General features: G+C 43.4%; 2 protein-coding genes, 3 non-coding genes and 2 pseudogenes across 5 annotated transcripts; 3 read left to right on the top strand and 4 right to left on the bottom strand.

The window, feature by feature from the left end:
• Positions 1 to 177351: 177351 nt before the first annotated feature.
• Positions 177352 to 177425, bottom strand: Trnai-uau (transfer RNA isoleucine (anticodon UAU)). Its single transcript has one exon. It is a non-coding gene; the product is annotated as a tRNA-Ile (tRNA).
• Positions 177426 to 211439: 34014 nt separating this feature from the next.
• LOC126092751 (two pore potassium channel protein sup-9) lies at positions 211440 to 361264 on the top strand. The gene is made up of 4 exons (XM_049908477.1): positions 211440 to 211566; positions 242489 to 242644; positions 343490 to 343995; positions 360971 to 361264. The coding sequence occupies exons 1-4, from the start codon at positions 211440 to 211442 to the stop codon at positions 361262 to 361264; spliced, it is 1083 nt and encodes a 360-aa protein (XP_049764434.1).
• Positions 279237 to 279311, bottom strand: Trnat-ugu (transfer RNA threonine (anticodon UGU)). The gene has a single exon. It is a non-coding gene; the product is annotated as a tRNA-Thr (tRNA).
• On the bottom strand, positions 309252 to 309369 carry LOC126093784 (5S ribosomal RNA; annotated as a pseudogene).
• Trnat-agu (transfer RNA threonine (anticodon AGU)) lies at positions 352697 to 352771 on the bottom strand. The gene has a single exon. It is a non-coding gene; the product is annotated as a tRNA-Thr (tRNA).
• Positions 361265 to 451373: 90109 nt separating the features above from the next.
• Positions 451374 to 1013925, top strand: LOC126092058 (histone acetyltransferase KAT7). Its single transcript, XM_049907464.1, has 11 exons — positions 451374 to 451507; positions 472333 to 473122; positions 486429 to 486689; positions 489853 to 490124; positions 492454 to 492735; positions 493402 to 493628; positions 494292 to 494478; positions 832827 to 832920; positions 996547 to 996693; positions 1008677 to 1008783; positions 1011066 to 1013925. Exons 1-11 carry the CDS (start codon positions 451490 to 451492, stop codon positions 1011189 to 1011191), a joined length of 2511 nt encoding a protein of 836 aa, XP_049763421.1. The 5' UTR covers positions 451374 to 451489; the 3' UTR covers positions 1011192 to 1013925.
• Positions 1013926 to 1086190: 72265 nt separating this feature from the next.
• Positions 1086191 to 1152503, top strand: LOC126092750 (probable ATP-dependent RNA helicase DDX17; annotated as a pseudogene).
• The last annotated feature ends 930 nt before the right edge of the window (positions 1152504 to 1153433 follow it).

Below are 1153433 nucleotides of genomic sequence, written 5' to 3'. Positions count from 1 at the left end.
GGCTCGAAAAACAATGTAATTATGTGTTCCACGTCAAAGAAAATGTCCGTTTCTTCTCGTTTTCCAAACACGTTTTACAGTGAAAATTATTTGTCCATTTTGTAGAGCAGACCCAAATAAGTCTAATGCTATATTCAGTATAACTACACAAAATGTTTCAATCCTATTTGTTCAAATGAATACAGGAGGTGGAGACCATCAAAACAAATATGTGATCCCTGACGGCAAATTCCGTTGCTAGGGAGATTTTACACAGAAGGTAGCTTAGCATTATAATTACAAGCGTGGCATTCACAGGACCTGCTCGAAGGCGCTGGCATTGGCCCTATGCATGCAGTACATGGTCGGGACCATTTATTCTCGTGCCCGATATCTGGCACGTCCGCAACGGTACCAGCAGCGACGGCGCTTCTGTCGACGAGATCATTCTCTGTTCCCGCAACAGTTTCGTACATCAGCTGATCTGGGCAGCCGAGCCACAGGGCCATCACGACGGATCCATCGATTCCCGGAGCCCCGTCGAGCTGGAAGTACATCCTTTGTCTAACATTCAGAAGCACATTCAACCAGTGCAGTCAACCATCCGCACACAGGGCAGTTTTGAATGTCAGTACGACAAGACGATGCAGAAGGCAATGGAAACCACTGTACGAGGTGCATTCAAGTTCTAAGGCCTCCGATTTTTTTCTCCGGACTGGAAACAGATAGAAACATGCACATTGTTTTAAATTGAGGCCGCGTTCATTGTCAATACGTCCCAGAGATGGCAGCACCGTACGCCAGATGGAATTTTACCGCCAGCGGCGAGAATGAGAACTGTTTTAAATACTTAAAATGGCGACGTTTTCCTTACTTGAACAGTGTGCAATCATTCGTTTTCTGAATTTGCGTGGTGTGGAACCAATTAAAATTCATCGACAGTTGGAGACATGTGGTGATGAAGTTATGGATGTGTCGAAAGTTCGTTCGTGGGTGCGACAGTTTAATGAAGGCAGAACATCGTGTGACAACAAACCGAAACAACCTCGGGCTCGCACAAGCCGATCTGACGACATGATCGAGAAAGTGGCGAGAATTGTTTTGGGGGATCGCTGAATGACTGTTGAACAGATCGCCTCCAGAGTTGGCATTCCTGTGGGTTCTGTGCACACAATCCTGCATTACGACCTGAAAATGCGAAAAGTGTCATCCAGGTGGGTGCCACGAATGCTGACGGACGATCACATGGCTGCCTGTGTGGCATGTTGGCTAGCAATGTTGACGCGCAACGACAGCATGAATGGGACTTTCTTTTTGTCGGTTGTGACAATGGATGAGACGTGGATGCCATTTTTCAATCCAGAAACAAAGCGCCAGTCAGCTCAATGGAAGCACACAGATTCACCGCCACCAAAAAAAACTTCTGGTAACCGCCAGTGCTAAAAAAATTTTGGAATCCATGTTCTGGAACAGCGAGGGCGTAATCCTTACCCATTGCATTCCAAAAGGCACTACGGTAACAGGTGCATCCTACGAAAATGTTTTGAAGAACAAATTCCTTCCTGCACTGCAACAAAAACGTCCGGGAAGGGCTGCGCGTGTGCTGTTTCACCAAGACAACACACCCGCACATCGAGCTAACGTTACGCAACAGTTTCTCCGTGATAACAACTTTGAAGTGATTCCTCATGCTCCCTACTCACCTGACCTGGCTCCTAGTGACTTTTGGCTATTTCCAACAATGAAAGACACTCTCCGTGGCCGCACATTCACCAGCCGTGCTGGTATTGCCTCAGCGATTTTCCAGTGGTCAAAACAGACTCCTAAAGAAGCCATCGCCGCTGCCATGTAATCATGGCGTCAGCGTTGTGAAAAATGTGTACGTCTACAGGGCGATTATGTCGAGAAGTAACGCCAGTTTCATCGATTTCGGGTGAGTAGTTAATTAGAAAAAAAAATCGGAGGCCTTAGTACTTGAATGCACCTCGTATTAGACACGTAACGTGTATCCACAAAACATGTGGCCTGTAATTGAAAAATTGTCATGATGATCTCTCCATTGGCAAAACATTCCGGAATAGTCCCCCATTCTGATCTCCGGGAGGGGACTGCCAAGGGGGAGGTTACCATGAGAAAAAGATTGAATAATGTACGAAAGGATAACGTTCTACGAGTCGGGGTGTGGAATGTCAGAAGCTTGAACGTGGTAGGGAAACTAGAAAATCTGAAAAGGGAAATGCAAAGGCTCAATCTAGATATAGTACGGGTCAGTGAAGTGAAGTGAAAAGAAGACAAGGATTTCTGTTCAGATGTGTGTAGGGTAATAACAACTGCAGCAGAAAATGGTATAACAGGAGTAGGATTCGTTATGAATAGGACGGTAGGGCAGAGAGTGTGTTACTGGTAACAGTTCTGAGGTAGGGTCGTTCTTATGAGAATCGACAGCAATCCAACACCGACAACGATGGTTTAGGTTTACATGCCGACGTCGCAAGTTGAAGATGAAGAGATATAGAAAGTGTATGAGGATATTGAAAGGGTAGCACAATATGTGAAGGGAGATGAAAATCTAATAGTCATTGGGGACTGGAATGCAGTTGTATGGGAAGGAGTAGAAGAAAAGGTTGCAGGAGAATATGGGCTTGGGACTAGGAATCAGAGAGAAGAGAGACTAATTGAGTTCAGCTAGTAATTTCAGATACTCTGTTCAAGAATCATAAGAGGAGGAGGTATACTTAGAAAAGGCCGGGTGATATGGCAAGATTTCAGTTAGATTACATCATGGTCAGGTAGAGATTCCGAAATCAGATACTGGATTCTAAGGCGTACCCAGGAGCAGATAAAGACTCAGATCACAATATAGTAGTGATTAAGAGTAGGCTGAAGTTCAAGACATTAGTCAGGAAGAATCGATAAGCAAAGAAGTGGGGTACAGAAGTGCTAAGGAATGACGAGATACGGCTGAAGTTCTCTAAGGCTAAAGATACAGCAATACGGAATAGCTCAGTAGGCAATACAGTTGAAGAGGAATGGACTCTCTAAAAACGGCCATCACAGAACTTCGGAAGGAAAATGTAGGTACAAAGAAGGTAACTGCAAGGAAACCATGTGTAACAGAAGAAATACTTCAATTGATCGATGAAAGGAGGAAATACAAAAATGTTCCGGGAAACTCAGGAATACAGAAATACAAGTCGCTGAGGAATGAAATAAATATGACTTGCAGGGAAGCTAAGACGAAATGGCTGCAGGAAATATGTGAAGACATCATAAAGAAATGATTCTCGGAAGGACAGACTCAGCATGCAGGAAAGTCAAAACAACCTTCGGTGAAATTAAAATCAAGTAGTCCAACGGGAATTCCACTGTTAAATGCAAAGCAGAGAGCGGTTAAGTAGAAAGAATAGCGAACATCGCTGCGTGTGGGGATCCACAGCAGGCACCTTGTTCATGGTCACATTATGACTGCTGTACATCGGCAACAAAGCCTGGAATCTGCACGCCAATACCGCAATTAGACGTCCTCTGAGGGACGACAATTGGCCTTTCCAGATGAATCACGTTTTACGCTCTACTGAACAGATGACCGTCGGGGTGTACAGCGTGAAACATGTGAAAGCAAACAGCCCGCAACAATAGCAGAAGGGTACAGGCCAGAGGGCTTTCCCCGGGTCACGTCCTCATTTTGGAAGACACAGTGCCTTGGCGACCCCGTCCATCCCTACATGCAGTTTGTTTTCCCTCGGCACAATGACATCCACTAGCACTACACTGCAACGTGTCACGCAGCTCGCAGTGTACGTGGATGATTCGAGGAGAACCAGGGTGAGATAACCGTCTCCCCTTGCCACCAAACTCCCCAGAGACAAACCCAGTCGAGAATCTGTGGGACCACCTCGATCGGGCTTTTCACGCATTGGATTCTCTAGCAAGAAACTTGTGGTGTGCGTACTGTAAGACTTTCGGTACGCACACTATCAGATTATTTGACTCGTCGCTCTAACGAAGTAGGCGAGTGTCAGCAATATACCTCGTGGTCTTGTCGTGGCACGTTTATCTTCTGCCGTTAGGTCAGACGATAGAAATGCCACTTGCACGCTTAGAGTAGCAGATTGACGGTGACCAACCTTAGACAGAACTTGATTGATTTTAACACATTTATTAAAATAAAAAAAAAGCATAGACATCACGTAACTTGATTCTGGATGCTATTTACAATTGACAGTCTGAAGTCCCTTTGGTCTTGGTACGTTAATATTATTCTCACATATCTCTGATACTTTACAAAGTGTCTATACATTTATCTTCATGGCTATGTACAGGAATATGATAATCTTATTAGGTGCAGACTGAAACTTGACTAAAGACTGGTACAGACAAATGCAGACTCATACAGAGTGGTGCAAACAAATGCAGACTGACTAATCGAAGGTCTGTACACTCGTTATAATACCTCGCGCATTCAGGTATCACTGCGCGAGTGTGATCCGCGAGGGGAAAAGGTTCTACGTTAGCAGCAATCTCATTGACTGAGTTACATATTAATACGCGGATCGGCGGAAGCAGAATTTGGTCCGTCTCTAAGGCAGCGCCATCTCGTAGTGCGGAGACAGACGAGCGCGTCGTCTGCGCTGTTGTGCTTAGCGGGGCGCGCTCTAGTGGGAAAGTTGTGTACGCACTGACTACGCGGAACTATGTACACAACAAAACTCATCGCAGCTAGTGACAGCGCTGGAATCACCATAGCTCCACATCCCTGTCGGTCCCTTCCAGAACTTCGTTGACTCTGTTCCTCCGCGTCTGGCAACAGTCCCCCCTGTAAACGGTGGATATTCAGGATTTCGACAGGTGGTGACTGGCCAGTGCATATTTTACCTTCCGCAGTTTTAAAAATAACAACGTTCAAAGAAAATTATTTTTCATTGTAAAATTATGTTAGGCGCTCGTGTTGATGATGGTGGGGAAAGTGGGTAGCAGCTAATATCTGATTACAAGAACGGATTATGAGTCCAGGAAGGTTTGAAACCATTATTCTATGAATGTACTGAAACTCAAATCTATGAAAGTAACGTCATGGATCGATTGACCAGTACAGCTTGTTACGACCGTGAGTGTTAATGCCTGCAAACGAGACTTTCCTCCAGCTATAGAAGTTGAGCGAGATAGCCTGTGTGGCAGGCTGAGAGAGTCCTCAGCAAATTTCATCGCTTACTATAGAAGTAGTGAGGCAACTGAGTACCATGTCAAGCACCACGCGGTACAAACAGTTCAGAGGTTGGTATCACTGCATTCCAGGACTATTTTCCGCGCTCTGCAGCTTAGCTGGCTGAATAGGATATCCAGTTTCAGTTGCAGTTTGTACTCATCACGACCCAACTGTCCGAAAAAGAAACCGCCACACTCACCGAAGCCGAGGCTGACTCGAGATCAACCTCCCAACTTCAAAGCACCACACCAGTTCTGAGCAGGATCCATAGTAGTGCTCACCATTCTGAACATGCTGGCACTGGATAGGATTGTTCCACAAGCATGTCGTGAAGCTAAGTATATGTATTATTTAATAATGAATATTTTGTCGTCATTTCAGTAGCTGTACTTTTTACGAATGCGTTCTTGATGCTGTTCATCATTTGCATCTGCATAAATACTGTGCAAGCCACCCTGCGGTATGTGGCGGATGGTATTTTGTGTACCGTTGTCATTTCTCTCTTTCCTGTTCTAGTGTCAAATAGTTCGCAGAAAAACAGTTACTGGTTAGCTTCCGTGTGGCCTCGACTCTACCTAATTCCTTTTCTCCAGATATATGTAGGAGGAAGTGTTATATTGGTTAACTCTTCTAGGAGAGCATGTTCTCGGAACTTTAACAGCAGACCATACTGTGATACAAAACGCCTCTTTTTGTAGAGTCTGACACTGTAGTCGTCTGAGCATCTCCGTGACGATTTCGCTCTTAGTAAATGAACCAGTAGTGAAACGTGCTGTTCTTCTTTGGATCTTCTCAGATTCCTCTGTCAATTATATCTGGAACAGATCCCCTACTGATGATCAATATTCGAGTACTGGTCGGACAAGAGTTTTGCAAGCTATCTCCTTTGTAGACGGAACGCATCGCATGAGGTTTCTTCCAATGAATCTCAGTCTGGCATCTACCTTTCCTGCGATTAGTTTCATGAGATCGCACCACTTTAATACGCTGGGCACACTTGCTACTTGGTATTTTATGGAAGCAGCTGCTTCTAGTACTCTTCTGCATGCAATAATGTATATTTCTGTCTATGTACACCCAATAAGTTACTGAAGCGTTGGAGAGATGGTTGGGGGAATGCATAAGTACTGAGATCACAAATAAGTACATTTGCCACCAGTTTATTACACTCAATAATGAGAAAAATACGCAGATGAGGAAGTGATGGTAAAATATTTTAAAAACTTGCAGCACAAGCAGTGAACAAGTCGTGAAAGATAAAAAACAGTCACATCCAAAAAAATGGCTTAACGCGGAATGACAAGCGTCTCCCAAGGTGACACCAAAATGGCTTGAGTTTCGAACAGTTGCCGAACAAATAAGTTATAAATCAAGGCCACTTACATCACGATTGCTTAGCAATCACTGCTAACTAGTCGACACAACTGCAAAATTGGCCTAAGACCAAATAAAAGATACGTTTCATCAGTAAGTCTTGAAACGTCACCTTAGAAAAATTATACATGACTGTGATTAAACTGACACACAAATTTTTGGCGCAAGGCAATCTGACTTTCAAAAATCCCTACAAAAGAATGGCCCTGACTAACATTAACCTATACGTTTCACAAATCACTTACCTCACATAAGTCTTCGTTACTCGAACTACTGCAATACAGCGAGTGCCACTACTGTCAGCTAAATAAAAGATTCAAACTACTGAAGGCACTAACTACTGATAGGCATAGTTAGCAAATGAAAGATTTTGATAGAGGACAAACAATGTATTTACCTTAATAGTGTTCAAAAGTCATAATATATATAGCAGTTCATGACATTCAGTCTTACAAATTACAAAACTCCGCCATTTCTCTCCCCACATCCACCACTGCTGACGGCTCACCTCCAACTGTGCAACGCTACGTGCTGTTAACAGCCAACTGCCCAACACTACAATTGCAAATTCCAACAATGCCACCCAGCCACAGACTGCACACAGCACAGCCAGTGATTTTCATATAGCGCGCTACATGGCGTTACCAACATAAAAACCTAAACAGCCTACTTACAGTCTAAATAATTTAAGGTTTCAAGTAGACACCGTATAAACAGTTCTGATCATTCATCACAGTAAAACTGCCGTTTCTTTTCTCAAAGTCTGAGCAGTAAAAGACAATGCACACGGAAGTAGTGGATTTCCATGCAGTCTTGTAGAAGTAGTGTTGTCCTTCCAACGGAAAGACTGTGCTGACTCTTGACATGCTGACAGGTAATGGGCCACAACAGAGCAAACCCACAGCAGAGTCAGTCGAAGTTTTGAAGAATAGTGGTAGGTAGGCCATCACAGAGCAGACCCACTGTAATCCTGGTAGAGAGTATGGTATTGGTGGGCCACCAGAGCTGCAGACCCACTGCAGTCCTTGTAGAAATAATGGTATTGGTGAGTCATCAAAGGTGTAGACCCACTGTAGTCCTTGTAGAGATGGCCAGCAGCCATCTGCTGTGACTGTGCAGGTGCAAAATCACCATCAAAGTGTCTTACGGACAATATAGCAAGTCCATAAACCACCACTTGTGCACTCACAAAGTTTTTGGAATTGTCCTTAGAACCAGCAATGCTGTTATCCAGTCCCTTGCTGAATTATCAACACACGTGCAAGCACTAACAGTCCCAACTTCTCACATACTGTGCATATACTATGACCAACAGAAACGTGTGCAGTGAAATGTAACTTACAAGTTACTTAATTTGATGAACTGGTGTCAATTACAATTTTATAACATAAAAATACAATAACAAAGGTACAAAATACATCATTAAAAACATAATAATACAGATAACATTTGTAGTAATAGAGGCTTTACAAAAGAATAGAAATAAACATATACATCAGTGTTACAGGAATTATGACATAAGTAAATACATAAAAGATCAGAATAACTTTCGTAACATCAACTTCACACATAATCATTAAAACAGAACAGAATAAATAATGACTAAACATCTTTACAAAGAATATAACATATTATCAGAAAAATTCTACAACATAACTCTTATTAGCTAAACACATTAAGACAGGAAAAACACAAATTCACATAGTGTAATAACACAAAAATACAGGACAGGGTTTGTTTTCAGTGTAATATTTGGTACTGCAGTCCACCCCAAAACTTCATTCCATATATCTTTCCTCTTATTTCAACTTTTGTTTCCACGAAAAAAATTCTATCCAAGCATGCTTTCTGTATTTATATGTTCACACATTTCTTACCTCATTATTTATTTTCCATTATCTTACCTCATCATTTATTTCCAAGAAAATCCTACCTAAACCTGTTGTCCCTAAACCCTACTTTTTTGGTTCATATCCTCTTTCAAAATACTTTTTTGGCCAAACCATTTTCTTATAGCTTCTCAATGCACTCTTTCCCTATTGTCCATAGTCAGTTTCTTATATAGTCTACCCCCTCTTAAGCTAACTTAAATCTACTGAGCTCAGATGCATAAACTAAGGGACAAGGCAATGCAGCAGCACAAAACAATTAATACAAACAGCAATGACAAAAAAATGGAAATTGGCGAAGCAACCAGCATTATAGAAATTAGCAAAGGAATTGCAATATTACAACTAATATAAGGCAATGTGCAGCAAACAATAAAAATAAATCTGTAGTAAATCTGGCTTAACAGCGTAATACAAAGTCAAATTTAGTAACATTATGCCTGGCAAACAGAAGCAGCAAATGCAATAACTTATATCTAAACATGACAAAGCTCAACCAGAAAAAATATTACAGTAAAAATGGCCATGTTTAATACCTATGTCACATCTTAACACTAGAGTGATGCATCACTGTAACTTGCTCTAGCAGACAAGTTACCAAGTCACTGACAAAAATTATGTATGCAATTCCTGTGAACTAGAAATGTCTTTTTGTGCTCCCTCATTTTTTTTGGAGTATATCCATCATAAAGTTATTTTTACTGGATCTGTAGGCATAAAATATTTATATTAGTACATCTATAAAATTTTATTTTAACCAATGCTGCAGTACAGCTTGAAACTAGATATTAAACAAAATAGGCAAAGCAAGGTGTGAAACGTCATTCACTAGCCATATGGCATTTCATAATGCAGTAAACAATATTTCAACTAGCAAGACAATAGACATGAAATGTTTTTCATCATTTCACTTCAGTAAATATCATAAATTAAGAACTCTACAGTGTAATCATGTTTGCAAGTTTGAGGGTGTCATATTTACGATGCTTTCTACAAAGGAATCTCAATAGCGAGGATAATGGCCTCTTTTTTTTCTACCTGTGCCTCTCAAAAGGCACACACTAATGGCTTTTTCTCCAGGCATCTGACACAGCTGGGTGCCCACGACGCATTACGTGCAGGTGGTCACTTAACTTTCTTACGGAAATATTTACGACAGCAGTTTCCGCTACAGTGACAGTCTCATATAAAAATTTCACAGGTCGAAAATTTGCGTTGCAAATGTGTAGCAACAGTATCCTATGAATATAACAGTGTTCAAAAAGTTTTCGTCGGCATTGTGATACATTCACGCATTTGCACACATTTCATAACTCTTAAAGTACGATTCTTGGTTTCCAACATCCTTTTTCACAAACCAGAGTCCCTAACCACTACTCATTATTCCTTACCTTATTCTTCGACACTTCATCAATATTTCATCATAACAGATATCTAGCATACTCAAATAACTCGTATAGCATCAGCTTATTGATACCTCAACAACATAATACACATTGTCGTCGTAAAAATAACATCATAACACATCAGTCAAATCTCAAAAACGTCATAGCTTTCTGCAATATCTTAAAACCTACAAAAAATTCTCTGCTCGTTTCAAAAGTGTCATCTACCTCAAACGTACTTTAAAAATCATGCTCCCTTACCAAATACATCATTCAAAGCTCTTATAGTATCACAATGGTTCCGAAAAAATATGAAGAGTTCACACAGTACAGACAAAATACAATTTCGTAAGTGTGAAGTTACCCAACTGTGTAATTGCGTAAACATCTGTCACTGACATAGTAAAAAAAGTTTATCTCTCAGTTAAATGATCAGATAGCTGTGTAATTTATGTGTTAGAGGAATATGGTACCGATGTGTAAAGTTGTATAAGCAAATACCATATCAGCTAGGGCTCCTTGTGCTTGCCAAACACATGGTACACAAAGTAGGCGTGTACCCCCTGAGGATTAATGTAATTATACCCTCAGGTGTTACAGATTACAGCAATGGAATGAACTGTATCACAGAAAACTTTCTTTGTAATTCAAAAATCTTTAAAAATAAATGTTTTAAGTACAACATTAATCACTCAAATACGTGTACTGTAGCGCTAAACTGTGCGTCTTGTTGTAAGATAATCTCTGTCATTACTTAAGGGTAAAAAATGTGCCAAGTGTTGTAGTTATCGTCGTCCGTAAGCAAAGTTCTGTGGAAGTCAATGTGCTTACCTCGTAATAAACAAAAGCGAAATGCTATGCGTATAGATATCATAGTTATTACGTTCAGTACCGTATCACGAAAGTACTATACTGTAATGTATTGTTGTGCTACGAAAAAGACTGTCTTACTGTAGCTATACCACAAAAGGTACTACTAAAACATGTTTTACTTTCCAGAAGAATTCCGAAAAACTGTGCAGATATAAAACAGATAGAGCACGAAAGCCATAATTTAGATTGTGTCACTCATTTCTAGCGTCGTGATATAATCGTGTAGCTGTCAATTAAACGAACCACTATGTCATCTGATATATCTCAGAAAGTACTTTAAATCCAGAATGTATTTTCAAGTAAACCAAACTGTTGCATTAAAATCTCATTAGCAGTACCGGTACATGTTCTAATTATGTCAGCCTTATAGTCGTTACGTAATCGTGCAACTAACAAGCAAGAATGTACACACACAATAACACTGTGTCATCTGTTCACTATAACAATGCACTCGGAAATACTGACTAAATATGATCCCTAGGTTCTAGACTGGATAGTTAACTTCAAAACAATGTTTCATGTTAACAGTTTCTCAGTGTGACAAATTGTACTAGTAGCATGAAGTGAAAAATTTTATGGCAAAGACTAAGTTAAATAGCAGATTATCTCTCAATAAACGGTTTTACATACGAAATGTGGTGCAATCCTTTACTCTTCCTACTATGCAGAGCTCCAGCTTCAATGGAATTATCATGTGATGTATGGTACATCGGTAAAGAATGCTCAAATTTTTCTCAAGGTTAGTGTCTATGTTATTTTTCTCTGAGCCAGCCGGCGCACGTGGCTGCCTGCGGTGCGAGTCATTGTCTGCATCTCTTTGTTGGCGTGCATCGTTATTGGGATTAGGAGACCTAACTTCTACAAATTCACCTTGCCGAGAGGGCCCTGCCCTGTTTGAATCCCGCCAGTTCTGATGAAATTCAGGTCTGTCGTTATGATTATATCGTCTGTCATCATGTCGGTAGTTCGTGTAGTTTCTTTCTTGTTGGTTAAAAGGTGGAGAATTTCTCCCTGAATTATCACTGCACGGTGGATCGTTGCGTCTGAAGTTATTCTGTCTCCCGTGATAATAATAGTTCTGGTTGCCATATTGTCTGTTTCTATGATTGTCTCTGTCATATTCATTACTACGGAAATGCCATCTTTCTCTGTAACTATTACTCTGCCACTGGTTGTCATATGGGTGATGTCTGTTTTGTTCACGATTTGCGTTGTAAGAATAGCCTTGTCGTGTCCACTTATTATTTCTTTCATCGCGGAAATGTGACGGATGTGACCTGTAACTGTTGTGTTCCTGTTTTCGAGTTCCGCGATTGTCAGTGTCAATTTCTAATTCTTGTAAGAGTCTCTGAAAAGCTTCAATGTCGTCTTTCCAACGTCCTGCTAAAATAATATGTTGTAAATGTTCAGGCAGTTTTATTAAGCAGATTTGGATGAGTTCTGAGGGGCTGTATGGGTTTGAAAGATACTGATTCTTATGCAACATGTCTTCAAAATATTTCATAAGACGAAAATTCAGATTGTTCGAAACGTTTCATCATTATGATGCTATGTTTTACTCGGTCTTGTGTAGCTTGAGACCAATACACTGAGAGGAAGGCATGATAAAATTCTCCTTCACTGTGACAATCGTGAATGACCGATCGCATTCTTACAGCTGGTTCATTCTCCAAGTAGCTACACATAAATTCTAACCTGTGCTCCAATGACCAGTTGGGAGGAAAACAATGAGAGAATTGATAAAGCCATGCTTGTGGATGAATGTCGTTGTCAGAATTCTTAAATGTTTTGAATTTACATGTAGTAATGAACAGCTTATAGTCGAAATCATCGTGTCGGCGAGTCGCACATCGCTCATTGTTACTTCGTTTCGGCGGTCCCATCTCAAAATTCAATGCGCCTTGCCAATTTCTTTTATAATTTCCGAAGTGCCCTGTGTTATTGTTTTGTGGTTGTTCCGTATTTCTATGTCCCTCTTCCCGTACTGGAGCGCGAGTGTCCTCTGAAATATGTAATTCTTGTATTACCTGCGTCAACTGATCTTGTACTTCCCGGATTTCTCTTTTGTACTGTGTATTGATTTGATTTTGATTTTGTTTGAATTTTCTAATTTGTTCGTACTCTTCTGTGTCAGTGAAGGCTACGGGTCTTGTGTCATTCAGGTCATCTTCTAACTTTTTAGATAAGTTAGTGAACTGATCCGAAAGTTCGGCTACTTTCTCCGATAGTGAACACATTTCCTCAGTGTGTTTTCCTAAACCAAGTTTCAGAGTGTCCATTTGTGTTGAAATCGAATATACTGTGTCCTTTAAGTTTTCCTGAGTTTTTGCAAGTTGCGTAACCGAATCGGTAGATGCAACTGAGTCAATTTTAGCTAACAAGGTCTCATGACTTTCATGAACAATGGTTTGCAGTTCTTTTATGGCTGCTTCGTGATTCTGTAATGCATTTTCATGCCGCGAGAAAATAGGTTGAAAATGCTCACAAATTTGTGTTTTTACGTCATTACAGACTTTTTGACATTTCGATTCAATGTTATGTAACTCAGTAGTTAAATCTTCACGTGTTTGTTCTAGTGTGGTGTCTAACTTCAGAAGATTTTGTTCCATTGTGTCTAACTTTTGAAGATTTTGTTCCCTTGCGTCTAACTTTTGAAGCTTTTGCTGTGTTTGTCTCTGATTTTGTTCCGTTGTGTCTAACTTTTGAAGCATTTGCTGTGTTTGTCTCTGATTTTGTTCCATTTGTTGCATTAATTGCAATAATAATGTATTAGTGTCTGGAATCTGTTTCACTATGCTTTTTGGCAGTGCATTTTCACCGGCAACATTCACATTTTGACAAGCAGAAAATGTGTCTTGACTCGTTTTGAGAAAACGGTGAGGACCCAAAACCTATGTCTACAGTATTTGCAATATTGTGTTCTGTCATTCCCCATTCCTGAGGCGAGCTGTTGCCGACCGATCGATCGATAATGCTTCCCTGTTCACTACCTGTTTCAGTGTCTACACCACTATTTGCAGCCCGCTCCATTTCCCTATGCACAATTACCAAATTACTATTTTAAATTTCTGTTAATTCATTACACAGTGGTGCTGATAAGCTACACTTGTCGTCACTGTTATTTCTCAGCTTACTTTGGAGCCTAGTGTTACGTTTTTCACACGCCATTATTGTCACAATATTTCACACGATAACACAGAAAAGCACAATTTGAAGAGCAAAAATAAGAGAACACATTAACATAGCACTGAAAACAATATCTAGTTAATTGCAAGCGCAGCTGCGAAATACTTGGTGCAAATCTACATGCATGCCACAACTGTTTTACAGTACAACAAAGAAAGACTGCAACTACAAAGGAGAGTCGCTCTACAATTACGCGCTAGCAGTAAACAAAATCTACACTAATTACACAAACTACAAGAAAAAATCAGAAGATTCCAGTGAGGTATCCTGGCAGGGTCGCCATGAAACGTCCCCTTAGAAAAATTATACATGACTGTGCTTAAACTGACACACAAATTTTTGGCGCAACGCAATCTGACTTTCAAAAATCCCTACAAAAGAATGGCCCTGACTAACATTAACCTATACATTTCACAAGTCACTTACCTCACAAAAGTCTTCGTTACTCGAGTGCCACTACTGCCAGCTAAATAAAAGATTCAAACTACTGAAGGCACTAACTACTGATAGGCATAGTTAGCAAATGAAAGATTTTGATAGAGGACAAACAATGTATTTACCTTAATAGTGTTCAAAAGTCATAATATATATAGCAGTTCATGACATCCAGTCTTACAAATTTCAAAACTCCGCCATTTCTCTCCACACATCCACCACTGCTGGCGGCTCACCTCCAACTATGCAACGCTACGTGCTGTTAACAGCCAACTGCCCAACACTACAATTGCAAATTCCAACAATGCCACCCAGCCACAGACTGCACACAGCACAGCCAGTGTTTTTCATACAGCGCGCTACATGGCGTTACCAACATAAAAACCTAAACAGCCTACTTACACTCTAAATAATTTAATGTTTCAAGTAGACACCGTATAAACAGTCAACAAAAGCTCGGAAAAGGGAAATTGCCGTAAAGCCCAATTCACGTATGTTTCATCGGTAAGTCAAAATATCTAACGTTACAGCTAGCTACAGTACAATCAGTAAACAAATTGTGGTTCCTCAGTTTCTCTCGGCGTATTTGTTGCTCGAACAGTCCACAGGTATACTGCCAGTTCATAGTGTCCAACGGGCACAATATTTCGGCGATCAGACATGTCGCCATCGTCACTGAGCTCAGTTCGTTAGCGCATCTGACGATGGCGACATGTCTGATCGCCGAAATATTGTGCCCGTTGGACACTATGAACTGGCAGTATACCCGTGGACTGTTCGAGCAATAAACAAATTATTCAATGCGACTTCATTAACGGCTAGAGCTCAAAGGTAAAAGCCTACCACAGTGAGGTAAGCGACTGCAGCGAGAATACCAAGGAGAGTCAGAGATTAAGAACACAAATGCTAGAACTGAAATTATAGGCCGAAAAAAATTTAAAATATTACTTACAAGGAATTATAAAATATTTGGAAACAAGTGCTGAATTAACGGTATGCGGAAGCTTAAGAAAGCCTTACAAGCGACGGAGGTACCTTAGTATTTACTTCAAAATTTGGTGGAAACACAAGAAGTCCCTAAACAATTATACACAAGTACGTAGGGCCCAGTGACCAAAGGAAGTAGTAGGCTAAGCTTTAACTAAAGGACTCGTTTAGACGGGACCAAGATTGAACCTCAGGGGCAGCGAACAACGACATTGAGCGGTTCTAGGCGCTTCAGTCCGGAACGGCGCTGATGCTACGGTCGCAGGTTCGAATCCTGCCTCGGGCATGGATGTGTGCGATGCCCTTAGTTAGGTTTATGTAGTTCTAAGTCTATGGGACTGATGACCACAGACGTTAAGCCCCATAGTGCTTAGAGCCAATTGAACCATTTTTTGAACAACGACATTAGCCGCTTAAATACACAGAGGGAGTAGGCAAGGATCAGCGAGCAGCATGACAAGATAAACAATTGATAAATAATTATCAGACAGAGGGCTAGTTCAAAAAATAATAAATGGTAAGTAATACGATTTAATCTACTCAGCAGGCCAGCTGTCTTATCAAAATATCTCTTTTAACGAGCTTATTATCATACCTGTTTGCTGACTGTCACAGAACTGCCTAAGGCACACAGTGATTTCCTCCATAATAAAGCCATAAGTAATGGTTAATGTGTCCTGCAACATACACAAAGGATTAAACACTATTAAATTTAAAGCCGCTGCGTAAAATTGTTTAACAAGCACTAAAAGCACCATTAAAACAGACTGAAAAAATACTACTACATTCATAAAACCCAGGACACTGGGCAACATATGAGGCAGGCAAATTACAGGTAACCTTAACAGCAGGTGCATAGAACATTGTTTTAACAAAGTAGCAAACACCGTAAGACAGAAGAACGGGACCGATAATCTACAAAGGGATATAACAGAAATCGCCTTTTACACACAGTGAAGCAGTCACTTTCCTCAGTAATGTGGCGAAGAGATAGTTGTACAAACAAAATTTTTAATGCACGTTCGCCACAAATCGCGAAGATGTGCTTGGTATCAAATACATACAAGCGCTTTTGGCCCACAATGCCAGATCAGAGCAATGACACATACATCAAGAAAGCACGGGAGGAAAAAGGACGTATAAAATTAACGCCTGTTATCAAAAGATCTCAGCGTAGTCCGCACAATATGAGCAGACAAAATGGCTCTGAGCACTATGCGACTTAACTTCTGAGGTCATCAGTCGCCTAGAACTTAGAACTAATTAAACCTAACTAACCTAAGGACATCACATACATCCATGCCCGAGGCAGGATTCGAACCTGCGACCGTAGCGGTCGCTCGGCTCCAGACTGTAGTGGCTAGAACCGCACGGCCACTCCGGTCGGCTATGAGCAGACAACAGTTCACCAAGCAGGATCACTTTCTTCAGCGGTCAGACAGAAGAAGATCGTCAAGTTCCCAACCAGTGTGATGGCGCTAATAACTCTTCACAGGCGAGGGCGCCGCCTTCCCGTAATGTTCGCCCAATACGGAACGCTCTAATGTCTTCAATCAACACAGACCTCCAACTGCCACTGCTGCGACCCAATCACTCTCATTAGCTAGCCGAGGACGGGCTTTTATCGTGGCCGCTGTTATTTACGTGTGAACTCTTGCGGCAAAGCGTTCTCTTGTCTCCCATCAACAAGCCAGACGCATATCTAGCGTAGAACTATGGATACTAGCTGCGCACCCGACATAGTTGCATTTGTTTATGCTGTGGGTCAATTGCGACTCCCTGCACCAAGCTCCGATCCTCTGCTGGTCTTACTGCGTTTGGATAAAATTTTCTAGAAGTGCAACTTTTCTGTATACAACAGCATCATCTGCGAAAAGTGTCATGGAGCTTCCGATGTTGGCTACTGTGTTAACTATATATATTGTGAAAACTAACGGATCTATAACACTCCCTTTAGGTACACCCGAAGTCACTTTAACGTCTTAAAACTTCTCGCCATTGAGAATTACGGGCTGTGTTCAGTTTTTTAGAAATTCTCAAACACGCTGTTGGTCTTATGCTCTGTACAGTCGTATTTTGTTCAATAGGCGGCAGTGCGGGATTGTACTGAATAGCTTACGGAAGTCAAGGAACACGGCACCTATCTGGGTACCGGTAATTACCGCCTTCTTGGTCTCGTTCTCGAATCTGGGCTTCACAAGATCGTTCTTTCCGGAACCCATGTTGACTCTTACAGAGGGGATTTTGGGTCTACAGAAGTCTCATAATACATGAGCATAAAACATTTTCCAGTATTATACAACTCACATCAGAGATATAGACATATAGTTTTGTGCGACTGTTTGACGACTCTTCTTGAAAACAGGAATTACCTGTGCTTTTCTCCATACATCAGGAACACTTCACTCCGCCAAAGATCTAGGGTACACTGCGCCTAGAAGAGAGACACGTTCTTTCACATATAATATGTAGAATAGTATTGGTTAGGTCCAGTGGCCCTTCTCTTGTTAGTGATTTAAGTTGCTTTTGTATCCCATGCTCACTCATTTCGATTTCAAACATTTTGTCGGTTGGAAGTAACGCACCTCTTACACTGACATAACAGCAACACCACAGGGTTTGTTGTCAATGTACAGATGAAGATACAATACAGATATCATTGACAAATTGCCTATCGGCTTCTGTCTCGTGTTCTTCGGCCGTCGTTCGTCTGATGATTTTACTGACGTTTCGCCAGGACGAATGGCTAGTATTGTCAAAGCTTCACCCTCCATTGCCGGTGGTGAACTGGAGCCAAGCTCGCCGCCGCAGACTATCTGTACGTGGCGCGCCAATGTCCGAGGGCTTCTCCGCGGTCATTTCCGGTGCGGTTCCCCTCTCGCTACCTGCGACGGTCGTTCGCTGCAGTATGGGAAGCCAGGGTCCTTTTTCCTTAAGGCTTTCTTCTTTCTTGTTGAAGCTATTCTAACCACCACCCGAGCCAGAAAAGAAGTATGATTAATACGCTCGTAACGCGAGCAGGACGAATATGTGAGCCGCAGCACCTCAGACGCGAAATGCAACACCTGGAAGGTGTTCTGAGGAGCAATGAGTACTCCACAAATTACATTAGAAGTGTAACAGAGCCAAACACTCGGCGAAGTAAGAAATCAGAAAAATAAATGTCGAGTACGGACTTTCTGCCATACATTTCCAGAGTGACGGACAGAATCGGCCGTATATTGCACAAACTCGACGAAAGACAATTTTCAAACCGACAAGGAAGATCAAAGAACGTCTTAGATCGGCAAAGGAGAAAAGTAGCCCACTTGTAATGTCAGGAATATACCGCATACCATTCACATGCGTAAAACTTTATGTCGGAGTGGCTGGGCGATCAATCAACACCAGGATCAAAGAACATCAGCGACATTGCAGATTGGGGCAGGTGGAGGCAGGTCAGTTTGCCTCTTCCTTATTCTGAATTTCCCCTTGCTCGGTTCAGTCTACGGTAGTGGTGATAGCATGGTGGTAATTCCATTCGCTTGTAAAAAATGCTAGCCTAACTATTTAGTTACAGCGTACAGACTCCTTATTGTTCTTACCGCATTCTTTTGTTCTTCGGCAACGTCGAGAGGGCAGACTGCTGAATGAGGAATGAGTCTTTGCTGGTCCCCCCCGTAATGTTATGTACAGTAGTATCTGAATGGGCGGTGATAACGATCTTGTTTTCTTTGTTTTTATGCAAGATTTCGTTTACGCTCTTTTTGTAATAAAGATAGATAGTAGTATAACTGCATTCATCAATTCAGTGAAACTCCCAATCTATATAAGAGCAGTTTGCAACCCTCAATTAATCCTGGAGATCATCAAATTAACTAATCAGTAAATGGGTTGCATAGTCGGTCTCCATAAGGTCGTGCAGATCTCACGCTTTTGTTTGTTGGGTCTAAGTTTCTTCTCGCAGACAGGTTGCGATCATTGCACTTAAGGAACCGCCTAAAATTTAATAAAATTCTTCCCTCTCGGATCAGGGACGAGTCATGGCTCATTGCAAGTCATGAACATAATTCCACTTGATGTGGTGAAAGTTGGTTGCCTTATCCTGAATAGGTGATAATTTGGTTTAAATAATCAATTTATTTGTTGAGGAATCCTTCACCTACTCCGACAGAGAAGTAATTTATACAAGCAAAGCACCCCTGTTAACATATATGATAATAATTTTAATGGAACCAACAAAAGATGTATAATTGCATTTCAGTAATCCACAGTTGGTTCAGGCAGTCGTATTTAAGTAGGCTGGTGTGTACTGTTCCCAAATTTTTGATGTTCTAAATCAGTGAGACATTCGATTTATGAGCATCGGTTTGTGACATAAAAACTTGACCCGAAGTTTTCGGCATAATTTGCAATATCTTTGTACAGGTCATTATTCGCGAGTTTCTGTATTTTCCTGCAGCGTCCGCAAGTGAACTACAAGCGAGTTCCCACCGCAATTCCACTTTCATGCATTGAGTAACTGGAGGATGCTCGCGAAATATTTCAGGGGGCTGTGAGAGCACGCTAACCACGCAATGGACTAGGGAAGTAAGCCTAAACTCCTGATGGACCACAGTTCTGTTCCCCGCTGCTGGAGCTCCCCGCTGCAGACCTAAACGTGAGCAACGCAACGTAAATAGCTGCATGCATAATCTACTAGTACACTGCTGCCCTTACTCGCGCAAACGGCAGTACTGGGATCTTGCGCAAACATGGGCGCCGCAGAAATTCATCCGAGAGGGTGCCAGGTTCTAATACTGTCGTTGCTGATTTGGTGAGTTTGAAGAAGTCTGAAGTAAATTTTACTTAAGATACACGTATCTTGTACCTTAAAGAAGCGAAAAAACTGCTTCATCCTGGGTCAGTCACAAATTTTTATGGCATCAAAGACGCGTTTCCATAGTCAGATGGCCGGCCGTTGTGGCCGAGCGGTTCTGGGCGCTTCAGTCTGGAACCGCGCGACCGCTACGGTCGCAGGTTCGAATCCTGCCTCGGACTCGGATGTGTGTGATGTCCTCAGGTTAGTTAGGTTTGTGTAGCTCGAAGTCCTAGGGGACTTGTCACTTCACATTTTAAGTCCCATAGTGCTCAGAGCCATTTGAACCATAATCAGGTGGAAGGCATGTTTTATAAGGCTGTTCTTATTGGGTAGTATTGGCGATATCGTGCAGCAGCGTGTGAGGTGGCCGAGAATTGGGTTGTGGCTTGCACTGTTTATAATTAAATTAATTAGCCACAGCACTTACAGATGTGAAGTAGCAGATCGCTTGAAGACATTATAGTTACAGTAGCAGGAGATCCGTGCGTGTGCTGCATTCTGCAGTTGAAATTCGCACATGCTTTTCACTGTACATCAGCCACACACAACGCTTTTGTTCTGATGCAATGCAGTTAAATTTTTCGCTAAACAGTTTACATAACAGAATCGTACATCAGAAGACCAGATCGGATAGAAGGAAGACACAGAAACAATTCAGGGGCGGGCTGCCAGATTTGCTACCGGTAGGTTCGAACAACTCGTGTTACGGAGATGCTTCGGGAACTCAAATGGGACTCCATGGAGAAATGGCGATGTTCTTTTCAAGGAACACAACATACAATGGAGGTAAGAACCACGAAGATAAATAAGAGAAATTAGGGCTCATACGGAGGCATATAGGCAGTAGTTTTTTCCTCGCTCTATTTGCAAGTGAAACAGGAAAGGAAATGACTAGTAGTTGTACCCTCCGCCACGCACCTTACGATGTAGATGTAGGTTGATTCCTTGTGTTGCGGTGGCACAGTGGTAACGAGTATACTTAATATTATCATCTAAAATGGTTAAACTAGCTCTGTATGTCGCACAATTTCACTGTTAAAAATTTCTAACAGCGTAATGGGAATGTAATACAGCTAAGTAAATAGCGAAAAAGGTGCACGAAATAGGCTCTATATAAGTTATTGATATTATAACGTATGTAATTACAAGATAATAGAAGTTTATTTAAACTACCAATCGGAGTACTCATAACATAGTCCATAAAGGAAATAACTGGTAAGTTACAGTGCCACGTAAAACCTAAGGATGTTTTATTAGGGCATGCAAAGTACATCAGTTATTTATATGATTGTGGGTACCATATTTTCTCTATTATTAATTCCAAATTACATCTGTGTGTGATTAAACCAGCGTATCCAATGAATCAGGAAATAAAGCTAGAAAATATTCCCAAAAGATTTTAATACTTTTACTTGTAATGTTATGGTGACATGAAAATTAAAATCTGAAACTGAAAATATAAACAGAACTGCAAAAATTCTGTTAGATGTAAATAACCAGCGAGTATATAATTTGATGAATGCTCCTTGAAGAGGAGATACAGATGATCAACTTCTTTAAAAAAATAAAAAAAGAACCTTATTCAACTTTGTTTCCACCTGCCTGCTGTAACAACTTGTTTGCTTACAGAACTACATGTCTGGTCATGTTACTGGATCTCTTGCATTTTTCATGCTTTCTCTGTTTAATGCCTGCTGCCTTAATTAAAATGTAACTAAATGTGGTTTCGAAGCTACATTTTTAATAGTTCGTGTAAAATTCACTACAGGGCCAAACTTCGACTAAATGAATCCCTACCTCCCAAACGTGCCACTAAACTTAGATGTTAAACCGGTTCTTAACAGCATGAATAAAACTCCTTAATTTAGTATGTGTTCTTAAGTCTGGCATTAATTACCTGGTAATAAATATAGATAGCAGGGGATCACATGATTATAATTTTAAACGTTAGTTTTACTGATAAATATTGTAACTATTAATGTATCTCGTGTATTAAAAAGCTTATGACAAATGGTTATTAAAAAAATAGTTGCGGATAAGCAATTAAAACATCAGGTTTTATCACGGTAAAGAGTGAAAAATTGCTTGCAGAGAACAAATTCACATCTAGTCGTACAGTGATCCTCTGTTTTTGCTTTTATACAATGCTTTGGTAAACATCGTTGTACCGAGCAGTGGTTAAACACTGGACTCGAATTGGGGAGGACGACGGTTCAATCCCGCGTCTGGCCATCCTGATTTAGGTTTTCTGTAATTTCCCTAAACCGCTCCAGGCAAATGCCGGGATGGTTCCTTTCAAAGGGCACGGCCAACTTCCTTCCCCGCCCTTCCCTAATCCGATGAGACCGATGACCTCGCTGTCTGGTCTCCTTCCCCAAAACGACCCAACCAAATATCGTTGTAGCTAACTTCACCAACAACACTATCAGAAGCTATGACTTTTGGTGACATGCGAACTTTCGTTCTTTTCATTCTTTTGTGCAGCGCCATTTCCGGAAAAAGCTTAGGTGTTTTTTTTTCTGTTGCAGAAGAAGCTGATAGGTGGTGTGGTAGTTCTATAATTCATATGAGAAACAAACGTCAGTTTCTCGTGATTGACTGTCTGCCAATACCAAATACCATTTGAGGTATGAAAAAAGAAATAAAGTACCTTCATCCATCAAGGTCACGTTGTAGTCAATGCCACTGGAATAGTCTAAAGTTACATTATAACCAAAATATATAAACAAGGACATGTTTAACAAATTTGTCTCCGATCAAGATTTTTGATCTTGTCAATTTTTTCCTGGTGAAAGTTTATATCTTAGTTTGATGCACAGAATTTCAAAATTACGTTTTTACCGTTAAGTACATTTCGTGGACTGACTTTTGCAAATCATCTTTTGGTATTTGTGTAAGTACTTGGTGATCTACAGCCAACGAGTTCGTGTTTGTTGGCTCTTTATTACTCTTTTACTTGTACGATAAAGGGTTATAACAGCATTTAGCAGATGAGCTGAGACTCATTTCCCATAATTTATGCATTAGTACTCTGTTAAAAGCTGTGACATTATATCTCAAGAATACAAATGTAAGTTTTTGAATTCTTTTCTTTTTCAATTATCTGCGGCCCACTAAACACTAGCTGTACAGAGCCATCTCCTTATAAAGTACTATCGGTCATTTAATAGAATGTTATGTGACATAACATTCAGCCTTTTTCTTAATATTTTGGCAGAGATTTTATATCCAGGGTAAGTAAGCTAATTACTAGGAATTTTCGCAGTTCTTTCTATTTCCTTTGTTAAGTAATGATATAAAATAATTTTATTCTAATAAACGGATATTGTCCAACAAGTGCTGACAGAGTCCCAAAGCCTTTAAGGAAGAGGCTAGACGAATATGTTATCATTTCCATGTTAACAGAGTCTATACCTAATGAGTTTTTGTTCTGAAATATTTCAAATGTCCACAGTTATCAAATCATCATTATCCATAATAGCAATATTTTGTTTTTATTATTAATAAACTACAGAAATGCACATCATATTATTCTAATCCTGTCTATGAAGAAACGTTTTGACATGTGCTGAGCGGAGGAATATTCAGCCAACTAAGAAAACTGCAGTTACAATGAAACATCGTATATTTAACACGTTCAGGCTAGCGCTGCGAATCGCGGTTCTTGCTGCTTGGCGGCGGTCATATTCCTTCTTTCCTGCAGCTGGCAGCACTGCTTTTCCTTTTCCTCGCCTTGGGGCGGCGGTCGTATTCAGAAGCCCTAGGCTACTATTTCCGTATATTGACATTTTATTTTTAAGACAATGAGGGATACAAAATGATTTTACGCTAAATTAATCAAATATTATTTGGTACCTCAGAAATCTCTCTTGTTGAACTCCACAAAATTAAATTCAGAGCTGTTAATAGCGCATAGATCATGGGTAATACATCACACATTATTGTATTGCTAGTAGCATAATCTTAGTAATGTTACTTAAAATCCGTCTTGATTGCAAATTTTTTATTCATATGGCCGGTTTCGGTTCATTCAGAACCATCTTCCTGATATTTCAGTTACAGGAGTAACCCGTCCAAATCCAGCAACTTTCACATGCTACGTCACATGTGGATTTGGACGGGTTACTCCTGTAACTGAAATATCAGGTCTGAAGATGGTTCTGAATGAACCGAAACCGGTCATATGAATAAAAAATTTGCAATCAAGACGGATTTTAAGTAACATTATAAAATCACTGATTGCTGTTATCCCATAAGACATTATGTCTGTTTTTGCATAATCTTAGAGTCGACTGTGAACCACCAACAGTACACGCCGTCCAACGAAAGGTTCAGGTGTGAGGTACTCGTAGTACACGACAACCAGTGAGAGTGTCTAGCGTGAGCCACTCGTGGTAAGCACTGTCCAGTGGGACTGCTAGCTAGAGCCACTCATGGAACATGCTGTCCGATGGAAGGTTCTTCAGTGAACAACTGGTGGTACATGCCTTCCAATGGGAGGTTCCCGTGTGAACCACCAGTGATACATGCTGTCCAATGGGAGGATTCACCCATTGGGAAGTTCTAATGTGAGTCACTCATGGTGCATGCCACCTGATGGAGGTACTAGTGTGAGCCATTCGTGGTACACACCGTCTGATGGAAGTTTCTAGCATGGGCCACTTATAGTAAACATCATCCAATGGGAAGTTCAAGTGTGAGCCACTCACGGTAAACACTATCCAGTGGGAGTTTCTAGCATGACCCACTCATGGTACACACTACCCAAAGGAAGGCTCTAGCCTGATGTACACAAGGTCCAATTGAAGGTTCTAGCATGATTCACCTATGGCACATGTCATCCAAAGGGAGATTGTAGTGCTAGCCATTCATGGTATGTTTCACACAGTTGAAGGTTCTAGTGTGAGCCACTCATTATACAGGCTGCCCGATGGCAGGTTCTAGCAACAGCAACTAGTGGTACACATTGTCTACTCATGGTACATGCCTCTCAACAGGAGGTCCTAACTTGAGACACTCAAGGTGCAGGCCACCTGATGGGGGGTTCTACTAAAGCCACTCACGGTACACACCACCTAGTGGGAGGTTCTAGCATGAATCACAGTTGGTACACACCGTCAGATGGGAGCGAATAGCGTGAGCCAACCGTGGTACAGGCGGCGCAATGGAAGGTTCTGGACTGGGCTACGGTGGTAATCGCAGGTGTGAACATGTTAAGCCATCCTCAGATGGGACGTGTTTCTCATTGCAAAGCACAGCAGAGGTCATGTCCGTCATGGTTGCTGCACGCTCTGAAACTACCTGCTACATCTCTTTGTGATATACGACCAACGCGCTCTCCAGCATTAGTTCTCAGCTGCATCTGACGCTCAAATCTCACAGTTTATTTATGAAAACAGTCTACTGACTGACAGAGACCGCCGACAGTTGAAGAGGGTCGTAATGTGTAACAGGCAGACATCAATCCAGATCATCACACAGGAAGCCCAAACTTCATCAGGATACACTGGAAGTACTATGACAGTTAGACGGGAGGTGAGAAAACTTGGATTTCATGGTTGAGCGCCTCCTCATAAGCCACACATCACGCCAGTAAATGCCAAACGATGCCTTGCATTGTGTAAGGAGCGTAAACGTTGGACGATTGAACAGTGGAAAAACGTTGTGTGGAGTGGCGAATCACGGCACATAATGAGGCGATCCGATGGCAGGTTGTGGATGTAGCGAATGCCCGATAAATGTCATATGCCATCGTGTGTAGTGTCAACAGTAAAATTCGGAGGCGGTGGTGTTATGGTGTGGTCATGTTTTCCATGAAGGGCGCTTGCACCCCTTGATTTTTTGCGTGGCACTATGACAGCACAGGCCTACATTGATGTTTTAAGCACCATCTTTCTTCTCACTGTTGAAGAGCAATTCGGGGATGGCGACTGCATATTTCAACACCATCGAGAGCCTGTTCATAATGCACGGCCTGTGGCGGAATGGTTACGTGACAATAACATCCTTGTAATGGACTTACCTGTACAGAGTCCTGACCTGAATCCTAGGGAACACCTCTGGGATGTTTTGGAACGCCGACTTCGTGCCAGGCCTCACCGACCGACGCCGACACCTCTCCTCAGCGCAGCACTCCGTGAATAATGGGCTGCCATTCCCCAAGAAACCTTCCAGCACCTGAATGAACGTATGCCTCGGAGAGTGGAAGCTAAGGGTGGGTCAACGCCAAATTTAATTCCATTATAACCGATGGAGGGTGCCACGAACTTGTAAGCCATTTTCAGCCAGGTGTCCGGATACTTTTGATCACATAGCGTTTGTGATGTTATTTGGGCGATTGCAAAATCGAGTCAAATTTACAAAGAACTTGGCTCTATAATGCTACTTACTAGTTTGACGTTGCACCACGTCTGGCCTGGATTCAAGCCCCGATTCGGTTGGAAATGGTGCCATAAAGCCGTTGTATTCTCTCCTGAGTCAAGCTGGCCTGCAAGGGTTGTATCTGTTCCTTGATATCTGGGATACTGGTACTGGGAAGAACGTCCTAGATGGACTTAAACATGTTCCATAAGGGACAGATCTGGACGTCTTACTGGCTATGTGACACCGCAACATCACGGAGACAGTTCATTGAGTCACGTGTGACGTGTGAATCAGCACTGTCCTGCTGAAAAATGGAACCAATTTACTGTTGTATGAGAGGAAATACATGAGGATCCTGAGTGACTCCGAGGTACAGCTGTGCCGCCAGAGTTCTCTCAGTGTTTACGAATTGTGACATCAAGTCATACCTAGTGGCTTCCACACCACAATGCTACAAGTGGAACACCTGTCGCTCCAAAGCATTGGAAGAACGGGACTTTCGGAAAGAGTAGGACGACAATATTACTTCCTCCTGTATGCACCTCGCGCAATGACCACGAGAGGAAATTCGAGAAATTAGAGCCAATACAGAGGCTTATCAACAATCATTCTTCCCACGCACCGTTCGCGATTTAACCAGGTAGTGGTACCAGAAGTACCCTCCGTTCACACCATAACGAGATTTTCAGCGTACAATGTAGACTCTGCCCAGACTGCTGCCGCACTCGCCAATGATGGTCGTACGCAGTGGCGTAGCACAATGCCGGCCGGTGTGGCCGAGCGGTTCTAGGCGCTACAGTCTGGAACCGAGCGACCGCTACGGTCGCAGGTTCGAATCGTGCCTCGGGCATGGATGTAGGTGTCGTCCTTAGGTTAGTTAGGTTTAAGTAGTTCTAAGTTCTAGGCGACTGATGACCTCAGAAGTTAAGTCCCATAGTGCTCAGAGCCATTTGAACCATTTTTTCGTAGCATAGTGTTTCCACGCTGAACACAACGTATCGCCTTTCATCAGCAGTTCATGCTAGCCACTCACGGGTCCACCTCAAACACAGCCGTTTGTGTTACGGTGTTAACGCTAGCCTACGGGACGTGACAGTAATTTCCTATACCCGGGCCGCTGAAACATTGCACTTGACGTTTGCGTATGAAGTTGGCAGCGTAACAGAGTAACAAGTGAAGAACGATAGGCGCTAGGCGTTCAGCGTGGGGCGCCAGCCAATCACAGCGCAGTGTGCACTGCTGTTACTCACGTGCTGTGACGTCAAAGTTCCCGCGTTGCCGACTTTTACCGCGTGTTTTCGTTGTTCTGTGTGCTATATCGTTGTGACTTTTGTTACGCTGTGAGTTTACATACTTGGAAAATGCCACCGAAAAGACTTCGTTCACCTAGTGACAATCCTTTGCGTCGAGGGGTGCCGTTAAACAGCCAGGCACTGGAGTTACTACGCAGAACTCGTGAGTTTTACGAGCAGGAGAAAAACTACGTAAACATTCATGGACACCCATCAATTCCTGCCGACAAAGGGGTGGAACGTACGTCGAAAACTCTTGGTATCAGTGCAAGAACCGTAGTAAGTAAGGGAGTATTACAACAAAACTTGGAAGATACTGAAGTGAGCCGTAATGATTCCGAGCTGTCTGGATCAAATAATACATTTTTATCAACCCCGGGAAAGAAGAAAAAGCGGTCTAGTCCTATCACAGATTTAGATTCTTTCCAGACTGATGCAGTTCGTAAGCATGTTTATGCTTACTACAGCAGAAAAGAGTATCCGACTATAGCTGAGTTATTAATCTCTTTAAAAGAAAGTGAACTCTTCAGGGGTGGTAAAACATCACTAAAAATTGTGCTAAAAATATGGGTTTCCGTTTCAAAACGCTAGACGAACGCAAAGTACTGTTAGAGAGGGCACATATTGTTATCGCTCGTAGCATTTTCTTGCACAAAATTGTGGGCAGAGACATTCATTCCATAATCTGGATAGACGAAACGTGGGTTAATGCCGGGGAAGCTGTCAGTAAATGTTGGACGGATAACACACCCAGCAGTAGCGGCCATCAGCCGACGGGAAGAGGAGCTAGATTAATTGTGGTCCATGCAGGTTCCTCCAGTGGTTTTGTCCCTGACGCTCTTTTAGTTTTTAGATCAAAAAAGACTGGTGATTACCATGAAGATATGGATCACACACGATTTGTTGAGTGGTTCAGGAACCTTTTAAAACAATTTCCTGTCCCTACAACAATTGTAATGGACAATGCTCCATATCATTCGGTGATAGAGAACAAAGCCCCAACCACAAATGATCGGAAAGAAGTTATGGTGCAGTGTTTACAGGCTCGATATATTGCAGCGGATATGAGTATGACAAAGGTTCTGTTATATTCTCTTGTTAAAGAAAATAAGCCTACAACACCTACATATGTAGTAGACAAAATTGCCAAGGAGCAGGGTCATACTGTAATAAGGCTGCCACCATGTCACTGCCATTTCAACCCTATTGAGTTAATATGGAGTGATGTAAAAATGTATGTAAGGAACAACAACAAGTCCTTTACAATAACAGAGGTGGAAAAGTTGTTGCGTGAAGCTCTTGTGACTGTGGATGCAGCCTCATGGAGAAAAAAAGTAGAGCACGTCGAGAAGCTTATACGAGCAGCACAGACAATAGAAGGCATAACCAGTGGCCATGAACAATTAATGATTTGTCTTGCTGATGACGACGATGAAGACGGTTTTGGCGATGAATCGAACAACAGTGATGATGACGAGCTGGATGGAATTGCGCCATTATCGCTGTAAATTGGTGAGTGAAAAATTACTAATATTGGTTATTTATTGCAATCTCGGTTATTATTTATTTTGTAAACTACGTACATTATTGATTTTAAAGTACCAGTCGTCAGATGCTTGTTTTTTGTATTTCTTTGCTCCGTTATCGAAAGGGTGCGCATTGTTATGCTTTTACATGCATTATTATACGGTTGTTTACATCCTGTCATTGTAGTACAACTAAAAACGAGTTTTTATATACACTGTAATTTCTCAATCGCTTGCATTTACGAGACGGGACGGAAAACTGTATCGTCTGCTGTGTGTATAGAGGCTGCTGTTGCAACATCGCTATTACAGTATAGCCAACCTAACTAGACAAAAAGCGAACTGTCAAGTGCAATGTTTCGCCGGCGGGGGTATAGTCTGGATTTACCTAGTCTCCGACCACTGGCACGTGATGACCTGGAATGTTACAGGGCGTCCGTTACTTGTTCTCGGATGGCAGCCGCAGATGTGAAGTGGCTATGATGTGCCTTGTGCACAAATGTTAATCACCTCTTCCGGTTGTCAGGCGTTGTCTGTCGGAACGGCCGGCCGGTGTGGCCGTGCGGTTCTAAGCGCGTCAGTTTGGAACCGCGTGACCGCTACGGTCGCAGGTTCGAATCCTGCCTCGGGCATGGATGTGTGTGATGTCCTTAGGTTAGTTAGGTTTAAGTAGTTCTAAGTTCTAGGGGACTGATGACCTCAGTAGTTAAGTCCCATAGTGCTCAGAGCCATTTTTGATCTGTCGGAACTTTGGCGTCGAGAATGCCTGCTGTCACGTTCGCATGCAGTCCAAAATCGGGCCACTGGCACATCCGAATGCCCCAGAAATCAGGAAATTTTATGGTTCGATCAGCTGTCCAAATGGAAACGCATAACGAGAGCTCATTAAAACTCTGTTTCAGGCGAATACGCGGCACTCCATGTTTTTCACAGTGGCCATTAAATATCTTGTGTGTGTAGGCTGAAGCGGCGAGTGAAAATTTGTTCCAAGGCTGAGAATCGAACCAGGACCTCCTGCTTGCCAGGTAGGAGGTGACCACTAAAGTCTCTGAAGTTGTGTTATTCTCATTTCATGCAATATCTAACGCATTTCACGCCAACTGTATACTCTGCCCAGCCTAGTAACAACACCAACAACACAAAACAGAAACAAAACCGAGGCACTCTTATGACCTTTCTACCTGTCACAGAGAAATTTAGCTCTAATCATTTACACGTCCGTCGATAGTTCTTCACTTTTTTTTAAAAAAAAAGCGTGGTAGCACGCAGATTTGAAAACTGGTATACGTAAAAACTGAAACGAAAAATTCGGTGAGAGTAGGAGTCGATCACCTAGCGTCCTGTACAAATTAAATTATGTACGTAGATAGTTGATACAAGGGTGATTCAAAATGTAACATTAAACTATTTTTTGTAAAGCACATATTGGACTTACAGATAAGAACAAGACACTATTTTTCAAAATAACTACGCTTCTATTCCATACACTTCTCTTACCTTTGCACCAACTTTTCTATTCTGTTCGAATAAAAGGTTTTCCATGGTGGACAAGAGTGCACCGCGTCTTTAAACTCATCGTGACTTTCAAGGCGTCGTCCTCTGAGAGTGTCCTTCAGGGGTCCAAACACATGGCAATCTGGAGCGAGACCAGGACTGAATGGCGGAGGGTGGGGGAGGGGGCACTGTTTTCTGTTTCACCCCTTTGCTGAGACTGCTCCAAAATCGGCCCATTCGTATTCCAGTTTAGGGTGAAAAGGACCTTTCCGGGCAGAGAACTGGAACTTGAATTTCTTCTTGGATGGAGAAGATGTGTATCGCCATTCTGAAGACTTTCCTTTGCTTTTTGGTTCATAGTGATGCACCCAGGTTTCGTCTCCTGCGATGATACTTGTCAGAAAGTCGTGTCCTTCGGCCAGAAATGGTGTGGCTGCCTGAACACGCGACATTATATTTTCTCCAGTGAGCATCGGAGGCATCCATCATACACACAGAAAACGGAACTTGAGAACCTCACTAATATTGGTATGAGCGGATCCGACACTGATACTCAGTTCCCTGCCAATGCATCTACAAAAAATACGCCGGTTCTATCGAAACGGAGAGTCAACGTGTTCCACATTCTCGTCAGTAACGGTCGTGCTGGGACGACCAGAGCGTTGCTCATCTGCGACTGACGTACGTCCCTCTTACAGGTATCTGTGCACTAGTACACTATTCTCTCACTAATGCATTGGCCTCCTTACCTTCCCAACTTCATTCTCTGGATCTGCTGATGTTTTACGCCCACTGACCACAAAAATCCAATTATTGTTCACTGTTCTTCTATGGTGCACACAGCTGGGGTTGCGGCCATTTTGTTTCACCCGCCTTTCTTTTTCAGCTTGTCATGCCATATGTCGGCATATGCCAGAACATTCTCAAAGCATGCAGACCTTGGCAAGTGACATAAATTGGAACCTGATACGTCTGTCCGTTCCTGAGAAGAAAAAGGCCTTAACAGATGGAGAGACAGCGAGTCAGATTGCAAATGAGAACAAAGTCATGTCGTTAATGTAACAAGAAATAAACATTTTCGCACTTTGTCCTTTAGTTGTACCATCAAACACTGTTTCTTGCCGAATTTCATGATTCTACATGGAATGTAAATACCCTATTGCTTTTCATGAATGAGTTCGCAGCTGTCAAAATAAGTGGCATAAATGGCTTATCGCTCGATTCCTTTGATTTAGAAGCTTATTTTTTTAATTTCCTTTTTTTACACAGCCAAGGGACAATAGATCTTATTATGTCACATAAAATGGAAGTTGATACAGCCATTCGTTCCTGAGACAAAGGGGTCTTAGTAGATGGACGGATAGACAGACAGACAGACAGACAGACAGACGAAAAACATATTCACAGTTTTTTCGTTGAGTTGTACTCTGAAACTTTCCTTCTTTACAAATTTGATGATTTTAGGTCAACAGGAAGAATGCTAAATGTTTTGATGAGTGAGTTTGCAAGAACCAAAATGTCTGACATAAATGGACTTAGCATTTGATTGCACTGACAGGAGCTTTCATTTATTACACTGTTCTTTGTATGTGACATCAATTAACTTTGCACATCTTCGTGTTCCTGAGAAAATGGGCTTTTAACAGTCTGACAGACAGAGAGAGGCAACAAAGTGATCCTGTGAGGGTTTTGCTTCTACTGATTGGGGTATTGAACCATAAAAATAGCTTTTATAGCAATTTTCTTTAGGAGGGGGGGGGGGAGGGGAGGGGACAGTGTTATGATCTGTTTGATGCTAATACCATCCAACCCCTTCAACAGACCCCATGCCACCCAACTCCACACCACCACACCCCACTCCTCTAAACCCCACCTCCACCACTTCAAGCCAGCTACAGTGGCTGGCAGTTCTAGGCACTTCAGGCTGGAACCGCACGACCGCTATGGTCGCAGGTTCGAATCCTGCCTTGGGCATGGATGTGTGTGATGTCCTTAGTTTAGCTGGATTTAAGTAGTTCTAATTCTAGAGGACTGATGACGTCAGATGTTAAGTCCCATAGTGCTCAGAGCCATTTTCCACCACTTCAACACCTCATACCCCCTTCCCCCTCAACACACCCCATTCCCCTCCCCCTCAACATATCCCGTGTGTTTATAGGGGAATGGGTCCCCTCATCAACACACCCCTCTCCCCCCCCCCCCAAAACACCACACATTTCGTGGCTCTGCATTCTTATTTTAGTCGCCTGTCCGTTGGTTCTCACTGTGCACAACGATGCGTAGACAAATCAGGAAACAAATTTTACTGAACTGGATATTTAGATGTGGAGAAATAATTGCTCATACTGGCACAGCCGGCGCTCAGCGAGAAAACATTGCTGAGTCCGGGCAGAAGACAGGGACAGGCAGGCGGTGTGAGCACGGCGCCACGTCCGAACAGCGCCAGCGCCGCCGCGGAAATGACCCGAAGCCAGGCCATTGTGCAAGTTCCCCCTCCCTAACACCCCCCTCACTCCTGCAGCCGCTCCGTTATCCACGTCACGCCTCGCGGAACTCTCACATCCTCCCCCCCCTCCCCCCACAACGCTACCTTCGCTATCCACGACGGGGAGCGCTGTGTTCGCTTGACAACGCTTTCGTCTCACAGACAGTCGCTGTAAGCCCCATCTGCTCGTCACTACATATTCTGAAAGAGTCTTTCGTCAGCACCACAACGTCACTAATTTATGCACTTTCTAATTAAATGTTTCCAGAAAGTCAACCTAGTGGAGAAACAAAAAAAAGTTAAAAAATTAAAAAGAGTTAGATTTTTTGTGAATTGATTTGTCTAAATATACGAAATACATGCTCTGGACATCAATGTGGCCACTGCCTATGTTCGAGGTCGACGTGCAGCACTTACAGTGGAGGTTATATAAACTGTAATGGTAGGATGCAGGAAGCAGTGCAGTTGTTTTCCTGATGCGGAAATGGAACGCTTTATCTGACGTCCAAAAGGGCATGATCATTGCCGTCCATGCAAAAGGTGGAAGAATTTTCGAAAGGCTAAGTTTTATAAACTGTTCGCATATCACTGTGGTTAAAGTATACCGTTCAACTGGTGCCATCCAAAACCGGCGCCTAGGTAACTGTGGTGCACCATGGGCCATAGACAACAGGGCTGAAGGATGGCTGCGGAGAAGTATACAGGCGAACCGCTGTGCAACTGTTAAGGGAACTGAAACCCGAGATGAAACAAGGGGCTACCAACAGTGTCTCATCGACAACTTTTGAACAGACGTTTGTGTGTATGGGCCTCCTCAGCAGGCTCCTGTTCCATGCACCCATGCTGATTGCTGTTCATCGGAGACAAAGGTAGGAATTATCACGCCGGTACCAGAATAGGACGTCCACCGAATGGTGACAAAAAGCCAGTGGCCTGTATGGCGTTAAATGTCAGAAAGTAAACCCCCAGCAACAATCGTCGGAAGTGTCCAAACCGAACGAGGGAGCATATGGTCTGGGTGACGTTTTCGTTACATTCCCTGGGTGATATCCTCATAATGGATTAACAAAAGTATGCATCTATTCTTGGGGACCATGTCCACACCTACATGCTGTTAGTTTTTTTCTTCGGCACTAGGGCATCTACCAGAAGGACATGCTACATGTTATCAACCTCGCAGTATATGTACAGGGTGCGACGTGAACCAGGACGCCTTTATCGTAATCCACTGGTCACCAAACTCCCTAGTCTAGAATCTGTGAGATCACTTCGATCCTGCTGTTCGCGCCATGGATCCTCAGTCGAGGAGCATAGATCTGTGGGCACGTGACTGGAGTTTGCATAGCTCCACATCTCTGTCGGTATCTTCCAGAACCTCAACGAATCCCTTCCTCCACGACTCGCAGCGGTAAGTACTGCAGAAGGTGGTTGTATAGGTTTTTCATGGGTGGTCACATTAATGTGACTGAATCGTGTGACACTCGCAACGATGTACACGGCGTAGGAAAACAATGATGGTGAAAAGATCATGATGAGCAGGAGAATCCCCTACAGTTCTGGATGTGCATATCCATGAAAACTTAAACTGGGAGAATCATATTACTGAGCATCTAGCCTCGGGGTCTAAGGCGTTGCAGTCATCGACTGTGGGGCTGGTCCCAGGGGAGGTCCGAGTCCTCCCTCGGGCATGGGTGTGCGTGTTTGTCCTCAGGATAATTTAGGATAAGTAGTGTGTAAGCTTAGGGACTGATGACCTTAGCAGTTAAGTCCTATAAGATTTCACACACACACACACACACACACACACACACACTGGACATCTGAAACCATTAATTTCAGCTACTTTTGCTCTTCGTATAAATGCTAATCTCGGAAGCAAACGAATAAACCTCCTGACATACTTAGCATATTTCCACTCAATAATATCTTATGGAATGTTTTCTTCAGGTAACTCATCACTTAGAAAGGAACTATTCGCTGCACAAAAGCGAACAGTCAATTTGTGATCGCCCACGCACGTCATGTAGGTACCTGTCAAGTAGCTAGACATTTGAGCTGCTCCGTCACAATACACATATTCGCTAATGAAATTCGTCTTAAGGCCCGTCCACACACAACGATCTGTCTGCGCAAACGTCTGCGCACATCATATCTGCGCAGACAGATCGTTGCGTGTGGACAGGAGATTTGCACCAACCTGAGGTGTGTGCAAACCTGCAAGTTGGAGTTGGAGGTTTGAGCGAAACCTCTCAAATCTGTGGGTTCAAACTACATCTGCGCAGACAAGTTGGAGCGTGTGGACAGGAGATCGCCGCAAATCTGGCGCGAAACAGCTGTTTGCTCAGTCTAGTGTTTGTATTTGTGCGCACAGGGCATTAAAATGGCTTATACTCGTAGTGTTCTCGAGAGTTTGTTAGTGAATTCATTGAAATATATAGAAACCACCATGTTTGTCGAAGATTAAAAGTAAAGAATACAGTGAGCGAGACAAAAATACAGCACCATACAATGCTCTAATTGAAAAATTGCGGGCCGTTGACGTCTCGGTAAACAGAATTTAAAAAAAAATTCGTTGCGAACTGTTTACCGAAAAGAGTTATCCAAAGTTCAGAAATCTAGAAGATCTGATGTAGGAGTAGATCAAGTATACCAGCCAACGTTATGGTATTTTGATCTGCTTGGCTTTCTTAAGGTTCGCCCTGCAAATCTCGCAGTAAATTTACGTGAGAAAACTGCTTTCGCTTTAGCAGCCACTGTCTACACCATTTTGACCGCTTTCTCTGTTTCCCACGGTTGGTCTGAACGTTTTTTGTAACACAAGTTGCGAACACAGACCACAGTAGAACTTCCTCCATTTCTATATTTCAAATTCAAAATAACTGAATTAAATTTTTGACGTTTACGGGGAGCGTAGTCGCTTGCCACTGATGTCTCTCTTCTACACCGACAGATGGCGGGCCAGTAGTAGATTGGGGTTTGTGTCGTGTGAAGACACCACATTTGCAGCGATCTTTTGCATGTACAGACATCTGCGCCGATGTCTGCGCAGACAGATCGTTGTGTGTGGACAGGGCTTTAGTGCATCACAATTTCATATGAACAGTTATATTCATACCCAGGGGGGAACATGACCTATATTATTAAACATATCAGTGGCTAAGAGTTCAATAAGCAGCAAGAAAAATGTTTGACCATTGCCAAAAATGTCTGGCAGGTAGCAAAGCAAGTAGTAACTCCAGTTTAAAACCATTTCTCCCAGACAACTCCTTCAATTCCATTGACGAATTTCTATTTGAAAAGTCTTAGTAAATGTAGCTGCAGGAATATGACTAAAATAACAATGTTTTCATTAATGTTAATACGGTGTCATCCACACAATGGTGTCTCACGTGAAAGCTGGTACCTTAAGATGGCATCATAAGTAAATTCAGTTGCTGCAGGACGCAGCAACGAATCGGTGACGTCGGCGTAGATACGGCTGGAAGCGTTTTCAGACGACGCCGCATTATGAGTATGAACACAGTGCCACTCAGCCCACACTCTATATAATCGGCGCTCAGTTGTAATTATCGCTCCGGCCGCTGTGGCTGAGCGGTTCTAGGCGCTTCAGTCTGGAACCGCGCGACCGCTACTGTCGCAGGTTCGAATCCTGCCTCGTGCATGGATGTGTGTGATGTCCTTAGGTTAGTTAGGTTTAAGTAGTTCAAAGTTGTAGGGGACTGATGACCTCAGATGTTAATCCCATAGTGCTCAGAGCCATTTAAACCATTTGTAATTATCGCCAGCGACGACGGCATCGTCATAGCACAGATCGGGCTGCGTGCGAATACACTCCTGGAAATTGAAATAAGAACACCGTGAATTCATTGTCCCAGGAAGGGGAAACTTTATTGACACATTCCTGGGGTCAGATACATCACATGATCACACTGACAGAACCACAGGCACGTAGACACAGGCAACAGAGCATGCACAATGTCGGCACTAGTACAGTGTATATCCACCTTTCGCAGCAATGCAGGCTGCTATTCTCCCATGGAGACGATCGTAGAGATGCTGGATGTAGTCCTGTGGAACGGCTTGCCATGCCATTTCCACCTGGCGCCTCAGTTGGACCAGCGTTCGTGCTGGACGTGCAGACCGCGTGAGACGACGCTTCATCCAGTCCCAAACATGCTCAATGGGGGACAGATCCGGAGATCTTGCTGGCCAGGGTAGTTGACTTACACCTTCTAGAGCACGTTGGGTGGCACGGGCTACATGCGGACGTGCATTGTCCTGTTGGAACAGCAAGTTCCCTTGCCGGTCTAGGAATGGTAGAACGATGGGTTCGATGACGGTTTGGATGTACCGTGCACTATTCAGTGTCCCTTCAACGATCACCAGTGGTGTACGGCCAGTGTAGGAGATCGCTCCCCACACCATGGTGCCGGGTGTTGGCCCTGTGTGCCTCGGTCGTATGCAGTCCTGATTGTGGCGCTCACCTGCACGGCGCCAAACACGCATACGACCATCATTGGCACCAAGGCAGAAGCGACTCTCATCGCTGAAGACGACACGTCTCCATTCGTCCCTCCATTCACGCCTGTCGCGACACCACTGGAGGCGGGCTGCACGATGTTGGGGCGTGAGCGGAAGACGGCCTAACGGTGTGCGGGACCGTAGCCCAGCTTTATGGAGACGGTTGCGGATGGTCCTCGCCGATATTCCAGGAGCAACAGTGTCCCTAATTTGCTGGGAAGTGGCGGTGCGGTCCCCTACGGCACTGCGTAGGATCCTACGGTCTTGGCGTGCATCCGTGCGTCGCTGCGGTCCGGTCCCAGGTCGACGGGCACGTGCACCTTCCACCGACCACTGGCGACAACATCGATGTACTGTGGAGACCTCACGCCCCACGTGTTGAGCAATTCGGCGGTACGTCCACCCGGCCTCCCGCATGCCCACTATACGCCCTCGCTCAAAGTCCGTCAACTGCACATACGGTTCACGTCCACGCTGTCGCGGCATGCTGCCAGTGTTAAAGACTGCGATGGAGCTCCGTATGCCACGGCAAACTGGCTGACACTGACGGCGGCGGTGCACAAATGCTGCGCAGCTAGCGCCATTCGACGGCCAAAACCGCGGTTCCTGGTGTGTCCGCTGTGCCGTGCGTGTGATCATTGCTTGTACAGCCCTCTCGCAGTGTCCGGAGCAAGTATGGTGGGTCTGACACACCGGTGTCAATGTGTACTTTTTTCCATTTCCAGGAGTGTAGAACAGTTACTCAAAGCTTTTTATCAGTTAAAGTCTACAGAGTGATTTTTTTCCACTGTGTATAAGCTCTACGGATTGATCGATGAGTGGATACGAAACACAAAAGATATAATGATGTCTGGAAATGCATGGTTTACGACCGCTACGGTCGCAGGACTGATGACCTCAGACGACGCATAGTGCTCAGAGCCATTTGAACCATTTTGCGTAGTTTCCATGCTGGAGACCACTTATTCAATCATACATTGCTACAGAGACTGCCATCTAAAACGCGCTGTACCATGCAGCGACAGTTACAGTATGTGTTCGAAATGGTTTTCATGTGCCTCAACATCCACTACAAGTCGGGTCAGCAAGAGAACGGAAACAGACACAACATTACCAATTACTATGGCAGGAGAGGGCACCAGTGCATGACGATGAGGAACAGTACCACCCTCTTGGAGGAAAGAACGCATACTATGACTGTGGCTGTATGGTTGGGCCTATTAGACTGCAGGCTCTGTAACAAAGTATGATTGAATAAATGGTGCCTAGCGTGGAAACCATGCATTTCTGGATATGAGTTCATTAGTCCTTTTTTGTTCTGTACCCTCTCATCAATCAATTCCTAGAGTCTGTACAGGGTAGAAAAAAACTCTCTGCATACAAACAAATGTGCTTAATTGATAAATGGTTCTTTCGTTATGTTTCCATCCGAACTGTTACCTAATAATTGTACTGCGTCACGCCTGATTCAGTTACTCAAGCAGAAGTGGATGAGTTAAAGATCTGAATTGAAACCGTCGTTGAACGGGATCGGTTCCGAACATGGATGGATTCCTGTTCAAAATATCACGTACTATTTCCCTTCTGCAATTCCTAAAAGTTTGTAACGGGAATTTCTGAAAATCGTGTATGGAAAATAGTAGCGGTGCTACCACACTTCCCTGAGGCACTCCTGACGATACCATTGTGTGAACACTCGCCGTCGACCACAACATACTGGGATCTGCTATATAATAAGGTTTCCAGCCGCTCACGTATTTGGGAGCCTTTACTATGCACTTGTACCATTGTTAACAATCCTCAGTGACGCACCGCGTCAAATTCGTCTAGGAAATCTAGGAATTTAGAATCTGTCTGTTGCCCTTCAGCCATAGTTAGCAAGATATCATGTGAGCTGAGCTTCGCATGAGTGATGCTTTCTAAAACCGAGCTGATTCGTGGACAGAAGCTTTTCTGTCTCAAGGGAATTTATTACAATAGAACTGAGAATATGTTCAAGATGTCTGCAGCAAGCCGATGTTAACGATATTTGTCTGTAATTTTACGCAATCGCTTATAATACTACCGTCTGCTACTGCTATACCATAACCTTAAAGTTGGAGGCAGGTCGTGAAATAAAACTATCTTGTTAAAGCAATTATGGTATAAAGCAACAGAGGAGTGTTACCCTCTGAGAGGAACTTTGTTATGTTGACCTTATTGTACCTAACGGAAGTGGCTTATCGGAAATGAAAGTCAGAATTACGTAAATATTTGAACAGTAACAAGCAATATTTTTGCCTAGCTATACTGTTTAAAGAATAAGGAAAACGGTCGCCAGCCTAATTAGGCAAGAGAAAGATTAACGTTCTCGTTTAAGAAAGTAGATATGAGTAACTTTAACGGACAAACACAACCTAGACTTGGCCACACGCGAGTTCAATGAACTCTGACACATACATATGCTTACGGTAAGATTGAAGCTAACAGCTAGAGCAGCACAAACTATTTGCAAAAATATAATAGATACCGAAACACACTATTACTTTCAGGGCTTGTTCTAACTGAATGGTCTTTATAACATTACTATTAACATTCACTGCAGGATCATAAATAGGACATAGGTTAAGTCTCTCTCAATTAAATATATTACTATTTAAAATAAAAGTTAATTGGAATCCACTAACAGGATGCTTCTCACTATCTTTTGAACAAGGAAATTATTGTTTTCATAAATAGTGGTAAAGGATAACCTGTGGATTTTATTACACTATTAACATGCACTTTCAGTACCCAAAAGAAACAAGTGCTTAGCAAGCATGAGTATATAACTTTCCATAAATGCAGTTCACAACTTATACTACAGCGAGACACAACGTTGACAAATCTACAAGAAATTGACTCACCTTTTAAAATTTACTACAGGCAGCACTATGATCATTTACTAAGCAAAACTTTATAAGCCTCAGTTTTAAGAGCTTTTAATCTTTAGAAGAAACTGCAAATTGTCTTTATTACAACAGTCTTCTACTTGCAAGTAAATGATTAAATAGGAGGCTCTGAAACTCCACAAAACTTTAAATTAGACTGTTTCCATCACTGGGAGGCTTTCACAAGACTACATTTACTACCTCCCACAATTTCATTAAATTCACGGTAAATCTGAATACTCCCTTCTTACCAAAGATCAAACAACATTATTTAATGTTCTGAGGCTTTCATTTTTTCCACAAACTAGGACACTCGGTAATCATAGTTTAAATGGAGAGGAACCTGAAAGGTGTTGTGATAGGGAAAAATCAAGGTAAGTACATGAATTCAATTATAAGTTACCTTATATTTGTGCACACTAAATCACCCAATAAGCTGATCCTTCACTGTACATTATTATAGTACTCCTTTACAGTGATTGCGCAATGTGGTGGCAACTGCATGTTGGTAGGCAGATTTGTAGCCAGAATTGCTGAACTCTGTCCCTTCCTGGTGCCGATGATGGATACCAATTCCAGAATCGTTACAGCTATTTATCCATCCATCCGAGGCATTAGAAAGTAGCAGAAAAAGCCTCTCTCGGAATCAGCACAATACGCAACTTTTACATGGCACTGCACAGTTCGGTAGCTCGTCCCCGAATAACTCTTGTTCCACCTTTTCTACCTAGGCCAACCACAATTTGCGCGCGCTACACAGTTCCGTTCCCGAGGGGAACCACCACACCTTTTACATACAAACTAACTAAGAACCCTAAGTTAGGATCAGCAGTTTACATAACAGCAACCAAACACATTAAATGAAATAGAACATTTGCACATACTGACATTTCTACAAAACATTATTCACACAGAAATTACAATTATATATATATAGTAAGTTTTATTCCCTCCAAATGGAACAAAGAATTTAAATGACAGATATACTACATTGCATAGAATCAAACCATGACATCAAGGTTTTTTACAAAAAAGGAGTATACAATTTTATGTTATCGATTCAAACACACTTACAGATACTCAATGTTATAACATTAAACAAAAGCAATAGGCAAAATAAATCCGTACAGCATTAGAGCTATGGTGTTACACGCTCTTTCATGCTTCTTATACACAGGAGTCACCTTCCGCTGTCTAACAGCCGCTTGCGACTTGGGCGAGAGATTCGTGATGGCATTTCGACCACTTTTGCGCCGATGATGAAATAACGACGATGACAAAGCGCACGCACCCAGTCTCGAAAGGAGAAAATCATCGGCGCTGCCGGCAATCGAACCTGGGGCCTCGTTATCGAGAATTAGCAACTCAAACCGTAAGATAGCGAGCTGCTGACATCCACAATAGTAGCTGCAACATCACGACTTCTATTTAGTAGTAATACCCAGTCCCAAGAGAAATTAAAAATTAGTTGTAGTCGGTTCATCCCGTGGAGCGGTGTAACCATCCGGACGAAATTGAATCACATCATACTGAGGGCACGGTACAGAAAACCACCTCTTTTCCAGCTCTCACTGACTTCCCGGCCTCATCGGAGACTTTCTCCGCTCGAGGACTGGGTGTTGCACTGCCCTTACTCTCGTATCGACAGAAATGACAGTCCACTGTTGAGATGGTTGAATGGCCACGTCCCGAAAGCCAAAAAACTGAAAAAATCAGTGTCATTGGAGTCCTCGAAACGACATAAGGTGTCGAGGAAAATCCCTTGACTGCAGATTATAGAGTCTACATCTACATCTACATTTATACTCCGCAAGCCACCCAACGGTGTGTGGCGGAGGGCACTTTACGTGCCACTGTCATTACCTCCCTTTTCTGTTCCAGTCGCGTATGTTTCGCGGGAAGAATGACTGCCGGAAAGCCTCCGTGCGCGCTCGAATCTCTCTAATTTTACATTCGTGATCTCCTCGGGAGATATAAGTAGGGGGAAGCAATATATTCGATACCTCATCCAGAAACGCACCCTCTCGAAACCTGGCGAGCAAGCTACACCGCGATGCAGAGCGCCTCTCTTGCAGAGTCTGCCACTTGAGTTTCCTAAACATCTCCGTAACGCTATCACGCTTACCAAATAACCCTGCGACGAAACGCGCCGCTCTTCTTTGGATCTTCTCTATCTCCTCTGTCAACCTGATATGGTACGGATCCCATACTGATGAGCGATACTCAAGAATAGGTCGAACGAGTGTTTTGTAAGCCACCTCCTTTGTTGATGGACTACATTTTCTAAGGACTCTCCCAATGAATCTCAACCTGGTACCCGCCTTACCAACAATTAATTTTATATGATCATTCCACTTCAAATCGTTCCGCACGCATACTCCCAGATATTTTACAGAAGTAACTGCTACCAATGTTTGTTCCGCTATCATATAATCATACTATAAAGTATCCTTCTTTCTATGTATTCGCGATACATTACATTTGTCTATGTTAAGGGTCAGTTGCCACTCCCCTGCACCATGTGCCTATCCGCTGCAGATCTTCCTGCATTTCGCTACAATTTTCTAATGGTGCAACTTCTCTGTATACTGCAGCATCATCCGTGAAAAGCCGCATGGAACTTCCGACACTATATACTAGGTCATTTATATACAGGGTTATTACAAATGATTGAAGCGATTTCACAGCTCTACAATAACTTTATTATTTGAGATATTTTCACAATGCTTTGTACACACACACAAAAACTCAAAAAGTTTTTTTAGGCATTCACAAATGTTCGATATGTGCCCCTTTAGTGATTCGGCAGACATCAAGCCGATAATCAAGTTCCTCCCACACTCGGCGCAGCATGTCCCCATCAATGAGTTCGAAAGCATCGTTGATGCGAGCTCGCAGTTCTGGCATGGTTCTTGGTAGAGGAGGTTTAAACACTGAATCTTTCACAGAACCCCACAGAAAGAAATCGCACGGGGTTAAATCGGGAGAGCGTGGAGGCCATGACATAAATTGCTGATCATGATCTCCACCACGACCGATCCATCGGTTTTCCAATCTCCTGTTTAAGAAATGCCGAACATCATGATGGAAGTGCGGTGGAGCACCATCCTGTTGAAAGATGAAGTCGGCGCTGTCGGTCTCCAGTTGTGGAATGAGCCAATTTTCTTTATTCGTCGACTTCCGCGGGCTACGCGTGAAACTTGCCCGCACGCGTTCAACTGTTTCTTCGCTCACTGCAGGCCGACCCGTTGATTTCCCCTTACAGAGGCATCCAGAAGCTTTAAACTGCGCATACCATCGCCGAAAGCAGTTAGCAGTTGGTGGATCTTTGTTGAACTTCGTCCTGAAGTGTCATTGCACTGTTATGACTGACTGATGTGAGTGCATTTCAAGCACGACATACGCTTTCTCGGCTCCTGTCGCCACTTTGTCTCACTGCGCTCTCGAGCGCTCTGGCGGCAGGAACCTGAAGTGCGGCTTCAGCCGAACAAAACTTTGAGTTTTTCTACGTATCTGTAGTGTGTCGTGACCATATGTCAATGAATGGAGCTACAGTGAATTTATGAAATCGCTTCAATCATTTGTAATAGCCCTGTATATTGTGAAAAGTAATGGTCCCATAACACTCCCCTGTGGCACGTCAGAGGTTACTTTAACGTCTGTAGACGTCTCTCCATTGATAACAACATGCTGTGTTCTGTTTGCTAAAAATTCTTCAATCCAGCCACACAGCTGGTCTGATATTCCGTAGGCTCTTACTTTGTTTATCAGGCGACAGTGCGGAACTGTATCGAACGCCTTCCGGAAGTCAAGGAAAATAGCATCTACCTGGGAGCCTGTATCTAATATTTTCTGGGTCTCATGAACAAATAAAGCGAGTTGGGTCTCACACGATCGCTGTTTCCGGAATCCATGTTGATTCCTACAGAGTAGATTCTGGGTTTCCAAAAACGACATGATACTCGAGCAAAAAACATGTTCCAAAATTCTACAACAGCTCGATGTCAGAGATATAGGTCTATAGTCTAGAGTCCAGTAACTGCACTTTGTATTACGCAGCTATGCTATATTTTTAGTACAGACAGATTTCTTCGAATTCGGCCATCTAAGAATCAAATGGTTCAAATGGCTCTGAGCACTATGGGACTCAACATCTTAGGTCATAAGTCCCCTAGAACTTAGAACTACTTAAACCTAACTAACCTAAGGACATCACACACACCCATGCCCGAGGCAGGATTCGAACCTGCGACCGTAGCAGTCCCGCGGTTCCGGACTGCAGCGCCAGAACCGCACGGCCACCGCGGCCGTAAGAATCACAGTTATCCAAAAAATAAGAAACTCTACATAAACAGAAGTGTTCTTCAGAAAGGTTATGTACATAGCACAGAAAATATTTCTGCCAAGGTGCGTATTATTCATGTTTGAATTACATGTTTAGTTACTTTTCTACTTAATAACAACTAATATAAAACCATTTTTGGAAACTTGCGTATGAGCTGTTTTATTCCGTTGTTTTAAAAATATTCCTTTGGTTCTCTCAACCGACTTATCATCGCCTTCTGAATTTGAATGCATAGGCAGGATTTTCATGCACTATCATATCGTAAAATATTCACAGATTAATGCACTATTGTATCACAAAACATGCACAGTAAGGCAGCAAAACAAAATATGCAGTTTCAAAATTGGATTCTATGTTCTTATTTTCTTCTAAATCAATACACAACAACCAATTTCTGTAAATTTTCTTCACGTAGGTTCACGCATGTATCTAAAAGAGCATTTTCGTTCAGTGTAAGAAGTGACAATTACACACTTAAGTACAGAAATTTTGTACTAAGTAAGATAAAGTTTAAACTCATTTGCATTTTCGAAATAGCGGTGCATCTCTTATGAAGATGTACTATGCAATGCTCCTTTGGTCATAGACGCATGTCCGAAGGAATACTGCATCGTACATCTTAATAGCAGAGGCGTTGCCGTTTCATATTTATTCGCCAATACGAGGGCCTCGAGTCTCAATACATGTGTCCTTCCTGGACGGTAATATACGTTACGTAAGAGTGTGATCTGTTACTCGAGAAAGACAACATATGGAAGTTTATGTAGTAAACATGCTTGAGTCCATCGTTGTCGGCCAGGAGTCCATCATCTGGCCACTTACTAGTGCAGTGCACTTACCAGTGCAGTCGTCGCCAGATTTCACAATACACTGTGTTTAGAGCAATATGTAAGCCTTGGCTGCACATCTGTAATAGCTTTCTCTTTTTTTCCGTTGTTGCTTATATTCTTCCTTTATTGCAGTTGTCTTCGCCATATACTCCAGTTTTCCCTCCTTCGGTTTCGATCCTTTACATTTCCAGTTTTGTTTTTCATACTACATCACAGTAAATGCACTTTAAGGCGTAATTTCTGCAATGTGGAGTGGTTTGTCTGTGTGATGCATTTACTCTATTTCTTAGGGCTTATGGGATATAATTGTTTGTGGGTGCCAGTCCCAATTCACCGGTATCTATATCTGAGGATATTATGGAGAACAATGCCCTGGATTGATAGAAATATGTTTTATGTTTTAACATAGCATTTCTGCCTTATGCTGTCTTTGTACTAGTCAGTATTAAGAACCGCCACGTATTTTACACATACATAATTAAAACTTTATGCAGACAAAACTTAATTTATAAGCTTTTCTCTCTCTTGAGAGTAGTACGAGGTGCATTCAAGTTCTAAGGCCTCCGATTTTTTGTCTCCGGTGTGGAAAGAGAGAGAAACATGCGCATTGTTTTAAAATGAGGCCGCGTTCATTGTCAATATGTCCCAGAGATGGCAGCACCGTACGGCAGATGGAATTTTACTGCCAGCAACGAGAATGAGAACTGTTTTTAATACTTAAAATGGCGACGTTTTCCTTACTTGAACAGCGTACAATCATTCATTTTCTGAATTTGCGTGGTGAGAAACCAATTGAAATTCATCGACAGTTGTAGGAGACATGTGGTGATGGAGTTATGGATGTGTCGAAAGTGCGTTCGTGGGTGCGACAGTTTAATGAAGGCAGAACATCGTGTGACAACAAACCAAAACAACCTCGGGCTCGCACAAGCTGGTCTGACGACATGATAGAGAAAGTGGAGACAAATGTCTTGGGGGATCGCCGAATGACTGTTGAACAGATCGCCTCCAGAGTTGGCATTTCTGTGGGTTCTGTGCACACAATCCTGCATGAAGACCTGAAAATGCGAAAAGTGTCATCCAGGTGGGTGCCACGAATGCTGACGGACGACCACATGGCTGCCCGTGTGGCATGTTGCCAAGCAATGTTGACGCGCAACGACAGCATGAATGGGACTTTCTTTTCGTCGGTTGTGACAATGGATGAGACGTGGATGCCATTTTTCAATCCAGAAACAAAGCGCCAGTCAGCTCAATGGAAGGACACAGATTCACCGCCACCAAAAAAATTTCGGGTAACCGCCAGTGCTGAAAAAATGATGGTGTCCATGTTCTGGGACAGCGAGGGCGTAATCCTTACCCATTGCGTTCCAAAGGGCACTACGGTAACAGGTGCATCCCACGAAAATGTTTTGAAGAACAAATTCCTTCCTGCACTGCAACAAAAACGTCCGGGAAGGGCTGCGCGTGTGCTGTTTCACCAAGACAACGCACCCGCACATCGAGCTAACGTTACGCAACAGTTTCTTCGTGATAACAACTTTGAAGTGATTCCTCATGCTCCTAGTGACTTTTGGTTTTTTACAACAATGAAAGACACTCTCCGTGGCCGCACGTTCACCAGCCGTGCTGCTATTGCCTCAGCGATTTTCCAGTGGTGAAAACAGACTCCTAAAGAAGCCTTCGCCGCTGGCATGGAATCATGTCGTCAGCGTTGTGAAAAATATGTACGTCTGCAGGGCGATTACGTCGAGAAGTAACGCCAGTTTCATCGATTTCGGGTGAGTAGTTAATTAGAAAAAAAATCGGAGGCCTTAGATCTTGAATGCACCTCGTAAGAAGGGTTATTTGTACATCGATCAGTTTTCGTATTGTCTGATTACCCCAACAGACAAATTACAGAGCGTTGTTAAACACCACACAGCAGTTGTTCTGCAAGTTATTTGTTAACTAACACAACATGGACGTGATTGGACAGAGAACAGAGAAGCGCATTGTAAACACTTTTGATTATAGTCTGAAACACTTAAACAGTCATGCACGGGGTCAAACACGTGATCCATTTTGTAGCTGTACATTGCGGCATCCAAAATCGTGATATCATTTTTTTGTCACTGGTGGAAGTAAAAGTTCTATGTAGTCGCTTGTCCGAACATGTTGTGGGGGCGCTTTGACACCCGAGTAGCAGGAAAGTAGCTTCACCTTGATATCATTCTCACAGTGACGAAGTTGGAGGATTTACTATGTAGATAATAGTTGAATGAACCACACACCTCCTTGTTTCACATTAAAGACCGCTTTTCTCTATTCGCTCCTGACAGTATACTTGATCACAGGTTTCAAAAACCATAACATTATCGCAAAACGGTTCCATAAAACCACGTTTAAATTCTTCCAGCTGAGGAGCGTGCCGATTTTTTGTAATTCATCCTACAAATACCAATAACAATATTGTATAGGTACTCCAGTAACAGCCACAAACCCATTCATTTGTCGGTTGGTCTCGTCTTCCTACTTAATAGCAATGGATGTTTAGCACATTGTAGGAAGAAATGTTGATACTTTCCCAACTATTCAGTTGCGCCTATCAAGCCTCTTCTTGCACTTAAAGATAAAGATCAAAGATAGTGGCACTTCAGATCACATGATATTCCGCTCATTCCTTCTAAATATGCTTGAACTTGTAATTTAATTGTAAACTCCTAGCTCAGTTGCACTGCTGTGTTTGCGTGTGTGTCAGCTCCTCACAGCGTTGGGCGTCAAGCATTGGACGTCAATCGTCAGGCGTCAGATGTCAGACATTAAGCGTCGGGTGTCAGGCAGCAGGCATTAGGCGTCAGGGGCGGCGGTGTTCTGTTAATGATAGACTGTAATGCAATACTGCATTCTGACGTGCTGGCACAGCACATTATAATCAATGGTGCAGGAACTTAGGTGTAAAGTAGGCAGACAAGCAAGGCATTCGGTGTCATTCACAAGTAGGTAGAACCCCTAGGGAATTTCAAGTTTATGATCATGCAAGAAATGCAGTAGTAGATACGTTGCTGTTTGTAAGGCTTGAGATAAGGGTGCAGGCATCTGTCTGTAACATATGTTTATACCGGAATACCCTTACAGTCTGTAGTTTTCTCGACGAGTATGGAGGTGGGAGTGCTTTGACATCCTGCCCTTCGTGTCAAAGCTACCTTTATGTATAACTGCCCTTTGTGTCAAAGCACCCCCACCTCCATACTCACTGAGAAAACTACGGTCTGTATAGGTGCTGCAATACAAACTTACGTTACAGATGACTGCAACTACATCTCGAATCTTGCAAATTGCAATGTATCTGTTCTTATGTTGATCACATGATTGAAACTTTGCGATGCAACCCTAAGCGCTGGATAGCTGGGTGACCCATATATACTAAGATCCAAAGAAATTGGTACACCTGCCTAACATAGTGTATGGCCCCCCACCAGATCGCAGGTGTCGCAACATGTCTTGGCATGGGCTCAACTAATGTTTGAAGTAGTGGCACCATGAATCCTGCACAGCTGTAAATAAATCCGTAAGCGTACGAGGGGTTGGAGATCTCTTCTTAACAGCACGTTGAAAGGCATCCCATCAATAATGTTCATGTCTGGGGAGATTGGTGCCCAGCAGAAGTATTTAAACTCAAAAGAGTGTTCCCGGAGCCACTCTGTAGCAATTCTGGACGTGTGGCGTGTCGCATTGTCCTGCTGGAATTGCCCAAGTCCGTTGGACAGCACAATGGACATGAATGGATGCAGGTGATCAGACAGGACCCTTAAGTACATGTCACCTGTGAGAGTCGTGTCTAGACGTATCAAGAGACCCATATGACCGCAACTGCACACACCCCACACCATTACAGAACCTCCACCAGCTTGAGGTGCCCCCTACTGGCATGCAGAGTCCATGGATTCATGAGTTTGTCTCGATACCTGTACTCATCCATCCGCTCGATACAACTCGTCCGATCAGGCAACATTTTTCCACTCATCAACAGTCCAATGTCGGTGCTGATGGGCGAGGCGTGAAGCTCTGTGTTGTGCACTCATCAAGATTGCACGAGTGGCCCTTTGGTTCCGAAAGCCCATAGCGATGATGTTTCGTTGAGTGGTTCGTACGTTACCACTTGTTGATGGCCCAGAATTGAAACCTGCAGCAATTTCCGGAAGGGTTGCACTTCTATCACGTTGAACACTTCTCTTCAGTCGTCGTTGATCCCGTTCTTCCAGGATCTTTTGCTGGCCGCAGCGATGTTTTACCGGATTCGTGATATTCACGGTACACTCGTGAAATGGTCGTACGGGAAAATCCCTAGTTTATCGCTACCTCGGAGATGCTCTGTCCCATCGCTCGTGCGCCGACTGTGACACCACGTTCAAGCTCACTTAAATCTTGATGACCTGCCATTTTAGCAGCACTAACCTAACTAGCAACTGCGCCACACACTTGTTGTCTTATATAGGCTTTGCCGAACGCAGCGCCGTATTCTGCCTGTTTCTACATCTATATATCTGAATGCGCATATCTATACCAGTTTCTTTTGCGCATCAGTGTACATTAATATATTGATGTATAGCGGCTCTTTATATCACACTCGTTGAGAAAACCACAGACTGCAAGGGTATCCTGGTATGTGGTATGAATATATGTTACAGATAGATGCCTGCATCTATATCTTGAGCCTTAAAAACTGCAATGTGCCTACTACTTCTTTGATCACATGATCATTAACCTGAACTCCCCTTGGTGGTTCTGTCTACATGTGAGTGACATTGTCTGCTTGTTTTACATCTATGTTACTGCACTATCGGTTATAAGGTATTGTACCAGCAAGCCACGATGAGGTGTTGCCTTACTGTATACCTTTAACGGAACATCACCGTCCCTTACGCCTGATACCCAACAGCCGGCGCCCGATGCCCGATGCCCGACACCCAACACTTGACAGCACTGTGAGAAACTGACACACACGAACACACAGTATTACAATTGAGCTTGGAGTTTACAATTAGAATGAAGTACAGGTAAGTTTCGAAGGAATGAGTGGAAGATACGTGGTCGTAAGTACCGCCATCTTTAATCTTTTGAGCGTATGAACAGGCTAGATAAACGCTGCTAAATAGTTTTCTGTGGGAGAGGAAAGTATCACCACATGCCCCTCCGATGTGCTAAACATCCCTCAGCTACTAGGGAGGAAGAACTGATCAATTGACAGTTGATGGTTTGTCATTATTACTGGATAACCTAGAAAATCTTTTTACTGATACCTGTAGTAAAGAATTACACCAAAAATGGCACATTCCTTAGCAGGAAGAATTAAAGTGTGCTTACACGCATTGCAGAACATTATGGTAGTTAAAATCTGTGTTCAAATGTACTGTAAGGAGCAGTTGGAGAAGGGGTGGTCTATAATGTTAAAGAAGGAAATGTGTGGGTTATACAACCTTTATCTGCGCAGTAAAATCTCCTAAGTTCGTCATTATGGGATGAAGTGATAAAGCGAAACTACGTTTTCTCCCTCATGGGTTTCGATGTTCCTCCATAACATGTTAATAAAAGCGACTAAAAGAAACTTTTTAACCTTTTACGCTCTTCTTGGCTAAAGAACATGGTATTACTAGACTGGAGGCTACAATTCTCTGAATCCTGGACACTGTTCTTCACAATAACGTCAGATACAGATATCGCTGGATTGGCACTGGTACGCACAAACAATGTTATCCCACAGGACCTAAGATAAAGAGTAAATGAATCACAAAAACTTAAATCATTCCCCATTATAGAAATTACACCTTTATGTGCTATTACTGTGGTGTGTCTACGAGATAGAAAGCTGTAGGTGGATGAGATCGAAGCCAAAAAACGAAAACTAGAGTATGTGGAGAAGACAACTACCGTAAATGAAGAACACGAAGCGTGTGATCAAAGGAATGAGGCTGACAACAATGCGAGAGATCTACCAACGCTGTGTTGTTCTACTTGCGTAGACCGGTGTGTTCTTCCCTTACAGATTGTCGGTCTGAGTTTCAGCTCCGTGCAGCAAACACGTGAATTTTGAGAGCGCCATCAGAGAAGTTACGTTTTTGTTGTATGCTACGAAAATGGAACAGTGAAATTTAGAGCAACGTACTATACCATCAAGATTTCTGTTACACTTGAGGAATCGGCGAGTATGACCTTTGAAAAGATGAAACAGGCCTGTGTGAAACATACCTGATCAAAAGCACAGCTTTTTCGCTGGCACAAGTCGTTTTTGGAAGGCCGATAATACGTTGAAGATGAAACTCGCTCAGGGAGACCTCTAACTTAAAAAACCAGTAAAAACGTCGAACATGTGCGTGTTCTTGTGAGAGCAGACGTACAGGACAAACTGTCACCCAGTGTCTTACAAATATGTCCTTGAAAGGCTCACAAAAAGGACGAATAGAGTGGGGCAAGATACTGCAGGCAAGTGGTTACTGCAACATGACACTGTCCTATGTTACACGGTCACTTCCATTACGGAATTTGTAACCTTAAAAGACATTTCTGTTCTTCCACAGCCTCCTATCTGAGTCCTTGTGAATTTTCTCTTTACCCGAAATTGAAAGATGTCTTAAAAGGACGTTTCGGTACTCCGGAGAACATTCAGGAAAATGTGATCGACATGTTAAAGACCTTGCCTGATGAAGCCTTTCAGCGCTGCTACCAAGACTGTGTATAGCTGCCAAATGGAACTTCTTTGAAGGATACAATATTTTTGTTCGGAAAAAAAAATAACTTTCTTAGACAAAAAATGTCACATTACTTTTCTGACACCCCTTGTACACTCCTGGAAATGGAAAAAAGAACACATTGACACCGGTGTGTCAGACCCACCATACTTGCTCCGGACACTGCGACAGGGCTGTACAAGCAATGATCACACGCACGGCACAGCGGACACACCAGGAACCGCGGTGTTGGCCGTCGAATGGCGCTAGCTGCGCAGCATTTGTGCACCGCCGCCGTCAGTGTCAGCCAGTTTGCCGTGGCATACGGAGCTCCATCGCAGTCTTTAACACTGGCAGCATGCCGCGACAGCGTGGACGTGAACCGTATGTGCAGTTGACGGACTTTGAGCGAGGGCGTATAGTGGGCATGCGGGAGGCCGGGTGGACGTACCGCCGAATTGCTCAACACGTGGGGCGTGAGGTCTCCACAGTACATCGATGTTGTCGCCAGTGGTCGGCGGAAGGTGCACGTGCCCGTCGACCTGGGACCGGACCGCAGCGACGCACGGATGAACGCCAAGACCGTAGGATTCTACGCAGTGCCGTAGGGGACCGCACCGCCACTTCCCAGCAAATTAGGGACACTGTTGCTCCTGGGGTATCGGCGAGGACCATTCGCAACCGTCTCCATGAAGCTGGGCTACGGTCCCGCACACCGTTAGGCCGTCTTCCGCTCACGCCCCAACATCGTGCAGCCCGCCTCCAGTGGTGTCGCGACAGGCGTGAATGGAGGGACGAATGGAGACGTGTCGTCTTCAGCGATGAGAGTCGCTTCTGCCTTGGTGCCAATGATGGTCGTATGCGTGTTTGGCACCGTGCAGGTCAGCGCCACAATCAGGACTGCATACGACCGAGGCACACACGGCCAACACCCGGCATCATGGTGTGGGGAGCGATCTCCTACACTGGCCGTACACCACTGGTGATCGTCGAGGGGACACTGAATAGTGCACGGTACATCCAAACCGTCATCGAACCCATCGTTCTACCATTCCTAGACCGGCAAGGGAACTTGCTGTTCCAACAGGACAATGCACGTCCGCATGTATCCCGTGCCACCCAACGTGCTCTAGAAGGTGTAAGTCAACTACCCTGGCCAGCAAGATCTCCGGATCTGTCCCCCATTGAGCATGTTTGGGACTGGATGAAGCGTCGTCTCACGCGGTCTGCACGTCCAGCACGAACGCTGGTCCAACTGAGGCGCCAGGTGGAAATGGCATGGCAAGCCGTTCCACAGGACTACATCCAGCATCTCTACGATCGTCTCCATGGGAGAATAGCAGCCTGCATTGCTGCGAAAGGTGGATATACACTGTACTAGTGCCGACATTGTACATGCTCTGTTGCCTGTGTCTATGTGCCTGTGGTTCTGTCAGTGTGATCATGAGATGTATCTGACCCCAGGAATGTGTCAATAAAGTTTCCCCTTCCTGGGACAATGAATTCACGGTGTTCTTATTTCAATTTCCAGGAGTGTATAAACTGCAACTGGAAAAAGAGAAAGCTATTGCAGATGTGCAAAATCTGTACACAACTGGGGAATATAAAATACCAGTGGAGGAGGAGGGCATGATTAGTGTGTAATGTTCTGTCGACAACGAAGTCATTAGAGACGGAGTACAAGCTCAGATTATGGTAGTATGGAGAGGGAAAGTGGTCGAGCCGTTTCGAAGGAACCATCCCGGTATTTGCCGTAAGCGATTTAGGTAAATCACGGAAAACCTCTATCAGGATAGCCGGACACGGGTTTGAACCGTCGCCCCCCCCCCCCCCCCGAATGTGAATCCTATGTCCTAACCACTGCGCTACTCCGCTCTGTAAAAATATCTGCTCTTACTATTAGTAGCACTGGTAAGTGGTCATATGTTCTAGTCGAAAAGATGGACTGGAGCATGTTTACTACATTACGGGGCGCACGATGAAAAATCTCTTTACAAATCTCCATTCCCACATAGATCGGCTTACAAAGGACGATAGGGTGTATATAAATCTACTGGACTGGATACTGTGCACGTGGCAACAGAACAACCGTTTGCAGAGCTTAAAACCAATGGAATAACAACATTTAGTGGCCACTCGCTTAAAAAAAGTTGTAAACATAAAATTCTGTACGGAAATTGAGCAAGAATTTGCAGTATAAGAGCTGGTAACTTACATCCAGTAAGATGTGGAATGTTATAACAATAGTGTTAGGCAGGAAATAAGAGTCCCCCGCCGGCCGGTGTGGCCGAGCGGTTCTAGGCGCTTCAGTCTGGAACCGCGTGACCGCTATGGTCGCAGGTTCGAATCGTGCCTCGGGCATGGATGTGTGTGATGTCTTTAGGTTAGTTAGGTTTAAGTAGTTCTAGGGAACTGATGACCTCAGATGTTAAGTCCCATTGTGCTCAGAGCCATTTGAACAATTTTTTTTTAAAGTCCCCGAATGTTCTCGTTAAATAAGTGGTGGAAGGAACAGAGATAATTGTCAATTTTCAGGAAAAAAATTAGATACGTGTTGGAATTCGACCACATACGTTCTTTGTACATATCAGATTACAGGGCGAAGAAAGAATTACAGGTGTTCAGTGTAGATTTAAATCGTAAGTTAAAAATGAAGCTCGTGTTATTAAAATTACGCGAAGTGAAAATAAAGAAAGAGTTGTTTTCTAAGTGTAAATGCACACACAAGAATTAATAATTTTTGACAATATATTATGCTTTCTTATTCACGGTCCTGGCAAAAATCCTAAAAAGTCTCTCATTTACGACGATCTACGTTATGTGGAATGTGATTAGTTTGATGACCCTGAAAATTAGCTGGAACCAATTAGTTGGTAGCATGACTTTGAGGTCCTCTATTCCTGGTTTCCTTTTGTATATGTCACACACTAACTGTGTTTAGAACTGTGGAATACAACACAGATTGATATTTTTTTCTGTTTTCAGATAGGCTCACCACTAGAATACGGTACCAGTCTCATGTGGGGCTCTTCCTCATTACCATTGCTACTTGTTGTTCCATCAGTTTTAAACTCTGCAAATGATTGATATGTTGTTGTTGGCAGAACTTTACCTGAAAGTCGCGTGTATTGCTGTAGAATGTCACTGTATTTGCACTCCAAATAAATGGTACAATAGAATCTTATACCTGGGAGGAGTGTGGATCGTATACTTCGACCCAGTACGAGGCTCCTTAAGTGTATGAAACACCATCTAACAGTATTTACAATGTGCTCCACTCTGTGCCAGTTGCTCCCATGTGGTGTCAATTAATGAATAACTTACAGAACGGTTGCTGTGTGGTGTTTGTAAACATTTCTGCTGTTTGTATACCGGTATACACACCATTGGCTATTTTCTGTCTGCGTACGGCTGTAATAAGCTGCTGTGACTACGACAGAAGTGCTGTATTAAAATAGGGGGTATGAGTACATTGTTTTCCACAATATGAACAGTGACACAATACGTTCATCGCCATTTGGTTCTCTGCCACACAAAAATAATTTATGGTCGCTTGGAGGTGATATTTCGCATATACAGCGACAACTAGGGCTATATTATACGATAAGACAGTTGGGGTTGACTGTTCAACGTGGCTGGCCTCTATTCCAGAGTGAAACTTACCGTATATGTTATACATGTGAAATCACAAGCCTAGAATTGTGTGCCATTATTGGTAACCATGTTATAGATCTCATAAATTATCCAAACATGTGACTACAGGAAACATTTTACGTCTTTCTTGGCTAAAGAACATGATATTACCAGGCTACAAAGTAGATCAAGTATTTCACCCCTGTGTAACACTGTTCAGGAATGTACATGCCATACCTTTCTTCTCAACTGTTACGTTATGAAACATAACTAAGTCACTTCGCAAATCCTGGTAATTCAACACTGCTGTTGCTATTGTGATCACATCATTTTGTCTCTGTTTTCAGTGTATCATGACACTGATATTCGTCTCTGCAAGCCGGCGCGGTCACGCTGTTACACTGCAATGTTGAGGTACCATACTAGTAATATGTACAGACATTTTGTTTGCGCTTTGATTGTTGGAAGACCTAACATGACTGATGTGGTTGAGGGCTTGACATTAAGCGCATATTCCAGCTGAGGCGGCAGCATCTTGGGTTGGCAGAACCTCTAACATTATTTCTGGTGGTTTCCTACCAAATTTTATCACACTACAATTTCCACATCTGCATATACTTATCTGTACCTTATAGAGAATAGCATCTGCTTCTACATATTTATATCTTATAGAGAATATCATCACTTTATTACGTCCAGCATTTATAGCAATGGAGAGTGGTCATACAAACTTTTGCATTAGGTGTTAGGTGTATTTTGATAGTTCATCACTGTTACGTGCTGCACAAAATCGAGTATTTGTTTAGGTTACTATAAACATGCATTTTAATTAGTTATACAGACAATTTATATGCAGTAATATTTAATTTGTGCTTGCTAAGTTTGAGACATTCCACAATCTGTGAGAAGTAGTTATTCCCATACATCGATTCTGACATTGAAAAAAATTGTTTTTCTTTGGTAATGTCACATTTCTCATTTTTACCATTTATGGTCATATGTTTACAAGCATTCCAAGCCTTTCTGCAGTTTAAGTGACATTTGGTAACAAAATCATCTAATTTCTTCCTTCCCTAATAAGACAGTTGTGTTTTGCTTGTTTGTGGTGATGTAGCTGGTTACAGGTTTTTGTTTTCTTAAGCAATAGTTTCCAGAAATGCGAATGTACAGATTGAAAATACGATCCACGTATTTAGATGCCGCTAAAACATGAACATCGCACTTTTCACGTTTCAGACGTATTTTTAGAATATTGTGAGCCATAATATCAGTGAAATACAGTTTATAAATCTTTTAGAGAGCCTTTCTGATTGCAAACTGCTGTTATTTACGTAGCCTCCAGTATGCCTGACTTATTTGTATTTACAGCAATAATTGGCAATCAGTAGTATCGTTTATATTGTTTCTAGTGAATAAGTCGTGGCGTTATCTTTGTCCCTCCTAAACTGATGTTTGAGAACAATTTAAGTGTGCAGATATTTAATATGAGGGTGCTTCGTGGCTTACATCGATAGTGGGCCTAATCAGTTACATTCATTCTGTCTATTTGCCTGCTTAGGGCAGTATTTTTTTAGCTAACACATATTATTCTGCTGCTACAATACTGGTCAGGTTAGTTTTTACGAAACTGAATTATTATGCTTAACATCTTAAAATGTCAACTGTTCTTAGACATGGAAATTTAACTGAAGTACTCACTCTAGAACTACAGGTAATAGTTTGATGAATATCTGCGTATGTGGAAACAAACTTGCACTTTCTTTTACACTGCAAACTTTTTTTCTTGCAATATGATATCACATTAATCGATTTGAGTTCTACACCATTTTTCATGTACGAACCTTAATTAGTAATGTAAACATCGCACTTTTTACACCACTGATATATTTTTGAGACATTAGAAATTTTCAAACACAGTAGATGTGGAAAATAATTCTTTTATAACTCTTGTGTCTTTTAATACATTAAAAATTGAACCGTGATTTATTTTCAAAGAATATTCTTAAGAATTTATTTTATTTACTAGCGATTCATCAAGAACATTAACACATTTAATCACGGTATGTAAACATGGAAGTAGTTGCCAGGGAGTAACTGTTGAAATCATAACCAAATTCCTTTTAACAAATGGGAATTTTATTCACTTTAATAGTGCCTAAAATCATTTTTTTAAAATAAACAGATTTAAAATTATTATCAGAAAGCACCCTCTAAATATCAAAGGTTACAATTTATTCAGAGGCAGAAAGAAACAAGTTTTGACTGTATGAGCTTTCGGGCAGAGAACCTTGCCGCTCCCTTTTGACACGGCCGTAGTTACGACCACTCACAACAGCCTCTGAAAGACACACTGGTGCAAATCTGCAACACACCAGATACCTTTAAACTAAAAGTTTTAACAATTTACACAAGCACACAACTATGCACACCCCGTAGGAGGGATGGAAATGGTACAAACACTAACAATTAAAATATTAACCTTGCCACCGAAGGTACAACTTCATTTTAAGTGGCTCTGAGCACTATGGGACTTAACATCTTAGGTCATCAGTCCCCTAGAACTTGGAACTACTTAGACCTAACTAACCTAAGGACATCACACACATCCATGCCTGAGGCAGGATTCGAACCTGCGACTGTAGCAGTCCCGCGGTTCCGGACTGAAGCGCCTAGAACCGCACAGCCACGGCGGCCGGCAACTTGATTTTAACTTCTAAGAAAGTCTTACGGTGAAAGAGTGGCAACTTTATATACTAAAATGATCATTTAAGTAAAAGCTCATGAAATGCAATGTTATATAAAATTCTACAAGGTTTGCCAAACAATAGTTCGGATGCTCTACAGTACAGTACAGTACCGCCTCTCAAGATCATAGGCAATAATATCAAAGTTCCCAAAGATCAAAACATGTTTTAGGTATTAGGCAGTTACTCTCCAAACAATAAATGCCGGCACGGTAGCTCAGCGTGTTCGGTCAGAGGATTACGTGCCCTCTGTAACAAAAAAAATGAGTTAATCGATCAACAACGAACTTCACTGGACGTCTTACGACGTCCGCCCCGAGCAGATGCAACGAACAAAAGCGAACAAAATGAGATTAAAAAAAAATAAAAATAAGAATAATAAATTCGTTAACACACCAAATCCGACAAACATGACAGAGGCAGCTACCAACGTACGGTAGGTTAATAGGGAGATTACCGAACAACCCGAACCGCAGGTTGCTCTAACCCGCCTCTACTCCACAAGGGAGAAACGGACCACCCAATTTATACACAACCACCTTCCAGCGGGTGGGCAAACGGAGAAGAACGGTGGGACGACCCCAAAGCAAAACGGCTGGTGACCTCACCCAGAAAACAAGTAGAATTTAACAAGAGTAAATCACATATCACCAATCACTTAACTTCTAGTAAACTCCGATTTCTCGAGAAGACCTGGCGCAGCACCCCGAAATCGCTCTCCCGAACCGTTCGCTGCCAGCCGCTTCAACGGACGCAGGAAGGCGCACAAACTCCCGTGTCACGGCGTCGCAGCTCGGACCGGCCAGACTGATATCGTGGGTTGATTCCTGTTGCTCTCGTGTCGACCGCGAACTCACTACCCCTCGCTGTACGCCGCGGCCCACTGGATTCACGTGGCGACCTCACATGCGCCGACGCTCAAGACGGACAAGTCATCTTGTGTCTGTGCGCGTCCGACCAACCGATCGATCCAACCAACAATGACCATTGCCTGAGCAAACTCGAGCAGACTCAGATGCAGGAACTAAGCCCCAACCGGGCGACCACTCGCTGAGTTCTCTTACTGGCGGAGTGGAAAGACTCTCATTTTGCCAGCTTTAAAGGTTGATCCGAAGGACAGATATACTAGCACTCCAAACGACAGACAGACTAGCAGACTGACCCATACTGACCGAATGGCGAGCTCATAGCGCCTCTTAAATGCACCTGAACAGGCAACTTTTCCCCCTTCCCACCAGAGGGAGACACCAAAGCTGCGATTGCCACAGCGGCGCCACCGCCAGAAACGAAGGGCGACTGCTTCACGCTATGCGCTGGGGCGCGCTCTTCAAAACAGCAATTTTTACCACGGCTCAACAATCTTTTGGTTGCAGAACGAAATCGTGTATAAAGATCGATCTTCCCTCGATTTTACAGTATTATATGCAAATGTTAATTTTTAATTATGTAGAGAAATATCCTGGTCACGCATTCCAGTATTCCATGTCAAATGATTTATAGCTTTTTCAAATGAAATTTACTAATGTGACTGGTGAGCCCGGTCTCAAACGAATTTGGAACTCAATAACGCAAACATAGTTGACAAAATATTCGGCAGTTCAGATATTTTGTCGTATTTGGCTACTGAGCAGGGGTGTGGGGCATGGGGTTCTCCCACTCCACTCCCTCTCCATGCCCTGTGCATACGGACGATTGCAATTATGCTGATGTCAAGATTCCCAGAATGGCCTTGAAGATAAAATCGCGGTATAAAGATATGACTTCCATCGATTTTACAGTGCAGCCATCTGCTAGGGCCGTTAATGACTCGTTTTTTACGGTACAGTCATTTGCTGGAGACAGAAGTATCAGGATGGGGAAAAAGACTACCATTTGCATTTTCAAGATTTGTGTAATGATATTTTAGGTAAACACATTTTCAACAAACACGAATTCCTAATTTGTTATTTATATTTTATGTGCAAATGATGATTACTAATTATGTATGTTGATGCTGATGTGACATGATACCCAGTCTCCAACCCCTTCCCTCTCCTCCGTTACCCTACCATCCCCTCCATTCCCTTCCATTCCGTTCGTCTCTCCTCGCCTCCTTGGCCTTGGTACTTCTCACTTGGCGAGATGTCACGAGTCCTGGAATGGCCTTGGAGATAAGGAAGTGCTGATGCTGCTGTCAGCAAAATGCAATGTGCACAATAATCTCACCAGAATATGACAACACTGATCTCAGTGCTTTCCGCCCAGAATGCCCACTGCCACACTACCCGTGCATATGACATGAATCATCTGAAAGCAAACACTGTACAACAATCATTAGAAAGGTTCAGACCAGAGGGCACTCCCTGGCTGATTTTGTCTTTCTGGAAGGCACAGTGGATCGATACAAGTATGTATCAGTCCTTTGGGACCATCACCATTCCTACCTATAGTTTGTATTTCCTCGTCATGATGGCATCTACCAGCAGAACATTGCAATGTGTCACACAGTTCACAGTGTACATGCATGGTTCAAAGAGCACTGGGATGTGTTTAATGTATTCCCCTGCTCACTAGACTCGCCGGATTTAAAACAATCGAGAATCTGAGGGACTACCTCAATTGGGCTGTTCATACCATGGAAATTAGCTGAAAATCCTGGCACAGTTTGCTGCACTGGAGCTGGCATGGCTCCACATCTCTGTCGGTACCTCCAAGATCCTCACTGGCTTTCTTCCCGCACGTTTTGAAGTGGTCCATACTGAGAAAAGCGGTTGTTCACGCTTTTGACCAAGCCTAAGTCATCAAGGTTGTTTACCAAGCTGGGGTCTTCCGATACCCACATGATTTTTTTCTTAGTTTCTCAAAACAGTGTAGAAGGTCGTATTCTTTGGTTTTCTATATTTAAATAAATAAGCATTGTTGAGGTTTTAGTTTGTCGTAAAACCCCATAAACTGAAAAATGTACGCAAATCTATTCTGTGCCATGGCAGTAGTAAAAACTGCAAAACGAGTATTTTCGTTTGTTTTCCACATTTCAGAAAGTGATTCCTTTTGGCAACGAAGAACTCCAGTAATCTATAGCACACTAAAAAAAACTCAGTTTGTCAGAGTCTGCGTCTGATCTAATTATCATTCTGTTCAGAGCAGCGTACAGTATTTACAATCCGGTCATCAAAGAACATGGTGAAAACTTTGGTCATTGTGGGTACAAAATCACTTCATTATTTTGTAGATCGTGGTGGATCAGTAGATACTGTTGTATTTACTACAGCGTGTCACAGGGACACTAGACTTGTTAATTTTCATCTTGACTTGCAGTAAACTCATCCCCTTCATTGGAATCTCCATCAGAATTTTTACTGGCAGTATCACTTTCTTCTGAATTCCCTTCGGGTTTATGTTCTGATTCTGACGTATCTTGTTCTGGAATAAAGTCCTCATTACGTTCGCTCCAGATTTCTTCTGCGTCACATTACTCCAGTATCCGAAGAATGTCATCATCTGTGATTGCTGATGGGCATTTTTGGAAATTTATACCGTTAATATTATGAAAAATAGTCCATTAAAATACGTAATGTAATGGGCATTTTTTGAAATTTAAACCGTTCACATTATGAAAAATAATCCGTTAAAATTCGTAATGTAGTATACCAAATGGAATCATGCATTAATGAATGCATCATAGATCAACATATATATATATACATATAGTTGAACGGAATGGACAGTGTCTTGAAAGGAGGATATAAGATGAAAATCAAAAAAAGCAAGACGAGGATAATGGAATGTAGTCGAATTAAGTCGGATGATGCTGAGGGAATTAGATTAGGAAATGAGACACTTAAAGTAGTAAAGGAGTTTTGCTATTTGGGGAGCAAAATAACTGATGATGGTCGAAGTAGAGAGGATATAAAATGTAGACTGGCAATGGCAAGGAAATCGTTTCTGAAGAAGAGGAATTTGATAACATCGAGTATAGATTTAAGTGTCAGGAATTCGTTTCTGAAAGTATTTGTATGGAGTGTAGCCATGTATGGAAGTGAAACATGGACGATAAATAGTTTGGACAAGAAGGGAATAGAAGCTTTCGAAATGTGGTGCTACAGAAGAATGCTGAAGATTAGATGGGTAGATCACATAACTAATGAGGAAGTACTGTATAGGGTTGGGGAGAAGAGGAGTTTGTGGCACAACTTGACTAGAAGAAGGGACCGGATGGTAGGACATGTTCTGAGGCATCAAGGGATCACCAAGTTAGTATTGGAGGGCAGCGTGGAGGGTAAAAATCGTAGAGGGAGACTAAGAGATGAATACACTAAGCAGATTCACAAGGATGTAGGCTGCAGTACGTAAAAAATTGCTTCTTCTAGCTGCAGCAGTATCACCAAAATCCATCTCTCGGGTCGCTAGAAGAGTGTAATTGGTGGGTGACCTGGCCAGGCTTTATACAAGTAGCAATAAGTATCTCTGGCTGCACGACTTGTTTATAATAAACAGTAATCTACACATGGCTTTCTCGTGAATCAGTCTATCAGTGAGAACCGTATCAAAACCCCTATGTAATTTTTCAAACTAGCCCGAACATATAGACAGGAAAACGCGGCTGGGGATTTTCCTACAACAGGGCAGAAGTTGTCCACTTTGCTCTCTTAAACAAAATTATCCTTCACTAAGCAATAAGCTGTGAAATAGTAACATTATCTTAATGCACGAAAGACCTACTTTGTCATGTGATTATCTGCTTTAACGTGAAATCCACAGTTTGACAATAAAAAAGATTCGTCAAACTTAATTTAAAAATTGTTTTTCGCTCTATGAACATCATTAGTGTATGTCTGAAATCCCCCAAAATAAGCGGATCGCTAGATACATTAATCAAAACCTATGTTGAAAAGAAAAGAAGAGGAGATTTCCAGTTGGCTGGAGAATGTAATTAAGCTCGTGCTGGAGACAAAAGTGCTCTGGACACCACAAAGGAGTAAACTGAAAATGAATTTAAAATAGAAAGAAAAAATAATGGAATCCCAGGAAGCAAGAGCAGGTGAAGATGTTATCAGTTTATTTTGTATATTAAATCAAGAATTACAGTCTTGCATACAATTAGTTCCAGCTGGATTTCGTATCGTAGGAAACCTTGACATTTGCAGCATTCTCTTAGTAACTACTATGAATTTGCTTCTGGTTATCCGGCCCATGTATAGTTCGTCTAGGAACACGGCACCTAAATTGCATCGTGCACTTGATCCTTAACACTCCTAATCAAGGACGAAATACTTCAGAACACTTAGTAGGTGAAAAATTAGGGGCAGAGTTATCAAACACGAATATTATCCTATTAAATGTAAGCTACAGAACGTTTGGATTAATTGAAATCAAAAGTACCAGTGGTAGAAATAATAGTGCACGTTATTGTATTCTACGTTCCGATATGCAACGTTTCCAATTTTGACTGTTCTCCTCTACCTTCATATCTTTGTAGTTATGGTGCATATTCCTTTCCAATAACAAAATATTACTGTCTTCGAGAAATGATCTTCCAACGCGTACTCACGTAAACGTCCTTAAATTTTTCCTAGAAATATATTTTCTGTCGCTGTGTTCTCTTACTATCTAACCAAGTGGTGTTTGATATTTCAGTTCCACACAAAGACGTTCTTTGATACAGAGTCGTATTTACATATTAAAACGAGAAAATAAATTTGCATTCATTAACGGAAGGATCCTTAAACAAATTCAGTAATTGCTTTCGAAGTCTTAACGTAAGAGTCTGAACTAGGTCATTACGATAAGGGTTACGCCTCGGATCAGCTTAATTGCTCAGATTTTAATTGTAGATTTACCAGAGCAGACAGCATAGCTACCCAGTTTCAGCAAAACAACTGAAACAGCGCAACTGTACAGTAGCGAAATGCTTAGCGCTTCCACTTAAACTCGATTTCCTCGTCGTGGAGCTCAGTGGAAAAACAAAAGTATCTGTACAACTTCGGTTTAAATTCACTGCTCAAGACTCGTTACAAGAAATAACATTAACATCAAACTGAACTGTCCTCGGGACTACCGACTTTCCAGTTCTACATTAACGATGACCAGTGATTTGATCCTGCAACAAGATCGCTTCGTTTAGACTGTTCATCGTATTACATGGTTCGAACAGAGTGGTTCAGAGGAAGAATGGTGGGGAAAATGCAGTAAGTCTAGAAAAGAAACAATTCACAAATCACTTTTGCGTCTCATAATCATGTTCAAATGTGTGGTAATTAACACGGGAAAATGAACGCATACAGAGAGTTACACGGTTTCTTTGACGGACGGGACGGCGTCACGGAACTGTTAAAGGACCTCAGTGGACAGGCTTCAAAGATAGACGCAAATCACACCGTGAAAGCCTACTTATAAAGTTTCAAGAACCTGTAGGAAACATGTAGAAACCTTTAAGAGGAGACTCAACTAATTACTGTATGCACAGAGGCGTTTAAGGTGTCGTTCTTCCAACTATCTATACGCAACAGGAACGGGATAAAGTCCTAACATGTGCTGCTCCGCTAAGTATGCTCTCCCTTGCACTTCAGAGCGTTTTTCAGATTATGTATGTATACTAACGTTCAGAAAAAAACAGAACGCCTTGAACCTCTAGAGACAGGACTTTCATATTCACAGGACACATTCGTATGTTCTGCAGAAATGATCCGCATTTGAAGAATATCGGCCCTCGGGTTCAAGGTCAACATCGATACCGCGGCGCGGTTCCTGCTTCGGGCATGGATGTGTGTGATGTCCTTAGGTTAGTTAGGTTTAAGTAGTTCTAAGTCTAGGGGACTGATGACCTCAGATGTTAAAGTCCCATAGTGCTCAGAGCCGTTTTTTAGATACTGCGGCGCAAGACCACGTACCGGTAAAATGTGCCTGCGGCTCTCGCTATCGCCATAAACCGAAGGTAATGGATCAGTGAGAGTTGAGCAGACGTGCGAGAAGCCTCGCAGACATATGCACCAACCGTCAAGTCAGTGAGTTTGGCATCAGAGTATGTGATGCATGTATTCGGGAAACTTGTGCTCGTGTTATAACACTGCCGTCTGCTACTGCTGTACCATAACCTTAAAGTTGGAGGAAGTTAGTGAAATAAAACTATCTTATTAAAGCAATTATGGTATAACGAAACGGAGCCTGTAACAACAACAACGCTGTACTATTGTGCGACTAAGTAATTTTTTTTTCCATCTGATTTTTCGATAAACTAGTGTCACTGATGTTCTGATTTCATTTGTTTTTTGTTTCATGTCATTGTGTTAAGAAAACTGTAAACAAGTTTCAATGTGAATATTAATGTTTATGTCAAATGTCAAGCAATAATGTAATAGAATTGAAATGTAACAAATGTTGAGACTGTTGTAAGATGTTTAAAATTGTAACAGTGCGTTTGGTCCATACGTAGGCAATGTGTTAGGATATGTAGAATGCTAAACCTCGGGTGAATACCCGGCCTGTAAGGGAGCGGTAAAAGGTGGATGGCAGGCGAGCGCGGGGAAATACACGCGGGCACTGCACGGCACAACGGGCTCAGCAGTAGTAGTTGGAGTTTGGCATTGGTCTAAGCAACACCTTCTGGAGCGAGGAGGCTCTCCTGGAAGACATAGTTTCACTGAGCCTCGGGTATGCTGTTCCGACGTCCACACAGCATGGCAATATTCCATAGGCACTAAATGGAAAAGTATTGCGGCGCTAAGAAGAATTAAAGTGCCAATACGTCAAGAGCCATAGCTGTGGTTGTATGTGTGCTCTGTGCCTCGCCATCTCGCCGCCCGCCAACCGCCGCATCGATACAAACAGGTTGAAACTTTTAGTACTGTATGCGTGTGGACCATAGAGTGAACTGTTCAATAATAACCTAAATTTTACCAGAATTTTCCCTTCATTTAATTATCCTCACAACTAACCTAGACAGGGTCCTTTCCAAATGTTGTGCCATCCGAGTGTCCCGAAATGAAAAATTAAATGTTGTGTTAATAATAATTACTTGCAGACCTAGTTATGTTAGAATGATGTTTAAAGAATTGTTTTGTTAATGAACCAGTAAATGAATAACGAAGGTCTAACGAAGTTGAAAGATAACTTTAATATTGATATAGTAATGAAGTTTAATTATTTCGAGACAGATATAAAGGTATTTAAATGAGAAGTAAATAAGATAAAAAGAGTAGTAACTCATATACTGGAAATCTTGAACGCATGATAATTTCAGTAATCAATTTTTTTAATATAGTGATCATAACAGTTTCAGGGTCCCCCCCCCCCCCCTTTTATTCATTTGAATTCTGAAGTGTTCCATATTGCTTTGACCAGCAAAAGTTAAAGTCAATATATAAATCAAAATTTATCAGTGTTTTATCTTCATCAAAATTGACATTTTGTGTGTGTCTCGAAAGTGCTATTTCTACGGTAACCTATGCCCCATTTTAATCAGATCAATAGACAGTATAAAGTTTTGTAGTATACATTATAGTGTGGTGTTATGTATTCATGGTTTTTCCATATCAGTACAGAACGTGAAACTGTCAGTTCAATACATTTTTTGGTTCTAAAATTTTACTATATTATGCAGTGTTACTACGTGTTGTTTTGCATGAATATACATCAACTTGTACAGGGAAGAAACTCAGTTAATGCCTAATTGGGCTGGCGACCATATTATTATCAAATTGGTAGCATCTTCAGTGTTGCTTTTGGTACATACTGACGTGTAATTGCATTTTGAACTTACTTGACGGATCATTGTTATTACAGAGTGGGTGTAAGTCTGATTTGCCACCATTCAGGTACACGCGGTCGATATCTATATGAAAATCCTGTCTCATAAGGTGAACCCCGCTCACCTACCATAGTACAGGCTTTAATGAGTATTGTGTGCCCCACGCGCACGTTACAAGCCGTGTTACCCTCTGAGAGGAATTTTGTTTTGTTGACCGGGTTATACCTAACGGAGGTGGCGTATCGGAAGCGAAAGTCAGAAGTACGTAAATATTTAAACAGCAGTAAATAATATTTAACCTATCCACACTGTTTAAAGGATAAAGATTACGGTCGCCAGTCTAATTAGGCAAGAGAATATTTAAGATTCTTGTCCAAGAAAATAGTTATTAGTAACTTTAACGGACAAACACAACCTATATTTAACCACACGCGAGTGCAATGAACTATGACAGCTGCATATGTTCACGGTTAAGACTGGAAGCTGACAGAGCAGGACAGACTATTTGCATAAATATAACAGATAACCTTACACAGTATTACTTTTCACACATTTTCCTAGCTGACATAAAATCGTAAATGTAGTTCACTGCAAATTTATGTTCTGATCACAGGCTAAGTCTCTCTCAACTAAATACTTTTGTATTGAGAATAAAGGTTAAATGGAATTCATTAACAGGTTACTTTTATATGCAAACTATGGATCCTGTTATACTGTTAATATGCACTTCCAATACACAAGAGAGACAAACACTTAGCAAACATGAGTATGGTACTTTCCATAAATGCAGTTCACGGCTTTTACTGCAGTGAGAGCCAATGTTGACAAATTTACAAGAAACTGACTCACCTTTTAAAATTTACTACGGGCAGCACTATGATCATTAACTAAGCAAAACTTTATAAGCCTCAGTTTTAAGAACTTTTAATCTTTAAAGGGGACAGCAAATTGTCTTTATTACCACAGTCTTCTACTTTCAAGTAAATGATTAAATAGGTGACTTTGACACTCCAAAAAAACTTTAAATTGGACTGTTTCCATCACTGGGAGGCTTTCATTTTTTCCACAAACCAGGACATTCGGTAATCATAGTTCAAATGCAGAGGAACCTGAGAGGTGTTGTGATAGGGAAGTACATGAATTCAATTATAAGTTACCTTATATTTGAGCACACTAACACATCCAATAAGCTGATCCTTAACTGTACATTATTATAGTATTCTGTTACAATGCTTGCGCAATGTGGTGGCAACTGCATGTTGGTAGGTGGATTTGCAGGCAGAATTGCTGGCCTCTGTCCCTTCTTGGTGGCAATGATGGATACCAATTCCAGAATCGTTCCAGCTATTTATCCATCCATGGCATTGGAAAGTGGCAGAAAAAGCCTCTCTCGGAACCAGCACAATATACAGCTTTTACATGGCAGTGCACAGTTTGGTAGCTCGTCCCCGACTGACTCTTGTTCCACCTTTTCCACCTAGACCAACCACAACTTGCGCGCGCTACTATGTTCCGTTCCCGAAGGGAACCACACTATCCCTTGCACACAAAATAACTAAGAATCCGAAGTGAATGCCAGCAGTTTACATAACAGTAACCACACATATTAATTAAAACAGAACGACGCACATGTTGACATTTCTATAAAAAATTGTTTAAATTATGACTACATTTTGGTTCGCTGCAGACACTGATTTTGTATTCGTAGTCTTTTTGCGAAATGCACGTTCTTGATAGGAATAGATTGGTTAAATCTTCCAGGAACATACGTTCTCGGAACTTTAACATTAAACCGCACTGTGATGCAGAGTTCCTCTTTTGCAGTATCTGTCTCTATTACTAAATAATCCTGTAACGAAACGTGCTGCTCTTCTTTGGATCTTCTCTACTTCCTCTAATAGTCCTATCTGGTACAACCCCGTACTGATCATCAGTATCCGAGCATTGGTCGAATTACTGTTTTGTAAGGTCCTTTCTTTGCTGATGGACTACGTTTCCTGAGGATTTTTCCTATGAATCTCAGTCTGGCATCTGCCCTACCAGCTGGTCTGATGTTTCGTACACTCGTATTTTGTTCTTTAGGCAGTAGTGCTGAACTGTACAGAAACTCTTCCGAAAATCAAAGAACACAGTGTCAACATGTGTATCTACATCTACATATATACTCCGCTAGCCACCAAGCGGTGTGTGGCGTATCTGTTGCTTTCTGTATCTCGCTAGGTCTCACACTGTCGTTGATTCCTAGAGAGGAGATTATGCTTGTAGAGAACAACAGAACGAAGTGCCAATTTTGTAAAAACTTCAGAGCTGTTGTTCCACGTAATTGGACTGAGATTTCGCTTTAAAATTTGCTAGAATAAACGAGTCATAAAGTAGATGACTAAATCTCGAATAAGGCATTAAACGCATGTTTTGCAAAAGCAACAAGTCACTGATCGCAAATACTTATTTATTCGGTTACCGGTTGCGATCATCTTTCGATTGAACTAAATATAAAAATCAGTATATAAATGCATAACGGTGGCCTATCAACTGTAGTAAGCAGTATTGTGATAAACATAGATTGGAAAGTTATGAAACATACCTGCCTTGATGAAGTTAACAGAGAAAGCAATTAAAATATACAGCTATGGCCATACCCATAGCAATGGTTGCATAGAGTAAAGACATGATAAACAGAGACCCCACATGTCCCGTAATGTCAGGACACCATTAGCGTAATGTGCTTACAACCCCGGTGCAAACAGCTGAGGGGGCGTGGCCGGTAGACGTCGTTGGCCGCCTACAGTTTTCAATGGCGTAATACAAAGATAGAGGTGTAATCTTTGACTACTGATAAATCCTGTCCCAGCAGAAATACCACACAAAAATATATCAGACGTACCATTAAAACTTGTATTGTAAAAAAAGGTATACACTGATCAGACAGAACGTTATGACTACCTACCTAATATCCGGCGTGTCTGCCTTTGGCACGGATAACAGCGCAGCGGCGTCACGTCATGGTAAGGAAGCAATGAGGACTTGGTAGGTCGCTGGAGGGAGTTCGCACCGCATCTGCGCGTGCGCACACACACACACACACACACACACACACACACACACACACACTTCACCTAATTTTCATAAATCCTGGGGAAAGGGAGAGGGGGGGGGGGGCGTGCGATGAGCCCTGACGCCACGTTGAATCACATCCCAGATATGTTCGATCGGGTTCAGATCTGGCGAGTTGGAGGGGCCAGAACATCAATTGGAACTCGCCACTGTGTACCTCGAACCACTGCCTGGCCTTGCGGTATGGTGCATTATTTTGTTGAAAAATGCCACTGCTGTCGGGAAACATGATCTTTATGAAGGAACGTACGTGGTCTGCAACCTGTGTACGATACTCCCTGGCCATCATGGTGCCTTGCACGAGCTCGACTGAACCCATGGATACCCAAGTGGATGTTCCCCAGAGCAGAGTGGAGCAGCCGCCAGTTTGTCCCGCAATACAGGTGTCAAGGAGCTGTTCCCTTGGAAGACGATAGATTCGAGCAGCCCCCCTCCCCCCAATTGGCATAACACAACACCCAGTCCCTGAGCGGAGAAAATCTCCGACCCAGCCGGGAATCGAACCCGTGCCCTTAGTATTGACATTCTGTCACGCTGACCCCTCAGCTACCGGAGTCGGACCCCATTGAAGATAGTATCGGGATTCATTAGACCACGGAACGCTCTGCCTCTGCGCCAACGTCCAGAGCAGATGGTCACATGCCCATTTCAGTCCTAGGTGCCGATGTCGTGGCTTTAACATTGGCACATGCATGGGTCGTCGCCTGTAGAGTCCGATCGCGGTGTGTTCGCTTTAGTATGTGTTCAGATACACTCGCACTCTACCCAGCATAAAAGTCTGATGTTAGTTCCACCACAGTTCGCCTCATGTCCTGTTTTACCACTCTGCCCAGCCTATAGTCTCCGACAACTGTAATGAAGGGTAGCACCCAACCCGTCGACTTCTGGACGTGGCTTCACCTTGGATTCACCACGTGTTGAAGACACTTACCACAGCACTCCTCGATCACCCGACAAGTTGTGCAGTTTCCGAAATGCTCGAGCCTCAAGGCCATCACAATCTGCCCTCGGTCAAACTCAGATAGATTGCGCGCCTTCCCCATTCTACACAATAACGGCAGGCTCATAGATACTACGTGCACCGTGCACGTGCCTGGCTGTCAATCATTCCTCGTCAGGTGACTCTGCTATTGCATGGACGGGTTTATATCGGTAGTAAGTCGGTGGTCATAATGTTCTGGCTGATCAGTGTATGTATACGGCTCTACCGTAGCACAATCAGTAACTTGAAGAAACAAACTTGGGTCTTCGTGAAGCGAGTGATCAACAAGAGTTACACCGAGTTAAAGTTCATAAGTCCGACCAAATTAAAGTGTGAAGTATATAGTTGCCCACTTACTTGACCAATTTAAGTTCTGAAATTGGAACAAAAAATTCAAGTCCGGAGTCTTAAGCAGACGTTAAGGCACAAAAGCAGCAGCAGCAGAATCACAACACTTGAAATTTCTTAGGATCGTACTTCAGTAAAGAAGTCCCGACGAGAGAGCCGGAGAAATTGCCTGAGATTGTGCAAATACTACCAGCACTAAGTCCGGCACTGTCAAAGCGGCGAAGAAGTAGTGAAGCAGAGTATACCGAGCGCCCCGGGACGGCACCGTTACAGTGTAGAAGTCCGGTCCTCCGGTGGCGTGCAGAGTGGAGAAACAACCGCGTTGCAGCGAGTGATGTGGCGAAGTCTTTCCAGGGTTGCTCGCTGCGCTGGAAGTGACTTTTGGAGGCGGAGCGCGAGCATAAATTACTTCGTAATGAAATTGTTGACCGCCTTGCTAAGAGGAGTGTTACAGAACGCCAGTTACGATCAACACTAATCCCTTATACGGATCTCACACTGAAAATACGGAGGCTGCTTATCGCCCTTGGAACTGCGAATGGCATGTCGCTCAGCACTCTAAAGGCGGCTAACCATCTCCTCTCGACCACGCTTCGCCACGGTGCAGCTTCGTAGAGATCATGTGACTTCTGTCATTCGCACGACAATAGGACACGGTGTTACCCCACGCACTTATATCGTTCGATGATGATGTTTGATTTGTGGGACGTTCAACTGCGCGGTCATCAGCGTCCGTAAAAAGTCCCCATTTTTAACAGTCCAATTTTTACACAATGCAATCTAGCCACTACTACAAGTAATGATGATGATGATGATGATGATGATGATGAAATGATAAGGACAACACAAACACCCAGTCTCCAGGCAGAGAAAATCCCAAACAAGGCCGGGAATCGAACCCGGGACCCCGTGATCCAGAGCATCAACGCTAGTCATTAGACCACGAGCTGCGGACCCCCTATATCATTCGAAGATTATCCCGTCTGGACACTGGGATAAGAACACAACGGCAGTAGCGGATCTTCACATCACATGGGCGTCTTCCAAGTACACGACTGCACATTTAGACTTGTATAAGAAATTGGTTGCGAGAAGTTACCCCCTCCTCCACAGTGTTTCTGTTTTACTTTGTTACTTTGATAAATATAGCCCGCTCACAGATTATCTGAAAGCCACAGACATCGAAATTTAATGTATACGTTGTTGAGGTCTTAATTTCCAGTGGCATCAGCCTGGTTCGTAATCAGGTGCGTAATTATGTGTTTTAATACATGCATTTATTTGTACATTGCATTTTCATTGCTGTTCCCTTGTGCGTTTTATGTCACTGTCTACTGCCACTATTGCAAATACTGTTGGTTGTATTGTGTCTGTCATTTTGGGTTGTTCTCTTATCTGTCTGTCTGAATGCTACACTTCACATATTGTTCTATAATGTTAACTGCAGTTTTGTTCATCAGCTATTTTTGTACTTATATATGTTGTACGGTGTTTGCCCTTTCACGTTTTCTCCTTCACTGTAAGAGCATAAGCATGTTTGTCATTTCTCTGCCTCGTGATGACTGGGTGTTGTGTGATGTCCTTAGGTTAGTTAGGTTTAAGTAGTTCTAAGTTCTAGGGGACTGATGACCATAGATGTTAAGTCCCATAGTGCTCAGAGCCATTTGAACCATTTGTTTGTCATAATGTTGCTATATAGTGCTGGTTGTAATTATACTCCAAAATCATTGTCATCTTTGCCGCCGGCTGTCTGGAGTTTGTCTAATTGCGTTTTTATTTTACTTTGAGAGTCTGATTGTATGCTAATTTCTTTTTAGCTTTTTTGTGCTGTTTCGCTTTTTGCTATTATATTTTTCTGGCATTTTATAGTCGTTGATTGCTGTACGGCCCTTGTAACTCAAAGCCAAAATAAAGAAATTTAAAAAGAATTGCCTCGCAGAGTGATACACCATGAGTGATTAGCTCCAGTAGATTTCCGCTGAGTAAGGAAGTTCGGTCTGTGCGCGCCGATCGTAGCTGCGGGCCTGTGTGGGTATGCTGACCTGGCCACTGAAGACACACTCTGTTAGTCTGACGGTGCGGCTCGTCGGTTTCAGTTGCCTCGGCCTCTTGACCGTCGGACGTGCCTTTATTTCTATGTACGTTTCGGTAGGTACAGTGGCTGCGCTCCTTTAAAAGATATACTTTGACTTTCTCGATGACATCGGTAGATGTCTCTGTTGTCAAGATATCACCGTGACAGCGGCAGCCACTCTAGCAGACGAATTAAATCAGCAGTTCTTTTTATGTTCAGCTTGTTTATTCGTTGCAAATATGGCCACGATTGCTGTGTTTCCTTTTGTTGAAAGTGACAACCTGCTCACTTCACAATCGTTGTTTACGTAGCAGTATGTAGTACGAAAAGTACTGATAAATAAATGTGCTGGTTGTGTGAAGCATGTTCTAATTTGGGCGAAAAGTTACAATTCACTACCAATGAAAGTAATCTTCTTCCTTTGCTCTTGACAGTAACTAAAACTACTAGATAAACTCCAGTTGAAATCTGCCTGCACCATTACAAGAATATATTTCTTCTGCATATCTGCTTAATTTGAAGACGTTCTTGTTTGGAAAAGAAGTCTCCTACAGTAACCAACATGTAAATTTTCTTTTGTACTATTTTGTAGGTGGGTGACAGGTACACTAAGTCACCTTTAAATTGTCTCACACATGCGTTAGTCTTTTCTTGGTGTTTTTTGTTCGGACGACAAGTGGTAGTTTGTCTTTACTAGATAATTAATGTGTTTTGAATATTCACTCGCATTTCCGTATTTCAGGCTTAATTTGTAAATGACTGACAAGCTCTCAGAAACGTGAAGGTGAAAAATTAAATTTTTCGAGATGGCAGGACGCAAATCAAAATTACCACAGTGGCAACATCACACCACAGTAATGCTATATAATATGTAACTTTGTTTTGTCTCATACGCCTTCTGAAGTCTTTAAACCCCAACAACTCATTATTTGAAATTTAATATCAATAAACTGTGCCTTTTCCAGAGAGCCTCAATATGCGAGTGTTTTGGAACAGCAATTTGTTTATAGGATAGATGTAAGTTATAATGTGGTTATAATACAAAACAAACCAAATACGAATTTGACGAAATCCAATGCGGCCTCGCGCAGATACTTCAGCTAAAGTATATCTTTGAGAGGAGTACAGCCACAATACCTTTCATAACGGATATGTAAACACAGCTCCGCGTCCGTCGGCGTGTAGCCCGTGGTACTGCCATCGGGATATGTGTTGTGCGGGTAGCTCTTGGCGCCTGCAGTTCGTATCGCCGAAGAAATTACGTAGGAGAACACGGCAAGTGTTATAACACGATTTCTTAGAAACTTCATTCAATGGAAGAGGAGTCAAAATAAGCGAAAATGTGTCTCGGCTTATCTGTGGACACCACAGTTTCTGAGAAAATGACGGTACTTCATGTATTGGATGTTTCAAAAAGAATGTACGTATTACAAAGAATTATTTTCTGCAAACTATCGATCGCTGCGTCTCGGCTCGGCTAGGCTATTGGACAAACGAATACATAGTCTAGTTTATATTAATAGCCGCTAGATCTCAGTTGCCTTGTGTTTTGCTTGGTAGCCGCCACATGTTTAAAATGGCTACTCCGTAGCAGGAATCATTTTGAGTTCTAGAGTTTGAGAAGTGCAATTCTGTGATTACAGTGCGAAGACGTTTCAGGCTGAGGTACCAAATTGATCCTCTGAATGGGTGGAACGTTTGCCGATGGTATCGAAAGTTCCTAGATGCAGGATGTGTATGTAAAGGAAAGAATCCTGGCGTGCCTCGTGTTCCTGAACAAAATGTTGCACAAATTCGAACTGCTTTCCGACGTAGCACTTCAAAATCAACTCGTCGTGCCAGTCGGTAGTTCCAGCTGCCTACAACAACAATTTGGCGTGTTTTCATACGTCGGTTGATAATAAAGCCATACAAATTACAGCTGTTACAAATTCTGAGTCCTAATGACAAACGCAAACATGTGCCATTTCGTAAAGAGATTCTTGATGCTATTGGTAATGTTAACACTTTCGCACAACGCGTCGTGTTCCGCGATGAAGCCACTTTCCATGTTAGTGGTCAGGTAAACAAACACAATGTTCGAATTTGGGGCCTACAGAACACACATGCAGTCATTGAACATCTACGAGATTCGACCAAAGTCAATACGTTTTGTGCGATATCCCGATCATTGTTTACGAATCAGTCTTCTTTGATGGAAACACGGTTAACGGTCAGCAGTGTCTCGCTCTGTTACAAGACTGGTTGTTTTCGAGACTGCACGAAGACAACTTCATTTTTCAACAAGGATTCGCTAAGTGCATTAATATCTGAATGAAACTCTACCGAACCGTTTGATTGGTCGTCAAGGAGCTGGCGACTTAACATGTCTCACCTGGGCTCCACGGTCACCGGATTTGACTCCCTCTGACTTCATCTTGTGGGGTTTCGTTAAAGATAACGTTTAGGTAGCACCACTCCCACAAAACCCGGAAGAGTTGAAGAACCGGATCCGTACTGCCTGTAACGTTCCCTGGCAGCACACACACTATTAATAAACTAAAATGACATTTAATTGTACTATGTACGCCTCTATGAAGCAATTCGTATATACTGTAATTGTTTAACAAAAAATATTATTTAATGTTGTATAAAGGACGTTGGTTATTATTGTAATATTTTCTGTAATAATATTCTCGATATATTTATCATTGTAATATTTCTATACTCATAATGTAATTACGAAATATGTTAATATCTGTGATGAAAAAATGTAAAATATAGCCACAGAGGAAAATAATGTTGTAAGATTACAAAGAGATATTCATAATCAGCAATAGTATAAATAGCACTACATAATGTGCATTCTTTGTCGTCTCCCTCGAGAGCTGAGAGAGAGAGGAACCTGTGACGTAGCATTATATGAATGAGTAGACTTCTTTTGTCTGTATCTATCTTTAGCCGCCATTAGAGGAGAAATTATAAAGGTGTGTAATTTTAATTATTGTTATGGTCTAAATACATTATAATTTATCAAAATTGTGCATTACTAATGTAAATTAGCTTGCCCATATCATCTATAATATTTCTTTAAAGAATTTTCAGCACTTTTACCGATTATCGTTGGTGTTGTGGGCTGTGCCGCGACCGAACGATTTGCAGCGGCGGCACATTTAAAAAATTGTTCCGCTATAAAATTAACCAAACCTGTAAATCGGGAGCAGGAAAATTAGCAGGGAATTACGAAATATTTTTCTTTTACAGCGATCCTGAGGCTGACTGAATTTATTACTGGTTTTACATTTGTGCATTCATAGGCGGATAATTAACGTTGAAGTTGTTAATCTGTTGGTTCTTTCAATTTCTAAAGCAAATAACTAAAACGTTTACTGAAGTGTGTTTCGTCAATGATAATTCAACGTTTAGGAATCATGAAAGAAGGTTGTATACTTGGAAGAACCCTGGACATACTAAAACGTATCAGATAGATTATATAATGGCAAGACAGAGATTTAGGAACCAGGTTTTAAATTGTAAGACATTTCCAGGGGCAGATGTGGACTCTGACCACAATCTATTGGTTATGAACTGTAGATTAAAACTGAAGAAACTGCAAAAAGGTGGGAACTCAAGGAGATGAGACCTGGATAAACTGAAAGAACCAGAGGTTGTACAGAGTTTCAGGGAGAGCATAAGGGAACAATTGACAGGAATGGGGGAAAGAAATACAGTAGAAGAAGAATGGGTAGCTTTGAGGGATGAAGTAGTGCAGGCAGCAAAGGATCAAGTAGGTAAAAAGACGAGGGCTAGTAAAAATCCTTGGGTAACAGAAGAAATATTGAATTTAATTCATGAAACGAGAAAATATAAAAATGCAGTGAAATGAAGCAGGCAAAAAGGAATACAAACGTCTTAAAAATGAGATGGACAGGAAGTGCAAAATGGCTAAGCAGGGAGGGCTAGAGGACAAATGTAAGGATGTAGAGGCTTATCTCACAAGGGGTTAGATAGATAATGCCTACAGGAAAATTAAAGAGACCTTTGGAGATAAGAGAACCACGTGTATGAATATTAAGAGCTCAGATGGAAACCCAGTTCTAAGCAAAGAAGGGAAAGCAGAAAGGTGGAAGGAGTATATAGAGGGTCTATACAAGGGCAATGTACTTGAGGACAATATTATGGAAATGGAAGAGGATGTAGATGAAGATGAAATGGGAGATACGATACTGCGTGAAGAGTTTGACAGAGCACTGAAAGACCTGAGTCGAAACAAGGCCCTCGGAGTAGACAGCATTCCATTGGAACTACTGAGAGCCTTGGGAGAGCCAGTCCTGACAAAACTCTACCATCTGGTGAGCAAAATGTATGAGACAGGCGAAATACCCTCAGGCTTCAAGAAGAATATAATAATTCCAATCCCAAAGAAAGTAGGTGTTGACAGATGTGAAAATTACCGAACTGTCAGTTTAATAAGCCACAACTGCAAAATACTAACACGAATTCTCTACAGACGAATGGAAAAACTAGTAGAAGCCGACCTAGGGGAAGATCAGTTTGGATTCCGTAGAAATGCTGGAACACGTGAGGCAATACTGACCTTACGACTTATCTTAGAAGAAAGACTAAGGAAAGGCAAACCTACGTTCCTAGCATTTGCAGACATAGAGAAAGCTTTTGACAATGTTGACTGGAATACTCTGTTTCAAATTCTAAAGGTGGCAGGGGTAAAATACAGGGAGCGAAAGGCTATTCATAATTTGTACAGAAACCAGATGGCAGTTATAAGAGTCGAGGGACATGAAAGGGAAGTAGTGGTTGGGAAGGGAGTGAGACAGGGTTGCAGTCTATCCCAGATGTTATTCAATCTATATATTGAGCAAGCAGTAAAGGAAACAAAAGAAAAATTCGGAGTAGCAATTAAAATCCATGGAGAAGAAATAAAAAATTTGAAGCTAGCTGATGGCATCGTAATTCTGTCAGAGACAGCAAAGGACCTGGAAGAGCAGTTGAATGGAATGGAAAGTGTCTTGAACGGAGAATATAAGATGAACATTAACAAAAGCAAAATGAGGATAATGGAATGTAATCGAATTAAATCGGAAGATGCTGAGGGAATTAGATTAGGAAATGAGACACTTAAAGTAGTAAAGGAGTTTTGCTATTTGGGGAACAAAATAACTGATGAGGGTCGAAGTAGAGAGGAAATAAAATGTAAACAGGTAATGACAAGGAGGGCGTTTCTGAAGAAGAGAAATTTGTTAATATTGAGTATAGATTTAAGTACCAGGAAGTCGTTTCTGAAAGTATTTGTATGGGGTGTAGCCATGAATGGAAGTGAAACGTGGACGATAAATAGTTTAGACAAGAAGAGAAGATTTCGAAATGTGGTGCTGCAGAAGAATGCTGAAGATTAGATGGGTAGATCAAATAACTAGTGAGGAGGTATTGAATAGAATTGGGGAGAAGAGGAGTTTGTGGCACAACTTGACTAGAAGAAGGGATCGGTTGGTAGGACATGTTCTGAGGCATCAAGGGATCACCAGTTTAGTATTGGAAAGCAGCGTGGAGGGTAATAATCGTAGAGGGAGACCAAGAGATGAATACACTAAACAGATTCAGAAGAATGTAGGTTGCAGTATGTACTGGGAGATGAAGAAGCTTGCACAGGATAGAGTAACATGGAGAGCTGCATCAAACCAGTCTCTGGACTGAAGATCACAACAGCAACAACAACTTGTTATCTTCTTTGGAATAATAAAAGTGTATTTGTAGAAATGCAGTATATTTATGTTTGAAATTGTTTGACTCGCTTTATAAATGTGCTGAAAAATGGAAAGAGTATATATGCACACAAACATGTTTACTTAAACAGTACCTCAAAACCATGTGTGCCGTACTGTAGGCCGGAGTGGCCGTGCAGTTCTAGGCGCTACAGTCTGGAGCCGAGCGACCGCTACGGTCGCAGGTTCGAATCCTGCCTCGGGCATGGATGTGTGTGATGTCCTTAGGTTAGTTACGTTTAATTAGTTCTGAGTTCTAGGCGACTGATGACCTCAGAAGTTAAGTCGCATAGGGCTCAGAGCCATTTGAAACATTTTGCAGTACTGTAAATAGTAATTTATTTTTTGATCCGTCTTAGTCTTGTAGACTTATATTCACAATGTGCCACTTTGCAACATATCAGCCTAATCTTACCACAACTATAATCAACCTTATTTTTTAAATAAAACGAATAGAGACTGTCAAATTATCTAAAGATACATTGTGCATTAAAATAAAATCGCAATTGTGACTGAAAGCGGCTGTTTTTTCGTTTACGAAAGTAATACAATCACGGAAGAAACACTGACATCAATAGATAAAATTAAGAAGCAAATTTTATTTTTTAAGTAATACTGCCACATCGTTTCCACTTGATGCCCGTTTTTACCATATTACATCAGTATCATCATAAGCAGCGTTGTCCATTACGCTAATTTTTTATGGAATTTCCGCTTAGCGGAACATGGTACATCTTGTTTTGCTTTCGTTGAGCCGTTGTTTATGAGACTTTTTCTTTTCGTTACCCGGTACTCTAGATAAATACGTCATCCACTCAATCCCGGAGATAGTGTAACTTCTCGTGGGTAGAAATAGCAAGTGGCGATGCCACCAAGACTGCCTTGTTCAGTCCCAAAAATGTATTAGAGAGAGAGAGAACATTTAACTAAAATCCGATTACAGATTCACACTGCCGGTGAGACAACGAGTTGATTGATACCGATCAAAGGCCTATCAATTGAGTAATTAAAATTTCCTTAATTAAATCATCCATTTTTTGTATCAAAGGTAATTTTCTCCCATCAGCGAACCATACCGTTGTTATGCCCGAAAGGCGGACTGTCGGAGGGAGGGGACTAAACATTAGTTAATATTAAAAGCCCTCGAGATGGCGGGTTGACTTAAAATCTGGAGCCGTTGCTCTTAAATATGATCAGAGGGCAGGCGGTGGTGTAGGGGCACCTACTCGTCGAGCGCTTCAGAGTGTTGGCACACAAATAGGCCCGGTAACCTAACCTTTAAACGACCGAGGAGTGCGTTCAGTGTAGCACACAGGGACTGTTAGCACATCCCCCTCCAGTTAAGTTGGCTACGGGTGCCTTTTCACCTGTCACGGAAGTGCATTGTGTCCGTGGTAACGCCAGTCCTGGAAAACCCAGCTCCAGTCGGATACAGTTGCTTGAAGTTGCTAGACGCCTCGCTTTGTGAGTAGTCATCTTAGTTCAAGGCTGACTTTCCCTCACTTTGGAAGCAGCACGGTGTAAGTACCGATTAAAGACTTGCAGTAACTACGATGGTTCCTCAAGCGCCGTAAAGTGAAATGCCATGATCGCTTCCGTCACGGGGCCTACGGGAAATACGGTTCCCGCAACGAACTTCTGATGTCACACTAGTTGCCTTGCTTGACATACATCGCGAACGCTCGGTACGTCCGGGGCCAGGTGGGAAATCTGAACGTCAATGAAAAGATCCTTTGTTATATGTTATCGAGACCGTGAGCCGATTTAAACTCACAGCCAGTAAGTATTAAAGTATCTCAAACAGTAACTCGCTCCCCGTTGGAGGCGGTCGCTGCAAATCGTAAGACTTGTCTCGTCACGGTATCCGTAAACATCGTTGGCATCTTGTCACGGTTCGCGCGGCTTCCTTCGTCGGAGGTTCGAGTCCTCCCTCGGGTATGGGTGTGTGTTTTGTCCTTAGCGTAAGCTAGTCTAAGTTATATTAAATAGTGTGTAAGCTTAGGGGTCGATGATCTCAGCAGTTTGGTCCCATAAGACCTTACCACAAATTTCCAAATTTTTCCATCGTTGACACCGGTGCGTCAGCAGTGCCATAGCTTTCGCACTTCAACTCCTGTTGCTTTTTGTGTCTTCGAGGTGTGCGGTCATTTATTAATCTTCGATTTCAGTCCCCGCAGATCCGTTCATTGGTTTGATAAAATTATCTCCCTGTTACGTTCAAGAGATTAACAACTCTCCATCTGTTATAATCGCAATGGTCTAGTCGCTACAATAGCAAGGGCAGGTAAGTGAGAAAACTATCACACAATCAGCATAATGGCTAATGCGTTCAAGTTTCTGACACGAATAATACGTAGAATATAAGAATATTGTACAAAATAATGCAAAAGAAACTTAGGGATAGGTCAGATGACGAACAGTTTGGTTTCAGTTCAGGAAAGGGAAGGAAACGGGAGATGCAGTTCTGATGTTGTGATTAATAATGGAATCAAGATTTAAAAAATGGTTCAAATGGCTCTGAGCGCTATGGGACTCAACATCTTAGGTCATAAGTCCCCTAGAACTTAGAACTACTTAAACCTAACTAACCTAAGGACATCATACACACCCATGCCCGAGGCAGGATTCGAACCTGCGACCGTAGCAGTCAATCAAGATTTAAGAAAAATAAAAACAACCCTTGCAGCATTTGTCTACCTGGGATAAGCGTTAGACAATGTAAACTGGTGCAAGATGGAGCTTCTGAGAAAAATAATAGTTAACTATAGGGAAAGGCTGATAATACAGAATATTAGTTCAATAATCAAGACGTAACAATAAGAATGGAAGACCAAAAATGAAAATCGTGTCACCATCATCGTCACTTTCTTGGGTCTTTGTCCCACTTCAACGTGTGGTCGGCCCTGTTGCTATGGATTTGACAATGTTAGTGTCAGAGGGTGGTCGGATGTCCTTCCCGTGGACACCCCGTACCCCCTGGACGGAATTAGTGTACCCTAGATGTCTGCGTCTTGTGTAAGCCATGGAAGAGTGCAAACTTCAAATGTCTGCGAGTCGTGTAACTCAGGCGGGACATAGGGACCATCCCAGGATTAACCTAGTGGGATGTGGAAAACCGCCTAAAAACGACATCAAGTCTGGCCCATACACGGCCTTCGTCGTCAGTCCGCCACGCGGATTCGATCTGGGGCCGGCGCGCCTACCAGAGCCCAGGTATCACCGCATTAGCGCACTCGGCTAACCTGGTGGGTAAGAATGAAAAGATAGGGATATACACTAAGTGATCAAAGGTATCCAGACAGCTCCAAACACACATGTTTAGCATATTAGGTGCATTATGCTGCCACCTACTGCCAGGTACTCCCTATCAGCGATCGCAGTATACATTAGACATCTTGAGAGAGCAGAACGGGCCGCCCCACGGAACTCACGGACTTCGAATGTGGTCTTGTGATTGAGAGTCACTTGTGTCATACGGCTGTACGTAAGATTTCCACACTTATAAACATCCCTAGGTCCACTGTTTCCGATGTGATAGTGAAGTGGAGACATAAAGGGACACGTACAGCACAAAAGTGTACAGGCCGACCTCGTCTATTGACTGAGGGGACCGCCGACAGTTGAAGAGAGTCGTAATGTGTAATAGGCAGACATCTATCCAGACCATCACACAGGAATTCCAAACTGCATCAGGATCCACTGCAAGTACTACGACAGGCGGGAGGTGAGAAAACTTGGATTTCATGATCGAGCGGCTGCTCATAAGACACACATCATGGTGGTAAATGCCAAACGACGCCTCCCTTGGTGTAAGGAGCGCAAGCATTGGATGAATGAACAGTGGAAAAACGTTGTGTGAAGTGACGAATCACGCTACACAATGCGGCGATCCGATGGCAGGGTGTGGGTATGGCAAATGCTCGGTGAACGTCATCTGCCAGCGTGTGTAGTGCCAACATTAATATTCGGAGGCGGTGTTGTTATGGTGTGGCGGTGTTTATCATGAAGGGCCTTGCACCCCTTGTTGTTTCGGGTGGCACTATCACAGCACGGACCTACCTTGATGTCCTTGATGTTTTAAGCACCTTCTTGCTTCCCAGTGTTGAAGAACAATTCGGAGGTGGCGATTGCATCTTTCAACACGATCGAGCACCTGTTCATAATGCACGGCCTGTGGCGGAATGGTTACACGACAATAACATCCCTGTAATACTGACCTGCACAGACCTGAATCCTATAGAACACCTTTGGGATGTTGCTGTCATCAAGGCTAAGGGTGGGCCAACACCATATTGAATTCTAACATTACCGATGGAGGGCGCCACGAACTTTTAAGTCATTTTCATCAGATGTCCGTATACTTTTGATCACATGGTGTAGCCTTTCGTCCCTGCTGTTCAATCTACTTATCGAAGAAGCAGTGACGAAAATATGGCTCTGAGCACTATGCGACTTAACTTCTGAGGTCATCAGTCGCCCAGAACTTAGAACTAATTAAACGTAACTAACCTAAGGACATTACACACATCCATGCCCGAGGCAGGATTCGAACCTGCGACCGTAGCGGTCGCTCGGTTCCAGACTGTAGCGCCTAGAACCGCATGGCCACTCCGGCCGGCCTGACGAAAATAAAACAAAGATTCGACAGTGAGATTACAATAACAAGATCCACTGATGATGGTGCTACGCTTCTCGAATTACAGGTCGTGTTGAATGGAATGAACAGTGTAATTAGAGCAGAAAATGGATTGAGAGTAAACCGAAGAAATATGAAAGTAATCAGAAATATCAATAATGGGAATATTGAGGAGCTTAATATGAAGAGTGGTGGCCACGAAGCGTACGAAATTAAGGAATTTTTCTACCTTGGAAGGAAAACAACATGTGACGGGACAAAGCAAAGAGCACATAAAAAACATGCAGAGAGGGCATTCCTGGACAAGAGAAGAATGCTAGTGTCGAACTCAGGAATACATTTCTTAGCTGTTAAAATAAACGTTAGGAGCACAGCATTGTGTTGCAGTGAATTACAGACGGTCGGAGAATCAGGAAAGATGAGAACCGAAGAATTTGACGTGTGGTCATATACAGTGTTCTTAAAAATTAGGGGACTTTATAAGCTAAAAAATGAGGAGTTCCCCAAAAACAGATGAAGAAAGAAAGATACAGAAAACACGGATAACAAAAAGGGACAGGATGATAGCACATGTGTTAAGAGATCAGGGAACAACTTTCGTGGTACTAAAGGGAGCTGTAGAGGGTAAAACTGAAATTGGAATACATCCAACAGATAACTGAGGACATAGGGGTAAGTGCTGCTCTGAAATTGGGAGAATGGCAAATAAAACGAATTCCTGATGTACTACATCGAACCACTCAGAAGACTGATTGTAAACATAGTGGTAATGATTTAAATTAAATGAACGTGGACTGATGATTGAGAATCGGGCGTCTAATTAATTCGGCCACTGATTCTCTATTAGCTGAAGTAATTGATATCACCTGCCAGTCTTCCGCTGCGTGTACTGTGCTACTGTAATGACACAGGACTCAATCTTGTCTAGCAGGGGTTTCTGGAAGTAATTAAATCTTTTTAATGTGAGGCGACAGCTCTGTTAAAATTCATGTATGTTGACCTTAATACACGTGAAATGCGTGTTAGTCTGCTACATTCCATTTGCTGTTAATCCACACACAATTTGTGTAACAAGCTGGTGCAAGTCCAGACAAAAAAATAGGAATCACTGGACACATTAAATAAAGTATGATTAACACGTCCAACCCGTTTTTAGAGAGAGAGGGGGGTGGGGGGATGGGGGAGGGGAGGGGGGAAGAGAGTGCAAACTGATAGTCACGCTGTAAATGCTTAATAGACAAGAAATTTGAGTCTGAATGATGAAGCTTAGGGAACTAATATATCACAGAATATGGATAGCTTCGTCATACTATTGATTAAAATGCTAGTGGGAGCATTGCAAGGAAATCATGACGAACTTACCACAATGGTTCTAACGAGCAGTTGAACTGCTATACGCTAAAAGGATCTTAATCATTCCAAACTAGTTACGAGAAAACTAATAAGAATGTAATTACTCTTAAATTATTTGTTCTTTTCTCCTAAAAATATGTAGGTAATGCATAACATTTGTCTGAATACCAGGGTTCGTTTCATTTCGTGAAAAATAAAGATTTTTGCGCACAAGAGAAGTTAGGTGAATGGGGTCGTTTTAGCACATTCTGGGACTTCAGACCTTCACATGTGCAGCAGCAGTCTATTTGAGGGCGTCCGAAATGCAAATTGAAATTTTCCTTGATAAATGTTGGATAAGATGACCTTTATCGGTCGGTCTTTCTCCTTACACAAGTATAATGGAATCGTTAAGCTACCATGCATCATGGAAAAATGTCAGGTATATAGACTGGCTCTTCAAATGGCTCTGAGCACTATGGGACTTAACATCTGTGATCATCAGTCCCCTAGAACTTAGAACTACTTAAACCTAACCAACCTAAGGACATGACACACATCCATGCCCGAGGCAGGATTCGAACCTGCGACCGTAGCAGTCGCGCGGTTCCGGACTGAGCGCCTAGAACCGCTAGACCACCGCGGCCGGCGTATATAGACTAAAAGGAAGTCAAAGAATTAGACAACTACGAAACAACATCGTCTTTCAGAAATTTTACATTGACCAAGCGCCCATAACAAGCAACAAAAATAAAGGGCCTGCCGACGAGCCATCATATAATGTCTTCTGCTCGTGACGGAAGCGGTGCACTTGTCCGGACACGGGAAGCGTGTTGTAAACGGCCGGCTAGGGGCCGAGGCGCGGGGTATCCATCACCGCGTACGTTGAGCCCTGAGCTCTCGGCGCCAGCTGATGGGCAGTGAAAGGCCGTACCTCCGGCGCTCCGATGGCCCTGCGGCTGCAGACAAAAAGGGGCTTTGCTGCCCCATCCCCTACCCGCGCCCCTCACAGCGCGTCAGCTGTCGCCCCGGTCTGCGCCAATGGCCGTTGTCACACCAGGCCCTCTCGTCCGCCGGCTCTGCGGAAGGCCACCACGTCGCGTCTGTACAACGCACGTGCAGACAGACTCCGTTCTCAAAATTAGGCTGCGTATGTCTCTTGCCACACAACACATACACTGGTGTCCAAAATTAAAGCAGCAAGCGGAAAATTTGCAATGTTGCGTTTATTTTGCCACAAAGCAGTATAAACAGGTGACAGTAAAGTAGAAACAATGTACGAGGTGCATTCAAGTTCTAAGGCCTCCGATTTTTTTCTCCGGACTGGAAAGAGATAGAAATATGTGCATTGTTTTAAAATGAGGCCGCGTTCATTGTCAATATGTCCCAGAGATGGCAGCACCGTACGGCAGATGGAACTTTACCACCAGTGGCGAGAATGAGAACTGTTTTAAATACTTAAAATGGCGACGTTTTCCTTACTTGAACAGCGTGCAATCATTCGTTTTCTGAATTTGCGAGGTGTGAAACCAATTGAAATTCATCGACAGTTGAAGGAGACATGTGGTGATGGAGTTATGGATGTGTCGAAAGTGCGTTCGTGGGTGCGACAGTTTAATGAAGGCAGAACATCGTGTAACAACAAACCGAAACAACCTCGGGCTCGCACAAGCCGGTCTGACGACATGATCGAGAAAGTGGAGAGAATTGTTTTGGGGGATCGCCGAATGACTGTTGAACAGATCGCCTCCAGAGTTGGCATTTCTGTGGGTTCTGTGCACACAATCCTGAATGACGACCAGAAAATGCGAAAAGTGTCATCCAGGTGGGTGCCACGAATGCTGACGGATGACCACATGGCTGCCCATGTGGCATGTTGCCAAGCAATGTTGACACGCAATGGCAGCACGAATGGGACTTTCGTCGGTTGTGACAATGGATGAGACGAGGATGTCATTTTTCAATCCAGAAACAAAGCGCCAGTCAGGTCAATGGAAGCACACAGATTCACCGCCACCAAAAAAATTTCGGGTAACCGCCAGTGCTGAAAAAATGATGGTGTCCATATTCTGGGACAGGAGGGCGTAATCCTTACCCACTGCGTTCAAAAAGGCACTACGGTAACAGGTGCATCCTACGAAAATGTTTTGAAGAACAAATCCGTTCCTGCACTGCAACAAAAACGTCCGGGAAGGGCTGCGCGTGTGCTGTTTCACCAAGACAACGCACCCGCACATCGAGCTAACGTTACGCAACAGTTTCTCCGTGATAACAACTTTGAAGTGATTCCTCATGCTCCCTACTCACCTGACCTGGTTCCTAGTGACTTTTGGCTTTTTCCAACAATGAAAGACACTCTCCGTGGCCGCACATTCACCAGCCGTGCTGCTATTGCCTCAGCGATTTTCCAGTGGTCAAAACAGACTCCTAAAGAAGCCTTCGCCGCTGCCATGGAATCATGGCGTCAGCGTTGTGAAAAATGTGTACGTCTGCAGGGCGATTACGTCGAGAAGTAACGCCAGTTTATCGATTTCGGGTGAGTAGTTAATTAGAAAAAAAAATTGGAGGCCTTAGAACTTGAATACACCTCGTAAAGAATAGAGAACGTAATCAACTGCAACATGTATAACGATAGACAAAAATGTTCTTCGGTTTTTTCCAACTTACTGCTTTTGCACACACACATTGACAATCGGTTAATGTGCTCAGTATCCTTTGGAACCAACACAGGCCTGACAACGACTGGACATGCTGTGAATGATGTCATCACCGCCCATTCTTCCTGCACAGCTGTTCACAAGTCTTGGGGAGTGATTGGTGGACGCTGACGTGATGCAGCCCGCCTTCCTAGTGCATACTACAAACGCTCTATAGGATTCAAATCGAGAGAGGGAGCAAGCCACGCCATGCGTGAAATATCTTCTGCTTCCAAAAAAACATCAACCACTCGTGCTCTATTAGGTTGAGCATTATCGTTCATCATTACGAATTCTGGGCCCACAGCACCTCGCAACAAACACGCGTGATATCCCAAGGTCTCCACACGGTACCTAATAGCAGCTAAATCTTGCTGATCCACCCGCACAGTTTCATGAGTCGTCGACATAATTCCTGCCCACATAATTAGGGATCTCCCTCGATATCGGTCTCTGTGTTTGTCCTGAAATCGTGTCCCACGTGCCCTCCAGATGCGAATTCGTCTACAATCACTCTCCAGACCAAATCGGACTCATCTGTGAAAAGAATATTGGCCCACCATTCGACGGTCCAGGTGGCATGTTGACGGTGTCACTCTAGACGTTCCCTCCTGTGAAGACAGGCCAGACGGCAGGTCTCGGCGGCGCGGATTGGTCGTGAGGTTTGAGCCGCCATGTCACGGGTTGCGCGGCCCCTCCCTCCGGAGGTTCGAGTCTTCCCTCGGGCATGTGTGTGTTTGTGTGTGTGTGTGTGTGTGTGTGTGTGTGTGTGTGTGTGTGTGTGTGTTGTTCTTAGCATACCTTAGTTTAATTTAAGTAGTGTGTAAGTCTAGGGACCAATGACCTCAGCAGTTTGGTACCTTAAGAATTCACACACATCTGAACAGCAGGTCTCCAACAACAACAAAAAATCCTTCTGCTGAAGCCTTCTGTACGCCGTTTGCCTCGATACAACACGTCCAGGGGATGCTGCGAGGTCAGACGCCGTTGCAGTGCAATAGTAAGGCGGTACGGTCGTGCCCTTACAGCCAAGTAACGGTCCACTGTTTCTGATGTCATACGTGGTTGGCCTTGGCCTTGTCCTGGTCTTCGGGACACAGTTTTGGTCTTTTTTTTTAAACTGTCACCTCATCCGAGGAACAACAGAAAGATTCACATTAAGCCATCGGGCCACATCAGTTTGCGACTCTTCTGCTTCCATTCTTCCTGTGGCCCTGCACAGCAGTGTGTCTGGTAGGTGTCTTCTCCGTGCCATACTGCACCGTCTGTGACTGCGTACGAATGGATTGTGGATGTGGGACTACCCTGCAAACACTATCCCGCTTGACTGATGCCCTGCCGTGACACTGTCGTGGTTTTCCGTTCATCTGCTTGCCATCTTCCGTGCAGAACACGATAGTTCAAATGGTTCAAATGGCTCTGAGCACTATGGGACTTAACATCTGAGGTCATCAGTCCCCTAGAACGTAGAACGACTTATACCTAACTAAACTAAGGACATCACACACACCCATGCCCGAGGCAGGATTCGAACCTGCGACCGTAGCGGTCGCGCGGTTCCAGACTGTAGCGCCTAGAACCACTCGGCCACCCCGGCCGGCGTCACGATCGTAACGACATCTGTTGCACGGTAATATCGTGAATTAGACACAAGACGGGGAGATAGCAGTTTTTTGCTTTAATTTTGGATACAAGTGTACATGGAGTGGACACCAAAACACAACACATTACAACGCCTAATACGGTTCAGGAAACCCCTTGCAATCAAAACAGCTTCCAGACTCCTCGGAACGGATAGATACGGATCCTGTATGCTTTTCATACGATATTACACCACGCTCCTGGAAAATTGCACTGTAGTAAGTTCAAGATAACCAGATGGATCTGGATAGCTATGACGCGCCCTTCCCTCCATACTAAATCACAAATGCTTAGTTGCATTTAGATTTGGTAACTGAGGTGGCCAGGGGAGGTGCAACAATTCAACCTCGTGCTTATAAAACCAGACCTTGACGATTCGAGCTCTGCGGACAGGGACCCGTAGTCTTCGACCCCAGCACCGCCGTCAAGGAGCAAACATGTTACCACGTGATGGACCAGATCAGCTAAAATGGTCACGTAATCCCTGGCAGTAATGAGACCTTGCATAGTAGACATAAGGCTCATGGATGTACCACGATATGATTGCCCAAATTGTCACCGAACCCGCAATCTGTTTCACTGTTAAGACGTAAACTCGGCCAGAAGTTGGAAACTATGTGAAACAAGGCACATGTTACCAAATGAGTTTCTTCCATTGCTGCATAGCCCAGCTTTTATGGCTTCGGCATCACGTTTTCCTGTTACAGTCATATGCACCACTGATGAGGATCCGCAAATCCAGCTCGCCCTGCCGCGCCCAGTTATGCAGCTTCCTTGGTGTTATTTGGTGTTGACAGGATTCACGAGTGCGAGATTGAGTTTTGCAGTGATTTTTACAACTGCCGTCCCGTGATTCTTCGTAACAATCCTCATCAATTACCGTCTGTCACGATCACTCAACACACTTTCGTCCGCTTTGTTACTTAGCGGATGATGTTTTCCCGCGTTTTCTGTGTGCGTTAGGAATCTTCGATACATTGTCTCTCCAAACACCAAACACTTCGTCTACCTTGGTTACAGCAGCAGCCATCATACGAGCGCCAACAATTTACCAACGTTCGAATTCGTTTAACTCCAACATGGTGCTTTCACGACTACATAGAACAGTGTTCTGCACATGTCTTACACTTGCAACGCGTTGTGGACATTGTACAGATGTCGCTCGTGGTCAGTTACAACAGCATCACCTGCGGGCTTGGCTAGCACCTACATTTATGTACATGCATGCACTTCTCGCTGTGTGCCCAGATTTCTGTCCAATATCTGTACAGGTTTCCCTAACGTTATTGTCGGCTGCGTCTCCAGAAGACTACATAGAAGAGAGCCGACGTGTCCAAAAGTCAGGCGCGACGTAGTGAATGTTAGTCTCTGGAGAGGGTGCACCCTACGAGCAGTATGTTACACATGCGCCTTACGCCGCACAAATACTTCACAGGCTGACAGTGACCCGTAAAACGTGAATATCAGCAACACACGGCTGCAATCACAAGACTGTACCTGACGTCAGTGCCAAGACACTACTGAGCAAGTGTCTCAGGACTTACCTACAGTCATATTATGTTAACCTGGGACCTATAAACGACGGAGAGGCTCCGTCTCCCCTGCAGCCGCAGTGGTCGGCAACCCCACGACGACTACCGCAGTCCACTTCACCCCTCCGCCGCCCCACACCGAACCCAGGGTTATTGTGCGGTTCGGCCCACGGTGGACCCCCCAAGAAACGTCTCACACCAGACGAGTGTAGCCCCTATGTTTGCAAGGTAGAGTAATGGTGGTGTACCCGTACGTGGAGCCCGCATCTCGTGGTCGTGCGGTAGCGTTCTCGCTTCCCACGCCCGGGTTCCCGGGTTCGATTCCCGGCGGGGTCAGGGATTTTCTCTGCCTCGTGATGGCTGGGTGTTGTGTGCTGTCCTTAGGTTAGTTAGGTTTAAGTAGTTCTGAGTTCTAGGGGACTAATGACCATAGCTGTTAAGTCCCATAGTGCTCAGAGCCAACCCGTACGTGGAGAACTTGTTTGCGCAGCAATCGCCGACATAGTGTAACTGAGGCGTAGTAAGGGGAACCAGCTCGCATTTGCCGAGGCAGATGGAAAACCGCCTAAAAACCATCCACAGACTGGCCGGCTCACCGCCGGGCGGATTCGTGCCGGGGACCAGGCGCTCCTTCCCGCCCGGAAAGCCGTGCGTTAGACCGCACGGTCAACCGGTCGGGCTTACGTACAGTTACTGCCTAAAAGGACATTATACAAGTGATGTTAGTCATCTTTCATTGGGTTTACCAGCGTTTAAAGACAGATCGGTGCAATTGAACATTGGCGTTTATTGCCACAAACAATCTTCATACTCCAGTTATGTACTGTAAAACTTATCTCAATAAATCAGTGTGAACTGTTACTAATCTATTTTTCCATCTTTTCCTCCCACAGCTGCCGCCTAGGCCTGTTTGGCCCTTAACGAATTTTTATAGTTTCTGTAATTCCATCTTGTATGAACAGAAGAATGGGACTGCAGCTGGTCGAAGACTTACAGAAAACAGATGTCCAACAGCCATTTAACGACTCTGAGTTCTGGTTAGATGTGTCATTTGTCCACATCTGTTTTGAAGATATCTACGTAAACCAGTTTAATGTAGTGGTCCCTTTAGGAAGCACAACCGACTGCATGGTATCTCTCTTTTCGTGTAAAGGGGCCTGAAGATAGTGCGAATAGTGCACCGAAACGGGTAGCGAAGTAAAATTATTCCATAGTTCACGGCTATGTGATGTATGTTTTCTGAAAATCTGTGTAGCTGCCGTGTGCAAGCAAGCCACTTCATAACAACAACTATTCAACAACTACTTTGAGGGTAGAGGGTTCTCTTCCAGTTGTATTTATATGCTTGACACCACGTGCAACTGGTAAAACAGCATAAGACCCCATCGACGAGAAGAGGGATTATGAACTTCACAACGAGAAAAAACTAATACAGTCGACTCTCGATAATTTGAAACTCAATGGAGTAGGAGAAAAGTTCAAACTGCAGAGTAATCAAAATAATAGGAGTTCAGATAATTGTGACAGACGGAGAAAAATGGTTCAAATGTCTCTAAGCACTATTGGACTTAACATCTGAGGTCATCATTCCCCTAGACTAAGAACTGATTTAACCTAACTAACCTAAGGACATTCACACACATCCATGCCCGAGGCAGGATTCGAACCTGCGACCGTAGCAGCAGCGCGGTTCCGGACTGAAGCGCCCAGAACCGCTAGGCCACAGCGGCCGGCGACAGACGAAAAAAAAATCAAATGAACAAGAATTTGAGTGAAAGTAATTTGTAATACATACATACTACATTAATATGTACATTCATCCTTATTTTAACAATGTTTATATTAATACATGTACATATGGTGCGTACATACAGTATGAAAAACATACCAATAGATCCTTTTTCAAAATAGTTGGTTGATACTATTTTGACACAGCGACCTCTAACTAGTATCGTGCAGCAAATTTCCGATAATGGTGAGAACTCAGAAGAAATAATCACTCGTTTCCACTACGGGGGCGTAGGAGCTTTAGGTAGCGACAGATGATCTTGTCTCGCTCAATGCAGTTGGAGTTAGTGGTTATTCCTCGTTATCTTTCTCGTCTTTATCCTGACTGGCCAACAGTGCAGCACCGTTTACAACATTAAGAACACCGGCGTTATATCAACGTGAATGAAATCTTCGGAGGTTAACTTCCCACAACTGGGTAGAAATTACCACCCTGAGTCTGGCGATGTTGCATTCGTTAAGCCGGTCGTTGTGACCGAGCGGCTCTAGGCGCTTCAGTACAGAACCGCGCTGCTGCTACGGTCACAGGTTCGAATCCTGCTTCGGGCATGGATGTGTGTGATGTCATTAGGTTGGTTAGGTTTAAGTAGTTCTAAGTCTAGGGGACTGATGACCTCAGCTGTTAAGTCCCATAGTGCTCAGAGCCATTTGAACCATTTTTGCATTTGTTAATTCTCGGGATACTTCAGTAAAAACCGGCACTTCTTGACGCAGTTATGCAGAGTAGTGGGGCTGACATGTTTCCAGGTGTTATCGATCATTGTTTTGGCGGTCACAGCTATCATGCTCGGCTTCTCAAGTTTCGCAGTGCTATACAGCACAAGTGAAACAATTCCTCTGCGATAGGGAGTTTTAAAATTTTCTATTATTCAATAGGTGCAATCTTGACATTGTATTGGATGGAGAAAAATTCAACTTCATGTGGTGTAATCGTGGTGGATTGCTGCGTACGGTACAGTTGTCCAAAAGCAGTACAATTTGGGTCTCTTCTTCTCCATTTCTCTATTAACCAGGACGGCCATTCATTAAACAATTTTGTTGTCATCCACAATTATCAAAACCAGAAACAGAAAAGATATATGTGAGAGACAATTTAAATATGCCTCCACCGCCACTTCTGGCCTTTTTTAAGTGGAAAATAGAATCGTGGCTTAACTGTGTATGAAGATTAGGACAATATTATCACACAAAAACCATCAGGTGAAGTTGAACACAAAGCTTTTCTTCTTGCAAACGCTGAAGCGGAAATTTTTAAATTAATTCAAAAGCTAATACCTGCAGTGTCAAAATTACGCAGGAAAGACAAGAGGGAAGCTGAGTTCTTTGAAGTATGGGACCAAATCTTGTAGATGTATATTTCAGGCAGTGCGAGTTCTTGAATGTGCAACTGTGACTGTATCAATTTTTGCCTGGCAAAGAGAACTCAGCAGGACATTGCTTACCCTTGAGAAACAGGGAGGGGAAGAAGTAACAGCGCTGAGTATACACAAAACAACTAGGTGCACAGCTGCATAGGGGTTGCAGTAGGGGAGGGGACGCCGTTTGAGGGGAGGGGGAAGGGGGAAGCTCCGCTCTGAACGGCCACTGTGCAATAGGGATGTGCAGACCGACAGTTGAAGCCTTTGTACAAGCGTATACCTCACATCCCTTTCAAGCCACAGCTAGCGAGTCAGAATCAATGGCTTCTGTGTCTTTTTTTTTTTTTTTTTTGGAGTCATCGTGTAGCACAGAGACGTTTCTCTAACCTATAAGAGGCGTGCAGATGCAGTAATTACAGTCCTGTCTAGCCTCGTAACAAAGAAAGAGATAGAAAATAAAATTAATTTACATTTTCAATCGCAGACTCGCACTGCGCGAAAAATATCAAATCTAATAATATTAGTTGCAGGTTGTTCAAATTATCAGTTCAAGAGTCGGTATAATTCATTGCTGAATAAGTGCTATTAAACGAGTATTCCTCAGTAATCAGAGACCACTGATGGCTTGCACAAACTGAGCACTGTCTCCTTGTGGAGGTGGAGAAATTTTGCAGATCGCAGATTAATTAATCCTAACCGTTTGCAAGCTGGCGAAATTCTGAGGGGCTTCCGAGCCGTTACTTTGACGAGCGAGGATACCACACCTTCTCACTTTCGCAGAATTGGTGCCACTTGGGTGCCCCCAACTTCTGAGATGGGAAGCCAGGCTGCTCGCTGAAACACACTGTAACCGACACACTCGTTACGTTGGCTAAAGCGCTTGCTTTCTGTTGGTGGACGCCTACTGTGGTCTAGCCTCCAAATCGACAAACGTGACGAAAGACCCTCTCGCCTCCCGAGTCGGTTGCAGTTCTTAATCGGAGTTATATTGTGACAGCGCTTGAGTGGATGTCGCCGCCATTTTCATGTCTGGATCCATGCCTCCTGGACTTGCTAACAGCCGTGGACTGAACTGTCCGTACTAGTACTACAACGGAATCGCCATATGCTACGACGGTCGATCAATAAGTAATGCCCCACATCTTTTTTTCTCACAACATATTTATTGTTAAGAGTCAGAATTTGGTGACAATATACATCAACATGTCTTGTCCATGTTCTATTTTTGTACGTAGTCTCCATCGCGTTCTATGGCCGTACGCCAACGTTGTGGAAGAGCATGTGTTCCCTCAAATTCTTGTCGGGTTTCCGGCCGGATCAAACTGTCATCTGAGCACAATGTTTCAGCGGTCCACCTGGCCGCCAACATCAGGTGAGAAAAGCTACGCTGATCTCGCCGATAACTGACTCCTCTCGCAAATGACTGCACCTTTGTATGCGTCGGAAGTACAACAGCGCATGCTCTAGATACAGTGCGCAAGCGCTCAATCATTCCTGCTGCCCCCTGGCACAAAAAGAGTTGCAGCACCTCCGGTGGTGAATGCTGTTGAAAACGATATATCGTTACAAATGATTATCCATAGCCGGCCGGTTCAGATGCCGTTGTTTCTTCATGTCTGATGAAACAGGATTCCACGTTTTACTTGGCGGGTTTCTATTATCACGATTAATATTATTTGCTGGAGGAAGGCAATGGCAAACCACCTCCACTAGGACCTTGCCTAGTAAGGCGGCGCGGTTCTCCCGCGCCGCTCCCCTACGCTCTGTAAAGAAGTATGGGACTCATCATCATCAGTCTGATTTCAACAGATTCATTCAAAACACAATCCAAGTACCGCGAATCATCTGCAACTACTTGCGTTTCATCGTATAGCATCCTGTGTCCCTCTGAAAGGCAATGCTCAGCACCGCAGATTTATCTGGTTGTAACAATAGCGTATGGCGATGATGTTCAATACACCTGTCGCTCACGGTACGAATAGTTTGGCCAATGTACATTTTCCCGCCCTCACACGGTTGGTTCAAATGGGTCTGAGCACTATGGGACTCAACTGCTGTGGTCATAAGTCCCCTAGAACTTAGAACTACTTAAACCTAACTAACCTAAGGACATCACAAACATTCATGCCCGAGGCAGGATTCGAACCTGCGACCGTAGCGGTCGTGCGGTTCCAGACTGTAGCGCCCTCACAAGGTATTTTTAAAAACGCCAGACGTCCTCAAACCTAAATCATCTTTGACAGAACCAAGAAGTATTTGAATATTAGCTGGGGGACGAAAAACACATCTGATCTCATATTTCTTCAAAAGTCTACCTATCTTGGCGGACACATTCCCAGCCGTTATTATTGAAGACGTCCTTAAGATACTGCAGCTCATGTGGTAAATTTTCAGCGTCCGAGACTTGGTTAAACGAGCATATGCTGTCTCGGATGCTGAAAATTCACCACAGGAGCTGCAACATCTCAAGGACGTGTTCAATAATAACGGCTATACGAACCGTTAAATTCGACGTGCTTTTGAGTTTGGACCTCTACCTAAACCTTCTGAAGACAACTTTATGTCTGTGGTTTTCTTCCGTATGCTGGGAATGTGTCTGACAAGACAGGTTAACTTTTGAAGAAATATGAGCTCAGATGCGATTTTCGTCCCCCAGCTCAGATTCGAGCACTTCTTGGCTCTGACAAAGATGATCTCGGTTTGAGGAATTCTGGCGTTTACAAAATACCGTGTGAGTGCGCGATAATTTACATAGGCCAAACTATTCGTACCGTGAACGACAGGTGTATTGAACATCATCGCCATACGCGATTATTACAGCCGGATAAATCTGCGGTGGCTGAGCATTGCCTTTCAGAGGGACACAGGATGCTATAGAATGAGATGCAAGTAGTTCAAAAAATGTGTATGAAATCTTATGGGACTTAACTGCTAAGGTCATCAGTTCCTAAGCTTACACACCACTTAACCTAAATTATCCTAAGGACAAACACACACACCCATGCCCAAGTGAGGACTCGAACCCCCGCCGGGACCAGCCTCACAGTGCAAGTAGTTGCAAATGCTTCTCGGTATTGGGATTGTGTTTTAAAAGAATCTGTTGAAATCAGACTAGCAGATAATATTAATCGTCATAATGGAAACCCGCTAAGTAAAACGTGGCATCCTGTTTCATCAGACATGAAGAAACAACGGCATCTGAATCGGCCGGCTATGAATAACAGTTTGTAACGATATATCGTTTTCAACAGCATTCACCACCGGAGGCGCTGCAACTCTTTTTGCGCCAGGGGGCAGCAGGAACGATTGAGCGCTTGCGCACTGTATCTAGAGCATGCGCTGTTGTACTTCCGATGCATATAAAGGCGCAGTCATTTGCGAGTGGAATCAGTTATCGGCGAGAGCAGCGTAGTTTTTCTCACCAGAAGATGGCGGCCAGGTGGACCGCTGAAACATTGTGCTCAGATGACAGTTTGATCCGGCTGGAAACCGGACAAGAATTTGATATACTAATACGCCGGGAAAGTCTACAAAGCAACATGTATTCCCTGCTGGTAAAAGCACTTGTCCTATAGGAGTAGCCATGTTTTCACTGCATGACTGACACTCTCGACATCTTCAAAGTGTGTTCCCCGTAGAGAATCTTTAAGCGGCCTAAAGAGGTGGAAGTCCGAGGGTGCCAGGTCTGGAATGTAGGGTGGATGAGGTAATGATGCCCAACCCAATTTGGCGATGTGTTCCCGGGTTCTCAGGCTTCTGTGTGGGGGTGCATTATCGAGTTGGAACAACTGCTGGATTCTTGCCCGATCGAACACGTCGGAAACTGTTTTTGAGTTTTATTCAGAGTCTTCACGTACGCCTCTGAATTGATGGTTGACCCTCTTGGCATCACATCCACGAGGATAATGCCATCACAATCCCAGAAGACTGTCACCATGACTGTTCCGGCAGATGGGATCTTCTTTTGTGGTGAATGGGGATGATGCCACTCCATGGACGGCCTTTTTGTTTCCAGCGCAAAGTGGTGCACCCAGCTTTCGTCTTCCGTAATGATCCGTGACAGAAACGCCTCTCCATCGGTCTCGAAAGGCTCCAACAATTCAGATGAATGGCCTTTCTTTGAATCTTGTCGTACGCTGTGAGAATTCGTAGAACCTATCTTCAGCATCTCTTTCAGTATCCAAGAGCCTCGATCATTTCAGACGCACTTCCAATGTTGATCGACAGGTGTAGAGCCAATTGTCGAGTTGTGATGCGCCGGTCGGCACGAATAATGGCATCCGCACGATTCAGCATATCTGGAGCAGTGGCTGTGACAGGACATCCCGAGCGTGGCTGATGATGGAGCTCTGTTTCTGCATTTTCTGAGGCTATATGTTCTTTACCCATCTCCCAACTGTACTCCTATGAACTGTAGCATCGCCATACACTGCACACAAACGTTTATGGATGTTCACCACGGTTACTTTTTCTGCGCACAAAAATTCAATAACAGCACGCTGCTTGTAACGTGAGTCGTATACAGATGCCATTTTGACGCTTTACTATGGCTCTGCCATCTGCCACAACGGTTCGAAGCTTCACCAGCGCACAGAACGAACATCAAATGTGAAGCACGAACAGGGACGTTTGTCTATGTATATTAATGACTTTTTAAAAAGTGTGGGACATATTGAACATCCCTCGTAACAGGACCTCAGTCAGGAAATATCCGAAATCTAGTTAAATACATCGACCTGTTGCTGAAGAACACCTGCTCTCAGCCAGATGCTTGGTTATGGAAGGAAAGACGCTGCAGAAATCTTGTTCTTTGCTGTAAAGCCTTCAGGTAGTGACTGAAGCTCTTCTAGTATTTCAAGGAAGCCCTTTCAGCAGAAACAAGAGAAGCTATCAGGCAACGCATTGAAAATTTTTCACTAAAGAAAAGTCATTATGCCAGAGAGGATAAAAAGATTTAGACGCCACACTTAACATTCTGGTGATTGGAAAGATTTGAAACGAGACACATCCCACCAAATGACTTACTTCCATTGCTCCATAGTCCAGATTTTATTCCTCCGACACCACGTTTTCCTATTACGGCCAGCGGCAACACTGATGATTGGTTTCGCGATTCTAGCTCTCCCTGCAATGCCCAACTTAGGCAGGTCCCTTTAGAAATAAGGTTATACAATGACTTTTGCAGCTGTCGTCCTCTTATTTTTCGTCAGACTCCTCTTCAATGCATGACCCACTCAAGTGTCGGAACATCGATGCTGTCGATGACCTCCTGAATGGCTTTCAGCTCAGCAATGGTTTTGGGGTTATTGCTGTACACCTTGTCTTCAATATATCCCCTGAAAATGGAGTCTCATGTGTTCAGATCCGCAGAATAAGGTGGCCAATCAAGGCTCATGCCAGTGGTCTCTGGATGCCCCAGAACCAGAACGCGGTCCCCACAGTGCTCTTCCAGGACATCAACCACTCTCCTTCTTCGATGGGGTCGAGCACCGTCTAGCATGAACCATACCTTGTCCAAATAAGGGTCACTTTGGGTAATGCGGATGAAATCATCTTCCATAACCTTCACGTACCGTTTTGTAATCACCGTGCCATCAAGGACTATCACACCGTTTATTCCGTGACTGGAGATTGCACACCACACAATCACCTGTCGAAAATGAAGAGACTTCTCGATCGCGAAATACCGATTCTCAGTCCCTCACAAGCACCAATTTAGATTATTGACGAACCCATCCAAATGCAAGTGAGCTTCGTCGCTATACCAAACAATATTCACATACTATTCCCATCATATCCCGCGGCCAACCGGGCACTTTTAACGTCCTAACGCAAGCCGTTTAGAGGTTATTGAGACGCCCTGCTAAAGTCGCAGGACAGTACAGGTAGTTTAAGTTGTGGAAAGTGGCCAAAATAAGCGGCTGTCAGTTACACTCGAACATACAACCTTTTATTTGATCAAACATTACGAGAGCTAAGAAAAATTTCCTTTAAAAAAAACACAGCTTTAGTTTTGGAACAAAATTATCGGCTGAATGTGCCGCACAATCTCATGCCTTAAGGACAAGACCACTTTCATTTAAAAACGGCTAATAGCCAATAACCTAAGGCTCAACCAAAATCAGAAATTTAAAAGGCAAAGCCTTATCTTAAAACAGTTTCTTAATTAGGCTAAAGGCCCAAACATCGACGCCTTAAAGGTAAAACAACCTTAATTTCAAAATCGGCTCGATGCCATTCAAGTAAAAACAACAAGAACAAAAAATAACAGTACACCCAAGGGTGCTCAGAAATTCCGAGGATCGGCCTGGAATTGAAATACTAAAGCTCGCTTAGGTGAGACAGGCAGTCGGCCCAACCATTGTCGATCCGACGACAACCCAACCGACAGACAGTCAACGAAACCACCGACAAGATAACCCCCACTTCACCCGACCAGCATGCAACAGGGAGTTCAATGGAACAATGTAGAAGGTATTGGCACCCACAACCAATGATAAATTGAGCTGTCAAACTACACACCATGCTGGAGAACGACAACACGATAAGGAAAATAGACTGCCTGAATTTACACCAACGGACAAGGCAGGTAAACGGAACGTTAACGGCCACAAGGCAGAAGATACCGCTGATGCATTTCAATTCAAATAACCAGGTACAGTTAAACTCCACCGGAGGGTGGCTACAATTTGCCAACTTGAAAACACACGTTGTTGCTCGCGGGTATATCCCAACAACCGACAACAAACGCCAAACGACTCAATGTGAACAGTCGTGATATGCTGGTAGATTAAGTCAAAACTCAACTTTCATGTCTAGGATCGGTGAGCCACGAACATCGTAGCAATGCGAACAGCACCACACACTCGGACACCACATAGAGGCCACCAGCAGGCCCGGCCAAACTGCGCGCCGTGGAGATTTCCTCGCTGCTCCACGCCAGCCAACCAACTGCCTGCACACAGCCCAGCCAGAAACTATAAGCACCAGGCCAAAGATAGTCCAAGGTGCGAATATCGATACACACCGCTGCTGCCACCTGCAGGAGGATAACAGCATAATCGCGATAACCGCAGGAGACTAAACACAGAATAGCAACCAAGGTTTGCCAGCCAGAGTGGCCGAGCGGTTCTGGGGGCTACAGTCTGGAACCGCACGACCACTGCGGTCGCAGGTTCGAGTCCTGCCTCGGGCATGGGTGTGTGTAGTGTCCTTGTGTTGGTTGGGTTTGGGTGGTTCTAAGTTCTAGGGTACTGATGACCTCAGAAGTTGTCCCATAGTGCTCAGCGCCCATTTGAACCATTTTAAGTAACCAAGGTTTAATCCAACGCATAGCATGGGCCAGCCACGGCTCACTTATTACGATTTTATTTCATTCAGTTCAATAAAAGTCACCGTGTAAGAGCTAAAATGAACCAGGAGCAAAACTTAAGCAATAAGTCGTTATCTCTGCGAACTCTTTAAATTTTCGTGCCATGTTCTTCTTAATTTGATCTACGGCAGTAGGTATGACAGATAAGGAAAAGAAATTCAGTTCTTTGTGGAATTAAGGTATCAGATGGCAACAATAAAATTTTTTCACCTAATACTTTATGAAAACTCGGATGATGAGGGTTTCTTATTAACATCTTTCAGTACAGGCATCAGCATTTGGCGAGCAGTACAGCCGTAACAAAAACTGCCTCAGTACGGAATGCAAATAGCACGTCTGTAGTAGGGAAAGGGTTAAGAAATAGGCCGTCTGCACTAAGGTATCCGTACTATTTCATCCGAGAGCTGCAGAGGAAGAGGGGCTAACGAGAGGCGCTTCCTTTGCCGCAGGAAGTGGTTGTGGCATTAGCGGAGAGCTGGGGAGGGGGAGGGGGAGGTAAGGGTGGAGCAGACAATGGCAGGTGTCGCCCGAGGCGAGGCTAGGCGCCAGGCGCCCGGGGACAGCTGCCCAGCGGGCCGCAATAAATCAATCAGCGCAGCACGGCCCGGCTCTCGGCTCGCCGCCCTTGACGCGCCCCCCCCCCCCACCTGCTGCGCCGCGACACCCCTCCAACCCCAGGCGCGAGCGACGCTGGCGGCTGCCGCTCCAGAGCCAGTGCTGAGACAACGCACCAGGCGCCGTGGACACACAAGTCCCAAACTGCACGGCGACGGACCCACTGATCTGGAATATTACAACGAAAAGGAGGGAGAATCTGTTGAAAGACCTAATCGTAACTCGAAAGTTACCAGGCACTGTGCTGTTGTTCTATGTATTAGCCAGAAGACTGGTTTGATGCAACTATCCACGTTAGTCTATTTTGTAAGAGTTCTACACTACTGGCCATTACAATGTCTACATCACGAAGGTGACGTGCTACAGACGCGAAATTTAACCGACATGAAGACGATGCTGTCATATGCAAATGATTAGCTTTTCAGAGCATTCACACAATGTTGGCGCCAGTAGAGACACCTACAACGTTCTGACATGAGGAAGGTTTCCAACCGATTTCTCAGCAGTTGACCGGCGTTGCCTGGTGAAACGTTGTTGTGATGCCTCGTGTGAGGAGGAGAAATGCGTACCATCACGTTTCCGACTTTGATAAAGGTCGGATTGTAGCCTATCGCGATTGCGGTTTATCGTATCGCGCCAATGCTGCTCGCGTTGGTCGAGATCCAATGACTGTTAGCAGAAATGGAATCGGTGGGTTCAGGAGGGTAATACGGAACGCCGTGCTGGATCTCAACGGCCTTGTATCACTAGCAGTCGAGATGACAGGCATCTTATCGGCATGGCTGTAACGGATCGATCCCTGAGTCAGCAGATGGGGACGTTTGCAAGAAAACAACCATCTGCACGAACAGTTCGATGACATTTTCAGCACCATGGACTATCAGCTCGGAGACCATGGCTGCAGTTACCCTTGAAGCTGCATCACAGACAGGAGCGCCTGCGATGGTTTACTCAACGACGAACCTGGGTGCACGAATGACAAAACGTCATTTTTTCGGATGAATCCAGGTTCTGTTTACAGCATCACGATGGTCGCATCCGTGTTTGGCGACATTGCGGTGAACGCACATTGGAAGCGTGTATTCGTCATCGCCATACTGGCGTATCACCCGGCGTGATGGTATGGGGTGCCATTGGTTACACGTCTCTGTTATTTCTTGTTCGCATTGACGGCACCTTGTACAGCGGCCGTTACATTTCAGACGTGTTACGACCCGTGGCTCTACCCTTCATTCCATCCCTGCGAAACCCTACAGTTTAGCAGGATAATGCACGACTGCATGTTGCAGGTCCTGTACGGGCCTTTCTGGATATAGAAAATGTAAGACTGCTGCCCTGGCCAGCACATTCTCCAGATCTCTCACCAATTAAAAACGTCTGGTCAATGGTGGCAGAGCAACTGGCTTCTCGCAATACGCCAGTCACTACTCTTGATGAACTGTGATATCGTGTTCAAGCTGCATGGGTAGCTGTACCTGAACACGCCATCCAAGCTCTGTTTGACTCAATGTCCAGGCTTATGAAGGCCGTTATTACGGCCAGAGGTGGTTGTTCGGGGTACTGATTTCTCAGGATCTATGCACCCAAATTGCGTGAAAATGTAATCACGTGTCAGTTTTAGTATAATATATTTGTCAAATGAATATCCATTTATCATCGGCAATTGTTCTTGGTGTACCAATTTTAATGGCCAGTAGTGTAGATCACTGTTCAGCGTCACTTCACTACACTCACAAGTGATCCATATCTCTCAAACTGTAATAGAGGGCCGAATGGAGACAGCTCTTCATGAAGACGGGATAGCTGTTGATAACCTGTGAAGCGTTTTCAATACTAGTAAAATATTATTAAGAGTTGAGTTAATTATTCACAATGTTTCCGAGTGGTTATTCATCCACACCAGCCTCGGCTGTTGAATTCAGCTGTGTGTTGGATTCTAGTTGACGTCCACCGAATCGGCTCAGCAATTGCTAGCCCAGGAGAAGATGTCATCGACACTAATGCTGTGGCGGACTGGCGCAGAGCAGGTGCTGCCATTTCGGGCTGGCTGCTGGAGTGTACTTGGCCCCATTCCGAATTCCGCGATAACCTTCTATCGCTCATCCGTGCTGTACTTGTTGTCGGCAGTAGTGTGATCGGTTCCTTCTTAATCCTGTTACGTGTCATCGTCCGGAGGCATCTGGATGTTGAACAGGAACGTGGATCCTAACAGACCTGTTGCTGGCTTCCACATTATCGTCCACCATTGGACCCACACTGTCATGTGGTGTTGTCGGAAGACAGTTAGTTTCTCCATCAGTAGATGACAGGCGGGAACCAGTATGAAGTTCATCAGTGAAGGGCATCATCTTGAGTTCATCTTCGGCCAACTCATAGACTGTGCTGGAGCATCTAAGACACAGACTCATTACAGTATTGTAATCCTGGAGTACTGTTACTGTGAATGCCATCGACCCCAATGATCAACTCATTACGCGAGCTGGAGTCCTATAATGCAAGACTTGGTTCGTAATGACCCAATATGTCCTCCTTATTCTGCAGTATTCACTTAACAAGCTGTTACCTGTTCTGTCGGTACCTCGCTATGTGCTCTTATGCAAGAGCTAGAGTCTCTTGTAAAGTGGTTCAAGTAGGTCTAAGCACTACGGGACTTAAAATTTGAGATCATCAGTCCCCTCGACTTACAACTACTTAAACCTAACTAACCTAAGGACATCACACACATCCATGCCCGAGGCATGCTGCGACCTTAGCAGCAGCGCAATTCTGGACTGAAGCGCTTAGAACCGCTCGGTCACAGTGGCCTCCCCTTGTAACATGTATCACGAGCTAACGTACATGCTTGTCTCACTTCCTTTGGTTTTCTAGCGCAGTTTACTTTCTGCTGAATTTGTATCTTTACTCGTCAAATATTGTCATCGACCTGACCGACTTGCGACATACTGGCTTGTTTTCTGTTTCCACCTCTGGCACGACTTGATTTTCCCTGTGGCAATTAAAGTGAGTTTTAATAACTTTTTTGTAATTTATACCCCATACTATTCCGTGTCATAACAATATACACTCCTGGAAATGGAAAAAAGAACACATTGACACCGGTGTGTCAGACCCACCATACTTGCTCCGGACACTGCGAGAGGGCTGTACAAGCAATGATCACACGCACGGCACAGCGGACACACCAGGAACCGCGGTGTTGGCCGTCGAATGGCGCTAGCTGCGCAGCATTTGTGCACCGCCGCCGTCAGTGTCAGCCAGTTTGCCGTGGCATACGGAGCTCCATCGCAGTCTTTAACACTGGTAGCACGCCGCGACAGCGTGGACTTGAACCGTATGTGCAGTTGACGGACTTTGAGCGACGGCGTATAGTGGGCATGCGGGAGGCCGGGTGGACGTACCGCCGAATTGCTCAACACGTGGGGCGTGGGAGTCTCCACAGTACATCGATGTTGTCGCCAGTGGTCGGCGGAAGGTGCACGTGCCCGTCGACCTGGGACCGGACCGCAGCGACGCACGGATGCACGCCAAGACAGTAGGATCCTACGCAGTGCCGTAGGGGACCGCACCGCCACTTCCCAGCAAATTAGGGATACTGTTGCTCCTGGGGTATCGGCGAGGACCATTCGCAACCGTCTCCATGAAGCTGGGCTACGGTCCCGCACACCGTTAGGCCGTCTTCCGCTCACGCCCCAACATCGTGCAGCCCGCCTCCAGTGGTGTCGCGACAGGCGTGAATGGAGGGACGAATGGAGACGTGTCGTCTTTAGCGATGAGAGTCGCTTCTGCCTTGGTGCCAATGATGGTCGTATGCGTGTTTGGCGCCGTGCAGGTGAGCGCCACAATCAGGACTGCATACGACCGAGGCACACAGGGCCAACACCCGGCATCATGGTGTGGGGAGCGATCTCCTACACTGGCCGTACACCACTGGTGATCGTCGAGGGGACACTGAATAGTGCACGGTACATCCAAACCGTCATCGAACCCATCGTTCTACCATTCCTAGACCGGCAAGGGAACTCGCTGTTCCAACAGGACAATGCACGTCCGCATGTATCCCGTGCCACCCAACGTGCTCTAGAAGGTGTAAGTCAACTACCCTGGCCAGCAAGATCTCCGGATCTGTCCCCCATTGAGCATGTTTGGGACTGGATGAAGCGTCGTCTCACGCGGTCTGCACGTCCAGCACGAACGCTGGTCCAACTGAGGCGCCAGGTGGAAATGGCATGGCAAGCCGTTCCACAGGACTACATCCAGCATCTCTACGATAGTCTCCATGGGAGAATAGCAGCCTGCATTGATGCGAAACGTGGATATACACTGTACTAGTGCCGACATTGTGCATGCTCTGTTGCCTGTGTCTATGTGCCTGTGGTTCTGTCAGTGTGATCATGTGATGTATCTGACCCCAGGAATGTGTCAATAAAGTTTCCCCTTCCTGGGACAATGAATTCACGGTGTTCTTATTTCAATTTCCAGGAGTGTATTTACTTCAGAAAGTCTTTTGAAAAGGCTATTTTCTTTAGTTTCTTGAACTCACATGAAAACAATGAAAATAAGTTATGTCTAAAATTAAATCGACAAAGTTTCATACGTTTTAGAAAAGCTTCAAAAATGTCCTGAAAAAGCTCACTTGAAATTAGTAAATAAAAATACCACAAAAAATCTTCGCATGCATCAGTGTACTACAAATATTGTAAAATAGGAATAGCATAAAATAGCTAAAATTAGTTAACTTGCTAAGAAAACTTCATGAATACATTTTCCAGTGTTTACATTTTTCAATCACTAGAGTGCTATCGAAACAAATATATCATTTTACAGCTTTGAAGGTCTTTTATTAATGCTCTTAAAATATCTTTCAGGTACGTCAAATTAATAACTTTCAGCTAAAATACAGTTAACTTTGTTCACATGATTGGTTTCAACAATATCAAAACCAGTATCCTAATACTTCTTATTGATCTTATTAACATAAAGAAATCACAATACTTTCAGCTGTCCCAGTTAAAACTATTTCCCATTTTCATAATTTCACGCCATTTTCCTCTTATTTTAACAATTTTAATATTTTACTTTCCTTGCAGTTTTATTTCCTTAAATAAACGGAAGATGCAGGAAAAAAATTTCAACTACTTCTACAACAGAATTTGTTGAAAATAAAACTAAACCAATAATGGAATGATTTTGATCGGGTAACTTAAAGAAAATTTAGAGAAATTAATCTATCAACAACTATTCGACGTAAGAATTACAGAGACGGAGAAGAAAGATTATAGAACGTACACAATTACAGAAATATTTGTTGATAATGTTAGGGTTGTTAAAATTACAGATTACAGACTACCAAGGAGAGTTGATAAATGCCGGATTTAAGGTTAAGATACAATTATGAGACTCATTTAATAGTCATATAAGACGAACACGTTCTAGATGTAAGTTACATGAGCATACAGTAAAATTACCTTATTCGTTTGACTCTAATATTAGGAACGCTTAGGTCTTTCAGAAAGTAAAGGGAAAGATATAAAAATTATTAAAGAAAGTATAAAAATTCAGTTTTCTGTTCGAGTACTGCTTATATATGCCGTCCGTAAACTGCTTTGAAGGTTCAGTACGAACTTAATTGTGTGTGTAGATAGTCCATTTATAGGTGCTGATGAATGAGTTCCCGACTATCAAAATATGTGACATAAAAGGTCGTACCTTTTGATTGCACTGACTTATAAGCTTAATTTTTTACATGGCCGAGAGATGGTGGACCATGGTGTTTGACATAAATTTAACTTGATACTTCCACCCGTTCCTCAAGAGAAGAGGTGAGACGAACAGGCATATGAACAACAAAGTGATCCTATAAGGGTTCCGTTTCTACCGACCGAGCTACTGAACCCTAAAAAAAAGTATTTGACAACACGTAGTACAACCGAAATTTATAGTAGTGAAGTGTTGGGTATCTCCCATTATTGTTCTTGGTCCTTTGTTAATTTTTGTACACAACTTAAGGGCTTCAAATACCCAGTTTCAACTCAATGAATTATTTATGATCTTTACATTTGCAACATTTGTATTACTTATTTGCTTATATTTGTCGTTGCATTAGCTCCAGCTAGAAATTCTATTTTCTCTCTCCTACTGAAGCTACACTCGAACCTGAACTTGCAAGAGACATAGTATTGTCAAAGATGCCACATTAGATAAGGATATATTTACCACAAATGGAAATTAAATGTTTTTAAAACAGTCACAGTGTACATATCTCTTTTCTTTTTGAATATGATTATTGCAGTCGTCCCGATCATATACATCGTACTACAAAATGAGGAATTTTTTAAACTAATTAATACTTCACAAAATTAAAAAAACTGATTCATATCTAATTTGGATCTGACAGAATCACACACGATTCGTAAGGATATATTTATGACAGATGGAAATTAAAGCCGGCCGAAGTGGCCGAGCGGTTCTAGGCTCTACAGTCTAGAACCGCGCGACCGCTACGGTCGCAGGTTCGAATACTGCCTGGGGCATGGATGTGTATGATGTCCTTAGGTTAGTTAGGTTTAAGTAGTTCTAAGTTCTAGGGGACTAATGACCTCTGAAGTTAAGTCCCATAGTGCTCAAAGCCATTTGAACCATTTTTTTGGGAAATTAAATATTTTAAAAACAGTTACATTGTACATATCTCGCTTCCTTTTGAATATGATTATTGCAGTCGTCCAGATCATATACATCGTACTATCAAATGAGTTATTTTTTAAACTAATCAATACTTCCGAAAATGAAAAAACAACTAATTCGTATCTGATTTGGATATGAGAGAATCACACACGTATTCGTTATCTGTGTGAAATTTAATTTTAAGAAAATATAATTGGCCTAACAGAAAGCCTGTGACACAAAATTGCAAAATGAATTTACCGATACCGCATCACTACAAGAAGTGTAGATCCCAATAGCAACTGAGGAAAATCATATACCTCTAAAACACAGGTTCAGCTTTAAAAGTTTTGCACAGTCCAACACCATCTGGACTGCCGAACAAAAGATAGACTGCCTGCCCAGAGAGAGATAGAGAGAGAGGGAGGGAGGAAGCGGAACAAGAACGAAAGAAAGAGCTGAAACATGTCCTTGGAATCCTCTCCGTACAGAGAGCCAAACGACTGAGGATTTTATTAAGTACGCGCTCGTCTTCTGCCTCATAAACAAAAGAGAAACAAAAGAAAGAGCTGAAACATATCCTTGGAAACGTCTCGCGTAGAGTGAACCCAACGACTCAGAATTTTTTTTAAGTACGCGCTCGCCTTCTGGCTAATAAACAAAGAATTTGCATTTGAAAACGAAGAGAGAAGGCGCTACGCGCACAGCGTAGCCATTCATCGTGTCCCTTTCGCCTTGGACGTGGCGGACTGCTGCCGTCCGCTAGAAGCTTAGTCGCTCCTCAGCGTCGAGCTTTCCGGAAGGCCGTAATTTTCACTTCGGGCCAGCATGCGCCTGAGGAGCCCATCTCGTGTTCTGGAAGTTCCGTAAGGCACAGTTTAGCCCTCGTCCCTAGGGCAGTGAATTTTGCTTAGCCTCGCTGTTTTTTGTGGGAATGTAATGAAGATGGTTAAACAAGATGCATATAAAGATTTTCATTATTATGGGATCTGCAGCATGTATTATGTGACAGTAGGACACTACGCGGGGAATTAATAGACAGTACGTTGCTTGGTATTTTATTTTTGTATATAAGCTCATTTAGGCTTAATTGTCTTCATCAGTACAATCGCATTTTGTTATATTTTACGTAATCGGTGCTAACTATATGTGCAATCAACTAGCAGTAGCATACAAAATTTGAGGTTTGAAGATTAATTACCAAAAAACAGAATACTTAACTAATGATTCAGATGAGCTATACATTGAAGGAAAGAAAATCAAAAAGATAAACACTTCCTGTTATTTGGGATCCATTTTAGAAATCGAGGGAAAATCAGAGTCAGAAATCAATCAAGAATTCGTAGCGGACGGAAGGTCATTGGGATGCTTAACTCAGTATCATGGAGCAGGAATGTAATGAGCAGAACTAAAAAATTAATACACAAATTCATATTAGAGAGTGTGGTTCTGTATGGAACGGAGACCTGGACAGTTAACATGAAGCTCATTAAAGAATTACAAGCTCTAGAGATGAACTTCTGGAGAAGATCTGCAAGAATCTCCAGGAAAGAAAAGATAAGGAACACCGAAATAATAAGGAGAATGGAAATGAAATAAAGAACATATGACGTAGTGGATAGGAAGAAATTACAGTGGTACGGGCATGTACGACGAATGGAGAAAGACAGAATACCAAAATTGATACTGGAGTGGGAACCGGAGGGCAGAAGAAGAAGAGGACGACCAGTGACCACCTGGCTCCAAAATGTACAGCACACAATGAGGAGAATGGGCGCAGAGGAAGAGGACACACAAGATCGAAACACCTGGAAGAATATTTTGAAAATACAGTTTAAGAACGTTTATTACTTGTATTTTAATTTCCGAGTAAATTATTATGTTGGAGATAAGTCTCTGTAATGAGAAAAAGCTCAAAATAATAAAATAAAAAAATAATACAATTTATAAAGGTTTTTTTTTTACATTGGATATTGTACTCAAGTCCTGACGTTGTAGACGGACATATGTCAACATGAGTAAACTGTTACTACTGACCGGAATTGGTGGAGGTAATATTTCTTCAGTAACGTTTTAAAGTTGATAGATGATTTGATGTTGCACGTACATTATGATAGGCTTTTTACTATTTTGGCGGTCGAAAAATTCAAGTTTAACAGCTAGTTGCTTACACAAAGATATTTATATTGTTGCGGGTCGTGTATCTATCAGAACATTATTGATATGTCTGTAAGATATTTATATTGTTGCGGGTCGTGTATCTATGGAACAGTTACTGATATGTCTCTAATTTCTGCTGTTCTGGTTATCCGTTATCCCAATATAAAATTTCAATCATTGTTTTTAAACTGTATGTGCCTGAAACCGGTTTGTTCACTTAGTATACAGTCAGAATAATTTCAAGGGTGCATGTATATTTCCAGTTCCTCCAAAATATTCATGACTTCAACTTTTGGAATTTTTTGCAGGATTTGTAGTGTGTTTTTAATGTTGTCAACGTGTTTTCATTTATGAGATGTGTAAAAAAGGTGGATTGGTTGTTATTTGTTTCTCTTGCGTATTCTTTGAAACTGACGATGGAAGTTCTCCCGTCTGTCTTATATAAAATTTTGTGCAGTTATTGCAGTTACTTTTGTAAATTCCAGGGTTTAACTGTTTCCACAGAGTGGCTTTTCCTGAACATAGTTTTGTGCTAACACTGTTTTGAACGCTAATTTCACGTTTGTATTGTTTAGTAGGGTGTTTATTTTATCGGATAGTTTTTCCGTGTAGTATGTTGGTATGTAGAAAGTTGTTTTTTAAAGTAGTTTCTCTCGTTACTGTTGTTCTATGATTACTGGGGTATTGTTTAGGGTGTGTTTTTTGTTGTGTAGCGGCAGAACTATACTACAGTAAAATTGTTTCTTGCATGCGACATATTATAGTGTACATATTTCTTTACGTATGGCCTCCAATTGCAGTGGCAGATTTAAGATTCTGTTAACCATGGAATGAAAGAACGCATATTTGTTAGATTTTGGATGTGAAGAAGAGTGGTTGGTTTTCTGTTCATTTCAAAAATTGTCATATTTCCGTCTGCAACGTCAGGACGTGAGTGTAATACCCAATGTAAAAAAAAAACCTTCATAGATTGCATATTATGTGAAATATAAATAAATACGATTGTTTGCATATGTACTGATGATGATAACAAAGCCGAAATAAACGTATACACAAAAGTAAAGGACTAAGTAGCATACTGTCTACTAATTTCTGTATGGAAAGAGTTAGATGACAGTAGTAAAAAGCAAAAGAAACAGAAATTACAATCAATGTACTGGCCGTCTGAAATAAATGGTTTTTCATGCACAATGCAAACGCAGCCCCTGGCATCGTGGTCCTACCGGTACCGCCGTAGAACGGCTCCGATTGACGCATACGCCCCCTACCGTTGCTCCGGTATATTGAGAAACGGCGTATCGGTTTTTTTGAAACTTTGTAAGTTAATCCAAGACCTTAATCGTTAATGATTCTATGTTGGACTGTTGAGGTACTGAATATGTGTTCTGTCACCCTAAAACACACAAAAGAAACTTAACTACGCAACGGAAGACGTGCTACGCTCTGTAACAGCAGGGGAGAGTGTCGCGTCTTGGAACGCGTTTCAGTGTTTCTTCTCTAGCCAGCCCTGTAAAAGAAGTTTTATATATTTTCTTACTGCTTTTATAAATGATGGCAGACACTTTTTGTGTGTTGCAGTCTTTTTCTGAAATTACATAAATTACTACGGAATAGTAAGGTTTTTCAGAATGAGAAGAAATGCTCCAAGATATGAGAGGGCTATTCGTTTATTAAGGTACGATCTGTAGCGAAATGCAAGTCACAGTGAAAATCAAAAATGTTTTATTTGAAACAGTTAGTTACGTTTTCCAACTACCTCTCCGCACAGTCGCCACTCCATTTATCTTAATGCTGTACAAACTTTGCGGCAACGGCTTTGCCGCAGTGGGTACACCGGTTCCCGTGAGATCACCGAAGTTCAGCAATGTCGGGCGTGGCCGGCACTTGGATGGGTGACCATCCAGCCGCCATGCGCTGTTGCCATTTTTCGGGGTGCACTCAGCCTCGTGATGCCAATTGAGGAGCTACTCGACCGAATAGTAGCGGCTCCGGTCAAAGACAACCATCATAACGACCGGGAGAGCGGTGTGCTGACCACACGCCCCTCCTATCCGCATCCTCATCTGAGGATGACACGGCGGCCGGATGGTCCCGATGGGCCACTTGTGGCCTGAAGACGGAGTGCTGTACAAACTTTGCAATACCGTCCGTGCTTTCCTCGTATTCTCTATGCTGGTCTGCAGATCCCTGTTTGTGCCAGCGGTTCATGCGAGCAGAGATGAAAATCAGAGGCAGCCAAGTCCGGGCCCTGTGGTGGGTGATCAAACATTTCCCATCGAAAAAGCTGCAGGAGCGTCTTCATTGACGAGAATTGTCATAAACATGAAAATGTATGACAGTTACGCTGTCAGGCGAAAGCTCTCAGCAGGCACTCACACTTGGCGGAAGACACAAAGTTTTAGGCATCTTTACGTGCTCCACTGTGAGCTCACAGCCGAAAAGAGCGATCGACAGGCATGCTAGAGATACCGCCTAACACATCTGTGCAAAGCTTCATCGGATTTTCACTGTGGTTTTCATTTGGGGACCGAGCGGATATTGATGAACGAATAGCCCTCACAGCATAGTCATTCGCCTAAGAACAAATATTCTTTTGAAATTTAAAGGTGTTGTAGTCCAGAAAGCCTTATCAGCACTGTATTTAGTAGTCTATCTGTTACATTATTATTCTACTACACACCAACAATCAGTAAGTGTAATGAAATTAATGAAAAGAATCATGAAAAACCATTTATAAATTAAATACATTTTGAAATAGAGGCTAAGGGAACTCCCACAATTGTCAGTTTTCAAGACAGTTAAAATGGTTAAGACAATAAAGTAAGTCAGTTAATCTGCAGGTGTCGTATGTTCTGTTGTATAACACATTCGTCCGTTTCAACATACAGGATGATGCACGACCGACGAAGTTTGGCTTACAGTGCACACATTATACGACTAGTATTAAAAATATATAAAATTATGTTTACAGTAAAAATTTCTAATTGAAGAATTAAAAATATCTTGTCGGACGTCCTTTTGCCGGTTAGTGCAGCATCACGAAGTTGTATGCACTCAACGAGTCGTTGGAAGTCCACTCCATGAATGCTGAGCCATGCTGCCGTCACAGCCGTCCATAATTGCGAAGGTGTTACCACGTACAAGTTTGTCCACGCACTGACCTCTCGATTATGTCGAATAAATGTTCTATGGGATTCATGTCGAGTGGCCAAATTATTTCCTCGAGTCATCCAGAAAGTTCTTCAAACCAATCGCGAACAGTTGTGGCCCAGTGACATGGTGCAAGCTCACCCATAAAAAATCCGTAGTTTTTCGGAAACTGCAACTCGTCTCCACGTAGTGGAACATAAATAGGACGCAGTCCATTCCATGTAAACACAAACCGGAACCACCACCAGCTTGCCCAGTGCCTTGTTGACACGTTGGGTCCATCGCTTCGTGGGTATGAGCCACACTCGTCCCCTACCATCATCTCTGAAAACTGAAATCGGACTCATCTGACCATGTCCGTGTTTTCCAGTTGTCCAGGATCCCACCTATACGCTCATAAGCCAAGCAGGGGAGCTGCAGACGATGTCACGCTGTTAGCAAAGGCACCAGCGTAGATCGTCTGCTGGCATAGACCATTAGCGCCAGATTTCGCCGCACTATCCTAACAGATATATTCGTCGTACGTCCCACATTGGCATCTGCGAGTGCTGCTCATCTGTTGGCACTGACAACTCTATGCAGATGCCGCTGCTCTCGGTCGTTAAGTCAAGGCCGTCAGCCACTGCGTTGCCTGTGGTCAGAGGTAATGCCGGAAATCTGGTGGCTTCGGCAGACTTTTGACCCTGTGGATCTCGTAATATTGAAGTCCCTAACTATTTCCGAATGCCCCATGCGCCTAGTTCCAACTACCATCCCGCGTTCAAAGTGCTTTAGTTCCCGTCGTGCGGCTTCAATCACGTCGGAAACCTTTCCAAGTAAGTCGCTTGAGCACAAATTACACCTCCGCCAATGCACTCCTCTTTTATGCCTTTGTACACAATACTACTGTCATCTGTATATGCGTATTTCGCTATCCCACGACTTTCGTCACCTCAGTGTATACCACACTTAAATCTGAGATTTTAAATATTTACAGACCCTGCACAAAACAAATCATTATGTCTCAAAAAGAAAACTGCACAAAATCCTCAAAAAGGGCTTACGTTCGTAGGTGCACTCTTCTCAAGGTACAATACTCTCGCCTAAAAGAAATATAATCATCTGCATCTCCACCAGAAATAAATCATACAGACACACAACGGGAAAGCATTTATTTGTACAAGGAAGATTTCTGATAGTAAATGGGCAGTGTGGAGTCGTAAAAAACTATGAATCAAAAATTTACATCAGTAGGAGCTTTTGTATTGAAACTAGAAAAAGAAATACATTGTTAAAGGGAGCCCGCCTGTTTGGAGAAACTAGTAAGTTACGGCCACGTGGAGGACAGCATAGGATACTGAAACGATGCTTATACATCATCGCACATATTCGTCAAAATATTTCAATATGAAATGTGTTTACATTCTCAGAAGGGGCCGGCTGGGGTGGCCGAGCGGTTCTAGGCGCTACAGTCTGGAACCGCGCGACCGCTACGGTCGCAGGTTCGAATCCTGCCTCGGGCATGGATGTGTGTGATGTCCTTAGGTTAGTTAGGTTTAATTAGTTCTAAGTTCTAGGAGACTGATGACCTTAGAAGTTAAGTCCCATAGTGCTTCGATCCATTTGAACCATTTTTTTTTTCTCAGAAGGAAGGGAACGAGACAACAACATCCTGAGCTCATGACTGAAAAGAACTCATTAACCACCCGTTAATTTATTCGGCGTTAAGTACACAGCACATGTCTACCATTTGAATACAACAAGAAACCTAAATCGATGCTTAGTATTAAAGTCCGACTCTACGAAATACTTGTTATGATAAACTCTGATATGAGACCGATCTACAGGCCCAAGTAGACTTATCCACGTAGCTAGCGTGAATCGACTACCAAGCCAATGATTTTCTAATCATGAATCTGTACAGAGGAATAACCCGCAACGGTATTATTCTACCCTTACAATACGAGATCTGTTCAAAATCCTCGGAACATTCGTAACTTCGCGGCGATGGTGTGTTGGAGCGAAATGCGGTTGGCATCCCTACACGTCTGGGTTTAAAGTGCAACTGTCGGAATTTTCAGTATTGTATGTCCGTTACTTATAGCTCAGTGCTGTACTGAGTAAAACGTTGTGTCGCACAATTTGCGAATTTTGAGATGGCAGAGTTAGAGAAGCAGCGCGTCTGCATTAAATTCAAGGAAACCTTTACAGGGACATACCAGAAGATGCTGGAAGTCTACGACGATGAATGTTTAAGCCGTGCTCGGTGCTTGTAATGGTTCACATAGTTTAAAAATGGCCGGACGGAAGTTAAAGATGACCCCCGTTCCCTACGCCCTTCGACGCACATGTCAGGAACGTCAACAAAATTATCCGTGCCAATCGAAGACTGAGTGTCCGAGACATTTCAGTTTCATCGTGTAATGAAATCCTGCCACAGCATATTGGAATGCATCGTGCTTCAAGTTCCTCCCACGGCTCATGAGTCAAGATCAAAGAGACCTACGCCTCGCAATCTATGAAGAGCTTTTGGATCGTGCAAATCAGAAGGAAGTGTTCTATAAAGGATTCATAACTGCTGATGTGATTCTACCATTATGATGTTGAGACCAAGGTGCAACCTTCACAATGGGTCGGAAAAGGTTCTCCAAGACCAAAAAAGCTCGTCGGTCGGGTCAAATGTCAAAACCATGCTGATAGTATTTTTGACTTTGAAGTATCAGTTCATCTTGAATACGTGCCACAGGGACAAACTCTTAATCGATGGTACTATCGGGACGTGATGCGTCGTCTGCTAGGAAATGTGGGAAGGAAACTGCCTGAAATGTATAGAGACAATTCATAGCTCTTGCATCGAGATAACCCACCCGCCCATTCAGCACTATTGGTGCGTGACTATTGCACAAAAAAACGAAATCACTGGGCTGCCTTATCATCCCGTACTCTTGAGGCCTAGCCCCCTCGAACTTTTTTTATTTCCAGAGTTGGAAGTCCCATTTAAAGGACGAAGATTTGCAACGGTAAACGGGATGAAATAAAATCCGCAGATGGCGCTTCGCGCGATTCAGCAAGAGCCGTACAAAGACTGCTTCCGGAAGTGGACACGGCGTTGGGAGCGGTGAATCAGTTGTGGAGGAGACCATAAATGATAAGTAAAAGGTAAGGGTAGAAAAATATTGTGGACACCGTAACGTCTTAAAGTCCACACTTCCATGATCACTTGCACCAACGCAATGTAGGTTCTTGAAAAACTATTGCATTCGCTGGTCGCCGACCTCAGTTGTCTTTTCTGCGTCTGCAGAGCATCTTGTCCAGCCGGGATGGCAGCCCGTTGAAGTGTGGTCGTATGTCTCACGAAGTAACCCTTGCCCTTCCTGGATACTGCGAGTGCAGCATCGTCGAAGATGCGCCATGTCGATTCGCTCCTTATTGCTTCTTTGGGACGCAACATCCTTAATGCTTGATGGCCATTACCCGCCGCCTGTTTGTAGAGCGCGCTGTCCCACAATGAGTGTTCTCGTGTGTTCACACTAATGCAAGCGCAGTTATCATTCTAAGGTATCAGGTTCGAATCCTGCCTCGGACATGGATGTGTGTGATGTCCTTAGGCTAGTTAGGTTTAAGTAGTTCGAAGTTCTAGGGGACTGATGACCTCAGATGTTAAGTCCCACAGTGCTCAGAGCCATTTGAGCATTTATCATTCATCTGTCATTCGACTTTGTATAGAAACGTAGCGTACGGGCCATGGCCAGCCAGATAATGTACCATGCAACTGGACAGGTTAAGAAATCTAATTTTTAGTCTCTGCCTGATGTTAGGGAAAAGTTCCTCTGTTCTCCTGCCTATGCCTGAAGTATCCCATTCATTCTGTTAAAGCTCTAATATGGGCTATCTTTATTACCTTCTACGTTTTGGCCTCAGTTCCAACGTTTCTTCGTTCTTCCCTCTGGTTACCTTTCTTTAATCAGTAAGGGTGCCCCTTTTCTTAAAAGCTAGTGTGAGCCTCAGTACACTAAGAATATGCTCCATACTATGTAGGTATTGACTGTTTTGTGCTGAGCAGACTGGGCGTACTACTGAATAGCGCCGTAATGAACATGACAGATGTTCCCGACCACAGTATTCAGCAGTAGCAGTGCACGCTCTGGAAAAAGACCGAATGGGATTCGACAAAACATCTAGTATTAAAAAGACAAATCGTTTAGCATCGGAAAAGAAACGATTGAGATCAAAATTGCAGATAACGATCTTAATAAAGACGGCGGTTTGCAGTTAAACGCAGCTTGGAACACGGCGTCTTAAACGCTAAATTGAACACGATGTGAGCGTGCAAGCTGCAGCGAGAGTTTAGAGATGCAGTTTCTCGCCGCAGAGCACGTGGCTGGCGGTTGATACGGCCGTGGGGAGCGGTTAGCGTTTACGCGGGCTTGGAAAACGCCAACGGACGCTTGGCTGGGGCGCATATGGCCGTGTTTGCGCGCTTGGATAAATTTATATGCCAGAGAAAAGTTGATAAAAACAGAACTAAGAGTGACATGGAGTTGCGAGTTGACGCTCAGGCACAGAAAAATATGTAAAACTAAATTATCTAGACGCGCCACAAAAATATATAATATTTTAAAAGCTATTATTGTCTTAGAAATAGTAAATCTATGAAAGTTCAAAAGCTAATATCTCGGCAGTGCTTTCGTCGATTAATATGAACAAAGTGTTTACGGATGCAGTTAGTATAGCTGCACCGAGAAATCATAGCCAATTTAGCTGAGTATGTACCATTTTTGAATGAGAGATCGGAATATGGGAGTCGACTGAGAGAAAATGTGTTTTTGGTAACAAATAAATTTAAAGAGACGAAACTAGCGGTAGCATTCTAAAGTTTAAAGAGGTAAATGAGTAATTAAATATGTATTTTTATTTGTTTATTTATGTTTAGTATCAAAAATCCGGGAAAAGCAATATCACGCCATAAGAACATTATTTGTGAAAAAACGGTGGCAGATACATAAAATCGGGCCTTAAATTGTTATTGCCCAGAAATTTTCCATATTTTTCAATGTATCATATATGTTTCTGTTTTTAGTTTTACAATATTCGTAAATCTTTTTGTCAAACATTGTTGTGAGTTAGGCAGTCGTTTCGAGAGCGAATAGGGCGGCCATCTTTCATGACAGGTGGGTTGGTTTTGAACGACACTAAGAGCCGGACGTACCGCCCATTTGGGGGTAGTAGTGGGTTGGTAGCCACGTTCAGGGACAAGTATGTATGTAGCGGCGTTCGAAAACGATCAAGCTGAGTGCAATATAATGGTTAAGGCAGCAGACAACAGTGTATCTTGTGAACTGTGAACAGACTGTCGAGTGCCGTAATCGCGACACATGAGTTTTATAGTAAAATGTTGTAGAATCAGTTATTAATGGCCGTTCTTACGTAAAAGCCCCTCAGACTGCATTTTAAGTGTTTACTCAATATATTAAAGGCTTTCGTGGACAAACAGAAATAAACTATTGGCTTCTGTCTCGGGTTCTTCGGCCGACGTTCATCCAATGATTTTTCTGACGTTTCGCCAGCACGAGTAGCTGGCATTGTCAAAGCTTCACCCTTCATTGCCGGTGGTGAACGGCAATGGAGGGTGAAGCTTTGACAATACCAGCCACTCGTGCTGGCGAAACGTCAGAAAAATCATTAGATGAACGTCGGCCGGAGAACCCGAGACAGAAGCCAATGGGCAGTTTGTCAACAAGTGGCCACGAAAGCCTTAACAATTTTGTAGAAATAAACTACTTGTTCAAATTAGAAATGAACGTGAGTGACTCAATATTTTTTTAACACCGCAATACCTACCTGCATTGATTTTTTTAATATATTTTTATTTCCGCTTGAAAGTTTAGTTTACGACAGATGTGAGCTGGCACCCTATGACTAAAAACGTAGCCAAACATTGAGACCAGCCACATCTCTAGGCCGCTCAATTAAGCCGAATGGTGGGTGTAGCAAATATATATATTTTCGTGCCATACCACATGGGGATCGAGCTAATTATCCAGTGCGTAGTGGGTAGTACCCAGTACCGTCGTAACGGCCATTGCAAGATTTTTGCATGTGCATGGGCCTTGCAACCATAGCATACACTGAGATGACAAAAGTCGTGGGATACCTCCTAAAATATCTCTCACCCATTTTTGGCTGGCGTAGCGCAACAACTCGACGTGGCATCGACTCAAGAAGTCGTAGGAAATCCGCTTAAAAAATATTAAGGCATGCTGCCTCTATTGTCGTCCATAATATCGAAAGTGTTGCCCGGTGCAAGATTTTATGCACGAACTGCACGCGTGATTAATAATATTAAATGTAGAGTGCAACTGCATATTTCCATTTAAAGTTTTCCCAGTATACACGAGCGTATTTCCGAGTCCGTAAAACATGATTCGGAACTCTCCTTTGTACTTGCATACCTAACGGTTTCAAGCACGATGTGTTGTAGATGCGGTAAACAGTTGTAGCCTATGAACTTTCGAAAGATGAGTGATTGATATAAACAGAGTCATGCTTTGATTTGACATCAGTGCACAATGCATATTCTATTCCCTAATGCGTCATGTATAGGCAGAGCGAACACAGGCAAATACTACAATGAAGCGCCAAAGGAACTGGTATAGGGATGCGTATTCAGATACAGAGAGATATCTAAACAGGCAGAATACGGCGCTGCCTTCGACAATGCCTATATATAAGACAACAAGTGTCTGGCGCAGTTGTTGGATCGGTTACTGCCGCTACAATTGCAGGTTATTAAGATTTAAGTAAGTTTGAACGTGGCGCCATAGTCGGCGCATGAGACATGGGGCACAGCATCTCCGAGATAGCGATGAAGTGGGGATTTTCCCGTACTACCATTTCACGAGTGCAGCGTGAACTTCAGAAATCCGATAAAACATCTAATCTCCGACATCGCTGCGGCCGGAAAAAGATCCTGCAAGAACGGGACCAACGACGAATCAAGAGAATCGTTCAACGTGACAGAAGTGCAACCCTTCCGCAAATGGCTGCAGAGTTTAATGCTGGGCCATCAACAAGTGTCAGCGGGCGAACCATTCAACGAAACATAATCGACATTGGCTTTCGGAGTCGAAGGCCTACTCGTGTACCCTTGATGACTGCACGACGCGAAGTTTATGCCTCGCCTGGGACTTGGGTTGGGTTGGGTTGGGTTGTTTTGGGGAAGGAGACCAAACAGCGTGGTCATCGGTCTCATCGGATTAGGGAAGGACGGGGAAGGAAGTCGGCCGTGCCCTTTGATAGGAACCATCCCGGCATTTGCCTGGAGCGATTTAGGGAAATCACGGAAAACCTAAATCAGGATGGCCGGACGCGGGATTGAACCGTCGTCCTCCCGAATGCGAGTCCAGTGTCTAACCACTGCGCCATCTCGCTCGGTCGCCTGGGACTGCTGACTGGAAACATGTTGCCTGGTCGGACGAGTCTCGTTTCAAATTGTATCGCGTGGATGGACGTGTACGGTTTTGGAGACAACCTCATGAATCCATGGACCCTGCATGTCAGCAGGCTCTAAAATGGTGTAGTGTGTGCGTGCAGCTGGAGTGATATGGGCCACCTGATACGTCTAGATACGACTGACAACTGACATGTACGTAAGCATATTGCCTGATCACCTGCATGAATTCATGTCCATTGTGCATTCCAACGGATTCCAGGAGGACAATACGACACCCCACACGTCTAGAATTGCTACAGAGTGGTTCCAGAAACACTCTTCTGAGTTCAAACACTTCCGCTGGCCACCAGACTCTCCAGACATGAACATTATTTAGCACATCTGCGATGCCCTGCAACGTCCTGTTCAGAAGAAATCTCCTACTGATTTATGGATAGCCCTGCACGATTCATGGTGTCAATTCACTCCAGCTATACTTCAGTTATTAGTCGAGTCCATGCCGCGTCGTGATGCGGCACTTCTGCGTGATCGCGGGAGTCCTACACGATATTAGGCAGGTGTACCAATTTCTTTGGCTCTTCAGTGTAATTGAATAGAAAAATAAACGCATCTTTAATACATTATTATTTCAGTAGGCCTGTTACTTGTTTAAAAAATTAGTTTTGTTGTAATTACTATGCAGGCTAATCATTGCTGATGAAAAACTAGATACCACGTTTAAATTTGTGTGTACAGCGATACGTGTTCGAGACGACCAGGTACACTGTTTCTAGATTATTGATTTGCACATGTATGATGTGCATAACAGAACAAATGGTTCAAATGGCTCTGAGCACTATGGGACTCAGCTGCTGTGGTCATAAGTACCCTAGAACTTAGAACTACTTAAACCTAACTAACCTAAGGACATCACACACATCCATGCCCGAGGCAGGATTCGAACCTGCGACCGTAGCGGTCGTGCGGTTCCAGACTGTAGCGCCTTTAACCGCTCGGCCACTCCGGCCGGCATATAACAGAACATAAATTCAAATAACTTTAAGAAATGTGCAAATATTATATGAAGGATTTCTTTATTACATTTTAATGCCCTGTCTACAGGTTAGTTTGCGTGTACTAGATACACAGTTCGCACCGTGTGTAGATTTACACATGAGCAATACAACATACAAATTCGACTGTATATGCGAGCGAAGCAGCTGGCGCTAAGCTGGCTTTTATATACGATCTGTTCATAAATGTTTATTTAAACTTCACCAATCGTAAGATCGAAGCGGTTCTTACGTCAGATACACAGGGGATGTCCCATAAAACCGTATGCCTACAACCATATTTTCCTCTGTGTCCAATAATTTTAGGGGCCTGTAACTTACGACTGCTTAATTATAATAAAAGTAATTCAAATAAAACACTCTTTCTTTTATGTAGATTATTTATATGAGTCCTAATTAGTCTCAGTTCAAAAAGATACTTGCCGTTGCTTGAGGCTGACCCGATGAACTAGCTATCAATATGGTTCTCAAACAAGATTTTGGATGTCGTTGTGAAAACTCCACAATATTTCGTCGACGCAACTGACCGGACTCTTCTTGTGCGGCGAACACACTGCTAAGGATGTGACCGAAACCTCCTATTTACGCCAATCTGAGAAGAAACTGCGCAGGCGTGATCGCTCCAAATTCGTTCACCAACAATGCAGATACAGCGAGAGAGGCAGCTAAGCCACTTGTGGGACGAGTAACAAACAGCTTCGACGAATGCGTAGAGGCGTTTCAGTCATACTGTGCGCTGCCCTCGGCCGTCCCTGCAGGATAGAGCGTCTGAGATGTAAGCATGAGATCCTGGATTCGAGACCCGGTCGGGGCACACATTTTCAAAATGTCCCCAATGAAGTACATCAACGCCTGTTTGCAGCTAGGGTGTCCATTTAATTATCATTTCATTTCTAGAAAAGCTGCATGGTCATCTACGGTAACTGTTCTTTAGGGAACATATACTACCGTCATACATATGATCTAAGGACATTACACACATCCACGCCCGAGGCAGGATTCAGACTTGCGACCGTAGCGGTCGTGCGGTTCCAGACTGAAGTGCCTAGAACACCTCGGCCATAGCGGCCGGCTACACAATTCAATAACAGATCCAAATCTGTAGCTTTCATTGCAAAAAAATTATGAACTATCCCATATCCCAGTCAGTTTAAATGTCAGCTATTGATTTTGTTCCACCACAGTGCCCCCTACTATTTTTAAAACATAGTTCGTCCACCTCCGTCGTTTCTTCTTCCTCTTTGCACATGTGACGAGCATTAAAAGCCTCTTCTTCCCTCATAATGTCAGCATATGAAACTGTAATTAAAGCACTACTTAAAAACTGTAACAAAATGGGAGCAATCTCGACAAGTTATCAGAACCAATTGCGATTCCACATGGCTGACTCTCTTGACCTCAAACCTTTGATTTGGTGAGTATGACAGGCCGAAGGCCAATGCGTCGGCGACCAACGTTCGGCCCAGTCCAGTGGCTGTCGTTCGCCGGCCTTCTTTGTCCTAGTGTGTACGCGCCTTAAATGACAGATAAATCAATGCACGCTACGCAGGGGAATAACAGCCTTTCTGGCGCAAAGTAAATACTTTTGTGTAATAAATATTTGCTAATAAAAGTAACTGCAGGTATTAGAAGCCTACAGGTCATAACCGTTTTCTTACACCAACGTAACTACACAAGACATCAGCCGTTTCAGTAAACAAATAAATAATGTGTAAGCTAACGAAGTTCTACGAACAGCTACGATGTTTCACGATTGTTAAGTTCGAAATCTCGACTGCGTGCCATACTCGCCAGTCACCGACAGGGTGCCTTCCGAGCGAGTTCTGTCGTAAGACCGTGCTCTCGAAAAGTGCTAGATTTTAAGTTAATAAGTGACATATTCTTTCATCAGTATCACTTTACGGTCTTTCGCAAATAAACACATCATAACAGCATCCACAGACGTGTTACAGGTAATATAATAATGCATCGTCACTTAAAATTACAGGGCGTAGAATTGTATGTTCCAGATAACTCGGTAGCGCTGCTGCAACTTCTGCGAAGGACATGAGAGGTTCACGGCAAAACAGGTGGGAGGAAATCCTACGCGACGACTCAGTAAGATAATCCAAGGATTTATTGCCTTAATCTCTGCAAATGTCGGGTGGAAAAACAGGTCAGTCGTACTGTGTGGCTCTTTACCATCTTGTACGGAGTCCCTAGCTAGACTGTGACGCTTTGAATGATACCTGCTCGTGCTTCAACTACACATCCACTTCGAATGGCCAGCTTGAAAGGATGCCTAATTCTCATTTTCACGAAGTAAGTCTCAGTCAATTAATTTAAGAACTGAATAACAGTCAAAGCAGTGATTTTTGCACTGAATTACTGGGACGTTGTCACCCTGACTAGTATTAGATTATTTATCAGTAAAATTCTCGTATACGTATCAATTAACATACGAAAAATCAATTAATAATACCAGACGATTCTGAGAGAGCCACACTAAAAGTCAGGTGGGTTACACAAGTAATGTTACAGATACAATTTGGTTTCCAGTTAACATTTGTTTGAACAATCAAATCGTAGGAACAGAAAACTACAAACAATAAAGGTCACTATGGGAACGCATGACAGAGAAGCTGTCATATGACTGTTTCTGAAGACACATTTTTTAACATTGACATAGGAAAGGCTTCGGTTTGTTATCAGGAATGATTCGTTTGGCCTACATGGGCAGGAACAGTCATTCCCCAGTACACAGAGAAAGAAAAGAACATAAATATCAATTCGTGTACCAGACTGAAACACGCCGCGCCAGAGAAACGTTTACTGGTTCAAATGGCTCTGAGCACTATGGGACTTAACTGCTGTGGTCATCAGTCCCCTAGAACTTAGAACTACTTGAACCTAACTAACCTAAGGACATCACACACATCCATGCCCGAGGCAGGATTCGAACCTGCGACTGTAGCGGTCACGCGGTTCCAGACTGCAGCGCCTAGAACGGCTCGGCCACTCCTGCCGGCTATTATCTCTACTGATCAAGCACGTAGTCGGTAGTTTGCATAGAATGCCTCCATCTCGGATGCACAAAACATGCAGAAATCTATAGAATGAAATCAGATTCTCATTCGATTCTAACTCAATTGAAGCAGCTCGCTTGACTGAATAATAACGTTGAGATGAAGGCTTTCCACGTGGCGGAAGGTCGCGTGGCCCGGTTTGTCTGGCCAACACAAAGAGAAATACGGAACCTCACGAAATGAATTGAAAATTGAAAACACGGAAAAGGGATTCCATCATGGCAAACGGATAACACACAAACACACACACACACACACACACACACACACCTCAACTCATTCACACTTGGAAATTCACACTAACTGAAACAAGACATGGGTTGAACAAAGCGCTCTTCCATCATTAAGTAGTGGTGGCATAAGGAATTGCGTTGATTAACTGAAATATCAATATGCATCGCCGTATTAGCTAACTAAATAGTTACTCCGGTGTAATTCATCATTACTCCAAAGAAACGTATTAGGATCTCAAGTTCAACAAACTCCTTACAGATTCCTAATACCAAACTTACAATATAGGCGACGACTAGAGTAGGAGCCTCACCTTCCGAGGTTCCAGCGACCAGTGCTGTTCAACGCTACCATACGGAAGTCCCCCGGGAGCAGCGGAAGTGAACAGAGACAACATGTTCTAGCTACCTGCACCAACTGTACAATAGCTGCTGATCAGTACCCCCTAATGCTTCTTTACCCCAGCAGAAGCTACTGAGTCTCTATAAAGAAGAAGAGCGATGCGCGAAGCATTCAACCACTACCACCGTCATACCTTAGCAAAAGATCTTGCTGAAAACCCAAGGAAATTCTGGTCTTATGTAAAATCGGTAAGCGGGTCGAAGGCTTCCATCCAGTCACTCACTGATCAGTCTGGCCTGGCAACGGAAGACAGCGAAACGAAAGCTGAAATTTTAAATTTAGCATCGAGTATCGTACAAACATACCGCCGTTTGAGTCTCGTACAGATTTCCGTATGGAGGACATAATGATAGACATCCCTGGGGTTGTGAAAAAGCTGAATGGGTTGAAAATAAATAAATTGCCAGGTCCTGATGGGATTCCATTTCGGTTTTACAGAGAGTACTCTACTGCATTGGCTCCTTACTTAGCTTGCATTTATCGCGAATCTCTTGCCCAACGTAAAGTCCCGAGCGATTGGAAAAAAGCGCAGGTTACGCCTGTATATAAGAAGGGTACAAAGACAGATCCTCAAAATTACAGACCAATATCCTTAACATCGGTTTGTTGCAGGATTCTCGAACATATTCTCAGTTCGAATATAATGAATTTCCTTGAGACAGAGAAGTTTCTGTCCATGCATCAGCGCGGCTTTAGAAAGCATCGCTCCTGCGAAACGCAACTAGCCCTTTTTTCACATGATATCTTGCGAACCATGGATGAAGGGTATCAGACGGATGCCATATTCCTTGAGTTCCGGAAAGCATTTGACTCGGTGCCCCACTGCAGACTCCTAACTACGGTACGAGCATATGGGACTGATTCCCAAGTATGTGAGTGACTCGAAGACTTCTTAAGTAATAGAACCCAGTACGTTGTCTTCGATGGTGAGTGTTCATCGGAGGAGAGGGTATCATCTGGAGTGCCCCAGGGAAGTGTGGTAGGTCCGCTATTGTTTTCTATCTATATAAATGATCTTTTGGATAGAGTGGATAGCAATGTGCTGCTGTTTGCTGATGATGCTGTGGTGTACGGGAAGGTGTCGTCGTTGAGTTACTGTAGGAGGATACAAGATGAATTGAACAGGATTTGTGATTGGTGTAAAGAATGGCAGCTAACTCTAAATATAGATAAGTGTAAATTAATGCAGATGAATAGGAAAAAGAATCCCGTAATGTTTGAATACTCCATTAGTAGTGTAGCACTTGACACAGTCTCGTCGATTAAACATTTGGGCGTAACATTGCAGAGCGATATGAAGTGGGACAAGCATGTAATGGGAGTTGTGGGGAAGGCGGATAGTCGTCTTCGGTTCGTTGGTAGAATTTTGGGAAGATGTGGTTCATCTGTAAAGGAGACCGCTTATAAAACACTAATACGACCTATTTTTGAGTACTGCTCGAGCGTTTGGGATCCCTATCAGGTCGGATTGAGGGAGGACATAGAAGCAATTCAGAGGCGGGCTGCTAGATTTGTTACTAGTAGGTTTGATCATCACGCGAGTGTTACGGAAATGCTTCAGGAACTCGGGTGGGAATCGCTACTGAGGAAATTTAGAGAACCAGCATTTGAGGCTGACTGCAGTACAATTTTACTGCCGCCAACTTACATTTCGCGGAAAGACCACAAAGATAAGAGAGATTAGGGCTCGTACAGAGGCATATAGGCAGTCATTTTTCCCTCGTACTGTTTGGGAGTGGAACAGGGACAGAAGATGCAAGTTGTGGTACGAGGCACCCTCCGCCACCTGGATAGTGGATTGCATAGTGGATTGCAGAGTATGTATGTAGATGTAGATGTTGTCTAAACAGTCTCTGTCGTTCAGAGAATCCCCGCCCAAGAACCAAAGTACATGGAAGCAACACACACAGATATTCCCAGACATTCTCTAGCAGACGAGACAAGGAATGATAAATGTAAACACAGATATACAACATGGAAACGTAATAGACGAAATAGAAAAGAAATCATAGGACACTTAGAAATGCAGAGCGTAAATTGATAAATGTTACTATTAGTGCGACTACTGCTGTCTAACGAAACGCTCTGCTGCACATCCTTCTCCCCAGATTTTACGACCAACAGAGGTGCAAAGAAGTATACAAAGGCTGAAGGCAGCTCAATAGAGCCGATGAAACTGCTCGAATTGAGATGTTTCAACTTCTGGAGGTTTAGTAAAGTGAGTGAATCTTGCAGACTTTCCACTCAAATCTTGCAAAAAGCATCATTACGTTTCATAACATTGGTTCGGGTTTCAAACAGTCTCTCTGCATTGGCCAGCAGCGACCGCAACGCACCGTGTCTGGTGACGCGGGCGTTACTTCGGAACGGATAGTCCGTAACTTGTGAGGGAAGCAACGAACATCCTCACACCAGGGAAGCGCCGGTGGGCGGCCTCCTCTTTGATGTGCGAGCAGAAAGGCAAATTTCACGCCCAAGCACCCTCACGGGAAAGCTGTGGCGACGGGCGGCATCCGTGCCTGTGGCAAGAGCCAGGAAGTGCCCACAAATTCGGGAAGCAGGGAGCATTTCCGCGAAAACTGGCTGCCGCCCAGAAGGTGCTCGTTCCCTGCTCTTGAGACACCGTGCGTGGAGAGCCTTCCTGCGACCTTACAGCACTGACGAGTACTCCGGACCCCTCCCTTCTGGAGAGAAATCGAATACTTGCCACTCCCAGCAAAAACGTACTAAGCTCATATAGTTAATTACGGCGTAATCGTGACGGAGCTGAAACAGAATCGCAAAGCGATACGTGACGGTCATGTCACAACATGTAATCGTATAAACAAAATCTGAATTACGTAGCTTTAGTTTTTTAAATGATAATTAGAACTTCAGTTAACCATGTATATAGTTCTAGGTACTTGCCGTCGTCACACGGGAGGAGGCAGCTAAGGTTGACGTGCACGCAGACAGGATTTTTCACGTCACGAGACACAGCGCTGTCAGCACAAAGGTCGAGTTAGTTAACGTGGTTTTGCACTCTCTGCGCTCTACAGCGGCAGTTGTCGGCTTTATTTGATTCACAAACCATGCAGTCTGTACACGAAAATGGACGGGTGTAAAATTTCTTCTTTAGCTCTGTTAAAATGCACGTTACGTCCCTTGTCCAACTGCCAGTCATATTATTCACTCTATGGTAAACATAAACAAAAACTACATTTTTTGTGAACATGTAATAAGACAAAAAGGACATATACATTTCCAGACAGTCCACTGCTTTATTTCTTAAATTTTAAGTGTCGGAACGCACCTCTTCAACCATACAACTCCGACACCTCCCCAGACACGCCCCACCCCACATCCACCAAGCCATAAAAATCACTTATCGATTTTTGAAACCTTATAGAAAAATTACAACGAGATATCATTTTTACACAATATTGTTCTGAAATTCAAATTTTTAAATATATTTTACATAATGACAACAATTAAACCGCAACATTTAATACAGACAGGTGCTGTCACCACAGCTCCCTAGTTCTCGATGCGAAATGGCACAGGTCTGTAGTTCGGTAGTTATTTTTACGCTGCCAGCCTCAACGTTCAAACAGTTGCATTGTAGCTGCTCAATAACACACACACACACACAGTGCCTCTCTCCATGCCCTTGCCTATTCGCTTCACGTCGGTCACCCATTGTCACGTTTACTGGTACTGGTGCAGCGGCAAATTTTACTTACGTTGCGATTTAGTACATATTCACTATTTTGAATTCCACTGAGCTCAAAAAACATTCCCCATCGGGAGCCGGAATGGCGTTCATCGCGTTGCCGCTGAAATTATGCCCTGAGTTACTAAGGACATCAGCTTATAAAAGTATGAATGGGCGACGTCTGTTGTTTCGGAACAGTCACCACGCACTCATACAACTGACCGATGGGTAATGGATCAACCACCTTCGGTGCGGATGCACATTTACGTCGGACCTTCATCGGCAATCAAAAATTAGCGAGCACGGAGGAATTAGGCAGGGGACTGCTCATATGTGATGCTGTGTCGGAATGTGAGTCGGGCGGGCAGAGCACCGAGATATACAGCGAGTGTCCGGATTTTCACGCGTCGTTGCTGATTCCTCATAGAGTCTCGATGTAGCTGATATCTCCAGCTTACCATTCGTTTCTCCTCCCTCCACCTTTAATTTACATCAGCTTATAAAAGTTCCCTAGATCGAACAAACTCACACGAGACAGAGAGCACACTTATATTTTCGTAATATCGAATATTACAGAAATGTCCTTCTAAAAGACGCGAAATTGAAAAAAAAATAAATAAATAAGAGAATACCAGGGAGCGATGCGAAACCCGCGCCGTTTACCCTCAGTCCCGTAACGCGCCGCATCTGCTAACTTCGCTACAGTGAAAAATTATAATTAGCGATCTTGTATCTAATGTTATGTCTTCTTCAGGTACTAATCGCTGAAATGTTATTGACATTTAACTATAACAAATCCTAACAAGAACGACAGGTTTCCCATGAATCGTCTATATGCCATTGGCCTTAAACGTCTTAACTACATAGCATGCGATTTGTAACGTGAAAAATAAGTAAATACGAAAATTCTTTAGCTAGCAATGTGTCGTTTCCCTTCATTTTATTATAGCAAATTGTGCCAATAACGATTCGTTCTGGTGCTTATAAACAACATTTATTCATAGGTTGTAACATAAAACACACCGAACATGGATCCTGTTTTACACGAGGTACACTCTGGTGACAAAAATCATGGGATAAGTACGTATACAGATAGTGGCAGTATCGCGTACACAAGGTATAAAATGGCAGTGCTCTGGTGGAGCTGTCATTTGTACTCGGGTGATGATTCATGTGAAAATGTTTCCGACATGATTATGGACGCACGGCGGGAATTAACAGACTTCTCACGCGGAGTGGTAGCTGGAGCTAGACGGTCGGGCCATTCCTTTTCGGAAATCGTCAGGGAATTCAATATTCCGAGACCCACAGCGTCAAGAGTGTGCCGAGATTACCAAATTTCAGGCATCACTTGTCACCACCGACAACGCAGTGACCGACGGGCTGCACTTAACTATCGAGAGCAGTGGCATTTGCGTAGAGTCCTCAGTGCTAACAGACAAGCAACACTGCGTCCAATAACCACAGAAATCAATGTCGGACGTACGACGAAATTATCCGTTAGGATAACGCGGTGAAATTTTGTGTTAAGGGGCTATGGCAGCAGACAACCGAAGAGAGTGCCTTTGTTAACAGGATGACATGTCCTGCAGCGCCACTCCTGGGCTTTTAGCCATATCGGCTGGACCCTAGACGACTGGAAAACTGTGAACTGATCAGATGAGTCCTCATTTCAGTTGATAAGAGCTGATAGCAGGGTTCGAGTGTGGCGCAGACTCCGCGGAGTCTTGGTCCCAAGTTGTCAACAATGCACTACGGAAGGTGGTGGTGGCTTCATAATGGTGTGGCCTGTGTCTCCTGGTCCAACTGAACCGACCAGTGGGGGGATTTGCAGCCATTAGTTGACTTCATGTTCACAGACACCAATGGAATTTTTATGGATATCGATACGCCATGTCACCGGTCCTGGGCTATTTGCGATTGGTTTTAAGAACGTTCTGGACGATTCGAGCGAATGATTTTGGTCACCCATCGAACATTTATGGTTTTTAACATTTTTATGCAGCGACAGCAACTGATATTGTTTATATAAGAATACACAGCCTACAGTTGCAGGTTAACTTTATCGTTTACCTAGGTTTCAACGTTAATAATATTTTTTTTCCTTTATTGCTTTTCAATTCCCCCCGAAGGGGGCGGGCTGGCAGCAGCTTAGTACGCTGCTCTACAGCCTACAGACTTTTATTTTAAAAAAACGGAAGAAGAAAAGAAACAACAAAAACAGGCGATAAAACGGTGACGTCAAGTGTAAAATGGAGGAAAAATGCGGAAAGTTAAAACAGAAAGCAAAAGGGGTTGGCAACTTTAATAAAAGACACAGGAATCAGACAAGTAACATAGTACACACACAATTAAAAAAACACGGCGACAGTCTGGTTTCTGTTCGCAAGAGATAAAAGGCACACCCAGCGACAGTATGATGGCCGTTCGCAACACTTCCCAAAAAACACAACACGGAACACTCACTGTAAAACACTCACTGTAGAACACTCAATGTAGAACACTGCACGAAAGTGGCGGCACAAAGATGACACTCCCGAGCCAAAGGCAGATGGGGGCCGGGGGACCTGGAGGAGGGGGAAGAACAAGGAGGGAGGAAGGAAAAAAACGAAAAAGGGGGGGGGACCAAGGAGGGAGAGGACTAATATAGGGGGAGAAGGGCAGGCGCGAGAGGGAATGAGAGGAGGCAGAGGAGGGAAATGTAAAAGGACTCGGGGGAGAGAAGGGGGCAAAGAGAGGGGAGGTGGGGAAGAAAGAGAATGGAAGGGGGGTGAGGGAGCCCGGGAAAAGGACAGAGGAAAGGAGGGGGAGTGAGGATCAGAGTTGATAGGAGGGATAAATGGAGGGAGAGAGGGCTTCATCCGGGAGGGGGAGTTGATGGAAGCCACCTTGGGAAAGGAGATGTAGGGTGTAGATATGGAGTGTAGGGGGCCACAACAGTGAAGACGTGGCAGGGGCGGGGATGGGAGAGGAGAGGAGCAACCAGGGGGTGAGGGGGTTCAAGGCGGCGGGATGTGTAGAGGATGCGGATATGTTCGAGGAATAGGAGCAGATGGGGGAAAGGAATGAGATCATAGAGGATCCACGTGGGGGACGGGAGGCGTATACGGAAGGCGAGGCGGAGTGCATGACGCTCAAGGATAGGGGGGGGGGGGGCTTCTTCTTCAGAATCTGCAAAAAGTTAATATTATAATGTGCTAGCGAATTATATTAGATATGGTCATCCTACAGGATGCAGCGTGTAGTACTTACATAAAATATTATTTAAATGTTTGCCTAAAACAAGCCGTGTCCTAAGTCAACTTTATAAAACTTGATCCATAAGCATAAGGTTTTGTCACTTCTATTAAACAAGCTGTAGCAAATTCTCTTTAAGCCCGTTGTATGGGCCTCGTCGTGTGACTAGAGACTGCGGACCGCAAGGGCTTCGCGGTCTGCCTCACAGAGGGCGGCGAGCATGCGCGAGACGTATAGAACGTATAGAACTCTTATTACGCACGCGTCAAATAACATTTTTGCTATGAATTAATTTTATACTCTACTATTGTAAGTTACTTACAGTATCCAGCATGACTACGTTTTACATTCTACTACAGAGCCTTATAAACTGACCAACAAATCTCGTATGAACATCTGTAGAAAAGATTCTATTATTACGGAAACTGTAATGGTCACATGCATTATGAATTATTTTAAACCTAATATAGGCTGGAAGCCTTCGAAGTATGCCCTATTTTTTAGATACAGTTGATCGTTCAGTAAATTGCCTCATCTGTAAGTAGGTGCGCATAAATTAGTAGTTCCTCAAGCGTGTCAAGCCTATATCCCTTAACTTCATGATGTAGCAGCTCTATGTCACGTAAAGGTTTAGGTGTACGAGCCATTTGCACCAGATGTTCCGCAAAGGCTGACCCCCGTGTTCCTACGCCCTTTATTGGAAGATGTTCTTTAAACCTTAGTGCTATAGCTCTGCCTGTTTGACCTATGTAATAACATGGGCAATCATCACACATAATCTAATATACGCCTGATTTCGCTCACTTATCACAGTCTTTCTCAAGGATATGAACCAAATTTTGCTTTAAACTATTACTCTTCGAGGAGGAAATTTTAAAACCTGAATTTTTCAACAGGCGCCCTATCTTGTAGGAGACATTACCTATATAAGGAACCGACAACCATTTCTTGGTCTGATCTTGGGTTTGAGTATTTGTGTTTACTAAACTCGTTGTCCTTTTTCGCATTTTCTTATGATATAACTGCCTCACTATCTTTGGATCATAGCCATTATTCTGTGCAATACTCTCGAGAATTTGTAATTCTTTTTCGAGGTTGACATCTGACAACGGGATAGAAATCGCCCGATGGATACTAGAATAGAAAAACGCCATTTTATGCGCTTGGGGGTGGGTTGAATCGGCCAGGATGATGATGTCTGAATAAGTTGCCTTCCGGAATATATTGAACTCCATTTTAGCATCTTTAATAGTCAAGGTTAAATCAAGATAATTTAGTGATCCATCAGCTGATTCCAATTCTTGTGTGAATTTTATTTTTTCATGTGGACTGTTAAACGTTGCGAAAATTTGCTTTAATCCTTCTGGAGAGTTATTAACCAATAGAAGAATGTCATCCACGTATCTCCCATAAAAGATGATGTTGTTCACTAATTCCGGGTAATTTCGGAAAAAACCAATTCCAGAGAATTTATAAAAATTTCAGACATGATACAAGCAAGTAGACTCCCCATAGCTAGGCCACGTGGCTGTGAATATAATTTTTTATTGAATGAAAAATGATTGTATTTAAAAGTCGTTCTAAGAAGTGACATTAGCTCATCAATTGCTATGGTGGATACTTTTTTGTGATACCTTAAGTTTTGTTCTATAATGTTCAAGGTCTGACCCACTGGTACGTTTGTGTACAAGCTAATGATGTCAAATGACACCAATTTGGTGTTTTCGGAACATGTTACGGTTTTAAGTCTGTTGGCTAGGTCCGCTGAATTTTTAATCGAAAAATTATTTTGAAACACGAAATATTCTTTAATTTTATAACGTAAGTGTCTCGCTAATTTATGATAAGCACTATTGGTGCTATCCACAATTGAAGACGTTATTACTAACGTTGAAACCTAGGTAAACGATAAAGTTAGCCTGCAACTGTAGGCTGTAAATTCTTATAAGAACTTTTATGGGACATAATCGAGAGGTCAATTCGTGCACAAAATCCTGCAATGGCAACATTTCGCAGTTATGGACGTCTTTGGTGGCTGTATGGCTCAATATTTCTGCAGGAGACTTCCAGCGACTTGAGTCTATGCCAGGTCGAGTTGCTGGTCCGACATGATTTTACGAGTGAAATGATAATTAAATCAAGACCCTAAGCTGTCGACAGGCGTCGATATACATCAACGGGGACCGTTGAAAATGTGTGCCACGACCGGGATTCGAACCCGGGATCTCCTGCTTACGTGGCAGACCCTCTATCCATCCGAGCTACCGAGGGTACAAAGGATAGTGCGACTGCAGGGATTTATCCTTTTTATGCTACCCGTGACACCCACATTCCCAACTTAGTGTCCACACACTACGTTAGTAGTGCCCCTGCCCATTAAACTTCCTATAATGATATTGCGATGTATCCCATGACTTTTGTAACCTCATTGTATACAATATGGCTTCTCGGTTTCTGCTTGTAACATAGGCAGCCTTCTTGCTTCCCATTGATTTGCTTTATGTAGCATGTTGCCGAAAGATCGTAGAGCTCATTTTGTGTTTCATGCTTGCAGGTGTAATAAGGGAAGATGGTGCTAAAAACATATTGTTTACGTTGCTTTGAAGCCGGATCCGCCATATTAGATGCCCCAAAAAATTAGCTGAAAACTGTTTACCATGGCTTCTTGTTCTTAATTTCTGTGATATGCTCACAACAGTTGTTTAAAGTAGTAAATGTTACAGTGTTTTTGTGAATAACACAGCTTCGGGAAGGAATTTTCGAGCTCCCTTTTGGCTGAAATACATGTTTGATCCAATAATACGATGCATTTGGTCTCGTTAATGTAACTTTGTTTTTGTTGCATGTTTATAATATCTGAGAAGATGGGTATTTGATGTAAAAAAGCTGCTCACGTAATTCGGCAGTTTTTAATAACGACTGACGAAACTGAAGTTCGGTCTGTGTTCTCTTCGGAAAATTCTGAGAACACGTCCTTTTAAGTTTGATCAGTTTCCAATTTTTTTTCTTCACACGCACAGAGCTTTTCTAGTTGGACTAATAGGAAATTTAAAGTCAGATGACAGAAATCAAACGAAAACAATAAAAGAAAATAGCGGAACCAAACTTCTTGTACATAGAAGAAAATATTGCCTGAACAAGTCCACCTTTTTTGAAATATGATTCCTTTAATATTTGACTATATTCAGAATGATATGTTCTCCCGTAAATGACGGAAGCTGGTTTTTTTTTTTTTAATCAGAAAACATCCGCCAGCGACTAACATGCCAGGCGGTTGGCTTCAAATCTCCATTATTTGATGTAGAAATACTTCCATGGCAGAGGCAGGGGACGATTCAGATATGACACAACTTTGAAATATAGAAAGGGCTTGATGGCACAGTTGTTTATTAAGCGCTACGAGTTTCAAAATTTCGTCGTCACACTGAAGCTGTGGAATGAAGTGTACAAGAAATTAATTGGGTATACATAAGTGTTCATCTAAGCCTTCCAGTATACAGAAATTTCAAGTAGTGTACTTACATAAAAATTAAACTTTAGTGCAAAGCTCACGAAAGTGAGCATCTAAACTGAATACAATACAAATCTCATCTCATGTAGGTGTATTTGACAGTGCCGTCATCTGTTCAAATACAACCAGTGCCAAACTGAGGGTGTCGATTGAACTATCAAAGAGGTTTCCGCAATGAGATTTTCATTCCGCAGCAGAGTGTGCGCTGATATGAAACTTCCTGGCAGATTTAAACTGTGTGCCGGACCGAGACTCGAACTCGGGACCTTTGCCTTTCGCGGGCAAGGTTCGCAGGAGAGCTTCTGTAGAGTTTGGAAGGTAGGAGACGAGATACTGGCAGAAGTAAAGCTGTGAGGACTGGGCGTGAGTCGTGCTTGGGTTGCTCAGTTGGTAGAGCACTTGCCGGCGAAAGGCAAAGGTCCCGAGTTCGAGTCTCGGTCCGCCACACAGTTTTAATCTACCAGGAAGTTTCATATCAGCGCACACTCCGCTGCAGAGTGAAAATCTCATTCTGGAAACATCTCCAAGGCTGTGGCTAAGCCATATCTCCGCAATATCATTTCTTTCAGGAGTGCAAGGTTCGCAGGAGAGCTCCTGTAAAGTTTGGAAGGTAGGAGACGAGGTACTGGCAGAAGTAAGGCTGTGAGGACGGGGCTTGAGTCGTGCTTGGGTAGCTCAGTTGATAGAGCACTTGCCGGCGAAAGGCAAAGATCCCGAGTTCGAGTCTCGGTCCGGCACACAGTTTTAATCTGCTAGGAAGTTTCATATCAAAGAGGTAAACGGAGGCCAGTAGGTGGCACTAGCATTGACCATAGAGAGCAAATCAAAGAATAACTTTACAAACTTCATACACTGCGATAAAGTACATGTCAGCACCTCGTGGGCAAATTTGACAAAAGCATTTATGCTAGTTTTATGGATGAGAAACTCATACTAGCAGCATGAAAGTTACAGAGGTAGTCTTTAGTCAATAATCAAAACAGAAAACAATTGCAACCAATAACTGGTATGGTGCAATATAAACAAAAAAAACATGAGCAATAAGTAAAATATGACCATCGGAAAATAAAACGTACATAAATATCAGAATACGTATTCAAATTACAATAGGAGAACATGTAATAAATGACATAACAGAAAGAATCGTTTAGATGCGCCCAGATTGGTGGCAAGAACTTGAAACAACTATTATACGATAAAACGAGCATTTCTTATATATACTCTGTAACTAATTATTAGATCGCGTAACTGACCAGCTGTCATCAATTTACAACCATCACAAAAAGAAATGTTAAATCAGTATGACCAACTGTAATCATTATACTAGTTGGACAAACAATGGATGAGATACAGTATAACTTTTTAGATAAGCCTAGATCAGTGTCAACAATTTAAAATAAAATATTACAATTTTTCTTAATTTCATATTAAAAACGTAAAGGTATGAAGCACTACTTGACACTTCTGTATATTGGAATACTGAGATGCACACTTAGGTATATCTCTATCACTAATTTCTTGTACACTTCATTCTATAGCTTCAGTCTGATGATGAAATTTGGAACACGTATCGCTTAGTAAAGGCATCAAATCTGTGACGTCTTGACCCCTTATTATATCTCCATGTTTTCGTGTAACGAAATGGCTCCTGGAAGTGAGACACCACGAAGTGACGTCACAAAACTCGCCGAGCGCCACGTGCACGTTGGCCAACTTGTGCCGTGTGACGGCGGTTTAACTGTCCTTTCCTCATTTAAAGTTCGCATCTTCAAGTATGGGGTCGGAGTGCCTTGTGGGGTTGTGTTGGTGGCGGTGCGTGCGGCGGGGGCTGCCCGGTGCGTGGTGTGCGTGGCGTGCGGGGGCGGCGCGGGGGCGTCGCCCGCATTGCGGCACCGCCGCACGGCTCGACCACTGCGGACCTCCGGCTGCCGCGTTACGATCAAACTTCCGCCGCTGCCGCCGCCGCCGCCGCCGCCGCCGTTTATACGCTCCCGCGCTGCTGCCACTGCCTCTTATTGCCGACTCGCGCAGATACAGAACCCACTTCAATCTCCAGCGGCCACCGCTCGAGCCACATCGTTTCTTGGGCTGAAGAAGTTACACTCATTGTTTTTAAAGCCTACGGCGCTACCGCCCCCTCTTTAAACGCTTTCCAGCAGTGGACGTCGGGGCAGTGTGTGTTCTCGAGCGAAAACTTTGGTCCGATCTGTCTTACGAGTTACCACTCACGCGTGTAGAACTTCACTGCATTGTGGAACAAATAAGTCTTACGAGTGACCACTCACACGTGTAGAACTTCACTGCATTGTGGAACAAATAACAGTTTCAAAACACTGACTGGTTTCAGTTTTCTGTGTTTATACTGAATAAACAGCCACGAGTTCTTAAGCATCCATAATAGTTAAGCTTCATTTAAAGTAAAATTTGGGGAACTTAATGGATATATCCGTCTGCTGTCCATATAACATTTTTACTACTTTATGAGCTTTATCATCAGGGCTTCTGTTGTGTAAGGGCCTTCATTGCAGTGTCAACACGCCAGAAACGCTTATCAGTCATTTACTTTTGAATACATTACGGGAGTGGCAGTGAGCAATGTGTTACAAGTATTTACTATTAAAAACAGTCTTGAAGAAGATTTATTTATCAAGGTGACCGGTTTCGACCACTGCTGTTGTCATCTTCAGACCATTGAGTAGGAACCTTTTTCTGTTGGAGAATCACTAGTGATAAATAAATCGTCATCAAGACTGTTTTTAATAGTAAATGCTTATCAATCAGTTTTGCACCAGTGCATATTGTCCCCATGAGGATGTTTTAACGCCTTGAGTCCCAAGAATACAAAAAAAATACAATTTTAAAATTTTTCACAAAATTAACCTTTATTATCATTGTAAGCAAAGAATACAACAACCGATTGCTTACTTTGGAACCACTGGGACATACAGTTATTTCCTATAGAAACAAGCTCAGAAAAATTTCCACGGGATATTCACAGCTTGCACCAACATTTTGTCCAACCTCTTCAGAGAAGTCATGCATAGATGCCAATTTGTACGATATAAACAATGCAATTTGTGAGTTTGTCGTAGCATCCTCAGTTTCACTCTCGTCAACAGCATCGTCGTGAACTGTAAACGGGCACCAGCCAGGGTGGCCGAGTGGTTCTAGGCGCTACAGTCTGGAACCGCGCGACCACTACGGTCGCAGGTTCGAATCCTGCTTCGGGCATGGATGTGTGTGATGTCCTTAGGTTAGTTAGGTTTAAGTAGTTCTAAGTCTAGGGGACTAATGACCTTAGAAGTTAAGTCCCGCAGTGCTCACAGCCATTTGAACCATTTTTTTGCAAACGGGATGAAGTTCCGGATGTCCTTGCCTGATGCAGAGTACTCGTAGAAGCATACTGATTAGATTAGATGGCTCTGAGCACTATGGGACTTAACATCTGAGGTCGTCAGTCCCCTAGAACTTAGAACTACTTAAACCTAACTAACCTAAGGACACCGCACACATCCATGCCCGAGGCAAGATTCGAAGCAGCGAACGTAGCAGCAGCACGTTTCCGGACCTAAGTGCCTAGAAGCGTACTCAGGTCACTTCATGCGTCAGATGTCTGTCAGACGTTTAGATCATGGGTGACCTCTCGAAACTTCCATGACCTCATAACGCTTAAAACAAATTCTAGTCCTAAATAAAAAGCTAAAAACGGGCCTAAAATTTAATAAACTTACGTCCAGTTACAAAATTAATTAGAAAACTACGTAAACTACGTACTGCTCCAGTGGTTTTATGTCGAAAGTAGTACAAGCTGTGGTACAAATTCCTATTCATGTTACAGGAAACTTTAGATTTGCTTACTTTCACTGTCAATGATCTCCTCAAAAATGGTTCAAATGGCTCTGAGCACTATGGGACTTAACTTCTGAGGTCATCAGTCCCCTAGAACTTAAAACTACTTAAACCTAACTAACCTAAGGACATCACACACATCCATGCCCGAGGCAGGATTCGAACCTGCGACCGTAGCGTGATCTCCTCAATAGCATCACTATGCAAAAACCACATGTCAAGTTAGTTATGTAACAAAAATTAACAGGCACAAATCTTCTACAGCCACCTAGCAAACATTCCTGTTGTCTTGAATCCCCTAAGCGACTGTTGCATTACAAGACTTTCGTAAAAGTTCTCAGTGTACTTCTTGGAGTCTCTGCCTTGCAGTAGCATCTGTGCTCTCACGCGAAAGTCAGCAGTACGTACAAAAAACGGTAATAAGATGCTGGTTTGAGGCAGAAACCACTGGGGCTTGAAACACCACCGTTATTCCCTTTACTGGGTTTTGTGTGATTTACCGAAGTCGCCAAACAGTTAATTATTATGAATATATGAGCGTCTGCTTAATGGATGAAAGACCATCGGTTTCTGCTGTGGTTTCGGTGGTATTTCAACAGAGTGCGGCTGTTCGGAGACGGAATAATTATTGATCGAAAGTTTTTACATTATTAAAGACCACAAAGGTAGCGATATACAAACTGATATGTATTTTCTATTAACACACAAATTCTGAGGCAGTTGCTACCTTCGCCTTACACGTTTAATTACGGTTATATCATTTATTGGTTGCTGATTTTAAGTGCTTCGTCACACTCAATGATGGTGGTTACCATTCACAACAATCCTCACTGCAATCCATGGTTGTTGATGGCCGACGCGGTTGACGCGAAACGCGTAACTCGGCACTTGTCGCTTTTGGTTTCATATCACTCGCGAGTAGGTATTGTTGAGGGTCAACTCCACGACGATAAGGGGACGCGCTCATTTGTCACACTCCGGTGAATTTACAGTTTACTCCTCACTCGGCACATCCGCCACTGACACCGTACCCAGCTCGACCGCCATTTTTTTTATTTTTCGCCAGTCTTCCCAGTACTGCTTCCACTCGACGCTAACCTCACTACCTCTGCAGCGCTCGACCATCGACTCATGTCTGCGATCGCCCTGGCTGTTGGATACTAATATCTATGTTCGTGGGATCACGGGTCCCTTACAGGCTCCCACGCGGTTCTAAGCGCTTCAGTCTGGAGCCGCACGACTGCTACGTTCGCAGATTCGAATCCTGCCTCGGGCATGGATGTGTGTGGTGTCCTTAGGTTAGTTAGGTTTAAGTAGTTCTAAGTCTAGGGGACTAATGACCTTAGAAGTTAAGTCCCATAGTGCTCAGAGCCATTTGAGCGCTTACAGGCTCAAAGGGCTAAAGAATCGAACTTCCACGTATAAAACATCTCCAAACGTCCCATCACTTTACGGATGAGTTAATGAGTTAAATATTTGACATTAAGTAGGTAGAACCTTGATAGTTGAAAACGCACAACCCTAATTGAAGACACTGGTGCAATAATCAGATTGGCCACTATCGGCAGAAAATTAGATTTTGCTAGTCTGAAAATTGCTCGATCTTATGGTGCAAGAATGTGACTTGCCCATGGGACCAATTCAGAATAATATAGGGAATGAATCTGACGACGTCGGCTATTTGGTGCCAGAACCAGACCTGTCTGAGATTTGCCTTCTCATGGAGTAGAACATAACACAGCTGTCGTGAAATCTCGGCGTACGAAAGACCATGCTTAAGCAAAAAGTCATATATTTATTTCATTAAATTAAAGTAATACAGCTGTGGTTGATGTTACGCATGATCAATTTATAGACTTCTCGTTCCACTTAAAAAAGTTTTTCGCTCTAACATTAAGAATGCTGATAATAATTGAAAGTACAGGGTCTTTGAATACTCCACTGCACATAGGCGCGTTGTTCACATTAGAGCATCACTATCACAGCTTCAACTAGATTGACTTTTCCTGCCAGTTAAAGACGTCATGAAGCTCGCCAAGAAGTATGTGCCAGCCTTAGACATGGAACTTAATAACGAGGTGGTCTGTGACAGAACTGTTATGGGTGCCACATCCAGTTTACCAGAACGGAGGCGGCTGGCCGCTGTGACCGAGTGGTTATAGGCGCTTTAGAACAAGAACCGAGCTGCTGCTACGATCGCAGGTTCGAATCGTGCCTCGGGCATGGATGTGTGTGATGTCCTTAGGTCAATTAGGTTTAAGTAGTTCTAAGTCTAGGGGACTGATGATCTCAGATGTTAAGTCCCATAGTGCTTACAGCCATTTGAGTCATTTTTTAGAAGGAAGACACAATGAACTTATTTCTCGTGTAAAGTGCTTATAGTTGTTTCTCTAATTGCTTCTTTAAGATTTTTCCATCATTTCTTGTTGTTCCTATAGTTGCTTCTTTATGCATTTTACATCATATTCATAAAACAAAGTCATTTGGTGCAATAAAGAAACCGCTCCTTTTGAAACGTCCCCTTTCAACAATTATACATAACTGTGCTTAAACTGACACACAATATTTTTTTTAGCGCAACGCAATCTGACTTTCAGAAATCCGTACAAAGGAATGGCCCTGACTAACATTAACCTGTACCTTTCACAAATCACTTACCTCACAAAAATCTTCGTTACTCAAGCTACTGCAATACAGCGAGCGCCACTACTGCCAGCTAAATAAAAGATTCAAACTACTGAAGACACTAACTACTGATAGGCATAGTTAGTAAATGAAAGATTTTAATCAAGAACAAACAATGTATTTACCTTAATAATCATAATATATATGCCATCCAGTCTTAAAAATTTCAAATCTCCGCCATTTCTCTCACCACATCCACCACTGCTGGTGGCTCACCTCCAACTGCGCAACGCTACGCGCTGTTCACATCCAGCTGCCGCTGCCCAACACTACAATGGCAGACAACAATGCAAACTAGCCACAAACTGCACACAGCACAGCCAGTGATTTTCATACAGAGAGCGCTACGTGGCGGCGGCGTTACCAATATAAGAACCTAAACAGCCTACTTACATAGCCTACTTACACTTTTTATATCCAATAATCATCTTAATAAATATTTGCGATAGTTCAAAATGGTTCAAATGGCTCTGAGCACTATGGGACCTAACATCTGAGGTCACCAGTCCCCTAGAATTTGGAAATACTTAAACCTAACTGACCTAAGGACATCACACACATCCATGCCCGAGGCAGGATTCGAACCTGCGACCGTAGTGGTCGCGCGGTTCCAGACTGTAGCGCCTAGAACCGCACGGCCACCGCGGCCGGCTGTGTAGTAGTGAGTGCACTGTGTTGGAGCTGTGGACAGATTATTTGTGCTCGTGTGGTGAGTGCTCCCATAACAGAGGTAGTCGAAGGTACCGTATCGAAAATTTATATCGCTTACAAGAAAAACGGGAAAACATCCTGCGCTACGTCATAGGCAGACGAAATTCTCTGTTGAATGAGGCCATATCTGATATACGCTTACACAGTTGTTTTCAGATGATGCTGTCATTTACAGTCTAGTAAATCCATAAGAAGATCAAAACCAATTGTAAAATTATTTAGCCAAGATATCTGTATGGAGCAAAAAGTGAGGTTATCAACAGGAGCATTAAAAGAAATTCGTTAAATTTCGGTTATGCTGTAAGCCAAACAAATTTAAAGGCTGTCAGTTCAACTAAATATTTAGGGATTACAAATACGAACAACTTAAAAGCTAATGACTATTCTTTCACGGACCAGGAGTTTAGATTAGGTGTCTATTGACAGTTTTCGTCTTCGCGGTGCTTAATGGGGCTTCTGAGGCCTCCTTGTTTCCAGATCTCTCCAACGAAATATTTCACGCAGCCATAGAGTGACTACAGTCACTTCATGCTGTAAAATTACGCGCCTCAGCCTGCACGAAAGCTGCCGTCTTTTTGGGCTGTTGCGCGAACACTACTTCGAAAAAAGCTGGTTTTTCACCGACGAGCCTCGCAACAAAAGCGGGAAAAGCAGCGTATCCATTGTTATAATTAGCGACGACGAGTTTTGCTATACACTCGCTTGTTTCGCAGTGTAAGTAATCTGCAGGCAGCTGGCTTTGCGAGAGGCATCCACGATCATTACTCCCCATCCACACCACGACAGTGTAGCCGACGGCAAATATATCTCGCATGCAGTGTGCGGCTTGGCTGTCACTAGCGTTCTACGCACTCTGGCTGCGCCCTTGTGTATCTCGCAACACCTAGCTCCGGACGTGCAGAAGAAAGAGTTATTTTCTCCACATTCTGTACTGTGTGACGCTATAACAGGAGCGTGTACTACTCAGAGCACAGGAAAATTTAGACAGTATGTAACCACGTTATAGCCTTTTGCTTGGTAGAAAGCGAGGGGATGGGAGTGTGTCCTATCCGCGGGAAATTTAATTATGATTTCAGGTCTCAGTCGCGACCGCGTCACGTAATCAAGTTTGTCGCTACTTAAACTGAATAAATGAGAGACTGAGGTGGACAGGGATTACAATACGCAAAGAAAAGAGTTATCATTAAAATGTTCATACATTAGGAACATCATCTCTCACTATGTCGACTACAGCCTTTACAGAAGTACACCTACACCCAAGAATTCACTGCAGACACCATTAAGTGAAATGCATGGTCCAGTCACATTAACATGACCTCCGCCCATGTTCGACGTCAATGTGCAATGGTCACTCACCGACAGCAGGTGTCGCCATTGGCAGTGCAAAGTATGTAAAATGTGTTAGGGGTGGGGCCAGGGAAGGAAGGGGGGAAGCGGAAAATAGCAGTACGGTCGTAATGCGGAAACAAGAGTGATTTATCTTATGTCCAAAAAGGTGGAATCCAAAATTTTCGGGACTGGTGCTGCCATCTGGAAAGTTGGGGTAGTAGATCTTTGCACCGCTAGGTGGCGAGAGCTGCGTATCTGATGAGTCAGTGTGCGGAGTGGCATTCAGATTGGACGACGTGTTGCGTATCCACAGTGATTTCCGTAATACTCCGTGCTTGGTGTGTGGAGATTTTACGATGGATCGGTGAACAGAATAGCGCGTGTGTATCAAATTCTGTGAGGATATCGGAAAAGTGCTACGGAGACCCTTGCAATGGTTCAACAAGTGTTTAGCGGACAGAGCATGAGCCGTGCGCGTATGTTTGAACGGCATGCTCGGTTCAGGGCCGGCTGTACAGACGTCGAAAATAATGCTCACGCTGGAAGGCAAAGTGAAGAGCATGATCATAGTTTTCTTTGACACCAAGGGAATTGTGCACAAAGAATTTGTCCCACCCAGCCAAACAGTGAATTCCGCGTACTACTGTGACGTTTTGCGACGGCTCCGTGAAAACGTGCGGCGACGACGGCCCGAACTTTGGCGTCAATGGAACTGGCTGCTGCATCACGACAGCGCGCCCTGTCACACGTCCCTGTTTGGCAAAAAACAACATGGAGGTTGTACCCCACTCACCGTACTCGCCAGATTTCGCACCTTGCGACTTCGCGCTATTCCCAAATCTGAAACTCAAGTTGAAAGGACGTCGGTTTGACACGCTAGAGAGGATACAAGAAGCATCGCTGACGGTGATAAACATCCTCAAAGAACAGGACTTCCAGAAAACGTTTGACCTGTAGCAGACGCGCGTGGACCGGTGTGTACGTGCGTATGGGAACTACTTAGAGGGTGATGGTGACTATTAGTCCAAAGGTAAGGTTTTCAACAGATGGCAGCACCAGTCCCGAAAATTTTGGATAGCACCTCATATGTTCATTGGCTTCGCGGCAAGGATGGAAGCATTTCCGAAACGCCGCCATGGTTTACGTTTACCGAGCATTGCAAAACGGCGCTATGCAAAATCGACGCCGAGGAAACTGTGGTGCACCACAGGCCATCGATGACAGGGGTGAACAACGACTGTGGTGATATGTATGGGCGAAAGGACGCGCAACTGTTCAGCAACTGACAGCTAGATGAACCAAGGGCCTACCAACAGTATCACCTCCACGACCGTCAGCGAACGTTGTTTTATATGGGCCTCTGCAGCAGGCCTCTGTTTCATGCTACCATGCTGACCGCTGTTCATTGGGGTCTGATTTTGCACCCCAATACCGTACCGCAAGCAGAAGTCCATTGGGTGGCGACAAGTGTCTTTTTCAGATGAATAACACTGTATGCCCCATCGGACAGATGGCCGTTGAAGTGTATAGTGCTATACCTCTTAAAACAAGCATCCTTCAACAATTCTAATCCGGGAGAAGTCTTCATGTGTTCCCTGGGTGATCTCTTCAGTCTGCAAAGCACATTGGATGAACACAAGTATCCATCTATCCTTGGGAAGCATGTCCACCCCTACATGCAGTCTGGTTTTTCCTCGGCATGATAGCGTCTACCAGCAGGACAGTGCAACCTGTCTCGAAGCTCACAGTGTACGTGAGTGGTTCGAAGAGCACGAGGAAGCGTTTAAAAAAATGTGTGTGAAATCTTATGGGACTTAACTGCTAAGGTCATCAGTCCCTAAGCTTACACACTACTTAACCTAAATTATCCTAAGGACAAACACACACACCCATGCCTGAGGGAGGACTCGAACCTCCGCCGGGACCAGCCGCACAGTCCCTAACTGCAGCACCTCAGACCGGAAAGAGTTTTCTGTACTCCTCTGGCCAACAAACACCCCAGCCCGTCGCCTCTGGCAGGGGATGGCTGCAAATCCACCTTTCAGATTGTGCGTCATAAGCTTACTTCCCGAGGCATAGCCCGACAGACACAATCGACGGATGTGGTCAGTCATCGTCACCTTCCCTACATAAAAAGGGGTACCCAAAAAACGGGAATTGTTTTTTTGAAACTACATATTCTCAATTTTTTTATAAAACAGCCTTATCCTCTTCAAAATACTCTGCATTGCAACTAATACATCTGTCCCACTGGGGTTCCACTGTTCGGAATGGCTGATAGCTCCTTCCTCGTTTTCTTCTTGACTTCTTCAGTGTTGTCAAATCCGTATACTTCCATGCCCCTTTTCATGCGTGGAAATAAGAAACAGTCGCACAGAACCAGGCCAAGCGAGTAAGGTGTGTGGGGCAGCGGAACCATGTAATTTTTAGCCAATAACAGAGGTGGCTGTGTGTACAGGTGCGTTGTCGTGGTGAAAGAACCAGTTTCTTGTCTGCCAGAAAATGGGTCTTTTTTGACGAACACTATTGCGCAATCTTAAAACATTCAAATAAAAGGTTTTACTGACGGTCTGACCTGTGGAACAAACTCTGAACCAACTGTGCCCTTGGCATCAAAGCAGCAAATCAGCGTTGATTTGATGTTTGATTTGACGACATTTTTTGGATGGGGTGACGTCTTCCACGGGCTCGACTGTTGCTTTGTTTCCAGTTCGCAAACATAGCGCCATGACTCATCACCAGCAATGACCCTTGACAGAAAATCTGGGTTAGTTTGAAGCTGGTGTCCAAACAAAGACATGTTTCAACACGATGTTCCTCTCGATTGTCAGTCAGAACCCTAGGAACAAACGTGGCAGCATTCCTTCTCATTCTCAAATATTCCGTTAAAATTCGCTGAACCGAGCTCCAAGATAATTAGCTAAGCTCTGAGAGTTGATCAATTGTCTGTCGACAGTCTGTGAGCGCAAAGTCTTGAATTATTTTTTTTTTTATAGTTTCGTCTGTTCGGGTAGTCGATGGACGTCGAGAACGACGTTTGTCATCAATCGACTTGTTGCCATTTTTAAGTCAAGTAAAGCACTCGTACTCTTGAGTTTTCCCCACAGCGTCATCTTCGTAGGCTGTTTTCAACATTAAAACAGTTTGGACAGTATTTTTACCAAGTAGAAAACAAAATTTCACAGTCGCACGTTGTTCTCTTAAACTTGCCATCATAAAAAACGAAACAAGAACAAAACAGCACTAGCATAAACAGTCACTGCAGATGAACAGAACAAGCTAGGTCGACTATACAGGCGGCATTGAACTGGCGATGAGTTGCGCTATACGCGCACAGTGTCAGAAGTGCGTACTACACAAGCTCTGTCCACGGCAGTGTTATTCCGGTTTTTTTTTTTTTTTTTTTTTGGGTACCCCCTCGTATATCTCCACTGGAGGTCCAAAACACCCGCCTGCCGCAACAGGCCCACGGATTCTCAAGAAAGCCCTCGCCATAGCAACTGATTATGAATCTTTACTGGAATGTAATTACTCAGTCTTAGTACTTTATACATCCTGAAACCAAAACAGATTCTTTCTCCCAGATAGTACATCAGAATCTCTCTGCGTTAAACATTGGCAGTTGAATGTAGCAACGCGCGATAGATTTCACAGATCATAAAATGTCACTGCACATAAGTATTGTCTTTGGTTAACAGGTGTTCACTTCATTAACTTATAAGTAACAGTTCATTCACATGATTTTTTTTTTTTTTGTCATCAGTCTACTGACTGGTTTGATGCGGCCCGCCACGAATTCCTTTCCTGTGCTAACCTCTTCATCTCAGAGTAGCACTTGAAACCTACGTCCTCAATTATTTGCTTGACGTATTCCAATCTCTGTCTTCCTCTACAGTTTTTGCCCTCTACAGCTCCCTCTAGTACCATGGAAGTCATTCCCTCATGTCTTAGCAGATGTCCTATCATCCTGTCCCTTCTCCTTATCAGTGTTTTCCACATATTCCTTTCCTCTCCGATTCTGCGTAGAACCTCCTCATTCCTTACCTTATCAGTCCACCTAATTCACTTGATACAGATGTCATAAAATGGTGAATGATACCTGTCTACTTTTACTACTGCAAGGTACTGGTAGGATAAGCTTCGCAAAAAATATCTTTTGTGATTTCCTAAATCCCTACAATGACTATGTCTACGGTTCGCTTGCCTCGAACAAGTACCAAACTTAAAATTTCTCAATAGTGGGCCAAATTTATTTGAATATTAATTAATTAAACTGATAAAAATGTGCCACCTCACAGAGCATTTGATGATTTAATAAAATATCAATCCATATATTGGATATACAATAATCATGATACGTTTCATTGAAACATTACTAATGGGAGGTGCAAACTGACTGAGTTTAAAGATCCTGACTAGGGAGGGGAACGGCGTTGTGACGTGTAACAGAAACGAATTATCAATGTTGTTGTTGTTGTGGTCTTCAGTCCTGAGACTGGTTTGATGCAGCTCTCCATGCTACTCTATCCTGTGCAAGCTTCTACATCACCCAGTACCTACTGCAACCTACATCCTTCTGAATCTGCTTAGTCTTCTCTTGGTCTCCTCCTACGATTTTTACCCTCCACGCTGCCCTCCAATACTAAACTGGTGATCCCTTGATGCCTCAGAATATTTCCTACCAACCGATCCCTTCGTCTGGTCAAGTTGTGCCACAAACTTCTCTTCTCCCCAATCCTATTCAATACTTCCTCATTAGTTATGTGACCTACCCATCTAATCTTCAGCATTCTTCTGTAGCACCACATTTCGAAAGCTTCTATTATCTTCTTGTCCAAACTATTTACCGTCCATGTTTCACTTCCATACATGGCTACACTCCATACAAATACTTTCAGAAATGACTTCCTGACACTTAAATCTATACCCGATGTTAACAAATTTCTCTTCTTCAGTAACGCTTTCCTTGCCATTGACAGTCTACATTTTATATCCTCTCTACTTCGTCCATCATCAGTTATTTTGCTCCCCAAATAGCAAAACTCCATTACTACTTTAAGTGTCTCATTTCCTAATCTAATACACTCAACATCACCCGACTTAATTCGACTACATTCTATTATCCTCGTTTTGCTTTTGTTGATGTTCATCTTATATCCTCCTTTCAAGATACTGTGCATTCCGTTCAACTGCTCTTCCAATTTCTTTGCTGTCTCTGACAGAATTACAATGTCATCGGCGAACCTCAAAGTTTTTATTTCTTCTCCATGGATTTTAATACCTACTCCGAATTTTTCTTTTGTTTCCTTTACTGCTTGCTCAATATACAGATTGAATAACATCGGGGAGAGGCTACAACCCTGTCTTACTCCCTTCCCAACCACTGCTTCCCTTTCATGTCCCTCGACTCTTATAACTGCCATCTGGTTTCTGTACAAATTGTAAATAGCCTTTCGCTCCCTGTATTTTACCCCTGCCACCTTTAGAATTTGAAAAAGAGTATTCCAGTCAACATTGTCAAAAGCTTTCTCTAAGTCTACAAATGATAGAAACGTTACGTTTGCCTTTCCTTAATCTTTCTTCTAAGATAAGCCGTAAGGTCAGTATTGCCTCACGTGTTCCAGTATTTCTACGGAATCCAAACTGATCTTCCCCGAGGTCGGCTTCTACTAGTTTTTCCATTCGTCTGTAAAGAATTCGTGTTAGTATTTTGCAGCTGTGGCTTGTTAAACTGATTGTTCGGTAATTTTCACATCTGTCAACACCTGCTTTCTTTGGGATTGGAATTACTATATTCTTCTTGAAGTCTGAGGGTATTTCGCCTGTTTCATACATCTTGCTCACCAGATGGTAGAGTTTTGTCAGGACTGGCTCTCCCAAGGCCGTCAGTAGTTCCAATGGAATGTTGTCTACTCCGGGAGCCTTGTTTCGACTCAGATCTTTCAGTGCTCTGTCAAACTCTTCACGCAGTATCGTATCTCCCATTTCATCTTCATATACATCCTCTTCCATTTCCATAATATTGTCCTCAAGTACATCGCCCTTGTATAGACCCTCTATATACTCCTTCCACCTTTCTGCTTTCCCTTCTTTGCTTAGAACTGGGTTTCCATCTGAGCTCTTGATGTTCATAGAAGTGGTTCTCTTATCTCCGAAGGTCTCTTTAATTTTCCTGTAGGCAGTATCTATCTTACCCCTAGTGAGATTAGCCTCTACATCCTTACATTTGTCCTCTAGCCATCCGTGCTTAGCCATTTTGCACTTCCTGTCGATCTCGTTTTTGAGACGTTTGTATTCCTTTTTGCCTGCTTCATTTACTGCATTTTTGTATTTATCAATAATTAACATTTATTTCCCCATTAAAAGTAACACACATCCACAGATGTTAAGCTAAATCACAGTTACCTGGAATGCTGGCGCGTGAATCTCGACATAAGGTACACTATGCAACACAACAAATAGACCTACACGCGTGGGGCAAGTCTCTTAAATTAATGGTTCCGATTTACCAAGATTACAAACACCACGTTCACACTGATCACTCACGCAAAGGAGCTTCCCTACGCCACGTGTAAGCTCACTGGGTCAGAGCGCGACTGGCTTTAGCGGTCAATTTCAGAGAACAAAGCCCACTTCTGAAATTCCGCACAACTCAGTAATTTTGTAAATAGATTTACCAAACATGAGCACATCCACTCTTCCATGAAACTGACGCTTCAGTTCGAACACGAGGGGTGTTTACGTCGAATTGAAGCACGGTTCTCAGACGACCGCATGTATTGCATCATAGTACGGGCTACAAAGTCCGTAGGGATGAAACACAAATTGGACAATAAAATAAGTAAAATTTAATACAATCATGCCACAAAGCACGCGACATATTCACACATGATACATGAAAATAACTAAAACCGTGCATCACACAGCGGCACCGCTAGTCCACGCCGAGTTTCAGTTGCAAAAAAGATCTCATTGAATAAATGAAATAGCAACGAAATTAATACCGTTCCCTCACTGAAATAATTGTTGCGGCATGATTATCAAAACCACACACCGGAGTGACTAACGAAAACTCAAACAAACATAACTCTTAGACACTTAGAAATACTACTCAGAGCATCCTTACTCACCAGCGTCCTAAGGAAGGGTAAAATTAGCCTACACTGCAACCCGAAAGGACTGAGAGTGTTAGAGGTTTCCACCCGTACCAACCTCACAATGCATGATGACCAGTCGCCATTAAGGCCTCTGTGACCCAGCGTAGCCGTATTTCAAGCTCTACACAGTGGTTGACTAAACTGCTCTTAACATTCAAGGAAACCTCCTGGAAGCTAAGGGAATCTGAAGAGTCAGCTACAGACAAGCCACACATTCATACAAGCTGACGACATTGGGGAGAGGAAAGATACGAGATGAATACGTGATAATGGATTACACAGATACATACAGAACACAGTTGTGAATTTGAAAATGGAAAAGACATTCTCCTTTGGCATTGAAATGCCACTGTAACATCACGCCTCGCCCATCTTCCACTCCACGCAAAGTCATACCGAACATTTTGAGTCATTAAGAACAGTAGCAAAGCCGAAGGTTTCTTTCCAAAATCAATTTAACGCCCACATGGAGACGTTTCAGTAGTATTATAGAATTGTGGTAATACAAGTTGTAAAGGTGGTTGAGCTGTGCGTGGCTCATGTTCGTGCCATATCTCACTTGACACCCTATTTTTACTGTACTACCACGTCGTTATGTTAATTTCAATTACTGGTGTCACTGCGTTGCCGCCTTGCCTGCCCATGAGCGGCAGCAGCGGCGCTTATCGATATAAGCCCTGGCGTATTATCTTTGCTGACTGTTGTTACTGCCCGGTTGTCGTGAGTTCGGAGTTAGTTCGGATCTGCCAGTGAGTTGGGAGGCGCTAGCAGTGCAGTTCGAACCTGGCAGTGTTTGACTTAGCATACGGCAGAAGTTCAGTCGAGGCGCAGCTGCACTGAGGTTCAGACAGCCATTACTCGCCTGACAGTTGCCGATACATATCACTTGACTGCCGACCACCCTAGCTGGTCGTCGGTCGGTCGTCTTGTCGGACGACGTGTATGTTGGCCGGCGTTCGCTTCTTGGTTGCCTGCGTGTGCCGACTCGTGATTCGTCCTTGTTATTGCACAGTCACTGCCATTAATACTAATCCTTTGTGCAAGTGTTCGTGAAACTGTGTGTAGCTTGTGATGTCGACTGCTCAGTTATTTTAGTGCTATCTCTGTGCTGATGTGTGGGAGTCGGTCGGTTGGCGTGGAGCAGAGAGGAAATCTCCACGGGGAATAGTTTGTCTGGGCCCGCTGGTGGTCTCTACGTAGTGTTGGAGTGTGTGGCCGTGTCCCCATTGAAACTTCCTGCCAGATTAAAACTGTGTGCCCGACCGAGACTCGAACTCGGGACCTTTACCTTTCGCGGGCAAGTGCTCTACCATCTGAGCTACCGAAGCACGACACACGCCCGGTACTCACAGCTTTACTTCTGCCAGTATCTCGTCTCCTACCTTCCAAACTTTACAGAAGCTCTCCTGCGAACCGGGAGAAGAAGTTTCATATCAGCGCACACTCCGCTGCAGAGTGAAAATCTCATTCTGGAAACTGTCCCCATTGCTACGAGGGCTGGTCACGAAAGTTGAGTTTGGATTTAATTTACCAGCAAGTCAAGACTGTTCACATTGTGCCGTTTGGTTCTCGTTGTTGGCTGTTGAGACACTCCCATGGGCAACAACATGTGTGTTCAAGTTGGCGAAGGTCTAACTGTATTTGTGGTTATTTGCAATTGAAGTGTACCAGCGGAATTTTCTGCCTTGTGGCCGTTAACGTTCCGGTTACCTGCCCTGGTCGTTGACGTAAATTTAGGCAGTGTCCTTTCCTCACCGTGCCGGCCGGAGTGGCCGAGCGGTTCTAGGCGCTACAGTCTGGAACCGCGCGACCGCTACGGTCGCAGGTTCGAATCCTGCCTCGGGCATGGATGTGTGTGTTGTCCTTAGGTTAGTTAGGTTTAAGTAGTTCTAAGTCTAGGGGACTGATGACCACAGACGTTAAGTCCCACAGTGCTTAGAGCCATTTGAACCATTTGCCATTTTCCTCACCGTGTTGTCGCTGTCCAGCATGGTGTGTAGTTCGACAGCTTAATGTAGGCCTGGTTGTGGGCGTCCATGCCTTTTACGTTTACATTGAACTCCCGGTTGTGTGCTGGTCGAGTGGAGCGCAAGTTACCATGTCAGTGGGTACGTTGACTGTCTGTTGGTTGGGTTGTCGTCGGATCAGAATGATTGAGCCGACTGCCTGTCTCACCTAAGTGAACGTTAGTATTTCAAGTGATGGCCGACCCCCGAAACTTCTGAGTGCCGTTAGCTACACTACCTTTTCTTATTTTCTGTTGTGTGTATTTGTATGTCTCATAGCCGATGGTTTTGAATTAAAGTTGAATTGTTTTAGTGGTGTTTTAAGTCATGGGCCTTCAGCCGCTTTAAAATTGAAGTTCCTTGCTTTTCAGGTCTTACATTGTTTGGGCCTTCAGCCTGATTAAAATATTGTTTAAAGATAGAACATTGGGCCTTCTGCTTCCTAGAAATTATTTTAGTTGTGTTTTGAGTCATGGGCCTTCAGCCAGTTTCTGTATTTACATTGACAACTGTCTCTTCTTTTTTAATTGGTTGTGTATCACTCTCCATGTTTCATACCTCTTGATGCAGCCTTGCCTAGCACTAATTTTATCTTATTTCAATAGTTTTGTTTATCAATAGAAACTGTTATGTAGGCATGCTATTCTTATTTTGTGCTAAAGGTTTTCCTGTCAAATCCATTGTTATTTATGTACTGTTCAGTTTTTACTATTTCATTGCAAAGATGTTACACACGGTATGTTTCTACTTCACTCTAGAAGTGTTACTTCTCTTCCAATGTTGTCTGCTAACATTTAACTTCTTTGGTGATAATACTCAGTAAATGCCTGAAGATGGCCTTGTAAGCCGAAAACCGGTTAGCAATAAAAATAATATTGTATAACAAAAGCAAACTGGTGCTTTTCATTTATTATTATAATGTTGTTCTATCAAGAACCGACGGAAGATTCTGTTAATATGACAAATTATAGAACTTACGTAACGTGAGGCCTTCTTCCTTCTAAATATTCTTTTTGGGGTCTGAATTGTGAGGTAGTGGCTTTTAGCCGATTTATTTTTTATTTATTTTTTATTTTTTTATTTTTTTTTTTTTTAGTGGTTGTGCCCTTAACGCATAAGATAGTGTGGCTTATTCAGCCGATAACAAAGTTCAAGAAATTGTGCTGTAATATTTGGTCAAATAAATAAAGTTATATGTGTTCGAATGTAACTGACAGCCGCTCATTTTGGCCCCTTTCCACAATTCCAACTACCAGTCCTGTCCTGCGGGTTTAGCAGGGCGTTTCAGGCTCACATGGAGACGTTCTAGTAGTATTATAGAATTGTGGTAACACAAGCTGTAATGGTGCTTTCGATTACTACCACAGGTGTTGTGTCTAGGAATCCTTCATACTCGGTTCGATAAACAATCAAACAACTCGAAAAAAATGGTTCAAATGGCTCTGAGCACTATGGGACTTAACATCTGATGTCATCAGTCCCCTAGAACATAGAACTACTTAAACCTAACTAACCTAAGGACATCACGCACATCCATGCCCGAGGCAGGATTCGAACCTGCGACCGTAGCAGACGCGTGGTTCCGGACCGAAGTGCCTAGAACCGCTTGGCCACCGCGGCCGGCCAAACAACTCGTATTAATGAGGTTTATTACAATAACAGAAGATACAATTACTTGACTTTGATGTGTGATGCAAGCAAAGGGCGACAATGAAAATAATCAGTCTTTTTCAGAATAGACAAACACAAGTCTGTGCTAGACAGAGAATCCTAACGAAATGGCTAACGTTGACGCTGCAATCGATGTGGGCTCCCACCAATCGAGCGCGGCGCTTATGTCGTCTCCACGTAGGGACGGCTGCTGTCACATTGTCGTCCTGGCGGGAGATCGATCAGCGTGCGATTGGCTGATCTCTTCTCACAGCCTTCTTTTCCCTGTCGTTCCCGTCTGGCGTGCCGGCGCTGACTTTACACAGTAACAATAGGTCCCATGAAAACTCAGGTACATGTCTTCAAAAAAAAAAATGGTTCAAATGGCTCTGAGCACTATGGGACTCAACATCTGAGGTCATCAGTCCCCTAGAACTTAAAACTACTTAAATCTAACTAACCTAAGGACATCACACACATCCATGCCCGAGGCAGGATTCGAACCTGCGACCGTAGCAGTCATGCGGTTCCCGACTGAAGTGCCTAGAACCGCACGGCCACCGCGGCCGGCGGTACATGTCTTCCATAGCGTAATGCTACCACCATCGACGTCCGTGGCGCGATGCAAGTTCCGAGCAGCCAGTCGCCTGCATGACGGCGAATAAGGACACGAACATAGACCTGGTGTGACAACAACGGGATTTATCGGACCAGGCAAAACGTGTCCACTGACACGCGCTTCAATCGCGAAGATCCCATGTCACATTGTAACATTTTTGACGACATCGTTAGATCGCTATGGGATCACGGAACTGTTGCCTGTTGCAGACTCCTATGTTCGACAATGTGCCCTGAACAGTGTGCCCACAAACACTTGGGCGTGCTCCAGCATTGCACTCTGTCGTTACCCCTGCCAGAGATGCCGCCTATCCCAATTTACAGATCGAGCAAGCCTTCGACCTCCACGTTCGGTGTTGAAGCATGGACGTCCTACGAACTTGTCGCCTACTTGTGCGTTCATAATTTTTCACCACCTTCTATAGATGCTCGCTGCCGACAGCTGACCAGCTTTGACGTTTCCTAGATGCTCTTTCCCAGGTGCTGCGTCATGGCAACCTGCTCTTTGTCAAAGACGTCTGTGTCATTGAATACTCCCATTTGCGATCCGTATCGCCACTATAATACTTCCTCTTTCATTTCTCTTCACTTACACTCTGTACTTACCACGCCACATGCTCGAAACACTACTAGACAGCTGAGACGTGGCACTTCGGGAAAGCAGGAAAGGTGTGGACGGGGCCTAATCAGTTACTGTTGGTTGCACAGAAAACACACACACTTTATTTTTAAAAAACAAAACTCTCAACAGTCATTACTAAAGATTTTACTACACTGGCGGCTGAATGCCTTATTAGAGGAATTGCAAGTTATTATTGGCTGAAGGCCACAAGCAATGTTACACACAATCAACGGCTGAAGGTCTGATTAAGAAGACTCAAAATTATTCGTCAACTGAAGGCCAGAAGCAATTTCAAAAATACACAACGGCTGAAGACCTGAATTACCAATAAGGTGGACAATAACACGTTAAAAATGCCAAAACCCTTTTAACAATGTTAATAACTGTAACAAGTTTTAGTGACGGCTGAAGGCCTTATCAAACAGAACGGAAACTATTTGTCGGCTGAAAGCCACAAGCAATGTTACAAACAATTAACGTCTGAAGGCCTGATTAAGAAAGGATTCAAAATTATTGTGGGCTGAAGGCCACAAGCAATTTTCAGGATACTCATTGGCTCAAGGCCTTAATTATTAGTATGGAAGGCAGTTGCATGTTAAAATACTAAAACCTTTTTAAAACAATCTTAACGAAGTGTAACAGGCTATAGTGACGGCTGCAGGCATTATTAATAGAAAATTGAAAATAATTTGTCGGCTGACGGCCACAAGCAGTGTTACAAACAATTAACGGCTGAAGGCCGGAATTACAAGTGGGGAAGGCAATAACATGTTAAAACACTAGAGGAAATTTTAAACAATTATGACAACTTGTCCAAATACGACGGGGTGATCCAGAGACAGTTCTCCCTGAATCGACCTGAGGAAGGGGACTACAGCTGTGTAAGTGGTGAGACAGGCAGCCCAGAGTTGTACTCACATAACATGATGGCAACTCACACTAGGGTTAGCTTAAGTGCCGACCGACTAACCAATCCGCCTAACGTCCGATCACCGGTACAACGACGGAATGTTTTTAAGCACGGGCGAAGAGATGGACAGCACCACATCTTCAGAAACACACGCAAGGCCGAAGGAAACACTAGAACCACGGTAGACCTCCCAAACACATATGCACAGTACAATTCAAGAGGCTGTCGAACTGCAAGCCGTGTCGGACAGCATCGACACGACGAGGAAAGGTACACTGCCGGAAAAGTACGCTAACCTCCAGGCCAGGTAACAGGGGCGTTAGAGGCCACAAGGCAGAAAGTACCGCTGGTTGCACATAATACTAAATACAAACTAACATCAAGGAGTAGAAGGCGGCTAATAGCTTCCGCCAACCTGACAGACTCCACTTGCTGCAGTTGGTCTCACCGACCCTAGGAGCAGCAACACGCAAACAACAGCGAGATCTCAAACACTGGAGGTTTCAGTACTGGACAGTCAACTTCAAACGTGCTGGGTTCTGTCGCCGGCTACAGCCCCTCAGTCCGACAGTGCCTGCACGCCGCCAGCGGTCCCGGCATCCCCCCGTGCTGCGGACCTCCTCGCTGCTCCACCCGAAGCCGCACTGTCTAACACACACGACGACCCGGAAATACTAGCCGTGGCACCAAAGATAGTACCATAGTACTGGCTATGGATGACCGCTTCGCAGCTCGTGGTCGTGCGGTAGCGTTCTCGCTTCCCACGCCCGGGTTCCCGGGTTCGATTCCCGGCGGGGTCAGGGATTTTCTCTGCCTCGTGATGACTGGGTGTTGTGTGATGTCCTTAGGTTAGTTAGGTTTAAGTAGTTCTAAGTTCTAGGGGACTGATGACCATAGATGTTAAGTCCCATAGTGCTCAGAGCCATTTGAATAACCGCTTCTGCTGCCACTCGCGGACAAATAATTCTAGCAAACTCAGTGGTGACATTAACACAAGAAGGAAACAAGACGCCACTACTGCTATTACAAGACGCCAAGTAATGAACGGCTAGAACGCGAGCCACACACATCTCAGCAGCACTCAGTTTCACGGTGGGCAGTAGTTATAATGTTTGATGTAATCTCCGTAGACGAGTATAAAAGGAAATGTCCTGACTGACGGACTGGCTCAATGTCGCCCAGCACAAACCACCAAGGATAGAAACTTGACGCTTGGGGAGGGTGTTAATCTTATACTGTAGACATCGTTCAGAAATCGTTCGTTGAAATTCCACCCATAATGGCGTGAAATAGGAGATGAAAGACTCGTTCAACAAGTAATGTAACACATTTTTCTTTTATTTTGACTAAAAAACCATTTTTTCAACATAATCTCCGTTCAATACTAGGGACTTACCCGATCTTACGAGGTGCATTCAAGTTCTAAGGCCCACGATTTTTTTCTAATTAACTACTCACCCGAAATCGATGAAACTGGCGTTACTTCTCGAAGTAATCGCCCTGCAGACGTACACATTTTTCACAACGCTGACGCCATGATTCCACGGCAGCGGCGAAGGCTTCTTTAGGAGTCTCTTTTGACCACTGGAAAATCGCTGAGGCAATAGCAGTACGGCTGGTGAATGTGCGGCCACTGAGAGTGTCTTTCATTGTTGGAAAAAGCCAAAAGTCACTAGGAGCCAGGTCAGGTGAGTAGGGAGCATGAGGAATCACTTCAAAGTTGTTATCACGAAGAAACTGTTGCGTAACGTTAGCTCGATGTGCGGGTGCGTTGTCTTGGTGAAACAGCACACGCGCAGCCCTTCCTGGACGTTTTTGTTGCAGTGCAGGAAGGAATTTGTTCTTCAAAACATTTTCGTAGGATGCACCTGTTACCGTAGTGCCCTTTGGAACGCAATGGGTAAGGATTACGCCCTCGCTGTCCCAGAACATGAACACCATCATTTTTTCAGCACTGGCGCTTATCCGAAATTTTTTTGGTGGCGGTGAATCTGTGTGCTTCCATTGAGCTGACTGGCGCTTTGTTTCTGGATTGAAAAATGGCATCCACGTCTCATCAATTGTCACAACCGACGAAAAGAAAGTCCCATTCATGCTGTCGTTGCGCGTCAACATTGCTTGGCAACATGCCACACGGGCAGCCGTGTGGTCGTCCGTCAGCATTCGTGGCACCCACCTGGATGACACTTTTCGCATTTTCAGGTCGTCATGCAGGATTGTGTGCACAGAACCCACAGAAATGCCAACTCTGGAGGCGATCTGTTCAACAGTCATTCGGCGATCCCCCAAAACAATTCTCTTCACTTTCTCGATCATGTCGTCAGACCGGCTTGTGCGAGCCCGAGGTTGTTTCGGTTTGTTGTTACACGATGTTCTGCCTTCATTAAACTGTCGCGCCCACGAACGCACTTTCGACACATCCATAACTCCATCAGCACATGTCTCCTTCAACTATCGTTGAATTTCAATTGGTTTCACACCACGCAAATTCAGAAAACGAATGATTGCACGCTGTTCAAGTAAGGAAAACGTCGCCATTTTAAGTATTTAAAACAGTTCTCATTCTCGCCGCTGGCGGTAAAATTCCATCTGCCGTACGGTGCTGCCATCTCTGGGACGTATTGAGAATGAACGCGGCCTCATTTTAAAACAATGCGCATATTTCTATCTCTTTCCAGTCCGGAGAAAAAAATCGGAGGCCTTAGAACTTGAATGCACCTCGTACTGGGAGCACCTGTCTTCCCTCATGGTAACACACTACTGGTCGACGTCGGAGCCAACGTTTTGCTGCGTCAATAACCTCCCCATCACATACGTCCTACTTCCCATGGAGTGCATCCTTCATAGGCCAAACAGATGGAATTCGGAAGGTGCAAGATCAGGGCTGTAGGAACAGTCCAATGAAGTTTTGTGACTTTCACTTGGGTGCGCAGAGTTGTGTGAGGCTCTGGGTCGTCTTGGAGGAGATGTTCATTCGCATTTTTGTGGCGTGGAACACATTGAATTCGCATCTTCAGTGTCCTTGATACAGAGCTGGTCGTTGCACCGTGATGGAGGACATAAATCTGAATAACCCTTTCAGAGTCACAGAAGACCATCGCCAGCACTTTACCGGCAGAGGGTGCGGTTTTGAATTTTTTCTTCAGATGACAGGAGGTGTGGCACCACTCTGTGGCTTACGTACAAAATGATGAACCTATATTCCATCGCCTGTGACGATGTTCGACAAAAAGTTGTCACAACCAGCCTCGTAACATGCAAGCAATTCCGCTCAGATGGTCGTTCTGCACTTTATGGTATTTCGTTAGGCGGCGAGGAACCAAATGGGCACACACATTTGAGTACCCCAACTAGTGGACTAGTTTGTCAGCAGTACCAACAGAGAGGTCTAGCTGTGCAGGTAGGTGTTTGTTTCCGATCCGCCGATCATCTCGAATGAGAGTGTCCGCACGTTCCAATACTGCAGGATTCACAGCTGCGTGTGGTCGGTCGGCACGCGGGAAAGCGGGAAGATTTGAACGATGTTGTTGTGATGATAACAGACGCCTCGCCTCAACGACTCACCTGGCTTTTATTAACTGTCAGATCATCGTAGACATTCTGAAAGCAGCTGTAAATATCTACGATGCTCTGACTTTCCGTCAAAAGGAACTCAACGACAGCCGGGCTGAGTGGCGGTGCGGTTAGAGGCGCCAAGTCACTGATTGCGCGGCCCTTCCCGCCAGAGGTTCGAGTCCTCCCTCGGGCATGGGGGTGTGTGTTTTTCTTAGCATAAGTTAGTTTAAGTAGTGCGTAAGTGTAGGGACCGATGACCTCTGCAGTTTGGTCCCTTAGGAATCCACACACATTTGAACCATTTATCAACTCAATGACAGTTCTCGGCATGGAACGTACATCTATTACAGACGCCATTTTAAAGGCTACAAGGCTACGTATAGTGCTGCCACATATATGAACTTCGTGTAACTACAGAGGTTTTAGCGGAAATATTCCACGATGCTCCATAACAAATTCCGCATTTTTTAAACCGACTTTGCTCGAGAAAAAAAGAGATTAATTTATTGCAAGCCTCTCGTATGTCACCATCAAGGCAGTTTTGAAGCTAGAACTACGAACATTGCTATTTGAGTCGTCTATTAGAAATAAAAAAAAACGTCTTTCAGCGGTTTTGGAAAATTCAACCCCTAAGGTGGTGTGATAATGGATGAATGTTTTTGTTAAAAAATTTCGTTACAAAAGCTAATCTATGAGAATTTGCATCTGGCTTTTCGGTTAGAAATAAAAAGCTAAGTATTTCAGTGCTTCTGGAAATTCAGTCCCTAAGAGAGTGAAATAGGGAATGAAAAATTTTATGAAATTACTTCATTATTAAATCATTTTAGAAGTTAATCTAAGAAAATTTGTATTCGACAGCTCAGACAGAAATTTAAAAAATTTCATTTCAGTGTTTTTTTGGAAATTCAATACCTAACGAAGTGAAATATGGGAATAAATTTATATGAAAATGTTTAGTTATATTAAAACTGCATTAATCTAAAGCTTTGAAAATTGATGTCTGCAAAGAACTATGTGTAAGGGGATGAACGTTTCTATGTAAATATCACTATAAAAACTCAAAAGGGACGATTAACAAAGATTCCATGTCCCAGAACTGCTTTTTGGCCAGAAGTACTTTCGGAAAATGCCATGCATCTTATTTATCACGAAAAGTTTAGAAGATGTTGCAATTTGTAACGAAAATTGAATTAAAGAAAAATAAAAAAATCTGTGCAGAGCACATTGTCTACACGAGTGAAGTAACTGACTCTAAGATAGTCACCGTATATTCCTCAAAAGCCCTCAGTGGCTGTAACTGGTATCATCTGTAATCTCAGCTTTGAACACTAATAGCGCTGGCTATCGCTCTAAGTTGGTGGCGTCATGTTTTTTATTCGACTTTTTTGTGGGTACGGGGAGGTGCTGGGAGGGGGTTCTCGCTCTCTGTACAGCCAGAGAGCGGTGGAAGTGCGGGTAATCCTGCTCGGGCAAGTTTATCGCCGTCTGCGCCAATTTCCGCCGGTCAGATAATGTGAATAAGTAAACGCCGCGGCTTGGCTGCCGCACGCCACTTCCCTCCCACTACCACTCCCAACTGCCCCTCCCCTCCCCTCCCCCCCCCCCACCCTCCCCACACCCCCTTAACCGATATACCGACCACGGTGTCAGGTCTCCCATACGCCACTGCTTCACAAATGCAGCGATAGATCTCTTCGCGAGTGGGAACTCACCTTTCGCTATAGCCAGTCTTGTGACCGCAGGGACTGTGCATCACATGCAGGCCTTGCTGCGAGCGGTAACATCTACGTGCTGTAAGATTCACGCTGAAAATATACGTTGCTGTAGATCCCAAGGCAGCAACACCTGTACTGGACTCGGGTTATTGGGGAAATTTACGGGGAAAGAAAACTCCCAAGGAACAAGCACTGAATTTCAGTCTTGTTGTTCTTCATGTTTTAGCCGTATTGCCTGTTACAGTGCTCCGTCTCTTCTAGTGTTGCGCTCGACCAAAACTCGGTACAGTAGTTTTGCATCAGTGACGTAGTAAGTTGAAGGATTACTAGTAATACAGGTGGCGTTAACAGGAAAAAATACAAATCAATTTGTAAGAGAGAAATGACTTTTCTTTGTTTTTTTGTTTGTTTTGCACATAATTAGAACCGCACATCATTCAGTGATAGTACATTGGGTATTTTATATATAATTACAGAACATAAATTGCATTTTTATCAATAATAAAACTTATTTGATCGCACAATTTATAAACTTCAATGTAATCAAAGCAATTAATTTTGATTCAAGAACAGTTTACGTGCAAAAACATAAAACATACACATAATTATTGTTGTCATTTTGTATTCAATAGAACGTTCTTTATCATGACCAAAGGCAAGAGTTTCCTGTTATGATTGATAGCTGCGACGTAGTATAAGAATAACGTAAAATAACGACGAAGGATTAAAGCGATGTTTGATATATTAGAGTTTTCTTACTTTACCTTTTGTAGAGGAAATTGCGTTTTCTAGCGCTGTATGATAAATCTGCATTCTTCTATTCAATTTTACTACAACATCCCTCTATTTCATGTTACAAATCAATGTTTTTCGAATGAAATGTGAATTAAACGTCGACAATTTCAGTTCCGCTATGCTGTTTACTTTTAAGTTCAAAATGGTTCAAATGGCTCTGAGGACTATGGGACAACTTCTGAGGTCATCAATCCCCTAGAACTTCGAACTACTTAAACCTAACTAACCTCAGGACATCACACACATGCATGCCCGAGGCAGGATTGGAACCTGCGACCGTTGCGGTCGCGCGGTTCCAGACTGTAGCGCCTAGAACCGCTCGGCCACTCCGGCAGGCTTACTTTTAAGTAACAGACAGGAAAATAGCTATGGAAAACAAAAATGTTCTGTTGGTTACCCTACCATTCGGTTCACTGCTTCCAGTTTTTAGATGAATCTAGTAAAACATTGATAGCATATGTAAAGGATGCGATCGTTATGAAGTAACACCGAGTGGGTATGCAACACACCTAACTATAGGTAACACAGGTACGACGTTGACTGACCAGAGATGCTAAGAAAACTACCGCAGTTAAGCTTACTTATGATTGTATTGTATTGTATGTTAACTGGGGGGCCTAGAAACGACGGAGAGGCTCCGTCCCCGCCGCAGCCGCAGTGGTCCACAACCCCGCGACGACTACCGCAGTCCACGTCACCCCTTCGCCGCCCCACACCGAACCCAGGGTTATTGTGCGGTTCGGCCCCCGGTGGACCCCCCAGGGAACGTCTCACACCAGACGAGTGTAACCCCTATGTTTGCGTGGTAGAGTAATGGTGGTGTACGCGTACGTGGATAACTTGTTTGCGCAGCAATCGCCGAGTGTAGCTGAGGCGGAATAAGGGAAACCAGCCCGCAAATGCCGTGGCAGATGGAAAACAGCCTAAAAACCATCCACAGACTGGCCGGCTCACCGGAACTCGACACAGGTCCGCCGGGGGGATTCGTGCCGGGGACCAGGCGCTCCTTCCCGCCCGGAAAGCTGTGCGTTAGACCGCGTGGCCAACCGGGCGGGCTTACTTATGATAGTCTAGGTTACTGTAGTTTTTACAGCTTTAGTCCCTCGTGTGGCTTCTGCCAGTGCATTTATAATTGAGGACCTTTACTGGGAATCCTTCACCACACGGTCTACATTACGAGTGGGCAACCGGCGGCCTGCAGGCCTCATCTGTCACGTGATTGGCTTCAATGCGACCAGCGGAAGAAATTCGTGGGAGTGAGTGTGAGGCACTCGCTTTATACTCCGCCCCGAGCGCATTTTTCGGATATTTTCGCCGACGGCTGACTCGCCTCAGGTTTGCAGTCATGTCGCAGCCCAGTAAAAATTTTGCTTATTATACACATGGCAATGCCATTTCGCTACCGCTAGATTTGAACCACAAAGAAAAACTCATTTTTAGTCTGAGATCTTAATTTATCAGGTGTAAGAGAAATAACGCAAGCCTACGCCGTCTGCCATGAGAATTATTTTTGGACAAATATTTAAAAATGCTTGCTAATACTGTTTGTGGGTGAGTAAACACCAAATCTCAAACACTTGAATAATCTTGCTATGGCCAAAATTCGCGGTTACTCCTAATGGTTTGTCGAGTGGGATTTTGTATCTCTTTGCCATATTTTGTTTTCGTATACTTTCTCGTAGTAACATTAGTACATAATTTATCGTTCGTTCAGGACGTATTAGAACACCACTACCGTTGAAATAGAAGGTGATTCATAAATAGAAGAAAAATGCTATTATCGGAACATAAAAGACTAGAATATGTTCCTGTTTATTTAAAAAACTCGGACTCAGAATTAGGATGCTAGTACACCACTTTTATATTTGTTAGCAAGATTAAAAAATTCCCAAAAAATTTTGGAATGTAAACGTATTGGCGCACCTTTTTAAAATGCAGCTCATCTCAAACTCCCACAAGCTCCTCTACCTGTAACTCACACCCGTTGGTCCATCGCTGTAAATCGTTCATACCCACCCACTGTCAGTTTAGGGTGTAGGAAAATTCCCGCTACCAGTCACAATAATTGTGACTGGTAGCGGAATTGTTTCTACATCTTATAAAGGAACAGTCACGGAGTTCAACAGCATCCACTATGGATGAAATTCGCAACCAGTTTCCCTTTCTCACTCACTCATCAAGTCCAGCTCATTATCACTATCTCTTTGTACCTCTCTGTCACTTTGTCACAACCTCACAGCCATAGTTTCCTCCGTTGTCCTACTACTGCAGTCTCCTCTCTCTCTCTCTCTCTCTCTCTCTCTCTCTCTCACTGCTAGTATCTCAACCCTTCCCTCCTACTGCTGCCGTCTCTTCTCATTCACACTATCTCTCTCTCCCTCCCTCGTTGATATCGTCATATACCCTGTCTCTCATTACCACTGGCTTTCACCCATTCCAGTTTCGTTTCCTGTTTCTCTTTATTCCTCCCTCTCGCACTGTTTCCTTCACTCTTTTCCTAGCACTGTTCTGTCACAGTCAATTAACTTCCACTTCCACTGTGTCCCTCTCTTTTTCTCACACTGCCGTTGTCTCCTTCCCTCTTTCCGTAATACAACCTCTGTCCGCTGTCTTCCAGTATATATTACTATTCCGTCTATTTGCACTGCCACTGTCGTCTTCTCTTCCAGCATAAGAAAGTGCGAATGTATTCTATGCCAAAATTTTTGGGAAAGCTTTTAAAGGCCCCAAGGAATGTAGAATGAGACAGCTGCTACCCCCATTTTCAGTGAGTCTTTTAAAGTAAGAGGAGCAAACCCGCATTTTTTGTGCTCCGATAGTAGCTTTTTTCCTTCAGTTCCCAGCTGCACGAGGCCATATAGCTCAAATGAAAAGAAATGTATTTACAAAATATTCCTGAGATCCAGATCACGAGCAACAGTGGAAATTTTCTTCATATCTTTATCCTTTTCTAAGATAAATTTTATCTCTCAGACTGGATTTCAGCCGCGCGGGATTAGCCGAGCGCACTAGGGCGCTGCAGTCATGGACTGTGCGGCTGGTCCCGGCGGAGGTTCGAGCCTTCCCTCGGGTGTGTGTGTCTGTCCTTAGGGTAACTTAGCTTAAGCAGTGTGTAAGCTTAGGGACTTATGACCTTAGCAGTTAAGTCCCATAAGATTTCACACACATTTGAACTGGATTTTATGTGCCAAAAAATTTGCATGTGCGCCAGTACTACAACATGTGGTTTCAAGATGATAGTGCAGACACTTTACAGTGTATTTCTCCGTGCTATGTCGCTTCATAAACTACGATTTCGCATCACACCGGAATTTACTGGTATTTTACGCGTAAAAGTAGGGTGACTGAACCACTGTATCTTCGAAACGGATAAAGATATAAAAAAGGTTTGAAGTTTGTTCAAGTTCGGACTTCTAGAAATACATCGTAAAAGTCACAGCCTTTTTCAGTGAATAGGGGTCTTGGAATATGCGGCTGGGTTTTGGTACGCATAAAACAATTTTCCGGGATGTTTCTCGATAACAGATAAAGATATTTTAAAAGGGAGAGATGCTCTTCTAGTTAAATGCTTAGAGAATACGCTGTTAAAATTTGAGCAAGTTCCTGTGGTTATTTATCATTTACATTTCGCCTCATAGCAGACTTTACGTGTAGAAGGAGGGTAACTTTGAATCTCTGTATCTTAGAAAAGGATAAAGATATGTAGAAAAGTTTCAGTGTTGCTCGTGATCTGGATCTCAAGAATATTTTTTAAATATTTCAGCCTTTTGCTGTGCATAGCCATCTTGAAATCCTCGCTGGGTTTTGGTCCGCTGATGTAGTCCAAAATTTAGTAAAACGGCCCCTTTTGGGGTGTTTTCCGTGGTACCGCTTTCGCTTGCATACCGATGAACTAGCTGCAACCAGTTACTTTTATAGGCATTTATTTCATCATGATGACGTTTCAGGATGCCTGGCGTCCCATCCTGAGATGTTTACATTAATTTAAGTGTCGTGAGCATTTGTTTGTTTCCTAACGGCGCTGCAACACTTCACAACGAAAGTTTTTAAGAAAGTTATTTCAAAACGTCGAAAGTAAAGAAAATATGTTCACAAAACGTAAAAATCTGAACATGGGGCGAACATGAAATAAATGTACATTCAAAAACGCGTGCTTTGAGGCATAATTACTTGGAGTGAGAAGTGGGGAAGGGGTTAAATTTAATATCGGTACTTCACGACATGAATATTGAGGTCACGGACGCTACAATTTCATGCGCTAGGAGCGCAACTGCCGTGTTACTTGGCGAGGCGGCCCGCGAGATAAGTATGTGAATCAGGTCCGCGGGTCACCAGTGGTTGCCCATGCCCGGTCTACACGTTCCTTCCTATTCTCTTTTATTTTTCGTTTAAATTGTAAATTTGTAAATCTTTACGTTCCTTGTACCTCATTTCTTCCAAGGGAACCTCCCCATCGCACCCCCCTCAGATTTAGTTATAAGTTGGCACAGTGGATAGGCCTTGAAAAACTGAACACAGATCAATCGAGAAAATAGGAAGAAGTTGTGTGGAACTATGAAAAAAATAAGAAAAATATACAAACTGAGTAGTCCATGTGCAAGATAGGCAACATCAAGGAGAATCTGAGCTCAGGAGCGCCGTGATCCCGCGGTTAGCGTGAGCAGCTATGGAACGAGAGGTCATTGTTTCAAGTCTTCCCTCGAGCAAAACGCTTAATTTTTTTTATTTTCAGACAATTATCAAAGTTCAGGCACTTACACATAATCAACTTCGCTCTCAAAAATTCCAGGACATGTTCAGATTTGCTTGGACATCTGCAGGATTTGACCGTCTACATACGGAAAAATTTGAAAAAGTTAAAAATATATGTTTTGACAGAGCACAGGGAAAACTGTGCGACTGTGAAACTGTTGCATTCATTTGTTGCAGTTTACGTGACAAACTCATGTTTTCATCACTTTTATGGGAGTAGTTATCACATCCACAAGAAAACCTAAATCGGGCAAGGTAGAAGAATCTTTTTAGCCATTCGCCAAGTGTACAAGTTAGGTGGGTCGACAATATATTCCTGTCATGTGACGCACATGCCGTCACCAGTGTCGTATAGAATATATCAGACGTGTTTCCTGTGGAGGAATCGGTTGACCTATAACCTTGCGATCAAATGTTTTCGGTTCCCGTTGGAGAGCCACGTCCTTTCGTCTACTAATCGCACGGTTTTGCGGTGCGGTCGCAAAACATAAACACTAAACTTATTACAGTGAACAGAGACGTCAATGAACGAACGGACAGATCATAACTTTGCGAAAATAAAGACAAAACTTTTCACTCGAGGGGAGACTTGAACCAGGGACCTCTCGTTCCGCAGCTGCTCACGCTAACCACGGGACCATGGCGCTCCTGAGCTCAGATTCTCCTTGATGTTGCCTATCTTGCACATGGACTACTCAGTTTTTGTATTCTGCTTATTTTTTCATAGTTCCACACAACTTCTTCCTGTTTTGTCGATTGATCTATGTTCAGTTTTTCAAGGCCTATCCACTGTGCCAACTTATAACTAAACCTGAGGGGTGTGCGATGGGGAGGTTCCCTTGTTAGGACTGTATTCTACTTTTTTGCAGTGTTGTTGTCAGCCGTGCTTGACTTCCGCAAGTATGGACTGATACGGCAATGGTGTTGTAAAACTTCAGCTGGGTTCTTTTTCGGCTTTATCCTGCAAATTTTTTAGTGTCGTTCCACATACTGGAAGTAAAGTTATTTAATTTTTGGTACAATTCATGGTTTTATTGACATGTGATATCAAATGATAAATATTTATGATAACTTTGCTCCAAGAATTTATTCTTCAAGACCGTTTTTGATCTTTCTGGTGGTATGCCTAGAAATGCCATCACCCTCGTTTTATCTGTAGACAGTTGTAGGCTGTATTCTGAGGTTACATGCTGTAACTTATAATGTCCCATCTGTAGATTATCTTCGTTCTTACAATCAGTAGCAGGTTATCTGCATATAGGATTGCATTTAGTCTAATCATGATCTCAAAGTTCTCATTTTATACTCACAATTTTCCATTTATTGACCACTTCCTCTATGTGTATACTGAAGATTGTCGGATAAATACAGTATACGTCCAGAATGAGATTTTCACCCCGCAGTGGAGAGTGCGTGAGAGAGTTTCTCTACCAACTGAGCTACCCAAGCACTTGCCTGTGAAAGGCAAAGGTCCCGAGTTCGAGCCTCGGTCAAGTACACAGTTTTAATCTGCCAGGAAGTTTCATATCAGCGCACACTCCGCTGTAGAGTGAAAATTTCATTCTAGAAACATCCCCCAGGCTGTGGCTAAGCCATGTCTCTGCAACATCCTTTCTTCCAGAAGTGCTAGTTCTGCAAGGTTCGCAGGAGAGCTTCTGTGAAGTTTGGAAGGTAGGAGACGAGGTACTGGCGGAATTAAAGCTGTGAGGACGGGGCGTGAGTCGTGCTTGGGTAGCTCAGTTGGTAGAGCACTTACCCGCGAAAGGCAAAGGTCCCGAGTTCGAGTGTCGGTCCGGCACACAGTTTTAATCTGCCAGGAAGTTTCACAGAAGCTCTTCTGCTCTTCAGACAATGTATTTCCATGGCGGGATGATGGGATGGGGTGTACTCAGCCTCGCGGTGTCAATTGAGGAGCTACTTGACCGAACAGTAGCCGCTCCAGGTCAAAAAACTGACAACAGCTGGGAGAGTGGCGTGCAGTCGCCAAGTCCCACCGTGTCACATCCAGTGACGCCATTGTCCGAGGATGACAAGGCGGTCGGTTGGTTCCGATAAGTCACCCAGAGACTGTGGACGGAGTTTGTGTTTACATTTGGTGCTATTTACCTCCAGAAATGCACCGAGGACTTGTCAGATCCAAGCCAGGCAGTATTACTGCTGCATTACTTTCCGTATATGGACCAACGCGGTATTAAGCAAGTGGTCATAATCTTTTGGATCATTAGTGCTTATTTTTGAAGTACACACGCAGATTTTCCCCAAACAGAACTTCATTTCTGACTGTTGTGAATCTGCTGGCCGTAATTGTCAGTTCCATCGTCATGGGTAGTCAATGACTTCAGTCTTTACGTAGTCCATCCACCTCGGGAGTTGCGGGGTCTGTGTGACTGGGTGCGAACCGAAGGGGCTCGGGTCCGACTCTCGCCCAGGCCGAGGATTTTCTCTGCTCGGCGACTAACCGTTGTGTGGTCCTCATCGTCATTTTAACATCGCTAACTAACAAGTCGCCTTTGTAGAGTCAACTAAGAGAACTTACACCCGGCAGCGGAGAGCCGCCACAAGCTAGAGAGAGAATCTTTAGATTCTTTAACCTCCAAACATTGTAAAAGTGGTTCAAATGGCTCTGAGCACTATGGGACTTAGCATCTGAGGTCATCAGTTCCCTAGAACGTAGAACTACTTAAACCTAACTAACCTAAGGACATCACCCGCATCCATACCCGAGGCAGGATTCGAATCTGCGACCGTAGCAGTCACGCGGTTCCGGACTGAAGCGCCTAGAACCGCTCGGCCACCGCGGCCGGCACCAAACATTATACACTAATACAGATTTCTACACGTAAATGACCTGATGAGCTACAGAAAAAATATATATCCATTTTTAATATCATTTTCATTCCATTTAAGGGGGGACGCTCACGAAAAACACACTCTACAGTGTCCGCCGCTCGTGGTCTCGCGGTAGCGTTCTCGCTTCCCGAGCACGGGGTCCCGGGTTCGATTCCCGGCGGGGTCAGGGATTTTCACCTGCCTCGAGATGACTGGGTGTTTGTGTTGTCCTCATCATTTCTTCATCATCCAGGAAAGTGGCGAAATTGGACTGAGCAAAAGATTGGGTAATTGTACGGGCGCTGATAACCACGCAGTTGAGCGCCCCACAAACCAAACATCATCATCATCATCACACTCTACAGTATTTAAGAGATGCATCAAATCCACAATTTTGAATATATTGCAATGATACCACGCTTCATATTACATTCAGACGCTTAATGTTACGTTCCTTGGACTGTATGTATTTAACATATTTTATTGGAATTTAAAAATTTTAGCCGGCCGCGGTGGCTAAGTGGTTAAAGGCGCTACAGTCTGGAACCGCGCGGCCGCTACGGTCGCAGGTTCGAATCCTGCCTCGGGCATGGATGTGTGTGATGTCCTTAGGTTAGTTAGGTTTAAGTAGTTCTAAGTTCTAGGGGACTGATGACCTTAGAAGTTAAGTCCCATAGTGCTCGGAGCCATTTGAATTTAAAAATTTAATTTTCAAAAAATTATAAACGGACCCTTTTCTCACAAACTTTTCAAGAGATTTCTATAAAATTTCCTCCGACCTCCTTGCATACAGCAAGCTTCTCTCGTGATTCTTTTTGAATATATCGAATAGGAAAACTTTAATAATTTTTTAATTATAGTTTTGTAAGTATAATGTAAAGTTCATACAAAATTCCCAAACACTTTTCCCATATCTCAGATTACACTGAGTATTCAAAATATACTCTTGAGACAACATGTATTTGGTATAAAGAAATAAGTGGGCAAAATTTGATAATTCTAGTTTTCATAGATTTTGAGGAAAAAGTTACATAAACTTTATAAAACATAATTTCCAGAAAATGCAATTTAAATCTCAACTTAACGTTTTTTCTCATATGTACTTAGGGTCCTCTTTGCATACAAGACCTCTTCTGGTTCCCTGTTTTCTGCCTTCTTTGCTACACCAGCTGCTAAAGTGACTTTTTAACTCAAGATGTCTTGAGCGAAATTTCCTACCTTGAAGCCAATTCTCTCCAATACCTTCATCCTCCCTACGTCCTCACCAATAAATACAAGAATTGCATCATCAGTTGGAATGCTGACAACTGTATCGGATGAAAATGTGCATTTAGGGCATCGTTTCCAATTGAATGAATTTAGAGACTCATATGGATTCTGGGTTTTGTCGTAAACAAACCTCTTTAGAAGTTCAAGATCGTCCAGAAACCTGTAATTTGGTTTGACAACATCCAGGGTACAAGTTGGAAGTCTCTCCTCGTGAATGTTGGCCTTAATCCCTCTGAACCTGTAGGTATTCAAGTTTTGCTTAGAAAATTGGGCGTGGCAGAAGGGTCGCGCTACACTTTTAGTTACTTTTTAGGCACTTCGGGCTCTATTTCATCAATGAGGTTTTGAGAATATATTGTCCATGAGTTCCACTAATAAATAAAATGTAAATTTATAACTGACGTTGTGGTATCGATAGTAACGATGTTTCTCAAGTTGCCACTACGAGAGACACAGACGACAGCGCCCTCTAGCTGGTGCTGTCGAGGTCTACGAGCTCCGCGACTGCTTCAGCCCATTTTTATCAGGTGCAGCCAGGCAGGAAACTTCGCTTCAGCTTCGCACATCATTCCAAGTTATGTTTTCTTATTGCTTGAATAAAGGGAATTTAAATTCATACAGCAGTACCGACGTGTTCTACGTTTTCCTGATCCAACCCACGCGCCGCCTTCCAGGCGGGATACAAAAGACATTTTCTGTCCACGAACGTCCCCCTTAAGCCTCTCAACCTGGCGAACGTGTCGTGTTAGAGGACTGTGTTTCACTGTGCAGCACTTCTTTTCAACGCCCACGAGCCTGAGAGCAACGTGTCCGCTGTTTTGCGACTGCAGCGACTGTGCCTCGCTCTTCTGAGAGGATAGCCTCCAACGCAAACCAGTCCCCACTTCGCTGAATTCTGAATGCGCCAGTAAACGCGCTCAACCGGCGCCCGAAGCGTCAGGATTACGACCGAGTGCTGTCTGAATAGTTGGCGAATGGCGGAAGCAGCTCCCGGCGGGACTCGATTATACACGTGCCGATGGCCGGCCCTCATCCCTTCGCAACTTGGCGACCGCTCGAGCTGCGTAATTTTCCACTTCCGCTTAAGCGCCCCAATCCGGCCATTAGCTGCCCATTCCGACTAAGGGCGTGTTCATCAGAGACAAGAACTGTTCCCCTCCACGCGATGAGTTCGCGTCAGTTTCGCTCGAAGCGACTTCGATATTAACAGCCCAAACAGGCTACAAGCTACCCGCTTTGCGGTATCACGTATAATCCCAGCAGCTTGACTGTGAACGTTAAATCCCTAACTTCTCCGGCAACTGTATTTCGTGAATTTCGTTACTGTTGCTACGTTACTTACAAATCCCAGTATAAACTGGACGAGGACAACACGGTAACTACTAGAACCGATTTCGCAGAAACTTCGCTCAGTGGAAGAGCAGCCAAAATAAGCGAACACGTCTCTCGGCTTATCAGTAGATACTCGAACGTTCCGGAGAAAACGATAGAATGTTTCGACGTAATAGATATGCGTTTTAGAGAGCGATTATCTCAAACCAACTAGTGGTATAGTGGCTACAGTCGCGGCCACTCAGTTTTGCGTCCCATGTTCGAAACTCGACCATTGTATTGATTTATTTTATTTCGCTTTTTTTGTCTTTCTACCATTTCCATAGAAAGTTACTACACAATGTTTCTTATCAAGTTAGGAGATACAAGGGCGTTATATTAATTGTCTAATAACCGCTGGATTTCACAGTAAGTGTCATTCATTTATTATATAATACACGTGTTTATAAGATTTTAAATTCTTGTAATTTTCTAGTTTATTCTTATATCATTTTTATATTCTATTCTCATTTTTGTTCTTCAGGAAGATTTGGTGCATTCCCTTGAATGATACCGATCGTAGAAACGTTCGAAACCTAGAAATTCCTAACACCACGAGCATCGCGCGAAGGCACGTTTGCCACACAGTCATTTCTTCGTGTGAATCCCACTCGGGACACAAATGTCGTTAACATTGCTGAAGATTTCACACGTTGTCAGTGGCTTCGTGGCAAACCAAGCGTAACGGATCACTTTTCCGAAAACTGGCGCTTGCAGTTGATTATGAATCAAGATACAGTACAGGAATTTCAGTAATTTCACCGAAAACAATTTCAAATAAATTTTCCATTCAGATATAGCTTTTTTAATTTACCAGATATACAATTAGTACACCAAAGACAACTTTTTTCAGTATGCACTGAAAAACACTTGCGTAATATTTTTTGGTAGGCAAAGGAAAAGCAATAATAATAATAATAATAATAATAATAATCGGATTTCGAACACGGAGTACAAAAGTCTGAAGCCACTGTGCTCCGCTCCTGTAGATAAATTACTTCGAAACCTTTGAGCGTCATTTTCTCGGAAACGGTTGAATATCTACGATTAAGCCGAGACATGTGTTAGATTATTTTCACCCTTCTTCCGCTGAACTAAGTTTCTCGAAAGTCGGGTTATAGCACTTGCCGTTTTCCCCTCGTTAGACTTTTCCTGGATATGTTGCAACACACACACGTACAGAAGCCTCAGTGAACGTTTTGTCTTGCGCTGACAAAAAAATACCGAATTATTCAATCAAAATAAAGGCCAACTGCAGATTCGTATAGAACGGGGACATAATGAATCCAGTGACCGCAACCACGGGTCGATTACATCATATCAAATGAGTTAGTAACTTAAACATAAAAATTTTTCCAGTAAAATCAATTTCACTCTTGATTCTGGACTCACCGATACGTTACTGTAGCACCATTGAAAGATAACATCAGATAATGTTGATACTCGCAAAGCGTAAAATTTAAAAAAAAGTCCAAGTTGGTGTGGAACGTTCAATGGAAAAGTGCCGTTTAATTTGAATTGGCCATGCTGGTGCAGGAATTCTGATTCTCAAATAAATCACCGCACGGGAAGGCAGCCCGCAGGGCAGCCGAAAAGGTGAGTGCTGGTTTGGGTGTCGGAGCTCAGTTGAGAAGAACCTTACTCGTTAATCATGAGCCTAGCCCTTCCCATTGGTTGAAGCTCAAATGCACAGATTTTATTTGGAGCAGAGATGAAGTGTAGAATTTTCAGGACATTCTTGCTAAAGGTGTGGGAGGATTTTCAATAGAGATGCAGAGGCAGAATTGTTCTCTACGTAGAGACATCTCCAAAAGAACAGACACCACGCGGGATCCTCAGCTGTGTTGCATATTATGAAAATTAAAGGCGGAGGGGGGAGAAAGGGGAGGGAAGGGAGGGAACTAAAGATATCACCTGCATCAGGACTTTACACAGAATCAGCGACGACGTGTGAAAAGGTGTGTTGGACCGGGATTTGAACCCGGGATCTCCTGCTTATAAGGCAGTTGCGTTAGCCACTGCGCCACCCAGACACAGAGTTTATTGTAAATGCGCTGTTATTTCGGGACGCTGCTCATGAGGACATGAACGAGGACTGCGCATACATGTACATCTACCATCCACATGGACACTTTGCAAATCACATTTAAGTGCCTGGCAGAGGGTTCATCGAACCACCTTCACGATTCTCTATTATTCCAGTCTCGTATAGCGTGCGGAAAGAATGAACACCTATATCTTTCCGTGCGACCTCTGATTTCCCTTATTTTATCGTGGTGATCGTTCCTCCCTATGTACGTCGGTGTCAACAAAATATTCTCGCAGTCGGAGGAGAAAGTTGGTGATTGGAATTTCGTGAGAAGATCCCGTCACAACGAAAAACGCATTTCTTTTAATGATGCCCAGCCCTAATCCTGTACCATTTCTGTGACACTCTCTCCCCTATTTCACTATAATACAAAACGTGCTGCCTTTCTCTGAACTTTTTCGATGTATTCCGTCATTCCTATATGGTCAGAATCCCACACCGCGCAGCAGTATTCTAAAAGAGGACGGACAAGCGTAGCGTAGGCAGTTTCCTTAGCAGGTCTGTTACATTTTCTAAGTGTCCTGCCAATAAAACGCAGCCTTTGGCTAGCCTTCCCCACAACATTTTCTGTGTGTTCTTTCCAATTTAAGTTGTTCGTAATTGTAATACCTAGGTATTTAGTTGAATTTAAGGCTTTTAGATTAGACTGATTTATCGTGTAACCGAAGTTTAACGGGTTCCTTTTAGCACTCATGTGGGTGACCTCACACCTTTAGTTACTTAGGGTCAAATTCCACTTTTCGCACCATTCAGATATCTTTTCTGAATCGTTTTGCAGTTTGTTTTGAGCTTCTGATCACTTTATTAGCCGATAAACGACAGCGTCATCTGAAAACAACCGAATACGGCTGCTCAGATTGTCTCCCAAATCGTTTATATGGATAAGGAAGCAATGGGCCTACAACACTACCTTGGGGAACGCCAGAAATCACTTCTGTTTTACTGTATGACTTTCCGTCATTTACTACGAACTGTGACCTCTCTGAGAGGAAATCACAAATCCAGTCGCATAACTGAGACGATATTCCATAAGCATGCAATTTCACTATGAGCCGCTTGTGTGGTACAATGTCAAAAGCCTTCCGGGAATCCATAAATACGGAATCGATCTGAAGTCCCTTGTCAATAGCATTCAACACTTCATGTGAATAAAGAGCTAGTTGTGTTTCACAGGAACGATGATTTCTAAACCCATGTTGACTGTGTCTCAATAGACCGTTTTCTTCGAGGTAATTCATAATGTACGAATACAATATATGTTCCAGAATCCTGCTGAATATCGACGTTAACGATATGGGCCTTTAATTTAGTGGATTACTCCTACTACCTTTCTTGAATATTGGTGTGACCTGTGCAACTTTCCAGTCTTCGGGTACGGATCTTTCGTCGAGCGTTGTTAAGTATGGAGCTAATGCATCAGGGATACTCGGAGAGGAACCTAATTGGTATACAGTCTGGACCAGAAGACTTCCTTTCATTTAGTGATTTAAGTTGCTTTACTACTCCGAGGATACTTACTTCTACGTTACTCATGTTGGCAGCTGTTCTCGATACGAATTCTGGAATATTTACTTCGTCTTCTTTTGCGAAGGTATTTCGGAAGGCTGTGTGTGGTAACTCTGCTTTGGCAGCACTGTCTTCGATAGTATCTCCATTGCTAGCGTGCAGAGAAGGTATTGATTGTTTCTTGCCGCTAACATACATCACATACGACCAGAGTCTCTTTGGCTTTTCTGCAAGGTTTCCAGACAAAGTTTCGTTGTGGAAACTATTATAGGTATCTCGCATTGAAGTCCGCGCTAAATTTCGAGCTTCTGTAAAAGATCGCCAATCTTGGGGATTTTGCGTCTGTTTAAATTTGGCATGTTTGTTTCGTTGTTTCTGCAACAGTGTTCTAACCCGTTTTGTGTACCAATTAGGATCAGCTCCGTCGTTTGTTAGTTTATTTGGTATAAATCTCTCAATTGCTGCCGATACTATTTCTTTGAATCCAAGCCACATGTGATCTATACTTATATTATTAATTTGGAATGAGTGTCACTCAGGAAGACGTTAAGTGAATTTTTATCTGCTTTTTTGAATAGATATATTTTTAGCTTATTTTTCAAGGATTTGTGGATTACAATATCCAATCTCGCTACGACAACCCTGTGTTCACTAATCCCTGAATCGGTTTTGATGCTCGTTATTAACTCAGGATTATTTGATGCTAAGAGGTTTTACTAGATTGCGCTAACTGAGAGCTTGGGTCGGCCAGGGAGGGTGCAGAGATGTAAACGCATTTGCAACAAACACCGTACACACAGGAGATCTCAGGTTCGAGTAGCTGTCCGGCATACATTTTCACTCGTCGCCGCTGATTCTGCGTAAAGTTCCGATGTAGCTGATATCATCATTTCCTTTCCTACCATTCCCTTTCCTTTCCTTTCTCCCCTTTCCACCTCCAATTTAAGTAATATGCATCACGGCTCCAGATTCAGAATGGTGTCCGTTCTTTCGCACATGTTCGACACCACACATTCATATAACTGATTTGTCTCAAAGGAGAATTAATCTGAAACTAGCGAGCTTTTAGGACATGGCCATGGACAGGGACTGTGGATAAAGAGCGCAAACTGACAGTGCGGATCGGGTTCAGCGGCAGTAAGCAACTCGTTCACGTGGCGCAGTAGTTAACGCAAATCCGTAGCAAGAAGGAGACCCTGGGTTCGAGTACCAGTCAGACACACATTTTCACTCATCGCCGGTGGATCTGCATAAAGTCGCTATACAGTTGACATCATTAATTCCTTTCCATTCCTTTCCAAAAAAATGGCTCTGAGCACTATGGGACTTAACTACGGAGGTCATCAGTCCCCTAGAACTTAGAACTACTTAAACCTAACTAACCTAAGGACATCAAACACATCCATGCCCGAGGCAGGATTCGAACCTGCGACCGTAGCGGCCGCGCGGTTCCAGACTGTAGCGCCTAGAAACGCTCAGCCACTTCGGCCGGCCCCATTCCTTTCCACCTTGACTTTACATACTGGTGTGAGTTATCGCGAGAGAATCGTGTTTAGGAGTTTCTGATCAATTTTACACAAAACATGGTTGAGTTATCACGTGATAATCATAGTTAGGCGCTTCTGATCCATTTAATACTAAACATGGTTACGCAACGCGACTCAGTTTCTTGTCTCGTACTAGTTAAGGGCCCATTATTGAACTAGCAGCTTTAGACATTTGCTAGTGGAGTCTACGCCCAACCACGGTTATGCTTTTTAGAGAACTATGTGTTGAAATTGGGTCACTTATATCTTACTATTGCTGTCGGATCTCGTCATCCTTATGTTGTACTCCGGTAAATAATTTCAGTGTTCGGTATTTGTCATGTTCGGTATTTGTCATCCCTTTTTGTTTTTTCCATATATCCTTGTTATCCATGTATCCTTGTTATCCATGTTCATGTACAGTTTTTCCTTTTTATATTTGTGCTGGGGAAGGGCAAAATAAAATCGTGGTTAATTTGAACCAAGGCTTCCAATTCAGTAGGTAGTTAACCCTCTCCAAATATTAATCGTTAAGAGGGAACGTTTGTGGCATCCAATGAAAATGTTGATTTTCAATTTATTTTTTATTTATTAACAGAAGAACTCATGGACAATAAGTTCCCAGAGTTCTAATGGTGAAACCGTATCCAAGGTGCCTGAGAAACTATTCAATGTGTCACGCGACCTTCCTGCCACGCCCACCTTTTGAAGCAAGACTTCAATACTGTCTCGGTAAACGATGACTCCGTGGCTTACTTTCAAGCAAAGTTGCACGAGATACGTCTAAAAGGCTGTGATATATTCTCCTTGATTTTATGTATCATTTTTATCTCTGTCTCGTATCTTAGAAGCAGTAAAAATCTAGCTGTTTTGTTTATGAGGAAGCAATTCTCGTTTTGCCTTGAGCTACTAACGAAGTGACCTTCATGATTCAATATGCCATGCTGACAAAGTGTGATATGGGATACATATTTTCACATGTTGTCAACAGATTAACATCCCGTTCATCATACGTGCCACATTAGCTATTTTAAATACATACAGGTTCAAAGGGATAACAACACCTACATTCACAAGGAGAGGCTTCCAAATTGTATCCTGAACGTTGTCAACCCCACTTACAGTTTTCTGGCCGATCCTGAGCTTCTAAAAATACGTGTTCGTAACAAAACCCAGACTCCAAATAAGTCTATAAATTCACTCACAAGTTAACTATGCCGTAAAACCAAATTCAAATCCTTACAGTTGTTAGAATTGCAAATTATGATGCAGTCCTTGAACGTAGAAGGATGAAGAAATTAAGGAGTATAAGCTTCAAGATAGGAAAATTCATTCAAGACATCTTCAGAAAAATCGATTTACAGCACTTCTCTGTAGCTGCAAAGTCGACTGAAAACCTGGTAAAGAAAAGAAGGCAGAAAACAAGAAACCCGAAGAGAGGCCTTGAAGGTAAAGGGGACCCTGTGTACAAACCTGAGGCCTTCAGAAGAGGTGACATAAGAAAAAACGTTAGGCTGAACTTTGAATTGTATTTCCTGAAAACTGTAGTTTTGGAAGTGTATGAAACTTTCTCTCAAAATCTATGAAGGCTAGGATTATGATATTTTGTACACTTCTTTCTACAAAATCAGTAACTGTTGTCTCAAGTATAAACTTTAAAATTCTGACTGTAAGTTGAGATATGAGGCAAAGTGCTTGAAAGTTTTCATAAATGTTATTTTCCACTTACAGAATTGTAATTAAAAATGTTAAAATTTCTCCTTTTCGGTATATTCAAAAAACATCATGAGACATATCTACTATATGCAAGGAGATTAAACAAAGAAAATTCTGTAGAAATCTCTTGAATAGGTTCTGATAAACATTTTATATATATATATATATATATATATATATATATATATATATATATATATATATAGGATGGTCCATTGATAGTGACCGGGCCAAATATCTCATGAAATAAGCGAGAAAGAGAAAAACGAAAAAACTACAAAGAACGAAACTTGTCTAGCTTGAAGGTGGAAACCAGATGGCGATATGGTTGGCCCGCTAGATGGCACTGAAATAGGTCAAACGGATATCAGCTGCGTTTTTTTTAAAATTGGAACCCCCATTTTTTATTACATATTCGTGTATCTACCATCTGGTGAGCAAGATGTATGAAACAGGCGAAATACCCTCAGACTTCAAGAAGAATATAATAATTCCAATCCCAAAGAAAGCAGGTGTTGACAGATGTGAAAATTACCGAACAATCAGTTTAATAAGCCACAGCTGCAAAATACTAACACGAATTCCTTACAGACAAATGGAAAAACTAGTAGAAGCTGACCTCGGGGATGATTAGTTTGGATTCCGTAGAAATGTTGGAACACGTGAGGCAATACTGACCTTACGACTTATCTTAGAAGAAAGATTAAGGAAAGGCAAACCTACGTTTCTAGCATTTGTAGACTTAGAAAAAGCTTTTGACAATGTTGACTGGAATACTCTCTTTCAAATTCTAAAGGTGGCAGGGGTAAAATACAGGGAGCGAAAGGCTATTTACAATTTGTACAGAAACCAGATGGCAGTTATAAGAGTCGAGGGACATGAAAGGGAAGCAGTGGTTGGGAAGGGAGTAAGACAGGGTTGTAGCCTATCCCCGATGTTATTCAATCTGTATATTGAGCAAGCAGTAAAGGAAAGGAAAGAAAAGTTCGGAGTAGGTATTAAAAACCATGGAGAAGAAATAAAAATTTTGAGGTTCGCCGATGACATTGTAATTCTATCAGAGACAGCAAAGGACTTGGAAGAGCAGTTGAACGGAATGGATGGTGTCTTGAAGGGAGGATATAAGATGAACATCAACAAAAGCAAACCGAGGATAATGGAATGTAGTCGAATTAAGTCGGGTGATGTTGAGGGTATTAGATTAGGAAATGAGACACTGAAAGTAGTAAAGGAGTTTTGCTATTTGGGGAGCAAAATAACTGATGATGGTCGAAGTAGAGAAGATATAAAATGTAGACTGGCAATGGCAAGGAAAGGGTTTCTGAAGAAGAGAAATTTGCTAACATCGAGTATAGATTTAAGTGTCAGGAAGTCGTTTCTTAAAGTATTTGTATGGAGTGTAGCCATGTATGGAAGTGAAACATGGACGATAAATAGTTTGGACAAGAAGAGAATAGAAGCTTTCGAAATGCGGTGCTACAGAAGAATGCTGAAGATTAGATGGGTAGACCACATAACTAATGAGGAAGTATTGAATAGGATTGGGGAGAAGAGAAGTTTGTGGCACAACTTGACCAGAAGAAGGGATCGGTTGGTAGGACATGTTCTGAGGCATCAAGGGATCACCAATTTAGTATTGGAGGGCAGCGTGGAGGGTAAAAATCGTAGGGGGAGACCAAGAGATGAATACACTAAGCAGATTCAGGAGGATGTAGGTTGCAGTAGGTACTGGGAGATGAAGAATCTTGCACAGGATAGAATAGCATGGAGAGCTGCATCAAACCAGTCTCAGGACTGAAGACCACAACAACAACATTCGTGTAGTACGTAAAGAAATATGAATGTTTTAGTTGGACCACCTTTTTTTGCTTTGTGACAGATGGCGCTGTAATAGTCACAAACATATGGCTCACAATTTTAGACGAACAGTTGGTAACAGGTAGGTTTTTAAATTAAAATACAGAACGTAGGTAGGTTTGAACATTTTATTTCGGTTGTTCTAATGTGATATATGTACCTTTGTGAACTTATCATTTCTGAGAGCGCATACTGTTACAGCGTGATTACCTGTAAATACCACATTAATGCGATAAATGCTCAAAATGATGTCCGTCAACCTCAATGCATTTGGCAATACGTGTAACGACATTCCTCTCAACAGCGAGTAGTTCGCCTTCCGTAATGTTCGCACATGCATTAACAATGCGCTGACCATGTTCTCAGGCTTTGTCGGTGGATTATGATAACAAATATCCTTCAAATTTCCCCACAGAAAGAAATCCGGGGACGTCAGATCCGGTGAACGTGCGGGCCATGGTTTGGTGCTTCGACGATCAATTCACCTGTCATGAAATATTCTTCTCAATACCGCTCTAACCGCACGCGAGCTATGTGCTGGACATCCATCATGTTGGAAGTACATCGCCATTCTGTCATGCAGTGAAACATCTTGTAGTAACATCGGTAACACTACGTAGGAAATCAGCATACATTGCACCATTCAGGTTGCCATCGATAAAATGGGGGCCAATTAGCCTTCCTCGCATAATGCCGCACCATACATTAACCCGCCAAGGTCACTGATTTTCCACTTGTCGCACCCATCGTGGATTTCCGTTGCCAAATAGTGCAAATCATGCCGCTTTACGTTAGCGCTGTTGGTGAATGACGCTTCGTCGCTAAACAGAACGCGTGCAAAAAATCTGTCATCGTCCCGTATTTTCCCTTGTGCCCAGTGGCAGAACTGTACACGACGTTCAGAGTCGTCGCCAAGCAAATCCTGTAGCTTAGAAATATGGTACGGGTGCAATTGATGTTGATGGAGCATTCTCAACACCGACGTTTTTGAGATTCCCGATTCTCGCGCAGTTTGTCTGCTACTGATGTGCGGATTGGCCGCGACAGCAGCTAAAACACCTACTTGGGCATCATCATTTGTTGCAGGTCGTGGTTGACGTTTCAAATGTGGCTGAACTCTTCCTGTTTCCTTAAATAACGTAACTATCCGGCGAACGGTCCAGACACTTGGATAATGTCGTCAAGGATACCGAGCAGCATACATAGCACACGCCCGCTGGGCATTTTGATCACAATAGCCATGCATCAACACGATATAGACCTTTTCCACAATTGGCAAATGGTCTATTCTAACACGGGTAATGTATCACGAAGCAAATACCATCCGGACTGGCGGAATGTTACGTGATACCACGTACTTATACGATTGTGACTATTACGGCGCCATCTATTACAAAGGGAAAAAAAGTGATCGAACTAAAACATTCATATTTCTTTACGTACTAGACGAATATGTAATAAAAAATTGGGGTTCCTATTTAAATAAAGGCAGTTCACATCCGTTTGAACTGTAGCAGTGCCATCTAGCGGGCCAACCATAGCGCCATCTGGTTTCCCCCTTCGAGCTAGACTAGTTTCGTTCTTTGTAGTTTTATGGTTTGATACTTATTTCGTGAGATATTTGGCCCGGTCACTATCAACGGACCACCCTAATTTATATATCTGATGCATCTTTTTTAAAAATGCATGTTTTTCATGAACATCCCCCCCTTTATTACTTTGTGGTAACTGCCACCCAGGACCCTTTTACAAGAGGCCAACTATTTTTTCCATTGTACGACTGGTTGTCTCAAAGTTTCCTTTCCAATTTTGAGTTCATTCAGTCGATGCGGAACATATTAAAAACACCGAGAGCCTGGTTAGTTCCAGTCGGCGTCTTGCAACTTGAAACACAAGTTTCAGTGACATTTACGAGAACGCTCCAGTAAGTACTGTGGCCACAAATTCCATCTAAGTAGATTAATAACCTGGTTTCTAAATAAGCAAAATGATCACACACACATTCTCATGTTGGTCGACTATAAATTGAAGCCAACATTTAACAAGAACTCAACACATCGAGGGAAGGTCTAGCTTAATTTTAACCAGCGTCCGAAGTAGCCAGTCTCATTATTTTCTGTCTCTAGGGCAGCACGAACTGACCCCTCGATTATGTCCCATAAACGTTAGATGGGATTCATACCTGTCAATGTGGGTGGTCAAACCATTCACTCGAATTGTCCAAAATGTTCTTCAAACTAATCGCGAACAATGGCGCAGTGAGAAGGCACGTTGTCATCCACAAAAATTCCATCGTTATTTGATAACATGAAGTCAATGGATAGTTGCAAATGATGTCCAGGGAGGCGAATATAATCATTTGCAGTCACTGATCGGTTCAGTTGAACCAGAAGACCCAGTCCTTTCCATTTCAATACAGCCCACAACATTATGGAGTCATTACCAGCTTCTGTAGTGCATTGTTCACAACTTGGGACCATGGCTTCGCGGAGTCTGCGCCACACTCGAACCCTACCATCAGCTCTTACCAACTGAAATGGGGACTCATCTGACCTGGACACAGGTTTCAAGTCGTCTAGGGTCCAGCCGATATGTCCACAAGCCCACTAGAGGCGCTGCAGGCGATGTGATGTTAGCAAAGGCACTCGCGTCGGTCGTCTACTGCCATAGCCGACAAATTGAGTCGCACTGTGCTATCGGATACGTTCGTCCCAAATTGATTACTAGGCGTTGTTTGTCTGTTAGCACTGACACACAAATGTCGCTGCTCTCGGTCGTTAAGTGAAAGCTATCGGCCACTGCATCGTCCGTGATGAAAGCTAACGCCTGGAATTTGGTATTCTCGGTACCTCGGACTGTTGAATTCCCTAACGATTTTCGAAATGGAATGTTCTGTATGTCTAGCTCCAACTACCATTCTCCTTTCAGAGCCTGTTAATTCCCGTCTTGCGCCCACAGTCACGTCGGAAACCTTGTAACTAATCTGTTTCTACGGGTTATCACGTTATTATTGGGTCAGCACCAACTCCGTGTAACTCATTTGGTTACTTCTTACTTTTGAACTTTAGCATGTGCAAATGGTCGCTGCTGGCAGTCGTCGTGCGGCACCTGGGAATAAATCGTGTAAGACAGCCGTGTACTTGTCGCGTTCTGTGTAAGTGGCGTGAAGCGCCTTTGAGTCAACAGAACGATGCGCTCGGAACTGTGTCCGAATATTTAAATGAACCAGATGCAAATGGAAATGCTTATTGATTGCTAAACTAACGTGAGAAGATTAGGGTCGCAACCGACTCTAACCGTACCCAGTCTGATGCCACCTGTTTCAGTATACACAAGCAGCCCTTAGCGGCAACCTTTAATTTTTAACTAGAAATGACAGTAAAACTTTCACGTAGGATGTTTTATTATGTGACTTGGCCTTTTTGGCGTTAAAATTGTATGACGAGAACTGTTATGCTCAACTTCTTACGTATGGTAGTATAACTCCCTTAGTTTAGGAGTCGAAACCATGGTCAATTCGACTATAAAATCGATTGCAACCAGTGGGCTGTCTTTACTATAAAAATATTTTCACAGTTGCTGCACACAGCTATGTTTAAAGTTGTAAGAACTAATCAAAGGTTTGGCCGAGTCGGAAAATAAATTAATCTGATCATGGACCAAAAACTCATAGAAGTGCATATGTTGTGATATCGCTCATAGGGGATGCGATGTAATTAATAGTATTGCCCGTGCACTGTTCACGAGAACCAAACATTTAAAATAAAATAGAAAGTGCATGAACACTGTGCATAAGATCAGCTCCCAGCAACACACCTGAAATAAGACTTAATCTAAAGCATTTGTCTTAAAATAAAAGGGGAAACTAATCACTGGACCTGTGCGTAAGGAAACACGTTGGATGTGCTAACGGGAAAGCTACGAGGTGAATGGCTTAGGTGCAAAAACGTAACCACGGAATACAAGAGAAAATTGTGGATAAAATCATTTATTCCTAAGACATGGATGTGAAGCATGTACACAATTCCTGATAACATTAATTCCTAAAACATTAAAGAAAAGCATCGATACATTCACTATCTACACCTAAAATCATTGGTGTGAATCATTCATACAACTGCGGTTGCCTGATAACTGGTTGCAACGGCTCGTGAAACAGTACACGTTTCGCAGTACAACCGCGTGCCCACGTGGTTTGTGGACACGCAATTCCTAGGTATCGTGGCCAAGTTGGAACTATATCACATCACACAATCATGAACAGTCAACATTCTTTAAAACACACATGAGATCGGACAGTTAGTGATGACGGTAGCCCAACAAACTCAGAATGTTCATCCATGTGATTGGCTGCCCACGGATGAAAGATACACAAAGCAAGGAAAACTTACGAGAAGGCAAAGCTATTAATATTTAGAAAAATAAAAGCGTATACAGGCACAGCTGAAGGCAAACAGACATTCATACAGAAGCGAGGGCTCACTTCTTATAGATGCGTTACTGTGTGGTGCTCTTCCGGCGGATCCAAGTCTGCTATAGAAATTTACTAAAAGAAAAATCTGCCGAAGTTCTGTATACCTTGCTGCGACAAGGTAAAGCAATCTTTCGGAGTTGAAAAGCGAGACCAAAAGCTAACAGCTCTCCTCTTGCCAAGTAACAACGGGCCACGAGGTCAATCTAACTCACCCTTCGAGTGGAGCACAGCTGTGGACGCTCCCGTACCGGCGGCAGACTGCCCCGCTTTTTCTCCTCCAGCCTCTTCCACGTTCCGCGTGGCCCGGAAAACCCAAAGATGCCATTTTCGCCACCAACCTAACACAGATAGATTTCTCACAAGTAGCACAAACCTCTTTGCCTACTTGACCACTATGAGACTTGGCTTATTCTGTACAACTGCTGCTGAATCTGTATGACTATCGCAGACTTTCTGCAGCAGACTACGCCACACCGTCTAGCAACGTGACACACGACCACATTCATTCAATCAGTTATGAAAAAAGAGAAACAAGGAAAAGAAAGAGAAATGCTACTGAAAGTGAGGTACTGGAGTAATGACAGGTGGCTACAGGAACCTTTCAACGTGTCACATGAATCAGCTGAGGTCAAATGACAACTCCGGCAATGCACTGCCCTTTTATACTTTGTGTACGCGGTATGACTGCAATCTGTAAATATGCATAGCGCTATGCCACTGCACATCAGTGTACATCAGCGCTGAAAGGTGATGGGGCCGCTGGGACCAGTTCACACACCAACTTCAGCGCTCCAAAGCAAACATTGCGCTCTTTTAACGTAGTGACTCTATTTCCGGTGAGTGTATTTCCTTCCCTCTTTTTCTGACAGTTCATTTGCTGAGCAAGCTGGTGCTTAGATAGAAAAATAAGTGAATCCGCTCTCTGGTTTTTTAAATGCCAACATAGGCCGCAGGAGTTCTGACATTGGGGCGGCAGTTCTCTGGCGTCTTTCTGCAGTTACGGCGGTCAATCACTGTGAGTGCTGTAACGCCGCCGTCTTCCGAGCGCTTTAGTACGTGTTCTGCGCTATTTCAGGAGGCTAGAAGTGTACTGGCTGCTGCAGCACTGCCATAAAAGGACACTCGGGAAGCTTCCAGTGGCCGTCACAACAGCTACGGACGGGCGCATCCAAAGCTGTTACTCGCCAAGCTAGATTTTACTATCTGGAACTTCACACTCAGTTCGTCATGCGTAAACTACTTCTGCAAGGGTTAAAGGTTTAGCTATCACCTCGGATACTTTAGCTGCGACAATTAAACTTACACATCCTTCACCTTCAGTACGATTCATTTTTCCCAATGCTAGATGACTTTGGCGGAATCCAAGGAAGTAGAACTCTGCATTTTGGCTTTTCAGGAAACTTTCAGCCTCGAAAGTCATCTCGTCGTCAATCTCAAAATGCTTGTCACGCAATCTTCGTCCTAGAACATCTGCTTCGTACCACTAGAAAATTGCTGCACTGACGTGACAGAAATCACGAGAAATCGGTAAGCACATACACACATTGAAATAGTATCATATTTACAAGGTATAAAAGGGCATTGCATTGGCGAAGCTGTCATTTGTACTCAGGTGATTCATTACAAAAGATGTCCGACACTATTACGCCCACACCACGAGAAATAACAGACTTTGAACGTGGAATGGTAAACAGAGCTAGACGCATGAGCCATTCCTTTCTGGAAATCGTTATAGAATTCAATATTCCAAAATCCGCAGCGTCACGAGTGTGCCGAGAATACCATATTTCAGGCGTTACCTCTCGCCACGGACAGTGCAGCGGCCGACGGCCTTCACTTAACGACCGGAGCAGCGGCGTTTGCGTAGAGTTTGTCATTGCTATCAGACAAGCAACACTGCTTTGATTAACGGCAGAAGTCATTGTGGAACATACGACGAACATTCCCTCGACGAATGGAAAACTGTGACCTGGTCAGATGAGTCCCGATTTCAGCTGGTAAGAGCCGATGGTAAGGTTCGAGTGTAGCGCAGGCGCCACGAAGCAATCAGCGCAAGTTGTCAACAAAGCACTCTGCAAGCCGGTGTTGGCTCCATAACGGTTGGGCTGTGTTTACATGGTATTGACTGGGTCCTCTGATGCAACTGAACCGATTATTCTAGGCGCTTCAGTCTGGAACCGCGCGACCGCTACGGTTGCAGGTTCGAATCCTGCCTCGCGCATGGATGTGTGTGATGTCCTTAGGTTAGTTAGGTTTAAGTAGTTCTAAGTTCTGGGGGACTGATGACCACAGCAGTTAAGTCCCATAGTGCTCAGAGCCATTTGAACCAATTGAACCGATTATTGACTGGAAATTGTTATGTTCGTCTACTTGGAGAACGTTTGCAGCCATTTATTGATTTCATGTCATCAAACAACGATGGGATTTTTATGGATGACAATACGCCAAGTCACCCGGGAATTGTTCACGATTGGGTTGAAGAACATTCTGGACAATTCAAGCGAATGATTTGGCCATCCAGATCGCCCGACATGAATAGAGTCGAATATTTATGGGATATAATCTAGAGATCATTTCGTGCACAAAATCCTATACCGGCAACACTTCCTCAATTATGCTATAGAGGCAGCATGACTCAGTATTCCTGCAGGGGACTTCCAACGACTTGTTGAATACATGCCATCTCGAAGTTCTGCACTACGCCTGCTAAAATGAGCTCGGGTACGGTATTAGGAGGTACTCTGCGACTTTCTCAACTCGATGTATTGACCCCTTAACACATTGTGGATGGTGCCACCGCAGTCGCAGTTAGTCAAGCGGACGGCGCCCGAGTCTTACTCGCACTGTGAGCAAAAATTCGTAGCTAACTTTGCGCATTCTACCCTTTATTCGTAGCTATGTAGACAGCACAACAAACGGCCTCTGCATTGCCCTGCAAAGAAGTTTACGATTTCTGAACTGTGTGAACTCCGCCAAGGCGCTGCGCTTTGCGGTGGCCGAGTGCTTCTAGGCGCTTCAGTCGGGAACCACGCGGCTGCTACGCTCGCAGGTACGAATCCTGCCTCGGGCATGGATGTGTGTGATGTCCTTAGGTTAGTTAGGTTTAAGTAGTTCTAAGTTCTAGGGGACTGATGACCACAGCAGTTAAGTCCCATAGTGCTCAGAGCCATTTGAACCATTTGATTAATAGAGTGGATAAATAGAGTGGTACTATGCGGGAATAAAGGCGCGCCCAGTAAGATGACGTAAGGTCGTCGTATTAAAAGCGGATAACGTTGAAAAAAATTTTGTAGCCAAAAGAGTGCGAATAATGTTGGGTCTTGCCCACTCGTCTCCTGTAGGCTGCCTACGGGATGCTGCGTCCACGGAATGCTATACAACAATTCAATCACATAACAGTAGTTGTTTTATTTCTATAAAGCAGATTGACAATACTTAACTTTAATGTACAAAAGTGTCGCAAGCGATGGGCAACATGCAAACAGTAAATGATCTTCGCCATAGACAAAGTCCAAATAATCACTTGATACGGATCACTACTAACAGATCTACTAGCATTCTGTGCTAGGCCGTGCTATGCTCCGCGAATACGTTCCACTAATGTCCGGCCGAGGCTGGCAGCAGCGGCGCTTATATTCATTTCTTGCTGGTGTCGCTCTTGTCGTGACGCGGTCCTAATCAACGCACCATTGGCCAACGTTGTTTCACCGCCTTCTCTGGTCTTGCGTTCTTCGTTTTCTTCGTTTTCGTTCCGGCGCTTGTGGTTACGCCAGAACAAATAACATAATCTATTGTAATCCTAAAACTTACTGGCAGATTAAAACTGTGCGCCCGACCGACACTCGAACTTGGGACCTTTTCCTTTCGCGGGCATGCGATCTACCATCTGAGCTACCCAAGCAAGACTCACGACCCGTCCTCATGGCTTCAATTCTGCCAGTACCTCGTCTCCTACCTTCCAGACTTCACAGACGTTCTTCTGCGAACCTCGCAGAATTAGCACTCCTGGAAGAAAGGACATTGCGGCGACATGGCTTAGCCACAACGTGGGCGTGAGTCGTGCTTGGGTAGCTCATACTGTAATCATGATTAAAAAGAAACTGCTTTCAGAAAAGATGTGTTGTTATACTTATTGAACGCCCCTCATATATTTTGAGACTAAAGCTGTTAGAAACGAACAAAAATTCTCATTTTCAATAGAGTTGAAATTTTTGATACATTAACGGAATTTAGTTAATTTGTTTCAAGGTACAAGATGATGCAGGACCAACGAAGCGTAACCACACTGAAGCGCCAAAGAAACTGGTACAGGCATGCGTATTCAGATACAAAGATATGTAAACATGCAGAATACGACCTTATGGTCGGCAACGCCTGTATATGACAAGTGTCTGACGCAGCTGTTACATCAGTTACTGCTGCTACAATGTCAGGTTATCAAGATTTACGTGAGTTTGAACGTGGTGTTATAGTTGCGCACGAGTGATGGGACACAGCATCTGCAAGGTGGCAATGAAGTGGGGATTTTCCCGTACGACCATTTCACGAGTGTACCGTGAATATCAGGAATCCGGCAAAACATCAAATCTCCGACATTTCTGCTGCCGGAAAAAGATCCTGCGAGAACGAGACCAACGACGGCTGAAGACAATCTTTCAACGTAACAGAAGTGCAACCTCTCCGAAAATTGAAACTTCCTGGCAGATTAAAACTGTGTGCCCGACCGAGACTCGAACTCGGGACCTTTGCCTTTCGCGGGCAAGTGCTCTACCAACTGAGCTACCGAAGCACGACTCACGCCCGGTACTCACAGCTTTACTTCTGCCAGTACCTCGTCTCCTACCTTCCAAACTTTACAGAAGCTCTCCTGCGAAACTTGCAGAACTAGCACTCCTGAAAGAAAGGATATTGCGGAGACATGGCTTAGCCACAGCCTGGGGGATGTTTCCAGAATGAGATTTTCACTCTGCAGCGGAGTGTGCGCTGATATGAAACTTCCTGGCAGATTAAAACTGTGTGCCCGACCGAGACTCGAACTCGGGACCTTTGCCTTTCGCGGGCAAGTGCTCTACCAACTGAGCTACCGAAGCATGACTCACGCCCGGTACTCACAGCTTTACTTCTGCCAGTACCTCGTCTCCTACCTTCCAAACTTTACAGAAGCTCTCCTGCGAAACTTGCAGAACTAGCACTCCTGAAAGAAAGGATATTGCGGAGACATGGCTTAGCCACAGCCTGGGGGATGTTTCCAGAATGAGATTTTCACTCTGCAGCGGAGTGTGCGCTGATATGAAACTTCCTGGCAGATTAAAACTGTGTGCCCGACCGAGACTCGAACTCGGGACCTTTGCCTTTCGCGGGCAAGTGCTCTACCAACTGAGCTACCGAAGCACGACTCACGCCCGGTACTCACAGCTTTACTTCTGCCAGTACCTCGTCTCCTACCTTCCAAACTTTACAGAAGCTCTCCTGCGAAACTTGCAGAACTAGCACTCCTGAAAGAAAGGATATTGCGGAGACATGGCTTAGCCACAGCCTGGGGGATGTTTCCAGAATGAGATTTTCACTCTGCAGCGGAGTGTGCGCTGATATGAAACTTCCTGGCAGATTAAAACTGTGTGCCCGACCGAGACTCGAACTCGGGACCTTTGCCTTTCGCGGGCAAGTGCTCTACCAACTGAGCTACCGAAGCACGACTCACGCCCGGTACTCACAGCTTTACTTCTGCCAGTACCTCGTCTCCTACCTTCCAAACTTTACAGAAGCTCTCCTGCGAAACTTGCAGAACTAGCACTCCTGAAAGAAAGGATATTGCGGAGACATGGCTTAGCCACAGCCTGGGGGATGTTTCCAGAATGAGATTTTCACTCTGCAGCGGAGTGTGCGCTGATATGAAACTTCCTGGCAGATTAAAACTGTGTGCCCGACCGAGACTCGAACTCGGGACCTTTGCCTTTCGCGGGCAAGTGCTCTACCAACTGAGCTACCGAAGCACGACTCTGCTGCACATTTCAATGCTGGACCATCAACAAGTGTCAGGGTGCAAACCGTTCGACGAAACATCATAGATATATGCTCCCGGAGCCGAAGGCCCACTTGTGTTCCCTCGATGGCTGCAAGACACAAAGCTTTACGCCTTGCCTGGGTCCGTCAACACCGGCAAGGGATTGTTGATGACTGGAAACATGTTGCCTGGTCGGACGAGTCCTGTTTCAAATTGTATCGAGCGGATGGACGCGTATGGGTATGGAGAAAACGTCATGAATCAATGGACCCTACATGTCAGCAGGGGAATGTTCAAGCTGGTGGAGGCTCTGAAATGGTGTGGGGCGTGTGCAGTTGCAGTGATATGAGACCCATGATACGTCTCTGACAGGTGACACATACGTAATCATCCTGACTGATCACCTGCATCCATTCGCGTCCATTGTGCATTCCGAGGGACTTGGGCAATTCCAGCAGGACAATACGACATCCCACATGTCCAGAATTACTACAGAGTGGCTCCAGAAACACTCTTCTGAGTTTAAACACTTCCGCTGACCACCAAACTCCACAAACATGTACATTATTGAGGATATGTGGGATACCTTGCAACGGAATGGTCAGAAGATATCTCCACCCCGTCCACACCCTCGTACAGAGTTATGGACAGCCCTCCCAGATTCATGGTGTCAATACCCTCCAGCACTACTTCAGACATTAGTGAAGTCCATGCCACGTCGTTTTGCAGTACTTCTGCGTGGTCGTGGGCACCCTACACGATATTAGGCTGGTGTACCAGTTTCTTTGGCTCTTCGGTGTATTTACATGCTATAAAAATTGTAATAAAAATATACATTAACTCTCGATAAAATGTTGTGCCTGTAGATTTAAGAATGTGTTCCAAACAGCTTAAAATATGCTACATTATATAAATGTATAGAACGCGAAAATTTTTCAAAGGCTGCGCAAAAAAATAACCTCACGTCTAACGACAACCAAAACTGTAGATGATGACAGAAGCTGCTTATGGAGGTCTCTAGTGCACATACTTTCGTGTGCTACTCAGTCACTGGACTCAAGTACCGATGCGAAGACATCAAGTATTCCTTGGTACATTATCGTCTAGGCACAACACCTTCCCAAACTAAAAAGTACAGCCCATATCGGGTCGTTTACTAATCGGGAATCGGACTACTCAATTATAATCCCGTACCGGCAGTTACGTCTCACCAGCCGGAAATGTGGGCGAAGTATAATGACAAAGAAAAAGATGTGAAGATACCGAGAAAGTACACAGAGCGCTGCGGTAATTGAACACCAAAGTTATCCCATTACTTAAACTGGAACGTCGTCGCTACGTAACTCCGAAAACATTTTAACACGCCTTAATGAAGTACAGTCGACGGGCAGAGTATCGCGAACAAATTGTGTTACGAAACACTAGAGCTCATCGGGAAGTTTTCCGGGCCAGGGCGCTAGTCTTGAATTCGGTTCGGGTGAAGTTGCCCGGGAATGCGTCATTGTTCCCTGGAGAGGAGCGCTCCGCATTCAGATCTCGGGTATCAACCGCAGTTCGCCCGCAACAGGTGTATCTCAGCCATCTCCTGGCTGTGAGAGCCTACGAGGAGCCCCTTTCAAACTAACCAGATACTCCTAACCTATCGCAGCCAGGTAACGAAGCTCCCTTACCAACTAGCAGCTTGTAACACGTCCGTCTTACCAAACTTCATTAAAATATTATATTCGCAAGAAGAGTAGCACTGTTAATCCGAAACAAGAGCACCCGGAAAGGAAAGACCACGACATCGAGCGGAGTTTTAATCTGTCAGGAAATTTCATACTCAATATAAATGTGAGTTTCGAAAGGGCCTCCCCACAGATCGTGCAATATTTAAGTTCACGAATCAGATTATAAAAAATTTAAATATCAAAGTATGGCGACCTGATTTTTTTCTGTGACTTATCGAAAGCATTTGATTCTTCAGTTGACAGTATTCTCTTCTAGAAGTGTAAATGTTACGGTATTTGAGATCATGCTGGTGGCTGGCCTTAATCATAATTAACTAAAAGGCTGAAGACTGTCATGTTAACTAAACCAGTAGTTTACTCAATAAAAACAAAGTTCCGAATGAGGAAAAGCCACCACAAGGGTACCACAGGCTCGATGTTAGGTCCACTCTTATTCTTATGACGGAAAAGAAATTAATGTAGAGTAATGAAGTTTCGGAAATACAGGTGTCTAGTATATATGTGTAAGTGATTACCATTTCAAGATCAGAGATTAATGTAAATGTGAAATAAGCCATTGCGAATGTGAAACGCTGGTACATTTATAACCTGTGTGATGCAATCATGCAAATGTGCATGCATTGTGTTATGCAGGTGCCGGATGTCAGTTTGTGGGATACAGGTACAGTCGTGGACAAAACGAGCGAGACCCCTCGCCTTTTCGTTATGCTGACCCGCACAGCTTTAAAGTCTGCTACATAGCATAACAGCCAAGGCGACGAAGTGCTACCAACATACTATTCACAGGCGTGAAATTGAAAAACTACCCGAACTTTGTCAGACTGTTTTCAATCATGTCTAAGGCTATATTAATACTGATTAGTGTGTTAAACGTCCACAGCTCGTGGTCTTGCTGTAGCCTTCTCGCTTCCTGCGCACGGGGTCCCGTGTTCGATTCCAGGCGGGGTCAGGGTTTTTCTCTGCCTCGTGATGACTGTGTGTTGTGTGTCTTTCATCATCATTTCATCCCCATCGACACACAAGTCGCCGAAGTGGCGTCAACTCGAAAGACTTGCACCAGGCGAACTATCTACCCGACAGCAGGCCCTAGCCACACGGCATTTCCAGTGAGTTAAACACAACACGTAATTATAAGATATAAATGAAAGATTAAACGCCCTGTGGATGTCAATAGGAAACTTTTGTATAATTTCATACTGAATGATTTTTAACTGAATTTCGTTTCCGTAGAAAGGTTGGAACACGTGAGGCAATACTGACCTTACGCCTTATCTTAGAAGCTAGATTAAGGAAAGACAAACCTACGTTTCTAGCATTTGTAGACTTAGAGAAAGCTTTTGACAATGTTGACTGGAATACTCTCTTTCAAATTCTAAAGGTGGCAAGGGTAAAATACAGGGAGCGAAAGGCTATTTAAAATTTGTACAGAAACCAGATGGCAGTTATAAGAGTCGAGGGGCATGAAAGAGAAGCAGTGGTTGGGAAGGGAGTGAGACAGGGTTGTAGCCTCTCCCCGATGTTATTCAATCTGTATATTGAGGAAGCAGTAAAGGAAACAAAAGAAAAATTCAGAGTATGTATTGAAATCCACGGAGAAGAAATAAAAACTTTGAGGTTTGCCGATGACACTGTAATTCTGTCAGAGACAGCAAAGGACTTGGAAGAGCAGTTGAATGGAATGGACAGTTTCTTGAAAGGAGGATATAAGATGAACATCAACAAAAGCAAAACGAGGATCATGGAATATAGTCGAATTAAGTCTGGTGATGCTGAGGGAATTAGATTAGGAAATGAGACACTTAAAGTAGTAAAGGAGTTTTGCTATTTGGGGAGCAAAATGACTGACGATGGTCGAAGTAGAGAGGATATAAAATGTAGACTGGCAATGACAAGGAAAGCGCTTCTGAAGAAGAGGAATTTGTTAATATCGAGTATAGATTTAAATGTCAGGAAGTCGTTTCTGAAAGTATTTGTATGGAGTGTAGCCATGTATGGAAGTGAAACATGGACGATAAATAGTTTGGACAAGAAGAGAATAGACGCTTTCGAAATGTGGTAGTACAGAAGAATGCTGAAGATTAGATGGGTAGATCACGTAACTAATGAGGAGGTATTGAACAGAATAGGGGAGAAGAGGAGTTTATGGCACAACTTGACAAGGAGAAGGGACCGGTTGGTAGGGCATGTTGTGAGGCATCAAGAGATCACAAATTTAGCATTGGAGGGCATCATGGAGGGTAAAAATCGTAGAGGGAGACCATGAGATGAATACACTAAGCAGATTCAGAAGGATGTATGTTGCAGTAAGTACTGGGAGATGAAGAAGCTTGCACAGGATAGCTTGCATGGAGAGTTGTATCAAACCAGTCTCAGGACTGAAGGCCACAACAACAACATTCGTTTTGAACCTTCACACATTGCTAAATTTGCACACTTTCATGGTAGGTCGGCAACGGTAATCCAGTATGACTGCCCTGAACGTTGACACAGACCGTTTCGTGGCCGAATGCGCATAATATTTTGCTAATTTGTAACGATCTGGGGTACTTTGTCTTACTAAGAACAGTTGTGTTATCTCGATAAGCTGAAATTCGTTTTTATTAGTACATTCTAATTAGCGTTTCTTTTTTCATGTGTATCTTAAATTACGTGTTGTGTTTATCACACTAATCCGCATTAATATAGTCTTAGACACGATTGAAAACAGTCTGACAAAGTTTGGATGGTTTCTCAATTTCACGCCTGTGAATAGTATGTTGATAGCACTTAGTCACCTTGCCTGTTATGCTGTGTAGCAGACTTTAAATAGCCGGCCGGTGTGGCCGTGCGGTTCTAGGCGCTTCAGTCTGGAACCGCGTGACCGCTACGGTCGCAGGGTGTGTGTGATTACCTTAGGTTAGTTACGTTTAAATAGTTCTAAGTTCTAGGGGACTGATGACCACAGATGTTAAGTCCCATAGTACTCAGAGCCATTTGAACGTTTAAATCTGTGCGGATCCGCATAACGAAAAGGCGAGGGGTCTTGCTCGTTTTGTTCACGACTGTACATGCTTGTTGCCCTTGGTCGGTCAATACAGAGACGAATAACGCTGTTTGTGGATGACGCTGTAGTTTTTGAAAATGGTTCAAATGGCTCTGAGCACTACGGGACTTAACATCTGAGGTCATCAGTCCCCTAGACTACTTAAACCTAACTAAGCTAAGGACATCACACACATCCATGCCCGAGGCAAGATTCGAACCTGCGACCGTAGTGGTCGCGCGGTTCCAGACTAAAGCACCTAGAACCGCTCGGACACACCGGCCGGCGCTGGAGCTCTCGTCCGATGATGTCCCATACGTGCTCGATTGAAGACGGATCTAGCGACTGGCATACCAAGGCAACATGTCGACACTTAGAGCATGTTGGGCTGTAACAGCGATATGTGGGCGAGTATTATCATGTCGGATAACACTCCTAGGAATGCTGTTCGTGAGTGGCAGCACAACAGGTCGATTCACCTGATCGACGTACAGATTTGCAGTCAGGGTGCGTGGGATAACCACGAGAGTGCTCCCGCTGTCATACGAAATCGCATCGCAGACTACAGCTCCAGGTGTTGGTGCAGCATGTCCAGCACGCAAATAAATTGTCTACGGGCCCTCGACTGGCCTCCTTACCAACACAGCACTATCACTGGCACAGATCAAACCTCCACACGGATCTTTAATAAACTCTCGCTGACATGGCTTAAGTCGCAAACGGCGGTGTGTTGCGGCAACACCGACTCGAAGGAAGGCCTCGGCGCTTGTTCGTGACGTCACGTCAGCTAGGTAGGGTGAACGCCAGGTCTGTTGCAGGCAGAAACGCCTGGGCGTGCTTATCACTATAAATCTCTTATTTTTGGACAAAATGTTTCTTATTGTTTTTGATTCTGCAGTTTTATTTAGATGAAAGATTTCCTTACTATCGTAAAGCTACAAATGAAGATCATAGTTCTGTATTACTGAATCCTGTCGAAACAAACGTAGATCAATATGAGAAGACGCTTTGCCCCATTGCAAGCTTCGGAAATTTTACATTGAAGAAGTATATTTACTTGATCCATTTTGTTATCGAAACTTACCCCAACCCCCTTACAATGAACTCGTTTCTTTTATTTATTTATTTATTTATTTTCGTTTGACATTGTCACCGGAAATGTGAACTAATTTACACGTGTAAATATCCAACTGTTGCCAGTCATTAGATTACAGTCGTTTTCAACGAAAGGAATTCTAAACAAGAAACAAAATAAACGGATATATCGAAAATACTGCTGAGCTTAAACTTTAATAAGCATGCACATTAGAAAAGATAAATATTCCCCTCCTGCAACTGAAAGGAGAAACTTAATAAGATAAAAAAAATTTATTTGATAAAACAAGTATCTCTCTTTTGCCTCTTCTTCTGTCCCCCCCCCCCCCCCCCCCACCCAACGTGTACAATCGCAAGATATTTCATTAACATTCAGTGCTCCTCACCCCATAGTCAACCAAGATACCTAAAGAAGAGCACCAATATGTTCACAGTTTCTTGTGAAAGCAACCCAGTACAAACGTAACTTCCTCAGATTTAGAAATAAGGTAAAGAAGCACGAATTCTGTTGCTGCTGGACCATGAAGTTGTTTTTGTATGTCAATCCTTAAAACAGGTGGAAATTTAAGTTCAGGAGTACACTATTTGCTAAGAAGTGTAATGAATTGCACAGTTAGTTGATTGCAGAAATCTCTCAGAATAATGTGTGTTGGTCAACTACCGCCAATAGTTTCACATTTTCCTGTGTCAGGGAGGGAAACACCACCATTATGAGTACGCCTGCAACAGACCTGGCGTTCGCCGTGCCTAGCTGACGTGACGTCACGAACAAGCGCCGAGGCCTTCCTTTGAGTCGGTGTTGCTTGCGGTCAATGGAAGGCACGCTACAGTGTATCTGGCTCGGAGTTGCCCTCGAAGTAACCGATTTGTAGCAGTTCGTTGAGTCACTGTGGTGACAACTGCTGCTCAGATTGCTGCCTCAGATGCTGCACGATGCGCCAGAGCCATACGCCAAACACCTTGGTCCTCACTCTCGGTAGTGCCACGTGACCGGTGCACTTGCGCCCGTACAATCTTGTGACCACCGGAGCCAGCAGTCATGTATGGTGGCTACATTCCTGCCACATCCTTCTGAATAGTGTAGAAGTAATACCCAGCTTGTCGTAGCTTTATACTGAAACTCAGTGAGGTGTTGATAACGGCGTCTTGGTCGTCTTAAAGACATTCTTGACTAACATCAACGTCCTATCTCCAAGACAATTAACGCTCACCACCATTGCAGTTGTTAACTGCTTCTCTGCAGACTGTCATACAAATTCGATAAAATACGATATATGCAATTCGGTACTACAACTGCACAAGACCTGACCACGCTGTCAGAAGGAATGCTCGACGAAAATTCGGCAATTGAAACAGAATATTCTAAATTAATGGATGTTACATGTCTTCTCAAAACGTCAAAGTTGTACAGTTTTTTTGTTTATGTGTAATAGCAGACTCAGAAGACAAAAATGTAATTACACTGAATTATTTTTGCTATTTTCTCACAGTATTATTTAGTTGCAACAGATTCTAGGTCAAGTCATAATTGAGGCAGAAACTGTTCATCACACAGAAGCCAGTGATAAGGAAAGTATGCGCTATCCACTTAACAACATAATGTAGAGGCTCTTTTAATAGCTGTGCATGCCGGGAACGGCCCCAGATGCGTTTTCTCTCTTAAGGCATTTTTTGCAACGATGAATCAAATTTCAAAAACAACAGTTCTATAACACAATATAACACAACAAGAATAAATGACTTTCACCACAAATTACTCAGGAAGGAGTTATGTGTTCAGCCATAAAAATCTTTGAACATTTACCCAATCATGTCAAGAAACAAATCAATAAAATAATTACTTTGAAAAACACAAAGAACACATATTTGTTCGACACCTCCTTTCACTCATTTTTCATCTATGGGGGGGGGGGGGGGGAGGGAGGAGAACATCTACATCTACGTGATTACTCTGCTATTCACAGGCAGAGGGTTCAGTGAACCACCTTCAAGCTGTCTCTCTACCGTTCCACTCTCGAACCTGGGTGACAATCTGAGCAGTTCTCTTAGGTTGTTCGCAGATGATGCTCTAATGTACCGTCTAGTAAGGTCATCCGAAGACCAGTATCAGTTGCAAAGCGATTTAGAAAAGATTGCTGTATGGTGTGGCAGGTGGCACTTGACGCTAAATAACTAAAAGTGTTAGGTGATCCACATGAGTTCCAAAAGAAATCCGCTGGAATTCGATTACTCGATAAATAGCACAATTCTCAAGGCTGTCAATTCAACTAAGTACCTAGGTGTATAAATTACGAACAACTTCAGTTGTAAAGACCACATAGATAATATTGTGGGGAAGGCGAGCCAAAGGTTGCGTTTCATTAGCAGGACACTTAGAAGATGCAACAAGTCCACTAAAGAGACAACTTACACCACACTCGTTGTCCTCTGTTAGAATATTACTGCACGGTGTGGGATCCTTACCAGGTGTGATTGACGGAGGACAACGAAAGGGTACAAAAAAGGGCAGCTCGTTTTGTATTATCACGTAATAGGGGAGAGAGTGTGGCAGATATGATACGCGAGTTGGGATGGAAGCTGTTAAAGCAAAGACGTTTTTCGTCGCGGCGAGATCTATTTACTAAATTTCAGTCACCAACTTTCTCTTCCGAATGCGAAAATATTTTGTTGAGCCCAACCTACATAGGTAGGAATGATCATCAAAACAAAATAAGAGAAATCAGAGCTCGAGCAGAAAGGTTTACGTGTTCGTTTTTCCCGCGCGCTGTTCGGGAGTGGAATGGGAGGGAGATAGTACGATTGTGGTTCGATGAGCCCTCTGCCAAGCACTTAAATGTGAATTGTAGAGTAATCATGTAGATGTAGAACGGCACGCAGGAAAAACGAGCACTTAAAATTTTTCTGTGCGAGCCCAGATTTCTCTTATTTTATCGTGATGATCATTTCTCGTTATGTAGGTGGGTGGCAACAGAATGTTTTCGCAATCGGAGGAAAAAACTGGTGATTGAAATTTCATGAGAAGATCCCGTCGCAACGAAAAACGCCTTTGTTTTAATGATTGCCACTCCAATTCAAGTATCGTGTCTGTGACACTATCTCCCCTATTTTGCGATAATACAAAACGAGCTGCCCTTCTGTGTACTACTTCGATGTCATCCGTCAGTCCCACCTGATGCGTATCCCACACCGCACAGCAATACTCCAGAAAAGGACGTACAAGCGTGGTGTAAGCATTCTCTTTATTAGACCTGTTGCACTTCTAAGTGTTCTGCCAATGAAATGCAGTCTTCGGTTTGCTCTACCCGCAGTATTATCTATGTGATCGTTCCAATTTAGGTTATTTCTAATTGTAATGCCTAAGTATTTAGCTGAATTTACAGCCTTCAGATTTGTGTGACTTATCGCGTACTCGAAATATAGCTGATTTCTTTTAGTACTCATGTGAATGACTTCACACATTTCTTTATTCAGGGTCAATTGCCACTTTTCGCACCATACAGAAATCTTATCTAAATCATTTTGCAAGTCGTTTTGATCATCTGATGACTTTACAAGACGACAAATGACAGCATCATCTGCAAGCAATCTAAGACGGCTACTCAGATTGTCTCCTATGTCGTTAATATAGATCAGGAACAACAGAGAGCCTCTAACACTTCCTTGGGAAACGCCGGATATTACTTCTGTTTTACTCGATGACTTTCCGTCTGTTACTACGAACTGAGACCTCTCTGACAGGAAATCACGAATTCAGTCACACAACTGAGGCGATACTCCGTAGGCACGCAGTTTGGTTAGAAGACGTTTGTTAAAAACGGTGTCGAAAGCCTTCTGGAAATCTAAAAATATGGAATCAATTTGACATCTCCTGTCGATAGCAATTATTACTTCATGAGCAAAGGAAGAAAGAGAGAGAGAGAGCACATACTCCTATGTATATCACCGTTTAGAAAAGATTAGAGTTCTCGCAAACAACGTAGGACCTGTGTAGAAGCATACTCTCGTCCTGAGTGCTGGGTGAGTACATGGCATCGTAGGCCTTCCACATCATAGCTGCAGCGATAGTTCTTCAATATCAGGCACAGGATATACAATGCTACACTACTGGCCATTAAAATTGCTACACCGCGAAGATAACGTGCTACAGACGTGAAATTTAACCGACAGGGAGAAGATCTTGTAATATACAAATGATTAGTTTTTTCAGAGCATTCACACAAGGTTGGTGCCGGTGGCGACACCTACAACGTGCTGACACCCCAACGTGCTGACATGAGGAAAGTTTCCAACTGATTTCTCATACACAAACAGCAGCTGACCGGCGTTGCCTGGTGAAACGCTGTTGTGATGCCTCGTGCAAAGAGGAGAAATGCGTACCATCACGTTTCCGACTTTGATAAAGGTCGGTTTGTAGCCTATCTCGATTGCGGTTTATCGTATCGCGACATTGCTGCTCGCGTTGGTCGAGATCCAATGACTGTTAGCAGAATATGGAATCGGTGGGTTCAGGAGGGTAATACGAAACGCCGTGCTGGATCCCAGTGGCCCCGTATCACTGGCAGTCGAGATGACAGGCATCTTATCCGCATGGCTGGAACGGATCGTGCAGCCACGTCTCCATCCCTGAGTCAACAGATGGGGACGTTTGCAAGACAACAACCACCTGCACGAAGAGTTCGACGACTTTTGCAGCAGCATGGACTATCAGCTCGGAGACCACGGCTGCGGTTACCCTCGACGCTGCACCACAGGCAGGAGCGCCTGCGATGGTGTACTCAACGACGAATCTGGGTACACGAATAGCAAAATGTCATTTTTTCGGATGAATCCAGGTTCTGTTTACAGCATCATGATGGTCGCATTCGTGTTTGGCGACATCGCGGCGAACGCACATTGGAAGCGTGTAGTCGTCATCGCCAAGCTGGCGTATCACCCGGCGTGATGGTATGGGGTGCCATTGGTTACACGTCTCGGACACCTCTTGTTTACACTGACGGCACTTTGAACAGTGGACGTTACATTTCAGATGTGTTGTGACCGGTGCCTCTACCCTTCATTCGATCCCTGCGAAACCCTACATTTCAGCAGGATAATGCACGACCGCATGTTGCAGGTCCTGTACTGGCCTTTCTGGATACAGAAAATGTTCAACTGCTGCCCCGGCCAGTACATTCTCCAGACCCCTCACCAATTGCAAACGTCTGGTGAATGGTTGCCGAGCAACTGTCTCGTCACAATACGACAGTCACTACTCTTGATGTACTGTGGTATCATGTTGAAGCTGCATGGGCAGCTGTACCTGTACACACCATCCAAGCTCAATACCCAGGCGTATCAAGGCCGTTATTAGAGCCAGAGGTGGTTGTTCTGGGTACTGATTTTTCAGGATCTATGCACCCAAATTGCGTGAAAATGTAATCACATGTCAGTTCTAGTATAATATACTTGTTCAATATAATATACGTTCATCATGTGCATTTCTTATTGATGTAACCATTTTAATGGCCAGTAGTGTATTAAATTCTTGTCTTTCTTACAGAAATATGTGCTCGAACGGCTGAAGGAACCTTCAGCTATTCAACAGCACAGTATGTAGAATAAAGGGGGGGGGGGGAATAAGTAGTTTCCAATGCTTCAGTGCTGCAGAAAAGATACGGAAAAAGAAGATAGTTCCAAATTTAGGTAATATTGAGGAACCCGTTTTCAGGGAACTGACGTAACACATATGACCTCTCCACAAAAAGCGGAATTGACAACCAGATGTTATGAGAGACGGACCCGACAGTATAAAGGATGGCGAGAAGTGTGATGACATCAATACAAAAGCAGTATCAGCATCATAGTTCTGTTGCGAGAGCTGAGTGACTTACAACATGCACTAGCCATTGGCTGTCAGTTGAGTAACAAATTCATTAGGAACAGTTCAGCAGCTCTAAAGCTGCCTAAGCCGACTGATGTTGATGCGAAGTGATGCGATGTGAAAACGTTAAGGAATAACCACACCTAAACCAAGACCGATGTACTGACGAACAGAGAGTGTCGAGTATTGCAGCGTACGGTTCTAACAGTCGCGTGAAATCAGCGGAAGGTAAAACTCATGAGAACTGTAGGGCTGCCATGACTCCAGCTAACACAGTGACTTAGCGTAACGAATTAAAAAGAATGGGGTACAGTGGCCAAATAGCTCCTCATAAGCCACACATTTCCACTGTCAATGCTAAGCGACGCTTGAGAAGTAAAGAGCGACGCCACTACGCAGTGGATGACTAGAAACGAGTGATTTGGAGTAATGACTCACGCTCTGTCAATCCGTTCGAAGGGTTTTAGTTTAGCGATTTATTTGTTTTTTTTTTTTTATTTGAGCCTTCTGACTGGTTTGATGCGGCCCGCCACGAATTCCTCTCCTGTGCCAACCTCTTCATCTCAGAGTCGCACTTGCAACCGACGTCCTCAATTATTTGCTAGATGTATTCCAATATCTGTCTTTCTCTACAGTTTTTTTCCCTCTACACCTCCCTCTAGTACTATGGAAATCATTCGCTGATGTCTTGACAGATGTCCTCCCAGTACCTTCTCCTTGTCAGTGTTTTCCACATATTCCTTTCCGCTCCGATTCTGTGCAGAACCACCTCATTCCGTACGTCATCAATCTAAGTAATTTTTGACATTCGTCTGTAGCGCCACATCTTAAATGCTTCGATTCCCTACTGTTCCGGTTTTCCCACAGTCCTTGTTTCACTACCACACAATGCTGTACTCCAAATCTACATTCTCAGAAATGTATTTTTCAGATTAAGGCCTATATTTAATAGTGGTAGACTTTGGCTGGGAATGCCTTTTTTTACCGGTGCTAATCTACTTTTGATGTCCTCCTTGCTCCGTCCGTCATTTCGCTGCCTAGGTAGTAAAATTACTTGACCTCATCTACTTCGTGACCATCAATCCTGATGTTAAGTTTCTATCTGTTTTCATTTCTGCTACGTCTCATTACTTTCTTTTTTCTTTGATTTGCTCTCATCACATTTTCAGTACTCATAGACTGTTCATTTCATTCAGCAGATCATGTAATTCTTCTTCACTTTCACTCAGGATAGCAATTCCAATAGCGAATCGTATCATTGATATCTTATCACCTTGAATTTTAAATCCACTCCTGAATCTTTCTTTTTTTTCCCATCATTGTTTCTTCTCTGTACAGATTGAACAGTAGGGGCGAAAGACTACAAGATAAAACTTGTGACTTCGGTTTTATATATCTGATGGAACAGAATGGCCATGAGGGCAGTTGTTTTTTAGTTTTTATTTCTGCGACAATGATTTTATATCTGCTGGTCTGCCTCGTGTATCGTTATATCCAAACTACTTATATATGTCAAGCTACACTCAAGTGTGTGGTGCTGTACAAATAGTAGTGTATATAGTGCAACTCATGTAAGCCCTCCCTCAAACCTGTCCAGTTATATCTTCACAGATCCGATGATGGCACCTTTAGTGTGTTGAAACCGGTCATCTGGTAAACAGTGTTTACCCGATCTTGGCTTTTGAATTATTTATACAAATGTGTAAGAGTTTATAAAGGAGGGTGGGGGAACAGACATGTGAGTAATATAAGCTCAATGTCTCCATGCCCTGTCCCATGGTATATACAGGGTGAGTCACCTAACATTACCGCTGGATATATTTCGTAAACCACATCAAATACTGACGAATCGATTCCACAGACCGAACGTGAGGAGAGGGGCTAGTGTAATTGGTTAATTGTTGTTGCTGTTGTGGTCTTCAGTCCTGAGACTGGTTTGATGCAGCTCTCCATGCTACTCTATCCTGTGCAAGCTTCTTCATCTCCCAATACAAACCATAAAAAAATGCACGGAGGTATGCTTTTTAACACAAACCTACGTTTTTTTTTTAAATGGAACCCCGTTAGTTTTGTTAGCACATCTGAACATATAAATAAATACGTGATCAGTGTCGTTTGTTGCATTGTAAAATGTTAATTACATCCGGAGATATTGTAACCTAAAGTTGACGCTTGAGTACCACTCCTCCGCTGTTCGATCGTGTGTATCGGAGAGCACCGAATTACGTAGGGATCCAAAGGGAACGGTGATGGACCTTAGGTACAGAAGAGACTGGAACAGCACTTTACGTCCACATGCTAACACCTTTTTATTGGTCTTTTTCACTGACGCACATGTACATTACCATGAGCGGTGAGGTACACGTTCGACGGGCGTTTCGTAGGACGTGGAGGACGCATAAATTGGCCAGCCCGTTCTCCTGATCTTACACCCTTGGACTTCTTTCTGTGGTGTACGTTAAAGGAGAATGTGTACCGTGAAGTGCCTACAACCGCCGAGGATATGAAACAACGTATTGTGGCAGCCTGCGGCGACATTACACCAGATGTACTGCGGCGTGCACGACATTCATTACGCCAGAGATTGCAATTGTGTGCGGCAAATGATGGCCACCACATTGAACATCTATTGGCCTGACATGTCGGGACACACTCTATTCCACTCCGTAATTGAAAACGGAAACCACGTGTGTACGTGTACCTCACCCCTCATGGTAATTTACATGTGCGTCAGTGAAAAAGACCAATAAAAAGGTGTTAGCATGTGGACGTAATGTGCTGTTCCAGTCTCTTCTGTACCTAAGGTCCATCACCGTTCCCTTTGGATCCCTACGTAATTCGGTGCTCTCCGATACACACGATCGAACAGCGGAGGAGTGGTACTCAAGCGTCAACTTTAGGTTACAATATCTCCGGATGTAAATAACATTTTACAATGCAACAAACGGCACTGATTACGTATTTGTTTATATGTTCTGATGTGCTAACAAAACTAACGGGGTTCCATTTAAAAAAACGGAGATTTGTGTTAAAAAACATACTTCCGTGCATTTTTTTATGGTTTGTATTAACCAATTACACTAGACCCTCTCCTCACGTTCGGTCTGTGGAATCGATTCGTCAGTATTTGATGTGGTTTACGAAATATATCCAGCGGTAACGTTAGGTGACTCACCCTGTATATTATTTAATATTTTTACCATATGTACTGATTTATTATAGTATTAGGTCTAATGACAATGCAAGATATGTATTAAAATAGTTAAAAACATTCCTACATGCCGGCTGGAGTGGCCGAGCGGTTCTAGACACTACAGTCTGGAACCGGGCGACAGCTACGGTCGAAGGTTCGAATCCTGCCGCGGGCATGGATGTGTGTGATGTCCTTAGGTTAGTTAGGTTTAAGTAGTTCTAAGTTCTAGGGGACTGATGACCTCAGATGTTAAGTCCCATAGTGCTCAGAGCCATTTGAACCATTCCTACATCATGGAAATGTATAAGTTTAAAAAGAGGGGGGAGGGGGTAGAGATGTGCGTAAAATAAACTCATGATATTCAAGGCATAACTAATGGTCTATGTACTATTAAACATTTAGAACAGGCCTGCAGAACCATTCTAGTATCAGATTCCTAATAACAGTACAGGTACACATTTAATGTAATGTAGTATCTCAACCTGAATAAGATACAGTAAACAAACTCTTTCATAACACATTATCTAGATACCAGTGGAAGCAATAATGTGGCTAAATGTTGATACCAGCTTCCACCTAGATATTTTTGGACATTTAGACACGTTTTAATAATACTGAAATGGTCACATAGAATTCTATATTACTGATAAAATGAAACCCATACTTTGTTGAATAAATATCACATCATCTGAGATTCCCAAATTCTTGGTAAAGTCAGGTGCAGAAGTCGTGTTTGGAAAGCAGTGCAATGTAACAGATGATTTGCATAATACTAGCAATGATAATAAGACCGTGTAAAAAGAAAATTTGACTGCAGACTCGTATGGTGAATATGTGATGAAGTACAAACACAACATCACCAAACCGACCACTTCCAATTGTTTAATTAGCTGTAAACGTATAAATGGCTCACAGATAGTAGGACAGGATTACAGTAATTATGATAACGATTACCAGTTACTGCCGCGCGGTTAAAGATGCCATGTCACCGACTCCACGGCCCCTCCTGCCGGAGGTTGGAGTCCTCCTTCGGGCATGGGTGTGTTTGTGTTGTACTTAGCATTAGTTAGTTTAAGTAGTGTGTAAATGGTTCAAATGGCTCTGAGCACTATGGGACTCAACATCTTAGGTCATAAGTCCCCTAGAACTTAGAACTACTTAAACCTAACTAACCTAAGGACATCACACACACCCATGCCCGAGGCAGGAATCGAACCTGCGACCGTAGCAGTCCCGCGGTTCCGGACTGCAGCGCCAGAACCGCTAAACCACCGCGGCCGGCAGTGTGTAAATATAGGTACCGATGACCTCAGCAGTTTGGTCCCTTAAGAATTCACACACATTTGAACATTTATTTACCAGTTATTAAGTATATCACAAATTAAATACAGAACCTCTTTCTCTGCACATCTATTTGAGAGAGTGAACAAGGAGCGAAAGACAGTAGTTGAAGCAAGATTAAATCATGCTTCACTGTTTTTAAACAGATGATTCATGTATCTCACTCTGTTTTTATCATGTACACTAGTGATGTACTCTCTGGACATCATTTATGTCCTTGACTTTAAACAATGAATCTTTATATAGCATGAGTGGATAGGTTTTGACTACTGGAGCAGCCAGCCTGATAGCTGTGGCAGCAGCAGCAGCCACTCAACAGCAGCAGCAACCACTCTGGCAGAGCAGTGTCTCTTGTCATGTTGGCAGGATGGTGGTAGTGTGAGCAGACAAATAGTGGGCAGTGAAGTGGCCAGCATGACAGCCATGATAGCCACAGCAGTGGCAGCAGCAGCAGCAGCAGCGCCGACCTAGCCGCCTTGCTACTAGCAGAGCCGTGTGCTGTCGTGTTGGCAGGATGGTGGTAGCGCGAGCGGACGGGTGGCGGGCGCCGGAGCGGCCGGCCTGATAGCCATGGCAGCAGCAGCAGCAGCAGCAGCAGCCGCCGCTCAGCCGCCAGCATGGTGCGCCCCGGACGATGAAGAAGCAAAACGTCCGGACACTCTCGCTGATCGTCTGCACGTTCACCTACCTCCTCGTCGGAGCTGCTGTCTTTGACGCCCTTGAGTCGGAGACTGAGAAGAAGCGTTGGGAAACTCTTGAAGGTTAGTGCCCGACCACTTCTTGGCACTTCCCACCTCGTACAGTTAAAGTTCGCTCAACTACTTTATATACCTAAATACATCTTTTCACATCGCTGGTTTTTCAAGATGAAGACGTAAAAAAAATTATCCACTTCCATAGCTGTGTGGTCAGCATGTCTGACTGCCATTCGGAAGACCCAACTTCAATTCCCAATACCGCTAAGGTATCCCACGGCGATGTAATTCATTTGATCTACACTCGTGCTCATAAATTAAGGATAATTGCAGAATATGGTGCAACACAACGTGGCACTACACAAAACTTGCACTAATAGCATAGGCACATAGGGAACACACACGACACAGATCTGTAAGTCCACGGTATTGGTGATAAGTTGAGAAAACCGTCCCGAAGCACATGTGCTACAAAACGCCACTGTTTCCTGCGCATGTACCCCTACATCAATGTGGTATATGATCACCAAGCACACGTACACAGGCTGCACAACGGGTTGGCATACTCTGGATCAGGTGGTCGAGCAGCTGCTGGGGTATAGCCTCCCATTCTTGCACCAGTGCCTGCCGGAGCTCCTGAAGTGTCCTAGGCGTTTGAAAACGTGCAGCGATACGTCGACCGACAGCATCCCAGACGTACTCGATGGGGTTTAGGTGTGGAGAACAGGCAGGCCACTCCATTCGCCTGATATCTTCTTTTTCAAGGTACTCCACCACGATGGCAGTTCGGTGCGGCCGTGCGTTATCATCCATCACGAGGAAGGTGGGACCCACTGCACCCCTGAAAAGGCGGACATACTGGTGCAAAATTACGTCTCGATACACCTGACCTGTTACAGTTCCTCTGTCAAAGACATGCAGGGGTGTACGTGCACTAATCATAATCCCACCCAACACCATCAAACCACGACCTCCATACGGGTCCCTTTCAAGGACAATTATTGGTCGGTATCTGGTACCTGGTTCACGCCAGATGAAAACCCGGCGAGAATCACTGTTCAGATTATACCAGGACTCGTCTGTGAACATAACCTGGGACCACTGTTCCAATGACCATGTACTGTGTTCTTGACACCAGGCTTTACGGGCTCTCCTGTGACCAGAGTCAGTGGAATGCACCTTGAACGTCTCTGGGCGAATAAGCCATGTCTGTTCAGTCGTCTGTCGACTGTGTGTCTTGAGACAACGGTTCCAGTGTCTGCGGTCAGGTCCCGAGAAAGGCTACTGGCAGTAATGCGTGGCCGTCTGCAGGCACTGATGATGAGATATCGGTTATCTTGTGGTGTTGTACATTGTGGATGTCCCGTACTGTAGCGCCTAGACACGTTTCCTGTCTGCTGGAATCGTTGCCATAATCTTGAGATCACAGTTTGTTGCACACGGAGGACACCTGCAACGACCTACTGTGTTTGACCAGCCTCCAGTCGCCCTAGCATTCTACCCCTCATAACGTCATCAATATGTGTTCTTTGAGCCATTTTCAACACGCAGTCACCATTAGCTCGTCTGAAAACGTCTGCACACTTACTCGCTGCATCGTCCTCTTACGAGGTGCATTCAAGTTCTATGCCTCCGATTTTTTTTCTAATTAACTACTCACCCGAAATCGATGAAACTGGCGTTACTTCTCGACGTAATCGCCCTGCAGAAGTACACATTTTTCACAACGCTGACCCCATGATTCCATGGCAGCGGCGAAGGATTCTTTAGGAGTCTGTTTTGACCACTGGAAAATCGCTGAGGCAATAGCAGCACGGCTGGTGAATGTGCGGCCACGGAGAGTGTCTTTCATTGTTGGAAAAAGCCAGAAGTCACTAGGAGCCAGGTCAGGTGAGTAGGGAGCATGAGGAATCACTTCAAAGTTGTTATCACGAAGAAACTGTTGCGTAACGTTAGCTCGATTTGCGGGTGCGTTGTCTTGGTGAAACAGCACACGCGCAGCCCTTCCCGGACGTTTTTGTTGCAGTGCAGGAAGGAATTTGTTCTTCAAAACATTTTCGTAGGATGCACCTGTTACCGTAGTGCCCTTTGGAACGCAATGGGTAAGGATTACGCCCTCGCTGTCCCAGAACATGGACACCGTAATTTTTTCAGCACTGCCGGTTACCCTAAATTTTTTTGGTGACGGTGAATCTGTGTGCTTCCATTGAGCTGACTGGCGCTTTGTTTCTCGATTGAAAAATGGCATCCACGTCTCATCCATTGTCACAACCGACGAAAAGAAAGTCCCATTCATGCTGTCGTTGCGCGTCAACATTGCTTGGCAACATGCCACACGGGCGGCCATGTGGTCGTCCGTCAGCATTCGTGGCACCCACCTGGATGAAACTTTTCGCATTTTCAGGTCGTCATGCAGGATTGTGTGCACAGATCCCACAGAAATGCCAACTCTGGAGGCGATCTGTTCAACAGTCATTCGGCGATCCCCCAAAAGAATTCTCTCCACTTTCTCGATCATGTCGTCAGACCGGCTTGTGCGAGCCCGAGGTTGTTTCGGTTTGTTGTCACACGATGTTCTGCGTTTATGAAACTGTCGCACCCACGAACGCACTTTCGACACATCCATAACTCCATCACCACGTGTCTCCAAGCGTCGATGAATTTCAATTGGTTTCACACCACGTAAATTCAGAAAACGAATGATTGCACGCTGTTGAATAAGGAAAACGTCGCCATTTTAAGTATTTAAAACAGTTCTCATTCTCGCCGCTGGCGGTAAAATTCCATCTACCGTACGGTGCTGCCATCTCTGGCGCGTATTGACAATGAACGCGGCCTCATTTTAAAATAATGCGCATGTTTCTATCTCTTTCCAGTCCGGAGAAAAAAATTGGAGGCCTTAGAAGTTGAATGCACCTCGTACATGATCCAACACACCTCTGCGTATGCAGACTGCTGCCAGCGCCACCGTGCGACCGCATGGTCATACCCCGATGTGATTTAAACCCGCAAACCGCCCACCAGAGCGTTATTCCACCATGTATCGGCATTATCCTTCATTTATGAGCATGAGTGTAGTAATGTGCTCAATTAGTACCTGAAACTTTGCACATTTATTTCCCCTAATATCGATTACACCAATCACTGGATATTATGCAATATAGGTTCGTGTCAGAAACGTGAAACTCAATTACAGCCGTCAAATATTTCACCTATGTAACAGCATTTATGATGTTTTTGTTGAAAGGATGTACACTGGAGTACTGCAAGCAACAAGCACAAACTCCAACTAACGGATTGATTTATAAGGTATAAGTTTTGATAACTTGCAGCAGTTTGTACAATATAAGTAACGGTGAAAAATCAATCCTTAACCGTTGAACGGGCGCGCCTATGTATAAAGTGGGCCAACCACAAATAACATTGTCTTGTACCATTCCACTGTTGTTTCACAGTTGCAAGCCGGTATCTATTACTCCATCACTGTTTCAGCTAATACAGAGATAAGCTACACTGTCATACGTCCATGAGCAGAAGTAATATAAAATAACACAGAGCTAGGCGAGAAAAAATTTACGATGTGTGAAAGAAAATGACCCAGATTCCGAGCGAGCAGCTCGGTTCTACAATGAGGCAGTTAGCTAAGAGACAATTAGTAATTGAATAAGCCTTTAGAAGGGATCTGATGCAATTACGATGTTTTAATGCTCCGAGGGACTTATTATTGTGAGGCAACAGTGTGATACAATGAAAGTTTATTTTATTATTGTTTAATTAATCAGTGAATTAGCTTTGTAAATAACATATTTCAGCTACCAGTCGTCCTTTGGAATTTTTGTTGGCAGATCTAGATTTAAGCTAGCAACTAGCCATTCTCAATTCACTATCCTTTTTTGGTCAATGCATGTAATGCCTGTTGGTCTGGCTTTGTACACAGTCCATGAACTGTGTACAAAGCCAGATCAACAGGCATTACATGCATTGACCAAAAAAGGATAGTGAATTGAGAATGGCTAGTTACTAGCTTAAATCTAGATCTGCCAACAAAAATTCCAAAGGACGACTGGTAGCTGAAATCTATTATTTATAAATCACAATAACGGTCACTGCGTGCAACAGCCTCTGAATAGAGGGTAACCTGAGTAATTTAGCTCATAAAATATAAGTTTATATTATTGTTTATTTTAATTGAACTAAGATTAAACAGTGATTTTGGTCATAAATGTTTACCTTTGTAACATAAAGAGAGCTAATCTTTATATGGGTACAAAGTACATCGCACACCCGCTCGTGTTACGAAAGCAGGCACGCGCGCACGAGTGTTAAATAAGTGTGTGTGTGTGTGTGTGTGTGTGTGTGTGTGTGTGTGAGTGAGTGAGTGAGTGACCGTCAGTACCACATGCTCCATGCCGGGGTACGGGCAGTATTGTCACATGGTTTAAATGGCTCTGAGCACTATGGGACTTAACATCTGTGGTCATCAGTCCCCTAGAACTTAGAACTACTTAAACCTAACTAACCTAAGGACATCACACAACACCCAGTCATCACGAGGCGGAGAAAATCTCTGACCCCGCCGGGAATCGAACCCGGGAACCCGGGCGTAGGAAGCGAGAACGCTACCGCACGGCCACGAGCTGCGGACTTGTCACATGGGTTTACCATTTCTACGGCAGACTGTCTCTGATAAGATCAGCCTGTATCTTTGTGTCTGAAAAGTAGCAGGCTCTTCGGCTCATCTCCCTTCATTTTATGTTACAACAAATAATTTGACTGGAGGGGAATTAAATAGGCTCTGAAAATATAAGAGTTTTGATGGATTAGTGAGATTACAGTAATTGTACACTTATGTTCATAAAAAACACATCACCTTCAATGATGAGAGATAGGACGTCCATATTCACCGGACATGTACATTAGCATTTGAACCACGTCAGCCCACAGGTTAAAGGTCAACATCGATATCGCTGCGCAACACCACTTAACGGTAAAATGTGCCTGCGGCTCTCTTTGTCGCTATAATCCGAAGGTACTGTATCAGTGTGATTTGAGCAGATGTGCAGGATCCCAGGCAGACGTATGCGCGAATCGTACCGTCAGGTCAGTGAGTTTGAAAGGGGGCGTTTTTTTGGCATGAGAGAATGCTATGTGTCCATTCGAGAAATTGCTGATCGTGTGGGGCGAAGTGTTTCGGCAGTGCAACGGGTGTGTGGGGAATGGCACACGGAAGGCTGTAGAACACAATCGGATGGGTCAGGTCGCTCCACCCAGGCCACCCCCCTCCCCCGACGTGATCGACACCTCATCAGAATGGCATTACAGGACTGATACGAGGCCTTCTCGGCTCTGGCGCAACGGTGGAATAAGTGTAACACGTCTTACACTATTAGGGGTGTCAATCCGTCGCCGTTTACTACGGCATAGGTTATGTGTACTCCGTTCACTTCTCCGCCTACCTTTGACAAATGTGCAGAAACATGCTTCAGGACAATGGTGTTTGAAACGAAGTCATTGGGGACAGGAATGGGATCAGATAGTGTTTCCGGACGAATCCAGGTGCCGTTAATTTGAAAATGATGGCCACATTTTGGTTCGGTGCTACAAGGCCGCGCAGTGTGGCCGCGAGGTTTGAGGCGCCATGTCACTGATTGCGCGGCCCCTCCCGCCGGAGGTTCGAGTTCTCCCTCGGGCATGGATGTGTGTGTTGTTTCTAGCATAAGTTAGTTTAAGTAGTGTGTTAAGTCTAGGGACTGATGACCTCAGCAGTTTGGTCCCTTAGTAATTCACACACATTTTTTGCAGCAGGGTGTGGGGTTGGGGTTGGGGGGGAGGGGGGAGCGGCATCACAGTGACTGCATTGGCACAAGACATACAGTGCCAACCAAAAATCACTGTTGATGTGTGTCCAGGGCATTGTGACCAATGTGACGTGTGAATGACATCCTGCGACTCGTAGCCAAATGTGTGGAATATGGTGAAACGACTTGTGCAGCACTCTGACCCAGTGCCAACCACCACAGGCGAACTTTGGAACCAGATGAATGCAGCTGTTCCTGCCTTATACTCATCGATGGCATCACGCATGGAACAAGTATTCAGGGCCCATGGCGGACCATGTGCATACTAGGCAACAGGGCACTTGCTGAACCGAGGTGACCGAAATGCTAATCATTTCTGCAGAACATACTAGTGTAAATGTCCTGCGAATATGAATATCCTATCTCTAGTCGTTCAAGGTGCTCTGCTTTTCTGAACATGAGTATATGTGCTGTCTTTATGTCTCTTTTAACATTCCTTAATATATCCTGGTGATGGTTATATTCATTGCTTTTCTCGGTGAGCTTTACAATCATTAAGTGCTGAGATATGGGATAGATGTCACAGGCATGACAAACAACGCTTCCCAATGAGCAGAGGGAACACAGCCTTTTGCAGAAATGCGGACTGGGTAAGCGTCAGGTATGTTCAAATGTTCAAATGGCTCTGAGCACTATGGGACTTAACATCTATGGTCATCAGTCCCCTAGAACTTAGAACTATTTAAACCTAACTAACCTAAGGACATCACACAACACCCAGTCATCACGAGGCAGAGAAAATCCCTGACCCCGCCGGGAATCGAACCCGGGAACCCGGGCGCGGGAAGCGAGAACGCTACCGCACGACCACGAGCTGCGGACGCGTCAGGTATAGACGGCTTCCAAGCGAGCATCACGCCATCTTCCCGCCTGTTGTTTTGTTTACGGCTTATTTCCACACTAGACGACCAACCTGAAAGCATTCGTTCCAGAACTCTGTCTGCAGGAAGTTTTGCGCAAGGAGCATGTTAACAAAAGTGAGCTATCCAAAAAAATGGCAAAACTGTTCTGACATAATTAGGTTCAGAGGTTGCCGCCAAATTGTTGGTTAGCCTCGAGAACTGTTTTTAGCTTTTCCTAGGGAATGTGATAAGGGGCTAGCTGCTGTGTGAGGACAAAAATTGGTGAAATTGATATGGGGGTCATAAGGTCGTAACACATAGAGGGAAGGAAACTGAGATCGTTTGGTTTTAACGTTTTGCCTCTTCTTGACAGGATATTTTGTTAAGGAAACAATTACGCCACGCCACCAGCGGACAGATTTAAGTTTTAAGAGGATTGTTGGTCGAGCTTTCTTTGGTAGGGAGAAAGGGGCAGGCAGTTCCTTACTGACTTAGGAGGAAGTTCATCGCAGGGCATAGTGCTGAACACATCGACTCTCCGCAGGCTGCGTTCTTGACGACAACAGCCGAATAGTGGCCAATGTCAGAGTCCTAAGAACGAGTCTAGCATCGTATTTCATGGCAGCCAGATACGGTGACAAATCTCTGCTCGTTTTACACCGGGATTATCGTGAGCAGAGCTAACATCTCCGGCATGTTATGACACTCCCAAGTTCATAGCGCAGATTCAGGGTATGATTTACTGTCCCGCTTTCATCAGTGCATCATCAGATGCCTGGGCTTCTTCCGTTTTCTTTTCAGTCATTGTAATCAGTGTCTATGCAGAACGAAATTTTCGCTATACAGCGCTGTGTACGCTGATACGAAAATTCCTGGCAGATTAAAACTGTGTGCACGACCGAGACTCGAACTCATGGTGTTTGCCTTCTATCCAAGCAAAACTCACGCCTCTTGAGTCATGCTTGGATACCTCAGATGGTAGAGCACTTGCCCACGCAAGGCAAAGGTCCCGAGTTCGAGTCTCGGTCCGGCACACAGTTTTAATCTGCCAGGAAAGTTTCAATGTTAATGATGTTTCTCAGTGACACAGCCGCAGATATGTTGATAATAATTCATGTTAGTGCATATATTAACACTACTAGCTAAAACACTTCCCACATCTTAGCGGATGCAGTACACACCTACAAGGAAGCCAGTAAAGCAGAGACTTTTTAAAGGCATACAACATACGTGGCGGAGCCACAACGGATGTCCAGTCCAGTCACCGACACAAATGTCCGCGGCGGAATGCCACGCCATGGGACCCGGGTTCGAGTCCCGGCTGGGGCAGGAGATTTTCTCCGCTCAGGGACTGAGTGTTGTGTTATCATCGTTTCATCCCCATCTCCGACGCACAAGTCGCCCAATGTGGCGTCAAATGCAATAAGTACTTGCACTCGGCTGCCCAACTTCCCCTAATGGGGGACTCCCGGGGCCGGCCAGTGTGGCCGAGCGGTTCTAGGCGCTTCAGTCTGGAACCGCGCTACCGCTGCGGTCGCAGGTTCGAATCCTGCCTCGGGCATGGATGTGTGTGATGTCCTTAGGTTAGTTAGGTTTAAGTAGTTCTAAGTTCTAGGGGACTGATGACCTCAGATGTTAAGTCCCATAGTGCTCAGAGCCATTTGAACCATTTGACTCTCGGCCCATAATACCGTACGCTCATTTCATTTCCATTACCGTCACAAATAAAGAGAACCGAATAGAGTGGATTTTGTAATTTAAATCACAGATTTTTGTTACTTCTATAATTCCGAGTTCATTGAAAGTAGTCGTAGATTTGTCTGCTAATTAATTAAAGCCATTCAACTAAATCAGCGATTATGGTTCCGTTCGGCAATCGAAAAAACGGAACCCTTGTAGGATTAATATAAAACGGGACACACGCTGTGATATGGCACCCCAGTTTACAAAGGCACAGAGAGACACTCGCCGAGCCAATTTTGTTACTGATCCTGGATGTCTCCTCGTAGCGGATAGTAGTAGTGTGGAAGTTACTGCCATTTTGATGCACAAACTATGTCTTCCATTACCCTGGAAGCAGCCGCGTGCAAAGTCAGTCCGGTTTCATTAACATGTTTCGTAATAAGACCCTTACAGCAACTACGTTGGTTGTTACCTGGCAATCATCGAGCATCACGACTCCACCATTAAAAATACAGTAAACTTCATCGTACTGCCCCAAGTCGAATTCATGGCTGAAATCTTCCCTTTTCTTAGTTCATCTCGGTTAAGCAATTTTCACACTTTTTAGGCACTGAGTGCATTCTTGTTTAGTTTCTATTGTGTCTTGATGTATCTTCTACTTCATTACTTATCGTACAGCAAGTTGGCAGATTGCCAGGTCACTAAGGATTCTGAGTCGACATGGTAAAACACTGTAGCAGGAACACCTCACATTTCTGTCTTATTTATCAATATATTCAGAGTTACACCACTGGCTAGTGTAGTGGTTAATAAAGTGCAAATGTCTGATCTTTCTTACTTCTGTTCAGTGTAAAGATTGGTCGATCGAAGTGAATCACATTCTTGGACGCCAAACTTCCTTAATTCGACTCTTTTACATATTTTTTTTTCTAGAGCCAACGTGAAGAGTCCTCTTTAAGGACACACTGCACACTGTTTGTATGACAACGCGTGGATGAAGCACGACAGCATTGGTACTGCAGCAATTTACAGATGAAACAGGTGCTTAGGTGTGACTACTTAGTGATTGTTGCCGTTTAATAAACAATTCAAAAACAAGTTTCCCTCTCGGATTCTTCTTATTTACTACTGCTCTTTGCAATTGTGTCATATGCGGAGCAGCCAAATGAAGTAAGTAAACTGTTTATGGCCGCCCGGTTAGCCGTGCGGTCTAATACACTGGTTCCCGGGCGGGAAGGCGTGCCTGTCCCCGGCACGAATCCCCCGGCGGATTAGTGTCGAGGTCCGGTGTGCCAGCTAGTCTGTGAAAGGTTTTTTAGGCGATCTGCCTCGGCGAATGTCTGCTGGTTCCCCTTATTCAGCCTTAGTTACACTCTGTCGGCGATTGATGCGCAAACACTGCCTCCACGTACGCGTACACCACCATTACTCTACCACGCAAACATTGAGGTTACACTCGTCTGGTGTGAGACGTTCCCTGAGCGTCCACTGGGGCGCGGAACCTCACAGTAACCCTGGGTTCGGTGTGGGGCGGCGGTGGGGTGAGTGGACTGCTGTAGCCTGTTGTGGGGTTGTGAACCACTGAGGGCTACGGCGTGCTCGAAGCCTCTGCATCGTTTATAGGTCCCCAGTTCAATATGATACAATACAATACAAACTGTTTATTATTCGAAAAGTAATCGGCATAACTGTTAATACACTCCTGGAAATTGAAATAAGAACACCGTGAATTCATTGTCCCAGGAAGGGGAAACTTTATTGACACATTCCTGGGGTCAGATACATCACATGATCACACTGACAGAACCACAGGCACGTAGACACAGGCAACAGAGCATGCACAATGTCGGCACTATTACAGTGTATATCCACCTTTCGCAGCAATGCAGGCTGCTATTCTCCCATGGAGACGATCGTAGAGATGCTGGATGTAGTCCTGTGGAACGGCTTGCCATGCCATTTCCACCTGGCGCCTCAGTTGGACCAGCGTTCGTGCTGGACGTGCAGACCGCGTGAGACGACGCTTCATCCAGTCCCAAACATGCTCAATGGGGGACAGATCCGGAGATCTTGCTGGCCAGGGTAGTTGACTTACACCTTCTAGAGCACGTTGGGTGGAACGGGATACATGCGGACGTGCATTGTCCTGTTGGAACAGCAAGTTCCCTTGCCGGTCTAGGAATGGTAGAACGATGGGTTCGATGACGGTTTGGATGTACCGTGCACTATTCAGTGTCCCCTCGACGATCACCAGTGGTGTACGGCCAGTGTAGGTGATCGCTCCCCACACCATGATGCCGGGTGTTGGCCCTGTGTGCCTCGGTCGTATACAGTCCTGATTGTGGCGCTCACCTGCACGGCGCCAAACACGCATACGACCATCATTGGCACCAAGGCAGAAGCGACTCTCATCGCTGAAGACGACACGTCTCCATTCGTCCCTCCATTCACGCCTGTCGCGACACCACTGGAGGCGGGCTGCACGATGTTGGGGCGTGAGCGGAAGACGGCTTAACGGTGTGCGGGACCGTAGCCCAGCTTCATGGAGACGGTTGCGAATGGTCCTCGCCGATACCCCAGGAGCAACAGTGTCCCTAATTTGCTGGGAAGTGGCGGTGCGGTCCCCTACGGCACTGCGTAGGATCCTACGGTCTTGGCGTGCATCCGTGCGTCGCTGCGGTCCGGTCCCAGGTCGACGGGCACGTGCACCTTCCGCCGACCACTGGCGACAACATCGATGTACTGTGGAGACCTCACGCCCCACGTGTTGAGCAATTCGGCGGTACGTCCACCCGGCCTCCCGCATGCCCACTATACGCCCTCGCTCAAAGTCCGTCAACTGCACATACAGTTCACGTCCACGCGGTCGCGGCATGCTACCAGTGTTAAAGACTGCGATGGAGCTCCGTATGCCACGGCAAACTGGCTGACACTGACGGCGGCGGTGCACAAATGCTGCGCAGCTAGCGCCATTCGACGGCCAACACCGCGGTTCCTGGTGTGTCCGCTGTGCCGTGCGTGTGATCATTGCTTGTACAGCCCTCTCGCAGTGTCCGGGGCTAGTATGGTGGGTCTGACACACCGGTGTCAATGTGTTCTTTTTTCCATTTCCAGGAGTGTATATACTCCAGACAACCTCAGGGACACGTGGCCCGCTTTCTTCTGCTTCAGATTAATGCCTGCTCCAATTTACTATCGTGGTCGATGTTCCCGAATGTGGGTTCCTGTCTTCAATTTATCACCAAATGGCTAATACAATTACCCAGTCACCCAAATTCAACGGCAGGTTGCCTACCTACTGACTTCCAAGGGGAAAAGAGTCTGATTTTAATAATTTCGTATAATTATTGACGTAATTTAAAAATTTAGAATATCATAATCTAGCCATTAAGAGGAATAATGTTACGCTCACCGTTGACATAATAAGTCAAGTATTATAGTTACACTGTGTATATGTCTTGAGGCAGTAGCTCACAGTGTGCAAACTGCCCAGACCATAAAGGCACAAGAGAGGCAACTCGACGTTGCAGTTGATGATGAGAGCAGGACTACAGAAAAATCAAGACTCGTTCTAGGATTTGTCGACCTGAAACAAACGTTCGAGAATGTAAAATGGTACAAGATGTTCGAAATCCTTAGAAAAACAGGGGTATGTTGTAGGGAGACACGCATAATATACACTATGTAGAAGAACCAAGAGGGAATAATAAGAGTGGACAACCAAGAACGAAGTGCTCGGTTTAATAAGGGTGTAATGCAGGGATGTAGTCTTTCAAACCTACTGTTCAATCTATACAGCGAAGAAGCTATGCCGGAAATGAAAGAAAGTTAAGGAGCGGAATTAAAATTCAAGGTGAAAGGATCTCAGTGATAAGATTCGCTGACGACATTGCTATATGAGTGAAAGTAAAGAAGAATTACATGTTCTGTTGAATGGAATGAACAGTCCAATGAGAACTGAATATGGGTTGAGAGTAAATCGAAGAAAGACGAAAATAATGTGAAGTAGCAGAAATGAGAATAGCGAGAAACTTAATATCAGGATCGATCGTCACGAAGTAGATGAAGTTAAGGAATTCTGCTACCTAGGCAGCAAACTAACTAATGATGGACGGAGCAAGGAGGACATCAAAAGCAGACTAGCACTCGCAAAAAGGGCTTTCCTGGCCAAGAGAAGTCTGCTTTTATTAAGCGTAGGTCTTAATTTGAGGAAAAAAATTTCTGATAATGTACGTTTGGACCACATAATTGTATCGTAGTGAAACATGGACTGTGGGAAAAGACGAACCGAAGAGAATCGAAGCATCTGAGATGTCGTGCTACAGATGAATGTTCAAAATTAGATGGACTGATAAGGTAAGGAATGAGGAGTTTCTGCGCAGTAACGGAGAGGAAAGGAATATGTGGAAAACACTGACAAGGAGAAGGGACAGGATGATAGGAAATCTCTTAAAACATCAGGGGATAACTTCCATGATACTAGAGGGAGCTGTAGAGGGCAAAAACTGTAGAGCAACACAGAGACTGCAGCACATCCAGCAAACAGTTGAGGGTGTAAAACTTCCGAGACTAGAACTCGGGACCTTTGCCTTTACGGGCAAGTGCTCTACCACCTGAGCTACCCAAGCACGTCTCACGACCAGTCCTCACAGCTTCAATTCTGCCAGTACCTCGTCTCCTACCTTCCAAACTTCGCACAAGCTCTTCTGCGAACGTTGCAGAACTATCACTGCTGGAAGAAAGCAGATGAAGAGCTTGACCCAGGAGAGGAATTCGTTGCGGGCCGTTTCAAACTAGTCAGAAGACCGATAACATAGAAAAAAAAGGATAACAACTATCTCTATTCGCTACCCAGTTTTCAGACAGCATCCAATGTTAATTTTTTCATATGACCATACCACACAGGCCTACGATTACCGAATTAAAAAAAATAGACGAGAGCCTCTTGTAATTGACATTGGACTTCGTAAAGAAATATGAAATACTATTGATGCATTTAGCAAAGAATTTACACAACTTATCGTTTGTAGCGGAACTGTTGTTAGTATTTCTGAATAATTCAGCGTCCATCGAATATTATTTATTGTAAGGGATATTCTGTTACTACTTCCGATTACTTCATCCTCCCGAATATCGATAGCGACTAATCGTAATAACTAACACCCACATCGGTTCAAAAAAATGTTCAAATATGTGTGAAATATTATGGGACTTAACTGCTAAGGACATCAGTCACTAAGCTTACACAGTACTTAACCTAAATTATCCTACGGACGAACACACACGCCCATGCCCGAGGGAGGACCTCCGCCGAGACCAGCCGCACAGTCCGTGACTGCAGCGCCTGAGACCGCTCGGCTAATCCCGCGCGGCTCACATCGGTTCCTCACGATCATGAAAATCATATTAAAACCCATGTAATTAGAGTTTCGCGTCTTCAGCCATACTTTACACAAAAAGTCGTCTGTAAAGTAATCAGACGACTGGGGCTTTGGAGCTGTTTTATGAGATTTAGATTTGTTAAAGAATCAGGTTGGTGGGGGGAGGGGGCTGGGGGAGGAGTAGGATGTTACCGGTGGTCAACTATTCTTTCAAACCTGATTCACTATTTCTCTACCTGGGCTTTCCTAGATGCAAATGTTTTGAGACCCTCTACGAGATTTCTTACCTCCATACTTCCCTGCATGTAGAAAAGAGAATTATGAAACCCCCAAAATATTGCTGAAATGTGTTGGAGTGTCAGTATATCGTGAGTATAATATCGATTTACGATTATTAACAGCGTTTCTACAAAATATAAACATTTCCGATAGAATCGTCGCTAATAGGCATTTCTACTGCCACCTCCGGTAGGAAGTGTCCAGTCTTTCCACGGGCAGCATGTGACACTAACTGGCTAGAGTAGCGGTACTGTGCCACTAGTTGGTTGGTAATCGCATCGGATTACGGAAGCATGGGGAAGTCGCCTATGTGCCTTCAAAGGAACCATCCCGGCATTTGCTTGAAGCTATTTCGGTAAATCACGGAAAACTTAAATTGGTATGGCCGGACACGGGTTTGAACCGTCGTCCTGCCGAATGCGAGTGCAGTGTGCTAACCACTGCGCCACAGCGCTCGGTCGCCACTAGTGGGAGCAGCACAGTGCTTTTGGACCGAAGTGGGAGCACTGCACTAGCGCGGGTCGCCGGCATGCAGGGCTCTGGCACGGGCAGCTTTTCCATTCGTGTAGCGTTAGCAGCCCTGCTGGCGGACAGCCGCTATCGCCCTTTACACGACAGCAAAGCGTGCGGACGTCGTCCCTTCAGAGGGCCGGCCGGCGCCTTTTCCTGATAGTGGGGGCCGGGCTACATACGCCGCTTGCCGGATACAGGCCGCCTTTCTCGGCAGCAGCGATCCGTCCAGCAACAGGTGGAGGTGCGGGTGCGGGGGAGGAACAGAGCAGCGACCGGCTGCCGGGTACATTCCCAACGCAGGCCACGTAATCGAGCAGGCCCGCTGTCGGCTGGAGTCTGCGCTACTGTACGTCTTCCTCCGGCGGTCGGCAGCTCACTCCAGGCGACGAGCCAGGCTGCTTTACTCGTCTCCAACAAAACACGCAGCATAGGAATCTAAACAGTTTCAAGATGCTGTCTTCACAATAAATATAACGCAACTGGACAGTGGTTATAATGTTCTTTTATTTGTTTCACCTGGTAAGGTTCAGGCTTTCAGATCCTTATTTCTAACCAGACGTCCTTAGGGAATCAACTTTGCAGTATCCTAAGCACATAGTAGTACATACTACTACTACTACTACTACTACTACTACTACTACGGCCGCCACCACTACCACCAGCACCAGCACCAGCAATAATAATAATAATAATAATAATAATAATAATAACACAATAATAATAATAACACAAAGCAATCACTCATATAAATACATCAGCTACACCATTGCAATTACATAACCACTTCTACAACCCTTTAGATCACATAACATCAACAGATACAAAGAAAGTAAATTGGAAAAAGAAAACACTACATGGCAAGCACCCGTATCATCTAACACAGCCACACATCGATCAAGACGCATCCAACACATGGCTAAGAAAAGGCAATATATACAGTGAGACGGAAGGATTCATGATTGCAATACAGGATCAAACAATAAACACCAGATATTACAGCAAGCATATTATTGAAAATCACAATACCACAACAGATAAATGCAGACTTTGCAAACAACAAATAGAAACAGTAGATCACATCACAAGCGGATGTACAATACTAGCAAATACAGAATACCCCAGGAGACATGACAATGTAGCAAAAATAATACATCAACAACTTGCCATAAAACATAAACTAATAAAACAACACGTTCCCACATACAAGTACACACCACAAAATGTACTGGAGAATGATGAATACAAATTATACTGGAACAGAACGATTATAACAGATAAAACAACACCACATAACAAACCTGACATCATACTCACCAATAAAAAGAAGAAATTAACACAACTAATTGAAATATCCATACCCAACACAACAAATATACAGAAGAAAACAGGAGAAAAAATTGAAAAGTACATCCAACTGGCTGAGGAAGTCAAGGACATGTGGCATCAGGATAAAGTTGACATTATACCAATTATACTATCAACTACAGGAGTCATACCTCACAATATCCACCAGTACATCAATGCAATACAGCTACATCCAAACATATATATACAATTACAAAAATCTGTAATTATTGATACATGTTCAATTACCCGAAAGTTCCTAAATGCAATATAACATATACCATACAGTTACAAGGAAGTCACGCTTGATCAAGGTCCGCGTCACGTTCCATTTTTAACCAGACTTAACAGTCTGAGAAAGTAAAGAATAATAATAATAATAATTTTAAACATAGCTGCACAACAGCAACGGTTCCACGTAATAAAATTATACACAGCCGACCAGTTGCAATGGATAAAGAATTCTTTACCTAGGTTTCAACAAATTTAAATTTGTCTTCTTCAAAAGGTGGCAATTTTACATTAGTATGGACTAATGTACCATCGCCGTTTTTACAAATAATAATAATAATGACAGCCCCAGGAGAAGATGGAATTATTGCAGAACTATGGAAGCTAAATGATGAAAGATTAACAGGAAAAATCCACAAAATCATATTAAACATTTGGGAAACAGAACAAATATGCACTCATCTATCCACTCCACAAGAAACGGGACAAAACTGAACCAAATAATTACAGGGGTATCTCACTCGTGCCGGTCACAATAAAATCCTATCAAATGTTCTCATCAATAGATTAGAAGAACAAGCTGACCCACAAATAGGAGAATACCAGGGTGGTTTTTGCAATGGACGATCATGCATAGAACAGATCTGGAATCTGAAAATGATTCTCCAGATGAGAAACACCCGAAACACAGTGGTCACTTTTGTAGATTTTAAAAAGGCCTAAGACTCAATAGACAGAGTAGCGCTCTGCAACGCGCTGGAAGAATGCAGCATTGACAGAAAGACAAGAGCAATCATTCGGCAAACATTAACTGACACAGTCTCCAAGGTTAAATTTATGGGGGATATCTCTGAACCATTTGAAATCCAAACTGGAGTGCGACAGGGTGACAGACTTTCACCATTACTCTTTAATGTTATTCTTGAAAAAATTATCAGGACACGGGAAAAGATGTCAAAGGAATCCAAATTGGCATTAGAAAAGATAATAGATTCAATGTGAAGTGTTTAGCTTTTGCAGATGACAGAGAAGTTACACGGAATTGCACAAAGAACTAGCCTGCAAATCTCGTATGAGAAAACACAGTACATAGAAAGAGTGCAAGACAAATTGCCTATTGTGACAACCCATGGGAAAATCGTACAAGTACCACATTTTAAGCACCTGGGAGAAATCATCCAGCCATCAGGGATCAACCTAAAGGCCAATGAGGAAAGAATAAAAAAACTACAGAAAGCATATAAACTCACGTGGAACTATTATAACAAAAAGTCCATATCCATTAACGCAAAATTGAGGCACTACAACACTGTCGTACTTCCGGAGGTACTATATGCACCTGAAACAACACAAACAGGTGGGCAAACTAAAATCACAGAAATAGAGAAACAAGAAAGGAAAATTCTCAGGAAAAGTTTTGGCCCGATACAACAGCAAGGAATCTGGAAAAAGAGATCAACATCAGAATTATATAAATACACAGACAAGATTACGGATACAATAAGGAAAAGAAGAATGCAGTTCTGCGGACATATCCGCAGGATGAATGAAAACAGAATTTCAAAGCGAATTCTTAAAGTCATCAATACTCAGGCAGGGGAAAAACAAAATGGATAAAAGAAGTTGGAGAGGACCTCAGACAACCACACATAACAGTAAACGATGCAGAAAATAGAACTGAATTCAGGAACATCATCAAAAAACAAATTTGACACCACAACACAGAAGAGACCAGGATGCGAATGGACAGCGGAGCGAAAGAAACAACACAGTGAACACATGAAGAAAATTTGAGCTCAGAAAAAACATAAACAATCATCATAAAGGAATTCAAGTTCAAACGCTCTCTTTAAATGGAATAATCGAAAATAATAATAATAATAATAATAATAATAATAATAATAATAATAATAATAAAACAATAATAACATGACAGCCTTTTTACCCCACCTACGATAGGACATAAATAACGAACAACTCGATTATTGTTGTCCACTGGGGATGAGGCTGACCTCCTAGATCGACCGGCGTCTTGTATCCAATCGCAACCAGCACGGAGCTAGCAGCACCATTCTGCAATGGTCCTTTTTCGACAGACGTGCCGCCCTACACACGTTCTTCATTCTCAGATGGATATCTACCGATGTTTTTCCTTCGGCAACCAATAAAAGAATAACACCACGATAGTTGTGGCTAGGATACATTTAGTAGTAACTTCGCCGTAGTTCACGTTTCCGCATAATTTTTACATACTCTTGTACGCTCTTGACATCGTTCCTCACGAGAGACTTCTAATCAAATTGCGTGCTTATGGAGTATTGCTTCAGTCGTGTGGCTGTATCCGTGATTTCCTCTCAGAAAGGTTACAATACCTACTAACCGACGGAAAATCATCGAATAAAATCAAAATGGTATCCGCCGTTTCCCGAAGAAATGTTATACCCCTCTGCTGTTCCTAATCTACCTAAACGGTTTATGAGATGATATAAGCAGGCCTCTTAGATTGTTTGCAAATAATGCTGCCACTTGCCGTCTAATAAAGTCATCACAAGATCAAAACCAATTACAAAATGTCTTAGACACGATATCTGAATGGTGTGAAAAGTGGCTATTGTATCTCAGTAAAGTAAAGTGTGAGGGCATTCAGACGAGTACTAACAGGAATCCGTTAAATTTCGGTTACACAACAGATCACAAAAATCTAAAGCCTGTCAGTTCAACTAAATGCCTTGGGACTAAAATTACGAGCAACTTGAATTGGAAAGATAACGTAGAAAATGTTGCAGAGAAGGCGAACCAAAGACTGTGTTTTAACGGCAGAACGCTTTTAGAAAATGATACAGATGTACCAAAGAGGCTGCTTGTCCGTCCTCTGCTAGAGTAGTTCCGTACGGTATGAGATCCTTACTATATAGGTTTTGACGGAAGACATCAGAAAAGTACAAAAAAGCACATGAAGCATGTGCAAATAATTATCTCCTGTTGCGGTTTCTTCTAAAAATATGGTCCTCGCGCACCAAATGATAGTAGAGCCCCCCCCCCCCCCCGCAATACTCACAACAGGTTGATTTAGTCTTATTCTAACAAAAGATTTTGATTGTCAGTATACCATAAAGTGCAGTTATGTCGGTTAACTTTCTCCGCTTGACTTAAAATTGGCCTCGTCGGACCATACAGTTTTATTCAGTAGTTTAGGATCATGTTTCTGTTGGTCAAAAATCAATTTACAGAACTGTTTTGGGTCACGAGTATTCTTAATGGTTCGATGCTACCCATCGCGAGTTCTTCTACTGTGCCAATCTCTTCAACTCGGAGTAGGACTTGCAATCTACGTCCTCATTTATTTGCTGAATGTATTCCAATCCACAGTTTTCTCCCTCTACAGCTCCCTCTCGTATCATGGAAGTTATGCCTTGACGTCTTAACAGATGGCCTATCATCCTATGCCTTCCTCTTAACAGTATTTTCCATACAATCATTTCCTCGCCAATTCTGCTCTGTAGCACTACACCTGAACTGGTTCGAGTCTCTTCTGTTCCGGTTTTCCCACAGACCACGATTCACTGCTGCCATGATGAGCTCCAAATGTATACTCTCAGAAATTTCAGTCTCAGATTAAGGCCTATGTTTGCCTTTGCCAATCTTCTTTTTTGTTATCTCCTTGCTTTATCTTCATGTGTTATTTCACTACCAAAATAGCAGAATTCTGTAACTTCTCCTACTTTGTAGACCCCACTTGTTATTTTACGTTTATCGCTAATTTCATTTCTGCTGCTCCTCTTTACTTTCGTTTTTCTTCGGTTTATAGTCGCTCCATACTCCATACAAGTAAGACTGTTCATTCCATTCAACATGCACTGCAATTCACTTTCACTGAGGATGTTGTTGTTGTTGTGGTCTTCAGTCCTGAGACTGGTTTGATGCAGGTCTCATGGCTAATCTATCCTGTGCAAGCACCTTCATCTCCCAGTACCTACTGCAACCTACATCCTTCTGAATCTGCTTAGTGTATTCATCTCTTGGTCTCCCTCTACGATTTTTACCCTCCACGCTGCCCTCCAATACTAAATTTGTGATCCCTTGATGCCTCAGAACATCTCCTACCAACCGATCCCTTCGTCTGGTCAAGTTGTGCCACAAACTTCTCTTCTCCCCAATCCTATTCAATACTTCCTCATTAGTTATGTGATCTACCCATCTAATCTTCAGCATTCTTCTGTAGCACCAAATTTCGAAAGCTTCTATTCTCTTCTTGTCCAAACTATTTATCGTCCATGTTTCACTTCCATACATGGCTACACTCCATACAAATACTTTCAGAAAAGACTTCCTGACACTTATATGAAAGGTCGCATAATATACAATACGTACAAGGAACAAGAGAGAACGATGATAATGAAATACCAAGGATATGAAATGTTCAGATTAAGATGGGATGTAGTCTTTCGACACTACTGTTCAGTCTATACATCGATGAAACAAAGACGGGAATAAAGGAAAGATGTTAACAAATTTCTCTTCTTCAGAAACGCTTTCCTTGCCATTGCCAGTCTACATTTTATATCCTCTCTACTTCGACCATCATCAGTTATTTTGCTCCCCAAATAGCAAAACTCCTTTACTACTTTAAGTGTCTCATTTCCTAATCTAATTCCGTCAGCATCACCCGACTTAATTATACTACATTCCATTATCCTCGTTTTGCTTTTGTGCGAATATCGATACACGCTACTGCTGCCACTCGCGGAGAGAGAGGATAACAGCATAATCGTGATAACAGCTGGAGAATAATCACAGAATAACAACCAAAGTTTAAAGCAAAGCATAACACGAGTCAGCCACGGCTCACGGTGTGGTCCCTTCATTGCACTTACGAAAATGCTAAATGCGGAAGGATATAACACATTTTAAAGCACTGTGTTCTGTGTATAGTAGAGTAACAGTTCGAATGGTGACTGCTCTTCCAAGTCCTTTGACGTCTCTGACAGAATTACAATGTCATCGGCAAACCTCAAAGTTTTTGTTTCTTCTCCATGGATTTTAATACCTACTCCGAATTTTTCTTTTGTTTCCTTTACTGCTTGCTCAATATACAGATTGAATAACATCGCGGAGAGGCTACAACCCTGTCTTACTCCCTTCCCAACCACTGCTTCCCTTTCATGTCCCTCGACTCTTATAACTGCCATCTGCTTTCTGTACAAATTGTAAATAGCCTTTCGCTCCCAGTATTTTACCCCTGCCACCTTCAGAATTTGAAAGAGAGTATTCCAGTCAACATTCTCAAAAGCTTTCTCTAATTCTACAAATGCTAGAAACGTAGGTTTGCCTTTCCTTAATCTTTCTTCTAAGATAAGTCGTAAGGTCAGTATTGCCTCACGTGTTCCAGTATTTCTACGGAATCCAAACTGATCTTCCCCGAGGTCGGCTTCTTCTAGTTTTTCCAATCGTCTGTAAAGAATTCGTGTTAGTATTTTGCAGCTGTGGCTTATTAAACTGATTGTTCGGTAATTTTCACATCTGTCAACACCTGCTTTCTTTGGGATTGGAATTATTATATTCTTCTTGAAGTCTGAGGGTATTTCGCCTGTTTCATACATCTTGCTCACCAGATGGTAGAGTTTTGTCAGGACTGGCTCTCCCAAGACCGTCAGTAGTTCCAATGGAATGTTGTCTACTCCGGGGGCCTTGTTTCGACTCAGGTCTTTCAGTGCTCTGTCAAACTCTTCACGCAGTATCGTATCTCCCATTTCATCTTCATCTACATCCTCTTCCATTTCCATAATATTGTCCTCAAGTACATCGCCCTTGTATAGATCCTCTATATACTCCTTCCACCTTTCTGCTTTCCCTTCTTTGCTTAGAACTGGGTTTCCATCTGAGCTCTCGATGTTCATACAAGTGGTTCTCTTATCTCCAAAGGCCTCTTTAATTTTCCTCTAGGCAGTATCTATATTACCCCTTGTGAGATAAGCCTCTACATCCTTACATTTGTCCTCTAGCCATCCCTGCTTAGCCATTTTCCACTTCCTGTTGATCTCATTTTTGAGACGTTTGTATTCCTTTTTGCCTGCTTCAGTTATTGCATTTTTATATTTTCTCCTTTCATCAATTAAATTCAATATTTCTCCTGTCACCCAAGGATTTCTGCTAGCCCTCGTCTTTTTACCTACTTGATTCTCTGCTGCCTTCACTACTTCATTCCTCAAAGCTACCCATTCTTCTTCACTGTATTTCTTTCCCCCATTCCTGTCAATTGTTCCCTTATGCTCTCCCTGAAACTCTCTACAACCTCTGGTTCTTTCAGTTTATCCATGTCCCATCTCCTTAAATTCCCACCTTTTTGCAATTTCTTCAGTTTTAATCTACAGGTCATAACCAATAGATTGTGGTCAGAGTCCACATCTGCCCCTGGAAATGTCTTACAATTTAAAACCTCGTTCCTAAATCTCTGTCTTACCATTATATAATCTATCTGATACCTTTTAGTATCACTGAGGATAGCAATGTCATTATCGAATCTATCGTTGGTATCCTTTCACCCTAAATTTTAAACTTACTCTTGAATCTTTCCTTTATTCCCGTCTTTGTTTCATCGATGTATAGACTGAACAGTAGTGTCGAAAGACTACATCCCATCTTAATCTGAACATTTCATATCCTTGGTATTTCATTATCATCGTTCTCTCTTGTTCCTTGTACGTATTGTATATTATGCGACCTTTCATATAACACTCCCATTTGTCTCAGATTTCGAACATTATGCATCATTTTACATCATCGAAGGCTTTTTACAGGTCGACAAATCGTTTGAACGTGTCTTGTTTCTATTATAATCGCAATGTCAAAATTGCTTACCTTTTCCGAAATTCGAACTGATCGTCATCTGCCAGTTCCTCAGTTTTCTTTTTCATTATGTTTCTATATCATTCGACGTACCAGCTTTCATGTCTCCTCTGCAAATAAACTTCCGCCAGTCTGTCCCAGCCCCTAATGGCAGAGCGCAGCGGTTTCTTTCTTGCGGCGAAACGTCGTTCGCCCAATCACTTCCTCATCTCCGGTAAAGGGTGGAAGTCGCTCGGGCCCATATTTGGCCTGTGGGAAGGTAGCAAAGTGATCGATTGCCTCCCATCTGCATCGACGTTGTTGAGTTGTTGAAGCATCGTGTTGTCTGGCACTGTCGTTCAGAAAGCAACAACTGGCAGCAGCACGCATTTTCGTTTGCTTGCAGTTGGACCAGCTGCTGTGATGGGAGGGCTTCCTCATCAGTCACGCGTACCACATGTTCAACCAGTACACCACGATGTTTTGAACTTTCGTATTATAGCACAAGTTGTCTATTTTTCGTCGTGTTACTTTATGTTTCTTTCCCTAATCGTTGTATGTTCCCTTTAAAGTTTATAAATGTGATAAGATGGATTGAAATTGTAGTTAAACAAGTCCCATTTGTTCACTGCCTTATTTGCGAGAAAGACTATGTGTTCATCTTTTGAAATGTTTTGGTGCGTTGTTATGCAGAGTAAGCTCCATATCGTTGCAGCTCAGACAAATTTTAGCCTGATAGTACCAGTATCAGAATAATAAATGCAGTGAAATATACGAACATAATAGGACTCCTTTTTACAAAAATTACGTTCACCGTTGAGTTTAAAAAATTAATTATTTCACTTCACTATTGCGATTTCAGTCTTTGGGCCATTACAAGTGACACTGCAAATGCTAAAGAGTATACAGAAAATGAAGAACTGGGTGTATATACAGAGCCACACAAACAAACCGTTAGACAGTAGCATCTCACAAAAAATTATGAAAATAACATCACTTACGTCTTACCTCAGCACATATCAGACTTTTAAAATTTTCCTACATGTATGCATGTCATCGTCAAAGCAGTAATATCAAACAAGTCCGAAGCTCTGTGCATCGTGAAATGACGTAAATTACGTAAGCTGTTACCGATGTTAACTAACATCCTTAACACAAGTCGCCACAAATCAATGTTCTAACACACTGCTTACATGATTTGTGTGAAGGATATTAACATTGATAATAGTTTACGTAATTTACATCGTTTCACGATGCACAGAAATTCGTGCTCGTTTGATATTACTGTATTCCTGCAATGAAAAGGCTTAGCTTTGGCGATGGCGGTGCACACGAGTCGGAAGATTTAAAAGTGTGATGTATGTTGCATCAAAATATAAGTGGTGTTATTTTCATAATTTTTTTGTACAGCGCTGCTGTCTAAGAGCATGGGCCAAGCGGTTCTAGGCGCTACAGTCTGAAACTGTGCGACCTCTACGGTAGCAGGTTCGAATCCTACCTCGGGCATGGATGTGTGTGCTGTCCTTAGGTTAGTTAGGTTTAAGTAGTTCTAAGTTCTAGGGGACTGATGACCTCAGAAGTAAAGTCCCATAGTGCTCAGAACCATTTTCTAAGGGCATGTTTATGCAGCTCTGTACCTACACCCTGTGCTTCAATTTTTGTAATTTTTTAGCTTTTTGATCACCACTTCACAATGGCCCAAGGGTCGAAATTGCAATACTGGAGTGAAATAAATCATTTTCTACAGTCAACTCCGAACATGATGTATTTCAAAAAATTTTACATGACCGTAAGTCCCGGTCATGAAAAGTTAATCATAGTAGCGCCCGTTTCCGTGCAATCCCCTTCAGTTCTGCACAACTGCTGCAACGTACGTCCACTGGCACATGGTTGCAGTAGTCAACAGTTGGTGATTATCTTCCCCTCCCCCCTTTTCCGCAGTCACACAATTCCCTTCATCATCACAGTGACAGTTCCGTGATGTCTCAGGATGTGTCACATGAAGTTACTCCTTATTTTAGTCGAACTGAGCCACAATTTTCTTTTCACCCCTGATAGTTTCAGAATTTCTTTCCAATTCGGTTCAGAACCTCTCCGTTACGACTGTAGCCGATCGGTTGCCGGCACGGTAGCTCAGAGTGTACGGTCAGAGTCCTGTGCCATAAAAACTGTGTGAAGGAAAAAAAAGTTTGCGTCGCTGCCTGTAGTACAGAAGGACCCGGGTTTGAGTCCTAGTATATCATCAGATTTTTCTTGTACAGGGCCCACAGAGACATTGTGAGGCCAAATGGTACTTAGAACTGGAGGCATTGTCGACATGCTGACCACCTGCCCCACGATCATAGATCGCTCCTCGTACTTCCTTGTAGGTAACAGTTGGCCAGTCCGAACAGGCCTAACCAGTGAGTGGTGAGTGGTGTTTACGCTTCACTTCTGTTTTACTAACCCGATCAAGCCCTCTAATCTTTAGCACTCTTCCGTAGCAGCACATTTCAAAAGTTTTTATTCTAGTTGTTCAAAAGTTTGATTGGCGTTATCCACATATGGCCATTGAAATGTATCAACGATAACAGCGTAAAATTATCATGTCATTTTGATTTTTGCATGTTATCGATGTTTTCTTTATTCTTTTCTTTATACGTTTTTATTTCTTTGATTATCAATGCAGTGACCCTTTCATGATATTAGCCACCAGGGATTGACAGTACCGCTTCAGAATGACATACCCAAAACAGTCATCGAAGTTCAGTATGACTAGATACCCAGTTGGGTATCTGAGGTGATTGCATTAGCATATGGCACTAAGGATAGTTTTACTAATTGGGCAGAAAAATAACTGATAGAAAGGATATAAGAAACAGACTACCTATAGTAACAAAAGCATTTTTGAAAAAGAGGAATTCCTCAATATTAATATAAATACATTAGTAAATCTTTACTGAAGATATTAGCCTTGAGTATAGTCTTGTACGGAAGTGACACATGGACGGTAAGCAGTTGAGAAAAGATGAGAGTAGAAGTTTTAAAATGTGGTGCTACAGAAAAATTAGATGGGGAGATAAAATAATTAATGAGGAGGCACTGAGTCGAACTGAGGAGGAAGGAAATTTGTGGCACGACTAAAAGAAGGATCAGTTGATAGGACGCATACCGAGGCACAAGGAATAGTCAGTTTAGTAATGCGCGGAAGTTGAGTGGTAAATATTGTAGAACTAGGCATGAATACAGTCCGCAGGTTCAGATGGATGTAGCGTGCAGTAGTTATTCAGAAATGAAGAGGCTTGCACAGGATAGGCAAGCGTAGAGATGGGTCAAACCAGCCTTCAGACTGAAGACCATAACAGCTGGGTCGCTATCGGTGCCATCACCCTGTACGCAAATCAACGTCCCGTTATTTACGCCAACTGCGTTACCCGTTCGTAGACATCGAAAGCCTACCAACAAACTGTCGGACCACTGATACGCAGAATCAGCGTTGTATTTCGTTCCAAAGACTGACAAACAAACTGTTAAGCACGTGACCATCAGGTTTTGGCTTATCGGTCTAATTATGCACCATTTCTGGACTCAGTTCACCGTGCAAGGGGGAAATCCCTTACTTTGATTAGCTGGTTTCATTAGACGCGGCCCAAATTAGGTATGACATATACAGAAAAAAATACTATTACTGATCAGTCACAATGATACGAACCATCCCCATTCTTGTAAGCCGGCTACCTTCAGGTCGATACTGCGTCGCGTTCCTTCTAGCCATGAAGCCTTCGTTAGGGAATCACAAGTCATTCAGTACACTGGCCATAACAATAGTTACAAAGCCATTCTCGCAACGTACTGGAAAAAAACTTTGTGTTCTGCCGTCTTGACATGGGGGAAGTCTCGTCAGAGAGGTCCACAGCATGAGCGTCTAGGGAAGTGATTCCAGTGGTGGTTTCCCGTTGCCTTCCACTGGTGACGATGAAATAATAATGAGGACAACACAACACCCAGTCCCTGAGCGGAGAAAATCTCCGACCCAGCCGGGAATCGAACCTGGGCCCCTTGGCGTAACAGACCGCTGCGCTGACCACTCAGCTATCGGGGTGGACCAACATACTGGAGATCACTCAGATTTCTTTCAACAATGTTACATAAGTCCTTTTATCACCACAATCAGAAGCGAGGCTTGTCACTGAACACCACAGAATGTCACTGATCTGGTTCTACATCGTGCTGTTTTCTGTGGTATGGCGCCAGAGATAAATGACGTCCGGCAACAAAAAAGCTCAACAAAAGTTCCGGCAATCTGTTCCCGTCTTCGTGGTGACTCTCCACCTGTTACTTCCACCGGTTTTTCAGCCTTTGTCGTCAGTCTATCCGTCAGAAATAGTCGAGCAATCCTACGACATTCTCATAGTGCTTCCTTCTAGAAAGCCAATGTCTACTCCTCTTGTTAGCCTGATTCCATCACACCACCACTCATTCTGCAGTCGTTGCATTACTGTCTGTATGATCTGTTGGTATGATTAGCTGAAGATCATCATCTCAATGACTCGATCCTGAGTACGAAAGAAGGAAAAAACTATTGACTGTCTGAGGGCGGTATTTATGGCTTGCACAAGGTATTGAAAAATCTGCAGAGCTTAAAAATTATAGTCGCTCGATCAGTATATTGTAAACGCCGCTTATGTTTGAAACTGTGAACCTGGCTCAGAAATTTAATTAGGAGACGGACACACCTTTAAGATTAAATATGAAATGCTGTGCACAAACGGATTAACTAACGCAATAATGGTTAACACCCTAGCTGTGGATCATATGTGGAGAACTGCGTGATATTGAAAATGAGATTAATGGAAGGCGTCAACAGATACAACTTTTGAATGAATACATTAATTTATTCAAATAAAACATCAACATGAAACGCGTCTGACCATTTGACAATACCAAGTTAATATTACGAAACTACTCTATATGGTCTGTACCACTCGGAGCCGCTGGCTTCCATAGTTACTTTAATGATGTGAGAACATGCCATAAAAACGCAACTGATGTTCTGAAATAGAAAAGGAGTATCTATCTGAAGGAATACAGTGACTGTGTCCCTGACTGTTAGATTGAAAAATGCATGCATCTATGAATGAACTGGTAGACACGGGACAGATAACAGCAGTGATCTGACTAAATTCTGACCAAGGACAGTCCTAACGTGCCGGTGCTGCTAATGATTTTCATTGTAAATTATTACCAAGGGACGTGCAGTGTGTCGCCATCTCGACTCGCCCTTTGAAGTACAGGGCGAAGGTCATGCTTCCGCTGACACCAACTCTGGATCCCCAACCAGCTGCTAGAGTGGAGAGCGCAGTCCACAGACATGCCTTCAACAGCAAGACCTGCATCAGAGTCCCAGTTATCTAATCTGAATCGTAATTCCTGCTATTTCCTTCCAAACAAGCAATACATGACTGCCAATCGTTGTTTAAGAACTCTCTGACTGCCAATGACATAACTGCATCTTCTGCAAAAATCTCACCAAACAAGACTTATCACGTTATAACTTCAATGACTCGTCGATTTACCCCTCTTTCCCAAAAAACTTCTCCCTATGATTCATCCTCCTGACGTCAAAGGCATTTTTACCAATAATGCCTTTAGCACCCAACAGCTAGCCTCGCATCACAGGTCCCAAGAAAGTAAAAAACTGCACTCAGAGCTTGGTTCTTATTTTTCAGCATCCCATGCTTCTTTTGGAAAGCACGAGGTTATCTCCTGAAAGCACTATTCTGAAAACGGGTGAGGGCAGGTTTCGTATTGCTAAAATTATTTCCCTCGACACTGCACGGCTGCTAGGCTGAAGACGTGTCGTAAATGAAAAATTGAAAAATAGCCCCGCCCCCGAGGACTCGCCCAGCAACGCAGCTTTCACACAGACAACACCCAACGCTACCTGCCCTGCTTTCTGAGTCCAGAGTCCGCACTGGTTACTCAGGCCATTTATTTACATCAGACATTGCTTTGCCTGTCCCAAATGCAGTGTATGCTCTGTTACCAGGCACTCTCATAAAGCAAAAGAAAAGAAGACCTACACCATGTTAAATGTAGTTAAGACACGAAGTTAGTTAGACGTCAGTACATACAGTCACTGCAGCCCAATTTGCTTTTTTAAACCTTTATTCTACCTCCTTATTTTCCTCGTAAGTGGATGTAATTGTCATGTTAAATGAAAAGCGACACTCCATAAGAGTAGTATTGCGAAATAAACAGCAGTTCCTGTAAAGACAGAAATTCAATTCGCTCTGAAAGCATTTCCGCAAAGAACCAAAAAAAGTTAATGAAAGAACATCATGTGACATTTTGAGAAATGAAATTTCTGTAAGGAAACGCCAGATACCTCGTTCTGTACAACAGCAGAGCATACAGAAATATCATGGTGTGATGACTAAACAGGAATGTTCATTTTATTTGTAGCAAAATGGTTCAAATGGCTCTGAGCACTATGGGACTTAATTTCTGAGGTTATCAGTCACCTAGAAATTAGAACTACTTAAACCTAACTAACCTAAGGACAACACACACATCCATGCCCGAGGCAGGATTCGAACCTGCGACCGTAGCAGTCGCGCAGTTCCGGACTGAAGCGCCTAGAACCGCTCGGCCACCGCGGCCGGCTTATTTGTAGCAGTTTGAAAAATTGGCAAATAAGGTCAGCTGTCCAGTGGCATATATTTCTTTTTTGTTACTTTCAACAGTTGTCAGTAATCAATAAATATTTTTTTTATTTCGTTTGGAACAATTGCTACAGTAAAGATGTACACAGAAAAGAGCAAATGTAGACTATAAATTACACAGTTCACTTGTTTACTTTGTAATTAGTTGTTGAGGTCTACGAATCTGTGCTACAGTGAATGAGGCCTCAGTCCACTGAAATCCTACCTGGAAGCTTTTCAGACTTGTTCTGCACATTCTTCACAGTTTCTGTTTTGTAAGGCAAGTATATCACTCACAGTACATACAGTACATTTGCTTCAGAGGCAGAGCTCTAACTGATGTGTTCGAGGCTTAATATTGCACAATAATATTGTGCTGTTCTTCACCTCACACTTTAGTGCAATATATTGCTAAAATTAGCCCTTTCGTATTGGCTTCAGCGGCATATACGTTCAACACATATATTGAACACACTTCCTCCTCTGTGTTCACCTCTTCCTCCCTCTGTCTGTCCACGTCATCCTCTCACCTCTCTCTGTCTCCTCTTTGACACACTCTCTGTCTCTTCATTTTTTCTACCCCTCTCTTTGCTCATTTCCTCCTCCCCTTGATCTGTCCATCCCCTCCTCACTCTGTCTCAACCTTTTCCCAGCAATATTCATTGGCACTCCATAGCCCCTGCAATACAGTTGTAGGCTGATACTACCACCACAACACACCTATCATCCAAGGCAGGTTACGCAAATCAGGGACTTGAAAATCATTTATTTGCCCTTGATATATAGGCCGCCATCTACAGCAGGTTGATAAAGCAGACTGATTCTCCGCAGTGTAACACACCTGTCATGCAGTGCAGCCTACATGTCAGGGTATGAAAAACCGTTTCCTGCCCACAGCATCTCAGCTGCCTTGCAAAGCAGGATGATTCGATACTGTTTCTACACAAAATGCCTCTCATTCAGGGGATGGAAAAACACATTTTTGGCCATATCTCTGATCCTATTGGAGCTGTTATAAGCCCCAATGTGCTGATATTCATAAAGCTTGCTGTTTCTCTGCCATGCAGATATATATATATATATATATATATATATATATATATATATATATATATATATATTGTGCAGTAAATATTGAGTTGTGAAAGCCTCTTAAGAAAAGAAATATGGAGGTACAGCGAGGACAGGCGATAGGAACTGTGAAAATATTCAATCAGACTTGCAGCTCTTGGATGCTCAGGGCCTGGCTTGATGAACTAACCTGAGAACTAACCGAGTGCTACCAGAAAATGCAGCGTCCATACACTTGTGATTGCCAGCTGTGTGACGTCAGTGCCTGATTGTTTCAGATATGGAGCAGAAGGTGATCCGCAAGTACAACATCAGTGCGGACGACTTCCGCATCATGGAGGCGGTGGTGCTCAAGACAGAGCCCCACAAGGCCGGGAAGCAGTGGAAATTCGCCGGGGCCTTCTACTACGCCACCACCGTCCTCACCACTATTGGTCAGTGTTCTCATATTTAATCTTCTCACTTTTACCAGCGTAGTAGACTAGAGGTTATGAAATCATGGTCGTTTGTCATTAATGAGAAATAAAAACTTGTGACACATGTAGTGACATTAATGTCATTAACCATGATGTGAATCCATCTAACCCGATCTGAAACTTTGGTGAGGGTTCTGCAGGTTTATTAAGATCAGGGACGGGGTAAACCAGTTGTCACAGAGGCGAGCTCAACTGGAAAAAAAATCCCATACTGCGACCTTAAATCCCTGTTCACTCATTGCTTGCTTGCGAGCATGAGGGCGAGGAACTGATTGCACGATGATTTTCGTTAGTCTGTGCTCCATTTATCTATCGCACATCACTGCAAAGCAGTTCCAATGCAATACATAGTTGATAAAGTTCACTACAGAATACAGACAGCATAAAAGTATGAAATTATATTTTGTGTCGGGGTTCGTAGCGACAAATACTTCGCTGTAGAAACGGGTTACGAAGTCACCGCCACACTTTTAATAGCGGGCCGATCGGTCCGCTGGAACAGTGAACAGAAAGATGAAAACCCAAACACTCTGATTAAATAAAAGTCGGTACGTATCTTTATTAACGAAGATACAGAAACACAGTAGTGAACTCCGTGTCTACAGAAATCTGTCTAGTTCGAGTCGGAGCGGCTAGGTCAGCGTCGGCTGACGACAAACAACAACTCTGCTGCGATGAACACACAACTGACTAGCAAGTACACAAATCGGTGGCGAGTATACAACTGAGCGGCGAATACAGAACTGTCCTAGCGCTTGCGACTCCAGCGCTTAAGAAGCCAGAAGCCAGCGGTGTCGCGCGCAGACTTGCGGCGATTTCCTGTATCGCTGGCGCTGCTTATGCGGACGGCGTCCGGACTTTGATGCTGCCAACCTTTTGGCAGCGGGCTCGGTTGGCATTACTGGCTAGGATATAACATTATAGATGAAGGATTTTGGACTGATAACTACGCAATAACCACAAGCAACAAAATAACTGGGTTCTACAACCAGTAAGTGAGAGCTCAGTTACTGTCTTATTATAACTCAGAATTGATGCCTATTCCTAAGCCACTATACAGTCCTATTAGCAAGGTAGCTAACTAAGACCATAACTGTGCTTCATTCGCAGAATTTCTTCGCATCGCAGATGTGTACACTTGCGACTTTATGCCGCCCAGAAAAAGTAACAATAAGTCCAACATATCTTCAACGTACCGTGACCGTAACGATGCTTCTCCGACAAGGCATCTGAAACGCAACTCCCTACACTACACCCAGCCAAACATTGTCTCCGTGCTCTCGCTTCTCATCGGTTGTAACTTCCACCGCTCCCCTCCTTAGCACTACAATCATCAGTGACGCTAGTCAATATAAATTATGTGCAATTCACAGCTTTAAACATTATATCACTTTAAAATAATAAAGTGACGTTAGGTGTACGAACATTTGATGTAAAACATGACATAGTTATCTTAATTCTTATTCTTGACGATAAATTTAATATTTACAATTTTGTGCATATTGAGTCGTCGAAGATAACGTCCACAAAAACGATCCCACAAATACACACAACTTTTATTTTACATTTATTCTTCACTCTGTTTCGTTTGATGCTAGAAAAGTTCCATCATTTTGGACCATTCGCTTCTTACTCATTAAATTAAGTTATTTGTATTACACAACCAACCAGTTGCAACAAGATTTAACTTGACCTGATTTCGACATCGACAGTGGGTGTCTTCATCAAAAAATTTTCTGGTGAAGACACCCCTACTCCGTGTCTAGATCAGATAAATTTTGTTGCAAGCGGTTGGCTGTGTTATAAAAATTATATTCTTGTGCAGTTTCTGGCTCACAGCCATGTTTAAAATTGTTAATTAAGTTAATTAGATTAACTTCTAACATGGAATAGTCATTGGATGTCGCCTGAGTAGCGAATACACCTGGAATATTTCAACCCTTCTGATGCTACCCAAGCCAACTGTTGGTGATGTGACTGTACAATAAAACCAAGAGCAGACAGACCTCACGTACAGACGGACAGCGAGAGCCGAGCATTGCAGCGGGTGGTTGCAAAAAATCGCGTGAAATCAGCGAAAGAAATCACTAGTGAGTCCAAAAGTGCCATCAGGAGTCCAGCCAGTACAATAACTACGCGTATGGATTTTTTTTTTAAAAAAGGCAGGTTACAATGGTCCAGCAAATCCTCATCAGTCATACATTTCTGCAGCCAGTGCTAAGCGACGCTTGATGTGGTGCAATGAGTGACCCCACTGGACGTGGGGTGAATGTAAAGAGAGATCTCTTGTGATGAATCACGCTATACTGTGTAGCAAAGGCATGGAATCGTTTGGGTCTGCTGAAAACTTGGAAAGCATTGTCTTGTATCACGTGCAGTGCCAACAATGAAGCATGGAGGAGGTGGTGCTATGGTATAGGACTGTTTTCGTGGTTACGGAATGAGATCCCCTGCTATACCCGCACGACAGGACACTTGGTTTAATTTGTGGAAAGGGGCCAAAATGAGTGGCTGTCAGTTGCACTCGAACGTACTGCTGTATTCATTTGACAAACATTACAAGAGTAAAGAAAACATTAAAAACAAAGCAAGCCAGACATTAATTTTAGAACTTACTTCCCGGCTAAATGCGCCATTAAATCTCACGCCTCAAGGGCAAAACAGCTTTAATTTAAAATCGGCTGAAGGTCAATAACTTAAGACTTAAAAACAGGAATTTGAATTTAAAAGGCAGAAGGCCTTATCGTAAAACATTTCTCTAAATTAGGCTAAAGGCCCAAACAGTCTCACGCCTTAAGGGCAAAACAACTTTAATTTAAAATCGGATAGAAGCCATACATAAACAAACAACAAGGACAAATAAGAAAAGGCAGGACATCAAACGGCGCTCAGGAGTTTCCAGGGGTCGGCCTGGAATTCAAACACTAACGCCCGCTTAGTTGAGACAGGCAGTCGGCCCAACAATTCTCAATCCGACAGCAACCCAACCGAAAGACAGTCAACGGACCAAGCGACAGGATAACTTTCGCTCCACCCGACCAGCACACAACAGGGAGATCAATGGAGAAACACAGAAGGTATCGGCGCCCACAACGAATTACACATTCAGCCGCCAAACTACATGCTGTGCTGGACAGCCACATACGATGTGGAAAATACACTGCCTGAATTTACGTCAACGGCCAGGGCAGGTAACCGGAACGTTAACGGACACAAGCCAGAAGATTCCACTGGCGCACTTCAATTCTAAAATAATCGAGTTAAGTTAAACTCCACAGGAGGGCCTCTAGAATTTCGCCAACTTGAAAACACACGTTGTTGCTCGCGGGAATCTGCCAACAGCCCACAACGATTTTCAAACTACACAGTGTGAACAGTTGGAGCTGGCTGGTAGTTTAAGTAAAGACTGGCCCCGGCCAGAAACGCGCCTTGGAGACTTACTCGCTGCTCCACGCCAACCGACCAACTGCCCACGCGTGGCACAGCCGGAAACTATAAGCGCGAGGCCAAAGATAATACAAGGGTGCGAATATCGATACACGCTGCTGCTGCCACTCGCGACGAGAGAGGATAACAGCATAATCGTGATAACCGCTGGAGAATAATCACAGAATAGCAACCAAGGTTTAAAGCAAAGCATAGCACGAGTCAGCCACGGCTCACGGTGTGGTCCCTTCATTGCACTTACGAAAATGCAAAATGCGGAAGGATATAACACATTTTAAAGCACTGTGTTCTGCGTATAGTAGAGTAACAGTTCGAATGGTGACTGTATCAGCATTACAGTACACCCTAACACAGAGTAGCATCTGTAAGGCAACAGTTTCAGTACAGTAATGAACTGGTCTCCCACAGTCTCAATCCAGAAAATTGGGCATGAGGTAGAACGTAGACGCTGTCGCACCTGTGGCATAGGCGTAGCGTCTCTGATTAGTTATGTAAATAGCGAGGGTCCACGTTCGAACACAGCCACTCCTTATGTGGCGGCCGAACACGTTCAGCATAAGACATATCAAACTGCAGTGCCTGTGTTAATCTGATTATGATGCAAAGTTCCTTTGGACATGTATGCATGTCCAACGGAACAGGCATCGCGGCGACTGCAGCCGTTATGAAATACATTAAATGAGTTAGCAATTGCTAATAAGGACAATCAGCAGATGTAGAATGGAATGGCGACAATGAAAATTTGTGCTGGACTTGGACTCGAACCCAGATTTCCCGCTTTCGCGAGCGGTCGCCTTACCATTTGGCTATCTGTGTACAACCCACTGCCAGAACCAAACTCCAGTCCAGTTCGTAGACATTTGGATATGCATGCCTTGCATCGTAACCAGATCAACACAGGCACTGCAGTATCGGATATCTCTGCCGACTTTCAAGTACACCGTCTGACTTGTAAGGGAATAAAAATTACCGAGCGAGGTGGCGCAGTGGTTAGCACACTGGACTCGCATTCGGGAGGACGACGGTTCAATCCCGCGTCCGGCCATCCTGATTTAGGTTTTTCGTGATTTCCCTCGATCACTCCAGGCAAATGCCAGGATGGTTCATTTGAAAGGGCACGGCCGCCTTCCTTCCCCATCCTTCCCTAATCCGAGCTTGTGCTCCGTCTATAATGACCTCGTTGTCGACGGGACGTTACACACCAATATCCTCCTCCTCCTCCTCTTTGTTGTAAGGGAATATACATAATGGATGTACAATTCCACGTCGTAGACGCATGGTTGACGACATGTGAAAGTTTGGGTCTGGCAATGGGTCGTGCACGGATAGCCAAATGGTAAGGCGACCGCTCGCGAAAGCGGGAAATCTGGGTTCGAGTCCAAGTCCAGCACAAATTTTCATTGTCGCCATTCCATTTTACATCTGCTGATTGTCCTTATTAGCAATTGCGAACTCATTTAATGTATTCCACCATAAGAAGTTACCCTCGCTCGGCCTACGGCCTTGACAAAGCGGAGGAGCAAACAGAGGTTCATAGCACTATCTTGCTCTTGGGGTGTAAACCTGTTTCTCAAAGGCGGAAGAATCAGCAATTATCAACGGCATAAGTATGCAGATGGCAATGGAAACCACTACATTAAACACACATAATATGTATCCATAGGACATCTGACTTGTAATTGAAAATGATCTTTCTATTACAAAAAATTCCTAGTTAGTTTCCCGTTCAGATCTCCTGGAGGGAACTGCCAAAGAGGAGATGACCATGAGAAAAAGATTGAATGACTAACGAAGGGATAGCAGTCTACGCGTCGGAGCGTGGAATGTCAGAAGTTTAGAAGTTTGAACGTAGTAGGAGAGCTAGAAAACCTACAATGAAAAATGCAAAGGCACAATCTAGACACAGAGGAGATCGATAAAGGGAAATAGAAAAAAGATAAGATATTTAGGGTAATATCAACAATAGTAGTAGAAAATGGTATAACAAAAATAGGATTTGTTATGAGTAGGAAGGTATGACATAGCCTGAATTACTGTGAGCAGTTGCGTGATAGAGTTGTTCTCATTAGAGGTCATTGCTATTAGGGTTATTGCAAATTTTGGTGATAAACGTATCAGTAAATTAGCCTACTATGCCTATTTTCATTCACTGCTTTCATATGGCACCATATTTTGGGGCAATTTGTCATTAAGAGAGAAAGTATTCATTTCACAAAAAGCGTGTAATCAGAATAACAGCTGGAGCCCACCTTGCAGACATTTATTTAAGGAACTCGGGATATTCACAGTACCCTCGTAATACATATATTCACTTATGAAATTTGTCATTAATAACCCATCCCATTTCAAAAATAACAGCGAAGTGCATAGCTACAACACTAGAAGAAAGGATGATGTTCACTATTCTGGATTAAATCTCACTTTGGTACAGAAAGGGGTGAATTATGCTGCCACAAAAATCTATGGTCATTTGCCAAATAATATTAAGTCTGACAGATAGCCAACCAACATTTAAAAGCAAATTAAAAGCATTTCTGAATGACAACTCCTACTTAGTAGATGAATTCTTAGATATGAAGTAGTAACTGTAAAAAAATTAATTAATTAATTAATTAATTTGTGTAAAGAAAACTTACGTTAAAGTGACACGTTCCACATCATTACGGAATGTCGTATTCATGATCTATGGGACAAGGATTAATGTATGTATGTATGTATGTATGTATGTCAATAGTAAACCAGTGCCGATAACAATATCTCAATTATAAATGCCGACGCCGCGAGCAGAAGAAGAAGAGGTAAAGTATATGGGGATACCTAATGAATAACTCAATATGTAAAAGGAGATGAAAAACTAATAATCATAAGGAATTGAAAAACGACGGTAGGGGAATGAACAGAAGGAATAATTACGGGAGTATACGGGCTAGGCAGTGGGAATGAGATAGGAGAAGGACTGAGTTCTGCAATAAATTTAGGATGGTAATAGCGAATATTCTGTTCAAGAAACATAAAAGGTGGAGGTATATTTGGAAAGGCCTGGAAACATGGGAAGATTGCAGCTGGATACATCACAGCCACACAGAGATCCCGAAAAGAGATATTGGATTGTATGGCATACGCCGGAGCAGACAGCCTTAGGTCAATTTTTTTGAGTCATCAGTCTTGTGACTGACGCCAACCTTTTCATCTCAGAGTAGCACTTGCAACCTACCTCCTCAATTATTTGTTGAGTGTATCCATAATATATATCTCAGTCGTCTTCTACAGCTCCCTCTAGTAACATGGAAGTCATTCCCAGGTATCTTAACAGATGTCCTATTATCCTGTCCCTTCTCCTTGTCAGTGTTTTCCACATATTTCTTTCCTCTCCGATTCTACGGAGAACCTCCTCATTCCTTACTCTATCTGTCCACTTAATTTTCAAGATTCGTCTGTAGCACTACATCACAAATGCTCCGATTCTCTTCTAGGGCGCAAAATCATGTTTTCTCGAGCATCAAACCTGCTTTCAGAGTAATATACAGACAAGAAAAGAAAACTGAAGATCTGTTACATGACAGTTTGGCTTTAGGAAACATAAAGGTAACAGAGGAAGCTATGATTTGCGCTTGATAATGAAAGCAAGGCTGAAGGAAAATTAGCATACGCTCATAGGATCTGTAGACCTAGAAAGCTCGTTCGACAGTGTGAGATGGTGGAAGAGGTTGGAAATTCTGAGAAAAATATAGGTAAACCTTAAGGAAAGATGGGTGATATAGAATTTGTACAAGAACCAAGCGGGAACAATAAGATTGGAAGACCAAGAACAAAGTGCTCGGTTTAAAAATGATGTAAGACAGGGATGCAGTTTTTCATCCCTACTGTTCAATCTGTACATCGAAGATGCAATGACGTAAATAAAACAATGGTTGAAGAGTAAGATTAAAATTCGAGGTGAAAGAATATCAGCGATAAGGTTCGCTGATGCCATTGCTATCCCAGAATATGGATTGAGAGGGGACGAAGCAAGGAGGACATAAAAAACAGACTAGCATAGTAAAGAGGGCGTTGCTGATCAGAAGTAGTCTTCTGTTATCAATTTGAGAGAGAAATTTCTGAGAACGTACGTTTGGAGCACAGCACTGTATGGTAGTGAATCATGGACAGTGGAAAAACTGGAACAGAAGACAATCGAGGCGTTTAAGATGTGGTGCTACAGAAAAATTTTGATAATTAGGTGGACTGATAACTTAACGATTGCGGAGGCGAAGAAAGGGATATATGAAAAACAATGTCAAGAATAAGGGACAGGATGGTAGGACTTGTGCTAAGGCATCAGGGAATAAACGCCGTGGTGTTAGTGGGAGTTGCAGAGGGTAAAAACTGTAGAGAGAGACTGGAATACATCCAGCAAATAATTGAAGACATAGTTCCAAGTGCTACTCTGAGATGTTGACATAGGAGAGGAAATCGAGACGAGCTGCATCAAATCGGGCAGTAGACTGATGACTGAAAGAGCCTCGATTTCGCCCCACACCACAGCTTTCCATATCACTGACTTCTCTGGTTTTTGCTGTTGGGAAAGAGTGGGTTTCGATTCCTCCTGAGACAGTCAGACACCTCATTAAAAATGTCCACAACAGAGATCAAGCCGGCATAAAGGTGAATAATATGGGTAGACGTATCCCATATTAATGTCAACTAAGAGGTGCCTTCAAACTTTTAATCATATAGTGTAGCTGTAAATGTAGTCTGTTGTATACTGTTTAAAGTAGCTACTATGAATGACATAAGATTTCTACAGAATTAAGAGGCATATCTGCAGGTGTATATAAGGAGAATCTGAAGACGTGTTCATTGTGTAATTTCATAGTTTGGAGTATAAACCACATGTTTTATTCTTTTCCTGGCATGAGATCTGCATATTTTCCGTTCTGATGAGATATTTTATTTCTTCGTAAACATGAGTTTCCTCTACTTCCGCCAACAGAATCGATATAACACGCTGATAAAACAACGTACAGCGATCGGAAGCACCGCTAGGTCATCATTGCTGGCGCGTAGGCAGTTAGAGATAGGAATCTACTCAGCCCGGAAATAATTTCAGGTACAGCGGCTGCAATTCAAAACAGCGTAATTATCTGCCGGATTATATATAGAACGCGGTAGTAGATGTTCCAAAGCTGAACTGACGATAAACAAGCAATTGCCATTACGATAATTGGATGTACATTCGATGCTTGCATTTCTGTATTTTTAATTACTAATGGAACACAAAAAACGTGGATTTTCTGTTGAAAAACATGCAAGTTATTTCTTCTACCAGCATAAATACCCTTTTAAACACGATTTTTTTTTATATTTCTGTAAATAAATTACAGTGTAACGCCAGTTACGTGGAATTTCTAGCTGATACTGGCGTCCATCTTCATGAAAGTAGACGAATCTGTTTGTGTGTTGTCATTATTTTGTAAATAAACTGACATGAAGCATTAACTATTAAATGGTTGAAGGTAGTTGAAATCCGTCTTAGCAACTACAAGAAAATGCTTGTTTTTGTCACCAAATGCGTTTTGTTTTATTTCAGTCAAATTATTTTGCAAATACGGATCCAAAGTACCTTCAATAATTACACAGTCGGGAAAAAAACAACACCCTCAAGGACTGGGTTCAGTGACACCGGAGTATAATATGTGCGCAATGAGGAGTTACGGACTCAGTTGACACGGTTAACAGTCAGATAGCGCTCGGGAGGCCTGTCTCTGCACCCTCTGCTTTGACCCTGCAGGCAGCCACTGTGCCGCGTTTAGAGGTCAAGAGTGTTTGCAATATCACTGTGTGGCACAATCACACCCTTCCGACGAGTTTGTATTCCTGTTGAAAAGCCTCAGCCATTTGAATGGGCTCGCATTGTGGGTCTGCAGGAAACTGGATAGACGTATCGACGGATTTCTGAACGGGATGGGCACAATGCATGGGGTGATGCATCGCTGCTTTTAGCTGTGGTCTGTCGAACGTTTCCATACCAGTAGACCAGATACCGGACGTCCGTTTAGTAGTACACCAATACATCAAATTTTGGAAATTTGTGGTAAGGTCTTATGGGACCAAACTGCTGAGGTATCGGTCCCAGAGCTTACACACTATTTATCTAACTTAAAATAACTTACGCTAAGGACGACGAGGGGGGACTCGAACCTCCGACGGAGGGAGCCGCGTGGACCGTGACAAGACGCCTGAGACTGCGCGGCTACCCCGCGCGGCAAACATGTCAAGATCGACGTATTGTGCTAGCAGTGGTGCTCGGTCGAACTTCATCCGGGGACGAAATCCGGTGATATATTACAGTTGCTATGTTCTCAGGGAATATTGGGAACCTACTGTTTGCAGCAGAATTAAAATCACATGTGCTTCTGGTTAGGGGACCACCGGCATCACGACTCCACCGAGCACGGGAACTGTGCTGCCGTGCAAGAGATGAGAGTAGGTTGTCTCTCTGTCCGAGTGATGGACGTGTACTCATATGGAAAAAACCCTGGTGATCTGCCTTTTCCGGAATGCTTTCACGCATAACACCCTGGTTCCATTCCACACTTCCTGTTGTGGAGGGGACCCATCAGTTAGAAACCGCGGTCACGTTAGGCGTTTCTGAAGGGTGAAATAACAAGTGCTCGCCAAATTTGGGCAGATTGTTATCTCCTTGCTACTGCCATTTCTTGGACAGGAGGGCCATGTGTTTTTCAGCAGGACAATGCAACTACGCATACGACTGCTGCGACGCAACGCGATCTCAGCCGTGTACAACAACTGACCTGGCAAGGAGCATTACCAGATATCTCGCCAATTCCATACGTATGGGCCATGATAAAGCGGGAACTTACTCGTTCTCCTCGAACTATAAAAACCATTGGCGAATTGCCACAGAATGCGCAAGATTCTTGGGGCAATCTTCAGTTTGATGCCGTTCGACACTTTTATGATCATTTCCATGTGGGGATACAAGCCTACATTGCCACTAGAGGAGGATGCACTATGTGCTGATATGATTGTTTGGGAACTCTTTCTCGTGACATGTATCTTTCTTTTGGTGTGTATTTGTCATAGACTCTTACAATGATGAACTATCTGTCACATCACTTGTCAATAAAATTACCTTGCCATTGAAGGTGTAAAAAGTGTAAAAAGCGATTGCGGACAATATGGCCACACGAGTGAAGAACTATTAAATGAGTTTACTTCTGCAATTTGTCGTATGGTACCTATGTCGAAGCAAAAAGTTATTTTAAGCTATCTAGATAACATTTTGACTGACTCTTTATGAAAAAGGTGACCACAACACAAATTATTTTTTGTTCTTCTTTTCCATTCTACATCAGTTTCCAATTCTTATTTTTGCGTAGACGTAATTCGTGTACGGTGATCTTACTCTTTCGTATATTGTCGATAGTCATGTGCAAAGTATGTACGCCAGTAATACATACACATCAAAAAAAGTTTTGCAACACCCCGGTTCCCAGGGGTCCTGAGGACAAACGTTGACTGTGGATATTCTGTCACAGGCACAGTCCCTTTGAGTCTTGAAAGATGTCACTAAACCAGCCCAGATGTGTAAACAACCATTCTTGAGCAGCGCCTATTAGACGGAGAGGGTCAGACAGCCGATTAGTTCCAGCATTCCACCAGGAAGGAAGTACACGGCTCGTGTTGTCTGTAGCTCAACCATGCCTAGACGGTCAGGACCGCGGTTCTATCGCGTCCACATTGTTACTTTGTGCCAGGAACGACTCTCTACAAGGTAAGTGTCCAGGCGTCTCGGAGTGAACCAAAGCGATGATCTTCGGACATGTAGGAGATACAGAGAGACAGGAACTGTCTATCACATGCCTTGCTCAGACCGCCCAAGGGCTACTACTGCAGTGGATGACCGCTACTTACGGATCATGGGTCGGAGCAATCCTGACAGCACCGCCACAATATTGAATAATGGTTTTCGTGCAGCCACAGGACGTCGCGTTACGACTCAAACTGTGCACAATAGGCAGCATGATGCGCAACTTCACTCCCGACGTCCATGGCGAGGTCCATTGTGCAACCACGACACCATGCAGCGCGGTACAGATGAGCGCAACAACATTTCGAATGGACCACTCAGTATTGGCATCACGTTCTCTTCACCGATAAGTGTCGCATATGGCTTTGACCAGACAGTCATCGGAGACTTGTTTGGAGGCAACCCGGTCAGGCTGCACGCCTTAGACACACTGTCCAGCGAGTGCTGCTGTTTTGGAGTGGCGTTATGTGGGGCCGACGTATGACGCTGGCGTTCAAGGAAGGCGCCGTAACGGCTGTACGATACTTGAATACCATCCTCCGACCGACGGTGCAACAATATCGGCAGCATATTGGCGAGGCATTCGTCTTCATGGACGACAGTTCGCGCCCCCATCGTGCACATCTTGTGAATGACTTCTTTCAGGATATCGAGATCGCTCGACTAGAGTTTCTTTCAGGATAACGAGATCGCTCGACTAGAGTGGCCAGCTTGTTCTCCAGACATGAACCCCATCGAACATGCCTGGGATCGATTGAAAAGGGCTGTTTATGGACGACGAGACCCACCAACCACTCTGAGAGATCTATACCGAATCGTCGTTGAAGAGTGGAACAGTCTGGACCAACAATGCCCTGGTGAACTTGTACATAGCATGCCACGACGAATACAGGCATGCGTCATTGCAAGAGGATGTACTACTGGGTATTAGAGGTACCGATGTGTAAAGCAATCTGGACCACCACCTCTGAAGGTCTCGCCGTCTGGTGGTACAACATGCAATGTGTGGTTTTCATGAGCAATAAAAAGGGCGGAAATAATGTTTATGTTCATCTCTATTCGATTTTCTGTACAGGTTCCGGAACTCTCAGAAACGAGGTGATGCAAAATTTTTTTTTTTATGTTTGTAAATTGTTAGATGTTCATTACTATCAAAGAGAGCCAGGAAATAAATTTCCCCCAAAACGAAGTCCACAGATGACTACTAAGAAAAATGATACTACACAGTTAGAATTATGATAAAGTAATCAATAACTAAAAAATTTAACTACGAGCTCATAGATGTGAAACACACGAACGTGGTTAATAGATCATAATTCCAGTGACATTAATGTGACCACCACCTTTCTACGACGTCAAAGTGGGAAGCCCACTCACCGACGGCAGGTGGTAGCACTAGCTGTGGAGAGTACGTAAAGCCGGCCGGAGTGGCCGAGCGGTTCTAGGCGTTACAGTCTGGAACCGCGCGACCGCTACGGTCGTAGGTTTGAATCCTGCTTCGGGCATGGATGTGTGTGTTGTCCTTAGGTTAGTTAGGTTTAAGTAGTTCTGAGTTCTAGGGGACTGATGATCTCAGAAGTTAAGTCCCATAGTGCTCAGAACCATTTGGAACATTTTTTGAGTACGTAAAGCTTGTCGGGGGGGGGGGGGGGGGGACGCGGAAAACAGTCAAGTTGCCGTCGTAAAGCGGAAATGAGCGATTTATCGGACGTCCAAAAGGGCAAGATCATTGACTTTCGGACCAAGGGTGGAAGCATTTACGAAATGGCTACGTTTCTAAACGGTTCATGTGCCGCCTTGGTTAAAGCATACCGTGTGTGGCAAAATGTTGTTGTTGTTGTGGTCTTCAGTCCTGAGACTGGTTTCATGCTGCTCTCCATGCTACTCTATCCTGTGCAAGCCTCTTCATCTCCCAGTACCTACTGCAGCCTACATCCTTCTGAATCCACCTAGTATATTCATCTCTCGGTCTCCCTCTACGATTTTTACCCTCCATGCTGCCCTCCAGTACTAAATTGGTGATCCCTTGATGCCTCAGAACATGTCCTACCAACCGATCCCTTCTTCTCGTCAAGTTGTGCCACAAACTCCTCTTCTCCCCAATTCTATTCAATACCTCCTCATTAGTTATGTGATCTACCCATCTAATCTTCAGCATTCTTCTGTTGCATCACATTTCGAAACCTTCTATTCTCTTCTTGTCTAAACTATTTATTGTCCATGGCTACACTCCACACAAATACTATCAGAAACGACTTCCTGACACTTAAATCAGTACTCGATGTTAACAAATTTCTCTTCTTCGGAAATGCTTTCCTTGCCATTACCAGTCTACATTTTATATCCTCTCTACTTCGACCATCATCAGTTATTTTGCTCCCCAAATAGAAAAACTCCTTTACTACTTTAAGTGTTTATTTTCTAATCTAATTCCCTCAGCATCACCTGACTTAATTCGACTACATTCCATTATCCTTGTTTTGCTTTTGTTGATGTTCATCTTATATCCTCCCTTCAAGACCCTGTCCATTCCGTTCAACTGCTCTTCCAAGTCCTTTGCTGTCTCTGACAGAATTACAATGTCATCGGCGAACCTCAACATTTTTATTTCTTCTCCATGGATTTTAATACCTACTCCGAACTTTTATTTCGTATTCTTTACTGCTTGCTCAATATACAGATTGAATAACATCGGGGAGAGGCTACAACCCTGTCTCACTCCCTTCCCAACCACTGCTTCCCTTTCATGCCCCTCGACTCTTATAACTGCCATCTGGTGTCTGTACAATTTGTAAATAGCCTTTCGCTCCCTGTATTTTACCCCTGCCACCTTCAGAATTTGAAAGAGAGTACTCCAGTCAACATTGTCAAAAGCTTTCTCTAAGTCTACAAATGCTAGAAACGTAGGTTTGCCTTTCCTTAATCTTTCTTCTAAGGTAATTCGTAGGGTCAGTATTGCCTCAAGTGTTCCAACATTTCTACGGAATCCAAACTGATCTTCCCCGAGGTCGGCTTCTACCAGTTTTTCCATTCGTCTGTAAAGAATACGCGTTAGTATTTTGCAGCCGTGATATTATTAAATTGGTAGTTCGGTAATTTTCACACCTTCTACACCTGCGTTCTTTGGGATTGGAATTATTATATTCTTCCTTAAGGCAGAGGGAATTTCGCCTGTCTCATAAATCTTGATCACCAGATGGTAGAGTTTTGTCAGAACTGGCTCTCCCAAGGCTGTCAGTAGTTCTAATGGAATGTTGTCTACTCCCCGGGCCTTGTTTCGACTCAGGTCTTTCAGTGCTCTGTCAAACTCTTCACGCAGTATCGTATCTCCCATTTCATCTTCATCTACCTCCTCTTCCATTTCCATAATATTGTCCTCAAGAACAACGCCCCTGTATAGACTCTCTATATACTCCTTCCACCTTTCTGCTTTCCCTTCTTTGCTTAGAACTGGGTTTCCATTTGAACTCTTGATATTCTTGAAAGTGGTTCTCTTTTCTCCAAAGGTCTCTCTAATTTTCCTGTAGGCAGTTATCTATCCTACCCCTCATGAGATAAGCCTCTACATCCTTACATTTGTCCTCTAGCCATCCCTGCTTATCAATTTTTAACTTCCTGTAGATCTCATTTTTGAGACGTTTGTACTCCTTTTTGCCTGCTTCACTTGCTGCATTTTTGTATTTTCTCCTTCCATCAATTAAATTCAGTATCTCTTCTGTTACCCAAGGATTTCTACTAGCCCTTGAATTATTTCTAAAGTTTTCTGTGGTACTTTTTAATCAATTCTTCAACTTCAACTTTTAACCACTGTTTGTTTTCAGCCATATTCACTTGACACTTACTGCTCAGTGCCAGAAAAATAGACGAACAGCCATCTTGGGCTATATCTGTCGGACGTGTTTTATCTTGCAAGTAAATAGTGTTTACATCTGTTGGTATAGATGTGAAACAAATATCGCTGGCGGCAGAAATATATATCTCTGACACAAATTCTTCACTGTTTACATTACACGCAATTGACTTCTGACATAAATATCGATGGAGGTATAGTAAGAGGAGGTGGCGCTACAGACTTACGCTGTACAGTGCATTGAAGTCGGCGCCTCCATATCAGCAGCCCCTAAGCATTAGCAGACCACTGCAATAGCTTCTTGTAGTTAATTTCTGTTGTTTCCACGTAACAGCGGGCTAGTTTTAAACAGTAAACATTACAGCGCTTTCGTGAATAACATAGTGTCAAGAAGGCATTTTCAGACGTTTTTCTGGTATTAAAGGCATATTTGATCCAGTAATACAACGCATTTGGCATTGTTAATGAAGCTTTCTTTTTGTGACACTTTTCGAAAAACCAAGAAGCGTAGATTGTGATGTGAAAAGACTGCTTCCGTAATCCAGCATTTTCTTTAACACTGAATGGCGAAACTGATGTTCCTTCCATGTCCCTCTCCCTACAACGCTGAGAATATATTGAGCTATGTTTGGAGGATATGTTATATTTCCTTCTCACATCGTTCAACTAGAGCGCTCGTCGAGTTGTGTCGATAGGAAATCTAAAGTCGAACTACAGAAGTATAGGCACCACAGTGGAAGTAACCAGCTCAGTAAAATTCATATAGGAAAGAATATGTTGCTTCAACGAGTCCACTTACGAATGAAATGTGATTCCTTTACACTTTAGGTTATAATCAGAACGACCAGTACAACTGTACATAAAGCAAGCTGGCATTATTTTATCGAACACTTCCACCAGAAACTAATGTTTGTGGCTACTAACATGGCGGACGTCGACTTCAAGTTTGTCACGTCGTGACAACTTCCCGTATTATACCTCCATCTAAATATGATGCAACAACTATCAGACGTAAACGTAACTTACGAGCCATGCGCACTGGCTCCGCGGCCAGAGTAGTGCTTCTCTGGTTATCGATGGTCGTCCGTGGTTTAGTCGTCCGATCAGAAACGCTGGTCTGTGGGTCTTTGGCTGGAAGACTATTTAAGCGCGCACAGCCTGTCGGTTGCTGATGATGATTTTTGGTTTGTGGGGCTCTCAACAGCGTGGTTATCAGCGCCCGTACAAATTCCCAATCTTTGCACTTTCCAGTTCCGCCAATTTCAGAGCGATGATGAAGTGATCAGAACAACACATATTACCAGGCCGGAAATCGATTCCGGGACCCCGTGATCCAGAGGCAGCAACACTAACCACTACACGACGAGCTGCGGACTGTCGGTTGCTCTCGAGTCCTTCAGGTTTGGTACTACGGTGATCCGAAGATACTCCTCTATGATTGTGAGGGAGCCGGCGTGGTCGCTGAGTATGTGACGAGAGTACTGTACTCGAGTCTGAGGGTCCAATTTGCAAATGGTTCAAATGGCTCTGAGCACTATGGGAGTTAACATCTGAGGTCATCAGTCCCCTAGAACTTAGAACTACTTAAACCTAAATAACCTAAGGACATCACACACATCCATGCCCGAGGCAGGATTCGAACCTGCAACCGTAGCGGTAGCGCGGTTCCGGAATGAAGCGCCTAGAACCACTCGGCGCCAATTTGCACTGGTGTTCACAAACAGTGGTAACTGTTTATTGGTTTGATGGCTAAAGGCTGTTTAAATCAATACTGTGTCTCACAGCCCGATTACAGTAGAAATACGAGTACAGTTACGCTATTATATACCATTCCGTGACCGGATTGCACTACCGAGCGTATATGTTATGAAGCAGCTGGTTGATCTAAGTGATTTGATATTAGTTACTTGCCACATTGCGCTGTTTAACTATCTTTCTCCCGTTAAGAAATGTCTTAACTTCTGTTGGCTGTAACTTAGTACGATGTTCGTATCTAAAGAGCTATCATGTGCTGCTGTTGTCTTACAGTACTTCAGATGTTTTGTGCCAGGAAGTTCCTTCCACTCGATCATTATGTTAAAATTAGCTGGGTGGATGATCACTGAATTGTTTATAATTCTAATGCAATTACGTGGGATGAAACTGTTGTTTCTCGTAAACCGAGGAGGTGTTTCCGAAATAGCTGTTGATTTACTGAGTGCGTGTGGAATACTAGTGACTGGCTTAAACCGTTTACACTGCTGTTGATCCGGAATTGTTTCATAAAGTCAAGTGATCTTGTTTGCATTGGTCAAACAGTTACTTCTTATTGGTATGAGAGGGAGCAATAATCTTTTGGGTTGATCCACAGACGGCTAAATTAAAAGGCTAAAATTAAATAGGTTTGTGGTGTTTAATGCCAAGCGATAATTATAATACTTGTAATTGCTTTTCATTGTAAATTTTGTATGCGTGTGTGTGTCGGGGGGAGGGGGGCAGGGTTACGTACGTTCTTTGCCGTTATTAAACATCTTAACTGAGCGCTGTGACTTTTTGCCTATGCCTGGCGCTAATAGCTTTATTTTACAGGTCTCATTAACTTATTCCAAGCAGAAGGACCAAGAAGCGGACTATTGTAAAGAGAAAGTCCAGCGAATTCACGGCCATAATCCGCCCCCCTTTTCCCAAGACAGTACTGTCGTTTACCCCTTGCTTGTCACTGATTTCGCAAGTATTGTATCTGTTGTTTAATTGACTGTCCAGACTGGCTTTTCGAGCCAGCCATTTGTTAAATTGTGAGTTGTAATTATTTGTTTTAAGAAGAAGAATTCATACTTGAAGATTCTTGGAATTCTTTGTACATATTATTTATTGTCAATATTCTTTCACTGTCATCAATCAGAGTTGTAAAGCAAATAATCTTCTTTAATGCTGTTTATCAGGCTTTGTTTAAAGTTTTCTGAACTGACCACCTGTGTTCAAGTGTTTAAAAGATCTGAAGAGACTACCAATAAATTTGTTTTTAAGACGTGTTTGTAAAGTGGCATGGCACCTTGCCGCTCCCCTCGCGCTCCTGCCATTTCACCTGAAGCGAATGGAGTACGTTCTGCATGAAACAAAGATTAAGTACTCAGACATGTAGGCAAGGTATAGGTGGTAGAATTCATGAACAAAGGGAGAGGGCCGAGTGGAGACACCTTTGTGTGAAGTCAGGATAGCTTTTGGGAACCTGTGAAACGTCAACGACACTAATTATACATTATTAGAGGTAGGTCAGTCATTTATTCACGATGTTCGCAAGCCGTCGTTCTTTCGCACCAGCCTCGGTTGTTGCTCCTACAGCTGCGACCGTCGACTCAGCTCAGCGGTTGGACGCCCTGGAGATGGTGTCAGCGACCCTGGAGCCACGGCGGGCTGACGGAACAGAGCGGCCGTTACCTAGCGCCAAGTGATTCTCGTGCTGACTGCTAGACCGTGTTTGCTCACACTCCGAATTCTATGATGACTTTCGATGACCCATCCCTGAGTTCCTGCTGTCGATGGTCCTGTGGTCGGTAGATCTCCCTACCCCTACTAGGTGTCCGCACCCGAAGGCGCCTGTGTGTTGGAATGTGGACTCCCAAGACGCCCTATTGCTGGCTTTAGTGTTGAAATCCACAAATAGCAACACACTGGGGTAATGTTGTCGGAAGACACTCAGTTTTTCCATCAGCAGATAGCAGGCAGCGAGCAGCACGACGTTCATCAGGTGAAGGCCATCGTCTAGAGTACATCTTCAGCTAGTTCATAAAATGTACTGGAGCTTCTAGAACAAACACTCACTACAATATGGTAATCATGGAATCTAGCGCTATTACTGTGAATCCATCAATCCCAATGATCAACTCACGACGAGAACTAAATACACTACTGGCCATTAAAATTGCTACACCACGAAGATGACGTGGTACAGGCGCGAAATTTAGCCGACAGGAAGAGGAAGCTGTTATATGCAAATGATTAAATTTTCAGAGCATCCACACAAGGTTGGCGCCGGTGGCGACACCTACAACGTGCTGACATGAGGAAAGTTTCCAACCGATTTCTCATACACAAACAGCAGTTGACCGGCGTTGCCTGGTGAAACGTTGTTGTGATGCATCGTGTAAGGAGGAGAAATGCGTACCATTACATTTACGGCTTTAGAAAAGGTCGGGTTGTAGCCTATCGCGATTGCGGTTTATCGTATCGCGACATTGCTGCTCGCGTTGGTCGAGATTCAATGACTGTTAGCAGAATATGGAATCGGTGGGTTCAGGATGGTAATACGGAACGCCATGCTGGATCCCTACGGCCTCGTATCACTAGCAGTCGAGATGACAGGCATCTTATCCGCATGGCTGTAACGGATCGTGCAGCCAGGTCTCGATCCTTGAGTCAACAGATGGGGACGTTAGCAAGACAACAACCATCTGCACGAACAGTTCGACGACTTTTGCAGCAGCATGGACTACCAGCTCGGAGACCACGGCTGCGGTTACCCTTGATGCTGCACCACAGACAGGAGCGCCTGCGATGGTGTACTCGACGACGAACCTGAGTGCACGAATGGCAAAACGTCATTTTTACGGATGAATGCAAGTTTTGTTTACAGCATCATGATGGTCGCATCCGTGTATGGCGACATCGCGGTGAACGCACATTGGAAGCGTGTATTCGTCATAGCCATACTGGCGTATCACCCGGTGTGATGGTATGGGGTGCCATTGGTTACACGTCTCGATCACCTCTTGTTCGCATTGACGGCACTTTGAACAGTGGACGTTACATTTCAGATGTGTTGCGACCCGTGCCTCTACCCTTCATTCGATCCCTGTGAAACCCTACATTTCAGCAGGATAATGCACGGCCGCATGTTGCAGGTCCTGTACGGGCCTTTCTGGATACAGAAAATGTTCGACTGCTGCCCCGGCCAGCACATTCTCCAGATCTCTCACCAATTGAAAACGTGTGTTGAATGGTGGCCGAGCAACTGGCTCGTCACAATACGCCATCACTACTTTTGATGAACTGTGGTATCGTGTTGATGCTGCATGGGCAGCTGTACCTGTACACGCCATCGAAGCTCTGTTTGACTCAATGCCCAGGCGTATCACGGCCGTTATTACGGCCATAGGTGGTTGTTCTGGGTTTTGATTTCTTAGGATCTATGCACTCAAATTGCGTGAAAATGTAATCTCATGTCAGTTCTAGTATAATACATTTGACAATGAATACCCGTTTATCATCTGCATTTCTTCTTGTGTAGCAATTTTAATGGCCAGTAGTGTATTTAAAGGGAGCTAGCCGTGAGGCTATGACGCAAGCCTCGGTTCATAATGTCAGAACGTTTCCTCCTTATTCTGCTATATTCATTTAACAGGCTGTTAACTTCTCTGTCGGTCTCTTGCTATGTGCTCGTATGAAAGAGACAGTCTCTTGCAAGATTTCACGAGCTAACGAATGTACTTGTCTCGCTTCCTTCGGTCCTCTGCCACAGTCTACTTTCTGCTGAATGCGTATCGTTACATGGTAGACGGTGTCGTAATGAGTTGTTGACCTGACCCACTTGCGGCTTGCTGCCTCGCGTCCTGCTTCCGCCTCGCTCCCTGACATGACAATTTTTTTCTAATTTCTACCCGTTACTATTCTCTGCCGTAACAGGTGTGTGTGTGTGTGTGTGTGTGAGAGAGAGAGAGAGAGAGAGAGAGAGAGAGAGAGTTCTTAAGGGACAAAACTGCTGAGGTCATCGGTCCCTAGACTGACGCACAACTTAAACTAACTTAAACGAACCTGTGCTAAGAACAACGCATGCAACCATCCCCGAGGGAGGCCCGAACTTCCGGCGGGAGGGGCCAAGCAGTCAGTGAGATGGAGCCTTTAACCGCGCGGTCACTCCGCTCGGCTAGTAGCTGTAAGGTAATGAATTTTCTATGCCCAAATGTGAGCCGTTCGGGAAAGGACTGGTTGCCGACTCCTAGGAAGTGTCGCTACAGGTGCTGTTGATGCAGAGGGTTCTCTTTGGACAACGAGGAAATGGACGGCACCTTGCCTGGTACTTAGTGTCGGCTGTGGGTCAGGTGGTTGACGAGAACGCCAGAGGTGCAACCGCGCAGCGAGGCGAGAAAACAGCAGGGGCAGTCAGCAAGTGGCAGCCATCCAGCGTTGCCTCCCCCCCCCCTCCCCCTCGTCTCACTCTCTCTCTCTCTCTCTCTCTCTCTCTTTCGCTGCTGTGTTCGGCGGACGGTGCGCTGCTGGTGCAAGCAAATAGCTAGCGTGAGTTTCAGTTGGGCTTGCCAACGGAATTAGCCTGCAAGGAGCTGCGCAGTGGAATTTATTTGCTAGTTGGCGGTGTTCAACAATATTTGTATTACTGGTAAAGGCCATTCGCTATGTTTGTTACTCCAGTGAGAGCACAGCAGTGCGACTGGAACGCTACGTTGTGCCTGATCGGGATTTGGGCGGTGTTTATGTTCAAGGACGTGATTACTTCGCGGCGTTGTTTTTCTTAGTTGTGGCTGGGTGGTGTCGTTTTTCCGTCTGGTATGAGACTGCCTCTTGCAGGAAAATAGTGTATCCTCAAGCTGTACAGTTTAGTGTATTTGTGTTTATTATAAGTTGAGAGGTTTTCTGGCTTAAGTAAAACTCAAGAATCTTCCTCATCCCCCTGTGCATATCAATTAGTATTAATCTTAGTGTTTTTGCAATAGCTACTTGTGTTGCTACTGTGTAATATTGAAATAGTGTAATATTTTCCAAAAACATCGTTTATTTGAAGTGTTTTTGAATATTCAGTGCTCTGTTCGCGCCAACATACTATTTTATAAGGCACTTCAAGTGAAAATAAGTCAGACTAGAAAAAATGAGTAAATAGTCTATTATTTCAAAACTAAATGTTGACACATTTATCCCACTGTCAGACAGGAGGCTCGATGCCTTCATGGTAAAATGCTTGCTGTTGCCTATGGAATCGTGATAATACCCAGTCATCGTCTTTTAAATGCTTCTGTTTCGAATTTTCTGGAGCAGCTATTGGAGACCAGCCCGTTATTCCCTTAAACGAGTGTGGAAAAACGCCTAAAAACCAAGGACTTGTCTATGTACTAGGCCAGTGGTAGTTAATCCGCCATGTGGATTCTTTGTTTGTGGCTGACTTCCTTACATCTATATTCATTCCCTGGAAAACACCGTGAAGTTCATGGTAGAGGGTTCTTCCTATTGTACCAGTTATCCCGGCTTCAGCTATAGAACGCGGGAATAATGATCGCTTAAACGCGTCTGTGCGCACTGTAATTATTCTAACCTTCTCTTCACAGTAGCTACATAAGTTATACATACGGAATTGTAGCGTATTCAAATGGTTCAAATGGCTCTGAGCACTATGGGACTTAACATCCGTGGTCATCAGTCCCCTAGAACTTAGAACTACTTAAACCTAACTAACCTAAGGACATCACACACATCCATGCCCGAGGCAGGATTCGAACCTGTGACCGTAGCAGTCGCGCGGTTCCGGACGGAGCGCCTAGAACCGCTAGACCACGGCGGCCGGCTGTAGCGTATTCCTCGATTCATTTCTTAAGGTTGGTTCTTGAAACTTACTAATAGGCTTTCACACGATAGGTTATGCCTTTTTTCAAGTCTTTAAGTTCAGTTCTTTCAGCAAGTCAGCGACGCTCTCCCAGACGTTAGGCAGTCCTGTGAACTGAAATACTCTATCCACTGACGAACGGTAAAATTATAAAAATGCAACAAATAAAGCAGGCAGTAGGGAATACACATGCCTAAAAATGACATACACACAAGGTGTAAATGGCCTAAGCAGCTTTGGCTAGAGGACAAACGAAAGGATGTAAAATCACGCGTAACTACGGGAAAGATATGTACTGCCCATAATTAAAGAGACCTTTGGAGGAAAACCGTATGTACGAACATCAATAGCTCAGATGGGAGGTCAGGTCAGTACAGTAGAACTCGAATTATCCGAACTTCTCAGGACCGGACCTGATTAATAAACAAATATCTAAACTCCGCCCGAAGAGGCCATGAAGAACAAATGGATACCGACCGACCGCCGCGTCATCCTCATCCCACAGGAATTACTGGATGCTGATGGGAGAGGCATGTGGTCAGCACACCGCTCTCCCGGCCGTGTGTTAGTTTACGAGACCAGAGCCGCTACTTCTCAATCAAATAGCTCCTCAGTTTGCCTCACAAGGTCTGAGTGCATCCCGCTTTCCAGCAGTGGTCTGCAGACCAGATGGTCACCCATCCAAGTGCCAGCCCAGCCCGACCACGCTTAACTTCGGTGATCTGACGGGAACCGGTGTTACCACTGCGGCAAGGCCGTTGGCTACAACAATCGGAATAACTGAATAAAACAAGTCATTTACTTTTTTTAAAGAAAAGCTAAATTTGTGGATACATACTACTGTAATATTATTTTAATGACTACTGAATTTAGAATTCGTACAGTACTGTACTTCCACACAGCGTCAGTTCTTGAACATATCGGTCACAGCCAGTTGTTTTGCTTTCTCCAATCGTTTTCGTGCTGCCAAGTCTTGCCTCCGCTTGAGGGTGAGTATCTGCATATAGTCACAGGCTGCTGCTCCATACACGTTAGCGTAGTGTCAAGGCAAGCAAACGTCTCACTAGCTGACGGTCCCACATCTGGTTCAGCGACAATCTCATCAACCTGGCCATTAGTTTCTTCTCTCATACTGTGAATGATTTCATCGTCACTGAGAATTTGGCCTCGAGGTCCGAAGAATCAGAAGCAAGCCACTCACCTATATCCTTAGTCTGAACTTCCATGATATTTCAGAAGGATTTTTCTTATCTCTTCAAGTGCTATTTCGTCCTCTGCTACTTCTCTTTCTTCCTCTTCCTTTTCACGCTGTTTATTTTCTTCTTCATCTTTCTGTTCCTCATCTTTAGTTGGAATGTCTTTCAGTTTATATCAAGCTCTTTTTAATATGACTGTCTTCACGAAATCTCATGCTTCAGCCACCAAGTAAGAAATGTCTTTTAAATTCAGTGTCTGCTGGTGAGCCATAGTGCCTTTTTCCTTCCATCTTCTATCAAATGTTCCTCAACAGTTTTTTTGGAAAGTCGCTACATAATTTTGATAACCGATTGGTCCTCCGGCTGCAGCGAACTCGTTGCGTTTAGTGCCAGGAATAGTGTTTAGAAAGGTCCATCTTCCCTATCAAGAAGACTTTCTGTGGTGTGGGTGGGTGCACAGTCCAAAATTAACATCCCCTTACTATCTTTTTACCGACGGCCTTTTGGCACTTCCTTATTTCAGGTATGAAAATTGAAACAAACCATTCACAAACCAAAGTAGCAGTCATCCAGGCCATTGACTGATTCTTGATGGGAAGTTCTTTCACATTTTTGATAGCCTGGGTGTTTTTCGATTTTCCTATCAATAGAAGGGGTATTTTGTGGTCTCCGGTAGAATTAGCCCAGTTCAGAATGGTAACACGGTCTTTGCAAACCTTATGGCCAGGAGCACTAATTTTCATTTTTGAAGCCAAAGTTGTTTCAGACAGAGCCTTCCAAATGACGCCTGTCCCGTCTTTGTCGTATAAAAATCCAGTGTCACAAGATTCTGCTCAATTTTGAATGTTTTAGTAAAATTTTCTGCTGCTTTTGGGTCTGCTAATAGTTTTTGACCACTTACGTCCTCCTCATGAATACTATTCCTTGTCTTTAAATTCCGTAGACAGCCAATGCTCGCTTTAAATGAAGACAAACTGTCTATTTTTCTCGGCTAACAGTTCTGCTTTTCGCGAACAATCGGCCCTGAAAAAGGGTATCCTAATGCTAGCTGCTGCAAAAATCACTTGAATGCAGCCTCTTCGAGGTCTTTGTTTTCTGCTATTTTCAGCGCTTTTCTCAATGAACTCCCATCTTCATCCTCGAGGACAGACTCAAAGTTTAAAACTGATGACTCCTTTTTCTTTATTTGTGATATTGTTGACGTCCTCATGCTAAACATCTCAGCTCAGTGCTTACCACTCACGCCTTTGTCTGATTGTTAAAGGACCATTATTTTGTCTCCCGACATAAGGCAACGCAGTTCCTATTAGAAGACATAAAGCAAACACCTTCCGAAAAGGCCACCGTGTCATCTTTAGCCATTAAGGCGTCACTGGATGCGGATGAGCATGTTGTCAGCACATCGCAATCCCGGCCGTAGTCAGTTTTCGTGACCTGTGTCGTTGCTTCTCACTCTAGTAGCTCCTCATTTGGCCTCACAAGGGCTGAGTTCACCCCACTTTCCAACAGCACTCTGCAAACCCAGACGGTTACCCACCCAACTGCTAGCCAAGCCCGACTTCGATGATACGACGGGAAGCGGTGTTACCGCTGGCTTCTTACAAGACATATGCCGCATAGCAAATTAAAACAATCGCGCTAAACGAAACAAAAGTCATGGAAGGCGGAACGTAGCGCGACAAATCAGTGTATTTGTAAAGGTCACGACACAGACTGATGTAGGTTGCTCTGAATTGCGGGCACCACACACAACAATGAGAGTATTGCGCATACGACAATGCGCGTACTGTATTCATTGTTCATGGGAGGATTTTGTCTTTTAATACATTCACTGTTGATTGATTTTAGAAGGCTAGAGAAACGTGTACTATAGTAACTCTCGAACAAAACCAACAATTTTAGTCATATAGTGCAAATTTCCTTTTCCTTGAATCCGTATAGTTGGTGATACGTGATCAATATTACGGAAAGGGAAAAGGATATAGATAAAGTTGAGATAGGGGAACGACACTACGAGAAGAATTCAACAGAGAACGGAAAGACTTAGTGGAAACAAGACCCACAGAATTAGATCCTTGAGATAGCCAACTACGGACAGAGCCAATCCACCTGCTAAACAGGGTGGCTCTCCTAAGAGTCTCAGGCGCATTTCCTCTAGTGTTTCAGAGATATTTGCAATTCTGATCTTGCGTTATGTAGGTGCAGTCACTCCAAATAGTGCTCATCAAGCATTTCATGTGGCACCTATTGCCGATGGAAGGCATCAGTTTCTTTGCAGTTACAAACAAAATTATTTCAAGCGTAATTTTACGTGCCAATTCGATAGAGCGGTCTCAGATTAGTCAAGTGGGATATTGGTTTCATTTGTACCTCATTAACAGAAACAGTAAAACAGAAGAATAGCCAGCGCTCCAGCAGCAATACCTGACTGCTGCAGCCAAGCATGCAGAGTAGAACTGCTGATATTTTTTTAAAATATCGGGAATCCGATGTGTAGATATTTAGAGAAGTATTATTGTCAGCAATCAACATATCGAAAAACTATCGATATACCGACGGAAAAAATATCGACGTGCTGGCCAAAAAAATCGGTTGCACAATCTAAATATACTGCCAGTTTTAAAGCTGTATATTTAAGTATTGATTTATTATTGTATATATTTTGTACATCAACGAGCTAGCAGCTAGTTTAACCCCCTTAGACCAAGAACTGATAGGAATACAATGCGCGTTCATGCTTGGTGATAACCACTTTGCTAACAATGGTAAGTGCATTTAAGTAACACAATAAAAGATGTCCGACGGGTCTGTCGTTGATTTTCGTCACGTATCGATTTGTCTGGAAGGCTTCGTGTCGTTTTTCCTGTTTTCATTTCTGCAAACGCCAGAGAATTAGCAGTCGTAGTGTCAAAACTGTAGTGAAGTTAAGCCGTTGCAGTTTCTTATGGTAGCGCCGAGCGCCGATTACGTTAGCAGTTCCCCTCAAACGTCTCCGCCAACTGCAAAAACCAATCTTGTTATTCAGATTTTTGTTTATCAGTTTCAGCAACTGTTATTGAAGAATACCGATGTGAAGAAATAGCACACTCGTTTGCCATCTATATTTGTTTCACACAGTCAAAGAGAAACACTGGACGCAATGTAACCTCAAGAAGTAGTAAGACTATCTAATACAATGAAAGTAAAATTATGTTCTTCTACATTTTCAAATATTTACCAAAAATTGGGAAAAATATAATGTAAATAAAAATATCGGCACTTGATATCCCCATTTTGATATCGATATCTCGGTGGAATAAGTACAACCGATATACAACGATATCTTTTGGTGTATACCGATTTACCGATATTGTATAACAGCCCTAATGGAGAGCTACTGTGTTCTGCTGGATTGCTGTTTATTCTTAGCGATTTTCTCTCCCTGCCATACATGTCAACAAAACAAATATCGAACTACACTAATTTTGGAGCGCTCTATCGATTGGGCACGAAAAATTTCGATTTAAAAATAATCTTGTTTGTAATGGGAAACCAACAGACGATTTCTTTTGTCGCTGGGCGTCGTAAGAAATACGTGAGCAGCAGTAATTGTTTGGGATGACTACAGGTAGGCAATGCAAAAACGAAATTGCAAATAGCTGCCGAAACACCAGAGAAAATGTGCCTGACAACTGTTAGGAGAGACCCCTGGTATCATAAATAGGCGAAATAAACTCAGACTTAAAGAAGATTTCAGTTGTTCCCTATCCAAAGGAGACCGCTGCCACCATGTGTGAAAATTAGCGAACAATCAGTTTAATAAGTCACAGCTGCAAAATATTGACATGAATTATGAATATTGGAAAAACGTATTTGAGCTCAGAGAAGATCAGTTTGGATTCGGGAGGACTGTCAGAACACGCACGGAAATACTGACCCTACTAATTAGAAGATACGTTGAGGAGGGGAAACCTATATTGATAGCCTCTTTAGGTTTAGAGAAAGTTTTTCACAATATTCACTAGAATACATTCTTTGAAATGGTGACGCAAGCAGGGACGATATACAAGTTACTCACAATCAGTACGGAAAACATACAGCGGTTATAAAAGTCTAAGGACATGAAAAGTTAGCAGTGATTGAGAAGGGAATGAGACTGGGTTGTAGGCTATCCGTGTTGGTTTTCAGTTTATCCATTGAGCGAACAGTAAACAGAAACCATGAAGATATTTGGAAAGGGAATTAAAATGCAAAGAGAAGAAATCTTTCGGTTTGGCAATGACACTGTAATTCTCTGAAACAGTAAGTGACTAGGAAGAGCAGTTGAATAGAATGCAGTGTGTCTTGAAAGACGAACATAAAAAAAATAAAAGAACGACAATGGAGTGCAGCCGAGTCAGATCAAGTTATGCTGAAGGACCTACGTTAGGAAATGAGAGGCTCAAAGAAGGAATTATGTTTTGTTATTTGGGCAGAAAAATAACTAATGACGACCATAGTAATGAGAATGCAAAGTACAACCTGGTTGCAGCAAGAGAAGCATTTTTCAGAAAAAGGAATTTGTTAACATCTGATATGAATTTAAGTGTTAGGTGGTGGTTTCTGAAGTTATATGTCTGAACTGTAGCTTTGTACTGATATCAAACGTGAATGACAAGCAGTTCAGACAAGAAGAGAAAAGATATCTGCGGATATTATTCCAATAGAAATAGGAGAATAAAGGTAGGATAACACTCGTGAGAGAAGCATCACCAAAGCTAAAAGTTACATGAATTCATGATTCCATTAATAGATGTGTAAAATTGAGAGAAAACTGGCATTACCAGTGCTCCTATGCCATCAGGAAATATCAACAACTAGGGAAGTCGAACGTAAAAATAGAAGTTATGTATCTGAAAAATGGTCATGTAGGAGATTATAGTGAGTAATTAAAGCTTCAATACTAAAGCCCTTACATGTAAAACGAGGTTCACCACAACGTAGTACCAGAAATCCTCAAATTCCTTGAAAACATAGTTCCAAGGCAAGAACTCAACTTAGGAAAGACTATCAATCATGGCCCAACACCACGAGTTAGACGTCGTGGAAGATGGATAGACCAAATTGAAAAGAAAACCAAATCAGCTATAGGATAACTGATTCGAGAGGAGCAATCTGTGATCGTTGGAGAGAAAATTAAAACTCCTTAATGTGGTGCGCGACTTTTAATATAGAAAGGACGGATTGAAATAAATTTCGTTTAAGTGTTTAAGTATTAGATTAATGGACAAAACCAATTCAGTCTGTTCTTGTGTTCGTTATTGCTTCAAGTTATTACAGTTTTAGTTTCGGCTTTCAAGATTACCTATTATGTTGTACGGCAACTGCAATTTCGAGGATCATTCAACTGTTGTACCTTTTGTTAATTAAGCGCTACCGAGTTAATCTGTTTGAAGAGGCGTCGAACTTTTAATCCGCGCGGGGAATAACAGGATTTATGCAACGCGCTGTGGCGGGCTTAATTAGTTTCGGATGCAAGCACGGCCTAGGTAACGGGTAATTACGGAACAGAGCCCCAGAAACGTTACTGGGGTAAGAGTTTCAAATGGTATCGTGCATCTAAATTAAATTTGTAGTTCTTATTTGCACTAACGATTCAAAACTGTGCACACCGTGTTGTAAATAAAATCTCAGTACAATAAAGAAATCAGAAAGACTGAATTTTCAGACTGGTATGACCATCAGACCGTTAAATCAGTTTTTCAGAAGCGTCAACTAACTGTACTTATTTGTGCACAGTTATGAATCAGTCTTATTTGACATGTTCCTGCTGCATCGTTCCACATCCTTTTAATCGTTGCTTTTTATGTTTAGATAACGGTTCCGCTAGGGAGGTAATATTAACCCACAAACTGAATTACAGTTCAGTATCTGAGGCATCTCCGTGTATTTTGAGATGTCAAAAGTTATGGGATAGCGATATGCGCATAAACAGATGGCGGTAGTATCGCACACACAAGGTGTAAAAGGACAGTGAATTGGCAGAGCGGTAATTTCCAAGAATGATTACCTATCGAAGTCACGGAGTACAAACGATACGTATCGAACGTGTGATTGTAAGTCGATCATGCGACTCAGGCGGCGGGCGTTATGAGTGTGTTACGGTAGGCACTACAGCAACAATAAAAGAAGAGCGTTACAAAAATACTTGTAATTACAAAGGAGACGACTTACCTTACTCGTCGTCGGTGTTGTCGTCATGTGAGAGTCCATGTGATGTGTACGCTTCAGGGAAATTCCTTTTTGCCGTAGTCTGGGTAAACTCTGGCAATATCACGCAAGAATATTGGCAGTCACATACGTTAACTTTTCCCTGAAAACGCAAGTTGTGGAAGTAGAGGTACTGAAATGAGTACAGTTCGTCTCTTTGTCATGGACGTCCTTCTCTTTTAATGGAAGATTTCACAGATTTCCATAGCCGCTCGATGTTCTGCGTGTGCACACTGGGGTCATCCGAAGACACGAACTCTACACAGTGGTTGACGAACTCGTGGTCGAATCCTTCAGCTTTCAGAGTCTTGTAGGACTGAAATCTGTCTGTAATGACGTTAGTACCAGGCAGCATGAACTGCTTTATCAGACCCACTGAAATGACCTTGTCTCTGGACAACACTCTCACAATGAAACACTTCCGGGACTCTCTATTCCAACGAGTACCCAAATATGATCGATTTCACTCTTTGAAGGTCGTCCTCTCTGGTTCTTCCATCTAGCTATTGAGATTCGTCCACTTCCACAATTTTACTCTGTCCATCAATTGGTACACTGTCATTTCTCACTACCACATAACAAACTTCTGCGCTAAACCCGAAATAGTCACACACGGTATTAGCAGAGAAGTCAGGTTCCGATGCTGTTGCTTGCAAGGTCTCGAATCCAGCAAGATAGAAGAATTACGCTGGTGTGGATGGATAATTTGGAAGAGTCGAACCTCGTATTCTTCCTGATACTCGTTCGTTCACCCCACTGTCCGCAATGCAATTGTAACGGTAATTCAGCATCGAAACTCCTCTTACGAAGTTTTACACACTTCACACCACCACAATATACATATTCCCTCCTTTCCTTGTCCGGTAGTACTCCATATTTGTGACAAAAAGTTAAACAAAAAATGGTTCAATTGGCTCTGAGCCTTCACAGCGGAGGTCATCAGTCCCCTAGAACTTAGAACTACTTAAACCTAACTAACCTAGGGACATCACACACATCCATGCCCGAGGCAGGATTCGAACCTGCGGCCGTAGCAGTCGCGTGGTTCCAGACTGAAGCGCCCAGTACCACTCGGCCACTCCGGCCGGCAAAAGTAAACCATTTTCTATGTTGTTTAAGCACGGAACATATTTTCCACGTGTGAGAATGCGCCGAAGAAATGTAAGGAACACCAGACATCCCACTCACTATTTGGTTTCCCAAGCAACCCACTAATAACTCGCGGAGATATGTAATTTAAAGCAACTAAAGGAACGACGGAAACCAGATAAAAATGACGATCACAAATAATTGATCATAACACCCGCCACCAGTGACATATGATCGATTTACAATCGCATGATCGATATGTACCGTTTGGACCACGCGACTTCGATAGCCAATCACTTTTGCCGTGTTTACAATGGAATTGACTAGGTTCTCTTGTCCAACTACACCTATTATTGACTAGAACAGGTTATGTTTGGTTACACGGAGGCCACTTCCAGACTTCATCGACTTCGTGTTCCCATAACAATGCGACATGTTACTGGGCCACAATTGTTCGCGATTGGTTTCAAAAACATTCTGGACAATTCGAGCTAATGATTTGGTCACCCAGATTGACCGACATTAATCCCATTGAACATTTATTGGACATAATGGAGAGGTCAGCTTGTACACAAAATCCTGCAGCGGCAACACTTTCGCTATTATAGACGGCTCTATAGGCAGTACGGCTCAATATTTGTGCAGGGCACTTCCATCGTCTAGTTGAGTCCTTGCCAAGTCGCGTTGCTGCACTACGCCGGGAAAAAGGAGGTCCGACACGATGACTTTTGTCGTGTCAATGTATATAGAAGTTTTGGTTTTATATTAAATCAGTCCAAAGATCAACCCTATCTGTGAGGACGCTCTGGCCGTAATAGGATAACAGCATAACACTATCTAGTGTTTCGGCCCCCTCTCTGTCATATTCCTTTTTCCAAAAGAGATTCAGTAAAGAAGATCTATTACACTCATGCTCATAAAATAAGGATACATAGTGAAACAACGCTCTGGTGGGCGGTTTGGGGATTTAAATCAACTCGGGGTATGACCATGCGGTGCATTTGACCTGCGGTCGTCGAACGGTGGCGCTGGGAGCAGTCCACATATGCAGAGCCGTGTTGGTCCATGTCAGAGTACGGTGCAGCGAGTAAGTGTGCAGGCGTTTTCAGACGTGCTAATGGTGACTGTGTGTTGAAAATGGCTCAAAGAACACATATTGATGATGTTATGAAGGGTAGAAAACTAGGGCGACTGGAGGCTGGTCAAACACAGCAGGTCGTAGCACAGGCCCTCCGTGTGCCACAAAGTGAAATCTCAAGGTTATGGCAACGATTCCAGCAGACAGGAAACGTGTCCAGGCGCTACAGTACTGGACGTCCACAGTGTACAACACCACAAGAAGGCCGATATCTCACGATCAGTGCACACAGATGGCCACAGAGTACTGCCAGTAGCCTTGCTTGGGACCTTACCACAGCCACTGGAACACTTGTCTCCAGATACAAAGTCCACAGACGACTGGAGGCATGGTTTATTCGCCCAGAGACCTGCAAGGTGCGTCCAACTGACTCCCGGTCACAGGAGAGCCCGTAAAGCCTGGTGTCAGGAACACAGTACATAGTTATTGGAAAAGTGGTCCCAGGTTATGTTCACGGACGAGTCCAGTATAGTCTCAACAGTGATTCTCGCCGGGTTTTCATCTAGCGTGAACCAGGAACCAGATACCAACCCCTTAATGTCCTTGAAAGAGACCTGTATGTAGGTCGTGGTTTGATGATATGGGGTGGGATTATGATTGGCGCACGTACACCCCTGCACGTCTTTGACAGAACTACTGTAACAGGTCAGGTGCATCGGAACGTCATTTCTCACCAGTATGTCTACCTTTTCAGAGGTTCAGTGGGTCCCACCCTGCACTTGACGGATGATAACGCACGGCCCAACCGAGCTGCCATCGTGGAGGAGTACCTTGAAACAGAAGATATCAGGCGAATGGAGTGGCCTGCCTGTTCTCTAGACTTAAACCCCATCCAGAACGTCTGGGATGCTCTCGGTCGACATACCGCTGCACGTCTTCAAACGCTAGGACACTTCAGGAGCTCCGACAGGCACTGGTGCAAGAATGGGAGGCTATACCCCAGCAGCTGCTCGACCAACTGATCCAGAGTATGCCACTCTGTTGTGCGGCTTGTGGCCCAGAGCCAGAATGAGATCTCAAAGTGCTCCTCCAGGGCATCTAAAACTCCCCTGCTTACATGGTATCGAGCTCCGTTTTATGTGAACTACATGTAAGGATGAGCCAGACAGTAGGGGATTTTACCTTATTTTATTAACTTTCAAAAGGTAACTTTATTTTTCTTGTCACGAACAAGCCTCTTCCGGCAGTGTCGGCTGCCTGTAAATTTTCTCGTCCCACAGTCTGGCAACAGAAAAGCCAGCACCAAGGAAGGCTACTTCGATCACGTGCCTCTCTCATGTGCTGACGAACTAACACCGTGTGTGTGACGTTGACCAGGTCACGTTCTGGAAATTTCCATGAAACCCCCACGGGTTCGTCTCCTTCTGACCAATCACGGCGGAGGAAGCCACGTGGCCGTATTGGATGTACCCTGCCGCCCGCCTCCGGGCCTCTCTCTCTTGGACGCACGCTCTGTAGCAGTGAAGATCTCCCGCTTCTCCAACTGCTGCGGCACTGTGGACTTTGTTTCGCAGCCGGCATGCCACTCGAACTTGCCCGATTGGCAGACGCAACTTTCGTTAGCTTTGCGAACTATGTTTCGCCAAACTCTACACTCTGGCTCACCCTCGCCTCCCTAGGTCTAACTATGTGACCCTTTATAAGGTAAAAGTGGTCAATGAAAGACCTATTACTTGAACTCTTTCAATGAATCCTTCACGCCCACCACCTTCCCATCCGACCATTTGCACACTCATCTTGTCGAAATCAGGCTCACTTTGGATGATGGGGATGAAACCTCTTCCAAAACCTTCACGTATCGTTCAGTTATCACTGTGCCATCAAGGAATATCGCACCTATTAATCCGTGACTGGACATTGCATAACAGACAGTCACTCCTTGAAGGTGAAGAGACTCTCCATCGTGAAACGCGGATTCTCAGTATCCCTAAATGAGCCAGTTTTGCTTATTGACGAACGTATCCATATAAAAGTGGGCTTTGTCGCTAAACCAAACGATACAGCGCATACTAATTCCCAGCATGCCCCACGGCCAACCGTGCAGTTTGAACGTCGTAACGCAAACCGTTTGGAAGTTATCACGAATTTATTTCATATAGTCCAGCCTGTATCATACTACATACCCTCCGCTGCTAGCGCAGTCCACTGCCGTCTGTGAATGATTATTGCACAGGCACTTTTCTTGACGTGTAACGGTTGTGTGTGGAGTCTAATGATTCGGTCTTTCTTACTCTCCACTCGTCTTTCTAATAAGCGAATATTTTTTTGCAAATGTAATTCCTTTAGCTCCAAAAGCGAATGTACTGAAGAATCTTGCCGTTTGTGGCTCAGACGTAACAACAGATGTGAAACTGGTTTCTCCTGCGTTAACAAACAGTCTTCTTGCTTCTGAGTTTTACTATTACGTCTGTGTGGCTTTCCTTTCTGCTATAGTTGTTGTGGCTTACTTGGGACATTAAATAACGCAGGTTCTGCGTCCACACAAGCTTCCTACGTTCCACATTCACTAATTTGACTGAAGGTTCAAATGGCTCTGAGCACTATGGGACTCAACATCTTAGGTCATAAGTCCCCTAGAACTTAGAACTACTTAAACCTAACTAACCTAAGGACATCACACACACCCATGCCCGAGGCAGGATTCGAATCTGCGACCGTAGCAGTCCCGTGGTTCCGGACTGCAGCGCCAGAACCGCTAGACCACCGCGGCCGGCTGACTGAAGGTGTACACTAGTTAAGAAAACTTCATTTTTTTAGCAGATACGCAACGTCTTTCAGCAAAAGTCAGTTCTTCTGCTGTTCACTAGCCGTCTTTTTTTTTTTTTTGTCTTAAAAGAAAATGACATTCTTCAGTAATTATCTGTATATTACGAGAGAATCGTAAATAATTTTTCGTGTAATGTATCGCTTCGTACCTTCCAGGGTGCTTAGGAAACTACATAAAGACACATGTAGTGTCACTTTTTTAGTTTGTGCCAATTTTTATGGCACTACATACGCTTCCTATTGTAAAAAGAATGTCACGAATCAAAATAAGCGCTACTACTCGCGCTCATCCGATTTCGTATTCAGAATAGTAGCATTCTGTCCGCTTAGAACGCTGCTGTTACAATGTAGAACAATACTGTCGTGACTGTATGAGTTAGACTGTGTTTTTACATGTTGAGTTCAGCTATTTTGCCCGTAGAGGTGGGACGTTTTTTTAATGCAGGCAGATGATAAATCTAGAGCCTCGGGTATATTTTACACTGGAAAATTAAATTTTCCAGGGATTTTATTATTTTACCCACCGCATTGAGGTGGTTCACCTGAGATAAACAATAAGAACTAAATTATTACTGATCTTCAGTTTTTGGGATCTGAGCCACAACTACAAAGTTTTATACGCAATTATGTTTTGCGAAGCCGTAAAACGCTCATTACGGATTTTTTTTTAAAGAATTTGAACATGGCTGCGTTTCAGCAAGTGTGCACGCAAGAGCTACAATAGATTTGAAATAACAACCAACCAGTTGCAAAATACAGGTTTTTTAAACCTTGACTATGGTCTCGACCGTTTTAAAACCGTCTTCTTCAGAAGATGTTGTTTATTTAATCATATTATCTATAGCCAATGTGGGAGTCGTTGACTCTGTCTAGTCATATCGTCCTCTTAATCACTATTTAAAATACATAAATAAAAGTAGTAGCCGTCTACTGTAGGGCTTCTTGTCTTAAAACTTTTTAAAATATCGCATATTTGTCACGCTGGATGAAACAACATATAGTACGTCACTTGAAAGATTTGAATAGAAACTGACATTTAAATATGAAACGTGTAATCGGATCCTATAGAGCATAATTTAGAGGGTTGCCTAGAAAGTAATACACCGCATTTTTTCTCAGACCAAAACAATGCGAAAAACAAATTACTTGAAGTCTCCTGAGTGAGCGCGCCAAGTTTCCGTCACTTCCGACAGGCAGCGTAGCTGCAGGACAGTTTCAGAATAGCGTCTGTAGGTGATGTAAGTTACAAGCAACGTGCCGTAATTGAATTTCTCACTGTGGAGAAAGAAACTGTGGGGAATATTCACAAACGCTCGTGCGAAGTCTGTGGAGGATCTGCTATCGACAGAAGTACAGTTATGAAATGACAATTAAATCAAGACCCTAAGTTGTCGACAGACGTTGATATACATCAACGGGGACAGTTGAAAATGTGTGCCCCAACCGGGACTCGAACCCGGGATCTCCAGCTTACATGGCAGACGCCCTATCCATCTGAGCCACTGAGGGCAGAAATGATAGTCCGACTGCAGGGATTTATCCCTTGCATGCTCCCCGTGAGACCCACACTCCCAACTTAATGTCCACACACTACATTCGTAGTACCCCTGCCCATTACACTCATTACTCGCGGCAGACAATCTTACCGAGTTCCGTAAGAGTTCGAGCTATGCATGTGCATCCAGCACAGAAGAACAAGGTCGATGCCCGGTTAGTCCTAACTACATGAAGATGGTATCTGTTCTTTCGGACATGTCCGAAGAACAGATACCATCTTCATATATGAAGTACAGTTAGTTGCTGGGCAAGGAGCGTGAGGCCATAAGAAGGCATTTTGGCGGAGCTCCACGATTTGCAGCGGCCGGGAGACCAGCCACGACTGTCATGCCTCACACACCTCACCTAGCCCCCTCGGAGTTCCACTTGTTTGGGCCATTAAAGGGTGCCATTCGTGGAAGACATTTTGAGGATGATGAGGAGGTGATTCGCACAGTAAAGCAATAGCTCCGCCACTAGGACAAGGATTGGTACCGACAAGGCACACACGCCCTCGTTTCACGCTGGAGGAAGGCCGTAGAACTGGATGGATATTGCGTGGAAAAATAGGGTGTGTGTATAAAACACCATTCTTTCGTGTGTATGATTCTCATTATGTTCAGTAAAGAGCCGTTGAAGAAAAAATGTGATGCATTACTTTCTGGGCAACCCTCGTATGTCTACATCTACATCTACATCCATACTCCGCAAGCCACCTGACGGTGTGTGGCGGAGGGTACCCTGAGTACCTCTATCAGTTCTCCCTTCTATTCCAGTCTCGTATTTTTCGTGGAAAGAAGGATTGTCGGTATGCTTCTGTATGGGCTCTAATATCTCTGATTTTATCATCATGGTCTCTTCGCGAGATGTACGTAGGAGGGAGCAATATACTGCTTGACTCCTCGGTGAAGGTATGTTCTCGAAACTTTAACAAAAGCCCGTGCAGAGCTACTGAGCGTCTCTCCTGCAGAGTCTTCCACTGGAGTTTATCTATCATCTCCGTAACGCTTTCGCGATTACTAAATGATCCTGTAACGAAGCGCGCTGCTCTCCGTTGGATCTTCTCTATCTCTTCTATCAACCCTATATGGTACGGATCCCACACTGCTGAGCAGTATTCAAGCAGTAGGCGAACAAGCGTACTGTAACATACTTCCTTTGTTTTCGGATTGCATTTCTTTAGGATTCTTCCAATGAATCACAGTCTGGCATCTGCTTTACCGACGATCAACTTTATATGATCATTCCATTTTAAATCACTCCTAATGCGTACTCCCAGATAATTTATGGAATTAACTGCTTCGAGTTGCTGACCTGCTATTTTGTAGCTAAATGATAAGGGATCTATCTTTCTATGTATTCGCAGCAAATTACACTTGTCTACATTGAGATTCAATTGCCATTCCCTGCACCATGCGTCAATTCGCTGCAGATCCTCCTGCATTTCAGTACAATTTTCCATTGTTACAACCTCTTGATACACCACAGCATCATCTGCAAAAAGCCTCAGTGAACTTCCGATGTCATCCACAAGGTCATTTATGTACACTCCTGGAAATGGAAAAAAGAACACATTGACACCGGTGTGTCAGACCCACCATACTTGCTCCGGACACTGCGAGAGGGCTGTACAAGCAATGATCACACGCACGGCACAGCGGACACACCAGGAACCGCGGTGTTGGCCGTCGAATGGCGCTAGCTGCGCAGCATTTGTGCACCGCCGCCGTCAGTGTCAGCCAGTTTGCCGTGGCATACGGAGCTCCATCGCAGTCTTTAACACTGGTAGCATGCCGCGACAGCGTGGACGTGAACCGTATGTGCAGTTGGACTTTGAGCGAGGGCGTATAGTGGGCATGCGGGAGGCCGGGTGGACGTACCGCCGAATTGCTCAACACGTGGGGCGTGAGGTCTCCACAGTACATCGATGTTGTCGCCAGTGGTCGGCGGAAGGTACACGTGCCCGTCGACCTGGGACCGGACCGCAGCGACGCACGGATGCACGCCAAGACCGTAGGATCCTACGCAGTGCCGTAGGGGACCGCACCGCCACTTCCCAGCAAATTAGGGACACTGTTGCTCCTGGGGTATCGGCGACGACCATTCGCAACCGTCTCCATGAAGCTGGGCTACGGTCCCGCACACCGTTAGGCCGTCTTCCGCTCACGCCCCAACATCGTGCAGCCCGCCTCCAGTGGTGTCGCGACAGGCGTGAATGGAGGGACGAATGGAGACGTGTCGTCTTCAGCGATGAGAGTCGCTTCTGCCTTGGTGCCAATGATGGTCGTATGCGTGTTTGGCGCCGTGCAGGTGAGCGCCACAATCAGGACTGCATACGACCGAGGCACACAGGGCCAACACCCGGCATCATGGTGTGGGGAGCGATCTCCTACACTGGCCGTACACCACTGGTGATCGTCGAGGGGACACTGAATAGTGCACGGTACATCCAAACCGTCATCGAACCCATCGTTCTACCATTCCTAGACCGGCAAGGAAACTTGCTGTTCCAACAGGACAATGCACGTCCGCATGTATCCCGTGCCACCCAACGTGCTCTAGAAGGTGTAAGTCAACTACCCTGTCCAGCAAGATCTCCGGATCTGTCCCCCTTTGAGCATGTTTGGGACTGGATGAAGCGTCGTCTCACGCGGTCTGCACGTCCAGCACGAACGCTGGTCCAACTGAGGCGCCAGGTGGAAATGGCATGGCAAGCCGTTCCACAGCACTACATCCAGCATCTCTACTATCGTCTCCATGGGAGAATTGCAGCCTGCATTGCTGCGAAAGGTGGATATACACTGTACTAGTGCCGACATTGTGCATGCTCTGTTGCCTGTGTCTATGTGCCTGTGGTTCTGTCAGTGTGATCATGTGATGTATCTGACCCCAGGAATGTGTCAATAAAGTTTCCCCTTCCTGGGACAATGAATTCACGGTGTTCTTATTTCAATTTCCAGGAGTGTATATTGTGAATAGCAACGGTCCTATGACACTCCCCTGCGGCACACCTGAAATCACTCTTACTTCGGAAGACTTCTCTCCATTGAGAATGACATGCTGCGTCCTGTTATCTAGGAACTCCTCAATCCAATCACACAATTGGTCTGATAGTCCATATGCTCTTACTTTGTTCATTAAACGACTGTGGGGAACTGTATCGAACGCCTTGCGGAAGTCAAGAAACACGGCATCTACCTGTGAACCCGTGTCTATGGCCCTCTGAGTCTCGTGGACGAATAGCGCGAGCTGGGTTTCACACGACCGTCTTTTTCTAAACCCAAGCTGATTCCTACAGAGTAGTTTTCTAGTCTCCAGAAAAGTCATTATACTCGAACATAATACGTGTTCCAAAATTCTATATAGGTCTATAATTCTGCACCTCTGGTCGACGTCCCTTCTTCAAAACGGGGATGACCTGTGCCCTTTTCCAATCCTTTGGAAAGCTACGCTCTTCTAGAGATCTACGGTACACCGCTGCAAGAAGGGGGGCAAGTTCCTTCGCGTACTCTGTGAAAAATCGAACTGGTATCCCATCAGATGCAGCGGCCTTTCCTCTTTTGAGCGATTTTAATTGTTTCTCTATCCCTCTGTCGTCTATTTCGATATCTACCATTTTGTCATCTGTGCGACAATCTAGAGAAGGAACTACAGTGCAGTCTTCCTCTGTGAAACAGCTTTGGAAAAAGACATTTAGTATTTCGGCCTTTAGTCTGCCATCCTCCGATTCAGTACCATTTTGGTCACAGAGTGTCTGGACATTTTGTTTTGATCCACCTACCGCTTTGACATAAGACCAAAATTTCTTAGGATTTTCTGCCAAGTCAGTACACAGAACTTTACTTTCGAATTCATTGAACGCTTCTCGCATAGCCCTCCTCACACTACAATTAGCTTCACTTAATTTTTGTTTGTCAGCAAGGCTTTGGCTAATTTTATGTTTGCTGTGAAGTTCCCTTTGCTTCCGCAGCAGTTTTCTAACTCGGTTGTTTTACCACGGTGGCTCTTTTCCATCTCTTACGATCTTGCTTGGCACATACTCATCTAACGCATATTGTACGATGGTTTTGAACTTTGTCCACTGATCCTCAACACTATCTGTACTTGAGACAAAACATTTGTGTTGAGCCATCAGGTACCCTGTAATCTGCTTTTTGTCACTTTTGCTAAAAATCTTCCTACCTTTTTTAATATTTCTATTTACGGCTGAAATCATCGATGCAGTAACCGCTTTATGATCGCTGATTCCCTGTTCTGCGTTAACTGTTTCAAATAGTTCGGGTCTGTTTGTCACCAGAAGGTCTAATATGTTATCGCCACGAGTCGTTTCTCTGTTTAACTGCTCAAAGTAGTTTTCAGATAAAGCACTTAAAAAAAATTCACTGGATTCTTTGTCCGTGCCACCCGTTATGAACGTTTGAGTCTCCCAGTCTATGTCCGGCAAATTAAAATCTCCACCCAGAACTATAACATGGTGGGGAATCTACTCGAAATATTTTCCAAATTATCACCAGCTCTGAACGTGGCATATTTACGAGCGGTAGGATCCAATGCCATGTTTTATATTTAAGTGTCAGCTCTTAAAAAATCTTTCAAGTGGCATACTATATATTGTTTCATCCAGCATTACATATGTGATATTTTAAAAGTATTTGGACAAAGACAACAGTAGACAGCTAGTACTTTTGTAATAATGATAAAGTGGATGTCATGTACTAGACAACGTCTACGACTTTCTTCTCAAGAAGACAGTTTAAAAAGGGTCGAAACCATTGTCTAGGTTAGTAAACCTGTATCTTGCAACTGGTTGGCTGTTATTGCCAGTCCACTGAAAAATGTATTTCTCTCGTTGTTTTTGTGATAACTCAAACGCGGCCCTGGGAGCAAGTGGTCTGTAAGTTTCCGCGTACATCAGCTGTGCGCCACGTGGCCTGTTGGAGCGGCTCAGGCGCCGGAGGTGAAGCAGTAGCAGTGCTAAGACATCGCCGGCGGCGAACCACTGCCAAAATCTGGGTCGCCTCGCCTGCGCTCACACAGATGACGCCGCTCTGAAGATTACTCCACCTTGCTTCTTCCTATCTACAGCCGTGGATGAAGATATTTTTGGTCTTCCAAAGAGCCCACAAAAGCAACTAAGAGTTGACGTAACGCAGTTATACATTCCTTGCACGTATGACATTTACATCTACGAGAATCGTAATAAAAATCACGACAGCTGTATTTCAATACAGTCGGCGAGTCACATTGCGGTACGTGCCAGAGAGTACTTCAGGTACAGCTGCCTTTCCATCACTCCTAACCCGCCCTCCCCACAACAGCAACCCCCATCTCCCCCCCCCCCCCCACCCACCCCCAGTCGTCACCAGTCGCAAATGGTATGAGGTAAGAACGACTCTCATTTCTGTGACTTTTCTCGTCGTGCTCATTTCTCGAGACATATCGAAGAAGCAGTGAAGGAAATGAGACGAAAGTAATGAGGAGTACCACGAAGCAGACACAGTTAAATAATTATGCTGCCATAGAAGTAAATTAAAACACGACGGATGAAGCAGGAAGAACACAAAAAGCAGATTAGTACAGGCAAAAAGAGCATTTCTACCCAAGAGAAGACTGTTAGCACGGCGTTGTATGGTACTAAATCACGGATTGTTGGACAACTGGAACAGAAGAGAATCGAAGCGTTTGAGATCTGACGCTATTTACGGAGGCTGAAAATTACGTGGACTCATTAGATAAGGAATGAGGTTCTCCGCAGAATCGGAGAGGTAAGTGCATTTTGAAAACAGTGACAAGAAGAAGGGAGGAGATATAGGACTTACGACATCATGCAATAAAACGCATGGTACTAGAGGGAGCTATAGATGGTTAAAACTGCAAGGGAACATCGGTTAGAGTATATCCAACAAATAATTGAGATCGAACGGTCCAAGTGCTTCTCTGAGATGAGGAGAGGAATTCGTGACGGTGCGCATCAAGCCTTGGATTTTAACCCTCTCCGTGACGCAGGACGCCTCTCTTGTAGTGTATGCCACTGGAGTACACTGAGCATCTACGTAACGGTCTCGTAACAAATCGAGCTGCTCTTCGGTGGGTCTTCTCCAAACTAGTAATGATCCCAGACTGATGTACAATGCTCCAGAATCAGAGTCACAAAAATTTTGCAAAACATTTCTTTCGAGGATGAACCACATTTCCTTAAGGTTATTCCAGTGACTTTCAGTCTAGCATCTGCTTTTCGTAGAATTAGTTTATGTGGTCATCTGACTTAGGTCGCTCAGGACGTTTACTCCGAGGCATTTTACGATTGTTTCTGTTGCAGTGATTTATCGCCAGTGGCGCAATCGAAGAGTAATGGATCTAATAGAAAAATACATTGTTCATTGTAGGCGGTATTGTGCTTCATTAAAATAGTGCTATTAGCTGATTTCGACTGTGAGCCATTATCAGGCACATCTGGTATTTCATATATTACATATCGTGCTCGATAATAGCTCACGGCCGAAATTAGCAAATAGCACGATTTTAATAAGCACAATAAGGCCTACGACAGACACTGTATTACACTACTGGCCATTAAAATTGCTACACCAAGAAGAAACGCAGATGATAAACGGGTATTCATTGGACAAATATATTATACTAGAACTGACATGTGATTACATTATCACGCAGTTTGGGTGCATAGATCCTGAGAAATCAGTACCCACAACAACCATTTCTGGCCGTAATAACGGCCTTGATACGCCTGGGCATTGAGTCAAACAGAGCTTGGATGGCGTGTACAGGTACAGCTGCCCATGCAGCTTCAGCACTATACCATAGTTCATCAAGCGTAGTGACTGGCGTTTTGTGACGAGCCAGTTGCTCGGCCACCATTGACCAGACGTTTTCAGTTGGTGAGAGATCTGGAGAATGTGCTGGCCAGGGCAGCAGTCGAACATTTTCTGTATCCAGAAAGGCCCGTACAGGACCTGCAACATGCGGTCGTGCATTATCCTGCTGAAATGTAGGGTTTCACAGGGATCGAATGAAGGGTAGAGCCACGGGTCGTAACACATCTGAAATGCAACATCCACTGTTCAAAGTGCCGTCAATACGAACAAGAGGTGACCGAGTTTGCTCGAGTATCATTTCGTTTTTGGAAACCCAGAATCTACTCTGTAGGAATCAACATGGATTGCGGAAACAGCGATCGTGTGAGACCCAACTCGCTTTATTTGTTCATGAAACCCAGAAAATATTAGATACAGGCTCCCAGGTAGATACTATTTTCCTTGACTTCCGGAAGGCGTTCGATACAGTTCCGCACTGTCGCCTGATAAAGAAAGTAAGAGCCTACGGAATATCAGACCAGCTGTGTTGCTGGATTGAAGAGTTTTTAGGAAACAGAACACAGCATGTTATCAATGGAGAGACGTCTACAGACGTTAAAGTAACCTCTGGCGTGCCACAGGGGAGTGTTATGGGACCATTGCTTTTCACAATATATATAAATGACCTAGTAGATAGTGTCGGAAGTTCCATGCGGCTTTTCGCGGATGATGCTGTAGTATACAGAGAAGTTGCAGCATTAGAAAATTGTAGCGAAATGCAGGAAGATCTGCAGCGGATAGGCACTTGGTGCATGGAGTGGCAACTGACCCTTAACATAGACAAATGTAATGTATTGCGAATACATAGAAAGAAGGATCCTTTATTGTATGATTATATGATAGCGGAACAAACACTGGTAGCAGTTACTTCTGTAAAATATCTGGGAGTATGCGTGCGGAACTATTTGAAGTGGAATGATCATATAAAATTAATTGCTGATAAGGTGGGTACCAGGTTGAGACTCATTGGGAGAGTCCTTAGAAAATGTAGTCCATCAACAAAGGAGGTGGTTTACATAACACTCGTTCGACCTATACTTGAGTATTGCCCATCAGTGTGGGATCCGTACCAGATCGGGTTGACGGAGGAGATAGAGCAGATCCAAAGAAGAGCGGCGTGTTTTGTCATAGGGTTATCTGGTAACCGTGATAGCGTTACGGAGATGTTTACCAAACTCGAGCGGCAGACTCTGCAAGAGAGGCGCTCTGCATCGCGGTGTAGCTTGCTCGCCAGGTTTCGAGAGGGTGCGTTTCTGGATGAGGTATCGAATATATTGCTTCCCCCTACTTATACCTCCCGAGGAGATCACGAATGTAAAATTAGAGAGATTCGAGCACGCACGGAGGCTTTCAGACAGTCGTTCTTCCCGCGAACCATACGCGACTGGAACAGAAAAGGGAGGTAATGACAGTGGCACGTAAAGTGCCCTCCGCCACACACCGTTGGGTGGCTTGCGGAGTATAAATGTAGATGTAGACGTGTAACCAATGGCACCCCATACCATCACGCCGGATTATACGCCAGTATGGTGATGACAAATACACGCTTCCAATGTGCGTTCACCGCGATGTCGCCAAACACGGATGCGACAATCATGATGCTGTAAACAGAACCTGGATTTATCCGAAAAAATGACGTTTTGTCATTCGTGCACCCAGTTCGTCATTGAGTACACCATCGCAGGCACTCCTGTCTGTGATGCAGCGTGAAGGGTAACCGCAGCCATGGTTCCGAGCTGATAGTTCATGCTGCTGCAAACGTCGTCGAACTGTTCGTGCAGATGGTTGTTGTCTTGCAAACGTCCCCATCTGTTGACTCAGGCATCGAGACTTGGCTGCACGATCTCTTACACCCATGCGGATAAGATGCCTGTCATCTCGACTGCTAGTGATACGAGGCCGTTGGGATCCAGCACGGCGTTCCGTATTACCCTCCTGAACCCATCGATTCCATATTCTACTAACAGTCATTGGATCTCGACCAACGCGAGCAGCAATGTCGCGATACGATAAACCACAATCGCGATAGGCTACAATCCGATTTTTATCAAAGTCGGAAACGTGATGGTACGCATTTCTCCTCCTTACACGAGGCATCACAACAACGTTTCATCAGGCAACGCCGGTCAACTGCTGTTTGTGTACGAGAAATCGGTTGGAAACTCTCCTCATGTCAGCACGTTGTAGGTGTCGCCACCGGCGCCAACCTTGTGTGAATGCTCTGAAAAGCTAATCATTTGCATATCACAGCGTCTTCTTCCTGTCGGTTAAATTTCGCGTCTGTAGCACGTCATCTTCGAGGTGGAGCAATTTTAATGGGCAGTAGTGTATATTCTTTTATTGTACGCTTGGATCTGTCGATTCCCACAGAGGCAAAAAGTAATGGATCTCTTCCCTTATTTATGCGCAATAGGGTAAGTTTATTGCCAACGTCTTTCTCGCCAGATCACAGTAGTTAAGCGCTGTCGGGCTTGGCTAGCACTTGGATAGGTCACCGTTCGGGTCTGCCGAGTGATGTCGGCAAGGTGCTGCACTCAGACCTTGGGAGGCCAATTGAGAAGCTACTTGATTGAGAAGTAGCGGAACCGATCACTAAAGCCGATATAGTCTGCGAGAGCAGTGTGCAGACCACATGCCCCTCTGTATCCGCGTACAGTAACGCCTGTCGACTGAGGATGACATGGCGACTGGTCGGTACCGGGATTTTTTCTTTTGTAGGTTAAGTTTATTTACATTCAAGGTTAACAGACAGTTACTGCACCAATCTTCGATACCACACGCATATTCACTACTTTTGCTGCTGTTTTTTGGCGTTATTCCATTGCTGTGGGCAACAGCAAACATCCTCATGCCTTCCGGGTAACCAAAAACTCGATACCAACCTGACAGGAGAAGGAGAAGGAGAAGGAGAAGGAGAAGGAGGAGGAGGAGGAGGAGGAAGAGGAAGAGGAAGAGTAGGAGTAGGAGGAGGAGGAGGAGATTAGTGTTCAAACTCTGTCGTCAACGAGGCCATAAGAGAGAAATACAAGCTCGGATTTGGGAAGGATGGGGAAGGAAATCGGGCACGCCCTTCGAAGGAGCCATCCCGACATTTTCCTTAAGCGATTTAGGGATACCAAGGAAACCCTAAAGCAGGATGGCCGGACGTGGGTTTGAATCGTCGTCCTCCCAAATGCGAGTCCAGTGTGCTAACCACTGCGGTACTCCGCTCGGTCAACCTGGATGTTTTTGCCCGAGCTCAGCTCCGTAATATCTCAGTTGACGGAATCTATGCTGATTTTTCTTAGAGAAGATTTTCATTCCCCGAAAACGGCGTAATACGTGAACGTAAAACATGCAACGTAGTTCTGCAGCAGATTGATGTCAACGAGGAACGACATAGGTCTATAGTTATGTACATCTGTCTATCGATCCTTCTTGAAAATGGGAATGACCGGGGTTTTTTTTCCAGTCGCTTTGCACGGTGTGTTGCTCCAGCGACCTCTGATACTCTGCCGCTGGAAGTTCTCTCGCATAATTTCTGTAGAATGTCACAGCTAATTCACCTGGTTCAGATGCCTTTCCGCTGCTGACTGACTTATTTGATTGATTTTCTATTCGCGATGGCTTATCCCAGTATCTGTCCTTTCTACGTTTGAGAAATGATTGAAAGGAGGAACCGCATTACGATCCTCTGAAGGGGAACGAAATCGGAAGATCAATTACAAAATTTCGAATTTCACTCTACCATCTTCTGCTTCGGTGCCAGTACGGCGAGTGAGCGAATGAATAGATGATTTCGATCCACTTACTATCTTTTATATGGACGAAACTTCTTAGGATTTTTAGTCAGAGCGTTTGGCAAAATTTTACTTCCAGTTTCATTGACAGATTCTCTCATAGACCTTATTACCGATTTTCTGCCTTCGTTCCGCTTTTGTTTATCAACAACTTGGAAGAACTTGTGAAGCTGAATACTAATTTACCCATTTTATTGGTTATTGAGCTCCGTGGCTGTAGGTTGCATTACTTTAAGAAATAAGGCAAATATTCATTTTTTATATAACGTCATCTGGACGAAAAAATTTTCACCTCACTGTTCACGCACAAATGAATAGTTGGTTCAAATGGCTCTGAGCACTATGGAACTTAACATCTGAGGTCACAGTCCCCTAGAACTTAGAACTACTTAAGCCTAACTAACCTAAGGACATCACACACGTCCATGTCCGAGGCAGGATTCGAACCTGCGACCGTAGCCGTCGCACGGTTCCGGACTGAAGCGCCTAGAACCGCTCGGACACCGCGGCCGGCCAAATGTATAGTTAAGCTTCTACAAATGGTGCAGTTAACGAACCATGTGATCAGCCACGCGCTCACTGCCTCTACATGACCACCAGCAAGTAGTGATCAGTGGGACATTAGCGTTTCACGCGGACATTGTACGTAAACGTGGGGAAAATGCAAGGACGTGACCGAGTGGCAAAAAGGGGCAATCGTGTATGGCCGTGCCGGTGCCCGTAATGCGTGTAAAGATTCTAGATTTGCTGGTGGTTCGCTGCGGACCGTTCAACGTCACTACAAACATTGGTGTAACACACGTGGGCACGAAACACGACGTCAGAACTGTAGTCGAAGAAAGATCGAGGAAAGCGTTTCACGGCTTGTGAATCGAAATCGCTCCCAAACACGACAGGAATTGTTGCAGGCACTGAACGGAGGGCCTTCTCAACCTATTAGCGAGAGAAAACTGTGACGGGAAGTGCATGTAATGAACATTTGGAGTCGGTCACCTCGCAAGAGGTCATTGATACCCCTATTTTTCATTATGCCAACAGCAAGGTTTCAAAATTGAAATTTGTGGTAAGGTCTTATTGGATCAAACTGCTGAGGTCATCAGCCCTTAAACCTACACACTACTTAATCTAACTTAAGCTAACTTACGCTATGAACAAGACACACTCCCCCTCCGACGGGGGAGCCTCACGGACCGTGACAAGGCGCCCAAGACAGCGCGGCTACTCCGAGCGGCACAGCAACGTTCATCGGGCTGGGTCAATATATAGCTCTGAACAGTTGCCCTCCCTATTACATCTCGACTGGCTTCGAAAATCACCTGACTTGATCCCCATACAAAACCTGTGACACTTGTTGGCACAACGGGTAAAACGCCAACATTAGTATCACCGCAATCTGATTGAACTGCGCGATAAAATCCTCAGCGGCTAATCTGGTTGCGACGTAACCATACTGCCATATCGACTCACTACCTAACCGAATCCAGGCGGTTATCAAGTCCAGGAGCGGAATTACACAATATTAAAGTATGCTCGTAATGATTTTGTAGGGGTGACTAATTTTTTGTCTGGTGGGCTTATTTTTTTTTATACCAATAGGCGTTTCGAGCCTTCACCAATCTTCAAGTGCCGCATTACATATGCAAATCTTCAGTAGTTAGCACATCGTTAAAAATTTCGACTCCAGTTAGGATGCCGCCGCTGCCTTACTGGAAATGACAATTTTGTTTAACTACTGCACTTCACGAGTTGTATATTTACAATATATTACTCGCTAGATGCGCTTACTTTCTATTCTGCTTATTATTGCTTCAATTTTATGCATTTATAAGCTTTACACAGAGACATTTTCTTTTGTCCGCCATGTTGCCGAATGACGTGTTTGTCTATATCGGGCCGGCCGCTGTGACCGAGCGGTTATAAGAGCTTCAGTCCGGAACCGCGCTGCTGCTACGGTGGCAGGTTCGAATCCTGCCTCGGGCATGGATGTGTGTGATGTTCTTAGGTTAGTTATGTTTAAGTAGTTGTAAGTCTAGGGGACTGATGACCTCAGATGTTAAGTCCCATAGAGCCATTTGAACCATTTTTTGTCTATATCGGACAATTATACCTGCTATCAAAGCTACACTTTCCCCTTTAAACAAACAAATAAATGGTTCAAATGGCTCTGAGCACTATGGGACTCAACATCTTAGGTCATAAGTCCCGTAGAACTCAGAACTATTGAAACCCAAGTAACCTAAGGACATCACGCACATTCATGCCCGAGGCAGGATTCGAACCTGCGACCGTAGCGGTCGCGCGGTTCCAGACTGTAGCGCCTAGGACCGCTCGGCCACCATTGCAGATACTTCGCTGTTTTTGTGCAACACACAAAGAAAAACTATTTGTGTCACGCTTCTAAATGCGGAAAATTGGAGGAATAACAAGCAGAACAAAAAGTGTATAAAACGGGTAATATATTGAAATCAGCCTACGTTTTTAATTGAAGTTTTAAATATGTACACTGACGTGCAAAACTTAAGAACGAAAGTAACTTTCACACTGGTTGTCACTGCGAAGTAACGCAACTCGATGAAATTTGGACCACACATAGAAAGAACTCCTACAGTATAGTACAGAAGGTAGTGGAAAGAAACACGCAATGAGACTTACAGAAATGACACTTTCATCCAAAGACAATAATTACACTGAAATTACCACAATTTTTGATGGTCCTCTGGACTTTGCAAAAGGTTGTGTGATCACCAAGGACGGCATTATATGTCCCGCAACGTGTGTCCATGGTGACCACAAGGTTGGTAAGGAGTTCTGTTGGTAGAGTGTTCCGTCACAGTAATTGACAACTGCTGGATCGTCATTGGCACTTGCGGACGCGACGCAGAACGCCTCCTGAACACATACCACATGTGCTCCACTTTACACATCGGTGGGAATGGGCACTCCATATGCCAAATATCCTCTTATTGCAAGAGCTGCTACGAAGAACCGCCACACTCCTTATCTCCTCAACACCTCTCAAACGCTTCGATCCTCTTCTGTTCCGGTTTTCTCAATGTTCGCGATTCACTGCCATATTATTCTGTACTCCAAACGTAGTAGTATCAAATTTCTTCTTCAAATCAAAGCCTATGTATGACACGAGTAAACTTCTCTTGCTCAGGAATGCTCTCTTTTTGTGTGCTAGTCTGGTTCTTTGTCCTTCTTGCTTCGTCCATTCTTCCAAGAGAGTAGAATTCCTTAGCTTCATCTACTTCGTGACGACCAGTTTTGATGTTAAGTTCCTCGTTATCCCATTTCTGCTACTTCTCATTGCTTTCATAATAATTTCCTTGATTTACTCTCAATCCATACCCTGTACTCATTAGAGTCCATTCAACAGATCTTGTGATTCTTCTTCACCCTAGATGAGAATAGTAACGTCATCAGCGAATATTGATACCCCTTCACTCTGAAATTTAATCCCATTCTTCCAACTTTCTTTTATTTCCGTCGTTACTTCTTCTACGTATAGACTGGAAGTTAAGGGCGGAGGACTGAATCACTGCCTTATACCATTTTTACTCTGAGCACTTCGTTCTTTGTCTTCCAGTCTTATTGTTTCCTCTTGGTTCTCCTACATATTCTACGTTATTTGGCTTTCCCTAAGACTTACTCCAATTTTTCTCAGGATTTCGAACACCGCGCTCCATTATACATTGTTGAAGACTTTTTCTAGCTCGACAGATCTTATAAGTTTATGTTGATTTTTCTGCAGGCTTGCTACCGTTATCAAGAGAAAAGCCATAACTGACTCTCTGGTGCCTTTACTTTTCCAAGAGTCAATCCGATTGTAGTCTAACTGATCCTTAATTTTCTTTTCCGTCGTTCTGCATATTATTCTTGTCAGCAGTTTGGATCCATGAAATATTAAGCTGATTATGCGATAGTTTTCACACCTACCTGCCAGTTCTAGGGAGTATGTGAACGTATTGTGAAAGCCCTGCATGGCTTCATGTTTGACATCATCCACAACGGCCTTGGGATCTTCCAGGGTAACTGCAACACAAGGCTAGATCCAGATAAATTTGTTTGCAGGGCGCGATTGTCCGCTTGTGTTAATATTTTGGAAATTTATGGTAAGTTCCTAAGGGACCACACTGCTGATGTGATCTGTCCATAGGCTTACACACTGCTTAATCTAACTTAAACCAACTTACTCTAAGGATAACACACAAACCCATGCCCGAGGGAGGACCCGAACCTCCGACAGGGGGAGCCACGAGAACTGTGACAAGATGCCTTAGACTGCATGGCTACCCCACGTGGCTCATGTTAATATCTCTGCACCCAGATGCACATGGTCTGCAGCTGATGCAGCACATGTGGGATGCTATTGGGAGCCTGTTCTGCATCCACAATTCACCAGCTATCGTTACAGGAAATGGGTGATTTCCACATATAAATCCAGTACCATATACCTTTGCAGACCAATCAAGGGCCTATCGAATCCATGGCTTGTAGAATCGCTAATTGCTAATCACTAATCCCTACTGGTTTTCTTTTACTTGCAACCTACATCCTCAATTATTTGCTATGTGTATTCTAATCTCCGTCTTCTGTTGCAGTTTTTACCCTCTACAGCTCTATCTAGGACCATAGGAGATATTCTGTGATGTCTTAACTGATGTCCTACCGTCCTGTCCCTTTTTCTTGATTTTTTTTTCCTACTGAGAACCTCCTCATTTCTTACATTATCAGTCCACCTAATTTTTAACATTTTTCTGTAGCACCACATCTCTTCTTTTCCAGTTTTTTCACAGCCCACTACCATAGAATGCTGTGCTCCAAATGTACTATATCATGAAACAAAAGTGGCGCAATATGCTGTTATGCACACATGTCGGGGCCTGGGAAATCCTTTCTTGCCCCTGACATGTAGGCTGCTTTGCAACACAGATTGACATGGCACAGTGATACTGTTCCATCACAACATGCTTGCCGTGCAGGGAAGCCTATATCCCAACGTTATAATATTTTGGAGCAGAGTATATGTCAAGTTTGTGTCTTTAGCAGCTGGGCGTTCGCCAGAGTGTGGCAGACAGAAGTTGGCAGCCCACAGTGGGCACCTCGATGCGGCGCAGCGCAGGTTTCATTACAGCCTTTCACAGGGCGCGGCGCTGCCAGAATGAGGCCCCGCCGGCATTAGCTGCGGGACTACAATTAGCGGCGCTTCATCGCAGCCGACCCTCCGAGGAGTGGAGCGGCCAGAAAAAGACGGCTCGTTACCGATTCTCGGCGCGGCCAGACTGCGCTTCTAGCACCTGTCCTACCGCAGAACCGCCTCCGGACCAGCCACATAGCTCTGCACTCGAAAAAACTCTCTCACACACCACCGCAATACCGCCTCCGCACCGTGAGTGGAAGGTCAACACTCTGTTATGCTCCACGAGGCCAAATGTGGTCCCCACCCTATACTGTCATGTCACATTATTAGGAGGGGACAGAGTGTGCACAAAACCGGCGCAGTCAGGAGCACGGACAATAATAGTTTCGGCGAATACGCCGTGAACGGTTACCACACAGCAGGGGACGTGCAGTTCGACAGCTGAGACCTATGCACAAACGTAGGACAGGCGTTCAATTTTTTTTCTCTGCCAGCTTTGGTCTAAAAAAATGCCGAATTTGCTGTGGGGTATCGTGGAATATTCCTGCTTCAGCTCTTATAGCTTCATGATTTTTTCGATAGGTGTGGCGCTATTGTGTGTCTAACGGAGTTTCATTGCAGAGATCTGTCAATGAGTTTCCTTTGGTAGAAAACTAGACCATCGCAGATATTCATAAGCGCTAGCCGAATATCTGTGGAGAGATGGCAATGAACAAAAGCACAGTGAGTCGTTGGGCTAGATGTCTGTCTTTATCACAGCCATGTCGTAAAAACCTGTCTGATCACCCGTGTGCCAGTCAGCCACACACAGCTGTGACTCCTGCAATGTTGGAACGTGCGGACACTCTCATTTCAGGTGAACAATGGGTCACAATCTAACACATCGCTGCCCAAATGGACGTCTCTCTTGGTGCTGCTGACATACTCGTCCACCAGTTGTGGTACTCAAAGGAGTATGCCCACTGCATTCGTCGCCTCCTAACAGAATGCCATAAAGAGCAACTAAGGACCATCTATGCTGGACTGTTTACGGGTTACGAGGCTGATTGTGACAATTTTATGTCGAACATCATCACAGGTAATGAACATGGGTTCGTCGCTTCGAACCAGAAACAAAACAGCAGTCCACAGAGTGTCGTCATACCACTACTCTTAGGAAGAAAAAGTTCAAAGCTGCACTCACAGCCAGTTCAGTCAGGGCGGCGGTCTTTTGGGACCCTGAACGGGTTATTCTTTTGATGGCCTCCCTCATGCGGCAACGATCAACTCAGAAGAGTATTCTGATACCCTCAGGAAACTGAAGAAACGACTTCAGCATGTTCGTCGCCACGAAAATGCAAACGAAATTCTTCCTCGTGACAATACAAGGCCTCACACAAGTCTGCGCACCCAAGAGGAGCTCACAAAACATCATTGGACAGTTCTTCTCCCCCTACAGCTCGGATCTCGCATCTGTCGACTTCCATCTGTTTGGCCCAGCGAAGGACGCATTCCGCAGTAAGCAGTACGTGGATGATGGGGTGGTTATTGATGCAGCGAGACTTTGGCTCTGACGTCGACCAGTACAGTGGTACCGTGCGAGCAAACAGGCCCTCCCAGATAGGTGGACTAAGGCCGTCGCATTGAACGGAGATTATGTTGAAAAACAGGACTTTGTATCCAAAATAATGGGCAATAATATGGTGAACTGGAATGCTGCATAGAACCAACTTGCTTTCAGAAAAAGAATGTGTTGCATTACTTACTGAACGCTCCTCGTGTATCTCGCATCTTCCAAGCCACAGCCAGCTAGTCTTCAAACCATCGGTTTGACAGGTTATACCAGTAGGACGAATATGGTGGCGTTGCTGTCACGGTTCCTCCGAGCCATAATCCGCAGGTAGCGGTCATACACTGCAGTAGTAGCCCTTGGGTGGCCTGAGCGAGGCGTGTCATCGACAGTTCCTGTCACTCTGTCTCTCCTCCATGTCCGAACAACATTGCTTATGTGCACTCCGAGACGCCTGGACACTTCCCTTGTTCAGAGCCCTTCCTGGCACAAAGTAACAATGCGGACGCGAATGAACGGCGGTATTGACGGTCTAGGCATGGTTGAACTACAGACAACACGAGCCATGTAGCTCCTTCCTAGTGGAATGACTGGAACTGATCGGCTGTCGGACCCCCTCCGTCTAATAAGCGCTGCTCATGCATGGTTGTTTACATCTTTGGGTGGATATAGTGACATCACTGAACAGTCAAAGGGACGGTGTTCGTGATACAATATCCACAGTCAACGTCTATCTTCAGGAGTTCTGGGAACCGGGGTCATGCAAAACTTTTTTTGATGTGTATATTTGTGGCGGCTTCGAACAAACTTCACACATAATTTGAAATCATTTCGGAGCTACTTCTCTCTGACGCCCCCTCAAAACAAAAGGCAAGTTTATCGCTTACTACATTTTCGCTGTTTATACAGTAAAACTTTCAGATATAGGCATGACGGTTTAGTTTATCATTTCTTTAGTACTATCTCTACTCAAATAATTAACATATTTAGTAATTTGTAATCAGGCATTTGAAGCTGTTTTATATAAGGGAGTTCGATTGTTTAAAGAGTTGGTGAAGGGGGATGGGAGGGGAGATTTTAGCATAACAAGAGAGCCAGTTAAAGAGATTCCTTCTTTCAACTGTTTCCTGTCAAATTTTACAGTCTTAGACAGACAACTTTCGATCTTTGATATCAGTACCACACGTATTCTTCACGTACGTTATCTCCCAAAGATTTCAGAGGGTCTACTGAGAAAAATCTCTAGTAAAATATTTCCAAGCATTAATTACATTGGAGACGTGCACGTAAAACTTAAAAGAATACTTTTTCTTGTAGTTTCGAAAGGATACGATGTAAAGGTGAGAGTATGGAGTCCACAGAAAAAAAAGTTAAGGAAGTTTTTGTTTCCGTCTTTGGAGGTGTATTGTAACTCTGCCGACAGTAAGCTCTTGCAGCCTGTTTCCCCTGCAGGCGAGATTGGGTTATACTGTATTCACTGAAGCCTGGCAGAAGAAAGCTGTCCCGGCGGCACAAAGGCCAGGACGACTGCAGTACAGGAGTGCGGGCCACATACGGGAACGAAATAAATTGCCGACTTCAAGGGACGGAAAATAAGCTGTATCAGGTTGCTAACACAGAACAAAGAGAAAAAGCGAGTGAATAAAACTCCAGAGCCCTATTGCCGGCTTACAGTGCAGATCCACTGAAGCTACGGCTGTATGGCAGTCGCGTTTTTCCCACATATCGAACCGTACTACACTCACAGTATTGCCCCGAATCAATAGGGAACTACAGTGAGGTGTTCAGGCGACGTACCGCCCAGCGTTCTAAAGAAAATAACATTTTAAAGAAACATTCGAATGTGTCTCTCTGTTTGAGATTTACCTGTGTTCATTTGAATACGTGCCCCCCCCCCCCCCTCCCCCATTAATAATTTAGAATTCCAAATCCACAACTCCCTTGGATATGAAGTTTTTGACATTGTCAACGAGGATATCCGCTGTCTGTCTGCAAATTTTTTATTTTTGTTAGGGATTGAAAACCTATAAACTCAAGATCGCACATGAAATATTCTTTATTTGGGATGATTACTAGTTTCGGCTAACAGACATTCTTGATTAGTGTTGGCAGCCTTACGGCTTCACACATTGTTCAAATCTTTTTTAAAATGACACCGTCCATACATGACATTATTAAAAACAGCTTTTTATCGTTCATGGCCACTGTAATCAGTGGCGGATTTACGTATAAGCCCACTAGGCACAGTCCTAAGGAAGGTAGCTTAAGGGGGACGGCATTTTCTGCTCTGTACTCATTTTAACTTTTTATGTTTTAAAATAACTGCTCTTACAAACGACAAAAATTTTTAATATTGTTAAACAACTTGCTAGTTTAAATAAGCCTTAAGAACGAAATTCGACAATACAAGCTTGGAAATATACATAGTTAACTTGGTGACTGATTAGAAATTTAACATTGGGTTTCTGTCTGGTATCATCTTCATGATTGTTCAAAATATTTTGATGTAAGCTGTCAGGACGGCAATCTACAATACAATGTTTGAAACGTTATTATTCCGAGAATGTTGTCGGCTTCTACTTAACCCTACCATATTTTCCCCGTGAAAATACCGGGACCCCTGAAAAGCTTTGATAAACTAATCAGCAGTTTTTTAAATGCTGTAACATGTGTGGGCCTCAGTATGTAAAACCGGACTATACTTAAGTTTCTTGTAGAAATTACGGGTAAGTATCAGTCAACCCTCCATTACCGCGATTAACGTGGAAGCTCTGTGGTCTTCAATATCTGAGCTTTGATTTAATGAACCCGTTTAATAAAACATGTTGATACCGGGAATTTACGTTTTTAAACATATGTTTATACGAAAATAACATAAGTAGAATATCTAATAATGTGTGAAATACACTTCACAACAGTTTAAAAATTTCATTTAGTAATTTACTTATCTACGTTTTTGGCGAAATAAGAAGAAGATAGCAAGCCTGCACGGTATCAAAGTTCTCACTCTGTGCAATCGAATAGTACTTGGCATTGCAAATTTTATAATTAAACTTCTTAACTAAGCTTTTTTTCTTCGAGGAAAGGTTATTTTTATTTTATATTGGAACAAAAGAGGCTTTTGCGTATAGAAACAACAGCAGTATTCGCACAAATGACAACACACCACATCAACTGCTAACAAGACTAGTTAAAGTTTGTAGTCTGTCTTCTCTACCCACAGAAATCGCTAAAATGTTATAAGAATAATAAGTGGGATAAGAGTCGATCCAGCACACCTCACTGCAAGAAATTGCAAAAATTATTCGCTTTTAAAATTAGAAAGACAGTGTCAAGAATATTCAGAACATATTTGCATCCCAACTAAAATTCTGGCGACGTGGAAAACAGAAGCCAAAAAAGGGACTGTCCCGTTTTCTTTACGAGACGAATTCCAGCCGGCAGAAGTGCTTCTACTGTTCACTGACAACAGAGAAACAGGCGACAATGAAATTAAATTATTCTGCATTGCCGTTCTTTCAAAACTGTTACGTCGAGTAATCCGAACTGGTCAGTTCATCGATCCGTATTTAAAGGAAAAATCTTTGTGCTCGTGTGCCGTGTTTAAAGTAAAAAGATTTGTGCGATGTAGCGCGATTGGAACTGGATACAGTCTTTCTTTATATCCTTTTACAATTTTTTTCTTTTGTTTTGACTGTTGGTTGACAATTTTGTAAGTGTCTTAACATGCAGAACAGCGAAAAAAGCAAACGTGCAAAATTAAGAGGGGCGGCATTTCGAAAATTATCGAAGGAAGGGCGAGAACAAGAAGCCAATGTTCTAAAAACGCTTAGTAGAGTAGATAAATTTTTCGCAAAAAAATGTTGCTGGTTCGACTTCAAGTTAAAGTAGTACAGATGATGTTTCTGGCACTGCAGCTGTTGTAAAAGAAGTAAATACAAGCGCAACAAAAGTTAAAAATGAAGAAAAGCAAATTGTACCTGATTTCGGGTTTCACGAAAAACTAAGTGTAGAGTCAGACATTACAAAAAGTAATAACCTCGTTAGTGATGATCTTGCAGAATGGTGTGTCAATGAATCAACAATCGACATTCTCTTACAACATGGCATTAACCAAAATGTAACGGTGATTTTTCTAATTCAAGTATCAATAGGCGATAAAACCAGATATTTGAACAAAATGTATTTTGCCGTAAACTTTTAAATGGTGAATCAACGTTGCGAGATTTTCTAGTATACCCTTGTAGCACCGGTGTTTTTTTGCACCTAGTACATTGTTCGGAGATAAGGCTGCGATCGCTACTAATGGGCCGGCCGCGGTGGTCTTGCGGTTCTAGGCGCTCAGTCCGGAACCGCGCGACTCCTACGGTCGCGGGTTCGAATCCTGCCTCGGGCATGGATGTGTGTGATGTCCTTAGGTTAGTTAGGTTTAAGTAGTTCTAAGTTCTAGGGGACTGATGACCACAGATGTTAGCCATTTGAACCATTTTTGCTACTAATGGTATTGCAGATTGGAAAAATATTTCTAATATTTTATCTCATCATGAGAATTCACTTGAACACAAAAATTCTGAATTATCACTCTTAAAAGAAAAAAGTCACTTGTAACAATAGATAACCATTTCGAGTCATATGCTGAGACAGAAAAAATGTACTGTCGCAGTGTGTTGAAAAGGGTGTTTGCAGTAGTGAAGAAGCTAATAAGTCGTGGATTTCCCCTACGTGGCCAGGTTGAAAGCTTTCATTCATTACATAATGGTCAATTTATAGCCGAATCTGATCCTTTTCTCGCCGAGCTCATTGAACGATATGGAAATCCAGGGCAGGGACACAGAAATTATTTTCGACAACCTGTTATGAAAGAATAGAGCTTCTTTCTGAACGAATAAAAAGAATTATCATAAGTGAAATAAGACAGGCCAAATATTTCTCTATAATAGTAGACTCTACTGCGGATATTTCACATATTGATCAATTATCTTTCACATTAAGCTATATGAACGAGAGTGTTGAACTGCTGAACGTTTCCTTCTGTTTTTACCAAACTCAGGACACAAGTCAGAAAACTTAGGTGAGGTCTTACTAAAAGTCCTGTCTATACATTCCATCGATATTACTGACTGTAGAGGCCAGTCATATGACAACACAAGCAATATGTCAGGCCGGCCGGAGTGGCCGTGCGGTTCTAAGCGCTACAGTCTGGAGCCGAGCGACCACTACGGTCGCAGGTTCGAATCCTGCCTCGGGAATGGATGTGTGTGATGTCCTTAGGTTAGTTAGGTTTAATTAGTTCTAAGTTCTAGGCGACTGATGACCTCAGAAGTTAAGTCGCATAGTGCTCAGAGCCATTTTGAACCAATATGTCAGGAAGTTACACTGGTTTGCAGGCACGCATTAAATAACGAAATCCGAAAGCGCATTATGTTCCGTGTGCAGCACATTCTTTGAATTTAGTCGGCACTAGTGCTGTAAGCTGTTTTCGGGAAACATGTTCATTTTTCAATGTAGTGCAAAACCTTTATAATTTTTTCTCTGCTTCTACACAACGCTGGGATAAACTTATTTCTTTCATGAAACCAGGAAGCAAAACGCTAAAAGGTTTATCAAAAACACGTTGGTCAGAAAGGGAGGAAGTGTGCGTAAGTCTGTATGGAAACTGGGAGGGCATTATCAATGCCCTCACACGTATTGCCAATAATCCGTTTGAAAAACCACTTGTGCGAAATGAGGCTCCAGCTTTATTGAATCAACTCAGCAGAGCATAAACAGTATTCATGATGACAGTTTGGAAGGACATACTCCAGAGATTTAACTGTGTAAATCTGAAATTGCAAAGTGTAAATATTATTACTAAAATAGTGCATGAATTAAATGAATCACTTGTAGGATTTATTGCATCTATTCGTGGCATGTTCGATTATTATGAAAGTAAATCCATGAAAATTGTGGCTTAGACTATGAATCAGCCTATAAAAGATCACGAAAACGCCCACTTCATGATGACGAGGAAGCAGACTCTGAAGAAGTTTTTCTGACTGGAAGGGAAACACTTAGAGTCGAAGCATTTCTCCCAACACTCGACAACTTGTACGCCGAATTAGTGAGGAGGAAGGAAAGCTATAGAACACTGTTGAACTCCTTCACAGTTTTCACCAACCTTAAGAGCGGTTCACCTGACGATATTGCTGAACGTGCAGCAAAACTCCAAGACACAGATTTAGAGCCTTCCTTCCCTATCTTCTGAGATTAGTGATATACCAGTCGGAATGAGTAAATTTTTACGAAAAGAGAGGTTATAGTCCGTGTTTCCAAATGTTGACATTGCTCTTAGAATATTCCTATATGTGGCACTTACAAATTGTTCAGCAGAACGCTTGTTTTCGGCTCTTAAAAGACTGAAATCGTACCTTCGTTCTACGTTGTCTGAGGAGAGATTGAACGGCTTGTCCATTCTTCACATCGAAGCCGATCTCCTAACTGATAACCGTCTGAACTACGAAGATATGGTCAACGAGTTTTCTGCCATCAAAGCCAGACGCAAACTTTGCTGACTGGTGAGTTTGTTTATTTATTCATATTACTTTTGAAAATTTAAGATTATAATGTGATTTTCATTATAACTTGGAGCACATTCATTGGATTTACAAACTACGTATAATCTGTTTATTTTACAATTGACGATGGCAGAACGCGAACTAAGCCTCGTTTACGTGCAGACGTGATCGAAGGCGCCCGACAACACTAAACAATACCCGAATGACCCAGGCCGCCCGCCGCTGTACAGTCAGGTCATACTGATACTGTAGTATATGATGACTCATGCGTATTCTTGGCGTTTGCTGAAATGTATAGCTATAGAGGAATTATACGTTATCGGAAAGTACGCTCAGATGAAAAAGTGTTAATAAATAACGTAGTTCAGTTCAGTCGATAAATATGTAAAAGTTTTGCTAATACCGTTAGAAAGAGCTACGGTGAGAGCAGTAGCTGCAGTACAGAACCGTTCAGCCCTAATATGGATTAAAGGTATTGTGTACACTTATTATGCACCATCTAGCTACGCAGACCCTAATGCTTTACACGTTAGCTATTAGGTTATAAAACAAATTTGATTTTTCCTCACTAGTCTGTGAAATTATGCAATAGTAAATCCAGTTCTGCGTTTGTTCGTCTGTATTTAGTTATTAGTTCGTGCATCGAAATCTCTACTTCATTTTCATTTCTTACGCTTTCCTATAGATTCACGTATTAATACCGAACGTGTTTTTTTATCTGCTACACATTCAAGTTATTAGATCGTAAAACGACAGTTTAATTTTGATTTTGAACGCGTCTCTGTAAAAGTACGTATTAATTTCTAATGTATAACACCTTCGCTTCAGTTGTTAGATCGTAACACAACTTTTTTATTTTCATTTTCAACGGTTTCGTGTAGAAGAACATATTAAAAGTGAATGTATAACAAAAATACGTTGTCTCCTACACGCTCTGCTGAATTTTTAGGCCATAAAAGAAAACTTATTTTCCTTGTGTTCGTTTCTGTTGTCTTTGAACAGGAGAATGTGTTAACACAATTCAGTTTTAAGTTTGTTTGATCCACTGCCGTACACCAAATACAAGTCAGGAACCATATTACATTTTGATTTAGCGCGACTAGACCGCTGACGCGTCCTTCAGAACAACGAATAGCAGAGTACGGGGAACAGCTCACTGCGCTCCCACCCACAACGGCAGTTGTGAACTGATATGGTAACATTTTTTTTTGGGGGGGGGGGGAGGAGCATATAATATGGTTTTCCTAGGGGCGCAAAATTTTTTAATCCGCCACTGAGTGTAATTGAACGATAGTCATAAAACAAATGTGTTATGTCGGTACACCTTAGTAACTGATGCAATCAGTAGTTATACCATTCCGTAATGTATATACATGCCTCTACAGTTGTAGGTCCACAGATCTAAAGGGTGTGCAGCGAAGGAGCCCCTGACTTCGAAATTAATATATTTTTTTACGTGTGTTAAATCTTTTTTTTAATAAGCGCCTGAGAGAAGGGACGGAGGTAAAGAGGACAAGGGTCGTCTTCCTAGGCCTGGCCTCAATGACCTGTTCTCGCTCTCCCAGCGCCAAGGAAAAGAAAGGGGTTCGATAGGGTCTAGAGAATTTTATTGGATCAAATTCACTTTCTTATAAGTATACATCAATATATTTTTCCCGTGTATTTCTTTAGTTTTATATAACGGGATCCTATTACTACAACCAGAAGCTTCCGAGTCGTCTTCACATAATGAATGTAAGGCGAGACTCCCTCTAAACCGTTTGCTCTGAGGATCAAACTTGTGCCGTGAATCGTTTTTAAGTGTGCTTTCTAGTACTCGGAACGCCCCAATGGGCAGGAGTATCCTCGAATAATGCACCTAAATAGTTTGATAGTCGCGTGCGGTATAATGCATGGTGGCAGAACGCCTCATGCGTTGTTGTCAGGTGGACCCACAAGTCCAGAGCGTTTCCTGCAGCGGCTTGCAAAATGTAATACAGCACCATGCCCTTCAGCCAGTTGACGGCGTTCGTTCTTGTAGTGGGAAAGTAAGTGGCATCTGAGTGTAGGAGTTTGTCTGGGATGACAGGCTCTGGCTGTCGTCGCAACAGGAGCGCCAGCATATGTTGTACAAGATACCAGCATCTGCCTGTCACAGCACATGTCAGGCGGTGCGCATCAGAATCGACGACGGCACAGTGCGGACACAAAGGGTCGTCGGTGAGATGGAGGGAATGGAGGCGCTAGCGTGTGGTTAATATGCAGTTCACCGAAACTTAGATCGATAGACGAGTGTAACAAAAGGTATGTTTACTGTGAAAGCTGTAAGAATTTCATACAGAACTTCAGAGCTAACTCAAAAAACTGCTAACAGATCACCCTGTACGGTGGTCAGGTGGTACAGCATCAGCGTGCATAATCAAACTCGGCCGGCCGCGGTGGCCGTGCGGTTCTAGGCGCTCCAGTCCGGAGCCGCACTGCTGCTACGCTCGCAGGTTCGAATCCTACCTCGGGCATGGGTGTGTGTGATGTCCTTAGGTTAGTTCGGTTTAAGTAGTTCTAAGTTCTAGGGGACTGATGACCACAGCAGTTGACTCCCATAGTGCTCAGAGCCATTTGAACCATTTGAACCATAATCAAACTCGACCTCTGCAAGCAGACATTGCAGCCACGTAAAAGTCTTTTCGAAATGTCCACCACTCGCAGTATGGAGGTGGCGTAAACCAACAATGAACTTTTCCGTCACATCCTGGAGTGTCGCAACGGAAATGAATTCAGATATCACACATATCGCCGATTCAAGCTCGTCCATGGTGGTGGGATGGTTCTGGTATGCAGTGTCTTTCAATGTGCCTCACAGAAAATAGTCACAAGGAGTCTTATTGGGCGAATATAGAGACCAACCCATCCCTGCGCCTGTAAAATAACCCAACGGAAATTTGTAAATTTGTGGTAAACTGCTGAGGTCATCGGTCCCTAAGCCTACACACTGCTGAATCTAACGAACTTATGCTATGGACAACACACACACCCATACGCGAGGGAGGACTCGAACCTCCGACGGGGGTAGCCGCACGGACCGTGATAAGGCGCCCTAGACTGCACGGCTACAACGCGTGGCAATAATCCAACGAATTGACTCTTTTTCCCGAAGTATTCCTCAAGAAAGCGAAACACCTGTTCGGTCTGGCTCCATCTTACATGATCCACTCGGTACCTGGTGGATCATCCAAAGCCGCAAGGCAACAGTTTGTTTCAAAATTACAACCTAACGTTCAATAATGATCGTTTGTCGCATAAAAAGGGCCAATAATGCCTCTGTTGCATACCGCAGCCCAAATAGTAAGTTTGGGAGAATACAGTGGTTTTACTTCACACAAATGGGGATTTTCGCGACCCCAAAATCGCCAATTTCGTTTATTCATGCGGCCAACATCAAATCCGTTATTATTAATCATTGTGATAATCTGCTTCGCTAAGTCAGGTCTCTGTTGCACAGCTCGTGGGCGTGGAATTTGAATGGAAACAAGCGTAGAATCTGTCTCACAAGGGAATCTCCCCATCGCATTCCCCTCTGATTTAGTAGTAATATAGCCCAGTGGATAGCCCGTCAAAAACTGAACACAGGTCAAGCACGAAAACAGGAAGAAGGTGTACTGAACTGTGAAAAAAGAAGCAAAATAGAAACAGTAAACAGTCCAAGCTCAAGGTGTGCAACATCGGACGAATTTGAATATCCATGGTTCCGTGGTCATATGGTCACGGTGTTGACTGCGAAGGGGGAGATCCGGGTCCAAATCTCCCTAAAATCGGGTCATTGACGTGTCTGTTTGCTGTATTCAAAGTTGTGTCTGTGTCGTGGTGTAACGTCCGTTTTCAACGGAAGGAACTTCCAGACGTACGTACCTTCTATTTGTTCTGCACGAGTACCACATGTTATGACTCTCGGGTTTTGTTTTGTAAGTTATGACTCTGGAATTCCTTTGTTGTAACATAGTTAACACCCGTTTGTTTGTTGTTTTCATTTCTGTGAGAGCTGTATGTGGCACCTCACCTGCTCTCACTATTCATCACATTTATTTACTTCGATAATATCTTCTTACCACATAACTCATATTCTATAGCCAGTGTATGGTATGACAATTGCCAAGAATACAGAAGGCGAAGACACGTCAGTGACCGGACGGACATTTCATACATTTGTGAAAAAAATGGAGCACGAGGAAGATTTGAACACGCCTTGCAGTCCATCGCCATGACCACACAACCACGACGTCGTGGTTCTGGCAATTAGCTCGATGCATTTCTTGAGCTTACATCGTTCACTGTTTCTATTTTGCTTCTTTCTTTAAAGTTCAGTACACCTTCCTCTTGTTTCCATGCTTGATGTGCGTTCGGTTTTTGACAGGATATCCGCTGCGCCATTTTACCACTAAATAAGAAGGGGGGGAGGGGGGGGATGCGATGGAAACCTAGGAAAGTTTCCCTTGTCGGTATTTTCTGCGTGCTGAAACACGTGAAATCTGCTGCAATTCTTCGGACATAATCCGTTGAATTTTGGCGAATAAGTCTAGAACCGTGGTGACACTTTCAGGACTAACTATGGTTTGCCTGGGATCAACATTCCCAGCTAGGTCATTAGAAACGTTGCCTGTCCGTTGGAAGTTGGCGACGAGCTTGCGAATGGTCTTCGCATCAGTTCCTTTTGGAACATCAAATCACGTTTGAAAACTGCGCCTTGTTGCAGTAGGACTGTGTTCTAATTTCTGGTGTTCCAGCATCAGAAAAAGACGTTGTTCAACCAAACACATGATTTCAACCTCTTCCTTTGGTACGCTAACCTCCTTTTACGTTTCAGCAGTGGAGATAATCGCCCTTGGCTTCGGAGTACTATCTACAAGCACTAAGTACTGCGATGACAGCGCCAGCTGTTCACAGCTGTTGCTTCGAAATTTCTGTATAAAATTCTTATTGCATTCACAATTAACGTACCATTTGGTGCAATCGTCTATCGCTCTTTGTTTTCAAAATATTTTATTTTTAAATCAGGAATCACTTTCGTGGATACCCTGTATTTGTTCTTTGACCTGATTTTATCTACATAAATAACGAACTTTGACTAACAGTTGTGTATCGCTGTTCAGTACAATAAAAATACCACAAGTCAGATCCAACTTCACAAAAGGCAAAAACAATGAAGTGGCATCTTCTAAAATGTGTATGTTTGCAACGGAAAAAAGCGTCTACCTGATAATCCTGTCGATATCATGCCACCAACTACGTCACAGCGCCCACCATTAGCTGAGTCCGCTTCTTTTATTCTGCTGGCCAGTAATATATTCCCACTGCGTCAAACAAGCCCTACGTCAGAATTACGAAGTATCTCATGAATGCGCTGATAGTTAATTATAAGGATAATCAGAGCATCTAACGACATTCTCAATCCGTTACAGATTTCGGTAATTTCTGTTAAGTTCGCATTCAAATCATACTTATATTGGGTGAAATGGGCTGAAAGGTTGTTGGAAATGCTGAAAACATACAACAACAAAAATCACTAGATAAATTCCAAAATAAAATTCAAACAGAATGTTACCACAGGGAAAATGCTGCTGTCTGAGCAACAAAAGGCCAATGTATTCCTTTTTAAAATACAGAACAGTGGGGAAGCAGCTGCCACAATCCTCATTTCGCTTTCCTCGCCAAACATTTTGTCATGTGAACATATTCGCACACTATTAAGACAGAACATTCTAAATCTTCTTAACCAGTCTCTCTTTGCAGTTAAGCCATCATACTCAGCATCTCCCACTCAGTGACACTGTCTATATTTGTCTCTGCACGTCTCCTTTCTCCCACTGATGTACAGTATTTCCCCTTGCCACCGTCTCCTCTCTCACGTACACTGCCTCCTTTTATCTTTCTTTCCCACTATCACTATCTCCACCATACCTCGGCAGACCAAAACTTCTTGGTGTCCGCACTTCTTAGTCAAGTGGCTTCACAACTGGCCTCAGAAGGGCTGAGTGCAGCCCGCTTGCCAACAGCTCTCGGCACATCAGTACGTCACCCATCCAAGTGCTCGTCAAGCCAAACAGTGCTTAACTTCGGTGATCTGACGGGAACCGGTGTTGCCACTGCGGCAAGGCCGTTGGCACGCGTAATAAAAGGTTAACACACAATCGTTTAGTTTACATTTTTTCTGGATACTTTGCTCATCGATTGCAATTCATCGACATCGCACGGCTTATGATTGTCTAAATGAACAAAAATTTTATTGCAAATACTTTACCGAATTTGCGGTCTTTCGGTTTTAATGGTTTTGGGAAATCACTTTAAGTTCTTTCACGCATGTTAAGACCCTTTCCAGCCAATTTTTGGTCACTGCAGTACCACTTTGGACATATTTGTATGGGGGTGAAGTGTCCATATACACAGACAGCGCTTCATAGCGTTTTATAGGTGAAAAAATGCTGACTAAAAACGTAGCAGGTGATCTCAGAACACTTTCAATTGCCCTAGACCCTTGCCATGTGTTCACTACGTCAATTAAAAATTGGGCATGTTTTACGTGCATAATTATGGTAACTTTGAGTCTCGGTAACGGATAATGATAATGAAGAAAGTTTCAAGGTTCCTCAAGATCGTCATCTTAAATTTTGATTATTTACCTTGATCGGAAATTACAGAAGTGACAATTCCCACAATAAGTACTTTTCGAACCCAAAAATCATGGTTTTTCGGGGTTTTCTCAGGAATAACCCGTGAGCAAATGGTGCTCACCTAAGGCCCACCCTAAAGGACGTCTAATGCAAAAGAACTAACCGACTTGCTTAATTTTCCAGGGCTAGAGGAAGTGTGTAATGTTTAAATTTTGATCCGGTATTGAGGGATACCTACAGTATCCACGTTTTTTTTCCGATAGGTATGCAAATGATCGCTAGGCCAAGGGATATGCAGAACACTTGACCAGTTATCTCTATGAGCGACAGAACCCAAAATATGACCCCATAATAAATCGTATTTTAGCGAACGCCCTTTTGGAACGTATTGGTCGCCCAGGGACTGTTTTTGATGTAACTTACATCAAACGATTGCACTTCAGCAGAGGATTATGAGGGTGTAACTGAATACTGTCTATGTAAGATATTACGAGACTTACCGAAGTTCCTTTATGAATGATTTTATTAATTGATAGCTGTTAAAACATTGACTTTTAAGTAAAACTAGTTATCAGAATCTAGATAGTGCTGGCCTCGTACTTCGGCTGAAATACATCAACTTCTTTAAAAGGCTTTTCTTTTTAAAACAGGTGTCAAAATTAATATGGAAAGCGCTCTTCTGTCAGACTCTGCAAGATTAGTTCGTGGAAGCTATCTCCTACAATACCGATAGTGTTTATACGAATAAGAGGTGCTTCTGACATCCAACACATGTTAGTAAATCAGGGAATAATTTCTAAAAGATAAAATCAAATATGAAACCTTGAACTACGCAAAGGAAGGTGTTAAAGTGAAACAATCCGTATGGAAAGTGACGGATAATTTCAAGCAACTTTATGTACGAGTAGTGGAGGAAAACGTCTGTTTTGTTAAATTGGACTGGACTTTTATTACGTAAAGTTGTAGGCTATACTTTACAAAGGAGATCTCATCTGAAATAATAGATATGTAATAGATCAAGTGGTTACAAAAGATCCCAGATATATAAAAACAGAGGCGATTCAATACGGTTATTGGGTGCCGCGTATATTTAGTGTCCTAATGTGTACATGGTGACTCATTGCCCCGACCACTGGGTTTATGCAACCTGCAATGCCTTCAAATACCACATGCGAGAGTTTCAACTCCCTCGTTCATTGTGTAGAAACTATTAGTCCTACAGAAAAAAATTAGTAGGACGTTTTTGTAGGAAATTTACTGCAGCTAAATTTTTTACTGACATAAATTTTGTATGGAGGCAAAAGTTTTCGAGTTACTCAAGAAAATCGCGTTTGGAGATCACTTTTGTATGTGTCTCTGGAATAATTCGAAAACTATGTCCTCTAGCGAAAACGAATCCAGTACAAAATTTAACTACATTAAATTTCCTTCAGAATGGTCCAGTTCATTTACACTACTGGCCATTACATTTGCTACACCACGAAGATGAAGTGCTACAGACGCGAAATTTAACCAACAGGAAGAAGATGCTGTGATATGCAAATGATTAGCTTTTCAGAGCATTCACACAAGGTTGGCGCCGGTGGTGACACCTACAACATGCAGACATGAGGAAAGTATCAAACCGGTTTCTCATACACAAACAGCAGTTGACCGGCGTTGCCTGGTGAAACGTTGTTGTGATGCCTCGTGTGAGGAGGAGAAATGCGTACCATCACGTTTCCGACTTTGATAAAGGTCGGATTGTAACCTATCGCGATTACGGTTTATCGTGCCGCGATATTGCTGCTCGCGTTGGTCGAGATCCAATGCCTGTTAGCAGAATATGGAATCGGTGGGTTCAGGAGAGTAATACGGAACGCCGTGCTGGATCCCAACGGCCTTGTATCACTAGCAGTCGAGATGACAGGCATCTTATCCGCATGGCTGTAACGGATCGTGCAGCCGCGTCTAGATCCCTGAATCAACAGATAAGGACGTTTGCAAGATAACAACCATCTGCGCGAACAGTTCGATGTTTGCAGCAGCGTGGACGATCAGCTCGGAGACCATGGCTGCGGTTACCCTTGACGCTGCATCACAGCGAGGAGCGCCTGCGATGGTGTACTCAACGACGAACCTGGGTGCACGAATGGCAAACCGTCAGTTTTTCGGATGAATCCAGGTTCTATTTACAGCATCATGTTGGTCTCATGCGTGTTTGGTGACATCGCGGTGAACGCACAATGGAAGTGTGTATTCGCCATCGCCATACTGGTGTATCACCCGGCGTGGTAGTATGGGGCGCCATTGGTTACACGTCTCGGTCACCTCTTGTTCGCATTGACGGCACTTTGAACAGTGGACGTTACTCACCAATTGAAAACGTCTGGTCAATGGTGGCCGAGCAACTCTCTCGTCACAATACGCCAGTCACTACTCTTGATGAACTGTGGTATTGTGTTGAAGCTGTATGGGCAGCTGTACCTGTACACGCCATCCAAGTTTTGTTTGACTCAATGCCCAGGCGTATCAAGGCCGTTATTAAGACCAGAGGTGGTTGTTCTGGGTACTAATTTCTCAGTATCTATGCACCCAAATTGCGTGAAAATGTAATCACATGTCAGTTCTAGTATAATATACACTATTTGTCCAATTAATACCAGTTTATCATCTGTCTTTCTTCTTCGTGTAGCAATTTTAATGGCCAGTAGTGTATCTGCATTACTAATAGTTTGCACATAGCGAGTGTTGCAGGTTGCAGGTTGCATAAAATCCAGATGTTGGGGCAGGTGAATCATCCTGCATATCTAGCACTGTTCATTAAGTCGCAGTATGGGGTGTGAAGGAGTGTGTACGCAAAATGTGGGGTGGGAGGGAGATGGGGAGGGGGATGGGGAGGGCAATAGCGAGCACCTGTACTCTCTTGGACAATGGAAACACAGATATTTTATTTGTTGCAAAATACTCCTTTATTTCTGTAAAAGACTGTCTGTGGGCAGAAAAGATCAAACAAGTAGAAAGACGTAATCTTGATGTTATTACTAACCACCACTTACACACTTTGTTCAATATGAGCACTGGAGACGTGAACGAGATGCTGTACAGCGCCAGATTTGCAAATGGGGTCAAAATTGGAACTGATTTTGTTGCCAATGTAAATCAGTTCTGCATTAACGCATTATAATATCTACCAAGTTTCATTGCCATACCATGATTACAGCTCAACTAAACCTCTACACGAGCCGCACTTTAATTAGAACTACCTGCTATATACGAAGGTTTGTGTTTTTTCAACCTGTCTCGTAGAATAAGTCAAAGGTTCAGAACTGCCTCGCGTGTTCCTACATTTCTTCGGGCACTATTATAAAATTATCACGTGTGATAACACTAAAAGTTTTTGTTGGCTGTTCTAAGCGTCACAAATCATTGCTGGCCTAATCATTCACATATCCACTGATACTACAAAGAATGAACTCCCAAATTGCAAATATGGTTGATCATTAGCTGTAGAATATATCAGAACAAATGAAAATTTGTGCCAGATCGAATTTCCCGCGAGTGGAAACCTTAACCACTTCGGCTGTCCGAGCACACTTCCAGTAGCGGCCCGTACCTCAACTTATGATGGGTACACTCTCTTGTGCTCGCACTATTGTAAATGTACGTGACATGACCGTTTGACGTCAATGGCCGGGAGGCCCCTTCCAGGGCAGGTCCGGCCGCCTTGGTGCAGGTCTTACTGCATTCGACGCCACATTGGACGTCCTGCGCGCCGAATGGGGATGAATTGATGGTGAAGACAACACAACACACAGTCCCTGAGCGGAGAAAAACCCCGACCCAGCCGGGAATTGAACCTGGACCCGTAGGACGGCAATCCGTCACACTGACCACTCAGCTATTGGGTATATGACACCAATTCTGGTACCAATAGTAAAAGTATAGAGGTTTGGGAAAGGGGGGAGGCGGTCGTTACATATGCCTCGTGACGACAGGGTGCAGGAGGTCACTATTAGAGAGTGGGCATCCAGGGCTGCCGTTAAATGACAAAACAGGAAATTAGGTACAATGAAGAGGATCTATTTGAATGTACCGTGTACAAGGGTCGCGCCTAGGGTCGGAAGTTATCAGGTTTTGACCAGTCTAGGAGGTCAGACAATTAATTGAAATGGGCAACGAAAGGGGAAGCGGTTCATGTTAACTTACGTTGGTGGCCGGTCGTGAAACCAGAGCCAGAGGTTCTGCCATCCAAAAAAAGTCTGTTCTGCTCGAGGTATGGATTACGAGAGAGAGAAGCCAGTGTGTTCTGCTCCACAGGACGCTCCGGCGTCCACACACGTGATCGGTATCCCGCGCACGCTATTGGCTAAACCCAATGGCGTGAATTCTCTAACAGTTTCAGCAGAGGGCTCAGGGAGTCTCTTGTCAGCAGCTTTAACTGGACAGAGCTGCCTCTGTTTTGAAGGACAAGCGACTTGAGTCATGTAGGCACGGCGTCAGTTACTCGGGGAGAACACTTGTAAAGATTTGACTGGGCCTTTGAAATAAATTTTTTAAACCAGTTCCCTAAAATATTCCTGGACTGGCTGCCACCATGAACACTATATTCACGATACCCGCACAGGTTGAGACATTGTTTTCTCTCGTTATATTCCCTTGCCATTGCATGAAATACTTTAGAGCAGTGTATTCTATTACACAGTGCGAATCAATGGTTCTTCAGACATGCATGCATCTTCAAAAGACCAGACACCGCAGTGACGATCAACAGCCGGATTTCATCGAGAACAAACTAGCAAATTTTGATTATGGTTCAGCATTAGCTGTATAATAATTAAGGTGGCAAACGAAAGTTTGAATACGGGTCCAGTTGTTCTGGATATTCTACAGCTGATGGTGAACCACAATCGAATTTTGCAAGTTCATCCTTGACTGAATGCGGCAGTTTATCCTCGACGCGGTGTCTGGTCTTTTGGCCATACATGCATGTCCGAAGGAACACTGCTTCGCACTACAATGAGCTGACAAAATTCATGGGGGAGCGATACGCTCATATACAGACTGAGGCAGTATCGCGTACACAAGGTACAAAAGTCCGCCCCGATAGCTGAACCAGCGTGCCGGATTGCCGTCCTAAGGGCCTGGGTGTGCGTTGTCTTCATCATCATTTCATCCCCATCCGGCGCGCAGGTCGCCCAGTGTGGCGTCGAATGTAAACTACTGACCATTAAAATTGCTACACTAAGAAGAAATGCACATGATAAACGGGTATTCATTGGACAAATATGTTATACTAGAACTGACATGTGGTTACATTTTCACGCAATTTGGGTGCACAGATCCTGAGAAATCAGTACCCAGAACAACCACCTTTGGCCATAATAACGGCCTTGTTACTCCTGGGCATTGAGTCAAACAGATGGCGTGTACAGGTACAGCTGCCCATGCAGCTTCAACACGATACCACAGTTCATCAAGAGTAGTGACTGGCGTATTGTGACGAACCAGTTGCTCGGCCACCATTGACCAGACGTTTTCAATTGGTGAGAGATCTGGAGAATGTGCTGGCCAGGGCAGCAATCCAACATTTTCTGTATCCAGAAAGGCCCTTACAGGACCTGCAACATGCGGTCGTGCATTATCCAGCTGAAATGTAGGGTTTCACAGGGATCGAATGAAGAGTAGAGCCACGGGTCGTAACACACGTGAAATGTAACGTACACTGTTCAAAGTGCCGTCAATGCGAACAAGAGGTGACCGAGATGTGTAACCAATGGCACCCAATACCATCATGTCGGGTGATACGCCAGTATGGTGATGACGAATACACGCTTCCAATGTACGTTCACCGCGATGTCGCCAGACAAGGATGCGACCGTCATGATGCTGTAAACAGAACCTGCATTCATCCGAAAAAATGACGTTTTGCCATTCGTGCACCCAGTTTCGTCGTTGAGTACACCATCGCAGGCGCTCCTGTCTGTGATGCAGCGTCAAGGGTAACCGCAGCCATGGTCTCCGAGCTGATAGTCCATGCTGCTGCAAAAGTCGTCGAACTGTTCGTGCAGATGGTTGTTGTCTTGTAAACGTCCCCATCTGTTGACTCAGGGATCGAGACGTGGCTGCTCGATCCGTTACAGCCATGCGGATAAGATGCCTGTCATATTGACTGCTAGTGATACGAGGTCGTTGGGATCCAGCACGGCGTTCCGTATTACCCTCCTGAACCCACCGATTCCGTATTCTGCTAACAGTCATTGGATCTCGACCAACGCGAGCAGCAATATCGCGATACGATAAACCGCAAACGCGATGGGCTACAATCCGACCTTTATCAAAGTCGGAAACGTGATGGTACGCATTTCTCCTCCTTACACGAGGCATCACAATAACGTTTCACCAGGCAACGCCGGTCAACAGCTGTTTGTGTACGAGAAACCGGTTGGAAACTTTCCTCATGTCAGCAAGTTGTAGGTGTCGCCACCGGCGCCAACCTTGTGTGAAAGCTCTGAAAAGCTAATCATTTGCATATCGCAGCATCGTCTTCCTGTCGGTTAAGTTTCGCGTCTGTAGCACGTCATCTTCGTGGTGTAGCAATTTTAATGGCCAGTACTGTAATAAGACATGCACCAAGGCGGCTGTACCTGCCCCGTGAGGGGCCTCCTGGCCAATGACGCCAAACGCTCATTTCCATTTCAAGGTATAAAAGAGCAGTGCATTGGCGAAGCTTTCATTTCTATTTAGGTTATTAATGTAAGGAGGTTCCCGGCGTGATTATGGCCGCACGACGCGATTTAACAGACTTTGAACGCAGAATGGTAGTTAGAACTAGACGCATGGGAGCTTTCGTTTCGGAAATCGTTACGGAATTTGATATTCCGAGATCCACAGTGTCAGGCATTACCTCTCACCACGGACAACACAGTGGCCCACAGCCATCACTTAACGACCGAGAGCAACGGCATTCGCGTAGAGTGTCAGTACTAACAGCCAAGCAACACTGTGTGAATAAACAGCGGAAAACAACGTGGGACATCTTATGAACATATCCGTTAGGACAATGTGGCGAAATTAAGCGCTGATGGGCTATGGCAGCAGACGATCGACGAGAGTACCTTTGCTAACACCACGATATCGACTGCAGCGCCTCTGCCGGCCGCTGTGGCCAAGCGGTTCTAGGCTCTTCAGTGCGGAACCGCGCAGCTGCTACGGTCGCAGGTTCGAATCCTGCCTCGGACATGGATGTGTGTGATTTCCTTAGGTTTAAGTAGTTCTAAGTCTAGGGGACTGATGACCTCAGAAGTCAAGTCCCACAGTGCTCAGAGCCATTTGAACCATTTGCAGCGCCTCTCCTGGGCTCGTGGCCATGTCGGTTGAGCCCTAGACGACTGGAAAACCGTGGTATGGTCAGATAAGTGCGATTTCAGTTGGTAAGAGCTGATGGTAGGATTCGACTGTGGCTCAGACCCTACGAAGCCATGGACCCAAGCTGTCAACCAGGCACTGTGCAAGGCGGTGGTGGCTCCATAATGGTGTGTGCTGTTTTTACATGGATCATTGACTGGAAATTATTATAGTCGGATTTTTGGAGATCATATGCGGCCATTCATGGACTTCGTGTTTCGAAACAACGCTGGAATTTTTATGAATGGCAATGTGCCACTGCATCGCGCCACAATTGTTAGCCGTTGGCTAGATTCTCATTCTCGACAATTCGAGCAAATGATTTGGCCACCCATCGAGGATTTTATAGGACATAACTGAGAGGACAGTTCGTGCACAGAATGCTGCACCTGCAGCACTTTCGCATTTATGGCAGGCTAAAGAGGCAGCATGGCTCAATTTTTCAGCAGGGACTTCCAACGACTTGTTAAGTCCAAGCCACAACGAGATGCTCCATTGTGTCGGGAAAAAGGAGGTCCGACACGAATTTATGAGGTATTCCATGAGTTTTGTCACCTCAGCGTGTGTAGTGCAGCATAGACACTGTACTACGGCACTGATAGTATGTACAGCCACGAAGCAATATCTACATCCGACGAATCCGTCCAGATACTTAGCCTTTTTTGTCAGTGAGTGCATTTCTTTCGCCCGATCTCACACACAGCCGACATCGCGAGTATGCCGATACGCGTAAGGCGAGAGTACCTGAAGCCGCTGGCTCCGTGGGGGACTCTCTTCGTCGATCGGTGGAGGGTTAGCCGCTGATGGCTGGCCGCCAACCTCCGGCTTCATTTGAATAGGCCCACAGTTTAAATTGCGGCGCTCATGAATTGTAAATGTCCCCGAAGCGCAGTCGTCTTCCATTAGTGCCTCGTTAGTGAGGAACTTCTATAATGACGGCTGTACTGCTGCAGAAGACTGTCTATGACGAGCATCGGAGGTTTTGAATAATGCGGCAAGACACTAAGGAGCCCAAACTGAGGGTGCGGTGAAAATTCGAAAAAAAAAAATCAAACCTGATCCATGTTTTCGAGGTTTTAACATGGCATCATTAGCGGTTCGTTCCTCCTGTCAGAGGCATACGAGGAAGGCTTTCTAAGTTTTTACGAAAATATTGAAAGAAAATCATGTTTCGTACAAATCGTTGGGTCTCCACTCATCTGTTTTCATTTCCACTGTCTTCTTTCCTGCTCCCACTGCTTCCGTCTCCAGATACCACTCTTTCATCTTCACTTTTTCTCTTCCGCCGGCCGCTGTGGGCGAGCGGTTCAAGGCACTTCAGTCTGGAAACGCTCTGCTGCTACGGTCGCAGGTTCGAATATTACGTCGGGCATGAATGTGTGTGATGAACTTAGGTTAGTTAGGTTTAAGTAGTTCTAAGTCTAGGGGACTGATGACCTCAGATGTTAAGTCCCATAATACTTAGAGCCATTTGAACAATTTTTCTTTTCCACGGTCATTACTGCCTCTCTCCTTCTCTTCTACTTGCACTTTCTCCTCTCTCTTTCACCGTCGTTATCTCTCTGTTACTCTCTCTCTCAGCACAAAAAATCGTGAATGTGTTCGAATGCCAAAATTTAAAGAGGATCATATTCATCTTTTTGCGCTCAGGTTGGGGCAGTTTTCAGCAGGTCCCCTTCTTTTCTCTGCTGCAGCAGGACGTAATGCTTATATAAAACGAATTCTGTAGGTTAGCAGAGTTTTGACTGTTTATATACTTTGACACATTTTCATACTTTGACACATATAAACTACAAGTAAGTATAGATAATACAAGGCTAACACAAAATCGTCATTCCCTCCAACTCAAGTTCACTTTATACTACTTTACATAACTTATATAACATACATAACACAACAACGTATACGTTATATTTTTTGGATCCTCATCGATCGCATATCATCGACGCCTGGCATGCAATTTGTATCTTAAAAGAGTTAAAATGTTATTAGAAATAGTTTACTGACTTATTAGTCTTTCCAGTTTTACATAAATTTTGGTAGTCATTTTAAATTCTTTTCAAGAATGTTAAGACCCTTTTTAGCCCATATTTTTCCACTTCGGTACTCCTCTGGGTATATTTGAATAGGCGCGCCAATTATAAAGAGATCTCACGCCATAAACATTCATCAGTAAAAAATGCTGTCTAAAGACATAGTTTGGTGCCCTGAGAACACTTGCCATATCCGTACATCCCTTGTCATGTATTCACGACGACTGTTCAAGCTACATTTATGCCTCAGATAGTACACTCCTGGAAATTGAAATAAGAACACCGTGAATTCATTGTCCCAGGAAGGGGAAACTTTATTGACACATTCCTGGGGTCAGATACATCACATGATCACACTGACAGAACCACAGGCACATAGACACAGGCAACAGAGCATGCACAATGTCGGCACTAGTACAGTGTATATCCACCTTTCGCAGCAATGCAGGCTGCTATTCTCCCATGGAGACAATCGTAGAGATGCTGGATGTAGTCCTGTGGAACGGCTTGCCATGCCATTTCCACCTGGCGCCTCAATTGAACCAGCGTTCGTGCTGGACTTGCAGACCGCGTGAGACGACGCTTCATCCAGTCCCAAACATGCTCAATGGGGGACAGATCCGGAGGTCTTGCTGGCCAGGGTAGTTGACTTACACCTTCTAGAGCACGTTGGGTGGCACGGGATACATGCGGACGTGCATTGTCCTGTTGGAACAGCAAGTTCCCTTGCCGGTCTAGGAATGGTAGAACGATGGGTTCGATGACGGTTTGGATGTACCGGGCACTATTCAGTGTCCCCTCGACGATCACCAGTGGTGTACGGCCAGTGTAGGAGATCGCTCCCCACACCATGATGCCGGGTGTTGGCCCTGTGTGCCTCGGTCGTATGCAGTCTTGATTGTGGCGCTCACCTGCACGGCGCCAAACACGCATACGACCATCATTGGCACCAAGGCAGAAGCGACTCTCATCGCTGAAGACGACACGTCTCCATTCGTCCCTCCATTCACGCCTGTCGCGACACCACTGGAGGCGGGCTGCACGATGTTGGGGCGTGAGCGGAAGACGGCCTAACGGTGTGCGGGACCGTAGCCCAGCTTCATGGAGACGGTTGCGAATGGTCCTCGCCGATACCCCAGGAGCAACAGTGTCCCTAATTTGCTGGGAAGTGGCGGTGCGGTCCCCTACGGCACTGCGTAGGATCCTACGGTCTTGGCGTGCATCCGTGCGTCGCTGCGGTCCGGTCCCAGGTCGACGGGCACGTGCACCTTCCGCCGACCACTGGCGACAACATCGATGTACTGTGGAGACCTCACGCCCCACGTGTTGAGCAATTCGGCGGTACGTCCACCCGGCCTCCCGCATGCCCACTATACGCCCTCGCTCAAAGTCCGTCAACTGCACATACGGTTCACGTCCACGCTGTCGCGGCATGCTACCAGTGTTAAAGACTGCGATGGAGCTCCGTATGCCACGGCAAACTGGCTGACACTGAGGGCGGCGGTGCACAAATGCTGCGCAGCTAGCGCCATTCGACGGCCAACACCGCGGTTCCTGGTGTGTCCGCTGTGCCGTGCGTGTGATCATTGCTTGTACAGCCCTCTCGCAGTGTCCGGAGCAAGTATGGTGGGTCTGACACACCGGTATCAATGTGTTCTTTTTTCCATTTCCAGGAGTGTATATTACATGCAACTACTACGTGCGTAGTTACGGTGTCTTTAAACTTCTGGATCTCGCTAACGGATAATGATTTTTCGAAAAAAGTTTCGAAGTTCCTCGAGAATATCACCTTAAGATCACATGATAAAAATTTCGGTTACCTGCCCTGAACAGAAATTGTAGAAGTGGAGAATCCCACAACTGGTATTCGTCACAAAGAAAAATCATGCTGCAACCATTTGCGTTCTGCGAGGCTCCTTTCCTGGAGCTGAGGTGCTAGCCATGTTTGTAACATGTGCAAATAATCTGCGGCATTCAAAAAAAGTACGGTTCAAGCTAATGTGATGTCGTCACTGCGCATATTATTACGTGAGACGGGTTCCTTTTTAACCCGAATGTCCATTTTTTACGAAGTATAAGGCGCAGCGGACTGTAAAACACACCTTAATTATTATGCAATTTTTTTAAAAATGTTTTTACTATTTTTATTATTTAACTGCAAAGCTAGACTAAACAAAATACTTAGCTTACTGACTAAATCCCTGAAAATCGTCATCTGAACTTACTTCCTCTTCTTCTTGCCGGCCGCGGTGGCCGTTCGGTTCTAGGCACTTCAATCCGGAACCGCGTTACTTGTACGGTCGCGGGTTCGAATCCTGCCTCGGGCATGGATGTGTGTGATGAACATTGGTTAGTTAGGTTTAAGTAGTTCTAAGTTCTAGGGACCTCAGATGTTGAGTCCCATAGTGCTCAGAGCCATTTGAACCATTTGAACCTCCTCTTCTTCTTTCTCTTCCTCTTTGTCTTCGTCATCATTGTTATCCTCTTCATATACAAGTTGGTCTTCACTCCCACCTAGAGTTTTACTTACGTCGCACTTCTCGAAAGATGTAACAACAATATCCTCTCCCACTCTAGATCACTACTGATTTATTCACTGACACGCTTACGGTGTCATTTTAAAGCTCCCTTCGGCGTGAATTCACGTTGGATTTCATCCGACATCCGATAATTCCATTCCTCTCTCATACACTCTTTAAATGATCTATTTATCGAGACATCAAGAGGCTGCAATTTTGAATTAAGTCCTCCAGGAATAACAGAAAGCTCTGCATTTCCCTGTGCCAGTTTCTCTTTGAAGGAATTTTTCAAATGACTACTAAACTGATCTAGCACAAGAAGAGAACTCTTCTGCAATAAAGCACCTTTCCTTCTCTCCAACACTCTGTTAAACCATAATTTCATGCCAGCCTCGTCCATCCAAGATTTGTCATGCACGTGAACAACAAAACCTGGCAGTATTTCTGAACGTTTCGACATTGTTGAAAATGATCATTTGATTTACCAACGTTAGCATAACATGAAAGGACAACTGTGTAGTGCATTTTTTCATGTCCACTTGTTTTTGAATTTAGAGTCTTTCATGGCAACTGTTCTGTTACTCGGCGCATCAAATGTCAAAGGAGTTTCGTCCATATTCGTTATTTGGCACAGTTCCACACTGGTTTTCTTTCGACGTTGAATGATAAAGCGATGGAAACATAATATTTTCTCTTCATACTCTTGTGACATTTTCTGAGACATTTCCCGTTACGTTTCATGGCGCTTCATAAACCTGCAGCACCAATCAATTCTATCCTTAAAGTGTATAAAGTTTTTCTGTAGCGTTAGCTTTAAGTGTGTGTATTTGAAACTGCAAAAATGTGGGAATTTGAGGAGATGGGACCTGGATAAACTGAAAGAACGAGAGCTTAAAGAGAGTTTCAGGAAGAGCATAAAGGAACAATTGACTAGAATGGGGGAAAGAAATACAGTAGAAGAAGAATGGATAGCTTTGAGGGATGAAGTGGTGAATGCAGCAGAGGATCAAGTAGGTAAAAAGACGAGGGCTAGTAGAAATCCTTGGGTGACAGACGAAATACTGAATTTAATTGATGAAAGGAGACAATATAAAAATGCAGTAAATGAAGCAGGCAAAAAGGAATACAAACGTCTCAAAAATGAGATTGACAGGAAGTGCAAAATGGCTAAGCAGGCATGGCTAGAGGGCAAATGTAAGGATGTAGAGGCTTACCTCACTAGGGGTAAGATAGATACCGCCTACAGGAAAATTAAAGAGACCTTTGGAGAAAAGAGAACCACTTTCATGAATATCAAGGGCTCAGATGGAAACCCAGTTCTAAGCAAAGAAGGGAAAGCAGAAAGGTGGAAGGAGTATATAGACGGACTATACAAGGGCGGTGTTCTTGAGGACAATATTATAGAAATGGAAGAGGATGTAGATGAAGATGAAATGGGAGATATGATACAGCGTGAAGAATTTGATAGAGCACTGAAAGACCTAAGTCGAAACAAGGCCCCGGGAGTAGACAACATTCCATTAGAACTACTGACGGCCTAGGGAGAGCCAGTCCTGACAAAACTCTACCATCTGGTGAGCAAGATGTATGAGACAGGCGAAATACCCTCAGACTTCAAGAAGAATATAATAATTCCAATCCCAAAGAAAGCAGGCGTTGACAGATGTGAAAATCACCGAACTGTCAGTTCAATAAGTCACGGCTGCAAAATACTAACGCGAATTCTGTACAGAAGAATGGAAAAACTGGTAGAAGCCGACCTCGGGGAAGATCAATTTGGATTCCGTAGAAATATGGGAACACGTGACGCAATACTGACCCTACGACTTATCTTAGAAGCTAGATTAAGAAAAGGCAAACCTACGTTTCTAGCATTTGTAGACTTGGAGAAAGCTTTTGACAATGTTGACTGGAATAATCTCTTTCAAATTCTGAAGGTGGCAGGGGTAAAATATAGGGAGCGAAAGGCTATTTACAATTTGTACAGAAACCAGATGGCAGTTATAAGAGTCGAGAGGCATGAAAGGGAAGCAGTGGTTGGGAAGGGAGTGAGACAGGGTTGTAGCCTCTCTCCCATGTTATTCAATCTGTATATTGAGCAAGCAGTAAAGGAAACAAAAGAAAAATTCGGAGTAGGTATTAAAATCCATGGAGAAGAAATAAAAATGTTGAGGTTCGCCGATGACATTGTAATTCTGGCAGAGACAGCAAAGGACTTGGAAGAGCAGTTGAACGTAATGGACAGGGTCTTGAAGGGAGGATATAAGATGAACATCAACAAAAGCAAAACAAGGATAATGGAATGTAGTCGAATTAAGTCAGGTGATGCTGAGGGAATTAGATTAGAAAATGAAACACTTAAAGTAGTAAAGGAGTTTTGCTATTTGGGGAGCAAAATAACCTATGATGGTCGAAGTAGAGAGGATATAAAATGTAGACTGGCAATGGCAAGGAAAGCGTATCTGAAGAAGAGAAATTTGTTAACATCAAGTATAGATTTAAATGTCAGGAAGTCGTTTCTGAAAGTATTTGTATGGAGTGTAGCCATGTTTGGAAGTGAAGCATGGACGATAAATAGTTGGGACAAGAAGAGAATAGAGGCCTTTGAAATGTGGTGCTACAGAAGAATGCTGAAGATTAGATGGGTAGATCACGTAACTAATGAGGAAGTATTGAATAGGATTGGGGAGAAGAGGAGTTTGTGGCACAACTTGACAAGAAGAAGGGATCGGTTGGTAGGACATGTTCTGAGGCATCAAGGGATCACCAATTTAGTATTGGAGGGCAGCGTGGAGGGTAAAAATCGTAGAGGGAGACCAAGAGATGAATGCACTAAACAGATTCAGAAGGATGTAGGCTGCAGTACATATTGGGAGATGAAGAAGCTTGCACAGGATAGATTAGCATGGAGAGCTGCATCAAACCAGTCTCAGGACTGAAGACCCCAACAACAACAACATTTGAACCATTTTTGTATTAATTCCAGTGCCATTTTGGCGGTGTTCTTTAATCCATTTCAACACGTCATCCTTTACTTTTGGTCAGTCTGCGTTCAGTGCTCTATTTGCACATTTAGTCTTCCTCATTCTTTTCAGTTTTTCTTTGCTAGCTAGCGAATGGTTTTTTTCTGTTAGTGGAGGGCCGAAATGCCGCTCAACTGCACTTTTTCTATGTTCTTCAGCGTATGCCATTACTTTCCATTTATAGCTCGGATCATATAAATAACTTTTATTTTTCTATTACGAAAATTTCCTGTTACCGATAACACAAATCACTTTCAATTCAAATTCACTGTCACCGTGCACTGTAATGACGCATCATAGGGTAGACAGTGTTCTGGGTATGCGATAGTAGAGCGGGAGGGAGACAGTGCTTGAGAATCCCCGCAACTCATTGAAACGTCTCTGTGAAGTCGTTTCATAAGACGCTTGTCGAATTCGGTACAACCTATTCAGTTTACTATCTGATTTTAGCTCAATTCATGAACTCTTCCAGAAAGACTGAGCACTCAAATAAGGCCTATTGAATATTATATGTGTGTTTTAATGTGGGGTTTCGGTTTTGTTTTGTGGGATACGCTGAGTTGGTCATCGTCTGCTGGGAGCAGACGATGTTGCTTCTTGTTCGAAGGAGAGCACAGGATAACCAACTTAGGTTTCCAATATCTGAACAGAGAGGTTTACCCATCTTAGTCGAAGGCTGTTTTTGTGTGTGGGGTTGGTGAGGGAGGGCTACCCCTCTGGTAGCTTCCGCTGCACGGGGAGCTAGGTAATCTCGAAAGAGAAAGGGACACTCTTCGGTGAATGCTTGGTGAGTACGGATCGTAGCTCTTAAGGGGGGTTTCAGGTGATAGGAAGCAGGTTGAGTTAGGACTTCGTTAAATTTAACTCGCTTCACACGCTTCAGTTAACCCGAAGTTCTTAAGTATTTCACCAGTTAAGCATAACGAAGTCCTAACTCAACCTGCTTCGGTGCAATGCTGCTGCCAGCTGAATCCATTGTTGCCAGATAGCGGTAGGTATCCCGCAGCATCGAATATATGACCATTTTTAAGACTGTCGGGAATTTTAAAACAAACACAAGGCATTTTTATATTAATTTCGAGTATAAGACGTACCTGAATTTTGGAAGCATTTTTTCGAAGAAAAAAGTGCGTCTTACAGTCCGTAATATACGGTAATGATGATTCTCTTTGGCACAGACGACAATATTTCTAGGACGTTAACTGCGATATATGGCACATTCATCTGAAAACATATTCGTCTGAAAACGTGTTTGAAACGGTTCACCGCATTTGAAAACTGATTAAACGAAGAACGGAATACTAAAATGCGCTCATTCCGGTCTGTATCCGATAAGTCTTTTACGGACGCCTGTCGAAAAGTCTTACTTTAAGGACTTTCTTCATGTGATCTCGCATTGTTTTCCTCCGTACACCGAGTTCCGAAGCATGTTTACGTGTCGGCTTCATAGCAGATTGTTCAGTCAAAGCAGAGACTCCGACTCATGTTTCTTCTCGTATCGTCTTCCCTCCACTCTGCGGCTTGTCTTTAACACTGCCAAAATCAAAACCACGTTTTTCCCATTCCAGAAGAGCTGCGTTTCACGATGGAGCCCTATTAAATCTTTCTTGGAATGCTCCCATAATCTGTCACAGTGCTTGTCCTGTGTGTTGTGGTTAGTGCACCCACACTCTTTTCACTAAGCGCTTCTCAATAGTAGAGCTACGAGCGCTCACATCTGTCATCGCTACAAGTTAAAACTCGACTGCGACTACGATTGCGAGAACACGTAAACATTAATTTCAACAACTGATTCCAGAATTTGAAAAGAAGCAATGTAGCGACCAACCTGCTTAGCAACATTTGATACTGAACAGGGATATGGGGGTACGGGGACGTCTCGGCCACTCTGTAGTAAGCAAAAAACCATTTTCCTTTCATGATTTTATGGGTAGTCTCAGCGAGAAAAACTTTCATAAACATCTGAAGTTATGCCTAGAGTTTGCTAGAAATCGCTAATTTTTTCCTTCTGGAATACTGGATGAATATAGCCTGGATATTTTCGTGCCTTGAGTTAGTTTGCCTCAATACATTAACGCAATTTCTAACTTCAATACTTGTCTCATTGTGTTAAACCTTTGACACAATGTCCAGATTATGTCAGAACTTTTAATTTTTTAAACTCCCAAGTGACGTCTAATTGGAAGTGACGACCATATTGCATCGACACTAAATTTCTTTCTGTCATGTCTTGATAAGTACATTACTTTTTGTAGTTACGAAACGTAAATCTACGTTTTTGCCAGATATTTTGACAGTTCAGTTTTGATAAAACATTCCACTCTTGTCACAGCCTGGATTCTCGCTGACGATGAATTCAAAGCCATTGACGAATGGAAACGCTGTTAGCAATAAAACTGTCCTCCACAATGCCTGAAAACATCCTGGAGAAACTCCTTGGATATGACCAACTTCGGGCAGTTTGGACTACTGTGAATCGCATACGAAGTGTCATGGAAGACGTGCAGATACTCTCCACATGTTGGTCTAATTTTTATCACTCTCTTCTGACTGCGGTGCGGAACGACGGACAGTTTCTCATGCTGTATCATGTCTCCCCCCGCCCCTCAGCCTCACCCCTCAGGCACAAGTCGTCGACCCGAAGGTTCTTGTGACTCAAAAACTCTTAATGTATGCCATACAATAAGTAAATAAAAATTTGTTTCAGAGCGCTGGTTAATACTTGTCCCTCAGTGATGAACGGAACTTCAGATAGCTAGTAGTGGCAGGTTAGCAACTCCGAGAGAATTTGTGAAGTCTGTGAAATTCTGTTTTAAAAGGTGTGGAAATAAACTAGTCATTTTTTGGAAAAAAAAGGCATGTTATCGGCATACCTTCGACTTCAGGAGGAGGAAATTGTATTATAAGAAAGAAAAAATACTTTCCTGAATAAAAAAGCATTACTCCAGTCTCCTCCTCCCACTTTCTCTCCTGTTTCTCCATCTCCCTAAAAACTGGAAACGCTATCAAATGTGGTTCTCCTTGGTTTCAACCATTTAAACTCGTGGCTCGGAGGGAAGGGGAAGGACCTAGAAATGTGGGAAGGAGCATGGTTTGAATGCTACACTTCTATGCTGTGATTAGAGGAGCCTAATACAATTTGTTTCATTTTTAATTTTCTTTCGTTTTCATATAACGTAATTTTCTTAAATTTCTTGAATTTTATTCCACTATTTTTAAGCGAAAGCGACAAGAATATTGCTAACATATTATTACGTCATGTGACGTGATTGGCAATAAAATCGTTTAACAAAGGACGAAATATTTTGGAAACTTTTCTCGCTGGATACAAAGCCTAGACTCTTCAACAGAAAGAGGAAATCGAGGAGTTTGCCAAAGTCTCCATTGATTTCGTGTTGCCTACATTAAAGAATACAGTACTTTCTAATTTATTCCTGTTTGCAGTCTGCTGATGTTCCCCCATGTTCCTTGATACGCCTGTTTTGGTTGAAATATTCTAAATTAGACAACTAGTCATTTCATAATTCTTCCTCTGTAGGCGTTTATCCCTACGATGCATTTTATTTCACATAAAAAAATTTTTAACGACTGTGATCCAGCGCTGAAGGATTGAAGGAGCAGCACTTGCGCTACATTGCTGTAGAACTGAGAACGAACATTAAAAAAAACTGAGTGAAGCGCGGAACAAACTCAAAAGAGACCCAGCAGAAGCAGTTAAGGAAGTGTTAATGGCAGCCTGCTAATGGTTTTACGACTTTGAGAATGACTCTGAGACCCTCTTTTCAAGTAAGAACCGTTAGCACTTACATTGATAGTGGTAACTAATTTCCCGTCTCATTGGCAGAAAAGAACACGCAGTCGAGCCGAAATCTTGCATACTAAACACCATTTTAATTCCCAAAAACTAACTATACAACAGAATCAATAAACAAAAATGGTACGCCTGTATATCATATTCCTCGACCGTAATATATACCTTATATTAATGAGAGGAATGAAAGTGAATTATTTTTTAATAGCAAAGACTAGAGCCAGTTATTAGCAGACAGTAGGGTATACAAAATCATCTGTTCTGATTGTGACAAATTTTACATTGGTCAGTCAGGCAGAGACATATCAACTAGGCTGGCTGAACATGAACGCAGCTGTAAGTTGCAGAATTCAGACTCGGCATTTGCTGAGCATGTACTGAGTGAGGGTCAGAACTACCAGCCACTGTCCTATGTATTTCACTTAGCAAACAACGGTCATAAACTCAACCTGCTGGAAGCCCTGGAAATTAACAGACATCTTGCTCACAGTCTAGATCTCATCCTAAATGACCAGACACAGCTCAACACTTCCCATCTCCTAAACTTCATATAACCATCTTTGTTGTTCATTACTTCCCACACTCTCTCTTCTAACATATTCCCATTTCCTGTATTCATTAAGTTGTTTTGTTTTGTTGAAGTTGTCTTTGTATTCCACATAGACTGTAGTTTCAATATTTAAGGCTTTCTTTTTCTTTTAACTGTTACTTGTATTACTGTCTATGTTTAACACCCCTTGTAGTTGTTTCATCAAATACTGTTCATATTTTACTTTGCTCATTTATTAAATAAAAACTGTTACACAACCACTGCTTTGATTACAATGTTAATGTTAAAATGCAGTACCACCACACTCTCAAACTGTAGGTTCCTTCAAACACCTCCATTTTCCTACATTTATTTATTTCTGTTTATCTTATTGATATTGCTTAAGTTCCTTATGTATTGTGTAGTTACATTGATAACTGTCTCTTTAATTGGTTGTGTATCACTCTCCATGCTCCATACCTCCTGATGCAGCCTTGTCTAGTACTAATTTTATTTTATTTTATTAGTTTTGTTTATTAATAGAAACTGTTATGTAGGCATGCTATTCCTATTTTGTGGTAAAGGTTTTCTGTCTACTCCATTGTTATTTGTGTACTGTTCAGTTTTTACTTTTTCATTTCAAAGATGTTACTTACTGTATGTTTCTACTTCAGTCTAGATGTGTTACTTCTCTTCCAATGTTGTTTGCTAACATTTAACTTCTTTGGTGATAATACTCAGTAAATGTCTGAAGATGGCCTAGTAAGCCGAAAACCGGTTAACAATAAAAGTAATGTTGTAGAGCAAAAGCAAACTGGTGCTTTTCATTCATTATAATTTTGTTCTACCAAGAACCGACGGAAGATTCTGTTAATATTCCAAATGCCAAGTTTTGTAGCTACATTTATGCTCCGCAAATACCTTTCGGCTTTGTAGCTGAGAGTAATTTACGGTTCAATTAAGCTTAACTCCCTTGCGTTGTTCCACTCGTGAATGGCATCATTCACGCACTCGAGATGAATATCTGTCGATATGCCTCATACGAACTAGCATTTCTTTGATTTTTTCGACAAGATAATTTCGCTAGATATATGTATGACAGGAAGTAATAATTTGGACCGTGATTCTTCTTGGAACGTCCGCTCTCGGAATTTTAACAGCAAACCTCTTCATGACAGCTAACGCTTTCCTGAAGCGTCTGCCACTGGAGTTTCATATCCGTGTCCACTACGCTCTCTCACTCACTATATGTAATATAGTTGCAGCTCACGAATAATACTCAAGAATCAATCGAATTAAGGATGAATTACATGTCCTTATGGTTCTTCCAAAGCATCTGTGTGTCAGTGGCATTTCATTTCTATGTGTCCGTTCGGTTCCAGGTCGCTCCCAAATGTTTTACGGTTGTTACTGTTTGCAGAGACTTATTGCTAATCGTGTATCTGAACAATTATAGGCCTCTCCGCCAGTTATGCTCAATATGTTATACAGGCTGGTCAAAAACAGTCTCAAAAGCTTGCAAAGTTGTTGCAGTGTATGCTGAGTGGGAAATAACTGTTAAGAAATAAATTTGATACATAACGCAAATTTAAGAGGCCCGTCACAGACGGTGTCGCCAAATGTGCACTCCGATTCGTTTCCTGAAGCTAAATTGGACATAAGACGGTAGCAAGAGTCGAACACGAGCGAAAGACGGAGCAGTCTCGTGCGCCATCATCTACGCTATGAGAACACTGTAGGGAAGCAGCATACTCACACCTTATAAAATTCACATCAGTCTTTCCATTGTGTGCCAGCCTAGTCCGCTGTAACTAGCTCTGACGTCATAAATATTGCTCAATACTTTAAAATGAAGTAAATAACCTGAAACGTTTCTAGCATGTCAGGAGTAATACAAAATCAATATGTGTTGGATATCAGTTCAATAACTTTAACCATTTTCGAAATTTGGAAGTTTTTGTGTAAAAGTCATTGGCGCACCAGAAAAGAACTAGAAACTTAAAAATTTGTGTTTAGATTCCTTTTGCATAATAATTTAGTAGAAACAGTATTCTGGATCTCACAAATTAAAATTTTAGTTGAAATTCACGATTTTCTGGTTTTTGTCTTAGAAATTAAGGAAGCAAGATAGATTAAGTAGGCGAATAAATAAAGCTAGGATCTTTAAATTTAAGTAGAAGGGAGATCCGCTATAATCATAAATATGTGAGAAATTTCTACAGAATAACTATAAAACTATAGCTATAGCGTAACTCCAAAGAGCAAGTTCAGACTTCTGAAATTTTCCCGGCGTATTTCTTCTTCTAATAATTTCCGGGTATGCAGCCGGATCCCGTCGACATTCTGCAGAATGTCGACGGGATCCGGCTGCATACCCGGAAATTATTAGAAGAGCAAGTTCAGAGCTCGTCTACTGCGTGTAGTGTAACTAAATTAATTCTCCCGCCCAAAATATTTGACTTAGCCACGTCAGACTTTTATTATGATTACTTACTTGTGTGCTGATTGCACAATTAAATTGAAAGCTTCATCGGCCATCAGCAAAGGAGGCAATGATTTATTCGATAACTTAAAATGGTGCATTACTAGCCCAGCGGCTAGCCGGGAGAGCAGATTTGATCAGGTGTTCCCTTAGCCGTCCGCACCGCGGCTTTATATGTAAGAACGCTGCACGAGAGGAGGAAGGCCCCAGTTCTCTCCAGACGCTGATTAGCGCACCACCTGTGCCGGGAGTCGCGTCGCGTCGGTATCGTTGATATAAACAGCCTCAGATGCAGTAACAAGTTACTCAGGATACGCATAACCATGAAATCGTTTTCGAGTGAAGTGTTAATTTTGGGACGCCGTTAATGATCTATCTTTAGTTTGCGTACGTCGTATTTCCATGTGCCGCCACAGGACATTATTAGCGTGGCGTTTGACGAACATTATCATCAAATTATGGCGAGCATTCACTTAAACATTTAATTTGAACAGTTATAGTTGCATCAGTGCATTACTCTGAACTGCTCTGGTAGTTGGATTGTGTGGATGCTTTTTGGTCTGTGACTTTCAGAATATAGTGAACATTTTAGAGAGAATGGTTTTTGATTATGAATCCCAGACAATCTCCTAATTCCTCAGAGCTATAAGCTGTAACTATAAATGCATTTCTCAGATGAAGTGGGCACTAGGAATTCTAATTACAGGCTTCACGTTTTGCTAATCACTTTCTGGTTGCCAATATTGTAGTTAGCCAGTGTTGAGAACGGCAAACAACAGCACTAAATAAGTAATAGCAACATTAACAATAATAGGAACATTAACAATTATTCCACCCGCCGCCCCATAACACCTAACACTAATTTTATCACAGCCTGCTTGAATTTGCGTATGCAACAGCCTGATTGGTTTAACTTCTATGTCAATTAACTCGGAAACGGCGTGAAAGGCTTGTTTTTCGCGCATCTCAATATTTATGACGCTATATCTTCAAAATCAAATAGGGGTAATGCAGGAGTAGGTTTAATAATGAATAAAAAATAGGAGTGCGGGTAAGCTACTACAAACAGCATAGTGAACGCATTATTGTGGCCAAGACAGACACGAAGCCCATGCCTACTACAGTAGTACAAGTTTATATGCCAACTGGCTCTGCAGAAGATGAAGAAATTGATGAAATGTATGATGAGATAAAAGAAATTATTCAGGTAGTGATGGGAGACGAAAATTTAATAGTCATGGGTAACTGGAATTCGAGAGTAGGAAAACGGAGAGAAGGAAACATAGTGGGTGAATATGGGTCGGGGGAGAGAAATGAAAGAGGAAGCCGTCTGGTAGAATTTTGCACAGAGCATAACTTAATCATAGCTAACACTTGGTTCAAGAATCATAAAAGAAGGTTGTATACATGGAAGAATCCTGGAGATACTAGTAGGTATCAGATAGATTATATAATGGTAAGACAGAGATTTAGGAACCAGGTTTTAAATTGTAAGACATTTCCAGGGCAGATGTGGACTCTGACCACAATCTACTGGTTATGAACTGTAGATTAAAACTGAAGAAACTGCAAAAAGGTGGGAATTTAAGGAGATGGGACCTGGATAAACTGACTTAACCAGAGGTTGTACAGAGTTTGAGGGAGAGCATAAGGGAACAATTGACAGGAATGCGGGAAAGAAATACAGTAGAAGAAGAATGGGGATGACGTAGTGAAGGTGGTAGAGGATCAAGTAGGTAAAAAGACGAGGGCTAGTAGAAATCCTTGGGTAACAGAAGAAATATTGAATTTAATTGATGAAAGGAGAAAATATAAAAGCGCAGTAAATGAAGCAGGCAAAAAAGGAATACAAACGTCTCAAAAATGAGATTGACAGGAAGTGCAAAATGGCTAAACAGTGATTGCTAGAGGACAAATGTAAGGGTGCAGAGGCTTATCTCACTAGGGGTAAGATAGCTACTGCCTACAGGAAAATTAAAGAGACCTTTGGAGAAAAGAGAACCACTTTCATGAATATCAAGAGCTCAGATGGAAACCCAGTTCTAAGCAAAGAAGGGAAAGCAGAAAGGTGGAAGGAGTATATAGAGGGTCTATACAAGGGCAATGTACTTGAGGACAATATTATGGAAATGGAAGAGGATGTAGATCAAGATGAAATGGGAGATATGATACTGCGTGAAGAGTTTGATAGAGCACTGAAAGACCTGAGTCGAAACAAGGCCCCGCGAGTAGACAACATTCCATTAGAACTACTGACGGCCTTGGGAGAGCCAGTCCTGACAAAACTCTACCATCTGGTGAGCAAGATGTATGAGATTGGCGAAATACCCTCAGACTTCAAGAAGAATATAATAATTCCAATCCCAAAGAAAGCAGGTGTTGACAGATGTGAAAATTACCGAACTATCAGTTTAATAAGTCACTGCTGCAAAATACTAACGCGAATTCTTTACAGACGAATGGAAAAACTGGTAGAAGCCGACCTCGGGGAAGATCACTTTGGATTCCGCAGAAATGTTGGAAGACGTGAGGCAACACTGACCCTACGATTTACCTTAGAAAATCATTAAGGAAAGGCAAACCTACATTTCTAGCATCTGTAGTCTTAGAGAAAGCTTTTGACAATGTTGACTGGAATACTCTCTTTCAAATTCTAAAGATGGCAGGGGTGGAATACAGGAGGCGAAAGGCTATTTACAATATGTACAGAAACTAGATGGCAGTTATAAGAGTCGAGGGGCATGAAAGGGAAGCAGCGGATGGGAAGGGAGTGAGACAGGGTTGTAGCCTGTCCCCGATGTTATTCAATCAGTATATTGAGCAAGCAGAAAGGAAGCGAAAGAAAAATTCGGAGTAGGTATTAAAATCCATGGAGAAGAAATAAAAATGTTGAGGTTCGCCGATGACATTGTAATTCTGTCAGAGACAGCAAAGGACTTGGAAGAGCAGTTGAGCGGAATGGTCAGTGTCTTGAAAGGAGGATATAAGATGAACATCAACAAAAGCAAAACGAGGATAATGGAATGTAGTTGAATTAAGTCGGGTGATGCTGAGGGAATTAGATTAGGAAATGAGACACTTAAAGTAGTAAAGGAGTTTTGCTATTTGGGGAGCAAAATAACTTATGATGGTCGGAGAGGATATGAAATGTAGACTGGCAATCGCAAGGAAAGCGTATCTGAAGAAGAGAAATTTGTTAACATCGAGTATAGATTTAAGTGTCAGGAAGTCATTTCTGAAAGTATTTGTATGGAGTGTAGCCATGTATGGAAGTGAAACATGGACGATGAATATTTTGGTCAAGAAGAGAATAGAAGTTTTTGAAATGTGGTGCTACAGAAGAATGCTGAAGATTAGATGGATAGATCACGTAACTAATGAGGTGGTATTGAATAGAATTGGGGAGAAGAGGAGTTTGTGGCACAACTTACCTAGAAGAAGGGACTGGTTGGTAAGACATGTTCTGAGGCATCAAGGGATCATAAATCTAGCATTGGAGGGCAGCGTGGTGGGTAAAAATCGTAGAGGGAGACCAAGAGATGAATACACTAAGCAGATTCAGAAGGATGTAGGCTGCAGTAGGTACTGGGAGATGAAGAAGCTTGCACAGGATAGAGTAGCATGGAGAGCTGCATCAAACCACTCTCAAGACTGAAGACAACAACAACAACAACATATCTTCTGAATTATATTCCGCAAAGTTATGTGGTTTTGTAAGTGTAAATGGTATATGTGGATACCCTGTTTCAAATATGTTGTGAACTGAGGTAGGTGTAAAGAAGTGATACACAGTCCAGTCACATTAATGTGATCACCGCCTATGTTCGACGGCAATGTGCAATAACCACTCACAGACGACAAGTGGCAGCACTGCCAGTGGAGGGCACATAAAGCGTGATGGGGGGACGTGGGAAACAGTGCAGTGCAGTTCAGTCGTTGTTGTAATGCGGATACGTAGCCATTTATCTGATACCCAAAAGGACATGCTCACTGGCTTTTGGGCCGAGGAGGGAAACATTTCAGAAACGGCTATGTTTGTAAACTGTTCGCATGCCATCATGGTTAAAGCATACCGTGCATGGAAAAATGACGCGATCCAAAAACGGCGTCGAGGCAACTGTGGCACCCCATGGGCTGTACAGATGATGGGTTCGAACGGCGGCTGTGGAGATGTTACAGGCAAATAAACGTGCAGCTGTTGATTGTTGATCAACTGACTGCTCTGATGTACCAAAGGGTTCAAAATGGTTCAAATGGCTCCAAGTACTATGGGACTTAACATCTGAGGTCATCAGTCCCGCTCACCGTTTTGGCCGAGCGGTTCTAGGAGCTTCAGTCTGGAACCGCGGGACCGCTACTGTCGCAGATTCGAATCCTGCCTCGTGCATGGATGTGTGTAATGTCCTTAGGTTAGTTAGGTTTAGGTAGTTCTAAGTTCTGAGGGACTGATGACCTCAGGTGTTAAGTCCCATAGTGCTCAGAGCCATCTGCACCACCATCAGTCCCCTATAGAACTACTTAAACCTAACTAACCCAGGACATCACACACACCCATGCCCCAGGCAGGATTCGAACCTGGGATCGTAGAAGCAGCGCGGTTCCGGACTGAAGAGCCTAGAACCGCTCGGCCACAGCGGCCGGTATACCAAAGGGTTTTGTGTGTGTGTAAAATCTTATGGGACTTAACTGCTAAGGTCATCAGTCCCTAAGCTTACACACTACTTAACCTACGTTATCCTAAGGACAAACACACACACCCATGCCCGAGGGAGGACTCGAACCTCCACCGGGACCAGCCGCACCGTCCATGACTGCAGTGCGGCAGACCGTTCGGCTAATCCCACGCGGCGCCAAAGGGTTACCGACAGTGTCTCCTCAACGACAGTTCAGCGAATGTTGCTGCTTAGAGGTCTCCAATTCAGGCGCCTGGTTCATGCACCCAAGCTATCTTCTGTTCATCGGAAACAAAGACTGAAATTTACACGCCAATACCGCAACCGGACGTCCACTGAGTGGCGACGACTGACCTTCTCAGATGAATCATTTTTTATGTTCCGTCGAACAGATTGCCAATGGCGTTTACAGCCCTGCAACAATCTTCAAAAGGGTCCAGGCCGCAGGAGGGAGGTTTATGGTCTGGGGAATGTTGTCGTTTGATTCCCTGGATGGCCTCATCAATCTAGGAGGCACAATGGATCAATACAATAGTCGTCTATCCCTGGGGACCGTGACCACCCCTAAATGCACTTTGTTCAGCTCGGCATAATGGCATGTCGCAGTACTGCAATGCGAATTGTCACACAGCCCGCAGTGAACGTCCGTCGTTGGAAGGACAGCAGCCGGCATTTGTGGCCGAGCGGTTCTAGGCGCTTCAGTCTGGAACCGCGCGACCGCTACGGTCGCAGGTTCGAATCCTGCCTCGGGCATGGATGTGTATGATGTCCTTAGGTTCGTTAGGTTTAACTAGTTCTAAGTTCTAGGGGACTGATGGTCTCAATGTTAAGTCCCATAGTTCTCGTAGCCATTTGAACCATTTGAAGGACAGCAGAATGAGTCTACCGCACTCCATTCGCCACCAACCTCCTCAAACTTAAACCGCATCGAGAATATACAGGACTATGGTAGAGCCCGTTGTTTCGCTCGCGTAGACTGTATGCCCTGCACAGAATTTTTTGTTTTTCTATAATTGAAGTTTTATGTTATTCACAAATTTCAACACCTTCTAAACTTTTCACGTTAATAAAGCCCGTGGAAGAGTGGTCTTTTCCCAATGTACTTCTGATCAAAAAGCTATTCTATTAGCTAGAGTCCAAAATGTTTGTTCATCATGTCTCTTGTGTTGTTGTGGAGATATTTCCACAGAAACTGTCATCCCATAATACATATTTCTTTACATCTAACCGGAAAGTGAAATACCAATTTTGACATATTTAGATTCAAAATTTGTAGTATAAAATAATATTTTCATAAACATTTTCATCCCAAATTTCACCCCTTCAGGCGTTGAATTTCCAAAAGTGGTCAAACAAATATTTATTTAATTCTAACAGAGAATCCAAAGACAAATTTTCATTGATTTGGCTTTGAAAGTGCTTTCGTAATGAAATAATTTCGTAAGACTTTTCATCCGCTACTTCACACCCTTATGTGGATGAACTTCCAAAAACACTGAAATACATGTTTTTTTTTATTTCTAACCGAGAAATCAGATACTAATTTTTATAGATGTAACTTTAAAATTATTTATTTTAAACTTATTTTCAAAAAAACTTTCACCCACTATTTTATCCCCTTACATCTACATCTATATCTACATCCATACTCCGCAACCCACCCGACGGTGCGTGGCGGAGGGTACTTTGAGTACCACTATCGCTTCTCCCTTCTATTCCAGTCTCGTATTGTTCGTGGAAAGAAAGATTGTCGGTATGTCTCCGTGTGGGCTCTAATCTCTCTGATTTTATCCTCATGGTCTCTTCGCGAGATATACGTAGGAGGGAGCAATATACTGCTTGACTCCTCGGTGAAGGTATGTTCTCGAAACTTCAACGAAAGCTACTGAGCGCCTCTCCTGCAAAGTCTTCCACTGGAGTTTATCTATCATCTCCGTAACGCTTTCGCGATTACTAAATGATCCTGTAACGAAGCGCGCTGCTCTCCGTTGGATCTTCTCTATCTCTTCTATCAACCTTATCTGGTACTGATCCCACACTGCTGAGCAATATTCAAGCAGTGGACGAACAAGTGTACTGTAACCTACTTCCTTTGTTTTCGGATTGCATTTGCTTAGGATTCGTCCAATGAATCTCACTCTGGCATCTGCTTTACTGACGATCAACTTTATATGCTCATTCCATTTTAAATCACTCCTAATGCCTACTCCCAGATAATTTATGCAATTAACTGCTTCCAGTTGCTGGCCTGCTATATTCTAACTAACCTTAGTGGTTGAATCTCCAAAAATTCTGAAACACGTGTTTTATTATTTCTGATTGAGAAACCAAATACCAGTTTTCACAGTTCTGGTTTCAAAATTGCCTTAACAACGACATATTTTCAAAAAGCTGTTCATCCACTATTCCATTCTCATAGGAATGGAAATTCGAAGAATCCCTTCATAAACTGTGCCTACAGATCCGCACCCTCTCCATATTTCAAATTTTTATCTTTAGCGGTTTGGACTGGGCTACGGTGAGTCAGTGAATCAGTATGGCCCCATTTAACCCCATTGAGGGTTTACTTTTCCAAAAACAGTGAAACTCTTTTTTTCCAGCTGAGAAAGCAAACAATAACTGTCGAATATTTAGCTTTAAAAATGCTTTCACAATGAAACATTTTCATAAAACGTTTCACCCGTGTTTTACCCCCTTAGGAACTGAATTTCCAAAAGAAGTGAAATGGTAATTTTTTTATTTCTAACAGAGAAGTCATATACAAACATTTATAATTTAGCTTCAAAACTGATTGCATAATGAAACATTTCCATAAAAACTTCCATCCCCTATTTCACCAGCTTATAAGTTGAATTTCCAAAAACAGTAAAACTTTTTTTTATTTCTGACTGAGAAGACAACTCATATTTTCATTACCTTTAGTTTTAAAAATAGTTTCATAATGAAATTCTTTCATTAACTATTTCATCCTTATTTCACCTCTTAGGGGTCGAATTTCCAAAACCATTGCAGCATATTATTTTTATTTGTAACCGAGAAGTCAAATACTAATTTTCATATATGTAGCTTTAAAATACTTTAGTAGTTCTGTAACAATGATTTATTTTCTCAAAAAATCTTCCATTCACTATTTCACCTCCGTAAGGGCTAAATTTCTAAAAACTGCTGAATGCGCAATTCTTTATCTCTGACCGAGAAACCAGATACCAACTTTCGTAGGTTCAAATGGTTCAAATGGCTCTGAGCACTATGGGACTTAACATCTGTGGTCATCAGTCCCCTAGAACTTAGAACTACTTAATCCTAACTAACCTAAGGACATCACACACATCAATGCCCGAGGCAGGATTCGAACCTGCGACCGTAGCTGTCACGCAGTTTCAGACTGAAGCGCCTAGAACCGCACGGCCACACCGGCCGGCACTTTCGTAGGTGTAGCTTCAAAATTGACATAATAGCGACATATTTTCAAAAACACCTATCATGCTCTATTTCACTCCCTTAGCGGTGGAATTTCGAAAACTCCCTTCTTAAACGACGCCTAAGTATATGATTCAAACTATCTTCAAATTGCAAGTTTCTGTCCTTAGCGGTTTGGGCTGGGCCATGATGAGTCAGTGAATCAGTCAGTCGGGACGTCGCCTTTTAAATACAAAGAGTGCACCTGAAGACGCAGCTGTAAGCACTGTAAAACCGGCAGCGCCTGAGAATAAAAGAATGTTACCCCTGAAGCGCTTTTATTTCTTAACATGACTCTAACGTACCTCCACTTCTTCTACTGGCTATTGATGGCGGAGACTTGCCATGAGTACGTAAAAGTGATAATTTGCGCAATGGATATTTTAACGCTACTGAAGTCGCCCTGACACTTACACGTCCCCCAGTAGGAGTACGTTATTCTCATTAATTATGTAAATTGTCATGTGATAACCTACCCGCTTCTTAATCTTATCCTGGGGATACGATACAATGTCAGGATAAGCCGACAAAATCCAGTACCCCTTTTAACGAATAAGTTATAAAATGTACACAAGAGACATGATTAATTGGTAAAATGATTATTACAAATCTCAGTTTCTCCATGTATTAATACTGGCCCTTAAACTGTCTGGCTCTGCCCTATAATGTACTCGCGATCTGTGATTAGGCGCGGAGTAACTGACATCGCCCGTTGTACTAAATGGCAAGAAGGAACTACTACCCCAATGCGCAGTGTGAAACCTCAGTGCAGAACGGAGTGGAACACGTGATTCACCAACGTAAATTCTCTTTCTTACACGCCGGTGTATAAGCAAATTCAGCGTAATGACCAGAAGCTATAACCGCAGAATGTCTCGCCTCACCGACATAATAGCAAAATTGTATTTCACCAAAACTACAGCCGAAGACGTCCGTCGACTGCCGTGGAGCTCCAAGACGACTCTCCTGCTCCACGACCCCGCAACGATTCCACTTTTTACTTCTCTCCTCTTTTCACTGCTCAAAGTCTTTTCCCCCCTTAAATTTCGGTGGCGAATCATCTATCCGGAAGGCGCCCGTTTTTGTATGCCGACCAATCGCAGCTTACAACCCAGATCGGAGTTCCTGGAAGTTGTTTCTATGTCCGTAGGAAAGTACGCGAATACCTGCTGCCACGTGTTTTCGGCTGACCAGGCCGTTTTGTCACGCCTGCATGCCGGTCACGTGATCCCGTTTTGCAGGTGGTCCAGCTCACGGGCGGTCCCGGGATCAGCGCCGGAAGCGGCTGTGCCCTCCTGTTGTCCGAAGGAATGTGAGAGCTTCCTGTGTCCTTCCGTTCTACCACGAGTTTCACAGCTCTGCTTGTTCCCTACTCACCCAACATACAGACATTATACAATAAATTAAGTGTACTTGACGATGTCAGTAACATACATAATGAACGAGCACAAACCTGTCTTTTCCATCATTGAAGGGGCTTACTTATGTCGTATTGGACGTAAACGCGGTTTGTAAGTTGTAAAATAACGGCACCTTACATGATGTATCGTGGCTGTGATTGACCAGACTATAAAGCTTTTGGATTCTCTTCTTTGAGTTGAAAGCTACTTAGGTTGATTAAATATGTTATTATATCAAAATAAAAGGAAAAGGAAAAAGAAGGCGTATCCAAAATGGTTACATACTAGAACTCAGGTAGACAGAGAAAGTTATGTTGAAGAAAGAAACAAAGCCAAACAGATAATTGCAGCATCCAAGAATAAATCGTGGGAAGACTTTGGAATCAGGTTGGAGACTATGGGTCAAGCTGCTGGAAAACCATTCTGGAGTGTAATTAGCAGTCTTCGAAAGGGAGGTAAGAAGGAAATGACAAGCATTTTGGACGGGTCAGGAAAACTGCTGGTGAATCCGGTGGATGCCTTGGGCAGATGGAGGGAATATTTTAAAGAGTTGCTCAATGTAGGTGAAAATGCGATCAGTAATGTTTCAGAGTTCGAGGTAGAATGGGATAGGAATGATGATGGAAATAGGATCACATTTGAGGAAGTGGAGAAAATGGTCAATAGATTGCAGTGCAATAAAGCGGCTGGGGTGGATGAAATTAAGTCGGAACTCAAATACAGTGGAATGTCAGGTCTTAAATGGCTACACAGGATAATTGAAATGGCCTGGGAGTCGGGACAGGTTCCATCAGACTGGATAAAAGCAGTAATCACACCAATCTTTAAACATGGAAACAGAAAAGATTGTAACAACTACAGAGGTATCTCTTTAATCAGCGCTGTGGGTAAAATCTTCTCAGGTATTGTTGAAAGGAAAGTGCGAGTATTAGTTGAGGACAAATTGGATGAAAATCAGTGTGGGTTTAGGCCTCTTAGAGGTTGTCAGGACCAGATCTTTAGCTTACGGCAAATAATGGAGAAGTGTGAAGAGTATAACAGGGAACTGTACCTATGATTTATAGATCTAGGAAAGGCATATGACCGGGTTCCTAGGAGGAAGTTATTGTCTGTTCTACGAGATTATGGAATAGGAGACAAACTTTTGCAAGTAATTAAAGGTCTTTACATAGATAGTCAGGCAACAGTTAGAGTTGATGATAAATTGAGTTCATCGTTCAGAGTAACTTCAGGGGTAAGACAAGGCTGCAACCTGTATCCACTGTTGTTCATATTATTTATGGATCATATGTTGAAAACAATAGACTGGCTGGGTGAGATTAAGATATGTGAACACACAATAAGCAGTCTCGCATATGCGGATGACTTAGTTGTGATGGCAGATTCGATTGAAAGTTTACAAAGTAATATTTCAGAGCTAGATCAGAAACGTAAGGACTATCGTATGAAGATTAACATCTCCAAAACGAAAGTAATGGCAGTGGGAAAGATATATAAACGGACTGAGTGCCAAATAGGAGGAACAAAGTTAGAACAGGTGGACGGTTTAAAGTACTTAGGATGCATATTCTCACAGGATGGCAATATAGTGAAAGAGCTGGAAGCGAGGTGTAGCAAAGCTAATGCAGTGAGCGCTCAGCTGCGATCTACTCTCTTCTGCAAGAAGGAAGTCAGTACCTAGACTAAGTTATCTGTGCACCGTTCAATCTTTCGACCAACTTTGTTGTACGGGAGCGAAAGCTGGGTGGATTCAGGTTAACTTATCAATAAGGTTGAGGTTACGGATATGAAAGTAGCTAGGATGATTGCAAGTACTAGTAGATGGGAACAATGGCAGGAGGGTGTCCACAACGAAGAAATCAAAGAAAAACTGGGAATGAACTCTATAGATGTAGCAGTCAGGGCGAACAGGCTTAGATGGTGGGGTCATGTTACACGCATGGGAGAAGCAAGGTTACCCAAGAGACTCATGGGTTCAGCAGTAGAGGGTAGGAGGAGTGGGGGTAGACCAAAGAGAAGGTACCTGGTTTCGGTTAAGAATGATTTTGAAGTAATAGGCTTAACATCAGAAGAGGCACCGATGTTAGCACTGAATAGGAGATCATGGAGGAATTTAATAAGGAGGACTGTGCTCCAGACTGAACACTGAAAGGCATAATCAGGCTTAAATGATGACGATGATGATGATGATGATGATGATGATGATAAAAATAATCACTTTAGAGTATTCTTTGTGTTTAGAGTTTCAGAGCCAGCCTCCAGATGTCTCACAACTTGTTTGGTCGCGTTCTGTTGACAGGTTACGGCCACTCGACGCCCAACACGGTGGGCGGCAAACTGTTCACCATGTGCTACGCCATCGTCGGCATCCCGCTGGGACTCGTCATGTTCCAGAGCATCGGCGAGCGCCTCAACAAGTTCTCTTCGGTGGTGATCCGCAACGTGAAGCGGATGCTGCACTGCAAGAACGAGGAGGCGTCCGAGATCAACCTGATCTTCGTGGTGACGACGCTGAGCAGCCTGACGATCGCGGGCGGCGCGGCCGCCTTCAGCCGCTACGAGGGCTGGACGTACTTCGACTCCGTGTACTACTGCTTCATCACGCTCACCACCATCGGCTTCGGCGACATGGTGGCGCTGCAGAAGGACAAGGCGCTCGAGCGCAAACCCGAGTACGTCGCGTTCGCGCTCATCTTCATCCTGTTCGGGCTCGCCATTGTGGCCGCCTCGCTCAACCTGCTCGTGCTGCGGTTCGTCACGATGAACACCGAGGACGAGCGGCGCGACGAGGCGGAAGCTCTGCAGGTAAGGTCCTGCGGCGTTGGTAACGCTGCCGTCTCCACTTACTACGAGGGGCAGTCAAATGAAAACCAGGTACCCATCACAACGGGACCGTGAAACTGTTCCATTTAGAAGTAGTCACCACATTTTAAGGCATTTATTCCACTGGGAGACGGGACGATCAGCTCCTCTTTCATAGAACGTGGTCGTCCACTGACGGATCCACAACCGCACCCATTCTTGCGCTTCCTCATCCGACTGAAAGTGACGTCCAAACATGTCTTTCATGAAGTCGCCAAATGTGTGAAAGTCACATGGTGCAAGATCCGGTCTGAAAGGAGGATGTTGAAGTGTTTCCCAACCAAATCCTTGAAGTGTAGCCTTCGTCCGATTGGCAGTATAGGGGCAGGCGTTATTGGCAACAGGATGATTCCGTCCGACAGCATTCCTGGGCGTTTCGACTTTGTCATATCTTCACAGCATTGCGCACTTATTGCGATTTCACGCTCTAGGAACTGACTCAAAACACTTGCACCAGGCGACCGGTCTGGCCGACGGGAGGCGCTAGGCACACGTCATTTCCATTGTTGCCAATATTGTTAGCATACCTTAAGAGCTAAGGGCACTTGTTCAGCGACAGAGATGTGTTTTACAATATCGAAGGTGAACAAGTGCTCATAGCTCTTAAGGTATGCACTTTACATCTCATATTCACTACACTTTTTTTCTTGTTTTAATCCATAATTCAACATCTGAAAGTTTGATAGCTGAAGCTGTAGTCACCAGTATTCTGCTTTGTTTCATATGGCCGCCAAAATGCCTTCGGCTGCACCTGTCTCTTCATCTTATCAATATTGCGAATATTCAGCCCAGCTGTCAATCGTGTAATTATTGCCAGAACATGTTTCGGAGCAACAGTATCCCATTTTCAAGTGTTAAAAACAAGGATACCAGATAAAACAGTCCTTCTCATACCGACAGACATATAAGGATTACAGACCTGAGTTAAAACGTAAAAAAAATGGTTCAAATGGCTCTGAACACTATGCGACTTAACGTCTAAGGTCATCAGTCCCCTAGAACTTAGAACTACTTAAACCTAACTAACATCCATGCCCGAGGCAGGATTCGAACCTGTGACCGTAGTGGTCGCGTGGTTCCAGACTGTAGCGCCTAGAACCGCTCGGTCACCGAGGCCGGCGTTAAAACCGACCTTTAAAAAACTTTTATGCTATTAGGCCTCGTCTGAGCTTAAAAAACAAACTGCAAATGTGCATTGTCAACTCAAACCATAAAACATCACCGTTCCCGAGGTACAGTTGCAAATTGAAAGCCGCTGCCATCACCTACAAACGATAATGTTTACTTAAAGCCTAACGCTGAGCCCCAACGATACTACTGTCTCTGTCATAAAATCTTTGAGAAATGTCTGTCTGGTCCTAGCCAATTCTAACATAAAACTACCTCTACACTGTAATCTAAACGGAAATAAAATGGGTAAATCCTCCTATAACGACGACTGTTTCAGCAAGTTTCCTTGTTTTTAGCGCTTGAAAATGGGATTATGTTGTCTCGAAAAATGTTGTGGCAATAGTTACACGATTGACAATTGGACTGAACGCCTTCAGTATTGCTTGAATAACAGTTGTGTGATGGCTTCATATCAGTTATCTTTATCTTAGAGTAAAACCTGCGCCCACTGTCCTCAATTAGGCGTAGTTGCTGTATATTTTACAATCCTGTCTTCCTCTACAATTCTTTCACTCCAGGACACCCTGTAGTACCAAGTAAGCTACAACGTGATGTCCTAACACATCTTTCCTTTCTTCCATACTTGTCTTTTACTACATTTCCTTTCCCTACTGATTCTAATGAGAACCTTCCTATCACCCTCAGTCTTAATATTCATTATCTTTCTCTAACACCACATCGTAAACCACTCGAGTCTCCACTCTTTCCTCAAAATCCACCAGCCACTTTCAAAGAATACTATGGTCCAGATATACATCATCAGAATTTTATCTCTCAGATTGAGGCCTATGTTTGATACTAGTAGAGTTATTCTGGCGATAAGTACTCTCTTTGCCTGTGTTAGACAGCATCTTCTGCCCTCCTCGCTTTGCTCATCGTGCATTATTTTGCTTCCAAGGTAGCCGAGCGGTCTAAGGCGCTGCAGTCATAGACTGTGCGCCTGATCCCGGCGGAGGTTCGAGTCCTCCCTCGGGCATGGGTGTGTGTGTTTGTCCTTAGGATAAGTAGTGTGTAAGCTTAGGGGCTGATGACCTTAGCAGTTAAGTCCCATAAGACTTCACACACATTTGAACTTTTTTTTCCGAGGCACAGCAGAATTTCTACACTACATCTGCTACTTCGTTGCCGATTTTTCCGTTACGTGCGCCACAAATTTCATTTATGCTGTCAGTCCAAAAAGACTTGTGCCTTCACAAGCATAAAGTTTCAGTGTCCTGTACCTGTAGAAGCGAGTCTGAAGAAGTTTAATAGATATAAAAGGCGTGTTTTTAGGGTTCCATACCACAGCCGCTGAAAACAGAAACCTTAAAGGATCACTTTGTTGTCTACCTTTCTGTCAGATCTCTCTTTCTCAGGAATGAGTAGAGGTATGAGATTGAAAGTTATGTCGATACTAATGCCTACGATCCCTTGGCGGTGTGAAATTTAAGCTTCTAAGTCAGAGGAATCAAAAGATACGGCCAGAAGAAGCAGAGTTTCACAATACAAGTAAGTGAAAAATTCCTGGAACTGTTTATTTGTAACTATCTCAAATAAAAATATTTTTTGCTCTTTGTTGTCCGTCTATCTCTCTGTCAAAACTCCCTTTTCTCAGGAATGGGTATAGGTATCAAGATGAAATTTATATCTGGTACTACGGTCTACAGTTTTTTGTCAGTGGAAAAATTTAAGATTCTAAGTCACTGCACTCAAAAGATACGGCCATTTATGTCACATATTTTGATACTCGTAAACTCAGTCAGCAAAGCCAATGGCGGTCCAACAATGCCGGCACGGTAGCTCAGCGTATATGGTCAGAGAGCTGTCTGCCATGGGTAAAACAAAGAAAAACTGACTGTGAGTGATCAACTTTAACAGGTGTCGTGTAACGTAAGCCCCGATCAATGCAGAGAGAAATAATGATCAAAATGAAGAAATGAACATAGTAAAGCGCGAGCCTGGAAACCGAGAGGTCGCGAGATCGAATCTCGATCCGACTATGGGTTTTTCAGTCTTCTTTTAACCTAGCCTTCACTTCTAAACAATGTGAGGAGTCGCCGGAAACACTACCTTGCTCGGATTCCACGTGAAACTGTAGGTCTGCTTTCGCCGGTTGGATAACTGGGGGTCGGTAAAAGTCACGGAAGTCGCGTGGTGTCTAAAGAGAGTATTACACGACAATCCGCGGCGAAAAGTACTGGTCTAGCGGGACAGCCATCTAACGGTGGAATGGGTGAAACTACGAAAATTAGCAGACACATTATCCGCACGCCGGAATAGAGAGCGGTCCTAAACTGCCGTCAATCCGCGCATGTGCAGTAGGCAGCGATAACTCGTGCATGCGCAGAAAGGTGTAACATAGTGCTTTCTGCTTGTTGTTTGGTTGTTGTAAGACGGCTAGTGGCTAATTTCAGATTTTCGTGTTGGGGATTTTTCGCATTGGGAATCTTCCGCATTTTTTTCAGTAAGCAGGTTTCATAAATGCAGAAAAGAAACTTTTTTGTAGTAGATTCTTTTAAAATAACTTTGTGAAAGGATTTTTTCTGTTGATAGCTTCGTATTCTAGAAATGAAATGGAGCAAAGAGGCGTTAAGCGTCTTAATTCAGGCATACAGCGAGGAAAGGTGTACATGTGACTCGCTTTATCAAGGTATGATGCATTGGCGATCGTTTCTTTCTGAGTGATAGGCATATAACGCCACACGATGATTTTCGATTTGAATCGTAATGCCTTAGCTTACGAAAGTTCGTGTTTGTTTTGACTGCATCTCTTGTTTATTTCAGCACGCCAGAAAAGAGAAACTGGCAGTGATTGGCGACAATGTCCGTGCAGTTTCGATTCAAATGGCTCTAAGCACCATGGGACTTAACATCTGAGGTCATCAGTCCCATAATCTTAGAACTACTTAATCCTAACTAACCTAAGGACATCACACACATCCATGCCCGAGGCAGGATTCGTTCCTGCGACCGTAGCAGCACCGCGGTTCCGGACTGACGAGCCTAGAACCGCTCGACCACAGCGGCCGGTCGTGCAGTTTCGCCCAGTGCGATAGACGAGAACTGAAAAACTCTGAGTGGCACTTATATACCGTATATTCAAAACTTGGAAAAATAGCACAAGTACACGTTTAAGTATTGGTCCTTTCAAGTGGTGCAAATTGCAGTGCATACATCCACAACAACTTTTGAAATGATGGCCTGTGCCAGACTCTTAAAAGATTCCCCATTCGCCAGGAAACGTAATGTTACAACCAGCCTGCAACATAACAGGGCGTTTACCGGCTGGTATGATCACAAAACGTATAAACATATAATTCTTACCTTCAAGAAGGTGAGATAGCCTCCCTTATGACTGTGTCACACTTTCTGATTCCATCTTCTATCATAGACAGCAGCTTCTCGAAAAAGGCCATGTCCATCTTAGCGATGTTCCGAAATTCTTGCGGTACTTCGGGTCTCAGTTCTTTCATTAACAGTAAATATATTCCCCTGCCTTTGTCCCTTCTTTGCCAGGATCGAACCCAACTTTTCGTCGCCGGTCTGCCCTAATCCGAAGATTTACTGTCACTGCCAGGGCAATAGCTCCAAAAACAAGTGGATCCTCCATGTGCAATATGCTGTATAAATATAAATTTCTATATACATATACCTGTGTAACCAAGTGTCGTAATAGTAAACTGTTGAGTCTGTGATTCAGAACAGTACTAACCTATATAAAAGAAAAACCAATTGCTTAACAAATAACGGTAAAAAACAATTTCTTATTAAATAGGAACTTTGAGCTCACATAAATAATTTGGACGTATGACGATCCAGAATATCGTACTGTCGCCCTTGAGTTGAGCGCTGTAGAACGAACGACTTTACAAGACATCAGACAGATCTATTTTCTTTTCTCTCGTATCGTCTGCTGCTGCGCAAGCGCGTTAGGTATATACCGCGTGGATGGTGTAAAATAGGTCGCAAGTGAAACAGTCAGTAGTTACAGGTATGCACGTGGGGGGCGCTGGTGCATAGGTGTACGGTTTAGGCGCATCGTGTAATACGGGCTTAATAGAACCAGGGTCCGCCCCCGGTAGCTGAGTTGTGCCGGCACGGTAGCTCAGCGTGTTCAGTCGGAGGGTTGCTCGCCCTTTGTAAAAAAAAAACTGAGTAAAGGATTCAACGATCAACTTGAACGGATGTCTTGTGACGTCCGCCCAGACCAAACGCAACGGAAATAAAAAAGTGGCCAGCGCGACAGAATGTCAATCCTAAGGGCCCGGGTTCGATTCCCGGCTGGGTCGGAGATTTTCTCTGCTCAGGGACTGGGTGTTGTGTTGTCCTAATCATCATCATTTCATCCCCATCGACGCAAAAGTCGCCGACGTGGCGTCAGATCGAAAGACTTGCACCCGGCGAACGGTCTACCCGACTGGAGACCCTAGTCACACGACACTCGAATAGAATCAGGGCTCTGAGCCATAAGAAATTATTGTTATTGTCTGGATAATGATGATGTTTGGTTTGTGGGGCGCTCAACTGCGCGGTCATCAGCGCCCGTACAAAGTCTCAATTTTTACACAGTCCAATTTTTTTACACGATCCAATCTAGCCACTGTCACGAATGATGATGATGAGGATGAAATGATGAGGACAACTCATACAACCAGTCCCCAGTCAGAGAAAATCCCTAAACCCGATTGGGAATCGAACCCGGAACCCCGTGATCCAGAAGTAAAAACGCTAGCCACTAGGCCACGAGCTGTGGACTTTACTGCCTGGAGAAGTACTTAAGTTTTTACGGTACATTCCGAGTGCGAGACCTATTCGCATTTGTCCGGCTTTTTAAGAAAGTCTCGTTTTTATAATAAACTAACGCTCTCGCATTTTGACACAAATTTATGACATGAAAACCTATAACTTAATGTATTTTTCAACACACTTTCCATCAATATTAAGTTTCTCGAACAAGTTCTTATCAGCGCTTTTAGGCCGCTGATATCAAAAGCCGAAAAGCGTTGAGTACGAAGCGCTCGGTATTCACATAATGGTCGCAGAACCCAGCGCAGACCAAAATAACTTAAGACACATAACGAACAATCAGTGTCTGAATTCTATTCACGCAAATATCTACTGCCCGAATTGGGCCATTTGCACGAGGTGCCGACCGATGTGGCCGAGCGGTTCTAGGCGCTTCAGTCTGGAACCGCGCGACCGCTACGGTCGCAGGTTCGCATCCTGCCTCGGGCATGGATGTGTGTGATGTCTTTAGGTTAGTTTCGTTTAAGTAGTTCTAAGTTGTAGGGGACTGATGATCTCAGCAGTTAAGTCCCATTTTTTTTTTTTTTTCACGAGGTGCTGACCTCTGAATTGCTATTTCGTCTTGAGTTAACTCGTTAGATAAGAACGAAATCTTCAAATGTCTGCTTTCTTGAGCTTATGCATAGATTTCGTGCACCAAATCTTCAGAGATGGCCAGATGGACGCTCACTCTGCACTTCACCATAACCATTAAAAAATGGTTCAAATGGCTCTGAGCACTATAGGACTTAACTTCTGAGGTCATCAGTCCCCTAGAACTTAGAACTACTTAAACCTAACTAACCTAAGGACATCACACACATCCATGCCCGAGGCAGGATTCGGTCCTGTGACCGTAGCGGTCGCGCTGTTCCAGACTGTAGCGCCTAGAACCGCTCGCCACCTCGGCCGGCCATAACCATTAATACTGCTATCTTTAAATGTTGTAACCCATTATCTTAGCATTCTATCAACCACAGAATTTTTTTTCCAAAAAGTTCGCTAACCTACTTATTAATTTCAAACGCATTCAAGTCTTTTACACACAGCAAACGAATCACTGAGTGTATTTTGCGCTCGGTGGGATTTTCAATTAACTGAGGCGTTTTAAATAAGAAAATGTAAACTCAGACGAATGAACCCGTTATGGTATTGTATTGCATTGTATGTTAACCGGGCACCTAGAAACGACGCAGAGGCTCCGTCCCCGCCGCAGCCGCAGTGGTTCACAACCCCACGACGACTACCGCAGTCCACTTCACCCCTCCGCTGTCCCACACCGAACCCAGGGTTATTGCGCGGTTCGGCCCCCGGTGGACCCCCCCAGGGAACGTATGACACCAGACGGGTGTAAACCCTATGTTTGCGTGGTAGAGTAACGGTGGTGTACGCCTGCATTGAGAACATGTTTGCGCAGCAATCGCCGACTTAGTGTAACTGAGGCCGACTAAGGGGAACCAGCCCGCATTCGCCGACGCAGATGGAAAACCGCCTAAAAACCATCCACAGACTGGCCGGTTCACCGGACCTCGACACGAGCCCGCCGGGCGGATTCGTGCTGGGGACCAGGCGCTCGTTCCCACTCCGGAAAGCCGTGCGTTAGACAGCACGGCCAACCGCGCGGGCCATCCGTTATGGTACTTGTGGGTAACCACAGGCACGCGCATGCGAGAATAAACGCGACAGGAATGGGGCAGCGAATCGTTTGTGCATTGTGCTCTGCTCCGTAGCGGAATACTACGCACTATTCAACACATTGTTTCATGTCTGCAATTACTTCAACATTGCAAGTGTGACTGACGCGATTAGGGGGAGCCATGTAAATTACTCCACCTTTTAGCCGTACTGATACTCCATCTACATCTGCGTCCATTTTCTGCAAGCAAATGTGAAGGTATGGCAGAAGGAACTGCTCATTGTATCATTTATTATGACTTCTTGTTCCAGTCATGAATTGAGAGTGGGAAGAATGACTGTTTAAATGCCTTTGTGTGCCCTGTGATTAATTTAATCTTGTCCTCACTATCTCTACTGAAGAGATACATAGGGACTTACAGTATATTCCTACATACATCATTTAAAGTTGTTTTCTGAAACTTTGTAAATGGGCTATCTCGGGACAGTAAGCGTCTATCTTTAAGTGCCTGCCAGTTCATTTTCTTCAGCATCTCTGGAACACTCTCCCATAGATCAAACGAACCTGTGATCTTTAGTGCTACCTTTCTCTGTATATGTTCAATGTCCTCCCACACTCTTGAGTGATATTCTACGGTGGGTCGCACGAGTGTTTTGCAAGCAATGCCCTTCGTAACCGGAGTGCATTTTACCCAATACTCTACCAGCAAACCGAAGTCAGCCACCTACTTTATCTACGGCTGAGCCTATGTGATCGTTTCCTTTCATATTCCTACAAACTGACACAGCACAGTATTTATACAGCTGACAGATTCCAGTTATGACTCGTTGATAATGTAGTCATAGCGTACTAAGTTGTTTTCTTTCTGAATATTTAAACCAGCTGTCGATCTTTACATCACTTTGAAAGCTTATCAAGATCCGAGTGATTATTTATGCAGCTTCTTCAGAATATACTTCATTATAAAGACTCTGTCGTCTGGGAGAATTGTGAGGTTAAATGTAAATTGAAGGGGATCACTGCTGTCAGCTGCAGTGGGACATTACGCGGGATCAGCGGCGACGAGTGAAAATGTGTGCCGAACCGGGATTCGAACCCACGGCCTCCTGCTTACTAGGCAGGCGCGTTAATCACTGCGCCATCCGGGACCGCGTTATCACAGCTGCGCGGACTTTCTCAACACACCTTAACATCACTCCACACTCCCACCGAGTGCCACACATACGCAGTCCCTGTCCATTGACTCCTGTATCGGATAAACACTCTCCAGGAAGAAACTTGAATAAAGTTCTGAAAACAACAGTTATCACAAGCAGTCCATACAAACAGAGACTGGAAGAATCGGAAAACAAAAAAGCGTAAAAACGAAACAACACTTAGGCCTCTAAGACGTATACAGAATCATGCAACCTAGAAGTCAACTACAGCTCAACTCGTGTTTCCTTTAGAAGTTTCAGAAGTGTCTAGGACTTGGTCTTGGTAGGAGCCTTGGTTCTGTGGCAGTGATATAAAAGACGACATGACTCACTGTTTGTTATGTAAAAAGTGGGTTCATGACAAATATGCTACCGTCAGAAAATGTTCCGTTGTGAAAACTTTAATTATAGTCCGTGTGACGAAAGTCAAAAAGTGTAGGACTGTCCAAGTTTTGCTGTGTGTAAACATAGGCTTAAGTAGGCGACTACGAATAAAATTTCAGTAATGGTTTTCATTATATGTTTTCGAATACTTTGTATGTGGCCGGCCGAAGTGGCCGTGCGGTTCTACGGTCGCAGGTTCGAATCCTGCCTCGGGCATGGATGTGTGTGATGTCCTTAGGTTAGTTAGGTTTAAGTAGTTCTAGGGGACTGATGACCACAGCAGTTAAGTCCCATAGTGCTCAGAGCCATTTGTATGTGTCCTGATTTTTTTTATTTACCTAGTTTCTACTTTTAGCCTGCTACAGTTTGAATACATGTCATTTAGTTTCAGCTCCGAACTGTTAAAAATAGTATGAAATGTAATTGACAGATCGAGATGTTTATTGCAGTTTACAGCTATTGCACAGTATCCCATTCATAGAAATTACTTGGCCCAATCAAGGAAACAATTCTGTCTACTGTAGTGACATGGAAGAGATAATAACTGCTTAGGCTTCGGCGGTCAGTGTCATAATGTTTAAAATTCTTGTGGCTGTTGTACCGCGTCACTGTATAAAATACTATAACTAAAGAAATTAAAACCATCGTTTCGATCATATTACAGCGGCCTTCTTCAGGATAAGACTGGTTCTGATGGCGAAGATGTGGCTCTATTTACTGCAGATAATCGATGTCAGTACGTCATTTTTGAAACTTTATTGACCTTAGAATGTAGCGAGCTAATCATGATGGAAGCGGGAGTGTAGGGAAGAAGTTATTCGTGCGCTAGCCGGCTTGTCAGTGATTTGTGACAGTCTGCAAATCGTTGTTTGGCTTTGCTTCTGGCAGACGTGTGCACATTCCGCTCTTAATCTGCCCATGCTTGCGTGTTAGCCAGGCACATTATCAGCAGAACGGGCCGGCTGCTTTTCTCGCATCCAATGCCAGCTGTGCCCAACCCCTGTAGGATACAGAAATGTTGCTTTCCTGGTCCTCTTCCCGCTGTGCTGCGATACGTGGCAGTTTATTCTGTATGCTTTCATTGTAGTGTTATAATAGGGTTCGGAAGTTGATGTAAATACCCGAGTATTACAAGACAAGGCTCAATGAAACATACATCATTTTGGATCGTTGTAGACTAGAAATTGGTGGGCTTTATTTGCTCTTTTTTTTCTTTTCGGCGTATTTAGGGCTTATTTTTATTTCGATACGAACAGTTTTCTCTGCAATTTCTCTCTCTTTCGAATAGTACTGGCTGTTCTCAATTCAAACCATCATCAGGTCACCTGCAATACATGTTTCCTATAGTAATGAGTACCATTTCTGAAGCTAGAGAATCTTGTACCTAAGAACCTGAACATGCCTATTATACTGCAACACCAATTAAAGTAATGTATTGGGAGTCTAATTTCTATAACTTTAGGGAGTTCCAGTCAAATATGACCCCAGTTACACCAGTTTTAATTACTTTTCCAGAATGTGTATTGCGGGTTTGTTGAATTCATTCTAGCAAAAACGAACGCCGTTTTTCATATTATGATAATCTAAAAAGAACATGTTTGAAAGAAGAAGCTTTTCTTTCGTACTAAGCTTTTTTCGAACTACGTTGCATACCACCAGAATGTGGTTTTTAATATCCACTGAGCCAAATTTGATTCCAATTTAAATCAATGTTTGGCCTAAATGTAGAAAGCCTAATACAATTAAATGTCTTCAACTCCTTAGCAAACATTTCCATACACTTGTCAGCCAATACGACTTTGTTCCCTTTCAAAACATTTATGGAGTGAGGAAACTGTTGGTCAAATTCACAAAAATGTCGACATACTCGAAGTACCCTAAAAAAGTACAGAATTTGCTTTGCGAGACGCCTATATATTTCTTTGAAGCTGCCTCATAAATACACGACAACTTTTCCCCTGCTGGATTTGCGCTCTGCTTCGTGACTGGTACAGTATATGTTCCTCAATTATTAATTTCTCCTCAATCTCCTTTATGTTTGGTTTGTTCATTTTGCTGCGCCCACTATTATGATAAATGAGCAGCAGTGAAAGTCCCTAGGCAAACATATACCTGACTAGTGACATTGAATGACGAAAATATTGCTCAAATTCAGGATTTTTTCTCCGTACTGGAATGTAGACAAAAGGAATTTGCTGAAATGAATAAAGCATACATTGAAGTTTTCACTGGCATTTTTTATTGAGAAATATTAATATCTTCACTGAGTATTGGGATCAGATAGGAGGTAGATCCACAGTTGTCACTGCAACTCCGGTTGCGGTTATCTGAAACATGAAATTGACATACCACCCTCATCCTTACAGACGTAATTTTAGCTCACCGTAGCGATTTTTTGGCGCAGTTATAGATATTTGAAACAACTGCCCATTTTTGGCCCCCTCATTTTTGGCCGAAAAAAATACTAAATACCAACATAAAAAAATTGGCAACGATAACTGAAGAGAATTCAATTTGCTTTAAGGGAGACCAAAAATCATTTAAATCGGATGAAAAATTGTAGCGTGGGTGACGACAACTATGCCGAAACACATGGTTTTGAGAAAAACGCGTGTAAACTTTGACAAGTATTTATGGTACAAAAAAAAGGAACAAGGTTTGAAACTTACGGAATATCGTCGATACCTGGTCCTATCTCTCCGATTAGTGGATGGCCGCTTTCTGCCACTTTGATCTAATAAGCCATCATTCCCATCCTGAAAGCCCTTTTCGTCGCTGAGCGCACCGCTTCTGGCGTCTCTATCTTCACAGAATCGGCGCATTTCATCGCCGATTTTCATATGAAGGTCATCTGCCACGTGCATAAATGCACTATGCCCTACACTAAATAGCCATACGGCGAAATTTGAAACAATGTTGACAATTTCGCTTCTGCTGGATCTTATTTTTGAAGCGTATCTCCAAATTAGACTATTGAAACTTTCGATCACATTCTGAGTAAAACTGCCGAAGAACGCTCCAGTAAATCAGATTTACTCAGAAGTGGTATACATAGGGGTGGCGGCATGGATAACGAATTGTGGCAACCGGTTCTCTAGGGCTGAGGGGCGCCATGCACGCTTCGCTTCAGACGCTCACAGAATCGTCGCGCATAATATTTTGGAGAATAATTCTTCAATTTATATACGAGAGTGAGTCAAATGAAAACCTTAAATATTTTTTAAATATTATTTATTGTGCAAAAGTGGTACAAAGCTGTATCACTTTTCAACATAATCTCCCCCCACGCTCAATTCAAGTCCTCCAGCGCTTACAAAGTGCATAAATTCCTTTAGAAAAAAATTCATTTGATAGTCCGCGCAACCACTCGTGCACTGCGTGGCGTACCTCTTCACCGGAACGGAACTTCTTTCCTCCCATTGCGTCTTTGAGTGGTCCAAACATATGGAAATTACTTGGGGCAAGGTCTGGTGAGTATGGTGGATGAGGAAGATACTCAAAATGCAGGTCTGTGATTGTTGCAACTGTTGTACGGGCAGTGTGGGGCTTTGCATTGTCTTGTTAGAAAAGTACGCCTACTGACATCAATCCACGTCGCTTTGATTTGATTACTGGCCGCACATGATTTTTTAGGAGGTCTGTGTATGACGCACTGGTGACAGTGGTCCCTCTAGGCATGTAATGCTCCAAAATGAAGCCTTTTTCGTCCCAAAGGAGAGTCAGCATAACCTTCCCTGCTGATGGTTTCTGTTCGAAACTTCTTTGGTTTCGGTGGTGTAAGTGAACCCAGGTTTCGTCACCAGTAACGATTCTTGCAAGGAAGCCATCACCTTCTCGTTCAAAGCACCGAAGCAGTTCTTCACAAGCATCAACACGTCGTTCTCTGATTTCAGGAGTCAGCTGCCGTGGCACCCATCTTGCAGACACTTTGCGAAACTGGAGCACATCATGCACAATGTGGAGTGCTGACCCATGACTAATCTGTAAACATGCTGCAATGTCATTCAGTGTCACTTGGCGGTTTTCCTTCACTATGGCTTCAACTGTTGCAATGTTGTGCGGAGTCGCAACTCGTTGTGCCTGACCTGGACGAGGAGCATCTTCCACTGAAGTCACACCATTTGCGACCTTCCTACTCCATTCATAGACTTGCTGCTGTGACAAACACGCATCACCGTACTGAACCTTCATTCGTCGATGAATTTCAATAGGTTTCACACCTTCACTACGCAAAAACCGAATAACAGAACGCTGTTCTTCCTTGGTGCAAGCCGCAAGTGGGGCAGCCATCTTTATACTGATACTGCGACGGTATGTGTGCATCTGCACTATGCTGCCACCTACATGCTACACGCTCTTTATAGCATGCTTACCAACTTACAGGATAACGGCGCGAATTTCGATTTGTTGTTACAGATTTAAGGTTTTCATTTGACTCACCCTCGTAGATTCGAACTCTGCCCGTCTCGGGCGGGGAGCAAGTAACTATTTCAGACGATTTTAGTAATGCTTGACTGCTTTTTCAAATAGTTGGAAGTTCTCAATAGCACACCACAAAATTAAGACCTTCATTTAGCACCTTTCCAATCAAATATTGATTTCCCGTGGGCCTTGCACTAGCCGAGCAGTCACGAAGTGTGGCGGACAAGCCGACTAGTGTGACGTCACAAGTTCGTTGCAGGGCCCGTATATCTCATAGGCCCTATTCTGCACTCACAACATATTTCTATACTCATGCAGTGAGATACGGTCGAAATGTTGGTAGGATTTTAATTGAAGCTTTTATACAATGACACCCAAGTAATTTTAACCATCAAGAAAGAATGTTCAACTTACACTCAAAATACGCTACTGGCCATTAAAATTGCTACTCCAAGAAGAAATGCAGATGATAAACGGGTATTCATTGGACAATTATATTATACTATAACTGACATGTGATTACATTTTCACGCAATTTGGGTGCATAGATCCTGAAAAATCAGTACTCACAACAACTACCTCTGGCCGTAATAATGGCCTTGATACACCTGGGCATTGAGTCAAACAGAGCTTGTAAGGCGTGTACAGGTACAGCTGCCCATGCAGCTTCAACATGATACCACAGTTCATCAAGAGTAGTGACTGGCGTATTGTGGCGAGCCAGTTGCTCGGCCACCATTGGCCAGACGTTTTCAATTCGTGAGGGGTCTGGAGAATGTGCTGGCTAGGGCAGCAGTCGAACATTTTCTGTATCTATAAAGGCCAGTACAGGACCTGCAACATGCGGTCGTGCATTATCCTGCTGAAATGTAGGGTTTCGCAGGGATCTAATGATGGGTAGAGCCACGGGTCGTAACACATGTGAAATGTAACGTCCACTGTTCAAAGCGCCGTCAATGCCAACAAGAGGTGACCGAGACGTATAACCAATGACAACCCATACCATCACGCCGGCTGATATGCCAGTAATGCAATGACGAATACACTTTTCCAATGTGCATTCACCGCGATGTCGCCAAACACGGATGCGACCATCATGATGCTGCAAACAGAACCTGGATTCATCCGAAAAAATGACGTTTGCCATTCGTGCACCCCGGTTCATCGTTGAGTACACCATCGCAGGCGCTCCTGTCTGTGATGCAGCGTCAAGGGTAACCGCAGTCATGGTCTCCGAGCTGATAGTCCATGCTGCTGCAAACGTCGTCGAACCGTTCATGCAGATGGTTGCCTTGCAAACGTCCCCATCTGTTGACTCAGGGATCGAGATGTGGCTGTACCATCCGTTACAGCCCTGCGGATAAGATGCCTGTCATCTCGACTGCTGGGGATCGAGGCCATTGGGATCCAGCACGGCGTTCCGTATTACCCTCCTGAACCTACCGATTGCATATTCTGCTAACAGTCATTGGATCTCGACCGACGCGAGCAGCAATGCCGCGATACGATAAACCGCAATCGCAATAGGCTACAATCCGACCTTTATCTAAGTCGGAAACGTGATGGTACGCATTTCTCCTCCTTACACGAGGCATCAGAACATTTCACCAGGCAACGCCGGTCAGCTGCTGCTTGTGTATGAGAAATCGGTTGGAAACTTTCCTCATGTCAGCACGTTGTAGGTGTCGCCACCGGCGCCAACCTTGTGTGAATGCTCTGAAAAGCTAATCATTTGCATATCACAGAATCTTCTTCCTGTCAACTAAATTTCGCGTCTGTAGCACGTCATCTTCGTGGTGTAGCAATTTTAAAGGCCAGTAGTGTAAAATATTTCGTACAAAATCCGAGGATTTTGTTATACATTTTGTTCATGTGCCCCATCTACATCTACGTGATTACTCTACAATTCACATTTAAGTGCTTGGCAGAGGGTTCATCGAACCACAGTCATACCATCTCTCTACCATTCCACTCCCGAACAGCGCGCGGGAAAAACCAACACGTAAACCTTTCTGTTCGAGCTCTTATTTCTCTTATTTTGTTTTGATGATCATTCCTACCTATGTAGGTTGGGCTCAACAAAATAGTTTCGCATTCGGAAGAGAAAGTTGGTGACTGAAATTTCGTAAATAGATCTCGCCGCGACGAAAAACGTCTTTGCTTTAATGACTTCCATCCCAACTCGCGTATCGTATCTGCCACACTCTCTCCCCTATTACGTGATAATACAAAACGAGCTGCCCTTTTTTGCATCCTTTTGATGTCTTCCGTCAATCCCAACTGGTAAGGATCCCACACCGCGCAGCAATATTCTAACAGAGGACGAACGAGTGTAGTGTAAACTGTCTCTTCAGTGGACTTGTTGCATCTTCTAAGTGTCCTGCCAATGAAACGCAACCTTTGGCTCGCCTTCCCCACAATATTATCTGTGTGGTCTTTCCAACTGAAGTTGTGCGTAGTTTTAACACCCAGGTACTTAGTTGAATTGACAGCCTTGAGAATTGTGCTATTTATCGAGTAATCGAATTCCAACGGATTTCTTTTGGAACTCATGTGGATCACCTCGCACTTTTCGTTATTTAGCGTCAACTGCCACCTACCACACCATACAGCAATCTTTTCTGAAAAGCTTTGCAACTGATGCTGGTCTTCGGATGACCTTACTAGACGGTAAATTACAGCATCATCTGCGAACAACCTAAGAGAACTGCCAGATTTTCACCCAGGTTATTTATACAGATCAGGAACAGCAGAGGTCCCAGGACGCTTCCCTGGGGAACACCCGATATCACTTCAGTTTTACTCGATGATTTGCCGTCTATTACGACAAACTGCGACCTTCATGACAGGAAATCATGAATCCAGTCGCACAACTGAGACGATACCGCATAGGCCCGCAGCTTGATTAGAAGTCGCTTGTGAGGAACGGTGTCAAAAGCTTTCCGGAAATCTAGAAACACGGAATCAACTTGAGATCCCCTGTCGATAGTGGCCATTACTTTGTGCGAATAAAGAGGTAGCTGCGTTGCACAAGAACGATGTATTCTGAAACCATGCTGATTACGTATCAATAGATCGTTCCCTTTGAGGTGATTCATAATGTTTGAATACAGTATATGCTCCAAAACCCTATTGCAAACCGACGTCAATGATATAGGTCTGTAGCGCGTATCTTCGTGGTGTAGCAATTTTAATGGCCAATAGTGTAAAATATTTCGTACAGAATCAGAGGATTTTGTCACACATTTTGTTCAGGTGCCCGATCGATAGGCACCTTCCCCTAACTTTGGTCACTTACGTCGTCAGATCAGCATTTTGACGGCAACCTCGCTCGGTGACTGTGCAGGCGGCGCAAGGCGCGGTGCGGCTGGAGGGCGACGTCATCACGGCGAACGGGTCTATCCTGAGCGGGCAGCTGGGCGGCGGCGGCGACGACTCGAGCTCGGGCGGCGGCGACGCGGCGTCCGTGTGCAGCTGCTCGTGCTACCCGCGCGCCTCGGCGGCGCAGCCCCGCTACACGGTGCGGCGCGCGCCCGGCCGCATCCAGCACCTGCTGCCGCTGCAGCCGCTGGCGCTGGCCACGGGCGCCGTGACGCGCGGGGACCTGCCGCCGCTGCACCCGCACCGCGCCTCTATCTGACGGCCGCCCGCCGACGCCGGCTCCTGGTGCTACCAGCGCGTCAAGAGCCTGTCGCGCCGACGCTGGAACTCGGTGCGCTAGCGCAGCCTGCGGCTTCCGTCGGACTCTGGACTGCGCCACTGTCGCTGCGGTTCCGAAGCGAGCGAATACGGCGAAATAGGGTACATCTGCTCTCTGTTCGATACCGACAAACCTCAGCAGTTCCGTTGACGTGGGACCGTACCCGTACGTCTCGACTGCGGAGTGGGATGACACCACTTCCGTAAATGGCAACCACAGTTCGGCCAGAATGAAAGAACACTGTTGCCAGGCTTATACTGAATAGCTTTACACGAGAGCTTACCCACAAGATCTGAGATATTCGGGAGGATCTCTCATTAATTTCACAGGGAACGGCAAAACGGTTTCGGTATTTCGTGACAATTAGTTCTGCGAACACTCGCTATTAGTCAGTAAGTGTTACACGTTCCACTTTTCTTCCAACTGATACCGAATAGTGATTCTTGAAATTTTCCCGGCATAAAGAGTATTCCGTGAAGTTTCGGGACTGTAGCTGTACTTCTTGTCGCAGTATTTTCGCTGACAACCGTCCGGCCATCTTCCGGTGCATATTTTGCACTGGAGATTGCTAGTTCACATCAGTAACCTTATAACAAAATTTCGCGCGGAGACATATGTGCAGATGCAGCTGCCGGACGAGTGACCTGTCTAGTTTCCTACCCTCTTCGAATATTGCTCCATCTACGGCATGCAGGCACGTGCGTAACGGTGCTACTTTGTGCGCCCTCTCCGTCAGAATGCAGGTTTGTGGAACTGTAATTCAGATACAAAATTGCTAAGGCTTTTGTGGCCACTTGTTGACAAACTGCCTATTGGCTTCTGTCTAGGGTTCTTCGCCCGACGTTCGTCTAATGATTTTTCTGACGTTTCGCCAGCACGAGTGGCTGGCATTGTGAAAGCTTCACCTTCCATTGCCAGTGGTTCAATGGAGGGTGAAGCGTTGACAATGCCAGCCACTCGTGCTGGCGAAACGTCAGAAAAATCATTAGATGAACGTCAGCCGAAGAACCCGAGACAGAAGCCAATAGGCAGTTTGTAATTCAGATGTCGGATTAATAAATTTAAATATCACTGCATTGGTCACTAGTCATAAAATGTTTTCTTTCTGTAGATATTAAAGAAGTCACTCAGTCCTATGCCTTATCCATCTGAAAACTGCCACCACAATTAATATCATCTTCCGCTAAACGTATTTCCACCAATTCCTTAATAGCTGAGCATTGCATTTTTGCAGGACATTCACATTATTCTGCCACAGAAATCTTGGACTCGACAAGGTCCTTTTCGGATTCGGTGGAAAAATGTTTGAATGAAGATTTTATTAATAGTGATGGCAGCTTTCAAGTTGGTTAAGATATATGACCCAGTCATTTCTTTAATATCTACAGAAAGAACACATTTTGTGACCACTGAGCTATCTAATGACAATTAATTTCGTGAACTTGACATCTAACTTTTAACTCAGCAAGCCTGCATGTCAGCACGGAGTATCCATGCAGTACCAGCACCATTCATGTGCCTAGCGCCATAGATGGAGCAATATCTGAAGAGGGCACAAAACTCAACAGAGGTTGCCCATGTAGCAGCTGCCTTCACACATGTGTCTCCGCACCAAGTTTTGGTACAAAGTAAACTAGCAATCTCCAGTGCAAAACACTCTCCTTAAGATGACTGAATGGTTGTCAACCAAAAAATAATCACAAGAAGTCAACAACATCCAGGTGCAATCCTGTAACTTCATGTTATGTCCAGCTGTATGGTGGTGGAGGATTTGAGCTTTATTTGTGAATATCATTTTTCCACAGGGGCAGGTAGGGGGAGGGGGGATGGCAGATTCTCCATGGCTTTATGTCATCATCTGTAATCTGATCTAAATTGCTTGTTACTTCATTAGTTTACACTGTCCACAGCAGCAGCTGAGCAGTCAGTGCATCTGGCTGCCGTGTGGAGGATAATTTGGGATCAGTTCCTGGTACTTCCACAGATTTTTTGCTTGTTCATTGGTGGGAGGACTGGACTCAAATGTACACAGCCTTATCAGGCCAATTAGTATACAGCAAGCTCCTGATGCCCATACATCTCTCAAACATTTTCTGAAAAAAATAAAAAAATGAAGTCTGAAATGTAATCAGAATGAATATTTTCATTTAGATTACACTAATCTCCCATGTGACTCACATTTCACTTCCGGAATATGTTGCAAGATCCAGAAACATTTTTCCATTGTTTCTCATTTCTTTTTCTGTTAAATCAGGTTACTCTACCCTTATAACATATTTCCAGCTAATTTTCTGTCTGAATGATTGCCTAACACTTCCCATAGAAACTGAAAGTTGATAATTTCCAACCTGTTGTTTCTGGCAAGTAACACATAACCACTACAGTGTACTTTCAACTGTGACATATGGCTTGTTTTGTAAAAACATTAAACAGCAGTTTCTGACAAAAACATGTGTAAATTGGATTATCCAGGTTTCTAGGCTAACCTGCAGTCTTGGGTCCGTATTAACATGTAACCTGACGTACTTGAATTATAAGTAGTGGCCCCAAGGTCTGGAGAGCTTACAGTGGATGGGGAGTAGTGTGCTGACACGATACCTCTCCACACCACAGCTAAATAATGCTTTGTAGCAAGGGATGACACAACAGCCAATCAGCATCGCATGGTCTGTTGTGCCTGACCATAGAGTCACTTTTTTTGGTTGTCACTGGTTCCTCCAATCAGAGCTCTCAGCATGACACACAACCTGTTCACCATTGCCAGTTCACCTTACCAGAGCATCAGTTCACTTGCGATGTTTAAGTAATACTATCTAAACACATAATTCACTATCTGGTATTACCTGCACACACGTTTGCTTTTTCACACTCTGTACAATTATGTATAAGAACCTACAGCTCAATCATTACTGGTTTCCTCATATTTTATGTGTGTTGGCACTTTGGTCCACATTACGCCATAGCTGACAGACTCGGCAAAAATTGCAGAACCAGTTATACCTCCTTCTAAACCATATTCACCATGACTCAACACCTGACAAACTGTTGTCTTTCAGGTAGGATGGGACCATTTCCACATGAGTCAACTACTACAGTTTGAGAATACATTGAATGTGATGCTAGTCTCTAAATGAACACTCAATACTACCTCTGTCCTCTATACCATGTTCAACATTAGTTTATAATCAACATGTCGTTACCATTCAGATGCAATGATACCATTTCCATACATGTCAATGAAGTTGCTAGAACAGAAAAGATGTTACGTTTAACTTGTCTGTCTATCTCAAAGTAACCCTAGCAAGTTGCAAATAAGATGTGGAACAGAAGTGTGATAATGTCAGCACCGTACAGTGTATTAGCTGTTATCTATCTACACCGCCAAAAAAGTCTGAAATAATGCCTATGAGCTTCTGACTGCAGAACACAATTTTTGCACCTTTGTTTACTGAAAAAATATGTTTGTGAAAGATGGTACCCAAAATTAATTTTAATTTATTTCAAACTGTAAGAATTGGTATTTTCTTCTGAACTTTCACATTTTTATTTTTATTCTCTCCTTTATAATAAATTACTTACTGACAGATAAACTAAAATATTACGGAATAGGCAATAAAAGCATGCATCAGTCATATAATGGACACAGTTACTACAACACAAATATCTTGCATTCACATACACTTATTGTTTGGAAGCAGTAGTAGAATCTTAAAAGTATTTTTTCATAAGTTTTCACTTCTTCCTGTTGTGCTTCTAGCTGTTCCATATGCTATTAGCTGGTCTTTATCATTTAAGGAAGTACTTATTGAGCATTTTGCAGGTAGAGTGAGAAGTTGATTTTGTAAGCGAACATGCAGGACTGATAAAACAAAGCTCACCATTTGTCCAAAATAAAAGTTATTAGTTTAACTTTCACACAGTCTCCTATTAATAAATCTCCAAAACTAATCTTTAATAAAGCTTTTGGTTATTATTTCTACCTTTTTTTAAAAAATATTGTCTTCAAGTACAATGGTCATATGACAGTTTGAAATGAAACCATTTTAAGAATGCCATCCATTAGGAAAATTCCAACAACTGATACTGTGAAGACAACATTTTACTTCCTATTCACTCACTACTAGTAATGTATTTTTTTCCAAACATAGTTTTCTTCAGTGATGAAAGACCATTAATATTCGTAACTAAAAACCCTTTTATGCCATTGCAGAATTTTCATTTATTCTTCTCTAAATTGAATCTATGCTCCACTGCTGATTCATTTAAAGTGTAGCTGGAACATCTCTCCAGCAGAATACAACATCACAGTAAGTTACAATATTACCCACACTGAACCCAGAGAATAAGCCATAAGGGGATAGCATGTAAAAGTAATTCCTTCTTCTAGATGACTCAAATGTAATGAGTACCTTGTGCTCTTGACAGTATTTATAACTACTCTTATGGTTTGAAAACCAGTACTTACAAGTAACAGATAAAAATCAAGGCTTTTTACTGTCCTTAAAATTATAACACTGATTTACCTCAGACATTATAAATAACAGGAAGATAGTCAATTTAATGAAAATTTCCACTTTTGAGCACCTAATACGCAAAAGTGATAAGCATCAATATCACTTTTAAGAAATGTTGAGAGTATTACAAATCTGCATTTATCTGAACCAGCAGCTTCTCATCTCTTGAAATGAATATTTAAGCTTTTGATTTGGGAGAACAAATCATCTTGTCACCACAAAACATAGTTCAGGACACAGACATTAAACTCAGTCATCCCACAAGAAAAAAAAATCTTCTCACTTTCTCTTAATGAACACCATAACAGGTGTTCTGGATTGCCGTAGCTGTGCCTAGGATAAGATTTGCATGTATCACATTTCACAATATTTTCAGTCTTTTGTGATGCAATATCAATTCTTCAATGGGCCAATGTATATTAATTTCTGAGAGAGTTTTGTCTGATGTTTCTCAGTTGCTGCATAAGTACTTTCTCACCAACAGTGAAGAAGTGTAAAAATAAATCATTCTTACCATAATGTTGTAAACTGGTCCTTAGATACTATGAATAACACATTGTTGAAAACCAATTTATGCTGGTGCAAAAGTATGTGGACATTCTTCTGCTAATATCTATTTAGTAACTCAAAAGCTCCCTGCTATTATCATTACATAGATACTGCTGTGACATGCACATCCACAGCGAACATGTTTTATCTGTTTTAAGCCCAGTATAAAACACTGAAATTATAAATACAGTCAACTACTTTCATTGTACTGTCTACATATTTTTCTTTCTTTTCTTGTATTATTTTTCCTGAGATACAGAGAAGAGTGTAAAGCTTCCTGAACAAATGTAAATTTCTTTAGCTTATTGTTTTCCCTAATACCTGGGTAGCTCACAGTAACATTTCAAACACAATCAGATTACTGGAAATTCATTTGCCCTGTGTAAAAGATAAACTAGGCTTAACAGTTTATTCATTTCTAATCAGTGACAATAAACATAAAGAACATGAATGGATTTGTGGAATCAATAATACTAAATGTGTAACATAATAAGTGTTTTACTTCTGTTGTGATACAAGTTTAAAGTGGAGTGATAACTTTGACCAGTGTTTAATGACTCAGAGCCAGTCTCTGTTTCTGACAGATAATTAACTCTATCATTATGAGTAACATTGAGAGTGAAGTTGATTGTGATTCTTTTTATTGTGAAACTAGGGACTAATTTCTTTATATACGCATCAAACACAACATGCAGGAAGTGTCAGTAGATGTATTTTTTGAGGCTGTGTTGTAAATGAGGTACAACTACTGGTGGCCTTTAATTTGGTGGCATCTGTGACTTTAAATAAAGTGGTGTGTGTGTGTGTGTGTGTGTGTGTGTGTGTCCTTCTTTGTAATGAAGACTTGTCTGTCTGTGGGAATTTTCAGCTATGATTACTCTTCTTTTTTTCTTTTTGAGGGGTGATGCTGCTTGCATTTGTAAATAAGAATTGTTCCACTGACTCTCTACTCTTGTAATTTTAATATAGACAATTACTTGTTTAATATTTCATATAAATCACTACCTTACTTATTTCTAAGTAAATACTCCATTTAATTTAAATTAATTTCTAATGTTTTACATGGCCCTGACCAGTAACAGAATCTGTACCTGCCTAGGAATGCAAAATCTCAATACATAAATAAATCACAACTGTTGTGATAACAGAGTACAGTGATGATTAACATTCATCATCTAATACCTGAATAGATAACAGTAGCTGACAAGATTTGCAATTTTAAACATTGTGTACACAGGTACACTTTTTTAAGACCATATTTTTCAAAAACAGATACAGTTGATGCTACATGTTAGTGAATTTGTGGCAAGTTTGAGAAATCTTTTCATACAGCTCATGTTTTTGACAATATTTACAATTTCTCAATCAGGAAACACCTGCCAATATAGAGTATAAATGTAGGTGCTCTGGCTTCACATCAATCCCAAAATATCACTAGTATTTTTCAGCAATTAAAAGATGTAAAGCCATGTTCATTAATAAACACTTTTACTGGTGTTCCACCTGAAATTGTGGCACAATCTGTTAATCCTTTCTTCAGTTCTTAAAACTATCACTTTATTCTATGATTAATACAGTTACTGAAATTTATTTTAATTGTAACCAGTTGTTTTTAATATAGCACTTGTAAAAAGAAAATACAACCAGCACCACTTCTGTGTGATTACTGCCTCAGATTTTTCTTTCCTAATGAACCATCAATGACAAAGTAAGTTATTTTATTGGAGATAATTGTCTTAAATTGATTTTTAAAATCATTAAAAAAATTAATTTAATAAACATTGTACTATAACATAAATGAATGTATAAAGACTAAGTGGTCAGCAGGTTTCTTTCAGTTTATTTTTTGAAAAAAAAAATATAAAGTCTTGTCACTTTGGATAAGCTAAATGAGTAATTATTAATAACAGTGTTTCCCCTACTCTTTAATTTAGTTCTTTCACTTTAAAAAATTCACATTGTGTTTGTCCTCTTTGATTGTGTGCTATGTATTTACATTGATAAATGAAATGAGACTAGAAATTTTGTGATGATACATACTCCCATCCAAAATCACAAAAGTTAAAGGTAAAGATAAGATTTTTAACAATGCACTTAAGACATCAACAGCCCTCCCTTTCTGTTGGAAACATCTTGCTCCTATTCAAGCATCTATTGATGGACAACCAGTGAGAAGATGAAGCAGTGAGCTAAAAACACAAAGAAAGTACCGGTGTTGAGCATCTGACTCCACAGCATCAGATAAAAATGTCACAGATCCACTGACTAATGAATTTGCTATTATAGGAAGAAATAGCAGAATATTTTATAACTAACTCTAACGTTCTGTTCAAATAGTCACTGCACACTGCTTCACTATCTTCTCCCTGAAGTGTTTTGAATTTTGCATTGTAGGTCAGCTATGTAATTTAAAACTGTTCTCTGTGAAGTTGTGCAGACCCATCTTCACAAAAAATTGAGTATTTCTTTCTCCTAGCCTCTCAGCATTTTTGTTCCATCTGTGGCTGGAAATTTGACTTGAGAAAAGAAAAACATTTCATCGTAACAATAAAATACACATGTTATTCTCACAAAATATTCATTCATACAGTCCATAGAACATGTGTGTCACAAAAATTCAACACATTTGAGTCCTGCTTGCTCATTTAATAGTAATTTGTTACTATTTTTATTGAGGCTTTTGTAAAGTGCAAGAGGTGTTAATATACTTTATCAATGGAATGGAAATTAAATTAAAATGGAAAATAATTCCTGTTTTTCATGGTGATAGAACTTTGTTACATTTTCATTACATGCAATGAATAACAGATATTTCCACAATTCTTTATTTTTCAGACATTAATTTTGTATCACTGCACATACAGTACTTAAGAATATTTTCTCAGAAATTCATTCTAAGATCTAAGGAATTTTCACAAGGCATTCTACATAATGCTTAAGTGATGCTCTACATCAAAGTGTTACTTGAAGCTAAGGAAATAAAAATCTTACAAAGTTTCATATCCTACATTTAATTTTTCTGTTATGTTGTGAATTGTGTTTCCCCTTTTTCCATCAAATTCAGCTTTGTTTAAACCTAACTGTTGACTGTCTTTTTGGTGTGCTTCTATGAGTCTGTCAATATATGAGCTTTAAATCATTGAATGACAACTACTTGAACATTCCAATAGCAGCAAACAAGAAATATAAAATATGCTGGCAGAACATAAGCATATTGTTTCTTCACAATAATTTCCATTGTTGCTGAGGTATAACATGAAGAAAACAATTCTACAATTGTCACAAGGGAGAAGCTCAGGGACAGAGAAAATAACAATTTAATTTAAAAACAATATGCTCAACAAAGAACTGAAAATGTAAAACTCGTATAGTTGTTAGAATGTTTCTGGCAGTGGAGTTACTTTTTATGAATTGAGAAGAGTCTCACCTCTAGCATGTTTCAACAGTTGTGCATCATTATGCTTTCATATTGCTACTGCTCCAACAAAAAATTGTAGAAGCACTACCTTATGCTTCAAATTGCTGATTGTCCCTTCATTTAGCTTATTATTCTAGAGGGCAACATTTTATCATTTGCCTATGAAGGATTTTGTGGCATGTTAATGCAATAATATCTTCACAGATTTCTTATTTGATATGATTGTAGTGAGTGGATGGTTGTATGGTGATGGCCAAATGCCAATTTTTTTTAAAAAAAATGACTACAGTGAGGCTACTATCTCTCTCTCTCTCTCTCTCTCTCTCTCTCTCTCTCTCTCTCTGTGTGTGTGTGTGTGTGTGTGTGTGTGTGTGTGTGTGTGTCTTTCCATCATCTGATGAAGTGCATGTGTCACAATTTGTCAGTTTGTTTTCCTTATATATGTTACATGTCAGCAGTTGGCATTTAAATCTCACAATGGCCAGTCCACAACAATGTAAGCTCTTCAAATTCTTCCATGTAAAAGTTCAATACAATTGGTGATAGAGGTGAGCCAATCAAAGCCCCACCAGGCATTAATTATGATCCTTAACAGTACACCATCCTAATGCTCTTTAGGGATGCTATGCAAATGACATGGTGAAGGTGCTTCTGTTTTCAATCACTTCATGATGATTTGTGGCAACCTCATGGCACCCAGATTTGTAGCTGTCTTCCTTCTGATGGCATATGTTTGATGCTTTCCAATTGTCCTGTAAGTTGGATCATTTGGAGGTTGAGTGGTAGCAAAAATGTGGAATGTTGCCCAACAGATTTCCTCAGCTGCTTCATGTGAAAGTTATCTGATGGCCTGTTCTACTGCACTGATGTTGTCTCATTTTGGCAGTGTCCTAGGTGTTCAAACAATGTTTATACCTTCGGCAAGAATCAAAGTTGTTGCTGCATTAATTTCTCTTGCATTCAAGTTGACAAAAGGTCCTGATAATTATGATCCTATGGTGCATTGCTTCATAGGGTGCAACATCTGAAACATTCCAAAATGTCAAGCCATTGCTCTCCTCCATTACAGATGGCTTTGTGACATGGTCATTGCACCTACACTGTCCCATAAACACAGCACCAGAATGCTGTAGAGGAGTGGATGGTTAGATAGGAAGTGCCTAGTCGTTTTAGCCACTTCTCTGCAAGTATCTCAGATACATCTCCTAAAGTGAGCTTCACTGGTATGGTAGAAGATGCACTGAGAAGCAGTGGTGTTTTCTGCATGGTGGATCTCAGCAAAGCATCAAATGATATCCTGTCCATGGAAACACTGAAGCAAAGCCACTGTGGAAGGCAATATGGCTTCCTTTACCTGCAGTATCTCCAGATGACGTAACAAGTGGATGGTGTCCTCCCTATGGAGGTGATTGATGTGTCTCTGAAGATTTTTGAGAGGTGTCAATGCAATAAAATCTTCTAAAGTTTCTTGCCTCACAAGATCACAGTGTGAGTGCAATGTTTAGGGAACACTAATCTCTCTTTCCATCTTCTGGCAAAGTGCCAGTGTGTCAGAGTCCATCAGGTTCCACTGAGGAGCCAAAACATTATGACCATCTGCTTACCGTATTTACTCGAATCTAAGCCGCACTTGAATCTAAGCCGCACCTGAAAAATGAGACTCAAAATCAAGGAAAAAAATTTTCCCGAATCTAAGCCGCACCTGAAGTTTGAGATTCGAAATTCAAGAGGTGAGAAAAGTTTTAGGCCACACCTCCAAATCGAAACAAAGTTGGTCCATTGTAATATGAGACACAATTTAGGTCGAATAAATGACGATACAGCTACAGTAGTTTGGTTTGAGTCGTAAGCTTAGCAGTTAAGCTTTACCAGGTAGCCATTGCTATGCATCAGGCGCTTTGTCCATATTTATACGGGTACCCTTACTTTTTCACGTGCTTCGTCTGGTTTGAATCGATTGCTTATTTTGCTTTGATCTGATAAGTGCCGTTTTCTTTGTTATATGTGTTTATGTCACTCTATGCTGCAATGCATTACTGTACTGTAGCATGCATTGTTTGTCGCATTCTGATAATGAGTGTTTACGGCCTGTCACAGTTCGCGGCATGGCTTGCTTTTGTGCGCGCTACCGCCGCTTACAATTTTTTTAAAAAAAGAGAGAGGAATCGTCTCATTATCGAAACAATGGCAAGAGACTGCTATTTGTTGTTACTTACACTGCTGCTTTCTTTGGTAATGATCAACAAGAACCAAATAATAAGCTGCGTATGATAGATGTTCTGAACGAGAGTTTAGCGAAAATTTTGCTCCGTTTGAAAATCTTTGCAGACGCCTCTTTAGTACATCATATTCTGCACAGAAATTAGTCATCTTAGATTTAAAAATCTAGTCAATTGCCGTGCTTCAATTCTGACTGTATCACTATTAGGCATAAAAATAATACGAATATAAACATTACATGATATGTATATTCTTCCTCGTTTGTTGTTGCCTCACTCTAGTTTCGTAGTTTATTAGGCATACAGGATTTAAATGCGATAGCAGCAAATATGAAAGAATGCATGGCAAAATGTTTATATTCATATTATTCTTATGGTGAAGAAAATACTGCGTGTGATTCACAATTCATAAAAGTTCCTATTAGCAACCATCTCTTCTGACAGGTAGGAAAAAATTCAGAACGTAGAGTTGGCCATATTGACAAACATCCCTAACAGTCTTGCCAGTCGGATTTTCGTAGTACATTGAAATGCTGCTACATTCGAAGATGAACAACACGGAATTTGTATTTACTTCGTTGGATTATGTACGAAAATGCAGTGGTTCGAAACTCGGGGCGGAGAAAAAAGCTCGTCTTCCACCCTTTTTTTAAATTTTTTTTACTGATGCAGAGGTTTTGGCGCTAGTATTTATCTTTGTGCCTGCAAAGCATGCCCATGTAGCGCTACACGTATTCGAAGGCAGAAGTTAGGTGTGGCAGCACCTACCAACATTTTTCAGAACTTCCACTTACTTTGCACTCGATTCTAAGCCACAGGCGGTTTTTTGGATTACAGAAACTGGAAAAAAACTGCGGCTTAGATTCGAGTAAATACAGTAATAGCTCGTTTCTCCATCTTTGGAATGAAATACATCACTAATTCTGTGATCAGGGCTCTGACAGTTTGTTCGTAGATTTTTGGGGTATATGGCATTAGAAGTCTACACACAGGCCATATAATTCACATAAACCATGGGCCACTGATTTACATACATGATGATGCCACCAAATAGTGACCCAGATGGGTTCCATAGGATTTACATCAGGCAAATTTGGTTGTCAAGACATGAACATGAGTTTACTATAAGCTCCTCAAACCACTATAGCATGGTTAGCATTGTTCTGGCTCTAAGACATGGACAATTATACTGCTGGAAGATGACACTGACGTAGGGGAAGACATAAAGCATGAAGGGGTGCAAGTCGTTTGCAGCTGTAAGTGTGAGTCTGAGTTCTACCACAGGTCCTATGCAAGTGCAGGAAAATGTCTCCCACAGCATAATACTGCTCCCACCAGCCTGCATCCCTGGCAAACTGCAAGTTTTGAGCCACTGTTCACCTTGATGACAGCATTTGTGGAGATGACCATCAACCTTGTGTAGCAAAAATGAGATACACCTGAAGAGCCAACATATTTCCATAGATCAATGGTCAAATCCCAATGGTCTCATGTCCACTGCAACAGTTGATGATGACACTAGGTCAACATGTGAACATATAGGTGTGGCTTGCTGTGGAGCTCTGTGTTCAACAATGTAAGATGAAAGGTATGCTTCAAAACACTTGTGGTTGCACCATTCTCTTTTGACAGAGATGCCAAATTTTATCCCAATTTGCAGAGCAGACAAGTCTCCAAGTCCTACGTTCTGTGAAGAGCCATGGGCATCCAACCACTCAGTGCCCAGTGGTAGTTCCACTGCCCTCCTACCTCTTTCTGTAGATGCTCTTGACAGTAGCACATGAACATTCAACCAGCTTCATTATCTTCAAGATACTCACTCACAGGCTCTGTGCAACAATAATCTGCCCTTTGTCAAAGTCACTTATCTCAATGGATTTCCTCATTTGCAGCACATATCTTCGCTAGGGTGACCCCTGTCCATGTTTGCTACCCTTACATACTTTTGGTACCCTGTTGAGTGTCCACAAGCAACCAGGTGACATCCAACATCATGGTGGTCAGTTATGATGTTTTGGATTATCACTGTATATGCCATAGGTTACCAGTTACATAAACAGTTGGTCGGGCCACAGTTAAAATGTTGTACAAGGCTATTGTGTGATTCAAATGTCCACCGCTGATACCAAATGCATATAAGGAGATGAAATGTGACACATCAGCATTGCACCATAAGATGAAAGGGTGAGAGTAGTCTTTTCAAAACATCATGCTCACAGTGTGATCTTGTGTAGTTAACTACCCATGAAGATTTTAGAGATTATCATCTGATTGTCATCTGTGTTAATGCATCAACACTGCTAGATATTATTTTCAGTCAAATGTAGATTGAAATATGTCTCACCTCAATGTCAATAGAGATTATAATCATCTTGGACAGTTTCCAGCCTCTGGCCGGGTCTGTTTGGAACATAGGCCTCTCCATCATCTTCTGTCTTGCCACCATCTCTCTGTCTTCACCTTGAACTAATCTTCTCCTTTCTTTTGGATGTATTCCTCCACTTCTTTCAGCCAGCTGTCTCTTGGTCTTCCTCTTGGTCTTTTTCCTTCCAGTTTCATGTCGTGTATCCTCCTGGGTATCCTCTTCTCCTCCATTCGCTTAACATGCCCGCACCATCTCAGCCTTGATTTCTCTATCTCCTTCTGCAATGGTTCCACCTTCATTAACTCTCTGATCCTCTCAATCCTTAACCTGTCTATCTTTGTCACTCCAATACTGTTCCTCAAGAATTTCATCTCACCAGCTTGTACTTTGCTTTTCTCTCTTCCTTTCATAACCCAGGTTTTGGATGCGTATGTCAGGATTGGGACATAGTGTGACCAGTATATAAGCTTTTTACTAATTTGGGGTACATTCTTGGTCCATATCAGGCTTCTGACACTCTTCTGAAATGCTTCTGCTTTTCTCCCCTGCACATTTATTTCTCTGTCGTTTTTCCCATCTTCCTGTATCAGGCTTCCTAGGCACTTGAAACTCTTGCTCAGTCATTCCCCACAGTTGTTCCTCTCTCCTTAGTTCTTGTTGTGATAATCATCTCACTCTTACTTATACTAAATTTCATCCCATATTCTTGTATTGTTGTTCCCATACGTCCAACTGCTCTTGTACTTCCTCCTCCTTATTCCCCCAAATCATCAGATCATCTGCAAGCACCATAGCTTTTATCTTTCCTTCACCAATTACTTGTGCTACTGCATTCATTATATCATCCATCACTACAATGAAGAGTCATGGTGAAACTGCGCTTCCCTGCCTCAAGCCATTCTTCTGTTCAATCTAAGCCGAGCTCTCTGCTCCCACTTTCACACAGCTCACACTTCCATGGCATATTTCCCTTATCTTCCAAATAATCTGTTTTGCTACTCCTCTGTTCTCCAGGGCTTTCCACACTTTGCTTCTACATACACTATCATACACTCTTTCAGTGTGCAGGAAGGTCATTAGTAGATCTATTCTATATCCATAGTGCTGTTCTTGCAGTTGTCTTACAGCAAAAATTACATTCTTCATGGACCTTTATGTTCTGAAACCATGTTGCTCTTCACTCATCCCTCCTAATTTTGCCCATATTCTTGCTTCCAAAATTTTCTCAAAAATCTTTGCACAGTGGTTCATTAATGTTATTCACTCTTTTCTATTGCCCTTCTTAGAGAGCGGGACAATTATTCCCTTCTTCCGGTCTTCTGAGATCATCTTCTGTCTCCACACAATTTTCATTACTCGATATAGCCATTGTAACCCCACCTCTCCTGCTGCTCTTGCCATCTGCACACTTAGCTCATCCAGATCTGGAGACTTCCGTCCCTTCATCTTGCCCAATGCCTCTTCCACTTCTCCCTGTGTAAGGTCTTTTTCTATTTTCTGTTCCTCCTCTTTTTTTCTCCGTGGCTTGTCCCTCCTCATCCAGGTCTCCATTTGGGTTCAGGGGTTCTTTAAAATGCTCCTTCCACATATTCTTGAGTTCCTCCTTATTCTCAACATCTTGGCCACTTTTGTTCACCATTCAGGCATAACCAGTCACACCATTCTTCCTCTTACTTTACATAACAAAAAATGGTTCAAATGACTCTGAGCACTATGGGACTCAACTGCTGAGATCATTAGTCCCCTAGAACTTTGAACTAGTTAAACCTAACTAACCTAAGGACATCACACACATCCATGCCAGAGGCAGGATTCAAACCTGCGACCGTAGCGGTCTCGCGGTTCCAGACTGCAGCGCCAGAACCGCGCAGCCGCTTCGGCCGGCCCCACATAACACCTTTTTTGAACCTTCACTATCCTCCTCCATCATTCTGGTCCGCAGTTCCATCCACATTCTTCTCTCCTCCACCACCACTCTTTTTGCTTCTTTCTTTCTTGCTTTATACTCTTCTCTTGTCTCAACTGTTCTCTCCTGGAACCATACCCTAAAGGCTCTATTCTTCTGTACCACATCCTTTGTTTTATCATACAACCAGGGTATTTCTTTCTATCTTTTTTTGTTGCTTGTCCTCCCACATACTGCTTACACTGCACTTACTAAAGTCCCCTTGAATCTAGCCCATTCCTCTTCTACCATTTTTGGTTTGTCCTTTGGGATGCTTTCCTTTACTACTTGTGGGTACTGTAGCCTCCTTTTGTCCTGATTCAATTTCCATACCCTTATAAGTCTTTCCTGGTTTTCTGTCCCTTTATTATCCTTAGTCCCTCTCAGGTTCATTACGAGCAAATGGTGGTCACTATCCAAGACATCTGATGGTAATACCTTAATGTCAATGATGTTCCTGTTCATTTCACTATCGAACAGGAAGTGGTCAGCTATCAACTTTCTCTTTAAGTCTTGACTGTACCAGGTAATCTTGTGGCTTTCTCTTTTCCTGAACCAAGAGTTCCCAACCAGCAACCATTCCTTTGACAGAACTCCAATAGTCTTTCACCTTCCTCATTTTGGCAGCCCCAACCCTCTGGTCGAAGCACACTTTCACAGCCTTGTCTTTCTCTTCCAACATGCACCTTTAAATCCTCCATTACTATTATATTTGACGAAAAATATTATTTTAAAGGCAAGAAAACATTTTATTAACTTTATAATTACACCCTGGATACAAAAAAACACATCTACTGAAATAAATACAGAAGTTGCACAAAAGCAAAGAATAAAGATATTGACAGCAGAGTCATGGAGCACCACATAAACATAGACCTCAAGGATTTTTTTTTCTTTTCTTTTAACAATATTCTTCCTTCCCAACTGCTTTTGCATTTCCTCCTCAAACTCTTGCTTCTCCTCAGAAGTGCCACCCACTCATGATGCATACACTTGTATTACCTGTATGGTCATCCCCTTGAGCGATATTTTTATCTTCATCATCCTATAACTTATTCTCCTCACTTCCTCTTTTAACCCATCCCTTACTACAATTTCCACTCCATTCCTCCTTCCCTCCTCATTTCCACTCCAGTACAGTTGGTAGCCTTTCCTCAGTTCTCTCCTTCCTTCTCCTTTCCATCTCGTTTCAGCTAACCCCAATAGGCCTAACTTCCTTCTTTCCATCACGTCTACCATCTCCTCCACCTTTCCAGTCAATGTTTGTATATTTAATGCTCCAAATCTTAGTCCTTGTTTGTAGCCAGTTCGTCGTCAATTAAATCCATCCTTTCTGAGGCCTGTTCTATTTTTGAAAGCAGAAATCACAATCCACTACTGGCTTGCTGGGCCTATCATAGTTTCACCAGAACCCCACTAGCCATCACTTTTCAGGGTTCCTGTAGGAACTTCACAGCTACCGTAGCGGTCCCAGGGCACACACAGTCACCACTGTACCTTATCTCGATAGAGATAAGGTGCTGCATTATTTGAGTGTATCCCCTTCAGTCACTGTACTGAATTAATTGCTGTCACCCAGCACAGGTTATATCCACATACAAAGAATATTTTATGAGAACATGTTTTTGCAACACAGATATGGTAAAGATCATTGAAATTTTGAAGGACTTCTAAACTTTGATACTTCAGGGACAATATAGCAGCTGTAGAAGTAATACCTAATTCTAATTTTAATTTTAGAGAATTTACAGCTGCAGAAGTGTCATAATGCACATTTTACCAGTAATTAAGTGTCAAATAGTTACACTGAATATTGTTACCAAAGACAAACATTTTAAGTACTATAGAGGTATGATGAAACAGCCAGCATTTTTAAAGAACAGTTACCAATTTTTCATCAATTTATAGGATACAAAATAGTCAAATATGTTCCTTTATTTTACTTCAAAATTTCTGTTCTCGTTATGTAACAAAGTGAAATATGTATGATAAACAGTTCGGCTTAGAAGAGAATAACAGTTACAGAACAGGACAGCTATACTAGGAGAATGCTGAAAATTAGAGGGGTAGATAAGATAAGTAATAAAAAGCTACTGGTGTGAATGGGGGAGAAAAGAAATTCATAGTACAATCTGGTTAAAAGAAGGGATCAAATAACAGAACATATCCATGCTGCATTAAGGAACCATCAGTTTGGTAATGGATTGACCTGTGTTCAGTAAAAAATTGTGAGAGGAGACCAAGACATGAATACAGTAAACAGTTTCAAGTGGATGTAGATTACAATAGTTGTGCAGAGATGATGAGGCTCACACAGGACAAACTAATGTGGAGAGCTGCAGCAAATCAGTCTTTGGACTGAAGGGCACAACAACAAGACATGACACTTAACCTTATTTCAGTATCTATTGTAGTACCAGTTACATAGAGCACAGAGAAAAAACCTTTTATAGAAAAAATTATAGTTCTCAAATATTTAGTTAACTAAGTAATTTTTATAACTCATATGAAGAACATACTGAAAGCTGTGTCAACCCATAGTTACAAATATTAATTTTTATTTTTGACAAACTCAATCAATATACCTCTACTGTGTTGTCACTTTACATTGTAGTCTCCATTTCTTTCCATATATTTTTCTTTCTATTCTATAAATGTCCTGTAATGTCTCACATTGTTGACATCACATCTTTTCTTTTACAGAAACTAAAAGACTGTAGATTAAGGGAGCCAAAATAACCTATTTTATCCCAAAGCGACACAACAACTGGTAAGCCAAATGTTATTTTGCTATAGGATGAATTTCTTCCCAGGGTGGTGCAATACACTACATAGCTTCAAAAGTGTCTTCAGGATTTGGAAAGGATTTGTGATTTTTCAAGGCTAAAGAAACTCAACCATAATACAAGCCTCTCCATCCCACCAAATGTGATCTTTGGTCAAAAAACATGGGCCAAATAAGCACAAACATTTTAATAACCCAAGCTTTAAATCTTTTTTATGCAGTGATGTATTTTTTATTGCAAGTTTTGTCATGATTTCATTTACAGGGACATGCCTGTATCCTTTAATGAAATCATAAGATTTTTCCTTGTTATGTACCATATTTGAGTGCAGTTACTACAAGGCATATCTTGAATGTGCACACTCCCATCTTTAATGTGTTTCACCTACCACCTAGCACATATGGTGCCCATGCTCACATCTCTATACAACAGTGAAGTCTGACATGAATTTCAGCAGATTTTTCTTTTTTAACAAAGAATTAAAGAGGCTGCATACTGTCAAAACAAAACATCAGTGACAGCCAGTTTGTAAGGATAGCCTGCGATCAAATAATGGAATTTAATGAAGACACAATGAGTCAGCACATATTTCAAGACATGTAGATTATGATAATGCAATCATATGATCACACTGCTTGAATTTCAGTTGTTACAAAGGACTGCTCATAACTTTCAGTACCTCATACACATGTTTCTCCCAATTAGTATCACAAGTCAGCCATTTTTGGTTACATAAAATGGCAAGATGTCACTAAATTGCAATTTTCCATTGAACAGCTATCATTAAACAACCTACCTAGGTTTAATAGCCAGCTGCTGTGGCTGAGCAGTTCTAGGTGCTTCAGTCCGGAACCGCATGCCTGCTACGGTTGCAGGTTCGAATCCTGCCTCGGGCATGGATGTGTGTGATGTCCTTAGGTTAATTAGGTTTAAGTAGTTCTAAGACTAGGGGGCTGATGACCTCAGATGTTAAGTCCCATAGTGCATGAGCCATTTAGGCTTAATAAACATGGACATGTGTGGGAACTGCTGCAGAGCACTGAAAAATAGTCGAGAGCATATAGACAGCCAACACTTGTTCAGGCAGGTTGCTGTGAAGCAACTTTCTTGCAAAGAGATGTGGTCTGCCTTTGGTACTATAGTAGTTGTGCTTACAGAAGATTCTCCTACTGGATGTAAGTTCCAGTAATGAAGACAAGACGTTGTGAATAAAAATTACTTTATGATCTAATGATACAAAGGCATGACTTCACAGTCTTTGTTTATTGCACAAGATATTCATGTTCAGCATCTCTGCTCTCTTTGCCCAGTGACACCTGTGCCTCCAAGCAGTGCAACTGAAGTTGATATCCCCACATGCATGTCTTATTATTAAGAAGGAACAGTGAATCTTTAAAAGTTTCTGTGTCAGTAGCACAAGCACAATTAAAATAGTTAAAAGCTGCAGTTGAAGCAGTAAGGTAAGGAATAAAGTAATGACTGGACTGCTGACAAACTTGTCAAAGTGCCAGCTGGTTCTAGGCGCTTCAGTCTGGAACAGCAAAACCACTATGGTCGCAGGTTCGAATCCTGCCTCGGGCATGGATGTGTGTGATGTCCTTAGGTTAGTTAGGTTTAAGTAGTTCTAAGTTCTAGGGGACTGATGACCTCAGATGTTAAGTCCCATAGTGCTCAGAGCGATTTGATTTTTTCGAAACTTGTCAAATGAGACAAGTGGTTTAAAAACTGCTGCAAATCTGCTAGCCTCATTCTATACATCTCCAACAGATTCACTGAACTAGAGACTGTGAACGGAAGTGTGCAGGCAACCTAGGTATACAGGGACATTACTACAGGTCAAGTGAAAACAGTGTACATTCAGGCAACTAGTAGTCAGAGGATTAAAGTGACCAAGAAGGTCCTTCTGCTAGGCAGCTACGGAGTAGTCATGGGAGGGAAATGTCAAATTAGTTAGAACTCCCTGGGAAGCAGGTACTTGTAACTAGTACTTTTCAGTGAAGAGTGGGGCTCAGTGAAGTCACTGACGATTTAGGTTCTTCAGTTAAAGGTCTGCTTGTACATCTATACCATGATAATGAAGTGCATTACAGAGAGTACATTTTATTCTATAATGTATTACAGTTTCTCCTCATTCCATTCATAGATGAAGCATGGGAAAAATGATAGCCTGTATGCCTCTGCAAAAGTCGTTATTCATGCAATTTCATCTGCATGATCTCTATAGTGTAGACAGTATATGGCTGAAAAATACTGACAGATGGTTCTTGATGTTTTCCCAGAAGGTTATTGTATAGTATATGGCATTTTCCTTCATGTGTTTATCAATGAAGATTTTTCAACATTCCTGTTACATTCTCTTGTCAAGCATGCCTGTGACTATTAACACCACTCTTCCTTACACATACTCAATATCTCCCTTTAATCTGACCTGACAGTGGTCCAATACAATTGAACATGATTTAAGTATTAGCTACACAAGTGTTTTTGATACAATTTCTTTTGTAGACAAATTGCAGTTCCCAATGAATCATAGGCTACCAATTGCTTTAGCTATAACTGAGCTTTTGTAGCCATTCTCCTTCATATCTCTACATTGCTACTCTCAAATATTTGTCTGGACTTGGCAGCCAGAGACTGTGGTCATGTGTCTGTGAGTTTCGTGTGTGTGTGTGTGTGTGTGTGTGTGTGTGTGTGTGTGTGTGTGTTTGGTTGAAAGCTTATTTGTTTGACAGCCTTTTTGTTGTGCATGTCTGTGACTCAGCATCTCCACTCAATAGAGAATGCTAATCTATCAATGTCATAACATTGTCAAATGTTTGTATGAGATGTCTACCTGCAGTGAAAGGATATCACGGTTTTACGTTTCATGAAGTGGACAACACTGCATTTCTCTGCATTAAGGCACAGGTTCCAGAGTTTTCAGTGGACTGATATTTTGTTGGCATCTAACTGGATGTTAGTGAATTTTTTACCAGATAGAATTTCATCATAGATAACTATATCATCTTTGAAAAGCCTGGAATTACAACTAATGCTATCCATTAGGTCATTAATTTGTAATATGAACAGATGCAGTCCCATACATTTCCTTGGGGTTACCAGATACTACTTCAATGTCTGTAGATGACTCAGAATCCAGGACAATGTGATGCTTCCTGGCTGTTTGATTTAGTCCTAGTAAGACTAGTTAAATATTCTATAGAAAAGTATTTTCCTTTGAGTATCTCACTATGGTACTGAATAAAATGTGTTTCAAAAATCTAGTAACACCAAAGCAGCTAGGGCATTCAGAATATTCTGTGTGACAAGCCTGAGTTCACTTTCTCACAATCAATGTTTTTGAAACCCACGCTGATTTTCATGGAGATGGTTAGTATCTCCTAGATACATCAAAATGTTTGAACTCGCAATGTGTCCTAACACACTGCTACAAATAGATGCAAGTGATATAGGATGGTAGTTATGTGAATAAGTTCAATTTCCCTTTTTATAAAGTATATTACTTGCACTCTTTTCCTATCATAGCAATATCTGCTCAAATGATCTGCAGTAAATTACAGTCAAGATTGGAATTAATTCACTTGGAAAATTTTTACAAAACCTAACATAGTCTCCATTGGGTCCTAATGTTTCATTGGAGTTTAGTAAACTTAACATGCATTTTAACACCACCAGTACTAATCATTATGTCACACTTTTTAACAGAGATACGACTATGAAATGTAGGAAAAATTCCTTTTTTTTTTCTTTGTGGAGAAGCATTTGCAGACTGAATTCAACATTTTGGGTTTTGTTTTGCTAGCCTATTATAGTTGCTGCCTTATCATACATGTCTGAATATTGATTTTCATGCCACTGACAACCTAGAATTTCTTGGAGTTTTTACACAGGCCTTGTGATAATATTTTTCTGTAGTAGTTACTGAAGGCACACTTATAGCCTCCCAGGAGTCTTCACCAGACTGATGACCAGCTACATAATAGGATGCACTTTTATGGTTCAACAGGTAGACAATAAAGCAGGATTAGGATTACCACAGGTATCAGTTATGGGAACTGTCCCCTACAGTACATACACTGTGGACCTGTCTGCAACATCATGGATATGTCTTGCTACATATATAGATGACACTGCACTCATCTCAAGAAGTTGATGGTGTGAAATATTACAAAGAAGGCTACAAGAATTCTGCACTGAGCTGGAGAAGTAGAGAATGCCACCAAATATCAGATATACTCCTGTCCAAGAGGTAAGCTTAACATCACCGCAGTCAACTCTTCAACATAAACATAGCTAAATATTAGGAGTCGACAAATGAAAAAAAGACAAATGAAAAAGAAGAAAGTAAACTTTATTATTTAAAAAGTAATCACCAAAACTGTTAATTCACTTATCCCAGTGTGAGACAAGATAGTCCATACCTTCATGGAAAAACGTGTGCAGTTGCCTATAGAACCATGATTGTACCAAGATGTACACCTCTTCATCCGAAGCAAATCAACAGCCACAAATGCCTTTCTTCAGGGATCCAAAAATATGGAAATCATGTGGGAAGAGATCAGGACTGATGCGTAGAGGCTTCCATGTGAAACTTCTGTTGGTAACATGTGGGCCCACCCAATTATCAATCTGTCTTTTGAACAGCGATGCTGTCCTTGTGTGGAAGTCAGACCAAATGAAGCTCATGATTCAGAATAAAATCTGAGCTCTATTTGGAACACATTTACACCCTAGAGAACTGGTTCCAGTCAAACATGTTGAAACTGAACATTGGCAAAGCCCATGTGGTACATTTCAAAACTAAACATTCAAAATATGTGGAGCTTGAAGTACAACACAACAATCAATTTATGGAAGAAGTTAACATGACTAAATTACTTGAAATAAACAGGGACAATAACTTAAGGTGGAATACAAATACTGGCATCATATCAATTAAATTAAGCAGTTTTGCATTTTGAGTTCAAATACTCATTCATCCTACTGACATGACACACAAAAATAGCATATCATAGTTAATTTGAATATGTTATTAGGTATAGTATAATTATCTGAGGGAGTTCAAATAGCATATCTTGGCTACTGAAACTGTAGAAGAAAATAATCAGTTACACATGCACTGCACAGCTAAAAGAATCTTGTTGTCCATTATTTGAGAAACTACAAGCCCTAAGTGTTCCTTCCCTATACATTCACAAAATAATAATCTTCTTACACAGGAGACAAATATTATTTGAGAAGAATTATTTTAGACACACACACACACACACACACACACACACACACACACACACACAATGTGTCTCACACACCATTTGACATTATAAACAAAGACTCCACTGTATATGGGGAAGAAAATATATAATGACTTAATAGGCAAATATGTACCTAATATGAAGCTAGATACTTAAAAATACAGATGCAGCAAATTCTGTGGGAGAAATGCTACTATTCATTAGCAGAATTGGGAGAATAAAATGATAATTTAAGCAAGAGGTAATGGAGTATTATATTTATTTATTGTTTTTAATGATGTTTTACTTCAAATTTTTTTGTGTCTTCTGTAATCTTAATAAAATCATTTAGATTATGCATGTTATGAAACTAATAAATCAAAACATAGAAAACATCTTACTCTATGAAAGATTCCATATCATCAGATGCAAATCATGCCTCCTCCACTGCAAGTTTCATTTACACCTCCTGAAGTCAGTGTGTCAGCTGACCAGGCACAGTTACTAACACAGACTATGCTGCCCACCAACCTGACCTCGATGAGTAGTAGCACTCAGCAATCTGAGGTGGCATGGTACACATTTTGATGTAGGTAAAATTGATTGTTGCAAACCTAGGCTGGTTGCTTATAGTTGTTTCTAATGTAAAAGGTTTGAGTACAAAGAAAATGGAAAAAACCTCTTGAGTCAAGATTACAAACTCTGAGAATATTGCCTGTCATTAATGTAGTTCAGTTATTTGCATGTTCCATGGTTCATAACTGCATCACTCACTATGTTGTGGAATGACTCAGTTTACACTCATAACACATTTTCTCAGTAAAATACATGGCCACATGCTGCCAATTTAATTGGTTGTCTTTTACTTTAATGTTCAGTAACTTTTTTTCATGTGTTATGTTGATTTATACTTAACTCTACAACCAATCTCTTCCCTTCGCCCCCCTCCCCCCTCCTCCCTCCCTCTCTCCCCCTCCCCCTCTCCTCCCCACTCTCTCTCCCCCTCCCCCTCTCCTCCCCACTCTCTCTCCCCCTCCCTCTCCCCTCTCTCCCCCTCTCTGCCCCCTCTCTCTCCCCCCCACCCCTCTCCCTCTCCTTCTCTTCCCCCACAGTCGAACACACACAAACAAAACATATTCAAGAATTCTGCTGTGGAGCAAGAGTTCTGAACCAGATATTATTTCAGTTTGATTTTGAAGTAAATGGATTCCACAAAAAACTGACTGAAAACCAACTAAATGTAATAGATGCTTTCCTTCACAAAAATTTAGATGGTGGAAGATGAAGAAATTTTCTTTTTGCAAATATTCTATTGGGATCATACAGAAGAGGTAAGATAAAAATATATTGTTTACAGAACCATCAGAAGCTAGGGATTTAATTTATGATGACGTTGTTTACAATTTTAGCATTAAATGGGATATAGGGGATGGTTGAATAATTTCTAAGTCAATATTTTTTACAAAACTTGTGAAAAGATTTGGTCTGAATGAATGTGAGCCAATAATCACTCCTACGAAATTCAATTTTTAAAAAGCTGACAATGATAACAGACTGCATGGTAAAATGCCTTGCAGAGAATTAATAGTATGCCTGTTTTATGTGACACAAAATACACACCCTAAGCCAGCAATAGATGATAATCAATAGTTGTTTATAGCTTAAATTTTGCTAGTGTGGGCCCACTGAATGAAACTATATCAAAAGCTATGCAGACTCAACTAATACTATGCACAATATTATACTATGCACAATACCTTATAGATTTGATAACCCTGGAGAAAACCACAAGATATTTGGGAGGAACAAATATTTAATGAAAGGAGTTATAGTGACAAACCACATCAAAGTAATCAATGTAAACAGGTTTCTTCAATAAAGAGATTTTTCAAGACATGGATTTCACATGGAAAAGATAGAAAAAACTAAGCTCTGTGCAAATTTATTGAAGGTGCTAGCAAACAACAGACCTACTATCAAATGTCTGATCCCTTCCCATCAACATATTCTGTCTCCATGTGCCAATAAATAGAACCATAATCAAAAAAAGATGGGAGCCTCAACAGTTGCTGCAAAACCAAGAGAAGCTGCAGAAGCAGAAATACAGCTGCACTCTCCAAGAAGACATGACTACCACATGCAGAAAAGAAGGAAGTAGTCACAGTAAGTATAGAATCTACATCATCTCTTGCTTAAGTGATACCAAGTGCTTCAAAACCATGTAGTCACGTAAATCCTGCAGAATGTCATGCAAAGCACACTGCTATCTGAGTCTCCGACAGGCCCAAAAAAATGCCGCAGAGAAGTGACGGTTTTTTTTAAAGGGTGCTTCAAGGAAGCCCAATCGCAAACTAACTTAGGATCCAGTGCCACACAAACAACTCTGTGTTCTTACAAATTGCCCCATAGCATACTAAATCTTCCTCCTTTTAATAAGTACTTCATTTCATTTTTACACTTAAATATCAGGTTCCTAAAATATAAGACTGATGAACTTCGTATTCTTTTGAAAGGTAATAGAAGAATGATATTATGCTGAAATGAACATAAGCTAAAAGAAGATGACATAAAACTGTATGTTCCACCAGGTTTTCATCTAATTACAAGTTACTGTAGACACAATGAAGGTTATGGGGGTTATGTATAGAAATATACCAAATACAACATACTAATTTTTGGAAATTTAAACACTGATGTTAGAAAAAATACAATTAAAAATAATAACTCAGCAAATAAGTTAATGCTTTGATAACTTCATAACAAATTTACATAAAAGTGATTTGGAACTAGGACATTTAATATTGGTCACTTATCAGACCATAAATGTGTACTAGGGAAATTAATTACTGAGAAATTAAATGTAGACCAAGAACAAATTCAGTACTGGGATGTTAGATTATTAACTGATAAGAATGTTAACACTTACAGAGAGGAAGACTTCAACAGAGTCATAAACATTATCTCTAAAAGTTTTAATATCTGTTGCCCAAAGATCTAAAAACGATATAGTAATAAAGTCAGAAGACTCAAGCACCTGACACAAAACAAATCATATATGTCTGACTTAACAGAAACTAAAGCTGCTTCTTCTAGTCTCTCTGAAATTGAATGTGAAGAAAGATTACCTTCCTTTGATACTGAAGTTTATATATTTACTGGCAGGGATAAACAAACAAAATGAATGAATACTGATACACATAAAAAGGCATCACAAGTACCAGCAAAAAATATTTTCAAGATTTCTCCAGGCCCTAATATGGTACCAGAAGGTACCGCAGAGGAAATTGAATTGTTCCATAAAATCATCAGTACTGATGTGATAAATGAAACTGTGCATTTTACAAATGTATACATTCACAGAAAAAGCAAGAAGAAACTGCTCCTAGAGGTAAGGATGCTAAGTTGATAGAACGTAATGACATATGTACAGTATTAGGTATTCTTTATTTGATTGGCCTCACAGATGGATACAGTATAAATGTATATGAACTTTGGTCAAATTATGGAACAGGAGTGACTGTTTCAAGATGCTACCTGAGTTATAAGAGATTTTTATTCCTTTTCAGGTGTATTAGATTTGATGGTAAAGAAACTAGAATATGAGATGTGAAACAGATAAGTTTGCTACTATTAGGAGCTTAAGGAGTGAATTTATGAAAAACTGCACGAATTGTTACAATCTTGGAAAATTTGTTACTATTAATGAGAAACTAGACACATTCAGAAGTCTTTGCAGCTTCACACAATACATTCCCAACAAACCAGCTAAATATGGCATCAAAATATTTGTTCTGTGTGATGCTAAGTTATTCTATACTAGCTTGTTGGAAATGTATTGTGACAAACAGGCAGAAGGATTGTTTTGTGTTTCTAATAAGCCATTTCATGTTGTGTGTAGCCAAGGAACAAACAGAAATTTGACAACAGATAACTAATATAATACTCATAGTTATCCAATGGCTCTCTCTCTCTCTCTCTCTCTCTCTCTCTCTCTCTCTCTGCTGCAAAACAAAATCACTTGTATAGGAACCCTAAGTAACGATAAAAAAATTTCTACCAAAAAGGAACAGAGAAATTGGTTTGGCAGATTTTGCATACTCGAAAGACATTACCATGTTATCGTATGTAAGTAAACGTAACAAATCTGTCATACTCATTTTGCCAATGCACAACAAAGGAGCCATACATGAGGCCACTAAGAAACCTCACATTATACTACATTATAATAAGACAAATGACAGGGTTGATACTGTTGAGCAAATGCACAATAAATAAATATTCAGCAACCCGAATGACAAGAAGATGGACAATGGCTATATGGCACACATTGTTCAGTGTGGCTGTGTGGCTATGTGTTATTTCAAGCAAATGAAAAGAGTAAAAAACATAAACATCATGTTTTTCTATATAACCTTTCATTTCAACTTATGAAATCATATCAAATGAAGTGTGAAACTAAGTTTACCAGCTGATGTTAGCATGTAGCTGTGACATTACAAGTTCAAGAGATGTATGTACAAGCAGGACTAATTAAGAAGAGAGGTGAGTTGGAGAAGGGCAAAAAATAGCTCCACAACAATAAGATGTAGCTCTTATAATAATTTTGTCCGCAACAGTCATTCTCAAACAACAGTTCTCTATGAAAAATGCAGAGTTTGTTCACCAGAGATTGAAGGCAATTAATTTGCAAGCAATTTTTTCCACTGTAACAAAGTAGCATCTGTAACATGTATGGAATTATTGTTAAGCATAAGTTTAAATATCACCTACAATTGCTGATGATGTAATGTAAATTACTGCATTAAATGATAAAGCAAAGGCCACTTATCGTCATTGTGTACATAATACACCACAAGCCTGTTCCTGTAATGTAAATCTATAAAAAATAAGCCAGGCTGGCACTGTGTGGTACTGATATTGAGTTAGAAGGAGATTTTTTTTTTAGCCTGATACTGTGTTTGTGAATATCACAGTTTCTTTGTAGTCTTCTCCTTCATCAGTGTAATACGCTTTAAAAAATAGGGATGTTTCTCTGATACATTAACATGGTGAAGGAAGCACATTAAATAATTTGGAAACAGCTTTGATGATTCCCTTATTTCAAGTGCTTTCATTTATTTACATGACACTGTTACATTCTAAAAATGCTGTATGAATTTGTTCAGAATTTGTTTGGTAAGCAATACAGATGCTAAATAATTTGCTATATAGAAAACAGATAACTGATACCTTTACAAAAAAGGTCCCCAAACAAAAGTTTTAATTATCCTCTAAAAAGATTAGGAATGTGCAAAACTACAACAAGGTTATGATTTATGGACATGGGGCTGAGTGTTCTGAGTGTTTGAAGTAATAATTCTGTATTATGCATGTTAATGATGTGAGTCAGTAACCATTATTGAGCCATGTTGCAGCTCATGTTGGTGCCGTTAGTAGGGTGGCATCGTGTAATAGGGATAGTGGCGTCTCGTTTTCTTCTTGTGTTCGCTGGCACCACTACGTTTGCTAGCGTTGTCTGTCCACAAGTGGCAGCAGCAACAGTTAACGATATCTAGTATGGTGGTACTATCTTTGGAAGGATGTCAAGTGGGTTTTCCGGGTTGGAGTGTGTCAGGGAATTCAGTTGGGACGGAGCAGCAGTGAGGCTTGGCAGCATGTGGGCATGCCGGGACCGCTGGCAACACACAAGCACTGCTGGATCTAGGAGCTGTATTTGCGAGGGCCACATCCTCGTTGTCCACTGGATCCAGGACATTTGAGTTGAGTGAACATTAACGCAGTAGTGAAACCTCCACTATTTTGAGATCACGCCATTTGTTCGCAAGTTGCTGCTTGCAGGGTCGCTGAGATGAAGAGCAGTGAGTGGAGTGTTTGGAGTTGTGAAATTAATTAGCCATTCTCCACTTCTTATTATTAATCATTGAATTTCTTGTGTTATTTTGGTGAAGTTCAACCAGCGGTATTTTTGTGCCTGGTGGCCACTAACGCCCCAGTTATGTGCCCTGGAGGTTAGCGTATTTTCGCGGCAGCGTACCTTTCCTCGCCTTGCCGCTGCTGTCTGGTAAGGCATGTAGTTAGACAGCCTCCTTGATTGTGGTTTGGATATTTATTTCTTTTGGACTACTTTTGTCATAGTGGTCCCTTCTGTTTCTGGATGTTCTAAACACCAGATTCTGAAGATGCAGTGCTGCCTGCCTGTTCTGCCTTGCCTGGGTTATTTCATCATTGCATTGGTTATCAGACGTTAGGAAGATTCTGCAAGAGTTTTGGTCTGCATATAAATTGTCACTAGTTTGAGTTGTCATCCAGTTAAGTGAATACAACTCTTGGCTGCTTGTCTCATAGTTTACAAAGTTGAGAAACTTTCCCAGGTCGATCCTTGGAGCACTGTCTGAGGGCCACTTCTCTCTTGATTTGGTCAGATTGTGATGTGTTTTTTTTTAATTAACTTTGAATTATTACTGTATGGGCTTTCAGCTGACAAAAAGTTTGAATTTCTTGTTAATAATGCCTTCATCCTGTGTGTAACTTGTCTTAACAAAATATAAGACAAAATATCTTAACATTGAAATGTTGATGATTGTTCTTTGAGTATCTCTCTAAGAAGTTTAATTGCTTCTCAAAAATTTGCTATCCAGGCCTTCAGCCATCAAACTGTTTTTTTTTTTTTTTTTTGGAGTTATTACTATTGGGGCCTTCAGCTGACAAATAATTTGAATTTCTTGTCAATGAGGCCTTCGCCTATGAATGCAATTGGTCTTAAGAATTCTTAATTGGATATTGTCTCTTAATAGGCAAATTTCAATGATTGTCTTTTTTAAGAAATATTTTAGTATCTCTTGAAGAATGTGCGATGCAGGCCCTCAGCCATCAAATTGTTTTTTGAGTTATTACTATTGGGGCCTTCAGCTGACAAATAATTTGAATTTCTGGTCAATAAGGCCTTCAGCTGTGAGTGCAATTTGCTTAAGATTTTTTTAGACATTGTGTCTTAACAGTCAAATTGAATAATTGTTCCTTATTGTCAACTTTATTTGCAATTGTTTCCAAACAAAGTGTACATGACTAAAAAAAAAGATAAAAAAGAAAAACCGAGTAACCAATGGTAACTGATTACAGCCCTGCCCACACTGAATCCTGCCTTTCTCTAAGTACCAGGTCTTATTGGTAGCAGAGCATGGTTACGATTGTAATATTGCCATTACAGTTACCGTTGGTTCGAATTGTAGCTCTGTCAGTGTTACACGATATTCGTCTTTGCTATTTTGTTGTTTCAGGTGACCAACTCTAATGGCAGTCAGGTAGTGCCCCGGGATTGGTCTGTTGAGGAAGGACCACCTCATTTATGAGCTGGCAGTAAGGCGCCAGCCTATTGAGGGTAGTCTCCCGGACTTAGCTGCCCATTTGCATGCTACCATTCTTCAGCCGGTTGACGTCATGCCAGATGTTGTGGGTGAGACAGGAGCAGCCACTGAGTTTTTGTTTGAGGCTGTTAGGGGTCTTGAGGACTCCATGTGCTTTTTAGAGGGCACTCAACCTAGTGGCATTCAGTTAGACAGGGTGCGGGCACAGTTAAAACATTTAACCAACCGCATAGCAGATTTAAGGACATTGGTCTGCAGCTCATGGTCTTGTGGTATCATTCTCATTTCCCGCACAGAGGGTCCCAGTTTTGATTCCTGGCGGGGTTAGGGACTTTTCCTGCCTCGAGATGACTGGGTGTTGTTGTGTCATCTTCACCATCATCATTCATTCCCATTACGGTTGGAGGAAAGCAATGACAAACCACCTCCGCTAGGACTTTGCCTAGTACGGCGGTGTGGGTCTCTTGCATCGTCCCCTATGCTCCTTGGATTATGGGACCTCATCATCATCATCATCAAAGTTAGAGGATCGTTATAGTTGCAAGGAATCAACCGCTGAATTGGGGTCCTTGATTAATGAATTGCAGTTTAAGATTACATGTTTAGAGCTTGATGGGAAGAGGACTGGGGAGCAAGACTTGCTGTCTTCAGGGTGGTGCGCAAGCCAGCCCGGGAATAATGCACTTATATCTCCTCAGAGGTTAGATGCAGCGTTTGCTAAATTGCCTAATCCTCTGGTGCATTTCTTTCAGGACATCACAGAATTAGTTATAGACCAACTCAAGCAAACTGAAAGGTTATTATGGTTGTTGGTTCACCTTGAGCAATACGCTGATTCCTTTGGCATTTCGTATCAAGTAGTTTTGTCACTATTGTATCCATTAGCTAGAGGCCAATTGAGGACCCTTGTATCCAGAGCCATGGCAGAGGGGTTTTCCTTGCAGTGGTTGGGGAAGATTGACCATGAGAGTTCGCAAACAGCTTGAGTGACACTACATTTTGCAGGTGCAGCAAGGTAAAGAGGAGTTACATTAATATGTGGATAGAGGCAAGAAGGTCTGCTTGGCCTTGTTAGTTGATTTGTGAGAATGGGAGTTAGTTTCTATTGTCCTGCAGGGAATGCGAGTGGTGGATAAGTCGTACTTCGTTTTTCGTGGTCATCCCTCCATCTGGGAAGAACTTTGTGCCACCACTGTAGCGATAACTGCGTTGCCACTCGCAGACGATCCATGCTGTGAAGTTACGGTTCAGCCCGCAGGCATTATCAAGGAGAACTCTGGATTATCTACATCGGCTGGGTCTGCTAGAAGGGAACTGCGGTGTTGCTTCAGGTGCGGTTGGACAGGTCATTTAGTTTGTTCTTGCATTCTGTCGTGCCAATAAGTGATGCACGACTGGGCAGCGACCTTGGGATCAAGCCTTTAAACCTTGTGTGCCTGTGTCACTGCTCAATCATCACCTCCCCTGCCTTATATTTGTTCTTGAGTAGGTGGTGAACCTATCTGTGCCCTTTTGGATTCTGGTAGCTCCTTTTCATCATTGAGCTCGGAATGGTTTCTTGAATTTGGTCATCTTATGAGACTTAGGTCAGTCCCTTTTCAGTGCAGAGATGTCGGGATGCCAATGGGCAGGTGTTGCCTCCGCATGGTTGGATCCGAGGGAGTATCTTGGTTGGGGATTTCTCCTGGCCCTTGTGTTTGGCCTTGGTTAAGAAGCTGCCGGTCAATTTGATTTTGGGATGTGATTTTTATCGGTAAAACTGGTCTTGCCTTGGATTATTCTGGGTACACCTTCTTCTTTAAGTTCACTTCTGCTCAGAAGTTTGGGTTCTGTGACTGTGCTAAGCATAAGGAGCATCGAATTGCTGGCATGCTGGCTGTTGATATTAAGGTTAATGAGTTTTATCTCACCCATCTGTCTTCACAGCAGGCCTCTGAACTTGGGGATTTGTTGCAGAGGTTCCCCGAGCTTCTCTGTGATAGACTGGTGGGTTACTAATGTTCTTGACTACCATATTCGCCTATCTGACCATATTCCCATCAGGCAGGCTCCATATCGTCTCTCACCACCTAAGATGAAGATACTAAGAGGAAAGATCTCTAAAATGCTCACGCAAGGGGCTATTAGGCCTTCTACATCTGCTTATATTTCCCCCATATTCCTTCTTCCTAAGGATCAGGGGCGGGATTTTCAGCCTGTTGTTGACTACTGGTGCCTGATAACCAAAGCTGTCTTCAAATCAGTTCCTTTACCTGATCTTCATAACTCTTTTATTTGGTTTGCCGGCGCTAATTGGTTCACTGTGCTTGATCTGAATCAAGCCTGTTATCAGATTACCTTAGCCGAAGAAAGAAAACATGTTACAGCATTTTGTACTGATTGGAATCTGGTTGAGTTTAACAGGATTCCCTTTGGTTTGGCTACTGGAGCAGCCATTCTTACTCATTTGGTGGATAATATTCTTGGAGACTTGAAATTAGTCTGTGTTTATAATTGCTTGAACAACTTGTTGATTTATAGCCGTTTGTTTCAGGAGCATTTGGAACATATCCAGCAAGTTTTTGCTAGGTTGCAGGGGGGCAGTTTGACTGTTAAGCCCAGTAAGATGACATTAGCCAGGCAGCAGGTATCCTTCTTATGTCACCTAGTATCAGGCGAGAGCATTCGCATTGACCAGGAGTGGACTAAGACACTGAGAGCTCTCCCACCACCTGCTGATAAATGTAGGATTGCCAGGTTCATAGGCACGGCGAATTATTTTAGGCATTTTGTCCTTAATTTTGCTAAGTTGGCGGCTCCTTTAAATGAATTGCGTCAAAAAGGGGTGCGTTTTGAATGGATACCTGCCCAGGGAGCCACGTTTGAGCACATTGAGGCAGCTATAGCCAACCCTCCGGTTCTTGGAGTGCCTGATTTTAATAAAAAATTTAGGAATGGAGCAGCCAATAGTACGGCTCCATCCACACCAAATCCTACCTTTCCCTAATACCAGGCCTCAATTATATTCCAAGGAGCCAAATGTTACCTCCTTGCTGCTAGCAATAAATGGGTGGAATGTGGCCAAAGGATCTGTCACCAAGTAATCTGGACAGGCAAGCAAAAGATTAGTTGCCGTCAGTGTGCTTTAAATAAATATAAATTATTCAACTTGTGCAAAATAATTGCTACACTGTTGACAACTTGTGCTAGCAGAGGCCCAACATGGGCATGCATCTACACTATGTGATCAAAAGTATCCGGACACTTGGCTGAAAATGACTTACAACTTCACGGTGCCCTCCATCGGTAATGCTGGAAATCAATATGGAGTTGGCCCATCCATAGCCTTGATGACAGCTTCCTCTCTCACAGGCATATATGTTCAATCAGGTGCTGGAAGATTTCTTGGGGAATGGCAGCCCATTGTTGACAAGGTGTTGCACTGATGAGAGGTATCAATGTCAGTCAGTGAGGCCTGGTATGAAGTCGGCATTCCCCGAAACATCCCAAAGGTGTTCTGTAGGGTTCAGGTCAGGACTCTGTGCAGGCAGGTCCATTATAGGGATGTTATTGTCATGGAACCACCCTAACACAGGCCGTGCATTATGAACAGGTGCTCAATCATGTTGAAAGATGTAATCGCCATCCCTGAATTACTCCTCAACAGTGGGAAGCAACAAGGTGCTTAAAACATCAATGTATGCCTATGCTGTGATAGTGCCATGCAAATCAACAAGGGGTGCAAGCTTCCTCCATGAAAAACACAATCACACCATAACACCACCACCTCCAAATTTTACTGTTGGCACTACACACGCTGGCAGATGATTTTCACTGAGCATTCACGCATACCCACACCTTGCCATCAGATTGCCACATTGTGTACCATGATTTGTCACTCCACACATTGTTTTTCCACTGTTCAATCATCTAATGTTTATGCTCCTTACACCAAGCAAGGCATTGTTTGGCATTTACCGGCATGATGTTTGAATTATGAGCAGCTGCTCGACCATCCAAGTTTTCTCACCTCCTGTCTAACTGTCATAGTACTTGGTGTGGATCATGATAAAGTTTGGAATTAATCTGTGATGGTCTGGATAGATGTCTGTCTATTATACATTACTTCCTCTTCAACAGTCAGCGGTCTCTGTCAGTCAACAGACAAGGTCGGCCTGAACGCTTTTGTGCTGTACGTGTCCCTTCACATTTCCACTTCACCATCACATCAGAAACAGTGGACCTAGGGATGTAAAGGAGCGTGGAAATCTCACGTACAGATGTATGACTCTAGTGACATCCAATCACCAGACCATGTTTGAAGTCCATGAGTTCCATAGAGCACACCATTCTGCTCTTTAACGATGTCTAATGACTACTGAGGTCACTGATATGGAGAACCTGACAGTAGGTGGCAGCACAATGCACCTGATACGAGAAACATACGATTTTGGGGTGTCCAAATACTTTTGATCACATAGTGTATGTACAATGGATGTTTGCTGGTAGAGCTATCTATCAACAACTTGGTTTAAATTTACCAACTAGTGACACAAAAGTAATCCTGACTAGAAGAGTGGTGTCCAGGTGTCTGCCACACTGGCACGCTTCATTGGCCAGTGGTCTGGAGGCTCTTCATTGGTGACAGTGTTCACTGCCCCACTCACAGCACCCACAGGAATCTTCAAGGCACCAGCTCAAGCAGTTTAATGAGCTACCACATTACTCTCCTCCCCCTGCCCCCCCCCCCCTCTTCCCAAAACTCCTCACGATGATTGTATAGTGATAATTGCTGCAATGATGGTGGGGAGGACATATGGATGCAGGAAGTGATGAAGGACAGGAGTCAAAGCTGTAGCTGGTGACAAGCCTCAGCCAAAGCTGTAGCTGGTGTCCATGCCTCAGAATTTGCGTTGACACCATTCCGGGACACCAGCTCCTATATCCAGCAATGGTGTGAAGGCTTCTCGTGATTGAACCACCACAGCATCTTAAAGTGTTGTGGTGGCCCCTGGCTGGCTGCAGAGTGCAGGGGACCAACACCTGTGGAAACATGCTGTCTACTTGGCGACAGATGAGGTGTGTAGCGTCCAGGTCCATTGATTGAGGGCCAGGTGCTGGCAACACAGGCCTCCAGTAGGCTGCATCATATGGTCAGGCAACTAATCTTGGAACAATGAATCAGTGGGAGTGTCATGCAATTTATAGATGTGAATTTGATTCAGGTGCCATCACTACAACCCATCTGGGCCTTGTATCAAAAACATGCATTTACCAAGCAACTTAATGACAATGCCACATTCCAAGCACTTCAAACCACTATACATTCTGAAAAAAAAAAAACAGGCTCATTAATCTAATACATTGGCTGAGTGGGTAGAATAGGCACCAGCCACCGTGGTGGGTGCAGCTGCTGGAGCAATGTGTAGCGGTGCCGTCCGTGAAGTAACTCTGCCAGACAATGTGCTGTTGCAAGACTGGGAGTGGTATGATGACAAGAGAGCAGTAAAGTTTGGGCCCACATGTGGTGAGTGCATAGTTTATCCATTTGCAGCTATAAAGTGCAAGTGAAGCATTCCCCTTCTCTGTTAGACAGTGGATGAAAAGGCGTACTGTTGGTGTGATGAATCCTGTTGGGTCTACAAAAGTACTTGAATTCTGCTGACACAAATTGAGGTTGTCACTCACAAGTAACTCTGGTAATTCCTCAAGGCAAAATATGGATTGCAAAGCTTGAAGGATGCAATGTGTCATCACTGAGGGCGTGGGAACAACAAAAGGAATCTTGTTATATGTGACAACGACAATCAGTCAACGAATTTTGCAGTAGACTCCAGCAAAATTCAGAATCAAATGCTGCCAAGGCGCTTCAGGCTTTGGGCAATCAAAGAAATATTGAATAGGGACTGCCTGGTGTTCCACACAAGCATGCCACTGAGCCATCGTCTACTGTATTTACAAGTCCATGCCAAACCATGTGCAATGTCAGCAAGATGGTTGTTTAGTGAAGGCCACACCCCAATGTCCCTGATGAAGCAAACTAAGAACATGTCCCTAGACAACCTTTGAAATCACTGCACACAATTCTTTAGATTCAGTGCATAGCAACAGGACACCTTGTAGCACAGACAAGCCAGGCCAACATGCAAAGTATTGGCAAACCACTGGGCTAACAATCTGTTTCACAGTGCATGGCCAACCAGAACAGGCATAGCACACCAGAATCCGCTAGTCTGGATCCACTGCTGTGGCCTGGGTGATCTTCTGTTGATCTAATGGAAGCTTGTCCAGTGTGTCTGAGTCCTGTGCATCAATGTGGCAACAAGATGCTTCTGATGCATCAAAGTCTGCATCCACTCCCAAGGGAAGACATGAAAGCATGTCTGCAATGGAATGCTTGGATGTGGACCTGTACATTACCTCATATTGGTAGTGCAATACGATAAGAGCCCAATGTTGCAATTCCTGTGCAGTGCAATTTGGAATGGATTTGGCTAGATTCAAAAGTGACTCCAAGGAGTTGTTGTTTGGTGAACAATTACTTTCTACCATACAAATACTGATGAAATTTAGTCAATCCATAGATGATGGTAAGAGCTTCCATCTCTATCTGTAAATAGCTAGGCTCTTTGGTGGTGGAGGTCATTGGTTTATCAGCAGAACCAGCCCTGTTCAAGAGTACAGCATCAATGCTGTACAGAGATGACAGGTTTGGAAGGAACAAAATGAACTATACAATGATCACTGAGCAAAGTGTCTTTGAGTCATTGAAAAGCAATGTCACATTCCTGGTGCTACAAAAAAGGTACATTCTTGTAGCAAAGGCAGTGCAACAGTGTTGCAATCTGAGCTGCATTTGGAATGAAGTAGATATAATACATCAGCTTCTCCAGCACTGACTGTAATTCAGTAATATCCCTTGAAGGTTTGAGATCACAAATGACCTGCAAGTCTGACTGCATCAGATGAACACCCTGAGAATTAACCACATCTATTACTCGGTCTTGGGACCACATACTTGTCTCTGTTGCATTTAAGGCCTGCCTCTGATAACACTTGGAACAGGGTGCACAAGTACTGAGGTCCGCTTTGTGACATGATACCATTGTATCATCTACATAATTTGTACATGAAGGCACAGATGCAGCTAATAGTTCCAAATATCACTGGAAAATTGCTGGTGTGGATGCACTACCAAATGGCAAACAAAAAATTTGAAGAGATTCCTATATGTATTAATGAAAAACACTTTCTGTGGCTGTTCATCTAAAGGGGTCTGGAGATAGGCATCGCATCAGTCAGTCTTAGAGGAGTAATGACCAGCTCCCAAACTGTCGATATGTTTATCAAGTCAAGGCAAAGGAAATTAATCAATCACTGTTTGGGAGTTCACTGTTGCCTTAAAGTCTGCACAAATACACAATTTGCCTGGAGGCTTCTTGATGAGTACTAATGGAGATGCCTACTGACTGGCCATGGTGGGTGCAATAATGCCAATGTTCTGCCACTGTGAAAAGTCCTGAGCAACCTGTTCACAGAGCACATGCGGTACAAAATGAGCCTGAAGAAGTGAGGCTGTGCATTGTCTTTCATGAACACATGAACAAAAAAATTAGAAGCTTTGCCTAAGCCATCAGCAAATGTCTTGGAATTCAGCACACTGTCCTTCAAATCAAAAGGAGTAAATTGTAACAATACAAGTATCATTACCCACTTGTATAAACTGTTTCATTTCCACAATAAAACAATTTTTTGTATCTTGTTATTATTATTATTAGCCATGCATAGATGAATAACAATATACAGAAGGTAGTGAGGTACACTTATGCCATCTAGCAGAAACAGTGACAAAATGAACTCACCTATTACCACACAGCACTGCTACTAGACAGATAAAGTGTAGATATGTTGTTTTGAACTTTACTGTTTAAATGATGACTTTTATACTGTTACATGGAAGTGTTTTAGCAGCAGCATTGCTGCATTTTTACTCACTAGAGCATTCTCTAATTAGAAGTGGAACATAGTCTCAGGTTACATGTGAAATGGTAAAGACATAAATTATGTTGTGGTGGAAAAAATTGAGCGTAATTATTATATAAGCCTCAGATGAATGAGATAAAGTTGGTACTATTAATTATGCAGTGTTTTAAGCAGCTTTTTCCCAAGAAAGAGCAGGTGGCTATATATTTTTGTGGGCCAGTTTGAAGTTGTGGTACGCTGGCTGATGGCATGCATTACTTTGCAGCAAGATCCATTGTGCTGGCTGAGTACAATGATGGAAAGTACTGCAACATCTAAGCCACAATTAAAAGTTACAAATTCATCATACTGTAGCAATTCTCTTAATAGGCTGTAAGCAGTGCTCACCACCTATGAAAAGCCTAAAGTATATTTTTTATTGGTGCAGTTCTCTATAATGTAAAAGTCATGACCTCATCTCTTTGTTTGTAAGAATATATGAGCTGGTGATAAATATACCATGTTCTAAATTTCTATTACTGACATCATTGAGTAAAACATTGTAGCATTATCGAAGAATTTTACAAGTTATGTTATTATAAAGAATGCTACAAACTGGAAACAGTGTTGCGGAAGAAGACACCAAAATGCACTTACATTAAACAGAAAATTATTGTGGTGGCATTTCAGTCTACATGATTTTATAAATTTGTTTGTATGTGACTAAAGTAACTTCCAGCTTGTTAAAGTGCAGGATACAGTGTTTCTTTGTTTAATGAAAGTTTAATCACATCATTATAGGCTTGTTTCAACATAAAGTGTAATTAAATGTAAATTGAAGGTGGAGAGGGGAAGAATAGAAAGGAAAGGAAAGGAAAGGAAAGGAAAGGAAAGGAAAGGAAAGGGGAGAGATCATTGTTGTCAGCTGCACTAGGACATTACGTGGAATTGGTGGCGATGAGTGAAAATGTGTACCAGACCAGGATTCGAACCCGGGACCTTCTGCTTACTAGACAGGTGCAGTAACCCCTGCGCCATCTGGGATACAGTGTTATCGCAACTGCATGGATTATCTCAGCTCACCTCATAGCTGATCCACACTCCCATCGAGCGCCACCTATCCACAGCACCTGTCCATTTCCTCCATATTCGCTCTTCTGAGATCCCCAAAAGATGTTGGACATATTTGTGCATCAGCATTCAAGAAGATGGATTCATCGTCCAGCTAGGCCTGTCTACAAGTTTGTCTTGACTGCTTTTTACCCTGAAAATGTTAAACCTGGCAGCTGGAACATGTACTTTTCCATTGTAGTATTTGTTCAAAGCACGAATTAATTGTTCATAGTTCACAAATTCTGGCTGCAAAGTGGGGAACAATTTGCAGCACATCCTGTATACTGACACACCAGCTGCTGATAAGAAAAAAGTTTGTTAACAGTATTTGGTACTTGTGTGCAGATAGATGAGCTTCAAGATCAGCCAAGTACTTAACCCAGCCCTCTTTGTCCTCTTCCTATAGGCGAAACACAGGCACTAATGATGGCTGTATAAGTTGTGGCAGTGCCATACTTAGTGATGTCTAATAGTGATTCTCACTGCTTGCCATCTACAGTTGAATGGTGCCCATCACCATCTCAGTAAGCTGCATCATTTGTTGCATCTGTAACTGAAGAATTGGTATTATATCAACTGTTGGTGCCAAGGGCAATTGCAATTGTGTTGCTGATAAGTATGAGGCACACATTTATGGGGCTTAGGGCTGTGGGATAGACATAGAAAAGCAAATAATTCTAAAGATAAATGAATATGTAGCAGCATAATCAAGTAAACTGAACAAAAAAGGCAAACACAGATCTGAAACAGAAATATCTGCAAGCACAACTGGTAAAAGCACACACAAAAATGTTCAGAAAACAATAAAAAATAGGCAAGAAAGGCAGTAAAATGGTGTGGTGGTGTAGATGCAACAAGGTTCATGATGTTATGATGTGAGTCGGCTGCCTCTGTGTTCTAAGGAGCCAAATCATATTTCCTTGTTGCTAAGGATAAATGGGTGGAAGGTGGCCAAAGGGATCTGTTGCTGTAGGAATCTGGACAGGCAAGCAAAAGACTAGTTGACATAATTGCGCTTAAATAAATATGTTGTACTCAACTTGTGCAAAAGAACTGCTACACTGTTGACAACTTGTGGCAGCTATGGCTAACTATAAGCAGAGGCCTGACAAGGGTGTACATCTACGTACAATGAATGCTTGGCAGCAGAGCTAACTATCAACAATTTCGAGTAATGTCCAGCACTAACAAGGAACTAGAAGTAATCTCAACTAGAAGCAATCTTGAACTGGAAGTCTAGTGCCTAGGTACCCAATGCTTATAGCACCATCCTGGTGGTCTTCATTGGTCAGTGGCCTGGAGAGTCTTCATTTGTGGCAATGTTCAATATGTTGCTTGTGGGCCTGCAGAAATCCTCTATGCAACAGCTCCAGCAGTATCAACAGGATACGGTACTACAAATAGCATTGATTATCTGACAGGCCTTAGCTTCTTTTTCACATTGACTCCAATTTTCAAAATTTTAAACAGATTTTGGTGTTAAAAATGCAAATTTGTGACTTCAGATCATTTCACTTTCTCTAGTTTGATAGTAATATAATAGCATATTTACAAAGTTATCACACAGGATTTAGATTGCATTCCTAGTCTTTGTGTTTCCATAGAACATACTCATATGAAGTTTTACTTGACACTTCCTAACTTGCACAGAGAGAAAATATTCATTTTTAACAAACTTGTATCACATTTTAAGAAAAAATGCAATTAGTATTCATTTTAACTTGCCCAAGATAATATAAATAAAACTTATAAGTTTACAAAATGTGCCATAAGTATTTTCCTCCCATACCTTACATCACACTTTGATCCTAAGTCCAGATAGATTCCAGAAACAAATGCTTCATAAATAATACTGTTTGTACACAATTCTTAAAATTTTTGTTATTCAATCATCCTCTTTTTTTTTGTCCACTTGATATACATAACACTAGTGACCTTCACTTGACTTGCATTGGTTTCCTTCATTTCTGTTCCATACTCTTAGGTGTGCTGTCCTCAACTCATCTCTGTCTGCAGTTTTATCATTTCAGTAGACTCAGACATCAGTTTCTGAAATTAGATTCATCCTAAGATTAGTTTAGTAGAAAGGTATGACATAAGAAAAGAAAAAAATGTTCATAAAAAGAGTGATTTTAAAGAAGATGTGAATTCCAGCAATTATAAAATTAATTACAAATAATTGAGGAAAAGTCTCTGCATGTAAAAAGTATTTTCTTTACACAGAGCATATTATTTGTCGACATCTCAAAGTGAAGACAATAGAATTTTCTGTTAACTATAAAACTCGTATCATGTTCAAAGGATCCAGACAATTTCATTTTTGCATTAGTGGTTCACAGGCATTGCACTGGATAAAGTTGTGAAAGTTCCACAACATTTCAACAAGACATGATGTGTTACTGTTACTGCAGTGGCTCACCGATGTACATCCTGGCTCACTAGAAAAATGCAGGTTCCTGGGTGTCGAGCTATAACATCATCATAGACAAATCATAGAGAAGGATGAAAGACAGTGCCCCCTGCGGAACAGTCAGGCCATGTCTTCACACGCACAATGTGGGAAGAGTGTGGCCACAAATCACAGCCCAGTGTGCACTGGGGCAGCATGTTGGCATCCAGTTTAAGTGTGCATACCCTATCTGAGTTGACTCTGATTTGTTCATCTGTGGCCAACAATGCCTTAGTACCACAAACACAGGTTCTCTGTTTGCTACATTGGAATCCTAGTTCTTGATTAATCAGGTAATTACTTATATGTATTTCAACTGCTTCTTTGGAGTTCCAGTACATGGCAACAGATGAGAGAGTCATTGTCTCTTCATAGTTCTGCTATGTTCCATGTCAAGACAGCATTCAGCAACAGAAGACTATTGTGACATCTTATGTTCAGAGCATCTATCTCTGAGAGTGCAACACATCTGGCCAATATATAATTTCCCATGCTGGCACAGGATTTTATGTATCCCCTATCTCCTCAGTCCTTGGTTTTAACTAACTGAACAAAAAATCATTGTTTTAATGCAATTTTTACAAATTCTAACCATCCCCCCTCCCCCAATCTGATGTACACCAGTGTACAGTGTTGCCATGGTACATAAAAATAATGAAAAAAATGGATACCAAGAAATCCTAAATATGAAACATCTGTTTGTGGCAATCTGCTTTGGCACTACAAAGCAGTGATTTCAATCCTTACATCAAAAATGCTTATTACAAAACATACAAGTATATTTATATAGAATGCTCTCTCTCTCTCTCTCTCTCTCTCTCTCTCTCTCTCAATATGCATTTATGCTTAAGATTCACTTAATTATCCAAGTATACTGACAAATCATACATGGAGTTTTGTTAAGACAATAAGAAAATTTCTTCAACCTTCCCAGGGTAGAAATGATTTTCAGTAATGTAATTATGCACACAAATCTCAAATTCAAAGGAATTAGCTTAATCCTCTAGCCTATATCAAATGGATATACTCTACAGACTACAAAATATTCTTAAACTAAATCGAAAAAAAAGTAATCTCACTGTGTTGTACCGATATTTTACCATGCATATAGTGCCATATTAATTATCTTGTAATCATGAATAATTATTATTGGTTTTTCTTCAGTTACAATTCCTTGTTTTTGTTAGAGCTCAATGTTGTAATTAATGAGTCAGTCAGTTCCCAATATTTATGCTCTGGTGTTAATTATTCATAATCTGCTACACTGTTATAATCATCATTTCATCTGTATCATTCTAGTTGTTTTAATAATTACATCCTTATATCATTCCTGCAATATGTTTAACTGCTGCACAGGATAGCTGCACAGTCTGAGATACCTTGCCATGGCGCGTGACTGATGACCTCAGCAGTTTGGTCCCATAGGATTACCACAAATTTTCAAATCTATTCAACCACAATCTACATATCGCAAATATGTTAGACTATCAGCAGAGAGTAAATGCTGAAAGAAAATCCTCACCTGTGTTAGGCCTAGTAAATCAGCAGCTGAGCAAATATAAACTGCTTTCAAATCTAAACCAAGCCTCAGATGGAAGAATGAATTAAACAGAAGACATGACAGTTCTTCTAGTACCACTTGAAGTAATGATGGACAAATGCCTGATGCTTATCAAAAATACTATAAGACACAAAACCCTCCCAAAAAGGAACAGCTGAAAATTGGAACACTCAATATCCTCACTTTCACCAACAAATGTGAAGAACTATTAGAGCTTATGGACAGGCGTCAGCTCAGGATATTGGGGTTGAATGAGACAAAGTGGGAAAGCTGTGGGAAGAAACCACTGAGAAATGGATATGTGCTATACTAGACTGGTAACAGCACTGAATCCAAAAATGGAGTTGGCCTTATCCTCCATAAAGATAAGGACGTACAGATAGACGTCAAATACGTGAGTGATGGGCTCTTCCAGATGAGACTAAGGGCTTGTAATATAAAGCATACTGTTTTGCAAGTATATACACCACAGACAGACTGGAGGAGAAGGAGCATTTCCTTAATGAACTTGAAGAACAAATAACAGAGGAGAACACAATCTTTATGGATGATCTGAATGCTCAAGTTCGTAAAGAAAGACTATGGTGTGAAAACATCACGAATTATTACTGCGACAAATGAAACAAATAAAGGAGAATGTACACGTGCCACATAATTTTATTAGCTTAATGTATGCCTCTACATTCGTATGAATTTGTGAACTGTTACACAATAGCCAGCCGCGGTGGCCGTGTGGTTCTGGCGCTGCAGTCCGAAACCGCGAGACTGCTACGGTCGCAGGTTCGAATCCTGCCTTGGGCATGGGTGTGTGTGATGTCCTTAGGTAAGTTAGGTTTAAGTAGTTCTAAGTTCTAGGGGACTTATGACCTAAGATCTTGAGTCCCATAGTGCTCAGAGCCATTTGAACCATTTTTGTTACACAATAAAAGATGTCACTGAAGTGTGGGATTCTCGGTTATCTTGTACCTTTTGCTCTTTACAATTGCATCTATGTTCGGAGTAATTGTTCTTGTGCATTGTAGGCGCAGTGTGCACTTTAAATTTCGATCAGACAATGCGTTTCTCAGGTGCGTCTTGTTACATTTCTTTGCAGAGAACAGTTGTTCACAAACATACGTCGAACCGAACATTGATATTATTGTAGCCGCCAATTTGTGCAAACGAGGAAATCTATCCTGAGGGAAGTGTCTGTATAATTCCAAAATGTTTTTCTTGTTCTGAAATTTGTCTCTGTATTCTCTGTCACACTGGAGGTCAATAATTTCTAGTTGCAGCTCAGGACGAATCTCTTCAATATTCGCTGAATATGGAGAGGATAACAGATCAAAATCACTGTCTAGTGCTGTCAGATCTTGACTTCCTTAAGGGCAACTAAACTATGTGAATAACGTTCACAGTCTTTGTGAACATCTTGCACGGATGATACTTTAGGAAAATTAGCTAGATTTCCTGTTTCCAGTTGACTCACCCAAAGCGTCAATTTCATTTTAAAAGCTCGTGTTCGATCTATGAAATGAGTAATTAGCAGATCTTTACCTTGTAGTGAAATGTTCAAAGCATTCAGATGGCTAGTTAAATCTGCTAAGAATGCGAGATCACATTTCCATGAAGGCTCTTTCAATTCAGGAACACACATGTTATTTATTTCCATGAACATATTTATCCCATCTAATAGGCAAAAAAATCGATTTAATAATTCGCCACGACTAAGCCAGCGGACCTCACTGTAATAAGGCAGGCTACCATACTGGCTTTCATGCTCAAGAAAGCTTTTAAATTGCCTGTGTTGTAGCCCATGCTTCCTTATATAATTGGTTGTACGAACAACAACACTCATCACATTTTTTAGAGTGATACTCTTTGCACATAAGTTTTCCTGGTGGATCACAAAGTGAACGCCCCTTATTTCATTCGGCACGGTCAGTTTTTGCATTTTCTCCTTCAACAGTGCAACGAAACCTGACTTTTTCCCTGTCATCGCTGGTGCACCATCTGTAGACATTGAAACTAAAGAATTCCATGACAATCCTATATTTTCAACACTTTCTTCAACACTACTTAAAATATCACCTCTGGTTGTAGTGTTCTTCATGGCTACTACACCGAGGAGCTCCTCCTTCACCTGAAGATCTCTATTAACACTTCTAATAAATATGGCAAGCTGCACTGTTCCAGTGATATCAACACTTTCGTCCAGAGCTAGACAATACGCCATAAAATCTTTACAGATATTTGCAAGCTGGCTCTGGACGTCGTCTGCCATGTCCTGTATGCGACGCATAATGGTCATGTTAGATAATGGCACAATCCGAAACTGTTCAACTTGAGATGGACTCAAATGTTCCGCTGCAACTACCAAACATACTTTTATTAAATCGCTATAGTGAAGGGGCACAGGGATTTTGCTAAAAACAAAGCAATTTTGTAACTCACTCTGAGAGCTGCCTCAGTTGATTGTTCTTCGTCGTCCAGATCTTCTTCGGATAGCTTTCTTTTAAGTTTAATAACTTCCTGTGCACGATCTGGTCCATCACATTTTCCACTTCTGTAGTCTTTCACGTGGTACGACGTATAATGTCGCTGAAAATTAAATTTCCTAAAAGAATTCAGCGTTTTGTGACATACTAAACATTTTGCAACACCATCTTTTTCTGTAAACAGATACAATTCCTCGCAATGGGGGTTGAACTGCGAAAGCATGGTTGGGGTTACACAACGGCGACTTGACATGATTCTTAACCAGCGAAGTGACTGTTAGAGCTGATAGTAGTACTTTAAACGTTACACAGTCGGCGCAAATTCAATAGGCACACGCCTGAGCAGACGCAAGTACTCACGCTCAAAACCGGCCAGTTGTTAAGCCCTGGTTTACACCATTAAATATTTGCAATTACGTTACGACAGAAACAAGTGCTAGCACAGCACAATAGCTTGCGTACCTTATTCCAGCTAACACCAGAACGAACAGAGCAAAACAGACTAGACAGAAGAATGAGCATTGCATTGTATTTTATACTCTTACAAAGATAATCACATTTTAATCTTATACAATAAAAATAATGTCTTTTCTGCATTTATCGAACTATATTGTATATTTTTACAGTTAGTGTTATTTATTACCTTTCGCAGATAAATCAATGTTTGTAATTCATTTTGAGTCACATACAGTCTTTTTTATTTATGTTTCACCTCGATAATGGTGAATATTGCAAAAGGGACACTACAAGCAACAAGAACTGTATATACGTTGAAAACTATGTCGATGACAGTTTAGTTGTGGGCAGCAACAGAGTAGACACTGCAGAGTTCATGAAAATGTTGAAGCTGGAGTTCCATAGAACTAGCAGGTCTCTCAGCAACTTTTTATGTTTGAAGATACAGCAAAACGAAGATGGGTCAATAGCAGTGAACCAAGAAGACTACACAAAGAAAATTCTGAAAAGATTTGCAATGGCCAAGTCTAATGGAGTTTCTGCTCCAATTGGATGCGAAGAAAATAATGTCAAAGAGAAGATCACAGCCAAAGTTCCATATCGTGATGCAGTGGGCTGTCTGATGTATTTGACTTCAGTCTCACGTTTGAACATTGCTTTCGCAGTGAACAAAACAGCTACAACGATGGAAAATCCTATAGTTCAAGACTAGAATCAAGTAAAACAAATTTTTAGGTACTTGAAGAATACAGTGGACTACAGAATTAAGTACAACAACAAAAAGAGGTTGAAAGTCTACAGTGATACTGATTATGCTGGTGACACGAACACGAGACATTCAACGATAGGTGTCATCACAGCTATCAGTTATGGAGCTGTATCATGGACCACTCAGTTTCAAAAGACAGTGGCAACATCTACTATGGAAGCAGAAATAAAATCAGCCAGTGAAGAAGCAAAGGAGCTGATCTGGTTAAAAAGGTTGTTGTATGAACTGATTGGAACTTCCAAACAAGTGAAACCTTCTACACTGTATGTTGACAATGCAAGTACAGTAAAACTGTCCAAAAATCCAACATATCGTCGAAAATCAAATGACACAGAAGTCCATCACTTCTACATTACGGGGAAGATTCTTGAATGGGGATCCTGAATTAGAACACAATGATGGGTCTAATCAGTTAGCTGATCTACTAACCAAGCCACTCGAAAGGGTTAGACTCGAGATGCTGCGTGAAAGAATTGGAGTGCAGAACATTAAATCCATGTGAAAATCAGTACTCCCCTTTTTTTTTCTTTGGAGGAAGTGTCAATATTAAAAGAAAAATGAAATGTGTTGTAATATCTGTGTAATGGGAGTTTTTCATATCTTTATCAGACATGTACAATTGAATCTTTGGACAGTATAACCGATGGTGTTTGTCTTTGTCACAAAACTGAACCTATTATATATGTGTGTGTGTGTGTGTGTGTGTGTGTGTGTGTGTGTGTGTAATCGTGTTTCTATGAGGAAACATGTTCTTTTTTTTAATCTTTTACACTTTGTAGCCTGTTTTAAATAAGTAATCTTAACAAGAATATGTCTTATTAATTTACAGGGTGTATATAGGCCCCAGGAAATCTGGGAAAAACCTGGGGATTTTTTCATCCAAGAGAAAACTGAGAAAAATCAGAGAATTTTTTAGAATTCCGGGAATTTTTCATTGTTTTACTATCCAGTTAAATTTTTGTAATTTTGACTGGTAAGAACTGATACTCTAACAAAGAATTCTACAGTATCTCACCACTGCAGAATAATACTGCAGCAATAAAATATAAACTAGAACAAAAAACCAAAGTAAAACTTAAGTTCCAAAGAAAACGAGCACTTAACAACAACAAAACATAGTGCACACCCCAGCATCTGCCAACAGTAAAATGTGTCAAAGGTTTTACAACGAAGACTGCAATACTTCATAACAACACATAGCCTCCGATGAGTGTGATGTCACAACTGTTCACGTTAGGTTCATTTCAACAGCTGCCACTGGGCTCATGCGTACATGCAGTTGAGTTGTGTGGAAGCAGTACCTTCACCCTTTCAGGCTACATGTGTGACTTGTGACTGTTAACTGTATCAGCAGTAGCAACAAGCAACCCAGTGCTATCTAGAAATTTTTCATGGTGCATCCAAGCTGTCAAATTCGCATATGTGCAGAGGAATTTGAGGCGTAGTGTGGACGGGAGTTATCTCCATGTGACCTGTGATTATAAAACAATTTTATTGACCCAAGAAATTTCAATACAAAGTTAAATTCATGACTAAATTCTATGGTCTAACATTTTGTGGCGTTTTTGACCAACAAAAAATCAATAAAAAGTCTTGCTCCCCACCACATTTCACCTAATTCCTACTCTAGGCATCAGCCTTCTCGCCTTCATTCATTCGAAAATCCTGTATGATGAACAATGTGACGGCCGGACTCTGGCACTCAATACCATGAACTCTTGGGGACTGATGCCCAGGTCAATGAGGTCGTATGCCGACGCAGGAGACCAGCCCCCACCAGTTTACTAGTTCAATGTTGCTGTGGAAACCGTTAGCTCATGGATGCCTGGACACAGGTTGGCGACAGTACGCCGGATGGATGGTGTGACATAGTAGGCTGCCTTCTCATTGTGACACCAATCGAATCAAAGATCACCGCTGACTACCTGGGCGTCAATCACGCAAGTGATGCCGTCTTTGACTGCCACAATGTCCGGCTTGCACAGTCCCCCAGGTGTGTGGAGGTGGGGCTCCATGGTGACATCAAAGCCCCTTTGTATGAGTCCACGGGCGACATACTTCACGATGGCATCGTGGCTCTTCATGTGGGATCCATGTGTCTGGTAGCAAGCCTGGAAAATATGGTTGGCGGTTTCGACAGCTCTTCAACCCGCACAGCATCTGGTGTCTGCCTCCTGGTCCGACTGCGCCACACCTTCGTGGGGAAGGCATTGATGTGGGCATGGATGGCACTGAAGAAATCTCACCCAGATAGTAACCAAACGGTCTCACGACCCACTGGTGCTGCCCCTGGACAGCGCCAGACAGAGAGAGAGAGAGAGAGAGAGAGAGAGAGAGAGAGAGAGAGAGAGAGAGAGAGAGAGATGACTTCCTGTCTGTGTGGATAACTGGAAGTAGTAGATCCTGAGCCGTAAACCTTCCAAAGGGAATTCAGAGTAACTTCAGTAAAAGAGAGCTACTACAGATTTGATGCTGATTTGATTAATCCTTTCAGGGGGTGGAGGGTTTGATTTATAATTAAAAAAATAATTCAGAGGCATTGGTCATCATAAATAGTATCCTGATTGTATTGCCTGTATATGACTAGCTTACCTTGTTCACTTACAAAAAAACATTCTGTTAAATTGGTGATTATAAAGATCTCATCTGTTAACATAACAGGGTAAAATTTCAGCACATTTCTTTATCTTTTTAAAAGTAATTCTGGTAAATTTGTGATAGTAAGAAGTGTCAATATTAAAAGAAAAATTAAATATATTGTAATATCTGTGGAGTCTGGGCTTTTCATATCTTAGTCATGTGTGTGCAATTGAATCTTTGGACAGTAGAACAGAGGGTGCTCATTTTTGTCACCTATTTGTGTGTGTGTGTGTGCGTGTGTGTGTGTGTGTGTGTTAGAGAGAGAGAGAGAGAGAGAGAGAGAGAGAGAGAGAGAGAGAGAGTGAGTGAGAGAGTGTGTGTGCGTTGGAGCTTATGGGCACTCAATGCCAAGGTTATCAGTGCCCTTGACACACAGTAAAAGAACGAATGTGAACAACATTTGTAAAATGGGAGCATACACGCAAACAAAGCAGGAAATGACGAAAAATGTTGTACAAGAGAATAAAACTTAAATTAAACGAGAAAGGAGCTTCAAGGACACCACAGGAAATTGTCACTGGCTGGCCACTTACGTAAAATATGGGTGAGCCAGTCACCCTGTGAACAAATTAACACCCTCTCCCTGAAATCTTGGTAAAAACATTCGACAAGTCACAGAACTTGAAAATTCTAACCACATTGGTCTGATTTTTACCTAAAAGAGATGGCAGATCTGCTGGCAAGTCAGCCATGGCCTGCTAGTCAGAAAATAAAACACAATCCAATAAAACTTGGTGCACAGTGACCTGGATTCCACAAGCACCACACGTTGGAGGGTCCTCTCGCCGGAGCAAGAAGCCATGTGTCACAGGACTGTGGCCTACCCGAAGACAAATGAAGAGAACCTCATCCTGTCTACGTGTCTCGAAGGAAGTAGACCACAAATGCATTGTGGGTTTGACTAAACGGAGCTTATTGTCAGACCCTTCCAGCCACTCATCCTGCCAATGACACAAGAATCTTGGGCTCAACAGCGACGTGAGAGCATGAAGGGGGATGGAACACTGAAATACTTGCGGATCGAGACATGCCTCCTTGGCTGCGAGTCTGCCCTTTCATTCGCAGCAATACGTGCCCTGGAACCCAGCTGAAAGCCACCTCCTTCGCCTGTTGTCGTAGATGGAGGAGGGCATCCTGGATGGTCTGGACCATTTTAACTGCTGGATATGAACGTTGCAACGAGTGAAGGGCACTGAGTGAATCAGAACAGACAAGAAATTTAGGATAGGAAGAGCATCTCATCTGCTCCAGTGCCCGCAAGATCGCAGAGAATTCTGCATCAAAGACAGTAAATGCTGGAGGCAGCCGGACCTTGAGGACAGGATCTGGAAAAACAACAGAGCAACCAACACCATCATCCTGTTTCGACCCATCCATAAAAACTGCTACATAGTCGTGGAGCTCAGATAAAATGGCAGAAAATGTTGCATTAAAAATGGGAGCAGGAGTGCAATCTATCTTGTACCACACCAAATCTAAAATCACTCTGGGCCTCTCCAATGACCAGGGTGGCAGGTGGTGAAAATCCTGGATTTGGGGCTGTACAGGCTCCATACCGAGGGACTCCAGCACATGTTGCATGTGGATCCCAACCAGCATCATGGCTCGGGGACGGTGAGAAAAAAGACTGTCCAGAGGTGGATGAGCAAAAATATGGGGAGTGGGCGAACTTGGAGCTGCGAGAAACTTACACGCTTGGCGCACCAGGAGCAGCTGCTGGCAGATATTAAGTGGTGGTTCCCCTGCCTCAGTATAGAGGCTGGGTATGGGACTGTTCTGATAAGCACCCGTGGACAGCCGAAGACCCTCATGGTGGACAGCATCAATGATCTTCAAATAGGAAGACCCAGCTGATCCATACACTGTGCACCCGTAGTCAAGCCATGAACACACAAAAGCTCTATAAAACTGGAGGAGACGTGCCCTGTCCACTCCCCAAGACCTGTTACTAAGGCACTCTAAGATATTCAGTGCTTGCAGGGTTCTGGGTTTCGGGTCTCGCAGATGCAGCAACCACGACAATCAGGAGTCAAAAATGAGGCCCAGAAACCGCACTGAATCTCTAAAACTTAGGATGGTGTCCCTCATACGCAAGGCAGGTAAATGAAAAATACTACGAGAATGATTAAAACGAACACACATACACTAATCCACAGAAAATTGGAAACTCATATTTGCAGCCCACTCCTCTAACCGCCGCACAGTAAGTTGCAACTGACGGCTTGCTGACGCAACACTGGAAGAGAAACAGAAAACAGCAAAACCATCTACAAATAAGCTGCACTCTACTGGACTCCATACTGTAGACGTGATACTATTGATGGCTATGGTAAAGAGGGTAACACTTAAAATACTGCCCTGAGGGACATCATTCTCCTGCGCAAAACGAACTGACGAGTCGCCAAATCAGGTCCTAAAATAGCACTGAGACAGGAAGGACCAAATGAAGATGGGGAGATGGCCACGAAAGCCCCACTGATGCAGCTGTGTGAGAATACAGTGTAGCCAAGTACACTACTGGCCATTAAAATTGCTACACCAAGAAGAAATGCAGATGATAAATGGGTATTCATTGGACAAATATATTATACTAAAACTGACATGCAATTACATTTTCACGCAATTTGGTGCATAGATGCTGAGAACTCAGTACCCAGAACAACCACCTCTGGCCGTGATAACGGCCTTGATACGCCTGAGCATTGAGTCAAACAGAGCTTGGATGTCATGTACAGGTACAGCTGCCCATGTAGCTTCAACACGATACCACAGTTCATCAAGAGTAGTGACACGTATTGTGACGAGCCAGTTGCCAGTTGCTCGGCCACTGTCCAGACGTTTTCAATTGTTGAGAGATCTGGAGAATGTGCTGGCCAGGGCAGCAGTCGAACATTTTCTGTATCCAGAAAGGCCCATACACGACCTGCAACATGCAGTGGTGCATTATCCTGATGAAATGTAGGGTTCCGCAGGGATCGAATGAAGGGTAGAGCCACGGGTCGCAACACATCTGAAATGTAACGTCCATTGTTCAAAGTGCCGTCAGTGAAAACGAGGTGACCGAGACGTGTAACCAATGGCACCCAATACCATCATGACGGGTGATATGCCAGTATGGCGATGATGAATACATGCTTCCAATGTGCGTTCACCGCGATGTCGCCGAACACAGATGCAACCATCATGATGCTGTAAACAGAACCTGGATTCATCCAAAAAAATGACGTTTTGCCATTCATGCACCCAGGTTCGTCGTTGAGTACACCATCGCAGGCGCTCCTGTCTGTGATGTAGCGTCAAGGGTAACAGCAGTCATGGTCTCCGAGCTGATAGTCCATGCTGCTGTAAACGTTGTCGAACTGTTCGTGCAGATGGTTGTTGTCATGCAAACGTCCCCACCTGCTGACTCAGGGATCGAGACGTGGCTGCACGATCCATTACAACCATGAGGATAAGATGCTTGTCATCTCGACTATTAGTGATACGAGGCCGTTGGGATCCAGCACAGTGTTCCATATTATCCTCCTGATCCCATCGATTCCATATTCTGCTAACAGTCATTGAAACTCGACCAACTCGAGCAGCAATGTCGCGATACGATAAACCGCAATCACGATAGGCTACAATCCGACCTTTATCAAAGTCGGAAACGTGATGGTATGCATTTCTCCTCCTTATACGAGGCATCACAACAGCATTTCACCAGGCAACGCCGGTCAACTGCTGTTTGTGTATGAGAAATCGGTTGGAAACTTTCCTCATGTCAGCATGTTGTAGGTGTCGCCACCGGCGCCAACCTTGTGTGAATGCTCTGAAAAGCTAATCATTTGCATATCGCAGCATCTTCGTCCTGTCGGTTAAATTTCGCGTCTGTGGCACGTCACCTTCGTGGTGTTGCAATTTTAATGGCCAGTAGTGTAGTATCATGTGTCTTACTGATATCAAAGAATATTCCAATGCAGTGATGTCTATGTAGGAAAGACTGCTGAATAGCTGCCTTGAGCAGGGTCAGTTCGTCAACAGTGGACCAAAATCTTCGGATTCCACACTGAGAGTGGCTAAGGAGTTGCCTGGTCTCTAATAGCCAGACCAGACGCAGGGTAACCATTCACTCCAGGGTCTTACTTAAGCAGCTCATTAAGGCAATAGTCTGATAACTACTGGGAGACGTGCGGTCCTTTCCTGGTTTGAGAAAAGGTATCAAAACTGCCTGTCTCCATGAGTTGGGGAAGTGACCTGTCTGCCATATAAGATTAAAACATTCGAGGAGGATTGTTTTCGATGCTGCTGGCAAATGTCTAAGCATGCAGTACCGGATCCGGTGACCAGGTGCCATATCATGAGTCTCAGACAGGGCTGATTCCATCTCCTACATGGAGAAGGGAGAGTTGTAACTTCCGGAATCGTTGGAACCAAAGTCCAATTTACTCTTCTCTGCAGTCACACAGTAGCAACAAAACGCCAGATCCTGACTGGCATTTGCAGTCGTTTGTGCGAAGGTCTCCGCCAGCATCTGAGCAATGTCTCCAGGTGCTGTTTGGAGACATTCTCGTGTCAGCACTGCAGCTATTTGTGAACAACTGCACTAACCAGAAATCCTCCTGATGGCTTCCCATACTTTCGTATGAACAAGTGCAATGGTTGATGGACTCCAGGAACACTTGCCACTATTGTTTCTTGCTCTCCTTAATCATGCATCAGGCATTCGTTCTTGCTACTCGAAAGCCTATAAGGTAGTCTGTCATAGGGCAGCGTTTAAATCATTGAAGAGCCGCATGCCTGTTCCGAATGGCAGAACGGCACTCATCCATCCACCAAGGTACAGGTCGCCTCCAGGGATGACCTGCGGACTTTGGGGAGAGTAAGTCAGCTGCATGATAGACCACTTGTGTGATATGGTCCACCCATTCCTGGATGCTTTCGCAATGGTTCAAACACAGACAACTGGCTGAACATCTACATACATACCCCGCAATCCACCATATGGTGCATGGTGGAGGGTATTTCATACCACAACTAGCATCTTCTCTCCCTGTTCCACTCCCAAACAGAACGAGGGAAAAATGACTGTCTATATGCCTCTGTGTGAGCCCTAATCTCTCTTATCTTATCTTTGTGGTATTTCCGCGAAATGTAAGTTGGTAGCAGTAAAATTGTACTGCAGTCAGCCTCAAATGCTGGTTCTCTAAATTTCCTCCGTAGCGATTCATGAAAGGAATGCCTCCTTTCCTCTAGAGCTTCCAACCTAAGTTCCTGAAGCATTCCCGTAACAAGCGTGTGATGATCAAACCTACCAGTAACAAATCTAGCAGCCCGCCTCTGAATTGCTTCTATGTCCTCCCTCAATCCGACCTGATAGGGATCCCAAACGCTCGAGCAGTACTCAAGAATAGGTCGCACCAGCGTTCTATAAGCGGTCTCCTTTACAGATGAACCACATCTTCCCAAAATTCTACCAATGAACCGAAGATGACTATCCGCCTTCCCCACAACTGCCATTACATGCTTGCCCCACTTCATATCACTCTGCAATGTTACGCCCAAATATTTAATCGATGTGACTGTGTCAAGCGCTACACTACTAATGGAGTATTCAAACATTACGGGATTCTTTTTCCTATTCATCTGCATTAATTTACATTTATCTATATTTAGAGTTAGCTGCCATTCTTTACACCAATCACAAATCCTGTCCAAGTCATCTTGTATTCTCCTACAGTCACTCAACGATGACACCTTCCCATACACCACAGCATCATCAGCAAACAGCCGCACATTGCTATCCACCCTATCCAAAAGATCACTTATGTAGATAGAAAACAACAGCGGACCTACCACACTTCCCTGGGGCACTCCAGATGATCCCTCACCTCCGATGAATACTCGTCATCAAGGACAACTTACTGGATTCTATTACTTAAGAAGTCTTCGAGCCACTCACATATTTGGGAACCCATCCCATACGCTCGTACCTTAGTTAGGAGTCTGCAGTGGGGCACCGAGTCAAACGCTTTCCAGAAGTCAAGGAATATGGCATCCGTCTGATACCCTTCATCCATGATTCGCAAGATATTATGTGAACAAAGGGCGAGTTGCGTTTTGCAGGAGCGATGCTTTCTAAAGCCGTGCTGATGTATGGACAGCAAATTCTCTGTCTCATTGAAATTCATTATATTCGAACTGAGAATATGTTCGAGAGTCCTGCAACAAACCGATGTTAAGGATATTGGTCTGTAATTTTGAGGATCTGTCCTTCTACCCTTCTTGTATACAGGCGTCACCTGCGCTTTTTTCCAGTCACTCGGGACTTTATGTTGGGCAAGAGATTCGTGATAAATGCAAGCTAAGTAAGGAGCCACTGCAGTAGAGTACTCTCTGTGAAACCGAATTGGAATCCCATCAGGACCTGGCGATTTATTTATTTTCAACCATTCAGCTGCTTTAGAACCCCAGGGATGTCTATCACTATGTCCTCCATGCGGGAATATGTACAAGACTCCTGCATGGAAGATTTCTGAAATGCTAAATTTAAAATTTCAGCTTTCGTTTTGCTGTCTTCCATTGCCAGGCCAGACTGATCAGTGAATGACTGAATGGAAGCCTTCGACCCGCTTACCAATTTTACGTTAAGACCAGAATTTCCTTAGGTTTTCAGCAAGATCTTTTGCTAAAGTATGACGGTGGTAGTGGTTGAATGCTTCGTGCATCGCTCTTTTTACAGCAGCACGAATCTCTACCAACTTTTGCCTGTCCTCATTCTCCCGATCTTTCTTGTAGCGCAACTGCAACTGTCTTTACTTCCTGAGCATTCTCCGAATTGCGCTGTTAAACCACGGTGGGTCTTTTGCATCCATAACCCACTTTTTCGGCACATACTTGTCCAATGCGTGATTTACAATGTGTTTAAAATTTGCCCATAATTCTTCCACGTCCATCGTACCAGAAGTAAATGAAGTCGATTCATTTACTAAGTGGGATGCTAACAACTGCTTATCTATTCTTTCTAGTAAGAATACTTTCGTAGCCTTCTTGACCGACTTTTAACTTTCGTAACCATAGTCGTATTGACAACATCATGACCACTAATCCCTGTCTCAACACTGACACCATCGATGAGGTCTGGTCTGTTCATGGCTGCCAGATCTAAAATATTTCAATTACGCATTGGCTGTCGATTTAGCTGCTCAAGACAGTTTTCGTATAATGTGTTCAAAAGTAATTCACATGACGGCTTGTATGTACCACCTGTAATGAATCCATAGACATCCCAGTCTATACTAGTTATGTTGAAGTCGCCTCCGACTAATATAGAATGATCCGGGTACTTCTGCGATACAGAATATAGACTCCCTTTGAATGTTTCTAGAACTGCCACAGTGGAACCTGGTGGTCGGTAATAGCACCCAACAATTAACTTCATTTCCCCTAGTCCTGTTAAACGTATCCAGATAACTTCACGATCACACTCTACTTCGACCAGCGTCCAGTTAGCCCTGCTGACCAACCATTTCGGTGGCTGCTCTTCACGTATGGCTCAGTAAAATAAGTGAATGCAGAGCGGGAAGTGGTCACTGGATTGGAGGTCGGCAATAACTGGCCACTGAACAGAGTCTTCGAGGGCTGGCGAACAGAAAGAGAGGTCGATGGTGGAGAAGAACTCAGTAGCAGTACAAAAATGAGTGTGTGTACCAGTGTTTAGAATTCACAACTCGTGAGATGTCATGAGGCTCTAGCAAAACTCGACCAAGAGGGCGAGTAGAGGTCGAGCCCCACAAAACATGGTGAGCATTGAAATCTCCCAGGAGAAGAAAAGGTCGAGGGAGTTGTTCCACGAGAGCTGTAAGAGCCCCAGAGTCAATCACATCTTGTGGAGGGAGATACAATGGGCAAACAGTGATCGTCCGACACCTATACATTTCGACAGCAACTGCTCACAGGTTGGTAGCCAGGAGGAGAGCAGAGGAGTGATGCACATCATTGACAAACACAGCAACACCACCCTCTGCCCTGTCGTCGGTCAGGTCATCCTTCCGGTAAAGGGTATAGCCATGTAGCACAGGGGAGTCAGTGGCTTTAAAATGTGTTTCTTGGAAACACAGGCACAGGGGCGCTCCTCTTCTAGGATTTTCAGTTCCTCCACATGTGTCCTGAGCCCATTAATGTTACACTGTAACATGGAAGCCATCTATCATGGGGGTTCTCCTTTCACCCTGTCTTTGCGAAGGGGCAGGGAGCACATAATGGGTGGGGGCTCAGTCTTTAGGCAAGATGATTGCCCCTGTCCGACATCAAGCTCCATTATTTCTACTGATGAGTCAAGAGAGAAGTCAGAGAGGAAGACATCCACATCAGAGGACTGTTTACATGCAGGCTCCGGCAGTGGTGGACGCTTGTCTTTTGATTTTTTGCCCTGGGTACGCTTTGGGCCCAAAATAGTGGCGAGGGTAGTGGCAGCACTGGACGGTAGCCCAGACTGAGCCTTTGAGGGAGTAGGGAGGTCTGCAATGTCAGCAACAACAGACTTGTCCAATGTTTCGGGAGTGGACTTTGAGGGAATTGCAGCAGCACAAGTACACTGGCAAATGCAGGTGCTAGTGTTGACACTAGCAACCTCCGTTTGTTGATTGGCGACTCCATGGAGTGTTCTGTGCACCACGACCAGATAATGGATATAATTGGAAGGAGAAACAGCATTGGTCGTATTTTTTTGTTGTTTTATTATCCGTAAAATCGATTTTTGGTCACTTAGTGACCATCCTCAGTGCTGTAATATACAATTAAAATTTGTAGGCACACATATCGCTCTAAGCTTGTTGATACCAGTGCCTACAAATTTTAATTGTATATTACAGCACTGAGGATGGTCTCTAAGTGACCAAAAATCGATTTTATGGATAATAAAACAACAAAAAAATACGACCAATGCTGTTTCTCCTTCCAACCTCCGTTTGGGTAACAGCTTCAGTCTTCAGATCTGGTTGTTTCAGAGCAGACGCAAAGGGAGTAACAAATGCTGGGGGCTGCATGGCCTTCTAGATCTTTAAGGCCTCTCCATATGAAATATGTGAAGTCGTTTTGATTTCCTGTATCTTCCTTTCTTCAAGGAAGACACAGCAGTCCCTACTCCAGACACAGTGATCACCAGAGCAGTTGACACACTTTGGAGGAGATGCACAACCAACACCATCATGGGTGGCCTAACCACATTTGCCACATGTGGCAGCCCCCTTATAACATGAGGCGGTGTACCCAAAGCGTTGGCAGGTAAAACAGCGCATCGGGCTAGGGAAATAAGGCCACACACCGAGATGGGAGAAACCAGCCGTAATGCACTCATGAAGTTTTGTGCTGCTGAAAGTTAGTATAAATGAGTCCGACTTCACAAGGTCACCATCCACCCATTTCATAATGTCCTGGACATCAACGATTCCTTCCTGAGACCAATCAGCTTTCAGTTCTTCTCGGGGAATGTCAACCAGATCCCTGCAAGTCACAAGACCTTTGCTGTAGTGTTGTGCAGTTCACTTTCGATTGCATACTCCCCAAGGCACTGAGCTTTCTGGACGTTTTTGACCCATTGAGAATTGGACATTTCGATCAACAGGGTCCCATTCCACAAGTGCTTGACAGTTTTCAGAGTGCCAGCGATTCCCTCTAACCCTTTTTGAATGTAAAAATGTGAAATTTTCTGAAAGCTCCCCTCTTTCCGTTTAGTTATAAGGAACACATTCTGGCCACCAGCAATAGTTCTGTTACTCATGCCTGAAAGTCTGGCTAAACAAGCCCTCTTGTTCGTTTGGGTATTTGTACCTACCAGCAGCCCCTCTCTTTCCGCTGGGAAGAGGAAGAGAAGATTTCGAAGGTTCCATCTCGGTCCCACGGGCAGCTAGGGAACTACAAGTCCACCTAGACAGAGCCCTGTGTGCCTAGGTAATCCTTATACAACTGAGGTGAGGCAGGTTCCCCAGAGGTTGCCCGCTAATGACTGTTCCACCTCAACAGCCATGCATCCCATCAGTGTGCAGCACATTTTGAGACTGAGGGATTTTTATAGTTTATTCCATCCTCATGATCCGGGTGGTCAAGCCAAGATCCCCGTTCGCTGAGACGCACAACGTTCCACCACTGCACCGCATGGTGGTCGCTGAAGCATGCCCACAGCTTACGGTGACAAAGGACTGGCAGCACTTACCAGTCCCTAGCTCAGGAACCTCGAGATCACCAAGCCTGTACCCAGCAAATCAATGCTGAGCCCCTGAGGCGTGGCAGACAAACAGAGAGCTGCCCCATCGATGGCGATGTGTAGGCATACCACCCACATCTCCCCAACCTGCGTCGATGTCCTTAGGAGGTAACCACTCCAACACCACGGTCTTGCAGTGCACCTTGTCCAGGCCTCCATTGTCAATGGCTGGCCCCATCTTCCTCAGCGCCAGGAGATGAGAGTGTCGAGAGGATTGGCCCCATCCAGTGGCACAATGGAATGTCAAGTCCTCCCTGGCCCAAAGGAGCTGAAAGTAGCCCAGAGAAGTGTCCACTAGGAGGCGGAACCATCTGCTGATGGCAGTTTGGATGACGATGTCCGCCCACCTCAGAGCACCAACCCAGGGGCAGCTGAGGGCCAGCTCATGGTACAGGCTAAGCAGAAGCACATTGACACGCACAGAGAGGCACTGTTGCGGCTTCAGTGGAGCTCAGAAGATGATGTCCAGCTACTCCTCCAGATGTCATCGAGGGTTTAACAGGCACTGACCCAACATTGATAACTGCAGCCCCAGATAGTGGAAGGTCTCACCTACACGTAAGGGCGGATGGTGGTGTTGACAGCCTTGAAGATGACGTCACCAACCACATTCACTTTCTTGTTGTGGCCCAAAGCAACCGAAACATTTGTGCAGATTGATATGCAAGCCCCAGATGTGTGAGGGCTGTCACAGCTGCTGCAATGAGGGACAGCTGGCCCCTCTTGGTCAATGAAAACAGCAGAATGTCATCTGCAAAGGCCGCTGCATTGACTCTCCGGCTCAGGATCTGTGATCCGATGTGGCAGAGAAGTTGTTCTAGAACTGGAGGGAGAAAGGGTCCCCATTTCGAAGGTTCCATCTCGGTCCCACGGGCAGCTAGGGAACTACAAGTCCACCTAGACAGAGCCCTGTGTGCCTACGTAATCCTTATACAACTGAGGTGAGGCAGGTTCCCCAGAGGTTGCCCGCTAATGATGGCTGTACAACTACACTCATGCCAGCACTGCCCGTTAGTCGTGCTGTGCCTGTAGCATCTCTCCAAGTAATCTGTAAATTTATCTGGCAGACCATGCGCCCTCAGCACAGGACAGAGGGCAGCACGATCTACTGAATCAAACGCCTTAGAAACGTCGATCAAGGCAACAAAGACAGAGAGTACAGTGTCAAAGAGAGATTGATCAAGGATGAAAGTGTTTTCCAACATCACATCCCAAGGATTAACACCCGCTGATGTTCGTCCACCACACACCACACATCAAGCGTGAGGCGAGAACCTTGTGAAAGGTTCATGCCAACACAAAGCAACAGTGAAGGGGGAAAAATCTGCAGGGGATGTTGGTGCAACCGTCTTAAGAAGAAGAGAGGTGCATGCACAAAGGAGGTGTTCAGGAAGGGTCCTTGCCAGGAGGAGAAGATTAAGCAGTTTCACTAGAACCTCATGCGGCAGGCACTGCAGCTCAATGGGAGTTAGGCCATCAGGGTCCGCTGCCAAAACCTAGGGCAGCAAAACAGCTGCGATCTCCTCGGCAGTGACCTGCCCCCACAAGCACTCCAGAGCGACAGGCTGCAAGTGCGGCAGGAGGCAGTCACGGAAAGCCCGTGGTGGAGATGGACTTCCTCATGGAGATATCAGCATAGAAGTTCAGCAGGCGTTGGCTGATGACTGCAGGAAGGTGCCGTCCAGGAGGCAACACACGCAATGCACGCACAACCGCTGGAAGGCTTTCTATGTCCGTGTGTACATCCATTGGTGTGTTTGTGCTGCTGCTGCGGTGGCCCTGCAGGCAGCCACTTTGGTGGCAGGCGCAGTTTCTGCTTCCTCAGTTCCTTCTCCTCTCTGGAACCAGCCGATACATACCAAAGGTGACATCGGGCTGTGTCCCTGGCCCCAGACTGATGATGTGGTCCAGGGCTGAGAACTGCTTGGCAGAAGTGAGTAGCCCCACCAGGTGTTCCCAGATGGCGCCGTTGAACAGCTCTCCTGGCAGCAACTCGGTGTTGGTAGTCGTGCTGTCACTCCCACTTAGTCGACCTGGGTGGCAGTGCCGCCCACACTGAGCAGGGGTCTTTTTGCCCCCCAAGTCAGACACCGGCTCTTTTCCCCGACTCTTGTTAAGTGCCTCCATGAATTCACAGGCCCTCTGTTGGCGGACAGGTTTCCGTCTCTGGAACTTAATTGCTTCGAGTGTGATCGGGGATCATCCTAATTAGTTCTTGATTAACAAAAAAGAACTTGGTGTCCCTCTTGAGGAACAGTTCGGCCTCCACGTGGGCAAGCAACAGGACTTCCTCCTCTGTCCACCCGATGCAATGTGTATATGCGACAATCTCTTCATTTGCAGCCACAAGGTGTTGGCGACGGCTGTGGACCCCGAGACAGTTCTTCATAGTGAAAGTGCAGTCGCACTCACTGCAGGTGGATGCTGCCCCCCCCCCCCCCCCAAACAGGATCCTCGACTAGGCTGGTTGGCCGAGTAGGTGTTGGGGTGGTGCCTTCAGTGGAAGGGTTGTGCTGCTCCCAACTATCTATGTCTATAATGCGGGTACTGTGACGTCATACACTCAAAGATTCTGAACGATGCGCAACATGAAGACATCACTCTGGACCAGATGATTGCGAGGTGCTACACCTTGAAGCCCAGATTCAGGAGGTCATTCGCAGACTGTGAGGACCACGTTCCACTCCAGTTCAATGTGGTCAATGAATAGCAGACGCTCTGGATGCTGGGATACAGGTCGAGGACGGCATGCCTGATGGACGGCGTGTTTTATTTCATCACCTTCTGCTGGTGACACCAGTCGAGCCAAAAGTGGTTACCGACTATCTGGGAATTGACTATGTGGGCTGAGCCAACTTTGACCGTAACGATGTCAGGCTTGTGGAGTCTTTCTGGTGTTCAAAGGTAGGACTCAACAGAGACAAAAAGCCCCTTTGCGTGAGTCCACACGCAAGATACTTCACATGGGACTTGTGCATTTTTCTGCAAGGCGGGTTGACGTGGTTGTCAGTTTCGACAGCACTGCAGCCTGCGCAGCATCACTTTGTCGCCCATTCCTGACTGCACCACACCTCGGAGGGCACGGCATTTACCCGGGTGCAGAGGGCATTGATGTAGTTGTGCCCAGACAGGAGTCGAATGGTGTCGGTGACCCACTGTTGCTGTCCCCAGATGGCGGTAGACTCCGAGAGGGCTGCACCATCAAAGGTGACATGTAGGCGAGCCACCCACATTTCCCCAAGCTGCTCCAACATCGTAAGGAGGCGGCCTTCCCACGTCAAGTGCCACTTAAGCACCACAACCTCATGCTGCACCTTGCACATGTCCGCATCATTCACAGCTGGCCCCATCCTATGCAGCATCAGGAGTCAGGCCCACCATAGGGTAGAGCCCATAAAGAGGGCAGATGACTGCCGAATCATCCATGAGTGGAGGAGAGTGGATGTAGCCCAAGGGGGTGTCCACCAGGAGGCGGAACCACCTCCTGAAACCTGCTTGCACCACCATATCTGCGGCATTCAGGACACCCATCTGGGTGTGACTGAGGGCCAGCCCATGGAACAGACCCGGCAGCAGCACATGCACGAGGGCACAGAGGTGCCACTGTGGCTTCAGGGGAGCCCAGTTGATGATGTCCAGCTGCGTCTGCGGATGCTGGCGAGGATGGAACAGGCGCCGACCAGAAGAGTAGAACTGCAGCCCCAGGTAGCAGAAGGCGTTTCCGGCTGTGAAGGTGATCGAGCCGTCCACCTTCACCTCCTCCTCGCAACCAGAGGCCACTAAGGCAAGAGTGAAACACTTCCGAGCATTGATTGCAACCCCAGATGGGCGAGGGCTACCATGGCTGTATCGATGAGGAACTGCAGGCCCATCTTCATCGATGCAACAGCAGAACATCATCAGTGAAGGTTGCTCCATTGACTCTGCGACCTAGAATCCAGGCTCCTATGTGGGAAGGCAAGCTGTTCAGCACAATGTCCATGGCCATGTTGAAAAGGAGGGGAGAGAGATGATCCTCTTGATGGACACCCCTCGATGGTTGCACAGCCACACTCACGCCGCCTCCCGCTACCACCATCGTGCTGACTCTATAGGATCTATCAACGTAATCGGAAAATTCGCTTGGGAGGCCATGTGCTTTCAGCACGGAGCATAGAGCAGCATGGTGTAGTGAGTCGAAAGACTTGTTGAGAGACACAACAAAGATAGAATGGCACGAGTGGACTGCGTCAACGAGGGCCTGGGCTAAGATGAATGCGTTTTCCAGTATCCCATCCCGAGGGATGACTGCCCACTAATATTCGTCCACAGCACACAGACGGAACGGGCACAAGGCCAGAACCTTGTGGAAGGTCCTCGCAAGTACCGAGCATACAGTGATGGGACGAGTCAGTGGGGGATGATGATGCAGCCATTTTGGGGAGCAAAGTGGTCTGGGCACAGAGGAGGCGACCAGGGAGTGATCACGCAAGGAGGAGGAGATTCATAATCTTGACCATGACATTGCACGGTAGGCACTGCACCACAGCAGAACTGGCCGTTTGGGCTGGAGCAGAGCTCCTGTGCAGCAGGGAAACAGTGACCTCTTTAGCTGTGACCGGCCTCCACAAGCACTCAAACTCAATAGGCTGCGAGTGCAGCAACAGGCAGTCACTAATGTTGCCAATGGTGGACAGCGGCTGCTGCTGCTGGAAGTGGTCAACCAAGAAGTTGTGCAGGCCAGAGACGTCAGGTGGCAGCTGTAGCAAGGTGCCATCCAGGAGACCCCACATACAATGCACACGGGACCATGGGTTGAATCTTCCCCTCCCTGGAGCCGACAGCTATGAGGGCATCCATGAGCATGCCTAAGATGGTGGCCGGTTGTGTCCCAGGCTCCAAAACCAATGAGGTGGTCCAGGGCCAAGAATTGCTGTGCAGATGCAGGAAGCCCCATGAAATGCTTTCACATGGCTGCGCCAACATCGGCATCTGGCGGCAGTGGCCCCAGCGGTGTCGTGCTGTTTTCTTCCCCATCCAGTGGCAGCAAATTCGCCAGCCGTGGGCTAGACCCCAGTCCCTCCTCATCCTTCTCCCTCAGGATGGCCAGAAAATCCTGCACACGCTGACGGTGTGCAGGCTTACACCTCTGGCCCTCAATGTCGATGAGTGTCCTGTCAGAGGAGCTCCTGGTTGGCGAAGAAGAACTGCGCATCTGGTTATGAGCTCCCTAATAAGGAACTGGAGGAGATGGAAACGGCTCCATATACTCTTATTACAGGGTGCCCAAGTACCCCGTGTGCCAACAACAGGTGGCATAATATTTGGCGGGCAGCTTGGATTCTACTTCCGCTGCAGAATGTTGAGAACACTTGGCTGTTCATATTTCTGTCTTTTAAAAACTTCAGCACGATTGAGGCTCCCAGTTTATTCATATGCTATAGTTGTCTCTAGCACTGTCCCTTTCCCAGTTCCCGACTTGCCCTGTGTCGTGTATAACAAGGTCTGGGTGACGGATGGATTGTAATAACCTTGTAATAGCCACTATCCTCTATTTCCTTTCTGACAGCACTACCTACTTGATTGTGCCTATCTATTCTGTACATGCTGTAGACTCTCCTGCAAGAAACCCCTGCTCTGCTATTGGCAGCAGAACCTGCAAGATCCTCTCACTTCTAAACTGATACTGTTATTACTCAACTTAGCCGAGAGTCCGTAGAGGGTGGTGTATGTGATGTACAGTATAACTGGTCAGCATTTCCACCCGGAATTTGCGAGTATAAGTCGGACATTCCTTGATCCGCCTTGGTGGGTCATGTCGTCGGATTTCCTCCTACCTGTGTGCGGTGCAGCTCTTGTAAATGTTATCCCGTGCAAAGTCTTCATTGGCGCATTGGATGTCTTTGTCGGTGGAAGCTAATTATCTGAAGTTGCTGTCGATCAACTTTGGGGTATCTATTTACTCGAAATTAACATTCAGAATGCCGTAATATCACATTTATTCCTATTAGATCAATAATGAAACACTCATGTCACAAAGTACTCGTAAACGAGAGCATGGCTGCCATCAAACAAGATAGGAAGAGCTCTTAACGCCAACTGCCGACTTTACTCTTACTAGTTTCGTCACAGTTCGTGGATTTACGATCAAGTTCGTACTTACTAAGATATGCATTTGTTAATGAAAGGGTGTGAATTTTAATGACGCAAAATTTAGATAAATAGTTTTAAACATCCAGACGCCCCTCCTAATATTCTGTTGTCATAAATGACTTTAATTAATAAATACACTCCTGGAAATTGAAATAAGAACACCGTGAATTCATTGTCCCACGAAGGGGAAACTTTATTCACACATTCCTGGGGTCAGATACATCACATGATCACACTGACAGAACCACAGGCACATAGACACAGGCAACAGAGCATGCACAATGTCGGCACTAGTACAGTGTATATCCACCTTTCGCAGCAATGCAGGCTGCTATTCTCCCATGGAGACGATCGTAGAGATGCTGGATGTAGTCCTGTGGAACGGCTTGCCATGCCATTTCCACCTGGCGCCTCAGTTGGACCAGCGTTCGTGCTGGACGTGCAGACCGCGTGAGACGACGCTTCATCCAGTCCCAAACATGCTCAATGGGGGACAGATCCGGAGATCTTGCTGGCCAGGGTAGTTGACTTACACCTTCTAGAGCACGTTGGGTGGCACGGGATACATGCGGACGTGCATTGTCCTGTTGGAACAGCAAGTTCCCTTGCCGGTCTAGGGATGGTAGAACGATGGGTTCGATGACGGTTTGGATGTACCGTGCACTATTCAGTGTCCCCTCGACGATCACCAGTGGTGTACGGCCAGTGTAGGAGATCGCTCCCCACACCATGATGCCGGGTGTTGGCCCTGTGTGCCTCGGTTGTATGCAGTCCTGATTGTGGCGCTCACCTGAACGGCACCAAACACGCATACGACCATCATTGGCACCAAGGCAGAAGCGACTCTCATCGCTGAAGACGACACGTCTCCATTCGTCCCTCCATTCACGCCTGTCGCGACACCACGGGAGGCGGGCTGCACGATGTTGGGGCGTGAGCGGAAGACGGCCTAACGGTGTGCGGGACCGTAGCCCAGCTTCATGGAGACGGTTGCGAATGGTCCTCGCCGATACCCCAGGAGCAACAGTGTCCCTAATTTGCTGGGAAGTGGCGGTGCGGTCCCCTACGGCACTGAGTAGGATCCTACGGTCTTGGCGAGCATGCGTGCGTCGCTGCGGTCCGGTCCCAGGTCGACGGGCACGTGCACCTTCCGCCGACCACTGGCGACAATATCAATGTACTGTAGAGACCTCACGCCCCACGTGTTGAGCAATACGGCGGTACGTCCACCCAGCCTCCCGCATGCCCACTATACTCCCTCGCTCAAAGTCCGTCAACTGCACATACGGTTCACGTCCACGCTGTCGCGGCATGCTACCAGTGTTAAAGACTGCGATGGAGCTCCGTACGCCACGGCAAACTGGCTGACACTGACGGCAGCGGTGCACAAATGCTGCGCAGCTAGCGCCATTCGACGGCCAACACCGCGGTTCCTGGTGTGTCCGCTGTGCCGTGCGTGTGATCATTGCTTGTACAGCCCTCTCGCAGTGTCCGGAGCAAGTATGGTGGGTCTGACACACCGGTGTCAATGTGTTCTTTTTTCCATTTCCAGGAGTGTATAAATAAACAAAATCGGTGACTTTGGCGCCAAGATGGCGGTACTTCCCGTCATGTATATTTCCCAGGCTGACTCTCGTAGCTACGGTCCAGTACCGAGCCCCACCCCACTACATGCAACATATGGTCGCTTCATCACCTAGCCAGCCAGTGTGAGAAATGCTCTCTGACTCATGACCGACTATGGACTACAGCACTTCCTGACTATCGTGAATACATCAGTAAGAGACAATAATTTATTAAAACTGGTAAAAATGCCTCCCTCACGTAAGAGGCACCTTACAAACCTCATATATTTATTACACTTGGAGGCACGCTGACAATACTCCAAGCCGTGGCCTAGTGCAGTATTGTGAAACTGTGTCCACCAATAGCTTGTAACGCAGTCAATTGCTGGGATGACCTCTCCACCTTTCACCCTTAAGATTTTCTTAAGCCTGGCTACAAGCTTGGCCACGGTTCTTGTTTTAGTTATGGCTTGCTGATGTGTATCATTAATAGAAGGTAGCTGCTGAATTCTTCTGTAGAACACTGAACCAATCAGCAGCCTTAACACAAGTACTCCCAAGCCACCACCGCACTGTTTAGCATGGAGGAATGGCATTGGAGTTGTCCTAGGCAGATGGAGAGTTGCCTTGACAAACTGAATGATCAGGCAATCCAAGTAACCCAGCTTCTTGGCTGTACTATTGCTATTCTGAAGAACATGAATAATCCTATGTATTAAGTATGTGTGGAGAACGGTTGTTTTATGCCATGGAGAAGGAGTCTGAATTACTTCTTGCTCAAACATGTAGCCAAGGTAGTGCAGCTGCTCCTGCACATTCAAGGCAGGTATTTTTACACCTCGTAACTTAAACTCCTTGTTTCGACTGCACATCACCTGGAGTGTGCCACACTAATAAATTAGAAAGCCTTGCTTTTTGAAGGGTTTAATTCATGCACCGTACTCTTTGTAAATCTCTCAACACAGCATACATTTTGCTGCATACCCTCTTAAGTTGACAAGAGAAGAACAATATCATTGGCGAAGCCAAGAAATGCAAATTTTTCAAAGTTAACCTACACCCCACAGGACTAGTTGACAAGATCCCATAAGCCCATCCTTCACCATATTAAAGATAACAGGGCTTAGTGGATCCCCTTGCTTGACTCCCCTATGAAATTCAGCTTCACCAAAGCTGTCTTTACCCAGCTGGTAGTTTGTCCTTTATAAGACGATAATATGTAATCCACAGTCAACTCATCCAATCCATGCAACCACAGTGCATGAAGGACGGCACTCCAAGATACCTGGTCAAAGGCTTTTGTTAAGTCAAGGGCTACAACAAAAATCGGCTTTCCATGGGCCCTATGCTCTTTGATTATAACACTGAGAGACAGTGAGTCACGCCATCAGGACCAGCTGCTGTTCACTTTAACTAATGCATCCATCTCCTCGATTCACTCAAGGAGACAGGCATGCTCATCTCCCTGATGGAGTTGGGATTCCTGGGCATCAGTGCTGTCTTCAGGCCATGTTCCTCCTTTGCATAGCAGCTCCTGAAATAATCTACAAGCAGGCTTATATCAGGTCTCATGGTTGTTACATTGCCTTCAACGCCGTTGAGAATTTCTTTAATTAAATTAGTCCTGCAATTTAACCACTGATACTGGGCATCACGAGACCTATCCTGCTGCCTCACCTTCCACTGTTCATTCTTGCCACCCTTCCGTGGCATATTGGCAGCTGGCCGTCTCCACACTCTCTTAGGTCTTGAATGTGGTGATGTACTCAATCCTTGAATAATTTCCATGGCCTGCTCATCAATGGAGGACAAAGATGATGCACTGTCAAGAACTAAAACAACCATCCTTCGATAGGGAGGTGAGCACTTATCTTTAATTTCCTGTAAGTGGGAAAAAAATGTACTCATTGTTTATCCAGCATCGTTGTTCTACTGGAGTGGCAGAAGTAGCAGATTCTATATCCACATCAGGTACCTCAGCAAGGACATCCTCCAACTTGCTTCTCAGATTTCCCAGGATCTGCTTATATTCTGGCAATGCCCTCTGTTTCTTAATACCTTCAGCTGTTCTTCCTAACTGTCTACCAAGATATGAATTTAATTGTACTTGAGTAGACCACTTGCCCTCATATTCCACTTCTAACACCACCATTTCCTCCACCTCAGGGCTACTCCAATTCCCTTTCTGTTTCCCAGGGGCTTGCACTAGGTCAGCAGCATTAAACTGAACAGGATGTGCTTGTTTCTCATGCAACCGATGGGCAGTCAAGGTCGTAAATTCTTGTTCACGGAAGGCACATTGTGCAAGGTATCCTTTTTGGGTGCATGTATCATGCTGTTATACCTACAGATGTTCTGTTTCTGGAGGGCCCATGTTCGCCTACTAATATCCAATCCCCATTTAGGACATGTTACGCTATCTGAACTTGGCGAATTAACATTCCTGTCAAGTCTTGTGCCTGAGGTAGCCACATTTGAAAGTTGAGCATCCTGTACATTAGGACCCTCCATACAAGACACCATTGAATTTGATGTCACAATTAAGGCTCTCCCTAGGGAAGAGGGGAGGTAGGCTACGAACCCGACTCTCCTGCAGCCAATAGGCTTATGAAACCAAGGACTCGTCTCGGATACTAGGACAGAGAAATCTGCCCTGACACCTCAAATGACAGCCCTGGTACAGGGACTCATCTCGGATACTAGAACAGAAAGACATGCCCCGATACCTCAAACGATGGCCCTGTGGCCCTGGCCCATTAGCTGCAAACAGGTGTCCCCTTGACTTGCCTCGGCTCCCCAGGAAGCAGCCCATTTGCACCAGACTCACGCCCCAATTAGGCTAGTGCTTGGACTTCAATGCAGAAAGGCTTAAGGCACCACACACCGATCGCAGCCACACGGACATGGGGCACAGTGGGGCTACCTTATATTTTGTGTCATGCGGGCAAGAGAGTCATAGTTGTTCTCACCATTAAGAGTGTCACAGTTACTCTCGCCATCCAAGCTGTCAAATTCACACATGTGCAGAGTAGTCTGAGGTGTAGTGGGAAGAGGGTTGTCTCCACATGACCCGTGTTTATGTTTAGTGATTTTTGCAATTTCCTCTTCGTTCACAGCTCTCACGTCAAATAAAACGAAAACTGATTTCTGTGGTCAGGAGCTATCAAGTGAATTAAAACTACATAATTATGAAAGGCTAAAATATGTTATTAGTTTCAGTTTTCTAATTTTATGTTATTTTCGTGTTTTTGGCAGTTCTAGTCTTTTTGTTGGTTTGCTAAAGAAATTTGGTTTACATTAATCATTTCCGCAGAGGCAATCAATATACTTGAAACAAAGTGTTTCATTCCACACTATTGGTTGGTTCCAACTGTTTGCTGAATTTCAAGTAGACGTTTTCATCTTCTGGCACATATGGCATTATGTCATAATAAAGAACCAAACATGAAATAATACAGTACCGATACTCCAAGAAAATTTACATCCCAAAAACCACACTGAAAAGCTTAATATCAGGTACGGGTGTACTTCATTGTGAATCTGGACATATGAATGTGCACTTTTTAGTATTGTTTATGAAATTCCAATGCTCTTGGAGTATCCTCTGATGTCCTGTTTCTTTAATGAGGTAATGTAAGATCTCTCAACACCATATACATACAAACATTAATGCTTCCTACATCACAGCTGCAGACGTGCAGTAACCTCTGTTCTCTGGCACTCTCGTAATTGCTGAAATGAACCTGCTTCTAATAGGTTGTGGGAAAATATTACAAATGGTGGCTTGACAAAGGTTACTTTGAAAGTAAATTTCCTTTTATGCAAGATGAACTATATTATATCTGAGAATGTGCAATGAATCACAGAGTGTTTTACTGTCATTTCTTTAAAACTTAAACTTTGAGGACCAGTCACTTACACAAATACACCACACATTTACATCATTATTTAAAATTTTACTGGCATATTTGTGATGTAGCACAACAAAAAAGAACCAATATTATATGTGAAAGCTTAGCTTTTTCTGTAGCCGAGTATGTAACTTTTTCTATTTGTCTGTTCATGCTACTGAAGAGTGATGTTGCTATTGGCTGACTACATCACATGTCCTATGCTCTGAATATCTACTGTCATCGGCTGCTGAGATCACATGACATGAACTCTAATCAGCTTATAAAAGCACATCGTAATCTCAATTACAATGCTTCAGAAAGTAATGTGCTGTGTTTGGTGGAATTCAAATTTATACTTTTGTAATATGAAAATGTGCAGCATATATGCTGCACATCAAATATTTTTCCAAAATACTGTCACTTAGCAACGGAAAAGTATATTTTCATCGGGGAATTTTTTTTTTTTTACTGCTGAGTTCATTGGTCCCAAGGCTAACACACTAATTAAAGTAACTTACGCTAAGGACAACACACACACCCATGCTTGAGGGAGGACTCGAACCTCTGGCGGGGGGAGCCGCACAAACCATGACAAGGCGCCTCACACCGCACGGCTACCCCACGTGGCAGAGTATTTTTAATCGGGAAATCTGGGAATCCTTTTCCCTTGTCTGCATATTCACCCTGCTAATGCAAAAAATACTTGGAACTGGTTAAGTTGCCGCAATAAATTACAGCACAAGTTAATGTATTTCAAAAGAATAAATGAAAATTGTTTTAAACTAAGTTCAATGAGACATTAGCTGTTATGTCCATATTTTACCTTAATCAGCTACTGCCAATAAGGTTTGGTTTCTTGATCTCCACACCAAATTGATCTCTTCCAGAACTGAAATCATGATTGAGGTACTACACTATTTAACTAACATGTTTGTTATTCATAATTGATGCTATGTCATAGGAACCATGACCCTTTTGTTATAATGAGTAAACAAACACTGTCTGGATCAAAACTGTGTATTTACCAACTATGTTTTCAACCTGTGTTGCAGATTATGTTCAAGCCTAAGTCAGGAAAAAAGGCAATAATAATAATGATTTTACAGAAGTATGATATTACAAACACTTGTCGTATGATCTGTAAAAATGGCAACAAAATATTCAAATATACCCTTGCAGTGCAGTGCAGTGCAGTTGTCAACAGTTGTATGAAACTGACACAAAAAATGAGGATATGGTGGTGGGAAATAAATTTTGCCCAACCACTTAACAAGACCGCAAGTCATGTATAAGTACATTAAAACAATGAAAAGAAATTATGCCATACATAATTAAAGAAAAAATTGTTATTAATTCATACTGTTTAGGTCAAGTTAATTGAGAGTATTACCTTCCTTTGTTTCTAAAGTAAACTGTATTTTAGGATATATGGTACACATTTCAGTAGGTACTTGCTTCATGTCTTTTCTCATTCCCATAAAAAAATTATTGCCTCATTGACATACCTTTTATAGCAAAGAATTTGATGTTTAACCATTCATGTTTTTGGAAAAAGTTAATTTCAACGTCACTGGAAAAAAAAAAAAAAAAAGAAAAAAAGAAAGAAAAGAGAAAAAAAAAAGAGTCTGCAAATTGCCTGCCAGACTGTTGCCCACAGTCAGACCCTCAATTTCCTGGTATATATTATCATTAAACATGAAAAAATGGAAGAAAACTCTACCATTTCGGTAATTTCACTTCGGTTGGCTTTTTTAGATTTTAATTAGTGAAATAATTTCATTAATTGATACATTTTTTACACAAATTTTTATCATCAAGTTAAGGTAGCATTGTATCTTGAGGTACATCAAGGTGTTTTAAGTTGATTAAAGAGTTCAACGCTGTTCTTAATGCAAAATGTTTCAGGGAAACTGTACAAAGCTCTAAGTTTTTTTGTTCAGCTTTTTATTGAGGAAGTAACAGAGGAATATTACTGAATGTAGGGCAGATACTCTTTTCCATTTTGTGTGATGTAACTTAGAGCTTATAATTTCAGAATGGCAGGATTCATAACTTTGAAGTGCTTCTTTTCTATGTCTCAGAAGAGAAACAAAGTCATCTATTTTCTTTCTTCTTTCAGTTTGAAATTCTTTTTGCGGGTCCTTACCTCTGCAACAATATTTTCTGCAAAGAACTTCTCTCTTTTTTCTATGTAATCCCCATCACGGATCAGGACAGCTGTAGTTTCCTTATCAGCTTTGTCCGCAATAGCTTGTTGCTCTATAAGTATGTTATTTAAGGGTGTTTTTTTTTTTTTTTTTTTTTTTTTTTTTAAATAGCCTGATTCATTGGGTCTACATTTGTCGATGTTCTTTCAAGTTCTAAGAATTTTTAATTTCTACAGCACCAATGAATCATTCAAGCCTGCTACATTTAGCACTGCTACATGCAACTTTTACTTGAGCAATTGTTTCATTTTCCTGCTTATTGTGCAGCATAGGTTTTAATAATAAATGAGAAGCATCAGTTTGCTTTTGTTCTACAATATTACTTCTATTGTGTTAACCGGTTTTCGGCTTACAAGGCCATAGTCAGACATTTACTGAGTGTTGTCACCAAAGAAGTTACAATGTTTGCAAACAACACTGGAAGAGAAGTAACACATCTAGACTGAAGGAGAAACATACAGTAACAAATATCTTTGACAGTGTGGTGGTAATGCAATGAAAAAGTAAAAAATTGAACAGTAAATAAATAAAAATGGAATAGACGGAAAAACGTTAACACAAAATAGGAACAGCATGCCTACATGACAGTTTCTAATAATAAACAAATCTAATAAAATAAAGTAAAATCAGTTGAAACTAGTCTATATGGAATACACAGACAACTTCAATAAAACAAAAGAACTAAATGAATACAGGAAAATGGGAACATGTAGAAACAGACAGTGTGGGAAGTAATGAACAACAGAGATGATTATATGAAGTTTAGGAGAGGGGAAGTGTTGATCTGTGTCTGGTCATTTAGGATTAGATCTGGACAAAAGCAAACTGGTGCTTTTCATTTATTATAATGTTGTTCTACCAAGAACCAATGGAAGAGTCTGTTAATAGGTTTTAAATTATTTTATGAGCAGGAAAGTTGCTACTCTCCATATAGCAGAGATGCTGAGTTGCAGACTGGCACCACAAAAAGACTCCTGCAGTTAAAGCTTTTGGCCATTAAAGCCTCCATCATCAACACACACACACACACACACACACACACACACACACACACACAAATGCAACTCACACACACATGACTGCAGTCTCAGGCAACTGAACTGAAACTACACTGCAAGCAGCTGGACCAGTGCACGATGGGAGTGGTGATTGGGTGGGGTTAGGATGAGGCTGGGGCGGGGAGGGGGAGGGATAGTGTGGTGGGGGTGGCGGAAACTGAAGTGCTGCAGGTTAGATGGAAGGCAAACGAGAGGTGGGAAGGGATGCAGGAAGTAGTGTAAAAAAGAGAGAAATAAAAAGACTGGGTGTGGTCGTGGAATGATGGCTGTGTAGTGCTGTATATTAATACACAATGTAAAGAACATTTTAAAACAGAGTTAAGCATTTCAGCTTTTGCTTTGCTACAGTCAATTTTAATTCCTGTCTCATTCGCTAGGGACTGAACACTAACTTGGGTGCCACTGACAGCCTTTACATATGACCAGAATTTTTTTGGGTTTTGTGAAAGATCATTTGACAATGTCCTGCTTATTCTGCTAGGGTAGTCATTGAAGGTTTTATACATTGCTCTATCGATAGCCAAATGCATTTCATTCAGCAACATTCTATGTATATTCATATCTTTGTTTTACACCTATTGTGCAATAATCTTTGTTTCCTTAGAAATTTCTTTAAATTGACTGTATAGCACAGATGGTCCCTCCCATTATGAACTGTTCTACTGGGTACGTCTGCCCAGCGCATTGTCAGCTATTCTTTTCAACTTGAGCCATAGTTCCTCTATACGCTCCTGCCATGTGCTGAAAGTTTCAAGTTCCTTACTGAGATATGACACTAGTGATTTTTTTTATATTTATTTTTAATGAACATTGTTCATTTTTAATTAACATTGAGCTTGTTTTAGTTACCCTTTGTAGTTTGGCAATCACTGTTGCCACAGTCGCATCATGATCACTAATACCAATATTGATGTGGACACTCTCAAATAGGTCAGGTCTATTTGCTGCCATTAGATGTAACATATTTCCATCATGAGTGGGAGTCGAAACTATTTGTTCTAGGTAGTTTTCAGAGAAGACATTTAGTTATGTTTCACAGGATGTCTTGCCATGCCCACCACTAACAAAACTGTAATTTCCCTAATTGATTATTCTATAATTACGGTCTCCACCAATGATTACAGTATGACTGGGGAACTTATGTACAAGCAAAACGAGGTTCTCTCTAAAGTTTTCAGTTACATCAGGAGATGAGTCTGGTGGACAATAGAAGGATCCAATTACAGTTTTATGGCCATCTGTGGTACTGGAGTCTTGCCCAAGCAATTTCCCATGCAACTTCACTTTCTATATCAGCAGATTTGAGTTTCTTGTCTACTGCGACATACATACTGCCTCCAGTTCCCATTCTTTTGATATGCACTTACATGGTCTCCAAAAAAACTCACTGCTATCAATTCCATGTTTCAACCAGCTCCTGCACCTAGTATTATGTGAGCTTCACTGCTTTTCTGGAGCACTTCAAACTCTGGGACTTTGTTTAAAATGCTTTGGTAGTTAATCACTAGGATTTTAATACTCTCATCTGTGGAAGGCATTTCTTTTGATCTTACACGGATACTTCTGGGTTTGCTACAAATGTTGGTATCTGGATTGGATGGAGAGTTGTCTAATCTACACAGTACACTACCTGGACAGCAGCCTCTGATGTGTAGTGTACACCTGACCCAAGAAGGGGCAAACTACAATTCTCAACCCTGTGGTGCAAGTCCAGGAAGCCACAGCCTCTCTTGTCACAGAACTTGCGAATTCTCTGGCTCAGTCCTTCCACTTTGTTTAAAACCATGAGGCCATGTCCAATTCTGGCGACAATGCTACAACTTGCAAGCTTCATTGAAACTCTGGCACGGAAGGTGGAGAAGACCAGTCTTGTGCCCAGCCCCAGGAATAATTCCAAGTATGACCTTGGAGCCCAGATAACATGCATCATTTGTTCCAATGTGCACCACAATCAGCAGTTGCTTGCACCCTGTTCCCTCAATGGCTGCCAAAATAGACTGTTCTACATGCTGAATGAGGCCCCCAGGCACACACACTGAGTGCACCTGGTGACTTTTCCTGTCTCTTGGTGCCATTTTTCTGATGGATTTCATCATTTGCTCTATGTTTGAGCTGCCAGTGATTAGTAGACTCCTACTTTTTTGCATTTGTCTCTTCCTGACACTGGAAAAAACAGGTTTCCCCAAAACAGGTGAAGTGAGTCTCACTGGCTCAGTTTTAGTTTAAGTGAAAGACCGCACTTGGGGCATCGGTATAATACCCTGAGGCCTTCCTGGCCCCGAACACAATGTACAGGATGCCTAGATCTACCACTGAAACGCCACTTGCCCTCAGGTGGACAAGTAATGATAGATCCTGTACTTTCTGCAGAGGAGACAGGATCCACAGGAGAGGATAGTACTTGAGGTACCTTTGGCACCGGTACTACAGGTACATGACTTTTGGAAGCTTTTTCAACTCATCAATTTCCAGCAGCTGTCAATCATTTGATAGTAATCAGGGCAAGAACAGCATTCCCAGGTTACACATTGCCGTAATGATAATAATAAACAGTGAGGTAAAAGTTCTGTATCATTCTGCTACAATAATATCTGCATTTGTAAAATACTTCATTTCAAAATATTCAATTTTAAGTGTTACACAAATTACTGATTTTTACATGTACTAATGCACAATTGATAGTAGTACAAATGCAATAACTTGATAAGATCAAATTTTCTTATCTCATAAAGGATGTCAATTTATTTTTTACATTACGTTAAAAGATGGGCTCCACATCATAACTGATTCTCCTTGCTTCTTAATTCCCTTAACAATCTAATGGTTTAAAGTTGTGAAAACTTCTGGTTCTAGGAAGTGCTTTAAGTTCTGCAAAGTGTTCTGCAAGGTCAGAATGCATATGATTTACAGACACTTCAGAAATAAAACTTAACTTCATTGATGTTAATATGATAAAACTGAAAAAAAAAAAAAAAAAACTGATGCCGGTTACATTTAATTTCATTACTTTGTAAACTCTCCTTTCATGCTTATCCTTACTTGTTCCACCTATCTGTCATACAGAGTTTTCCCATGGCAAGTCCCAAAAAAGGAATTGTTCTGATGTGAACAAGGGATTATACAATAAAATTTATTTTGTTTTGGCCTCCACAGCTAAAAAATAATGAACCTCTTTTAATACTGTATGTAAATATGTTTCTTTGCTGGATTCCATTACAGTTTCTTGAATTATGTGGACCATACAAACATTATGTCTCATGTGATCAGATATAACACAAGGAATTTTATTATTATTCCACTTAAGTAAATTCATACAGAGAAAACTTTACATCAGATGTTTCTCTACGTATCTTACATTTTGATTGTGAGTGTGAAAGTATTTCTTTCCAATTTTGATGAAAGGTCCTCATTGAAGTAAGCAACATTTGCAATAGAAGTGATCATTTTTATTTTGGCAGTTGAAATATTTATGAAAAAGAAGGTTTTATATTCATTACAGTTTTCAATTTTTTTTATTCTAAGAAACATTATACAGGTAGTTTCATTTTGGAGGGCATTCCTTGTAGTGTCACAGCACACATGCAGAGCAACAGGTTTTCACATATTAGCATTTTTGTGAGATCTTTATAGTTTTATTCACATGGTACTGTGTCATTGGTAAAATTATGTTCTAATGAATTGTGCAATACCAAATGGGTTCTATTAGCACTTACTGAAACAGTACTGAAAATACTTTAGAAAAACTTACTTTTGCTTCTTGATATTTGCTTTTAAAAATTAAATAAATTTCATGTAAATAGACCTAATTTTTTTAGTTGAGTGACTACGAATTTACATCTAAAAATTCATCTACTGAATAGAAAGGCTTTTAATTTGTTTTTAACTGCTGGTTGGCTACATGTCAGACTTTCGATGCTATTCGGCACGTAACCAAAGATTTTTGTGGCAGCATAATTCACACTCTTCTGTGCCAAAGTTAGATTTAAGCCAGAACAGTGAAGATCAACTTTACTCCTAGTGTTAAGGTGAAGCACATTGCTATTACTTTTGAAGTGGGATGGGTTATTAATAACAAATTTCACAATGGAATATATGTATTGTGAAGCTACTGGGAATACCCCTGGTTCCTTAAACAGACTGTTCATCACTTTTTTTAAAAAAATTTATTACTAATGCAATTACCTCAAGTTTTAGTTCCTTCCCTCAGGTTCGGCACTGCCAAGAAACCTTGCTATGTTGAGTATGTGCGAACTTTGAAAATATTTATACTTTTTTACTGAGACCAGCTCAATGATGCACGATTAGTCAGCAACTGAATTTGTTGCTTCTTTATAGCTTGCTGTGTAAACTGCTCCTATTATTATCAATTAGCAAATCCATATCAGCAGATTTTCATTCTACTGTCTTTTCCAATGTACTTTCTGACACTTCAACATCTAAATCAATTTTCTTTCACAGACTTACCCCTAATATTTGAAGATAAACTTCTGTATACTCCCTTTTGAAGTTCTCACTACAACTAGGTCTGTGAAACTAGTATTTACAGACTTCTTTGCTGTTTCTTTTTATAATTCTGTTATTTCTGTGTTCACTCAGTTAGAAGTATTTATTAATAACATCACTGTCATCACTGGTATTAAACCATGTTTTATGATCGAATGCACATAACTTTTCTCTTGGTTTAATTTTAATCTTTCTGAAAGACACACATAAAAAAAAAAGTTTTGAATCACCCCCATTCCCAGAACTCCCGAAGATTGACATTAAGTGTGGATACTGTATCACAGGCTCAATCCCTCTGACTATTCAGAGATGTAAACAATCGTGCATGAGCAGCGCCTATCAGATGGAAGGGGTCGACAGCTGTTCAGTTCCACTCATTCCACCAGGTGTTGTCCGTAGTTCAGCCATGCCTAGACGGTCAATACTGCTGTTTGATCGTGTCCACATTGTCACTTTGTGCCTGGAAGGGCTCTCAACAAGGGAAGTGTCCAGGCATCTCGGAGTGAAACAAAGTGATGTTGTTCGGACATGGAGGAAATAGAGAGAGACAGGAACTATTGATGACATGCCTCGCTCTTGCTGCCCAAGGGCTACTAAAGCAGTGGATGACCGCTACCTAATGATTATGGCTCGGAGGAAACCTGGCAGCAATGCCACATGTTGAATAATGTTTTCGTGCAGCCACAGAACATCGTGTTACAACTAAAACTGTGCGCAATATGCGGCATGATGCGCAGCTTCACTCCCGACGTCCACGGCGAGGTCCATCTTTGCAACCAGGACGTCATGCAGCGTGGTACAGATGGACCCAAAATATGCCGAACGGTCTGCTTAGCACTGGCATCATGTTCTCTTCACCGACAAGTGTCGCATATGCCTTCAACCAGACAATCGTTGGAGACGTGTTTTGAAGTGACCCGGTCAGGCTGAATGCCTCATACACACTGTTCAGTGAATGCAGCAAAGTGGAGGTTTTGGGGTGGCATTATGTGGGGCTGACATACGCCGCTGGTGGTCATGGAAGGCACCATAACGGCTGTACGATATATGAATGCAACCCTCCGACTGATAGTGCAGCCATATCAGCAGCATATTGGCAAGGCATTTGTCTTCATGGACGACAATTCATGCCCCCATTGTGTACATCTTGTGAAAGACTTCCTTCAGGATAATGACATCACTCAACTAGAGTGGCCAGCATGTTCTCCAGACATGAACCCTATCGAACATGCCTGGGATAGATTGGAAGGGCTGTTTATGGATGATGTGACCCACCAACCACTCTGAGGGATCTACGCCGAATCGCCGTTGAGAAGTGGAACAATCTGAATCAACAGTGCCTTGATGAACTTGTGGATAGTATGCCACGACGAATATAGGCATGCATCAACGCAAGGGGACATACTACTGGGTATTAGAGGTACCAATGTGTACAGCAATCTGGACCATGACCTCTGAAGGTCTCGCAGTATGGTGGTACAATATGCAATGTGTGGTCTTCATAAGCAATTAAAAAGGCAGAAATGATCATGTTGATCCCTTCTCGGGTAATGTGTCACACTCTAAGGTCAAGATGAAGACACTGGTGGCAACCTGATCATCCCTCGGACCCTGGTGAATGCACTGGATGAAATGGACATCTCGCTGCTCTAAACTGGCGCATGGCTCATTGTCAGACCACAAAAGAAGGTCCCTGTGAAATATGATACCCTGGACCATATTTAAGCTCTTAAGGGGTGTGATGGAAACAGAAACATCCCCCAGCTTCTCACAGGCGAGTAACGCTCGTGATTGGGCAGAGGATGCTGTTTTGATCAAGACCGACCTTGGCTGCATTTTGGACAAGCCCTCCACCTTCCCAAACTTGTCCTCTAAATGCTCCACAAAAAACCGAGGTTTCATTGACATACGAGGTACCAGGGTGAATAAGCTTCACAGCCATCCTTAGCCTGGCGTTCCTCCCATTGTGAGGCTGAGAGGGGGGGCAGGGGGGGGGGTGTTCTCGGGTCGTATTTCTTAGCATTGTGCATTGAAGTTATACCTTGACCGCTTAGAGATGATGTACTACGTACTATGCTTCATGGTGTGTCATCTACGCTGATACCACTCACTCCAACCAGGGGCCCTCCCCACAGGCGGCACCCTGCTGCGACAAAGGCTACCTGGCAGGATGGCCATTACCGGGGGTCCCGATGCCCCAGGCTGACGGGCATTAACTCCTTGGCATACATGGGGAGTTAACAGTTCAGGCATCAGCAGAGAGATCCCTGTGTGGTTGGGAGGCTACGACCAACAGGATACATTGTGGCCCCACCATAACGGACTGGCTACCGTGCTGGATATCAGGCACAAATGAGCTAAGAAGTCCATTAGCGTTGACAGTGCAGAAAGTGATATTGCACAGAGGATGGATGAAAATGCACCCAGGAGTGTGACCTCGCCCAACAGCTGGAGTATGAGCGAAAGTGCAGATCCATGTCGACGAAGGATGCGAGAGGTCTCAGCGCATGACGGACACTATGCACCATGTAAGGCGCCCTTCCCCAATTGGCTCACGCTTCGGGAAAATTTTGAAAAATGGAGGTCAAACCCTACAGAGGACCATCAAATAAAGGCCAAAACATGTGAGACTCCAATTAGTCACCTCTTACGACACGCAGGAATACCTCGGGCCTATTCTAACCCCCAGATCTGCAGGGGGGGTTCTATTTTTAATGATAATTTATTTTCAAAACGTTATCAAGTGTCATTTGGTCACACTGTTAAAAATAACAAAACTTGAAAACTTTGAAGAGCCATGAAATGGAAACAGAGAGAGATAAAATCTTAAAATTTATTATGGTTACTTATGCCAATAGCGAAAAAAAGTCGGTCTAAAAAAATTTTCATCAACAATCTCAGATGGTGGAGGGTGGATGACTTAACAAGGTATGATGAGCTGCTCCAATTTGTTTTGTTAGCTTTTTGGTATGTAGTGACCAAGAATATTGATGTTTTACAAAACATAAATATGGGTTATCCTTTCATAACCAGATGGCTGTGTCAATAGTGTGGAAGAGGCTGGCTGAACAAGAGGAGCTGACAAATGCAAACCTTCGACCACAGATGTTTAGTAGACTGAGCAAGCAACACAGCAGCTATACAACTGCCCTTGTTGTGACATAGAACAATGTGACTGTTGGCAAATCATCAGCAGGTATAAACAACACTTCAGCAGTTTTCAATAAATGCCATTAAATTAAACTAATAATACTTCAAATTAATCATGCCCTGTCTACCAGTACCTATGGCTGGAGGTTAGCAATTCGAATAAACAGTGCTGTCAGCCTGACACAACATGAAGTCTGGGAACATTGCTGAATTGGTGACTATCAGGTCACCTTCCACTAGTCTATTGTACTCTGATTCCCAATTGTTTTCATAGTTTCTGGAGCTTTGGAATACAATCATTTTGCTGAAATACAGACTTGGGTTATTTAGTGCAGCAAGTACATAATGAGCTTTCTAAAAGCTCATAACATTGTGTGATGTGGACAAGTACTGTAAGTATGTGCATTCAACGGGTTACACCATCTAATTTCTCTTTTTATCCTTTCGACTAAACAATGAACGGCTGTGTCACGGCTTTATTTTAACTATGTACTAATGATATGTACTGCATGCACTTGAGAATCACTACATGGCTAAAACTACGTAGCTGTGAATGATATGAAATAAAAGGATAGTTTAATCCTAAAAATAACAACAAACGCAGCAAACTAATATAATTCAAGAAACACACCGATAAGTTCGTGAATGCTCAAGTGTAGGGAATGGTTTTAAGTTGACCAATACATATATCAGCTATGTAGGCATATACACAGTGAACATAAAATGACTGGCAAGAAAGCCAAGCTTCAGGCTGACCTCACTTATGTTGTATTATAAGATGATGATATGCTGATACCATTGCAGTTATTATTTTTGGTTCTGGTCATGCTGCAACTTACTTTCCAAATAAGCTAATCAAAAGGGCACTAAACAGAAATGTAGAAAGCCACGGAACACTCGAGGGATCGAAGCATATTGTGAAAGGACAAGAACTGTGACTGATGCCCGAAGAACAGGGAACTAACGTGCATCAAGATTAAAAAATAATGCATTTATAGTGGCTAGGCACTAACCGAAATCTGGGTTTGTGTAATAAAACCTGCAAAAAAGAAAGGACAACTGATTCCTGTGCTCTATAATTTATAAATCACATAACAGTTGCTGAGTGCACTCACTTTCCTAATGGAAAAAGGGATATGTATCTTTTGGCAAGAACAAGTACAGATCCTGCAGTAACTGCACATTATAAAAACTACTCAAAATTATTAAGGAAGGTTATTAAAATATCAAATAACATGCACATAATGTCAGAAATTAGTACTTCCAATGACAGATTGAGGCTATATGCAATGTAATGAAACAAGAGACTGGACAACCAGCCACAAAACAAGATAAAATCACTAAAGAACAAACAGGAAGGACAATAAATGATGAGTCATGTGGAGCAAATGCATTTTATAATCATTTCTAAAATATGATAAAAAGCATAGGGACACAAAATTGCAGTAGTATGTTGAAAAAGTAACTTTCATAAAATTCAGTCATATGAATGTATCACCCCCTCCCAGGGGACGCCGCCTAATCGGAGGCACCTTCAGTGCCAGGCGGGAGGGTTTGCACGCTCCGATAAAGTCAAGACCTGCATCGGCGGTAACGTAGCCACTGGCAGGGTCACCAAGCCGGAGTGGTCTTGACAAAGGAGCCACACAAAGTGTGTCCCACAACAAAGAGCAGGGAGGGCTCTATAGGCGTAGTGAAGCCAGCTTCCCTACAGGAGTAAACTTCATACAAATCCTGCTCCCCCAAGTTGGGAGTCGGGCAAGTGGCTAACAACCCCTCCCTGTAAAAAAAAAAAAATAAATCTTGTTCAGAAGCCTCAAAGTAAAGAAGCCAGACGATGACATGGCACTGTCAAAGGCAAATGAAAATGAAAAAATGATGTGTTTATTGGAACCTGGAACATACAATCGCTAAAGGTCACTGCTAGATCAACTCGATAAAACCAACTGCCCTACAGGAAATGCAATGGACTGGACATGGAGTGCTTGATATGGGAAGCTGTATAATTTTCTACCATGGTTCAGAGAGCCACCATGAATTTGGTACAGGGTTCATGGTAAGACAAAATTTAAGCACCTAGTGAGTGGATTCACTGGAATAACATCTAGAATCTCACATATGAGATGGAAAACCTGATTCTCAAACTACTCATTGATCAATGTACGTGCATGCACAGAAGTATCAGATGACCAGGATAAAGACACTTTCTGTGAGAATCTCGAGAGAACTTGACAGATGCCCTGTGTATGACATTAAAATAATTACTGGAGACCTCAATGCACAGATTGGTAAAGAAGACCATTACCTCCCAGCAATAGGAAAGCACAGCCTCCTTGAATACACAAATGACAATGGCCACAGAGTCATAACATGGCTGTAGGTAGAACCATGTTCCCACACAAAAGGATTCATAAAGCAATACGGTGCAGCCCTGACAAATGTACCTTCAACCAAATTGATGGCAGGCATTCCTCAAACTTACTAGATGTACATACTTAGATAGAAATTAATGTAGATTCAGACCAGTACCGTGTAATTGTGAAACTAGGAGCTCAAATATCCAATGCAAGAAAGTCAAAGGAATACTTCAACATAAGTGTATGGTATTGAAGCTAAGAAATGAAGACATCTCCAAAATGCACTCTGAGAAGGTTGCTGAGAATCTTGCATTATACACCCCAAGTGTAAGTGATAATCTGGATCAGGAATGGATTGCTTGCAGGGATGCAGTCATTAAGGCAGCAGAACAAGTGCTAGGTAAAGAAGGAAGACAACTGAGGAATTCCTTGTTTGATGTGAATGTAAGAGAATAAGTCAGGAGAAAAATCTGGCATACAGGAAAATGCTTGAGAAATCATATACTCATCTAGTAGTAATAAATTATCAAGATAAAAGGAAAGAAGGGAAGAAACTACATCGGAGAAAGAGAAGGGAATGGGAAAGAAAGCAGATTTGAAGAATTGGAGACAATGGGAAAAACAAATGATGTTAGAAAATTAATAGTGAAAGAATCAACCTATGTGAAAGTAAAAATGGCACACTACTAGCCAATGATCAAGAGGTAATGGAGTGCTGGGTAGAGCATTTCAGTGAACTGTTGGATGCTTCAGAGTCCTCTATTGAAGATATCCCAGTCTCGTCAGAAGATGATGTCATAGTACCTCCCCCTTCCCAAGGGGAACGAACAAAACAATTGCCCGACTGAAGAACAATAAAGCACCAGGGACTGACAATATAACATCTGAACAATTGAAAGCTGGAGGAGTTAAGCTAAAGCTTAGTATCTACAAGACTGTGGGCCTCATCGGGGAAAAGGTAGAGTAGCCAGAAAAATGGAATGTAGGGATAGTGTGTCTGGTGCATAAGAGAGGAGATCTATTTGAATACAGCGATTACAGAGGCATAACACTCTTAAATATTATGTATAAAGTACTATCAAATATCCTGTTTAGTAGACTTTCACCTATAGCAGGAGGCATTGTTGGAAGCTATCAATGCGGGTTCAGACCAACTGTAAACCAGATATTTACTATCCGACAAATAATAGAAAAGTCCAATGGATTCAATGTTGGTGTGCACCATCTTTTCTCGACTTTAAATCTGCATATGACGCAATACACTGGGCCAAACTTTATGAGGCAATGCAGGAATTTCGAGTGCCTGGAAAACGTGCGTTTAATAGGTCACCCCGAAGTACCCCCAGTGTGCCATTCGAGCGCAGTCCAGGCTATCACCTCAATTTCCCACTTGAACTGGGCTAAGGCAAGAAGATGGGCTTTCCTGCCTACTTTTCAACCTGGCACTTGAAAAAGTGGTACGCAAATTGGATATTCAGACAAGAGGTACTATCTAATATAGGTCTGTACAATTGCTGGGACATGCAGATAACTTGGATTTAATGAGCAGAACATATAGAGATCTACAAGGCACAAGTTCAGCTCTACAGAGTGTAGAGAAGATGGGCCTGAAAACTAATGAAGGAAAGATGAAGTATATGTATAATGGCACTATCCAACCTTTACAGGCCACAATAACCCTTGATGGAATGACATTTGAGAGAGTGAAATGTTTCACCTGTCTGGGCTCAAAGATATCTATATCTACATCTACATCCATACTCCGCAAGCCACCTGACGGTGTGTGGCGGAGGGTACCTTGAGTACCTCTATCGGTTCTCCCTTCTATTCCAGAATTAATGTAGATTCAGACCACTACCGTGTAATTGTGAAACTAGGAGCTCGAATATCCAATGCAAGAAAGTCAAAGGAATACCTCAACATAAGTGTATGGTATTGAAGCTAAGAAATGAAGACATCTCCAAAATGCACTCTTGAGAAGGTTGCTGAGAATCTTGCATTATACACCCCTAGTGTAAGTGATAATCTGGATCAGGAATGGCACACTAAAAGCAAATGGCACCACCTTTAACAAAATTATGGCTCGCAGAAGTGCTTCTAACAAATGCTACTTTGGAGTGTTGTGACATTTTAAATCCAAGCTTCTATCATGAGGGACTAAGTGCCAACTTTACAAAACACTGATATACCCAGTACTTACTTATGGATCAGAAACATGAACAATTACAATGCAGGGCAAAAAGAAACTGAGATCACATGAAAGTAGTATATTGAGGAGGATTTTTGAACCTGTATATGAAAATGGGACCAGGAGAAGGCGAAGGAATCAAGAACTTTATGACTACTATAAGGAGGATGATGTGGTCAAGTTCCTAAAGCTGTGTAGACTGAGATGGGTTGGAAATATAATGCAACTTGATTAGACAGAGCCCGCAAGGAAAGCCTGAAACCAGTGAACCTAGAGGAAGAAGAGCAAGAGGATGACCTCAGTTGAGAAGGAGCGATGAGGTTGGACAGGATGCTGCCCGAGTCTGTTACCGTAACTGGAGGTCCACAGCAAAGTCCAGAAAGTAATGGCAGAAAATTATTCAGAACGCCAAGTCCCACCCCGGGATGTAGTGCCAATGGAATAAAAGAAGAATGTATCACCAGCTTCTCCTTCTGAAATTAAGAAAATTATACATTCTCTTGAATGGCTGGCTGCGGCTAAGCCATGTTTCCGCAATATCCTTTCTTTCAGGAGTGCTAGTTCTCCAAGGTTCGCAGGAGAGCTTCTGCAAAGTTTGGAGGGTAGGAGACGAGGTACTGGCAGAAGTAAAGCTGTGAGTACCGGGCGTGAGTCGTGCTTCGGTAGCTCAGATGGTAGAGCACTTGTCCGTGAAAGGCAAAGGTCCCGAGTTCGAGTCTCGGTCGGGCACACAGTTTTAATCTGCCAGGAAGTTTCAATCTTCTGCCTGTTATACAACAACCAGAATATTTTGCAGATGATACTAGTATTGTAATCAATCCAAACATATGTACAGAAACAGAAGACATGATAAATAAAGTTCTTAAAAGTATCATTAACTAGTTTTCTGCAAAAGGTCTTGCCCTCAATTTTAAAAAGACACAAACATGTTCAGTTCTGCACTTCTAGAGGTACCATAACAATGAATGTGTAATACATGGCGAGGAAATGATAAATAGGTTAAAAACTTCAAAATTCCTAGGAGTCCATACTGATGACAAATAAAAAAAATAATAAAAAAAATTGAAACTTAGTTCAGCAACATTTGCACTTAGAATCATTGCAACTCTTGGGGAGAGGCACATCAGTAAGCTAACATATGTTGCGTATTTTCATTCAGTAATATCGTATGGAATAATGTTCAGGGGTAACTCATCTGTAAGACAGAAAGACTTCATTGTGCAAATGTGCTTTAAGAATAATACGTGGTGCTCACCCACAGTAACCTTGTAGACATATGTTAAAGAGATTCGGCATTCTGGCTGCTGCTTCACAGTGTATTTATTCCTTAGGCAGCCTGTTGTAAATAAACCACTGCAGTTCAAAAGGAACAATGAAGTTCATAATTACAATACCAGACGAAAAAGTGACATTCATTACTCCATATTAAGGTTGTCTTTGGCACAAGAAAGGCTGCACAATGCCGCTACAAAAAATTTTTATCCCTTACATAGTGACATAAAATGTCCGACAGATGGAAAGGTAAAATTTGATAACAAACTGAGAAACTTTCTCTTTGAGAACTAGCCTATGAGTAAAAAAATTTAAAAAGGTTCAGAATGTAACTGTATGTACAAATTAATTTGCAATGTGAATGTACGATGACTCGTTCACATCGCTGTGATCCATGGCACTTGTAACTAACTAGTAACAGCCTATTGGAATTGGGTCAATAATAATCAAAACAATCAATGTTATCAGCTATCAGTATTTGTAATTGTTAAAATATATTTCTGCTTTATCAATAAAGGTGAAATGTGTGTGCTGAACCTTCCAGACAGGCAAAAATCAAAACAACACACCAACCTGAGTACAGGGTGTACAGTTTTTATGCACCGCCTGTTGTCGGCACAGTTTCCCTTAACATAGTTCTTGACAGTTTCGTACTACTGACGTCTCTGAGCTATCAGAATAGTTGGCAGCAAACAGTGGTACGTTAAATTCACTTCTACCACTGACTGAAAATAGCTCAGTCGACGACATTAATTCTTATTTCATTTCATCTGCTGACGATACACAGAATCAAACGCCTTGACTTCTGCTGCTGTCTCGTGCAATCCACAAAGTTAATGTGGGCAAACAGAGGAAATTCATCTTCTTGGCAGCACGTTGCTCACAATAATAATTAGACAAATAACGCAATCATGGAGAGCACGACTCTTTATAAAAATCTGCTGTAAAGTGCTGTAATTATCCAGATTTTGCTCATCCTTTTGTTGTTGGCAGCAAGATTACAACAAATACATTATTTGTGCTATTTAAAGACATGCTCAGCAGCGTGTAAGTAATATTATCACCTCAGTCGTGGCATCTCGCGTGCATGTTTCTGAGTATCGCGTTGAGGAAGAACTACAGCTCAGAATGAATTGAAAGTTAGTTTTCCTGAACTGAAAATAATATTCGAACAACACGGTTTCATTGGTGTGTTTGATGCCCCAAATGTTTCCATGATAAATGCCTTCTTGTACGTAATATTTTTGGGAGCGTTTTCTTTCCGTTGACATTTCTGTACACTCTTCAGCTAATTGCACTGCTAGAATTAACGACATACAACTTACGTCAGTTGTCGCCATGTTGAATAAACAAACAAAACACCGGAAATTCCGGCCATGCATGCGCATTTGTTTACGTTTACTGGACTCCAAAGGCGATGGTTGGTGGATGTATGTATTAACTTCTCACTGCGTGTGGAAACCCAGTTAAAAAGTTTTTTGACGTTTCTGACTTTCACCTCAATATGCCAACAGAAGGTTTCCACAGGCAAATTGGTTCACATGAGAATTTCTATACGTATGCATGTGCAGGCTTTCGGCGTATATGGGAACTCACATATTAATCGTTTCGTTTGAAAGAAATGATTTTGGAACATCGACTGTCAATATATCGATAGTCAAAATGGATTCCGTAGAATGGAGTATCTTTGACGAGTAGGTGTTTGCGCGGTTTAATGTGTTGATTGTAGATGTTTTAATGTTTTGACAGATACGCGCTGTTATTGATCATTTGGTGTCGGGTAGGCTGTGGTGAGACATGATTTCAAAAGAAAAGGTAATGTTATGCTGAGCTTGAATACTAATAGAAAATACGCTGACTTAATCATAACTATGTGTTTATTGACTGTTGTAACGAGCACAGCATCAGTATAAGCTTTAATTTTCAGTCAAAAGTGTAACTTTCAGTAAATCCTTAAGCGAAATATAACGGTTCATGAGCTGCACAGTACAACTAGACATCGAATTTTATACAAAACAATGACTGCCAATCCGGATTTGCTTACAGCTGACTATCTATGCTTCCTGTTTTGTGAAAGTTTGTGTGTTTCTAAATGACGTTGCTACATTTAGTGGATTAGTTTACGTTTATTGTCGATGCAATATAAAGTGTTTCTTATTAATGTTACTGTGCGTGTAAAATGTAGCTAATACTAAGTATGCTTGCCTTTGTTTACGTATTACGAGGGACTATGGAAGTAAACATTTGTAGCTTACTGACACACTGTAGTTCGCTCATTAAAGCGTGCTGTTATTGCTTTTGGCACATTCATCGTGTTATTGTTTTTGTTTACCCCTCATATTTAGGATTCGATTTGCTATTATCAATAGTAAAACATCGAAGGTAAAGTGCGTTGTGTTTTATCTTACTTGTTTACTATCCGAAATCGTGGTTAACTGGTAGCTGGCTTCTAGCTCCTCAAACTACATTGAAGTTAGTTGGCACTAACCATACGAAACTCGAAATGTGCCAATCATTTTACAAGTTCGTGGTAAACGCGCGTTCAATAATTTTGAATCATTGGATTATCTTTTTCCTAGAATTAGCAAACACTTTCATCAGTTTCATTTCGATAACTGCTGAAGTATCCTGTGTTATGTTATATAGCTTCGATGGCATTTTTATCGGCAAAGGCATGTATCACACTGTTGCACAGTTACGTACGATATAATCTGAGACTTGCCCTATGCATTATGAAGTATTCATCGGTAATACTTCGTTCTTTTGCCCTGTTAGTGAAGGTGTTAATGCATTTGTGCTTGGAAAACTTTAGGGGTAGTGTATTATGTAAATCCAGAGCAAAGGATGATTCTCGATCTCTAAGCAGAGTCAAAATGAACCCATACTCAGGAAGTGAGTGCTGTGGAGCAGATGCAGGAAGTCTGCATTGCCTTTCCGCAAGGTCCTAATGGATGTGGTTTTGCTATTGTCCTCCTCCGATCTGTTACGAAGTGTCATGTGGATAACTGTGATGATTGCATGTGCAGCATAATGTTGGATTTTTTATGGATGAAACCTAGTCCCAACAGGTAGCCAATGTCTCTTGAATAGCACCAAGGCCGTCACTGAGCTTATCATCCCCATCTTACAGGCCTATCATCATCAGCAGTGTCACATACCTTCAGTTCATGATATACTCTGGAGAGGTTTGGAATTTAATCTAGAATGTGCCACTACTTTTCCCCCTTTTGCTGGACAAATACTGGCAGTGAAAATTTTCCTCCATGAGGATTTGGTCCAGCTTACCTCAAGTTGAGTGCTACTGTGTATGCTTGTGTTAGTGACTTTCTCTACAGAGGCAGTTGAGCCTAGGTATAGAGGTTCATTTTATACAATGTCATCAGTTTGTTTGTGTATTGTGGTAGATGTTTTATATGAAATGTGAAAACTCTATGATAATGATGATCATCTAAAAGGCTTGTGCCAATACCATGGCAAGTGACATTTAAAAAGGATTCGAAAGTTTCACTTCTTTGTCAGATTTAGTATCTATGCAGCTCAAATGACTTCACAGTATTGATTGAACATGAAACAGTTATAATAAAAAAATAACAATACAGTTACAACTCAAGATCTCTTTTGTTATGTGTGCCTAACATACAGATAAGCCCCACAGCACCCACCATCCCCCAAAATATAATATTCACAAATAAACCAAATGACACATCAGTGATATGAATGTAAAAGAAATCCCTAATATCAACTAAACACACATTAGTACATTCACAGTAAAAGCCAAAAACAGGATAAATGCATATTAACAACATGCTTACTACTCAAAAAACAAAATTGTACAAAAATAACTGCTATAGTCTATTGAAAAACAAAACACTGTAATACACTCTTCTTTATCATACGAACCAAGAAATGAATATAACTAAATAATTTCTACCACACCCCCTGTCCTCTGTCAATCCCGTCTGCATACCCCTATGAAATACTCCATGAGAAATAAGCCGTTGCAAACAGAAAGAAGCATATGAAAGATAAGTAAATAAGCAAGCTTTCAGAGCCAGTGGCCCCTTCTTCTGGCAGAAGGGTTGAAGGGGAAGGAAGAGGGATGAAGGAAGAGAACGGACATGGTTTATGAAATGGGGAGTGTTTGGAAAAGTCATGTGGAATGTTGGGTCACGGGAGGACAGACTGATTCTTGAGGACTGCACTTGTCCTGTAAGTCTCCCCTGACATGGGACTTTCCTGAACTCTCCCGAACTCTCATTTCCTAAACTTTGCCAGTCCTTTTCCTTCATTCCTTTTCCTTCTCCAACAACCCTTCTACCAGAGGACAGAGCCACTGGCTCAAAAAGCTTGCACATTTACTTAATGTTTCTGTACATTTTCTTCTGCTGCTTGGCGAGTAGATTTTTTTGTCTAACCAATTACATTATATTTTAAAGAATTGATTATTTTTGTTGAAGAAACTTTAAAATATACAGCTCCCCACTCTCGTTTCTGCAAACAATCAATAAATAAATAATTACTCATGGGCATAAATACATACAGCTGATTGACACCAAACGTAATAAATAAAATGTATGATATTGTAGGTCACCGTGCTAGATTTTATGAACCAAGTCCCTGTTGAATCAGATTTCACCCAACAGCTCCCCATAAAAATGGGTTGAAATCATTTTGATAGGCTTTCCACGGTTATGGGATTTTATATGACCCACCAACGGGCCTGTACCAGACTCCGAAGGAAGTCTATAATGCTTGAAATATCGTACAATTCTTCTGTCAATGTATGCATGTTGAACTTCACAGTTGAATCCATCACACACAACAAACTCATCCACTTCGCTGCAAGAGAATGCCATATCAAGCAGCCTACCTATTTCATAAAGCTCTCTTCTCACATGCCGACTTTCAAATATACTGTCCATGTTTGACATTGCTACGTCTAAGTTCAAAAGCCAACAACCAGTCCTAAATGCTTCCGTTGATCCCTGCTCAATGTGCTTGGTGCATTTACTTTACTTTTCATCTCCAGAAAATCTGTTTTATAAAGTTTTGCAGCTCAATATTGAGCTACGTCCAGTGTTTCTTGTTGAGCCATATGTCATTAGGGGAACACCTCATGGGGCAGTTGGAACATTGTAATTTTTCCATATCCTGGACTTCACCTCGGTCATGTTTGTTGTCTGCTTCAACTTTGAAGCCTCATTTAATGACATATGTTTTTACTGGTGCTACACCGTTCTGTTGTGATTCAATGTTCTCCAAATCTTCCAGCATGATGTTTTGCCTCGGGGCATCTCTTGTGAGGCAGGATTGGCTTTTGGGGGCTTATTTAGCTCATTGCTAAAGAATCTCTTGTGTGAAAAAAGTCTTTCATGTCCATATGAAGCAACTTGTAGACCATTTATGTTAAAATGAATGGTCGAGATTGCAATAATATTTGTTTATTTACTGGTTTTGGCTTATGTTAAACTCATCTTCAGAATTTTTGGCTCTCTAGTGCTGGCAGCTCTGTGGTTTTCGGAAATACAAAAGCGTCCGATCTTACCCGTCGGCTTTGACCCATGACGTCACAAATATGGCGGAAACGACCATAAACGACAATTCCAATATGGTGGATATAAAAACATCGCATACGTATCATAAACACTGAAATACACAGGTTTCACAAAAAGCCTAATGACTCTAACGGGACAAGCGTGGGAAATTGGGGGTTTTTGGGTGGGGAGAAACTAAATATACACAAATGTAGCCACCGACCGCCATACAAAACCGCGCAAAACGACAAAAAAAATCAACATCACGAAACTGACCAAATACCAAAAAAACACATTCTTATCCGGAATCAGACACTTCCCTGACCTATATACATCTACAGTAACTCCCGATCCCATAAATTAGGATCGAACACTTCCCTTGACCTATATAGCTCAACAGAACCTCCCGATCACATCCCCCAATACAAAACTCAAAAAACACTTCCCTTAAACCTACATACATCTACAACAGCTCCCGATCCCATAAATTAGGATCGAACACTTCCCTTGACCTATATAGCTCAACAGAATCTCCCGATCCCATCCACCAATACAAAAATTAAAAAAAAACACAAACCATAGCAAACAAACATTTCCCTTAAACCTACATACATCTACAGCAGCCCACGATCCCATAAATTGGGATCGAACACTTTCCTTGACCTATATACCTCAACAGCAACTCCCGATCCCATCTCCAATTACAAAAATCGACATACTCCACCAAACATTGAGATTAACACCTCCCTCCAGCTATATTGCTCAACACCAGTTACCAATCCCATATCGACCACTACCCATACCCATGACCTACGATCTCAAACACATCTTCCAATACGAATACCAATACCAAGCTTCACAGCCGCAAATCTCAATGAAACACTTCCCTATACCCAATACACAACACATACACCAAAAACAAAAAAAAAGGGAACTTACCACAAAAAAGTTCCAGCCCCAGAAACTAGATTGGCCACCACAATATCACACACACACACACACACACACACACACACACACACACACACACACGAAAAAATACTGAACTAAAATAAAAACCCAACCCACCCAAACGTCAACCCCCTCCCCCACAACCCCAAAATAAAAAAACCCGCAAACATAAACCAAATACAACATAAAAAACATCTCAATCACACACTACAACTCAACAAAAACTTCAACAAAATAGATCCTCCACAACGAAAAGAAAACACACACACACTCCCCCTCCCCCCCACCTTAACAAACACTATACAACAAAATAAACCGCCCACCCCACCCTGAACCACAGCCACCCACCCACCTACCCAGCCCACCCTAACTAACCACTTTCGGCCTATACATTTTACCCACAGCCCTTAAAAAAACCCGAACAATGCAATAGCCCTCTGGGACACTCTTCCGCCAACAGTACTCATCTAAATGAGACTGAAGGTTGGAAGAGCGCCTCTTCCCCCTCCCAAGAACTGACTTAACCGCCCCCCACATCCCCTCAATTGTGTTAGTGCAAGCCCCTGTATCATAATTCTTAAACTCTAAACTGTGGTTCACTACTAAATGATTAAATCCCCTCTCACCCAACCCCCTATAAGAAGAAAAAGCATCGGAAACTACTGTGGACCCCGGCTCTACATACTCCTCAATTAACCCCACTAATTCAGCCTTCGACCTCCCCTCCACAACCCTAAAAACACATTCGGAACCCCCACCCCCCGGAACAACAGCCCCCCACACCCAAAGACCAGCCACAGACTTCCCCCTCCCATACTTCCTTTTCCCAAACTGCGACTCGTCCACCTCCACAACCACCCCATGCCCCCCCAACTTACCCCTGTACTTAATAAATTCCGGACACACTTCACGACAAAAGGAATACCAGTCCAAAACAGTCCTCTCACTCACACCAGTCTCAAACGCGCAAAAACTCTGTGGGGACCTATAACAAAAATAATATGTAACAAGCACAATCTCACGCATGCCCAATCTAGACTTCTCGAACCAGGTACCGCGCCTTATGGAACGCCATACGCCATCTTTCCTGCAGCACCACATGTACTCGTCCCTGGTCTGACAGGCCGGAACTTTAACCAATTTCATCGCCTCACGGCAAAGAGAGCACTTTACAACTTCGGCAATTAATCCGAATAGCTGTATAAACTTGATCAGGTCTAACGGTGTCTCGCCCATCATCGCCCTCAACTATTCATGCGGTCTTTCATATCCATTCCTGAGCAAAAAACCACAACCGAATACACTCAATAACAAACTCACCCGACGTACAGCAATTACCATTACATTAACCATCACACAAAACCGTTAACTCACTAATACAAATTCCGCTTCAAAACCACGAACACAGCACTCACCACTGAGCAACAGCAAACTGACCCCAACACACCAAACAAACGAAAACCATGAACACACCACCAGAGGGCACGACAAACACCCACACGACATCTACAAACACGCCACAATCACAAACCAAACTCCGCGCTGTAATGACGTCACACACCACAACACGCTTACGTCACGCTTGTGATACCACAATTGTACACCATGCATGATCATGTTATCACGAGAAAACCAAGGAGCTGCCAGTACCTGCCATAGGGGATCAAAAATTCTGAAGATAGTTTTAACGGGAGCTCAAACTGGTAAATAAACAAATATTATTGCAATCTCGACTGATAATTTTAATATAAATATAGCATCAGGTTGCTGCTCCCCATAGACAGTGTTGTCTAAGTTTATGATGTAGAGCATGGCACTCTTCGAAAGTCTGTTGAAATATTTGTGTGTGCTCATATACAATTGTTTGGAATGCGGGTCTAAAAATCTGGCCAGTTTGTATAGCTTCCCAAGTGGTGTAGGTTTCATGCATCCTGTTCTAACCTGCTTGTGTCATTTAGGCTTGTATTGCTACAGTTGTGAAAAGATACTTGATATTAGGTGATTTAAATAAAAACGATACGATATATTCAGTATTATTTGTCTACTTACTACCACATCTTTCATATTGTAACAGTAAGTTTTGTTAAATATTAGTATATCTTATGGTTGCAGGGGCCAGTACTATTGGTAGGTATGTGTAAATTGCAAAAGATAAAAATATTCATAATCCAATCTAAACACCATAACAGCAGCTTATCTCTACATTTCTGGATTAAATTGCAGTTGTCTAGCCTCTATAGTGATTTAAGGTGGATAATACTAGCTCAGAGAAAGGCAGAGACCAGATTAGATCATTGGAAGAATGCTAATGAAGTGTAATTCAGCCACCAATGCATTTAGAAACATTTTTATGATTTTTCCGAATGTAAACACTGAAATTAATAAAGATACCAAATCGCCATACAAGGTATCCTAAAAACATTGCAACAATGCTTGAGGGGCTGTATAGGATGTCTTCAGGAGCAAATTAAGTATAGGAACCCATGTCTATAAACATCGTCCAATGTTGCTACCGAGCATCGAAGTTGATGCCAGGCCATGCCACTAGGCCCACCCCTTTCGCAGCAAATATTATTTCGTACCCTGACTGACTGTGGGTAGAATGTTTCACAATGTTGTTTGTTATTCAGTGATTGCAGCTGATTGTCACGATCGCCAATAGAGAAGATTGAGCTAGCAGCTACATAGAAAAAAAGCCTTGTCTCCCTTGAATGAGATGATCTGTTACCTCGGATGATGGTTTTGGACATGGGTTTCCATCTACAGTTTATTTTTCTTCTGAAACCCTCTAAAATCTGCAGTGATTTCCCTAAATCGCTTCAGGCAAATGCCAGGATGGTTCCTTTGAAAGGGCACGGCCGATTTCCTTCCCCATCCTTCCCTCACCCGAGCTTTCGCTCCATCTCTAATGACCTCGTTGTCGACGGGACATTAAACACTACTCTGCTCCTCCTCCTAAAATCTGCAATATTTTTTGGAGTAAAGGAGGAAACTGCAGATGGAAACCTGTATCAGAAACCATCATCCACCAAGGCAACAGAGCATCGCATTCGTAGGAGATGAGGCTTGTGTATGCAGCAGCTAGCTCCATCTTCTGCACTGGCGATCATGGCAATCAGTAATGATCACTGAATAACAAACAACATTGTGGGATGTTCTGCCTCCAATCTGTCAGCATACAAAGTCACATTTCTTGCCAAAGGCTGGACTAGTAGCAGGTACCGGCATCTATAATGTCAACACTCAGTAGCGTTATTGGATGATGTTTCCAGAAATAGGTTCCTAGCCTCGATTTGTTCCTCGAGACAACCTCTACAAACCCTCAAAGTTTGTCGCAACATTTCTGGGCCACCCTGTACAGTGTCAGTCACATAACTGAGAGCTGAAATCACATAGCTGAGCGTACAAACTTGCTTTCTTGTTAAGAGCCCGCACAGAGCTACTGTGTCTTGGCTCTGTAGCCAGTGTGATAGTCACTTGTCATCCGTCTTACGTGCTTGAAGCAAAAACAATGTCAATTTGAAGAGAGCTAGTGTTCAGAGATGGGAAAATAAAACTTTAATACAAACAGTAATTAAACATATGCAGTATGTGGCGTACTTCAGACTTCTGTAGGTAGTTATTAACAATAATTAAAAAGTTTCATACATATTATTTGCCATGGACATCCGTCTCCCTATTCAGGGTTATTACAAATGATTGAAGTGATTTCACAGCTCTACAATAACTCTATTATTTGAGATATTTTCACAATGCTTTGCACACACATCCAAAAACTCAAAAAGTTTTTTTAGGCATTCACAAATGTTCGATATGTGCCCCTTTAGTGATTCGGCAGACATCAAGCCGATAATCAAGTTCCTCCCACACTCGGCGCAGCATGTCCCCATCAATGAGTTCGAAAGCATCGTTGCGAGCTCGCAGTTCTGGCACGTTTCTTGGTAGAGGAGATTTAAACACTGAATCTTTCACATAACCCCACAGAAAGAAATTGCATGGGGTTAAGTCGGGAGAGCGTGGAGGCCATGACATGAATTGCTGATCATGATCTCCACCACGACCGATCCATCGGTTTTCCAATCTTCTGTTTAAGAAATGCTGAACATCATGATGGAAGTGCGGTGGAGCACCATCCTGTTGAAAGATGAAGTCGGCGCTGTCGGTCTCCAGTTGTGGCATGAGCCAATTTTCCAGCACGTCCAGATACACGTGTCCTGTAACGTTTTTTTCGCAGAAGAAAAAGAGGCCGTAAGCTTTAAACCATAAGATTGCACAAAACACGTTAACTTTTGGTGAATTGCGAATTTGCTGCACGAATGCGTGAGGATTCTCTACCGCCCAGATTCGCACATTGTGTCTGTTCACTTCACCATTAAGAAAAAATGTTGCGTCAACAATGAAAACAAGTTTCGCACTGAACGCATCCTCTTCCATGAGCTGTTGCAACCGCGCCGAAAATTCAAAGCGTTTGACTTTGTCATCGGGTGTCAGGGCTTGTAGCAATTGTAAACAGTAAGGCTTCTGCTTTAGCCTTTTCCGTAAGATTTTCCAAACCGTCGGCTGTGGTACGTTTATCTCCCTGCTTGCTTTATTCGTCAACTTCTGCGGGCTACGCGTGAAACTTGCCCGCACGCGTTCAACCGTTTCTTCGCTCACTGTAGGCCGACCCGTTGATTTCCCCTTACAGAGGCATCCAGAAGCTTTAAACTGCGCATACCATCGCCGAATGGAGTTAGCAGTTGGTGGATCTTTGTTGAACTTCATCCAGAAGTGTCGTTGCACTGTTATGACTGACTGATGTGAGTGCATTTCAAGCACGACATACGCTTTTTCGGCTCCTGTCGCCATTTTGTCTCACTGCGCTCTGGCGGCAGAAACCTGAAGTGCGGCTTCAGCCGAACAAAACTTTGAGTTTTTCTACGTATTTGTAGTGTGTCATGACCATATGACAATGAATGGAGCTACAGTGAATTTATGAAATCGCTTCAATCATTTGTAATAGCCCTGTATTTGCCAAGAACAGTTAGGCACCATTGTACTTCAGAAACAGATTAAGTGATACCATCTTGTCTCATGTGGCTGTTTGTTGATTTGATGAGTCTAAATACTCATTTTGACATACTTTGTTTAAGTATTTAACAGCAAACATTTTACTTCCCTTTGAAAATGATTGTTCTCTCCACTTTGTGCATTGGACACAGAAGTACCATTTCTTGCATTGTCTGTACTGAATGCCTCAATGACAATTATTTCTCAAGTGCGAAAATCTAATAACCATTGGCAGCTTTTTACATTCAGCAGAGTAATTGTTGCTTACCATTTGAGCAGTAGGAGCATTGTACAAGCTGCACTAGGTGAGTCTCTGCATCATCTCAGTGAATCTACATCTATACTCTGCAAACCACCATGAGTTGCATGGCAGAGGGTACATTCCATTGTACCTCATATTAGATTTTCTTCCTGTTCCATTCACGTATGGAGTGTGGGAAGAATGATTGTTTGAATGCCTCTGTGTGCGCAGTAATTATCCTAATCTTATCCTCACAATCCCTATGTTAGCGGTTGTAGGTGGTTGTAGTATTTCCCTAGAGTAATCATTTAAAGCTGGTTCTTGAATCTTTGTTAATAGACGTTCTTGGGATAGTTTACGTATGTCTTCAAGAGTCTGCCATTTCAGTTCCTTTAGTATCTCAGCAACACACCCCCATAGATTAAGCAAACCTGTGACCATTCATGCTGCTGCCCTTCTCTGCATACTTTCAATATCCCCTGTTAGTCCTGTGTGATACGGGTCCCAAATACCTGAGCAATATTCTAGAACTGGTTGCCCAAGTGATTTGCAAGCAACCTCTTTTGTAGACTGATTGCACTTACCCAGTATTCTACCAGTAAACTGAAGTCTACCACCTGCTTTACCCATGACTTGAACCTATGTGGTCATTCCATTTCATGTACCTACAAAGTGTTACACCCAGGTATTTGTATGAGTTGGCTGATTCCAACAGCCACTCATTGATATTATAGTAATAGGATACTATGTTTTTTCGTTTTGTGGCGTACACAATTTCACATTTATGAGCATATGGAGCAAGTTGGCAATCTCTGCACCATGTTGAAATCTTATCAAGATCTGACTGAATATTTATGCAGCTTCCCTCAGATAGTACTTCATTATAGATAACTGTATCATCTGCAAAAAGCCTAATTTTACTATTATTACTATCTGCAAGGTCATTAATATACAACATGAACAACAAGGGTCCCAACACATTTCTCTGGGGCACACCCAAAGTTACGTCTTCATCTGATGCTCATTCTCCATACAAGATAACATGCTGTGTCCTCCCTGCCAAAAAGTCCTCGATCCAGTCACAAATTTCACTTGATATCCCATACGACTGTACTTTTGAGAATAAGTGTAGGTGCAGTACTGAGTCAGATGTTTTTTAGGAAATCAAGGAACACTGCATCTACCTGGTGGCCTTGATCCAATGCTTCCTGTATGTCATATGAGAAAAGTGCAAGTTGGGTTTCACATGATCGATGTTTTCGGACTCCGTGTTAGTTGGCATTGAGTAGGTCATTCTGTTCAAGATACCTCATTATGTTTGAGCTCAGAATATGTTCTAAGATTCTACAACAAATCAGTGTCATGGATATTGGACAGTAGTTTTATGGATCACTTTTACTACTCCTCTTGTAGATGGCTGTGACCTGTGCTTTTTTCAAGAACTGGGCACACTTTATTGTTCTAGGATCTACGATAGAATATAGCAAGAAGCAGGGCTAACGCCACAAATTTGAGTGTAGAATCTGACAGGGATTCCATCAGGGCCAGCAGCTTTGTTAAATTTTTTAACGATTTCAGCTGTTTCTCTATGCCACTGGTGCTAATAATTATTTCATTCCTCTTTTCAGTCATACAAGGATTAAATTGGGGCAATTCTCCTATGTTTTCTTTTGTTAAAGGAACATTTTAAAACAGAGTTAAGCATTTCAGCTTTTGCTTCATTACCCTCAACTTCAGTTCCTGGCTCATTCGCTAGGGCCCGGACACTATCTTTGGTGTCACAAACAGCCACTACATACGACAATAATTTCACTGGATTTTGTGAAATGTCATTTGACAATATTCTGCTACAGTAGTTATTGAAGGCATCGCGCATTACTCTTTTGGCAGCCAAGCGTGTTTCATTCAGCGTCTCTCTATCTATAGCCATACACTTTGTTTTACGTGTATTATGCAGTAATCTCTGTTTCTTTAGAAGCTTCTTTACTGTGAATATATACCATGGAGGTTCCCTACCATTATGAACTGTTCTGTCCAGTGCATATTCGACTATTCTTTTAAACTCGAGCCAAAGTTCCTCCACACTGATTTTTTTTATCTAGTTTTTTGAATATATATCTCTTTCTGCTTGTTTTAGTTGTCCATTGTACTTTAGTAATCATTGTTGTCTCAACTGCATCATGGTTACTGATACCAGTTTCAAAGTGTACATCCTCAAAGAGGTCAGATCTATTTGTTGCCATTAGATCCAATATATTTCCATCATCCTCTGTGCACCTGACCTATTTAGGGGGACTGTACAGTTCTCAACCCTGTTGTGCAAGTCCAGGAAGTCGCAGCCTATCTTGTCAGAGAACTTTCAATGTCTCTGGTTCAGTCCTTCCACTCAACTTAGAACCATAGGACCATGATCAGTTCTGGCAACAATTCTGCAAATTGTGAGCTTCATTGAAACTCCACACTCAAAGCTGACCTCCTCCATCTTCTCTGCCAGTTGCTGGAATGAACAAAGAATGACCCTGGACCCCAGACGACAGGCGTCATTTGTTCGAGCTTGCGCCACAGTCTGCAGTTGGTTGCACCCTGTTCCCTCAATGTCTGCCGGGATAGCTCCCAGGCATATACACAGAGTGCACACTTTCCTGTCCCTTCCTTCCATTTCCCTAAAGGGTACTATCATTCGCCATACGTTTGAACTGCCAACAATTAATAGACCTCTACCCTTTTGCATTTGCTTCCTTCTGACACCGGACAGAACAGGTTCCCCCACAACAGGTGAAGTGAGTACCATTGGGTCAGTTTCAGTGAAAGACAGCATCTCAAACTTGTTGGTTAGGTGGATCGGTACAAAATGCTGAGTCCTCCCTAATCCCCATCCACTCTGTACAGGATACCTAGGTCTACCATTGACACACCACTCACAGTCAAGTGAGCGGGTAATGACAGATCCTATACTTTCTGCAAAGGAGACAGGATCCACAGGAGAGGATAGTACTTGAGGCACCTCTGGTATCGGTATCACAGGTTCACAACTGTAGTGAAATAGCTGTACAAGGTCTGTGAGCAAATGTTCTGTACATTCTGGGTGACGCTCACAATATTGTTCTAATGATCTGACATCTTACAGAAATAAAAGCACAATTAATCCTGTAATCTTCGACTCAAATTAAATGAATCAAATCAGAAACCAGCAGACTGATCTGTGATTGTGTGGTTGATTTGTGTTTGCCTCCCAAAATACCACGATTAGTGAGTGGGCGATAAAAAGCCTTTCACAGCTAATTCCAGCAAATGCTAGTGATGGTGGCTTGTCATTGCTTGTCTTTTGCTGTAGCGTCATCTTAAAAACAAATTGCACTGGATGCATAAGTTATCTGGATGGAGGCAAAGTTCAGTAAAAGTGAGTGCATGTGGTGTACGATTTAAATAGGCTTCACTTCTTATAACTCTTGTGTGCAGAAAAAAGTAAGAGACAGTTTAGATTCCAGACCAATTGCTGGTTGAGACAATTACGGCCCTGTATAAAGAAAAATGTGTGCCATATCTACTAGAGCAGACATTATTAAAGAAGTGTACTTGCAACCAGTGTTCCCATTGAGACCTAATTTACTGCTACTACGTTTTTCCCCCCCCCCCTTCTTCTTCTTTATTTTTTCATTTGCTCTTGTTTCTTTCCTTATTTTCTCACTGAACCAAATTAGAGCAGCTAATATAATAGTACCTTTTGCCATTGCATTTGGTACTTGCTTTAGCGATGGTATTCACAGTTTCCTTATTAAACCTTGCTACTGTGGGAATTTTTCTTGTGGGACCTGCAAAATACCAGACTAATATGTGACAGTTGTAAAACAAAACTGGTTTATGCAAACATGATGAGGTACTGGGTAGCATACATTACTGAAAATATCTGCCGATATCTCTGCACCAGTTTTTAGTTGGCATTGTTAATTGTGATTTAGTTTCTGATTGTTGTTGTTGATGATGACAGTGATGATGATGATGATGATGATGATGATGATGATGATGATGGGCTAGAGGTAGTTTTCAAAAGTTGAAGTGCCATCTTTGGTTCCATACAACTGTTAATATTTTGCACCATGTAGGTCTACAACCTAGTAAATCTTCCTAACAAGTCATCATTGTATAACACACATTTTAACTCCTCTATTTGCCATTGTGACACATAAATATTATCATTTATTGCTTTGAAACTTTTATTAAAAATGTCAGCTGAAAATTTGTATTAATTAGTGTAGCTGTCAACTTATTATTTATTTATTGAACCTGTAATGTAAATGTGAAGTACTATGTTAATACAAATTGCTGTTAAAACACATCTGTCTTTGGCTAAATTATCTTGTTACTTAATGTAGTATTTTACACCATTCATTTTTATGTCCTTGAGAATAAGAAATTTGTATTTTTTGTAATGTACTTGTTGCAGTAATGCCAAATGATGATGTGGGTGTGTGTGGTGTCCTGTTTTGCATCTTGTCATATCTACTCTCCTTAACTTGTTGTTGCCTACTGTAATTGCATCTGTGAGATGTTAGAGCAGTTGGTAGGAAAATATAGGGTCAACATTAATAAGACTGACAACCTGCAGGAATGATTTCCTGACTGGAAAGGAAAGAAAAAAAAGGTCCAATATACATGTGTCTGGAAATGTATCTTTGCCACATTAGATGGCGGTGATAAGTGAAAGTTCCTCTAACCATGTGCCGTGTTTTCCTTGTGTGTTGCAGGCTGTGTGATCGATGCAGCGCACTGTAAGAAGCAGAATGGTCCAGTATTAAGTCGGAAACAAGCCAAGATTGTGTTTGTGGATAGCCAAGCAGATGGAAATGGTCATGAGGCAACAAAACAAATATACTCATAGACATCAACCACATCACACAACATTTCAAGGCCTTTTCTCCTGTAGGACACACATAATCGTATTTTAGTTTACGGCATGTTGGCGGGCCACTTGTCTGCATATTGTATTAAGGTTCGTCTCAGTATCCTGTAGAACCTGGTCCTCGAAATCTGGTTTATGCACAGTCTGCCACTTCTCTTCATATCCATTTGTCTAAAAGGACCCATAACCACAGAAATACCCAAAAATGGCTTGGAATATTGTGTGATGTGATTGGAGCCTTTAAGAGTACTTCTTTTGGTATAACCGTGCTGTCTCTTGACCATTTCCATCTGCTCGGGCACACAAAAACACCACCATTTCAGCTTTTCCTCCATTTCCAGTCAGGAATCAGTCCCTGCAGTTTTTTGGTTTTGTTAATATTCACCCTGTATAAGCTGGTACAACTTGATAGCATTAACTTTTCACTTGTGTTATCTATTGAAGATAGTTTTGTGGAAGAATCATTGTTAAACATTTTGACACTCTTGTCGTCAATACAGAAAATAAGAATGCTTTCATTTCCTCAAAAATAATTTCTCCAAAACCATTCTTGGCTTTAAGATAAGATGTAAGTTATATTGGGGGGTGGGGGGTGGAAAGCTGTGAATGAATGAATAATTGACATCATATTACTACACTGTAGTATTTTGTGTTGCCTTTGCTCTTCTAAGTATTTGACATACACACCAACATATTAGATTCCAAATCTAAATTATTTGAGGTAAGTGTGTATTTGAGAAGGCACTCCATATTTTCATGTCGTTGTCAATTGGCAGGGTTGTGGTATTCAACCATTTTAGACACCAAAGAATTCATTCAGCATTTGCCTGTTTGCCCACATCCACAATTTGCATTATATCATGTGTGAAAAAAAAAAATACCCTGTTTGATATGAGTCATGCTTCCTAAATCCACTCTGATTTTTGGAGATACGTTTTTGTCTCTCTAGAAACGACATTGTATTCAAGACCCGAATGGGATCAGTAGTAGCAAGGCAGTATATTTTGTGAAATCAAAGGTTTTCTGTGACATATCTCCTTTGTGCATATTCAGCAATTCATTCTAAGCAGTGAAACAACTGTGTCTGATTTCTTATGAACTACTTGATTAAATAGAGTATTGTGAATTTAATATTTTATTTGGCCATACACAGTGAGCCATTGGATTAGAAGCCGGTGCTATGTGGTGTGAGAGATGTGCTACTGCTGTGGAGGATAGAATTATGCAGCATGTCTCATGATTAGAGTAATCTTAAACCTTATGTTGTCCATTAGTATATCAGTCAAGCACTCAGGTAGGCAATACACATGGTGTCAGTGCATTTAGTCGAGGCTGTGTCATGAATGAATGCCCAATAAATGGGTTCCTCCACCTCCAAGGTTGTGCTACAACTGGTATTTTCAAATGCCATTGTGTCAGGAGTTTACTATGAATACCTTGATTCAGGGAAAAATACTGCTGCCAGAGAAAACATTGTGTTGGGGACATGCATTTCTCTTGACTGTCTTAGATTGTTGAGGGTGTGATTCTTCAACACACTAAGCAATCTTCACCAATGAGAGACTGCTTGATGCAGTGTACTTTTATTTCCTTTCCCTGAAGCTATTAAGAACCAATGTTCATATTGAAAGTTATGTAATGATGATAGCATTGATATGCTCGGTACTTCCTCAGTTTACACTTCTTGGGGGGGGGGGGGGGAAAAAAAAAAAAGAGAGGAGTTGCTGCCGTCTGGTAGATGATAAATCACTCTGGTATCAAAATTTTGTACAGTTGTAAAAACAGTTACATGACAGAACTACTGGCTATTATTCACATTCAGAATGTGAAATATTCAGTACTGCAGAGAGCCACATATAAAAATACACTCTATGCTATCTTTCAGAAGAAAGCGAGGATGGTATATGTCCTTTTATGTGTGTCTATTGGCAGTACGTAATGTTTCACTCCATGAAGGGCTGTCTCATAACCATTTTTCCTACAGATGAATTTTCCTTTTGTGCAATTCTTTCATATGTGTATTTCACCATAAATATCAAACACACACATTTTTGTGAGATACTATTAGACCCTCTTGGCAGAGGAATTGTAAAACATTAGGTGAACCCACAATGAAGAATTAAGTACAGCAAAGAGCAAATCTATCAGAATTGATTTGTAGATCATTTTAATGTTCATCTTAAAGGCTTATAACTAATTTCTGTAAGTTAAAATTTAAACGATGATGATTCTCTTTATTTGTCTCTTTTCTGTCACAGGCTGCTTTTGTACACAAGTGTAAATGTAAGTAAGCCCATTTTACTATGGTGTTTAAAAATTAAGATCTCGGCTAGATGAAGGGTCTCTGTTGTAGTTTAGTACTTTTTCTTTTCTAAAACCTGCTGCAATGTCAGAGGCTCCACTGCTCCTTTTGCTATAACTTGGAATGCTGTCAGAGCAGTACTGGCCAATAGTCTGATGTGTGATGATAAAATAAGTTAGTTTTAACATAATATTTTGCTTTGTTTTTCTTAAGTGAGTTTATCCAACTACTTCAACATAATCAATTAAATATTATATTTAATTCTATATTCTTCCTGTAATAAAATTTCTTGTATACAACATGATTTGTTAGGTCACAGTTGTTTATGTGCCCTTATCCACATTTTTCAGTTATATAGATTTATTTGCAACCAGGTTTGAAGATAGTTTGTGTCATCGTGAATTTTTTCTTTAAGCTCTAAAATGTGCAAGTCAGCCCCCTTCAATATCACATCAGATATTATGAGAAAAGTGTAAATTGTGACTTGGACATGGATAATGTGCCAAAGACTTTTTTTAATATTTGTCCTATAGCAATGTAACAAAGCCAATACACAGTTTTTTTTTCTTAAAAATACAATCAGCATTAATTTTATAAGACCCTATGATGAAAGACTGTTGTAAGATCCCAATATAATATATTTGGTAGTGTCGCCCATTGGAAAGCACATCTTTATGTAACATTGATGTGTCACTTGTAATTTTTACACATGTAGATGAACATCTTATTTTTGTATGAATGCTTTCAGTGAACATGATATCAAAATTTTGACTTATTAGTGTGAAATGTTGATAGAAATGGCACCGTTAACAGTTTTATTATTGTATGCTCAGTTTTCATATTTCACACTGCTGGTTTCTGTTTGCAGATACACCAGTTTTGAAGTATTAACTGTCTTATCCAGTTTGGTTTCATTGTTAAGTTGATATTTACACACACACTTTAATTACTGTTGAGTTCATCTTTCTTGTAGTAGTATAGACAAAGATTATATGGCTATCAGTCACGACACTCTGGGTATTATCCAGTTGCAAAGCTATCCCACCTGTAAATATGAGTGAATTAGCAGCTCAAAACACATACAAGGCGAGTGGGGTAATTTTTAATGGAGTATGTGTCCATTTCCATTAAGTTTAATGCAAGAGGCCAAAGAAATCTGTTAATACCTTCTGGATTCGTTTATGTGGCCCTAGACAGGATAGGGTACATATTTTATTGTTTTCCCAATTGTGTTAGTCATTCAGTACCAGTATACTTATAACCCAAACTTGTGTGTGTGTGTGTGTGTGTGTGTGTGTGTGTGTGTGTGTGTGTGGAATAAGGAACAAATATGACCCAAACATAAATCACAAATAATTCCAAAATGTAATACTGTCATTTCAAGAACACTTGTTACTGATTAGGTTATGAATTACATTCTTATTTGTAGTGAGGTGCCAATACAAAATGTTTCTTACAAATTCTCTCAAGAGGAAATGAATATGAGTTTTAGCTGAATGATTTTTTTGTTACTTAAATGCCTATGTTTAGCCGCTTATTATTTCAAGTTGACACTGATAACTAATGCACAAGTCAAGTACTTAGACCCTTACGTAATGAAACATTGCAAGCATTTGAAACTTCCTGGCAGATCAAAACTGTGTGCCGGAATGGTACTTGAACCCAGGGCCTTTACCTTTATTACGAAGCCATCCTCATGGCCTTATTTCCGCCAGTACCCCATCACCTACCTTCAAGACTCTAATTGAAATTATATGTTTTAGAAAATCTTGTGCTCGGTAAAAAAACATATTTACAACTCTATACATGCACTATACTGAAAAGTTAATAATTTTAATCACATGTTAAAATTATGGACTGAATATCAGTCCTTGGTACTACCAATAAACAGTACTCATTCTCAGTTCTATTCATCCTTATTTTTATTGACCTGGCACAGTCTTTTCACTATTTCTCACTCTGCACCTGCATTTATTCTTTTAACTAGTTAACATACAAATTTGTAAAATCGTTGATGTACAAGTAAAATAAGTCACTGAGGAGAAACTTTTGCGATGTGTGTTTGATCGAATCTATTTTCTTAGTAACTTGTAGTGCTTTCTATTTTTTTGTCAGAAGGTTGATATAGAAATCTTTAAAAACAATGTTTTACAACTTAAATCATTGTTCTGTAAACTGCATAGAGAATTTCTGAATGTATTATTAGCAACTTAACCAACTGAAGTATGGTTAACAACATGGTAACAGTATTTTATGATGACATAATAGTTTTATTTTCATTCATTTTGAATCTGAAACCCTAATTTCTACTTTTACCAGATACACTTAACAGTTGTACATGCTGCTGTGAAATACCTTGTTGACTGAGTCAGTATTATGTTTCAAATATAAGTATGTATTCACCCAGAATGATTTTTTTATGAATACTGACAAAAAGAATTTTTACAAAAGTTAAATGTGGTGGTCATTTCTGCATTTTCCTTCTTTCAAGAGCTCATAAACTTACTATTTTAATGTCTCTCTGTTGCAAAGAAAAATACTGTCGTAACCCAGTGACTCATTTTATCATATCTCAATTTATTTACACCAAGTGTTGGAACATTCCGGTATTTGCCCTGCTTGCAAGCCATCTGAGAAAGTTTAGCCTTGTAGTGGAATCACTGCAACTATGAGTGTAAACTCAAACAGTTTGTTAGCTGTTGCTTGCCACATATTTGCCTTGCAAACAAATTTTTTTCTTCACTCTTTATGACAACTGTAGATATTAAGAGTTTTGCAGTATTATACACTTACCAAGAAGAAATATTTCCTGAGATCTCTAGGCTGGCAACATTTCACACCACTTTGCTTACATACTGCATAATCAGTTTTAGTGAATGTGACTCTATTTATCACATAATTAATGTTGTAGCATTAATTTTCAGCTTGACTCTAATTAACATCTGAAAATTGCTTTTAAATTGCATTGCTAGAATTCAGAACTGAGGCCTCCCATTATGTACACATTCTGTCTTAAACTCAGTAGAAGAGCAGTATTTCTGTACTCATTACTCATTAATCTAGTGGTGATACGAACTTAGATAACAAAGAGAGAAATCCCATGTAAAGCATTTTACTTTATGTAGGACTCAAAAAAAATTTACCCTTTCCTAGCTTAGTTATTTTTCACATTTACAACAGCTAAGTACATTCAATATTTCTTTCCTTTTCAGCATGCTCTCTAACCAGAGAATAACCCATAAAACTAACAGTTCCAATGAACCTCCGATGTTTTCATTGTAAATGGTAAAAACTTACAAAACAAATTAGAGACATGCTTCATAATGTCAGGTCAGCGTTTGGGTTATTACGGTCTACTGTTATAACAAAACTAATTTTATCAGTCCTGTAAGGTATGTTATTAAGTGTTACTAGTGTGTATTGCTTTTGCATGGCAACACTCGTGTTTGTATAAAACTTCATTTTCTTATCAGCGTTGTTTATGTGAGTTTGTTTGTTTCTTTTCTATGTGTATCTGCTTTCAAGACAGTTTACAAATGTCTGTGTAAGTCAGATTTTTGTTTGTATATCTTTCACACACTTCTGTTGTTTATATTACATTTTTGATAATTTGTGATTGTGATTGTGTCTTTGTGCATAAACCTGATTATGTCTTGCTTTCAGGAAGCAGCATCAAGCTCTGAGGCGTCTAGTTCAAGTAACAGCTCCTCCTCATCTTCGAGTTCATCTTCTTCTAGTGGTTCTGATTCAAGTTCTTCAGACACGGAGAATACGTCGACATCACAGGGTAGTGCGGAGAAGAGTGCAAATGGGTCGACCGATTCGGACACTAGAAAAGTGGCAAAAAAGAAAAACTCACCTGTCAAGAGTAGTAAAAGTACAACAGTTTCAAATGATACCGAGACTGCAAAACCTAAAGAGAAGTCGCAGGTTTCAAATTCAAAAACTAGGCAATCTAAAGCTAACGCCACGGCTGCAGGTTCATCAGAATCTGAAGATTCACCTGTGAAGCCAACTGTGAAGCGGAAAGCTTCAACAAAACCAAAAGCAACTGCCACTGTTACTCCAATTCAGAAGCCTTCTAGAGTTAACACAACAAAAAACAATGCTGGATCAGGACAAAGGGGAGTAAAAGAATCTGGCTCAAATGCCAATGCTAAGTCGACAGCCGAAAAACCCACTACAAAGTCTGCTGCTGCAAGTAAACAGGCAGATTCCACAACACAGAGGAAACTAAAAACTAAAAGCATATTTAGTCCTGAGAACAGTAGTGAAAGTGATGATCAAGCAACACAGCCACCAAAGTTAAGCCCAGTGAAGAATTCTGCATCAAAAGCAATTGCCCAGACAAGAACTAGGAAAGCTGTTGCTAAACCAGAACCCCTGCAGTCACCACCAAGCAAATCTGGTGCAAGCACAGAGACCTCAACTACAGCATCCTCAGCTTCCTCAGGTAAATCAGTAGCATTTTTCTAATATGTGAGCTATTGTCTGTTTTCCTGTCTTACCAGTAGGGAGTTCCTCTTTTTTTCCTTTAAAAATGGGAGGGGGGGGGGGGGGGGGAGGGGAGAATGTGACTACCATAAGACAATGAATTTCAGGCTCTGAGAAAAATTTCAATTTTGAATCTCAGTGATGTTAACATATATATAGATATCTTTCTTGTTGTATATACTCATGAGGTTCTGGTATTTTCTGTGTGCAACACAGAAACATGCTTGTAGCAAAGCAAAGGGTGCCATCATATCAAGGAAACATGCAACAGGAGGTTGTTCTCTAGGGTCAGCAGCAGCTGAAATTTTTACTCTATAAGTTGCCTGAAGCAAGGGAAGTGGTGGCGTGTGCATAACGGAATATTATGTTCATTATGCACTGATTCTCTTCATATACATATAATCAGACTGTTACTAGACAGAATAAAAACAAGAACTGCTATCTACAGGTGATGTTTGTGGCTTTGTGAAAAATTTGAATGAGTTAGTGGAGTAAGTCATGTAAGTTATGTGACTTGCAGAATGCGCATTCTCTCTAAACATCAATAAAACACAGTGCATACAATGTCTGGCAGAGAATTGTCATTAAAGTGACATAATCAAATACACAGTAAAATCAAACATTATAAATACCTGGGACTGAAAGTAGGTAATTATCCACATTATGAATCTTGTGCAGAAACGGAGTGGTTCCAGCTTTTTCATCAGGCCACTTTCCACTATTACTAATAAAATTACAGAATTCAGTTGATACCATTATAAGAAAAGCAGTTTGAAGTTTGATATAGTTTCATTAGCTATTTGGGCAAAAAGATGTGTACTGCACCTAAATTTTGTTTTGATATGACTTCCATAAGAAACAGACGAATTGAGCAGTAATACTCAGATTTCTGATCTGAGCCAAAAGAATTCTTTGCAGAGCACTCCTTTTATTTTACCCAGTGCTCCCTTGCAATAGTTTAGGGTTTCACTGTAATATAGTTCTTGTATGTGTACACCATGATTTTTGAAGAAAAGTAAAATAGTTTTCATGTATGATAATTTGATGAGATAGCCGTGTAACAGCACATCTTAGTGCTGAGAACAATACATACAATAAAAATGATGTTACAAATAATCCTTTTACAGGTCTAATGTGTCACAGACTTTGAGGGGACTACAGGAAACTTTCAATCTTTATGTTGGTTTCCCTGTTGATCAGCCCTGTGTGATGAATTAATTAATATCTGTAACAGCAGTATCTCACACATGCCATTTCCTTTCCTCAGTCTTATCTTTCCATTATTATCCACAATTAATTAATATCTGTAACATCTGCATCTCACATATGCCATTTTCTTTCCTCAGTCTTATCTTTCCATTATTATCCCCAACACCTTTTCCATTCCTCTGTCTCCTTGGCCTATAACTAGTAGACTATAGCTGTGTGGTTTAGCATTCTTGGATTTTTCTGTTCAACAAATAGCAGTTGCTTGCATAATAATAATAACAATGTTTGAGAGTTTCATATTCATAAGTGTTTGCAATTTTTAATTACTACTATAACAAAGCTTTCACCAACCATCGGTGAGAGCAGATTGGCTATAGTGGCAGAAAACAGTATATTTTATGAAGCTGAACATCAAAACAGTATAGTTCTTGTAGTTCACTTAGCTCTATCTACACTCCTGGAAATTGAAATAAGAACACCGTGAATTCATTGTCCCAGGAAGGGGAAACTTTATTGACACATTCCTGGGGTCAGATACATCACATGATCACACTGACAGAACCACAGGCACATAGACACAGGCAACAGAGCATGCACAATGTTGGCACTAGTACAGTGTATATCTACCTTTCGCAGCAATGCAGGCTGCTATTCTCCCATGGAGACGATCATAGAGATGCTGGATATAGTCCTGTGGAACGGCTTGCCATGCCATTTCCACCTGGCACCTCAGTTGGACCAGCGTTCGTGCTGGACGTGCAGACCGCGTGAGACGACGCTTCATCCAGTCCCAAACATGCTCAATGGGGGACAGATCCGGAGATCTTGCTGGCCAGGGTAGTTGACTTACACCTTCTAGAGCACGTTGGGTGGCACGGGATACATGCGGACGTGCATTGTCCTGTTGGAACAGCAAGTTCCCTTGCCGGTCTAGAAATGGTAGAACGATGGGTTCGATGACGGTTTGGATGTACCGTGCACTATTCAGTGTCCCCTCGACGATCACCAGTGGTGTACGGCCAGTGTAGGAGATCCCTCCCCACACCATGATGCCGGGTGTTGGCCCTGTGTGCCTCGGTCATATGCAGTCCTGATTGTGGCGCTCACCTGCACGGCGCCAAACACACATACGACCATCATTGGCACCAAGGCAGAAGCGACTCTCATTGCTGAAGACGACACGTCTCCATTCGTCCCTCCATTCACGCCTGTCGCGACACCACTGGAGGCGGGCTGCACGATGTTGGGGCGTGAGCGGAAGACGGCCTAACGGTGTGCGGGACCGTAGCCCAGCTTCATGGAGACGGTTGCGAATGGTCCTCGCCGATACCCCAGGAGCAACAGTGTCCCTAATTTGCTGGGAAGTGGCGGTGCGGTCCCCTATGGCACTGCGTAGGATCCTATGGTCTTGGCGTGCATCCGTGCGTCGCTGCGGTCCGGTCCCAGGTCGACGGGCACGTGCACCTTCCGCCGACCACTGGCGACAACATCGATGTACTGTGGAGACCTCACGCCCCACGTGTTGAGCAATTCGGCGGTACGTCCACCCGGCCTCCCGCATGCCCACTATACGCCCTCGCTCAAAGTCCGTCAACTGCACATACGGTTCACGTCCACGCTGTCGCGGCATGCTACCAGTGTTAAAGACTGCGATGGAGCTCCGTATGCCACGGCAAACTGGCTGACACTGACGGCGGCGGTGCACAAATGCTGCGCAGCTAGCGCCATTCGACGGCCAACACCGCGGTTCCTGGTGTGTCCGGTGTGCCGTGCGTGTGATCTTTGCTTGTACAGCCCTCTCGCAGTGTCCGGAGCAAGTATGGTGGGTCTGACACACCGGTGTCAATGTGTTCTTTTTTCCATTTCAGGAGTGTATTTCCACTGAGAGCATGGGAGTCTTCTTACATGCCATGTGGAACTTTGGAGTAAAAGTTTTATGATAAACTCTTACATATCACTCTTCATATACTCAAATCTCTGCCCCTCCCCCTCCCACCAACCCACTTTTCTCTGGTGTTGTTGTATTTGTGTATACATTCAGGTTCACTATTCTCAACATTTGCTCTATCAGTGACAGACAGTAGTCTTCTCATTCAATTGCATATTTTTGTTGCTGTTACAGTATATTACATTTTCTGTCTGACACTGATACAATGCTTAACTGAAGTCACTGAAGCCACCACAAACTACACTGGGCTTAATTTTGTTAGGGAACTAAGGTAGTAAGGTTGTTTTGGGTGTTTGTGGGTGCTTGTGTGTGTCTGCAGATCTTATCCAGTATCTGCTGTTGGGCACTGATGAACCATTTAAGACAATGTCCTTGTACTAGATCGTGAATGGGTAAATAATGGAAGTTGTTGAAAAGCACATTACATGAAAGTAAGTCAGTATCTTCATTCTAGTTGCATGTAAGTTGGCAGGGTGGCTAAGACCATTCTCTAGCCATTTGATGGTACCATTCTCTTTACTAGTGGCATCTTTTGGCCTATCACATCAGTTCACTTTAAATTCTTCCAAAGTGCATATGGCTGCACCATTCTCTGTTTCAACAGTAAAGAATGGTATTCTATAATCAGTTTTTGTGATCTGAAGGTGTGCCAGTGGTTCAAATCCACAGAAAGCTTTCAGCATACTACAGGGAGGGTATTTTATCATGACAGTGGTTACTGCTTGATCGGACTAGTCAAAAGTAGCTGAACAATAAAGAAGAACGAGGAAAGAGTTGGATGTCCAGTCACACCTATTACTGATGCTAACACTGGAAAAGTCTGTGACCTGATTTTGAATAACTAAGGAGCAATTTTTGATGAAGTGGCAAACCATAAGCACATTAATCATGTGGTTCTGCATATGATGTCATCCGTAACACATCCAACTTTCGCAGTTTGTATGAGATGGAGCTCAACAAAACACATTGAAGAGCACAAGCACAATGTGTGAGAATCTGTTAGCAGCTGCTGGACTGTCAGGCTAATGAAGAGGAAATTATTTCGAAATGACACATCACCACACATGAAAAAATGTTCATGAAGAGTGATACATAAGAGGTTGTCATAAAATTTTGGAGTGAAAGTTTCCACGTGGTATGTAAGAAGACTCCCAGTCTCAGTGGAAGTAAGTAGAGCTAAGTGAATTGCAAGAACTATAATGTTTTGATGTACAGCTTCATAAAATGTACTGTTGTTTTAATAAATCTGAAAAATGTAGTGCAGGCACGTTCTGATGTACCATCATTTACTCCAAGCCAAAAAGGTTATGCTCACAGGACACTGCTAATGGTTTATAACTTTTAGGAAGTGACTGTTTCTGGGACATTTACAGTTTACAGCAGTTGAGTTTGTCACAAATGTCTCTGCTCAATCACATTCATCATTTTTCAATTAAAACATATTGAAATGTATATTGCCTCATTCCTTCAAATCACTGATGATGCTGCAGTCTGAAATGTACTTACGGTCTTCATCTGGATTGGTAACGCATTGGTTTTGTTAGCAAGTACTCATTTGTGAGGATAATAGTGATGGTGCTGGTATTATAGTACACATTTATGACCATTGATGGACAGAAAGTGTGTATAGTATTGACGATCTCAAGACATATGAGCTATGGACACTTACAGTAAGAACTGGTATGGCAGGGACATTGCCATCTACAATGTCAAAACTTGTCTAGTAATAGGCTGTACACGAATGGGAATGAGCACTTGTTTGTCTTATCACTAACAATTTGTTACAGTAATAACTGCTATCCTTTTAAGAAAGCTCAGACTATCAGAAATAATACAGGGTTAATGCTGTATTATTTCTGATATTCTGAGCTTTCTTAAAAGGATAACTGTTATTACTGTAATAAATTGTTAATGATAAGACAAACAAGTGCTGCTGATACCTTGTCTGTAGTGCTGGTGCTCACATGCACATTAGTGTAAGGTATATCTGAAAGAAAGATGATGAGACTTACCAAACAAAAGCGCTGGCAGGTCAATAGACACACAAACAAACACAAACATACACACAAAATTCAAGCTTTCGCAACCAACGGTTGCCTCATAAGGAAAGAGGGAAGGAGAGGGAAAGACGAAAGGATTTGGGTTTTAAGGGAGAGGGTAAGGAGTCATTCCAATCCCGGGAGTGTAAGGTATTTCATATAGCCTTTATCATGTACACTATCAGTCATCCATTGAACAAAGCTGGACACTTTTGTTGCATACTGGCATCGAATTGTTTCACAATTATGCATTATCTAATTGATTTGCATTTGTGTACAAACAAGGGTATACATTGTGTCACTGTAAACATAATGCTGCATTGTTTTCAGACTTGAGGAATTTATAGTGTCATTTCTGTGCAAGAACATACACACTAATCATCACTTACACGGTTTGCTGTGCATACAAAACCAGAAACAACTGAATAAATAAAAGTTATGACTGATAGTCAGTGTTTCAGTTTTAAAATATTGTTTCCTCTGTCTTGTTTTTATTTTATGTATTTTTACAATTGTAATGGATAGTGTAGAATTTCTCCCTTCTGTTGTGTTTATTTCCCTTTCACTTCTACTCAGAGATGTGAGATCATGTGTAATTCTGCCTGCAATCACTAGCTTGTATCTCTGTCCTTTGCTGTGTTATTGTGTTATGCTTGTATTTTTGGATGTTGAATAGGCTTGTGGTATGTATCTAATAGTATATTTATGTTGTAGATTGAAATTGGAATTTTGCACACAATTTGTAGTAATTGTTAGAATGTGACTGTGACTATTATTAGTATTGTGTTCTGTGTTAAAATATAAGTTACTACAAAGTGACTGAATATGATGTAATATTACAGAATTAAGCTATCTTAGCACGAGGCTCACATTAAAGAGTCAGGTTTCACACTTAATCTCTAGGTTGTACAAGAAAGTCTTTTGCTGAGCAGGAAGGTATTTCAGATAAGTGGTACAATCCATATTCTCTCCCCTTGGTATTTGTGGATTTTGTGAATCTTAAATACATTATAAATGACAATAAGCACACTCATAGCATTACTATATCTTTAAATTACATGTTTCACTATTACTGAGAAGGAAGGTTTAGTAACATTTTCTAAAGTCTTGGATATCAGAAATTGACTTCTGTGAGAAACTGCTGCCGCCTTACATGTTATTTCTGCTTTAAAGTGAATTTCTTGCTGATTGGTGAGCAATTCCCCATATAATTTTAACTTTTGTGTGAAGGAAGACGCTTGGGCATTTAGGTGTTTTGAGTTTGGCAGAATGGTGTTCTCTTTTAATACTTTCACTATCTCACTTAATGTTGACACAGAAAGTGCATACAAACAGTTACCATATGTATTAATGTTTTCATTTGTTATCATGATGTTGAATAATGGGCTCAACTCTGAAGCTAGTCACATAGTTTTATTCAGAAACAAAAAATCTGATTGTTTCTCAAGATTACTACATGAATCTAATATTCATAATACTATTTGTTACAAACCCCGCAAGACTGCCAAGTGCTGTGACATGCACATGGGCACAAGACCGAAAACTATAACAGAGGCTGAATTGGGTTGTAATCCATAAGTAATAAATCTGGTGACAGACTCAGGAGACCTTGATGATTAACAACTGACCTGTCTCATACATACAATTTTACAGTCACAAATTAAACCACTGAAAAGAGTTCAGGGAGAAAGGAAGATTTGTGATAATGATTCCTGACATACTGAGGAAGCAAAATCTGGAAACGGAGTTAATTTATTCAAGTTGGCATCAACCACTGACAATGCTTAAAGTTTTAAACAAGAGTTCCTTGCTCATGTGGCATGTGTCAGAAAAACCCATCATTTAGACAGCTGACACTGCACTTGTTTAGGGGATGAAAAGAAAATGCTTAGTTTCTATGTCCCAGCAGGCAAACTCCAGCCACTTTCCATCCCGCAAAGGTGATAATAACACTATATTTTTAAGTCGGAGGCTTGCCAGAATGAAGCACCAGTCAGTCCGTAAGTGGTCTGCGTGCCGTCACATCTGGCCCATCCTGAACTCGGACACTGATCAGCAGCTGCAGCCTCATTGTTCTTCACGTTTATTCTTAGATTGTGTAACTCCGTTTTTATTACTTCAGAACCTTTTTCCTATATTACAAATTTGCGCCACCTTTCTCCAGTATCCAAATGGATCGGGGACCCCCTTTGCTGGTGGGAATGTTATTGATGCCTCACACAGTCAGATAATGGATAGGAAACCAAATTAAAATCCCAGTGGCCAGTTTATGTTTCTCTAGCCAGAAAACTGTGGGAAGTTCTTTTCATTTATATCACCTGGGATTATGAGGTCTGTGCCATAAGCCTAGGGTATGGTAGTTCATACTATTTCCATTTACAACAGTATTATGAAAAAGATGGATTCCTAATCGCCGTGTAGAGATGATGTTGAGTCATAGACAGGCACAATGAAAAGACTGCTATGTATTTAAGCTTTCGACCAAAAGGCTGCTTCTCGCTGTACAGAGAAGACGTTGAGTCGTAGACAGGCACAATGAAAAGACTGCTATATATTTAAGCTTTCATCCAAAAGGTCTTCTTCTGAAATAGAAAATGCACACACATTTGGACAGCTACAACTTTACACACTTGACAACTGTCTGAGGACATTGTGCCTGGACTGCAGATTGCAACTGGAACTGCACCTGATGGGAGCAGCAAATTGGCGTGGATAGTGGGAGTGAGGAAGAGGCATAGGCATAGGGTGCGGAGGGAGAGGGATAGCAGGGTAGGGGTGTGGAAAGAGGTAGTCCTGCTTGTGGAATACTAAGGAGAAAAGGTACAGCAGCTAGGTGCAGTTGGGAAGCTTGAGAAGGGGAGGGGGGGGGGGGGGGAGAGAAATGTAGAGAAGGGGAAATGAATGTGGGTGTGTTGGTGGAATACAAGTGTCTAGTGGAAGGGAAGGAAATAGGTAGGCGCAGGACAGGGACTAGGGAAGTTTTTGTATGTCCATCCTTGTGATTGGAGGTCTGATGAACTTCAGCTGTTCCCTTATGTAATAAAATGGAACATCTACAACTGTCCTTGCGATGCCATTTATTATATGGCTACCAGTTTCAGTTATTCTTTGCACCCTCTTCAGGCTTTAACTGACACTGAAGGGGTCAATACCATTCGTATACACGGTTCATCAGTGGCCAAAGTTTATAACTGGTTTCTGCAGATTGTAACAGCAGTGTTGTCTCTCCAACCATCAGCTATCAACTAGGAAAGGTGGAGCCCAAAAATGTTACAGGAACATAGGATACAGTATATTGCAGGGAGAGCTCCCACCTACGCAATTCAGAAAACCTGGAGTTCCTTGAAAGGGCCCAGGTGGCACAAGCCTTGAAGCTGTCGTTAGAATGAAGCACATCATGTTGGGCAGCATTTTCAGCAGGTGGGTGATCCAGCTGTCTCTTGACCACAGTTTGGCAGTAGCCATCCAGGTGGACATCAGCTCATTTGTTGTCATGCCCGCATAATATGCAGCACAGCAGTTGCAGCTTAGTTTGTAGATCACATGGCTTCTTTGAAAGGTATCCCTGCCTTTGACGGGATAAGAGATGACTGTGACCAGACTGGAATAGGTGGTGGAAGGAGGATTCATGGGACAGGTCTTGTAGGTCTGTTGCAGGGATAATGACCATGAAGCACGGGATTGGGAGCGGGAGTGGAGTAGGAATGGACAAGGATATTGCCTAAGTTCGGTGGGCGGCAGAGTATCATTGTGAGAGGTGTGGGAAGCACAGTGTGTAGGATATTCCTGATTTCAGAGCATGGTGAGAGGTAGTCAGAGCCTTGGTGGAGAATATGATTCAGTTGCTCCAGTTCTGGGTGGTACTGAGTCACACGAGGAGTGCTGTTTTGTGGCTGGAGAGTGGATTTGTGGTAGGTAGTAGAGGGAAGGTGACTGGAGAGACAAAGCACGCAAGATCTGTTTCTGTACAACGTTGGTAGGGTAATTTCAGTCTGTGAAGTTCTCAGTGAGGCGCTTGGTACATTGGTTGCTCATCACTACACATGTGATGACCCCAAGCGTATAAGTTGTATGGAGAAGGACTTCTTAGCATGGAATGACTGGCAGCTTTTGAAATGCAGGAATTTCTGGTGGTCAGCAGGTTTTATATGGATGGAGGTACCAATGTAATCATCCCAGAGATAGTCTCTGTCCTCTATCTATTTGTCCCCTTCCCAGCTCCAACTCCAGCACTTCTCTTCTCTTCTCTTCTCTTCTCTCTCTCTCTTTCCTAGCTTTTCTAACAATTATTTTCTCGGCAAGGAAAGAGGGATAGGGGGGTAAATGTATAGAATGGAGCAATAGGTCATACAGACTTTAGAGTGACAGGAACCTACAGGTTATGAAAATGACAGGAAACAAAAATATTTGTAGTTTTATGTGTGCCTTTCATCAGTCCACAGAATCTGGCTTCCCAAATGTAAATAGTGGCCAGCTATTCTGTCTCCTTGTAATATTCTAGTTTTCTCAAGTGAGTTGTACGTCAGAGGATCTAAATACCATTTTATTTAATTAAAGACAAAAGAAACTATCTTCTTCTTCTTCTTCTTCTTCTTCTTCTGTGGCTCTACAGCTCACTGTGAACCTTGACCTCTTTGGGTTTCACGAGGCATGGCCTGCACCTAGATAGGTCTGGGAAGGGGAAGCTGGCAAAAGCTTATGGGTAGCAGTGTAGTGGGTGGTGGTGGGATCACTCATGGAAAAATCCCTGTAGTAGTTGGTGTTACAGCTGCACCTTTTTTGAAGGAATCAGCATATTTCACCAAAATATAAGAGGTATTAGAGACAAAGTTAGTGAACTTCTTATAGATGTTGACTCTGAAATTATTGATATATCAGAGCACCATTTAAATAATTTGACAATTCATAGGCTTCCTTTACCAGGATGCAGATTAGCTGGCTGTTTTGCAAGGAGTTCCTTGCAGTGAGGGGGAGTGGCTATGTACGTAAAAACAGTATTCCATTTGAGCCCATAAACATATCATGGCACTGCACTGAACATATATTTGAATGTTGTGCAGGGGCAGTTGAATTTAGTGAATCGAAACTTCTAATTGTTGTTGTTTATAGTTCCTGTAACTCTTGACTTCAGAGCATTTCTGCTCAAGCTAGAGAGGGTTCTTGATTCACTTTGTAGGAAGTACCAGAAATTAGTTATATGTGGTGACTTCAATATAAATTTTGTATATGATGGTTCAAGAAAAAGGATCCTGGTAGATCTCCTAAATTCATATAATCTGAAGCAGACTGTGTTTTTTTTCCAATCAGGGTGAAGGGAAAAGTAGCACAGCCATAGACAATATTTTTATTCATTCTTCATTATTAGATGGGCATTCTGTTAGTAAAAGGGTGAATGGCCTTTCAGACCGTGATGCACAAATTTTAACACTAAAAGGCTTTTGTCCTAAAATAAATGTCATGTATAATTACTGACTATGTAGGAAGGTTAATCCAACAGCAATAAAGAGATTTTTAAACCTTGTCAAGGAACAAGAGTGCAGGATGTTTATAGTGCTGATAACAAAGATGACAAATACAGGGTGTTTGTCAATGAAAATCAGTATTTTAACACTTTATAATTTTATTACATTAAACTTACAGTTATAAATGATATGTCAAATGAAAGAGCAGCTCAAACAGTTTTACCAAGAACCTTATAAATGTTCAATGCGAGCACCATTTGTCACACGACACACAAAGTCTATAGCCAAGTGCTGGATTGGCCGCAAGGGGCCTAATGACAGGGCTTGCTTTGCATGGCCTCCAAGTTCAGCCGACCTAACGCCATGTGATTTTTCCTGTGGGGCTTCATCAAGGATCGTGTGTACATGTCTCCGCTACCAGCAGACCTCCCTGAATTAAGAAATTGGATTGAAGCACCTGTTGCTACAATCACTGAAGACACACTTATCAATGTTTGGGAAGAACTCGGTTATAGACTTGATGTGTGCCTTGTGACAAATGGTGCTCACATTGAACATTTATAAGGTTCTTGGTAATACTGTTTGAGTTGCTCTTTCATTTGACATTTCATTTATAAAAGTTAACATAGTAAGTATTCTAAAGCATTAAAACCTCAATATTCATTTATAAACACCCTGTATAATGCTTTCCTTAACACATTTCTCATGCTCTCCGATAGTTGCTTTCCATTAGAACATTCCGAACGGGTTATTAGCAGTAATAGCCAGCCCAGATGGCTGACTACTGGGATAAGGATATTATGTAGAATAAAGTGGGAATTATATCAAAATGTTAGAATTAGTCACAAACTGCAGTAGCCCATTACAAACAGTATTGTAAGGTGCTGAAGAATGCTATTAGGAAGGCGAAGAGTATGTGGTATGTAAATAGAATAGCTAATTCACAGAATAAAATTAAAACCATATGGTCAGTTGTGAAAGAAGTGTCTGGTCAGCAGCGCAAGGTCAACGATATAAAGTCAGTTCGTAGTAAAAATATTTCTGTTACTGATACATTAGATATATGTACTGTATTTAACAATCATTTTCTGAGCATTGCTGTTGAATTAAATAAAAATTTAGTTTCCACATGGAATCATATAACTTTCATGGCAAATGCCTTTCCAAGATTGATGTCTGAAATACTCCTCTGTGATACAGACAAGAGGGAGATTGAGTCAATAATCAAATCATTGAAGACTAAGGACTCTCATGGATATGATGGAGTGCCTAGCAGAATATTAAAGTACTGTGCTGCACATGTTAGCCCTGTATTTAGCCATATTTGTAATTTTTCCTTTAGGAATGGTCAGTTTCCTGTACAATTAAAGTATTTAGTAGTAAAGCTGCTTTATAAAAAGGGAGGAAGGAATAATGTAGACAATTTTAGACCTATTTCTATACCATCAGTGTTTGCTGAAGTTATTGGAAAGGCTGTTTAGAAGTCAACAGCTGAAAATGCTATATTCTCTTTTCTCTGTGAGGTGCTGGATGGGTCAAACAAAAGGTTTCAAACGCTAGGCATATTTTTTTTATTTAGCTAAGGCATTTGATTGCATTGATCACAAACTATTGCTCCAGAAGTTGGACCATTACGCAATACGGGAAGTAGCTCACAATTGGTTCACCTCTTACTTTAGCAACAGACAGCAAAAGGTCATTATTCACAATGTTTATAATGACTGTTATGTGGTGTCTGAGTGGGGTACAGTCAAGTGGGGGGTGCCCGAGAAATCTGTGTTGGGGCCACTCCTGTTCCTTATTTATATAAATGATATGCCCTTATTTATATAAATGATATGCCCTCCAGTATTACGGGTAACTCTAAAATATTTCTGTTTGTTGGTGACACTAGCTTAGCAGTAAAGGATGTTGCGTGCAACATTGGCCCAGTTTCAAATAGTGCAGTTCTTGACCTAAGTTCACGGCTTGTAGAAAATAAACTAGCGCTAAATCACAGTTAGACTCAGTTTTTACAGATTTTCTGCCTTGTGGTTGTCTTTAACAACAACATTGAGAAAAGAATATTGAATTTTATGTTGAGATAGTTCAGTGAAAAGTTTTGAACTTATTTAAAATTTATATTGTACAACTGATTCACCTAGCCACAGTAACCCTTCAATGTATTTTCTTAAATAAAGATATTTATGTATAATAGTGGAGGATAGCTTGAGCCCTTGTTGCATATGAAACCTGTTTCCACACTAAAACATTTTGCCGTGTGTATCCAATTAGCAGGCCTTTATCCCAATCATTTAAAACATCTCTGTATTTCATTTTACTTGATTCTTAACTAATAAAATATACTCTTGTCTACATTTCTGATTAGTATATAGCACTTCATACTAAAGGGGAGATAGGATAGGGCGTAATTCAGAAACACACAGAAATGAAATGAACCTTCATTAGACCTCAAAATTATAAATTGCTGGCTTCTGTCAAAATTATATACAAGAAAATTGAGGAAACATACAGTCAGTTTATTTTCTTAATTTTTAATGTGCCCTTTCATTAGTCACAATCCTTAAGTTGTTTGTACCTTTTAAACCAGTAATGTTTTCCATACAGATAGCAGTTCAGACAGTGAGTCTTCAGCTGATTCCTCAGCTGCACCAGCTAAAGCTCCACAGAAACGTGGGAATGCTGCAAAGAAGAGAGTAAGACCTCGGCCTCGGGGTCCAACACCTTCTCAGACAAAACCAGCCCAGTCTGAAAGTGATGGAGAGGGGCCAAAGCCAAGTGTAGTCACTCGCAAACAGACTAGGTCGTCTAGTGCCCGGCGAAGTAAACATGTTGTTGCAAAAGCAACTGATACAGAGTCAGAAGCAGGTAAGTATTTTATTCCTGACGTTTGCTAAATACTAAATATGGTGGCTACTTACCTTAATTTTTCAGTGTAACATCTTATAACGGTCATCCATTGCTTTGACAGAATACCCGTCCCCTTTGAGGTCAGCAGGCAATTAATATCATGCACTGATCATTCAACTACAGATTAACCAAATTGTTTACATACAGGATTGCCACATACTACTTGTATTTCATGTGTCTGATGTTGTAGTTATTTAACTGATGTAGTACGTTAATGCCTGCATTGAGGAAAATATGAATTGGAATTGCTTTTGGGTCTGAATGTTATCTGATTTGAGTATTCTATTGTATTGTTTCTGAGGGATTTAAAACTAGACAGAATAGTGTGAGTTGTCATCTTGATCACAGATCATGTTGCTTACACAGCAGCCATAGCAGGAGTTGCATGATGGTTATTATGTGAACTGTGTCTATCAGTGTCCTCCTTACAGCTGTGTTTATCACTTGCCTCCATATTTGGTAGTTAAATTTCATCCAATGGAGCAGTTAAATTTAAACATTGTATATCATTTTACTGTATGTACGTATTTTATTTTAGTTGTTTGTGTTTGGAATGTAATCTGTGAATGTATTCTAAGTCATTTAGCATATGCCATAATGCCATGCACTTTAATTTAGATACAGTAGAAACACAATTAATAATGCTTTATTAAATGCATGTTTGTGATTATTATTGATATTATGAGAACAGACTATTCTGTTTCCTGATGAGTGTGTGTATATGCTCTGTTACATTGTTTAAACTGTGTTTGGTGTTTGAAACACAGTCATCATCAGTTTCAGTAGGTATATTAAATTTTTCAGTAATGGTAAACTATCCTATGATTTGTATAATTATATATTCTTTATTACTGATTGGAAGGTGGTGTTATATACTGATGAGCCCAAACATAACGACAACTGAACATTGCAATTTTAGTTGTAAATGTCAGCGACGGAATTCATGCAAACAGCCCATCTCACAGAATGTGGCTGTGGAAACAGATGGGAGAATGGTACAGTTATGCCCTGAGGAATTAAACCATTAAGAAACATCTATTCAGTGATCAGGAGATGTAAAAAGCAAAGATATTTACTCTGCCTGACAAAAGAAGTGAAGCACACAGAAAGGAAGGAAGAAACAAAATGAAATTTCACAAATTCAGAGGGTATGTGATGTTATGTTAGTGATAACATGATTGAGTCAAATGTACAAAACACATTTCAATATGAACCATTGCGCTCCCTCTGGCCTGGATGCACACACTGATTCAGTTGGCAGGGGAGGTTATAAACAGGTTGCATCATCTCCTTAGGCAAGCTGGCTCACAACAGTTGTAGGTAGTCCATGATATCATGGGTGCTGGCACTAAGATGGAGCTGATGTCCTAGCTGGGCCCACACATTTTATCAGTCATAGATCTGCGGATATTGCTGGTCACAGGAGTATCTTGACATAACACAGACAGTTCATAGAGGGATGTATCCTGTGTGAGTGATCATTCTCCTGTTGGAAAATGTCGCCACAACACTCTTATAAGAGGGATAACACAGGACATGACATTGAAGTTCCCTTAGTCACCACCAGCCATGACCTGAAGTCATACCTGATAGCTCCCCACACCACAACAGCGGAAGTAACATCACTCTATCTCTGCAAAACATTGGAAGAATGGGATCTTTCCCTAGATGACACCATACTCGCCAACAATGGTCATCCAGGGTAGTATTGTATCACAATTCATCAATGGCAGTTATCAACAGGCTATACTTCCCAATTACAGCACCACTATACATGCAGCCATTTGTGTTGCGATGTTAAGGGCAGCTCACTCATGGGACGGTAATTCCCTAGTCTGGCTGCTGCTAGTCTCTAACCAATGATGCAAAATCATATAGAATGTTGCAGGGAGTCCATCACTAGTTCTCGAATGACAGGCACAAATGTGACGCCATTACAAAGCGTTTGACATGCAATATGGTGATCCTCCCTTGTAATTGTAAGGCATGATCAACCAGAACCTTGATGATGAGTGTGCCTGCCCTGATGTCCCCATGCAATCCGACATCGAGCCACTGTCAATTCCAAATGCCACACAAGTCTGGATATTACTCAATTCAATTAGCCACCAAAATGGAGATCCCCAATGAGGCTCCTTTCAGATTGTGTCAGGTGCTGAAAATGCTGTCTCATATGTATGTGACATCTCCATGTTCTTCACAGTTATCACTCAATATCTGGCGATGTTCACACCCCTTGTAGACGTACCAGGCCAGGCAACAGCACTACACATGAACATTGCAAACATCTCTTTTGGCCATTCCACCTGTCTCGATGAATTCCAGTTGTGTCAGGCAGTGTGTATTCCATAAGAAACAAAACCATTAAGAGAACTGTTTTCAGTGATCAGAGTATGTAAAAAGCAAAGCTATATTCTTACGGAACCTGTTTCATTTATTTGATTGTTGCGAACTTTATACGTACAGTGTCAACAGAGTAGTTGAGAATCCCGAGTTCTGGGGAATATCACTGGTGCAATATTTTGAGGTTATAGTTGTGTCATTTTGAAATAATGTTCCATCAAGTTTCCACTTGTTCAAACATTGCTTCAAAGCTCACTGCTACTTGGTTGCTAACTCAGGAGGCTTTTAGTGACAGAAAAATTACAGTGGGTGGACAAAAGTATGGAAACACCAGAAATGCCTAATATGGCATAGGACAATTGTTTGCATCCAAAACAGCTTCCAGTAGTCTTGCAGAGGTACCGTTCATGGTCAAAAGTGCCACATACTGGCTTGGCTAGAATCTGCTTTTATTCGTGAGCAAACATTTCTCATAGTGTTCTCGTATTTTAATCCAACCCCTCCATTTGTCAGTTAGTCCTCTATAATAATACCGTCTGCAACAACATAACTAGTTCTGCATTGTTTCTACATACAAAGGAACATCTGGATCTCCTTTGACAGAACATACAATACTCGCACACAGTACTAATGACCAACTTAAAGAGTTGGTTCTTACAGCTGTGGTATTGTTTTCTGTAGTGAGCACATCTGTTTAGACAATCTAAATAAATAATGAAACTGGTTTTTATTTGTTTAATTTCTACCTAATGTACAAAGTGTCTTTTGTATCTTGCAGAGAGTAAAATGAGCACTGCCAGTAGCAAGTCTCCTGTGAAGAAGCCAGCAGGACCGAAAGCCCCACCAGCTCAACAGCGCAACAAGTCTAAACCGCGAGGCTCTGGAGGCAGTGGTCGTGGGGATGGGGAAACTGGCTCCTTGCAGGAGGAAGAGCGGCAGTGTCCCCTAGAGGGCTGCGACTCTGTGGGTCACCTGGGCGGTCGTCTCGAGAGACATTTTACGATTGAGGCCTGTCCGATGTATCACAATAAGACTGTGCAAGAATGCAAGGTATGTTGTTAACCACGATTTGTAAACAACTTATATATATGTATATATATTTGTCAAGTATTTAACAGACTATTACTGTTTGAGGACATTGTAGCACCCCAGTGAATCTGGGCCATGCATCAGACATTTTTGATATGAAACTAAGATTTTTTTATGATACATAGCTTGGTTATAATTAAATTTTTGCTACTTGAGCCATTGTAGACAGAAAACTGTTTACCTTGTGGGACCTTAATGTATAGGGATGATGTTGAGGTTGTGTGCTGCAGCATTTGCTTTGTTATTAGTATTAGTGTCACAACTTGCCTTTAGGCACCAGTACTCATACGACAACGTAGGGTTAAACACAAGCATCAGTGTGGACTACAGTTGCAGACAATCAATACGGATCTAGAAAGGTGAGTAGGATTTTACTTGCAAAGCTGTTTTATCAAACTGAGATCAATTGTGCTGCTGCTCATTGCAAGTATTGACACACTAAAGAAATCCACACTGATGATGGACATGATTTGAAAGTTCAAATTAACTGGCATTTTGGGAATTGCTCGTGATAGAGGCCGACAGCCAATTGTACCACAAATTGTTGAAAAAGTTACTGTTGCTGTGGCTGAGGGTGCTGTATGCAGTGTGCAATTTTCAAGCTGTGCACGAGCTGTGTCACGGCACTGAACATTCCATGGTCCACGTGCCACAGGAGATGTTTCGGACTTCATTAGAGTTATCTATAGTGTGGTTCCAGGCTCTTGTGGATGCAGATGGTCATCACATATGTAATCTGGAACGTAAACATGGTATGCAATTAACAAATATTACCTTCCCATGTGGAAATTAAAATATGTTGCTTCAGTGGTTTATTCAGTATTTCTCTTCTGGAAACGCTTACAAATGTTTCCACAATGTTTCATTGTGCTATTTTTCATAGGGGCCCTCTCAAGTAATGAAAGTTTGGTTATAACACCATCTGTTAAACTCCATTTAATACTATCAAAGCTGTAGACTTCACTGTGATGAACTGAATGAATTGTCAGGTTTAAAGATAGATGATTATTTAGTTATCAGATGTATTGGCTGAATGCGCACTGTCATTGTGCAGCAGTGCAAATGTGGACAGCACAAACACACACACAAAATTACAACTGTATGTGGAATAAGACAGATACTATTGTTGTGAAGCTATGACAAATTTTAAAGCACAGTATTCTGTATATGGCAGTGATGCTCTATTAGAAAAAGTGTTGTTGAGCAGTTATTCTGTCATGCATAGAGAATTGTGCAGCTTATTTGTTTACTGTTAGTAAAATCATTGCTTAGCCTCAAGAACAGCTGGAACAAGCTGCAGCAACTAATTTAATAAGTTTGCATTATGAATTGGTTAATATTGTTTTTTGTTTAAGGCCTGGAAGATTATCAGTATCTTTTAGTGAAGTCAAAGTAAGCACTTCCAGTTTAAAGTCATTGTATAATTAAATTTCAAAGTAATATATCACTTTGTTTTGGCGGTGAAAGTTTTTTCATAGTTCTCTTATTAACAACAAACATCACATGTAAGATATTTAACTCATTTTTTTATCAGGCTTCCATGTTCAGGAAAAATATTGTTATGTGGTTTGATCTTAGAAGCCCCACAGTAAATAAATAATCAGCTTTAGATTCCCCTCAGAGTATCTTAGCAGTCTCTTAACCCAGTGTTTGTAAACAAATTAGTGATAACTTCATCACTAGAGTTTGTGGAAAGGTATCACCTGTACTTGTGTTGGTGTTTCCTTGTTAATCTGTGCAGTGCTATAAAGTATTCCCTTAATTCAGCTCTGATGTCCAGAACCAAACATTTCCTGTGTTAATAATCTCTATAGTGTCCATCACTTGTTAGTAATGGGTATAGAATAAGTTACAGTATTAAGTATGGTGTCTATAGTTATTGCAGTTTTCTCATCCAAAGCTTAAGTCTTAATGTCACGAAGGTAATGTTATAGAATTTTAATCACTTCTATAACCAAATTTCTGTTTGTCACAAATGCTGCTTTAATCAAGCTAACATTTAATGTATGTGAGTTTTGCGAATGACATCCAAAAAATGATAATACGTCTCTAGTATTATCATTTTTTGGATGTCATTCGCAAAACTCACACATTTCATCATCACATTTTATGGAAAAATCATCTAACCTGTTTCTGACATTTCATTTTGGCTGTCCAAAAATAATTATCTTCACCAGATTTTGGTACCCCTACTTTTTATTCTTAGCGACAGAATACACCCACCAGTTTGGGAGAAGCATGCATTTTATTTTGTGCATTCAGTATCTGTTTCTCTTGGGTCTCAATGCAGGAAGCATATTTGGAACACCGTAAACGGGAAGAAGAACGGCGCAAGGCACTCGCAGTTCTAGCACGTCGCCCATCGAAAGCACCACCCACGGCAGAGCAGCGACAGTATCAGATGAAAATTCGAGAAATGCGTCGCTCTGGAGAAAAGGATGATGACAAAGGACCCTCAGCCAATAGTAATGGGACTGCAGATGAAAAAGAAAGAGAACCACGTCTCACAGGGGTTCCTGAATATGACTTGCGTCTTTTCCATGAGGCCCAAGCCATTGCCAGTGAAAAAATTGTGAGTGTCAGCTTTCTGTAGCAAAAAATGTAAATTTATAACAGAAGTAGCTGTGGATGTATTAAGTAAAACTACCAAACTATGGACTGACTTAGTAAATCAATTACCGTTACATATGTAACTTAATTACATATGTAGATATTTAAAGAGTGTAATAACCACTCAAAGCTTTGCTTCTTCTGCATATGCCAAAACTTACTTTATCATTCTCATACAGTGTTGAGGTTCCTGCTGATACAGATTGTTTGATGTGCACGACATGCAGACACAAAATCTTCTTTCTTCAGGTGTTTTCAGAATATCACTTGTACTTGTAGCTATAAACCCACGTAGAATATGGACAGTTGTCATGTACATACCTTAAACATATTATTTTGTATTTAAAATTTTCATTCCATTTCTTTCAGTTTTAATGCAGAAGTTCACTACAACTAAATGAACAAATGCCTTACTTCTAAAATAGGCAGTGTACAGAGCAGTCGAGTTTAATATGTTTCAGACAGCTGTTCTGAAAGAATGTGGCATTCTTTTATTTGATTATTTAAGCTTCTTTGTCAAATAACACCCGGTTACATCCATATGTGAGCAACATTATGACATGACATATTCATAATTTTGTCAAACGAATGTACTATTTATGTAACAAAAAAAAAACATTTTTGGCAGGAAGAAGAATTGAGCAACCTCCCTCATGTGAAGGGTACAAAGTATGTAGAAATGGGTAAACATGAAATGGAAGTGTGGTACCAAAGTCCGTACCCTGATGATTATGCTAGAGTACCCAAGCTATACCTTTGTGAATACTGTTTGCGTTATATGAAGACTCGAACGATACTTAAAAGACACATGGTGAAGTGTGTGTGGAGGCATCCACCAGGTGAAGAAGTCTATAGGTATGTCAACAAATGAGCTCTTTCTGTTTGTTTGGATACACAACATTTCCATTAGGCCTACTGACATGTAAATTTCAGGTCTGAGGCTAATGAATGTAGGAGTAAAATGACTAATCTTTCCGCAGCTACCTTAAATTATTTACATTAAATGAAGAAATAAACTCATTCTAGTACACTTCTGGTTTGAAAGCCTAGCCTTTATGGAGATTTATTAGTAGTTTATATACACTAAGCATTGAATAATTATTCTTGTGCCATTTACCAAAAAGTCATGGCCACACATGATCTCATTGAAATAATAGACATTTGAGCTACAGTCACTGAAAAGAAATGAATGAATGGATGGTGGAGTTAGTCTCAGTCTGGTGCACATTTTGATTAGTCACTACAAAAATAAATAACCATAATATTATCATAAGATACCATGAGTGCCCTATCACCAATTATCAACAGGCATCTGTATACATGCCTTTGCCAGTAATATGTATTTAGTTTCCAGCAATTCTGTGTCCCCCACCCCTTCTCCTCCTCCACACTGTAGGCCATGTGTGTTTTTTCATTCACTGTATCATTACATTGAATACTTGTGTGAACTATATATTTATTGCAATTGCTTTGAAAACAAGTTCTTATGTACTCCACTTATTACTTTTTCATGCACAGGAAGGACAGACTCTCAGTGTGGGAAGTGGACGGCAAGAGATACAAACAGTATTGTCAAAATCTCTGTTTATTGGCAAAGTTTTTTCTTGACCATAAAACACTGTATTATGATGTAGAGCCATTTCTGTTTTATGTTATGACCATCTGTGACTCTGAAGGCTGCCATACAGTTGGTTACTTCAGTAAGGTAAGTCTTTTATCACTTTATATGTTATTTATTGCCTGTATTACAATGCTACAGGACTTGGGTAAATTTCTTATAGTTGTTAGTATATTACATGTTTTACAAATTTAAATAGGAAATCTCTGAATATAAAAATTAATGATGTGTTGTGTTGCACCGAACACAAAATGCAAAATTCTGTAAACATTAACTAACTACATTGGCCTTCTAACAATTTTATTGATGTGCAGTCTTTTGCTGAATACTTACATATGTTCACACATTACTGTGAGGAAGAAGAATGCAAAATGTAGTTGCTATTTTAATTTTTTGCTTACATAAAATAAGGAAGTAAAATATGCTGTGAAATATTGTTATACAAATCATTACAAAGGTAAGCAGTAGTAGCCTTAATGTTTCATTGTTATACCTATGTATAGGTAAGCAGTAGTAGCCTTAATGTTTCATTGTTATACCTATGTATTAATCAAGAATGATGTGCCATTCATTAATAAAATTAAAACAAAATCATTTCAGTTATTATCCTAGAACATCAGAGACTTAAGCAGCAATGTACTGCCAAACCTTGAAATATAAAATTGTCAGAAATGCAGCTGTATTAACAAGTGCTACATTCCATTTAAAACTGTTATAACCAATTTAATGGAAAGGAGACCATGAGGTGTGCCTATATAGCTTGCTTGGCATGTGCACTGCTCACAAAAGTAAAGGATTGCAAATTGAGTTGTATTTCAGTGTACACCTTCAGTCTGTCAAGAAATTTCATTGTGGCACACTCTGCTGCGGAGTAAAGATTCATTCTGGAACCATGCAGCTGATCAAATCATTCGATTGTTTGGTCAGTTTACAGCCACTTTGTTTTTCATGTAACTTGGTCCATGTAAAAATTTTTCAGGTTGTTAAATGTTTTCCTGTAGTGCTACCCAGGAGATTGCGAGCTATGTGCACTTATCCTTCACAATTGTAAAATGTTTATAGATTTTTATCTATGCTGTACTAAGCATATTTCCATATATTTAGAAGCTAATCGCTTCAGATGCATTTTAAATGCATTTGCATGTTTACGGAGAGTACTGTATTTTGGCTAATGTTCCAGAAGTGATGGGGTGTCTTGCCATATTTTGTAGACCCTTAACAGTTCAGTCTGTTGTTTAATGTGTAACAAGATGCTGCAGTACAGATTTCAGAATAGATTATTTGTTTGGAAGAAATTACTAGTTAGCAGCTCTATACAATATTTTCATTTGTGATTTACTGTGTTCAACAAAGTTTGTAGTGATTAATAATACATTATTCTTCACTTTGATTACGGCAGAATGTCCTTGTAACACAGTTTAGGCTTGTTCTTCGCATCTATATCACATACTCTCTGACAGCCAATGAGCTCTGCTGTGAATGCCGCAGTTAATGCAAGCATTAAACATGATCATAGTGAGTTGTTCAGAGAATTTCTAAACCATTTGTTGGGAGTTATCACTGGTGGTAAGTGATAAATTCTACATGAGCACCCGAGAGACATGATTTGAAGAAAATATGTTTTCTTCAAGCAAAAAGCACGACCGTCCGTGTACCGCCATTGTTCGTGGATCGGACTATAATGAATCCCTTTTTGAACTTAAGCAGGTGCCTTTAAGTCTTTATGTGAATTGTTCTTGTTTCTATAACTGATTTTTTTTTTAACTGAGCTTTTTGTTGGAAAAAGGCATACATTATTTACAACAAACTTCACTAAGCAACAAATATGCTGAGAAGCAATAGTTAGTATACCCACTTCCATAAACAGGCCTCTGTAGGATATCTGTGAATTCACACCACAAATAATGCATATTACATGATTTTGGATTCTGAAACCACGTGTTTCACTTCAAAATATCATAGCATGTGACATTATGAATGAAAGCAAGCAAAGTATGTCAGCCTTTTTATTTTTGTGTCACCTATGTCTGATAACATGCACATTGCAAGTAAACATTTGTTTAGGCATTTCAGTAGTTCCGTGGTATACGTTTACCAACTGAATGTATTAACAAGTTGTAATTCCAGAAATTTAATGCTCTGAACCTCTTCTATCTTCAGTTCTTCATGCTGTATGCATTTGCTGAATGGAAACATCTTACATGTTCTGAATTGTATTGGTGAGTTTTTTCAAAGTTTATTGACTGTGAGCTGGCTGTGAACCATTTATTAATGTACATGAAAATGTCATTAGCAGTTTGTAAAACTGTGGCCAACTTGCTGTTATCAATGCTTATACCATCTACAAGCAAAATAAACTCTGCATCTGTCAATGTAATTTACAAGAGCTCATTCATGTACACAAAAGAAGCATTGGCCCTAAGATGGATCCTTGTGGAACACTACACATAATTACTTCCAAATCTGGTGATGACTGACAGCTTAATTCTCTAGTCACCACTTGTTTCTTGCTTGAGATTTGACTTGAACCATATTGTTGTATTGCCAGTAACACCATAATATTTCAAATTAACTTAAAATGATGTGGTTCACACAGTCAAATGTCTTCGACAAATCACAGAAAATACCTCGTAGCTTATGGAACTGTTTTAACCCTCAAGTGAACATGCTGTTTTTTCATAAGATGAGCGGGCACGCAGTGTGTTTTGTGCAGAAGCAAATAATAGCTGCCTTTTTGTTACCAAGGTAAATATGTATGACAAAGGGCACATCAGTAGTGTGTGGATAAATTGAGAATTTGGGGCTGATGGGAGGCGTACTTGGGTAGTCGGTGCAGCTGCGATTACCACTGTGTCCAGATGGCACAGTGGCAGTGCATCTGTTTCATAACCAGGAGGACAGGGTTTGAATCCCAGTGTCGCACAAATTTTCGATTTTCTCCATTGATTCAAATAAGTGCCTACAGCTGATGTCAGTCATTTCTTTGTTTCTTCATCACATTGTACATCCTCAAATACACTGACATTGATCATTGTGGATTAATTTGTTTAAACAGTCGTCATCAAACCACGTCATGAATGTGATGAATCACTAATGTCAAAATACTCCTCCTTAAAACAAGAAAACCATTTTCTTGCCATGCTCCTACCAAAGGTATTATCCCCATACATGGCGCAAGTCTTTGTGGCTGCCTCTGCTGCTGTCGCCCCCTCTGTTGAACTCAAACAGAAGAATATATTGGAAATGTTCTGATTTCTCCACATGGCACTCCATTTTCTAGTGTCTACAATTCCACTTACTATATCAAAATAACAATATGTAAACTCAGATAGTAACATGAGCTACAGATAAAAAATGACAATTGATAAATAAACCCTTAGTAATCAGATTACTAATATGAAAAACAAAAACACTGTGAATGCCTGCACTAACTTAATAATTCAGTCAGCATCACATGATTTTAATTGACTGTATTGCATAAGTCTTTTCACTGTTTCGCTTTTGTTGATGTTAATACTACTTTGATGTCTCTGACAAAGAGTTGCATTGTCACTGGAAAAAATCAGTTTTAATTTCTTCTCCTGTGATTTTCTACACAGTTTTCTCACTTTACAGATTAAAAAGTTTTATAGGTAGGGTACAACTCTGTCTCACTCCCTTTTCAACTACATCTTCACTTCCATGTCCACTGTTTGTTAAAACTGCAATCGGGTTTCTGTTTAAATTGTAGATAACCATATTTGCTCTACTGCTTTCAGAATTCTGAAGTGTGTGTTTCAATCAACATTCTCTAAAGCTGTCTCTAAATCTATTAAGGCTATAAATTTAGGTATACCTGTCTTGAATCTGTCTTCAGAGCTAAGTCATATGGTCAGTAGCTTCTACCAGTCGTTCCATTCTTTTGTAAATAATTCATGTCAGTATGTTCATTCTAAAAATTAAAAAATCTGATGGGACAAAGGACTCGAATTGACAGTGATAGCACAGTCTAACATACAGTTATGACAGTCGCTGCTGTGAAAGTTGTTACCATCTCACAGTTGGTACGACAGTAGTGCTCCGAGCAGTGAGAAAGCAGCACTAATATTAATGTTAGTTTATAATTACTTTCCTACATAATTAACAAAATTACCTGAATCTCGCAGATTTGGCAACATAAGCTACAACTTATTCATGAACAAAATATGTATAACTATGCATATAATTGGAGCTTACTCCACTGAAAGCAAAAGAATAAAAAACATACTTCATGCTCGAGCAGCATGTATTGCTTTAGTCCATTTATATTGTGATAGCCACTATCCTTGACACACAACAGTTCTGTATGAAGTGTAATGACTCATACATTTTACACTTCACTCAACTTTCTAACACATGAATATTTTGTAAGTTTAATTACTTTTGCTTCTAAAATGAATGTTTTGAAAATACTTGCCATTGTATTCGGTGCAACGCAGGCGTCGCGTTCAGTACAAGTTTCCTACATTCCACATTCACTGATTTGGCAGAAAGAGTAGTGAAGAAAACTTCTTGTTACTGAGTATATATACGACGTCGTCCAGCAAAATGTCAAATCTTCCGCCATTTACTAGCAATGTTTTTGCCCGTCAGAGAACAGAACATTCTTCAGAAAATATATTTACAAGAAAATCGTAAATTCTGTAATGTAGAGATTTACGCCTCCCGAGGCCCGAGGAAATGTAAAAAAAATGGCAAATTGGGTGTCTTCTTCTTATTGTCGTTGCAATTTATTGCACTGCTGATACTCCTGTTCGTAAATAATAATAATAATTAACCCGTTTTCCGCCGTCGTGTTTACAAGTGAAGGTCTAAATCAGATTTGGTGCCCCAGTTAAATATGGCGCCTGGAAAACAGCTGTGCCAGTTTCGGATTTAGTCGGTCTTTATTTACTCTTAAATGCTAGAGGTAGACAGTTTTATGCTGATTGTAATATTTTTGCTTCTCGTTCACTGCACAATAAGTAATCCCGCCCATAAGAGGCGAATATTTTGAAACCATGACGCAAGCTGATAATCCAGACACGTTTCAAAAACTGTTGTGCGTGTACATGTGAGCGAAAATCGATTGGGAAGCGGAAACGAATTTTCAGAATCGATTTTGGAGAGTTTATGTGACCATCCTGAAACAGTATTGTGAAATCGATTTAGGAAACTCGGTTTTGAGAGATGATGTAAACATAACGACTGTTACGTTAGACGTAGAGTATTGTAGTGGTTCGATCTTTTCCCGCGCAGCCGGCTGAAAGGAAATAGCGCCGCTTTGCGTGAGCGGCCCGCAGTTGACGTGTTGGGTTGTGTTGGGCTGGGGCAGGTGAGGTGGCGTAATTAGGCAGACCCGCCGCCCGGCAGATGTTTATCGCGGCAGTTGAGGGGGTCAGGAGCCGCGGGCGTGAGTCATGGCACCCGCGCAGGTCAGTTTGCCCAAACTGCGCCTTCCTGGCGAATAGGGTTTGGCCGCCCTCAAACGGGTCACGAAAGCGAGCGTGGGCGTGGTGGTGGACGAGTTGTCACCTCGGGACGCAGAAGGGTGGGAGGGGAGGGGACGCGAAGGCAACGCTGACTCCTTCCCGCAGTGTTGGCACAGTTAGCCATGTTTTGTGCTTATGCGAAAGCAGAGATGACACGCGAGGAAATACTAGGAGCGCACGGAACCAAATGAATATCTTACAAAAAGTGCTGCGGATTTTCACTGTTGCTGGCAGTGCCAGTACAAGGAAACATCACCAACTCTATCTCACATTTTAAGGAGGAAAAAAAAGCACACTTGCAAGATATTAGCCTCAGAAATCCGTCCGCTCAAAAAACTGGGCCATAATGCTGAAAGTACGCAGTTATGGCATTTGAATGTATAGCTTTTAAATTCCGCGTCACTAGCTCCGCCCTTTGCAGCCGGGGGTATTTATTGATTTCCGAAAAGTATTTGACTCAGTACCGCACCTGTGGTTATTGTCAGTAGTACGATCATATGGGGTATTAAGTGAAATTTGTGACTGGGTTGAGGACTTCTTGGTAGAGAGGGCGCAGCATGTCGTCTTGCATGAAGAGTCATTGTCAGATGGTAGAAGTTACTTTGGGCGTGCCCCAGGGAAGTATGTTGGAACCCTTCCTGTTCATGTTATATATTAATGAGCATGTAGGCAATATTAGTAGTAACCTCAGACTTTTTGCAAATGATGCAGTTGTCTATAATGAACTACTGTCTGAAAATACGGAATAAATATTCAGTCAGATCTCGACAAGTGGTACAAAGATTGGCAACTTACTGTAAATGTTCGAAAATGTAAAACTGTGCACGTCACAAAACGAAAAAACACAGTATCCTATGACTATCACATTAGTTAGTCACTGTTGGAATCGGCCAACCCATACAAATACCTGAGTGTAACTCTTTGTAGGGATATGAAAGGGAATAATCATGTAAGTTCAGTCGTGGGTAAAGCGGGAGGTAGACTTCGCTTTATTTGCAGAATACTGGGGATGTGCCGTCAGTCTACAAATGAGATTACTTACATGCTTACACGTCATTCACGTGACCGGTTGTAGAATATTACTCAAGTGTTTGGGACTCATATCAAATAGGACTAACAGGGGATATTGAACGTTTGCAGAGAAGGGCAACACGAATGGCCACAGGTTTGTTTGATCTCTGAGAGTGTGTCACTGAGATGTTGAAAGGACTGAACTGGCGGACTTGAAGATAGACGTAAGCTGTTCCCATAAAGTCTTCTAAAAAGTTTCAAGAACCGTCTTTAATTGATGATTCTAGGAACATACTGCAACTCCCTACGTATCAGTCACATGGGGATCGTGAGGATAAGATTAGAATAATTACAGAATGCACAGAGACATTCGAACAATCATTCTTCCTGCACTCCATACATGAGTAGAACAGGAAGAAACCCTAAAAAGTGGAACAGTGGGACGTACTCTCTGCCATGCACTTCACGGCGGCTTGCTGAGTATAGACGTAGATGTAATGCCCGAGCGCGAAGTACTCTACAAAGGACTAAGTAAGAGGTTCGTGTACATAATGTCGATGAACAAACAAGCGATAGTTCTGTGTTTATTGTGTCAAAGTGCGTGAGTTCTAACCTGGTGCCAGATATATCATTGCTTTAAACACTCTTATGTTGCGATTATGTAAATTAAGAAAATCAATGAGTGTATTATTTGGCGTCGCTGTCGCGCTTTTTTTTTTTTTTTTTTTTTTTTGCATGATTAAATTGTAAAACGAAAATCGGTAACTCCATTTAGTAATAATTCTTCGGTTGCTTAGAATTATTAATTTTGATGTTCAGGCCTATACAAGGTGATTCAGGAGGAATGTTATGTAATTTGTGAGGTGATTCTACATGCCGGCCGCGGTGGCCGAGCGGCTCTAGGCGCTTCAGTCCGGAACCGCGCGACTGCTACGGCCGCAGGTTCGAACCCTGCCTCGGGCATGGATGTGTGTGATGCCCTTAGGTTAGTTAGGTTTAAGTAGTTCTAAGTTCTAGGGGACCGATGACCTCAAATGTTGAGTCCTATAGTGCTCAGAGCCATTTGATTCTACATGTGAAAATAAATAAAAATTTTCTGTATACATGTGTGCGATTTTGGATCGTACGGAACTGCAGCGATTTGAAGTCTACACACATCTCTGAATGGATATGAAGACAAGTGTGAATATTACTCGCCGAAATGCCGTGACAAGTGCTGTAGTTGATTGAATAAGGGTGGGACAGATGACCGAACCATCCACAAGAGATGCCGGCCGCGGTGGTCTAGCGGTTCTGGCGCTGCAGTCCGGAACCGCGGGACTGCTACGGTCGCAGGTTCGAATCCTGCCTCGGGCATGGGTGTGTGTGATGTCCTTAGGTTAGTTAGGTTTAAGTAGTTCTAAGTTCTAGGGGACTTATGACATAAGATGTTGAGTCCCATAGTGCTCAGAGCCATTTGAACCATCCACAAGAGGTGTTCAGTTAAGTCCCCTACCCATTTCAATGCACTTGCCAACGAGTTGTTGTGTTTCACATCGATCTTCATCTCGCCAGGCTTTAATGTGGGCAACAGTATCGATGATGCCTCGTTAAAAGTTCTTCACGTGTATCCACCGTCGTAGCGTTCACATCCCCCTCTAACCAGCCCCATATAAGGACCGATGATCTCAGCAGTTTGGTCCCATAGGAACTTACAACCACCAGCCCCATATACAGAAGTGTAATGGGGTTTCTATAAGGAAATATGCGCATGCTGTCGCTGTCACGCGGTTTGGCAGAAACACGGGCCCTATCACCTGGTCATCAGTCATATCACACCAGACGTTCCCTGAGAACCAAATTTGGAATCTTGTTTCCTTAGTGTTATGTGGGGGGTCGCCATCGCCCATGTATGATAATTGCAGATGTTCGTGATATCATTGCGTGTAAATGTAGCCTCTTCTGTAAATAAAATGTGTTGCACGACCTCTCTTTGTACAGCCAACCATTCGCAAAATTGCTGTCTGCTTACTGAATCACGTGGATGCTGATGTTACATTACCAAAGAAGACGAAGCAAATATTTCAGAATTCAAATCAAGAACAAGTGCCAACATGAGTAACTCAGAAGTATACAAGGTGGACAGAAACAGCCTGAAAAGCTTGCAAGGGCGTAGCAGGTTAGTGGACGTGTGGCGGTGGTAAGGATCGACCTCGTGCCAAAGGCAGACCAGCCTCGTGTGCCATCATTTGCGCTATGATAACTAAGTGTTCTCGGACAAGATTTCAGTACACGTTCTGGAGAAGTGACGCCCTCTTCTTACCACGCCGTCAACATGCCGCTGTTGGCGCTCAGGCGCTAGCCGGCTGCAGTGGGGGAGAGCGAGTGACAACCGGTATGCGCAAAGTTTGAAATCTATACGTTTAGAAGGTCGTAATTGCGTACTGTTACAACTATGGCCTAAATTTTCGCCCAAAATCCATTGCTGGTGCTGATATCTTAAATTGTGCCGTTTTCTCATTCAAATACGAGGTCGAGGTAGTGATGTTTCATTTTAACCAAGTCTGCTAGTTGTCTGATAGTGATTCGTCTGTACTGCATTACCAGTATTCTTACGCAATCAGCCTCACCTGCGAGTGCTGAGGGCCTGCCTGTACGTGCTTCGCTCTCCATTGTTGAGCCGCCATCTTTGAGGCGGTTGTGCCACTGCTTTATCTGCTTCGTCCCCAAAGATTTGTCGAATCTTGCGAGTTGTTTCAACTTGAGAATCGCCAAGCTTAAAACAAAATTCGATGCAATAACTTTTTCTGTCATTCTGCCCACAACACAAAATCCGATGACTACCACTTACACGTATTCACTTGTCAACTGCTAGGCAGTGACGGATTGTTACTGCAGTCGTGAAAACAATCAGGCATACGCACTACTAATGATCTTGTGGTGTTGCAGTTCTTCTTATGTCCGTGCTTGCTATGAAAATAGGATTCTGTGGGTTATTTTATTTTCTTACTTGCGTGTAGCTGTTGGGTTACCTATGTTGGTAGCTAGTCTGCTACACAATCTACAACTTGTCATGGCTTTGATGTTGTAGTGTTTTCTCATATGTTTTGGCGAACAGATTACGCTGCTTTCTGTGACTTATGGTCTGCCCATTTTTGAAAATCCACAGAAAGTGCGTTGTCAAACGACCGTAAGTCACAGAAATCAGCGTATTCACCTCGCCAAAACATGTGAGAAAACACTACAACATCAAAGCCAAGACAAGCTGTAGATTGTATAACAGACTAACTACCAACATAAATATCCAATAGCTTCAAGTAAGCAAGAAAATAAAATAACGCACTGAAGATTGGCACAAAAAGTGCTGAAACATGTCTGGGTAAAACGAAACTGAAAATGTGTCTTGCATAAGTCGGAATTCCTCGTCCTACGTACGCACTACGTATGCCTGCAGACATAGAGAGAGAGAGAGAGAGAACCAATACCATTTTTGGTTTCAACAATAAAAAATAAGAGATACTTTTAGAAGAGCTAAAAAGGGTAATATAAGTCGATGTAATTTGTACGAGCCATCTTATAGGGCAAAGATTAATGGGTGGCATCGGACTCGGCTGTTGATAAGACGGAAAAAATCGCTTGCCATTGTCGACAGCCAGAATCCCAAACGTCCATATTAGAGATACGGCCTTGCATTGTAGAAATGGATTTATGACACCTCAGCCTCCTTGACTATAATTCCGGTGTTAATGAAAGACTCTTCCTAGTATCCAAACAATTAGGCAATACGAGTACCGACTCAGATTCTTCATGCAAAACTTAGCGTGTGCCGGATCGGGACTCGCCGAGCAGAAGAGAACAGTCAAAAGCGCATGCTTCCCCATGCGCCACGCAGTGTTGGGACGTTTACAGAGTGCGCTTTGCATAGCGTGCATTGAAAATGCATGAACGGGTTGCTGAAGCAGCTCGACCAAACATGCTTTTGAAGAACTTCGTGGAACTGACTCCGGATCCAAACGGAAAGACAGTTAGTGAACCGTTTCCTGATAAACTCAGATATCAAAGCGAATTCACCATGAGTTTCTTTTTCTTGGTCGCGTATCCGGTTTTTCATTCTCATCTCTTCCATTCTGTTGTGTCATATAATTGCTTCAGCATGTCAGTTTCCTCATCAGAATGCGACTCTGAACTGAGATCCGTGAGTCCAAAAAGAAATACTGGGCGCTACAGGCTAACAGACAGTGGTCCAGTGCGCGCTCATACGTGCAGGTAGCTTTTCCTGCGCTGCGTCTCGGAGAAAATTGCGATTCACTGCTACATGTTGCCTTTGATTCACAAAATCGAACAAACTCTCCCTTGGACGGAAAGTTCTTTTATTTGAACATAAAATTAAATATTCCTTTATGTTAATAAGAAACACCCAGGACCTTTTAGAAAACATGAAACTGGTAAACAAAAATCGTAGAAAGCAGCACGCTAACCAGCAACCTTTCAGTTAAAAATCCCTGTCTCTATCCATACCAGAACAATAGACAGACGTTATGCGGTAAAGTGCCACACTTTTCATTCTTTTTTTTACGTTAGTTATAATACGAGGGACGTTCAATAAGTAATGCAACACTTGTTTTCTTGGTCGAATTCGTTGAAAAGATGCGAATTTTGTGTGGAACATCATGGAATGCCCCTGCTTCAGCCCGTACAGTTTCATTAAGTTCTGATAGGTGGCAGAGATATACTAGCCTTCAAACTGGCGTGTGTACCGCAAGTGCGTTCCATACAGAGATCCGGCAATGAGTGTCTTTTGGCGGAAAACCAGAGCATCGCAGATATTCGTAGGCGCTTGCAGTACGTCTACGGACACCTGGCAGTGAACAAAAAAAACGGTGAATCGTAGGGCTGGAGGTATGTCATCATCGCAACAAGGTCGCGCAAACTTGCCCGATCTCCAGCGTGCCGACAAGCTGCATACACATGTGACTGCTGCAACATTGGAACGTGAGGACACTCTCATTCGAGGTGACCGAGGGATCACAGACAAACATCTCGCTGCTCAACTGGGCGTCTCAGTCGATAGTGATGACACACCATCTGCGCACCCGGGAAGAGCTTACAGAACTTCATTGGATTGTTCTTCCTCATCCAACCTACACCTCGGATCTCACACCTGCCAACTTCCATCTTTTTGGCCCAATGAAGGATGCCTCCGCAGGAAGCAGTACGTGGATGACGGGGAGGTTATTGATGCAACAACCTGGGCTCCCACGTCGACCAATAGAGTGGTCCCGTGCAGGCAAACAGGCTATCCCAGTAAGGTGACGTAAGGCTATCGTATTGTGCGGAGATTATGTTTAAAAATAGAGTTTTGTTGCCAAAACTGTGAAGAATAATATGGTGTATTGAAATCCAGAATGAAACGAATCAGCTTTCAGAAAAAAATGTTGCATTACTTATTGAACGCCTCCCGTATAAAAATCATAAAATATTGGCTTCAACTTCATACGACGTAATCCAGTATGATCTATAATAAGGAACCATTCGATCCATTAATTCCATTTTAACGGAACATTTTGACCTCAGGAGGATCTCAGCAAAATTTGCTAGCATCTGAGAAGAAGCAACTTCGTTCGGAGATCGTAAAAGACATGCTTGGACTCTGTGAACAGTAATCCCAACTTTCTTAACACAGTGATCACCGGTGATGAGTCCTGGGTTCACGGGTACGACCCGGAATCAAAGTTCCAGTCATCGCAATGGAAGCATCCATCGTCCCCAATACCCAAAAGAGCGAGGCACGATCGCGGAAGTACGAAAGTCAAGCGGACCGTCTTTTTTGGCTCCAGTGGCGTGGTCCATCAGGAGTGCGTCCCAGAATGTAGTAATGTCAATAAGGAGTACTACCAACAGCTTCTGCGTCGCCTTCGTCGAGAGTGAGGCGCAAACGGCCGACTTGTGGGCAGCGTGTAGTTGGCAGATTCCTCACGTTCACGCACCCGCACATCGTTCTCAGTTAATTCAGTTTTTATGGCCAAACGCAATACGGCTGTGGTTTGTCAGCCTTCCTGTTCCCCTGACCTAACACCGAGTGACTTCTGGCTTTTACATAAATTGAAAAGGGCTCTGAAAGGGAACAAATTTCAAATCAGGGAAGACATAATACAGAATTCGATGGAGCAACAGCACACCGTACCAAAAGAGGCTTAGCGATGCTGCAGTAATGGCAGCAGCGTTGGGAGAGGTGCGTAGAAGTTAGTCTGCTTTGAAGGTGACTGGTGTCAAACAGTTATTGTATGTGAAAGAAGATTGATTTGATAAATAAAAGTAGGGTATTTTTTTGAACAGCCTTGTATTGGCGAAGAAGTTGTTTAAAAAAATCGACGACCTGCGATTACCGTGCGCTACAACATCCGACGCATCCAGTAGTGTACAAGATGACGTCCCACATTGGTCGATGAATTGGGACAATGTGCGTAGTAAATGCTCCATGGTAATTACTGAAACTGCCTCCAAGAATGAGAAAACACGCTAGATCAACTTCTGACCAAGGCTATATTGTGAACATCCCCATCGAATCAATAGTAGGTTTCTGTGCAAAAGGCAAATAATCACGTGGAACTGGACAAGTAAGAAACTGGTGCTCATGAATCGTACGGCATCACGTACGTTCGGAATAATGCACATTTTAAAGCTGAGCTGGTGACATTTCCCAAAACGGACAGCCTTTAACTACGTGAGGCGGTGTGCACTCGGTGTGCTTGCCGGGGGGTCTCGTCCGTAATGTGGAGGAGGCCCTTCCGGCAGCTATTGAACGCACTGGGTGTGACCGGCTGCAGATAGTAGCACATGTCGGAACGAATGACGCCTGCCGCTTGGGTTCTGAGGCCATCCTTGGTTCCTTCCGGCGGCTGGCTGATTTGGTGAAGACAACCAGCATCGCACGCGGAGTGCAAGCTGAGCTTAATATCTGCAGCATAGTGCCCAGAGTCGATCGCGGTCCTCTGGTTTGGAGCCGTGTGGAGGGTCTAAACCAGAGGCTCAGACGACTCTGCGACTATAATGGTTGCAAATTCATCGACCTCCGTTATTGGGTGGAGAACTGTAGGGCCCCCCTAGACAGGTCAGGCGTGCACTACACACCGGAAGCTGCTACTAGGGTAGCAGAGTACGTGTGGCGTGCACACGGGGGTTTTTTAGGTTAGAGGGACCCCCCCTTGGGCGAAACGATAAAATACCTGACGGCTTACCAGAGAGGACATTATCATCGTTGATAAAGAACGTCCGTCCTCAGAGACCAAAAACAGGAAAAGTTAACGTAATATTGGTAAACTGCAGGAGTATCCAGGGCAAGGTTCCTGAATTAGTATCTCTTATTGAAGGAAATAGTGCGCATATAGTATTAGGAACGGAAAGTTGGTTAAAACCGGAAGTGAACAGTAACGAAATCCTAGACACAGAATGGAATATATACCGCAAGGATAGGATAAACGCCAATGGTGGAGGAGTATTTATAGCAGTAAAGAATTCAATAATATCCAGTGAAGTTATTAGCAAATGCGAATGTGAAATAATCTGGGTTAAGCTAAGTATCAAAGGTGGGTCAGATATGATAGTCGGATGCTTCTATAGACCACCTGCATCAGCAACCGTAGTAGTTGAGCGCCTCAGAGAGAACCTGCAGAACGTCGTGAAGAAGTTTCGTGATCATACTATTGTAATAGGGGGAGACTTCAATCTACCAGGTATAGAATGGGATAGTCACACAATCAGAACTGGAGCCAGGGACAGAGACTCTTGTGACATTATCCTGACTGCCTTGTCCGAGAATTACTTCGAGCAGATAGTTAGAGAACCAACTCGTGAAGCTAACGTTTTAGACCTCATAGCAACAAATAGACCGGAACTTTTCGACTCCGTGAATGTAGAAGAGGGTATCAGTGATCATAAGTCAGTGGTTGCATCAATGACTACAAGTGTAATAAGAAATGCCAAGAAAGGAAGAAAAATATATTTGCTTAACAAGAGTGATAGGGCACAAATCGCAGAATATCTGAGTGACCACCATCAAACGTTCATTTCTGAGGAAGAGGATGTGGAACAAAAATGGAAAAAATTCAGAAACATCGTCCAGTACGCCTTAGATAAGTTCGTACCGACTAAGGTCCAAAGCGAGGGGAAAGATCCACCGTGGTATAACAATCATGTACGAAAGGTACTACGGAAACAAAGAAAGCTTCATCATAGGTTTAAGAGTAGTCGAATCATAGCTGAGAAGGAAAAGCTGAACGAAGCGAAAAAGAGCGTAAAGAGAGCAATGAGAGAAGCATTCAACGAATTCGAACATAAAACATTGGCAAACAATCTAAACAAGAACCCTAAAAAGTTTTGGTCATATGTAAAATCGGTAAGCGGATCTAAATCCCCTATTCAGTCACTCGTTGACCACGATGGCACCGAAACAGAGGACGACCGAAGAAAGGCAGAAATACTGAATTCAGTGTTCCGAAACTGTTTCACGGCGGAAAATCGTAACACGGTCCCTGACTTCAGCCGTCGCACGGACGCCAAAATGGAAAATATTGAAATAAACGATATCGGAATTGAAAAACAACTGCTATCACTTAGTAGCGGAAAAGCATCCGGACCAGACGAGATACCCTTAAGATTCGACAGTGATTATGCTAAAGAACTTGCCCCCTTTCTATCAGCAATTTATCGTAGATCGCTGGAAGAACGTAAAGTACCTAGCGACTGGAAGAAAGCGCAGGTCGTTCCCATTTTCAAGAAGGGTCATAAATCAGATGCGAATAATTATAGGCCTATTTCGCTTACGTCAATCTGTTGTAGAATAATGGAACATGTTTTGTGTTCTCGTATTATGACGTTCTTAGATAATACAAATTTCCTTCATCATAACCAACATGGATTCCGCAAACAGAGATCATGTGAAACTCAGCTCGCCCTATTTGCCCAAGAAATTCACAGTGCCGTAGACACTGGCGAGCAGATTGATGCCGTATTCCTGGACTTCAGGAAGGCATTTGATACGGTTCCGCACTTACGTTTAGTGAAAAAAATACGAGCTTACGGAATATCGGACCAGGTTTGTGATTGGATTCAGGATTTCCTAGAAGAAAGAACACAACATGTCATTCTTAACGGTTCAAAATCTGCAGATGTAGAGGTAATTTCGGGAGTACCGCAAGGAAGCGTGATAGGACCTTTATTGTTTACAATATACATAAATGACTTAGTTGACAACATCGGTAGCTCCGTGAGGCTATTTGCAGATGACACGGTTGTCTACAAGAAAGTAGCAACATCAGAAGACTCGTACGTACTCCAGGAAGACCTGCAGAGGATTAATGCATGGTGCGACAGCTGGCAGCTTTCCCTAAACGTAGATAAATGTAATATAATGCACATACATAGGGGCAGAAATCCATTCCAGTACGATTATGCCATAGGTGGTAAATCATTGGAAGCGGTAACGGCCGTAAAATACTTAGGAGTTACTATCCGGAGCGATCTGAAGTGGAATGATCACATAAAACAAATAGTGGGAAAAGCAGGCGCCAGGTTGAGATTCATAGGAAGAATTCTAAGAAAATGTGAGTCATCGACGAAAGAAGTAGCTTACAAAACGCTTGTTCGTCCGATTCTTGAGTATTGCTCATCAGTATGGGACCCTTACCAGGTTGGATTAATAGAAGAGATAGACATGATCCAGCGAAAAGCAGCGCGATTCGTCATGGGGACATTTAGTCAGCGCGAGAGCGTTACGGAGATGCTGAACAAGCTCCAGTGGCGGACACTTCAAGAAAGGCGTTACGCAATACGGAGAGGTTTATTATCGAAATTACGAGAGAGCACATTCCGGGAAGAGATGGGCAACATATTACTACCGCCCACATATATCTCGCGTAATGATCACAACGAAAAGATCCGAGAAATTAGAGCAAATACGGAGACTTACAAGCAGTCGTTCTTCCCACGCACAATTCGTGAATGGAACAGGGAAGGGGGGATCAGATAGTGGTACAATAAGTACCCTCCGCCACACACCGTAAGGTGGCTCGCGGAGTATAGATGTAGATGTAGATGTATCCTTAAAATTTGAACCGACTCCTGATCCCAATTGGTGAGATGTGATGGGGACTCCCCCCCCCCCCCCCCTCACGTGAGATGTAACCTGTAGTCGGATAAAGATACGTAAAAATGAAAAAATAATTTGTCTTGTTGTTGTTGTTGTTGTGGTGGTCTTCAGTCCTGAGACTGGTTTGATGCAGCTCTCCATGCTACTCTATCCTGTGCAAGCTTCTTCATCTCCCAGTACCTACTGCAACCTACATCCTTCTGAATCTGCTTAGTGTATTCATCTCTTGGTCTCCCCCTACGATTTTTACCCTCCACGCTGCCCTCCAATACTAAATTGGTGATCCCTTGATGCCTCAGAACATGTCCTACCAACCGATCCCTTCTTCTGGTCAAGTTGTGCCACAAACTTCTCTTCTCCCCAATCCTATTCAATACTTCCTCATTAGTTATGTGATCTACCCATCTAATCTTCAGCATTCTTCTGTAGCACCACATTTCGAAAGCTTCTATTCTCTTCTTGTCCAAACTATTTACTGTCCATGTTTCACTTCCATACATGGCTACACTCCATACAAATACTTTCAGAAATGACTTCCTGACGCTTAAATCTATACTCGATGTTAACAAATTTCTCTTCTTCAGAAACGCTTTCCTTGCCATTGCCAGTCTACATTTTATATCCTCTCGACTTCGACCATCATCAGTTATTTTGCTCCCCAAATAGCAAAACTCCTTTACTACTTTAAGTGTCTCATTTCCGAATCTAATACCCTCAACATCACCCGACTTAACTCGACTACATTCCATTATCCTCGTTTTTCTTTTGTTGATGTTCATCTTATATCCTCCCTTCAAGACACCATCCATTCCGTTCAACTGCTCTTCCAAGTCCTTTGCTGTCTCCGACAGAATTACAATGTCATCGGCGAACCTCAACGTTTTTATTTCTTCTCCATGTATTTTAATACCTATTCCGAATTTTTCTTTTGTTTCCTTTACTGCTTGCTCAGTATACAGATTGAATAACATCGGGGAGAGGCTACAACCCTGTCTTACTCCCTTCCTAACCACTGCTTCCCTTTCATGTCCCTCAATTCTTATAACTGCCATCTGGTTTCTGTACAAATTGTAAATAGCCTTTCGCTCCCTGTATTTTACCCCTGCCACCTTCAGAATTTGAAAGAGAGTATTCCAGTCAACATTGTCAAAAGCTTTCTCTAAGTCTACGAATGCTAGAAACGTAGGTTTGCCTTTCCTTAATCTTTCTTCTAAGATAAGTCGTAAGGTCAGTATTGCCTCACGTGTTCCAGTATTTCTACGGAATCCAAACTGATCTTCCCCGAGGTCAGCTTCTACCAGTTTTTCCATTCGTCTGTAAAGAATTCGTGTTAGTATTTTGCAGCTGTGGCTTATTAAACTGATAGTTCGGTAATTTTCACATCTGTCAACACCTGCTTTCTTTGGGATTGGAATTATTATATTCTTCTTGAAGTCTGAGGGTATTTCTCCTGTTTCATACATCTTGCTCACCAGATGGTAGAGTTTTGTCAGGACTGGCTCTCCCAAGGCCGTCAGTAGTTCCAATGGAATGTTGTCTACTCCGGGGGCCTTGTTTCGACTCAGGTCTTTCAGTGCTCTGTCAAACTCTTCACGCAGTATCGTATCTCCCATTTCATCTTCATCTACATCCTCTTCCATTTCCATAATATTGTCCTCAAGTGCATCGCCCTTGTATAGACCCTCTATATACTCCTTCCACCTTTCTGCTTTCCCTTCTTTGCTTAGAACTGGGTTTCCATCTGAGCTCTTGATGTTCATACAAGTGGTTCTCTTATCTCCAAAGGTCTCTTTAATTTTCCTGTAGGCAGTATCCATCTTACCCCTCGTGAGATAAGCCTCTACATCCTTACATTTGTCCTCTAGCCATGTCTGCTTCGCCATTTTGCACTTCCTGTCGATCTCATTTTTGAGACGTTTGTATTCCTTTTTGCCTGCTTCATTTACTGCATTTTTATATTTTCTCTTTTCATCAATTAAATTCAATATTTCTTCTGTTACCCAAGGATTTCTACTAGCCCTAGTCTTTTTACCTACATGATCCTCTGCTGCCTTCACTACTTCATCCCTCAAAGCTACCCATTCTTCTTCTACTGTATTTCTTTCCCCCATTCCTGTCAATTGTTCCCTTATGCTCTCCCTGAAACTCTGTACAACCTCTGTAAACATCTGTTAAAACACTTTAATAAAATCGAGATTTATTTATAAAGTGTATTAAATTGTGTTTTTAACACGTGACTAGTGACACTGTACGTAAAACATGACAACCCTAAGTACTGTTCGGCTGGACAGACAGAGGGAAACGGACAAAAAGGCTCGATGAAAATAATAATAACTGTTTTGACGGATCCCCAAAAATTTGAACAATTATTGGTAATTATGCACAAGAACTAAACATTGTACAGACGTCATGCATATTGCATTTTGAAGAGAAACTCTGAAAGTTTTTTTTTTTTTTTTTTTTTTTTTTTTTACTAACGTTCGATATGCGAACCATGAATGACCCGGCAGACGTCAATACGATAATCGAATTCTTGCCGTACCCGTCCCAGCATGGCATCGTCGACTGTGAGAGTCACTTCCCGTATTCTTGTCCGGAGCTCTTCTACGTCACGTGGTAGAGGCGGTGCATACACCACATCTTTTAATGTGTCCCCACAGAAAAAGGTCATACAGAGTGAGATCCGGTGATCGGGGAGGCCATTTCATGAAACAGCTGTCCCCTTTCGTAGCACGGCCATGTTTGCAATTAGCGCTGACTATCGGCAAATTACTAAACTACGCTGTGGCTGTATACATGAAAAAAACGTAACAGGGTTTCTCTTCAAAGTGACATATGCAAGGTATCTCTACAGTGTTTGGTTTTTGTGCATTAAATAGTTGAACGTGTTCCCGGACTTCATGTACGCCCTGTATGTATATATTCCCCTCACCACTGCCAACCCACACATCCAAGATTTTGTTTTATACATTTCTCGATATAGCGTTGGCAAATCATGGCATTTCAGATAGATTTTAGAATTTGTGTGTTCGTTTTTCGGTAGTTCGGCCACGGAAGTTCCTGAAACTGACGCTAGTGTGTTACAAAGATTGCACGTGGCTCAAAGTGCTGGAGCAGTCGTGGAAAAGGAGGAGGCGCCGTAGTCAGGGCGCGGCCGTACGGCAAGATGGCGGCGGTCGCTGCAGCAGGCGGTCAATGGGGGCGCAGCGTACGGCGGGTCGACGACCTCCACGGCTGCTGGCCGCGGCGCCGGCGTCGCGTCGGCGTCGCGAGAGTAGTACGGGGGACAGGGAGGGGGGTGCCGGCAGCGGCGCCGCCGCGATCGATGTGCGGCGTCTGCGTCTGCGGCGAGCGGGCCGCCGGGCGCTGCCATTCATCTGCTGCGCGGGCACCGCACTCGCGCCGATATTGCGGCACGGCCGGCGCACGCACCTCCCCCACCCCCTGCGCCGCCCCTCCACCACGGCCCTGCCACCCAGCCCCATCACGCCGCAGCATCTCGGCGCTGTCTGCACCTGCCGCGGGCGCGTCAGCTGCTAAGCGCTGCGGTTCGCCGTGCCTGGCCCTCCGAGCGCAACCGCACCGCTCTACGACAGGGTGACCAGTCGTCCCGTATTTCAGTGGTCGTTCCTTATGTAGCTTAGCCCTGCAGTAGCCGCGTGAATTTCTGTTAGATTATTGGTCGCGTGGGTGACAGCTGTCACCAACCATTGTTTTCGCTGTTATTTTAACAATGATCTCGAATCTAATTAAATACTCCACTCCGCACGCTATACTGGGTTCGGCGCTTAAATGTGGACAAATTTCAGTTTGGATTTCCCGCCATATCATAGTTCTGCCGGAGGTCGCGATTGGCGTTCTTGAAATCCCTAGGCATCTAGTAAACAGTCAGAACCTCAAAATGTTACGGACTAGTGCAGAGTACAACCGAAGAGCCACGATAATCGAAAATCTTCCCGCGGGACGTTCGCCCAATAAAATACTTCGGATAATCGAGATCAACTGTTTACGTTATTGTGGCCAAGTAAAATGCTTCGGAGACTTCTGGGTAAGGTTCCGCTAACCCTGCGAGGAAACCTCATTCGAGAAAACGAGTGTCACGAACTGCAGCAGCCATCGAAGAGGCTCAGGCGCCGATTTGGGAGGACCTAGGGCAGTCGCTGAGGAAATTGGCGACAGTATTGAATGTCAGCGAGCGGGCAATGCGTCAGATGGAAGAACAGGACGTCATACGAGCCATTTAGTCCAAAACTGGCTCTCGGATAACGTTGACATATTCTGGTCAAAGGAGCTCTGGCCCCCGAATACCCCGGATTTGAACCCTCTTGACTACTATGTGTACCGAAGCAGCATTCGCGAATATGGGCAGCATTGTTTTAAAGAGTGCGTGCGATCGCAGCAGGACAAGATTGGAGGCGGTCATTGCGGGTGATGGAGTTACATCGAGTAATGTTACTCTTGAAAGATACCACTACTTATATGTCAAAGGATTTTCATTTGTATTTTCTTTTAATAAATTTGCTTTTAATAAAAGTTTCATTGCCCTGATGTCAGCGCCACACTCTGCATGTATCATAAATCCACACGTAACCTATTTTAATGAAAACAAACAAAAGTGAACTAATGTTGCAGTATAAATGAATAAGTGTAGTATGTTAACCATACGCGTACGTGTAGGGTAAGGTCGGCCAATAGTATGCGTCTGGTAAGAGTTCGCAGTAGCATTTTCTCTACATTGGCAACACTGACACATAACGGAGAACTACATTTAGTTGTTGGTTCTATAGCGACATCATCGCATGTAATGTTGAAGAGGTCCGGCAGATTTACTGGTTATAGCAGGTAAATATAATTTTTGTCGTAAATTATGTAATCTTTAAGTTGTATATCGTAAGCAACAAGCAGTATCTATGTAGGCACTAGAAAAAATTGCCGTTCTGTGAGGAACAAACCACTGCGCCAACTTTGTTTTTAACTGTGTGGCGCATCGGCTAAGAATACGCTGTTAGATAGCAGGAAAGACTACGCGCGTACCGTACTCTTAATTATCCCCGCCTCCCACCCCACCCATTCTCCCATTTCGTTTCTAACGTTTACTAATTCAGAAAGACCAATGAGGAAGGGAGATGTGAGTGATTCATTTCGAGCTTCATATTCTAAAGTAGCTGCAATCCAAAAAGCTCAGAAATTCTTCGAGTCAATGGGAATATTCCCGTTCAGTCTGCATGTCTTCACAGCAGCAGGCTTTGTTTTATCAGAAACCACTGAGAGAGCCGAATTTCCAACAGCCGAAGAAAGCAAAGGAGTTCAAGAGGAGCCCACGGACAGATGCTGCTCCTCACTGACAATCACTAGACAAGACAAAGAACGTGACACAAACGAAGTTAAGAGTGCTGATGTACGAGCAGGTGTAGGCCTGTCCAGTATTTACACACTGCCAAAACGTGATCGACCCACGGCAAAGAAGAACACGGCAAAAAAATCAATTTTATCTAGGTCTCCGTAAAAAAAATTCATTGTTAGAAAAAACAAGCTAAACCAGACAAACCCTAGAAGAGAAAAAATACGAGTAATGAACAACGCAGAATCTCTAGGGCTAATCTGGACTTGACAGTGCCATCGTCTTCAGGAACAACCAGGCCCAAATCCGATGTGGGATCTGATGTTTTGAATTGCCCAGGTTGTGGTGAAGTCTACAAGAAGCCTACCACGGAATACTGGATTAAGCGTGTTAATTGCTCCCAATGGTGGCATGAAGAATCCTCAGGTTATGAAGAACATGGTAAATTTTCTTATGATTTATGTTCGTATGTGTGTGCGTACTCTTTGATTACATGTAGTGTACTCTCTACGATGCGGCTAAGTGTGCGAACGAGCAGTGTCTTACGTATATTAACATTTAAAGCTTGTGTTAAAAGTTACGCAGCTGCAACTGATACATGTTGTTCCTAAATAGACCAGCAATATTTTATTAAAAGAGAAGTTTTTTAACCCTGTCATCTACTAGATATTAGCGGTTAAATATTGCTCATTTTCCTTTCTTTTCTCTTGCGGCCTATTTACAGTCTCATCCATTCCATGCAGTAGAAATCCACGCTTCCTGATCACGTTTGGTGCTTGGCATCTTCTTTCTATTTGGGGCTTTGTAAGTTCCCATGCATTATTGTTTGGGAAAGTAGTTGTTATCAGCGCTTTACCTTCATTTATTGAATTAAAACCTGAAAAATAAATAACTTATCGATCGAAATGGAAACGTAAATGGCGACACCAATCGTCGCGTGGATGACAGTAGTCAACCAGAACACACAATGTGGATAAACTTACTTTCTTCGCTCCCTAACGATAGCGACGTTCAAATAACAATGATGAAATACTGACCTTTAAAGTGGACCTCGAAGCTATACAAATTCACGTTTGTGGACAACATAGCAAAAAGAAAATCGCTGTGTGACATGTCCCCCGCGCGACTGCTCAAGGCTTAGCTCTTGACGCGTATCATAGGATTGTGTAACTTAACTGATATCATAGTATCTGTCACACTCTAGATGTTTTGTACAATTTGTACAATATTATCTTATTGTTTATTGACCTCAACTAGCGACAACATGTGTTTTTCAACATATGACAGTGAAATAATACAAAACATATTAATAACCAAGGAGAAAATACGGAGGAAAGAGCAAGTGATGTCCCGAAAAAGAGGACTCTTCTACTTTTCTTTTCTCAAATATCTGGAAATAAAACTCCTAGTTATTAATCCTATTTTATGCCAGTCATTCTTAAACGACCAAGCATCAGAAACAGTTGATGGAAAATTTCAAGGGTAAATTCACATTTTAATTTTAACGTTCGAATTAGAGGCCACATTGCAGCGTTTGTAAGTACAATCTTTAACCCATATTCCGCCGGTTTTGTTGACAGGTACATCGGAAATAGACATCAGCCGTGGAAACGCACAAGCATTTCATCAGCGCACATAGTGCAACCTGGAGACTGTAGCCCCGACATTCCACAATAAATCTGTAAAATATGTTTGACATAGCGACAGTTGTATCTTTTTATCCCTTTCTCCTCTGTTATCTGGGTTCTGAATTGAGGAGCTGGCCGGCCGTTGTGGACGAACAGTTCTAGGCGCTTCAGTCCGGAACCGAGGTGTTTTAAACATCGAATTTCAGTCTTCTCCGACGCTAAATAAAGAAGATACATTTGACTGATCATACATTTATTTTTTCATATTAAAATTAATCCGTATTAGCATTTTCTATGAAGAAAACTTTTTCAATTTCAATGTCACTGCCAATGAATGTGATGGGGAACCTGCAGCTGATATCCGGCCATGGTGGCCGAGCGGTTGTAGGCGCTACAGTCTGGAACCGCGCTGCTGCTACGGTCGCAGGTTCGAATCCTGCCTCGGGCATGGATGTGTGTGATGTCCTTAGGTTAGTTAGGTTTAAGTAGTTGTAAGTTCTAGGGGACTGATGACCTCAGAAGTCCCATAATGCTCAGAGCCATTTGAACCATTTTTCAGAAGAGCTGTCGTTATGAACAAAAGCTACTTCATATATTACTGCGAAAAATAACCATTGAGAAAAGATTATCTATGGATTTACGTCATGAGTTTGCAGGGGCCCTTGTTATGCGTTCAGTACATAAAAAAAGAGCCCAACAGACCAGACTTGTATATACGAGGTGTGAGAAAAGTAATGAGAATAAATTTTATCTACCAAAGCTTCCTTTTTTTTAACAACTATATTGTCCCCTTCAAAGTATTTCCCTTCGGTAGCTGTACACCGGCGGTGTCGTCGTTCCCAGTCTTGGTAGCAGCGCTGAAAGGCTACAATCTTCTCAGTGTTCTCCAGAGTCCCAAAATGATGTCCTTTTAGAATATTTTTCAATTTCGGGAAAAGAAAGATGTCACAAGGACTCAGGTCAGATGAATAGGGGGGTTGTGGAACAACAGGACTGCCTTTTTAGTTCAAACATTCCGTGATGGAAGTGGCCGGATGCCATGGGGCGTTGTCATGATGCAACAGTCACTTGGCTGCAATGTCCGGTCTCACTCGGTCCACCATTTTCATGAGCCTTTCGAGGACGTCTTTGTAAATCGCTTGGTTGACAGTTTGTCGTGGAGAAACAATCTCACAAGAGCACGCACACGTTAGGCGATTCTGCCGGATTTTGAATTTGAAGGTCTCCGTGGACGAAATTTATCTTGAACGTGTTCTCGGCCTTCCAAAAAATAACTTTTGCCAGGGAAAAACTTATGCTCATAACAAGGAAGGCTCCCCATAAGCTTGTTTCAAGTTTTTCAGAGGTCACACTTACGGATTTCTAAAGTTTAACACAAAACCTGATGGCATACCGTTGCTCTGAATACCGTTGTTCCAGTTTCGTAACACACAACAAAAAACAACTTCACTGATGGCGCTCACAAAAATCACTTGATGACTGTACGGTCCTGAAACTCTGACTGAGCACCTGGAAGAGATGAAAACACCGGTCTACACAAGCAGAACGACCCATTACTTTCAGATCGTCGGCAATGTTGTCAGTCTAATAACTTCTCTCACACACCTCATATTTGGCCGCAAACAACCGTAAAAACTGGACACCTGCAATCCTAGCCAGACATGCAACGCCAATAAACCGCAGCTAAATTGGTGTTCCCACCATTCCCCTGCGGGCAAAACTGTGACAACCGCAAAGTGTTTGTACAACATGCTCACAAAAAAATTTGCTGAGGAATAATAACGACAGGCTGTTACCATTTCACCTGCACTTCTGCTGGGTTTCAGCATTCGCAGACGGTGACGACGACAAGAATAGCGTACCCGCATGTGTTCGAAATCTGTTTTTCCACAATTCCGAGAACAGGCCGAAAATTTCCTTTTCAACAGGACGGTGTACCTGCGTGAGCATTTCTTGACAATGAGCAACGTCAGCGATATATGGGCTGTAAGGGACGTACGGACCTCGCATTGCACAAATAGCCTCTCAACGTCGCACGATCCCCCGTTATTTGATTTTTTGAGGGAAGTTCGTGCAATATTCTGGTTTTTTCTTTCTTTCTTTCTTCTTCTTTTTTTCCAACAACGTTGGCTTCCCGACACCGCATAGCAGCAGGAGTGAAAACAGTAGCGTCAGAAAATCTCCCTGGAGTGTGGAACGGTTTCGGCTACCATCTGGGTGTTTCTCGTGCGTTCGGTGAAGTTACATTGAACGCTTGTGACAGATATATGATAACTTTGGTCCTAAACGTAATTGTAAAAAGTAGATCATGGCTGTAAGTGCAAATGTGTAAAAGATATAGGCTTGTAAAATTGGATGGTTCTTTCACAGATAAAAACTTCGTAGCCCTGTGCGTAAATTAAATGTACACCAAGAAGATATATTCATGTGAAATCGGATAAATCTTTTTGAAACACCCTGAGCAGGTGGGGGAGGGGCGGAGGTCTTACTCGTTCCCCATAGCGTTTCGTGTAAAGTGCGTTCCTTCTATTTTCGCTTTTCACCTGCCTATTTTTCCACGATGAAGGCTGTTTCCAGCTGCCAATATATTTATTAACGACGACTGCAATTTCTATGGTTCGTCATTTACAAGCATACATATCGAAAGTCGTGGCAACCAAAATACACACGGTCCAGTCACATTAATACGACGACCGCGTATGTTAGACTCACGGAAGGCACTTGACAACGTTAACAGTTGAGGAAGGGGGGGGGGGGGGGACGTGGACAGCAATGCAGTCGTAATGCGGATCTGACGCGCAAAAGTGCATGATTATTGGATTTCCGGCCAAGGGTGGAAGCATTTCGGGTGTTGTGTGATGTCGTTAGGTTTAAGTAGTTCTAAGTTCTAGGGGACTGATGACCATAGATGTTAAGTCCCATAGTGCTCAGAACCATTTGAACCATTTGGAAGCATTTCAGAAACGGCGAATTTTGTAAACGGTTCGCGTGCCGCCTTACAAGGGGATTCTCCATACTGTAAATCATGGATTTTGATGTGCTTCAAATATGTTGTAGAGGCCTTTACTCTGTGTACCTGGCTACCCGGTATTTTTGGCGACGGGCCTTGGTTTTTGAGAAAATCGATTTTGAATTTCATTGCGTGCTTTGTATACCCGAAACATTACACATATTCCTAGCAACTGAGCGTAGCGCAGCGATAAAGGTTCACGGCTACCGTACTGGAGGTACCGTGTTCGAATCCTGCTGGTGTGCTTTTTTTTTTCAAAATCGACCAAATTTTTCAATTTTATTTGAAAGAATATCAACAAACAATGTAAGGTGTGTGAAATTATAAAGATATATTCAGTTATTAATTTTTTTCTGTCATACAATATTACAAAATCTTATTTTTCATCGTCCACATTGCTTGATGTGCCAGAACAATATTGTGGGTGATACTTATAGAAATAACCGAAGCACACATTTTCGCAGCACCACACGCATTTTATGAAAGCAACCGTCTTGTAGGCGCACGGTTTCTTAATGAGCGATACCGGCAAACACAATTCTTTTGCATTCAAAAAGATTTATCTTTCATCCGCTAATTTCGAAGCGAACCATGTGTATCTAATCATGCTTTCAAAATTAGGTGCGCTGAATAGATGTAGGATTAGTGAATGTAATTTTATCGAATCTTCCCTAGAAGCGATCTCTCTATTGTCTTTCATCAAGTCGGCAGCATTCTGAATAATTTTCGTCACGATTTTCACCCGTCGGTAAAAATAAACATAGCAGGGCTGGAAATAAGGAGTGCACTTTGGTGTGACCACTTTGAGGGTGCAGATGCTCGCTTTTCCTTTCATCAGTGAAGAGATGATAGTATAAAGTTTAATCGATTTGCCCTCCCTTCGAATTGATAATGTAGAAACATTTTTTTTTCTGTCCCACGTACGGAAGGATTAACGCGAAAATCCTTCGTACACCAGTTTCGTGAACTTCCCGGATTTCGTGCAGGACACTACTACATTTCTGTATTACCCAGTTAATTCGTCTACTCGTTTTTGAACGTTTGGACCAAATTTTCCTGAATGTTCTTGCATACATAAAAAAAACCTATGGGAGCAGGATTCGAACACGGTACCTCTAGCGCGGTAGCCGTGAACCTTCCACCACTGCGCTACGCTGACTTGCTCGGAATATATGTAATGTTACGGGTATACTAAGCGCGCAATGAACTTCAAAATCGATTTTCTGAAAAACAAAGGCCCGTCGCTAAAAAAACCGGATAGCCAGGTACAAAGGGCAAGTGCCTCTACAACATATTTGAAGCGCATCAAAATCCGTGATTTACAATTGTATGGTCCCCTTGTTAGTTAAAATATACCACGAATGACGAAAATTGTGCCGTCCAAAACCGACGGCGAGGCAACTCTAGTGCACCCAGGGCTATAGATGACACGAGCGAACGACATGGCGGTTGCGGAGATACGTATGGGCGAATAGACAAGGAACTGTTGAGCAGCTGACCACCCAGACGATCGACGGGTATACCAACAGTGTCTCCTCAAAGGCCGTTGCTTTGTTTGTGCTTTGTTTGGACCTCCGCAGCAGGCACTTGGTTCATGCACTCAAGGTGACTGCTGTTCATCGGCGACGAAGACCGGAACTTGCACGCCAGTACAAAAATGTTCAAATGTGTGTGAAATCTTATGGGACTTAACTACTAAGGTCATCAGTCCCTAAGCGTACACACTACTTAATCTAAATTATCCTAAGGACAAACACACACACCCATGACCGAGGGAGGACTCGAACCTCCACCAGGACGAGCCGCACAGTCCATGACCGCAGCGCCTTTCTCGGCTAATCCAGCGCGGCGCACGCCAGTACCAAAACTGAACGTCCACTGAGGGGTGGAACGTGACTTTTTCATTCTCTATCGGAAAGATGGCCGTTGGCGTGAATGGCCTGAAAGCAAACACCTTGCAACAATCATCGGAAGGATCCAGGCCGCAGGATAGAGCGTTATGGTCTGGGGAATGGTTTCATGGCATTCCAAGGGTGATCACGTCATTCTGGGAGCCGCAGTGGATCAATACAAGTATGACCCTATCCTTGGGGACCGTGTCCACCCCTATATGCAGTTTGTTTTTCCTCGGCAATGTGGCATCGACCAGCAGGACAATGTAACGTGTCGCACAGTTCACCTCGTACGTGCCTGTTCCGAAGAGCACCAGGATGAGTTTACCGTACTCCCGGGCCACCAAACTCCTCGGATTTAAACCCAGTTGAGAATCTGTGGGACCATCTCGGTTGGGGTGTACGCGCCATCGGTCCTCAACCGAGAATCATCGCAGCTGGCCGCTGCACTGCAGTCTGCATAGCTCCGCAGCCCTTTCTGTACCTTCCAGAGCCTCACTCACTCTCTCTCCCTGCACGTCCCGCAGCGGTCCACACTGCAAAAGGTGATTATTCAGGTTTTTGATAGGTTGTCACATTAATGTGAATGTGCAATGTATTACAAACGAACAAAATCTACCGGCCCCTTTTCCAACATGATAAAGATAGCGAGGGCAAGTCAAAAAGTGTATTCAAGTTTCTTTTCGAAAGAAAATATTTATTCGACAAACACCATTTCAAGTACCGTAACGTCGTTTCTCTACATAATGTCCTCCTGCTTCTGTGCACTTGGTGTGTCTCGTTGACAAGATACCTAATATCGTACTGGAAGAATCTTTGCGGCATTATGTAGATACGTTCCTGCACCGACTGCACAGCCTTGTAATCAGATAGGGGATTACACGTATTAATGAGTACATTATAACAGCATTTTTTAAAATTTTTACATTTCTTCAGTAATCATCTGAAATCGTGAAAATCAAAGTTTTGTTTGCTATAGAAGCCCTATCGAGGCATTCCACAACTGGGACTTAGTGCTCGCTAGCCATTTAGTGATATTATAGATACCCTTTCTTCCAGGAGTGCATATCCTGCAAGGACTCCTGCGATGTTCGGAAGCTGAAGATAAAGTGTAAGCTGTGAGGACGAGCCCTGTATCGTGATTGAATAAGCCACTCGGTAGAGCACTTGCCCGCGAAAGTAAAAGGTCGCACGTTCGACTCGCTGTTCCGCACGCAGTTTTGAACTGCCAGCGAGTTTCAAGAAAACCGTGTTTGTTCAACGCTGAACTCGTGTACGAGGGTCACTCCAAAAGAGATGCACACTATTTTTTTTAAAATCCATCTATTATTCCAGATGTTTGAAAGTTTTACAGTGTGTAGGTACATCCTTAGGAACGATATTTTCATTTCTCCACATGATTTCCATCCCTCTCAACTGACTTACGCCATCTTGGAACCAGCGCCTGCATACCCGCACGGTACAATTCTGCACCAACATGTTGCCACTGTTTGGCAGCGCGCACAAGGGAGTCATCGTCTTCAAACCTTGTTCCACGAAGAGAGTCTTCCAGTTTCCCTAAGAGATGATAGTCACATGGAGCCAGATCAGGACTGTAAGGAGGATGTTTCAGTGTTGTCCATCCGAGTTTTGTGATCGCCTCCATGGTTGTTTGACTGACATGTGGCCGTGCATCGCGTGCAACAGCAAAAATCCTGCTTTTGCCGATGTGGTCGAACACGACTCAGTCGAGCTTGAAGTTTCTTCAGTGTCATCACATATGCATCAGAATTTATGGTGGTTCAACTTGGCATGATGTCCACCAGCAAGAGTCCTTCGGAATCGAAAAACACCGTAGCCATAACTTTTCCAGCAGAAAGTGTGGTTCTGATTTTTTTTTTATTTTTCCTTTGGTGAGTTTGCATGATGCCACTCCATTGATTGCCTCTTCGTCTCTGGTGAAAAATGATGGAGCCATGTTTCATCACCTGTCGCAATTCTTCCAAGAAATTCATCTCCACCATTCTCTTACTGTTCCAAAAGTTCGCTGCATACCGTTTTTCTTGTTTCTTTGTGAGCCACTGTCACCATCCTGGGAACCCACATGACACAAACCTTTTTCAATACTTTCAGTATTCTGCAAACACTTCCTTCCCCTATCCCAACGTAGCGTGACAATTCGTTCACTGTGATGCGTCTGTCGGCAGTCACCAATTCGTTAACTCTCCGCACATTGCCCGGAGTGTGTGCAGTACGAGGCCTGCCGCTGCGAGGACAATCCTCAATATTGCCGTCTCCGCTTTCATCGCCCACCGACTAACTGTACTGCGATCGACAGCAGCATCTCCGTATACCTTTTTCAACCTCTTGTGGATGTTTCCCACTGTCTCGTATTCACAACACAGGAATTCTATGACAGCACGTTGCTTCTGACGAACGTCAAGTGTAGCAGCCATCTCGAAGACATGGCGCCACTCACGGGAACAGGTTGAACTAAGTTTGAAAACAAGCGGGAAGGATTTATGTACACATTGTAAAACTTTCACACATGCAGAATGAAAAATGTATTTTTACAAAAATAGTGTGCCTTTCTTTTGGAGTGACCCTCGTAGTAGAAAATCGCAGGTCCGCTGCTAGTTGCCGATTTGGCATACTGCCGGTAAAGAACAGGTCTGGGCAAGTTAGGGTGTTGAGCAGGTAAGAGTTTGGGAGTCGGTGCGAGTCTGCCGCTGGTTCCAGGGGAATACCCTCGCGGCCAGCGACGTCCCGACGTGGTGGCGAATTGTGCGAGACGCGCACACCTGTCCCTCGGCAGTGGCGGCAGCTGCCTGCGATTATGCGCCGCTGCGCGGGCCTCCTTGGGCCCCGGATTGAATTGTAAAGCCAGCCGACCAAAGCCGGCAGCTGCGCGCCCAGCCGCCTTGTGTAGCGGCGTTTTTATAACTTTCCTAGGCCGCGCCGCGAGTCGGGCCATTGTGCACGCCTGCTACTGGCCCCAGATAGGTAGGGGCGCAGCGCCTTCGCCCAACCAGCGGTACAGCCGAAGTTGGCAGTGTAAACTACAGGGATTCGACAAAAATATGGAAGCACCGCAATAAATGCATGCTTGAACATAAATACAGGTGCTAGCCAAGGATGGCAGGTTGCGCTGGTGTATTTGACCACGAACGGCAGCTATGCAATATCCTCAATGCGTAGCAAGTGTCACTAGTGATCAAACAGAGTTCTGTGTAGTTGTGAGTGCATTATGTCGGAGCTAAGTGAATTCGAACGTGGGCGAATTGTTGGTGCTGGTATGGTTGCTACTTCCATAACCAAGGGAGCCGTAGAGTTTGGTGTTTCAAGAGGCAACATAAAGATAATTTATACCACATACAGGGAAAGCTACCGACCGAGTTGGCGAAGTGATAAGCACACTGGAGTCGTATTCGGGAAGCCGGCCGCTGTGGCCGTGCGGCTCTAGGCACTTGAGTTTGGAACCGCGTGACCGCTACGGTCGCAGGTTCGAATCCTGCCTCGGCATGGATGTGTGTGATGTCCTTATGTTAGTTAGGTTTAAGTAGTTCCAAGTTCTAAGGGACTGATGACCTCAGATGTTAAGTCCCATAGTGCTCAGAGCCATTTGAACCATTTGAACCAAAGTGTTTGTTCTGTGATCGTGACAGGTTGTGACGATAAATAAGGGGACGACGGCTGCAAACGACGTTCCACAACTGATTGTCGCACATGCGAACTATGTCACCTCCAAAAACAAGAAGAGAGCAACAGAAGTAGGCAACTGCAGGGCGAGCTGGAATTATAAAACCGCTCATCAGTGATGCAAATGGCCGTAACAGGAAAACATGGTGCCGAGTGTCATTTGCTCGGATGAGTCTTGTTGCACACTATTTCCACCTTCTGGCCGAGTTTACGTGCCAACAGTGAAACGCGGCCGGGGTTCGGTGACCATTTGGGCGACCATATCGTGGTCCTCGTGGGTATTCCGGAAGAGCCCACTACAGCCAAAAACTATGTGCCCAATTACTGGTTGATCAGGTTTATCCCATGGTCCAATGTTTGTTCCCCAGTAGTATTGCAGTGTACCAAGACGAGAGGGCCCTTTCTTTCACAGCTTGCATCGTCCAGGACTGGCTTTGTGAGCAGGAGGATAAATTGTCATACCTCCCATGGTCACCTCACCCACTAGGTCTTTACTACTGAGCGGTTTGTTTTGGAGAGACGGTAGCGCGAGCACTGTTCGCCTCCTTCATCGTTACGTGAACTATGCACTACTTTGCAGGAAGCATGGTATAAGATTCCCGTCAAAACCGTACTGACCTCTGTTTACCCATTCAGAGACGGCTGGAAGCTGTTTTGAATGGCAATGGTTTTCCTACACCGTATGAGGTATGGCAGTTTGTTGTGTTTTTGGTGTTCCATATTTTTGTCCACTCCCATTTTCGCAGTTCTGGGCCAAAAAGTGACCTTTTCACCATTCTCCATCGGACGGATCGTAAAAGCCAAATACAATTGGAACAGACCGCAACGATGACAGGCACACACTTTATTGACATGGAGCTGTTGTTCAGCGTCTTGGCAGCAAGAAAAGCTTCATCTCAACCACCGCTCCCCTAGTGAAGCCAGAGGCAAAAAGGAGACTTCAGCGCTGGCAAGGCAGTGTTAAACATTATTGGATATAAGCAAGCGAGGAACTGCACCCCACGAAACAGCCTGCCTTGGCCGACATGGAGATACCTACACCGTCTTCGTTTCGGAATTGGCCAATTCCGAAATAGAACTACCATTTTAAAATCGCGACTGAATAATAACCAAGATGTGTCATGTACGTGTGCTTAGCAGACGGTGCTCCATCTTCTTCACTGTAGCATTTATGTCATCTCCTCAACATCGTAACTCATCTACATTATACTCCGCACACCACCCAACGGTATGTAGCAGTGGCTGGTGCCACTAACTGATCACCGCTACCCAGTGTCATCCCCGTTACCCAGTGTCATTGGCGAATGATGCGTAGGAATGATAATTCCTGAATTTTCCCGTCGTGGTCATTTCAGGAGATGTATGTGAGAGGAAGTAATCAATTGTCTGACTCTTCCCGAAAAAGTACTCACTCGTAATTTCAACAGTAAACCTCTCCGTGATGTTTAACGCCTGTCTTGGAACGTCTTACACTGGAGTTTTTTGAGCGTCTCTGTAACACTCTTGCGCTGACTAAATAATCCCGTGACGAAACACGCCGCTCTTCGCTGGATCTTCTCTGTCTATCGAACTGAGACCATGACCACATGGTTCCAGAAAAAAGTTAAAATTAGTTTAGACTTACCGGTTCTGATCAAGGTTGTCAAGGCGTTTCACTTGGTCATGCGAATGCCGGTAGTGGCAATCCCGTTCAAAGTATCCACTATTAGAAACACTCTTGTCCCAGTCGCCACTTTTTAATATTTGGTTGAAAAGAACGCTGATTCAATTGAAAATTAAAAAAGTGTGTGTGTGTGTGTGTGTGTGTGTGTGTGTGTGTGTGTGTGTGTGTGTGTCTACGACTACCATATATATCAGACCGGTATTTTCGGAAAGCGAGGCATTAAAATGAGTAACGCGTATTATAGTGAGACATATCTTCTTCCTTCTAATGACAGGTAATAATTTGGAACGAAGGCACTTGCCATCGATATTGCGCTATTACTTGCGGTGCGCCAAACGCCAGCTAAGTTCTATATTTCTTTGCTCATACTGTATTCTACCATTGCACTGGGACACTGTTTAAATAAGTTACACTTTAATTATTTGTACATGCGCGTAAGTTATTACATTTCGCGCGCCCTGTCCCAGCACAACAAAGTTTTCAGTTAGAAGACTACGTATATATTCGTATAGTACAACATCGGCGCCTTTCCACGCGTGCTGTGTAATACTAGTCTACCTCCTAGCCCCGAGCACCGAGATTTTGCATCTGGTGAGGAGAAAGATACGACAAATGCTGTATAAGATCTTGCGGTAGCCGCCAGCATTCCACAGGAAGAGGAGTCTGCGGTTACGATTTTTTTTTCTGAGAATATGTTAGTCTGCCTTTAGCATTTCACACCAGGCTCCATTTGCTATCGCAATCTGTCGCGTCGCTTGGAACGAAAACAAATATCAGAGGACTCCACAACAGTTCTTCAGAGAATGCGGATGTAATGTTGTTTGCCATGCGACGAGAAGCACCGAACTGCGTCTTTAGACTACCTTCTATTACGTGATATTGTTGCAACCTTGTTGCAAAATGTTCACTTTCGTAGTTTAAGGTAAATAACCAAAGCCACACCGTACCTCGGGCGTGGTGTGGGAAATTAAACCATTGATGAACTCCTCGATCAGTCGTAAAAATCATCAGATAATATTTCCACCATGATGATCGATAGTTGAATAATGTGCTGATCATTCCCGGACAATACTTTGTCATATTAAGTATGTGAATGAATTCAACAAGAGTAAGTTCACCTAAAAAGCGTTTACGGTGTATACAAATGAGCTAGTAGGAAGCGACAAAACTCTTCAAGACCACATAAAATAAGCAGCATGAAAAGTAGGTGCCAGACAAGATATTTTTTTAAAGATGTTGTTGTTGTTGTTGTTGTTGTTGTGGTCTTCAGTCCTGAGACTGGCCCGATGCAGCTCTCCATGCTACTCTATCCTGTGCAAGGTTCTTCAGCTCCCAGTACCTACTGCAACCTACTTCCTTCCGAATCTGTTAAGTGTATTCATCCCTACTATTTTTACCCTCCACGCTGCCCTCCAATACTAAATTGGAGATCCCTTGATGCCTCAGAATATGCCCTACTAACCGATCCCTTCTTCTAGTCAAGTTGTGCCACAAATTTCTCTTCTCTCCAATTCTATTCAATACCTCATTAGTTATGTGATCTACCCATCTAATCTTCAGCATTCTTCTGCAGCACCACATTTCGAAAGCTTCTATTCTCTTCTTGTCCAAACTATTTATCGTCCACGTTTCACTTCCATACATGGCTACACTCCATACAAATACTTTCAGAAACGACTTCCTGACACTTAAATCTATACTCTTCAAAAACGCTTTCCTTGCCATTGACCATGATCAGTTATTTTGCTCCCCAAATAGCAATACTTATTTACTACTTTAAGTGTCTCATTTTCCTAATCTAATTCTCGCAGCATCACCTGATTCAATTCCGCTACATTGCATTATCCTCGTTTTGCTTTTGGTGATCATCTTATATCCTCCTTTCAAGACACTGTCCATTCCGTTCAGCTGCTCTTCCAGGTCCTTTGCTTGCTGTCTCTGACAGAATTGCAATGTCGTCGGCGAACCTCAAAGTTTTTTTATTTCTTCTGCATGGATATAACTCCAAGTCCGAATTTTTCTTTTGTTTCCTTTACTGCTTGCTCAATATACAGATTGAATAACATCGGGGCCGGCCGCGGTGGCCGTGCGGTTCTGGCGCTGCAGTCCGGAACCGCAGGACTGCTACGGTCGCAGGTTCGAATCCTGCGTCGGGCATGGGTGTGTGTGATGTCCTTAGGTTAGTTAGGTTTAAGTAGTTCTAAGTTCTAGGGGACTGATGACCTGAGAAGTTGAGTCCCATAGTGCTCAGAGCCATTTGAACCAATAACATCGGGGAGAGGCTACAACCCTGTCTCACTCCTTTCCCAACCACTGCTTCCCTTTCGTGCCCCTCGACTCTTATAACTGCTCTCAGGTTTCTGTACAAATTGTAAATAGCCTTTCGCTCCCTGTATTTTACCCCTGCCACCTTCAGAAATTGAAAGAGAGAAAGATCTTAAGGAAATGTAATTCATCCACTAAAGACGTGGCTTATAAGGCGCCTGTTCGTCGGGTACTTGAGTATTGTTCATCAATCTTGTATCCGTAACATGAAGCGCGTTTCGTCACTGGATCGTTTGAGAATCACAAAACACCCCAGTGGCAGACGTTACAAGAGAAGCGGTTTACGTCACGGAGAGGTTTACTGTTGAAATTTCAAGAGAGAACTTTCCTGGAAGAGTCGGACAACGTATTACTTCCTCCCACATACATCTCTCGAAATGACCAAGACGAGAAAATAGAGCTGATACAAAGGCTTACCCATAATCATTTTTCCCACGCACTATTCGCGAATGGAGCAGGAAAAGGGGAATCAATTAGTGGCACCAGAAGTTCTCCCCGCCACACGCCCTTAGATGGCGAGCGGAGTGTGGTGTATTGGAGATGTTTACAGTCATCTGTGAGATTAGGGACAAGTCGTCGGCATTAAGATCTTGCAAGTAGTTAGTTGCCATTTCCCCGTTCTCCCCTCTGACGCGAAAAGCTGCAGATAATTGTAATCAGTTTAATACGTTGAGTATGATGGTCCGATTTTTAGGAGTCAGGAAATGAAATGAAAAAGATTAAACCCAGAGTAGACACACGGTCTGCTCGTGAGTATTGTCGGTTTATCTGAGACACACACTAGTTCATCTACTAGAAGAGATGGGTAACATTCCGGAACAGTTGCTTATTTCTCTGTATTGGCATAAAATAACTGTCTGAAAATAGAATTTCTGGCAGTAAAAAAAGACTTGAAACACTGAAAAATGGTCTGTATTGTGCATCAGATTTTATTTCTTTATTTTTTAAGGCACATGTCAATGTAGGAATCTGTTTCTCTGTCTCGTATAGAGTCTGTACGCCATAACAGTGAACCACGTTGTATTCGTTTTCTTGAGACTCGGCATTCGAAACTCTCTCAGATCGTACGTATTTCACCGAAGTTTAATTTATGTTAGGTGCTATGGGCATTCTTCCTGAAACACTGCAGTCAATTTCTCCCTTTCTCTATGACAACAGGCTAGAGAGATCACCCGTATGAGTTTAACTTTTAGGGAATTTGAAGATTAAAAATTCGCCGTTTCCTTCGTGTGTAGATACTATTACTGGAAAAGTACCAAGAGGTAACGTAGTATGTAAAATTGAAAAATGTAACCGGTGGATTCACAGCCTACCAAAATAAGTTCACATTACAATTTCTGAACGAGGGACACTGTACGAGGTGTGGCTATAAAATAACGGGACTGATTCTGTCACAGAGTAGAGGTACGCAAGCGCCAAAGATGAACAAGCCTTCTCAGTTGAATGCGGCATCTCTAGTGTCTAGACAAATTAGTGTGGTCGTCGCCTTCGTTTGTGTTAGAGCTGCTATTTTGTCGAAAAAATGGTAAGTGTAATAACAGAGCAACGAACTGTCGTGAAGTTTCCTACGAAACTGAGAAAAACTACTACTGAAACCTATCTGTTACTAAAATAAGTGTATGACGAAGACTATTTATCACGTACGCGAGTTTTTGAGTGGTTCAAGCGTTTCCAATATGGCCGAGAAGGCTACCTACTTTATGTAAAACTGGCGAAAATACTGAAAAAGTAAGTAATCCGATTCGATCAGACAGACGGTTGAGTATTCGATCTATTGCTGAAACTGTAGGAGCTGACAAAGAAAGCGTAAGGCAAATTTTACATAACCATTTTAAGGTGAGAAAGGTATGTGCGAAATTAGTGAGGTGAGAAAAGTATATGCGAAATTAGTGTCGAAAATTCTCACAATCGAATAGAAAGAAATTCGTTAAAATATTTGTACTCACAGGTTGAATACCATTGAAACCGATCGTAATTTCTTGGACAGAGTATTAGCATGTGACAAATCTTGCTTTCTCACTTGAGTCCTGAAACAAATTGCCAATCCTTGCACTGCAACGGCCCAACTTCGTCCCAACTACATCAATAGCGACAAAAAGCTGGAATGAGCAAATCAATATTCAAAGCGAATGCGCTTGTTTTTTCGATATTCATGGAATTATGTATCTTCACTGGTTCCTAAAGGTCAGACTATTAATCAACATTACTGCTTGAAGGTACTCGCTCAATTTCGTGAGAAAATAAGAAAAAAACTACCGGAGTTGTGGAAGAAAAAGTCACGGGCTCTGCATCAAGACAACGCACCCGCCCATGCCGCATTGTCTGTTAAGATGTTTCTAGCGAAGTGTGGCATACCAGTGGCAGACCACCCACATTATTCGCCTGACCTATCGTCGTGTGTCTTATCTATTTCCCAAGGCCAAATCTGCATTAAAAGGAACAAGATTTCAGTCCGATGAAGCGGTGAAAGGAAAAGTGGCACGCGTCTCTAGGAGCTCACAGAGGAAAACTTCCAGCTCTGTATCAATCATTGAAGCGTTTTAGGTATAGAGGAGGAGAGTGTATTGAGGATGACAATAAATATGTATGTTTTTGAAAGAAAATGTTTACGGTTATATTCCCGTTATCTTTTAGACATACATCGTGTGCAATGCGTATTGCTGTTCTTGTTGTTATTTTAAATGTGCAGATTAGTGTGATGCAGTTGTCCATACATGTTAATCCCGTGCAATCCTCTCCATTACCAATCTCACGATTCCTTGGTGCCTCAGGAAGTGCCCCAAGTTGAGCCAGCAGTTTTACTGCTCTGCGACGACTGAAGAACTCTCTCTCGGTTCAACTGTGACGCATGACAGAACAGAGGTTCAACCACGTAGCTCTAAACAGTTCAAGTGGCTGTAAGCGCTATGAGACTTAACATCTGAGGTCATCAGTCCCCTAGAACTTAGAACTACTTAAACCTAACTAACCTAAGGACAACACACACATCCATGCCCGAGGCAGGATTCGAAGCTGCGACCGCAGCAGCAGCGCGGTTATGGACTGAAGCTCCTAGAATCGCTCGGCCACAGTGGTGGGCTCAACCACGTAGCAGTTTGCAGTGTGCACAAGTTACTGTTGGACCAAATATGCTTCAGAAATGTTGGTGAAATATTTGTATTCAATTTTGACAACAGGATAAATGTATGGGATCACTACAGGGTTCTTATCTTGTGTTTTTGACACCGTATTTAATTTCCGTTTTCGTCCTTAAATACTTACATTTTTATTACTAGTTTTCCGTTTGTTTCTAAATGTATTTTTAACGTTTTAAAAATAAGCTAAATAAAATCGTATGTGGAATGGGCTATTTATTTACATCTCCAATAAAAACCAAGCAGATTTTATTTTGAAAAACTATTCAGTTTGAAGTATATTCCAGTGGTGTTAAGGACAAGCTGCGTAGTAGACACACACTCTCGATAAATTAAAATGCTAATATCATAAAACTTTTTAATACTTGGTAATCGCAAATACGTTTTATTCCAGGCATTGAAATATATTGTGTGTGGCATCCAGAATAACTGCAATCCAGAAAGCCCCAAAAAGCTGTTTTAGATCGTAGTTTTCTGTTCTAACCCGCTTGTGATCTATAACATATCTCGAATCCCCCCTTCCCTCCAATTGCCTCTTACATTTCAGTTTCACCGCGTGAAAATTTGTCCCTTTTCAGATGTAAATTGATCGCGAAGTAGAAAGCGCAGAATTTTCCCAGCGTCATCGCCATTCCGCAAGTTCCACGAACTGCGAGGGTCGATGTCGCACGTAGTTGCGCCGTTGCCGCTAGATGGCAGGAGCGGCTGCACCGTAGACAGCCGCCGTCCGGCCGCAGTATCCAGCCGCGGAGCCCGACAGATATAGTGACGTAAAAACCAGACAAGGCGGGGAAGGACCGCGCTGCCCCAGACGCCTTGCAGCAGCCGTGAAGCTCTGTCTGTTCCATCCGCACGCTGATTATGCTTTCTCTTTCTCTCTCTCTCTCTCTCTCTCTCTCTCTCTCTCTGCCTGCCTATTGCGGAGTGCTTACGGGCTATATAGTCACGTATTTCATCGAAATCGTATTCGATAGAACAGCAGGACGCTGTTTATTTCTACAATAACGGTCTATGATTTATTCCACTTCTGTGAGTGTCACCAACTTCCATCGTCGTTGCAATCTAGAATGAGTCATCTTTGAATGTTATCGCTATACGATTTCCACAGTTTTCGCGACACTCCTTTGTTTTGTCAACAGTGCGTAACTCACCACAGTATGCAAGTCGGCTGTAAAAATTTCGCAAAAGAAGCGAATTATTGAGCCCGTGAAATGTTTAGTGAAAAAAATTGGCTGTAACGAAAGGTTTCGAGATTTCGTCATACACACTGTCGACAGTGCTGAAGCAGAAAGATAGGTTGCTGAAAAGTATCGTTCCGAGGCGGTAAACGGACACTGCGAGGTGAGTGTTCGCTTCGAATGCTTGCATATTCAGTGTCTAGGACAAATCGTACCTATGAGAAGCAATATCCTTTTTTATTCATTTCATCGGCCTTCTGTCTGGTTTGATGCGGCCCATCACGAATTCCTTATCTGTGCCAACCTCTGCATTTCAGAGGATAACTTAACCGAACGTCGTCTATTATTTGTTGGATATATTCCACTCTCTGCCGTACCTGCAGCTTTTTACCCTTTACAGCTGCCTCACATTCCATGAAAATTATTTCCTGCTGTATTAACACACGTCCTATCTTTTATTATTTTATCAGCCCACAAAATTTTTTATATCTTTAAAAAGCACTACATTACACACGCTTCGTTTTCTGTTTTTCTCACGGTCTATGTGTCATTTCTATGCAATGTTGTGCACCAACTGCCAGTTCTCAGAAATTTGTCCCTTGAATTAAGACCGATAGTTGATACTTGTATTCTGCTTTCGGCCAGGAATATATGCTTAAGCAAAAACCTTAATCATTCACTGTTGGTCTGCACTTTGGAGGATTCGCAGCAAGTAAAGAGTGGCTTACTGACTTTGAAACTTCGGTTATAAGGTGATTTGTGTGGGAAATGCGAGCGTCAATGACATCGTCTGTCCACCGTGGGAAAGTGAACGAAACTGAAGTGTTCTTGTGTTGCCTTTCGGTGGAAATATTAAAATAAATAAAAATTAATGAAACTAGTAAAGAATAAATTATTTTGAGTTCTAGTTCTTATTCTCTGTCTCCCTTTGTAAAGAAATATACGGTGTATTGTACTGAGACTACAGTACTGTTTTTTTTAAACTTAAATTCTTATTTCGACAACTACCTGATCTAACATTGAGATGTCATATTTGCTTTAAATCTTCTTCTTCTGCTGCTGCTGCTGCTGCTGCTGCTTGCGACCAGGGTTTCCCCTCTGCGTCATTCCGTAGATGTTAGTGGTCGTCCGGGTAATTGTTTCTGCTGCCTTAACTGGGGTTTTTCGTTCCAGCTCTAGTTTCTGCTGGATATGCCCCAACAGGACGCATCATTTTTACATATTTTTATTTTCCCCTCAGTTGTCATAAATTTGTTTCTCCATACTTTATTTTGCAGGCATCCGGATACACTTACTGCCTTCTCACTTCGTTCTTCACTTCACAGATCGGTCTTCATAGCTGGTGATAACAGTCCCTAAATAATAAAGCTCATCACTTGTTCAGTTGACACCATCTACTTCTAATTTACGTCGTGCAGATGTTGTTGTTATTATCGTACTCTTCGATCTTTAGACGAGATTTCCATGTTATATTGCTTAACTCTTATATTAAATTGGTGAAGTAACCTTTTGTAAATTATTCTGATTATTTGCTATCAGTACAGAATTATCAGCATAACATGGAGTATTTATCACTTTATTTCCAATTTTATATCCTGGTTGCTTTGTAATGGCATCAGTGATGTGGTCCATTATTAAGATGAACAGGAATGCACTTCATGAGTCTAATTCCTTTACCTATTATAATTTCATTTGTGAATCCTTCGTGTGCTGTAACTCTTTTTATTACGTGTATATATAACTAGTATGATTTTCAATAAATCCATTAGCACTCTCTTGTCGATTAAGGTTCGCGTTATATCGTTTTATCTAATCTTGTAAAAGGCTCTTGAGAAGTCAACGAAGCACAGATGGGCTGGGTTATTAAATTCTACGAACTGTCAAATAGTCATATTTTTCTTTAGATCCCTTGAACTTCGAATTATCGAGAATCAAATGTATTTCATTAACTCGTTTTCCCCATTTAAGCACTTGGAAAATCTGTGTAGCAGCGCCAAGAATAGTTGCGGTGAAACGGAATCTCGTTGGCCATCTCCTATATCAGTCCTGAATTTCTAACTGGCTTGATGAAGCGTAACGGGAGATCTTTCACTGACGCATGTGATCTACAGGACGCTAACCTATGTTGTATGAGTGCTTTTTTTTTTCTCAGTGGCTGTAGGTAAAGTTTTGGTTTGATTGAGAAGAACGTTTCTCAAAATCTGCGGAATCCGCTTCAATCATAATTGTAGGCGTAGCTCAGTGGTCAGCGTATTTGGCTGCTGTCTGGAGCACACTGATTCAGTTCCCGACACTGCCAGGAGAGGGGGGTGCGGATCTGGACCGGACTACACTCAGCCTCGTGATGCCAGCGGAGTAGCTAAATACGTGATGCCAACTGAGTAGCTACTAGATTGAGAATTAGCGGCTCCCACATCAAGAAGCTGATAATGGCCGGTAGAACAGTATGTTGACCCAACGCCACTCCATATTGGAACCGAATTACGCCAGTGGCAGAGGATGAAACGGCGGTCGGTCGGCCCCGGTTAGCTCCAATGGGGCAGAACGTGGATCTGTGGTTTGCTTTTGAAAATTCTTACTCATTACTTAAGTCTATAATTTTCTTCGCGATTTGCAAATTGTCTGTTGTGCTATATCCAGTTCTAGAAATCTAGCGGGATAGTGCAACGGTTAGCACACTGGGTTCGCGTTAGGGAGGAAAGCAGTTCAAACCCTCGTCAGGCCATTCTGATTTAGGTTTTCCGCGATTTCCGTAAATCGCTTAAGGCAAGTGTCGGAACGGTTTCTTTGAAAGGGCCGGCCTTTGTGACCGAACGGTTCTAGGCGCTTCAGTGTAGAACCGCGCTGCTGTTACGATCGCAGGTTCGAATCGTGCCTCGGGCACGGATGTGTGTGCTGTCCTTAGGTTAGTTAGGTTTAAGTAGTTCTAAGTCTAGGGGACTGATGGCCTCAGATGGCCGTAGTGCTCAGAGCCATTTGAACCATTTTTCTTTGAAAGGGCACGGCCACTTCTTCTCTTCTCCATCTTTTCCTAATCCAGGTTTGTGCTCTGTCTCTAATGACCTAGTTACCGACGGGATGTTAAACGTTAATCTCCTCGTCTCCTCCAGTTCTAGAACTAGATTGTTCTTTTGCTTTACTAAAATTCAGTCCGTCTTTCCAGCGTCCCGGACCTCGATCGGTAAAAACTGAATCATTGGATCACTTTATTGTCTGTCTGTCTGTACGACTATTAAGAAGCCATTTTCTCAGGAATGGGTCGGGTGGCCATATCTAGTTGAAATTTAAGTCAGTTGTTGAGGTTTACGGTCTCTTGGCGGAATGAAATATTTAAGCTTCCATGTCGATGCAGTTAAAAGATACTGCCTTTTATCTAACATATTTTGATACCCACAAACACATTCATCAAAACCTGTAGAGTACTTGTTGTTGACAAAGAATCATGAAATTCGCCATGAAGCAAGGTTTCGTAGCACAAGCAAAGGAAAAAATTCCGAAAATTATGAGATTGTGATTATATCACATAAAAAACGAAGGATGATTCACAGTTTGCTCCATATCGTCTGACTCAATAGGTAAACTGTGTAACTTGAAAATATCAGAAAATAAAATCAAAGTTATGGCTTTTAAAGGAAAATATCCAGTACATACTAAAATAATGCTAAATGGAAAACCAGTTGAACAGGTGTCTCAATTTCAGCTATTGGTATATTATGTAAGTTATGAATGGGATAATGGCATCTCCAACAAGTTAAATAAGTTTCAAATGATAGGTGGCATCGTGCAACATTAACCAATAAAAAAAACCTCGAAGACAAAACTATAAAGCTATGGCTACAACTGGTCTCATATACGAAAGTCAGAGCTGGACAGTAACTAAGAAAGACCACAGAAGGATAAAGTCAGCTGAAAAAAAAATTTTTGAGGAAAGTAAAAGTATGTACTCTCAGAGATCAAATTAAGAATTCTGAAATAAGGAAAGAATTAAATACATTTTGCGTGAATAAAAGAATGGAAAACAAGGTAACAGTTCAGGAGAAGCATGTTGAAAGAATGGGAACAGAAAGAATAGTCGGACATGAAGTAGAGTATGGACCTGTTGCAAAGACAGGTACAAGACGACACGGCAAAAGGTGGCTTTTGAGAAGACGGAACAGGCTATATGCCTACCCTTTGAAGAGAAGAGGAAGAAATTTACTGCCATTAGTAAATAAATAAAAGTATTTTATTAACACACTCTCTCTCTCTCTCTCTCTCTCTCTCTCTCTCTCTCTCTCTCTCTCTCTCTCTCTCTCATCTTATAGAAACTGAAGTCCCCCACTCCTTTGTGTTTGTATATCAGGGCTGGTCTCTGGAAGTGTTATAGAGATAATGATACTGTCTTAATTCTTGGGAGGTGTTTTTTTTGTGAGGTACCTTGTACATTACGGATAGGTACGAGGAGGGTTGCTGTGTGATATTATACAGTGGGTAACAGTTTCGTGAAGTGCTACTGATTCGGCGCAGTAATTGGCATGCTGGATTGTTTTGTGGTGTGAGAAGATACCTGGGACGGACAGAAAGGAGTTGGTCATGCTGCCTAGTATGGCGTGATGGGCGGATAGGGTGGGGAGGGGGAGGGGTTGGACGACATCGCCAGCGTCGGCGACGGCGGAAGGAAGCTGTGCTGAGCTGGCGAGCACATTCCTACATGCACGGGCAGCGCGCCAGCAGCTAGAGCCTGCCGCGAAAGCTGAGGAGGGCAGAGCAGGTTACCGAGTATCAGGCGGTGGCCTAGGTCTAGGCGCCGCCGACAGGCTGCCGGCAAGCATTAATCGAACGATTATCTGGCAGATTTCACTATGTTTGCCAAATATCTGGCTGCGTTCGGTGTTGCTTGACGCGTTTGTCAAACGTAGTGTTACTGACGTGTCTGATAGAAATTTTGACACACGGAAAATTTGACCAGATGGCGGACGTTGTTTATATTGACGTTTCGCTTCAAGTGCGTAGTAAAAAGAGTTTGAGCACAGTTTATCTCGGTGTATCGTGGGTTTCCACAACTATGGAAACTCCGATCGCGGATAAAAACGAAATAACACTGGCAGTTATGGAAATGGTGGAGGTCTGTCATCTTTCCCAGCTGTATATTACGCAGGAAGAAGTTAAGAAGCAAATCAATGTTCTACGAACACCACACAAGCGGAGTCCAATTAAAAAAAAAAAAAGTTCTCCGGTTCTTTCACGGACGATTCATTAGAGGATCAAGTAGAACAGAATAAATTTTCGCGTACCTATGTCTTCTGTTTGAATTGATCAAGTAGAACAGAATAAATTTCCGCGTACCTATGTCTTCTGTTTGAATATAAGGGCAAAGTAACTCTAAACGGGTTATTGGTTCAAATGGCTCTGAGTACTATGGGACTCAACATCTGAGGTCATCAGTCCCCTAGAACTTAGAACTACTTAAACCTAACTAACCTAAGGACATCACACACACATCCATGCCCGAGGCAGGATTCGAACCTGCGACCCTAGCAGTCACGCGGTTCCGGACTGCAGTGCCTAGAACCGCACGGCCACCGCGGCCGGCGAACGGGTTATTAAAAATTTTACTGTCGATTAGGAGAAATGTGATGTAATCGTCAGCTTCTCGGTGTAGCACTTCATTTAAGCACGTTTTCATATGTATACTTCTCTCGTTTCACTCATACTTTATAAGGGGCAATCAGAAACTTAGGTTTGAGAGCGTTGCTGCAGCGTATTTGCAACGTAGCGACTTCGATGCGGGTATATAAGCTCCGACGTGTAGGCAACAGATTAGTATGGCATTTGTTCCTTTCTGACACCTGTGCGGTAAATGCGGAAACATGAACTATGGGGACGTTATTAGCAAATCTATCCAAGCAGGACCAACCTGCTGTTTTTCATTTCTTGGCTGGCGAAGGACAGTAGACATCCATTGGAGACTGAAGAATGTGTATGGGGCAGCATGTCTGAAAAAACCATCTGTGCGCGACAGCGGTGCTGCTACTTCATGGTGACGCACGTCCCCAAGTTGCCAGTGTCGTAAAGGAGAAGTTCTGCCAACTCAAGTGGGAAAGACACTCGAGCACTCGCCCTTTACTCCTCATCTGCCCCCCCCCCCCCAATCCGAATATCACGCCTTCGGTCCCTTAAAAAAAATTTAAAAAAAAAAACCTTAAAGAGTCAACGATTCCTGTCGGACGAGGATGTGCATCAGACAGTTACGGACTTCGTCACGCACCAGGACACGGCGTTTTTCAAACGAGTGTCTTCAAACTGGTGTTTCAGTGGGGAGATTGCCTCAGTGCTCACGCTGGTTGTACCTAATTGGCATACTGATACCGGAATGCACGTCCTTCGAACGGAAACTTTTTGATCGCCCCTTATAAACCGTTCCCTGAAACAGTGACTTCTTCTTCTTCATCTTCGTGAAACACATTGCTAGAGTCAGTGTTAGAAACGCTGTATCCGTATTTGTAGTCATTCTCAACAGCGTCAAATACAGCTTACACGAACAGCGTGTGCTCCGAAAGTGAGGTTAAGTTGACAAATTTGTTGAATCTTGTGCGGACTTGTTTGACAAATCCGTGTGCACATGAGAACGAATTTGACAAATAAGTCTCATGCAAGCGGCATGCCACACGAAGACTGTCCGAAAGAGTATCGCAACTTCCTTATTTTTCGATTAAATTGTTGTTTTGTGAGGGTATGTCTGTGTCTGGTATCCCTGGCATCGTTTTAGCTACATAGGTAGAGGGTACTCTGCGATTCTACTTGATTCTGCTTTTTCCTGGACGAATGTGTGTTGTGTGTTGTTTTTCGAATATGTCGTTGTTTGCTGGTGTTGTGCCTGGTAGTTTGATCTGTATAGGTGAAGCGAAAAATTCTATCCCAATAGTGCGAATTTTGTGGTTTTGTTGTTCGGTTTATTGTAGAGCAATTCGTGTGCTTGATATTTCAATTTGTTGACTCATTTGGAATGATCTTAGCTTTATTAATCCATTTTGAGTCTCTCCCCCCCCCCCCCCCTAAAATCACTCATTCCCGCAGTTGTCGCGTTAATTTCATTTTAATAGCTGACTGAAACTATTCGCGTGTTTTGTATGTTTACTTTCGATCTTAATGATCTATCTTGTGGCCGCCATATTGAAGAACGTAATAGGCTTATTATTAAATGTTATATGTGGTGGTCTTAGCAACTCTTGTCAGCTACCCTCTTTCCGCGAAATATGACTTGCTACGCCATAAAACCAGTGATCGTAGAAACATCGTAACCGATAGCGACCGGAGGCGAGTGTCACTCGTCAACAGTGGCAGTTTGTTTCAAGCGCTACAGGGACCGTTGCTGTCAGTGGGTTCAGATTTGTCTCTACAGTTTCCGAGCGAAGATAACGAAAGGCACTGCTCGCAGTAGACATTTGGGGTCGAGTTCTCGGCAAAAGCCCATTGCTCGTAGCAGCAAAAGAAGACGCACGTATCTAGTGGGCCGAAACAACATGAAAGCCTGAACAGTAGCTCACCAGAGGCGTGTAATGTGGTCACATTTCGCCTCTTGCCAAATGATTTAAGGTGTCCAGTTTGTCGAAGGCCCAATGGGACGTTCAACCTGCAGTCTGAGGAAGGTTTACTCAGGGCTGGACGTGGTTCTGTGGTGTTTTTGGGGGATGTTTTTCGTGTTATTACTCGGGCTTACTAATTCAGGTTACTGTGAACTTGAACCACGCTGTCAATTTCAACATACTCGGTGTCAAATTTGTTGCCCTTTCTTCTACATCTTCATAATGAATATGCTGTGGATGCTCCCGCTAGCGCAGCGGAAACGGTACAGACCGTTAATCCGAGGAGTGTGGGGTCCGATAATTATGTACGTCTTCCGGCCACGAGTGGCCTACTGGGACCATTCGACCGTCGTGGAGGATGTGAATAGGAGGGGCGTGGGGTCAGCACACCGCTCTCTCGGTCGTTATGATGGTATTCTTGACCGAAGCCGCTACTATTCGTTCGAGTAGCTCCTCAATTGGCATCACGTGGCTGAGTGCACCCCGAAAAATGGCAACAGCGCATGGCGGCCTGGATGGTCACCCATCTAAGTGCCGACCACGCCCGACAGCGCTTAACAGATGATCTCACGGGAACCGGTGTAGTCACTGCGGCAAGGCCATTGCCTGCCGATAATTATGTGCAATCCTTTTTTTTTTAATTTTCTTATTTTCAGCTTTTAAGCTTCTTACGGTGCGAATACACCGAAATAATGCTCTCTATGCTGTACCGTATGTATTAAAATTTTCACGGAAGATATGACAAGGAAAGACACTGGTGAATTTGGGATTACAAATAAATTTTGAAGAAAGGATTGTATTTACGGCGTACACGAGAACTCTGTAAATATATTTCCAAGAACCGATTGCAATTGAAGCGTGCAGAATTTCGTATTCCGTTAGTTTCATTTTGACCTTCGAACAGTCCGCGGCAGCTGCACGCGAACAATACATTCTCGGTACAGGCAAATACTGCCCATCGCCTGTTGGGGACAACACTAGATACGGCTGCAGGGCTGCTTCGGTTACTAGCTCTCGACCGAGTAACGTGAATTTTACGGAAAAATTGTGAGAACGCAGTGAGAATATTATGAAAAATATCGAGTTTACCGAAAGTGTCTGATAATACTAGGGCTGCCAAATGTTACAGATTTATCAACCTAGTTACGGAGTTTTGGGAAGTTACTGAAAACTACGGAAATAGACATATTACAGTTTGATTTTTTTTGAAATCCAGAAGTTACATTTCGATAATCATACGATACTAAAATGTTTTATAGATTGTAATGATTTCCTTCCTGAGTGTGCAATAATCTGCCTGCTTATGATGTAGTCCCCACGGTTTACTAAAGGCGTGTTTACACTGCGTTCGCGGAGTACTGCACTACCGACGTACGGAGCAGGTTGTCAACATCTTGCCAACATAAAGCCAGTGTTCCACGGCTGTGTCTGTACAGATTGAAGGAACATTGTTCCTGGCCTGCTACCACTCAGTGCCGCTACGCAGCCCTAGCGTTAGTTTTTCCTCTGTCTGTAGTGTTACGTGTTGGCTTCACGTGCCTGTGAGGCAGAGTAGTGCCTCTAGAACGTTCGGCTTCATAGTTATCAAAATATTGACCCTTTCAGACCGTCTTGCTACAATTGTGGACATCAATTTTTGCTGAGTACCATTATTAGCTGCAACAGAAATACTTTTCCTCAATGGAAATCTCATGTACACATTTTTGAATGTTCAATCTTTTCACCGTACAAAAGTGCTGCTACCTGTTGGCATAACTATAAAAATATCAACACCTGACTGTAGCAGAACGGAGCAGCTTGTGGCCGCGAGAATACAAGGAAATGGTTGGTTAGTTATATTCCAATGTATAAATGAAATTGTTATTTTGCAGGGTAATTGCTGACTGATCAGATTAGCTCTTACGACGGTGAATATTTCAAAATTAATTATTTTAGTCTATAGAAATAAGCCAAGTGTACGAAGTATGTTTTGAAAACGGGTACATATATGTACATAAATCTTGCATCTAAAATCATTAAAAGAAATCACCTGCGAACATTATAGCATAACGAAAAATTGTCCTGTCTCAAGAAGAAATTCAGGTCCGAAAGGGTTAATCAGAAAAGTGAGTCACTGCAAGCAAATGCTGCGTTGTTATGCGCCAGCGGCAATGACTTAAATATATAAAAAAGGTCTCATTTCCCAAATGGGCAGCAACAACAGGATTATTATCTGATTTTGGGAAAATTTGTGATCAGCAAGTTATGTGAGCGGGCGCCATTCCAAAGGGCGGTGAAGATGGAAAAAAAGAAAAGCGTCGCTTTTTCTTAAATAGGAGGCAGTAATAAACGTAGATGTGGCAGGGGGATTATCAGCTGCAGGTTCCCCATCACATTCATTGGAAGTGTGACATTAAAATTGAAAAAGTTTTCTTCATAGAAAATGCTGATACGGATTAATTTTAATATGAAAAAATAAATATATATCATTTAAATGTATCTTCTTTATTTAGCGTCGGAGAAGTCTGAAATTCAGCGTTTAAAACACCTAAATCAGGCTTCTAATTATTAAAATTATTGACAGCCTCTTCTCAAGGTTGGCAGCTATGTAGTTTAACAACAGCAGGAACCACACGATTATAACATCAACAGCGAGGTGTCGAAGCACCGATTGAAGACGGTGATGTATTATAGCGTACTTTTTTTTGGCCCACAACGATTTGATCACGTGAGAAAGTTCCGCGGTAGTAACTGAAGGACACAATCAGATTTGAAGTAAAATACACAAGAAGACAATGAAACTTTATCGTTGTATACGTTTGTGTGCGACTATGAGTCGATGATCGAGGAGATAATGAAGAAATGGAAAATGACTCTTCGTGTAAAGTAATAATTAAAAAAAAAAGTTTCCCCATGGCAGCTCGATCCCACAATACTCGGATTACCGTTCTGTACTCCTTCCGTGGCGCCAGCCGCTGTCTGGGAACTACACCAACATAAAAAAAAAACTAATGCCTCGCCCTACCTGCGCCAAAAATGCTATTTTTCCTAAGCACTTGGCCGTCTGTAGCTGCCAGTTCTGTCACTTTAATTTCTGGCCAAGTCCGGCATATACCATAAATTTGAACGTAATCGATGTTGATGAGTGTACGTGGACCCTTGTAAATAAAAAACAGTTATAAAATTGATACGGGAATTTAGAAGCTAAACACCTAGCAGCCAGACTCGTATGCTAAAGATTACTCAGGTTTCCGTAGAGACGCTGGGGCGAATATTACGTCACTAACACGGATGAACCTCTCTGAATATTCTGTACCCTCCATTCGTGTTTCCACGTACTGATACTGCTTTCATTTTCCGTTAAATACAACTGAACGTAAACAGCGCTTATAAAATCTGAAACACATTCTCATTGCACGCAGATATAATTGGGTTAATTTCGTGGCGCCTGCTATCTGTTTAATAATGAAGCTTTCTCGGAAATGAGTTGCAAGCACAAAATACGGCCCGCTGTACTTCAAAAGAGCAATCGGATCTCCGTCAGCAATATATCATGCATGACCTGTAACTTCCCTGTGGGAAATGTCTAGCAGTGGTTGTTCACACCGGATGACGCGAAACAGCTCCCCACCAAAATTGGCAAAGCCGGACACAAAAAATGACGAGAACCATGTTGTGACTTCTAGTGATGCGCTAGAGAACAACGAAAGTGGCCGCTCAAGTTGCAAGTGTAGAAGGTATCCTCACCACCATCTGCGCTCACTAATAATAATGTCGTGTGACTAGGGCCTCCCGTCGGGTAGACCGCTCGCCTCGTGCAAGTCTTTCGATTTGACGCCACTTCGGCGACTTGATCTGCGCTCACTACTCCCACTACTGTCTCTTAGTCCTCACGAGTCCAAAGCCTTTGGCTCGCACGGTTCGAGCCGAACCCGGCGAACTAGGGGTTGACATATTTCTGCGGAGCCACGTGATACTGCTGGAAAAGCGGCTTTTTGCAGGTATCGTGCAGGCACACTGATACGTGTTACAAACCGGACACAATTGGAAGGACCAGGCCCCTTTGCTTTTTTCTTTTATCACTCGTTTATTACATAATAGAAATACACATTTTAAGACAAAATTTAACTTCATGAAATATTGCTCCCAGTAAAGGTTAACATAAGCAGTGACAAAACTTAGTTGTCTTAAGGGTTTCTGCTGGCAACAAATTTTAAAGAGGCAATGTAATGTTTATATCAATTTAGCTCAAACACGTAGCTGGTGATTGAATCACGACACAGACACTTCAATTTCGGTAACAAATAAATAGCGTGAATTTGTACTCACAGTAACCAACTAATCAATAGCCTTGCCATTGAATAAGTAGAAGGCCATTTGGAACGAATTAGCAACACCCAGCAAATAGGGGAGTTAATAACAACAGTCTTTAAATGTCTTGCTCCCCATTAAATAAACATACGTACACTAATTAAATGAATAACAAATCAAACACACTACGCTCCACTCACTCTTCAGTGGAAGCCAAGCCAAAATGAAGATTCCATTAACTGACTAGCACTGAAGTCACACTAAAGCTCATCTCTGTGTTCCCAGACACACATGGGGCAAACTTACACAAGACAAGATTTTGAAGGGAGCACATCAGTAAATCCGGTAGTGGAGCTAACTCGTGCCACTGAAAATTAAGGTACTAGACCAGGGCACAAGGTGGTATACAATGAGGTTGCCTTAGTGCTATACTGCGCTCCAAAATATTAATTCAAATGGCCAATTCAAAATTAAGTATACATAAACCAGCATTAATTAACGAGGAGTGACACCAGATCGCTCGAAGGGATGACAACACTTAATTGAAAAGACAAATGCCGGAAGCGGTAGTAACATCAAACACCTTCTCCGAGTTTTAACCAGGAGTCACTTCCCGCTATACAAGTAAACATTTAACCAAGCACAAGGAAGGAACCCCAAAGAGAAAATTAAAATAAAACCCCCAAAACATTATAAAGGACAGCGAACCCCAACTATTGAAATTTAAAAGGATTAGCTCTTCTCAAAGGCAGTGTAAACGCGAAGGCCACACTTAAGAGGCCACCAAAATTGGCTACAAAAGGTCTTATACATTTGCTCCTTTCCTTTAAAGAAACACAAGGCTGCTTAACTTCAGCTTGTCGTCCGTTATGGCTCGTGTAGGATACACCAGGCAGCAACCCAAGCTAGGCGGTCGCAAGACACTGCGAGAAAAATCAGGAGAGCAGACAGGCAGGCAGCCAAGACATATCCTCCATCCTGAATCGGCAGACCGCGTGCAACCAACTCCACATATACGTGGTTGCTTCCCACCTCCTACCTCGCGGCGTCTCAGCAGGTAGTCCGAGCAAACGTCAACTGCCACTCGCCCCGCGAATACCGAAAACAACAAGGCAAGCAAAGATAAGAAACATCGAAGGATCGATAGTGGACATCCAAGAGACTGGCGCGCCAGTAACGAGCGCCACGGCTCACACACTAAGAATTTGTTTCCTGTCCGGAAGTGTAGCTCAGCCTAGTTACACAAGTTACTAGGAATTAGTTTTAAAACCTGTTGGAAAAATATAACAAGTCACATTTTTATTATGATTTACAGGATATGGACAATTATATGTACACGCCACCAACACAATACACTACCATGCCTAATACGGTGCAGGAAAACTTCAAAACCGCTTCCTGTCATCTCGGAGTGGATATATACAAGTCCTGTGTGGTTCTTAAGGGAATCTTGTACTATTCTTCGTGCAGAATGTTAATGTGTGTGAATTTCTAAGGACCAAACTGCTGAGGTCATCGGTCCCTAGACTTACACACTACTTAAACTGACTTATGCTACGAACAACACACATATGCCCGAGGGATTGGAAGACGGGCTAGAGGTTTGCGTGCCCGTAGTCTCTCAGCTAATACCGGGTTCGCAACAGTTCATACTGACACGCCTGGGCTCACAATCCTGCTGGCCTTACAGGCACTACGTCTGCATGTGGCACATCTTTCGAAAGACGTAAACCGAATTTCGGACATTGTTTTTCGCAGTCGTGTTTATACCGGGTGATCATAAAGTCAGTATAAATTTGAAAGCTTTATAAGCCACGGAATAATGTAGATAGAGAGGTAAAAGCCCGCATCTCGTGGTCGTGCGGTAGCGTTCTCGCTTCCCACGCCCGGGTTCCCGGGTTCGATTCCCGGCGGGGTCAGGGATTTTCTCTGCCTCATGATGGCTGGGTGTTGTGTGCTGTCCTTAGGTTAGTTAGGTTTAAGTAGTTCTAAGTTCTAGGGGACTGATGACCATAGATGTTAAGTCCCATAGTGCTCAGAGCCAGAGAGGTAAAAATTGACACACATGCTTGGAATGACATGGGGTTTTATTAGAACAAAAAAAGTTCACAAAATGTCCGACAGATGGCGCTCGACAGCAAAACGTCAGTGAGTGCGCATGACAATCGTGTATGAAAGGAGCTACAATGAGAGAGAGAATCAGATGCGCCAGCAGTCGCAGCATGTTGACGTTACCTGAAAAGGCGCTTTTAGTGAAGCTTTATTGTCAGAATGGGGAACGTGCTAGTTCAGCGTTAAGATCCTATCACCATAGGAAGGGAATTCGAACGGGTAAAGGTCCGTTGACAAATGTAGCTGTGTCGAGAATGATTTCGAAGTTCGAAGCCACGGGTTGTTTAGACGATAGGCCCCGTAGTGGCTGACCGAGCACAAGGCGTAATGCTGCTGAGGCAGTTCAGGATTAAATGGAGGCTGTAGCGGGTTCGTCTATGCACGGGCAAGTCAGCGTTCGTGCAGTCTCACGTCGCACCGGCATTCCATACACTACTGTTTGGTTGGCACTGAGGCGTACCCTCCGATGCTATCCGTACAAAATACATCGGCATCATGAACTGTTACCCGGCGATTTAGTGAAGCGGAGGGCATTTGCGGTTTGGTCGTTTCAAAAGATGGCGGAAGATGACGATTGGTTGAGTAACGTATTGTGGACTGACAAAGCTCATTTCAAGCTCCGAGGGTCTGTCAACGCCCACAACTGCAGAATTTGGGCTACCGAAAATCCTAGAACTGTCGTGGAAACTCCATTGCACGACGAGAAAGTCACGGTATGGGTTGGATTTACCACATCTACCATTATCGGGCCTTTTTTCTCGAGGAAATGCGTGACTCTGCTTTTGTAACTGCTACCGTGAAGGGTGAGAGGTACGCCGATACGTTACAGAATCGCACCATCCCCAGCCTGGCTGATAAACACCTGCTGGAAAGTACGATGTTTTTATGCAGGATGGCGCTCTACCCCATGTTGCTAAACGCGTGAAAGATCTTTTGCGCGCGTCGTTTGGTGATGATCGTGTGCTCAGCCGCCGTTTTCGTCATGCTTGGCCTCCCAGGTCTCCAGACCTCAGTCCGTGCGATTATTGTCTTTGGGGTTACCTGAAGTCGCAAGTGTATCGTGATCGACCGACATCTCTAGGGATCCTGAAAGACAACATCCGACTCCAATGCCTCACCATAACTCCGGACATGCTTTACAGTGCTGTTCACAACATTATTCCTCGACTACAGCTATTGTTGAGGAATGATGGTGGACGTATTGAGCATTTCCTGTAAAGAACATCATCTTTGCTTTGTCTTACTTTGTTATGCTAATTATTGCTGTTCTGATCAGATGAAGCGCCATCTGTCGGACATTTTTTGAACTTTTATATTTTTTTTTTTTTTTTTTTTTTTTTTTTTTTGCTCTAATAAAACCCCATGTCATTCCAAGAATGTGTGTCAATTTGTACCTCTCTATCTACATTATTCCGTGATTTATTCAGTTTTCAAATTTTGTACTAACTTTTTAATCACCCGGTACATGTAAAGGTTGTACGGATTGGCTAGCCCAGTTAGATGTGGCGTCAGGAAAACAGCTGATCCAGTTTCTCGTTTAGTCAACACAATCGTTATTTCTGTTCATTTAAATATTACAGGTAGACTCCTTTATGCCAGTTCCCGCCATTCAGATGGCCACAGTTTGACCCTTTCCAAACCGACTCAGCTTGCTGTAGCGAGCTCGAGTGCGTCTCCGTAGCATAGTTGCCTGCTTGCTTCAGACTTTTGCACCACACTGAATCTTCTGGTCGTGAGCATTCCTTATTTAAATGGTAGACACAGGTGGCGCTCTGGCAACTATGCCACTGCATTGAAACGATTATCAGTATATCTACTATCTGCACCGAGCGAGGTGGCGCAGTGGTTAGCACACTGGAATCGCATTCGGAAGGACGACGGTTCAATCCCGCGTCCGGCCATCCTGATTTAGGTTTTCCGTGATTTCCCTAAATCGCTCCAGGCAAATGCCGGGATGGTTCCTATGAAAGGGCACGGCCGACGTCCTTCCCCATTATTCCCTAATCCTATGAGACCACTAACCTCGCTGTTTGGTCTCTTCTCCCAAACAACCAACCAATCTGCTATCCGCCAGGTGGAATGTGCCGTCATCGTATGAAGATCGTCTTCCTGGTACACTAATTTGTCCTGGCAGTGTGGTCAGGTCTGTACTTTCTTTCGTTGTATCTGATAGAAACAGCGAGGAAAGTCGACGCATTCGCACCCGCTAGAATATCCCTGCGCCTGTGGGCAGTTTCGGCGTTATCAGTATGTAGTCCCGGCGGAGAGAAGAGACCGGGGCGGCAGCAAGTAGGCGAGTAGACGGTGTGGCGCGAAGGAGTTGTGTAGTGGGAGCGAGCGCGGGCTAAGTGCTCTGCCATTAGCATTTATATTGGGCCTGGCCTGCACGAGAGCGGCGGGCGGACTGCTCGCGCCCCCTCGGACCCCGGGCCCACCCGCCGCTGCCGCTGCCGCCGACGCGTTATTGCTCTGTTGCTCTGCCGTGATATTGGACCGGCAGCGTGCTGACGCTGCGGACAGCATACTGTACAGCGCCGCACAGCACAGCACACATCCCGCCCACAAATCCCCGCAGAGCCGGACCGAGGGCCGGCGCTGCCACACACAAACCTCTCGCGGCTCACCGGCCTACAGCGGTGGGGCAGTCATAAGAACACGCCGCAAAACACACCGCCCTTCTGCAGCTTGGTCCGAACTTAGCCGTAAAGCCGTCATCAGACGGAACGTGTTTCTCTCCGTGAAGCACGCAAGGTGGGGTGTCCGTCGTCATTGGCTCTGAGCACTATTGGCCTTAACATCTAAGATCATCAGTCCCCTAGAACTTAGAACTACTTAAACCTAACTAACCTAAGGACATCACACACATCCATGCCCGAGGCAGGATTCGAACCTGCGACCGCAGCGGTCGCGCGATTCCAGACTGTAGCGCCTAGAACCGCTTGGCCACCAAAGCCGGCTCGTGATTGCTGCGCGCTATGAAACGACCTGCTACATCTCACGGGACGTGCTCCTCGTCGTGACTTGAGACCGCAGCGCTCTCCAGCGGCAGTTCTCGGCTGCATCCGGTCCACAAATGACACAGTTTCTCTAAGAAAACAGACGTGCCTAAAATAGCTGGGTTAATTCCGTCACCGATTGTCGAAGAAGAGCAGAGAAAATCGCGGAGTAGATTTTGGACTCGTCGATGGTTTGAACAGCGAATTGCTGGTACAGGAAAATTGCCGGCCGCAGTGGGCGAGCGATTCTGGCTACGGTCGCCGGTTCGAATCCTGCCTCAGGCATGGATGTGTGTGATGTCCTTAGGTTTAAGTAGTTCTAAGTTCTAGGGGACTGATGACCTCAGATCTTAAGTCCCATAGTGCTCAGAGCCATTGAACAGGAACATGAGATGCATTGTCTAAACTATCTCCTGGTACAGGAACGTTCATAATGCTACACAGCTATCTTTGATACCTACTAGTCGAAGTTCGCCTTCCACTCACCAAATTCTCGATGTCGTATTGACTACCATGACTCTCAAGTAATACACACTGAGGCGACAAAACTCATGAGGTACCTCTTAATATCGTGTCGAACCTACTGTTGGCTGGCATAGTGCAGCTGTTCGACTTAGCATGGATTGAACAATCGTTGGAAGTCCCCTGTGGAAATACTGAGTAATGCTGTCTCTATGGCCGCCCATGAGTTCGAAACTGTTGCCGGTGCAGAACTTTCTGCACGAACTGACCTCTCGTTTATGTTTCATAGACGTTCGATGGGTTTCATGTCGTGCGATCTGGCGGGCCAGGCCATTCGCTCGAATGGTCCTGAATGTTCTACAAACCAAAGGCGAACTATTGCGGCACGCTGACATGGCGCACCGTCGTTATTTTGGAGTGGCTACAAATAGTCTCCAGGTAGCCAAACATAACCATTTTCAGTCAATTATCGGTTCAGTTGGACCAGAGGATTCAGTCCGTTTCATGTAAACACAGCCCACACCATGATGTAGCCACCACCAGCTTGCACACTGCCTTGTTGACGACTTGGGTCGATGGCTTCATGGACTCTGCACCACGCTCGAACTCTACCGTCAGCTCTTACCAGTTGAAATCGGGATTCATCTGACCACGTCACGATTTTCCAGTCGTCTAATGTCCAACCGATATGGTCACGGGTACAGGAGAGGCGCTGCAGGCGACGATGTGCTGTTAGCACAGGGAGTCGCGTCGGTCGTCTGCTGCCATAGCCCGGTAACACCTCATTTCACGACACTGTCCTAACGGATACGCACATCCCACATCGATTTCTGCGGTTATTTCACGCAGCGTTGCTTGTCTGTTATCGCTGACGACTCTACACAAACTCCGCTGCCCTTGGTCGTTAGTGCAGGTCGTCGGCCACTGCGTTATCCGTTGTGGCGGATCATGCTTGCAATTTGGTGTTCTCGGCGCTCTCTTGACACTGGATCGCGAAATATTGAATTCCCTAAGGATTTCCAAAATGGAATGTCCTGTGCGTCTAACTCCAGTCACCATTGCTTGTTCAAAGTCTGTTAATTCCCGTCGTGCTGCCATAATCGTTCGGCAAACTTTCCACATGAATCACCTGAGTACAAATAACAGCTCCGCCAGTGCACTGCTCTTCTATACCGTGTGTATACGATACTCCCACCATCTGCGTATGTTCATATCCCTATCCCAAGACATTTGTCTCCTCAGTGTACTTCATCACAGAGATTTCAAGATCGACATTTGTTCCGTAATTTCATTAAAATGGAAACGAAGATACGTGTACGTATTTCAAAAATGGTTCAAATGGTTCTGAGCACTATGGGACTTAACTGCTGTGTTCATCAGTCCCCTAGAACTTAGAACTACTTAAACCTAACTAACCTAAGGACATCACACACATCCATGCCCGAGGTAGGATTCGAACCTGCGACCGTAGCGGTCACGCGGTTCCAGGCTGAAGCGCCTAGAACCGCACGGCCACTCCGGCCGGCTGTACGTATTTGTTGAGTTCCTTAATTCACTTTGCTACTCGAAGTACCATCTAGTGGCATCTTGCAAACAGGACAATTCAGAATGTCCAGTATAACCTGTTCCCTGACGGGAAATGTATCTTTGGTGTGCGTACCTGGACCTTTCGGGTCCTTTGTGCACACAGAGATTGGTTAGCCTCCAATGAGAGAGGATTCGCCAGATAGCGTGGCGACTTGGTAGTTAGCAGACATACGTATGGACCATCGAAGGGCCGCAGCTCGGGGACACCTTGTTAGTTTCTACAGAATAAAATATTTTTGCATAATAAGTTGTGTTCCGTCTAATCTTTGTGGAGCGGAAATTCGAGGCCAGTGAGTCTTCTTGCGCTATACGCTCAAAACTTAAATGTACCAGTGCAGGACCACAGTCTGCATGTGAACTACGTACAGTATTTTACACAAAGTTTCATAATTGTAAAAACTTATAGTGTGCTAACTTGCATTTTCTTTCTAACGTAGACTGGCCCACGTTAGTATTTCTTGTCAGTGGCGAAACGTTACAATGGTTGGTTTATTCAACACCAATTGAAGCAAATACATTATTTATAATAAGTAACATGGACTGTTGCAGATAATACTTCTATTAATAAGAAAGACCGAGATTATTGTAGGAAACAAAAGGTGAAAAAATTGGATGTAGGCAGATGCGAACCTACTATCAACTGCATTGTATAATAGCTTTATCTACAAATGTCATTATTTGATATTTGTCTGTGACAAAATGAACCAAAAACGACGCGCTTCTGATAGATCATCATTGATTCGTAGCATAAAAACGGAATAGTTTCATAGCACACAAGTTACAACACTAAAAGCGTCAAATACTGGAACCATTTAACTAACAGTATTTAGTTTCCTGCCATTTTTTTATGACTAATCGTACCTAAAACGACACGTTTTCGAGATATTCTCAGTGTGCTGATGCTTTAAAATGGCTTATTTTTCTGTCACGTACTGTATTGTTCAAATGTGTGTGAAATCTTATGGGACTTAACCTTAGCAGTTATCAGTCCCTAAGCTTACACACTACTTAACCTAAATTATCCTAAGGACAAACACACACCCCCATGCCCAAGGGAGGACTCGAACCTCCGCCGGGAGCAGCCGCACAGTCCATGACTGCGTACTGTATTATTATATTACCAAATGATGACTTTAACTCCATAGAATGTGGACGTCTCGTAAGTTCCACTTGTGACGTAAAACCTGTGCCACATGTCGTTGGCTATGTTCCTTTCCACCACGGAAAATTGTGATACGCCGTGTCCCATATTCCACGCCTCGCAGTCTAGTGGAAAGTGAAATACCACGCCTTGACGTCAACAGTTCCTCGCCCACGTACGTTTCCGCATCCCGTGAGAGGACGGCTTAACACACTTCGTCCACTGGCGCAACGCAACCGCAGCCGAAGTGCGACGAGACCGCAGCGCAACTTGGCTACAGCTGAATGAAAGACGCGTTTCTCGTTATTCGTCCTTTTATTCACTCTTTTTGTGACTGCCCATAAACTCTTTTTTTTTTCTTTTTTCTTTTTTTTTTTTCCTTCTTCACAGTAGCAAGCCATGCGGCGGCTTTCCGAACTGGTACTCGAGGAAGCTTCAAAGAAATAGCAAATTTTCGGTTGATCCTTTGAGTCGTGATAAACAACCACTTTTAGCTTTCCTATTAGCGCGAGCACTAAAAAGAGACGAAGGTATAGTTCAAAGGAATTCATAGGATGTCGAAGAAACTACTCGGGGAGCTGCCTGGAAATCTTCTTCCTAGCATACGAAAAGGAAACAGAGGAAAAGTATATCAATTCAAGAAAGTTTGCTACATACTTCAAGATAAGATGCATTTTTTGATAATCATAAACAACAAAATAAATGGGAAATACAGAAAAAAATACACTGTCCCATGTAGACTCATGGAACAGTCCGCAGTGATACACCAATCAATCGGGGAAAAGTCCTGGTACACCGTAAGCGTCCCGGCGGTTATAAACATGCTGGGTGGGTTATCCTGCGCCGACAGATCAGAGTCTGACACGCAGTTAATGACAAAACCACGTGACTCGGAATATTTAACGACTATGTGGCCAGAGCGCACATATTTCTATTTCTCCTCGTTTCCTATCTTCTCACTGCTGCGACAACCGACAACAGTTTAATCGTGTAATCGTTTGTTTAATTAGCTGTAGGTTGGAAAAGCATGCACATAATGAGGACCATAAATACATGGTAAAGACTGATGTATGACACATTAATGTGCATACACTGTTTGAATCATACAATAGACCACAGCCACAGTGGTCTATTTGCGATGCAGTACAACCGGCTGTAGGCTGTTCGGTCACATTGTTCGTTTACTAGCGTCTCGTGACTGAGCAGTTATTTAGATCCGCTTTTTGTGGTCGGCATAGTTTCTAGTAATTAACATAAGTTAATTCCAGTGACGCTACCAGTTACTTTATCGAGCGTACGCGTGACAGTTCAGCGAGAGCGGCTGGCTCTTGATCTCACGACACAATATGCGAACGAATGTATCCACACTCCTGAATTACAATTACACACTTTGCGTTTCTCTCAAGTGGAATTTTCACAGTATTGTGATCAAATCCGTGTTCGTTGATTCCTTAATTGCTGCGTCGTGGCTGATTTTTACCTCGATGACACAACACACGAATGCGGAAAATTCATTTTTCATAATAATTGCAGGTACGTTTGCTGTTGAACATTGATATATACTAATAATAATAATCGTGTCTGTTTGAACACGCTAATCTCCAAAACTACTGCACGAATTTTCGTGCAGTTTTCACAGGTAACTTGAGCATAAGTTGGGGCACTGTATAGGCTTTATTCCGTCGAAATCGGATCACGGACGAAAAGATAACGTAATTGAAAATTTGTCGATACTAAGGTTACAAATGCGAAAGTAATTTTGCCTGTTACGTTCTCACTACTAACCCGCTAAACCAATTTCGATGACATTTCATATGGAGATAGCTTGAACTCTGTGGAAGAACATAGGCTGCGTTAAAAGGATGTAGTACAAAATAATTATTGATTTGTAGAATATTACGCGAACTAGGGGAAAATAATCTCTGTTTGAAAAAGCAATTCACTCGATGACTTTTGACCATTATTATATTTGTGAAGATGTTTTCATTGGTTGATATTGCTAAGCGAAACGGTTAAAAGGAATGAATTTGATGCTTATTCAAGCCTCACTGTGTTTAGTCCACGCTTCCACACTATTTGTTGCGTAATGTACCCTGTGTATAATGTCCGCAGCTCGTGGTCTCGCGGTCGCGTTCTCGCTTCCTGAGCACAGGGTCCGGGGTTCGATTCCCGGCGGGGTCAGGGATTTTCACCTGCCTCGAGATGGCTGGGTGTTTGTGTTGTCCTCATCATTTCATCATCATCATGGAAGTGGCGAGATTGGACGAGCAAAGGTTCGGAATTTGTACGGGCGAATAACCGCGCAGTAGAACGCCGCACAAACCAAACATCATCATCATCTTTGTGTAATGTATACCTAGTTTAGTAGCACGTGGATAGAGATGCGCTCCAATCCACGTCTTTTGTACACGCTGCGCTGCATCGACGCGAATCGTTCGCTCGGACAGCTTGGGAGTGGGAAGAGCGGGACACACATCACGCGCTATGCTTACCTGAACAGATAGACACGTGAGGACAGCTGATGTTGTTACACGTACAGTTGCTTACTTACTCACCAACGCACATCGTAACGAAACTACTGCTACACGAGCGCAGACACGGGTAATACCCAGTATAAAATACACTCCTGCAAATGTAAAAAAGAACACATTGACACCGGTGTGTCAGACCCACCATACTTGCTCCGGACACTGCGAGAGGGCTGTACAAGCAATGATCACACGCACGGCACAGCGGACACACCAGGAACCGCGGTGTTGGCCGTCGAATGGCGCTAGCTGCGCAGCATTTGTGCACCGCCGCCGTCAGTGTCAGCCAGTTTGCAGTGGCATACGGAGCTCCATCGCAGTCTTTAACACTGGTAGCATGCCGCGACAGCGTGGACGTGAACCGTATGTGCAGTTGACGGACTTTGAGCGAGGGCGTATAGTGGGCATGCGGGAGGCCGGGTGGACGTACCGCCGAATTGCTCAACACGTGGGGCGTGAGGTCTCCACAGTACATCGATGTTGTCGCCAGTGGTCGGCGGAAGGTGCACGTGCCCGTCGACCTGGGACCGGACCGCAGCGACGCACGGATGCACGCCAAGACCGTAGGATCCTACGCAGTGCCGTAGGGGACCGCACCGCCACTTCCCAGCAAATTAGGGACACTGTTGCTCCTGGGGTATCGGCGAGGACCATTCGCAACCGTCTCCATGAAGCTGGGCTACGGTCCCGCACACCGTTAGGCCGTCTTCCGCTCACGCCCCAACATCGTGCAGCCCGCCTCCAGTGGTGTCGCGACAGGCGTGAATGGAGGGACGAATGGAGACGTGTCGTCTTCAGCGATGAGAGTCGCTTCTGCCTTGGTGCCAATGATGGTCGTATGCGTGTTTGGCGCCGTGCAGGTGAGCGCCACAATCAGGACTGCATACGACGGGGGCACACAGGGCCAACACCCGGCATCATGGTGTGGGGAGCGATCTCCTACACTGGCCGTACACCACTGGTGATCTTCAAGGGGACACTGAATAGTGCACGGTACATCCAAACCATCATCGAACCCATCGTTCTACCATTCCTAGACCGGCAAGGGAACTTGCTGTTCCAACAGGACAATGCACGTCCGCATGTATCCCGTGCCACCCAACGTGCTCTAGAAGGTGTAAGTCAACTACCCTGGCCAGCAAGATCTCCGGATCTGCCCCCCATTGAGCATGTTTGGGACTGTATGAAGCGTCGTCTCATGCGGTCTGCACGTCCAACACGAACGCTGGTCCAACTGAGGCGCCAGGTGGAAATGGCATGGCAAGCCGTTCCACAGGACTACATCCAGCATCTCTACGATCGTCTCCATGGGAGAATAGCAGCCTGCATTGCTGCGAAAGGTGGATATACACTGTACTAGTGCCGACATTGTGCATGCTCTGTTGCCTGTGTCTATGTGCCTGTGGTTCTGTCAGTGTGATCATGTGATGTATCTGACCCCAGGAATGTGTCAATAAAGTTTCCCCTTCCTGGGACAATGAATTCACGGTGTTCTTATTTCAATTTCCAGGAGTGTATAAACCTATGGTGAAGGTTTTAATCGTTTTTGGCACCGCAACTGTCGGCATTTCTAGTAGGCCACACGTCCCGCCACGCAAACATCTATGACTCCGGTTCGACTCACTACCAGACGCCGCCCTCTCGAGATAGGCACCTATCGAGTTTGAGACGCTCACGTATCCTATAGAAACCTTACAACACATCCAAGTGCGACGGCTCCTTCGTGCCATTCTGTCGCCCCTCCAGGCGACCCACATTTCTGGTACAAACCACTCCAATTTCACTGACATGACCTACACTAGATGTGCAGAGTCACATGACTGCCTGCCACTAGTTCTGTACCGTGGGCGGATGACTTTTACAGTGGAGTGTAATACACTACTGGCCATTAAAATTGCTACACCACGAAGATGACGTGCTACAGACGCGAAATTTAACTGACAGGAAGAAGATGCTACGATATGCAAATTATTAGCTTTCCAGAGCATTCACACAAGGTTGGCGCCGGTGGCGACACCTACAACGTGCTAACATTAGGAAAGTTTCCAACCGATTTGTCATACACAAACAGCAGTTGACCGGCGTTGCCTGGTGAAACGTTGTTGTGATGCCTCGTGTAAGGAGGAGAAATGCGTACCATCACGTTTCCGACTTTGATAAAGGTCGGATTGTAGCGTATCGCGATTGCGGTTTACCGCATCGCGACATTGCTGCTCACGTTGGTCGAGATCCAATGACTGTTAGCAGAATATGGAATCATTGGGTTCAGGAGGGTAATACGGAACGCCGTGCTGGATTCCGACGATCTCATATCACTAGCAGTCGAGATGACAGGCACCTTATCCGCATGGCTCTAACGGATCGCGCAGCCACGTCTCGATCCCCTAGTCGACAGACGGGGACGTTTGCAAGACAACAACCACCTGCACGAACAGTTCGACGACGTTTGCAGCAGCATGGTCTATCAGCTCGGAGACCATAGCTGCGGTTACCCTGGACGCTGCATCACAGACAGGAGCGCCTGCGATGGTGTACACAACGACGAACCTGGGTGCACGAATGGCAAAACGTCAATTTTTCGGATGAATTCAGGTTCTGTTTACAGCATCATGATGGTCGCATCCGTGTTTGGCGATATCGCGGTGAACGCACATTGGAAGCGTGTATTCGTCATCGCCATACTGGCGTATCACCCGGCGTGATGGTATGGGGTGCTACTGGTTACACGTCTCGGTCACCTCTTCTTTGCATTGGCGGTCCTTTGAACATTGGACGTTAGTTACATTTCAGATGTGTTACGACTCGTGGCTCTACCCTTCATTCGATCCCTGCGAAACCCTACATTTCAGCAGGATAATGCACGACCGCATGTTGCAGGTCCTGTACGGGCCTTTCTGGATACAGAACATTTTCGACTGCTGCCCTGGCCAGCACATTCTCCGGATCTCTCACCAATTGAAAACGTCTGGTCAATGGTGGCCGAGCAACTGGCTCGTCACAATACGTCAGTCACTACTATTGATGAACTGTGGTATCGTGTTGAAGCTGCATGGGCAGCTGTACCTGTACACGCCATCCAAGCTTTGTTTGACTCAATTTCCAGGCGTATGAATGCCGTTATTACGGCCAGAGGTGGTTGTTCTGGGTACTGATTATCCAAATTGCGTGAAAATGTAATAACATGTCAGCTCTAGTATAATATATTTGTCCTATGAATATCCGTTTATCAGCTGCATTTCTTCCTGGTGTAGCAATTGTAATGGCCAGTAGTGTATTTTGTCCGCGTAGCTTACTTGGAAGGACCTTTCAGGTCTGACATACCCCTGATGACCAAAGAAAACTTCCATAAATCCATCGTGTGGAACTGGCAGATTGGAATTATTGTAATTTATTTCTGGGACAATATTCCTCGCTGCCCTTGCGTGTGTGTGTGTGTGTGTGTGTGTGTGTGTGTGTGTGTGTGTGTGTGTGTGTGAGAGAGAGAGAGAGAGAGAGAGTGCGCGCGTGGGGGGGGGGGGGGGGGGGGGTTGGCGGGGAAGGATGGATCACAACTGCAAATGCTGTGGCAAGACGCAGCAGTAGCGGTGCTACCAGCGGCAGTGGCCTGGCTGCGCCGTGAGCAATTACGCCGTTGTGGCGCGGCGCCTCTTTACGGCTGTGTTAACAGCGACGCCGTGGCCTCCCTAAATAACCTTCACAGTCCGCTGCCAATGCACTGCTCTCCTGCCTTTCCGTCAGCATTCTCGCGCTCTCGAACCGCAAGATTACAACTCGGACGGACTACCATAGCAAAACTGATTGCTGAGATTTGCAGAACTGTACCTACCGAAGCAATGTGCATTCTAACCTGACTTACACTATTAAGCTGAAAAAACGCACGACGAAGGAAATATCCCACGAATGAGACGGAAATTGGTAGCTGTGACGTACGTCTAGAGACAAATGATTTGAGGAAAATTGGACGACATATACTGTAGGTTTGTGCAGGAAGAACACACTGTTCGAAAACAACCTTTTTTAAGTCTGTTGGCACATTAGATATAAAAACTGTTTCATTTCTTCCATTAACTTCCTAACTTATCGTAATTTGGGAAAAATTTCGGGTTGTAAGTCTTTTCGTTGTTGTTGTTGTTGTTTTTGTTGTTGTAGTAGTCTTCAGTCCAGAGACTGGTTTGATGCAGCTCTCCATGCTACTCTATCCTGTGCAACCTTCTTCATCTCCCACTACGTACTGCAACCTGCATCCTTCTGAATCTGCTTAGTGTATTCATCTCTTGGTCTCCCTATACGATTTTTACCCTCCACGCTGCCCTCCAGTACTAAATTGGTGATCCCTTGATGCCTCAGAATATGTCCTACCAGCCGATCCCTTCTTGTAGCCAAGTTGTGCCACAAATTTCTCTTCTCCCCAATTCTGTTCAATACCTCCTCATTAGTTATGTGATCTACCCATCTAATCTTAATCATTCTTCTGTAGCGCCACATTTCGAAAGCTTCCATTCTCTTCTTGTCTAAACTATTTATCGTCCAGTGTTAATTAATTGCCCCAGATAAATGTATTCGTTAACATTTTTATATAGGTTTTTTTCAGTGTTATTTGACCTGCAGGGTGCGTCGCTTAAATCCGGACAAACTTCTTTTCGAATTTCCCTCCATATCGTAGTCCCGCCGTAGGTCACGATTGGCGCTCTTGAAAGCCATAGGCATCTAATAAACAGTCAGAACTTCAAAATGGCCGAGATGTTACGGACAAGTGTGGAGTACAACCGAAGAGCCGCGATTATCGGAAGTCTTCGCGCTGGGCGGTTGCCTAATAAAATAGTTCGATTCTTCGGGTACCAGAGATCAACTGTTTATGATACTGTGGCCAATGCTTCGGAGAAGTCCGGGGAAGGTTCCGCTAACCCGGCAGGAAACCCAAATCACTAACTGCGGCAGCCTTCGAGAAGCCTCAGGCTCTGATTTCAAAGGACCCGGGGCAACCGCTGAGGAAACTGGCGTCAGTACTGAATCTCAGCGAGCAAACAGTGCGTCGGTTGCCAGAGGAGGACCTCACAAGAACCATTTGGTCCAAAACTGGCTCTCTGATAACGATGACATGTTCTGGTCAAAGAAGTTCTGCCCCGGAATAGCACAGATTTTAACCCCCTCGATTGCTATATTTGGAGCGTAGTAGGAAGATTTACGCACCGCTATCGAAAAGGCGTTGCTTTAAAGAATGCGTTCGTTCGCCTCAGAACAACATTGGAGGCGGTCATTGTGGCTGAAGGGGATTACATCGAGTAATGTTACTCTTGAAAGATACCACTGCTTATATGTAAAAGGATTTTCATTTGTATTTTGTTTTAATGAATTTGCTTTTTAAAAAAAGTTTCATTTATCTGGATTTAAATGCCGCACCCCGTACACTTACCTATTTGTTGTGCATAGTTTTTGTTTCGGGCATATTTATCTGAAGACCCCCTTCTTCGCAGTCATCTGATAAATCCCTTACAGAAGATTTCAGTTGTACCGTATTGTTGGCTAGGACTGCCATAGCCTCTGCAAATCGCACGGTAGAGTGTCTTTTTTCATTATTCTAATTTCCCTTCCTTTCCATTCAATTTCACACGTGGCCAACTGAAGATCTGATGTAAATTATTAAACTCCAGGAAATACCCGAAGAACATGGTTGTTGTTGTTGGTGGTGGTGATGGTTGTTGTTGTTGTTGTTTTTTTTCAGTTCGAAGACTATTTGCCTGATGCCTCAGCATGTGTCGTACCACTCAATCCCTTCTTTTATTCCTCTTACGCCACAAATCTGTTTTCTTCCCAGCTCTGTTCGTTGAGTCCCCTCTAGTTACCCAATTTACTCAGCTAATATTCCGAACAGATTATCGTCAGCGTTTCACTTAAATACAAGGCTACAGTCCGTTCAAATACCTAACGCTTAAATTTATATTCGATGCCAACAACTTCTCTTTCTCAGAAACGATTTTCTTGTTTCTTCCAGTCTCCTTTTTACATCCTCTCTACTTCGCCCATTGCCTGTCATTTTGATGTCCAAATAGGAAAACTCAGGTGATACTTTCAGTGCCTCACCACCTGATTTAACTAGAATGCACTGCCTCGCTCTTCTTTTACCTGCGTTGATTTTCATGTTACAACGTCTTTCCAAGGCATTATCCATTCTGTTCATGTGATCTTCCAAGTTCTTTTTAACGCGTTTTTATTACGTTGCTTTCTTGTCTCTTTGTTCGGTACAAATTTTGCGATTGATTTTAAACTAACTTCCCGATGAGCTAGAGACTTGAAACTTTCAACGCAGCCCAGAATCCGATGACAATCCAACATTAACCCGCTTTCATGTCTGGTGTGTGGCGGAGGGTGCTTTGTGTACCGCGGTTATTCCATACTTTTCCTGATGCACTAGGAATGTTTCGTGGTAAAAACCTTTTGTTGATAAGCGCGCGTTTGAGCGCGATTCTCTCTCATCTTCAACTTCGAAGTGTTCGCGTGAGATACCTGAAGGAGGAAGCAGCGTATTGGTTGACTCAGGTGAAGAGAAACTGAAATAATCCTGAAATTTACCACATGTCTCTGTTACGGTCTCATCTAAATGTTTGAAATCGATCGAAAAATTTAACTCGCACAAGACTAAACGCTAGGAAGTAATTATTTAAATAAATAAGATTTTAGTCCCTTTTTAAGAACGTATAATATTAAAAAGTATAAAATAACAATCTCCTAGCCCCATATAGATAGTTTTGTAATTTTTTCCTTGTGAGGTTTTGATAACTGTGAATATACTTCTGGAATTTGAAACGAAGAACGTCGGGCGCATGCAATACATAATTGATGCATGAACAGTTCACCTGCTTACTGATATCTATTGCATCCGCATCACGGTTTTCTTTTTAAATTCGACATGTTTTTTCATAGCTGTTAAAAATTCACAAGCACAAATTATAGGAGTGTCTGTCTGACGTCGGGAATCTGTATGGGGCTATGAGAAGTTGTTTTATACCTTTTAGTCCCTTGTAAAAAGTAATACAGGGTGTATCAAAAAGTATCATCCGATTTTTAAAAAACATCAGCAGAGTGTGCCCACTGCAGTTGTAGTACAAATGGTGTCGGGACAACAGAAAGCGTTTTGTGTTCCAAATTTTGCGCATTGCGGGTCGGTAGTAACTCTTCAGTGTCACTTTCGTACTAGGGATGGTGGGGGTCCTCCTAAAGCACAGAGCATTAGACGACGACATGAACAATTCCGAGAAACCGGTTGTTTGTGTGAAGGCAAATCGACGGGCCGTCACCGAATGTCTGACACAGACGTCGAACGCTTCCGTCAGAGTTTCACAGGAAGTTCGCAGAAATGCGTTAGCCGTGCAGCTTGACAGCTGGATATGCCCACGATGTCCGCCTGACGTGTGTTGCGTCGACGTTTACACATTAAACCACACACAGCCGGCCGGTGTGGCCTTGCGGTTCTAGGCGCTTGAGTCTGGAACCGCATGACCGCTACGGTCGCAGGTTCGAATCCTGCCTCGGGCATGGATGTGTGTGATGTCCTTAGGTTAGATAGGTTTAAGTAGTTCTAAGTTCTAGGGGACTGATGACCACAGATGTTAAGTCCCATAGTGCTCAGAGCCATTTGAACCATTAAACCACACAAAATGCAGCCACTGCAGGCTCTTCGTGAAGGTGACAAACAATAACGTGTGGAGTTCTGTAATTACATTCTTGTCAAGATGGAGGATGACAGTTTTCCTCCACGCTTAGTGTTTGGTGACGAGGCAACATTCTATTTAAAGGAAAAGGTGAACCGTCATATTGTGAGAATATGGGGTACGGAACAACTACATGAAGTTGTACAACATGAAAGGGAGTGTCCAAAATATGTGTTTTGTGCAGGTTTACGGGAATAGGTGTATGGTCCATTTTTCTCTTCCGAAACTGCTGTTACAGGTATCACATATCTCGGTAAGCTTGAGAACTTCCTTTTCCCATAGTTGGAGACTGATTCGAAAGACTTCATTATCAATAGGATGGGGCATCGCCACACTGGCATCTGGAACTGCGGCAATTTTTAAATAAAAGGATAAGTGAACGAGGGATCGGTAGCACTGGACCCAATGATTCAGCCTTACATTACTGGCCTCCAAGGTAGCCGGACCTGACTGTATGTGATTATTTCTTGCGGGGGTTTATAAAAGACCCTGTTTATGTGCCTCCGTTACCAACAATAATGAATGAACTGAGACATCGCAAATAGCAGATATGGAAGCTGTAATTCAAGACATGGTGGTCACAGTGTGGGAACATTTCCGATACCGCACTGACATTCGCCGTGCCTCTCAAGAGGGGTATATTCAACACTTATGAAAATGCATGAAAAAATCTTTTTGAGTTTCCCGTTCATCAAAAAACAAAATTCATCGTATATGTTTATTAGTTTCAGAAATATAGACGTGCCAAATCGGATGGTTCTTTTTGATACACCCTTTATATTCAAAAGTTTTTTACTTAAATTACTTTCTAGAGTACTTGTAAATAGAAAGCAGTCAGGATGGAACGTTGATTTTTGGCGTTATTGTGTTCGTGGGCTCAATTGAGAATTTCACGTTCTTTGCTGACAAAACTTTCCAACTTCACGCACTTTGAAACTTCCTGGCAGATTAAAACTGTGTGCCGGACCGAGACTCGAACTAGGGACCTTTGCCTTTCGCGGGCAAGTGTTCTACCAACTGAGCTACCCAAGCACGTCTCACGCCCCGTCCTCACAGCTTTACTTCTGCCAGTATCTCGTCTCCTACCTTCCAAACTTTACAGAAGCTCTCCTGCGAACCCTGCAGAACTAGCACTATTGGCAGAAGTAAAGCTGTGAGGAAGGGTCGTGGGTCGTGCTTGGGTAGCTCAGTTGGCAGAGCACTTGCTCGCGAAAGGCAAAGGTCCCGAGTTCGAGTCTCGGTCCGGCATACAGTTTTAATCTGCCAGGAAGTTTCAAATGAGCGCACACTCCGCTGCAGAGTGAAAATCTCGTTCTGGTTCACGCACTTTGAAAAAATTTTGTAAAAAAAGAAAATAAAAACCTTATCGACTCTTGTAGTGGAAAGGGGGCGAGGTTGTGGCAGTAATCCCGTAAATAATGTCTGGCTGGGCCCAAAAAGAATCCAGTTCTATATTTTGTGGATGACAGTCGTAAATGACGGCGAGGAACAGGAAGGCTTGGAAATAAGTCAGAAAGGATTTGGATACCGCGAAAGCCTCGCACGCTTTATGGGGGTCAGTTTCTGGCGAAGCAGTTAACCTCGGCACAAACGGCTGCGACCACCGGCGTCCTGGGAACGGGTTTCCCTGCGGCACAAAGGCGGCCCCTGCGACGTGCGTGATCTTGTCGGGGACCGGACCGGACTGGACGCGTCGGGACAGCGCCGGGCTATTTGGACAGAGGGGGCGTCAGAGCTCATTACGGGGGTGTGGGCGCGCGCGCGCATTCCGGGCTGGGGCGACGGGGCGCGGGTTATGTGGGACAGAGCGTGATTTACTGGCTAGAACGGGAGGCTAGGCGCAGAGCGCGCCGTGTTCAGAGTGTTTACGGCGACCCGCCGGCCGGCGCTCATCATGCGACGTCTAATTGGAAACGCGGCGTGCCGTGTTGCTGTAAATTACGCGTTTGTTCCGCTTACGGCGCGTTAAGGCAATTGGGACAGTAAAACGGTGATTTATGCGCCCGCGCCGTCGCGGAATTGTCGGGCCATCGTTCTCATCGGCTGGTGCGCGCTTTGTCCTCGCACTCGTTCGCGCCGCCGCGACGCTCCGCTTCCAGTGTCAGCGTGCGGGCGTAAAAGAAAAAGAATAGCCTCCGGCGCGCCACCCGCCCGCCGTCGGCCACGAGAGAGCGGACTGCGAAACCACGCGTTGCCGCTCCGAGGCGGAACAGCCCTTTCGTTGCTGTGGGCGTGGACACACGCCCTGCTGTACCGCTTTGCTGAGCTGTGGACGTGTATACGCGAGCCACTTTGGTTTGTCTACATACAGTGGTTCCCAACAGGTGGTCCGCGGGCCCCCAGGGGTCCGCGAGCTATGTCAGAGGGGTCCGCAAGATGCTATTAGAATAAAAAATATATTAAATATATTTCGTATTATAACAGATTTTTTGTTTTGGCCGCTTCCTGCATTAGCAGAGCTTTAGCGAACGCTAACTTTTGCGTCTAGCGTCTTCCTAGAGCCAACTGACTCTAGCACACTCTAGCGAAAAACTAGAATTAGATAGAGGCAAATACTTAATAACAATGACAGCTAAATTGAAAAAGTTTTAAGCTCAATATTTTTTTCAATAATATGTCAATGTTTTTTCTAAGTACCAAAAATAGAAAACGTATAAAAAGACTCTTAATTTGGCTTTTTTAGGTACTTGTTACTGTCGTATGACAAGGTACCAATCATGCTCGATTAGGGGTTCCTCGAGAAAATTTTGTTGGGAAACCCTGGTCTACAGTGCTATGGATTTGTGTACACGTCCTGAACCGCCCAACTCTCCTCTTCGCGAACGAGTTAATTCTTTGTCTCGGTCAGTAAAAAAACTTTCGAATATTTATCATACAACATATGTGCCTCATTGCCTGGTATCATTTGCAAAAAATCTCGTTCCGATATCTTGAATCGTTTATGAGATATGACGATTGTTATATCCACATGATTCGCGATGCGCAAGGACGGGAATCTGCACGGCACGCGCTACCGTACGTTGGATATCAAATCCAATAAAGCGAGAACGAAGTGAGATGTCGTTCTGCTCGCAATTTTAAATAATTATTAGATATCTTTTCCACATATTATTCACTGCAGCGTATGAGCTAAAATCAACCACAAGCAAAGTCTGCGCACTGTAACGAAAAAGAAATTCGTTTCTGTGTCGAGTGAAGGTATCGGACTGTAAGATGTGCAAAGAAATCAATTTTTTCACCTAATAGTCTTCGGAAAAACGGGTGAAAACATTTCATATCGGTCGGAACGCTGTCTCGGCAGACGCAACAGCATCTGACGAACAGTACAGCCATAACAATAGCCGCACTCAGCAGGAAATGCGGAGAGCACGTCTGCAGCAGTGAAAAGGATAATAGTGCGGAGGTAACTCAGGCACTGTTCAGTCTCAATGCCGGCCCATGTGGTCGAGCGGTTCTAGGCGCTTCAGTCTGGAACCGCACGGCCGCTACGGTCGCAGGTTCGAATCCTGCCTCGGGCTTGGATGTGTGTGATGTCCTTAGGTTAGTTAGGTTTAAGTAGTTATAAGTCCTAGGGGACTGATGACCTCAGATGTTGTCCCATAGTGCTCATAGCCATTTGAACCATTTTCAGTCAATTTAGTCTGACTGCATGACAAAAGGCAGAATAACCACCTTTTTCAGCGTCGACCTCTAAGAGACGTTCAGGAAGAGTGTCAGTGAGACTATTGAAGGTCCTGTCAGGGACGTGGAGCCATGACGACTCCACTTCCGTGGCCAGCTGCTCTAGGTTTCTCGGTTGAGCATCCATAGTGTGAACAGCGCGATCGAGGTGATCCCGTCAGGTGCTTGATTGCCTTCAAATCCGTGGAGTTTGCTGTCCAGAACAGTACGGTAAACTCACCCTGATGACAGGGATGGGAAAAACCGACCTGTATTTTAGTACCCCATAATCGATATTTTTCTGTATTTGATTTGTAACAGTTCTTTTTTTAAATTTTTTCCACTAACTTGAAAAAACCGGTGTATGAGTTTGCCATAGCAGAAATGCTAGTTCTTTGGCTTTTAAAGAAAACATTTTTTTTTGTTACAAACGAGTAATGTTTATTTGAACTTCGTAAAATTTTCACTGCTCTGAATTACTGCGTTATTATAGAAAATGGAAAATGCGATCAGTGCTATTTTAATAATAGTGCCAACAGTTGGAAACTGGCAACAAACACATTACGTAAAAATCGGGACAGCATTGCTGAGACAATAATGTACCTGAAACTTCCTGGCAGATTAAAACTGTGTGCCGAACCGAGACTCGAACTTGTGACGTTTGCCTTTCGCGGGCAAGTGCTCTAGCGAATGAAATACCCCAGCATGACTCACAGCTTTAATTTCGCCAGTACCTTACCTGCTACCTTCCAAACTTCACAAAAGCTCTCTTGGGAAAGTTGGTAGACTAGCACACCTGGAAGAAAGGATATTTTCTCTCCACCGTTGTGTCCGCCGATTTGAAACTTCCTGGCAGATGAAAACTGTGTCGCAAGTTTCGCAGGAGAGCATCTGTGAAGTTCGGAAGGCAGAAGACGAGGTACTGGCGGAAGTAAAGCTGTGAAGGCGGATCGTGCGTCGCGCTTGGATAGCTCCGTCGGTAGGGCATTTCTCCGCGAAAGGCAAAGTACTCGAGTTCGTGTGTCGGTCCGGCACACAGTTTTTTAATCTTCCAGGAATCAGCGCACACGTCGCTGCAGAATGAAAATTTCATTCTGGAGTAATACACCTGGTGCCCTTTGGTATAGCCGATTAGATGGTACGTGTGGACTTGCAGTGTGCAAAACTTACCCCCACCAGTTCTATACGGCAGTTTATCGCTGTCGTCCTCGGAAATCGGTTGTATTGCAGAATGGCACTATGCGGGAGAAGATATAATAAACTTGCGACATCCTGCAAGGATAAAACACTGTGTCCCTTAGAAGAGATGGTAAATTTGATTGATTGACCTATAATTTTACTGACGTGCTATAAACTTGGTAGAATACCTGAACTCGTGATTCAGGGTATAAAATTGATACCATCCAAAACTGGCGATGCAGGAAAGCCAACACCATGCGACCTTTCCTTCTCACTGTCGCTGCGTCCGTCTCCTTCGCCTTCGCCATCGCCATCTTTACTGGAGAAAGTGAAGCCGATGTCTGACACAGCTTCAACCTTATACCGATTGAGATCTGCTACAACTTCATCTTCATTAGAATTTTTCAACCTTTGTTCGAATTCTATGTACATTGCTAGAAATAATAGCAATAAAAAAATCCGAAACTCTTGTTATTTCAGATGCCGATCATTTGGAGTGGTTTTAACAATCAGATCCCGGTTAGCCGAGCGGTCTAACACACGGCTTTCCGGAGTGGGAAAGAGCGCCTGGTCCCCGGCACGGATCCGCCCGGCGGACTTGTGTTGAGGTCCGGTGAGACGGCCAGTCTGTGGATGGTTTTTAGGCAGTTTTCCACCTGCCTCGGCGAATGCGGGCTGGTTCCCCTTACTCCGACTCAGCTACACTATGTCGGCGATTGCTGCGCAAACACATTCTCCATGTACGCGTACACCACCATTACTCTACCACGCAAACATACGGGTTACAGTCGTCTGGTGTGAGACGTTCTCTGGAGGGGTCCACCGGGGGCCGTACCGCATAATAAGCCTGGGTTCGGTGTGGGGCGGCGGAGGGCTGAAGTGGACTGCGGTGGTCGTCGTGGGGTTGTGGACCACTGCGGCTGCGGCGGGGACGGAGCCTCTCCGTTGTTTCCAGGTTCCCGGTTAGCATACAACAGTCAGATTAAACCAGAGACACCAAAACTCAATGTAACCGAACAGCGGTGCTCTTCAAACGACGCACGTACTCTGCGAGCTGTGCGACGTGTTGCGTTGTCCTGCTGGAAGATGCAGTCGTGCCGAGAAGAAACGAAAGTCAGTAGGGATGGGCATGATCCACAAGGATACACGCATACTTTTGTTGATCCATTGTGCCTTGCAGAATAAAGAGTTCATCCAGGGAATGCACCGAAAACAATCCCCACGTCATGACGCTCCCTCCTCAGCCCTGGATTCTTCAGATGATTGTTGCAGGGTGTCGTTTTCAGACGTTTCACGCCCAACACGCCAACAGCCATTTGTCTCGTGGCGAACGTCGCGGGTGGTCACGTTAATGTTACTATACCGTGTAATTGCCAGCTGCAAAAGAATGGTGTTCTATGGTTGAGGATAGTGTGAAAAGTCGTGACATAAAAGCATTACTCAGGTATGTTTGGAGCAATTTCGACGAAGTCTGGAATATAGATGTCTTTTACAATTAGGCCTGAACTCATGTTCTTGCGAAGAAAGTTAAAAAGTAATAAAGAATTCGCTTGAACGTAAAAAATGGATGAAATACTTACCCCATCACAGATGTAAAATGTGTTTGTTCCAGCTTCGTACCTAAAAAGTTTAAACATTGTCCACAACTTTTTGGGTACTTCTTATCCAGGCAGTCCGCAGCTCGTGGTGTCGCGGTAGCGTTCTCGCTTCCCGAGCAGGGGGTCCCAGTTTCGATTCCCAGCGGGCTCAGGGATTTTCACCTGCTTCGATATGACTGGGCGGTGTTGTGTCGTCGTCGTCGTCGTCGTCGTCGTCGTCGTCGTCATCATCATCATCATCGTTCATCCCCATTACGAACGGAGGAAGGCAATGGCAAACCACCTCCACTAGGACCTTGCCTAGTACGGCGGTGCGGGCTACCCGCATCGTTCCCCTACGCTCTGTCAAGGAGTGTGGGACTTCATCATCATTATCCAGGCAGAATTACTTATTACCTCAGTAATCAGATGAAACTGCGAAATTGGCTACACATATCAAATGCGTGTACTAATATGTGTAAAAGTGTCAAGATAATTCAGACATGCACAGAACCTTTACCAACAACCAAATGTGGATTTAATTTCGAAACACGTGCTGTAGTGGTTGATTATTCTAAGCCATTAAACAAAGAGAGGCAAGTTAGGCTGTGAGGAAAGCTTGGATATAACAATTTACCAGGACGTCCGATGCTAGTTTTGAAATGATATACAAATAGGTCTCTGTTTTCTTATCTAATTTCAAGGACTGGTTTCTAAGGTATTGAATAGCCAGTCAAGGCGCTAGAAACAAATGTCACAAGCCACCCGCCGCATAGATGTATTCATCTTGTATTAGGCAACATGGGATGCTCTAGACGTAAGAATCGTTCAGAGTCAACAACATACAGCAGTCTTTGCGTTAACAGCATGTTATCGGCTCCTCCGAAGATAACTTACGAAAAACAGTTCTACTGTTGCGCAACGTAGAAAGAAAATTGTGAAATCGCGGAAAACGGGACTAAACTAATGGTCTGTAAGGGAACAGTAATGGTATAAAAAAATTTCCACTGTCTGCCTGCCTCAGATAAATACCAAGCCATAATTTCTGGAGCTTTATTGCCATGTATAAATGTAAAATCGAGAGCAAGTTACCTAACTTCTCAAAGTCGTGTGGCACAGTCTTAGAATTCTGCCAGAAGGCCACCATATGTATGATCAGTCGCTCTTTGTTTATACACATCCGCAGTGTTTTATGGAAGACTTGTGTCGTATCCGGCGCATTACAAAACTGTGTTCCATGTAATACAGCCTAACCCTGTCCAAGACATGACTGGTACGAGATATATTCGCTGGTGAGCTCAGGCTTCGTGGTCACACGTACACCTATTTCAAAATCGCAGCTCCAGGGCATTGGGTGATGCTTTTACTTCCATTGGCGACGTATACAAAGGTGAGGCTCACATCCCACAGTCCTAAACCTCCGTGAGTCTGGTAAAGCAGAAGGGGTCATTTTAAACTTGAAATAATATATCGTCAAACAAATCACACTTTTCCAGATTTCAACTTATTTGGGATTGGTTTCGGTACAGGTACTGCGTATGCCACACATCGTATTTTAACAGAATTATGATTTTCTAGAATTTCGGAAGGTAGAAGTTGAGGTACTGGCGGAAGTGAAGCTGTGAGGTCAGATGGTCAAATTTGTGTGAATTCCTAAGGAACCAAACTGCTGAGGTCATCGCTCCCTAGACTTACGCACTACTTAAACTTACTTATACTAAGAACCACACACACACACACACACACACACACACACACACACACACACACACACACACACACACACACACACACACGCGCGCGCGCGCGCGCCCGAGGGAGGACTGGAACCTCCGGCGGGAGGGGCCGCGCAATCCGTGACATGGCGCCCTAAACCACGCGGGCACTACACACGGAAAGCTGTGAAGACAGGTCGTGAATCGTGCTTGGGTAGCTCTGATGATAGAGCACTTGGCCGCCAAAGGCAAAGGTTCCGAGTTCGAGTCTCGGTCCAGCGCACAGTTTTAATCTGCCAGGAAGTTTCAAAATGATGATTGTTAACAACTTTAAACTTTTGCAAAGGCTTCCATTTAGAAGTTGTTGTACATGTCTTTTTTTTTTTTCATCAGTCTACTGGCTGGTTTGATGCGGCCCGCCACGAATTCCTTTCCTGTGCTAACCTCTTCATCTCAGAGTAGCACTTGCAACCTACGTCCTCAATTATTTGCTTGACGTATTCCAATCTCTGTCTTCCTCTACAGGTTTTGCCCTCTACAGCTCCCTCTAGTACCATGGAAGTAATTCCCTCATGTCTTAGCAGATGACCTATCATCCTGTCCCTTCTCCTTATCAGTGTTTTCCACATATTCCTTTCCTCTCCGATTCTGCGTAGAACCTCCTCATTCCTTACCTTATCAGTCCACCTAATTTTCAACATTCGTCTATAGCACCACATCTCAAATGCTTCGATTCTCTTCTGTTCCGGTTTTCCCACAGTCCATGTTTCACTACCATACAATGCTGTACTCCAGACGTACATCCTCAGAAATTTCTTCCTCAAATTAAGGCCAGTATTTGATATTAGTAGACTTCTCTTGGCCAGAAATGCCTTTTTTGCCATAGCGAGTCTGCTTTTGATGTCCTCCTTGCTCCGTCCGTCATTGGTTATTTTACTGCCTAGGTGGCAGAATTCCTTAACTTCATTGACTTCGTGACCATCAATCCAGATGTTAAGTTTCTCGCTGTTCTCATTTCTACTACTTCTCATTACCTTCGTCTTTCTCCGATTTGCTCTCGAACCATACTGTGTACTCATTAGACTGCTCATTCCGTTCAGCAAATCATTTAATTCTTCTTCACTTTCACTCAGGATAGCAATGTCATCAGCGAATCGTATCATTGATATCCTTTCACCTTGTATTTTAATTCCACTCCTGAACCTTTCTTTTATTTCCATCATTGCTTCCTCGATGTACAGATTGAAGAGTAGGGGCGAAAGGCTACAGCCTTGTCTTACACCCTTCTTAATACGAGCACTTGGGACCGATGACCGTCGCAGTCTGGTCCCTTTAATCCCACAAACCAACCAATACGAGCACTTCGTTCTTGATCGTCCACTCTTATTACTCCCTCTTGGTTATTGTACATATTGTACATGACCCGTCTCTCCCTATAGCTTACCCCTACTTTTTTTCAGAATCTCGATCAGCTTGCACCATTTTATATTGTCTAACGCTTTTTCCAGGTCGACAAATCATATGAAAGTATCTTGATTTTTCTTTAGCCTTGCTTCCATTATTAGCCGTAACGTCAGAATTGCCTCTCTCGTCCCTTTACTTTTCCTAAAGCCAAACTGATCGTCACCTAGCGCATTCTCAATTTTCTTTTCCATTCTTCTGTATATTATTCTTGTAAGCAGCTTCGATGCATGTGCTGTTAAGCTGATTGTGCGATAATTCTCGCACGTGTCAGCTCTTGCCGTCTTCGGAACTGTGTGGATGCTGCTTTTCCGAAAGTCAGATGGTATATCGCCAGACTCATATATTCTACACACCAACGTGAATAGTCGTTTTGTTGCCACTTCCCCCAATGATTTTAGAAATTCTGATGGAATGTTATCTATCCCTTCTGCCTTATTTGACCGTAAGTCCTCCAAAGCTCTTTTAAATTCCGATTCTAATACTGGATCCCCTATCTCTTCTAAATCGACTCCTGTTTCTTCGTCTACCACATCAGACAAATCTTCACCCTCATAGAGGCTTTCAATGTATTCTTTCCACCTATCTGCTCTCTCCTCTGCATTTAACAGTGGAATTCCCGTTGTACTCTTAATGTTACCACCGTTGCTTTTAATGTCACCAAAGGTTGTTTTGACTTTCCTGTATGCTGAGTCTGTCGGTGATGCGAACAAATCTACATTTTCAGCCCACATCGCTGAAGGAATCCGTTCCGTGAGAGACATTGAGGTCAGTTTGGAAATACTTAATTTAGCAGAAAGAGGATCGACTTGAACCCTTTAGAAAAAAAGATGAATACATACACAAAAACACTAGTATCCTTAATCAGCAGACTGAGTAAACTAACACTCCTTTCCTGAAAAACTGACAGAAAGCATTTTCGACTCTCGAATGTAAATGATGTTTATACATTTGTATGAAGATGAAGTAACTAATCGTATAATATTGCGTGTATCTACAATAGTCATTATTATTCATTGTATTAAATATGAATGGATTTTAATTTACTGTCACCACCACTGTTCGAATAGCACTTAAGGATTTAAGATACTCTCTCATCCTCATTTGTTCCACCATCGTTTTGTAAGGTAAATTTGTGACGCTGTAATTCCCCAAAACCCATTTACTACATTTAATGTAAAATACTTTTTTAGTTTGGCGCAACAGTAATTTACGCTTCCTTTCCGAATGCCATATCTTTGTATCATTGTAAATTCTGTCTTTGCGATCGTATGTTGAGTCAAAATACCTGATGGGCATTAGAAATTCTTTTTGTGGCCAAACAAATGAGTTTAATAATGCAAGACGACGTTTGTGATGGTGAAAATACAACAAATATTGCGGATATGACTCGCTGGAAGAAAACTGAAAACAAATGCTCCAGGCGGCCATTCCACTTAAGTTGCATTCTAACACAAGTCTGTAGCACAACCATCTTTATTAAACGTTTGTAACTGTGGATTGTTGTTTAGCCTAAGGCGAGTCGCCAGTAAAGCAATAAATCGTATGTTTTGACAAAATCTGTCGGTTGATCAACTGTATAAATTCAAAACCGGTAACGGTACTTCTTGAATAAAACAACCTACAGCCAAATTGTGGCTGGTTGCTGTACACCATCATCAATTTATAGATCTGAAACGTACACTGAAGCGCCTAAGAAGCTGGTATAGGCATGCTTACTCAAATACAGATATATGTAAACAGGCAGAATACGACGCTGCGGTCTGCAACTTCTATGTAAGTCTGGCACAGTAGTTAGATCTATTACTACTGCTACAATGGCAGGTTATGAAGATTTAAGTGAGTTTGAACGTGGTGTTGTAATCGGCGCACAAGCGATGGGACGCAGCATCTCCGAGGTGGTGGGGATTTCCCGTACGACAATTTCACGAGTTTATCGTGAATATCAGGAATTCGGTAAAACATCAAATCTCCGACGTCGCCGCGGCCAGAAAAAGATCCTTCAAGAACGGGACCAACGACGACTGAAGAGAATCGTTCAACGTGACGGAAGTGCAATCCTTTCGCAAATTGCTGCAGAGTTCAATGCTGGGCCATGAACAAGTATCAGCGTGCGAACCAATCAGCGAAACATCGTGGAAAAGGGGTTTCAGAACCGAATGCCCACTCGTGTATCCTTGATGACTGCACGACACAAAGCTTTACGCCTCGCCTGAGCCCGTCATCATCAACACTGGACTGTTGATGACTGGAAACATGTTGCCTGGTCGGACAAGTCTCGTTTCGAATTGTATCGAGCAGATGGACTTGTGCGAGTATGGAGACAACCTCATGAATCCATGGACCCTGCATGTCAGCAGGGGACTGTTAAAGCTGGTGGAGGCACTGCAATGGTGTGGGATGTGTGCATTTGGTGTGGTGTGGGACCCCTGATACGTCTAGATAAGTCGCTGACAGGTAACACGTACGTAAGCAGCGTGTCTGATCACCTTCATTCCATTGTGCGTTGGGCAATTCCAGCCGGACAATGCGACATCCCACATGTCCTGAATTGCTACAGAGTTTCTCCAGGAACACTCTTCTGAGTTTGGCTCTAAGCAGTATGGGACTTAACAGCTGAGGTCATCAGACCCCTAGACTTAGAACTACTTAAACCTAACTAACCTAAGGACATTAAACACATCAGTGCCCCAGATAGGACTCGAACCTGCGACCGTAGCAGCCGCGTGGTTTCGGACCGAAGCGCCTGGATCCGCTCGGTCACAGCGGACGGCCTCTTCTGAGTTTAAACACTCTCGCTGCCCACCAAACTCCACAGACATGAAAATTATTGAGCATATCTGGGATGCCCTGCAACGTGCTGTTGAGAAGAGATCTCCTCCCCCCTTACTCTTACGGATTTATGGATAGCCCTGCAGGATTGATGGTGTCAGTTCCCTCCAGCACCACATCAGACATTAATCGAGTCCATGCCACGTCGTGTTGTGGCACTTAAGCGTGCTCGTTGGGGCCCTAGACGATATTAGGCGTGTGTACCAGTGTCTTTAGCTCTTCAGTGTATCAGAGGCAAACTGCATTCTTGTCGTAAGGCTAAGTTTGTTGATGCCTTAACATTTTCTTTTGTGGCGCTGGCGATGTTGTAGTCTTCATAGATTTGTGGGGTTACTGTTGGAAAGTGTAGTGGTATTCTTCCCCTTTCTAGTAATTCTCGCTGTACTCTCGCAAGTTTAGCAGCGGGACAAATTTAGCAGTGGAGTACCAGTAGCTGTCGAGAGATAAGAAGCAAACACTTAAGTCGGTGGGGAGTACACGTGGTGCCAGAGCGAACGATCGCGCTGTGGAGACAGCGGTGGTTGGTGGGTGTCGGGCGGCGCGTTGCGTCGCCGGTGCCGGAAGCTGCGAGCAGGCCGCTTCCGGGCCACGCCCTGCCGCCGCCGGCTTCCTGGTGAGTGGCGTGGACGCTGCGGCGACACTGGCGGCCAAGTTGGTAAGCCTGCTCCCGGGGCAATCGATAGCCGCCGCTGGCGCGCCACCCAGACACACGTGTCCTGCCCAAGGGCACCACGCAGCGCCTTGCGGCCCGCCACGTGGAGACCACCCCGGCCCCCACCCCCACCCCTTCCCCCACTGCAGATAACGGAGCAGACCTCTCGGCGCGTCCGCCGGGGCACAGCTAGCCGCGCCGCGACGCAGACCGACTGTGCAGTGGCCGCCACGGCGGCGCTTGAGGAGCCTGCACACGTACAGTATTTACTGACAAATAGTAGTCTGTCAAACCTTCAGTATATTGCAGCTGCCTCACACTATCAATAACACTGAGTAAAACTGTCAGTTAGCAACGCGATTTTATAGGGTTAAGATGTCGAAAACCCAAAAGAAAGCGTGTGCTATAGCTTGCAAGCAACAGAAAACAACGAAAAAGAAAATACGGGTCAGAGATTGGTTGGAAAAACGGAGCAACTAATCACATGTTAATTTACTGACTGAATTCAGAATCACGAACACAAAAGATTATTTCCTATGAGTTCTGCATCGTACAAGTTACTACTATTGATACGATATCGAATGGAGAAACAAAATACTTTAGTGAGGGTGGAAATCGCATTAGATAAGAGACGAGGAGCAACTTCGAGATGTCTGGAAACAGAACGGTCATTCTAGTGCTCGAAGTTTAGTTCTTATATCAGCAAGCACAATTAGTAAAATACTATGGAAACCTGTGAAGTAATCATTTTTTTCGCAAAGACTTGTTCAGCCAATTAACGTAAAAACTTTTTTTGCGCTTTGTGATAATGTGGTGAAGTTCACACTCGTTTGGAAACCTCTTTTTAACAATCCTTATATAACGTATTTTTCGAAATGGGGTCGTTTTTCAAAAATACGATGTAACACAACAATCTATACTATATTTTCAAATTAATAAGCAGACGGTGCCATAGAGAATCCTCCGTTAGTGGTCCTGAAGTGGCATATCCGATGATTACCCTTGCATAAGACTGTTAAAATTCTTTTGAGTTAAAACACTCCTTAAAAATCGAACCTGAGATATGATTTATACAACGGCGAATTAAACAACAGTGAGCACTAAACACCGCGTGGACTCGTTCCTGTAGCTCTGTCAACATCCGAATGGAGAATATTGTCAAACCGTTAGTATATCATCTCACACGTTCAGTACGTATTTACAATACTGAGAATATTTTGAGGTCCATCAATACTGCTCATCAATATTTCTGGAGACGGCCGGTGTGGCCGTGCGGTTCTAGGCGCTTCAGTCTGGAACTGCGTGACCGCTACGGTCGCAGGTTCGAATCCTGCCTCGGGCATGGATGTGTGTGATGTTCTTAGGTTAGTTAGGTTTAAGTAGTTCTAAGTTCTAGGGGACTGATGACCACAGATGTTAAGTCCCATAGTGCTCAGAGCTATTTTTGAATATTTCTGGTATTAACTGTACGTCAATACGCGCCCTCAGATGGTCAACATATTGACAGTTTCACAGTATTACTGAACGTGCGAGGGCCCTTTTTAAGGCCTTATTACACTGTCAGCTCTTTGGTCTAAGATTTCGGTCGAAGACTTCTTCAAATTTCTTTGACCAAGTACGTCACTGTAGCCATTACCTGCTTGTTGGGGAATTGATGCTCCCAGTTAATCGTCCATGAGGGAACATTACCGTTCGCGTCGACTGCATTGCAGAGGAAGAAAAAGAAACGGAAGCGATTTTGGGTGAAACGGTGGATAGCGAGAAGGGAAGCTCGAAGTGTTCTCCAGAATTTGCTTCATCAGCTTCAGTACGAGAACATTAAGAGCCACAAAATTTTTATTTGAGAACGCGGTAACACGCATTTCAATTTGAAATCATCCACAGCGCAGCCCCTTCGAAAAGCTTAGGAACTGTTGCAGTTCGTGAACAACATAAAAATTCGACTAAATAAATATGAAAAAAATCCCTGCAGGTCGTACAGTCTACGCGTTGCATAGTTGGTAGAGGCGCCGAGTTAAGCTGCGAGGGGCTTTCAATAAGTAATGCAACGCTTTCCAGAAAGCGGGATGTCACAATATAGGATATTACACCCCACTCTTTTGGCTGCAAAACTTTATTTTCAACATAATTTCCCTTGAATGCGACGGCTTTACGCCACCTTCCTGGGAAGGTCTTCATGACCGCACTGGTACCAGGTAGTGGTCGACGTCAGAGGCAGCGTTTAGCCACATCAATCTACTCATCATCCATGTACTGCTTCACGTGGATTGCGTCCTTTATTCGGCCAAACTCATGGAGGAAAGGCCGTATGGCGCCACTCCGTGGACTGCTGTTATCTTTCCGAATTGAAGTGATGAACCCATTTTTCGTCGTCCGTGACGATGTTCGATTAAAAGTTGATACGATCAGCGGGAATATTCCACGATCTCGCACAAAATATTAAGTACTTTTTAACCGAAATTGGACGAGAAAAAAGTGTTGCATTACTTACTGAACTCCCGTGGAACAATATGTAGCGAGTACGCATCTTCCTTCACGTTTTCTAAAAAGTCTGTGGTACTTCCTTATTAAATTTATCGCTCTATATTCTGTAGTTTTCGATGTTACGTAAATATATGTGTATTCCGTCTCTCAGGAGCTAGTTTGTCCGATTTTGGGAAGTTTTATAGGCTGATGTCCTTGCTGACTGGACATACTGCTTCGAAGTTTTGTGTGTATACTACAGACCGAACAACGTGACTAGCATATGGACAAAGAAAGAACCGTGCGTTGTAATAGAGGTAGCATAGGAATTTCACATGCTTTCAGTTTCGTTTGACAGCCAGGTACAGGCGACAACTGCTTCTTTAGAACGCTGCGTTCCCAAATGACGTTAACTAACACGTGCATTGTGATGAGTGTGCTGTGTCTGGTGTGGCTGGATTTCGCGTCCGCGTTCACGTCAACGTTAGCTTCGTCGCTTGAGGCAACGGCTTTATAGTCTGATCCACGAAAGGTGGCGGGTCGCGCAGGTCGAGAACCGGACAGAGATGATGTTGCCTCCAGTCGACAGTTGGGGTACGCGCATAGACTTGGTTTGCGGTTGATACAAGCTTGTATCCTGCAAATTATGGCTCTTAATTCACAAAATAAGTTGCTACACTCAAGTTTAATGCTCGCATTGGGTACGACATTTGCTGCAGAGCTCTCAGAACACTATTAAACGCTGATCGGGTGTCGGAAAATGCGTTATGTAGGTTCGCACAAGGACCGTAAATACGACCGCCATCGTTTCTGGCTCCAACTATAGTGTGGTAAGTGGGCCAATGTCGGAAGTCTGGGCTGTATCATAGGTGCGGCGGCGACTTGGCGGGGATAGCAGTTACCGTGCGGTCGCGCGGTGATGCGCCAGCGCCGCAGCTGGCCGAAGAGGCGCAGAAATGCGGGGTCGCTGGGTGGTCCGACCTTGACACGTGCGAAGGACGCCCCGCAAGTGCGGCCGCACGGCTCGATACTCGGGCCAGCTGCACCCTGCGCGGCCCCTACACCCTCCCCCACCTCCACCCCTAAAAAGGAATACTCACCCCACGCTGCAAAGCTGACCTCCAGTCCTAAGCCGACACCTGCGATCCAGAGCTGCACCCATGGCGGTTGTGTGAAAGTGCAATTGGTGGATGGAAGGTCACCTAGGAACACAACAAGGAACAGACTTTAAAAAAATCAAGGGAGACTCATTTACAAAGAGTTGAAAACTATGAAAGGCGGACAGTATCTTCGAAGGAGCTGAGATCGTCTTGTAACCTATCCCTACCAGGTTACCTCTAAGACAAAAGAAACGACGCACCACGAAGGAATCACCGGAATGTGACGGAAAGCGGTAGATGCGATGTACATGTACAGCAAACAAATCACCACAATTCGGGAAAAATTGGATGATTTATTCAGGAGAAAGAACTTCACAAATTGAGCAAGTCAATAACGTGTTGGTCTACTTCTGACTGTTATGCAAGCCGTTCGTCGGTTTTTCATTGATTAGCAGATGTGTTGGACGTCCTCATGAGGGATATTCTCTCAAATTTTATCCAACCGGTCCGTTAAATCGTCAGAGTCCCGAGATGGTTGGAGAATCCTGTCCATAATGCTCCAAACGTTCTCAGATTGGGAGAGATCCGGCGACAAAGGTATGGTTTAGCAAGCAGTATAATCTCTCGTCATATGCGATCGGGCATTATCTTGCTAAAATGTAGGCCCCGGATGGCTTGCCATGATGGACAACAAAATGGGGTGTAGAAAATCGTGTTGTAAGAGTGGCATGGATGGCAACCAAAGTGGTCCTGCGAAGAAGAGAAATGGCACCCAAGACTATGACTACTGGCTGTCGGGCCGCATGGCGGATGAAAGTCTGGTTTGTATCCCACCGCTGTCCAGGGCGTCTTCAGACCTGCAGTCTCATTGAGTGGAATGGAATTATCTTCAGCGATGAGTACCGCTTCGATTTGAGACACAGTGACCAGCGAAGACGTTTCTGGAGACGACCCCGACGGTTTTGGGATACCATCTGACTGTCAGCCGCTGTACAACACGACAACCAGGAGTAGTGGCCTCGGTTGCCATTTCTTTTCATAGCAGCGACCCATTGGTTGCCATTCACTTCACCCTCAAGCACAGCGGTACCTCGACGATATTCTACATCCTGTTTTGTTCTCCTTCGTGGCACGCCATCATGGGTTGACATTTTAGCAAGATAATGTCCGCCTGCACACGATGAGAGTTTCTACTGCTTGTCTTCCTGCTTGCGTAACCCTACCTTGGCCAGTAAGGTCGCGGATCTCTCTCTCTCTCTCTCTCTCTCTCTCTCTCTCTCTCTCTCTCTCTCTCTCCCCGATTGAGATAGTTTGGAGTATTTCTCCAATTGAGAGCGACTGGAGCATTATGGGCAGGGTCCTCCAACCATTTCGGGATTGTGATGATCTAACGCACCAGTTGGGCAGAATTTGGGACGATATAGCTCAGCAGGACATACAGTCAATGCCAAATTAAATAACTCCTTGCATAAGAATCAGAGGTGGACCAACGCGTTATTGGCTTGCTCAGTTTGTGTTGCTCTTCCTCTTGAATAAATCATCCAATTCTTCTGCAATTGTAATCATTCGTTTATGTGTACATTTACATCGCATCTACCTATTTTTGTCGGTAATTTCTTCGTGGCGTGTCTTTTAAATTTGTACTCAGCGTATACATAGAGGAACCAATACAGGAATCCAAGAGAAATTTAGAAAGGGAATTAGATTTAATGAGAATAAATAAAAACTTAGAGGTTCGAAGATGACTTTTAGTGCCACTGCCGAAATTTGTTTTATGTCTGTGCTGTCAGTGATTTGTTCATCGTGTTGTAGGTGGCCCATCGGGCGTACAGCTGCCAGCGACAGTCCAAACTTCAGATTCATCTGTTCTGTATTTGCTCTCAGTAACCATTGCATTGAAGAGATTGGTAATTAAATTACAAATTGGCACGATACACTTGTTATGATTTTATCGCATGTTTCCACGAAACAGTGTGCCGCTCACCCAAACGACACACAGAGAACTTTTTTACTTTGCGAGGACCGCCGTTAATGACATTCAGAATCGAAAATAACGGTAAGGAGTAGTTGATAACGGGTATGTGCTTCTAGAAAAGCGAATAAATACTGTGTAAAATTCAGTCGTTACTGATACAGCCCCAGTCAGTAAAGTCTCCTTGTGAGGTTGAGACAGCCGGGAACGGCGACTGCACTGCTGGAACAACAGACGAGCGCGCATTGTTTTGCGTTGCGCTGCGCCTAGGCGGCGTGCAGTCGGCCCTCTCCCGTCGCGTCGGTGCGAGGCCGGCGCCGTAAATGCGGGCCGTAACTGCGCCGGCGGAGAAAAGTGTGACCCTGGCACGTGTGCGCTCGCGCCTTCTCCGGCGTCCCTGCCGACCGCAGCCTCAGCACGTGCAACCCGACCAGCTGCTGAGCGAGTGGTCCGCCGCCGTCTCTCAGTCCCGTAGTCGAGTCCCGCCTGTGGCGCAGCAGTCGTCGTCCTCAGGGCCGGCAGAGTCCACACAAAATTAACTGGACCTGGACCTACGCAGACGGCACGGCACGGCAGGGCACGGGCAACCGTGCTACTGGCGACGCCGTTGTGAGAACGGTTTTCTACTATCAAATTTCATCGACAAAGTTGCGTCGTCAAAAAAACTCAAAAAATAGGAAAAGAACCACGCATCACGAACGAATCATCCGAATTGGACGAAAATCGGTAGATATGGTATACATGTACACACAAACGAATGATTACATATTCAGAAAAATTGGATGAAGTATTCTAGAGAAAAAGCTTCAGAAATTGAGCAAATCAGTAACGCATTGGTCCACTTCCGATCCGTATGCGAGCTTGCCATTGATTGGTAGAGTAGTTGGATGTCTCCCTGAGGGATATCGTGACAAATTCTGCCCAATTGGCGCGTTAGATCGTCAGTATCCCGAGTTAGTTGTAGGGCCCTGCCCATGATGCTTCAAACGTTCTCTGTTGGGAAGAGATCCGGCGACCTTCCTGGCCAAGGTATGGTTTGGCGAGGACGAAGACAAGCAGATGCCTTTTCATAGAGGCCAACAAAACGGAGCGTAGAATATCGTCAATGGACCGCTGTGCTGTAAGGGTGCTGCAGATGACAGCCAAAGGCGACGGTCAGGTTGGTATCCCACCACTGTCTGGCGTGTCTCCAGACACGTCTTCGGCCTGGAACCTCAACTGGAGTAGAATTCTCTTCAGTGAAGTGTTCCGATTCGAACTGACTCTCGATCGCCAGCCAAGACGTGTCTGCAGACTCCGCGATCAGCGGTGGGATCCTGAACTGACTGTTTTTCACTGTACGGACGAATAACCCAGAGTGTTGATCTGGGGTGCCATTTCTTTCCACACCAAAACCCTCTTGTTTTGTCAACCGGAGCACCCTTACAGCACAGCGGCGTTACCTCTACGATATTCTAAGTGCGGTTTTGTTCCGCTCTATGACAAGCCATCCTGGTCTTATATTTCAGCAAAATAACTTCCGTCCGCACACAACGAGAGATTATACTGCTTGTCTTCGTGCTTGCCAAACCATATCATGGCCAGCGAGATCGCCGGATCCCTCTCCATTTGGGAACGTACGGATCATTATGGGCAACCAGTACGGTGTTAAGACGATCTAACGCACTAGTTGGACAGAATTTGGCACCATCATACTTAGGAGGACGTCCAAAAACTCTATCAACCAGCCGGCAGAATTTGGGATTTTCCCTGCCCGGCGACTGCGTGTTTGCGTCGTCCTCATCATTCCATCATCATTTCGTGAAAGTGGCTAGATTGGACTGTGTACAAATTGGGAATTTGTACGGGCGCTGATGAGCGCCCCCCCACAAACCAAACATCGTCATCATCATCATCTATCAGCCAATGCTAAACAGACTAACTGCTTCCCGAAGTGGCAGAGGTAGACGTACACGTTGCGGTTTTGCTCAATTTCTCAGGCTCTTTCCTTAGAATAAAACAATTTCTTTGAGATTGTAATCAACTGTTTGTACATGTTCGTCACATCTATCAATTTCCTCACCATTCGTATGATTCCTGCGTGTGTGTCGTTTTCTTTGTCGTGGAGCTTATAACAATTTTGCACTATGTTCGTGAAATTTCAGTCACTTAACTCGGCCATTCGGTGATAATATTCCCACCTAAAACTTGCCAATATGCCCAAAATTTCTATGGAATTTCGTGTACGCCTCTCCTCTGCTACTATTAACTGACTGGAGCTGCACGTTGGGTGGCACGGGATACATGCGGACGTGCATTGTCCTGTTGGAACAGCAAGTTCCCTTGCCGGTCTAGGAATGGTAGAACGATGGGTTCGATGACGGTTTGGATGTACCGTGCACTATTCAGTGTCCCCTCGACGATCACCAGTGGTGTACGGCCAGTGTAGGAGATCGCTCCCCACACCATGATGCCGGGTGTTGGCCCTGTGTGCCTCGGTCGTATGCAGTCCTGATTGTGGCGCTCACCTGCACGGCGCCAAACACGCATACGACCACCATTGGCACCAAGGCAGAAGCGACATCGCTGAAGACGACACGTCTCCATTCGTCCCTCCATTCACGCCTGTCGCGACACCACTGGGGGCGGGCTGCACGATGTTGGGGCGTGAGCGGAAGACGGCCTAACGGTGTGCGGGACCGTAGCCCAGCTTCATGGAGACAGTTGGGAATGATCCTCGCCGATACCCCAGGAGCAACAGTGTCCCTAATTTGCTGGGAAGTGGCGGTGCGATCCCCTACGGCACTGCGTAGGATCCTACGGTCTTGGCGTGCATCCGTGCGTCGCTGCGGTCCGGTCCCAGGTCGACGGGCACGTGCACCTTCCGCCGACCACTGGCGACAACATCGATGTACTGTGGAGACCTCACGCCCCACGTGTTGAGCAATTCGGCGGTACGTCCACCCGGCCTCCCGCATGCCCACTATACGCCCTCGCTCAAAGTCCGTCAACTGCACATACGGTTCACGTCCACGCTGTCGCGGCATGCTACCAGTGTTAAAGACTGCGATGGAGCTCCGTATGCCACGGCAGACTGGCTGACACTGACGGCGGCGGTGCACAAATGCTGCGCAGCTAGCGCCATTCGACGGCCAACACCGCGGTTCCTGGTGTGTCCGCTGTGCCGTGCGTGTGATCATTGCTTGTACAGCCCTCTCGCAGTGTCCGGAGCAAGTATGTTGGGTCTGACACACCGGTGTCAATGTGTTCTTTTTTCCATTTCCAGGAGTGTATAATGTCAATCAACAGCTCCGCCATTACACCAGTGATCCAAGTGAAGCAGCAAGACGATGAAATCGTAAGTGATCAGATGTCATATAAAAGCCTTTCACGCTATTTTTGTAATACGTAACTGATGCAAATCCATCTGCATCCTATACAGGCTGTGATATCATACATAGTCAACCATAAGGAAGAAATCCAGCAGAAGACACCACTGATTTCGATTTCTAGCCATGCACAGCCCCTCCTCCCCCTCCCCCCTCCAAATGCCACACCAGCCGCTACAGTAACTAACAATGGACAAAGAGTTCTAGACTAATGTAGTTTAAGACTGTTTATTTTTTAAGTAACATTTATCTGTATGTATGTATAAACGCCTGAAGAGAACACAGCATGTCCGAAACGCGTTGTATTACGCTAGATTACACATAAAATAACGTAAGTGACTAGTAGCATGAATTAGAAATAAATAATTATCCCACACAGTCACGGTTCACAAAAATAGCCATTATGGCCGAGAATAATGTTTGTTTGTGACTGAGTGGACAGCCGGATCCGAATATCGGGACGGTCCTTCTTTGAGAGAGTTCAACGCACGCACTCGCACGCGCGCGCGCGCGCGCGCACACACACACACACACACACACACACACACACACACACACACACACTTATGTTCTCATGTAGTCTGTTACGCTTTTCACCGAGATTTAATGGTGGTGGTTCGTGGTTTATCGTGAATGCAGGGTTCAGCGAAGTGGACGTGACGCGACAGATATCGTACCGTCGCCTTTAGTTCCCGCGTATAATGCCGTAAGATGGCCTGCGAGGCAGTTTTTGGCCGTAATCGAGATACGGGCCGCAGTTAGGCGCGGGGTTTTCTGTGAAGTGCTGTTCCGCCGGCAGCCATAAAGGTTCGGAATCGCCATCCCGCGCTAGGCGGCACGCCGCGGCTGTCTGCAGTTTTCCGCTCGGCTGGCTTTAATCATAAGCGCCGGCGAATATTTAATTAAACGTGAATGTATCACCGGCGGTGCTCCCTTTGACGCCGCTGTCGCCGGCTGCTCTGCCAAACTCTCTGAGCTGTCGCGCCACAGATGTGTAGTCGGGCCAGTCGCTCCACTGGTCTGCCTGTAATCTACAAAACAGTACTACGTAAAAGGACCTGTTACTACGTAGCTGGCTGTTTTTTTTTCTCTCATTTTAAAAGGTTTTTGGTTGGTTCGTACCGGTCTGCATCTGGACTCTGAACAACCCGTTGTCAAAAAGTGTCTGGCAGTTGGCAGTCAGGTGTGGCGAAAACTATACTTAGGTCGTCATAAGAACAAACCTGATGTAAATAAACACAAACATGTTGCTTGGTCGGGAGTCGTAGCATAGACGTACACTTCCGTTATTATGCTCTTGGAAGAAGGCCATACTTATGCATTGGTTATCGTGGTACTGTAAATGAACTTCAAGATATTCTAATGTGTTAACAGCCTTCGAAACTATCCGTAATGACACTTTAGCAATCAATTTTGTGTTTCAAAAATCGTGTACAGTCACAGTCTCTATACTGTTGTACTCTGATTGTCGAGCTGTTAATAGGTGTGTAAAAACAGCTAACACTGCCTCCTGCTCCGTAGTGAAACAAGCTCGTGGAACACTGTTAAAATGGCGAAAAACAGGTTGTGCTTAATGTGTTTCACAAGTTTAGAGAGAAAAATCAGCTTTGAAGTTTTCCGAGCAACTGTGTTCACTAAAGTTAAGGAATCTTTGTTATTGAAACTCGTAGCGTTCGAAGATGATAATCAGCTGTTCTGAGGTTCAGGCCGGCCGGAGTGGCCAAGCGGTTCTAGGCGCTACAGTCTGGAACTGCGCGACCGCTACGGTCGCAGTTTCGAGTCCTGCCTCGGGCATGGATGTCTGTGATGTCCTTAGGTTAGTTAGGTTTAAGTAGTTCTAAGTTCTAGCGGACTGATGACCTCAGAAGTTAGGTCCCATAGTGATCAGAGCCATTTGAACCATTTATTTTTTTCTGAGCTTCACGGGTCGAATCTCTCTGTATACCATAATTTTTTATATTTTTTCGTTCAGTTACATTACGTACATCATTTAAATATGAAATCCATCAAATATAGGCCTATGCTAATTAACATATACCTAGTAATCATTTTTATGAAAAATGCTATTCTTCTTGTGCTTGATTATATATCGCACACAAAATTCCAGATAAATTCTGAACTATTGATGTTTTATAAACGATTGTTTAAATTAAGATAACATTATAAATTACGTTTTTGATACAAAATGAAGAATCAAACACTCCTTATTTGGACTAGTCCATTATTTTATACCACATATATGGTCTCACACGAGTTAGAATGATAAGCGTCGTAGAAACGTGGATAACAGTAATTTTTGCGGCATCGAGCGCGCCATACAACAAATGCTGCATTTTCACATTTGCTGCCGTCCCACTGAACCCAATACGATTTATCTGGAGCCAAATTAAGGGATTTGTCGCGAAAATTAACAACAGATGTAAGCTGCCAGACGTACTGGAACTAACTCACGAAGCTTTGTTACACGTCACCGCCGAACGCTGGCCGGATACAGAATAGCACGTCATAAAAGAAGACGAGAAAACGTGACGCTTCGTAGAGTCTGTTGTTGATCGCCCCGTTGTCAGTGTCGCAAATGCCAGTTCCAATACTGAAGTGTATTCTTCGGAATAGGATATGGAAGAAGTTCAGACATTACCAGACGACGAATTGTAAGTAATACTTCACTGGCTTCAGTATTTAACTCGGCGGTGAAATCCCTGCAATACGCTTTTATGTCACACATAGCTCACATAGAGAAATTACGCTGTGTTTAAGTTAAGAATTTTCATCACTCTTGTTTTTAATTACAATACTGTGTTAACTCGGAACGAGAGCATGGTATGTCTTACGTGTGGTCCTGTAAGAAGTTTATTATCAGAATTTCGCCGTAGATTATTTCATTCTGTTTACGGTTTAAATGTCCAGGCTACATTGTTTCTCTGCTCGTCTCTTTCTTTTTACGTCTTCGCTGCGACCGTTCACGTCACAGCAGCTTATGCAGACCAAATGGCTGTCCAGTGCTGTCCAAGTTAAAAGCGCCGGTAAACCTGCTGTTACGCATTATCGCTGAGTCGATGTGCCAGTAACACGCAGCATAAAACGTATCCTTATTGTCGTGCATGACTGTACTCAAGACAGCTTGGCTTCCGCTCCACGTGTAACGAAATCCTATAAGGTTCCAGCAAACGTGGAAGAATAAGTGTTGTAATAGTTAAATTAGGTTTACTCTTATGTGGTGTGCGCTTAATGCAAGGAAGGCGCCCACTGGAATGACGTGGCAAGTGATACGGCGTGCGTCTTGTAGCAGACTTGCACCGAGATTGCACTTCAGATGGAACAAACAGTCTTAACGGTTCAGCACCTACCGACTTACGTAACACAACTGAGTCGTATGAAACGCCACGTCACTGTTAGATGAATGCGGCGTGCTCCACTTTTGCCAAATGCCACGTCTGTGGTAGTGACAGTTTACGAAAGTTTCTGCTTTGGTTGTGCTATACTCACTGTACTCAACAAAATGATAGACGATCCTGAGTACAACATTCATTTGGTTGTTGTGGAGAAATATCGATGTATTTACGAACGCAGCAATGCTGAATACAGCAACAGGCGCACTCAAGATAAAGCGTCGGAAAGGATTTCATGTGAAATGTCACGGAGAAGTGCAATAATGGAAATTCGTTTAATTAATCTGCCCCACAAAAAGAAATCAGTAGGATGTTAGTCACACACCAGTTTGTGAACACTCATCTCTGTGCATCACTAAAGTCAAACTCTCATAAAATCCTAGCGGGGAAATGGTAAAATTGTGGTATTGTGTCAGGAAAAGTGTTGTTTCTTTTTATTAATCCAAACACTCCATAATTTTGTGTACATAGCTTTTACACCCTGTATTAATTGCAAATGAAGAGTGTAAAGCTGTAAATGTATGCATATTTGAATGCCATTAACAATACTAAGTTAGAAGGAGAGGTAAATATCATTGAAGGGGAAAAAACTTTAAAGGAAACATTAAATGCTGTAACAAGTTTGCAAGGAAGTTTTAATCGTAGGGTATCCCTTGGGGTAAGGAATATCCACTAAGGCATTAAGCGGAGAGAATAAATATCATGCAGTGGACTTCATGGACTAAACAGCGTGCTAAGAAGTTTATTGATTTTTAAAATTTTTCGAAATTACGTGCCTGAGTAAGTATTAACATTGCAAAATGACTTTCTGCATGGGGCAGATTTTAAGAATGGAAAATACAACATGGAAGAATTTTGCCTCAGTGACTTAAATAAGTCATTACATTGGGACAGACCAACCGCTTACATAAATTTAGCTTGAAGAGGAGACTTCCAGAAGCATTGCAATGGGATCTTATCCACAGTCTTGCAGATTCTGTGCAAGAACTTCTAAATTTTATTATGAAGAACAGGACTCTTTGTTATAGAGAAAGATTTGAAAAACGTAGAGAAAATAGATGGAATGAGGACAGAGTAATAATAATAGCTTTAATGGGAATCAACGTAAAAGATGGAGAGATGATAAGAATGGGAACAGTAACCAGAACTCGGGCTGGAGAAACAGGCAGCAAATAAAAAATAGAAATTGTGGGGAAAGAAGAGATAATTTTGAACCGAGAAACGATGATGATAGGGAATGGCCGAGGCAAGAAGGTCCATAAAGCCGAAGTTTTCAAGACAAACAGTCGGGAAACTAACTGGTGTCACTTAAGGTCTGGAGGGAGAGAGAAAGCTGATTTATTGGAAGAAACTGAGTTACAGGAGTTCAGCTATTGAAAAGGTTCAGCCACTTACATTAATGTAAAAGTGGGGAACGTAGAGAACTTTATAATATTAGATTCTGTGCCTATTGTTTCAGCTGTATCTAAATCACTTTTTGACATGTGCGACTTTTCCATTACTGTGTACAGCATGTGTAAGTACAAGATTATCTTTACTTTTTAACACGCCCCCTGCTCTACGATTGGTATTTACTCGGCCCAGTCACATTGTGTCCAACTGTCAAAAGACTGAATAACCACCATTTGCAGCGCAGTCGTGCACGAAGGGTCATTGAGGTTCTGGAAGGTGCCGGCAGGGACATGCCAAGTCTAGAGCCGTGGACATCTCCTCAGTTTAGGATCCATGGCGCAAACAGTCCGATCGAGTTGGCCCCTCAAATTGTCCATTTCGTTTAAATCCGGGGAGTTGGATGGCCAGGGTCGTAGGATATACTAACTCTGGTGGTCTGCGTACCACGCAGCTACACTGCGAGCTGTGTTGTTCTATCGGTAGATGCCCTCGTGTCGAGGAAAAACAGCTTGTAGGGATGGACAGGATACCCAAGTATAGAGGCGGACTTGTGCTGATCCATTGTGCCGTCGACAATGACGAGACATCCAGGGAAGGCCACGAAAACATTCCCCAGACCGTAACACTCCCTCCTACGGCCGGGACACTTCCGGCGATTGCTGCGGGGACATACACGCCAACGATCATCTGTCCGATGGAGGAGGAAATGTGATTCATCGGCCACCTGTTTCGCGTCAGTTGACTTTCACTTGTACTGGCGTGCAAATTCCAACCTTCGTCACCGATGAACAGTAGTCAACATGGGAGCATGAACCAGGCGCTTGCAGCGGACGCCCATACGCAGCCCCGTTTGCAGAACGGTCGTCGAGGAGACTTTTGGTAGGCCCTTAGCCCATCTGGGCTGTCAGCTCCTCAACAATTGCACATCTGTTCGCCCGTACACATTTCCCCAGTGTCCCCCGTCATGTGACCCGTAGTGCATCACAGTCGGCTTCGTCGCTAGTTTCGGATAGTGTATTTCCCAAGAAAGGTATACCTTAATCACGGCGGCAGGCGAACACTTAACAAACATAGCCGTTTCGGAAATGGATCCACCTTTGTCCCCATGACCTTGTAGACGTCAGATCGCTCCGTTCCCGGATTACGTCAACAAGTGCACCCCGTTCCATGTCTCCCACACACTTTATGCACTCCCACTGCTAGTGCTGCCACCTGCTGTCTGTGAGCGGTTGTCGCATGTTGACGTCGGGGATACGTGGTGGCCACATTAATGTGACTGGACCGTGTAGACAGTTCAGGTGGTATTTCTTGGAGTTTATATTTTATGAAATTTTCTTACGTTGAGCTTTTTTCCTTTCTTCAGATGTAATCGCGCTGGTACTGTCTGAAGGTCTTCCGCGACGGCATGGCTGAGTGAAATTCTGTCCTTTTCGAGCAGCGTCAGGTGGAATCAAGTCCTGAAACTTCGGATAGGAGTCGGGACTGGGAGCGAGTCAGTGATCTGTTTTTGCGGCTGTGGTAGCCGTGTCGGGCTGCCGCTTCTGCGGTCTGCGTAATTGATGCCGGAATGTGTCGGACAGACCACACGCGCCACGTTCGCCGCCCGCCGTCCGCTTACTGGCATCCCGCGTCCCGCCCTGTATCCGCCTCGTCTCGGACGGCTTCCCCACCACCGCCGTCTGAACGTATCCAATCTCAGTGAAAACGCGTGTGATAAAAAAAAATAAAAAAAATTGGTAAGGGGTGACTTGAACTCGTGCTGTGAGGATTCCGTACAAACTTAATTATGTATACATCGAGACTCTCGACAATTTTTGCTTGTTATTGACCTTGAGACTGGCAAGGTATCGGTCGTAGGATTTCCGAGACTTTGGGGAGCGTTTTAATTTAATTATGAAGTCGTATAAAAAATGACAGAAGACATATATCGTATTTTTGTGTGATGTAATTACCAACTTTCTGTTTCCCTTCACTTGTACGGTTAAAAAATGTTTCTGTGTCCAAATTTAATGATTCTAGGTCTACGGGAAGTACTCTACAGGTTATGATGATTGAGTTCGCGTGCATCAAAATATATGACATAAATGGCCGTGTCTTTCTATTGGATCGACTTACAAGATTATTTTATTTTATTATTTTTTTTACATCGCCAAAGGATCAGACCTTAGTATGTCACATAAATGTCAACGCCATACGTCCACCCGTTTTTGAGAAAATGGGATATTAACAGACGGACGGTCGGACAGACAAGAGGGCAGCAAAGTGATCCTACAATTGTTGCGATTTGCCAATTGTGGTACAGAACCCTAAAAACGCGAAATTACATGCTAAGTAGCGAAGACGTATTATGCTATACGTTTGATTATGTGACGCATTATTGACAGCAGTCACTAATTATTGATGGTTGCATTTTGCTAAATGAGACTTTGCTGCATGGCTGTCAGAATTACTCTCTCAATCTGGCGCATATATTTCAAGCTTATTGCTGTATGCAAATTTCAGGAAGCACTACAAATCTCTGTACGTTACGTATGTTCTCGTGCTTGTGGTCCACCTCCAAGATGAATGTTTCTTGAAGTGTATTGTAGTTCCGTCGTTGATTGTAATGTTTCATTTTTCAGTGCTCGACAGCAATTTCGGCACTTAGGTTATTGTCATGTTCTTCTGCAACGTAAAGATAATTCTTAATTCTTTCATAATATGTTAAATTGAATACGTCCTTCGTAATGCTCCAACCAACATGTCAGTATTAACAAATCAGTGCCTTAGCATAAGTCAAAAAATTCAGCCATTGTACACACATCGAGACATTCGAGGCCGTTTTCAAGAGAGCGTGGGTGGCATCTGCATATAAATGCCAAGATGCAGCAACCGTAAAAAAATTTATTGTTAGACAATTACATTGGAAGTCTTTCCTTACCATAATCTGACTGTAAATGAAAATCTTACCTAACAGGTTTCTCTGCGTTTGATCACCACCATATCAGAACATAAAATACGCAATCGGCGGGATCAGTTTTCTCAACGATCCTTCTTTACTAGCTACAGATGACATATTGCACCGCCTGGCAAGAACAGTAAAGGAACCCAGAACACATTATTAGACATTAATATACGTTCATACACGTATACACCATCGGCGGGTATGTAAATGATCAAGTTACAGTTACAGTTTCGTGTGACATGTAGGACGACTACCAGAGTGCGTTAATGTTGCTCGTGTTCAGAGCTATTACCATGTCTGGTAGGGAATATAAAAGTCGTGAAAAGCGTCAGATGTTGAGTGATCATTGTGAAGAAGACTGAGATATCGCATATCGTGTGAGACAGCGTTATCAGTACCTGTCAGAGTTTCAAAGGAGGCTCCCTGTGGGTCTCCATTTGGCCGGTTGATCGACTCGTATAATATCCAGAACGCGCGGGGCATTCGGATGTGACAGTGGCCTGACGGTGGACTTCATGGGAATGTAAAGGCAGACATACTTGACGTCAAGGTTCTGGTCGACCACATCTGTCTACTACAAGGGAAAATCGCCTTATTGCGCACCAAGCACATCGTAAGCGCTGCATATGTACGCCTGCCATCCGTGAACAAGTAATGGACTCCGCCTCGCACCATTGACCAGAGCCAATGAGCAGCCGGACTAGGGAATTACCGTCACATACGTAGGCTGCCGTTAGCACCACAACACAAACGGCTGCGTTTGGAATGGTGTCATGAATGGGTATCAAGGACTGCTGATTAATGACTTCGCATTGTGTTCAGCGATGAAACGCGGTCCTGCGCTACTCCGGATGATAATCGTCGGTGGGTGTCGCGATGACCTTGGCAGAGTTCTCATTGTTTGCAGAGCCACGGCGATGTTATTTCTGGCGTCATTGCGTGGGGAGCCATTGGGTATTACTTCAAGTCACAGCTAGCAGTGAGTGATGAAACTGTGACGACACAACTGTTCGTTCTCATGTGTTACCCCTCATGTGACTGCATTTTGGTGTTATTATTCAATAGGACAATGCACGTCCACACATTGTGCGTCTCTCTGTGAACTGTACGCAGGACGATGAGGTACTCGTGCGGCCAGCAAGATCCCCAGATACGTCTCCGATTGAACCTGCGTGGGATCAGTTCCGACGTCAACTCCGTCTCGCTGCCAGTATCCAGGAAATCAGCGACCAGTTACGCCAGCTTGTCGCAGGGAAGGATGCAACGGTTTTATGACACCCTTCCCACCGGAATCAGTGCATCGATGGAGGCCATAAGGGGTGCTACGCCGTACTGATAATTAGGCTCATACTGACAAGCTCTTTATAAATTTGACTTGATTTTGTAATCACTAAAATACTCGTAACATAACCTAACCTCTTATCCTCTGAAGATACATATCGTTGCCTCTACCCTTCTGGGCATTTCGTTTGTTTTGTCAGGCAGTAACCAAAGGTGGTACTCTTAAGGTAACTTTACACTTAGAACCGGGTATAAGGGAAGCAAGCGTGCATTTTGTTCTTTATTGCCAAATTACACGTTAAAGTTACGAATAACATCTGTATACCGCGTAATCTACACGAAGTGATCAACAGTATCTGGACACCTGGTTGAAAATGACTTAAAAGTTCGTGGTGCTCTCCATCGGTAATGCTGGAATTAAATATGGTGTTGGCCCACCTTGGCCTTAATGACAGCTTCCTCTTTCGCAGTCACCCGTTCAATCAGGTGCTGGAAGGTTTCATGTGGAATGGCAGCCCATTCTTTACCGAGTGACGCACTGAGGAGAGCTATCAATGTCGGTCGGTGAGGCCTGGCACGAAGTTGGCGTTCCAAAACATCCCAAAGGTGTTCTATAGGATTCAGGTCAGGACTCTGTGCAGGCCAGTCCATTACAGGGATGTTATTGTCGTGTAACCACTCCGCCATAGGCCGTGCGTTGTGAACAGGTGCTCGATCTTGTTGAAGGATGCAATCGCCATCCCCGAATTGCTCTTCAACAGTGGGAAGCAAGAAGGTGCTTAAAATATAAATGTAGGCCTGTGCTGTGATAGTGTCACGCAAAAAACAAGGAGTGCAAGCCCCCTACATGAAAAATACCACCACACCGTAACACCACCGCCTCCAAATTTTACTGTTGGCACTAAACATGCTGACAGATGACATTCACCGGGCATTCGCCATTCCCACACCCTGCCATCGGATCGCCACATCGTGTACCGTGATTCGTCACTCCACACAACGTTTTTCCACTGTTCAGTCGTCCAGTGTTTACGCTCCTTACACCAAGCGAGGCGTCGTTTGCATTTACCGTCGTGATGTGCTGGTTATGAGCAGCCGCTCGAGCACCCGCCTAACTGTCGTAGTACTTGGAGTGGATCCTGTGTGATGGTCTGGATAGATGTCTGCCTATTACACATTTCGACCCTTTTCAACTGTCGGCGGTCTCTATCAGTCAACAGACGAGGTCGGCCTGTATGCTTTTGTACTGTACGTGTCCCTTCACGTTTCCACTTCACTATCGCATCGGAAACTGTGGACCTAGGGATGTTCAGGCGTTTGGAAATCTCGCGTACAGACGTATGACACAAGTGACACCCAATCACCTGACCACGTTCGAAGTCCGTGAGTTCCGCGGAGCGCTCCATTCTGCTCGCTTACGATGTCTACTGACTACTGAGGGCGATGATGTGGAGTACCTGACAGTAGATGGCAGCACAATGCACCTAATATGAAAAAATTATGTTTTTGGGGGTGTCCGGATACTTTTGATCACATAGTGTTATGTACAGTAGTTACCAGTGTAAAACATATATTCTTCAGCTATCCACATTTGCGATAATCTACATCTACATCCATACTCCGCAAGCCACCTGACGGTGTGTGGCGGAGGGTACCTTGAGTACCTCTATCGGTTCTCCCTTCTGTTCAGTCAAGTATTATTCGTGGAAAGGAGGATTGTCGGTATGCTTCTGTGTGGGCTCTAATCTCTCTGATTTTATCATCATGGTCTCTTCGCGAGATATACGTTGGAGGGAGCAATATACTGCTTGACTCTTCAGTGAAGGTATGTTCTCGAAACTTCAACAAAAGCCCGTACCGATGCATATGTCGACTTCGCCATCATAGACTGACAATAATTTCTCACAGTTGTAAGGATGGTCGCACACCAACGGTACACCGTAATTTGTCTTGCAGCCTCAGTAGCACACAAAGCATTTCAACTTCAGGCCACAAGTGGCCCATCGGGACCATCCGACCGTCGTGGCATCCTCGGTTGAGGATGCGGATAGGAGGGGCGTGTGGTCAGCACACCGCTCTCCCGGTCGTTATGATGGTTTTCTTTGACCGGAGCCGCTACTATTCCGTCGAGTAGCTCATCAATTGGCATCATGAGGCTGAGTGTAACAGCGCATGGAGGCTGGATGGTCACCCATCCAAGTGCCGGCCACGCCCGTCAGCGCTTAACTTCGGTGATCTCACTGGAACCGGTGTATCCACTGCGGCAAGGCCGTTGCCCTTGCAGCCTCAGTAGCGAAACTAAATTGCCAAGAACTTTTCTGTTAACCAAGTGTGTGTGTGTGTGTGTGTGTGTGTGTGTGTGTGTGTGTGTGTGTGTGTGTGTTCGTTCCGAATACCGTCAGACTGGCTTTTGAGGTGACTGTATATTTCCAATTTCTCGAGTATATTCATTTTCTTCTCCTTTTACAATAATGTGCTGATTCATAGTCTGCTACTTCGTTTTTGTCTACTGTTATGTTGAAGCGTTATCAAGCGACCTAGTGTGTTCTTTAAAACTGGTCTCGAATACCCGCCCAATCTGCCCAATCGGATATTGAACAATGAAACATTACAATCAAGGGCGGTAAGATTTTCTCCTATAAGTAATCTCAGTTGATGAATCTATAGTCCTAAGGTGTCGCAGCAATGAAAGATTGCAAACACTAATTTTCCACGGTTTTATTTCGTCTCACCACCTCTTTTCCGAGTGTGCCACCCATAATACTCAGTTCGTTTTATATTTTTAGATCCTTGGAAACGTGAAGCGATGATCTATAGTGGTTCTTGCGTGTTGCTACAATGTGTACACACGCTTAGCATGCGTAATATTCTGATAATTATTGTGTACTGGATGTAAAAATTGGCTTCAAACATACCTTTCTGCGCCGTACACTTGTGAGTGCCATAAGATCTTATATTTCCTTGCCACATAAATGCAGTGAACTCGAAATGTTAGATGATGATCGGGATATCGTTACTGGAAATGAGACACTAAAAGAAGAAGATGAGTTTCATTATATGAGCAGCAAAATAACTCAATATGGCTGATGTAAGAATGATATAAAATGCAAACTGGCGGTACCAAGACAATTTTTTAGGGTGATCAAAAAGTTTGCGTTCGAAGGGCGTACAGTGCAGAAATGGTATTCAACCTGACAAAATCTCTCTGAGCATTGAGGCAATCTTCCCACCAACGCACAAGGTTGAAGATACCCGTTTGGTGAAACACAGTGTGCTACTGCGTGACAAAATCCGTAAATGTCTGTTGCACGTCCTTGTCCGACAGGAATCGTCGACCCTTCAAGGCCTCCTCCGAGGGACCGAAGGAGTGATAATCGGATGGAGAGAGATCAGGACAATGCGGGCGGGGGGCACTCGACTGTTCCCCACTTTAGTTGCGTTGACGGCTTTGTTAAGAGTAGCTATATGAGGACGTGCATTATAATGAATCAGGAGCACGCCTTGTGAAGCACCATTCCGCAGAGTTGGTTTTCGGCGTAAGTGCTGTCCGATACATTCTTCATTCTCCCTTGGATGTCTAAGAGCGTTTGCCATTCGTTAGCCAAGAAAAGAGTAACAGCCCTGTTTGGAGGCATTTGGTAATAATGTCGCCATAGTTCACGTTTCCGCGTTTACTGCACTCACGTCGGAAAGAGACGAATGCGACACTAATCGCTTGCCTACATGTATGTGCTTATACGTATACCTGCATCGGAGGCGCGCTATGTTGCATATACGCTGCAGCATGTCCCGCAAACGGAAACTTTTTGATCGCTCCTTACATGTTAATAAGGAATACAAATTGAAACTTTTGGCAGTCTTTTATCAAAGTATTCGTCAGGAGTGAAGAAATATAAGGAAGTGAAACGTGGGCAATAAGTAGTATAAGGAAGAATAGAAGCGGTTTAAATGTCGTGCCACAGAAGATTGCTTAAGGTTAGATGGGTAAATAGCCTAACTAGTGAAGATATGCTGAAGTGTGGAGGCTAAAAACTGTAAAGGGAGCCCAAGGCGACATCTATGAAAAAAAGGATTATTCCTAGGGAACACTCAACAGGACGAGGAAAGAATTTAGTGGGACACATACTAAGGGCAGTCAAGATTTTTCATCTCCTAATGGAAGAAACAGTTTGGGTATTTACATTTTACAGTGGGTAATATTGAGTGCATTGTTTCGTTTGTTGTATAGAGAGGTGAGCCAGACGAAAAGACGTTTGTAGTTATTTATGTGTTAGTATCGCTGTTGAACTGCGCGCAAGTCGCAGAAAAATTGGATATTGTTGTTCAAACCTTCAATACACAAGAAACATTTTATTGATACAAAACTCCCACACAATTGAGAAACATGTCCAGGTATCATCAGTATACGTTTTTTAAGAGTGACACGAAAAGTTACTTAGTGCAGGCCTTCACAGTGAAGATAACGGGGGAACTAGAAAAAATGACCAACTGTGAAACAAAACAACTGCATTAAATTATATAAAATCCAGGAAATCCATAACATATGGTAACAACAAGATAACATATAACCCACTGATGATGCTGTAACTTCAGCGCAACCTGTCTTTGAAGGGGGGGAGGGGAGGGGAGGATAAAAAGAAAAGTAAGAGATTGTGTTTTGCTCAAGGCGGACTCTCTCCAAAAACAAACATGTCCAATTCCGCTTCTTGGCTTGGAATCATCAGCAAGAAGAGTGATGCAATGTTGTTATAGCTGCAGACACCGAGAGATACCTTTGTTTTCGGTTGGCTGCAGATAGGTGATCACAGCACAAAGCTGTGTGGAGCATCAGGTTGTATACGGACACTTGCAAAATACCAGATGGTCCACATTATCTCGCCCTGTCGCATTACAGAACCGCACACGATCAGGAGTTCTTGGAAGTGGGTCCCAGCCGATAACAAACGTGTTATTTTCAGCCGGTTGACAGATGCCACATTTAAATTTTAATACTGGGAACAGGTGACATCTCCAAGGATAAGCTGCAGTGGGTGTTACTGCGTCTCTCCGTAGAGGTGACTTCGGTTTGCCCCGGAAACTGTTCTTTCGAGAAAGTATGAGTTCACGGCGAGAACGTGTGTAAGTAAGAGTATTAGCGGTAAGAGGATTTGCGCTCTTAATAACGTTCTGGCTGGCACATAATGAAATGAAATACTGTCGCTGTAAGAAAAACAATCAGTGTAAACCAAAGTTTCCGCAGAATTTGACAAACTTACACACACATATTGCAACGACAGGTAATAACGTTAGTCATAGTCAGAGAGTAATGTTTTGACTGAAAGAGATGTGCTGTTCAAGACCTCGGACTCTTAATCTGAGGGAAAGTTGTCCGCACTATCATTTGATCATTCTCATTTATGTTTTCCGTGGTGTCTATTCATAACCTCAGTGGAATTCTAGGCTGATTCCTATACAAGTCTACGGCCTGTTTGATTGTACAATTGTACCTGCCCTCCGTCTTCGATGGTCTGTATGTCATTAGGACGCTGAACTGTAAGCACCTTCAGTAACATTATCAGCTACCGAATATATAGGATTAAGATGAGTAATGCGCAGTACTTGAGTAACAATGTCACACAGCTGCATACATGTCAGAATAGTAGGCTCGCTGATACGCCACGCTCATGCCTGGATCGTTATTTAGAACCCAGAAGTTATGAAACTGGATCCTCTCGTATAACAGGAAAGACTGCCAACGAATTTAACGTCTACATTTTCATGTGGTGTACTGAATGGCAAGCCTCTTTAAACAAATGCGAGATAGTCCCTATAACAAAGAAAAACAATCCGATATTGTTATACTACAAGGTTAGAGGTGAACATCTGTTGCCCCTCACAGTGTTTAAATATTACGGGATAACACTGAAACATCGTATGAAATGGGAAGAACTTGTAATATTTGTAACAGTAACACCCCGTGTTCGACTTTTGGCTACTTTCGGGCTGTACGATGGCTCTGAGCACTATGGGACTTAACATCTATGGTCATCAGTCCCCTAGAACTTAGAACTACTTAAACCTAACTAACCTAAGGACAGCACACAACACCCAGTCATCACGAGGCAGAGAAAATCCCTGACCCCGCCGGGAATCGAACCCGGGAACCCGGGCGTGGGAAGCGAGAACGCTACCGCACGACCACGAGCTGCGGACCGGGCTGTACGACCACTGTAGCTACATTAGAGAGTGATACAGCATTATGTGGTCAGTTCCAGACACGCCGTTCGAACTGAAACAGAAGGAACCATTCATGGAGCGGTACGGCAGCCCGCTGTTCGCCGGTGAAATGTCGTGACGAAAGTTGACCCGGTGAATGTGGATCGAGTTCCGTCGTTGAAAAGTTGTCCCCACTGGCGACCCACTCACCATGACGAAGGCGTCGGATTCAATAGCCAGTGAGATCAGTCGTCACCTTCTCCTCCCCCCCCCCCCCTCTTCTCTCTCTCTCTCTCTCTCTCTCTCTCTCTCTCTCTCTCGGCGCTTTTCCTATTTGGCCCATCGATAATTGGGTTTCCTTAAAGAGAGCAATTAGGACTGCACAGGGTGTTGATACATTTCCGTAATAGTGCTGAGCTGACGGGCTATTAATCTGTACAGGATATTAATCTGTAGTTGTGGGTATAGGAGAAGAAACATCAAACGATTTATGTGACCAGCACATAGGCCCTAGACTGCGTGATTTTTTAAACGAGTACGAATACAAGAAGTATTTACGTCAGCCCTGGCTTTACAGTTACGTACAGTCTACCGCTACATCGCGCACTGTTTGTATTCGACGCTTGCTTCGCATTAAACGTATCCAGGTTCAGTTCAATCCATTTGTATTTCATTGTAACATCAGACACAGCGTGAGTCTTTGTGAATAAGCTGATTCGGAGGCTCCTCATCGAACTGTATGCGGCGCCCGCGGTGACGCTTATCTTACGGGTCGAAACTGCCGGATTTGAATCGTTTAAACCAAACTGTGAGCCATCCTAAGAGGCAGCGCTTTTTCACCACACACTTCACATATCTCTCGAGCAGCTTCTATCAATTTGTCACCTTGATTAAACGCAAAAACCAGAAGGTGTCGATAACGCTTTTTTGTAGACTCGACACTCCACTCAGTGACCTGAAAAGAATAGAAAGTATATCAAAATAAAAAAAAACTGAACACAATATTTTATAGAGCACATAATTCTGTGTCGAATAATATAAAACGCATTGCCAAAATTATTTCACTTTTCGCGGAAAATTTTCACTTAAAAAAACCGCCAGGAGTTACGGGCCATCCTTATATAGTTAGAACCTTTTCGCTCATGGTACCACGGCAGGTCGTCACGGAATCGTTTAGTAAGCGCGAGAGCTTTACAAGAGTGCTGAATAAACTCTAACGGCAGGCGCTACAAGAGAGGCGGTGTGCCCCACCGAAAAGTTAACAAATAAAATTCTGAAGAGTGTACGTTTCTAGAAGAGCCTGCAACGTATTACTTCCCGTCATATTCATTTCGTGAAATTGCCACGCCGAAAAAAATCAGAAATTCGAGCTCGTACTGAGGCCTGACGACAGCCTTCCTTCCCACTTGCCATTCGCAAATCTTACAGGGAAGGGGCGAAATGATAGTGGATCCTGGAAGTACCTCAGCCACACACCATGAGGTGCTTTGCAGAGTGGAGACGTACAACAGCTGAAGTTAGACTTCCAGCCAGCAGCTGTCGCTCGGTTTATGCTTCACAGGTGGAATATGAACTGGCACTGTTCTGTTAGTCGTACGTGTTTTGATTAGTTGCAAACCTACTGGTGCATAATTATTGTTGTGCACTGAAAAAAAAAAGAGCGGCGCTCTCCAGGGCTGTTTGAGTGGGTGAAAGCTAGAACGGCGCCGCAAGATCACATTAATATCTGTAGAATGGGACCAACTTCGGGACGACGCAAAAATTACGACCTCATTTTGCAGTTGGTAAGCGCTACGCATGTTGCATGAAGGCTGCACGGCGCTCCTAGTGTGCTTGAAGAGGGATATGTGCTTCAGTGCTTCGGGTAACCACTATGTCAAGCACTTACGGCGACAGGAAACAGCCTGATTTTGAACTCTCATCCGCATTCGCATTCTGCAAACCGTGGGGTCCTGCTACGTAGTTTACATACAGCTTCTCTCTCTCTCTCTCTCTCTCTCTCTCTCTCTCTCTCTCACACACACACACACACACACACACACACACACACACACATTCCTTCGTCCTTACCAATAGCACAACGCATTCATTCGTTGATTCATCTTAATGAAGTATGTGAAAGGGAATTGTAACTTGTCTACACAGGCACGCCGTGCATGACTTCAGTCATTGCACGGCGACGCTATTCACACACAGGCGGCAGCCACGTCACAGTACTTTTTCATCTGTCTGAAGGTTTTTACATTACCTCGTGCTTTGTGTTATGCGTTTTGATGACTGCATGTGTTACAGGCTTTCCAATGTAGTGAAGGTTGTTCGCAGACACAAAGCCATTTGTGATAACGAAGTAAGTTGTAACTGCATTATTTCTCTGTAACGACCCATCAGGGACCAAAATATTCAGAAAGTATCGCAGAACAAGATCCGAAATTTTCTCTTTGGAGTTCTGGTTCACTCTGTGTATGTAGTCGAAGTAACCGCCTTGTAACAGTTCCTTGCGGTACATTGGAAATTAATTTCACTTTTTCCTTTTTGTTCCGTATTACGACTGGCTTGCTCAGTTTTGTATGGTAGGATGTGCTCAGTTCAACCACAGAATTGGCCCAGTAGTCCTCAAATTTACATTTTTAAAGTGCGTGTCAGACCCTACCTTATGCCTTTCAGTTCACAAATGGGTGCAACGCTTTGTAATTTCCCCTGACCACTAGCAACAAACCTATCTTCAGTCGCCTTTCGTAATGATTGCTTCACATATTTGTCCCATTTCCCATTTCATAACTCCTTTTAACTACTCGCTATTCCTGGATATTCAAATGATATAACAAGTCTCTGCGTGTGTCCAACTAATACGGTAGCCTGATACAATCGGTTCTTTGTCTTTCCTTTGGGCATTAATGCTGACTGGGTGTAGCAAGGAAAGTATTTATTTAAAAAAATTCGTTAACATCTAATGTAAATTTAAGTGTTTGACAGTTGGTGTGTTCAGTGGTTCAGTGGGTTAAAAAATGTTAGTAGACTACCAATCCAAATTTCTATCACCAATCAGTCCAAGAATTTTTTCTGTGACTTATCGCTCTTTCTCCTATCTTATGATCCAGTTATTGTCAGAAACATCAAATGTGGTTCAGAATCCACGTTAAATAATAGGTGCCTTTATAATTGGCTGATGAGTCAGTTGAAAGCTTGGAGAAAGGCAAGAGTAGACCACATCCAATAGGAGAAGACCTAGTAAAGCACACCAAGGTATGCGATATTCAATCCAGAATTTTTGATTGTAAGTGATGACCTGCATATATGTGATATTCTGCGTAAGAGAGGAGTCACAATACCTTCTAACCGCAAAAAGACGCAAGAGAGGCGGGAAATCACACGGAAAAGCAATCACCAAACATATTCATGTAAACAAATGCACTTGAAAATGAGAATAAATTCTCGAAACGCATCGTGCTAAGCATCAAAACATAAGTAACTCGTGCAGTTCTCATTATTTAAATCCCTGAAACATTATATGATAAACGGAAAAAAATTAAGCTCTGTTTATCTGGCAGTTGACCACATTTATAGAGCGCTTCAGTTGAGTGCAGTCTATCATCTTGAGCATCTCATCTAATTTTTGTTAACATTCATAAAACAACGAGTTGTATCAATACAGAATGAATGTTAGGGCCAGTTTAGTTCAAAGAACATCACGTTACACGCAGTTAACTAAAGCAAGAATTAGGCTAAAAGCTACAAATAAGTCTTCATAAACAAGCCTCACAGATTTCTGTCAATATTATGACTTACAGACTTAGGACTACATAAGACAAATTCTGGAACATGGCATTTCTGCTCCTGTCCAGCTTTACTACGACGACAGTTGCCGCACCACCGTGTAATCCACCTCTCGTTCCCGTTGTGTGCTTCCTACAAAAGAAGGTGCGTTTGAAAAGTTCGGTGAATGATGTCCAAACGTAAGGGAAACAAACCTTCGAAGTAATCAACATTCGCTACAACTGACTTCTGACTTAGGTTAAAAAGCTGTTGGAGACTGACAGCGCCGGCCATTGTGGCCGTGCGGCTCTAGGCGCTTCCGTCTGGAACCGCGTGACCGCTACGGTCGCAGGTTCTAATCCTGCCTCGGGCATGGATGTGTGTGATGTCCTTAGGTTAGTTAGGTTTAAGCAGTTCTAGGGGGAGGGGGGGGGCCTGATGACCACAGATGTTAAGTCCCATAGTGCTCAGAGCCATATGAGACTGACAGCAAACGCTACTTGCGGAATCGCTCGAAGCACCATGGTCACACATTGTTGGATATCCGTATCATAAAAGCAGATGACACCTGCAGCTATTTGTACGATCCGGTAACCAATCGGCTGCCATTGCATGGTGTCATCGTCTTCCCCGCCTTCGTAAAAAAGTCGGTTGACACAATCCAAAATAAGGACGATGTTGATAGCCTTCATCAACAGCAAGTGCTCGATCCATCATGAAATTTTATTCGAGGATATAGGGTTGACGGTAGACACTATGCCACTGACTGCCTCTTGGTCACCGGATCGTATTGATAACATAAGGTCTCATCTCCTGTAATGATGCGGATATCTCACAACGCGTTACCGTAGTGCTTCGAGCAATTACAAAAATGGTTCAACTGGCTCTGAGCACTATGGGACTTAACATCTGAGGTCATCAGTCCTCTAGAACTTAGGACTATTTAAACCTAACAAACCTAAGGACATCACACACATCCATGCCCGAGGCAGGATTCGTACCTGCGACCGTAGCGGTCGCGCGGTTCCAGACTGTAACGCCTAGAACCGCTCGGCCACACCGGCCAGCGAGCAGCTACACAAGAACCGTATGCTGACAGATCCCAGCAGCTTTACAACCGATGTCACAAATGTATTCTAGCGAATGTTGATTACTTCAAAGGCCAGTAAAAGTATTTTTGTTACAATTGTTGATTCCTTTATTCTCTGACACCATTCACCGAAATTTTCAGACGCACCTTGTATAGACACTCCGTCGACCACCTGGAAGAAACACGACGAGCAGTGAGCGAAAACAAAATGGCATGCTGCGTACTGGACTGCCCAGACATGACCGCTCTACGAGAGATGTAAAGACATAAACATAGTGGCCTCTATCGAGTGCGGTTTATCGACTATGGAATATCATTATCATTACAAATAAAGATACTACCTTAACTGCGGCACGTCTTATCATTTAAAAATGGCCGGTGACGACGGAACCGCGTAATTGCTTATTGAAATCATGTGTGAATGTGCCGGAAAATAAGCCATTTTCAAAACAAACTATTATGCGCTCTTTACCTATGTGCATGCAAGGGGCGACCAAAAAGTTTCCATTGGAAGGAAGTACAGTCCAGAATCGCTATGCTAATCAGGAAAAATTGCCGTGGGCATGCAGGTAGTCATCTCAACGACACACCAGGATTAAGATAGTCGTTTGGTAAAACACCATAACTGCCTGCTGCGCATCCTCGTTCGACAGGAACCGTCGACCGTTCAAAGCCTCTTTCAAGGAACTGAAGGTGTGATAATCGCATGGGGAGAGATCACGACCATACGATAGGTGCTCGAGTGTCTCCTAGTCGAGTAGGCGTAGCTTCTGCGTTACGACATTTGTGATATGAGGAGGTGCATTATCATGAAGCAGCAACAACCTTTGTCGCATTTGGTGGTTTTCGACAGAGATGCTGCGCCACATACATTCGCTATTATCCGGTGGATATCTACCACTGTTTGTACTTCGCTAGCCAAGATAAGAATAACTGTATGTTGGCCGTTTTTGGAGCTTTTTGGTGACCTGAATACCAAGCTAATCACTTGCGTACATGGCGGTGCTTATGTATATACCGGCATCAGACTCGCGCTGCGCTGCATATACGCTGTAGCAACGCCCTTAAACGGAAACATTTGATCGCTCCTTATATTTTCTCTAACAAATAAATTTCGATGTTTCGAAATGTCTGGACGACGATTAACGTATTGTGTCACTTCTTAGCAAGTTTTCCACATATTTGTCAAGAACATCCTTTATGAGATCTAGGCCAAGCAAGCGAGGTGCCACAGTTCTGACACTGGACGCGCGTTTCTTAGTTGCTACAATAGTTGCTTTGAAAAGGTCACCGTTGATTTCGTTTCCCTTCCGTCGTCAGACCTAGCTTGTGCGCAGTCTTTAATCACATGCTTTCCGCTGATAAAATGTATCATTGACAGTTTCTACATTCCTGCTTCTTGTATCGCCGACGTTGTCCATAATCTCACTTTCACCGTACAGTACTGAGCTTAGCAAAATGAGTTCTGTACGCGTTGCGTCTAGCGGGAGCAAAGGAAAGCAATGTTCGATGCCGACGCGGTACCGTTGCTTTGTCGCCCAGTGTGACTCGGCGTCAAGTCTTTAACCATTTCCTTACATGGTGCCGGCGTTCTGCCGACTGCACGTGTACTTTGGCTGACGTCACCAGGTTCGGTAGCCCTGTGCGGGCAGCGGTCGTTTCGAGACGGAGGAGGCGTTACGTAAGTGTCGGCGCGCAAACAGGTCAGCCGGCGGCGGAAACCCAGATTACTGGCCGCGGCTGTTTGCATAACAGGCACTCGGAGCCGCGCAGCGAGGAATGCTTCACGGGATCGCCGCTCAAAATATGAACACAAACCGTTTACGGCAGCCGCACGGGGCTTCGCCGACGCCGCCTATGTCGACGGGTTACCTGTTGCCGACACGCCAAATCTGGAACGCACACTGCCGACTGGGCGATCCTCTGTCGCTGCCTCGATTACCAAAAGGTGACCTGCGTACATACTGCATGCTTTAATAGAGGCACTCGCAGATTGGTAGCTCAGACATTAGAGACTGGCCCTTTTCGAATTTCTTCATACAGAAGTTGAAGCCAAGTGCCAGGAGGTAAATCACCGGAAGCTGTACAATTCGAACTCGCAAAAACTCGAAAAAATGGCCTTTGAAGATCAGATTATTTCCTAGTTAAGTAAGCCCACCGGACAAAAAATTAATCACCCCTAGAAAAGTCATTATGATCATTATTTAATACCCTGAAATTCCACCCGTGTACTTGATAACCGCTTGAATTCGGTTAGGAAGTGAGTCCAGAAGGTTGTGCAGGTACGTTCCAGGTGAAGCACTCGCTAAGAATTTGATCGTGCAATTCCACCACTGCAGATCATTCTGTGGTTTCTCCTTTCATCGTCGCACGAACGATAAAATGATAAATATCGACGTAAGTGACCGAAGGAGAGAGAAGTAACTGAAATCGTTCAACAGAAGAAAGCAAAGCGACCCGACGGGATACCAATTCGATTCTCCACAGAGTATGCGAAAGAATTTGGCCCCCTCCTGACAGCATTGTACCGCAGGTCTCTTGAGAGGTGAAGCGTTCGTAATGAATGGAAAAAAGCCGGGTCATTCCGGCGTTGAGGAACGTTCGTTGAACAGCATTCAAAACTGAAGACCATATCACTGGCGTCGATCTTCTGTAGAATTTTTGAACCTGTTTTATGCTCGCCTGATTATGTTTCTGGAGACCCAAAATCTGCTATGTAAGAACTAACATGGGTTCCGGAAACAACGATTGTGTGAACCCCAACTCTCTCTGTTCGTCCAAGAGACATAGAAAGCAATAGATAGAGGCGCCCAGGTAGATGCCGTGATACTTGACTTCCGTAAGGCATACGATACAGTTTCGCACGGCCGCCCGATGAACAAAATACGAGCATATGGGATAGCAGACAAATGCGTCACTGGACTGAAGCGTTCCTAGCTAACACGACGGAGCGTCAGTCTTCAGACGTAAAAGTAACTTCAGACGTCCACCAGGGGATTGTCATAGACCTATTACTTTCCACAGTATATTCGTATATAAATAGCCTAATAGAAATTCTATGAGGTTTTGCGCTGGAAATGCCGTTACATACACAGAAATTACGACGCTAGAAAATGGTAGCGAAATGGAAGAGGACCTGTAGAGGATCAATGCTTGGTGCAGGACTTGGCAATTGAACCTCAACATCAACAAATATAAAGTATTGGGATTACATAGAGCCGGCTGGGATGGCCGAGCGGTTCTAGGCGCTACAGTCTGGAACCGCGCGACCGCTACGGTCGCGGGTTCGAATCCTGCCTCGGGCATGGATGTGTGTGATGTCCTTAGGTTAGGTAGGTTTAAGTAGTTCTAAGTTATAGGGGACTGATGACCTCAGATGTTAAGTCCCATAGTGCTCAGAGCCATTTGAACCATTTGATTACATAGACAGAAAAACGTTTATTGTATGATAAGCAAACTGCAGAACACTCACTGGAAGCAGTTCCTCCCATAAAATGTGTAGCAGTATGCATACGGAGCGATTTGAAGTGGAACGACCAAATAAAATTAATCGCGAGTTGGGCAGATGCCAGATTTATATTCATCGTAAGAATCCTTAGGAAAAGTAGTCCATCAACAAAGAAAGTAGCTTACAAAAAAACTCTTTCGACCAATACTTGAACATTGCTGGTCAGTTTGGGATCCGTGCCAGATAGGACTAATAGAGCAGATACAGAAGATCCAAACAAGTGCAGCGTTTACAGGTTCATTTAGTAACTTAACAGCAGCACGGAGGTGCTCAGCCATCTCCAGTCGCAGACGCTCAAGAGAGGCGTTCATCATCACGTTAGGGTCGACTGTCAAAATTCCGAGTGCGTACATTCCTAGAAGAGTCACCAGTACATTGCTTCCCCCTGCATATATATCGTTAAAATACCACGAAGGTAATGTTAAAGATTCGAGCCCACACGAAGGCCTACTAGCAATCTAATGTATGAACTAGAAGCGACTGGAACAGGAAAAGGCTGAATTGACTCTGGTACACAAAGTACCTCTCGCCACACACCGTAAGTTGGCTTGCGGAGTCGGCGTTTTACCTGCTATACCAACGTGTCACACAGATCTTTTATGACCTTCAAGTCAGACGATTTTGAAGACCAGTTGACATGTAATAAGGTGGAGGAGCGTTCAGAAAACCATTGTCTTCAACCTGAAGAGCTTTGCTGTTGTCTTGAGAAATAGGGGTATCAATAGCACACTGATCATGCAGATATGACTGAAAGGTAGCATCTGACCAATTAGAATGTTTAAATAGAAATGGTGATTCTTGTTAGTTGTCAACTCAGTGAGCGGGCCCAATCCCGAGTAAGAAAGACACCCCCAAAACATCACCGCCCCACTTCTGGCTTCAACTTGACCCTGCACACATTCAGGATGAAATGCTTTATTTGGCCTTTGGCGCGCTCGACGACGCGCTTCATTTGCATATAGGCAAAAAAAACATGATTGGTCAGACCACATTCCGTTCCGCCAGGCAGCTGCTGTCCACGTTCGATGATTTGCAGGCCATTGAAGACGGGCAGCGTGGTCTGCCTGTGTGGGTAATGGCCTCTTCCGAGGTGACGGATTCCAAATGTTTATTACATGCAGTTCCCGTCGCAATCTTCTTTCGCTGACAGACGGGGATGGACCTTCATTCACTGCCTGCAGCAATTCCTGTCGGGATTGGCAGCGATTTTGAGTCACGAGACGTGGAACGCATCTCTGTTCCCTCTGGGTCATGATCTTTTCGCGACCACAGATCTGATATAGTGTTAGGTGGCCACGTATATTACACCTCTACGTGTAGACGTGTTGAACCGTCCGACGTATCGTATGACCATGGGCACGGCCAAACACGATTGCCCCTTTGTGCCATTCTGTCACGTCCTTACATTTAGCCATCTTAACGTATAATGTTCGCATGAAACATAGATGTCTCACTGATTGCTACTACCTTATGCTCACGTAGAAGCAGTACGCACGCGCTCGAGTACGTGACTCTGTCGCTGCGCCATCTGCAAAGGCTTAACAATTTATCTGTGCGTGTTCACTGGGATGACTAATTTTTTGTCCGGTAGGCTTAGAAAACATTTACAGCTAACTAGCATAATCGCTGTTAATGGCTGGTAGTATTACATTTTAAACTGGTTAATCAGTGGTGCCGGAAACTTCTGTTAACTTTACCTCGTCACTTGCGGCATCTGTCGGCTATAGTTCGTGTTGCATAAGTGTAGGATGCCCACAGACCATCGCCATTAATTCTCTATGTACCTGCATGTACAAAACATGTTGACACTCTTAATGATAGGTTATAGCTGTCAGGCATGTTATCCTTATTATGTACTCTTAGATTCTTTTTCTGTAGGCTTGACCTTTAGCTGATAGAACCTGTTAGTGTTACATTAGAGTTCCTTCAATTTTCTTTTAACGCATCTGATGATTACACTAAACCGGTCTTAGTATGAATTGTACATTAAAGTGGGATCGAGATGGCCAGCTAAGAATAATGTAACGTAACTGTTACAATAACGAGTTGTTAATAATTCACTGTTACCTGTATAACAAGTTATCAGAATCTGGCTGTGATTTCGGTAATGGCCAAAAGTGCGTGCAGTCTCTTTGCGGTATTCATAGTGCCACGGTAGTGAGGCGTTATATCCAATGTTCTCCGGAACAGTATAAAAGTTAACAGCAACATCAAAACATCGAAAGCTGTGCGCCATCTGTTCGACGAAGTTCGCACTTCTAAGAGCCTTGAGTCTCACACAATCAGCGTGTAAGCTATCTAAAGCTGAAGAAGTGGACCGCTGCCGCCTGCGTCATAGGAGACGGTGAATGAGCGCACTGTCCATACGTCATTTGGGACTCACCAGGGTATTTCAAAATGCAAGGAATGAAAGAGAGTTTGAAACATTTTGTCCTTTCCGGTTGTCCGGCGGTTGATTTCTTGTTGCTGTCGACATGAAGCGACAGCCAACGAACGACGTGTTGTATTGTTCCGCGATTCTTGATAAACGCTGTGCGAAATGCAGTTTGTGCGGATAAGAAGTTTTCGTACAGTTCAGGGTCGAAGAACTTGAGAATTCAAAGGTCGCGCCTATCGGAGAACTTTGCGACAAATTAGATACCAAGATATATGGATGTCCCTGCTGCCAGAGCCACAAGTATTTATTTTTGGTTTCTACACCCACTTTTAAAACAGCGGTAGATATGCCAAAGGAACAGCATGCCAAGCAGTATGATGTATCGCGAAGTCAATATGGCAAAATTTATTATTAAGTCCGGGATTGTCGTTTTATTCATTTTCTCTCTGTCCAGTCTGCGTTCCAAATTGCAAGACTACCATCGGGCTACACTGAACGAGGGTTTCCCACCGCCCGTGACACCTGAGTTTTGCACGCCACTGCTATGTTGGTAATTCCACGTGACAGCCAATGAGAATCCGACGTGGACGCCGGCAGCAGCCGTTACCAACGTGCGAGCACGAACTTCGGGTGACCGACTCGTGGAAATCCTCGTTCAGTCATTCGACATGGTAACAGAGCACTTGTAGCTCGAATATTTATAAAACATTAATTGTTTCACAAAGAGATCGCGCCTACTCGTCACCACCGATTCCGTCCAGATTTATGGTATATGCAAGGCTTGGCCAGAAATGCTACTGACAGAAGTGGAAGATTCAGATTGCCGAGCGTTTAGGAAAAAAGAAAAAGAAAAACACCAATTTTGGCGCGGGTCGGGCGAGAGTTGAGCGATGTACGTTAGCATAATTTTCAGGCAGCTACTGGTGCTGCAGAAGGAATACAGAATGGTAATCCGAGGATCATGGGTTCGAATTTCTGTGCGAAGACCCTTTTATCTTCAATTTTGTATGTTACTCACACAGCAAATAAACAGAAATAATGCTCAGTATATTGTATTGATTGATTTTTCGTAATAGGCATGAAAAGGAAGAGCAAAGGAAAATCTGGGATTACAAATAAACTTACAGGAAGGGATTGTAAGGCGGTCACGAGAACTTAGTATATAAGATTAGATACTTTTATTATTTTACAGTTGATTTACACATGGTAGGGTGATATTCATCGTAAAAACAGGGGAAGCAGTAATTTTTTCGGCGTCTAGCACAGGTCATAAATGACACCTTCTTACAGTTGCTTGTTTGTAAAGTTTCTATATAAAAAACAAATGTGGCTTTCTTTCATAAAAGTTTCTCTCTCATCGCAGTTTGGCGACTAACCACGCGTAATGAAGTCTTTTACACTTGAGTTACAATCCCTTCTTGGAAAGTTATTTGCACAGTCCTCATGGACCTTGTTAAGTACAATTCCTTCCCGGAAATTTATTTGCAATGTCAAGCCCGCATCTCGTGGTCGTGCGGTAGCGTTCTCGCTTCCCACGCCCGGGTTCCCGGGTTCGATTCCCGGCGGGGTCAGGGATTTTCTCTGCCTCGTGATGGCTGGGTGTTGTGTGCTGTCCTTAGGTTAGTTAGGTTTAAGTAGTTCTAAGTTCTAGGGGACTTATGACCACAGCAGTTGAGTCCCATAGTGCTCAGAGCCATTTGAACCATTTTTTTTGCAATGCCAAATTTCGCTTTGTTTTTCCTTTTCATGCCTTTTACGAAAGTAATAATAAATATAATATATTGAGCATTACTTCCGTCTGTATGCGGTGCAGGTAACGTAAAAACTGAACATAAAAAATTAGAAGAAAAGAAACGTTTCCACACAAAAGGACTCGACCCCACGACCTCAGATTATAATCTGAGGGTTCTGCAATCTTTCAGCTGTGCCAACCGCTATCTGGAAACTACACTGACATAAATGACTCAAGCCTCGCCCGATCGGCGCCAAAATGGTATTTTTTTCTGAACGCTTGGCCATCTCGCGCTCTCTCTGCTGTCACTTTCATTTCTGGCCAAGCTCTGCATATTCTATTAGTTAGAATGGAATCGTTGATAACGAGTAGCAGCAGTCCCCTTGTCAGTTGTCGTAGAGATCTCAGTTACTGTAGGGAGCAGTAAATAAAAGTAGCACGGACGAGTGGATACGATTGGACGTGAATGTATCCATACAACTTCACCCCAAGACACGCACATCACGCGTACGCCGGTTCGGAGCGTAGTGCGGGTGGTATCAGTGTGAATGGTGTAATGCAAAGGGGAGAGGGTACTCACAATGGAGCAGCGGGTGTTCGTTGTGAAAAGTTACGTGACAACTAAGTCGTGGAAGCGGTGTGGTCAGTTGTTTGCTGAGATGTTAAATGGTGTCAAAGTGCCAGCAAAGAGTGCCATACCACGTTTAGTCCTACAGTGGCGTCAGACGGATCTGTTCTGAACAAGTTAAAAGACATTCCGGAACGTGCCCGCAAACCAGAAAATGTGGCTGCAGTTCACCAGAAAATCCTTCAAGCCCTACCAAATCAACCCGACGCCTGTCGCGGGAGACCGGCATATCACGAATACTCCACCTGGACCTGCACATGCGTCCATACGGAGTGTCTGTTGTTCATGCATTAAAACTAGCAGATGTTCCTAAGCACCTCCTGTTGTGTGAGTAGCTGTTCAGTGAAATAACAATGAATGTTTTGAACATAGATTTGTTCTTGATGTGTGATGAAGCCTGCTTCCACCTCAGTGATTATGTCAACTCACAGAATCACAGATTCTGGGCAATGGATAATCCGCATAACTGCTACGAAACACCATTGCATGATCAGAAGGTTGAGGTTTGGTATGCAGTTTCTGCACGCCTCTTTATTGGTCCCATCTTATTCCATCAGTCGCTGACTTCGGCTCGTTACATTGCAACATTTTGAAACCATTTATGGCAGATTAACAGAGGGGGAAAAGACCTACAGTTCGTTCCAACACGATGGAGCAATTGCCCATACACCCGCCGAACCTTGGAGCACATTTTCACAATCTTCACGCGTGAAAGAATTATTAGCAGAGGGCAGTCTGATCGCGGCCCTCGCTGGCCACCCAGATGACCTTATCTGTCAGTGTGCAGTTACTCTGTGTGAGGAGCCCTCAGGTCTGAGGCCTTCAAAACTGCAGCAGACCATTTCGGATGAGACTGCAGAAATTCCAGCAGTCTAGCTTCGACCCACCATCGACAGGTTGCTGACGAGGGCCCAAAAGTACCAAGAGATGAATGGTCACTTTTAGCATCTGCTATAGCCAGGTTAGTACTGTATTTCCATTGCTGTGTTTCTTTGTACTCTGGAACTGTGTTCTCCAGGCCACTTTTGTTTACCCCGGCCTGTACTTTCATCTGCATGTATAACATTTGACGAACAGTATATGTGTCCAATCACATTGTCACATGATAACAACAGGGACAGTAATAACATTGGTTATTACAAGTGTGGAAGAATACAGGTTGTGAATATGGAGGATACTGTAGGATTTAAAACTGTTGTAAATCACAGCCAGAACTGCCAGGTACCGAAAAGCAACTTCAACCCATACACGCCCAACACATTTTTTAACATGTAGTTCTATGACTTTCTCATACGTCATTTATTAGTGACCACAGACAACACCTGTAATAGTAATTGTAGCTGTGAGTTTTGAAAGAAGTTTTTATTTATTTATTTATTTATTTTCAGTACGGTATGAATGGCACAACGGGCACATGAGGTCGTACACTACTGTATAACAGGAGTAATAAAAATAAAAACGTTTTTCGTTAATTAGTGTTTATTATCAGGAATTTGATAATCAGTCTTTATTATTACGAGTTATAAACTATTAAGTAATCATATCACATAGGTAAGAAACATAAAACATAATACCATTATGCATAATTTCTGTAAACTATTGCCCGCATCTCGTGGTCGTGCGGTAGCGTTCTCGCTTCCCACGCCCGGGTTCCCGGGTTCGATTCCCGGCGGGGTCAGGGATTTTCTCTGCCTCGTGATGGCTGGGTGTTGTGTGCTGTCCTTAGGTTAGTTAGGTTTAAGTAGTTCTAAGTTCTAGGGGACTGATGACCATAGCTGTTAAGTCCCATAGTGCTCAGAGCCATTTTTGTAAACTATTTTTCATGCAAGTCTACTTCATATTTGCGGCACATTCTGATAGCCTTACTTTTACAAAGCGCACATCTGGTTCTGATCTGACCACTGACAATAATATGTTGATCTTGTCGGGTCGCTGCGGGGTCGTTATCGATCCTGTGGGCATGGATAGTCTAACCGCGATAACTATTATCGGGCAGTAACAACTGAGAGTCGCTAGCCCCAACTTCGTCGGGTACTGTTACCGAACTGCATCCATTTGCATAAAGCCGGCTCGTTTCGAGCACTTTGGCCCGCGTGTACGGGAGGCGGTCGCTTCCGGTCTGGGACACGGCGTTTGGGAAAAGGGGTGGGGGCGGCGGAGGGGGGGGGGGAGGGAGAGAGACGTGTGCGCCTGCGTGGAGCGCCGGAAGCGCGTGGTGGGGGTGGCCTCGTCTGGGTCACGCGCCGTCTGGGTCAGGGCGTCCCGCCGCCCCAAACTGCTGGGCCCGCAGCGCCGCCAATCATTAGCGTCGCGACGCCGACGCCTCTAGCATCGCAGTCTCCTAGCACCCCCCCCCCCCCCCCCCCCATGTTGTTGTTTGAAGTACGTGGCACCTGACGCCATCAATACAGTGCAGTGGGTACAGATCTGCGCGTCTTTTAACACAGCTTGCTTCATTCATAAACGACGTCTTAACCCACGGATAAACAGAAGTCGACAACATCAGCATGAATGTGGCGGATATAGGTAAATAACAGAGGCCGGTGAACAGGTAGACTGCATCTTCCTAGATTTCCGCAAGATGTCCGATTCTGTACCACATCGTCGACTGCAAACAACAGTTCGATCATACGAGGATGTGATTGGCTGAAGGAATATTTAGCTAATAGAAACCACTGCGTCATACTGGACGGAAAATGTTCAAAGAAACTTCGCGTCTATATAAAGGAAACCTCATAATACGACTAGTGTTTTTAATGTTCAGTGATGTGCGAAACATAACGACAAAAGTAACCTTCAACAAGATACGCCACTACTAACTAAGGAACCTCCCCATCGCATCCCCCTCAGATTTAGTTATAAGTTGGCATAGTGGATAGGCCTTGAAAAACTGAACACAGATCAATCGAGAAGACAGGAAGAAGTTGTGTGAAACTATGAACAAATAAGCAAAATATACAAACTGAGTAGTCCATGCGCAAGATAGGCAACATCAATGATGGTGTGAGCTCAGGAGCGCCGTGGTCCCGTGGTTAGCGTGAGCAGCTGCGGAACGAGAGGTCCTTGGTTTAAGTCTTCCCTCGAGTGAGAAGTTTACTTTCTTTATTTTCGCGAAGTTACAATCTGTCCGTTCGTTCATTGACGTCTTTGTTCACTGTAATAAGTTTAATGTCTGTGTTTTGCGACCGCACCGCAAAAAATCGGAAGATATTCATTGACCTTGTTATTGAAGTCGCGAGCTATATTTGCTGGATTCATATTGCCCACGGAATACATCTCACGTATTTAATGCACTCTCGTCCAAAGTAGCGAACAGTCAACTGCCAGCCAGGGAGCCACGTTAGCAGGAATACTCTCTCTTCCGTGCGCTGTAGTCGACTGACGTGTGTTTCGATGTTTGTTTAGGTGTAGCGTCCCCATACTACGGCGCAGTTACCTCGCATCGGACGGACGGACGGGCAGATAATAATTGTCTGAAAATAAAAAATTAAACTCTTCACTCGAGGGAAGACTTGAACCGAGGACCTCTCGTTCCGCAGCTGCTCACGCTAACCACGGGACCACGGCGGGTCCTGAGCTCACACTATCCTTGATGTTGCCTATCTTACGGATGGACTACTCAGTTTGTATATATTGCTTATTTTTTTTTCATAGTTCCACACAACTTCTTCCTGTTTTCTCGATTGATCTGTGTTCAGTTTTTCAAGGCCTATCCACTGTGCCAACATATAACTAAATCTTAGAGGGGTGCGATGGGGAGGTTCCCTTGTAAGTAACATAGCTCGATGAAAATTTGTGTCATACATAAGAAGAACTGCTGCGGTATAGTACAAAGGAAATTTGTGGTAAGCTTCTGTGGTACGAAACTGCGTAGGCCATCGGTTCCTATACTTACTCACTACTTAATCTAACTTAAGCTAACTTAGGCTAATAACGACCCGTGCCCGAGGGAGGATTCGAACCTTCGACTGGGGGCGCCGTGCGAACCGTGACAAGGCGCCTAAGACCGCGTGGCTAGTATAGTACAGAAGGAAACTGAAAGAAAAATTGAATAAGACGAACATAAATGACACTTTCATTCAAAAATATTTATTATACTGAAGTCGCCGCGGTTTATGCTTCTCCGCTGACATTACAGACGGCGAGACATGGTTCTTAATAGCGTGTGTGACGACCACAGACGGCAATGCATGGTCTGCAACGTGCACCCATGCTGGCCACAAGGTTGGTAAGGCGTTCTTATGGTAGGGCGGTCCATTCCTCCATCAGCGCTGGATGGTCATGGCGCAAGTGGACGTGCCGCAGTACCTCTCCCCAACGAATCCCAACGTGCTCGACGGGGTTTTTAGCTCTGGAACGGGCAGGCCAGTTCATTCGCCAAATATCGTTTCGTTCCAAGAGCTCCTGCTCCTACGGAGTGCGATGATATCGCGCATTGTTGTCCATAAAAATGAAGCCGCGGCCAAATGAACGCATATGGAGGAGTGCGGTACCACAATAATTTTAACTGATCAGTGTACCGTGTTCAAAGATTTGCGGTCAGTACGCCCAAAAAACATTGTGCCTCCCTACACGCCGGCCGGAGTGGCCGAGCGGTTCTAGGCGCTACAGTCTGGAACCGCTACGGTCGCAGGTTCGAATCCTGCTTCGGGCATGGATGTGTGTGATGTCCTTAGGTTAGTTACGTTTAAGTAGTGCTAAGTTCTAGAGGACTGATGACCTCAGAAGTTAAGTCCCATAGTGCTCAGAGCCATTTGAACCATTTTGAACCTCCCTACAACATAACATAGCGACCATCTAAACGATCATGTTACTGGTTGCATATGTTCCCACCTCACTCCATATCAGGGCGAACCCAGCATTGTCGAACATGATTCTTCTGTTGATCATGTTACTGGTTGCATATGTTCCCACCTCACTCCATATCAGGGCGAACCCAGCATTGTCGAACATGGTACTTCTGTTGATCATGTTATGCGACTGCATCGAACATCGCAGGTGGAGTATCTCTTGGAATGAGGTGATATTTGGCGAATTGACCAGTTTCCTCGACTTAAATGCCATGGAGCACGTGTGGTATGCCTTGGGAAGTCTTACACTGCAGTACGTCAACAGGCACCATTGAGCATCCAGCAACCGCGCTGGTGGAGGAATGAAAGGAAGAGCACAAAAACTCTTGTGGCCAGCATGGGAGCACGTTGAGGGACATGCATCGCAGTCCGTGGTGGTCTCACGCCTTACTAAGAACAAAATCTCGCCTTTAATAATGTCGAGAGGACCATCATGATACCGGTGACTTCATTGCATTTACTGTCTTCGAATTAAAGCGTCATTTCTGCTCGTCTCATTGCGTATTCATAATGAAGTCTGTAAACATTTACTTAGGTTCAAAACCAACAAGACATCTGAGGAAGACGGCATCATCGCAGGATTATTGAAGCACATAGAGACACACACTCCAAGAACGTACACAAACCATCGCAGATATTTGGCACACAGAAAAACAGTCTGAAGATTGGGCGTGAGCACTCATCCACACACTCCAGAAGATAGGTGACAAAACGGACGGAAATAACTACAGGGTGATCTGTCCGCTCCTAGCCACGTACGAGATCTTCTCATTATGTTTACTTCAGAGAACAAGAGCGCACCTTGAGCATGAAATCGACAAATACCAAGTGGAGTTTCGACCAGGGCACTGTTGCGCAGAATAAATCTTGAATCTCAAAACAATATTTACCTGTAATGCAATACGAAACAGGCCAGTACGACGACCGAACGCTCTACCTTCTCACCCACGCACGACCTACACAACAGTCACTCAGAGATACGCCTTTCCTGTGCTCCGTAGCCCTCTTAATACATTTAATTACCGTTTACCCATGTTCTGTCGGATGACAGCACACAGCACGAACTAAATCGGTGTTTTGGTTCATGCTCTACCGACATACAACGTTTGGTACCGATCTGAGTGTCTAACATCTGGAGGTTTGGGTGTAAGTAGTAGTTTTCATACCAATTTTTCCAACTCGTTTAATGCGCACGCAATCGACTCGTGATTGCGGTCATTGGATTCGTCACTGCCACTTCGAACCTGTGGCTGGAGTTTATATCAGTTGAAATTTCGGTCCTCTTTCTTCGTAACAGCTGAACCAAGCATTTGCTAAGGCCGCCCTGTGTGTAATGTCTACGAAAAGTCTCGGGTTCGCGAAATACAAAGATAAATGGGAAATAAAGGGAATGGACAACAATATGGAAACACTGAAAACAACACATTGCGATGCAGGAAATTCGTTGGCTTTCAAAACAGCTTCCAATCCTTTCTGGATGGATAAATAAAGGTCCAGTGTGTTTTTCAGGAGAATCTTGTACCATTCTTCCTGCAAAACAATGGCAAGTTGAGATAACGATGATGTAGGTGGACAGCAGTCATGTATCCTTCTCCCCAAAGTAGACCACAAAGCCTCAGTAATATTGAGATCTCTGGAATTTGTGGTAGGCAGGAAAGATGCAGCAATTCAAACTCGTGTCCCCAAAACCAGTACTGGACGATGCAATCGGTGTGAACAGTGAAGCTGTCGCTTTGAAACATATTATCGTTATTGGGGACCAAACGTTTTACCACGGAATGGACACGATCAGTCAAAACAGATACATAATTTGTGGCATTGATGCGAGGTTGCACGGTAATCATGAGGCCCTTGTAATACCGCGGTATGGCTGCCCAAATCATCCCCGAATGCCTACCATATTTCATTCTTGGGACGTAATGTCGGTGAAGTTAGAAACAGTGTGCAACGAGAGTGATACGACCAGATCACATGCTTCCAATGCTCTACAGTTCAGATTTTATGGCTGCGGATACACTCTTTCCTGATACGGGCACTTGCATCACTGACGATCGGTATTGGAATTAGGTTAGTTAGGTTTAATTAGTTCTAAGTTCTAGGCGACTGATGACTTCAGAAGTTAAGTCGCATCGTGCTCAGAGCCATTTGAACCATTTTTTGTGTTGCTTCACTGGTGACAGGGTTCACGACTGCGCCATTCAGTTGTGAAGTGACTTTTGAAGGTGTCGTCTTCTTGATAGTCGGCGCAATCCTCTTTATTGACGGTCTGCTACAATTACACAAAACACACATTCGTCCGCGTTGTGAATTAGCGGACGATATTTTTCCGCTTTCGCAGTACGCTTTATAAATCTTCTTTGTGCTGTCTCTTGAAACACCAAACCTTTTAGTTACCTTGGTTACGGAAGCACTCCCCATATGAGCCTCTACAATTTGCTCACATTTCAATGCACTGAGCTCCGATATAATGCACCCATAGCTACACAGAACGCTGTTGTGACCACTATTGACACTTACATCGCTTTGAAGACAATACAGCGGTGCCGTTCGTAGTCAGATACAACGGCAGAACCTGCAGATGTGGCTGGCATCTGTATTTATGTTCAAGCATTCTTTTCTCGCAATATTTCCATATTTTTGTCCAACTGCGCATAAATGTACTCTACTGGCCATTAAAATTGCTACACCACGAAGATGACATCCTCCAGACGCGAAATTTAACCGACAGGAAGAAGATACTGTGATATGTGAATGATTAGCTTTTCAGAGAATTCACAGAAGGTTGGCGCAGGTGGCGACACCTACATCGTTCTGACATGAGGAAAGTTTCCAACCGATTTCTCATACACACACAGCAGTTCACCGGCGTTGCCTGGTGAAACGTTGTTGTGATGCCTCGTGTAAGGAGGAGAAATCCGTACCATCACGTTTCCGACTTTGATAAAGGTCAGATTGTAGTCCATTGCGATTGCGGTTTATCGTATCGCGACATTGCTCCTCGTGTTGGTCGAGATCCAATGACTGTTAGCAGAATATGGAATCGGTGTGTTCAGGAGGGTAATACGGAACGCCGTGCCGAATCCCAACGGCCTCGTATCACTAGCAGTCGAGATGACAGGCATCTTATCCGCATAGCTGTAACGAATCATGCTGCCACGTCTCGATCCCTGACTCAACAGATGGGGACTTTGCAATATAACAATCATCTGCAAGAACAGTTCGACGACGATTGCAGCGCCGGCCACGGTGGTCTCGCGGTTAAGGCGCTCAGTCCGGAACCGCGCGACTGCTACAGTCGCAGGTTCGAATCCTGCCTCGGGCATGGATGTGTGTGATGTCCTTAGGTTAGTTAGGTTTAAGTAGTTCTAAGTTCTAGCGGACTGATGACCACAGATGTTAAGTCCCATAGTGCTCAGAGTCATTTGAACCACTTTTTTTGACGTTTGCAGCAGCATGGACTGTCAGCTCGGAGACCATGGCTGCGGTTACCCTTGACGCTGCATCACAGACAGGAGTGCCTGCGATGGTGTACTCAACGACGAACCTGGGTGCACAAATGGCAAAACGTCATTTTTTCGGATGAATCCAGTTCCTGTTTACAGCATCATGATGGTCGCATCCGTGTTTGGTGACATCGCGGTGAACGTACATTGGAAGCGTGTATTCGTCAGTACAGTACTGGCGTATCACCCGGTGAGATGGTATGGGGTGCCATTGGTTACACGTCTCGGTCACCTCTTGTTCGCATTGACGGCACTTTGAACAGTGGACGCTACAGTTCAGATGTGTTACGACCCGTGGCTCTACCCTCCATTCGATCATTGCGAAAAGCTACATTTCAGCAGGATAATATACGACCGCATGTTGCAGGTCCTGTACCGGCCTTTCTGGATACAGAAAACGTTCTACCGCTGTCCTGGCCAGCACATTCTCCAGATATCTCACCAATTGTAAACGTCTGGTCACTGGTGGCCGAACAACTGGCTCGTCACAATACGCCAGTCACTGCTCTTGACGAATCGTGTTGAAGCTGCGTGAGCAGCTGTACCTGTACACGCCATCCAAGCTGTGTTTGACTCAATGCCCAGGCGTATCAAGGCCGTTATTACGGCCAGAGGTGGTTGTTCTGGGTACTGATTTCTCAGGATCTATGCGTGAAAATGTAATCACATGTCAGTTCTAGGATAATACATTAGTCCAATGAATACCCGTTTATCATCTGCATTTCTTCTTGGTGTAGCAATTTAATGGCCAGTAGTGTATAACGAGTCACGAGACACCCTCGTACGAAAATACTCCGCAAATATTCCGGAACAATATCGGAAAGTTTTTCTGCGGCGCCGGGGCTCACCTTGTACAGCGCCGGCCCACAGGAGCAGTTCGGCCGCTGGCGCAGGCGGCGACCTATCGACCCGGAGGCTGTACCGCGCCAGAGCCTGCTGCTGCAGCGCCGATAGCGCCTGGCCCGTCACACCACGGACCACACCTTGCTTCTTCCTGGCCGCACTGCCTGCCGGCTCCACGTCGCTGCCAAATAATACGCCACCGTGTGCGGCGCTATGACTGTTGCTTTTCTCCCAGGAAACTCTTTGAAAGAGAAGGAGTGTTACAGGGGCGCCACTGTCTAACTCTACACTGAGGTGACAAGGGTCATCGGATAACGATACGGCCGGCTAGTGTGGCCACGCGGTTAAAGGCGCTGCAGTCTGGAACCGCGCGACCGCTACGGTCGCAGGTTCGAATCCTGCCTCGGGCATGGATGTGTGTGATGTCCTTAGGTTAGTTAGGTTTAAGTAGTTCTAAGTTCTAGGGGACTCATGACCTCAGATGTTAAGTCCCATAGTGCTCAGAGCCAGCCATAACGATACGCACATAAACGATGGCCGTAGTACCGCGCACGCGAGGTATAAAGGGCAGTGAATTGGCGGGCTGTCATGTTTACTCAGATACTCGTGACACTTCGTCTTTCTTCCAGTTCCCTGATATTCTTGTGAAAAGGTTCCCGAGTGATTATAACAACACGGCGGGAATCATCAAACATTTAATGCAGAATGGTAGGTGGAGCTAGACGCATGGGACATTCCATTTCGGAAATCGTTATGAAATTCACTATCCCGAGATCTACAGTGTCAATTGTGTTCAGAGAATACGCAATTTCAGGCATTACCTCTCACCACGAACAACGCAGTTCACTTAACGACCGAGAGCAGCGGCGTTTGCATAGAGTTGTCGGTGGTAATAGACAAGCAACACTGTGTGGAGTAACCGCAAGGATCAATGTGGGACAGTGCGGCGAAAGTTGGCATTAATGGGCTGTGGCAGCCCACGACCGGTGCGAGTGCCTTTGCTAACAGCAGATCGCATGCAGTGTCTCTTTTGAGCTGGTGACGATATCAGTCGGGCTGAAAAACCGTGGCATGGTCAGGTGAGTCCTGATTTCTGTTGGTAAGAGTTCATGGTAGGATTGCAGTGAGGTGCAAATTCCACGAAGCCATGGACCCAAGTTGTAAACAAGAAACTGCGAAAGCTGTTGGTGGTTCCATAATGGTGTGGGCTTTGTTTAGATCGAATGGAGTGGGTCCTCTGGTTAAACTGAATCGATCATTGACTGGAAATTGTTAAGTTCGACTACTTAGAGACCATTCGTATCCATTCGTGGACTACCTGTTCCCAAACAGCGATGGAGCTTTTATGCATGACAATGCGCCATGTCACCGGGCCGCAACTGTTCGTGATTGGTTTCGAGAACATTCTAGACAGTTCAAGCGAATAGTTTGAACGTTCTGTTGGCCCGATATGAATCGCATCGAACGTTTAATAGACATCCACAAAATCGTCCACGGCCAACACTTTCGTAGTTATGGACCGCCATAGGAGCAGCATGGCTCAATATTTATGCAGGTGACTTCCAACGAAGTGTTGAGTACATGCCAAATCGAGTGGATGCACTACGTCGGGCATAAAGAGATCCAACACTATACTAGGAGTTATCCCATGACTTTTGTCATCTCAGTGTATACGAGGGTTGGAACTTAAATAGTGACAACTATTTATTCACAACCGATACAAAAGAGTTGCTTGTTTGCACCTGTTACTGTCCTTCAAAGTAGTCACCAGCGTTGTGTAGAACCCGTTGCCAGTGATGTGGAAGGCGTAGTATACCGTTAGCAGAGCCTGTTCTGTTGATGGTGCGAATGGAGCGGTCTACTGCCTGTCCAATCTCTAGACCAGTTCTGAAGCGAACGCGACGAAGTGATTCGTTCATCTTCGGAATCAAGGACTTAAGTCGTAATACTGTTCGTTTTTGGAGCATCACCTGCGGCCAGCTTCGCGAAAGAAGCGGCGACACTTTCTGCGCAACCCACCCATCATTTTTCACGACAATGCGCGGGCGCATACAGCGCAAGCCGTGGCTGCTTTGTTCGGTCGATGGAACTGGAAGTACAGTACCATCCACCATACTTAAGTCATTGTGATTCTGATTTAATTCCGAGGTTGAAGGAACCACTTCGTGGCATTCGCTTCAGAACTGTTCTAGAGATTCGACAGGCAGTAGACCGCTCCATTCGCACCATCAACAGTACAGGCTCTGCTAACGGTATACTTCGCCTTCCACATCGCTGGCAACGGGTTCTACACAACGCTGGTGATTACTTTGAAGGACAGTAGCAGGTGCAAACATGTAGCTCTTTCCTATCGGTTGTGAATAAATAGTTGTCACTATTTAAGTTCCAATCCTCGTATACATTATTCCGCAAAACTTACGGACGAGACAGATAATACAACATATTTTTGAAAATGAATGAAAATGCGGAAACATGTTCCCGGAGGTGTCCCAGTTGTGCACAGAAAGATGGACATCACGTGGCGTGACATGGGGGTGACTAGAACCAAATGGGGCTGGCACTGCAACACGAGGCGGTTGAAGGAACAGGAAAAGGAAGTGTGTGTCACTCGGCGAGTACTTACGGTGCACTGTGGTTGTGGTCTTCGTTACAGCACGGCCGGGAGACAAAATTTGGATGACTTCTCACGGGGAAGAATCATCAGGGACTGGAAGGAGGACGAAGTGTGACGAGAGTAGCCTAAGAGTTTGGTAGTGCTCACAGCACTGTTTCACGTGTTGTGGAGCCTTCAGAACCACAGGCACCGCTGCCCGGAGGAAGTTGGTCGACCACGGTCAGCTACAGCAGCAGGTGACCGTTACATTGCACAATAAGTAAATTTTCGTTATTTGCTATGAATCCTTGCGTTTCAGTGTTCTTACGAAACACTTCTTTTGTCTTAGATTGCTGTTATCATCCGTACTTCGTGTTAGTTCATCTTGCAAATCACGAGCTATGAGTTTGTTTAAAATAAAATGACGTATTTCATTGTTCACGTCATGACTGAACGGTGGCTTATGTCCTGGCGTAAGTTCGTCGTTGCGGCACCTCCCAGGGATTTTTTGTTAACTCAGCGGATCATGTCGGCTGCAGAGATTTAAAACAGTACACGTATATTAAATCGAAAACGTAACTAAAATTTTCCGGTGTAGTGAACAGTGCAGAGGGCCACGTATACACTCACTACAGAGCGACACTACTCTGAGGCAGGCGGTAACTGTTGTTTTTATTAAATCTTGCGTTATTATTGTTTCGATTATAAGAAATTATGTTTTAAAAACCTGTTTTTCAGAACAGTATTCCATGTAAGAGTGTAGGCTATCAGTAAATGATCTTGCGATATAGCTGAAGGCGAAGACCTCCGCATGCGACGCCACTCAAACGTGATACGGCGAAGGCTGAGTGCCTCTCTGTTTGTGTTGGACTCGGCGGAGATTTCGTCAAGTTTGTGGAAGGGACCGAAAACAAGCGGCTCTCGGAATCTCCGGGATTTTCGAAGGATTGGAACCCTAAGCCATAGCAAGGGAGGAGTTCACAGAATGGCCAGAGGCTACTAGGGAAGCGTTCTTGTAGATGCACAACACTATTGGCTTGGGCTACTAGGGAAGCGTACTTGTAGATGCACAACATTATAAGCTTTATCATACTCGTATCTCGCTTTTGTATTGTGAGTTGAGAAGTATTATTAACGCCCCACCTCTTCAGATTAAAAATTGCTACCTATTTTCTATTTATATGTAACAGTGTCTTGTTTGATAATTTCTCGGACGATTCCTGTGCTCTTTATGACACGTCCCGTCCGGCCAAAGGTGCTGTGTAATCGGAGAATTGCGACGATTAGGAAGTTGACGTGTCTTAAAGCGCAGACGATATTCATTATCTGCAGGAGCACCGCCATTGAAGAGCTCATGAACGTACATCACATCCAGCACATTCTGTGTAATGAAAACGTATCGCACATTTAACCGCCACTTGTGCAATTATAGAGTTGCCTAATGCTTCACTTTTATGCATTTGCAATCACTCGCCCTCATACAGTCGCAACAAACAGCCAACGCGAATTAACGATGCAGCTGCTTCACAATCAAGACATTAAGGCCAAAGATGTTCTGAGCAAGAACGTAGATGGCGAAGATAGAGAAAATGGCGTTGATTTACGGTGTGAACCAGAATTCCACCGACAGACTTCCAGAAGCGGTAGTATGGACCGAAACAAGCAAAAAAGTCAAGTGATCATGGGAAGAATTACAGGATTTGTTGAATGGAATGGACAGTCTAATGAGACTACAATATGGACTGAGAGTAAACTGATGAAAGACGAAAGAAATGAGGAGTAGCAGAAATGAGAACAGCGAGAAGCTTAACATCATGGTTCCAATGGCTCTGAGCACTATGGGACTTAACTTCTGAGGTCATCAGTCCCCTAGAACTTAGAAATACTTAAACCTAACTAATCTAAGGACAGCACACACATCCATGCCCGAGGCAGCATTCGAACCTGCGCCGTAGCGGTTCGCGCGGTTCCAGACTGTAGCGCCTAGAACCCCTCGGCCACCCCGGTCGGCTTCAGAATTAGGGATCACAAAGTAGATGAAGTTACAGAATTCTGCTACCGAGACAGCAAAGTAACCCATGATGGACGCAGCAGGTAGAACATAAAAAGCAGAACAGCACTGGCAGAAACTGCATTCCTGACCAAGAGAAGTGTACTAGACTCAAACATACGACTCAATTTGAGAAACAAATTTCTGAGAATGTACGTTTGGAGCACAGCTTGTGTGGTAGTGAACCATGGACTGTGGGAAAAACAGGTGCGGGAGAGAATCGAAGCATTTGAGATGTGGTGATACAGAAGCATGTTAAAGTTAGATGGCTTGGTAAAGTAAGAAATGGGGACGTTCTCTGCGGAAGCGTTGAGGAAAGGAGTGGAAAACACTGAATGTTGCCAGTAGCAGAAATAGTGTGTCAAAGTAACTGAAGTTGAGCCCAAGCCCTAGGGCTCTAAATGCATCATGCATTAAAATAAAATCACGATTGTGACTAGAAGCGGTTGTTCTTTATTTTACCGAAGTAGTACAGTCACGGAAGTAACGTTGCAGTAATGGATTAAATAAAAAAATATAAAAACAAAACTTTCTCTTATTCTCATTATTGCTTCTTCGGTGTATAAATTGAACAGCTGGGATGAAAGACTACAACCCTGCCTTACACCCTTTCTAATTCCAGCACTTCGCTCTTTGTCTACCATTTTTATTTAATCCCTCTTGTTTCTTCTTTCTGTAGGACTATGACAGTTCAGTTACGAAGTATGCGCCAACCAGCATCATTTCTTTTCTTAGTTTTCGTAATAATTTTTCGATGCACTGTTCTTGTTTGTTTGGCAAGTGAACAGTTAAAAGCTGTTCATCTAATTGCGATAGTAAGAGCCAATTGAAAAACGAGAACTAACCAGTAGCTTTTAGGAGACGAACTAACAAGCGTTCTTGTTGTGATTACGAATGCTGCAGATTTGAGCTGAGGTGCAACGTAAAACGTATGTGATATTGGAATACCAGGGTTGTTCTTAACTACCTCAGGAGTTCCAGAAGACGACTGCACTATAAGTACAAGACACAGGAAAATGACGTGTGTCAGTGGATAGAGCTTCCATCCAAGTTTTTAACTCTTATTACAGTTGCTCAATATGGGTAACGATTGTGACGTGGCAGACATGAATACTTGTGTGGAATTTTTTCATGTCGCTGACATAAATTACGCAGGAAGCCTCAACGACAGCAGCCCGATTTTGAAAGCTGGTCATTGGGTTGCCTATCTGCAGGCGGGAACTAATTCGGTGCGACGATACGCAGCGGGTTATTTTTGTCCGTGCATGTTCGGACACGCCTGCCCCTTAGTCGAACTATACCACAGGGCATATTACCAATCCTAACTTTCAGAAATACTCTGTGCACTGGTACGTATTTATTTTGCACATATCTTTAGAGTTTTCGTGCTGTAGTCTGGTGATATCTCGGGAGTACTTCGGAATAACCCCATACTCTAGAATCGAAATAGTTACTAGTTACTATATGTATTATTGAACATTTGAATGATTTTTCTGTGGAACTTATGTATAACGAGTCAATTTGCAGAATATCTATACATGATTAGTGTTATCATTAACGAACACATTATTATTTTAATCTTACTCATGCAACCATACTTCAAAAAGCTTTTTTATTTTTCATTTATTCTTTTATTGTTTACTGGGTACCATCTTTTCAGTAGAAATTCGTCAGTGAAGTAGGAGGAGTTGTACAAGAGAAATAATTTTGAGTTATATTTAAAATTTGCATCGTTACGTGTCAGACATTTTATATTATTTGGCAATGACCGAAGATGTTTGTTGCTGAATATTGAGCTCCCTTCTGAGCCACTGACAGGTTTAAAAATTGATAATAAAGGGCAATTTTCTCCTCTAATGTTGGAGGTGTGGATATCATCGTTCTTCTCAAATTGTGATGCATTATTTATAACGAATTTCATTAGCGAATATGTCCGTGGGTGAACACATGTTAGTCTTACTGCGCGCTTTTGTGCAGTCGGGACTTTCTTTCTAAGTGATGAGTTACTCCAACAAACAATTCCACAAGACCTTATTGAGTGAAAATATGCAAAATATGTGAGGAGATTGATTCGTTTGTTGCCAAGATTAGCAATAATCGGAAGAGCAAACATAGCTGAACGTAATTGTTTGAGGAGCTCAGTAATATGCTTCTTCCATTCAAGTTTTCATCAGTATGTCCCCCCCCCCCCCCAAAAAAAAAAAAAAATTGGAGCATTGTGCCCTCTGTACTGATTCCTGCTCATGATGTGTTGTACCAATTGTTTGTATGACTCCATATGTTGTACGGAATTGAATATAGTGGGTTTTTTTTTCTTCAAAGTAGGAAGAGTCCATTTTCTGACAACCATTTTACAATTATTTGCAAAATATCATTTATCATCTCTTCTGTTGCTTCTTCTCCACTGGTCTTTTATATAACCCTCGTGTCATCTGCAAAAACTACGAATTCTGTTTGTTGAATCTCAACATGTCATATATATATATAATATTGTGTGTGTGTGTATGAGTAGGAATGGACCCACTCCTCGTGTGATTCCTCCCCACTCACTCTTCCGACAAATTGTGAGGTTTTCTAAAGGAGTAACATGATCTACACAGTCAGAGCCTTGAAAAGATCACAAAAAATACTAGCTGTCGAAATTTTATTATTTAAGGCTTGTATTATGTGACGAGTGAACGTATAAATAGCATTCTCAGTCCAGCAACACTTCTGGAATCCAAACTGTGATATGCTAGTAAATTATTTCAACTTAAGGATGAGACTGCTCATGTGAAAACCTCGGTTTTGGATTCCCGGAATGCACAGGCCTTGTGATGGCCATTGTGAGACATTGTCGAACGGCAGACTTCTCGGAGGGAAGTGTAATGGCGAGAGGCCAGCAAGCTACCGCAAATTGGCCGCGTCCTGTTGCGCACATCCGCCTGCGTCCGGACTCAGCCGCTTCTGCTTCTGGCTCCGGCTCTGGTGCAGCGCCCTCCGTCTTTGCTCCAGTGAGATGCGTTGTCGCATCCGCGTGAAGTGCTCGGAAATAAGAAGAGGCACTCAGGGTCATCTGTCACCATGGAATTAGCTGGAAGTACCTACCACCGTTAGCGACTTGGTGAGGAATCTAGTGGAAACGTATGATTGGCCCCGCCAAGAAGTGCTCGAGGAAGGCGCTTGATAGCTCTCGTGAACGAAGAGACCCTAAACGCCACTTTGATGGAAATAAATTTAAGATTGAGAAAGTGATACGACGTTGATGCTAAACCTCTTGCTAAATGGTGACACACGGGTAACTATTCCATGTGACCGAGAAACAGCAACTAGGAAGGATCTTGCCAAGGAGTTCCGACTGACACGAAAAAAATTTATCCATTAGGTAAAAGACCCAGAATTGGATCTGTTCTGCGGTTAACGTCCCGAAAGAAATTTCGCCGTTGTTTCAAACAACGCTCTCAAAAGCAAATACACAGCATCACGAACTGTAGGCCTACATCTTGCACTATTTTTTGACATAGTCGCACCAACATGGAGACATTTATCGTAGCGTGCAATCAGTTTGAAGCAACCACTGTTCTAAAACGGTGTCCTGCGATGCAAGGAATTGTCACGCATCCTGCTCCACCGCAGCTTTGGTTTGCAAGTGACGTTCCGAGAGTGTGGCTCTCATGCAGGGAACAGGTGGCAGTCTGATGAGGCAAGATCGGTGCTGTAGAATGCTCCAATCTTTCCAATCCGAAGCAACGATCTGAACCTGTGTGGATCACCCGGCCTACAGTCCCTATCTTCCCCAGTCGAACTTTCACCTGCATTGAAAGCCGCACAGTCGGGACACCACTTCCAAAGCAATGCTGACATAGCGCATTCTGTACGACACTTCCTTGCGTCGCAGGGCAATTGCAGACTGATTGCACACTACGACAGATGTCTCAATATCGGTGTCGACTACGTAGAAAAATAGTGCTAAGTGTATAGTTCATGACGCCATGTCGTAGTTGTTCCTGGCACTAAGTTCCTGTGTGAAAAACAGTGACGAAACTTACTTTTGGAACTTCCCTCGTATTTCAGCAGGACGTCAAACCACGACACTTGTGGAAGAGAGCAGTGGTGGAAGAGGTTCGGCTTGGCAAAGGCAACAGAATAAAGCTGGGTATACACGTGACAATTTTCAACTCTCAGAGGGCTTTTGCGACTAATAAGTGCCGTGTAAACTGCACGGAGAGTTAACTCATAGAGTTCGCCGGCAGGGTGCTAGAGGGGAACCAAGATCTCAGTCGCGCTCTGCAAGTTTAGACCTGTCGTGCAGACGGCAACCCCCATCTGCCGAGAGCTGCTCGGCTTAGCTCTCCGGAAAAAAAAAAAAAAAAAAAAAAAAAAACGGGCACGTCGAGAGAGCTGGGTCCACTCGGAGTCTGCTGAGCGCCCATATTAAATCCAGGGTTTGTACCGTAATTCGCAGTTTTTATGCTACCACGTCACCACGTCTCGGAAATATATTTTGCATACACGCATTAAATTAAAGGACTGACGAATATGCGTGTTTTGAACCATTAATTCGTGACTGTGAAGCGTTTCTGAGCAGAGAAATCGCCAGTTTTATCTCCTACACATACATTACGAGTAGGAAGCCTTTTAGAAAGTTACAGAGTTAAACAGCGCAGTGCAACAAGGAATTTATAAAACCATCATGGACGTATAATACAGTATAACACAAATAAACGAAAAAATTCACTCTCCAATCCTACACGAACGCGGCCGTTTACGTTTTTTTCTTTCCCACAAAAAGTATTAAAAGTGCAACTGAAGACCAACGCTCTTCCATTGCAACTTCTTCCTTCACGCACGGAACTGCGAAGGAGTCAAAGGAAGATGGCAGGGGTGCTATGAGTGTGTAACCGAGTAGAACAACACGGTTGTTGTGAGCCTGAGGACTGTCCGCAGAACAAGTCCATAGCGCAATTGTTGCTGTATATGGTTAGAACTTTATTTCGTGAAAATTTTTGTTCAGTAGGATACAGGAATTCGTGAAAGGACAAAAAAAATCATTAACAAGGATCGTCCTGACATCCTCCCCCCTCTCCGTTCCCCCAAGGCACATCGGTTTTATGAGTTGCAGCAATATAAGGAACCAAATATACTTAATTTATCCCGAGAGGTCGCTCATTAAAAGCGAACGCTGCCACAAGGATTCTATGCTGCAGGCTTTTAACGCTTTTTAAAGTGATGGGATAAGTGTTTAAGTTCACAAGGTGAGTATGTTCAAAAGGTATATAAATTTAAAGCTGCTACAGGCGACTTCGACGTCTCTCTCCCAGTTTGTTACTTTTTTATTGACGACTGAAAAGTCTCGCCGATAGTGATCTCTCAGCTCTCACACGCACTCTCAGCGTGCTATGTGTAAACGATTTCGGCATCTATTCTCGCAAGACTCTTACAGAAAGTAACTGTCAGCGAAAATTCGCCCCTAGAATAAGCAATTCTGCGAGTACTATCTTAAAGTACCCTACTGTCTAACCCGCCCGGCTAGCCGCGCGGTCTAACGCGCTGCTTCCCTAGCGGGAAGGTTTGCCGGTCCCCGACACGAATCCGGCCGGCGGATTAGTGTCGAGGTCCGGTGAGCCGGCCAGCCTGTGGATGGTTTTTAAGGCGGTTTTCCATCTGTGTCGGCGAATGCGGGCTGGTTCCCCTTATTCCTCCTCAGTTACACTACGTCAGCGATTGCTGCGCAAACAATCTCCACTTAGAATGAGATTTTCACTCTGCAGCGGAGTGTGCGCTGATATGAAACTTCCTGGCAGATTAAAACTGTGTGCCCGACCGAGACTCGAACTCGGGACCTTTGCCTTTCGCGGGCAAGTGCTCTACCAACTGAGCTACCGAAGCACGACTCACGCCCGGTCTCACAGCTTTACTTCTGCCAGTATCTCGTCTCCTACCTTCCAAACTTTACAGAAGCTCTTCTGCGAACCTTCTCGGTCGGGCACACAGTTTTAATCTGCCAGGAAGTTTCAATCTCCACTTACGCGTACACCATAATTACTCTACCACGCAAACACTCGTCTGGTATGAAACGTTCATCAGTCCGCTAGAACTTAGAATGCTTAAACCTAACTAACCTAAGTACATCACACACATCCATGCCCGAGGCAGGATTCGAACCTGCAACCGTAGCTGTCGCGCGGTTCCAGACTGAAGCACCTAGAACTGCTCGTCCACAACGACCGGCCCCGAATCTACGAAAACTAACCTGTGAAAAAAATTGTTGTTTGCACAGCCTACTGTCTGATACCTTCGCTCGATAAACGACTGAATTTGTTTTCGTTACTCGCCATAGTTACTGTGCTGCATCAAATTAAGTAAAGCACTGCACGAAATTTTAGAGTTTGCACAGGTAAAAACGCATTACGTAAACTTAGCGCATGGTTGATTTTAACTCGTACATTGCTGTGTATGAAATGTTGATAAGATATCGAAATTTTATTTAAAACTAAGGGCAGGGCGTTATCTGATTTCGTTCGGGGTTGTTTTTATGTTCGACGGATGTTCGGGCTCAGCGCGCCCAGTTCCGTGCTTATGCCTAGGGGAATTATGTGGTCGTAACAATCGACATTATGATAAACAGCTGAAGCGACGTATCTGATGAACAGCTCAAGATATCGAAACTAGTTTTTTTTTTTTTTTTTTTTTTTTTTTTTTTTTTTTTTTTTTTTGCAAGTGATAGCAAGCGCATGTTAAACGATAAATACCTGAAACTTTTTTATTCACTGAGATACGGAACTTTTTCGTCTGCAACAGCGAGAGGATCGGCGGAACGGGACGCGTGACCCCGTCAGTAGAGCTTAATGTGAACCCAGAGGTCACGTTTAAACACATCTTCAGTACGTGGGGCGCGGAGGAGGATGACTGTAGTTCGATCCTCGAACGATGGCAGTTTGCGTAGGTTGAGAAACGGACGGGGATCGCATTGCTGCCGGTTCCAAGTGACAGTCGCGATACGCGCTTGACGGAATGATGTATCGTGCAAATTGTGTCTCATTTATATAGAATTTGTCGCTTACCACCACAATTAGCCACGACAACTCGCAACAAGTGAAACACAAATGTACTAAATAACTCGTTACTATCAGTTTAATGCTCGCAGAAGAGCGCTCAGAACACTACTCAACGCTCATTGGCTGTCGGAGAACGCGTGACGTGGTTGCACAGAAAGAGCTTAAACTTGACCACTATCATTTGTGGCTTTAACTATAGTTAGTTTGTCCACAGCAGTCACAGGGTTAATCTGACTGCACTCCAGTACCTTCCTTTCCGTACTGTTTTGCTGATGTTATGAGCCATTTTCAAGATACTATCTACTCCGCTCAGTCGCACTGCCAAGTCCTTTGCCGTCTTTGACAAAATTTCAATGTCGGCAGAAAACGTTGAAAATTTTTATTTCGATCTCTGAACTTCAGATCTGTTTCCAAGTTTCTCCTAGATTTCCTTAACCCTTTAGTGACCAGTGGGAACTATAGTTCCCACTTACTTGTTTTCGCTGTAAGTTCAGTGGTAATCCGTGTTCCCACTTCTAACTTGTGCTACCATCTCTGTTAGAGTGTGCTAACTATGTGTAGATTGTCAACGGTTAGGCGAAAGCTGTTGTATTTCTACTTTGTGAGTCAATCCATGCAGAAGCGCAGTTCGACCGCTGCAGCGTTTTTTGGATAGTGTGCTTTCCTTTTGCGTGTGAAGTGAGTTGTGTTGTATTTATCTACTTTTAAATTTATGAGGGAGATAGTATTCGTATATATTTGCTGGATTTGACTGAAAATTGCGTAAATGTTACAAGGTAATTTAGTGGAAGCAGAAGTGAAGTATTCTGCCCATTGGCTGTGGCACAGTATAATAAAATAATGGGAGGAGTGGATAGATTTGATCAGCTGCGTGAACGGTATGCTGTAGGCCGTCGTTCATGGAAGTGGCGGCACAAACTGTTTTTCTTTCTTGCGTATTTGGCAATTGTCAATTCCTACGTTATGTGGAAGCTACAGAAGACAGAAGCAGACCAGCTAACATTTAGATTGCACATGGCAAGGCAGCTCATCTCTGGCTTCTCAAGTCGTAAGAGAGGAGGAAGGCCTGTTCATTTTCAAACACCAAAAAGAGGTGTGTCTGGAGTACCAGATGAAGTTTGTCTGGAGAAATTTGGAACTCATTTCCCTACAAAAGGTACAACAAACAGAAGATGCCGCCAATCTAGCACCAAGACCAAAGAAAAGAGAACTAAAATAATGTGTAGCAACTGTCGTGTACCTTTGTGTGTAGCAATATGCTTCTCTAAGTTCCATAGTACATCACCTTAGCGAACTCAAAGGACAGTATGAACTAATACAAATATAAATGTAATGTTTAACATGTTTTTGTGCTAAAAAATAAAGGAAATACATTTTTTTTTACTTAGCAAGTGAAGTTACCCCAGAGTTCGATGGGAACGATGGTTCCCACTAATTTTTTTATACTCGTAGGCTAAACTCTCACTTTCAAGATGTAAACTATGATTTTATATTTTTCCTAGCCCAATAAAGTATTCATAAAAAGTCTACAACTTCCGGAAATAATTTGGTGACTAAAGGGTTAACTGCGTACTGTATTACAGACCAAGTGACAGAGGGAACAGACAACAGTACTGCCGCGCTCCTTTCTTAACTCTGCCCCCCTTCCACGCCCTTGGACTCGTGTAAACAACAAAACTAGCTACAACACGCGGGCTTCTGACGTATTACAGGTCGCCGGGCGAGGAGAGGTCAGGCCCCAACACGAAGGCGAACCGTTCAAGCAGTCCGGGAAACTAATGGGATCCGGGACGCGGCGTGCCTTCATATCGGTCTCGCCTGCCGAGGCATCCATTCCCCGGCAGGCGACGCTTATAAAACACGTGGGGCGGGTGACATTTAAGCGCTCGCTCGACCTCTGACTTACGCACCATAAATTTCCCGCCGAGCCGGTGACTCCAATCCTTCGGGGTCGACCGACTGGCGACTGGCCGGCACACAGCGAGGGCCATCCTGCGACGGCAAACAGAAAGGAGAGGAAGAAAAAGGGGCGGAGGGGGGCAGAGCGGGACCGGACGGAACCGAGACCGATTCAGAGGAGTGGCTTTTATTTACGGGCCCATTTATCCTTTGTCGCGCAGTAACAGATATTGAATATGAGCGCCGGCCTTTGACGCGGCGACAAAGACTCTCGGGGGGAGCGTAAAGTGGCGGCGGTGGCGTGATGCGACGCCCGAGGTCGCGACGGGACCCGACCTAGCAACCCGTCCAGCGCTCCGAACTGCCGGCCGACGCCGCCTTGCGTCGCAGAAAAAGAGTTACGTCCATTCCAGATATGAGATTTTTGTGCTTGCGGCGTTATGGACAGTGCGCCCGAGGCGATCGCCCGAACACGTGCTTTTCGCAGATGACGAAAACGACGATCGTGAGAAGTCCAGGTTGTTTAAATTGTGAGCTGGGGCGGGACTCGAACCCGGACCCTTTGCTTTCGCGTGTAATGCTGTTACAGACTGAACAACGCAAGTTCACCTTACTGATCTTCCTTTCCAATATCTGTCTTCCACACGACGCAAAAGAAATTCTCACGTGAGCTGCAATAGCACACTGAAATAAATCCAATGGCGACAAATGAAAATTTGTGCCTGAACGATACTCGAAACTGGATTTCCCGCTTATCGCGAGCGATCCGGGAGAACGTTCAACAAAAAGACGCTATTTAAAAGATGCATCAAATCCACAATTCCGAAAATAAGGCAATAAAATTTTGTATCACACTTTACATTAAATTAACTTATTTACTGATAACTTCATTGGATTACACACTATGCTATCAAAAGGAGTTGCGACGGGTAGCCTTTTCATATGAATCCAGTTTTATGCTTCGTGGGGCTGATACCTTGCAGCACTCGTCGGGCGGGTCCAGGACGAAAGAGGAAGCGTTATGGTGTGGGGAATGTGTGTGTTCTCGTCATTCTGGAAAGCATAATGCGTAAAGACAAGTGTGCATCTACACTTCTGGAAATTGAAATAAGAACTCCGCGAATTCATTGTCGCAGGAAGGGGAAACTTTATTGACACATTCCTGGGGTCAGATACATCACATGATCACACTGACAGAACCACAGGCACATAGACACAGGCAACAGAGCATGCACAATGTCGGCACTAGTACAGTGTATATCCACCTTTCGCAGCAATGCAGGCTGCTATTCTCCCATGGAGACGATCGTAGAGATGCTGGATGTAGTCCTGTGGAACGGCTTGCCATGCCATTTCCACCTGGCGCCTCAGTTGGACCAGCGTTCGTGCTGGACGTGCAGACCGCGTGAGACGACGCTTCATCCAGTCCCAAACATGCTCAATGGGGGACAGATCCTGAGATCTTGCTGGCCAGAGTAGTTGACTTACACCTTCTAGAGCACGTTGGGTGGCACGGGATACATGCGGACGTGCATTGTCCTGTTGGAACAGCAAGTTCCCTTGCCGGTCTAGGAGTGGTAGAACGATGGGTTCGATGACGGTTTGGATGTACCGTGCACTATTCAGTATCCCCTCGACGATCACCAGTGGTGTACGGCCAGTGTAGGAGATCGCTCCCCACACCATGATGCCGGGTGTTGGCCCTGTGTGCCTCGGTCGTATGCAGTCCTGATTGTGGCGCTCACCTGCACGGCGCCAAACACGCATACGACCATCATTGGCACCAAGGCAGAAGCGACTCTCATCGCTGAAGACGACACGTCTCCATTCGTCCCTCCATTCACGCCTGTCGCGACACCACTGGAGGCGGGCTGCACGATGTTGGGGCGTGAGCGGAAGACGGCCTAACGGTGTGCGGGACCGTAGCCCAGCTTCATGGAGACGGTTGCGAATGGTCCTCGCCGATACCCCAGGAGCAACAGTGTCCCTAATTTGCTGGGAAGTGGCGGTGCGGTCCCCTACGGCACTGCGTAGGATCCTACGGTCTTGGCGTGCATCCGTGCGTCGCTGCGGTCCGGTCCCAGGTCGACGGGCACGTGCACCTTCCGCCGACCACTGGCGATAACATCGATGTACTGTGGAGACCTCACGCCCCACGTGTTAAGCAATTCGGCGGTACGTCCACCCGGCCTCCCGCATGCCCACTATACGCCCTCGCTCAAAGTCCGTCAACTGCACATACGGTTCACGTCCACGCTGTCGCGGCATGCTACCAGTGTTGAAGACTGCGATGGAGCTCCGTATGCCACGGCAAACTGGCTGACACTGACGGCGGCGGTGCACAAATGCTGCGCAGCTAGCGCCATTCGACGGCCAACACCGCGGTTCCTGGTGTGTCCGCTGTGCCGTGCGTGTGATCATTGCTTGTACAGCCCTCTCGCAGTGCCCGGAGCAAGTATGGTGGGTCTGACACACCGGTGTCAATGTGTTCTTTTTTCCATTTCCAGGAGTGTATATGCGGGGACCATGTTAACCCCTACGTGCATTTTTTTTTTTTTCCCTCAGCACGATGACGTCTACCAGCAGAACAATCGAACGTGTCACGCATCTTGCAGTGGACTCGTACGTGCGTGGTTCGAAGAGCGTCAAAATGAGTTTACCGTACTGCCCTGCCCACCGAAGACCCCAGCTTAAAACCCAAGCCAGTATCTGTGGACAACCTCGATCGGGCTGGTCGTGCCGTGGACCCTCAACCGTGAAGCGTAGGGCAGTTGGCCACGGCACTAGAGTCGGCATCGTTCCACATCCCCGTCGGTACTATCCAGAACATAATTGAATCTCTTCCTGCACGTCTCGCAGCGGTCCACACTGAGAAAGATGGTTATTGAGGCTTATGGAAGGTGGTCACATTAATGTGACTGGACAGTATGTATGTAGCTGCAGTCTGTTTTATGTATACTACTGGCCATTAAAATTACTACACCACGAACATGACGTGCTACAGACGCGAAATGTAACTGACAGGAAGAAGATGCTGTGATATGCAAATGATTAGCTTTTCAGAGCATTCATACAAGGTTGGCGCCAGTGGCGACACCTACAACGTGCTGACATGAGGAAAGTTTCCAACCGATTTCTCATACAAAAACAGCAGTTGACCGGCGTTTCCTCATGAAGCGTTGTTGTGATGCCTCGTGTAAGGAGGAGAAACGCGCACCATCACGTTTCCGACTTTGATAAAGGTCGGATTGTAGCCTATCGCGATTGCAGTTTATCGTATCGCGACATTGCTGCTCGCGTTGGTCGAGATCCAATGTCTGTTAGCAGAATATGGAATCGGTGGGTTCAGGAGGGTAATACGGAACGCCGTGCTGGATCCCAACGGCCTCATATCACTAGCAGTCGAGATGACAGACATGTTATCCGCGTGGCTCTAACGGATCGTGCAGCCACGTCTCGATCCCTGAGTCAACAGATGGGGTGGTTTGCAAAACAACCACCATCTGCACGAACAGTCCGACGACGTTTGCAGCAGCATGGACTATCAGTTCTGAGACCATGGCTGCGGTTACCATTGATGCTGCAGCACAGACAGGACCACCTGCGGTGGTGTACTCAACGACGAACCTGGGTGCACGAATGGCAAGACGTCATTTTCTCGGATGAATCCAGGTTCTGTTTACAGCATCACGATGGTCGCATCCGTGTTTGGCGACATCGCGGTGAACGCACATGAGAAGCGTGTATTCGTCTTTGCCATACTGGTGTATCACCCAGTGCGATGGTATGCGGTGCCATCGGTTACACGTCTCGGTCACCTCTTGTTCGCATTGACGGCACTTTGAACAGTGGACGTTACATTTCAGATGTCTTACAACCCGTGGCTCTAACCTTAATTCGATCCCTGCGAAACCCTACATTTCAGCAGAATAATGCACGACCGCATGTTGCAAGTCCTGTACGGATCTTTCTGGATACAGAAAATGTTCGACTGCTGCCCTGGCCAGCACCTTCTCCAGATGTCTCACCAATTGAAAACGTCTGGTCAATGGTGGCCGAGCAACTGGCTCGTCACAATACGCCAGTCACTATTCTTGATGAACTGTTGTATCAGTTTGAAGCTGCATGGGCAGCTGTACCTGTACACGCCCTCCAAGCTCTGTTTGACTCAATGCCCAGGAGTATCAAGGCCGTTATTACGGCCAGAGGTGGTTGTTCTGGGTACTGATTGCGTGAAAATGTAATCACATGTCAGTTCTAGTATAATATATTTCTCCAATGAATATCCGTTTATCATCTGCATTTCTTCGTGGTGTAGCAATTGTAATGGCCAGTAGTGTACGTGTTGTAGTAACCTTTCGCTCTCAATATTTTATCCCTGTTACTTTCAGGATTTCAACGAGTTTATTGTAATCAGCGTTGTCAAAAACTTTTGCTGACTCTACAAGTGCTATTAACGTAAGGTCGCCTTTCTGTAACTTTTCTGTCTGTGGTAACTGTAGCCTCGTTTGTGCTCAGTTGCTACGAGCTGTGAGTGATCTCGGGTTGATAACACCGAGATAGTCTGCCTGAACTAACGACCGAGGTCTGTATTTCCTGCTCTCCGGCAGCAGCCAGTGAAGAGCCCGAAGAGCGGCGCTGCCCCCGTGTCGTGCATTCCTCTAGCTGCCCGTGCCCAAAGAAGGCGCCTCGGCGTGACGTGGCGCGCGCTTCTGCGCTGATTCACCGCGCGGTGGAACGGAGCACAGCCGAGCGCGGCGTCGCCAGGAATGCGAGCGGCCGCGCGGTTTCCGGCCGGCAGCGGCGGCGGCACCGTGACGTCACGGCCGGCGTGGGCGCCGCCGAGTGGTTGGCTACTCGGAAAGGAAACACCGGCACCTGCGTCGCCTCTCGCAGCTGCGTCCGCCCGGCAGGTGTAATCTCGCGAGTCAGTGCAGACGCAGGGGAACACAGTCGTGCCCAGTACGTTTTAGGAAATTCGTTGGCGTTTAAAAACAGCTTCCAATCGTCTCGGGATGGATAAATAAGGGTCCTGTTTGGTTTTAAAGGGAATCTTGTGCCCTTTTTTCTGCAAAAAAGTCGAGTTCAGGTAACAATGATAGAAGTGGATAGCGATCACTGACGCTTCTTTCCAAAGTAGACCTCAAGACCTCGATAATATTAAAGATGTGTAATTTTTCCTCCTATCTATGTAATTATGTAGGTCTCAATTCGTTCGACCAATCAATCATTCATAATAGGAAACACAGTCATAACTCAATCACTCAAAATGATTCAGAAATTTTACTTGTTAGAATGAAATCAGGCGATGATTCTTCTTCTCTGCAGGCTCGTGCTTTGCTGCAGTCTGCTAATCTGTACAAATAAAATGCCTTGTATTTTTGAGAGCGTTGTATAATCAGTCGGGAAACCTCAGATCAAGCGGATATTTGGTTTTGATGAAGTTTTAACCTTCCGAAGAAGTAATGGAGCTCTTGGATTATTAAATGCAGGTTCGTATCCAGTCTTTCGGAAGTTCCCTTCTGATTAACAACTACGCAATATATCGATGAATATCATTAATTTTCAAATGTCAAATAATGTAAATTGTTACACACCTTTTGTATGAAGGAGCAATAAATAAATAAATAAATAAATAAATATATATATATATATATATATATATATATATATATATATATATATATTTCCCTTTTAATCGTACAATTTCGTATCTGTTATCTTTTGTCATAAATCTCAATATTCAGATTACAATTCTTCAAACAATGCTCAGATTAATCGGCACGAAGACAATCCCGGAAGATATTTTTTGCAACCACCAGAGAGAGTACTACGAAGAATAATTATGCACTCATGGCATAGCTATTGTATGAAACTACTTTGCGCATGGATTCTGCGAGTATGAAGATAGAAAATTAGTAAACGTCATTCAAAGGTAGAATTGTATCAGAATAATTCATCGAATATAAAGAGATATTATAGATGTGGTGACTATGGTAGCCAGGGGAGACGCGGCAATTCACTCTAGTGCTCACAGATCCAATCCCGGTGAATGCGAGTTGCGTGAACAGGGGCCCGTAGTAATTGAACACAGACAGCATCACGATTGCGGAACAAACATTTTTCCATGCCATGGATCTGATGAGTCAAAATAATACGAACTTGCAGAGTAACCATTGGACGCATGGAATAAGACGATATGTTGCCCAAATCACCACCAACCATCGCCATGTCTCACTCTTTGGACGTAATCCGATGATGGCTCCCTATTCCACGTGTTTGTTATCGCTTCAGCACTATGTTTCCTTGTTACGAGGGGCGATTGAAAAGTCCGTGCAAAAATAAAAACTACTTACGTGTTTAGGGTAAACCTTTTTTATTTTTCGACATAGTATCCTTTGTTGATCCATTCCGAATAATAGGAATTATCCAAGTCTGCAAAATAGCTATTAGTTGCTGCAATCAACTCCTCGTGTGAATAAAATCTTAGTTCCGCCAGCCATTTCTTCAAATTGGGGAATAAATAGTAGTCCGAGGGAACCAAGTCTGGAGAATAAGGGGGGATGTGAAACGAGTTGGAATCCTATTTCCACAATCGCCGGCGTTTTTCTTGCAGCTCGTTTTTCAAACGGTCCAAAAACGATTAATAATATTCACGTGTAATAGTTTTACTCTTTTCCAGATAGTTGATGAGGATTATCCCTTGCGAATCCCAAAAGACGGTCACCATAACCTTTCCGGCCGAAGGAACTGTCTTTGCCTTTTTTGGTGCAGATTCTCCCTTGGTAACCCATTGTTTATATTGTAGTTTGGTCTCAGGAGTATAGTAATGTATCCATGTTTCATCCACAGTGACGAAACGACGCTTAAAGTCCTGCGGATTCTTCCTGGACAGCTGCAAATCATCCTTGCAACATTTCACACGATTCCGTTTTTGGTCAAGCGTGAGCAATCGCGGAACCCATCTTGCGGATAGCTTTCTCATGTCCAAATGTTTATGCAAAATATTATGTAAGCGTTCATTCGAGATACCCACACCACTAGCAATCTCACGCACCTTAACTCTTCTGTCATCCATCACCATATCGTGGATTTTATCAATTATTTCTGGAGTCGTAACCTCCACAGGGCGTCCAGAACTTTCAGCATCACTTGTGCCCATATGGCCACTCCGAAAATTTTGAATCCACTTATAAACTGTTCTAATCGAAGGTGCAGAGTCAAGCTTCTCTTTAGTCTCCCGAGGCGTTTTGCCTTTCATAAAGTAATGTTTAATCACCATACGAAATTCTTTTTCGTCCATTTTTTGACAATCACTCGACTTCCTTGATTCACACGAATGCCAAACACAAAGAAATAGACCAATATGGCGGAAACTTGGTGTGCGCACTTTCCAAAGATGCTACTAATTACAGATGACCTCGATACGCGCCGGAGGTGCCATCTCTCGGACTTTGCGCGGACTTTTCAAACGCCCCTCGTACGTGCGTTTGCCTCTCTGATGTGTGATTTTGATGTTATTTTGAAACTCCAGCTAGCCCGGCAATTCCCTGTGTATGGAGCTCCTTTCATTCTGAGAGTGTTAGCTAGTACGACATTCAGTTCTGCAGTTAATTTTGCAGCCGTCGAAATCTTCTTCAATGACTACCTGTCACGATCACTCAACTCACACTCCCGTCCGCGTGGTGACTTAGCTGATAATTTCCGATTTCCTTCTTTGCGGTATAAATTTTCGCTAAGCTATCCCTTGAAGCACCAAACACTTTGTCTACCTTGGTTACGGAAGCACTTACCTCACGTGCGCCAACAACTTGCCCACGTTCGAAGTCACTTTACGATCACAACAGAACACTGTTCTGGCCACGGCTGATATTTGCAACGTATTGAAAACTTTGCACAGGTGCCGTTCGTGCCCAAATTCAACAGCATAACCTTCAGTCTCGGATAGGATCTGCATTTAAATTCAAGGGTACATGTTTCCATATTTTGCTATAACCCTTGTAAGTCAGTACCAGTACATTTCTCTCATCATGTGGACACGTGTACGGCGTGGCACACGGGAAGTGTAGATTTTCATTTGCTTAATATGGAGTTTAGCGTATATTTACATTAATCTTAACTTACAGGTTACGCGTTGCTATTACTGAAGAGCCAAACACACATTTATTTCTTAAGAAGTACATGTCACGAACGGTTTCTATCATTAGCGATGCATTGGTGAAGACGTTCACAGTAACAGGTTATCGCATTCTCAGGGAATGGCCTCCATCTCTTCTGATTCTTGCTACCAATTCTTCATTATTGTGAAACAGCTGTGAATCCCTTTGGTCTTGACGACTCCACAGAAATAAATCGGGGACTCAAACATCTGGTGATCTCGCTTACTGAGGGGTATCACCAAATCGCGGGAGTAATCGGCGTGGATACTGGTACCTTAAGCGTTGTCCCTGAATAACGCACTGTACGGATCATAGCCCGATCTTGCTAAAGCCATATCGCATTTAGAAGGTGTTGTGTTCGTCAGTGGTAAATGTCCAGCATGAAAGTAGCAAGATCCGAGCCACCAGCTACAAAATTCAGTGGCTTGCAAGAAAGTTGTCTACTGCACGCTTACCAAATGGTTCAAATGGCTCTGAGCACTATGGGGCTTAACTTCTGAGGTCATCAGTCCCCTAGAACTTAGAACTACTTAAACCTGACTAACCTAAGGACATTACACACACCCATGCCCGAGGCAGAATTCGAACCTGCGACCGTAGCGGTCGCGCGGTTCCAGACTGTAGCGCCTAGAACCGCTTGGCCACCCCGGCCGGCGCACGCTTATCACAATTACGCCATAGAGTAAAATATCTTTAACAGAATAAGTATGGCAGCACTTGAGTAAGAAGAACAATCATTTATTTAAAAAATCTACATCAATAAAATCTTCAGCTTTTGCGTGCAGAGTGCACTCGGCGGATCGGACGTACTATAGGCCATTCTTAAAAGATTTTCGTAAATGGCAGTTATGTCAGCTTTGTACCTGTGACTGGCTTGAAGAGAATGGAGCGATGTATACTGGCGCAGATTCGCTGGATGGACGGAGGTAGGGGTGTAGGGAGAGGGGGAGGCTTGACTCATCAAAAACATTTTAGTATAAGCAATGCCTTCAAAAACCCTGCATAAAATTTCCATATTCTTCCGTCTGCTACGAGCAGACGATTAGTCCTACAGAAAAAAATAATGGGACATTTTTTCTAGAAAACTTAATGAAGTTGAATTTTGTACTGGGATACGATTTCGCTGGAGGCCACAATTTTTAAGGAATCGCGATTGAAGGTCACTTTTGTACATTTTTCGTGGATAATTCGAAAGCTACAGCTTGTAGTGAAAACGTATCCCAGTAGGAAATATAACTACATTAAATTCCCTACAAAAAGGTCTTATTCATTTTTTTCTGTAGGACTAACAGTTGGCGTGTCAGGAACTCGTTTCTGAAAGTATTTGTACGGAGTGTAGTCATGTATGTAAGTGAAACATCGACGATAAATAGTTTGGACAATAAGAGAATAGAAGCTTTCGAAATATGGTGCTAAAGAAGAATGCTGAATATTAAATGGGTAGATCACATAACTAATGAGGAGGTATTGAACAGAATTGGGAAGAGAGGAGTTTGTGGCACAACTTGACTAGAAGAAGGGACCGTTTGGTAGGACATGTTCTGAGGCATCAAGAGATCACCAATTTAGTATTTGAGGGCAGCGTGGAGGGTAATCGTAGAGGGGACCAAGAGATGAATACACTAAGCAGATTCAGAAGGATGTAGGTTGCAGTACGTACTGGGAGATGAAGCAGCTTACACAGGATAGAGTGGCATGGAGAGCTGCATCAAACCACAACAACAACAACAACAGTTTGCGTATAGCGAGTGAGAGAACACGAAAATTTGGACGTGGTACTTGAAGGCGTTGCGGGTTGCATAAAACTCATAGGCAGTGGCAGCTGAATGAATTTCCAAGTTTCGCCAACTGACTCTAGGAGAATAAAGCAGCATGAAAACTAAGCTTCTCGAAAATGGCAAGGTATTCCACAAAATTAATAGCGACGTTAACAAAGGATACTCGACCAATGTGGTCGTCAAATGACGGCAGAAATATCGCGTCGTAGTGCAGGTGCGCTGAGGTGTAGAGTGCGTTACGGAGCAGCAGGGAGAACCGCAGCGTGCCGGTCGGTCGCGCCGGCGGCGATTGCAGGCAGGAGTCTGCCCGCGTGCATTATAGATGAGGCGGCGCTGCGGCCACAATGTCTGCCCCTGCAGTATTGAGCGCGCCGAATTCCGGCCCGGCCCTCGCTCCGCTCCACTCCACCAGGCGGAAAGACGAGTCAGGCCGATGTTGGCCAAACCACGTCTGCATGTGCGGTCTGCTGCTGCGGCTCACGGCATATTGATGGTTGAGGTGATACGAGACCGGCGCACTTCTTGCCGGGCATATCCCCGCTATCTTTACGTCGACTGACCGATTTACTTGGCCGCTCCGCTCCAGTAGTCTATTGTGCCCGTCATGAGCCCTCGTGTGCACATGCATACTGCAAGGGGGCGAACGAGTGTTTCAAATACAGCGATCGCATTACAGCGCTATGAAGCGCCCTACGCAGCCTCTGTGATACGAGACGGTGAAACAAGACAGCGTACTATCCAGCTTCTAGACAAAGTCAAATATGCTCAGAATGAATCTTTCACTCTGGCGCAGACACATTAAAACTTTGTGCCGCACTGGGACTCGAACCCAGGACCTTGTGTTACGCACGTGCAGTGGTCGTGCTGAGTGAGCTGACCAGACGTGACAGTCGACCTGCTGTTACAGTTCTATTGGAACAATCCTTTCGCCCGTGCCTCGGGGATGACACAGCGAAAAGCGAAATTACCCTCGCCGCCGCGACCAGAAACCACATTCCTCCAGTTTCTCTGAAGTAGTTAAAGTTTTCGGAGAGGCGATTCAGTTGAATTAATTATGTGCTATCACTGGTAGGTACCACCCCACGGGCATTCTACATTTGGCAGCAGAATAGCAAGTTTCGGTCTGACGCCAATAGCGGTCACGCGGGGTCTGGAGAATCCAGTGGTGCGCACATGCTGAGCCATACCTCCAGGAGCTATGGACTACGAGCGCCCTCTGCTGCCACGATATAGCACGGCCGGCGACAACCACTCTCCCCATTTACACTTGGAGCCTCTTCCCTGTGACTTCGTCATGCGTGCTTAGTACGGCGAGCCTCATCTTAGTTGACATTGTAACAGTTGAACTTTGTTTCTAGCTGCATTTTTTGTAATGAGTCTTTGTACGCTTGGAGAGATATATAGGTTAAGTAAATCTTCTGTGTCGTGTGGTAGATTTCTCGTTAATCATTTTTGCTTCTGTCCAGCTTTGCTACGACAACAGCTGCCACACCAACCCGTAACCCATCTCTCTTTGCCGTTGTGTGACAGAATCGTACACGACAAATTAAATTAATTGGCACGTATGTAATACATGCAGACAACAATCGCCTCGAGATAACAACAGTTCATTTGATGGTGGTAAGCGATTCTGTTATTGTATGATGTTAGTGCTTCGAACAGAAACTACGTCAGTTCAGTACAGAGTGATGTATGAGAACACTAAACCTTTTCTTACAGCCATTGTTTAAAAACGGTACATCGGGGCCTGTGTCTGACTGGTATTCAGGATCGACAATGAGACTAATGACGAAAAGATTTTTTCATATTTTTTCATAAGTATCTAATATACCCCCTTGAGATGCACGTCATATGTCAATGCGGTATTCAAATTGTTCCCACACTCCAGCGAGAATGTCTTGCGTTACAGCTTCCACAGCTGTTATGCGATGTCTCAGTTCATTCATCGTCGTTGGTAACGGAGGCACATAAACAGAATCTTTTATAAACCCCCACAATAAATAATCACATACAGTCAGGTCCGGTGACCTTGGAGGCCAGTATGTAATGCTGAATCATTTGGTGCTCCCCTACAAAGCCGGCCGGAGTGGCCATGCGGTTCTAGGCGCTACAGTCTGGAGCCGAGCGACCGCTACGGTCGCAGGTTCGAATCCTGCCTCGGGCATGAATGTGTGTGATGTCCTTAGGTTAGTTAGGTTTAATTAGTTCCAAGTTCTAGGCGACTGATCACCTCAGCAGTTGAGTCGCATAGTGCTCAGAGCCATTTGAACCATTTTCCCCTACAAAGCCCTCGTTCAGTAATCCTTTGATTTAAAAATTCCTTCACTTCCAGATACCAGTGTGGCGGTACGCCATCCTGTTGGTAAATGAAGTCGTTCGAATCAGTCTCCAACTGTGGGAAAAGGAAGTTCTCAAGCATACCAAGATATGTGCTTCCTGTAACTGTGTTCTCACCAAAGAAAAATGGACCATAGACCTTTAGTCCCTCTCATGTTGTACAACTTCATGTGGTTGTTCCGTACCCGATATTATCAAATTATGACGCTTCACAAATTCCATTTAAATGGAATATTGCCTCGCACTAAATACTAAGCGTAGAGAAAAACTGTCGTGCTCCATCTTGCCAAGAATGCAATTACAGAACTCCACACGTTGTTGTTCGTCACCTTCACTAAGAGCTTGCAGTGGGGATTTTGTATGTTTTCATGTGTAATCATCGACGCAACACACGCCAGGCGGATGTTGGGATATGTTGAGCTATCGGGCTGTACGGCGAACGGATTTCTGCGGTCTCCTTGTGAAACCATGGCGCATGGGTTCGACATATGTGTCAGGCACTGGGGAACGGCCCGTCGATTTGCCTTTACACAAACAACCTTTTTTCTCGGAATTGTTCATGCGATCGTCTAATGCTCTGTGCTGTCGGAGGATCCACACCATAGCTAGTTCGAAAGTCAAGTTGAACAGTTACTACTGGCCCGCACTGCGCAAAATGTAGAACACAAAACGCTTTTTTTGTTCTGACACCATTTTTACTAGACACTGCCGCTGCCTAGCGGGAACCATGTAAAACTCGAGAGTTTGCTCTTTCCAACAGTACGTGATGTCCGCACATATCTCAAAAAAAGTAATGGTTACGATTTTTCTTAAATCGGATGATTCATTTGGTACACCCTGTATTTTATTCGAAGAGAAATTAATGGCTGAACACCGTGCACTAAAGTATGTCATTCACAAGTTTGATCTTATTAAAACCCAGATAGAAAAACGCTCATACGTACTAGCTCTAGGCTCTACCCTTTATATTAATAAGGAAATTATGTACGTTTTACAAAGAAACATCTCAACGCACTCTCGGCGGCGTCCGGTTTGCGACACAAAGAACACGTTGCACTGCTCCGCGGATTAAATTGGATACATGTGATGCCGGACACGCATTAGTTCTCTGGTATGCTGCACTGACATTGTAATTCTGTCAGAGACAGCAAAGGACTTGGAAGAGCAGTTGAGCGGAATGGACAGTGTCTTGAAAGGAGGATATAAGTGAACATCAACAAAAGCAAAACGAGGATAATGGAATGTAGTCGAATTAAATCAGATGATTCTAAGGGAATTAGATTTGGAAATGAGACACTTAAAGTAGTAGATGAGTTTTGCTCTTTGGAGAGCAAAATAACTGATGATGGTCGAAGTAGAAAGGACATAAAATGCCAATGGCAAGGAAAGCGTTTCTGAAGAAGAAAATTTTTTTAACATCGAGTATAGATTTGTCAGGAAGCCTTTCCTGAAAGTATTTTAATGCAGTGTAGCCATGTATCGAAGTGAAACATGGACGATAAATAATTTAGACAAGAAGAGAGTAGAAGCTTTCGAAATGTCGTGCTGCACAAGAATGCTGAAGATTATATGGGTAGATCATGTAACTAATGACGAGATACTAAATAGAGTTGAGGAGAAGTGGAATTTGTGTCACAACTTGACTAGAAGAAGGGATCGGTTGGTAGGACATGTTCTGAGGCATCAAGGGATCACCAATTTAGTATTGGAGGGCAGCGTGGGAGGGTGAAAATCGTAGAGGGAGAGCAAAAGATGTATACACTAAGCAGATTCGGAAGAAAGTAGGTTGCAGTTGGACAAGGTGCTTAGAGATGAAGAAGCTTGCACAGGATAGAGTAGCATGGAGAGCTGCATCAAACCAGTCTCTGGACTGAAGACCACCACAACAACGTGCTGCACTACCAGTCTTAGTACGTAAAGGCCGCCAACATCGGTTTGACACACGAGCCAGGATTAATATTCTCGCAACTGTAAAGCCTTGTAGCTGTGTAACTACTTTCAGGAAAAATTCCGAGATCCGACGACAGCACTGGAATGTTTTCGCTGCTAACTGTTCAGTGTAACCGCCTCCAGCTGTATACTAGCAACTCCCGCCGATAATTATCACAACCGCGAACGGCTAATTCAGTTGTAGGTCAACGGGGAAAAATCCGACGCAAAAACGCCACACTCAAATTAGCACGAAACAAATGAAATGTATTGATACCTATGAACCGCATACAAGTCCGCCAATTTTATCCAACACCCCCTCCACATAGCAGCCAGCTAATGGCGCGACACTCTGCCCTGCGGCCTCGCTTGACCGAACTATTCGGCGCTCACTAAACCCCAAACACTTGCTGTGATAAACAGGAAAGCACCTAACCCTAAATTGACTCCCGCGCGTGGAAACGCACTTCCGATTGCTGTGTAAGCTTTCCGTATCTGAAAAGTAGTGTCGATGCTCACGGAGGGTTGCTCACACCAGAAATCCGAAACGGTAACGACTTTAAAACACCAACACCGTACCCTGAGGGTCCACGATGTGCCACCTTAACCCCACACGGGCTGTCGGCTGACTCCACGATTTGGTGGGTTCCAAACTGTTTGGCGAAATTATTTAACAAATGGGTGTTTCAGCCAGTCAGAATCAGGAGCACAATTGTTCCGGGCATTTCTTTTTCCTGCTTAAAGCGATTCTGCAAGACGATACTTCGTTGTAGGGCTTTGAGGCCATTTCTGCAATGGAGGTTGTAAAGACTGGCCGTCATCGGGAAACTACTCGCCCTTAAAAACCGTGTAGTCGGCTAAGCCCACCACCCACACGATCCTGTCACACTGTGTGACCACCGCCTATGTTCGACGTCAACGTGCAATAACCACTCTCAGACAGCAGGTGGCAGCACTAATAGTGGAAGACAACAGCGATATGCAAACACACAGGTTGCGGTAGTATCCCGTACACAAGGTATAAAAGGGTAGTGCATTGGCGGAGCTATCATTTATACTCCGGTGATTCATGTGAAAAGGTTTCCGACGAGATTATGCCTGCACGACGGGAATTAACAGACGTTAAACGCGGAATGGTAGTTGGAGCTAAACGCATGGGACATTCCATTTCGGGAGTCGTTAGGGAATTCAATATTGCGAGATCTACAGCGTCAAGAGCGTACCAGGAATACCAAATTACAGGCATTAGCTCTCACAACGGACAACGCAGTGGCGGACGTCGTTCACTGAACGGCCGAGGACAGCGGCGTTTGCGTAGAGTTTCCAGTCCTAACAGACAAGCAGCACTCCGTGAAATAAAAGAAATCAATGTGGGACGCAAGACGAACGTATCCATTAAGACTGTGAGGCGAAATTTGGCGTCAATGAGCTTGGCAGCGGACCACCGATGCGAGTGCCTTCGACAGCAGCACGACATCGCCCGCAGCGCCTCTCCTGGGCTTGTGACCATATCGGTTGGGCGCTAGACGAGTGGAAAAACGTAGCCTGGTCTGGTGAGTCACGATTTCAGTTGGTAAGAGCTTGATGGTAGGGTTCGAGTGTGGCGCAGACCCCACTAAGCCATGTGAGCCGTGGTAAAAATTGCTGTTTTGAAGAGCGCGTCGCAGCGCGTAGTGCGAAGCAGTCGCCCTCCGTTTCTGGCGGTGGCGCCACTGTGGCAATCGCACCTTTGGTGTCTCCCTCTGGTGGGAAAGGGGAAAGGTTGCCTGTTCACGTGCATTTAAGGGGCGTTACGAGCTCGCCAGTGGGTCAATCTGGGTCAATCTCTCGTCCCCAGCTTGCTAGTCTGTCTCTCGTCCGCATTTGTTAGGCAGTTAGTGTGTCTATCTGTCGTTCGGAGTGCTAGTATGTCTGTCGTTCGGATCAACCTTTAAAGCCGGCAAAATGAGAGTCTTTCCACTCCGCCAGTAAGAGAACTCAGCGAGTGGTCGCACGGTCGGGGCTTAGTTTCTGCATATGAGTCTGCGCGTTAGGCCGCCAGTCTGCTCTAGTTTGCTCAGGCAATGGTCATTGGCGGTTGGATCGATCGGTTGGTCGGTCGCGCACTGAGACACAAGATGACTTGTCCGTCTTGAGCGTCGGCGCATGTGAGGTCGCCACGTGAGTCCAGTGGGCCGCGGCGTATATCGCGGGGTAGTGACTTCGCGGTCGACAGGAGAGCAACAGGAGTCAACCAACGACATCAGTCTGGCGGGTGCGGGCTGGTATGCCATGAGACGGGAGATCGGCGCGCCTTTCTGCGCCCGTCGAAGCGGCTGGCAGCGGACGGTTCGGAAGAGCGATTTGGTGGTGCTGCGCCAGGTCTTCTCGAGAAATCGCAGTTTGTTGTAAGTTAAGTGATTGGTGATATGTTGTTTGATTTACTCTTGTTAAATTCTACTTGTTTTCTGGGTGAGGTCACCAGCCGTTTTGCTTTGGTGTCGTCCCACCATTCTTCTCCGTTTGCCCACCCGCTGGAAGGTGGTTGTTTATAAATTGGGTGGTCCGTTTTTCCCTTGTGGAGTAGAGGCGGGTTAGAGCAACCTGCGGTTCGGGTTGTTCGAATCACCCTATCAATCTACCGTACGTTAGTAGCTGCCTCTGTCAGGTTTGTCGGATTTGGTGTGTTAACGAATTATTGCTTGGAGTGTAACGGCCTAATACCTGAAATATGTTTTGATCTTTGGAAACTTTGATATTATTGCCTATGATATTGAGAGGCGGTATCTGTGTACTGTAAAACATCACCGGCACTATATTAGGAGGTAGCCTATGACCTTTGTCACCTCGGTGTACATCTGATATTAAGTTACCATTTGCAAACCATATCCTTTCATTAAAGTTGGGAGATTCTCATTTTCAAAGAAAGAAAAGACACGAGTATCTTGCAAGATTCAAATGAATATCTCAGTTGGAGATGTAATGAGCTGTTCGTGTAATTCAACAAGAATGGGTATCGCAGATCAGCGTGTCGAATGGTTACAAAAGTCTATATACGGCTTCTTCGATGCATGGTGTAAAATCGTAATGAGGCCACGCTTGACTTTATCGATGTGCAGACAGACTAGCCCAACTTGGCCGACTGTATCCTCACTACCGTCCATCAGATTAGCACAGATCCTACGGGTTTCAGAATCACATCCTGTGTTTTGCCGTCGATAACTTGCGAGAAAATCTGCGAACCTATAGTCGAAATGGAGGAGAGAGGATTTGGAGAGGCCGTAGCCTTGGACGCAGGACGGGAGCTAGAGCCGCGCCGGCCGGCGAGCGGTCGCAGCGGCGGCGCGTTGCTGGGAGGCGAGACGGCGAGGCGCCGTGGGAGCGGCGACACTTGCACATCCGGCTGCCGCGGCGTGCAGGCGGCGGAGGCTGTCCGCGGCCGCGGCCGTCTGGAGGCTCACCTTGGACGCAATTGGCCAGCCGGCCCAACTCGGGGCCCCGGACCGGGGTCTACGGTTTGCGGCTGGGGCACCGGCCGGTGACGGAACCTGGCGCTCCATTCGCTCGCCAACTCTCTCTCTCTCTCTCTCTCTCTCTCTCTCTCTCTCTCTCTCTCTGCAGCAGCTTCTAGGTACGAACCATACGTGTATTTAATGACAAGGCATCTGAGCGGTGGCGTGGCTAGGGTATGGCAGTCGTAGGGCATGCCCTTGGCGGCGTTTCCTTGGGGGCGCGGTTTTGTGATGGCCGAAAACAATGAGGGAGCAGGAGGAGATCAACATCAACAATAACAGCAACAACAATGGAATCGCCATTAAAATTGTTACACCAAAAAGAAATGCAGATGATAAACGGTTATTCATTGGACAAATATATTATACTATAACTGACACGTGATTACATTTTCACGCAATTTGGGTGCATAGATCCTGATAAATCAGTACCCAGAACAACCACCTCTGGCCGCAATAAAGGCCTTGATACGCCTGGGCATTGTGTCAGACAGAGCTCGGATGGCGTGTACAGGTACAGATGCCCATGCGGCTTCAACACGATACCACAGTTCATCGAGAGTAGTGACTGGCGTATTGTGACGAGGCAGTTGCTCGCCCACCACTGACCAGACGTTTTCAATCGGTGAGAGATCTGGAGAATGTGCTGACCAGGGCAGCAGTAGAACATTTTCTCTATTCAGAAAGGCCCGTACAGGACCTGCAACATGCGGTTGTGCATTATCCTGCTGAAATGTAGGGTTTCGCAGGGATCGAAGGAAGGTTGGAGCCACAGGTCGTAACACATCTGAAATGTAACGTCCACTGTTCAAAGTGCCGTCAATGCCAACAAGAGGTAACAGAGACGTGTAACCAATGGCACCCCATACCGTCACGACGGGTGATACGCCAGTATGGCGATGACGAATACACGCTTCCAATGTGTCGCCAAACACGCATGCGACCATCATGATGCTGTAAACAGAACCTGGATTTATCCGAAAAAATGACGATTTGCCATTCGTGCAATCAGGTTCTTCGTTGAGTACACCATCGCAGGCGCTCCTGTCTGTGATGCAGCGTCAAGGGTAACCGCAGCCGTGGTCTCCGAGCTGATAGTCCGTGCTGTTGCAAACGTCGTCGAACTGTTCGTGCAGATAGTTGTAGTCCTGCAAACGTCCCCATCTGTTGACTCAGGGATCGAGACGTGGCTGCACGATCCGCTACAGCCATGCGAATAAGATGCCTGTCATTTCAACTGCTAGTGATACGAGGCCTTTGGGATCCAGCACAGCGTTCTGTATTACCCTCGTGAACCCACCGAGTCCATATTCTGCTAACAGTCATTGGATGTCGACCAACGCGAGCAGCAATGTCGCGATACGATAAACCGCAATCGCGATAGACTGCAATCCGACTTTTATCAAAGTCGGAAACGTGATGGTACGCATCTCTCCTCCTTGCACGAGGCATCACAACAATGTTTCACCAGGCAACGGCGGTCAACTGCTGTTTGTGTATGACAAAACGGTTGGATACTTTCCTCATGGCAGCACGTTGTAGGTGTGGCCACCGGCGCCAACCTTGTGTGAATGCTCTGAAAAGCTAATCATTTGCATATCACAGCATCTCTTTCCTGTCGGTTAAATTTCGTCGCATGGAATCAGCCAGTCGTTGGAAGTCCCATGCAGAAATAGTCAGCCATGCTACCTCTATAGCAGTCCATAATTGTGAACGGATTTTGTGCACGAGCTGACCTCTCGAGTATGTCCCATAAATGTTGATGGGATTCATGTCGGGCGATGTGGATGGCCAAATCATTCAAACTGTCCACTTCAAACCAGTTGCGAATAAGTGTAGTCTGGTGACACGATATCATTGTTTGGAAGCATGAAGTCCACGAACGGTTGCAAATGGTCTCCCAGTAGTGGAACATAACTGTTTTCAATCAGTGATCGGTTCAGTTGAAGCAGAGACCAATCCCATTCCGAAAAATACAGATCATAGCATTATGTATCCACCACGAGGTCACACAGTGCCTTGTTGAGACCTTGGGTCCACGGCTTCGTGAGGTCTGAGCCTCACTCGAACCCTACCATCAGCTCTTACTAAGTGAAATCGCGACTCATCTCACCTGGCCATGGTTTTCCAGTCATCTAGGATCCAACCGATACGGTCACGATCCCAGGAGCGGGGCCGCAGACGATGTCGCGCGTTAGCTAAGGCGCTCGTGTCCGTCGTCTGCTGCCCTAGCGCACTAACGCCAAAATGCGCCGTACTGTCGTTACGGATACGTTCGTCGTGCGTCGCATTTCTGCCGTTACTTCACGCATTGCTGCTTGTCTGTTGGCGGTGACAACTCTATTCAAACGCCGCTGCACTCGGCGTTAAGTGAAGGCCGCCGGCCACAGCGTTGTCCATTGTGAGAGGTAATCCTTGAAATTTGGTATTCTCGGCACAGTCTTGACGTTGTTTATATCGTAATTTTGAATTCCGTAACGAGTTCCGAAATGGTGGTTCCTATACGTGTATCTCCAACTACCATTTGGCGTTCAAAGACTGTTGACTCCCACCGTGCGGCCATAATCACGTCGGAAACCATTCCACATGAATCACTTCGTCATCGAGTAAAACAGAAGTGATTGCTGCTGTTCCCCAAGGTAGTGTTGTAGGCCCTTTGCTGTCCCTGATCTACACTCCTGGAAATGGAAAAAAGAACACATTGACACCGGTGTGTCAGACCCACCATACTTGCTCCGGACACTGCGAGAGGGCTGTACAAGCAATGATCACACGCACGGCACAGCGGACACACCAGGAACCGCGGTGTTGGCCGTCGAATGACGCTAGCTGCGCAGCATTTGTGCACCGCCGCCGTCAGTGTCAGCCAGTTTGCCGTGGCATACGGAGCTCCATCGCAGTCTTTAACACTGGTAGCATGCCGCGACAGCGTGGACGTGAACCGTGTGTGCAGTTGACGGACTTTGAGCGAGGGCGTATAGTGGGCATGCGGGAGGCCGGGTGGACGTACCGCCGAATTGCTCAACACGTGGGGCGTGAGGTCTCCACAGTACATCGATGTTGTCGCCAGTGGTCGGCGGAAGGTGCTCGTGCCTGTCGACCTGGGACCGGACCGCAGCGACGCACGGATGCACGCCAAGACCGTAGGATCCTACGCAGTGCCGTAGGGGACCGCACCGCCATTTCCCAGCAAATTAGGGACACTGTTGCTCCTGGGGTATCGGCGAGGACCATTCGCAACCGTCTCCATGAAGCTGGGCTACGATCCCGCACACCGTTACGCCGTCTTCCGCTCACGCCCCAACATCGTGCAGCCCGCCTCCAGTGGTGTCGCGACAGGCGTGAATGGAGGGACGAATGGAGACGTGTCGTCTTCAGCGATGAGAGTCGCTTCTGCCTTGGTGCCAATGATGGTCGTATCCGTGTTTGGCGCCGTGCAGGTGAGCGCCACAATCAGGACTGCATACGACCGAGGCACACAGGGCCAACACCCGGCATCATGGTGTGGGGAGCGATCTCCTACACTGGCCGTACACCACTGGTGATCGTCGAGGGGACACTGAATAGTGCACGGTACATCCAAACCGTCATCGAACCCATCGTTCTACCATTCCTAGACCGGCAAGGGAACTTGCTGTTCCAACAGGACAATGCACGTCCGCATGTATCCCGTGCCACCCAACGTGCTCTAGAAGGTGTAAGTCAACTACCCTGGCCAGCAAGATCTCCGGATCTGTCCCCCACTGAGCATGTTTGGGACTGGATGAAGCGTCGTCTCACGCGGTCTGCACATCCAGCACGAACGCTGGTCCAACTGAGGTGCCAGGTGGAAATGGCATGGCAAGCCGTTCCACAGGACTACATCCAGCATCTCTACGATCGTCTCCATGGGAGAATAGCAGCCTGCATTGCTGCGAAAGGTGGATATACACTGTACTAGTGCCGACATTGTGCATGCTCTGTTGCCTGTGTCTATGTGCCTGTGGTTCTGTCAGTGTGATCATGTGATGTATCTGACCCCAGGAATGTGTCAATAAAGTTTCCCCTTCCTGGGACAATGAATTCACGGTGTTCTTATTTCAATTTCCAGGAGTGTATATAAACGATTTGGGAGACAATCTGAGCAGCCGTCTTCGTTTGTCTGCAAATGACGCTGTTGTTTATCGACTAATAAAGTTATTAGAAGATCAAGACAAACTGCAAAACGATTTAGAAGAAATATCGGAATGGTGCGAAAAGTGGCAGTTGACCCTAAATAACGAAAAGGGTGAGGTCATCCACATGAGTGCTAAAAGGAACGCGTTAAACTTTAGTCTGATCTAAAAGCCGTAAATTCAACTAAATACCGAGGTATTACAATCACGAACAGTTTAAATTGGAAGGAACACACAGAAAATATTGTGGGGAAGGCTAACCAAACACTGCGTTTTATTGGCAGGACACTTAGAAAATGTAACAGACCTACTAATGAGAGTGCCTACACTACGCTAGTCCGTCCTATTTTAGTATACTGTGGTATCCTTACCGAATAGGACTGACGGAGTTCATCGAAAAAGTTCAAAGAAACGCAGCCCGTTTTGTATTATCGCGAAGTATGGGAGAGAGCGTCACTGAAATGATACAGGATTTGGGCTCGAAATCATTAAAAGAAAGGCAATTTTCATTGCGACGGAGTCTTCTCACGAAATTCCAATCACCAACTTGCGAAAATATTTTGTCGACACCGACCTACATAGGGAAGAACCATTACCACGGTAAAATAAGGGAAATCAGAGCTCGTACGGAAAGATATAGGTGTTCATTCTTTCCGCGCGCTATACGAGATTGGAAGAATAGAGAATTGTGAAAGTGGTTCAGTGAACCTCTGCTAGGCACTTAAATGTGATTTGCAGAGTATACATGTAGACGTAGACCTGCGAACGAATGACAGCTCCGACAATGCATTGCCTTTTATAACCTGTGTACGCGATACTACCGCTATATGTGTATGTGCATGTAGCTATCCCGCGACCTTTGTCACCTCAGTGCGTGCGAGTGCTTCGACATGCGAGCCAGCTACTGCCTCTCCATCATAGCTAACACCCAACGCGCCACCTGACTAATTTTATTCCGTGTGAGACGGCTTCAACGCCTTTTTCCGTCGGTCTATAACGAAAATATCGGGTAGTAAAATAATAGCTAGACCTTCTCGCATAAAACAAGCGTCCCTTGTCTAGCACCGCTCGGGGCACGGCCGCAGTGACAGCGTCCCGTTGCCCGATGTGCCCGGGATGTGGTGGCGCCGGTGGCGAGGCGCGGCGACGGCGGAGACCTCGTTCGTGGCCCGCCGGCGGCATTGAGCGGCGCGCCGCTCGCCGTGACCTAGATACCGGCGTCGAAATAGACGCCGACGCCCCGGCGCCGCCGTTCGCCACGCTCGCCAATCGCGGCGCCGCCAGGGGCGTCCGGGGTGCGCCCAAGCAGCCCGCGGACGCGTCGCTACAGTTGGTAAACACTGGGTGTGCACTGGGACTGTTGTTACTCGTCGCCTGTATTCACTACCGAGTAACGGTTATTCCACAAGCCTCAAAGTACCCTTCCGTTAATACCGGATGCGTTTCGTTAATCGGATGTTTTCCCGCGCACGCGTTTCGTTCCCGACTCTGTATTTATATGCTGTTTCATTTTAGTATTCTATCTACAAGGCGGTATCAAAAAGTTTCCGTTTCAGGGCGTTGCAGCAACGTATACACAAGCAATATAGCGCGACTCTTATGCAGGTACGTAAGCACATACACTACTGGCCATTAAAATTGCTACACCACGAAGATGACGTACTACAGACGCGAAATTTAACCGACAGGAAGAAGAAGCTGTCATATGCAAATGATTAGCTTTGCAGAGTATTCACCCAAGGTTGGCGCCGGTGGCGACACCTACAACGTGCTGATATGATGAAAGTTTCCAACCAGGCCGGCCGGTGTGGCCGAGCGGTTCTAGGCGCTACAGTCTGGAACCGCGTGACCGCTACGGTCGCAGGTTCGAATCCTGCCTCGGGCATGGATGTGTGTGATGTCCTTAGGTTAGTTAGGTTTAAGTAGTTCTAACTTCTAGGGGACTGATGACCTTAGAAGTTCAGTCCCATAGTGCTCAGAGCCATTTGAACCAAAGTTTCCAACCGATTTCTCATACACAAACAGCAGTTGACCCGCGTTGCCTGGTGAAACGTTGTTGTGATGCCTCGTGTAAGGAGGAGAAATGCGTACCAACACGTTTTCGACTTTGGTAAAGGTCGGATTGTAGCCTATCGCGATTGCGGTTTATCGTATCGCGACATTGCTGCTCGCGTTGGTCGAGATCCAATGACTGTTAGCAGAATATGGAATCGGTGGGATCAGAAGGGTAATACGGAACGCCGTGCTGGATTCCAACGGCCTCCTATCACTAGCAGTCGAGATGACAGGCATCTTATCCGCATGGCTGTAACGGATCGTGCAGCCACGTCTCGATTCCTGAGTACGAACACTTCGACGACGTTTGCAGCAGCGTGGACTATCAGCTCGGAGACCATGGCTGCGGTTATCCGTGACGCTGAATCACAGAGAGGAGCGCCTGCGATGGTGTACTCGTCGCCGAACCTGACTGCACGAATGGCAAAATGTCATTTTTTCGGATGAATCCACGTTCTGTTTACAGCATCATGATGGTCGCGATGAACGCAGATTGGAAGCGTGTATTCGTCATCGCCATACTGGCGTGATGGTAGGGGGTGCCATTGGTTACACGTCTTTGTCACCTCTTGTTCGCATTGACGGCACTTTGAACAGCGGACGTCAGATTTCGGATGTGTTACGACCCGTGGCTCTACCCTTCATTCGATCCCTGCGAAACGCTACATTTCAACAGGATAATGCACAACCCCATGTTGCAGGTCCTGTACGGGCCTTTCTGGATACAGAAAATGTTCGACTGCTGCCCTGGCCTGCACATTCTCCTGGTCTCTCACCAACTGAAAACGTCTGGTCAATGGTGGCTGAGCAACTGGCTCGTCACAATACGCCAGTCACTACTCGTAATAAACTGTGGTATCGTGTTGAAGCTGCATGGGCAGCTGTACCTGTACACGCCATCAAAGCTCTGTTTGTCTCAATGCCCAGGCGTATCAAGGCCGTTATTACGGCCAGAGGTGGTTGTTCTGGGTATTGATTTGTCTATGCCCCCAAATTGCGTGAAAATGTAATCACATGTCAGTTCTAGTATAATATATTTTGCCAATGGTTCAAATGGTTCAAATGGCTCTGAGCACTATGGGACTCAACTGCTGAGGTCATTAGTCCCCTAGAACTTAGAACTAGTTAAACCTAACTAACGTAAGGACATCACAAATATCCATGCCCGAGGTAGGATTCGAACCTGCGACCGTAGCGGTCTTGCGGTTCCAGACTGCAGCGCCTTTAACCGCACGGCCACTTCGGCCGGCTATTTTGCCAATGAATACCCGTTTATCATCTGCATTTCTTCTTGGTGTAGCAATTTCAATGGCCAGTGGTGTACATGTACGTTAGGGATTAATGTGGCATTCGTGTATTTGCCACCAGCGTGTGGTAAATGCGGAAACGTGAACTCCGGCGACGTCATTACCAAATGCGTCCAAACTGGACCAACATGCTGTTACTCTTATCTTGGCTGCCGAAGGACAAGCACTGGTAGACATCCAATGCAGAATTAATAATATGTATGGCGGCGCGGCATGTCTGTCGAAAGCCACCGTTGTGGATTGGTGCGCCAGAGGGTGCTGATGCTTCGAGATAACGCAGTCCCCATACAGCAAATGTCCTACAGCAGAAGCGACGCCAGCTAAAGTGCTTGTCGCTCGTGCACCCGCTCTATAGTCCTAGTCTCTTCCCATCCGATTATCACGCCTTCGGTCCCTTAAAAAAGTCCTTGAAGGCCGACGATTCCTGTCAGACGGGGATGTGCAGCAGGCAGTTAGGGACTTCTTCAAGCAGCAGGACACTCTGTTTCACCAAACGGGTATCTTCAACCGGGGTGCCTCAATTACGACGACGATTTTTCCTAATTGGCTTACCGTTTCTGGACTTGACTGCGTTCGAACGGATATATTTTTTGATCACCAGTTATAGATAGGAGGACACACCAAATGTTGTACATAAATTGGCATAGACTACAACACACGCTATTTTAACTTAAAATTTCAAATATGTTACTCTAACACAGCATTATGGTGTCTGAGGAAAAAATTGTACATGAAACAATTGCTTAAAATAAAAAGAAAATTAAAAATCTACATACTAACCTGCAGCCTTCTCGCGCACACGTATACACCAGTGTGCAAAACGTAAGGGCTGAGCTAACTTTTGCATAATGCATCACTGCCAAGTAAAATAGCTTGGGCCATACCTAGAAAGAACTGCTACACTATCCTACTTAAGGTAACTGAATAATAGTGTCATTTCTATTTGCCTGTCTGCGTACCTCCTTGTTCTTTCCTTATATGGTCCATGTTTCATCAGGCTATGTTATTTGGCAGTGATTCATCATTCAAAAGTTACTCTGTTCCTTGACGTTGCTCACCAGATGTATTCGATGGCTGTCATAGTCGTCCAGTTCGTTATTGACAGAGGAGCAAGACGTTAGTGACACATAGTACAAAAAACATTTTGTCACTTGCTTTGTCTTCTTACCCGCGTCCATTTCTTGGTTCACTCGGGCGGAGTCGGCAGTTTTCGCAGTACTTCAATACCTTCGTTTCACGGGCAACGGTTTCCGTCGTATGGCAGATGGCTGCCTTATCGATAACAACGCGCCGCCGTGGCATGACATTGCAGAGGCCTGTCGGCGAACGCAGAATTGCTGTGTCTTTCTGCAGAAGCGACCTATGCGAGGCAGTGGATAGGCGGTCGGATCTGCAATTGTTTCATGTGACCTGTTACTCTTGCAATTCCAGCTTTTACTAATAACACTATAGCCATGGCGAATGCCTGTCAGTATGTGGAAGTAAAAAAACATGTTAGCAGAAAAGTAAGTAGTTACAATAGCGCGCCCCCTGTATATATATATATATATATATATATATATATATATATATATATATATATATATATGTGTGTGTGTGTGTGTGTGTGTGTGTGTGTGTGTGTGTGTGTGTGTGTGTGTGTGTTTTGACATAGCCTACTTTCTTTCCTGATAGCAGACATTCTTTGTCTTTAAGTAAGATGGGTCTTCTACACAGATCCAACCGTACGTAACAAATGGCAGGAATGTCTTCACACGAAAAAGACATTCTATTCAGGAATGAACGCGGTGTGCAGAACATGTAGTTTGTTGTGTGGAGGGAAATACATTGTTTGGTGCGCTCATACTGAAATAAAATTACATTAAGGTAAGTGCTTCACGTAATTAGCCAGACACCTAGGCCTATATGCAGTTGTATCAGCAGCGGAAAATACTTAGTCAACATAAGTGGCTTGAAATGTCTTATTACTGAATCGTTCGTTTGGGAAAACGACAAAAGCTCTAAAGTTTTGCGCCCATTTCAAAAGCAGTGGCTCCATTTCTAAGCAAATGTGCGAAGAACGAGAAGTAAAAAATGGTTTATGTGAGTTAGAGAAGACAGGCCCTATTCAACTGAACTCGTGAACAATTTCAGGAGGTTTCGGAAGAAATGTGCTAGATATACAAAACGGCTAAATATTTCTCCATTTGATGGAGTACTTTCTACGACTATATTGACCGCAATGATGGTGACAAAGACAATATGATCATTGGCAAAATTAATAGACCGTTTGCCATTCCGAGTGAACAGGAAGTTAGTTAATTTCACAATACAAACACAGGAAATAGTGTTTGGCCTGAACATTAACCGAGTACTACTCTGAAATCTGATCCAAATATATGCTGTATGTCCACACATTATATTGTTTAAGCAATCCACTTGTTGGCACATCTGTTACACGAATAAGACGGAAGATGTAAATACGAGACAAAAGAAATGACACCTACACCACTTGTAAATGGGTTAGTAGAGCTGTGTACTGGTCTCTTATCATGTAAAATATACAATTTCTAGATTGAACATTTGTTTTGTTTTCTTCAAATGGCTCTGAGCACTATGGGACTTAAATTCTGCGATCATCGGTCCCCTAGAACTGAGAACTTCTTAAACCTAACGAAACTAAGGACATCACACACATCCATGCCCTAGGCAGGATTCGGACCTGCGACCGTAGGGGTCGCGCGGTTCGAGACTGTAGCGCCGAGAACCGCTCGACCACTCCGGCCGGTTTTGCTTTTTTCATCTATAGTACTTAACATCACAAAGTTAGGTAGGTTTAGCCTGTAAGTAAAGGAAAAACGGGGTTTGAGGTCCAGTAGATGAGCTTATCGATGCCGGGGCACAAGCTCCATTTGGTATGGATGGTGAAGAAAATCTGATGCAGATATATGTTATAATGTCGGCACTTTGCCTCAGTGTTCAAGCAATCCACTTGTTGGTACATCTGTTGCACCGATAAAACGGAAGATGTAAACACAATGGCAAGTTCACATTCATCCATTTCTTCATTCACATACCACATTCCGTACACTCCATCACAAAAGAAAGCAGTGAAGCAGTGGCGGCTTGTGCAAAATTTTATCAGTGTGCTTCAATATGGTGGCCCATTACCTTTTGGCTTAAAATGGTAGTTATCGTAACTAATACATTAACTTTACATACATAAATTCAACTGTTTAATTGTGCAGGGTGTATCAAAAAGAATCATCCGATCTGACACGTCTATATTTCTGAAATTAATAAATAAACATCAATTTTTTATGAACGCGAAACTCAAGTTTTTTATACCTTTTCATGTGTGTTCAGTATGCCCCCCTTGAGATGCACGGCATATGTCAATGCGGTATTGAAATTCTTCCCACAGTGCAGCGATCATTTCTTGAGTTACAGCTTCCACAGTTGCTGTTATGCGATGTCTCAGTTCATTCATTGTTGGTGGTATCGGAGGCACATAAACAGAGTCTTTTATATACCCCCACAAGAAATAATCACATACAGATACGTCCGGTGACCTTGGAGGCCGGTATTGTAAGGCTGAATCATTTGGTCCAATGCGATCATCCATCGTTCAGTAATCATTTTATTTAAAAATTTTCGCACTTCAAAATGCCAGTGTAGCGGTGCCCCATCCTGTTGGTAAATGAAGTCTTTCGAATGAGTATCCAACTGTGGGAAAATAAAGTTCTCAAGCATATCGATATATGTGCTTCCTGTAACTGTGTTCTCGGCTAAGAAAAATGGACCATACACCTTTTCCCGTGTAACTGCACAAAGCACATTAAATATTGGATAGTCCCTCTCATGTTGTAGAACTTCATATGTTTGTTCCGTACCCAATATTCTCACATTATGACGGTTCCACCGTTCCATTTAAATGGAATATTGCCTCGTCACTAAACACTAAGAGTGGAAGGAAACTGTCATCCTCCGTCTTGCCAAAAACGAAATTACAGAACTCCACACGTTGTTGTTTGCCACTTGCACGAAGAGCTTCCAGTAGCTGAATTTTGTATGGTTTCATGTGTAAACGTCGACGCAACAAACGCCACACGGACATCGGGAGCATATTGAGCTGTCGAGCTGCACGGCGAACGGATTCCTTGTCAGGCGGATGCGTTCCACGTCTGTCAGACATCGGGGACGGTCCTGGCGATTAGCCTTTACACAAACAACCTGTTTCTCGGAACTGTTCATGCCATCGTCTAATGCCCTGTGAAATAGGATGTTCTCACACCATACCTAGTACGAAAGTCACGCTGAACAGTCATTACTGACCTGCACTGCGCAAAACATGAAACACCAAACGCTTTCTGTTGTCCCGACACCATTTTTACTAGAACTGAAGTGAGCGCACACTGCTGCTACCTAGCGGGAACCATATAAAACTCTAGAGTTTGCTCTTTCCAACAGCACGTTGTTCACGCACCTACTCAAATAATAGTATGATTTTTTTTTATATAATCGGATGATCCTTTTTGATACACTCTGTATTTAAGTTTCATAACTAGAAGTTTAACATTACAAGGACTAAAATACAACTTTAAAAATTGTGGTAGCAGCAGTAATGGAACATGAGCCAATGAATTGTCATTTTGCATGCTGACGTCGGCCACGAGGCTGTTTGGTTAGCTGCTCATCAAAAATCCCTCATACTTCGCGCTTGTACAGTACATTACACGCATTTTTAGAGAAATTACTGATCTGGTACTGTGAGCAACGTAGCACCCACGGTACCGAAAGGGCTGACGTCACATCAGAGCATGCGCAATGGGAAAAACACCGTAGGGAAGCAGCATACTCACACCTTATAAAATTCGCATCAGTCTTTCCATTGTGTGCCAGCCTAGTCCACTGTAACTAGCTCTGACGTCATAAATATTGCGCAATACTTTAAAATGAAGTAAATAACCTGAAACGTTTATAGCATGTCAGGAGTAATACTAAATCAATATGTGTTGAATATCAGTTCAATAACTTTAACAATTTTCGAAATTTGGATGTTTTTCTGTAAAAATCATTGGCGCAACAGAAAAGAGCTAGAAACTTAAAAATTTATATTTAGATTCCTTTCGCATAATAATTTAGCAGAAACAGTATTCTGGATCTCACAAATTAAAATTTTAGTTGAAATTCATGATTTTCTGGTTTTTGTCTTAGAAATTAAGGAAGCAAGATAGATTAAGTAGGCGAATAAATAAAGCTAGAATGTTTAAATTTAAGTAGAAGGGAGATCCGCTATAATCATAAAAATGTGAGAAGTTTCAACAGAATAACTATAAAACTATAGCTATAGCGTATCTCCAAAGAGCAAGTTCAGAGCTCGTCTACTGCGTGTAGTGTAATTAAATTAATTCTCTCGCCCAAAATATTTGACTTAGCCACGTCAGACTTTTATTATGATTACTTACTTGTGTGCTGATTGCACAATTAAATTGAAAGCTTCATCGGCCATCAGCAAAGGAAGCAATGATTTATTCGATAACTTAAAGTGGTGCATTACTAGCCCAGCGGCTAGTCGGGAGAGCAGATTTGATCAGGCGCTCCCTTAGCCGTCCGCACCGCGGCTTTATATGTAAGAACGCTGCGCGAGAGAGGAAGGCCCCAGTTCTCTCCAGACGCTGATTAGCGCACCACCTGTGCCGGGAGTCGCGTCGCGTCGGTATCGTTGATATAAACAGCCTCGGATGCAGTAATAAGTTACTCGGGATACACGTAACCATGAAATCGTTTTCGAGTGAAGTGATAATTTTGGGATGACGTTAATGATCTATCTTTAGTTTGCGTATGTCGTATTTTCACGTGCCGCCGCAGGACAGACATTCTACCATTATTAGCGTGGCGTTTGATGAACATTATCATCAAATTATGGCGAGAATTCACTTAAACATTTAATTTTAACAGTTATAGTTGCATCAGCGCATTAGACTCTGAACTGCTCTGGTAGTTTGATTGTGTGGATTCTTTTTGGTCTGTGACTTTCAGAATATAGTGAACATTGTAGAGAGAATGGTTTTTGATTATGAATCGCAGACAATCTCCTAATTCCTCAGAGCTATAAGCTGTAGCTATAAATATATTTCTCAGATGAAGTGGGGACTAGGAATTCTTATTACAGGCTTCACGTTTTGCTAATCACTTTCTGGTTGCCAATATTGTAGTTAAAGAGCCAGTGTTGAGAACGGCAAACAACAGCATTAAATAAATAATAGGAACATTAACAATTATTCCACCCACCGCCCCACAACACAGTGCGTCCCTTCTCTCAGTTGATCGTAGCGCGGCTGACCATCATTTGAGCATTCGACCCTGGTTTCTCGTTATCGCAGAGAGAGCTCTACAGAACATGATTTCGTCCGTTTTATTTGCATATCAGCACGCATTCGAAGAAAAGTGGCGTGATTTTAGTGCGATTTCCGGCTCTCATTCCAAGAGAAATTGTATATTTCTAGTGTGATATTTTACAGTGTGCTGTTTCAGTTTGGCACATTAGCACATTATAACCTGCCGCCGCTGTCGTCAAGGATGGCGGTACGAGTAAAGTACCGGTCACGGCAGTCTTTTTTTTGTACAGTGTAACGACAGCAAATTGTGACTGGTGCCGGTCTGTTCATACTAATAATCACAGATTGCTTCCAGACTAAAACGTCGGCGTGTTTTTTTCAAATAGTTCTCATTGCACCTTTCACATTGATTCTTTACAGAAATTCGAACTATCGGCAACAATCGCCACTGTCTTCACCTGGAAAGCAACCGGCTGTCACTTCGTCTACAACACAGTTGCTTTCCTGGCAAACACAGTGGCGATTATTGTCGAAAGATCGAGTTTCCTTAGCGATTCAACGCGACTAGTGCACCAGGAACAGTTCACGCGTCCACGTTTATTATACATGTGTATCAGGAGGAAAGCAACTGCTCAGGAAAAAGAAGGGATAGCGCTGCTTCTCCTCATAGACTACTCGGCGGCTGTTTGAACTATTAAATAAAAACTACCTGTTTATGTAATTTACATGGTTAACATAGTTATTCCATACCTAGGAAATACAGGGAGGGGGGGAAGTAGGTTGCCCTGCTACGACAGGTAAAAAGTGCTGTCGAATATCGATTTTCAGATCAGACAAGAATACTTTGGATATTCCGTTTAGAAACATAAGAATGTTCATTCGTATATGGTAAAGCCGTCCTCACTTGGGACGTGTTTCTCACCGCGAAGCACGCCAGACGTGATGTCCGATGTGGTTGTTCATTGCTCTGAAACGGCCTGCTACATCTCACAGAACGTGCTCCTGATCGTGATTTGCGACTTCAGCGCTCTCCAGCGGCAGTCTGGGGCATTTGGCGCGTAAATCAGTCAGTTCCTTTACGAAATTGGGCACTGCGTTAACTCTGTTATTTGTTTTCCAAGAAAAGTGGAGAAAATCGCGAACAAAATTCTGGGCTCGCCGATGCCTTGAACAGTGAATAATGATGTACAGTGATCTGACATAGATACTAGTAGAAGTTAATCGTTAATGGAATGTTCATCCCGTGTTTCGGTTTTAAATTGATCGTAGTTCACAGTGAATCGTTTAATGTCAGTTTCCGCATGCACAATATCCGTATTCTGGATGTTGCATTGAGTACCAACACTCTGAAGGAACGTACTTCATCGCATAGATTTCAAGACCGAGATTCTTTTCATAATTTCTTTTGAACGAAAGACGAGATTTTTTCGAAGCTGCTCACCATCGTAGAAAAATATATTGACGAACATCAGACAAATGCGAGGCATTCCATAAAGCCAAGATATAGTTACATATATTTTACACAAGTTTCATAATAACAAAAACTTCTAGTGTGTTACTTGTATTTACACTCTATCATAGACTGGCAGTCACGTTAAGATTTCTGACAACTGTGCAAACATTCCAGTCGCCGGTCTGTGCAACAAGAATTGCATGCAAATACTTTATTTATAATAAATAACATCGACTACTGCAGTAAATACGACTGTTAAATATATAAGAAAGACTCAGAAAGCAAAAGGTAAAAACAATGGAGGAAGTGAACACAAACCTCCTATCCTTCTCTTCACACGTAATCTACTGCCTTAACACGGCAGCCAGACCTCCATCTAAGACTGTATCTACAAATGGCATTATTTGATATTTAACTATGACAAATTGCATAAGAACGACGCTCTTTTGATAGATCATGTTTTTTCATAGCATTGCAGTGGTATCCTTTCATACACAGAAGATATAACACTAAAAATATCGAATACAGGAAGCCTTTATCCACCGGTGTGTGGTTTTCTGTCGCAGCTAAAATGACGCGTTTTCAAGAGATCCTCAATTTTCTGGTGCTTTGAAAAAGCTTAGATTAATACCACGTACTCTGTGGTAAAGGAAACCCACTATTTACTTAGTTTAACCTAAGTTCTGCTTGAGATGTAAAAATGATGTCGCATCTCACTGATCACATTCCTCTCCACGAGGCAAAAATCTGACATGCCGAATTCTTCATCTCGACTTCCGCAGAGTAATGGAACTTGGAATTCCCCTCTGTGACGTCTCTAGCTCCTCGTCCACTTGCGTTTTCACGTCTCGTCAGAGGACGGTCTTAATGAAGAATGCAGTAACTGCTAAGATACGGTCGCAATAACATTCCTACACGTAGCTACTCACGTCCGCAGTCCAGCTGTTGACGGAACTGTTTCAGAAGAAGCCATTTCTGTGATTTTTCCTGAAACTGAAGAATAGATAAGGGACATTTCTGCTGACTACGCGAGAGTACTTACATTTTGTTACTCTTCTTCTTCCTTGGCTCTACAGCTCATGGTGAGCCTTGGCCTCTTCTACAATTTCCTTCCATCTCTCTCGGTCCTTTGCCAATACTCTCCAGTTTCTATAGCCCATCTTCCTAAGATGTTCAATTACTCCATCTTCCCATCTGGCTCTTGGTCGACCACGTCCTGTCTACCCTCCTGGCTTTCCTTGTAATATTCTTTTTGGTACTTCTGTATCATTCATGCGGGCCACATGTCCCGCCCACCTCAGTCTGGATGATTTCACTATCCTGCTGATGGGTTGGTCTTTGTATATGGTATACAACTCATGGTTGTATCTCCTCCTCCATCTTCCTCTTTCACAAATTGGACCGATAATTCGTCCAAGTACCTTTCTTTCAAACGCATCCAGTGTTTCAATATCTTTAGTTGTTAATGTCCAGGTTTCAGAGGCATATGTAAGCACTGGTCGTATAAGTGATTTATACATACTACATTTTGTTACGGTCACGGGGAAAACATGCAGGCCATGAGCGCATGCCAAGTTCAACATGGACATAGCTTGGGGGGGGGGGGGGGGCGGCAAGGAGTCGTCGCAGTTTGTTACTTTCTCATCCCCTCCCTCCATGTACCATTCTCTCCCCTTCACTTATAACGAGTCTCAGTTCGTTAGGATCTTAATAATTACGTCGATTTACCATACCTTGCAAGAAATTGTAACTCAGAAAAATAAATAGTGTGAAAACCGTACGTTAGTAAAATTTGAGAATCTCATCTGTCGTGTAATTGATACAAGAACTGTAATAGGCACAAACTCTCACAATTATGACAACGACCTAATTTACGCGATTTATAACGGATTTGTGCACTCAGCATTGTCAGTATTTCCCTGAACAGTCCGACTGGTCTTCACGCTGAGGGTGTGCGGACGTGTAAATGGGGAGGATTTTGCTGCTTTCAGTCTCCAATGGCCCCATACCCCTCTGCATCCTCACCTCGTGCTGTGCGCAGGTAGGAATTCACAGATACTTGGCAGCAGAAAAAAAATGCAGGATATTGTACGCCAGCTTTCTGTACTATGATTGCTGTTGCCCGCATTCTGTTACTAGTAAAGGCAGGATCCCAACTTTAGAACAATGTGAGATTTATAGGCTTTCCAGCAGTTTGTGTGGCAAATTCTACGAGCATGTAGGTCATCACCTGTGCTGAACACGCTCTGAATGAATCTCATACCGTTGACATAAAATGTGCTGTTGTCATCATCATCATCATCATCATCATTTAAGACTGATTATGCCTTTCAGCGTTCAGTCTGGAGCATAGCCCCCCTTATACAGTTCCTCCATGATCCCCTATTCAGTGCTAACATTGGTGCCTCTTCTGATGTTAAACCTATTACTTCAAAATCATTCTTAACCGAATCCAGGTACCTTCTCCTCGGTCTGCCCCGACTCCTCCTACCCTCTACTGCTGAATCCATTAGTCTCTTGGGTAACCTTGCTTCTCCCATGCTTGTAACATGACCCCACCATCTAAGCCTGTTCGCCCAGACTGCTACATCTATAGAGTTCATTCTCAGTTTTTCTTTGATTTCCTCATTGTGGACACCCTCCTGCCATTGTTCCCATCTACTAGTACCTGCAATCATCCTAGCTACTTTCATATCCGTAACCTCAACCTTGTTGATAAGGTAACCTGAATCCACCCAGCTTTCGCTCCCATACAACAAAGTTGGTCGAAAGATTGAACGGTGCACAGATAACTTAGTCTTGGTACTGACTTCCTTCTTGCAGAAGAGAGTAGATCGTAGCTGAGCGCTCACTGCATTAGCTTTGCTACACCTCGCTTCCAGTTCTTTCACTATGTTGCCATCCTGTGAGAATATGCATCCTAAGTACTTGAAACCGTCCACCTGTTCTAACTGTGTTCCTCCTACTTGGCACTCAATCCGTTTATATTTCTTTCCCACTGACATTACTTTCGTTTTGGAGATGCTAATCTTCATACCATAGTCCTTACATTTCTGATCTAGCTCTGAAATATTACTTTGCAAACTTTCAATCGAATCTGCCATCACAACTAAGTCATCCGCATATGCAAGACTGCTTATTTTGTGTTCACATATCTTAATCTCACCCAGCCAGTCTATTGTTTTCAACATATGATCCATAAATAATATGAATAACAGTGGAGACAGGTTGCAGCCTTGTCTTACCCCTGAAACTATTCTGAACCATGAACTCAATTTACCGTCAACTCTAACTGCTGCCTGACTATCCATGTAAAGACCTTTAATTGCTTGCAAAAGTTTGCCTCCTATTCCATAATCTTGTAGAACAGACAGTAACTTCCTCCTAGGAACCCGGTCATATGCCTTTTCTAGATCTATAAAGCATAGATACAATTCCCTGTTCCACTCATAACACTTCTCCATTATTTGCCGTAAGCTAAAGATCTGGTCCTGACAACCTCTAAGAGGCCTAAACCCACAGTGATTTTCATTCAATTGGTCCTCAACTAATACTCGCACTTTCCTTTCAACAGTACCTGAGAAGATTTTACCCACAGCGCTGATTAAAGAGATACCTCTGTAGTTGTTACAATCTTTTCTGTTTCCATGTTTAAAGATTGGTGTGATTACTGCTTTTGTCCAGTCTGATGGAACCTGTCCCGACTCCCAGGCCGTTTCAGTTATCCTGTGTAGCCATTTAAGACCTGACATTCCACTGTATTTGATGAGTTCCGACTTAATTTCATCCACCCCAGCCGCTTTATTGCACTGCAATCTATTGACCATTTTTTCCACTTCCTCAAATGTGATTCTATTTCCATCATCATTCCTATCCCATTCTACCTCGAAATCTGAAACATTACTGATCGCATTTTCACCTACATTGAGCAACTCTTCAAAATATTCCCTCCATCTGCCCAAGGCATCCACAGGATTCACCAGCAGTTTTCCAGACCTGTCCAAAATACTTGTCATTTCCTTCTTACCTCCATTTCGAAGACTGCTAATTACACTCCAGAATGGTTTTCCAGCAGCGTGACCCATAGTCTCCAACCTGTTTCCAAAGTCTTCCCACGATTTGTCCATATAATAAAATAAAGTCAGAAAACTTAACGATATTTGAACTTGTGCCTAAAACACCAATCAGAGAATGCTGATTTAATACTTAATCGCTAAATAATACCGTTTGTACCTTCTGAGTAGACATGTATCTTGCTTTCTATAAGATAAGTGTAATAGAGTAACATGAGACCAAGACTTGGACTTCCATAATTTAATCCTTAATTGTCACATATAGCTCCATTATTCACCTTTGCTAAAGTAGCAGCAGCTTGTTTGTATTTTCTTCACCATGGTATAGTATGCTTGTGAGAAATAGTTTAACTGTGCTCGACGCATATTCCAATAAGCCATTCGTTCTCTCCTCCTTTTTCCCCGTTTATCACCTTCAACAGTTGTTTTGTCCATGTGACATAGCATTCTCAGCCAGTACTCACATGCATAGTGTTTTAGCTTTCACGTTCTTATACTTTTAATATTTGAGTATAATGTAATATAATGTTTATTTATTCTTAGCTTCTTGGTGTATTTGAATATGCTTGTACTTTTCGTGTGTAAATATATATTCTCTTGAACCCTCTGATTATATGTCACCATCATATGCACAGCTGTCCTGGCTGCGTCCAGACAAGCGCAGAGACTTCCACAACCCCTGTTTTCTCTAAAGTCTTACCAAAGTACACTGTTCTCCGTATCTTTCTTCGACCTTAACGCCTCGTGTGGACACCAAGGCAGAATCACTCGTTCCCGTAATGGCAAAGTCCTTTCTGTCCCACTTCACCATTCAGCCACTTTCGCGAAGTCCTTCCGAGCAACAATAATCCGACTCTGGAATAATCGCCCGTATTATATTAGAGAACTGAATAACATCTACAGCTTCAGAAGAGAGTTAATAACATGTCTACTAAAGCAACAGTAATGATTACCATTGTCCCAGAACGCACACGTTACCCTTGAACATCCTTCTTTCCAGCCAGATCTTTTCCAACCAGGTCATCATCATTTCCCAGTATTCTTAGCTGGTGCAGTCTCCTCAAATTTCCTTTCCCCACAACTCGCAGTATTAGGATACATCTATTTTGTACATCTATAAATTCTTTTTTTACCTGCCACTATAATTATTTTTCTAACTGTCATTATCATTACTAGTATTATCATTTGTGGCAGCAGCAGTAGTAGTAGTAGTAGTAGTAGTAGTAGTAGTTCTTCCAGTATTAACTTTATTAGTTCGTAGCCAGTATTATTTATTCACATTGTCACTGTAGACACTTGGATAATTTTAATACTATTTGTCATATTAAAATTGTAATTTGTTTGGTAACTATGATGTGAAAAGGGTACTGTGCATGTGAAACCCCGATCTGACGCAAGAGAAGGCCTAATGGGCCTAATCAGATGAGGTTAAATAAATAACGAAATCAAAATAGAAGGTCACATATCTTTGGAAAAACAGTGTTTGTAAAGCCATAGTCTCTCGCTGATGCGTGAACTATCAATATAGTCTTAAGTTGTCTAAGAGTGGCCTAGAGCTGCGTTTCTCAACTTTTTTCTATATTATTTTCTTTTCTTTATTTCTTTTTTCTTTAGGTCAAACTTTCGCGACACCTCTACTTACGATTTCTTTTTGCCTGGATGCAAAAAAAAAACACCAAAAAAACACACAGCACATAAAACACATTTTCTCAGTATTATGCGTATACTCACGTATAATGATGGACGATTTCTCGCAAATTGGGCTACTCAAAGAAACAATTTGGTGATAATTCTTTTACATTCCAGATATTTTATTGGAAAATCAGGACGCATTAAAAATCTCGCGACGCACTTGACATGTACTCGCAGTAGACCAGAGTCTCGAGACACGGCGGTTTAGAAACTCTGGCTTAGAAAGCCGAAAGCCGCTTCACATCGAACTACAAAATAAATATTACTGTGGGAAATCAGTATTGTGAATTTTAGTTCTTTTTGTGAGAAGTGCGCTTATTGGTGATATGTAGGCCTATTGATGTTTCAGCGGTAACGTTACTTTATGTCTGAACTACACAGAGGAGCATTACAGCTAGGAGGTAGTTTGCAAGATACGTAGATAACAGTAAGCACCCAGCAAGACTAAAGTGCGAAGGAGCTCGGTGTGTGTGACACAATTTGCGAGGAATGCTATAGTCCTCCCGACACGAATAGCCCGTGACTCACCGGCTGGCGCACTGCTGTACCCCGGAACAATGTCACGCAACTATAAATGAATCCGTCGGTACACGAGTACATGGCAGGGACAGACGAGTCGCCGTAATTTAATTGTTAGCATGGCGCGCGTAGGCGTCAGGTCCGCCTACACAAGTGTTCGCGCCAAGGCACTATTATAAAATACATTTTTCACCAGAAGTGCAGTAGTAGTGAGTTAATATGTTAAAGAGAGACATAAATGCTGCGATTTCCCCGTAATAAAATTTTGTGTTCTTAATTTTGTTCTTTTTTGTTCCTTTCAGGTAAGTGTGAAGATAGGCAGTAGTTAATTGCAAGCGGCTACCTCTTCCAAACGGTAAGAATTCAACTTTCTTCTTTGCACCCTTTACCTTCTTCTCTTTCGACTTCTTAGTATGTATTGTATTATTATTTACTGGCCCACTCACTTTTATGCGGTATTGATACAATGATAAAGATTTATGATCAAGATTTTAACAGCAAAGTATCAGAAGGTGTTTCTCAGAGAAAGCGAGTAACTGTCTTGCGGATGTTTAGCACAACTGCCTAGTGGATTAGAAACCAATGGCGTTGGCTTCTGTTAGTTGTTGCTGTGGAGATACAGCTTGTTGTGTTCAAAAATGGTTCAAATGGCTCTGAGCACTATGGGAATTAACATCTAAGGCCATCAGTCCTCTAGAACTTAAAACTACTTAAACCTAACTAACCTAAGGACATCACACACATCCAAGCCCGAGACAGGATTCGAACCTACGACCGTAGCAGTCGCGCGGTTCCGGACTGAAGCGCTTAGAACCGCTCGCAGCTTGTTGTGTAGATTAACATATTGTGTAGACTGCGTTCCCATCCCCCCCCCCCCCCCACCTCCCCCACCCCCACCCGTTTGCTGTTTGAAGAGACCACTATTGTTACCGGCAGACGTGATAGCTGACGGTGGTTGAGAACCGATTCAAGCAGCGTACGGGAATGCGACCGGGTAATGTAGATAGTGTTACAAACAGAATTGGTCGTACTCTGAGGAAACGCGGATGAAGTGTGTATTTCAACCATTCTCTAAGATACGATTCTTTTAGAGCAGTAGTGTCCAACTTTTTAGCGTTATTGGACCACAAGAAAGAGAGAGAGAGAGAGAGAGAGAGAGAGAGAGAGAGAGAGAGAGAAAGTTAAATAAAGGGGCGGTTGGAGGTGTGGCGGGGGTGTGGCTGGAGTTTGAAATTGAAAATATTCATTTTATTATAACTTTATTCAAACGGAGTTTAATGGAATTTTTTATATCGATTGTGTGATAGCCGCTCACTTCATGGGCCGCATTTATATTTGCTTTGGGCCGCGTGCGGGTTGTTTTAAGAGTGTGTAAATTCTGTACATTGAGCAAGCAGTAAAGGTAACTAAAGAAAAATTTGGAGAAGAAATTAAAGTTCTGGAAGAAAAATGAAAACTTTGAGGTTTGCCGATGGCATTGGAATTCTGTCAGACACAGAAAAGGACTTTGTGGAGCAGTTGCACGGTATTGATGGTGTCTTGAAAAGGGGTTGTAAGGTGAGCGTCAACGATAATGGAATGTGGTCGAATTAAATCGGACGTGCTGAGGTGCAGGGGTTGAACAGAAATATGAAAAGACCGGCAGAAATGCACGCTTCAAGGTACATGCAGATGCTAGCCGAGTCTGCAGGCTGGGTGTTGTATTTGACCACGATCGGCACTTGTGCAATCTCCTCAACACGTTGCAAGTGTCACTTGTGGTCATAACAGTGTTCTGTGCAGTTGTGAGTGAATGATGTCGGAGCTGAGTGAAATCGAACGCGGACAAATCATTGGTGTTCGCATGGCGAGTGCTTCCGTAACCTTTACCTGCTCATCTCCTCCCTATTGTTCTGCGAAAGTGACTCGTTTCGCTTGGTCTCGCTGCAAGTCGCCTGTTTCATATTAACAGTACTCCTCACTTCAAAAGCTCGCCGATAAAGCAACATAGTAAAAAAAGAAATAAAGGCTAATATATCCCTTGGGCAGAGTTAGGGGTGTACGTCAAAGAAGGGAACTAGCTTATCGAAATATCTGACAGCATCAGAGGCTTTTAAATCAGACCATCTTGACATATTCGCGCTTTTTTACTTGTTACTGTTAATACGTAACATAATGCATCGTGTCAAGTAAAGTAACATGATAAGTTTCATGATGTCATGTCGTTTTACATGACACACGTCAACCAACATATCATCTGTCATGTCGTGCAATATGACACATCGTGTCACTGAAGTTTAGGTTACATGCTTCCTCACTTTGGGGTACTTCCTATGTATCCCCATTCTCAACTACTTTCTATTGTAGATGCATCCCACATTCTAGAAATACATAAATTTGTGTCTATTTTTTGCTCCACTTCTCACCGCGCGTGTAACAAGGTGTGAGACTAAAAGAGCTCACTGCGCTGCGGAAGTAGGTTTAAATCGTAAAATAAGCGCGAATAGCTCAATATGTTTTGATTTGAATGTATTTGAAGCTACCAGATAAGACGAAAAGCTTGTACCTTTCTTTTACATCCCTGACTCTACCCAGGACATTTTCGCCTCTTTTGGTGTTGCGACATAAGTTTTTATTCTGGTTCACAACTTTTGCTCTACTATTAGCTTGACATTTGACTGCCATAGATTAGCAAAAGACGCAGATTTTTGTTGACTTAGGCGACGAAAAGACAACGACTCATCCGGTATATATTTTTTTGTCTCCCGAACCATGTTTTTTATATCGTGGCAGTGGAAAAAGCGTTCACAAAAAATAGGAGGCCGTTAAATACATGTAGCCTATTTGTTAACCGATTAACACAAGTTCGAAATATAGAAGTGGCACGCTTCAGAAACCGCCCAGAAGAATTCAAATGAAGCACGATTTTCTTTTCATATGGTTAAAACTTATCTTAGACCAAAGCCCAGTACACCGCTGGACCAAATTTGAACCAACAGTCTCGCTCCAGTCCCGAGTTATTTAAGGGTGACTGTTTTTGCACTATAATCCGAACGGCGCGTATGCAAATGGTGCCATGAGCTGAGCATTAAATTCAGCCCAGTTAACATCTTTTGCAAAAGGAATTAATCTATTCGTAAATTTTTTGTGGAGGCCAGCTCCGATTCCTCGTTCAAACGTTGTTTTGTTTACTGTAATACAGTTACGGTAAGGCAGATGTTCGAATGGCTATACAAATGTCTTAGCTCAAATAGGAACCGAGCCCCCAAACAGCGTTTCTGCGCGGGACTTTCTCAGGCAAAATTGTTACAGCGCGGAAGCACTGTACATGTTAGTACATGTTAGGTTAGAGAAGGTTAAAAAGAGGAAATGAAATCAGCTCGTACATTCACTGTGATCTCATGACTCCCGTTAAACTAATTCAACTACCCTTCAATTGCGTCATTAAAGATAAATGGATGAAAAGATACGAAAAGAAGGGCTTGTCGCCTTTCAGTTTTTAATAAATTTTCGTACGCCTGTGCCTTTGAAGACGAAATTTCATATCACAGAATTTATACTATTAAAACGACCAAATACGAAAAACATTTTACAACCAGTACGTAGTTTCCCGTCATTTTATTGTAACATCGTATCATGGTGGTTTTCGCACGCCCCTCCCCAGAGATCAGAAATCGGGAATGTGCCCGTGCTTTGAAACAACGTATGTTAGTAAAACGTGAGTTGTCCGCAGCTCGTGGTCGTGCGGTAGCGTTCTCGCTTCCCACACCCGGGTTCCCGGGTTCGATTCCCAGCGGGTGTCAGGGATTTTCTCTGCTTCGTGATGACTGGGTGTTGTGTGATGTCCTTAGGTTAGTTAGGTTTAAGTAGTTCTAAGTTCTAGGGGACTGATGACCATAGATGTTAAGTCCCATAGTGCTCAGAGCCATTTGAACAAAAAACGTGAGTTATGATACGAACTCTATAAATTAAGGGATTGTACTACAAAAGACATAATACTAAATTCTGCATGTGACGAAAAGGCGACTTCGCACCTCATTGGCCACGATCCTCGCCACGAAGCAAAGATCTGATGTGACTGATCCTACGTTTTGGGCCTGAAAAACCTCCGGAACGAGAAATTGCACATCCTGGTGTCACGAAGCTCGACGAGCTCCTCGTCCACGCTGCCTTTCACGTGGCGTGTGAGGACGGCATCGGAGCGGTGCGCTGGCTCGCCCTCGGTGTATTTTTGGCCCGGGCGTCGTGGGTGGTCAGCGTTTCCCGTTTTTCGGCGCCCAGGCTGCGGCGCCGTAGTTGGCGCACGCCGCTGCAAACCGCTGCGCCCCTAATTACCAGTTAGCGGGCGCCACAGGTGCTGCTCGGCCGCCTGCACGCCCAAGAACTCGCCGAGGATCCCCGCGCACCGAGACCACCATTCCGCCGGTGCTAATAGTCGCGTTAATGGCGCGTTAATCGTTAACCTGCCCCTCGTCGTCCTCAATTCTACTCTGCCTCTACAGCGCCCGTCTTTTGGTGCTTGATGGTAATATCGAGCAAACAAAACATTCAAAACAGATAGTCGCGGCGTTTCAGTGAAGAGTATTGAGTCAAGGAATCATCTTGCTAGCGTTGCAACCACCTCTCGGCATCATTGCATGTTTCCGGATTAATTTCTCATTTTTTGTTCCTTACTGAAATGTTTTCGTCATGTGTGTCTTATATCAAATTGTTCTCATTTTATTTCTGTGAAATACTACACAAAACTCATGCACGTCATCTGCAAATAAGTCCGAAGAATACCTTGTTTTGTTCAAAGAATAGTTAGTTTTGTATACTTTTACCGAGCGTAACAATGGTCAATGTCGTGGTTTTTTTCCGTTTTTTGGCTCTGAGCACTATGAGACTTAACATCTGAGGTCATCAGTCCTCTAGAACTTAGAACTACTTAAACCTAACTAACCTAAGGACATCACACACATCCTTGCCCGAGGCAGGATTCGAACCTGTGACCGTAGTAGTCGCGCGGTTCCAAACTGAAGCACCTAGAACCGCTCAGGTCACCGCGGCCGGCTTTTCCGTTTTTCATCTCACCATACGGGTGCAGACTGATTCTTACTAACGTTTAAAAACCACCGAAGCGATGTAGATGACGCTGAGACAAGTTATTTAATATAACACACATGGGGCCGAAAATGTCCGGAATCATCCCAAAAGTGGATGAAAAGGTGGCGGCGGCGGCAGTGGTGGTGGTGGTGGTGGTGGTGGTGGTGGTGGTAATTTCGTATGGGACCAAATTGCTGAGGTGATCGGTCCCTAGGCTTACACACTACTTAATCTAACTTAAACTGACTTACGGTAAAGACAACACACACACACACACACACACACACACACACACGCCCGAGGGAGGACTCGAACCTCGACCTGTCCACGTTGTACCCTAGCAAAAGCTGTTATTAGTTTGTGCTCCTTTTCCTTTTGTTTCCTTTTTCTTTTTTCTGCTAACAAACTTTATTTAGCAAAGAACACGTCGGTCTTTTACTTGTAGTGGTGCAATTCGGAAGTTTATACTTTTTTTAAAATTTGTGACAATGTGCGATAGGTTTGTGCAATTAACCGGTGGAGACCGCGAGATCAGTAAATAAAATAATAAAAAAATGGTTCAAATGGCTCTGAGCACTATGGGACTTAACTTCTGAGGTCATCAGTCCCGTAAAACTTAGAACTACTTAAACCTAACTAACCTAAGGACATCACACACATCCATGCCTGGGGCAGGATTCGAACCTGCGACCGTAGCGGTCGCGCGGTTCCAGAGTGTAGCGTCTAGAACCGCTCGGCCACCCCGGCCGGCCAAATAAAATAATAATTCTTATCTCAGTATAAGCACACAACTCTCAGACACTACGGGAAAAAAAATGTCTGCCAGACGCAAGAATCGAACTCTGAGCTCCACGCGGTAAAGTCGCGCACATAGGCCCAGAGCCACACCTATGTGAATTCTTTAGTTAGGTATGGATGATCAGGTGCGACACAGTGATAGGCACCACCGCTGGGCGTGCGTCAAGGTACGTCGTCTGGTGACGTCACATGTTCAACATTTGTCATTCAGTTGAGAGGTATTTCTCGACATTTGCGGCCCCATGCGTCTTATATTATGTAACTTGTCTTATCGTCATCTACGTCACCTCTCGGTTTTTTTAACCGTAATACAATAACCCAGTATACGTGGCGATCACAAAGTTTCCGTTCGAAGGCCGTAAAGTCCACGATCAGTATGCAGATCAGGCAAAATCGCGGTGAGCATTGAGGCAATCATCCCATCCACGCAGCAGATTTTAACATTTCGTAAAACAGCGTACCTGCTGCGTCAAGAACTCCGTAGTTGCCTGGCGCTCGTCTTCGTCTTGAAAGGAATCGTAGACCCTTCAAGGTGTTTTTTTTTTAAAGGGGGCTCAAGGCGTGGTAATCGCATGGGGAGAGGTGAGGGTGCACGAGCATCTCGCACTTAAGCTGGCGTTGCTTCTGCTGTAGAACATTTGCTGTACGGGGTCGTATCATGAATCATCAGCACCCTCTGGCGCAGGATTCGTCAGCGGTAGTTTTCGTCAGACATGCCGCGACAAACGTGTTCTTCATTCTGCGATGGATGTCTACCGGTGTTTTTCCTTCGGCAGCCAAGGAAAGAAGACCAGCATTTGGACTAATTTCCTAATGACGTCAACGTAGTTCGTTTCCGCATTTACCGTACGCAACTCATAAAAGATAAAATTGCCCAAGTAATCCCTTGTGTAGATATCGGTGCTCATATACCGGCATTGGAATCGCGGTGCACTGCATATACGCCGCCGTAACGCCCTCAAACGCAAACTTGTTGATCGTCTGTTATGTCTTTTCTATATATCTCGAATATATGTACGCTGTCTATTGTGTATAAGGCAGAGCCCTCATTTCAGGTAGTGTGTGTGTGTGTGTGTGTATGTGTGTGTGTGTAATTTTATCCCCTATTCCGGAAATAAGTGCGGTCCCTAATAAGAGGCGAAATGATGCAGTAAAGCGACAGTTCAGGTAAAGCGTTAGTTTCCTTAACTTGCTTAGGATGGCGATATGGGCAGCACTACGTTCAAAACAGCAACATCCATTGTGTTATCTCTTTGAGCATAACCGGCTTCGGCCCAAGTAGCTACATTATCAAACGCACAACTTTAGGTTTGAAGTAGCCAAAAGAAAAATGGAGCCAAATGACAATGTTAGTCTAGATTCATAGGCCATCGCCGTGTCGGCATTTATTGCATCCGTGTTGTAAGGTACGATATGCAACTTGCGTAACAATATTAACAGTCCATCTTTCAGGGTGTATCAAAACGAATCATCGGATTTGGCACGTCTATATTTCTGAAACTAATTGACATATACAATGAATTTTGTTTTTCTGATGAACGGGAACCACAAAAGCTTTTTTTCCGTTCATAGGTGTTCAGTACTCCCCCCTTGAGATGCACGGTATATGTAATTGCGGTTTTGAAATTGTCCCCAGACTTGCAGCGAGCGTATCTTGAGTTAGAGCTTCCACAACTGCTGTTATGCGATGTTTCAGTTAATTCTTTGTTGTTGGTAACGGAGGCACATAAATAGTCTTTTATAAACCCCATAAGAAATAATCAAATACAGTCAGGTCCGGTGACCTTGGAGGCCTTGGCGGATGCGTTCTAAGTCCGTGTCGAAAACTCGGGGACGGCCCGGCGATTTGCCTTTACACAAACAACCTGTTTCTCGGCATTGTTCATGCCATCGTCTAATGCTCCGTGAAGCAGGATCCACATTGTACATAGTACGAAAGTCACGCTGAAGAGTTATTACTGACCCGCACTGTGCAAAACGTAGAACACAGAACGCTTTCTGTTGTCACGACACCATTTTTACTAGAACTGAAGTCGGCCCACACTGCTGCTACCTAGCGGGAACCATGTAAAACTCGAGAGTTTGCTCTCTCCAACAGCAGATAGTTCACGCACGTATCTCAAATAATACACTCCTGGAAATGGAAAAAAGAACACATTGACACCGGTGTGTCAGACCCACCATACTTGCTCCGGACACTGCGAGAGGGCTGTACAAGCAATGATCACACGCACGGCACAGCGGACACACCAGGAACCGCGGTGTTGGCCGTCGAATGGCGCTAGCTGCGCAGTATTTGTGCACCGCCGCCGTCAGTGTCAGCCAGTTTGCCGTGGCATACGGAGCTCCATCGCAGTCTTTAACACTGGTAGCATGCCGCGACAGCGTGGACGTGAACCGTATGTGCAGTTGACGGACTTTGAGCGAGGGCGTATAGTGGGCATGCGGGAGGCCGGGTGGACGTACCGCCGAATTGCTCAACACGTGGGGCGTGAGGTCTCCACAGTACATCGATGTTGTCGCCAGTGGTCGGCGGAAGGTGCACGTGCCCGTCGACCTGGGACCGGACCGCAGCGACGCACGGATGCACGCCAAGACCGTAGGATCCTACGCAGTGCCGTAGGGGACCGCACCGCCACTTCCCAGCAAATTAGGGACACTGTTGCTCCTGGGGTATCGGCGAGGACCATTCGCAACCGTCTCCATGAAGCTGGGCTACGGTCCCGCACACCGTTAGGCCGTCTTCCGCTCACGCCCCAACATCGTGCAGCCCGCCTCCAGTGGTGTCGCGACAGGCGTGAATGGAGGGAGGAATGGAGACGTGTCGTCTTCAGCGATGAGAGTCGCTTCTGCCTAGGTGCCAATGATGGTCGTATGCGTGTTTGGCGCCGTGCAGGTGAGCGCCACAATCAGGACTGCATACGACCGAGGCACACAGGGCCAACACCCGGCATCATGGTGTGGGGAGTGATCTCCTACACTGGCCGTACACCACTGGTGATCGTCGAGGGGACACTGAATAGTGCACGGTACATCCAAACCGTCATCGAACCCATCCTAGACCGGCAAGGGAACTTGCTGTTCCAGCAGGACAATGCACGTCCGCATGTATCCCGTGCCACCCAACGTGCTCTAGAAGGTGTAAGTCAACTACCATGGCCAGCAAGATCTCCGGATCTGTCCCCCATTGAGCATGTTTGGGACTGGATGAAGCGTCGTCGCACGCGGTCTGCACGTCCAGCACGAACGCTGGTCCAACTGAGGCGCCAGGTGGAAATGGCATGACAAGCCGTTCCACAGGACTACATCCAGCATCTCTACGATCGTCTCCATGGGAGAATAGCAGCCTGCATTGCTGCGAAAGGTGGATATACACTGTACTAGTGCCGACATTGTGCATGCTCTGTTGCCTGTGTCTGTGTGTCTGTGGTTCTGTCAGTGTGATCATGTGATGTATCTGACCCCAGGAATGTGTCAATAAAGTTTCCCCTTCCTGGGACAATGAATTCACGGTGTTCTTATTTCAATTTCCAGGAGTGTAGTTCTGATTTTTTTTTTTTTAAATCGGATGATTCTTTTTGATACATCTTGTATAACACAGTCTCTCTGATGGTTACGTAAGCATTCTTGAGACGTTGCTGTCAACATCGCTTTTAGCACACTGTGATTGCATAGCGTTAATAATGCGCCTCCAGAAACGCGGGAAGAAGGTATCGTGTGCTAACAGAAAGTTTACTAGCGCTGGTTTCACTCCATCATACTGTAATACTGGGTTTTGTGCGCCTGTGATTCTTAATCCTTATTGTATTGTTTCTTTGTACTTGTGGCAGATTGCGAAGATTGCACGAGAACTGGACATTTCTGCTGCGAGTGTTCTCCCACAAGAGAGACTAAATATCTGAAGGCAAAAATTTGTTTAGTTAATAAAATACTTGGAGAAAGAAAAAGCCTACACTGTGCATAAATAAGAACGTAAACAGATCTTAAAAAGTTATTAAATGGAAACTGTTTCAGATGGTGGTGAAAAATTCAGGTCTGTTGAAGGAGGAAAGTAGTTTATAATGTTATCTGATACTTGGGAAAAAACTAGATATAAAGCATGAAGTAGCAAAGCGCTGCCTACTGCCTGGTGTTTTGACGTTTCTGGTGGACATTTTCTTATAGCTTCAGTCAGCTTGTAGGCAATTCACCGTAAGACCTTTTGAGGAACATCCACTGTGAATTTTGCTTTGGTCATTAATGAACTCTGGTATTGTTGCTAGTTCCTTAATGCTATTACTATATTCCACTTTTTGTGAGCTTGACAGTACCTCATATCCTTACACCACTGCCGGCCGGAGTGTCCGAGCGGTTTTAGGAGCTACTCTCTGGAACCGCGCGACCGCTACGGTCGCAGGTTCGAATCCTGTCTCGGGCATGGATGTGTCTGATGTCCTTAGGTTAGTTAGGTTTAAGTAGTTCTAAGTTCTAGGGGACTGATGACCTCAGAAGTTAAGTCCCATAGTGCTCAAAGCCATTTGAACCATCCTTACACCGCTGCTGATAATACACAAGTTATTTATCACTCGTGGAAAAAAAAATAACGAGTCTCAGATCTTGAATAACACACCAGTGGTGCCACGAGTGGTCAAGGGTAATTAGAAAGTCGCTCAGGGCCTTAGGTCTTCTACCGTCTGTATGATGTTGCCCCTAAAGGTCTGAGACACGTTGTATAAAACATGAGAAAGCGGCGCTCTTCGCAAGGCTTTCCTCGTGAACGAGATGTGTTCCAAAACTAACGTGAATTTTTGTGGAAAGAAAGTTATATGTTTTTATGTCTACATCAGCGTCATCCCTTCATAATCCTCCCTATTAGATGCTATATACCTACCCCAGCGCTTTGCCAATCACCGAAATAGTTCTGGAACTCGATCTTAGGGATAGCTTTGAGCTCTGTCTTTGATGTGTTTTTAGTCTGACATATACTTGTAAAACGATGGCCTTTTAAGATCTTCTTTACTTTTTGGGAATAGAAAAGTCAGATAGGCCCATGTCTGACAAATTGGATGCTGGGCCGTAATTAAGTCATTGATTTTAGTCGAAAATTCAGGAATATGTAATGAACTGTGAGCAAGGTCATTATAGTGTTTATGAAGCTGTGCGCAGTTTCGCAAAAATCCAGGCGATTTTCTTTTTTTTTTCTTTTTTTTTCTCCATATTGCTTCACTCATACTGCGTTGAAAGTGTATGTAGTACTGACTATTGATCGTTCGACCTTGTGGCTTGAACTCGTTCTCTCATTCTGTACTATTCCCTTAAAATGGAAGAACACAGTGAGCCCATCCTTGGCATTTAAACGCATTTGAGCTTTTCTCGCTCTTGGCGATCCGGGGGTTTCCACGGGGTCAACTGAACTTAAATAGTTTCGACGTCATATCCGTAAAATTGTGTTCTATATCCCGTTGTGGCACGTTTGAGTACCTATATTGCTGTTGACCTCATCTAGCGACTCCCGAGCATTTCGCGTTTGCAGCTGTTATTTTTCGAAATTTAAAAATTTTGAAACTTCGGCTGTCACACGTGTCATACGCAAAACATCCGAAACAGAATTCCTGGCACGACTCAAATGATGTGCTAACATGACCGATGACCTCTCTGATTGTGATTCGAAAATGATTCATAATCATTTCTTTCACTTTTTCTGTGATTTCATCGGTTGATGTGCAGGGCCGTCCGAGGCGGTCGACGTCACCTACGTCTTAATGGACTCCTTCGAAATGCGTGTACCATTCGTAAACCCTTGTTGCATTCATAGCAATATGTAACAATTCGAAAAATTCGCTGCCTTACAGCAAAAAATAATACAAATTGTCCGTTTTTACATCACAAAACAGTCGCCAATACTGCAAAAAAATGCAAACTTTCTGAAAGCTGACAACAGTCTGAATATCCGACATGGCTAGTACTGTGCCGATACTTTGCAAAAATCTGCACACATCAACAAAAGTTTTGCATCACTCCTTTATTTCGAAATTAATGGCACACGTATATATTCATTTGCAATCTGTGTACATCACCACACCGGAAAAACAAACATGTACGCAGCGACCAAATCCTCTGTGGGGAAGGGGAGGGAGGGGGGAGGAGTGTTCACAGCACTCCTGAGCAACATCAGTACGTGGTGCAACGTCTCCTTGCTCTTTATGCAGGCTTGAATCCATGTTCCAAATCGTCCCATTATTCAGTGGTAATTCTGCGTAAGTCGCGCGGACTACGTGGTCATTGTTGACGTCCAAAAACAGCTCGTGTCAATCGATCCCGCACAGTTCGATTGGGCTCATGTCCGGGAAACAGGCATCCCACTGCAATCTGGTGATCCTAGCATGCTGAAGGAACGTGTTCACGAGAGCAACACGATGAGCACACGAGTTACCATCCATAAAAATGGACTTGTTACCAAAATGTTGGCGACATCGTCCCACTATCGACTACAAAATCTCGTCCCTGTACTATAGAACATTGAGATTGTACCATCATGTAGTGCCATCCCACAGCATCACTTCACCACCACCACCTTGTCGCATATGTAAAACCCAGTGTTGGACGCATTCAGTATTACTGCGTTTCCTCCAAACACGTTGCCTGCGATTATCAGGGTGCAAACAGATCGAAGTTTCTTGCGTAAACAGCACCCAAGGCTAATCCTGGGGCGCCCATTCTGCATGGTTTCTTGCCCATCTGTAAAGGAGTTCATGGTGGTGGTGTGTAAGACGCAGTGCTCGCCCTGGTCGTCGGGAATGGAGACTAAAAAAAATACAGTCTCCTTCTAAGAATATGATCGATAGATCGTACAGTACATTTTCGCTGTTCTTGTCGCAAAACTTCAGCATCAGGTTCATATATTACTACTTTACTACCGACCCTATTTGCAAGACAGTTTGCAGACAGTTTTTATGTGCAAAATTTTATCATTTGTACTCAGATGTTTGAAGTTGTATTATGCATGGGAGCATGATTGCATAAAATGCAGGGGAAGGGATGATTACCAGTGTTTATTATTATTATTATTATTGTTATTATTATTATTTTATGGCCTTCATTGAACCACTCTAGTGAGCTACTCAAATGTTTACACAAGTTGATGTTATTAAATAATACAATTCAGTTCAGTAATAATGCGCTTGGACAATTCAGTAACAGGATTATGCAGTTTATTATTATGTGAAGGGTGTTTTGTTCTTCTGTCTGCCCAGTATTTCTTCATTCTTTCCGATGTTTCCTTTCATTCCTGGTCTGAGGCCACCCTTCCTGTAGCCCTTTTATTGATCTTTACCTGCAGTCTGGTTTCTGTGTTTTGAAGTACCCTCATTTTCTCCGTTTTGTTTCTAACGTCATCTACTGCAGTTTGGAGTTCTCTTGAATCTTCCTTATTTCTGTGGTCTATTTAATATTGTTGTTAGTATTCCACAGTTTTTCCTTTATTCTCTTACTAATTATTTTTTCTGGTGTTCTCATCAGATGTCCAAAGAAAAAGATGCGTTTCTTACTAATGGCGCTCATCATTACTGGTTCTATTTTGTTGTATACTGTTTCATGTGAACCTATTCTCCAATGCCCATTTACTTGATATTGTTCATTTATGAATGTCCTATTATTTTTCTTTCTATCTTTAATATTTTTATCAATTTCTGCTGCATTAGTTGTTTTGAGGATGGCTTCAGCTGTGTATGTGTTTTGTTCAGTTTTTATTCTTTTTGCCGTGTTGGATTCTCATTTAGAATTTATGTTACGATTTCACCTAAGAATTTAAATTTATCTATAGTTGTAATTTCCTGTCCTATTGTAATTTTTTAAAGTGCTTGGTCATTTATCGTAATCATTGTTGTTTTTTTCTTCAAGCCAATTTTCTGTGCTATTTCTTGCAGTGATTTAACTTGTAGTCTGGTTTCGTGAACATTGTTGGTCAGGAGAGAAATATCGACATCAGATCTCAAGAAGTTTAAACTTACATCATTATACAGACTTAAAATTCTTACGTTCCTTTTACCATTCTCTCATTGTGTATTCGAGTGCACAATGGACGGTCTTAACTCTGTTCTTATGAGGAATGGTTCAGAAATTTCTTCTCTAAACCTCGCCTTAGGTTTGGTGTTGGTTAGAGTAAGCTACATTAGTCAGTTAGTCTTGGACGCATTCCCAGATTGCTTAAAATGTTTACCGAGCGAGGTGGCGCAGTGGTTAGCACACTGGACTCGCATTCGGGAGGACGACGGTTCAATCCCGCGTCGGGCCATCCTGATTTAGGTTTTCCGTGATTTCGCTAGATCACTTCAGGCTAATGCCGGGATGGTTCCTTCGAAAGGGCATGGCCGACTTCCTTCCCCATCCTTCCAATATAGAATCTTGTTTGTGCGGTCCAGGAGAGAAATTCCGCTGCAGTTGTCAGGAATGCTCTTATCCCGCTTCTTGTGCAGTGAGAGGGTACCGGCCCTGGTCCAGTGTTCAGGGAATTGTTGTGTTATCCTCATTTTTTTAGAGCCGTGCGTAACGAGGTCTTGACTGTGTCACTTGAATATTTCCACATTTCAACAAAAACCTAATCTTCCCCATATGCCTTATAATTTTTATCCTTTTTGCCCTTTCACTGTTTTTTTTCTACTTCGTGAAAAGTTGTAGGGTCTAATTGTTTATTTTTACTAGCACAACAACAAAGAGATCGCGTGAATCGGGTGTAATAGAGTGCCGCTACTTTATGAATACACCTCGCATATCTCTGTTGCTCGGCATCAGGTCTCCGGTTCAGATGGTCTGGCACGTGTTGTCAGCGTGCAGGGGCGGTTGCCCTGTCCTCGGGGCTGCAGTGCGTCGTGGCGGGCCGCGTAGAAAGTGGACGTAGCCGCGCCGCCACGTTGTGTAAGAACGGGTTTCTCCTCGCGCGAGAAACCCAAGCCGCGCCACCGCGCCGCCGTCTGCTCTCCATCCGGCGGCCCAGGGAGGCCCTCTGCTGCGAATCAACAACGGCGCCGAGCGAGCTGCCGCTGCATCTCCTCTGATTACAAAAAGCTACCACTATTACCAATATTAGTACTACGAAGCAGCGTCTACCAGAATACTGACAGTACGAGACCTGACCTGTTACTAACACGAACCTTCCACAGAACGATAATGTGGAGAAATTCACGAGTAGGGTCAACGCTTCGACGACGTAACAGACATCCGAGGAGCCACAATGACGCGTGAATTGAACATCACAAAGAAGGACGTTACAGAGGGTTTCACATGGTTCTGTGAACGTTTTCTGCGATCACTCAAGTGGAGTTGAGGGGGGCGGGGGAGTATCCAGGCAATTATAATATTTAAAAAAAACTCAGTGTTATTGATGATTCTGAACAAAAAAAAGTCATATGAACATACGACCTATTTCGAATGGTTTGCGAGATAGAACTCATTTAACGTACACTGTTATTTGTTTTCTGTATTATTCAGAACTGGTTAAACTAGTAGAAGCCGACCTCAGGGAGGATCAGTTTCGATTCCGTAGAAATGTTGGATCACGTGAGGCAATACTGACCCTACGACTTAAGGCAAGGCAAATCTACGTTTCCAGCATTTGCAGTCTTACAGAAAGCTTTTGACAATGTTGATTGGAATACTCTCTTTCAAATTCTGAAGGTGGCAGGGGTAAAATACAGGGAGCGAAAGGCTATTTACAATTTGTACAGAAACCAGATGGCAGTTATAAGAGTCGAGGGACATGAAAGGGAAGCAGTGGTTGGGAAGGGAGTGAGACAGGATTGTACCCTATCTCGACGTTATTCAGTCTGTATATTGAGCAAGCAGTAAAGGAAACAAAAGAAAAATTCGGAGTAGGAATTAAAATCCAGGTAGAAGAAATAAAAACTTTGCGGTTTGACGATGGCATTGTAATTCCGTCAGAGACAGCAAAGGACCTGGAAGAGCAGTTGAACGGAATGGACAGTGTCCTGAAAGGAGGATATAAGACAGCAACAGAACCAAACGAGGATAATAGAATGTAGTCTAATAAAATCAGAAGATGCTGAGGGAAGTAGATCAGAAAATGAGACACTTAAAATAGTAGATGACTTTTGCTGTTTGGCGAGCAAAACAACTGCTGATGGTCGAACTAGAGAGGATATAAAATGTAGACTGGCAATGGCAAGGAAAGCTGTTTTGAAGAAGAGAAATTTGTTAACATTGAGAATAGGTTTAAGTGCCAGGATGTCTTTTCTGAAAGTATTTGTACGGAGCGTAGCCATGTATCGAAGTGAACATGGACGATAACTAGTTCAGACAAGAAGAGAATAGAAGCTTTCGAAATGAGGTGCTACAGAATAATGCTGAACATTAGTTCGGTAGATCACGTAACTAATGAGGAGTTACTGAATAGAATTGGGGAGAAGTGGAATTTGTGACACAACTTGACTAGAAGAAGGGATCGGTTGGTAGGACATGTTTTGAGGCATCAAGGGATCGCCAATTTAGTACTAGAGGGCAGCGCGGAGGGTAAAAATCGTAGAGTGAGACCAAGAGATGAATACACTAAGCAGATTAAGAAGGATGTAGGCTGCAATAGTTACTTGAAGATGAAGAAGCTTGCGCAGGATAGAGTAGTATGGAGGGCAGCATCAAACAAGTCTTTGGACTGAAGACCACAATACACGTTATTCAGACATTGTCATTGTTTACAGCGTACCACAGTTGTGTAGAGGAAGTTGAGAGTACCAATTTGGTACAGGACAATTTTGATCCATCACGTTGGGAAACTATCTCACATTGGCCTACAAAAAGTACCTAAGGTATAGCGCATGCGTGATGCGCGAGATTTTCACTATTCTATCACTCTCTTCGCGCAAACTATTAGTCGTAGAGGAAAATGAATCAGAGCTTTCTGTAGAATATTTAATTTAGTTTAATTTTGAACTGTGACATATTTCCGCTGGAGAGTCCATTTTTCGAGTTATTAAAGAAAAACGCACAAAAGTGATCGTAAACGTGTTCTATTTAAGAAAACCATTGGAAATAGGGTACATGTCCCCATGAAGTTTTTGACTTGTAAAAATAAAAACAAGAAAAGTTACAGTACTGTGATCTTCCTGTTATTTTTCTTTTTAATTTAAACGATTTGAAATGTTATTTTAACGCGTTTTATTCGTCAAGGATGGGTACAGCGTACCGTTACAAATCAAGCGCTGGTACAGACTACTACAACTCGTCAAAGCATGGATCTTCCCTACTGAGTCACCCTGTATTTTTTGAATGTGAAAGGTAGAGAAGCCATTTGCTACAGGGCTAGTGCAGGTACGTACGTGAGACAGAAGTGTCACTTAAGTAACAAATGAAAGAAAACAACGCTTCCCCTGGAGGAAGGAAGAAAAACCGAAAAGAAAACTAGGGAAGCGCTGCGGATAATGACCAGTCATACCATTGTGGAAATACCGGCTCCGGAATGCGCAAAGGACCGGGCTGGAGGGGTGCTCCTCCATACGGCAGTCAGGCTGTTGATTGATGATGCCTGGTCGGCATCGCGGAGTTAATCTTCTCTTTATTCCAATTTGCTTTACCTTATCTCTTAACGGTTCAAAAAACGCCTTCTAGCGAATTAACAATTGGGCTGAAACAGTTAAATTCAGCCACTTTTGCACCTCGTGTAATTGCCACCCTTTGAAAAACAAACGAAGCAATCTCGTAACAGACTTTGCATATTTGCTCTCAATATCTTACAAGAATAATTTTCTTGCAAACTTGTCACTTACATAGTATTGATTGCATAAAAGCGAGCAGTAAGAATAATATGTAGAGTAATCTTGTAGCTACCTCTTCAACGGGAAACGCATCTTAACAGCTCATTTGCAATACACGATACATAACACTAGAAGAAAAAATAACCTTTGTTGCTCATTATTCAAGCTTACAACAGCTCGGGAGAAGTATTCCATGTGGACCAACAAAAATTTTTGATCAGACGTCCAACAACATAACTTCGGACAGGTAGTAACGCAAGTTTTATATCGAATCTGAAATCATTCCTTATCCTAATTTTCATTTAAAAGCTGGTCACCGGTATAAAAAGGAGGACCTAGTTTTTAGTTATCTGTATGCACTGTAAATGTTCATTGCACATTTTAGACATATTTGGAAATGCCGTTTTCGACTATGTTATGATTTGAAAATGGGGCTCGGCCCGAAACTAGTCATCGAATGAATAAAAAGTAAAAATTTGCAACTTCTGGTTTTTCGTTCTACTGATTAACCAAAGTTGGTGGCCCAACGTACTCCAGCATGCTTGAAGTTCGTAGTTCTTAGGGTTCCATGACTCAGTCGGTAAAATCAGAACCGTTGCAAGAACATTTTTTGTCCGTCTGTCTCTGTTTGTCAGACTGTTAAAAATCCGTTTTCTCAGGAACGGGTAGGCGCATCAAGTTGAAATATACTGAGTTGTATGGTCGCTTGGTGGTGTGAAACACAAGCTTCTAAGTCAGTGCAATCGAAAGATACGGCCATTTATGTCACATAGTTCAGTATTCGCAGACTCACGCATCAAAACGTGTAGGGTAGTTCCCGTTAACCTAGGATCGTTAAATTTAGCAAGAATCAAATTTTACAGTACTGTGCAAGTAAAGAAAAAAATTCGAAAACTGTTAATTTGTAATTATATCAGCAGATGAAATATTTCTTTTGTTGTTCGTTATCCGACGTCGAAGTTGATATAAAGTCAGTAGTTCTGCATGCAAGGTGAGTGGGTCGCAGTGATCAAACATCACACAAGGAATGACTTTATTGTTCCTGTGACAGCGTTTCAGACTTTTTCCATAATCAGATATACAGGATGTGGCGTTTCAAATTGTACGTGAAACAAAAATTCGTAAACTGACCCGTTCGACACCATTCCGATAAAATAATCCTTCAAATGGTCTGTGGAACATGGAACATGGAACTCACAACTACCCAATTATTTTCACATGTTAATGAAGTTAGATCTCCACTATGTTGTCGGCTAGATAGTAAAGTAGAAAACAGCAAATCGGTGTAACTACTGCTTGGTGTAACTCGGGAAGGAAAATATTTAGCGTTGGAAGGAAAATATTTAGCGGATACTAGCGTCGTATGTAGATTTACCCCTCCTGTTGAAGCTGAGGTGGTTCGGAATGTGCGTTCCATCTGTGATTTAGGATGGTAGCAGGGGTACCCAGTTGATTTTGCTGTACAGGCAATGCAGTGCGGCTCGGAGGGATGGTTTATTGAGGCGCAGTGCAGGCCGGCAAACAGGCAGTGTCGAGTGCTCTTTGCGAACAGAAGCGCGAGAGATCGATAAGGCCGGCAGGCGGCGTTCGCTGACAGGAGATGAGTCCACTGCGACGGCGGCAGCGACCGGGCACCGTGTAACGAGCTTTGTCGGCGAGGCGGGCCTAGCAGTTAAGCTTTTTATCCTATTAACGCGCAGGCAACCCGCGCGCGGCTAGGCGAAGGGGCCCGCGCGGCGGCGCGGCGAGCTGTACAGAGTGTGGCGGCGGGGGGGCGGGGGGGGGGGGGGCGGCAGTAGAAGCGGCTGCGGAACGGGGCCGCCAGACGGTGTGACCTACATCTGCCGCCGGCGTCTGGCGCGCGCCGCGCATGCGCCCGCGGCACCGCCGGCGCCGGGCAGCGACCGCTGCGCGTTAATTACGACACGGCGCCGGTGGCCAAGAAGCGCCGGCCAGTTCTTCGTCCTCCTGTGTGGTTTTGGGTGTATGAGCGTGTTGGCAGGGCCGTTTTAAGACCCAGGCGCTCGTGGCGCCAAGCTGGGAGTAAAGATTAGAACCGGCCGCTTGGAGTACCAAGCCCAGAGCGGCACCCACGTTCAATATTTGTTCACAATGAGTATCACAATAGTTGCGAAAATTGACACAGGTGAAGCTGTAGAAGGGCCAAAAGGGTGGAGGGGAGTGCGGGCAAATAAGAAGTCGCTTGTGTGGAAAAATACCGACCCTCAGTATGGGGACCCCTGCTGTTCACGTTGCATATCAACTCATTATCAAAGTTGCCAGATCTTTCTCTCAACGAAATTTGGATTTTTTGCGAAACCTACACAAATCACACACGGGAGTAAAATACAAAATACAGTACAGAAAAAGACTGCGTTTTACGTCATTGATATTTCCGCCAGCTCCTTATTAGGACTTTCTTTTCGTCACCATCGAGAAAACGACAAAACTGTAGGTACGTAGACGAGTAATTCATCATCACTATTAATTCAGCTTCTCGCGTACCATTGGCAAACGGTTTCTCTCAACCCTTCAAGTGTTAGTCATGGCCGGCCGCGGTGGCCGAGCGGTTCTAGGCGCTACAGTCTGGAACCGCGCGACCGCTACGGTCGCAGGTTCGAATCCTGCTTCGGGCATGGATGTGTCTGATGTCCTTGGCTTAGTTAGGTTTAAGTAGTTCTACGTTCTAGGGGACTGATGACCTCAGAAGTTAAGTCCCATAGTCCTCAGAGCCATTTGAACCATTCCTCGTAACACTGCAAATTATTTCTGGAGCATCATTTGAGTGGGGTACTGAAAACTCGAAACAGACAACTTAGAACAAGTTTTCAACTTTTTCATAACGACGAAAAAATTTCATCCTCTTATCACCAAACTTCAGATTAAAAAATTTCTCGTCCTCTTCATTGCACACAATCTTCGAACATCAAAGCCTCGTCTACCCAAAGCTCGTATCGAGAACTCACTTGTATGAATTCTAAAGTGGAGCACTGTTCGCCTGCTACCGCTGTGGCCGAGCGGTTCTAGGCGCTTCAGTCCGGGACCACGTGACTGCTACGGTCGCAGGTTCGAATCCTGTCTCGGGCATGGATGTGTGTGATGTCCTTATGTTAGTTAGGTTTAAGTAGTTCTAAGTCTAGGGGACTGATCACCTCAGATGTTACGTCCCATAGTGCTTAGAGCCATTTGAATTGTTCGCCTATTAATGAAAACGGTTTGATAGCTTTGTACACGTTCTCGTCAATGTCAAATAGTTTGTCAAGGTAGTAGTACCACGCTGCACGTAATCGATCGCTTCTGTTTTGAATGATTAAACACGATCATCATTTACTGATGACTGAGGATGTCACACAGGAAGGAAACCGCACAACACTACTTAGTTGTTCTTGCAGAGAATGATTAAGCAGTGTTCCGATCGACTTCTAACTTGCTACTTGAAAACAAAGGCTGTTGACTCTCGTTTGCCAACTTAATGGTTCAAATGGCTCTGAACACTATGGCACTTACTTCCGAGGTCATCAGTCCCGTAGAACATAGAACTAATTAAACCTAACTAACCTAAGGACATCACACACATCCATGCCCGAGGCAGGATTCGAACCTGCGACCGTAGCGGTCGCGCGGTTCCAGACTGTAGTGCCTACAACCGCTCGGCCACCACGGCCGGCGCCATCTTAATGCCTCCGTTCTTGTTCTTGCAGAGAATGATTAAGCAGTGTTCCGATCGACTTCTAACTTGCTACTTGAAAACAAAGGCTGTTGACTCTCGTTTGCCAACTTAATGGTTCAAATGGCTCTGAACACTATGGCACTTACTTCCGAGGTCATCAGTCCCGTAGAACATAGAACTAATTAAACCTAACTAACCTAACTAACCTAAGGCTGTCCGAGCACGTTTCCAGGAGCGGCCCAAACCTCCATTTGTCTGGTGTATGCTCTCCCTTATAATCGAAACATATTGCCGTGATTCCCGCACAGGGTAAGACCTAACTAACCTAAGGACATCACACACATCCATGCCCGAGGCAGGATTCGAACCTGCGACCGTAGCGGTCGCGCGGTTCCAGACTGTAGTGCCTACAACCGCTCGGCCACCACGGCCGGCGCCATCTTAATGCCTCCGACTGAAACTAAAAGCGGAATTTTAAATTTGAGTAACTTTCACAAGACTGTCCCTCAGTTTTTAACCCACAATGAATTATTTATAGTAGTGACCATATTGTTATGTGAAATATTGTCCGTTTTCTGGTAATTGGGATTTTCACCTATCTCTACAATTTTTAATCGGAAGTCGGGTTTTCAGCTGGAATAAATCGAGATAGCTGGCAACACACCATTATTACCCAGCGTTACGTTAATGGTTCATGTGACAGGACTGGACTTTCATTGAGGTTTTAAACCACTATGAATTTTCTTAGTATTATCAATGCATGGTAAGTATTGTGAACATATGCTCTTTCGTTCCTATGTTGGTACTTTCGACAAGCAATCCATTACTGAGAACAATTGGCATTTCTTCTACAGCCTGAGACTCGTCACACTATGTAACTAGTAAAATAATTTTTCATTCAGGTCCAAAAATGTAAATAGTTTTTAAATAAACCATCGGTTAAATATCATTTATTTAAATTTATGCAACATTATTTGTATCTCAGGGACACGTGTTAAGTTTTCAGCATTACATAATAATATCGCTAAGCACTAATGAGAGCATTTTCATAATTTTTGTACAGTGGTTTATTACCACAGTGCAGGGTCTCAGACGACTGCGTTGTCGATCAGCAGCCGCATTTAGTTTAGAATGAACTCTCACAAATTGTGGCTGTTGATAGTTAACTCAGCGTCTTAAGATACTGCGCTCTGACAGATCATGCCATAGCAAGGCTATGACGAGAGAAAAAAAAAAAGTCTTACCCTGTGCGGGAATCACGGCAATATGTTTCGATTATAAGGGAGAGCATACACCAGACAAATGGAGGTTTGGGCCGCTCCTGGAAACGTGCTCGGACAGCCAAATTGTAAGGCCATCGCTCGTGACAAGCGGGAAATCGGAGTTCAAGTCCCGGTCCGGCACAAATTTTCATTTGTTCCGAAATAACCCACGACTGATACGGAACCATAATTGCAGTTTCCCAGTTCATTCTTAATCACTGCATGACACTGATAGCTGTTCTAGTTTTTCTTAAAGAACAATGTTTTGAGTGCACTAAGACTGCCGGAGAAAATTGTATCCCCCAAAATTTTCTTTCCAAAGGAGAAGGAAATAGATAAAGATGAAAGAAGTACTACTAATTCTTCCATACAAACAGAAAATGGTCTATTTCTGTTGAAACGGCATGACAGCTTTATTGTTTCTGAAGCATGAAGTACAATCTACCAAGAACCGACGGAAGATTCTATTAACACAACTGGTGTTCACAAATTAATCTTAACGATATTCTCAGTAATCAGTGAAACGGATCGAAGTTCCTCGACCCTCCATTCCGATAGAATACGAGAAGCACATGGATGGAACTAATCGAATGGATCGAGTGAATGAGTAAGAGATAAATGTCCATAACATCAAATGGTACTGTGTTCGTTTCAATTGATAATCGGATGTCGCAGTACACACTGCCTGGATACTCTACCGCAAAAATGGAAATATGATGGGTCATGAAAATTTTCGAAGATAAGTTGTGTCGATATACATGAAAAGGTATGCGAAACCACCAAAAGGACCTGGATAAATCCTGCACTCCATTACTGTAGTAGCCTATGTGATGTGGAATTTGATGGGGTGAACCACGTGACTGTGAAAATAGAGGAACTCAAAAGAAGACGATGTCTCCGAATAAACAGCAGTCCATTAGCATGTACCCAATGCAAGAAATCTAACGTGGGCCCGTGTGTTGAATCTTTTGCTGCTTATCATACCAAAGAATTTGTTGTTTTTGTTATTACTTTTAGTGCTTAGAGTTACATATGTGATTCGTTATATTACATTAAAGCTTATTAGGTAAAAATTACTTTTTAACTTTAAGTGCTTCGTGTTTATTACGAACAAGGTGAAACTAATAAATGCATAAAAATTAACAGTGCAAACAATCTGTTAACCCGAAAACAGGTATGGTGGGGTCATGCAGATGTCAGTATATTTATTTACTTTTTATTTATGTTATTTTTTAATGTCAGTGACTCTCTAAATGGTTCAAATGGCTCTGAGCACTATGGGACTCAACTGCTGTGGTCATAAGTCCCCTAGAACTTAGAACTACTTAAACCTAACTAACCTAAGGACAGCTCACAACACCCAGCCATCACGAGGCAGAGAAAATCCCTGACCCCGCCGGGAATCGAACCCGGGCGTGGGAAGCGAGAACGCTACCGCACGACCACGAGATGCGGGCAGTGACTTTCTAGCGCTGCAAGTCTCATTACATTTCAGAAGGTGTGCTCTGAACTGTTGACTGGAGTCGTTGTGTTGACGACAGGTAAATGTGTAGATGAATACTAATTTTTCTTTCATTTGGAGACTGACCCCACCACAGCGAGTACGATATCTTTTCCGTCGAAATATTTTCTGCTATCGTAGACAGAAATGGCATAGAAAGTGATAAATTCGATGAGTGGCTACAAAAAATTAACGAAAAGTGAGGGATTAACGTGCCATCGACTTCGCCGTCATTAGAGACGGAGCGCAAGCTCGGATTGTTTCAAGGAAGAGAAAACGAAGTTGCCTGGTGCGATTTAGGGAAATCACGGGAAACCTAAATCTGGCTGGTCGGACAAGGATTTGAACCGTCGTCCTCCTGAATGAGAGTCCAGTGTGCTAACACTGCGCCAGCTCGCTCGGTGTGAATGAAATACTGACACTGACTACAGCTGCAACGATAATTTAGATCTGGACTCGATTTATAGAAGGTCAATGTGAAGTCCTGATTCAGCTTTTTAAAAGTATGTTCAGCTTGAAATATTAATGACTATTCAGATTAAGTTGGTTATATGAGTGTGTTTCAGTTTCATTCCTCAGTTTATAAATAAAAAGAAACTAGATTCTAATGACGATATCATACCACTAGTGCATCAATAACTTTACCACACTAGTTATGGGCTAATGATATTGCAGTTAGTATTAGTAGTAACGTCAGACGTTTACAGCTAATGGATCAGATTTCAAAGATGTATAAGGACTGGTAACTTGCTTGTTGCGTTCCTAAATATAAAATTGCGCACTTCACACAAAGACAACAAAGCACTGTCTTATGATTATAATATCAACGAGTCACCTTTGGAATCGGTCAGCTCGTACAAACAATTTGTAGGGATATCAGATGCAACCATCACGTAGAGTCATAGTTAAAGTAGGTGGCACAGTTCGATTTATTCGTAGAATACTACGGAGATGCGAACATTGTGCAAAGGAAACTGTTCACACGACACTGGTGCGACCAATCCTAGAATATTGGTCAAGTGTGTGGGACCCACACACTAACACAGGATGTTGAGCATACACAGAGAAGGGCAACATGAATAGTAACAAATTTGTTTGCCTCATGAGACAGTGTCACGGAGATGTTGAACAAAATGACGTGGCAGACACCTGAAGACGACGCAAATTATTACGCAAAAGACAACTGAGAAAGTTTCAGGAACCAGCTTTGAAAGATGAATCTACCCTACGTATAGGGTTGTTCTCTGCTGGTTCGCGATTTGCGACATTCAGTTGTGCGATGATTTTTGTGGCTGTCATCATCTTGTTTTTCGTCACAATCGTCTTCGGTGACCGTCAGCACTATCAATCAAAAACACTTTCGACCGCGTTTTTATTTAATAGGTGACATTTTTTCGCTTTTCTCTATGCAGTATAAATCTTTGATACGATGCGTCTTGGAACACCAAAGACTTGTGTTATCTTGCTTACGGAAGCACTCACTATACAAGCAAGCACGAACGAATGTGAATGATGGGACTAATAGCTACATTCAAGACATGTGGTTGTTGGATAAGAGAGCCCGGGACGCAGGATCGGCAGCCTGATTGGAAAGGCATTTTTTTTTTCGCGGGTAATGGCATTTTTGCTTCCCAAAGTGCGAAATTGTGCCTTAAATGAGTCTGCTGACCATGGGTGGCAAACTGCGTATGTGCGTGCATAGCAGTGTGTGTGTGTGTGTGTGTGTGTGTGTGTGTGTGTGTGTGTGTGTGTGTGTACTTCAACTCACTTGCTCCATGTGACATCTATTATGCTCAACCACCGAGATACTAATAGGGGATGGGCTGTCGTGTTATGGTCTTATCTCCACAACGTCCACATATACAACGTTTGGTAGTTCCGAAACTACTGTTTTCTTCGACTTCCACCAACAACCGCTGAACGTATTTGTGGTAGCTTTCTTCCTCCATGTCTGAGGTTCGTGTCGTCCTGGAGCACGGGTGTGTGTGATTCCTTAGTGTAAATTAGTTCAAGTTGTGTGTAACCTTAGGGAGCGATGACTTCAGCAGTTTGGTCCCATAAGATCTTTACCACATATTTCCTCCATGTCGTGTGATTCAAATGGCTCTGAGCACTATGGGACTTAACTTCTAAGGTCATCAGTCCCCTAGAACTACTTAAACGTAACTAACCTAAGGACATCACACACATCCATGCCCGAGCCAGGATTCGAACCTGCGACCGTAGCGGTCGCGCGGTTCCAGCATGTAGCGCCTAGAACCGCTTGGCCGGCTCCATGTCGTGAGGTCTAGTCGTATGTTTGCGTTGTACGTCGAAAGAGCTGACAGGGAGAAATCTGGTGCAGGCACTTAGCCTACCCTATTGCTCTCGAACAGCGGGGGGCACCGAGCTTAACATGTCACCCCAAGGCCCGCTCTCCTCAGTGTCATATGCTCTCACTCCATAAGACACTGCGATGGAGTGGGATATTTAATACATGCCACTGACGCGAAGTCTTGTGATCAGTGATTATACTACCACCTCTCTTCCAATTGCCGTCCGAATAATGGCGATCTACCATTAGTACTCGAAGCGACTACAGCCGAGTCGTCCGCCGCCATACAAGAGCGCGTCAGTAGTTCGGGAACAGAGGCAGATTCGGAATGAGAAAACGAACCAGCGGGCCTCCGCAGGTACGGAGAAGCCTGGATTCGTGACGAATGGGAAGAGCCCCGCCGCCGTGTTCCATCGATCCCCGCCGACGACCTCTGTCTCTGTTGGGATCGCGTGTCTCGAGCACTGCTTGCTGCACGGTCACCTCCGCCTTTTCGTGCCGCCTTTTCCTGAGAGACCGTGTCTATCCCACAAGCGTTGACATCTGAGAAACCTAACTCCTACTTCGCCACGGAAACTTTCCTTCTGCTGGTGTCAGCTAATATCTGCGTGTGAGAAGTCCATGACGTGGCCATGTGCCGTTCTGATACTGAGTGTAGCTGTAAAGTTTTAATTACCACCTTTAAAAAAGTGAAGACGTCATCTTGTAACTTGGGTATCGCGACAGTACTCCTGTACATATTCAGCCTTCAGTGAGACAATTTTTTTACAACAATGCATGAGTAGGCGGAGACCGTGGTTGTACAAAATTGATTTTTGTCTGTCCAGGGAACTTTCCACCTCGAAAACCACGACGTCGTGCTTCTGGAGATGCTTCCCGTGCAGTAGTGTCTTCATCCGTGTTAAGAGAAAGAGGTCACTGTGGGCCAGATAAGAAGAATACTGGAATGAGTCAAAATTGGTTGGTTGGTTGATTTGGGGGAGGGGACCAAACAGCGAGGTCATCTACCCTTCGAATTAGGGAAGGGTGGGGAAGGAAGGCGGCTGTGCCCTTTCAATGGAATCATCCTGGTATTTGCCCGAAGCGATTTAGGGAAATGACGGAGGACCTATATCAGGATGGCCACACGAGAGTTTGAACCGACGTCCTTCCCGTGAATACGAGTCCAGTGAGCTAACTACTGCGCCAGCCCGCTCGGTGATGAGGGAAAATCTGATTGGCCAAATAACCAGCATGTGTGAATGCGTCACCAAGTGAACTGTTGCCAGACATTTTGCTTCAAGTGCACAGTGCACTAACAGTGACCTCTTACAGTCAGCTGTCTGTGTATTGGCAATACGTTCATTTGTCTATGTTGAAGGTCAATTGCCGTTCCGTGCACAAAGTGTGGATCCTCCGCAAGTCTTCTGCACTTTTCCACAATTTTCCAGCGCTATGGCTTCTCCGTATACAACAGCATCATCCGCGAAAAGCCTCATTTTCTACTAGGTTCATGTATATATAACGGGTGATCAAAAGCTTACATCCGAGAGCCGTATCGTCCTGAAAGGGATGCCGATCAAGCAAAATCACCGTGAACATTGAGGCAATCACACCACCGATGCACATCCTGGTTGAAGATTCAGTGATTGGTAAAACACAGTGTCCGGTTGCGTGAAGGAGCCCGTAACTGACAGCTGCATATCCTCTTCCGACACTTCAAAGCCTTTTTTAAGGAACCCAAGACTTGACAGTCGCATTTTGAGAGATCAGAGCTACAGGGCGGGTATCCGAGGGTCTCACATTTGAACTGGCATAACTTATGCGTTTTGACATGTTCGGTATGAGGCCGTGTGTTATCGTGAACGTGGTGCACCATTCTGGTTTTCGACAGACATGCCGCCCCAGTACACGATGTTCATTCTCCGATGGATGTCTACCAGTGTTTGTTCTTCGGTAGCCAAGAAAAGAATAGCCGTACGTTGGTCTCGTTTGGACGCATTTGGTAATAACGACGCGATAGTTGACGTTGCCGCATTTACCGCACCCACGTAGGAAACACTAATCCCTTGCCTACATGTCGGTGCTTATATACCCGCATTGGAGTCGCCCTACTTCGCGTATAAGCTGCAGCATCGCCCTCAAACGGAAACGTTTTGATCGCCCCATATATATCATGAAGTCATGTTTCCATAAAACTCCCCTGGGGTACACTTAAAGTTTCTTTTAGTTCTGAAGAATTCTCCCTGGAATGACATTCTGTGTCCTGTTTGCTAGAAACTCTTCATTTCAGTCGCACAGTTCATCTGATATTCTGTACGCTCGTATTTTTGTTCATTAGGCAGCTCTGCGGAAGTGTATCGGACGCTTCGGAAATCGAGGAAAGAGGCATCTACATGGATCTCGTGGACGAACAGAACGAGCAGGTTTCACACGGTCTTTGTTTTCGAAACGAAGGTTGATTCCTGTAGAGGAGGTTTTCGGTGTCCACAAATTTCATAGTAAAACATGTTCAAAAATTCTACAACAGACCGAAGTCAGACATATAGGACTGTAATTTCGTGCATCTGTACGACGACCCTTCTTGAAAACGAGAGTGACCTGTGCTTTTTTCAAACCTCGATAAGGATGTGAGGCTGTGGGTCACGAAGCGGCATAGCGCGGCGGTGTTCGGACAGGGACGGAGCGAGCTAAACGGTAGGCGCCGCGATTCGCTGAACACGAGAATCACGCGATTTAATGCAGGCCCGCAGCGCAGCGCAGCGCCTGCAGCCGTTAATTGGCTGCCACAGCGAACAGGGCCCTAATTGGCCACAGCGGGCGACCTTACGGCGGCGAGCGGCGGCGGCCAAGCCGACTGTGAAGGGCGGAAGGGGAAGAAAAGGCCTACCTGCTGCCTCTTCTCTCGCGGAGGCGCATGTGCCCCAGGAACCTGTTGCTCACCTGCCTAGCTACACCTGAAACGGGCAGACGGCTCATGGCGTCGCATTCGAGGTGTAGCTCGAAGCCGTCGTCACACGGCGCGTGGATTCTAACGTCAACGTTGAGCGTTGTTTCTAACGTCACTGCGCGGGAGAAGCTCGATAGGGAATTTTCCCGAATGTTTAAAGCAATATCAAGCAGTATCAAAAAATGACTCTAAGCACTATGAGACTTAGCATCTGCCGTCATCAGTCCCCTAGCCTTAGAACTACTTAAACCTAACTAACGACATCACACACATCCATGCCCGAGGCAGGATTCGAATCTGCGACCACAGCAGCAGCACGGTTCCGGACTGAAGCACCTAGAACCGCTCGGCCACAGCGGCCAGCAAGCAGTAGTAGTAGTACGCCGGGAAAGATTTAACCATCAGTAGTAATAGTATTAATCCGGAGTTCTCTTCTACGAAGATACTGGTCATGGAACTTCCTTCTCTCTCTCTCTCTCTCTCTTTTTTTTTTTTTAATAATACAACAGAAAGTACTGGAGATCTGAAATTAATTCTATTTTCTTTACATACGGGTAAATTTAACGATTTACTTCATTAGGTTTTGTTCAAAAATGTGTGTCAAATCTTATGGGACTTAACTGCTAAGGTCATCAGTCCCTAAGCTTACACACTACTTAATCTAAATTATCCTAAGGACAAACACACACACTCATGCCCGAGGGAGGACGCGAACCTCCGCCGGGACCAGCCGCACAGCCCATGACTGCAGCGCTTTAAACCGCTCTGCTAATCCCGCGCGTCTCAATAGGTTTTGAAAATGTTATCGTGAAGGTAGCTTCCCGTCTCCTCAGTGCATTTGCAGAGTCGAAATCCGAAGCTTGGGTACACTTTGTCCAGCACGTCTCTCCCTATATTGGCAATAGCAGCACAAATATAGTTCCGCATCTCACCGAGGGTCCATCGATGATTGGTATACACCAAAGATTTTAGGTAGTCCCATAATAAAAAGTCACAGATGCCTAAATCTTCTGCTAGCCGCTGAAGATCGCCCCCTCGAAGAGATGAGTCGGCCGGGAAAGTGTTCGCGGAAGAGCGTCATTGACGTCCGTGCCGTGTGAGCCGTGGGGCGGTCTTTTTGGAACCAGAGGTCCCCCACACTTATTTCTTAGAGTTCAAGAAGAAAATATCTCCTCAGTCATCTGGATATAACACTCAGAAGTGACCGTAACTGCCCTGTAGCTGTCTTCACACACAAATATGAATGTGCCTCGTCGCTGAAGAACAAAAGGGCACCATGAACCAGAGTTTCGATCAGGCTTTAACATACATTTTTTCGTGAAACACAGATGGGTACATCACTGCCAGGTTGTATAGACGAAATTTCCAGCCCTCGCTAAGAATTCGTCTTACTGTGCGGTCAGAAATTGCAGAAATAGCTCCATGTTTGCGCGCAGATCGCTTGGTAACAATCGATATTCGACCAGGAACCCGACCTGCAGGCGTTGATATTAAACTGATCCCAGGATGCACGCTGGCTTCCGACGATCGAACGGCCACTGGAAAAATAAGTCGCAATGCCGGAAGCGCGCTCCTCTCTCGTCCACTGCATGATCGTTACTAAACTAACCATAAAAAAAACACTAGGTCCAACTCTTTCGAATGCGCTGAGCCCCACACACAACAGTGAGTGACGGCCGCACCTTGTACAAACATTTAGAGACTTATAGCCATTGTACAACTATGGGGACAGGTAGTCGGCCGTAGCCTTTTAGTAGGAACCATCCCGGAATTTGGCTGAAATAATTCAGGAAAACCACGGAAATCCTAAATCAGGATGACTGGGTAAAGATAGGAGACTCACTGTTTAAAACAATGGTACATCATTCGGTTTACCCCTAGTGTATGATACTCTTTTAAAGATATGTTATTTAGTAATGAAAAGGCTAATGCCACACAGTTCATTCATCTCTCGCTTCCAGTAAAAAAATGTCGTTGATTGACTTTCTTGTCCCAGTTGCAGAGCAGATGATTGCGTTGGGAAAGAAAGATGCGATTGCGGAAAAAAAAGAGATGCTGGACGTCCAAGTGTTCCGTACAAGTCTGTGCTGAATGTTGGGGACCTTCCAGCAACTGAAGGTGGAACTAAAATTAGGTTCACGGGACGTCCTAATAGGAAGACGGGAAGCAGAACAAAGATCTTAATATGTACCACGGGTCATATTGTTTTGAGCAAAAACTGTTACACACCGCGTCACAATTAGGAGAAGCGATGGGATTGCTCCACGGGTCACGCGAATTTGTATGTAATAATAAGATACCACTGGGATATATAGGTCCTATATCAAAATACGAGTACGACACACGCAGTGGCTGTATTATTTCGAAAATGAGGGTATATGAACGTTTGGGTGTGCCCATGTGTCGTGGTCGGATACGCTAGTGGTAAGGCGTACGCTAACGATAAGCGAAAATCTGGGTTCGAGTCCAGGTGTGGCACAAATTTTCATTGTTGTCATTCCACTACACAGCTTATGGTTGTCCATAGTCGCAACTGCGAATGCATTTCATGTGTTTATAATTATGTTTCATCCCAAAAAAATTTCTAGTGAGTGGATTAAAAAACCGTTAAGTGGAAAACTGCCGCATTGAGGACACAACAAGGTTGACAATGAAGTCCATAATAAGCTCACCGGACAAACAATTAGTAAGCACGTCCAGATGAATCGTTAAGCCTTCACAGAAGGCACAGTAATCGGGTCACCTGCTGAACCTCGCTCGTACTGCCTCTACGTGAGCATAAGGAAGTAGTGATCAGTGAGACATTTATGTTTCAAGTGGACATTTTACGTCAACGTGGGTAAATGTGTGGACGTGACAGAATGACGAAAAGGGGCACTCGTATTTGGCCGTGTCTATAGCCATACGGCGTGTGACGTTGTTGGATTTGTTGGTGTTTCACAGCGGACTGATAAGCGCGTGCGTAAGCAATGGGGTAACACACGTGGCCACGAAACAGACGTTAGAATCGTGGACGGAGGAAGATACTGAGAGGAAGCGGAGACGCATTTCACGGCTTGTGAATCAAAATCGCTTCCAAACACGGCGGGAATTGCAGCTGTTTCCGTGAGAACCTTGCGACGGGATCTGCATTCATTCAATATGTCTGCAGATCCCGACACTTCATCGCTCTGGAAGAATGTGTCTCTCGTTTTTTGAACGCTCCCCTACCCTATTACATCTCGATTGGCCAGCAAAACCATATGGCTTGAATCTTACAGAGAACCTGTGGGACGTGTTGAATCAGCGGGTAAAACACCGACATCAGCATCCCCTCAATTTGATGAATTGCGCTATCACATTCTTGGAGAATGGCTTAAACTAGGTACGAATTACCTCGGTTATCAAGTGCAGGAGCGGGACTACACGGTATGAAATGAAGCTCGTAATAATTTCTCTGGAGGTGACTAATATTTTGTCGGCTGGGGTTATTTTACGACTGTACAATAACCGCGACCACGGAGATTTTCGGAGCGGAAGGGAGTGAAGGGAAGACTGTTTCCCCGCTCCCCCTTCAGCCCTCACAGGTATTCTTCTGGACTGTCTAATATATTTGGAGTACGAAGATCCACAGACAAGCAAGTCGTGTTACTGACAGCTAATGGGCACCGTTGGTGGAAACGAGCGAGAGTGAAGCAAGCGAGGCGCGGCCGCGTGCGTAATCAGGACGGGGCGATGAGAGCACGCTGCTGCTCGGGGGTCGAACCCAGGACCGCCGGTTGGCCCCTATTGATTTATGGCGGCGCTACGCTAGCCGCTGCCACCGCCCCACGCAGCGTACTCTCCGCGCGCTCTCCCTGCCGCGCGTGCGCACGAGGCGGGCGATCCACCAGATACGCCACAGTGCGCACGCCGCGCCGCCCGCGTAATCTCTTACGCGCGAGTGTCGACTGCACAAGTGAGCTCGCGAGACGTTTCCCATCCTTGACGCCTCACACGCTGCAGTGTCAGACTGGGAGAAGAGCGAGGGCCGGTACTGGTAGCCCAGCACCTCCAGGCGTCGTTTCGAGCGTTGAGAGAAAACCGACCCAGGAACTGAGAGGAATAATACTTCACAACGCATTTTGTCCTTAACTGCAGCGACGAGCCGAACCATTTCGACCACCACTTTAATGTCGCATTGGTTCTTTTCAATGTCATGTTCACACCCAGGGGGTTCCAGCACCTCCGAACGTTTTGTAACTCACTGGAACATGTCAGCACCGGAGCTTTAAAATGGTACACGTGTATTAAATCGTGAGAAAATTATAATTCGCTCGGCCGTCAACTGTCTTTTGTTTACGACTGCCAGGAACCTCAGAGATCTCCAGTATAATCAAACCAAGACGACAGCTTAGTTCCGAGGTTCTGATCGGCGCCATTTGTGTCCGCCTGCCAGCAACCTCAGCGATCTAGTAGCACATGTGTGTCCATAAGAAATAAATAACGTAAGGATTATTTGAACATGAGCGTCGGTATAATGTGCTTTCACGAAATTTTATTTCCTCCATATTGCAAATTATGACTTACCTGCTGACAAAGTGCGCGCGCATGGTTAAAAGTTGGCAGCCTTTCGTGTAACGCTTCTACGGGGCAGACGACAGCACCCGTTGGTTATATTAAATGTTTTCTTTTTTTTGTTCTAATTACTAGGAAGTGGTATTTTGAACGTGTCCGAAAGAACATGCACTATTTTGATCCTGCAGCCAGTATGAATCAAGACGCAAAAGAATTAAAGGCATCAGCGCCGTAGTGGTCAGCGCATCCGCCTAGCAAGCAGGAAACCTCTGTTCGATTCCTGATCCGGCACAGATTTTCAAGTTGCCCTATTGATATAAATAAGTGCCCAGTAGCAGCTAATGTCTTCAATAACTTCGCGACAAGAAATTATGTTTTAGAAACCTGAATTTCAGAACAGTATTTTGTAAAAAAATGAATTTTTGTAAGTTTTCTCACAAGTTCTAAAAAATCGAAACGTATGATTTTTAGGGTGGAGGGGGGTGGGGGTCGATAGAGGTGAGAGGTGCGATATGGCAACTAAAATTTTAAGCACTGTTCACAACTACGGTCTTTTCAGAAATGTTTTGCGACTACAGTTACCTGACAAATTGTGGTTAACCCTGTAAAAAATATTCTGGGTTGCGATCAGTCTGTTATCATTCATACTTAGCAATGTATACTGATAACGTGGGAGCAAGGAAAAGTACGCACGAACAAATTTCTTAATGTATGTAATATAATACCGAAAAATCCTGGTTAATTGTAAATGACAAATTGTAGTAAAATATCAGGTGTACTGCAAATTACAGATGGCCACATGAGCATCAGTATTTATTTTAAAGGTATATGTTTTGTTAATAATGTTGTGAAAATAAATACGATAAACGCAAAACCGCGTATGTTATCATGCAAATAGTTACATGTTTCGGAGAAAATAAACCCACCGACGGTGGTGAAACACATATGGATGTTAAAGAAGAAAACTGCATTTGGTTAAGGCAAGAGACCGTTCCTTTCCGCTGACTGCTATAAGTGTAAACGAAAGGGGCGGGGGAGTAGACGACAGTGAAACATGCAAATAAGTCCAATAAATATAGGCCCAGAAACCAGTGAGTTACCAGATACGGCGTATGTACAAGCTAATCGAATAGTTGGGTGATGTTCCTAATGAAGAAAGGATGCCTACGTGGTACACGTATGAGGGTGCACCGGCACACTTTCACGTGGCTCTTCAGGAATACCTAGCACGAATCTAGATAACAAGTGTATCGGTCCTGGTTCGCCAATGCCATAGCTTCGCAGGTCCCCAGCTTGAACCTGCTAGACTTTTTTGTGTGAGGATATTTAAAAGCTTTTGTCTATTCGAGCCCAGCTGATAATGTCGATGAACTCCGGGAACGCGTTTTGCATGATTGTGGATGCATGTGGAAAACCCCTGGGAGTTTTGAACCTGTACGGGCTTCGATAAGGAGATGTACTGAACATCGTTTTTGTCTGTTTTCCGTCTTTCCCTTAGTAACTTTACATTCGTGGAGTTATGTACTGAAGCTTGCCTTCGGGTGGCAGTGTGAAACACCTGTTGTTATGTGTTTGTCCTCAAGTGCATAGCGTCGGGGAATCTGTTAATAAGGAGTTCGTGTATTCAGTCGTAATACTTGGTATAGGGGAAGTCATTGATTTCCGGGCGTACGTTTATTAGCACTACTTTCTTGTTTCATAGTCCTGTTCTTTGCCCATTTCGTTCGTTATTTACAGCGGTAAAATACGACAGGACACGTGTTTTGAAAATAATTAAATTTACAATCGGATGGCAACAAAAGTCAATAATCAGTGCAACTAATGTCACGTGTATTCCGTACTCTGTGTGTTCAGAACGTACGAGGGGCCCACTTTTCCCCCTCCGCATAAACGCAGGAGTTTTTGAGATTGTCTACCTACCTGGTGTCTTCTACAAATGACTCTGAAGCAGCATACGGACGGAGTTCATGGTTTCGTGTTTCTTAATTGGAGGCTATAAGAGACTTTCAGCGAGTAGGTGCTACTTAATGAGAAGTCATATATCAAAGAGGGACGCCAAAGGATTTTTTTTCTTTGTAAATGAACCGCGTAACAGACGAAACCGTGAACTGCTAACGAATGATATAATCAATACTCGACTACAGCGTGACACGTAATACAGTTCCAATAAGTAATAATGATAATCTTCGGTAATAAAATATTTTTACGTGATTTACAGTCACACATAAGAATAAACTTCCTCTTTACACCGTCCACTCTGCATTGCTCGCAGAGACGCGATTCGTTACAATATTTAGAAACACAGCGCGCAAATGGAATGTTAAAATGTACAGCCTCAGGGCCCACACGCGCACTGTGCAGCTACTCGATCCATTGGCTCTCCAAAGTCGAATGCTGTCGTCCCTAATGATGTCGGGCGGACATTAAACCGTGATCTTCCTTCCTTTCTTTCTTGGACTGGCCAGTACGAAATACCTCGCTCGGAGCGTACTGTTGGCGCGAGCCGAAGGCTCTCAGAAGTGCTTCATCTGCGTTTTGTAATACTAAGGTTATTAAAGAAAAAATAATGACTATGAAAAGAATGTGGATATTGCGTATGACAACTTACTACTTACGCAATCACGATTGTTAGTAAAATCAGAATTAATGGAAACATTAATCAGTAAAAACGTGTGGTCGGCATTGTCATAGCTTCAACCCACATTACCAGCCAGCGACGAAAGCCTTAACAATTTTGAATAACTACTTCGTCATTTGTCCACGTATTGTCCGCAGCTCGTGGTCGTGCGGTAGCGTTCTCGCTTCCTGCGCCCGGGTTCCCGGGTTGGATTCCCGGCAGGGTCAGGGATTTTCTCTGCCTCGTGATGACTGGATGTTGTGTGATGTCCTTAGGTTAGTTAGGTTTAAGTAGTTCTAAGTTCTAGGGGACTGATGACCATAGATGTGAAGTCCCATAGTGCTCAGAGTCATTTGAACCATTTTTTTTTCCACGTATTGTGAGAGTACAGATCGACATTCATTTTTTCTGATGGTTTCACAAACGTTTCTTTATACACCGAAGAGCCAAAGAAGGTGGTACACCTGCCTAATATCGTGAACTCGCAGAAGTGCCGCAACACGACGTGTCATGAACTCAGACTAATGTCTGAAGTAGTGCCGTAGGGAACTGACACCATGAATCCTGCAGGGCTGCCCAGAAATCCGTAAGAGTACGAGGAGGTGGAGGTATCTTCTGAACAGCGCGTTGCATTGCATCCCATTTCCGCTCAATAACGTTCATGTCTGGAGAGTTTGGGGCCAGCGGAAATGTTTAAACTCAGAGGAGTGTTCCTGGAGCTACTCTGTAGCCACTCTGGACGTGTGAGGTGCCGCATTGTCCTGCTGGAATTGGCAAAGTCCATTGAAAAGCACAAGGGACATGAATGGATGCAGGTGATCAGAGAAGATGCTTACGTACGTGTCACATGTCAGAGTCGTACCTAAAAGTATCAGGGGTCCCATATCACTCCAGCTGCACACGCTCCGCACCATTACAGCGGCTCCACCAGTTTGAACAGTTCCCTGCTGACATGCAGGCTCCATGGATTCATAAGGTTGTCTCCATACCGGTACATGCCCATTCGCTCGATCCGATTTGAAACGAGACTAGTACGACCAGGGATCATGCTCCGAGGCATGAACAGTGTTGGTGTTCATGGAGCCAGGCGAGGCGTAAAGCCTTGTGTCGTGCAGTCATCAAAGGTACACGAATGGGCCTTCGGCTCCGAAAGCCCATTCGATGATGAGGTTTCGTTGAATGTTTCTTACGCTGACACTTGTTGACGGCCCAGCATCGAAATCTGCAGCAATTTGTGGAAGGGTTGCTCTTCTGTCACACTGAACGATTCTCTTCAGTCGTCGTTGGTCCCGTTTTTGCAGGATCTTTTTCCTGCCGCAGCGATGTCGGGAGATTTGACGTTTTACCGGATTCGTTGATATTAACGGTACACTCGTGAAATGGTCATAAGGGAAAATCCCAACTTCATCGCTACCTCGGAGGTGCTGTGTCCCATTGTTCGTGCGCCAACAATAACACCACGTTCAAACTCACTTAAATCTTGAAGTTTCATATCAGCGCACACTCCGCTGCAGAGTGAAAATCTCATTCTGGAAACATCCCCCAGGCTGTGGCTAAGCCATGTTTCCGCAGTATGCTTTCTTTCAGGAGTGCTACTTCTGCAAGGTTCGCAGAAGAGCTTCTGTAAAGTTTGGAAGGTAGGAGACGAGGTACTGGCAGAAGTAAAGCTGTGAGGACCGGGCGTGAGTCGTGCTTGGGTAGCTCAGTTGGTAGAGCACTTGCCCGTGAAAGGCAAAGGTCCCGAGTAGAGTCTCGGCCCGGCACACAGTTTTAATCTGCCAGGAAGTTGCACTTAAATCTCGATAACCTGTCATCGTAGCAGAAGTAACCGATGTAACAATTGCGCCAAACACATTTTGTCGTATACAGGGTGTTACAAAAAGGTACGGCCAAACTTTCAGGAAACATTCCTCACACACAAAGAAAGAAAATATGTTTTGTGGACATGTGTCCGGAAAAGCTTACTTTCCATGTTAGAGCTCAGTTTATTACTTCTCTTCAAATCATATTAATCATAGAATGGAAACACACAGCAACAGAACGTACCAGCGTGACTTCAAACACTTTGTTACAGGAAATGTTCAAATGTCCTCCGTTAGCGAGGATACATGCGTCCACCCTCCGTCGCATGGAATCCCTTATGCACTGATGCAGCCCTGGAGAATGGCGTATTGTATCACAGCCGTCCACAATACGAGCTCGAAAAGTCTCTACATTTGGTACCGGGGTTGCGTAGACAAGAGCTTTCAAATGGCCCCATAAATGAAAGTCAAGAGGGTTGAGGTCGGGAGAGCGTGGAGGCCATGGAATTGGTCCGCCTCTACCAATCCATCGGTCACCGAATCTGTTGTTGAGAAGCGTACGAACACTTCGACTGAAATGTGCAGGAGCTCCATCGTGCATGAACCACATGTTGTGTCGTACTTGTAAAGGCCCATGTTCTAGCAGCACAGGTAGAGTATCCCGTATGAAATCATGGCGGTGAATCGAGGAAGTACAGTACATACTGACGAAACTAAAATGAGCTCTAACATGGAAATTAAGCGTTTCGGGACACATGTCCACATAACATCTTTTCTTTATTTTTGTGTGAGGAATGTTTCCTGAAAGTTTGACCTTACCATTTTGTAACACCCTGTATAGTCGTTGCCGATCGCAGCACCGGATTCTGCCTATTTAGGTATATCTGTATTTGAATACGCATGCCTATACCAGTTTCTTTGGCGCTTCGGTGGTAAGAAAACAGGCAGAAGAACAGGCAGTTGCAAAGTTGTCCCAGTTTGCGGTACTTCGTGTAACGTGGCCGGCCGGGTAAGGGTAACGGGGGGCCTTGGAACTCGCCGTTCCAGAGTATAACTGGCGCGGGGGGTGGCGGTGCGGGTGTGACGGGCAGGCAGTGCGGTGTGGCGTGGCGTGGTGACGAGCGTGTGACGGGCCGCTTTTAGGCGGGCAGCCCGCCTGCGTGAGCGCCGCGTGGATCGGAGCGGCCGCTGGCGGAGCGGCCCCGCGGAGTCACCTTCACGGTCTGTGTGTCGGCTGGCTGCTGGCGGCTGCTGGCCTGGCTCTCGCCGCCGTGCCGCGGTTCGCACGCCGCGCCGCTGTTGGCAGCCGCAGACGGCGCCACCCGACGCCACACTCTCTCTCCCACGCCGTCTTTCCACGTACACGCACAAGTCTCGGCCACATCCAGAAATCATACGTTGACCGCCCCAGTACCGTATGAAAGCACCAGTTCCTTCCTCAGAAGCACCGAGAGCAGTAGCAACGTCGTCCGCTTGTAAATTCACTCCGAGGTGACAAAAGTCATGGGATTGCCATGTGCACATGTACAGATGTCGGTAGTGTCGCGCACACAATGTATAAAAGGGCAGCGCATTAGCGGCGCTGTCGTTTGTAATGACGTGATAATGGCCGCACGACAGGAACTAGCAGACTTTGAACTTGGGATGGCAGTTGGACCTAGACGCATGGGGCATTCCATTTCGGAAATCGTTACGGAGTACAATATTCGGAGATCCACAGAAACATGAGTGTGTCGAGAATTCGAAATTTCAGGCATTACCCTTCACCACGGACATCGCAGTGGCCGACGGCCTTCCCTAAAGACCGAGAGCAGCGGCATTTTCGTAGAGTTGCCAGTGCTAACAGACAAGTAAAAGTTGGTGAATACCCGCAGAAATCAATATGGGACGTACCACGGACGTATCCGTTACGACAGTACGGCGTGATTTGGCGTTAATGGGCTATGGCAGCAGACGACCAATGCGAGTGCCTTTGCTAACAGAACGATATTGCCTGCAGCGCCTTTCCTGGGCTCGTCAGCATATCGGCTGGACCGCAGACCACTGGAAAACAGTGGCCTTGGCAGATGAGCCCCAGTTTCAGTTGGTAAAAGGTTTCGAGTGTGACTCCACGAAGCCGTTGGCCCAAGTTGCCAACAAGGTACTGTGCATTCTGGTGTTGGCTCCATAATGATGTGGAATGTATTTACGTGGATTAGACCTATTAATCTGGTCCAACTAAACCAAACATTGGTTGGAAATGGTCATGTTCCCGCTACTCGGAGGCCATGTACTTCATGTTCCGAAACAACGATGGAATTTTTATGGATGACTATGCGCCATGTCACCGGGTAACAGTATTCGCGATCGCTCCAAAGTACTTTCTGGACAATTCGAGCGCCGGCCGCGGTGGCCGTGCGGCTCTGGCGCTGCAGTCCGGAACCGCAGGACTGCTACGGTCGCAGGTTCGAATCCTGCCTCGGGCATGGGTGTGTGTGATGTCCTTAGGTTAGTTAGGTTTAAGTAATTGTAAGTTCTAGGGGCCTGATGACCTAAGATGTTGAGTCCCATAGTGCTCAGAGCCATTTGAACCATTTGAACAATTCGAGCGATTGATCTGGCCACCCAGATCGCCCGACATGAATCGTATTGAACATTTATTGGACATAATCGAGAGGTCAATTCATGACAAAATCCTGCAATTGTGGACGGCTATAGAGGCTGCGTGGCTCGGTATTCTGCATGGGACTTCAGCAACTCGAGTTCATGCCACGTCGAGTTGCTGCACTAAGCCCGGCATAAAAGGGCCCGACACGATACTGTAAGGTATCCCATGACTTTCGTCGCCTCACTGTAAATACCAGCAGCGAGCAGTCACTTTCTGAAATATTTTTTGACAGCCGGTGCTTCCAACAGCTGTCGTGAAGAAACTTCTAAAGGTCCTAGCGGGCAGCTGTACCTCACCCAAGCGCTCTCAGTATGAGCAGCAACGCCCACTGAAAACGAAAACTTTCTGCGTCTGATTTGCTCCAGAGTTAAATCTATACGAATATACATGCTGTAACAAAAACTTAAGACCAATCTTTCAGGAAACATCCCACACAAATAGAAGAATAAACTCTCTTGTATGAACATGGTTCCGGAAACGCTTTGTTTCCATGTTAGACCTCGGTTTCTGCATTTTTGATGATCTACTTTCAAACGAAGCCTCGTCCGTAAACAGCACATTTGCAGTAAGGTGAGGGATGAGGCATTGTGGAATGCACTATAAACTATTCGCAGAAGTGTACCTGTGCAGGAAATTCAGATGCTGATATTAACACAGCACCGATGCCGCAAGTTCTCATGTAGCACTCTTGTGACACTCATGTGGTTAACATTACTTATCGCTGCTAATTGCCGTGTGCTGATGTTAGGGTTGTAGTCGGCTGCATGGAGATGTTGCTCGTCTGATTGAGATGCCGTCCTCCTAGGCCGCCCCCCGTCACGAGTCGTAGCCTTAAACTTCCAATACTCTCTGAAGACGACGATCAGTTGCCTGTAACGTCTTCCTGTGGGGGAACCACTGTTCTCGAAATGTCTCCCGATGCAAGCGTCGACCGCCATGGCTATTACCGTTGGCTTATCCGTACAGCAAATGGTTATCTGCCAACTCTTCATCTGAGCACACTTCCGTTGTGGTGTACTGCAAACCAAGACCTTGACGAACATTAAACAGTTGATTACCAGATGCTACTAGATCAGTGAAGTGAGTCATTTGTCAACATTACCTTCAACCAATTTGAACAACAAACACTCCCGGTGAACCTAAGAATTACAACACATTGTAACACACTGTCCGTCCCCGGTAGCTGGGTGGTTAGCGCGACGGATATTGAATCCTAAGGGCCCGGGTTCGATTTCCCAGCTGGGTCGAAGATTTTCTCCTCTCAGGGACTGGGTGTTGTGTTGCCCTAATCATCATCATTTCATCCCCATCGACGCGCAAGTCGCCGAAGTGGCGTCAAATAGAAAGACTTGCACCAGGCGAGCGGTCTACCCCACGGGAGGCCCTCGTCACACGCCATTCTATTCTATTGTACACACTAACCAAGCGTACCTATAAGGATACTTCAGCGTTTCATGTAAGAAAATGTTAGTAAAGCTAGTATTCCCTGTTTCTGTTTGTTTCCCATTATTGATGTGATTATCAAGGGAAATAGAAAATGAGCTCTAACATGAAAATAAAGCGTTTCATGACCCATATCCACACAACACATTTTGTTCCACTATGTGTGAGAATTGTTTGCTAAAAGTTTGGCAGTAAGTTTTTGTTATACCCAGTGTAACGGGGAAACGTTGTTTCCCCAAGTTTACTTCAAATGTCTACATTATACTCGCTAATACATATTCGCACGAACGTACACTATGTTTTTCTTTGAACAACAATGTCCAAGTTTTGTATTGAAACCGACTGCGACAAAGAAAATGCTGTGCCGTGCTGTCAAAATGTGCGATTTCGTTTTCTTTCTCGCAGTTTAAGTGTGATAGCAGGACATTTAACCTTTAAACAGATTGTTTTTCCCATGTATGTTGTTTGTCTGTAAATGTAATTTTAAACCAAAATTGCATACAAAACAAGGAATGATAAATGAAAAGCACCAGTTTGCTTACCAAGAATCCGACGGGAGATTCTGTTAAAACAAGGAATGGTCAGTATTCAGCCACGTGATGGGAATGATCGTTCGAAGCAAAAACGGCTGCTAAACATGGGCCCTGAAATGCATACCCTAAGAGAGTGATCATCAAACGTTTTTTTTGTTAAAGATCCAATACTGATTCTTTGGGGCAGCACCTCGGGCCACATGTGTTAGGATCTTGTTTTTAGTTGCTAACCTACGTAAGTCAGCATGTTATAAGTCTCCTGTACACTAGCTATAGTAAGGGTGCAGTACATTGTTCGCCCGTTCCCAAGTTGTTAAACGTGTGGAGCAGTTTGAGTAGACTTTTCTCTGTTTCAGACTTTCACCGATCCCACAATTGTGACTGTATTGGCGTGACCATGTTTTGTTGTGTTGTCTGTGAGAACGGATGATAAATTGATTAATAACAGTAAGACTATACAATAAAACTTGATTTATATGTTTCTCTCACTTATAAGTTTTTCTCGCTTACACCTTTTTTTTTTTCGTGCCCCGGCGAAATATCTACAGTGTGCACAAGTTATGATGCAGTGTTTCAGAGTGGGTTGCCGGGAAGAGGATTGGTAAGGCCGATATTAGAGTATAATAAAATTTGGTAGTGTAATAAGGAACTTTGTCAGAGTTAGGCATTGGTCATATTTTCTTTGATCAAATCTGGCGCCTCGCCTTAGATTTGATCAAAGGAAGCGTTCGTCTTACGTTTACTGCATTGAGTAATCACTCGCTTGGAGCGCTAGCATCGCTGCAGCTGTCTGACACACAATGTTTATCAATATGACTCCCAAATTTACATGGTACGTCACGTATATAACGAAATTGATAGAAATATTCTAGACAGATAAAGCACTGTGTTGCTTAAGACATCCCGAATACAAAAATAAAATAAGAAGCATACCTTCGTGACGTTTAACAATGCAATAAATGCGTTAGAAATAATTAAACAATTTGTGACGCGCCACAATGTTTCTGACGAAACAATGACAGATTTATCCCGTTTTGAGGGTACAGTGTACGCTATTGCCGCATCAAAGAAGAAACAAGCAAAAATTACGGACTTTTTTTTACGAAATGGCGATTTCTTCTATGTAGAGGTTTACATTTTTCCTTATGTCTTTGTTAAGTGTGGTACCTAGTAAGCGTATATAGTGTTTTGTAGAATGTAATTTTTTATTTGCTGGATTTTTCATTTGTGTTTACCAATTAATTTGATAGTATGGTGCTATATTTCATACATACATTTTTCACACTTATACCTTTTTTTTCTGTAGTCCGTTGAAAAACGTATAAACGAAGTTTTACTGTATTTAAATCCGTGAGACAAGATCACAATATTTACTAAAAGTTCTGAATGTCATTTTTCGTCAACTTACTGCATTGTGTTACAGCATCTGTATTTCAATTTCCTGTTTCCTGCCACGTATGTACGGCGTTTGAAGATCGTCCTCTCTATAATACGCAGTCACGAATCCATGTTACTTCGGTGTCAAAATGTATGCCATAGCGGCTACTCGATATAAGTTGTCAGTGCGGGAAGACAAACAATAAAGCCTTCCCCCTCTAACATCCAGTGACCGTGGCACTTAACCCTGTACCCCTGAGGTAAGCGGTCAGTTGTACTAAGCTCACGGACGAATTCATCTACATTAAGTAAAATTAAGCCCAGCTTAAAATATTATTGTTTCTGCAATTGCATTTGTTCGTTACCGAGCAGGAAAACTACTGTGAAGAAGCTCTTAACGTTAGATGACGTTTCTGGATTCGGCTGTTAGTTATTAGACGCATATTACTATAAAATACCGCAGAGGCTCGCGGGCCGCAGTTTGACACGAAGCTGTTAACAGCATGTTCACATTCACTACTGTGAAACACACATCTTCTATTGAACAAGTGTGTAATTTTTGTGTTTACGTGAATAATAACGCCTGTCTCCATGAAATTTCTGTAGTCTGATTATTCTTTCCCCCCTCCCCCCCCCCCCCCCCAAATCCAGACACTCCGGACTTTCGGTAATCCGGATGACCTATGATCACATATAGTCCGGATAAACGCACTGCAGTGCGTCATAGGAAGAAAATAACGAGATGGCTGCTTTACAAGATTACCTCCGAGAAGTGGTGCGTGTCATACAACGTTGAAACCACTTCTCAGATGTATGTAATTACCCATTACCGTTTAAGCTCGATGATTTCAACGACCAGACGTCAAAACTCCTTCCTCCAGAACATTGCTAACAGCAAAACTGTTACCTCAACGCGCGTTGTGTAATGTTTCACCGTTTCAAAGAAAATTAGGTCAGCCATCCCGACTGGTATGGTGACTTCGGCAGTATTTCTGAGCCGTTAGCAGCAGTGAACAAATATTTTTCGTTTGTCAGACTCCGGAGAAGTCATCTGGCGTGGAATGCGCGGTCGTGAACGACCGGGACTGCTGTTACGAGCTTCCTTATGCTTATCGCCAACCTGTTTGTGTGCTTTCAAACTTTATGACGTTCGTATTGGGTAGGGGGCCGCGGCCTTATCTCCGGACATTGTTCTTAAGATTGAGAGAGCTGGGTAGGTGGATGGTTGGGGGGTGGGTGGGGGGGGGGGGGAGGCGGAGTGCAACTGACGAAGAGCCGACGGCCCGTCTGTTTGTGTTTTATCTGGCGTCTTCGAGCGCTCACATGCCGACGAGTTGAGTGTAAATGTCTTTCTTCGCCCAGCACGTCGGAAACAGTGGCGTGTAAGAATGTTAGTTTCACAGAGCGAGATAAGTGGCATCTGCTGATGGACTTGTCGGGAATTCAGAGGCGGAACACAGCCAGGTATATCTGAATGGCTGTAGAGCTCGTGGCCTTTAGTCGTTAGCGCAGGAAATTTGCCACTGGTGTGTGTGTGTGTGTGTGTGTGTGTGTGTGTGTGTGTGTGTGTGTGTGTGTGTGTGTAAGCGCGCAAAAACACGTGGATACAAGCTGCATTGGTAACGTATGGAGCGGTAGAAGCCGACCTCGGGAACCTCCAGAAAAATGTAGGAACACGCTAGGAAATACTGACATTATCTCTTACCTTAGAAAATAGGCTGAAAAAAGGCATGCCTACGTCTACAGTATTTGTAGATTTAGAGGAAAGTTTTGACAACGTCTCATTTAATACACTGACATTCTGGAAGTAGCAAAAGTAAAATACGGATTGCTAAAGGCTACCGACCACTTGCACAGAAACCAGATGGCAGTTCTACGAGTCGAAGGACATCTGAGGGAAGCAGCAGTTGAGACGCGAGTGAGATCACGGAATGGATAGTGGCTTGAAACGAGGATATAAAATTAACAGCTGCCAAAATCAAAACCCGAAATAACATTCTCCAGAAACTCGAGGGCACATCGTGAGGTTCCTCTTAATTGATACTCTGTACGTCGGCTCTGGGATTGCTCTACCCTGTTGCGGAACATTGCTCCTCATTGTGGATGAATAGTACCCACACAAAATTTGGTTACGCACAGGCCAACTATGCCATGCATCTTGTAACTGTCACAGATTTACACCTACTTTCTGGCTACCCATAGTTACTCACTTCCGTAACTGCGGCGGGAGTACGAAAAAAGCTATAGAATAATTGTCACCTCCCTATTCACGCGGTCTTTCCAGCCACCAATACAGGAATGTTTCACTCTCGGCCAACACACCTCGAAACTGCAAGAATGATTGTTGGCAACGGTGTTACTTTTTTTTTTTTTTAGGTAAGATTCCGTGCGTTCCGACCAAACCGCCTGGCTTCGAATTTCCACCCAAGATATGGTCGGGTTTTACAGGATGAGAAGAGACACTGGCTGACGTACCGATTCTCTACGCAAGTGGAAGAAAATAACTTTTCCAAGTTGTGACTGTGGCGCTTAAAGGTAGAATGTTCACCGTGTGGTTCAATAATGTCCTCGATAGCTTTCCCCGGCGAGCCAGCAAAGTTCCTGGTGATAACAGAAGCATCTCAGGCCAATAATCGCGGTCTAGATGGTAGTTTATAATCTAAGATAATTATAAATCATAATTTTTACTGATTTAGTGAAATGTAATCGAATGAAATCAGATTATGCTGATAGAATTAGATTAGAAAATGAAACACTAAAAGTAATCGACGAGTTTTTCTATTTGGGCAGCAAAATAGCTGATGAACGCGAAGTAGATAATATAAAATCCAGACTGGCAATAATGAGGAAAATGTTTCTGAAGAAGCGAAATGTATTAACATCAAATATAAATTTAGACGGTAGGAAGTATTTTCCGAAGATATTTGTATGGAGTGTTGCCTTATATGGAAGCAAAATGTAAGCAGTAAGCACTTCAGACGAGAAGAGAATAGAATCATTAAAAAATGGTGAAGATTAGATGACTAAATCGAATAGGTAATGAAGAGGTACTGAATAGAATTGGATGCGGGTAAATAAGCACCGACTTGTAAACGAGGGATTAATGTGGTGGTATTTGTGTCTTCCCAAAGCGCTTGCGGTAAATGTGGTGACTTGAACTGGGCGACGTTACTACCAAATGTGTCCAAATAGAAGCACCGTGCCGTTATTAGCTTCCTGGCTGCCGAAAGACGAATACCGGTGGATATTCATCGGAGAGTGAAAGATGTGTATGGGTCAACGTCTGTCGAAAATTACCGTTGTGGATTGGTGCGTAGTTCCGTGCTGTTGCTTCGTGATGACGCACGTACCGATATCGCAAATGTCGTAACGCAGAAGCTACGCTTTCAAGACGCTTGAACACCCGCAGGAGACAGGTACGGACTTCATCACGAAGCAGAAAACAATGTTTTACCAAACGGGTATCTTCAACCTAGTTGGACGTTGGACGGTAGCATCACGGGCGATCTTACCTGACTGGCACACCGATTCTGCAGTGTACGGCCTTGGACGGAATCTTTTTATCGCTCCTTATCAGTTTATCGCTAATCTGAATATTTCTGCTTTGGATCTTGAGACTTCAGACTGGTCTGGTGTAGTCGGCCACGTCTATGTCTGCTGTTCCAAACGCTTCATCTCAGAGTTGCAGTTACACTCAACGTGCTCGAGTATTTCTTGGATATATAGTGCAGTCTCTGTATTTCCATATAGCTTCTGCGGTCTGCGACTCCCTCTAGTACTCGTACACTAGAAGCTATTCCCTGACGTTCGAACGCACATCGTATAGTATGAAGTTTAATACGAGGGTTGGAGCTTTAATAGTGGCAATTATTATTTTGCAGCTCGTACAAAGTAGATACGTGTTTGAAAGTTTTACTGGCGTTCAAAGTAGTCACCAGCATTGTGTGCTGACAGTTCGAGCGGCGCAGTCTATTGCCCGACGAATTTGTAGCAGTTCTGAAGCAAATGCCGTGAAGTGTTTCCTTCAGTTCAGAAATCGAGTTGAACTTAAGTCAGGGGAGTGCAGTAGGTGGTATAGCACTTAGCAGCCCCATCAGCCAAACAAATCAGTAACAGCTTGGACTGTACGTGCTTGAGCATTGTCCAGCAAAATGATGGCCAGTCCTGCAGGAAGTCTCATCACTTCTAAGCTGGTCGTAGGTTGTGTACCAAAAATGAACATCATAGAAACAGAAGTGATGACACTTTCTGCAAGACCTGCCGATCATTTTGCAGGACAATGCTCAAGCACGCACAGTACAGGCTGTTAATTTGTTTGACTGATGGGGCTGCTAAGTGCTATACCACCTACTGCACTCCCCTGACTTAAGTTCAACTCGATTTCTGAACTGAAGGAAACACTTCACGGCATTTGCTTCAGAACTGCTACAAATTCGTCGGACAATATACCGCGCCGCTCGAACTGTCAACACACAATGCTGGTGACTACTTTGAACGCCAGTAATACTAAGTACTATCCCAGCTACTGCACTCTCCTGACTTAAGCTCTTTGTTAGTTCAACTCGATTTGTAACCCGAAGGAAACACTTCACGGCATTCGCCTCAGAACTGCTACAAATCCGTCGGGCAATAGACCGCGCCGCTCGAACTGTCAACTCAACTGGCACAGCTAAGAGTATCCTACGACTTCCACATCGCTGGCAACGGGTTATACACTATGCTGGTTACTACTTTGAAGGTCAGTAAAACTTTGAAACACGTATCTATTTTGTACAAATTGTAAATAAATAGTTGCCACTATTAAAGTTCCAACCCTCTTAGAAAAGGACGCAGCACAGAAGTGGCAGGAACTAGTAGGCATGTCAGCTTTTTTTGGCGCTACTGTCTGAACTACCAAACTACCAACATTGTCCCAAGCTAACACAGAGACATTTACAGATTGCCGCCAGGACTTGCCTAGTCGTGTTGTGCAAGCGCACGGGGCACTTTCCTCTTACCGTTCCCGCGCGACGGCGGACATCTCACGGCGTGACCGTAGCGGGATTCGAACCGGCCAGCTCGAAGTGGGGCGGCACCGACACAGTCGTGTATTAGCGAGCTCGGCTGCAGGGAGTGGTGGCCGTCGGTGCGTGGGAGTGTCGTCGGTGGGAAAGCGGACAAGGCCCGGGGGCCGAGAGCGCGTGGGCGGCCGTATCTAGGCTAGGCAGGGGCGGAGTAGGGCGGGGGCCTCGCCTAGGCGACGCGACACACTTGGCATCTCGTGGCGCGGCGCGGCGCGAGCCCAACAGCCGCCGGTAAAACCCGTGTGGCGGAGGGCGTCGACACGTCGGTAAGAGTCTGGATTTCAAAAACATCCGCCACGTGATACTCGACTCGAGCTTTTTCCAAATGACAGTCTTAAAACCATGTGTGTAGGCAGTATTTCTGGACTTTCGAAAGGCATGTGACTCAGTACCACACATGCACTAGTTATCGAAAGTAATGGTTTGCTGTATCAAGCGGAGTTTGTGAGTATGTTGGGAGTATGTTGGTAAGAACGTACTATGTTATCCTGGATGGAGAGTTACTAATGGATGTGGAAATAACTTAAGATGTGTCGCAGGAAACTGTGTTGGGGCCCTTCCTGTTCATGTCGTACTAGGGGGAGTCAAATGAAAACCATAAAAATGAAATTAAAAATCTTAATTTCTCGCCGTTGTGCTGTTAGTTGACGGTTTCATTGCCAGTGATGCAAAGGCAGCAGCATATTACAGACAAACCAATCGCTGTCACAGTGGCAGTTCAAAATGGCTACCATTGTTAGCATATTATGGAAATAATTTATTGTCCTGCACATTCACAACAATTTCAATCCAAAATTACTGGTCTCGGTCGTCACCAGTCACCGTCATAACTACAAATCAGTAACTTTTAAAGTTAATAGAGGAGTTATACAGATTACGTCAAAATTAAAATTCAGGAGCTAGAAAAATATTATCTTAACAATCTAAAATTGAATTGTGCCCAGCTACAGAGACGTGTCAGTTCAGTATCTGTATGGAGGTAGGTGGAGGAAGTAGTGGATAGTGACTGGTAGCAGGTATATCCTGAACTGTTCGTTGTGAAATCAGAAAACAGTTTCGCCATTCACCATAAAACAAGTGCAAGTTGTCCCCCCTCTGCCACCCTCTATTCCCCCACCTACACACACACACACACACACACACACACACACACACACACACACTACCATCAGAATCCAACAGCTGAGTCCCCCTGAAAAGGACCGCTCCAGAGGCGACCAAAATGTCAGTTTTGTTTTAAAGCTGTTTATAGTGTTACAAAATGCCACGGTTTTATACCCGAAATAATTTCTCAAAAAACGCGGTAGTTACCTAGCGACTCTTAGTCGTAAATTTATAATGGAGAAAGCATCGCGCTGTGTATTTGGTGGGCCGCTGGTAAGTCGTACACGCCTTTCCTGATTAGAACTGCCCACCGGATATTAAAAATTGCCTGCCGAGCTCTCAGCTGCTCATAAATCAAACGGTGGACGCTGAAGAAGGCGACTGTTTGGGTACAGTGGGGCTTTGTTCTGCGCCCGCATCGAGTTCAGCAGCCTGGCTGGCTTTGTTGCCGGTTAAGCGGCTTGTATGGGACCGCCGCCAGTGGAGCGAGTCGGTGCGTGAGAAAGTGTCGCTCGCCTATTGTCCACCGGTCCAGAGTTCATTGCCTCCGGCACTGTGTCACAATCTTCCAAGGTGGTCTTTTTTCCTCATTTTATTGATATTAAACTTAGTCTTGTCCGTAAAACTACGCTTTACAGATTATACGCAGCTTGCTAGAAGAAATGCGCAATTATTTTCAGGTTTTTAAATGCTTTCAGCAAGGACTGCAACCAGTCGTCAGACGTTTGGCAGAGCTTCTAGCTTCCCATAGCGTTTTCAAGGAACCGAGCGATTCATCGCCAGATGGTGCCGTTCTTAGTGATACTTCATTGCACAGTCGGGGTTCGTTGTGTACAGTTATTTGATTGCTTTGGATTACCCCTGGCGCAAAGTCACTTTCAGAAACGTTATACATCTTCTCCAGTTCTGTTAATTACACAATACCACACGCACTTTGCCACAGGTACTGGTACCGATGACCTCGCTGTTTGGTCCCCTCCCACAAATCAACCAACCACAGGTATCAACTCTAAAGTACTTTACAGGAGATAAACAAACCAGAGTATGTGTAACCAACTGTTCTATTATTATCCCAGCTACGTAGTCTATAGAAGAAATATAACATTTATTCAGCCTCTTTTGAACTTAAACTGTACCTCGTGCTTCGCTACAGATCAGTATGCCACAACATCTTACACGATGTATTCAAAATCTCTGGTTTCGCCAACTAACAACCACAAGTGTCATTTTTCAGCATAACGTAGATTTCGGACTCCGCTACAATCAAGCTGTTAACTTCCGTCCTAACTTAGAATTTGAACTCCGCTACAGATCAGTAAGCCACCTCAATCTACATTTCACAAACTAATACAGACGCGAAATAAATATTTACAGCGTTCTGTTCTCTTTCTGTTGAAGCACTTGTGGTTCATTACGGACGAAGTCCTCCTTCGTATTGGTAGGTTCAGATCACCAGCCACACGTGTTTATAGGCGAAGACCACATGGAACAAGACATCTGGCAAGACACTAATTTCGATGGCAAGACGGAGTGAGGAATGTACGTCAGCTGGAAGCGGAGGAAGACAAAGGAAGGTGGAGGAAACTGGAGAGTGGACCTATGAACCGCCTTAGATTCGAACGGCCCAATAAGTAGGTGTTGTAATGTGTACGTGGAGTCAGGTCGAACAAAAAATGTTCATAAACTGTTTCCGGGAATATGCTCTGGAGCAGCATTTCTTAACCTATCAGTATTTGCGACCCAATTTTGATCGCAACCCTCCCCCTTCCATCTCTTACTCATACCATAATGTGAATATTTCTACGCCAAAGCTGCAAGTGTTAGAAACCGTACAAATTAACTAGAATAAGTAAATTTATTGCCATTCGCTACACCAAGGAACAAATACACATATGCTGGAAACGAGTGCTAAAGTAATGCTCTTTGTAGAAAACTGGAATTTTGAAGCAGAAATTTAAAGTAAAAAAAACTAGATATTTTCGCAAATGAAGACGATTGTATTAGAACAGTTTTGTAAGCACTGAAAACCATTTAACGATACTGCAAAATAATTTGCAATATTTACTCTCTGACAAAAACTTGGTAGTGGGTTACGAGTGGGTTAGAAATCCATATCAAAATACCATACTCCCCAAGGTCTCTCAACTGCTGAAGAAGAAATCATCATAGAGTTAACGGCACGTGGTGAAATCAAACGACGACCTATTAATAGTCTGATGATGAGTTTTCTCCGCTGAAAAAGATGATTTCGTATAATGTTACCATTTTCAACATTCCTACCTCCGCTAAACGGTATTTTCTGAGTTGGTTGCTTTGAAGAGAAAACACTGATCTCAGCTAAACACAGAAAAAGAACATGGTGGGTATTTTTACAATTTTAACTTCCTTCGAAAAACTTTGCCCAGCAGTCCAGGCCCCAGGGAGTCAGTAATAATTACGAAATTAGCTTTTCGGTGTGGCTGAGCGGTTCTAGGCGCTTCAGTCTGGAACCGCGCGACCGCTACGGTCGCATGTTCGAATCCTGCCTGGGGCATGGATGTGTGTGATGTCCTTAAGTTTAAGTAGATCTAAGTTCTAGGGGACTGATGACCTCAGAAGTCCCATAGTGCTCAGAGCCTTTTTTTATTTTATTTTTGAAATTTGCTTTCGATGTATATTGAAAAGTTAATTACGAAATGCATTACGCAGTACCTGTGCAATCCTAATTGTAAGTTTATCACGTTACTATAATTGTGAATTTTTATTTTTCGTGATGTCAGAATGTATTCTGCTTTGCTGTCCCTTCAGTAAGTTGATCAGTTTTTGAATTTTTTCAATAAGCTCGCGCGCCACACTTTGTATTGTCACGGCCGCCTAGGCGGGTACGCCCCATAGCTTGAGAATCGCTTCTCTAGAGAAATGGCACAGGGCAACTGTAAAACTTAGTACGAGGGCCTACTGATGTTAGGCACGAAAGCGGGTTACACCAAAGTGCAGCGGTAGGAATAAAACAAAGAAATGTAGAGGAAAACTAAATAAAGCTCGTGCTAGCGGCGCAGTCGGAGTCCGCGCCGCTCGACAAGGCGCTTCATTAGTGAGCTGTGAAAGTGCGCTCCATTATGTGCTGGTGGGGCTGTGGGCGGTAGCCAGCTGCACTGTCGGGGCACAAAACCCCGGCCAGCCGCCCGCTATCTCCGTAGCCGTTATGCGCCGAGGATCCGTCTGCCACCCCCACCCGTCGAACCAACCAACCAACCAACCTCGCACCGACAAGCAGCTCCAAAAAACCCCGCGCCAGGTAGGCTGGAAGAAACGAAAGCTAATGTCCGTTAATGAGCCTGTTTCCCTGCACCGCACCGCTTCGTAATTGGGTGCCGGGATGCGGCGACACGCCTTTTGGCTTTTAGCGCTGACAGATGTTACACACGTGGCCGCCGCAGCCGACACACAAGCAGACGCGCGCTGTGCGTGTGCGTGTGCGTGGCAGCTGGCACGTGCTGGCCACGGCAGCTGCGTGCCGCCCGGGGCCGCTGCTCTTCAGATTGTTTCTTGCACCAACCGCCCTCCGACTCTCACTGGGCTCGTGACACGATTACGTCTCATTTCACGCCTAGTGCTGTCTGTGCCACGCTCGCTTACGAAAAGTAATTTCGAAATTTTAATTACGCACTTCAGTCTTTCTCTGCCTAACACTAATTCGACGCGTTTTCCCCAACAATGAAGGTCCTGCCGGAGACAATCCTTTCGTGGTTGATGGGACACAAATCTTGCACTAAAGTTGACCCAGTTTTGGGCGTTGTGACGTCTACACTGAGCTGAAAAACGTTATGGGGTAGTGGTATGCACATACACAGACCGTTGTAGTATCGCGAACGCAAGGTATAAAACGGCAGTGCATTGGCGGAGCTGTCATTTGTACTCAGATGAATGGTTCAAATGGCTCTGAGCACTATGGGACTTCCAACAGCTGAGGTCATTGGTCCCCTAGACTTAGAACTACTTAAAACTAACCAACCTAAGGACATCACACACACTCATGCCCGAGGCAGGATTCGAACCTGCGACCGTAGCAGCCGCGTAGTTCCGGACTGAAGTGTCTAGAACCGATCGACCACAGCTACTCAGATGATACATGTGATAAGGTTTCCGACGTGATTCTAGGCGCGCGACGAGGATTATCAGACTTTGAGCGCCGAATGCTAGGTGGAGCTAGACGCATGGTAAATTGCTAGGGAATTCAATATTCCGAGATCCACAGTATCAAGTGTGTGCCGCGAATACCAAACTTCAGACATTACCTCTCGCCACGGACAACGCTGTAGCTGGTGCCATTCACTTGACGACCGAGAGCAGCGCCGTTGGCCTATGGTCGTCAGTCCTAACAGACAAGCAACACTGCGAGAAATATACGCAGGTATGAATGCGGGACGTACGACGAACGAATCCGTTCGGACAGCGCTGCGAAATTTGGCGTTAATGGGCTATGGCAGCAGACTATGGTTGCTAGTGCCCTTCCTAACAGGACGACGTCGCCTGCAGCGCCGCTCCTCGGCTCGTAACCATATCGGCTGGACCCTAGACAGTTAGGAAAACCTTGGTCTGGTCAGACGAACCCTGATTACAGTTTGGTACGACCTGATGGTAGGGTTCGAGTTTGACACGGACCCCACGAAGCCGTGGATCCAAGTTGCCAACAAGGCTCTGTGCAAGTTGATGGTGGCTCCATAATGGTGTGGGCCGTGTTTACATAGAATGGACTGGGTCCTCTGGTCCAATTAAATCGATCATAGACTGGAATTGGTTATCGTGGGCTACTAGGAGAACATTTGCAGCCATTCATGGAGTTCATGTTCCCAAACAAGGTGGAATGTTTATGGAACACAGTGTGCCGTGTCACCGGGCCACAGTTGTTCGCTGTTGGGTTGAAGAACATTCTGGATAGTTCGAGCCGGCCGTCGTGACCGAGAGGTTCTAGGCGCTTCAGTCCGGAACCACGCGCCTGCTACGGTCGCAGGTTCGAATCCTGCCTCGGGCATGGATGTGTGTGATGTCCTTAGGTTAATTAGGTTTACGTAGTTGTAAGTCTAGGGGACTGATGACCCCAGATGTTAAGTCTCATAGTCGTTAGATCCATTTGAACCATTTTTGATAGGTGAAGCGAATGATTTGGGCACCCAGATCGCACGACGTGAATGCCATCGAATATTTATGGGACGTAATCGAGAGGTCAGTTTGTGTACAAAATTCTGCAGCAGTAACTCTTTCGCAATTTTGGACAGCTGTAGAGGCGGCGTAGCGTAATATTTATGCAGGGGACTCCCAACGACTTGTTCAGGCCATGTCACGTCGAGTTGCTGTACTATGGCGGGCAAAAGGAGGTCCAACACCATTTTAGGAGGTGCCCCACTACTTGTATTACCCCATTTGTATATCTCATATCCGTGTAATGCTAGCATGTAGAGAGGTTCTTGCAAAAATACTGCTGACCACAGGATGGCTGTATAGAATGGTGTGAGCGATGAGGTGGGGCGGTACACGGTGCGTCTGTTTCACGAAAGTCAGATCAATAACCATCTTGTCCCTTTCAAGAATGTGTGATGTAACTGACTGTGTTTTCTTATACATCATAGACAATATATTGAATCTTAACTACGTACCTCAGTAGTTGTGTTGGTTTTTAGACAATTTGTTTGTATGAGGACCTACTTGCCGTAAAAAACTTGATGCAATGTAGAAAACATTGGAGTGGCGTATGTCAAAGCCATCTTCAAATGTTATGTTGACAGCTTGTGTGCGATATTTCATGTTCCTCATTGTCAGGAGAATAAATGTGTGTTGGTACTGGTTTGTTACGCTTCTCTCTATAATTGCCAACCTGATAAATATTTAATTTTTGAATAATTTTAACTCGGAAAATCCTAGGTTCACCAATTTTCAAAATAGGTCAGCTTAAATTTTTTGGTAGTGAAAGTGTATTATTTATCATAAAAGGATACAGTTTCCGACCTTTTATTTTTCAAATACATGCAAAATATATTTTAACGATGAATATGTTAGTGGCAGAAGTCTACATCCTGGCTGATCTAGGAAACATGTTACCCCGAAAATCACCTCTGAAAAGGCCTACCACTCACTGGTATCTTTATCCGAGGAAGCAGGAAGAAGTCATTGGGTGCTATAATAAGAGATTATCGGTAGGCGAGGCAAAAAATGCTTTGTGCTATCCATTATCGGCGACGGTGGAATTTTGACAACGCACGATATAGCCATCAGATTGCAGTGTGTGCCTGTAGTGGGCAATTTAAAATTGCTCCTGAAAATAACTGGTGCGTCAGTGAAACGGACAATTTTAAAACCTCCACCAGCCGTACAAATTTATTCCCAGTGATTTTAATGAAATACAACATGAATTTAGCAGTTTAGAGTGCCCATCACTTGGAAATGGCATCACGTACGTGGCCGCCATTTTCCTTCACACACATTTCAAATTATTTGCGGGAGTTAGACATCACATCGTGCGAGAATGGCATTGGAATTCGATTAACTTCCTCCCGAGTTAGGCCCGCAGTTCCTGGATGATATGTGGTGGGTCACATCGGAAGATCTGAAATTTCAAATGACATAAAGGAAGAAATCATACGCTGAAAGATTAGGGGATTTTGGAGGCCAAGAAACGTCCTCGTTTTTGGAGATGATATGACCATCAAAGATGTTCAGCTGTGCGTGACCCGAATGCCGCGAGGTATGGCATATGGCCCCGTCTTGTTGGAAGAACGTGTTTGCAGTTATAGGAAGATCAGTAAGCTAACGCACTAGGAAATGGTTCATCCTGTTAATATGAGTTACGTATTCACAATATCAGCATTGCCGCGATCTTCGCAGTGAGATGCTTGCCACTTCGTTTGTCATCCAGACTTCGTTGACCACACTGGAAATGTCTGCGCCACCTTACTTGTGTTTCGTACAATGATGTATTGTTGGGGTGTACGTTCAACACCTTAGCGTGGATTGTTGCAACGAATTACCGCACGACACTCCTGTTTATGAACAGGCTGCAACCATTTTGCGTTGGTCGCCCTAGCGGCATGCTGTGGTTCTCTGGCCCGGGGATCTGAGCGTGGACCAAGATTGCTGACGTGTATCTACAAACAGACAAAAAGGTAACTTTATTTTTGACACATCATACGTATATACTACTATCCTATTGTACGAGTACAATCCGGAAACTTAACTACTAATAGAGATACAAAAGTTGGTGGTAGGTAAAAAAGGTTGATTACCACTATTTTAGGCTATAAATAAAATTCTGTTGTTAGAGCAACGACTTTCCTCTCTCACGCTAGGCTGACAGTTATTTTGGCCACAGAAAAGACATCGAACCACAAAAAAAAATGAAAAACAAAAGTACCAAATCATGAAAATGGCAGAATGTTTACGAGGGGATAAATGCTGGGGAGAGTGGGAGAGTGAGGGGGGCGGGGAGGGAGAGGTATCTGCGATATGAAGAAATAGAATTCTGTCGCTGCGACTTGTATAGCACTTTACATCTGCTGCCTGAGTTTGTAAATCCAGAGTTTGGTAATTGATGTAGGAAGGTTCCTACGCTGCCGTGCAAACTAACTGCCCGTTTTTACTTATGAATGACCGACACACGCTGTGAAAGTTCCACTGAGTTTATTTTTTCTTGTTAACCAGTTTTCGGCTTCAAGGCCATCATCCATCAACAGCTGTTATCTGACGATGGCCTTGTAGCGAAAACCGGTTTACGTGAAAAATAAACGACTTCCAACATTCAGAGGGTCTGTTTTCATTGGCAGGAGTGGAATTGCTCTGCCAACAAGCGACGGAAAAGTCATTAATACAAAGAAGAAACATTATAATGACTCATTAAGAACTGAAAAAGTAAGGAAGTCTAACTAGGAGATGCTGGGAGAATTTGTTTCACTGTTTAACTGAGGGCAAACTAGTTAATGTTGATAACGTTGATTTACAGGGAAACGTTATGGGGATAACAGAATGAAAAACTTCAGCTTCTTCTTAAAAGCAAGAGAGCGTATCATTGCACGCAGAGTGTAGGGTAGCTTGTCCCTGGGGCGGGTAGCTTCAAAAGAGTGTCTGCGATTGCTTGTGTTATATGGATGGACACAGCTGGCGTACTACGTCAGTGGGACCTTGTATTTAAGATACGACTTTGCATATTGTTAACCTCTGAAAGGAGGTACGGGGGGGGGGGGGGGGCGAATTGGATGCGCACTGAGGAGTCGATAAAGTAGACGTAGGTTATGGCAGTCACATAATTCCTGTGGTTGCAAACATTCTAACTAGATATATGAGGAACTAACATTTTCGCATAGACGGATTTTACGGATCTAACGCTCACACGATTACTTGTACATCCACATCAATCTTCCGCAAGCCACCATTAACTGATCCCGCTTTCAGTGGTCCACTCGCGAATGGGGCGTGGGAAGAACGACTTTCGGTAAGCCTCTGTATTTGCTTTAACTTCTCGAACTTTCGCGAAATGTATGTGGGAGAAAGTAACGTGATATCCGACTCTTTCCGAAAAGTAATCTTCCTAAACTTCTATAGTAAGCCTTTCGTTAAGCAAACCGCCTCTCTTTTGGCATCTGCCACCGCAGTTCGTCGAGATCTCTATGACGCTCTCGCGCCGACTAAACGATCTTGTGACGAAACGCGCCTCTCTGCGTTAGATCTTCTGTCTCTCTGTCTCTCTTTCTTCCTCTTCCTCTCCCTCTCTCCCTCCTTCCCTCCCCTATCAGTCCTACCTGGTAAGGGTCCAATATTGATAAACAGGATTCAAGAATCGGTAGAAGAAGCGCCTTTAAACGATTTCTTTCATGGATGAATTACATGAAGTAAGATTCCTGTTATGAATCGCAGTCTGGCATCTGCTTTTCCTACTGTTTGTTTATGTGATCAGTCTACTTAACGTTGCTCCGGCTTTATACTTTTAGATATTTTACGGCAGTCACTGTTTCCAGCAAGTTGTCATCAATGGTGCAGTTGTAGTGTAGTGTAGTGTGTTTCTTTTCCTGTGTATGCGCAGTATGCTACATTTATTAACCAATCCGTGCACCATTCATCAATCCTCTATAAGTCCTCCTTCCGGCGTTGCTACCTTCTTATAGACAACTGCATCATCTGCGTATAGCGTTAAGAGGGGGGAGGACGTCAAACCGGCCGACTGGGAGCGGTGCGGCACCACAGGACATTTCAGTTTCCACTGCCAGTACTTTTCCAAATAAATCATAAAACTTTTTCGGCGCGACCAGGAAGGATTCAGGATTCACACTCGTAATAGTGGAAGCTCCACAACATAACACAATAATTTTTGTGTGTGCAAAATCTCTTCATTTTTCACTTACGTTTAGAAGCACCAGTTGATGTAGGTACACTATTCTTCATAATTAAAAGAGATTCTTCGATGAATTTTGCAGAGCATACTAGCAGATGTTTGAAACTCTGGAATTTATTTAAATAATGAAAAAAAATGAATGAGCACTTCACGTTTCGAAAAAAATCTAAATTTGTGGTTAATTATCTTATTTCTGCCACATTTTTAATAGATTTGGAATAACTATTTGCAGTAAGGAAGTTGTGTTTTATAAACATACCATGTTTGAAAGTAATAGACTTCTACTTTACGTATTATATATATCTGTGTAAACGAATTTGTGTTGTGTGGAAAATGTCCATTAACGTTCCTGCTTGTATTTAGAATTGTCCAGCACCATAAGCAGGTTATTTTTGACGTTCTTTATCAGTTTGATTCCTTTTCACATTCCTGTGATGCACCCTTCTTGCTTTTGTCACTTCCGAAAACGGTTTATCTGCTTTCACAACACGGCTTTGTCTATCGCATACAAAGCTTTCATACAGTTCACTCCGGGCTTAGTTTCTCTAAAACATATTTCCTGCTTTTCATTCCATCATTAAAACATGAAACTGCCTCATAAACACCGATAGCTAGTGCATTTCTTCCCATAAATGTGGCTTTTCGCAATTTGTCAGATACACATTGGTTAAAACTCTCATATTGGATTTGGGTACCGCCATGAAGAGTTTTCTTCAGTACCTTCACTTGAAACGTCCCCTTAGAACAATTATACATGACTGTGTTTAAACTGACACACAATGTTTTTAGCGCAACGCAATCTGACTTTCAAAAATCCCTACAAAAGAATGACCCTGACTAACATTAACCTATTACCTTTCACAAATCACTTACCTCACCAAAAATCTTCGTTACTCGAACTACTGCAGTACAGCGAGCGCCACTACTGCCAGCTAAATAAAAGATTCAAACTACTGAAGGCACTAACTACTAATAGGCATAGTTAGCAAATGAAAGATTTTGATAGAGAACAAACAATGTATTTACCTTACTAGTGTTCAAAAGTCATAATATATATATCAGTTCATGACATACAGTCTTACAAATTTCAAAACTCCGCCATCTCTCTCCCCACATCCACCAATGCTGGCAGCCCACCTCCAACTGCTCAACGCTACGCGCTGTTCACATCCATCTGCCCAACACTACAATGGCAGACAACAATGTAACCTAGCCACAGACTGCACACAGCACAGCCAGTGATTTTTCATACAGAGCGCTACGTGGCGTTACCAATAAGAAAACCTAAACAGCCTACTTACACACTAATATCCATAGCCCTTTGTTTCAGGTATGACAATCCCTGGCGAAAATATGTACGTTGGAATTCCACAGAGCGAAATACAGTCAAGTACAACAGAAGAATGCCGTGCGAAGAGGCGTGGCGTTGCACTTTGGTACACTGAAGACCATACAACTTGTCTTATATTTCCTCAAACATATACATTTTATTTATCAAACCATTCATGTAGGTGCGCGCTACAAAAGGAGCATATTTTCAAAAAATCGATTTTTATTTTTGACTCTCTACCTCCATTAAAGAGCCTTCCACACATTCTACTAGGTCATTTATATACATTGCAAACAGTAACGATCCTTTCACACTTTTTTGTGGTACTCTCGAAATGACCTGTCCATCTGTAGATCCTGTTTCGTTAAGAGCAACGTACTGAGTTGTATCTGCAAGGAAGTCTTGAATCCAGTTGTAAATGTGGTCCGGTACTCGATAAGCTCCTTTTATTGTTTTAGTTCTCTAACATGCAGTGCGGGATGGTGTAAGATGGTTTCTTGAAGTCTAGGAACACAGCATGTACCTGAGCGCCGATGTGTACAGCGTTGTAGATCTCGTGAAGGAACAGAGCGAACTCAGTTTTGTAAAATTTCTGTTTGCGGAATCTACGTTGATTTTTTATAGGAAATTTTCGTTCTCCAAAACGTCATGATAATTCTAAACGTGCAGAGTCTTCACTACTCGCACAGTGTTGGATGACGTCACAATAGTTTCGGCAGGACGTGTGATTCGTCGAGTTTACGTTTCACTTCCTTCATAAATATGTTTCGGAACTTGTGGAGAGCATATAAGCAAGCGGAAGTCCTTCTGCATGTGGCGACAGTATTGAGAGAGAGAGAGAGAGAGAGAGAGAGAGAGCGAGAGCGAGTAGTGGAACGAGAGGTAAGTTAAAGGCAGATCCCGAAGAGTTCGACTTCATCGACATAATGATGCTGTAGAAGCGTTAGGCAACATGTTAATGAACTAGTGCCTGGAAATGAACTTTTTAAAGCCATATGTGAGACAGTTATTGGTTGCGGCGTTCTTTGTGCCACTTGCGATCACGGGGGAAAAAAACGTGTTTCAGATGTGATATTTACTGTATCTCTACGTTGCGTCATTTTACCTTCCATGCTGTCTCATCACGAGTCAAATAACACCGAAATGTACGCTGCAGTATTCGCTTATGCGAAGCCACATCTGATAAAATATCTGTGAACCAGTAACTGTACTGCAGTAATTGAAAGATGATATCCCAGACGCATTATGCAAATGGATATTGCTTCTCATTTGCATACAAATTTCGGCTCTGGCGCAGGTGGGAGGTTTTATGAGGGCCAGCGCCAAGTGTTCAACTCCGATACGACGTTGTACTCTGATAAAAAGAAAGGAAAACAAGGATTTTGGTGGGGGGAGGGCAATTTCTTTTCTTCTACAACCTCTCGACAGCTCCGCTCCAATACTGCGGGTTTATTGGTATAATGATCGTGGAGGTGCGGTAGATTCATAAGATTCCGAAACATGTTAATCGACCAAAAAGCGAAATAAAAAAATCAGCGTTACTGTCAAGCGGCTGTAAAAGCAGACAGCTCGAATCTGATATGAACGTGCAGAATTGGGTACTTCTTACTCTTCTCTACAGCGTCGTGTACGCTTCAAAACACACGGTAGTAACTGCAAAAGGCCTCAAGGATCTCGTGTAACGACATTAGAAGACACTAAACTGGTCTGTCCGCCTCAAATCATTATTGCTTTTTCACTAGGTTAGCTCCAATTTGATAAGGTTACCAAATAATTTTATAGGATGGATTTTTGATTGTGAATTTAAATTAAGTCAGATTTGAAACAACCTGTTTTTTTTCGATATCCCTGAGTAGGACAAACACTCACGAAACAGCAATAACTTCAGAAAAGAAAGAGAATCTGTCATAGTGCAACATCCCAGCACAGGACAAAGAAAACGTTGGAATGATGTTTACTATCCAAGCTATAGTCCAGTGTCCAAAAGCAGATACTGTCAGCTACTGTTTCGTGTCGAAATCTGTAATGGAATTAAATACTTGATGCATATTTGTGTCGAGCCTTCTGTGTGACAACGTGTGTTCGCTCCAGCGGATAAGAGTATAGTAGTAATGGCGCAACATGTTCGTCAACGGTAGTTAATCATTAATGGCAGTTACGTAAATTCGTTTTTACGTTTCATTTGCAACAAAAGGTGACAAAATGTACCTATTAACTGGCAAGGAAAACGTCTGTAGATTTGAAAACATTAAATTTGGGTGTTATGAGTTATTGCTACAGTAGTAGTAGTACTGCAGTAATTGAGTACAGTATAAAATATGGCTGTCATTATTACATCAGTTTTTTTTATAGCTGCCCACCTGTAATGACAGTGAAAGAACCCAGCCACCACTATTATAAGCAGACCTTCATCTTCTTAAATTAGTGAGCGGTGGATACAACAAAATAGGGTGCTTTTCCCAACAATTCTTTTTTCACTCCTGAACGCTAGCGTTAGGGGAGCCGATCCCCATTTCCCCATCGACTCTACCACTGTCATAGGACTCCTTTACAATTTGGTTGGCTCGATTCTCATTGCTTCCTCAGTCTGTCCCTATTCTTTGCTAGCTTAATTTCTCACACGACTATGCTTGCTCAGTCTATCCCCACACCTTCGATTGTTCTGCCTGTACCCATCCCTTTGCCTACCTGCTCAGTTCGTGCCTACCCCTTTTCTTATCGTTCCATCTGTATCTATCCCGTTTACTGGCACGGCGAGGTGGCGCCGTGTTTAGGACACTGGACGGGAAGATGATGGTTCATATCCTCGTCTGGCCATCTAGATTTACGTTTTCCGCGATTTCCGTAAATCGCAAATGCTGAGATGGTGGCTTTGAAAAGGGCGCTAAAGATTGTCGTCTCCATCGCCCTTAATCGTAGCTTGTGCTCAATATCTAATGACCTCTTCGTCGAAAAGACGTTAAACTCCTTCCATCAGCCCTTTCCCATTTATTGCTTGCTTGGTCATACCCCACTCCTTTTCTTTTATCTTGGTAAGTCCCCACCACTTTTTCTTCTGGCATGAACAATCGCCAGTCGTTTGGCTGCTTGCAAGGTGGACCTCCTTCACCCATCCACTCTCCCTTATCTTGCTTGCTGGTCGATCCCCACCCATTAGCTTGCCTGTTCCAGCAACCTCCAACCCTGAGCTTCGTTGACCACTCTTCCTGCTCCTCCTCCTCCCCCCCTCCCCCCCCCCCCCCGCAGCGTATTATTGTGCTTATTCAGTGTCGACTCCCACCTCTTAGCTTGCTTGCTCAAGGGATTCCCCCCCCCCCCCCAGCCAACCCCCGTTCGTCCCTGGCTCTCAGCTAGGCTGCTGTGTCCATTCCCATCCCTTAGCTTTCTCGATCATTCTGTCAAACCATTGGTTGGTTCGCCCCACTCCTGTTGCGTTGCCCTATGGGATGCATCGGTTTGCTTCTCAGCGTGTTCCCCCTCTGTCCGTCATATTGTTTTGGCCAATCTTAGTGAAGACGCTGCCAGAGCGGCTGAACGCTTTTGCCAGCCCGCTGAACATGTTTACTACGAGCCCAGGTCCTGTCGGCTGTGGGTGGGGGGGCACGCTAAGAGGATTTTCCGTCGCTAATGGTGTAATTAACGCCGCGGCACTGCTCGCTACCGGGTGGCAACGTACTCGCTGGCTCTCCGCCAGGACCCACTGCAGTAGCGGTCTGCGTCTCAGCTGACTGGCCCCCATCCCTTCCGTATGCGCTGCCCAGTCCATAAAGGCTGTTGTCACAATTGCATAAATATCGGTAGATTCCGCCGCCGACCGACATCGGCCGAACCTTTCAAACGCGTGTCCCAGTACGTGCGCCATCACTGTGTAGCTGATCTAATCGTCCGAACTTACAGGCTTCGGACGACAATCGGCAAAATTCAGATCAGTTTGTATTCTTCGCTCAAGTCGGCCGATATCTCACACGAAATATTGAATGTGGGAAGCTGATAAACTTAATCTAAGAAATAATGAGTTCGTGGCGTCCTGAGGATGAAAGTATCGTAAACAGGGTGTAGTTCGAAATCTATGGACTGTGATTGTGATTTTTATTGTTCCCACAAAATACTTTTTGTACAGGTATGTACATGTGGCGCAGAAAGCATCGTTATGCTTACAGTGTAGACAATATACATATCGAAATCGCAGGTTTATTGGGAACCACAAGTAGGCAAAATCTTTATCGGAAATTTTAAGCGTAAATTATAATCTCAGGAAAATAGTTTGTTCAAGTGAGAAGGATGGCGTATCTTATGCTTATAGTTACTGTAGTTGATCTTTTTTGGGTTGTGATAGATTGGTATTAGCTGCCTACAAACTATTATTACTGCTTATTGGTGTTTTTACGCCAGTAGTCTGGTGATTCTGTTTTATAAAGTAGCTAGAAAATGTAATTTACGGCATGTATTTCCACCTTTCAGTACTTCAGGTTTGCAGAATCCTGCCTCGGGTATGGATGTGTGTGATGTCCTTAGGTTAGTTAGGTTTAAGTAGTTCTAAGTTGTAGGGGATTGATGACCTAAGATGACAAGTCCCATAGTGCTCAGAGCCACACACACACACACACACACACACACACACACACACACACACACACACACACACGAGGGGGAGGGGCCGCTCAATACGCGACATGACACCTGAGACCCCGCGGCCACTCCGGGCGGATGATAGCAGTGATCTCCCTTCAGTTTACAAATAAAGTCGACATTTGTTTAGCGCGGCACAGAATGCCAGTCGTCGGAGAACGCTATCCGTCGTAGCGCAGGCACGCAAATGCAGATGCTAGGCAAGCGGACAGGTTGCACTGTTGAATGTAACCGCTTGCAATGTCATCAGTAGGTTGCAGGTGAGAGTGAATTATGTCGGAGCTAAGTGAATTTGAACTGGGCAAATTGTTGCTGCTCCGTAATCAGGATAGCAGAAGTGTTTAGCAATACAGTGTAAGTTTTCACGGGTGATACTGACCACTTAAAACTTCCGGGTAAATAGGCCGTGGTCGATGTGTAAAACTTTCTCCTACACGTTTCATTTCCGAATGCGGGAGACATCTTCAGAGGTAGTTTGCCACTTTACCCCTTAAGATGTCTCCCGCAGTCGGAGAGGAAACGTTTAGGAGAATGTTTTATTTATCGACTACGGTCAATTAGTCGGGAAGTTTAAAGTGATAGAAGTGTTTGGTGCCTCAAGAGGCATCGATCGAAGATTTATACCTCATGTAGGGAAAACGGACAAACGTCTTCCAGTTAGTCACAGGGTAGTCGAAAGTATGTATTGACTGAAGGTGACAGGCGGTCATTGAAAAGGCTAGTGACGAAAAATAGAGGGCTACAGCTGCATACGTTACTGCAGAAATGAATGCCGCACTGGAGAACACTGTCAGCACCAAAACAACACGAAGGGAGCTCCATAAGCAGGTAAGTGCAGGGCGAGCTGGAATTGAAAATCCACACATCAGTGATGCAAATTCCCGTAAGAGGAAAACATGGTGCGGAATCTATACAACCTGGACATTGGAGCAGGAGAAGAATTTAATTTCGTCGAATGAGTCTTACTTCACACAATGTACAACTTTTGGCCGAATTTACAACCCAGGAGTGCCGTGAGTTCGGATATGATGTGAGCAGTCATATCGTTGTATTCCACGGGCACCATGGTTACTGATTGGCGACTCCATGGAGTGCTGTCTGCACAACGACCATATACGTGAAATTAGAAGGAAGGTCAGCGTTGGCCGTAATATTCATGGTTTATTGACAGCAAAATCGATTTTTAGTCACATAGTGATCATCTTCAGTGCTGTGGTGTACAAATAAAGCTCATAGGCACATATTGTGACCGTTTCTTAGCTTTGGTTACTGATAATAACTTGACACCAGTGCCTGCGAGTTTAATTTGTACACGACAGCACTGAAGATGATCACTATGTGATTGAAAATCGATTTTGCTATCAATAAACCCTCAATATTACGGCTAACGCTGACGTTCCTTCTAATTTCACCGTGGTTACTCCTCTGCACGGTTGCATTACGGCCAAGTTTTATGTTACCATTGTGGTTTATCAGATTCATCTCATGGTACAGTGTTTGTTCCTGAGGGACGATGCTGTATTTTGTGAGCTCAGATTTTGACCAGGATGAATTTCCACATCTTCCTTGGCCCTCACAGTGACCATATACCATAGTGTTGAGCCTGTGTGGTGTGTTTTGGAGAGAAGGATGCGTGATCGTTATCTCATCTCCATCATCGTTACATGAGCTTACCAATGTTTTTCGGGAAGAATGCTAGAGAGTGCCTTAAAAACCATACTAGTATATAATGCCAGAATGTTTCCTACGCCGTATTATTGTTGTTGTAGTCTTCAGTCCTGAGAATGGTTTGATGCAGCTCTCCATGCTACTCTATCCAGTGCAAGCCTCTTCATCTCCCAGTACCTACTGCAGTCTACATCCTTCTGAATCTGCTTAGTGTATTCATCTCTTGGTCTCCGTCTAAGTTTTTTACCCTCCACGTTGCCCTCCAGTACTAAATTGGTGATCCCTTGATGCCTCAGAACATGTCCTACCAACCGATCCCTTCTTCTTGTCAAGTTGTGTCCAAACTCCTCTTCTCCCCAATTCTATTCAATACCTCCTCATTAGTTATGAGATCTACCCATCTAATATTCAGCATTCTTCTGTAGCATCATATTTCGGAAGCTTCTATTCTCTTCTTGTCCAAACTTTTTATCGTCTATGTTTCACTTCCATCATGGCTACACCCCATACAAATACTTTCAGAAACGACATCCTGATACTTAAATCAATACTCGATGTTAACAAATTTCTCTTCTTCATAAACGCTTTCCTTGCCATTGCCAGTTTACATTTTATATCCTCTCTACTTCGACCATCATCAGTTATTTAGCTCCCCAAATAGCAAATCTCCTTTACTACTTTGTCTCATTTCCTAATCTAAATCCCGCAGCATCACCCGACTTAATTCGTCTATATTCCATTATCCTCGTTTTGCTTTTGTTGATGTTCATCTTATACCCTCCTTTCAAGACATTGTCCATTCCGTTCAACTGCTCTTCCAAGTCCTTCGCTGTCTCCGACAGAATTACAATGTCATCGGCGAACTTCAAAGTTTTTATTTCTTCTCCATGGATTTTAATACCTACCCCGAATTTTTCTTTAAAAACCTTACTAGTATATAATTCCAGTGTGTTTCCTATGCCGTATTAGACATGATAATGTGTTTTTCGTGTTTCCATATTTTTGCCGACCCGCTGTACATCCATCTGCTTCGGAAGCTAGACCGCAAAAAGGAATGTTTTCAGGGCCATCAGTACTGCTTTCTGGGAATGACAATACGTCAATGCGCGCCCTCAAACGGTCGGCATATTTACTGTTTGGCAGTATTATTGAACACGCGAGGGCCGCTTTGTATCTGTTGAACAAAAGTCACAGGAGACTGCGGAGGGTCCCACCCTCTGTGGGTACACATACAGTATATTCAGTGCGTAGTGATTACACATGAAGAATACGAGCAGGTAGATAAACCAGTATGCGGAACGACAAGAAGTGGTGTTTGACGTCGGTGACGATGAGTTCAGCAGAAGTAGGAAAGTGGTGTGTCGCAAGGTTGCGTTGCGGGCAGCCGAGATGCCGGGAGCAGCGGAGCCTGCAGGTGGTGTGACGGGACCCAGCGCTAGCGGCTAGCCGCTACCTGCAGCAGCAGAGCCGGCCCCTGCCCGGCTATTCCGAGAAACGGCGTTCGCATGCCGCGGGCACAGCCTGCCCCGCAAATGGCGCGCCAATCTCCGCTACCTGCAAGCGCGCCGCGCATAACCAACTACTCACAGCCTGGTACCTACATGTTCATTTGGTCAGTTTTTATCGAAATGGTGTGGCACGAGTGTTTGCAGGCTGCTTGTGCGTGGCTAGTTATGAGTGTGACTACATGTTGTCTGTTTACAGATAAGTAAGGAGTCAACGATTTTTGCTATCTCGAAAGTAGAATAGATAAAGACATAAGAAAGATGTAGTGAAGCAGCCCATAGGAAGTCAGTATTATTGCCGTTCTCCGTAGAATGTTCCATAAAAATGCGCAGGTTCGAAATTCAAGACGCTACTGCTGTGAGAATTGCTCTACATTCTTTCAACAAGAAAAAAAGATGGACGAGAAGTCGTTATTCCTAACGGCTACCACAGGCCACGATCCCACTTGCAGCTTGCCCATCAAACGGCTTCGAGTGGCGCCAAAAATTTAATTTGTAAAATTTCATACAGTGACGAGCGGGAAAATGTTGCTGTCAGAGCACAAAAGAGGCAAATATGCCCCTGTTTACAAAAGACTCTGACTGAAAAGTGGAGTACTAGCTGCCTCATTATACTCGTACGGCCGGCCGAAGTGGCCGTGCGGTTAAAGGCGCTGCAGTCTGGAACCGCAAGTCGCTACGGTCGCAGGTTCGAATCCTGCCTCGGGCATTGATGTTTGTGATGTCCTTAGGTTAGTTGGGTTTAACTAGTTCTAAGTTCTAGGGGACTAATGACCTCAGCAGTTGAGTCCCATAGTGCTCAGAGCCATTTGAACCACATACTCGTACGTTCCTCAGTACCCTTAACAATTTTCGTACAAATTTTGGCATACTCTTATTAACAAGAAACTCGCCTCTCACACCCAAAAGCTCCACTAAATGTAACTTACTCACACTCAGTAGTCAATTCACTCATCCTTTCAGCCCAGCTCACTGTCGTTATCTCTTTGAGTCTCTCGAAATGTCAGTGCCCTATTACTGTCTCACTGTTATTGTCTCCCTCTTGCTCTGTCTCATTCATTCCTTTCCACTTCTGCTGTCTCTCCTCACTGGCACACTCTCTCTCTCTGTCTCTGTCTCTCTGTCTCTCTCTCTCTCTCTCTCTCTCTCTCTCTCTCTCTCTCCCTCTCCCTCGCTGTCATTGTCATAGGCTCTGCGTCTCATTATCATTGGCTCTCACCCACTCCCATTTTCTGTTTTTCTGTATTCCTCCTCCCTCGCGACCCCCCCCCCCCCCTCAATTCCTTGCACTGTCTCCTTCATTCTTTTTCGCAGCACTGTTCACTGTCAACTATGTACCATTGCCCTTGTCTCCCTCTCTTTCACCACACTGCCTTTGTCTCCTTCACTCTTTCTATGCCACAACCACGTCTCCTGTCTTCCAGTATGTGTTGCTTTTCCATCTCTTTGCCGCTCCCACTGTATCCTTGTCGTTCAACATTAAAAAGCAGGAACATGTTCCCATGCCAAAATTTTTAAAGACGATAGAGTGTGGAGCTGGTACCCCACTTTTCAGTCAGTCTTTTAAATTAAACAGGAGCATATTCGCATTTTCCCGCTGGTTCACTTCTTTTCCCTGTTCCAACATGGCATGTCACTCATATGAAAATAACTTTGTCAGTAAAATTTTGTCAGTTTACGTACACGAAATTGAAATCACGCAAAAATATAAAAGTTTACAGCTCAGATCGGATTTTATTTACACAAAACTTTTGCTTGTGCTTCAATGCTACAACGGGGGTTCACAGATTCTTTCTGATGGTCATGGAGAAACTATACAGAACATTTCTCCACGCTACATCACTTCATAAACTGCGTTTTCGCTTCACGGCGGGTATTACGCGCGTATAGAAGTAGGGTAATTCTGAACATCTGCTGATGTGCATCTCGGAAACGGATGAAGATATCAAGAAAACTTTCCAGGTGTTTTGAATATCAATCTTAGGAATATATCGTAAAAATTTCAGCTGCTTTGCCGTGCTTAGCCGTCTTCTAATACGCGGCTCGATTTCGTTACCCGAAAACCATATTTTTCTGATTTCCTCAGAAAACGCCCATGAAGTAATTGGCGCCTCCATAAGCCCCTTAAGGCGCAGTATAGACGATATCTAATGCAAAAAGAACTAACGGACTTGCCCCACTTGCCTAAGTTGGTGGAAGCGTGAACATTCAGTCTTTGACTTTGTGTTGTAGGGTAGTCACAATGAGACGATCGTTCTGTTTGGTATACAAGTAGTCTGTAGCCCCAAGGCTATCTGACCATACGTTTGTATTGGTGTAGAAATCGGGTTATGAGCTCCGGAAAAATGCGGACTTTTGGAGCGTATTAGGTGGCGCATGCTGTCTGAAGCGTATCGATTGACCACCTTGATGCAAAACACTTCTGTTAATTTTTTATTTATTTATTTATTCCCCAACTTTTTTCACCGACAAATATTGACGTCGACGAGTGGGTTCTTTGATTCTAAAACATGAAGAAATAGCATACTTATTGCATGTGTACTGCTTGGTCCCAGATATTGTTTTCTGTGAATAATTTCATGATACCATAATTAATATACGTCACAGCATGGTTTTACGATGGTCATCACTGTTTCCGGTATATTTTCTGTAGCAGCAGCAGCAGCACTCTGTCTTCAGGCCACAAGTGGCCCATCGGGACCATCCGACCACCGTGTCATCCTCACTGAGGATGCGGATAGGATGGGCGTGTGGTCAGCGTGTGCAACCGTATGACTGACTGTTAGTAAACAAATACGAAAAGGTGAACTTATGTATGTCAGCGTTATACACTTAGAATTGCGGTAGTGTTTTGGATACAGCATTGTTGTGTTGTTGGCTGTTACGCAGTTTGTCATGTACTCACGTGTTTTGGACAGCTTGCGGCCACTTTTAGACACAGAAAAATGTGATGTTTTTCAGACCATTTCTGGGCCGCGACGTTCGGCTAGTCTCTTAACCCGGCTAGCGGGTGTTCGTCTGGTCCGACTGGGTGGTCTTCAAAGGCGAGTGTTTTTTTTTTTTTTGTTTTTTTTTTTTTTTTAAATTCAAAACAATGGTAGCGTCCCCCTTGGGAACAAACTACCGAAAGCATCGGCGGGCAGCGACACTACACAGCAGTGTTGTGAGCGTTTGCGGGAAATGGCCAATCAAAGTGCAACCTTCTGCTCCGGAGCCTGATTGGCCGAAACGTCTGCCTCTGAAGAGAATGTCGTGGAACTGTGGATGAAATCGAGGAGTCTGTGGGTTGCCCTGATAGAGCACAGGAGGCAAGTTTGAACCCTCTGGTGTGGAGGCCTACTTCAGGAGTTTGTAGCCTGAGGCCATGTATGGAAGATTCGGAAAGTGTTCGGAAGTGCGTGGGAAACGTCTTAACCTATTGCTAGGTTACGTGGGTGTTGATATTAGTAAGCGTACACCGACTGTTTAAGTAATAAGTAAGAAGCCACCTAACAGTGTGTGGAGGAATTGTGTAACGAACGAAGCGTGACTGGCGAGGGCTGTTAGAAAAAGAATTAGTTGAGTTTTGCTCCGATAAAAATTTGAAGTGTGGAGTTGTTTATGTCCTTGTACCGCCTTTGACTTTAGACTGTGCACCTGTGTCGTTTACAGAAATATTCGAAGCCGGTTGGTGACGTTGAGGTGATTGCGGTGTTTGTCCAGTCCAGTGGTCAGATTATACAGCTCTTGAAGGTAGTCAGATGGCTTCAGAGCACTGAATAATAGTATAGTGGCAGTGTCTGTTTTAACCCTGTGTCGCAGGTCTGAGTGAGGCTACCGATCTTTACTTGGCTCTGTAGCGTAGCTATACAAACGTTTGGGAGATAGTCTACGGAGCAATACGTGTTGTGATATGTCTTACCCAACGCGTCGCACTGCAAGGTGCTAAGAGTTCGTAGACGGTGGTCGCGCCGCAACACGACTTCACCGGAAGCTACAGGAGCTCCAAGACGACGGACGGGGATGAACACTTCAAACATCAACACTGATGTGCAGAAGAAAAATATTTACGCAACAAATAGTAATTAGAAGGCTGTGATTTTCGTGTTATTTCTTTGTCTTTTGCATCTTATTTTCCTTCTAATTATAATAACGGTAACAACAAAAAAGAAAAAAAAATCTTGTTCTCTGACAGTGCAGCAGACTCTTTTACTGTCAAGTTTCCATTGAAAAGAAAACATTTTTTTCTATGTTCCTTCTTATTTATACACAGTGTAGCATTTTCCGTTGTCCAGTTACTGTAGAACTTTCATAACTTTTCGCTGTCAGATACTAGCTTTTATTTGTATAAGAACACTCGAAGGAAACATACCATCATCCGCAAAATATCACGACACTAAGGGAAACTGTGAAATAAAGACACACAATATTAGATGCACCTCTGTAGTGTGGGCGGGTGCGGTATTTTAACTAGCGATACTGCAGCCTAGGTCGATGTCAAAACTTTCCTCCTGAGAATACTTGGCGGTGACGTTTCGCGCCGTTGACGATCTGTTCGAATGCCGCCATTTAAAATTCAATGTGGAACGGAACGACGATTTTACCGTAGCGGTAAAAACTGTAAGCAGGTTTCCCGTACCAGTGTTTATGCTGTAGCGTCGCTCTGAGCAACGCTGTGTTACTGAGCAGCTGTAACGGTGGACGTGTTATCTGTATGGGTTTTCTCACTGTTGTCGAGGACATATGATGCTTTGTTAGTAAAGTATTTATCAGGCTTGCATCGCCGGATCAGGAAGACAGACTAATCATAATTGAAGGGATCGCCAGAAAAAAGTGCTAATCCTGAATTTAATAAAGATATCTGTGATCACCCAATTCCACCACATTCTGGCAACAGGTAATTCCACGTCTACTGCTAAAAAATGCTGTCTGCTATATAAATTGTTTTGTTCTATTGCATGTATATTCTTGGCCGGCCGGTGTGGCCGAGCGGTTCTACGCGCTTCAGTTTGGAACCGCGCGACCGCTACGGTCGCAGGTTCGAAGCCTGCCTCGGGCTCAGATGTTAAGTCCCATAGTGCTCAGAGCCATGTATATTCTTGTATTTGCCGGCCGAAGTGGCCGTGCGGTTCTAGGCGATGCAGTCTGGAACTGCGAGACGGCTACGATCGCAGGTTCGAATCCTGCCTCGGGCATGGATGTGTGTGATGTCCTTAGGTTAGATAGGTTTAACTAGTTCTAAGTTCTAGGGGACTAATGACTTCAGAAGTTGAGTCCCATAGTGCTCAGAGCCTTTTGAACCATTCTTGTATTTGAATGTAACCAAACATAGACAGTCTGACCAAAATTTCCTTGGTTTTATTCTTGGCGTATAAATGACGACAGCGCAGTAACTGCGATGGCAGGTTAAACTAACATTTGTAAAAGACAGGTACGCAGTCGACCAGTCAGTTGTGAGCAGGCATTGTTAAGTAGGGGACATGCCGCCGTAGAATGTCAACGTTGTTGGGTGTCAAACCACAGTGGAGCAACGAAGTGAACATCTCTAAATCAGCTGTGCCAGACATGGTCCAGAATGTTTCAAAGACAGAAAAGTATGTGCGAAATTTCTCCCACACACCTTCAATTCTGAACTAATGTTGCAGCAATGTTGACGGCAGCGCTATTGGGGCCAAATATTCCCGTAAAATGTGGCCCATGTGAATGCATCTTTAGGTGATGGTGTTCTGTGCGCTTGTGTGGGGGGGTGGGGGGAGAGAGGGGCGCTTGAGGCCGTTGTTGGTGCTCATTGGCAGTCAGGCGGCGCGACATAAGGCCCGCGTGCAGCGCGGCCGTGTAGCGGAGCCGCTGCTGTCTGCTGCAGGCTGCAGCTGCAGCGGCGGCGACATTCCAGTGTGTACGTCGAACCCTGGCCGCCGCCGCCGCCGCCCCCGTTGCCCCCGCCTACCACCAGCTTAGGCCGTCAGCGGCTCCCACAGATGCACCTCTAGCGCTGGCCTCCGAGCCACGACGCACGGGAGTAGAAAATCCTCGCCACTGGCTTCGTCCCTCATTCTGGTTGCAGGGATCTAATCATTGAGGTTTCACTATAACCTGGAATAAAAATATAGCTGCGACTATAAAACTGTAATGACGTTAGTTCTTTCCACATGCTGTAACGCATCTGGTCGATGACCCTATTTCTGCCACGAACAGGAACACGTCATGTACACATCTACATCTACATACATACTCCACAATCCACCATACGGTTCGTGGCGGAGGGTACCTCGTTCCACAACTAGCATCTTCTCTCCCTGTTCCACTCCCAAACAGAACGAGGGAAAAATGACTGCCTATATGCCCCTGTACGAGCCCTAATCTCTCTTATCTTATCTTTGTGGTCTTTCCGCGAAATATAGTTCGGTGGCTGTAAAATTGTAATGCAGTCAGCCTCAAATGCTGGTTCTCTAAATTTCCTCAGTAGCGATTCACAAAAAGAACGCCTCTTTTCCTGTAGAGACTCCCATCCGAGTTCCTGAAGCATTTCCGTAACATTCGCGTGATGATCAAACCTACCAGTAACAAATCTAGCAACCCGCCTCTGAATTGCTTCTATGTCCTCCCTCAATCCGACCTGATAGGGATCCCAAACGCTCGAGCAGTACTCAAGAATAGGTCGTAATAGTGTTTTATGAACGGCCTCCTTTACAGATGAACCACATCTTCCCAAAATTCTAGCAATGAACCGGAGACGACTATCCGCCTTCCCCACAACTACCATTGCGTGCTTGTCCCACTTCATATCGCTCTGCAATGTTACGCCCAAATATTTAATCGACGTGACTGTGTCAAGCGCTACACTACTAATGGAGTATTCAAACATTACGGGATTCTTTTTCCTATTCATCTGCATTAATTTACATTTATCTATATTTAGACTTAGCTGCCATTCTTTACACCAATTACAAATCCTGTCCAAGTAATCTTGTATCCTCCTACACTCACTCCACGATGACCCACTCCCATACACCACAACATCATCAGCAAACAGCCGCACACACTCGGCGTGCCCAATACACTCTGACAACCATATTATATGAATGCCTGGTTTTTCGGAAGTGTCCGAAAGAACAGACAGCACGCATTTATATAGATGATTCGCCTAGATGGGTAATGCATCCACCTTCTCCAGTGCCGATGCACAATTACGTCCGACACGCCGGCAATCTCAGACTAGCGAGCATGGATAGGTGGCGCTAGGTGGGAATGTAGGTCGGCCGTAAGGCGTGCCGCGATAGTCCGTGCGATGAACACTGTGTCTGGGTGGCTCAGTGTTTAACGCAACTTTCAGGTAATCAGGAAATCCCGGGTTCGAATCCCGGTCCGGCACACACTTTCGCTCGTTGGTTGTGATGCTGCACAAAGTTCTGTTGCAAAAAAAATGATTCAAATGGCTCTGACCACTATGGGACTTAACTTCTGAGGTCATAAGTCCCCTAGGACTTAGAACTACTTAAACCTAACTAACCTAAGGACATCACACACATCCATGCCCGAGGCACGATTCGAACCTGCGACCGTAGCGGTCGCGCGGTTCCAGACTGTAGCGCCTAGAGCCACACGGCAACGTGTACATACCGCTTTCTTATCGTCTTTGTGTAGAATCTCATTCAAGTTAAACATGATACACGGTTTCCTGTACGCTGTAAAAAAAGTAGAGCAAAATGTTATAAGAAATGGAGATATATTCACATTAAAGAAAATATGAATAAAAAAATAAACGAAGAACTTGAAAGCGAATCTAGGAATTGCTTGATATGCTTCGACAGTATACTCAATAAAAATAGTAACACTTAGGAGTAAGCTCCATTGAAAATAGATATAGGCAATTTATGGCCCAGGTTGTTAACATAAGTACCCTCTGTACGCAAGTATATCAAACTCTGTGGAAGACATGTAACATCATCTCTGTTGACTATATCTAAAAACATCCTTGTAACCGATTGTTTATATAAGTTTGTTATTCTTGATGTGTGCTGTCGACATAAAACTGCGTGTAATGTTTAATATGTGTGAGACTGCACAGATGCACCCCATGAAAACTGCAAGTACAACTTCCTCAAAATTTCACCACTAAGTGTATGTAAAGCCTGATAACTAGGTAAAAATTGCGCTTTTCATATATTGCAGTAAAGTCAATAGAATAATGCAAAATCTCACACATCAAAAACATCACGCAGAAATGGGACACTAAACAGAAAAAATGCATTTGAAAATGGTAATCACTTCCCGAAACTCGTCGTGTCAGAGACAAATAAAAGACAATCGTGACTGGTAGTGTAACGAATTTGCGTGGTAGACTGGAATTGTAGCAAAAATAATCATTGAAAGATTATTTGATTAAACAGAGCAGTTGAAAAGTTTGTTGTTATACTTTTGTTCCAGTTTCATCAAGAACGTGTGATCATGGGTGTTACTAATCACTGCCCTCCAGCACTCAAAGATAACTTTGAGACAAAGACGTATGTTTACTGCTAGAACAGTTTCCAAACATTACACTTTAGTAATTAGTTCTGCAGCAAGTTTAGTTCATTGCTTATGCATACCCTAGTTCGGTGTAACTCGGAGTAATTTGCTTCCTGCCGCTGCTGCTGAAGTCGTCATCTCGGTCCATTTCATCTGCAAACTGGATCTAGTTACGTGAATTCCATGAAATAATCCAGGTACCAAGTCTTTTTATAATGGTTTATTAATGCAAGCTGCGCAACGTCTTCTTGGTAACCAAACCATTGTAGTACAACAGTTACATTATTACACTAACGTGCAACACAGTGCTCACGTCTGTGAACTGTCTCCAACTGAGCCTCCTGCTCCCCCTATTTATAAGTTCTTAACAATGGAGTTAACAAATCTATAGTGTAAATTTATAAAATAAACAATTAAAAGTTCGAAGTTATTATGAATGATTATACACAAAACCTTTCGTATTTTATGCCCAATCTGGCGTATACGACATAACAGATTTTTACATAAGATATATATCGCATTATACAAAATAGTGAAAAACAACAATGCCAACCTAATTTTTCTTAATTATGGCTTAATTAGTGAATGCAAAATAATGCTAGCACATATTGGACGAACATGACATACAAGTAAACAAATGAAATAATAAATTTTATAAAATTTAATGTATTATATGAAATCACTTATTTTGTGCAGGTATACTAAATACAATTGGAAGTACGAAACTTTCAATAAATTGCCTCTTCGGAGAGTATTTCGTTAGGGTATCGAAAGATGAATGTAAAACAAGGGGTTGTTTTATTTCGGTAGCCGAAAAGTTATTTATAAACGTACACATCATTGAAATCTATTGTTATTGCTATTTAAATAAATATTCGATTCTAATTTGAAGAAATTCTTCAGTGTAAATATCATAAAATAATATTGAGCTATAACTTGTATCATTGTATCTGAAAAGTCGACGTGTAGTTGCACTTCTTTGAATTACGATGAGACGTGAGTGTCGCTGGTCACCTCGTATTTGAATTTGCTTGAGGCGCGAAGCAACGTCGGCCAGTAGCTTGGACTGTGTCCTGTTCGGGTGTAAAAAGACACCATGTTATTGTTTCACTTACGAATGTATGGATGAAAATAAACGCATGTGGAATATCTGACTTTTAATCAAAATACTAATATCCAGCACAGAAAATAAACCTGTTTAGCCCTACTGCAACCAATACCGAAGAATTATAATTGTTTATCTTAGACCATCGAGGCAACGTGTGGAAGAGACTACATTGGTTTACGACATAAAAGATAACTGGGTCTTAACAGACTTGCCAGTTATTATCTGATTGGTATATAAACAATAATGTTGCCAGAATTTTGTTTTTGTGGGATCCACAACCTTCTTGTGTTTTAAGAAAAAAAGGCCTGAAAAGGCTGTAATAGAGTCATTGCTGTTAGCAGTATTTAATGCTATTAAATAGTTTCGACTACTAGTCATTTTCAAACAGTTATTACAAGTCTCAAGCCATTAATATGTTAACTGTAGAATGTTCTCAAACACATTCCATCTGAACTCGAGAATATTTGCAACTACTGTTATTCATTACGTCTGTCTCAGATACCTTCACGTCACAAGTAGCACAATACTGCACATAAAATATTCAGTTCATATAGCTATTATGTACAAAGATATGACATATCTCGTTGTAATCTACATCAGACGAAGCGTCATTTCCGGCAATATATTTCTGTAGAAAAATTCAGCTTTCATTCGGATAAAATATTGGGGAAAAAACTTCCAACACAGTTCCATCCTTTTTCAACAACAGCTCTCCCAAATTACTTTATTGCATAGCAGTCGTACGCCATTACATATGAACTCTGATATACATAGTTGTTGTATTCATGACCGGCCGGAGTGGCCGAGCGGTTCTAGACGCTACAGTCTGGAACCGCGCGACCGCTACGCTCGCAGGTTCGAATCCTGCCTCGGGCATGGATGTGTTTGATGTCCTTGGGTTGGTTAGGTTTAAGTAGTTGTAAGTTCTAGGGGACTGATGACCTCAGAAGTGCCATAGTGCTCAGAGCCATTTGAACCATTTGTTGTATTCATGTCAAGGTACAAACATGACCTGTCATGAACCATACATAATATAGGGTGATTCAAAAAGAATACCACAACTTTAAAAATGTGTATTTAATGAAAGAAACATAATATAACCTTCTGTTATACATCATTACAAAGAGTATTTAAAAAGGTTTTTTTTCACTCAAAAACAAGTTCAGAGATGTTCAATATGGCCCCCTCCAGACACTCGAGCAATATCAACCCGATACTCCAACTCGTTCCACACTCTCTGTAGCATATCAGGCGTAACAGTTTGGATAGCTGCTGTTATTTCTCGTTTCAAATCATCAATGGTGGCTGGGAGAGGTGGCCGAAACACATATCCTTAACATACCCCCATAAGAAAAAATCGCAGGGGGTAAGATCAGGGCTTCTTGGAGGCCAGTGATGAAGTGCTCTGTCACGGGCTGCCTGGCGGCCGATCCATCGCCTCGGGTGGTGGCGCTCTATCCTGACGGACAGATAAGTGCCAATGTGGTGGCGCTCCATCCTGCTGAAATATGAATTGTTGTGCTTCTTGTTCGAACTTTCTGTTGAGCGGTCGCCATCTTAGCATCAACTGACGCTGTCGCCTAGTCAACAGACGCTGACGCCTAGTCAACAGCGCCTCAAGCGAACAAATGTACAACTAAATGAAACTTTATAGCTCCCTTAATTCGCCGACAGATAGTGCTTAGCTCTGCCTTTTGTCGTTGCAGAGTTTTAAATTCCTAAAGTTGTGGTATTCTTTTTGAATCACCCTGTATTTTATACTCTTACAAAGATAATCATATTATAATCTTATACAATAAAAATAATGTCTTTTCTGCATTTATCGATCTATATTGTATATTTTTACAGTTAGTGTTATTTATCCAATGTTGTCTATGGTTGCCTTTGACAAGTGTAAACTATGCTGTATATTCCAGATATGTCGCAGTGACGGAGGGTGTGATTAGAAAAAACAGATAAGAGGAAAACTTAAATTGCTGTGAGTTAAACGGGTAGCGATCATATTTATAATCTTTATTCTCACAAGTATTTGGCTGTTTCTTTTCGAATGTGGCACTATTTTCGATGAAGAGGTTAGGAAGGAACCTAAGCGGGCATGTAGATACCAAAACTGAAAATCCTAAAATAAAGCGCACTGAAAATTCTAAAACAAAGCACAATACTTTCGAAACGTGAAACATAATACGTCTTGGAATCGAGAACTAGAATGACATATATCGTGAATTCTACTTGCAGATTCTACGCTTCATTATTTTTCGTGAATTTTCGTTACGTTTTTTGCAGAGTGTTTCCTTTTGAGATGGGCCTTAAATGTTGTCTGTGGTGCTTTTACATATTCGCGTAAAGTATGACTATACTTTATTTCACGAATGTGTAATTTCACTTTTCTCTTTATATTAACTCGTTTATTACGATATAATTCGTGGCTAAGTAGATAATCACAAGAACTATGACTGCAGTTTTTGGTACATATGCGTATTAGTTTTTCTGTGCTACATTAGTTTGTTTAGGAGTAAGCGTCATTATTTTAAGATAGGAGTATAGCTCTGCAGCATTATTGAGGTTGGCATGACGTCATTGGTCAAATTGTGCCGCGGTGGTGTGGCGCACGGATTTCAGTGTATATCAGGACTCGGATCATGTATCTGCAAACAAACAAAAAATTAAATATGTAATCTTATTTTTTCCGAAGTAGTAATTGAAACATTATGACTACCCTGCGTAAGTAGCGTCTTACGTAGATATACGCAAAATTCTATAGTGAAAACACAGTTACGTTCTTGTGAAAATTTGGACGCATGAGAGGCATATCATTTAACGAAGAAAAACAATTGCAATTTTCACGAGAATTACCTCGAAAAAAAAACAAAAAATTGCCAGCTTCATTCAACTACAAAGGAGTAGAAACAGACCAAATGAAACGTCGCGATCGCTTGACTATACGCAGACTTGTGCAAGTTAACAACGAAGGAGTGAGGTCGTGACTAAAGAGAGAAAGGTTCCGAGGAGATCGACGGTCTATAAACATGGAAAAACTGTTCCAATTCAGCAGTGATGGGGAGAGATCCACTCATGACATTTCACCTGGAGCAGACCCATTATTCACCACGAATGATTTAGAACAACTACACAAGACCGGAATCGGCATTGCGGACGGGAGGTGATTCCAACTGCGCTAGTCTAGAGTGTCATTGTCCTCAGCGGCAATCCTGCGGACAACCCAGAAAGGATAAAAATAACGCTCTCCAACTCGCACTCGGTAAATGTGAGAGCCTGTGGCGCTACGCCGTCCGCACTTGAATCAACGGAGGGACAGGGTCTATTTTTAATTAGGCCGGCCGCGAGAGAGAAATCGGCGGCGTGGAGTGAAGCGGTGCATTGTAACGGAGTTGCCCAGCTGAAGAATGCGGGACCCGTACACTGCTAACGGTAGCAGTGGAATGAAACGAGAAGACTGCCTGCAGCTGGCTTCGTTAGCGTGTGCAGGCTGCGTGTATGCGGGGGCCCTACGAACTATCTGAATGACCTTCGAGGGTTTACGATTACACTTCTATGTGAAACGTAGCGCACCAAACCGGAAGTTACTCATCCTCAGAAGACATAACACTAATACCGTGTAAAACCGCCTTTAGATAATCATCTTTTCTTCCTCTTCTTCTTGTTCTCCCTGAAATGTTTCTCCTTATGCAGGTCGTTCATCTAGCCTAGGTAATGGTCATAAGTTGGTGAAGAAGAGATTCAAAGTTTTCTTCAGATACGGCCGTTTTGAAAAATGGCGAATGACAAGACGCAACTAGGAAAGTATTTTGCCATAGAATCACTATGTGAAACTTCCCTATCTAGCGCGATGTTGAAACGACTACTGGGTTTTTTTATATAATTTTTAAAGACCATTGGAAACTGGTCAAATGAGAATTGCTGTTGCAATGTATGTGGAACAATGTATGTGAAGAAATTACACTTTATTTTTATAACGAGAATGGATATGTTCATAATCTGTTGACTTGTCTTTCGCTCGTTTGCTAGTTTGGTAAAACACCGTTTCAGGATTCTGTCGCTGGAATGTTAGTGAGGTGACTATAAACTTTGCTGTCTTTTGCCAAAAGAGGCAGGTTTTAGTGTGGAAACAAAGAAACTTAAGTATTACTCAAAACTCGATACTGATGACGTTTCTTTGAAGAAAGAACTCTCGGCAAAATTAATCGCTACGTTTTTAATGGCGAATGATGTGGATTGAAAGTGGCCAATGGACTTTTTCCTTAATACGTACGCAAACAGTTAAAATATGATGAACTTTTCATGATCGTGATTCACAACCGTCTAGAATATTTTAAAGGAATTATATTCGCCGCTGACTGTGGAAATTATTTAATTCACAATTGCAGTCTCGGCCTTTGAGCCATTTTCAAGTGGTAATGCAAAAAGATTTTGCTTCAGCACGTGTCAGACTTCATCGTCCAACATGTATACATGTCAGTGGACTTGAAAATAGCCCAGAAGCCGAAATTGCAATTGTGAATTAAATAATTTCACAGTCAGCGGCGAATATAACGTCATTTTGAAAAGAAAAAGTTTAAGCACGATCACACACGCAATAAAGTTTACGCGATTCACAGACGCGGCGTGCTCGACTTTAAGGTTGTCTTGACGACTGCGCTGGCTGGAGAGACACGGAGTTAAATAATAAAATAAAATCAGACAAATCCTGAGAAAGCGGACCCCGTACTGTACGGGGTAAACGCTTCAGGAAAGAAGAAGAAGAAGAAGAAGAATGAAATTCGCTCACGTCTCTCGTAGCCGCCAATAATTGGCAGTTGCCAATTATGGCCACTGGAAAGCAATGCGGTCGCAAACGGCCGCGCCGCGGTGCACACGTACCGGTACCGTGTAAACAAACAGGATCGTTTGTGACCGTGTAGCAGCATGGCGAAGACAACGTGAGCGCATTGCACGAGTGCCACGTTCCGTGTCAAAGCGACTTGACGGAGGGAAGCCCTGTGCACCGTCGGTTCGTGAATCCTGCATCTGTGTTCACTGCGGGACCAGCCGAGCATTTGCGTAAAGGAGCTTGGAAAACTGCCGAAAAACCACACGATGGCTTCCCATTCCTTGTGTCCTGCCTGGCAGGCTAGTGGCAGCGCGATAAGCTAAGCGACCAAATGCCACAAATTTCACTTATAAAATTTGTCTTCGTTTATAATTTTTCTCATTTTGCTACCAATTTTATGAAGTAACAGGAAAGCACTATTGTTCATTTTGTCAAAATTTGCAACCATTATTATTAATCCTTTGGTCTATAAATCCTCATATAAATAATTATTTTCAGAAAAATAGTATAAAAATTAAATCTAAAAACAGTTTCAGTTAAGCCAGTCGTGTTAATGCTGGTTTGGTCTATATCCTATTTTAGAAGGAAGCTGAACTCGTAGTATATGTCATTCAACAGTTTTGGCGACCGCTACGGGCGCAGATTCGAATCCCGCCTCGGGCATGGATGTGTGTGATGTCCTTAGTTAGGTTTAAGTAGTCCTACGTTCTAGGGGACTGATGACCTCAGATGTTAAGTCCCATAGTGCTCAGAGCCATTTTTTAATAGTTTTAGCGCCAAGTGCATCAGAGCTGCTTTAGATGCCGTCAACACAGCGTCAGACTGCGTTTAGCATCTATTGAGTTTGGTACAATTTGTTCTCTGATCGATTACGTTCTTTGTATGGTTCAAGCAAGTGGCACAATGTATATTTGAGAAATGTCAAATATGTGATGATAAATTATGTTTTAAAAACATGTAAATAAAAGAATAAAATGGTTAAACATAATGTTTAAGCGACTTATTATTTAAATGACCCTGGACTAAATCTTTTGACTATGTTGTACAAGAACGAACGACCCAGCCCTGACACTGAGACCACCTCTGCAATGTAATTGCCATTTATCTGTAAATTTAGTGCGTTTCCTCTTACTCTGTATATTATAACGTTGTTTAATCTATGAGAGAGTTATTACAACACAATAATTATACTTCGTAATACATGGACAATATGTAAAGGGGTGTATTAAAAAGGCAAAGGGAGCTTTTAACGATTATGCTTAAAAGCGACGGCTGTCTTGTAGTGTATTACGAGTGAAAGGGAAGATCACCTAAACTTTTCTGTACTGGGTGTTGCCTTCGCTCAGAGACGTAATGACGTCATGGCCTTTGACGTCATACATTCTTAATCAGTAAGAGGACAGAGCAATGACAATTTTCTTTGCGTCTGTATAGCAGAAGTGTGTGCTCTAAGAATAAGGCAGTAATCTGACTAAATAAGACAATTTCAACATCTTTTGAACCATGTAAAGGAGTTACACAGATGCGCAGTCTATGACCAGTTCTATTTAGAATCTATGGAGAATATGGTATGTGATCTGGTAATACCCGAATTTGAATTAGAGGACGTAAAAGAAGTAATTCATAATTCCCTGATGAAACTGTGCTCTACACAGAATCACTAAAGAAAATTAAGGAACTACAAGATAGAGATAATAGAGGTGAGTCACTACCAGCTACTGGTGTATGTGCTTTCAGAATATGTAGAAGTTGATTTATTTGTGTATCTGTGCCCTGTGGTTCAGAAAGAGAGTGGCTCTATACGCATAATGCGGCACAGAATTGTTCTGGGGTGTAATGCTGCATCGAAGCTGATACTACTTCAGAAAGACCGAACCCTAACCAGACTTGGTAAATTCAAGAGTGCTGAAATCTCTGTTGTTTCCAGTTTTGCTGTAAGTGGATGAATGTAATAACTGAAGGGGGCTACAGAAAAATAGGTTTTGAGATTCGGACAAAACAGGTAGTTGCTGAGAATAACGTGGCCGAGAAACGAACAAAAATAAGCCCTTCAAGAATTCAGAATGGAGAAGAGGTTGTTTAGTGTATGTTTATAACGTATCCTACAGTTCTCTGGTCACGTAACTCGAAGACTGGTAATAACTTGGAAATATCATCCAACTCAAAGTGAAGGGAAAAGATTGCAGGGAAGACCACCGAGACCACAGACAAATCAGATAAAGAATAAGATTAAAAAAGTGTTCGGCCAGTTACTCCAAGACGCAGGAGACTGGGTAGTTGAAATAGATTGTTCGGAGGATAAAGTGGTGAATCACCTACTTTCAAATATGAAAGACGGATTATTGATGACTATGGTAGAGGTGGTGATTTTTCTTACAGCAGTTGGACAATAATATGCAAAAACTGCGAAAATGCATGCCTGAACATAAATGCAGATGCTAGCCAGGTGGTACAGATGCATTTGACCGCGTACGGCACCTGTGCAGTGTTTTTAATCCATTCCAAGTGTCAGTCGTGGTGAGTGCATTACGTCGGAGCTAAGTGAATTCGGACGTGGGCAAACTGCTGGTGCTCATATGGTGGGTGTTCCCGTAACCAAGGGAGCCGAAATGTTTGGTGTTTCAAGAGGCACCGTATCGAAGATTTATAACGCATACAGGGAAAGCGGTGAACATCATCCACTAAGTTACAAAGCGGACGAAGGTCTGTGTTGAGTGATCCTGACAGGCGGCCATTGAAAAAGGTTGTAACGGAAAATACGAAGACGAGAGCCTCAAAAGTCACTGCAAAACTCAAAGTCGCACTCGCGGACCGTGTCAGCAGAGCACGAAAGGAGGTCCATAAGCAAGTAACTGCTGGCGAGCTGGAATTTCAGAACCACCCAACAATTGATGCAAATGGCCATAACAGGAAAACGGTGTGCCGAAGCCATAAGACCTGAGATATGGCGGGTGTACGGCGATGATTTGAGCAACCATATCGTGGTATTCCACGGGCTCCATGGACACATTGCTGCCAAAGGTTATGTGAACAGTTTGGCAGATAAGACCATCTCGTGGTCCAATGTTTGTTTCCCAAAGGTGATGCCGTGTTCCGAGGCGACAGGGCGCCTGTTCACTCAACTCGCGTAGTCCAGGACTGGTTTTGTGACCACAAGGATGAATTGTGGCATTTCCTCCAGGCTCCACAGTCGCCAGATCTCTGTCGTTCAGACTTTGTGATGTACTTTGGAGACAAGGGTCCGCGTCGCTGTCCATCTCCATCGTCGTTACCTGAACTTGCCACTACTTTGCTGGAAGAATAGTATAAGAGTCCCTTAAAAACCACACAGGACCAGTAATTATCCATTTGGAGACGACTAGATGCTGTTGTGAATGCCATCAGGTTTCCTACACAGTGTTAGACATGGCAAAGTGTTTTTGGTGTTTCCACAGTTTTGAGCACCCCCTCTATGTTAAGCTGTGGTGACAGTCTGATCCGTAGCGTAGCACGAGGTACAGGTTGGACTGAAAGGTAACAATTTGGTTGTCAGTTGAGGAAGCCAACGAATTCGAATACGAAATCTTAGTTGTGTTGGCGTGCCGATTTGTAACTTAGCCCGAGGATTAGGTTAAGTTGAAAGCTGACAACGTGGTTGAGAGTTGGCGAAGCGGTATCGAGAGCTTCAGTTTTTGCGGGAAACGACCCCGAAGAGGAGCCTGGCGCTCGGCGTCCACTAATTTCGCCGGAGCTGCCGGACGGCGGCAGCGTGGGCAGGAACCCTGAGTCACGGCAGGTGGCGGCGCCGAGTTGGGCCGTGTTGGCTCTGCCGCTGCCTCTGCGGTCGCCGTGACTCACCGGCCGCGGGCTTCAGCTCCAACACGCCGCCGTTTTCCTTTTGCCCAAACAAGTAGCCGTAGCGGCCGCTGCGGAGGCGCCTCTCCACTCCGCCAACACAGTCCCTGCAAGCGAAAGTTTCTTGCTGTGAAGGAAACCACTACTCTATCGACATCCCACATGACCTACTCGGTGGCAACCGCCAGGCCGCCTGAAAAATACCTATTGTGCTAAACTCTCTTCCCGCGACTGTGGATAAAATATCGACATAGATATTTTCGAAAAGCATCGATATACCGGGTGATCAAAAAGTCAGTATAAATTTGAAAACTGAATAAATCTCGAATAATGTAGATAGAGAGGTACAAATTGACACACCTGCTTGGAATGACATGGGGTTTTATTAGAACAAAAAAAAAATTAAAAAAATATCTGACACATGGCGCTTCATCTGATCAGAATAGCAATAATTAGCATAACAAAGTAAGACAAAGCAAAGATGATGATCTTTACAGGAAATGCTCAATATGTCCACCATCATTCCTCAACAATAGCTTTAGTCGAGGAATAATGTTGTGAACAGCACTGTAAAGCATGTCCGGAGTTATGGTGAGGCATTGGCGTCGGATGTTGTCTTTCAGCATCCCTAGAAATGTCGATCGATCACGATACACTTGCGACTTCAGGTAACTCCAAAGCCAATAATCGCACGGACTGAGGTCTGGGGACATGGGAGGCCAAGCATGACAAAAGTGGCGGCTGAGCACACGATCGTTACCAAACGACGCGCGCAAGAGATCTTTCACGCTTCTAGCAATATAGGGTGGTTCTAATAAAACCCCACGTCATTCCAAGCATGTGTGTCAATTTTTACCTCTCTATCTACATTATTCAAGATTTATTCAGTTTTCAAATTTATACTGACTTTTTGATCACCCTGTATACCGACGATGTTCCTTAACCCTATATATTGATATAGCGCTATGAATGTGGCAATATCGAGTGCCTAAATTTTTATTTTGTTATTTTTTTCACAATTTTCGGTACATATTTGAAGTTGTTCTTTCTAAATTGTAGTAGAACATAATTTTACTTACACTGTGTGAGATAGTCTTAGTACTTTTTGAGTTTTTATCAAGTCCAGAGCGAGTATATGTGGCACAAAAAAAGAACCACCTCGATTCCACGGGGGGCGATGTGAATCGAATAACAAGATTTCCGTTGTGAAGAAATAGTACACCAGTTGCCGAAAATGGTGAAAAAAGATCTAAATGACAAGATGGGTCCTTCCGGTGGGCGGACACGTGTGAGGGGAAATGCAGACGTAATGGGCTACGAATGGAAACTGCCAAGTTTAGCTTCACCATGCAAGTCTGGCACTACAACTGCTTGATCGTTGGCGTTGGCAGAAATAAAAAAAAAAACACGGAAGTCGACATGAAGTGTTCCAGACAAATCCGATATGTGACGAAACTGAACGGCAGACCCATGGGAAGCCACCCTTTTTTGCCACTTACATGCCGTTGCTATTGTTAACAAAGCGGCTATCGCGAAGCGCGAATGTGCGTCATTTTCCATTCAGTTCTTGCTCCAAGGGAGATAAGCAGGCTGTCACTCTGTAGATGTACAGAATATCTAATAATAATACTTACACATAGCCGGCCTGTGTGGCCGAGCGGTTCTAGGCGCTTCAGTCTGGAACCGTGCGACCTCTACAGTCGCAGGTTCGAATCCTGCCTCGGGCGTGGATGTTTGTGATGTCCTTAGGTTAGTTAAGTTTAAGTAGTTCTAAGTTCTAGGGGACTGATGACCTCAGATGTTAAGTCCCATAGTGCTCAGAGCCATTAAAAATGGTACAGACGCATTTTTACTGTAGCGGGCTCATAAGCCTGGCAGCAAAAGAGGTCATGACACAGCAATAGTTGTTTGGGTGGACCTCGATGTTCCGTGTGGGGTACGTTGGCCGAGAACGCCTCGTATCTCACACGTTTGCGGATCAGATCAGTGCGTTGTCCTTGTGTAACTCGGTACGCATTGGGGAAGGATGCGCGTACGCAGAGCTTCCCAAATGCAGTGTCCTGGCGAGCAAGGCCGAGCGCGGGTATCGATCGGACTGCGTGTCTCTCTCGTTCCCTCCTCCCCCCAACCCCTCTCTCTCCTCTTCCGTCTCCTTGCCTGCCGTCTGCAGACTCCTGCCGTTTGTAGATTCCCACCAGTCACGGCGTTTCGTGTCTACCTCCACCAGACCAGTCTAGGGATGGTGGTTACAGCTGAAACAATTGGTTTTCGGTTATACCGATTTTATTTGCCTCCAGTTTAACCTGACTATTAAAAATGCTCACAATTATTGGTTTCTGAAATAACCGATATTTTTTATTTTTACTTACTTACTTTTTTGTATTATTTCCAGCAATAAACGGGACTTCTAACGAAAGATTGAAAAGTTCTAATGAAGGTGACGGAGAACAAGATCTCGACCGATATGAAGTTAAGGCTACGGCAGAAATCGGTTTCAGTGTCTCCAGTAAAGACAGCAAATATGAGGGAGACGGGCGCAGCGAGAACGAAAGTTCACAAGGTGACGACTTTCCTGCATCATCATTTTTGGATGGTACATATTTTTCACCCTGAAGCAACCACAAAATTAAGGTTTCAGTAATTATCTCAAATTCATTGGATATAAATCAAATCATAGGTACAAAATTACGTTCTCTTCTGAGGGACACTGTCTCTCCTTACACGATGCTGCAAGTTTGTTGTGCCTCCTACCGTTTTTGATCTTTTAAGGCATATGGAGTATTTCACTTTATTCGTACCGCAATTCGTAAAATGCTTCGAAACTATAGACGGTGTATTCTGCTCTGCAACCGATGCCTGAGGAGGACAAGGGGAAATTACCGTATTCGGCTGATTGGTGGCAATTCTTGTACTCGCTACCGTCTACTCTAAATGGGCCATGCCACATGGTAAACAGGTACATTACTGTCTCAGCCTTGCTGTACCGATTCTGATGTCATGCGTCTGTTGCTGGTTTCCAGCTGTTGGTGGTAGTATTAAAATGGCAATGGTGGATTTTCCGTTTTCTTATAATAACCCAACATTTCAAAGCAGTGGACGTTTTACGAGTAAACAAAAATTAAAAAACTGTCATAACCATGACCAAACCAATACCGAGAAGTACCGGTTATTCGGAACTAAAATATAGGTATCGGTTTTAACCGTCGGTTTTTCCCGTCTCTAGAATAGTAGCGAACCTGAACCTGTCGCGTACGCTACGTCTTCCAAGTACATCTACACCCGTGTTTATTGCGAACATCTTTCCGAAAGTAATGCCTCTTCTTACTTTGTGTTGGCTTTAAGCGTCGGACCCATATTATGTTGGTGTGGTAGTAATTTTTAATCTTCCCACGAGTGTCCACTTACTTTAGTTGTCAGAGCAATCAGCAGCAACAGCAGGGGAGCATTTCATAATGGCGTCTGAGGCCGAGGAGAGTATAAAACAGGAATGTGTAATTGAACCTCTGAATGCTGAACAAATTCCGCTAGCTGAAATTCATCGATCTTACTAAATGTGTATGAAGGCAATAAAGTTGACGTGAGTAATGTGACGTTGTTGTACTCCGTTTAAATAATGGTGAAAAGAAAGTGCACGACAAGACATGTCTTTGGCCACCCTGCTTAGTTGCCATTCCTCATAATGGACCGAATTCGCATTAGCTCATCTTTGATAATCGGAAATCATAACCAAGGTGTTGTATACACACTCCAATCTTTTAAATAATCGAACAGCTTCAAATGTCTGATTACTTTAGAAACAAGTTAATGTGTTAATGATACTAACAAGGGAACCTCCCCATCGCACCCCCCTCAGATTTAGTTATAAGTTGGCACAGTGGATAGACTTTGAAAAAGTGAACACAGATCAATCGAGAAAACAGGAAGAAGTTGTGTGGAACTACGAAAAAAATTAGTAAAATATACAAATGAGTAGTCCATGAGCAACATAGGCAACATCAAGGAGAATTTGAGCTCAGGAACGACGTGGTCCCGTGGTTAGCGTGAGTAGCTGCGGAAGGAGAGGTCCTCGGTTCACGTCTTCCCTCGACTGAAAATTTTACTTTCTTTATTTTCGCAAAGTTATAATCTGTCCGTTCGTTCATTGTCGTCTGTTCACTGTAATAAGTTTAGTGTCTGTGTTTTGCGACCGCACCGCAAAACCGTGCGATTAGTAGACGAAAGGACGTGTCTCTCCAATGGGAACCGAAAACATTTGATCGCAAGGTCATAGGTCAACCGATTCCTCCACAGGAAAACACGTCTGATATATTCCATACGACACTGGTGACGGGATGTGCGTCACATGACAGGAATGGGTAAAAAGATTCTTCTACTTTGCCCGATTTAGGTTTTCTTGTGGATGTGATAATTACTCCCGAAAAAGTGATGAAAACATAAGAATTTGTTACATAAACTGAAAATAAAAAATTAAACTTTTCACTCGATGGAATACCTGAACCTAGGACCTCTCGTTCCGTAGCTGCTCTCACTAACCACGGGACCACGGCGCTCCTTGACTCCCATTGTCCTTCGCATGAACTACTCAGTTTGTATATTTTACTAATTTTTTTCATAGTTCCACACAACTTCTTCCGGTTTTCTCGATTGATCTGTGTTCAGTTTTTCAAGGCCTATCCACTGTGCCAACTTATAACTAAATCTGAGGGGGGTGCGATGGGGAGGTTCCCTTGTAAGCGTGTAATAGAATACATCGGTAGATCGGATAACTAACGAACAGTGAACTGGACTGGGGAGAAGACCAAAAGAAGGTGTCGGTTGGTAGGACTGATACTGAAGTATCAAGGAACCGTCAGTTTGGCAATAGAGGGAGTGTAAACGGGTGTAGGTTGCAAAAGTTATGCGAAATGGAAAATCTTGCACAGGATAGACAATAGTGCATCCAACCAGTCACTGGACAGAATTCTACTCTAAAAGCATGGGAACACCGTCATATATGGATTTCAATATACGTAAAATCTCATCTGGATGTTTGCTGCACAAAGTGACAAGTAGAAGAAGACAGTATGGGATGAGACTGCTGGACATTTGGCTGATACCTGGAGTAAAGATACATCTCTTCTGTAAACCGTCATGACTTTTGATGAATCATATTAGCACACTACGACTATGTCTGGAGAAGATTAGGCCTGTAAGCCGGCCGAGGTGGCCGAGCGCTTCTAGGCGCTACAGTCTGGAACGGCGCGAGCGCTACGGTCGCAGGTTCGAATCCTGCTTCGGGCATGGATGTGTGTGACGTCGTTAGGTTAGTTAGGTTTAAGTAGTTCTAAGTTCTAGGGGACTGATGACCTCAGAAGTTAAGTCCCATAGTGCTCAGAGCTAATTGAACCATTTGAATCATTAGGCGTGTATGTTGGTGGCAGTGCATTGCTGTCAGCTCTACTTGTCGGTGGAACTTGTTAATGCTTCGATCTACTTCAGAAGTCTTCGCAGGCAGTTTTCAACAGCTTTTTAAACATTGTCAAAAATGTATTGTGCCCATTGAATATTACTTTGAAAACATATACACAAGTAGGTAATTTGTTCATAACTGCTTTTTTTCCTTCTGGTGTATAAACACAAGCGATTTTTTAACTGTGATTTGATCCCCATACCGTTATCATGATTTCCAACGACGTAATTAGTATCGATGCAGAAACCATGTTCAGGCGCAAAAATTATCTGTGTAAGAAAATACATAGATGCCTTCATGCTCGACTAGTGGATTCACGACAGCACTAGAATGATTCAGCGTCGATGACTTGCCATACAGTCAGTAAGGCTACTACTGCAGCCAGGGATAAGACGTTGGAGAGCTACTACTTTTATTAATTGGTGTACGCATCTAATTGGCTAATTAATTCTGCCCGTAACGTGAGGCGTTCTGTAAAGATCCTAGGCGGTCTCGATAGCCACCAGCACCCAATTAGCAGCCACGATTATTGCGGGTATCCAATTACAGAACTCGTACCACTTCCGCTTTAGCTACTCGACTCCACAACCCACTCCCAAACCCTCTTGTGATTTGCATGAAATTCTTTCTAGTGGTCTAGTCTTTGCAGGTGTTGGTTCGTAGTTGCCTTTCCCCATAATTGAAGTGAATGCCGCAACGAATCCAACAGTTCGTGCCAATACTAGTTATCCTTGTTCATCTGGACCAGTTTCGCTACGTTCGTTGTTGTGTTGTTAATTTCCAGGTCACGATAGCTTGTTGATCATATTATATATGGCACCAGTCACCGCAACTACTCTATGAAGGGGACATTCTTCTCTGTGGTGCTGCTCCGCTGGTTTCGCTCTTTCTGTGGGACCTTGTACGTTCCTGTAAATTCAAATAATCTCTCACAGGGAGTCCAACAAGTTTTGTAAACTCATTCCCTGTGTTTTCGAGATTATATTGTCATCACTTTCTTCACCTCTTGGGGCTCTTATCTTTTTAAACGGATGTTCTTACTTTCAGTTTCCTTTCTGTATGGGCCCATTTTCTTTTATTTTCGTTCCTGTTATTGTTGTTGCTTTCATCCTCCCTGAAGTTGTTACGAAAATCCTTTACATAAGTGGGCAGTTATCTAATTGAGACTTTAATTAAATGACCTGCACTTACGTAATTAGTTCACGACTTCATCTGTGTTACATAACACTCAAAATACGTTCGGTACAGTTTATACTTTACAGTTCCAAAATTAATTTTTGCCCTTTGCTCTTTAATCAGTGCTTTATCTTTAAACCCTCTTTCTAAATCTTCATAGTTCTTAAATTTGTGAGCATGGAATACATCCCTTTCTCCACCCTCTCCTACGATATTTGATCAACTCATGTGTGTTAACCTACTGCGTCTTGTGCCTGAGCAGTGGTGATGTACACTTACTTCTCTTACATGTTTTCATGTTTTCAACGTTGTTTTCTGCTTGGTTAAGCCTGTATTGCGGCGTTACGTATCAGTTTTCTCACATTTTTAAGACAGCAGTGGCGTATACCTTGCAGGTTAAATAGCATTTATACCGTGTGAAGTTGTTACAATAGATGTTTTCCGTAAGTACACTTACTGTTTCCGACGAAAAATTCTCATGAAAATGTAATGTGTTTGAGATTCACGGTTTTGATCTTGTTTCCATTTTTGTGCTAGCACTGTGAAGATGGTCCATGATCGAAACCGGTAGAGAATAAAAGTGCTGTAAGACATTACAGAGTGTATAATTCATTTATCTAAGTATATCGATTCTGTTGACAGTTGCCTGAAAAAAAAAAAAAAAAAAAAAAACTTGTTGTGGAGCTGCTGAAGAGCGTTTCGAACAGTTTGCGATGGTAGGATGTCGCGGTCAGGAGTATAACTCCGCCCCCCTGCTGGACGAAAACAGCTAGGCTGCCGGGGCAGGTAACTTGTAGGTCTGCGTTGTGCATGCGCCGGGCTGCGAAGCTCAGCCCGGTCTTTACGTAACGGCCGGTACATTTCCAGGCGGAGCGGGTTGCTGGGGCAAAGGCCTGCGCGCCACCATTACACAAGCTGTCCTCCCAAACATATTTCAGCAGCAACCGGTCATCCGTACGTCACGTGTCGCACCGTTTGTCTTACACGAAAACGCGCTACACGGACGTTTACCAACAAAAGCACTCTTTGTTATATACGGTACCAAACTCATATGTGACTGGCTTGAGGATTTCTTGGTAGAGAAAGTACAGTCATTTATCTTTGATTGAGAGTCAGCGACGAATGTAGAAGTGACCTGGCAGTTTGCGTAGGTATAATATGCAGCCAGTCGCGTTTTAAATTTGATACAATGTATTGTACCATGAAGGCAACGCAGACGCATCGTCATATGGAGGTGTTACATCAAAATTATTTTCTGGACGACGTATAACTGAAAGTTACGTTCGTGATGCTGGCGGAAACGTTGAGATAGTAAAAACGGGATTATTATCCTGTCGGACCCGAATATTTTCTAGAGTAAGGAAAATTTTTATTTACTCGTATTTGATAATTCTCTTAGGTGAATTTTTAATGATTTTAGATGTAAGATTTATCCAAAAATATATATCCGATTTCAAAACATTTTGTACGCTTCGCTTCATTTTGCGAACTAAAATAATTACGAAATAATAAATAGTATAATGATCATTCAATAATTATCATGCAAAATAACTATAACAATATTCAATTCTACAATAGAATATAGCGAACCAACCACATACGTGCATTCTGGTGGTCATGAGTTGCTGTGCACTGCTACGCTCGCTGATATTTTCGTAGTGATGCACAACACTTGGCAGCAATTGCACATAATGAAATGATCGGACATTCACAAATGCGTACCTTAGTTTTTATTGAGAAAAAATACTTGTATTTTTGTAGATAAGACACAGTAAAAGTTAAAGTACACAGTTGTAGTCAGAGGAACTGAAAGGGTTAAAGGGGGCGATCAAAAAGTTTCCTTTCGAATGCCGCACAGTCCAGAATCGCCGTAAGCAGTGAGACAACCATCCCACCGACACACCAGGTTTCAGATACTCGTTTGGTACAACGCTGTGTCATGCTGCCTGAAGAATTCCGTGACTGACTGCTGTACATCCTAATCCGAGAGGAATCGGCGACCCTTCAAGGCCTTTTTTAAGGGACTGAAGGCGTGCTAATTCTACAAGGAGAGAGCAGGGCGTGAAAGAGTCCCACTTGAGTTGACGTAACTTCTGTGTTACGACATTTGCGATATGGGGACGTGCGTTTATCATAAACAACAGCACCCGTTGTCGCAGTTTCCGTTGCACAACAGTCGTTTTCCAAAGACATGCTGCCGTACATACATTCTTCATCCTCCCATGAATATCTACCGGTGTTTGCCCTTCGGCAACCAAGAAAAGACAGCGCGTTCGTCCTGTTAGGGCACATTTGACAGTAACGTCGCTGTAGTTCATCTCCCCTTATTCACTGCACGCACGTAGCTAAGACACACACACACACACACACACACACACACACACACACACACACACTATTTAGCTACATTTGGATTGACATCAAACAAACACTGACCGTAAGTCCAAAAAGTATGAAGATGCTGCGTATCACAGTTCTTCCTATTGTGATGTTTGGCTGGAGATGCGTTACAGAATAAAATATTTAGATGCGTAGATAATGCACGCAAGTGGACGCGGAAAACTCAAAGTGTTTACGTACGTGGACAGTACTCGCATAATATGGACGAAAACGTTTCAGATAAACAAATAGAGTGAGATATTTACTACATATTAAAGTGTGATTGATCATGGAAACATGTAGACGTGCACACGTGTGAGGCTAATTTTTGTGGAACCATGACAATATAAAATAATACAAAAGAAAATAGTTGTAATTGAACTACGAGAATGAAATGTCTGTTGTATAAATAAATGACGGAAATAGTGACAAACATACACGACAGATAGAAATGAACATACAAATGAACATTGTATATCTACATCATTCGCCACAAGCGACCACTCGGTTATGGCACATGGGCAGAGTGACTGGTGGTAAGTCTCTGTAATGGCTCTAAATTCTTGAATTTCGCCTTCGCGATATGTATATGAGCGGAAGTAATATGTTGTCCGACTCTTCATGGAAAGGGTTGTCTCGAAATTTCAAAAGTACACCTCTCCGTGATGCACAACGCACCTCTTCTAGCATCTGCCACTGGAGATTTTGACCAGTACTCAAGAACCTGTCGAACAAGCGCCTTGTAAACTACTTCCTTCGTGGATGAGTTACTTTTCCTTAAGATTATAGCTATGAATCACAATCGGCATATACTTCCCCTACTACTTGTTTTTTGTTGTCATGCCAGTTAAGATCGCTGTGAATGGCTACTCCTAGATATTTCACTGTAGTTAGTGTTTCCAGCAATTTGTCACCAACGTTGTAGTTGTACAGAGTCAATTTCTTTTCCTATGTATGCGCAATATGTTAAATTTATTTACGTTCAGCGTCAACTGGCAGAGTCTGCACCATTCATCAATCTCTTGCAGGTCATGAGTTGATTTATTGGTTGTGTACTAGTAACAACATGGGGCGAGCCGCAGTGTGGCCTGTCGGGATACGTGTTGTCCACGTTGTATATTTACCACATGGCGGACAATATCAATAGCAAGTCCGACTGCAGGATTTGAAGACGGTTGTGAGAAAATAAAGTTTTGTAGGCTGTTAGACGGCGTCATATTGCTCTGCAGTTTTTATATTGGCAATCGACGTTTCGATCCCTTTGCTGGGATCTTCTTCAGGGTCTTCTGGTGTCCCGGGTTAGCAGTATAAACTGAAGAAAATATTCTTTGTCCGCCGCTCGTGGTCTCGCGGTAGCGTTCTCGCTTCCCGAGCACGGGGTCCCGGGTTCGATTCCCGGCGGGGTTAGGTATTTTCACCTGCCTCGAGATGACTGGGTGTTTGTGTTGTCCTCATCATTTCATCATCATCCAGGAAAGTGGCGAAATTGGGCTGAGCAAAGATTGGATAATTGTACGGGCGCTGATAACCACGCAGTTGAGCGCCCCACAAACCAAACATCATCATCTCATCACAAAAATATTCTTCAGGCTCATACGTATCGTTCCCGCGGGGATCGGGAAACATGGTTAGACTAATTACAGCACACATACATCCGATAAAGCAGTCACTCCGGTCTCACTCAGTTTACGATTGGCACCGAACGAAACCTTGAGATGTAGTGCCGTGCTAAATACCATCTGCCGCGCACTTCACAGTGCTTTGTAGAATATGTATGTAGATGTAGATAAAAAATCATCAAATCTTTCCAACTGGTACAGCCATACCGTTGTAACTTGTTACTTTTGTTAGTTGTGAACGTTAGAAATATTTGGTGTGTCACACCCGTATAATAAGTCCACCAGATAAAAAATTATTCACCCTTAGAGTAACCGTTACAGGCACCACTTAACTCCGTGTAATTCCGCCCTTGGACTTGGTAAACGCGTGGATTTAGGAAGTGAGTCCGCGAGGCGGCCGTGCAGGTGCCTCACATCCAGATTAAACTACTCGCTGAGGATCTGATCGCGCAGCTCCACCAAATTTCGGGGATGCCAATGTCGGCGTTTTACGCCCGTGCTAACATGTACCACTGATTTTCTATAACGCGTAATATGATTTTGCAGGCCAGTCGAGCTGTAATATAGCACGAGAATATTGAAGAAAACCAAACCAGCCTCATGAACCTTGCTGTTGTCGTCTGTATGTGCCTGTGGTGAGCAATGGGCTCTTGTGAGACGACCGACTCCAAATGTTCACTGTATGCAGTTCCCATCGCAGTAATCTCTCGCTAACCGATTGGGATGCACCTTCATTCACTGCCTGCAGCAGTTCCTGTCGTGTTTGAGAGCGATTTCATTCACAAGGCGTGAAATGCATCTCCGGTCCCTCTCCTTCAGGATCTTTTTCTGACAATAATGGGTTAGGCCACTGCACGTAGAAAGATTGGGCAGTCCGCCGCGAAACACCGACAAATCTCGCTAATTCACACACTGTATGGCCATAGGCACTGCCAAACACGATTGCCTCTTTTTGCCACCCTGTCACGTCCTTACGTTTACTCATGTTTACGTACAATGTCCGCTTGAAACATAGGTGCCTCACTGATCACTACTGCCTTATTCTCACGTAGAGGCAGCACGCACGCGATCGAACGCTTGACTCGATCGCTGCGCCATCTCTAAAGGCTTACCGATTCATCTGTGTGTGCGCATTGGGATGACATTTTTCATACCGTGAGGTTCTGTAGTGTGTAGCGTACATAACGCTAAGAAATCCTTTTGAATCGCATTTATTAATAGTGTGTAATGAAGGGAATGGAAGGTGCAGAGTAGTTACCTATTTAATCAAGAGCATAGGGGCAGAAACTCTTGATAGGAACTATGGCTGGCGCGTCTCAATCCAGGGAGTTGATTACAGGTGTTCCTGGAGCTAACGCAACAGATACCACATTTAGGCTACCACGCCAGAGGCTGAAAATCTTGCAGTGATATTCCAGCAGCATTCTTTCACACGATGATGGCAAATAAAATGAGGATGATCTATGGAGAATTTAGTTGTACAATACCGTGACATTTGCCTCATAATTTCGAGAACAGTAGGTATAAGACATGAGAAAAAGCCACACATTGTGCGGGAAAGGAACAAACAAATGTCACCAACAGATAGGACTGCCACACTTTTAGCTAATGTTCGACGTGACGTAATTTTCTTGCCTGCTCGGCTGCTGTAAAATTATCGACTTTGTCATTAATGCTGTCAGGTGAACAATCTCTAATCTTAAATTGTGTCTCTTATATACTCAGTGACAAAGCAATTTGAATGAAAAGTCCAACATAGACAGTGATATTGGTCCAATGTTGGACTGAATGGATTCATGAGGTCAACAAGGTATAACCACACAAAGAGTGTGCATCGAACTTATTGTAACCGCCACACATCCGGAAACAAGGAACGGACTAACTAGATAACACCCCATCTATCACGCATAACTTTGGTTGGATAGTATCGGAAGCTGCCTACAGAAGATGCAACATTGTACTGTATTCATGTTGCTCTTCATTTAACCTGTGTTTGCCACCACTGACAAAAAGCAACACAACCTCTCAATGCATAAAGTTTCATTTTGCTTCCACGTCTCCTAGGTGTTAATATGTCTTTTTGTGAGCGCAGTATCCGCACTGTATCTGCCTGTTTTGTTCATAAATACCACGCAGTCTACCTCCGGACACGCATGCATGTCCGAGGGACCAGGCGCTGCGGCTATTACAGCCATTACGAAACATGGAATATTTTGGCAGTTATGAATAGCAACCATCAGCTGTATAATGGAATGGCGACAGTGAAAACTTGTGCAGGTCCGAGAATCGAACCCGGATCTGCCGCTTAACACGAGCGGTCGCCTTACAATTAGGCTCTCCGAGCCAAACTTCCGTATGTCGTCAACCATGTGTCCACAACTTGCACTCGAACATTCGTTATGGTTATTCCAGTACAGGGCAGGTTGTAGACACATGGTTGAAGACATATGGAAGTTTGGGTCTAGCCGTGTACCGCGCTCGTATAGCCAGATGATAAGGTGACCGCTCACGATCAGCGCGAAATCCGGGTTCGAGTCCCAGCCTGGCACAAATTTTCACTGTCGTCATTCCATTATACAGCAGATGGTTGTCCATATTCAAGAATGCGAAAACATTTCATCTAATAAAATGTATCCAAGAAGCAAAAATACTTACGTGTGAAATCTTAAGCGCAATTGTGATTCGTACCTCTTGGTCGATCTCCATAGCACTGGAGTATGATTATTATTTTTCCCCCTTCTCCTGTGGAGTCGAGTTCTTTGGGTAACTGCAACAATGTGGGTTTAACGTACGAATATCCTGATGGAAATTTGATGCTGACTTAGAAACCGATCTCGAATTAGGTCTTCAGTACTAATTCTATGATGTCCCTTGAACCGTCATTCCTCGGGAAACGTTTCACCACTGTCGACGAATATAAATATGACAGAGGAAGCTGTCATAAAGGCAACAGGTACTAGATGCCAGTTACAGACTAAGCCTTGGGAACGTTCGATTACAGAGTACAGAGCTGTGGACCGGAGGCGTGGTTGCGCCGTGGCTCCTCTGGAGACGGCCGAGGTGGCGACTGGCGGGCGGAGCGCCGCCACTCCTCGGCGGTGCTGCCCGCTCAATACCGCCCTTGTTGCCGGCGACTCTGCCGGACTCTAAATAATGCAGCGCCCTCTGCAGCTCCGCCGCACCCCGCCACTGCTGCTCCTGCGGCCAGACCACCACCTCCTCCTCCTCCTCCTCCTCCTCAGGCGTTGGTGCGCCTCTCCCACTTGCTTTCCTCAATTCTCAAGCTGTCTGCCGTTTCCAGCCTCTGATATCTAAGCTTGCAGGATAAAATACATAATTTTTGAGTCTGATTATCTTAGAAGCCTTTTCCATAATCTTTGCTCTCTAGATTGTTTTCACACCACTTTTCACTTTTTGACCCTTTTGTGTAGCTCTTCATACCATTTTCTCTGTTTTTTTGCCCCCATTTTCTTCTCACTCTTCACCCTCTTTATTGATCTGTTTCGGCCCCTTCCGCCCTGTCTTTGGCCCCTTTCCGCCCTGTCTTTGGCCCCTTTCCGCCCTGTCTTTGGCCCCTTTCCGCCCTGTCTTTGGCCCCTTTCCGCCCTGTCTTTGGCCCCTTTCCGCACTGTCTTTGGCCCCTTTCCGCCCTGTCTTTGGCCCCTTTCCGCCCTGTCTTTGGCCCCTTTTCGCCCTTTCCACCCTGTCTTCAATCTTTATTTTCTATCTTAGGCTCTTTCTCTCTCTACGGCTCTTTCTCTCTCTACGGCTCTTTCTCTCTCTACGGCTCTTTCTCTCTCTACGGCTCTTTCTCTCTCTACGGCTCTTTCTCTCTCTACGGCTCTTTCTCTCTCTACGGCTCTTTCTCTCTCTACGGCTCTTTCTCTCTCTACGGCTCTTTCTCTCTCTACGGCTCTTTCTCTCTCTACGGCTCTTTCTCTCTCTACGGCTCTTTTTTGCCCTGAATCTTTGGCCCCTTTTCCCCTCTATCTTTCGCCCTTTTTCCCCTCTATCTATGCCCCTTTCTTCCCAAGAACTCCAACCCTTTCTTTCCTCGAACTTCTTTATTTTCAGTTATTCCCTCTCTTGTTAGCCTCTTTTTCTCTATCTTCAACCTTTTTTATCTGTCTTCAGCCTCTTTTGTGTCTGTTGCCAACTAATATAATTGCGTAGGCTTTTGCGGCCAGTTTCAATCGACATAAAAGATTTCTGGGTATGGTACTGCATCATAATGCATAAAACTACCGCTGCTGGAGAAAAAACCAATGCCTGGGACTAACCCAGAAGAAGGCTGCTGCAACCATGTCCGAAACGTAGGTTTTTCTCCAGCAGCAGTAGTAGTTCTATGTATTATGACGTGGTACCATACCCAGAAAACGTTTATGTCGATTGTTGTCAACTAGTTCTTTTTTTATCTTACCTGTTAATGTCTTCACTCTTAGCATCCAAATTCTTCACTCTTAGCCTCCAAATTCTTCGCTGTTATCCCCCATTTCTTCGCTCCAAGTCCCCAATTTCTTTCCTTTCGGGATCTGGTTTCTGTTCTCTTAGTTTCTTTCTGACTGTTTGTCTCTGTTTCACCTCACTGTTTGTCTCTGTTTCTTCCTCACTGTTTGTCTCCATTTATCCTCACTGTTTGTCCCTTGTTTCATCACTGTTCCTCTTTTCTTACCGTTTCTGCCTCTTTTCTTACTGTTTGCCCTTTTTTGCACTATTTGTCCCCTTTTTCTCATGTCTTTGTGTCTATTTTTTTTCCTTTTGGGTCTCTTCTTGGTTCATTTCAATCATCTTTGCTCTCTTTCTTTCACTTCCATTGTCTTTCCTCGATTTGCCACTCTCCGCCCCCCCCCCCCCCTCTCTCTCTCTCTCTCTCTCTCTCTCTCTCTCTCTCTGCGCTGCCGTCCACCTGCGCCCACGGCGGTGGCCGTGCGCTGCGCGGCTGAGCCGTGGAGTGCTGTATGTAGGCCAGCAGCGGCTGTGGCTGTGGCTGCGGCTGCGGCAGGCGGGGGCCGGAGCGGTGACTCACCGTCTGGCCACGCCGAGGCTGACCTCGCGCCCGCCGCCTCGCGGACAGTGGCTGGGCTGGCCCACCTCGCTCCCACACCGCGCTAATTACCCTCAGCGCTCGCCATAGGTAACGCCAGCCCGCCTCTTCCCTCGCTCGTTGTCCCCTGCCGTGCCGCGTTTCATTCATTGAAACAGGAGCAACGCATGGAGCGTGCCGTCTTTGACTTGCGTCGTAAGACGAGCTTATCTCATTTTCTCAGGACTGTCTGCTGCCTCAGTCTTTGCCACCGAAAAGATAGCTTGGCTGTCTCATATACGGAGGCAGCACAATTATGAGCAAAGAACTCGGTGGTCAGAATGACATTTTGACTCTGCAGCGGACTGTGCGCTGATATGAAACTTCCTGGCAGATAAAAACTGTGCCCGACTTGGGTAGCTCAGATGGTAGAGTACTTGTCCGCGAAAGGCGAAGGTCCCGGGTTCGAGTCTTGGTCCGCCACACAGTTTTAATCTGCCAGGAAGTTTCAACTCAGTGGTCAGGTGGCCACTCCACAGGTGAAAAGCGGAAGGCTGTACACGCAAATAAGCAGTCTCATGCCGATCGTTGTCGATCGTGTCCTCTGTGTAATAATGCGTCGGATGACTGACTAAAGCAAATTTACAAACATTTATTCGGTGTAATGACTGACAAGTGAGGAAAGTGCTTCTGCCACCTGGATTAGCCCTTCGAGTTCCAGTGGATTCTGCCGCAACCCACCATTTTATTCATTTGGTTTTGAAGTACGAGTGCCTTTAGCATGAAACGACCGAAAACCCTTAATAGGCTAAAATGTCGGGAAGCATCACAACGAAGCAATATGATTTGAGACAAACACGTGAGATCCAGTGAAGGGGGAAGTTACGTTCTCAATAGATTTCCTGATTACCTCCGTCGCTGATTTGCTACTCCAAAGAGATATTCCGAACTTCGTTACAGTATCGGGCCTCGAATCGGGAACCGCTTTTGAGAGTAGTTCCTATGTTGTGGCTGAGCCATTTCTTAGTTCCTGGCTAAGTAAATTTGTTCATGTGTTCTAGATTGCTTAGTCATAAACCGCATAATTTGGGTTTCATCAGAGTTTAGTTTTAAGCCATTTGTATCAAACCAATTACCTAAATTACTTAGTGTGAGGGTGTTGTTTGGTGGGACTAGCTCCATGCTATCTGTTTCTATCAGCAATGTGCATCACATGCAAATATTGGACTGGTGCATAAGTTCGTAGCGTTTTCCCATAATTTAAACATAACAGAGAGTTTACTCGTCAATAATATATTCTCCTTCGCTATTAATAACAGGCTGCTATCCCTGGGGTAACGTATCGATTCCACGGCTAAAAATCACATGGTTTTGAGGCGAGTCATGTTCGAAGCGTATTTTCATCCTAAAAGGAAGCTCCTTGAATGTTGTTAGATGTCGTTGTTATTATGGTCTTCAGTCCAGAGACTGGTTTGATGCAGCTCTCCGTGCTGCTCTATCCTGTGCAAGCCTCTTCATCTCCCAGTACCTACTGCAACGTACATCCTTCTTAATCTGCTTAGTGTATTCATCTCTTGGTCTCCCTCTACAGCCGCGCGGGAGTAGCCGAGCGGTCTTGGGCGCCGCAGTCATGGACTGTGCGGCTGATCCCGGCGGAGGTTCGAGTCCTCCCTCGGGCATGGGTGCGTGTGTTTGTCCTTAGGATAATTTAGGTTAAGTAGTGTGTAAGCTTAGGGACTGATGACCTTAGCAGTTAAGTCCCATAAGATTTCACACACATTTTCTCCCTCTACAATTTTTACCCTTCACGCTGCCCTCCATTACTAAATTGGTGATTCCTTCATGCCTCAGAACATGTCCTACCAACCGATCCCTTCTAGTCTCTTCTCCCCAATTCTATTCAATACCTTCTCATTAGTTAAGTGATGTACCCATCTAATCTTCAGCATTCTTCTGTAGCACCACATTTCGAAAGCTTCTATTCTCTTCTTGTCCAAACTATTTATCGTCCATGTTTCATTTCCATACATGGCTACACTCCATACAAATACTTATAGAAACGACTTCCTGACACACAAATCTATACTCGATGTTAACAAATTTCTCTTCTTGAGAAACGCTTTCCTTGCCAATGCCAGTCTACATTTTATATCCTATCTACTTCGACCATCATTAGTTATTTTTCTCCCCAAATAGCAAAACTCATTTACTACTTTAAGTGTCTCATTTCCTAATCTAATTCCCTCAGCATCACCCGAGTTAACTTGACTACATTCCATTATCCTCGTTTTGCTTTTGTTGATGTTCATCTTATATCCTCCTTTTAAGACACTGCCCATTCCATTCAACTGCTCTTCCAGGTCCTTTGCTGTCTCTGACGTAATTACAATGCCATCGGCGAACCTCAAAGTTTTTACTTCTTCTCCATGGATTTTAATTCCTACCCCAAATTTTTCTTTTGTTTCCTTTACCGCTTGCTCAATATACAGATTGAATAACATCGGGGAGAGGCTACAACCCTGTTTCACTCCCTTCCCATTGTTAGAGAACGGAAAAGGTGAAAATCTGCTGATCGCAAGATCATTTGAATAGGGTGAGTGCGGAATGACTTCTGAACTCAACTCCAGTATAGGTTTTATGTGGACTTAGCAGAATGCCGACGGTTGTCATCGTGGAGTAGCATCACTTCACGCAGTCTTCTTACTCGTTGTGCTTGGCTCGCGTCCGCAGAACGTCTCAGTTACTGACAATAAATGACAGTAGTGGTTGTTACACTTCGAGGAAGCAATTATTAGTACACCACACAGCCACTCTTCTACCAGATGCTTAACATGATGTTTTGCGGATGCGCGCAGCTATTTGTACGGGGAGTTGCTGCTTTGTTTGTGTTCAGCGCAGTGTGCGATTTGCAGGGGGGGATTTCCCCCCCTCTGCATCAGACCATCCCCTCCTCTGGTTTTAGTTAATGCATCCCAACCTGGGATGTTTATTTCCCACGCACTGGAGTAAAACTTTACATATAATTTAAATTTGTGGAACCGAACACTGAAAGTTATTAATACAGTCTTACTATTAATACTATAAATATGTTTGCTTATTAATTTTGAAAAAGTGTTATGTAGTCGGTAAGCATTTCAAACCGATAAACGTATTTTCTGATGAAATAAAAAAAACTCGTAAAACGTTGGGAAAACTGCATTGAAGTCCAGGGGGGTTACGTAAAAAAATAACGCATGTTTCAGTTTTCTATCATCAGAATAAGTACAGCTTTTCACAAATGTGCCTTTACTTTTTGAATTCCCATCGTATACATGTATGTAGATGATTTTGTAAATAAGCTTTACCAATAATGTACTTTTAAAGATATAACAAGGGATGGCTTTTCTCATAGCGCTTACGCGTGAATAGTGAGTTTCGGCACTAACATCTATTTATAAATAACTGTTTAACCATGGGTACCGCCACGGTCCAAGCTAGTAATATATATAATTATACTAACCCCCTAAGACATCCCCCCCCCCCCCCCCCACTGGTAAAAGCACAAATCGAACACTGGTTCAGCGATCCCTTTTCTTTCTTTCTGCTCCGATAAAGACACAATTTCTCGTCACCAGTAAAGATACAGGATAGGAATGGTCGGTGTTCTTCATGAGTCAATTGATGAAGAGCAAGCTGAGATGTACATACGGCTACCCGCCGATTTTTGTGATTTCTGACTTAGAGCATGAGTTACCAATCTTCCCTGTTCCAAGAAAATGGCACACGATAGTGAAATGGTTACAGTTAATCACATTTGCCTGTCGCGAATACACTGACGTGGATCAATGTGGATTAATGCGTGTAAAAGATCTTCATCAAATCCCGACGGTCTTCCCGAGGGTGGAGAGCCACTAAGGTCGAAACGATCCTCCTCAAAACCAGAAACCCATTTTCCTGCCGTCCTCTCTCCAGTGGCATTATCCCCATACACGTAGTAAATGTTTCTGGCTTCCTATGCTGCTGTCGCCCCCTCTGTCTCTATCGGAAGAATATGTCTTCCGATTTCTCCACTTGATACTCCTTTCTCTAGCGTTCACAGCTCCAGTCAGTGTCTCCAAATGGTAAAATGATAGTATGTAAACTCAGATAGCAACAGTGAACACAAGTAAAAAATAACACTCGATAAATAAACCCGTAGCAAATGGAATACCAACATGCAAAACAAAAACGCTACGAAGTTATGCATCAACCTGATAGTATTGCATGACAATTTAAATTTCCACGTAAATTATATCCACAAAGGAAAAAAAGAATGAGACTCAAAACTGAACCTTGGGGAATGCTGTGTGAAGTTGTTTTCCATTGTGACAAATGATTCATGAATTCTGTAACCTATGGCAACCCTTTGTTTTCTTTTGGAAGGATATGACCTGATTCTCCAAAGCATTTTCTCTGGTCGCATGTGTCCTAGTTTAAGGCGATTTCGTTTTTGTTTCTACGATACTGTTGTTGGTGTAGGGAGTTTCGGTGCAAGGAGAGGTGTGCTACTTCGTCCTGTGTCGGACTGTAGCGGGAACAGATTTGGCTGCGCGCCGATGGCCCACTCGGAGAGTGTAAACGACGGCGAAGGACGCCGGGTAGGTTAGCGTGAGGCCGGAAGTCCCCGGCAGCGGTTGAGGTCTTTGTTCGGTCGGAGACCCGCGCTGGCGGCTGCTCCACGGGCGACCTTCTTGCCTGTGGCTCCTCAGCCCACTCATACGTCTGCTCCGTATCGTTCTTCTTCCGTAAATCAGTAATTTTTTCTCTCAGAAATGTAAGGACTATGGTATGAAGATTAGCATCTCCAAAACGAAAGTAATGTCAGTGGGAAAGAAATATAAACGGATTGAGTGCCAAATAGGAGGAACAAAGTTAGAACAGGTGGACGGTTTCAAGTACTTAGGATGCATATTCTCACAGGATGGCAACATAGTGAAAGAACTGGAAGCGAGGTGTAGCAAAGCTAATGCAGTGAGCGCTCAGCTACGATCTACTCTCTTCTGCAAGAAGGAAGTCAGTACCAAGACTAAGTTATCTGTGCACCGTTCAATCTTTCGACCAACTTTGTTGTATGGGACCAACTTTGTTGTATGGGAGCGAAAACTGGGTAGATTCAGGTTACCTTATCAACAAGGTTGAGGTTACGGATATGAAAGTAGATAGGATGATTGCAGGTACTAGTAGATGGGAACAATGGCAGGAGGGTGTCCAAAATGAGGAAATCAAAGAAAAACTGGGAATGAACTCTATAGATGTAGCAGTCAGGGCGAACAGGCTTAGATGGTGGGGTCATGTTACACGCATGGGAGAAGCAAGGTTACCCAAGAGACTCATGGATTCAGCAGTAGAGGGTAGGAGGAGTCGGGCCAGACCGAGGAGAAGGTACCTGGATTCGGTTAAGAATGATTTTGAAGTAATAGGTTTAACATCAGAAGAGGCACCAATGTTAGCACTGAATAGGGGATCATGGAGGAACTGTATAAGGGGGGCTATGCTCCAGACTGAACGCTGAAAGGCATAATCAGTCTTAACTGAACGCTGAAAGGCATAATCAGTCTTAAATGATGATGATGATTTTTTTTTTATTGGTGGTCAACGAGAAAAAGTTTTATAAAGGTTTGAAATTACATGTAAAGTTTGTTGCAAGTGACAAAATGAACTCATTCTCAAATCGTGGATGAATAAAGTATGGGTATTTTAGCGTCGACGTGAATGCGGGGCTCAAAATCCGTTGTTCCCAGTGCTTGTATACGTCCTTTATGATACAGGTATAATACCTGTTCCACCAGTACTCTGCACACTGTATCGTTCGAACTGTGCGTTTCACGGGCAAGTTGAAGGGTGATTATTGTTGGGTGGTCGGCCGCATGATCCAACTCCATCTCCTCAAACTCTGGTGTTCGGACATGTCTTTCCCGAGTACCTGGGCTGATTAAACACCCCGTTTCTTGAAGATGGTATCCACGAAGATAAAATTCTTCCAGTTAGTACGACGCCTGTCGGGAAAGCTTTCTCTGTACATTTGTGTTGCTTTAAAGGCACTACACCGTGCCGCACCGTACTTTAAACGCACGTCTGCCAACCTCGTGACGAGAAAAGTCCCGTGCTGGAATACGCGTCATGCACTGTACACAGTAACACACCTCGCAAGCTATCTGATACAATGAACAACTGACACCAGGAATAGTGGTGTGCACGCCGCACAGGTCAGTAAGTCGGCACGATGCATGCGGTCGTCATGTGACAAACGTACTACATGCTAAGCTGTGTACAGTATGTCTGTTTGGTGTTCACGGGTGTACGCTGTTTATCACCCGCTGCCTGTTCCAGTGTATGGCAGACACCCATGATCTTTGCGAGAGTGCGACATAAATGCATGCGCCATTGCAATACATGCATTGAGGCTGGTGATCGTCGATTTGAATAATTGCTGTGACCTATGTTGTTTGAAAGCAGTGTATGCTGTATGTGCCCATAACAGGAAAAAATATGCATTTCCGACTATTGGTTCCATATCTCAATATAATAGCATGTGGACACGCTATCACCTGTTTCAACTTGACCCAAAAGGTTTGGGACACACTATATGTACTAAGTTTGATTCAGATCGAGCCAGTAGTTTAGACGGCGATGTGGAACATGAATACATATATACATACATACAAACATCAAAAAAGGGTTTGCATCACCTCGGTTCCGATAGTTCCGGAACCTGTACAGAAAATTGGAATAGAGATCAACATAAACATCATTTCCACCATTTTTATTGCTCATGAAAACTACACATTGCATGTCGTACCGCCACACAGCGAGACCTTCAGAGATGGTGGTCCAGATTGCTGTACACACCGGTACCTCTAATACCCAGTAGCACGTCCTCCTGCATTGATGCATGCCTGTATTCGTCGTGGCATACTATCCACGAGTTCATCAAGCTATCTCAGGCACGTTCGATAGGGTTCATGTCTGGAGAACATGCTGGCCACTCTAGTCGAGCGATGTCGTTATCCTGATAGACGTCATTCACAAGATATCCACGACGGGCGCGCGAATTGTCGTCCATGAAGACGAATGCCTCGCCAATTTGCCTTCGATATGGTTGCACTATCTACATCTACATGGATACTCTGCAAATCACTTTTAAGTGCCTGGCACTATCTGTCGGAGGATGGCATTCACGTATCGTACAGCCGTTGCAGCGCCTTCCATGACCACCAGCGGCGTACGTCGACTCCACACGATGCCACCACAAAACATCAGGGAACCTCCACCTTGCTGCACTCGCTGGGCTGTGTGTCGTCTAAGGATTTCAGCCTGACAGGGTTGCCTCCAAACACGTCTCCGACGATTGTCTGGTTGAAGGTATATGCGACACTCATCGGTGAAGAGAACGTTTGGTCCCTTAGGAATTCACACACATTTGAACATTTGATCTTATATCCTTGTTTCAAGACACTGTCCTTTCCATTCAACTGCTCTCCCAAGTCCTTTGCTGTCTCTGACAGAATTTCAGTATCGTGATCAAACAGCAAAGTTTTCATTTCTTCTTCGTGAACTTCTATAATTTTATTGAAAATTTTTCTTTGGTTTCCTTTACTACTCGGTCACAGTACAGATTGAATAACATCGGCGATAGGCTACAACCCTCTCGCTCTCCCTCTCAACCACTGCTCCCCTTTCATGCCCCTCGACACTTACAAGTGCCGTCTGCTTTCTCGACAAATACACTCCTGGAAATTGAAATAAGAACACCGTGAATTCATTGTCCCAGGAAGGGGAAACTTTATTGACACATTCCTGGGGTCAGATACATCACATGATCACACTGACAGAACCACAGGCACATAGACACAGGCAACAGAGCATGCACAATGTCGGCACTAGTACAGTGTATATCCACCTTTCGCAGCAATGCAGGCTGCTATTCTCCCATGGAGACGATCGTAGAGATGCTGGATGTAGTCCTGTGGAACGGCTTGCCATGCCATTTCCACCTGGCGCCTCAGTTGGACCAGCGTTCGTGCTGGACGGGCAGACCGCGTGAGACGACGCTTCATCCAGTCCCAAACATGCTCAATGGGGGACAGATCCGGAGATCTTGCTGGCCAGGGTAGTTGACTTACACCTTCTAGAGCACGTTGGATGGCACGGGATACATGCGGACGTGCCTTGTCCTGTTGGAACAGCAAGTTCCCTTGCCGGTCTAGGAATGGTAGAACGATGGGTTCGATGACGGTTTGGATGTACCGTGCACTATTCAGTGTCCCCTCGACGATCACCAGTGGTGTACGGCCAGTGTAGGAGATCGCTCCCCACACCATGATGCCGGGTGTTGGCCCTGTGTGCCTCGGTCGTATGCAGTCCTGATTGTGGCGCTCACCCGCACGGCGCCAAACACGCATACGACCATCATTGGCACCAAGGCAGAAGCGACTCTCATCGCTGAAGACGACACGTCTCCATTCGTCCCTCCATTCACGCCTGTCGCGACACCACTGGAGGCGGGCTGCACGATGTTGGGGCGTGAGCGGAAGACGGCCTAACGGTGTGCGGGACCGTAGCCCAGCTTCATGGAGACGGTTGCGAATGGTCGTCGCCGATACCCCTGGAGCAACAGTGTCCCTAATTTGCTGGGAAGTGGCGGTGTGGTCCCCTACGGCACTGCGTAGGATCCTACGGTCTTGGCGTGCATCCGTGCGTCGCTGCGGTCCGGTCCCAGGTCGACGGGCACGTGCACCTTCCGCCGACCACTGGCGACAACATCGATGTACTGTGGAGACCTCACGCCCCACGTGTTGAGCAATTCGGCGGTACGTCCACCCGGCCTCCCGCATGCCCACTATACGCCCTCGCTCGAAGTCCGTCAACTGCACATACGGTTCACGTCCACGCTGTCGCGGCATGCTACCAGTGTTAAAGACTGCGATGGAGCTCCGTATGCCACGGCAAACTGGCTGACACTGACGGCGGCGGTGCACAAATTCTGCGCAGCTAGCGCCATTCGACGGCCAACACCGCGGTTCCTGGTGTGTCCGCTGTGCCGTGCGTGTGATCATTGCTTGTACAGCCCTCTCGCAGTGTCCGGAGCAAGTATGGTGGGTCTGACACACCGGTGTCAATGTGTTCTTTTTTCCATTTCCAGGAGTGTAGTAAACAGCTTTTGGCTCCGTGTATTTTACTCTTGCTACCTTCAGAAGTTCCAAAAAGTATTCCAGTCAACACTGTCAAAAACTTTTTCTAAGTCCACAAGTGGTATAAAAGTAGATTTGTCTTTCCGTAAGCTGTCTTCAAAGAGAAGTCATAGGGTCGGTATTGGCTCACGTGTTCCTACATTGCTGCGGAATTCAAACTGCTCTTCCCCGAGGTCGGCTTCTGCTACTTTTTTAATTCTTCTGTAAAGAATGTATAGGATTTTACAACCATTTCGTATTAAATTGATATTTCGGTTCGTCTACATGTACCTCTGTACTCCGCAAACCACCTTACGATGTGTGAGGGTACTCTGTGAACCTATATCCTGCCCCTTTCTCCTGTTCCAGTCTCTTACGGGGAAAAACGAATCCTGGTAAACTTCCGTTTGGGCGCGAATCTGTCTTATTTTATCTTCATGGTCTTTTCACGAGATATACGTAGAAGGAAGCAATATATTGGTTGACTTTTCTAGGAATGTACTCTATCGGAAGTTTAACTGTACACCGTAACGTGATGCATACCCTCTGTCTTGCAGCGTCTGCCACTGTAGTTGACTGAGCATCTCTGTAATGCTTTCGCGCTTACGAAACGTGCTGCTCTTCTTTGGATATTCTTCATTTTTCATTCCTGTCTGGTATGGATTCCATACTGACAAGAGACATTGTAATCTAGAATAAAGAGTCTGTCTGTCTATATATTCGCAATACCGTACATTTATTTACGTTGGGGGTCATTTGACACTTCTTGAACCAAGCGTCGATTCTTTGCAGGTGTGCCTACATTTCACTAAAATTTTATAGCATCACGACTTCCCTGCATCATCCGCGAAACACCTCACGGATGGTTCAAATGGCTCTGAGCACTATGCGACTTAACTTCTGAGGTCATCAGTCGCCTACAACTTAGAACTAATTAAACCTAACTAACCTAAGGACATCACACACATCCATGCCCGAGGCAGGATTCGAACCTGCGACCGTAGCGATCGCTCGGCTCCAGACTGTAGCGCCCAGAACCGCACGGCCACTGCGGCCGGCTCACCTCACGGAACTTGATATTTTTTATCACTGATAAGCTAAAACATAATGACCACTGCCCACCGCGACGTTATATGCCGCCTAGTGGTAGTGCGGGCACGTGAAGCGGTAGCAAAAATATGTAAGCGGAGAAAGACCAGAGACGGAAGGGTGTCACCGTAGCGAACATATTGGCTAAAAATTGGGAAATCCACAGAGATAAGTGACTTTCAACACTAGGTCGATGGTCGTCTCCACAAAAGCCGTCATTGAGTGAATGGCGGCTCGAACGCAGGCTGGTGGGAGCAGTATTATGGTATGGGAGACATTCTCTTGCTCTTGAACGGGACTTTTGATCGTAATCGAAGACACGCTGACAGCTGCGAACCTCCTGCATCCCTTCATGCGTGATGTCTTCCCCGACGGCGATGTCATTTTTCAGCATTATAATTGCCCTTTGCTCTGAACTATAACCGTGCCACAGTGGTTTGAGGAGCATTATTGTGAACTCACGTTGATGTCTCTGCGACCAAATTCACGTGATATAAATCCTATGGAACCCATCCCGGTCGCTATCGGGCGCCATTACCGCATTCGCAAGCCTGCGGCCGGTTATTTACACGAATTACATGATGTGTGCATAGACATCTAATGCCACATACCTCCACTAGCAGACTGTCGGATCCCTGATACGCAGGGAATCACTGATGTATTTCGTTCCAAAGATGGACAAACAAGCTGTTAAGCAGGTGGTCATAATGTTTTGGCTCATCATTATATACAAGGTGATTCAGCTGCCCTTACAAATGGGTTTTATGCAACCTGCAACGTCTTCAGATGTTGTCTCGCTTGCAACGTCAAACTGTTAGTCCCATAGAAAAAATAAACAGGACATTTTTGTAGCAAATTTTATGTAGTTAAATTTTGTACTGGATACGTTTTCGCTGGAGGCCACGGTCTTAGATTCATTCAAGAAACACCGATTTGAACGTCAATTCTGTTCGTTTTTGTTGAATAACTACAACCTCTAACGAAAACATATCCCATTACAAAAATTAACTACTTTAAATTTCCTAGAAACAGGTCCTGCTCACTTTTTTTTGTAGGACAATTAATTTTCAGGTAGCGAGCGAGAGAATATGGAAACCTCGGGCGTGGTTTTTGATAACGTGGCTTGCATAAAACTCGTCGGTAGGTGCAGCTGAATGACCCAGTATATTGTGAAAAGTAGTGGTCTTATAACACTGCCCTGGGACACGCCCAGTGTTACTTTCATTCAAGCCAGTCAGCACCTGCTTTCTTTGTGCTCTAGATTATTACATTCTTCTTGAAGCTTTGGAGTATTTTGCCTGTGGTGCTGAGTGGAATTGTTTTCGGAAGTGCACAAATACCTCATCTACGTGACTGCCTTCATCTGTCGATTAACGCGAACCGCAGTGCACCGGACGTACGAATAAAGGCGGCGCGTTCTGCGGCGGGCGGAGTTACTGGCTGAGCCTGCGGTTCTGCGATGCAGAGGCGGCGGCATTTCCGGAGCTGGACGACCACCGGAAACGGCCGGGCTGCACGCCGCACGAGCTTCCCAGAAGGCGGCTCCACTGATACACGTCACGGCCGCGGCCCGGCTGCCGCCCTCAGCTTCCCCTTATCTGCTCTCGTCGCGTCCACAACCTGGCCCGAAAGGCAGGCATATCAGTCGTGTTTCTCGTCAGTTGCTAGTCACGACTTCCGGTACACTGCGCGACGTTTTCTAAACATACACTACTGGCCATTAAAATTGCTACACCACGAAGATGACGTGCTACAGACGTTAAACTTAACCGACAGGAAGAAGATACTGTGGTATGCAAATGATTAGCTTTTCAGAGCATTCACACAAGGTTAGCGCCGGTGGCGACACCTACAACGTGCTGACATGAGGAAACTTTCCAACCGATTTCTCATTCACAAACAGCAGTTGACCGGCGTTGCCTGATGAAACGTTGTTGTGATGCCTCGTGTAAGGAGGAGAAATGCGTACCATCACGTTTCCGACTTTGATAAAGGTCGGATTGTAGCCTATCGCGGTTGCGGTTTAGCGTATCGCGACATTGCTGCTCGCGTTGGTCGAGATCCAATGACTGTTAGCAGAATATGGAATAGGTGGGTTGAGGAGGGTAATACGGAACGCCGTGCTGGATCCCAACAGCCTTGTATCACTAGCAGTCGAGATGACAGGCATCTTATCCGCACGGCTTTAACGAATCGTGCAGCCACGTCTCGATCCCTAAGTCAACAGATGGGGAGGTTTGCAAGACGACAACCAACTGCACGAACAGGTCGACGACGTTTGCAGCAGCACGGACTATCAGCTCGGAGACCATGGCTGCGGTTACCCTTGACGCTGCATCACAGACAGGAGCGCCTGCGATGGTGTACTCAACGACGGACCTGGGTGCACGAGTAGCAAAACGTCATTTTTTCGGATGAATCCAGGTTCTGTTTACAGCATCCGTGTTTGGCGACATCGCGGTGAACGCACATTGGAAGAATACTGGGTATCACCCGGCGTGATGGTACGGTGTGCCATTGGGTACACGTCTCTTGTTCGCGTTGACGGCACTTTGAACAGTGGACGTTACATTTCAGACATGTTACGACCCGTGGCTCTACCCTTCATTCGATCCCTGCTAAACCTTACATTTCAATAGGTTAACGTACGACCGCATGTTGCAGGTCCTGTACGGGGCTTTCTGGATACAGAAAATGTTCGACTGCTGCCCTGGCCAGCACATTCTCCAGATCTCTCACCAATTGAAAAAGTCTGGTCAATGATGGCAAAGCAACTAGCTCGTCACAATACGCGTCACCACTATTGATGAACTGTGGTATCGTGTTGAAGCTGTATGGGGAGCTGTACCTGTACACGCCATCCAAGCTCTGTTTGACTCAATGCCCAGGCGTATCAAGGCCGTTATTACAGCCAGAGGTGGTTGTTCTGGGTACTGATTTCTCAGGATCTATGCACCTAAATTGCGTGAAAATGTAATCACATGTTAGTTCTAGTATAATATATTTGTCCAATCAGTACCCGTTTATCATCTGCATTTCTTCTTGGTGTAGCAATTTTAATGGCCATTTGTGTGTATGTTACTAACAAAAGCGACTATCTCGGGGCACAGAACCCGGATCGAGCTGCAGCTTTCCCATGCAACGACTTTCAGTATGTTTATGTATAAAAATTCACCCGCATATGTTTGGGTTCGGATTGACTTGAATTCTTCACACACAGTTGCATTCAAATGCGTGAGCGTTTTATATACCTGTTTTTAATGTATGTAGTATATTAATAAATACGTAATATATCAAGGGAAAACGTTACTACCAAAAACCTCTAAAAGGTCTTGGCCTATTTACTTCAAGTTTTACGCGGTACTCCAATGAACATCCGGACGGACGTAGGCTATCTATTTTAATATAAATAATATGTAACTGCAGGCGCGGATTCGTGACTGGAAATGGAACATAATGTGTCCTGAAATAGGAACATAATGCAGAGGTGCATCGTATCCACGTCACGACATAAGTTAACACGGGCCTCCATGGGATTGCAAGTGTTAGAGATAGTAGCGGTTATCATTTAGCATACACATAATCATATACTTTTGTTTAAGCTATGTTGACTGTCACTCGCCTGGAGCTTGTACTAGGTTCGTCTCAATATCCTGTAGAACCCGGTCTTGCAAAAGGGGCGTACGCATAGTCCGCCGCTTCGCACCACTTTCGTCTGTCTGAAAGGATATGATCACACAGACGGCCGTTTCCATTTGCTTGGCCATACACAAACACCATCACGGCTTATTCTCGTCATGGATACCGGGCCATTCTACTGCTTACAATACACTGCGTCGATCACACAGCCTGCAACACACAAGCCGGCCGGGGTGGCCGAGTGATTATAGGCGCTACAGTCTGGAACGGCGCTACCGCTACGGTCGCAGGTTCGAATCCTGCCTCGGGCATGGATGTGTGTGATGTCCTTAGTTAGGTTTAAGTAGTTCTAAGTTCTAGGGGACTGATGACCTCAGATGGTAAGTCCCATAGTGCTCAGAGCCAATTTTGTTTGCAACACACAAGGAACACACGGCACGTCGTCAGATGAACTGTCATTCGTCAGCGCCATCTACCGTGGCAACGATGCATTTCCGTACACAGGTTTATAGGACGGCTTTTCCTCCTTTTCCAGTCAGCAATTCGTCGCTGAAAAAAAATGGCTCTTGAGCACTATGGGACTTAACATCTGAGGTCATCAGTCCCCTAGAACTTAGAACTACTTAAACATAACTAACCTAAGGACAGCACACACATGCATGGCCGAGGCAGGAGTCGAACCTGCGACCGTAGCGGTCGCGCCGTTCCAGACTGAAGCGCCTAGAACAGCTCGGCCACTCCGGCCGGCCCGTCGCTGCAGTTTGTCAGTTGTATTAAAGTTCACTCTGTATATCTTTAATACATAGTGAACTTTAATTATATACGGTGAGTCACGAACTATTGCCACGAAGAATAACTCCGAAATTATGATAGGAGCTGAATAGTTCGTCGGACAAAAGTTGCATGGGACAACGGGACCATAATATGACGTTGGTTTCTTGTTGCTAGGTGGGGTCGCTTCAGAGATATGAAGGTCAACTTTGTTTTTAAAATGGGATGCTGTAGTTTGCTACTTATTTTCTGATAGCGGCTGTCGAGACGATTCCAGTGATGTGTAACAGTAAGCTCTCTGAAGGTCAGCGAAGGTCAAAAAGGCGGCATGAACGTCCATTTACAGAAGGTGCTAGAAGTGATTACCATTGGTATCAATTCAGTGCTGCAATCTTCTTATGATGGATTGAGTGGTATTCCTTATCGCATCGGCACTTATCGAAGCACATGCTCTGACAATTCTCTAAACTTTTTTATTCACCGAGACTTGGAAGTTACTCGCCGGCAGCAGTGAGAGGTAAGTTGCACAGAAGGCATACAGACGTCCAAAGGACTATGGGAAGGCACAAGCAACACACGTGGAAACGGCGGAACAGGACGTGTATACACGTCCACAGCAGGGAACGGGTTGATCGAACTACCACGTATTCTTTCTTTGTAAGGAATTGGATGTCACAGCGCTGAAGCGTCTCCACGTGTAGGTGATACATTGCGGTTAAGTCTCTGGTCTTCGAGTGTAACATAACTGCCAACAACCGAAATCCATATCGGGTAATTGTTCTTGCGAACACTGGTCGAGCCAGTACAAGTGGCGCCGCTGTGTCGCTGGCTGGCGTTGCAGCAGCTGCCGCCCCCGCCGCGGTCTATTTCTGCGAGTGCGTGAGCAGCAGTGTCCGTAGCGGCGCCACGTGGCCGGACTGCAGTAAAACTGCACGCGCCGCGCCGGCCTTGGTCGCTGCAGACAGTAATAGACGCCGCCGCCGCCGCCGCCACGACCACCACCACCACCGCCTGTCGCAAGCGCCGCTCCGCTTTCCCTGGCCGCCGCCTCCTCCGCCCCCGCCGCCTCCTCCGCCCCCGCCCCCACGTCTTGCCGCCGAGCCACCAGTGCCCGCCAGCGCACTGGTGCATTGCGTGCTGGGGGTCAGCTCGTGTTGCCACCGTACACCTGCAGTGGCGCGACGCTCTTCCTATTCCATCACGAGATCCCGAAAGCCACGAGCTGGATGCAGTGCTTTCTCTCTTTTCCAGCCACTTTCCTGTATCGTTTCCCAGGCTTAGGTAAGATACACTGCTGACCACTGGAACTGCCTCAAGAACGAAAGCGACTTCCGCATGTATGTCACTGCCAAGTAAGACAGCTCGATGAAACGTGACCCATACATGGAAAGAAATCCTACAGTATAATACGAAAGGTAACTCGGAAAAATATGCAACGAGGCGAACGGAAATGGCACTTTTATTTAAAGTCAATAATGATACTCAAGTCACCACGATTTGTGATGGTTTCGTGGACATTAAAAAAGGCAGGACATGGTTCTTAACACTATGCAGACCACAGTGGTGTCGTCTGCATAGTATCGCGCAGTGGCAGGCGCCAGCACGTTACTATCTTTTGAATTCTGTTGGTGTTTTGTTTAGCTAAAAATAAGTTACACACGTCAACAAGTGTTTTGTTTTTATAAGTACTTGTGCCCTTTCATCATGACGGACGAAAGAGACAATAGGAGTATTTACGATGAATGCGCGGACGTCTTGTCTGACGTTCTGGACGACTTGACCGATTGGGAAGAAGACATTGGATATGAAAAAAATTAAAGTGAAGCAGGATCGTACGAAGAAAGTGAAATACGTCCCAGAAGAATTCAGCGAACGCTAAGGTTGACAACTGATTCGGCTCAATCAGACGAAGAAGACGGTGCACAGTGGTCAGACTTTGATTTAACGAGGACCAATAATAAATTTGAAAGATCCCCGGGTCCAAACATATTTCCCAAAGATACGCAGAGCGTCGAGGATATCGTACAGTTATATATTGGGAACAATCTTTTTGAATATATTAGCGACGAAACCAAAAAGTACTAGAGTCAAAATTGCAATAGAAGGAAACTTGATTAAAAAATGCCAAATTTGTCGACGTTACGGGACCCGAACTTGGGCTTGCTATCCTTATAGGAATTGTAAGAAAAGCAAGGATCAATGACTATTGGTCAACGAGTCCGTTGATAGACACACCGATATTTCGGAAAACGATGCCTCGCAACCGATTCAGACAAATATTATCATTTTTACTTTTTTCCGACAGCAACCATTACCAGGATAATGCCGACCGGCTTATCAAAGTGCAATTCGTAATTGATTATTTTTCCAAAAAGTTTCAAGAAACGTTTAATCTAAGTCAAAACATCTCAATTGATGAAGGAATGATACCGTAGCATGGACGGTTAAATTTTAAAGTTTACAATCCGTCGAAAATTAACGAAATACGGCATACTCATTCGAATGCTGTGTGATTCGAGTACGGGATACATTTTCCCATTCAAGATATATTCCGGCTCTGGACAGCCTTTAGCAAAAACAGTGATGGAACTACTGACACCTTCTGATGGAAAGTGGCATCACCTCTGCATGGATAATTATTATAACAGTGTAGAACTTGCAGAGAAGTTACTTGAAAAGAAAATTCGAGTTTGTGGAACGATACGGCAAAATAGAGGATTTCCGGAAAATAAAAGCGCGCAAAAGTCAATGTGTTTGAAGCTTGTCATCAACGGAAAGGTGACAAGCGGCCGGCGACACGCCAAGTAATCCGACTTAGCGCTGCCGGCGCCAAGCGAATAAATTTGTACGAGACGTGCGGACGGCAAAGTCTTAATAGCGTGCGTGACCACTACGGAGGACAGTGTATGTTCTGCGATGTGGTCCACAGGTTTGGTATGGAGTTTTCGTGGTAGCGGTCCATTCCTCGGCAATCGCAGTTGACGACTTCTCGATGGTCCTTGGTGCACGTGGACGTGTTGGAGTACATCTCCCCAACGGAACCCACACGTGCTGGATGAGGTTTAAGCTGAGGTGGGAGGAAAGGCAGTCCAGTCAATTCGCTGAATATCCGAGAGTTCCTACACGTGCGTTTTTCGGTGTGGTCGCGCTTTGCCATCCATAAAAATGAAATCAGAGGCGAATGCACTCCTGAAGAGACGCACGTGGGGAAGCAGTACAGTGTTACAAAAACGTTGACCGATGAGAGTATTGTTTTCAAAGATTTCGAGATCCATTACACTCGTGCAACATTATGACTCGTCAAACCATAATAGCTGGACCACCAAAACGATCATGTTCGACAACCCTGCACGTACTCTCATATGGTGAGAGGTGGAACACCTCGTACAACCAAGAACATTGTCGCACATGATCGTTTTGGTGGTCCATGTATTCGGCATGGGCGTACTGACCTCCAAATCTTTGAACACGATACACTCACACGTCGGTGTTGTTGTGACGGTGCTCCTCTTCCCTATGTCCGTGTTTTCAGGATAGTATTCGGCTCCCTGGCCAGTACAATCACCGGACCTCAACATCGCTGAACAATTATGGAGAGTTTCAGAGCAGAGTGTGAGGTGCGGATGTCGATCTCCAACATCGCTCAAGCAGTTAGTGGATGTTTTGGGACAAGAATGGGATAACATTCCGTTGGAAAGAGTTGAATTCTCTACGAATCTGTTCGGCGAATAACTGCAGCTGTTTTGTAAGCCCTTAGCGACCCAACTCCCTAGATGTAAATATTGTGTATTTGTCAGGTATTCATATTATTTTCTCCCCCCCCCCTCTCCCCACCGAGCTATATTTGTAGAGCAGACTAGCAAGTACAGCCTGAAAGTTGGAGTGGAGGCGGAGGTTGCCGTGAGGGTTGCACTGTCTAGAGGCCAGCGGATACGGCAGCAGCTGCAACGCAATAGCTCCTCGCCTGGCCGGTGCAACCACGGTACGGGAAGGCACCGGAAGTGCAACAGACGCTGCGGCGCCTATCGCTCCTCCATCGCGGCCCGCGCCCTCATGAATGAACACCAGCCGGCCTCGGGACGGCCGCACGTGTAGGCCAGGCCGAAATGGACCAGTCGGCGGGCTCCCACTGCACCTGCCGCGGGCGGCAACGTAAATCGCACGTCCGTTGCTCCACTGTGGTCCTGAGATACTCAGTCGAGCATCTTTTCACTGGAGCGGACACAAGCGAACGAGTATACTCGTATGTTCTCTGGTCTAAACGGCAAAAGTGACGACTAAATTTTGCATGGTATGTAGTTCAAATGGCTCTGAGCACTATGGGACTTAACTTCTCAGGTCATCAGTCCCCTAGAACTTAGAACTACTTAAACCTAACTAACCTACGGACATCACACACATCCATGCCTAAGGCAGGATTCGAACCTGCGACCGTAGCGGTCGGGCGGTTCCAGACTGTAGCGCCTAGAACCGCTCGGCCACTCTGGCCGGCTGGTATGTAGTCATCACCAGCGACACACACACACACACACACACACACACACACACACACACACACACACACACACACGTTACATGTATTTCTTGCCATGTTTCCATATTTCCCTCCAACCCTCACCAGACAGTTAGTCCTAGGTATTTCACAATTCTTAAGGTGTACATTTTCCAGTGATTTATCCAGAATAGTGCCGGCGAGCAGTAATAGGGCCATTCTGTTGTTTATCAACAATACATTACGTCTATTTAAGTTTAGAGTCAGCTGGCAGTCTCTACACAAATACAGGGTGATCAAAAACTCAGTATAAATTTGAAAACTTAATAAACCACGGAATAATGTAGATAGAGAGGTAAAAATTGTCACACATGCTCGGAATGACATGAGGTTTTATTAGAACAAAAAAAGTATTGCTAGACGCGTGAAAGATCTCTTGCGCTCGTCGTTTGGTGATGATCGTGTGCTCAGCCGCCACTTTCGTCATGCTTGGCCTCTCAGATCCCCAGACCTCAGTCCGTGCGATTATTGGCTTTGGGGTTACCTGAAGTCGCAAGTCTATCGTGATCGACCGACATCTCTAGGGATGCTGAAAGACAACATCCGACGCCAATGCCTCACCATAACTTCGGACATGCTTTACAGTACAATTTTGGTAAACATTTTTTGGAAAGCAGTGATCAATTAATTGTTATATTTTGACTAAAGTTCAGTCTTGATCACTCATGTATGTTTTAATGATATGATGATATATCATTAAAACATACATGAGTGATCAAGACTGAACTTTAGTCAAAATATAATGCTTTACAGTGCTGTTCACAACATTATTCCTCGACTATAGCTATTGTTGACGAGTGATGGTGGACATATTGAGCATTTCCGGTAAAGAACATCATCTTTGCTTTGTCTTACTTTGTTTTGCTAATAATTGCTATTCTGATCAGATGAAGCGCCATCTGTCGGAAATTTTTTGAACGTTTGTATTTTTTTGGTTCTAATAAAACCCCATGTCATTCCAAGCATGTGTGTCAATTTGTACCTCTCTATCTACATTATTCCGTGATTTATTCAGTTTTCAAATTTATACTGACTTTTTGATCACCCGATAGTTCGCTACAGCCTTCTGCTGTTGCAGCCCTGTTGCTTAGAAAGGGGGATCGAAAAGTTTCCGTTTGACGGTGTTCCTACAGGTTAAACGTAACATACCTCGACTCCACTGCAGGTTATAAGCACCATCACAAATGCAAGGGATTAATGTGGCATTCGTGTCTTTCCAACGTGTGTGACGTAAAGTGCGGCAACGCCAACTACGGCGGCGTTATTACCAGGCAGCATAGCTGTCGAAAACACCGTTGTGGAATGCTGCGCCAAGGGGTGCTGCTGCTTCACGATGACGCACGTCCCCATATCGCAAATGTCGTAACGTGGAAGTTACAACAACTCAAGTGAGAGACACTCGAGCAACCGTCCTGTAGTTCAAAATGGTTCGGATGGCACTGAGCACTATGGGACTTAACATCTGAGGTCATCAGGCCCCGTAGCGGTCGCGCTGTTCCAGACTGAAGCGCCTAGAACCATTCGGCCACAGCGGCCGACGTCCTGTAGTCCTGATCGTCCCCCATGCGATTGTCACGCCTTCGGTCCCGCTTAAAATGTCCTTAAATGGCCGACGATACCTGTCGGACGAGGATGGGCAGCAGGCAGTTACCGACTCCTTCACTGAGTAGGACGCAGTGCTTTCCGAAACGGGTACCTTCAACGTTGTGCGTGGATGGGATGATTTTCTCATTGCTGACGCTGATTTTGCCTGATTGGCGTACCGATTCTGGGCTGTGCGGCCTTCGAACGGAAACTGTTTGATTGCCTCTCATACATAAGAAATTGAGTACGATGTATTGTATGAAAATCCATATTTTAATGTTATTTAAAATCATTGTCTGTGTTCTGTGTGGTCCGCTCGTGTTATGGTAGTCAAATTCGATCCATACACATTCGTGCACGACCCTGACGCGCGGACTAGGGCTTCTTGTCACGGTCCGCGCGGCTGCCCCCGTCGGAGGTTCGAGTCCTCCCTCGGGCATAGATGTGTGTGTCGTCCTCAGCGTAAGTTAGTTTAAGTCAGATTAAGTAGTGTGTAAGCTTAGGGACCGATGACCTCAGCAGTATGGTCCCATGAGACCATACCACAAATTTCCAATTTGCACGACGCTATTCACCAGCGCAACACTGATGCGATACTGCAGTTCATGTTGTGGGCAAAGATGGTACGTCAACATTCTTTCACGTCTCTCCAAAGAGAGAAGAATCACAAGCCGCATGGTCAGAAGACTTTCGGGTCGCCTAAAGAATCCTGAGCGCAGCGCCCAATCCACCGGTTTTGAAACTGCACGCTCTTTTCTCGACCCATTTTCGATCTTAATTTTCATCACGTCTCCCCCCATCCGCCTCCTCTCCTCCCCACTTCTTCCTCATACGATATATATACATATTAAATCGAGGGTCGTCTGTTGCTTTCTACCATGCATACAGCGCGAAAAAGTTTATGGATTACCTCAGAGGAGTATCGGGTGCAGAGGGAAAGTAACACGACCGCTGCATTCGAGAAACTTTCCTCCGTAAGCCAGGCTATTGGGAATCAGTAATAATTACTAATGTTGTTTTTAACTTAGCATTGAAAAGTTAATCAGTAAGTGCATTATATGAGTGTAAGTGTGAATTTTAATCTTTTATTACGTCAAAATGTATTTCGCGCTTTGATTTCCTTTCAGTAAATCAGTCAATATTTGTCCTCTTTTTTTTCTGTAAGCTCGTGCACCCATTTGGTTTCGTAGCGCTCCGCAGGTTGAGAACCGCGCCTCTGTGCAAATGACACGGAGCTCCGTGTTGTTGGAATAAGAAGTTTGGGATATGATCTATCACTTTAGGACGCGACCACCTCTATAAAAGTGGGTTTTGTCATGTCCCGAACAAGAACTTTGACGATTCACGTGACAGCTTATGTGGAACATGGCCTCATCACTCAACACGTGTCGGTGGGGTGAAGGGGGGGGGGGGGGGGTAAAATTGCCATCTTCCATTGCTTCCTGAAAAAATAAACAAAATCTGCTAATGATGTTGCGGGCGCTCGGCCGTAAAGCAGCAGCAGTATGCAGTGTGGTTTCTGATGTAATCGCTTGCACAGAATCTTCCGCACAGTTGGCCACCCTCCAATGTTTGAACTTCAGCCGCGCGGGTTCAGGCGCCATGTCACGGATTGCGCGGCCCCTCCCGCCGGAGGTTCGAGTGCTTCCTCAGGCATGGGTGTGTGTGTTGCTTAGTGCAAGTTAGTTTAAGTAGTAAGCCTAGGGACCCACGATTTCAGCAGTTTGGTCCCTTAGGCATTTTTTGAACTGCAACACCTCGTCGTCTAGAGCTTTTGCCTTGTAATCACCCGGTACTTTTTACTAGTTTATCATGGTGTGTGTGTGTGTGTGTGTGTGTGTGTGTGTGTGTGTGTGTGTGTACAGCTGTGCCCGTAAACGCGCCATTTGTGTGGTTTTTTCTTTCCTGAACCGATTTTCCCCTCTGTATACTGACAGTCACCATGGCTATGCTGGCGTTAATGGTAACAGCTTAAGTTGCAATGATTGAACTATTTGTGATATAAAAATAATTTCAAACTGACTCGCCTCACCACTGCCTCGCGTGAACACTAATCCAGAGAGATCATTTGTGCAGTAACACTGTGTGTCGCTGGACGACTGTAGTGTGTACCGATCACTTGACGTAGCCCTATAAAAATCTTCGTTTAAAACGCCGTTGACTGTCAAATGGCCGGCGATGGGAACACGGTGCAAAACGAAGGATTACGACAGGCGTTCGCAAACTTTCCATCTGACGAGGCACCTCATAATCTAGTTACTTGAATGGACCATTCTGTTTATTTTTATGGTTAATAAAATTAATAACATTTTTAAAAATGTGAAAACTTCTTTTTTCGCTGTTTACTTCAGTTTTAAGTCATAACTAATGACACATTTTTTTTTAAAAAAAAAAAGGAAGAAGAAATGCTGGAAAAGACCACCAAGTCATTGTTTTTCGCGGAGCACTTATTCACATCCTGCGGAAACATAGTTTGTGGAAAACCCTGGATTATTAAAACTGTCGATTCCGCCCATCGCAGACAAGAATTGCATGTGTGGAAAGGAAACATCGCGAGTAGCAAATGCGGCACTTCGTGTCAATAACGACTTGCTCCCCTAAGAATAAGAAATCAAAGAAATACGAAAACTACCGATTCGGGCAAGAAGTGCGTACGGGGAAGAAAACACGCGAGTAACGAAAGGTGTGAGACATTAACGAAACGGTACTTCTAGTCTGTCGGAATTCTTGTTGCTCAGTAACGAATACATACGTTGTGAAACAGCCGAACGCGAGCAAACAGCACTCGATCGTGTTTTGTTCGCATTCGCGGGTGTTCGCTCGTGTTCCGCTGGTTGTCTGCAACGGAGAGTGCGCTGATAGGCAACTTTGTGGCAGATTAAAACTGTGAACCAGGCCGAGACTCAAACTTGGGACCTTTGCTTTTCGCGGGCAAATGCTCTACCGACTGAGCTATCCAAGCACATCTTACGATGCGTCGTCGTAACTTTACTTCCGCCACTTCCTTATCTCCTTCCTTCTAATCTTCACACTAGTTCTCCTGCGAAACATGCAGGACTAGCACTCATGGAAAATGGATATTGTGGAGATATGGGTTAACCATAGCCTGGGAATGTTTCCAGTTTGAAATTTTCATTCTACTGCGGACTGTGCGCTAATATGAAAGTTCCTGGCAGTCTAAAAGTCTGTGTCGGATCGGGACTTTAACTCGGGACTTTTGCCTTTAGCAGATTTGGAAGGAAGGAAATAAGATGCTGGTCGAAGTAAAGATGTGAGGACTGGTCGTGGGTATGGCTTGGGTAGCTCAATTGGTAGAGCACTTGCCCGCGAAATGTAAACGTCCCGAGTTCGCGTCTCGGTCGGCCGCACAGTTTTGATCTGGGAGACCCATCGGTATCACTCGAAGTGCGGCCGATGGCAAACGACATAAGCGCTGTCTCTTGGAATTACTCCGAAATCATTACCATAGCAAAGAAAGGGACGAGGGCGAAGACTTGAAGAGTGTGGCGGAGCTGAGACGGGCATGTGCTGGGGAAGCGGCTCCGTTATCTCGCGACAAACATGTTTACTGCCGCATAGCTGCCCGCTCCCTGTCCTTCCTTCCACCCCGCCAGCTGCCACCATGAAGTGCAGCGCCGACCAGTACCATTCGCAGGGCTGCGGTACAAAAGCAAAGGGTTACGATATCACCCCTTTTACAGGTGAATATAACGGAACTCCGCTATTCACCGCGTCTCCGTGTTCTTAAACTTCAGTGAGTATATTTTGTATTCAACCATCTTATAATTCATGTGTACGCTATTAGTGTTTATTACACAAACCGTCTGTGTAGTTAGATTGATATTGGCCAATAAATAAACATCCTGAGTGTTGGGCAAAGGTGCTTGTAACGAGACTACTCCGCCTTTGGCACGGTTTCGATCCTTACTCCATATCCAATTTTTGTATCGCTCTCTTGTTCGATTTTTGGAAACCAAACGAAGAACGCATTTGGCGACACTTTCTCTTGAATCTGCGTACGGAACAACGCGTTTGGCTAACTTCAATGCTAATTAACACAGAAACGGTGCAACGTATCGAATTTTTTTCTTAGCATTTATTTCTTAGTACTATTCGTATCTACCCTCCAACACCGTTACAAGCCAGACTGTTCCTGACGCTGACCAAGCTATATACACGGTGGTCCATTGATCGTGAGCGGGTCAAATATCTCACGAGATAAGCGTCAAACGAAAAGACTACAAAGAACGAAACTTGCCTACCTTGCAGGGGGGAAACCAGATGGTGCTATGGTTGGCCCGCTAGATGGCGCTGCCATAGGACAAACGGATATCAACTGGTTTTTTTTGTTTTTTTTTTAATAATAGGAACCCCCATTTTTGATTACATATTCGTGTAGTACGGTACGTAAAGAAATATGAATGTTTTAGTTGGACCACTTATTTCGTTTTGTGATAGATGGCGCTGTAATAGTCACAAACATATGGCTCACAATTTTAGACGAACAGTTGGTAACAGGTACGTCTTTTAAATTAAAATACAGAACGTAGGTAGGTTTGAACATTTTATCTCGGTTGTTCCAATGTGATACACGTACCTTTGTGAACTTATCATTTCTGAGAACGCATGCTGTTACAGCGTGATTACCTATAAATACCACATTAATGCAATAAATGCTCAAAATTATGTCCGTCAATCTCAATGCATTTGGCAATACGTGTAACGACATTCCTCTCAACAGCGAGTATTTCGCTTTCCGTAATGTTCGCACATGCATTGACAATGCGCTGACGCATGTTGTCAGGCGTTGTCGGTGGATCACGATAGCAAATATCCTTCAACTTTCCCCACAGAAAGAAATCCGGGGACGTCAGATCCGGTGAACGTGCGGACCATGGTATCGTACTTCGATGACCAATCCATCTGTCATGAAATATGCTATTCAATACTGCTTCAACCGCGAGCGAACTATGTGCCGGACATCCATCATGTTGGAAGTACATCGCCATTCTGTCATGCAGTGAAATATCGTGTAGTAACATCGGTACATCATTACGTAGGAAATCAGCATACATTGCATCATTTAGATTGCCATCGATAAAATGGGGGCCAATTATCCTTCCTCCCATGATGCCTCACCACACATTAACCCCCCAAGGTCGCTGATGTTCCACTTGTCGCAGTCATCGTGGATTTTCCGTTGCCCGATAGTGCGTATTATGCCGGTTTACGTTAGCGCTGTTGGTGAATGACGCTTCGTCGCTAAATAGAACGCGTGCAAGTTAATGTGTCATCGTCCCGTAATTTCTCTTGTGCCCAGTGGCAGAACTGTACACGACGTTCAAGGTCGTCGCCATGCTATTCCTGATGCATAGCAATATGGTATGGGTGCAATCGATGTTGGTTTAGCATTCTCAACACCGACGTTTTTCAGATTCCCGATTCTCGCGCAATTTGTCTACATGTACATCTACATCTATACTCCGCGAGCCACCTTACGGTGTGTGGCGGAGGGTACTTATTGTACCACTATCTGATCCCCCCTTCCCTGTTCCATTCACGAATTGTGCGTGGGAAGAACGACTGCTTGTAAGTCTCCGTATTTGCTCTAATTTCTCGGATCTTTTCGTTGTGATCATTACGCGAGATATATGTGGGCGGTAGTAATATGTTGCCCATCTCTTCCCGGAATGTGCTCTCTCGTAATTTCGATAATAAACCTCTCCGTATTGCGTAACGCCTTTCTTGAAGTGTCCGCCACTGGAGCTTGTTCAGCATCTCCGTAACGCTCTCGCGCTGACTAAATGTCCCCATGACGAATCGCGCTGCTTTTCGCTGGATCATGTCTATCTCTTCTATTAATCCAACCTGGTAAGGGTCCCATACTGATGAGCAATACTCAAGAATCGGACGAACAAGCGTTTTGTAAGCTACTTCTTTCGTCGATGAGTCACATTTTCTTAGAATTCTTCCTATGAATCTCAACCTGGCGCCTGCTTTTCCCACTATTTGTTTTATGTGATCATTCCACTTCAGATCGCTCCGGATAGTAACTCCTAAGTATTTTACGGTCGTTACCGCTTCCAATGATTGACCACCTATGGCATAATCGTACTGGAATGGATTTCTGCCCCTATGTATGCGCATTATATTACATTTATCTACGTTTAGGGAAAGCTGCCAGCTGTCGCACCATGCATTAATCCTCTGCAGGTCTTCCTGGAGTACGTACGAGTCTTCTGATGTTGCTACTGATATGCGGATTAGTCGCGACAGCAGCTAAAACACCTACTTGGGCATCATCATTTGTTGCAGGTCGTGGTTGACGTTTCACATGTGGCCGAACACTTCCTGTTTCTTTAAGCAACGTAAATATCCGGCGAACGGTCCGGACACTTGGATGATGTCGTCAAGGATACCGAGCAGCATACATAGCACACGCCCGTTGGGCATTTTGATCACAATAGCCATACATCAACACGATATCGACCTTTTCCGCAATTGGTAAACGGTCCATTTTAACACGGGTAATATATCACGAAGCAAATACCGTCCGCACTGCCAGAGTGATATGTGATACCACGTACTTATACGTTTGTGACTATTACAGTGCCATCTATCATGAAGCGAAAAAAGTGGTTCAACTAAAACATTCATATTTCTTTACGTACTACATGAATAGGTGATAAAAAAATGGGGGTTCCTATTTTTAAAAAATGCATTTGATATCCGTTTGACCTATGGCAGCGCCATCCTGCGGGCCAACCATAGCGCCATCTGGTTTCCCCCTTCAAGCTAGAGGAGTTTCGTTTCTTCGTAGTTTTTTCTTTTTATGCTCATTTCGTGAGATATTTGGCCCGGTCACTATCAATGCGCCACCCTGTATATAGGAGAAAAGTACACGCCGATTGCACAAAAGTGTAATCCAGAAGATAAAGACAGTAACATTTCGGAAACTTCAATGAGAAATGTGAAAAAATAATCATATACGGGGTGATCCAGCTGCCTCTACCTGCAGTGCCTTTAGAAACCACATACGAGATCTTCGTATTCTCTCACTTACTACGTGAAAACTATTATTCCTAAAGAAAAAGATGAACAGAAGTTTTTGTAGGAAATTTAATGTAGTTAATTTTGTCCTGGAATACGTTTTCACCAGAGGCTGTCGTTTTCGAATTATTAAAGACAAACATTCAAAAGCGACCTTCAAACGCGTTTTTATTGAATAACTGGAGAACTGACTTCCAGCGAAAACGTATTTCAGTACAAAATCTAACTACATTAAATTTTCTACAAAGCGGTCCTGTGCATCTTTTTCTGTAGTACTCATTGTGTTTACCGAGGAAGAGAATATGAAAAATCTTGCTGATGCTATATGTAGATGTAGATGGTTTGGATTGCATAAAACCTGAATCAGCCTGTATGTTGGTATAAAAGTACAGAAATTAAAACTATGGAGGGCATGAGTAGCAACATTACGTGATGTTACACTTAAACTACTGTCCATACATGCAGACATACATACAGACATACGTTGGTGAATAATCGTATTACCGTTCGTTTTGGTGTGAGTACTGCTAAGTGGAGGGGGCTAAACTGTCTCGTCAAATATAAAAATACGTGATATATATGTTACGCTAATATATAAAAAATTAAAATTGTCACGGTGTCTTATCTAAAGTGTAATATGCAGTATCTAGCACAGTTGTGGGTTGGAGCCGAGATGTACTTGCAAATACAATAGAACGGTGTTGGCAACTGTCATGTGTTAAACATGTCGAACATCAAGCCCTGTAGCAGGCTAGAGCCATGATGCAAGTAAATATAGATAGCTGTGCCTAATGTGCTACCTAAAAATGAAAAAAAAAGATGAGATAGTTAGTGGGAAACACGACTCCGGCAGAACTGACACATCCCCCCGCCGTTCAGGATATAACTTAGCCGCCGCGGCTGATTCACGTACACAAATCTGAGCTCATTAGCCTTGGACCGGTAGGCACGGCTGCGGAGCAGTTTGTCTCTGGCGTGACGTGGTTGCAGGCCAACCTGTAGGGTGACGTCACGGTGACGCACAAAAGCCTGAACGACTACGTGCGAAATCATGAAAAACTGCACAATCAGTCCGCGTAACAGCTAACGTCATATCGCTTTGGCGCAGTGTAACATCCCGACTCGTTAGAACCCAGACTTTAGATAAGTGAAATGGTTTCCACGAGTCTACAACTACGTCTATACTCTGCAAACCACTGTGAAAAGTGCATGGCAGAGGGTACGTCTCACTTTACCGGTTGTCAGGGCTTGGTCCCGTTCCAGTTACGTACGGGGCGCGGGAAGAATGTTTGTGTGTCTCTGTGCGTGCTGTAATTAATCTAATCCTGCCCTCGCTATCGCTATGGGGCCGATACATGGGGGATTGTAGTATTTTCCTAGAGTCGTAATTCAAAGCCGGTTTCTGAGACTTTGTATGTAGGCCTTCTCGGGATAGCTGTCCGCAGATCGTGGTTTAGTGGTTAGCGTTGATGCCTCTGGATTACAGGATCCCGGGTTCGATTCTCGGCCGCGTTGGGGATTTTCTCTGCCCGGAGACTGGGTGTTTTTGTTGTCCTCATCATTCTATCATCATCATTCGTGACATTGGCTAAGATTGGTTTGTGTAAAAAATCGACTCTGTAAAACTCAGGACATCGTACGGGCACTGATGACCGTGTAGTTGAGCGCCTCACAAACAATCCTCAAGCTTTAGTCTATCATCATAAGTCTGCCTGTTCAGTTTCTTCAGAAGCAGTGTGACACTCTCCTACAAGTCAAACAAAACTGTGACAATTTGTGCTGCCCTTCTCTGTATATCTCCCGTTAATCCTATTCACTACGGGCCAAACACACTCCATAAGGTGTTCACGTACTGCGTCTCCTTTCCAGACTGGTTCTACTTCCCCAGTATTCTATCAACAAACCGAAATCTGCCACCTACTTTACCCAAGACTGAGCCTATGCGATCATTCCATTTCATATCCCTACACAGTGTTACCCCCAGGCATTTGTATGAGGTGACCGATTCCAGCTGTGACTCATTGATGAAATGGGATACCGTGTATTTTTTTTCGTTTTATGAAGTGCACAGTTTTACGTTTCTGAACATTTAAATCAAGTTGCCAATCATTGCACCACTTTGAAATCTTCCCAAAATCTGCCTGAATATTTATGGAGCTTCTTTCAGGCAGTTCTTCGTTATAGATGACTGCGTCAGCTCCAAAAATTTTTAGGTTACTATTAATATTGTTCGCAAGGTCACAAATATACAACATGAACTGCAAGAGTTCAACACTCTTTCCTGTGACCCACCCGAAGTTGCTTCCACACCAACAAATCGGCAATCCAGTCACAAATTTGTTTGATGCCCCCACATGACCGTACTTTTGACAATAATCGTAAATGTGCTACTTAGTCAAATGATTTTCGGAAATCAAGAAATACAAATGAAAGAAAAACATAAAAATAACAATAACTTTAAGAAGTTTTAGTATGTCCACTGCGTTTACAATCGGATAACGTATAGGGAAACTTTAATTCTTGATCAGATAAACCGTTCTTATTTTCTCCCTCACTCACTGAAGCGAGCTAAGCCCTGCAAGTTATACAAATTGCATTTTCCTTTTTTTTCTTTTTTTTCTTCTTTTTTGTGCATTTAGTCAACGTCTCTCATGTCGTAAATATCTTAAGATAGCGATGAACAATGGTTGAGACGGCGTTACCGAGAGCAGCTGCGTCGCAGCAGCGTCCGCTGCTTTTGTTGTCGGTTAGCACCGCAGTAAACATGCAACCGCGCGAGATGCATTTGCACGTGTCGGCTGTGACTCGCTCCGCCTGATAACACTCGCGCCAGCCGTCCGTTATTCTGCTTGTATATATCTTCATAGGTGGCGCCCACCGAGTGCAGAAAGCTGTGGCGGTGCGTGCAGTAAGAGTGACAACGCACTTCTCATCTCGTCGTCCCCCGACAGCTGCGTCGGCTGTTTTGTGCCCGTCAGTCACTACCGCTAACGTAACTTGCATCGCCTCACGTGCGCGCAGCAGTACAACTTACTCTCGGTGCATGAGTTGTCACGATCCTCATAAATTATTTAACTCCGTCGAAAAGTTACGTTATAGAAGGTGAATCAGCAGGCTTTTGGGCACCTTAAGGGGTAACCCTAGTATAACGGTCTAAAAAAACGTTTTTTGACAATTTTTTGGGCAGAAAGAAAAGTGATAGAGAAATAATACTTGCGTTATTTATTGAACATATATTTATGTATATTACAACAAAATTTTGACGGAAAATATTACAGAACGGCGACACTGCAGCAGTTCTCCCGAGGCGTGTTGAATTTGAAGCGATCTCCAGCATTCACTGTGATCGGTAGCAATTTGAATCTGGAAAAAGAAAAAAAAAGTACATACTCTACATGAGTGTAACTAGTGAATCACTTAGGGGATTTTAAAAAAAATTATTTTTGTATAATTGGCGAGTCTTTGAATAAAGTCGATCAGTTCTCACCAAAAAAGGACAGCAATTTGTTAATAAATGGTGTTCAAATCAAGTAATCGGAAAGCCCTTTCGTGGTTCACTTTGAAATATTAAAATTCCAAACAAAAAGATTAAAAATTGTTAGAGCTTTGCTACGTGTCGTTTTGAAAAATCATATTGCGAGAGAAACGCGTTTGAAGTTTCGAAATGAATTATATATATGAAAAATTTAAAAAATTCTATTTTTTTAGAACTCTTACTATTAACCTAGAGACATATTCAAATTGTTAGACCAAACGATTATTTTTGATACTCTTTAAGTTTTCTTGTGTAAAAATAGGAGAGAAATGGGTAATAATTGATTTGTTTCAATGGTTTGGGGTTGGGTTGTTTTGGGGAAAGAGACTAAACAGCAAGGTCATCGGTCTCATCGAATTAGGGAACGACGGGTAAGGAAGTCGGCCGTGCCCTTTCAAAGGAACCATCCCGGCATTTGCCCGGAGCGATTTAGGGAAATGACGGAAAACCTAAATCGGGATGGCCGGACCCGGGATTGAACCGTCGTCCTCCCGAATGCGAGTCCAGTGTTTCAATGGTTTGATTGATACCACGAAATTTCCCTTCCAAGCAACTCACAGATCACTAAATTTTTCACAGTTGGTAACATTTGTCATTTTCCTTCCAAATGGTGTTAGTTGTTTGTGTACATGCTTTGAAACCGTGTTTACAGTAATGTTTTACGTTTCTGTGATGTGCTTCAGCTTATAATTTATTCTGTCAACTTCTTGCTACATTAACAAGACATTATTTAGAATTCGAACGTCGCATGCTTTTAGGTATAGGAATAAATCGTGGAGTTTCCAAAGAAAGTGTGGTTATGGGGAAGACAAAAGATGTTTTACCTCGGAAAGTTTCGGTTGTGGTAGCACTTCCTGCTGAAAATCGTTATACACAGCAAGAAATTGCTCAGAGAATATCACAGAAAACTTTCAGTAGAATCAAACTTTCAGTGCGGTAAGGTGGGGAATACAGGCCAAACAGGAAAGGAAAATGTAGACGTAAAAGAAATGGTTCAAATGGCTCTGAGCGCTATGGGACTTAACTTCTGAGGTCATCAGTCCCCTAGAACTTAGTACTACTTAAACCTAACTAACCTAAGAACATCACACACATTCATGCCCGAGGCAGGATTCGAACCTGCGGCCGTAGCGGTCGCGCGGTTCCAGACAAGCGCCTAGGCCCCGCTCGGCCACCTCGGCCGCCGGACGTAAAAGAAAAATCAGTCGTAGAACAGTGAGAAGACATGGCAACAATGAGCCGTAAACTTACTTCTACAGACATGAGCCATCATCTGACGAGCTTCACCATTTCTAGGCACCCAATCTCCCTTTTGTCATAGTCGCTTTTGTCAGTGAAGTTTCCCATTTGCGGCCTGTATCGTCGTTAATGAATGTCGTCTCTCATTACCGCGTCACGCGCTCGTAACGCCACATGTCGGCAATGATTCTCGCGATTTGCAGTTGTCATAATGTCTCTATTTATGTTCAGATTTTGTGCAGGTGGACGTAATGGAATTGAGACGTCATTCAGTAGTTAGAATAAAGATTTAAACTATGGTCCATAGATTCTGGTGTATTATATTAACAACGAGTAATTCCGCCCTGCTGTCTCACCCCCAGTTAAACTATTATTTATTAAAAATGCCTGCCTATGTATTTATTCCAATCTACTATTGTCCATCTCATGTGTCCACCTCTCTGTCGATCTTCTCCACCACCCTTTGTCCTCCTCCACCAGCCCCCCCCTCTCCCCCACTCGCTGTCGATCTACTCCTCTCCCATCTCCCTGCCCTTTTCATCCTCCCCTCTCCTCCCTCTGTGCATCTCCTCGTCTGTCCTTTATCCATCCACCTGCACATCTCCCCCCTCTCCCTGCCCATCTCCCCCCTGTCCCTGTCCATCTTCTTCCCTATCTCTTTCTGTTCACATTTTCCTCCTCCTCCCACTCTCTGTGATCTCCTCCTCTGACTCCATCTCATCCTCTTCTCTTTCTCAGTCCATTACCTTATCCCCTCTCTCTCTTTCCGCATCCTCCTCTCCCCTGTGTGCTTTAGTTCACTCCGAGACACCTGGACACTTCCCTTGTTGTGAGCCCTTCCTGTCACAAAGTAACAATGCGGACGCGATCGAACCGCGGTATTGACCGTCTAGGCGGGGTTGAACTACAGACAACACAATCTGTGTACCTCCTTCCTAGTAGAATGACTGTAACTGACCGGCTGTTTGACCCCACCCGTCTAATAGGCGCTGCTCATGCATGGTTGTTAACGTCTTTTGGGCCTGTTAAAAAAAAAAAAAAAAAAAAATGGTTCAAATTGCTCTGAGCACTAGCGGACTTAAACATCTCAGGTCATCAGTCCCCTAGAACTTAGAACTGCTGAAATCTAACTAACCTAAGGACATCACACACATCCATGCCCGAGGCAGGATTAGAACCTGCGACCGTAGTGGTCGCGCGGTTCCAGACTGAAGCGCCTAGAACCGCTCGGCCACCAGCTGCCGACTTGGGCGTGTTTAGTGACATCTCTGAACAGTGAAAGGGTCTGTGGTTGTGATAGAATATCCACAGTCAAGGTCTATTTTCAGGAGTCCTGTGAACGGGGGTGATGCAAAACTTTGTTTGATGTGTGTATTTCACGTGTGTTTAACATATTTCCGCGTATTTGTACACATATCTCACCTGCATCTTTAGCGAATTTCGTCTTGTGGATTGATTTTACGCAGTCCCATGTTTATGACATCGTATGTGCTGAACCGTGTGTCGTGCAATGGGATAATTTTACTGGTACATTCGGCGATGTGTGTGAATACTGACTGCAAAATGTGTCGCGAATACAGTTTGTAATAAAGAAGTTCAAATGACTCTGAGCACTATTTGACCTAGCTTCTGAGGTCATTAGTCGCCTAGAACTTAGGACTAATCAAACCTGACTAACCTAAGGACATCACACACATCCATGCCAGAGGCAGGACTCGAACCTGCGACCGGAGCGGTCGCTCGGTTCCAGACTGTAGCGCTTAGAACCGCACGGCCACTCCGGCCGGCAATAAAGAAGTAATAAATTAAAAACGTCATGCCTGATGCGGTTATTTTATTGAATGAACATCGAAAATACAGGAAGCACAGTACTTTTTTCTTTAATTTTTTGTGGGAGTTGTTAGCGAGAAAAAATTACCATGAATGTTTGATGTTACGTGTAAAGTTTGTTGCAAGTAACTAAAGGTTGTCATTCTCAAAAACTGGATGAATGAAGCACGGGTATTCTCTCGTCATGGGCTGCACTTCTTTTTCATCGCCACCCCTTTCATAGGTAGGTGTATACAACGTAATCTGTGTGATACTTCAGGGTATGCGCTATCTCCATTCTGAATTTCATCCGAATCCGTCCAGTAGTTTCAGCGTGAATTTTTATTGCATGAATAACGTATTAAGTATAATATATATATCACACACACACAAACTTTCTTATTGGTAATACGAGTATATGTAAGATATAAATAAGACATCCTGCTATCTTCTCTCGTCGTAATTGATTTTTTTAAAAATCGTGGCAGCCTCGGCGCTTAATAAACATGTGCACTGGAAAAATCGTTGAGATTTAGCATACAACATTTTCGTGAAACTGCAGACAGGGAATCTAGAGATTAAGCATTCTTTATAAAGCACACCCGTTCGTACCCAAATCTTGATGATGGCAGCAGGTAGCCGCCATTGGTGGACAGGAGCAGCAACAAGAAGTAGAGAGAGAATCTCAGATTTTGCGGGGAAGCGTGCGTCTGCCGCCGCTGCTGCGTAGCACGGACTGCCGCTTTCTAAATGGGTATTGGGATCCAGCCGCAGCTACCAAACTCCTGACTCAGAGCCGGCGTCGATACTTGTGCGGCGTCCAGCTGGCGCGCTGGTCGGCCGATTAAAGCCGCCTGTCGCAAGTGAGTTCGCCGTCTCGCTGTTGTCACGTGCCCCGCAGTCCTGCAGGACGATTGCCGTTGGCTCGGCTTCCTTAGCGCCATACTTCTACGATTTCATTATCGGCATCTGTACGGGTTGCGACATATGGTCGCAAAAAATGAGATTTAATCAAAATAGCGACGTATTTAACCTATTAACTCCTTCCATACGTAACGAAAAATGAACTTCGGCTCTGTGACTCAGTAAACACTGACAAAGGAACGTTTTCTGACTGGGAAGAAATCAGGAATGGGGTTCCACGTGGTTCACTTTTGGGCACAACATTGTTTTTTTGTTTTATATATATATATATATATATATATATATATATATATATAATCTCAGAAAACGTTTCACCCTCTATTTTATCTCCGTAAGGGTTGAATTTCCAAAAACAGTGACATGCGTATGTTCTATTTCTAACAGAGAAGCCAAATACAAATTTCCATAGATTTAGCTTCCATAAAAACTTTATATATACCTTCTTTCCATTTCAAAGACATCGATCAGAATTATTTCTTTTTCGGCTGACATAGCAGTGATGATCAATTGGCATCGACAAACTACTGCTACAGTTTGTCTCAAAGAGTTACCGACTGCTATTAAAAGTTAATAAGGATCTTACAACGTTCGGAATTTTTTGTGGGACTTGAATTCAGCGACGCTTGTTGAAGACTCATTTAAGTACTTTTTGTAGTTGGCTGCCATATTCACTCGTGAAAAAAAAATCCTACAAGTTAACATTGGTTAGCTATAGGATTATATTCTGCCATACCCCATATCATCCTGTATACGACCGTTTAATGACTGAAATACTTTAACTACATCGTGCCAGTTCATTTACTCCCTCATGAAGTTTATGGTAGATAATCGAAAATAGCTCAGAACGAGCAACATTTTGCGGGGTTGACTTAATAGAATAAACCTTCTTTATGTTTCCTTTTAATTGACTTTAGTTCTCAAAAAAAAAAAAAAAATGGTCACTCACCTAATGACATAAAATGCGCGATATATGGCGTAGCTGAATTGGAAAGCGAGCTGAAAACCTTCTTTCTGTTCAACGCTATCAATTGCAAAGATGAATTTTAATCTAGAAACATAGAAGTAAACACAGTAATACCTCTTCTCTCACGACGTCTCGTTTTATGTATATAATTTGAAACTCCTGCTTTTTTTTCTACGAGTATTTAACTATAGTATTCTGACATACTGGTTTTCAAAACTAACGTTGATATCTATTTCAACGGACATGGGAATCCCATTAATGAATAACGTACTGCGGTACTCAATCTAGTAACTACCAAGTTGACATACGACCTGTAGTGGAATATAGAAAACTGCCTATGAATGGAATAAAACTGGTTGATTGAGGCAAATTGTTCATCTACTTATTTTGTAGTCCATCTTCAGTTACTTTTATTATCTTGGCTAATATATGTTTACTAGGTTAGCTCCCGCTGTTTCGCTCGCGTTGACTGTATGGTCTGCAGATATATTATTTAATCGAATTTTTATATTGTCCACAAATTGCAACGCCTTCTAAGCTTTTCTCGCTAATTAAGGCCATATAAGTATGGTCTTTTCCGGATGTACCCCTGGCCAGAAAGCTTTGTGGTAGCTGGAGACCAAAGTTTTTATTAATCAATGTCTTTTGCGTTCTTGCGAGGATACTTCCATAGCAACTTTCATCTCCTAAAATACATCTCTTTATATCCAACGGAGAAGCGAAATACCTTTTTTTATAAATTTAGCTTTAAAATTTTTTGTGATGTAACGAAATATTTTCTTAAAAATTTTCATCCCCTATTGCACTCCCTTAGGGGTTGAATTTCCAAAAAAAAAAAAAAAAAAAAAAAAAAATTGAAACAGGTACTTTTTCATCTCTTCAACAAGCCAAACATCAGTATTCAGAGATCTAGCTTTAAAGATGCTTTCGCAATGATATACTATCAGAAAACGTTTCACCCTCTATTTTATCTTCGTAAGGGTTGAATTTCCAAAAACAGTGAAACACGTAGGCTGTTTTTTTATTTGTAATTGAGAAGCGAAATGTTTATGTTTATAGATTGAGCTTTAAAAATGCTTTCACAATAAAATGTTTTCATAAAAAATTTCATCCGCTATTTCACACCCTTAGGGGCTCAATTTCGAAAAACACACACATTTTTTTATTTATAACCGAGAAGTTAAATACCAGTGTTCATAGACGTAGCTTTAAAAATACGTTAGTAGTTCTTTAATAATGACATGTTTTCAAAAAAAAGCTTTCACCCTCTGTTTCACCCATATAGGGTTACATTTCCAAAAATGCTGAAACACGAATTTCCTTATTTTTGACGAAGAATCCAAATACCAATTTTCATATGTCCAGCTTCAAAATTGCGTTGTAGTGAATTGTTTTTAATGCCCTTCATCCCATATTTCACCCACTTAGGGTTGGAATTTCGAAGAATCTCTTCAGAAACGTCGCCTACAGTATTAGATTCACACCTTCTCCAAATTTCAAGTTTCTATTCTTAGTAGTTTCGCGTAGGCGACGATGAGTCAGTAAGTCTGTCAGGACATTGCTTTTTATTTAAAGAGATTACGCAAGTTTCATCTCCCAAACGGAACATGACGCGACGATATTGTAAGTGCTCCGAAAGTGCAAAGCTCGATGGCAGACGGTGGCGCTCTGTCCTTGAACTTAGGCCTGTTTGCTGGTAATGAACGCACTGTAGGTCAGACTTGCAAGATCAGGGTTGCAGGAAACCATGCTCGACATTGATTACGCGAATAGCAAACAGCTCGTGTCGTCGATATCTTAACTGACTTGCATAATACACAAAGGAATGTGTTTCGTAATGAATCAGGACATTGCAGTCTGGCAGCATAAAAAACACCACTAGTATTTTTTCAGCTGCTTGTAGGTGTAGAAACGAAAATTCATTTTTTTTCTGGTGTTTTTCTGTGCGTCTAGTCGCTGGTGTGTCACGGAGCAATGCTCTAGAATGTTGTCGTACATGCATTTAAAATACACTGAGAATAGTTTTTCTGTAGCTCCATAGCAAATCTTCCAGGTATAAATATAGAGAATTTACTTAATCCAAGAAATTCTGGTATGAGTTAATGACTCGCATCTATGAAACGCGGGATGTCTGAGTTCAGATCCTGCCCCATGTCGTCTACAGTGCTGGCTTTTCGAAGTCAGCGAGAGATTTGTTTCCCAGCACATATTTCACGAATAGCGTTGCAACAAAGTAAGCGCGTCTCCCATAGAACGCTACCGAGCGTAATGACGCCGGTGTCAATCACTAGTATTCTTTTGGAGTAGATCTGGCTACAGCCAAATGTGATGGGTTCTTTGAAAAGAACACTGCTGATTGTCTCCCACAATCAGAACTTGTTCCCAATCTTTAATGAATTCCTTTTTGACGGGACATAAAACCATTATCTTGGTTTTTTTGTAAAAAGATAAGAGGACCATTTCAGTATGTTGCAAATGCAAGCAACCTACATGTGTGACATAGCGAGGAATGCCTGTAAGCCTCTAGATGTTGCAGAGTATATTGTGCTGCGAAATAATTGTTAAGAGAAAAGATCGATACTGTGCGCCGTTTCCGAGTTAATTAGCAGGGAAGTTGGCCGATCAGGCCGTCGCGAGCGCAAATCCAAGCGGCACGCCAGAGACGTTGTTCCCAAACGCGTTCGCCTTTTGGTTTACCAAAACCAAACGAGAGAGCGATACAGATGTTGAACATCAGATAGTGGTAAGGATCGAACCCGAGCCAAAGGCTGAGCAGTGTCGTGCGCCATTATCAACGTCGTGAGAACAACTGACGCTAATTACATCTGGCTTGAATTCGTGCGCGCGACGATCTGATTGACAGTCAGTAATAGTCAACTCTGAAACGACGCAACGTATCGAATTTTTCTTCTTAACAATTATTTCCCAGTACAACCTACCTTTCAACACCATTACAAGATTTTCAGGCTGTTTCCGCCTTGTACACGTCCACAACATTGTCACACGTCGCAGGGACGTACGTTGTCGGAATTTGGACAGAAATATATACCGTAATGCTCAACGCCTTTCTTGTAGCGTGTGGCACAGGAATTGGATGTTAGTGACCGTCACGTTTTTGCAGTCACTACATGAAGCTGTGGAGAAACACGTCTTTGGATCTTCCCTGTTTCATCTATCATCCTTTCTGACAATGATACCAGACTGACAAACGGTATTAAAGCACTGGTCGGAAGAGGGGTTTGTAAATTACCTTCTTCTGGCTGGCCAAATCTCACTCCTAGTTTACTTCTTTCTGCTGCTATTAATATTATTGTATACTCGTCTGATAAGAAATCCGTTTCTTCTTTCTATTTCGCTTCACTGACCCCGAATATATCTAGATTGAGCCTTTGTATTTTCGTTATGACAGCTTCCCTTCCACATCCCAACTTCTGACATTCCACGCTCCGTCTCGTTCAGTGTCACCCTTTTCTTTGTTATTCAATCTTTCACTCATGGTTATTCGTCCTTTGGCAGTGTCCTCAAGAGATCTTAATTAGGGACTAGTCTGGAATCTTTTACCAAGGGAGAGATCATCGTGACACTTTTTCAGTTAAAGGCCACATGTCCTTTAGGTACACATTGGGAGTCATTAATGCAATGGTTTCTATTGCCTTCTGCACCCTCATGCTGCTCGTCATGACTGATTTTCCGCCTTTGAGGGCTTGTTTCCCGTTCCAAGGGCAACAGGATGACCTGAACCCCTGTCCGCTTTCCGCCCACTTTGACGAGGCGGTCGGTAGAATGAGGGTGACTGCGTATACCAGGAAGCTTCGATCGCCACTAATGATAATTTTTTATTCGACTTTAAACTGTGGCTGGTATCGAACCCGAAACCAGGATGGTTAGGTCAGTAGTCAAAGACACTTCTCAAAACCACGTGTATTGCGATAAAATGGCAGAAATACTCATTACTGTATGATCAAACGATTGCAAAGCAGTCAGCGGAAGCAATAACAAGCAAGTATCTGGGAGTAAGCGTAAGTAGCGATTTAAGGTGGAACGACCACATAAAAGTAATCACACGTAAAGACGGATGTCGGACTGAGATTCAAAGGAGGTAGCTTACAAAACCCTCATTCGACAAATAACTGATTATAAATCAGTGAAGCGATTTCATAAATTCACTGTAGTGACCTTAATTGTCATATTCTCACAAAACTCAGCACGCCTACTGAAAAAAATTTTATATTGTTGTGGCCATATTTCAGATTTATGCCACGAGACCGCAGCTGTGAGCAGTTAGGCAAGATGGCGACAGGTGCCGAGAAAGCTTTATGTTGTGCTTGAAATGCATTCATATGTCTGCTGTAACAGGGGACGACACTTCAGAACGAAGTCCAGCAATGAACTACTAACTTCCAACTCTATTTGGCGACGACATGAGCAGTTTAAAGTTTCAGTGGTCGGCCTGCACTTAGTGTTGAAACGGTTGACCGAACCCGGGCGAATGTCTCACGTTGCCCATAGAAGTACACTAACGGAGCTAGAAGAGAGCTGAACACAGCCGACCCATTGGAACATCTTACGGACACGACTGAAGTTTAAGCCTTACCGCTTGCAACTGCTACAAGCGTTTCCTCCCTATGAGAGACTCAGACACTGAATTTCTGGCGCAGTTGCAACCTCGCAACATTTTTTTTTTGTGAAAGGTACAGTGAACAGGCACAATGTATAAACCTGGTGGACAGAGAATCCCCACGCTATCGTGCAGCACATTGAATGTACACAAAAAGTTAATGCGTTTTTTGCAGTTTCACGATTTAAAGTTTACGGTCCCTTTCTTTTCTGCGAAAAGAACGTTACAGAACAAGTATATCTGAACATGTTACAAAATTCAATCTTCGGACCGAGCGAGGTGGCGCAGTGGTTAGACACTGGACTCGCATTCGGGAGGACGACGGTTCAATCCCGCGTCCGGCCATCCTGATTTAGGTTTTCCGTGATTTCCCTAAATCCCTCAAGGCAAATGCCGGGATGGTTCCTCTGAAAGGGCACGGCCGACTTCCTTCCCAATCCTTCCCTAATCCGATGAGACCGATGACCACGCTGTCTGGTCTCCTTCCCCAAACCAACCAACCAACCAAAATTCAATCTTCGTTGATCCATTATGGACCATGGGACAACGGCTGGCATGTATTTCTTGATGCAATAATTTACCAATGTATGTATTGTAGAAATCTATTTTATGAACGTCTTATGTGTCGCCTGGCCACCTGTTGCATAACGATTTGATCCACGGATCCAGTTATATGGCTACTTCCGTATATAGCGATTTTACGACTATGACGAGTGGGGCCTGAAGGCGGCATCAATGTAATGCCGAAACTGGTAGCACAAAGAAGTTCATAAAATAAATGTCTGCAGTACATACGGCTGTTGGTAAATTATTGCATCAAGAAATGTTAGAAAAATGGTTCATGCTGCAACTGGAAACCGACAGTGTGGACTTTATCTACCAATAGGTTAATGCTCCATCGTTTCGTCAATTCTCAAACAGGAAGTTGAGAATCCGATGAATCGGTCGTGGTGGAGTTGATGACCAGCAGCTCATGTCGTGGCCTCCACGATCTGCCGACCTAACCCCATGCGATTGTTTTATGTGGGGTGGTGAGAAAGATTCAGTGTTTACGCCTCCTCCACCAACAGAACTGCCACACCTGCGAGCTCGCATCAACAGTGCTTTTGAACAGAATGATAAGGGCATGCTGCGCCGAACGCGGTAAGAATTTGATTATCGGCTCGATATCTGCAAAATCACTCGCGGAGCACTTATGGAATAGCTGCAATATGTTTTAAAAATTTCCCAGATGCGAGTAGGACTTGTTCTTTGAGGGTTCCGTGCAAACTGAATTATGTATTATATAGACAGCGCATCCATTCTATGAATCGAAACTTGCCACGATTTTTTGCCTATTATCAGCATTGAGACTGGCAAAACATCGGTCCTGGAAATACCAAGACTTTCGAGAATATTTTAAGTTTAAAGTCGGATAACAAGTAAAAAAATTTGTCTGTGTGATATAATGAATCATTTTCAAGTTTTTTTTTTCTTTTCTTGTGCTGTAAGACTTTGCTTGCTTCTCGCCAAATTTCATGATTCTAGGTCAACGGGAAGCACCCTATGAGTTTTGATGAGTGAGTTTGCGAATATGATAATATATGACATAAATGATCGTATCTTTTGATTGCATCAACTCAGAAGGTTACATTTACTACACTGTCAAGGAATCGTAAATCTTACTATCGTGTATAAATTTCAACATGATACGCGTACCCGTTGCAAAGAAAAAGTGTTTCTAACAGTCGGACAAGCAAACGGACGGACGAACGAAAGAGTCACCCTGTAAGGATTCCGTTTTTACCGATTGCGGTACGGAACCCTAAACATTTGTTTTGAGATTGTGTGTGTGTGTGTGTGTGTGTGTGTGTGTGTGTGTGTGTGTGTGTGTGCGTGCGCGTGCGTGCGTGCGCAAAGCCCCGTGACAATATGTCAAATAATATAGCTACAGCAAACCTGTAAAATCGCTTCAGTCGTTTATAATAATCTAGTACTTGAATATTGCTGGTCAGTCTTTCATTGCCGGCCGCGGTGGTCTAGCGGTTCGGGCGCTGCAGTCCGGAACCGCAGGACTGCTACGGTCGCAGGTTCGAATCCTGCCTCGGGCATGGGTGTGTGTGATGTCCTTAGGTTAGTTAGGTTTAAGTAGTTCTAAGTTCTAGGGGACTTATGACCTAAGATGTTGAGTCCCATAGTGCTCAGAGTCAAATTAGTCTTTCATTCCTAGTAGACAGGACTGACTGACAGATCGAGAAGGTACAAAAAACAACAACGCGTTTTGTCATAGGTTTATTTACTAATCTGGAAAGCGTGAAGGAAATGCTCAGCCAACTACAGTGGCAGACGCTGCAAGAGAGGCGTTGTGAATTACGGTGCGATTTATTGTTAAAATTCCGGGACTGCACGTTGTAGAAGAGTCGACCAGCTATAATGCTTTTTTTTTTTTCCTAAGTGTATCTCGCGGAAACACCGTATAGGGAAAACTGGAGAGAGATTCGAGCTCACTCGATTGAGGGGGAGGGGGGGGGGCGACGACTTACCAACAACGGCTCTTCCCCCGGACCCTTCGTGACTGCTGGAAAGGGAGAAGTGGAAGAGATGGTGAAGGTATCCTCCGCCACACACCGTGAAGTGACTCGCAGAGTGTAGGTGTAGGTATGAAGGTGCCCTTTAGTGCCCTGCGCTGTGTCGGCGGGGTGCCACCCCGGTCGCGGTCGTGCCCTGTGGCAGGCAGGGTATTTCGGGCAGGAGCAGTTGCCACCCGGATGCCCCGATGCTCGCCGCCTGCTCGAGTGTTTGCACTCGTGTCGATAAGCGCCAGACTTTGAATGTCAACAGCGCGCCTGTTGGTAGATCCCAAGTTCACGGATAGTGCTCGCCTCCCGCATTTTGTGCCGCGTATCGCGTGCCTTCCTCGCTTTTCCTGCTGGCAGCCTATGCCTTCCGTAAACATTAGAGCTCACCACCCTGTCTAAACACTGCCTGTGTCTGTGCTCTACAGTTAAGCATTCAGTGCTAGCGCTCGAAAACTTCATTGAAAACTGAAATTTCCTGGCCTTCAGCCAATATAGTGTATCCTAACGTCTAAAATTAAAATTTTGCAGGCTTAGTTGGATTCTTACGTGAGCACGCTGAGATGGGAAAAAAATGTGCTGCTGTTCTAGTCACCAAAAGACTGATATGATCTAGCTTCTTACTCATGTCTATACTGTGCAAGCCTCACCATCTCGGAGCAACTGCTGAAACTGGCATTTGAACCTTCTGGCCTTGCTTTACGTTTTTCCACTACTTCGCCCCCCCCCCCCCCGTCCCCCAGCCTCTCCCCCCCATTACCAAATGAATTATTATTTCAGTATGCACTGTATCAATAGATAGTGAAAATATGCCTTAAAGTTGTATTCTTCGCAGTTATGTTCAGAACCTTTCCATTATTTACTCGAATTTATCCGTATAATTTTCAGCCTACGGCTGCAATACATTTCAAAAATATCGACTGCCTTCTTGTCTGTGCTGTTTCTCTGTCGTCTACGTTTCACTCCAGACCAGGGTGTCCCAAGAGGATGGTCAAGGATATGAGAGGAGGAAACCCTCAAACCAAGAAATTGTAGTAACACGGATTCTAAAGTGCATATTTTAAGAGATACGGAAATTCATCTTCGCTGCTGTAAGCCACGTCTCTTCTACTGAACACGAGCTTATAGACCTTAAGGTAGTCATTTTACAGATCATGTTTACTAGATGTTTTTGCTTCGAATGATGGTTACTCTCATCTCACTGAATTGAATAATTATCATTCCTCCAGGTACACAGTGTACAAGACTATACTCCAAACATAAACTTTCAGAAAGGACTTCGTAACACTTACATTTAAATTTGATATCAACATATTTATGTTTGTCAGGGAAGTTTTTAATGCTATTATTCCTGCATTATACAGTAGTGCACAAAACTGATGGACGAAAACAATTTACACAAGATGTATCACTGTCGAGTAACGTATGTCGATGAAACTTGGACGTTACATAGAAAGAATTGCGGTAGTATAGTGTATAATGTAACTGAAAGAAATACGCAGTGAGACGAACAGATATGATACTTTCATTTGAAGTAACCGCGATTTATGATGCGCCCCTGGACATTAAAAACCCCGGGACATGATGCTTACTTAATAGGATGTGTGATGCCCACGGACAGCAGTACACGCTCTGCAGCGTGTTACCACGGTGGTCACAAGGTTGGTGAAGAGTTCTGGTCGTAACACGTTCCATTCCTTCACCGAGCGTGGTGGCGCAGTGGCTAGCACAGTGGACTCGCATTAGGGAGGACGACGGTTCAATCCCGCGTCCGGCCATCCTGATTTAGGTTTTCCATGATTTCCCGAAATCGCTCCAGGCAAATGCCGGTATGGATCCTTTCAAAGGGCACGGCCGACTTTCTTCCCCGTCCTTCCCTAATCCGATGAGACCGATGACCTCGCTGTCTGGTCTCCTCCTCCAAACAACCCAGCCCTCCATTCCTTCACCAGTGCAGCTAACAATTGCTGGGCGATCATTGGTGAATGTGAGACATGCGGCAGTTTGTCTCCAAAAGCATCCCACGTATGATTGGTGGGATTTAAATGGGGAGGGGGGGGGGAGGGGGAGGACTGGCAGGCCGGTCCATTCGCCGAACAACCTCTCGTTGCAAGTGTTCTTCCACCTTCGTTGTTGCCGGCCAGAGTGGCCGTGCGGTTCTAGGCGCTACAGTATGGAGCCGAGCGACCGCTCCGGTCGCAGATTCGAATCCTGCCTCGGGCATGGATGTGTGTGATGTCCTTACGTTAGTTAGGTTTAATTAGTTCTAAGTTCTAGGCGACTGATGACCTCAGAAGGTAAGTCACATACTGCTCAGAGCCATTTTGAACCTGCGTTGTTACATGCGGTCGCCCACTGTCATCCACAAAATGAAGTCAGAACCGTCCAATGTATCCCTGAAAAGACGCAGATGAGGAAGGAATCCATTGTCGAGTAACGTTGACCAGTGAGTTTATCGTGTTCAAGGACTTATAACACCTGGACCACCAAACGCCTGCCTCACCAAAGCGATCATGTTCGACAGTGCTGGACGTACCCTCATATGGCGAGATGTGGAACACGCAGTACACCTAGATACACATTCCTCTCTCTCTCTCTCTCTCTCTCTCTCTCTCTCTCCCTCCCCCCCCCTCTCTCTCTCTCTCTCTCTCTCTCTCTCTCTCTCTCACACACACACACACACACACACACACACACACACACACACACGCACGCACGCACACTCCCTCCCTCCCTCCCTCCATCCCTCCACCTTTTTTTCCCACAAAGGCATCCTTACGATTGCGTTGCGACGGTAAGTTCACTATTATTGAGGGAAGGAATTTTCTCGCAGCAGAGTTTATTACAGCTGTTTCCATGTAACTGCGCATCAGATCCCGTACATTTCACACATGTTTCAAAGCCAGCACTTGAGCCGTCACAGTTGTGACCTTCAGAACAGTTCCTGTGTTTGAACTTCTGCTCCGGAAATATGTGGGGCTTGTCTGGTGCTAAAAGGGATCGCCTCAGTGCCCGTAGTGTGCCACATACCGCGCTACTTCCGGCTTGCCGGAGGTCCATTCCCACCTTTCTTTCCAAAAATGAGGGCGTCTGGTGGTGACACTACACGAGGCGAGCGGCAATCGTGCGTCGCTGCAGACTGCTTTCCCTGTAAATGTTGCAACCTACATAGTGAGTAACAGCCGCATGCCGCCTCCTTACGGTGAGTGGAGATTTATTTCATCGTGGAAGCAGCGTGCGCATAAATGGCTGATAATGACACAGCCACGACACATACACCGTCATAATGATCCCACGATACGACTTGAGGTAAACTTAGGTCATGTGTTAAATTTGTGTACTTTCGTCTATGAAGCGAAATCCATTCACTTTGAAAACATCCTGAGTTATAATCGAATACGTACGCGTCCTTTTGGTTTCGTAGGCTATCGAACATTGTAACTGGCGGTTAACTTACAGAGTAAAGGTTTCGAGACTTCACCATCTTGCTCAGTGCTGACAATACATGTACGGATTTTGCGTCGTGCTGATCAACTACTATGTATGGTAGAAACGTTTCACACACAAATAATAGATTCGTGGAAGCACTTTTTACTGTCACTCATACTCACAGATGGTGGGTCTACTTATTTGTAGCAAATAGTGTGAAATTAAATAGGGCCGTTCTGATAAAAATATTCGATGTGTAAAAGAAGAATGACTTTTAAAATATTTATCAAACTTTTATATCACAAGTAATAGAAATCACTTCTGCAAAAGGGTAATAAACTGAACGTGGAATATGATGAGTTAGTCAAACAACAAAAAGCACAAGAAAATAACTTTATTTGTATCAGTGCGTGTTTTGTTTACTTGTACACCTACCACCTCAAATGTCCTTTAGTACCATCCTCTGGGAACCCATGTTCTCGAGGAAGGACAAATAGGATGAGAATTACTTCGCTTCGCTGGGTATTTCATAATATGAGAAGAGTCCTTTCAGGAACAGGCGAAACAAATTTTAACCCATTATAAGTCCGTGCTCTACTACATCGCCTTTAAGTACATCCTGTGGAATGGGTGGATGGATAGCTTCCGTTGGGTTGGCAGTTGGATTAGTAGGAAGAATGTGCTGTGAATTGAACCGAGGAGTTGGATAGAAATTACGGTGTGTGGCATGGTCATATCTATCTCTCTCTCTCTCTCTCTCTCTCTCTCTCTCTCTCTCTCTCATATGTATATCAAAGTTTCTCCCATGAAAGTCTTTTGGAAGATAAGAATATATACTTGTGTGACGCCCACATAGTAGATAGGCCAAAGGATGGTTTGTGTTGCGTGGAGTACTGGGCACACATCCGATCCGTTCATAGTCCACAGGTCATAGGTTGAACAGACGCAGTCCACTCATTGTGCTGCTTCTGCGAAGTTAAGCGCCGTGCGTACAAAGAAAACAAAGAAAGGTCCAGGTTTCTGCATTCTTGGTCCTTGGATTCGCACTTAGTTCCATATTTCTCGTGCGTAAAGTAAACACAATTTAATTTTTCTTAGTGTCTCTGAATCTTGTAATTGGGTATATGGGCCAGTGGCCGAACCCAATCGAAATAAAATGAATATATAAATTTCATAAATACGGCAACACTACTTTTCTCTAAATACAGCCAACGCTGATTATTTCCGTTATACAATTCTTATTCTGTGATACATGTCAGTCCTCAGTTACAAAACCCTGTAAAACATTTTGTGCGCATCTCATGACTAAAAAACCGTTACCTTCCAATATACGCCCACTTGGTCTGTCTTAAGCACGGGGGAACCCATGGCTGCACCGATATTGTAGCAGTTTCATTCTACCTTTAACACTCAGTGAATGAAAATTTATGAAACGCTGTTAGCCTTGATCAACTTATGCATGCCTATATTTGTTGTGAATGTACTTCGTGATTATTAGAATGGCGGATAGGGAAGCGTCGTCTGTCCACAGAGTATTTTTCAAAGCCAGACTCTGTATTGACAGACACCATCGCAGACCCTACTCCATACAGGTCCGACACAGAGGTAAAACGAAAAAAAGTGGTCACTCAGCTGATAATAAGTTCTTGGAATACGATGATTTGCTTGTTTGAATACTTCTTGGAAGATTGAATCTTTGCGCTCACCAGGAATCGAGTACAGAAACTCGCTTTTTGAATCTGGAAACTAGGGGACAGGTAGCGGGCGAAATAAAGCTTTGAGGGCGTTTCGAGAGTCTTTCTGGGTAGCTCAGTCTGTGGAGCATTGTCCACCAAAGGGAAGGTTCCGGTTTTGAGTCCCGATCCGGCATCCACATCCAGCCTGCCAGGACGTTTCAAAATAGCGTCCACTCCACGGCTGAGTGTGGGATTCATTCTGGACTGACGCGATGTCTGTGATCCGGAACTCTTAAGAGTCGAACAATTGGTGTACACTGCATGGTGTCCAGCGAAGGAGTCCCTGATGTCAAAATTAAATATTTCGAAAACTAAGACTGACAGATGAATGCGACAAAAGGTAGGTTTATTGTGAAAGCCGTAAGAATTGTGCCGAAGTTCCGAAATGGTTCGAAAAATTACTAACAATTGGCGCTTTACGCTGTGCAGCTCGTACAGTATCAGCGTGCAACATTAAACTCGTCCTATGTAATCAGTCTTTGCAATCTCATCACAATGTTTTCGAAATACGCAATGACTCCGTTCCCGAAGTATTCATCAAGAAAGCGAAACACCTGTTCTGTACGATGTGGTCTGGCCTCATCTTGCATGAACCACTCGGTGCCTGATCGATCCTCCAATGCTAACTGTGTGGCAACAAATGGATCCAAAACTACAACGTAACGTTCACAAGTGATCTTTTCTCGGTTGAAAAAAGAGCAATAATGTCTCTGCTACATACCAAAGCCCAAACAGTACCTTTGGGAAAATACAGTGGTCTCGCTTCACGCAGATAGAGATTTTCGGAACCCTTAAATTGGCGTTTTGTTTAATCACAACCCCATTCGGGTGGGAGTGTGCTTCATCGGTGAATCACTTGCAGCCAAAATGAAACTCTTCATTATGAGTCATTGTGAGAATCTCATTCGGAAAGTCAACCGTTTGTCGCACAGCTCGTATAGGTATGGTTTTGTGGCTTTGGATTTTAAAGGGAAACATGTGTAGGCTTTGTCTCAGTATGTTCTGCGTGCTGGAACGCTTCAAACCTGTCTCTGCTTTAATTTTTCTGACGGATTTACCTGGATTTTGCTGAATAATTTCAGGAACCGTGGCGACATTTTCAGGAGTAACTACAGTTTGCCTGGGACCAAGATTCCGTCCTAGATCATAAGCACCGCTGCCTGTCCGTTGAAATTTGGCTAAGAGCTTGCAAGTGGTTTTCGCATCGTACCCTTTTGGAACATTATATCATGTTTGTGAACAGCGCCTTATTGCCTTGGGACTGTAGTCTAACGTGGGGTATTGGAGTATCAGAGAAACACGTTGCTCGATGGGATACGCGATTTCGACCTTTTCCTTCGGTATGCTACCCTCCTTTCGCGTTTCAGCAGTGGAACTATTGAACTGTGGCGCATTATTTAAAGGCACTACGTGTTGCAATTACAGCGTCACCTATTAGCAGTTTTTCGAATCATTTCGAAACTTCTGCATAACTTCCGTATAAAATTCTTAAGCATTCACAATAAACATACCGTTTATTGCCCTCGTCTATCGATCGTTGTTTTCGTGCTTTTTATCTTTGAAATCAGGGACTCCTTTCCTGGACACACTGTATCTACATCCATGCTCAGTAAATCATTGTGAACTGAGCGGCAGAAAATACCTCCCATTGTACCAAGAGTAAGAGCTTCATCCCGGTCGAGTTACTATATTGTGCGGGATGCATGAGAAGGCCATAATTATCGGACTATTTGCGAAAGTAAAAAATAAGTAGATGCTTATTGCAATGACCATGTGGATCAGCCACTATGATCCACATCATCACAGCAATGCACTGCATACTTGTACTCATTTCTGACTCTCGCAAAATAATGCGATAATTATAACCTTCTGAAGAAAGGGACCAAGTGCCTGGAAGCGGTAAAGGAGTAAAATTTCTTTTCTGCAACTGGTTGCTGATTATTTCAACAAATTGAAATACAAGGTTCAAATGGCTCTGAGCACTATGGGACTTAACATCTGAGGTCATCAGTCCCCTAGAACTTAGAACTACTTAAACCTAACTAACCTAAGGACATCACACACATCCATGCCCGAGGCAGGATTCGAACCTGCGACCGTAGCGGTCGCGCGGTTCCTGACTGAAGCGCCTAGACCCCGCTCGGCCACACCTGCCGGCGAAATACAAGGACATCATACATTACACTATGAGACCAAGACCCAGATGAGTACAAATAGAAATACTGTTGCTGAAGGTAGATAAACTGAAAAATTTCTGCAATTGACGCAGACGGATTTACTGTTCAATAAATTTGATAGATAAATTTCAGAGCCCAATCACACGTACCTTCTATGTAGGTTCGTAAGCAACTTTCGAAGTTACCTACAGGAAGAGGGAGGCCACGCTGCCGAATCTTTTGTTTTACAAAAAGTTAAGTGAAGTTTAGAGATTTCCTTTAACATTTCTCGTATACACTGTTGTAACGAAACTTCTTTGTTACGTTACGTGGGGAGGCAGTGAAATTTTGCTGGGGCGAAATTTTTAACATCGAAAAGAGATTATTTGATTTAACCACTAGAACCTGAAAAATTATTTCTGTGTTCCATAGACATTCAAGAAACGTGTGATCATGGGGGTGTTTCTTACTGATCACATTGACCTCCACCACTCAAGGACTTACTTTGAGACAAATGTAAATGTTTACTGCTAGATCAGTTTCCAAAACATTACAATTAAGTAATTAGTTCTGCAGTGACACATATATAGTTCAGTTGATTTCTTATACGTATCTTAGTTCGGTGTAACTCGGAGTAATCTGCTTCCTGCCGCCGCTGCTGTTGTTGCTGCTGAAATAGTCGTTGCCTCGGTCCATTTCATCCGCTAACTGGATCAAGTTGTGCGAATTCCATGAAATAATTCAGGCACCAAATCGTTTTAAATTCGTTAATTTATGACAAACTACACCACTACTTCTTAGTGGGAGCCCACTCCACATAACAGGCTACATAGTCACAATACTGTAATACAACAATTAGATTATTGCACAGACGTACAATACAGTGGTTGCGTCTCAAAACTGTGTACAACTGACCCCTCTTCAGCCTTTTGCTCCTACTATTTATATGTTTCTTAACAATCAAGTCAACAAAGCTACAGTGCAAATTTATTAAAGTAACAATTAAAGTTTAACAATTTTATGAGTAACTATTCACAAAACCTTGCTTATTTTATGCTGACACTGGCATATACAATAAAAAAAAGACTTTTACATAGGATATACATCATATTATATAAAATACTGAAAGATAACAATCCTAACCCAAATTTTCTTAATTATGGCGTCATTTGTAAATGCAAAATATTGCGAACATATATTGGACAAGCTTGACCTACTAGTACACAAATGGAATCATAAATTTTATGACATTTAATATATTACACGAAATCACGTATTAGATACCATTGGAATTACAAGACTTTCAAAACAGAAATGTAAAACAAAAATGGCTGTTTTATTCCACTGTTCGGGAATTACAACAAATTTTCTTTCTCTAGTCCTTGGCGTTATAGATACATTTCGTGACTGATTCGATTGCAGATTAATTATTTCACCCTAAGAATTTAAGAAAATGAAAAATAAAACTTTTTTTTTACAAGGGATGTTTCATTGGTTTTCCATCCGATGCGGGAGTAGTTTCATAAATTTACTCTTATTCACAAGGAAAGAAATTGAAATTGTTTTCCTGTGTGCTAATGACATATATGAGGCACTATAAGAGCCCCTTTCTTTCCTCGTTGTTGCAGGAGAAGAATTCGTTCCTGAATTACAACGTGTCCTGCATCCTGACGCTGCCGCCTTACCAACGACAGGGTTACGGCCGCCTGCTGATCGACTTCAGTGAGTACCGCACCGCAAGATTACTGTGCTGTCTGCCCTTTGATCGTATATTAACAGGTATTGACCCGCTGCTCAAATCCGCCCGCTGAAAAATAATGCAAGGACTGCTTCTGAGGGGCGGGATGGCGTGCCTCGCCGGAAACCGCTGACAAGATACATTTACCTTCAGGCAATATAAACTGTTCTCGTGGCGGTCACGTGTCAGCTCGAAAGCAGCCGATCAATTGTGTGTATACATATCCATAGATTGTGCAGAAAGAGGACATCAACATATTTAGACTGCGGCGGTAGCACGCTTTGGATATCCGTCTTTATCGTTCTCTGGAATACATAATTTGGAGTTTTGAAGTTACCGGGGATAGAATGCAGGATACGATATGGAGCGTCCCCCGCGCTGCGAGTTTCTAGTGTAGAGCGCGTGGCGTGAGACAGAGATAAGGGCGACCTTTGACGACGTCGCAATGTTCTGAGTGCTTCGAAAAGATTCTTTCTGTTTTCTAACAAATTTCTCCCGTTCATGAAAGCTTCCGTGCCATTCCCAGTCTCTGTATTATTAGTCTCCTCTACCTCGGAAATGGTCACTTATTTGCTACTCAAATAGCAAAACTTATTTACTATTTTGCAGTGAACACATGGCGTGTCGTGGGGCGAACACTCTGTTTTTAAAATAATTGAAAAGCCACGATCGCTTCAATCGGTTATTAGATGATGGTTTCAGCACTCTGAAGTTGCCATCATCAGATCTGTGAAGGTATAACACAACAGGTTTGAGGGAGGGCTTACATGAGTTAACTATATACATTACAATTACTACTGAACCACATACCTGAAACGTGGATTAACATTTATAAAACCATATGGACATCATGGCATATGAGGCAGACCATCTGATAAAATTGTCACAACCAATAAAAAATAATAAAAAACTGCTCTCATGGTCGTTCTTTCCATAAAATAAGGAATAGGGCAGTGATGATGCCGACCGGTGTTAGGCGAGCAGTGGTAGTTTCATCTGGTGATTTCAGTTTTACATTTTATGGAAAGAACGACCATGAGAGCCGTTTTTTATTATCTTTTATTGGTTGTGACAATGATTTTATCTGATGGTCTGCCTCATATGCCATGATGTCAATATGGTTTTATAAATGTTAATCCACGTTTCAGGTATGTGGTTCTGTAATAATAGTACTGTATATAGTTAACTCATGTAAGCCCTCCCTTAAACCTGTTGTGTTATACCTTCACAGATCTGATGATGGCACCTTCAAAGTGCTGAAACCATCATCTAATAAACGATTGAAGCGATCGTGGCTTTTCAGTTATTTTAAAATCATTTACTATTATTACTGTCTCATTTCTTGATCTAATTTCCTGAGCATCACCTGATACCATTTGAATGTATTCCATTTGTCGTTACCCGACATCTATCGCAACATACTGTGTCAGAAGCTCACGCTCAGATCAAAAGTAATGCAGGATTTTAGATCATCCGTTTCTTGATACACAAGCGGCTGCGTACAGGAGTGTAAAGGCGACGGGATGAAGCTGACAGTTTTCAGGTGTTTCTGGTTGGAAACAGTACAGAATGACTCGGTTGTTACGGTAAGGAGGCAAAGATGCTGATGATAGGGAAATGCAATTCTGGGTTGACTTTCTGACCTTCATTTTATTGCTTATTCGCGTATTTGCAAGAAGAGCACAGCCACTAGATGCGCCTTACTAGAACCTCCAGTTCATTACCAGAACAAACAGTTACCCCGGCCTGTAACTTTTAAGATTCGGGTATGTATAGTAACTTACGGCATTACAGACCAAGAACATGGAAGCGTCAGATTTTGTTGTCTAATCGAACCCGTAGGTTCAACTACGCGTCACAATGAAAGTGACGTACAGGTAGAGAGAGGTGCGACGGAAACCAATAACCCTAGTCCAGAGCCATATACAGGCAAGCTTTGTAAGTCCTTAATAGTGTACAGGCTTAATTGAAGATTATGATCACGTACATACGATTTGCTGTATGCTGTTGGTCATCCGAGGCTGATCGTTCTGGAATTTCGCTGTTCGGTTGAACTTTGCCTTGTTTTACGTTTGAAGGCATGTATATGTGGCATATAGGACTGCTTCGTTACAGATGGGACGTGATGCGTCGTTTCTTACGACCCAATCGGTTTCTCAGTGCGTAGGACCACTTGTTGGACAGATGAAGACGCCTTGCACTCTACGTCTCTACCTAAGACTAATACTCATACTAACATGTTTCTTCTATTCCTCTGGCAACCCTTCAAGTTTCGGTTATTGCGCATTACCCTTGCATTACTTTTGTAGATATTCATGTGGTGTGTGTTCTTTTGGACATGACCGAAAGAACAGACACAATTTTATTCCTGCATCCGCTATGAATCAGGACACAGAGAAATTAAAGTCATTAGCTGCCAGTGACCATTGATTTATATTAATGTATCGAGTTACAAATTTGTGCCGGATCGGGATTATAACCCGTGTCTCCGGGTTATTAGGCTGGCGCGCTGACCACTACACCATCTGGTCACAGTAGTGACCCCAACCTCACGGACTACACTAGCATCCCTCCCATCAGACGCAACTTCTCAGCTTCAGCCAAACACTACTGATGTAGTGCCCGCGCTCATTAGCCTCATTACGCACTGCATATCTCCGATTCCCGTACGAGTTCGAGCGTAGTGCGCATCTGCACTGAAGGATTCAGTGGCTGCCATCACCATAATTACGAGAATCGACGAGATGTCGCAAGTAATGAGGCTAATGTGCAGGGGCACTGCATCAGTAGTGTTTGGTTTAAGCTGAGAAGTTGCGTGTGATGGGAGGGATGCTAGTGTAGTCCGTGAGGGAGGGGTGACCTCTGTGCCCAGATGGCGTAATGGTCAGCGCATCTGCCTAGTAACCAGGAGAGTGTGAAATGTGTGAAAATGAAACTGCAGGGGTAAAATTCACCAGAAATACGGCAAAATATGAGTACAGATACGTGTGAAATGTGGTTAACATGTGTGAAACATATATCCATGTGTGTAAGCAGGTAAAGCCACAGGTAAAATGCACCATTTAAACCCGGGAATCTATTTCAAGGAACATTATTTATAGTCTGGAAACAAATACTGTGGGAGTAAGAACGACCAGTTCCTATTGGGGCATAGGTGGTAACGTGGAGAGAGAAGCAGGAAGGAGGAGATGGACACAGAGAGGGGGAATTAGGAGATGGGCACAGGTAGAAAGATAAGGAGATTGACAGGTGGAGGAAAGAGATGGATAGTGTCAGGGGGAAGAAGAGAGAGAAAGAAGGTGAGGGGGGGGGGGTAGGAGATGAACAGAGAGAGGAGGAGGAAATTGACAAAGAAAGGAGCAGGAGATGGTCAGAGATGGGCGTGGAGGAAATGGAAAGAGTGGGGGATGGAGGAGGTGGACAGGGAGGGGGATGGAGGAGATGGACAGAGAGATGAGTGGAGGCGATGGACAGGGAGACGAGTGGAGGAGATGGACAGAGAGACGAGTGGAGGAGATGGACAGAGAGACGAGTGGAGGAGATGGACAGAGAGACGAGTGGAGGAGATGGACAGAGAGACGAGTGGAGGAGATGGACAGAGAGACGAGTGGAGGAGATGGACAGAGAGACGAGTGGAGGAGATGGACAGAGAGACGAGTGGAGGAGATGGACAGAGAGGGGGTAAAGGAGGAGATGAACTAATAGAAGATTAGAACATGTACACACATACATACATGGGCAAAACTGGGTAATTACCTAGTGTGTAATAATACAGAAGAGGCAGTTTTCATTAATCTCTAAAATTCACTTGTGTTGGTTAGTATGACCACGATTACTAACTGCAGTTGTAATCATATAGATACATGCCGGTGTTGTGTACGTGTTCCAAGTTAAGTTTGTCATCCGACTGCGCCTTGTGAGTGCTTCATGTTTTTTGTCAGGCAAGTGTATTGCTTCTAGTGTAGGTCATAGGTCGCAGGAGCATTCCTGTCGCTCAGATTTTCCTGGGTTGCGCGCAGTAAACGTATCCTAATCAGTTTCCTTCGGAACTGGCCTTCCGGAAACTATAGGCTGGGCGTATCTGCGGCTTGCCGGAGCTGACAATGAGGAGGGCCGAGGGAGGAGGACCAGTGTGGGCTGGCTGTATTTGCGGGGCCATTAGCCGCGGCCGGGTGGGGAGGCGGGCGGCGACGTCGCTTTGATCTCGGGCGGCTTCTGGCCGCGACAGGCGCTGCCTGCTGCGCTGCGAGTGCTGCGTGCGCGCGCGGCAGTGGCGGGGAGGGGAGGGAACCCATTCTGGCCGCGCCGGCCGATGGTGCGTGGCGCCGCTCCTAAACAAGGTACGCCACACACGTCCAAGTGCGCGGCAGGCCACTTCCGTCGCCCCCTCGTTACCATTCACATTTGTTTATTTGGAAGAGCCCCGCGTGCGGACGCGCGCGCTTGCGTGTGTTTCTGGTCGTGTAGGAGGACCCGGAGGGGCACGGGACTGGAATCTCTAACCCTGCCCCTTACCCCCCCCCCCCCCCACGGCCCACCTCCCCCACACACACGCACGCACGTACTGGCGCCGTTACTCAGACAGTCCCCTCCCTTTTTCCGTCTCCCCCCTCCCGCTATCGTCTTGTCCCCCCCTCCCGCCCCTATCTCTCACCCATCTTCATATCTCTCTCTCTCTCTCTCTCTCTCTCTCTCTCTCTCTCTCTCTCTCCCCCTCTCCTCTCTCTCCCCCGTGTGTGTGTGTGTGTGTGTGTGTGTGTGTCTCCCTCTTATAGTGTGTGACTTTTTCTTTCACACGACACGATATAAACATGCACCACGTTTTTGTAGCCTTTGGACCCGTTTGACCCACCTTCCGTTTCCTGATCTTCCGTGGCTGTCAGTGCAACTCCTTAAGGCCAATAATTATAATAATAAATTAAAAATGTATTATTATAATTATTGGCCTTTATCTTTCAGAGGCATTCAAGATTAAAATCGGAATGAGACAGGAAAACGTACTCTACCCCCTTCGGTCTTCAACTCTGTACCTGATACGGTGACCTGGGAGTGGTGACGAGAAATGAAAGGCATGAAATTATTTGCAGTTGCAAATGTGAGCTTCCATCAGCTGCATATTTGAATGACGCCAGTGAAAATTTGTGCCGAACCGACACTCGGTCACCTTACCGTTACGTCATCCATCTGTCTACTCATGCATGCATTATGTACCGGGTGATGAAAAAGTCAGTATAGATTTGAAAACTGAATAAATCACGGAATAATGTAGGTAGAGAAGTACAAATTGACACACATGCTCGGAATGAAATGGGTTTTTATTAGAACCGAAAAAATACAAACGTTCAAAAAATGTCCGACATATGGCGCTTCATCTAATCAGAATAGCAATAATTAGCATAACAAAGTAAGACAAAGCAAAGATGATGTTCTTTACAGGAAATGCTCAATATGTCCACCATCACTCGTCAACAATAGCTGTAGTCGAGGAATAATGTTCTGAACAGCACTGTAAAGCATCTCCGGAGTTATGGTGAGGCATTGGCGTCGGATGTTGTCTTTCAGCATCCCTAGAAATGTCGATCACGATACACTTGCGACTTCAGGTAACCCCAAAGCCAATAATCGCACGGACTGAGGTCTGGGGACCTGAGAGGCCAAGCATGAGGAAAGTGGCGGCTGAGCACACGATCATCACCAAACGACGAGCGCAAGAGATCTTTCACGTGTCTAGCAATATTTTTTTTCTAATATAACCCCATGTCATTCCAAGCATGTGTGTCAATTTTTACCTCTCTATCTACATTATTCAGTGGTTTATTAAGTTTTCAAATTTATACTGACTTTTTGATCACCCGGTATATTCCCGTACAGGGGAGACATTTTAAATAATTGAAGGTCATTTGCCCGGTGTCGCGCGGATAAATCCGATATTGCAGTGCCTGTATTGTTTAGAAGTACTGCGTAGTGTTCCCCGCCGACACGGGCAATCGAATTCCAAGTAAAATGTCTCCCGTGTACGGGAATATACATAACCGATCTACGACTACACGTTGTAGACACATGGCTGACACATTCGTGCACGGATAGCCCACGCGGTTAAGTCGACGGCGCGCATAAAGCGGTTCGAATCCCGTCCGGCACAGTTTTCACTGTCGCCATTCCAAATATGGCCGATGGTGGTTCATGTCGTAACTGTGAATACATTTCGTGTTTTTCTTGAAGGCGGCAGTCGCTGCGTTGCCACGGACGAATGTCCGAAGGAACATTCCGCCGTACTTCTTACTAACACGAGCACTGGTATTTCGTATTCCTTCCTTCATTTTTTGTGCAGTTGCGGAAATGTGGCCCGTACAAGTGTTGTATGTAGTTTCTTCAGTTTCCCAGTATCGCAGCAGTGAATGCCTTTTTCTCGACGTGCACGACTGGGCCAGTGCGGCCGTTCCGCCGTCCGCTCAGGATGAGGAGCCCGCCGCCTGGAGAGGCGGCTAGGCGGCTAGTGCGGCGGCGCATGGTAACTAGCATCTAGCCTGGCTGTCCCTGCGAGCGTGGCCGCATTCCGCAGCACTCCCAGCTTCCGGGGCCGTGACTCATGGCCTGCTCGCCCGTAGCTGGTACCGCCACCCACACGCCTAGGCAGCGCGGCCGCGCGCACCAGCATCCGTGCCATCTCAGTACTCCTTGTGACCAGCTATGCACGAGGTGCATTCAAGTTCTAAGGCCTCCGATTTTTTTTTCTAATCAACTACTCACCCGAAATCGATGAAACTGGCGTTACTTCTCGACCTAATCGCCCTGCAGACTTACACATTTTTCACAACGCTGGCGCCATGATTCCATGGCTGCGGCGAAGGCTTCTTTAGAAGTCTGTTTTGACCACTGGAAAATCGCTGAGGCAATAGCAGCAATGCTGGTGAATGTGCGGCCACGGAGAGTGTCTTTCATTGTTGGAAAAAGCCAAAAGTCACCAGGAGCCAGGTCAGGTGAGTAGGGAGCATGAGGAATCACTTCAAAGTTGTTATCACGAAGAAACTGTTGCGTAACGTTAGCCCGATGTGCGTGTGCGTTGTCTTGGTGAAACAGCACACGCGCAGCCCTTCTCGGACGTTTTTGTTGCAGTGCAGGAAGGAATTTGTTCTTGAAAACATTTTCGTAGGATGCACCTGTCACCGTAGTGCCCTTTGTAACGCAATGGGTAAGGATTACGCCCTAGCTGTCCCAGAACATGGACACCATCATTTTTTCAGCACTAGCGGTTACCCAAAATTTTTTTGGTGGCGGTGAATCTGTGTGCTTCCATTGAGCTGACTGGCGCTTTGTTTCCGGATTGAAAAATGGCATCCACGTCTCATCCATTGTCACAACCGACGAAAAGAAAGTCCCATTCATGCTGTCGTTGCGCGTCAACATTGCTTGGCAACATGCCACACGGGCAGCCATGTGGTCGTCCGTCAGCATTCGTGGCACCCACCTGGATGACACTTTTCGCATTTTCAGGTCTTCATGCAGGATTGTGTGCACAGAACCCACAGAAATGCCAACTCTGGAGGCGATCTGTTCAACAGTCATTCGGCGATCCACCAAAACAATTCTCTCCACTTTCTCGATCGTGTCGTCAGACCGGCTTGTGCGAGCCCGAGGTTGTTTCGGTTTGTTGTCACACGATGTTCTGCCTTCATTAAACTGTCGCACCCACGAACGCACTTTCGACACATCCATAACTCCATCACCACTTGTCTCCTTCAACTGTCGATGAATTTCAATTGGTTTCACACCACGCAAATTCAGAAAACGAATGATTGCACGCTGCTCAAGTAAGGAAAACGTCGCCATTTTAAGTATTTAAAACAGTTCTCATTCTCGCCACTGGCGGTAAAATTCCATCTGCCGTACGGTGCTGCCATCTCTGGGACGTATTGACAATGAATGCGGCCTCATTTTAAAACAATGCGCATGTTTCTATCTCTTTCCAGTCCGGAGAAAAAAAATCAGAGGCTTCAGAACTTGAATGCACCTCGTACACGTGAGGCGTTTATTACCAGCCAGATACAACTCTATGTTGACCTCTTCCAAAAATGACTGTTTCTGTAATTTTTTCTCACATCAGAAACATACATATTATATACAGTTGTGAATGTACCAGGTGATCAAAAAGTCAGTATAAATTTGAAAACTTAATAAACCACGGAATAATGTAGATAGAGAGGTAAATATTGAAACACATGCTTGGAATGACATGGGGTCTTATTAGAACGAAAAAAAAGTATTGCTAGAAGCGTGAAAGATCTCTTGCGCGCGTCGTTTGGTAATGTTCGTGTGCTCAGCCGCCACTTTCGTCATGCTTGGCCTCCCAGGTCCCCAGACCTCAGTCCGTGCGATTATTGTCTTTGCGGTTACCTGAAGTCGCAAGTGAACCGTGATCGACCGACATCTCTAGGGATGCTGAAAGACAACATCCGACGCCAATGCCTCACCATAACTCCGGACATGCTTTACAGTGCTGTTCACAACATTATTCCTCGACTACAGCTATTATTGAACAATGATGGTGGACATATCGAGCATTTCCTGTAAAGAACATCATCTTTGCTTTGTCTTACTTTGTTATGCTAATTATTGCTATTCTGATCAGATGAAGCGCCATCTGTCGGACATTTTTTGAACTTTTGTATTTTTTTGGTTCTAATAAAACCCCATGTCATTCCAAGCATGTGTGTCAATTTGTACCTCTCTATCTACATTATTCCGTGGTTTATTAAGTTTTCAAATTTACACTGACTTTTTGAACACCCGGTATTATCCTTGCCCAAAACTTGGCGACTTCCAGTGCATTTTCTGTTCCTTGATGTTCATCTTTTGTGCAGGAGGCTGGATGCCGTCGACATTGAAGCATATGATGCTCCGCAGTCACATTTAATATCTTCATCACTGTAGCCTTCCCCACCTCGGAGACGCTACTTCTGACTGAAATGGCACCACATCTGGCATCACAAGGCTAGTGCAACCCGTTCCAGACCTCCCACAGGGGAAAAATTCCTGGCAGAGTCGGGAACTGAACCTGAGTCCTTTGTATGGCAGTCAGACAGTGACCACTCACCAACGCACCTGGAGTTTTGTCGATTAGCTAATATGAAATTATTTACTTATATATGTAAGTTGGGAGTGTTGCCACTAAAAATAACATTTGCAGCAGGGTCGTCAGGTTTCTCTGAACAAAATCGGGATTTGTAAACATAGGCTTCCGCGACCGTTGGCACAGTCAATAAAATTCTTCTGGGTTTGAGGCTGTATTGTCATCTGTAAAATTCCGACGTTTCGGCAACTGTTTCAAGGCTCCTTCCTCGGGGTGTATTGCTAAGTGAAAGTCGTGATTTTTTTTTACGAAACTTACACCAACACACACAAGCCTAAAATTCAAAATACAGTATAACAAAGTACTGCATTTTACCATGTTATTATTTCTGATCGCTTTTGAATCTGCTTAGTAAGACCTTCCCTTCTTCCCCGTTGTTTTCGACGAAACTGCACGTAAATGATTCATTCATCTTTACCGTTAATTCAGCTTCTAATGTAGCCATTGTTAAACAGTTTGTCTCAGCTCACCAAGTTTTTCTCTGGAGGCTAAAAACCCCTTCTGCAGCAGCGTTGAAATGAGTTATATAAAACACGAAACAGACGACTTTGAACAGCGTGTAACTGTCACTATGACGATGCACGCAAGGTGGAAGCGCAGTTGCACCACTTTGTCGACCGAAGTTGCACGGCATCACGTCATCCGTACTTATGTGGATCGCATCGTGCTAGATTTTAGAGTTAAAAGGGTACCACGCCTACCCGTCATCACCAGTTTCGTCCAGATTTATACAGAGTGTTACAAAAAAGGTACGACCAAACTTTCAGGAATCATTCCTCACACACAAATAAAGAAAAGATGTTATGTGGACATGTGTCCGGAAACGCTTAATTTCCATGTTAGAGCTCATTTTAGTTTCGTCAGTATGTACTGTACTTCCTCGATTCACCGCCATGATTTCATACGGGATAATCTACCTGTGCTGCTAGAACATGTGCCTTTACAAGTACGACACAACATGTGGTTCATGCACGATGGAGCTACTGCACATTTCAGTCGAAGTGTTCGTACGCTTCTCAACATGACTTTCATTTATGGGGGCATTTGAAAGCTCTTGCCTACGCAACCCCGGTACCAAATGTAGAGACTCTTCGTGCTCGTATTGTGGACGGCTGTGATACAATACGCCATTCTCCAGGGCTGCATCAGTGCATCAGGGATTCCATGCGACGGAGGGTGGATGCATGTATCCTCGCTAACGGAGGACATTTTGAACATTTCCTGTAACAAAGTGTTTGAAGTCACGCTGGTACGTTCTGTTGCTGCGTGTTTCCATTCCATGATTAATGTGATTTGAAGAGAAGTAATAAAATGAGCTCTAACATGGAAGGTAAGCGTTTCCGGACACATGTCCACTAACATATTTTCTTTCTTTGTGTGTGAGGAATGTTTCCTGAAAGTTTGGCCGTACCTTTTTGTAACACACTGTATAACGTGCAAGGCTTGGGCAGATATAAAAATGACAGAAGTGGTAATTGCAGGTGGGAAAGCGTTTAGGGAAAAAGCCTTTTTGGCACGGGTCAGGCGAGGTGTGAGCCATTTATGATATCGTAGTTTCCAGGCAGCGGTTGTCGCAGCGGAAAGAGTACAGAACGGTAATGCGAGGGTGGCGTGATACATTCCCAGTGTTCCTTTTCACAACTAGCGCTACGTATCGATCCTCTTCCCGTGTGATGGACCAGTCTGCGACCACCGACATTCTTTGACATAGAATTTACACCTTCAGCTGCCATTTTTAATCGTGAGATGACACTTTTGGTCACATGCATTGCTGTGGCCACAGTAGTGACACTTTGACCGGTTTCGAGCGGTCGAACTGCTCGTGAAGGAGGAGCAAGAAGAGGAAATGATTAGTGTTTAAAGATCCGCCGACAACGAGGTAATTAGAGACGGAGCACAAGCTCGGATTAAGGAAGGATGGAGGAGGAAAGCGATCGTGTCCTTTCGAAGGAACCATCCCGCATTTGGCTTAAGCGATTTAGGGAAGTCACCGACAAATCTCGATAGCTGCTTTCAAGTTTATTTGATGGCAAGCCGCGGTTTCGAACCGTCGTCCTCACGGATGCGAGTCCAGTGTGCTAACCACTCGGTTCGAAATGCTCGTCCACGATCGTAAGCACTCAAATAATGTGTTGAAGACATGTTGCCGTACCACAGGGAATGTCGCACTAATAAATTGCATAACAACCTTAGTCAGATACTGTATTGGACGAACTGTCGAACGCAAGTAGAGCCTTCGAGGACAGGCTTCGCTGCAGTTTACACGTCCCGCCCTCTACATTTTCTTGTGTTATCATTGATCGGTTGTTCCTTAGCAATAGGCAGTTGTAAAGTAGCGACTGTCAGTGGTTCCTTAGCAGTTGTCGAGCAGTGTACTTCACATCTACCCATTTCTTGCCGGCCAGTGTGGCCGAGCGGTTCTAGGCGCTTCAGTCTGGAACCGCGCGACCGCTACGGTCGCAGGTTCGAATCCTGCCTCGGGCATGGATGTGTGTGACGTCCTTAGGTTAGTTAGGTTTAAGTAGTTCTAAGTTCTAGGTGACTGATGACCTCAGATGTTAAGTCCCATACTGGTCAGGGCCATTTTGAGCCATTTCTTCCTCCGTTTGCGCTGCCTTTGTCTTCGCCTCAGGAAAATTCACAACGTCAAGTGCTAAGCATGCAGCAGTCTGACGAATACGTGAGTAGCGTGCTAGCTTAGGATACACGGCTCAGGTCGTACGAAGTCGTGCGATGGTTTAGTGATGATACTTCGCTTCGAGTGTGTTCGCACCGTAAAGTTTCTGCTTCACTTTATGAATAAAGCAGACAAAACACTGGTATAATATTCTGTAATTTTGATTCGGAATGTATAAAATATTCCACCAAGAACTGACGGAACAGCCACTGAACGCAGTTTCTGCTCTAGTTACAGTTTTGGGACTGCGGGCCTAATGGGAGATTGTGTGTCAAGTAACTCTAATTTGGGAGCGTCTGTTGCGAAATTATTTCTTCTCTCTCTTACGCCGTGCTTCAGTTTTACTTACAACTGGAGTGAAATGTGTGGGGCAGTGGAGAGCGCGATGGTGGCGGGCGGGTTATTGGATGGCGCGGCGAGCGCTGACCGCGAGGAATTCGCGGGAGAGCGACGTCCGCCGAAGTGCTGACGGCGCGGCGCAAAGGCGGTCGCATTACTTGCTGCACTTGCATTCCCGGCGCTGTTGCCGGACCGGCGAGTGCCAGAAGGGCCGTTGCAGCGATACAGGGACTACCCAGCACGGAGTGCACAGCGTGACGGGCTTCTCATTCACAGGCAGTGGGCGGCTGGTACCAGGTAGAGGACTCGCCTCCCGCCTTAAATACATTGATAAGCCGAAACACTACGATCACCTGATAAAAAGCATGTTCTGTGTCTACGTTTGTAATTCGCAAGCCATCTTGCGGTGTGTACCATTGTCTCGTCCCCCTTTTCCAGTTCCAGGAGACACTGTCGGTAGCCCCTTGGTTCCCGTGAACGGTCAGCTGCGCAACAGTAGCACGTCTATTCGCCCGTACACGTCTTCAGAGCCGTCATTCACCCCTGTCATATGTGGCCCGTGGTGCACCACAGTTGCTTCGGCGCCGGTTTTGCACCGTACCGATATACACTGAAGAGCCAAAGGAAACTGTTACAACTGCCTAACATCGTGTAGGGCCCCCGCGAGCACGCAGAAGTGCCGCAACACGTCGTTGCATGCACTCTACTAATGTTTGAAGTACTGCTGGAGGCAATCAACATCATGAATCCTGCAGTGCTGTCCATAAATCCGTAAGATATACGACGGGGTGGAGATCTCTTCTGAACAGCACGTTGTAAGACATCCAAGGTATGCTCAATAATGTTCATATCTGGGGAGTTTGGTGGGCAGCGGAACTGTTTAAACTCAGAAGAGTGTTCCTAGAGTCACTCTGTAGTAATTCTGGATATGTAGGGTGTCGCATTGCCCTGCTGGAATTTACCAAGTCCGTTGAAACGCACAATGGACATGAGTGGATGCAGCCAATGAGACAGGATGCTTACGTATGTGTCTCCAGTTCAAATGGCTCTGAGCACTATGGTACTTAACATCTGAGGTCAACAGTCCCCTAGAACTTAGAAGTACTTAAACCTAACTAACCTAAGGACATCACACACATCCATGCCCGAGGCAAGATTCGAACCTACGACCGTAGCGGTCGCGCCGTTCCAGGCTGAAGTGTCACCAGTCAGAGTCGTATGTAGACGTATTAGGAATCCCATATCACTCCAACTGCACACACCCCACTCCAGTACAAAGCCTCCACCAGCTTGAACAGTCCCCTGCTGACATGCATGGACCATAGATACAATTTAAAACGAGACCCGTACGTCCAGGCAACATTTTCCCAATCATCAACAGTCCTATGTCGTTGAGAGACCCTCGCCGCGCGGGATTAGCCGAGCAGTCTTCGGGCGATGCAGTCATGGACTGTGAGGCTGGTGCCGGCGGAGGTTCGAGTCCTCCCTCGGGCATGGGTATGTGTGTTTGTCCTTAGGATAATTTCGGTTAAGTAGTGTGTAAGCTAAGGGACTGATGACCTTAGCAGTTTAAGTCCCATAAGATTTCACACACATTTGAACATTTGATAGGCCCAGGCGAAGCGTAAAGCTTTGTGTCATGCAGTCATCAAGGGTACACGAGTGGGCCTTCGGCTCTGAAAGCCCACATCATGTTTAGTTGAATGGTTCCCACGCTGACACTTGTTGGTAACACAGCATTGAAATATGCAGGATTTTGCGGAAGGATTGCACTTCTGTCACGTTGAACGATTCTCTTCAGTCGTCGTTGGTCCCGTTCTTGCAGGATCTTTTTCCGGCCGCAGCGTGCCGGGGATTTGATGTTTTACAGGCTTCCTGATATTCACGGTACACTCGTGAAATGGTCGTACGGGAAAATCCCCATTTCATCGCTATCTCGGAGATTCTGTGTCCCATCGCTCGTGCGCCGACTAGAACACCACGTTCAGACTCACTTAAATCTTGATAACCTGCCATTGTAGCATTAGTAACCGATCGAACAACTGCGCCAGAACTTGTTGTCTTGTATAGGCGTTGCCGACCGCAGCGCCACATTCTGCCGGTTTAATATCTCTGTGTTTGAATACACATGTCTATACCAGTTTCTGTGGCACTTCAGTGTATTATCAGTGCTAGATTCTTTGCTGGGGGATAGTAATTCATATTTGTGACATTTGTATTTAAACATGTTAGGCATTCCCGATTTTCGAGCTAACCTGTTTAGGACCGCATGGGTTTTGGTTGGATTGAGCTTTAACCCTGTATTCTGTCCCTATTGTGATAGTACAAACATACCATTATTGAAATTCTGGATAGCTGTTTTGAAGTTTATTGGTTTTGCACGAGGGTACAACTGAAGGTCGGCAGTAGACATATATTATGTACAATAGGACGACATTGATGAAACATGTCCTGACAAAACGACCAGCACCATGATGCACTTTAATAATAGAAATAGGAAACTACAACTCTTTATGAACGCCAAACGCTTCAGGCACGAGGAGCAGAGAGCATACTTCGCAGTGAAATTAGATAGCACTCTAACGCACAGCTCACAGCTAGAAGTTACAAAATAGAAACTAAAATGTCGTAATGCTGTCCTGCCGAAACTATCTGGAACGACATTGGACTGTGAACAGAGCACACTGAGGTCTTCAGCACTAGCCCTTGTCTACAGCTTGGTTGTACACTGTTCGTCAGTCTGGATGAGAACTATACACGTAGCTAAAGTGGACGTCCAAGTGAGGGATACAATGCGGATACTCTTTGGAACACCCAGGTCCACCCCATGTGTCAGGCTACCCATCCTAACAGACATGGAGTACCCTGAAGTTCGGCGATCACGGGTAGCCAGAAGATCATGCAGAAAAATCCTAGGCAACTCGTAACTCGCTATACCCCAAGACCTAGCACCTGCAAACAGTCTTAAAATCGGGTAATCTTTATGGAAAATGTGCGCAGAACTGCTAGGATTCGAATGGCAGATAGCTTGGATAGAGAGATGGGTTGTAAGTGGACATAAGAACCGGAACTTGGTGAACGACACCAGCAGGAAGCTCGATGGATTCAACTTCTTCAGGAATGTTTGAACAACTCTGAACCGTGTCAGGACGAGTGTAGGTAGATTTAAACAACTTATGAATAAATGAGGCATATTGGACAATCCTGAAAGTGACTACGGAAAAATCCAGTCAGTGTACCATTTATTTATGTGTGAAATGAAAGGCTATGAGGGTGATCTGAAGGACCTAGAATGGCTGAAGAATATTTGTAATTTTGTGAAGTATTAAAAGAGCTTGTAATATGACCTTCAGTTTAAAGACTGGTTTGATACAGCTCTTCTTGCTACTCTATCTTGTGCAAGCCTCATCATCTCCGAATAACTACGGCAACCTACATCCTTCGAAATCTGGATACTGTACCCCCCCCCCCTCTCTCTCTCTCTCTCTCTCTCTCTCATCTCCTCTCCTCTCCTCTCCTCTCCTCTCCTCTCCAGTACTAAACTGGTGATCCCTAGGTGTCTCAAAATGTGTTCTGTCAACCGTAATCTTCTTTTAGTTAGGTTGTGGCACAAATTTCTTTTCTCCCCCATTCTATTCAGTACCACCTCATTAGTGACGTGATCTACCCATATAATCTTCAGCATTCTTCTGTAACACCACATTTGAAAAGCTTCTTTTCGCTTGTTGTCTAAACTGTTTGTCGCCCATGTTTCACTCCCATAGATGGCTACACCACAGAAAAATACATTCAGAAAAGACTTCCCAACACTTAAGTCTATATTCGATGTTAACAAATTTCTTTTCTTGCCACTGCCGATCTACATTTTATATCCTCTCTACTTCAGCTATCATCAGTTGCTGTGCCGCCCAAATAGCAAAATTCATCTGCTATTTTTAGTGTCTCGTTTCCTAATCTAATTCCCTCATCATAATCTGATTTAATTCTACTACATTCCATTATCGATGATTTGCTTCCATTGATGGTCATATCATACCCTCCTTTCAAGACGCTGTCAATTCCGTTCAAACTGCTCTTCCAAGTCCTTTCACGTCTCTGACAGATTTACAATGTCATCGGTAAACTTCAAAGTTTTTACTTCTTCTCCCTGAACATTAATTCCCAGTTCAAATTTTGTTTTTGTTTCCTTTACTACTTGCTCAGTGCACAAATTGAATAACATCGAGGATCGGCTACAATCCTGCCTCACTTCCTTCTCAACTACTGTTTTCATTTCATGCCCATCGACTCTTATAAGTGCTGTCTGCTTTCTGTACAAATTGTAAACAGCCTTTCGCTCCTTGTATTTTACTCCTGCTATCTTAAGAAGTTCAAAGAAAGCATTCCAGTCAACGCTGTCGAAAGCTTCCTCTAAGTCTGCAAATGCTATATACGTAGGTTTGTCTTCCCTTATGCTCTCTTCTAAGATAGTTCGTAGGGTCAGTATTGCTTCGCCTATTCCCACATTTCTCCGAAATCCAAACTGATCGTCCCGCTGTATTAAAAAAATAAACAAAGAAAGAAATTGGTATCAGTATTTTGCAATCATGACTTAATAAACTGATTGTTCGGTAATTTTCGCACCTGTGAGCAACTGCATTTCTTGGAATTGGGATTATTACATTCTGCTTGACGTCTGAAAGTATTTCGCCCGTCTCATACATCTTCCACACGAGATGGAGGGTTTTGTCATGGCTGGCTCTCCCAAAGCTATCAATAATTCTGATACAATGTCGTCTACTCCCTGGGCCTTGTTTCGACTTAGGTCTTTCAATGCTCTGTCAAACTCTCCATACAGTATCATATCTCCCATTTCATTTACATGCTCTTCCATTCCCATAATATGGTCCTCAAGTACATCGCCCTTGTATAGACCCTCTACATACTCCTTCCACCTTTCAGCTTTCTCTTCTTTGCTTAGTGCTGGTTCCATACGTGAAAAATATTGTTACCGAGTATAACGCTGTCAGAATATATTAGCTAATACATTACTGTTATGAATGCCCTTGCAAATGCCGAACCAGTAAGTAAATAAATGATTGACGAGCTATGAAAAGTATATAGGATCTATATCGTGCCACTACTGATTCTGAGGAGGCTATGACGGAGGGGCCGCCGGCGAGAGTCGTAATTTTAAGGGCTGCGGATGATTCCGGGTGTGGTGTTCCGGTCAAGGTTGGAGCCCTCTGAATTCCAGGCGGTTGCATCACGGCTATAAAGCCGGCCGGCATGAATGGCGCGGCGCGTGTCGGGTCTTTACTGCGCCTGCGTGTGAGTCGCCGCCCGAAGCGGCTGTGACTTCATTGCGTGTGCCTCTACTGGACCCATCCCCCCACCTCAGCCAGCTTCCGTATCCGCCCGCACCTGCGTCCACTGGCCGCGAGTGGGCTGTCCCATCCTCTCGAGGTTCGTTCGAGTAACCGTCACACCAGTCACGATCACGCGAATGCGTGTGGTCCAAACACTCTCACGCTTACAGTGGGCTACGACTGGCCGAAAGGTGTTCGAGCGCTGGCCAATAGATGGCCGTTACTAGTCTGGACTCGCCACAAGAATTTCTTCTGGCGATTCAACCTTCCTTCAAAGAGAGAATCCTGCGCATGCGTATAGACTTATTCGTTAATTGCCCTAGCCTTCTCGTTGAAGAAAGAACTACTACGTCACGTTGTAGGAAATATGCAACCAGCCACAAGTTTTTTTGAAATGATTTTATTGTACCATTACTAATTTCGGGCCTGGGCCCTTCATCAGATGGTAGCGTTGACTTCTTTGCAAGCTTTACAATTTTGCCTTCCAAAGAAGTCAATTCTTACAGTGTAATTTACGAAAATAGTTGCAGTGTTCTCTAACCAAACTGGATAAAATAACAACTACTAGATTCCTGCTAGCTCTTCTTTAAACAGACGGTACATCCCAGGCTTTCCCCGCGCGGTATAGGGCGCCTTGCCACGGTTCGCGCGGCTCCCTCCGTCGGAGGTTCGAGTCCTCCCTCGGGCATGTGTGTGTGCGTTGTCCTTAGCGTAAGTTAGATTAAGTAGTGTGTAAGTCTAGGGACCGATGACCTCAGCAGTTTGGTTCCATAGAACTTACCACAATTTTCCAAATTTTTCCAGGCTTTCCCTCTTCCACGCAAGGGTGGGATTGCGAGATCAGACATCTGTCACATACTATAGTCGTTATAAATGGGTTGCACATATTAAAATGGTTCACTTTAGAGGGGAACTGGCATAGGTAGCAATAAGCATGCGATGCTGTTACATATATATTGGTGAAATTAAGCTGCAAACCAGATTCAGAACCACTGATGGTAGTGACCCCACAAAGCATTATCTGCTCAATATATTCGGAACCGTAAATGTGTACGTTTAATATCCACTTCGTAAAGAAAAAAATGCGCACAAAAACGAAATACGTGCTAAATGTTTTGCTCAGATTTATAATCATACTGTTTTTGATTTTCCTGCTGTAAAAGACCTATCATATAAGACTACATCCCACAAAAAACATTCCAGAAAACTGGTAGTGGCAGCCAATATATTTCATTTTTAGGAACGCTTTTCATCCCATTGCCTATCTACTTCTTGTATTCTCTTTACTTCAGGCATTCAGTTCAAATTGGTTCAAATGGCTCTGAGCACTACGGACTTAACATCTATGGTCATCAGTCCCCTAGAACTTAGAACTACTTAAACCTAACTAACCTAAGGACATCACACAACACCCAGTCATCACGAGGCAGAGAAAATCCCTGACCCCGCCGGGAATCGAACCCGGGAACCCGGGCGTGGGAAGCGAGAACGCTACCGGACGACCACGAGCTGCGGACGGCATTCAGTTATTTTCGTACACAAATAGCAAAATTCTTTTAAGCCTCATTTACTTATCTAACTGCGTCTGCATAGCTTGATTTAATTTAACTACACACCAAGCCCTCTGCCGTACTCTTATTGATGTTCGTCTTATAGTTCGTTTTCAACACACTGTCGATTCCGTTCACCTGATCTTGCAAGTCGTTTGCCTTGTGTAACAGAATTACCATGTCGTCATCAAGCCTCAAAATTTTTAATTCTTCTCCCGGCATTTTAACTCACTTTCCAAATTTCTCCTCAGTTTCCACCGCTGTTTCCTCTGCGCTCATGATGAATAGCACGGGAAACGGCATAATATCGTGTTCCATTCCCTTCTCAACTACTGCCGCCCGTTCGTGTCGTTTGACTCAGCGCAGCCTGGTTTCTGTAGGTACCTTTTCACTCGCTGTACTGCATCCCTGATTATTTCAGAACAGATTGAAACAGGTGTTCTCAACTTTCGTGAGACCATTACCTCTGAGTGCAATCAGATAGTAGTAAGATGCCCCCCTCCCCCACCACGATCACTACCACCACCACCATTATCAATATTAGCGCGTAACAAAACTTCAGAGTGAAAAGAATTTTCTTTAAACAGTTTCGTTTTTAAAATAACGAAAGATAAATGATATTTAGTTTTGTGTGTGTTTTATTAAGTCATTAACTAATGAGTCAGCCAATTGGTTCTGCTTATTTCTAACAACCTTTTGTTATACCATGATGAAGCCATTTTCAGTGCATTACTAGTGCTCCGTACAACTCCATCTCACTAAAGAAAGCCAAGTACACAGTGAGGTAAGACACTTGTTACAGGTTCCTCTGTAGTACTCCTCTCTCTCTAGCGACACTTCCTTCACTCACACCCTGCACCCATATATAAAATCAATTAAATTAAAATGCCTGTCCTATACTTGGGCCTCCTCGTGATAAACCACATGATGGCCGTACTCGTCACTGCCGAAGTTTCAGAAATTGTAAGAGTTCAGGCTGCCAATTCATTGCCTGATCACTGCCAGTAATTATAATAATAATCGTAAAATGAAGAACATACCGCCTTCTGTCACAAGTTGCGTTTATTTACTGCACTGCGTTTCGAACCCTGGAGGCTTATCTTCAGGTGCTTTTTAGTGATTTACATCAGGTTTTTTAGTTGTTTGCAGTTTAACATTGTATTATGTCTGCTTTTGTTGTGCAGTTGGTATGCACAATACACATATTTAATTTTGCAGTATATACTGGGATATATACATTGTCACACACTTTTTCACTCATTGTAGTAGCAGAACATAAACATGTTTACAATGTATATATATCCCAACTGCAAAATTAAAGATGTGTACTGTGCATACCAACTGCCCAACAGAAGCAGACATCTACAATGTTAAACTGCAAACAACTAAAAAACCTGATGTAACTCATTAAAAAGCACCTGAAGATGAGCCGCCAGGGCTCGAAATGCATAGTGCAGTAAACAAACGCAACTTGTGACTGAAGGCGGTTTGTTCTTCATTTTACGAAAGTAAAACACTCGCGGACGAAACACTGAAAAACAATGGATAAAATTAAGTTATAATAATAATAATAATAATAATAATACGGTGTAGGCCTTACAGCTGCATAGTAGCCATTACACGGTTACTGTTCTGTGTTGCTGTGGTATCAGTTAGTTAGTTTAATGTTACAAAATGAGTAACGAAGCTGTTTATGGTCTATTGTTGGACGTAGCTATAACTCTTTGAAGGCATTTTCATAAGGTATTTCGACATATGTGATGCGTAAGTCTCAGTTCTATTGTTTCAGCTGCCTAATACAAAGTACGCGTATTGTGGGTACAAAAATGGTTCAAATGGCTCTGAGCATTATGGGACTTAACATCTGAGGTCATCAGTCTCCTAGAACTTAGAACTACTTAAACCTAACTAAACTAAGCACATCGCACACATCCATGCCCGAGGCAGGATTCAAACCTACGACCGTAGCGGTCGCGCAGTTCCAGTCTGAAGCGCCTAGAACCACTCGGCCACACCGGCCGGCTTGTGGGTACACCATGTAAGGTAGATGATTATCGTAATTTATTTTCCCAAGCTGTAACCGCCACCAAGTTATGACATAATGACGCTAGTATCTGAAATAAAAATAATTTTGTAATTATTGGTAATTTATGTAATCAGTGTTACAGTCTTACGAATTCTCATAAGACTAATGCTCTTTTAAGAATATACAGGAGAGTGGGAAAGAAAATTTCAGACCAGTGTGGCTTTGGGAAGGGTGAAGGCCCCAGAGAGGCAATTCTGACGTTGTGGTTGATAATGGAAGAAAGACAAATTCATAGGATTTATCGACCAGAAAAAAGCGTTCGACAGTGTAAAGTGGTGCAAGGTGTTCGAAATTCTGTGAAAAATAGGGGTAAGCTGTAGGGACAGACTGGTATTATACAATATGTGCAAGAATCAAGAGGGAACATAAGACCAGAAGACCAAGAAAGAAGTGATCGGTTTAAAAAGGGTGTAAGGCAGGGATGTAGTCTTTCGCTCTTGCTGTCCAATTTACACGTCGAAGAAGCAATGAGGGAAATAAAAGCAAAGTTCAAGAGTGGAATTAAAATTCAAGGTAAACTGGCATCAGTGCTAAGTTTCCCTGATTATATTGCTATATTCTGTGAAAATGAAGAAGAATTACAGGACCTGTTGAATGGAATGAACAATATGATTTACTACAAAATATAGATTGAGAGTAAACCGAGGAAAGATGAAAGTAATTAGGAGTGGCAGAAATGAGAACAGCAAGCAAGTTAACATCAGGATTAGTGATCACGAAGTAGATGAAATTAAGAAATTAGAATTATATTAATACCTTCAGCTACTAAGGGGCGTTGACATATATATCAACGGGGACAGGTGAAAATGTGTGTCCCGACCGGCATTCGAACCCGGGATCTCCTGGTTACATAGCAGACGCTCTATCCATGTGAGCCACTGAGGGCACGGAGGATAGCGCGACTGCAGGGACTATCTCGCGCACGCCTCCGGCGAGACCCACATTCTCGCCCTGTATGTCCACACACTACATTCGTAGTGTCCCACCGCAAGACACTCATTACCCGTGGAAGACATTCTTACCAAGTCCCGTAAGAGTTCGGGGAATTTGTGTGCTTACGGGCAGAAGAAGAAGAAGAAGAAGAAGAAGGTCATGGCCGGTGTTGCCAGAACTATATACTTATATGGATATGGTGTCTGTTCTTTCGGACATGTCCGTCCGAAAGAACAGACACCATATCCATATAAGTATATGAAATTAAGAAATTATGCTAACGAAGCAGTAAAGTGACCCAAGACGGGCGGGGCAAGGATGGCATAAAAAGCAGACTAACGCTGGCAAAAAAGTATCAAACATAGGCCTTAATATGAGGAAGAAATTTCTGAGAATGTCCGTTTTGAGCTGAGCATTGTATGGTACTGGCAGTGAATGTGGGAAAACGGGAACAGATGAGAATCGAAGCACTTGAGATGTGGTGCGACAGAAGAACGTTGAAAATTAGGTGGACTGACAGGGTAAGGAATGAGGAGGTGCTTCACAGAATCGGAGAAGAAGAAGGGACTCGATGATAGGACATCTGTTAAGACATCTGGGAATGACCTCCATGGTAGTAGAGGAAGAATGAGATTTGGAATACATCCAGCAAATAATTGAGGATGTAGGTTGCAGTTGCAGTTGAAAAGTTTGATACAGGAGAGGAATTCGTAGCCGGCCACATCAAAACAGTGGGAAGACTGAGGACTCGAGGTAAGATGATTGATAGCAGGTATTGCCTTTCAGAACAAGCAGGATAGAAGATGGGGACGACCCTTCTGCAGCGATATTTGTTCCCTCACCTGTTAGCCCGCCCTCCGCCGCGTGCTGGAGATAGACGGGAGCGCTCCCTGGAGCGGTAGCGCCAGTGCTGGCGCCATTGTGGGTCTGGGAGGCCATTAATGGCATTTCCGCCCGGCCACCCGTGGCGCTGTCTGCGCAACCTTTCTTAACCCCCGGTCTGGCTGGCTGCGGCCACGAGTCTGCCCTGTTACCAGGCGGGGGAGGAAGCGGCACGCCGCTTCCAGCTTGGCTTTCTTCACAAAGCCCGCAGTACACGCCGCCTTGCAAACCGTAGTCTCAATCGAGATGCTAGCTGCCAACTTCCTAGATCTCCAGAACACATTCCAGAATTACCATAGCGTCGGCTAACAACTAAGAGACGATCATACGGACCATCTTCACACACATGTTTGTGGCTCGGTGAATATTTGACGACTGAATGTTCAGCAGAAAGTAACTTCGCGTATGCGTGAAGGAAGCATAGCAGGAACTCTTATCCTTTTACTGCTGTGGACTAATTAACTCGTCGTGATCTGCCGGTCCGCAGATGCTGAGGACTTAACCCTTAGCTACTATGGATGTTGACAGGAACATTATTACTATTGGAGGTGTCTCTCAGAGAGCTTTTTTATTTTTTATGTACCCTACTGGCCATTGAAATTGCTACACCAAGAAGAAATGCAGATGATAAACGGGTATTCATTGAACAAATATGTTATACTAGAACTGAGATGTAATTACATTTTCACGCAATTTGGGTGCATAGATCCTGAGAAATCAGTACCCAGAACAACCACCTCTGGCTGTAATAAAGGCCTTGATACGCCTGGGCATTGAGTCAAACAGAGCTTGGATGGCGTGTACAGGTACAGCTGCCCATGCAGCTTCAACACGATACCAAAGTTCGTCAAGAGTAGTGACGCGCATTGTGACGAGCCAGTTGCTTTGCCATCATTGACCAGACGTTTTCAATTGGTGAGAGATCTGGAGAATGTGCTGGCCAGGGCAGCAGTCGAACATTTTCTGTATCCAGAAAGGCCCGTACAGGACCTGCAACATGCGGTCGTACATTATCCTGCTGAAATGTAGTGTTTCGCAGGGATCGATGGCACCCCATACCCCGTCCCAGTATGGCGATGACGAATACAGGCTTCCAATGTGCGCTCACCGCGATGTCGCCAAACACGGATGCGACCATCATGATGCTGTAAACAGAACCTGAATTCATCCGAAAAAAATGACGCTTTTCCATTCGTGCACCCAGGTTCGTCGTTGAGTACACCGTCGCAGGCGCTCCTGTCTGTGATGCTGCGTCAAGGGTAACCATGGTCTCCGAGCTGATAGTCCATGCTGCTGCAACGTCGTCGAACTGTTCGTGCAGATGGTTGTTGTCTTGCAAACATCCCCATCTGTTGAGTCAGGGATCGAGACGTGGCTGCACGATCCATTACAGCCATGCGGATAAGATTACTGTCCTCTCGACTGCTAGTGATACGAGGCCGTTGGGATCCAGCACGGCGTTCCGTATTACTCTCTTGAACCCACCGATTCCATATTCTGCTAACAGTCATTGGATCTCGACCAACGCGAGTAGCAATGTCGCGACACGATATCAAAGTCGGAAACGTGATGGTACGCATTCCTCCTCCTTACACGAGGCTTCACAACAACGTTTCACAAGGCAACGCCGGTCAACTGCTGTTTGTGTATTTGAAATCGGTTGGAAAGTTTCCTCACGTCAGCACGTTGTAGGTGTCGCCACCGGCGCCAACACTGTGTGAATGCTCCGAAAAGCCTAATCATTCACATATCATAGCATCTTCTTCCTGTCGGTTAAATTTCGCGTCTGTAGCACGTCATCTTGGTGGTGTAGCAATTTTAATGGCCAGTAGTGTATAAAAGCACTGTTTTGGTGAATATATATTTCCATGAATTCCTGTTATTAGTTACACTTCTCGGGAAGAGTGTAATGGAAATTTACTTTTTAAAAATAAAACAAGAATTTTAAACAGTTTGGAAACTAAAACGCAGCAAAATTTGCTGTTTATTTTTATTATGTATTACTAAAGCAACAGGACATAGTTACCCCTCTCTCGCAGATTATCATCAGGGAGATGGTATTACAGATTCGTAATATAACTGTATGGAAATACATATTTCAGACCTGACAAACTGTATTTGGAGTCAGATTTCAGTTTACTACTCGTCGTTTCAGCCTTAGAGCTATTGTTTCACCCCATGATTCTATCAATGGAGAAATTTCGCCAAATTATTATTTTAAAAATTAAGAAGAAAGTAATTGCCTTACGCATTCTTCTGAGTCCTGAAAAAAAATTTAATTGCTGCCAGCCTGCGTGCGTTTCACACAGAGCCACCAAATCGGAATACCACACTGTTGGCACAGATCTTGTTTTCCGCTTCAAACAAGGACAAGAAAGCCTGATTTTATTCGTTTTTCAAAAAACTGTTTCTGTAATTGAGGCTCTTACCTCCAAACCAGCAAGTTTTCTCCGAGACTTTTCGGAATCTGTTGCAGTCCAGTCAGCTGCAAGACAATGTTGAGTTGCCTTGTTCTTACGTTAGTTAGCAGCTTCTGTTTCCTCCACCGAAAACATCTTTCCGTTCTTGCCGAAGAAATACGCTTCTCCATCGTCATTACCTGTTACATCTTCATCACTTTCAGTTTCCATCTCCGAATTAGTATAGTGATCACTAAATACTCGAAATCCGGGTCATTATCACTGTCACGAAAGTCTTCATCTAAGAATCCATTGAGTCGCTCTTGAACACCCACATCAGTCACGCATAGAAAACGTTGCATAGAAGATCAAGCCTTCCCCACTAGGAGAAACGCAACGTTAAACCAAAACGTCACACGCAGAGACTATGGTACGGCTGTGAGACCTCTCAAAGCCCAATGTAAGGAACAAATTGCAGCAACAGCAACGCCAGATTTTTGGCACGTGTAGCATGCCGTCCAGTAGTAAGGTGCACAGAAGAGCCTACTTCACCTAACAGGGGTAGACCATCCATAGTAGTTAAGGTTTAAAAACGCGGCCTCTGGATTTTCCTTAAGCGCTGTTGACGTGTTTGTGCGCCCTGTTCTGCCGATCCTCCCGGTGCTGCAGGCGAGTTACTTCCATATCTCGCTGTATAAAAAAGTTTTGAGTATTTATCATAAAACAGTCGTGACTCATTCATTGCCTGTGACCATTTGCAAGAAACCTCGTTTCGATATCTTGAACTCTTTATGAAATACTACGAATGCTATAACCACACGATTCACGATGCGCGATGCGCATTGATGTAATTAGGCTGCGATCGCAGTGGCTCCGATGTCTGTGGATTCCGCCGATAACAGCTGCAGAGTGAAAATTTAATTCTGGAAACATCACCCAGGCTGTGGCAAAACCATGTCTCCGCAATATCGCCGGCCGGAGTCGCCGTGCGGTTCCAGGCGCTACAGTCTGGAGCCGAGCGACCACTACGGTCGCAGGTTCGAATCCTGCCTCGGGCATGGATGTGTGTGATGTCCTTAGGTTAGTTAGGTTTAATTAGTTCTAAGTGACTGATGACCTCAGAAGTTAAGTCGCATTAGTGCTCAGAGCCATTTGAACCCATTTCTCCGCAATATCCTTTTTCCAGGAATGCTAGCCCTGCAAGTTTCGCATGAGAGCTTCTGTGAGGTTTGGAAAGTAGGGAACAAGGTCCTGCGGAAGTAAAGCTGTGGGGACGGGTCGTGAGTCGTGCTTGGGTAGGTCATTTGGTAGAGTACCTTCCCGCGAAAGGCAAAGCTTCCGAGTTCGAGTCCCGGCCCGGCACACAGTTTTAATCAGCCAGGAAGTTTCATATCAGCGTACACTCCGCTGCAGAGTGAAAATTTCATTCAGGAATGCGTCTTTACCTGTGCAAACTCTATAAAATTTCGTGCAGTGTCTTACGTAATTTTGTGTAGTACAGTAACAATGACAAGTAAGGAAAAGAATTTCAGTACTTTATTGAGCGAAGATATCGGACAGTAAGTTGTGCAGAAACAATTTTTTTTTCATCAAACAGATTCCTTAAAATAGGATGGTAAGTATCTCGTAGCGGCCGGAGCAGTGTGTGTCAGCGCAGGTAGCAGTACAGAGGCGACAAAGCCGCGCCCAGCATGAAACGCAGAAAGCATGTCTGTTCCAGTCACAGGACTAATGTTCTCAGTACGCATGTAAACAATTTTCTGCGAAACTCACAGTAAAGCTAAAATTCAGACAGTAAGATGGATCTGTGCTCAAAAAGAAGGCGTGAAGGAAGCAGAAATAACACAACTTGATAAACGAGACGCAAAAGTTTTAGACAGAAAATTAACTACTTGCCACCTGGCTTGGCAGAAAAACCCAAGAAGACAGGAACAGTTGCATCTGACAGACAAAAAACACCCCATTCTGATACACCCGCCTCCCTTCGATCCGCCACTGTCGACACTTTAAAAGGGCGGAACTCTCTAGTATGAAACAGCTTCAAACCTTTTCTAAATTGGGAAGCATTATTTATAAAGTTTTTTAGGAGTCACTAAGTACTCCCATTATCAGACCCGGGATGGGTACAGTCTAAATAATTTTCGCACCATTTGAAGAAGGGTTAGATTTATTCTCGCATCTCAATGTTTATGACATATCTTCTGAACTGTGTGTCGTACGGATATATGTGCACATTGTTTCCAATATGAGTGCAAATACATTGATTAGTGAAGAAGTAAGAAATTAAACAGTTATGCCTGATGCTAAAATATAGAAAGCCATGAACTTTTTTTTTTATTTCATTATTTTGTCTATGTTGCGGGGAAGGCAGTCAGCGAGAAACAGTTTCAGTAAGGTTTCAAATTACGTGTAAAGTTTGTTGGAAGTCGCTAAGTGGTGTCATTCTCAAACACTGGATAAATATACTCTGGGTAATTTGCCCGCCGTGTGTGACGCTGACGCGAGAGATATAGTGTGTACCTAACTTTAGTGCTTGATTCATTGTGTGAAACCTTCAACACTGTATTATTACTTTGGTCAAGTAAAATATGGCAACGTTTTAAATGTTTAAATCGCGGCAATAATTATATTAAGAAATGTAGAAAATGAAAATTTTGTTGGCCCAGTAAGCCGGTAGATAGGCAACTTGTAATTGGGACCAGATGACCGTTTTACTTATTTAGTGATATAAGATTTCTTCAACGTTTGCATTCCTTACGAAATAGTGAAGACAGCAGATACCGAATGGATTCACTGACAGACTGCTATGTTTGTAGCATGTCGGATTTACCTCTTCCGAAAGCGTAACGGAGGTGTTCGGGTAACTTACGGGGAAATAACGTTTTTCGACGACAGGTGTCCTTGCGAAATCCAGCTGGCGAAATTTATTGAATCGGTATGAAGGAATACTGTGCGACAGTGGTGTTAGCACCGTCATGTATTTCTTGAAAGAATCACGAGAATAAGAAAAGAAGAGAGCTCAGGGTGCATGCAGACGCACATAGTTCGTCACTTTCCGTCGCTGAGAAACGCTCATGGAGAGTGACAGAAAATCAGTAGTATTGGTACGGAATATCTCCACAAAATGGGCGTACGATGGCTTGCTGAGTATACAGGTTGGTCAGAAACAGTCTGAAAAGCTTCTAAGGGTGTTGCAGGGAAGGATGTGCTGAGGAATTACTCTTAAGGAGAAAAAAAAATACAATACGTTCTGACTATTCAGTGTTAATTACCACTGAAAATCAGGCCGTAGCGTGCGCAAATTCAAGCAGCCCCCCAGAGGTGGAGTCGCCAAACGTGTTCTTCCTTTGTTTCCGTAAAGCCGAACAAGAATCGATGCAAAAACTGGACTTGCGACAGTAATCCGAGTAAGGCTCGAACCCCAGCGAAAGACCGAGCAGTCGCTTGCGCTATCATCTGCGCTATGAGAACAGTTGACACTAATTTTATCCGTCGGGCCGTTTGAATTTTCTCGCGCAAAGGCCTGATTGGCCAACTTTTGCGGGGTCAGGGATTTTCTCTGCCTCGTGATGACTGGGTGTTGTGTGCTGTCCTTAGGTTAGTTAGGTTTAAGTAGTTCTAAGTTCTAGGGGAATGATGACCATAGATGATAAGTCCCATAGTGCTCAGAGCCATTTGAACCATTTAAAGCCAACTTCTGTGCTAATTAACAGGGAAACGGCGCAACACTTCGTGCTTTTTTCTTAACAATTATTTTTTGGCACAACCTACCCTACAACACCCTTGCAAGCTTTTCGGACTGCTTCAGACCGCCCTGTAGATGTCCACAACGTTGTCACACGTTGCAGGAACGTACGCTCTTGGAATGTTAACAGTAAAATACACCGTAACGCCCAACGTCTGATTTGTAGCGTGTGCCACTCGTGTTGGATGTTCGTCTATGTGACGTTTTTGCACTTACCAAATGAAGTTGTAATGAAACACACTGCTCCTCTTTAGACCTTCTCTGTTTCGTCCTTTCTGGCACTGATCCCACACTGACAATCAGTATTCAAATATTGGCCGAAGCAGGGATTTGTAAACTACCTCCTTGGTGGATGCACTAAAGCTACTTCCTTGATACTCTTTTCTGCTGTTATTGAGAAATCGTTCTTTCGATTTCGCTTCGCTGACCCCGACTGTATCGAGATTGAGCTTTGTATTGCCCTTATCAGATTTCCTACCTTCCCTACAACATCCTAACTTCCGACATTACACATTCCGACATTCGTAGAATTCACTCTTTCCTTCGTTATTCAATCTTTCACTCGTGGTTACTGACCTCCTGGCAGTGTCTCCCCCGAGATCTGACTGGGGTGCTAGTCCGGAATCTTTTGTCAGTGGAGAGATCATCATAACATTCTCCAGATCACATGTATGGGAATACATTGTGTGTCTTTAATGCTATGGTTTCGATTGCCTGCTGCATCCTCGTGCTGTCGATCATATTTGATTACATATATGAAGATGGTATCTGTTCTTTCGGACATGTCCGAAAGAACAGATACCGTGCAGCTCGTTAGAATGAAATTGCAATGAAATGAATGCCCCTAGTTGCTTACGGGCGTTGATGTAAGTCAACGGGGACAGTTGAAAATGTGTGCCCCGACCGGGACTCGAACCCGGATCTCCTGCTTACATGGCAAACGCTCTATCCATCTTTTTTGTTAAACAAAAAAATTGAACGGAAAAAGTGATAATGGGGAGATTTGAACCAACGCACGAATGACATCTGAGCCACCGAGTACACAGAGGAGTAGTGCGACTGCAGGGACTTATCTCTGGCACGCCTCTCGTGAGACCCACATTCGCAACTTATTGTCCCGCACTATATTCATAGTGCCCCTGCCCATTATACTCATTACTCGCGGCTTTACTGCCGATTCCCGTAAGACATGTCCGAAAGAACAGATACCATCTTCATATATATCTTCTTCAGAAACGCTTTCCTTGCCATTGCCGTTCTACATTTTATATCCTCTCTATTTCGACCACCATCAGTTATTGTGCTCCCGAAATAGCAAACCTCCTTTACTACTTTAAGCGTATCATTTCCTAATCTAATTCCCTCAGCATCACCCGACTTAATTCGACTACATTCCATTATCGTCGTTTTGCTTTTGTTGATGTTCATCTTATACCCTCCTTTCAAGACACTGTCCATTCCGTTCAACTGCTCTTTCAAGTCCTTTGCTGTCTCTGACAGAATTACAATGTCATCGGCGAACCTCAAAGTTTTTATTTCTTCTCCATGGATTTTAATACCTACTCCGAACTTTTGTTTTGTTTCCTTTATTGCTTGCTCAATATACAGATTGAATAACATCGGGGATAGGCTACAACCCTGTCTCACTCCCTTCCCAACCACTGCTTCCCTTTCATGTCCCTCGACTCTTATAACTGCCATCTGGTTTCTGAACAAATTGTAAATAGCCTTTCGCTCCCTGTATTTTACCCCTGCCACCTTTAGAATTGGAGGGAGTATTCCAGTCAACATTGTCAAAAGCTTTCTCTAGGTCTACAAATGCTAGAAATGTAGGTTTGCCTTTCCTTAATCTAGCTTCTAAGATAAGGCGTAAGGTCAGTATTACCTCACGTGTTCCAATATTTCTACGGAATCCAAGCTGATCTTAACCGAGGTCGGCTTCTACTAATTTTTCCATTCGTCTGTAAAGAATTCGCGTTAGTATTTGCTGTGAGTTATTAAACTGATAGTTCGGTAATTTTCACATCTGTCAATGCATGCTTTCTTTGGGATTGGAATCATTATATTCTTCTTGAAGTCTGAGGGTATTTCGCCTGTCTCATACATTTTGCTCAGCAGATGGTAGAGTTTTGTCAGGACTGACTCTCCTAAGGCTGTCAGTAGTTCTAATGGAATGTTGTCTACTCCCAGGGCCTTGTTTCGACTTAGGTCTTTCAGTGATCTATCAAACTCTTCACTCAATATGATATTTCCCATTTCATCTTCATCTACATCCTCTTCCATTTCTATAACATTGCCCTCAAGTACATCGCCCTTGTATAGACCCTCTATATACTCCTTCCACTTTTATGCTTTCCCTTCTTTGCTTAGAACTGTGTAAGTAGGTGCGCAATTTGGCGAGATTTTTCGCACCTGCGGCGTGGTCCGGGGCAGGAGGTTGCAGTTTTTCGAGGTTGGCAGCAGCGCGGCGTCGGGTACCTGTTCCGCTAGCCATTGTTCGCAGCGCGCTGGGATTTCCGTTAGTGCGGTGGCGGCGCTGGCGGCCGCGGAGCTATAGGCGAGGAGGAGCAGGTTGGCCCCGACCCTCGGCCGGCGGGGCGGCGCGCAGGTGGTGTGGTGTAGGGCGGACGCCGCCGCCGCTTGCGCGCTGCCCACGAGGGACAGATGGCAGGCAGCACGCCGCGCTGTATCCACCACGTCGCGCCTCGCACTTCTCACACTCCCCCTACCTCGGCGTTTTATGCCTCGTCTGCTCTTGGAATGGCTCATCGGGTACGAGGATAGACGGCAACTGTAGTCCGATTACAACTGCTTGTTGCTCCGCACATTGGACCTGTTTTCCTCCAATCGCAGCGCTCAGCTTTGCGGCCGAACTGTTTCGTCGTTGCCAATATGCACGACAACTGGTCACTGGTCCATCCACTTCCAATTACTCGCCCGGCTTTCTTTCTCGATGACTTTCTTATTTTCGATCCCGATTCCTGGACCTTCCACTTTTATTCCTCATTCCATCAGACACGATCACACACACACACACACACACACACACACACACACACACACACACACACACAGCAGTGCTAACGAAATACGTTGCTTTCATACACAACACTAACCCGGTCGCGTTCTAGCTTCCCGAGCACGGGGTCCCTGGTTCGATTCGCGGTGGGGTCAGGGGTTTTCACCTGCCTCGAGATGACTGGGTGTTTGTGATGTCATCATTTCATCATCATTCCTGAAAGTGGCCAGATTGGGCTGAGCATGGGTTGGGAATTTGTACGGACGCTGATAACCGCGCAGTTGAGCGCCCCACAAATCAAACATTATCCTCATCATCAACAACACTAACCAAGCACTACTGAATCTTTTCGCACAAGAATGGTGCACAGGGGAGCGCTACAGAAGCGATGTGCGACGATTTGGGTTGGAAGTCAAGCGCGTTCGGATAGCTAAACGGAAGCGATTACGGCCACCGCTCGTCTAAAACGGGAAAGCTTAGTTCTAATTCCGGTGCCGGCACAAATTTTCTCTTGCCACTGTTGAACTATTTCAGTATCCTCATGCGACTGACATCGGTACTATATACGGCCGTGGAATCATGAATATGTGGTGTCTGTTCTTTCGGACATGACCGGAACAGGTACTATACATATAATACGAGGGTTGACTGAAAAGTAATGTCTCTACTTTCGTAACTCTTCAACAGTTGGTAGCGTTCGTATGCGGCAGGTACTGGCTTGTTCCGTAGCCTCTTCTCTACAGCTCCAGCTGACGGGAAGTCTTAGCCATGAACGTTTATGTTGTTACAAAACCCTGCGCAGAGGGTCGGCCAATGCGAATTAAGAAACGTATAGTCAGATACTGGATGACATGATGGACGGTACAACATACAGCAGCCTTAAGAAGGAAGCAATGGCTCGCAGAAAATGGAGAGGCAAAGGACCCGCTAATATAGCAGATAACTGATGATGATGATAGTCATTGAATTCTTGACAGCAGAAGGTGTACCCCAAAGGAGATGAATCGGAGAATAAAAGCAGTTTATGGTCACTATATTGTTGTGAGAACTGTGTGTCGTTCGGCGAGTAAGTTTAAAGATGTTGAGGCGGAACATCTGACCTGCGTGAAAAACAGAGTTGGACGTCCTGTAACAGCAACCACCGAGTTTCACAAGCAAAATTTTGACAGATTGATTCAGAGAGAAACTGCAAGCACAATCGGCATTTCACAAGAGCGTGTGGCTCACATTATTGCTTGGCTTGGCTATCGGAAGATCTGTGCGCGATGGGTACCCCGGATGCTGACTCCTGAAATGAAAGCGCACAGACTAAATTTACCAGGAACTCCTCTCGCATTCCGAGAATGAAGGTGACGCCTTTCTCCATTCAATTATGACAAGAGACGAAACGTGGGTACACCATTACGACCCAGAGACGTTGAGAGAACTGTGAGACTGTGGTTGCGGAAACGAAGTGTCGACTTCTTCCGTGACGGCTTCAGAAAAGTTGCTCATCGTTTGCAGAAATGTATCCAGTTGGCTGGTGATTACGTGAAAAAAGTGAATATCGATAATTAAAGATCAGATTCTAAGGATTATTTCCCCGTTTGATTTATTAAAATATTCCCATCCTAACCCAATTAACGAAGGTGGAGGGATTACTTTTCATTCAACCCTCGTGGTAATATATGCACTGACGAGCCAAAACGTTATGACTACCAACTTAAAAGCTCGTTGGTCCACTTCTGGAACGCAATTTAGCAGTGATTCTGCGCGCCATAGATTCGACAAGTACTGATAGGTTACCTTCCATTCGGAAAGTGAGTATTCAAAGAACTTCGACTGACGCCCGAACAACAGGGACTTACATGCATTGAGAATAGAAAATAGTCCATTGAGAATGGCTAGCTACTAGCCGAAATCTGGATTTGGGTAATAAAATCTAAAAAAAGGACGACTGATTGCTGCACTCTATAATTTATAAGTACTTTATAGGTTTCCAGAGGTTTGTGGCACCAGATGCTACGCGCAAGTCACACACTTCGCGAAATTTACTGATGGTTGGTTTGTTGGCGCGGAGCTGGCGCCTGTACCTTCACAGTTGGGTTCCATCGGATTCAGAGAAGCCGAAATTGATGGTTGAGACATCAGCGTGAGTTCACTATCACTCCGCTCATGTATTTCTCCTACTGCGTCACTTGCCTTCAGCGCCACCGGGCATCGTACAACTTCACAGTGGGCAGGTGGGCAGTGGTCATGTTTTGGCTCATGAATGTACTCCTGAAAAGCATAAAGCATTTCATGAAATCTTCAGTGTAGATTCACCCTAGGTCCGACCTCTTGCGGGAACCATGGCTGCGATAATACGGATGGTGGACAGCGGCGATGGGGGGGGGGGGGGGGGGGGGTCGCTACGGATGTAGTGTGCGGCAAGTTTGGGTTGGACGGTAAGCGTGCTCGGATAATCGATACGAAAAGGGTTAAAGTCAGTGCTCGTGTAAAGCGGAAAAGTAGAGTTCCAATCCCGATCCAGCCCTCATCCGGCTGACGTCGGTATTTTCCTTTCATCACACAAATGTCATTTTTACCATCACAGAGATCGCCTTACATTAGATAAGCCTCATACGCGAAGCCTGACTTTTTTAAGGTAACAAATCATCTTTGCGACTAGCACTGGAAAGTCAAATATAACGTCTGACTCGGGGCGGTGGTGTAGCGTTGTGGTTAATATACATTCCTGACGTGAAGAAGGTCGTGGGGCCGAATCTCGACACATGCTCCGAATTTTTTTATTTCCAAGTGTTATCAGTCGGACTTTAATATTTTTATTTAGCAAGTTTCTTTAAATGTAGTTTTTTTTTTATTTCTAACAGTTTCCCGAGTCACTTTTATCATCGTTTATTTCTTCCCGTCATCCTTTTTCGTTTGGATTCTACCTGTGTTGTCTATAACCTGTAACCAGGACTGCTCATCGATTGGTAACGTGGAACCTCATGTACCCAGTGTGAGGATAATTTCAGGTAACCCATGAATACGAGAAATTACAGTTTGTTTTTACAGCTACAACAAAAATTTTTTCGTCTTGAGTTTGCTCGTAGAGGTTACCTTTAAGCGATCTTGTTTAACACACTGTGTTACAAAATAAAAGGATCAGTTTTCCGAAAACCCGCAGTTGTCTCCCATTCCTATCCATAAGTTTGAAATTTGACTCGGGGTTCCTACAGCCTTCCTCTGTAACGGTGTAAAAGCGTGACACCCTGAAATGTCACCCTCGGGTTCGTCGACGCTTCAGACAGCTAAGTGTCGACACATGAAAAGAAAGAAAGGAAAAAAAAGAAGAAAACGTTCACAGTTCAGAAGTTCGTGTGAGCTGTAAGGCGGGCTAATGGTGTTACATTGCACCAAATTTTACTACAGTTGTCCCCAAATCCACCGCAGAGATATTGCATGATGGGAAGGTCGTCAGAACCCCCGTTACCCACATTTCAATCCTTCTTTTTAAGCTTCTGAAATGGGGGTCAGAATCACGACACGGAGCGTTGTAATCACGCGGTTTCTTTTAATGGTTGCCCGAGGAAAACATTTCAGACACATCGCCGCTCAGAATAAACACGCAAAGGACTTAAGCATGGCATAAAGGGTGTTACTGAAACCACTCCTTCTCTTGAGACTTTGATTCCCACGAATTTCTCGCTCGAAAACGACATTTCACAGCAACAAGACGACGTTCTTGAAAACTTTGGGCCGGCCGCGGTGGCCGTGCGGTTCTAGGCACTTCAGTCCGGAACCGCGAGACTGCTACGGTCGTGGGTTCGAATCCTGCCTCGGGCATGGATGTGTGTGATGTCCTTAGGTTAGTTAGGTTTAAGTAGTTCTAGGGGACTGATGACCTCAGATGTCAAGTCCATAGTGCTCAGAGCCATTTGAAAACTTTCGAGACAGCCGCCAGGCGTTTCCGTCCCACTCTGAGGACTGCAACGCTATTGAATATGGTTGACAGCTTTGGAATGCAGGGCGATCCCTATTTTTGCTCTAGTATACACCGTGGAACCTCTAGTGATCGGTCGGACCCCCCCCCCCCCCTCCAGTTTGGCAACAACCCTCGATGCCACTTTTGTTGAGCACGTTACAGATGTACCTGTCAGAAATTTTAAAGTATTTCAGCCTCGCGGCTGTTCTAGCGGTAAAGGGTTAAGCAACTCCTTCGACACCCCTTAGGTGGTGTTTGCCTTTCTTTTGTTGCGGGAATCACACTACTGTTCGTCCATCAGTCCGATTGTCAAGTCCTCTCTCTCTCTCTCTCTCTCATGAACCAGTAAACGTATGAGTTTGAAATTTATGTGAAATATCATAGGTTGCGATCTCTCGGCTCCTAATTTTTCTTATCCATTCACTAATACAAACACGTCTCTTATTCAAGCCCTTATGCGGCATTTTCATGCTGGCTCTCGTTAACCGTGTGACTACTCGCGGAGCTGCCGAAACAAAACGATGAAACTGAAGTGTGCACTTGTGTCGCTGTGTCTACAGTCATATGCGAAAAGATTTTCTCGAAAGCGGTTTCAGGAGAGTCTTTCGCAACCTAATGTCGTCGTATGAACAAGCTATAACCTGCAGTATCAAACACGGCAGCTGGTGGGCGTCGTGGAGTGGTGGCTGGCGCATGGGATGCAGCGACTGTCGTGGGCGACGCATTTAAAAATACGGGCCTCGCGGCTCGGCGCCTGCGCGCACATAATCGCCCCGCGGAGGCAGAATTCCCAGAATAGCGCCACATCCGGCCGGGCGCCGCGCGTGCCACCATCTTGCCGGAAGCGGCCGTCTGGCGCGGCGTGACGTCACGCGGCCCCAGCCGCCAAAATGGCCGCGGCGCGCCGCTCAAAGCATTTCCGTTTCTTTGTAGCCTGCGTCTCCGGCGGGGCGGCGAGTCCAAAGGCGCGCGCGGCAAGTGGCTGTCAGATTGTCTGGTGGCCCTGGCAGTGGCCGGTGCGCCCGATTTCTGTCCTGTCATTCGAGCACTATTTCGAACGATTAGTAAAGCCATCTATATTACTAAGTGACTATCCCGGAACCCGATACCAGTTGCAGGTTGCCTATCTAACGGCCGTCAGTGACAACAAAAATCTGAGTTCCGATATTTCGCCTAAAATTATTGATCGAATTAAAAAATTAAACCTGCCGTCATAATCTACTCATTAAGGGGTATAGTCTTACGTTCAAAGATGGACACAATAAGACAAGTACTATAGCGGAAAACTGTTCATTAGTCTTGACACTCCGTAACTGACGACGTTCAAATTCCCTGACTTTATTCATCCAATATTTGAGAATGAGAGCACTTAGCCACATCCAACAAACTGTGCACCTACTGTCAAATATTTTCTCGGTAACATCTGCAGAAAATCTTGAAAGGAAAAAAGTTGATCGCTTATTTTATTTTTCGCTTCATACAGTAAAACATCAGCATCAGACGTTACGTTTTAATTTATTACTTCTTTACTAGTGATTGTATTCGTAATACAGTTTCCATACGAGTATAATACCCATATATACCTCTGATGTACGTGCATAATTATGTTACTGTACGAAACTTAATTCGCGCGATATGACGTCATTAACATTCAGATACGTGAAAAACTTGCTTTTGCTGTAATGGAGCGCAATCTACCGGGACTATATTTATCCAGTGTTTCGTAATGAAAATACTTAGCGATTTCCAACGAAGTTTAAGTGTATTTTCAAACCTTTTCTAAACTTTTTATCGCGTTTTCGTGCTCAAAGTCAAATATTTAATAGGTAACTCAGTTGTGAAGTAATAAGACGTTTGAAGCCGTTTTACTCGTGGTATTTCGATTCCTTAAAGAATATGTCGTTGATCGGTAGTTTCCTCAAACTCTACTCTGATACAGCAAGCTCCAGATTATCTAGGTTAAAGCAGACCCGAGACTGCACGTATAAGCGAAACACGTGGATGATGCAAAATACACGTATTTTTACCGGAAGCTCCTATTCGCTATGTTGACAAAGCATGCTGCATGTCATATTTGAAAGCCCACACCATTACTTACGCATTACTCTACGTCTGTACTCCACAAGCCAATTTGCGGTGTGTGGCGGAGGGTACCTCTTCTGCCACTACTGGTTCCTCTGCACTGGTCCCTTCGCGAATGGTGCATGAAAGCAATGAGTGTCGGAAATTTGCGTATTAGGTGTAATTTCTCGGAATTTCTTGTTGTGCCCATTTCATGAGACGTTCGTGGGAGGTCTGTAGATATTCTTCCAATCAATATCTGGCATACAGCAAACCAGTGCTTAACAGTATTGGTTACAGCAATCTTGGTTGCTATTTTAGTTTTTTGTATTTTTCAGCGAAGCGTTTCGCCTTATTTAGGCATCTTCAGGTTATCTTTTCTAGATGGACGCGAGAGGCACCAAGATCTGCATAACGCGTTCCCGTTCACAGAAAAGATAACCTGAAGATGCCTAAATAAGGCGAAACGCGTCGTTGAAAAATAAAGAAACAAAAATTGCAACCAAGACAGTTTTCAACCAATACTGTAGTGTTGTGTTCTTTCGGAAAGAATAGACATCATCCGTGATCCAACAGCGGTACATACAGCATACATGATAAAATGAAATAAATTCTAAAAAATGATTCAAATGGCTCTGAGCACTATGGGACTTAACATCTGAGGTCATCAGTCCCCTAGACTTAGAACTACTTAAACCTAACTAACCTAAGGACATCACACACATCCATGCCCGAGGCAGGATTCGAACCCGCGACCGTAGCAGCAGCGCGATTCCGGTCTAAAGCGCGTAGAACCGCTCGGCCACAATGGCCGGCGTTCTATTTATAAGCATCGATAAAACAAATATCGCGCTAGACTAGTTTGGGACCGCTCTGTTGAGTGGGCACGTAAAATTCCCCTTTAAAAATGATTTTTTCTGTAACAAGAGACAAACCGTCGCTTTCTGTCGATACTGTGTATCGCATGTAAGACTTGATGGGCAGACTTCAGCTCCATATTCCAAAGACAACATTGCAAAAATCTGGTGAAACACCAGAGAAAATGCGCCTGAGAGGTACACCATGCATATCGTACTTGAATGTCAGTGGCGCAGCTGCCCCGGATTACCATTTTGGTCTAACCGCTTGACGAAACCGAGAGGTCACGGGATCGAATCCCAGTCGAGCCAATATGTTTTGCGTTCTTCGTTTGACCTAGCCTCCATCTGTCAAAAACGTGAAGATTGATCATGAACGACACGTTCTCATTTAAACTTTAGATCCCCTTGCTCCGCAAGGGTTACTGGGGTGGGACGTGGCTATTGAAACGTATGCATTAGTCCGTTGACACATGTCAACACACTCGGGGCATTGGTTGCGGCCGCTAGAGAACATTGTGAGAGGCGGGAAGGGCTCCGCACGCCTGCGTGTGGTACCTCGTCAGCTGGCGGACGTAATGAGTCTCCTGTGTAATGACGCCAACAGTTTAGGGGCCCTAAAAGTTTAACCGCCGCGCCGCGCTCTAACAGCCGCCGGAACAAAGGGCGGTCATTGATACCTGTCGAAGATAGCAAGTGCGGAAGCAGATTCCTGCCACGCTCGTTAGCCCTGCATTTTTCAGGCGGCTGTCGTTTCAAACTAAACTGGGGGAGGCGTCGGCCGACCGTGACCACGCGACCTACGTCCAGGGCGGCATAGGCTGTGTTGTGCTGGCTGGCAATTGTGCGAGACAGGTCAGTAGAAACTCATTGCAACCTGCTTCCACGATGAAAAGTAGCTTGGCAGTGTTGTGTGCCACTGGCAAGTCGCTAAACCTGGTTTTCCTGTCCGCTTCCTGCTTTTAGGAATTACTTGAGGTTTTTTTAATTATTTTTTTAAAATTTATATGACTTCTCCGCCCCCCTCCCCTCCGTGGTATTTCCTGAAATGTGATGGGAACACTCTCCCCCTCACGTGACATTTATACTATAGTTTTTAAATAATTAATTTTATTTGTTATGTTTATGTTTTTGCTTTATACCATTAAAATGTCTAAATCATATCTTCTATGTGTTAAGGTAAGTCCGGGAGAGTTGTACCACTTTTTTTCCTTCACCGTAAAATTTCTGAGTTTTCAACTTCCTTTGACTTCTGGCAGAGAGTATATTATAAACTTAAATATGCTATATTACTGAGGCACTACCACTTAAAATACAAGATAGATGTTAAAATGAAAATATACAGGAGTGGTCCATCTCACCCGTAGCTGCACTGGGAGAGAGGGACCGTATAAAAATGATTATACATGTTGAAAAGAGTAAATTAAAATTTCATCCTTTTATTTGGAAAGTTAAGCTATTAAATATTTTAGTCCAAAACAAATTTATTAGTTTATTATAAATCTTGATTCAACATTGGCTATTCTAAGGAGTTGTGGATTTTGTTCAAGCGTCAGCCTATCTGTCCCTAACCGCAGGAGTTACCCTTATTACCAAATGTTGAACAACCTCCGTGTGACCATCATGAGCAGGAAACACATGAATCTAATGGTCTTTTTTATTATTTTCGTGATAGATTTGATAGATTTCACCACACCCAACACATTCATCTTCATCCCAATCATGAAAGTTACTTCAGTGTTGTAGCTTTCTGATATTTGATATTTTTTGTGCGTTTTGTATATTTCATTTCCTTTCGTGTACCTATTTCCGTTCACAGTTTCACTAATTTCAGCAGAATTTAGCGCTTCGGATACAGTTGATGCTTTCCTCTTACAATTCATGTTTTCATTAATAGAAGTAACAGGTAATATGCTTCCAAAGTTTTTGTCTGTGTTGGCTAGGGAGCAGTCAGTTTTGAAGTGGCTATCTTGGAACTCTTAGGTCTAGTAGCAGTGAAATCCGAAGTTGTGTCACTGAAAGAACTCGACATGTGCAGATAATTCTGCTCAATTGATGTGCTTGGGATCAGTGGGTCTTTCTATGAGCTTTGATGTGGTTGGTTGGCATGTTGTGAGATTCTGTTCTTCCATTTGTTGGCAGAGACGTATCTTCCAACAAATAAGCATAGTCTGGGGCTGTGGCCTTGTTGAGTGGCATTATTCCAATTTCCTTGAAGCTAAATTTAGTTGTGGTCCCTGTCTCCCACATTAAAACATGCGGTCCATCTCTTCCAAATAACACTGATCCATCTCTCCATATTGGCAGCGAGAGATGGACTACCCCAACTTATACTTGCAGATAGCGAACTCGGAGGCCGTTTTAGGTTTGTTTCATATCTACAAATTTATCAATATTGTGCAAACTAAGCCTTAATACTAAGCTTATGTAACTACACGATAAAACTGTGGTTTTGCCTAGAACTGAGACGAAAACAACAGCAGCACGTTTGCAACATATTTGTTCATCAAAGAGCTTCCTTGCAAGTAGTGGGAGCTGCTCTATAGCGGCTCATTTGTGAAATACGCCACTCACACAGTGTTGAAATTCTCCCGAAGTTACCATGAAATTCGAGGTGAAAATGGCGACTACGTTTAAGGTGCACTGTAATGATTTTAATTGGATTAACTGTCGTGAATGCTGCCAAACGGCTCTCTACATGTCGTGGTTTTTACAGATAATTTTCGAAAATAAGCAAATATAAAATAGGCTGCGACGCCACCTTCCCAAATTCTTCACTCACTCAGGAGTGTCCGCAGCTCGTGGTCTAGCGGCTAGCGTTGCTGCCTCTGGATCACAGGGTCCCGAGTTCGATTCCCGGCCGGGTTGGGGATTTTCTCTGCCCGGGGACTGGGTGTTTGTGTTTTCCTCATCATTTTATCATCATTATCATTTATGGCAATGACTAGATTGGATTGTGAAAACAAAATGGACGGTGTACAAATTGGGACTTTGTACGGGCGCTGATGACCGCGCAGTTGAGCGCCCCGCAAATCAAACATCATCATCATCACTTATGGGCCTCACGTGTTTCCTCTATTGTATTGTACAAGGAAGACAGCCACCAGATGTATTTCACGCTCTCCGTGCAGCCACCCTAGTCTAGGCGCACAGCATCTGCTCAGTCCGAGGGGTGACCGCAAGCTCCGGTCAGACCACGACGATGTTCCATGCAGCGCCTACCTGTGTTTCTCCGCCTTCAAACACTAAACAAAGCAGATATTTCATGACTCGCAGTGTCTGTCATAGATCATTGATCATTTATCAAAAGAGATGGGCAGTTGTAATCACACGGCATTTGGGAATAGCCTACAGAGACAGACGGACAAAATTGTTTCGTAAAAATAGTATTAAATGTTTTATATGAATGAGGACAGACGACTCGCATGCAGATAACCTAAAATTAGCAAGCATGGGAGCATAGACGGGGACGCTGGGTGGCGCTAGGTGGGAATGTGGGTCGGCCTAGAGGCGGACCGAAGGAGTCTGCACGTTTGCGATTAACATAGTGTTCGGGTGGCGCAATGGTTAACGCAGTTGCCTAGTAAGCAGAAGATCGCAGGTTCAAGAGCGTTCTGTCACACATTTTCGCTCGTTGCATCTGGTTTCACATAAAGTCCTGATGCAGCGGACGTCAATAGCTCCTTCCGTTTCATTTCCTTTCTCCCCCCTCCACCGTCAATTTACATAATATTAAACGTTTTGACAGATCCCTGAAAAAACTGACCTTTTGTTGATATATTATTTACATTAACTGCAAGTGAACCTTCACATGCTTTGCAGATGAAAGCTTTTCAGCCGTTTGATTTATACTCGTATGACCACTGTTGTTGTTGTGGTCTTCAGTCCTGAGACTGGTTTGACGCAGCTCTCCATGCTACACTATCCTGTGCAAGCTTCTTCATCTCCCGGTACCTACTGCAGCCTACATCCTTCTGAATCTGCTTAGTGTATTCATCTCTTGGTCTCCCTCTACGATTTTTACCCTCCATGCTGCCCTCCAGTACTAAATTTGTGATCCCTTGATGCCTCAGAACATGTCCAACCAACCGATCCCTTCTTCTAGTCAACTTGTGCCACAAACTCCTCTTCTCCCCAATTCTATTCAGTACCTCCTCATTATTTATGTGATCTACCCATCTAATCTTCAGCATTCTTCTGTAGCATCACATTTCGAAAGCTTCTATTCTCTCCTTGTCCAAACTATTTATATTCTATGTTTCACTTCCACACATGGCTACACTCCATACAAATACTTTCAGAAACGACTTCCTGACAAATTTATGCTCGATGTTAGCAAATTTCTCTTCTTCAGAAAGGTTTTCTTTGCCATTGCCAGTCTACATTTTATATCCTCTCTACTTCGACCATCATCAGTTATTTTGCTCCCCAAATAGCAAAACTCCTTTACTACTTTAAGTGTCTCATTTCCTAATCTAATTCCCTCAGCATCACCAGATTTAATTCGACTGCATTCCACTAAGAGAACACTTATCGCCGAGTGTCGGCACGTTTGTTTCGACTTGTCCGCATGCTGCTTAACACACGAAATATAAAAGTTTTGATGCAAACCATATTGAACACCATAATATCGGCTTTAAATGTATTCGAGAATATCACGACTGACTCACTGCCTGTCAGGCAGTGCTTTCGACCGAAAGGGCAGGGAACTCCCCGAATTAAATCTGTCACTTCTACGGCACGTGTTTCCAGTCAAGGAATCGCGGGCATGCACATGTGTAAACGATTCACTCCAGTTCAGAATGGCGAAAATGATTGTTGGGCACTCAAATATTGTCTGCGTATCAGAACCAATTTGCACGAGGTGCAGCTAGCCACTGATGGCGTTCCTCGCTGCAAGCGGTTCCTTAGTCGTTCCTATGTTTACATATCTAATAGTGTATGAATACTTTTTTCCCTACTGTGTGAAGCCAGCTGTCACACAATTTTTATTTACTTTTTGCAGAAGGCTAATTGAGTTAATTTTTTTACATGTACACATTAGGGAGGAAAGCCCGAACTGTTAATTTACTAAATAACATCTGTGGTTGTGATCCTTAGTTCTAATAAATATTCTGCATGAACCGTGGCGTATGAATACTTCTTTGCATGACTATACATGGTGTTACAAAAAGATACGGCCAAACTTTCAGGAAACATTCCTCACACACAAGTAAAGAAAAGATGTTATGTGGACATGTGTCCGGAAACTCTTAATTTCGATGTTAGAGCTCATTTTAGTTTCGTCAGTATGTACTGTGCTTCCTCGATTCACCGCCAGTTGGCCCAATTGAAGGAAGGTAATGTTGACTTTGGTGCTTGTGTTGACATGCGACTCATTGCTCTACAGTACTAGCATCAAGCACATCAGTACGTAGCATCAACAGGTTAGTGTTCATCACGAACGTGGTATTGCAGTCAGTGCAATGTTTACAAATGCGGAGTTGGCAGATGCCCATTTGATGATGTATGGATTAGCACGGGGCAATAGCCGTGGCGCGGTACGTTTGTATCGAGACAGATTTCCAGGACGAAGGTGTCCCGACAGGAAGACGTTCGAAGCAATTGATCGACGCATTAGAAAGCACGGAACATTCCAGCCTATGACTCGCGACTGGAGAAGACCTAGAACGACGAGGACACCTGCAATGGACGAGGCAATTCTTCGTGCAGTTGACGATAACCCTAATGTCAGCGTCAGAGAAGTTGCTGCTGTACAAGATAACGTTGACCACGTCACTGTATGGAGAGTGCTACGGGAGAACCAGTTCTTTCCGTACCATGTACAGCGTGTGCAGGCACTATCAGCAGCTGGTTGGCCTCCACGGGTACACTTCTGCGAATGGTTCATCCAACAATGTGTCAATCCTCATTTCAGTGCAAATGTTCTCTTTACGGATGAGGCGTCCGCCCCTGGTTGCTGAGTGGTCAGCGCGACAGAATGCCAATCCTAAGGGCCCGGGTTCGATTCCCGGCTGGGTCGGAGATTTTCTCCGCTCAGGGACTGGGTGTTGTGTTGTCCTAATAATCACCATTTCATCCCCATCGACGCGCATGTCGCCGAAGTGGCGTCAACTTGAAAGACTTGCACCAGGCGAACGGTCTAATCGACGGGAGGCCCTAGCCACACGACATTTCCATTTTTACAGATGAGGCTTCATTCCAGCGTGATCAAATTGTAAATTTTCACAATTAACTTGTGTGGGCTAACGAGAATCCGCACGCAATTGTGCAATCACGTCATCAACACAGATTTTCTGTAAACGTTTGGACAGGCATTGTTGGTGATATCTTGATTGGGCCCCATGTTCTTCCACATACGCTCAATGGAGCACGTTATCATGATTTCATACGGGATACTCTACCTGCGCTGCTAGAACATGTGCCTTTACAAATACGACACAACATGTGGTTCATGCACGATGGAGCTACTGCACATTTCAGTCGAAGTGTTCGTACGCTTCTCAACAACAGATTCGGTGACCAATGGATTGGTAGAGGCGGACCAATTCCATGGCCTCCACGCTCTCCTGACCTCAACGCTCTTGACTTTCATTTATAGGGGCATTTGAAAGCTCTTGCCTACGCAACCCCGGTACCAAATGTAGAGACTCTTCGTGCTCGTATTGTGGACGGCTGTGATACAGTACGCCATTCTCCAGGGCTGCATCAGCGCATCAGGGATTCCATGCGACGGAGGGTGGATGAATGTATCTTCGCTAACGGAGGACATTTTGAACATTTCCTGCAACAAAGTGTTTGAAGTCACGCTGGTACGCTCTGTTGCTGTGTGTTTCCATTTCATGATTAATGTGATTTGAAGAGAAGTAATAAAATGCGCTCTAACATGGAAATTAAGCGTTTCCGGACACATGTCCACATAACATATTTTCTTTCTTTGTGTGTGAGGAATGTTTCCTGAAAGTTTGGATGTACCTTTTTGTAACAGCCTCTATGTCAGCTAGCTCCGCAGATGATGAGACTGAAACAATGCATGCCATGATAATTTTCAGAAAGGTACTGAATGAAACTGACTGAAGATAGCGTAGAAATAGCTCAGATGTGTTTTGGCATAACAGAACTAGTGAAACAGTGTCTTGTGTGAAGGAGAATTTGTCTCAATTTAGTTTGTAATATTTGGCGCGAGGGATTTAGCTGGTTCCCGCGCATGAGCTTTCGCGAAAGTAGACGGAGGGGGGTGCGCATTGTGCGAAACGGGCGGTTGAGCGGGTCGGCGCCGCCGGCTTCCGGCCGGCTTCCAGGAAACAATTAGAGGGCATTATTCGCGGAGCCAGCTGGCGTTTTGGCACACGCTGTGCGTCGCGCGGCCGCTGCCGTCCCGGTACTCCGGCGGCGAGTTTAGCCGGCGCCGCCGCTCGGGTCGTACGTCGCCACGTCACCGAACTGCCGCGAAACGGTTCACTCGTGTCTGGAAGCTTGCCGCCGTCGTAGAGTAACGGCTGTCAAAGTTGCAACACCCGCATGGACACTTGCAACTCAAAGTACAGAACAATACACACAAGATCGGTTTGTCAAAACTGCACACGACCTCTTCTGACTGATATTTCAGTACGCTGGCTTATTTTTCGTATAGCAAATTAAGATCTGCATGAATATTTTGGGGGCGAAAGGAATTTAAGTGAAACGAGATGGGGAAGAGAGAGGAAGGAAATAATGACTTCCAGTCGGACGGGGCATTGCGGCAAAGCAACGGCGAGAGTTAAAAATTTGTGCCGGGTCGGGACTCTATCCAGGATTCTCTGCTTCTCTAGAATGGTTGCCTTGACCGCCTCGGCCATCCGGACACGCTTTGCGTCGCACCCAAATCCCCAACTTCTCGTCCGCCGCACAACAGCGGCCTCCGCCCATTAACCTCGTACTGACAGATACCTGCTATCCGCAGGAGTTTGGACTTTGGTTGTGCGTCTGCACTCAAACTTTTTCATCAAACGGCCATCACGCCCGTAGAATTTTAGAAATAAGTGATATCTCTGATGTCGGACGTGTCCGACAGAACTGACTCCACTCATATCTGTTGATTAAGATCTGCTGTTGTGGTCTTCAGACTGGTTTCATACAACTGTCCAAACTAGTCTACCATGGAGAAGTCGGTTCACCTCAGCATTAAGCCCTGCAGCCTGCATCCATTCGAGCCTGCTTAATGCATTCAATCATTGGTCCCGTCTACAATTTTTACCCCCCCCCCCCTCCCACCATACTTTCTTCCGTTACTAGATTCGCGATTGCTTCATCCTCAGACTGTATTCTATCAATCGATTCCTTCATGTACTCGAATCACGCCATAAATATTTACCCCATTGGATTCACTATCTCTTCATTCTCCTCCGAATGGGAAAATATAAGGGGCGATCGAAAAGTATCCGTTCGGAGGCCGTGCAGTCCAGAAACGTTATGCCAGTCAGGCAACATCGATGTGAGCATTGAGGCAGGCGTCCCACTGAAGCGCCACGTTTATCATAACTGTTTCGTAAAATACCGTGTCCTGTTGCGCGAAGAAGTCCGGAACTGCCTGCTGCACATCCTCGTTCTACGTGAAAAGTCAACCCTTCACTGCCTTTTTTAAGGGACTGAAGGCGTGATAATCGCATGGGGAGAGATCAGGACTATAGGACGGATGCTCAAATGTCTCCAATTTGGGGCGGCGCGACTTCTGTTTTTAGGATATTTGCCATATGGGAACGTGCATGGTCATGGAGGAGCAGCAGCCCTTGTTGCAGTTTTCCCAGACGTTTCACCTTAACTGCACTCCGTAATTTCTTCAGCGTTGCACGCTACCCTTCCCCAGTGAAGGAAGCACTGGGTCCCTAGAAATCAGTGAGCAGTGGATGAGGGTGGCCTCCCAGATCAACCGGCGTCTTGTGTCGAATAGCGACCAGCACGGATCGTCGCATACCATTCCACAAAGATGGTTTTTCACAGACATGTTGCCGATACACATTCTTCATTCTCCGATGTATGACTACCTGTATGTATTTCGGCAACCAAGAAAAGAACAACAGCGCGTTGGTCTAGTTTGGACGTTACTTGGTAATAACGTCGCCATAGTTGACTTTTTCGCATTTACCTCACACACGTCGGAATGACGCGAATCCCACACAAATCGCTTACGTACATCTGAATCCTCGTTAATCCGCCTCATAGTCGTGCGCATTTGTATATATGCTGCAGCAACGATCTCAAACGGACATTTTTGACTGCTCATCATATTTTGTCAATTCCCACCTGTATAGAGAGACACGAATGTCGTAATAAAAGAAGAAAAATCACAGCTGTCACAGGAAGATTTCATTTTTGGTGATTGAGAGTGAAACGGTCGAAAAACTGACTGAATCTGGGACTGTCAACCCTCTGGCAGCTACCTAATTGTCAATTCCACAGCATTAATGTGGATGTAGATTAGTTGTTCCATGTAACTAGTTACTCTCCAGCGTTCTTCTGCAGCATCACATTTCAAATGGTTCTATTTTCCTCTTATTTCAACTGTTCACAATCCGTGTTTCACTTCTGTGCAAGTTTTCCCTCCAGACTAATAATTCTAGAAAAGGCGTCCTAACACGTTAGATTTTAGTAAATTACTAAAATTTCTATTTTGGAAGTACGCTTCTCGTTTGCATTTTTTCTTCTCTCTGCTTCGGCCGCCGTCCTTTTTTGCTGTCCAAATAGGACATCTGTTACGCACTTTTAGTGCCTCATTTCCAAACCTAATACCCTCAGCATCGCCTGATTATTTCGACTACATTCCGTCTCTATTGTTTTACTCCTGCTGATGTTCATTTTATAACGTCTTTGAGACACTGTCCATTGCGTTTAACTGCTTTTACAAATCCTGCCGTCTCTGACAGAACTATGTCATCGGCAGACCTAAGACTTTTAATTTCCTTTCGCTTATTACCCTTCCGATATATCTGCGTGGTTTTCTTCACAGTTTTATTAATGTACACACTGAATAATATCGGGAAGAATTTACAACCTTTCACTTACTTCCGACTCCCTGCAACCGCACACTGCTTTCTGTCCAAGTTGTAAATCACGTGTCGATACCATACGCCATATCCACTTCCTTCAGAATTACGAAAAGTGTGTATCAGTCAAAGTTGTAAAAGTTTCTTCTAACTCCATAAATGCTATAAACGTAGCTTTGTCTTTCGTCAACCTATCTTGTAAGGTAAGCAGGCGCGGATCAAGAGTTCGTTTGGGGTTGGTGGAAGTGTTACTGTCCATCCCCAACCCCTCCACCCGAATATATCTTGCTGTTAGGTCAGTTTTTAATGTACCACAGATGCCTATTATTGTTATTGTTATTATTATTATTATTATTGGTTTACGTTAGTGTCTAGTACACCGATTAAACATAACTGAAATTGCAATTAAGAGAAAAAAAATTCTTTGTGGGGTTGGGAAGTCGTCATGACCTTCATGAACACGCTCTTCCTCCGCCTCCTCCTCCTCCTCCTCCTCCCGCCCCCCTTCCCCTCCCCCCACTCCTGGCAACAAGTTGCTAAAAAAATTTTTGCAAAATCAAACTACGAAAACAAATGTATGAAAAATTTGTGGCTCACAGGGTTCGTGTTCCGATCTGGTACGACTTCGGAGTTGTCACTACATACTCGGAATGTCTAGTGTCTGGTATGATTCCATACAATTGCCTGTTAGTTGTTACATCCCCAACGATCTTTTCATTTCATTTCAGTTGAGTGGATTCGGTGCACTTATGTAGCTGATTTCCTTCCCGTATCCTTTGCTGCGCCTCCTATCCTGGCGCTGTGTTAGGCGTTAAACCCAAACCTTCTTTCGTAACTGGTCAGTTCTTTAGAAATCCGTATTATATAATTGTAGACTTGCCACAACATTTACGATGGTTACTGTTAAATTATGTACTGGTTATAACATATATGAAAAATTTCGATAGTTATTTCTTAAGCGAATAGAACCATAAAATACGCCAGCAGCGTCTTACATAGGTTTGGAACTAAAATCTAAGAAGGAAGAAAGTGGACCGTTTTCCCCATGTGTGACACGAGGTGCTTGATAACCATGGAAGCACGAGACATGTCCGGAAAGTAAGTACCATTTAGTTCTGCTGCCACAGTAGCGCCTAGTGTCGCAGTTCCGCACATTCGCACTCGTCTCTGTGGTTCATTGTCTTTCCACTGACGCCATTACAGCCGAATTGCGAAGTGTTTACATTTGTTAGTGGTCATTAAAATGTTTAAGACAATAATTGGACCCGCCGACTGTGAAGTGCGTTCTAATACGGTTTTTGAACGCAAGGAATGTTAAGCCAGTTGAAACTGATAGTCAACTTGTGGAGGTTTATGGTGAAAATGTAATGACTGACGAAATGGTGAGAAAGCGGGTCAGACAATTCAATGAGAGACGAACCAGTGTTCATGATGAAGCGTGCAGTGCACAGCCCTCTTTTGTCAATGATGGTTTGGTTGAGATAGTGAATGAGAAAATTCGTAAACACAGGTGGTTCAGAATAAGAATGGTTTGCGATGACTTTCCACAAACTTCAAACACTTCAGTGCCTGAGATTGTCAAACATCGCTTAAATTTTCGCAAACTGTGTTTCCATTTGGTTCGGAAAGTACTTACGGATGTCCACAAAACTGAGCGACTTGGCAGTGCTTTGACTTTTCTTACGCGTACAGTTATGGGTGATGAAACTTCGCCCCAACAGGCTTGCCACAGTGGTAACAACGGTTCCCTTCAGATCACGGAATTTACGCGCTGTCGGGCTTGGCTAGCACTTGGATGGGTCACCGTCCGGGTTGGCCGAGTGCTGTTGGCAAGTGGGGTGCATTCAGCAATTCTGAGGCCAATTGATTGAGAAGTAGCGGGACTGGTCATGAAAACTGACAACAATTGGGAGAACGGTGTGCTGACCACATGTCCCTCCGAATCGGCATTGAGGATGACACGGCGGTCGGTCGGGACCTTTGGGCTTTCAAGGCATGTTCGGACAGTGGAGTCGATGGAGTGGAGGCACTCACAACCCCCAGAAAAATGAAAATCCAACGTTCTCAGCATAAAAAAAAAACCATGCGCATTGTGTTCTGTGACAGACGGGGCGTTTCGCTTATTGAGATCCGACCCAGAGGTGAAACTGCCAGTGCGGTACGATACTGTGAAACATTTAGAAAACTTCGGCGCGCTATTCAAAACAAAAGGCGTGGAATGCTCAAAGAGGGTATTGTGTTGCTTCAACGCATGTCCCCATCCATCTGGTGTCACACAAAACCTTACTCTGCAGTTCGGTTGCGAGCAACTCGACCAGCCGCGGAAAGCCTTGATGTTGCACCTCGATGACGACGCAAAAAGAACATCGTTCAGCCGTGGCTGTCTTCAATGACGGCATCCTTCAGTGAAGAGGGTGTAGAAAAGTTGGTTTCCCTTAGTAACAAATATCTGAACAGTGATGACAACTATGTAGAAAAATGATTCAACAGGTGCTCCGTGTTGTAAAAGTAAACATGAGCTTGAAAATAATAATTTTATAATTTTTTTTTTTCAAAACGGTATTTAGTTTCCGAACATGTCTTTTACATCGGTCAGATCATTAATTACACCACCTATCCGACGAAATATAATTGTGAAATTTTTTCGACAGTTGCCGAAATGTCACGCGGCATTGGACGAACGCAGTAGCTACCGGCCCGCTTACTCTCTCGTACAAAGGTTTTGTATTCAATACCGTGAACCGATACCTGTAATTTTAAAATGTTAAGCCACAAATTATTCTACCGCAACTGGCTTTTCGTGCGCTGTCATGTTAAGTGACAAGCTATTCGCTCCAACATATGTGAAAGCCTTCTGGGAAACGCCAGGTGGTCAGAGAGGAGGCCGTTTCCACGAATTTGACACACACTGATCGCCTGTACCCATTCTAGTGGTCACGAAGGCCCACCACAACAGACCTTGTAGCACTTGTGTGTGTGTGTGTGTGTGTGTGTGTGTGTGTGTGTGTGTGTGTTTGTGCGGATTTAGAGCATTCAACGACGAAGTTCTTAGCACGCTCTGTAGCCATATACATCTATATTCCGTAAGCCACGTCACAGTGTGTGGCGGAGGGTACTTCTGGCACCACCGTCTGATCCCCCCCCTTCCACGTTGCTTTCGCAACTGGCGTATGAGAACAATAGTTATCGGCGAATCTACGTACTAGCTCTAATTTCTCGAATTTCACGAGTTGTATGTTGGATGAAGTAATTTGTTTTCTCGTCTCTCCCCGGAACGTAATCTCACGGAGATTCGACAGTAAGCTTTGCCGCTCTTGTTGCGTTCGTTGAACATCGCCGTAATTCCCTCGCACCGACTAAACGAACTCGTGAAAAAACTTGCCATTCATCCCATCCATCATCTCTTCTATTAATCCAAACCGGTAAATCTGTTCTCTCACGGGACGTGCAAACGTACGTGGACGAGAAAATGGTGACTTTACAGCATGGAATTCCACGTTCCACTACACTGCGGAGCATCAAACGAAGAATCTGGCTTGTTAGATTTTTGTGTCGTGGAGAGAAACGTGTTCGTGGCCTCACGTAGGCGTACATCGATCTTAGATACATGTGAGCTGTTTTCCCATGCAGGGGATCAGTATTTAACAGCTGAATACACAACTGAAAGTACGGCATTACATAGCGCATCTGCGCTTGCTCCCCAGCTGTTTCCGATTATGTTGTGTAGATTTTCTCTTGAGCCAACCTTCTTTGACAAGTCTGTACCATGCTGCAAGAAAGGGACCGTGTGGACCTAACCAGGACACAGAATGGCAGCAGTGACGATAGAGAAATTAAAACGGTATACATTGATACAGGAACAGAAGATGCGACAAAGATAAATGAACCCAAAACACAAAAGTAGCTACAAAACTACGTAAATATACATAAAAATTTTGAGATAGAAATAAATACAAATACAGCTACATCGAAACTTTCAAATAAAGAAAATACTGATCGGAAATGCATAACTCGATGACCCCATTCCGACATCTGAGTTCCTGACAGGCGCCATAAGACATTGACAGTAATAACTGCTAAAATAATTTTTCCTTGAAGTTTCTTTCGTAATAGTCTGTGAACATTGACTGGCTGTTGTTGCGTAAGGGGCGCTTAATAAATATAATTAATTCAGGAGACTAACTGTTAATATACAGTCAAATTATAATTAAAACGTGTAATATCTAATCTATACGAAAAGGCTCGATGCAATTTCGAGGCTTTCCCTTCCGGTCGTTGACGGTAGCGGGCAAACGTCTTATATACCCTTTCTTCTTTCTCTTATTGTCTTGAAAATTGCTAATATTTTTCTTCCTTGCATTTCCTATTTTGCTGAATTTTCTTTGTAACTCATTATTATTACCGCGATTCTTCCTTACCAGTATTAAAAACAAGATTTTCTTGTAATATGGAAAAGTTTATGTTATTACGTGATGAAAATTCTAAAATCTTCAAACTATTTTAAAATACTAGGTAGAAGGTCTTTAGATAAGCGGTAAACAGACGGAAACAAAAAGTGCTACTGAAATAACAGTGTCCAATCCAGGATGACACCTAGATATTTAGGGATGTAGTTACAGGAAGCTTCGATTCTATCAAATAACACATCCAACATTATCTGAGTTTTTATTATGAAGATGGGACGCTGTGCCCGCTATTTTATTTGGGTTTGGTTGGAGTCCCCATGGTCAAAAGTGCTCTATTCGTTTGGTGAGGTCGCCGGAATGTGTAGTTTCAACAATGCTTGATGTGTTTGTCCTCACACGCTACCGCCGTATAATCGGCATACTGGATTTTCTTGGAATTAGTTGCTGGAATGTCGTCAACATATATTTAAATAGAATAGGAGCCGCGACTGATCCTTGAAGCAATCTCTATCTGCAGACTTTTCCATTTAGAAAAACTGAAGACCTTCGGTCATAGAGCAGGTCGTCGAGTAAACGTGATAACTCTGACATGGAAATGCGTCGACCACATCAAACCGTACTCTCGATTGTCGTAAACTGCCGTCAGGTCGACGGAAACTGCTGCCGATTTGAGGCCTCTCAGCAAGATCTTTGAAAGAGTCGTATTCAAACGCATACAACAGCCGGCGACGGAGAAAGGTACTATTCGCCACCTAGCAGTTTGGATTCCACCGGAAACTGTCGGGGGAAATACAGTTGCAGAGCACACCACCAGGCACTTGTGTCTAACGCCACCGCTACGGCCTTCCTGTTCTCGGACTGGACATATGTGACCGAGTATGGCATGCGATAATGGTTCATAAGCTGCCAACTGCTATGTACGGCAGATTGATGACTATTTAACAGATCGCCGAATCATGGTCATACTCGGAGGACAGGTGTGCAGCCTAAATGCCACTGCCACCGGGGTCGATTCTGTCTCCGACGTTATTTAACATATTCCTAAACGATCTCCCCAGAGCAGACGATGTCCACCTGACACAGTTCGCCGCCGACACGCCGCTATTCACGTGCGGCCGTCAGCACTTCGGCAGTTCAGGCGCCTGCAACGACAGGTGGACAGGATGGTTGGTGTCTTGGTGTCGTGTTAATAGATTTTCCCTGAACGCTGACAAGACAAAGATGGTCTCCTTCTGCGAGCCGACGGTGGAAGCCGTGCGAGTACCAGGGCGCAGCCTTCTTCCGTGGGCTCCCAACATCCGGTATTTCGGAGCAGAACTGAACATCAGCCATTCCTCCGCAAAAACATCCAGGGGAAGAAGCGGAAATGTCTTCAGATGGCCAAAGCACTGACACTGTTCTTCTGTGACGGGTCATAGCCTATATTTATACACTGGCGGGAAAAAAATCGCAACACCAAGAAGGTCTGAAATAAACGAATGTTGGTAGTCGAATTTCTACAGCTGAAAGATGTCTATTCATATTTCGCGCCAGACGCATAATAGTTGCTCTGATAGCGCCACTTTGAGGATGCAAATCAGGTTTGCTTTAAGTATACGGTTTAACGGTCGTGAGCGTTAATTACGTTTGTGGTTGGACGTGGTGAGTTGATGATAGTCAAGAATGCCATTAAGGCGACGCAGACGCCACTATTAGCACCTCACTGAGTTTGAACGAGGTCCTGTAGTAGGGCTACGGGAAGCTGGATGTATCTTCTGCGATATTGCAGAAACATTTGGCTGGAATGTAGCCACTGAACGTGATCGCTGGCTGCTGTGGTCACGAGAATGTACGGACGCAAGAAGACCGGGCTGCAGACGGCCACACGAGGCGAAAACTATCGTGTTCCGCGTATGGCTCTGGCGCATCGTACTAATTATACGAGGCTCAAAGTGTCTAAAAGAAATGCACACTATTTTTGTAAAAATACAGTTTTCATTGTGCATGTGTGAAAGTTTTACAGTGTGTAGATACATCCTTCCCGCTCGTTTTCAAACTTAGTTCAACCTGTTTCCGTGAGTGGCACCGTCACAGCATGTCTTCAAGATGGCTGCTACACTTGACGTTCGTCAGAAGCAACGTGCTGTCATAGAATTCCTGCGCTGTGAAAACGAGACAGTGGGAAACATCCACAAGTGTTCGAAAAAGGTGTATGGAGATGCTGCTGTCGATCGCAGTACAGTTGGTGGGCAAGCAGGTTACGTGATGAAAGCGGGCACGGCAATATTGAGGATTGTCCTCGCAGCGGCAGGCCTCGTACTGCACACACTACAGACAATGTGCAGAGAGTTAACGAATTGGTGACTGCTGACAGACGCATCACAGTGAACGAATTGTCACGCTACGTTGGGATAGGGGAAGGAAGTGTTTGCAGAATACTGAAAGTGTTGGCGTTAAAAAAGGTTTGTGCCAGGTGGGTTCCCAGGATGTTGACAGTGGCTCACAAAGAAACAAGAAAAACCGTATGCAGCGAACTTTTGGGAAACTGAAAGACTCTCTTCGTGGAACAACGTTTGAAGATGATGACTCCCTTGTGCACGCTGCCAAAGAGCGGCTCCAACAGGTTGGTCCAGAATTTTACCGTGCGGGTATACAGGCCGTAAGGCAGTTGGATGGAAATTGTGTGGAGAAATTAAAATATTGTTGCTAAAGGATGTATCTACACACTGTAAAACTTTCAAACATGTAGAATAAAAGATGGATTTTTAAAAAAATAGTGTGCGTTTCTTTTGGAGTGACCCTCGTACAACAGCAATGTGAGCAGCAGTTGGCACCACTGTGACACAACGAAGTGTTACAAATCGTTTACTTCAAGGACAGCTCTGAGCCAGACGGCGTGCATTCCACTGACCCCAAACCACAGTCATCTGCGACTTCATTGGTGTCAAGCGAGAGCTCGCTCGAGGGCAGGGTGAGGCATGTTGTGTTTTCTGGTGGCAGCTGGTTCTGCCTCGCTGCCAGGGATGGCCCTGTGTTGGTTAGGAGGAGGCCAGGTGAAACTGGAAATTTTTGGTAAGGTGTTACGGGACCAAACTGCTGATCCGATCGGTCCCTAAGCTTACACACTATTTTAATCTAATTTAAACTAATTTACGCTAAGGACGACACACGCACACACACTCATCCCCCGAGGGAGGACTCAAACCTTAGACGGGGGGAGCCGCGCGCACCGTGACAACATGCCCCAGACCCAGCGGCTACTCCGCGCGGCACGAGGCCAGGTGAGGACCTACAACCAACCTCTGTGCGTGCTAGACACACTGGACCAACTCTTGTGGTTATCCCACACAGTCTGACTGCAAATTTGTACGTCAGGCTGGTGGTTACAACTGTTGTGTTGCCTTTCATGAACAGAGTTCCAGGAAGTGTTTTCCAGCAGCTAACACTCGCCTACATGCTGCTGCTGTAACCCAATATGTTCCACAGTATGCCGAGATATCGCCCATGCCTGCTCCATCACCAAATCTATATCCACTCGAGCACAATGGAACACCATCGGACGACAACTCCAGCGTCCTCCTTCCTGTATTGACCGACCAGGAGGAAGATGCATGGAATTCCATCCCATAAACTGACATCCGGCTTCTGTACAATATAATGCTTTCAGGGTTACATGCCTGCATTTAACAGTCTGATGATTACATCATTATTAACATACCAACATTTTCACATTTGCAGTGGCTTCTCTTGCGCTTACATTAATCAGTGATCGTGCGATGTTTATCGCTAAATATGTTACTTAAGCAAATGCATTCGAAAAATTTTATTACGTTAATCATTTTTTCGTGTTGCAATTTGCCGGCCGCTGTGGCCGAGCGGTTCTAGGCGATTCAGTCCGGAACTGCGCTGCTGCTAGGTCGCAGCTTCGAATCCTGCCTCGGGCATGGATGTGTGTGCTGTCCTTAAGTTAGTTAGTGTAAGTAGTTCGAAGTCTAGGGGACTGATGACCTCAGATGTTAAGTCCCATAGTGCTTACAGCCATTCATAAAGAGGACGAGTGCACTGATGAGCCAAAAAATTAGACCACCTACTTAGTGCTTAGTGCTTAGGCCGGTATTGCACTACCAAATTTCTATGTCAAAGATTTGATCAAAGATGTGATCAAATATTCCGTCAATTATATTTGACAAAGATCTTTGACGTAGCGCTAGAAAGGGTATTACACTGTCATCATATTTTTCGTCAAAGTTCAAGATGGCTGACAACAACAACTTGTTATGAACCGCAGCAGTTGCATGTACCACAACTGCACTGTGTGCACATGCGGAAGAGAAGCGGGGAAAAAAAAGTAAACATATCTGGGTGAAGCCGTGGGTTATACGACGACGCGATAAAACCATTCAACAAAACTTGTTACGTTAGCTTATAGTGGAGGACGTCATGTCGTACATCAATTACTTAAGAATGGATGAGCATACATTTCTGTATGTGCTCAATGAAGTGTCTCCTCATATCACAAAGCACAATATTCACTTAAGAACTGCTACATTTGCAGAAGACCGTCTCACTGTAACATTCCGATTCCTTGCTACAGGAGAGGGTTAGGTTAGGTTAGGTTAGGTTAGGTTAGGTTAGGTTAGGTCTGGTCTGGTCAGGTCAGGTCAGGCCTCCAATCTTCTTAATCTATTTTTGTATTCACCGTGCCTCACGTTGTAAAGCGCCTCATCAGCTTCATACATCTCTATTAATTTTGTAGTTGTCGGCACACACCAATTGTATTTACCGGCAATCATTATTAAAACACTACAGACGACAGAATGCTGCACGATGCTAGCGCTCCATGTGGTAACATGTCACATTGCAGTGAACAGAAGACAAGCGACTTCTTTGATCAAATCTGCAGCGAGGCCCTAGATTTGATCAAATATGGGACGACATTTGACAAAGTTCCCTATTACACCATCAAATATCTTTGACAAAGTTATTGGACAAAGATATTTGACAAAGAAATTTGATAGTGCAATACCGGCCTTAAAGCCATTTGAACCACTTTTTGTTGCGATTTTTTTCCGTCATCGTAGATTCAGGTCGGTGATTTTGGGCTGCAGTTGGTCGATTACTGCAGACCGGGCGGCAGCTCGGCGGTTGCGGCGGCGAAGGAGGTGAGAGATGGAATGTGACGGTGTAGGCAGCAGGAGCCTCAGAGCGCACGCCCACGGTGACGTGACGCGTCCCGCGGATGCCGGGCGCCTGCGCGCTGATTGCAGACACGGAAATAGCCGCGGCCGGTCGCCGTCCCTGGAAGACCTACTTCCAAGAGCCTTGCTCAGCCCGCCCTTCGCGTTTCACTTATTTGTCGCCCGTTCCGCCGACAGTTACGCGCCGCATTCCCAGAGGCGGCCGTTCGCCGAACGGGACCTCAATGTGACACCCCCGCTGGCGTATCGCGAGGGACGACACTGGCGTTTCGGACGCGTCAAATTCCATCCCCGGTAAATGCTGTATGCAGAGAGAACGCAGTTCGTTTCCCTTCTTCTCTCTTTACCCATACATACTATGATGATTGCTGTGAAACAAGAGCTAATGTTGGACAAGAACACGTACAAGCTAGCATTGAAGTCGTGTTATCCACACAAACTGTTTTGATATTAATGTTTAGAGCACAATAACACTTTCAGTGCGTCCTCATTCAGTTATAGGTAGACTGCTTCAGTCACATTTATCATAGGAACACTACGCGTTCTGAAGGTGGCAGGGGTAAAATACAGGGAGCGAAGGGCCATTTACAATTTGTTCAGAAACCAGATGGCAGTTATAAGAGTCGAGGGGCATGAAAGGGAAGCAGTGGTTGGGAAGGGAGTGAAACAGGGTTGTAGCCTATCCCGTTGTAGCCTATCCCCGATGTTATTCAATCTGCATATTGAGCAAGCAGTAAAGGAAACAAAAGGAAAATTCGGAGTAGGAATTAAAATCCATAGAGAAGAAATTAAAACTTTGAGGTTCGCCGACGACATTGTAATTCTGTCAGAGACACCAAAGGACCTGGAAGAGCAGCTGAACGGAATGGACAGCGTCTTGAAAGGAGGATATAAGATGAACATCAACAAAAGCAAAACGAGGATAATGGAATGTAGTCGAATTACATCGGGTGATGCTGAGGGTATTAGAATAGGAAATGAGACGCTTAAAGTAGTAAATGAGTTTTGCTATTGGGAGAGCAAAATAACTAATGATGGTCGAAGCAGATAGGATATAAAATGTAGACTGGTAATGGCAAGGAAAGCGTTTCTGAAGAACAGAAATTTGTTAACATCGAGTATAAATTTGTCAGGAAGTCGTTTCTGAAAGTATTTGTATGGAGTGTAGCCATGTATGGAAGTGAAACGCGGACGATAAATAGTTTAGACAAAAAGAGAATAGAAGCTTTCGAGATGTGGTGCTACAGAAGGATGCTGAAAATTAGATGGGTAGATCACATAACTAATGAGGAGGTATTGAATAGAATTGGGGAGAAGAGAAGTTTCTGACACAACTTGACTAGAAGGAGGGATCGGTTGGTATGACATATTCTGAGGCACCAAGGGATCACCAATTTAGTACTAGAGGGCAGCGTGGAGGGTAAAAATCTTAGAGGGAGACCGAGAAATGAATACACTAAGCAGATTCAGAAGGATGTAGATTGCAGTAGGTACTGGGAGATGAAGAAGCTTGCACTGCATAGAGTAGCATGGAGAGCTGCATCAAACGACTCTCACAAGAAGAGAACTGATTGTGATTAGCGAAACTGTCCCTGAACACCACATAACCTAAAACTACCTGCAACTGTAGTTCCGTACCGTAGAAGTTAGAACGCTCCGAAACTGAATTATTTTGTCAATTACTTTCGTCGCTGCGGTCCGGCATTGCGCAGTGGCTAGCAGCACGCTTACGAAACGTAGAATTAGTTTCATAACGTGTCCTCGTGTAAACTAGGTTTTACAGACTGATTTGTAATTTCATTTTCAGTGGCCACATCATCGCAACCGCGTTTATAGCACGCAGTAACGAGGTCCCGATTTGCTTACCACTGTGTTCTGAATGTTGCAGCGTGCCGCGAGGTTGCCGATGCCCAGCGAAACAGGTATAGTGCGCCCGACGCGGCCGCCGTCACTGGCTGGCGGCGTATGCGCACTCGTAAACGTCGCGTTTAATTGCGACCGTAAAGAACGGGCCGCACGTGTCGGCGCCGTCGTCCGCGTGTCAGAGCCGCGCACAACACATGTACGCTCTCATAAAAATTCATGGCCACTCTGACGCGGCGCAGCGCGGCGCGGCGCGGACCTAAAAAGCGCGCCTCGTGCGGAACCGAGCAGTGTGTGTACGGAAGTCACGCACCGCGCATGCGCCAGCACTGGCCGACAGGGCGCCGTCACGTGTGTGATGGCTCAGGGGAGGGGTACACAAGAGCGAGGACATGCCACGTCCACAGGGGATACACAGGAGCGCCAACAAAAGACCACTCACTTTGCGGCGTCTGTTAGCACATTGTTCACCTTCAGTTCATTCTCATCTGGCAAAGAAGATCGCAGTTTAGTGTCACCTCGGCGACGGGGTTGTTACAGAAGTTGGAAGAGGATGGAAAAATAAATTAGTAGTGCGGTATTCAAAAATATTGCCCATTCTCATCAATGCGACCAACTGTCAAAAGCCTACATAACCACCTTTTTCTGGGAGACGTGCCGGAAGAATGTCACTGAGCTTCTGTAAGGTACTGATGAGGAACTATGCTGACTCCAATGCCGTGACCAGCTGCGCTATGTTTCTCAATTGAGGATCCATGGCGAACAGCTGGGTCGAGGTGGCCACAATTCTCGATTGGGTGTTCGGTGGCCAGGAGAGTACGGTAAACTCATCCTGGTGCTCTTCGAACCAGGCGCACACAGTCCCAACTGCGTGGAACGTTGAATTGAGCTGCCATAGATGCTTTTGTACCAAAAGAAACAAAACAGCATGTAGGGGTGGACATGGTCCCCAACGATAGATGCATACTTGTGTTGATAAATTGTACCTTCCAGAGTGACGACATCATCCAGGGAATGCCACGAAAACACCTCCCAGACCAAAATGCTCCCTCCTCCGTCCGACCTGGCCCCTTCCGGCGATTGTTGTAGGTTGTTTGCTTTGAGATGTTTCACGCTTACACGCCAACTGCCATCCGTCCGATGGAACATGAAACATGATTCATCTGGAAAGACACTCATTGGACGTCCACTTGCGGTACTGGAGTGCAAATTCCAGACTTCGTCGCGGATGAACAGCGTAGCTGCGTGAATTAGGCACCTGTTGCGGAGGCCCTTATTGCAGCAGCATTCGCTGAACGGTCGTTGAGAAGACAATGTTGGTAGCCCCTCGGTTTATCTGGGCGTTCAGTTACTCAACAATTGCACGTCTGTTCGGGCACACACCTCCGCAGCTGTCGTTCACCCCTGCTACCTATGGCCCGTGTTGAACCACAGTTGCCGTGGCGCCGGTTTTTGATAGGTCCCACCGAGCAAGGTGGCGCAGTGGTTAGCACACTGGACTCGCATTCGGGAGGACGACGATTCAGACCCGTCTCCGGCCATCCTGATTTAGGTTTTCTGTCATTTCCCTAAATCGTTTGAGGCAAATGCCGGAATGGTTCCTTTGAATGGGCACTGCCGATTTCCTTCCCTAATCCGAGCCTGTGCCCCGTCTCTAATGCCCTCGTTGTCGACGGGACGTTAAATACTAATCTCCTCCTCCTCCTCCTCCTTGACTGCTCCATTTTGCAATACACTACATTTTCAGCACGGTGGCACACGAGGTTTACCAACTTGGCTGTTTTAGAAATGCTTCCGGCCTTGACTCGAAAGCTAATGATCATGTCCATTCGCACGTGAGATAAATCGCTCCGTTTCCGCAGTACGACTGCACTGTTTTCCTCTTCCCCCCCCCTCCCCTCGACACATCGTATATTCTCTACACTCCTAGAGGGGTGCTTCCCTTTGCAGTTATTTCTTCCACCAGTCGTCCGGGCATAGAGGTACGTTTACTGTCACAGAGGACGGAATTTTGTCCCATTCTTCTCAAGAACGTGTTTTAAATCATTCTTGTTTGAAATTTGCCTTCTTCTGATGTTATCTTCCACCACTTTCCGAAGATATATCTGGGTTCTGAGGAGGGCACTGAGCTTTTTTATTGCTGAATGCTTCGTGTCCTTGCCCTGTCGAAAGATGTAATTTCCTTGGAGATCTAATTTTTCAGCATTAGCATTTAAATTTTCCCTGAAGATGTTGATACACATTGTTTGATCTGTCGTACTCGTTGTTAAATATAGTTTTCCAACACCAACAGCACTCACGCACCGCCACACTATCGGGAGACACAAGTCGTGTTTCTCCGTGTGCGGAAGGTTCCGCAGCACGCTTTTCGCCTGCCACCCGAGCCGAATATGTTACATGTACTTTCATCAGAAAATAGAATTCTATTCCAGAAGTGTTCCGTCTTGAATCTACGTTCTTTGGCAGAATCAAAACGTGTCTTCCAATGAACCCAGATTTCTTGCGTGGCATCCCGCCATTGCATCCATACTCCTTACACGTATTTCTGTGTTGGCACATATCTGCTCTCCCCTCGACTCGTCTACATCACCCAACTTAGATAGCGCTGATTTTAGTATTTTTCTTGATTTTCTTCACGAAAACCATCATGTCTGAATCGTCAATGAACGGACCGAGGGCAGCTGGTTTTTCAATGCTTTGGTTACGCAAAAGCGATCTATTATCGACTGAATTGTCGATATAGCTGTGCCGACCACTTTAGTAATAGGATCTCGACTGACTATGGAAGCGTAGACTAAGGTGTCTGAGAGAGCGTCCTCTCATTGCCGTTACGGCCCATCATGCAGAGTGCACCCATCAAAAGAGCAGATGGTTGACTGGTTGCGGACGGTTGACGCTACAATGTGGGTGGGTCAGCATTAAAGTTTCGTCCCTTGAAGCGAATTTTAGGCATATTTAGGTGGTGGACCACGTATACTTTATGAAGTCGTTTTTTACGAAATTTTCGATTTTGTTAATCCTGTTATCGCTGTGAATGTTTTTTCTTGTTTTTCAATAAAAATGATTTACTGAAGTATTTTCCACAGGATTGGCTCTTCACATCCTGTATAGGCTTCTTTTAACATGCCACAGACTTTGTTTTTTTTGAAAATACACGGCTACACGAATACGTTTTGGACTCACTGTACATGCATATGAAGTTGTGCTCTTAGCACTCGCTACGTCTTGTGTTGGCTGAGGGCTAGGCAGCGACGCGTCGGTGCCGAAGAAGGGGATGTGCGGCTGGCTGGAGCAGCAGCGGCAGCAGGTGTGTGCAGCTGCAGCTGCCTCCGCAGCAGGCGCAAGGCGCCCAGCACAGCGCAGCGCAGCGGCGGCTGGCCAAGGTGAGGCGCCGGCGGCCGGCGGCGGGCGGCCGCTTCTGGGAAGTGCGCGGACGTCAGCCCCTGCCCTGCCCCCTGGCTGCCCTGCGCGGCCTTGTTGGGCGTTTCGCGAAGCCCGACAGCGGCTGCTAGCGCTGCTGCTCGCCGTCGTCTCCTGCTCCTCACACACAACTCCCTAACTGATAATTTTTAAACGTGGCTCTGAATTCTCTAGCTGTAAGACTGTAAACTGGCAGAGGTTGAAAGAATCAGCGAACCAGCTACATACGTGGTCTGTTGGGAGGGGGGGGGGGGGAGATACATAGAGAGAGAGAGAGAGAGAGAGAGAGAGAGAGAGATTGATACGGGTGTAAAACACCACATATTTATAGTTTTCAAAACCAACAGAAGTAGTTTATTATGCGCTTCCTGTTGCAAGAAAATGGTATCGTTGCACCAGTTGGAAAATAATGCTTTCTGAATCTAGTGACATATACACTACTGGCCATTAAAATTACTACACCAAGAAGAAACGCAGATTGATAAACGGGTATTCATTGGGCAAATGTATTATACTAGAAATGACATGTGATTATATTTTCACGCAATTTGGGTGCATAGATCCTGGGAAATCAGTACCCAGAACAACCAGCTCTGGCCGTAATAACGGCCTTGATACGCCTGGACATTGAGTCAAACAGAGCTAGGATGGCGTGTACAGGTACAGCTGCCTATGCAGCTTCAACACGATACCACAATTCATCAAGAGTAGTGACTGGCGTATTGTGACGAGCCAGTTCCTCGGCCACCATTTACCAGATGTTTTCAATTGGTGAGAGATATGGAGAATGTGCTGGCCAGGGCAGGAGTCTAACACTTTCTGTATCCTGAAAGGCCCATACAGGACCTGCAACATGCGCGGTTGGGGTCGTGCATTATCCTGCTGAAATGTAGGGTTTCGCAGGGATCGCATGAAGGATAGAGCCACGGGTCGTAACACGTCTGAAATGTAACGTCCATTGTTCAAAGTGCCGTCAATGCGAACAAGAGGTGACGGAGACGTGTAACCAATGGCACCCCATACCATCACGCCGGGTGATACGCCAATATGGCGATGACGAATACACGCTTCCAATGTGCGTTCACCGCGATGTCGCCAAACACGGATGCGACTATCATGATGTTGTAAACAGAATCTGGATTCATCCGAAAAAATGACGTTTTTCCATTTGTGCACCCAGGTTCGTCGTCGAGTACACCGTCGCAGGCGCTCCTGTCTGTGATGCAGCGTCAAGGATAACCGCAACTATGGTCTCCGAGCTGATAGTCCGTGCTGCTGCAAACGTCGTCGAACTGTTCGTGCAGATGGTTGTTGTCTTGCAAACGTCCCCATCTGTTGACTCAGGCATCGAGACGTGGCTGCACGATCCGTTAAAGCTGTGTGGATAAGATGCCTGTCATCTCGACTGCTAGTGATACGACGCCGTTGGGATCCAGCACGGCGTTCCGTATTACCCTCCTGAACCCATCGATTCCATATTCTGCTAACAGTTATTGGATCTCGACCAACGCGAGCAGCAATGTCGCGATACGATAAACCGCATTCGCGATAGGCTACAATCCGACCTTTATCAAAGTCGGAAACGTGATGGTTCGCTTTTCTCCTCATTACACGAGGGATCACAACAACGTTTCACCAGGCAATGCCGGTTAACTGCTGTTTCTGTATGAGAAATCGGTTGGAAACTTTCCTCATGTCAACGCATTGTAGGTGTCGCCAACCTTGTATGAATGCTCTGAAAAGCTAATCATTTGCATATGACAGTATCTTCTTCCTGTCGGTTAAATTTCGCGTCTGTAGCACGTCATCTTCGTGCTGTAGCTATTTTTGTGGCCAGTAGTGTATATACACTTACACACATACTCTGTAGAAGTGTATGGCTGAGGGTATTCAGTGCGTATCGTATTTTAGCGTTTCTTGCTGCACCAAACGTGGTTGGAACTAAGGAAGAATGACTGCTTAATTCCTTTGTGCTTGTTGTAACTAAGCTAATCGTAATTGCGTAGGCTTCCTCGACCAGTCAGTCGACATAAAATTTCTCTTGGTAGGGTAACGCGTCATATTGTATAAAACTACTACTGGAGAAAACTAACGTTTCGGCCACGGTTGCAGCGGCCTTTTTCCTGGTCTGCTGGTAAATTCTTATACAATATGACGCGGTACCGTACCCAGAAAACTTTTACGTAGTCTAATTGTGTCCTCACTGTCCCTGTGGCATCTGTCGCCATTACCGTCGCGCTTCGAAAGTACAGTATAAACGCGGTCGTAAGTCGAAGATGTAAGACACTTTGGCAATGTTGGTGCAACTTAGCGTTGTGGAGTTTGGAGGTACATCATCGCATAGCGGATTTGTAACGGTATTGCTCCCGTTGTACACGTTTGGTGACGTCTTCGGCCTACCCGTTAGTCGACGTGGTGTGTGCGACAACAATCTTACACAATGTTAATTAGAGTATCTTCCGGGCTGTAGACCCGTATTTCGCTACTCAGAGATAACATAATTAGTGAAGAAATGTTCGTAGATTGTCGAAGTGCAGCTGCCTGAACAGTGCTAGACTCTTTACGCCATGTATACTCGCGAACAAAAGCACACTACATGTCTTGAGCGCAACAGGCATGCAAGTCTGTCCACCTGGAAAAAATGACTGTTTCACCTCCATTACTAGGAGGACGATGTCTGATCATTGCGTCGTTTACCTGACATTTTTGAACGTAAAGCGATTTCGCAGTATGTTGTCACTTGGGTATTTGTTAACTTAAAGCACCCAGTTGATTTCTGAGGTTCTCTGAACGCTCTCATTTCAGTCAGTAGTGTGAATTAATCTTGGGAATTACTTGACGCCTAACTAGTACTGATTCTATGCTGCCTATAGTGCTCATCACGTCTTTCATGCGACGCCCTCTATCGACGGAAAGCGTCGGTTTGTTTCCCATTACAAACGAAATGATCTTTTAAGCGGAATTGTACGTGTACATTGGCTAGAGCGGTCCCAAATTAGTCTAGTGTGACATTTGCTTTATCAATATGTATTAACAGAGACAGTAAAACACGAAGAATAACCTGTACTACAGCAGCGACTGAGCGGCGCCGCTGTTCGGCGGTAGCAGTCAGCGCCAGCCGGGACGCTGCTGCACTGGTTATTCTTCTTCTTTTGCTGTCCCTGCTTATAGATATCTGTAAAACGAATGTTGCACTTAACTAATCCGGGAGCACTCTTTCGAATGGGCGCGTAAAATTTCGCTTTAAAAATCAGTTTGTCCGTAACGGGAAACAAACGGAGCTTTCCGTCTACACCATGCGTTCGATAGAACAGACACCATTTTGACACTACAGCCATAATCAATCAAGACACCAAGGAATTACGATGAACAGGGGCACTACCTCAGTAGTGTGCGGGTAAGTTGAGAACCTGCGTGTGACGGTAGGCTTGCTCGGGTATTTCGTGCGGTTACAATGAGCACTTTGTCCGTATGGTTCAGTGGTCAGAATATCTGCCTCGTGAGCAGGAGACCCGGGTTCGGATCCTGGCCCGGCACAGATTTTTCAACTTTCCCCGTTGATGTAAATCAGTTCCCACTAGCAGCGATGTGTCGTAATTCCTTTTGTCCAGATTATAAATACCTGGCGAAACACATGAGAAAATGCGCCTTACAACTGTTAGGAGCGACTCTCTGTCTGTGCAAACGATTAGGTGCTAGTGTAGCGGAGGCTCAGCTGTAATTCGATGTACTGGACGAGTTGGTCATGTTGTCTCTGGGTATTGCTACGAGTAGGGAGATTAAGATAACAGAGTGTAGGAGAAACATACAGACCGTCATTTTCTTCTCACTCAGGATGCGAATGTAGGAAGACAGAAAATCGTTAATATTGTTGCGATGAACCCTCCGCCATGCACTGTACAGTGGCTAACATAGTTTACAGGAGAGCGAGTCAAATGAAGAACTTAATTTTTTTTTTACAAATGGCTTATTCAGTAAAAAAATGAATACAAGTGTATCATTTTTCGACATAACCTTGACGTTCAACATGCTTCCTGCCATACACAATAATTGCACGGAAATAAGCTAGTGTGGCAGCGTGTGCAGCCACTCACAAACCGCCTGGCGCACCTCTTCATCGGATCGAAATTTGTTTTTCTCGTTGCCTCATTGAGTGGTCCAAACGCGTGATAATCCCTTGGGGACGATGTCTGGACACTAAGGCGGACGTGGAAGAGTACCTATAAAAGTGAAGGTCAGTGATGGCTGCAAGTGTTGCACTAGCAGTATGAGGTCGAACATTGTCACATTGGTAATTACCGCGCACAGGCAGGCTGATGACTCCAGCGAGCGACCAAATGGTGTAAAAATGACCCCATCATAGGTTGCAACCGGTTGGCGGCTAAATAAATAATGCGATTGTGACTGTCATTTTGAATTATTGAACACAGTATGTAATTGAACCAAGAAGGAACAGTAAGAATATAAGACCCAGGACGATTAGTGGCCACATTAAAAGAGAGTGTAAAGCAGGGATGGAATCCTTATCTCCTGCTGTTCGGTCTGTACATAGAAGAAGCAATCACGGAAATAAAAGGTAGGTGCAGGGATCGGATTAACGTTCATGGTGAAAGAATATGAATTAGAAGATTCCCTGACGACATTGCTATCCTCAGTAGAAGCGACAAAGAACTACAGGGCTTACTGCACGGAATGAGCTATCTTCTGAGCACAGAATATGGACTGGGAGTAAACCGAAGAAAATAGCAGAAATTAATATCGAAATTGGGGACCATGAAGTGAAGGAATTCCGCTCCCTTGGAATCAAATAAAGTACAACGTACGTAGGAAGGAGGACATAAAAACAGGCTAGGGAATAGGGAGCGTTCCTGGCCGTAAATAGTCTTAGTAGTATGAAACATTGGCATCGATTCTAGCAAAAAATTTCCGGGAACGTTCGTGTGGAGCACAGCGTTGTATGGAGCTGAAATGAATCGGAAGGGTAGAGGGCGGGGGAGGGGGGGGGGGATGAGAAGAGAAAAAGCGAAGCGTTTGCGACGTGGCGGTATAGAATGATGTTGAAACTTAGGTGGACTGATCAGAAACTGAACAGGTTCTCCGCAGAAGTTCCGAGGATGAAATACGTGGAAGGCTCTGACAGGGATTAGGGACAAGATCAGAGATCAGGGTTGAGAAAAACATGGGTATTATGGGAAGATACCGGTGATATTTCATCCCCATTGCAAAAAGAAATCGCGGGGTGTTGAAAATTTATTTCATCACTATCGAATTTTTGAGTTAAAAAAATCATTATTTTTTTCAAATCCATATGTGGAGTAGTTGGTTTCATGTGGAGTAGTTGGTTTCATGAAATGTATTCACAAAAATGTTTTGAGCCAAAAATGTTTTAAATTGACAGACGAGTAGCATTTTTTCGTTTCGACCATTTTGATTTTTTCAGAGGAATTGAAGTATAGTTACCTTTTGAGCATTAGACACATTTATACGAAAAGTGTAAATCAATTACAAAAATTTTGTATTCATAATATTTGACAAGAATTTAGCGTGAAATAGGATTACTACGACATTGTACAATGTTTGACCTAGTATGAAGAAAGAATAAATAAAAGACCGCTCGATAAGTTTCAGAATTGTATTCTTTACTTTCAGTTTACATCTTACATTACGCATTCCCGCCTCCGCTGCTTCCGCATGGGCACGACGTCGGTCGGCCCCGGATATAGCTGGCCACGTAGAATGAAAATGGGTCGTTTCTGGCCGCCAGGCGTCGAGCTGTCATCAATCTAATGGTTCAAATGGCTCTGAGCACTATGGGACTTAACGTCTGAGGTCATCAGTCCCCTAGAACTTAGAACTACTTAAACCTAACTAACCTAAGGACATCACACACATCCATGCCCGAGGCAGGATTCGAACCTGCGACCGTAGCGGTTGCGTGGTTCCAGACTGGAGCGCCTAGAACCGCTCGGCCACACCGGCAGACCCACTGTCATCAATCGCCGTGCGTCCGTGTCGCGCTAGAGTCTGTAGACTGCAGGGGCATTACGGCTAGAGTGTGTGCATGTATCGTGGTATGAATGAAATTATATAAACTAACTAGACTGTGTTCGAACGTTGATCAGCTCCTCAACCTAGGAACATCACCATCGTCGTGGACCGTAAACCTTTATATATAATTGCTTTGCAGTTCACAACTGACTCCGGCGCGAACGTAAATCCGCATGTCTGGAAAATGAAAAAAATATTAACTATCGTTACGTATTTATTTACGTTTATTTCGGATGTACGTATAAATTAGCCGCATATACACACTCGATTACTGGTATTATACACATATACAGGCATACTTATGTAAAATTAGCGTTTCAATTAAATTTCTGCACTTCACATACCTATCTAGTGATAGAAGACTAAATATACTTCGCCATTTGTTAAAAAAGTCCAAATGGCCACAATAAAAAATTTCAACCCCTCCCTCAGTTTTAAACAGTTTTGGTTCAAACTTTTTTTGTCAATACATTGCTTGATAAGCAACAACTCCACTTACGGGTTTGAATAAATAATTATTTTTTTCAAAACTCAAAAATTCAAAAATGATGACAGAAAATTTATGTAGCAACTTGGATCTGTCGACTGAATTCAACATGCCAAGACAAGCTACAAAACAAATTTTCAGCCACCTGCGATTTTTTTATGATCGGAATTAAATCTCATCGACACGTCCCCTTAAAAAGAAAAGTTGGTAAAATTGGGTTTTGTGAGTTTTATTGTTGTCAAATTTTTTGTATTGACTGTTCAATAGTTCAGTTTAAACTCCTATGATTAATTTATTCGAAACACTAGTCCATTCTTACAACTCTGTTATTACTACCCCTTTTCTTGGGTTGCCCCCACTGTATCCATTGAGAGAATCTTCTCCACCAACGGGCTTGTTTGGTCAAAATTAAGAAATACTTTAGGAGAGACAAGTCCCGAGAAATTATTGAAGATCTGTTAAGCTTTTGCATGCTTCCAAAAAGTAGTAAATTGTGCTTTACAGTCATTACTATTGTACATCAAATTAGTTTCTTTTCTGGAAGTGCAGATGTTATTTAACTGCACTCATCGGCACCTCCCCTTAAAAAGAAAAGTCGGTAAAATTGGGTTTTATGAGTTTGTTTTCTAATTTTTTCGTATTGACTGTTGAATAGTTGAATTTAAACTGCAATGATTAATTTATTTGTTCCCGGCGGAGGTTCGAGTCCTCCGTCGGGCATGGGTGTGTGTGTTTGCCTTTAGGATAATTTACGTTAAGTAGTGTGTAAGCTTAGTGACTGATGACCGCAGTTAAGTCCCATAAGATTTCACACACATTTGAACATTTGATTAATTTATTCAAAACACTAACCCATTCTTACAACTGTTTTATTACTGCCTCTTTTCTTGCGTTGTCAGCACTTCATCTATTGAGAGAATCTTCTCCACGGACGGGCTTGTTTGGTCAAAATTAATTATACTGCAAGAAATGTTAAAAGCATAATAATAATAAAATAAATTCTTGTAAGAATAAATAGTACCCTTCAATAAATATGATGGCTCTGTTTAATTTGTGAAAGGCCAAGTATTCATAATTACGTATAGTTTTACTTCATTGGATATTTTGGCTGTTTTTAAAAAATAACGCATGTTTTTCTGGATCGGGTTAAATTACAACCATGCACAGGATGGTAAGATATTCTTTAGGACATAAGGCAATAACTTCCCTGATTTTGAGTTGCGGGCAACCGCAGCCAAAGGTTCACAATTTTCGGAGAACGAAGCATACATAGATTTCAGGTATCGGGTAAACACATCTCTTGTCAGTACTATTACGCCAAATATACAGGCCACACAAGCAGGCGTTTTTCGACTAGGTTTAAAGAGCGTACCAACCAATTGAGCGAATTCGGGTTCAGCACTGAATGCGCGTTTACGCGACACAGGACATGAGATCACGAGCGTACACCTTAAAATGGAGATCATATATTTGGAGAAGAACGTTAACATTTCAGAAGAGAGAGCGATTTTCCGAGCAGTACGGATATCTCCTGAGCTCACCTTAATCACCCAGAAGACAGAACTGAGACGAACAAATATTTTAGAAAATTGTGACTGCGTAACTTTAGAGCCCATTCTTATTTTCCGACAACGTATTTTGCTGCATGTAGAAACTTGTAACTATGTACAAATTCTGCATTGGTGTTCAGACTGAGTTGCATAATATCCACTATAAATCTTAGTAGCCTGCAACATACAGGGATCACCGCGTTTGTTTTCTGTCCACTTGTTTCGCTGTTCGGTGCTCTAGCGCCATTTTCTCTAGCGCCATTTCGCTGGGTTTTCGGATACCACGGCCAACGCAGTTTTTCTCGTGGCAGCTTCGATGGAACTCCGTCTAGTTCAGTGTTCCTTAAGGCTGTGCCCGCATCGCCTGCAACTGACACTTTTTTTTATTTTTTAAATGTGTGGTTATATACATTTTCGCACGCTCCGCAGGGCCAGCTTTATTCACTGCGCACCAAATACTCGTTTCATTTTGTTTTAGGGAGATCGCTTTTTATCAGGTTGACAAACGCGTCTAGTAGATTTTAATTGACCAGTGGCTTGAAGGACGGGGAAAGGCTTCAGGAGAGCGTCAAATAATGTTGTAGTGATCATTTCTCTAAGTACCTAATGTACAGCACTATTCTACTCCATATGATAATATTTACTAAGCTAGTGTAAAAGGGAAAAACCGTGAAATACTTCCTTTATAATCCGTGTTTAGATCAGGTGAGGATGTGAAACTGATCGTAGTTTTAATAAAAAGCTGTCTACAGGCAGAGCGGTGTTTTTCGCTATCTTGTAAAACTTCCACGGTGCTAGAGCGTTCCTTGTAGTATGTAGTAGATGGGCTAACTGCCATCTTGCAAGGGACGAGGAAAGTGCTCGGAGCGCTGGTTGTTGCACACGCGGGCGGCTGTGCCAGTCTGTAGGTGCAGCGAGGCTTCGACAAGAAGTGCACGGCGGGCGGAGTCGCGGCGAAGGCCGCGCAGACGGTGCGCGCCGCGGGAACTGACCTTCGACAAGTAGCGGCTACGTCACCGGCGCTGGCCGAGGGCACTCCCTTTTTCTTCTTTTCTGGGAGCTTGCTCTGACTAAATATAGACGGCAGCAGCAGCGGCGGCGGCGGCGGCGGCGGCGGGCCACCGCGCCGCCCTCCGGGGTCCGGGACGCTCAGCTGAAACACTCTGTATCTGCTCCCCGCTGGCCGTTGTGCAACGTCCATCTGCCGACTGGCGCCGCCACAGATAAAACCCGGCGCCCGACGCCTCTCCACCATCGCCAGAAGATACGAATACGGAGAAAACTCGAGTACGCTCATTCCCAGAACGACAGATCCTACCTAGGCGACGGAATTTCTGTCCCTCGAAAATTCTGCTCCCCTCCGCTTCGTCGATAGAGCCCGACGCATGACATCGGTGCCTTGGCACGGCCATGTGCGACACACGCCGTTCCACGACACCAGTGAAGGCCGACTCACACCGAACGTCAGATGACGTCACCGTCAAAGGGCGCAATGCAACTAGAGTTTCTGCCGCCGAGTAAAATGTTCAAATAACATGTGTGAATGCACCCGTGTGACGTCTTCTACGAGGGTCATACAATAATTAAAGAGACGAATTGGCCTGGGAAAAAAATGTTAGTAGGGCAAGTTTGGTATTTTTATGGCTTTAAGTTGGCATCACTGGGATGAGCCCTGTTCCGTTGATGTATGAACATTGTTTGTTTGTTGTTGTTGTTGTTCTTTTTTTTAATAATAGTTGGACAACGTTCTGTTATTCGTTTTTTACTTGCCGAAGGCGATAAACCAATGAATATATACTGCAAAAAATCTAAAGCTTATGGTGAAGGTTGTATGAACCGTGCAAATTTCTACAAGTGGATAGAGCAGTTCAAAAATGGTCGCGACTCAGTGAGGCGAACGCCATTCTGGCCGACCAGTTGCAATTTCAACTCCCCCACTTAGAAGTCGAATTGATGACGTTATTCGTGCCGTACTGTGCAAATGATAGTTGATAAGCTTCGAGTTAGTACTGGTACAGTTCATTATATTATCTGTAACAAGCTGAAGTACCGCAAAACATGTGCAACATGGGTCCCAAAGGAGATGACGCGGCTACACAAGGGAAGAAGGCTTAGTGTGTGCACAGAGCTAAAGGAACGTTATGAAACAGAAGGTGAGCACTTCCTCAACAAAATTTTAACTTGTGGTGAAATTTGGTTTCACTATTATGAGCCAGAATCAAAAAGACAAAGCATGGAGTGGAAGCACACCAACTCACCAGTCAAGAAAAAATTCAGAACCCAAGCATCAGCAGTAAAAGCCATGTTGGCGATGTTTTGGAATGCTGAAGCTCCAGTTTTTTGTAATTATCTCGAAGAGCAGGGTACACTGAACAGCCAACACTACTCAGATTTGCTTTTAAACGAGGTGAAGCCAGCCATGAGAGAGAGGGGTCTCGTGGATCTCAGGGGTGAAGTGTAATTCTCCAGCAAGACAACGCTCGTCCTCATATTGCTCGACAAACCCGTGAAACCATCGACAAAATGGGCTGGGAAGTACTGCCTCATCCCCCTTAAAGTCCTGATTTAGCGCTTAGTGATTTCCATTTGTTTGGTACACTGAAGGAGGCATTACATGGGAAGACGTACCAGGACAACGAGGACATGAAAAAGTTTGTAGGAAATTGGTTCAAACATCAAGATAAAGAGTCCTTTGCAGCAGGAATACAAAAGCTTGCAGCGTGGAGGGTAAACGTTTGACAATTCTAGCTGACGAAAAATCACTAAACGAACATCTGCCGAAGATATCGAGATGTCAAAAGGTGCCCACGAAGGCCTTTTGTAGACAATTTTATGATTCTGATAAAATTTAGTAGTAAGTGTTTGCTGTGAGACTTCTGATGGACATATTATTCATTAATCACCGATGAACCGTGTGCAGTAAGAGCAGCTTCCCGTTTGCACTGTCATGATGCGCAAGGAATTTCATTGCATTTCAGGAAGTACTCTTATGTGAGTGAGGAAAAGCCAGTATTTTTTAATTTTTTGTGTTGGTGATGCAAAACAGATGAGGTCAACTTTATGCTGCATGTAACATTCTCAGTCAGCTGCTGGCGCTTTTACGCGCGCTCTACTCGCAGCTTATTAATTAAAGTAATGGATTCTCTCCAAACATTCACATATAGTATGTACGCGATCCTTTTTTAGCAGTGTGTTGAAGCTACTGCTGTGGCGCCGGCGATTAAAAATTGAATGGAAAAGAGGTGGGCCATTTTTTGCGGGTAAGAGTTTTTTTAATTTGTTGGAGCACTCACAAGGGACGCAGCACGCTACCAAATCCACTCGATGGCGTAGCTCATTGCGGCTCGTCGCAGAAAATAGTACTGGCAACTGATATTGCCGCCATACGCAGTTATTTGGCGCTCAAACGAAGTGCTTCGTTAATTACTTATTGTAGTGGAAAAGATTAGCTTAACAGTTCGTTGAAATCTTATGTAGACGCGTGGATGAAAGAGCCGTATTCATACGAAAAATTCTTAGCGTGCAGTTTACTGAGCCTCAGTTGAATAACGCGTTTCATAAACCCGCAACACAATGGTTCGAACTGCTTGCTTTGTGCGGTGTACGCGGAACTCAAGACTGCGGTGTTTGAAAGCTATTACTTCCTCACACCACGTGTACAAGTATTCTTACGTGCGACGCGTTACGAGGTAGTAGTTAGTTGATTTGCGCACAGACCTATTCGACGTTCATAGCATACGTAGATTTGTGGATTTGTTTACAGAGGAACAGAAATGGGACAAACGATAACTGAGAAGACAGCAGGGGAAAGGAAAATTATGTTGCTGTTGAGTGAAAGCAGGAAATGTATTTAGAAAAATGCGAAAGTAGTCGGTAGGTTCGTTTCATTGTTGCAGACAACGTAAACAGCCAACAGTTAGTGGTTACATGAGTGTTGTATAGTTGTTACTCTACAGTATTACAGAACAGTCACGCATACATTATACTTACACTGTCTGTTTACAGGCTTATGTTGATGTTATACATCCAGTCTATTTGCAGATTAATATTTAGATTTGACAATCATATCGCAGCACAGCTGGGTATTCGTGCAGATCTTTGAGTCGGCTTTTAAAAAGAGTGGAGCGGGCACTTCACATGTTGTTCCGCCGTTCCACAGTCACTCGCAGGACTTGCACAACCACCCCACGTCTTCAGTGTGTGACCACTTGTCCCTTGTTGAATTCGGATCCGGTGGAGTCCCGACCGTTCACGAAGGAGAAAATCAAACCGCGCACCCTTCGTCGGTGCTTTTTAAAGTTAGGTGGGCGTTCTGGTGTGGATGTTTATTCCAGCGTTCTTTTCACTTTTTGATTACATCGAAAACGTCTGTGATGCAAGGTGGCTTGCTTGACTTCAGTCGTAGACTAGTGAATTCTGAAAAGTACTCATGAGTTCTTGTGAGAATATAGCTTCTTCAGAAGTTGCACTTTGCCAGTTTTTCTTCTAAGATTCGGAGTCGCAGTGTAGGAGAGAACAGATTGCCACTGAATCGGAGTTGATCTGACTGTGCCGCTGTCATGCTATGAAGATTATACCAAAAATATTAAGAGATTCTCCGAAGATAGCACGTAGTTATCGAAAATGTACGGGTAAAGAAAAGGAAAAAAAAAAACACATTTCGCGCTTCCCAGAAGGCGAAGTTACAAAAAGTGCTGGGTCTACATTATTAATCTGTAACCTAATCTTATTATCATTTTTGAGTTGATAAAACGGTATTCAGATCTGTGTAAATAAAAAAAAACGTAAATGAAAGACTTTAAAAAGATAATGGCGCATGCTGTCCAACATGCATAATGTCAGTTTTCATTATTTAACACTAATGGAAGAATGTGAGTGTAATCTGTACACTAGCATCGATATTTTAAACAGACCGTACATAGCTCTTGCAGCTGCTGAACATTCGTATCGGGTGCAACAGGCTTCATCTCAGAAAACTACGGGTCAGTTGCACTGCGCTAAGGTAATCATTGCCCCAACACGGCGCGAGGTCCGAAATCAACAAGTATTAAAGCTTGCACTTTCTGCAAATATTGTGGGCGTTTCGCTGTTACTTCGTAGACGGGACTGCGCGCGAAACATTTTACGCGAAGGTGTGTTGTACGCAGGCAAGCGCTGCTTCTTCCACGTAGTCAGTCAGTACAGGTCCTTGTATTGTGGTACCAGTTGACCCATTTGAGCAGACTCACAAACAGGTACATGGTGTGCGTCGGGAGTGTCCCATGTGGATACCTGTTCCCATGAGGTTTGTCAGCTTCCTTTCTTTTGTTTGCACATGACACAAAATTCTTTTTCATTCTAAAGTTTAGTTATGCTCGAACGTTGATGATGGAGGAGGGGTTTCTCAGAAACTTCGGGAACCACTGGTGCCGCGCGGAATTAGCCGAGCTTTCTAAGGCGCTGCAGTCTTGGACTGTGCGGCTGGTCCCGGCGGAGGTTCGAGTCCTCCCTCGGGCGTGGGCTTGGGTGTGGATGTTTGTCCTTAGGATAATTTAGGTTAAGTAGTGTGTAAGCTTAGGGATTGATGACATTAGCAGTTAAGTCACAAAAGATTTCACACACATTTGAACTTTTTTTTTTTTTTTTTTTTTTTTTTAACCACTGGTCAACAGTGATAACGCCCAACTATTCCACGCAACCAAGGAAGAGACTGTGGAACTGCGGACACTTCGTCTCTGCTTATACAAACCCAAGAATATCTAGCACAACACGACATAACGTGGAAGTTTGTATCTCCTCGTGGCGGCGTAGTAGGAGAGACGTATGGCAACTCATAAGATGTTTCCAAAAAGTACCCGAACGTTCGAGCACGGACGAGCAAGGGCTAAATATTGAGCTCGTGAATACTGAAAACGTGCCCAACTCGAGAGCAGGAGCCCAAAGTGAAGGCGAAATGCTATCCCTCGCGCACCTCCTAGTGGGGAAGAGGAGAGATTCGTGACATTACCAACAAAAGCAGAGCCATCAATTGTACGTACTGGCAGTACGTCTACTACTGTTCCTGCCACTAACAATCATAATAATAATAATAAAGTCAATAAATTTTATTTATTTACTTACACGTGAAGTTCCGTAGGACCAAATTGAGAAGCAAATCTCCCAGGTCATGGAAGTGTCAGTGCATGAAATTACAACATAAAAGTGATAAAAATAAAATGTTTATGAATCTGAAAAGAGTCAGGCCATAAGTTTAAGTAAACGCAATCAACAATACAAGAAGAATCAGCTTAATTTCTCAGCTCAGGGAACTCCTCGACAGAATAAGAGTCACCCTTGAGGAAACTCTACAGTTTCGATTTGAAAGCGCGTGGACTATTGCTAAGATTTTTGAATGCTTGTAGTAGCTTATTGAAAATGGATGCAGCCGTATAATGCAGACCTTTCTGTGCAAGAGTTACGGATGTCCGATCCAAATGCAGGTTGGATTTCTGCCGAGTATCAACTCAGTGAAAAAATGTTCAAATATGTGTGAAATCTTATGGGACTTAACTGCTAAGGTCATCAGTCCCTAAGCTTACACACTACTTAACCTAAATTTCCCTAAGGTCACACACACACACACACACACACACACACACACACACACACACACACACACACACACACACACACACACACACATGTCCGAGGGACGACTCGAACCCCCGCCGGGACCAGCCGCACAGTCCATGACTGCAGCGCCTCAGACCGCTCGGCTAATCCCTTGCGGCTTAACTGAGTGAAAGCTGCTTATTCTTACGAATAACCTGATACTGTTGACAGGGAACGACAGTAAAGAATATATGTATTGACATGCCAATGTCGAAATACCCAGACTAGTGAACAGGTGTCGACAAGAGGTTCGCGAACTTACTCCACTTATTGCCCGAACCACCCGTTTCCGAGTCAAAAATATCCTTTTAGAGTGGGGAGAGTTACCTCAAAATATAATACCATACGTATTCATCGGTCGATCACTTACTTCAGATACCGTTCGAATAGTAAAAAGGGCAGCATTAAGTTTCTGAACAAGAGCCTGAACTTGGGCTTTCCACGACGATCTGAATATGTAGAAATTTGAACTGTTGAGTTTCACTGATCATATGCCCATTCTGCGAAATTAAGGTTGAATTGTGTGTTAAAAACCGCAAAAACTGACTCTTATTGTGATTTAGCGTTAGTTTATTTTCTACAAGCCATGAACTTATATCATGAACTGGACTATTTTAAACCGAGCCAATGTTGCACACAACATCCTTTACTACCAAGCTAGTGTTATCAGCAAACAGAAACATTTTAGAGCTACCCGTAATACCAGAGGGCATATCATTTATATACATAAGGAACAGGAGTGGCCCCAACACTGAACCCTGGGGCACCTCCCATTCGACCGTACCCCCCTCAGACCCCACATCACAGACTTCTCAACCCTGTGAATAGTGACCTTTTGCTGTCTGTTGTTGAAATAAAAGGTGAACCAGTTGTGAGCTACTCCCCGTATTCCGTAATGTCCAACTTCTGGAGCAATATTTTGTGATCAACACGATCAAACACCTTAGTTAAATAAAAAATATGCCTAGCGTTCGAAACCTTTCGTTTAACCGATCCAGTACCTCACAGAGAAAATAAAATAAAAATAATGATAGTGGCAGATATAAAAAGAATTTATAGGTATACAAAATATATGTTTGTAGGGAAAGGAAATGTAAGGAGATTGCACCAGCTAAGTATACCGGGAAATGAGAAAGATTTGGTTGGAAAGGAGGATGTACAGGGATAACGTGGTAGTCGTCATTGTTGATCAGTAGATATGTCACTAATACCTATAGCTGTAGATGTTTCAGTTCTCTAATGATGGCCTAAGACTAGGCCGAAACGGGTCATTTTAATTAAAAAAAAACTGTCACTGATTTTATAAGGATAGCTTTGCGTATGATGCTGAAATATGATCAAAGAGACGAACATCACAGATGTAACGAACACAGCCATTAACCCATTAACCAGTTCAGACACCATAAGCTTTCGTGAGAAAGACCTTGCAGGATAACATCGCTGTAATCAATATTGGAAATATATGTGTGTATACTAGTGTCTATTTCGCAATAAGGGGAAATAGCTTTTTTATGTTTTGTAGGGGATGGAGACATCCTGATGCCGTCTTGCACGCTGCAGTTACGCGCTCAGTTCAATTCTTATTGCCATCCATTACTACGCCCAATACTCTTTGCTGAGGAAGAGAAGTTGATATCGCCCGAGTTAAGATTAAAGGTGGTAGGGATTCCCTATATTTCGGGCTAATGACCAACCAGTACTGTTTGCGTTTTGTGGGAGGTTCATCTACATCTACATTTATACTCCGCAAGCCACCCAACGGTGTTTGGCGGAGGGCACTTTACGTGCCACTGTCATTACCTCCCTTTCCTGTTGCAGTCGCGTATGGTTCGCGGAAAGAACGACTGCCGGAAAGCCTCCGTGCACCCTCGAATCTCTGTAATTTTACATTCGTGATCTCCTCGGGAGGTATAAGTATGGGGAAGCAATATATTCGATACCTCATCCAGAAACGCAGCCTCTCGAAATCTGGACAGCAAGCTACAACGCGATGCAGAGCGCCTCTCTTGCAGAGTCTGCCATTTGAGTGTGCTAAACATCTCCGTAACGCGATCACGCTTACGAAATAACCCTGTGACGAAACGCGCCGTTCTTCTTTGGATCTTGTATATCTCTCCTGTCAACCCGACCTGGTACAGATCCCACATTGATGAGCAATACTCAAGTATAGGTCGAACGAGTGTTTTGTAAGCCACCTCGTTTGTTGATGGGACTACATTTTCTAAGGACTCTCCCAATGAATCTCAACCTGGCACCCGCCTTACCAACAATTAATTTTATATGATCATTCCACTTCAAATCGTTCCGTACGCATACTCCCAGATATTTTACAGAAGTAACTGCTACCAGTGTTTGTTCCGCTATCATATAATCATACAATAAAGGATCTTCGTTCTATGTATTCGCAATACATTACATTTGTCTATGTTAAGGGTCAGTTGCCACTCCCTGCACCAAGTGCCTATCGGCTGCAGATCTTCCTGCATTTCGCTGCAATTTTCTAATGCTGCAACTTCTCTGTATACTACAGCATCATCCGCGAAAAGCCGCATGGAACTTCCGACACTATCTACTAGGTCATTTATATATATTATGAAAAGCAATGGTCCCATAACACTCCCCTGTGGCACGCCAGAGGTTACTTTAATGTCTGTAGACGTCTCTGCATTGATAACAACATGCTGTGCTCTGTTTGCTAAAAACTCTTCAGTCCAGCCACACAGCTGGTCTGATATTCCGTAGGCTCTTACTTTGTTTATCAGGCAACAGTGCGGAACTGTATCGAACGCCTTCCGGAAGTAAACGAAAATGGCATCTACGCGGGAACCTGTATCTAATATTTTCTGGGCCTCAGAAACAAATAAAGCTAGTTGGGTCTCACACGATCGCTGTTTCCGGAATCCATGTTGATTCCTACAGAGTAGATTGCGGGTTTCCAGAAATGACGCCGGCCTGTGTGGCCACGCGGTTAAAGGCGCTTCAGTCTGGAACCGCGCGATCGCTACGGTCGCAGGTTCGAATCCTGCCTCGGGCATGGATGTGTGTGATGTCCTTAGGTTAGTTAGGTTTAAGTAGTTCTAAGTTCTAGGGGACTGATGACCTTAGAAGTTAAGTCCCACAGTGCTCAGAGCCATTTGAACCATTTGAACCAGAAATGACATGATACGCGAGCAAAAAACACGTTCTAAAATTCTACAGCAGATCGATGTCAGAGATATAGCCCTATAGTTTTGCGCATCAGCTCGACGACCCTTCTTGAAAACTGGGACTACCTGTGCTCTTTTCCAATGATTTGGAACCTTCCGTTCCTCTAGAGACTTGCGGTACACGGCTGTTAGAAGGGGGGGCAAGTTCTTTCGCGTAGTGTGTGTAGAATCTAATTGGTATTCCGTCAGGTCCAGTGGACTTTCCTCTGTTGAGTGATTTCAGTTGCTTTTCTATTCCTTGGACACTTATTTCGATGTCACCCATTTTTTCGTTCGTGCGAGGATTTAGAGAAGGAACTGCAGTGCGGTCTTCCTCTGTGAAACAGCTTTGGAAAGGGGTGTTTAGTATTTCAGCTTTAGGCGTGTCATCCTCTGTTTCAATGCCATTATCATCCCAGAGTGTCTGGATATGCTGTTTCGATCCACTTACTGATTTAACGTAAGACCAGAACTTCCTAGGATTTTCTGTCGAGTCGGTACATAGAATTTTACTTTCGAATTCACTGAACGCTTCACGCATAGCCCCCCTTACGCTACTTTGGCATCGTTTAGCTTCTGTTTGTCTGAGAGGTTTTGGCTGCGTTAAAATTTGCAGTGAAGCTCTCTTTGCTTTCGCTGTAGTTTCCTAACTTTGTTGTTGAACCACGGTAGGTTTTTCCCGTCCCTCACAGTTCTACTCGGCACGTACCTGTCTAATAAGTATTTTACGATTGCCTTGAACTTTTTCCATAAACACTCAACATTGTCAGTGTCGGAACAAAAATTTTCGTTTTGATCTGTTAGGTAGTCTGAATCTGCCTCCTGTTGCTCTTGCTAAACAGATAGACCTACCTCCCTTTTTTTATATTTCTATTTACTTCCATATTCAGGGATGCTGCAACGGTCTTACATACGACGTTCTGTGCCCATTTTGATAGTGCACACAGGTCAGACTGAATTCTCGAAAGCTGCCTTCAGGTTTCTTAGTTTTGCACTTAGATAATACTGGAGGTTATCAGCGTATGTGTGGTATTTGCAGCGGGACAAAACTGATGACACACCATTGCCATACAGTCAAAAGAGTATAAGACCTAATACCGAGCCCTGGGGGACGCCTGATACTACCTGCCGCGTCTTTGACTTCATGGCGCCTGGACTTGCGCATTGGCTACGAAGATGGAGATGTTCCCTTCTCCGTCGTTGCCCCTTAGGAATGCTCGACGGCGGCTGGCGGGGAGAAGTGAGGATGTCGGGCAGGGCGCTTGCAGCGGCTGGCAACCGCGCATCCCGCCGCCTCCGGTCGCGTCAGCGGATTCCAGCGCAGCGCAGCGTCCGCCGTGTGCGGCCGGAGCGGCGGCGGCGGCCCACGGTTCAGCGACCCAGGCCGGCGGGGCGGGACGGCGCTGGCTGGAATGTCGCCGCCGCCGCCTCCACTGCGCCTGCGCCGGAAGGTCGCGGTGCGTCCCTCCTACCAACCAGGCGGACTCAGCTGCTGCCGCCGGTCACTGCAGCTGCGTCTCGCTGGCGGGACTCAATTGCAGTGCTTTGCTCGTGACCGGCAGAATCGAACGTGTCCGGTACACAGCCTGTTTCATGAGGAATAGCGATTACACTGCGCAACACATTTGAAACCCAATGATTGTCGTTGCGACGTATAAGTCTGATGTTTGGCTCAAAGGTACCTACAACCTTCCTCTCTACTAGTGCAAAATCATGGCGCCCTGCGACGTTACCTTTGGGTTTGGCAACGCTTCAAACAGCAAAGAGTTCCTAGATAACAGAACGAAGTATGTCATTCTCAATGGAAAGAAGTCTTCAGTCTGGAACCGCGCGACCGCTACGGTCGCAGGTTCGAATCCTGCCTCGGGCATGGATGTGTGTGATGTCCTTAGGCTAGTTAGGCTTAGGTAGTTCTAAGTTCTAGGGGACTGATGACCACAGATGTTATGTCTCATAGTGCTCACAGCCATTTGAACCATTTTTTAAGAGTGATTTCAGGTGTGCCACAGGGGAGTGTCGCAGGACCGTTGCTATTCACAATATATATGAATGACGTTGTGGATAACATCGGAAGTTCACTGATGCTTTTTTCAGATGATGCTTTAGTACATCGAAAGGTTGTAACAATGGAAAATTGTACTGAAATGCAGGAGGATCTGCAACGAGTTGATATATGGTGCAGGGAATGGCAATTGAATCTCAATGGAGACAAGTGTAATGTGCTGCGAATACATAGAAAGAAAGATCCTTTATCACTTAGCTACACTATAGCAGGTCAGCAACTGGAAGCAGTTAATTCCATAAATTACCTGGGACTAGGCATTAGGAGTAGGCATTAATCGTCGGTAAAGTAGATGCCAGACTGAGATTAATTGGAAGAATCCTTAGGAAATGCAGTCCGAAAACAAAGGAAGTAGGTTACAGTACACTTGTTCGCCCACTGCTTGAATTCTGCTCACCGGCGTGGGATCCATACTAGATAGGGTTGATAGAAGAGATAGGGAAGATCCAACGGAGAGCAGCGCGCTTCGTTACAGGATCATTTAGTAATCGCGAAAGCATTACGGAGATGATAGATAAACTCCAGTGAAAGACTCTGCAGGAGAGACGCTCAGTAGCTCGTTACGGGCTTTTGTTGAAGTTTTGAGAACATTCCTTCACCGAGGAGTCAAGCAGTATATTTCTCCCTCCTACGTATATCTCGCGAAGAGGCCATTGGATGAAATCAGAGAGATTAGAGCCTACACATAGGCACACCGACAATCTTTCGTTCCACGAACAATATAAGACTGGAATAGAAGGGAGAATCGATAGAGGTACTCAAGGTACCCCCCGCCACACACCGTCAGGTGGCTTGCGGAGTATGGATGTAGAAAGTGTCGACACGTGCATAAAAGAGGCCAGCCAGAAGAAGTTCATGTGAGCTGTAAGGTGAGTTGATGTCACATTGGCGCCAAATTTCACCACATTTCTGCCTAACGCCACAATGGAGGTGTCACACGAGGGAAAGGTGCTCACACGCACTCTTACCCACATTCAGCTCTTCTTTTGATACCTCTGAGACGGAGGACATAACCGCGACGCCCAGCGTTGAAATAAAGCGGTTTTCTTATGGGTGGAACCCCACGGACGATTTAACACTACTCTAAGGACATTGTGTTCCTGCAACCCCACTGAAACGGATTACAACAATGTTTGCTGTGGTATACAATCTGGGACCACTAGGAATCGTTCAAAACCATGGTCGGAAGGAGAAACGCGTTTTTATGCTTTTTCAATCCCCCTTTTTTGCACCATGCATTGGCCTGACAGTGGCGATTTGCGACATTGGAAGATGCAGAAATAAAACAGCAAAGGATCCATGTAATACCACCCACTGCAACACCCTAAGTGCAACCTTTTCATCTTTGTTGAGCACTTTATCAGTGTGCCTGTGCAGAGATAACTTGTGATGAAGTCCTAAGTGCCTGTAGGCTGGCAACCCCGTGACACCAGAGCAGTAGCATACCTGGCTGCAGGTGGTTAGGACTTCGTTACAAGTTATCTCCGTACAGGCACACTGATAAAGTGCTCAACAAAAATGAGCAGGTCACACTGAGGGTGTTGCCGAATTGGGTGTAATTACAGGAACAATTTGCCATTTTATTCCCATATCTGCCAACGCCACAACCCATGATGATCACACCACAGGAGGACGTGAAAATCAAGGAATGAAAAAGCATAAAACCTCTTTTCTCCTTCCGATCAAGTTCAAATTTTGTCGAATGGTTTTGAACAGTCTATAATGGTCCCACCTGTAGGTCATAGTAAAAATGCCTGTTACGATATACACCAAAATGGAGAGACCATGTTTAATGGGGTTGCAGCCTTAGAGTAAGTCTGAAACGCATGGGGTAGCTCACTGCACTGCAAATTTTCATTTTCGACAGCGAAATATGTGGGATTTCTCGCCCCCAGGGAGAGGGGTGGTTTCATTGACACCCTTTATGCGGAGCACAGTGGTCTTTCTGTCTGCAAGTTGAGTGGTAGTGTATCTTATATATTTTGCTCGGCCACCCACAAGAAAATGTTGGGCATCGCGGTTCCGACCTCCATCCAAAGACGTCAAAAGAAGAGGCGAAATATGGGTGAGAGAGGGTGTGGCGACCTTCCCATCGTGTAACACGTCTATTTGGTGCTAATGTCACATCGTTAACCCACCTTACACCTCACCTAAATTTCTGAGCCATGACGCTTTCTCGCACGTGTCGACATCTTGCTGTTCGAAGCGTCGCCGACCCCGAGGATGACGACGCATGGCGCCAGGATTTTGCAGCAGCACAGAGGAAGGTTGTAGGCGCCTTTGAGCCAAACATCAGACTTAAATTTCGCAATAGGAGACAATTGCGGCGTTTCCAAAAAGTTGTCCTTTAATTTTGTTGCGCAGTGTATTTTAGCAGATGACAGTATGGACTAATTCGAATAAAACATCCCATTCGACATGTGCCCAAGGCGACTGCCCCAGGCGGGGGGAGGAGAGGGGGCCAGGAAGTTACAAAGTTGATTTTCATAGATTCCACCCTCAACTTTAGTAAATAATTTTCTTCATAACACTACATATTGGCGTTCTTTCATCAGCAGTCATAGTCCAAACTGTCTATTCTATTCGCCTCTTTAGTTTCCTTTTTTCCTTTTTTGGATATCGCCTTTCAGTCATCATCACAAGTACACAAAAGTTACAGTTCCTACTAAGTAACCAGAAGTCTCGCGTGAAACTGTAGTCATATCTGGTGTTCCCCAAGGCAGTGTTACAGACTCTCCACTGTTCCTAATCAACGATTTAGGAGAAAATCTGAGCAGCCCTATTAGATTGCTTGCAGATGATGATGCCGTTTAAATACTAGTAAAGTCATCAAAAGATCGTAACCACTTGTAAAATGTTTCAGAATAGATATCTGTGTGGTGCGAAGTGTGACAGTTGACTCTAAACATGGCATAATTCCACCAGGTTGTGTTTTAAATTACTCTATGTGCACTACTAGTTCGATACAGTGTCCATTTCCTAGGGCATCATTTTAATCTTGGTGCGCTGATATTTCAGGCTTTGCCCAGTACCAGGCAGCGGACAAAGTACTGACATCTCTGCGCATCAAGATTAAAATGATACACTTGAAAATGGACAGTGTCTGAAACTAGTACCGCAAATGAAGTAATTTGAAACGCAGTCTGGTGGAATCATCACATTTTTCAAATTTATTGTGGCTGTGGGGCCTACCCAGAAGAAAATAATGATTCTCAACGATGAAAAGTCCGTCGTCCGCAACATGAGTATTGAGAATACACAATAAACTGCAGAAATGTAAGTGTTATCGATTCAACTAAATACCGATAGTTTACAGTAACGAACAACAAGAATTGGAACGTTAACATAGAAAATGTGTGTGGAAGAAGAACTAAAGACTATATTTTAGGGCAGAACACTTATAAAATACAACAAGTCTAAAGAGACTGACGCTACGCGTGTCCGTCCTCTTTTGGAATATTGCTGTGCAGTATGAGATCCTTACCAGATCGGATTGATGACGACGTGGAAAAAGTTCAAAGAAGGGCAGCTCGTTTTGTGTTATGACGAAAAAGGGGAGGTAGTATCATGACTATAACATGCGAACTCGGGTGGCAGTCGAACAAAAGCGTTTCTCGTTGCAGCGAGTTGTTCTGAAGAAATTTCTAACACAAACTTTCTCCTAAGAATGCGCCAATGCTTTGTGTCTCACTTACGTAGGGATAAATGACCATTTTAGTAAAATAATAGATATAGGAAATCACACGGAAAGATGTAAGTGTTCATTGCTTCCGGAGTGCTATTCGAGAGAACAGTGATAGAGAAATAGCGTGAAAATGATTCGATGAACGCTTTGCCAAGTACTTCTGTGTGAATAGCAGAGTAGTGATGTAGATATAGACGAAAGATCTAAAGAGGGACGTTAGTTGCCAAGAAACGTGACCGATTCTGCCGATCCGTCTGCGGGGAATGTTAGGTTTATATGACGTGTCACCTGACAACTGGAACGTGTTGTAGCCTGTCATGCTAGAAGAGCATACCCATTCTTGTAGCCAGTAACGCTGGTAGGTCTCCATAACGGGGAAAGGTGGGGAGGGGGGGGGGGGGGGTCATATAAGACGGCGCGGTAACACTACACACCCAGTCAACAGGTTATCTATCACATCACGCCACGCCACAGTTGCGAAAGAAACGTTCCTGAAAATCTTTCTCCACTAAGGCATGTGGGATTCCTGGGTTCGCAATAAATTATGTGGATACAGGCTGTGTGCACGTAATGTCTGCCATACTCTAGTATGTGTAACATCGATACGAGTAGCAACTGCACTTGTGCTTGTGGGAGGACTACGTTATGACTGATGTGTTTTGCTTCATCCACAATCTGTATTTGCACGTTTATATGTGATACGACTGCTGGCCACTCCACCAGTCTCTCCCAGCTTTGTCAGAACACGAGAAAACACTCTTCGATCTGACACTGTGCTGTTAGAAATTATTTTTACCGTATTCTCGACAACCACCAACAGCGTTTCCATTACAGAACCGTGTACACAAATACCGTATTGCCTTAGTCGGTATTTGTAAAAATGTGCGTCATGCCTAAACGATACATTGCGATTGGCCACCAAATGACAATGTCACGCAAACTTGAATGCAACTTCACAACCTGAACTTAAAAACGAGAATGACAATCTATAAATAATCACGTAGCAACTGGAGGACCAACACGCGAATTGAAAACTTATCTCTGTTATGAGCTGTATCTTCTTGTCCAGTAAAACCTGGACACACGTTATGTGGAATCCTGTATTCTAATTAGTCTATAGCCCATATAATCACTTCCAAAAAGATTTACTGTTCCTCCTCAAACGCCTTGCTTAGTTAATATTCAGGGGCACGGATACATCCGCAAGGAGATACAGTCAAAGAATCAGCTCGGATTCGCGTTACCCTATCCAGTAGCCTCTCTCACCATAATTTCCATTAATGATATGGGTCTCAAGAATCACTGCAGCACCCGATGACATTTCATCAGATTGCCCATGTACAATTAGACGTTGATCGGACTTCTGGAAACAGAAGAGTGTAATGTCCTTGAACACCAGAAATGCCATGTCCCAGTCGACTCTGGTAAGTCTGTGTTTTCTGTGGTTTGGTGTCAGCGGTAAGTGACGTTTGGCAACTCGATATCTGAATCCATCTTCCAGTAATCTGTTCCTGGCAGTTTGAGGGTGAATCCCTGCATGTAACCTCATCCCAGACATCAGCTCTTGTCACTGTCTATTTGCCAGAACCAGTCGAACAATCGTATGAGCTTCTCATGGTGCAGTTCTTCTGGAAGGACGCGTCCGTGCCCTCTCTTGGTGGTACACTGTTGTCCTGAGTCCAACTCGTCACCACTCTTTATGCAGTCATTACACTAAAGTCAGCTGTCGGTCTGATCTGTCAATTGATGTTCCAACCTTTTGCCAATTGTTTTGATCTTTCTCAAATTCCAAGAGATGTTGATAACCTGCAAGTGCACATCATTTGAGAATGCTGTGCTACCATGACCATCTGTAAAGTTCCAGCAATGTTAGAAACACCCACCAGGGATGGTGTACGCACACCATTCTTCATGTATAGCAGCTTTTGGTCGAGATGTTTATGTTGTGACAGTTTCCATTATCGTCTGATTTGATCCATTTATAAATGGTTTTTGAAAGCCTGCGACTGTATATACAATAGGTTTGTTTATAAATAAATAAATCTTCTCCTACTAGTCACGATTTTTCTTTATTTTACTATTCGCACGACGCGTTTCGAGAAATAATTCCCATTTTCAAGTGCGTTTTTTTTATGTGTGTTAAGCCATTTCTTTTGATGTTGTTCAGTGTGTGTGAGTCTGCTTCATTTTGTTGACTTTTACTGTAATACATAAGAAACGCGATTTTTAGTTGGGTATCAATTCTTTCTGTAAGGTTAGTGGCTAAAGTTTGAGAACAATTTGTACTTACAGTTTTCTAATGGTCCATTTGTGTAGAGTCTCACACACACTTAACATCACACACAACTTGTACACTTTTCACATCGAAAATATCTTATATAAAAAAAAAACAGTTACATAGATCTTCTTACAGGTAGTTCACAGAGATAACATTATAGGTCTTCCACAGATTATGATATGCTTTTGTACAGAGGTTATTTATCCTAACAATTTGGCTCATGAATTACCTATATTGATTTTACAATTGTGCTTATTTCTAAGTTTTACTATTTTTATTTAAGTATATTATCGAAACATCTGAAGAAATTTACCGATTCACTTTCAAGTTTTTCATTTAATATTTTATCTTCATATTTTCTGTAATGTGAATATATCTCCAGTTCTTCAAGCAAATCCATTTTATGTCCTTTATTTAGTCGGTGGAGCACTTTGACATTTTGCTCTATTTTTCCAAATGGGTGTCCTGTATTATGTATGTGTGTTGCTATTGCTGATGTAGTGTGTTTGTTGTGTGTGTATGCTCTAATGTGCTCTGTGTACCTGGTGATTCGCTCTGCGGGACTTACTACATCCTAGTGTGTGGAAATTGTAGAGGGCCGGTGGGTAGGTGGAAAAGAAAGAGTGGGAGGCCGAGATGGAAAGAGAGAGGGGAAGGAAGATATGGTCAGAAGGAGGGGGAGGAAGTCATGGTGGGAGAGGGGTGGAGAAAACGGACAAAGAGAGAGGGAGGAGGAGGTGAAGTGATAGAAAGTGGAGAGGAAGAGATAGATTGAGGTTTGAAGATGAGATGACGGACAGAGGGAGGAAGAGGCGGACGTAGATTTGAGGGGCAATGTTCAGTATAATATGTGTCGAATGCATAGTGGACGTAGCTGTAGGGAAAATGCTAGTAACATAAATATGCGTAATTGCATGATTTCGGTGAGCGAGATTGTGCAGAAGTTTCTTCAGGTGTGCCATATTCTGCTGAATCCACTGCTTGATGGTTAGATACCACTTTCCCCCTTTTATTTCCAATAGTCTCAGACCGTCTATTTGATATTACAATCTGGTGATATAGCGGGACAATCGAGCAGTTATTTGACTCTTTGAACAAAGAAAAATATCATTCGGACTGCTTTGCAGATGAGACGTTGCCACTGTGTAAAAGCAGGCCAACCTGTGCAATCCCATGTTTAAAGTGATTGCAGTTTCAGGTGGACAGTCACAACAATATTAATATGCATATGCCGTAGTTTTTAGGCCTAAAACAGGAAACCTATCAAACGAATGGTTCGAATGGCTCTGAACACTATGGGACTTAACATCTGAGGTCATCAGTCCCCTAGAACTTAGAACTACTTAAAGCTAACTAACCTAACGACATCACACACATCCATGCCCGAGGCAGGATTCGAACCTGCGACCGTAGCGGTCGCGCGGTTCCAGACTGAAGCGCTTAGAACCGCGCAGCCACACCAGCCGGCCACCGATCAAACGTTTTGTACAATGTTTGACTTATATACAATGAGATATACTGAAAATGTCAGGTGCCAAAACAGGTGTGGGTAACTTATAAAAGACGGTAAACGCGTTTTGTAAAAGGCGCAATTTCAAATGGAGTTTTGAAACTTAAGTGTTTTAAATTAAATCAGATATGCGTGAGTTTCCCAACTTACAACTAATATGAGGCACCAAAATCACCAAGCACATTTCAGGACCGGTCGGATGGAAGATTAAATAACATATTAGAACAGCTACATTACAACAGCACATCTTATTCGTTACTTTACATTTTGGAGTCATAACTTCATATTGAAGACTTCAACAGATTTTTTCCCTAGTAACCGATACAAATTAAAAGACTTAGTCTGTATTTATATATCTACATCTACATCTATACTCCGCAAGCCACCCAACGGTGTGTGACGGAGGGCACTTTACTTGCCACTGTCATTACCTCGCTTTCCTGTTCCAGTCGCGTATGATTCGTGGGAAGAACGACTGCCGGAAAGCCTCCCTGCGCGCTCGAATCTCTCTAATTTTACGTTCGTGATCTCCTCGGGAGGTATAAGTAGGGGGATGCAATATGTTCGATACCTCATCCAGAAACGCACCCTCTCGAAACCTGGACAGCAAGCTACACCGCGATGCAGAGCGCCTCTCTTGCAGAGTCTGCCACTTGAGTTTGCTAAACATCTCCGTAACGCTATTACGCTTACCAAAAAACCCTGTGACGAAACGCGCCGCTCTTCTTTGGATCTTCTCTCTCCCCTCCGTCAAGCCGACCTGGTACGGATCTCACACTGATGAGCAATACTCAGGTATAGGTCGAACGAGTGTTTTGTAAGTCACCTCCTTTGTTGATGGACTACATATTCTAAGGACTCTCCCAGTGAATCTCAACCTGGCACCCGCCTTACCAACAATCAATTTTATACGATCATTCCACTTCAAATCGTTCCGTACGCGTACTCCCAGATATTTTACAGAAGTAACTGCTACCAGTGTTTGTTCCGCTATCATATAATCATACAATAAAGGATCTTCGTTCTGTGTATTCGCAATACATTACATTTGTCTATGTTAAGGGTCAGTTGCCACTCCCTGCACCAAGTGCCTATCGGCTGCAGATCTTCCTGCATTTCGCTGCAGTTTTCTAATGCTGCAACTTCTCTGTATACTACAGCATCATCCGCGAAAAGCCGCATGGAACTTCCGACACTATCTACTAGGTCATTTATATATATTGTGAAAAGCAATGGTCCCATAATGCTCCTTGTGGCACGCCAGAGGTTACTTTAATGTCTGTAGACGTCTCTCCATTGAGAACAACATGCTGTGTTCTGTTTGCTAAAAACTCTTCAGTCCAGCCACACAGCTGGTCTGATATTCCGTAGGCTCTTACTTTGTTGCGGAACTGTATCGAACGCCATCCGGAAGTCAAGGAAAATGGCATCTACCTGGGAGTCTGTATCTAATATTTTCTGGGTCTCATGAACAAATAAAGCGAGTTGGGTCTCACACGATCGCTGTTTCCGGAATCCATGTTGATTCCTACTGAGTAGATTGTGGGTTTCCAGAAATGTCATGATACGCGAGCAAAAAACATGTTCTAAAATTCTACAGGCAAGCAGAAGATGAGACCACATTGTAATTTGCAATGGCCTGCAAAGAAGTCAGCCTGTATCGTGAGGCTGTGCGAGTTTTTGGCTTCTCCCCCAGTTCCCGTAGCTCGGTTATCTCGCAGCCAGTTAACTGCGCCGCCACGGCGGAAAAGTGTGCAGCGCGGCGTTCGTACGCTGGCGGGGTTTGGGGTGTCGCTGGCGGCCCTGCCTGTGTGGCGTGGTGGGGGGAGGGGGAGGTGCGCTTCCGGCCGTACCTCAGGGCGGTATCTGTGCGCCCGTTATCTGCCAGGAAGCGACCCGCCCCCTCCCCTCCACCCTCCCCCTCCTCCGTCCAACCAGCACAGCAAGCCACTCTATTGTCAATGGCTGCAGCCGCGCTGGTACTTCCCCGCAATGACGTCAACAGCGCTCCAGCTATAATAGTTGCTACCGAGAATGAGCCCCAGTAGAAAAAAGGCTACGTCAATGCCTACCTGGAGTAAACTTTGCCGTTACCGCTCAGTAGAGAAATTTATTGACAGTGAAAACTGACTATACATTCCACGGTGGCAGACTTTTCCGCTAAGTTTTCGTCATCTCCGTTCCGTGCGACTGCCAGTGCTACCTAAAGCCGTCGGCACAAGGACCGTGCTGTCGAACATTAACGTTGAGCGTGCCAAGTTCAACGTGCTCCTGAACGCTCAGGAACGATGCGACTTGTGCATACGGTACGTGGGCCCCAACGTGGTATACTCGATCGCAACGCACTCCAGCGACAGTTGAGGGATGTTTCTAGTACGTAAATCACACTGTTTACTCAACGGGCGCGCGTGAAATTCCCACGTTTGCTCTATTAAAACGCACATTTCTTCCATCGTCCACGAAAAGGAAAGTACCATGTCCAATCAACAAGGACACTGGCTTATAAAAGTTCCATTACAAATGGTGCGTCACAAATTTGGAATACTTCTCCGCATAAGATAAACATTATTTGATCATTCCCACATTTTAGTAAAACCCCCAAGGTCAGTCTTACTTGATCACTGTTCCTACTCAGTAGCAGAATCTTTGCGACATGTAAATTACGAAGCGTAAAAGAAGAAGGAGCAAAATATCTTTATACAAGTAGCACAAGCTGTCCTTTACATTAAGCCGATCGGACAAAGTCACCCCTCAAAGAAAGGTGAACTTGTATTTACATAACAGCAAATATTATAGTCTATACTTATATTAAATTAATAATAAAGTATCAGAACCTAATAAAAACGCGAATGTTAGGAGAAAAAAACATTGGTTGTGCAGGACGCGAACCACAGCCCCAACAAAAAAACTCAGCATAAGACAGTAACGCTATTCATTACGTTAAACCAACATCACGCCTTTCCTATATAATCATAGTATCTTACCGCTTACTAAAAACCTTAATCGTAGATACGTTGCTAACTGAAATTTAATTATAACAAATTGTACCAAGAACAATGCGTTTTGTGTGAATCTTCAGTGTATCGCTGCCTTCAAATAGGCTACTCTCATTATACGCAAGTTACAATAACTCTTTTGCCACGAATATGTTGTTTCTCATTATTTTATTGGAAAGAATCACACAGTTAACAATTCTCAATTTTCTGGTTCTCGGAACGGCATATATACATGTAGGCTTGAAATGAATGCCAATACGGCGCCTCACAACTTTGTACTGAAGAGAGACAACGTGCTTGTGACGTAGTTGGCGTTGTGCCATCTCATTGGTCAACGCTCAGACGCACGCTCACAATATCTGACATGCCAGATATTGCTCTGCACGTTCGGAAAGACTCCCGAGCATGCTATTCCATGCTGTGACGTCAGAAACTCGGCACGCTCAACGTTCGGATGCACGGTCCGTGTGCCGACGGCTTAAGACTTTCGTTTTTCTTAGCTTGAAGCAAATTTTGCGGTTTCCACATTAACCTCCTCCATTACTATCATATTCTTCATTACCCGTTTTTCCTGGACGTAGACAAATGGTTTGGTATTGTCCAGCACGCTCCTGCAGCCCATCCTCCCAGTCGCAAAGCTAGTCGCAGGTGATGCTCCAAAAACGAACAGTAATACTGTGCATTGAGGGTCTGCCGTGCAGGAACGTAATGCGTTAGGATAACACCATCACCGTTGTACACAAGAATCACCATAACTTTCACCGTACTGGGGCACTGACGCACTTTCGACTTTCGACTTTCGCGGTGACCCATAATGCTTTGCGAAAGAAGCGGCGACACTTTGTGCGCAATCCACCCATCATTTTGCACGACAATGCGCGGACGCATACAGCGCAAGCTATGGCTGCTCTGTTCGGTCGTTGGGACTGGGAAGTACTGTACTATCCACCATACTCCCCGGACTTAAGTCCTCGTGACTTTGATTTGATTCCGAAGATGAAAGAACCATTTCGTGGCATTCACTTCAGAACTGATCCAGAGATTCGACAGGCAGTAGACCGCCCCATTCGCACCATCAGCAGAACAGGCTCTGCTAACGGTATACTACGCCTTCCACATCGCTGGCACCGGGTTCTACACAACGCTGGTGACTACTTTGAAGGACAGAAACAGGTGCAAACGTGTAACTGTTTTGTATCGGTTGTGAATAGATACACTACTGGCTATTAAAATTGGTACACCAAGAAGAAATGCAGATTATAAACGGGTATTCATTGGACAAATATATTATACTACAACTGACATGTGATTAAATTTTCACGCAATTTCGGTGCACAGATCCTGAGAAATCAGTACCCAGAACAACCACCTCTGGCCGTAATAACGGCCTTGATGCGCCTAGGCATTGGGTCAAACAGAGCTTGGATGGTGTGTACAGGTACAGCTGCCCATGCAGCTTCAACACGATACCACAGTTCATCAACAGTAGTGACGCGTATTGTAACGAGCCAGTTGCTCGGCCACCATTGACCAGACGTTTTCAATTGGTGAGAGATCTGGAGAATGTGCTGGCCAGAGCAGCAGTCGATCATTTTCTGTATCCAGAAAGGCCGGTACATCCTGCTGAAATGTAGGGTTTCGCAGGGATCGAATGAAGGATAGAGCCACGGGTCGTAACACATCTAAAATGTAACGTCCACTGTTCAAAGTGCCGTCAATGCGAACAAGAGGTGACCGAGACGTGTAACCAATGGAACCCATACCATCACGGCGGGTGATACGCCAGTATGGCGATGACGAATAAACGCTTCCAATGTGCGTTCACCGCGATTTCGCTAAACACGGATGCGACCATCATGATGCTGTGAACAGTACCTGGATTCGTCCGAAAAAATGAAATTTTGCCATTCATGCACCCAGGTTCGTCGTTGAGTACACCATCGCAGGCGCTCCTGTCTGTGATGCTGCTGCAAACGTCGTCGAATTGTTCGTGCAGATGGTTGTTGTCTTTCAAACGTCCCCATCTGTTGACTCAGAGATCGAGACGTGGCTGCACGATCCGTTACAGCCATGCCGATAAGAAGCCTGTCATCTCGACTGCTAGTGATACGAGGCCGTTGGGATTCAGCACGGCGTTCCGTATTACCCTCCTGATCCCACCGATTCCATATTCTGCTAACAATCATTGGATCTCGACGAACGCGAGCAGCAATGTCGCGATACGATAAACCGCAATCGGGATAGGCTAGAATCCGACCGCTACAGTTGCAGGTTCGAATCCTGTCTCGGGCGTAGATGTTTGTGTTGTCCTTAGGTTGGTTAGGTTTAAGTAGTTCTAAGTTCTAGGGGACTGATGACCTCAGAAGTTAAGTCCCATAGTGCTCAGAGCCATTTTTTGCTACAATCCGACCTTTATCAAAGTCGGAAACGTTATGGTACGCATTTCTCCTCCTTACACGAGGCATCACAACAACGTTTCACCAGGCAATGCCGGTCAACTGCTGTTTGTGTATGAGAAATCGGTTGGAAACTTTCCTCATGTCAGCACGTTGTAGGTTTCGCCACCGACGCCAACCTTATGTGAATGCTCTGAAAAGCTAATCATGTGCATATCACAGCATCTTCTTCCTGTTGGTTAAATTTGCGCCTGCAGCACGTCGTCTTCATGGTGTAGCAGTGTTAATGGCCAGTAGTGTAATTGCCACTGTTTAAGTTCAAACAGTCGTGATATGTCGCGAGACTCTTCTTGGAACGCATAGAGTTATTGTAGAAAGAAACAAAATCTGTATTGTAGACCACTCGGGATGCTCGACGAAGGGAAAGGCGTCCGGCAATCAAACTCATTTAATTGCCGTGCTGGGATTTATAACCCAACAAGACATCATCATATATTTGAAACTTGCTGTGCCACGATGCAGAGCGCTGTGGAGCAGTTGGCTATCGCGGTGGAATACAGCGAGAATCGGCCAGCAGATGGCCGGGAGGAGGGCCAGTGATTTCTCGGCGCTCGGCTTTCGGGGAAAATCCTGGAGCAGTGGCCGTGTCAGCCGGCGCTGACTCACTCTGTCCCTACATCTCCTGAGTCACGCCTGGCCGCCGCCTGTTGCTCACCCAGATCGCCTCCCTGTGGGGCCCTACCTAGTCCGTGTCTCGACTTCGCGGCCACTGCAAACGCTAATCCGTAATACCCGTCGTCCTTATCCGACATTTCCACCTCCTCCACCTCGTATTTCTCTGTAGTAACGTCCTCTTCCTATTTTTTTCTCTACCTAGTATTGTTGAAGAGTGACAATCCATCCTGCCACCTCGATTAACGCAACCAGTCGCTACCCTGAATAATGCATAAATACGAAACTCGAAATCTAAATATTTACGTGAATACGTTTACGTGCCACAGTGACCACATTAATACACATTTGAAGTGACATAGGCTATCCAAGCACGACTGATGTTTGATGCACTAGGATGGAAAAAAAACGAGAAATTGTAGAGCGTGTTTCGAAGAACAACTTGCGTCCGGCCATCCTGATTTCGTTTTTCCGTTATTTTCCTAAATCGATTAGAAAGGAGACGGCCGATTTCCCACCCTCCCCCCTCCTTCCTCATTCCGAGTTTCTGCTCCGTCTCTAATGACCTCGTTGCCTACTGGACGTTAAACACTAATCTCCTCCTCCTCCTCTTGCAAGAACAAATTGAGGGCAGTAACCAACGTCTGGAAACGTCATTCAACGATGCTACCAACCAGTTTCATTATATGGTTTCATGTACGAACGGTTTCGTGCGTCGGGGCTCAGTTCGGAGCGGGGCTCATCACTGGAGACAATTCTGCTCCAGTCAGTGGGATTCCAGTCCAAAGACGCGTTTGGAGGCGGCTCGGACAGCGGTGGGATACCAACCTATCGCCAGCCATAAGGCCTAACAAGCAGGAGTAAGTTCTCCGGTGCGATTTCTTTTCATCGCAAGACTCTTTGGTTGTCATCCGCGGCACCCTTACATCACCGCGGTACGTCGTCGATATTCCACGCCCCGTTTTGTTGCCCTTCATGGCAAGACATCATCAGCTTATATTTCAGCAAGGTAACGGCCGCCCGCACGCGGCGAGAGTTGCTTCTGCTTGTCTTTGTGCTTGGCAAACCCTACCTTGGCTAGCAAGGTCGCCGGTCCCCCCCCCCCCAATCGAGAACGTTTGGAGCATTATGGCAGGGCCCTCCAACCAGATGCGGACTTTGACTATCCAACGTGTCATTTGGATAGAATTTGGCACGATATCCCTCAGGATTATGTCCAACAACGATATCAGTCAATGCAAAGCCGAATAACTGCTTGCCTAAGGGCCAGAAATGGACCAACACGCTATTCACTTGCTCAATTTGTGAAGCTCTTTCTCTTGAATAAATCATCAAATTTTAATCATTTATTTGTCTGTGCACGTACATCTAGCTACCGATTTCCCTTCCCTTCGGATAATTCCCGTGAGGATCATCCAGATAGACTGACCGTTTTCGAGCTCGTGGAACGATTTAGAGGTGTTCCCTCTGTGCTGTCTTTGAGCGTCGCAACCTAGCAACGAGTGCAACTGCGTTCCGCTAGAGAGTGCAGCAGGCTTCTCCTGCCGGAGTTACGAGCACTCTGTCCAATCTTGGGCGCTCAGTGTGTTCCTAGGAATTGCTCGGACTCTTTATCTGACAGCCGGGATTCTTGCGGTACCATCGCATATAGTAGCGTTTGGATACGAATATTGTTATATTGTTTCTACCATTAAAGAAGACGCACATGTGATACTGCGAATTATGCGTCGGTAGCCCGATCATCTTGTAGTCTGGACGGTCAGGTTGGTCGCACGCTGACGGCAGGTTTAAAAGCGATCCTGGCGACCGTTAGGGCATATGGCCACGTTGTTTGCGGTAGAGTTCTAATTGCTTCTCTCCAGCACCACCCGCACTCTAGTGTTCGAAGTGTGTCTCACAGGAATTCATATGGGCTCTTTTTCATTAATCTTCGCCCAGACAATCCAGCAGCATATTCTCATGTTCTGTTGGGCGTAGTGTTCTTTCTGGAAAAGTTGCCTGATTCAGTTAGCACTATTTATGATACCGTGTAGTACAGACTTTGGTGAGATATCTTGTATTCATTATTTTCATATTCTAGAATCTGATTATTTTAGTCTGTCTGGGCCCTTTATAACAGTTACTATGGAAAAGAATGTTCGATCTAGACATTCCTTGCCGGCCGGTTTGTCCGTGCGGTTCTAGGCGCTTCAGTCTGGAACCGAGTGACCGCTACGGTCGCAGGTTCGAATCCTGTCTCGGGCATAGATGTGTGTTATGTACTTAGGTTAGTTAGGTGTAAGTAGTTCTTAGGGGACTGATGACCACAGATGTTAAGTCCCATAGTGCTCAGAGCCATTTGAACCATTTTAGACATTTTTTATGTGATGTATAAGCGCCCCCTTTCAGTGTTGTTATATATGGATATGCGAACATCGTTTGTAGTCTAATCTAGTTGCCTGTCATATCACAATTTTTTTAGCAATTTTGTTTGAGTCAGTTCCTTATGTTGTTACTTATAGATGTACGAGGGTTGTTCGACAGTAGTGCAGCACTTTTCACGTTTTTGAGATACCTAGTATGACTTTAAAACTAAATTATCCAACATGTTATCTAAGGCGTATCAACAGATAAGTGCAGGTGAGAAATTCGTTACCACAGAGAATACAACGCTAATTACAGAATACAGCTGACGTCAGAGAGTAGGACACATTTTAATATTATTTATTTGTCGCATGGATATACATATACAATTCACACAAAATAAAATACAGAAGGAATATGCAAGATCTCTGCTCTCAATGATATCAGGAGAGTCTATCCGTTGCAGAGTTTTTGGACAAGCATTGATGATATCCTTCCAGTCTTCGCTGAAACATATCTTGGGACATTCCTCTACAATGTGGTCAATGGTCTGCTCTGCAGCTTCACAGTCTCACAATGGGGAGTCTGAGAGATCCCATTTGTTCATGAAGGAGTTGGTTCTTCCGTGACAACACCGAATTCTGTTCAGTTAACATAAGGTTATTCTAAGCCGTTGCAAACCTGGTATACGTGTGGGATCTTTGTGGCCATGACGACGAATGATGGTGGTATTTTTTCATGTCTCCTTCCACACATCTTCAGCTCTCAGGATCTGCCCAGAATGATTTCCTTGACTTGAGACACATGCGGTGGGGACTGTTCATAATTCTTGGGCAGGTAGCCTTCGGGAAAACTGTAAGTTACTAATCCTTTTCCCATTGAGAGGTCAGTGGTCACGTTAATGTGACTGGACCGTGTAAAATCCCTTATGTGAACAGCAAACTAACGAATGAAGTTTCCTTCACATCTCTGCGGGATGGCTACAGCACATGCCTCGCACCGCAAAACTTTATTATCTGTGGGTCCCTTTGCTAAATATTGTTGTAGTGCCATTATAGCCTGAAGGTTGGGTTTAAACTCGATACAACTTGCTTCATTAAATAATTTACGTAAGTCAACACAGTTTCTGACTGGCAGAGGTCTGTGAAACACTTTTACAGAGTTACAGGATAGCTCAAATCTAGACGAAATAGTATTTGCTAAGCGATTAATGTGTTACATGTACGAGGTCTCAAATCTAGACGAAATAGTAAATGCTAAGTGATTGATGTGTTACATGTACGAGGTCTGATCAAAAAGAACGGGAAACTTTTTCGTGAAGAATATTTATTTAGTCGTCAACATCAAAAAATGGTTCAAATGGCTCTGAGCACTACGGGACTCAACATCTTAGGTCAGTCCCCTAGAACTTAGAAGTACTTAAACCTAACTAACCTAAGGACATCACACACACCCATGCCGGAGGCAGGATTCGAACCTGCGACCATAGCAGTCCTGCGGTTCCGGACTGCAGCGCCAGAACCGCTAGACCACCGCGGCCGGCCGTCAACATCAAATTTGTACCATTTAGAGTAATCCCCCTCAGATACAGTACACACGTGCCAGAGGTTTTTGCAATTTTTTTTTTTTTTTTTTTTTTTTTTTTTGCCTCGTCAGTTGTAGCGAAACTATGTCCTTTCATGGTGCTCTTCATCCTCAGGGGCCATGTCCGGCCCGTACGGTGACGGAGGCAACGTAACGGTTTACTTTTTATTTTTTTTACGTCCCAGCATTGAGGTGAAACTGGGAGCATTATGGTGATGCAGTTTCCACGAGCGGTTGTGCCACAGTTGTGGCCATTTTCTTCCGATTGCTTCGGGCAAACGGCGTATAACTTTCAAGTAGTTTTCCTTATTGATTGTACAATCGTAAGGCTGGAACTCATAGGCGCAATTCCATTGTAATAGAAGAAAACAGGGGAACCTTCACAAATGACCGAACTTGTCGTCTTGGTTCAAATGGCTCTGAGCACTATGGGACTTAACATCTTAGATCATCAGTCCCCTTGAACTTAGAACTACTTAAACCTAACTAGCCTAAGGACATCACACACATCCATGCCCGAGGCAGGATTCGAACCTGCGACCGTAGCAGTCCCGCGGTTCCGGACTGCAGCGCCTAGAACCGCACGACCACCGCGGCCGGCTTTGTCGTCTTGTTTTCGGCCTTGGCCCTTCAGGCAGTTTCCATTGGGACGACTGGGTCGTGGTTGCAAAGCCATACCCGTATACCAATGTTTCGTCACCTGTTGTAAAATTTGTCTAAAAGTTCTGGATCGTTGTCAAATCCATTGAGCAATTCCTGAACGATGTCTACGCATCGTCATTTTTGATTGGAATTCAACGATTTCGAAACAAACTGTGCTATTACACGTGTCATGCCCAAAACATCCAGAAAAAATTGTTTGGCATAAGCCAAAGGATATACCAACGTTATCAGCAACCAGCAACCTCTGTGACGGTGATTCGGCGATTTTCCGCAATCATTTTCTTTACTTGATACCATTTTCTCAAGCATCCTTTTGAAAGTAAAAATTAGCCGAGCAGCCGAAAAGAAGTGTAACATTTTCGACTGTCAACAATAAATTAAATATTGGTTCAAATGGCTCTGAGCACTACGGGACTTGACATCTGAGGTCATCAGTCCCCTAGAACTTAGAACTACTTAAACCTAACTAACCTAAGGACATCACACACATCCATGCCCTAGGCGAGATTCGAACCTGCGACCATAGCGATCACGCGGTTCCAGACTGAAGCGCCTACAACCGCACGGCCACAGTTAAATATTCAAAACAGCTGTAAATGCAAAGATACATCATAAATATTTGCACCAACAAGATAAAAAAATTTGAAAATCGGATGTATAAAGTCCGTGTAATTAAAGATTTCCCGTTACTTTTTTGATCACACCTCGTGTAGCTACAGTAATGCCCCCGATATATTTCTCTGGGGTACAGATTATCGGTATTGGGAGATAACACGTTCCCCGTTTCCTTCAGATAACGTAAAGTTAGCGGGCGACCGACGACAGCTTTCCGTGTACGTAAGGTTCCTCGAATCAGACGTCAGCACAGTACCCAGCAGATATCGCCGTCATATCGCGTAAGAAATGCGAGGCACACCGCAACGCCGTTGTCGCAGAGAGACTGTAAAGGCCTTTTGTGTGCGCCGGATGGCAGCGCGGCCCGTTACTGGAGAGAGCGTTCGCCGTAGCCGCGGCAGGCGTGTGCGCTAGCGGAAACGGCTTCGGTAACTGTGCACGGGCAGGCGGGCTCTCTGGCTCATTCATCCGGGCTGCGAGCGACGCCGCGCCCCGTGGACGCGTGCCAAGCACGTAGCGAACCGGAATTAGCTGCCACAGCGGCGAACACGCGACAGTGTTGCTGGCACATCTGACGCCAGTAGCACGCTGTGTGTCGCTGTAAAGTGCGCCCTCAGCACTGATTTACAGAACTGATGGGTCCTTTCGTACGGAGCGGGCGAGGTGTGTGTGTGTGTGTGTGTGTGTGTGTGTGTGTGTGTGTGTGTGTGTGTGTGGGAGGAGGGGGGTGGATTTTGGGCGCTTACTAGCGGGCGCCCTTGCTAAAATAGTTCGCGACTAATGTGGTTGAAGTAAAAGCTGGTGCGTAAGTTCAAAGCGTTTTTGTTTCACAAGTTGGTATTCCGGTTGCTGTGGGTTTATTTGTCGATGGTCATCTTTTATTTGTAGCTCCCTGTTGCTATTTGAGTTTAGATAGTCTTATTTTTGCTAGAAACCCGCCAGGGTAGCCGAGAGCGCTAACGTGCTGCTTCCTGGACTCGGGTAGGCGCGCCGGCCCCGGATCGAATCCGCCCGGCGGATTAACGACGAGGGCAGGTGTGCCGGTCAGCCTGGATGTGGTTTTTAGGCGGTTTTCCACATCCCGCTAGGTGAATACCGGGCTGGTCCCCACGTTCCGCCTCAGTTACACGCGTCGCAGACATTTGAAACACGTCTACACTATTTCACGATTTACACTAGACGCAGACAGTTGGGGTACACTGATTCCGTCCTGAGGGGTACGGGATGGCGGCAGGAAGAGCATCCGGCCATCCCTAACACTAACATTGCCAAATCGTTTGTAACCAGGCCGACCCTGCGATCGCTGCGGGACTATGGCGTAAGCGAAAGAAGAAGAAGCCTTATTTTTGCTAGAAACTTTCTAAAGCCAAGATCACGTAAATATTTATTTTAAACAACCGGTTTCGACGGACTTTGCTGTCATCTTCAGGTCTTAAAAAATCTCTTTCTTACGAAAGGGGCTCATTTTAAGTTGCAGCCCACGCTAAGTTGTCATGTACATAAATGAACACGTTTCGGGATTAGCCGAGCGGTCTTTGGCGCTGCAATCATGGCCTGTGCGGCTGGTCCCAGCGGAGGTTCGAGTCTTCCCTCGGCCATGGGTGTGTGTGTTTGTCCTTAGGATAATTGAAGTTAAGTAGTGCGTAAACTTAGGGACTGATGTCCTTAGCAGTTAAGTCCTATAAGATTTCACACACATTTGAACATTTTTTGAATAAATTCCGTAACAAAAATACTTTTTAAAACCAGGAGATGACAGCAAAGTCTGTCGAAACCGGCTCTTTTAAATGAAGAAATATTTATGCGATTTTGACTTTAGAAAGTTTTTAACAAAATTCACACTGTAATTTTGTCAGCTGGGGATAGAGGAGCTGTGAACGCTAGAGAACGCTAGAGTACCAAGTGCAGAAATAGGAACATTTCCGACATATTGTTGTGTTTGAGTTAAATAGAGGGGTGACGGCATTCGCGTCTTACAGAACACGGCAAGAAAATGGCTTTCTCGTTTTAAGAAGAATTGATTTGACATTAGTAACTGTTCACTTTTGATGAAGATCGTGTAGAAGCATCAGTCCACTGCCATCCACGTCAATATAACTCGAGAACTGGCAAATGTGGTGAAATGTGATCATTCCGCTATCGTGTAAAATTTACATGCTATGGAGAAGATTAAAAAATCGGATGGTCATATGTGTATTTCTGCTTGTTGTCATCAGTTGGCTCGTGAACAACACCGACCATTCCCAACCTATATCGTTACTGGTGACGAGAAATGATATATTTATGCTAATACAAGGAAAAGATAGGAATGGTTCAATCCAAACAACGCAGCAACTCCCCGTACAAAGACCTGCGCCCATCCTCAAAAGACAATGTTATGCATCTGTTGGGACAGCGACTGTTTGAGTACTATGAACTTCTTCCCCGAGGTGTAACTATCAATGCTGACATTTACGACTAACTTGTGAGACGTCTTGCAGACTCGGACCGAGAACATCGATCAGGAATACAGCATAAAGAGGTGCTACCTCACGATAACTCCCGCTCTCTTTCTCCTGTACTGACAGTAAACACTGTACTGGAGTTGGATTGGGATGTCATTCCGCACCCGCCTTATTCACCTGATCTTGCGCCTTCGGATTTTCACAATTTGCGCTGTCTATCGAACAACCTTCAAGGAACTTCCTTTATGAATGAAACTGATCCGAACATATCTAGATGAATTCTTCCCCTCAAAACCTCATGATTTCTGCGGTCGCGGAATCGAAAAGTTACCCCAGAGACTGTTGTAAATAGTGAAGCAAAATATATAATTGATTACTAAAGTCTCTGTTATGAGTGATTATTAAATTTACAGAAAAAAGCTACGAACTTATGCACCAACTCATAAAAATGCTTTCACTTACATTCGCCTACCCACATACCCACTCACAAGGGAACCTCCCCATCGCACCCCCCTCAGATTTAGTTATATGTTGGCACAGTGGATAGGCCTTGAAAAACTGAACCCAGATCAATCGAGAAAACAGGAAGAAGTTGTGTGGAACTATGAAAAAAATAAGCAAAATATACAAACAAGTAGTTCATGCGCAAGATAGGCAACATCAAGGAAAATATGGGCTCAGGAGTGTCGTGGTCCCGTGGTTAGCGTCAGCAGCTGTAGAGCGAGAGGTCCTTGGTTCAAGCCTGCCCTCCAGTGAAAAGTTTAACTTTTTTATTTTCAATTTATGTGACAAACTCTTATTTTTTCATCACTTTTTTGGGAGTGATTACCACATCCACAAGAAAACCTAAATCGGGCAAGGTAGAAGAATCTTTTTACCCATTCGCTAAGTGTACAAGTTAGGTGGGTCGACAACATATTCCTGTCATGTGACGCACATGCCGTCACCACTGTCGCATAGAATATATCAGAAGTGTTTTCCTGTGGAGGAAACGGTTGGCCTATGACCTTGCGATCAAATGTTTTCGGTTCCCATTGGAGAGGCACGTCCTTTCGTCTACTAATCACGCGGCTTTGCGGTTCGGTCGCAAAAAACAGACACTAAACTTATTACAGTAAACAGTGACGTCAATGAACGAACGGACAGATCATAACTTTGCGAAAATAAAGACAAATTTTTTACTCGAAGGGATACTTAAACCGAGGACCTCTCTCCGTAGTTGCTCACGCTAGCCACGGGACCACGGCGTTCCGGAGTTTACACTATCCTTGATATTGCCTATCTTGCACATGGACTACTCAGTTTGTATATTTTGCTTATTTTTTTCATAGTTCCACACAACTTCTTCCTGTTTTCTCGATTGAACTGTGTTCAGTTTTCCGAGGCCTATCCACTGTGCCAACTTATAACTAAATCTGAGGGGGGTGCGATGGGGAGGTTCCCTTCTTAGGAACAATGAAAAATTTTGTCAGTGTCAAATATAATTAAACTTCTGCTGCGTGAGAGGCCTGATAAAAAACGAGAGATGGCAGGACAGTGAAACTTTGCGGAAACATTTCTCAGGACATGCGGAAGAGAAAGACCGAATAAATACGGAAAGGAACACATTTTAATTTTCGCGTGAGAAGGTTGTTGTTGTTGTTTTCAGTCCTGAGACTGGTTTGATGCAGCTCTCCATGCTGCCCTATCCTGTGCAAGCTTCTTCATCTCCCAGTACTTACCGCAACCTACATCCTTCTGAATCTGCTTAGTGTATTGATCTTTTTGTCTCCCTCTACGATTTTTACCCTCCACACTGCCCTCCAGTGCTAAATTTGTGATCCCTTGATGCCTCAGAACATGTCCTACCAACCGATCCCTTCTTCTACTCAAGTTGTGCCATAAACTCCTCCATAATTCTGTTCAATACATCATCATTAGTTATGTGATCTACCCATCTAATCTTCAGCATTCTTCTGTAGCACCACATTTCGAAATCTTCTATTCTCTTCTTGTCCATACTATTTATCGTCTACGGTTCACTGCCATACAGGGCTACACTCCATACAAATACTTTCAGAAACGACTTCCTGACACTTAAATCTATATTCGAGGGCAACATTTATTAAATTCCAGGTTACAGCCGTTGCTCAGTGTCAAGACTGTCTGCATCGACGACGTCGTGGAACCGCACTAGAGATGCCGGTACTGCTGCCCGAAACAACGGTGGACCATGGAATGTTCAACTGTCCTGTGAAATGTGTAATGTAAACGTAGGCTTCCGCGGCCGTTGACACAGTCATTAAAATTCTTCTGGTTTGGGACCGCATTGTTAACTATAAAATTCCGACGTTTCTGCGGCTATTGTAAGACGCCTTCCTCAGGATGTATTGCTAATACAGTCCGTTAATTCGAACTTCCGAATCACAGTCTTCAACCTCGGTTCGAAAAGAGGACCTCTTTGTACCCGCTTAATGCGTCGATATTCGCGAAGAGCTGTTGTTTTTTATGAAATAGCTTCATGAGTAAAGCCCTGCTCACATTGTCCAGACGCATGCTGACTGCCTGCAACTGTAATGCAAGTTGCCTCGGACGAAGCAGGGAAAGAAGCGATGCGTTCCTGGCTCGCAGCTAAATCGACAGCCAACGCGTAATGGAAATATTTTAGATCTGGTAGCCACGAACAGACCAGACCTCATCGACGGTGTCATTGTTGAGACAGGGATTAGTGATCATGATGTTGTCATTACGACTATGGTTTACGAAAGTTAAAAAGTCGGTCAAGAAGGCTAGGAGAGTATTCTTATTACAAAGAGCAGATAAGCAGTTGTTGGCATCCCACTTAGTAAATGGATCGACTTGATTTACTTCCGGTACGATGGACGTGGAAGAATTATGGGCAAATTTTAAACACATTGTAAATCACGCATTGGACAAGTATGTGCCGAAAAAGTGGGTTACGGAGGGAAAAGAACCACCGTGGCTTAACAGCGTAATTCGGAGAATGCTCAGGAAGCAAAGGCAGTTGCACTCGCGGTACAAAAAAGATCGGGAGAATGAGGACAGGCAAAAGTTCGTAGAGATTCGTGCTGCTGTGAAAAGAGCGATGCGCGAAGCATTCAACCACTACCACCGTCATACCTTATCAAAATATCTTGCTGAAAACCCAAGGAAATTCTGGTCTTACGGAAAATCGGTGAGCGGGTCGAAGGCTTCCATCCAGTCACTCACTGATCAGTCTGGCCTGGCAACGGAAGACAGCAAAACGAAAGCTGAAATTTTAAATTTAGCATTTGAGAAATCTTTCACGCAGGAGGATCGTACAAACATACCGCCGTTCGAGTCTTGTACAGATTCCCGCATGGAGGACATAGTGATAGACATCCCTGGGGTTGTGAAACAGCTGAATGGGTTGAAAATAAATAAATCGCCTTGTCCTGATGGGATTCCAAGTCGCTTTTACAGAGAGTATTCTACTGCATTGTCTCCTTACTTAGCTTTCATTTATCGCGAATCTCCTGCCCAACGTAAAATCCCGAGCGACTGGAAAAAAGCGCAGGTGACGCCTGTATATAAGAAGGATAGAAGGACGGATCGATCCTCAAAATTACAGACCAATATCCTTAACATCACTTTGTTGCAGGATTCTCGAACATATTCTCAGTTCGAATACAAGGAATTCCCTTGAGGCAGAGAGGTTGCTGTCCATGCATCACTACGGATTTAGAAAGCATCGGTCCTGCGGAACGCAACTCGCCCTTTTTTCACATGATATCTTGCGAACCATTGATGAAGGGTATCAGGCGGATGCCATATTCCTTGACTTCCGGAAAGCGTTTGACTCGGTGCCCCACTGCAGACTCCTAACTAAGGTACGAACATATGGGATTGGTTCCCAAGTATGTGAGTGGCTCGAAGACTTCTTAAGTGATAGAACCCAGTACGTTGTCCTCGATGGTGAGTGTTCATCGGAGGTGAGGGTATCATCTGGAGTGCCCCAGGGAAGTGTGGTAGGTCCGCTGTTGTTTTCTATCTACATAAATGATCTTTTGGATAGGGTGGGTAGCAATGTGCGGCTGTTTGCTGATGATGCTGTGGCGTACGGGAAGGTGTCATCGTTGAGTGACTGTAGGAGGATACAAGATGACTTAGACAGAATTTGTGATTAGTGTAAAGAATGGCAGCTAACTCTAAATATAGATAAATGTAAATTAATGCAGATGAATAGGAAAAAGAATCCTGTAATATTTGAATACTCCATTAGTTGTGTAGCGCTTGACACAGTCACGTCGATTAAATATTTGGGCTTAACATTGCAGAGCGATGTGAAGTGGGACAAGCATGTAATGGCAGTTGTGGGGAAGGCGGATAGTCGTCTTCGGCTCATTGGTAGAATTTTGGGAAGATGTGGTTCATCTGTAAAGGAGACCGCTTATAAAACACTAATACGACCTATTCTTGAGTACTGCTCGAGCGCTTGGGATCCCTATCAGGTCGGATTGAGGGAGGGCATAGAAGCAATTCAGAGGCGGGCTGCTAGATTTGTTACTGGTAGGTTTGATGATAACGCGTTACGGAAATGCTTCAGGAACTCGGGTGGGAGTCTCTAGAGGAAAGGAGGCGTTCTTTTCGTGAATCGCTACTGAGGAAACTTAGAGAACCAGCATTTGAGGCTGACTGCAGTACAGATTTACTGCCGCCAACTTACATTTGGCGGAAAGACCACAAAGATAAGATAAGAGAGATTAGGGCTCGTACAGAGGGATATAGGCAGTCATTATTCCCTCGTTCTGTTTGGGAGTGGAACAGGGAGAGAAGATGCTAGTTTTGGTATGAGGTACCCTCCGCCACGCACCGTATGGTTGATTGCGGAGTATGTATGTAGATGTAGATGTAGATGAACCGAGAACCTTCTTTTATGAGGGCATCAGAAATCTTGTACAACGATGGAACCAAGTGCGCTGAAACGCAAGGAGACTGTGTCGAAATATGATGTTCTTGTATGTTTCCTTTTTGATTACAATAAAATTTTATAACTACTTCGCGGATAATAAGGCAAGGGGCCTGCCCTACGATCAGTCGCTTTCCATGGGACGCTTCTTAAGTAGCGAAATTCTAGTTACAATCACCCTGTAAGTTTTAACAGTAACAAAATTACAGATTTTTCGTTCGTCCTGAGTGGATGAGGTAATGCGAGAGGAAACGGGAGAGTGTGACTGTAAATTTAAGTCACGGTATTGTCTTGGCATTTTTTAGTTTGACGGTAATGATAGTGATTTAACCATCACATGAGAAAAATAAATGTAAGTAATTATTTTTACGTTTGTTAGCAAGTACATGTCTGGTACACTCTAAATTCCCCGCAACAGCAGTACAGCAGCATGCCTGTAGAGAGGAAGGAAAAAAAGTGCTGGCTGTTGATGAGTTGGAGTGTCGTGCTGTAATTAGCTTTCCCCAGCAGCGGGAATGCGACAGCTGTGTCAGGGCGATCCAGACGGTAAAGAAGTCATCTAGATTGGCTTGACACAGCTGTTACATTCCCGCTGTTGGCGAAAACTAGTTATAGCACGACAGTCCAGCTCATCGATGCGCTGCGCTGTTTTGTTTTGGCGGTACTGCGGGTCTGCGACGCGGGAAATTCAGTGTGTGCCGGACATGTACCTGCAAACAAACAGACTAGTATTAATTACTTACCTTTTTTTCAGTGTGATAGTTGACACTTTATGACTACCGCCATACGTATAACCTTTGCCTGAGGTGATTATTCTGGTGACGCTTTTGCCAACACGGCGTAAACAGTTAGCTTTGCCGACAGCCGTTTATGTGCGAGCTCGCTCGCTCGCTCACTCACAAGTTTTCTCTACGCCCTTTCATAAAGTTGTCACATGAGGCGAGCCAGCTAACGTTGACGTGAGCTCTACGAGTTTTGTGACCTCACGTGCTGCTATTTGAGGCCTACGAGAAAGGCAGGCCGCGGCGCGAACATCACGAAGTGTCCGCCGCTCGTGGTCTCGCGGTAGCGTTTTCGCTTCCCGAGCGCGGGGTCCCGGGTTCGATTCCCGGCGAGGTCAGGGATTTTCACCTGCCTCGAGATGACTGGGTGTTTGTGTTGTCCTCATCATTTCATCATCATCCAGGAAAGTGGCGAAATTGGACTGAGCAAAGATTGGGTAATTGTACGGGCGCTGATAACCACGCAGTTGAGCGCCCCACAAACCAATCATCATCATCATCACATCATGAAGTGTAGGCCTGAGCTCGGTCGCTCGCTTAACTCGGCAGACAAAATTCGTTTCTAAACCTGTTAACTCGCAACTGGGTCAGCACGTACCAACGAGAACTGCATCTTCTACTGGAATCTGGTATTATAAGATCTTGCTGATTACCGCTGGTACAACAAAATGTAAAATCAATTCTCGACATAAATGATATAACGGCTTATTTGTAGCATTTAGTCTCTTCTGCGCAACATTTCTCATTTCATACAAGATGTGGTGCCTTATGCAAATGATAATCATTTTGACATGATTTTAATTTTATTGTACCCCAGTACATCCGTAACAATTTATTACTAGACCTGTGCACTTTCTATCATTGGAGGACTAATAACAGTAAGATTCAATAATAGTGGATTCCAGTAAAACATGCAATCCTCGCATGTACATACACACCCAGTTACGAGTTAACAGGTGTAGAAACGCAGCATTTCTGCTGAGTTGAGCGAGCGAGCGAGTTATCTCGGCCTATCTTCGTGACTTGCGCGTCGCGGCCTGTTTATCTCGTAGGCCTCGCTTTTATTCGAGGGCCGCTAGAAAGACACGTCACAGCACGTGGCACTGTAGGTCTTACGAGTGCCAAAAGCCGTCTCCGATGGGAAGCGAGCACGTATTTCAGTCGAGTTTAATAATTCTTAATTGCACTTTTAATGGCATGCAAGCTCCTTTATTAGGTATGTTTTCATTGACGTACTGATTTCCCGTAGATCTTGCACAGAGCCAAGCGTTCACGAAGTGTGGCGCATAAGCCTCCAAGTGTGACGTCACAAGTTCGTTGCGGGGGCCCGTATTTCTCGTGGGCCCCACTGCTATTTCACATGAAGGAGCAATTTCATCACGTGATACACAAAATCAGTTCTGCGATATTTCGACAATGTGCCACGTGTAGTAGGAAACAGGAAGCTAGAACACTCACTGCGTCACTAGCAGGAAACGAGACGCCATACTGTAATTGCCATGTACAGTAAAGTACATGTTCGGTGGGCTTTATGTTACACCTTACGCCCTATGCTGTTTATAAGGTGGCCACGCGGTTTAGGCGCTGCAGTCCGGAACCGCGCGACTGCTGCGGTCGCAGGTTCGAATCCTGTCTCGGGCATGGATGTGTGTGATGTCCTTAGGTTAGTTAGGTTTAAGTAGTTCTAAGTTCTAGGGGACTGATGACCTCAGATGTTAAGTCCCATAGTGCTCAGAGCCATTTGAATCATTTGAATCTGTTTGTAAGGAACACCACAGTGTATGTGTCGAGAACGAATCGTTACTAGTATAATTTGTTGTAACAAAATGACGGGAAACGTCATTTTGGTAGTTAAAGAATTTTCCAGTTTAGTTATTTTCGCGTTATAACTTGCTTATTACGAAAAGTAAGCCATTTTAAGGCAATGACGAATTGAAGATTCATGAAAAACTTGTCGTTCTCATCAGGATTTGCTATAATTAAATCTCATTTAATATTCGGCGATTAAAGCGCTTGGAAGAGCTAACAAAAGATACAGTGTCAGCCATTGCTGAGTTTCAGGATAGCGTAGCTAGTAGAGATGCCACGTTACAGAATAAGAGGTAGAGGGTTCGCATTTTTGTATTTTATTTCTTTCACTTCCGCGTTTTCTAAAAGGCTATGTGTCATACTTATGGAATTATAATTATGGAATTATACTTATGGAATTAACAGAAGTAATATCTGTAACATTCTATTTTATGTAAATATAAGTGCAGTGTCAGGAGTGAGGGTGTTCGATGTGGTGAACTTTTACAAGCTGATGTCCTTAATGAGTGGACATGTATCTGTCCTTTATGTCTTATTACGTGTTCAGCAAATATTGCAGCTTTTATTTGTGGGTACCACAGATAAAACAACATAACTAGCATGTGACTGAGCGAGGTGGCGCCCTGGTTAGCACACTGGAGTCGCATTCGGGAGGACGACGGTTCAATCCCGCGCCCGGCCATCCGGCTTTAGTTTTCCTGTGATTTCCCTAAATCGCTTCAGGCAAATGCTGGGATGGTTCCTTTGAAAGGGCACGGCCGACTTCCCTCCCTAATCCGATGGGACCCATGACCTCGCAGTTTAGTCTCCTCCCCCCCCCCCCACATCAACCCCAGCCGCACTAGCATGTGGACAAGGGAGGAAACATACATTTTAATAAAGCTAATATAGGAATTTTGCGCACGTATACTTTCGTGAACATACCTTATGGTTTGCGAGCCAAATAAAGCCGACAACTGCCGCTAGAGAGCGCTGAGAGCGCAAACCCACGTCAACCAGGCCATCCCTTGTGCCGCCGGCGCTGTCTCTTTTGGCCTATATGCAGTCTGCGTGCACGTTAACATTACCTCCCTCGTCCTGAGCGCCGACAGCTTGACCCTCGCTTTACCAAGGAGAGACGCGGGTCTCTTTATGCCCACCTTTTGCAAAATGTAGTCATCATATTTTAAAATAAAAAAAATGTATTTATTCGTTTTAGTCATTTCTTATATCATATTCCGTAATTGTTTCAAATTTTTCAGTTGAACTTAACCTAAGAATTTAAGTATTTGACTTTTCACAACAAATGTTGTACTCGTATTTTTAGTTTCAGGATCCTTATTGCACACATACGTGTATTTTTAAAAAAATAATTGTGAGTGCAAGTCAACGACGCCTAACGAAATTCATATTTTCTAAAAAAAACATTTTGTTGCGATAGTAAAGTCCCTTTCCTACAATGTACACAGCACGGAAAATGCGTTGGCAATGCTACGATTGTGCTAAAAATAATTTCAGGTTTTGCACCTTATGAATACATCAGTACCTGTTTAAAAAGTATGTTGTTAATAAAATTTAATAACAGTTAACGAAATTGCTTTTTTTTAGTTTTTTTGGTGGATATGAAGTGCTTCTCCCCCCCCTCCCCTTACCGGTATCAGACGCGTTCGTATTGCTAGGGTTAAGGCTCAGTGAGGCCCGTGACGTGGTGGCGTCAAAAGGCGGTGCGTACCCGCGCCGCGGCGTGACCTGTTAGCTGGCCGATCTGCGTTAACTCGACGCGGGGGGGCCGTCCCGGGCCTTGGCGCACGAATATTTACTCGCCACCCAACCAAGGTGACGCACGCACCGAGCTAACAGAACCTCTCTTTTTGCCTGGCTGGCAGTGAATGTCACGGAAAGACATCGTAAATTGTGCTCGGCGCACACGCGCAACCGCTTTGGTGCCCTATTTCAATGAGAAAAACAGTCTTGTTTACCAGCTATAAAAATATGAGTTGTCCTGCCGTGGGCGGAGGACTGTTTTATTGAAGGCAAGTATCGATATCGATATAGTGGCTTCCATTTCTAGCGCATTAACCAGTTAGCTAAATTGAGCACAGTTGCAGGGTACAAGCTTCTTAGTCCTTTATTAATAAACAACATTTTGAAGTAATCGATTTCAATGCTCCGATAGCAATAATCAGGCGGAAGAAGGACGTAATGCACACGCAGGACAGTGACGAACAATAAGAGAATAGAATACTTTGAAATGTAGCGTTGCCGAACAATTTTGAACTAGTGTAGAAGTACATTAAATGAATTCGCAATTGCAAATAAGGACAACCATCAGCTGTAAAATGAAATGACGACAATGATAGTTTGTGCCGGACCGGTACGCGAACCCGTATTTCCCGCCTATCGCGTGCGGTCGCCGTACCATTTGCCTATTCGTGCACGACTCACGATCAGACCCAAACTTTCATATGTCGTCAACCATGCCTCTACGAACTGTACTCGTACATACATTATGTATATTCCCGTACATGTCAGACATTGTACTTGAAAGTCGATTGCCCTGTATCGGCAGGTAAATACGATTTTGCAGTGCGTGTGTTATTCTCATTACCATGCAAAGTTCCTTCGAACGTGCATACATGCAAGCATGCATGTCCAAAGGAACTTTGCGTCGTGATCAGAATAGCACACGCACTGCAATATCGTAATATAGAAGCGTTGCTTCGAAAAGTTGACGTCACACATTTATTTTTCAGGTACTATGGACGCTGCTTCATGATTGAAATTTTGGAAAGTTATTGTCCATGAGTTCTTCTAATACGAGGGCTTTTCACTGAATAATGATCATAATTTTTTATGGTCGTAGTTTCTCGCGCTATTATTTAATCTTATTCTGTTAACTTAATGTTAACAAACACGTCGTAGTAGTTTCATTGTTGAGACTCATGGTTCCCGCCTGTGAGAGGCAGGCAAGGTCGGACATGTTCAGTATCGCCTACCGCTGCAATGTAGGTAACACGCGACAAACAATACGCGGCTTTCAAATTCAGCTTTCGTCTCAACAAATCATCAGCTGAGTCCTATAGAATGTTACAGGAGGCCTATGGAGCACAGCTCGAAGGTGGTTTAAAACGTTTCAAGAGGGGAGACAATCAATTTCAAAGGAAGGCGGACCCGGCGCTCCAATTACTGCTTTACTGCTGCTGTCATTGTGAGAGAGAGTCGACGAATTACCTTAAGATCACTTTCTGAAACTGAACATTTCATTGGGTGCCACCCTCACGTTGATGACAGAAAAATTACACATGACACGTGTTTGTGCGCGATGGGTTCCAAGACTGTTGATTCCCCAACAGAAGGACATTCACGTGCAGGTCTGCATGCAGTTAAAGTTGATGTGAGAGGAAAATCCGGAGTTTCTTTCAAATGTAATCACTGCTGATGAAACTTGGCTACATCATTTTGATCCTGAGAGCAAACAGCAAAGCTGAGTGTGGAAATCTCCTTCATCACCAACCCCCCCAAGAAGCAAAAGTGGTTGCTTCTGCTGGGAAAGTTATGGTCATCTCATTCTATGATATTCATGGAATGGTTTATCATCATGTTGTACCTGCACACGCATCAGTAACTGGACAATACTACAGGGATGTCCTGAAAACATAGCGAGTCCATATCAGGCTCAGAAGACCACACTTCCGTGAAGCAGGCTGGATGCTGCAGCACGATAATGCGCGGACGCGTATTTCCAATGTTGTTGCTGAATACCTTGCAAAAATCAACGTGAAACGCATCCCTCACCTTCCCTATAGTCCGGATTTAGTCCCGTGTGACTTTTTTCTATTCCCTAACATGAAGAAACGCCTTCGTGGAAGGCATTACCAATCATCAGAAGCAGTGGTGAAGGCTGCGGAAGCGATTTCGAAGGACCTCTCAAAAATGGTTTCCAGCATGTATTTGAAGACTGGCAGAAACGCTGGGACAAGTGCATCACATTCATGGGAGACTACTTTTGGAAGGACAATGAAAATTATTCTATCGCTTGCGCCTTGTCCCGCGGTTACGCAGGGTCGGCCATGGTTAATCGGATTTGGCATGTTAATTTCAAGGGGTGGCCGGATGCCCTTCCTGCCGCCACCCAGTACCCGATAGGACGGAATTAGTGTACCGCAACTGTCTGTGTCTAGTGGAATCCATGAAATAGTGTGAATGTGTTCAGATGTCTGCGAGCCGTGTAACTGAGGCGGAACGTGGGGACCAGCCCGGTATTCACCTTGCGGGATGTGGAAAACCAGGACCATCAAAATTATGAGGATGAATAAATGTTGTCAAAAAAAATTATGATCATTCTTTGCTGAACAGCCCTCGTAAATAAAAAATAAATTGAAAGTTAACATTTTCAGTCAATTTGACGAACGTCCTCCCTTAAAATACGAATCAGATGGGGGATGTTTCCTTGGAAATAAGTGTAGCACGATCAAAAGGAACTTATTGCAAGCTACACAGGAAAGAGCGCCAGATTATTCGGAAGACGCCAGGGATTTCGCGAACGGAGAATTGGAAGCATCCGTCACCGGGAAGACGACGGTCGTGAAGCAGCTGGGGGCCAGCAATGGCGCCTGTTCCGGGGTGTGCGCAGACCCGGCCGTGTGTAATTGTCGCGCCGCGGCGCGGGTGGCGGCGGCGGCGGCTGCGCGCCTGGGCGTGGGCGTCGCGTGACGTCACGCCATTGACGTGGCGGCCGGCGCGCCGTATCGACCGGGCGGCGGGCAACGCCCTCTGCGCCGCTGCTCGCCCGTCCCGCGCCGCGCCGTACCGTACCGTAGCGTCTCGTCTGGGCGGCCCAGACCTCCGCGCCGCCTCGCCGTCCTAAAAATACGCCGCCCGCCGTGAAGGCTGTCGCTCTCGCACCGCCGCCGCCGCTGGCACCTCAGTCCCCACACATACACCCACCCAACACCGACTCAAAGGAAGGCCTAGCGCTTGTTCGTGACGTCACGTCAGCTAGGCACGGCGAACGCCAGGTCTGTTGCAGGCATACTCATACTGGTGGTGTCTCCCTCTCTGACACAGGAAAATGTGAACTCTTGGAAAATGTGAACTCTTGGCAGTAGTTGACCAACACACATTGTTCTGAGAGATTTCTGCAATCAGTTAATTGAGCAATTTATTACACTTCTTAACAAATAGTGTACTCCTGAACTTAAATTGCCACCTGTTTTAAGGATTGACAACTTCGTGGTCCAGCAGCAATAGAATTCGTGCTTCTTTACCTTATTTGTAAATCTGAGGAAGTTTGTACTGAGTTACTTTTACAAGAAACTGAACATATTGGTACTCTTCTTTAGGTATCTTGGTTGACTATGGGGTGAGGAGCACTGAATGTCAATGAAATATCTTGCAATTGTACACGTTGGGGAAGGGGATGGGGGACAGAAGAAGAGGCAAAAGAGAGATACTTGTTTTATCACATAAAATTTTTTTATATTATACAGTTTCTCCTTTCAGTTGCAAGAGGGGAATATTTATCTTTTCTAATGTGCATGTTTAAAAATGTTTAAGCTCAGCAGTATTTTCGATGTATGAAGCTAATTTGTTTCCTGTTTAGAATTCCTTTCGTTGAAAACGACTGTAATCTTATGACTGGCAACAGTTGGACATTTACACATATAAATTAGTTCACATTTCCAGTGACGATGTCAAACGAAAATAAATAAATAAATAAATAAAAGAAACGAGTTCATTGTAAGGGGGTTGGGGTAAGTTTCGATAACAAAATGGATCAAGTAAATATAGTTACTTGAATGTAAAATTTCCGGAGCTTGCAATGGGGCAAAGCGTCTTCTCATATTGATCGACGTTTGTTTCGACAGGATTCAGTAATACAGAACTATGATCTTCATTTGTAGCTTTACGATAGTAAGAAAATCTTTCATCTAAATAAAATTGCAGAATCCAAAACAATACGAAACATTTTGTCCAAAAATAAGAGATTTATCGTGATAAGCATATCCAGGCGTTTCTGCCTGCAACAGACCTGGCGTTCGCTGTGCCTAGCTGACGTGACGTCACCAACAAGCGCCGAGGCCTTCCTTTGAGTCGGTGTTGGTCCCACCCCGTGCCCACGAGTCGGGAAGCGCGGGCCCCAAGTCCAGCCCCGGAGGAATCTCCTAGTCCAACACAGAGTTACTTCACGTGTGCCCCAAGGAAGTTTCTCGACACCCTTTCTCTTCATTTTGCATAGGGGCATTCAACAATGAAAGAGACAATTTGACTCGACTAATCTCTGAAATAGTGCTGGAGGGAAGTGAGACCATGAATCCTGTGGGTTGAAGATCTCTTTTGAACAGAACGTTGCAAGGCATCCTACATATGCTCAGTAATGTCCATGTCTGGCGAGTTTGGTGGCCAGCGGAAGTGTCTAAACTCAGCTCCTGTAGCAATTGTGGACGTATGGGGTGTTTCCTTGTCCTGCTGCAATTCCCCGAGTCTGTCGAATACACAGTGGACACCAATGGATGCAGGTGATCAGACATGATGCTTACGTACGTGTCACCTGTCAGAGTCATATCTAGACGTATCAGGGGTTACTCCTACTGCACACGCCCCACCCCATTACAGAGCCCCCACCAGCTTGAACAGTCCCCTGCGGACGTTCAGGGTCCATGGATTCATGAGGTTGTCTCCATGCTCGCACAACTCCATCCGCTCGATACAATTTAATAAAACGAGCCTCGTCCGACTAGGCTATATGTTTCCAGTCATCAACAGTCCAGTGTCCGTGTTGACGGCCCAGGCGAGACGCAAGGCGTGTCGTGCAGTCATCGAGTGTACGCGAGTGGGCCTTCCGCTTCGAAAGCCGATATCGATGATGTTTGGTCGAGTGGTTCGCACGCTGACACTTGCTGATCGGCCAGCATTGAAATCTTCAGCAATTTGCGGAAGTGTACTCTGAATATCAGGAATCCGGTAAAACATGAAATCACCGACGTCGGTGCGGCCGGAAAAAGATCCTTCACGAAACGGACCAGCGAACGACTGAAGGGATGACTGAAGAGAATCGTTCAACGTGACAGAAGTGCGTACTTTCTACTGTCGACTCATTATTATTTGTTCCTCCATAAATCGAATTTTCCAATAAAACAAGTTTATCGTCAGGTCTCTTGGGAGAGCGGGAGGAGAAAAGAAAATGTTGGGGACATACTACAACTCGCAAATACACTAATTTGATGTCAACGACTAACATTCGATAATCCGAATTAATTGGTCAGTTGTTTTCAATAACTGTTTTATCACTGTACTCCTCTCAACATTCTTTTATTTACTCGGAATATCACTGTTTTCTTCGCAAAACAATAATAAGCCGCTACGGTCGCAGGTTCGAATCCTGCCTTGGGCAGGTATGTGTGTGATGTCCTTAGGTTGGTTAGGTTTAAATAGTTCTAAATTCTAGGGGACTGATGACCTCAGATGTTAAGTCCCATAGTGCTTAGAGCCATTTGAACCATTTGAATAATAAGCTGCTTTTCTTTATTTTCAGAAATTTTTATGTGCCTTTGGTTTAAAACATTAAAAATCAACATTCTTTTAATTTGTGTTATTATTGTTAATTTCTTCTTCCCAATATAAAAAAGTGTTATTGAAATTGGAGTTCTATGTTGTAATGTTATTTTTTGGGGGCTTCGCGTTATTTGTATTTTTTTTCCTTCGTTGCATCTTGATGAGTAATCTATCATTGAATCAAACTCTCAGTTTTTCGAACTTTTGCTAAGGTCACTTGTACTTCAAATTATGCGTACTCGAATGTATTCCCTGGTACAACTGAAAGACGTTTTCACGTGTCTCTGAAATTTTGCATCTGCATACATACTCCACAAGCCACTACACAGCGGTGCCAGAGAGTACTTCTTACCAACAGTATCCGTTTTCTGTCCTGTTCCTTTCGCCTGTTCAGCGAGAGAGAAATTTTCCATATACATCAGCATGTGCCGAAATCTGTTTTATGTTGTTCCCATTATCTCTACACACCACAAGTCTTCTTATACTACAAGCTCTCTAAATGAACCCAATAAACTTTTGGGCGAATGACGTTGATCGTTGGCAGCTGACTAAAGTAATTTACGCTTCATTGACTCTTTTATTCGAATTTGCGTGCCTGATATAAATAAGAGTACGTTGAAAGCAGATTGGGACGAGGCGACAGAGCCGAATACAGTTATGTAGGCCAGCATCCTTGGAGCGCTTCTCGGAAGAGAGTGCTGAGAGGCGCGCAGGTCAGTGGCTCGCAGGCCACCGGGCAGTCTTCTGTAGTGCCGCCGTTGGCAAACACAGATGAGATCTCCTGTGGTGAGTAACCCAGCCGCTACCGCTTTTACAACCCAGAATTGGTATCAACTAAGTTTTTAACTAAGTGCAAGAAGGCAGTATTGTGCACAAAACGTAGAATGCTGTGTTTTCTCCGGAGGCGCCGAACGCTATTGATTCTATCTCGAAACTGGAGTGTGGAACCCATTGTTTTGGTACACTTTGAAGGCGTGAGACGCTGCTGGACGTTGACGAGACAAAAACCAAATGTTTACGCAACATAAGAACCGCCAGGATTGGCTAACGTGAATGAATTATAGGTTAGACAGAGAATCTCAGCTATGCCGACAGAGACCCACTTCAGTGATCACAGAGAGAGAGAGATGGAAAGATGCTGAGATGCCATTTTTCAAATGGTAGGGAAAATGTTGCACGTTTACCGCCGACAGAATAGCCCAGCGAAGGGGAGCAGGAACATTTTTGTTGGTTGGTACTCGGAAGATCCGAAGCCGAGCTAATTCGGATAAGGCAAATAGCGAAAACGCAGAAATGCTAGTTTCATTCTTGTGAACGCCCAACTTTACTACCTCTTACGTCTTCTTAGAAGCGTGTGTTAACCGGCGTGATCCACCGTGAGAGCAGATGTATCGAGGGACTTGTAGAGATTTCAGGCTTACTCGCACTTAGCCGTTGGCGAGGCGCGATGGCGTACCATCATGCAGCCACTTGAGTCTCCATCTGTAATTTACTACGGTGAAATCGACCTGCAACCGCAACGCAGTGTGTAGGGACATTAAAGCCATTTTATAGGATTTCATAACTTCAAGCTTCACTTTGAGGACGTGCATACATGTTCAATGACGAGCTTGCGTTCAACTTGCTACAGGTTCAACGCATTCCCTCCCGAAATACTAAGTGTCTTTCCTGTTAACATCAGGACAATCACAGTACAACTTTGTTTTTGGAGTTGTTTCATTTACGAGATTATTAGAATCTTACCCCAGACCCTTTATCAGAATTTACTGAAAAAGATTATCATTGATCGTCAAATGATGTCTTTAACGGAATAAATCGAATTAAGTGTGATTTTTTCAAGTACTAGTCATTTAATTTCTAATTAATTATCTTGAAAGGCGATTAATAAACGTCGGTCAGGTACTGGTCTCAGTTACCACAACTCCACTTTGAATCGCGATCCTAGTATTCCATCTGTGAATTCGTGCAATATATGTTGCCATGATTATTTCATAAGTTTTAACTACCTGTATATGCTGTTCAATATACTTGTACTCTTAACATCAGTAGCTTTTTTATGAAGGGCAGCTACTCAAGAGTTTATGGAAATCGAGTCAACAGCTTTCTCAGTATATGGGACTCATGCTCCTTGCTCCAGTCTTGTAAAGGATCCCTTGTGCTATGAATCCAGCTTGCTCTTTGCCTAATTAAACGATTAAAATGCATTGTTCTCGTATAGGATTGGGGCTAGCTGTGGTCAGTATTTTCTACATTACGAAGAGGAGGTTAATAGAGCGATAGTTTATGTATAATGGATCTATTTCACTGACCTGGATAAACTGTGTTCCTAAATTATGAAATATCTCAAAGAAATCGATCTGTCGACACATAACAAGCATCTAGCTGTGAAACACAACTGGATCTTTATTAACACGAAATAGTGAATGCTATCGACAGGGGATTTCAAGTTGATTCCATATTTCTACATTTACAGAAGGCTTTTCACACCGTACCTCATAAATGAGTTCTGATCATATTGCATGCCAGCGCAGTATCGTCTGAGTTGTGCAACTGGATTCGTGATATCTGGCATTCCCCAGAAAGCGTTAATAAGCCCTCAACTGTTCGTAATCTATGTAAGCGATATAAGACACAATATGAGCAGACTTCTTAAATCGTTGCATTGATGCTGCTGTTCAACATCTAGGAAACTCATCAGAACATCAAAACCAATTGCAAAATGATTTAGCGTGGTGCGAAAAGTGGCAGTGGACCGAAAACAATAAAAAAACATGACTTCGCCCACATCAGTGCTAAGAAAATCTGTTAAATTTCCGCCACACGACAAGAAACACATATTTAAAACTATATTTACCTATTTCGAGTATAAACAACTTACGCTGGACCAATCACATAGGAAACGTTGTGGGGAAAGGAAACTTAGTCTGTGTTTGTTGGGAGAATCATCAGAAAACGCAATAGATCTACTAAAAAGACTGCCTACACCACGCTTGTCCTCACTTTTCTGGACATTGTTCCATGGTTCAAATGGCTCTGAGCACTATGGGACTCAACTGCTGAGGTCATTAGTCCCCTAGAACTTAGAACTAGTTAAACCTAACTAACCTAAGGACATCACAAACATCCATGCCCGAGGCAGGATGCGAACCTGCGACCGTAGCGGTCTCGCGGTTCCAGACATTGTTCCATGGTATGGGATCCTTACCAGATAGGATTGATGGAGGACACAAAAAGGTTAGAAGAAGGTTGGCTGATTTTGTATTGTCGCGTAATAGGTGAGAGGGTGTCACTGGTATAATACGTGAGTTGGGGCAGCAATCAGGAAAGTAAAGGCATTTTGCGTTGCGACGAGCAGCCTCATAGGGAGAAATGACCATGGTAATGAAATAAGAGAAATAAGAGCTCGCAGGAAAGATTTGGTTGTTCTTTTTCCGACGCGCTATTCGAGAGTTGGACGGTCATGAAATAGCCTGAAAGTGGTTGTTTACTTATTTACACGTCAAGTTCCGTGGGACGAAATTGAGGAGCAAATCTCCAAGGTCATGGAACATGTCAGTACATGAAATTACAACATAAAAGTGATAAAAATAAAATGTTAATGAGTCCGAAAAAAGTCAAGCCATAAATTTGACTAAACGCAATCAACAATAGTACAAGAATCAGCTTAATTTTTCAGGGAACTCCTCGACAGAAGAGAAGGAGTGACCAATGAGGCAACTCGTCAGTTTTTATTTGAAAGCGCTTGGATTAGTGCTAAGATTTTGAATTCTTGGGATAGCTTATTGAAAATTAATGCAGCAGTATACTGCACACCTTTCTGCACAAGAATTAAGGAAGTCCGATCCAAAAGCAGGTTTGATTTCTGCCGAGTATTAACTGAGTGAAAGCTGCTTATTCTTTGGGATAAGTGAATATTGTTAACAAGAAATGTCGGTAAGGCTCGTTTCTGAGCCATAAATGACCTTTTGGAATGAGAAGAGGACCCGTTGGCAAATATTTAGTGTGAATTGTAGAGGAATCATGTAGATATAGACTTATCTCTTTTCTTGAGAATTAGCATCTTTCAGCATTTTTCAAGTTCGCTTTGCTCTACACTCTTTCTCCAATTAGTTTTACTTGTTCCTGTAATATTACTTTTCCACCTCCATTAAACATTTCTGTTGGTACACAGTCATCTCTAGACGGCCTGATAGCATAGCACGAGACCGAGGTAACGAGATGTTCGCATCATAATCTAGCTGCGGATGCTTCGTTCAACCTACGATCCGTACAGCCAAGATGTGCGCTCGAGTCGTATCGATGCAGCTTTACGCACCCATGCCTCTGGCCTTGATGAGTGAAATTCGCGTAATCACAATTCTGGACTGAATTACGTGGGCGTGCTTAAAAGTAACGCCTCAAAATTTTTTGTGTGAAAACTCTGAAAGATTTTTAAACAAAACAGACGTTATTAACAATGTACGTGTTTTTTCGACATGTCTACATATTTGCAGCCCTCCGTCGCTAGAGGGCTCCGAATTTTAGAGTATAATAAAAAATGGCTCTGAGCACTATGGGACTTAACAGCTGAGCTCATCAGTCCCCTAGAACTTAGAACTACATAAACCTAACTAACCTAAGGACATCACATCAGAATTCGAACCTGCGACCGTAGCAGTCGCGCGGAGCGTGTAACATGGCGTGTGTAACGTAACTATGTCGGTGCCTGTAAAGCAGCGTGCTGTAATTGAGTTTCGAATTCGAGCACTTCGTCCACACATGGAGCACTCTCTCCTTCAGCATGACAATACCGGACCACACACGAGCGCTGCGACATCTGAAACAATCCGACGCCTCGGATTCTCTGTCGTCCATCATCCTGCGTACGTCTCGACTTGGCGCCATCCAGTTTCACTGTTTCCACAGCTCAAATAAAACCTTCAAAGACTTCGCTTTGACAATATGAAGTGGTGCAAGCACAGGCGAGGTTGTGGCTCCGTCAACAAAGTCAAACATTCTAGAGTGACGTTATCAACAAACTCGTCTCTCGTTGGGAGAAACGTATTCGTTCCCAATGTGACTATGTCGAGAAGTAAATATGTAGACATGAAGAATAAAAATATAGAATTTTAATAACGTTTGTTTTATTTAAAAAGCTTTGAGAGTTTTAAGAAAACTTCGGGGCATTACTTTTCTGCTAGTCCTTTTACTTGCCTCGCAGATAAAAATCCTGTAGCACTAAACACGAAAGGTAGTCGGCGTGAAATTGCACTAAGTCAGCCTTGAAACCTGTCTGGGTCTAGTCGGCGTACATTCCACCGGTGGTCGAGGTCAGCTGCTGCTACTGCTACTGCTATGAACTAGTTTCCTTACGCAGTTCAATTCTGAACGAGGTTTCGGTTTTCACGACGTAGGTAGAAAGCCAATTACTGACAAGGAAAGTACGTCGTATTTATTTGTACCGGGGTCCTGGTGGTACCTTGCGAGCATACAACAGAAGTTCCGCAGCTCGAGCGGCTAAAAGTGAATAAATGTGATTTTAAAGTACAGAGACGTATCTGTACTACCACCAGTCGAAATCGTTTGTCTGTACATCGCAGTATTTGTGTGCAATCTGTGTTTGAAGGTTAACACACCCAAGGTTCTACAGAAGCTCAAGTCGCTAAGAAACAATTCCGTGTAACTGACAGTTGTACGGCCACCATCTCTTGTATTAAATGTTGGTTCTGGATATTGCTCCTTTAGTTTGCTGTTGTATTAGTTAGGCATCGGACTCTTGTGACAGCATTGATGGATAGCTTTACTCCCAAGGTAAATATATCACAGTAATAAATTTCTTAACCGCCAGCCCAAGTGACGCAAGCCGTGTCAAACTTTTACTCTCACTGCTTCACGTAAATAGTTCAAATTATGAGAAATGTCCCTTCATATCGAAACCAGTTTATGCCAGACATTGATGTCTGAAGTTCATTTGCAACACACTGACGAATGTTGACGATAACGTGTGTAGATGTCCTCCTCCTCAAATATACGTACTGTACCATTCCGCTATGTTTTAATCGCTTCATTGAAACTCCACGTTTGGACTTGAATGACGAATGAGGGAAGAACAGACGACAACTTCTATTCTTGGAAACGACCGTGTAAGTACTGCATGTATTACAATACGTACTATTTCAAGAAAATGTGTAGCCTTTAGCCATATAATACCCCATTTACTAATCTTGACAAATCAGTTTGTTATGATTAGGAATTATATGGTATTGTTTTTTCGGAGACTTTTGGTTACATTGGTTAACTTTCAAACATCGACTGGACTTAGCTGTCAAGTTTTAGAAATGATTTTAATCGATGACATAGCAGAAACATCTTCGTATTTTGAAATAATTTTATTCGGTTTTAGCAGTTAGAGCTGCTAACGGGTCCGTGTATCAGTCTACTTCAACTTGCTCAAATACTTTTCTCAAGCCCAAATATTTTTTTTCAAAAGTCTCCTACTGCCCTGCGGCTGTCGGCCCATGAAAAGCTCGTTAACTAAATATACGAAGCACGTCATCGGCTTCTGCTTTCTCTGCATCTGACAGTTCTCGATGCCTGCTGTGTGCATTTACGACGTCGGACTGGTCGACTGGACGGTTCCCATTCATTTGTGACACCAGGGTGCAGTATAAAGCTTCGTGAGATCCGCGACGTCCTCCTTCCCTCTCTGCCTTCGTTCAACGTCAGTTATAAAGACGCGGCTGATTCAGAATGACATTACCACAGTCGTAACATGGAAAAGACTACCATAGCCTCGATAGTAGAAATGTATTGTGCATCAAAGATTTACATTTACTGAAACTGTCAAGAAAATGACAGGTGTTTCATATACGACGCAAGCACAGTGTCCGGCGGTTTGCAGCAACATACACTGTATGAACAAAAGCATCGAGACACCCCTAGGTAATGCGGATTTGATCACCGGATGTCACGAGAGATGGATCCGGCTCTACAGAACGAGGCGAGAGCATAGTGCTGTCAGTAGGCAAGCAGTAGCAGCGGAATGAGAGCTCAGTGAACGTGGCCGGCCGTTGTGGCCGAGCGGTTCTAGGGGCTTCAGTCCGGGACCGCGCTGCTGCTACGGTCGGAGGTTTCAATCCTGCCTCGGGCATGTATCTGTGTGCTGTCCTTAGGTTAGTTAGGTTTAAGTAGTTCTATGTCTAGGCGACTGATGACCTCAGATGTTAAGTCCCATAGTGCTCAGAGTCATTTGAACCATTTTTGAACTTGAAACGTGAGCCAGCCATTGGAGGTCACCTGAGTAACAAATCCATCAGGGACATTTCAACCCAATTAAAACTGCCAAAGTCGACTGTTAGTACTGTGTTTATGATGTGGAAACGCGAAGGAACACAACTACAGCTACACAAAGAGCAGGGAGAACTCACGCACAGACTGACAGGAACCGTCCTGTATTGCGGACAGTGGCTGCAAAAAATCACATGGAATCAGCGGAAAGAATTACTCATGAAGTCAAAAGTACTGCCAGCAGTCCAAGTAGTACAATGACTGTGTGGAACGAGTCAAAAGGAATGGTATAAAATGGCCGAGCAGCTCGTCACAAGCTCAGTGGATGACTGGAAATGAGTCTTTTGGAGTGATGAATCACGCTGTCTCCTGTGGCAGTCCTAATCAAATTGACGGTGGTGAATTCGGCCGTGAACTTACATAAATTTAGCCGCGTACCTCAGGGGCATAGTGGTAAGTAGCACGGTCACTGTGATTTTATAGGATGTGTAAGGGATGGCGTTTTCTTGTTTGTCTCCTTGTACTGACATCTGACGGGCGCGCCCTACTAATGTCCGTCAGCTCCTATGGTATTAATTTTGACACGGGAGTAACGTGGACTGGTGAATGCGCGTTATGGAAATCTTCAAATGCGGTACTTGTTTGTCGGCAAGAATATTGAATTAATTAAAGTCTGTTGTAATGCAATGCAGTGAGCAATCGGCATTTAGTACATTTATCAAACTTTTGTGATGGTGTCGCATATTCAGTAGTACATTTAAATATAAGTTGAAATACTATTGTAAACAAAATTATTTTGGCACACACTTGAACAGATAACACTTCACCACGCAACTGTAGTGTCACGATTGTTAGGTCGCTGAGGTTGGCAGCAACCTGATACAGACCTCAGTCGACTCTGTGTGTTCCAAATGGTGCCGACTTTTAACGATCAGTAGGCTACTTACGAGCTGGCTGCCAGCTTACCACGCCTTTACTGTAGCTAATTTCCCTACATCCATCTGCTAAAGGATAGCAGCTGTTTTATTTATTTACAACCCTTGTCGGAGTTACAGTCCACCGTCTTCAGGCACCTCTGCAGCATAGAGTGACGACGCTTTCAGCGGGGCATGAGAACTATATCACTAATGAAAGGGGGAGAAGCCAATGGCGTCCGCGGAAATTCCCGTTCATACAACCAGACGAACCATAAACAAAAGTGACGCCGTTGGTTTCTACTTCTTTTATCTGAGATACAGCGATGATGCCCGCTGAAAGCTTGACCACCCTATGTTGCAGAGGGGTCTGGAGATGATGCACTGTATCCTCGAAACCGGTTGCAATTAAATAAAACTAATATATACAAGTGATAATGTTGTTGATACACACTCATTGGCGGCTCATAACATACTAGTTTATGTAAGTTACCAATTAATAATTATGTCGGGACATAAGCGGTACGAGATGCTTCCGCACAATGCCGGTATTGGCTTTTGAGGAAAAAGTTTGATGACCAGGGGGTAAGGTTTTGACGAATGCCTGGAGAACCTTATCTGCCATGATCTGTATTGCGCTTAAGAAAGCGCTAAATATGGGAGGATATGATGCATTTTACATAATGGTATATTGCGTAGTGTAGAGGAACTGTTGGGAGACTGATTATTTTTTCTTTCTTTTTTTTCTTTATTTAGCATGACACCGAAATGCACCCTGTCGTGAAGCAGCGTATATGAGGCAATGGTTTGTGAACAGTAACATTGCAGAAATGGGCTGGCGCGTCCAGAGCCACAGTGACACCGATTTCGCTACACACCCCAGCGTCGACCATCAAAGCCTTGCCTGGTGACGGTTCTTCAGTAAGAATGGGGCGCCATACCTCCACAGACATTCGGATACCTCATTGAAAGTGTCCCCAGCAGAGTTAGTCATTATACAGGCGAAGAGTAGGCGCACTCCACATTTGTGTCCACTAATTGATGTCCGGACACGTTTCATCAGATCGTGTATAACCACCACATCTAATAACATTTTGTGACAGTACACGACGTCAGTGTGAGTATAGATCAGACGATTTGTACGAGGAGCGTTCAGTAAGTAACGCGACTCACGTTTTTTTTTCTGAAAGCAAGCTGGTTTTATCCAGGATACCAATACATCATAATAATCTCCACTCTTTTGGCTACAAACTCCTATTTTTCAACATCATCTCCGTTCAGTCAGACACTCTTACGCTACCGTAATGCAAAGGCCTGTATGCCCGCTTGGTAACAGTCCACGTCGGAGCCAACGTCTTGCTGCATCAGTAACCTCCCAGTCATCCACGTACTGGTTCCCGAGTCTGGCCAGACACATGGAAGACGGGAAGTTCGAGAGCCTGGCTGTAGGGTGGATGAGGAAGAACAGTCCAGTGAAGATTTGCGAGCTCCTCTCGGGTGCGCAGACTTGCGCGATACCTTGCGTTGTCATGGAGAAAGGCAAGTTCGTTTGAAATTTTGGCGAATAACACGCTGAAGTCGTTCTTCAATTTCCTGATGGTAACACAATACGCTACAGAGTTGATAGTTGCACGAGGAGGGAAGGCAACAAACAGACTGTCCCCTACAGAGTCCCAAAAGACCGTCGCCATGATTTCAGCGGCTAAGGAGGCAGATTTGAACTTTTTCTTTGTAGGAGAGGTGGTGTGGCGCCACTCCATGTACATCTACATCTACGTGATTACTCTGCTATTCACAATAAACTGCCTTGCAGAGGGTTGAATGAACCACCTTCAAGCTGTCTCTCTACTGCTCCAGTCTCGAACGGCACGCAGGGAAAACGAGCACTTAAATTTTTCTGTGCGAGCTCTGATTTCTCTTATTTTATCGTAATGATCATTTCTCCCTATGTAGGTGGATAGTAACAGAATGTTTTCACAATCGGAGGAGAAAACTGGTGATTGAAATTTCATGACAAGATCCCGTCCCAACGAAAAACGCCTTTGTTTTAATGAGTCCCACTCCAATTCACGTATCATGTCTGTGACACTATCTCCCTCATTTCGCGATAATACAAAAGGAGCTGCCCTTCTTTGTACTTTTTCGATGTCATCCGTCAGTCCCACCTGATGCGGATCCCACACGGCACAGCAATACTCCAGAATAGGGCGGACAAGCGTGGTGTAAGCAGTCTCTTCAATGAATCGCAGTCGTTGGTTTGCTCCACCCAATTTAGGTTATTTGTAATTGTAATCCCGAAGTATTTAGTTGAATTTACAGCCTTCAGATTTGTGTGACTTATCGCGTAATCGAAATTTAGCTGATTTCTTTTAGTACTTATGTGAATAACTTCACACTTTTCTTTATTCAGTGTCAATTGCCACTTTTCGCACCATACAGATATCTTATCTACATCATTTTGCAAGTCGTTTTGGTCATCTGATGACTGTTGTTTTGTTTTCGGTTTTATGTGATGAACCCATGTTTCATCGTCTGTGACGTTATTCTGCAAAAAATTGCCACAATCAGCCTCGTAAAGCGCAAGGAGTTCCGTACAAATGGACCTTCGTTGGCATTTATTGTCTTCCGTTCGGCGGCGACTTACCGAGCGGGCACACACCTTTGAGTACGCCAACTGGTGGACTAGTGTATCAACACTACCAAATGAGACGTCCAGCTGTGCAGCAACGCGTTTGTGATCCATCGATCACCTGGATTGAGAGTGTCCGCACGGTCCAACATTGCAGTAGTCACAACTGTGTGCGGCCGGCCGGCACGTTGAAAATCGGACAAGTTTGCGCGATCTTGTTGCGATGATGATAGACGCCTCGCCCGACGACTCTTCGTGCTTTTGTTCACTGCAAGGTGAATATCTGCGAATTTCCGCCGTAAGCTCTCTGGAACGCACCTCCGTGACAGACATCATTTTGAAGGTGCTGCAACCCATCGGAACTTCATGAAACTAAAGGGAATATCGCACGATGTGCCACAACAAGTTCCGCATTTTTTTAACCGAAATCGTTGCATTACTTATTGAACGCGCGTCGTACTGGGGTACTGTAGTTTCTTCCTCTAGCAGGAACAGCCGAAGCTGGAGCCGCGACGTCGCCCACAGAGGCTGGTGGCGGTACTAATAGAGCAGCAATTAAGGGGTTTCGCGGCGGCGGCGCTCGGCTGCCGGCGGCCCCGTTAGGCGGACGCAGCCGCGGCCCCTTAGCGGAGTCTCATTCCCTCGTCTCTGGACCAGACGCGACTCGGCTCTCTGGTCGCTGCCATCCCGTCCCGTCCCGTCACGCACTCGAGCCTCGAGAACGGCGCTAGTAACGAGCGAGCGAGCGAGAGAGAAAGAGCGATCGATGTGTGGCGTCGGAGAGGAGAGGAGAAGAGAGGTTCATCTTGCATGTAGCCGGAGCGCGCACACCCACCGCCCGCCGCCCGTGTGTGGCCAGGCGGGCTAGACGCCTCCAGATCAATACTCCCTGCGGAACACTGCCGCTGGCGGTGCCATTCTTGCCGAGCCGACGCAGCCGCTGCCTCCCAGACACCGCTCTGTCTCTATCTCTTTATTCTCTCTCTCTAGTTCTTTATTCGCACGAAGTAATGGCCGCTATCGACAGGGGATCTCAAGTTGATTCCGTATTTCTAGATTTCCGGAAAGCTTTCGACACCGTTCCTCCACAAGCGACTTCCAATCAAGGTGCGGGCCTATGGGGTATCGTCTCAGTTGTGCGACTGGATTCGTGATTTCCTGTCAGGAATGTCGCAGTTCGTAGTAATAGACGGCAAATCATCGAGTAAAACTGAAGTGATATCAGGTGTTCCCCAGGGAAGCGTCCTGGGACCTCTGCTGTTCCTGATCTATATAAATGACCTGGGTGACAATCTGAGCAGTTCTCTTAGGTTGTTCGCAGATGATACTGTAATTTACCGTCTAGTAAGGTCATCCGGACCAGTATCAGTTGCCAAGCGATTTAGAAAAGATTGCTGTATGGTGTGGCAGGTGGCACATGACGCTAAATAACGAAAAGTGTGAGGTGATCCACATGAGTTCCAAAAGAAATCCGTTGGAATTCGATTACTCGATAAATAGTACAATTCACAAGGCTGTCAATTCAACTAAGTACCTGGGTGTTAAAATTACGAACAACTTCAAAAAAAATGGTTCAAATGGCTCTGAGCACTATGGGACTTAACTACTGAGGTCATCAGTCCCCTAGAACTTAGAACTACTTAAACCTAACTAACCTAAGGACATCACACACATCCATGCCCGAGGCAGGATTCGAACCTGCGACCGTAGCGGTCACGCGGTTCCAAACTGAAGCGCTTAGAACCGCACGGCCACACCGGCCGGCGAACAACTTCAGTTGGAAAGACCACATAGATAATATTGTAGGGAAAGCGAGCCAAAGGTTGCGTTTCATTGGCAGGACACTTAGAAGACGCTACAAGTCCACTAAAGAGACAGCTTACACTACACTCGTTCGTCCTCTGTTAGAATATTGCTGCGCGGTGTGGGATCCTTACCAGGTGAGATTGACGGAGGACATCGAAAGGGTGCAAGAAAGGGCAGCTCGTTTTGTATTATCACGTAATAGGGGAGAGAGTGTGGCAGATATGATATGCGAGTTGGGATGGAAGTCATTAAAGCAAAGACGTTTTTCGTCGCGGCGAGATCTATTTACGAAATTTCAGTCACCAACTTTCTCTTCCGAATGCGAAAATATTTTGTTGAGCCCAACCTACATAGGTAGGAATGATCATGAAAATAAAATAAGAGAAAACAGAGCTCGAACTTTAAAGGTTTAGGTGTTCGTTTTTCCCGCGCGATGTTCGGGAGTGGAATGGTAGAGAGATAGTATGATTGTGGTTCGATGAACCCTCTGCCAAGCACTTAAATGTGAATTGCAAAGTAATGATGTAGATGGAGATCTATCTATCTACCCGTCTGCTGGCCTACACCAGTTGCGACGAGTAGTTAACGACGCGAATTGTCGCGTCTTGGCCTCGGTGCCAGCAGACGCAGATCCACGGTTGGGGTTTGGGGGGAAAGGGGGTGAGGAGGCAGGCAGATATGCTACTTCTGGTTTGGACATGTGATAATCAACTAGCTTTTGCGCACTTTTAACTCCAGGTAGTTGACTTCGAAATTCATGTGACATCGACCCTTGTTTCTGGTGTCTTCTTCATTCCATGGTGTGACGAAAATTAATGCCTCACCCTCAGGTTGTGACGGATCACCGGTACTGACCGTGATGATTTATTTCTAGTATTTCAGTACGCTATCTTTAAGGGACGATCAAAAAGGTTTCATTCAAAGTCCAGAGTCGGCAGGATAGTCGGGCAAAATCGCCTTAAGCATTGAGGAGGCATCCCACCGACGCACCTGGTTGTAGATACCGATGATGTAAAGTAACGTATACTGCTGCGTGAAGGATTCCGTAACTGCCTGTTGCGCGTCTCCATCCGACAGGTGCAAATGGTTCAAATGGCTCTGAGCACTATGGAACTTAACATCTGAGGTCATCAGTCCCCTAGACTTAGAAATACTCAAACCTAACTAACCTAAGGACATCACACACACATCCATGCCCGAGGCAGGATTCGAACCTGCGACCGTAGCAGCAGCGCGGTTTCGGACTGAAGCGCCTAGAACGGCCGGCTCACCATTGGGATCGACGAGCTTCAAACAGCAACGTGTGGCCAGAGCTCACAAGTCCCTGTGAGTTGTAATGTAGTTTAAAGACGTCGCATTGGCGCCAAAGTTCACCTCAATTCTGCCGAACGCCACCGTGGACCTGCGACGCGATGGTAAGGTCGTCACAGCCCCCGTTACGGCATTTCACCCCGTTCATCCATTTCGCTGTCGGGAACGACAACTCGCAGTGCGATGAATAACACGAAGATGTTCTAGACAACTTTTGACACTATTGACACCCTCGGACGTTTCAACCATTCTCCGAGGATATTGTGGGGCTGCTTCGTCTAAGGATATTGTGCGACTGCTTCCCATTCAACGTGATCGCACCCCTTTGGACTGCGTCGTGGTCGTAGTTTTTGCTCTCGTGTACAGGCTGTAACCACAAGGACCGTTCAAAACCATTCGAGGAAACATCAGAGGGTACTAATCCCTTTTCAACCCTTCTGTTTCCCGCTCCTGTGGCGTGACTGCAACGTTAACATGTGCGAGAATAAAACTGGAAAGGGTTCTGCAACATCTTCGGTGCCACCGACGCAACTTCGCTGAGCTCGTTAGAAATGTACCTTCAGAAATTTCGACATCAAATCAGCGTGACGGCTGCTCTGACGCCTGAGAGTTAAGCTACCCCTTCGACACCCGTTTGGTGCGGTTTGCCTACGTTCAACGGGGATGCAGCCCTACGGTGTCCTTAGAGAAGAGCTGAAACGTCAAATTGTGTGTGTCAGCACTGTCAAAGGTTGCTAAGAACATCTTTCTGCTGCTCATCGCACTGCGAACTGTCGTTATCGACCGCAAAATGTGTGTGAACCAACGTACCAATGGATGGGGTTGTTTCATTAACGCTCTTCGATTGTCGCCCTGAGGCTTTTTCGTGTCGATTATCAGCGTCGATGTGTCTGAAGTCTTCGTCGGCCACCCTTAAGAAAACCGTATGATTTCAACGCTGGGTATCGCGGTTCTGACCTACACCGCAGAGACGTCAAAAGAAGGGGTGAAATGTCGATAAGAGGAATTGTGACACGTCGAAGGTGGCGCTGGGCAGAATTGTGGTGAAATTTGGTACCAATGAGACGTCATTAAGCCAACTTAACACGTCACACGAACTTCTGCAGTGCCTTTTCTTCACTTGTGTCGACGCCTTGCTGCTCCAAGCGTTGCCTAACCCGACCATGATGTCGCAGAGCGCTACGCTTTTGCACCACTGCAGACGAAGGTTGTAGCCTTTAGCAACAAATTTCGATCTTATGCGCTGCAAAGGTAGACATTTATGGGGTTTCTGAAAGGTGATCCTTTGATTTTGCTGCGCAAAGTACTTTCAAAGTCGGATTTCCTGGTTGGAAAAGAACGAAAAAAATTCGTTGCAACACATTTCCAGATATGGATGGTGAGTCTGCAGTAAAGTGATTCAGTCTTAATTAACATTAGTTAGTTCAGTTTAATTCTGGAGACTGATACAATGGCGATTATAGACCATTTGCGTGCGCTTCTCTGCAAAGGCAGAATAATCGATACCTATCATCATCTTCTACGGAAGAAAAAAATAAAAATAAAAAGGCACGCATACACGTGCATTTGCTCCTTATGTATGACTTTACGTAAATTCAGATCGAGGTTACTCATTGAATCATTATTTAACATTTTATCATAATTTCCAACCTCGGTGCAAGGTGGAAAACCCACCTGTGCAGAAAAATAATGAACTGTTGAGTCAGTAGTTACTTCGATGACGTGCCGAGCTAGTCAGAGGAGTGTGATATACACTGCTTGGACACCGCCCGCTGACTTCAGAGTACGGAGAACTGCGCCGTGACGACGGCAAACGGGGACAGCCAGAGATTAAGGTCGTGCGGTCGAGGAAGCGGAGTCACGTCATGTCATCTCAGAGGTGTGTGGTGTGTCAGCGTCGCGCTGACTGCAGACCGTGTGATAGTGCACTGCGAGATCCATTGCTCTTCACAGAGGAAGCAGCGCGTCATAATATTCGAGAAAGTCCTCCCTGCGAAGACCTCGCGCACTGCTGGCGCATTTCGAGGTAACTGAGTGACACCTCACCATCTGCATATTGATGTTCGCCTCTTTTGGCGTCGTTCTGCGCTGCCAGGTGGCGACACCACTTCTCGGACTGGCTGCGAGACAGATTACGCCTTCGTAGAACAAATTAAATCGTGTTCCTTATGACTACCTGAAACCCCTCCACCCTACTCTTGGTAATTCTTGTATGTCTTCGTCACGTCGATTCCTTGAAGATATTTACCGACTGCACGGTAAAATTGCCGTTACTGAGTTCTATTAACAGAGGAGAATTCGAACTTCAAAGAAAATCAAAGCCGCTGTGAGTTTTGTTGAATCAACGACATCGTATTCTTATTGTGAACAAAGCACACTCTGGAGCAAATACCTTTATTGCAGTGGCTTGTTTCGACCGAACTAAGCAGCATTCAGATGTGAAATATGGAGAGGGTGATATGGTTATCACGGGGATCAGCTGCTACGCGTCGTTAAAACTTGAAGATGGGCAATTCGGTCGAAACAGGTCACTACAGTAAAAAAAAAAGCTGCTTTGTTCATGAAATTAAAATCTTTATCGGTGTATTCTCCTGCCAGACCCACACGAATAGCCGCGCACGTTAGCACGCTACTTCCTGGATTCGGGAAGTCACGGCAGCCCGGGATCGAATCCTCCCGGCTGATAACCGATGAGGGCCGCTGTGCCGGCAAGACTGGGCGTGGATGTGGCTTTTAGGCTCTTTTACTCATCCGACTAGGTGAATCCGAGTCTGGTACCCACACCCCGCCTCAGTTACACGATTCGCAAACGTCAAGAATAGGTAAACTCCGTCCACAGGCCCTGGCGTGCCCAACTGCACCGACCGACCGCCATGTCATCCTATGTCTATGGCATCGTTCGATGGGGTATGGAGGAGCATAGGGTCAACACACCACTCTCCCGGCCATTGTCAGTACTCGCTACTGCTCGCTCACGTAGCTCTTGAGTTCGCTTCAAGAGGGTGAGTTCACCCTGGTTCAGTCCTCTCAACAAAGAAAAGCTTTGGCAGTACAGAGAATCGAACCCGGGTCCTCCGCACGCCAGTCAGCCGCGCAAACGATTCAGCTACGGACGCGAACAGCCATTTTCTAGCGTTTACCTAAAATATAGGGAAATATCTCGTAAATGACAAGTTTAAAATCCACTGTGTTACTGGAATATCATAAGTTCATATTGGAGGCGTATTTACGTATTCTTGTGTCAATGCACAGCATTGTATGGTAGTGAAACATGGACTGTGGGAAAACCGAAACTGAAGAGAATCGAAGCATTTGAGGTGTAGTGCTAGAGACGAATATTGAAAATTAGGTGGACTGAGGAATGAGGAGAGTCTGTGCGGAATCCTAGAGGAAAGGAATATGTGGAAAACACTAACAAGAAGACGGGACAGGAAAGTGGCCGTGCGGTTAAAGGCGCTGCAGTCTGGAACCGCAAGACCGCTACGGTCGCAGGTTCGAATCCTGCCTCGGGCGTGGATGTTTGTGATGTCCTTAGGTTAGTTAGGTTTAACTAGTTCTAAGTTCTAGGGGACTAATGACCTCAGCAGTTGAGTCCCATAGTGCTCAGAGCCATTTGAACCATTTTTTTGAACGGGGCAGGATGAAAGGACATCGGTTAAGCGATGACTTCCATGGTACTAGGGGGAGCTGTAGAGGGCAAAACTTTAGAGGAGATTGGAATACATCCGGCAACTATTTGGAGACGTAGGTTGTTAGTGCTACTGTGAGATGAAGAGGTTGGCGCAGGAGAGGAATTCGCGGCGGGTCGCATCAAACCAGTCAGAAGACTGATGGCTCAAAAACATAGTGTCAATATGGATCTCAAGTAGAGAACATCGTAACTCATGTCGTGTTAACCCAGTGTCTTCACGAAGAAGTACGAAGGTAGAAAAAATATATTGAGAATGGTTCTGTGTATTGCTATTACAGTATCAAAATCGTCTGGGAAAGTCTGAAGACGGTTACCGATGAAGAAAGGAAATGTGACAACGCTTTGAAATTCGTAAAATTTCAGTGCCGTTGCCTCTGCTGACGCAGCATTCGATGCTACAGGACGAAAGCACTGCTTGAATATTGCGCACTGACAGTATTCTGCTTAAAAAAGTAATAGTGTTGTGTATAACCACTTCACACACTAACATACCGACAGCGATGATGATAGTACCTGCCTCCCATTTTTGTAAGATCTTCGCAAAGAGGAAAAAATGTTACTTTTACAGTCCTAGTTGCATCTGTTATAAAACATTATTAACTTCAATCATTCAGTCCTCTTATTCAGATCCCATTCACAAATCAAGACCATTAAAATGTCCTTTAAAGAAAAGAATTCAGCTGGAAGCTTTCACTCCTGCGCAATTCGTGTCTGTTTTTAACATTTTGGCCTGTTCATAATTTGACCTAAATTAAGATCTGAAACTTACCATTGAATAATCGAAACCATTTATAACAACTGTAACCAAGATTGTGAAATTAATATGTTACAGTCTGCAGCGATCACGACGAAATCTCATAATGTCATCCATTCATTAAAAAAAGGCTGAATTTTTAAAAATTTTGTCATATAATTTCTCAGAAACATATGTAGAACATTCAGTTTGTAATGGTGAGTCTAAAAGTTACTTGCGGTTCGTTCCATCATACCCGAATTTTAGCAAAATACCTGACATTTTAAAGACATAAGTGACTGACGCGTAAGTTTTAAAATGAAGTTTCGATCAAGGTCTATATATTTGTAACTACTGTTTTATTTTTTAGTCATTACTAAAAATACTATAAGGAGTTCTCTTAGCGGCATTTAATTTTCAAAGTTGCTCTTTTTTGATTTCTCGCAGAACTCTCATCCTTACTTCTCTCTTCAAAGTGCGACAATAATCGGCCATTATAATCTCCCTCGAATCATCTTCCTTGATACCGCTTCTCCATACCTTTACTGTCCCAAATTTTCAGGGAAATAGTCAACATATGAGGGTAGGAACTGTACATTTAAACTCGTTTTACAAACGAACTTCGTGAATTTTTCCAACTTAGTTTTGACAATGTTCACATAAACTGGAAGTTTTTATTCCCTAAAAACTTTTCAATGGCGTACCTGAAGGCATTCCATGCGCGTCTTTTTCTCTGGCATCCATTGTATTGTCAAATTCGCGATTCTTCTTCACTTTATATCAATTTGAGAACCAACAAAAATTTCAGTTTATTGTGTTTGTTGACGAATGAAAACATATAAAAATACTAAACGCATGACGCATCTTTTGCTAGAGCTCTTACAAACTCCTTTAGCCAGCGCAATTTAGTGTGTAGTGGTGGAAACAGATTATTTTGTAGTCTACAAGCTATCCATGCAAGATTTTTTAGTCTCAGGCATAGAATGTCTCCGATTTGACCAAACTTTTACAGTTCATTGTCTTTGTTTTGTCTGGTTATTCCATTCCATAAAAATAGGGCATTTTCGTGTACCTCTTTGCTCTAAAAATGGCTCCAAGCACTATGGGACTTAACATCTGAGGTCATCAGTCCACTAGACTTAGAGCAACTTAAACCTAACTAACCTAAGGACATCACACACATCCATGCCCGAGGCAGGATTCGAACCTGCGACCGTAGCAGCCGCGCGGTTCCGGGCTGAAGCGCCTAGAACCACTCTACCACAGCGGCCGGCGCACCCCCTTTACTGTCCTAATAAAATGGATATAACTAGAAGTAGAATAAATCTCATTGCGTTATTAAAATTTTTATGTGATAGAAGAACACTGACAAATCTTGAAATCAGTCAGTATAAAAAAAGTCAGTTATGAAGAGAGATTTATTTTTAGTCATCCGATATCATCCAGACTGGTGTCATAACTGTTCAGAAGAATGTTGTATGTATGCTGCCTGTAGCGATGAATGAAAATTTGCTCCGAGACCGGAGCTCCTTCTCAGTAGGCCGATGTGCTAGCCACTACGCCGCTCTTGCGCAGTGGATTTACACAACTGCACGGAATAGCCTAGCACGCCTCGCTTCTCAGTCCAAATTCTTATTCACACCTCAATCCACTTATTGTTGCCACTAAACTCGAACTGCATTGCAGAGGCTCCCTGATTGTATTGGAATAGTCCCTGAGCATCCTAGGGACCCTGCCTGAAACCCAGGCATAGGTGCCTTCATCATTCATCGCTTCATTCTGCGTATGTACATCATAGATGTTTGACACTCGAGAAGGTGTCTGGAACCATACAGTTTCATTTGATTAAAGCCCCTTTGCACGACTTCCAGGCAGGATCCCTCATTTCGTCCGATGCTGAGGTGCTGCACCAGTAAAGTTGGAGAACTTCTGTTAGAGTTTGTGAGGAATTCCAAGGGGCCCGAGGCGTGAATGGAAATTCGGATTGAGGAGGTAGGTGTGCTTGGATTGTCCGTGTAGTTGTGCAAATCCACTGTTTCAGGTTGGCGTAGTAGTTCAAATGGTTCAAATGGCTCTGAGCACTATGGGACTTAACATCTGTGGTCGTCCACTAGACTTAGAGCTACTTAAACGTAACTAACCTAAGGACATCACACACATCCATGCCCGAGGCAGGATTCGAACCTGCGACCGTAGCAGTCGCGCGGTTCCGGACTGAGCGCCTAGAACCGCTAGACCACCGCGGCCGTCGGCGTAGTAGTTAGTGCATCTGCCTACTGAGCAGGAGACCTGGGTTCGAATCTTCGTTTTGATAGAAATTTCAATTCATCACCTCAGCCAGCATATAAACATCATAAATGTTTTAAAAATGGTTCAAATGGCTCTGAGTATTATGGGACTTAACATTCGAGGTCATCAGTTCCTTAGGCTTAGAGCTAATTAAATCTAACTAACCTAAGGATATCAGACACATCCATGCCCGAGGCAGGATTCGAACCTGCGACCGTAGCAGCAGCGCGGTTCCGGACTGAAGTGTCTATAACCGCTCGCTCGCAGCGGCCGGCATACATGTTTGAGACCCGAAAACTCTGTGGAACTATATAGTTTCATCTGTTCAGGAATGTATTGCTGAGGGAACGCATAGTTCTGAAATAGGCATAACGTGGTTTACTTTGTACGTACACCACACACACACACACACACACACACACACACACACACACACACACACACACATGTCCATGCCGTTAAACCCGGGAACTACACAGGATCATAAGACACCTGAATAGCTGAACTGTGAAGATCATTGCCTTTTGCAATGTATTGCTCATTCGAAAACATGGATATGGTATTACCCGCCCCGTGTTAGAGTTTCGGGTCCACACACACAGAGTAGGACTCTTAAATGAAGCCGCAGAGTGCAGGCTGGCGGGTGCTGGTGGAAGGAACGTGCAGCGGCCTGGAGCAGTGCCCGTGACTCCGGTGCGGTGACGCTGCATCTGCTGACGTGTGAGTGAGTCAGTGCAGCGTGCCTCTAACTCAAACGTCGTGATTCACGAGGCCGGCGCCCTGACTTCATCAGCAGCTTACCTCAGCCGGATCGTACCAGGATCACGTTCCGTGTCTTGTCCTCACCTCGTTCCTTGTCGGGTCTCCAAGTCTAGCGGTAAAGCGCGTGCCTGGAAACTGAACGTCGAGGGATCGAATCCTGGTCGGTACTTGGAAATTTTCAGTCTGCCCGTAATCGTCTGCCTCATCTCTCAACAATGTGAGGAGTCACCAGGAACGACACGTAGTTCTGGTTCTACGTTAAACTGTAGGTACTCTTTCCTCGGTTGGATAACCGGTAGGGACACGCAAGTTTTCGAAGCGACGTCCAGTTGAAAGTATTTCGCCCGGTTGTTGAACCACATGAATTTGTTATACCTTGTTCACTATAAGTCATCGTCGTTGAACGATCGTAAGGAAATGCAGAAGAAGCTTATAGCTTCTCTACTGAAACGTGGTAAAGTGCACAACAGTTTTTGCAATTACCTAATAGTGCACCCAACAGTCAGCGGAAAGGAAACAGTGTTAAAAGAACCCCGCGACATTCGTCGCTAGACGTATAAACCATGGCATCACAGCCCCTATTATCGCGTGTCATGTGTATATTGGGCTGCTGTAGTGATAAATGTGAAAAGAAAAGCCCTCGAAACAGACGTTCCGTGAGATGATAGCCTGCTGTGACTCAGTTGTCAACACTGTAATACGTAATCTGAATGTTACAGTTCAAGCACTGCAGGCCCATCAATAATTAAAAGCATGGTTTTAACGTAGTAGATCTTGATAATGAGGTTGTTATATTTACTGCAACATTTCTTCGTACATTCGATCACAGACATGCAGTGTAATCGAGCACGTGAAATATTCTTCACAGCCAAAACTTTACTGCGTTAAATTTGCGAGAGAAATAGTAACCAACATTCTTATATATTTGTCGTAATTAAGGGGAGCCGGAGGTGCCTATGCTTCCCATGTTAAAATCACTAAGTTTGAGGAACATTTATGAATAAACTACCAAATAGAAAAATTTGAATTTTTTTTTACATATAGAGTGGTTTAGTATTGCAGTTATGACAGAAGGATTTTGGAGTATCTTTTCTAGTTTCCTTCCAGTTATTTTTTTATTAATGACCCAAATTTTTTTACAAATAATTGCTTTATAATTAAACTGAAATGAAACTACTGAACATATTGCCAAATGGCTGTGTTACAATGTAAGTTTGACCACTAGGAGTGCTGTATAAAAATTTCATCTCTCTAGCTTGAGCGGATTTTGAGAAAATGTTCCTTATATTCGAAAAATTCTAATTTACAGGAAATGGCTATCAAAGTTTCTCAATACATTCCTGCACTATAGGATGGATTATCAGGGTCTTCTTCTTCATCCTCCAAAAGCTTCCTCTTCTGTCTTATTTTCTGGCCTGTTGTTCTATCATACTTCATATGCCTTTCTCTTCTTTCTGCTCCTCTTATCCTTTCTCTGTCAATATTTCTTAGTGCTCGTACAGTGTTCACCCCAGCTGTAAATCCTAATGCCTTCAGAACTTCACACTTCACACTGTTCCCTTGGTTGTAGGTTGCTATTGCATCATAAATACCAAAGTGCAGTGTTTATGCTTACAAACACCCTTTTAGGAATCACTTTCCAAATCAAATTGTTTACGCTCTCATTAGGATTCTGTGTCTTTCCGTGTAGACATTTGTGTAACAATTCTGGCTGTGCTAAGTCATGAAAAATTTGTTTTATTGCATTTATCACAGCTGCTGGCAAACCATGTTTGTGATCATAGTCCTTTTTTGCATTATATTTGCACCAGGAATCTTTTGGGCACAGGCTGTGTTGAGGGTATTCATTGGAAGAGGCAGTAAGAAGGAACAATGCCCACACTGCTTTTGGCATGTCACTAACATTACTAGTATTTTGCCTTATAGCATACCCATAGTATCTCTGTAGACGTTCAATCACCTCATCAGTAAGACTGCCTCTCCCTCCTATTGTCTTTCCATCACTGAGCTTATTTGAACCCAAAGTTTGTATGAGCCTTCGAAGCCATGCACCCATACGCTTTGCACATGCCCAATGCATTCCAACTTTTCAACTACAAATTCATTTCCATATGGTTTCAGTTCCTCTATAATCTTGGAACCTTTGGAGTCACCATCCCTAAGGTAGTATTTGTACCTAACGTTGTATCTGGGAACTGAACGTTCAAAAATTTCACTCCATCCACTTCCATTGCTCCACTTGATCCACTAAAATTTGCCTCACAGGTTCCACTGTGCTCTCCTTTGATTTTATTTTTGCACCTACAATGTTTTGATAATATTGCAACATCTATCACTTTTGCACTATCACCACAAGTAGCAGTTACAACCCCATTCGGGGATTTATGATCCCTCTTTTGCCAGGAACCATCTAATGCCACTAACAAATCCCTAGAACCACCGTTCATTTCTACAGATTCCTCCACTGCTTCCTTCATGGCTTTCAAAGCCACATCTTCAACAGAGGATCGTACCAGTTCACAGTAGTACCCAAATTTGCTTGGAGGCGATGGCAAGTTCATAATACCACAAAACAGTTTACCAGCAGCAGACCCTTTCCCAATGGATCGAAGACCATACACAAGTCGAACATTCACATCAATCACTCTAGATCGTCCATTTTCACCAAAGAGACTGGCATGTGAATTGTAGAAAGTCACTTGATACTAGCAACATGCACAGATTATCTTCATCTCACAAGCTAAACCAAAGTGCTTTGTTATCTCTAGTCTCACCCCTACACTTGAAAATATTTTGCACAGAACACTTTCTTTCAGCACAGAAGATAACAATCCAACACTCAGTACTTCGTTAATATCATCACTGTCACTAACATATTCACGAAATCTGTCACTTCCACCAGTCAGCTTCTTGCTAGAAGATGTCACAGGGCTATGGCTATGCTTAGCAGAAGAACGCAATGTTTCAGTATTTGTAGTATCACAACTTGGTATGAGTGTTAATTTTCTTTTCCCTACGTTCTTCCTCTTCTTATATACACGGTTACTAAAACGTGGCATCGTAACCAGAACAACGCTTTACACAAGAAGTATAATACTACCAACAACAGGCGCAACACTGAACTAATTCTAAATGGTAAACAGCAGAGAGACGATGTTCCGCGCTCTTGGCGCTTCATTTGTCACAGAAAACAATGTAGCCAATCCTTGCACACTCGCTGTATGCGCGACATAAGCCGCTGTATGCGTAACAGGCCGAGAAAATCCCAAGCAGTTCGCCAGGAAGTCACGAGAGGGTGTTAGATGCATTCAGCGGCCACCCATTTCCTCTGCAGGCGTGGGGGAAAATGGTAATAACTCCACATCTAGGGCGAGTAGAACAATAATTCAAAGTTTACATTAAAGATGAATGTTCCAATGAATTTTCGGTAGCAAAAAAAAAAATCGTAATTTTTTGGATTTGACCACCTCCGGCTCCCCTTAATAACTACGATCCCTTTCTGTTTTATCAGGGACGATTAAAAGTTTTCCGATCCAAGGCCATGCAGTGCAGAATCGGTATGCCAACCAGGTAAATTCACCGTGAGCCTTCAGGCAACCATCCCACCAACGCACCATGTTGGAGATACCGGCCTGATAAAGTACCGTGTCCAGCTGTGAGAAGTATTCCGGAACTGCCTGCTGCTCAGCCTCGCCCAACAAGGATTGTCGACCCTTCACGTATTTTTTTTAAGGGACCGAAAGCATGATAATCGAATGAGGAGGGATCAGGACGATAGGGCGGGCGCTTGAGTGTGTCGCACTTGAGCTGATGCAACTTCTGCATTACGACATTCGCGATATGGGGACGTGCGTATTATCATGAAGCAGTAGCACGGAACTTGGCACACCATTCCTCAGCGGTGGTTTTTGACAGACATGCCGCCCCCCATACGCATTCTTCATTCTCCGATGTGTGTCTGCCGGTGTTAGACCTTCTGCAGCCAAGAAAAGAATAACAGCACGTTGGTCCTGTTTGGACGCATTTCGTAATAATGTCGTAGTTCACGCATTTGCCGCACGCACGTCGCAAAGACACGAATGCTACACTTATCGCTTTCGTAAATGCCTGTGCTTATATACCCTCATCGGAGTCGCGCTATGTTGCATATACGCTGCAGCAACGCCCTCAGACGGGAACTGTTTGATCGCCCTTTATATTTTTATTTCCTTTCCACTTTAGAATCATTTTTATTACTCTCGAAGACATCCATTCCTAACTCGTTCTCATTCGTGACGAAATACACCGCAGGGCAGAAGCAAACAAAAATTACGTTCCATCTAATTATAAAACTTGGTCAGCACCAAGTACGCACTGACAGGCTGGACAGGTTTTACACTTTGTATAATGAGTGACATCTCCTATCATTGTGGATAAATATAAGATAATGCCAAATATAACCTGTTTCACATTTTCTTATTTCTCTTCTGACTAGTTTGACTGCGGTTGTCACGAATTCGTCTCTTGTGCCAATGTCTTCATCTCAAGGTACCACTCGCACCCAACGTACTCCATTATTTGTTGAATGTATTCCAGTCTCCGTCTTCCCCTGCAGTTTCTACCCTCTCAGTTCTCTCAAGTACCATGGAAGCTCTTGATGTCTCAACACATGCCCTATCATCCTTCTCATTCTTCTTGTAGGTGTTTTCCTTGTGATCCTAACTGATTCTGCAAAGAGCCTCTTCATTCCTTATCTTTTCACTCCCACTAATTTTCAGTATCCTTCTGTAGCACCAGACTTCAAACGCTTCAATTCTCTTCTTCCCCGGTTTTCCCACAGTTAATGATTCACTACCATACAATGCTGTACGCCAAATGTATTTTGCACAAAGGCCATAGTTCTTGTTTTTTTTCGGCGTTGATGTCAATGCTGTATTTATCAGACATAATCTGTAAATTGCGTACAGAACGCTGTAGGTCATCCTCTGAAGATGGTACAAGAGCTAAATCATCTACTGAATGTGAAGCACCCCGCTTTGTGTTTCTGTTGATTTGAATGAACCCGTTTGACATTTGTCTCCATTTTTGGATGATTTTATTCTTATAAATAATAAACATGAGTGGCGAAAGGCCACATCCTTGTCGTACTCCTGCCTATATTCTGCACTACTCGGATGAGCTGACCTCTCTCTTGACGGTGTTCAAATTGGTTCTGTAAATTTTGTATATACGGGGTGCCCCAGGAAGAGTCTTTAGTATTCGGAGGTTCTGACAGAAACGATCATTTGAAGCAAAAGTCTAGTAAATATGGGTTCTAAAATGCATACCTTCTGTCAGCACTTATTCATCTTGGTAGTGTGAAACGCATCTTGTCTACTGAAGAAGTGTTCATATCTCTTACGGTTAGCGTTTTAGAGCGCATATTTACTAGACTTTTCCTGCTTCGAACTATCGTTCCTGAATATTGTCCATTCCTCCTGGCACTCCGCGTATTATCGATGCAGGAAAACATGATTTAATGACGTTTGTATTGTAACTACTGTTGATGAGAACTTTGTCTCGTGATATACGTGAAGTGGCATTAAAGTTATTGAATGTAAATAATTATTTCTTAAAAGTGTAATAACCACTACCTCACATCATGAAAGTGACCGGGCGGGGTGGCGCAGTGATGAGCACACTGGACTCGCGGGACGACGGTTCAAACCCGCGTCCAGCCACCCTGATTTTGGTTTTCCGTGATTTCCCAATATCGCTTCAGGCAAATACTGGGATGGTTCATTTGAAAGGGCACGGCCGGCTTCCTTCCCTAACCCGATGGGACCGATGACCTCGCTCTTTGTTGCCCTCCTACCCCAAAATCAATCACTCAGTCAGTCATAAAAATGGATAACACACTGCTTGACATCTGCTGAGGTACAACTGACACTTGCTAAGGAACAACTGCTAATTGCTACGGAACAACCTACAATTACTTCAGAACACCCGACCAGTGATAGTAAAACGAAATGTGGAAGGCGCGACGAATTAACTGCAGCGAAGACTGTGCACGAACGCTGTGTATGCCTTCGACAGTTCGTGCACTACGGTGTTTGACGAAGGTTGTTGTGGAACCGATTAGTGTACATTGTGCGTGGTATGCCAGCACATCCGCAGGACACATTTGAGTGCTTACTGTCGTGGACGAGCAATCTGACAGCTCGAAGCCGATCAAAGTGTCACTGCTGTGGCCACAGTAACGTGTGTGACTGAAGGTGTCGTATCGCAATGAAGGAAGTCCGCTGAAGGTGGAAATGCTGTGCGGAATCATGCCGTTGGTCGTAGATGAACCACAGCACCGCAAGAGAATCGATACGTAGCGGTAGTGGCGACAAGGGGCAGACACTTCACTACTAGGCAGGTCGCTGCCAACCTTGCAACCGCTACCGGTACACTTGGGTCTGCCAGTACCACTTTGCGGTACGTAAATTAGGCTGATTTATATGCTCAGAAGCCTAACAAATGCATCCCTCTTCACACCATCGTCAAGAGAGAGACTTCGTTGGGTCAAGCCAGCAACGGTGGTCCACAGTGAAGTTCTCCGACGAATCCCGCTTCACTGTAGCGAGTGATTCTGGCCACGAGTTAGTGCGTAGAGAGAGGGAAACGTGTTACACACCACATAATTTTCGTGAACGTCATCGGTATGACCTAAGCGTTATGGTTTGGGTGTTCATGGTCGAACACCGCTGCATATCTGTGCCCGAGGTACCGTTACAGCACAACATAGGGCAGAGAGATTGCTCTGGGTCACGCACGTGCGTTTTAGCTGTGCAGTAGGTCTCGAATGTTTACTTCTGGATGACAATGCTCGCCCACGCAGGACCGCTGAGGTCTCGCTGGAGAGTGGAGGTATTGAAAGTATGGAATGTGCTGCGCACTGCCGGACCTAAACGTTATAGATTACACCTGTGATACTCTTCGCAGACGTTTTTCTCAACGAACATCACCTCTCCGAACTGTGCGAGAACTGGAAACGGTCTCGAGAGTGGAGTAGGACAATGTACCCCAACGACACCTCAACAGTTTGGTAGGCAGCGTGAATAACTGGTGAAACAATGTACATTAATGCCGGAGGAAGGCATTACTGGGAGCCCAATATCGACCTTTATGTTTGGAGTCTGACTTTTCTCAAACATGAACGTTGCTTATGTCTGTTGTCCTGCTTTCCCAAATGATGAAACCTCTACCAGTTCTCGATATAAACATAATTTCCACCGCTATTACGTATGAACTGTTTCATGTCATTCATCATTGTCTGTGATTGTTCCTATCCAGCTAATGTCCCTGTTCCTTAGCTGGTGTTAAGAATGTAGTAAAGCGTAGGCGCGGAGTGTACGTGTTGTGGTATGCAGCACGGACGCGGACGGCCAGAAGACAGCAGTTAGTCACGGACGCCGTGGCAGGTGCCACACGGCGCTCAAGTCCGAGTGGTGTCGTCACAGAACCCGGAACCGCGAGCGCCTCCTGCTGGCTGCGGTCGTTCGTAACAGTCCACTTGCCGCCTCGCATGCGTCACCAGTGATGCGCTGCTGACTGGACGGTTTCACATTCTGTCCCGATGACGTGGCTGTAAATACCTATACTGCTTACCGAGGACCCACGACGAATATAGGATATTCCAGGAGAAATAATAAGAGGTGGTAGTATATAGGAACTCGAATAAAACATTTCATGCCGGCCGGGGTGGCCGAGCGGTTCTGAGCGCTACAGTCGAACCGCGCGACCGCTACGGTCCCAGGTTCGAATCCTGCCTCGGGCATGGATGTGTGTGATGTCCTTAGGTTAGTTAGGTTTAAGTAGTTCTAAGTTTTAGGGGACTGATGACCTCAGAAGTTAAATCCCATAGTGCTCAGAGCCATTTGAACCAAAACATTTCATACACGGTCCAGTCACATACGTTTGACCACCACCAATGTTAGACGTCAACGTGCAATAACCACTCACAGGCGGCAGGTAACTAGCAGATGGTATATTAAGCGCGTTGGGGGGACGCAGGAAATAGTGCAAGTAAAAATTGTGGATTGAGACCCAAACTCGGCTGCAGTAAGTTGTTCAAATGGATGGAGCCTGTAGTAGCTATTCACACACGAATAGACATAACAGGATAGACTGACGTGCAGAGAGCTACATCAAACCAGTAACAGGCAACAAGAACAACAGATTTTCTCTTGTATGTACAGTGAATAACCTTAATATTCCGGCACTAAGAGATATTTACTTTGCTGCATCATAACTGTATTCTGAATAATAGAAAAATGTAATATATCCACGTATTATATGAAGGTAAATGTCTAGTAAATAATAGTATGAATGATGTTTTACACAACGTATACCACTTGTTAAATAATACGATTGAAATAAAGCACTCTTCGATGGCCACATTACTTTAATATCCGGACAGACGGCAGTGCTGCACTTGTTTCCACCGTTCACACCGGGGTAAATACTTCAAGTATAAAGGCAAGCATCTGTTTACAAGCGCGTTCGACTGTCCAGACGTGGTCGTGCGGTAGCGTTCTCGCTTTCCACGCCCGGGTTCGATTCCCGGCGGGGTCAGGGATTTTCTCTGCCTCGTGATGGCTGGGTGTTGTGTGCTGTCCTTAGGTTAGTTAGGTTTAAGTAGTTCTAAGTTCTAGGGGACTGATGACCATAGATGTTAAGTTCCATAGTGCTCAGAGCCATTTTTTTTTTTTTTTTTTTTTGACTGTCCAGACGGTAAGATGCCACACGAAGCTAATACTAGTTTTGAGATACGACAGCTTGTGATTATTCACAAAGCGAAACGTAAATGATATAGACAAATTGCTGCTACGCTCAGCGTAAGTAAGAGTAGTGTGGCAGATATCATCAGATGATTCAAAAATGAGGACCTTATCGACTCTATACCGCAAAAGGGACAGCTAATACGGAAAATAAAGAAAGATCCTACACTCACTGCACCCAGATTAGCACGTGAGCTGCTAAATGAGACTGGAAAGAATCTACACCCCCAAACGATTCGCAGAGCATTGAATGAAAAGTGGCTACAATGGAAGAGTGGCCAGGAAAAAACCGTATGTGAATGAACAGAATCGAGAGAAGAGATTGTACTTTGCCAGGGGGTTTATTACGAAGGGTGAAATATGGTGGAACGACGTCATTTTCGCCGACGAAAGGAAATTTAACGTTTTTGGGTCGGATGGACGAAATACGGTGTGGCGGAAGAAGAACGAAGAAATTACAGTCACAAATATTAAATTTACTGTAAAGCATGGAGGTGGCAGCGTTCTTGTCAGGGGCTGTATATCGATATTTGGACCGCGCGAATTAGTGTTTATCGACAGTATCTATTTGAACATATTACAGAACAATTTACGGAAAAGTGCTGAAACCATAGGGATATCAAACACGTTCAAGTTTTACCAGGACAATGACCCGAAACATAAGGCTCGCATTGTGCAGGAATATTTGTTGTGCAATTGCCACTTCAATCACCAGATTCCAAAGCCATTGAAAATGTGTGGGGAGAACTGAAGCGACGTATTAGAAAAACACTATTATCTCCCAAGGAAACTCTGAAGCGTCGATTAAAAGAAGAATGGGACAGTCTACATGCGGAATATTTAAAAACGATCATTTGCAGTATGCCGCAATGTTTGAAAGAAGTGATTAAACAGAATGGCTACCCGACAAGATATCGAAACAGATAAGGTTCCAGAAAATCTTGTCTTGAAATGATTATTTCTGCAAAGTGTCCGAATGTTAAAGTAACGTGAATATAGGACCGAGTTGTATTTCAACAGTATTATGAGAGAACTTACGTACGTTATCGTAATAAAGTTTATGCTATTATTTACGACACACATCATGGAATGTAATACTTGATTATATGCTTTGTTTGTTTTGTTACGAATAAAGTTATTATGCTACAAGGTTAACATATCATAGTGTCCGAATATTAAAGTGATTCACTGTAGATTGATAATCTATACACGTATATTATTGTTTTGTGGGAAAACATCTGTTTTTTTTGTAGTGCATTAATTTATCCATGTATATAATGCGAAAAAAGGAGCTGCAAGCTACAGAAGGCCATCAAGTGTGCCAACCATTAACTAGTAGTAAATATGTGGTAACCAAAGGAATTATAATTTTGCACAGGACAACTGCAGCGTTCAGAATTCAACCGAGACAAACTTTGTATTAATGAAGACATAAATGTGTTACGTCAATCCAATATAGGCGATAGCCATCTTGACGTAAGTAAAGATAAATCTTGGACAAATTGTTCGGTGTCGTCCATCATTTTATTCATTTCGTTACACGAATGCAATTTTAAATAGCTGAACAAACTTACCCCGAAGGAGTTTCAGCATCTTTATTGTAGTCTGGACGGGATCTTCAAAGTTGATATCATTGTTAATTTCCGTGTTCCGTGCTGTATGAAATCTCACATTACTTTGTCGGAACCGCAGTATTAAAAGCATTGCAATATTTTCAGCACTGAACGTTCTCCTAAACGTCTGCCTCTCGTAACCGATTATCACTATCACCGTCACCTTCGACTGCAACAAGTTCATCCCGTGATGATGTAGGGCAGACTAATGATGTCTTTCCAATTTATCTGCCATTGCTCATACAAAAATAGTTAGTCTCCCTACCGTATAAAATTACATAATAGTCGCTAATTTGGACGCGCATTCCTCGGCTTCGACATATTCATCACGAATTGCGAAACTAACTGAACTGTTTCGACAGTGACGGTACTCAAAGACAAGCGGTAATATATCAGCAATAGCACCACTATTTACTTCGTTTGGTATGACGAGAAAAAAAGAGGTCTGAGAGACGTGGCGACTGCAGAAAGCGAGTTTATTTGCTGGTGCGAGAAGCAAAAACTTTTGGTTTAAGCCATTTTAATTTCATATTAAAAAACGTATAAAATCAGACAGAACTGTGCCGGGACCGCAGTACTATTCCGTGTTAACCGATTATTCATGCTAACCGTTCTCGTGTCAGATATTTTTCAAATTTTTTATCATATTCATGTAAATAGTTGGTTAAAGCCTGCGCCTGTAAAAACAAAACTTTTGCTTGTTATTAAATAATTTTTCACGCTGTCAGTCACGATTCTCTTTTATTTATTTTTGCCTGTCGCGCTTCGGGAAATGATTCCCAGTTGTAGCTGAGGATTTTTCGTGTGTTAGGCATTTACGCGTGATGATGATAAGAGCTGGATAGATGGATGACCTGCTGTATTTCTTTGTTGCCTTTCGAAAGAAATCTGTTACATTAGTCTGTTTTCTTTACGACTAAAAGACACCTAAAGGCAACAGAATAACGCAGCATCTTATACAATGCAAATACCCAAAAATGCAGTTACACACGAAAAAAATCCCTTGAGTTGGAAATGATTTTTCGAAAAGCGTCGTGCAAGAAATAAGTAGGAGAAATTTTTGAGTGGCAGCAGTAAATAATTTAAAAAAAATACTATGTTTCACAGTGTATAAAGAAGTTTAGATGCTAGTTTGTTATTCCATTGCTCCCTGGGAGCGCACGCTTCAGTTAGCGTATAGCAGCCGGCGGCTACCGCGTGAGGTAGTCTCGCCTCCCCCTCCCCCCACTCCCTGGGAATGCGGGAAATGCCGCCGCCATTTGGTGGGCTGCGCGCGCGGCCGCGCCGCCATTTTGCCCTCCAGAAATACCGCGCGGGCTGCTAAGTCGCAAGAATTCCAATTTTAGCCAGGCGCTCGCTCTCTCTTCCCCCTCCGACTGGGAGACATAGCACAGCGCAGCGCGGCAGATCGCGTCGCCTTCGCACGGCACGGCGCGGTCGGGAGCACGTGGAGAACACGTGACGCGCGCCTGGCCGGCGGCAGCGCGAGCGCTGTTGGCCAACTTCCGCGGCTCTTTCCCCCTCCTCGCCGGCCGGCGCTCGGCGTTCGGGTAGCGTTCGGCCGGCGTCGGCCGCTTCCGGCGCGGCAGTGGCTTCCGCGACCTGCCCCGCGCGCCGGCGCCGCGGCGGGTCCCGTCCTGTCCAGACGGGCAAGGTTAGCCTGGTGCGCAGTGGCCGCTCTGCGCGCCGCCGCCGACCGTCCGCACGGCGCATGGCCGAATTTTCCCATCACGGAAGCTTCGCAAGGCACACACCCCTCACTGAATCCCAATCACGCGCGCCACTCTAACGACCATTACGTAGTCCCACTCTGTTTGCCTACCGGACGAAACGTCTAAAGTCCCATTTACACGAACTACTTTCTAGTTTCAATCAACGAACGTGGCAAGTGAGTCTACTGCAGCGTCCGTGACGTGTTGGGTGTTCTACCGATGCTCACCTGTCACAAGTGGTCTTCGTCTGCTGTACAGTTAAACAATTGAAGGAAGGAAGTGTGTTTACGAAAACTACCCTTTTTACGAAAAAAAATCAGAATAAATCACATGAAAGTAAAAACAAGTAATAATATACAAATACGTCATGGAAAAAAAATATCACACACCGTTGTTAGCGTAGAGTAACTGTATGTGTATTAGAACCTAAGATCAGAACCAGAGGAGTTTCGTTCCTAATCTGTATGTATAAAAGGATTAACTAAATGAATCTTCTGCAAAAAGTAGTTAAATATTTACCGGATGGTGTCACATAGAGGAGAAAAAAGTTTTCATACGTTCAAAGAAAATTACAGCCTACATGAATAAAATTATAATGTTAGTACTGGAATGCAGTTCATATTCCATGAAGAAGCCAGAAAATCAGTCTATTAATGACCAAAGAAAATCGCGAAAGTGGTAAATTTGTACAATGTTGCCTAGACTTATAACACAAATATATGCAGATTTTACACATAAATCAAAGTGGGGAGAAACATGCTCGGTAGAAACCTGGAAGTTTTTTTGCAGCTGTTTTCAACTGAGCAGATCCTGTATAAACCAATTACATACCCCATCAGGGAAATAACGTTCGTGCATTTGCAGTCTTTCTTGTATTGGGTGGTTATAATTAAAGTGTAGCCAATCACAGAGGTCCAGTGCGGGCTGTAATTATCGTATAGCTGCGAAACTTGTCAGATTTCCAATGCGTTAACGGGAAAACGATTGACGCTGGAAAAAAAGTTGTTCCTGTTATGGCCACCAGGTGCATATCTGGCGCTGTGAATGCGAGAAAGACGTATATAAATGTTTCCGTATGTAATGGATTAGGAAGAGGTTGTGGCCTAGTTCAGACAAGTGAGGAACGCATAATGTTGGTTTTATTATCAAGTGCAGCATACACAAAATGTCCAATATGAGCATCTGAGACGTCAACGGAAGCTGTACAGTGCGAGATTTGAACGTGGTGGACAAAACTGGAACTATTTTTTTCCACCATAAATCGGTTCCATGTTAACTCATTAGCGTATGTACCATTTTTCGCTGCCTTACGATAATTACAGTCCACACTGGACCTCTGTTAGTATCTGCACTTGAATTATAACCACCCAGTATTTCTGCAAACCCGGAATTTGTGATAAAGGCATTCGAGAGATATTTGTCGTCTCTCTTAAAGAGAGTCAACTTGTCGAGACTTTTACGTGTTTCTGTTACACTCCGCCGAAAGACAGATAGGCTCTTATTTTTATACGCTCCATATCCCCTATTATTCCGTCCTCTATGGACTGTACAAGTAATCTCTATAATTGGCAGATTGTAGTTCCCCAATATCAAAGTAACGAATCGAAGACTTGCCATGCGCTATTCCTAAAATTGAGCTGCGTGATGGTTTCACTAGAAAACCACACGCATTTTCATGGCCACGTGCTTGTCTGACAAAACTGTGACTCGTCAATCTCCCAGCCAAATGCTGCTTAGTTACATTCTTCGAAAGTGCGCAGCATTTTATATTACTCTGCGTTAAGAGAGAATTCGCTGTAGTTGCACCATGTCCATACTTTACCAAGATCTGCAAACTTTATTTAATAACTCCGCCTCAGAGATACCATCCTCGTGATCGAAAAGTCGAGAGGGAGCCTTTTTGATAAATCGCACACCTTGATCTATCTCACAGTGACATTGAAATTTTTTATCGCATATCACTAAGTGGATAGCGGTGTATAATGTCCATTCCATTCATGTTCAGGGCGTGATAAAATGAGTTACATCATAGCAGAAATCGAAACGCAAGGAGAAATGATGTCAATGCCGAGGTTCGAGTGTTGCGGTTGCTAACAGTGATCGGCGCGAAATAGGATCTGTTCTGTGGAATGCGTCGCGGGCGTGTTTATCGAGAGAGTTCAGATAAAGGTTGAACAAAATGAAACTTTGATAAGGAGCAGTAGAAAAGAGATCAAACACAAGTCAAGCTCCAAACCATGATTAATTATATGTTCAGGAAGCGATATTACGCTAGATAACGAAGAATAAAATTCGTAGAAAGAAGCGTATTATCTTTTGCACGTATTAGAATTTGTCTGTTACACCCACTTATAGAGATTAATCCAAGTCCTCATACTGGTTTGGGGTCGTCTTGTGTTTTTCATCCTTTTAGTTTCCTGTATAGTATTTTTGGCAGTCTGTCATCTTCAATCCTGCTGTCACGCCATTCCATTTTATTCTGTATTTAAAATTTATTATCTGTTTTGCCGTCTGAGTTGGACATAAATTTCTATGGTATGACTATTTTCTATCAAAGTTCATCGTCTTCAAATCCACGTAGTTGGGTAGATAGTCTGTCTTATCTATGTGGAACTACAGATCAGAATGGAAACGACAGGCAACTTTAACGCAGTTCGACACATCTGAAGATGATCAGCTGTGGCTGTAACTAATTATACCTTAAAAATAAATTTGTAATTAAGACGGCACAGTGAACAATAAATATTAAATTTCAACATATTTGTGAAGTATCTGGTGACGAATATGGCGGCACTATTCCTACATTGTTTCTTGTTTTCTTTCCGGTTACAGACATTAAAACTAATTCTGATGTTAATTACGTTTTTCTCTTTTGATCTTGTCCTGAATATTCCGTTACCTGTCTGAGAATTCTCACATCCGCATCTAGTGCTTTATGCGTCATATTTTTCCTGATTTCACTTCCACACCTCAGAACTGGGAGTAACAGTGTTTTTGTAAAGTTTCAGATGTGTCTCTTTCCTTATTTTCCTTTGTACTGGTTCGCTATTAATTAAATTTCTGTACTGTGTACTGAAAATGAGTATCTTCTTCATGTGATATATTACGTCGTAAATATTTAAAATTTATTAGTTGCTTTACTGTTTTCCTATTTATTACAGTTGGACTAATTTTGTCTTTCGCATACGATGCCGTCACTTTCGTTTTGTTACCAAGTACAGAGAAGTCGTTTGCAGCACAGATTATTGTACGAGGGTTGCCCAGTAAATAATGCCCCATATTTTTTTCTCCGAAATAAAAAATATTAGAAATGTGACACTTTAGGTGCGAGTTATTTGAAGTTTCCCGCGTGTGTACGCAAAGTTTCAATTTCCTCCGACAGAGAGCGGTGGTGTAGGAATGTTCTAAAATGGCGTCTGCAGGTGACATCCGTCATAAACAACGTGCAGTGATTGAATTTCTCGTAGCAGAGGAAGAAACCGTGGGCAATATTCATAAACGCTTGTGCAAAGTCTACGGAACATCTGCAGTCGATAGGAGTACTGTTGGTCGCTGGGCACAGAGGGTGAAAGCATCAGAGGGCGGTGCTGCGGAGCTCCGAGATTTGCCGCGGTCGGGAAGGCCTCCCACGGCTGTCACGCCTGACATGTTGCAGCGGGCTGATGTTCTCATTCGACGGGATCGACGCATTACGACTCGACAATTGGCACTGGAGTTGTCAGTAAGCAAAGGAAGTGTGGATGTGATTATCAATCAGCTTGGATACTCAAAAGTGTGTGCAAGATGGGTTCCTCGGTGTCTTACTGTCGATCACAAGTCCCAAAGAAAAGACATTTCTTTCGATTTGTTGCGACGCTTTCACGTTGACGGGGAGGCCTTTTTGTCACGGATTGTGACAGGTGATGAAACTTGGGTGCATCATTTTGAGCCCGAAACAAAAAGACAATCGATGGAATGGCGTCATGCTTATTCTCCACAGAAGAAAAAATTCAAAACAGTTCCTTCAGCCGTAAAAGTCATGATGACTGTGTTTTGGGATTGCGAGGGCGTAATTCTCATTGATGTGATGCCAAAAGGCAGTACCATAAATTCAGAGGCTTATGTCAAAACATTAGACAAACTTAAGCAGCGCTTCCGGCACCTTGGGCGTCATGTTAACCCACAGGATGTTTTGATTCAGCATGATAACGCTCGTCCTCACACAAGTTTGAGGACTTGTGAACACATCGCGAAACTGGGTTGGATAGTGTTACCCCATCCACCCTACAGCCCCGATTTGGCTCCTTCAGACTTTCACTTGTTTGGGCCAATGAAGAATTTCATTCGTGGAAGACGTTTTGCCGATGACGAAGAAGTGATTCACGAAGTGACAACCTGGCTCCGTAGGCAGAGTACAGATTTTTACCGGCAGAGAATACACGCTCTTGTGTCTCGCTGGAAAAAGGCCGTCGAACTTGAAGGAGATTATGTGGAAAAATAAAGCAAGTAGACAAAACATCAGTCTTTCACATATGTAAATTTGATTGTTGTGGAATAAATACTTCTGGAGAAAAAAAATATGGGGCATTATTTACTGGGCAACCCTCGTACATATTTCATACGGCGCCCTTTGTAGATTGTTTACTCCGTTCGCAACAATAAACATGGTCATCTGCAAATAACAGCGTCAGTGTATAATCGGAGTTTCTAAGACTGAAAAAATAAAGTTGTTAATTTATCCGTTCCAAAAGAATTTCGTTTGTAAACTGCAGCGTAATATAAACCTATGTTGTGTGCCCTCTGTTTTAATTACGTTTGCCTGCGTTTGTATCACGTATCTAGTACTGCGGAATTCTGTAAAATTATACGTTCGGAGCATAACACGGCATTAAAATTAAAAATGGCGATAATAAAGTCTGAAAGTAGGAAGGTGTTAGTTTTTCAAAAGTGTTATTGCAGAAGAACTGTTAAGCATTAACGCAAATATTAAACACAAAGCAACAGAGACTGTGAGGGAAACGGGTGGTTGATGCCTGTGACAAGAAGGAACATGTTCGAGGACCAGGTTCTGAAGCATCTGGTTTAGTGAATGCAAAATGCTGGCTCGTGTGGGGGGTAATAATTGAAGACATGCGCGGAAAAACTGGCTAACTCTCAAATATAAAAGCATAGCGATAAATGTTGCCATCTGTTGCCGGGTACAGGAACTATCAAAATTGACATTGGTGTCACCCCAAGTGACATTTAGGGGTGAAACCAATGTCAATTTTGATATTTCCCGTATCCAGCAACAGATGGCAACACTTATTTCTAATTTTTTACATTTGAGGTTTAGCTCGTTTTTCCGCGCATATCTTCAATTCTAGCTGATGGATTGAGTTCTGCCATAGTGGGTAATCAGAGATGAAGAACTCAAGGCAGGATCGATCATACGAAATGGGGAATTGATTCAGGCTTGTCACACGGAGGCATTTACTGGAAATATATTTAGCATTATCCAATATTATCCATCCACCTTCTATTAGGTCGACGCCTACGTCCCTTTTAATCTCACGGATTCCAGCAAAGAACCTGACTGGTCCATCTACCATTCAGTCTCGTATTTGTATGTCCCGTCCATATCTGTTTCATTTTCATTTCTTTCACTTCAGTTTGTTCCCCGATCCATTTATTTATTTTCCTGTCTATACCAATAACTCGCAACACTCAGCTCTCTTGCTCTATGAACAACTCTCAGGTTCCGAATAGTTTTCGCATTGAAAAGTTGATTCACTTTCGCAAGTCCAAAAACCGACAATAATCACCGATTGGGAGTTTCCTTTTCAAACTCATAGGAAGCTTTGTTTCGAAAACTAATTTACAGGACCGATGACCTCAGCAGTTTGGACCCTTAGGAATTCACACCACACACACACACACACACACACACACACACACACACACACACACACACACTAATTTACATCTTCTTATGTCCATCCAGTAGGCTTCTTCGACGACGTACTTAATTTGTACTATTTTCATTTCGATACATTAATTTTTGTTTTAGGATAATTGGTATTCAACCTAATATCATGCCTGTCCTATTAATTTCTTCCATTACGTGTTGAAATTTATCTGCACAGAAGGCAAATTGCGCATTGTAATAAGCAAAATTGTGATTTTTGTATCTGACACTCCTCGATGCAGACTGGCTGTTTAAATCTTTTGCTTATCTGCGTGAAATTAAAGTCTTTTTTACCGGTAAATAATAATAATACAGAATAAAGAACCGGTTGAACGCTTTCGTAATAGAACCAAGTAGTTGCACAACGTAGACAACACCGCGCCAAAGTGGTGTCACACGTAGCCCATTGTGCAGACAATTGTACTCCGTAATATGTGTCTGGTTTTTATTATTTTTTTTTTTTTTGTACATCAGCGCTCAGACTCGCATTATTCTATTTTTTATTGTTTTGTACGCTCTGAATGCTATTGTATAATAGGCAGAGGCTTCACATACTGTTTAAAACAGTTTGTGTTGGAAAAAAGAAATTTCGCAACTTTTCGAATGAAATTTGTGTAAGTACAGAACGAAATGGGTAGGTGTACTTAAAGAGATGCTCAGAGAGCAAATAAACGGCAAAGTTACTTACCAGTCATCCGAAGTAAAAAAGAGGAGAAGAAGGAATATATCATCCATTAAGCCACAGGTAAGAATAATGAAGGCAGGAGCAAATATCAAGCATAAAACAAGTTTTTTCGTCCTGTTCACTCGATGAGCCGCAATCGCTAAACTGATGCGCCCGCACTAGTAAGTCAATTCCTAATCATTCCAAGAGCGATTGGAACTAGTTATTTCTCGGCACTTTCAGAGGATAAATGGCATCTTAGTCCATGCGGCTGAGAGTCTCATCTAGCAGCTTCGAAAAATAGTTTAAAACTTTAACAGGTGGCTTTTAAGCCCGAAAAATAGAGAAAATAATATCTGAATAGGATTTCGACGTTCGCTAAGTTCTTGTATGTACTCTTGAAGCGCTCCCCTTAGGGATGTCGTATGTGTCACGATATACATTAACGAAGTGAAGTACTGCTTGAAACTGCGTTAGTAGTTAACTGTTGTTATATTGTTGTAAACCTTATATACAGGGCTATTACAAATGATTGAAGCGATTTCATAAATTCACTGTAGCTCCATTCATTGACATATGGTCACGACACACTACAGATACGTAGAAAAACTCATAAAGTTTTGTTCGGCTGAAGCCGCACTTCAGGTTTCTGCCGTCAGAGCGCTCGAGAGCGCAGTGAGACAAAATGGCGACAGGAGCCGAGAAAGCGTATGTCGTGCTTGAAATGCACTCACATCAGTCAGTCATAACAGTGCAACGACACTTCAGGACGAAGTTCAACAAAGATCCACCACCTGCTAACTCCATTCGGCGATGGTATGCGCAGTTTAAAGCTTCTGGATGCCTCTGTAAGGGGAAATCAACGGGTCGGCCTGCAGTGAGCGAAGAAACGGTTGAACGCGTGCGCGCAAGTTTAACGCGTAGCCCGCGGAAGTCGACGAATAAAGAAAATTGGCTCATGCCACAACTGGAGACCGACAGCGCTGACTTCATCTTTCAACAGGATGGTGCTCCACCGCACTTCCATCATGATGTTCGGCATTTCTTAAACAGGAGATTGGAAAACCGATGGATCGGTCGTGGTGGAGATCATGATCAGCAATTCATGTCATGGCCTCCACGCTCTCCCGACTTAACCCCATGCGATTTCCTTCTGTGGGGTTATGTGAAAGATTCAAACCTCCTCTACCAAGAAACGTGCCAGAACTGCGAGCTCGCATCAACGATGCTTTCGAACTCATTGATGGGGACATGCTGCGCCGAGTGTGGGAGGAACTTGATTATCGGCTTGATGTCTGCCGAATCACTAAAGGGGCACATATCGAACATTTGTGAATGCCTAAAAAAACTTTTTGAGTTTTTGTATGTGTGTGCAAAGCATTGTGAAAATATCTCAAATAATAAAGTTATTGTAGAGCTGTGAAATCGCTTCAATCATTTGTAATAACCCTGTATTTATGTAGCTGATTCAATTACAAAAATGAACAGGAAAGTCGCTCCTTTGGGGAAAAAAATGGGCTGCTGCGTCCTGTGTTGTACTAAATACGTATCTGACTGGGACATCACATACTGTTTGAGCGGAAATAGCCAAGCAGCAAACTGCGTTTCTTTTTGTCGAAAGCGGTCAAACAGGAAACACAGCTACGTTCACCGGAAAGTCGTAGCAGCGTTTTATCGTATGATTGTCCTTGGCAATTGCCGGAAATGACGAGATTAGTATTTCTGGATGTTGGAAAATTGCCTCTGTGAATGTTGCACTTGATCCGATTAAACAACTCTTTTCCTTCTGTACTTAATGCCTTAGCGTGGGAGGCTATAATTATTCTAGTTTTCCGTCCGTAAATATTAACGGAGTTATTGTGTTTTAAGTGCAATGTTTTTGTGCCAAGGGTTGGAATGACTTTCTCTTTATCATCCTTTGTGGTGTATTTACGGGTGCAAGTTTTTCCATATAATAGTGACCTCGTAGACAGATTTTTGTTATTTAATTATTATATGAGTTTTAAAGACCTCTACATCATGTAAAGAGTTGGCACGAAATTGTTTCTAATTTGTTTGTAGTTGTTCACAGAGATTGCTTGTGAGTAGTTTTGTTTCCTCGAAACGAGGATCAGACGTCAAAATTGACTGGAGAAGAACATCATTGAGTAACGACATGCGTAACTGCTTGAAAACATGTTATTCCTCGAGAACCTGTACGAATAAAGGAAGCTAAGATTCAGTTACGTTTGACTGCTTTCCGCTCGCTGCCAACTTTAACTCACAGACGACGCTGTATTGAATGCGTCTTACGCGGTGATAAGCGAGATGATTTCAAACTCTGTTGCATAAAACATTTCAGCGATGTCTAACTCTGCATGTACTTAAACTATTTGTAGCTGTAAATGCAGTGTTAGCTAAGGTTGGCAACGATCAGATATTGATCAGTATAGGTCTATGTTTACATGTACATCTAAAACGTCATATGCTATCTTACGGTGTAAGGCTGAGGGTACTTTCGGACTTCGCTGTTTCGTTCGCGAATTTTGGGAGGCCTTAGAGTGAGCTCTAATTATTCTGATTCTCTCGTCATGCACATTTCGTGAGACCTACAGGCTAAGACTTCCCTTGGAACGTACGCTGTCAGTATTCTAACTGTAAACGTCTGTGAGATGCACTTTGCCTCTCTTGTAGCGTCAGCACAGCAGTTTGCAGAGAATCTGCATAACGCTCTCGTGCTTTTTAAATGAACGCCGCTGTTCGCTGGATCTCTATCTCACCTTTTAATCCAAGCTGGTAAGGGACCCAGACCGGAGCAATACTCAAGAACTATCGAGCGAATATTTCGGAAGGTGCTTCTGTCGTGGATGAACTGCATATCCTTGACATGCTCCCAATGTATTTCAACCCGCTATCCTTTTCCTACAACCAGTTTTATGTGGTCATCCTACAGGGGTCATCAAAAATATGGAAACACAAAAAGAAACAACATATTTCCTTGACCAGTACGGTGTAGAAATTACGTTGGACTTTAAACAGTCGTCTCGAAATGGATAAATACGGGTGCATGGGCAGCTGTACCTGTACACGCCATCCAAGCTCTGTTTGACTCAATGCACAGGCGTATCAAGGCCGTTATTAGGGCCAGAGGTGGTTGTTCTGGGTACTGATTTCTCAGGATCTATGCACCCAAATTGCGTGGTAATGTAGTCACATGTCAGTTCTAGTATACATTTGTTCAATGAATACCCGTCTATCATCTGCATTTCTTCTTGGTGTAGCAATTTTAATGGCCGGTAGTGTATATAAATTAATGGTCGTAGAATACACTCTTTGGAGTGCTTCTGAACTACTTTTACGCATGTCGATTTCGTCACGCTAGGAATTATCTGTTGAGTTATAGTGTAACGGGTGTTTATTTATCGTGACGAGACGTTAATGGGTTTGCTCATTGGTTGTTTCCGCAGGCTACCTGCTGACGCGCGTCGAGGGCAAGATCGGCTCCCCAGAGAAGCCGCTGTCCGACCTGGGCCTCATCTCGTACCGCAGCTACTGGAAGGACGTCCTGCTGCAGTACCTCTGCAACTTTGGCGGCAAGGAGCTCTCCATCAAAGGTACGGCCTTTCCCGCAACCAGTCCCAGCTGTCGCGGTCTGTCTTGCCGCGCTGGCGCCGAGTCGTCGTCTTTGGTGCCATTGCTGTAGTGTCAGTCGTTTATTTTATAGAGAACTACAAGAGTCATTCGAATGGAAACGTTAAAGGTGCAATAAAATTTTTGTAAGTTTTACTGGCAGTTTGGCACTTGGCAGGAGCTGTCATTGTACGTTAACAAATGGTCAACAGTACAACGAAGAACTAGCCAAAGTTGGGAATTTCACTATTTTTATTGACTCCATCACTAGTTTCGGGTCAGAACCCATGTTCTGATCGTCGTAACATAGTCAAAAATGTTATTTCTGAAATTGCAAAAGCCATGACAAAAATGTGCAAACACACAGTTCCAGCGCATACACACATTTTTGACATGGTTTTTCCATTTTCAGAAATACCATTTTTGACTGTGTTAAGATGATTTGAAAATGGGTCCTGGTCCAAAACTCGTCATCGAGTCAATAGAAACAGTGAAATTTCCAACTTTGGCTGGTTTTTCGTTGTACTAGTTATAAGAAGCTGCTGACCTACAATTATTCCAGTATGCTGGAAGTTCGTAAATCTTTCAACAGTTTGTGATACTACATTTTTTCATAACGGAATTAAGCTGTAAATTGAAATAATCTGCTTACCGCTGGGACTAGAGTGAGACAGAAATTGCTTACCATTATTCCCTCTGTGCAGGAGCAACTTTGGGCCACGTTAATTTTAAGACAACACCTTTGTCTTTTTCCTGTGGTTTTTCTACAGCTGCCGTCGCATTCCACATACGAGTATATGTCGCCATCCGGTTATATCTTCTCAAGCTTCTTCATCCTCCTCAATTTCTCTTTTGCTCATGGCCTCCTTTTCCCCATGGAACCAGACAACTTTAGGTCGTCCTGTTCTGCTTCTTCCTTGAGGGCGGTACGTCAAAATCTGTTGTTCGCATTGAATGCCCATACCAGAGGCGGTGCCGTTCTTCTATCCTATCTATTTCTTCCGTGGTCTTGGCGGGATATTCTACATGATCTGAAATAGTCCATTTCTACAACTCTCGACTTGTTTTCAGTCACATCCCTACGCTGTTATAGACTCTACAGTAGATATATAGAACATCTTCCTCGCTTTCCAACTTATCCTGGAAGACCATAACATAGGATTTAGATTTTGGATTGCTGTTTTCACGTGGGCCACTCTTTGCTGTATTCGGAATTGAATCTTTCAATATGATGCTACTCAAATATTTAAATTCCTTACATACCATGATGTATTGGCAATCTGCTCTTACTTTTCCTACACTTCCTCCACTTACCTTGTGAAAATTTACTTTCAGTCCCCCCCTTATCGTATTATTCTAATAATTTTCTTGGCATAAAGCAGGTATCGTCCTCTTCACAAGCACCGTTAACTTAAAATATGGAAAGAACAGTGGGCACATACATTGATCCTTTGTTATCTGAATACCCAATCCTGCACATTTTGTTCTCCGCATGTCTAAGGCTTTCAGGGTGTGTATTCTAAACAACGTAAGAGACAAGCGGTATCCCTACTTCAATCCTGTTGTACCTTTGAAAGGCTGTGGCAAAATTTTATTCCCCACTGTGATTACACATCCAGCAGACTTATATAGGTTGCGCATGTAAGTGGTAGTCAAATGAGAACCGAGCATCGGCCACAATGGGACGATGGAATGGTTCCATTCAAAAGTAGTCACCACACGCGTTCAGACATTCATCCCAGTGGGAGACGAGACGATCAGTTGCCGTTCCGTAGAACGTGGTCGCCCTCTGACAGGTCCACAACCGAACCCACTGTTGCACTTCCTCGTCAGACTGAAATTGATGTCCATGCATGTCTTTTTTCAGCTCTCCAAAGATGTGAAAATCACACGTTGAACGATCAGGGCTGTGCGGAGGATGTCACAGCGTTTCCCAACTAAATCGTTGAAGCGTAGCCTCCATACAATTGGCAGTATGGCGACGGGCGTTATCGTCAACAAGACTTTTCCGGCAGACATCATTCGTGGGCGTTTTGAGTTTATGGTACGCCGCAGTTGCTACAAAGTGTCTCAATAGCGCTGCTCACTGATTGTTATTTCATACTGGAGGAACTCGACGAATAGAGGGCCCTTGCAGTCGAAGGAGGAACTCTTCTTGACCCTAGGTAGTGCCGCCATTTCGACCCCGAGGACAAACGGCAAACCCAACAGTGGGAACATGCTACATCTCCCTGCCAAAGAAATACAAAGCTGTTTACACAAGATCCAGCAAGTTCATGATGATCTCCTCCTTCAACGGCAGAGGCCCTCAGCTCATAGCACCTCGAGTTTGGAACCAAAATCAGTGCGCAACAATATGAAGACATTTCACAGAAACTGCGACGCGTCGTAAAGTCAAAACGCCCATGAATGCTGTCTGACGGAATCATGCTGTTGCACGATAACGCCCCCTCACACACTGCCGACCGTTTTCTGCGAAACAGAAAATTTGTCTCCCCGTTTCCCAGAGGGATAAGTGTCTTAAGAGGGGGTAGGACGTCAAACGGACCGACTTGGGGCAGGAGAGGCATCACACGACATTTTAATTTCCACTGTCTATACTTTTACAAATAAGTTCATAAAATGGCTACGAAGGCTTTCCCGGCGCAATAATTGATAATATTCTTCTCGGATCTCGCCGGCGAGATCGTGCACCAGCACTCTCACCTGAAGATGGCGGCCAGTTGGACCGCGGAAATATTGTGTCATGAAGACGTTATGATCCGGCTGCATACCCGAGAAGAATATTATCAAGTTCATAAAACTTTGTCAGCATGATCAAGAAGGATTCAGGATTCACACTCATTGCAGTGGAAGTTCGAAAACATAACGAAATAATTTCTTTTTTACATGCGAAATTTCATTATTTTTTCACTTACTAATGGCTGCATTTGTCGCTGTAGGTACACTTTTCTTCGTAAATTAGAGAGATTCTTCGATGAATTTTGCACAGCATACATACCATACTTACAGGAGTATGAAACTGTAGAATTTATTTAATTTATGAAAAAACGAATGAGCTGTTATATTTTAAACTTCATGTTTAGGAAAACACAAATTTTATAGTTAATTTTTACCACAGTTTTTTATAGATTTGGAAACAATCACGTGTAGTCATTACTTTTGACTGGAACCATTCTACGCTCTCGCTGTGGCGGTTGTGCGGTTTTCATTTGACTGCTTCTTATAAATGCAGAGTCAATAATATTGCCGATCCTATACCGAAGAGACATGACGCAGCATTAATATTTCTAGGATACACGAAGGGAGCTTCCCTGCGTAAGACGTTCTGGGTGCTGTACGCCTCTTCTACGCGGTGTTCGCGGACCACTAAATGAGGACTGTGCAGCGTCTAGCGCCACTGCCAGACACGAAGGGCGTGGGGAGGGCGTGAGGGCGTAACCGGCGGCCTCAGCGGATACTTTTACAGGCCGCGAGCCCGGCAGGGCGAACCGGTTCCCGCGAGCCAGTGCGTTGCCCGGAAGACGGGGTCGCGGAGGACGCGACACCTCGCCGGCTTTGGCTTTGCAGCGGAAATTCGCCTTCCACAGAACGGACGCTCTTAGCGGAATGGCCGCTCCCGTCTAGGAAGACAGGCGCTCCACTCACGCGATTCTTCGCTTTCCAGTACAGCGCGGCGCCATTTACCGCCTGTTGCCGGGATGTTCTACATCTACATACATACTCCGCAATCAACCATACGGTGCGTGGCGGAGGGTACCTCGTACCACAACTAGCATCTTCTCTCCCTGTTCCACTCCCAAACAGAACAAGGGAAAAATTACTGCCTATATCCCTCTGTACGAGCCCTAATCTCTCTTATCTTTGTGGTCCATCCGCGAAATGTAAGTTGGCGGCAGTAAAATTGTGCTGCAGTCAGCCTCAAATGCTGGTTCTCTAAATTTCCTCAGTAGCGATTCGCGAAAAGAAGGCCTCCTTTCCTCTAGAGGCTCCCACCCGAGTTCCTGAAGCATTTCCGTAACACTCGTGTGACGATCAAACCTACCAGTAACAAATCTAGCAGCCCGCCTCTGAATTGCTTCTAAGTCCTCCCTCAATCCGACCTGATAGGGATCCCACACGCTCGAGCAGTACTCAATAATAGGTCGTATTAGTGTTTTATAAGCGGTCTCCTTTACAGATGAACCACATCTTCCCAAAATTCTACCAATGAACCGAAGACGACTACCCGCCTTCCCCACAACTGCCATTACATGCTTGTCCCACTTCACATCGCTCTGCAATGTTACGCCCAAATATTTAATCGACGTGACTGTGTCAAGCGCTACACAACTAATGGAGTATTCAAATATTACAGGATTCTTTTTCCTATTCATCTGCATTAATTTACATTTATCTATATTTAGAGTTAGCTGCCATACTTCACACCAATCACAAATCCTGTCCAAGTCATCTTGTATCCTCCTACAGTCACTCAACGACGACACCTTCCCGTACACCACAGCATCATCAGCAAAGAGCCCCACATTGTTATTCACCCTATCCAAAAGATCATTTATGTAGACAGAAAACAACAGCGGACCTACCAGACTTCCGTGGGGCATTCCAGATGATACCCTCACCTCCGATGAACACTCACCATCGAGTACAACGGACTGGGTTCTATTACTTAAGAAGTCTTCTAGCCACCCACGTATTTGGGAACCAATTATGTGATTGCATTGAGGAGTTCCTAGATAACAGGACGCAGCGTGTTATTCTCAATGCAGAGAAGTCTTCCGAAGTAAGAGTGATTTCAGGTGTGCCGCAGGGGAGTGTCATAGGACCGTTGCTATTCATAATATACATAAATGACCTTGTGGTTGACATCGGAAGTTCACTGAGGCTTTTTGCAGATGATGCTGTGGTGTATCGAGAGGTTGTAACAATGGAAAATTGTACTGAAATGCAGGAGGATCTGCAGCGAATTGACGCATGGTGCAGGGAATGGCAATTGAATCTCAATGTAGACAAGTGTAATGTGCTGCGAATACACAGAAAGATAGATCCTTTATCATTTAGCTACAAAATAGCAGGTCAGCAACTGGAAGCAGTTAATACCATAAATTATCTGGGAGTACGCATTAGGAGTGATTTAAAATGGAATGATCATATAATGTTGATCGTCGGTAAAGCAGATGCCAGACTGAGATTCATTGGAAGAATCCTAAGGAAATGCAATCCGAAAACAAAGGAAGTAGGTTACAGTACGCTCGTTCGCCCACTGCTTGAATACTGCTCAGCAGTGTGGGATCCGTACCAGATAGGGTTGATAGAAGAGATAGAGAAGAACCAACGGAGAACAGCACGCTTCGTTACAGGATCATTTAGTAATCGCGAAAGCGTTACGGAGATGATAGATAAACTCCAGTGGAAGACTCTGCAGGAGAGACGCTCAGTAGCTCGGTACGGGCTTTTGTCAAAGTTTCGAGAACATACCTTCACCGAAGAGTCAAGCAGTATATTGCTCCCTCCTACGTATATCTCGCGAAGAGACCATGAGGATAAAATCAGAGAGATTAGAGCCCACACAGAGGCATACCGACAATCCTTCTTTCCACGAACAATACGAGACTGGAATAGAAGGGAGAACCGATAGAGGTACTGAAGGTACCCTCCGCCACACACCGTCAGGTGGCTTGCGGAGTATGGATGTAGATGTAGATGTAGAATCCCATATGCTCGTACCTTAGTTAGGAGTCTGCAGTGGGGCACCGAGTCAAACGCTTTCCGGAAGTCAAGGAATATGGCATCCGTCTGATACCCTTCATCCATGGTTAGCAAGATATCATGTGAAAAAAGGGCGAGTTGCGTTTCGCAGGAGCGATGCTTTCTAAAGCCGTGCTGATGCATGGACATCAACTTCTCTGTCTCAAGGAAATTCAGTATATTCGAACTGAGAATATGTTCGAGAATCCTGCAACAAAGTGATGTTAAGGATATTGGTCTGTAATTTTTAGGATCCGTCCTTGTACCCTTCTTATATACAGGCGTCACCTGCGCTTTTTTCCAGTCGCTCGGGACTTTACGTTTCTGTGCGCTATCCTGCGATGATCGACATTAAAGGGCAGCCGCTGTGCAGTCCAGTTTGTAGAAAAAAAAAGACGACTGGGTCAGCCGGCCAAGGTTTTCTTAAAGGTATCAAAAAGATTACGTGTGTAAACTTGTTACCGCACATTTGTGTCATGATCAGTAGGTTCTTATTGCAATGAAATCTTGAAACATAACAAATTACTATAAGGGGAAATCAGAAAGTTTCCTTTCGAAGGCCGTGGAGTCCAGAATCTGTATTCCAAGCAATCAAAATCGCCATGAGCATTGAAACAATCATCCCAGGTTGAAGATATCCTATTGGTAAAACAGAGTGTCCTGCTGCCTGAAGAAGTCCATAGCTGCCTCCTGCACACCCTTCGAGACTTTTTTTTAAGGGACCGAAGGCGTGACAATCGCATGGGGAAAGAACGGGACTGTAGAGCGAGTGCTCGAGAGTCTCCCACTTGAGTTGCTGTAACTTCTGCTTTACGATATTTCCCATGTGAGCACGTGCGTCATCATGAAGTAGCAGCAGCGATCTTGGCGTACCGTTCCACAACGGTAGTTCTCTACAGACATATTCTCCATTCTCCGATGGATGTATACCGGTGTTTGGCCTTCGGCAGCCAAGAAGAGAGTAACAGCACGTCGGTCCTGTTTGGACGCATTTGGTAATGACATCGACATATTTCACGTTTCCGCATTTACCGCACTCACGTCGGAAAGACACAGATGCCACACTAATCCCTTGCCTACATCGGAGTCACGCTACGTTGCATATACGCCGCAGCAACGCCCTCAAACCGAAACTTTTTGATCGCCCCTTACAATTAAGAGGTCAACACCGTAAGAACCCATTGATGATGGTATAAATGTGCTGAAAAATGCGTGGGCAAGAAAAGAAAAAGAAAAATTCACATTTCCATAAACAGGCCGATTTTTTTTTCCTAGGGCAGCCCTACATATCGCTTAGTATGTTTTCATGCGTTACGACGTTTGGGCTACTGCCATTATCAGAATAAAACTTAGTAACCGTACGACAAAACTGACCATCCTCTTATGTGTAGATTTTATTACGACTGCCTCAAAGTTTTGATCTGATGGTGGTAATAATCGAAATTTCTCGATAAAGGAAACTACATACACCAACCTAGCTGGCTTTAATGAAAAAGAAAATATATAATGATCACAGTTTCATTTAACGAATTTATTTATTTAATACGACTGTTACTGGAGCATAGGAAAGGCAAACGATGATTAAACAAAAAAGAACCTACATCAAGAAAACTGGCTGGGCTTTTGAATTCAGTGTGTTTCACGAAGGTGGCAGGGATAAAATAGAGAAAGCGAAAGATTAGTTTTATCTTCCACGGAAATCAGATATTAAAGAGAAGCCGAATATACAGGGTGTTACAAAAAGGTACGGCCAAACTTTCAGGAAACATTCCTCACACACAAATAAAGAAAAGATGTTATGTGGACATGTGTCCGGAAACGCTTAATTTCCATGTTAGGGCTCAGTTTAGTTTGTTCTTCCACCTACGCTCAATGGAGCACGTTATCATGATTTCATACGGAATACTCTACCTTTGCTGCTAGAACATGTGCCTTTGCAAGTACGACACAACATGTGGTTCATGCACGATGGAGCTCCTGCACATTTCAGTCGAAGTGTTCGTACGCTTCTCAACAACAGATTCGGTGACCGATGGATTGGTAGAGGCAGACCAATTCCATGGCCTCCACGCTCTCCTGACCTCAACCCTCTTGACTTTCATTTATGGGGCATTTGAAAGCTCTCGTCTACGCAACCCCGGTACAAAATGTAGAGACTCTTCGTGCTTGTATTGTGGACGGCTGCGATACAATACGCCATTCTCCAGGGCTGCATCAGCGCATCAGGGATTCCATGCGACGGAGGGTGGATGCATGTATCCTCGCTAGCGGAGGACATTTTGAACATTTCTTGTAACAAAGTGTTTGAAGTCACGCTGGTACGTTCTGTTGCTGTGTGTTATCATTCCATGATTAATGTGATTTGAAGAGAAGTAATAAAATGAGCTCTAACATGGAAAGCAAGCGTTTCCGGATACATGTCCACATAACATGTTTTCTTTCTTTGTCTGTGAGGAATGTTTCCTGAAAGTTTGGCCGTACCTTTTTGTAACACCCTGTGTATATATATTTTTAACGTGCCCTGACAGTCGTCTCAACACTAGAAATGATTGCATTATAGTTTGTTGCGAAATTCAGGGTAGACGTTACTTTCAGTCGTACCCTGCTACGAAGTTACATAGGCTTAACAAAGGGCTGATGCGAACATAAAACAAATCTTACAACTACAGTGTACTGAGACGTGAAAACAAGACGAAAATGTAACACAGAACACACAGAGATGGTATACTATAAAAATCCTACTGGTAACACTATGTGAAATGATGAATCGCCGTTGTAACACATTTGGGATATTTCTATTATAATCCATATTAATGACTATGTATTTAAATTTACAATAAAATGTTCTTTTTTATGTCCGGTAAGAATTGTTTCTAAAGCTGTGGGTAGGGAACAGCATAGTTGTGCAGATCTATAATGCTGTCTAGACCGATCACGAGCCGCCGCGCGGAGTGGCCGCGTGGTTTAAGGCGCCACGTAACGGATTGCGCGGCCTCTCCCGCCGGAGGGTCGAATCCTCCCTCCAGCATGTGTGTGTGTGTGTGTGTGTGTGTGTGTGTGTGTGTGTGTGTGTGTGTTTGTTTGTTTGTTTGTTTGTTTGTTGTTGTTGTTAGCATAAGTTAGTTCAAGTAGTGTGTAAGTCTAGGGACCGATGACCTCAGCAGTTTGATCCTGTAGGAATACACACACACACACACACACACACACACACACACACACACACACACACACAGAGAGAGAGAGAGAGAGAGAGAGAGAGAGAGAGAGAGAGAGAGATCACAACAGTACAGTGAGGAGACAAAAGTCATGGGTTAGCGATATTAACATGTACAAATGGAGGTAGTATCGCGAACACAAGGTATATAAGGTCAGTGCATTAGATCTGTCATTTGTACCGGTCATTGACGTGTATGGCCGCACGATGGATTTAACAGATTTTGAACGCGGCGTGGTAGTATGAGCTAGAAGCATGAAGAATTCCATTTCAGAAATCGTTATGGAGTTCAAAATTCCGAGATCCACACTGTCAAGAGTGTGGCGAGAATGCCAACTTTCTGGTGTTATCTCTTACCACGGATTACGCAGTGGCCGATGGCTTTCACTTAACAACCGAGATAAGCAACGTTTGCGTAGGGTTGTCAATGCTAACAGACAAGCAACACTGCATAAAATAACCGCAGAAATCAATGTTGGGATGTACGACGAACATCCATTTGAACAGCGCGACGGAATTTGGCGGAAATGGGCTATGGCGGCAGAAGACCAACGCTAGTGTCTTTAGTAACAGCGTTTCTCCTTGCCCTGTGACCGTATCGCTTCGACCCTAGACTACTGGAAAATCGTGGTCTGTTCGAATGAGTCCCGATTTCACTTAGTAAGAGCTGATGGTAGGTTTCAAGTGTGGCACAGACCCCACAAAGCCGTGGACCCAAGTTGTCAACAAGGCACTGTGCAAGCTGGTGGTGGCTCCATTGTGGTGTGGGCTGTGTTTATATGGAACGGAATGGATCATTTGGTCCAAGTAAACCGCTCACTGACTGTAAGTGGTTATGTTCGATTACTCGAGGACCATTTGCAGCAACCAACGATGGCATTTTAATGGATGACAATTCGAGGAAATGATTTGCCCAGCCACATCGCAGCGAAATAACTACTGATGAACGAACCGGAAAGGATATAAAATGCAGAGTGGCAGCATCCTCAAGAAACCGTTCTCAATAAGAGAAATTTATTAACATCGAATATGAGTGTAAATGTTACCAACTATTTTCTGAGGATATTTGTGTGTAGGATAACCTAATGCAGGATGGATCGTGGGCGATTAGGAGTTCGGACAAGAAGAGAATAGAAGCTTTTGAAATCCGGTGCTATAGAGGAATGTTGTAGATCGAATAACTAACCAACCAATGTCGTGCGACTAGGGCCTCCCGTCGGGTAGACCGTTCGCCGGGTGCAAGTCTTTCGATTTGACGCCACTTTGGGGACTTGCGCGTGGATAGGGATGAAATGATGATGATTAGGACAACACAACACCCAAAAAAAAAAAAAAAAAAAAAGGTTCTGAGCACTATCGGACATAACTGCTGTGGTCATCAGTCCCCTAGAACTTAGAACTACTTCAACCTAACTAAACTAAGGACATCACACAGATCCATGCCCGAGGCAGTATTCGAACCTGCAACCTAGCGGTCACCCGGTTCCAGACTGTATCGCCTAGAACCGCACGGCCACTCCGGCCGGCAACACCCAGTCCCTGAGCGGAGAAAAATCTCTGACCCAGCTGGGAATCGAACCCGGGCCCTTATGATTAACATTCTGTCGCACTGACCACTCAGCTGCCGGGGGCGGACATGGAATAACTAATAAGGAGGTAATGAATGTAAATGGGGAAAAACTTATCTAAAAAAAGGGATCGTTTAAAACGGACGTTCTTAGGCGCCAAGGAATTGTCACGCTTGTAGCTGAGGGAAGTATAGGGGCCAAATGTTGTAGAGGGAGACCAAGGTGTGGTTGCAGTAAACAGGTTCGCGTGGGTAGAGGTTGCAGCAGTTATTCAGAGATGGTGGTTTTTGCGCAGGGCAGACTTGCATGGAGAGCTTTGTCCATCGGTCTTTAAACTGAAGACCGTAACACAAACATCCGTCACAAATGAACGCTCACTCGGTCAGTAGGCACTAAATTCTGAAACAGAGAAGATTTGATAAATTAATTCCAGAAATTAGGGGTTAATAAAGCGTTTTTTTTACTCTTCCATACTATTTGCTCTTCTATATTAATGCCAGTTTTACGCGGCAAGTGTCAAAATGTCCCTAGCATTTTTTTTTTTTCGTGCCTCAGTCAGTAAGAAACGAAACCCTTATAGGATCACTTTGCTGTTCCTCTTTCTGTCTGTCCGCCCTTCCGCTTATAGAGATCACTTTTTTTTCCTTGGGAACGGGTAGAGGAATCAAGGTGAAATTTATGTCAAGTAGTGAGGTCTACGGTCCCTTGGCGTTTTAAATAGATTAAGCTCGTAAGTCAAAGCAGTCAAAAATATTACCATATATGTCACATATTTTGATATTCGCAATTTACCCATCAAAACCTGTATACATGTTTGGCCTGGCATAGTGGTAAAGCGTGTGCGTGGAAACCGAGAGATCGGGGTTGCGAATCTCGAACGGACCATGGATTTTTCACTCTGCGTTTTAACCTAGCCATAACGTCTCAGTGATGTGAGGGGTTACCAGAAAGAACATGTCGTTTGGATTCCGCGTGAAACTTTAGGTTCCCTTTCTCCAGTTAAATAAGTGGAGTTGTAAGTGGTGTAGGTTAGGCACGTGAAAATTGCTGAAGTGGCCTGCAATATAAAGGCTTCCATCAGGCCACTGAGCCACACAAAACTGCTATCTGTATACACAATTACGTTTGTACGGAGCACTTAGAACGCAACTCTCACTCGAATTTATTTTATTTATTCTTTTTTATGTCGGTCGCTACCACTACTTATTGATACTGGGAGCTTGTTAATCAACCTTTTATCTCCAGTTTTCAAAATGACTTAGAGTTTCCCGATATGCGACTTTGCTGTTTTACTTTTCTATGTCTTATCTGAAAAAAAAACTATTCTAAACATAAGTTGCAGTATTCCTCTCAACTATGGAATTAGGCTTGTAGGAAATCAGAAGGCAAGTAGGGGAGTCCCACATCTCAAGTTACGGCGTTTTTCTCGTGTTGCAGACATCAGCCAGGAGATGGCCATCAACTCGTACGACATCGTCAGCACGCTGCAGGCCCTCGGCATGATGAAGTACTGGAAGGGCAAGCACATCATCCTCAAGAAACAGGTGAGCTCCGCGTCTAATACTAGCATACTTTCACTTCACCATAATTTTCTTGCTGTCAATACGTTTTCTAGTTTCATGTATCTCTTTCTCAGAAGAACGTAAAGAAGAAACGTCATTTCAAAACTTGTAACACAACGACAGGATAAAAAAAAAAAAACTGGTGATTGCAGAGCTGGAAAGAGGTACCGAGAGACTGAAGTTCTTAGTTGGGTCGTGACGTGTGCCATATAGCTGATCCACTAAGAACTTTATCCGTGAAATCCCAGGTTTCGGCACACAGCGTCAATCTTTAACGAAGTAACATTTCATAACATTTCGTTGCAGAGTGAAAAATTCATTTCGGAACCATCGGTCTACAGTTTTGATAGGTTTTCTTCAGAAAAAAATTTTCACTATCCGTGAGCATGCAACAGTTGAAAGAGACGTATTTGATATTCCAAAAATCGACATGCGTTGCTTAATCAACGTTACACTGTGAGGAAAGTTGTTACTGCATCCCTTATCGTAGTTTTCAGTCGTGTGTCCTGTTATAATTTTTTGAAAGCGACAGTGCCTTTTATAGTTTACGAGCTTCGAATAGCTTGTAACTGTTAGGTGGCTCAGTAGAATACAAATGATTCGAAATCTATGGTGGTTTATACTAAAAAGTGCCTACAAACGTGTGAGCCGAGCGCTTCATGAGCTGCTCTTGAGCACATTGCTCGCGATCAGTTCGGCGCGCGTCACCATCTGTCGGATTTACCAGTTAGGACAACAACTCACTGGCGAGCAACGTCTCGTACAGAATACTCGGGCGAGACTCGCCGCTTCAGTTTTCCCCTAGAGCGTTTGTAGTCGCTCGTAAGGGCAAAGGAGCTCCACGTCTAGTATTCTCACGCTTTTCACTTCAACCGCAAGGTATTTTCTTTTTAGTTTCATGCATCACCTCTATCTCAGATGCACGTGTTACTCGCAAGTCTGTACGTAACTTAATTTCTTTACAGTATCTCTCCCATCTGTCCACCCTACTTCTCTCTCTCTCTTTCTCTTTTCTCTTTCTCATCTCACCTCTCTCCCCCTATAAATATATTTCTCTCTCTCCTCCTATTATTCGTCCAGCCACCCAATTTCACTCTTCTTCCGCTCTCCCTTTCCCCTCTCACTCCCCATTTCCCACTTCTCATCTCCCCATTGCCCTCTCACCTCCCCATTCGGCTCTCACCACCCCATTGCCGTTATCCGTATCACTGCCCTCTCACTTCACTGTCCCCCCTCTCACTTCACTGTCTAGGGTTTTCAAGTTTGGTGATGTGTCTGGACTCTGGCCTAAACTTTTAGGCTGGAGGTTTGAGTGTATTGCAGAGTGACTGGCTCCTCCCTTTTTTCCTTGTGGTGAGCCAGCCACTTCCATCTGCTATATTGTTTTAGCTTCCTCTACCACTTTCTTCCTGTGTTGTCCATGTTTTAATTCGGGCATGGATGTGTGTGATGTCCTTAGGTTAGGTAGGTTTAAGTAGTTCTAAGTTCTAGGGGACTGATGACCACAGACGTTAAGTCCCATAGTGCTCAGAGGCATGTTTTACTGCTGACGACATGCTTCGTCCCTTGCTTCGGTGTGGGTAGGCACATATTTTTCAAACCTTGTTACCTGTGAAACTTCTTGGCAGATTAAAACTATGTGCTGGACCGAGACTCGAAATCGGGACCTTTGCCTTTCGTGGGCAAGTGCTCTACCAACTGAGCTACCCAAGCACGACTCACGCCCCGTCCTCACAGCTTTAATTCCGCCAGTACCTCGTCTCCTACCTTCCAAACTTCACCTTCCAAACTTCACAGAAGCTCTCCTTGGTAGAGCACTTGCCCGCAAAAGGCATAGGTCCCGAGTTCGAGTCTCGGTCCGGCACACAGTTTTAATCTTGCAGGAAGTTTCATATCAGCGCACACTCCGCTGCAGAGTGAAACTCTCATACTTGTTAGCTGTGTTTTACGTTCTGTTTTATCTTACTGTTCTGAGTATTTTCTTGACACCCGTGTCAATCTGTTACTGAGCGGGCGCTGAAGACCTTGCTGTCGTGCGCCCAAAATACCCTCTACGACTACTACTTAACTGTCCCCCTCTCACTCCACAGATCCTCGCACACCCCCTCACACTCCTCTTCTCTCTCACACTCTTCCTCCCCTCTTGCTCCCTTTTGCCCTCTCGTTTCTTCTCCCTCTGTCCCTTCCTCCTTCTCCGTCTCCACCTCTCCCGCCCGTACACACATGTGCACAGGCGGCAGTAACCAGGCCGTTTCTCGTTGCAGGACGTGATCGACGAGTACGTGGAGCGCACGAAGCGCCGCGGCGGCGCGCACCGCCAGCTGGACCGCGAGTGCCTGAAGTGGACGCCGTTCGCGGCGGGCCCCGCGCAGCCGGCCGGCGCCACCTGATACTCCGCCGCTGCGGGGGCCGCCGCCGCCTCCGCCCCCGACGCCGCCCCCACCAGCGAGCTGTGCAAGTAGCTCCGGCCACACACTGCGACGTCGGCTGCTCTCCCAGTGAATGCTTACTCTTTCACCGCAGCAACCCGTCTTCCCATCTTAATCTCCTTCGTTCGGAGATACCGTCTCTGAGAAGAAGACTATATTAGTTGCTTCAAAATCACCAAAAAATGAATCTGATATAATGTGGTCTTTCCTGAACTACCCGAACAAGAAGGCCATGTAAAAAATAATAATTTTATTTCGAGTGACACCGAAATGGTGATGTTTGAAAGCACAGACGACTGGGCTTCAGACTTCGTGAAGCCTAACTACACAACTCGGAAAGAGATCGTACTGAAGCTAAAATTTTAAAATATGCGTCTTCGCAGCAAATACTCAAAATTTGTATGTGGAGACGTCTGACTCGCGGCCTGAAACGCATGAAAGGTCTCTTCTTCCCCCGATGCTTCGTCGAAATTAGTTACAAAATATGTGTAGCTACTTCTGCACAGTACAAACAAAATATTTATTTCTAGATTAGTTTTCTTAACAGAAGTGGCTACCACAGATTCTTTTTTCACGATTCCCTTCAAAGTGTTTCTTATCATTTTTTTAATGTAAAATTCTCTCTGTCCGTTAACGTGATTGGTAGTTTTGTACAGGTATTAAATTTAGTTATGACAAACTCTCGTCTTCAGCGCAAAACACAGTATGCGAGGATGAAAAGATTGTATCCCACAGACAAGTTACTGTACTTTTGTAACGAGACGTAGTTCCATCTCTCATACTTCGCGGGTCGAGGTGTTCTGTTTTTCACGTCATTTCCGTACATATATTACGCATTATATGTACAATCTCCAACAAATTTATCGTAAATTACGCATTACAAAAAATAATCTTGTCACGCAACTCATTGACGATCATACAACTGTAGTCAGTAATTCATGTAAGCTATATAAAGTATTGAAGGACACAAAAATTTATGTCTCTGTGGACCCTTAAGAACTTCATTGACAAAATATCACAAAAGATACATAAACCGTGAAATATTATGTAGGCATAAGGCACAATATGATTGCTGATTCAGTTTGACCTTAGCAATAAAAAGTAGACTTGGTTTTTCACAACTTTTTGCTATCGGCAACAACTTGCTTTGCATTAATATTTTCAATCCTCAAAATTCATGTACGGCGTTGCAAAGACAACATATTCGCATCCTCTCTTCAATTAATCACGTTTTCGAACATGTCTCAGATTAAATAAGAACGAAAGGAAATGCTTGTAGAAGTTTATGTGCAAGTAATCTTTTCCTATTTCCTGTTGGTCGTTGTGAAATTTGGTGCTGTATCCTCAGTCCTTACGAAAATTTCCGCTGTGTTTCAGATCTTTCTGTTCTTGAAATAGTTGAGTTTTTCAGTTGGTTACAAGTGAGGGAACTTGTTGTTGTTGTTAACAGAAATGGAAATAGCTCACACCTCATAGGAATTATTTTGGATGTGAATCTAATGGTTAAATATTATATAGAAATTATATATTATTAAATGACAATCAGATCAAGTGAGAGCTGAGTCAGTGACCTTGCCCTGTGTTCCAAATATTCTCGTCTTATATTTTCAGCAAACAACGTATATTTCATTCAGTGTTGCCTTGATACCAAGGCATCGTTACACCTCTTGGTGGTGATTGTTCACCAAGCGATTTCAAATTTGCTTTGTCGTCGAATAATTCACGTACTTTTATTTTACATAGGTGTGCTGAATACTGAACAATACGAAGTGCTTTTGGCGAAAAAAAGCTCACAACGGAGAGCGAAATATACAGCATATGTTATTTTTCGGATTAGTATAGCCACTTTTAAATATCGGACTAGCTGAATGTCTTTTTAGTATATTATTATTTAATTACTTCCCAAACCGAAAGCAACACTAACTACAAATGACAATTCATCAGTTCTCGGTGAGGGGTTAGGAAGGGAATAATTGGAATTCCCAAACCATTTACAATTAATTTGGAGAAGTAAGTAATGGAGGACCTCGTATTCTTTTCTTCAAAAAAGTCCCATCAACTGTTTTCTCATAACCACTGCTTTTGTACACGAGATGTTAAATACAGACATACATTTAAAGATTTCTCGATCGTGATTTTTCGACATATCTATATTTAAACCTGTACAAACTTTAAACATATATTCAATGTGAATTTTGGAACGTGAAGCATTCACTGGGAGTGTGGTTTTCTTTGCGGATAGCGACCTCCAGAAATGGATTGGGAGCTATGCGTTCTTCTGTTTGTTTCAAATAATCTGTGACCAAAATAAATGTAATTGAAGGAAGAACGACTAAGAAAAAGAGTAAATTTTATCTCCCATTAAGGAAAATGTGAATGTCTGAAACATTAAGTTCTGTGATAAAATTGTTATTCATGTAACTGTTGTTAAACATACTGTTTCAGACATGTGGAATCTCTATTGAAATGTTATTGGAAACTGTTTATTATTAACTTCCTTGCAAAATTATGTACTTCAAATTCTAGAGTAAACTTACTTACACAACGTTTAAGAAGTGTGATTTTAAAAGAAAAATCTGTTGTGATACTTTTGTACTTTCGAATCCTCATGTACCATTCTAGCCATAATAAAGTGTCCAGTGTGTTGGCGAAATGTTTGTATGCTCAATGTTAATAAAGATACAGTCTTGTACAACCTTTATATTTATGAATTGTCTAGCCACAAATCGGCTTACACAATTACCCTAACCCATTACAAGAACACAAAATTAATTCCATAATGTAGCATAATGTAAAATATTTAAGGCAATAAGGATTTGAATGCTGAAGGTAATCAAGACCTCAGAGAGAAATAAAAAAAATCACCATTGGAGACTGCATGAAACTAGGATTACTACATGTTGTTTGGCATTCATCTGTGAACTGGAAATCTTTTCTAACGTGACACAGCAGGAAATATACTTCTTTGGAAGAACTTTATCCAATACTACCAAACACTCAACTTCATATCTCACATGTAGAAACCCAGTGCATGGAATATTCTTGACTATACCTAGATGACCAGTTTTTGGTAAACACAGTTGGACAAGATAACTGAAGCACTTACAGTCAAACAGGTTAGTTGAGAAAACAAGCCTCAGAATTAAAATGTGAAGTAAGTAGAGAGAGATTGTCTAAATGATAAAAACTGCAATGAACTGTTCAAGTGACTACAATAACAAAGGCAATGACCTGAAATGCAAAATCGAGACGTTACAAGCCATAAATGAAAAAGAAGCAAGATAAAGTAGATAATCTTCATTACATGAGACACCGCTAATCACATGCATTTGAAATTATAACAACATTCTAAGAAAATCTTTAACTCTTACAGGAAGAGGAGATTGAAGATGTGCTGCCACTTTCTCTTAATGACGAATCCCAAACTGACAAAACGAATTCCGAGATGTTCAACTTCCATGAGAACAACTACTGTCTGCTTGAAATCAAAAGAGGAGGCATCAGAAGGAATGTTATACTAGATGAAAATAAGTTCAGAATCTTAATTGATGATTATCAGTAAATATAAACTGACAAAACAAATGAATTATTTTCGTGTGTGTAGGTTTCACATAAAATTTCGCCCAGTGTGTTGAGTTTTACGTTCTGATCCAAGTGAAAGCATGAACATTACTGGCCAACATTTTGAGTAAAACAGGGAGAAGTGAATATCTACACCCATTCTTTGAAATTGTGTCTAATAATGTAATATCATTGGGTACTCTAAATCTCAGTCATCAGACCTAATCAAGAACTACTAGCAAAACAGGTCATTGAATTAGTTGACAGCCTGTCAACATAGACCCCGATCATTTGGTTCAACTATAGCAAGTCTCGCAGACAGCATGGCAGCATAAGATAATCTCATACTGTCTTCATTAATACACCTTGAGTGTTCATTGGCCAGTGAGATATTTCCTGTCTTCGGCACAATACATCAGTGTCCAAAGGCGTTGAGTGGCGTAACAATGTGGATGAAGCCACACCAAATAAATCCCTACTCTAATCTGACCAGTTGCGATTAAGTGATGAAACTGGAAACAAAAGCATTTGTTTCTGACTTCAGAGAGTGAGAAACTTCAGCCAGTAGATGTATACATGCAATATCTCAATACTCCAGCGATGGGACTGATGCTGCGGACAGCAATGACCTTGGGTGAGTGCACATGCATCCATATTATTGCTGGATATGCTCTCGCTCGAGATTTCTCGTGAACACGTTCTCATTTATGCACTGTCTATGCAATTACATGAAACGACTACACATGGAGTCATATTACAAAGAGAGAAAAATAGTGCATGATAAATATGTTTCCAACGGTTTCTTTTGAATATTTAAATTACTGCAAGGGCTTTTAAAAGCACCATACCACAGTCCAGTTGAAATTAAGAAAACATTTGATAAGTTACTAAATATAATAAGACGAATTCTATCAAAGACGTGGGAATTTCACAGAGATGTTCATTGTGTTGTTGTGGACATGCAAAAGCATGTGATATCGTGAACAGGCAACCAATATCGTAAGCACTTGAAAGGGTGTAGGTTCCCAGAAAACTAGTAAAACTAACACAAGCATGTATACAGGTATCAACATGCACAGTGAAAGTGAATGGAAAAATGTGAGAGAGATTCAAGGTGAAGATGGAGTGCTACAGGGAGACTGCGTCTCTCCCCCTTTTGTTTAATCTGGTTCTGGAAAGAGCACTGAGAAAAGTAACAAGCCTGGAGACAGGAATATCACTGTGTAGAATGATCAGCATTCTGTCCGAGTCAGATGTAGTTTTAATGGCACAGAACGAGCAAGATCTAGTTCAGATGGCAGGAGTGTTAATGGAAGAGAAAATGAGAGCAGGCTTGAAGATAATGTGGATAAGACCAAATACCTCATTGTGAAAAGAAAGAATGGTGACAGAACTTTGGATGTAGATGGTAAAACATTTGAGAGAGTAAAAGAGTTCAAATGTTTTGGGGTAGTACTCAGTGAAAGGAAGAAGACAGATTAGGAAATAAAGGCACTCTGAAAGCTGCTGAAGCCCGGCTTCTGTTGAGGTCCACAAAGATCAGGATCTACAGGACAGTAATAAAACCTGTAGTCCTGTACAGAGCAGAAACCTGGACTGTGATGCAAAACATAGAAAGAAAAATCCTGACAATTCAGAATTCTACTCTGAGACAGATTTTTGGGACAGTGAAGGATAGAGATGACTGGAGGAAGAGGAAAAACTGAATTGCATGAGTTGTACAAGTCGCTGGACATTGTGGCTGTGATTACAGAGAGGAGAATGATGCCTCAAGAAGGCGAGACCACTAGGCAGGTGGTGAAAGAAGACATCAGAGCCAACAGACCGAGGGGAAAATCATGGCTGAGGTGGAATAACGGGATTAGAGAGGATATCTGTATGATGGGGGCAACTGGAGAAGACTACATAGACTGAAGAAAATGGAGGAGCCTGATTGTCAAGGCCAAAAACTGACTACAGTTGTGTGGCAAACCTAGTAAATAAGTATGTTACTGAGCATTTCAAAATGATTTTGTCATGTGACTGCAATGAAAATGCAAACTTCCATTTGCAGCTCTGAATTTTCGAAGGCTGGCGTGTAAGACCATGATAATCGGCATTAGTGCTGGATCGAACTTTTACAGCTGCTGATTGCTTCTTTCTGAATTGGGAAACGACAGTTATAGTAAATTCCTCCACAAAGTTTACCCTGTTTTCTATTTATGGATGGTGATCCTTCATTGCTCACTACAACGTGTGAAATGAAGTGTCAGATCATGTTCTTAATATTTTCTGGATCACTGAAGAAGTCATCACTGGAGACAAGCAATATCTCCATATTCGACGAAATATTGCCAATTCCACAACTTTTCTTTTGTGTGTCTATGTGGTGTGGCGTTCGCTGTGTTATTCAGTGGTTTAGTATTTAACTAATTTGTAAATGGAAATGATGATCTTATTTTATTACGTTGAGTAACTACTAAATAATTTTTCTCCCGGCTAAAGATTTGCTCAAGTTGCTAAAGAACTCCAAGTTAACGCCGTGTTAAAGTGTTGTCTGTAAGTTGTGTAAGTGTCACTAAATCACAGTTCATACAACAGAGTCTATACAACTATGGATTATGATGGAAACAGTTATCTTCAGCAAAATGGTCATTAAAACCACCGACTATCAGCCGCGACAACACTGACGTATGTTACCTGAAACAATATTCTTCGCAACTCGTGCGTAATTAATTTCGGCTCCATACATCAGCTAGAAAAGTTTTGTTATATCGATCGTGCTATGAGCACTGTTTTTAAAGAACCAATCTGATTAGAATTATTTTCATTAAAATGAGTTCGGGACCCCCGGTGCACATTTATTTTTACACATTTGTATTACGTTCGGCATTTATGTCTGCAGAGTTGCGTAATTTGAATTTGCCGCTGTGATAATTGTGAAGATGGCGGCAGACAGTTGATAGAGACTTTCTATTGTTAGAGCAAATAAGTATTTTAAATGCTTATTGAACTTTACAGAAACTCTACTTTCGTATTGTGCACTATTTAGACTTCATCAAGCAAACATTTGATTAGTTTCTAAGGAAAACACAGACAAAAACGCGATACAAATCGCTATCATCAATGGCTGCGCGCCTTGCAGCGGAAAGAAACAATTAACATAGATAATGCTTACTGAGAGAGGAATTACAGTTACAAATAATTATTCACTCATGTTTATAATAATAAAGAACTCTATTTTCAAGTAATAATTAACAAATAATCACAATTTCTTAACAGACCTCAGTTTGATATGCGTCTTGCGTGCTGAACCTACAAAAGCCATCCAACCAAAAGGTAAAAACAAAGGAAGACAAACGCAGATCATAAAAGGAATTTACAATTATATTTCTCTTTGTATGATACACATCGATATGTCTAATTACATCATAGAATATTATGTAAATAATTAATTCACCATTTTTTCATATGCCGAATACATAATGTTTATAACTGTTACAGGCATAATTTCCTCTCGTCGCACTGTAGCCAAAAATTTATCGCGTGGATGTTACAGTGCCCCTTGGGCTGAGAAAAAAATTAGTTTATCTATTGTGTATTTTTTTTTATCAGTCCACGTAACCCACGTAGATTTGCTACTCTCAAGATGCATATGTTTAGTTTCAATGTTGTTTTAGACATGACAAAATTACAGTTGAATAGAATACTTTTCTGTATTATCTCGGAAATTGCTGCGGATACTTCCCGGATTAACTTATCACCGCCCCCCCCCCCCCCCCATTTGGGTTCACTGGACTCGGAAAACCGAGAATAAAACCGTCCAAGGGGCTTCAAGAAAATACATACACCTACTTTTAACAGTCAGGCTTGACATGAATGTAATAAAATAAGTTGGAAAATGCAAATTTATGACTGTTGTAAGCATCTGAGATAATGAATGTTTTTTCATGGTGTTATATCATAACAATTTCCAAAGTCACTCATTTATCGAATGTCATAACAATTTGCCGCCCCTGTGTCGAGCCTTTGGAACGCAGACAGGTAGTGGCTGCTGCTGGACCGCCACCGGCCGAGTCGGTGGGGCGTCGGCTGCCGTCGGCTGCATCATGGTTTGGATCTGCTGCTGGCTACTAAGTCGCGCTGCAACAGGTCTTGTTTCTCCTTTCCCACGTCCCTCAGTTTAAGACGGGTACATGAAATCTCAAAATATAAGCATCAGTGACAAGATAATTACTATTCTCATCCTGTGGAAAAGTTTATTAGTGTTCATTTCACTTGCATTCACACGGATGGAATTAGACTGTTTTTGGGGTATGTTCTGTATTTTGACACTGTTCAATACAATGTAGTGATTCACATGTAACTTTATCACAATATGCACATTTTGAACACTGCACCTTTAATCATACAAGTGTCCGTAGTGTGCTTCGTTTACTTAAGCGGAATGTAAATATTTTCGCGACGCGCTGCGTAGCCAACGTTGCATTATTGTTTTGCCGCGCGGCTGGCTGTACAGTCTGTCACTTTAAATTTGGCACGCGGAGACGCGTCATATCAAACTACTAAAGGTCATCAGTTGAAGTTAACTATTAATTCAGTCAACAGTACTCAACGTTCATAGCGCTGCTGCTAACTTTGACACTCCAAGAGCGTTCATAAGGTTGCGTGATCACAGTTTTTATCACTGTTCATCATTATTCACAATATAAATCACAGCTCTTCATGCGTCCACAAGTTCCTGCGAAACACGTTTCACTGTTCTGATTGCTGTCAGTAGTTTTCCACAGTACTTAACAGACAATCTATATGCATATGACACTTTTCAAGTAATGAGGTCTGGTACACTTGCACAGAAGTTCATATTGCCATGACTGTATAACAAAATTTAAAATTTTACACTGTCACATAAACATGAGACAATATAAAACTTTCAGAATCTGCTACATTATCTTGACCGTGAGATCATTACTGAACTGTCCAGATAACAGTACATTTCCATTTTTATGACAGATAAATATATTTATATTTTTTATTTTTTATTGGGAATGTTATTTACCATGTTTTTGGGACAGATGTCCATGTTCGATTTATCTAACAGGAATGTTGCTCATAAGAGCATTGTAAATGACTTTGTAATGAAACCGTGTACGAAAATCAGTACACATTCAGATTTCGCTTCACTAGTGGTGAAAGCAGTTTATTTTATTTTTTATTATTTTTTTTTTCAGTCTCACAGCTTACACACCACCAACACTCACTACGTGTGTGGGACTACATGACTCAATCTTATGAAAATATTTTTGTTATATCCATTCTACGAACAAATATATTCTTCAAGCATTCTAATCATTTCTATGCTACGTATAGAAAGGTAAAATTCCTCACATTTAATACAATAATACTCAAGTGTTTATCAAGTTATTTATCCCCTTTAGAGTAAAAATACATTTATTATGGAGATTCTCTACTCCTTGTTCAAATAAATCAACAACATTACAGTGTAATACTTGACATAAAAGTTTATAAACTAATACATACATAACATTATCACATTATTTACTGCTAATTATTTTACCATAAACATTATATTTACAGTTATGGGGTAGTGCACTTGCACTTCTGATTGGTCCTTTGTATATTCACTACGTTTTTCTTAGTCCAGGTGACCGAGTAAGATGCTGTGCAATAGGTCTTGTGCGGATATACTTTCATATTATACTGGTAATCTTTTATGATTCCAGGGCGTTCAAAGAATACTTCGAGGTACCCGGATAATAATTCTCTTAATTGTCTAGCCTCTGAAGCATTAATGCAAGTTGCCTCCTGTACTTTATCTTCTATTGTTGTGACGATGTCACTCATGTTGCTGGGTGCATCGTTATTTCGATTTTTGTGACACATCTGTGGGTGCTTATGATCCAACACTAACAACTTCTGTTTGCTGACAGAAAGATTCACTTTTCTCATCAGAAGAAGGTTCGCACCGAACTCCCGATTCAGCATTAATGTTATGGGTAGCTGTTGGTACTTAAGTGCACATGTCCTACGGGTGAGATCAATTACAGCTTCTCTTTCCGGAAGGAAGTCAAGACCCAGAAGCACCGGCACTGACAAGTTATCCATTAGTAGGAACGTGCATAATAAGCGATCATTTCCCAAGGAAACTTCCACCTGTGTCTGGTATTTTATACTCTGTGCCTTTTTTCCCAATGCCCCTATAACCTTACAATTTGCAACCGGCAAAATCGGCAATCTCCTTATCTCCGATACCTTCTTGAAAAAAGTGCGTGTTCATAACTGATACATTCGCACCTGTGTCAAGCAGAATAGTAGTTGGTACAGCTCCAGTGACACTTGCTTGGATATTTTCCCTTTGATGCTTATCAGAGACAGCAGGTTCCTGATATAGCTCATCTTCGATCTTGTTGCCATCCTGATACCGTATCATGTTTATTTTTTGTTCTGTCGACCTATTGCCTTCATTGTTGGCCTCGGTCACCTGGCGAAGACCTACAGGGACCGAAAATAGTTTGTTGGCTTCTGAATGTTTTGTTTTGCTTCCGAAGGTACCTCCACTATTCTAACATTTTGTGAGTTTTCAGTCGGAGGAGGCCTGCTTGGATCCCACCACGGTGGATATTGATTGCTTGGTATAGGTATAGCCTGTACATAATTTATTGGCTGACCTGAATTGATAGAATTTTGCTGCGGCTGCCAATGACTTGGCCCTGGCGGTCGCCAATATTCACTGTCACCCCGCATACTTTTAGGCTTGTCTTTATATGGACTGTCTGACCTGTTGTCATTTCGTCTCTTTCGGTTGCTATTGTTATTGTTTGGGTTTTCATTGTGGTACGGCATCTGATTACCACTCGGTTGTTGGTGTTCTTCGGCCTTTTGATAATTACTGTTATTATTATTAGGATAACGAAAATTTTGGTTGTAGGGATTCCTACTACTATTATTATTATTGTATTTTCAGTTACTATAAGCTTTACTTTTATTTTTCTTTGGACTACCTTCGCCCCTATTTCCATTATTTCCATTCCATGAATTTTTTCTAGGACTATTATTATTGCTGATCACGTCAGAATGTTTTCTGGCGTCTTCTTGCACTAGATCCAGAGAATCAATTACAGACAGAAATTCTTTCAGATCGGTGTCTGTAACATTAAATAATTTTTCTCTAATGTTGTTGTTGTTGTGGTCTTCAGTCCTGAGACTGGTTTGATGCAGCTCTCCATGCTACTCTATCCTGTGCAAGCTTCTTCATCTCCCAATACGTACTGCAGCCTACATCCTTCTGAATCTGTTTAGTGTATTCATCTCTTGGTCTCCCTCTACAATTTTTACCCTCCACGCTGCCCTCCAATACTAAATTGGCGATCCCTTGATGCCTCAGAACATGTCCTACCAACCGATCCCTTCTTCTTGTCAAGTTGTGCCACAAACTCCTCTTCTCCCCAATCCTTTTCAATACTTCCTCATTACTTACGTGATCTACCCATCTAATCTTCAGCATTCTTCTGTAGCACCACATTTCAAAGGCTTCTATTCTCTTCTTGTCCAAACTATTTATCGTCCATGTTTCACTTCCATACATGGCTACACACCATACAAATTCTCTAATATGTATGGGTAATCTAGCTTTTAACACTCGCAATAAGTCGCTGGTGGTTACTGGCTCATCCCAGTACCGGGTCAAGTTAATATATTTTTCAAAGTACTTTCTTAAGGAACTTGACTTCGGATTGTACATTTCTGCATTGTAAACAATTTTACGGAGTCGCTATTGAGTAGACGCTGACCAGAATTGATCAAGGAACGCCTTCTCAAAGTCGTGGAAAGTCTTGCAAGTTTCTGCTGCATTTAATGCACAGAGCGACGCATCACCAAAAATATGTGAAACCACAAACTGTATTTTCTGTTCTTCCGACCATGATTTTGGAAGAACACTTTCGAAGTTTCGAATGAAAACTACTGGATGTATGTTTTTCTTGCTTTCTTCGTTAAATATTTGAAACTCTCTATGCTTAATCAGGCTTTCTTCATGCATCAAAGTCGTTAAGTGCATGGAATTGCTATCATTCGCAGGTGGTGTGGTTACTTTCTATTCCACTATTATTGTTCCTTGGTGTCACATATTGCTCTGGTAATATCGGTTGATTACCGAAATTTGGTCTTCCTTTTGGTGCATTAAAATTCGCCGTCAGATTATCTGCGATCTTTTCCCTGTCAGTACCAGTGTTGTCATTACTGTATACTGTCAGATTTTCAAAGTTTTGATTTTCAGAGCTCAGTACCCTGGCTACTTCTGTTCGGACTTGCTTTCGGATTTCCGAGGGAATGTCCTCCTGCATTGTTTCCACAGCGGTAGCCAAGGCTTTGAATTGGTTCTCTAGTCTATCTACTTCAGTTTGAAGACTGGAATGTTTGTTAACGGTTCAATAGTGGTTTTTACTGCATCGATCTCCTGCTTAAAATGGGAAGTAATCGCATTATCACGATCGACCAACACTTGATTTATCCTACGGACAATTTCTTTATCTCTTTCCAGAATAATATTATTTATATTTTCCATAAATTTCTTTTCCTTTTCTTGGTTCCTGAGCTTCTGTTGCTGTTTTTCTATAAGCTTTTCCTGTCTACGTTTTTCCTTTTCCTGCTGACGTCTTTCACGCTCCTGCTCTTTAAGCTCGCGTTGTTTTTCACGCTCCTGCTCTTTAATAGTAAACTTTTCAAATAATGCTGTTAGCATATCCTGTATGGACATAGCTTGAGCATTGATAACTTCTGCCCCTTGCCCAGAAGAAATATTGTCATTAATTCCTAACTGGTTGAATGCAGGAGTGTCAGTTGGTTTTGGCAACTCCTCGGTTTTACTATCACTCGGGACATCAGTTTCTAAATTATCATTCATAATTAAATGTTCTAATGATTCCACAGAAATATGGGTAGATTGTTCTACCTGAGACTCTGATGTCATCTCTGCATCAGTATGCTCATTCGGATTATTTTTCTTTTGTTTAACCATTCTATCACCAATATAGCACAACAAATATATAAATCACTGACAAGCACCAGTTGACACAAAATGATCTTATAACTAACACATATACACAAATAACACTCAAAAATATTATTCTCGCAGCCAGAATATTCAATTATTACTACTTATCGCTGCAGGTACTGCTTTCGGTGATGCTGTATTGTAACCTATCACCTCGGACTACAAGTAGTGTTTTAAACGTAAACTATACAGGCAGTGTATGTTGTACGTGTACTGCTATTTCATTTGTGATCATGCACACCTGTCCCTACCTGTGCGAGGGTGGTGAACTGCACTGCTTATATGAAGTTACTCCTGTGATTCACATCAGCGCAGAATTGAATAAATGTGCATTGGTGGCCCCACGTTGGGCGCCAGTGTGGCAGTCGCTGTGTTATTCAGTGGTTTGGTATTTAACTAATTTGTAAATGGAAATGATGATCCTATTTTATTACGTTGAGTAACTACTAATAAATTTTTCTCCCGGCTACAGATTTGATCAAGTTGCTAAAGAACTCCAAGTTAACGTCGTGTTAAAGTGTTGTCTGTAAGTTGTGTAAGTGTCACTAAATCACAGTTCATACAACGATTCTATACAACTACGGATTATGATGGAAACAGTTATCTTCAGCAAAATGATCATTAAAACCACCGAATATCAGCCGCGCACAACACTGACGTATGTTAACTGAAACAATATTCTTCGCAACTCGTGCGTTGTTAATTTCGGCCCCATACATCAGCTAGAAAAGTTTTGTTATATCGATCGTGCTATGAGCGCTGTTTTTAAAGAACCAATCTGATTAGAATTATTTTCATTAAAATGAGTTCGGGACCCCCGTGCACATTTATTTTTACACATTTGTATTACGTTCGGCATTTATGTCTGCAGAGTTGCGTAATTTGAATTTGCCGCTGTGATAATTGTGAAGATGGCGGCAGACAATTGATAGAGACTTTCTATTGTTAGAGCAAATAAGTATTTTAAATGCTTATTGAACTTTACAGAAACTCTACTTTCGTATTGTGCACTATTTAGACTTCATCAAGCAAACATTTAATTTGTTTCTAAGGAAAACACAGACAAAAACGCGATACAAATCGCTATCATCAATGGCTGCGCGCCTTGCAGCGGAAAGAAACAATTAACACAGATAATGCTTACTGAGAGAGGAATTACAGTTACAAATAATTATTCACTCATGTTTATAATAATAATGAACTCTTATTCTCAAGTAATAATTAACAAATAATTACAATTTCTTAACAGACCTCAGTTTGATATGCGTCTTGCGTGCTGAACCTACAAAAGCCATCCAACCAAAAGGTAAAAACAAAGGAAGGCAAACGCAGATCATAAAAGGAATTTACAATTATCATTGTCTTTGTATGATACACATCGATATGTCTAATTACATCATAGAATATTATGTAAATAATTAATTCATTATTTTTTCATATGCCGAATAGATAATGTTTATAACTGTTACATGCATAATTTCCTCTCGTCGCACTGTAGCCAAAAATTTATCATGTGGATGTTACAGTGGGTTTGACAATAATATGTAAACACCAAAACGTCAACGTATTACCATGCCTGATACGGCATAGGAATCCCTTTGGCATTCAAAACAGTTCCCAGTTATCTCGGAATGGATACATAAAGGTTCTGTATGGTTTTCAAGGGAATATTATACCCCATTTCTTCCAAAATAGTTGCAAGTTAAGGTAATGACAGTGGAGCTGTATAGCAATCACGCATCCTTCTCTCAAAACTAGACAACAAGCGCTCAATAACATTGAGCTCTGGTGATTCTAGTGGCCAGGAGAGAGATAGCAATTCATCCTCTTGCTCACAAAATCACTCCTTGACTGTTCGTACTGGGGCCATGTCATCTTGGAACACAGCATCATATTGGAGAACAAATATTGTAGCATGAGACAGAAATCATCAGCCAAAATGGTCACATAATCCTTGGCAATGATGCAAAGTTGCAGAGTAGCTATGGGGCTCTAGAACACCGCAAATAACTGCCAAAATCATCATCGAACCTGCGCCTTATTTTAGTCTTGGGATGTGAACTTGGCCAGAAGGTGGGACCAGTGTGAAACAAGACTCAACTGACGAAATGACTTTATTCTGCTGCTCCATAGTCCAGGTTGTACGGCTTTGGCACCATATTTTCCTGTTACCAGCATTTGCATCACTCAACGTGTGATTTTGAAGTTCCAGCTCGCCCTTCAAATCACAGCTTACAGAGCTCCCTTCATGTTATTTTGGTGGTTACAGGGTTTGCATGTAAGTGCGACATTCAGTTCTGCAATGACTTTTGCATCTGATGTCCTCTTATTTTTCGTCCCAATCGTCTTCGATGACCGTCCATCACGATCACTCCTCACACTCTTCCGTCGGCATTGTTACTCAACGGATGATGTATTTCTGCTTTCTCTGTATGTGGTATCAGCCATCAATATGGTGCCTCACGAGGCACCAAACACTTTGGCTCCCTTTGTTACGGAAATTGCCACCATATGAGCACCAACAATTGGTCGAAGTTACAATTCACTTAGCTCCGATATAATGCACTGACAACTACACGGAAGAGTTCTGACCAGGACTGATACTTGCAACGCATTCAGAACATCACACAGGTGCCATTGATAGTGAAATACAAAGTGCAACCTGCAGGCTTGGCTAGCATAGCTGTTTACATTCAAGCATTCGTTTCTCGCGCTGTTCCCATATTTTTATCCAACCCCCATACAGTGTGATTATCATTATGGAATTTAAGTGGAGTCTGAGAATTTTTATGTGTGTTCATCAACAAATGAAATAATCGAAATGGGTGCAAATAATATCAGTCTCCAATAATTCGAAAAAAGGCCGAAGCCACAGACTTCTATGTTGCCAATGAATCCAATATAGCAGCAAAAACTGTTTATCGCCTGTAGCTCTGTCTGGACCAGTGGTCGTAAAACTGCAGCTTGCGGGTTGCATGCAACCCTAATCAAGTACACGTGTGGCCCACGTTTCTCAGCCATATTTGTATTTTTATGACATCGCATCTAGCAGCCTTTCTTTTTCTTCATTCTTCTGACTGGTTTGATGTGGCCCGCCATGAATTACTCTCCTGTGCTAACCTCTTCATCTCAGAGTAGCACTTGCAAACTACGTCTTCAATTATTTGCTGGATGTATTCCAATCTCTGTCTTCCTCTGCATTTTTGCCTCCTACAGCTTCCTCTAGTACCATGGGAGTCATTCCCTCATGTCTTAACAGATGCCCTATCTTCCTGTCCCTTCTTCTTATCAGTGTTTTCCACATGTTCCTTTCCTCTCCAATTCTGTGCAGAACTTCCTCATTCCTTACCTTATCAGTCCACCTAACTTTCAACATCCGTATGTAGCACCAAATCTCAAATGCTCCAATTCTCTTCTGTTCTGGTTTTTCCACAGCCCATGTTTCACTACCATAGAATGCTGTACTCCAGACATCTCAAATGCTCCAATTCTCTTCTGTTCTGGTTTTTCCACAGTCCATGTTTCACTACCATAGAATGCTGTACTCCAGACATACATTCTCATAAATTTCTTCCTCAAATTAAGGCCGGTATTTGATATTAGCAGACTTATCTTGGCCAGGAATGGTCTTTTTGCCATTGATAGTCTGCTTTCGGTGTCCTCCTTGCTCCATCTGCCATTGCTTATTTTACTGCCTAGGTAGAAGAATTCCTTAACTTCATCTACTTTGTGGCCATCAATCCTGATGTTAGTTTTCTCACTGTTCTCATTTCTACTACTTCTCATTACCTTTGTCTTTCTTCTATTTACTCTCAATCCATACTCTGTACTCATTAGACTGTTCGTTCTGTTCAGCAGATCAGGTAATTCTTCTTCATTTTCACTCAAGATAGCAATGTGATCAGCGAATCGTATCATTGATATCCTTTCACTTTAAATTTTAATTCCACTCCTGAACTTTTCGTTTACTTCCATCAGTGCTTTCTCGATGTACACATTGAACAGTAGGGGAGAAAGGCCACATCCTTGTCCTACACCCTTTTTAACACAAGCATTTCGCTCTTGGTCGTCCACTCTTATTACTCCCTCTTGGCTCTTGTACGTATTGTATGTGACCCGTCTCTCCCTATAGCTTACACCTACTTTTTTCAGAAGTTCGAACATCTTACACAATTTTACATTGTCGAATGCTTTTCCCCAGAATCAAATCCTATGAACATGTCTTGATTTTTCTTTAGTTTTGCTTCCATTATTAACCAGAACATCAGAATTGCCTCTCTCGTGGCTTTACCTTTCCTAAAGCCAAACTGATCGTCATCTAGCGCATCCTCAATTTTATTTTCCATTCTTCTGTGTACTATTCTTGTGAGGAACTTGGATACACGAGCTGTTAAGCTGGCTGTGCAATAATTCTCGCACTTGTCAGCTCTTTCCGTCTTCGGAATTGTGTGGATGATGCTTTTCCGAAAGTCATATGGTATGTCGCCAGACTCATACATTCTACACACCAACGTGAACTGTCGTTTTGTTGCAACTTCCCGCAATGATTTTAGAAATTCTGATGGAATGTTATTTATCCCTTCTGCCTTATTTGATATTAAGTCCTCCAAAGCTCTTTTAAATTCTGATTCTAATACAGGATCCCCTCTCTCTTCTAAATCGACTCCTGCTTCTTCTTCTATCACATCAGACAAATCTTCCCCCTCATAAAGGCTTTCAATGCATTCTTTCTACCTATCTGCCCTCTCCTCTGCATTTAACACTGGAATTCCCGTTGCACTCTTAATGCATCCATGCTTTTAATGGCACCGAAGGTTGTTTTGACTTTCCTGTATGTTGAGTCTGTCCTTCCGACAATTATTTCTTTTACGATGTCTTCACATTTTTCCTGCACTTTCTATTTATTTATTTCCTCAGCGACTTGAATTTCTGTATTCCTGAGGTTCCTGGAACATTTTTGTACTTCCTCCTTTCATCAATCAATTGAAGCATTTCTTTTGTTAGCCGGCCACGGTGGCCGAGCGCTTCTAGGCGCTTCAGTCCGGATCGCGCTGCTGTCACGGTCGCAGGTTCGAATGCTGCCTCGGGCATGGATGTGTGTGATGTCCTTAGGTTAGTTAGGTTGAAGTAGTTCTTAAGTCTAGGGGACTGATGACCTCAGATGTTAAGTCCCAAGCCCGCATCTCGTGGTCGTGCGGTAGCGTTCTCGCTTCCCACGCCCGGGTTCCCGGGTTCGATTCCCGGCGGGGTCAGGGATTTTCTCTGCCTGGTGATGGCTGGGTGCTGTGTGCTGTCCTTAGGTTAGTTAGGTTTAAGTAGTTCTAAGTTCTGGGGGACTGATGGCCATAGCTGTTAAGTCCCATAGTGCTCAGAGCCATTTGAACAATTTTTTTTTGTTAAGTCCCATAGTGCTTAGAGCCATTTGAACCATTTGAATTTCTTTTGTTACCCTTGGTTTCTTCGCAATTACCTTGTTGTACCTATGTTTTCCTTCCCTACTTCTGTGATCGACCTTTTTAGAGATTTACATTCTTCTTCAACTATACTGCCTGCTGAGCTATTCCTTATTGTTGTATCTATAGCCTTAGAGAACTTCAGCCATATCTCGTCATTCCTTAGTACTTCTGTATCCCACTTCTTTGCGTATTGATTCGTCCTGACTAATGTCTTAAACTTCAGTCTAGTCTTCATCACTACTATATTGTGATCTGAGTCTATGTCTGCTCCTGGATACACCTTACGATCCAGTATCTGGTCTCGGAGCCTCTTTCTGACCATGACATTATCTAACTGAAATCTTCCCATATCACCCAGCCTTTTCCAAGTATACCTCCTCCTATTGTGATTCTTGAACTGAGTATTCGCTAATACTAACTGAAACTTGTTACAGAACTCAATTAGTCTTCCTCTTCTATGATTCCTTGTCCCAAGACCATATTCTCCTGTATCTTTTTCTTCTACTCCTTCCTCTACAACTACATTCCAGTCCCCCGTGACTATTGGATTTTCATCCCCCTTTACACACTATATTACCTGTTCAGTATCCCCATACACTTTCTCTCTTCATCTTCAGCTTGTGACATCGACATGTATACCTGAACTATCGTTGTCAGTGTTGGTTTGTTGTCGATCTGATAAGAACAACCCTGTCACTGAAGTTGAAACACGTATGTAACATAGCAGCGATGGCGAGGCATTGTAGCATCTGTGACCAGAGAGTATGCGCTTGACCGCGCGAGTGTTGCGAGCGGTTCTCAGTCTGTCGGTCAGTCGTTGCGAGTCTGTAGCTCTGTCTAGTTGAGGGCAGTACTCAGTTAGTTGTCGTTGAGAGCAATTCTGTAGTAGTCGTCATGCAGAGCAGTCGGTCAGTAGTAGCAGCCCAGTGCGGTTGTGTGATGTAGTCTGTCGGCAACACTGGTCAAGATGCTGAATAAGGTATATTGTTAATTAAGGTAATCATCAGATAATTTAAAGTTCATTTATTGTAATTAATTTCCAACAAGTGCCCTAATAATAATTATGATTTCAAAAGCAATTTTATTGAACTAAATTTCGTTCCACTTCCCTTAAACAAATTTCAGTTAAATTACAAAAAAAAAAGGAATATTATTATTTGCAATGCAGTTCCTCCAAGCTGTGCGCAACAATAAGAGCAGAAATTTGACTAGCAGTTACAATGAGGTAAGAATTTAATTCTGATTTTTGCACAGGGCCAAAGACCGATATTTCGGTTTAATTGAAATTACATTATCACTGAGATTTTCTTATCACTGAATTGACTTTCATTTTTTCTTGTGAGGAACTTATACTTGGGTCAGATTGCTAATTTTTGTCTAATTGTCATTGTCATTGAATTTATTTGCTGGGAGGTTACGTTAGGTTGTATTCTTGTTAACATTCAAATTATTGTCCGGTCAACATTTTTGTGGGAAGGTTACACTTGGCTCCATTTATATTAAATAATAGTCTTACGAAATTTTCTTGGGAGGTTACACTTGGCGACACCCAGTCCAGGATCGTATTTCGTTGAGAGTCTTTTGAACAACAGTCAGATATCTGCTCTTATTTGCTTAGATATAATTAGGATTTGGCGCAACGCTTTTATTAACTTGTGACTTTCTTTCTACAGGTCAACGGCAATTCGTTGCTCTGTTGTATTTGTGTGTTATTTTTGCATTTGTGCTTATTTGTTTTGTGAATATTTGTGACTATTGTAAAAATGCCGCGAAAGACTGTGAATAGTGTATCGCGAGGTATTGTGAACGAAATTACCGACTCAAACAACTTAACCGATAGTAATTGTGACACACAGTGTAATGATGACAATCCTGCGTTCACTAACAATCAGTGCATTCCAACCACTAATGATGACTTTTATCTTAATGATGAACAAACGAACTCAATTGTCTCGTCTGTTAACTTGACGACAATTGATGACGCGGAGCGGTCTATAGTAATGAGCGCTGCTCAGCTTAACACACCCGATTTAGAAAATCCAAGTGATGTACAGACAAATTTGTCTAATGAAAATGAACAGGATACACAGAGTACGACGGATTTATTTAATTCCGAAATAGTGAATGAGAGTGTACATTTGACAGGGACAGCTTTTTGTGAACCAAAGAATGACCAAATGGTCACACAAAACGTGACAATTGCATGTACTCCATCACAGAGTACTGAGAATGCAACAGCTACTTTAGGTTTGGATCAATTTATGACAATAATGCTACAGTTTAAGAACCAACTTAGTGTAGATATCAAACAACTAGATAAAAAACAAGACAATCTTAGTGAGCAGAATAAACAGTTAAACGAAAAATTAGACGACAATTCCAGACAGCTTAGTGAACAAATTAGAGCTGTTGCCGCGCAGTGTCATGACACTAAGGAACAGTTGCGCGTGGAAATTGAGGCTTGTTCACAAAAAAATAGCGAAGAAATTAAGTCTGTTGCGCAAGAGTTAAGGGAAATGCAAACAGCCGCAACAGAAACACTCAGAGACGAAATTAGCGGAGTCGCTAAACAATGCTCTGAAAAAGCTACACAATTACGCGACGAGTTTAAAGCAATGACAGCAGAACTTTCGCGCACAATGGATGAAAAGATAGACGCGAAATTCGAACAGCAGAACACTCAGATTAACGAGCGCTTTAATCAGCACATACAGAACAGTGATACGCGTTTCCGTAAATTTATTCAGGATCAAAATAAAGTCAAACGTCAAGTCATGGAAACAATCACGGCTCAGAGACAAGAAGACAAACGTAAAATGTTCGCGAAAGCGAAGACATACGTAGACAACAATATTGCCTCAGTATCCGACGAAATTAATTCCATCAAACAGTCGAACACAGAATTACGTGACGAAATTTCCAATCTTAAATCAAAAACAGATACACACACAGTAGATATTCAAACAGTGACAGACAGATTCGAACAATTAGAACTAACGCAGGATTGCGATATCATCAAAGCTGATGTTAGAAAACTGAGCGAAACTACGCGTAAGTTGCAGAAACAGATTAATGGGTCCGATTCTAAAACCGATGATCAGGCAAAAATACTGACTGAAAAATATGATGAATTGGCCAGTCGTATTGATGCTATCGAAAGTGCTAATGATAATAAATCAGACGATACTGCACCGGTTTCCTTTAACCAAACACCAGAATTTCAGAATTTACAGCAGACAATTAATGAGATCGAATCGTCTAACAACACGTTACGTAGGAAGTTGTCAAATTTACAACAAGAAGTAACAGAGATTAAAAACATTTCAGTTAATAACATACCACAACAGACGCCACTTTATGAACATTTGCCAGACTCACGCAGTGCGTATAATTTGAGTAATCTACAGAGAGTACGGGACTTAGATTCCGAACAACCACAGTTCAATAGATACTCTTACGATCCTGAACCTGTTGCATCACACAGAGACGATAATTTCGATTACAAACATTTTCTGTCAGTGAGAAAGTTTAAAGTTTTTAAAAACGATAGAACGCAGATTCACCCACTGGACTGGATTCAACAATTTAGCTTTGCTCTTCCACCGACTTGGCCTGTAACGCATAAACTTGAATTTATTTGCAGCTTTTTGGAAGGCGAACCGGCAACTCGTATGAGACCGATCGCGAGACAGTGTTACTCGGTAGAGGAATTTCAGAATGCTTTTCTGTCAGCGTACTGGTCGAAGACGACACAGCGCGGAATTAAAGACCAACTAATTAGTTTGCCAAACTATGAAAACTCAAATTTTCCCAGTGTAACGCAATTTTTTGAGCACATGGTACAACAAAACCAATACCTGAGTGAACCGTACAGTGAATCCGCACTTATACAATTATGCATTTCCAAATTACCACGGTCATTACGAGTGTCACTGCTAACGGGCCAGCAAAAAGAAAACATTTCAGCATTCAGGGATCTTTTGCAGCTTTTAGAAGTACAGCAATCTGATTATTCATTTGTGAACAAAAACTTTTCGTATAATAACCAAGGTCAACAAACTTACAGTAATTATGATCAGGGACGTAACTTCAATAGGAAAAGTAATAGACGCTTTAGGAACGACAACTACCAGAACTTAAATCACAGACAAAATTCAGATTGTCAGTATCGTCAAAATTTTCAGCAACAGGCACCATACTTTAGTAACAATAGAGGTATTTCACAACAACAACGTCAAAACCAGCCGGTTAGCATACCTAACCAACAATGGAATGCGCAAGGTCAACCAGGCTTTAATGTTCCGCCGCGTGCACATATAGTCACAGATCCAACAAATAGTAACGTACGACAGCAAGGAAACAACTACGTACAAAGAAGACAATATTTCAATTCCTATCGCAATGTACCGTATAGGAATGACTATCACGACAGACGTAAAAACGACGAACACACTTATCAGCGTACATATAATAACAGTCGGTCTTACCAGCAACAAAGTAATCAACAAGAACATATTCTCATGAATGAACCCGACAGTAGGTACCATCCAGAGCGTAATACGTCTGGAAGAAGTAATAGGACAGTTCAAATCGTCGAAATGCCACAGAATCCTCCTAATAATAATAACACGTCAGATAGAATATGACTAGATACTGTACAGGCCACATCTTCCAGTAACACAAGCACTACTTTAGAAACGCAGAATATTGTTCACGAAAATGTTATTACTTTTGACGACATCAGAGACACTCTTTTACAGGAAAGACCAGTTGTTCAGAAAACTATTTCACACCCTGTCATTGAAATTAAAATTGGTTCATCGAAATTTTCAGCAGTAATCGATTCCGGATCACCTATATCAGTAATAAATGAGGAGACTTTTAACGTGTGCAACAAAGAGAATACTTATCCGACATTACCTTTAGGCAAAACAAAAGTGAAAGGAGCAGTATCAAGTAAAGGAGTAGACGTTAAATTGCAGACACATTTATCATTTTGTATTGGAGGTCATACTTTCCACTCTAATTTTTGGATTGTTCCTTTGTTGACAACAGACGTAATTTTAGGTACGAATTTTCTGGTACAACACGACGCAGTTATCGATTTTCAAAATTCTTATTTAATGCTAAAAGATGAAGATGTACAATTGGCTTTAGAATTTCAGCACTCTTTATCTGCTGAAGAACAAACAATTAACCGCACAGAGGTCATTTCCGCAACACGTAACGTAGACTGTAATCCCACATTGTTCACGAATACGTACGTACACAACGATAATACTCCAGACGAAGCTGACTACGACGTAATGCAAATGATTTCCGATAAAGTTAGACAAAGCAGTGCAACTACAGACGACGAACGAATGCAACTACACAAAATTCTTTTACAGCAAGCTCCAGTTTTTGACAACATTCCTGGTACTATGTCCGGATTTATGTATGAATTTCAAGTGAAACAGCACGACACATTTAAAGCAAAGCATTATCCCATTCCATATATTCACAGAGAACAAGTTAAAAAAGAATTGCAGGATATGCTTGACCAAGGAATTATAGAACCAGCAGTTAGTCCGTACATAAACCCGCTGCATATTGTTAAGAAAAAAGATGGCTCACTTCGCCTTGTACTTGATTCGCGTCACATTAATGACATAATTGTTAATGAAACAGATCGACCACAGACACTAGAAGAACTACTACAGAAATTTCACGGTACTGCTATTTATTCTACATTAGATTTGAAATCGGGATTTTGGCAAATTCAACTTCATCCAAATTGCAGAAAATATACAGCTTTTCTCTGTTTCGGCGACTGTTATCAATTTTGCAAATTACCATTCGGCTTAACTATTTCTTCTGCAGCTTTTATTCGCGGTTTGAACACAATACTTCCGACAGAACTTAGACAGAATTACGACGTACGTAGATGACATTCTTATCGCAGAAGCTAACTGGTCTGATCACAATCTGATTCTTGAACAACTGTTACAAACTTTTCATGCACAAGGACTTACAGTTAATCTTAGTAAATCGCAATTTGGCAAAACTTCTATAAAATTTCTTGGACACGTAATTTCAGCGGAAGGCATAGCACCTGATCCGGAAAAACTTCAAGCTCTACGTGACATTACGGTTCCTACGACAAAGAAACAATTACGCAGCTTTTTGGGCTTAATTAACTTTTTTCGTAAATTTATTCATCACTCTGCTTTAGACACACCTAGATTATGTCAACTGACAGGTAAGAACAGTATTTGGTCTTGGGATAAGCAAGCACATTCTGAATTTGTGAACCTGAGAGAAGCCTTGTTGAATGCTCCACTTTTATCGCACCCAGATCTTACCAGAAATTTTTCCATTGCCACCGACAGTTCCAACACAGCTTTAGGCGTACATATTTTTCAGGAAATTGAAGAAGATGGTTCTACAGTAATTAAAAACATCGCATTTGCAAGCCGCATTTTGTCACCCGCTGAACGAAATTATTCCGTTACAGAACTGGAAACATTATGTGTTGTATGGGCTTTTACGAGATTTCGGCACTTTCTTTATGGCAGACATACCACAGTTTACACAGACCACAGAGCGATACAATTTTTACTTTCGGCCAAATTCACGCACGACAGATTAAGTAGATGGAAACTATATTTACAGGAATTTAATTTTACAATAGTTCACATTCCCGGTACGCAAAATGTTATAGCAGACGCACTATCGCGTTCTCTCGGCAACAATCAGCAAGACGTAGCAACCAACTTCTGCAAAACAAATTTCAGTGTCATGTACATTCAGCAAGTTGCATTTGAAAATTTTATTTCATCGTCATTACAGGACATAGCACAAGAACAAAATAAAGACAACGTGTGGAAAGAAATTAAACAGCTTTGGCAAGATAAGAATAATGTTACGATTAGAAACCACTACACTGTACGCAATGACATTCTGTTTCGCCGCTCTCATCCTGACAGCAACAATTGGTTATTATGCATCCCTGACGAACTTGTTAACAAATTAATCTGGTACACTCATTTAAGTTACGCACATTACGGAGCACGAAAATGTTTTCTTATACTGAGACAGAACTGTTATTTTAACAACATGGAGAAACGTATACGACGAGTTTTAGCGTCTTGTAAAATTTGCCAGAAAGCTAAATCAGACACCACTTCACATATTCCTCCTTTATATCCCATTGTACCTGTTAAATTAAGACACATGGCCGCAGTAGATATTTTTGGTCCGATTCCGAGAACTAACAGAGGTTTTTGCTACATCTTTGTCGCTGTTGAGCTCACTTCAAAATTTCTTACCTTCACTCCGTTACGCAAAGCTACTGCTAAAACTGTTTCGAAAGCATTTGAAAAACATTTTCTATTTCATGTAGGGCATGTGATGAAAGTAATTTCTGACAATGGATCTCAATTTCGTAGTAGCATATGGACACGCATGTTACGAGCCAGAAACATTTCTCCGATCTATATATCCAAGTACCACGCTTCTTCGAACCCCTGTGAACGGTTAATGAAAGAAATTGGTAAGCTGTGCCGAATATACTGCCACAAAAGACATATTGATTGGGATACACACATACTCACATTCCAAGATGTAATTAATTCCATTCCAAATGAATCCACTATGCTATCTCCGTCTGTTATACTGAAAAACGTTGAACCACCAAACAAAATTAAAGAATTTGTAAATTTTCCCACATCTCGTCGCTTACGACACCACGAAATAATTGACATTGCGCTGAACAACATCAAACGTGCCGCAGAGCGCCGGAGAAGACAGCAAAAACAGGTTTGTACACGCCGCGACTTTCACGTTGGACAGAAAATATTAGTGCGTACACACTATTTATCCAGCAAATTAAAAGGTAAGTGCAGTAAATTTGAACTTCTATACGCAGGCCCATATCGGATTCGCAGCATCCCTCACCCCAATGTTGTACACGTCGAAACTTTGAGAACCAGAAAATCGAAAGGCAATCACCATATCTCAAACATTAAACCGTTTATTGAATGAAATCACTTTATGATGTAACATGCTATGATGCCATTTACTAATGCAATTATTTCACCTGACTAATTACTGATGATTATCGTATTTTTTCTTGGGAAGTGCCCGGCAAGGTAAGGTTAGCAGGTCGCTTTTCTTGTCGTTACACATCAGACCATGCACATTTTCCACTTTTTTATGTACGATTGTATTCCAGTTTTGTCTATATGCACTGTGAAATAGTTAAGATATAACACACACCAGTCGACTTTGACATTTTTTTTGGCCTTATGACATCTCAACATCGTGACTTTTACATTTTTTTGCTGCTGCATTGTGATATTCTCTGTACATTTTGCCTTTGAACACTGTCTGTGCTTTCGACATATTACGTTTTCTGTCATGTTATGCTGTATGCTTAATTATATTACCGTTAATCAGTAATTACTTAGTGGGTATATGATTTAAATGCAAGACGTTATTCTCTATTCATCAATTTCAGAAAGAAATGATGTGTGTAAGAAATAAATTCAACAGAAATGGGAATTTCACCTACGGAATAAACGATAGAAGATGCAATAACTTTATGAGGAAGAGTAAATGGATCAGGATTAACAAGCATTAACAAGAATATACTATACTCATCGTAGAATAGCAGTCTTAACTAATTTTTTCTTTCAGAATACGAGGCGATTGATGCAGGCTGTCAGACAGAACTACACATCTTAGTTTTAGTGATGAAATATGTTAGAGATAAGGAATAGTTGTGTAATGAGTAATGAAGTGATTTTTTGCAGATGATAATGAGTGATGATGAATAATGATGAAGAGTGTGCTACTATGGATAATGAAGTTTTTCTTTACAGGTGATGATAATGATGGAATTATGATAATGAAGTGATGAATAATGAAGTCTTTTTCTTTACAGATGAGGATAATGTTGAAGTTATGTATTTATGCTATGTAGTTATTTAAGTATTTGTTGCAGTTCGTTTTGACAGTAGGTATTTTGTTGCTTAGTAGGATGAATGAAGGTTTTGGAAGGGACAGCTATGGAACACATTTTATACACATTTCACTACCTGTTAATTCGAAGTTCACTACTTTTCAGCATAGTGTGCGTTTCTTCTTTCAGGTCAATAATCCATTTTGTATTTTTTCCAGGAGAAGTTTTTCATGATACATACTAAACCTGTTACTTATTATACCTGTTCTAGTACTTGCATTTATTTTTTTTTACCCCATGTCTATCATTTATACATGTGATCACATTACTGCCTTGTTTCACAATCTTGCTACAGCTGACTCATGACGAATGACGTTACACATTTTTCATTTACAGGAACAACCCACTACCAATTTTTTTTCTCTCTTTTTCTTTTCTGGCTTTCTCTTATAATTACCAAACGCAATGCATTGCTAACAAAAAAATGTATTACCAGTCCCAAATAGTGATACCAGTTTGAGAAAGTTCTGAATAATACTGATCAACTCTGAATAGTATGTCACTTCAGTAATGACTTCGTAATGATACAAAAAATATATATATATATAAAATAATGCCTTGTAACTGGCTAATAACTGCCACTGTTTATTGTAATGAGACTACTTATAATGCCCATGATTATTAATGCTATGACTGTAATTAGCTGATTTTTAATAATGACTTCATAATGATCTGAATGTGACTCAATGGATTGTTATTACTTCTTAATGATCTGAATAATACTGAATGATGAACAATGTTTTATTCTATTCAATACTTGATGGCCACTAAGTGCCAATAATTAATGACAATCAATGAATTAGGTTATTAATTATGCCATTAATTAGCTCTTGTTTTCAATGTTGATACTTTGTAACTGGAAAAGAATATGATTGTTTCATAATGTTTTGTAATTAGGAAAAGGCTAATTATTCTTACTATATTGAAATGACAAATGATTAATTAACTATGCCGTACTTTGTAACTGGAAAAGAATGTGACTGTTTAATAATGCTTTGTAATTAGGAGAAAGCTAATGATTATTACTATTGAAATGACAAATGATTAATTAACTATGCCATACTTTGTAACTGGAAAAGAATATGATTCTTACTATATTGAAATGACAAATGATTAACTATGCTTTATAATTGGGAAAGAATGTGATTGTTTAATAATGCTTTGTAATTAGGAAAAGGCTAATGATTATTACTATATTGGAATAACAAATAATTAATTAACTATGCCGTACTTTGTAACTGGAAAAGAATGTGACTGTTTAATAATGCTTTGTAATTAGGAGAAAGCTAATGATTATTACTATTGAAATGACAAATGATTAATTAACTATGCCATACTTTGTAACTGGAGAAGAATATGATTCTTACTATATTGAAATGACAAATGATTAACTATGCTTTATAATTGGGAAAGAATGTGATTGTTTAATAATGCTTTGTAATTAGGAAAAGGCTAATGATTATTACTATATTGGAATGACAAATAATTAATTAACGATGCCATACTTTGTAACTGGAAAAGAATGCGATTGTTTCATAATGCTTTGCAATTAGGAGAAGGCTAGTGATTAATACTATTGGAATGACCAATGATTAATTAACTATGGTATACTTTGTAACTGGAAAAGAATGCGATTATTTAATAATGCTTTGTAACTAGGAAAAGAAGGTTACTGTTTCTATGTAAAACAATTAATGAACATTTTTCTGTAATACTACATACTTGGTACAGAAATGTTCAATCACTGGGCTATGAATGCCCCAAACTACTAATGAAGACTGTAATTGTCAATATTATGTGACTTAATATCCTTCACCTCATGAGCTAACTACCCTGAATTACTGCAATGTCCGTTTGTCCTGTCTATCCTAGTGATCATGGAGCACTATCTTTGGTTTTGCACTAATTCTACGTTGGTGTGCCTTGTACGAGCGTGGTGTTGACACGACATGCTGTCCACCACCGTGAGCGATGAAGACGTTATTATGGTCCCACTGTTTGGTGTACCTAATGTACTGCCAAAACAAGAACATGAAATATTACTACGAGAGTTCAGTGTCTGGGCTACACTGATAAATTCTGATGGGAAAAGAACTTCAAATTGTGTCACTTGGTGTTGTACTTCTGTGGAAAGATATGGACTTTCAGAACAGCTGCGTGCAATCTAAAGTGCTACAACCATGATGCAATCCTTCCCTTTCCTATCCTAATTCTTGTCACATAGTGAAAATCATTTTTTTGCTAACATTATTTATGTTCATGGGTTATACATTTTTTTTGATTCGCTGAACTCCAGTGCGAGTACACTTATGTCACTTGTCGATATGATTTTTTGCCATTATGTTTATTTATTGCAAAAATGCCTAAGACATTTTTTCGATTTGTTCTCAAGTACAGTATGTGCACTCTTGTCTTTTATATTGTATATACATTTTTTTATTTATTATTTTATTTTAATGATATGTTCTGAACTACAGTGCATGTGCACTTATGTTGTGTGTTAATATGTTTTCTACTGAACTTCAGTGCCTGTGCACTTTTCTCATTTTTCAATATGATTTGTACTATTCTGTATATTCAATACTTCAATGCGTATGCACTTATGTCATTTGTTACTAATTGTATATACATTTCATCATTTACTGATATGTTCTCAACTGCAGTGCATGTGCACTCATGTTACTTGTCAACATAATATTTTTTGCCAGTCTGTTTATTTGTTCTGAATACGCTAAAGAATTTTTTCAGTGCCTGTGCACTTTGTTATCTGTCAAATAATTTGTATATACATTTTTCTGATTTGCTACTATGTTTTGTACTCACATTTTGTCTTTGTCTGATATATTTTGTACTTAGTGCGTTTGCACAACATTTAATTCATGTACTACATCTAAATATTCTGTAAGTTGTAGAAGTTTGTTAATTAAAGAAAAATTTTGCCGCGGTTGGCAAGTCCAAATGACTCACCATCGCTGCCAAATTTTTGCCCCCCCCCAGTGGAGGGTTATGAAACACGTATGTAACATAGCAGCGATGGCGAGGCATTGTAGCATCTGTGACCAGAGAGTATGCGCTTGACCGCGCGAGTGTTGCGAGCGGTTCTCAGTCTGTCGGTCAGTCGTTGCGAGTCTGTAGCTCTGTCTAGTTGAGGGCAGTACTCAGTTAGTTGTCGTTGAGAGCAATTCTGTAGTAGTCGTCATGCAGAGCAGTCGGTCAGTAGTAGCAGCCCAGTGCGGTTGTGTGATGTAGTCTGTCGGCAACACTGGTCAAGATGCTGAATAAGGTATATTGTTAATTAAGGTAATCATCAGATAATTTAAATTTCATTTATTGTAATTAATTTCCAACAAGTGCCCTAATAATAATTATGATTTCAAAAGCAATTTTATTGAACTAAATTTCGTTCCACTTCCCTTAAACAAATTTCAGTTAAATTACAAAAAAAAAAGGAATATTATTATTTGCAATGCAGTTCCTCCAAGCTGTGCGCAACAATAAGAGCAGAAATTTGACTAGCAGTTACAATGAGGTAAGAATTTAATTCTGATTTTTGCACAGGGCCAAAGACCGATATTTCGGTTTAATTGAAATTACATTATCACTGAGATTTTCTTATCACTGAATTGACTTTCATTTTTTCTTGTGAGGAACTTATACTTGGGTCAGATTGCTAATTTTTGTCTAATTGTCATTGTCATTGAATTTATTTGCTGGGAGGTTACGTTAGGTTGTATTCTTGTTAACATTCAAATTATTGTCCGGTCAACATTTTTGTGGGAAGGTTACACTTGGCTCCATTTATATTAAATAATAGTCTTACGAAATTTTCTTGGGAGGTTACAAAGTATTCACAGTAACACACTGTCTGCCCTACCTTCCTATTCGTAACGAATCCTACTCCCATTATACCATTTTCTGCTGCTGTTGATATTACTCTATACTCTTCTGACCAGAACTCCTTGTATTCTGTTCACTTCACTTCACTGACCCCTACTATATCTAGATTGAGCCTTTGCATTTCCCTTTTCAGATTTTCTAGTTTCCCTATCACGTTCAAGCTTCTGACATTCCATACCCCAATTCGTATAATGTTATCCTTTCATTGGTTATTCAATCTTTTTCTCATGGTAACCTCTCCTCCCCCTTGGCAGTCCCCCCCCCCCCCCCCCGGTAGTTCCAAATGGAGGACAATTCTGGAATCTTTTGCCAATGTAGAGATAATCATGACACCAATTACAGGCCGCATGTCCTGTGGATGTGTGTCATGTGTCTTAAATACAATGGTTTCCATTGCCTTCTGCATCCTCATGCCGCTGATCATTTCTGGTTCTTCCACTTCAGAGGCAGTTTCCCATACCTAGGACAAGAGAGCGCCCTGAACAAGGCTGTCGCCAGAATGAGGGTGACTTCTTATGCCAGAAGTCTTTGGCCGCCATTGCTGATTAGTCAAAATGTAAGCAGTGGCAGGATTCAAACCCAGTACCGAAGACGTTTTGATTATGTATAAAAGACGCTACCCCTAAACCATGGGCGTGCAGCTAACAGCCAAATCCAAAAATGTCAACTAAGAGTGTAGTTTTCCTTTTCAGAAGAAAATATAAAAAATTGCTTGCTGAGATAATAATATTTCAATGTGTGCTTAACCTTTAAAGTCCTGAAGGTTGGTCTGAAGTCTGATTTTATTGAAACTGATATTCACAAGCAATAAGGACACAAATAAGTCAAAAATACAGGGAAAAATTTTATTTTCGTTTTTACATACATTTTATATGTATGGTATCATATGTGATACCTGCGGTCCATGTTAATACAAAGTAATATATATGAGTTTTACAACAAACTTATTCTTAACATACACTCCTGGAAATTGAAATAAGAACACCGTGAATTCATTGTCCCAGGAAGGGGAAAATTTATTGACACATTCCTGGGGTCAGATACATCACATGATCACACTGACAGAACCACAGGCACATAGACACAGGCAACAGAGCATGCACAATGTCGGCACTAGTACAGTGTATATCCACCTTTCGCAGCAATGCAGGCTGCTATTCTCCCATGGAGACGATCGTAGAGATGCTGGATGTAGTCCTGTGGAACGGCTTGCCATGCCATTTCCACCTGGCGCCTCAGTTGGACCAGCGTTCGTGCTGGACGTGCAGACCGCGTGAGACGACGCTTCATCCAGTCCCAAACATGCTCAATGGGGGACAGATCCGGAGATCTTGCTGGCCAGGGTAGTTGACTTACACCTTCTAGAGCACGTTGGGTGGCACGGGATACATGCGGACGTGCATTGTCCTGTTGGAACAGCAAGTTCCCTTGCCGGTCTAGGAATGGTAGAACGATGGGTTCGATGACGGTTTGGATGTACCGTGCACTATTCAGTGTCCCCTCGACGATCACCAGTGGTGTACGGCCAGTGTAGGAGATCGCTCCCCACACCATGATGCCGGGTGTTTGCCCTGTGTGCCTCGGTCGTATTCAGTCCTGATTGTGGCGCTCACCTGCACGGCGCCAAACACGCATACGACCATCATTGGCACCAAGGCAGAAGCGACTCTCATCGCTGAAGACGACACGTCTCCATTCGTCCCTCCATTCACGCCTGTCGCGACACCACTGGAGGCGAGCTGTACGATGTTGGGGCGTGAGCGGAAGACGGCCTAACGGTGTGCGGGACCGTAGCCCAGCTTCATGGAGACGGTTGCGAATGGTCCTCGCCGATACCCCAGGAGCAACAGTGTCCCTAATTTGCTGGGAAGTGGCGGTGCGGTCCCCTACGGCACTGCGTAGGATCCTACGGTCTTGGCGTGCATCCGTGCGTCGCTGCGGTCCGGTCCCAGGTCGACGGGCACGTGCACCTTCCGCCGACCACTGGCGACAACATCGATGTACTGTGGAGACCTCACGCCCCACGTGTTGAGCAATTCGGCGGTACGTCCACGCGGCCTCCCGCATGCCCACTATACGCCCTAGCTCAAAGTCCGTCAACTGCACATACGGTTCACGTCCACGCTGTCGCGGCATGCTACCAGTGTTAAAGACTGCGATGGAGCTCCGTATGCCACGGCAAACTGGCTGACACTGACGGCGGCGGTGCACAAATGCTGCGCAGCTAGCGCCATAAGACGGCCAACACCGCGGTTCGTGGTGTGTCCGCTGTGCCGTGCGTGTGATCATTGCTTGTACAGCCCTCTCGCAGTGTCCGGAGCAAGTATGGTGGGTCTGACACACCGGTGTCAATGTGTTCTTTTTTCCATTTCCAGGAGTGTATAAAATAATCCTGTTTTTGTGTGAGAAATGTAACATATGTTCAAATTCACTTTGTGTGAAAAAGAGCAAAACAATTTCTTTCAGATATAAAGCACAGGAAAATTTGTCATATGCTACATCGTGCAAGCATTAGACCTCTACAACCCTCTAATCTGCATTTTGATGTATTTTTCTGTATGTTGTTAACCATCTGAGGCATGTGCTTAGCATTTGCTACCCTGATTGGCAAAGATGGTAAAGCTTTTGGTGCTCTTGCCCATTTTGCTGGTGGACCTTCATCATCATCATCATCATCATCATCATCATCATCCTTGCTCGAGTCTGATCTTTGCTCATTTTCTGGCACACCATAGAAAGTAAGATTTTGTGCAATATCAATCTTAAAGGCTTGATATTGCATGATGTCTTTTGTCATAAAGTTATTACTTTGCATTGCTTGCCTATATTCTAGCCCAGCGGCTACAACAGCAAATTCTATGAAGTGGTGGATCACGCTTACTGTCCATCTGTTAGTTCTGCTTGTCATTGTGTATTTTCCCACTACCCTATCCAGGAGATCCACACCATCCATATATTTTTTATATTTGGTAACTGCATTTGGCCTAGGAATTTGGACGTAAACCGTATCTTTCTTTGACCAATGTTGAATTTGGACAGTGGGATGAACACCAAAAGCAGAAGATGCAACATAAGTAGATTTATTGTCAAACCATTTCATTGCAAGTATTTTTTCATCACTCCTTATAACCTGATCAAAAGAACCTCTGCCCTCGGTTTTCAAATTTAAATCTCTCTTGAAATATACAGCTTTTGGAAGACGATTAGCCACGATAGTCCCAGTTGCTAAGACTGGCCCATGAGTTAGGAGACTATCTAGTAAGGGGACAGATGTGAAGTATCTGTCAAAGTATATTAGTGACCCATGTGGCAAGGAGTCTGAAAGCTTCAGAACAATACGCCCTCCAATATCAAGGTTGTCAGGTACTGGAATTTTTCCAGACGTAATATCTGTATCCTCTCCTTGGCATAGCAAAACGTCAAGTTGTATACCGTTGGATGTAGCTAGCACAAAGTTCTTCAAGCCAACTGGGTGAGGTTTACCCCTAACATACTGTCTTGCTCTTACTTGACCTGTAAACAGTGTCATCTGCTCATCTATAAATGTATGAGTTTGTTGGGGATGATTTCGAAATGCATTTCTTAATCTGTCAAGAAGTGGTGATATGTTCCAATAACTATCACTTCGTTTAGTTTCCTCTAATACAGCATTGTTATTAACCAGTTTCAGATTAGTTCTTATCAGGTAAAATCTGTCCCTGCTATTTGTATCTGCAATCAGTGGATAACGTGTTCATCTTTCCCAACACATTCTCAATTCTAGGGAACCCCAGCAATGCAATAAGCATACTAACCCCCCAAAACTTTCTTAATTCTACTTCTCTACAGTCCATTGAGTTTCCTGTTAGCGTAACATGATGTAAATTTATGTAATGAGCCATATCATCAAACAACGTTTGGTCAATATATTGTGTGAAATATTCAAATGGTTGGAATTTCAGGTGTTGCAAATTCTGGTACTTCAGGATTAAACCTAGAAATTCAAGTAAAATAACAAAATCTTTGCAAACTGTACGTTAAATGTGCCATACAAATTTGTATCTAGCAACTACTTACTCCGTCGTTTAGCTCCATTTTGCACCTCTGTGTTGGATCTCACTCAAAGGTACCCCATGGTCATCTGATTCAGATGATGACTCATCAGCTGCTGTAGTTTGTGATCTAGCAGCTGTATCAAGCTCATCTTCTTGTTCAGATATCTCAAATTCAGAAATATTGTGGATCTTCCACTGCCAAAAGTTTCGCTATTTCTTCATCAGTTAGACCTACAGCACGGAAAAATGGGACTACTGGTTCATTATTTTCATTAAAGTAATACAACAAATACCCAATATATTTACATGCACGGGAAACACGTAATTTAATACAGGATAACGACAGCAAACAGAAGAACATATAGCAAAAAATGAAGAGGCAAACACACACGCCACTATAACCAAGTAAACAATGACAGTGCATGGGGGCTTAATAAAATGTAATGCAATTACTTTTAGTAGCTGTATGTCCGATTACGCAAGTCTCGTAAACGGCTGGCCCTGACAGCTAATTGTTACGCTATCTGACTGCATAGAATGACAACAAAGAATGAAATGAAAATTTTCGTTAACACAATTAATTAATTAAGTCCCCAGCAACTATAAAACCTACGAAACCAAAGCACAAGTATAACTGTTCTGTGTGTGGGAGTGTGACTCAACGCACATCTGGCACGGTTCTTCTTCAACAAGACAAGAATTTTTTTAATATCATTTATACTGACGTGATAAAAGAAAATTGGAAATACTATAATTGTGCAAGAAACCCAGAATTACACTCTAATACAAGAACACACGCCAGATGCTTTGTTGACTGAACCTGTAATGAAGCATTATTCAGGACACACAAATAATAAGAAAATAAAGAACAGTAGTTAGTTACCTTAATTTATATTGACGAAAAGCACTCAGGTCATTACAATATCTCCATTGGAACAACATCTACTATCTCTCCCATCACATAGCTGCATAAAACATCGAACAAACACTCACTACTACCCCATCTCATTCCAACTTCAGATACAAGCAGTGTCCACCACAACTGCTCGGCAAGGACTGCCTGCCGCTACCTCTCAATGAGCACTGCCAGTGGAGGCGGCGGAACAATACTCTCTCTGGCGCGATTTTTGGCGCTGTGGCTCAATGTAGCCACCTTTCATACAGTGTAGCCACCTTTCAACAGGAGATTTGTAGTAATAGAGTCCCGAGGTATCAGGGATGAGACCTGCAATTAAGTAGAACATTTTGTTCATGAAGAGTAGTTTCTCGGTAGAGATATTTATTTACAGGATAAATGAATCATTTGCGTATATAAATACGCTTCTAAATATGTGAAATCGCAAAAGATAAGACTATTTACCTTTTTTAATTCCCGACATGGTGCATGCCGTCGTAACACTCACATTCCAGCTGCTGCTGCCGCCTATTGATGGCGTGAAGACGATTAAACAAATGACGAACAGAATGCACTGAATCTATACTCTGTGATACCTGCTGCTTCATGTGTTACGCATTCGTGAGGACAACCACTCTGTAGCATGAAGTCTTCTAACAATATTCATAAAGTACAGCAGGTCAGATGACGTCTATTGAGGTACTGTTGGGCATGCACCTCTGTGGAACATGTGCCATTTTGTTGACATTCTCCATACACTAATATCATGTCAACCATTCTATCATTTGTGAATACTAATGTTGGATGCCTAAAATGTATGGACAGCTAAATTAATATCACGATTACAATAGTGACACCAATTACAGTGTAAAGTACACTGGTGCTATGTACCTGTACGTACTTCCACACAAAACAACCAATTTTGTAGAGAGCTGTTCCCACACACAGCACCGATTGCGTCCCATTCCTGCACACAACTGCAGAGGTGAATGGTTGATCTAGGTGGTGTAATGGGGCAGCATACAGTTACTGGTACTGTTCCACAGTCTGTACATAGATAAATACAATACACATGAAGGACACCATTATGTACGTATTAATTTTTCTGCCAGGAATCCCTATTATTGCATTTCGGCCCTCGTGATAACAGTGAAAGTAAGAATATGTATGTCAATCACATCGCGATTACGAGCAACAGGGGGGTCATGCTTACATTGCAGGAAGCGAAAAATTTTTGTGTTTCGCTCATTTCACGGATCAGCTTCATGCTCCAATTTCTCGATATGTAATTGGCGTATTGCGATGCAACCAACGCCATTATTAATGTGATTCTCTTTTATTGGTGATTATGTATCTAATAATACGAAATGCCCATTTAAAAAAGGTATACTTGTGTTGAAACCAATATTTGCACATGGTTTACAATGTCTCATAGTATTTACTTTCGTGACGTACATTGGAAGTTTGGAAATCTGTAGTAAGTTCCTATAGTACCAAACTGCTAGATCATCAGTCCGTAACCTTAACACTATTTAATCTAACTTAAACTAACTAACGCTAAGAACAACACACACACCCATGCCTGGGGAAGGACTCGAACCTCCGACAGGGGTAGCTGCGTGAGCCATGGCAAGATCCTCAGACTGCGCGGCTACCACATGCAGCTTGCCATACATTCATACGCATGATAGCCTTTTGTCAATATCTATTGTGGGTCCAGAGATAATGGCAGTGAAAAGTTTAGGTGGGACACCCTATTCAAGTGCTGAATAAGAAAGTGGTCATCACATTCGCTCAAGTTGAAAAAGAAGACGGGTATGAACTGTGGCACCGGGTACCTGTAGCATTTTGAGCTGCACTAGTGAACTTATCCTTTAGGTGAGAATGGTCCCTAATTGGAGTTTCAGTTCCTTACGGTTTTTTGAAAATATCTGCTATGTATGAGAGATTGTGTACAAAATAGTTTGATGAACTGATTGTTATAGTTGTGTTTGTATGTGAGTTTGCATACCTGACTGCATACTACATATGTGTATACTGTATATTTATATATTGTGTACCATGTAGATAGTGTGTAGTCATGTATATGGTATACAATATATAAGTATACCATATACACACACATGTAATATGCAATCTTGCATTCGTACTCACACAGAAACACAACTATGATGATTGTTTCGTCAACCTATTTTGTACATACTCGTAGATATGCATCAGTTACTTCCAAAAAAAAAAAAAAAAAGCAGCTAAACAGTAATCATTTCTCTGAATAGTATGCTATGGTATGGTGCCAAATCCATCCTCCCTGATGAACCTCAGGACAGCCCTACTTTCAACTGCAGTACCTTACGGCCTAAGTATGATGATTACTTGGCGCGTCATATGTGGAGCAGTGCCAACACCCTCCAGAAGGCACCTTTTGTATTCATGTGTCATGCAAGCCTTTGAGCCTACACAATGCACACCCTTTGCCTGCCCCTGGCTGGCACTTGCATCTATGTGGTATGCATCCATCTTTTGCTGTGTGCCTGTCTAGTTGGGAGTTCGTATCTAAGGTTAATGTTTCTTTTAAACGAATGTGTTTTCCATTTTCTATGAAAAAGGTATTACCTTTCTCATTTGAAATGTTGTTATACATTCACTGGTAATTAAAGCCAACTGAATGGCTTCATTTATAAATGTTCTCTCACTGTGAGTTTATTATGATAAATGTTATTTCTTCACTATTTGTTAATACAAAATATAGTTATTCACTCTTCATGTGTAAGCTTGCCCTTTTTTTCAAACCGAATATATTTGGGCAAGATTTTAAAACTATCTGTAAGTGAACTTACTGTGGCCCTTTAGGTGTACAGTGTACTCTATTTTTTATAAAAAGGCATTATCTTTCTCGTTTGAAGTGTTGTTGTACTTTCTTTGGTATTTAAAGCCAACTGATGGGCTTCATGTACAAATGTTCTCTTACTGGAAGTTTATGACAATTGTTATTTCTATTGACTGACTTCAATAAATATATTGTGAACAATAAAGGGTGAATGCTCCCCTGCCCTAAGGTCCAGTCCTTCCACTTAAGTCTTTGGGCGTTGTATGATACGCCGCGGTAATACCGGTATCAACTATGATAAGAGGGAGCTCAAATTTTATTAGTAAAATTTTATTAGTAAAACGTCTCCCCTGTATGGCAATGTACATAATAGAGGTACGAAACAGGTTGTAGACACATGGTTGATGATTTATGGTAGTTTGGGTCTGGTCATGAGTCATACTCAGGTAGCCAACGATAAGGCGACTGTCTGCGATAAGTGGGAATTCCAGGTTCAAGTCCTGGTCCAGCACAAATTTTTACTGTCGTCATTCCATCATACAGCTGATGGTTGTCGATATTCTCAACTGTGAATACATTTCGTGTATTGAATATAATTATATTGCCTAAAGCTGCGTGGGGGTTCCACTGCATGACCTTGATCAGTTTCACATAATCTGCATTGAACAGAGAAGTGGGATCTGAACGCAAATATAAGTCACCCAAGTGCGCAGCCTGACAGTAGAATTCCTGATCATTGATCTTGAGATAAGATCAATATCTCGCCTGAAACACTCACTGATAACCTACTCCATATCAGTTATGGCATTATATCACCATAAGTGATGCGTTGCCTAATGTTTACCTGTGCTGTACTATGATGTGCCTGATTTAAAATGATTTTTATTCTAAAAATCAAAGAGTGGATTATCAACAATATAGTCGTGGGGAGGGCATATTTGTACAGTGTTGAAATTCAGAGCGAAAGTACTGTTGGCTGCCTGTAATAAATAACAATCAAATGACAGCACTCAATTATTTTAAAAACCAATGCTCCAGATACCAAATTCAGAAGTAACGATCTACTTAGAAACTTTTATAGCGGTGGATGAGTGTTTCATCTGCAACAGATAACAAGAAGAATACTAAGTGTTGTGTCTGCCGCAATGAACATAACGTCGCTAGCTGAGAAACCAAAAGCAGTGTGTACTTTACCCAAACTGCAGTATCCTGTATTGTGGGATCACCATAGCAATTCTAGCGTGGTGTTAGCACAGACTTTGCGTAAAGTAGTGGGAGAAATTGTTGACCAACCATGGAGTAGTGTGTTGTCCCAAGTAGTTCACGCGGAACTTCAAAGCCTGGTTTACTGTGTAGCGAGCAAACGCGAACGAGAAATCAGCCAGCGAGAATCCTCTCGGATTTAAACGGAAGGCGAGTGCCGTTGAACAGCATTTGGTCATGTTCGGTTCACATTCGCCGTTATTCGCTATTATTCTTTCAGAGAAATATCAGAGAAAGTTCCTGTCCTCTCTGTTTCCACACTACCAGCAGAGAGGTGGCATTCGTTTACCGTTTTGCATGGAAACTACTTTCGTTAGTGACACAATTTGCATGTGCGATGGAGTGGTGTGGTGAGAAAGTAATGCTGATGAGGTCATAATGCTTATGAGATCCAATATATCTGTAAAACTCCCGAAGAAAAAATAAATCTGAATGGGAGAAAATTGTCAAAATATGTAAGTAACGTTCGTAAATTATATGTTGACTTCTTTTCCTCATATTGTGTATTGCACTGTATGATCTGTAGGTTTTATTAATCACATCAGAATGGCTATATGCTTGTACGGCTAAGCTTGTATGAAATAAATGGCCGGACGGGGTGGCCGAACGGTTCTAGGAGCTACAGACTGGAACCGCGCGACCGCTACGGTCACAGGTTCGAATCCTGTCTCGGGAATGGATGCGTGTGATGTCCTTAAGTTAGTTAAGTTTAAGTAGTTCTACGTTCTAGGGGACTGATGACCTCCGAGGTTAAGTCCCATAGTGCTCAGAGTCATTTGAACCATTTGAAATAAATGAATAATAATTTACAGTGAAATGAAGCAAATTTCTTCCAAAAAGTTTTGAAATGAGGCTAAGGAAGATTGGAACAGCAGTTCAGTTTCACGCTTATGTTCAAATTCAGACACAATGGCTGACAAAAGAACGTGGAACACCCAGAAAACATGGTCGGGTGCATAAATGATTAGAGTTATAATTCCTGTGACAATCACCAACTTCCTCTTTAGAGTGTGAAAATATTTTGTTGGCGTCCGCCTTCATAGGGAGGCTTCAAATGGCTCTGAGCACTATGGGACTTAACACCTGAGGTCATCAGTCCCCTAGAACTTAGAACCACTTAAACCTAACTAACCTCAGGACAATCCGGCCGCTGTGGCCGAGCGGTTTTAGGCGTTTCAGTCCGGAACCGCGCTGCTGCTACGGTCGCAGGTTCGAATCCTGCCTCGGGCTTGGATGTGTGTGATGTCCTTAGGTTAGTTAGGTTTAAGTAGTTTTAAGTCAGGGGACTGATGACGTCAGATCTTAAGTCCCATAGTGCTTAAAGCCATTTGAACCATTTTGAACCTAAGGACATCCCACACATCCATGCCCGAGGCAGGATTCGAACCTGCGACCGTAGTGGTCGCGCGGTTCCAGACTGAAGCGCCTAGAACCGCTCGGCCACAGAGGCCGGCTCATAGGGAGGAATGATCATCGTAATAAGATAAGAGAACTCAGAGTTCACACGCAAAGACGCATGTGTTCGTTTTTCCCGTCCGCTTTTTGAGAGTGGAACAGTACAGAAATAGCTTGAAGGTGGTTCGATGAGCCCTCTGCCAGGAACTTAATTGTGAACTGGAGAGTAATCAAAAATGTTCAACCCGCATCTCGTGGTCGTGCGGTAGCGTTCTCGCTTCCCACGCCCGGGTTCCCGGGTTCGATTCCCGGCGGGGTCAGGGATTTTCTCTGCCTCGTGATGGCTAGGTGTTGTGTGCTGTCCTTAGGTTAGTTAGGTTTAAGTAGTTCTAAGTTCTAGGGGACTGATGACCATAGATGTTAAGTCCCATAGTGCTCAGAGCCATTTGAACCAAAAATGTTCAAATGTGTGTGAATTCCTAAGGGACCAAACTGCTTAGGTCAATATTCCCTAGACTTACACACAACTTAAACTAACTTATGCTAAGGACAACACACACGCCCATGTCCGAGGGAGGACTCGAACCTCCGGCGGGAGGGGCCGCGCAGTCCGTGCAGGACGCCTCAAAACGCACGGCGACTCCGCCTGGCGGTAGAGTAATTGTGTAGATATGCTTGTAGATGCAGAACGGCTACCAGTGTGCATTAGTGTTGTTCGTGTTTAGTGTTGTTACCAGATGTGGTGAGTAGCTTCAGATGTTGAATGGCACATGTTATTGACCGGCGGGGGGGGGGGGGGGGGGGGGAGGGAGAGTACCAGGAGATATTGTTAGCAATCCCTGACAGAGTATGAAAGTGGTCTTATTGTGGGCTGGCTGTTCGAAACATGCAGTATGCAGATTTGTTGGGAATTCAGATGTGACTGCGGCCCGATTTTGGGCAGCATGGGATCGCTGAGGGCAGGCACACTCGTGGTTAGTGTCCTGGTAGACAGCTCTGGCCACCGCGAGGAGTACTGCCGTATTGCGCACCAAGCACTTCATAATCTCTTCACATCTGCGCGCCGGCCGGTGTGGCCGCGCAGTTCTAGGCGCTACGGTCGCAGGTTTGAATCCTGCCTCGGGCATGGACGACCACAGATGTTAAGTCCCATAGTGCTCAGAGCCATTTGAACCATTTGAACCACATCTGCGCCTGCCAGAAGAGAAGGACTAATGAACTTCCTGAAACATTCTGTGCCATCCCACATCATTGATCGTGGTCTAGCTACAGCCAGACGAGAAAATTACTGGATTGCTGCTGATCGGCGTCGCATTGTGTTCAGCGAAGGGTCACAGTTCTGCACTACACTGGAGGACTGTCATAGGCCACTACCGCGGCAACCTACGGAGAGGCCCAATTCTTTAAATGTTTCGGAGAGCTACAGGAGTGTTAGTCCAGATGTCGTGCTGTGGAGAGCTGCCAGGAATGACTTCAGGCCATGGTTTGCACTGCTTGAGGGATAGCTGACGGGACAACATGGTATGTTAGGGACTCATGTGTTACGTTCAAAAATGGTTCAAATGGCTCTGAGCACTATGGGACTTAACATCTATGGTCATCAGTCCCCTAGAACTTAGAACTACTTAAACCTAACTAACCTAAGGACAGCACACAACACCCAGCCATCACGAGGCAGAGAAAATCCCTGACCCCGCCGGGAATCGAACCCGGGAACCCGTGCGTGGGAAGCGAGAACGCTACCGCACGACCACGAGATGCGGGCTCATGTGTTACGTCCCTAGCTCTGTATCACGGTGTCATTTTTCAACAGGAGCATGCTAGTCCACATACGCCACGTGTCTCTATGAACTCCCTTGAGCGGCAACATCCCCAGAGCTGCCTCCAACATAATGTGAGTGGGAGCAGCTCAGACGTCAGCCACATTCCTGTGCCAGTATCCGGAATATCAAGGAGCAGTTGCAACTGTTGCGGATCAACCAGCCTCAGGAGAGAATGAAACAATTTTATGACACCCTTCTCAGTCAAACCAGTCCGTAGGTCCAGGCCATAGATGCGGTAACATCACGGTGACAAGTGGGCTCATACTGCCAAGTTCTTTGTAACTTTGCCGCGATTGTTTAATCACTGAAATGACATCACATATTGCTATCAACCCATGCTGTTTCATTTCGTTACCTGCTACTCTTGTGGGTCTTCAATGTTTTGGTAAGCAGTGAGTTCAAAATGGTTCAAATGGCTCTGAGCACTATGGGACTTAACATCTATGGTCATCAGTCCCCTAGAACTTAGAACTACTTAAACCTAACTAACCTAAGAACATCACACAACACCCAGTCATCACGAGGCAGAGAAAATCCCTGACCCCGCCGGGAATCGAACCCGGGAACCCGGGCGTGGGAAGCGAGAACGCTACCGCACGACCACGGGGTGCGGACTAAGCAGTGAGTGTACAGGGTGGTCTATTGATAGTGACTGGGCCAAATATCTCACGAAATAAGCATCAAACCAAAAGACTACAAAGAACGAAACTCGCATAGCTTGAATGGAGAAACCAGTTGGCGCTATGGTTGGCCCGCTAGATGGTGCTGCCATACGTCAAACGGATATCAACTGCGTTTTTTAAAAATAGGAACTCACATTTTTTATTTCATATTCGTGTAGTACGTAAAGATATATGAATGTTTTAGTTGGACCACTTTTTCGCTTTGTGATAGATGCCGCTGTATAAGTCACAAGCGTATAAGTACGTGGTATCACATAACATTCCGCCAGTGCGGACGGTATTTGCTTCGTGATACATTAACCGTGTTAAAATGGACCGTTTACCAATTGCGGAAAAGGTCGATACCGTGTTGACGTACGGCTATTGTGATCAAAATGTCCAACGGGCGTATGCTGTGTATACTGCTCTGTATCCTGGACGACATCATCCAAGTGTCCGGACCGCTCGCCGGATAGTTACGTTATTAAAGGAAACAGGAAGAGTTCAGCCACATGTGAAACGTCAACCACGACCTGCAACAAATGATAATGCCCAAGTAGGTGTTTTAACTGCTGTCGCGGCTAATCCTACATCAGTAGCAGACAAATTGCGCGAGAATAGGGAATCTCAAAAACGTCGTGTTGATTGCACCCGTACCATATTTCTATGCACCAGGAACTGCATGGCGACGAGTTTGAACGCGGAACATCAGCAACCTTAGCGGGTTAATGTATGGTGCAGCATTATGGGAGGAAGGATAATTGGCCCTCATTTTATCGATGGAAATCTAAATGGTGCAATGTATGCTGATTTCCTACGGAATGTTCTACCGATGTTACTACAAGATGTTTCACTGCATGACAGAATGGCGATGTACTTCCAACATGATGGATGTCCGGCACATAGCTCGCGTGCGGTTGAAGCGGTGTTGAATAGCATATTTCATGACAGGTGGATTGGTCGTCGAAGCACCATACCATGGCCCGCACGTTCACCGGATCTGACGTCCCCGGATTTCTTTCTGTGGGGAAAGTTGCAGGATGTTTGCTATCGTGATCCACCGACGACGCCTGACAACATGCGTCAGCGCATTGTCAATGCATGTGTGGACATTACGGAAGGCGAAGTACTCGCTGTTGAGAGGAATGTCGTTACACGTATTGCCAAATGCATTGAGGTTGACAGACATAATTTTGAGCATTTATTGCGTTAATGTGGTATTTACAGGTAATCACGCTGTAACAGCATGCTTTCTCAGAAATGATAAATTCACAAAGGTACATGTATCACAATGGAACAACCGAAATAAAATGTTCAAACGTACCTACGTTCTGTATTTTAATTTAAAAAACCTACCTGTTACCAACTGTTCGTCTAAAATTGTGAGCCATATGTTTCTATTACAGCGCCATTTATCACAAAACGAAAAAAGTGGTCTAACTAAAACATTCATATTTCTTTACGTACTACACGAATGTGCAATAAAAAATGTGGGTTCCTATTAAAAAAAAAAACGCAATTAATATCCCTTTGATCTATGGCAGCGCCATCTAGCGGGTCATCTGGTTTCCCCCTTCAAGCTAGACAAGTTTCGTTCTTTGTAGTTTTTTCGTTTGACGCTTATTTCGTGAGATATTTGGCCCGGTCACGATCAATAGACCACCCTGTATGTCCCAGAAGGTATTGTCATTATTCAGGAATATGACAGCAACGATCAATCGAAACAAATAGGTCTAATAAACACATGCTCTAAAACGTATACCTTAAAAGCTATGGGCACTTGTTGATTTTCGCTATTGTGAAACACGTCTCTCCTACTGACTAAGTGTTCATAGCTCCTAAGGTACGTGTTTTAGAGCCCGAGTTTAGAGACCTTTTTACTTTGAATGACCACTCCTGTCATATTCCTGAATATCGACAACTCCACCTGGGACACACAGTGCATCAGTGCACAACTCTAAGGCTAATGGAACAATGATGAAAAATGTAAGCAAATTTAAAGCCTGAATATAAATGCCTAACAATACTAAAATATTACACAACGTAAAAACATTTATCTCTACTGCCAAAGTCTCATTCGTTAATGTAAGATGATCCCGTATCTTTCGAATGACGAATTTATATTTGCGAATTGCGAATTCTGAACGTATAACTTTTTTTCTCAAAATTCGGAACATATGGCATCAGGTTACATTAACTTTGCCAGTGTAGCTGAATGTTTTTATGTTCTGTAATATTTTAAAACTGACGTTTCGACTTTAAATTTACTTCGACTTTACGTTAGAATAGTACAATAATTTAATTTCTTTTTTGCATTTTCCTGCAGCATTCAATACATTTTTTCAAGAAACATGAAGTATACAGATCTTGCAAGCCTGTAAGGCCGTAAATTGTAACGATTCTTCAGGGAAGCAAATCATAGCAGTGACTTCGTTGAGATGCACGGATCTACGAGCTAGCCGTTCTCAAATGACTCACGGAGACATTGGACACTGTCGTATTAACTATTTTTATGGTATCTCTGTTCATGTGCCACTGGAAAAAGTACAAATTTCTCTTTGCCCGATACGTTCGCGTTAATTTATTGAAGCATCCTCAGTAGCAATTCGTACTGGTGTCTTTCACATATGTGCTTGCATCAGCAGATACCGCCACTGAAATTCTTTCAGTAAACTAATGCTAACGCATCTGGTAAAATTAAAATTTCTATCGTGAAGCTGCAAATACACAGACAACAGTCAAAATCGTTAGTACAATATTACTAGCTGTTGAGATAGACAGACTAAAAACATTGGCTTTTATGACACTAGCATAGCCGTAATTGATTAAGCAGAGGATACATTCAAAGATTCAAAACTATTACATGAGCTAAATAGGGAACGTTTTATGAATTGAAGCAGGGGGTGTACAGCAAGAGAAATGCGATAAAGGTCTCCTCATTACTTGAGAAGTTATCAGAATGAAGGCACTAGAGATGAGAAGAATTTCCTAAGAGCATTTGGTGTGGAATTAATGGCGAGTATGTATGAGCCGGTGCGTTTGGCGTTCGACGAAAAAATAATTGCGTTCTACTGACCCGTAATAAGACCGAGTTGCAAATAGACAGACGTACCTAAAAAAGACCTTAATACAAGCTTACTAGCAGCTGAGATAGGCAGACTAAAAAGATTAAGTATGTTAATATAGCACTTATATAACCGTAATTGATTAAGCAGAAGTTACATTCAAGAATTCTAGTTCTACTTACAAAAGTTCTGCTGGAGCTAAGAAGGAAACTTTCTATGAATTGAAGCAGCCGGTTATAAAGCAAGAGAAACGCAATAAAGATCCCCTCATTACTCGAGGAGTTATCAGAACGGAGGCGCTGGTGATGAGAAGGGATTTTCCAAGAACAGGCGGTGTGGAATTCATAGCGAGTATGTATGAGCCTGTGCGTGAGAATGATGAAGAAAGCGAGATTGCGTTATAAGGAAAAACAAGCCTAGCTCATTAAATTTCTGTGGAGTATGACGAAAAACTAATTGCATTCACCGCCACGAAATCAGACCGAGAGATCAACGTGAGGCTGTTACCTAGGGCGCTGTTAACGCCTTTTCCATAACATTCAACGTGGAGTCAAAATAAACAACCATCTGATTGCCATTGTTCATATGTTATAAATAACTAGTGAAATGTTTGTAAACTGTTTGTTTTTATTCATTTCATTGTTCATATGCTACCACACTTTAGGCATCTAATGAGTGCCATATATTTACAGTACGTACAGGTTTCTAATCTGACTATCTCTCGTGAAGAAAAGCATTCAGTCAGTATGAATGCTTATGGCTCCAAGGACGTGCGTAAGCGGAAGAAGGCTACAGGCCGGCCGGGGTGGCCGAGCGGTTCTAGGCGCTACAGTCTGGAACCGCGCGACCTCTACAGTCGCAGGTTCGAATCCTGCCTCGGGCATGGATGTGTGTGATGTCCCTAGGTTAGTTAGGTTTAAGTAGTTCTAAGTTCTAGGGGACTGATGACCTCAGCAGTTAAGTCCCATAGTGCTCAGAGCCATTTGACTTGAAGGCTACAGAACGTCCCCCCCCCCCCCCCCCCCCCACGCACACACACACATTAGCTGTAGACACTGTTACCAAAAATCTCGGTTAGTTCTTGACCGATTCACATCAAATTTTTTCACAATACTCTAATAATCGTTCGGACAACCACAGACCACATATTTTTAACACACCTTTCATTTCGTGAACGATTACACATACCGATATGCGGTTTTCAGCAAATGTTAGAGCGTCGAGGGATATGTATTTTTCTGTTTGGTTAATGTTTCTAGCGCTGGTATTAATAGAGATATGGAGCAAGTACTTTTTTTTTATGGAAACTTATACAGGGTGATTCTAAAGTCACTATACATTTTGTACAGATTTAATTAACCAATATGTAATGACACTGCAACTTATGTTACAATAGGACACAGTTTCAGTACATTTCAATGTGACGACCTTGCATGTCTATGCACCTCCCCCCAGCACTCCACTGTAGACCGAAAAACCTGTCCAAGCATGTTGTTGTTGTGGTCATCAGTTCAGAGACTGGTTTGATGCAGCTCTCCATGCTACTCTATCCTGTGCAAGCTTCTTCATCTCCCAGTGCCTACTGCAGCCTACATCCTTCTGAATCTGCTTAGTGTATTCATCTCTTGGTCTCCCTCTACGATTTTTATCCTGCGCCTGCCCTCCAGTATTAAATTGGTGATCCCTTGATGCCTCAGAACATGTCCTGCCAACTGATCCCTTCTCCTAGTCAAGTTGTGCAACAAACTCCTCTACTCCACAATTCTATTCAATACCTCCTCATTAGTTATGTGATCTACCCATCCAATCTTCAGCATTCTTCTGTAGCACCACATTTCCAAAGCTTCTATTCTCTTCTTGTCTAAACTATTTATCGTCCATGTTTCACTTCCATACATGGCTACATTCCATACAAATACTTTCAGAAACGACTTCCTGACATTTAAATCTATACTCGATGTTAACAAATTTCTCTTCTTCAGAAACGATTTCCTTGCCATTGCCAGTCTACATTTTATATCCTCTCTATTTCGACCATCATCAGTTATTTTGCTCCCCAAATCGGAAAACTCCTTTACTACTTTAAGTGTCTCATTTCCTAATCTAATTCCCTCAGCATCACCCGACTTAATTCGACTACATTCCATTATCCTCGTTTTGCTTTTGTTGATGTTCATCTTATACCCTCCTTTCAAGACACTGTCCATTCTGTTCAACTGCTCTTCCAAGTCCTTTGCTGTCTCTGACAGAATTACAATGTCATCGGCGAACCTCAAAGTTTTTATTTCTTCTCCAGGGATTTTAATACCTACTCCGAACTTTTCTTTTGTTTCCTTTACTGCTTGCTCAATGTACAGACTGAATAGCATCGGGGAGAGGCTACAACCCTGTCTCACTCCCTTCCCAACCACTGCTTCCCTTTCATGTCCCTCGACTCTTATAACTGCCATCTGCTTTCTGTACAAATTGTAAATAGGCTTTCGCTCCCTGTATTTTACCCCTGCCACCTTCAGAATTTGAAAGAGAGTATTCCAGTCAACATTGTCAAAAGCTTTCTCTAAGTCTACAAATGCTAGAAACGTAGGTTTGCCTTTCCTTAATCTTTCTTCTAAGATAAGTCGTAGGGTCAGTATTGCCTCAGGTGTTCCAACATTTTTACCGAATCCAAATTGATCTTCCCCGAGGTCGGCTTCTACCAGTTTTTCCATTCGTCTGTAAAGAATTCGCGTTAGTATTTTGCAGCCGTGACTTATTAAACTGATAGTTTGGTAATTTTCACATCTGTCAACACCTGCTTTCTTTGGGATTGGAATTATTATATTCTTCTTGAAGCCTGATAGAATTTCGCCTGTCTCATACATCTTGCTCACCAGATGGTAGAGTTTCGTCAGGACTGGCTCTCCCAAGGACGTAAGTAGTTCTAATGGAATGTTATCTACTCTAGGGGCCTAGTTTCGACTTAGGTCTTTCAGAGCTCTGTCAAACTCTTCACGCAGTATCATATCTCCCATTTTATCTTCATCTACATCGTCTTCCATTTCTATAATATTGTCCTCAAGAACATCGCCCCTGTATAGACCCTCTATATACTCCTTCCACCTTTCTGCTTCCCCTTCTTTGCTTAGAACTGGGTTTCCATCTGGTGTAATATCAGCAGCTGTTGCTCGAATCCGCTGTGTTAAGTGTTCAGCGCTGCGGATGTTCACCTGGTATACCTTAGACTTGATAAACCTCCATGCAAAAAGGTCTAAGGGTGTCAAGTCAGTAGAGTGGGGTGCCCACATCCGTGGAGAGGCACGACCAATCCATCTGCCGGGAAGTGCTTGATTCAGATAATCCCGAACAGCGAGGGCAAAACGGGGTGGTGCACCATCCTGTTGAAAAACAACGGTGTCCATAATACCATCAGATATCAACCGCAAAGAAGAAGGGCCCGTACACTGTTGACCTCGTTATCCCTAACCACACGTTCTCTTTTGCTGTGTCCCGTTGCCACTCCTGCAGCACACTTGGTTGTTCGCCTGCCCAGACCCTGCAGTTGTGTCTGTTCACATGTCCACAGGCATGAAACGTAGCTTCATCACTGAACAAGACATTTTGCATCAAATTACCATTTTCTACAGCTTGTAGCAGGTCATGACACAGAGCTTGTATGGCTGCGTAGTCCTCCGCTTCATGCTTATATACGACCTGGATATGGTACGCACGTTTGTGCTGCTTGTAACGAAGAACTCTCCATACAGTGGTTTGAGTAATACCAAGCTCCCTACTAAGTCTCCTGGTAGACGCGGAAGGGCTACGTGCGACCGCACGCTGCACACTTTGCACGGTGTCTGGCGTTTTGACCGGCCTCCCTGGAAATTCTTCACCTGCCACACTTCCAGTACACTGGAATTTATTGACGAGGGTCTTGATAGCAAGCCTCTTGGGGTCTGTTTTCCGGAATCGACAGGCAAAGTCTGTCCGCACCAGTTCATACGTCATTCCACGGAGACGAGCAGAAACAACAGCGATTCGTTCTTCTTTGGTTAGCATTCTGTCGTAGTACCTGCAAGAAACAAATATTCCGTTACTATATCACTGAAATGTATAGTGACTTACTATATCACTGAAATGTACAGTTACTTTAGAACCACTCTGTACTTCTCATAACAGCATTCGACAGCTATTCAGAAGACAGTTACAGTGATATAGCGTTTGTTAAAGTTTACGTTGGAACCTGTCGTAAAAGAAAATCGAGAAATGTCCTAGAATGTGAGAGCACGGTGGCCGGACTCGGCATTATCGATGGAAACACCGTCAAGCAGAGCTCTCGTGCTTCGCTGCGTCTGAATGACAACACATTTCCCTGTTTACTTGTTTGCTCCGCAGCCCGCTCATTTCTGTTTCAACATTCGTTGCGTGCAGACATTGTAAGTAGGTTCAAATGGTTCAAATGGCTCTGAGCACTATGGGACTTAACAGCTGTGGTCATCAGTCCCCTAGAGCTTAGAACTACTTAAACCTAACTAACCTAAGGACATCACACATATCCATGCCTGAGGCAGGATTCGAACCTGCGACCGTAGCAATCGCACGGTTCCGAACTGCGCGCCTAGAACCGCGAGACCACCGCAGCCGGCATTGTAAGTAGGCTGTTTAGGTTTTCTTATTGGTAACGCCACGTAGCGCTCTGTATGAAAATCACTGGCTGTGCTGTGTACAGTCTGTGGCTAGTTTGCATTGTTGTCTGCCATTGTAGTGTTGGGCAGCTGGATGTGAACAGCGCGTAGCGTTGCGCAGTTGGAGGTGAGCCACCAGCAGTGGTGGATGTGGAGAGAGAAATGGCGGAGTTTTGAAATTTGTAAAAATGGATGTCATGAACTGCTGTATATATTATGACTTTTGATGACTATTAAGGTAAATACATTGTTTGTTCTCTATTAAAATCTTTCATTTGCTAACTATGCCTACTAGTAGTTAGTGCCTTCCGTAGTTTGAATCTGTTATTTAGCTGGCAGTAGTGGCGCTCGCTGTATTGCTGTAGCTTGAGTAACGAAGATTTTTGTGAGGTAAGTGATTTGTGAAAGGTATAGGTTAATGTTAGTCAGGGCCATTCTTTTGTAGGGATTTTTGAAAGTCAGATTGCGTTGCGCTAAAAATATTGTGTGTCACTTTAGTGAATGTTTGAGTACGTTCAGTTTTGCTCAGCTGTTTGAAAAGCAAATAATGTAAGAGGTTTATCAGCACAGTAATTTCTAAAAATAGTTCTAAGGGGACGTTCCAACATGTACACCAACGAGGAGAAGTTGGACATGGTGAATGTAAAAATGGCTGGTTCAAATGGCTCTGAGCACTATGGGACTTAACTTCTGAGGTCATCAGTCCCTTAGAACTTAGAACTACTTAAACCTAACTAACCTAAGGACATCACACACATCCATGCCCGAGGCAGGATTCGAACCTGCGACCGTAGCGGTCGCGCGGTTCCAGACTGTAGCGCCTAGAACCGTTCGGCCACTTTGGCCGGCCGTGAATGTAAAAGAAATGGCGTAAAAACAGTACAGCGGCATAGGGCTGCCTATCTGGATAGCCAAGGCAATTGCACGAATTATTAAGACACTAGTGCGGACAAGCTGCCTCAACGTCAAAAAGAGGACAACGCAGAAGACTGCAGCTGACTGAGAACACGAAGAAGCTGTTCTGACTACGACGCTAATGAATCCGCTCAGTGGTACAAGACACACTGCCAAGGAATTTGGAATCACCCAGACGAGTGTAATTCGCATCCTGCATCTATAGAATTTCCACCCCTGTCATCTGTCACTACATCACACACTCAACGACTGTCTTTTCGAACATTGTACAGAATGTTGTTGGTTTACCATTCAGCAACTGAGAGACGACCTAACGTATTTCCAGCGTGTGCTCTTTACCGATGAAGCAACATTTGCTACTCACGCCAATGTAAATTTGCATAGCGTGCACTTCTGTGCAGCCGAAAATCCACACTGGCTTCGTCACGTACATCAGCGGCCGTGGAGCGTAGACGTATGCTGCAGCATCGTTCAGATTACAGTGTATGGCCTTACTCCATCTCAGGCGTTCTAAATGACATTGGTACGCTTTCTGACGACATTCTTCAAGTTCTTCTAAACTAAATGTCGTGTGTCTAGGGCGTCTCGTCGTATAGACCGTTCGCTGGGTGCAAGTCTTTCGATATGACGCCACTTCGGCGACTTGCGCGTCGATGGGGATGAAATGATGATGATTAGGACAACACAATACCCAGTCCCTGAGCGGAGAAAATCTCCGACACAGCCGGGAGTCGAACCTGGGCCCTTAGGATTGACATTCTTTCGCGCTGACCATTCAGCTACCAGGGTGGACTCTTCTAGACTGAAGCACCAAAGAAAGTGGTAAAATGGTATGGGCATGAGTATTCGGATACAGAGATATGTAAACAGGTAGAATACAGCGCTGTGGTCGGCAACACCTATATAAGACAACAAGTGGCGCAGTTGTAAGATCGGTTACTGCTGCTACAGTGGCAGGTTAGCAAGATTTAGGGGAGTTTGAACGTGGTGTTATAGTCGGCACACAAGCGATGGGACACAGCATCTCCGAGGTAGCGGTGAATTGAGTATCCCGTACGACCATTTCACGGGTGTACCGTAAATATCTGGAATCCGGTGAAACATCAAATCTCTGACATCTCTGCGGAAAAAGATTCTGCAAGAACGGGGCCAACGACGGCTGAAGAGAATCGTTCAACGTCACAGAAATTGCTGCAGATTTTAATGTTGGGACATCAACAACGAAGCATCATCGATATGGGCTTTCGGAGCCGAAGGCCCAATCGTGTACCCTTGACGACAGCGCGACACAAAGCTTTACGCCTCGCCTGGGCCCATCAACACTGACATTGGACTGCTGACGACTGGAATCATCTTGCCTGGTCGGACGAATCTCGTTTCAAATTGCATCGAGTGGATGGACGTGTACTGGTATGGAGACAAGGTCATGTATCCATGGAACCTGCATGTCAGCAGGGGACTGTTTAAGCTGGTGGGGGCTCTGTAATGGTTTGGGGCATGTGCATTGGAGTGATATAGGACCCCTCATACGTGTAGATAGGACTCTGATAGGTGACACATACGTAAGTATCATGTCTGATCACCTGCATCTATTCATGTCCATTGTCCATTCCAACGGACTTGGGCAATTCCAGCAAGACAATGCGACACTCCACACTTCCGGAATTGCTACAGAGTGGCTCCAGGAACACTGAGTTTAAACACTTCCACTGGCCACCAACTTCCCAGACATGAAAATTATTTAGCATATCTGGGATGCCTTGCAACGTGTTGTTCAGAACAGACCTGCATCCCCTCGTACTCTTCAAGATTTATGGACAGCCCTGCAGGATTCTTTGAGTTAATTCTCTCCAGCACTACTTCAGACATAAATCTAGTCCATGTCACGTCGTGTTGTGCACTTCTGCGTGCTCGCCATAGTATTTTTAATAAAATATTTAGTTCAACAAAGGTATCCCATGTGATATAATTGCCCGCATCTCGTGGTCGTGCGGTAGCGTTCTCGCTTCCCACGCCCGGGTTCCCGGGTTCGATTCCCGGCAGGGTCAGGGATTTTCTCTGCCTCGTGATGGCTGGGTGTTGTGTGCTGTCCTTAGGTTAGTTAGGTTTAAGTAGTTCTAAGTTCTAGGGGACTTATGACCACAGCAGTTGAGTCCCATAGTGCTCAGAGCCATTTGAACCATTTGTGATATAATTACAGCAATGTAGATAGAGGCAGTTGTCCGATAGCATGTATTTTACCTCTAAGAAGCACATAGCCAGTAGTTGGTTTTTGCAACGCATAAGACTTCTTTATTTTTGAAGAACGAACAGTTGATTTCTCTGTTTCAGCTCACGTAAATCTGAGTGGATGCACAAATGTAAAACAGTTTTCCTAAGCCATTTGTGATACGCTAGATTCTAGCCTATGTCGTATTTCCATATACAGCATTCGTAGGTGAATCTGCATCTAGGTCGTAAGTTGGTTTAAGGGGAAATAAAGCTTTATTCTCGTAGAACAGGCCTATCTTAAGGGATACAACCACGCAGCTTGGTCCAAGACGCCTGCTTGGCAGTGTTTGCACAGCAAATGCCGTTACCGGCCAGTCTGATCTCACATTCTAGAACATTTCTCGATTTTTTTTAAGACAAGCTTCAACGTCAACATTAACAAACGCTCTATCATGTAATTGTCTTCTCAAGAGATATCGAATGCAGTTATAAAAAGTATACAGTTCTGTTTAAAAAAACGTACTTACTTCAATATCTCCGTTTATCCCAGCGCTAAAATCATTAGCCAAACAAAAACATATGTGCCCGTTGACGTTCTAACATTTGCAGAAAACCGCGTTTCGATATGTGTAACCGTTCACGAAATAAAAGAGGTGTTACATCTGACATGACTCACCCTAAGGCAAGTGGTATTTCAACGTTATTACCAAATATCTCAAGAAGTTCTTGACTAATTTACTTCAGATTTTTCACGACACTATAATAATAAACCTACAGATGGACATATGCTACTTTAAAAAAATGTATATCGTATATAAATACATACACTATGTAATTGAAGTATCCGGACACCCCAAACACATACGTTTTTCATATTAGGTGCATTGCGCTGCCACCTACTGCCAGGTACTCCATATCAGCAAACTCTGTAGTCCTTAGACATCGTGAGAGAGCAGAATGGGGCGCTCCGCGGAACTCACGGACTTCGAACGTCGTCAGGTGATTGGGTGTCACTTGTGTCACACGTCTACACGCGAGATTTCAACACTCCTAAACATCCCTAGATCCACGGTTTCCGATGTGATAGTGAAGTGGAAATGTGAAGGGATACGTACAGCACAAAAGCGTACAGGCCGACCTCGTCTGTTCACTGACAAGAGACCACCGACAGTTGAAAAGGGTCGTAATGTGTAATAGGCAGACATCTATTCAGACCATCAAACAGGAATTTCAGACTGCGTCAGGATCCACTACAAGTACTATGACATTTAGGCGGGAGGTGAGACAACTTGGATTTCATGGTCGAGCGGCTGCTCATAAGCCACACATCACGCCGGTAAATGCCAAACGACGACTCGCTTTGTTTAAGGAGTGTAAACATTGGACGATTGAACAGTGGAACAACGTTGTGTGGAGTGACGAATCATGGTACTCAATGTGGAGATCCGAAGGCAGGGTGTGGGTATGGCGTACGTCCGGTGAACGTCATCTGCCAGCGTGCGTAATGCCAACAGTAAAATTCGGAGGCGGTAGTGTTTTGGTGTGGTCGTGTTTTTCATGGAGGGGGCTTGCACGCCTTGTTGTTTTGCGTGGCACTAACACAGCACAGGCCTACGTTGATGTTTTAAGCACCTTCTTGCTTCCCACTGTTGAACAGCAATTCGGGGATGGCGACTGCATCTTTCAACACAACAGTACCTGTTCATAGCGCACTGCCTGTGGCGGAGTGGTTACACAACAATAACATCCCTGTAATGGAGTGGCCTGCACAGAGTTCTGACCTGAATCCTATAGAACACGTTTGAGATGTTTTGGAACGCCAATTTTGTGACAGGCCTCACCGACCGACATCGATACCTCTCCTTAGTACAGCACTCCCTGAAGAATGGGGTGCTATTCCCCAAGAAATCTTCCAGCACCTGATTGAACGTATGCCTGCGAGAATGGAAGCTGTCATCAAGGCTAAGGGTGGGACAACACCATATGGACGAAATTAGAATTATATATTAATACCTTCAGCTCCTGACGGGCGTTGACATATATCACCAGGGACAGGTGAAAATGTGTGCTCTGATCGGGACTTGAACCCGGGATCTCCTGCTTACATGACAGACGCTCTATCCATAGGAGTCACCGAGGGCACAGAGGATAGTGCGACTGCAGGGACTATCTCGCGCACGCCTCCCGCGAGATCCACATTTTCACCTTATATGTCCACACACTACATTCGTACTGTTCCTACGCAACACACTCATTACTCGTGGAAGACATTCTCACCAAGTCCCGTAAGAGTTCGGGTAATATGTGTGCATCCGCACAGGAGAAGGAGGTCATGGCCGGTATTGCCAGAACTATATACTTATATGGATATGGTGTCTGTTCCTGGCCCCTCTATTCATCTCCAACTTTCCTCTCTTTCTGTCCACTTCTCCCCCTCCTCTTTGTGTATATCCCCTCTTTCCCTCTATCTCTTATCTCGACTCTTTTTGTTGTTATTACAAACGAAACCTAGACTGGGGAAAGAAGTCACTTAAAATGAATGGGTAACTCAGTTGGGATCATTTATATCAGGGATAGAGGAAAGATGTTTCCAGCCTCTCTTTCCTCTTAAAATCTACAGCGATGACGAAAACAAATCAGCACACAGCTGTGTATATAGTTTTTGTTTACAATTATACATAAGGAGAAAGTTTATATGTGGGAGAAAGAAATTGTCTATTGGTTTGAAGGACCTGATATATACACTAAAACCGCCTGCGAGAAAGAAAACGAAATCACACAGCACAGCACAGAACGTTCTTTCATGCAGATGGTTTTGAAAAAAAAGTTTGTACACAGTTGTTTAAAAAAATGTATAGCTTTTACCTATCTGAATGTTTACTAGAGCACTGAGTAATAATGTGAAATACTGCGGTCAAGAAATTTTCCGAGATTTTTGCTAATAGCATTTCCCTTTTAGGTATTATGTTTATATTTATTTACCACACATATTTACAAATATATATCCTTTGACAATCCAAAAGTTTATTAGAGTATTGTGTAAAAATAGGAAATAAATCGTGAAGAACTTTTCGAAATTTTAGCTAACAGTTTTTCCACTTCCTGTATAATATACATATTTTTGTACCACATATATTTAAAAATATGTAGCCTGTATCCATCTGAACGTACATTAGAGATCATATAAGCAATTGAATTAAATTGGTCGAGAACTTTTCCAGATTTTGCAAACCCAAATTTTGTCTTTATGTATTATATCTATTTTTATGTATTATATATGTTTCAAAAGTATGCTTCCTAAGATGGTCCATTTTTATTAGAGCATTGTATAAAAATAACAAATAAACTAGCCAAGAAGTTCTCAAGATTTTTTTCTACCAACAGTGCAGATTTATTCGTTACATATATATTTACGTACCATACATGTTTAAAAAGTATGTAGCCAGTGTCCATACAAATGTTTACTAGAGTGTAGTGTAACAACAAGAAAAAATCGATCAAGAACTTTTCGAGATACTGCATGGGGGCTTAATTAAAAATATGAATGCAAATATTTTTAGTGGCTGTATGTCCGATTACGCAAGTCTCGTAAACGGCTGGCCCTGACTAGTATTATTACGCAATCTGACTGCATGAAACAACAACAAAGAATGAAATGAAAATTTCAGTTAATACAATTAATTAATTAAGTCCCCAGCAACTATAAAACCTACGAAGCCAACAAAGCACAAGTGTAGCTGTTCTGTGTGTGGAAGTGTGACTCAACGTACACATCTGTCACGGTTCTTCTTCAACAAGACAAGAATTTTTAAATACCATTTATATTGACGTGATAAAAGAAAATTAGAAACACTATAATTGTGCAAGAAAACCAAAATTACACTCTAATACAAGAACACAAGCCAGATGCTTTGTTGACTGAACCTGTAATGATGCATTATTTCAGGCACACAAATAATAAAAGAACATAGCGTTTTATTATCTTCATATATATTGACGAAATGCACTCTGATCATTACAATATCTCCATTAGAATAACATCTGCTATCTCTCCCATCAAATAACTGCATAAAACATGGAACAAACACTCCCTACTACCACATATCCACTCCGACTTCACGACAAGCAGTGTCCACCACAACTTCTCGTCAAGAACTGCTTGCCGCTACGTCTCAATAATCACTGCCAGTGGAGGCGGCAGAACAATACTCTCTGGCGCGATCTCTGGCGCTGTGGCTCAGTGTAGCCACCTTTCATATGCCCTTCCTCCACGGGCTAGAATTTGATGGTATTTTTGCCAGCATTGGTGGTGAAAATACCACCAAATTCGTCAAAAAAATACAGACAAAAATAAAAGATAATATAAATACGTAAATATCATATAGCTAGATAAAATTTTGGCTTTGCACTGACCTTTCAATAGCCTAATATATAAAATACAGTAAGGAATACAAATTCTTTCATACATATGACTTTACATAATAGTTTACACAAGTATTATGTGGTTAAACAGTTCAATCAATAGCGTCAGCAATGACGAATATGTACAGGTAAGAGTCTCATAACTTTTCACAAACAGTAATACACAAAAAATCAGTTTATACAAATATGCACATAAAATGCTTTCACAACAAGTAGTAGACAGTTCCACCGGTAGCACCCAGCAATGTTGAATAGGTGCTACAGCAACAAGTGACATCATCTCAGTAGAAGCATTCCATCAGTGGCATCCAGCATTGTGGAACAGGTGCAGACAGCATCAGGTGACATCATTTCACCAGAAGCAGTTCATCAGTGGTACCCAGCATTGTGGAACAGGTGCAGACACCAACAAATGACATCATCTCAGTGGAAGCAGTCCATCAGTGGCACCCAGCAATGTTGAGCAGGTGCAGACAGCAACAGGTGACATCATCTCAGTAGAATCAGTTCCATCAGTGGCACCCAGCAATGTTGAGTAGGTGCAGACACCATCAGGTGACATCATTTCAGTAGAAGCAGTCCATCAGTGGCACCCAGCATTGTGGAACAGGTGCAGACAGCATCAGGTGACATCATTTCAGTAGAATCAGTTCCATCAGTTGCACCCAGCATTGTGGAACAGGTGCAGACACCATCAGGTGACATCATTTCAGTAGAAGCAGTCCATCAGTGGCACCCAGCAATGTGGAACAGGTGCAGACTCCAACAGGTGACATCATTTCAGTAGAAGCAGTCCATCAGTGGCACCCAGCAATGTTGAGTAGGTGCAAACTCCAACAGGTGACATAATTTCAGTAGAAGCAGTTCATCAGTGGCACCCAGCAATGTTGAGTAGCTGCAAACTCCAACAGGTGACATCATTTCAGTAGAAGCAGTTCATCAGTGGCACCCAGCATTGTAGAGTAGGTGCAGACAGCAGTCCATAATATTCACTATCACTAATCACACTGTTCATCAGAGTTTATAGGCAGAAAGTAAACATGTCCTATTGGCACCAATCATGTAGAAAAAGTACAAGTAACAGTCCATAATATTCACTATCACTGATCACACTGTTCATCAGCAGAAATTAAACATGTCCTAGTGGCACCAATCATGTAGAAAAAGTGCAAGTAACAGTCCATAATATTCACTATCAGCGGAAATTAAACATGTCCTAGTGGCACCAATCATGTAGAAAAAGTGCAAGTAACAGTCCATAATATTCACTATCAGCGGAAATTAAACATGTCCTAGTGGCACCAATCATGTAGAAAAAGTACAAGTAACAGTCCATAATATTTACTATCACTGATCACACTGTTCATCAGCAGAAATTAAACATGTCCTAGTGGCACCAATCATGTAGAAAAAGTACAAGTAACAGTCCATAATATTCACTATCAGCGGAAATTAAACATGTCCTAGTGGCACCAATCATGTAGAAAAAGTACAAGTAACAGTCCATAATATTCCCATCGCTAATCAGACAGTTCAGTCATGAACAATAGTTTGAATCCACATACAAATGCTTTTACAATGCTCTTACACTAAACATACAAATTCTAATAAACACACAAATGATATCAGATAATTGTCATATTAACTATTACAAATACACAAATACCAGTAAACCTATAATATTTATGGGTGTCAGTGCAAGCCACTACAAACAAATAAAATAATATTTAGGAAATAGGTGGGTAGGATTAGGAAAGGAAAACACACAAAACACACTCACTCATCTTTCATCCACATTAAGTACTACTGTGTAATTGAATAGTGTTACTGTGTAAATGCAATTCTGTCAAAGGTTTGATGTTCATCATGTGTATCAAGTGGTAGTGGCAGCAATGTATAACAGTCAATAATAGTTAAGTCAACGTCATAGTCATCATGTCAAGACCAATGTTTGCCAAGCCAAATACAAATGTACGGTTGCTGAACAACTGTCAGTGAGCCAAGATATGCAAATGCTTCCTCTCTCCAAAAAAAAATTATGTACTGCTTATTGATTTAACAAGTGTGTGTAGACAATCTTCCTTCTACTTTAGTGTTCTAGTCTGCTATCTTCATCCTCCTTGTTCCATATAGACCAACAAAAAAAATATGCACCTCACTTACTTTACCTCTTATCCACCAAAACTCCAATAATCATTAGTATCACATAATCTCAATACTTCAATAATACCTCTTACGTCGATACATATAAAACTTGTCATCAATATCATTTACCTTACCTCTTGTCTACCAAAACTTCAATAATCATCAACTTCACACAATCTCAATACCCCAATAATATCTCTTCAACACGTCGACACATATAAACCTTATCGCCAATATCATTTCACTTCCACAACAACTCTTTCCTCTAGTCAGTCTCCTCGAACAAGCACAGATAAAATCCTAATGCAAACCTCATCATCCCATACAATCCGAAGACACACTGTCAACACACAACCTCTGTGTAATCCATCTGAGCCAAATCTTCTACTCATTATGAATTATAAACAAAGTAATGCATACATGACCTCTAACAGACTTAGTTCGAATAACTCTCAGTAATTAAGTACGATTACGGAGTGTGAATGATTATAATATTTCACAGTGTGTACACCACTTCAAGAATTATGGTAAACAGAAGCAAACATGTGGAGTATTTCTTGTGTCAAGTGTCACTTCCTATTTCAATTGCTCACGAAAAATGCAGTGTAATAACTGTCAATGGTCTAAACCTAGTTTTGGTATGTCATGTCGTTAGCTTCCTTCCTATTAGCATAAATTTATACAGCTTCCATAAAACCTCCAGCTCATGTGACTTCTATGACGTTTCTTGTACTAAAGTCGCTCGTCGAATTACTGCAGTTCATTTTCTTATGTTAAAATATAAAGCACTGAGCGTGAGCAAAACGAGCAATAGCGAGTAAATATACCAGTAGTGAACAGAATGTCAACAAGTGGATGCAGCACAATCCCTACAACGAGGCTCTGCCAAGCGAACAATCTGTAATTAATACAATAGTGTGACCTAAACTCTATGTTTATACACAGTATATCAGCATTTCTATTTACTAAATTAAAGAGTAGTTGTGACGACAAACAGAGTATAAATATGCAATCCATACGCATAGCAGTAAACATATATCTTACGTAATAAACAGGTCATTAGCATCATATCAGCATAAGCAAATAAATGTTCATATGTAATGTTAATAAGTAAACATGAAGGCGCAAGCAGATAAATGACAAAGTGTAACCTACATACATAACCACAGTCAGCACAATTAATCAGGTGACAATTATAATTTAAATAAATAAGCACAGCAGGCACATAATTAAAAAATATGACATCAGTGAAAAAGCATAGCAGCCAAGCGATGCATAATATACACAAGTCACAACTCAGTTCATTAATAATCATTGTCAAAATCAGTTAACGTACGCAAGCACGTCGCTTCACAAGTAAATTCATAGAACATGAACTTTAGCACAAAGTATGAATCACGTAATCGTGAGCAGCAAATTACATCTAAAGTACGTACCTAAGTGGAAATATGTTACCTGAAAATGAATTCAATTAACAGTTACCTTTTTTTTAGTTTATTAGTTTCTTCTTGGAAATTACATTCTTCCTGAAAATTTCTCGATAGCAAGTCGTCTTAACGTCGCACACACACAGAATTTACCTGAAGTTCTTAAATATTTTATAGAACCGTATCCTGAATAATACTGAATGTTAATAACATAATTCATCAAGTCACTATAGCTTTATACTGAATTTAATCAGAGAAATTAAACTGTGTATTTGTTTACGGCTGTCAGTGCATTCGCACCGAGCGCTCGATCAGCTGTAGGCGCGTGACGTAGAAAGCAATTGTTTGCGGTCAACGACTGCCCTGTGCGGCGCGCAGCCTTGACTGTTGCTTTGAGTATATGCCGCCGCCAAAACACAGTGCGGTATCCTTGTATTCTCCGCAAGTTTACATGTAGCTGTTAGTTTCTTTAAAGTATGTCATTCCACAAAAATTTTAACGTTAGATATATGATGTATTCCCTTAGAGCGTCGTGATTTAAGAGTTTCTATTTCGACAGTGTTATCATGAATAATTTTGCGAATTCTATATGGGCCGTTATAAAGCAGAAAAAATTTGCGACACAAGCCTTTTCCTTTGTGAGACAAACGATGAGACTTAATTAACACTTTCTGACCAACTGACAAGATTTTTAAACGACCAGGACGCTTAGCTGATTTCTCTCTTCTAGCAGCCGCAGATGTAATATTTCGTAGAGCCAGGTTGACAACTTCAGAATGCCGCAGTTTCCACGTAGGCGGAAAAGGAACGATTTCAGAAATGCGATTTGTCGGTGCTTTGTTTTTTAATATCAGTATAGGCGGTAAAGAAGTTGAGTCATTAGGGAGTTCATTCGGAATGTTTTGAAAAATATGAAGATACTGATCCCACGTTCTGTGATTCTGATGACAATAAAGACGACACAATTTATTGATTTCCTTCATCCATCTCTCTGAAGCGTTAGATTGGGGGTGAAAAAGTGAAATGAAAATTGGTTTAATTTTACGATGCTGTAGAGTACGAAGCCAAATTTTAGAACGAAACTGTGATCCATAATCTGATATAACCTTATCAACATGACCCACTTCTTTAAGAAAATGTTTGATGAAAGCGTTAGATACTGAACTAGCTGTTGCTTTGCGTAACGGTGTAAAACACACATATTTTGATGTCAACTCCACTGCTACGAAAATGTATGCAAAACCATTAGTAGAACGAACCACTGGACCGAACAAATCAACTACAGCCATGTCCTTTAATTTCGCTGGAATGATAGGAAACAACGGTGCTCTGTGAGAAATTGTTGGCGGCTTAGCCTTTTGACATAATTTGCATTTGGCAAGAACAGATCGAATACGTTTTTCCATATTATTGAAGTAGCAATTTTCTCATAATTTATGAAAGCATTTTCTGGGACCAAAGTGTGCATAACTGAAATGCATATACCAAATCAGCTTATTAACCCACTCATCAGGAATACAAACTAACCAAACAGAGTTGTCGACCGATTTTCGTTTAAAAAGAATGTCATTGCGAACTAAATAATGCTGTCTAATCGGTACGCTTTCCTTTCTCCTCCACTTCTCCTTAATGTCCTTCCAGATTGGATCCTTATTTTGCTCCTTAGCGATGTCCTGGAGCGAAGACGAAATAAAGTTCTCAAACGCAACACCTTGAATATACATCAAACAATAATTGTTTTCCTTGCAGTACTCTTCAGCACTTTGTTTCAAACCCATAGGTGCACGTGATAAAGCATCAGCAACAATATTTGAAGAACCCTGTATGTAAACAATACTAAAATCAAACTCCTGTAGGTACAACGCCCATCGTGACAATCTGCCGTGAGTTAATTTTGTTGACATGAGAAATTCCAGAGCTCGCTGATCGGTGTAAACCTTAGTATGTCTGCCAAACAAAAATGTGCGAAATTTTGTAAAAGCCCAAACAACAGCCAAAGCTTCAAGTTCCGTAATCGAATAATTCTTTTCTGATTTAGAAAGAACACGACTTCCAAATGCAATAGTCTTTTGTCCTACAACGCCGTTTTCTTCTATCTCTTGAAATAGGTGTGCACCTAGGCCTTTGTATGATGAGTCCGTCGCCAAACAAAAATCTTTAGATAAATCCGGATGTGAAAGAAGTGGGGCAGCAACTAAGGCATCACGAAGTTGTTCAAATTCTGACTGAGCTTCCTCATCCCAACACCAATTAGATTTCTTTCCGGATAGTTCACATAAACGAGGTGTGGCCAAATTGTCCAATCTAACAAAGCGTCTAAGAAAATTACAGACACCAAGGAAACTACGAACATCACGTTTTGTGGTAGGAACAGCATAATTACGAATAGCGTCTAATTTTTCTGGATCAGGAAGAATACCTTCTGTAGAAATAATGTGACCGAGAAATTTCACCTGAGAACGACCAAATTCAGATCTTTTCCAAGTTCACTGTAATGCCAACTCTTGCAAAGATACGTAATAATGAATCCAAAATATTGTTGTGCTCACTCCAAGAATGTTTAGCAATAAGAATATCGTCAACATATGAAGTAATATTGTCACGAAGATAAACAGGTAAAATTTCATTTAAGCTACGAATGAATGCTGCTGAAGAAACAGTAAGTCCAAACGGTAATTTCCGAAACTGGTAACAGTTACCAAAGGCTAAAAAGGCAGTATATTTTCTACAATCAGGGTGGAGTTCTATTTGCCAAAAACTTGCGCGCATATCAATCGTGGATAAAACTTTAATTCCATGAAAATGTTGAAGAAGTTCATCTAAATTTTGTGGACGGTCAGTTTCAGGAATGATGATATTATTTATCTGTCTGGAATCCAGAACCAAACGAATTGACCCATCCTTTTTAAGAACAACGTGTAATGGGCTAGTATAAGGACTGACTGCAGGCTCAATAATGCCCTGATCTAACATGTACTGAAGTTCATTCTTAACCTTGTCTCTGTAAGCCAAAGGAATAGCGTACGTTTTCCCGCGAAATGGTGTGTGTTCTTTTACTTTAAATAGATATTGTAGGCCTTGTATAGTTCCCGTGTGATGACTAAACACTGTAGCATGTGAAGTCAAAATTTGGTGCAGCTCTTCTCTTGCAATGTCATCTGGCACTTCAGCTTTCTTAACCTTTTCATTAATTAATTCTTCGCTATTAATTATATCATCCATCGCGTCACTGTATCTATTGTCATTGTCATGAATAAACACACTGTCGTCATAATGCTCAACGAAAACATCAGAAGTAAGAAACCTTAAACATTTTGTATCTGACTCAGATCTTGTTAAACACTCGAAAAATTTCAAATTTTTCGGCATTCCGGCAACAGTCAAATTCACACTTCCTTCTTTAAAGTTCAAAATTGCCTTATGTACGTTAAGAAACTCCGTACCTAATATAATCTGCGTACTGAGTAATGGAACAATAATAAAATTAGCAGAAAATTCGTATCCTTGACAAATGAAATTTAAGTTGGTCTGTTGTTTAACTTCTACACTTTTTCCAGAAATCGCTCCTCGAATTGTAGTTTTAGAAATAGGTAACACAGGACAGGCAATAGTTCTTTCACATATACGAAAAACTGATTCACTAATGACGTTCAATGGGCTCCCAGAATCTAAAACTGCAGTGAACTTATTCTTACCCACACATACTCCAATAACAGGATGTAAAAATGCGTCTACATTATTTTCCTTTTCGTCTAACAAAATGTCTCTCATGTCTTCCAGGCGTACGTAGTGTAAAGTCGTAGTGTCATTACTTTCTGAACCGTCTATATTGCTGCCAGAAGCCGAAGCTGCTAGTCATTGTCGATTGTTTGCGTCACGTCTTTGATTATTCGCGTCATTTCGCGGATCCATTCCTACGATTTGCACTTGTCTCTCTGAAGTTCTGTCACGTGGAGGATGCCAATTAGGTCCCTCCTGTCTGTTAGATACAAATTCTTGGTTGTGTCTGTTATTAAAATTTCTGTTTTCCTGTCTGTCTACATAACTACTTCTTGTGTAATTTCGACTGTCACTTCTGAAATTATTGTTGTATCTACTACCCTGATTATTTCTGTAGTAAGAATTTCTATTATTGTTTGAATAATTTCTGTCTTGATAATACCGATTACTGTTTCCGTATGATTGATCAGTCCGGTACGAATTACCGCTATTATAATTGTCTGTGTAATTTCTGTTAGAACGTCTGTTATTGTCATAAGGCTGGTATCTATTGTCCTGTCTGTTACGTCTGTCATTCTCAAAATTACGTATATAACGCCCATTCCGATCACTATCCCTTTTCTCTGAAAATCTATTGTAATTACTGTTACTGAAAAAGTTACAAGAAGTCCCGTCGTCGTTGTCATACTCAAGTTCTTGCAACAAAGTCTTAAAAGTCTCGATGTCGTCTTTACATCTTCCAGCTAAAGCAATTTGTCTTATGGATTGTGGCAGCTTAGTTAAACAAATGCGAATTAATTCAGTCGGGCTATAAGGGTTGGAAAGGAACTGATTCTTTCGAATCATGTCTTCAAAATATTCCGCTGGCGTGCGGAACTCTGTTTGAAATTACGCTGCATAATAAGACTGTGTTTGACTCTGTCTTGCGTGTTTTCGGACCAATATGCCGATAGAAATGCATGATAAAAATCATTCAGATTATTACAATCTCTAATGAGTGCGCGCATCCGCGTCGCCGGTTCGTTTTCTAAATATCCACACATAAATTCCAGTTTGTGACTTAGTGGCCCATTTGGTGGGAGTGCGTACATGAGTTGATCTAACCATGAACATGGATGTATGTCATTCTTAGAATTACGAAAGATCTTAAATTTCCGAACAGTCAAAAAGTGTTTATAGTCAAAGTTTTCGCCTCGTGGCGACAAAGACCCACCGCGTCTGTCCCAGTCCGAATGTCGATTATTGTTAAATTCACACGCCTGGCGCTCTCTTGTTGCATCCCGTACATGAAACAAATTGTCTTGAAAGCCCTCTGCTATCTGTGATTCTAAATTTCTTCTGCTGTCTTTTCCTACGATTTCGCCTTCAATTTGTTTGACTTGCTTTTTTAATGCCTCAAATTCCCTTTTCACGCGTTCATTAAATTTTCCCTGATTTTCAACATGCTTATTTATGTTCTGATACTCTTCGGTTTCTGCAAATGGTAATGGAGCTGTATCATCCAAATCTCTGGCCCCATTTAAACTAAGACTTGTCAATTTATCTGAAATCTCCTCAACTCTTTCCGATAAATCACCTATTTGTTCTTTCTGTTTATTTACGTCTTCCGTAAGTGTCGCGACTCGGGTTTCAGTATTAACACATTTAGTAGTTAACTGTTCATACTGTTGTGTTAGGTTATTTAATCTGTCATTTGGTACGGATTCCTCGATTCTCTCAAATATTTCTTCCTTATCTTTCGCACGTTGTAAATTTAACTCTGAAAATTTCTGTACTATCACGCGATCTCTTTCTTCCTGTTCTCTATCCTGTTCCCTTTGTCTAATCTCTACTGCAATTAATCTATTATTGTGAGAATTCAAAATCGGTTGTACTTCTTCTCTGATTTCTTTCTTTAATTCATCTTTCATATCTTTGAAACATGTCCCTATTCGTGAATCTAAACGTGTTTCCATTGTTCCCATCTCAGTTCTAATTGTTCCTATCTCTGTTTTAATTGAGCCTATCTGTGATCCCAAATTTAATATTGCACTCATCAACTGCTCCGTATGAACTAGTTCAAAATTCCTTTCGCCCCTAACATTTCCCACAAAACCAGCTTCCTTCTGCATAGCCATAAGGCCATCTGTGTTTGATACTATTCCAGAATCTTCTGTCGTTAATCTCGGATTCTGTGAATTTTCTGATTGAGAAAAATTTTGAAATGGTTCCGGACTATTTTCCCGACTTATTACATTGTTTTCCACTTCATTATCCATCATACTGTTCTCCTCTGTTGGCGAGTTCGCCATGTTAACAATTTCGTCATTCTCACTATTCATCATTTTTGCCTTTTTCATCGATCGCGTAATCATTTACAAAACATACAAAACTCGTCACTATATGAAAATTACACACAATGCCTCCTTATGTCCAACAATACCATTCACTCGAAATGTTTCCCTCAAACACGATTGACGAACAATTGAAATAATTGCACTAAATCGTCAAATGCGTATACAAGACAACAAAATTAAATTATGAAATACCATAAGAAGAATGACAATTACCAAATCTACACATGCAATATAACTACAATTACTAAACTACAAATTACTACAACAATACTACTGTCTACTATTTTTACAATCAGAAGAATTCCAAGGGACGATCCTGGCAGGGTCGCCACGTGCATGGGGGCTTAATTAAAAATATGAATGCAAATATTTTTAGTGGCTGTATGTCCGATTACGCAAGTCTCGTAAACGGCTGGCCCTGACTAGTATTACTACGCAATCTGACTGCATGAAACAACAACAAAGAATGAAATGAAAATTTCAGTTAATACAATTAATTAATTAAGTCCCCAGCAACTATAAAACCTACGAAGCCAACAAAGCACAAGTGTAGCTGTTCTGTGTGTGGAAGTGTGACTCAACGTACACATCTGTCACGGTTCTTCTTCAACAAGACAAGAATTTTTAAATACCAATTATATTGACATGATAAAAGAAAATTAGAAACACTATAATTGTGCAAGAAAACCAAAATTACACTCTAAAACAAGAACACAAGCCAGATGCTTTGTTGACTGAACCTGTAATGATGCATTATTTCAGACACACAAATAATAAAAGAACATAGCGTTTTATTACCTTCATATATATTGACGAAATGCACTCTGATCACTGCAATATCTCCATTAGAATAACATCTGCTATCTCTCCCATCAAATAACTGCATAAAACATAGAACAAACACTCCCTACTACCACATATCCACTCCGACTTCACGACAAGCAGTGTCCACCACAACTTATCGTCAAGAACTACTTGCCGCTACGTCTCAATAATCACTGCCAGTGGAGGCGGCAGAACAATACTCTCTGGCGCGATCTCTGGCGCTGTGGCTCAGTGTAGCCACCTTTCGATACTTATTAACATTTCCGCTTTGTATATTACAAAATATGACAGTATACATGTGATGTGTTACGACAGTGAAAGTAACCTGTGACCACTGGAGACAGTACCACAAGTTCCTCCAAAACATCGTAACACAACACACACACAGATGTCATATTAACAAATGTAAATCCACCTGATGATGGAGGTTTAAACCTTTGAAACGCGTCATGGAGGTAAATAAAGTGTCTGGTAACAGTAAACTTATTGTTTCTTTCAATGTCAATAACAGTCACGGTAAAGGCTAACCTAAAATGTTCGCATTTAAAGTATTTTACAATGTTTATTCGCGTAAGAAAGACTGTAATTTCATTTACTGCCAACAAAATGTATTTTGAAAAGTTTAGTGGTGTGTTTTGTTTACTCATTAAAGTGTTCTATGATACGCATAAATATGCATCCATAGGTGCATAAACCTGACCCATACCTGGGGCTCATTTATGCATTTGACTTGAAACACTGTTTTGCACTTTTAAATGTAATTTTTAGTTCGATGCATAGAGGGTGAATCACCTAAATCTTGCACCGCAAATATAGCGGAAATGGAAAGTGCTTTTGATGTGTGCTTTTCGCCGAGTGGTTTGGTAGCCAACGGCTCGTAGTGTCAAGTAATAGACAGTTGTAATAATACTTAAAAAGAGTGTTTTTTGACCAAAACTACACTTTTTTAAATGGAACAATGCCTATCGACATTATCAATGTAGAAGTATGGTACATTAGAGTGTCATGGTGTTTGTTGCAGGAGTCTAGTGCGAGTCGTATGCAAGATATCGTATTGTGCAAAGTTTCCAAGCCGACACCTCTTTGTGCCATTCAGCTATTTACTGTATACGATATTGTTGTGTTTGCTTACAGTGTGCTTGTGTGTTCGTTGAGTGCATTGTGACTTTCTAGTCAGTTAGTGTGTGACAGTCCTAGCAGTGGGTTGTTAGTGCACGATGGGATTTACCGATGCAGAAAAAGTAGACACGTTTATCGTGTATGGAGAGTGTAGGAAGAATGTAGTTCGTTCTCGTACGGTGTATGCGACAAGATATTCCAATAGACGTCAACCATCTCGCCAGTTATTTATCAACCTCTTCAACCAGTTACGTGAAAGTGACAGTGTAACGTCTAGACAACGTAACGGAAGGAAACAACTGACGACAGAACAGGGGGAAATTAATGTTGTTGCTGCTGCTCTAGTTGATCATCAAGTTAGCTCGAGGAAGTGGCATGAATAAGACAAGTGTCACACGCACTCTCTATCGACATAGGATCCATTCCCACCACATCTCTCTCCATCAAGAGTTGTATGGAAACATTACGAGAATTGTCTTAACTTCTTCACTTGGGAATTAAGACAGGATACTCCTGATGCATCATGCATCTTGTTCAGTGATGAAGCAACATTAACCAAGTAAATTACCGAAATATGCGCTAATGGTCTGTTGACAATCCACATTGGCTTCCTCAGAATGGAACATCACCGTCCAGTAAGTGTAAATATGTGTTGTGGGATAGTAAACTATTATATTATAGGCCTGTTTTTCATAGACAGAACACAGAACACGCACAAATAACGCAGCCTCCTAACAAACCATCTTCCACGAATGCTAGAAGACGTTCCTCTGCAGATTATGAGGAACCTGTCATATCAACATAATGGCTGTTCAGCCCACAGGGCACGAACTACTATAGCATGTCTTCGCGAATAGTTTCCAAACCATAGGATAGGACACAGAAGACCTGTACCTTGGCCGGCCCATTCCCCAGATTTGACGCCTGTAGACTTTTTTTCTATGGGAAAGCTGAAAGACGCTGTCTACAAGGATATATCAACTATTTCTGATGACATGCAGCGACGTATTTGTGCAGCCTGCTCGGACTTTTCCGCTGAAATGCTAGCACGTGTGCAACAGTCGTTTCATACCAGACTGGAAGCGTGTATTGGCGTTGCCGCTGGTCATTTGGAACACAAACTGTGATGGTTAGTTGTCTCGTTTTTGGTCAGAATGCACATAACGAATGTATGAGCTTTTGTTGTTCTTTAGTGTGGTCTACCACAGGTATTGCACAAGTGTCGGTGTGGGAACTTCTCAAAATACCATATCTCGTAAACAACTCGAACTAGATTCCTGCAATAAACACCACTCACCTTTGTCCTACCTTTAGTTTGTTAATGTCAATAATCGTTGTTCCATTTTGAAAAAAAGTATATGTTTGCACAAAAAACAGAGTTTCTAAGTATTATTACATTCTTTTTATTGGCTAACAACACGAGCGCCTGACTACTTATGCGGACAGTATATCGTGTTAGTCAGCCGCGACCGTAAACAAATGATAACTTAAGACTGCCCGAGGGGAGAGTAGCGGTGTGGGGGAAATAAGCCCCGCCTCCCTTTCGCAGGGCTGCCATCCTACGTCCACGTTCTGTGCTTCCACGAAAGCAGAACTGACATAACGGTCATAGGGATCACCGATTCCTTTTGTTGTGGTGAGTGTTACATTCAATGCCCTTTATGCCCCAGGATTAGTTTTTTCATTCATTTCAAAATAAGATGAAAAAAAAGCAATACACAATAGGAAGCAAATTGGAGTACACAAAGCATTTGGTAGTAACTACAGCGCAATTGTTTGCTACGGTTGGCAGTAGTAGTTCAGGCCCGACCTCTACCGCTATCTTACTCGACTACAGTTCAAACCACTCCCCACCTAAAACTACCACGATATAGTGTCCGCATAATAACCAATCCATTCTGTGAAAACCGTACATCAATAGCATTTTCCATTTCCGCAATATCTGCAGTGTAAATTTTAGGTGATTCACCTTGTATATACTGAGTTGTAATTTTGTAATTTTTGGTTAGCTTTACCATGTTTAACATTGTGAAGTCTTAGGCTTCACAATGTTGGTAAAGCTAATCAAAAATGTTTTAAAAAATTCCGAAAATAAATCCGTGTTTATGTGCTCTGGTCTCTCCTATATGTAAATGAACATTAATGTCTTTAAAAATGACACAATGGAAGAAGGAAAGTTCCATGTCAAGTCAGTAAGGATATCATACTTTAAGACTTGCGTTAAAAATAGTGCAATATAAATTTACAATAGTTTTTCACAGAAGATAAAAATCATCGTTCTCACTTTTTAGTAAAACCCTAAGATCATTTTCATTAGCCCGCTCCTGTGATGTTATGATGTCCTGAAGAATGTAACAGCCGATGTATCATTACGTGACATTTAATCAGAACAAATCGCACCAGGAACGCGTTTTTTTATATCTTCAGTGTGCCGTTGCCTTGTAAAATCATACTTTCATGAGATGCGAGGTACAAAATGAAAAAAAGAAAAAACAAACAACGAAAAACGTTGAAACTTTTAACCACCCTTACGACGTTTAGCATCATTTTATTACGAAACTATTCCAAGAAATCAACAATGTCCTGGTGCTTTGAATCAGCATGTATCCATAGAGTGTCAGTAATAATATAAAAATCACCCATAGAGACATCAACTGCAAATCACATAATACAGTACGACGTCTGCTGTGTTCTGCTTGTCCCGTAAAAGCGATCTCGTATCTCGCACGCCACATTCCTCTCTACAAATCAAAAATCGGACGTGGCTGATTCCGTCTTCCACGTTTCGGAATGCTGTGGAACGCGAAATTACACTTTGTTACCTCGCAAATCCAGACCAGCTGCTCACCAACGGACGCGTCGACGCCCCATGTGAGGTCAGTTTTAGTTACGTTGGCATAACCAGAAGGGCCAGAGCAGATGTCCGTGTAATGATGACTGTGGTGATGATATCATACTTCGTGCCGTTGTGGTTGTATGGGCAAACCCTTGGGAAGCGCTTCATTTGTGTAACAGACGTCTGTGAAGTTTCAATTAAGGGTGCTAAACACGCGATATCGACAAATTGCATGTGTGTAGGCTTTTTGGCCAACCGATAGATCGACTTTTCTTGTCGGGCTGCCGATTGGGTATCACCACCTAACAGCCGAACCCTCGCCGCCCTCCCACCCCCCCCCCCCTACCCCTCAGCCCCTTAGGCCATTTCATTCCATAAATTGTGCCGTGTCGCTGTCGTGGCAACCGACCGACAAAACTTCATCTTTGGCCACGGCGCGCGAGATGCAATGCTGTTCTCATATACACTACTGGCCATTAAAATTACTACACCACGAAGATGGCGTGCTACAGACGCGAAATTTAACCGACTGGAAGAAGATGCTGTGATATGCAAATGATTAGTTTTTCAGAGCATTCACACAAGGTCGGCGCCGGAGGCGACACCTACAACGTGCTGACATGAGGAAAGTTTCCAACCGATTTTTCACACACAAACAGCAGTTGGCCAGCGTTGCCTGGTGAAACGTTGTGATGCCTCGTGTAAGGACTTTGATAAGGGTCGGCTTGTAGCCTATCGCGATTACGATTTATCATATCGCGACATTGCTGCTCGCGTTGGACGAGATCCAATGACTGTTAGCAGAATATGGAATCGGTGAGTTCAGGAGGGTAATACGGAACGCCGTGGTGCATCCAAACGGCCTCGTATCACCAGCAATCGAGATGACAGGGATCTTATCCGCATGGCTGTAACGGATCGTGCAGCCACGTCTCGATCTCTGAGTCAACAGATGAGGACGTTTGCAAGACAACAACCATCTGCACGAATAGTTCGAGGACGTTTGCAGCAGCATGGCCTATCAGCTCGGAGACCATGGCTGCGGTTACCCTTGACGCTGCATCACAGACAGGAGCGCCTGCGATGGTGTACTCAACGACAAACCTGAGTGCACGAATGGCAAAACGTCATTTATTCTGATGAATCCCGGTTATGTTTACAGCATCATGATGGTCACATCCGTGTTTGGTGACATCGCGGTGAACGCACATTGGAAGCGTGTATTCGTCATCGACATACTGGCGTATCACCCGGCGTCATGGTATGGGGTGCCATTGGTTACACGTCTCGGTCACCTCTTGTTCCCATTGACGGCACTTCGAACAGTGGACGTTACATTTCAGATGTGTTACGACCCGTGGCTCTACCCTTCATTCGATCCCTGCGAAACCCTACATTTCAGCAGGATAATGCACGACCGCATGAAGCAAGGATGGTCAGAGCCTACAGCAATTCAAGCCCAGGGGTGGCCTATTGCACTAAGTGGCCGTGATTTGGTTGGAATAGCCCAGACTGGATGAAGGAAGACTCTTGCTTATGTCCTGCCAGCCACAGTACACATCAACAACCAGAAAAGGTTGTCTCGTGGTGATGGTCCTATTGTCCTTATTGTTGCTCCTACACGAGAATTGGCCCAGCAGATACAGATAGTGGCCAGAGATTTTGGGACATCAACGTTGATCCGTAATACGTGAATCTTTGGAGGAGCCCCAAAGGGACCACAAACTCGTGATCTGGAGAGGGGAGTGGAGATAGTGAGTGCCACACCTGGTCGTCTCATAGACTTTCTGGAGAGGGGAATTACAAACTTGCGGCGTTGTACGTACTTAGTGCTTGATGAAGCAGATCGCATGTTAGGCATGGGAATTGAACCACAGATTGGAAAAATAATTGAACAGATCAGACCAGATCGCCAGGTATTGGCGTGGTCAGCTACATGGCCTAAAGAGGTGCAGGCATTAGCAGAAGACTTCCTTACAGATTATATACAGATAAATATTGGTTCATTGACACTTGCTGCCAACCATAACATTATGCAGATTATTGACGTTTGCCAGGAGCATGAAAAGGAAATAAAACTGTCACAGCTGATGAGAGAGATATGTTCTGAGAAGGGGAATAAAACGATAATCTTCGTTGAGACAAAGAAGAAGGTTGATGACATAACTATATTCGAAGAGAAGAGTAGCAGTAGTTTTCAGTCAGTTTCGGTGCTGAAGACCGTCATGCAAGAAGAGACTACATCATACACAGACGCACCAAGTCCGCCGCTGTAATGGAATAGCAAGCAGCAGCCTCGGCGCCAGAAGACAGAATTTAAAAGGTATTTGAAGACTGATTTTTACGTACCCGGGTGACTCCTGAGGACGGGAAGGAGACGGCCTCACATCAGCAGTCACCTGTGGGCTGGGATGAAGATCTGACAGCCAAAGACTGGCAAGCGGGAGTCCGTTGTTCGAGTCCGTGACACTGGCTTTCCCCCGCCGCGCCGTTCCGCTGGCCGGCGCACAACCCAGACACACGCGGCCTCTTAGAGAAGAGAAACACTGGGACGCCACATCCAAGGTATCACCATCTGATGCACGACTTCGCTCTCAATAATTAAACGGACCACAGCACGATGCGCGACTCCAGTCAACTGGGCGAGAGGGCGACACGAGATACACACCGCCACGCATAATCAGACGCCGCCGCTGCCGCAGCAGAAGGCTTCGCAAACGACACAGCTGCCGCTCTCCGAGCCAGAACATCCAGTAAGGCAACAGTTGTACAAAACTTTCAATAAAAGTTATCTTATGTAAAAATGCTCTTTCGTTCTACCTCATACCCGAGCCAAGGAAGAACCCACCCTGCCCACATATTGTTAAGAGAGAAAAATTAATTTATTTAGTATTCTCACCCTGACATAATGCTTTAGAATCAAATGCCCTTTGCAGTAATGCTCATCCTGACAATTGACTAGCATCAAAAGAGAAAACCCAGTTACATTTAGTCACATTTAGACACAGAAAATGTTCGACTGCTGCCCTGGCCAGCACATTCTCCAGATCTCTCACCAACTGAAAACGTCTGGTCAATGGTGGCCGAGCTACTGGCTCGTCACAATACGCCAGTCACTACTCTTGATGAACTGTGGTATCGTGTTAAAGCTGCATGGGCAGCTGTACCTGTACACGCCATCCAAGCTCTGTTTGACTCAATGCCGGGGAGTATCAAGGCCGTTATTACGGCCAGAGGTGGTTGTTCTGGGTACTGATTTCTCACGATATATGCACCCAAATTGCGCGAAAATGTAATCACATGTAAGTTCTAGTATAATATATCTGTCCAATGAATACCCGTTTATCATCTGCATTTCTTCTTGGTGTAGCAATTTTAATGGCCAGTAGTGTATATGACAGTGTGTGAGGTGGACAAAACTTTAATTACCGTTTCTGGAGAAATTTAAAGACTTCGGATGTTTGTGGAACACGTCGTGTGAAGAGTATACCAGTAGAGATGTAGAAATGAAGCACTTCTTTCATTTTTTAACGAATCCATAATGGTTGCATGTGACACATAGAAAGAGTAAAAGGCAAATATTTTACGAATAAAAGTTCGTCGACCTACGGTATTTCGGTATTTAAGTATTATTTCTGATACTTAACGGAAATTACATCTAAAAACCAAAATGTAGATACATTAGACCAAACTTCATTTTCGGTACTTGTATGAAATAAAACTTAAAGACCGAAGTATAGACAGTTGACTGACTTTTATTCGTGAAATATAGCTGTTACATTGTTAGTGTTAAGAAAATCCAACATATATCCAAGGCTTTTTGTATGAAGAGCAAAGTGCAGGACTTTTCTACAGTTTTAACACTCGCTAAATGCCTGATTTCTTATTTTTATACTGTGTTTATTAGATGATGTGCGCCACCACTATTTGTAGAGTATGTTCTTCTAATTTCAAATGAATTTGTTAAAGTTACAGGAACAGCTTTTATTCTACATACATAAATAAATTAACGTTTACACGAAGATCTTTTATTTTATTTATTTGGCTTCACCATAATGTATTTCCTGAAGCTATTATAAATCATGTTGCAGGTTCCAGGTACCATTTTAGGTAATAGTTGTGGGGATAGAACTGCACTGAATCTGTGGTCCTCAACTTCTGCCAGTGGCTAGAAATCGTAATGCAGCTTCTCCTAGCAGCTTATAGCCTCTCTCATGTTTCTACTCTTTTTCGTTAAGAGTATGTCTAATAGCTCCAAAAAGCATGTTCCTGCCTTTCTTAAATAATTAAGGAAATGATCGACTCCCATCTCCTTAAGTAACAGGGCGTCGGCGAATTTCTTTATTTGCATATGCGTTCTTTACCTACAGCTTTCTTTCGGCTTTTTTGGCAATATTACGTCTAAAACGGCCAGTTTTTGTTTTAGTGCGACTGCAGTGATTTATCGCCTGCACGCTCCCCGTGAGACCGACCGTCTCAACTAACAGTCCACACACTACATTCGTAGTGCGCCTGCCATACTCGCGGCAGACAATCCACCGACTCCCGTAAGAGTTCAGGCAAATCGTGTGAATCTGCACTGAAGGAGGTCATCAGCCGGTTAGCATTAAACGATATGAAGATGGCATCTGTTCTTTCGGGAGCTCCCGAGGCCCACTATGTAAGTAGGCTGTTTAGGTTTTTATGTTGGTAACGCCATGTAGCGCTCTGTATGAAAATCACTGGCTGTGCTGTGTGCAGTCTGTGGCTGGGTGGCATTGTTGGAATAGTGCTATTGTAGTGTTGGGCAGTTGGCTGGTAACAGCGCGTAGCGTTGCGCAGTTGGAGGTGAGCCGCCAGCAGTGGTGGATGTGGGGAGAGAGATGGCGGAGTTTTGAGAGTGGATGATCTGGACGTGTGTCCATCAGAGACAGTAAATTTGTAAGACTGGATGTCATGAACTGCTATATATATATTATGACTTTTGTACACTATTAAGGTAAATACATTGTTTGTTCTCTATCAAAATCTTTCATTTACTAACTATGCCTATCAGTAGTTAGTGCCTTGAGTAGTTTGAATCTTTTATTTATCTGGCAGTAGCGGCGCTCGCTGCATTGCAGTAGTTCGAGTAACGAAGATTTTTGTGAGGTAAGTGATTCATGAAAGGTATAGGCTATTGTTAGTCAGGGGCATTCTTTTGTAGGGATTTTTGAAAGTCAGATTGCGTTGCGCAAAAAATATTGTGTGTCAGTTTCAGCACAGTCATTTATAATTTTTCTGGCCGGCCGAAGTGGCCGTGCGGTTAAAGGCGCTGCAGTCTGGAACCGCAAGACCGCTACGGTCGCAGGTTCGAATCCTGCCTCGGGCATGGATGTTTGTGATGTCCTTAGGTTAGTTAGGTTTAACTGGTTCTAAGTTCTAGGGGACTAATGACCTCAGCAGTTGAGTCCCATAGTGCTCAGAGCCATTTATAATTTTTCTAAGGGGACGTTTCACCGAGGCCCACCGCACGGCGTCCATGGAGACGAGGCGCACGCCAGAGCTTAAGTCAAGTCTCGGTGTTGACTTAATACTTATGTACCGCATTTTTAAAATGTGACTACGCCTATTCAGACTGTTTTTGTTTTATTTCTAGACCATGCCCTTTTAGACATTACAGATTCAGGTATATCTTCTGAAGAAGTCTCAATTACTTGGGCTGAAACCTAGGTAAAGGTTATTTCCATTACCGGAATCGAGGCTGATTGTTTCTTATGTATTAGATTATCACGATTGCTGACCGTGCTGCAATGTTGAAAATACAAAAATTATGTAAACAATCCACTACCAGCGATGAGAACAGGGCGGCGCTGAAATCGCCGATAGCAAGTCGGTCGGGACACAAGATTGCCACGAAATCGGTCGGTCGGTCGATAAACTGGCGCGTGAGTAGGGGCTTTTACAAATCTCAGTTGCGGTAGCTGGGTGTGTGTATTTTCGAGGGCTATCCGCATAAGAAGCTGGTAGCCGCCACGTGTAATACATATCGGGAAGCCAGCCCTTCCGTTGGACAGGCGCTAGGAGGACACACTTCCCACGGCTGTTAGAGAATAAAGTGAAGCTCTCAGCGGGAGGGGGTGCATCTGCTTACGGCCGCGCTGCAACCCCGTCCCGCCCCGGCGGAGCAACGACCGCGCCACGTGGCACTTCAGCTCGCCGGACTGGTCCTCAGCTGCTATGCAGATCGCGACGCAAGTAGCGTGCAGCCCAGCGGCAGCAAGCAGCACGAAGCGTGCACTGCGCTCTCCTCTGTACCGTCACTGGAGGCCCTGCCGCGATCGTGACTGCCTGTTTACCGGCTGGATTACTTATCCTGTGGTCTAGCTATCAGAGCCGAGCTGATGAGGTCCTGCAACCCTGGTAGAACTTCCAAAGCTGCGACACTCACATCGTATTTTTCCCCCTGTAAATACAATTCTACAATTCTTTCTACACAAATTTTATGTTTTTGAAAGTTATTTAAAAGAAATGAAGCATTACTAAATTATTATTCAAGTAAACTACAATGATGGAGAACAATACGAACAGCCGCGCGGGATTAGCCGAGCGGTCTGAGGCGCTGCAGTCATGGACTCTGCGGCTGGTAGCGGCGGAGGTTCGAGTCCTCCCTCGGGCATGGGTGTGTGTGTGTTTGTCCTTAGGATAGTTTAGGGCCGACCGGGGTGGCCGAGCGGTTCTAGGCGCTACAGTCTGGAACCGCGCGACCACTACGGTCGCAGGTTCGAATCCTGCCACGGGCATGGATATGTGTGATGTCCTTAGGTTAGTTAGGTTTAAGTAGTTCTAAGTTCTAGGGGACTGATGGCCCCAGAAGGTAAGTCCCATAGTGCTCAGAGCCATTTTTGATAATTTAGGTTAACTAGTGTGTAAGCTTAGGGACTGATGACCTTAGCAGTTAATTCCCATAAGATTTCACACACATTTCAACATTTGAACAATACGAACAACAAATTAAGTGTATACTCTACGAAACATACACTGAAGAGCTAAAGGAACTAGCACAACTGCCTAATATCGTGTAGGGCCCCCGCGAGCACGCAGATGTGTCATGGACTGAAATAATGTTTAAAGTACTGCTTGAGGGAACTAACACCACGAATCCTGCAGGGCTGTCCATATTTCCGTAAGAGTACAAGGGACTGGAGATCTTTTCTGAACAGCACGTTGCAAGGCATCCCAGATACGCTCAACAATGTTCATTTCTGGGGAGTTTGGTGGCCAGCGGAAGTGTTTTAACTCAGAAGAGTGTTCCTGGAGCCACTCTGTAGCAATTCTTGACGTATGTGGTGTCGCATTGTCCTGCTGGAATTGCCCAAGTTCGTCGGAATGGGCAACGGACATGAATGGATGCAGCTAATCAGACAGGATGCTTACGTACGTGTCACCTGTCAGAGTCGTAACTGGACGTATGAGGGATCCCACATCACTTTTGCAATCAGAATAATCGCCAACTTTGAAGATATAGAAATTAGTAAGCTAATATACTTTGCATATTTTCACTCTCTGATGTAAAAGGACTAATATTTTGGGGTGATTCAACATTTAGACAAAAAGTATTCACTGCTCAAAAGAAAGTGGGTAGAATAATGCGTGGGGTTCATAGCCGCTCATCTTGTAGGCATCTTTTTAAAAGATTGGGAATTCTTACAACAGGCTCACAGTACATATACTCACTAATGAAATTTGTTCTCAACAACATGGACCAATTTAAAAACAGCAGTGACATTCATGATTATAATACCAGAAAAAAGAAAGACTTAAACTATCCTTTACACAACCTATCTGTGGCACAGAAAGGGGTAAAATATGTTGCTATAAAAAGTTTCGACAAATTACCAGATGAAATAAAATGTCTGACAGACAGCAATAATAGCTTCAAAAATAAATTGAAATCATATCTCCTTGACAACTTCTTCTATACCATAGATGAATTCTTCAATAGGAACAAATAAATCTTTAAATATACTATATGCATTTTGTGCCATCTAAGAGAATGAGGTAAATAATAGAAATGTTAATCTTTAACTCTGTATTGTAATATATATACCGTACCGTGGAACACGCAACCAACTTAACTCCAACTGCACACGCCTCACACCATTACAGCGCCTCCACCGGCTTGAACAGTCCCCTATTGACATCCAGGGTCCATGGATTCAGATGATTGTCTCCATACATGTACACATCCATCCGCTCCATACAATTTGAAACGAGACTCGTCCGACCAGGCAACATTTTTCCTTTCATCAACAGTCCAGTGTTGGTGTTGACGGGCTCAGGAGAGGCGTAAAGCTTTGTGTCGTGCAGTTATCAAGGGTACACGAGGGGGCCTTCAGCTCCGAAAGCCCATATCGATGAAGTTTCGTTGAATGGTTCGCACACTGACACTTGCTGAGAGCCCAGCATTGAAATCCGCAGCAATTTGAGGAAGGGTTACACTTCTGTCACGTTGAACGATACTCTTCAGTCGTCGTTGGCCCTGTTCTTGCAAGATATTTTTCCGGCCACAGTGATGTCGGAGATTGGTGTTTTACCGGATTCCTGATATTCACGGTTCACTCATGAAATGGTCGTACGGGAAAATCCCTGCTTCATCGCTGCCTCGGATATACTGTGACCCGTCGCTCGTGCGCCTGCTGTGACACACGTTGAAACTCACTGAAATCTTGCTGACGTGCCATTGCAGCAGCAGTAACCGAGCCAACAACTGCGCCAGAGATTTGTTGTCTTACACAGGGTGGAGAAAAATTGTGTCACGAATATTTAACAATGGATAGCTGATGCCAGTAAGAACCAAAATTACTAATGTTGTGTAGGTCGACAACGCACAGTTTTTAAACTATGGGAACTTGACGCCACGCGCTCCGACATTGTAACGCTGACGGTCAACCGACGAACAGCAACAGGGCAATCCCACGGCTAATCGGATCGCATGGCGCCATTTTACGTAGTTTAAAAATTAGTTATTTTTCTTCCCACTGGCATTAGCTATCCAGGGTTAAAATTACTGACACAATTTTTCTCCGCCCTGCATAGGCGTTGCCGACCGCAGCGGCATATTCTGCCTGTTTACATATCTGTATTTGAATACGCTTGCCTATACCAGTTTCTTTCGCGCTTCAGTGTATAAAAAATTTTATAAATGTCTGAAACCTTTTAAAGTGAAACAAAATTCGTAGCTTATTGTGTATTCCAGCTACTGTACATTGCTTTTAAAGTGATGTATAACAATGAACAAATTTTAGTTGCTCCTCATAAATAGTGTATAGATAGTTAATCTCTTTTGAGGATGCTCAGAAACACTCTGAAAAGCTCGTAAGGGTGTTGTAAGGTAGACTGTGCTGACAAATGGATGTTAACAAAAAATTTCTATTCTCTGCGCCGTTTCTGAGTTAATTGGCATTGAAGTTAGCCAATCAGCTAGTTAACAATGGGTTTATCTTGTATAATGTTAAGTGACTGGCTGACAAGAAAAACAAGCGAGTGTAAAGACTATTAAATTTAATTTTTAAATTTATGTTCTAAGTTTCAACCAGGGATTATAAAAGAAGGATTACTTGAGTTTATTGGGCCGGCCGCTGTGGCCGAGCAGTTCTAGGCGCTTCAGTCTGGAACCGCGTGACCGCTACGGTCGCAGGTTCGAATCTTGCCGCAGGTATGGATGTGTGTGATGTCCTTAGGTTAGTTAGGTTTAAGTACAGGGTTATTACAAATGATTGAAGCGATTTCACAGCTCTACAATAACTTTATTATTTGAGATATTTTCACAATACTTTGCACACACATACAAAAACTCAAAAAGTTTTTTTAGGCATTCACAAATGTTCGATATGTGCCCCTTTAGTGATTCGGCAGACATCAAGCCGATAATCAAGTTCCTCCCACACTCGGAGCAGCATGTCCCCATCAATGGGTTCGAAAGCATCGTTGATGCGAGCTCGCAGTTCTGGCACGTTACTTGGTAGAGGAGGTTTGAACACTGAATCTTTCACATAACCCCACAGAAAGAAATCGCATGGGGTTAAGTCGGGAGAGCGTGGAGGCCATGACATGAATTGCTGATCATCATCTCCACCACGACCGATCCATCGGTTTTCCAATCTCCTGTTTAAGAAATGCCGAACATCATGATGGATGTGCGGTGGAGCACCATCCTGTTGAAAGATGAAGTCGGCGCTGTCGGTCTCCAGTTGTGGCATGAGCCAATTTTCCAGCATGTCAAGATACACGTGTCCTGCAACGTTTTTTTCGCAGAAGAAAAAGGGGCCGTAAACTTTAAACCGTGAGATTGCACAAAACACGTTAACTTTTGGTGAATTGCGAATTTGCTGCACGAATGCGTGAGGATTCTCTACCGCCCAGATTCGCACATTGTGTCTGTTCACTTCACCATTAAGAAAAAATGTTGCTTCATCACTGAAAACAAGTTTCGCACTGAACGCATCCTCTTCCATGAGCTGTTGCAACCGCGTCGAAAATTCAAAGCGTTTGACTGTCATCGGGTGTCAGGGCTTGTAGCAATTGTAAACGGTAAGGCTTCTGCTTTAGCCTTTTCCGTAAGATTTGCCAAACCGTCGGCTGTGGTACGTTTAGCTCCCTGCTTGCTTTATTCGTCGACTTCCGCGGGCTACGCGTGAAACTTGCCCGCACGCGTTCAACCGTTTCTTCGCTCACTGCAGGCCGACCCGTTGATTTCCCCTTACAGAGGCATCCAGAAGCTTTAAACTGCGCATACCATCGCCGAATGCAGTTAGCAGTTGGTGGATCTTTGTTGAACTTCGTCCTGAAGTGTCGTTGCACTGTTATGACTGACTGATGTGAGTGCATTTCAAGCACGACATACGCTTTCTCGGCTCCTGTCGCCATTTTGTCTCACTGCGCTCTCGAGCGCTCTGGCGGCAGAAACCTGAAGTGCGGCTTCAGCCGAACAAAACTTTATGAGTTTTTCTACGTATCTGTAGTGTGTCGTGACCATATGTCAATGAATGGAGCTACAGTGAATTTATGAAATCGCTTCAATCATTTGTAATAGCCCTGTATATAGCGAGCTCTAAAATAAACAAAAGAAAAATTATGAAAGTAAATTAAGGTTAAGAGAAAAGAAATAAAAACGTTTCGCTTTGTCAGCGACACCATAATTCTGTCAGAGGAGAGCTTGGAAGATCAGTATTGGTAGAATGTTACTAAAGGATGGGGTTAACAGACCTCATCCTGACACTTTAAGGAATCGTCAATCTGGTAATGGAAGGCAGCGTGGGGCGTAAAAATTGTAGAGACAGAAAGAGGCTTGACTGCAGTAAGCGGCTTCCAGTGGATGTAGGTTGCAATAGTTATGCAGAGATGAAGAAGCTTTTGCAGGATAAGCTAGCGTGGGGAACGAACCAGTTTTCGGACGGAAGACCACAATAACGTCAGTGATCCAGGAAAATATTGGTCATGAAACTTGTTAAGGGCTAAATTCGTGGTTCCGTAGAATCTGTAAGATTTTGTCATAAATGAAAGTGGATAGGTTTTTCTTTTTTTTTCTTTCTCTATTTTTGGCGAGTTTTGATGTACAAGTAAGTTTTAATTTCTGACAAAACATTACATTGGGAAAATGATTTTATCCATTAACAAGATCGTAGCGGCTTTGACGCAGGAAGAAAAAAAAAAAACACAGGAAAAATACTCCTGCCGGAGCACTAAAAAAACGAATATGGCGGATATACCCCAGTTTAAAAGAGTCTGACTGCAAAGTGGGGTACCAGCTGCTTCATTCTACGTTCCTTGGCACCTTCAAAACCTTTTGCATCGAGCGAGGTGGCGCAGTGGTTAGCACACTGGACTCACATTCGGGAAGACGACGGTTTAATTCGCGTCCCGCCATCCTGATTCAGGTTTTCCATGTTTTCCCTACATCGCTTCAGGAAAATGCCAGGTCGGTTCCTTTGATAGGTCACGGACGACTTCCTTCCTTAATCCGATGAGACCGATGACCTCGCAGTTTGGTCTCCTCCTTCAAATCAACTCCAATTCAAAAATTTTCTCAAAAATTTTGACGTTCAGATATATTCTCGCTCTCTCTCTTTAACTCATCTCACTCCTAAAAGATCTCACATCCACTAGACTATCCATTCTTACCTGCCCATTCTCGCTCATTCATTCAGCTCAACTAATTGTCATCATCTCTTTGTATCTCTCTGCCACTATCTCCTGCCTCACAGCCAAAGCCCGCTTTGTTCTATCTTACTACTACTGCCTCCTCTCACTGTTATTATTCTGTGTGATCAAAGTACATGGACACCTGGCTGACAGTGACTTACAAGTTTGTGGCGCCCTCCATCGCTAATGGAAGAATTCAGTATGGTGTTGGCCCACCTAGCCTTGAGGACAGCTTCCACTCTCGCAGGCATACGTTCAACCAAGTGCTGGAAGGTTTCTTGGGGAATGGCAGCCCATTCTTCACGGAGTGCTGTACTGAGGAGAGGTATCGATGTCGGTCGGTGAGGCCTGGCACGAAGTCGGCGTTCCAAAACAAACCAAAGGTGTTCTACAGGATTCGGGTCAGGACTTTGTGGAGGCCAGTCCATTATAGGGATGTTATTGTCGGGAAGGTAACGGCCTTGCCGCAGTTGTAACACCAGTTCTCGTCAGATCACCGAAGTTAAGCGCTGTCGGACTGGGGTAGCACTTGGATGGGTGACCATCCGGTCTGCCGAGAAGTGTTGGCAAGCGGATTGCACTCAGCCCTTGTAAGGCAAATTGAGGAGTTACTTGATTGAGACGTATCGGCTCCGGTCTCAGAAACTGACATATGGCCGGGAGAGTGGTGTGCTGACCACATGCCCCTCCATATCCGCATGCAGTGACGCCTGTGGGCTGAGGATGACACGGCGGCCGGTCAGTACCTTTGGGCCTTCATAGCCTGTTCGGGAGGAGTTAAGTTATTGTCGTGTAACCACTCTGCCAAGCGTCGTGCATTATGAACAGGTGCTCGATCGTGCTGAAAGATGCATTCGCTACCCCCAAATTACTCTTCAACAGTAGGAAGCAAGAAGGTGCTTAAAACATCAATGTAGGCCTGTGCTGTGATAGCGCCACGCAAAACAACAAGGGCTGCAAGGCCCCTCCATGGAAAACACAACTACACCATAAAACCACCGCCTCCGAATTTTCCTGTTGGCACTACACAAGCTGGCAGATGACGTCATACCCACACCCTGCCATCGGGTCGCCACGTTGTGTACCGTGATTCGTCACTCCACACAACGTTTTTCCATTGTTCAATCGTCCAATGGTCACGCTCCTCATACAAAATGAAGCGTCGTTTGGCATTTACCGGCGTGATGAGTGGATTATGACCAGCCGCTCGAATATGAAATCCAAGTTTTCCCACCTCCCGCCTAACTGTCACAGTACTTGCAGTGGATCCTGATGAAGTTTGGAATTCCTGTGTCATGGTCTGGATAGATTACACATTACGACCCTCTTCAACTGTCGGCGGTCTCTTTCAGTGAACAGACAGGTCGGCCAGTACTCTTTTGTGCTGTAGGTGTCCCTTCACACTTCCACTTCACTATCACATCAGAGACAGTGGACCTAGGGATGTTTAGGAGTGTGGAAATCTCGCGTACAGACGTATGACACAAGTGACATCCAGTCACCTGACCACGTTCGAAGTCCGTGAGTACCGCGGGGCGCCCTAATCTGCTCTCTCACGATGTTTAATGACTACTGAGGTCGCTGATGTGGAGTATCTGTCAGTAGGTGGCAGCATAATGCACCTAATATGAAAAAAGTATGTATCTCCGTCTTGCTTCCTCATACTGCTACTATTCCATTCATCCTTTCCCACTGCTGTTGCCTCTTCTCACTGTCACTATCTGTCTCCTCTTCATTGTCATTGCCATGGTCACCAGCTCTCACCCACTTCCCAATGGCATTGTCTCCTTCACTGTTTTCCTAGCACTGTTCTGTCACTGTCAATTACGTTTCACTGCCACTGTGTCCCTCTCTTTCGCAATGCCATTGTCACCTTCACTCTCTTTATACCACAACCACTGTCTACTATCTTCCAGGATTTATAACTTTTCCATCTCTTTCCCACTGCCAATGCCTCGTTCTCACTCAGCTTGAAAAGAGCAAATCTATTCACATGTCAACGATTTTGGGAAAAATTTTAACTTGCCAAGGAAGGTAGAGTGGAGTAACTGGTACCCCATTTTTCAGTCAGAGTCTTTTAAACAAGGCCGTTTGGAGTAACTGCGCTGTCTGAGGTGTCTTGTCACCGTCTGGGCAGCTCCCACCGTCGGAGGTTCGGGTCTTCCCTCGGGCATGGGGGTGTGTGTTGTCCATAGCGTAAGTTAGTTTAAGTAAGATTAAGTAGAGTGTAGGCTTATGGACTGATGACCTCAGCTGTTTCGTCCCATAAGATCTTACCACAAATTTCTAAATTTCCTTTAAACAGAAGCACATTCGCCTTCTTTGTGTTCCGATAGGGGCATATTTCCGCTGCTTGCCTTCTCTACCCTACTGCGGCAGTGCATGTCACTCATGTGAAACGAACCTTATGAGTCAGTTCTGACACTCCACTCCTTTTCTCTTTCGTCAGACATCCGCATAAACGCCCTGTCAGTGTGTTAGCGTCTATAGAATAAATGACTGGAGTAAGGAGTGGACCCTAATTATATGACAGAGAATAATGGTGTTTAAGCTGCACAAAAATTGTTTTTAATTCAGAATTATTATCAAAGAAATACACCAATTTACATAGGTTGTAATGTGACAATGTTAGGACAGTTTTCAAGATAACGCATTTCGTCCTGATTAATCGGAATAACTCTAAACACAACAATATCAAATTTTAACCAGAAGGTTCTCAACAAAATTATTCTTATTACATATACATGTCCGAAAGAACAGATACCATCGCTGACCATGCAGTTCATTAGAATGAAATTACAATGAAATGAACATCCTGAGCTGCTTACAGGCGTTGACATACGTCAAAGGGGACAGATGAAAATGTGTGCCCCGGCCGGAACTCGTACCCGGGATCTCCTGCTTACATGGCAGACGCTCTATCCATCTTTTTTTTTCGTTTTGTTGGTTGTTGATCGTTGTGTTTGGTCGTTGCGGACGTCACATGACATCCGTTCAAGTTCGTTGTTCATCGTTTCACTCAGTTTTTATTTTTTTATTTTTTATTACAGACCGAACTCGCTGAGCTACCGTGCCGGCATCCATCTGAGCCACCGAGGACACAGAGGATAGCGCGACTGCAGGGATTTATCTCTGGCACGCCTCCCGCGAAACCCACATTCTCAACGTATTGTCCCGCACTACATTTCATAGTGCCCCCGCCCATTATACTCATTAATCGCGGCGCGTTGCCGATTCCCGTAAGAGTTCGGGCACTGTTTGTGCATTCGCACAGAAGAAGAAGATTGAGTGGTCGGTGAGCCTTAACTATATACATACTAAGATGGCATCTGTTCTTTCGGACATGTCCGAAAACCACAAGCAAACCATTCCCAAGGATATGTGTGGAGAGGTGAAAATGATGCTCAAAGAGGTAGACTGCAAATGATAAACGAGGAAGAGACGGTGCCAATGGCAGAGAAAAAGAATGGGGCAAAGACTATGGCAAAGGGTCAAAGAGACAATGAAAGTGACAGAGAAGGACACAGCAGCAATGAAGGGCGAGAGAAAGGAAAGAAGACAGTGATAGTGGGAGACAAAGAGAAAATATCAATAGTCAAAGTGAGAAAGAGGTGCTGAGTATGAAGGCTTCACTACAGAGAGAGACTTGGTAAAGGATTTGGAATGTTCTGTGTCAAAAGAGCGTGAATGTGTTTCTATACTAAAATTTTTGGTAAGGAAGGCAGAATGAGGATTGAGGCAGATGGTCCTCCACTCTTCCGTCACTGTCTTTCAAAGAGAATCATATTCGTCTTTTTGTGCTCTACCAGGAGCATTTTCAGCTGTTTCATGATGTTGATTTTCATTAAGTTATGGCGCATTGGGTCGTTGTATCTTGTGAATTAAAGATAGGGATGCTGAATGTATTCCAGTACATTAAACTTTCTTACACAGTGATTCATTTAAATGAATTCGTACTGTGATTCTCTTCCATACATGTAAATTTGTAATGTGCTCCACTATTTTCATTTCTCGTACTTATTGAGTAAACAGTAGATGTTGGTCCAGATGCGAATTTCCTTTCATTCGATAACGTTACCAAATTTTAATTATAAGCAGTCATTAAATTATGCAACCTGTCTCTGAGAAATCATCTGATATAAATAAATATAAAAGGTTGAATGTAAGACTGAGTCCTCCGTCCATTGCACATACAGTACAAACCAGCTTAGCAAGCTGGCAAGGAATCTACTGAATCCGGTGGCTGTCTCAGGCTGCAGTATCTCTCTGCATCAGCCCTGTCCTCAGCGGGTTGCCACCCACGATGTGCTTCGTCAGAAGTTCTGCCCGAAGATGGCGGTGACCACGATGTACACTGATAAGGCAAAACTTTATGACCACTGCCCTCTGCGGTGGTGGATACCGCCCAGTAGAGCTGCGGGCACGTGACGCGGTAACAACAGTATGTAGATGAAGCAGACACGGTCGGAGAACACCCTAGCGAAGAGATGGTCTGAAAATGGGTAAATCCACTGAGATAAGAGACTTTGACCAAGGCTACATTATTATTACGCAGAGCCCGTGAACGAGTATCTCGAAAACGGTGAAGCTGGTCCAATGATCACATGCTTCTGTCGTGAGCATCCATGGAAGGAGGTAGAGGGACAGTGAATCCACCACTATATGTTAAATGGTTAGACGTCCACGACCCTTTGCAGAACGTGGGGTTTGGAGTCTTGTCTGCTCCTTGAAGTAGGATATACCAAAGAGCAGACAAGCCGAAAGAGCACAATGCTGGTGCACACACGAGTGTTTCAGAGCACGCCATTCATCGTGTATTGTTGAACATGGAGCTCCACAGCAGACAACCGCTACGTGTTCAGATTAGATTAGATTAGATTAGATTAATACTAGTTCCATGGATCATGAATACGATATTTCGTAATGATGTGGAACGAGTCAAATTTTCCAATACAAGACATAATTAAGTTAATTTAACAACATACTTAAGTTAATATAACAACTTTTTCATTTTTTGTTTTTTTTTATTTTTATTTTTTTTATTTTTTATTTTTTTATATATATTTTTTAAATTTATATCTAAAAATTCCTCTATGGAGTAGAAGGAGTTGTCATTCAGAAATTCTTTTAATTTCTTCTTAAATACTTGTTGGTTATCTGTCAGACTTTTGATACTATTTGGTAAGTGACCAAAGACTTTTGTGCCAGTATAATTCACCCCTTTCTGTGCCAAAGTTAGATTTAATCTTGAATAGTGAAGATCATCCTTTCTCCTAGTATTGTAGTTATGCACACTGCTATTACTTTTGAATTGTGTTTGGTTGTCAATAACAAATTTCATAAGAGAGTATATATACTGAGAAGCTACTGTGAATATCCCTAGATCCTTAAATAAATGTCTGCAGGATGATCTTGGGTGGACTCCAGCTATTATTCTGATTACACGCTTTTGTGCAATAAATACTTTATTCCTCAGAGATGAATTACCCCAAAATATGATGCCATATGAAAGCAACGAGTGAAAATAGGCGTAGTAAGCTAATTTACTATGGTGATAAACATCTTAGTAAATTAGCTTACTACGCCTATTTTCACTCGTTGCTTTCATATGGCATCATATTTTGGGGTAATTCATCTCTGAGGAATAAAGTATTTATTGCACAAAAGCGTGTAATCAGAATAATAGCTGGAGTCCACCCAAGATCATCCTGCAGACATTTATTTAAGGATCTAGGGATATTCACAGTAGCTTCTCAGTATATATACTCTCTTATGAAATTTGTTATTAACAACCAAACACAATTCAAAAGTAATAGCAGTGTGCATAACTACAATACTAGGAGAAAGGATGATCTTCACTATTCAAGATTAAATCTAACTTTGCACAGAAAGGGGTGAATTGCACACTGCAGTGGGAACGAGACCGTCGGGATTCGACAGTCGATCAATGGAAACTTGCCAGTTCCTTGGATGAATCACATTTTTGCTGCACTAGGTCGATGGGCTCCGCAAACACTGCCATCGAGGTGAATAGCGGCTCGAAACGCGTAGCGCGCACGGACGCAGGCTGGTCGGAGCAGTATTACGGTATGGTAGAAATTCTCCTCCACATGCATGGGCCCTGTGGTAGTAATCGAAGTCATGCTGACAGCTGCGAATCACCTGCATTCCTTCATGCTTGATAGCTTCCCCGTCAGCAATGCCGAGCGAGGTGGCACAGTGGTTAGCACACTGGACACACATTCGGGAGGACGACGGTTCAGACCTGCGACCCGCCATTCAGGTTTAGGTTTTCTGTGATTTCCCTAAATCGCTGCAGGCAAATGACGGGATGGTTCCTTTGGAAGGCTATGTCCGATTTCCTTCCCCATCCTTGACACAATCCAGGCTTGATCTATCTCTAATGACCTCAATATCGGTGGGACGTTAAACCCAATGTTCCTTCCTTCCTTCTGTCATCTTTCAGCAGTATAACTGTCCGTGTCTCGGAGCCAGAACTGTGCTACAGTTTTTTGAGGAGAATTTGTAACACCTCACCCGTCACTTATCTGGTTTTGGCGTGTGTTCATCCCAGTTAATTGACTAACAGATCAACAGAGAGTGCAAAACTGCCGCAATATCGGATACTGCAAAGAAAGTAATAAGGCCCTGTGACTCCTGATTGAACTGCAGTGGCAGTGTTGACATTAATTGGTTCAGAATTGATCCCTTTTAATTAAAAGGGGGTGCAAATTGATGTTATATTCAGCTATTGAACACCAGATGCAAATGTTGAACATAAACTTAATTAAGAAAGAGACTTGGGATTTCAACTACTTGATTGAAAACAGATGCAGTCAATTAGCACAAATTTATTTTAACTCACGACGTTCAATCATCACATTACATGACTCTCCTAACAGGCAGTGGGAATAAATTGCGTTTACATGGAGTAAAGCGCAATAAATCAAAATTAATTCATACTGACTGACCCAGGTGTAATGCGAAGTGCGAGAAGAATTCTACAATACACTGCCCATGAAACCCTCATGGAAACTTTGCCGACGTGATCCAACAAATTAATCAGTGGCCTAACTCTAGCCGAAGTGGGCGCAATATCATAGAATTCAGCGTGGCGGGGCGTCGTCGTTGTGCGGACGTCGGCCGGCCTTGTGGTGCTGCAAGTCTGCGCTCATCTATTCACTCCTAGCTATCTTGCTCAGTATAAAGCTGAACGAAAACTTTCTATCTCCAAGCTCAATCGTTCCGTTTGCTAAGTCCTAAACTGCATAGATGCTTACTCTCTCTCAGGCAAGCTGAGTAAAGAACGCCACGTCCGCACTCTAGGCAAGTTGGGAATGGAAGACCTCTACCGAGACTTCTGCCAGTCCACTCTTCGCCTCGTTTTCCCTTCCAGCAAAATCACTTACGCCAATTGCAGCGCAAGTCGCATTAATTGTGCGTCGCTTCCCAGTGCCGACCAATGCCTGCTCTGGAAGTGAACAAATTCCCACAAAATTTCCCTTCCTCTGAACTTCTGCTATTTAGCTCCTCCCAGGCCACCCATCAAGGTTAGCATTTTCATAAAACACCAATTTTTCCGAAATTCTGACTCCCAAGAGAGTACGTCAAATTCCTTGGTCCTACATTCCCATCGGAGGCCGGCATATTTCATTCTGTAGCTCTTCACCTGATTTACTTCAGACTCTGCGGACCGTAAATTCAGCGTGAAGTTGCTATAGTCACGAACACGTGTATTTCGGCCTCTGTTGACCGCTCCACCGTAGCTTTGCGCGGCTTTCTTGTATGTTTCACTGAAAATGGGACGACGGACATTTATCAACAGGCGTATAAGTTCTCCGTCTGCTTCCCGGTACACCAGCATGGTGTCAACCACCCCCTCACTGTCAGTCATATTAAGGCAGCTGGAGGATGCGCCTCGTTACCGCTTTCTCAGAGTTTGAGCCGCCCTAAGCTGCCTATTGTTGCTTCCCTTCGCTGCTCCCCAGCCGGCACCTGGCCGCAGTCAACTCTGAATACTTCCCTGGGATAAACTAGCCTCCAGTAAATCGACGCATTTCCACAAATTTTTCATGTCGCGTGAATTACTTTAAAGCCATCACCCAACATTAATTATTCAAATACGTTCATACTGTACCCTCTACAAGATGCATTGTGCCTTGGCAGTCATTTTTGTTCAGCCCTACTGTTCGCTCAACGTGAGTTCGGTGATTTTTAATGACTTCATCCAAGGGGCTTAGTTCTTGCCATCTTACAAATTATAGTGAATTCACGTTGATGTCTCGACAACCAAATTCGCCTTATGTAATCCTATGGAACCCATTTACATGACCTGTGGGTAGGCATCTAATGATACATACTTCCATAGACCTAGCGACAAACTGTCAGATCGCTGAAACCCAGAATCAGTGGTGTATTTCGTCCCAGACATGGACAAACAAGCTATTAAGCAGGTGGTCACTATGTTTTGGCTCGTCCATGTTGTGTCTCACATGTCGTTCTTAGAGTACTCTGTCTCCCCCGTGTCACTGTCCGTATTGTCACGTCAGCTGGACTGTTGCTATGTCGGGTGCTGCAAGGTCGTGTTGGCCTGCCAGTTCTGTAGTCTGTCTGACCCAAGCAATGCTGAAGTTTGTGCCCCAGGCTGGAACGGTGTTGGTAGGCTCCTGCACTACTCATCTGCGGCGGCTGGTACTGGAGACTGCCTTCTGTCATCTGTGGCTAAAGTCTGGTTATCTCGTCAGGCAGCAGGAGTACGATCAGTTCTGGAACAGTTTCATACAAGAGATGTGAAAATTCAATAATCGGAGCACTGAGTGAAAAAAAGATGAATGCCATCTAGACTACTGATCGACTGACTCCAGCCAAGAGAGGTGAAGTGTTCATGGCGTCGAGGTGAGGCTTTGCTTTTTGACATCATTCATCGTGACCGAATCGATTCTTCTCTTTACAAGTTTTCTGTGGTTTTCTGTTCTGCTACATTTGCTGTACCAATTTATTTCAGTGCCCGAACTGCTTTTTCAAATCCATGGTGGGTGTTGTTGCAGCACCTTAGCGTTCTCTATCTAACATTATGAGAGTAATGGAGGCAGGTTGGTCTGCACTTGTCTAACCCTTTTTCTCTGAGATCGCTCACACTCACACATGTTGACGTCGCACTCTTGGTGAACGAATAATCGTGCCGGCCGCGGTGGTCTAGCGGTTCAGGCGCTCAGTCCGGAACCGCGAGACTACTACGGTCGCAGGTTCGAATCCTGCCTCGGGCATGCATGTGTGTGCTGTCCTTAGGTTAGTTAGGTTTAAGTAGTTCTAAGTTCTAGGGGACTGATTACCTCAGATGTTAAGTCCCATAGTGCTCAGAGCTATTTGAACCATTGTTTGAATAATCGTGTCGTAATGTTTACGTTCAGCGGCTGGCTCGTGTTGACCGTTCTGTTCGCTTAGAAAATTCACTCTCTTGTCCCATCACTTTCTTGATGCGCAACACTACGCTGATACCATACAGACGACTGGCACGTACACACCACTTCATTGCCTTGGCTTACGTCAGCGGTGTGGGGTCACGTGAGTGCGTAATACTAATGTAAGTAGGCTGTTTAGGTTTTTTTATTGGTAACGCCACATAGCTCTCTGTATGAAGTGCTCAGAGCTATTTGAACCATTGTTTGAATAATCGTGTCGTAATGTTTACGTTCAGCGGCTGGCTCGTGTTGACCGTTCTGTTCGCTTAGAAAATTCACTCTCTTGTCCCATCACTTTCTTGATGCGCAACACTACGCTGATACCATACAGACGACTGGCACGTACACACCACTTCATTGCCTTGGCTTACGTCAGCGGTGTGGGGTCACGTGAGTGCGTAATACTAATGTAAGTAGGCTGTTTAGGTTTTTTTATTGGTAACGCCACATAGCTCTCTGTATGAAAATCACTGGCTGTGCTGTGTGCAGTCTGTGGCTGGGTGGCATTTTGTAATATTCGCCATTGTAGTGTTGGGCAGCTGGATGTTAACAGCGCGTAGCGTTGCGCAGATGGAAGTGAGCCGCCAGCAGTGGTGGATGTGGGGAGAGAAATGGCGGAGATTTGAAATTTGTAAGACTGGATGGCATATATATTATGATTATTAAGGTAAATACATTGTTTGTTATCTATTAAAATCTTTCATTTGCTAACTAAGCCTATCAGTAGTTAGTGTCTTCAGTAGTTCTTTTATTTAGCTGGCAGTAGTGGCGCTCGCTGTAATGCAGTAGTTCGAGTAACGAAGATTTTTGGTGAGGTAAGTGATTTGTGAAAGGTATAGGTTAATGTTAGTCAGGGCCATTCTTTTGTAGGGATTTTTGAAAGTCAGATTGCGTTGCGCTAAAAATATTGTGTGTCAGTTTAAGCATAGTCATGTATAAATTTTTCTAAGGGGACGTTTCATATGTCGACCCTTAGCCGAGGATACCTCACTGGAATCTTCTGATTTTTTTCTTGTAGTTTGTGTAATTAGTGTAGCTATTGTTTATTGCTAGCGCGTAATTGTATAGAGAATCTCCTTTGTAGTTGCAGTCTTTCATTCTTGTACAGTAAAACAGTTGTGGTATGCATGTAGATTTGAACCAAGTATTTCGCAGCTGCGCTTGCAATTAACTAGATATTATTTTCAGTGCTATGTTAATGTGTTCTCCTATTTTTGCTCTTCAAACTGTGTTTTTCTGTGTTGTCGTATGAAATATTGTGACAATAATGGCGTGTGAAAAACGTAATACTACGCTCCAAAGTAAACTGAGAAATAACAGTGAAGACGAAAGCAGTGTGTTAACGCCACCATGTAATGGATTAACAAATACTCAAAGTAGTAATTTGGTAACTTTGCATAGCGAAATGGATCGGGCGTCAAATAATGGTCTAGGCAGTGAAACAATTAGTGAACATGGAAGCATTATCGATCGATCGGTCGGCAACAGCTCGCCTCAGGATTCCGAAATGACAGGTCACAATCTTGCAAATACTGTAGATTCAGGTTTTGCTTCCTCACCATTAAATCAAGACACATTTTCTGCTTTTCAAAATGCGAATATTGCCGGTTCAAATGCACTGCCGAATAGCACTGAGGAACATGTTTCAGATACCAGTGCACTGTTATTACAGTTAATGCAACAAATGGGACAAAGGCTACAAAAGTTAGACACAACGCTTGAACAAAATCAGAAACAAATGGGACAAAATCTTCAAAAGTTAGACACAATGGAACAAAATCTTCAAAAGTTAGACACCACGCTTGAACAAACACGTGAAGATTTAACTACTGAGTTACATAACATCGAATCGAAATGTCAAAAAGTCTGTAATGACGTAAAAACACAAATTTGTGAGCATTTCCAACCTATTTTTTCGCGTCATGAAAATGCATTACAGAATCACGAAGCAGCCATAAAAGAACTGCAAACTATTGTTCATGAAAATCACGACACCTTCCAAGCTAAAACTGACTCAGTTGCATCTACCGATTCGGTTACGCAACTTGCAAAAACTCAAGAAAACTTAAAGGACACAGTAGATACGATTTCAACACAAATGGACACTCTGAAACTTGGTTCAGAAAAACACACTGAGGAAATAAGTACACTATCGGAGAAAGTAGCCGAACTTTCGGATCAGTTCACTAACTTATCTGCAAAGGTAGATGATGATCTGGATAACACAAGACCTGTAGCCATTACTGACACAGAAGAGTTTGAACAAATTAAGAAATTCAAACAAAATCAGAATCAAATTAATACGCAATACAAAAGAGAAATCCGGGAAGTACAAGATCAGTTGGCACAAGTAATACAAAAATTTCATATTTCAGAGGACACTCGCGCTCCAACACGGGAAGAGGAACTTAGAAATACGGAAAAGCTACAAAATAATAACACAGGGCATTTCGGAAATTATGAAAGAAATTGGCAAGGTGCACCGAATTTTGAGATGGAACCGCCGACACGACATAACAATGAGCGATATGCTACTCGCCGACACGATGATTTTGACTATAAGCTGTTCATTACTACACGTAAATTCAAAACGTTTAAGAATTCTGCCAACGACATTCATCCACAAGCGTGGCTCCATCAATTCTGTCATTGTTTTCCTCCCAACTGGTCATTGGAGCACACGTTAGAATTTGTGTGTGGCTACTTGGAGAATGAACCAGCTGTAAGAATGCGATCGGTCATTCACGATTGTCACAGTGAAGGAGATTTTTATCATGCCTTCCTCTCAGCATATTGGTCTCAAGCTACACAAGACCGAGTAAAACATAGCATCATAATGATGAAACATTTCGAACAATCTGAATTTACCAGTCTTGTGAAATATTTTGAAGACATGTTGCATACGAATCAATATCTTTCAAACCCATACAGCCCTTCAGAACTCATCCGCATTTGCTTAATGAAATTGCCTGAACATTTAAGAAATATTATTTTAGCAGGACGTTGCAAAGACGACATTGAAGCTTTTCAGGGACTGTTACAAGAACTGGAAATTGACACTGACAATCGCGGAATGCGAAAACAGGAGCACAACAATTACAGATCACATCCGTCGCAATTCCGCGATGACAGAAATAATATACGACAAGGCTATTCGTTCAATGTAAATTGTGACCGAAACAGACACCACCCGTATGACAACCATTGGCAGAGTAGTAATAATTACAGGGAAAGATCACCTCTCTGCGCTAATGACTATCATAGAGACAATCAGAGAAACAGACAATATGGGAACCAAAATAATTATTATCAAGGGAGACAGAATAACTTCAGATGCAACGGTCCACCGCGCAGTTACGATTCCGGGAGAAATTCTCCACCACATGACCGACAAAAAAGAAACTATGTGAACTACCGACAAAACGACAGACCTGAATTTCATCAGAACTGGCGGGACTCAAACAGAGCAGGGCCCTCTCGGCTAGGCGAATTTGTAGAAGTTAGGTCTCCTAATCCCAGTAACGACGCGCGCCAACAAAGAAACAGACAATGACCCGCACCGCAGGCAGCCACGTGCGCCCGCTGGCTCAGGGAAAAATAACATAGACGCTAACCTTGAGAAAAATTGCAGTATTCCTTACCGATGTATAACATATGATAATTGCGTTAAAGTTGAAACTCTGTGTACTAGGAAGAGCAAAGGTTTACACCACATTTCACATGTAAAACCGTTTATTGAAAGATAATCTGTTTTTTAACTTTGTCTTTGCCAAATAACTTTTCACTTTACATTACCAGTATGCTTTGTCAGACTTAGTATCTGTTAACATGCAACAATGTTTGAAGTTAAATATCCAGTCAAGAACCAAGAGAACTTAAAATATCCAGTCAAGAACCAAGAGAACTTATTTCAACAGAAATTACGAATGCATTGTTATTGCGAACAGACAACACAGTGTAATTGTGTGTGTACATTCTTGCTTGTTAGTAGCACGATTACATAACGACCATAAGGCTGACATACTTAGAACATTTACCAGTACTGCTAATGAGATTTTAATACAACATTTTGGTTTACTTGAAAATACATTCTGGATTTAAAGTACTTTCTGAGAGATACCAGATGACACAGTGGTTAGTTTATGTGACAGCTACATGATTATATCACGACGTTACTAATGAGTGACTATGTACAATGTTGCTTTTGCGGTGTATCTGTTTTATATCTGCACAGTTTTTCTGAATTCTTCTGTAAAGTAAAACATGTTTTAGTAGTAACTTTTGTGCTATAGCTACAAGGAGACAGCCTTTTCCGTAGCACAACAATACGTTACAGCACAGTACTTTCTTCATCACAACAATAAGCGTAATAACTACGATATCTATACGCAAAGCATTTCACTTTTGTTTACCATGAGGTAAGTACATTGGTTTCTGCAGAACTTATCTTTCGGAGGACGATAAATACGACACTTCCACAGAGATTATCTTACAACAAGACGCAAAGTTTAACGCTACAGTACACGTATTTGAGTGATTAATTTTGTACTTAAAACATTTATTTTTAAAGATATTTGAAGTACAATGATACAAAGGTTTTCCGTGATACATTTCATTCCATTGCTGTAATCTGTAACACCTGATGGTATAATTACATTCATCCTCAGGGGGGTACATGCCTACTTTGTGTACCATGTGTTTGGCAAGCACAAGGAGCCCTAGCTAATATGGTATTTGCTTATACAACTTTACACATCGGTACCATATCCCTCTAACACATAAATTACACGGCTATCTGATCATTTAACTGAGAGATAAACTTTTTTTACTACGTCAGTGACAGATGTTTACGCAATTACACAGTTGGGTAACTTTACACTTATAAAATTGTATTTTGTCTGTACTTTGTGAACTGTTCATATTTTCTCAGAACCATTGTGATAATATGAGAGCTTTGAATGATGTATTTGGTATGGGATCATGATTTTTAAAGTACGTTTGAGGTAGATGACACTATTTAAATGAGCAGAGAATTTTTTTAGGTTTTGAAATTATTGAAGGAAGCTACGACGTTTTTGAGATTTGGCTGAGTTTTTATGATGTTATTATTATGATGGAAATGTGTATTACGCTGTTGCAGTATGTTTATGATCAATAAGCTGATGCTATATGAGGAATTTGATTATGCTACATATTTATTATGATGAAATATTGAAGAATGTCTACGAATATGTATATGTGTAATAAGGTAAGGAATAATGAGTAGTGGTTAGGGACTCTGGTTTGTGAAAAAGGTTGTTGGAAACCAAGAATCGTACTTTAAGAGTTATGAAATGTATGTAAATGCGTGAATGTATCACAATGCTGGCGAAAATTTTTTGGACACTGTTATATTCATAGGATTTTGTTTCTACAGATTTGTAACGCAAATTCTTGACCTGTGAAATATTTTTATATGAGACTGTCACTGTAGTGGAAACTGCTGTCGTAAATATTTCCGTAAGAAAGTTAAGTGACCACCTGCACGTAATGCGTCGTGGGCACCCAGCTGTGTCAGTCGCCTGACAAAAGAAAGCCATTAGGTGGAGAAAAAAAAGAGGCCATTATCCTCGTCATTGACATTCCTTTAGAGAAAGCATCGCAAATACGACACGCTCATTACTTGGAAAGATACTTACATCTGCACACCTGATTATGACAAGCATCTTTCTACGAGAGTTGAGAGAATTTCTACTAACTTATGAAATGTCACATGAAGATTGAATGATATTTTTATGCTTTGCTTTTCATAGTTGCTTATTTCATTTGATATCTAGTTTCCAGCTGTGTTGCAGCATTGGTTTTATAAAATAAAATACAATGCATTTGCTAACGTGAACACTTTCTGTCAACAGATCTATTAAATAATTATTTTCTGATCCACATTCTTCGAAAAAGGAGCTCTTGGAATGGAAAGAACAATAAGAAGGGACTAATAACAGTAACTGCATATATAATTTTCTTTTCAAGTACTTGGTAATTTTTTTTGTAGAATAAGTTTTTATGGTGCACCACTTTAATTACATAGACATTAAGATGTGAATATACATTTCCCTTGTCTGCATTGTTGTCTTTAGTGTAATATTTTTTCTGCTTGAGCTTTGTCATGTTTAGATATAAGTTATTACATTTGCTGCTGCTGTTTGCCAGGCATAGTGCTACTAAATTTTACTTTACATTACTCTGTTAAGCAAGTTTTACTACTGATTTATTTTTCTTGTTGCTGCACATTGGCTCATATTAGTTGTAATTTTGCATTTTATCTGTTAATTTAAGTTTACTGCTGCTTGCTTTGCAAATTGGCATTGTTTGTCATTGCTGTTTGTGTTAATTTGTTATGTGCTGCTGCATTGCCTCGTCCCTTGGTATATATATCTCAGCTCAGTAGATTTAAGTTAGCTTAAGAGGGGGTAGACTATGTAAGAAACTAACTATGATGAATTGGAAGAAATGCATTAAGAAGCTATAAGAAAATAGTTTGGCCAAAAAAGTAGTGCACAGTGGAGAAAAACTATTTTTGAAAGAGGATGTGAACAGAATACAGAAAGTATGCTTGGATAGGATTTTTTTGGTGGAAGCAAAGGTTGAAATAAGACGAAAGATCTATGGAATGAAGTTTTAGGTTGGACTCCAGTACCAAATGTTACACTGAAAACAAACCCTGTCCTTTCCTTTTGTGTCATCCCTCTATATGTTTGTGTACCCTTGTGTATTTGTGTTTTTCCTGTCTTTATGTGTTTAGCTGATGAGAGCTATGTTGTCGAATTTTTCTAATACTATGTCATTTACTTTGTAAAGATGTTTAGACATTATTTATCTGTTCTGTTTTGTTGCTCATGTGTGAAGTTGATGTTTCGAAAGTTATTCTGAACTTTTATGTATGTACTCATGTCATAATTCCTGTAACACTAATGTATATGTTATTTCGATTCTTTTGTAAAGCCTGTATTACAAATGTTATCTGTATTGTTATGTTCTTTAATGATGTATTTTGTACCTTTGTAATTGTATTCTTATGTTATAAAATTGTAATTGACACCAGTTCATCATATTATTAACTTGTAAGTTCCATTTCACTGCACACGTTTCTGTTGGTCATAGTATATGGACAATATGTGAGAAGTAGGGACTGTTAGTGTTTGCACGTGTGTTAATAATTCAGCAAGGGACTGGATAACAGCATTGCTGGTTCTAAGGACAATTCCAAAAACTTTGTGAGTGCACAAGTGGTGGTTATGGACTTGCTATATTATCCGCAAGACTCTTCAATGGTGATTGTGCACCTGCACAGTCACAACAGATGGCTGCTGGCCATCTCTACAAGGACTACAATGGGTCTGCATCTTTAATGACCCACCAATACCATACTCTCTACCAGGACTACAGTGGGTCTGCTCTGTGAGGACCTACCTACCAATATTCTTCAAAACGTCGAATGACTCTGCTGTGGGTTTGCTCTGTTGTGGCCCATTACCTGTCTGCATGTCGAGAGTCAGCACTGTCTTTCCGTTGGAAGGACAACACTTCTTCTTCAAGACTGCATGGAAATCCACTACTTCCTTGTGCATTGTCTTTTACTGCACAGACTTTGAGAAAAGAAACGGCAGTTTTACTGTGATGAATGATTAGCACTGTCTTTATGGACTGTGAGAAAATTTTAGCTTTTGACCAACATTGTATCAACAACTGTGTGCATTTGATTTCTTTGTTATTGTAATGGTGAAAAAATTTTAACAAATATGTATTGACAAGTGCCCAAAACAATTTGTAAAATTTTTTGTGGGGAGCCTACTTACATAGCCCGTTTAGGTTTTTTTATTGGTAACGCCACATAGCTCTTTGTATGAAAATCACTGGCTGTGCTGTGTGCAGTCTGTGGCTGGGTGGCATTGTTGTAATATTCGACATTGTAGTGTTGGGCAGCTGGATGTTAACAGCGCGTAGTGTTGCGCAGTTGGAGGTGAGCCGCCAGCAGTGGTGGATGTGGGGAGAGAAATGGCGGAGATTTGAAATTTGTAAGACTGGATGGCATATATATTATGATTATTAAGGTAAATACATTGTTTGTTCTCTATTAAAATCTTTCATTTGCTAACTATGCCTATCATTAGTTAGTGCCTTCAGTAGTTTGAATCTTTTATTTAGCTGGCAGTAGTGGCGCTCGCTGTATTGCAGTAGTTCGAGTAACGAAGATTTTTGGTGAGGTAAGTGATTTGTGAAAGGTATAGGTTAATGTTAGTCAGGGCCATTCTTTTGTAGGGATTTCTGAAAGTCAGATTGCGTTGCGCTAAAAATATTGTGTGTCCGTTTAAGCATAGTCTTGTATAAATTTTTCTAAGGGGACGTTTCACTAATTCTACACCACTTAAACTGCTCCAAAGGATGACTGTACTCTTTGAAAAGGGAAGATTAATGTCTTATCCGGTCAGCAAACGGTTATGTAAATTTCTGCACACTTCACGTGAGAATGAGCCTAAAATGGCTCGAGAACTATTGAACGAAAACAAACTAATATAACTTATCATATATATTTAATTGAAATAAAATAATGGATGGTAAACACTGTGTTGTCTTACAACATATTTATTCACAGCATAGCTCAGTACTTACCACGCATTTCTCGAAGTATGTCAATACTGCTTACAGTCACCTGAAAACATTTTTTAAAATGAAGCAATATACCTTAAGTGACTAATCATAATTATCAATAGTTATAATTCAAGACAAATTTGAGTTTTTGCTTACTGGCACAATGGAAAGGTTGATACACTAGAGTTGTTGGTAATGTACGCCGATGAGCGAAACCATTATGGCCAATTGCTCAGTAACAAACTGGTCCATGTTTGGAACCTGATACAACAACAGTTCTTTGTAGGTCTCCAGGAACATACTTAGTGTACTGGGACGAATTTTGCATTAGAGTATTCGAGTTATAGAGTTCAGTATCGGGTCTGTGTGTTACTTTTATGTTATTTTCTAGCGCTGATGTATCTAATTATTGTGTAGCATAAACTATTTCTTAAACTATACATATCTTACAAGTACAGTTGTTTATAACACAAGTTATTTATCAGATATGTAGGAAAATTAATGAAGAATATTAATCGCTAAAGAATAAATTACCTGCGATAGGGCAAAAATACGAGATAAACTAATCAATGTGGACATGGCAAACGTAACCTACATACACTGCTTGACGGTTGCTAAATAACAGAGACCACAGCTGGAAAGGAATAATCACACGCAATGATGGACGAAATGAAACGTCGTACCTATGTAACAGAGTTGGGCTAGTATGTTTTTAACGAAAAGAGGTACACATTTCACGACTTCGGAAAGCAGTATAAAAGACATAATAAATCTGTTTTACACAGATCATATTTGCAATACAAAGGTTGATACCGGACTCTCAGGAAGGATATGCCTTCCTCCGGGACTGACGCCCATTTTGCGCGTGTTGAGGAGTCTTTGGGGACATAGTCCCAATACTCTCTCAAGGTGATTTTCAGATCAGATGTCAGTTAACCTTATTAATGCTGTGCCAGTTTCAGAGTCTTTGTCAACCATGCAGCTACGGTGAGACACCCGGCAAGCATTGCGTAAGTCGAAAAACATGCTATTAGAGTGAAGCCGTCCGCATTCCGAGTCGTGAGGCTAACAACACGCTCCCAGGATACAGAGGGGAAGTACCCTCGCCTTGCTCCCTTCTGCATACACTAGGCTGGAGGCAGTCACTTGTTTTCGCTTGTTGTTGTATGTTCTTACGTTACAAATATTTTTCGTATTTTTCTCGGGCTTTATGACATGTCAGTGTCTGCAATCACCGTTCAAACTATGGTTCGTTGGCAAACGCCGTAAGTATCGATAAATATTCTTCATCTTCAACACTGAGAATTTCCAAACGTATTCGACCACTCTACAAATATAATGCGTCGTATCATCTTCGCTATATACGGGGAAAGGCTCCAAAAAGTAAGTCATACATCATTATGGAAGACCAATAAACTTTTATTGAATGCTACTTTGTTGTTGTTATTGTGGTCTTCAGTCCTGAGACTGGTTTGATGCAGCTCTCCACGCTACTCTATCCTGCACAAGCCTCTTCGTCTCAGAGTAACTATTGTACCCTACATCTTTCTGTATCTGCTTAGCTTTTTCAACTCTTGGTCTCCCTCTATGATTTTAACCCTCCACGTTTACCTCAAATACTAATTTGGACATCCCTTGATGCCTGAGAACGTGTCCTACCAATCGATCCCTTCTTCTAGTAAAGTTGTGCCACAAATTCCTCTTCTGCCCAGTTCTGTTTAGTACCTCGTCATTAGTTACGTGATCTACCCATCTAATCTTCAGCATTCTTCTGTAGCACCACATTTCGAAAGCTTTTACTCTCTTCTTGTCTAAACTATTTATAGTCCATGTTTCACTTCCATACATGGCTACACTCCATACAAATACTTTCAGAAACGACTTCCTGACACTTAAATCTATACTCGATGTTAACAAATTTTTCTTCTTCAGAAACGCTTTCCTTGCCATTGCCAGTCCACATTTTATATCCTCTCTACTTCGAACATCATCGATATTTTGCTGCCCAAATATCAAAACTCATCTATTACTTTAAATGTATTATTTCCTAATCTAATTCCCCCATCATCAGCTGATTTCGTTCGACTACAGTCCATTATCCTCGTTTTGCTTTTATTGATGTTCATCTTATATCCTCCTTTCAAACTACTGTCTATTCCATTCAACTGCCCTTCGAAGTCTTTTACTGTCTGCGACAGAACTGCAATATCATTGGCAAACCTCAAGGTTTTTATTTCTTCTCCCTGGAATTTAATTCCTACTCCAAATCTTCCGCTGGTTTCCTTTACTGCTTGCTCAATGTACATATTAAATAACGACGGGGATGTCTCACCCCCTTCTCAGTCACTGATTCCCTTTCGTGCCCCTCAACTCTTATAACTGCTATTTAGTTTCCGTACAATTTGTAAATAGCCTTTCGCTCCCTGTATTTTACCCCTGCCACCTTGAGAATTTGAAAGAGAGTATTCCAGTCAACATTGTCAAAAGCTCACTCTCAGTCTACAAATGCTAAAAACGTAAGTTTGCCTTTTGTTAACCTACCTCCTAAGATAAGTCCTATGGTCAGTATTGCCTCGCGTGTTCCAACATTTTTACGGAATCCAAACTGATCTTCCCCGATGTCGGCTTTTACCAGTTTTTCCATTCGTCTGTAAAGAATTCGTGTTAGTGTTTTGCAACCGTGACTTATTAAACTGATAGTTCGATAATTTTCACGCCTGTCAACATCTTCTTCCTTTGGGATTGGAATTATTATATTCTTCTTGAAGTCTGAGGGCATTTCGCCAGTCTCATACATCTAGCCCACCAAATGGAAGAGTTTTGCCATGGCTGGCTCTCCCAAAGCTGTCAGTAGTTGTAACAGAATACTGCCTACTCCCGGGGTCTTGTTTCGACTTAGGTCTCTCAGTGCTCTGTCAAATTCTTCAAGCAGTGTTATATCTTCAATCTCATCTTCATCTATGTCCTCTTCCATTTCCGTAATGTTGCCCTCGAGTACATTTCCCTTTTATAGACCCTCTACATACTCCTTCCAACTTTCTGCTTTCCCTTCTTTGCTTAGGACTGGTTTTTCATCTGAGCTCTTGACATTCATACAGTGCGCTCTCTTTTCTCCAAAGGCCTCTTTAATTTTCCTCTAGGCGCCATCTGTCTTACCCCTTTTGGCATATGCTTCTACATCCTTATGTTTGTCACCTGGCCATTCCTGCTTAGCCATTTTGCACTTTCTGTCGATCTCATTTTTGAGACGTTTGTATTCCTTTTCGCCTGCTTCATTTACTGCATTTTTGTATTTTCATGAATTATGTTGAATGTCTCTTGTGCTACACAAGGATATCTACTGGCCCTCGTCTTTTTACCTACTTGAGCCTCTACTGCTGCTGAGGCTCTCAAAGTTACCCACGCTTCTTCTACTGTATTCCTTTCCCCCATTCTTGTCAATCGTTCCCTAATGCTGTCTGTGAAACTGTCTACAACATCTTGTTCTTTCAGTTTATCCAGGTCCCATCTCCTTAAATTCCTACCTTTTTTTGGTTTCTTCAGTATTAATCTACAGTTCATAACCAATAGTTTGTGGTCAGAGTCCACATATGCCCCTGGAAATGTCTCACAGTTTAATAGTTGCTTCCTAAATCTCGTTCTTACCATTACATTATCTATCTGAAACCTTCTGGGATCTCCAGGCCTCTTCCACGTATACAACCTTCTTTCATGATTCTTATAGCAGGTGTTAGCTTTGATTAAGTTATGTTGTGTGCAAAATTTTACCAGGTGGCTTCCTCTTTCATCCCTTACGCCCAGTCCATATTCTCCTACAATTTTTCTTCTCTTCCTTTTTCTACTACCGAATTCCAGTTCCCCATGACCATTATATTTTCGTCTCGCTTTACTATCCGAATAATTTCTTTTATCTCATCATACATTTCTTTAACCTCTTCATCATCTGCGGAACTAGTTGCCATGTAAAATTCTACTACCGTGGTAGGCGTGGGCTCCGTGTTCATCTTGGCTCAAATAATGCGTTCACTATGCTGTTCATAGTAGCTAATCTGCGTTCCTATTTTTTTTTTCATTATTAAACCTCCTGCATTACCCCGATTTGATTTTGTATTTACAAACCTGTATTCAGCTGACCACAAGTCTTGTTTCTCCTGCTACCGAACTTCACTAATTCCCTGTATAACTGTAACCTATCCATTTCCCTATTTAAATTTTCTAACCTACCCGCCCTATTAAGGGATCTGACATTCCACGCTCCGACCCGTAGAAAGCCAGTTTTGTTTTATAACGACATCCTCCTGAGTAATCCCCGCCCGGATATCCGATGGGGGATTATTTTACCTCCGGAATATTTTACTCAAAAGGCCGCCATCATCATTTAACAATACAGTAAAAGTGCATGTCCTCAGGAAAAATTATGGTTGTAGTTTCCCATTGCTTTCAGCCGTTCGCGGTACCAGCATAGCAATGCTGTTCTGGTTGATGTTGCAAAGCCAGTTCAATCAATCATCCAGACTGTTGCCCCTGAAACTACTGAAAAGGCAGCTGTCCCTCTTCAGGAACCACACGTTTGTCTGGCCTCTCAACAGATACCCCTTCGTTGTGGTTGCACCTACGGTACAGCTATCTCTATCACTGAGGCACGCAAGCCTCCCCACCAATGGCGAGGTCCATGGGGGGGGGGGAGGGGGGGGAATGCTACATTACACTTCAAAACACAGATGTTGTTTCAGCTTGCCGAAACAATGGAAATCTCATGGTGTAAGATCTACATTTCCCGAACTGCATCGCCCACGTCTGTGAGGCCTTGGTGAAACTGTTGGGACCATTTCACTACAGCTGGACGCACCATTGCATTCGGTCCATGCACCGCTAGAATTTCGAGATGAATCTTTCTGTAATTTAGACGTTTTGTCCACAAGAATCGTATCGTCCGGTATACTTCAGCTTTGAAGCACGTTTTCAGTTTCTGCATCGTTTCAGTCTCACTGAGTCACTGTCGTACACCTGTTGTTGTTGTGTGGTCTTTACTCCGTGACGCATAGTGTCCACTACAGTGGGTATCTTTTAATGGTAGCTTCTTTGGCGTTTTCAGTTAGTCCTGAGGTTACGCATGCACAGAATCTCCTGCATGCATTTGCAGTATCATGACTGTTTGAAAACCGCCGAGAAGCGACCATTAGAAGCTGTCAACTGCAGTGAAAATCATGCTCCGCAGGGTTAAAGTCGGACGACATACACTAAGAGAGACTAAGAAACTGGTATACCTACCTAATATCGTGCAGGGCCCCCGCAATCATTCATAAGTGCCGCAACACGACGTGGCATGGACTCGAATAATGTCTGAAGTAGTACTGGAGGGAACTGACACCATGAATCCTGCAGGTTTGTCTATAAATCCGTAAGAGTACGAGGGGGGTAGAGGTTTCTTCTGAAGAGGGCGTTGCAAGGCATCCCAGATATGCTCAACAGTGTTCGTGTCTGGGGAGTTTGGTGGCCAGCGGAAGTGTTTCAACTCAGAAGAGTGCTCCTAGAGCCACCCTGTAGCAATTCTCGACATATAGAGAATCGCTTTATCCTGGAGGAATTGCCCAAGTCCGTCGGAATGCACAATGGACCTGAATGGATGCAGGTGATCAGACAGGGTGCTTACGTACGCGTCACATGTGAGAGTCGTATATAGACGTATCAAGGTCTCGTATCAATCCAACTACACACACCTCACACCATTGCAGAGCCTGCATTAGCTTGAACAGTCCCCGGTGACATGAAGAGTCCATGGATTCATGAGGTTTTCTCCTACCCGTACACGTCATCCGCTCGTTACAATTTGAAACGAAACTCGTCCGACCAGGCAACATGTTTCCAGTCATCAACAGGCCAATGTCAATGTTGACGGGCCGAGGGGAGGCGTTAAACCTTGTGTCGTGCAGTCATCAAGGGTACACGAGTGGGCCTTCAGCTCCGAAAGCCCATATCGAAGATGTTTCGTTGAATGGGTCGCACGCTGCCACTTGTTGATGGCCCGTCACTGACATCTGCAGCAGTCTGCGGAAGGGTTGCACTTCTGTCGTGTTGAACGATTATCTTCAGTCGTCGTTGGTTCAGTACTTGCAGGATTTGTTCCGGCCGCAGCAATGTCGGAGAGTTGATTCCTGATGTTCACGGTACACTTGTGAAATGGTCGTTAGGGAAAATCCCCACTTCGTCGCTACCTCGGAGATTCTGTGTCTCATAGCTCGTGATCCAACTGTAACATCATGTTCAAACTCAATTAAATCTTGATAACCTGCTATTTTAGCAGCAGTAACCGATCTAACAATTGCGCCTGATACTTTTTGTCCCATATAAGAGTTGGCGACCGCAGCGTCGTATTCTGCCTGTTTACATATCTGTGTATTTGAATATGCATGCCTATACCAGTTTCTTTGGAGCGTCAGTGTATGTAACTTTCATCACTTTATGGTGATATTCTTGTGTGTTTGAGGAAAGCGACCATTCAGATTTGGCACAGGGTGAAATCCTGGAAATGTCTCGGTCGCTAATTAATTTATTCACTTTTGCGCATTCAAGTACACTATTAGCAGAATACAGAATAAAATACAGAGCAAAGCTCATGAAAACGAGTACAAAAGTCATTGAAAATCATATTCCTACTTGTGGAGTGAAGTGTAAAACTGTCTATTGCTTTGTGTTTTATTTTGTGTACTGATGATGACGTATCGAAACGCGCAACGGTGAATAAATTAATTTGCAATCAAAACATTTTCAAATTTATATCTTGTATCATATGTAACTTATATTCTGCAGACCTTACGTGTTTTTTCCAAGACGATAGCCAGACAGTTATTACCACTGCGAAACAGTTTTTTTCAGTACGACTCTGTCCCTTTCAGTACGACTCTGTCTTACAAGCTAATACGTTGACTTTTTCACAGCTTCGAATCACAAGCATCAGCGAATTATGCTAGGGCGCGACAGTCTGGTTCAAGTCTTCGTAATTGGACGCAACTTTGGCGACTTGTGTATCCCTAACCTACCCCAGTAATCCAATCGGGGAAAGGGAACCTACAGTTTAACGTGGAGTTCGAGCAATGTGTCGTTTCTCCCAACTCCTCAAATCTTTGAGAGATAAAGGCTAGTTTAAAACAAAGAATGGAAAATCCGTGATTCGATCGAGATTCTATCCCGGTTTCCAACCACGCACTTTACCGCTGTTGTCATTACTCCACATTCGCACGAAAAGGGGGTACACAGTGCTACAGCTAAAATTTTTGATCACTTGCCTAGTGACATATCTGACAGACAGCAAAGTAAAATTTGAAAACAAACTGAAAAGTTTCTACTTGACAACACCTCCTGTTCCGTAGAAGAATTTCTGTCACTCTAAGGTGTAAAAGGTGGTGGGCAGGAATTACTGACTCACTTTTTCGCCTGACGATCGTTCACCATGTAGTCATATTTACAAACAAATTTGCGATAAGAATTTAAAATGACTCGTTCTACATCGTTACGATTCACTATGCAAAATGAACCGTGTGAATGCAACTGACTAAGTACCAGGGCCGACATGTCGATAAACAGTTCATTTATTGGTTTTGATGAGTGAGTTGGCGAGTATCAAAATACACTGATCAGCCAGAACATTATGACGACCTACCTAATAGCCGGTATGTGCACCTTTGGCATGGATAACGGCGGCGACACGTCATGGCATGGAAGCAATAAGGCCTTGGTAGGTCGCTGGATGGAGCTGGAACTACATTTGTATACACAAGTCACCTGATTCCTGTTAGTTACAGGGAGGGAGGCGATGAGCCCTGACGCCATGTTCAACCACATCTCAGATGTGCTCGATCTGATTCATATTTGGCGAGTTGGGGGTCAGAGCATCAATTGGAAATCGCCGCTGTGTTCCTTGAACCACTCCATCGTTCTACTGGTCTTGTGACACGGCGCATTATCTTGTTGAAAAATATCACTTCCATTAGAAAACATGATCGTCACAAAGGGAGTAGGTGGTCTGCAACCAGTGTACAATACTCCTTGGCCGTGATGGTGTCTTGCATAACTTCTGCTTGACCCATGGATGCCCATGTGAATGTTTCCCAGCACATAATGGAGCTGCTGCCAGCTTTTTCCCATCCCACAGTACAGGTGTCAAGGAATTGTCCACCTGGAGGGCGACGGATTCGCCCCTCCCATCGAAATGCTGAAAAAGTATCGGGATTCATTGGACCGTGCAACATTCTACCACTGCGCCATTGTCCAGTGCCGAAAGTCACGTGCCCATTACAGTCATAGTTACCGATGTCATACAGTTAACATTAGCACATGCATGGGTCATTGGCAGCGAAGGCGCTCATTAAGATCTCCATCATCATTTAACATAAGACTTAAAGTTAAAACCAGATAAGTCTCAAATTTAAAAATTTAGGAATGGTTCAAATTTATAGATAAGCTCTGAGCTACTTGAACTAAAATTAAAACATAGGCAGCCATAAAATAGAAAGAAAAGACTTCAGATTAGTTAAATAATTGTATTAAATCAGAACATTTGAAAGAACATGCTAAATTTTGGAAAAACGTTACGTTAGTGCTCAAATCAGCAATATACATGAGATCAATTGCACTGTAAAATAATTGTAAGAAAACAAGAATGAACCATGGTTTAATTATGCCATATATTAAAATAGAAAGTTGGTCAATAAACATGTCAGTTGCGACAGTCAGCAGTCGAAAACAATTTTGCACAGTTTTGAACTGACTTTAGTCAATTTCTCAACCACTGATTGACCCAGCGTAAAATTGAACACAGAAGAAAGAGGATATGCAATGTGACAGATTAAATGAATGTCAGTTTAGCACCTTACATGAGAGTTTTTATACATTGTAACAGGAAGGTGAACATGTCAATATTCATATCAATACAACTGCACATGCCTCACACCATTGCAGAGCCTCCATCAAATTGAACAGTCACTGCTGACGTGCAGAGTCCATGGATTCTTGAGGTTGTCTCCATATCCGTATATGTCATCCACTTGATAGAATTTGAAATGAGACTCGTTCGATGAGGCAACATGTTTCCAGTCATCAACAGTCCAATGTCGGTGTTGATGGGCCCAGGTGAGGTGTAAAGCGCCGTGTCATGCAGTCATCCAGGGTACATGAGAATAGTGGGGCTAGGAGAGTGTCAGCACATTTCGTTAGTCAGGGTTGCCTACATCAGGGACAGATATGCACTCGGAGGCAAACCTATTGTTCTCCTTTCATTGACAGGTTCTTAACCTAATGTTCTTCTTTGACTGAGAGGTACTTAACTTATTGTTCTGTAAGTGGTTTTCCATGTCACCCCCATTTCCTTTTGATTGACAAGCTCTTATCCTATTGTCCCACCACCTCCTCCCCTCCCCCAACCCTTCTCCCCCATGGCTGCTACAGGTACACTTTCACGTCTGAGTTATTGGAATAGCTCCTCTCACCCTAATCAATTTGATTGACTACTTAATCAAATTGATCAATTAATTAACCTCCCACCCACTGGTAAATCCCCTCCCCTGCCCCTCCCCTCTCCTCCCCCAGAAAATGGCGGGAAGTTCAAGTTCCAATGCAACATACCACACCTACCGATGGCAGGAGAAATGGGCACTTGGGCTACCTCCACTAACCTAAGTTATCCAACCGCCACCTCTTCCTAGGAACTGGCTGGAAAGGACTCAGCCTGTGCTGGATACGATGGACATAAGTCTGTTAACTGGTTTTCCATGTCACCACCATTTTCTTAAACTATAGTACTGACTTTGATGCAAAATTAAGTAATCAGTTATGTCACCCCCCGCCAGCCGTTGTGCCCAAGCGGTTCTAGGCACTTCAGTCTGGAACCGCGCGACCTCTACGGTCGCAGGTTCGAATCCTGCCTTGGGCATGGATGAGTGTGATGTCCTTAGGCTAGTTAGGTTTAAGTAGTTCTAAGTTCTAGGCGACTGATGACCTCAGATGTTAAGTCCCATAGTGCTCAGAGCCATTTGAACCATTTTTATGTCCTCTCACTATTTTCTGGTACACTTTTCGAATTTCACATGCCTCTGAGTGACATTTACGGCACATTTTTCTTTGTCACCCACCCCCTTAAACTATTGTACTGTGTTTTACATAAAAATTATGCAAATTAACTAGTGTTCTGCACTTAACCTGCTGTTTTGCTCCATGTCACCCACTCACTTGCAACCTCCCCTTACCTATTGTACACTACGTTGATACAAAAACATTAACCAAATTAATTAAATCGATATTCTTCATATGCATGAGCTAGTTTTTTTAATTTGCAGCATCCTATTGGTCGGTGAAATCGATGGAATATAGTTTAAAGAAAATATCGCTAGTAAAAGAACACATCCCACCCCTGGACGCCCGATGCTGACGCCAGAGTCGAGGTGCATCGGTAGGCCCTGCAAAGTGGCGATGCGGCCGTCAGCTGGCCAGCGACACACAGGTGTCCGTTCACGACCTGCAAGCATGAGGTGGCGGCATCCCTTTCATACTTGACACCTGAGAAATTCCTGTCAAAATACGTGTTCATGTAGGCACCATTGCTGGTGTGATGGTGCATAGCTGTGGGTCGAGCGCTGAGAGATGTTGCAATGTTTCCCTGAATACGAGGTGCATTCAAGTTCTAAGGCCTCCGATTTTTTTTCTAATTAACTACTCACCCGAAATCAATGAAACTGGCGTTACTTCTCGACGTAATCGCCCTGCAGACGTACACATTTTTCACAACGCTGACGCTATGATTCCATGGCAGCGGCGAAGGCTTCTTTAGGAGTCTGTTTTGACCACTGGAAAATCGCTGCGGCAATAGCAGCACAGCTGGTGAATGTGCGGCCACGGAGAGTGTCTTTCATTGTTGGAAAAAGCCAAAAGTCATTAGGAGCCAGGTCAGGTGAGTAGGGAGCATGAGGAATCACTTCAAAGTTGTTATCACGAAGAAACTGTTGCGTAACGTTAGCTCGATGTTCGGGTGCGTTGTCTTGGTGAAACAGCACACACGCAGCCCTTCCCGGACGTTTTTGTTGCAGTGCAGGAAGGAATTTGTTCTTCAAAACATTTTCGTAGGATGCACCTGCTACTGTAGTGCCCTTTGGAACGCAATGGGTAAGGATTACGCCCTCGCTGTCCCAGAACATAGACACCATCATGTTTTCAGCGCTGGCGGTTACCGGAAATTTTTTTGGTGGCGGTGAATCTGTGTGCTTCCATTGAGCTGACTGGCGCTTTGCTTCTGGATTGAAAAATGGCATCCACGTCTCATCCATTGTCACAACCGACGAAAAGAAAGTCCCATTCATGCTGTCATTGCGCATCAACATTGCTTGGCAACATGCCACACGGGCAGCCGTGTGGCCGTCCGTCAGCTTTCGTGGCACCCACCTGGACGACACTTTTCGCATTTTCAGGTCGTCATGCAGGATTGTGTGCACAGAACCCACAGAAATGCCAACTCTGGAGGCGATCTGTTCAACAGTCATTCGGCGATCCCCCAAAACAATTCTCTCCACTTTCTCGATCATGTCGTCAGACCGGCTTGTGCGAGCCCGAGGTTGTTTCGGTTTGTTGACACACGATGTTCTGGCTTCATTAAACTGTCACACCCACGAACGCACTTTCGACACATCCATAACTCCATCACCACATGTCTCCTTCAACTGTCAATGAATTTCAATTGGTTTCACACCACGCAAATTCAGAAAACGAATGATTGCACGCTATTCAAGTAAGGAAAACGTCGCCATTTTAAGTATTTAAAACAGTTCTCATTCTCGCCACTGGCGGTAAAATTCCATCTGCCGTACAGTGCTGCCATCTCTGGGACGTATTGACAATGAACGCGGCCTCATTTTAAAACAATGTGTATGTTTCTATCTCTTTCTAGTCTGGAGAAAAAATATTGGAGGCCTTAGAACTTTAATGCACCTCGTAGCACAGGGTGCATTCTTCCTAGTGATCATCACTGAATTTACCTGTCAAACTGTTGCTGCTCCTGCCAGTGTGGGAGCACCGCCTCAAATGACATGAGTTTTTGCTGAAGATGAGTGCTATAAAGGAGGTGAAGATTAAGATGGGAGATAACAAAAAATATATAATGGTTGTTTGGAATTGCGCCTATCAAGCAGCACGAATTGGGTTATGGGAGCAGGAGGCACGTGACTGTGTCCACTTCCAAAGATGTATAGCAGACATGTCTAAAATTATATCTCCTGTAGTTGAAGAAAACCGCAGACATAGCATGTGGTTAAAAAACTGTACACTGTCACAGTGGGAGCGGGGTTGAGAAAAAAGAACACAGGTTGTGAGGTGAAAATTCATTTATTTCTGATCCAACGTAAAAGTAATTTTACATTTTCATAAGCAGACACCACAACAGTTTTTTCATACATGTTCTTGAGTCGATGGAGAGAAGGACACCTGTGGAAGAATTCCAGGCCTTGAATAGCAGCAAACTTAAAGATTTGATGCATCCATGAGACCCTCTCCTTCCCTTTCACGTAGACGATGGTATCTTTCCGATCGAATAATTTAAGTGCCATCACCATATCTTTATAGGGTATACCAGGATCATCCCAGTGATTTTCGTGGTAGAAATGTGTTAACCAATTTGCGCACACTTCATGTACCTGAAAGACCTCGGTGATGCAATATTTGCTGGAATGTCTTTATTATTCCAGCATCTTGTGTGTGTGCCACAAATGCAACATCTTTAAATATGAACTGTCTACTCTCTCCATCATAGAAACCCTCAGTGTCTGCAAAGATGTTCACACGTTGAGATGCCATTATGAAATGCTCTAGGTATGGGCAGCACCTATTCATTTACACAGCTCGTTGCACAACACCGGTGAGCGGGCAGTAGTTGATCACATCGTCATGTAGGACTAGAGCATACGCAGCAGTGTGTTCTGGGAAATTTGTTGAAGATTCAAATTCAATTCGCACATCTATAGGTCCAGACTTAATTATCTCGTTCTGTTTCGAGCAGTCTATTATGATGATCGGTGAAAGCTCCTTGAACTTACATGGACTGAGTAGACACCCACCTCCTTCTCCTTCAGCAATTTCATAGTAAGAAGGACGAAACGCTGCATACATGTCATAAGCCAGACTGCATACATTTTGATTCCACTGCAGATGGAAACTGTCATATGGGTAGAATTCTGAATTGAGGTAGACTTTGGCATTAGTTAACTTGTAGTTGTCGAACACGGTGGAATCATTTGCTATATTACCTCTTCTGTCAGTCTGAAACGCAAGTATGATGACTCTAGGTGTCTCTAGCTACGAAGAGGTTTTAATAGCCCATGTTTGTCTGTTCACAGTAGGTAACACTGGGTACTCGAAAACCTCCCACGAGCGAAATATCAGTGATAGAATTGTACCGGAATTCAGGACCTATAAAAGCTTCAAATGCTCCTCGTCGTATGCACAGATGTGAGGCATTTTCTATATTATCTTGCCGATTGTGATCATATTCTCCCCTTGAGTTCCTTGAATGCATGAGCAATACAATTAATCGACCTCTTCCTCGAAACTCCGTAAGTGTTTCCCATTGCAACGCAGGATTTTCAAAAATGGTTCAAATGGCTCTGAGCACTATGGGACTTAACATCTATGGTCATCAGTCCCCTAGAACTTAGAACTATTTAAACCTAACTAACCTAAGGACAGCACACAACAGCCAGTCATCACGAGGCAGAGAAAATTCCTGACCCCACCGGGAATCGAACCCGGGAACCCGGGCGTGGGAAGCGAGAACGCCTGGAGTTTCAAATTTGGATCAAACGTGCCTACAACCTTTCTCTGTAACAGTGCAAAACCGTGGCGCCCTGCGACGTCACCCTAGCGCTCAACGACGCTTCAAATAGCGCAGTGTCGACCCTTGCGAAAACATGCCAGTGCTCAGAGGTTCATGTGATGTATAAGGTGCGTTAATGATGTCACAATGACACCACATTTCACCACAATTCTGCCCAGCGCCACACAGAACCTGTCACACGATTGGAAAGTCGTCACAGCCTCTCTTACCCACATTTCATCCCATCTTTTGACGCTTCTCCGATGGAAGTCACAACCTCGACGCCCATCGTTGAAATCATACGTTTTTCTTATGGGTGGCAAAGTTAAACATTTCAGACATCCTACCGCTCAGAATCGACACAAGGCCTCAGGGGTGACATAAAGAGCGCCAATGAAACCACTGCTTTCCTTTGGGCATTGATTTCCATACATTTCGCAGTAGGAAACGGCAGTTCGCAATGTGATGAAGGATAGGGTGACATTCATGACAACCTTGGACATTGCTCACGTCCCCAAACGTTTCAACCGTTCTCTAAGGACATTCTGGGACTGCATTCCCCTTGAATGTGATCGCTACCCTTTGATATCCAGTGCAACAGGCTGTAACCACTAGGGACTGTTCCAAACCATTTGACAAAATTTGATCATGATCCGAAGCAGCAGAGGATCCTTATACATTTTCAGTCTTCCTGTTTCCCGCTTCGCGCCCTCTTGTATTGTAATAATGGGAGCTTGGGGGAGGGGGGAAGGAGGGAGAGTTGGAGGGGGGGATGCGACACTGACACTCGCGTGAATAAAGGGCAAAGAGTGTCGGCAAGACCTCCCTGATCTGCAAGTCCCTCATTGGTGCCCAATAACTACGAGGGTGGTTTGAAAAGTTCTTGGAATCACCACGAGAGGTCAGCACTATTGCAACGAGTTGTTCACGTGATGTGTTGCCTGTAAACACGTGCCACGTCAGAGCTGTGGTGGTGACGTGGCTCTCTTGTTGTTCCCTCGTAGTGATTTGCGAAGATGGGAAAAATAGAGATTCGAGCAGTGATTAAGTACTTCGTAAAGGAAAGTATGAAAGCAAAGGACATTCGTACCGATTTCCAGAATACACTGGGGGACTCTGCTCCTTCGTATTCAAATGTTGACAAGTGTTCAAATGAATTTAAATTTGGTCGGGAGAGCATAGAGGTGATCCGCGCAGTGGTCCGCCAAGATGTGTCACTACTCCAGAAATCATTGCAAAAGTACACAAAATGGTCATGAAGGATCGCCGATTGAACGTCAGTGAAATTGCTCACGCTTGCCAGATGTCATATGAAAGGGTATATCACATTTTAACTGAAGAATTAGAAATGAAAAAAATTATCTGCAAGATGGGTGCCGCGAGTCTTGACGCAGGATCAAAAACGCACGATAATGGACATTTCGGAACAATTTTCGGCCCGTTTTAGGAGAAACGAACAAGATTTTTTTGCGCCGGTTTGTGACCACAGATGAAACTTGGGTGTACTAGTATACCCCAGAGAGAAAGCAACAGTCGAAGCAATGGAAACATGAAGATTCTCCGCCACCAAAGGGAGCAAAGCCAATTCCTTCGGTGGGGAAGGTCATGGCATCAGTGTTCTGGGATGCGAATGGGATTCTCTTTGTAGGTTATCTCCCCACTCGGCAAACAATTACTGGAGAATACTATGCTAACCACCTGGATAAATTGAAACACAAGATACGCGAAAAAAGGCCAGGTTTACCATGGTAGAAAGTCATCTTCCATCAAGACAATGCGCGCCCGCACACAAATGCCATAGCCATGGCAAAATTACACGAACTATGGTATGAATTGTTGCCACACCAGCCTTATTCACCGATACGGCGCCAACAGACTTCCATCTCTTCCCAAAACGGAAATTTTTTTGAGGTTAAGAAGATTCACTTCAAACGAAGAATTGATAGCCAGAGTTCACAACTATTTTGCAGGCCTGGAGGAAATTCATTTTCGAGATGGGATCAAGGCATTGGAACATCCTTGGACCAAGTGCATTAATCTACAATGAGACTACATTGAAAAATAAGAAAAAGTTTCAGTGATGTAAGTACTTTTTTTCTATTCCGTTCCGAGAACTTTTCAAACGACTCTTGTGTTATTGACAATTTTAAAAATGTGCCTTTACAGAGGCACCATGCGAAGTAATCCTAGGCACATGCATGTAGACATCTGGAATTGGAGGTGTGTCAAGGGGTTGCAGGCTTGCAGGTGCCTAGGAATGGCAGGTTGCCTTTGTAAAAGCACATTTTTAAAATTCTCGGTAAACGTGGGTGGGTGCTACCGAGAATATTGCTGAACTGGGATGTCTTAGAGGGGACCGTGTGCCATTTTACTGACGCATGTGTCAACGTCACACACATCCCCCCCCCCAATCCCCCTCCCCCCAATTACTTCACAGGATAGCTGAACATGCATAATCAATATTTGTTGCTTTGGATCACATTCAAATTATGTCGAATGGTTTTGAACGGTCCATAGCGGTACATCACACAAGAGCAAAAATTGTGGTCATGTTTCACTCCATGGGGGTGCAATCACGTTCAATTGGGGTACAGCCCCGTAATGTCCTTAGAGAACGGAAGAAACGTCTGGGGGTGTCAGCAGTGTCAAAGGTTCTCTAAGAACATCATTCTGTTGGTCATCGCACTGCGAACTGTGGCTTTCGACCACAAAATGTGTGGGGATCAATCCCCAAAGAAAAGAGGTGGTTTCATTTCTGCCCAATATGCTACGTGCTGAGGCCTTTCCCTATCGATTCCGCGCGGCGGTGTGCTTGAAACGTTTTCCTCGGTCACCCATGAGAAAAACGCGTCGTATTTCGGACCTCCACCAGAGAGGCTTCAAAAGAAGGAGATATATGTCTGTAAGAGAGGCTGTGACGACATACCCATCGTATGACATATACACGGTGGCTCTGGGCAGAATTGTGCCAACGTGACAGCATTAACCTACCTTGCAACTCACATGAACTTTTCATCTCTGGTCTTTCTTTCGCATGTGTCGACACCTTGCTGTTTGCAACGTCGTCGAGTCCGAGGCTCACGTCGCAGGGCTCACACTTTCGCACCGTTACAGAGAAACGTTGTAGGCACCTTTTAGCCAAATTTGAAACTTCATTGGGAGACAATTATGGGCTTTCGAAAAAATGGTCCTTTAATTGAGTACATACTACAAAACATTCATCGTTAGAAGCTGGTCCCTCACCAACATTTCAAATCTATATACTGTACGTCAAATTTAAACAAGCTTAAAAAGTCTAAATCTGACGAAGGACACAAAAATAGAAATAGCAAATCAGACAAAATTATTACCACATACATAGCCACGAATTTATGTGCCCCAGTGCGCCGCATCCGCTCACGCCATCATTACTATTCTAAGTGGCACCAGATTTGAATAACATACAGTTTTGGGTACGGGTGGGAGTGGGTGGGAACGGTGGAAATTAGACAGAGGTCGTTACAGATCTTCTTCTAATATGTATTGATCATTGTACCGGATGGTTATAATTAAACTTTCCCTTTTTTCACATTATAACACGGAAACTAATTACCGTACGAGGCCCAAATTTGGTAGCATTGATGTTAAGGACATGTAGAAGAGAAATAATGCAGAATCATTTCAATTGAAATACTTTTAATGTGCTTCTACGGTACATCATACCATTACATACCGGTACCATTACTGCCACAAAAGGAGTTCATTATGGTGCCCATCAGTGTCCAGAAGAGTCTGAAAGCGCAGGATTGCATTCTGCAGAGCAGAAAGAAGCATGTCCGTAGGTATACTGGCTACCTCTCTCGATATGCTGCACTTCAGATCAGCACATGTGTGAATGTTCGTTGGTAAACCCTGTCCTTCAGGTAGCCCCACAACCAGAAACACAGGGAGTGAGGTCAGGGGATTTTGCCAGGGATTTTGCCAGCCAAGCAATGATAATTCGACCGTTTCCAAACGTGTTTCGGAGAAGCAGATGAACTTCACGAGCTACGTGCGGTGGGACCACATCTTGTATGAAAACTGTTGAGTTCAATGCATGTCTCTCCTGTAGGGCGGGTATGACAAGCTGGCAGTGACGCTGGCCAGTCACACTGTATGTCTTTGGTCCTTGAGCGCCGCCGGCCGGTGTGGCCGTGCGGTTAAAGGCGCTTCAGTCTGGAACCGCGTAACCGCTACGGTCGCAGGTTCGAATCCTGCCTCGGGCATGGGTGTGTGTGATGTCCTTAGGTTAGTTAGGTTTAATTATTCTAAGTTGTAGGCGACTGATGACCTCAGAAGTTAAGTTGCATAGTGCTCAGAGCCATTTTTTTCCCTTGAGCGCCAACCTGTTCAAAAAAAGAATAAGCCGTGAAGCCACACCATATGGTGACACGTTCACCATACAGAGGAACTTCATGCACAGCGACTGAAGGTGAAAATCCCCACACTCGGTAATTCTGTGTGTTCACCTCACCTCTCAGAGAAAAATGAGCTTCGTATGTCTATAGGATGGTCCATTGGCAGCCCTCGTCAACTTCAATCCTTGCGAGAAAGTGGAGATTGGTTCCAAACACCTTCCGTGCACAGGACCACGGGATGTTCAACTGTCGTGATACAGCACGAGCACTGCCTGACGATCAGGAATTTCGCGCAGCGTTGTCTGTCATAGCAACAGCGATTTCATTAACCACCTGTGGTGCAATCGGTCGTCGGCCTGTTCCTGGAGCGACGCCCAGTTCTCCAGTTCATTCGAACTTCTTCATCATGCTCCGCACAGCAGGTGGAGAAAGAGGACCCTTCCGTAATCCTTTCAGACGGCGATATTTTCGAAGTGCAGCTGCAGCATTACTGTTGTTTTGATAACAGAGCTTCACCAATAATGCCCTGCTCCTTTGTCCAAGCTCATGTTGACACGTCAACAAGTGCACTGTCGGTGTGTGAGACTATGACTCACGATGACTGATAACAGCACCTGGTGGCCATAGTTGGAACTGGACGGTGGCGCTGTGACGTATGGAAATCATGCACCCCATACTCTGACAATAATGCCACGAAGTCTGGAACTCGTGCGGTAATTATTTTCCGTTTTATAACATGTTTAACAGGGGAGGTTTAATTATAACCACCCGGTATATGTGTCCTCATATTTGACAGATTGCTACCGTGGTAGTTAAAATGGTTTCTACGCGGGATACAAATATGTAACTTCTATCAGGACTGATCGAATTATCTGCTACCACTCGCCGTTCGAATGTTGTTCATTGCTATACGCGTTTGCACACAGCAATACTTCAGATGTTTTTACGTAATTTCAGGAACTGACAATTTTGCTCGCAAAGGCGAACTTGAAGGTGCGATGAATTCGTACCGTCACTGCACAGATTCTGCGATACTTAGTTTTAATGTAAGTCGTCGGGAACATGTAGGCTAACTTCGTAATCGGTATTCTGCAGTTCGCGCACAACTGGTGGAAGGTGTTCGCGTGGTGGGTGGACGCTCCCCCAACACGCTGGTAACGTCTAAGCTTTCCAAGGTCCCGTTTGAATACGTGTCCCGTAAACTGCTCGCAGTAAAATTGGCAGCCAGTGAAATTTGAGGCGAGAAAAAGTCGAGGGAAGGTCCACTAATTACCCTGTTCGAACTCCACAACTGCCCTGTCAGGCATGAGAGCCGAGGCTCTTACGTGGTGTTTCAGCTTGTAATAACCATTGAAGAAGAAGACAGGGGATGCTTGAAGAAGAACTACGATGCCAGAGCAGCACACATGTTAATTTGCAGCCATATTTCTTCTCTTTCTCTGTATTCGCGGGTTAAGTCCCAAATCTCGCATATCTACATCTACGTCTACATCCATACTCTGCAAGCCACCTGACGGTGTGTGGCGGAGGGTACCCTGAGTACCTCTATCGGTTCTCCCTTCTATTCCAGTCTCGTATTGTTCGTGGAAAGAAAGATTGTCGGTATGCTTCTGTGTGAGCTGTAATCTCTCTGATTTTATCCTCATGGTCTCTTCGCGAGATATACGTAGGAGGGAGCAATATACTGCTTGACTCCTCGGTGAAGGTATGTTCTGGAAACTTCAACAAAAGCCCGTACCGAGCTATTGAGCGTCTCTCCTGCAGAGTCTTCCACTGGAGTTTATCTATCATCTCCGTAACGCTTTCGCGATTACTAAATGATCCTGTAACGAAGCGCGCTGCTCTCCGTTGGATCTTCTCTATCTCTTCTATCAACACTATCTGGTACGGATCCCACACTGGTCAGCAATATTCAAGCAGTGGGCGAACAAGTGTACTGTAACCTACTTCCTTTGTTTTAGGATTGCATTTCCTTAGGATTCTTCCAATGTATCTCAGTCTGGCATCTGCTTTACCGACGATCATCTTTATATGATCATTCCATTTTAAATCACTCCTAATGCGTACTACCAGATAATTTATGGAATTAACTGCTTCCAGTTGCTGACCTGCTATATTGTTGCTAAATGATAAAGAATCTTTCTTTCTATGTATTCTCAGCACATTACACGTGTCTACATTGAGATTCAATTGCCATTCCCTGCAACATGCGTCAATTCGTTGCAGATCCTCCTGCATTTCAGTAGAGTTTTCCATTGTTACAATCTCTCGATATACTACAGCATCATCCGCATATTCCTCCAGAGAGATTTCTTCATATACACTTCAACCGCTGGGAGCACAACTTTTAGCGCAGAAACTGCTGCTGATTCAATATCAGCTGTGACACTTATAGGATTGTCTTCTGATATGTTACCGGGAACACTGTCGAAAAGATCAACGTATGTCTGTTTTTGGTTATTTGATAAGAATACGAAGACAACTGGACAAATGTTTGTTTCGTTCTCTGAATTTTCAAATTCTGCATGGATTGTAGGATAAGGTAAGATAGGGTAAGGGTAAATGAATAATTTCAACTTTTTGGGCCACAGATGACTAGAAAATACTTTATTACTCATGTTTGATTGTAATGGTGAATGTATCAAAGTTACAAGTTTTGTATGATAATAGTACATTCCTTCAAGATCTATTCTTCTTCATTGTAAACAGCGAAATTTAAAATTTGAAATAACGGAAAAATTATATCTATGGCATGGCAAAACGCTGCTAATTTCAAAAACGTTTTATTAAGGTAGTATTTTCTGGTGCTATAGACTTACGTCAGCTGAATGGCCATTATCAAGCTATCTGCAAACACTTATTCAGAATATGGAAATTACACTTTTTAACTGCTTTAATAGTTGTTACACGCATTTTCCACAGCGGAATTGGTTGTGACCAACAGCTTCCACTGCACACCTTGCACGTATCACACTCTATTGATTCCCCTTCCTTCGTAATATTTAATGTTGGAGATACCACATGGTATGTTTCATTCCTGCGACTCATTTTCAGGTGATGGTGATGGTGATGGTGAAGATGAATCCTCTTCTGGATTAGAAGGTTCCTCTTGAACCTTCATCTTTGAGAGTTTTCAAAATGCAATTTTCTCTTCTTTCATGTAAGATTAGATGAACTTGTGAAGTCAGATGGCAAGCTGAATTTTTCTCCCTCCTCGGACATATGGTACTGGTGGTGGAGTTAGCAAAACAGATGAAAATAATGATGCTGAGCTCTGACTTTTCGCATTTCTTGGAGGACTGAGGTTACTTGTAATTCTGTGGGAACACAGCGTGACTCATCATTCAGGAATGACAAAGGAAGGAGTTTCTATGATGGTATTTTGTTGGGGCAGAAGGGTAAAATTCCTGTGGACTCTATAATTCCTTCACAGCATTTTCCTGTATTAGCTCCACCTCTACAGGCGACGTCGACAGTGTTACGAAAAAGAAATTTTCTACTGGACGCTGAGTGGTTATTGTGTATAATTAGGCTACATAAATTCTTTACTAAAGAAGAAATAATATATATTCAGGAAGCCTCACGGAAAGTGATTAGCCGGTCGCTGTGGCCGAGCGGTTCTAGGCGCTTCAGTTCGAAACCGCGCTGCTGCTATGGTCGCAGGTTCGAATCCTGCCTCGGGCATGCGTGTGTATGATGTCCTTAGGTTAGTTAGGTTCAAGTAGATCAAGTCTAGGGGACTGATGACCTCAGATGTTAAGTCCCATAGTGCTTAGAGCCATTTGAAGAGTGATTCACATTGCCTCATTCTCCTATTATTATTTCAATGTAATCAGTTGTTCGTCAACGGCCTTGCCGCAGTGGTAACGCTGGTTCCCGCCAGATCACCGAAGTTAAGCGCTGTCGGGCAGGGCTAGCACTTGGATGGGTAACCATACGGTCTGTCGAGCGCTGTTGGCAAGCGGGGTGCGTTCTGACCTTGTGAGGCAAACTGAGGAGCTACTTGATTGAGAAGTAGCGGCTCCGGTCTCGGAAACTGACATACGGCCGGGAGAGCGGTGTGCTGACCACATGACCCTCCATATCCGCATCCAGTGACGCCTGTGGTCTGAGAGTGACACGGCGGTCGGTCGGTACTGTGGGCCTTCATGGCCTGTTCGGGAGGAGTTTAGTTTTTTTTTTAATCAGTTGTTCAGATTTATAACAGATGTCACTAGTTGTTTTATTGACGGATGTGGTTGATGGTATACAACTGATATCAGAAAGATTTAAAACTAGCTTCCATGTATTTCAACAATAGACCTTATTTTAAATAGATTCAATGTTGCACGGGGGTTGTTATTAGCAATACTGTCTTCCCTCTTCTATCTCCTGCTGGATGGTTGCCGTCTGGATTAAATATACGAGGGGCGTTCAGGAAGCAATGCAACACGTTTTTTTCTCGGCCAGTTTCGACTGAAAACATGTGGAGTTTTTTTGTGAGACATTGTGGAACATTTCCACTTCAGCCCCCACAGTTTCATGAAGCTCGAATACGTAGCGTCGCTATAACTAGCGTACGAAATGGCGTCTTTAACGAAAGTGCATTCCAAGCAGAGAGCTTTCGGCGGAAATCTAGAGCATCGCGGATACTCATAGGCACTTGCAGAATGTCTACGGATATGTTGCAGTGAACAAAAGCATGGTGAGTCGTTGGCCGAGCCATCTGTCATCATAGCAACAAGATCAAGCAATGCAAGCCTGTCCGATCTCCTGCATCCCTGCCAGCCATACACAGCTGTCACTCCTGCAGTGGCGGAATGTACAGACACTCTCATTCGAGGTCATCTACATCTACGTGATTACTCTGCTATTCACAATAAAGTGCCTGCCACAGGGTTCAATGAACCACCATCAAGCTGTCGCTCTACCGTTCTACTCTCGAACGGCACGCAGGAAAAACGAACACTTAAATTTTTTTGTGCGAGCCCTGATCATTTCTCCCTGTGTAGGTGGGTGCCAACAGAATGTTTTCGCAATCGGAGGAGAAAACTGATGATTGAAATTTCATGAGAAGATCCCGTCGCAACGAAAAACGCCTTTGTTTTAATTATTGCCACTCCAATTCACGTATCATGTCTGTGGCACTATCTCCCCTATTTCGCTATAATACAAAACGAGCTGCCCTTCTTTGTACTTTTTCGATGTCATCCGTCAGTCCCACCTGATGCGGATCCCACACCGCACAGCAGTACTCCAGAGTAGGGCGGACAAGCGTGGTGTAAGCAGTCTCTTTGATAGACCTGTTGCACCTTCTAAGTGTTCTGCCAATGAATCGCAGTCTTTGGTTTGCTCTACCCACAATATTATCTATGTGATCGTTCCAATTTAGGTTATTTGTAATTGTAATCCCTAAGTATTTAGATGAATTTACTGCCCTCAAATTTGTGTGACTTATCGCGTAATCGAAATTTAGCTGATTTCTTTTAGTGCTTATGTGAATAACTTCCCACTTCTCGCACCATACAGTTATCTTATCTAAATCATTTTCCAAGTTGTTTTGATCATCTGATGACTTTACAAGACGGTAAATGACAGCATCATCTGCAAACAATCTAAGACGGCTACTCAAATTGTCTCCTATGTCGTTAATATAGATCAGGAACAACGGATCACAGTCAAACACCTTCACGACAATGCAAGATCCCACACAACTTTCCACATCCAAGAGGAGCTCACAAAACTTCCTTGGAGTATTCTTCCACATCCATCCTACAGCCCAGGCCTCCAACTTCCAACTTCAATCTGTTTAGCCCAAGGAAGGATGCACTCCATGGGAAGCAATAGTTGGATGATAGGGTGGTTACTGAAGCAGCAGGACTTTGGTTCTGACGTCAACCAGTAGAGTCGTACCAAGCTGGCATACAGGCCCCACAGTAACCAGGCGAATGGCAGTCACAATGAACGAAGGTTATGTTGAAAATAGGGTTTTATAGCTAAAACAGTGTGGATTAATATGGCATATTGGGAATCCTGAACAAAACCAAGTTGCTTGCAGAAAAATTTGTTGCATTAGTTACTGAACGCCCCTTGTATTGGGAAAAAGCTTCTTGCTGCTTGTGCACGACATTCCTGTCAACGGTTCTGTAACATAATGGCGCCCCAACTGCGACACGGGCTGAGCAGTAGAGTATTTTCTTACTACCATCCAGGTACATCATGATTCAGAAAGCCCTACCCTACCCTATATTTGAGAAAACTTCTCGCTACGGCATCTGAATGTCTCATCCATAAAAGAGTCTTATTTACTCTTTAGAGCGTCTCTTCCTACTATTCCTGTTCCCCAAATTTCCAAATTTGCCGTCACTCATAATTTGTACACCTGCATGAAGATCAATTTCTTGCTACGATTCTGTCTGATTTCCTCTCGATTTGACCTCTTCGTTACTTGCTTTTCTGACATTTCAGTAACGAAATGGAACCCTTGACTGTGCAGGTCACCTTGAGAAATCGAATTTTCTTCTGCTCGTGTCATCTTTTCCGCCTGATCCCACCTGCTTCAGAGTAATTCTCGGCAATAGTCTGATTTAGAACAGCGTCAAATCACAGTCCTGCATACTTAGGTTCTCTTTATGATATACACTACTGGCCATTAAAATTGCTACACCAAGAAGAAATGCAGATGATAAACGGGTATTCATTAAACAAATATATTATACTACAACTGACATGTGATTACATTTTCACGCAATTTGGGTGCATAGATCCTGAGAAATCAGTACCCAGAACCACCACCTCTGGCTGTAATAACGGCCTTGATGCACCTGGGCATTGAGTCAAACAGAGCTTGGATGGCGTGTACAGGTACAGCTGCCCATGCAGCTTCAACACGATACCACAGTTTGTATGTAGGCTGTTTATGTTTTCTTTATGTAAGTAGGCTGTTTATGTTTTCTTATTGGCAACGTTACGTAGCGCTCTGTACGAAAATCACTGGCTGTGCTGTGTGCAGTCTGTGGCTAGTTTGCATTGTTGTCTGCCATTGTAGTGTTGGGCAACGGCAGCTGGATGTGAACAGCGCGTAGCGTTGCACAGTTGGAGGTGAGCCGCCAGCAGTGGTGGATGTGGGGAGAGAGATGGCGGAGTTTTGTAATTTGTCATGAACTGCTATATATATTATGACTATTAAGGTAAATACATTGTTTGTTCTCTATTAATATCTTTCATTTGCTAACTATCCCTATCAGTAGTTAGTGCCTTCTGTAGTTTGAATCTTTTATTTATCTGGCAATAGTGGCGCTCGCTGTATTGCAGTAGTTCCAGTAATGAAGATTTTTGTGAGGTAAGTGATTTGTGAAAGGTATAGGTTAATGTTAATCAGGGCCATTCTTTTGTAGGAATTTTTGAAAGTCAGATTGCGTTGCGCTAAAAGTTATTGTGTGTCAGGTTAAGCACAGTCCTGAATAATTTGTTCTAAAGGGGACGTTTCATATGTCGACCCTTAGCCTAGGATACCTCACTGGAATCTTCTGATTTTTTCCTTGTAGTTTGTGTAATTAGCGTAGATTTTGTTTATTGCTAGCGTGTAATTGTAGAGAGAATCTCCTTTGTAGTTGCAGTCTTTCATTGTTGTACAGTAAAACAGTTGTGACATGCATGTAGATCTGCACCAAGTATTTAAGTAGACATAATTTCCATTTCTATGTTAATGTGTTATCTTATTTTACTCTTCAAATTGTGCTTTTCTGTGTTATCGTGTGAAATATTGTGACAATAATGGCGTGTGAAAAACGTAACACTAGGCTCCAAAGTAAACTGAGAAATAATAGTGACGACGAGCGTAGCTTATCAGCGCCGCCGAGTAATGAATTTACTAATGTTCAAAGTAGTAATTTGGTAACTGTGCATAGGGAAATGGAGCGGGCGTCAAATAATGGTGTAGACAGTGAAACAGGTAGTAAACAGGGAAGCATTATCGATCGATCGGTCGGCAACAGCTCGCCTCAGGAATCGGGAATGACAGAACACAATATTGCAAATACTGTAGACTCAGGTTTTGGGTTCTCACCGTTTTTTCAAATGAGTCAAGACACATTTTCCGCTTGTCAAAATGTGAATGTTGCCGGTGCAAATTCACTGCCGAAAAGCACTGAGGAACATGTTTCAGACACCAGTGCATTGTTATTACAATTAATACAACAAATGGGACAAACACAGCAAAAGCTTCAAAAGTTCGACACAATGGAACAACACCAGAGACAAACACAGCAACAGTTAGACGCAATGGAACAAAATCTTCACACCACGCTTGAACAAACACGTGAGGATTTAACTACTGAGTTACATAACATTGAATCAAAATGTCAAAAAGTCTGTAATGACGTAAAAACACAAATTTGTGAGCATTTTCAACCTATTTTTTTCGCGGCATGAAAATTCATTATAGAATCACGAAGCAGCCATAAAAGAACTCCAAACTATTGTTCATGAAAATCACGACACCTTGCAAGCTAAAATTGACTCAGTTGCATCTGCCGATTCGGTTACGCAACTTGCAAAAACTCAAGAAAACTTAAAGGACACAGTAGATACGATTTCAACACAAATGGACACTCTGAAACTTGGTTCAGAAAAACACACTGAGGAAATAAGTACACTATCGGAGAAAGAAGCCGAACTTTCGGATCAGGTCACTAACTTATCTACAAAGGTAGATGATGATCTGAATGACACAAGACCCGTAGCCTTCACTGACACAGAAGAGTATGAACAAATAAGAAAATTCAAACAAAATCAAAATCAAATCAATACACAGTACAAAAGAGAAATCCGGGAAGTACAAGATCAGTTGACACAGGTAATACAAGAATTACGTATTTCAGAGGACACTCGCGCCCCAATACGGGAAGAGGGACATAGAAATACGGAAAAGCCACAAAATAATAACACAGGGAATTTCGGTAATTATGAAAGGAATTGGCAAGGTACACCGAATTTTGAGATGGAACCGCCGACACGACGTAACAATGACCGATATGCTACTCGCCGACACGATGATTTTGACTATAAGCTGTTCATTACTACACGTAAATTCAAAACGTTTAAGAATTCTGCCAACGACATTCATCCACAATCGTGGCTCCATCAATTCTCTCATTGTTTCCCTCCCAACTGGTCATTGGAGCACAGGTTAGAATTTATGTGTGGCTACTTAGAGAATGAACCAGCTGTGAGAATGCGATCGGTCATTCACGATTGCCACAGTGAAGGAGAATTTTACCATGCCTTCCTCTCAGCATATTGGTCACAAGCTACACAAGACCGAGTAAAACATAGCATCATCATGATGAAACACTTTGAACAATCTGAATTTTCCAGTCTTGTCAAATATTTTGAAGACATGTTGCACAAGAATCAGTACCTGTCAAACCCATACAGCCCCTCAGAACTCATCCGCATTTGCTTAATCAAATTGCCTGAACATTTACGGCATATTATTTCGGCAGGACGTTGCAAAGACGACCTTGAAGCTTTTCAGGGACTCTTACAAGAATTAGAAATTGACACAGACAGTCGCGGGATGCGAAAACAGGAAGACAATCACTACAGGTCACATCCGTCACAATTCCGTGACGACAGAAACAATAACTGGACACGACAAGTCTATTCTTACAACGCAAATCGTGACCAAAACAGACACCACCCATATGACAACCACTGGCAGAGTAATAATAGTTACAGAGAAAGATCGCACTTCCGTAGTAATGAATATGACAGAGACAATCATAGAAACAGACAATTTGGCAACCAGAACTATTATTATCACGGGAGACAGAATAACTTCAGACGCAACGGTCCAGCGCGCAGTTACGATTCAGGGAGAAATTCTCCATCACGTGACCGACAGGAAAGAAACTATGGAAACTACCGACAAAACGACAGACGTGAATTTCATCAGAACTGGTGGCGTTCTAACAGAGCAGAGCCCACTCGGCAAGGCGAATTTGTAGAAGTTAGGCCTCCTAATCCCAGTAACGACGCGCACCAACAAAGAAACAAATGAATCACACCGCAGGCAGCCACTTGCGCCCGCTGGCTCAGGGAAAAATAACATTGACGCTAACCTTGAGCAAAATTCCAGTATTCTTTACCGTCGAATACCACATGATAATTGCGTTAAAGTTGAAACTCTGCGTATTAGGAAGAGCAAAGGTTTACACCACATTTCACATGTAAAACCGTTTATTGAAAAATAATCTGCTTTTTAACTTTGTCTTTGCCATAAAACGTTTCACTTCACGTTACTAGTATGCTTTAGAAACTGTTACCATGCAACAATGTTTAAAGTTAAATATCCAGTCTAGAACCAAGAGAACTTATTCAAACAGAAATTACGAATGCATTGTTATTGCGAACAGACGACACAGTGTTATTGTGTGTGTGCATTCTTGCTTGTTAGTTGCACGATTATGTAACGACTATAAGGCTCACATACTTGGAACGTTTACCGGCACTGCTAATGAAATTTTCATGCAACATTTTGGTTTGCTTGAGAGTGGATTCTGGATTTAAGGTACTTTCAGTGAGATACCAGATGAGACAATGGTTAGTTTATGTGACAGCTACACGATTTTATCACGACGCTACTAATGAGCGACAATTTACAATGTTGCTTTTGCGGTGTTTCTGTTTCATATCTGCACAGTTTTTCTGTATTATTCTGGGAAGTAAAACATGTTTTAGTAGTAACTTTTGTGGTATAGCTACAATGAGACAGCCTCTTTCGTAGCACAACAATACGTTACAGTACAGTACGTTCTTCACCACGACAATAAGCGTAATAACTAAGATATCTATACGCAAAGCATTTCACTTTTGTTTATCATGAGGTAAGTACATTGACTTCTGCAGAACTTAGCTTTCAGAGGACGATAACTACGACACTTCCACAGAGATTATCTTACAGCAAGACGCATATTTAGCGCTACAGGACACGTATTTGAGTGATTAATTTTGTACTTAAAACATTTATTTTTAAAGATTTTTGAATTACAAAGAAAGTTTTCCGTGATACATTTCATTCCATTGCTGTAATCTGTAACACTTGAGGGTATAATTACAATAATCCTCAGGGGGGTACACGCCTACTTTGTGTACCATGTGTTTGGCAAGCACAAGGAGCCCTAGCTAATATGGTATTTGCTTATACAACTTTACACATCGGTACCATATTTCTCTAACACACAAATTACACAGCTATCTGATCATTTAACAGAGACACAAACATCTTTTTACTACGTCAGTGACACATGTTTACGCAATTACACAGTTGGGTAACTTCACACTTATGAAATTGTATTTTGTCTGTACTGTGTGAACTCTTCATATTTTTTTCGGAACCATTGTGAAACAATGAGAGCTTTGAATGATGTATTTGGTATGAGATCATGATTTTTAAAGTACGTTTGAGGCAGATGACACTATTGAAATGAGCAGAGAATATTTTTTATTGTTTGAAATTATTGCAGAAAGCTACGACTTTTTTGAGATTTGACTGAGGTGTTATGATGTTATTTTTACGACGACGATGTGTATTATGCTGTTGAGGTATGTTTATGGCAATAAGATGATGCTACCATATATGAGGAATGTGATTACGTGTTTATATGTATATGAATAATGAATAGAAGTTAGGGACTCTTGACTTGTGAAAAAGGATGTTGGAAACCAAGAATCGTACTTTAAGAGTTATGAAATGTGTGTAAATGCGTGAATGTATCACAATGCCGGCGAAAATTTTTTTGGACACTTATATTCATAGGATTTTGTTTCTACACATTTGCAACGTAAGTTCTCGACCTGTGAAATTTTTATATGAGACTGTCACTGTAGCGGAAACTGCTGTCGTAAATATTTCCGTAAGAAAGTTAAGACCACCTGCACGTGCGTCGTGGGCACACAGCTGTGTCAGACACCTGGAGAACAAGCCTTTTCAGACGCTCAGGTAGAAAAGAAAAAAAAAGGGAGGCCATTATCCTCGCTTTTGACATACCTTTGTACAAAGCACCGCAAACACGACACGCTTACATCTGCACACCTGATTATGACAAGCGACTTTCTCTAGAATTGAGGGAATTTTTACTGCGTTATGAAATGTCATATGGCTAATGAATGATGTTTCATGCCGTCCTTTGTACATATTTGCTCATTTTCTTTAATATCTAGTTTCTAGCTGCACTGCAGCATTGGTTAAAATAAAATTTAATGTATGTACTAATATAGTTATTTTATGCCTACAGATCCAGTCAATAAGAAATTTATGATCTACTTCCAAGAAAACGAGGGCACATAAATATACATTTCCCTTCACAGGAATTGCATAAATAATTTCTTTACGATTTGGTAACTTATCTGCTAGTGTAAGTTCTCGTGATGCATCACTCTAGTGTTAAGATGTGACATAGGTATTAGACATGGCCATTTTAGTGTAATATTTTTTTCTGCTTGAGCTATGTCATGTTTAGATATAAGTTTTGTTGTTTGGTGCTGCTGTTTGCCAGGCATAGTGTTACTGAATTTGACTTTGTGTTACTCTTCTAAGCTAGTTTTCCTTGTTTGATGCACATTGCCTTAGATTAGTTGTAATATTACAATTGCTTTGCTAATTTCTTAATGCTGCTTGCTTCGCAAATCTGCGTTTTTTTCATTGCTGTTTATATTAATTGTTTTATGTGATGCTGCATTGCTTCGTCCCTTGGTATATATATCTGAGCTCAGTAGATTTAAGTTAGCTTAAGAGGGGTAGACTATATAAGAAACTAACTATGATGACTTGGAAGAAATATATTGAGAAGCTATATAAAAATGGTTTGGGCAAAAAAAAAAAAAAAAAAAAAGAGGATACTGTACAGTGGAGAAAAACTATTTTTGACAGAGGATGTGAACAGAATACAGAAGGCAGGCTTAGATAGGACTTTTGGGAATAATGATGAATGAAGGGAGATCTCCAAGAAGCAAAGAAAGTTTTGTTTGCAAAATACTGCAATGAAACAAACCCTGTCCTTTCCTTTTGTGTTATCCCACTATGTGTTTGGGTACCCATGTGTAATTATGTTCTTCCTGTCTTTATATGTTTATCTGATAAGACTTATGTTGTAGAATTTTTCTAATACTCAGCTACATTCACTATGATGAGGAATACTGTTATCCTCAAATATACTTTGCATTAATAATATGGTATTTTCTTTGTAAAGATGTTTAGACATTATGTATTCTGTTCTGTTTTAATGCTCATGTGTGAAGTTGATGTTTCGCAAGTGATTCTGATCTTTTATGTATTTACTTATGTCATAATTCCTGTAACACTGATGTATATGTTTGTTTCTATTCTTTTGTAAAGCCTGTACTACAAATGTTATCTGTATTGTTATGTTCTTTAATGACGTATTTTGTACCTTTGTAATCGTATTCTTATGTTATAAAATTGTAATTGACACCAGTTCATCAAATTAAGTAACTTGTAAGCATTCATTTCACTGCACATATTTCTGTTGGTCATAGTATATGGACAATATGTGAGAAGTAGGGGCTGATAGTGTTTGCACGTGTGTTGATAATTCAGCAAGGGACTGGATAACAGCATTGCTGGTTCTCAGGACACTTCCAAAAAACTTTGTGAGTGCACAAGTGGTGGTTATGGACTTGCGCTATTATCCGCACGACTCTTCAATGGTGATTGTGCACCTGCACAGTCGCAACGGATGGCTGCTAGCCGTCTCTACAAGGACTACAGTGGGTCTGCTCTGTGATGACCTACCTACCAATCTTCTTCAAAACGTCGAATGACTCTGCTGTGGGTTTGCTCTGTTGTGGCCCATTACCTGTCAGCATGTCAAGAGTCAGCACTATTTTTCAGTTGGAAGGATAACACTACTTCTTCAAGACTGCATGGAAATCCACTACTTCCGTGTGCATTGTCTTTTACTGCTCAGACTTTGAGAAAACAAACTGCAGGTTTACTCTTATGATGAATGATCAGGACTGTCTTTATGGACTGTGAGAAAATTTTAGCTTTTGACCAACATTGTATCAATAAGTGTGTGCATTTGATTTCTTTGTTATTGTATTTATGAAAAATTTTATCAAATCATTATTGGCCACTGGCCAAAAATATTTGTAAAATTTTTTGTGGGGAGCGTGGGGGCTATGTAAGTAGGCTGTTTATGTTTTCTTTATGTAAGTAGGCTGTTTATGTTTTCTTATTGGCAACGTTACGTAGCGCTCTGTACGAAAATCACTGGCTGTGCTGTGTGCAGTCTGTGGCTAGTTTGCATTGTTGTCTGCCATTGTAGTGTTGGGCAGCGGCAGCTGGATGCGAACAGCGCGTAGCGTTGCACAGTTGGAGGTAAGCCGCCAGCAGTGGTGGATGTGGGGAGAGAGATGGCGGAGTTTTGTAATTTGTCATGAACTGCTATGTATATTATGACTATTAAGGTAAATACATTGTTTATTCTCTATTAATATCTTTCATTTGCTAACTATCCCTATCAGTAGTTAGTGCCTTCTGTAGTTTGAATCTTTTATTTAGCTGGCAATAGTGGCGCTCGCTGTATTGCAGTAGTTCCAGTAATGAAGATTTTTGTGAGGTAAGTGATTTGTCCTAGGTATAGGTTAATGTTAGTCAGGGCCATTCTTTTGTAGGAATTTTTGAAAGTCAGATTGCGTTGCGCTAAAAGTTATTGTGTGTCAGGTTAAGCACAGTCCTGAATAATTTGTTCTAAAGGGGACGTTTCAAGTTCATCAAGAGTAGTGACTGGCGTATTGTGACGAGCCAGTTGCTAGGCCACCACTGACCAGACATTTTCAATTGGTGAGAGATCTGGAGAGTGTGCTGGCCAGGGCAGCAGTCGAACATTTTCTGTATACAGAAAGGCCCGTACAGGACCTGCAACATGCGGTCGTGCATTATCCTGCTGAAATGTAGGGTTTCGCAGGGATCGAATGAAGGGTAGAGTCACGGGTCGTAACACATCTCAAATGTAACGTCCACTGTTCAAAGTGCCGTCAATGGAAACAAGAGGTGACCGAGAAGTGTAGCCAATGACACCCCATACCATCACGCCGGATGATACGCCAGTATGGCGATGACGAATACGCGCTTCCAATGTGCCTTCACTGCGATGTCGCCAAACTCGGATGTGACCATCATAATGCTGTAAACAGAATCTGGATTCATCTGAAAAAATGACGATTTGCCATTCGTGCACCCAGGTTCGTCGTTTAGTACACCATCGCAGGCGCTCCTGTCTGCGATGCAGCGTCAAGGGTAACTGCAGCCATGGTCTCCGAGCTGATAGTCCATGCTGCTGCAAACGTCGTCGAACTGTTCGTGCAGATGGTTATTGTGTTGCAAACGTCCCCATCTGTTGACTCAGGAATCGAGACGTGGCTGCACGATCCGTTATAGCCATGCGGATAAGATGCCTGTCATCTCGACTGTTAGTGATACGAGGCCGTTGGGATCCAGCACGGCGTTCCGTATTACCCTCCTGAACCCATCGATTCCATATTCTGCTAACAGTCATTAGATTTCGACCAACGCGAGCAGCAATGTCGCGATACGATAAGCCGCAATCGTGATAGGCTACAATCCGACCTTTATCAAAGTCGGAAACGTGATGGTACGCATTTCTCCTCCTTACACGAGACATCACAACAACGTTTCACCAGGCAACGCCGGTCAACTGCTGTTTGTGTATGAGAAATCGGTTGGAAAATTTTCTCATGTCAGCACCTTGTAGATGTCGTCACCGGCGCCAACCTTGTGTGAATGCTCTGAAAAGCTAATTATTTGCATATCACAGCATCTTCTTCCTCTCGGTTAAATTTCGCGTCTGTAGCACGTCATCTTCGTGGTGTAGCAATTTTAATGGTCAGTAGTGTACGAGTAAACCTCACAGTGGCTTACCATTGACGGTTTATGACGCCTCAAATATCGAAACTACAAGCACACAAACGCATAAGTCATTGAAAATGAACACTATGGAAGTTAGAGCCGAACTGACAGTGACTGCCAAGTTGTCATCCTCTGCGGGAACGGAAGGCTACTTTCGAAGTAAAGGTAGACTGTGATTCATAGAGAGTGTGGACACAGAGTCAAAGTGTGCGGGTAGACTGTGTATATGTAAGCAGGTAGTTTCCACGAATACTGGACGCAGTTTAACTGACCTCTGTATCACTGAAAATTTCACTCGCCGCAGTTTTCATCAGGCCGTTCCTGCTCACGGCTTAATGGGCTCTGTCCTGTCAAAAGCACATCAACCAGCCACTGACAAGCTAATACATGGGCAGTAAACTTACAAGATGAGTGTCGGGTCTTATCAGTGACGCTTGGTTTCAAAGGCCGACAGTCATTGAATACAGCTCCAGAACCTGTTTCCGAGCGAATATTCCGAAGACAGCTGCACGTAATGGACATTTGCAGTCTGGTGCCTCACAAAAGGCCATTACCAATTTTTTGTCATCAGTTTTCTGAATAGTTTGATGCACCCTGCCACGAATTCCTCCCACCTGTGCCAGTCTATTCATCTCAGAGCAGCATATTCACCCTACATCCTGAATTATGTGTTGGATGTATTCCAGTCTCCATCTTTCCCTACAGTTCTTACCAAATATAAGTTCCCTCTAGTACCACAGAAGTTACTTACTTCCTGACATCTTAAACAGTGTCCAATCATCCTGTCCCTTCCTCATGTCAATGCTTTCTATATTTTTCTTCCTTCGCCGATTCTGCAGAGAACCTCCTCATTCCTTATGCTATCAGTCCACTTAATTTACAACATTTTTCCATGCTAACACATCTCAGACGCTTTGATTCTCCTCTGTTTTGGCTTTCCCACAGTCCATGAGTCATTACCATACAACGGTGTCCTCCAGACATACATTCTCAGAAATTTCTTCCTGAGATTAAGGCCAATGTTTGATACCAGTAAACGTCTCTTGGCCAGAAATGCGCTCTTCGGCTAGTCCGCTTTTTATGTCCTCCTTGCTTCATCTGGGATCAGTTATTTTGCTTCCAAGAAAGCAGAGGTCCTTAACTTCGTGATCATCAATTTTGATGTCAAGTTTCTTGCTATTCTCGTTTCTGCCACTTATTACTTTGTCTTTCTTCGATTTACTGTCGATCTCTACTCTTTACTCATTAGACTGTTCATTTCAGTCGACAGATCCTGTAATTCTTCTTCACTTTCACTGAAGATAATAATGTCATAAGCGGATCTTATCACTTATACCCTTCCACTGTGAATTTTAATTCCAGTCTTGAACCCCTCTGTTATTTCCGTCCTTTCTTCTTCGATGCTTGAACAGTAGGGACAAAAGGTAGCATCCCTGTCTTACAGCCTTTTTAATCTGAGCACTTCATTCTTAGTCTTCCAGTCTTACTGTTCTCTGTTGCATCTTGTACATATTGTATATTAACAGTCTTTCCCTCTAGCTTAATCCTATTGTTCTCAGAATGCTGAACATCCTGCATCATTTTACATTGTCGAGCGCATTTTCTAGGTCGACCAATACTATGAGCGTGTATTGACTTTTCTTCAATCTTGCTTTCATTGTGAATTGCAACGTGAGAACCGCATCTTGATGCCTCTATCTGCCATGCCAAACTGATCGCCATCTGTAAAGCTGATGTGCGATAGTTCTCGCGCTTTTAGTCTGGTGGTACGACACCAGTCTCATAGATCCTGAACTCCAACTTGAATAGTCGTTTGGTTGTCACTTCTCCCAATGATTTTGGAAATTTCGACAGAATGTTATCTGTCTCTTTTGCCTAATTTTATTTCAAGTGTTGCAGAGCTCTTTGAAATTCTGACTCTAATACTGGATTGCCTATGTCCTTCACATCGACTCCATTTTTTTCTCTCACATCATCAGACAAGTCTTGCTCCTCACAGAGGCCTTCGTTGTACTCTTCCTGCCTATTCACTCTCCGCTCTGCTTTTAACAGTGAAAGTCCCAGTGCATTCTTGATGTTACCACGCTTGCTTTTAATTTTATCGAAGTTCGTTTTGACTTTTCTTTATGCTTGCAAGGTGGCAGACTGAATGAATGTCAATTTTGCACCTTACATGAGAGTTTTTACACAACTTAACAAGGAGATGAATATGTCACCTTACATACTTCAGCGATAGTGAGCAGATTTGCCTATCAAAATGTACAGTATGTAATTCAAAGAGATGACACTCAATTCGACGGTATTAACTTACTGAACCCAAATCCTGCATGTCAATGAGCAAAAGGTGAAGAAAGCTGCTGGAGGAAACGTTTTAGTTTGGGGGCAGACGCGAGTTGCGCCGTCGCAGCCTGAGTACGATGGTACGCTTCTAAACGGGGGTTGGTGACCCGTGGCGAGAGGGACAATGAACGCGCTGGGCGATACATTGAGGAGAGCTGGTAGTGGGCCAGAACTGCTTGCGATGGAAAAATTCTTTAGAAAACTGCGTCGGGGAATTTTCAGATGTGTGCAAACAGACCAGTGACGCAGTTGAAATGCTCGTGGTACGCTCGTGACGTGTACATGTAACTTTTATTCGCCAGGGGAGGGCAAAAAATGCCGGATTGGCTGAAATAAACTTGGAATGAGTAAAAGTGGCGATATTTCGACGCAGTTTAAAGGTAGGCCTTTGCGACTGGTAGGGGTAGTTTGCACAAAATGAAAGGAATGCTCTCATTGGTCTGAAAACACTGTGACGTGAAACATGAAAAGACACAGGTGGGGGACAGTTTGCTACGAAAAACACAATACTGAAAACTTCGTGGAATCTCCTCTGAACCAGTGTCAAGTGTAGAACAGAGCGCATCACGCTCCGTATGACGCTAAAAGAGGAATTTTGCGTGAACACTGCGTTCACTTTAGCTGAAGAATCGTTGAGCTCCAATAACGGGGAAACAAAACAGATATGTAGATAATTGTTCTTGCAAGACCTGAGAGAGCATTGAAATATACACACTGCACCATCTGTGGACGTGTATATCGCCATATTTTCCAGACTAGGGATGAGTGCAAGTTTTTTCGCTTAACGAGTAACATAGGACAGTTTCACGTGATAATATCAGTAAAGATTTTGATTAGCTTTTTATAGGATTTTCAGAGGGCGAGAGCAGCCATGCAGCTAACAGCACATCGCAGCTAAAAGGTTACCAGTGGCAGAGGCGTAAGCTTGTTGGTTCACCAGCTTGCGTCCACTGTGAACTCGAGCAACCTTGAGTAATCTTTTGCTCAGCTTGTCACAAAAACTAACCATCCTCCGTAGACTTGATTGTCATCCTAAATAGTACCGAAATTAGAACCGGAATCGGATGATTCGTCGTAATATTGGCCAACTTCACGGTGTAGTGACAAGAATAATCTTGTAGAGAACCTTCTATATAAATTTGATATTGTCGTGTTCAGGGTTATTTCTACTAAACAAGAAGTAATCCGTTATATTGACAGCTGACCTGTAAGTGTCATGTCACAATCTATGTAAATTCGTGTACTTCTTTGACACTAATTCTGAAATTAAACAAATTGTGTACAGCTAAACACCGACGTGCTCTGTCACAGAATAAGGGTCCACTCTTAAGCACATTCATCTATTCTGTAGACGCTAACGCTCTCACAGGGTGTTTTTGCTGATGTGTGACGAATGTAAAAGGGAGTGGAGTGTCAGGTGCTGAGTCTGTCCTCCTGACGATAATTTCTATTTCGATTTGTTCACATCTTTCCTTCACCCAGTTCGCCTTGGCTGCGCTGCACTTCCTGTTTACTTCATTCTTAAGTGATTTATAAAAATGGCTCTGAGCACTATGGGACTTAACATCTAAGGTCATCAGTCCCCTAGACTTAGAACTACTTAAACCTAACTAACCTAAGGACATCACACACATCCATGGCCGAGGCAGGATTCGAACCTGCGACCGTAGCAGCAGCGCGGTTCCGGACTGAAGCTCCTAGAACCGCCCGGTCACCGCGGCCGGCCGGGTGATTTATATTCCTTTATTCCTTTCTTCCCCTGAACCTCTTTGACTTCTTTCTTTCGTCAATAGACTGACGTATTTTTTCTGTTACCGAAGGTTTCATCGCAGTGCCTTCCTTGTACCTAAGTTCGTCTGTCCAACATCTGTGAGTGCCTGTTTTACCAATTTCCACTCCTCT

This window comes from Schistocerca cancellata, chromosome 7 (genome assembly GCF_023864275.1).
Source record: "Schistocerca cancellata isolate TAMUIC-IGC-003103 chromosome 7, iqSchCanc2.1, whole genome shotgun sequence".
Lineage (NCBI taxonomy): Eukaryota > Metazoa > Arthropoda > Insecta > Orthoptera > Acrididae > Schistocerca > Schistocerca cancellata.
Note: the sequence above shows the minus strand (reverse complement) of the source record. Positions and strands in the feature narration are given on the sequence as shown.

Bases quoted from the DNA above. Each gene is read 5' to 3' on its own strand.
- LOC126092751 (XM_049908477.1), top strand. From the start codon at position 211,440: ATGAAGAAGCAAAACGTCCGGACACTCTCGCTGATCGTCTGCACGTTC. The intron at 211,567-242,488 runs GTTAGTGCCCGA...TGATTGTTTCAG, and splicing joins GCGTTGGGAAACTCTTGAAG to ATATGGAGCAGAAGGTGATC. The intron at 242,645-343,489 runs GTCAGTGTTCTC...TTCTGTTGACAG, and splicing joins CACCGTCCTCACCACTATTG to GTTACGGCCACTCGACGCCC.
- LOC126092058 (XM_049907464.1), top strand. The intron at 492,736-493,401 runs GTGAGTGTCAGC...CATTTTTGGCAG, and splicing joins CCATTGCCAGTGAAAAAATT to GAAGAAGAATTGAGCAACCT. The intron at 493,629-494,291 runs GTATGTCAACAA...TTTCATGCACAG, and splicing joins CCAGGTGAAGAAGTCTATAG to GAAGGACAGACTCTCAGTGT.